This window comes from Pleurodeles waltl, chromosome 4_2 (assembly GCF_031143425.1).
Source record: "Pleurodeles waltl isolate 20211129_DDA chromosome 4_2, aPleWal1.hap1.20221129, whole genome shotgun sequence".
Lineage (NCBI taxonomy): Eukaryota > Metazoa > Chordata > Amphibia > Caudata > Salamandridae > Pleurodeles > Pleurodeles waltl.
In genome coordinates, this window is record NC_090443.1 from 242,253,426 (window position 1) to 243,406,858 (window position 1,153,433).

A 1,153,433-nucleotide genomic window follows, 5' to 3' on the forward strand; every position below is an offset into this window, starting at 1 on the left:
ATCAGATCTTTAAAAATAATTTGGAGTCACTGGAATTGCCTTTCCAATCGACCTTGGTACAGTATATTGATGACTTGCTGACTGCGTCCAAAAAAAGAGACGAGTGCAAGTATGACAAGATTGCTTTGCTGAACCATTTGGGAAATAATGGTCATAAAGTGTCCCCACTTAAATTGAAATACTGTCAGAAAGAAGTGAAATATTTGGGTCACCGGATTGAGAAAGGATCAAGAAAGTTATCCAGAAAAGGATTACAAACATATTACAGATGAATCCCTGACCACATAGAGAGATGACAGAATGTTTCTTGGAATGGTAGGCTATTGTCGCCAATGAATTCCCAATTTTTAAGTCATTTCAAGACCATTGCAGAAGCTGACTCATAAGGATGTCACTGATCCTATGGTGTTAGACCAGGATGTAATAAAAGCATTTACTGAATTGAGAGACAGTCTGTGCAAGGCTCCAGCTATGAGTATGCCTGACTACACGAAACCTTTCACACTGTTTTGTCATGAGCATGATACAAGTTCTTTGTCTGTCTTGACGCAGGTCCATGGAGGTTTAACCTTCCCAGTAGCATATTTTTCAGCTACTTTGGACCCAGTTGCAGCAGCCGTACCAGGTTGCTTGCGTGCAGTTGCAGAGGTTGGACAGAGCCTTGCACAGTGTGAGGTCATTGTGATGGGATATCCTTTGACGATAATGGTCCCTTACTCTATTGATATCCTACTTACAAAGACGAAGACCCAATATTTGTCTGGTGCAAGATTGACCAGATATGAAATTAGTATTCTAGTGTCACCAAATGTGTCATTGAAAAGATGTAGAGCGCTGAACCCGGCAACATTACTTCCAAATGAAAATGTTGAAATTGAAGAATCGGAGAATGTTGAACATGATTGTCTTGAAGTAACTGACTTGTGCACAAAACCGAGACCTGACATTAGACATACTCAATTGGAAGAGAATGACCAAATTATCTTTGTTGACGGTTCTTGTCTAAGAGACAATACAGGGACACTGAGAGCAGGATATGCTGTGTGCACAATTACTGGTATTATGGTAGCTTCTTGGCTTCGAGGAGTGTATCCTACCCAAGTTGCAGAAATGGTAGCCCTTACTAGAGAGAGCCATGTTTCTACTCAATTGAGAGTTACTATCTATACGGATAGCCAGTACGGATTCGGAATAATTCATGATTTTGGTCAATTGTGGTCAAAGAGAGGTTTCCTGACCTCTTCTGGTCCACCAGTGGGAAATGGGGAGAGAATCAAAGAATTGAGATATGTGATTCATTTGCCTGAAAAGATTGCCGCAGTGAAATGCAGTTCACATTTGAAGTCGCAGTGCTATGTATCATTGGGAAATGGATATGTGGATTAACCCGCAAGGTTTTGCGCATTGAACTGTAAATCGTTCAAGGATAAGAGGGAACTGTTACCTGAAGAAGATGAAACATGTCCAAGTTTTGCATTGAAAGTAATTGACACGATGGAGGGATTGAAAATGTTGCAGATTGATGTTGACCGGGAGGAGAAACGTTCATGGAGTGAAATGAAATGTGTGCAAAGACAAGATGAATTGTGGGTTTCAGAAGAGGGTCATTTAGTTTTGCTTAATAGTCTGTTGTCTCAAATGGCTAGGTATTATCATGGTCAAGCACATGTTGGGAGGGATGCCTTGATTCAATGTTCAAGCATGATTGGTTCAACCCAAGGTTTAGACAGGTTGCTGAAGCAGATTGCCATTGTTGCATCATTTGCCAGCAAATGAATGCGGGGAAAGGGGCAGTGGTTAATTTGAGCCACATTGGAAGAGCAGGAGGTCCATTCAGCAGAATGCAGATGGATTTTATTGAGATGCCTGTGTGTGGAGGTTTGAGATATGTGTTGGAGATTGTTTGCATCTTTAGTCAGTGGATTGAAGCTTACTCTACACAAAGAAATGACAGTCTCACAGTAGCCAAACTACTGCTTAGGGAACTGATACCACGTTTCGGGTTAACAAACTTTTTTGAATCAGATTGGGGAAGTCACTTCAACAATGAAGTAATTAAATTACTGTGTGCAGCATTGAATATTGAGAAGAAGTTGCATTGTAGTTACCGCCCTGAAGCATCAGGACTAGTGGAGCAAAAGATTGGTACTTGAAGTCAAGAGTTGCAAAGATGCGTGTGTCCACGAATCTGAAATGGCCAGGCACACTGCCTTTAGTTCTGATGGCAAAGAGAACTACACCCGACAGGAAGACAGGATTGTCGCCACATGAGCTCTTTATGGGCCAAGCCATGAGGTTGCCAGTGGTGCCTGCAAATACACTTGTCAACATTACAGCTGATATGGTGTTGGGCTGCTGCAAAGGCCTGGCTGATGTGGTTCGCTCTTTCTCTCAGCAGGTGGAAGCCACCACACTGTCACCGATCTATGACCCAGGGCACAACCTGAGAGCCGGTGACTGGGTGGTGGTCCAGGAACACATGAGAAAAAGGTGTGTGGAGCCTTGTTGGAAAGGACCTTTCGAGGTAGTTCTGACAACTACCACAACTGTGAAGTGCAATGGTGTTCCGAACTGGATCTGCGCCAGCCACACGAAGAAAGTGGCATATCTTCTGGACAATGAAAAAGAGTTGGTGGGAGTACCAACTATGACAGGACCAGTCTCAGGGCCTGAAAGAAAACAAAGGGGAACTGAAACAGGATCTGAGCCCGTTGAGGACAGTTCAGTCACTCCTGTGAGAGACGAAGAAGACCTGTAGGTTGGTGACGTAGAGCCTATCTCAATTGAGGCAGCAGGAAAGCCTAGTCATAGGAGGGCTTTCCCAGAAGCAGATGATTTTGAGAGACAAACAGAGCAATTGCCAGACCCCGAGGGGGAAGTAGTTCAGGCGGGTCAAAGTCACTGTGATATGACTCCTCCTGAACCAGTTGCAGGTCCGTCAAGAGAAAACACCATAGAAAAAGGAGATGTTTCAAGTTCAACACTGAAAAGAACATTGACCAAGGCTCCACTGAAAGGAGATTAGTGGCTAGAGTCAAAAGCAAAGAGAAAGGAAGTGGTTGTTGAAACAACTAATGAAGAAGTGGATACAACAAGAAGAGAAGATCTAAGTGAAGGAGAATTGAATGGTGATCGAAAGTTGAAAAGAAAGAGGATAGCAAGTTGAAGACACGTAGGTCCTGAATGGGCATATTCAACTACAAGTGAATGGCAGAAAGAACTGTAGTCTTTTTGTTTTGATAGAGACATTCCGGGTCAGTATTTTGGCACTTGAAGGAAGCTGATGAACTGAACTGTTGAAACAATCTGAGGAAATTTTTGAGAAGAGACTGTCGAAAGTAACTGGAATGGACTTTAATAACCTGATTTGACTTTTTGAAACCTGATTTTGACAAGCTGCTTACCTATTTTGACAAGGGATCCTGGAAGTGAGACTGAAAGCTGTAAATAACTGCTGAAAGAAGAATTTGTTTTGTTTTTGATTTTTGTTGCAGTTTTTCTAAACTTCTCTTCTGTTTTCTGATTCTTTACAGATCATGAGTAACATAAACCAGCAGGGTAGGAATAATAGGTGTTATAAATATATGAGTATTGGTTTGGCGATTGCATGAGGGATATTGTTTGTGGTATTGATTGTGGTAATGCTTGTTCTTGATCAGAGGAAAGCCAACCATTCTTCTGCTTTTGAGATGACTACTGTACTAACAGCAATAGAGAAGTTTAAGTTAGATGAGAAGTATTTGCATGAGGGTACTAATGCGCAAGGAGAACTTTCTTCTAATGTCTTCTATCGCTTGCTGAGTGAGTTTGTTGAGACAATGGATGCGAGGAATTGTTATGTGTGTACGCAGACTCCTTCATCAGTCGAAGAAGGGGTTACCTATCATAGTTTACCCCCAACATATGGGATAAGTTATACTTTGTTACTATGACGATTCTATAGCCAGGAGTACATTCAGGGCCATATTTATACTTTTTGACGCAAAACTGCGCTAACGCAGTTTTGCGTCAAAAAAATTAGCGAAGGCTAACGCCATTCTGAAGCACCATGCGGGCGCCCGTATTTAATCAAAGACGTTAGCCGGCGTTAGCCGCCGGCGCTGCCTGGTGTGCGTGGAAAAAAACGACGTACACCAGGCAGCGCCGGCGTAGGGGGATATGGAGCTTGGGCGTCAAAAAATGGGGCAAGTCAGGCTGAGGCAATTTTTTCGCCTCAACCCGATTTGCGCCATTTTTTTCGACTCCCAACCCCCATAGAAATTACTCCTGTCTTAGCAAAGACAGGAGTCATGCCCCCTTGCCCAATGGCCATGCCCAGGGGACTTATGTCCCCTGGGCATGGTCATTGGGCATAGTGGCATGTAGAGGGGCACAAATCAGGCCCCCCTATGCCACAATTTTTTTTTTACAAAAATACTTACCTGAACTTACCTTAATGTGCCTGGGATGGGTCCCTCCAGCCTTGGGTGTCCTCCTGGGGTGGGCAAGGTTGACAGGGGGTGTCCCTGGGGGCTTCCGAGCCCACAGGTCCCTTAAAGCCTGCCTTTTCCAGGCGCTAAAAAACAGCGCTAAAGCGGCCGTACGTCATTTTTTTTGACCCGCCCACTCCCGGGCGTGAATTTTGCCCGGGAGTGTAAATACGGCACACATGCCTCGGAGTCAATTTTTTAGACGGGAACGCCTACCTTTCATATCATTAACGCAAAGTAGGTGTCCATGCTAAAAAATGACGCTAACTCCATGGACTTTGGCGCTAGACGCGTCTAACGCCAAAGTATAAATATGGAGTTAGTTTTGCGTCGGAATTGCGTAAAAAAAAACGACGCAAATCCGGCGCAAACGGAGTATAAATATGCCCCTCAGTATTTCTACTCCAATTATGATGTTGTGTTTTCATCTGTCCCTATCATTAGGTATTTGAGTAGAATAGCTAAGGATAATGACATATTATTAGTTAGAGGTTTCTTTGAACTTACACTAACATTTGGCACAGCTTATGCTCACAGGAACAATCTGACATTCTTGCTTACACGGTTAGAGAAGAGCTTCTTAGATAACACAGATGACAGGAGAAAGGCATTGAAGGAGAAGTTAGAAAAAGGCAAAGATAAAAGGACTTACAAGAATGATTATGCTTATAGTGCAATTAAGATTAGCTCTAGATGTGCAACCCGTAGGGAAACTCTGTAAATAGATGCTTAAATCACACACTGACACTTTATCTGTGGGAATAAGTGAATGGAGACATCTGTTTTTGTTTCAGAGTAAATGGACATTTATGTTGAATGGACAGGATCCAGCAATTCCTGGAGTGTATTACATCTGTGGTCCTAATGCTTATTACCGTCTTCCAATCGTCTTATAATCTAAATGTATGTGATATAGTTTGCGCAATTGTTTTTATCATTAATTTACACTGTAACTTTAGAATGTGTAGGGGTTCAAGCTTTGATTAGATTACTTTTCTTTGTTGCTTTGGACAGCCAGTGTTATTTCTGTATGTTTAACATTTGATTTTGAGATTATCTAACGTCAGGATTGTTAATATAGGAAAATAAATATTCTAACTTTTACAAAAAATGAGTGGTTATTCTTGACCAGTCATGGTGTGTGACAATTACTGACTCAAATTGATTATCATTGATTATTAATGTTATCGATTAATTATTGATTATTGACCTGCATGCACTGGAGTTATAGTGGGAACATCTTAATTGCGAGTCAAAAGGTTCATCAACGTATTCGTGTCCCCTTGTAAGTTTACTTATTTATGTCAAACGTGGCAACACAAGCTGGTCAGCCTTTTGTCTGCTAAAGTGGGGGCCTTCCTGGCTTCAATCTCCACTGAGGATATCGGAGATTTCTTGCAGGATCATGACTATTGTTAAATTTGTCCTTTGGCATTTTGATTCAAATTCTAAACTGTTATTTTCATTTTGCCTGCCTCGCCGCCTGATTTGCTTGTCAACTTAATTTTTTTTAGCTCTTTTATGTAGGGCTTTAAGAAAAGTGGCCTGACCCCAGTGCAGCACCATTTTTCTTGTGCCCCTTAGCGCCCCCCTAATGCCACAATGTGTGCGCCATAACTAAGATACAGCACACAATGGCAGCAGTTAAGGAAAACTAGCGTCAACATATTTTACTTTAGCTCTGAGCTTTGCAGGGTTAGCGTTAAAGATTTTGAAGCTAATTCTGCAACGCCCATTGAGGACCATTGAAAAAAATGTGTGCTTCATTTTAATGTCTTCTCTGTGCATGATAGTTTATCTAATATTACTGCCACAACACTGTGGAGCCAGCCTTTGACAATTAGACACTGAGGGGAAGATTTATGGAAAGTGGCGCTGCACAGAGTTCATCTGTGTTCCACTAATTGTCACAATATGCTTCATCCTCCTAGTAATTGCATCTCATCTCTTTTATCATAGAATGCAGTCTTTTCAATAAATGCACCAAAAACTGTCTTGTATCTTTTTGCCTACCTTTGCTTGTGTGAGATTTGTGCAAATGAGAGAAAGGAGCAGGATCTGCCATCCATGACTTCCCTGACGACTCTGAGACCCATATTTATACTTTTTAGTGCCGCATTTGTGTTATTTTTTTACGCAAAAGTGGCGCAAACTTGCAAAATACAATTGTATTTTGTAAGTTTGCGCCGTTTTTGCATCAAAAACCGGCGCAAATACGGCGCAAAAAAAGTATAAATATGGGCCTGAGTGTCATTTTTTCTAAGCTGCCACAAATCACCTTTACTTTCTAGGTTTTGGTGAGGTGCTGCTTGCTAGATTAAATGCTTAGGCCGACAGTCTCCAACCATTGAGGGAATTACTCAGCCAGCCACACATGGTCTTGCTGCCACAGAAAACACCACTGTCTTACCCCCATGGTAGGAGTCCTACAACAGTGGCTCTTTTATCATTACTTTTAGTATTTTTTTAGATGTAAGCTAAGATTGTTTCTTTTGCACAACAATAAGTCTGATAATAAAGCAGCTTAAACAACCAGAAAGAAAAATTGAAGTAATACAATGCACTCAAAATAGCAACCACAACGTGTCTGAATAAGCATGATGGCAACACAGGGGGACTCAAAGTAAGTCCACACAATACCCCATGAATAGAATCATGCTAATTTTTAATATCTCAACATTTTAAAGATATACAACAACATGTTATATGCATCAAAAAGACATATAAAGAGAGAGATAAAGAGACACAGACAAGGCATAGTAAACTAAACATGACTGATCTACTAGTCTCCCAGATGTACCCTCAATTCCTCTTCCATATTCAAACCTGTGAATATATCTTGAATCCTGATATAACTGTTCAGCTGTTTAACTGGGTGACTAGTACTGCCAACATATTTCATCTTACAGGGACACAATAAAACATAAATCACATAATCAGAGCTGCAGCTCAGAAATTTGCTAATACTCTTAGGGGCATATTTATACTCTTTTGCACCGAATGAGTGTCATTTTTTTTTACTCTAATTCGGTGCAAAACTAACTCCATATTTATACTTTGGTGCTAGACCCCTCTAGCACCAAATTTATGGAGTTAAAGTCATTTTTTGAAAGTGGAGACCTACTTTGCCTTAATGAGATGCAAGGTAGGCGTTCCCATGCAAAAAATGACTCTATGGCCTTAGCGCCATATTTAGGGGCATATTTATTCTCTGTTTGCACCAAATTAGTGTCATTTTTTTTTACTCCAATTCGGTGCAAAACTAACTCCATATTTATACTTTGGTGCTAGACCCATCTAGCACCAAGGCCCTGATTTAAACTTTTTTTGCACCGCATTAATGTCATTTTATGACACAAAAGTGGCGCAAACTTACAAAATATTGGCCCTTATTTATACTTTTTGCTGCAAAACTGCACTAACTCAGTTTTGCACCAAAAAGTTTAGCACCGACTTGCACCATTTCTGTGCACCAGCCGGGCACCATGTTTATGGAATGGTGCAAGCTGGTGCAAAGGGTAGGCTAGAGTTTTAAAAAATGACTTTAGTCGGGTGGGGCTGGCAGTATAGAAGAAGAGGTTTTAGCACAAAAAAAATGTTTTTAGGCAGGTTAGAGTAAAAAAAATGACTCTAACCAGATTAGCGTCATTTTATGGTGCTAAACCTACCATGCCACATGACTCCTGCCTTAGAAAAGGCAGGAGTCATGCCCACCACCCCAGTGGCCAGCACAGAGGACAGGGGTCCCCTGGGCATGGCCATTGCACCCTGTGCCATGTATGGGGGCCCATTTCAGGGCCCCCTATGGCACTTTCAAAAATAAAATGCACTTACCTGTACTTACCTGGGATGGGGTCCCCCATCCTCGCAGTCCCTCTAGTGTGGGTGGGGGTGCCCCTAGGGCCTAGAGTGGGCACCTCTGGGCTTATTCCATGGTGTTCCACCATGGAAATAGGGCCACAGGTCCCCTAACGCCTGCCCTGACCCAGGTCTTAAAAAATGGGGCAAAGCAAGCTTTGCCCCATTTTTTGACCCCTCCTCCCTCCCTTGCACCATTTTTACATGGGAGTATAAATATGGTGTTAAGGCCATAGAGTCATTTATTTGCACGGGAACGCCTACCTTGCATCTCATTAAGGCAAGGTAGGTTTCCACTTCCAAAAAATTACTTTAACTCCATAAATTTGGTGCTAGACGGGTCTAGCACCAAAGTCTAAATATGGAGTTAGTTTTGCACTGAATTAGAGTAAAAAAAATTGACGCTGATTCAGTGCAAACAGAGTATAAATATGCACCTTAGCATCAAAAAATTATGCTAATCTGGTTAGAATCATTTATTTTGACTCAAAACTGCCTAACGTCATTTTTTTTCAGCTAGCCTACCCTTTGCACCGGCTTGCACCATTCCATAAATATGGTGCCCAGCTGGTGCTAAAAAATGGTGCAGGCCGGTGCAAACCTTTTTGGGGCCAAACTGCCTTAGTGCAGTTTTGCACCAAAAAGTATAAATAAGGCCCTGAGAGTCTAAGGAAGCTCCTGTCTTCATTCAAGGAGAGAAATATATTGGAATCTATAGTTGTGATGTTCCATTCCATGTTTCCAATAAAGAAATGCGAGAAAAATTGTAGAAATCTCAAGGAAAAGTTACATTAAGTACATTTTAAATTAGAAATCAACTGCGTTTTGTTGGGTTTCATGGCAAAATAATACAGTATTCCCTTATTTATCTGAATTGGCCAATCCTGTTATGAGGCAGGAACTTCTGTAGTTTTGAATGGTGGTAAACCCTGTGTATCAAAGGACAGGGTGGACAATGATATTAAAGACTAGTGGAGGTTTATGTGACTGTGGATTACAAATGGAAATCTTTTGGGACGCATGGTCTGGCCTCGATTGTAAATGGCCGCCTGACTCAGGAGCTCTGTGCGAGGACGAGCCCTGGGTGGAGGTGAGGGCAACTGGGGGCCATGCAGAAAAACAAACAAAGTGTTGCTGGGCCTCGCAGCCGATGGGAACCCGCTGGGGGCTTGCTATAAGGACCCGTTCCCTCTTGAGCCAAGATATCCTGCAGTGAGACGGAGAGAGGTGACTGAGGCCTAACTGCAGGGCACGCGCACCGGTCTAGTGTGCAGGCAGGGCCCAGATGAGAAAGAGGGGAGGACACGCTGTGGACCTGGCACTTCCCCCCGCCCTAGCCACACAGCAACACAGCAAGTTTTAATTTGATTTATAACCACAAGCTGCCCCGAAGGTGCCCCTCATCACGAGGCGATACTTACATACCTACTTACTTGATTAATAAATAAATAAGCATACAGCTGGCCCAGTGAGGAGGCTCAATTCTCACATCCCCATGCTACAGGGCAAGGAGACAACCAAGCCGAGAGCAGAGGTACCTTGACGGTGGGGGGACGGGGGAGAGAGGCACAGGGCGGGGCCCTTACTCCCCCCCATTTTTCATCAAAGTCATCAGGGAGAGTGCAGTGGGGGCCATAGATCTAGTGCTACCTAACAATTCAAAACAGTTAATAATCAATAATAAGTCCTGAGGGATCACATATGTCCACTCAGACACCATCTCTCACAGGAGGGCACAGGCTGGATTGAGGAGGGGGTGGCACAGATGAGAATGTGAAAAAGAAAATACCAAAGGAGGGAACCTCCCCCTCCCCTTCTATCTGTGTGGACACCTACCGACACAACCAGCATCGCAAGTAGACAGCAAGAGTTCCCAGTGGCACAGGGAAGGTACCCTAAACAGCAGCATACTATGGAAGGGCGCCTATCGACTCAAAGCCCCGGGATCAAAGGCGATAGTTTACCCTTCCAGAAAAAATGGCCAATTGATGCCATAAAATAAATGACCGGCGAGGCCCTGGGCTGCGCAACAAGCTGCTAAGACACCACCCCCTCTCTCCCAGCAACCTTTCAGTTTGCAGTTGCAGTTTCAGGACTTCATAGTGTTAGGGGAGGTGTGAGGTACCGGCCTTGGTCACGACCTCCATTGCAATACGCCCTGGTATGGACGGACCCAACATTCAAGAAAGCTCCCCTTGCGCATTGTGGAACCAAATCTAACCCAAGAATAGCGACTCCCAGATCAGAGACAAGCAGCACCTACGCTGGGAATTTGGTCCTGGAGATGAGCAACGGTAAACCTACTAGTAAAACTACTGCTAAATCAGTGAGACAACTCCTCTTCTCTAAAGCCCTAGAGCACTCGCTTCCAATGGCTGCTGCCAAGGGAACACAGCTAGAGGCCCTGCCTAATAACACAGACGCGCTTAAACAGGATACCACAATGGAGCGTATACTCCAAGAAATATTGGCAGTTTTTCGATGACTAGACAGAATGGACTCAAATATATCCTTCTTAGTGAAGGAGACAAAATCTATAAGGACAATTATAGCGGGTTTTCTAACAAAAGTTCTGGGGCTAGAACAGCGAGTCTCTGCTGTAGAATATCACCTAAACACCACACCGGACAGGGACCAGGAAATACTGTGCCTATGAAGCAAGCTTATAGACCGAAAGACAGAAGTTTGTAGGGACAATGTCTGATTACTCGGGATTCTGGAATGAGCGGACATCCAAGCCTATTTACAAAATACCCTTCCCACGCTCACAGGTCTCTCCTTTGACCCACCACTGGAATTTCAGAGAGCCCTTTGTGTAGGTCCTACACAGCCGGAAGGCGCTACCCGGCCCTGTCCGATCATCGCATGTCTCATGCGGCACAGATGGACCTGCCAACTTCTCCAGGTAGCTTGATCCCATGGACCGTTCAAGGCTGAAGGTTATGAGGTCCAAATCACTGTGGACTTTTCAAAGGGGACCAATGATTGCACAAGGCATTCCTGTCCCTCTATCCCATACCTCATCAACTAGAGGTGAAATATGGCTTGTTTGAACCAGCACGAATTTGGATCTCCAAAGATGGCAAATCACGAGATTTCAATGAACCGGAGGATCTATGTCTATTTGGATGAACTCTCGACCCAGATAATAGACACGACCCCACTAGCCATACACCCGGAGCAGGACACAGACCGGCAGGACAGGCTACCACATTTGTTGCATCAGACCTGTGAAAACAGATTGACACTTTACTCCACCCGAGGGGTAGGGACTCAGGGAGATCAGCACAAGCTCAAAGCGATAGAGACCATGTGCTGAAAGCTGTGGTGCACCATACCGAGATGTCGGAAAGAGACAAGTCACGCTCCTCTCTGAAGTCTTAGCACCAGAACCGTCATCTCCTGAGGCTCAAGAAACTGAGAGGCATTTGCTGATCATTGAGACAAGCCTGAATAGTGGGGACTGCACCCCGGCAAAGACGGCGGACATATGAGTATCCTACCACCTGTTGTTGACTGATGTAGCTGAGTAATGTACCTTAATGTAATGTACTGAACTATAATGCTATACTCAGATCATTGTGCTGGAACAGCACTAGACTGTGTTATGTAACACTAAGGGGCATATTTATACTCTGTTTGCGTCGGATTTGCGTCATTTTTTTTACGCAAATTTGGCGCTAACTTAACTCCATATTTATACTTTGGTGCTAGACCCGTCTAGCGCCAAATTTATGGAGTCAGGGTCATTTTTTTACCGTGGAAACCTACCTTGCATTAATGGCATGCAAGGTAGGCAGGCATTCCTGGGCAAAAAATGACTCAAAGGCATTTGCGCCTTATCTATACTCCCATGCAAAAATGAGGCACAGGAGGGGGAGGGCCTTAAAAAATTACTCTCAACTGGTTTAGAGTAATTTTTTAACTCCTGGGTCGGGGCAGGCGTTAAGGGACCTGTGGGCTAATTTCCATGGTCTCTGACCATGGAAGCAGTCCATAGGTGCCCTTCTCTGCCCCCCGGGAATCCTCCTGCTGCCCTTGCCCACCCCTCGAGGACACCCATGGATGGGGGGACCCATCTATGGTAAGTAGAGGTACGTATTTTTTTTAACGTAGAAGTGGCATGTGGGGCCTAACTCCCCCCCCCCTGCATGCCACTGTGCCCAGTGGCCATGCCCAGGGGACAGAAGTCCCCTGGGCATGGTCATTGTGCAGGGGGGCATGACTCGTGTCTTTCCTAAGACAGGAGTCATTTCCATGGGGGTTGTGCATCAAAAAATTACGCTAGTCAGGATAGAGTCAATATTTTGGACTCTAACCTGACTTGCACCATTCTTTGACACACAACCCACAGTCTTCCCTACGCCTCCGCTGCCCGGTTAGAGTCATTAATTTTGACACTAACCAGGCTGCAGCGCTGGCTACCATCATTCCATAAATATGACGCCCAGCTGGCGCGTTGGAATGGCGGTAGCCGGCGTTATCCTTTTTGACGCAAATCTGTGCTAGTGCAGATTTGCGTTAAAAAGTAAAAATATGGGCCTAAGTTGCAGAGTTCGAATCTGCTCTTGGAAAACAGCCAGGCATCCCCTAACTATATAGACAGCAGCCTACTCAATTGTTCCCCTCCTCTCCTCTTGCTTCTCTCCACCTTACCTCATCTCGCTATTTCTTTCCTTGTCTTTCACTTGCCACCTAAATTATACGAATGATACAACAGCTATATGTTCTTAATACAATGAGACACTGCAAATTGTGAACTGCAAAATAGAACAAGGGAGATATAACTGTCACTAACTTCACATAGCTAAAAACACATAACTTAAGATAGTATACATTGTTGTGAGCTAATGACAGCCTCGTATAAGCTATGCCTAATGTATTCTGTTTAAAGTTCCATGTGTTCAATATTGATGTATTGTTATAATGGTCATTAGCAATGAAGGTCCCCTATAAAAGTTGTAATTTTATCATAGATGTATAATCTCATCAGAATCGTATATTATAGCTTAGCGTGAAATGCCTTTCACCACTCATAGCTGTCACCGTCTTCATGCATTAATCGCTGACTGTTACTATAAAGTTTCTGGGGAGGGGCGGAACCCCTAGGAAACATAAGTGATTTGACCCTCCTCTTGCCCTCCCATAGGGGGGATAGCAGGTCTGCCTTGCCCTTTCCCCCTTCCCTGCCCTTTACCTCCCCTCTCTCCTTCCCCCCCTCCTCAGATTGGGTCGGTCCCGACTGAAGATGGACATTCCCTGTTTAACACTTGCCTCCATTTGCCCTCCAGGGGCGGCCCTCCGTTGGCGGCCTGTCTCGTCCCGGGGCTCCTCTGAGTACGACAGCTCCACAAGTTCAGACCCATAGTCCACAGACCCGAATTCCTAGGGCTCTGCTCCTGCCCTAAGCCGGCACCTGGGACCTATATTCCCTCCTCTCTTCTTCCATCCCCCTCGCCCACCTCATTGGCCTAGTATACATCCCCCCTTTCCTTCTCTTTTCTATTGTTTGGTATCTCCATTCTTCCTCTTTTCTCCCCTAGCCAGTCTCTTCTCCCTTGTCAAGACTCATCAATACTCCTACTTCCTCATCTTTCTCATCTTCTTTAATCTAATACACCCTACCATTTACTAACCTTGTTAAGTAAGCCCCGATTGTCCCAGACCTGTGCATAGTGCCACCCTTTAGGCTCTGACGTTAATCAGAACCTTATCTTCCCCAACACCCCATCCCCAAACCAGTCTGAGACACTTCCCACTCCCTCCCCATCAGATACTCTAATTACTCTCACCACAGTCACCCGCCCTAATCATAACCCCTGCACCCCAGAGTGACACACGTCTCCACTGCCGTTATGAGTAGCAGAGAATCCAGTAAATTACACCATGACTGGGTGGGGAAATTGATACTTAGTTGCTGTGTGAACCACCTAGACCACAGGGCAGTGGGACCATAAGGAAATGAGGAGTGGTGATTCTAATCTGTAAGACATTACCAGTGACGCTGATTAAAACATGGTCAGACCTGGAGGAGAGCTATGTCTTTACAGAACTAAAAATAGGGGACTCATCGATATGCGTTGGCTCCATATATGCAGCCACAGGCCCCAAAAGATTGTTCTTCCTTCATATATTAACTGACTACTTATAGAGATAGGCGCCTCACGTAACATCATAGGAGGTGACTGGAACTTGGCTTGAGACACAGTGCTAGACAGAACTGAGCCCATGGACATATGTAACAACCAGGACAGAGTCATTCTTGCAGGCATCTCCTCAAATCATGGACTAGTGGATTATTGGAGACTAACGCACCCAGCCAATAAGGAGTACACATTCTTGTTACCGGTACATGGGATCCAGTTCTGACTGGACTACTTCCTCTTGACGCATTACATAGTGGCCAAGATACAGGACTCTCGTATGCTGGAGGGAGGTTTATCAGATCACTTCCTGATAATGTTGATAGTTAACGCAGGACTTACCTCTCTGGGCCGAAAACCCTGGCGTTTTGCTGTATATTGATACTGCACTCCTCAGGGCAACACACAACTAAAGATGCACATTCTCATGTATATGCGAGATAACAAAGACACAGCCTCCTCTCAGAGGATTCTGGGAGTGGCGGCAAAGGCGACCCTGTGCCGACAAATGATGAGAGATGCCGCACAGGCCAACAAATAATGCTTAGCGCATCAAGTAGAACTAGGGCATAGTATTGTACGCCTCACCCAACTGTATACGGCGCAGCCCTCTGTACCAGCCCGTCACCACTTAGAACAGGCCCGTATAGCCCTCGATGAGCTCTAAACTTCTCAGGCTGAATATGTCCCACAGCATATCCAAGGACGGCACCAGAAACAGGGAAAAAAAACTGGTCGACTCTTAGCGCCTCAGCTTTGACAGAGAGATGCGGCTCAGGCCATTCTTGCTATCACATCCGTAAACGGGTAAATCCTTACCCGACCGCAGGACATTGTGAACGAGTTTGCAGACTTTTACCAACGTTTATATACCCCGGAAGAGGTAGCCAGCTCTTAAAAAGTGGACGCCTTCTTGGAAAAAGCATATTTCCCCCTCCTCTCAGCTGAGGGCCAAGCCCAGCTGGACGGGGAGAAAAGTAATGTTGAAATAGCACAAGCCATCTCTAGCCTCCCTTATCATAAATCACCGGGAGAAGACAGGTTTCCAGTGGAACTTTATAAATGGGCAGGCGAGGAAGCGGTTGATTCCCTGTATGAAGCCTTCCGGGAAGCAGACCGCGAAAGAACCTTCGGTACAATCTCTAACCAGGCAGTGATCACTGTAATACGTAAGCCCAGGATAGACCCCCTCCACTGTGGCAGTTATCGACCCATCTGTCTATTAAATGGAGGTATCAAAATTCTGGCCAGTGTCTTAGCGGCAAGGCTGCACAAAGTTATCCCGTCCTTAGTACACCAAGCACAGGTAGGATTTGCCGCAGGACGCACCACTAGAAACCACCCACGTACTCTCTCCCACTCCCTGTGGTAAGCCAGGAACATGTCAGAAGAAGACATACCCTTATCTTTAGATGCTGAAAAAGCATTTGACCGCATAGAATGGGGATATCTGTTTACAACCCTGCAAAAAATTCAGATTAAGTGACCAATTCATTGCAAAAGTATCCCTACTGTATGATTGTCTCTCAGCATTGGTTAACTGCAGGGTCTTCCTCTCAGAACCTTCACCCATTCTCAGAGGGACAAGAGCAGCCGTTATACGTCAATCCCCACTTCTTACTGGCATACCAATCCGTGGGGGACTCTCCAAACTTTATCTGTATGCAGATGATATTCTACTTACCCTGACAGATCTTGACCGTTCCCTTCCCCCATTCATGGAGACTCTTGAAGACTTTGCAGACCTATACGGTTACCAAGTAAAGCGTGACAAAAGTGAAGGACTACCCCTCTCCCTCTTTACCACAAGTGCAGCGATACACCATTTCCCGTTCTGTTAGACGCCACTCTGTCTTAAATATCTTGGGATCCTTGTCAGCCGGGGACTGGAGAACATGGTGACCTTGATCCACTCACTGCACGCATGAAGCTGGAATTTCAGAAATGGTCCCACCTGGGGCTCTGAATGTGGGGCAGGGTACTGGCAGTAAGGATGGTCTCTAGAAGTAGAGAGCTGGACAAAGACATTGATGGCCCTAGATAAAGGCGTCCGGGAGGCTCGACTGAAGTTCTGCTTTTTAAAAATAATTTATGACTGGTATTGGACCACTATGAAGTTACAGAGGATAAGCCTACTCCGGCATAGGGAGTGCTGGCTATGCCCGGAGACCAGATGCGATATGCAACATATCCTATGCTCATGCCTGTCGGTCCGACCCCTTTGGGATGCGGTGGGCACTACTCTTGCAAGTTGATTGACATTAGACACCGCTCTCCCCCCCTTATCCTTTTTCATGACACGGAACAGCTCCCCAATCTACCCCGGCCACAATGGCGACTGTTACACACCGCCCTGGAGACAGCCAAGATATCTGTGCTCCGACACTGGAGATCCTCTACACCCCCCACCCCAGAAGAATGGATGGTAGCAATGTTTCAGACTGCAGCCTTTGAACGTCCCATATGTAACATGCAGGATCAAGTCACACTATTTCAGCAAGTGTGGGCACCCTTTCTCACTGATGCCTCATAGTGAGCTCACTATCTGCCTACCAGTTTTTCTATATGTCCCTCACAGTTACTAACATAAAGCATTCAGGACCCCACCCCCATGTCCCTCTTCCTTTCCCTTCCCCCCTATCCCCCATGTCTCCATATGCAACACCCCAAGCAGGGTGCTGAGTGCCCTTTTCACCCTCTCACTTTCTCACCTACTCACTTTCTCACCCTCTTACCTCCTCACCCTCTTACCTTCTCATCTCCCCACCTCCTTACCCCCGATTCTCACAGCTCCCCTGACCTCTTAATCCCCCTTCTCCCATCCCCCCTCACCTAGCCCTTACTCATCACATCTTGCCTTTTTCTACTTTCCAGACGTCAATGCTTTGACCTAAATGACATCACATCTAGGGCTAACCATATCTCCTTCTTGTTCCTAATAACTTGTCTCTATCACTTCTACGATAGTCTGCTTTGAACCTCTGAACCACTGAAATGTTATAGGAGAAGGAGTCATTTGTGAACCAATTATCGGTGTCCTTTATATGTGGGACATTACTCTTCAAACAGGCTGAATGTAGAAAAAACAAGGCAACATTTTCAATGTAATTGTATATTGTTGCATTTTTTAAATAAATATTTAGAACAAAAAAATGGAATTTAAAAATGAGCACTTGTTACTGAATTGCATGTTTTTTTAGAATGAGCATAGTGAATTTTTAAACCCTGCTTTAAGTAAATATGGAATAACAAATCAATAGGAAGCCTTTAATCAATCAGTTTTTGTAAACCACAGCTACTCACCCGTGAGGATCTCAAGGCATGTTAGGGGGGAAGGGTGGAGCCTCATCCGAAGAGCCATGTCTTGAGGTTCTTTTGGAAGATGGTGAGTGATGGGCTTTGTCTGAGGTCTAGGGGCAGGTTGTTCCAGCTCTTTGCTGCGATTTAGGTGAAGGATCGTCTTCGTGGGTGGTTTTACAAATACGATGGATAGTGGTCAGTTGAGCAGAGCGAAGGGATTTGGCAGGATGTGGAAGGAGACGGGGTGGTTCAGGTATGCCGGGCCGACATTGAGTATGGCTTTGTACATGTAGGTGAGTAGCTTGAAGGTGATTTGTTTTTCTATCAGGAGCCAGTGGAGGGTTCTCAGGTGCTGGGAGATATGTTCTTGGAGTGGGAGATTAAGGACAAAGTCTGGCGGCGGCATTCAGGATGAGTTACATATTTTGATGTTTCTTGTCGTGGTGCTGGCGTAGAGAGCGTTGCCGTAGACAAGCTTGCTTGTGACTAAGGCATGGGTGACTGTCCTGCACCAGTCTGTCTGGATCCATTTTAAATTTTCTGGAGTTGACAGAGGGTGTGCCAGTAGGAGGAGGTGACTGACCGTACCTGTCAGGTCATAGATAGGGAGGAGTCGAGGATGATGATTAGGTTGCAGGTATGCTCAGTCGGTGAAGGCGGGGTGCTGAGAGATGTGGGCCACCAGCAGTCATGGCGTTTCTTAAGATGATGAGCTCTGTTTTGTCAGAGTTGAGCTTGAGGCAGCTTTCTCTCATCCAGGTGGCGACGGCTTTCATTCCAGAGTGGAAATTCCTTTTGGCCGTGTCCGAGTCTTCAGTGAGGGAAATGATGAATTGTGTGTTATCTGGGTATGACACGATGTTCATTCCATGGCTTCTGACGATGGCTGCGAGTGGGGTCATGAATATGTTAAAAAGAGTTGGACTCAGAGAGGATCTTGGGAACTCTGCAGCTGACTCCTGTGGGTTTTATATGTGTAGGGAGGAAGCCTGACCCTCTGAGTCCTTCCGGAGAGGAAGGATTGGAACCATTTCAGGGCTGTTCAACAGATTTCTATGTCATGGCGTCTGGTGCATCTACACTGTGGTCTAGAAGTGATCGGATGTTGTTAGTTGCTGCAAGAAGAGCTGGTTTCTGCAGAACCCGGACTGGGAACTGTCCAGAGAGTTGTTGACCTTGATGAAATTTCGTAGTTGTGTATTGATGGCTTTCTGCAGTACTTTGGCCAGGTAGGGTAGCAGCGAGATGGGCAGGAAGTTCTTCGGTTCTGATGGGTCAGCCGAGTGTTTCTTCAGGAGGGGGCGTACTTAGGTTTGTTTCCAGTCCTCAGGGAATGTGCCAGTGTTGATGGAGTGATTTCTCGTGTTCCGGAGCTTGGGGGCAATAGATGTGCTGGCTCTGATGTAGATGTGATGCGGGAAAGGGTCCGTGGGGGCTCCGGAGTGGGCGCTGTTCATGATGCTTTCTGTTTCCTCTTTGGTGAGCATGGATCAGCTGTGGATGTTCTGGGTGGGTTCTTGGGGGGTGGGTCAGTCGTATGTTCTGGTGCTGGGTTGGGTTTCTGGGAGGAAGCTGTCGCAGAAGTCTTGGATCTTGTGGTGAAAGAAGGTGGTGAGTTTGTTGCAGAGGTCTTACGACGGGGGTGCTGGTGGCTTCAGAGGGGGGATTTGTGAATTCGTTGATGACTGAGAAAAGTTCCTTTGTGTTGTGTGTGGAAGAGTTGATGCGTTCCCGGAGTGCGTTCTTTTTTGCATTCTTGATGTGTCTGCAGTGGACGGCGGTTGCGGCTCTGAAGGAGGTAAGGTCTTCCCTGATTTGGCTATTCCTCAATATTTTCTCTAGGTGCCTGTGGGTACGTTTGGATTCGTGGAGTTCGGTGGTGAACCAGCTGGCTTTCTTTGGTATGCTCTTGGCCAATGTCAGACGGAGGGGGGCTAGAGTGTAGGCACATTCAGTGATCCATGTGTTGATGTCATCGAAGGGAGGTGGGAGGATGTGGCAAGAGTTGTAGTGAGTTGCTCGTTGGTTATTTCATTCCATTTCCTGTAGGGGGCTCTGGGGGTGAGGTGATGGTGAAGTGCAGGCGGCGGTGGTTGGTTCAGTGTGGGGTGGAGATGGTCTCAATGGTAATCCAGTTGCTTGAGGTGAAGATGGGGTCCAGTATGTGTCCTGCGATGTGCGTGGGCACGGTGATCAGCTGTCTGAGGCTGAGGGTGGCGAGGCTGTCGAGTAGAGCGATGGTGTTTGGATCGTTGCGGTCCTTGAGGTGGAAGTTCAGGTCGGCAAGGAGGAGGTAGTCATTGAACCCCAGGACATGGGGGTGGCGATGTCTACAATGTTGTCGATGAATGTTGGGTGGTTCAGGACATGTGTATGATGGCGACTCCTGTGTCCGGGTGGGAGGGCCGATCCCTCATTAGGATGCTGTGTCCGTCTGGGATGGCAATATCAGGTCCCGAGGTGGGGTTGGTCCAGGTCTCGGAAAGAAAGGCAATGTCAGGTCGGGCGGTGTCGATGAAATCTCAGAGTTCGGTGCCATGCTTGTGGATGGGAGGGGGCCACAAGGGCAGGAGCAGTGCAGGAGGGAGAGGGTCATGGAAAGGACAGAAAAAGAGGGAAAAGCAAAAAAGAAAAAAAGAAAAAAAACACAAGTGAAAGAAAAGGCAGAAATAAAGAAGCAGGAGTAAAGGAGAGAGAGATACTTACTTGTGATGACCACTAGACCACCAGGGATGAGTCGCAGGCAGGAGCATGTGGGTGAAGGAGGGCCTCGAATTGAGAGTCAGGCAGGCTCTCAGTTCATTCCCAGGCAAGGCAGAGGCAGCAGTAGCCAGAGGCCCTGGGGAGGGCAGCAAATGTTGAGCAGGAGGTCAGTCTAGTTGCCCTCTCACCATGCCGCGGCCGCTATCAAGAAGGGGAGGGGGTAGGTGGTCTGGTCAGCTGGGAGGCAGGGGGTGCTTCACAGGGAATAGGGTGGGGCAGCAGTGGCACTGGAGGGATAGGGTCAGGGAAAGGACAGAAAAAGAGGGAAAAGCAAAAAGTAAAAAAAGAAGCAGGAGTAAAGGAGAGAGAGAGAGATACTTACTTGTGATGGGCACTAGACCACCAGGGGTGAAGCGTAGGCAGGAGCCTGCGGGTGGAGAAGGGCCCTAAACTGCGAGTGAGGCAGGCTCTTAGTTCATTCCCAGGCAAGGCAGAGGCAGCAGCAGCTGTAGCCAGAGGAGCTGGGGAGAGCAGCAGGTGCTGACCAGGAGGTCAGTGTAGTTGCCCTCTCTCTGCGCTGTGACCGCCATTAAGAAGGGGAGGGGAGTCCGGTCAGCTGAGAGGTGGGAAAGGTGCTTCACAGGATGGTGGAGGGAAGGCTGCAGAGACAGGAGTGGAGGGTGAGGGAGAGGGTCAGGGAAAGAACAGAAGAAAGAGTGAAAAGCAAAAAAGTGAAAAAAACAAGTAAAAGAAAAAGCAGAAATAAAGAAGCAGGATGAAAGGAGAGAGAGAGATATTTACTTGTGATTGCCACTAGACCAACAGGAATGACGAGCAGGCAGGAGCCTGTGGGTCGAGGAGGGCCTCGAACTGAGAGTCAGGCAGGCTCTCCGTTCGTTCCCAGGCAAAGCAGAGGCAGCAGCAGCAGACAGAGTAGCTGGGGAGAGCAGCAAACGCTTTTCAGGAGGTCAGTGTAAAATATTTTTTACATATGCAGTTTTTAGATGTGACTTGTGCAATAGGCCGTTTTTATTAGCAAGTAGGAGGGTATGAGAATCTTTTTAATGGTTCAGAGATGTAAGTGCAAGTAGTAACATCACCTTGCATGAATTAAGAGGCTTCAGGAGTTCTATGCTGTGTACTAGTCAACATAAGCAATTTTATTATGTTCCCTTCAATGGATAATGTAGGCTTCCCATGTATGTTTTATTTCAACAATAGTAATGTATTTTATGATGGTTTTTAAGTGTAGAGTATTAGATATGCTTTCTGGACTACAGACCAAAACTCATTCATGATGATTAATGATGATGATATAAGCAATAGCGGGAAAGTATTGGACTTTGGAGGGATTAGATTTACTATTCCCATTCTAGTCTAAGCAATAGAAAGGAAATAACTGTAGTTTGAAGAGGTAAGGTTTGCTATTCCCAATCTAATTTGAGAGAGGTTACTATTTCAACTTCAATCCAAGCAGTCATCAGGAAAGCTTTGAACCTTTAAGGGGTTAAATTTACTACTCCCACTCCAATCTTAGCAACAATTGTGAAACAGTAGGACATTGGAGGGGTTAGATTTACTTTTCCTACTTCCATGTAAGTAAAATCACGGAAAGTATTGGACTTTGGACGGGTTATGTTTACTGTTGCACTCCAATTTAGGCAAATATATACATATAATAATAATAAATAATTTAAAAAGTTTACATATTAAATAACCAATTAAATATTTAACTTACATACAAAATTAATTTGAGATAAACAACCATAATTAGGAATTTAGATACCATCGTATCCTGTTCCCCTACAAACCCAACAACCACTACTAAATTATAAATTACTAATTAAATGTAAAAATATATTAATTACACATTAAGGCCCATATTTATACTTTTTTTGCACCGCATTTGTGTAAATTTTTGGGAGCAAAAGCGGTGAAAAATGTACAAAATAAAATTGTGTTTTGAAATTTTGTGCCGCTTTTGTGTCAAAAAATGATGCAAATGCGGCGCAAAATAAAGGATAAATATGGGCCTAAATATTTCAAACTAAACTTATAAATTAAAACAATTAATACCAATAACACCTACAATTAATTTAACTAGTATATACTAAAATAATTAAGACAATATTGAATGCAACTATATGAATGTAAACAATATTTTACAAAAATATAATTTTACAAATTATATTTTATTCATAAAAGAACAATATTGTTATATCCTCAATATTTTTGTATTGACAATATACTATTCAGGCAACTCAACATTTTTAAAACTATATAGATGTCATTCACCGCAATGATTTGCAAATAGAAAGAAGACACAATTGACTATCTCCTGAGTTATAAAATGTGAGTGTGACAGCTTAGCCCTTGGACAATACTGATGTACAATGCCTTTTTTTCTCGCAAAGTATTTTGAAGCTCTTAATTTTTTCCCAATGCAAAGTTTGCATTTTTATGGTTTATCTTTGCCTTCATCTATGTAGTGCTATTCTTCAAATTGCTGGATAATGTTTCCTTTAATCAAGCTCATCAAAGCCTGAAACTGAATGCAAAAATTATTTCTTAACACTTCCTGTTTCATTCAGCTTTCCTATGAACAATGGCATTGCTCAGAGAAAGATAAATTAACGTTTTCTACAAAGTATATGTCACCCTAAACAGTTGTGTTACTCTGTATCAAAGGCATATCATATCAATCAATCAATCAATCAAACAAATTTATAGAGCGTGCTACTCACCCGTGAGGGTCTCAAGGCACTTTTGGGGAGGTGAGGGGTGTTACTGTTCGAACAGCCATGTCTTGAGGTTTTTTCTGAATAGTAGGAGGTCTTTAGTTTTGCGGAGGTTGGTTGGGAGGGAGTTCCAGGTTGTGGGGGCGAGGTAAGAGAAGGCCCTGCCTCCTGTGGTGGTTTGTTGGATGCGGGGGACTGTAGCTAGTGCGAGGCTGATTGGAGGTTGTGGGTAAGAGTGTGGAAGTTCACTCTTTCGTTGAGGTAGGTCGGGCCGGTGTTGTGGAGGATTTGTGTGTGTGGCTCAGGATCTTGAAAGTGATTCTGTTGTCTATGGGGAGCCAGTGAAGGGATTTGAGGTGTGGTTAGATTTGATTGTGGCGGGGGAGGCCAAGGACGAGGCGTGCGGCTGTGTTCTGGATTCTCTGGAGGTTGCTTTTGAGTTTGAGTGTGGTGCCGGCGAAGAGGGCGTTACCGTAGTCTAGTCTGCTGCTGATGAGTGCATGGGTGACTGTCTTCCTGGTCTCTGGGGGAATCTATTTGAAGGATTTGTTTAGAGTGCGGAGTGTGTGGAAGCAGGAGGAGGTTAGTGCATTGATTTGCGGTGTCATGGAGAGGGAGGGGTCTAGGATGATGCTGAGGTTGCGTGTGTGGTTTGCGGGGGTGGGTGCGGGGCTTAAGGCGGTGGGCCACTAGGAGTCGTCCCATATGGTTTTGTTGGGGCCGAAGATGATGATCTCGGTTTTGTTGGAGTTAAGCTTGAGGTGGTTAGTTGTTATCCAGTTGGCGATGTCAAGGAGAGCAGCGTGTGGGTTGGTTTTGGCGGTGGTGGGGTTGCGGGTGAGGGAGAGGATGAGTCGTCTGCCTAGGAGAGAATAGTGATTCTGTGTGGTCGGAGGATGTTGGCTAGGGGGATCATGTAAATGTTGAAGAGTGTGGGGCTGAGGGAGGACCCTTGGGGGACTCAGCAGATGATCTTGTTAGCGGCGGAGTGGAAAGGTGGAAGGCGGACTCTTTGGGTCCGGTTGGTGAGCCAGTCTAAGGCTTTGTGGCAAATTCCTGTGTTGTGGAGGCGTGTGCGGAGTGTGTGGTGGCAGACAGTGTCAAAGGCTGCAGAGAGGTGTAAGAGGATGAGTGCGACGGTCTCTCCTTTGTCGACCTTGGTCCTGATGTCGTCAGTGCATGCGATGAGGGCAGTTTCCATGCTGTGGTTCTTGCGGAATCCGGATTGTGAGGGGTCAAGAGTGTTGTTTTCTTTGAGAAAGTGGGATAGGCGGGCGTTGACTAGTTTCTCGGCAACCTTGGCTGGGAAAGGGAGGAGGGAGATGGGGCGATAGTTGGAGAGGACCTCCGGGTCGGCTTTGTTTTTTTTTAGGAGAGCGTTGATTTCTGCGTGCTTCCAGGGGTCTGGGTAGGTGGTGGAGTCAAAAGAGGAGTTGATTATGTCACGGAGTATTGGGGCGATGGTTGGGCTGGCTTTGTTGTAGATGCGATGAGGACAGGGGTCGGAGGGGGATACGGAGTGGATGGAGTTCATAGATTTTAGCAAAAGCAATGATTTTAATGGGGTTGCAGCAAACCAAAAACATTCTGTCTTTGCTACACTAGCGTAAACAATGTTGACGCTACTGAAGCCAAGTGCAGGGAGGCCATTCATTAAAATGGGACAGTCATTTTTAATCCTGATCTGCGCAGGCATTAAAAAAGACAGAAAAAATGACGTAGTGAAATCAGTTAAATTTCACTGCACCATTTTTTCGGGCCTCCTAGCGCCTGAACGTCCCTTGCATACATTATGCCTGGCGCAGGCATAACGCGGCACAAGGTGTTGCAAAGTGGTGCAATGCATGCATTGTGCCACATTGTAAATATGGCACAGGGGAAATGCCACTTTAACACCACATTTGCTTAAAATAAATGACACAAATGTGGCGCAAGGTGGCGCTAGGGGCTTCTTAAATCTGTCCTTCTGTCTCCATACACTGAGGTTATATCGGATGGAGCCTGGCTAAAGACAAACGATGCAGTAACGTTCAATGAAAAAGAATAGATCATGCATTCTGTATTGTATCCCGCTTCACCTGTAAAGGCAATAACATTTTATATGAACTAATAAGTCGATCTTCAAAAACTAAACTCTGCATGGGACTTAGGTGTTATTTTATATTTTATGAGAATTCATAAGAATTATTTTTAATTGTATGAATAGAAAAAACGTGTATGATGAAATCATGGAAATATAGAAATAAAACATGGACTGAAATTGATGAGATCTATGATATTTCAAACTAGAAAGTTAATCAAATGTGGAAACTGATTAAGTGACAAGTAAAATAAAAGCTCTTATGAGTATTTTTCTTTGCAAGAACTGCAGTCATGAATTATTTAATGTGGATTTGTGTGCTCTTTTATGGGTCTGTAGTAAATACGAATTGTAAGAATGAGAATGGAATTATAAATCGATTCATAAGTGAAGAAAGGAGAAGCATGGCAGACAAACAACTTCAGAAAGGTACCCATACAGGCACGCAGGCTGCTGGCCTAGAGGATTAACACATTCATTACATAGCTCAAATGGCTCCTGTAAATCATGGCTTGACAGCTTTAAATCTTGGGAAGCAAAAGCTCCATGTCAGTTTCACTCCCTACTTATTTGATGTTGTCACAGAACTTCCATTAAACTGAAATCATATCACACCACTCCCTTAGGCCAGTTCGAGGTCATTCCGACAAATTGCATCATGTGGGCTTTAGAAACTGGTGAATTATGTCTGACTAAACTAACTAACCCAATGTTATGATCTAATTTCCATCAGAATGTGCAGATTTATACTATATCTCTCATTCGATTTCAGTTCTACTCTGCCTTTTCTCTCCTTTTCTATGGAGTAGTCATCTTATTACCCACTTGCATTTTTAAGACTAATCTCGAAACCTATTAGAGCTGTTAACTGACGTTTGCTCAGGTAAGCTACCACCCATTTGTGTCTTTTAATTTGTTTTCGGTGCGTTTACACAAACCCCACATGATTTATTTTGTATTAGAACATTGGAATGCTAGGGACTCCATTGAAAACAATGGAGTGCTGCGGGCTTTTAATGGCCGGTAAAAGCCCGCAGTGCCAACATTCCAATGTTCGCTTTGTTCACAGCAACAGCTGTGAACAAAGCCTCACGGAGCCCGAGGGGATTTTAATCCCCTCGGGCTCCGTGAACTTTTTTTTTTTTAATAGAACATTCTGCCCTGAGTGGCAGAATGTTCTAATAGCCTTAGAACCGCCGTAGCGGGCTCTACTGGCTATTAAAGTCCCTATCCCTTGTTAAATGCCCTCGTCTTCAGCTCGGGCATTTAACTCGGGGAGCGGGCCTTTAATAGCCGGTAGAGCCCACTACGGCGGGTTCTAAGGCTATAGAATAAACCATCTAGACGCAATGACAGTTTTTTCTTGTTTAAAGGCTCTTGCTTAGCAAGTGCAGGTAACCCTACTGCTGTGACTGTGTTCTTGTTTTAATCTCTAACTACTTCGTATTTTTAACATTGGCATGAGTCATTATACTCTCATAAAGGTTGTTCTGAAAACACAAATAATAATTGCAACTCTATTCAAAGAAATTGTGTTAAGGTGCTGTTAGACTGTGTCATTGAACTGAGTAAGTTATTTCAACAAGTAAGTCATATCATAAAAAGAAAGAGAATCTCACAGCAGTTCTTTTTAATAACTGTTCAACTACAAAATTTTATTGGTATCCTTTTATGTTCCCTCTAGAGGACTAGTGCACAAAAGCACTGCCGTGGAACATATAAAATTACAAATGAAATTTGTTGTAAAAAGTAGAATGTCTTTTAGATTGGTGTCAGTATTTATTTCATTCATAAACCAAAAAATTGCATGTATAATACTGTATATTCATTGTCAGCGAGTTCACGGGTTTAAGTTGCCATCGAATGTTATTGATTGGTATAAGACAGATACTGGAGAAAAAAAGATTTTAACATACTCCTCCAAACATAAATTGTTCCACAAAAGCACTGTAAAAACTCCTTCAAAGTTTTGTATTGTGCTTGGCTCGTATGGTTAACTACATAATTTGGTTGTTTCGTATTCCACTGTGTTTGGCAATTTGGCATTGAAGGCCTGAAGAGCGGACAAGATTCTCACCACTTCACTGGTTGACAGTTTGAGTCTATGACGAAGCAGGCAGGAGAAAAGGTCTAGGCGACGAGCCCCAGGCGGGGAAAGTTTATTGACACGGTCACGTATCTCCAGAAGCTGCAAGAGTGCCGAGTCCTGTGATCCCTGAGTGTAGGGGTAATCCAGCTGCAAGATCAAGTCTCGAATTGCTTCCGGGTCAAAGTGCATACTGTAGCCAAATACCTGTATGCTATTGATTTTCATGTACCCAAGATTGCGCGAGGGATCGATGAACTCCAGAGGCTCATAATAAATGCTTTCATTGCCGTTTGGGCCATTGAACTTGATGCGACTCCTCAGATAGATGTGCACGGTCTCAAAAAATGTTTTCCATTTGTTGCCTAGGGTCAGCGTCCAATTATAACACTGCACTGGGAGGTCAAGCCTAGTCCGCTCCCAGTCAGGGAAACTGTTCTCGTTCACAGGCATGAACCAACTCTCAGAGTGGCTGCCACCAAAAGGGTTGACGTACACTGCTAGAACAGGCTCCAAGGTACTGTTTTTCGTTAAGCAAATCTGAAGGGAGAGCCCCAGGATCATGTGTACCATGTTGGACTTGTACTTGTTGCTCTTCAGAGTGAGAAGCATGCGTTTGCGCCATGAAGGATCAAACCAGCTGTTCAGGCGCATGTCATTGCTGATGAAGATAGCGTGCACCTCAATCCTCCTATCAGTTTTCTGCAGAAGGTACTTCATCTCCAGGTCTTGCATGTCGGTCTCAAATCCAATGTAATGCTCAGTAGAGTCTGCCACTTCAGGCTTGCAAATTCCTTGGCTCAGCATGTATCCAGTGTTGCAACTGCCACAGCGGGTGCGGTTATCTGGTGCACAGGTCAGACACGAAGCACCATCACCAACCACGCAAGGAAGGAAGCCCTGGCAAATGACTTGGTCGTTGGGGCAGGTGCAAGAGTGAGTCTCTTCAGAGAAGCTTCCCAGGAGTCCATTTTCACTGCAGTACAGGAAGGACTGCATTCGATTGAGCCAGTACGCAGAGGGTCTGTAAAACATAAGCAAAGAACATGATCACTCATTTGACACAAATAAGTATGGCGTGCACACAAACAAAGGACGTTCCGTTTACCATTAGTGAATGTAAACAAATCCCTAGTAGACATTAAAGACTTCAACTGGAACTCAATCGATTTATTTTTGTAAATTCTGCAGGACAGCTGTTCAGAAAATGCAAATGCATTTAATTACTTTTGCTACTTCTAATAGTTGTGTAATCATATTTTATCTATTTTATTAAGGCTAAAGGGGCAAAAACCTAGCTAGTCTTGTTTACGGGCTATGGAACAATAAAGATTACTATTAGAGCATTTGAAGAGAACAATAATCTTAGGTATAGAAAGAACAATAAAATCACAAAATTTTAATTGTGTATAATCTTATCTGTGTGCCGTCTAGCCCTAACTGCAAGGCCACAGCCCCTCTTAATGACAGCAAAGCCGTCTAAGCATGCCCAAACATACAGGGAGTGCAGAATTATTAGGCAAATGAGTATTTTGACCACATCATCCTCTTTATGCATGTTGTCTTACTCCAAGCTGTATAGGCTCGAAAGCCTACTACCAATTAAGCATATTAGGTGATGTGCATCTCTGTAATGAGAAGGGGTGTGGTCTAATGACATCAACACCCTATATCAGGTGTGCATAATTATTAGGCAACTTCCTTTCCTTTGGCAAAATGGGTCAAAAGAAGGACTTGACAGGCTCAGAAAAGTCAAAAATAGTGAGATATCTTGCAGAGGGATGCAGCACTCTTAAAATTGCAAAGCTTCTGAAGCGTGATCATCGAACAATCAAGCGTTTCATTCAAAATAGTCAACAGGGTCGCAAGAAGCGTGTGGAAAAACCAAGGCGCAAAATAACTGCCCATGAACTGAGAAAAGTCAAGCGTGCAGCTGCCACGATGCCACTTGCCACCAGTTTGGCCATATTTCAGAGCTGCAACATCACTGGAGTGCCCAAAAGCACAAGGTGTGCAATACTCAGAGACATGGCCAAGGTAAGAAAGGCTGAAAGACGACCACCACTGAACAAGACACACAAGCTGAAACGTCAAGACTGGGCCAAGAAATATCTCAAGACTGATTTTTCTAAGGTTTTATGGACTGATGAAATGAGAGTGAGTCTTGATGGGCCAGATGGATGGGCCCGTGGCTGGATTGGTAAAGAGCAGAGAGCTCCAGTCCGACTCAGACGCCAGCAAGGTGGAGGTGGAGTACTGGTTTGGGCTGGTATCATCAAAGATGAGCTTGTGGGGCCTTTTCGGGTTGAGGATGGAGTCAAGCTCAACTCCCAGTCCTACTGCCAGTTCCTGGAAGACACCTTCTTCAAGCAGTGGTACAAGAAGAAGTCTGCATCCTTCAAGAAAAACATGATTTTCATGCAGGACAATGCTCCATCACACGCGTCCAAGTACTCCACAGCGTGGCTGGCAAGAAAGGGTATAAAAGAAGGAAATCTAATGACATGGCCTCCTTGTTCACCTGATCTGAACCCCATTGAGAACCTGTGGTCCATCATCAAATGTGAGATTTACAAGGAGGGAAAACAGTACACCTCTCTGAACAGTGTCTGGGAGGCTGTGGTTGCTGCTGCACGCAATGTTGATGGTGAACAGATCAAAACACTGACAGAATCCATGGATGGCAGGCTTTTGAGTGTCCTTGCAAAGAAAGGTGGCTATATTGGTCACTGATTTGTTTTTGTTTTGTTTTTGAATGTCAGAAATGTATATTTGTGAATGTTGAGATGTTATATTGGTTTCACTGGTAATAATGAATAATTGAAATGGGTATATATTTTTTTTTGTTAAGTTGCCTAATAATTATGCACAGTAATAGTCACCTGCACACACAGATATCCCCCTAACATAGCTAAAACTAAAAACAAACTAAAAACTACTTCCAAAAATATTCAGCTTTGATATTAATGAGTTTTTTGGGTTCATTGAGAACATGGTTGTTGTTCAATAATAAAATTAATCCTCAAAAATACAACTTGCCTAATAATTCTGCACTCCCTGTAGATCCCATGGTCTCAATGCCATGGCACTGATAAGACCCAAGAAGAGGAAAGGAATGCTGGGGTATCTTTTTCCAGTTAAACGTGACATGACTTGAAGTTGCAATGCATCGGACTTAGGCTATAAGGTGACCACATATTGAGAAGCAAAAACCAGGACAGGACAGACATAAAGGTAGGACTAAAGCCTTTAGCCTTATTTCAATGTCTGCAGTATACACAGAAAGAGGAAAAAGCCTCCCAAGATTATTTTTGTGCATGAAGATGCACTTTGCTGCACAAAAACAATCCTGCATGCAAAAAAGTCACCCTTGCACCATGGTGCAATGGTGCCTGCATTTGTGCCAGTCAGCCCATTGTGCGCCAGCACACTGGAAAAGGACAGGAATGCGCTGTATGCCTTAAATACGTTGCTTTCCTGCCCTTTCTCAGTGACACTGCGCTGCACTGTGCAACTTTCCCATAAAAATGGGCCATAGTCCTTATGCCACCTTGAGTTCGAACATACTTTTTTCACTCCTTCAGAACAATCATGGTTAAGTTTCACCGGTTTACCTGAATTTTGATTTCCGTTCTTCTGCACATTTGAAAGAGCAGGGCTATGAGGAACAATCTTGTCCATACCACATGTTTGACCATTTTCTATCATCACATTTTTTCCAACCTGAATTACCCTAATGGGGTTAGACAACCTGGGCCCATCCACGCTCCACTGATTGGGCATATCCAACCAGACCCAATCCCATCCTTAAAAGGCAGAGCTTTCAAATGTTTCGACACATCCTATCTGCTTTTGTATCTGTTTTGCTGTGTGCATATTCTCTCTGACACTTTTCTCTGTCTACCAGAACAGTTTTAGTTTTCCTCAACCATGAAGCTGTGAATGTTCTGGGGTTTCTACTTCTGAGCGATAAGAGGGGAGAAATCCATGTGACACGATTAGGTGCTGTATGATAGGCCTGGATAGCTTCTTAAAAAGCTCGATTTGCGGATACTTCCGCTCTCTATAAACACTCCTTCACCATTCTATTAATTCTGTCAACAAACCCATTAGCTCGTGAGCAATATAGGGCTGTCCTGTTGTGTTGGATATGAAGTTCATCTAACAACTGCTTCATTAGGTCAGAGGTAAATTCTACTCCATTGCCCGTAATCGTATTTCTGGTGTCCCATAAAAACTTCTCTAAGGAATTTAGCTAGGGCTGTTGTGTTATTTTTTTGCACACAATTCTAGTGCAGTACTTGTTAAGGGTAATGGTGCTGCTGGCCTCCCACAGCAAAAGGCACTCACTGCCAGCATTGTGAAGAATGATTCCATGAGCGTTGTAAGATCAGGCATCTTTATTATCTATCGTAACACACCATCACCATTCCAGTCAGCTGTGTCAGTAAGCTGTACATAGAATGTCCAGGTTGAAAAGTGGAAACAGGGAAGGTTCCAAGGTAAGGTAAAGGTAGAGGGACACAGGCCAGGAATAAATCATGGGAGAACTATTACAACAATGAACTTTCTCAAAGTTTAATGTACGACTGTGACACATATTTTGAACTTCCATGCCCACATAAAAACATACACAATCCATGTTTATCTAGTGGCTAATGTCTAGGTGGGGACATATAATTAGAGACCACACGAGCCCAAGAACTATATATAAGCAGAGGAGACAAGGTGGATACATGAGTCTATACATGCAACCACACTCCCCTAATTTTCATGAAAAATGTGGGATTTGGAAATGGAAGAGTAACAGATGTCCAGAAAAGTCTCTTTGTTGGTGATAATGAGGGTGCTCTAATCCAATTTGCTTTACAGTTTATGTGCTTATGCCACTAAAGAAGCATTGGTACAATTTCCTGATGTTCTGGTCATAGGCAGGATTAGAGCTGGTACAATTCTGGGGTAGCATGATGTTCATTTCGAGAGGCACATTTAACTCTTCCAGGGATGGGGACCCGAGGGGGGTGGGGTTGAACTAGGTAGGCCACGCATAATAGGGTCATCAGATGTCCTGGATTTTCAGTGACAGTCCTGGTTTTCAGACGGTCAATCATGCATTCATCCATGTCCCCAGGCACTCCCATTTATTCATCCATTCATTTAGTTACTCACCTATTCACCATCCATGCACTCACTGACCTATCAATTCATCTATCCATTGACTCAATTCTACATTCATGGATAAGCCCACACAAACTTACAAATCAATGAGGAAGCGCATTAAAAGATAAATAATGAGAGATCTCTTGGTTTTTCCAGTAATTATGCTCTGATTAAATCTAATGCATCTTAGCGCAAGTGCACTTTTAGCGACCACATGAGGCAGCACCCACTCCCTATTCGTGTTATTCTGCTTTTAGCATTATTTCTTAGTGCAAAATGCATCCTCGTGCCCATTTTGGACAGAAAGGGGCATTTTTGCATTGGGAAAAAGGCTCTAAATGCAGAATTACTATTCTTGCATAAACCTGTGTAATCTTAATGAATATTTTTGCAATTCCACGTGATTAGGCTGCACACAGTGATCAGGGAAGTTGTGTAGTGGGTGTTTGTTGTCACACCCTCATCGAGTAAGCAGCAGCAGAGTCTCCTGGAGAGATAAGCAGGATATTGGTGTGGACTTTAAACAAGCAGTGATTGAAGGGCAATGGGGCAGAGCAACTCTCTATGATTTGTCAGTCTTCATTAGCTGATCTGTAGAAGGCATTTATGCTGTCTTCTTACCAGGCATGTGGAAGCATTACGCTTTTTCTCTCTTTCCAACAAATTATTTTGAGTGAAAACTCAAGATTTTGACACTTTGGCACCTGGATGAGGTCCATTTTTCCAGCTTTGCCTCCTTTTAGTGGTACCATGCTGCTAGATCCATTTCATCTATATTGGGTTTGTGGGTGATGCTTACAACATGAGGTGCAGTATGCAGTTCTTTGTGTTACTTATTCATAGAAATGGTCTTTAATGTCTTCATTAAGAGAGTCATGCATGAAGAAGTCAAACAGTCTTTCCTTATCTCACATCATGTCATATTCCAAAATCTGGTGTAATGGTATTGTTGAAAATATGATTAAAATGATAAGCATCCATTCGGCAAACATTTCTTCTGCACAGGAGTTGCAGGCTTAAACTATTATGATTGTGCTGAGCCAAATATTGTCAATGTGTAAAATAATTTGGGACGTACATATCTTAGAAATTTTTGTTAGCATCAGGGAGCATAAAATAATTAAAAAAGAAACACATATGATGCACCACTAAAAGTTTCATCATTCTGACTACTTTTAAGTTAAGAGCAATGGGAGCACAGAGAAATCAGAAAAGATCTGTTTGTATCATTTTGTTTTCTGAAGGTGACGCAGTTGACTGTCGTGAAAATGATTACAAAGATGGCATTTAATAACCTAGGACCGTGGAAAGGCAAACCTTTACATCTTTATGATTGGAGTTCTGGCCTAGATTTAATTGAAGAAAGATTTGTGGAGCATAGTGATGTATTGTATGCCTGTTATACTGTGGAGTATTCACGTGGATGCATTTGTGGGTGAAAAAGAGGGCTTGATAGTATCTCTGGGGCTAATGTCAGGGAAGTAATCACATGGTTGGTACATGGAGTTCAAGGGTTTCCTTCTGGGTAGCTGGCCAGCCATGGCATTCTGTGCCTGCCCAAGCTTGTATGAGGAACATTTAATTGCCACTGTCAAAACTAGAGATGATGGTAATTCCTAGTACCTCCACTTAAGTCAGATGGGATGAATTAGAAGATTGATTGTGGTAGGCAGGCAGGGCCGACTTTAGGGCGGTCCGAGTAGTGCAGCCGCACTGGGTGCTGACCTGGATTGGGGGGCACTGACCTCAGAGGGGAGCTGTGTTTAGCAATAACTTGGAAACCTGCGATTTAAAAGCACCTGCTGAAAAGTTAATTGTGCATCCAGCCTAAAATGACAAGATACCTCTTGTTATCAACGTTCCTGTTAGGACGAGAAATGGGAGTTTTGTCCAGCAGCAGCTTTGACTTGCCCTAAAATAGGCTAGAGGGTTAATATGCCTGCTGCAAGGAACAGAACTATATTTGATGTGGTTAGCTGAGTTGATTAGTAAAGCCAGCCTTTACAAGTGCTTTAAAACAACTTAATACATGTGAAAGGGGGTTTATGGAGAGATGAGGGGCACATTTGCTGGGTGGCAGTGAGGAAATCCGAGGAGGTAGTCATGAGGTGGAGGGCACCAATAAAGACTGTCACACAAGACACCACCAGTGCTAAAGCCGGCCCTGTAGGGAGGACAAACAATTAAATGTGCAACATACATATCTGATATGAACATTAAGAATCTATTCTAGAGTGTATCTTGTAGGATTCTGATATTGGTGCTGAGGGAAATATTGGCCTGGGATAAATGGAAGAATTTGAAGAGTTAGGAAGTTAGATGGTCATTTAGTGTGAAGGAACAGTAGTTCAAATTTGTTTTCATCAGATTTATCTGAGATAATACCAAACAACGATTACATTGGTGAAAAGAAGGGTTTCTATTGCCTGCCACTTTATTTATGTTAGAAATGGGGTTTCTGGTTTACTAGGGTATGCACCTAAGCCAAACAGAACCCACCACTCTAGTCGAGGCAAGTTAGTTACACACCAAAGATGTCCAGTGATCACCCTCTGGTAGCTTAGCGTAGAGCAGGCAGGCTTATCATTAGAGGCAATGTGTAAAGCGTTTGTGTAACACACTCACATAGTTGCCCCATGAATACACCAGAAAAGAGACTCCACACAGGATTAGGTAAAAATAGATTGCTATATTATACATCCAACAAGACCAAAAATGACATGAAGTATAAATAATGCAATTACTCATTATCCTGATCACTCCAAGAATAATATAACATATAATAAATACTTGGCAAGTAATGGAGACTTGTTTAGCAACAATCACATGAATCACAACATCTAACCATAAAATCAAAGCTCACAGCACATCTGCTCTCCTATTAGGCAAGTTATGGTACAGTCCATCCGTTTTGCTAAAAATGAGATGTAGGGCACTGAGTCCTTGCGCACCTACTACATGTGATACAGTAATCTGCTCCAGTCCTCAAACAGTTCTGCCTCTGAATACAGTCCTGTGCTGTTCTCAGGGTCCTTCCCTGTAGTGTCCCTCAATACCAGAGTGTAACCAATGCCCCCACAGTCCATCCCAAAAGGAGAAGGGGGAGTCACAAACTTCAGGACCCTACAGGGAGACTTTGTTTGATCCCCAGCATTCAGAATAGTAACGCAGCTGCCCATTAGCGCACAGTGCAGCTGCCAAAATACAGCTCCTTTAGGCCTGAGAGGTCTCTTCTGACCTGGGTGTCAGGATCATCCAAGAAAAGGGGCTGCCTTCTTAAACCCTAAAGTAACAAGATTATGCCCCTCCCCATCGAAGGAGTGCTGTGAAGAATTTGCCAAAGTTTTTATTAACAAGATTAACTCAAACTATGACTCATTTGAAAGCAATCTGATTCTTTCTAAGGGCTTGGAGGGCAATATGGTAGGAAAGCATCTGTCTCCTACCTTTTCTGTCTTTCCTTAGGTGAGCTGGTAGAGAAACAGCCAGCACTATCAAATCTGGCTCTCTGGCAGATCCATCTTCCTGTTAATATATTGCTAAAAGGAGGATACATCATTTTAGTTGTGCTGACCTCCCTATATTGTCTCTCTCTGGAAGAGGGACAGGTGCCGGATCTCTGGAAGCATGCAAGAGTCAGGCCTTTGTTGAAAAAAGCCTCCCTAGATCCAGACAAAGTGGATAATTACAGACCTATCTCTCTACTACCAGGCACTAGCAAGATTATTCAGAAAACTGGTGAATAAGGGCCAGATGTAGCAATTTCTGATTTTGCGATTCGGAAATTGCGAGTCGGTGAGACTCGCAATTTCCGAATCGCAAAATCAGATGCAGAACGGTGTTTCATACACCGTCTGCGAATCGCAATGGGGTCGCAAAGACCCACCTCATTCATATTAATGAGGTGGGTCGTATTTTGCAACCCCATTGCGATTCCCTGCACTCACAGGGATGGTGGCCTGCAGGAGACTGCAGACCTCCATGTCTGTGACTGCTTTTTAAATAAATCTGTTTTTTTTGTATTGCAGCCCATTTTCCTTAAAGGAAAACGAGTTGCAATACAAAAAAATAACGAAACCATTTGGTTTCGTTTTTTCAGAGTAGGCTGTGGTCCATTGGACCACTGCCTGCTCTGAAAAAACATTTATGGTAACATTCACAAAGGGGAAGGGGTCCCATGGGGACCTTTTGCGAATGGGTTACCACCAGTGTGACACTGGTGGTAAATGCAAATTGCTTTCCGACCGCGTTCGCGGTCACAAAGCAATTTGGCATTGCGGTGCGAATCGCAAATAGGAAGGGGACACCCCTTCCTATTTGCGAGTCGCATTCACATTTTGCGAGTCGGTACCAACTTGCAAAATGTGAATGAGCATCGCGATTCGCGTTTTGCATGGCGCAAACTGCATTTTTCGCAGTTTGCGCCATGCAAAACGCTTACTACATCTGGCCCTAAGTATCCTACTAACTTCATAGAAATCAATAACCTGCTGCTTCAGACGCAAACAGGATCTCGCCTGGGATATTGTACAGAAACGGGTCTCCTGGTTGCTACTGAAGAGATCTGGAAATCTCTAGATCATGGAGGCTCAGCTGCACTTATTCATTTAGATTTGAGCACATATTTTGACACGGTCTCCCATTCTGTCCTCAGGGGTAGGTTGGAAGCTCTTGTAATTAGGGGAACAGTGCTTAACTGGCCGTCATCTTTTTTCGACAATCGAAGTTTTCAGATCATGGAGAGTGCCTTTTGTTCTGAGAGTTACAAGCTTAAATGTTGTGTCCCTAAGGGCTCATTATTGAGTCCTACTCTCCTTAATGTCTATGTGCGTCCGCCGCAGACATTATTTGCTCCGCCGGCTTCTTAATGATGTCCTACGCAGATGACACCCAAATTGCCATCTCTTTGTCTCCAAACTCCAAGGCCACCTCATTGCAGCTATAAACTTGCTTGGTTCAAATACATATCTAGATGACTAAGAGCTGCCTTTTACTGAATGGTGATAAGACTGAGGTTAGGGTGATTGGAAAAAATCCCTTCTTATAGAATCAAATCAGCTGGTCTAAGTGTCTGGGAGAGAGAACCCCTCCAAAAAAGGAGGTCAAGAGCTTGGGAGTCCTCCTAGCCAAAGATCTTACTATGGCACTGTTAGACCTGACATGCCTTAGGGTGGTCCCCCTAACTTTTTGCCTGCCTCCCTCCACTTTTTGGACTCTGTTTTTCTGGCTTTTAGACTCTGCGCAATTTACCACTGCTAACCAGTGCTAAAGTGCATACGCTCTCTCCCTGTAAACATGGTAACTTTTGATCATACCCAATTGGACTATTTAATATACTTATAAGTCCCTAGTAATGTGCACCTAGGGCCTGTAGATTAAATGCTACTTGTTGGCCTGCAGCATTGGTTGTGCCACCCACTCAAGTAGCCCCTTACCTTGTCCCAGGCCTGCCAGGGCAAGGCCTGTGTGTGCAGTTTCACTGCCATTTTGACTTGCCATTTAAAAGTACTTGCCAAGCCTAGAGCTCCCCTTTTTCCTACACATAAGTCACCTCTAGTATGTGCCCTAGGTAACCCCTACAGCAGGGTGCTGTGTGGGTAAAAGGCAGGACATGTTCCTGTGTAGTTTACATGCCTGGTAGTGTAAAACTCCTAAATTCGTTTTTACCCTACTGTGAGGCATGCTCCCTTCATAGGCTAACATTGGGACTGCCCTCATACATTGTTGAAGTGGCACCTGCTGATCTGAAGGGAGTAGGAAGGTCATATTTAGTATGGCCAGAATGGTAATACAAAATACTGCTGACTGGCGAAGTTGGATTTAATATTACTATTTTAGAAATGCCACTTTTAGAAAGTGAGCATTTCTCTGCACTCAAATCTTTCTGTGCCTTACAATCCACGTCTGTCTAGGTTTAGTTGACAGCTCCTTGTGTATTCACTCAGACACCCCCCAAACAGAGGGTACTCAGCCTCACTTGGATACATCCGCATTTTGAATGGGTCTTCCTGGGCTGGGAGGGTAGAGGGTCTGCTCTGACACAAAGGACTGCCACACCCCCTACTGGGACCATGGCAGACAGGATTGAACTGAAAGGGGACCTGGTGCTCTTCTAAACCACTCTTTGAAGTCTCCCCCACTTCAAAGGCACATTTGGGTATAAAACAGGGCCTCTGCCCTACCACCTCAGACACTTGCTGGAGAAGAAACCAGAACCTGCATCCTGCCAAGAAGAACTGCCTGGCTGCCTAAAGGACTCACCTGACTGCTTTCTACAAAGGACTGCTGCTGTGCTGTTGTCCTTCTGCCTTGCTGAACTCCTGTCTGGCTGTAAAGGTGCTCTCCAAGGGCTTGGATAGAGCTTGCCTCCTGTTCCCTGAAGTCTCAGGACCAAAAAGACTTCTCTTTTTCATTTGGACTCTTCGTGGGCTGAAAAGTTTGACGCACAGCTTGCTCCGCGGCAAGAAAATCGCTGCACACCGACGCTGATCGACGCAACACCTTCGGGGTGACCGGAACTTCAACGCACGGCCTCACAAGGACAATGCCGCCCAACTTCCAGACGGGAAATCGACGCAATGCCTACCGTGGGAACGAGAATTCCACGCACAGCCTCCCGGAACAACGCGCAGCCGGAAAACAAGCCGAAGAATCCACGCACAGACCCCGGGACTTCTGGTAATCCCACGACCCACAGAAAGAGACTGTCCGCACGCCGGAAAACGACGCACGATTTCCCCGCGTGAAAAATAACAACGCAAATCCGTGTGTGCAGGGGAGAAATCGACGCACACACCATTTTTCCACGTATCTCTTCTTCTGCGGCCCTTTGCGGAGATCCACTTTAAACCAGGTACTTTGTGCTTGAAAGGGACTTTGTTTGCTTTTTAAAGACTTAAGATACTTTGGGCCTGATTACAACTTTGGAGGAGGTGTTAATCCGTCCCAAAAGTGACGGTAAAGTGACGGATATACCACCATCCGTATAACGAGTCCATTATACCCTATGGAATTCGTAATACGGCTGGTGGTATATCCATCACATTTGGGACGGATTAACACCTCCTCCAAAGTTGTAATCAGGCCCTTGATATCACTTTTCAGTGATATCTCTACAATTTCACATTGCATCTTTATTCGTTTTGACCTACAATTATCCTGATAAATATTATATATTTTTCTAAACACTGTGTGGTGTATTTTTGTGGTGCTATATTGTGTTATTGTATGATTTATTGCACAAATACTTTACACATTGCCTTCTAAGTTAAGCCTGACTGCTCGTGCCAAGCTACCAGAGGGTGGGCACAGGATAATTTTGGATTGTGTGTGACTTACCCTGACTAGAGTGAGGGTGTAGCAAAGAGGTGGCAGTAGATGGAAGAAGAAAACTTCTTTCCACAAGTCCAGAGTAAGATTAAGTTGTATCTTTATTATTGAATCCACGACTGTCATCAACACCCTTTGAGGTCCAGAGCCAACTCCAACTGTCCACTCACCAAGCTCCAGAACCCGAGGGTCTGATGTCACATGGAACATAGAACTTATTGATGTCACATGGAACATAGAACTTATAAATACAAAAGAACTAAGACAGGCAAGCCATACAAATGACAGCATAAACATGTTATACTAAATCTATATGAAAACAAATGTCAGTATAAGCACATATTACAGAGGGTTCTTGCTTGGACAGAGGGTAACCTGACTGCCAACAAAAACCCCATTTCTAACAGGCACTAAAGGCCACGAGGGTAGCAGGGTCATGTTTTGCCCTGTTAGGAGACCTTAGGAAGACACTTAGATGGCTCTCTATGGAGACTTGGAGAACAATAATTCAATGCCTTATCCTTTCCCATTTAGATTATGGAAATCTGTTATTTTTAGGCAACCCAGAGTATGTCATTAAAAGACTTCAGATAATTGGAAATGCAGCTGCTAGAGTGCTATTACACATCCCTGGATCTCAGTCAGTCCAGTCAGCACTGACTCAACTGCATTGGTTACCAGTGAAAAAATTATTTATTTAAAATACATCTCATTACCCCCTACTATGCCACCAGCAGCCTAAGATCCAATTATCAATGTCTCCTGGCTATCCCGAGGATCCAGAGATCTAGAAGTGGGGTTAGATCCTTTGCTTTCCTGCCAGCTAAGCTGTGGAGTCCCATTTCCCTGCAATTGAGACCTATCACCAACTTACGTAGCTTTAGAAAGCAACTAAAGACTTTTCTCTTCACATAAGTAGTGTGCTCTTCCCTGTGTAATTCTCCATGGGTTCAGTTAGCTCTGGGCAGCCCTCATGGGTAGGTGTGTGCTTTCTAAATCTATTTAACATAACATAACTTACAAGTAAATCAAATATGCCAAACAGGTGTAAACCAATTATTCCACGTTGAGAAGAGGGAGCACCTACACTTTAGCACTGGTTAGCAGTGGTCAAGTGCTCAGAGGCCTAAAGCCAACAAAAACAAAGTCAGAAAAATAGGAGGAGGAAGGGAAGAAAATTTGGAGTAACCCCGAAAAAAGGGCCAGGTCCAACACTTTGTTTCTGGACAATGCATATGTTGAGCTGGATGTCAGTGGTATATGAGTGCAAGAAGATGATCTGGCTTCCAGCAACCCTTCAAAATGGACTTACTGATATGTACTATAACTGGTGATTGTTGCTGGCTGACAGTATCTACATTATTGAGAGAGTTGTTGTTGAGAAAGCAGACTCGGTTATGTCATTGAGATGCTCCAGAAGATGAGAGTTGTCTAAGACCCCTGCTGACACCTTGTTTAGGAAAGCAGTTAACTGATGTTGATAGTGTTAAATGTTGGGCTGAGGCCTAGAGCTACCCGTCATGTTTTGAGCTTTTTGGTTACTTCTTGGGCATCACCCAGACTTTGAGGACGGCTCTTTAAATGCCAGGGCTTGGGCACAAGTCTGATGATAGTTGATTGAGAAGGCAGCTATTGTGAAGCTTGTGGACGGAGGTGGGATTCAACAGTTTTATTAATTACCTCAAAATGTTCTGGAGGTTTCAGTGGTCCTATATTTCTGAAGGTTGTCTGTATCAAATGGATTTGATTTCGAGCAGAAATATGACACTGATTTGTTTGTGGGTAAGCGCTATAGTTTAGTCTTTGAGGGATTGCTTTCTGTGGTGAAATGTATGCAGCAACAATGTATGTGCACATTCTTAGAATGTTGATTGTCTTTTATTGTTGGGCAAGAAGCTACTGAATATGTGTGACTTAGAAGGCAGGAACCAGTTTTTGTTCTGTTTTCTCTGACCCAACAGAAAGGCAGACAGGTATGTGAATATAGGTCGACAAATACACAGGCTCAAAAACATACTGAGCCTGAGTGCAAGTTGCTGTAATAATCATACTCATGCATAAGCTCCTGTTTAGACATCAGTCGGAATACGAGTCATACCTAAACGGGAGTTTTTAGGCATGGGTCTGACTAGTGTGCTTGAAGGTATTTAACACATAGGATAACTAATTATTGGATGTGTTGAATAACTCAATGTTTATTCAGTGCCAGCAGTTCAAACCTGCAGAAATGTAACAGGGAAAAACATGCAGTATTTTCTCTATCATGCGGAATTTGCTGCGTTAAACATAAAAATCTGCATGTTATTCACCTATGAACTCGCAATAGGTGTTAATTCTGTCTCTCCGATGTTGCCATCTCAGGGACACACACTCATACTTCATGCTCATTTTAAAAATCGCTGCAATTGTTGTACTATGTCTCTCCGTCGCTCTCCTTCTCTCTCTTTCTCTGTTTCTATACGCAGTCAGTGTCCTAATCTTCTCTTTGGTCAACCTACATCCGCAATTACGCAGCCAGAAAATGTTCGCTACAAAGCCACTGAGTTAACAAGCGCCAAAAGTCATAGAATGAAACTTCCGACTGCAGTGGGTTTCATGTCCTTGGTATCCACAACTCAACCCTTTATGCTATTCAAAAAAATATGAAAACTCTGGTTGTCGCCTGTTTAGGATCCAGACATCTATTTGACAGAATGCCACATGGTAGGGCAGGCAGATTGTTATCAGTGGGAGCGGGTTGGCAGCGTTCCAGAGCTACGCAGGCATGAAATGCAAAATAAAGACAGAGCGGAGCGGATTCGAAGCGAAAACCAATTTATACAGCTCGGTGATCAATTTCAACAACTGGTGTGCACACCTGGGCACTTTTCAAAGACGAGAGGTTAACAGTGAGAAGTTGGTTTGCACTGGGAAACGCAAAGCGTTGAGATAATCATTCAGATCTGTAGAGCCCACCCATGGACAACCAACATTTTAAAAATATGTATGTGGTTAAAGAAAAAGTATGTGTGTCTGTTGCACTAGATATATTAAAAAGTACACGCAATGGAAGTCTAATACAAAGACAGAAATGTTCTTGTTCCAGGATGTATTCCAGACAATAGCCTGGTCTTATCATGTACCCTCCCATCAAATGTTAGGTAAGTAGGCGGTTTTACGGCGAAGGTGTCTGAATATGTCGGTAGTATTAGCCGAAACACAAAGGACATGATTTAGAGTTTAGGGGCTGGAACTTCGTCACAAACTTGAGGGACTCTCCGCCGCCATATTAAAAGTGTAATAGGATACAAGCACTTGCAATAATGCGGGCGATAAATCTGTCATATTTGTGAGGAGTAACCCGTCCCCAAACTCTAACTCGCCCCTCAGACTCTAAATCAGGCCCAAATAGATTTGTCATGGTGGTATTTTGATTTGTCTGCGATAAAGGTACATATTTACCGAAATACCACTGGCGTCAATGCAAGAGTCATATTTTGGCAGATAGTCGTAACATTAAGCATCTATTCCGTCTTTCCCGTAGCCATTTTGACTGACACTAGATATTTATCCATCAGTCTGCAAATCTAAAGAGCCTCTAAGAATGGAGCTGAAAGAATGTTGGAAAATTTACATGTACTGAAAATGACGAAAAGTGTACATTTAGTCCAACTCTCCTGCCCCTCCTGCCCCGGCGCCTAGCTCTGTTGCGGATATACTAATTTCCGCTATCTGTGGAAATGTAGCACTCCTTAAGATAATTTATGCGCTTCTCAAAAGAATACTACTTATTATTCATTTTTAAGATTTAGAGTAATACAGTCAAAATGTATTTCGTCCCATAAACTGAAGCATATTATGGTGCCTCACAAGTGCATCATCATGGACGGAATGAAGGGGAACATTCTTTCAACTTTTGCAGTCCTCCTAACAGCGAGAGTGCAGAACTGGCCTGGCTATGAAGGATACAACAGGGCCCACCTCAGTAGCCTTCAGATGCAATCCTGCCCATGAATTAGCCTCAAAACATGCGCCTGGCTTGGAGTAGAAAGGATGGTATCAAACACTGTCTGCATCGGTCACTGCAACTATGAGAAAAATCAGAAGTGGTAAAGGAGCGGACACTAATTGCAAGGCCACATGCGACTAAAGGCTGACAGGTTGGTGAGAGTAGGTAGGTCAGAGCACCACAGGCTGAGTTGTTGAACTGCACAAAAGTGTGAGTTCTAAAGTGGCACAATCAGCCAACACGACTCAAAAAGAGTGTGCAGTCGTCTGTCCCAAAGAACTGGTTGTAGGAACCATTAAAGGACACAGGAGGCAACCTTTATAGGATATGTAGACCCCCACCCACCGTAGTGCCATGCTTCATCATAGGGTCAGCTCCTTGTTGGGTGTGCACTACAATACCGAATGGGCCCCTAAAAGGGACTCTTTAGTGGAGACCTTTTTTCTGCCAAATGGTCAAGAAATTACCTTACCACTGGCAGTCGCTGTAGTTGTTGCAGGATGGGTTTCTAGCAGTAGACTGGACATGGTAGCTAATTAAAATTAACTAAGGGCACCCAAATTAACTTTATTCACAGTGGTTGCTCTTGTTAGAGATTAAAAGCAGAGAGAAGGTGCAAGGTATATATTTCTTGGAATTCAAGAAAGGTTCAACAATATTCTTGCTGCATGTGCCACTCCTAGGTCAAGGGCAATTCATCAGGACCAACAAAAATTAAAAGTCTAATCTAGTAGGGTAAACACCCTAAATGTGCATGGTTAGAATCCAATTAAAGTAACAGTGGTACAGTTATTTACCTAAATGTATTCTCCTATTTAGGAGGATGGTTCTTTAGAAATATTTGTGACCAAGATAATGAAATGACCAGGATGCTTGGGAAGTCATGAGGTGAGACTTCCAGATCTTCAATTGTTGTCAATCGAAGTCCCTGCACTATGCCTAAAAATCCCCTGCAAACTGACGGTTCAAAAAGAAAGACTGAGTTTAAAAGAAATAATGGAGTTCATTACACTGACATTCACTGACCTTGCTACTTGCCCTAGGCCCTCCCACAATATCAACCTGACAGACAAGTGCTGCATGCTCACCCCCATAAACATGGTGGTGTTATACACAGCTGGAGTTTGTGGGCCTAGTTATTTGTGTCAGCTTCATAGTTGTACATGTCTGGCTTCTGCTTTATATGCACCTGTTGGACTTTTGGCCATACGCATGGTCATCCCTAGTCTTTTTGCCTCCTTCCTCCTGGTTTTTCTGACCTTTCGCTGTTGGCTCTAGGACTCTGAGCACTTTATCACTGCTGACCAGTGTTAAAGTGCAGGTGCTCTCCCATCTAAAGTTGGTATGATTGGCTTATACCTGATTGGCATATTTAATTTACCTATAAGTCCCTTGTACAGTGGTATCTCTATACCCAGGGCCTGTAAATTAAATACTACTAGTGGGCCTGCAGCGCTGCTTGCGCCACCCACTGAAGTAGACTTTCAAACCTGTCTCAGGCCTGCTAGCGCAGGGCCTGTGTGCGCAGTTTTCTGCCACAGGGACCTGGCATCTAAATTTACTTGCCAGGCCCAGAACTCCCCTTTTACTACATGTAAGTCACCCCTAAAGTACGCCCTGTGGGCAGGGTGCCATGTATGTAGAAAGGCAGGACATGTGCCATATTGCATGGCCTGTCCTGGTAGTGACAAACAGCCTAACTTGGTGTCTCACTGCTGTGAGTGCTGCCTTCTCATAGGATTGCATTAGAAATGCCCTGCCTTATGTGTAGGGGTATTGTCTGATTTATGAGGGCTAGCGTAGGCGTGTTTGGTATGGTTGTGATGGTGATAATAAATACTGCTTACTGGTGTGGGTGTATTTTTTATTACTATCACAGAAATGCCACTTCTAGAAAGTGCGCATTTATCTGTGCTTATGATTCTGGTGTTTTGCAGCCTGACTCCAATCCACGTCTGGGCAGAGTGACAGTTGGGGCTTTGTGCATACTTTTCAGACAGCCTGTACACAGGGAGGGTGGAGGTGTCACTGAGGTGCATCTACATACTGAATAGTCTTCCTGGGCTGAGAGAAGGGAGAGGCGGGGCACACCTACATTTGTAAAGGCTGTGCCCTGGCCTCACACAATAGGGTCGTTAACCCCCCACTGATGTTTGGAGCCTGTGCTGAAAGGAGAGAGGGGGCACTCCCAGAACCAGTTGTAACTGGCTGGAACCTCCTCTCCCTACCACTGTAAAACACTGTAAGAACTGACTATAAGTACAGGGGAATTTTCCCCACAATTTGAACATTCTTGGAACTTGAAACTGGACACAGAACGCTGATGAATGGACTCACCAGGAAACCGCCATGGACTGCTGCTGCTGTGCTGACCTGTGACCTGCCTGGTCACTAGGAGGAACTGCCACCATCTGCACCCCTTGTGCTGGCCTGTAGCTGGGCCCACCAGCCCTGTGCTCCTTCTTGTTTAGTTGTTCCCAGGGGCAGGGTGCTGTGGCCCCTGACCCCTGCAACGATCCTTCAAACCTTTGCGCAGAATGCTTTAACCAGGAACAAGGCATTCTTTTAACTGCTGAGGCTGCTGATGTGCCATTGCGCTGTGAAAGCGCTTTTCTTTTGTTAAAAGAAGATCACCGCCGCAGCCCAGGCTGCATAATTTTCTTAGCGCTGTGAAAAGCGCTTGATTGGGACTCCCAGATCACCGCCGCAGCCCAGGCTGCATAATTTTCTTAGCGCTGTGAAAAGCGCTTGATTGGGACCCCCAGATCACCGCCGCAGCTCAGGCTGCCTAATTTTCCTAGCGCTGTGAAAAGCGCTTGATTGGAAATCACCGCCGCAGCCGGGTTCCGAAGATATCCCCGAGCGCGAGGTTCGCGCTCAGCACTGTGCCCCCAGGGCACGAAGGAAAACTCCTTTTTGATCTTAAGGAGCAAGCGTGCTCCTGTGGGTGCCCCCGGGGCGAGGACTGCTCTTGTGAGTCCCCCCGGGGCACCGGAAGGCCCTGCCTGGGGCCGGAACGAAGTCAGAGGACGGCCGGGAGAGGAGGAAGCCTCTCCCTGCCCGGCTGAGCCCAGAGGGGCTCCCTGTGGGCCACGGGCAGACCGAGACCTCGCCGGAGGCTCGCCCTGGCCCCCAGCTCTCTCTTGTTGGCCCCCTCGCGGGCCAGGAGCCTTTTATCTAGGGGTCTCCCAGTGGCAGGGCCACGGAGGTCCCGGGAGACCCCAGGAGTTAGCGGGTCCCGGGAGGGGCCCGCGTTTCACCTAGGAGGGGGTGCGAGGCGCCCCCCTCCCCCTCTAAAGGTTTCCCAGGCCTGGGCCCCCCTCGAGAGGGCCGGTGGAGGCCTAGGGGGGCCCCCAGTGTTCACGGTCCCTAGAAGGGCTCATTTGTGACATAGAGGAGGTGCGTGCCGCCCTCCCCTGTCCCCAGGAGATCAGGGAGGCCCCCGTTTAGCACAGAAGAGCGCCGGGGGCCCCATTATTCGTTTTAGGCACTGGGAGTGCCTCTTCGTCAAGTCAGGTACCTGTAAAAGGGCCAATATACCCATAATGGAAGTTCTTGCTACAGACTTTATTAAGTATGATGTATTGCCTACCTGTATTTTGATGCTTTTACATATGTGTGCACATGTTCCTTTTATGGGCATGCCTTGCTAATATGTTTGCTTAACTTGCCATAGATTTTCTAATGTTCCTACTATGGGCGTTTTATGATATTCTTGTGACAAGTGTGCTAATGTAATTACGTGTTTCCTGACTACTGCTTATGTTGCAGAATACTGAGTAACCTGTGTGTTATGTGTGACTACTGCTAGTTTGCAGAGTAACTAATGTGTAACGTTCTGACAACTGCTAAGGTAGCAGGATAGTACTGTTATGTGATGTTGGTCTAATAATTACGTTGTGTACAATACAGTGTATTTTTATATAATCTGGTGTTGTGTTTCCTTTGTGGTGGGGATATTGCGTCACATGTATGTGTGTGTTGTGCAAACGCTTTACGCATTGCCTCCGGGTTAAGCCTGACTGCTCGTGCCAAGCTACCAAGGGGGTGAGCAGGGGTTATCTTGGACGTGTAACTCCCTTGCCCTGACTAGAGTGGGTAAGTTCTGCCTGGCTGAGGTGCATACCCTAGCCAACCAGAAACCCCATTTCTAACATTGGAAGTCAGCGGTGAGGATAGGACTTGCGCTTGCACAATACCATTGTGACTCATTATTTCACTACAAGGATTGCGTTTAGACCATCACATGTTTGGCTTCTCTTAACTTTCTCTCTTTGGTCATTTTTCCTGTTTTCAGTTCTCACGCTTGGGTATTGTGGTTGTCACAGTTGAGTTATTTGTACCTTTTTAAGATGGGGCTTACCTTTGATTTAGAGGACCTGCCGTTTTACACGCAGGAGGAATTAGAGGGGTTCTGTAGAGAGAGAGGGCTGCCTGTAGAAGGGGACCTCAGGAGATCTCTGAATTTCTTTGAAAGGTTTGTGACATTTACCCAGGGAGGGAGTGTGCTTAGGGGGTACCCAGAGGATCCTGAGTGTAGCGAGGGTTCCCAATGGGAGGGCTCCCAGACCTCATCCCTAGAGAGTGGTAGAGAGACTGATCAGGAGGGTGAGAATGACCGGTTGGGGACGCCAGTTGACAGGGAAGGCCCCAGTGATAGGGAGTCCCTTGCTGGGTCCAGTGTAAGAAGCAGGGCTACCTCTCATTCCTTGACGCCTGATGAGCTAAGAGATAGGCGGGAAGAGAGGGACCTGAAGTTGCAGTTAGCGCGCCTAGCTGTTGAGGAGAGAAGGGCTGAGGTAGAGAAGGCCTTAGTACAGGAGAGAATGGCAGAGGCAGAGAGGGCCTTTGCCAGAGAAAGACTCGCTCTAGAGCGCAGTCTGAAGGTTCTGGACTCACCAGCGTTGCAGGTGGAGTCCAGTGGTGGCAGCAATGTACAGTGCTGTAGCAAAGAGGTTACTCACATACCCATAGATCTGGTACCTAGGTTCCAAGAGGGGGGTGACATACGTCAGTGGTTAAAGGAATATGAGAAGGCTCTGGTAGAGCGCAGGATCCCTGAGAAGGATTGGGGAACTGGCCTAGGGAGTTTTATTCCTGAGGAGGGGAGGGATGCCCTACTGACTCTAGAAGAGAGTGACAGGGAGGGGTACTCCGCTGTGAAGAACGCACTGATTGTGAAGTATGGTTTCTCCCCTGAGGAATACAGAAAAAGGTTTAGGGGTGGTAAGAAACTGTCCCACCAGTCTTGGGAGGAGTTTGTGGAGGCTTGCTGCATTGCACTAGATGGATGGGTGAAGGGTAGCACAGTAAACAATTTTGAAGGGCTGTTTAATCTGATTCTCAGAGAGCACCTGTTTCGTTGTTGTTTTTCAGAGTTACGCCAACACTTGTCAGTGTGTGAGCTCTCTGACCCCAGGGAGCTTGCAAAGGAGGCAGACTTCTGGTTGCGTACCAGAGGGTCTGGTGTGACATTAGGGGGTGTTCCTAATGAGAGTGGTCTAGGTGTTTCCCAACCAGGTGTGGTGGGAAAGGCTTGTGTCCCAGGTAGGTCCCAGTGTATTGGGGCGGGTAAGGCACCCCATGTCCAGTCTCAGAGGAGAGGGAATGGGGTTGGGCTGAGGCCCAGGGTACCCGAGCTCCAGTCCCAGGTCCTGGAGGGTTCCATGAGTGAACGCCAGGAGGTGAGCCTAGCCTGTGCCGTAGGGCCAGCTGTTCAGAAGGATCCCATTTTGTCATTAGGACTTGGGCGGGTGGCTGGTGATAGCGTTCCGCCGGTCCTGGTGTCTGGTAGTCTCGCTCTACAGCGGAGGAGGCGGAAATCCAGGCATAGGGTTGAGAGGGGGCTGCGGGCCCCAGTGGAGAACCTGGAGGGTCAGGGGTCAGCTCTGAGTGCAGAGCCCCCCAGGAATGACCTTGGTGAGACCATTTCTGGGCTGGGGGGAATCCAGACTCTGTCCGATGGGCAGAGGTCAGGAGACTTGCGCCAGCCAGACTCTTGTGTGGCCCTTGGGGAAAGTGTTTCCCTGGTGGGGGGTAGGTGTGCCCCCCAGGAAGTCCTGGTGCGCCAGGCAATGATTCAACCGCAGGGTGGTGACTCTGGGTTGGATGATCAGGTTCAGGGGGTAAACTCTGACCTGATGGGGAGTACGTGTGCTCCCAAGGAAGTCCTGGTGCGCCAGGCAGTGGTTCAACCGCAGGGTAGTGACTCTGGGTTGGATTGCCAGATTCAGGGGGTAAGCTCTGATCTGGTAGGGGGTAGGTGTGCTCCCAAGGAAGTCCTGGTTCGCTGGGCAATGGTCCAGTCTAAGGGTGTCGTCCCTGGACTAGATAGACAGGTTCAGGGGGTAAACTCTGACCTGGTTGGGGGGGCGGTTAGTGTGCTCACCCCCCTGTGTGAAACTTCTGGTGGCTTCTCCCGAGGTGGGGAGACGCAGGACTCTGGAAGTGGGGTTCAGGGAGGGGGAAGCCCGCCCCGGACCCCGGTGCAACCCAAGGGTGTCGTCCCTAGGTTGGGTGGTCAGTCGCCAGGTAGTGATCCTGGGCTGGCGAGAAAGTTGTGCAGGGCTGCTGTACCCAGCACCCTGGCAAGTGTGGATTCTGGTGATACCCCTCCTAGGAGAGGAGGGCGGGATCCTAGAAGGAGGGGTAGAGGGAGGAGAGCCTCGCCTCTAGCCCCTGTAGAACCTATGGGTGCGGACCCTAGGTTGGTGGATCAGTGGCAGGGTAGAGCCCCTGAACTGATCAAAAATGGAGTGGAGACAGGTTGCTTTGCACCTGGGGCTACCGCCCCCCACTCATTATGGTTTCAGAGACCAGAGGCTCCTAGATGGCCTGGGGCCTGGTTCTGGCCATTGGCAGCTAGAGAATCCCCGTGGGTTGGTCTAGGCTGCCTGGGACGCATTGACAGAGAGATCCCAGTGGAGTCAGGAAGGCGTAGAACTGGAACATGCCCCTGCTGTTGTGGGCCTGGGTCCTTGTTCTATCGCCCCAATCAGGAAAGTACATCAAGGTATTGATTGTTCTCCCCTGGATTTTGGCTGGTAGGGGGTTGTGTTGGACTTTTGGCCATACGCATGGTCATCCCTAGTCTTTTTGCCTCCTTCCTCCTGGTTTTTCTGACCTTTCGCTGTTGGCTCTAGGACTCTGAGCACTTTATCACTGCTGACCAGTGTTAAAGTGCAGGTGCTCTCCCATCTAAAGTTGGTATGATTGGCTTATACCTGATTGGCATATTTAATTTACCTATAAGTCCCTTGTACAGTGGTATCTCTATACCCAGGGCCTGTAAATTAAATACTACTAGTGGGCCTGCAGTGCTGCTTGCGCCACCCACTGAAGTAGACTTTCAAACCTGTCTCAGGCCTGCTAGCGCAGGGCCTGTGTGCGCAGTTTTCTGCCACAGGGACCTGGCATCTAAATTTACTTGCCAGGCCCAGAACTTCCCTTTTACTACATGTAAGTCACCCCTAAAGTACGCCCTGTGGGCAGGGTGCCATGTATGTAGAAAGGCAGGACATGTGCCATATTGCATGGCCTGTCCTGGTAGTGACAAACAGCCTAACTTGGTGTCTCACTGCTGTGAGTGCTGCCTTCTCATAGGATTGCATTAGAAATGCCCTGCCTTATGTGTAGGGGTATTGTCTGATTTATGAGGGCTAGCGTAGGCGTGTTTGGTATGGTTGTGATGGTGATAATAAATACTGCTTACTGGTGTGGGTGTATTTTTTATTACTATCACAGAAATGCCACTTCTAGAAAGTGCGCATTTATCTGTGCTTATGATTCTGGTGTTTTGCAGCCTGACTCCAATCCACGTCTGGGCAGAGTGACAGTTGGGGCTTTGTGCATACTTTTCAGACAGCCTGTACACAGGGAGGGTGGAGGTGTCACTGAGGTGCATCTACATACTGAATAGTCTTCCTGGGCTGAGAGAAGGGAGAGGCGGGGCACACCTACATTTGTAAAGGCTGTGCCCTGGCCTCACACAATAGGGTCGTTAACCCCCCACTGATGTTTGGAGCCTGTGCTGAAAGGAGAGAGGGGGCACTCCCAGAACCAGTTGTAACTGGCTGGAACCTCCTCTCCCTACCACTGTAAAACACTGTAAGAACTGACTATAAGTACAGGGGAATTTTCCCCACAATTTGAACATTCTTGGAACTTGAAACTGGACACAGAACGCTGATGAATGGACTCACCAGGAAACCGCCATGGACTGCTGCTGCTGTGCTGACCTGTGACCTGCCTGGTCACTAGGAGGAACTGCCACCATCTGCACCCCTTGTGCTGGCCTGTAGCTGGGCCCACCAGCCCTGTGCTCCTTCTTGTTTAGTTGTTCCCAGGGGCAGGGTGCTGTGGCCCCTGACCCCTGCAACGATCCTTCAAACCTTTGCGCAGAATGCTTTAACCAGGAACAAGGCATTCTTTTAACTGCTGAGGCTGCTGATGTGCCATTGCGCTGTGAAAGCGCTTTTCTTTTGCTAAAAGAAGATCACCGCCGCAGCCCAGGCTGCATAATTTTCTTAGCGCTGTGAAAAGCGCTTGATTGGGACTCCCAGATCACCGCCGCAGCCCAGGCTGCATAATTTTCTTAGCGCTGTGAAAAGCGCTTGATTGGGACCCCCAGATCACCGCCGCAGCCCAGGCTGCCTAATTTTCCTAGCGCTGTGAAAAGCGCTTGATTGGAAATCACCGCCGCAGCCGGGTTCCGAAGATATCCCCGAGCGCGAGGTTCGCGCTCAGCACTGTGCCCCCAGGGCACGAAGGAAAACTCCTTTTTGATCTTAAGGAGCAAGCGTGCTCCTGTGGGTGCCCCCGGGGCGAGGACTGCTCTTGTGAGTCCCCCCGGGGCACCGGAAGGCCCTGCCTGGGGCCGGAACGAAGTCAGAGGACGGCCGGGAGAGGAGGAAGCCTCTCCCTGCCCGGCTGAGCCCAGAGGGGCTCCCTGTGGGCCACGGGCAGACCGAGACCTCGCCGGAGGCTCGCCCTGGCCCCCAGCTCTCTCTTGTTGGCCCCCTCGCGGGCCAGGAGCCTTTTATCTAGGGGTCTCCCAGTGGCAGGGCCACGGAGGTCCCGGGAGACCCCAGGAGTTAGCGGGTCCCGGGAGGGGCCCGCGTTTCACCTAGGAGGGGGTGCGAGGCGCCCCCCTCCCCCTCTAAAGGTTTCCCAGGCCTGGGCCCCCCTCGAGAGGGCCGGTGGAGGCCTAGGGGGGCCCCCAGTGTTCACGGTCCCTAGAAGGGCTCATTTGTGACATAGAGGAGGTGCGTGCCGCCCTCCCCTGTCCCCAGGAGATCAGGGAGGCCCCCGTTTAGCACAGAAGAGCGCCGGGGGCCCCATTATTCGTTTTAGGCACTGGGAGTGCCTCTTCGTCAAGTCAGGTACCTGTAAAAGGGCCAATATACCCATAATGGAAGTTCTTGCTACAGACTTTATTAAGTATCATGTATTGCCTACCTGTATTTTGATGCTTTTACATATGTGTGCACATGTTCCTTTTATGGGCATGCCTTGCTAATATGTTTGCTTAACTTGCCATAGATTTTCTAATGTTCCTACTATGGGCGTTTTATGATATTCTTGTGACAAGTGTGCTAATGTAATTACGTGTTTCCTGACTACTGCTTATGTTGCAGAATACTGAGTAACCTGTGTGTTATGTGTGACTACTGCTAGTTTGCAGAGTAACTAATGTGTAACGTTCTGACAACTGCTAAGGTAGCAGGATAGTACTGTTATGTGATGTTGGTCTAATAATTACGTTGTGTACAATACAGTGTATTTTTATATAATCTGGTGTTGTGTTTCCTTTGTGGTGGGGATATTGCGTCACATGTATGTGTGTGTTGTGCAAACGCTTTACGCATTGCCTCCGGGTTAAGCCTGACTGCTCGTGCCAAGCTACCAAGGGGGTGAGCAGGGGTTATCTTGGACGTGTAACTCCCTTGCCCTGACTAGAGTGGGTAAGTTCTGCCTGGCTGAGGTGCATACCCTAGCCAACCAGATACCCCATTTCTAACAGCACCACAAATTGCAAAGGCATATCAGTGCCATAGCTATGGGCGAGATTTCAGCTAGTTATTGTTGGACCTGGCTTTTTGACAGGGACATCCCCAAACTTTTTGCCTCCTTCCTCCTATTTTTTCTGACCTATTGTTGTTGGCTTTTGACCTCTGGGCACTTTACCACTGCTAACCAGTGCTAAAGTGCATATGCTCTCTGTGTAAATTGTACTACTGATTGGTTTATCCATGATTGACTATTTAATTTACTTGTAAGTCCCTGGTAGAGTGCACTACATGTGCCTAGGGCAGGTAGATTAAATGCTACTAGTGGGCCTGCAGCACTGGTTGTGCCACCCACCTCAGTAGCCCCTTAACCCTGTCTCAGGCCTGCCATTGCAAGGCCTGTGTGTGCAGTTTCACTGCCACTTCGACTTGGCATTTAAAAGTACTTGCCAAGCCTAGAACTCCCCTTTTTCTATACATAAGTCACCCCTAATGTGTGCCCTAGGTAACCCCTAGAGCAGGGTGCTGTGTGGGTAAAAGGCAGGACATGTACTTGTGTGGTTATATGTCCTGGTAGTGTAAAACTCCTAAATTCGTTTTCACACTACTGTGAGGCCTGCTCCCTTCATAGGCTAACATTGGGGCTGCTCTCATACATTGGTGAAGTGGCAGCTGCTGATCTGAAAGGAGCAGGAAGGTCATATTTAGTATGGCCAGAATGGTAATATAAAATCCTGCTGAATGGTGAAGTCGGATTTAATATTACTATTCTAGAAATGCCACTTTTAGAAAGTGAGCATTTCTTTGCACTAAAATCTTGTTGTGCCCTTCAATCCACGTCTGGCTAGGTTTAGTTGACAGCTCTTTGTGCATACACTCAGACACACCCCAAACACAGGGTACTTAGCCTCACTTGCATACATCTGCATTTTGAATGGGTCTTCCTGGGCTGGGAGGGTGGAGGGCCTGCCCTCACACAAAGGACTGCCACACCCCCTACTGGGACTCTGGCAGACAGGATTGAGTTGAAAGGGGGCTTGGTGCATTTCTTAGAGACTCTTTGAAGTCACCCCCACTTCAAAGGCACAACTTAGTATAAAACAGGGCCTCTGCCCTACCTCATCAGACACTTGCTGGAGAAGAAACCTGAACCAGAAACTACATCCTGCCAAGAAGAACTGCCTGGCTGCTCAAAGGACTCACCTGTCTGCTTTCTACAAAGGACTGCTGCTTTGCTGTTGCCCTGCTGCCTTGCTGAACTCTTGTCTGGCTGTGAAAGTGCTCTCCAAGGGCTTGGATAGAGCTTGCCTCCTGTTCCTTGAATTCTCTGGACCAAAAAGACTTCTCTCTTCCTCTTGGACGCTCCGTGCGCCGAACTTTTTGACGCACAGCTTGTTCCGCGGCAAGAAAAACGCCGCACACCGACGCTGATCAACGCGACGTCTTCGGGACGACCAAAACTTTGACGCACGGCCTCGCAAGGACAACGGCGCCCGACTTTCCAGGAGAAATCGACGCGACGCCTGCCGTGAGATCAAAACTTTGACGCACGGCCTCGCAAGGACAACGCCGCCCGACTCCGCCGGAGAAATCGACGCTACGCCTGCCGTGAGATCGAAACTTCGACGCGCAGCCCCGCAGAACGACGCGCAGCCGGAAAACAAGCAGGAAAATCCACGCACAGACCCGGGACATCTGGTACTCCCCGCAAACCACAGAAAGAGACTGTCCGCGCGCCGGAAAACAACGCCCGACTCCCCGCGTGGAAAATAACGACGCAAGTCCGTGTGTGCTGAGGAGAAATCGACGCACACACCAGTTTTCCACGCACCTCTTCTCCTGTGGCCCTCTGAGGAGATTTTCCACCAGAAACCAGGTACTTTGTGTTTGAAAGAGACTTTGTTTACTTTCTAAAGACTTAAGACACTTTCTATCACTTCTCAGTGATAACTTTACAAATTCGTATTGCAACTTTGATCGTTTTGACCTGAAGATACCCAGATAAATATTATATATTTTTCTAAATACTGTGTGGTGTATTTTTGTGGTGTTATGCTATGGTGTTGCATGATTTATTGCACAAATGCTTTACACATTGCCTTCTAAGTTAAGCCTGACTGCTCGTGCCAAGCTACCGGAGGGTGAGCACAGGCTGATTTTGGATTGTGTGTGACTTACCCTGACTAGAGTGAGGGTTCTTGCTTGGACAGAGGGCAACCTGACTGCCAACCAAAAAACCCATTTCTAACAGTTATGTTATGTCAAAAGGCTGGAGTTTACCCAGCCTGATCTGCCCTCTTGGCCGTCTGCAGACATTTTTCAAAGGGGGGGCATACTTTTAACGTCATTCATCCTTAGGTAGCGTACCACTACTGCAGCCGTATTGTTATACTACACTGTGAGCCTGCACACCAGGCTGTACCTAAATCCAAGGGGGGCAAGCACCCCCCCTCTTGATACCCCGTGCAGACGACCATGTCTGCCCGTGCTACATTGCTGTAGCCTCTTCCACTGATTGAGAAGTACGTTTTCTCAGTGTTTTCTAGTGAGCTCCTGGGTTCGAGGAGGAAAACAACACTCAAAAGCAGAAGGAAATCAAAGTGTGTCAATAAAATTAATAGAAAAACAGAAAACAATCACAAAATAACCCTAACCAATAGAAATAAAATGACAATACAATGAAGAAATCGCTAGCGAACATGGGAAAAATGTTAAGCTTTTTTTTAAGTTGTAGCACAGTACATTTAAAAAGACTTTAATCTAGTTCTAGATACAGAAACACATGTTTTTCAGTTCTACAATTGTATTAATATACACAATCTATGCCATACAGTAAGGAAGGTTCTGGAACTGAGGAATGTCTGGGAGCCCTGGTTGGTTTGGAGGAGGGAAGATCAGAAGTAGCATAATGATGCCTTCATGGGCAGGGTAGGTGCTGAACAAAACCTCTTTGTTAGAAATGGGGTCTTTGGTTGGCAGTTAGGCCCTGTCCAAGCAAAGACCCTCACCCTAGTCAGGGTAAGTCAAACACAATCCAAATTATCCTGTGCCCACCCTCTGGTAGCTTGGCACTGAGCAGTCAGGCTTAACTTCAAAGGAAATGTGTAAAGTATTTGTGCAATTAATCATACAATAACACAATATAGCACCACAAAAATACACCACACAGTGTTTCGAAAAATAAATAACATTTATCTGATAAGGTGCAGGTCAAAACGATTAAAATGCAATAAGTATATGTTGAGATATCACTGAAAAGTGATATAAAGTGTCTTAAGTCTTTTAAAAGCAAACAAAGTCTCTTTCAAGCACAAAGTACCTGGTTCGCATGAAAAATCTCGGCAAAGGGCCGCAGAGGAGGAGAAGTGTGGAAACAAAGGGGTGTGCGTCGATTTCTCGGGACGCACACTGTGATGCGTCATTTAGTTTCCACACAGGGACAGCTGTGAGTCGACTTCCGGCGCTCGTCCGTGGATCCTCTTCAGGTTGCGGTGTTTTTAGACGCCCCGGTGTCCGTGCATGGAATCCTGGGATTTCGGAGAGAAGTCACAAGCGATGTGTTGCGTGGAATTTTCTCCCGCACGGCAGGTGCTGTGCCGATTCCCCTCTGGAAGTCGGGCTGCGTCGTCCCAGGTCGGCTGTGCGTTGATCCGGTGGGCCATGCGTTGAAGTTGCAGTCGCAACGCAGGCATCGCATCGATCTTCTCCTTGCGAAGTCGCGCTGCGTCGTTCCAGTTCGGTGTATGGTGAATTTCTCACTTCAGGGCAGGCTGTACGTTGGTTTAAGCAGGCTGTGCATTGAATTTTCACCACACAAAGGAGTCCAGTTGCAAGAGTGAAGTCTCTTTGGTCCTGGGACTTCAGGGAACAGGAGGCAAGCTCTATCCAAGCCCTTGAAGAGCACTTCTTAACACAGCCAGAGAGCAGCAAGGCAGCAGGGCAACAGCAAGGCAGCAGTCCTTCACAGAAAGCAGTCAGGTGAGTCCTTTGGGCAGCCAGGCAGTTCTTCTTGGCAGGATGCAGGTTCTGGTTACAAGTTTCTTCTCGTTGAAGTGTCTGAGTTGGAAGGGGCAGAGGCCCTGTTCATGTACCCAAATGTGCCTTTGAAGTGGGGGAGACTTCAAAGAGTGGCTTAGAAGTGCACCAGGTCCCCTTTCAGTTCAATCCTGTATGCCAGGGTCCCAGTAGGGGGTGTGGCAGTCCTTTGTGTGAGAGGTGGCCCTCCACCCTCACAGCCCAGGAAGACCCATTCAAAATGCAGATGTATTCAAGTGAGGCTGAGTATCCTGTGTTTGAGGTGTGTCTGAGTAAATGCCCAAGGAGCTGTCAACCAAACTCAGCCAGACGTGGATTGTAAGGCACAGAAAGATTTAAATGCAGAGAAATGCTCACTTTCTAAAAGTGGCATTTCTAAAATAGTAATATTAAATCCAACTTCACCAGTCAGCAGGATTTTATATCACCATTCTGGCCATAATAAATATGACCTTTCTACTCCTTTCAGATCAGCAGCTACCACTCAAACAATGTACGAGGGCAGCCCCAATGTTAGCCTATGAAGGGAGCAGGCCTCACAGCAGTGTAAAACAAATTTAGGAGTTTTACACTACCAGGACATGTAAAATACATAGGTACATGTCCTACCTTTTACCTACACAGCACCCTGCCCTATGGGTTACCTAGTGCATTCCTTAGGGGTGTCGTATATGAAAGAAAAAGGGGAGATTAAGGCTTGGCAAGTACTTTTAAATGTCAAGTCGAATTGGTAGTGAAACTGCACACACAGGCCTTACAATGGCAAGCCTGAGACAAGGTTAAGGGGATACTTAAGTGGGTGGCACAATGAGTCCTGCAGGCCCACTAGTTGCATTTAATCTACAGGCCCTGGGCACATATAGTGCACTGTATTGGGACCTATAAGTAAATTAAATAGTCCAAATGGGTATGATCCAATGTTACCATGTTTAAAGGGAGAGATCATATGCATGTTAGCACTGGTTAGCAGTGGTAAAGTGTGCAAAGTCTAAAAACCAGGAAAAAAAAGAATCCAAAAAGTGGAGGGAGGTAGGCAAAACGTTAGGGGTGAACACCCTAAGGCTGTCAAGTATAACACTTTTTTTGGCAGTACTTGATGTGGGGGTCCAAGAATCATATAATTCAAAGGCTTACAGCTGACTTTAGAGAGTCTTTGTAGTGTAAAAGCCACTACAGAGCTGGATAGACAGCCAATCAGAATCGGTTGTTCATGTCGGCTTTGGGCACAGCAGAAGTCCTGCAAGTCACTTTTTCATTTTTAGCTGTACAATGAGGCACTGCAGCTCCTTCTCTGATGACCTCTTGTTTCATCCTGAAGAACGGTGAGAGAAGGTTCTGCTCCTCATTCTTGCCTTGCTCCTGACGTGGGTATGTACATTGCTAAGATGGAACATATCTTCTCAGTCTCACCTCACAAATTATTTAAGAGGAAATTAAGAAGAACGTTAACAGTGGTCACATGGAAACTGTGGACATGGAAGCCAGTGATTGTAACCTATTTAAAATAACATATTGAAAAAAGCATGTTAAGAATAACTTTTTACAGGCAGTGGTATGTTTTCAATTATAGAAATTGCTGTACCAAAAATCTAACTTGGCAGGATTTTTGTATTTCTGGCATTTCTCCTACTTCTTTAATCAGTGGTCCTACCTGTGAGAGGAGAATGACATAGCCAGTAGTTGGTCAAGCAGTGATGCCTAAATCCCTGTCACAGAACTGTCTAATGTCTACCATCATGCCCATCCTTTGATTCTGTTGTCCCTTACGGAAAGGCTTTTGCTAGAAAGACGGAAGAATGGAGTGGAAAGACTAATGGAGTTTTTCAGTTAGTGCTCCTGCCAAGACCCCAGACCCCTGACCCTTAATTCTGCACACTACAGAGGCCTCTTCCTTTGCTAGATGTTTTGACGGGGCAATCTTAGCTGCTAACAACTGTCAGTTTAGCAGAATATGCAATAAAGACTCCAAAATGTTTTCATAGTCCCATTTAACTTGGTACCGTAGACAACCTCTTCGTTTTCTTACATGGACAAACTGTCCTTGGTTTGGAAACACAACTTTGCCAGGAAGTAGCGACAGAAGATCCAGATAATGATCAAAGTGTTTACAGAACTTGTTGAGTCATTTTATTCTTACTATGTTTCATAAAGCTGCTCAAATTCCATCTCTGTATATTTTCCTTTCTTCTGACCTTCATCTATTCTTTTGTTTTGAGTGTTTTCTTATTTCCTTTCTATGTATCATAATTTAGGTCCTGTTTGAGTGAATTAAGGATATTTACTTTATGTGAAAATGGTGAATTATCAAGTTTTCTATGTAAAATAAACATGGCTTATGAGTGGAATGTGTTGTGAGGCAAGGAATGTTATGGTGCTGAGGGTGCCATTGGAAGGGTTTGATCACTAGTGTGACTGAAAGAGGAACTATTCTATGGTGTTGCATTACATCTTCAATAAACCATGCTCTAATTTGACCTGGAGTGCCACTACTCCATATTAGAAGGAGCACACGGTGTTTTGGGGGAAGAGAAATCGGCGTGTCTGATGCAAGGGAAAGGTTAAGTAGGTTGCTCAGAAAATACTTTTTAATGTAATCCAGACTATTTACTGCCAAAGATCCAGCACGTCTTGCATGACATTTTCAGATATGCAAACTGTGGTGTCTGAATAACTGTGATAACATCACAGAATGCATGAATTTTTCATTGGACACAAAACATTATCGAACTAAGAAAACTTCCATGTGGGACTACATTTTCCCTTGGTGGACAGTGGATTTCAAATCTCAGTCAAACAGTAAGCTAGTCACTCATCCCGTTTCAGTAAAAGAAATGCACCTTGCGTTTGACACAGTGTCATACTTTGCTTCAAATTGGCGGCAACTAACTTGAAGTTGTCTGTCACTTTATGTGACAGGTCGTGGGGTTCGATCCTCGCAGCAAGTCATGCATGGCAGGACTACTGACATCTGCATTGTTAATGGCGCGCTTTTTCTTGAAGACAAATCTCGAACCATGTGTCCTACATTTACTGTCTTTAATTCATGAGTGACTCCTAACTTTGATCGTCCAAGTCCGTGATTAGTACACTTTACATGGCGAAAGGAAAACATGACAGGCTGCCATGACTCATTTAAAGCAATGCAAGATTTATAGCATGCCAGACAAAATCGTATTTTGCGGCAACATTCCATGTCAATTGGGTCATGTTAGATGCCTCTATGGTAGTTGACCAGATTTTGACAAATGAAAGGTAGGCTATTCCATAAACCTACAAGTAGGACTACAGTTTTGCATTTGGTGCTGGGCAGAGAATGACAAAATTGACAGCGCTAGCCAGCATAGAAAAGGCAATCAGTGAGGAACTGAGGAGTAATTACATGACACTCTTAGATATATGATTGATATGTTAACTAAGTTGATACTGATAAGAGCTGCTAACTAATCATGCACTGGAATACATAAAAACATGCTTCCCTTTTTTTTAGTCCACGCACTCAGAAAACCGGCACATGTGCTAAGTTTACTGAAATGTGTTAGAATGTTACTAAGGTGTCAGTACTCACTCACTATTGACTTCTTGTAGTTCAGCTCTGCACAAGAATCCCTGAAACCGCACAGGCATATGACAGCAGTGAGATGACCACATTTGTTTGTTATTGCAAGGGAGAACAAAAAAGGAAAATCTTTGTAAAGAAAAGGACTGTTAAATATAATTTGATGGACAAGACACATACAAAAAAGCTATTTCACGATGGCAAAACCACTTTTGTATTCACAAAGGCTGGTTTTATACTGATTAAGGTTTTGTTTCAGTAAGTGTTCGTGCAGGAGCAGAGTGGGTTGCTCTGTCAGTTATGATAATCCTCACAATTATATGTTTGTGAATATTCACAAACTCCTCTGCGGTCCTTTTCCACCATAGGAAAGGTTAGAAGTGTACTCCCAACAAAGGCAGAAGTGAATCCCTTTCCAGTGTTCTAAAGGAGTTCTAGCACTCCCGAAATTGGTGAAGATGCAGAGGAAGGGATGTAGAAAGAGAAGATCTTTTTCTCTATGAAGACAAACGGCAAAACGTATCCAACAGATATGCAGTCACTTGGTATTCTTTTGCATGAGCAAACATCCAAATACATTTTCTCATGCAAAACTAGAATTCAAAATAATTTTCACAAGTACTCCTAGGAATCTGCGACTGTCGCAGATTTTCAAGCCTAATTTTAAAATAATTTGTTACCTCCTGAAATTTGTAAATCTGCTCTCATGCATTGTCCAAGTCCTCCAGGTGCAGAATTTGGACTCTGTAAGAGTCAGGCCCCAGTTACCTGTACACGATTAGTGGTCCGATTGGAAACCTTATAATCGTTTCAAAGCATTCATTGGCTATGAAAGAAGCAATAATGGTGTAGCAAATGCTACATTGCACCACACCTAAATGAACTCCACGGTGCGAAGTTACTGCTCATACTGCTTTGTGCCACTAAGTAGCAAAACATCATAGCACTAAAGATGGAGAAAGTTAATACACCAACTTTTCTTGCAGGTCGCTTTTTCCACTGGCACCTGTCCAGTGAGCTGGAATTCTGTAATATCCAGAAGGGTAGATAAGGAATGCAAAGGGTGTACCTAAGTAATATGGGATGGAATATGAATTCATTTATCAGCAGTGTCAGTCGGGTAGACTTTCTGCTTCCATCTGGAGTGTTTATTCAAGTTTCTAGATCGGATGCATGAATTGAAAATACGAAGGCAGGACAGACAAGCCGAATTAAAAAGGCAAGAAGTGAGCCACATTCAGCGAGATGGCAACGACTCTACATGCAAGCTCACACAGCTGCCATCACCTGTGAGATGCTCTCTGTTAGAAATTGGGTATTTGGTTGGCAGTCAGGTTGCCCTCTGTCCAAGCAAGAACCCTCACTCTAGTCAGGGTAAGTCACACACAATCCAAAATCAGCCTGTGCTCACCCTCCGGTAGCTTGGCACGAGCAGTCAGGCTTAACTTAGAAGGCAATGTGTAAAGCATTTGTGCAATAAATCATACAACACCATAGCATAACACCACAAAAATACACCACACAGTGTTTAGAAAAATATATAATATTTATCTGGGTATCTTCAGGTCAAAACGATCAAAGTTGCAATACGAATTTGTAAAGATATCACTAAAAAGTTATAGAAAGTGTCTTAAGTCTTTAGAAAGTAAACAAAGTCTCTTTCAAACACAAAGTACCTGGTTTCTGGTGGAAAATCTCCTCAGAGGGCCACAGGAGAAGAGGTGCGTGGAAAACTGGTGTGTGCGTCGATTTCTCCTCAGCATACACGGACTTGCGTTGTTATTTTCCATGCGGGGAGTCGGGCGTCGTTACCGGCGCGCGGACAGTCTCTTACTGTGGTTTGCGGGGAGTACCAGATGTCCCGGGTCTGTGCGTGGATTTTCCTGCTTGTTTTCCGGCTGCGCGTCGTTCTGCGGGGCTGCGCGTCGAAGTTTCGATCTCACGGCAGGCGTCGCGACGATTTCTCCTGCGGAGTCGGGCGGCGTTGTCCTTGCGAGGCCGTGCGTCAAAGTCTTGATCTCACGGCAGGCGTTGCGTGAATTTCTCCTGGAAAGTCGGGCGGCGTTGTCCTTGCGAGGCCGTGCGTCAAAGTTTTGATCTCACAGCAGGCGTTGCGTCGATTTCTCCCAGGAAGTCGGGCGGCGTTGTCCTTGCGAGGCCGTGCATCAAAGTTTCGGTCGTCCCGAAGACGTTGCGTCGATCAGTGTCGGTGTGCGGCGTTTTTATTGCCGCGGAACAAGCTGTGCGTCGAAAAGTTCGGCGCATGGAGCGTCCAAGAGGAAGAGAGAAGTCTTTTTGGTCCTGAGACTTCAGGGAACAGGAGGCAAGCTCTATCCAAGCCCTTGGAGAGCACTTTTACAGCCAGACAAGAGTTCAGCAAGGCAGCAGGCCAACAGCAAGGCAGCAGGCCAACAGCAAGGCAGCAGTCCTTTGTAGAAAAGCAGACAGGTGTGTCCTTTGAGCAGCCAGGCAGTTCTTCTTGGCAGGATGTAGTTTCTGGTTCAGGTTTCTTCTCCAGCAAGTGTCTGATGAGGTAGGGCAGAGGCCCTGTTTTATACTAAGTTGTGCCTTTGAAGTGGGGGTGACTTCAAAGAGTGTCTAAGAAATGCACCAAGCCCCCTTTCAGTTCAATCCTGTCTGCCAGAGTCCCAGTAGGGGGTGTTGCAGTCCTTTGTGTGAGGGCAGGCCCTCCACCCTCCCAGCCCAGGAAGACCCATTCAAAATGCAGATGTATGCAAGTGAGGCTAAGTACCCTGTGTTTGGGGTGTGTCTGAGTGAATGCACAAGGAGCTGTCAACTAAACCTAGCCAGACGTGGATTGAAGGGCACAACAAGATTTTAGTGCAAAGAAATGCTCACTTTCTAAAAGTGGCATTTCTAGAATAGTAATATTAAATCCGACTTCACCAGTCAGCAGGATTTTGTATTACCATTCTGGCCATACTAAATATGACCTTCCTGATCCTTTCAGATCAGCAGCTGCCACTTCAACAGTGTATGAGGGCAGCCCCAATGTTAGCCTATGAAAGGAGCAGGCCTCACAGTAGTGTGAAAACGAATTTAGGAGTTTTACACTACCAGGACATACAACTACACAGGTACATGTCCTGCCTTTTACCTACACAGCACCCTGCTCTAGGGGTTACCTAGGGCACACATTAGGGATGACTTACATGTAGAAAAAGGGGAGTTCTAGGCTTGGCAAGTACTTTTAAATGCCAAGTCGAAGTGGCAGTGAAACTGCACACACAGGCCTTGCAATGGCAGGCCTGAGACAGGGTTAAGGGGCTACTGAGGTGGGTGGCACAACCAATGCTGCAGGCCCACTAGTAGCATTTAATCTACCTGCCCTAGGCACATGTAGTGCACTCTACCAGGGACTTACAAGTAAATTAAATAGTCAATCATGGATAAACCAATCAGTAGTACAATTTACACAGAGAGCATATGCACTTTAGCACTGGTTAGCAGTGGTAAAGTGCCCAGAGGTCAAAAGCCAACAACAACAGGTCAGAAAAAATAGGAGGAAGGAGGCAAAAAGTTTGGGGATGTCCCCGTCAAAAAGCCAGGTCCAACATGACCCCCCACCAGCCTAAAGCCAGGGGAGAACAATCACTATCCTGATGTACTTCCCTGTTTGAGGCGACAGAACAAGGACCCAGGCCCACAGCAGCAGGGGCATGCTCCAGTTCTTCGCCTTCCTGACTCCAATTGGATCCCTCTGTCCATACTCTTAGGGCCCACTAAGCCAACCCATGGGGAACCTTTCTCCTTACCTGCGGATCCCATCTGTGCAGCACCTACCCTTACTTTGCTCACAGATGTATCCCAGGAGCAGGATAGTACCACCATGACCAACACAGTGGTGTTGCCCACTCTACCCCCGGGGTGTGACACTTGTCCCCTCCCCAGGGATAACTCTGTCCACCCGGACAACAAGCCACAGTGATTACTGACAGCTGCCAGGGATGAGAGCCAGGCCCCAGGCCTCTCAAAGCTCTCCAACCACTGTGGCTGTGGAGAGTGGGGGGCGGTAGCCCCAGGTGCTGGGCACCCTTTAACCACTCTCCCTTCCACCAGGTCAGGGATGACAGCCTGAACCTGGTCCTCCCCTCTGGGGCTCTGTACCCTCCCTCCTGGAGCGGTACCCCCAGAGTCCCACATGGTCAGGGTGCTTACAGAAGTCGCCCTGTACCATCCCTCCACCAGTGCAGTGCTGTTAACCTGCAACTGGCCCTCCAACCTGGGGTCTGTACCTTCAGGTTGGACTAGGGCCCGGGGTGAGGCTTCCCTCCCCCTGACCTCCCTTCTGGGGTCCAGCACCCTCCAACTAGGAGTGGCCTCCTCAGAAGACAACATGGTAGGGGCACTGTTATCAGTAGCCCCTCCCTCCAGGTCTGGGGGGACACCCTGAACCTGGTCTTCCAGCCCAGGGTCTGTACCCTCAGACTGGATCACTGCCTGGCAAACCAGGACTTTCTGGGAGGCACACCTACCCCCTACCAGGTCAGAGTTTAACCTCTTCACCTGACCATTCAACTCAGAGTCACCACCCTGAAGTTGAACAATTGCCTGGCACGCCAGGACTTCCTGGAGGGCACATTGACCCTCCACCAGGTCAGAGTTTAACCTCTGAACTTGGCCATTCAACTCAGAGTCACCACCCTGAAGTTGAACAATTGCCTGGCACGCCAGGACTTCCTGGAGGGCACACTGACCCTCCACCAGGTCAGAGTTTAACCTCTGAACCTGGTTCTCCAACCTAGGGTCACCACCCTGAGGTTGGGCAACTGCCTGGCACACCAGGACTTTCTGGGAGGCACACCTACCTCCCACCAGGTCAGAGGTTAACCTCTGAACCTGGTTCTCCAACCCAGGGTCACCACCCTGAGGTTGAACAATTGCCTGGCACGCCAGGACTTTCTGGGGGGCACACCTACCCCCCACCAGGTCAGAGTTTAACCTCTGAACCCGGTTATCCAACCCAGAGTCAGCACCCTGAGGTTGGACAACTGCCTGGTACACCAGGACTTTCTGGGGGGCACTAGTACCCCCCACCAGGTCAGAGTTTAACCTCTGAACCCGGTTATCCAACCCAGAGTCAACACCCTGAGGTTGAACCATTGCCTGGCAGGCCAGGACTTCCAGGGAGGCACACCTACCTCCCACCAGGTCAGAGTTTAACCTCTGAGCCTGGTTCCCCAACCCAGGGTCACCACCCTGAGGTTGGGCAATTGCCTGGCACGCCAGGACTTTCTGGGGGGCACACCTACCCCCCACCAGGTCAGAGTTTAACCTCTGAACCTGGTCATCCAACCCAGAGTCAACACCCTGAGGTTGGACAATTGCCTGGCACAGCAGGACTTCTTGGGAGGCACACCTACCTCCCACCAGGTCAGAGCTTAACCTCTGAACCTGGGTATTCAACACAGAGTCACCACCCTGAGGTTGGGCAACTGCCTGGCACACCAGGACTTTCTGGGAGGCACGCCTACCTCCCACCAGGTCAGAGGTTAACCTCTGAACCTGGTTCTCCAACCCAGGGTCACCACCATGAGGTTGAACAATTGCCTGGCACGCTTGGACTTTCTGGGGGCACACCTACCCCCCACCAGGTCAGAGTTTAACCTCTGAACCCGGTTATCCAACCCAGAGTCAGCACTCTGAGGTTGGACAACTGCCTGGTACACCAGGACTTTCTGGGGGGCACTAGTACCCCCCACCAGGTCAGAGTTTATCCCCTGAACCTGGTTAGCCAACCCAGAGTCACCACCCTGAGGTTGAACCATTGCCTGGCAGGCCAGGACTTCCAGGGAGGCACACCTACCTCCCACCAGGTCAGAGTTTAACCTCTGAGCCTGGTTCCCCAACCCAGGGTCACCACCCTGAGGTTGGGCAATTGCCTGGCACGCCAGGACTTTCTGGGGGGCACACCTACCCCCCACCAGGTCAGAGTTTAACCTCTGTACCTGGGTATCCAACCCAGAGTCACCACCCTGAGGTTGAATCTTTGCCTGGCATGCCAGGACTTCCTGGGGGGCACTCTCACCCCCCACAAGGGACACACCATCCCCAAGGGCCACACAAGAGTCTGGTTGGCACAGGTCTCCCGACCTCTGCCCATCTGGCAGAGTCTGGGTTTCCCCCAAGCCATAAACGGTTTCACCTGGGTCATTCCTGGGGGGCTCTGCTCTCAGAGCTGTCCCCTGACTCTCAAGGTCCTCCACTGGGGTCTGCAACCCCCCTCTCAACCCTATGTCTGGACTTCTGCACCCCCTCACTAGGAGGGGTACTGCCAGACACCAGAACTGTTGGGATGCTGGCTACAGTCACCCCCCCAAGTTCTTCTGACACTGCAGGGCTTCCCTCAAAAGGTGGCCCTACGGTACAGGCTAGGCTTCCCTCCTGGTGCTCCCTCATGGAACCCTCTAGGACCTGGGACCTACCTGGGACACTACAATCCTTTCCCACCTCACTCGGTTGGGAACCACCTACACCACTCCCTTCAGGAGCACCCCCAAATGCCTCTTCAGACTCTCTGGTACTCACCCAGAAGTCTGCCTCCATTGTAAGTTCCCTGGGGTCAGAGAACTCACACTCCACCTGGTGTTGGCGTAGCTCTGGAAAATAAGGACCAGACATATGCTCTCCAGCAATTATATCATTCTGCCCTTCACATGTATTAACCACAGTACCCTTCACCCAACCACCCAGTAACTCAACCTTGGAAAAGCACTCTACCTCACCCTCCTGAGACTGGTGAGACAGTATCTGTCTGTCCCTGACACTCAACCCATACTCTTCTGGGATGTCTCTACACTCTATATCCAGGATGTCCACCAGGGGGGAACCCTTTTCTCTGTCACTCTCTGCAAGAGTCAGTAAAGTGTCCCTCCCCCCAGTAGGAATATGACTCCCTGTGCAAGTTCCCCAATCCTTCTCAGGGACCCTGTGCATAACGGGAACTACCTCATACCCTTGAACCACCTGGGGTGTGTCAACTCCCTTCTTCAAGTTGGGCACCACATCTCTGGGCTTGTGCCCTTCTTCAGCAGTACTAGATGTAAGATTTTTGCTGCCACCATCTGAACTGGACTCAGCCCTTACGGCCTCCAGTTTCAGCTCTTTACAGCTCAGCTCTTGAGCTGCAATCTTTTCTTCTTCCAGGGCTAAGAGTCTTTTTGCCTCAACCTCTGCAAGATACTCCTCTAATTGTTGCTCCTGTCGCCTTTGACCTCGGAGCCATTCATCTATTTCTGGGTCACTGTCCAACTCTGAGTAGTCTTCCTCCTCAGGTACGTAGTCCTCCTCCTCATCTGAGGGGTACTTAGTCATTTGGTTTCTTGCTGCCTCTCTCTCTGCCCATCTTTCCTCCCCCCAGACTATGTAGTGATGTAGCATCTCCGCCTTAGTAGATCTCCTTGCTACAGGAAGGCCCCATTTTCTGCAAAGCTTCCTTAGGTCAGCCTTAGTGAGGTGGTCAGTACGAACAAAGAATGAGTAGGTACACAATCCCATTTTGATAAGATTTTACCAGCAAGAACCAAAATCCCAAGTCCAAAAATATCAATAGTATATCCAGGAGGACATCAGAGAACCAAAAGCCAAAAAAAGATGAAAAATCAAGTTGACCTTCAACTGTGGGTAGGTAGTGAAATACTTAGCTACTGTATGTCACTGCACAAACACAAGTCCTATCCTCACCGCTGATCACCAATGTTAGAAATTGGGTTTTTGGTTGGCAGTCAGGTTGCCCTCTGTCCAAGCAAGAACCCTCACTCTAGTCAGGGTAAGTCACACACAATCCAAAATCAGCCTGTGCTCACCCTCCGGTAGCTTGGCACAAGCAGTCAGGCTTAACTTAGAAGGCAATGTGTAAAGCATTTGTGCAATAAATCATACAACACCATAGCATAACACCACAAAAATACACCACACAGGGTTTAGAAAAATATATAATATTTATCTAGGTATCTTCAGGTCAAAACGATCAAAGTTGCAATACGAATTTGTAAAGATATCACTAAAAAGTGATAGAAAGTGTCTTCAGTCTTTAGAAAGTAAACAAAGGCCCTCATTCTGACCTTGGCGGGCGGCGGAGGCCGCCCGCCAAAGTCCCGCCGTCAGGTTACCGTTCCGCGGTCGAAAGACCGCGGCGGTAATTCTGACTTTCCCGCTGGGCTGGCGGGCGGTCGCCTTCAGACCGCCAGCCAGCCCAGCGGGAAAGAGGCTTCCACGATGAAGCCGGCTCGGAATCGAGCCGGCGGAGTGGAAGCTGTGCGACGGGTGCAGTTGCACCCGTCGCGTATTTCACTGTCTGCACAGCAGACAGTGAAATACATGTAGGGGCCCTCTTACGGGGGCCCCTGCAATGCCCATGCCAGTGGCATGGGCACTGCAGGGGCCCCCAGGGGCCCCGCGACCCCCCCTACCGCCATCCGGATCTCGGCGGTCCGACCGCCGGGATCTGGATGGCGGTAGGGGGGGTCGGAATCCCCGCGGCGGTGCAGCAAGCTGCGCCGCCGCGGAGGATTCAATGGGGCCGCGGTACACTGGCGGGACCCCGCCAGTGGTGCCGGTCCGACCGCGGCTTTACCGCCGCGGTCGGAATCCCCATTGGAGCACCGCCGGCCTGTCGGCGGTGCTCCCGCGGTCCTCCGCCCTGGCGGTCAAAGACCGCCAGGGTCAGAATGACCACCAAAGTCTCTTTCAAACACAAAGTACCTGGTTTCTGGTGGAAAATCTCCTCAGAGGGCCACAGGAGAAGAGGTGCGTGGAAAACTGGTGTGTGCGTCGATTTCTCCTCAGCACACACGGACTTGCGTCGTTATTTTCCACGCAGGGAGTCGGGTGTCATCTTCCGGCGCACGGACAGTCTCTTACTGTGGTTTGCGGGGAGTACCAGATGTCCCGGGTCTGTGTGTGGATTTTCTTGCTTGTTTTCCGGCTGCGCATCGTTCTGCGGGGCTGCGCGTCGAAGTTTCGATCTCACGGCAGGCGTCGCGTCGATTTCTCCTGCGGAGTCGGGCGGCGTTGTCCTTGCGAGGCCGTGCGTCAAAGTCTTGATCTCATGGCAGGCGTCGCGTCGATTTCTCCCGGGAAGTCGGGCGGCGTTGTCCTTGCGAGGCCGTGCGTCAAAGTTTTGGTCGTCCCGAAGACGTCGCGTCGATTAGCGTCGGTGTGCGGCGTTTTTCTTGCCGCGGAACAAGCTGTGCGTCGAAAAGTTCGGCGCACGGAGCGTCCAAGGGGAAGAGAGAAGTCTTTTTGGTCCTGAGACTTCAGGGAACAGGAGGCAAGCTCTATCCAAGCCCTTGGAGAGCACTTTTACAGCCAGACAAGAGTTCAGCAAGGCAGCAGGCCAACAGCAAGGCAGCAGTCCTTTGTAGAAAAGCAGACAGGTGAGTCCTTTGAGCAGCCAGGCAGTTCTTCTTGGCAGGATGTAGTTTCTGGTTCAGGTTTCTTCTCCAGCAAGTGTCTGATGAGGTAGGGCAGAGGCCCTGTTTTATACTAAGTTGTGCCTTTGAAGTGGGGGTGACTTCAAAGAGTGTCTAAGGAATGCACCAAGCCCCCTTTCAGTTCAATCCTGTCTGCCAGAGTCTCAGTAGGGGGTGTGGCAGTCCTTTGTGTGAGGGCAGGCCCTCCACCCTCCCAGCCCAGGAAGACCCATTGAAAATGCAGATGTATGCAAGTGAGGCTGAGTACCCTGTGTTTGGGGTGTGTCTGAGTGAATGCACAAGGAGCTGTCAACTAAACCTAGCCAGACGTGGATTGAAGGGCACAACAAGATTTTAGTGCAAAGAAATGCTCACTTTCTAAAAGTGGCATTTCTAGAATAGTGATATTAAATCCGACTTCACCAGTCAGCAGGATTTTGTATTACCATTCTGGCCATACTAAATATGACCTTCCTGCTCCTTTCAGATCAGCAGCTGCCACTTCAACAGTGTATGAGGGCAGCCCCAATGTTAGCCTATGAAAGGAGCAGGCCTCACAGTAGTGTAAAAACGAATTTAGGAGTTTTACACTACCAGGACATATAACTACACAGGTACATGTCCTGCCTTTTACCTACACAGCACCCTGCTCTAGGGGTTACCTAGGGCACACATTAGGGATGACTTATATGTAGAAAAAGGGGAGTTCTAGGCTTGGCAAGTACTTTTAAATGCCAAGTCGAAGTGGCAGTGAAACTGCACACACAGGCCTTGCAATGGCAGGCCTGAGACAGGGTTAAGGGGCTACTGAGGTGGGTGGCACAACCAGTGCTGCAGGCCCACTAGCAGCATTTAATCTACCTGCCCTAGGCACATGTAGTGCACTCTACCAGGGACTTACAAGTAAATTAAATAGTCAATCATGGATAAACCAATCAGTAGTACAATTTACACAGAGAGCATATGCACTTTAGCACTGGTTAGCAGTGGTAAAGTGCCCAGAGGTCAAAAGCCAACAACAACAGGTCAGAAAAAATAGGAGAAAGGAGGCAAAAAGTTTGTGGATGTCCCTGTCAAAAAGCCAGGTCCAACACTCTCTAACCTCCACCACCCAGTTGCAGGCAAGGGGCAAGCTCTACTTTTTTTCTTGAGCTTGAGATTGCTGCTCAGACTCTTTACAAACAACATTCCTCTGAAGCTAATCAGAGTTTCAAATAACAGCTCAAGAGAACACAGACACTGGGAAGTCTGTCCTTAGTATAACTCTCCATACTTCATTGAAAAAGACACTTTCACTTACAATGCAGAGCAAGAGAACACACAGTATTAACTGATGATTTTAAGCAAAAGACGGGAGACGGCTGTGGCATAAAAATGGTTTATGTAGCAGAAATGTGGCTGCAGCGACTTCCTGAGCCAACTTTTTATATCAAGCCATTTCTAACTCTTTTCTAGGTGATAAGATGAGCTCCTCTTAATACTATTTATGTCTTCATTTTAATTTGTTCGTGCACATGCAGATGGTTGACTGTCTCTTGCATGCTGATTTATCTAACAGGAGACAGACATGCTGTACATGCGCCGTTTGAGCTTCAGCCCTGCAAACCTTCAAGAGGTTCCCAACTCTTGGTATCGTTATCAATTTCTCTTTATGGCGACCAATCTCTTAAGTTTTACCCTTGTTCTCGAAGTTTCGAGGTGTTCCAGTTCAGAGAGGAGCAGCACTTCTATTCTGCTTTATTTATTTTTTCCATAGGAACTTCACGGTGCAGCCTGAGGACTACTGGAGGGCCTACGTCGATGGGCCTGGTGTTCATCTGCTGTTGCAAGACTCACCGGAAGTATTCAGAAATGCTTAACTGAAAACGGAAGCATCTTTATTTCAATTGATTCGATAAGTGTTTCTTTGGTTTTCACCTTAGGACATGTAAGAGTTTACATTCAATAGAGAATAAGTCTGAATTATGGATCCTTGCTGCTAATACTAGTAAATAAACCTATATCTATTACAGATTCTTCCAGAGAGAAACGTAAAAACGGGTGTCACATTGGGGCTTTCTTCCTGTGTCAACAAAGGAGACACCTTCTGATTGCTACAGTTGTGTCTTTCCAACTTTCAACTTATAAACAAAATTTAATAGGAAGCATCTTTTACTGGGTTTGTAAGCGACGGCATTCATCTAGTAAACACTAAGATACACTGTATTGAGGTCCAATATTCTTTGCAGAACTGCACCAAACCTCTAGAACTTTTCAAAACACAGTCTCAACGCAAATGACATGTGCATTAGCACATGTCAGAGTTATGAACTAAATTAGATTGTCTGCTTTCACTGACTACGCCCTCTTCCCACCCCTCCCCTCGATATAACCAAACATGTTTAATTATATTTTTAAACATCATGTGGCAGTTTTTCCCTACAATATCTGCCTCAGAGGAGAAATCCCTGTTCGGGAAACCAACTGTGTCTGACACAGTCCCTTAAAAAAACATTTAAAAATGTTTAAGTTTAATGATGTGCTCTGATATCCTGCATTCACTTATAAAACCAGCATACTGCTGGCATCTCACGTGACTCTTAAAAGCAAGGTACGCCCATGTGTTCAATTTGCATTCCAGCCATTCACCAATTTTGTGACATTTTGCGACACATACATTTGTGATTTCACCTACTCTTCATTGCTTGACACCTCATTATGAAGCCGTATAGCCTAATAGCTGGCAAGATGCATTGTTTAGTTTAGTGCTCACAGATGGTATGTGCTTGAGGCCTATCGATCATAACCTGGACAGAGCCAACTCAACCTTTCATCATTTTGAGTTGGATGAACGGAGTAACAGTATAATGGGCAGCAGTGACGCCTGTTCTTTCAAGGCCTTACATTTCTGTCAAACGAGATGCTATGCAAAAACTACTTTTATTAGTAGCAGAGGTGTCGGCTTGGCTAAATTGATGTTTTTATAGTGTTGTCCCCTTTTATAATGGAAAAAACAAGCACAAAATAAGCGATGCTCCATAAAGACATTGTTAAAATTCCTCATTTATGCAATGGCAATGGCCCTTCTCTCAATGAGTGGCCACAACATCAAACTTCCATTACATCAGCTATAAATTTTACTGGACTGTAATGTTTGAGGTAGTTGCAATGGCTAGGCTTATACAGTGGTCAATTGGGATGGCATAAAGGGGTGCAGCAACTCTCCAGGAGTTGAGACAACTTTCATCCTAATTATCCGTCATATTTCTGTTTTCTGAACCTCTTACACAGATGCATAAACTTTTGTTTCAATTTTGCATATTATAAGATTGTAAAGGGAGACAGAGTTTGAGTCACAAATGTGTTTTGCAAACAAAAATCCAGCAAATCGTAAAAACACAGGGTTTGTGACTGAAAATACCTTTTTAAAATGTATCAATGTATTTATGAGTTAGAAAAGTATTTTTGACGTGAAAAATGGGCTTAAGCGACACATTACTTGTCACAAATAGGAATAGGTTTGAAAGAGATATCCCTCTCATATTTAGGCTCTGCAATGAAAGGCACCAAAAGTTTGTCGCCGCAAATGTTGTTGCAAACAATTGATCAATTACCAACCCCTGAGTGAGAGTGGTATCTGATTTCTGGAGGGGGACCTGTCATGGCCCTCAAGAAAAGAAAGAAGTGATCGAGAGGACCTCTTTTTCCCTCCCTTCTACCTCTTTTAAAATGTTCTCAATCTCTTATCAGTTATGCACTGTTTTAATTACTTCTGTTCTCACTCTCTAACTATTGGACCCATAAAAGAAATGTAATTGCCTCTGTTAAATACTTTTTTTTATAATCTGTATTCCTCTGTATCAAAATTGTAAATAAAATTGTGCAAACAATTTTCTCTCCAACTTTAAAACGGCCAGTTTTGAACGCAACATTATCATTTGGCTTTACAGGGCTTGTGTAAGTTTTATCTAAGCACAGCCAAAAAGTAGCAGTATCAGAGCTCAGACAAATGGTCCAGCCTAGAACCCAAAAGAGAAGCTGAGAATATCAGCTCAAAGCTTGCTTAGAATTATTAATGATGGATAACTGGTGCCTTCGGAAGGAGAACTATAGAAGAAACGGTAAGAACACCTATTCCTGTGAGTTAAATTAAAGGCAATGTGTCCACATAGTGGAAAAAGTTATACCTTGGTAGGTTGTTTTCTGTTATTGCCTGCTTTTGTCACACACCATATAATAAAGAATAGCAAAGGTGATGAGTGTTGTTTCTGTACTCTGTGTTGCATCCATCCCAGCCTGGGTAGCAGCCACTGATTACACCAAACACAGAGCTGGAAAATCACAAGTCTATTCCTCTGCATGTACCTAAGAACTCTGTTTTTGCTTATGCAGGGCCATCCCCAATCTTTTTGCCTCCTGCCTCCTATTTTGTTCTGACCTGTTGCTGTTAGCTTTTGAACTCTGAGTACTTTACCACTGCTAACCAGTGCTAAAGTGCATATGCTCTCTGTGTAAATTGTATTGTAATTGGCTTATCCATGATTGGCATATTTGATTTACTAGTAAGTCCCTACTAAAGTGCACTAGAGGTGCCAGGGCCTGTAAATCAAATACTACTAGTGGGCCTGCAGCACTGGTTGTGCCACCCACGTAAGTAGCTCTGTAATCATGTCTTATACCTGCCATTGCAGTGACTTTGTGTGCAGTTTTAACTGTAAATTCGACTTGGCAAGTGTACCCACTTGCCAGGTCTAAACCTTCCCTTTTCTTACATGTCAGACACCCCTAAGTGAGGCCCTTGGTAGCCCCAAGGGCAGGGTGCAGTGTACGGTTAAGGTAGGACATATAGGGGGTCATTACGACCCTGGCGGAACAAGTCCGCCAGGGCCGTGGGACGCGGTGGCACCGCCGACAGGCCGGCGGTGCCCCGCGGGGCATTCTGACCGCGGCGGCTCAGCCGCGGTCAGAGAAGGGAAACCGGCGGTCTCCCGCCGGTTTCCCGCTGCCCCAAAGGAATCCTCCAAGCCGGCGCAGCATGCTGCGCCGGCATGGGGATTCTGACTCCCCCTCCCGCCATCCAGTTCCTGGCGGTTCTCCCGCCGGGAACCGGATGGCGGGAGGGGGAGTCGCGGGGCCCCTGGGGGCCCCTGCCGTGCTCATGCCTATGGCATGGGCACGGCAGGGGCCCCCGTAAGAGGGCCCCTAAAAGTATTTCAGTGTCTGCAAAGCAGACACTGAAATACGCGACGGGTGCAACTGCACCCGTCGCACCTTCCCACTCCGCCGGCTCTATTACGAGCCGGCGTCATCGTGGGAAGGGAGTTTTCCCCTGGGCTGGCGGGCGGTCTTGTGAAGACCGCCCGCCAGCCCAGGGGAAAACTCGGAATACCCTCCGCGGTCTTACGACCGCGGAGCGGTATTTCGGAGGGGGGAAGCCTGGCGGGCGGCCTCCGCCGCCCGCCAGGCTCGGAATGAGGGCCATAGTACTGTGTTTTATATGTCCTGACAGTGAAATATTGCTAAATTCGTTTTTCACTGTTGCAAGGCCTGTCCCTCTCATAGGTTAACATGGGGGCTACCTTTAAATCTGATTAAAGTGCAGATTCCCTTTGGGAGGGGATGGACATATGGAGTTTGGGGACGCTGAGCTCACAATTTAAAAATACATATTTTAGTCAAATTGATTTTAAGATTGTGTATTATAAAATGCCACTTTTAGAAAGTGAGCATTTTCTGGCTTATGCCATTTCTGTGACTCTGCCTATTTGTGGATTCCCTGCCTGGGTCAGTTTGACAGTTTGGCTGGTTGCACCTCACACTAGGCAGTGACACAAAGGGAGCTGGGGTGTAGCCTGCAAATCCTGATGAGCCATCTGTGGTAGGAGGGAGGGGAGGAGTGGTTACTTACACCTGAAAGGGATGTGCCTGTCCTCACACAATGCAGTTTCCAACCCCCTGGTGACTGTCTGGGGCATGGCCTGGGCAAGGCAGGATTTCACATTCAAGAGAGACTTTGCTTTGAAGTAGGCCTAATTCAAAGGAAAAATTGGGTATAAGAAGGGCACCCAAAACCACAGACTTTAGAAACACTTCTGGAAACAAGAGGAACCTCTGCCTGGAGAAGAGCTGTGGAGCTGAGGAAGAAGAGCTGCCCTGCCTGTGACTGTGCTTTGTGGAGCTATCCTGCAGTTGCTACTTCTGCCAGAGTAAGAGGGCATAGACTGGACTTTGTGTCCCTTCCATCTTGAGAACTACTCTCCAAGGGCTTGAGTTAGAGCTTGCCTCCTGTTGTTTGAAGTCCTAGGGACATCAAAGACTTCTCTTTGCCAGCACCTGGAGTCTCTGGAGAGACTCCTACTCTGCCCTGTGGTGCCCATCCAGTTCCTGGGACCCTGACAGGAGAAGCTGGCAGCCTAAAGAAAAGTAAATCCACGCACAGAGAGCCGTGCAGGTAAATCAACGCTCGCCGGAAACGCGACCGAATTATCGACGCGCAGCATCGCTGACTGAGGCTGGGAGAACGCAACCCGCGCCGCGCCGCGTGGTTTTCGGATCATTGTGTGACTGGATTTCAGACTCAAGTACAGCTGGGCATGTAAAAAGAATGCAAGGACTGCCCGGACCCGAGAGCGCTGACTGGATCGATGCATTGCTCTCCTGCGGAGAGAAGAAACGACGCACCCTGACCATCGAAAGGAGAAATGACGCAAGGTCCTGCACATGAGTGAAATCAACGCATCGCAAGCCCTTTTTGAAGCGCACTCGCCCATGCAGAGCTATTTTTGACGCACCCAAGGTACATTTTTTTATCGCTAACAGTGTTAGTGTGTGTTTGAAACTACTTAAAGACTCTTTTTGATTTTTAGTTGATAACTGGACTTGTGTATTGTGGATTTTTGTCGTTTTGGTCTTGTTTTGTTTAGATAAATATTTCCTATTTTTCAAAACCTGTGTTCTGTAATTTTGTAGTGATTTCATTAAGTTACTGTGTGTGTTGGTACAAATACTTTACACCTAGCACTCTAAAGTTAAGCCTACTGCTCTGCCAAGCTACCAAGGGGGTAAGCAGGGTTTAGCTGAGGGTGTTTCTCTTTTACCCTGTCTAGACTGAGGGTCCTTGCTTGTACAGGGGGCAACCAAACACCCCATTTCTAACAAACTCCAACACTCTAAACCAAGCATTCATTACATTCTATACTAGCCATTACTTTACACTGATACGAAGTCCGTTAGGAACTAGAAAGGTTCAATCCTAAAACATGCAAGACACTACATCCCCTCTCTGTTAAATTAAAAATTTAAAAAAATTGAAAATCAGGAGACATATACACATTTATATAGAAACATGTACACCTATATTCTGATCCTTTCCTGGAGGATGCACAACTGTATATTCATACTCTTGTAATTGCTGTCCCCATCAATCAGTGTGAGGAGGCATTTTGGCTCTAGGATTGCCAAAGATGGTCAGCAAAGCTTGATCAGTTACCAGCATTACAGTCTTTTCATACATGAGTATATGGAAATGTTCAAAAGTCCATACCACAGCCAAACCTTTTTCCTCAGGTTGTGAGTAAGCACTTTCTGTTTGGAACAAACTTCTTCTAGCATAAGCCACAATATGCCATTGAGCATTTGGGTGGCCATTATGCTGTACAAGGATAGCGCCTAACCTGATCAAGCTAGCGAAGGGCGCAACCGCTGTATGGAGCTTTGGATTGAAGTATGTAATTTCAATAGCATTTTCAATGGCATGTTGGAGTCTATTGAAACTATTCTTACATTCTTGTGACCAATGAAAAGAAACCTTTTTCTTCATCAACTCTCAAAGTGGAGCACTAACAGGGGCTGTTAGACCTGACAGCCTTAGTTTGCTCACCGCTAACTTTTTGCCTGCCTCACTCCACTTTCTGGACACTGTTTTTGCTGGTTTTAGGACTCTGCACACTTTACCACTGCTAACCAGTGCTAAAGTGCATATGCTCTCTCCCTTAAAACATGGTGACATTGGTTCATACCCAATTGGCTTGTTTAATCTACTTCTAAGACCCCAGTAAAGTGCAATACATGTGCCCAGGGCCTGTAAATTAAATGCTACTAGTGGGCCTGCAGCACTGATTGTGCCACCCACATAAGTAGCCTCTTAACTATGCCTCAGGCCTGCCATTGCAAGGCCTGTGTGTGCAGTTTCACTGTCACTTTGACTTGGCATTTAAAAGTACTAGCCAAGCCTTAACCTCCACTTTTTTTCTACATATAAGTCACCTCTAAGGTAGGCCCTAGGTAACCCATAGGGCAGGGTGCTATGTAGATAAAAGGCAGGACATGTACTTGTGCAGTTTATATGTCCTGGTAGTGTAAAACTCCTACATTCATTTTTTCACTGATATGAGGCCTGCTCCCTTCATAGACTAATATTAGGGCTACCCTCATATAATGTTTGAGTGGTAGATTCTGATCTGAAAGGAGTAACAAGGTCACATTTAGTATGGCAAGAATGGTAATACAAAATCCTGCTGACTGGTGAAGTTGGATTTAATACTACTATTTTAGAAATGTCTCTTTTAAAAAGTGAGCATTTTTCTGCACTTAAATCCTTCTGTGCCTTACAATCTACGTATGACTAGGTTACTTGACAGCTCCCTTGTGCATTACACTCAGACAACCCCAAACACAGGATGCTCAGTGTTAGACCTGGCCTTTTTACAGGGTCATCCCAAAACTTTTTGTCTCCTTCCTCCTATTCTTTTCTGACCTGTTGTTGTTGGCTTTTGAACTCTGGGCACTTTACCACTGCTAACCAGTGCTAAAGTGCATATGCTCTCCGTCTAAACTGTACTGTTGATTGGTTTATCCATGATTAGCTATTTGATTTACATATAAGACCCTAGTAGAGTGCACTATATGTGCCTGGGGACTGTAGATTAAATGCTACTAGTGGGCCTGCAGCACTGGTTGTGCCACCCACTTAAGTAGCCCCTTAACCTTGTCTCAGGCCTGCCATTGCAAGGCCTGTGTGTGCAGTTTCACTGCCACTTCGACTTGGCATTTGAAAGTACTTGCCAAGCCTAAAACTCACCTTTTTCTACATATAAGTCACCCTTAATGTGTGCCCAAGGTAACCCCTAGAGCAGGGTGCTGTGTGGGTAAAAGGCAGGACATGTACCTGTGTAGTTTATATGTCCTGGTAGTGTAAAACTCCTAAATTTGTGTTTACACTACTGTGAGGCCTGCTCCTTTCATAGGCTAACATTGGGGCTGCTCTCATACATTGTTGAAGTGGTAGCTGCTGATCTGAAAGGAGTAGGAAGGTCGTATTTAGTATGGCCAGAATAGCAATACAAAATCCTGCTGACTGGTGAAGTTGGATTTAATATTACTATTCTAGAAATGCCACTGTTAGAAAGTGAGCATTTCTTTGCACTTAAATCTTTCTGTGCCTTACAATCCACGTCTGGCTGGGTTTTAGTTGACAGCTGCTTGTGCATTCACTCAGACACACCCCAAACCCAGGGTACTCAGCCTCACTTGCATACATCTGCATTTTCAATGGGTCTTCCTGGGCTGGGAGGGTGGAGGGCCTGCTCTGACACAAAGGGCTGCCACACCACCTACTGGGACCCTGGCAGACAGGATTGAACTGAAAGGGGACCTGTTGCACTTCTTAGCCACTCTTTGAAGTCTCCCCCACTTCAAAGGCACTTTTGGTTATAAAACAGAGCCTCTGCCCTACCACCTCAGACACTTGCTGGAGAAGAAACCTGAACCAGAACCTGCATCCTGCCAAGAACTGCCTGGCTGCTCAAAGGACCCACCTGACTGCTTTCTACAAAGGACTGCTGCCTTGCTGTTGGCCTGCTGCCTTGCTGAACTCTTGTCTTGCTGCAAAAGTACTCTCCAAGGGCTTGGATAGAGCCTGCCTCCTGTTCCCTGAAGTCTCAGGACTAAAAAGACTTCTCTTTTTCAACTGGACTCCTTGTGCGCTGAAAAATTTGACGCACAGCTTGCTCCGCGGTGAACAATTCACCGCACGCTGATCCGGAAAGACGCCTGCGGTGCGACCGTAACTTCGACGCACGGCCCGCCTGGACAACCCCGCCCGACTTCCAGAGAGGAAATCGATGCGACGCCTGCCGTGAGGAATAAAATTCCACGCACAGCCCACTGGAACGACGCGCAGCCAGATAACAAGCCTAGGATTCCACACACAGGCCCTGGGACATCTGGTAATCCCGCGACCCACAGAAGGAGAAGGTCCGCATGCCGTAAAATGCTGCACGTCTTCCCGAGTGAAAAATAATGATGCAAGTCCATGTGTAAAGGGGCGAAACCGACGCACACACCATTTTTCTTCCCGTAGAACGATGCACGTCTCCCAGCGTGGAAAATAATGACACAAGTCCATGTGTGAAAGGGCGAAACCGACGTACACACCATTTTTCCACGCATCTCCTCCTCTGCGGCCCTCTGCGGAGATTTTCCACTCCAAACCAGGTACTTTGTGCTTGAAAGAGACTTTGGCCCTCATTACAACTTTGACGGGCGGCGGAGGCCGCCCGCCAAAGTTGCGCCGCAGGAATACCGCACCGCGGTCTGAAGACCGCGGCCGGCATTCTGAGTTTCCCGCTGGGCAGGCGGGCGGCCGCCTTAAGGCCGCCCGCCAGCCCAGCGGGAAACAACCTTCCCACGAGGACGCCGGCTCGGAATCGAGCCGGCGGAGTGGGAAGGTGCGACGGGTGCTACTGCACCCGTCGCGTATTTCACTGTCTGCTATGCAGACAGTGAAATACAAGCGGGGCCCTCTTACGGGGGCCCCTGCAGTGCCCATGCCATTGGCATGGGCACTGCAGGGGCCCCCAGGGGCCCCGCGACACCCCCTACCGCCATCCTGTTCCTGGCGGGCGAACCGCCAGGAACAGGATGGCGGTAGGGGGTGTCAGAATCCCCAAGGCGGCGCAGCATGCTGCGCCGCCTTGGAGGATTCTGACGGGCAGCGGAAAACCGGCGGGAGACCGCCGGTTTTCCTGCACTGACCGCGGCCAAAGCGCCGCGGTCAGAATGCCCTAAGGGGCACCGCCAGGCTGTCGGCGGTGCTCCCGCCAACCGCGAGCCTGGCGGTCACAGACCGCCAGGCTCGTAATGAGGGCCTTTGTTTGCTTTTTAAAGACTTAAGACACTTTGGGCCTGATTCTAACTTTGGAGGACGGTGTTAAACCGTCCCAAAAGTGGCGGATATACCACCTACCGTATTACGAGTCCATTATATCCTATGGAACTCGTAATACGGTAGGTGGTATATCCGCCACTTTTGGGACGGTTTAACACCGTCCTCCAAAGTTAGAATCAGGCCCTTTATATCACTTTTCAGTGATATCTCTACAATTTCATATTGCATCTTTTATCGTTTTGACCTGCAAACACCCAGATAAATATTATATATTTTTCTAAACACTGTGTGGTGTATTTATGTGGTGCTATATTGTTTTATTGTATGATTTATTGCACAAATACTTTACACATTGCCTTCTAAGTTAAGCCTGACTGCTCAGTGCTAAGCTACCAGAGGGTGGGCACAGGATAATTTGGATTGTGTGTGACTTACCCTGACTAGAGTGACGGTTCTTGCTTGCACTGGGGGTAACCTGACTGCCAACCAAAAACCCCATTTCTAACACTCAGTCACTCCTGCACACATCTGCATACTGAATGGGTCTTCCTGGGCTGGGAGGGTGGAGGGCCTGACACTTACATTTGAAAGGACTGTGGCCTGCCCTCACACAATGGACTGCCAAACCCCCCACTGGGAACCTGGCAGACAGGAAGAAATGGAAAGGGGACCTGGTGCACTTCTAAGCCACTCTTTGAAGTCTCCCACACTTCAAAGGCACATTTGGGTATTTAAACAGGGCCTCTGACTCTACTAACTCAGAGACTTCTGGACAAGATACCACTGGAGAAGAAACCCTAAACCAGAACCTGCATCCTGCCAAGCGGAACTGCCTAGCTGCCCAAAGGACTCACCTGACTGCTTTTCTGCAAAGGACAGCTGCCCTGCTGTTGCCTTGCTGCCTTGCTGCCGTCTGGTTCTGCGGAGAAATGCTCTCCAAGGGATTGGATTGAAATTGCCTCCTTCTCCTTGAAGTCTCAGGATCAAAAAGACTTCATCCTGCAAAGAACTTGTGCAGCGAAAATTTGATGCACAGCCTGCAAGAAACGACGCACAACCTGCATCACAGTGAGAAAATCACCACACGCTGAACTGGAACGATGCAGCCCGGCTCCCTGAGAGTAGATCTACACAGCACCAGTGTTGCAACCGGAACTTCAATGCACGGCCCACTGGATTGACACAAAGCCAAGCCGGAATGACGCAGCCTGACTTTCTGCGAGAAGAGTCGACACAGCGCCTACCGTGCTACAGAAATTTCCCACTGGATCGATGCAGTCCCTGTGACTACGTCCTGGACGCCCAGGATTTCTCTGCATCGTCCCTGGGGCGTCCAAAACCCCTGCAACCAGGAGAGGAACCCAGTCTTCACATTGGAAATAGACGCAAAGCCTGCCCTCCAGAAAAGTCTGTGTGCGCTGGATAAATCGACGCATCTCCTCCTCTGCGGTCCCTTGCGGAGAATTTGAACGCAAACCAGGTACTTTGTGCTTGCAAGATACACGTGTTGCTTTTTAAGAGCTAAAAACTCCTTTTATAATTTTCTATAGTGATAATTCAAAGTGTACTTATCAAATCCTGATCGTTTTGACCTGCATTTAAACAGATAAATATTCTATATTTTTCTAAACACTGTTTGGTGTATTTTTGTGGGGTTATACTGTGTTATTGAATGATTTATTGCACAAATACTTTACACATTGCCTTCTAAGTTAAGCCTGACTGCTCAATGGCAAGATACCAGAGGGTGTGCACAGGATAATTTGGATTGTGTGTGACTTACCCTGACTAGAGTGAGGATCCTTGCTTGGAAATGACTGCCAACCAAAGACCCTATTTCTAACAGTGGCAAAGTCTTGTATGTATCTTGAACAGTAGCTGGCCATGCCAAGAACAAAATGTACCATTGAAACATCTTGTGGGGGTTCAGCATTTGACCGAGCTTGTGCTTTTGCAGTATCAGGCATCATACCTCCATCAGAAAAGAGATGGCGAAAGAATTTCAATTTTGTCTTGTTGAGCTCACACATGTCTGCATTCAAAGTCAAACCTGCATCACTGAGTAATTGACATACTTGTGTGAGCACTATTGTGCTCCTTCTGTGTATCTTTGAAAACTAATATGTCATTGCTATAATCGAATGCATTTACTACACATTGTATGATTCATTGAATGATGTCTTGGAAAAGTTCTGCAGCCAATGACACACCAAAACTAAGGGACTAACTTTAACCTTGGTTGATGGAATACTCCATCACAAACAAGATGGATATGTCATCTGTCATATTACGATCCACATAGGATATAATGAGTTCGTAATAAGGCCCTACACCAAAGGATATAATGGGGTCGTAATAAGGCCAGAGGGATATCTGTCACATTTGTGACAGAGTATTCCTCTCTGCCAAGTTCTAAATAAGGACCTAAGGCCCTCATTCTGACCTTGGCGGTCTTTTCGCAAGACCGCTGAGTTACCGCCGCGGTGAAGACCGCCGACCGCGGCGGTGTGCCGCTGTGCGCATTCTGACCGCTGGGAGCGTTCCGCCGGAAAACCGCCAACAGCCACACTGGCGGTCGGCGGGAAAGTGGAGACTGGTCAACCTCCACCGCCACGCCAGCAGAACACCGCCCACAGAATTACGACCCACATTTCCGTGTGGCGGTCTTCTGTTGGCGGTCTTCTGTTGGCGGTCACGTCCCTATGGCTCCCGTCGCCTCCCGGAGGACCAACGCACAAGGTAAGTTGATCGTCCGTGAGGGGAGGGGGTGGGGGGGTGTTGTGTGATGTGGGCGTGCATGGGGGTGTGCGTGTGAGTGTGTAGAGGGGGTGTGTGAGTGCGTGTATGCGGGCGGGGGTGCTGCTGTGTCTATGGGTAATGTGTGCTGTTCGGCAGGTGCGCATGTCGGCATGTATGTGTGCGGGTATGTGTCCCCGTTGTGTATGTGTGTGTAGGGGGTGTGTATATGTGCATGTTGGGGGTGTGTGCATGTCGGGGTACATGTATGTGCATGTCGGGGTGGGGGTGGGGAGGGGGTTCGTACCACCTCTGGGGGGTGGCAGGGGGGTGGAGGGTGTGGGGGGAGGACTCGGGTGGGTAGTGGGGGGTGGGGGAGACCCCTATCAGTGCCAGGGAAGGAATTCCCTGGCCCCGATAGTGCTTACCGCCATGGTTTGCACGGCGGTTCCCGCCCGCAAGAAACCGCGGCGGTAGGCAGGGTCATAATACCCTTGGCGGTCTTGGGACGACCGCCGGGCCGGAGTGCGCAAACTCCAGCCCCGCGGTCATGACCGCCGCGGCGGTCGGAGTGGAGAAGTAGCGGTCGGTCGCGGCGGGGACCGCCGCGGTCAGAATGCCATTTTTAATACCGCCGGTCTGTTCGCGGTCCGACCGCCGTCTCTCCGCCGACCGCCAGGGTCAGAATGAGGGCCTAAGTCTCTTGTCTAAGGTTGTATGAATGTGAGTGAGCGGGGATGTAGGTGCTGTTGGTGCAGGAATGATTAGTGTAGGGTGAGGGAAAGTACATCAGAAGATGGAGGAGGTGCATGTGAACTCTCCTTCCATGTTGTGTGGTAGATGTGGCAGTAGTGTGGTGAATGGCGGCTGGGTTAGGGAGCACAGAGGAGCTCAGCAGGGTAATGGTGTGTAGGGGGAGAACCAGGGTTCCTCACGCTGGGCGTGGTCCAGATGTTGTATGGGCACCGATGGGTGTAGACGAATCAAACTTTGGTGTGCCAGCGTCACGTTTGCACAGCAGCTCCCATTAATTAGGTCTTGGAAGGAGGAATGAGAGCAGGGGACCATCAGTGGGGAACTGGTGATGTAACTTCCTGTGGAGATAGATGATGGCAGGATGCCACTTCCTGGTCAGATGGATGATGGGAAATTCAGTGATATCACTTCCTCTGCAGATGAACAACGGGATATCCAGTAATATCACTTCCTGGTCAGATGGATAATGGGAAATACGGGGATGTAACTTCCTGGTCAAATGGGTGATAGGAAAAGAAGTCCTCTCACTTGGCTCCTTCACTTAAAGACAGTTTTGGCAGGAATCCAACGGTGTCACTTCCTATGCAGATGGATGATGGAATATCCAATAATATTAATTAATGTGCAGATGGATGATGGGAAATACAATTATGTCACTTCCTGTGCAGGTGAATGATTGAAATCCAGTGATGCCAAGTCCTGTGCAGATGAATGGAGGGAAATCCCCGGATGTATTTTCGTGTGCAGAAGGGTGATGGGAAAATGGAACGTGTAGAACTAAGGAGGTATGATAGAGGACAAAGATGGCAATAAAGGATATCAAGAGTGATTAAGAAATAATAAAAGGTGGTTAAACAGTTCATGGGGCTAAAAGAAGAGGGTGCAGGAAGAGGTGCAGTGGATTTAAGGACAGGTAGGATTGATTTAGCTCGAAAGCAAAGAAGAGGGACTTTGGGGGCTGGGGGTTGTTCTCCCAAACAGGAGAAAAGAAAAACAGAAGGATAGAAAAGGGGGTAGGTTTACAGGTCATTCTTGTCTTAATCAGCCTTAAAAACAAAAGAGGACAAGGTGTGTGGAGGTGCGAATAGACAAGTTTTGGAATCTCTTATCCCGTGACCTCTAACAATAGCAGATGAGTAGTCATAGTGTGGAGGAATGGGAATGATGTATAGCTTCTAGTAAAAACGTGGCCGCTGGATGCAAGAGGCAGTTGAAGCAGTAGAAACAGCTGGCAACAGTGAGTGCCAGGTCAGAGCACACGGCTGGGGCAATCTACTAAATGCAGTATAAATGTAACAATCCTTCACCTTCAACTGCGTTTTCTTTCACTCTGCATAGAGGATCATCATTTTGCACTTCTTGGTCAGCACTATGAAACCCTCCAGAGCCTGTTCTTTACTATAAAAACTGTAAAACTAAATAAATAAATAAATACGTTCGAGTCAAGAAAGCAGATTCGACAAGAGTGTGTGATCTCTTTCTACAAAGAGTGGCGACATTCTTTTGTAAAAAAATACTGATTAAATCAAATATTGGGGCTAAACTATGGAAGAATGATGCTCCCTCGTATGTGTTTCACCAGTAACCTCTTTAGTAAGAGTGCCAAAGGTATTGGTTCTGGCTTGATTTATTTGATTGAAAAAATGCCTGGCCTGGATATACGGCCTGATTGACAGTTCTGTTGTCGTCTGCAACTTTCAGAAATCCGGTTTCAGTTTGAACGACCGATGGCAATGATTCCTTAGTGTGGGGGTGCATCAGAGTAGGAGACTGTTCTAAATTGTTGGGTACTCTCTGAAATTGATCTGACCTTTCCCCATGGACATTACAACCATGGCCACTGAGTTCAATTTTACACATTATGGGGGTCATTCTGACCCTGGCGGTCATTGACCGCCAGGGCCAACGACCGCGGGAGCACCGCCAACAGGCTGGTGGTGCTCCCAAGGGCATTCTGACCGCGGCGGTACAGCCGCGGTCAGAAACGGAAAACCGGCGGTGTACCGCCGGTTTTCCGCTGCCCTGGTGAATCCTTCGTGGCGGCGCAGCTTGCTGCGCCGCCATGGGGATTCCGACCCCCATACCGCCATCCTGTTCCTGGCGGTTTTGGCCGCCAGGAAACGGATGGCGGTATGGGGTGTCGTGGGGCCCCCGTAACAGGGCCCCACCAGGATTTTCGAGAATCGCGACGGGTGCAACTGCACCCGTCGCACCCCTTCCACTCCGCCGGCTCCATTCGGAGCCAGCATCCTCATGGAAGGGTGTTTCCTGCTGGGCTGGCGGGCGGCCTTCTGGCGGTCGCCCGCCAGCCCAGCGGGAAACCCAGAATACCCGCGGCGGTCTTTGGACCTCACAGCGGTATGCTGGCGGCTCCCGCCAGCCCTGCGGTTACCGCGGCCGGCGGGAGTCAGAATGACCCTCTATGTGTTTACCAAAACCTACTTAATGATTTAAGACCAACACCACCCGTTGTGCTTACTGTTTAAAAGTAGACAGAACTCTGTCACAGAAATCCTTTTCACTTTATAAGTGCTTCAGTTGTGGAATATTTGTTTATCTCTGCTGATGAGAGGTGGAGATAATATTTCAAGCAACTTCTGAGAATAGTTTTTAACATGTACATGTAGCAATCTAGTTTTGTCACATTAATTATGCGCCTGGGAATATTAAGGACAGATTTCAGATCTTAATCTCATAATTTGTGCCTCTGGCTCTAAGAGTTATTTCAAAATGTAATTGGGAGTCGCCCTTAAGGCACTGATTTAATTACCTTTCAAGCGCTTGATAAATGCATTGTGCTCTAGTTTTAGTTACATTATTAATTTTACTTTTACTTCTGGTGGCATGAGTGTCAAACCTGGGGATTTCTGGAGCTGTGCAACTGAAATTACATAGGCGAAATGGGAGTTCTTCGCTCTCACATGTTGTTGGTGGCGCTGCTTTCACATTATGGCCTCTGACGTTACACTCAACAGGACATACAGATGCTAAACATTCAATACACTCTGTTGGCAATGGCGTTGAACCTCGGTCCAAAACGGCTGAAGGGATGGCAGGTTTTCAGGCTAACAAATCAATCTGCATGCAAATTATCCACTGCGCATACACTAAAATTCTGGCATGGAACTGGACCTCCTTCTCACCCCTCTCTATTGAGGAAATATTTAATGGATCTGTACTCCAAGATAATACAGCCTACTCTCCAGGACTGAAAAACTACAGTTTTATGCATTATTTTATTTGGGGTTTTAGCTCCTTAGCCCTCTGGGTATAGACGCTTATAAGAGCAGTGTATAAAGTTGTATTATAATACGTACACAAGAATTTGTGGAGGAGAACTAGTCTAATATCAATCAAGGATGAATATTTGCAGTGGATACATGCGCTCAAATAGAACAATAACCTAGGACCCATCCTTGAAGAAGTTTGGAGAAGCCCAGGGTGAAAAGGGTGCGGCCCATCATTGGCATCTGATAGGACAACATGTCAGGATCCACATGAAGAGTACTATTGCTGAGAAAATTGGATTATGCATATGTCAGGGTGAATAAATGAGACTTCTGTGGCATCCTACATCTAAGTTAATTATTTTTTGTAGTCTTGTTTGCAGTGGTAGAGACGCCCATAGAAGGGATGCATAACTATGAAAGGATCAACAGCCAAGCCCCTTTCATCAAATCAGTTCAGTAATTAGTAAACATCAGCTGCAGAATTGAGACTCCTTGTTGGTGTATACGTGATAAACAGTTTGGCAATGTATTTCAGTGATCAAACGTGGAGTACAATGTGAAAGATGAAAATGTCAGTCTTTTTAATTTGGAGCCTATGAGGAGTCTTTGAGTCGATGTGATAGGCTCATGTCATTTCAAAAAGACAAAAAGAACAATGATTAATACTTTGAGGTTTTGAGAGAGATAGAGGTTGGGGAGCCCGTTATGGAAAAGTGGAATATTCCATGTTTGACATGACCAAAGTGAAGCTAAGTATGATTTGTTTTTCTGAGACCATGGATCAAGAACACAACCCCTTGTGTCAGATGTAAGTGGTGAAATGCCATTGTGAATACTGCAGTTTTGGGAGTAAAATAATGTATCACTATCAAAGAGCACTTCTGAGTTTGTGCTTTATCTACAGAAGTTGAGAGAGTGACCAGTCCCTCTGGCCAAGATGATGGGAAGAGGGTAGGATTGGTGCAACCTAGGAGCACGAGTTCATATTTTTGTCATTTTAACATAGCTAATTTTCCCAGTGATGAACCTGTGAAGGTTGCCAGGTTCATCTTTAAGCTGAGGTGGACCTCTGTGTCATCCGCATACTTGTAAGATTTAGACTTGTAGGAGTTTAAGATGGTAACGAAGGGGGTTTATGAGTAGTGAATAGAATTAGGGACTGCCTACTGATCCAGTGATGCATCATATTGGGTGATATCTGAAACATACGCCCAAGCTTTGTCTAATGTGTCTTCTCTCAATCATTGGGTATACCCATTATCACAGTTGAAGTTACTTCTCTGGAATATTGAAAGATTGTGGTTGACTATTGTAGGACCATGTTGATGGCAAAGAAATCTAACTGGCAATCTGAACAGATTGTTCAGTCAGCATTGCATGTTCTGATGTGGCAGTATATTGTACAAGCATTACAAATAATACATAGTCAGGAAAGAGAATATATTGAAGGCAGTCAGAAATGCCTCGGTGTCATTCTTTCATTGTTTATATTAAGATCAAATCAAAATATTTTACAGTCTTCCAAAAATACTGTAAACAAGAACACGTCTCATTTACGAATAACAAGTACAAGGCCACACACATTTCATGACAGCCACCACCCCCTGATGGCACAAAAAACATTTGTTTTATTGGTAAACATCCATCTAAAATGTTATGATGTGTATGGCTCTGGCAAATCCCAATGCTCTAATTGGATAAGCACCACAGGGGTAGATGAGTAATGATGAAGAATACTCAACCTGATCTTATGTTCAATAGTCCAACCTTAAAGTACCTGGTGTACTGCTACCTGCCCGAGCACCTTTAGAGACCACATCTGCTATAGAATCACAAACAATAGGCATCTTGCCCCTCTTAGGAAAACTCTCCATTCCTCGCAGTCTAAAATGGTACCAGGTTCTCTGCCACACTTCTCTGGGAATTCCCATTACTCATACTTCTTCCTCAATAAAAATATTCTAAATGCTTTGCATCCTGCCACCTTCCACTATAAGAAGAACTTTACCTCCCTAAAGCTGTGCTCTCCGCATTCTATTTGAGAGGGAGGGAACATTCTCATGGGATAGGTGGAAGGGTCTTAAAAAATAAAACATTCTACCTCACTCATCCTTTCAACCATTTGTTAAAAATATATTCTCCTGTAGATCGGGCACCCTCTCCGAATTTAGTCTGGCATTCCTTTCCTCCTTCTCTTATTAACTTAAGGAAACTGATGCAAATTCTGAGACCTTCCCTCACTTTCTTTCTCATTTGCCATCCACCTCCTCCTCTCCTCCTCAAGGTCTCTCTCTCTGTTTTCTATAAAAGGGGCCGAAAGAAGGATGCAAGAAATTAGGTTATTGGTTGAGGGGATGGAAGCCACAATCAGGCAATAATCACATTTCTTGTCAGGGATAGGCACAGAAGACACTAAAGTAACCTGTGTTTAACCCTCTGGTAGCTTGGCACAGAAATAGTCAGACAACTTACAGGCAATGCATAAAGTATGTCTACAGTACTCAAACAGTAATAAATGGAAAACATAGCAAGAAAAATCCATAACCAATTTCAATAATTTCAATAAATAAAATGTTACCAGAATAACAAAAATTGAATCAGTAGAATCCAGGATATTTAGTTGTAAACATTTTAGTGAAAATTGCACCTAAAAGCACAAATTGCCATTCACGGTCATCTGGTCACGCTAGACCAGGAGAAAGTCTATGAGCATGAGTTGGATACAGGGATCAGGTTAGTCCCATTGAAAGGTTACCTTCAAAGTTTGTTGCAAGGTGTTCTGTTTGCTTTTGAGGAGGTCGCGAGGAGGAGGTCAACCTTCACAGATAGTCGTTGCAGTAGCAGGTCTCGCGTTGCTGGTTTCCGCTGACTGTCTTTGTCAATGTGAAGAGCAGGATTCACAAGAGCTTTGTGATGCTGATCGTTGCATAAGGCATAGACTTCCTGCAAGATATCCCGTTTGCGGTATTGAGGAGCCCAAACTTCAGGATTTTTACCTTTTCCTTGGGAGGAGTACACTCTGATACAAGCCAAGGGTCCAGGACCTGGGGAGGCACCTTATGGGGATCAGGGGCTCACCCTAAAAGAGGCTGGCAGGGCTTGGGCATGTCCAGGTGGGTGCAGGTGCAACAGGTCAGTTGGGCAGTTGCAGGGAAACAACTGAAACTCGTTGTGTCATTCTGTTTAGCCTGGGATGACAGGTTCAGTCTTTCTTTTCAGACAGCAAGGCAGTCTTTCAAGTGGGGCAGTCCTCACTTCTGAAGGTCCAGGAGTTTTCAGATGAGTGGCTCTGGAGATCCAATATTTATACCCAGTGCCAGCCTTTTTGTGTGGGGACTCCCTATACTACCTTTACATCTGGCTCAGAAAATTTATTTCCCTGTCAAGGCTCCAAACTGTCCTGGGGTGGCAAAAATCAGGGCAGGCCTGCTATTAGGTTCCCTTGTGATTGCAGGAGGCAAAGCTCTTTAAATTGTAAGTCAGGCTGTGTACAGCCCTACCCAGTCATCCTGCCTAGAGGGCCAATTCTGTCTACACTTAAGCCCCCTTTGTGTTATTGTCTTGAAGCACTAAACACACCAGCAGCAGAGCCATTCACAGTCATCTCACCAAGGACACTGGCAGGAGGCACAGATGGTTGGGACAAGAAAATGCCAACTTTCTAAACGTGGCATTTTCAGAATTGTGATTTGAATCCAAATAATTAAAGATTATTTAAATGATGTCCTTATCTTTTTCCAATCCAGGTTTAGCACTAATAAAATACAATAAGGTAACCCAGTGTTAGTAATAGAAGAGATAGGCCTTGCAACATTAAAAAACGACCTTATGAGTCACTCACTGCTAAGACATGTAAAATCTAAGTACACATGACCTACATTTTTAATGCCATGCACTCTGCCTCATGAGCCTTTAAGACCTACCTTAGGGGTGATTTATAAGTATTAAAGAGGAAGGTTTTGGCCTGGGATGTTGAAATGTCAGTTTAACATTGCACTACAGTCTGCAGTGGTAGGCCTGAGACATATTTTAAAAGGCTACTTTTGTTGTTGGCATAATGACTACTGTAGGTCCACTAGTAGCATTTTAACTCTGGGCCCTTTTACTGGTAGTAGCATTTACCAGAGACTTATAAGTAAATTAAATTTGCCAATTATATCTAGGCCAATTTACACATTTGAAGGAGAGAGCACACACCCTTTAGCACTGTTTTACAAAGGCAAAGTGCACTGAGTACTAAAGCCAGCAAAAACAAATTCAGCAAAACAGGAGGAGTGAAGGTAAGCCATTTGGGGAAATACAACAGGATGGATATTAGATCTAACAAAGAGCCTAGTGGGAAAGGTATATGAGAAAAGGGGAAACCAACAGTTCTCCATTAGAGGCTGCAGAGCAGCAGCCATAAAGGTTTTAGCTCTGAAAAAGTTACAGCCGAGTACGGAAAGGATTCATCCTCTCTTGTAGTTCTCCACAAATGTGTAAGAGGCAGATGAAAAAGAGGGTGGGAACAGCACATTGTCATTTGCCAACCCACTTCTCTTGTAACTCTGCAATGTGAAGCGGGTGTGTGGAAGATGGTGGAGACTGCAGCTTTTATCTGCAGTTTTAATACTGTCTTCATATCTTTGGAGGCCTGGCTTAAATGTAACACCCCATCCGCTGTCTCTCTCTTTTCTAAGGAAAACCAGAAAAGACAGGAAGTGGGAGAAAGGAGACTTCTTCCAGTCACTGACATAAAAGTACTGAGTTTGCTTTTGCTATCCTTCTCAGAATGCTGAATAGCCAGTGATCACTACAAAGGCTTTCTTTAATGCCTCTGCTAAACTAAAGATTTTTCAATTAAGTTAGACTGTTTCACTGCACAGTATATGATTCTTAATTTACCCATCACTTGTGATTTACTTTTCAGCCAACAGATTGTAGATGCTGTTGGACAGTACCAGAGGGTGCCAGCTTTGACCTTGAACAGAGAGTACATGCTGTTGACAAATACCAGCTAGGTCAAGCTTTTGGCCGGGACCAGAGAGTGTAAGTTGTCAGTCATCACCAGATGAGAGTGTGTAAGAAGAATAATGTCTTACATCTAAAACTGATGTTAGGTGTACAAGAACTGGAATTTGGTTCAGTGAGGGGAGGTGGGCATGACAGTGAAAAGGCATCTGGAGATGTAGACAATGTCTGTAATGAGAGGCAATGAGATGGGTCCTAGGTACTGGACACTTGAAGCGTGTCCATTGGCGGGAGACAGCACATGTGTTGGGCATGGCATACTGAGGGCAGGGTTAAAACTCAGGACTTTGCTAGGGCATGGGAACTTGGAAAAATGGACAGGTAACATTTCGCCATTTGCTACAATAAGAAAGTACTCATACTGTACTGAGGAGCCACATAGGGCAAACAGCTGGTAAAACCAACCCTCTTTTTTAACCTCGCAAAATGTAGAACATTAAAGAAAATTGTTAAGTTGTGAGTTGCTTTACTTTAAAAATGCGTATATCTCTTGGAAAGTGTGTGAAGCAATCTTCCATTTATTTCTGACACATACTATTGCTTCCTGCAAGGTTTTCATTTTTTGCTCAAACATCTCCCACCGGATCTTTTGTTACTTTCTCTTCATAGATACTGTGAACACTTTGTTTGATCTCTGTCATGAAACAATACAATGTGAGATTTCAGTGGAGCATCCTCTCAGTTATGTACGTTTTATATCACGAGCATCCACCACAGGTCCTGGAATGATGGACCAAGTCATATAAGACACATTTACCTGTAATTATTTAAAATGAAATAACCAATGCATCACACACCGCTTTGTTGAAATCCATAATCAATAAATAAGTGCAAAGTAATTTACATGAAAATCCGCCGTCGGTGCACTCCTCCTAAATCCATGTAAAATAACCTTGTCTTAGTTTATCGGATACATTTCGGATATTGTTTCGTAGTCTGAGGAAAGGTCTTAAAGCAAGAAGCAATCTTAACTTCTTGTTTGAAAGGCACTTCAAAATCCACCTCTTCACCAAATCATTTGACATGAAGCTTAACTGTCCTGTTCCCTTTGTCTGTGCTTTCATTCATCTCACCTTACTAAACAAATCTTCAGGCACTTTGAGACATCAGCGATATCACGCTTATTTCAAATATTTACATAAGTTAAGATCCATGTGAATTATACTTAAAGTTTGTATATAAATTAATATGTGCTCGCACTATTGTGAGAAAAGAGTGTGTCATTTAAAGAGTCTAATCCTGGATGATGCTTCAATAATGTGAAGTAACACAGCTGACTTAAGGCATCATGAAATGGAGGCTTTAAATTAATGCAAAGGATTCATTATATGTGTGATAAAGTACCTCCTGTCAAACTCTGTAAGGATATTGGAAGTCATTACGGAGTTCTATAACCATGTAGAGGAGCAAGGAGTTTTGCAGAATCTTTTAAATGTACAGCAGAGGACATATTAGCTTTAAAATAAATACATGGTCATATCATCACTCTTCTCATAAACACTTGAATTCGTATGCCCAGATTTAAGAGAAAATGATGAAGCATGACGCTGCGCCAAAATTGACAGCGCTGCGCTCCTTCATTTTCAAAACGTAGGGATGTGCCGTATTTAATAGAATACGGTGCACCCTTGTGTTGCCCCCTGCGCCGGTCGTACATTGCTGCTGAGCGCCAACGCAGCCACTCTTGCGCTATGGTGCAAAGATGGCTGCGCTGTGGGGAAGATTGTTTTTGTGCAGGAAGTGGCACCTTCCTGCTCAAAAACAATTTCAATGGCCTTTTGCTCTTTTTATGGGTTGCACCAACCTAACACCACTCCTGGGGTGGAGTTAGATTTTGGTGCTGCCGCAGGTTTATGAAAACTTGTAAATCTGGGGCAGCGTCAAAACGCAATGGATGTTGCTGTGGCACGCCCACAGCAACATCCATTGCACGCCCCTCCCATGCAAAGTGCTGCATGTGAAGGGGTCATATTTACAAGGTGGTGTTAAGCCACAAAAAGTGGCTTAACGCTACCTTGTAAATAAGGCTCAGTGCATAGCACCACTGGAACATAACTAAAAGCGACACTCCGGTGGCGATAGGGCCTTATAAATCTGGCCTAAAGTGTCTTCTTGTTTCATATTCACTGTAGGCCAGAAGCAGAAAAGTAGAATTTATGGTGAGAAATTAATCACATCCAAAGCAGTTTGCATTTATTTTTATAAACAATTAGAATTATTTTAATGTGTCAGGTTTAAAAAATGATGTCGCTCAGACTGCGTTGCAACATGCAGATGTTTTATCATTCCTGCAGTGACCCATATTGGCGAAAAAAATTGTTATCATAAACATCTCTAGTGTGATGATTATTTTTTCTGCAGCTGTATTTAAAGTCTGTGACTTCAGTGTCACCTTGCCTGTTGGGACTGGCAGCAGCATTGTGACTTTAAAACTCAAGTGTAATAACTTAATACGGTTGAGCATCTAGGTCTTTTCTTTAGTACAGGTGACTTCAAACATCACAACTGGCCTATGCTAAGAAAATTAGAGGCGTTTTTGTTATAAATTTATTGCAGGCTCCTGTGCGTTTTAAAATGCCAAAAAAAATCTATTTTACCAGGAACGCTGGAAATCTTCGCATTATTACTGAGCCCCTTTGCTTCAACTTGAAGAAAACATACCATGCACAATTTCCAGGTGAGCAACACTCCAACTTTCCGAACGCTGTACATAGATTGGCTTTGTTTTTCAGCCGTCAAGGCATTTTTCTGCTAGTGTCTTGATAAAAACTGCTTGTGACTTGGCAGTGTTTGCGATTAACTTAAAATTGCGGTGGTCTTGGCATCTTTTCTTGATTACTTCGCTGCAGGTCATCTGGTTCAGTTGGTTCGTTCCTTTAGCTCGTGACAGGTGCCAGAGCTTTGACTACAGTCATCTGTCTTTGTGTGTTTTCCAGTTTCAGTTCCAGGTGACTTACTTCCATGTGTATATGCTAACCTGTGATTTAACAAGTTGTCTCACTTTCTTTTGCTGCATCAGTTTGTTTCGTTTTTTATCCCGTCTTGGCATTAACAGAGACAACAAAGAAATGGGTGTTGCATGTGCAAACACTTGCAATTTAGAACAATGACTCTGAGTCCATTCTAAATCCATAACCAAGTTTACTGAAGAGGACTGTTTTCATTTACCCATTAAAATATTGCAGGGCGTGTAGCCCTCTGTTCGGATAAGCTCCTATTTCAGAAAAATACCCAATAAATACGTCACAAATAGTTGCTCGATTTTCCAAACTTGCTATCACTGTCTGAAGCAGAAAAGATCTGCAAATGTAAATCGCCTGCAAATGGAAATGTAGAACATGCTCTTGTGCTCCCAGAGGCCTCGTGGTTTCAGGCGCAGCATAAATCAAATCAAATTAGTAACAGATCAGAAACCCGATAAGCTATTGTAAGAAGGCTTCAAAATGCGTTAAAAACTTGCAGTGAAGCTAAAAGGGGATCGTGTTTGCCCTCCCTTTCCCTTTCAGCAATAACATCCATGTTGAGATGGAAATGGTGGGGAGACAATCCTTGTTCATGTGAAAGGCATGATGAAACCTAAACACAGCTGTGGGGACAGAACAATCTAAGGGTGTACGAAATTCAGGTAATTTCCTTTTGTGCACGTATGTGGAATGCTGTCAAATTGTGTGGAATTATGCGAAATGCCAATGCGCTATTGAGCACTATATTTTAGTGGAAAATGTGCTGGGTGCATTTCACACAAAATATAGCACAAATGCACAAGTGATGTGAACAGTTCATGGTATTCTATCTGTTCACCTTATCCCTGTCCTCCTGTGATAGGAGTTTTACACAAACGGACTCGAGAATTACGCGCCATGGCATAAAGGTGTAATTTTGTGAATTCCATGCAATAAGCTTCCTGCAAAATGCCAGATATTATGCAAGATTACATCGTCATTACCAACATTTCGCCAACGCAAGGAAAACCACAAAACATCTCTATTCTCAAATAAACAGAACATAGCAAAAGAAAATCGACGTCAACGTGAAATAGCCCCACTACATCAAACAAAACATATCGTCGACTTGCCATGCAATGTTGACTTGAACTGAAAGCACTAGCACAAGCGTTAGAACGCACGTTAAAGTAGGGCAAATGGGCATGTCAAGGCAATGTCAATGTCGAGATAGTCACAGTTGAAACATACAAAGGACAACTTCCTTATACATGTACAAAACGTCCCAACAGATAATGAAAGGTGACAGCAATTTCTGATGTTAGTGAATAGTTTCTAGAAATGTTGAAAATAAATACATTATCCTATGAATTTATATGAAGACTTCTTAAAATGAGATTTAATAGGTGACCTTTTTGCATTAAACTTTAGAGGGTAGGAAGGGCAGCAATGCATGGGAGTTTACAAATGGAGGCATTAATAGTTTAAGGGTAACATCGTGCTAAACTGGGCTTCACACCACTGCTATGTTTGGGATCAATTGTAAAAGTAAAGTTAAGGTTACAAATAAATAAATAATAGGATACATCTTAAGCAATGAACTGAAAATGAGGCATTTTTTTTAGCTAATGTAAGACAGACTGACAGAGTATTTAAAAGTGAGGTCACAGTCACCAAGAGCACCTGGCCTCCGTGTCTCTTCATCTGGAAATAAGGACAATGTTTGATCACTCCGAAGCAATATTCATATAAGAAGGCACTACGGGTATGTTTCTAAAACAAATAGTCATTTGATCATAAAATGGCCTCAGGCACTGCACACATGGACTTGAATTAAACTTGAATGGGACCTGTCAGCCAATTAATCTGGGACAGCATTAGAGATATGATCTTTATTCATACCATATGTCGCAGTAGATTGTTGACATAACTGGAACTATGGAATCAAGTGTTGATGAGAACACAAGTAAACACTACACCATGGGACAGTACTGATATCTTGAGGGTCACAAGTGTAGTCATTCAGTAGGTCACGCATTACAATACTATATTTAACTAGAGATTGTCAGACACAAATGCAAATATCACACAATTCAGTTTGGAATTCTTAGTGGCCAAAGCTGAATTTGTACATAACAGCACGTATTCTGTTTCGAATAGGTCCTGATCAGTCACGAGGCTCAGATTTCTAACTATGTTGCAGTGCTCTTAGGAACTGTTCATAGAAAATGGTCAGATTCTTGATGTTTAAAGGGATTCATCTCTTTTAGAAATCAAACACAGCCATTGTCTTATTCCTATTCTATTTAAAATTGCTAAGGAGCAACACAACAGTATAGCTTTTTTGGGGATTAATATTTAGTTACTATCTATATTCAAGATATATTTGCTGAAGCAATACCCAAAATGCTACTGAGTAAGTGTAGAAATCAAACATTACTGGGGGATTAATTTTGACATGTGCCACTTTTCATGCACTGACAGATAAAACAAAGTGTGATCAACTGCAGGTAGGAATATAGGAAGTCACTTAAATAGGCAGGTGCTATATCTCCTGCACCAAAGATGATTCAGACTGTTAAGCAAAATGGTGGATGGAAGGGGACATTTTGTACCTCAGCCCAGTCAAACTCTGTTTGGACTGGGTGGAGTAGATGTTTATTCTCCACAGAATTTTGAACCCAGACCCAGCTCGCCACCTACCTCTGTTGGCCATCAGCCAGCTCTAGGGTCCGTGTTCTTCCAGGCCCTCTCTCCTCTGCTGCATTCTTCTTCCTTTTCCTGCACCTCTCTCTTCTCAAGCCTTTTCCTGCTCTCTTTTCCATCCTTTTGCTGCTCTCTTTCCTACCATTTTGCTGCTCCTGCTCTCTTTCCCACCATTTTGCTGCTTCTCCGGCCCATTTCCCGCCCATTTTTCTCACTCTCCGCTTCAGTCTTTTCACTAATGCTTCATCCTCACCTTCTTTTTTGCTTTCTTTTTGCTTTATTCCACCCTCTTTGGGTCCTTTCAGTCTGCTTTCGCTGCTGCCCCTTTTTGTCCTTTTCCCGCTCCTTTCTTCCTCCACCACCTCACGCCCCCCTCTCCTTCCTGCTTTTTAGCCAGTCCTGGCCACCACCTCCTAGCACTCCTCCGTCCTCCCAGGACCTACTTAATGGTGGCTGCACACCACTGGTGAGCCTTTGGTGCAACAAAGGCTACCCATCTGTGCCTATCTGTGCCTGGACCGCTCCCAGCACTAGGAATTCTGGTCTAACTGCCACACACAGCAAAACTTATTTTGTCCTCTTCACCCTCAACACTGGACACTGCCACAAACACTGCACCACACCACATTCCATGGTAGGACCTTTCACCTGCACCCTCTGCCACTTCACCTGCCACAACATGCATGCTCCTACCCCACTCAGCAACACCCAGACCACTTTACGTGCAACACTAGTTATTCACCTCCAGCTCGCATGCTCCCTCATCAACACTTGCTTACTCAGCAAACACGTCACAGAGGTTGGGGACAATAGCAACACTTTCACACCCAACATTATCTTCCTCACTGAGGTCTTGTGCAATCCCCTGCCAGCTCCCAACATCCCCACTGCTATTTAAGCAGTATATAGAACCATGCAAGGAGACAGCATCAACAAGGCAGGCAGATGAATCACCATCATGCACAGAGACTCCAACAAATGTGCCACTGTAGTGGATGACACCATCACAGCAATGGAACACCTCAAGTTCTCTGTCCAAATGGATGAGAAATCCACCATCAAGGGAATCCATGCATACCATCCATGGGGACCTCGAACAACCACACAACCATCTCAAGCCTAAAAAGCTGGAACCACCTCACCACTCAGGACACCATGACCATCATGAAATCCATCCACTCAGGTGGCCCATCAGACCCATGCCATAACCACATTTTTAACCTAGGAGCATCCTGGATTGGCCTCGAACTTTCTACCCTACTCAACACTTCACTGGATTCCGCCACCTTCCCAGAAGACTGCAAGCATGCAGAAAGCAAACCCCTGCTGAAGAAACCTTCAGCGGACCTCAACAAACTCAGAAACTACAGAACAAACTCTCTGCTTCCTTTCCTGGCAAAAGTAGGTGAGGAAAACATCTCACAATCTACCTGGAAAATAATCATCTCCTGGACAACTCCGAATCCAGATTCTGTAGCAATGATAGCACTGAAACAGCCCTGATCGCAGCCACAGATAACACTAGGGCCCTACTCAACAATAGAGAGACAACCGCCCTTATCCTTTCAATCTCTCAGCAGCCTGTAACACCATCTCCAACCACACGTTTATCATCAGACTTCATGATATAGGCATAGAAGGAGCTGCCCTCAGATTGATTGCCTCCTTCTTCACCAACAGAACACAAGTCCACTTTCCAATCCAAACCTCTGCTCCTCAACCAATCATCTGCAGAGTCCCTCAAGGCTCATCACTCAGCCCCACCCTCATCAACATCTACATGTCCCTCTTGCCAACATTGTGAGATCCCATGCACTCCACATTATATCCTAAGACAATGACACACAACACATCTTCTCCCTCTCTGAATACTGTACCTCTGCAAGAACCTTCTTCCACTAATGCATGACCAGAGTCACCAATTGGATGAGGAATATCTGCCTCAAGTTCAACACAGACAAGAAGGAAGTCTTGATCTTCTGCAGCAACAACTGCCATTGGGATGCCTCCAGATGGCCCACAGAACTGGGGCCCACTGCAGCCCACAGCTGAACATGCCAGCATCTCAGTATTATCCTGAACAGCAAACTCACCATGAGATGTCAAGTCAATGCAGTGTCATTCTTCTGGTTCTTCATCTTATACATATTACAGAAGATTTTAAAGTGTCTATGGAAACATTCTCTACATGAGAATCGGGGCTCACCTAGTTCAAAGACTACAGACCATCCAGAACACCACAGCAAGACATCCTGGATCTCCCTCGTTGCACCAACATCACTTCTAGGCTCACAAAACTCCTGGTTCAGAAGAGATGCCAGTTCAAGCTCCTCACCCACATGTTCCAGGCCCTGCACAACTCTGGAAATGCCTACATCAACCACCGCTTGAGAGTCCACAAACACTCTAGACAACTCTGCTCCACCTCCCTGGCTTTGGCCCATATCCCCACAAGCAATGCAGCAGAACAGGAGGATGCACCTTCTCCAACCTCGCAGCTAAAGCCTGTAATGGCCTCCCATTGCACATTGGGACCCTGAAAACAATGTCCCTTCTACTGAGAACCTTGGCCCTCACGGGCAACAAGTTGTACTCTATAAGTCGACTGATTGATTAAGCAATGTCTACTTTTTAAAGTTCCTTTATTGTATGCTTGTATTGGTCTTAAATATGGTTCAGCATAAGAATTCCAGGGGATCTTCATCAATAAAGGTAACATCACAACCTTCTACGATCTGACTACCATAAAGGCCCAGTAATCAAGGTCTGTTTAATGGGTGGATAATCTGTTGGCATTTTGCCGGATCTGGAGGTAAGATCGTGTCTGACTGGTGACTGCTGTGATTCAGCTGTGTAAAGGCTCAGCACACAGTCTTAAAGGAAATTCTGTTTCTTGAAAATGAGACAAAAAAGTGCTGGGAAATCGACTCTCCTGCCATTAGTTGTCACCCTGGGATTATTGATGCTTTGGTATGCATTCAAGTGATTCCTTAGCGAGTTAACCGTGTCTTCAGTAGGTTGGGCTACATGGTGGACTCCTTATTTCTTAGTCCATCTATTTAATGTACATCAACTGCAGTTTCCATTTATGATGCTAGCCACCAAAAAATGAGCCTGCATGTATGACTGCATCTATTCTTACACTCTGAAACATCATAAGCGTCTGTGAATCTATATTCAATGTGCAGCCGCACGTAAGCAACAATGTGCATAGTCTCTCTACGTCATCAAACCTCTTGCAAAATGCCCCACACCTGCCAAATTACAAACAACACCCTTTTAATTATGCACTCCTAAGGGCACCTAGGAAAACGATGCATACTGGAATGCTTCACAGCCTTGCTAGAGATATATAAATATTAGATCATGGTCTGCCAGCAAGGGTATTTGGCATTACAAGAGGTAAGAACGAGCTATACAAATACCTATGCAATACAACACTTTGCTTTGTCAAAACGTTTGCTGACAGGTCACAAAACCAATTGACAGAAAAAACAAAGCTTATGGCCACAGTAAATGTAATGCCCACCTATAGAACTATAGTATTAAAGTACTTTGTTTATCAAGTTTGAAGTTTTTAGATTTTATATTGGTACACCACAGCTACTAAAATATGTCTCTGCCTTGACTCCGTGCTTACTCCATTTAGAAATTGGGATTTAGAGAACAGAACAGCATTCGTACACTACCCTTTTGACTAAAATGTTGTCACTGCATATCCAAACAAAGACTTGTGGGCACCCTGAATCCCAGATATTAAGTACCATAGCAACAGAGAGCACAAATTAGGACCAGCGGAAGTTTAGTATATTATTTGCACTTCCTGCCGGGAGACTTAGTAAACAGACTGTTTTTTGATGTCCTGAAGGTAATCATGTATCTTTCCACTCCGAATATCTCGATAGGTTGGCGTTATGACCCTTCATAATTTATGATACCTTGGCTAGATCTGACACACACTCCTTCTCCTCGGTCTCCAAAGGTACCATTCCGACAGGTAATGAATCTTCAACCTCTTCCTCACCTCATTTCATCCTTTTTCAGGGATAGCTCTTCCAAGGAGAAGAGCAGCTTCACTCGGTGCTGCAGCGTTTTGAAGTCTGATCATTTCAGACAGAAAAATGATCTCTTATGTTGGAGACGACCTAAAACCAAATATCTTTTTCAGCCTACTTGACAATTTAAAATCCCTTTCCTAGAAGTGCTTTATTTTTATGCATTTTGTAGCTCTCTTTTATCCTTGAAAGAAACTGAAGATAAGCGTTCTTTTGCAGGGGTTACTTTGCTGTTAGACAGTTTCATTCAGTGGTGATCAGATCTTGGTCTGTGCGAGTCATGTAATTTCCTTTTGCGTAATTTTACAACATTTTGGAAAATGTATGCAAAATAATGTTAAATGATGTGGAATAGGAATCTGTGATTTAGCTCTATATTTTAGTGAGAAATGCTTCCTCATGTATGATTAAAAGAAAACACAAGTGCTGCGAAAAACAATCCTTCGCATTCTGGTCATTCACATTGTCTCATAGTCCTGGAATATAATTTTTGCACATATTGTATGTAATTACATGATCAGGCAAAAAGCGTAATTTGGGGAATTCCAACCAGTCCTAATCAAAACACTGACTTTGTAGGGTGGTATTACACTGAGGTCTTTCTCGAGGTGACCATAACTCAAATTGTATATACCAATGAACACTGTTTGTGCCTTCTACCAGATGGAAACACACAATAAGGACCTTTCAGGCACTGGTTTGAAATCCAGATCGCCAGGTGGAATTCATTTGTTTATTTCATTTACATAAAATTCTTCTAAATTTAAAGTGCCCAGATCTGTGCTGATTAAGCTTACCTCAATGATACTACCTATAGCCACATTATTTACTTATTCTCTTAGAATCTGATTCACAAAGCTTTTACTATGAGTAGTGCTGCCATATTCTTGACTTACAAGTGACCTACTTCAGAAAAATCCAGGAGTACAACATGTTTACTCCCGGAAATAATCTTTGTGAATCGGGCCCTAGTGTTACATTCCTCTTCTCCAAAGTTTGTGCATCTAGCCTTCCAGGATTTTAAGCAGGAAGCATTATTGAAAAACAACTTTTCTCAGATATAGCAAACAAAATTAAATTCTAAAAATTTCAAAGTAAAACCAAAAGATGAAGAGGTAAAATTAATTGTCAATTTTGAATCTGAACTTATCAGATGCATACATTTGCCTGAGACGAAGGGGTTCCTTTGAGCCAGTCGGTACTGGTGTGGGCCACCTGCAATGGCTTTTGGGGATTCCCATTTATGTTACCACACCAAACATTTACCGAGAGCAACAAAGGGAAAACATACAAAGCGGAAAGGCGGAGAAAGATCAGGTTCGAAAAACAACCCCAGAAGGAGAAAGCAGAGACAGCAAGAGTGGGGTAATGGGAAATGGTGTGCCTGGTAGTGGATTTAAGAGGTATCACAGCCACAGCCTCTGTATGTGATGTGCCGAAATTTAATTGCACCAGTTACGGTGTTCTGGGAACAGCTTCGGGCACTTGTACTCTTCCTTTTACAAATTATGCACTGCTGAGACAAATATTGCTGCCTATTTGTATAAGATGGAAAGGTGGTGAATTTTAGCACTAGTAAGAACATAAAGACATTTTAAATGAACCCTTTTTGGGGAAATGCTGAGCTGGCAATGCAGTGAGGAAGTTACTCCAAAAAGTGATTAGTACGTGGTATTTTAGATAAAAACGTATTGCAAAGGAAATCATCAGAACTGTGGATGCAGTTCCTAGAAAAATAAAGATAATACATCACTTTTGAGTACAGTTTGCCTATTTTACTTTGCTGTAAAAAGCGGTGTATTAAATTATTTAAATTCAATCAATTGATACATTTCTGAAGCTTAGCAGATTGAATCAGTAACCTTGAGGCATCGTATAAATCTCACCAGAGAACACTCAACTTCGTCAGCTATTCGCTCAAAATATTTCTGGCACTGCATTAAATTTAATGCTAGCTTTATCCTAGAGTAGTGGTTGCCAACCTGTAGCCCAGGGACCCAGGTTTCCGGGGAGCCTCTTCAAGGGGTCTGGGACTGCATAGAAGATTAAATAATATAAACAGATTAGGTCCCCAGCTTTCAGTAATGACTCAGTAGGGGGTTCCAGTAATGATAAAGTGGGGGTCCACATATGTCAAAAGGTTCGGAACCACTGTCCTAGAATATTTGGAAGACGGTGGTAGACAGTGATGTAATGCATCCCTGCTTCCACAAGGTTCTTCAAGTGTATATTTAACAAATGTTTGCATCCCTTACCATTATTTCTTTCTCTTGTAAACATCAGTTGCATCATTATCATTTTAGGGTTTATGTTTTTGAACAAAATAATATTTCCCTCACTATGGGAATCTTCTCACATGGCTGGAGGAGCATTATGACATTACTGTCCCTCACTGCCATGTTTTGCCTGGAGGTGAGAAACAGTAAAATAAGGCTACATGTCCACCCATCTAAATCGGGCAGGAGGCATTTCTCTGATGACCCTTACTCTTCAAGGCCATCAGAGAGTTTTGGCCAGAGGGAAGACGGAGTAGTCTCTGATATGGTTAAACTGATGGTCTACCCAAAAATAAATTGGATGGTAGACCACTATTTTGACAGGGAGGGAACTCCATAACCACCGCAACAGAATTCCTTTCCTACTAACATACAAACCGGGCTCTTAGTTCTTACATACATTTCTCTTCAACAACTTTGCTGACAGCTGAAGGTTTTTCAAGTAGCCGCCAACAGTTTACTGACTGTGTAGGCAGGGAAGTGCTTAGCTGTCACCAGAAAAAAAGTACACTCCAGCAATCAAAATGTTTGATAATTATGTATCAAAAGAAGTTGGAAAAAGATGTGACTTGTCTGAGGCATAAATCAATGAAATATTCAGTTGCCCTCTTGCAAGTTTGCATCACTGTATTTCCCCCTACTCCATAATGATTTTTGCTTTCATGTAGGCCCAGAAGTGTATAAAATGCCTTACATTCACCTTCCTCGTAACACCAACACACTTTAAGTGTTCTTTCACCCCTCTTTTCAAAGTTAGTTGTGTTCAAATAACTCAAATAAAACTAAATATCTCTTGTGGGATTTGTGGAAAAGTAGCACAGTGCAGATATTCGCCCATGTGCTCCTTGTTATCTGATTTAGTTAGCAGTTACATTCTATGAGCAGATGACATTTCTATTACTGATCAAATTAGGTATTTAGATCTTTTGAAAAGCACAGACTTGTTACCTTGTGGCCACTATTCAACAATTGCAATAGGTTGGGTGTATCAGTGGTGGGTAGTCTTTGAGGGACCTGGAATTACAAATGGCCCATATACTTTACCAAGTTAACTCTGATAGAGACTAGCTTTGAAATGTCAGAGCAAATGTCTGCAACCTTGGTAAAAAGGGCATCCTCAGAGGTATCATAAATGCTGGCCTATGGTGAAGTCTCAGGTGAGGACACAGGGTGTACTATAGCTGAAAGCCTTATAAACTAAATACTGTCTCTGTATGTATATGCGTGATTTGGATAGTGCAAACCTAGTTTCAAAGTAAGTATACAGAAGTGGGGATTAAGGATAACTAATGAGAATAAACATGGGGTGGTACAAAAGGGAGGGGAGAGAGAGCCTGATGGGGAAAATAAATGGGGGATAAATGCAGTGAATTGTATATATGCTATATGCAGTTGTAGCAGTGAAAGGGGATTCAGAGTGGTGATATATTTAGTTGGGCTTGGGGAAGGTTTCTCTTTGATGAAAGTGTGATAGACAAGTTGTTACACCATGAATAGGTATTATTTAAAGAGATGTGCAGTAAGCTTCTTCCAGATCTTGATTGGCATAAAGTTCCAGATCCTTGATGCATCACATGAAAATATTTGTCCTTTCCTCTTCTCCTTGCTGCACTTTCTGGTTTCCCATCTGAAGATGTTGTAGCTGGGCTTGTTTTGAGATTTGCTAAAGATTCTGATCGTTGTGCACTCAACTAAAAATTCTTGATCCTAATTCATTGTAAATGATGTGGCTGATTTGAGTGTGATGTCAGCAGTCAGAGACAACAGGTAAAGTTCACAAAGGGTTAGTGTAATTCTGTTGGTTTTCAAGAGACCTTTGATCAGATAATGGACGTCATTTAGAGATCACCAGCGGTCGCAGCTGCGACCCTGGCTTGCCCCTTGCAACCCCATGGCACTGTCTTTGCAACTCCTTGCCTCAGAGGTGGCAAAATAAGTGTCAGGAACAAAGAGCAAATCCTACTTTCAGACGTGAGTTGGAGCTCCATGTACCTTGTTTTCAGCCAGTTTTTTAAAATCCATTAAACGTGAATATTATCGTATTTGTCACTATTAGTGTAATAAAAAATGGAGTACAGTTCTCTGGAATATAACGTTATCTGCCAGCCGAGGTAAGTAAACTTGCTTTTAGATGTAGGTTATGTGTGTCCTTGTGGTTGAGAGTATGCTTATGTAAGAGAGGAGTGTGGCTTTGAGTGAATGTGAGTGTATGTGTATGTGTAAGCATTTATGTGTGAGGACAAGTAAAGGCCAAATGGCATGGGATGTCACTTCTGCTTCCCCTGGCATTTTAGTGAATTGACGTCTATGGATCAGATGTGCTTTAGCATGCAGACGTTATGCAGAAACAGTCAGGTGCCATGCGGGCCATTTCATCCACAAAGGAGGTACAATAGTTCTGAACCTCACTTTTGGGGGAAAGAAGACACTTCTCAGAGCAAAACTTGTTGATGGCATTCTAGAGCTATACTTTGTTAAGCAGAAATTTTCTGTGGCAGACTATGTCCATCGTCTGTGCAATGTTGGTTCTGAAACTGAGGTTGGTGTCTATGTAATAATTTAGGGAGTTAGAATTTTCAATGTTGTATGGATTAAAGCCATAAAATAACTCATTGCTGAAAGTCAGCAGGTGCTATTAGATTGCTGTCTTTAGTGTTGTGCACAACATCTGTCCTATTAGGTTTGAGGTTAAAGTAGACATTGGACATCGAAACTTCGATTGTTCCAAGGCAGTCCTTCAAATGACCAATGCTTGCTCAGAGAATACTGGTGGATTTGTGATATGATACTTATCCTGCAGTACATGAAAACGCTTCATAAATAGTCTGAAGATTGTTGAAGAGAGGATGGCGATTTGTTGGACTTTCACAGAATATAGCAATGGACTCAGACCAGTAGGACCTCTTCTGGATGAATTGCCATCTTTTCTTTATACACAAAGTGAACTATCGTACAGCAATGTAGGCAAAGCCCAATCTAAGGTAACAATGATTAGAAAGGCTTGGGATTTAAAGTGTGTGTCAAAGGCAAACTAGAATTTAATCAGGACTAGGAGGCAGCTGGTTGTCAAAGGCAAACAAGAGTTTAATCAGGGCTAGGAGGCAACTGGTCACCACTGCCCGAGTTCACTCTCTCTGTACCATATTGCAGCATGAACTGAGAATGTTAATCTATTGCTCTTGACCTTGTGAAATAGCAGGTTGTTAATGGTCTTCTCTATGATATTCTCCAGGAGTGGCAGGTAGCTGCAAGGTTGTCTGGATCCATGATAGATGTCTTCAAAACAATCATGATCTGCTCAATTTTAAAGGAGTCTGAAAGGCACTTTGGATGAAAGGAATGCTGACAATACAGGGCAGTTATGGTAGGACTTCAATGGAATTGGTCAAGTTGAACTCTAGTAGATGTCCCCAATATGTCAACATAGTCCTACTTGTGGAATTCAGGAAAATCCAGTACAGACAGTTGTCAACAGTGAGTTCTTACCTGAAGTATTTAATGGTGCAATTCCATCAACATTTCTAACCTCTATTAATGATTGATATATTTATTTAATTATGTATTTGTTGTGTAAAGAAGAGACGTATGCCACTTGGATGTTCTTCATTATAGATGAAGGAATGGTGTTATTTCTCTGGGATGTTGCCATCAGTGTGTGGGGCTTACAGTCTGTTAGGGGCTAAGGTGCAGTGCAAGAAAGAAGAGTCAGAATGATGAAAAGTTGAAGAAAAAGTGGACTGATTTGCATTTCTCCTCTAAGTGCTCATTTGGAAGGTTCAGTGATGGGTATCATGCAGTGCTCGTTGTCTTTGAAGAGCTCTCAGGTCTCATTTGATTTCTCAATGATGATAACTTTGTTGTAGGTAGTCTTTGCCTCAGTAAGGGTCTTCCTGTTGGTTATGCAGAAACCCTTCAGGGCCAGCCTTGTTGCTGAAAGCATTGTAGAGCTTTGGGCAATACGATGACTTGGGTGGTAGCCTTCATCTTCAGGGTCTGTTTGATGTTGTTCAACAGAGTCTCAACATTGCCAATAGGATCAAAAGAGGCTGCCAATGAGTGTGGAGTTTTGAGGCTAGTGCAAGTCTGGAATGTACTGAACAATCTGGTCAGGTATTTAGTTAGTTTTGGTTGTCCTTACTTTGTGGGTAAGGAATGGAGTAGGCAAAATATTATGGCTTCATGATCCTTCACATCAAATTGTAGTGGAGACTGGCTTGTGAGGTTGTTCATATTGGAGATGATAAGCTTATATATAATCTTCTTGATGTGTGTGAGTAGCATGATGAGCTGCATGATTTTGCAGTATGCAATGGAAGTTATCCTTAATGGTCTTGGACTATCACTTGGGAGGTTGAAAGCACTAAGGAAAATGCTTTTGTGATGCTGGCCAGGATCACAGTGATGATGTTGGCCAAAGGTTGAGGTTATTCCTAGTGGACAACAAACCAGGTGAGCGAGAGATTGTCAAATGGCAGCTGAAAATCTTGATGTCATTGAAGGCTATACAATGCTGAAAAGTACAGCCTCATGATGTTCAGTGGACTCCCTCAATTCCTTTACCTTTTTGTTTAGTTGGTTGATTTGCTGGATGGTTTATAGGATGTGGGGGGAGTCCTGGAGAATCAGGTGTCTGTAATTTGAGATGGTATGAAGGTTGTGAGAGTTGATTCGGGCTGAAATGTCTCTCCTATCTTATCTCTGGAGTAAGCACTGACCAGCATGAGATGAAATATGCAATCAGTGCATTTGCTGTCTCATGTAGCGAGTTGAATGCTGGTAGCACATCATAGTTTTGGTGTACATCGGTGAAAGCTGTGTTTGTGTGCAATTACACAACAGGGAAGATGCTGCATACTGAGGTGATTAGATGCATATGGAGTGTTTGAAGAGTGGTGCTTTTGAACCTTTGAAAGCTAGGTGTTGCTTTTATTCTGACACTAGAAATATGCTATGGCTTTCCAGGATTGACCAGGAGATCTCCTTGATCATGTGTGCCCTTAGTAAAGGATTGCCTGTCAATGGCCACATGGGGATCCTGAAGAAGAAGAATGGAGTGTAAATGATTTGCTAACAAGGCATTTTATAGGCTTTAGAGTTGTGCTGGGTCCATTGGGCCAGGTGTCCTTATGTCATCTGGGTTAGCTGTCCTTGCCTAACCACCCTCAGTTTATTGCAGTTGAATCTAGACTAGTAGTAATGGTTTTCAAATGCCAAATCAGAGGTTGCAGCAGGAATGAAGTGAGTCAATCACTGTGAAGGCTATATATTTATTCCCAACTGGTGTGCCTCTGGCCGAAGGTTCCTAGTTACTACTTACTATTGCAGTAGTTAAAATTGGTGACATGGGTGCACTGTTCTTTTCGGCTGTAGATCTTTTCAAATTGGCCTTCTCCACCATTTGCTGCTTTTCTTTCTGATCCCCTTGGCAATCCATTAAGTCTATGATAACTATAGTAGTCATAAAGTCAACAGAGGAAGGAGTGTTTGAAATGTCAATGTTTCTTCATTTGACAGTGCAAATGTTAGCGCCCCTTTTGAAATACATCTGTTAACTACATATGCATCTCACTTTACACATCTTTATCCACTCATTGATATCTATATTTCTTTGAGTTAGGTGTAAGAAGTGAATCTGTGTCAGAGACTAACCATCAAAATGCCCATCATGTAACAAATGGAAGCCTCCTTTTAATGCCTACTTTGAGCAGTTAAAAGTTAAAAGTGCCAGAAAAATGATCTCTTAGATTTCTTCGTGCCTTTTTTGCCCCTCCCGTGGGGGAACACTCCCTTTGTATACATTATACTTGGTGCAGACATAATGTAGCGCAAAGGCCTGCAAAGTGCTTGCATGCATTGCGCCACTTTGTAAATATGGTGCAGCGTTTTTGGCCTTCTAACGCCACATTAGCATAAAAAAATGACGCTACTGCAGCTTTAGAATGGTGCTAGGGGCTCTTAAATATGTCCCAAAATACTTTGCTGATCTTTCTCAGTAGGATAACAATACTGAAATAATACACTGATTATCAACAATGTGCACATTTCTTTCCTTTCTAAGTGTATTATTCATTTTTGTAGACAGTAACAAAGGGTTTTCTTCAAATGAGCAAGGTGTGTCCTTAGGTGATATAGACACATTTACTATCTTTCCCACAAAAACGTAAATTGAACAGAATTCCAGCTAGCGAACAAGCCAGTATGAGTAGAGTTCATTTATAAATGTTAAGCCCATCAATGATTCTTTTCTGATTTAAGGAGTGAGGCGAAACAACTTTCTCTTTCTTTGTTCTCATTGTTTGGCCTGTCTGGAAGACACCCTGGAGACAGGTCCCTGAGACCTTTGCTGTTTTATGATTAGTCTAGGTGCCTTCTTTGTGAGGTTCAATAGAGCTGCTTTGCTTTTCTGCCTTTAAAATGAGCACCATCTATATCAGTGTTAGCTTTTTATGTGTTATGTTCTATGACTGATATGTAAACCATCGAAAGGTGTATATTAGCTAGTCTGCTTTATGATAGCGTTTTAGTTTACAGAGAAAAAACATGATTTTTTTGCGGCGCTAGGATATCCTTTAGGAAAATGTAAATGAATGAATGCATACAGCATTCTCGCTTTGGAGAGATGACACCTGTCTGGAAATCATCTTCAGAGGGTAATTGATCGTGAGAGGAAAATAAATTAATATTTTACAAATGTATGAGCATTAATGAATTGTATAATAAATTCAAAAGATGAATAGGCTTTTAAAGAACTGTATTATGCATGGGTATTGTTTTTCCAAGGTGATGGATTTGCAATGTCTAGTGTGATAGAGTTGATTATAAGGGGAAGGAGACAGACAGAAATAATGAATGCATTTAAGGAAATAAATCATAGGGAATTGAATCACAGCATGGCGAGGAGAGATCCTTTGCCAGTGTTCTTGAATCTTTTACTAGATACTTATCAGGTAGCCCAACACACTAACAAGCAAAGTGATTTGTTTCAAAAATCTTTCCCAGATGTAGCTAGTTATGTTAAGGCCTTTCTATGAAATATACAAATCCAGAAGATGAACCTTTGGAACTGCTACCGCAATCAGTAACCTAAGCAAGCAACGTAAAATAGGGTGAATCAACTTGAAAACAGCCATGTCTTTAGGCCCTGCTGAAACTAAGCTACGAGAGTGGTGGAGGACCGCTCACCACATTTGGAAATCCCAAGACAATAGCCATGGATTTTTCATCATAAGTGCTCCTGTGAATGAGGCAACACCATATTCAAGGAAAGTGCTCACCAGCACGCAACCCACCACGTCATAGTGGACCACGTGGTGTTGCTTTTTGTTCCCAGAAACAAACCCCATTGGAAATTTCTCCCACCCTTTGGCAGGTATTGTTGATTTTTTCCACGGGACCACCATGTGCCAGGCAGGAAACAACAGAATCAGGAGGGTCTTTTCTAAATGGAAATGTCCTTCAGACACCATTATGAATGATACAGGCCCCTTGGAATAAGGGCGGTGTGCTGTGTTAATGGGAAACTAGTCTGCATGTATTACATTCAAATAGCCTTTCTGCTAATGCCACTGCATGCCACATCCAGAGGATACACAAATCAATTTAAAAAGTTGCTGTAGATCAACATGACATATGTTTTCACTAACAGACACCACATCTCGATGCAAATGAACAGCCGAGTTGTATCACAATTGTTATTTAATAATTTGTGTGTCACATAATTCTCTGGCCCTCTCGCCACTCGGCTGAAAATGCTACATGTGCCAATATTCCTCTTACCAGGTGTAAGGGATAAAGCACTCCTACCCTGTGGTTAACACACGCAACATACCCCTTCTATATTTATAGCTTGTTACTGTTCTCTACTTATCACTTTTATTACCGCGGTCCTCTAGTACTAATTTGAAGTATCTGTAATGAAAAGAATAACTTTGCTGGCCCACTCTGTCATAGCATGTTAAAACAAACTACAATACCACAAAGCAGTAAGTAGCACTCAACCACCCAGTGGAGTGCATTTTCAAATTTTTAACACAAGCATGTAAATGCCAATAGAGATATGCAGACATTCATAGAGGGAAAGTAAATTGTAGGCCATTGCCGATTACAACTGTTAATCGTCACAATCAGTTACTCGATAAGTAAGTGTCCACAAAACGACTAAAGACCAGACACACAAATGCTGTATACCTTCACACACTCACAAAAACACCAACTTACACAGTTGCTCAAACATGTACCCATCAATACAGGCAAAGATGCACATGTGCTCACAGATATAAGCAGCCAAGCACATACACTACCAGACATGTAGAGACAGACACACACACAGAAACTGATAAAGATGTTCACAAAAAACGATCACACGCACCAAGGCACATTTTAACACACACAAATACAAAAAACGCTCCAAAACGATGAGACCACAAAGGGGAACAGACACGTGCATACATACACTGATGCAGTCACACATGCAGTCATTTATATATGCACACACGGACACACATACAGATACACATAGCCACACATATAGATTCAGGAATTTTCTGAGAAGTAAGTTGAATTAGAAAAGCTTTCTTGGCTGCCAATGAAACAGTAAATCAGGATAACTCTGCCTTCATCCTACAAATATGGTGATAAAATGATAGATACTGAGGAGACAGAAGGAGACAAATAGGCCCATTATTGTGCACTTTTACATTCCCTTTAAAGGTTCTTGCAGCCTCGGTGCCTGTTGGCAATATGAGATAGCTCTCGCTTTTATTCATTTTCGACAAAGAACATCAGGTGGCTTAAAAATAGAAGGATGGCATACTACATCTGAAGCACCATGAATTGTGCCTGCAAGAACATTTAGTTCATAAAACTTGCTTACTACTCCTCAGTGAATTCAGATTAGGCTCGGGAATCTGTTCCCTGCAGTACAAAGTGCTGTATATTTCCAGACACGCAGGTTTACAACAGGGTATCATGGGATATTCCTCATTTCCTAGGACATTGGCTTTTAACAATCCTCCTTTATGTGATCTATTTTTATCTGGTCTATAAATTAAACAATTTGGCACAATTGACCATAAATATAGTCCTATGACCTCGACTTCCCCGTTCTGTTTTAAAAAAAACTAGGGGGTGTTTTACTTGTTCTCACCGACGACACTCTCTGGAATAACATCCACAAACATCTACAGCCAATGTTACACAGAGATGAATAAAGTCTCCCCGCTTCCATATCATCTTTAAGAGATGCCAGTTAGAGGAATTCTTCCATTGAAGTAAGAACGGTCTTAAACATGTTTCCCGACACTGCATCTCGAAAGAGGTAAGCATCCAAGAATGTTTGAAACACTTAAATACACACTAAACAGGGCACAACAAATGTAAGTAAGCAAAAGAAGTTCGCCTCCCGCAAAGCAAACAAACTATCGCCCCAACAGGGGCATAGCTCTAAAGCGCAGGAGGTGCTGTGGCAGCACGTCACATGGGGCACTGGGACCTCATTGTTGGCCACTTCTTAATATCTACCTAATATCAAGACGTCCAATGTCCCTTCGTTGATTAGGGTCTATTAAAACATTCAAAACAAATAGAAGTTAATTTGACTGCACTTTGCAACCCACATGTGAGATCAGAGCAGGTTGGTCCGTAGATTATTACCACTCCATAAATTCAAAGACTGCACTCGAAGCTTAAATTCTTAAAGGCTGAAGAAAGACGAAATTCTGGGAGGAAAATATAAAATGTAATTCTAAAGTCCTTTCAATGTTAAAGCTAAAGAATACCACTGAAAGTACCATACGACGGAAAATGATGTCTGTACCATCACAGGAAGTTGGACTGGTGCACAATAGCAGCTGTGAAGACTGCCTGATCGGTTTCAAAATACACTTGGCATAATGGCACCGATCTTAAGTTGTTGGGATGGTCTTTGTATCAAGAACTAAAAATGATTCTCTTGTCATTTGTCAACAAGGCTGTCATAAGTAGAGTGGGCCAGCCTGTTTTTGTTTAACTTAACCCTTCTCTTTCGTTGCCTTCAAAATGTGTTCATATAATAAAACAAGCATTTGCAATGCAATAGGTCTCACATTTGTGAGAGTTGGAGCTATTGGCGCTGTAAATTACAATGTCTTTAACCTCTGCGTTTTGGTTTAGAGTGTTGTGGATGTATGCCAAGTGCCCCATCAACCCTCCCAGGCCTGTTGGTGCAGGAGAGAGGACACAACAAGGCTGCCATCTTGGGAGTGTTTTTGCCTCATTCTTACAGACTGGCTGTGAAACCCTAAAGATGCCACCCTTTAAACAGTGTGTTTCCCTAAACCGTTATAGCACCAAACCATTCACAAAGATGCACCTTTGTGGCACTATCCCGAAGAATGAGGGGGTCAAAAGAGTTAGGAGCAAAAAAAGGGGCCAGCATATATTTCTGTGTTTTAAACTTTTAAAGGATTATTCCTCTACATTGGCAATACCAGCCTAACTTTTAAAAACATTGACTGTATACAAAGAGAATAACAGAAGTGGCAGCTTAGCTTCAGATTAATTATAGCAATTTTGTTAAGAATGGCACCTGTTTTGCAGCACTATGACATGGCAGAACCTGATTTACCAAGCACTATATTTAAAAAAAACAAATTATTCCCAGCCTGCCCCAACACTCACCAGAGAAAGAAACCTAGGGGAGAATTTGTGCTGTAAGGGCCAGAGCTGCCAGCCTTTCAGCTAGGTAACACGGTTTGACTCTCAGCGCCGGCTCAACATCTTGTGATTCTGAGCAAATCACTTAATCTCCCCATGCTACCAAAAATGAATGTGTTCTTGTGTAATGTAACCGGTCCACATGTAAAGAGATGTAATACCTTTGTAACTGAACTCTATTTGAAGAGGCCCAATTTACATCCAAAGGCCAGATGTTTTTTGCTATGAAGCTTGAGGCCGTGAAGTGCTTTAGTCTAGAGTCACAACTACAATTCCACCATTTTGGAGACAAAACCTTCCACCAACTTCTTGACTAGAACAAACCTATGTGCTTGGTGTTAGAAATGGGTTCTTTGGTTGACAGTCAGGTTACTCCCTGTCCAAGCAAGGACCCGCACTCTAGTCGGGGTAAGTAACACACAATCCAAATTATCCTGTGCCCACCCTCTGGTAGCTTGGCACTGAGCAGTCAGGCTTAACTTAGAAGGCAATGTGTAAAGTATTTGTGCAATAAATCATACAATAACACTATATAGCACCACAAAAATACACCACACAGTGTTTAGAAAAATATATAATATTTATCTGGATATTTGCAGGTCAAAACGATAAAAGATGCAATATGAAATTGTAAAGATATCACTGAAAAGTGATATAAAGTGTCTTAAGTCTTTAAAAAGCAAACAAAGTCTCTTTCAAGCACAAAGTACCTGGGTCAGAGTGGAAAATCTCCACAAAGGGCCGCAGAGGAAGAGATGCATGGAAAAATGGTGTGTGCGTCGGTTTCGCCCCTTCACACACAGACTTGCGTACTTATTTTGCACACGGGGAAGACGTGCGTCATTTTCCGGCGCGCGGACAGGTCTCCTCTGTGGGTCGCGGGATTCCCAGATGTCCCGGGGTCTGTGCGTGGAATCCTGGGCTTGTTATCCGGCTGCGCGTTGTTCTGGTGGGCTGTTTGTGGAATTTTCTCCCTTACGGCAGGCGTTGCGTCGATTTCCTCTCTGGAAGTCGGGCGGTGTTGTCCAGGCAGGCCGTGCGTCGAAGTTCCGGTCGCACTGCAGGCGTCGCGTCGAATTTTTCCTTGTGGGGTCGAGCACCGTCTTTCCCGATCGGCGTGCGCTGAATTTTTCACCACGGAGCAAGCTGTGCATCAAATTTTTCGGCGCACAAGGAGTCCAGTTGAAAGATGGAAGTCTTTTTGGTCCTGAGACTTCAGGGAACAGGAGGCAAGCTCTATCCAAGCCCTTGGAGAGCACTTCTGCAGCAAGGCAAGAGTTCAGCAAGACAGCAGTCCTTTGTAGAAAGCAGTCAGGTGAGTCCTTTGAGCAGCCAGGCAATTCTTCTTGGCAGGATGCAGGTTCTGATTCAGGTTTCTTCTCCAGCAAGTGTCTGAGGTGGTAGGGCAGAGGCCCTGTTTTATACCCAAATGTCCCTTTGAAGTGGGGGAGACTTCAAAGAGTGGCTTAGAAGTGCACCAGGTCCCCTTTCAGTTCAATCCTGTCTGGCAGGGTCCCAGTAGGGGGTGTGGCAGTCCTTTGTGTGAGAGCAGGCCCTCCATCCTCCCAGCCCAGGAAGACCCATTCAAAATACAGATGTATGCAAGTGAGGCTGGGTACCCTGTGTTCGGGGTGTGTCTGAGTGAATGCACAAGGAGCTGTCTACTGGACCCAGCCAGACGTGGATTGTAAGGCACAGAAAGATTTAAGTGCAAAGAAATGCTCACTTTCTAAAAGTGTCATTTCTAGAATAGTAATATTAAATCCAACTTCACCAGTCAGCAGGATTTTGTATTACAATTCTGGCCATACTAAATATGACCTTCCTACTCCTTTCAGATCAGCAGTTACCACTTCAATAATGTATGAGGGCTGCCCCAATGTTAGCCTATGAAGGGAGCAGGCCTCTCAGTAGTATAAAAACGAATTTAGGAGTTTTACACTACCAGGACATGTAAACTACATAGGTACATGTCCTGCCTTTCACCCACACAGCACCCTGCCCTAGGGGTTACCTAGGGCACACGTTAGAGGTGACTTATATGTAGAGAAAGGGGAGGTTTAGGCTTGGCAAGTACTTTTAAATGCCAAGTCGAAGTGGCAGTGAAACTGCACACACAGGCCTTGCAATGGCAGGCCTGAGACAAGGTAAAGGGGCTACTTAAATGGGTGGCTCAACCAGTGCTGCAGGCCCAGTAGTAGCATTTAATCTACAGGCTCTAGGCACATATAGTGCACATTACCAGGGACTTATAAGTAGATTAAATAGTCCAATTGGGTATGATCCAAGGTTACCATGTTTAAAGGGAGAGAGCATATGCACTTTAGCACTGGTTAGCAGTGGTAAAATGTGCAGAGTCTAAAGCCAGCAAAAACAGTGTCCAAAAAGTGGAGGGAGGCAGGCAAAAAGTTAGGGGTGACCACCCTAAAGCTGTCAGGTCTAACACTTGTTTGTTGGCGCTCCGCAGGTTATCAAGAGCAGGTGCTACCGTCTACTGTTAAGCTCTACTCAAGTCATTTGGTTAATGCACCCACTGCAGAGGTCTTGACAGAACGAGAATGGCACAGATTACCTTCCTGACATCGCTTTTTCACCTCTTCATCTCCGCAAGTCCGATGCAACTGAATTACAGAAATTTTGTTGGGAATGGTACCTGCTTTGGAGTGCTATTAAATGGCAGAACCTGTATTACCAAGCACTATATAAAAAACGAGTTATTTCCAGACTGCCTTAACACACACCAGACAAAAATCCCTAGGTGAGAGGATGGGGCGTAAGGGCCAGAGCTCCCAACTTTGGAGCTGGGGAACACGGTTTGAGTCTCGGCGCCGGCACCGGTAAAGTGATGTAATACCTTTGTGTTGAGTTTGCGATATAAAACTGCAAAAAAATAAAATAAAGTGCTCCAATATCTTTTTGTTGAGTTTCCACTGCATAAACTGCAAAAAAAAAAAGACCCACAGACATTGCAATGAAACAGCAGGATGTCCTAAACAAAGGAGATGAAGAAACAACATACCCCCATGAGCGAAGACAGGAGGCAAAAGGAAAAATAGTGTGCCGACAGGCAACTATCTGACCCATCGGGCAAAATTCCATTCAACAGGATCAGTCTCCAAGGCGGTAACAAAACAGCCTCATGGCGGGACAAACGTAAAGCGTTTACCAACTACCTCAAGGGATTTTTTCAAGGCAGGTCCAGGAACGAATAAAAGTGATGGCTGTGAGATGGGCATGGTTACAGCCTACGGAATAGATTTCAACAGGTCGAAAAGCAGCGATCGGCACTAGCAAGATTGGTCTGTTCATTTATGAAGAGGCAGCATGGTCACCACACCACTAGGTGACGCCAAACACCGAAGGAGCTTTGTAGTGTTAAACACTTGCCACGGAAAACATTCCCTCTTCACAGATTAAGATTCTCCTTCTATGTGAACGCACAAACATCACATTTTGGGGCAAAGGGAGACATAATATTACATTTCACAATTTAATAAAAGTGTTTTTGTCCATTTTAATTTCTGGCACTACCTTTATAGAATGAGGTCTAATTTAGCAACAACACTTTGGGAAAAATTAGTTGACCTCATTAACACCTCCAATTGTGGTAGACACATGTCATCAGCACCTGTTCCTTTTCCTGCTTTGTTTTAGGCACTTTGGGATGTCTGTCTTAAAGAGAACACAAGTTTCTTGCTCTGTACATCAGCACTCATAGTTTCTGAATTCACCAAGTGTGATAACACTAATTATAATTTTCTCCCCGAAATGGGTCATAACTTACATTTTTTGTGATATGCACATTGAAATCCACATTCTAATTTTTAGAGAGCCTTTTTCCCGTATTACATTTCCACTGGTGTGTCTTTTCAAAGAATAGGGAGGAAAAAGTCCAGAGAAAGTTTCTTTTATACCACCACTTGTACTTGCAGTCATTGTGCGAGCAAGTGTATAGAAGCCTTAATCACTGTTTTATTCTATTTAATATTTTCCATCCTCTAATGCAACAGTGTTTCCATTTGATTTCAATGATGATATATTTCAGATTATCACATCAAGTATTTCCATGAAATACTTTAGAATATTTAAAACTCACAAATGCTGACAGGCATCTGGATACCTAAGACCCCACATTCCTCTGCACGCTGTGATGGGTGTACTTTTGACACTCTAGACTACAGAACAATTGGTTGAACTAAAACTACTGCAATTTTAAGCCATCCAAGTGGGCATTGGTGTTCCCTTCCTGTGCTTCATTTCAACACAGAGTATCACAATATGTGGTAAACAGATATATGGCCAATGTCACCGACATCTAGAACACCAACCATTCTTTGAATTACTTAATTCAGTGGCCACAGAGATTATTTGTTAGCCACATTCCTTCACTGAAACAATTTTCCCCAATGGATGACATTGAATTACTTACGACCGAACTCAATCGGCCTCATTTACAAAGATTTGGAATAGGGCAGCTCCACAAATCTTTTTGCTGTGCTGCCCTTCGTGAAATCAAAAGGGCAGAAATGCACCATATCTACAAGATACGATGCATTCATGTCATTTGAGCCAGCGCAGGCACACAATTGAGTGTCTAGAGTCATTGCAGGCATCCTTGCATGATGGTACCTGGGTGTCTGCATTGTTGGCAGGAGTGTTTTTGTGCACCATCCTGCACAAAAACAATCCATGGAGGCATTTATTAGCTCTACGTGTGCTGCAGAGGGAGGCATACGATTTAGGTGTTGCAGCAGGTTTACAGGCCCTTGTAAGTCTGGGGCAGGGTCGAAATCCATGGGTGTTGCATGAGAACACCCACTGCAACGCCCCAGAAGGCCTCTTTGACGCAGAGTAAGGCAATGCAGGCTTTTGTGCTGCCTTGCCTTACTCCATGGATTTGCTTCGCCTCATACATATTACTTAGAGGCCTGCACCACCAAAGTAGCTAAAAAGGTTACTCTTTGGCAACACAGGTCTCTTGTAAATAAGCCCCTCAGTGAGTTAATCACCAAACACAAGACAGGTACCTGAATTGAACCATGCACAAAGATGTGGCACCTTTGAAAATTCTCGCAATTAACTAAAGTTGGCAAAATAGACTGCAAACTAAATTACCCATTAAGGCGTCATTTTGTACATTGTTTGTTGCAGATTTCTCAATTCACGCTTACATAGTGGTGAAGTAAAACTTACAGCACCATAAGAATACTTACAAATTCCAAAGGGAAATGTAGATGGGATAAAAAGAGAATAGTTTTAAACTAAAATAAAAGATTTAATCACCGCCCAATTCTTTTGGGTAAGTCATCAGGGTTGTAAACCGAACTGGTAGCTAAGAAACCTGAACATTGGTTTCCTATCACTAGTCTATTTGAAATGAATTGTTGAAGGCTGACATAACCACAGAGGCAGTCAAACACTGTACTAAACAAGAAGGGGTAAATTGAGGCAGGGTAGCCTTGGTCATGTTGAATTTTTCTGATGGTATATAGGCTAAATATTGGCCATTCCTTGTTCTATGATCTTTCATAATGAAAGAGATTACAATGCTGTAAGCAGGTGGATGACTGAAAACCTCCCTACTCGACCAACTGCGGAGGCTGCATGCAAGGACTGTAGATGTCACACACAGCACACAAAGCCACCTTAGCAATGTTTGACATAAGACTCAAAGTGAGATGCAAAGGCTGCCAATCATTCTCACAACGTAAATTCACTTTGAGTTCACTACTGCAGAATCCAGGACCTGTTCCCCGTCTAGAATCTTCAAAGTACTCGAATTTTGAGAAGCAAAGACCTAAAATCCATAAGGGGATTCACCTCCGCTGGTCCTCATGACCTCCACCCCAGTGCATATAGTTTGGGGACCTCTTCATGCAAGATAAAACCTCCTACCCATTACTCACTAACACCCTTAATTGAATGTCATCTCTCTAATGACTCTTTAAATCCTTCAATTAACTATCACTAAAGACTAAGGGGCATATTTATACTCTGTTTGTGCCGAATGTGCGTCAAACATTTTGACGCACATTCGGCGCAAACCGTGCACCATATTTAAACTTTGATGCCCGAGCCCTGGATGTCAAAATTCCTCCGTGTGCGTCCTTTTTTGGATGCGGGAAACTGCCTTGCATTAATGACATGCAAGGTAGGCGTTCCCGCCCAAAAAATGACTTTAAGGCCTGTGCGCCTTATTTATAATCCTGCTTCATTTTGACGCACAGGAGGGGGCGGGCCTTAAAAACTGCACACAGCCTGATGTGCGCCGATTTTTAATGCCTGGGTCAAGGCAGGCGTTAAGGGACCTGTGGGCTCACTTCCATGGTCTCAGACCATGGAAGGAGTCCAGAGGTGCCCTTCCCTGCCCCCAGGGACACCCCCTGCCACCCTCACCCTCCTTTGGAGGACACCCATGGATGGGGGGACCCATCTCAGGTAAGTACAAGTAAGTCGAGGTAGGTATTTTTATTTTATTTTTTTATAGTGACATAGGGGGGCCTAATTTGGGCCCCCATACATGCCACTGTGCCCAATGACCATGCCCAGGGGACAGAAGCCCCCTGGGCATGGCCATTGGGCAAGGGGGGAAGACTCCTGTCTTTGCTAAGACAGGAGTCATTTCAATGGGGTTGTGCGTCACAAAATGGCGCAAGTACGGTTTGAGGCATGATTTTTGCCTCAAACCTGACTTGCACCATTTTTTGATGCCCAACCCCCATTTTACCTTACGCTGGCGCTGCCTGGTTTGAGTCATTTTTTTTTACTCTGACCAGTCCGCAGCGCCGGCTAACGTCATTCCTTAAATAAGGCGCCCGCATGGGCCGTAGGAATGGCGTTAGCCGGCTGTAAAATCTTTGACGCAAACCAGCGTAAGCGCTGGTTTGCGTCAAAAAGTATAAATATGGACCTAAATACTTTTCCGATCTTTCTCAATAGGATAACAATACTGAATGAATACACTGAATATCAATAATGTGCACACGTCCTTCTTTTCAATGTGTCTTTGTGGACTGCAATCCTCCTATTTACTCTATCTAAAGAAAACCACTCAATATCACTATTCTTTCCTAGAATATCTTCCTATCACATTTTCCTGAAAGAAACAGCATATTAGAACTGGGGGTATACAAAGGTATATTCATTTGGTTAAATCAGGGTAAATTTACGGTTCTTACTTTTTGCACAGTTTGACAAAAGCTTCCCAAAAAAACCTTTTTGTGAGAAATTTATTTTTCTGCTATATAAGTAAAACACCCTTTCACGGATGTTTCATATATTGTGCCGAAACACATTATCCTGCAAGTCTGCAATTTTTGTGGCTTTTATATTTAAAATGTAAGCTCTCACCTAACTTGTGTGATGTGTAAGCAATATTTCACATTTTCACGCATACCAAATTTCAATATTATGGGGGTCATTCTGACCCTGGCGGGCGGTGATAAAGCGGCGGCCAACCCGCCAACAGGCAGGCGGTCCAAAAAAAGGAATTCTGACCCTGGCGGGAACCGCCAACACAGCCCCCTACTTTAACACTCCGACCGCCACGGCGGGACAGACAAACAGCGCGGCCGTCACTGCCAACAGGCAGGCGGCAGACAATGTACCGCCCACCCTATCACAACTCACCAATCCGCCACCTTTTCCGGGGCGGGAGCCCCGCCGATAAAAACACGGCAGAAACAGACTACGAACGGGAAAACGCTCACCTATACACACTCCACGAGGAAGGAGGACAGCATGGAACCCGAATTAAACATCCTACCAGCTATTGTCTACCTGCTCATCTACCAGGAGTACGAACGCCGGCGCAGACGACAATGGTGAGTACTGCACCTACGACACAGGGGAGGGAGGAGGAGGAAAGCTTACGCGCACACACATACGCCATACACCCACCCCCCCATCACAAATACCTACACCCCAATGCCGAGCAACAAGTCAGAGTGACACCCCCCAAACCCACCGGAATAATGCAAAGACACAATTAAAATGATCTATAAAATATATGTAGAAATAGCTCCATTAAAGGTATGGGAAATATGCCATATAAAAGATACAAAAATAAGGAATGAACATAGTCAACAATATATACATAGGCAATAAGTCCTGCACATTCCCTCAAAGTTCCATAGTCCGTGGGCCAATGTGCACAAACACATGGGCAAAGCCCACACAGGAGACCAGATACCATTGGAGAGAACACTGCTGGGGCATCAGATGTTAAAACTACAGGCACCTCAGGGGGAAGGGAAGGGGGGGCACCTCAGCCACATGAGTCCACGACGCCAGATTCACGAGGGGCCTCCATGCCCACTGTCCCATCCTGGGGAGTACAAAGCCACAGTTTCTCAAGTCCCTACAGTGGGTGGCTTGCCCACTGTCCCATCCTGGGGAGTGCAAAGCCACAGTCTCACAAGTCTCTACAGTGGGTGGCTTGCCCACTGTTCCATCCTGGGGAGTGCAAAGCCACAGTCTCTCAAGTCTCTACAGTGGGTGGCTTGCCCACTGTCCCATCCTGGGGAGTGCAAAGCCACAGTCTCTCAAGTCCCTACAGTGGGTGGCTTGCCCACTGTTCCATCCTGGGGAGTGCAAAGCCACAGTCTCTCAAGTCTCTACAGTGGGTGGCTTGCCCACTGTTCCATCCTGGGAAGTGCCAAGCCACAGTCCATCAGATGGATTACCGACTCCACTGTTAATGGAGGAGGCATGGTGCCCAGAGTGCTTCCTGAAGCCCTGCTCGACACAGAACCGGCACTGTCAATGGGCCAGCGGTGCTTGAGAAGAAGGCCCCAGCGGAGCGGTGCAGAGACGGCGGGGCCCAGCGGAGCGTTGCTTGAGATGAAGGCCCCAGCGGAGCGGTGCTTGAGATGAAGGGCCCAGCGGAGCGGTGCAGAGACGGCGGGGCCCAGCGGAGCGGTGCTTGACAGGAAGGGCCCAGCGGAGCGGTGCTTGAGATGAAGGGCCCAGCGGAGCGGTGCTTGAGATGAAGGGCCCAGCGGAGCGGTGCAGAGACGGCGGGGCCCAGCGGAGCGGTGCAGAGACGGCGGGGCCCAGCGGAGCGGTGCTTGACAGGAAGGGCCCAGCGGAGCGGTGCTTGACATGAAGGCCCCAGCGGAGCGGTGCTTGAGATGAAGGGCCCAGCGGAGCGGTGCTTGAGATGAAGGCCCCAGCGGAGCGGTGCTTGAGATGAAGGGCCCAGCGGAGCGGTGCGGAGACGGCGGGGCCCAGCGGAGCGGTGCTTGACAGGAAGGTCCCAGCGGAGCGGTGCTTGAGATGAAGGCCCCAGCGGAGCAGTGCTTGAGATGAAGGGCCCAGCGGAGCGGTGCTTGACAGGAAGGGCCCAGCGGAGCGGTGCAGAGACGGCGGGGCCCAGCGGAGCGGTGCAGAGACGGCGGGGCCCAGCGCAGCGGTGCTTGACAGGAAGGGCCCAGCGGAGCGGTGCTTGAGATGAAGGGCCCAGCGGAGCGGTTCTTGTCCCGGCGGGCCCCTGTTCAGCGGTTCTTGTCCCGGCGGGCCCCTGTTCAGCGGTTCTTGTCCCGGCGGGCCCCTGTTCAGCGGTTCTTGTCCCGGCGGGCCCCTGTTCAGCGGTGCTCCTCCCGGCGGGCCCCTGTTCAGCGGTTCTTGTCCCGGCGGGCCCCTGTTCAGCGGTTCTTGTCCCGGCGGATCCCTGTTCAGCGGTGCTCCTCCCGGCGGGCCCTGTTCAGCGGTTCTTGTCCCGGCGGGCCCCTGTTCAGCGGTGCTCCTCCCGGCGGGGCCCTGTTCAGCGGTTCTTGTCCCGGCGGGCCCCTGTTCAGCGGTGCTCCTCCCGGCGGGGCCCTGTTCAGCGGTGCTCCTCCCGGCGGGGCCCTGTTCGGCGGTGCTTGTCCTGTGTGTCTAGGGAGCCAGACCTGGGCAAGACTTCCCGCTCATTCACCATCCGACCTTGCGGTCGCGGGGCCCTCCTGTGATGGAGTCCTGGGCCCGTGGGTGTCGTCCGTCACAACCAGAATGGGGCTGGTGGGGCCCTCCTGGGCAGATCGCCTGCTGCCTGACTTCTCCGCCCTGCTGCCCTTGCCCTCCTTCGATGAAGCTCTGTGGCCCTTGCCTCCCTTGGATGATGTGGCAGGTGACGGGGCAAGGCTACTGTCCTTGGTGGCAGCCGTCTCAGTCTTGCCGCGCCGGGCCTTTTTTTTTTTTGTCCTCTTCCCAGGGGGTGGGCTGGCTGTCCCCTTGCTGCTGGCCGATGTTCCTGCCCTAGGAGCTGGTGGACTCCAATAGCCCTGCACTATGGTCACAGTAGATGCAGGGCTGGTGGTGGCTGAGGTGCTTTTTTTACTCTTACCAGATGGAGGGGGTGGGTCAGTGATTGGAACGAGCTCAAGGTTGGAAAGGAAAACGACTTGGCAAGGACAGGAACGGGTAGGTGTAGTGGGTATGGGAGTGGAGGAAGAGGATGTGGTTGTAGGAGAGTCAAGTGTGCTGTCTTTGGGTGCAGGTGCTTGTGACGGAGGCTGTCGTGAGGTGGATGGCTGTTGGGTGGGTGGCTGCCTGCGTTTGTGTGGTTTGGAAGAGGGGGTGACAGACACACTGGGAGAGGACACAGGGGACGTGTAAATGGCAGTGGTGACTGCACGTGTGCGGACTGTAATGGAGGGTGTGCTGGTGATGGAAGTACTGGCTGATGGTGGTGTGCATGCAGGTGTGAGTGGAGACGTCACAGGGAGGGAGGAGGGAGATGAGGAGGTGGGGTACACAGAGGTGGTAGTGACTGTTGGCATGTCTGCATCTGGATGTTGCTTGGGTGAATGCTTGTGGGATCTGTGGTGCTTATGTCTGGATGAGCTGCCCTTGGGTGTAGAGGTGTGTGCAGGCTGGTCTGATGGTGTGGATGGGATAGGCAGAGGAACAGGAGACTGGGACTGGGTGGAGGGAGTCAGAAGAGGGAGGCTGGAGACAGGGACAATGGCTGCCGTCAGTGCTGAGGCCAGAGCGTTGAACGATCGCTGATGGGCAGCCTGACCCGAATGAATGCCCTCCAGGTATGCAATGCTCCGATGCACCTCCCTTTCTACACCCTGGATGGCATTCAAAAGGGTAGACTGCCCAACAATGAGTGTCCTGAGGAGGTCAATGACCTCCTCACTGAGGGCAGCAGGGGTAACTGGGGCAGGGCCTGAGGTGCCTGTGGCGAAGGAGATGCCCGCCTTCCTGGGCGAGCGGGCACGGAGCGAAGGCTGAGGGGCTGCTGGGAGGGCGGGGCTGGTGCACTGGGTGGCGGCTGTACCTGTTGTGGCGGTGGGCACGGATGTTGCCGCCACCGCTAGGGAGCTCCCTTCCGAGGACGTGTCGGTGTCGCTGACGACTCCACGGGTCCTCGTTGTGGAGCTCCACTCGCCCTCCGTCTCACTGGTGTACTCGGAGTCTGTTGTATGGCCCTCCGGGGCCATGTGAGATGCAGCTCCCTCATGCGCCGATGCCACTTCTCCTCCGCCTGATGATGCTAATGCACACATGAACAGGAAGACAAAGAAAATGGGGGGGGGGTGGAGAAATGAAGACAGGTTGAGTGCATGCATTGGCAACACCGTTGTCGGAGAGGACAGACACAGAAGCCCCCTGAACTAGGCCGCGCAATCGGGGTACACTACTCAGTTATTGTGACTAGGACTACAGCTCTATGGACGACAAATGCACACATGGGTGAGGCCGGACCATGGATAGCTGTACTTGGCACCCTACAGAGGTGGAGGGTGGGGGGCGGGGGCAGAGGGCTGTGTCTAACGGAGGGGCCTAGCCTACAGAATGCGCCCTGGCCTGGAGATAGCCACAGCCCTCCTCCCCCACCCAGACACCTTCACTGCGCGCAAAGATAGCAGAATGTGCTGATACTCACCCCCTTGTGTCTGCTGTGATGTCCTCACGAGCCCATCCAAATCGGGGTAGGCCACCGCCAGGATCCGGGACATCAGGGGGGTCAATTGGCGGCTGGCACCCCTCCTACGTTGGGAGGCCATCCCCAGCAGAGACTCGGCGGTCTTTCTGGTCCCGCGGCGGATGTCCTCCCACCTCTTTCGGCAGTGGGTGCCCCGTCTGTTGTGGACCCCCAGGGCCCGGACGTCCTTGGCGATGGCACGCCAAATGTCGATCTTCTGATGGGCGCTGACCTATGTGACATGTACAGGGTGGTAAAGGAAATCGCATCAGTTTTCTGCCTGGTCAATGTGAGTGGCCCCCCCCTCCCCAACCTTGCCATGTGGCACATGCTCTCATCTTTCGTGCGTTGCACTCCTCATTCGCTCCCCTCCCCACCATCTTACATACACCCCACTCAACACAGGCATAGCCCATTCAACGTGCACCCTGTGTACTAACCTGTTGGTCTGGAGGACCGTAGAGTAGCGCATACTGGGGGAGGACCCCATCAACAAGTTTCTCCAATTCTTCGGAAGTGAAGGCAGGGGCCCTTTCCCCAGTCGCAGTAGCCATTGTATCTCCCAGACCGAGGTCACAGCAGCACTTGCAGTATAGGTCCTCTCCTGTGGATGATCAGGTCTCGAGTGATTAATCAGTTAGAAAATGGCGGTCACGCCCGCGGCGGTGCGAAGCGCAGCGGTGCGTGCCGCGACCGCCGGCGCACATCGTCATTGGCTCCTGAGACCCATAGGGTTCAATGTTAACCAATGCTGCTTTGCGCCGCGGTCTTCGACCGCCTACCGCCACGGTGTGCCACGCCAGCGCAGTGACCTCACATCCCACTGTCACACTTCACAGGTCAGGCAGCCGCCATTTCAAGGGCCCACATGGCATGATTTCTACTGCGTCACAGAGGCCTAGGCCTTGCATTGCCACTCATACAAGCCTTTCAATGCATAGCGATTCGTGTACTGTGCAAGCTGTGTGAACGAACCTGTGGGTTGCTTGACTCTGTGCTCCATGTTGTCCTTCCTAGGCACCGTCCGCTGGGACTTGCGAGGAGAAGGATGAATCCTCCCGTGTACCTACCGCTGGTGGACCTGTCGACAATGGAAGAACGACATATCATACTTACATACCGGCTTGACAGAGCAACTATACATGAACTATGTGCCCAGCTGGAGCCAGACCTGATGTCCCCCATCCGCCAACCCACAGGGATTCCCCATCTGGTGCAGGTTCTGTCAGTACTCCATTTTTTGGCAAGTGGGTCTTTTCAGACAACAGTGGCCATATCATCTGGGATGTCTCAGCCTATGTTTTCTAAGGTTTTGTCCAGAGTGTTGTCTGCCCTGATGAAATACATGCGGAGCTACATTATTTTCCCTGAGGTGGGCGAATTGGCTACAGTGAAGGGTGATTTCTATGCCCTTGGACATATCCCCAACATCATTGGTGCCATTGATGGGACCCATGTGGCTTTGGTTCCCCCCAAAGAAAGTGAGCAGGTGTACAGAAACAGAAAAAGTTATCATTCGATGAATGTCCAGGTGGTCATTTTGGCTGACCAGTACATCTCCCATGTAAATGCCAAGTTCCCTGGGTCAGTGCATGACGCGTATGTCATGCGAAATAGCAGCATCCCTTATGTGATGGAACAGCTACAGAGACACCGTGTGTGGCTAATTGGTGACTCTGGTTACCCCAACCTGTCGTGGCTACTGACCCCAGTGAGGAATCCCCAGACCAGGGCAGAGGAACGGTACAATGAGGCCCATGGGCGCACTAGGAGGATCATAGAAAGGACCTTCGGGGTCCTGAAGGCCAGGTTTAGGTGCCTGCATATGACAGGGGGATCCCTAATGTACTCACCAAAGAAGGTGTGCCAGATCATCGTGGCCTGCTGTATGCTTCACAATCTTGCTTTGCGACGCCAGGTGCCTTTTCTGAAGGAGGATGGTCCATATGGTGGTGTTGTAGCAGCTGTGGAGCCTGTGGAGAGTGAAGAGGAGGAAGACGACGGGGACGACACGGACAACAGGGATACAGTCATACAACAATATTTTCAGTAGCACACAGGTAAGAATCAGCCACGCCATTTTACATTTACTTAAGGCCTCATGCGTCTCCACTGTCTGTGTTTCCCCCCAGTTCCTGTTAACTGATTTGTGACTTTCCCTTCCCTTTTCAGAGCTGTATGACCCACTGCCTGACTTCAGCTTTGTTTGCCCATGGACTAAAGCATATTGAAATTGGTATGTTGTCATCACAAAGTAACTGGACATTATTGCACCGTTATGTGTAATACATTTGTTAAGAATACAAGCAGACTCCTGTTATTTTAAGTGCAATAAGTGATTTATTTTAAGTGCTACATATAGGTTCATGATTGGGAAACGGTGATGGGTCGGGGTGGAGTAATGTCCATGGCAGAGTCCAGTTCTCAGTCGCACAGGTGCATTGTCCATATGCCTGGGGAAGGATGGAGCAGGGGCAGTTCAAGGTTGGACAGGGTGACAATGTGGGACAGTCTGATGACATCAGGGGGTATCTTAGGCTGGCGGGGGTCTTGCAATCCTACTCTGTCATCTTGTGAGATCTCAGGTTCCGCTTGCGGGGTGGTACTTCTTCTGCAGGAGGTAGGGTTCTGGTGGCCTGTCGTTGTGTGGGGGCCTCCTGTCCACTAGCGCCGGCGGAGGTGGTAGGCTGTTCCTGGCCTGGGCTAGTGACAGGGGCCCTTTGGGGTGCCACATGGTCCCGCAATGTGGTGACGATCTGGGTAAGGGCCACGACGATGGTCCCCATTGCGGAACCGATGTTCCTCAGTTCCTCTCTGAACCCCATGTACCGTTCCTCCTGCAGTTCCTGGATCTCCTGGAACCGGGCCAGTACCGTCGCCATCGTCTCCTGGGAGCGGTGGTATGCTCCCATGATGGAGGAGAGGGCCTCTTGGAGAGTCGGTTCCCCAGGCCTGTCCCCCCCGTCTCACAGCAGCCCTCCCAGTTCCCCTGTGTTCCTGGGCCTCTGTCCCCTGGACGGTGTGTCCACTACCACTGCCCCCAGGTCCCTGTTGTTGGGGTGGTGGGTCAACCTGGGTGCCCTGTAGTGGTGGACACACCGCTGATTTATGTGTCCTGGAGACAGAGGCATGGGCCCGCTGGGTGGGAGCTGTGCTGGTGTTCTCAAAGGGGGTTGGGTCTGGTGTAGCCTGTGGCTGTCTGTGGGGAACCGACTGTCCAGAGGTCCCCGATGGGCCGGGCTGGTCATCTGGCTCCAGGGAGACAGAGCTGCTGTCATCGCTGGGGGCCTCTTCTGGGGGTGGGATGGACATCTCTGGACCCTCCGTGGCGGTGTGGTGGCGTTCGGGTCCTGCAGGGGTATAAAGGTATGGTTATTGCTTCTGTGTGTGGCATTTCGTGTGATGGGTGGGTGTCCGTGTACTCAAGTGTAGGCATTCCCTTGTGGGGGCTTTTGTGAGGGTGGCTTGTGGGGGTGATGTGTGTGTGCAGTGGGCATGCTTTGGTGATGGGTGTCCATGCTTTGTGGTCGCATGCAGGGCTTGGTGTTGGGATGGGTGGGTTGTGATGGTGAGCCATTTGCAAGGAGTTGGTGTGATGGGGGTGGGGGTGAGGGTGGGGGTATGATTTGGCATGCAGGTGGGGTGGGGGTGGGAAGCAGTAGTGAAGATTTGACTTACCAGAGTCCATTCCTCCGCCTACTCCTGCGAGGCCCTCAGGATGCAGGATGTGCAAGACTTCCTCCTCCCATGCGGTAAATTCGGGGGGAGTAGGTGGGGGTCCGCCGCCAGTCTTCTGCACCGCAATGTTGTGCCTTGATACCATGGAACGCACCTTCCCCCGTAGGTCGTTCCATCTCTTCCTGATGTCCTCCCGATTGCGTGGATGCTGTCCCACCGCGTTAACCCTGTCCACTATCCTTTGCCATAGCTCCATCTTCCTGGCAATTGTGGTGTGCTGCGCCTGTGCCCCGAAGAGCTGGGGCTCTACACGGACTATTTCCTCAACCATGACCCTGAGTTCGGCGTCACTGAACCTGGGGTGTCTTTGGGGTGCCATGGGGTGGTGTGGTTGAGGTGTGGGGTGGCGTTTGTGGTGATGAGTGTGGTGCGTGTGGTGGTGTGTGGTGTTTGGTGCGTGGATTCTGTGTGGGTGATGGTGTTGTGTGCCTCTGTGTTGTGGAATTGTCTATTCTGTGCTCTCTCTCTAGCCTTCGTTAATGATTTCCGGTCATAGGGGCTTGTGGGTGATGTGGGTGTGTGTTTTATATTGTGTTGGGTGTGTGGGAGTGGTGTTAGTATGTGTGTCAGGTGTGTGTATTTCAAACTGACCAATGTGGCTGAGTTTTCTATGTGTGTGTGTATTTTGACCGCGGCGGTGTGTACCGCCAATGGAATACCGCGTTTGAAAGAGCGCCACGTGGATTTGTGGGTCGGAATGGTATGGGCGTATTTCTGTTGCCGTGATGGTGGAGGTTTGGTCATCGCCATTTTTTCGCTGACCTTTGGTGTGGCGGACTTTTGTTGTTGTCGGGTTTTTGGCGGTTTGCCAGTTGCGGGTCAGAATGACCGTGGCGGTTTACCGCGGCGGTGTTATGGCGGTCTTCTGACCGGCGGTAAGCGCCTTTTACCGCCGAGGTCAGAATGACCCCCTATGTTTTAAATACTGTGTTCGTGGGTCCTAGAATTAGCTCAGTTTCGTCGTGTTCGACTTGTATGTAACTTGTACATAGGGTTGTACATTTACAACACTGCGGGCCCATAGAAGACGTTTAATTAAATTAAGCCACCTTCATTTATTCAAAATTAAACAATACAAAAGAGCGCTTTGTACATATTATCATCGCGGTTAATAGTTTTTAACTATTGATTAGTTAATTTAGTCTCACAATGTTTAGAAACAACTAAGTATTTATTGGTATTCTGTGTAGCAATGATGAGACATAGTAACTATTTATAATGACATCTTCTAGCTTAGACTATACAGTATAGACACATTCATAGGCACTGTCATCGAACATTAATTCTACTCTAATTATGGTATACTTATGCATCTTCTGAAAAGAAATATTACTCTTTGAAAGATTTAATTTGATCAGTTTTTTGTTTCATAGATTGTAAATGTATTTTTATATTTGTGTTTTCCAAATAAATTGAATGGATAAGCCTATGTGCATGAATCTGCCATTGCACGTGCCACATTCCTGTCCCATAGCCTCATGTTCACCAAACCGTCGCAAAGATCCGACTCCAGTGGAGTGTCCATGTAGCCCTAGCTGGCGGCAGCCATATTTATGTTTAGTTAAATGAGAGCAATCTCTAAAGAGACATCCAGTAGGATGAGTCAGACAGGATAACTTGAACAAATTTGAATTCGTTTTAAATGAATGACTCGTAGTGAGCTGAAGTAGAAAGCAGTGAACTTTATGAAATGGAAATTTAAAAGAATCAAAAAAGCAATGCTTTTCTGGCGCAATTGAAAACATTGAGATAATGTTTCAGGGAGGGGCGACTGCAGCGTTTCTCTTTCTAGTGAGGCTGATTTCAATTGCTTTGATCAGTTTTAATTAGTTTTCCAGGTCCTTAAATATATGCAAAATCCAGCTAGGTCGACTGAACGTTAATCCTAACGGAGAGAAGGACTGAAATGTTTCAAAATGCATTAATAGAGAACGCACTTCCATGTGTAACACGCATGATACTTTGCTGTTTATATGCACTTTGTCCAAAACACTTTTCATATAAAGTTTCAATAATATATATTTATTATTACCCACTTTTACTTGGAACCTATTACCTTATCCTCGACTCACCAATGTCAATGTCTAGAACTTCCTACTGACATTGTTGTCTACTCTGACACAGACTTTATTTCCTCTAAAAAAATACTCACATGTAATAATGAAGCTGCAATCCATTTTAGTTTTCAATAAAGTCACAGGCTTTAAGTCCATAAAATCAAAATCCCCAGCTCCAGCGAAACTATACATATGGATAAAATACTCCCTGTGGTACATTATAAGTATATTGCAAGTCACTAAAGAATTCATCAATATATAGAGGCTGAAGCCGAAGGTCAAGTTCCTTTATGAGGTTACGGAACTCCAAGATGACTTACAAAATCATTATCATGTTTGGTAGGCTGTACTTTATTCCTTATAACACATGATCATACCATCACCTTTCTTGGAAGCCACTTAAATTCTTGGGCCCTGATTTATACTTTTGTTGCGTCGCGTTTGCGTAATTTTTTGCTGAAAAAGCGGCGCAAACATACAAAATACAATTATATTTTGTAAGTTTGCACCGCTTTTGCATTGAAAAATGGCGCAAATGTGGCACAACAAAAGTATAAATCAGGGCCTTGGTGCTTAGCTCTTTCATATGAAAGAAAGAACATGCTTGCTCTGTGACCTGACTTCCCTTTTCCCTGGGTTGCTGGCTCTGTCAGCAGGCACTGCACATCAAAACACAACTGCGATATGTTTATACAGTTGAGGAGCGACGCCATATCTTTATCATTGGTGACTGGGTGCCTCACAGTATGCCAATTATAAAGAAATTAAAGATGAACTTTTAATACATGTGATTCTTATACACTAAATTTAGACTAGTAGCTGAAATTAACTCAAATGTCAACTGCTACACATCAAAATGCATCCAACAAGTGACTCAACATATTGCAGCAGTAAAATAAAATCCTATATCTTTAAAAAGGCTTTTGTTCCTGCCTTTTCCTGTTATTTGGCACCACCCACTTTGTCCTTAAGATACTAGCCCTGGTTGGGATTTCTATTGCAGGTTATTGAAAGATTCAGGCATGATGCACATCAAATGCTGGCAGAATATAGGGGACAAAATGGAGGTTGCAGGAGAATACAAATAAAAGCAAACATTTATAGAGTTTGTGTGGAGTAGTTAATAAACTAGCCCCAGAGCTCTGGGTCTACATGGAATTCATATAAATTAGATAGACGTAGACCTATACGAAATCAGTGACATGTGTGCTAAATTAATTTTATTGGATTCTGTCTTCTTCAATTTTTTTTGAACTTTTTATTCCCCTGGTAGTTTAAAACAAATGTCTAGAATTCAGTATGGCACAAACATCAGGAGGAGTCTACTGTATTATAGAACACATCATAGATGATTAAATTCTGCAGTTTATTGAGAAAACCTGTAGTGAATACAATGTTTTAGAAATTGGGTCTCTAGTTGGAAGAGGTATGCACCCTGCCCAAGCAGGGACCACAATCCTAGTCAGAGTACGTCACAACATAACCTAAATTCTCCTGTGCTCACTATCTTGGCACAGAGCATTCAGGCTTAACTTAGAAGTCAATATGTAAAGTATTTATGCAATAACTCATACCTTAACATAGTGAAAACACCACAAAAAGACTCCACACAAGGTTAGGAAAATAGAGAAAATGTATCTGAGTAATACAAGACCAAAATATATGAAAGCTTAAAAGGGCCTGTGTGCAAGCTCCGTGGTGCAAATGGTGGTGCAGCAAGTGTCTTGTTGCACAACCCTGTGCCATCAGGAAAAGGCAGAAATGTGCCGCATCTACAAGATACTGTGCATTTCTGTCCTCTCCCCCTGTTGTAGTGCACAAATTGCTGCCTACTGCCAACGCAGGCACCTTTTCACCATGGTGCAAGGATGCCAGCATTGTGGAGATGAAGGGACACCTTCCTGCAAAAAAACGATCAAGAGAGGTGTTTTCCTCTTTCTATGTGAGCTCCGGTAAAAACAAGAGCTCAGATAAGAGGAGGGAGTCAAGTAAAAAGTAGGGGGAAGACAACTCTAAGGCTATCAGGTCTAACACAATGCTACCCATAAGGATGGACAATGCATTGCAAAGGCTGCATTTACTTGACTCTGAAAAGGACCGGTACAGCCCTCCCATAGTTCTCACTAATTAATGAACCTGTGAATAATGGATGATAACAGAGAAATATTCTGACTTTTGAACATATTATGAAAAAAGGTCTGGGGTGGTTTCCAGTAATGTAGTCATAAGTGGCTGTTCAGGCAGGTACGCTGTACACATGCAATGTGTCCCAAAGCCAGTCACTGATACTAATGTACTGCTAGACCTCTGGTTATTAATCCCTGGCACTGCTGATAAATCTGCTTTGTTTTGCTGCAGAAATCATGTATGCAAATGTGAAGAGTTATGGGCTTTGCATCATCCACACATCTCTCAGTGTGACTTAAATGGAACCTCAGGTTTGTTTTGAGCCAGGAAAACAGGGTGTACATGGGTGCATTCACTTAGACAATGATGCATGAGGTCTTGGGCTCAGCAAGCCCACCGCAGATCACTGTTGGCTAGTCATGTGGCGACTGCATCTCAGCATGCATAGGAGCCTTGATGCCATTTTTCATCCAGAAGCAGGAAAACTGAGGCAGATGAGTAGGAAGTATAAATTGTAGCCCCCCCAAGCTTCCTTTCCCCCAAAAGCTGCGTGTGCCCAAGGGTAAAGGCATCGATTTGGGATGTGCATTATTTATTGTTAGACTGAATACATTAGGGTACAGACAGTTTTCTGCTTCCTGTGTGTCTTTCTGCTGTACCACAATATCCAATGATTTCTAACTTTCCACCGTGATTTCTCATGCTTACCCCTACCCATAATGTCTGCTATTTTCCATCTGTGGCATCACCGCTTTTCTCTTCTGCTCTCCCTTCACTATGATGCCCTCATGCTCCCTAATTCCATACAAAACGTCTATGGATGAATACCTAACCCACATTGCACATTCATTCCCCTAGAAAGATCACATCATTGTACTGAAGATTATTTCATTCATAAGGCACCCTCAGCAGCCAATCTTTCTATATTTCGTGCCCCCGTCCTTCCTTGGCTGAAATAATGGAGAAAATTGTTACTAAATAGCTGGATTGCCCTTTGTGGAGAGTTATCATGATCAGAAGTAGACATTAGGTTTCAAGCCTGGTGGTTCTTGTCTCTTGCCTTACTTGACACGAGGCAACACATTTCGAGGAATGTTGCATTGTTGGTAGTGTTGGACTTGTGTGCTGCATAACATAAAGCAAGGTCTTATTGCAAATTGTTTAGGAAACGTGTTGGACCTGGCTTTTTGACAGGGACATCCCCAAACTTTTTGCTTCCTTCCTCCTATTTTTTCTGACCTGTTGTTGTTGGCTTTTGACCTCTGAGCACTTTACCACTGCTAACCAGTGCTAAAGTGCATATGCTCTCTGTGTAAATTGTACTATTGATTGGTTTATCCATGATTGACTATTTAATTGACCTGTAAGTCCCTATTAGAGTGCACTACATGTGCCTAGGGCATGTAGATTAAATGCTACTAGTGGGCCTGCAGCACTGGTTGTGCCACCCACCTCAGTAGCCCCTTAACCTTATCTCAGGCCTGCCATTGCAAGGCCTGTGTGTGCAGTTTCACTGCCACTTCGACTTGGCATTTAAAAGTACTTGCCAAGCCTAGAACTCCCCTTTTTCTACATATAAGTCATCCCTAATGTGTGCCCTAGGTATCCCCTAGAGCAGGGTGCTGTGTAGGTAAAAGGCAGGACATGTACCTGTGTAGTTATATGTCCTGGTATTGTAAAACTCCTAAATTCGTTTTTACACTACTGTGAGGCCTGCTCCCTTCATAGGCTAACATTGGGGCTGCCCTCATACACTGTTGAAGTGGCAGCTGCTGATCTGAAAGGAGCAGGAAGGTCATATTTAGTATGGCCAGAATGGTAATATAAAATCCTGCTGACTGGTGAAGTCGGATTTAATATTACTATTCTAGAAATGCCACTTTTAGAAAGTGAGCATTTCTTTGCACTAAAAACTTGTTGTGCCCTTCAATCCACGTCTGGCTAGGTTTAGTTGACAGCTCCTTGTGCATTCACTCAGACACACCCCAAACACAGGGTACTCAGCCTCACTTGCATACATCTGCATTTTGAATGGGTCTTCCTGGGCTGGGAGGGTGGAGGGCCTGCCCTCACACAAAGGACTGCCACACCCCCTACTGGGACTCTGGCAGACAGGATTGAGCTGAAAGGGAACTTGGTGCATTTCTTAGAGACTCTTTGAAATCACCCCCACTTCAAAGGCACAACTTAGTATAAAACAGGGCCTCTGCCCTACCTCATCAGACACTTGCTGGAGAAGAAACCTGAACCAGAAACTACATCCTTCCAAGAAGAACTGCCTGGCTGCTCAAAGGACTCACCTGTCTGCTTTTCTACAAAGGACTGCTGCCTTGCTGTTGGCCTGCTGCCTTGCTGAACTGCCTGGCTGCTCAAAGGACTCACCTGTCTGCTTTTCTACAAAGGACTGCTGCCTTGCTGTTGGCCTGCTGCCTTGCTGAACTCTTGTCTGGCTGTAAAAGTGCTCTCCAAGGGCTTGGATAGAGCTTGCCTCCTGTTCCTTGAAGTCTCAGGACCAAAAAGACTTCTGCCTTTCACGTGGACGCTCCGTGCGCCGAAAATTTCGACGCACAGCTTGTTTCGCGGCGAGAAAAACGCCGCACACCGACGCTGATCAACGCGACGCCCTCGGGACGATCGAGACTTCGACGCACAACCTCGCAAGGACAAAGCCGCCCGACTTCCAAGGAGAAATCGACGCGACGCCTACCGTGAGTGCGAAACTTTGACGCACGGCCTCGCAAGGACAACGCCGCCCGACTTCCAAGGAGAAATCGACGCGACGCCTGCCGTGAGACCAAAATTTCGACGCACGGCCTCGCAAGGAAAACGACGCCCGACTTCCAAGGAGAAATCGACGCGACGCCTACCGTGAGATCCAAACTTCGCCGCGCAGCCCCGCAGAACGACGCGCAGCCGGAAAATAAGCAGGAGAACCCACGCACAGACCCGGGACATCTGGTAATCCCCGCGATCCACAAAAAGAGACTGTCTGCGCGCCGGAAAACGACGCCCGACTTCCCCGCGTGGAAAAGAACGACGCAAGTCTGGGTGTGCTGAGCGGAAAACGACGCACACACCCCTTTTTCCACGCATCTCTTCCCCTGTGGCCCTCTGAGGAGATTTCCCACCAGAAACCAGGTACTCTGTGCTTGAAAGACACTTTATTGCTTTTTAAAGACCTAAAGACTCTTAATATCACTTTTCAGTGATATCTTTACAAATTCGTATTGCAACTTTGATCGTTTTGACCTACAATTACCCAGATAAATATTCTATATTTTTCTAAACACTGTGTGGTGTATTTTTGTGGTGTTATACTATGGTGTTGTATGATTTATTGCACAAATGCTTTACACATTGCCTTCTAAGTTAAGCCTGACTGCTCGTGCCAAGCTACCGGAGGGTGAGCACGGGCTGATTTTGGATTGTGTGTGACTTACCCTGACTAGAGTGAGGGTTCTTGCTTGGACAGAGGGCAACCTAACTGCCAACCAAAAACCCCATTTCTAACATTGGTGATCAGCGGTGAGGATAGGACTTGTGTTTGTGCAGTGACATACAGTAGCTAAGTATTTCACTACCTACCCACAGTTGAAGGTCAACTTGATTTTGTATCTCTTTTTTGACTTTTGGTCTCTGATGTCCTCCTGGATATACTATTGATATTTTGGACTTTGGATTTTGGTTTTTGCTGGTAAGATCCTATCAGAATGGGATCGCTTACCTACTTATTCTTTTTGCCTACTGACCACCTCACTAAGGCTGACCTAAGGAAGCTTTGCAGAGAATGTGGCCTTCCTGTAGCAAAGAGATCTACTAAAGCAGAGATGCTACGTGCCTACATAGTCTGGGAGGAAGACAGATGGGCAGAGAGAGAGGCAGCAAGAAACCAAATGACTAAGTACCCCTCAGAGGAGGAGGAGGACGACTCAGATGAGGAAAGAGACCCAGTGAAAAAAGAATGGCTCATGGCTCAAGCACGGTGGATGGAAGAGCTAGATGAGTTTATTGAAAGGGCTGAGGCAGCAAGTCTCTTAGCCCTGGAAGAAGAAAAGATTGCAGCTCAAGAGCTGAGCTGTAAAGAGCTGAAACTGGAGGCCGGAAGGGCTGAGTCCAGTTCAGATGGTGGCAGCAAAAATCTTGCATCTAGTACTGCTGAAGAAGGGCACAAGCCCAGAGATGTGGTGCCCAACTTGAAGAAGGGAGTTGACACACCCCAGGCAGTTCAAGGGTATGAGGTAGTTCCCGTTATGCACAGGGTCCCTGAGAAGAATTGGGGAACTGGCACAGGGAGTCATATTCCTACTGGGGGGAGGGACACTTTACTGACTCTAGCAGAGAGTGACAGAGAAAAGGGTTCCCCCCTGGTGGACGTCCTGGATATAGAGTGTAGAGACATCCCAGAAGAGTTTGGGTTGAGTGTCAGGGACAGACAGAAACTGTCTCACCAGTCTCAAGAGGGTGATGTAGAGTGCTTTTCCAAGGCTGAGTTACTAGGTGGTTGGGTGAAGGGTACTGTGGTTAATACATGTGAAGGGCAGAGTGATGTAATTGCTGGAGAGCATATGTCTGGTCCTTATTTTCCAGAGCTACGCCAACACCAGGTGGAGTGTGAGTTCTCTGACCCCAGGGAACTTACAGTGGAGGCAGACTTTTGGGTGAGTACCAGAGAGTCTGAAGAGGCATTTGGGGGTGCTCCTGAAGGGAGTGGTCTAGGTGGTTCCCGACCAAGTGAGGTGGGAGAGGATTGTAGTGTCCCCGGTAGGTCTCAGAGCCTAACCTGTACCGTAGGGCCACCTTTTGAGGGAAGCCCCGCAGTGTCAGAAGAACTTGGGGGGATGACTGTAGACAGCATCCCAACAGTTCTGGTGTCTGGCAGTACCACTCCTAGTGAGGGGGTGCAGAAGTCCAGACATAGGGTTGAGAGGGGGTGGCAGACCCCAGTGGAGGATCTTGAAAGTCAGGGGTCAGCTCTGAGAGCAGAGCCCTCCAGGAATGACCCAGGTGAGACCGTTTCTGGTTTGGGGGAAACCCAGACTCTGCCGGATGGGCAGAGGTCGGGAGACCTGCGCCAACCAGACTCTTGTGTGGCCCTTGGGGACGGCGTGTCCCTTGTGGGGGGTGAGAGTGCCCCCCAGGAAGTCCTGGCATGCCAGGCAAAGATTCAACCTCAGGGTGGTGACTCTGGGTTGGATAACCGGGTTCAGAGGTTAAACTTTGACCTGGTGGGGGGTAGATGTGCCCCCCAGAAACTCCTGGAATGCCAGGCAATGGCTCAACCTCAGGGTGGTGACTCTGGGTTGGCTTACCAGGTGAAGAGGTCAAACTCTGACCTGGTGGGGGGTAGGTGTGCCCCCCAGAAAGTCCTGGCGTGCCAGGCAGTTGTCCAACCTCAGGGTGTCGACTCTGGGTTGGATGGCCAGGTTCAGAGGTTAAACTCTGACCTGGTGGGAGGTAGGTGTGCCTCCCAGAAAGTCCTGGGGTGCCAGGCAATTGCCCAACCTCAGGGTGGTGACTCTGGGTTGGCTAACCCGGTTCAGAGGTCAAACTCTGACCTGGTGGGGGGTAGGTGTGCCCCCCAGAAAGTCCTGGTATACCAGGCAATGGTTCAACCTCAGGGTGGTGACTCTGGGTTGGATATCCAGGTTCAGAGGTTAACCTCTGACCTGGTGGGGGGTAGGTGTGCCCCCCAGAAAGCCCTGGTGTACCAGGCAGTTGTCCAACCTCAGGATGGTGACCCTAGGTTGGAGAACCAGGTTCCGAGGTTAAACTCTGACCTGGTGGAGGGTCAGTGTGCCCTCCAGGAAGTCCTGGCGTGCCAGGCGATTGTTCTACTTCAGGGTGGTAACTCTGAGTTGAATGGCCCAGTTCAGAGGTTAAACTCTGACCTGGTGGAGGGTCAGTGTGCCCTCCAGAAAGGCCTGGCGTGCCAGGCAATTGTTCAACCTCAGAGTGCTGACTCTGGGTTGGATACCCAGGTTCAGAGGTTAAACTCTGACCTGGTGGGAGGTAGGTGTGCCTCCCAAGAAGCCCTGCTGTGCCAGGCAATTGTCCAACCTCAGGGTGTTGACTCTGGGTTGGATGACCAGGTTCAGAGGTTAAACTCTGACCTGGTGGGGGGTAGGTGTGCCCCCCAGAAAGTCCTGGCGTGCCAGGCAATTGCCCAACCTCAGGGTGGTGACCCTGGGTTGGGGAACCAGGCTCAGAGGTTAAACTCTGACCTGGTGGGAGGTAGGTGTGCCTCCCAGGAAGTCCTGGTGTGCCAGGCAATTGTTCAACTTCAGGGTGGTGACTCTGAGTTGAATGGTCAGGTGCAGAGGTTAAACTCTGACCTGGTGGAGGGTCAGTGTGCCCTCCAGGAAGTCCTGGCGTGCCAGGCAATTGTTCAACTTCAGGGTGGTGACTCTGAGTTGAATGGGCAGGCGCAGAGGTTAAACTCTGACCTGGTGGGGGGTAGGTGTGCCTCCCAGGAAGTCCTGGTTTGCCAGGCGGTGATCCAGTCTGAGGGTACAGACCCTGGGCTGGAAGACCAGGTTCAGGGTGTCCCCCCGGACCTGGAGGGAGGGGCTACTGATAACAGTGCCCCTACCATGTGGTCTTCTGAGGAGGCCACTCCTAGTTGGAGGGTGCTGGACCCCAGAAGGGAGGGCAGGGGGAGGGAAGCCTCACCCCGGGCCCTAGTCCAACCTGAAGGTACAGACCCCAGGTTGGAGGGCCAGTGGCAGGTTAACAGCCCTGCACTGGTGGAGGAATGGTACAGGGCGACTTCTGTAAGCCCCCTGGCCATGTTGGACTCTGGGGGTACCGCTCCAGGAGGGAGGGTACAAAGCCCCAGAGGGGAGGACCAGGTTCAGGCTGTCATCCCTGACCTGGTGGAAGGGAGAGTGGTTAAAGGGTGCCCAGCACCTGGGGCTACCGCCCCCCACTCTCCACAGCCACAGTGGTTGGAGAGCGTTGAGAGGCCTGGGGCCTGGCTCTCATCCCTGGCAGCTGTCAGTAATCACTGTGGCTTGCTGTCCGGGTGGACAGAGTTATCCCTGGGGAGGGGACAAGTGTCCCACCCCGGGGATAGAATGGGCAACACCACTGTGTTGGTCCTGGTGGTACTATCCTGCTCCTGGGATACATCTGTGAGCAATGTAAGGTTAGGTGCTGCACAGATGGGATCCGCAGGAAAGGAGGAAGGTTCCCCATGGATGGGCTTAGTGGGCCCTGAGAGTATGGACAGAGGGATCCAATTGGAGTCAGGAAGGCGAAGAACTGGAGCATGCCCCTGCTGTTGTGGGCCTGGGTCCTTGTTCTGTCGCCTCAAACAGGGAAGTACATCAGGATAGTGATTGTTCTCCCCTGGCTTTAGGCTGGTGGGGGGTCATGTTGGACCTGGCTTTTTGACAGGGACATCCCCAAACTTTTTGCTTCCTTCCTCCTATTTTTTCTGACCTGTTGTTGTTGGCTTTTGACCTCTGAGCACTTTACCACTGCTAACCAGTGCTAAAGTGCATATGCTCTCTGTGTAAATTGTACTATTGATTGGTTTATCCATGATTGACTATTTAATTTACCTGTAAGTCCCTATTAGAGTGCACTACATGTGCCTAGGGCATGTAGATTAAATGCTACTAGTGGGCCTGCAGCACTGGTTGTGCCACCCACCTCAGTAGCCCCTTAACCTTATCTCAGGCCTGCCATTGCAAGGCCTGTGTGTGCAGTTTCACTGCCACTTCGACTTGGCATTTAAAAGTACTTGCCAAGCCTAGAACTCCCCTTTTTCTACATATAAGTCATCCCTAATGTGTGCCCTAGGTATCCCCTAGAGCAGGGTGCTGTGTAGGTAAAAGGCAGGACATGTACCTGTGTAGTTATATGTCCTGGTAGTGTAAAACTCCTAAATTCGTTTTTACACTACTGTGAGGCCTGCTCCCTTCATAGGCTAACATTGGGGCTGCCCTCATACACTGTTGAAGTGGCAGCTGCTGATCTGAAAGGAGCAGGAAGGTCATATTTAGTATGGCCAGAATGGTAATATAAAATCCTGCTGACTGGTGAAGTCGGATTTAATATTACTATTCTAGAAATGCCACTTTTAGAAAGTGAGCATTTCTTTGCACTAAAAACTTGTTGTGCCCTTCAATCCACGTCTGGCTAGGTTTAGTTGACAGCTCCTTGTGCATTCACTCAGACACACCCCAAACACAGGGTACTCAGCCTCACTTGCATACATCTGCATTTTGAATGGGTCTTCCTGGGCTGGGAGGGTGGAGGGCCTGCCCTCACACAAAGGACTGCCACACCCCCTACTGGGACTCTGGCAGACAGGATTGAGCTGAAAGGGAACTTGGTGCATTTCTTAGAGACTCTTTGAAATCACCCCCACTTCAAAGGCACAACTTAGTATAAAACAGGGCCTCTGCCCTACCTCATCAGACACTTGCTGGAGAAGAAACCTGAACCAGAAACTACATCCTGCCAAGAAGAACTGCCTGGCTGCTCAAAGGACTCACCTGTCTGCTTTTCTACAAAGGACTGCTGCCTTGCTATTGGCCTGCTGCCTTGCTGAACTGCCTGGCTGCTCAAAGGACTCACCTGTCTGCTTTTCTACAAAGGACTGCTGCCTTGCTGTTGGCCTGCTGCCTTGCTGAACTCTTGTCTGGCTGTAAAAGTGCTCTCCAAGGGCTTGGATAGAGCTTGCCTCCTGTTCCTTGAAGTCTCAGGACCAAAAAGACTTCTGCCTTTCACGTGGACGCTCCGTGCGCCGAAAATTTCGACGCACAGCTTGTTTCGCGGCGAGAAAAACGCCGCACACCGACGCTGATCAACGCGACGCCTTCGGGACGATCGAGACTTCGACGCACAACCTCGCAAGGACAAAGCCGCCCGACTTCCAAGGAGAAATCGACGCGACGCCTACCGTGAGTGCGAAACTTTGACGCACGGCCTCGCAAGGACAACGCCGCCCGACTTCCAAGGAGAAATCGACGCGACGCCTGCCGTGAGACCAAAATTTCGACGCACGGCCTCGCAAGGAAAACGACGCCCGACTTCCAAGGAGAAATCGACGCGACGCCTACCGTGAGATCCAAACTTCGCCGCGCAGCCCCGCAGAACGACGCGCAGCCGGAAAATAAGCAGGAGAACCCACGCACAGACCCGGGACATCTGGTAATCCCCGCGATCCACAAAAAGAGACTGTCTGCGCGCCGGAAAACGACGCCCGACTTCCCCGCGTGGAAAAGAACGACGCAAGTCTGGGTGTGCTGAGCGGAAAACGACGCACACACCCCTTTTTCCACGCATCTCTTCCCCTGTGGCCCTCTGAGGAGATTTCCCACCAGAAACCAGGTACTCTGTGCTTGAAAGACACTTTATTGCTTTTTAAAGACCTAAAGACTCTTAATATCACTTTTCAGTGATATCTTTACAAATTCGTATTGCAACTTTGATCGTTTTGACCTACAATTACCCAGATAAATATTCTATATTTTTCTAAACACTGTGTGGTGTATTTTTGTGGTGTTATACTATGGTGTTGTATGATTTATTGCACAAATGCTTTACACATTGCCTTCTAAGTTAAGCCTGACTGCTCGTGCCAAGCTACCGGAGGGTGAGCACGGGCTGATTTTGGATTGTGTGTGACTTACCCTGACTAGAGTGAGGGTTCTTGCTTGGACAGAGGGCAACCTAACTGCCAACCAAAAACCCCATTTCTAACAAAACGAAATTGATGTCATCAATTAGTTTGTTCCAGTCTCTGCTAAGTAATAAGTAGGCATAGATAACATTTAAATTACAACTGTGTAATTTGCAAAATTTCTTGAATTCTGTGTTGCGTTTGTAAAATTGGTGAAATTATGCCATTATGCCACTTCATTTAAAATGTACTGCAAATGTGCGGTGTAGGGTAAAGGTTTTGGGGGAACGCACAGGAACAACCGAATGCGAGTAGCCTTTGCTCACACATCTGTTTATACATAGTGGTCCCTTCAGTCTTTTCTTAGCTCAATTACAGATGGACATGTGGAACTCTGCAGCTGTTTATAAAAAGTGAAACAAACCATAACGTTTTCATACGCATTTTTGTGTGACTAAATTACTTTTTTTTAATTTATTTTTAAAGCAGGCCAGTTCGACTGTAAGTAAGGAATATTACAAGGATATGACTTTACGTATTGTGATGTCACTTTCTGTGATGTCGTTCGGAATGAGCTACCTGATTAGCCGCCAACAATTTTTGTTTCTTAGGACTTCTGCCCTGGCGACATCTACCTTTGTTTTAGTCCACTTGTGCAGCAGAATTTGCTTTTCTAAAACTGGCAAAATCTATTCCATGAGCTGGCAAGAGAAAGAGGAGGATTGTGTGCTTCACTATAGAAAATAGAGTGTCCTCAGGTTGCTTTTGCTTCAGTGGTCCTCAAAAAGTGGTCCAAGGACCGGTGTACCACACCTATTCTAAATTTCTTCCAGCAAACCATAATAATGGTTTTAACACAGGGACCTATTCTTGTTGGTTGAAAGCGTGGCCAAGCAGTATGGGTGAAATAACGTGTTTCAGCGATATAACTGGGTTGCCCACCTTTTAAAACAAGCAACAATGATCCCATATTATTAGAATCATTTTGATTGCTTACTGGTGGCCATTCAGAAAAGCTGTGAGATGCACTTCCCCCAACTTGAATGCTGACCAGCAACCTTGTGGTGGGCCATGTATCGCTGTGGTATCGCAGCTGCTGTTTGTGTTTTGTTTTCAATGTCTGGTTAGGGGAACCCTGTAAAAGACAGATTAGTCGGAGGTTTCGCTGAGACTGAAAAAGGTTTTCTCCTAGCCCCATCTGTGAAGATAAAAACAAAGCCTGAGGAAAAGAAAACGAGCAATAAACTGGGTCATGGAGCTGAAGGACACAAGCCTGAGCTGTCCGACATGTATGCGGCAGCAAGAAACCCCTCAGGTATTGATCCACCTCAGACAACAGACCTTGAGTACCATTGATCGTTGCAGGACGGGGTGATTGTACAGCAGTGCACTCGTGTGGTGTTATTTGTGCCGGAAAGGATGTTCAGCGGGATAATGATTGCAGAGATGTGCCTGCACTCTTTCTCCTTGGAAATAACAGTGCAGGGCCGGCCATAATGAAAGGGCTGTTGAAGGCACTGTTGCTTATTTGTTTACTGTGAATGATTCGCAGACGAATGTCACCCCTAATTTTAACCTTTAATTTCCTCTCCTTGCTTCACTGGCTTTTGATGTTTTTCTGAATGAGAGATCATAATAACCTGTATTTCTGGGAGCTACAAATCTGATTGCTGCTGTTGAAAAAAAACTGGGGAAAAATGATTGCTTTGAAATCTGTCAAGTTTAGTTATATTAAACAAAATATGAGAGTCACAGTTTAATGTAGGATAAAATGAATACACTGATGTTTACCAGTTATAGAACTGGCGGGTGCTCCCAGAGTCAGTTTTGATGTAAAAAACATGAGGGGACAAATCGAAAAAAAGGATCCAGCGGTCAAAATGCAGAGACAAAATAAGTAGTATTAAAAATGCAGTCCGCTTTAAATGGGAGGCAAGAAGCTGATGCAAGGAGAGTGAAAAGTAAAAAAAAAAAGAAGAGGGGTGGGAAGAAGAAGAAAAAAGGAGGAGAAATAGAGGAAGGAACTGGAGGTTCATGTAAGAGAGAAGGGATGGTGGAACATATACGAAAGGAGGCATTTAAAGAGGAAAAACAGAAAAATGGAAGTAAATGTATTAGAGAAGTGATGTAGGCCTCCTTGATAGAGGAGAAAGGGAGAGAAGCATAACGGAGAAGGGATGAATACAATTATTGAAAGAAATACAGAGAGACATAGAGGAAAAGGAATAGAAAACTAGATAGAAAAGGAAGGACTGCTGGAGGTGAAGCAGAGAGGATTGTGTACAAATACATATAGATTATGGAAAAACATATGAAAAAAATATCTTAGAGAAGGGGTGCATAATTGGGAGAGCTGGAGGAACGTTTATTAAAAGATATCGAAAAAACTATAGATTCAGGAAAGTAATACAGAAGAAGAGGAGGGAGTTAGGCATGTAAAATAGAAGGCCGATGGTAGGAGTGTAATAACGATGGAAGGATGTGTCACGCAACTGAGGAGTGATTTCACAGAGAGGCGGAGGTGACGTGTAATAGAGAGCGATAAGTAATGTAGGAAGTGCTTCATTTGTATCAGGAGTGCTTCTGCCAGAAGCTCTGCTCCAGCGCTGCGTTTGAAAATCCGCGTGCCAGCTTCCAAGGCTGCACATGGACGTCACTTAGGGTTCGTCAGGGGTCGCATCTGCGACCCCTGGCTTTCCCCTTGCGAGTCTCAGCACTGCCTTTGTGACCACTGACCTCACAGCCTATCAAAGTCAGTTCCTGGAACATAGTGGCAGCTCATATTTAAAAAAAAATGTTTTAAAATGTATGTTGTGTTGTGCTTGCAGGTGAGAGTGTGTTTAGTGAGAGAGTGTGTGTAGTTGTGAGTGTGTGTGTGTAAGCACATGTGTGAGAGTGAAATTTAAGGACAAAGGACGTGTAATGTGCTGGCGATGTCACTTCCACTACCCCTGGCACTGTTTGAGCGAATTGACGTTAATGAGGCTGCATAATGTTGAATTCACCTCAGGTCTCTTTAACCCACTACCATTCACTTCTGCCGACGTAGCTCACTCTTGCCCATCCCTGCTTTCGCCCTTTGTACCCGTTTTTCCATCTTTCTCTTCTACTGTCTGAATGTTTTTCTCTCTTGCTTGCTGTCAGTATCTGATAATGGAAAATAAGTGCTGTTCCCAAAAATGACTGCCGATGGGCCTCAACTGCAACCACTGGCTCAAAATAAGCACTGAATGTAAGCGAGGAGAGATTGAGAGACGCATGACAGAGGAGGGATGGAAGTACATAGGAAATAGAGGAAGTAAAGAAGTGTAGTGTCTTGGGGCCAGATGTAGCAACATTCAGAATTGCGACCCGCAAATTGCGAGTCAGAGCGACTCGCAATTTGCGACTCGCAATTCTGAATGTTGGATGGTGTCCTTGACACCATCTGCGGTTCGCAAGGGGGTCGCAAATTCCCACCTCATGAATAATCATGAGGTGGGTTGCAATTTGCGACCCCCTTGCGAATGGCGGCCCTCACAGGGATGGTGGCCTGCTGCGGACAGCAGACCACCATGTCTGTGACTGCTTTTAATAAAGCAATTTTTTTTTTTTTTTGTAATGCAGCCCGTTTTCCTTAAAGGAAAACGAGATGCATTACAAAAATGAAAAATGAAACGTTTTCATTTTTTCCATAGGACCACTGCCTGCTCTGAAAAAATGTTTAAAGTGCCATTCACAATGCAAATCGGTTACCACCCATTTGACATGGGTGAAAAATGCAATTGGTTTGCGACCTCGTTCGCGGTCACAAACCAATCCTGCATTGCACTGCGACTTGCAATTAGGAAGGGAACACCCCTACCTAATTGTGACTCGCAATTCCATTTTGCAATTCGGTAACCAGGTTACCGAATCGCCAAATTCGCTGTTTGCGACGTGCAAAAAGCTTTCTACATCTGGCCCATAGAGAGGTACAGGTGATGATGTATAATAGAGAGGGCCAGGTGATGTAAGAAAGGAGGGATGAGAGACACATGACAGAGAAGGGATGAAATGACGTATCACATTTGAAATGTAGCGTACATTATAATGCCAAGGTTGCTGAAATGTTTTTGAAAGAAGGGATACATATGAATGAAACGATGTAAGAATTATAATTGGAGAAGGTATTATGAAAGAGGAGGGTAGGATTAGCCAAGGGATGTATGCAAAGAAAGGGTTGGCCTGGTCCGGGTCCAAGCAGACCTGACTTTAGGGTGGTGCGACCGGTGCAGTCGCACCTTCTCTTGACTTCTGGGTAAATCATTGAGTTGCTTCTTAAATATAGCCATCCAGCTAGCTGCCTTGGGAGTTTGCTGGAATCTAAGAGCCTGCAATGGTCGCACACATTCCGATGAAGAAATGCCACGCACCTTTAAAGGAGGAATATATAAGAGCATCATTGATTATGTGTTTGTCGACATACGGCTATGGCCACTTATTGACGATATTAAAATTGTTAACAGTGTGGTTAGTGCCACAATTCCCTGACCACATTCTTACACGGGCGTATTTAGTGCTATGTTAACCTCTTGCCATACGGTGGTAACTGCACCTATGATGGCTAAACGTTTTAGGTGGTTCACATGGCCCCAGGTATTGCTAGATTGCAAGCTGCATTCCGAGATCTGCCATTAGTTTGCTACTCACCTATCTGTTTTTGTTGGTCTCCTCAAATACGAAATTTCTATTTTAGAAATTCACAAGAGATTTTTCAATAAATTACGAGACATTTTTTACAAAAAGGTCACACGCAAGTAAACATTATGTGTAAAAGTGAAACCATGACTTAATTCTAGCTGTAAGTTAGCCAGGTGCTAGTTAATGACGGCCATTCAAAAGTGTTTACTTCAGATTGCAGACGCCACAAAACGGCCCCTTTGAATGCAAAGAATGATTGGAAGGAAAAGAATCGGCAAGATTTACTATATGCTGTTGAGACAATAAAGTCTTTTGGCATGTAAACTCACACGGTAGCCTGGATAGCACAAACTCTTTCCACCATCATATTCAGCCTGAAAAATGGGTGGCAGATTTTTCATCCTTGTATGCCTCGATAGAGTGTGACGAGCTGCTCTTGTGCTCAACGTCTGGAACTTCCATTACCTCTTTTCCAAATCTAAACAGGCCAGAGTCCAGAGTAATCTCCTTCATTATATCTGATACCTCTGTCGCTATCAGCTCCCTCAAACTAGCCAAGGCACCTGGCACTGATAAGATTCCTGGAGACTCATACATATGTGAGCCTCAGGTCTGGTCGAGTTAGATTAATCTTTTATCAAATGCCATTGCGGTTGGTGGGGAAATCCCTGAATCCTGGAAAGGAGCCAAAATCACCCCGGTATACAAGAAGGGAGATGCTGGTAATCCCTCAAACCATGGACCCTTCTGTCTTAGAGACAATTTTCAGAAGGTTTTTGCTAGGCAGGTTCTTGATAGGCTACATTGGATAGATAACCAGCATATGTTGTTCCCATTCCAAGCTGGCCTTCATTGTAAAACGTGCCCTTTTGATCAGGTATTCAGATTCACTATTTTGTACTGGAAATTTGTGTTGCTTAGCAAACAAAACTTGTATGCCACTTTGGTGGATCTACACGCTGCATTTGATTTTGTTGTGCGAGACAAACTGTGGAGGGTCCTAGGTGAAAAGGGTGCCCCTGAGAATTTGAATAATCTAATTGCCAATTGCACGAAAACAATAATGAACAGGCTCTTTGGGGAGACAAGGGAGAACTTACTTACTGCATTCCAGTTACTAGGTGTTCATCAGGGGTGCGTTTTAGCACTCTTTGTATTCACTCTCTACATAAACAATGTGGCAAAAGATTTTTGTCATGTCTGAATTATTCACCAACATTAAATCGCCATAAGGTACCAATAGCACTTTTTGCAGATGATTCACTAATCATTTATAAGGCTCAGATGGGTCTACAGAATTTAGTTTACTAAATTTTGTGCCCTTAGAGGTCTGAAACTGAATGCTTTGAAAACAAAGTTCATGGTGTTTGGGGCTAGAACAGCCAGAAACTTTGTTATGAAGGTAGGAGCTGAGGTGTTTAAAGGGTTCAACGTTTTGAATATTTGGGGGTTAAACTGTCTCTCACTCCATTTCTCCTGCCCTTGAAGTTTATTGTGCTAAGGCACAGAGCTCTTTATGGAACTGATTGTTGGGCTATGAAGACATGCATAAATTATGTGTAAATTATGCATAAATGTCTTATCCAGAATGCTTGAACCAAGCAACTGTTCCATCGCAGGTCCTTTGTGATAATCTCACCGAGTTCTTTGAGGAAAAGATCAATAAAATCACGGAAGGTATTAACACCTCTAATCATACATGGAATCCTCCGGTAGCTACTGATGATCAGGAACACAACACAAGTACTCTGGTTGCTTGTGGCAACGAGAATGAGAATCTCCTGAGCAAATGGGAACACTTTGATTCTCTAAAGGAGGACCATATCCGAGCGTTGGCCATGGCCACTTCCGGCTCGTCATTAGATCCTCTGACTCACAAGGTTTGGAAAGAGCAGGCGGAGTAGTTGTTTCCACTGCTTGCCAAATTTACTGGCAATCTCTACCGAGGGGCATTGTTCCCCCTGTTTAGAAAAAGTTCATAGTTACTACTATCCTTAAAAAAAAAATCTCTGGACCCTGCAATCCTGAGTAGCTACAGGTCAGTATCCCTCCTGCAAAATCCAGTTATAGTTCTAGAACTTTTGTGAGCAAGACATTGTCTCAGTACCTGGAAGATAATGACCTACTTGGAGAAGAGCAATTTTGCTTCCGGGCATGTCATGGAGACAAATCAACTCTACTCACAGCCATGAATGACCTCAGAAAGAGAGCAGATAATTGTCAATCTATGGTATTGAAATTATTAAATCTTTCAGTCACATTTGATACAGCTAGCTGTAATATGCTTCTGACCTGGGTAGCCTCAATTGGAGTTTGTGGTACAGTAATGAACTGGATCTGCTCTTACTTGTCAAATAGATATCAGGTGGTAGCGTTGCCCCTTTTTCATTCCAACTTCAGGGCTATTAAACAGGGAGTCCCACAAGGCTCATCCCTTCAATATTTATATGAGTCCTTTGATTTCACTTATTAAATTTCACAATGTCAGCCCATTCAACTATGCCGATGAAACACCCACATTTTCTTGCCATTGAAAGGCAACCAGCTAATTACCGTCAATTCTTTTCATGACAGTATGAACGATATTATGGACTGACCAAATTCTAATTCCCCTAAGTTTAATGGGACAAGACAGAGTTTCTATGCTGCCCGCAAATAAGTCCCCAGCCATGCTTCACCCTAATTTTTGGCCAGTACCTATGGATGAGATCATTGCTCCATCAAACACAGTCCGTAATCTGGGAGTCACCTTCAATAAGAAACTCAGTTTGGATTGTCACATTAACACAATTGCTGGTTCTTGTTTTTCTCTACTCAGAGGCCTCAGGAATATTCTTCTGTTACTGCCTTCCTCTGTCAGAATTCTGGTAGTACGCAGTGTCATTTTAAGCAGGCTGAACTATTGTAATGCTCTTTTGCTTGGAGCTCCGCAACACCTGCCTAATTGGTTACATAAAGTCTAAGCCATGGCAGCCAAATTAGCCTTGAACAGATCCAGCATTGCATTAGTTTCATAGGCATTGAAGGACCTTTACTGGTTGCCATTAAGACAAAGAATTGCTTTCAAATCACTTTCCATTGTCTTTAAATCTCTTCAGGGGTAGGATTATTTGCTCCTCCTCAGCCAATCTTGCCTATGTGGCAAAATATAAAACAGGTAGACAAGGTGGATGGTCTTTTATGACTGGAGTAGCTCGACTCTGGAATCAACTTCCAGTTTCTCTTAGATCTTTGACCGATGAATTACAGTTCAGAAAGGCCTTGAAAATCTGTATTTTTCCTAAATAAGATGACCTTTCTGTGAGTTCTTATTGCACTTTTCTAGCTGCAGTATCTTGTTTCTCCCATTTTGTTGGTACAGTGCCAGGATACCACTCATGCAGCGTTGAGGTCTATGAATGATACAAATAATAAAATTAAAATAAATTAACTATAGACAACAACAACTTTATAATCCCCTTATTTCTCTTTTTGTCTTATACTAGCCTTAAAAGAATTCATGATTTGGCAAAATTGAAGCCTTTGACTTACTGGGTATACTTACGGTCTTCCCTAGATCTTCTTGACTATAGGGACTTGCTAAAGGAACTACAGAGCATGTCTAATGCACTGAATGTTCCATGGTTACAGTTGGTATTGAGTTGGTTGTCAAAGCTGGGCTTAACCAAGCTGTGGGATAACCCTGGAAGCATCTGTTAGGCCGAGGCTGTAGTCCTAAGGACTCGCTACTGGACATTTGTCCATGAACAGTACGTACTGAATACCAACAATGGGCATTTAACTGACCAGGTTCTTAAGACTAAGATTACTTGGGATTTTGGACTGTTTCTAGGCTCAATTGCAACCCCCTTGCCAAAAGCTTGTATGTCTGCTTTAGACTGGGTAATTTACCATTTAAAGCACTTACAATTAGGTGCACTACTGGGCAGACTTCTAGCATGTCTGGCTTGCGGCATAGGCTCTGACACGGAGGAACACATGTTGTTCTTCTGCCCAGCATACCTTAGTATTCGCCGCAAGTGGATACACCTGGTGTGCTTGAATCAGGGGACTACTTGTTACCTTGCAGCACACATAATATTAAAAACAGATACTTGGGACTACACGGTATTTGGTATGAGCTGTTTTCTTTTATATGACTGGTTCAAGTGAAATAAGTTCCTTTCTCAGTTATTATCCAAATAAACTTGATTGAAGTGAATAGAGTTATAATCATACCTTTGAGAATGCTATCTTTGGCCATCCAGGTACCTTTGCTGTATATCGCACAAAACAATGTATAAGCACTTCATGAAGTATTCTATTGACTTTTAAAAGTGCTAGGTTTGGCTAGTTAGGCTTCATTACACTATGTTTGTCTTTAAAACGCCTATGCACTTAATGAATTACTTTAGCGCATTATGATGCTTGGCAAGCAGAGTTTTAACAATGATACTAGTCAGTTCAATTGGGCTTCTAGGCCTGGCATCATCATGATCATTGTGTGCTTGGAGCCTGGGAGAGTTACATGTTTATTGCCTGGAGTAATTCTATGCACCATCTGTAGTAGCCCTCACATGGTTGTATCTTTGTCTTGTTATGATGGTGGTAGGACAGCAAATTGTTTTCTTTTGTGTATTAATGCATTAATGCTTTTACATGCTGTTTTTATGTAGATTATTTTTCTTGCTTAGAACGCAGTGGTCCGATGGGTAATAATGATGAATGTTGGCCATTTGGGAAAATGCTCGGTATAATGGAAATATTCTTGATATGTAGTCCTATGATTATTTTTGCCTTCTTTCCAAATTAAGTAGGCCAATGATTATTTCTGCCTCCTTTCCCCCCTCTTCTCTTCTCTTCTCTTCTCTTCTCTTCTCTTCTCTTCTCTTCTCTTCTCTTCTCTTCTCTTCTCTTCTCTTCTCTTCTCTTCTCTCCTCTCCTCCTTGCTCACGATTTGCGGTTGGATAAGAGCATTGGGAGGGCCCGGGAGAGGTGAAGTGCTGCATCTACTTGGGTTCTAACCTGGTTAACTGGGTTACCATGTTTGATGTTGGTTGATGACCCTCGTGCAGTGTGGTGGGATTTATTTATGAGGACAAAAGAAAAGAAAAAAAACGCTGTTTTTATGTTTACTTTGATGGTTATGACAATTAGATAAAAGTACGTGTTTAATGCATTGAAGGAAACGTTGATGTTTTTAGAAATGTTTTCACTTGCACGGGCAAAAATCAAAGATAATGATGATGAAGGCACTTTTCCACACCATGTTAATGAACAGATGGCATGGAAGTCAGAAATCACCTGCAAATGCAATCGCACGCAAGATGCGTCCAACCTACGCCTTGGAGATCCAGATCTATTTCAGGTTTTAAGGATCGCCTTTGACTATCCAGATGAGTTCTATTTATATTAATTGTATATGAACAATCTTCACGTGGCTGTTCTAATAATGTGACATGAATCTTCTGTCCGCTCTCCCCCACTGACCTACATTGAATATATATAGCCTGCACTTTTTCGAAACATCTAACTTTACCTGATTTGAGCATTTTACATTTTTTCAAGGGTATTCTTATGGTTGCGTTTTGCATTTTGCCGTTTTTAAGATCATAACTTCATAGGTTAGCTGCAAGGTCATATGCAGCACACAGTTCTTATTTTGTGAAAACTGATTTTCAGAGCTCCACTTGCACCTACATTCCCAGGGGCTTTTCAGGCTATTTTCTCCTTCTTCAAGGTTGCTGTAAAAGGCACCCTCCTTAGTTCAAGGGAGTGTAGGGAAGCGGTGCCCCTTCAAGAGGAAGGGCTTGTTTCCTAAAATATTGCATTTTTTATTCTGTGATAGGAGCCAGTGGAAAGTGTGCATTCTCTGTAATGACCCCAATTGACCCTGTGTCTCCAGCGACATAAATGAATCACATTCTGATATGCACTGATGTTGGGTAAAGGTTTAGAGTGCAAATGGCTTCATTGGAAACAAACTGCACACTGTAGTGCTTTTTCTCTCTTTTAAGTTTGTTCCGGTGGGAAAAAATCCATTTGGAGAAAAAAAAGTCTCTATTGTTGTGTGAAAGGTGTTCTAGTGTAAAGATTAAATCTAAATGTCAGAATGAATAATGTTTAACCGGTGCAACAAGACAGGCCATTGACTATTTTCTCTTTCTTGCCTCTGCTGCATTTTATGGGCTGAATACCTTTTTAAAGAATTGTGGAAATACTTTCAGACTTTTCAAAGGGAGGAATCATTCGGTTTTAAATAGTAATCTTTGGGCTGAGAAACACTTGAAATAAGGACTTTGAAGCACCGTGGAAACAAAGATCATTTCTGTATGCAGCAGTCGGTATATTTCAACCCAAACAAACGCTTTGAGACTGGTTGACATAGATACCAGCTCTGGTGCAGTTTTGCACCGATACGTCAGGATTCCATCGATTGCACTGCCTCTGGAATTTATGTTATAGCACTTTTTCTGACTCTACGTGCACAAGTGCAAGTGTGCACCAACACTTCTGAATTAGATGCGTTTCACTTATGGTTCACGTTCGCATCAACATTACCAGGTTACATTGATCACGCTGTTACAAGCAAAATTTAGCACCAACAGTTCAGGATTATTTAAATTAATTTTCGCAGTGCAGGTGTTTTGTATACCATGAATGGAAGACAACATGTCATAATCTGGCTAGAGTTGGTGTACCCATGAAGCTTACATTCCAAACAAAGGAGCATTATGGTGCAACGAAGTTCAGCAACAAATTCCATTGCAAAGAAAAATAAAGCAACCTTGAAGACGCCAGGTCCTGACCTCCAGAGGTGAGTGAGTGAAGGACTGAGTGAGTGATTGAGTGCCCGATTCACAAAACAAAGTATGTGTAGTAGAGCTATGGCGGCGGTGGAGTATTCTTTACATCCAATTAACTAAAAGCCGGTCAAGCAAGTGACTAGGCCTGGACAAACTCACAAAAGCAACCTGACAATACTTGTGCGTTTTTTGGTGCAATCCAGCAAAACCTGTGAGTTAATCTAGGCTACTGAGCCCCTGGCTTTTTGTCTTTGAGAGTGCAGACAAATTTTTTTTTTTTTTCTGTAAATCTGTAAATCGCAAAACACCCAGGAGAGGGCAGGCCTCTGTAGAGTTGCGTGCCTTTAAAAAAACTTGAGGGCAGAGGAGCAGTCGCTGAAAAGAAGTGCTCCTTTTATAAAAAAAAAAAAAAAAATGTAAGAATGATTACAAGGTAGAGCAGGTTCTTGACGATCAAGCCACATTTTTAAACACAAATGTCTGACCTTTGGCATCGTATTCTGTGACAACTGTTCAAAGTAATCCACTTATTATTTATTTAAATTCATAGGAAACAGCCTAGTCCTTGTCTCACCAGAGCTTCGAGGAGATGCAGGAGGCAATCTAAGTAAAGCTGTTACCTTGCCTCTAGAGATAGTCCGACAGCAAATGGCAGCTGCTGACCATCCCAATTTTTTTTTTACATTAAACATTACAATTAACAAACAAAACGTTTTAAACATTTTATCTGAAGGACACTAAGGGATAAGGGACCAACAAATTAACCGGTTTCGGTTGGTGAAGGGAGAGGCTGTGGGTATTTGAAGTGGGGAATAAGCACACGAGAGAGACGAAGACAATACATGCAACTATATGGAGGGCTTAACCAAAAAAAGTAGTTCCCTAAATGGTAGCAGAGAAAGGACATAAGTCGACGGATCAAAACAATGGTAAAGAGCCTAAGCTCTGCAAGGCAAAGAAAACAAGAAGGCAAGCCACTGATAAAAAAACAAGCAAAACACACTGACCATAATGCGAACTAATAGCAAGATATGGGGGGGCTCTAAGCACACTGTACATTTTTGGAATTGACCACAAGAGGTTTTTCGCAAACAAACAGATGAACAATGTATGAAGGGAAAACCTAAAACCATATCAATAGAACCTGCTTTGCTCTCAATGGGCATCCCAGTCCCCAAAGAGCTTAACTAAACGATACTGATAGCCACGTCCCTTCAACTGCAATCTTAAGTATGCTTGGGGTTAGGTTTACTGGATCCAACCATCCCAAAGCTCTGCTGATTCAGAATTCAGGCTACCTGCCTTGTCCCACCCTGCAGGTAAAATTCACAGTGATTTGTCGGAGAAGCATGGTTGGAGAAATTCCAATTTTCTACATTTGGCATTCGAGTTCTTGTCCAGATTACATCAAGCATAAACTAAGCAATGAATATCCTTAATATAAAACCACTACAATCTGTCTGGTGCATTATGATATCACCTATGTCCAGTATAAACCTGCCCAGTGTGTTATATTACACACATGGAGTGTTCCAGACAGCTGTGGAAGAGCACATGATAACATTGAATCCTGTGACCCTTGACAGAATGGCAGTCTCAGTCTTAGTTTAGACAGAATGCGCATGTACCAGTAGACTTGGCATTGGGTAATTGTGTTTCACATAGAGTGGGTTCAGTCAGCAGACACTAAATCCACCTACTGGTGTCTGAATTACGAGACGATGCCTGTCCCTGAAGGCAGATTAATATTATTTTGCTGTGCTTAACAATAAGCATACTTACCTGTAGCTCTTCACCTTCACGTAGGGTGGAGATTAACTAAATACAGTAGTGAATCAGATGACTTGGATCACTTCTGAAAGACATTTCTGAGTCTGATAAGAAAAAGACTTGCATTTCTTCTTAGCCAATCATCTCCTTTGCTCTTCTAATTTGGTCAGTGTCAATGCTGTCTAATATACCTAGCAGCCACGTATTTGTAGTTAGAAGTACTCCTGCTGTGGTGAGCTGTCCTGCTCCCATTCTTCCATAGAAGAAGGTCAGTGAGCAAGCCCCAGGGATAGAGACACTGAAGGCTGTGGGACCAAGTGAGAGATATAGTGTATCCTGACTTGGCAGATGAGGTGAAATAGAGCAATGGGAAAGAAAATAGGGACCATTCCAGGCGGACGTTCACAGCAGTCACCAGAGTGTAAGAAAATCTTCCTGTTTTTAGTTCAGGCATGTAAAAAAACAAGTCTTTAGTTGTGTGGCCTGCACAAGTAATGGATCCACATTTGTCCTCCACTGGGAGCTAAACACCTCATTATAGGGCTTAACTCAAGAGAGGTGGTGTGGACTAGTAATCAAGATTCACTGGCATGCAATAATTACACTCAAGAAATGACTGCCCACTCTGTGCTTTTCTTTAGATCAAAAGGAAAAACAAATTAATTACACACACACACTACTCAATACTATGCAGAAACATACAAATATACACAAAACTGATAAAACTACATCGTGATGACATTGCATAATCCCCTCTGGTCATTAAATGGGGTCCAAACCAGAAAACCACGTGTGTGAATATCATCATTTTAGGAGAAAATGCAAAGATCAACTTCCCAGGGCTCTCTTGTATGATGAAAGTGGTGTCCCTGCCTTCCAGGCACCACCACAAGGGACAAAAACAATGCAACATGAACAAGCTCTGCATTACGAGGCACTCATCCAGGAGGGTCCATATTTAATTAGTGACTTTCCTGCTGAGCCAGGGACAGCCACAAACATTAACTGCTTTTGTTTGTGCTTCTGCCAGGTGGCCTTCTTTTTTTTTAGTTACTGGGTGTGTGTTCTGCTTCACTTGCTCCCTTTGTGTGCTCTGTTAGTTGGAGGGCAGCTCAGGAAGCCCCCCCCGGGTGTCCGAGGACAGGCTCCCGCACGGCTTGCACTCATCTGGGCGGCTGCAGAAGCTGGTGCTCACTCTTTCCCTGCCAGCTCCTGTGGGCAAGGTGTGTCCTTGTGCGATGTCTGCCAACCACACATGGGGTAATGCAGTAGTACTTCCCTTTCATCTTCCTCAGCCATCTGGCCCTAGGATGGGGTCCTCGGCCCTTGCTTTCTTCTTTTAATGCGAGGGAAGCATTATGGTGCTTTCCTGCATTTTCCACCATTGGGGGCTTATCGATGGGGTGCCAGCTCCCCAAATTATAAAACTGAGCTGGGGAATGGGGTTGTCAGGACCTCAGGAGCATCAGGGAGAGGGAACTATGCATGCCCTTTCTTTGCTCCCATTTACAGCATTCTCTACTTGCGACTAACATGGGCTCAGGTCTACCCCCGGGACAGCAGAATACCATGCGCTCTGGGATCACGCTGGGAGTGAAAGATCAGAATCCTCCCATGCTGATATCTTGGGCCCCATGCCGTCGTTTTGATTCGTTCTGGTCTCATTTTGCTACTGGAGGGGAGCTCTAGCCACCTCAAGCCCTTTCTTCAGGCCTCCTGGCCTCAAAGGTGAAAAACTTTGCAGGGAGCTGGTTCTCACTGGCTCCCTGCACCATCCTTTTTCCTTGCTTTTCCTCTGGTCCTCTCTCTTCCATGGCGCAGAAATCCTGACTTTCCCTTTGTTTTCTTCTGGGCCTTTCTTCCTTGCACAAAGCCCAGTGTTTCCTCCAAATAGTTCTCAAGGGATGTAAGGGGACTACCTCCCCTGGTCCTGAGGAGAGCCCCGTTAGTCCTGGGGTCAATTGAAATCAGGATCCTTAGTTAAGATGGCCATCAGGGGGTTCTTCCTTTCAATTGTCTATGGTGGCTGCTTCTGGTTCCAGTGTACATGAGAAAAGCACACCCACGAGAGAGCTCTTTCACTGTGAAAGACCTTTTAAGTGAGATGGGAGGTTCCAGCAGGGATGCAATTCTGGTCTCTCCTGGGGTGCCACATCACCCCTCCTCCCCTCTCCCAACCTTTCTGTACAGCCTGCACAGCGTCACCCAGATGTCACTTGCCACTTGCCACATCTGCTCTGGGAGCCTCAGCTCTGTCCCTCACTGACATCACTGTCAGGGCCTTTCCCAAACACATCTTCAAAGGGAACCCCCTTCTGAGTTAGCTCCAGAGGTCTGGCCTCCTGTTGGACTTAACCCTTTCTGCTGGTTCATCCCTAAACATTTTGCCTTACTCTTCCTCTTATTTGCTGAATTTATTTTTGTTAGCCTTATGATTCTGGGAACTTTACCACTACTGACCAGTGCTAAAGTGCATTTGTTCTATCCCTTAAACATGGTAACTTTGGCTTATCCAAAAGTGACATGTTTAATTTACTTATAAGTCCCTAGTGAAGTTCACCCCCTGTACCCATGCTCCACAAATTAAATGCTGTTAGAGGGCCTGCTAATGCTACAAATATTCAAGGAGGACTCATTTTGATAGTTAACTCAATATAGATGAATATCAACATTTGATGTTCTAGTCCGAGCATGCATCAATTCTATATTTTAATAAATCCACATGCAACCTGATATAAAATGGATTTAAATTGTATATGATCATCAAGTTTATAAAAGAAATTAGAGCAGCAACATCAGCACTGATTATTCATGTATGCAAGCACAGGTAACCCACTCCAGTACCACTAACTCTACATCTAGCGGAAACAAGGAGAGCACCAACCCCCTTACTCTCTAGTACAAACAGAAGTTAATAATTAATCAGTCCTGTCTGATGCCTCACAGACAATCAGAATAGTTCAAGAAATATTCTAGTAGAAGTACAATGAGTTTCGTCATGAGGGTCTAGGGTTGATGTTTCGGTCTCACGCAGCTGAAACAGTACCTGAGACCATACTTAGGACAACGTGTCATGAAGAAATTCATTACAAGAATTGTTGCTCCCTGTTTCTGAGACACTTTATCAGGACACTATTAATTCATTCAACTTCTCATTGCGGTCCAAAGATCCGCTCAAATCAAAATATTATGCCTCATACTTCCACCAACCCAATGGCTGCCGAATGTAGAGGATCTGTGTACTGCGCTTCTATCCAGGATGAATTAAGAAAGTACAGATACCTTTTTGTAGAAGCAGTATTAAGGATTCCTCTTGCGTTCCTCACTGTGTCTGTACTTTACAGGATGGGAGGATCTGATACTTAACCTATGACATTTTATAAGTATATTTTGCAATTGGGACCCAATAGATATTTCATGTTTGGTGTCTCTGGACAATTTACAATCACAACTCATGGTGAAGTTTGATTTTAAGTCGCAAGTCTGAAAATGAGACCACTCTAAATACTTTTCTACTGTGAAGACTATCAGTGCCTTCAGGTCACATTTTAGATTTCTTAGAATGCCGCATTATTGTTTTTCACCCTCCTACTTACAGACTGCAATTATCCATTTCTTAAGCTGCAGAAAGAACCGGGGGCAGAATGAAATAAAATGATCTCACATTTCTTTTACCAGCGGGCAATGAGAGCAGTACTCTGGGGAGCAACCTTGTTTGTTCCACTTAGCTGTGAATGACCTTAAGGGTAATGAACCACATCTAAGCTGCACATACAAGCGTTTTGCTAAAGGCAGATAAATTCTGTCCATATATGCTTCAAAATTAGTTGAGAATTTAGCACTCACAAACTGGCTTGTTAGGCTCCCATCTTTATGGTCACACCAAATCCATAGCAAAACATTTTCCCAGTATGCTTTTTTCAGTTTCTCGGAAGCACCTTTATCAACTACTGCCAGCGATTTCCAAATCTCTCACATTTTGAACAGCTCACACTGCTTCTTGACATTTTTCAGCCGGGGGTACGGACCTGTCTGCCCACATTATAATATTGGCGATAAGTGCCGCCAACCGCCGTGGCGACGGCCACCAAAAGACCATCGCCGCGGCTAACATCTTTCTGCCATAATATGACCACAGCTGGATTTCCACCACAAGACGGGCGGAAATCCGGCTGTGGCCATGCTGCCGGACAGTGTTAAGGTGGCGGTGCAACTACCAGCAGCGCCATGCCAGTAGACTGCCACCAGCCATATTATGACATACTGTATATTACAGCCTGGCGGTGTTCTGCTGGTTGGCGCTGCTTGCGGTAGCAACGTCCAATACCGTCCTCTGCCAGAAGACCCCTGGATGCAGGCAAGTCGGGTTTCTGACAGGGGAGGGAGGTGGGGTGTTGTGTGTGTGTGTTGGGGTGTGTGGGTGAAAGTGTGTGGGTGTGTGTGCATGTGTGAGAATGCATGAATGAACGGAAATGTGAATGTGTGTCTGCATGTCAGTTTGAATGTGTGTATGGATGTGTGCATGAATGAATGGATGCATGCTTGTCTGAATGCCTGTATGCCTGTGTGGGTGAGTGTGTGAATGCGTGGTGTGTGCCTGCGAGTGTGCGTGTATGGGGGAGGATTGGAAGGGGGGAGCGTGGATGGGGGTGGGGGTTGTCTAGGGGGTGTTAGGGGGGTGGGTGGGTCTCCTACCAGTGACAGGGAAAGAATTCCCTGTCACTGGTAGGGCCTAATGCCATGGTTTTCATGGCGTTACAAATGCCACATAAACCTGGCAGTAGGCAGGGTCATAATGCCGCCAGCGGGACAGTAGCGGCCACCGGGTTGGAGATTGTTATCGCCAGCCTGGTGGCTGCTACCGCCATGGCGGTCGGTGTGGTACATTGGCGGGTTGTCTTCAGCCAACCCGCCATTGTCATAATGTGGTGGTATGTACCGCCAGCCTGTCGCCACATTTACACCGACTGCCAAGGTCATTATGACCTCCAAAGTCTGCTAGAGAGTCCCTGTAGGGAGTATACTCCAAGGTTGACTATATCCTCGCCAAATATAATAGTGGCTATAAAGAAGACACTGAGGGGCTTATTAACAAGCCCCTTTGTTAGAAATGGGGTTTTTGGTTGGCAGTCAGGTTACCCTCTGTCCAAGCAAAAGCCCTCACTCTAGTCAGGGTAAGTCACACACTATCCAAGATTATCCTGTGCCCACCCTCTGGTAGCTTGGCACGAGCAGTCAGGCTTAACTTAGAAGGCAATGTGTAAAGTATTTGTGCAATAAGTCATACAATACCACCATATAACACCACAAAAATACACCACACAGTGTTTAGAAAAATATATAATATTTATCAGGATAATTGTAGGTCAAAAAGAATAAAGATGCAATGGAAAATTGTAGAACTATCACAGGAAAGTGATATAAAGTGTCTTAAGTCTTTAGAATGCAATACAGTGTCTTTCAAGCACAAAGTACCTGGTTTCTGGTGGAAAATCTCCTCAGAGGGCCACAGGAAAAGGGATGCGTGGAAAAAGGGTGTGTGCGTCGATTTCTCCTCAGCACACAAAGACTTGCGTCGTTCTTTTCCACGCGGGGAAGTCGGGCGTCGTTTTCCGGCGCGCAGACAGTCTCTTTTCGTGGATCGCGGGGATTACCAGATGTCCCGGGTCTGTGCGTGGATTCTCCTACTTGTTTTCCGGCTGCGCGTCGTTCTGCGGGACTGCGCGTCGAACTTTCGATCTCACGGCAGGCGTCGCGTCGATTTCTCCTTGGAAGTCGGGCGGCGTTGTCCTTGCGAGGCCGTGCGTCGAAATTTTGGTCTCACGGCAGGCGTCGCGTCGATTTCTCCTCGGAAGTCGGGCGGCGTTGTCCTTGCGAGGCCGTGCGTCAAAGTTTCGCGTTCACGGTAGGCGTCGCGTCGATTTCTCCTGGGAAGTCGGGCGGCGTTGTCCTTGCGAGGTTGTGCGTCGAAGTCTCGATCGTCCCGAGAGCGTCGCGTTGATCTCGTCGGTGTGCGGCGTTTTTCTCGCCGCGAAACAAGCTGTGCGTCGAAATTTTCGGCGCACGGAGCGTCCAAGTGAAAGGAAGAAGTCTTTTTGGTCCTGAGACTTCAAGGAACAGGAGGCAAGATCTATCCAAGCCCTTGGAGAGCACTTTCACAGCCAGACAAGAGTTCAGCAAGGCAGCAGGGCAACAGCAAGACAGCAGTCCTTTGTAGAAAGCAGACAGGTGAGTCCTTTGAGCAGCCAGGCAGTTCTTCTTGGCAGGATGTAGTTTCTGGTTCCGGTTTCTTCTCCAGCAAGTGTCTGATGAGGTAGGGCAGAGGCCCTGTTTTATACCCAAATGTGCCTTTGAAGTGGGGGAGACTTCAAAGAGTGGCTAAGAAGTGCACCAGGTCCCCTTTCAGTTCAATCCTGTCTGCCAGGGTCCCAGTAGGGGGTGTGGCAGTCCTTTGTGTGAGGGTAGGCCCTCCACCCTCCCAGCCCAGGAAGACCCATTCAAAATGCAGATGTATGCAAGTGAGGCTGAGTACCCTGTGTTTGGGGTGTGTCTGAGTGAATGCACAGGGAGCTGTCAACTAAACCTAGCCAGACGTGGATTGTAAGGCACAGAAGGATTTAAGTGCAAAGAAATGCTCACTTTCTAAAAAGTGGCATTTCTAGGATAGTAATATTAAATCCGACTTCACCAGTCAGTAGGATTTTGTATTACCATTCTGGCCATACTAAATATGACCTCCCTGCTCCTTTCAGATCAGCAGCTGCCACTTCAACAGTGTATGAGGGCAGCCCCAATGTTAGCCTATGAAGGGAGCAGGTCTCACAGCAGTGCAAAAATGAATTGAGGGTTTTTTTACACTACCAGGACATATAACTACACAGGTACATGTCCTGCCTTTTACCTACACAGCACCCTGCTCTAGGGGATACCCAGGGCACACATTAAGGGTGACTTATATGTAGAAAAAGGGGAGCTCTATGCTTGGCAGGTACTTTTAAATGCCAAGTCGAGGTGGCAGTGAAACTGCCCACACAGGCCTAGCAATGGTAGGCCTGAGACAAGGAAAAGGGGCTACTTGAGTGGGTGGCACAATCCGTGCTGCAGGTCCACTAGTAGCATTTAATCTATAGGCCCTAGGCACCTGGAGTGCACATTACTGGGGACTTATAAGTAGATTAAATAGTTCAATCAGGTATGATCCAAAGTTACCATGTTTACAGAGAGAGAGCATATGCACTTTAGCACTGGTTAGCAGTGGTAAAGTGCGCAGAGTCTAAAAACCAGCAAAAACAGTATCCACAAAGTGGAGGGAGGCAGGCAAAAAGTTAGGGGTGACTACCCTAAGGCTGTCAGGTCTAACATGTGTCCCCCCCAGCTGAAAGTGGGGAGAGCTACCCGACCTCTTGGGAGCTCTCATCGCTAAGGCGGAAGTACCTGGAGAGACCATCAGCATTGGCGTGGTCAACCCCTGGGCGATGTTCCACCGTAAAGTCCATCCCCTGTAGGGAAATGGACCACCTCAAGAGTTTTGGATTCTCACCCCTCATCTGCATGAGCCATCTGAGGGGCCTGTGGTCTGTCTGAACTAGGAAGTGAGTCCCAAACAGGTAGGGTCTCAGCTTCTTCAGTGCCCAGACCACAGCAAAAGCTTCTCTTTCAATAGCACTCCACCTCTGTTCCCGTGGTAATAGTCTTCTGCTAATAAAGACTACCGGTTGATCTCTGCCCTCCTCATTTAGCTGTGCTAGAACTGCCCCTATGCCATGCTCTGAAGCGTCTGTCTGCACGATAAATTCCTGGGAGTAGTCAGGGGCCTTGAGCACGGGGGCCGTGCACATGGCTTCCTTCAGGGCGTCAAAGGCTTTCTGACAAGCCTCTGTCCAATTCACCAACCTGGGTTGCTTCTTGGACGTGAGTTCTGTCAAGGGGGACACAATGGTACCATAGCCCTTGACAAACCTGCGGTAGTATCCGGTGAGGCCTAAAAAGGCTCTCACCTCAGTCTGGGTTCGAGGTGGTTGCCAGGCCTTGATAGTTTCGATCTTGGCCTGGAGTGGCTGCACCTTGCCACCACCTACTAGGTGTCCCAAGTACACCACGGAACCCTGCCCAATCTGGCACTTACTAGCCTTGATGGTCAGGCCTGCCTGTTGCAGGGCCTGAAGCACCTCCTTGAGGTGGAGCAGGTGTTCCTCCCAGCTGGAACTGTAGACAGCTATGTCATCCAGGTAGGCTGCACAGAAGGCATCCTTGCCAGCCAGGACCCCGTTAACCAACCGTTGGAAGGTAGCGGGGGCATTTTTCAATCCAAACGGCATCACCCGGAACTGGTAATGGCCGTCAGGGGTGGAAAAGGCGGACCTTTCCTTAGCCCCCTCAGTCAGGGTGATCTGCCAGTACCCTGAAGTAAGATCGAACGTACTCAGGAACTTGGCAGCGCCTAGCCTGTCCACGAGCTCATCAGCTCGGGGGATGGGGTGAGCATCAGTCCGTGTGACTGAGTTGAGACCCCGGTAGTCCACGCAGAACCGGAGTTCTGGCTTCGCGCCTGGGGCAGTAGCCTTAGGGACCAACACCACTGGGCTAGCCCAGGGACTACTGGACTTCTCAATAACCCCTAGCGTCAACATCTTGGAGACCTCCTCCTTGATGCTGGCCTTCACCTTATCTGACAACCTGTAAATTTTGTTCTTCACAGGGAGACTGTCACCGGTGTCAATATCATGAACACAGAGGTGGGTCAGTCCAGGAGTAAGGGAGAAGAGGGGGGAGAACTGCTCCAACAGCTCATAGCAGTCTCCTTTCTGGTTTAGAGTCAGGGAGTCAGACAGAATGACCCCGCTTACGGACCCATCACCTTCTTGGGCAGAGAGGAGGTCAGGGAGAGGTTCACTCTCCTCTTCCATTCCTTCATCTGTGACCAGAAGCATGTTGATCTCCGACCTCTCAAAATGAGCTTTTAGTCGGTTCACGTGGAGCACCCTTAGGAGGTTCCTAGGGGTTTGGAGGTCCACTAGGTAAGTGGCCTCCCCTTTCCGCTCCTTTATTTCAAATGGGCCAGACCAGCGGTCTTGGAGAGCTCTGGGCTCTACTGGCTCCATTACCCACACTTTGTCTCCAGGTTGAAACTCTACCAGAGTGGCCTTCTGGTCATACCATTGTTTCATCACCTCTTGACTGGCCTCCAGGTTACTTTGGGCCTCTTTCCAGAAGCGGGTCATCTGATTGCGGAGGGCCAACATGTAGCTGACCACGTCCTGAGGGGGTGTCTTTGGAGCGTTCTCCAATCCCTCCTTGACAATGCTTAAGGGTCCCCTGACGGGGTACCCATAGAGAAGCTCAAAGGGACTGAACCCTACGCCCCTCTGGGGGACCTCTCTGTAAGCAAAGAGAAGGCATGGTAAGAGGACGTCCCATTTACGCCTCATGGCCTCAGGGAGGCCACCAATCATGCCTTTCAGGGTCTTGTTGAATCTCTCCACAAGCCCATTAGACTGGGGGTGATAGGGTGTGGTGAACTTGTAGGTTACACCACACGCATCCCACAGGTGCTTCATGTACGCGGACATGAAGTTAGTGCCTCTGTCAGACACTATCTCCTTGGGGAATCCCACACGGGTAAATATCCCCATCAGGGTTCTGGCTACCACCGATGCAGTTACGGTCCTCAGAGGGATTGCCTCTGGGGACCGGGTGGCATGGTCCACCAAAACCAGGATAAACCTGTTGCCTAAGGCAGTTTTGGGGTCCAAGGGGCCAACAATGTCGACGCCCACCCTTTCAAAGGGGGTGCCAACGACAGGAAGTGGAATCAGGGGGGTGTTAACCCTCTTTCCTGCTTTACCACTAGCCTGGCAGGTAGGACAAGCCCTGCAGAATTTGTCTGAGTGTGTCCTCATTTTGGGCCAGTGAAAGTGGGTGACAAGCCTGTTGAAGGTCTTGTCTTGTCCCAAATGTCCTGCCAGGGGAATGTCGTGAGCCAGACCCAGTAGGAAGGCTCTGTAACATTGGGGGACCACCAGCACACGTGCTGCCCCAAAGACCGGAACCCTAGGCTCACTGTAGAGGAGATCATTCTCCCAATATAGGTGGTGATTGCCAGAGGCGTCACCTGCTGCCTGGTTTAAGGCTTGTTTCCTTAACCCTTCTAGAGTGGGACACTCTTTCTGCGCCTTGCAGAATTCCTCCCTGGTGGGCCCACCCTCAACTTGCCAGCCAGCAAGCTCAGGTAAGTCACCTAGGGTGGCAATGTCTTCCCCAGTTGGCTCGGGAGTCTCCTCCTCAGGAGCCCCGTCAGCCACTGTGGGAACTTCTGGGGCAGGTTTCCCGCGCCCCTCGTCCCTCCTCTTGGCAGCTCTCTGGGCCATCGTTCCAGGCTCCAGATGCCCTTGACTTCCCTCTCGGTCAGCCATGGACCGGGTGGTCATGCAGACCCACTCAGGTAACCCTAACATCTCCAGGTGAGATCTGAGCTCTACTTCTTTCCAAGCAGTATGCTCTAGATCATTGCCTAACAGACAATCTACAGGCATGGCAGGACTCACAGCTACTTTCAGAGTACCAGAGACCCCCCCCCCCCACTCAAAGGGAACCCGAGCCACCGGTAGGTGACTCTCTCGATTGTCAGCGACTATGACCTGGTGGAATGTATTAGGGATTATCTGCTCTGTGGACACCAGCTGACTCTTGATAGTAGTCATACTGGCTCCTGTGTCACGCAGAGCCTCCACCTTCTGCCCATCAATGAGGACCCACTGCCGGTACTTGGAAGTATTTTTAGGCATGTGGACCTTGGACATCATTTCTCCTTCTCCCAGGGACACTAGGGAAATCTCTACCTGTCCCCCACAGCTATCTGGGTCCATCTCCCCCCCGAGCGCTACACTAGTCAACCCAGGGACCTGTCCAGTAGTGGACGGTGCCCTCTTGGGGCACTGGGGATCGCCTTTATAGTGACCATACTGGTAACACTCCATGCATTTGGGGCTAGATTTTCCTGACCTGTCAAATGTCCCTGGCTTTTTCCCAAATTTGGAAAAGGAAGGGTTGCCACCCCCTCCCTGGGAATTCTTTTGGGGGCCTTTAGAGAGTTCCTTATCTGTAAGTTTATCTCCCCCCTCTTTCTTCTGTTGGGAACCCTGACCACCTTTGTGGGAGTCCCCCCCAGGTACCTTTTTGGACACTCTGGTGCTAGCCCAGAGGTCCGCCTCCTCAGCAAGCTTCCTGGGATCAGTCAGCTTACTATCCACTAGGTGCTGGCGCAAATCGGTATAAGTAACATTAAGCATATGCTCTCTCAGGATCAAGTCATATAAACCTTTATAATCTGCTACTTTGTTGCCCCGCACCCATCCATTCAGTGCCTTACTAGAGAAATCAAAGAAATCTACCCATGTTTGTGTGGTTTGTTTGGTGCTGTCCCTGAACCTCTGACGGTATCCCTCAGGGGTCAGCCCAAACTTGGCAAGTAAAGTGGCTTTCTGGAGTGGGTATGTGTTTTGATCCGGTGGATCCAATGTGAGAAGTGTGTCCCTCCCCAATGGCGGCACATAACCCCACATAGCTACCCCCCATTGCCCTTCAGGAACCTCATGAGCCCTTAGTGCAACTTCATAAGCAGCTAACCATTTATCTATGTCATCTCCCACCACAAAACTGGGCACCACATTTTTGGGTATACGAACCTTCTTTTCTCCAGCAGGTCCTGTCTGTATGCTGCCACCATTATTGCTGGATTCAGACTGTCTTGCCTTGATCTCCAGCTCCTTGAGACTCAGTTCATGAGCCAACAATAGTTTCTTTTCAGCCAAAGCTCTTTCAGCTTCCACTTGTTTGGCTGTTCTTTCAGCTTCTGCTTGTTTGGCTGTTCTTTCAGCTTCAATCTGTTTGGCTGCTCTTTCAGCCTCAGCTTGTTTGGCTTCTCTTTCTGCCCTCCTCTCCTCCTGTTGTGCCTCAATTTTCAGTTTTGCCATTTGCAATTGGAACTCCCTTTCCTCTCTCCTTTCCTCTGCGGTCAGGCTTTGCATGGAGACACTGCTCCCTGGTCTGGAAGGGTGCACAATTGCAGTGGTAACACCATCCATAGATAGTGAAAATCCTTCTGAGGGGCCATTTTCTGGCTCCTCTTCCTCATCATCCTCTAAATGGGCTTCTGCCCAGGCCCTCAGCGCCACTTGAAAGTCCTCCTTTCTGGAGGCCCCTTGGGTGGGTACCCTTAATGCCCTGCAGAATCCTCTTAGTTGTTTGACCGTGTATGTATCCAACTGGACTAGGTCAAAGTCCCCTGTCTGAGACCCAGTCAGAGACATGTTGAGTGAGGATTTAGTTTTTGAAAATTGTCAGGAAAAAAACTGATTTTCAAAAAGAGATAAAAACCAAGTTGACCTTCAACTGTGGGTAGGTAATGAAATACTTAGCTACTGTATGTCACTGCACAAATACAAGTCCTATCCTCACCGCTGATCACCAATGTTAGAAATGGGGTTTTTGGTTGGCAGTCAGGTTACCCTCTGTCCAAGCAAAAGCCCTCACTCTAGTCAGGGTAAGTCACACACTATCCAAGATTATCCTGTGCCCACCCTCTGGTAGCTTGGCACGAGCAGTCAGGCTTAACTTAGAAGGCAATGTGTAAAGTATTTGTGCAATAAGTCATACAATACCACCATATAACACCACAAAAATACACCACACAGTGTTTAGAAAAATATATAATATTTATCAGGATAATTGTAGGTCAAAAAGAATAAAGATGCAATGGAAAATTGTAGAACTATCACAGGAAAGTGATATAAAGTGTCTTAAGTCTTTAGAATGCAATACAGTGTCTTTCAAGCACAAAGTACCTGGTTTCTGGTGGAAAATCTCCTCAGAGGGCCACAGGAAAAGGGATGCGTGGAAAAAGGGTGTGTGCGTCGATTTCTCCTCAGCACACAAAGACTTGCGTCGTTCTTTTCCACGCGGGGAAGTCGGGCGTCGTTTTCCGGCGCGCAGACAGTCTCTTTTCGTGGATCGCGGGGATTACCAGATGTCCCGGGTCTGTGCGTGGATTCTCCTACTTGTTTTCCGGCTGCGCGTCGTTCTGCGGGACTGCGCGTCGAACTTTCGATCTCACGGCAGGCGTCGCGTCGATTTCTCCTTGGAAGTCGGGCGGCGTTGTCCTTGCGAGGCCGTGCGTCGAAATTTTGGTCTCACGGCAGGCGTCGCGTCGATTTCTCCTCGGAAGTCGGGCGGCGTTGTCCTTGCGAGGCCGTGCGTCAAAGTTTTGCGTTCACAGTAGGCGTCGCGTCGATTTCTCCTGGGAAGTCGGGCGGCGTTGTCCTTGCGAGGTTGTGCGTCGAAGTCTCGATCGTCCCGAGAGCGTCGCGTTGATCAGCGTCGGTGTGCGGCGTTTTTCTCGCCGCGAAACAAGCTGTGCGTCGAAATTTTCGGCGCACGGAGCGTCCAAGTGAAAGGAAGATGTCTTTTTGGTCCTGAGACTTCAAGGAACAGGAGGCAAGCTCTATCCAAGCCCTTGGAGAGCACTTTCACAGCCAGACAAGAGTTCAGCAAGGCAGCAGGGCAACAGCAAGACAGCAGTCCTTTGTAGAAAGCAGACAGGTGAGTCCTTTGAGCAGCCAGGCAGTTCTTCTTGGCAGGATGTAGTTTCTGGTTCCGGTTTCTTCTCCAGCAAGTGTCTGATGAGGTAGGGCAGAGGCCCTGTTTTATACCCAAATGTGCCTTTGAAGTGGGGGAGACTTCAAAGAGTGGCTAAGAAGTGCACCAGGTCCCCTTTCAGTTCAATCCTGTCTGCCAGGGTCCCAGTAGGGGGTGTGGCAGTCCTTTGTGTGAGGGTAGGCCCTCCACCCTCCCAGCCCAGGAAGACCCATTCAAAATGCAGATGTATGCAAGTGAGGCTGAGTACCCTGTGTTTGGGGTGTGTCTGAGTGAATGCACAGGGAGCTGTCAACTAAACCTAGCCAGACGTGGATTGTAAGGCACAGAAGGATTTAAGTGCAAAGAAATGCTCACTTTCTAAAAAGTGGCATTTCTAGGATAGTAATATTAAATCCGACTTCACCAGTCAGTAGGATTTTGTATTACCATTCTGGCCATACTAAATATGACCTCCCTGCTCCTTTCAGATCAGCAGCTGCCACTTCAACAGTGTATGAGGGCAGCCCCAATGTTAGCCTATGAAGGGAGCAGGTCTCACAGCAGTGCAAAAATGAATTGAGGGTTTTTTTACACTACCAGGACATATAACTACACAGGTACATGTCCTGCCTTTTACCTACACAGCACCCTGCTCTAGGGGATACCCAGGGCACACATTAAGGGTGACTTATATGTAGAAAAAGGGGAGCTCTATGCTTGGCAGGTACTTTTAAATGCCAAGTCGAGGTGGCAGTGAAACTGCCCACACAGGCCTAGCAATGGTAGGCCTGAGACAAGGAAAAGGGGCTACTTGAGTGGGTGGCACAATCCGTGCTGCAGGTCCACTAGTAGCATTTAATCTATAGGCCCTAGGCACCTGGAGTGCACATTACTGGGGACTTATAAGTAGATTAAATAGTTCAATCAGGTATGATCCAAAGTTACCATGTTTACAGAGAGAGAGCATATGCACTTTAGCACTGGTTAGCAGTGGTAAAGTGCGCATAGTCTAAAAACCAGCAAAAACAGTATCCACAAAGTGGAGGGAGGCAGGCAAAAAGTTAGGGGTGACTACCCTAAGGCTGTCAGGTCTAACACCCTTGCTCTGACGCTACGTCATTTTTGTTGACACAGCCTGCGGAGCAAGAAGATTTCCATGTTTATAAAGTGATCATTGAGGGCTCTTGCATCGCTTTTTGCTCCTGGGCGCCAGCTACCAGCAATGATATGCAAGGTAGGGGTTCCCAGGCATAAAGCCATGCAGAACTGACGCAGTAAAATTTACAACATTTCACTGCGTCATTCTACGACTTCACTGTGTCAAAATTTTAATGCATGCTCAGGACAGGTGTTAAACTGACACAGGGCTGTAGTCTATGGAAGCCTTCCTCGCATTGCTGGAGTAGCAACATTTTTTTTTTACACTAGTCCAGCAATATGTCAGTTTAGTGCTGCAAACGCATCAGAATTTCTGACGCATCTGTGAAAACATGCGCCATGGAACTCTGTATTGTAAATACAGCACATCCATGGCGTTGTTAGGGAAACATTGGGCTGTGCAAGAATTCTGATTCATTGGAGCTGAAGCGTCAATTTCTTGTAAATGAGGCCACAAGTGAATAGGGTTTAATATTAGGTCTAACCATAATAGAACTAGGGGTGTGCCCAATGGCAAGTTGAGCAGGTTCTTTGTGGATTTATTCTCTGCAAATGTAAGGACAGATGCGTTAACATTCACCAATATCTCTGCCCTATAAATGGCTGCCGCCACTGCCTTGGCTCAGAATATTTTGAGGGACACTGACACCACACCACCTGCAGTAGACTTATTTTTCCTTCCAATCAGGAGTGCTCTCGGATTAAGGGCTGTTTTGCTCTTCTCCATTTGATGAGCCCAGGTCATAGTGTTTGACAATCTTATTCCTAAATAGTTGAAATGTTTGACCTTTTTTATTGGTGAACCCTCAATCGTCATTCTGGCTTTGAAGGTTATGTGTGTGTTTAATACAATACATTTTGTTTTTGCTGGGTTAAGTCCATGTTAGTCTGGAGGCCCATGGGAGTCTTGAGATAAGAAGAGTATTGTTGGCAAACATTAAGATCAGGACTGATACTCTAGCTATCTTGGGTGTGTTATGCATACATTCAGTTAACCATTTAACTGCCCATTGATATAAAGCCTAAAAAAATGTTGGGGCCATTACGCATCCCTGCTTTTCCCTCGTCTAATGGGGATGCTATTAGTTAATTCACCACCCATTTTCCACCTCACCGTTGCATAAGCATTATTTTAAAGGACTCTTAGAATGCAAAGGAGGTCTCCAGGTATCCCATAGGCTTCCAATACCCTCCATAAGGCTGTCCCTCAGTACCAGGTCAAAAGCCAACCTCAGATCTATTAAGGCAACATACAAATGATCCCTCTTCAGGGTGAAAGGCTTCCAGCACAACACCATGAAGCAAACGACCTTGTTGAGGCTACTAACTTTTTTTCTGAAGCCTGCCTGTGTGTCCTCAGGAATGTTATTATCAGTATCCCATTATTGTAGCCCTGACAGGATCTGCCTACAAATGTTTTTTTTTACTCTGATCCAATAAAATTATTGGTCTATAAATGGAAGAGAAGTCTATAGTTCCCTTTTTAAACCATGTAGGCGGAATATTTGTTCCCCTCCTAATAGCATTGCTCAACAAGTTGAGCTAGGGGACCCACACTTCAGGATGTGACAAAAAAAGATTGCCAGGTATACTATCCAACTTGGGAGCTTTTTCCTTCTTCATTTGATTTAAGGCATTTTCCATTTTAGTGAAAGTAAAATATAAGGGCTCCCTCTCTACAGTAACCACTCCCCCTTCCATGTGTGTTAGACTTTTCATCCTTGGCGTTGTCTCCCTTAACTTTTTGCCTCTGTTCCCCAGGTTGTCGATGTGTGCTGGACTCTGATTTTACTATTTGTGTTACTCTGGGCACTTTACCACTGCTAACCAGTGCTAAAGTGCAAGTGCTCCTGTTTAAAATGTGTACGTAATTGGTTCTCCATGATTGGCATATTTGTTTTACTGTTAAGTCCCTAGTAAAGTGCACTAGAGGTGCCCAGGGCCTGTAAATCAAATGTTACTAGTGGGCCTGCAGCACTGGTTGCGCCACCCACACAAGTAACCCTGTAATCATGTCTCAGACCTGCCACTGCAGTGTTCCTGTGTGTATGTTTACACTGTAAATTCGACTTGGCAAGTGTACCCACTTGCCAGGCCTAAACCTTCCCTTTTCTTACATGTAAGGAACCCCTAAGGTAGGCCCTAGGTAGCCCCAAGGGCAGGGTGCAGTGTATGGATAAGGTAGGACATATAGTAATGTGGTTTATATGTCCTGACAGTGAAATACTGCCAATTTCGTTTTTCACTGTTGCAAGGCCTGTCTCTCTCATAGGATAATATGGGGGCTACCTTTAAGTATGATTAAAGTGTAGATTCCTCTAGAGAGTAGATGGACATGTGGAGTTTGGGTCCCTGAACTCACAATTAAAAAATACATCTTTTAGTAAAGTTGATTTTAAGATTGTGCGTTTGAAAATGCCACTTTTAGAAAGTGAGCATTTTCTTGCTTAAACCATTCTGTGACTCTGCCTTGTTTGTGGATTCCCTGTCTGGGTCAGTTTGACAGTTGGGTTGTTTTTCACCTCACACTAGACAGTGACACAAAGGGAGCTGGGGTGTAACCTGCATTTCCTGACTAGCCATCTCTGCTAGGAGGGAGGGGTGGAGTGGTCACTCTCATCTGAAAGGACTGTGCCTGCCTCTGACAATGCCGGCTCCAACCCCCTGCTGTGTGTCTGAGGCCTTGCCTGGGCAAGGCAGGATTTCACAAGTAGGTGTGAGTCCCCTTTGAAGAAAGGTGACTTCAAAGACTAAAATGGGTATAAGAAGGGCACCCAAATCTACAGACTTTAGAAACACTTTTGGAACCAAGAGGAACCTCTGCCTGGAGAAGAGCTGATAGCTGAGGAAGAAGTGCTTCCCTGCCTATGACTGTGCTTTGTGGAGCTTTCCTGCAGTGCTGCTTCTGCCAGAGTAAGAGGGCAAAGACTGGACTTTGTGTGCCTTCCATCTTGTGAAGAAATCTCCAAGGGCTTGAGTTAGAGCTTGCCTCCTGTTGTTTGAAGTCTCAGGGACAGCAAAGACTTCTCTCTGCCAGCACCTGGAGTCTCTGGAGAGACTCCTGCCCCGACAAGTGGTGCCCTATCCAGTCCCTGGGCCCTTGAAAGGAAAGCTGGTGGAATCCAAGGAAATCGACTTCGGACGACTTTGGACCGATACTGCTGCTGAATCCGGTAACGCCGCCTGCACCTGACGCCGTGACCTTCGCTGGAACGCGACGCTCTTCGCAGACCCGACGCCGCAGCAGCCCCGCTGAAGTCCGCGACTCCGTGGAAGTCGCCGCACCCCGTCATGACCGACTCCGTACGAAGTTCACAGATTCAACGTTTCGCACAGACGCCGCGATTCCTGACTTCGCACATCGGCTTGTTTTCACTCTTTACCAAAGGTACTGTACTTGGGGGTCTACACGACTCCGTGTACGGCGCCGCTGGTGTCGGCTTGTTGGGAACGACTCCGTCACAACGCCGTGTTAACATCTCATCGAAGCATTTTTGTTTCTAAGCACTATTTTTGAGTTTAATCTTTAAAAATTCATAACTTGACTTGTGTATGTCGGATTTTTGTCGGTTTGGTCTTGTTTTGTTTAGATAAATATTTCCTATTTTTCTAAACCGGTGTTGTGTCATTTTGTAGTGTTTTCATGAAGTTACTGTGTGTGTTGGTACAAATACTTTACACTTAGCGCTCTGAAGTTAAGCCTACTGCTCTGCCAAGCTACCAAGGGGGTAAGCAGGGGTTAGCTGAGGGTGATTCTCTTTTACCCTGACTAGAGAGCTTCCTTGCTTGAACAGAGGGTAACCTGACTGTCAACCAAAGACCCCATTTCTAACAATGTGGTTTTGATTTACTTGCTTCATTGAAGATTCCTTCTCCTTTTGTACCTCTGTTTGATTTCTTGGCCCCACTCATTGTATAGGGCCCTAAAGTGAGCAACCCACTTACCTGGCTGCATAACTGCATCTAAGTGGTTGTCGATGACCCGTGTACCTACTGCAACTAGCTTCCAGAAAGCGTTTGAATTCTTATTCTCGAGTGCATTAGTAAACTCTGACCACTGTCCCATCTCTCAGCTCCTTTTGGCTGTAGTCAGAGTTATGTTATAGCTTTTTCTGGCAGAAATTATTTCAGTCTTGCTACCGTTCTTTAAAGCATAAAAAGACAAGTTTTTGAAGATCGGCATTTGGGCGTGATTTTGTGGTTACTCCCCCTTGTCCAGGCTTTTTCAAACAAAGACATCAGTTGTCATTAGTTGACAATGCACAGTAACAATTTCTGCCTTAGACATGTCTAGGGTAGCTGTTGGGGTTACATTTTCCACAAATAGCTCGTATATTTGTGTTTGTACAGCGTAATTAGCCAAAACGTCCACAAATTTAGCTTTCCCAGTATTATTAACTGTCTCAATAGGGTTTTTAAAGATTCAAGGTGATAATTTTAACCTCATAAAAATAGAAATTATGAATTTGGCACTCAGAGCTTGAAGGTCGCTATCTGGTTTTGGAACAACAACCACGTTGAACAGAGACTGCCACAGAGCCTGATCCAGCACTATGCAATCAATAGAGCTTATCATAAAGCCTCTTTTAAAAGTTAGACAAGAGGGGAAATCTCATCTGGTATTGCTGTTGACTATTCTTAGGCCATGTACTACAATTAAAACTTTCAACTAGCCAGCCACTACAGTTCGTTTTGTTACAACTTGCTCAGGAGCCCTCGATCTAGTTGATATACCAAAGGTTTGTGGGGGCTGGTCTAAATTTGTCTGTTCCATGACAAGTCTTGTATTACAATATCCTGCAATGAGTTTTAGAGCACTACCAATTAAATGTTTCAACATATATGAAAGACAGTAGTCCACTATAGGGGATTGGATATTCGGTGGAACTGACCTAATATAAATAGTGACAATAGCAATATGTCTCACCCCATGAGGAGTTTTCACTTTTATTTCCAACCCCAGCAGGTCACAGCTCTCTAAAGAAACTACTTTCATTATTGGAAGAGGTCTGTCCTTAAACAACTCAATAGTCCACCTGAAGCTCTTCCCAATGTGGATGGTGCCACATTAGCACAGAATGTAATAAAACCAATTCTGAAAACCAGTGCCACCACCCAGGTCTCCTGTTAAAGGATTAAATGATTTTGGTCAGTAAACTCCCCCACTCAGGTCTGTGAGCTTTGCTCTCACTCCCACTAGATTCCAGGATAAAAATCTAAGAAAGTTTTCACCTATCTCCCCCTTTCTACACTCTACCTACTTGGGGAGCAATCCTGGCTCTTAGATTTGAGCATATTCTTCCCTTCTTTTGTGTAACTATCCTGTGTTCCCCCTCTCACCTCTCAGGCAACTAATCCTGTGGCAGCACTAATCCATAGGAAATATCAAGGTCATCCTGGGTCAGTATAGTGGTAGCTGTTATGGCTCTAGTGCTCCCTTGTAGTCAGTCGATCTCAGATAGGTAGGAACACTCAACTGAATTTGGAGAACATTGTTGGAGAACTGGAGGTTTACAAGTCACAGCTTCTATAGACTCTGCTAGACATTTTTGGGGGTAAAGCTTAAGTCTAATTTGAGATTTTATATCAGGTCTAAACTTTAACTCCGTTGCTATTAGACCATCCACGATAGTGTGGTTCTTAAGCTTCAGACCTATGTAATCAAATTGGGTTACATTATCACTATGGCAAATGGCGTACATGATGTCATCCCTAATTATGGATCTGCACCCTCTAGTATGTTGTAACCAGTGAATCACTTTGTTGACACAGGAATCATGGTTTTCACTGCCTCCTTGTAGAAATTTGGGAACATTTGTCAGATAAATATCATAAGAATTAATTGCATCCTTGTTATGTTTAATTTTAATAGGATTCCTGCAAGTGTTCTGTTCTTTCTGGCTGAGTACTCTATGTTCAGCTGGTGTCCAATTCTGCTTAGGTATATACCTTCTTTTGATCAGTTCACCCCTGGCGTAATTTTTAGATGTGGCCAGTTTCATTTCGGGATGATCTCCCTTAGTTGAGTCAGCTATTATACCCACACATGAAGCTAAGCTTTGAGAGGAGTCTTATTTACTATGTAAAACTGATAGTTTATTCTTTGTATCACCTATATTAATGCTGATACTTTCTACCATATCCAATAATTTGTCCAGTTTCTCATTTAACTCTGGCCAACCGGCCCATAAACTCATGCAAGCTAAATATCTCCCCCTTAGTAGATGTAATTGTGCGGCTGTTTCCCCACCACCTTCTTTAATGACAACTTTAGAAACCTCAAACCCTAATTGGTCAGACATCTTTTTGTTATATGAGGGTTAGGCAGACTGCAGATTCAACGGATTCTAAGGGTGCATAGTAATTTGAGCATTCAATGTGAACTATGTGAGTTATGCCTTTGTGTATTTGCTCCAGGGGCAAAATCTGCAGTGGGGCTATTGGGACACATTCCAGGGATTTCTCCATAGGAGGATTAGTAATACCTTTGTCCTTCAAACTGGCCCCAATAATACAACTAGAATTAAATTTCCTCAAATATGAGCGAATACCCTTCTGTGAATTCCCCCTCCCCCATTCGTAGGTTTTGCTCCTGATTCACTCGTAGCAAATAGGTCCTCCACTTCTTCTATCAGGTCATCTATTTGACTCACAGTACAATTCTCTGCGGAGTGCCTAGGTATTTTGCTTGCTCCTTCTGTCCCCAGTGGTTTCTCCAAGGCCTTTTGTTTAACCATGATAGGAAACAAAAGCTGGCTACGTGCTACACACTGACTGTAATTGTAACAAAAAGCCTAGTCCCGATGATCACTCAGTAATACCTTACAGGTTCTGGGTGCTATTTGTATTACAGAGTAATGATGGACACAATCACTTAATTAGTCAACTGTACGTTTATAGTGGCCCAATCAAGAGAAATGGGTAGATTTAACAATGTGTTGCTTAGTTGTTTAAAGAGCCACACAGCCCATGTGCGATAGTACCTATAAGACAGTTAGCAGTAGCTTTCTCAGAGCATTATTACATCAGATATTTACATACATATGTCACTGACAGGAGCAAAGCAATCCAAAATACCAGCCAAAGTCTAGCTCAGTGGGGGAGAGATATCAGTGCCATCTTATTTCAAAAATCCAAAAGCTCGCAGTGCTCGGAGTCAAAATATTTCTGCAGGATATGAGGTGTCTGCTTACCGTAGAGTTGGACACACCACTCATTTTGATATACAACAAGTTCCTTTTGTTGATACCCGACACAATGACACATATGATGTGGACCAAGGGAGGTAGCCCGGCCCTACATCTTCCTGTGGCTGATGGGCCCACTCTTGGCCTGGGCTCCACCCGGGCATGGCCTGCATGCGTCCCACGCTGCGGGAGGGTGAAGATTTCTATACAGCACCAGTAAAGCTGTCTAAGTGATGATTATCATAAGGACTGCTTCATAGCACCCTGGGAAATGTAGGAAATGGTGTCCTGCACTTGCGCTCCTTGATAGTAAGCCTGCACTGCAGGATGATGAAGCACAATGTATAATGCCAATACAGCTGCCCATGTGATCATTATCCCAAGGACAACCTCCTGGGGCCCTGGGAATTGTGGGAAATGGAGTCCTGCACCCGCACTCCTTGTTAGTAAGCCTGCGCTGCGGCAGGATGCAGTTCGCTATACAGCGCCAACGTAGCTACCCAGGTGATGATTATCCCAAGGACTGCTTCCTGGGGCCCTGGGAATTGCGGGAAATTGAGTCCTGCATTTGTGCTCCTCTTTGGCAAGACCCAGGGACACATTTACAAGCATTGTGGCGCAGGGCAGCACAGCAGGTGACCTTGCTGTGCTGACCTGCACCACAGGAAAAGGGCAGAAATGCACTGTATTTAGAAGATATGGTGCATTTCTGTCCTTTCCCCCAGCGCTGGTGCACAAATTGCTGCCTAGTGCCAATGCAGCCATCCTTGCACCATGATGCAAGGGTGTCTGCTTTGTCAGCAAGATTGTTTTGTGCAGGAAGGGACACTTTACTGCACAGAAACATTCCATAGAGGCATTTTCCTCTTTCTTTATGCGCTGCAGAATACATAACATATGGAAAGAAGAAACAATGAGGAGAAATAAAGATATTTCTCCTCTTCGCACCTGCCCTGGGGAGGCATACAGTTTAGATGTGTTCCCAGGTTCACATATGCTTGTAAACCTGGGAATGTGTCAAAACTCATCAGTGTTGTGTGGGAACACCCACCTCTATGCCCATGGTACACCTCCCTGACACAGTGTAAGGCAAAGCAATGATTTGCACTGTGTTGCCTTACACCATATCTACAAGGCCATTAAAAGCTATGCAAAGTGGCTTTTGGTGGTCCTGTAGATGTGGTTCTGCACTATGCAGTGATGCACCTGGGTCACGCAGGGCTTGTAATAAGCCCCCCAATTTATAACACCTCCCTCTTTTGTTTAGTGGGCTTTGGCAGGCTCATCCCTTGCACTGTATGACTAATAGCTGATTAATGCAGAGCATTCCGCCCACCCCTATCCTCCACAGGAGGTGAGTTAAGAAGTCGTAATTGTTCCCCTTGTGTGGGGACGCCTTTGTTCCTTTTGCTTGACAGAAATGTGATTAACATGGCACAGCAGGGTGACAAAAAGGCCTGGGGTCTGATCCTAAGCTGGGCCAGAGAAATATGACATTCTTAGATGACCCATAAACTGTACAGTATGTTTTTGGAACTTGCAGATTTGATTTTGGACATAGGTTATGCCCCAATCTGAGATGTCTCTGGCCTCTGTAGGCCAAAGGGAAGCAAAGCTGCACACCCCGGCAGCCCTTCCCTTAGATATATAATGGAGTGTCACTGAAGGCAAGAAGCAAACCCATGGACTTTCCCTGTGAGTGCGCACTAACATTATGAGGCCTATCTCAGATCAATATCCAATCCACCAGAGTCCCCTCTGCGCCAGGCTACTTGTGGGCAGTTACTGGGCTGCACAGGACAGGAGTTTTACAGACGTAGCTCTTACACATGTGCACAAGTGTGTGCCCACGTGATCACATGTAACCATCCATTGTGCCCCTCACCCTTGCTATGTTGCAGCAGCCTTGTCTTAAAAGGCAGACACTGGTGGTAAATACATGCAGTCCATTTATCATGAATTTACTTTGTTTGAGGCTCACACACTGTAAAAAGGTCACATACCAGGTAGTCAAAAAGCAAAAAAAAGAATCAGACAGATTTAAAGGGCAGAACCTATTTCCTTAAAATGCACATGATTCTAGGTATAAAATAGTGAAGAGGCATGGAATTTGGAACTGGATGAGACCAGGCAATTGAGAGATTCAAAAATCAAAAAGGGAAAATGAGGCATGCAGCCATTGATGGGAAGGAATCAGCAGAACAAGTTGTTGTCATTGCTGCTGAGGTGAAAGGTTAACCCCTTCTGTGCCCAGGATGTAATGGTTACGTCCTGAGGCACAGTGCTCGTGTGCCCCGGACGTAACCATTACGTCCTGGGCACAGAGCCCAAAGGGAGCGCTAGTGCTCCCTCTGACAGGTTCCCCCCCACCACCACAAGGCAGGGATGGAAGGGGAAGCCCTTCCCCTTCCACCCCGACCCCCCCACCCCGTGATGTCAGCGCACGATCGCGCGCTGATTGTCACAAGGCCTCCTCCTATCGCAATCGGAAGAGAAATGCAAAGCATTTCTCTTCTGATCACGTGGAGGAGGCCGGAGAGGCTTCAAAGGGAAGGAAATGAATTTCTTTCCCTTTGAAGTCTCTCTCAGAGTTTTAGCAGCCGGATTGCAAGCAATCCGGCTGCTAAAATGGCCACTAGACACCAGGGATTTAATTTTTTAAAGGAAATTGGCATAAGGGAGCGACACCTTGGGCAAGGGTGGCTCCTGGGGGGGGGGGGGGCATTTTTTTTAAGGCCTTTTCTGCCCCCCCAGGGGCAGATCGGCCTATTATTAGGCCTTTTGTGCGCCCAGGGGGTGCAGAAACCTCTAGGCACCAGGGCAAATTTTCTTTTTTGTTTATGTTTTTTTTTTTGTTTTTTTGAGGTGGGGAGCGACCCCTTAGGCAAGGGTCACTCCCCTAGGGGGCAAATTATATTTAGGCCATTTCTGTCCCCCTTAGGTGCAGATTGGGCTATTTTTATGAGGCCAATCTGCCCCCAAGGGGGTCAGAAACCACTAGACACCAGGGAGTTTTTTTTATTTTTCGTGAATTTCATGCAAGGGGAGCGACCCCTTAGGCAAAGGTCGTTCCCCTGGGGGGGGCAAATTGTATTTAGGCCATTTCTGCCCCCTTTGAGGGCAGAACGGCCGATTTTAGGTCAATCTGCCCCCAAAGGGGGCAGAAACCACTAGGCACCAGGGATCTTTTTTTTTGCGCCGTCACGCAAGGGGAGCGACCCCGTAGGCAAGGGTCCCTTCCCTGGGCGTGTGGGGGGCCGGGGCAAATTTATTTTAGGCCATTTCTGCCCCCCCCAGGGGCAGATCGGCCTATTGTTATTAGGTCGATCTGCCCCCACGGGGGGCAGAAACCTCTAGTCTCCAGGGTTAATTTTTTTGTGTGTTTTTTTTTGTGTTTGTTTGTTTTTTAGAGATGAGGATTTTAGGTCAATCTGCCCCCAAGGGGGGCAGAAACAACTAGGCACCGGGGAGCTTTCTTTTTTTTGTGCCAATGTCACGCAGGGGGAGCGACCCCGTAGGCAAGGGTCGCTCCCCGGGGGAGGTTGGGGGGCAGGGGGAAAATTTATTTTAGGCCATTTCTGCCCCCCTAGGGGGCAGATCGGCCTATTGTTATTAGGCCGATCTGCCCCCGGGGGGGCAGAAACCTCTAGCCGCCAGGGCTAATTTTTTTTAATTTTTTTTTAGAGATGGGGAGCGACCCATTAGGCAAGGGTCGCTCCCCTGGGGGGCAAATTGTATTTAGACCATTTCTGCCCTCCTTGGGGGCAGATCGGCTGATTTTAGGTCAATCTGCCCCCAAGGCAATCTGAGAGGGGCCCCAGGCACCGGGTATCTTTCTTTTTGCGCCAATGTCACGCAGGGGGAGCGACCCCGTAGGCAAGGTTCACTTCCCGGGGGCTTGGCGGGGGGCAAATTTATTTTAGACCATTTCTGCCCCCCCTGGGGCCGGCTGAGCGAGAGGCCACATCCACAGGTAGCCAGTTTGCAAAAAACACCTCTGTTTTCTGTGAAAAAATGTGATGTGTCCACGTTGTGTTTTGGGTCATTTACTTTTGTGGGTGCTGGGCCTACCCACACAAGTGAGGTACCATTCTTATCGGGAGACTTGGGGGAACGCTGGGTAGAAGGAAACTTGTGGCTCCTCTCAGATTCCAGAACTTTCTGTCACCGAAATGAGAGGAAAAGGTTTTTTTTGGGCCAAATTTTGAGGTTTGCAAAGGATTCTGGGTAACAGAACCTGGTCAGAGCCCCACAAGTCACCCTATCTTGGATTCCCATTGGTGTCTAGTTTTTAAAAATGCACTGGTGTGCTAGGTTTTCCCGGGTGCCGGCTGAGCTAGAGGCCAAAATCCACAGGTAGGCACTTTGTAAAAACACCTCTGTTTTCTGTAAACAAATGTGATGTGTCCACGTTGTGTTTTGGGCCATCTCCTTTCGTGGGCACTAGGCCTATCCACACAAGTGAGGTACCATTTTCATAGGGAGACTTGGGGGAATGCTGGGTGGAAGGAAATTTGTGGCTCCTCTCAGATTCCAGAACTTTCTGTCACCGAAATGAGAGGAAAAAGTGTTTTTTTGGCCAAATTGTGAGGTTTGCAAAGGATTCTGGGTAGCAGAACCTGGTCAGAGCCCCACAAGTCACCACATCTTGGATTCCCCTAGGTGTCTAGTTTTAAAAAATGTGCTGGTTTGCTAGGTTTCCCTACGTGCCGGCTGAGCTAGAGGCCAAAATCCACAGGTAGGCACTTTGTAAAAAACACCTCTGTTTTCTGTGAAAAAATGTGATGTGTCCACATTGTGTTTTAGGCCATTTCCTTTCGTGGGTGCTAGGCCTACCCACACCAGCGAGGTACCATTTTTATCAGCAGACTTGGGGGAACGCTGGGTGGAAGGAAATTTGTGGCTCCTCTCAGATTCCAGAACTTTCTGTCTCCGAAATTAGAGGAAAAAGTGTTTTTTTAGTCAACTTTTGAGGTTTGCAAAGGATTCTGGGTAACAGAACCTGGTCAGAGCACCACGAGTCACCCCATCCTGGATTCCCCTAGGTGTCTAGTTTTCAAAAATGCGCTGGTTTGCTAGGTTTCCCCATGTGCCGGCTGAGCTAGAGGCCAAAATCCACAGCTAGGCACTTTGCAAGAAACACCTCTGTTTTCTGTGAAAAAATTTGATGTGTCCACGTTGTGTTTTGAGCCATTTCCTATTGTGGGCGCTAGGCCTACCCACACAAGTGAGGTACCATTTTTATCGGGAGACTTGGGGGAACACAGAATAGCAAAACAATTGTTGTTGCCCCTTGTCTTTCTCTACATTTTTTCCTTCCAAATGTAAGGCAGTGTGTAAAAAAGACGTCTATTTGAGAAATGCCCTGTAATTCACATGCTAGTATGGACACCCCGGAATTCAGAGATGTGCAAATAACCACTGCTTCTGAACACCTTATCTTGTTGCCATTTAGGAAATACAAAGGTTTTCTTGATACCTATTTTTCACTTTTTATATTTCAGCAAATGAATTGCTGTATACCCGGTACAGAATAAAAAACCATTGTAAGGTGTAGCTCATTTGTTGGCTCTGGGTATCTAGAGTTCTTGATGAACCTACAAGCCTTGTATATCCCCGCAAACAGAAGAGACCAGCTGACGTAACGGTATATTGCTTTAAAAAATCTGACATCGCACAAAAATGTTACAGAGTAAAACATGGAGAAAAATTTTTGTTTTTTTCTCCTCAATTTCAATATTTTTTTATTTCAGCTGTTATTTTCTGTAGGAAACACTTGTAGGATGTACACAAATGCTGAATTCAGAATTTTGTCTACTTTTCAGAAATGTTTAGCTTTTTGGGATCCAGCATTGGTTTCTTACCCATTTTGGTCACTAACTGGAAGGAGGCTGAAAGCACCAAAAATAGTAAAAATGGGGTATGTCCCAATAAAATATCAAAATTGTATTGAAAATTTTGGTTTTCCAATTCAAGTCTGCCTGTTCCTGAAAGCTGGGAAGATGGTGATCTTGCCACCGCAAACCCTTTGTTGATGCCATTTTCAGGGACAAAACCACGAGCTGCCTTCTGCTGCCCTTTTTACCCATTGTTTTGAAAAAAACTAAATTGTCACTGTATTTTGGCTCATTTCTTGGTCTCCTTCAGGGGAACCCACAAAGTCTGGGTACCTCTCGAATCCCTAGGATGTTGGAAAAAAAGGACTCAAATTTGGCGTGGGTAGCTTATGTGAACAAAAAGTTATGAGGGCCTAAGCGCAAACTGCCCCAAATAGCCAAAAAAAAGGCTTGACACAGGAGGGGGAAAAGGTCTGGCAGCGAAGGGGTTAAATATGCAATGAATTGAGATAAAGACAGGGTGATAGATATTGTAAGCAAGAACAGAAAGCACAATATAACTCTAACACATATTATACTTTTCAAAACAAAATCTGAAAAGGCAAGAAAGTAATGCTTCTGGCCCTCGGGGAGCAACCAGATATGGAAGGAAATGACAACATCCACTGGAGGAAAAAGAAAGCATTATGTAGGATGACTCAAAGTGTGGTTTACAGGCCCAATTATCTTTCCAATTCAGATGACAAATAGCCATTCTCCAAAAAATTGTGAAGTTTGCTTTGACAACTGACGTAAAAATAGAAAAGCTGAATGAAACATGTCTTATATTGGAGTCCAGGGGAGAGGCGATGACTCCGCAGCTAAAAAAGACACGTCAGAACTCTCAAAGTGGTATAAGTGAATTTGTGAGTTAGATGTACATTTGATCAACGAGAATAAATTAGTTGTAACAGGGTCACAAAGTTGGCAATTTAGCTTGACCTAATGCGCAATACACCAGAGGCTTCCAGGAGTCGTCAGAGAGCAGATTTATTAAGGAGTTCCTGTGCAGGTGGTCACAGTTACTAATGGATTTGTGTGATCATACCACCATGCAAATTGCCCAATATAAAATCTTGCTGTCATAGAAAAAGAAAGCCCACATGAATGAAAAACACCAAACAATCATGATATTTCTGAAAAGTGGGGAAGAGTGAGCCTGTGAGATTCAACCACCTACATAGGAACTTTTAACACATTGACTATCTTCCTCCTCCTAGGAGATGATAGGAAAAAGACGACTCCCTACGGGAAAATTCACATATTCAGAAAAGAAAGGCTGTTAACCCAGGAGTTCGAGTGAAAGCAGTACTACTATTTCCAGTTAATTTAGGAGCCATCTACAAAATTAAAACATACATTTTCTGGGAGCCACACCAAACTAGGACTTATTCAACAATTACTGCAGATGGAACCGAAGAACTGGAAAGAATGAGGGACAGAGGTCAGCAGAAAGTATACGTTTCTTTAAGTGAAGTCATAATTCGGATGTTTGAAGTCACTTTAAAATGTGAAAGAGGGCCTACTATAATTGTGGCCAGTTATTTGGGGAGTTAAAACATATAGGTATTGGATTCAGGAAATTAGGAACACAAAGAAGTAGTAGGTTGGAAACGACCGATGCAATCCCTGAGCAAGGCCCAAATGTGACGTGAATTATTCGGTAGTCAGCGTGGAAAGTCCTTCTCAACTTCAGTCATTACTTTTTTTTAATTAGGATTGATACCTTGTGGTGAAGTGCACAGTTTTTTTAGGTGTTCTAATTATACTGTGTAACACTTTCTAAAAAAACAATGCCAGTTACTTTTAAAAATATAGGTTTAGTTTATGTGAAGAAACCAAAAAACCACTGACCAAACATCGAGGGCTGTGCGAAATTTGCAATTTGCTTTCATGCAATTCCATGAAATTTTGGCATAGTTCTCCGAAATTATTTGTAATTATGCAAAAAAGTACATTAGTTAGTGCTAAATTTTAGCGAAAAATCTGTCCTTAAATTTATATTTTTTATTTAAGGAGGCATTTGTGGCAAAAAATAAATAAATAAATAAATTCCCGCATATAATAGTCACTTGTGTTCTGTTGTTCTCATGCATTCGCTGAAATGTTTTACCATGAACAGCATGCTTGCAGTAATTTTTTTACTGTGAATGGTACTTAATTACATTGCACCACACAATGCCATAATCTCAGGAATTTCACTTAACAAATGTAACATGAAATTTCCAGAATTATGTGGATTCCGCTGGTGTAATTTTAATTTCACCCAGGCATTCTCACATCTTTATTTGCTGGCTGTTATATTTTGTTTCAGGACTTTATGCTCAAGAATCACATATGACAATGTGTAGCTAATAGGGAGATACGCTACTACATTATTAAACTATAAGGAGGAGAACCTGAAAGATTCGGGCATTGTTCTAAACTCTCTGAAAACATTGTTGAAAATGCTAACCAAGCTCTGGTCTTTGGAAGTAATGGTTGGTCTTATTACAGTATGTAACCAGGGCCATACTACGTATAGAACACACTATGCTTGTTTGCACCAAGGTGCACCTTTAAGCAGGTGTGTCAAGCACAAACAAGGACAGTATGTCCTGTTGCCATGAATGAGCTACCCCCGGGGCAGGCACAAACTCCTTCTGACCTGCGGGTAGCACATTCAGTGAATTACCAACTGGCAGTTTCAAAGGCGCTACACGTTTCTCTGTGTGGGTGACAATCCACCTTCCCTTTAAAGACAGTTAGAGCTTCCATTGCAGGTGGTTGCAGTGAGTGACTGCATATGCCTGCATTAGGATCTCTAGGGGGTCCATGGGACTCTCCCCCCCCCCCCTCCAGAAGGCGACACTCATGTGGTGCATTGACAGTACTCCACCTTTTTATGGCGCTATTAGTATGCCTCCTAAGGGCATGATTGCCTCTGCACCTACACCAGTAATACAGAGAGGACGCCGATGCACAACTATTTCCTCATTTACCTGGAGCCAAGCACCCATGCAGTGTGGGAACGCCCTCTGAAGACAGCACTTTCGTTTCGTATGCACCAGTGCTATCAGTATTACAGAAAGGGCCACACAAGTGTCTACAGCACCTTCTGTAATACCATAATGCCCCATGGGCACAAGAAGCAGATGCAAATGCCCTTTGTATCCCCAGACACTATCTATAATATAACCTCAGTTCTCATTGGTGCCTTTGTGACCTGAATGCCTTGGCTCATACAGTATTGTGCTAAAAACACGTATCACACTCCTTTGGCTTTGGAAATAACATTATGTGTAGTGAATATATCTTGTGTGGCCATTTTATTATTTTAAGGGAATGGAATGATAGCCAGACAAACAACTCAGTCACTTTATAACCTTATCTTAACAAGGCCCATATAATGCACAAGAATATTCACAATATTGCTACATTATCACTTTTGCACTCACCTTTGTCTTGGCAGGCTGATGAGGGGCTGTTTTTGGCACCTCTTGCTAAGACTGAATAGTTTATGTACAATTTTCTGTGCCTTTAGGAAAAGTTGCTTCATGCTGCTCTCCAGCTGCTCATTGCGTCGCAGAAAGTTGGAATCCATACTCCACAGGTGCATGATGGCGGATGTGTTAAGGAAATAGTTCATGGGCATCCGCTTCATAAAAAACTTGAATTCATCTGAAATTGTTTCAAAATTCAATAATTTTAATTAGGTTACAAGCTTTCTTTTCTTCTCCAGCACTGCAAATTATTAAACATTGTGATAGAAATGAGTAATCCCATTTCCTAAATTGATTTTTATACACAGAGAAAATAATACATATCGGCAAAAGAGACCTTTGGAAACAAACTGTCTTGATCAATTCTTTTTTCAGATATACTTTGAAATAGATGCATTTTTTGCGAGATGATTCTCCGTGTACTTTCGACAGTAGAACGATGCATTTGGACACAGAGCCCTGCTTTTTCTAATTGCTTTTTGTATTGGAATACTTTGATTGTATATAGACCCTTTTAGAGTTTTGAAAAATGTATTTTAGCTTTAATACAGCACAGTTAGAGCGCAAGTGATCAGTGAAGGACATTAGAAAAACCATTTGTATCGTTGCAGGATCATACCAAGCATGACGTGCTGAAAAAGAACAGAGGTGTGTGTTGGTCCGCTTGAAAGGTCATGCATATTAAATTCAGCCTAGAGATGTGCCCTTAATGTTGTCATTTACATCGTTTGTAATGGTTTACTTATAAAGGTCATCTTTAAAAATGTTTCCATGCACCCGTTTTGAGCTTTTATATGGGCTGTGGTTGTACCCTCTTTAATTCGCCCTCTGGTTCTGCTGTGCACCGTCCTCCCGTTCGCCTCTACATTTCCATTTTCCTCCACTGCATGTCCTCTCACTTATCTATCTTGCTAGGTTTTTATATGCCACTGTAACTGCCTCCTTGATCAAAGTTGTGATCAATTGACAGAACAAGCAAACAGGATGTGTTTTTAGTAGTTGGACGTTTGGATACCAACGTAGGCAAAGGAAAAAGGTCACATAGTGGGAGCACGTGTCCTCGGAAGCAGAAATGATGTAGGAGCACAACCTATTGCTTTCTTTTATTCCAATGATCTCATCATTGGAAACACTTTTTTTAATCAAACAACGTGAAGTCTATATTCATGGACACCACCAAATGAAACACACAAGACTGAAACGTAGTTCTAAGTTTCAGAAGCTGGAAGAGATCAGTTCTAGTGACATGGTCTGCAACAGACTTTGGAACAAACCACGAATTTCTCCTAAAGTATAGAAAGACATTTTGCTTCCAAGATATGATCTGGAAAATATGACTGCCACATTTAGGCAAAGCTGGAAAAACTGATATGAAATGCTAAATGTGCTAAATGTGATTCATATGGAGCTAGAAAATCCGCATACGGAAATCAAAGAAACCATCAAGGGCAAACCTCAGAAGTGACTACTCGAGGCAAAAAAGCAAAAGCCAAGTAAATGTCAGAACAAACATTAGAAAGTGCACTGATACAGGGGGAAGTAAGACCTACAAAGAATTGGAAATAAAGAATGGGGAGCTGGAGAGACAAAGCCAATATTACAACAGCATTGCCAATCACATTGAAGGTGGAAATAAATATGGAAAAGCAATCACTGCTTTTAAAAGATTTGCAAAATCAAAAAGAAGCTCCAACCACTAAATGGTATGGTGGAAGGGGATGTTCTGAAGAGCAAACTAAGGTGGAAAGAATACACTAAAGAAAACATCAATATCAGCATCTAAGATCCCACAAGAACCGATAATACTAGAACTCAGATCAGCCCTAAGGTCACTGCTAAGAAGAAATGATAGACGAATTAATGACAATGCAACAGAAATATGAAAAGCCACAGAAGACGATTTAGTCAAGGCCCTTACCAAACTACTAATACAATTGAAAAACTACACAGTGTTGAGCAGATAGGAAGGTAAGGTGCGGCATCCATCTTTAAAGTTGATGGGATCACCATCAATAAATGATCAAGCACTTTTAAAATACACAGCAGATAAGGACGGGGCTGAGCTGTGATGACAGACTTGGAAATTATTTTTATATACAAGTGTGGATTTACAGGATCAAAGGTAAGAATTGTACAAACAGTGATATTACCCTGACACTGTGTGGGTGTATAAATTGGATATTGAAGAAATAGAATAGGAAGCACATATATGCCTCTGAACTGTAGATACTTCCACACATTCTATGTTCAGACAAGAAACCAAACATATTTTTCTTTGGTCGTCTCAAGCTGGAACTTACACACAAAGCACAGACCAGATTGAAGCTCTCACACTTATGACATTTAATAAAAAACAAAAAAAATAAGTTACCCAGAACAGACTGTGATGCCTGAAAAAGTCACAGAAAAAAAGGAAAACGACAACCAGCAACAAAGTGAATGTGCTAAGTCATGACAGCAATGAATGAGTTCTTGATGACCCAGAAGACTCAAATGGAAAGTGAGTTTTGGAGATAATGCAACTATATGGTTGTCAGGATACGTCACCAACTTAATGGCACCTAATAATGATACTGGAAAGAACTACCTCCTACTTGCTTTGCTCTTCTGCTGTGTGAAAACGCTCCTTTGATCACACGTTGAAAACACATTAATCCAGCATTCAGTCATAAAGTCTACAATGAGACAACTTCTCATTTTTTTCTTATAGCAGCATTAGGCAATTTGCTGCTTATTGCTTCTTCACTACATAATGCTACTAACCTACCATGAGTCTTCAATACTTTAATTACATTTTATAATTGTATCAGTTTATGACCCAGATTGTTATCTAAATCTACTGTACTAATCATCCCATTATAGTAACTCGCTTTGATGCATCATTCTATTTCTTTATGTCCTTGCCATTCCACATATGACAAATGTTTTATCTTACACGTTTTACGAGGCGATGGTGATGGGCAACAGGCAGCTATTGAAAGGCTAATCATACATTCCTGACTCAAGGTGGCAATGCCACAAAGTTAGACTTGAAGTACTAAACTGGTGAGTTGGTACAGGAGGATTTAAAAACGAGGAATTCAAGTATAACACGTTCTTAATATTTCTAACAAAACCTCAACACATACCAATGGCATTGATCTCTGAGCACTCCTCCAAATGCCCCATAATAATAGGTTGAGGTTAATTTCAAATTCAGTGGGGCCGTTTCCACAGGGTATGTGTTTGTAATGAAAAACTAAATTCTCTAAGAGTGCTTAAAGTTCTCAGCATCAGATATTTGTGGCTAGCCATGTTTTTCTTCTATGACTCAGTACTGAACATGCTGTCTGCAATTTCCTGAAATGAACAATCATTCTAATTTGGCAGGCTCATTAAGTTTCGTTCCAACTGCTTTCAGTGAAAACATGTGACTGGTTCCTTCTCTCATCACAACTCAGTTTTATCATTTATTTAAATACATTTCATGTTATACGTATAGAGTTTTTCTAATTCAAATAAACCAATACTCTTTCATGTATAATACGGAAAGTAAAATTAGAAATGCATTTGTTGCCTGAAGCCATAGGCAGTAATTTAAGTAATGGTATAAAGACAACTGCTTCCAAGGTCTCTTTAATGTTGGATAATACTTGCCCTCGTTTGCTTATATGGCATGACTTTGCCCGCTCACATTTAGCTTGTATTAAACACTTGCCCCCTGCCTTTTCCAATTTTTTATTTTGCTTTACCTCTGTGATTTTATGGCAAGCATGCATCACCAAGCATTGTCTAAATTAAACAACATCTGCAATTGGATTGTCGATTTTCCTAATGCACAATTATCCCTTTGTAATGTTAGCATGTTCCTTTCTCCCTATTGACTATCCTACCAAGTTTTACATCATCTGCAAAGAAAAGACCATTGCTCCTTAAATCATTGTTAGTCAGGGTGAAATGTTTTCAGACTATTTATTTATTTATTTTATTTATTTATTTTTCATCTAGTTTGCAAATGTTCGATAGGGTGCTGGCTTGTGACAGAAATTGCTTGTTTTAGTTCTACTGAATATTAGTGAGGAGGTTCACAAGAGACTCTAACTCCTCCCCCAGTCAAAGCAACCTATTTTTCTTTACGTCTGGCTGGTCAGAGTTGCGGCAGGTTGCCTAGCAATGTTCTCGTTTAACTTTAATGGCATCTAACATTTACTGGATCTGTCCATTAAAGAGGAGGAACAGCTCCTAAAGTACAGCATATTTGAAAAGTATTTTTTCAGCTTTTACTCGGAGGAGGCCAGATTTGGAAAAATATTTTTTTAGGTCAATGAGTTCAAAAGTTGAAGACCCAACACTCGACATTTCCCTGTCCTTCTTGCAATTGAACTTAGCTTGCGCAGGCAGAGCTGTTTTGCTTGGTATCAGTTTATGTTGAGTGAGCCTATGAGAGGGAAACAATTTGCAAATAAATGGGGCAGACACTTGTCTGTGCTTTGAATGCAGTGCAAAGCAGTTTGAATTCCACTCTCTTTACTACTGGTGGCCAGTAATGTCCTTTCAAAGCCAGATAGATGTTACTCAACCTTATTAACTTGGAGCAAAGGTTGGCTGCTTGATTTTGCAAATTAAGGGGGTTATTCCAACTTTGGAGGAGGTGGTAATCCGTCCCAAATGTGACGGATTTACCACCAGCCGTATTACGAGTTCCATAGGATATAATGGACTTGTAATACGGCTGGTGGTATATCCGTCACTTTACCGTCACTTTTGGGACGGATTACCACTTCCTCCAAAGTTGGAATAACCCCCTAAGTACTTTAGTGATCTATTTCTTTAGCCCTTTGGCACACGCTATGTGGCAGGAGTTGAGAGCCCTCGTTAATTCAAATGAGTGTGGTAACAGGGTGGCTAAAAGATATTTCTAAGCAGCATGGAATAAAAGTTGGTGTTCTAATCACTGTAGAGAGTTGGCAATGAAAACAAAGATTCTCACTCAACCTTACTCCTATGTTCTTAACTGTGAGAAATGACGTTGGGGGTAGAACGTAATACATTCAGACAAATGAACGCCAAACATTGTTTCTGTACTCTTTTGGACTGGACATTACTCTTTTGGAGCCATTAAAAGAGAGGTAGCTTTATTTCATCCATTGAAATATGTGCTCCAGCCAGCAGAGATGTTTTTGTTTGCTTCCAGGCTACCCAGCGGGATATAGAGTTGGATAATGTCTACATAGATTTGAAATAGAGTGTGGTACTGTGAGAATCTATAAACCTATGGGCCATCGAGATATTAAATAGTGGCGGAGGCAGAGAGATTTGTTTTATTATTGAAGAAGATGAAGCAATGCTGATATTTCAACTTCTGTTTGTCAGAAATGATTGGAATCATTGGACTGCTAGCCAACAATCCTGTTCTATAGGTGGTCTAGAAGCATTTTGTTGTCCATCGTGCTGTATGCTGCTGATAGTTTAAGATGGACAACGATTTCTGATTGATCCACTCCTGCAATGTAATACAACATTCTCTAACTTTGTCTATTAGTATATCTCTTCCTCTTCCTGCTCCGAATGTGATTGTCTGTTATGGAGAAAATTATTTAGCTTTACGAATTCTTGAAATTGTTGTGTAAACTCCCTTTATATAATTTTGCTGATGAAGTGAAAATAGCAGATGGATCTATGAGGGAATAGGACCTTTACTTTCCTGACTTTTCTCGGGGTGTATGGGACATCTTACTTCCCCAACAGATGTTCACTCAAATTCTAGTTTTCCTTGATACAGGATAAAAAGAGATCTTGAAGCTATAGGCTAAAATAAAAAAGGAAACTATTAACATGCCATCTTTGGAATAGGATTGAAACAATGTGGGGCAGAACTCCAATTAATACCCCAGACTGGTTTAGATAAACACAAGATGGTGTCTCCGATTGCTGCCACTGGGGCCTTCTTGGTATGACTGTGACTGCAAGCTAGCATTCTGCAGCAAATAATTGTCATTGATTGATGTCAAATTTTTCCTGAAACGGTGTGCATGCTACAGCGACAGCAATGTGCGGTGGAGCAAGCTTTTAAAACTGAAGCATGGATCAGCCCGAAACAGCGAGCAAAGCAATGAATCTCCGTTTAGCAAACCTTTGAAATTTGAAGACCATTACTATGAACAGTAACATTATAGCATGATCAATAGGAACCATTTGCCATTCAACAGTACTCAACACAGTATAGGGTATTAATTTCTTAATTTTGGGTGCATGGGGGGGCAGCGCGGGCGGTGGGCGAGAAAGATTAAAAATCATTTAAAAAAAGTACCTGAAGCTGCAACCGCCGCCACCGCCGCTCAGCTCCTCTTTGCTGTCATGCAGCCAGACAGGGCAATCTCAGGCAGACTGGGAGAGTCTGCCTGCTCTCTCCAACCTGGCACTGTAGACATGGCTGGCCAAACATACATGCGCATGGCCCATCCCTTCTACAATACAACGCTAATAAAAATAGTTGTATTGCAGAAGTTTGGCAGCTGCTGGCGGGGTGGTGACGCTCCAATGACCTAGTGGAGGAGCCGCCCTTGCAGTAGAGATATTTGACCTTCAAAACAATCTTTGAGAAATAGAATGTAGTTTCACAATGCCTAACGTGTATCCAGGTTTTGCGGATACACATATGACAGTGGCATAATATGTGAAATAATTTATTAATTTTATGGGCTGCTATTTCCTTGTTGTGGCACTTTAAAATGCATAAATAATACCGTTAGATGTAAAGGTATGAAGGATTAAGATACATTATTTTAAAGATGTGTCACAACTAACAACTGTGTTGCTATAAAATTATAGCCTTCTGTTGCACGGATGATCACACCAAGAGGTCTGGTGCATTTTGCTTGAATGTGTGTGTGTCACTTTATGGATTATGGTCCAGTTGTGGCTGCGTGAGGTAGTTCTGATAAAGGTTCATTGTTGTTTGCTTCAAGGATTTAGTGGTTTGGTTTTATATACCTTCTTGCTTGGTATTGTCATTTTTATAAATGCAATTTACAGCATGAGCTGCTGGAGAAGCACAAGTATTGTAGAAGAAGCTGTAGTAATAGTACGATTAGCTGTGGTAGTTGTAGCACTGATAAAAGCAGCACCACTTGTAGTGCCTAGTATTTGTCATATTAATACTAGTAGACATAGGAGCAATATGAGCAGTGATAGGCTTATTACGAGCAGTAATAGTAGTGTTAGTGTGGGAAGTAGTAATTATACTCCTACTAATAAAAATAGAATAAATAGTAGATAAAGTAGAAGAATTACCATGAACAGCAGGAGCAGCAGTAGTGGAAATCACACTCCAACCCCACTTTGGCATTCAAGTGACAGCAATGTGCTGTTACCTAACTCTACTAATCTGTTGATCTATAAATGAAGAAAGGGAGGGTCGGAGTCCAGAATTCAGTCTATTGGATACCCACATATTTCTGCAATAGAGATTTTATCACTGGTCTACTGTAAGGACAGAAGCGATCAACAGACTTTGCAAATGTGCTATCCACACTATTTTTGCTTTGTCCCTGAAAAGCTTCTTGAATTGTGGTAACAGTTTGTCAGAGCCCTTATCATGAGGGAACCTCGGATGAAAAATTGTGACCCTGAGGGGCACTCCTTTAGTGTGTTCTAAAGGATGAGACTTTCCATTGAATTCTTCATCCTTGAATCTCAATGGGTGCAAAACTCCTTGTCTTTCTCTTAAAAGTCACTGGCTCCAGTGCAGCATGTTTGAGCTTTTAGCGCACAGTAGCGGCACCAAGAGGCGTTGCCTGCAAGCCTCTGCATGAAAAATAAGTCCAGGGACTGAGACAGAACGGAGCTCCTTCCTTCTTCTACATATTTTAGAGTGTTTGAAATGTTTCTGAACATTCTAATCATAGCATTAATTAATCAACATCACCAGAATGAGTGCATGAGCTAAGTGACACACTAACATTACTGGTGCACCCAGCTTTATGGTTATCCATGGGTATCTTCGCACATTTATTTTTGTAAAAAAGACAGCTGAAAGAGAAGTGATTAATACAACTTAGACAGGCCACCCCACCTCCACTTCCTCCTCCTGTGCTGTTCTGCAGCATCCGTGGACACAAGATGCTTTTGGTAACTGGTTAACAACATTGAAAAAGGCCCAAAGGCAGCCCACAATGTGAACATAAGCGAGGAAGCTTGGGTTGGTTACTTGAAATCTCATTTTAAAGAAAGCCCCTCAGTAGAAGTCCCTTCAGTAATGGGAGAGGTGTTCTAGGGGATCCAAGGATCAGAAGACCATTATATTTACACCATCGGAAATAATCAAGATTATTGATAAATGACATTCTAATTGCGCACCTGGACTGAAGGGGTTACCTCAAGCTATGTTTAAACAGCTAACGATAAGTTGGGAAACTTTTCTTGCAGCAATGTTCAATTGCATCTTGTCAACTGAAATTGTTCCGGCTAGTTGGAAGGGATCAATAATTCATCCTATCTTTAAGTGAGGGAAGGCTGCCTCACCAAGTAATTATCGATCAATTGCCTTTTTGGATGTGAATCTTAAATACTTCTCTATATGCCTATTGCAGCATTTGGAATCCTGGGCTGCGGACAATGGTAGACTCCACATTACCCAACCGTTTTATTAAGGATCAAGGTACATTAACTAAACTTCTGCTGATGGGTTTGATAATCAACAGAGCTGAGGCAACAGGGACCCCTCTGTATTTGTGCTTTCTTGATTTCAAAGCAGCCTTTGACAGTGTCCTCCATGACAACTTGTGGGCAAAACTGCAGCAATGGAAGTTTCCACCAAAATATTGAATGCCATTACATTGCTTTTCTTCTGATACCTGGGTAAAAATCAAGGTTGGGGAGGGCTCTCATCTATCCAGGGCAGTTGAAACAACAGCCGGTTTAAAGCAGGGTTGGGTTTTAGCACCACTTTTTTTCAACTTAAATATTGCAGATCTCTCCACAGTATTAGAAAACCAGTTAGCTCCTCCTCCTACTCTGGGTGGTCACCAACTATCCACTTTACTGTACGCAGATGACCTGTAGTTACTTAGCAATTCTAGAATAGGCCTACATAAACTGTTGAATGGCCTAGGAGGGTATACTAAGATCAATGAGCTGGAAATAAATCATAGTAAATCCAAAGTGTTCACCCTTAACTGTAGACTCTGTAATCAGCATAAGTGGCATTTGAACGGGCAGATATTTGAGGAAATGGCTATTTGTACGTACTTAGGTTTCAAGATAGAGTCATGTATACATGTCATAGGGAAGCAATAAGAGAGAAAGAACAAACTCTCAACCATGCCTTTGGAATATTAGCAAGATCTATTCTTGGGCATACTCTCAGGCCGTTGGCAGCAGTTATGAGAGCGGAACTACTACCAATGCTCTCTTATGGTACAGAAATAATGAGGGGTTGGAGAAGGTTCTCTTGGATAAATTGATGGTAAAAGTATATAAGCAAGTCCAAGTTAGAAAGGAATTCTCAGTAGTGAGGCAATAGCTGGGTAGACTGGCAGCATTTATAAAAAGTTGTCATAAATTGCGGCACCCTCCAGAAGGGACGCTAGCTAACTTAGTATGGCTCGAAATTAATTTTGAGAGGGGCAATAATAATTTTAAGGAGTACCTTGATAAAAGTCTAGTTCAGCTGGATCTGGGCGACTTATGGGCTAGTACCCTGTCTGGCCCAGTATTTAGAAAAGCTGTTAACAAATCAATCAAGCTCCAAAGCTGGTTAGAAGATATGGAGGAATTATCCAAGTAGTCACATGAGTGGATGTTTTTAAAATCATATAAAGTATGTAAAGAATCACCCATTATGACTGCCCCTTATCTTTGAAGATCAAACAAAGTCTTTTATGGCTAAGACTGGGAGATATTTGAGCATTAGACTTTCTACTTAAAAGGAAGAAGGATGTCCAAAGAGAGAATAAGGAATGTACGTTATGTTCACTATTAGTCAGTTTGAATACTAATATGCGGCTCTTATGAGGTTCAAGTATGAAGCACTAACACTGTGTATCAGTGGAGGTATCAATACAGAGTTCTGGAGCTATGTTAGTGCCTGGTCACCAAGTCAAGTGCTCATACTTAGCTGCTTAGGTACTCTCACTGTGCTCATCCTGAACTCAATGCCCTTCTGGTTTAATTTTGCATAGATTATGTGTTAGCATAGAAAATGATGATCGGGCAAGTCTTGGGATATTTTATTCAGGTTTAATTATGAAATTTGATTGGCATCTATTTACCTAGCAGATGTAATGGTATGTACTTATGCACTACTTTGCACATATCAATGCCAGCATTTTTATGTTAATTATTTTGATACTTTGTGCCTAAGAATAAGATTTAACATACCTCCTGGTATAATAATTTTAGTATAATGAGCAGATGTTTTGTTGTGCATATTTAACATTATTTTGCACATTATTAATGTTTTATAATTTTTTTACTCTGCTTCCTTGCACATCAAGGTGGATTACTTTGGTGGATTTTACTCAGGTTGACGTGCACATCAACACTGGTGGATTACGAAAGGTTGAGGGCTGGCTCGTTTTTGATAATATTTGTCCTATTGTTAAACAGGATTGGCTGATAGTTGAAAATTGAATTTTGGGGTTCAGATGTTTTTATTGTTCTGATTATAGTTCGAACTATGTTTGCTTTGGGACTGGAAAGTTTTATGGTTTTTATTAAATAATAAAAAATATTTACTGCTGCTGTGCTGTTCTTCATTTACAGGGAAGTTGGAAGCAAACAGGCAATGTATCAGTGAAGTCTATTCGCCAAACTACCAGGCATAGTGGAAGTGACTTCAAATGCCTTTTGACCACCCAAATGACTTAATGGGAAATTACACTAAATGATTCTTGACATGCATGACATCACACAAATGGTTGTTCTATGACTCTTGACTTTGGCAAGGCAAAAGGTTGGAGTTTTAATTTGCTGTTAAACTATTTGTGGAAAGATAAAATGTTGAAAAGTGCTGTTTTTGCCCAAATGCAAACAAATGCATGGGCTATCCCGAACTTGTCTCATGGACACACACGTTCAGTTTTTGTTTTAGTTATATTGCATTCAATGTTCAGAAGTCACATGCTGCTCCTTACTGATTTGTTCATTATCACTTACACAAGCTGTATAAAAATTGGAACTCAGAAGGAAGCTATGCCAAATTAAAGGTAAGCTAGGGTACCACAGAAGTCCAGCAGCTACAGAGGTAGCAACGGTTCCTGCTTTCAAATCATCATTAAACTCAGTGCAAGACTTCCTATCAGAGCAGCCAGCAGGAAGCTGTACCGGGCCATTAGCACTTAGACACTGATCTCTGTAAAGTATTCAGAGAAGAAAGACAACCTTCTCACTGGTCTATCTAAGGAGGGGAGCACTGCCACAGTCTGGTTAGATGGACCTCTTGATCATGGCACTGACTGTAGTTGGCAGTGGGCCATGGCAAAACTGCCTGACCTTGTGCACATGAGCTAGAGTTTCCATCTAGCTTGTTGAACATTTCCTTGACCTGGACTTGCATGGACCTGACTTCTGTTGAAGCTTCCTCACTGGACTGCAGGTGCTGACAATTTCTCCTGCCTATGTATAAGTCTGAAGGCCTTTGCTGAAGCCCTGTATAGCCACTTCTGATTTTTGACTCCTTTTAGGTGGCTGACATCACTAACCATGCATACATAAGGTGGACTTTCATTGCTGGTCCCATTAAATGCACTTTCTGGACTTTGAGACACTCTACCCTTGCCCGGCAAGTCTATAAGGCACACTATTGTCAACTATCTTTGTGTCTGCTTTGTTTCTGCTTACTTTTCAGTGTTTGTGAACAGTGAAGGTTCTTGACTAGTAATAAGGTATCACAATTTTATCAGGAGCACTGCAATCCGCCACTTTGCAGGATATTGTGTTCTTTTTTTTCAGTAGGGAGTATTTGTCAATACATAACATTGATATATTCACGGGCCTTGGATTTACCCTTGTATTTGTTAACAAGGCAGTTTTCACTGTATATTTGATTTTGTGTACTGTACATTATTTATTTCTTGCTTTGCACTATAAGCACATTTCTTCATTGCGAGATATTGTTAAAGTGTTGTGTACTTTGGCAGGGCATCACATCTCTACTGCAGATATGAATATTGTGTTGCATTGTACATACGACTCTCCCCACACCACATCCTTTGAGCTAAGCCTAGGCTGATCACCCATTTTCACCTAGAGAGTCAAGAAAGAGGAGTAGGCCAAGTTTCCTTCTCTGATCTCTTTACGAGGTAAGGGCTAAGTTCGATCCCTTTGTAAACATGTGCTTGCATAAGAGTGGAATTATGAGTTGTATGATAGTTATCAAAACCTTGCAGTTTTCTCCAGATAACTTCTGGTGGTCAAACCTGACGAAAATTATCAGTGGGGAAAAACCCAGAAAAAAGGCAAAATGTGTTACAAAACATTCCTGCATGTTATTCTCCATTTTCCTTTTAGAAACTCAGAATAGGAAGTATTTACCACACATGGTAAATACCTCACCCTGGGTTAGTGGTGGTCAGCATGTGTGGTAAATACACCACCCACTTCAGACAAACTCGTAATGAGGGTGCGAGTCCTAATTAGTAGGGAACACTAAGGCCCATATTTATACTTTTTGACGCAAACCAGCGCTGCCGCTGGTTTGCGTAAAAATGTTTACCGCCGGCTAACACCATTCCTACGTGCTTTGCGGGCGCCTTATTTAAGGATTGATGTTCGATGGGGCTGCGGACTGGTCAGAGTAAAAAAAAAAAAGACTCAAACCAGGCAAGGCCGGCATAGGGGAAAATGGGGGTTGTGTGTCAAAAAATGGTGCAAGTCAGGTTTGAGGCAAAAATCATGCCTCAAACTGGACTTACGCCATTTTTTGACGCACAACCCCCATTGAAATGATTTGTGTCTTAGCAAAGACAGGAGTCATGCCCCCTTGCCCAATGGCCATGCCGAGGGGACTTCCGTCCCCTGGCCTTGGTCATTGGGCACAGTGGCATGAAAGGGGGCCCAAATTAGGCCCCCCCATGCCACTTTAAAAAAATAAAAATAAAATACTTACCTCAACTTACCTGTACTTACCTGGGATGGGTCCCCCCATCCATGGGTGTCCTTCAGGGATGGGCAAGGGTGGCAGGGGGTGTCCCAGGGGGCAGGGAAGGGCACCTCTGGACTCCTTTCATGGTCAGAGACCATAGAAGTGAGCCCACTGGTCCCTTAACGCCTGCCCTCACCCAGGCATTAAAAAACGGCGCACATCAGGCTGTGCGCCAATTTTTAAGGCCCGCCCCCTACTGTGCATCAAATTGACGCAGGAGTATAAAGAAGGCGCACAGGCCTTAAAGTCATTTTTTGGGCGGGAACATTAACGCAAGGCAGTTTCCTGCATCCAAAAAATTACTCACATGGAGGAAATGATGACGTCCGCGGGCTCGGGCATCAAAGTTTAAATATGGTGCACGGTTTGCGACGCATGTGCGTCAAATTTTTTTATGCACATTCATCGCAAACTGAGTATAACTATGCCCCAAAGTACTCAGTTTCCAGAGTGCCTGGTTGCCCATATGACTGCACAGATGGGGGAAAAAGTCTGAACTCTGTTTTATTGTTATCTTATTGAGTGTGTATTTCAGGATGTGTTCATCTTAGTTGTATGCCATCTATGCCTGCCGTGTGACTTTCTGTTTTGTAAATTGGTTTCCTGGTAATTTATGTTAGGCCTAAAAGAACCATCAGCAGGTTCACAGAGCTGCAAGCAGTCTGCAATATTATCATAAATAATGTTACATAAAAAAGATACTGAAATTAACACATACATATGTTGGACTCAAAAAGATGCCCATTAAGCAGGTTAAAACAAACCTTTATCAATTCATCAAACCCTGCTTGACGAGAACATATGTTTGTTCACATGTCACATTAAAAGTCATTTCAAATGTGCCAAGTGTGCAGTTCTTGGAATTGCCAGGGGCAAATCAATTCAGCAGTGTGGTAAACTCTAACTCAGTGCTCACTCTTATAACCATGATATTTTGACACCTAGAGACTACTGAATTGCTTAGGAACGTGTGGTGAGTTTAAATTGCGGCAAATCTTTCCTACAGGGAGATAGGGCTGAATTCTTAAAAGCTTTGTACATTTTACACAAAACCTTAGGTTCGTTTCTGAAACTTATATCAATTAAAGTACCTTGTTTAAATAACTCACTTGGCACAGAGGTGTTGGCACTTCTAACTGCTGTAAACAATAGTTGTTTCTCTTTGCAAATCGGGTGTCTCACCTTAATGTCAACTGCAGAATTTCCCTGCCACCAGAACAATTTTGCACAAATAGGTAGGAGTTAAGAATAGTACCAACTTCTGATCAATGAAAGAATACTTGGCCCTGTTGTGATCCAAATGTGTAATCTGCAAGACGATTGAATTGTCAGCAGAAGCACACGGGGCTACATTTACTAACGTCAGGTTTTGTGACTCGCAAATTGTGAATTTAGCAACTTTTAATTTATTAGTCGCAAAACCGGGTGTACTACAGTGTCTCAGTCACTGTTTGCGATTCGCAAATGGGTCACAGGGGACCTGCCTCACTAATATTCATGAGGCATGTCGCAATTTGCGACCCATTTGGGAATGGCCGCACTCACAGGGATGGTGGCCTGCTTGGGTCAGCGGACCCCCATGTCTGCGGCTGCTTTTTAAATAAAGCAGGTTTTGTTTTAAATGCAACCTGTTTTCCTTAAAGGAAAATGGGACGCATTACAAAAAAAAATAAAAGTTTCCTTTTCATTTTTTCAGAGTAGTACTCTGTAACAATGCTGGTGCCCCATTCACATATGGGAAGGAGTCCCTAGGGGACCCCTTCCCAATGTGAATAGGTTACCAGCAATTTGAAATTGGTGGTAACTGTGATTGTTTTGCGACCGCATTACCGGTTGCAAAACAGTCATACATCCCTCTGTGAGTCGTCATTAGGAAGGGACGCCCTTGGCATGCCCCCTTCCTAAAAGCGAGTCACAAACCTATTTTGCAATTCGATAATAGTTTACTGAATCACGAAATAGGGGTTTAAAGATGGGAAATACATATTTTTTATTTTGGTCGGAAACCACCCGATTCTGCAAATTGGGCCGTTTGCGACCAAATAAACCTATGTACATGTGGCCCTTAATTCACTGAGCCATTTCACAGACAGATCTCCTGAGTCCAATTACCTTGAAAATTTTGTGGGCTGGTTTACACAAATTACTGCAGTAAGCATGTCAAGATAGAGTGATGGTACAAACCCAAGCCCTTCACTGTCAAGGCAGTAATTATCCCACAGACGCTTTGACCACTACTAGCTCACGTCAGAGACCTGAAGTTTCCCTGGTACATACGTAAGTAGCCCATCCAGTCCATTCTTTGCCCGTGCACTCTGGGATTTTAAGGACTATTAATCCCATTATAATATCAGGATTGCAAATTTAAGAACACAAAGCAAAGTCATGGGCTGGATTATCTAGTTACATATGGAACTGGGAAACTTGAGAGCTCTCTTCATGTATCACAGCCTCATTTGCTGCACCTTACAGAAATGCACTGCACGTCACTGCCTTTCCCTCCCATTCAGTTCTACCAGAAGCTGCATATGTCCATCTTTCTGAGGCCTGCATTTTACAGTTTGAATACAAGGCGCAGAGGATGCAGCCTTTTAACCTTCCAAGGATGATAAAATTAAGAACAATTGATTTGTGAAGGACAACATAATACAACAAACCTTTACAGAGAGTGAGATAGCGGACAAAGAGGAAGGAGTTTTTCGATTGGGAAAAATATAGTTCATGTGCATAAAAAAAAAACAGAAACGCAATGTATAAAGATACAGCAGGCGCTGGATGCCCCAGTTTTGCACTGGAGAAATAAGAACTTGGAAAAATGTCACATGATACTGGCAACAGTTCGCCTGGAATGATGAGACTGGCAGATTACCACTATCGTTTGTGAGAAGTGCTACTAAGAGAGAAGACACACCCCCTGGTTTACCAATCAGGCCCCGAGAGTTCATCACAGGGAGAGTGTTCCGGACACATCTAGCTGGAGTTGTAAAAACTTAGAGTTCTATTAGGCGTGCAAGGGATAAAACATTGGGGAGGGTATTTTGGGGCCAACCATGGACATTTTCGTGCATTAAAACCAACCTTTGAATATGATACGTGACGCAGTGGGGCGCCACTGGGCTCACTATAAAAACTGTTTTCTCCGTTCAGCTGCAAAAATAATAATTTTGTAACAACACTCTGACGATTGCGTAATAGCAGCATCTGCTTGTTCTTTAATTTTCTAGACACTGAAAAAATGGCGCCTGAAACTCAGCGCATCCTTTATCATTATGACAACCTGAGAAAATCTATTGGTTATTGTGGAAGACTTCTGAGAAAGCATCCGGGGGCTCATCTTTCATCTTCGCTACAATCAATGGCAGCTGAGACAGTGAAGCTAAACAGTTATGACCAGGGAGCCACAGAGCAGAACTACACACACATCCCAAAGGTCACATTGTCACACAGGGATGCCTACCGAAGATGAGCTTCCAATATGTGTTACCAACATTTATTCAATTATAAATGACAACACCGACACTGCACAGGAATAGATTGCTGAACGCGTCTGCCTCCGAATGTTTAAATCAAAAGAGGGTTAGAAAGGTTTGGCTGGGGCCCTCAAAATGAGGTAAAGTCGGCCTCTCTTGCTCAGCCCTGCTCCAGAATGCTCTTCGGTTACTTGACACAAGCCCATATTTATACTTTTTGACCCAAACCAGTGCTGGAGCTGGTTTGCGTCAAAAATTTTACCGCTGGCTAACGCCATTCCTACGTGCCATGCGGGCACCTTATTTAAGGAATGACGTTAGCCGGTGCTGCGGACTAGTCAAAGTTTAAAAAAATGACTCACGCCAGGCAGCGCCGGCATAGGTGAAAATGGGGGTTGTGCATCAAAAAATGGTGCAAGTCAGGTTTGAGGCAAAAATCATGCCTCAAACCGGCCATTTTTTGACACACAACCCCCATTGAAATAACTCCTGTCTTAGCAAAGACAGGAGTCATGCCCCCTTTCCCAATGGCCAAGCCCAGGGAACTTCTGTCCCCTGGGCATGGTCAATGGGCACACCGGCATGTAGGGGGCCCAAATTAGGCCCCCCTATGCCACTTAAAAAAAACAATACTTACCTCAACTTACCTGTACTTACCTGGGATTGGTCCCCCCATCCATGGGTGTCCTCCAGGGGTGGGCGAGGGTGGCAGGGGGTGTCCCTGGGGGCAGGGAAGGGTACCTCAGGACTCCTTCCATGGTCAGAGACCATGGAAGTGAGCCCACAGGTCCTTTAACGCCTGCCCTCACCCAGGCATTAAAAAACAGCACAGATCAGGCTGTGTGCTGTTTTTTAAGGCCCTCCTCCTCCTGTGCGTCAAAATAACGCAGGAGTATAAATAAGACGCACAGGCCTTAATGTCACTTTTTGGGCGGGAACGCCTACCTTGCATGTTATTAACGCGAGGCAGTTTCCCGCATCCAAAAAATGACTCACACAGAGGAATTTTGACGTCTGCGGGCTTGGGCGTCAAAGTTGAAATATGGTGCACGGTTTGCACCGAATGTGCTTCAAAATTTTTGACACACATTCGGCACAAACAGAGTAGAAATATGCCCCATAGGGTCATATATTTTAGACCTTTGCACAGCCATTGCATCTCTTTTTGTGATGGAATGGTGGCGCAAACCTTTCAACCATATCTATGAGGACACGCAAAGCCACTTTGTGTGGCTTTGAATGGCCTCATATATGCGGAGAAAGGCAGTGCAAATCGCTGCGTTGCCTTGTCCAGTGCAAGGGAGGCATTTCATGGGCACTGCGGTGGGTGCTCCAACGCAACACACATGGATAGTGACACATCCCCAGATGTACCAATCCTGGTAAATCTGACAATGCGCCACAATCCTACACCTCCCCAGGTGAGGCGTAACAAGGAGAAATATCTTTATTTTATCCTCATTCTTTACTGTTTTTGTGTGTGCTGCATTCTACAGCACACATAGAAAGAGGAAAAAGGCTCTCAGGATTGTTTTTGTGCAGGAAGGGAATCTCCCTTCCTGCACAAAAACAATTCAGCATGCAACGCAGACACCTTTGCACCATGGTGCAAGGGTGCCTGCTTTGGCGCTAGGCAGGAAAAATTGAGCCAGTGCATTGAGAAAGGACAGGAATGTACTGTATTACTTATTTACTGATCATTCCTGCCCATTCCTTTTGCTGAAGGGCAGAGCAGCAAGCTGACTTGCTGTGCTGCCCTGTGTCAAAAATTCATAAATTGGCCATTAGTGTATTGCCTCTTTAGTCCTCAAAAACATCTGAAAAAATCACATCAAATATCACCAATTTTGTTGGTGTTCTTCTGCCGTACAAGACAAGAACTGTTTCTATGGCAAATTCCCAAATTGCAGTTCTTAATATGTGCCAGTGGATGCAGGTTTTGGGTGCTCGCACTCATTTTTGGTGACCAGGAAATATATTTGGTCATAAGACTTTGACAAGAGCAAGTGAAAGAAAAACAGAAAAAGAAGAAGGAAGGGCAAAAACATAGGGAATGGTGGCAAAAGGAAAAAGCAGGAGAGAAATAAAATCCGCAAGTATGCGATAAAGAGAGAGGAAATATAAGGTGGAAGAAGAACAATGAGTGAGATAGAATCAGTGCTTAATTTGTATATAAAAAGGTTCCAGTGCCCAAAGCCCTCCTCTCAAACACGCGGCTGCTGCAATTAAATGTGCGAGCACAGAATACTAAGGTGGCGTAATCACGAAGCCATCTCGGACCTCCTCAATCCATTTACAGACACTCCCTGCCCCTTCAGCTCACACCTGCAGCTTTCTGCTTTCTCTCATTGTGACCTTTTTCATTTTTCTCTTCCTCCGTTCTTTCCATAAAGTGTCTTTTGCTCGCAGCAAATGCTTGAGGCAGAAGACTAAGCGCCAGTCCTCAAAAATAAGTGCCAGTGCTCAGCACCAGAAACAACAAGCACAAATTAAGCACTGGATAGAATCAAGAATATGCATATTTGGTACTCCCCAATCCCACCATTTAACAGTACAGAGACTTGAATCCTAAAAAATGGCGGGGGCCAGCACTTACTTTTGTACACCCTACGCACCACAATTATGGTAACTGTTTCCTTTATTGAACAAACTAACAAATACATAAACCAATAAAGAAAATCTAAAGGAACACTACAGTGATAGGTCTTTGCCTGCACCAAAAGCTTTGATTGACAAAAAAAGGCAGATTACGTGAATAAAGTAAAGTGCCCATTCAAAACCTATAAAGTGATGCATCTTCATCCAACAACCCAGTGTATTTGGGAGTTATATTGACCCCCCAATAATTAAAACAATTGGCCCGAAGTTGTATATTAGAATATGTTGTAGAATCAAAACATGGAGTAGTATTTGGTATTGATTAGGGGTGTTTGGTATGCGTGACTTGAAGGGGGCGGTAACCCACAATTTACTAGAGTAGGAGAAGGCCCTTAACACACGAGTACTTCAGCACAAATGACTGGCTGTTCGGTGAAAAACAGGGCTTTATATTTTGTTATTTTGGCTGGGGGTGGCAGCTAGAGAGGCTCAGTTATGGACAACTTTCAGGTAGGTCTCCTTTTCTCTTAAGAAAAAAATTACATTGTGATGTTGTGAGGGCCCTGCCCGGCTTCTCCTGGAGCTGTTGATTTCGGCCCTGGAGTGGTGACTGCTGGGGCCCACGTCCGAATCAGAAGAATACCATAGACCGGAGAACCGGGTGGTCATCTTTCATGCTGTGTCATGGTGGACGTGGGTGGCACTAGGTGACATAGCCAACTACCAGCAGCTGCACTATGTAGCTTGTGAGATACCCTGCAACCCCACTGCATGCTCCATGTGTATAAGTAGGTAGAACAAGTCAAGAAAGGGCTTTCTACCCACCTCCTCCCATCCTCATGGAGTGCCTCCTGCCATAAATTGTTGCAAGGTACGGAGCAGTTGTTGCACTTAACTGTGCTTCTAAGTGCATTACATTTATTTTGTGGCAGGTGTTCTGGGTAAGGGCAGTAGAGGAGATGACAGGGCAGTGATGGCAGGGGAATTATGACCGGGATGGGAAGGAATAGATGGAGCGTTGCCACCCTTTTTGGCGACTGGTCATGGGAGGCCATATGGATGCCCAGATGCCTTTCAAGTGGTGTCACACAAGCTCAACTTATAGAAAATGAATGTATTTAATGAACCTTTGTTTTAAACACGTTTCCAGCAAGCAAGCATTTTCTAACGCTTGGATGGGACTTTGAAACTGCTTTGTATAGTGGTTGGTACGTATGTCCCATTAGTCTGCTGTCAATTACCACTTTACCTTAAATTTCTATTCCCTCAGCATTAAATATTTTCCCTTTTCCATTTTTTGTAGATCCTGCTCACTGAATCGCTTTTTGGCAGATGAACTGCATCTTCCGATCTCGAAATCCACAGGATGGTGTGCAAGTACAAACGTCGCATGCACAACTTTTAGGAGCACCTTTTAAAAGCCTTCGAGATTATATAATACCATTTTTGGCACTCTGTTTCCTTTTGATATGTGCTGTATTTTTGGATGGCATGTTTGCGTAAATTGCCATATCATGAATCTATGATGAACCTGCAAACAAGCACAGAAAGGAGCTGTGTGTGCATTTTTAATGCAGTCATTTAAATGGATCCACAAGATGCAGGAGTTTTCCAAAAGAAATCACAAGCTTAGGTGTTTGTCCAAGATGCGCATTCAGCATAGCAAATGGAAAAATCATAACTTCAATATAGCTGATTGTGTTATGTTTTTCAAGCTAGCAACAAGCAGCTCCTTCCAATTTGCTCTATGCCAATTGATGAGACCAAGACAGATTAGCCATAATGACACAACTCCAACAAAAGAAAACATTTTTCTCAGATGCAGATGGCCTCCTCTCCTCTCTTTTTGGCAATTTCTGAAACCTTCTATGTATACTTTCACCAGATAACACTACATGGTAATGGACATCATCTTCGAGTCCTTTACCTTCATATAAAATCCTATTGTTTTTATTGGAACTACAGTTGTAAATTCCATTGTTTTGTAGAAGTTAGACAGGGACAAGACAATGATGCTCATGGACATACGAACTCACCTGTAAACGTATGCTTGAGCTTTGGCTAAACATTATTGGAAATTGGCAAAAAGAGCACAAACAATTCTCTTTGAAGATCAAGGAAGAACAACTATTCCACTTAGACCCGATTCAGCTGGTTTCTTCAACTCTCCTCTACGAAGTCTCTTGTGTTTTCTTTATCCATTTGTGAGCAGCAAAGCAATGTTAGGTTTTATTTAACACTGTGGTACTAGAAATCCTTATTACACTATTATGAATTCCGAACATCCCATACAAGAATGCAAAGAAGCCTCATCTGCTTGGCTACTCACACATGGACCCGGTACATTTCAGAGTTCAATCTTTTTCAAGTAATAAACCATGGTTATGGTTATAGGTAGTGGTGTGTCCAATATCATCAGACCACCATCATAGAATCACATGAGAGGACAAAATATAGACCTTGTTCATTTAAGTAACCATTTTCCCCGTGAAGCCCAGTCATGATGGGGCTGTGATCTATGCAGCAGGAAACCTCCTGGTTTCCTTTCAGCTCTTGAGTATGCTCCAAAGAAGTCAAACACATGATAGCAAAACAAAAGTTTGGAGTAACTCCATGTCCACTGCCCACGACCTGGAAATTGCAGCATTGGTTCCTCTGCAGTTAACTTTTAAACCTGTGGGTTTCCCCTATTGGTTAATAGAAAATAGGACTGGTTCACCAGGTTTGGCTCGGCAGTTAAGAAGATGCTGGAGCCTCACAGTGTTGTGCAATAGGGATAGACAGAAGCCATGCTTTCCTTGATGGTAGAGTGCATACAATCCCCCCACCACCCTCATCATATGTCATGTGTCATGAAGCCAGAAGCTAAAATTCGGTGCCAACCTAAAGTCACTAAAACTACCAACACATAACAATTGTGCCAGTGAACAAAAGCCTAAGGGGAACAACTCTGTAATGGATTCAGCTGTCTGGGTTGCATTTAACCCTAAAACAAATATTAAAAAGGACTGCCCCTAGATATGTTGGCAATCAGTCATAAACCAGGTGAATGCAGGAGCGTTCTTCCACTCTGGGTGCTGCTGTCGCCAGTGTAACACACAAATAAAAACACATGGAGGTTATTTCCGCGAGTTGGTGGGATTTCGCATACAGCATTTGAAATATAAAGCTGCAAAACATTCTGAAATAGCCACTTTCCCAGAGTGAGGCGGAGATCGCATCGAGCAGGTCATTTGAGTTCATTGAAGGAAGACAGAGCGCTCCCTGTTTTCGATACTTAGGGATGGAATTGGGTTGCTTCTTGCCAAATAGCCCATAATGAGTCTGTTTATTTGCTGCCATGGTTGTAATCACCCATTTCAGCGTGGCTTTTAAAACTGCAAGATGGCATCCATGGGAATAAGCTTGAAGGATGAAGATGTTAACGTTGTGGATGTGTCTTTGAGCTGCGAACTGCTGTACATTTTGCATTGCATGCACATTCCCCTGCTCACTGGCAGAAGGAGCTGCACGACAGGCAGTGAGCCAAAAAACTTGCTTGCCTGCGGTAACATTACCTGATGTTAGAAACAAACAATGGGATTGGTGCCTACAGTGCTTTATTCGTAAAATAATAAGTGCCAGTGCCCTAAGCGCTGCTCCTACACTCGCGGCTGGTGCTACAAAATGTCACAGCGCAAGTAAGTGCCGCCCCCAAGAATAAGTGCCCTGGCTCAAATTAAGCACTGTGGCTACAATCAACTACCAGCTACAGGAAACAATGAGGACAGGTAAGCAACTGTCACGTAGCTCTCAGAAAAAACACCCAGAGCCTCCAGATCAGCACTTAAAGTCATGTGATTCGTGGGGGAAGATCCTGCTAGTGTTTCCGCATCTCACTTCCTCCGAAGAATAACACATTTCGATCATCAGCACAATTTCTTATCCAGATATTTCCATGCTCCACACTTCATAACAAGTTCGTGATAGCTGTCTGCATGTCTGCTAAAAAAGATGTAATTTGGTGCTGTACTTCATCCAATTCTCTAATCTCTTAGGCATCAAAACATGCGGTGGGCAGAATAGGAGCTGAATTTACCAGATGCCGGTACTCACGGTTCAGTAATTACCTCTGCAGTACTTTCCTGCTACTCGGAGCTCTGCACACCGGAATGGGGATCGTAATGTAAATTCGGTATTTACAACACCAAATTTATCAGTCTTAGCCATTTTAGAGCATTTCCTTCAGTAAATTATACTTGTTTTTGCTGGCAAAACTGTGTTCAAGATGCAGTTTCCTCGGGGCTGAGTTGTGGACTCACCATAAGAGGAGATTTCACCATAAGAGGAAACAAACAAGAAAATGATGGGCAGCATAGTGCCACCATGTTTAGTAAACCAAATTACACCAAACAAAAAAGCTTCGAAAGTATCCTGACGGCCTGCAGGAGCGGCGTTGACCCTCCGCTTGGGACCCCTTGTACACACCCAAGCAGTACAATTCCAACTTTACTGCCAAAATGTATACGAGGGAACACCCTGGCGTCCTTTGGGGAGGTGTACGCTTTGGCCATTATTCAGTTGATCAACACTTCGGGGTTGCCCTGGCAACAATGTTTATGTAAGCAAATGTCCTGGAAATGGGGCACCATAATGTCACCTAAAGTGCTGAGAGGGGTCATGAAAAATAGAAAAGGAAGGAAGAGACTCTGCAGATCTCTGTCATCTCACCTGTAGAGTTTGGTTGCTGAAAACAGCTGAAATTTCTGGATCAGGAAATTCCTCCCACTTATTATGGTATGCTTCATTATTAGAGACGTTCCCCTGTCCTGACTAGCTAAAAATGCTAGGATGGGCTTGACGTCTTTTGAGACATGTATTAGTAAGAGTCTACTAGATAAGGAGAGGGATCAAGGTGAATAAAATCATTTTTAGGTAAATCCAAAGAAAATTATTTTTATTCAGGGAACAGCAGGCTAGATTAAAACGAGAAAAAAATATGTGTACTGAGTGATTATGACTCACACATGATAGAGGTGCTGAGATGTTTCAGCCTAATATGAACCCCATTGCCAGTCTGAGGCTTTCAACGGGGTTACCGTAGATCCCTATCTACCTACTAGCTATGAACATTCATACAGGTTGGAGAGGGACGTTTTCAAGCTTTACTAGAATGAATCCAAAATGACTGTAATTATGGGATGAATATTCCAGTGTTGACTAAAGGTGAAAACCCTTGCTCTAACCTCTTCAGGTCAGGTAAGGCACACAACTGCTGCAGTTGTCAATTGCTATCCAGAAGGCTTCAGGTGCCAGCGGTACAGCCCAGGCCTCTTTTGCAAGAATTCAACTACACCCATCCAAACAGTTTATGCAGATACCCTTGAAAATACTTCCCATTTAGATTTGTGCGGTCAACAACAGATCCAGAAGGAGGAAATTGTTGGTAAAAGCACGCTTACTTTTGATGTGCGTTCTTTAATTTTGAGTTGGTAGGGTTTGTCATAGTTTCTGAAGGGCACGAGCAGAACGATGAGCTCTCAGCGACTCCTTCCCTTTCATAATGTCAGCATAATACTATAACCACATTAAATTTCGTACCTTCACAACTTCAGTGAGTGAATTTGCCAGGTGCTGCTCTGGCAGGAGGCACATAATGCTTTTAGGACTGCAAATTAGGCAATTAGGATCGGGGGTGCTGATTGGCTGCCATTTGATCGTTGGAACACTGTATGCTGTGCAAAGGTTTAGTCGCTGGTTTCCGCTAGAAGAAATGCACGCGCGCACCTGCTCATTTTATTAAAAGAGTCAACGCTCCATGGGGTGGTGGAGCGATACTGGTCATGGAAGTAATGACAGCTTGGTGAATTCGAAGTAGCTATTGATTATACATCCTGACAGCCTCACAGGGAAGTTAATTAAAGACAGGTAATTTAACAAAAGTGCAAGGCAATAGACAAAGCAATAATTATATTAGATACTTGCAAGGTTAAGTTTCTGTCTGACACAAAGCGTTGCGCTCGTCAAAAAAACAACTAAAATTATCTCGACAAGCACAGCTCTACATGGAAAGGAAGTCAATTATTGGTATTAGGGTAAATTAATTGCGAGTAGCGGAAAACATGAAAATAATTGCAAACTTTTGAAGAATGTGTACATGATCAACAGTGCATAGATAGATATAACAGGATCCACACACATAATGTTTCCAAGTCACAGATTCTTGGTGAAAATGTGTGCATACAGGTACATCAGGGTGTGTAAGAGAATGTGACTTTGAACCCTTCAGTAAAACATTTTTCTACAAGTCAGCTCTATAATTGGGCTCGAAGCTTTTTTCAGCAAAGAGGGCGAACGTGTCAAAACTCACAAAGAAGTATTTTGAGTCACTATAACGACACGCTGGTGAAATCATAAAATGAGGTAATTTATTATTTGAGGCAAATGTTTGTCAACACAGGATGAAGACCTTTTCACACAGTAGGAAGTCCTGCTCCCAAATACCATCCTTAGAAACAATTCACTGCCGAACTCCTGTAGCATCTTGACTCTCACCACAACATTCTCAAGGCCTGAATGCCACAAGAAGAGAAAGAGATTTGGGTAAATTAAGGTCAGCAAGAGCCTCTAAACTGAAATATGTGATTTCAGACCTTGGGACTGAAATTTCCAGCACCACATGTTCCATAACTGACCCAGCGGCAAAAATAGGTTGACTTGCATTATTACCAACGCTTACAAAAGTTTTCTTTGACAGTCTAGTTCTCTGACCTGCAGTCATGCCAGGGAAACGTGGCATCTGTACCTTTGGTCACAAAAGCATAAAAATTTAGTAGAGTAGTTGATATAGGACAATTAGCACTTTGGGCTTATCACAATGTATATCAGAAATGTAGATTAAGATGTTGCAGTCCCAGTTTAATTGTGATGTCATCGTAGATATTGCAGAGTAAATAATTACTTTCTTTGGAATGTACGAAAAAGGTATTAGACATGTCTATGCATTTTCTAATGACGATCGTTAGTCATCATATATAGGGTGGGAGCCATTTTTGCAATCCAGCTACAAAGGAAGAATAGTTATTATTTATTTTGATCCAAGGGGGGTGCACACATCTGCTTTCAGCAAGCAGTAGGAGGAACGTAGGAATTTGACCCTTACTAGAGCACACAACACAGGTGTTTTGAAAGTGTCTCATTTATTTGGGCTATGGCAATAGCACCCGTGATTGAATTTCCTTCCGGAGGCACCCATGCAGTATTTGGCACTGTGGTCCATCTATATGAGTAACACATAACGTCTAGAGTGTTTTCGGATATGAGTGTATTTTTCCTTAATGCTATCACACTGAGTGAACATCTAGGACTGTGAGACAAAAGAATATATTTGTGGTGTAGACAAAAAGATGTAGATCCCGGCTCAATTGCGGGCTGAAACCATAGGGGCGAGGATTGGTGTGAACTGATTGGAGGGGATATGGAATATAATATTTGTGAGTTTGACATTGATGGATCCATGCAGTAGAAACCACTCTTGTGCTGTTGAGATACTTGCAGACACAATAATTTTGCGCTGGAACTTAGGTTTGCAGGCCCACAGATATTCTTGTAGGAGTGATTGGTTTGGAGTTTGATAAGCGTATAGAGAAACAATATTAACAGATGATTAGATAATGTGATCTAAAATATTATCACTATGACCTACATTATAATGATAGAGGTTCTATTGATAGATAATTTCAAGATTGAGCCACACCTTGGTCCTTAGGGATACGCTCTTGGCTTTTCATATGGAAAGGAAGAATGTCACCAAATTTGAACTCACCACAATATGAACAGCAATTCAGTGGAGGTAATGGATGAAATATCCCTTGATCATTGGAAGATTCTTTTTTGTTTAAGAATCATCCTTCTTCATAGTGGACTGATATGTGATAGACAGAAACTTTTTATTACCCTCTCTTTGTTTTTCATTTATTTCTACATCTCACTCTCAAGTCAATTTACAGCTCAGTGAGCCAGAACAAAGCAATGAATTGTAACCTACCTAGCAGCACCCCGTCTTGAATGATATATTTAGGGTGGAAATGGAATGTTATTTAACTGCATGAGCAATAATGAAATAATGTAACATTGAATTGGACTCACATGCACAGCTATGCATACCTGGTTAATGAAGTGCAAATGTGAAAACACTTAGAGGTATAGTGGTACATGCATGCTTGAGCACTTTAGGTTGTTCGTTTTAGGAAACACGGATAAGTCACCACCTCATGAATGCGCATTCACAATTCTATTTGGGTCCCAATGGAGAGGTCAAACAATTAAATGGCTAAAACATTACACAGTTATATATAAAGTAAATGACAATCTAAGTGGTCAATGCTAATTATTGAAAGGTGATTGCCCATGACTTTTTGTGATACGACAAGCCCTCCTTGCAGATTAGTAAAAAACCTTTCTTATCATCTATGGGTCCTTTGGAAGGTGCCCTTTGATAGAATATAGCTAATGTAACATGCCTCAACTGTTTGTTTGATTTTTTTCAAAGGAAGAGAAAAATGTATACTCTCTTGATTGGGGGACAATTTTAGACTTTGGGACTATGTATAAATTTTATGGGTTTCGGAGATGTGTGACTGATATGGATGTGCAAGTTTGTGTGCCCTCAATTTGAATTTTGCAAGCAATCCTACAAATGGTCCATAATAAGTCTTCCACGTGTGACAATGGTCAAGAAAAAGCCTCCTAGAATCATGATGGTCCACACCAATACAGTAGCAGTAATGCAATTCAAATTGAGGACATACATTCTTTACGTTTGGATGCTTTTCTTCTATTCAGGACTTGAGAAAGTCTTGATGATGAAACACGTGCCTGCTGTATCCTATATATTGGAATCATATTCATGTGTAGAATAAACTACAAATTATCACCAATACGTGTTGGAAGTTTCAACGACTTGTCATGTGAAGTACAAACTACTTTGGACTTTTGCAGTGTGTCCTGGTAATTTCTTGGAAACTCGTCAAGCCTCACTTGGAATCGCCAAGTCTGGCAATTACAGCCTTGGTGGTTGGGTGTTTAAACCATGATGGCACCTATTGGGTATTGAGCATGTTTCAATATTACATTTTCCCTGAGTACTGTTGTTTGCTTTTGGATGTGTGAACTTGAAAGTGTAACCAACATCATTCAGTAATTAACCCCCTGTAGTGTGTCTGGAGCCAGGGAAGGCAGGGCAGGGAGTTTGTGCACCTCAAAGGCCTCTCTTTGAAGTCTCACACACTTGAAAGGCACCACTGGGTATCAGAACTGGACTTTTGGCACTACCGGATCTTTACACTTCTGGACCTCAGAACATTCTGCCAGGAAGAAGGACTGCTGTGCTGCTGAAGGGACAGTTACTCTGCTGGACTTTTTTGGACTTCAGCTCTGCGGTGCCTGCTGTCCTTCTTGCCTGGGAGTGAGGTCTGGACTTTCATCTCTACATCCCCAGAACCAAAGTGACTCCAGTGGCTTGCTGGCTTGCCTCCTGTTCTGAAGTCTCAGGGACATCAAAGACTTCACTCAACTCTGCTACAGCTTTTGAACTCTTCCAACTTTGATTTCAACCCAGCTAAGTGGTACCAATCCATTCCAGGGCCTTTGGAAGTGGTTTCTGTAGCTGTTTTCTACAGAAATCCAAGCATCACTGTCTCTGCGTCGATAGCAACCACTCCTTATCTCCAAGACCCTGATGCATCTCTGCTGCCACTGAGGACAAACACATTCCAGCACCTTCTGCGTGGTTCAGAACTGCTACATTGCCCACAGACCCACTGCATCATCTTTGCATTGCCAGATGCACTGCTTTACGATGATTTGTCTTCATCGCAAAGGGTTTCGACACCGCATCACTGTTCAAGGACATCACATCAATGACTGCGAGGCACGGCGATGACTCATTCCTGACTGCGTAGATCGGAACCAATACATTGTCTTGACATCATTACCTCTGCTCCTCGCATTGGATCTTCGATGTAGTTGCAACCCTCTACACAAGGTACTTTTTCAGTGAAAGGTCTTGGGTGGCCTGAACGTTTGGATTTCCCCCAGTCTAGCATGACCAGATAGCCTCAGTTGCTGCTTTAAGAGTCTATGCACTAAACTTGCAGATATTCTTCGCAAATTCATATCTTGACTTCTGCTTATTGGATCTCTGTCATTTTGGTCTTGTTTTGTTCATTAAATTAAGATCAATTTTTCTAACTTGGTGTGGAATTTTTGCTTGGATTGGGTGCATACATCTGCCAAGCAGAAAGGCAATTTCTAACACATGCGTACACTCATCTGAAGTTGTATGTGCTTCTATATCCTGGAGTGGGAGTTCCTCCTAACCTGTCATCTCTTGCAAATATTAACTGCCATGTTTTTACACAACGCCTTTTTTCATTAATATGCCAGCGTAATACGACATAGTATGCTACCTGTATTCTTTACCAACATACTTTTTTCTACACCTCTTGCTGCCTTAAGCCTAAACCGGTTCCATTATTCTAGACAGTATTCCATGTACATTGGCTCTAACCTCTACATTTCATGAGTAACCCTCATGATGTTTAGTTACAATTAGTTCACTGCAACGTGATAATATGTGTTACCAAGCAACCTCACTGGCCAATTAATTCATCTTTTTCCTTTGCAGGAATGTAACGGGCAGCCACGGACTTAAGGCTGTAACAAAAGGCATTTGAGGAGGCTCTCGAATTCATTTGGCAGATGATGAGACCGATTTTTATATATCTTGATTTTTGACAAAGTTTGGTGCTTTTATTTTATTCATCTTTTTGGTGTTTGCCTGTTCTAATGCTTTAATATTATTCTGTTAGAACTAATCATTACAGGTTCGTGTATGACAATCAACCCTAACTATTATATTGCTTGTATTGTGTAGTAATTTTGGTGGAGGGCCTGAACTATGATTCAATGCACGAAATGTATGGCAGCTATGTTTGTTTCTAATCTTCCTGTGCAATGAGCATAGCCTACAGGAGGGCGCGCGAGATACCTAATAATTCTTTCAGTTTTATATGATCACTGGCTACACTCATGACTACCGAATTCATTCCAAATATCACAGTACAACAAGTGCAGTTCACAGCAATACATAGATTCTATTGTTACTGTTTGTATGATACAGCTGCTTTCAAGAGCGTATAAATGTTCCCTGTCGTATGAACTCTTTAAAAAGTTGTTCAAAAGCCTATGAAACCACAAGCGCCAGAGAAGTGTACTTCAAACTAAGACAGTAAACGAGTTACTGCAGTAACGAGTACCAAGGAAATCGTAGCATGTCTGACATTTTCATTAAGGCATTTTGCAAATATAACCCGAGCGATAAAAATGTAATGACTAAGCCTTTCATCTGCACACGTAGCTACAGATGCGCAAACAACTTGACCAATAATAATAAAAAAAATAAAAAAAAACATTTTAGAAGTAATACCATAGAGAAAGCTAGAATAAATAAATATTACATGGGCAAAATAATTTGGTGTCAACTGGGGAGGAAGCTAGTACTCTGGCTCGGGTTTTAGTATCACTGCCCCTGCCTTTGCTATCATTGTTTTAGGGGTTCATGAATTCAGTGGCAGGAACAAAAATAATGTTTACATTGTGTGTTCTACCTTTTTCCACTCAGCCACAAATAAGAGGCTCTTAAAAGATGCAGATTGGAACAAGGTATCGATCCTATGATGTCATTCAGTGTCTAAGCGTGATGCGTTGTCCTCCATACTTGTTATTTTGTTGAATCGATATCCATGGTAAATATTCAGTTTGGGAACAAGTAATGTGATCAGAGTCATAGGTCAGTAGCAGCTAAGGCAGCCTCTCTCATTAACTCTATGATGCTTGCAACACTCCTGTTGTGTCTTGAAGTATTTAGAGACACTGTGTAGGCCCCGTAACCTTCGACGTTTGTGGTGCACACACAACAAGTAACGAGAAACTCTCTGCTGGTTAATGGCCACGAGGAAAACCTTCCCCGGGCCTTTTATTAATACCGGTTATGTCACCGGTCTTACCCACTTTCACGACACACTGTAGGGGAGGCTTTCTCAACCTCCCTCCACAAGTGGGCGTCATGGGCGAACCCATGATGAACACAACAACTCCTGTGCACACTACCCGACTCACCTTATCTGCCAACTGGCATATTAAAAAAAAAAGAAACTAGTTTTGTTAGACAGTCATTTGTGCTTTTTAACAGTTAGTCTTCTTTCAAATATAATGATCTTTAATTTTCAAAAACACAGATAGTTTAGAAACGGTACAATGTCACTCTATTAAGCGGAAGTCAAAAGTTGCATGATGTTATGCCCTACAATGTTATGGGTGGAGGAAAAGATGTGCTTCTTTTTCTGTCCCATTGATGTCAGTGAAATAGCACTTTTGAAAGTTAAGATGCCCATTTCCAATAGAAGTTCATCCAGTTGTAACAACTGCACAATAAGCATCGTAAGAAATGGTAGCAGTTACGATACATGCTGTAATGGTCTGTACCCATCTCGGGCTCACACAGTCTTGGCATAGGTCATCTCAGAGAGTGCTTTCCTAGCCACATCTGTGCGCACAGACAAACGTACAGAGGACTTGGTGGAGATGCCAGGCTGCACACTGGGAAATCCGGAGGTGTTGTGTGCTTGACTGGCCCTCCTCTGCCTGGGGTGAGTGTTGAGAAATATCAAAGGCCAAGACAAATCTCAATAGCCATCCCTGAAACCTTTCCATAACTAGAGACCAAACCCAAACTGCATCACTTGTAACTCTTCACTTTTCCTTATGAGTTAGGCATTTTTGATTCATCTCTGAGTTTTTCTAACAAACAGAAACCTGTAGTCTCTTTGGAACATGCTGTGAGAGGATGCCAGCAGTTTTGGGACATTGCACTTGTTGGAAAGGGGTTTATTATTAAGGGCAGGTATGTTATAGACATTGTAATAAGGCCACAATCACAAATAAGGTCCTGTCAAGTTCTCAGTACATGAATCCCTTTCTCAACCCTTGGTAACTTGGCCAATGAGCAGTTGGGCCTAACCTAGGACACGTGTGTAATACATTTAATATCAAGAAAATAGTAAATAAGTAAACCACAAGACACAATAAACATCCAGCTCCAAATTATAAAATAGGAAATATTTTTATCTTCAAAATGACACCAATTGACAACAATCCAATGTAGGAACCAAGAGACATACATTTTTAAATAATACATTAAAAAAGTGCTTTCTAGTGCTTAAAAGTGAGAAGCTATAACTGCAGCTATCTGGTCATGCTTGACCTAGTCTAAATCCAAGTTTAAGGCTGACCGTGATGAAGCTCAAGTTGGATACGCTGAGTGGTAGGCCTTGGTCAAAATCTTACCTTCGGACTTGGTCACTTTTTTTTTTTTTTTTCCCCTCTATGTCGAACAAGGCTCCTCAGCAGGCCGGCTTGTAGTTCAACAACGGCAGCTTGCTTCAGCATGAGGCCTCTGTGAAATCCTGTAGGTTTTAGTTATTGTCGTTGATGGCAAAGAGCTTTAGAGCTTCAGCAGGGCAAACCTGAAATTCAGGCCAGGTCATGGTACGAAGTTGCCGGCATGACTTTCGATGTCGGGTTGGTGACCTTATGAAGCTTTTTTCCAAAAATACTCCAAATGTTCAAAATTTCTGAATCTTCTCCCAAAAGATCCTTTTGGAGTCTTGAAGGGTCCACAACACTAGCCAAGGTCCCAGAAGCTTTCAGTTGCTCATTGGAGAGTTAGGACTACAATTATCTCAATGCACCAGGTCAAATCCTTAAAAGTCCACTGGACGCCGGTCAGCTTGGGCTCTTCTTACAGGAGTTGATGCAGGGGACACCTGGTAGCTCCTTTGTACCTGTTGCTGACAGGAAGTCCACTCCTGGATCTTTTGAAGTAAGGAAAAGTTCTCTTTTTTGTTGAAGCACAGCTTATGTAGAAGGTCCAGTCCTTCAGAGTGCAGTCCTTCTTGGTGCAGACCAGGTGTTCAGCAGGGCAGCCCTTCTGATTTCTTCCAGCAGGTATCTGAGTTGTTGGGCAGCTCTCTTTCTTGTATCCAGGTTTCTGGGCTGGCAACCCAGGGGGGCACCCCTGATCAATGGCTTACAGGATGCCACCCTCTGTGATGACCACTTCCGATGAAGTGTGGCACATTTCTATCAAAGAAAGCACTGTTTCTCAAAAATTCAAGATGGGGAAAATCTCGCCGGGAGGTTCAGGTCTGGCTAAGCCCAGCCACTGGTATGGCTAACCTTTCCCTACTCTCCTGATCCATACCCTCTCCTAATCTAATTACAGGGGCTCCCATAAGGCTGGGGGTGCAGGAAATGTGGGAGGTCTTGTTTCTGTCTCAACTGTCTTTACCCCTTTGAGGACCAGTTAGGCCACCCAACCCTCTTTCTACTCTGGCATCTGCTACTGCAGTTCTCCTCCCAACAGATGGTTACTTAGTCTAAGCCCAGACCACTTCACACCTCATCAAGGCAACCTGGCCGGCCTGTCAAAGACTGACCAATCAGGAGAGGCTGCTACAGGGCCAACTTTAGGCAACGTTATGAAAGAGTTTTAAAACTCTTTCCCTGTAATAGCTATGATAGATCTAACTTTGGCAAGTGGTTGCATTTCTCTCAACTATTATTTTGACACATTGAATCATATATTTAGCTCACTCCTATCAAAAGATAGATTTTATTAGTTTTAAATAAAGCTTTCCCATTTTAGCCTATTGAGCTAATGGAGTACAATGGGGAGAATTAAATTGGTAGTTTTACCCACACCAGGGCTTATAAAACATATTTTATAATGTCCTTGCTTATAATTACAAGAGACACACACCTAGGGCAGACCTTAGGGGTGACTTATAAATATAAATAATGTAGTTTGAGGCTTTGGAAGTACTTTTAATTCCAAAGTCAAATTTGAGCTTAATGTTATTTTAAAATCAGCCTGTAAGGCAGGGCTGCCTTTAAAATGACATGAGACACCACAGCAGTCCACCCATAAGTGCCTTAACTCCACTGAGGTCCCTAAACCTACATACCCTACCATGGACTAGGATCTTACAAGTAGGTTGCCGGAGCCAATTATAATTAGGTCTAATTACCATATACCTGTTAAACAGAGGACTGGTCCTGGGCCTGGTTAGCAGAGCCTAGGGACAGTCAAAGTCAGTAACCACCAGCATCAGTCAAAAAATTGGAGTGATCAGGGCAAAAAGGATGACTTTCTCACTGCGCTACACTATGGTAGAACATAAATCTTTCTCTGTGTTTAGCAATAACTTATTGATTTATGGCTGCTGCTCAGGGGGCTGTAAACAATACAGAGCAAGACACACCAAGCACATTGAAAGACTAACCTGACACATCTTGAGACCTGAGTATACATATTCTTTGGAGCTTGTGAAAACTCAGGGTGGCCCTCTTGCTTTACTCCCTGCGCTGGGGTACAGAGTGCAATGTATCCTGCCACTGGAATTTGAGCCTCACTAAGTTTCTTGCACACTCATGAAATCATATAAACATCAAAAGGTTATCACCTCTGTATCTTGTAGGATTTTTGTGAGCCCTCCCACAGTTCAAAAAAGGATAGAAACTACGCTGGGCTTAAAGGATAAATTGTCAGTTCAATTGGTGCATCTGAGTTTAGAGCTGTGGCAAGGCATCCCTAATTATCCAGGTAAGTGTTGCTCTTATCCTCAACTCTAAGCTTACAGCATCTATCTTGTCGGAGATCCTAAATGATAGCTTTTGACTGTAGTTTGCTGTAGTAAAACCTGGTTTCGGAGTCACAAGTATTTCTTACGATAAAAGCTCCCGCATGGGGAATGAGAACTTGTGATTGCTATACCTGTGAAATCACAGTGCATTTGAACCCTAGTGTGGCAGAAAGAAAAATTAAACCATGAAATTGTTTGACAATAAAATAATCAGATAGTGCCATGACAGAGTGTGGCTATGGTAACATGGTATCATTCATGTTTTACTATTCTGCTTTGCACTGCAATTGACTCTCTACCTAAATTCCATTGTTGATTATTGGCTATTTTAGAATTATTCTATAGAAAAACTACGAAAAAGACAAACTCAGCCTTAAACTCTTATGTCATAACTGCTTGAGAATGAGTGTACTTTGCATGAACGTACAAATATACACTTGAACGTACAAATATTCACAAATATACACTTCAGGTGATAATGAGTATTGAGAGGCTGTGTTCCTACTTTACTCATTTTAAATTGAAGTAATATCGATAATCCTGAATGCGATCAATGGGAGCCAACTTAGACACACTGAGGCAAAGATATCTAATTGTTATTTTGGAATGTTTGATAACCATGAGCAAGCCATGGAGCTTGGGAAGACATTGACCTCTCTAATTTACTTGGTATAGACCACCTTCACTGCTGAACTCTCCCTAATTCACCTACCCTCATCTGGTAGGTGAATACATATGTTCTATTGAAAGCAGAGTCAATGCTGCTGGAAGGTACAAATTTGCCTGGCACAGAGCGATAGGTGTAGGGATGGTATTTCCATAAGGCCAGAAAAATCTCAGTAGCTTCGCTATCAGATATATTCATTCCAGCAAGTTCCATAACAATAGCTAAAGAAATTGAATTAGGAATTTCTTGAATCCAATCGTAAGATCTTAACTAAATGGCACAATCAAGGAGCTAAAATGTTCTCTAGACTTGGAATGGAGGGAACATAAGAGCACACAAGAGTACTGGATTGTGAATTATAAAACTTTATCTTTCATTCACAAATCTTAGTTTAAGTAAATAATAGACCACCATTCATTTGAGCCGTTTTTACATGCCGTACTCATTTGGAAAATTAAAGACTATTTTAAAATGCTTGACTTTGAAGCTATGTACACTGTCATTGAAAAGGGTCTGCTTTACAGCATACGTTTAAAGCAAATAGTGGCTCAAGGTTTAATACAAGTGTCCTCTCATTTTAAGTAGCTCAGATACTACTGGCCTTTAAATTAGAAAGTTTCCTCTTTGCCATTTGCTGTATGATGTATCACAGTTCGTTTTTTATATTAACTATTTATATTATTTTTAATATACTACAGTACAAGGTAGTCAGATGTAATTTGGCTACCAAAAAACTAAGGGGCATATTTACAAGCCCCTAGCGCCACCATAGTGTGATTTTTGTTATGCAAAGGTGGTATTAACCAGTCCCACACCCTGCGTCATATTTACAAAGCATTGCGCCACTTTGTACCCCTTAAACTAGATTATACCTGCGCCAGGTATAATGTATGCAAGGCTGGCATTCCTCCAGATACCCCAAAAAAATAGTGCAGTGAAATTTACAAGATTTCACTGTGCCAATCTACCGTCATTTATTAACACCTGCTCATGGCAGGCGTTAAAGTGATGCTAGTGCATTAGCCTAAGGACCTCCATGTGCTTTGCTAGACTAGCGCCAACATTTTTTGGCCTGGTCCAGCAAAGTGCCACAATAGCATCAAAAGTTCTGACGCTACTGTCCTAACATGTGCCATGGTGCACTGTACTGTAAATTCAGCACTACCATGGTGTTGTTAGGAGGCGTAGGATGACACAAGGAAACTGGCACATTAGAACTGATGCGCCATTTCCTTGAAAATATGCCCCTAAAAATGGTGCATGATGAGTGTTTGTGCACTTGGAGACTGTAGCACTGTACAAAAGCAGACCTTGGTCATATTATATTAAACAAGCACAGGCAAAGCCAATTGACTTCATTTTTAAAATGCAAGTGTTGAGCTGTTGGCTTTGACAATGTTTTTCTGTGAATCATGGTTTAAAAGTAACAGGAATTTTTTTTTTAAATTACTGAAGAAAATGTAAACACATGTCTTATGGTATTTCAAACCTGAACATTGATATCAGTATTTACAATCTTTATGCATATAACATGGTTTGGTTTTTAAATATCTTTCACTCAGGAAATTGAGGGAATTTTTAAAAGAATAACGAAGTTTCAAAATGTAATCTTGCATAGCTTTAATTTCCAAAGTATTCAACTATTTGGTCCACAGTTAAAGCCCAGGGAGCAGATTTATGGGCATACAGGAGAAGTATCTTGTTAAGTACATATTCAGTCTTGTGTGCCAACTGAGTGAGTGCAGCAGATAGCCCTTCTCCCAGTAAATTGTCAGAATGCAACTCTTTTAGACAATTTCGCTTTAAAATGACCCTGGATCGAAGGTGCACCTTCTGAGGAGTCAGTCTATAATATATGATGTAATGTACCCTCAGCTACGCATTAATCCCTTGGGTGCCCAGAACAAGCTGGTCTCGCCCTCGGCCACGGTGCTCCGGAGACCAGCTCGTCCTACTATGGGCCCTCCGGCGTGGCACCCCCATCCCCTGGGCAGGGATGGAAGGGGAATAGCTTCCACCCCGCCCCACCCCTGACCCCACCATGAAGTCTGATGATGTCAGCGTGCGATCGCGTGCTGACCTCATCAGAGGCCTACCCAAAAGCATTTCTCCTATGATTGCGTGGCGGGGGCGAGAGAGGCATGAAAGGAGAGGAAAGGCCTTTCCTCTCCTTTCATGTCTCTCTCAGCATTTCTGCTGCCCGATCACAATGCAGTCGGGCAGCAGGAATGACCATTAGATACAAGGGAATTTTGTTGTTGTTGTTGTTGATATCCATAAGGGTAGCGCCCATTGGACAAGGGCAGCTCCTCATGGGGGCAAATTAATTTATGGCCATTTCTGCCCCCCCGGGGGGCAGAAACCCCTAGACACCAGGGATCATTTTTTTTTTTTTTTTTTTTTTAATATGTGGGGAGCGACCCCTTAGGCAAGGGTCGCTCCCCTGAGACAAAGTTAACTCTAGGCCATTTCTGCCCCCTTAGGGGCAGATCGACCTATTTTTATTAGGCTAATCTGCCCCTAAGGGGGCAAAAACCACTAGACATCAGGGATTTTTGTTTTCAGTTTCACGTGAGGGGAGCGACCTCTTAGGCAAGTGTTGTTCCCCTGGGGGACAAATCTATTTTAGGCAATTTCTACCCCCCTTGGGGGCAAATCGGCCTATTTTTATTAGGCCAATCTGCTCCAATGGGGGGCAGAAACCACTAGGCACCAGGGATTTTTTATCTGCACTAATTTCACACAAGGTGAGCGGCCCGTCAGGCAAGGGTCGCTCCCCTGGGTGGGGCAAATTTATTTTAGCTCATTTCTGCGCCCCTTGGGGGCAGATCAGCTTATTTCTAGTAGGCCGATCGGCCCCCGGGGGGGGCAGAAACCACTTATGCACCAGGGATTGGCGTGTGTGTATGTGTGTGATTTGTTTGGGGGGCAGCTACTTGGGCAAGGGTCACTTCCCGTAGGGGCACATTACTGTTGGCCATATCTGCCCCCCCTTGGCCTATTTTTGGAAGGCCCATCTGCCCCTCAGGGGGGCAGAAAGCCCACCAGAGACCAGGAAAGAATTTGCCAAAAAAAAGAGGGTGGGGTATGGCATTACCCCCACCCCAAATAAATGTGGCCAAAGTTGTTCTGACCACCAGTGGGCAGATAGGGCAATTACCCCCGATCCACTCCCTGGGGGGGCAGAAAGCCTACTATATACCAGGGATTTTTAAAAACATAGTGGGGTGGTGGCTTCCAACCTGTATGGGCATGGTTATGGCCCCACCTAAACTGAAGGGGCTAAAAGTCTATCAGCTCTTGAATATTTTGGATTTTGGATTTACATTTGGGCCATGTGAGCTTTTCTAACTCTCAAAATCATCCCACTTGGAATGGTGAGGGCTGCACGTTTTGGACTTTGGGATGTTGCCATGTAGAAAAATCCACAAGAACTAGACACATCTGAAAACTAAACATGTGGGTGAGCCCAGGGTGGTGTGCTTCACATGCACCTCGTACCATTTTCTTACCCATAATGCCCTGCAAACCTCCAACTTTGCTGGAAATCACACATTATTTCCATATTTTTGTGATGGAGCCTTCTGGAATCTGCAGAAATCCACAAAATTCCTACCACCCAGTATTGTCGCATCTATACCAATAAAGATTCTGCCCCACTTGTCAGCCTAAAAATGTTTTTTTTCAAACTGCCCTTCTGGACCTCCTTTGGTGCTCCCTCAATTTCAACATGTTTTTGGCTCTTCCCTGTCACAGGCACTTGGCCCAACTACACAAGTGAGGTATAATTTTTACTGGGAGACTGAGGGGAACGTTGGGTGGTAGGAAATTTGTCCTGGTGCGCTGATGCCACACAGAAATGTGGATTTCTTTTTATTTTTTTTAGCTACATTTGAGGTTTGCTGAGGATTCTGGGTAAGAAAACACTAGGGGATCCACGCAAGTCACACCTCCCTGGATTCCATCGGGTGTCTAGTGCTCAGAAATGTTTGGGTTTTGTAGGTTTCCCTATATGGCCGCTGAGCCACACAAGTGCCCCCCGCAAAAACACGTAGTTTAGTATTTGATAAGTTTGATGTGTCCACATAGTGTTTTGGGGCATTTCCTTTTGTGGGCACTAGGCTTTCCCAGACAAGTCAGGTACCATTTTTATCAGGAGACTGGGAGGAACGCTGAGTGGAAGGAAATTTGTGGCTCCCCTCAGAGTCCAGAACTTTTTGTCACCGAAATGTGAGGAAAAAGTGCTTTTTTGGCCAAGTTTTGAGGTTTGCAAAGGATTCTGCGTAACAGAACCTTGTGAGAGCCCCACAAGTCACCCCATCCTGGATTCCCCTAGGAATCCAGTTTTAAAAAATACACCAGCTTGGTAGGTTTCCCTAGATGCCGACTGAGCTAGAGATAAAAATCCAGAATTAGGCACTTTCCAAAAAACAGGTCAGTTTTCAATGTAAAAATTTAATGTGTTCATGTTGCATTTCCTGTTTCAGGCATTAGGCCTACCCATGCAAGTGAGGTACCATTTTTATCGAGAGACTTGGGGGAACACAGAAAAGCAGAACAAGTGTTATTGTCCCTTGTCTTTCTCTACGTTTTTTCCTTCCATATGGAAGACAGTGTGTAAAAAAGACAAATATTTGAGAAATTACCTGTAATAAACATGCTAATATAGGGACCCTGGAATTCAGAGATGTGCAAATAACCACTGTCTCTCAACACCTTATCTTGTTCCCATTTTGGAAATACAAAGGTTTCCTTGATACCTATTTTTCACTGAATTGCTGTATACCAGGTCTACAAGAAAACCCGTTGCAAGGTGCAGCTCCTTTATTGGCTGTGGGAACCTCAGATTCTTGATAGACCTACAAGCCCTATATATCCCTGCAACCAGAAGAGTCCAGTAGACGTAACAGTATATTGCTTTCATAAATCTGACATTGCAGGAAAAAGTTACAGAGAAAAACGTGGAGAGAAATGGCTGTTTTTTTCAGCTCAATTTCAATTTTTTTATTTATTTTAGGTGTTATTGTCTGTAAGAAAACCTTGTAGGATCTACACAAATGACCCCTTGCTGAATTCAGAGATTTTTCTACTTTTTAGAAATGTTTAGCTCTCCAGGATCCAGCACTGGTTTCATACCCATTTCTGTCACTAACTGGAAGAAGGCTAAAAGCACAAAAAAATAGTAAAAATTGGGTATGCCCCAGTAAAAATTGAGTTGAAAAATGTGGTTTTCTGATTAAAGTCTGCCTGTTCCTGAAAGCTGGGAAGATGGTGATTTTAGCACCGCAAACCCTTTGTTGATGCCATTTTCAGGGGATAAAAATCACAAGCCTTCTTCTGCAGCTCTTTTTTCAAAAAAAATTTAAACAAAATGTTTGCTGTATTTTGGCTAATTTCTTGGTCTCCTTCAGTGGAACGCACAAACTCTGGGTACCTCTAGAATCCATTGGATGTTGGAAAAACAAAATGCAAATTTGTCGTGGGTAGCTTATGTGGACAAAAAGTTATGAGGAACTAAGTGCAAACTGCCCCAAATAGCCAAAAAACAAAAAAAAAAGGCCTGGCACCTGAGGAAGAAAAGGCCTGGCAGCGAAGGGGTTAAGAGAACAGTGCAAGCCAACAAGGAGTTCCTTGTCAATACAGCAGCCTGGGCCGAAGGCAGTGTGCCTTGATAAGGACGGGAATTCTGATGTGGCTTGCTTCATTTGTAAATTGCTCATGGTTAGGTTTACATTATTCCATAATTTGTGACCACCTATAAGCAGACTTTTTTTGCTCACTTTTAAAACAGTACTAGCTGTCACACATATACAGGGAAAGAGAAACATTTGGTGCTGTGTGGCGAGGGGTGGATGATACAGGAGTACTGACCACAGCAGGTGCAGTGTGTATCCAGCAGATCCAGTTTAATAATAAAACAGTATTGCAATTGACACAGAAGAACTAGCCTTCACATGCAACAGTCAGTGCAGGTATTCATCAGATGCCATAGACAGCAGAGCCATCCCTCATCTTTAGCAGAGCAACCCTTTAGTCAGTTGACTAATATATTGTTCTCAGCAAAACTACAAACTGTCTGAAATTAATCACATATTTCAAGGTGGAAATGGTCTGCAAATTCAACACAGTACTGAAAATGTAAACTAAAGTCCATGTTCTTGCTTGCCTGATCGCAGGGATTTTGGGAAGGAAAAATATTTTTCAAGTTTAGTAATCAGAGTAAAGGGGCTTGCGATTTATCACCACTTATCATAAACGTATGTAGTGGTTCTCAAATGAATATCATTTATTGAAGGGGCAATATCACGCCTTTACCACAGACAACAACGATGTATGAACACAAGTGTTCTTCATACTTGACACCTAGCTTTCAACTATTAAATACATACCAATGTGGGTTGACAGTGCTTGATGGTTTTCAGGGTTGAGTCTGCGAGAGCATGCGCTAGCACATGCGTCTCGCTTGTGAGGCACTATTGTATACAAAAAGGGCAGGGAACCCCTCCAATGCTAAACATTTGTTGGCTTCATGTCACCTTTCTTTGCAGCCTCTGCAACTAACCAGTCAGGCAGAATGTCATTTCCGGTCATTGCTGTAGAGCAGGGACCAAGTACAGGCTGATTTATTAATTCTTGCCAGTCTGCTTCTCCCAACGTGATTAAGGTGCTATTTCTTCCTGCCTGACCGCTGCTCTCTCTTGTTTTAGGTTGAAGCAGCGCTATTCATTTCTTTCTTGCCAACTATATTGCCTCCTCTCACCCCTACATTTCTGTCCCCCTAACCCCCATTGCTCTCTCTCATCTGTGTGACTCTGCCTACCTTTGGCATTACTTGCTGTTTTCTCCAGATGGGATGGTCTTGACTCTGGTGTGGCCAGTTTTCACACAGCATCAATGTCTGGGGTCTGTGTCTGTCTGGGGTGCAGGAACCTTTCCATCCCCCAATTTGCCGGTTCTCATCGAGAGCGCCAGAAAAAAAATATCTATGTTCACGTTTTGCAACACTCGCTAGTATATGTATTCTTTTGTACATATGCAAACCTAATGAATGGTACAGTCATGCATTCTCATTTGCTGTGCGGCAGCTGCCTCTGCCCGCTTCTTCATCAATTCCCACAGTTAACTAATATTTAAGCACAAGAATCTGACAATGGAAAAGAGATATGAACAGGTGCGTGCTAGCTGAGAAAGTGGTGTCCGAAGGCCGAGGTTGTCCCCATAAGTGGGTGACAATTTTGGGACAGGGGAATGAGTAAAGGGACAACATATGTGACAGCCTGATCTTAACATCAAAGGAGTTCAGTAGTCACAGATATTTTCATTGGCCTGCACTGCGGGTGGCATTGAGAGGTGGGGGGAGTGGTGTGGCCTGTAATGTCTATGTCAATGAGGTCATAACATTTGACAGTGCTCAGTTACGTCTTGCTTGTTTTCTTTTCTCTGTCATTAAAAAGATTTGCTAAACAAAAAAATGCGTCTATAGCTTATAAAACAGAAGTTTCTCTCATTTCGGCGAAACCAGTTGCACCTCAAAACCTTGGAGACTTGTAGTTGAGGTGCCAGGATCCTTCTTATGTATAATCTTTTCTAAATACAACAAAATACAGATGAAGCAGTCTGAAATCGAATACTTCATCTCTCCGACAAATATTACAAACAGGTACTAGTGGCTAAAGCCCCAGTTTTTAAATCTATATATTTTGTACTCTTTGGTTTACTTTCCCAAAAGTTAGAACTGCATATCTGGAATGCTTTTTCTGTGTAGTGGAATGGGAGAGCCAATATTCTTTACAGTTTTCAGTAAAACTGGTCCCTTCCTTTGTCCTGCATTAAACTGTGCACATGGTGTTTTATTTCTAGTATAGTACGTGCTTTTTCTTATAGTTACATTTGGGCTTCAACAAACGCCCTCTCCGCATACTATCATTCTCTTCTCCAAAGTAACAACTCTTCCAAGTTGTGAAAGCAGCCAGCAGTGTATAAAAACCTAACCTGTAGTTATTCTTTCCTTGTGCACCTCCAGGGGTATGAGCTACATTAGTAATACAAAGCTAAGGATACCTTCTTATGCGCTTGTGTTTTAACTGTATTATGAATATAACAATATTGTTAGACTTGGCATCCTTGATGTGGTCACCCCTAACTTTTTGCCTCTGTTTCCCAGGTTGTTGATGTGTGCTGAACTCAGGTTTTTGCTGTTTTTGTTACTCTGGGCACTTTATCACTGCTATCCAGTGCTAAAGTGCAAGTGCTCCTATGTAAAATGTATGTGGAATTCGCTTTCCATGATTGACATATTTGATTTACTAGCAAGTCCCTAGTACAGTTCACTAGAGGTGCCAGGGCCTGTAAATCAAATGCTACTAGTGGGCCTGCAGCACTGATTGTGCCACCCACATTAGTAGCCCTGTAAACATGGCTAAGACCTGCCACTGCGGTGTCTCCGTGTGCAGTTTTAAACTGCCAATTTGACCTGGCAAGTGTACCCACTTGTAAAAAATCGTAAAGTACACTGTTCCCTAAAGAACCAAAAGCAAATGTGAAAACACAGGGGGACTATTTTCTCAGGAGAAAATAGTCCCCCTGTGTTTTGCCAGGCCTAAACCTTCCCTTTTCGTACATGTAAGGCACCCATAAGGTAGGCCCTAGGTAGCCCCATGAGCAGGGTGCAGTGTATGTTTAAGGTAGGACATATAGGCCCTCATTACGACTTCACGGGCCTTGTCAAAGGACCGCCGAAGCCACGGGGCCAACATACCACCAGTGCTGGCGGTATGCGTGGCACCCTATTATGACTTTTTCGCTGGGCCAGCGGACGGAAACAGGCCCAGTGGAAAAGTCACATCAACATTGAAGCCGGCTCGTAATAGAGCTGGCGGCAATGTTGATGTGCAGCAGGTGCAGCAGCACCCATTGCGCATTTCACTGTCTGTAAATCGGGCAATGAAATGCGCGATGGGGCTATGCCTCATATTCTCCAGGGCAGCGCTGGATTCCGACCGCCCGGTTGCACCCTGACGGGACCAGCGGTATGACAGTGGCGAATGCGCCACTGTCATAATACGCCAGCGGAGCACCGCCAGCCTTATCTCTTTCATAGGTTACCATGGGGGCTGCCTTTAAATATTACTATTGTGAGAATTCTCTTTGGGAGCAGATAGAAATATGGAGTTTAGGGTCTCTGAATTTACAATTTAAAAAAATGCATCTTTTAGTAAAGTTTGTTTTTAGATTGTGTGTTTGAAAATGCCACTGTTAGAAGCAGGCATTTTCTTGCTTAAACCATTCTGTGACTCTGCCTGTTTGTGGATTCCTTGTCTGGGTCAGTTTGACAGTTAGGTTGTTTGCACCTTTCCTCTAGACAGTGACACAAAGGGAGCTGGGGTGTAGCCTGCATATCCTGGTGAGCCATCTGTGCTGGGAGGGAGAGAAGGCGTGGTCACTCATACCTGAAAGAGCTGTACCTGCCCTAACACAATGCAGTCTCCAACCCCTTGGTGTGTGCCTGGGGACTGGCCTAGGCAAGGCAGGATCTTACAAACATGCAAGACTTTTCTTTGAAGTTTGTGTACTTCAAAGGCAGAAAAGAGTATAAGTCGTGGACCCAAAACCTCTGAACATTAGATCACTTCTGGATTCAAGTGGAACCTCTGCCAAGGTGAAGAGATGAAGAGCTGAGGAGAAGTGACGCCCCTGCCTGTGACTGTGCTTTGTTGGGCTATCCTGCAGTTGCTGCTTCTGCCTGTGAAAGGGGACAAAGACTGGACTTTGTTGTGCATTCCTGCTTGAGAGGAATCTCCAAGGGCCTGAATTGAGCTTGCCTCCTTTTGTTGAAATCGCAGGACCATCAAAGACTTCCCCTGCCAGCACCTGGACTCCCTGCTGAGACTCCTGCCCAGCCAAGTGGTGCCCTATCCAGTTCCTGGGTCCTTGAAAAGTGAAGTGGAAGAACTGAAAATCCATGAACAGACCACCGTGTGGGAACATTTTCAACGCACCTCCCATGATGCGGATGATAAACGATGCACCGCCGGCTTTGTGGCTGAAATCAATGCTCCACCTGCATCACAGCTGGCAGATCGACACAACACAGCTCGAGAATCAGCATGCAACACCCACTAACGGAGGCTGATAACAACATAAACCCCAGGTAGTGTGGTTTTCTGATACTGTGCGACCGGACTTTCCACGCATTGTCCCTGGGCGTCAAAGTCAACCGACTCTGTGCAGATCTGAGGTGCCCCATCCAGAAATCAACGCATCACTCGCTTGTGAGGGAAAAAAACCGACGCATCACCCACCCAACCGGAGAAGGAAACATTGCACAGCCTCACTTGCGAGTAAGGAATCAACGGATCACTGACTTTTCTGATGCACATTCACCCTTGCGCGTTTATTTTCTACGCTAACCAGGTACTTTGTGTAAGAACAGCATTCTCACTGTTTTCTAAGGATTAAGACTCTTATTCTTTTGAAAATTCATATCTTATCTTGTGTATGTTGGATTTTTGTAGTTTTGGTCTTGTTTTGTTTAGATAAATATTACCTATTTTTCTTAACCTATGTTGTGTTATTTTGTAGTGGTTTACTGTATTACTGTGTGTGTTGGTACAAATATTTTACACATTGCTTCTAAAGCTAAGCCTTCCTGCTTGTGCCAAGCTACCAAGGGGTTGAGTGGGGGTTAACTGAGGGTGATTCTCCTTTACCCTGACTAGAGTAAGGGTCCTTGCTTGGACAGGGGGTAACCTGACTGCCAGCCAAAGATCCCATTGCTAACAAATTTCCATCCCATACAGGAGGAAATCAGGCTTGTCCTCTAACCTGTTTGCCGCACTGCTTGACTTTAATCGCCCCCTCCACCATTGGTATTTTTATCTTGTGTTTCTGTGATCTGGGTTACTAGGTTCTGCCTTGCGTTACAGCATGATTTTATTTTTGCTCTTGCTCATCTAACCTGTAGTTGTTGTATCTATTTGTAGCTTTTTAGTTGATGTAGTTGAGCTTTCCAGGTTTTCAAATTCTTGCCTAATACGGCAAATGAGCTATCGCTTGTGAGAACTTTTGTTAGCTTACAGAGGTCCTAGAGGCCGACGACTGCTTACCATTGGTTGTCTTCAATGTCACTGCATTTGCTTGCTTTTTATTTGTCAGATTCCTGAGACATCCTTCTTCTTCATGTGTTTTTCCTCTCCTGGTACATGGACGTATTACTATTGCCCTTCACTGCTCAATTTTTCAGGTGATTTTTTTTACTTTATGCCCTCTACACAAGTGTTTGTATTTTTTCGCAGTTTATTTCATGTACTTTTCCTCTCTCCGTGTTCCTCCTACAATCCCTCCTGACCACCCTCCATTATCCATGTACTCACCCTCAGCCCCTCGCGTCCACCCTTCTTTGTCCTTCTGTTTGCCCCAAGCTCCTCTTGATGACTCATAATTAACTATGTGCTTCCAAAATCTTCTAGCATATTATCTCCCCTACCTGTCTTTTTCTGCCCCACCCTCTCTCCATGTTGCCTCGGAAGTACTAAAAAGAAAAGGACTCTGACCGAAATAAAACTGCTAAAAAATGCATTACTACTTATTTCATAGTATAGTCTTTTTTTTTTTATGGAATGGGTTTAATCATACTGCATAGCAGCTGCGCTGCATTGCCCAGTTCAATAGGTTTCATAAGCAATACCTATGAGCTTTGCCAATTATTGCTATTCGTGCTTGAGGAGGAGGTTGCGTAATAAAGAACTAATAGATGAACATTGTGGTTATCTGGGTGGGTATAAAAACCTCTAGAAGAAGAGGCATCTTTACCCATGGATTTGACCACGTGATCCAGAGAACTTCAATAGAAACATGTTTCACTAGTGAGGCACTGAAAAATGAAGGAGTAAGGCCAAAATCTCCTCCCTCAACTTTTCAACCAACTAGGCCATCACCTTTTACTGACCCTTCAAGGGACTAGAGTACATGTCACTAGCATTGAGGTATTGCATTAAGCCCACTTCCAGTGATCCCTAGGCTGACTCGACAGGGGAACAGAGTAACCCAAGAAGAGAGGGCTATATCTGCACAGGAAATTAAAACAGCACAGCAAAGAGATGACAGTTGTGGGTGTGGGGTGTACTGCAGTGGGAAGGTGTGTGTGTGTGTGTGTGTGTGTTGCTGCTATTTACTCTACAGAAATTGATATTGAAAGTGGGGTTGGAGGTACCTCATGAACGTAAATGTCAATTGTTGGACCTGGCCCTTTTACAGGGTCCTTCCCCAAACATTTTGCCTTTTTCCTCCTTATTTTTCTGACCCTTGTTAGCTGACGTTATGACTCTGAGCACTTTTTCACTGCTAATCAGTGCTAAAGTGCATGTGCTCGCCCTTGTAAACTTGGTATGATTGGCTTCTACCTAATTGGCATATTTAATTTACTTGCAAAGTGGTATCCCTATTCCCAGGGCCTGTAAATCAAATTCTACTTGTGGGCCTGCAGCGCTGCTCCCGTCACCCACTGCAGTAGCCTTTCAAACCTGTCTCAGGCCTGCTAGCGCAGGGACTGTGTGTGCCGTTTTCTGCCACAGGGACCTGGCACCTAAATTTACTTGCCAGGCCCAGAACTCCCCTTTTACTACATGTAAGTCACCCCCTAAGGTAGGCCCTAGCTAACCCTATGGGCAGGGTGCTACACATGTAAAAGGCAGGACATGTGCCAGGTAGAGTGGCCTGTCCTGGTAGTGACAAACAGCCTAACTTGGTGTCTCACTGCTGTGAGTGCTGCCTTCTCATACGATTGCATTGGAAATGCCCTGCCTTATGTGTAAGGGGTATTGTATGATTTATGAGGGGTTGCGTAGGCATGTTTGGTGTGGTTGTAATGATAGTGAGAAATGCTGCTTACTGGTGGAGGTGGATTTTTTGTTATCATTACCGAAATGCCACGTCTAGAAAGTGAGCATTTCTCTGTGCTTCTAACTCTGGTGTTTTGCAGCCTGACTCCAATCCAGGTCCGGACAGAGTGACAGTTGGGCTTTGTGCATACTTTTCAGACAGCCTGTGCACATGGAGGGTGGAGGTTTCACGGAGGTGCATCTACATAGTGAATAGTATTCCTGGGCTGGGAGAAGGGAGAGGTGGGGCACACCTGCAATTGTAAAGGCTGTGCCCTGACCTCACACAACAGGGTTGTTTACCCCCCCACTGATGTTTGGAGCCTGTGATGCAGGAGAGAGGGGTCATTCCCAGGACCAGTTGTAACTGGCTGGAACCCCCTCTCCCCTTCTTTTGTAAAACGCACTGTAAACTGAGTATAGGTACAGAGGAATTCTTCCCACAATGTAGACATGATGAGTTGAAGAAACTTACTTGGAACTGGACACAAGATGCTGCTGAAGAGGACCACCTGGGACTGCTGCTGCTGTGCTGACCTGTGACCTGCCTGGTCACTAGGAGGATCTGCCACCACCTGCATCCCTTGTGCTGGCCTGTAGTTGGGGCTTGGTAGCCCTGTACACCCCTCCTTCTGTCTCCATGGGCAGGGTGCTGTGGCCCCTGACCCCTGTAAACTTTCCAGCACGAGGAGTGCTTCATCTCCTCATATAGCGCCTGGAGGAGTGCTCTAGATAATTGGCTTAAGGCGACTTGAAAGCGCTTGTGGAGTGCGCGTTGCTGTGGAAGATCACTGCCGCAACCGGGTGCTTTTAATTGCCCTCCCATGCTTGAAAGCACTTTGCTGATCCCAAAATCACTGCTGCCGCCCGGGCAGGCTATTTTTAAGAAGCATGAGTGCCGGGCGCTATCCAGTGCCCCCGGAGCACAAAGAAAAGGAAACTGGAGCACGTGTGCTCCTATCGGTGCCCCCGGGACAAGGTTCGCTCGTAGGAATGCCCCCGGGCACCATCCAGCATCTACGTCTGGGCCAAGTCACCGCCACGGCCCGGGAGGAGTTTGCGCACCAGACTCAAGTGCGGGTGAGGTCAGGAACAAGAGAAGTGCCAGGCTCTGGAGAGCTCGTGGCACGCCCCCTCTCCTTTCCCTCTTTACTTGGGGAGAAATCCTATCCTCTGGAGGTCCCTCTCCCTTGAGGCAGCTCGCCTGTCTGCTTCCTCCCTCCGGACTGCATCGGAGAGTTACGCGGCCGGGCAGGAGGGCACACACATTCACCCCTGGGAGTCTGTGGCTCAGGGTACAGTTAAACCCCTCGGGGTTCAAGTTACTTTGGACCCCCCCTTTTTCCCAGGAGGTGCAGTAGTGACCCATGGGGGGGCCCTAGACTGTCGCCACATGTTTATGCATGGGGGGCCCCGGAGAGGCCCCGACACCCATCACCAGGGGGTGGATGTACTGCTCATCTCCCAGGATCACCCGTGGCCCCCTTTTTGCACGTCGGAGCGCAGGGGGAACAACATATCAATCTTCTTTGGACACAAGGAGTGTCCTCCACCATAATTCAGGTCGTTTTTGGACATATTCATTCCTCTCATTCCTAGATGGACATTGGGGGTGTTATATGTTGACATACTTACTTTATGGTGCAATACATATATATGAGTTAGTGTTCCTTTTATGGTCATGACATACTGATATGTATTGTATGACTTGTCACATGTTCTCTAATGTTCCTTTTATGGATATTTAGGATGTGTTTATGACAAATGCATTTCTTTACTGTGATTCCTGACTACTGCTTATGTGTCAGAATCCTGAGTACTTACGTGTCCTAATGTGACTACTGCTTATTATTGCAGAGTATTAGTAACCTGTGTAACATTATGACAACTGATAAGGTAGCAGGGTATTCTTGACATGTAATGTTTGGTCTAATTATGTTTTGTGCAATACAGTTTATTTTTACATAGCTCAGTGTTGTATTTAGTTTGTGGTGTACATCTTGCGTCGCGTGTGTTGTGTTTGTTGCGTGTGTTGTGCAAGCGCTTTACACATTGCTTCCAGGTTAGGCCTGACTGCTCATGCCAAGCTACGAGGGGCTGAGCAGGGGTTATCTTGGACATGTAACTCCCTTGCCCTGACTAGAGTGGGTGGGTTCCGTCTGGCTTAGGTGTATACCCTAGCCAACCAGAAACCCAATTTCTAACATCAAGCATATAAACTTAAATAAAATTATATGGAAAGAAAACAAAATAGAGTAAAAGGTAATCACTCAGGGGCATCCTGGCGAAACTGAAATGATCAATGTAGACAATAACAGTGAACTGCGGTGCACCTGGATAATATACTGTACGTGAGTACTACAATAAGTAACCATAGCCATGAATAAGGCACTTTCAGCCAAGAAGCAATACAGGGCCTCATTCACAAGAATCTTCCCCCTTGCTCCTAATGCTTCAGATTTCTTGCGCTGGGGCCCCCTAATGACCTCACAGATGTGCTGTAATTACAAAACAGAGCTCCGTGGCTGCGTTTTCACAGATGTGTCAGAAATTCTGGTGATTCTGATGAAACTCACGTATTGTGTCCCTTTACAGCATGATTTTTCCTGCCAAAAAACACACAAGCAATCCTCTGAGCCACCAAGAGAAAAGGCAAACACTTCATATAACAAGATAAACCTTTCTACAATTCTGCTGTTTCTCGGGCACCCAAAGGGAGATGTTTTTGGCCCTCCACCATAAAGCAAAGGGATATAATATGGACTACTTAACCCATGACAAGTCTCCACTGCATCATGCTGGATCGCAAGGTGTTAGAATATATGAAACCAAATGATCTGGAAGTCTTAATGGACCCTTCAACTCTGTACTACTACAATCCCCCATCAGGAAAATATGTGCCAAAATGCACAATATCCGATGCCCAGCTCCTCACTGTCGCAAAGGCAGAGCAAGTCACCTGAACAACATAGTCAGCAATCCGGCAAAAGGGACTCAATAAAATAGTTGAAACAGTGCCTAAAAATGAGGATAAATCCGGAGTGACTTTAAAAAGGTCACCACAGCTAAGAGCTTAAGTGTACAAATGTATACTGTTTAACTTTGTTTAAAACCCCTGCCAATACTTGTAATGCATTTGTTCCTGGAAAAATGTTGACGCCTGTAGGGGTCAGTATCTTTTTCCAATGCAATAATTTATGTCATATAGGGCCACAAGTACAAATATTTGGAATTGCAATTTCCTAATTGCGATTCCATACGAATAGCAATTAGGGAATCACAATTCCAAATGTAAGAAACTCCACTGAGTTTCTTTTGCGATTCCTGGTGGGTCGCAAATATACCTGGTTCATTATTATTAATGAGGTAGGTGGCAATTTGTGACCCACCAGGAAATGCAAAAATCACAGAGATGGTGGCCATGTCAGTGATTGCTTTTAAATAAAGCAATCTTTTTTTTAAACACAGCCTGTTTTCTTAAAGGAAAACAGGCTGTGTTTAAAACGAAAAAAATTAAACGTTTCAGTTTTCTTTCTTAAAAACCTTTTTCGCATGCATTCACATAGGGGAAGGCATCCCTTAAGGACCCCTTTCCCTTTTTTTGCAAATGGATTAGCACCAATTTGAAATTTGCATTCACTTTAACAAAACAATCATACATACCATTAAGATTCGATATTAGGAAGGGATGCCCTTTATACGCCCCTTCCTAATACCGAATCGCAAAACCTAAATTGCAATTCAGTAACAAGTTACTTTAGCAGTTTGGGCTTTGTACATCCTAAAAAGCATTTTGCTAGTTGCAAGCAGGATGATTCTGCAAATCGGCCTGTTTGTACCTAGAAAAATGCTTTGTACATATGGCCCATAATTGTGTCTTACTGCTACCGTATTGTATCATGCAGAGATCTGACATAAGTAACTCTCAGAGTTTAAATATAAGAAAGTAAGTTTACCCTGCCGAAGTTCAAGCTACTAGATGTAACCACCCTTGAATCCCTTCTAGAATCCTTCAGATTAGGCTCCGCTTGTGATCCCCTACTTCTGGAGCAGATGAGAAAGATTAATATTTTGCTATAACCTCATTTAATATTGCTCCTAAATTCTTCTCTAATGGTAGACAGAGTTATGTCATTATAGAAACATGTCAATGTTGTCCTTCTACTTAATCAACCTACTTTATACCACAAAACTTGGGCTAACTATCGTCTAATTTCACTCCTCCCTATTTGTGCCAAGATCATAGAAAAGCATGTGAATACCCAGCTTTCATGCTATTTGGACCCCTTTGGTATGCTACATCCCTCACAGTCAGAACTTCCCAATATCAGTACGGAGTCTGCTTTTTGGGTGCAGTTGAGCAGCTTAGGAACCAACTTGATCTTAGTTCCACTGCTGCACTCATTCTCTTTGACCTTGGTTCTGCCTCTGAAAAGAATCCCACCTGGTTCTATTTCAGAAACTGGTATATATTGGAATTCAGGATTCGTGCCTTTCCCTGGTTCTCATCATTCTTGTAGGATTGTACTTTTCACGTTTTTTCTAAACCGTAACGTCATCCACATTCTCCTTTCCGTATAGTGTGCCGCATGGCTTTTCATTCAGCTCTACATATTTTTATATTTATGTTAGATCCTTGGCCAATCAAGTTGGGGGCTATGGCCTGTCTCTCTTTAAGTATGCTGGTGACACTCATATCATCATAATGCTCAAAGCAGATAATGGGGATGGGGCAACCAGTCTTCGCCTCTGTCTTGCAGGAGGATCAAAATGGATGAGACTTAAATCTCTTACATAGAATGGTGACATGACAGAGGTGTTGGTGGTGGGTAGTCAACCCCAACTCTGGGGACCTCATTGGTGGCCCACTGATCTTGGGTCACTCCCCATTCCTTGTAAAGTAGTTAAGAGCCTAGGCTTCCGACTGGACAAATGTCTCTTCATGGATGTTCACATTTCTAAAATTGCGGCCTATTATTTTTGGTTACTTAATTGTTGGAAGGAAACATTTTGGCTCCTCCCTATTTCTGCACAAAAACAGAAGTTCCATTTCTGATTGTATCCAGGTTCGACTATGGTGACATGCTTTATTTAGGTGGCCCTAAAAACACTGAAGATATTCAGATTTCAAAATATCCTGCTGCACATTTGCTTTTCCATGCCCCTAGGCATTCATCTATTGCTGCTCAGCATAGTTCTCTTCATTGGCTGACTGCAGAGAAGTGCATCCATTGTAAAGCTTTTTGCTTTATTCACAAAGCTTTATTTGCTGGTGGCCCTTCTTACCTTGGAGCATTGGTGCAATGATAATCTTCCAAGCTGCCCCTTCATTCTGCAAATCACTTCTTAATTATTTTACCTCATTACAAACTTGTAAGACAGGGAGGTTGACCTTTTGCTGTTCTTGGTCTTACTTTATGGAACTCACTCCTTTTAAAAATTCAAACGTGTACCTCTATTCTGGACTTTGTAGATTGTTGAAACCTGTTTTTTTAGCCTACTTCCTAGATTGGTAGGTTTGTATGAAAGTTTAACATACACTTCAGTATTGGTTGCCTTCAAAAGGACTTGCATTCGCTAAAAATAGGTAATACATTTGGGATTGCTCGGAACAAGAGCCCCCAAAATATGTGTAGCCCCGGGACACAAAATGTATTTTAACATGTGAGATAATTTTCAGTGATATATGGAATATGATCACTCCTATCCCCCTTCTGAGATCCTTACTTTGGTTACATGAATAGAGGGATTGCTAGAAGTCACTAGTAAACAAAAGTAAGTTGCTTGTTATAATTTTAATGTTTGTTAGTAATATTTCTGTTAAGATTGATTTAAGTCACAATATTATAAGTTGTCAAGAGGTCACTGTTCTTTAATCATCATCTAAGGATTTAATATTTCCTCACTGATGACACTAAAGTCCTAATTGGGAGTTGGGTTCTTTCATTAGTAGTATCAACTGCTGGTGAAATAACGGAAGCTGCATTTATGAGTGTTTTGGGCTGGGAATTATCATTTTCATAATCTCGGGGTGTGACTGGTCTGGGCTGGAGACACCGATCCTCTCAGAGAGGCTGAAAGGACTGGCGCAGCGGCAGGGAGTAATGCAAATGAGCAGTCGCGGCAGCTAACACTCCCAATGGACATGCAAATGCGTGCCCTTCACCCCTGACCCCACATTCAACACCACCAGAATGCACCAGTAGTGCCAGTGACACATTGTAGCGCCCAAAGCAGGCAGCAAATGCCAGCAGTGTCTTTGCCAAAATGTTGTCAAAATGCTTGGTAATGCAGTAAATACGGGTATGAGCAGTCATTTCTCATTATGAGAGAAAGCTCATACTGGCTGGACCTTGCAGTGAAGATTCATGCCGGCAAACGTAAATGTGGCCCTCGGGTGTTTCTACTGCAAATTCCGTGCAACTTGTGTTGAGGGCCTTAGACTGCACTCATTACCAAGGAAAGTCTAAATGCTATTTGATCATATAGTAGAAACCGATTCTTGAAAACCTGGGGAAGTTGATTAGTTATTCTAAGTTATAACTTTTTATTTAATTTGGGATCTAGAACTCTTGGCTAATGGCCTGTTTAGGACCAGTGTTGTTTCTTATCAGCAATGTGAGAATGAAGGCCAACTTGAGGTGGTTAAATTACGACTGCAACTATCGATGAATTTTTGATGGGCACTATCAAGGATGCCAGGTGACTATCTGGTTTTAACAATAGGGACATATAGGTGTTATAGGACCTTTGCAGTCTTCAGCACAGTTAGACATTCTTCTGTTCCTGGTACAAACAATATAAGGATCGTTAGTGTTGGCTAATCCTCATTTTCTTCACTAGTGTTTGATGACAGTTTTCTTATTTATGTGTTTTTTTTCCATAGAAGAACTGAAAAAGGTTTCCATGAGTTGTTGCAGTGGAGAGGTCAATTTCCTCCCTGGCTCAGACTGTGGGGCTCTTTAGGACATTGGAGTAAGGCCTCTGCTGCCCGCCAAAGTCCCACATCGGGGATGATCGCCAATGCGGCCATCCCTCCATGTGCCCTATTATGAGTTTCCCCCTGGGCTGGAGGGCGGGAACACCATTTTGGCAGCAATGTTGCGTGCGTCTGGTGCAACAGCACCGATCACACTTTTCACTGTCCATAATTCGGGCAGTGAAAAGCACAACGGGACTGTCCATGGGGGCCCCTGCAGTGCCCATCCCAAGTGCATGGGCAGTGCAGCGGCCCCCTTTGTGCCAGCCTTTGCATGGCAATCTGACCACCATGCTGACGGAAAGGGAGCTCATAATCTGGAGAGCAGAGCTGCTTGCAGCGCTGCCCTGGCGGTTTTTGACTGTCGAGACCACCAGGCTGTCGACCAGGCTTCCGACTGGTGGCAACCTGATGGTGCCAGCGGTCACATCATGGCGGCTTCACCACGGTTGTAATGTGGCGGTTGGACCGCCACTATGGTAGTGGTCCGACCACCACTGTCTTAAGACTGCCACACTCCTAATGAGGGCCTCAGGGTCTTTTTTGTATATTTTAAAGCAGCGGTTCCCAACATTTTGACTTCTGTGGACCCCCACTTTATCATTACTGGAACCTGGGGATCTCCACTAAATCATTATTGGAATCTGGGGAGCCCTTACTGAGTCATTACTGAAAGCTGGGGATGTCATCAGTTCACATTATTTAATTTTAAAAGCAGTCACAAACCCCCTGACGATGCTTTGCGGTCCCACAGGGGTCCCTGGACCAGAAGTTAGGAACAACTGTTTTAAAGCATTAAGTAGTCTTAATTGTAGTCTTTTGTATTTGGGAGTTATATGCGGTTTTCTTTTTTTTATCAGGTTACCTTTTCATCAGGTTTGGTGTGTACACTGTTTAGTTATTTGGCTTGGTGTGAGCCAGCCATATGTTTGGATCATTACACATCCATGCCTTCCCTTTTCAGTGCAACAGCTATTTGTTAAAGTATAAATGGATGAATGAATAGAGAGTTGTACAGCGTGCAGCTAATTCAAGATGAAGCACTCCCGAGCTCTACCCAGTAGGCGGACAAAAGTCAGAATTTATATTTATGCTTTCCTAAAAAGGTGGGTTTTCAATCTTGATTGAAATTCAAAATCTTGAAATAGCTCAAAATCAAGAAGTCTCAGCCCTTTAAGTAGGGACCTCTGCAATTTTATCAGCAGAAAGGAGTAGAATCTAACTAGGAGCCAGGGCAGGGGAAGCAGGAAACTTCTGGATTTTCAGAGAAACCTGCTGGAAACTTCTCCAAACGTCTAGGAACAGAGCACCAGAGTATGAATATAAGGCTCTCAGTCCCACTCTTCAGTTCACTACTGGACCTGTGGAAGGAATCTAACAGGACTGCCTGCTGCTGTAATCTGCTGTGCACTCTGCCAGACTGATGCTCTACCTAGAAGGTCTGACCTGGACACAGCCTGAATTAGTCTTGAACCCCCAAGGGGTCTCCATCCACGCTTTGACACTTGGTTGTGGTGCTAAATGTGCCCACATGAATATTTTCTACAGATGAGGACTTGCTATTTTGAACCTTAAACTTAAAAAAAATATTCATAACTCTGGTTCTCCTAATTGGATTTTGGTGATTTTGGTGATTTTGGTAACAAATAATTAATTAAAATGCACTTTATTTTCCTGAATTGGTTTGGGATTTCATTGTGCTGTGTTTTCACTGTTTTGCTGTTTGTGTACTGCATAAAAACGTAACACATTGCCTATAAGTTTAGCCTGACTGTACTTTGGGTTCAGCACAGGTTAAATTAGTGACTTTTGGGGGTTCACCCTGCAAGGGATCGTAGCTGTTGCTTGACCAGGGATCACACCCCAGTCAACCTTAACCCAATTTACTCACATATGGTACAGAAGAGGCAATGTTCACTCCCCAGCAACATAGCGGTCCATTCACCCAATTAAATTTGGATTGGACCATAGTTTACTGACAGCTGAGGTTAGGCTGTATTTCCACTCTCCAAATTTACATAGGTGGACATACAGTTGTTTTTCAATGCCTGTCAGAAAAATCTTGGCAGTTTAGGGCACTGAAAGTGTTCATTTTCCGCCTCATCATGGGAGAGAACTCCCAATGCAAGGGAGGCATTTTATTTTATTTAAGAAAAAGAAATTGTAAGTTTGGTGTCCAGCTCCATCATGTTGATGGAGCCATTCATCAAACTTACAATGCATTGACTCAAACTGCCACCAAGACAGCAATTCCTGTCAATGCTTGAAATGTCCATTAGAGCAAGTGAAATTTCAAACTTTTGTGGGCAGCATCTCCATTAGGGTTACTGTGTAACTTACTCCGTTGCCCAGGCAGAAGGTGCGCCATCTACCAAAAGATAAATTGGGCCTTAAGCCAAATTGCCACAGAATTACAGAGAAGATTGCTTGGCTAAATGATTTATTATGTTCGTAGAAGAATCTGAGACCTTCAGACTGTCAGTGGGTCATTTCTATCAGCGGAGACAACTGAGGTTCTACCACTGGAAACTGATCAGTTACCCCCACCTATAAATGAGGCAGTGAAACCATGAGGTCAGTGGATCTGAACATCAATGATGACACAATCTGCCAATCACAAAGTGAACTCCTCTGTTGTTACTTCTGCTTAATTGACAGAAATTCTGATGCTTTGATTATCATTTTAAATGAACCATCACAACCAACATGGCAGCTGCTGAACTGATATACTGGGCTAGTTGCCACATATTCAAGTACCAAACCAGACACTGCGGGCCAGCATTACAACCCTGACAAACAACGCTGCGTAGCACCAACATTTGATCTGCTGTGCTTCATGACAGGAAGAGATGAGGAAAGTGCAATATCTATAGATATATGGCACTCTCCTTTCCTTTCCCTTGCACCAGGGTACTATCAGCCTGCCAAGCACCAGACACACACCTTTCCACCTCAGTGTTTTGGTGTCTCTGTGAGTCTAGCATAGGTTTTGTATTGGAAGGGTAACCTTCCAGTACCAAATACTATGCATAGACAAGCTGTAAAACTCTTCACACTTGGTGTGTGTGCAGTACAGTGCAGCACACATTCAAAGTTGGAAAATAAAGGAGAAATACATGTAGTTCTTCTTTTAACACCTGCTTCAAAGTGATTTTATTTTTTGGTGCAAAACTCTGTCTATTATTGTTAGAAGATATGGTTTTGCATCAGGAATCATGGGTTGTAGCACAGGGGCGCCTATGTAGTATTCATGTAACACCCCTCTAAAAGATTGTAATTCAAAGCAGCAATTTGCGCTGTCTTGTGTTATTTTTAGACAATTTTCCAGCACAACACCAGATTTGCGTTAGAAAGTAAAATAAAAAAACGTTTTGCACTGGTTTGTGTCACAAGCAGAGCAAAACGTTGGTAAATCTGGCTCTTAGTTTACATGACGGGGTAGCAGCAAAATCAATACAGTCTAAATTATACCTTAGATGTTGACTTGTAACTTTCATCATGTCTTGCAAAGGACAATTTGATTAGGTGCTAACTTAGCTGTCAAGATGCCATCTCTCGGAATTAAATCTCCTGTGGCTTTGCCAACCCTCTTCAAGCCTCAGGATATTATGAATTTTAAAATATTTCACACAGAAAGATCGTTTTCAATGTCCCCAATGTAAAACATCTATTTTACCTGAATACTTTAAGACTTTCAGAGACACGCTTGTCTTTCAACTCCGATGTGGTTTTATTTTTTGCATAAGGCAGGAGTTGGCTCAGATAATTTCTGCACAGTATTTCATACTAACGTGTAAGGATAGAACCAGTACATGAGCGCATCTACACAGCCAGATGCTGAGCATCTTATAGCTTTTATGTAATCATGATATTCAGTTTTTAGAATATATCTTACAACTATTCTTCCAGATCCAGTGGCGTAACAAAACTTGAGCCCCCCCATCCCTGCCACTTCCTTGCAAAGTACCTGAAGAGGGCCCTCTCCCCCATGGACCCAGTCAGGGGCCTGCTGCCCGTGCACACTGTGCTGTTGTGAGGGCCCACCCGGGATCTCGGAAGCCCCCGGACTGCGAGGGACTTTGGTACGCCACTGTCAAGATCTATCGTAGTTTGTTCAGCTCGCAATTTCAATTTGAACTCAAGAGTTGGGGAATTTCACATCGTAATTTAAACTTTGTCCAGGTGTAGCCATTTGACATCTTTTGCATTAAATTGGGCGCTATTGTTTCTTAGAGGCAGCAGGTGTTGGAAAGTAACACGACTGTTATATAGACATAAGAGGACATCTCACAGTCAGGGTCATGTCGTAACGTCTATCTTGGCAGTTACCCAGGTGATGACGTTGGGGTAGAGCTGTGGGTCATTTGCAAGCCCTTATTGAGAGCTTACATGATGTCCTATGCAACCTGCGTCAGTAAGGTCTGAGTACTCTAGTATTTCCGTTTGCGTCATTGCACACAGGCCATGCTCGACCGTGATAGTATATCCGCAATTTCAAGCACAGCAGAAAAAAACAACCTGGTACACAAGAACATGGACGAATCAAAGGGAAAAAAAGGAATGGCATGACTGACAAAGCCAATGTATTCCATTTGAAATAGATTGATATATGTGTCTGCCAAGCACCCTACCACATCTCACACTGACCTTCAGATCAGGGGTAAACTTTAAACTCGTTCACACAGATATCTGCAGAGACGGGATCTCTGTGCCCTTTACAGAACCTCCAGTGTAGCAGCGCTTGTAAGGTGCTGAGCTTTGTCAAGCAGCCACTCTGGGCATATTTACAACAAAGTAACGCCGGACAGTGCAGCAAATAACCTTTCTGCACTGCACTGCGCTTCAGGGAAAGGACAGAAATGCACCATGTTTATGAAATATTGTGCATTTCTGTCCTTCCCCCCTGCACTGGGCCACAATGTGCTGCCTAGCGCCAATGCAGGCACCCCTGAACCATGGTGCCGGGGTTCTTGCGTTGGTGGCAGGATCGTTTTTGTGCAGGAAGGGGCACCTTCTTGCACAGAAACAATCCTGGGAGGCTTTTTTTCCTTTGTCTATGTGTGCTGCGGAATGAGGCAAACATAGCAAGAGGAAAAAACAAGGAGAAATACACATATTTCTCCTCGTTGTGCCTTTCCTGGGGAGGCGTAATATTTTGATGCATTCTCAGGTTCACATTGCCTTGTAAATCTGGAAATGCATCCAAACCCGTGGGAAAACCCACTAAACGCTACTCGTGCTGTAAGGCAATGAAGCAACTTTGTGGCTTTGTGTGGCCTCTTAGATATGAGTCTGCACTCTGCGCCACAGAAGTGTCATGAAAAATAATGCACCGGTGGGGCAAGGGGCTTCTAAATATGCCCCTCTGTTTGCACTGCCCTCTCAGCAAAGATTTTTTCGTGTTCAAAATATAAACTCCCATAGCATGAGTTAGGTGGTCATTCCAACCCTGGCGGTCCATGACTGCCGGGTTGGAGGACCGCGGGAGCACCGCCGACAGGCCGGCGGTGCTCCAATGGGCATTCCGACCGCGGCGGTAAAGCCGCGGTCGGACCGGCAACACTGGCGGTCTCCCGCCAGTGTACCACCGCCCATTGGAATCCTCCAAGGCGGCGCAGCTAGCTGCGCCGCCGAGGGGATTCCGACCCCCCCTACCGCCATCCAGTTCCCGGCGGTCCGCCCGCCGGGAACCGGATGGCGGTAGGGGGGGTCGCGGGGCCCCTGGGGGCCCCTGCAGTGCCCATGCCAATGGCATGGGCACTGCAGGGGCCCCCGTAAGAGGGCCCCTAAATGTATTTCACTGTCTGCTGCGCAGACAGTGAAATACGCGACGGGTGCAACTGCACCCGTCGCACAGCTTCCACTCCGCCGGCTCGATTCCGAGCCGGCTTCATCGTGGAAGCCTCTTTCCCGCTGGGCTGGCGGGCGGCCTGAAGGCGGCCGCCCGCCAGCCCAGCGGGAATGTCAGAATTACGGCCGCGGTCTTTCGACCGCGGAACGGTAACCTGACGGCGGGACTTTGGCGGGCGGCCTCCGCCGCCCGCCAAGGTCAGAATGAGGGCCTTAGTCTTTTAAAAGCAAACAAAGCAAATGCCCTGATGCAAAGGGAGCCTTCTCCCTGTGTTAAGGGGCTATTGTACGTAATCTTTATTCAAGACAGATATACCTCATATCCAGACCCTAGGTAGCCAAAATCATTGCTTATTGCATTACCGGAAATAGAGCAAGACAACTATCATTTTAACTTGACGGTCATAGGGCCGATGGACCAAGAGGTCAAAGGGTTATGCAGGCACAGTCAACTGAGACTCCACAAATGTAAAAATAGCTCTTAAACAAACTCTTAATATAGCAGGGAAACCACACGTCTGTTAGGGCGGGGGCACTGCTGATATAACGGAGGTGCTTTAAGACTTGCCAGACACTAAATAACCCTTTTAGTCTTCTCTCAAAGTCTTCCCACTAAAGTAAGCAGAATCAATTTTTAAAAACATTAAAAGAAAACGCAGTCCCTCATGATGAGTATGCAAATAGTCATTGTGTCTAACCAGCTCTTCCTGTCACTGCCTTTTGATAAGATTCGTAGTAGGTTGATGTGCCTGCTCAAAGACACTATGGTTATCTTACAGGCAGTGCTTTTAAGGGGCCGGTACTGTCCGGTACTGAGTACCGGCACTCTTTATTTTGAGAAGGAGAGTACCGGCACTTCTCAAGAAAAACGTAATACTTTTAATTGGAGAGTACCGGCACTACTCAGAAACAAGCAGGTACTCTGGTTGAGAGTACCTGCACTTCTGTTTTTCCATTTCAAGCACAGCTTACAGGTATTAGGCGGAATCTGGACAGAGACACGTTTGCTTTATTTACAGTCTTTGAAACTGCCACATAGTGTCCTATACGAAGACATTGCGGAATCGTCTCTGACATTTGAACTCAGCACATTTCCCATCCACACAAGGAAGGCCAACCAAAATTTTCAAACTCAAGTGTATGAAATTGTTATTTGCCGTAAACAACAAATCATCCTAAAATATTCGAAGCAGTGTTTTGCCAGGGTGACCTACCCAAGGTAGATCCAGTTAATGCTACTAATGGAAACTGCAAACAATCGCCAACTGTATGGAAATAAAACACCTCCTGCTGGGCACCTTGAAGATGAAAAGTAAGAGGCTGCCCAAGCATTTAGTTAATAGTGTTATATTACTTATAGTTCCTCGATATGCAATGATCTTTTGTCAATTTCCTTGAATAATACCAGTGAGTTTCATCATGTAAATGTCAGAGGCATTTCTGAATGCTCTCTGGAAGAAAGCAATGGTTCGATGGAAGATCCAGGCAGGTTGAATGGTGTGAGATGGCATTGAGTGACACCTCGCTGCAATGATTGGATTTATCTACTATTTGAATTTGGGAGCACCTATTGTTTTATTTTATTCTATTGCAAAAACTTTTAACCTACTGGATCATAATGAAGGATTAATTCTACTAATAAATATACATATCAACAAAGTGACATAAGAGGCACTGTTTAAAGACAGTTGAAAAATTGATAGGCAGAGGATCTTTGTAATATTGGTTATCATTTTTGTGTCTCTTCTATCATCCAGCTGGAACGAGCAGTTGAGTACGGGAAGGAAGAAGAAAAAGGACAAAAACATGACAAGTAAAAAAGAATGGTGACACTGCAGACTGGCGCAAAGAACATGCTTGGAGTGAGAAGATAAAACGAAATATCGGAAGCATGGTTAGCAGAAAAGAAGGGAGGAAAAGTTGGAAGTGGGGAATGGAGAGCATGACAATATAGATGGAGCTCATGGTGGGAGGGGTTCTTGAAGGGGCCCAGGGATAATGTGGGAGCATGGGGTCTCCCTTGCATACAATAAGAAAAAAGGGAGATGGTTAGCTGAAGAGAAGGGATATGGTGGAGGAGTGGGACAAAGTAGCCAAAAAGAGAAAAAATGTTCGAGGTCAGTGAGAGTAAAACGAATGAAAAGAGATAAATACAAGTATGAGAAAATACATAGATGGTTAGAAGCAGAAAGGTGCTCTGCTTCGCAATGGGGCATTTATTTGTTACCAGCAGTTTATCGACATGTCACCAAGTTGGATCCGGCAAAATGTTATTATGCTTTTATTTTGAAAAATTAATGCTAATCGAATCAAGATAAAAGTTAATGAGAAGAGGTTTTTGCAGTTTTCTTTTTCCACCAGAACATACGTATGTGTTAGAGCTCTCTGAACTGAATCACCTTCATTCACTGACAGATGGGGAAGCATGACAGAGGCTCATGTCACGTCTGCTATTGTGTGAATCAAAGACTGTTGTGCTTGGTATTCACAAATGGTCGATCTTGTACCTTAAAGCAATATCCCCATTACTGAGGATGTGTAGCTCGAGGTTCAGTTAGTGTGATGTGGTGGCAACATTTTATTTCTTTCAACATTTTGATACTTTCCACAAATCCGACTCTTTGAACAACATAGTTTGTTTAAGCGCATAGATGAATTTACTTACATCTATTGGCAGTTCTTCAGAACTGGATTGGACCACGTTTTCCTTACAATTGGGCAGACTGAAATTTTGGACATGTTGGGTCCAAGATAGAAGGTATGTGGTTGTTGCTAGATATACAGAGTTTCCGCATTCAACAATGACAAACTGGTCATCTGGGAGAAGAAAGGGCATTTTCCATCAATGAGGAAATGTACCTCCAATGTGAATATCGCAATTACTTTTGATTGAAGTGTGGAAAATGGCCACCCTGCATTTGGCTTCTATGTTGTGTGTGATTCACTTTCAAAAACCTCAAAGGGAGGATGTAGGAAGACACAGCTTGATATTTGATTAGGAACTAAGAAAAATTATCTTTTGTAACTATAATGTTTCAGGGAACTCTAGGTATACTTGTGGGTCTTCTGTAGCCAATTTGGCATTGGTTGATTGGAAGAATGTTGACGTGCTATCATACAAATTATAAAAAGAGTTTCCATTGGAAACTGGATTAATGAAAGAATCCTTTTAAAGCCCACCTAATGGACTTTCAATGCTCAATGCCTGAATCCGGTGATGCAAAAGCACTTGTTGATATCTGGGTTGAACGTGCTAAATTAGGCCACATTCTAGGGTACCTAATGAGTTGGCATAGGAACATATTCTGTTAGACAAAGAAAGGGCACAAGGACATATTAAAAGGTAGCAGGAATAATTTGGAAACTTGTGGAACTTAACAGAAAATCTTTTCACTGAGGTAAACAAAGTAAATACACAAGTTGAATCATATGCCCAGCAGCAAGTCTTTGCACCTGATACCACAGACCACTAACGGGAGTAGCAGAACATCTGTGTTAAGACTGACAACATTAACTTTCTGCCAAATGCATATCTTAGTGCTATCAATCCCAGACTAATAAACACCTATGTAAGCCTTCTTTGCTATGACATTGCTTGCCCCTTAATAAAATGCTTGTGTTACCTTACCTAGTAATGCCATTTCAAAATAAAATTAAAACAAAATCTTGAAGCAAAGTTAAGGAGGGTGGGGGGGATGCATCCTCACATATATAACTGACCAATTATGTCTGCGATAGTCAACAAAATTGGCAAATTGCGTGGTAGATTGAAGTGAGTAGAATCATACCTGTTTTCTGTCACGCTCTGGAATTTACTGGGTGTCAGGTTGGCTGTGAATTCAGACATGACCAGAATAGGGCTAGCCTAATTGGAAACTGTTGGACCTGGCTTTTCGACAGGGACATCCCCAAACTTTTTGCCTCCTTCCTCCTATTTTTTCTGACCTGTGGTTGTTGGCTTTTGACCTCTGAGCACTTTACCACTGCCAACCAGTGCTAAAGTGCATATGCTCTCTGTGTAAATTGTACTATTGATTGGTTTATCCATGATTGACTATTTATTTTACCTGTAAGTCCCTATTAGAGTGCACTACATGTGCCTAGGGCCTGTAGATTAAATGCTACTAGTGGGCCTGCAGCACTGGTTGTGCCACCCACCTCAGTAGCCCCTTAACCTTGTCTCAGGCCTGCCATTGCAAGGCCTGTGTGTGCAGTTTCACTGCCACTTCGACTTGGCATTTAAAAGTACTTGCCAAGCCTAGAACTCCCCTTTTTCTACATATAAGTCATCCCTAATGTGTGCCCTAGGTATCCCCTAGAGCAGGGTGCTGTGTAGGTAAAAGGCAGGACATGTACCGGTGTAGTTATGTGTCCTGGTAGTGTAAAACTCCTAAATTCGTTTTTACACTACTGTGAGGCCTGCTCCCTTCATAGGCTAACATTGGGGCTGCCCTCATAGACTGTTGAAGTGGCAGCTGCTGATCTGAAAGGAGCAGGAAGGTCATATTTAGTATGGCCAGAATGGTAATACAAAATCCTGCTGACTGGTGAAGTCGGATTTAATATTACTATTCTAGAAATGCCACTTTTAGAAAGTGAGCATTTCTTTGCACTAAAATCTTGTTGTGCCCTTCAATCCACGTCTGGCTAGGTTTAGTTGACAGCTCCTTGTGCATTCACTCAGACACACCCCAAACACAGGGTACTCAGCCTCACTTGCATACATCTGCATTTTGAATGGGTCTTCCTGGGCTGGGAGGGTGGAGGGCCTGCCCTCACACAAAGGACTGCCACACCCCCTACTGGGACTCTGGCAGACAGGATTGAGCTGAAAGGGAACTTGGTGCATTTCTTAGAGACTCTTTGAAGTCACCCCCACTTCAAAGGCACAACTTAGTATAAATCAGGGCCTCTGCCCTACCTCATCAGACACTTGCTGGAGAAGAAACCTGAACCAGAAACTACATCCTGCCAAGAAGAACTGCCTGGCTGCTCAAAGGACTCACCTGTCTGCTTTCTCCAAAGGACTGCTGCCTTGCTGTTGCCCTGCTGCCTTGCTGAACTCTTATCTGGCTGTGAAAGTGCTCTCCAAGGGCTTGGATAGAGCTTGCCTCCTGTTCCTTGAAGTCTCAGGACCAAAAAGACTTCTTCCTTTCACGTGGACGCTCCGTGCGCCGAAAATTTCGACGCACAGCTTGTTTCGCGGCGAGAAAAACGCCGCACACCGACGCTGATCAACGCGACGCCCTCGGGACGATCGAGACTTCGACGCACAACCTCGCAAGGACAAAGCCGCCCGACTTCCAAGGAGAAATCGACGCGACGCCTACCGTGAGTGCGAAACTTTGACGCACGGCCTCGCAAGGACAACGCCGCCCGACTTCCAAGGAGAAATCGACGCGACGCCTGCCGTGAGACCAAAATTTCGACGCACGGCCTCGCAAGGACAACGCCGCCCGACTTCCAAGGAGAAATCGACGCGACGCCTACCGTACGATCGAAACTTCGACGCGCAGCCCCGCAGAACGACGCGCAGCCGGAAAATAAGCAGGAGAATCCACGCACAGACCCGGGACATCTGGTAATCCCCGCGATCCACAAAAAGAGACTGTCTGCGCGCCGGAAAACGACGCCCGACTTCCCCGCGTGGAAAAGAACGACGCAAGTCTGTGTGTGCTGAGGAGAAATCGACGCACACACCCCTTTTTCCACGCATCTCTTCTCCTGTGGCCCTCTGAGGAGATTTCCCACCAGAAACCAGGTACTCTGTGCTTGAAAGACACTTTATTGCTTTTTAAAGACTTAAAGACTCTTAATATCACTTTTCAGTGATATCTTTACAAATTCGTATTGCAACTTTGATCGTTTTGACCTATAATTATCCAGATAAATATTCTATATTTTTCTAAACACTGTGTGGTGTATTTTTGTGGTGTTATACTATGGTGTTGTATGATTTATTGCACAAATGCTTTACACATTGCCTTCTAAGTTAAGCCTGACTGCTCGTGCCAAACTACCGGAGGGTGAGCACAGGCTGATTTTGGATTGTGTGTGACTTACCCTGACTAGAGTGAGGGTTCTTGCTTGGACAGAGGGCAACCTAACTGCCAACCAAAAACCCCATTTCTAACATTGGTGATCAGCGGTGAGGATAGGACTTGTGTTTGTGCAGTGACATACAGTAGCTAAGTATTTCACTACCTACCCACAGTTGAAGGTCAACTTGATTTTTTATCTCTTTTTTGACTTTTGGTCTCTGATGTCCTCCTGGATATACTATTGATATTTTGGACTTTGGATTTTGGTTTTTGCGGGTAAGATCCTATCAGAATGGGATCGCTTACCTACTTATTCTTTTTGCCTACTGACCACCTCACTAAGGCTGACCTAAGGAAGCTTTGCAGAGAATGTGGCCTTCCTGTAGCAAAGAGATCTACTAAAGCAGAGATGCTACGTGCCTACATAGTCTGGGAGGAAGACAGATGGGCAGAGAGAGAGGCAGCAAGAAACCAAATGACTAAGTACCCCTCAGAGGAGGAGGAGGACGACTCAGATGAGGAAAGAGACCCAGTGAAAAAAGAATGGCTCATGGCTCAAGCACGGTGGATGGAAGAGCTAGATGAGTTTATTGAAAGGGCTGAGGCAGCAAGTCTCTTAGCCCTGGAAGAAGAAAAGATTGCAGCTCAAGAGCTGAGCTGTAAAGAGCTGAAACTGGAGGCCGGAAGGGCTGAGTCCAGTTCAGATGGTGGCAGCAAAAATCTTGCATCTAGTACTGCTGAAGAAGGGCACAAGCCCAGAGATGTGGTGCCCAACTTGAAGAAGGGAGTTGACACACCCCAGGCAGTTCAAGGGTATGAGGTAGTTCCCGTGATGCACAGGGTCCCTGAGAAGAATTGGGGAACTGGCACAGGGAGTCATATTCCTACTGGGGGGAGGGACACTTTACTGACTCTAGCAGAGAGTGACAGAGAAAAGGGTTCCCCCCTGGTGGACGTCCTGGATATAGAGTGTAGAGACATCCCAGAAGAGTTTGGGTTGAGTGTCAGGGACAGACAGAAACTGTCTCACCAGTCTCAAGAGGGTGATGTAGAGTGCTTTTCCAAGGCTGAGTTACTAGGTGGTTGGGTGAAGGGTACTGTGGTTAATACATGTGAAGGGCAGAGTGATGTAATTGCTGGAGAGCATATGTCTGGTCCTTATTTTCCAGAGCTACGCCAACACCAGGTGGAGTGTGAGTTCTCTGACCCCAGGGAACTTACAGTGGAGGCAGACTTTTGGGTGAGTACCAGAGAGTCTGAAGAGGCATTTGGGGGTGCTCCTGAAGGGAGTGGTCTAGGTGGTTCCCGACCAAGTGAGGTGGGAGAGGATTGTAGTGTCCCAGGTAGGTCTCAGAGCCTAACCTGTACCGTAGGGCCACCGTTTGAGGGAAGCCCCGCAGTGTCAGAAGAACTTGGGGGGATGACTGTAGACAGCATCCCAACAGTTCTGGTGTCTGGCAGTACCACTCCTAGTGAGGGGGTGCAGAAGTCCAGACATAGGGTTGAGAGGGGGTGGCAGACCCCAGTGGAGGATCTTGAAAGTCAGGGGTCAGCTCTGAGAGCAGAGACCCCCAGGAATGACCCAGGTGAGACCGTTTCTGGTTTGGGGGAAACCCAGACTCTGCCGGATGGGCAGAAGTCGGGAGACCTGCGCCAACCAGACTCTTGTGTGGCCCTTGGGGACGGCGTGTCCCTTGTGGGGGGTGAGAGTGCCCCCCAGGAAGTCCTGGCATGCCAGGCAAAGATTCAACCTCAGGGTGGTGACTCTGGGTTGGATAACCGGGTTCAGAGGTTAAACTTTGACCTGGTGGGGGGTAGATGTGCCCCCCAGAAAGTCCTGGAATGCCAGGCAATGGCTCAACCTCAGGGTGGTGACTCTGGGTTGGCTTACCAGGTGAAGAGGTCAAACTCTGACCTGGTGGGGGGTAGGTGTGCCCCCCAGAAAGTCCTGGCGTGCCAGGCAGTTGTCCAACCTCAGGGTGTCGACTCTGGGTTGGATGGCCAGGTTCAGAGGTTAAACTCTGACCTGGTGGGAGGTAGGTGTGCCTCCCAGAAAGTCCTGGGGTGCCAGGCAATTGCCCAACCTCAGGGTGGTGACTCTGGGTTGGCTAACCCGGTTCAGAGGTCAAACTCTGACCTGGTGGGGGGTAGGTGTGCCCCCCAGAAAGTCCTGGTATACCAGGCAATGGTTCAACCTCAGGGTGGTGACCCTGGGTTGGAGAACCAGGCTCAGAGGTTAAACTCTGACCTGGTGGGAGGTAGGTGTGCCTCCCTGAAAGTCCTGGCCTGCCAGGCAATGGTTCAACCTCAGGGTGGTGACTCTGGGTTGGATATCCAGGTTCAGAGGTTAACCTCTGACCTGGTGGGGGGTAAAGGTGCCCCCCAGAAAGCCCTGGTGTACCAGGCAGTTGTCCAACCTCAGGATGGTGACCCTAGGTTGGAGAACCAGGTTCAGAGGTTAAACTCTGACCTGGTGGAGGGTCAGTGTGCCCTCCAGGAAGTCCTGGCGTGCCAGGCGATTGTTCTACTTCAGGGTGGTAACTCTGAGTTGAATGGCCCAGTTCAGAGGTTAAACTCTGACCTGGTGGAGGGTCAGTGTGCCCTCCAGAAAGGCCTGGCGTGCCAGGCAATTGTTCAACCTCAGAGTGCTGACTCTGGGTTGTATACCCAGGTTCAGAGGTTAAACTCTGACCTGGTGGGAGGTAGGTGTGCCTCCCAAGAAGCCCTGCTGTGCCAGGCAATTGTCCAACCTCAGGGTGTGGACTCTGGGTTGGATGACCAGGTTCAGAGGTTAAACTCTGACCTGGTGGGGGGTAGGTGTGCCCCCCAGAAAGTCCTGGCATGCCAGGCAATTGCCCAACCTCAGGGTGGTGACCCTGGGTTGGGGAACCAGGCTCAGAGGTTAAACTCTGACCTGGTGGGAGGTAGGTGTGCCTCCCAGAAAGTCCTGGTGCGCCAGGCAATTGTTCAACTTCAGGGTGGTGACTCTGAGTTGAATGGTCAGGTGCAGAGGTTAAACTCTGACCTGATGGAGGGTCAGTGTGCCCTCCAGGAAGTCCTGGTGTGCCAGGCAATTGTTCAACTTCAGGGTGGTGACTCTGAGTTGAATGGTCAGGTGCAGAGGTTAAACTCTGACCTGGTGGAGGGTCAGTGTGCCCTCCAGGAAGTCCTGGCGTGCCAGGCAATTGTTCAACTTCAGGGTGGTGACTCTGAGTTGAATGGGCAGGTGCAGAGGTTAAACTCTGACCTGGTGGGGGGTAGGTGTGCCTCCCAGGAAGTCCTGGTTTGCCAGGCGGTGATCCAGTCTGAGGGTACAGACCCTGGGCTGGAAGACCAGGTTCAGGGTGTCCCCCCGGACCTGGAGGGAGGGGCTACTGATAACAGTGCCCCTACCATGTTGTCTTCTGAGGAGGCCACTCCTAGTTGGAGGGTGCTGGACCCCAGAAGGGAGGGCAGGGGGAGGGAAGCCTCACCCCGGGCCCTAGTCCAACCTGAAGGTACAGACCCCAGGTTGGAGGGCCAGTGGCAGGTTAACAGCCCTGCACTGGTGGAGGAATGGTACAGGGCGACTTCTGTAAGCCCCCTGGCCATGTTGGACTCTGGGGGTACCGCTCCAGGAGGGAGGGTACCAAGCCCCAGAGGGGAGGACCAGGTTCAGGCTGTCATCCCTGACCTGGTGGAAGGGAGAGTGGTTAAAGGGTGCCCAGCACCTGGGGCTACCGCCCCCCACTCTCCACAGCCACAGTGGTTGGAGAGCTTTGAGAGGCCTGAGGCCTGGCTCTCATCCCTGGCAGCTGTCAGTAATCACTGTGGCTTGCTGTCCGGGTGGACAGAGTTATCCCTGGGGAGGGGACAAGTGTCACACCCCAGGGATAGAATGGGCAACACCACTGTGTTGGTCCTGGTGGTACTATCCTGCTCCTGGGATACATCTGTGAGCAATGTAAGGTTAGGTGCTGCACAGATGGGATCCGCAGGAAAGGAGAAAGGTTCCCCATGGATGGGCTTAGTGGGCCCTGAGAGTATGGACAGAGGGATCCAATTGGAGTCAGGAAGGCGAAGAACTGGAGCATGCCCCTGCTGTTGTGGGCCTGGGTCCTTGTTCTGTCGCCTCAAACAGGGAAGTACATCAGGATAGTGATTGTTCTCCCCTGGCTTTAGGCTGGTGGGGGGTCATGTTGGACCTGGCTTTTCGACAGGGACATCCCCAAACTTTTTGCCTCCTTCCTCCTATTTTTTCTGACCTGTGGTTGTTGGCTTTTGACCTCTGAGCACTTTACCACTGCCAACCAGTGCTAAAGTGCATATGCTCTCTGTGTAAATTGTACTATTGATTGGTTTATCCATGATTGACTATTTAATTTACCTGTAAGTCCCTATTAGAGTGCACTACATGTGCCTAGGGCCTGTAGATTAAATGCTACTAGTGGGCCTGCAGCACTGGTTGTGCCACCCACCTCAGTAGCCCCTTAACCTTGTCTCAGGCCTGCCATTGCAAGGCCTGTGTGTGCAGTTTCACTGCCACTTCGACTTGGCATTTAAAAGTACTTGCCAAGCCTAGAACTCCCCTTTTTCTACATATAAGTCATCCCTAATGTGTGCCCTAGGTATCCCCTAGAGCAGGGTGCTGTGTAGGTAAAAGGCAGGACATGTACCGGTGTAGTTATGTGTCCTGGTAGTGTAAAACTCCTAAATTCGTTTTTACACTACTGTGAGGCCTGCTCCCTTCATAGGCTAACATTGGGGCTGCCCTCATAGACTGTTGAAGTGGCAGCTGCTGATCTGAAAGGAGCAGGAAGGTCATATTTAGTATGGCCAGAATGGTAATACAAAATCCTGCTGACTGGTGAAGTCGGATTTAATATTACTATTCTAGAAATGCCACTTTTAGAAAGTGAGCATTTCTTTGCACTAAAATCTTGTTGTGCCCTTCAATCCACGTCTGGCTAGGTTTAGTTGACAGCTCCTTGTGCATTCACTCAGACACACCCCAAACACAGGGTACTCAGCCTCACTTGCATACATCTGCATTTTGAATGGGTCTTCCTGGGCTGGGAGGGTGGAGGGCCTGCCCTCACACAAAGGACTGCCACACCCCCTACTGGGACTCTGGCAGACAGGATTGAGCTGAAAGGGAACTTGGTGCATTTCTTAGAGACTCTTTGAAGTCACCCCCACTTCAAAGGCACAACTTAGTATAAATCAGGGCCTCTGCCCTACCTCATCAGACACTTGCTGGAGAAGAAACCTGAACCAGAAACTACATCCTGCCAAGAAGAACTGCCTGGCTGCTCAAAGGACTCACCTGTCTGCTTTCTCCAAAGGACTGCTGCCTTGCTGTTGCCCTGCTGCCTTGCTGAACTCTTGTCTGGCTGTGAAAGTGCTCTCCAAGGGCTTGGATAGAGCTTGCCTCCTGTTCCTTGAAGTCTCAGGACCAAAAAGACTTCTTCCTTTCACGTGGACGCTCCGTGCGCCGAAAATTTCGACGCACAGCTTGTTTCGCGGCGAGAAAAACGCCGCACACCGACGCTGATCAACGCGACGCCCTCGGGACGATCGAGACTTCGACGCACAACCTCGCAAGGACAAAGCCGCCCGACTTCCAAGGAGAAATCGACGCGACGCCTACCGTGAGTGCGAAACTTTGACGCACGGCCTCGCAAGGACAACGCCGCCCGACTTCCAAGGAGAAATCGACGCGACGCCTGCCGTGAGACCAAAATTTTGACGCACGGCCTCGCAAGGACAACGCCGCCCGACTTCCAAGGAGAAATCGACGCGACGCCTACCGTACGATCGAAACTTCGACGCGCAGCCCCGCAGAACGACGCGCAGCCGGAAAATAAGCAGGAGAATCCACGCACAGACCCGGGACATCTGGTAATCCCCGCGATCCACAAAAAGAGACTGTCTGCGCGCCGGAAAACGACGCCCGACTTCCCCGCGTGGAAAAGAACGACGCAAGTCTGTGTGTGCTGAGGAGAAATCGACGCACACACCCCTTTTTCCACGCATCTCTTCTCCTGTGGCCCTCTGAGGAGATTTCCCACCAGAAACCAGGTACTCTGTGCTTGAAAGACACTTTATTGCTTTTTAAAGACTTAAAGACTCTTAATATCACTTTTCAGTGATATCTTTACAAATTCGTATTGCAACTTTGATCGTTTTGACCTATAATTATCCAGATAAATATTCTATATTTTTCTAAACACTGTGTGGTGTATTTTTGTGGTGTTATACTATGGTGTTGTATGATTTATTGCACAAATGCTTTACACATTGCCTTCTAAGTTAAGCCTGACTGCTCGTGCCAAGCTACCGGAGGGTGAGCACAGGCTGATTTTGGATTGTGTGTGACTTACCCTGACTAGAGTGAGGGTTCTTGCTTGGACAGAGGGCAACCTAACTGCCAACCAAAAACCCCATTTCTAACAGAAACCGTCGGTATTTAGGAGACTTTTGTATCACGTGTGGGCTTGGATATAAATCCCTGCTCAAAATGTCTTCCTTTAGCTCTATATTTAACAGTTAATATCGGTCTTTAATATGGTGCATGGTCCTGCTTTTGTCATCAATTTTGATCAGTGATTCATTGTGACGTCACTCATTTCACTTACACGTACAGCTGTAGGCGCTATTCATGTTTTTGAAAGAGTGGATACGTTCATCTCAAGTAACCACCTTTGATTGTTGCTAGAGTCTTGCTCCTTAATACACAACACTAGACAGTATCCTTCCGTTTAAGAGGTCGTATTTGTTGTCCTCCTTTTGAGTAAAAACATGCAGCCCATTGCTGCACCAAAAATATGTTTAAAAGTAAGAATGGCACCCAAGGGGTTGCCTAAAACAGTTGGTAATAAAGCCATCAAAAGACTAACAAAATACAAGAATATATCTTAGATGCACCTCAACCACACCTTCATAAACCGCCACAACACCAATGGTTTAACACAGGACATGATCCCGTTATTTCAAAGCATACAAAAACTACAGTTTGCCACAAAAAGGACTGGCTACTTGCAAATGAGCTAGTAATGAACTACTTTATTCAACTCAGCTCTGAAACCCACTGGACATGTATTTCCCCAGTGGTAAACAAAATACATAAGATGATTAGGTTGTCAAAGCATTGCTGCCTCAGAAGCACACCCTTTACTGACAGAACCTTAATTCAGAAAGTGTGAATCATTCCACAACATTCTATCGCAAAACAAAATATCACCAAAGTCATTTGTTTGTCAAGAGTTTGCCATCCCAAAATCAAATCCTTCTCACTCAGCCTCACCCCAGAAAACGTTCAGAAGACTGTAGCTAAAACACACCGTTAACACACAGTTTCATAGTGAGATAACTGGCATATTTTGCCTTTCAACAGCACTATCACTTCATGCTCGAAAAATGGAGCATAGTTCATCCCCAAATGCTGGAAATGTTCCCTGCAAATGCAGAGAACATAACAGTGTCAAAGGATGAAGTCAAGACTTGCAATCAGCAGGAATGTATTCCTTTCCTCTGTGGTAAACGTCCTGAACAACGCAGACGGTTCCCACGCAAGCGTAACCATGCTTGCTGGAACAACGCATTGCTTTTTCTCTGCCTTAACCACGCATGTGCTGAACTACACATATGCATGGTGTAGGAGGCTGGAAGGTTAAGGCAGAAAAAAAGGCAGGGTGGATCGGGAGAGGATGCGGTCAGGTAAGTGGGGTTGGGACAGGAATAGGGGGTCGTTTTTAGGGGCAGAGCGCCTATTGAGGGCTTTGGGTGGAGGTGGGTTTTGGGCTATTTTTTTATGGGCGGCAGTGGGGGGTTGTTTTTTTTACGGGAAAGGCTCAGGGTGGGGAATAGCGTAGGCTTGGGTTGGAGGTGCTTGGGGTGGAGGTGGGGGGATTGAGCTATTTTTTTAGGGGCAGGGGTGGGGGATGTTTGTGTTTATTTTAGGGGAACATCAGGAGAGGGTGTGGTTTGGTAAGTGGGGCCAGGGTAGGGTGGGGGGTTAGTTTTTAGGGTGGTGGTGGATTCAGGGCTTGGGGTGAGGGGGTTGGCCTATTTATTTTTAGGAGTGGGGTGGGGGGTTCGGGTAATTTTGTTTTTATGGCGGGTGGGGTGTCAGGGGAGTTTTGTTTTTAGGGGTGGGGTGGGGGGGTCAGGGTAGTTTTGTTTTTAGGGGTAGGAGGTGAGGGGCTGGGGTAGTTTTGTTTTTAGGGTGGTTGGGGGGTCAGTTGCTTTTAGGGCGAGTGGGGGTTGTGGAAGGTTTTAGGGCTCAAGGTGGGTGGGGGTGTCAGGGTAGATCAGTTTTTAGGGGTGGGGGTGTCAGGGTAGTTTTGTTTTAAGGGCGGATGGAGGGTCGGTTGTTTTTAGGGGGTCAGGGAATGTTTTAGGGCTCAGGGTGGGTGGGGTGTTGGGGTAGATTTGTTTTTAGAAGCAGGGTGGGGAGGTCAGGGTAGTTTTGTTTTTAGAGGTGGGGTGGAGGGGTTGGGGTAGTTTTGTTTTTAGGGATGATGGGGGTCTGTTGTTTATAAGGTGGATGGGGGCTCAGGAAAGGTTTTAGGGCTCAGGGTGTGTGGGGTGTGTTGGGGTAGTTCAATTTATAGGGATGGGGGGGTCCGGGTACTTTAGTTTCTAGGGGTGGGGTCAGGATAGTTTTGTTTTTTGGGGTGAGTGGGAGGATCAGGGTAGTTATGTTTTTAGGGGTGGGATGGGGGGATGGGTAGTTTTGTTTTTAGGGCGGGTGGGGGGTCAGGCTAGTTTTGTTTTTAGGGTGAGGGGGTCGGGTAGTTTTGTTTTTAGGGGTAGGATTGGGGGATCAGGGTAGTTTTGTTTTTAGTGGGGTGGGGAGTCGAGTAGTTTAGGTATTAGGAGTGGAGTTCTTTTGGGCCTAAGGCGGGTGGGGGGTTTGGGGTAGTTTTGTTTTTAGGGGCAGGGGTGGGGGGTCAGGGTATTTTTGTTTTTATGGTGGGAGGGGGTGGAGTAGTTAAAGTATTAGGGGTGGGGTACTTTTGGGCCTTAGGGCGGGTGCGGGGTGGCATGATAGAAACATGCATGACGTTCCCACACATGCCTTTACTAGGCATGCTTTTACAGCGAAAAATCTTTTTAAAGGCATGCGTGGAAAGAACGCAGTTGTTGTTCCGAATGCATTGTTAAGGTATGCGTGGTTCTCGCATGCGTTGTTGCATCATACATTCGCATCTGGTATATCAAGTGTATTTTCAAAGAGTTTAAGTAGACTTTCTGTGTTAGGACAAATGTACGTCAGAAGCATGGGCATAGCTATCGATGGTGCAGCAGGTAGAGTTTTACCAGACCCTAAGGCCTGGGGAGCTCACTGCACCCTGTTAATTATGGTACTTTATGGCCAGTTAGCAGTGAGGAGGGCCAATTTTCCTTGCTGTCACCTGGAACCTGGCACCTTTGCAACTCCAGTAGACAGAAATATGCTTCTTTCCGTATTGCTCAAATAGTGTTTTCCTACATCTTCTAGCTAGGAAATTATCACAGCCAGAGCCTACAACAATCTGACTCGACAGTATATACCCCCAGCCCCACCCACAAACCGAGCTGGTGCCAAGGGGCCCAGACTCTCACCTGCCTAGAGCGCAGAACCTGATCAGCAGGTATACGTGTCACAGTACACCAAAATAGTGACGCCGAACGAATCACAAAGTAGTGATGGAAATAAAAAGTGGTTTCTTTTATAGCTCGGTTTGTCACTTCTAGGCTCTGTGAAGAAATTGTGTTAATATCACCCAGTTTTATGGTATTATGGTAAACAATAACATCTATTTCGGGCACAGACGAAAAAGTTGGGCACAATTAAAGGCCAGTGTTCAATAAGCAAGTCTTCTAAAAACACTTCTTTTTTACTCCTATTGCTGTCCTAACAATATTAAACACTGTCTTCTGGCCCTACGCCACATGTCTACCTTGCTAATGTAATAGACATACATATCAGACTCTTTCCCAAATGAGGAAAAACCAGGTATATGGCTGTTTCAATAATGGAACCAAAGAGATAAATTCACCTGCCAGGATCCAGATGATGCATCCGGTTCCCTGCGCACCTTTGAAATAGAAGCATAACGAGTGGCCAGAGTGTGAGTAATAAATATATCATACCCGAGTCCTCAAACTCCTTGTTGTAAATGTTCCAGGTTTCACTGATGCGAAGCAAGTTCTCTTCCATGGCTTGGATGTCTATGTAGGGACAGTTGCATTCTGGGAATTTAGGGCTACACTGGCACCAGCAGTCATTCTCCTTGCAGATGAACTCTCCCTCCGAGTTGCAGGCAATGTAGCTGAGAGCCGCCTGCACGAAGCGCTCCTGCAGGTACTCCGGCAGAATAACTTGCAGACCTGTGCGGAGAGAGAGAGAGCGAGAAAGAGATTACTGCCACAGCACAAAGTGTAAATCGCATTACAGGGTTGCATGTAATTGCTTCAGCCAGTTAGTAGAGGGTTGACATATACAGCCGCTACAGAACGCGCGGTTCGAATCATCATATCCCCAGCTAGGTACAAAATTGAACCACCAGGAACCGGTAATGTTCTTAAGATGAAGAATTCACTCGAGTAGTTGCCCTCTGGCAGGGAGGGGATTACATCAATTTCGCATTGTTAAGGCGTAAAATTGTGGAATAAATATGCCTGTGCTGCAGGGGAGCCGCCATTATACATGCAATCCTGCTACAAGCAGTTAATGTCAATTTCGAATGCATTATCCGAGTAAAAACAATTGTGAGGGGCAGCGGCTGGGAGAAAAAATAGATACGAATAGGAAAAAACAATATACCGCCTTTCTCTGCTGTGTTATGAGAATCTGCTGACCTCTTAAAAGCAGATAAGGACAATGTATATTAAGACCAAGTTAAGGTAACAGTATAAAATGTAAGCACCTAATTTAGTGGTGAAAACAATCAACCAAAAATGTTTGTGTTCCTGATCTACTCGTCTTGTGGTATAATTGCACTATTAGGTGCTTTGTCACCAGAGGAGAACTCTCACGTTCCTTCGTTGAATCTGCCAATGTCCAGGGCAAATCTGCCAGCTATGGTGGCAATTTAACTGCCCAATACAGGGTGACTGGTCTGCCACCATGTCTGGCTTAGGTGACTCCGAGAAAGACTACCATGGAAATAGTGGCTTAAATGAGGGTTATTTCAGCCCTGTGAGGTGTCACATACTGCAGGTTACACTAACTCATTCTTTGTGTTTCTCCGCGTCCCCATAGGGTCACAGAATGTTGCCGCAAATGGGCTGAGCTTGCTCAGCTGACACGTTATGTTACACTTGGCAGAGCTGTATGTTTTTCACTGTTTTGTGCTTCTAGGCATCACCTCTTTCCTCTGCTAGAAGATCACAACAATCAGGACCGTGCCTACAGCCAAGCTGATGGCCCAGACTCTGATTGAGTGTGCAAGAGCCTTATTGAATTTGAAACCTCTTGGCCACATTCTGATTGATCACATCTTAATTCCTTCCTGACACCGTTTAGTATTCTGCAAATGCTTTGCTGCAGGTTCTGAGTGACCCTTGTAATGAGGCAATATAGCCATCTCTTGGTTATTGCCCACTGTAGGTGTTCCAGCTGCTGAGAGACAATTACGATGGACAATCAAATCACCATCTGACATCAGACCTGAGAAGTGGAGCACTATGACATCAGCAGGAGGCTCTTTGACTATCAAAGGCAATGGCAGGACGTGAAGGTCCCCTGATAAGGTATTGGTACAAACTATTCAGTGCTATTGCAGGGCCTGAGACATTACGAAATCACTTTATAGAACATGATGTTGTTAATATTTGTTTGAAAGGGTACACAATTTGGCATGGTTCTTGTTGGACCTGGCTTTTTGACGGGGTCATCCCCAAACTTTTTGCCTCCTTCCTCCTATTTTTTCTGACCTGTTGTTGTTGGCTTTTGACCTCTGGGCACTTTACCACTGCTAACCAGTGCTAAAGTGCATATGCTCTCTGTGTAAATGGTACTATTGATTGGTTTATCCATGATTGGCTATTTAATTTACTTATAAGTCCCTAGTAGAGTGCACTATATGTGCCTAGGGCCTGTAGATTAAATGCTGCTAGTGGGCCTGCAGCACTGGTTGTGCCACCCACCTCAGTAGCCCCTTAACCTTGTCTCAGGCCTGCCATTGCAAGGCCTGTGTGTGCAGTTTCACTGCCACTTCGACTTGGCATTTAAAAGTACTTGCCAAGCCTAGAACTCCCCTTTTTCTACATATAAGTCATCCCTAATGTGTGCCCTAGGTAACCCCTAGAGCAGGGTGCTGTGTAGATAAAAGGCAGGACATATACCTGTGTAGTTATATGTCCTGGTAGTGTAAAACTCCTAAATTCGTTTTTACACTACTGTGAGGCCTGCTCCCTTCATAGGCTAACATTGGGGCTGCCCTCATACACTGTTGAAGTGGCAGCTGCTGATCTGAAAGGAGCAGGAAGGTCATATTTAGTATGGCCAGAATGGTAATATAAAGTCCTGCTGACTGGTGAAGTCGGATTTAATATTACTATTCTAGAAATGCCACTTTTAGAAAGTGAGCATTTCTTTGCACTAAAATCTTGTTGTGCCCTTCAATCCACGTCTGGCTAGGTTTAGTTGACAGCTCAATGTGCATTCACTCAGACACACCCCAAACACAGGGTACTCAGCCTCACTTGCATACATCTGCATTTTGAATGGGTCTTCCTGGGCTGGGAGGGTGAAGGGCCTGCCCTCACACAAAGGACTGCCACACCCCCTACTGGGACTCTGGCAGACAGGATTGAACTGAAAGGGGGCTTGGTGCATTTCTTAGACACTCTTTGAAGTCACCCCCACTTCAAAGGCACAACTTAGTATAAAACAGGGCCTCTGCCCTACCTCATCAGACACTTGCTGGAGAAGAAACCTGAACCAGAAACTACATCCTGCCAAGAAGAACTGCCTGGCTGCTCAAAGGACTCACCTGTCTGCTTTCTACAAAGGACTGCTGCCTTGCTGTGGCCCTGCTGCCTTGCTGAACTCTTGTCTGGCTGTGAAAGTGCTCTCCAAGGGCTTGGATAGAGCTTGCCTCCTGTTCCTTGAAGTCTCAGGACCAAAAAGACTTCTCTCTTCCTCTTGGACGCTCCGTGCGCCGAACTTTTTGACGCACAGCTTGTTCCGCGGCAAGAAAAACGCCGCACACCGACGCTGATAAACGCGACGTCTTCGGGACGACCAAATCTTTGACGCACGGCCTCGCAAGGACAACGCCGCCCGACTCCGCAGGAGAAATCAACGCGATGCCTGCTGTGAGATCGAAACTTTGACGCACGGCCTCGCAAGGACAACGCCGCCCGACTTTCCAGGAGAAATCGACGCAACGCCTGCCGTGAGATCAAAACTTTGACGCACGGCCTCGCAAGGACAACGCCGCCCGACTCCGCCGGAGAAATCGACGCGACGCCTGCCGTGAGATCGAAACTTCGACGCGCAGCCCCGCACAACGACGCGCAGCCGGAAAACAAGCAGGAAAATCCACGCACAGACCCGGGACATCTGGTACTCCCTGCAAACCACAGTAAGAGACTGTCCGCGCGCCGGAAAACGACGCCCGACTCCCCGCGTGGAAAATAACGACGCAAGTCCGTGTGTGCTGAGGAGAAATTGACGCACACACCAGTTTTCCACGCACCTCTACTCCTGTGGCCCTCTGAGGAGATTTTCCACCAGAAACCAGGTACTTTGTGTTTGAAAGAGACTTTGTTTACTTTCTAAAGACTTAAGACACTTTCTATCACTTTTCAGTGATATCTTTACAAATTCGTATTGCAACTTTGATCGTTTTGACCTGAAGATACCCAGATAAATATTATATATTTTTCTAAATACTGTGTGGTGTATTTTTGTGGTGTTATGCTATGGTGTTGTATGATTTATTGCACAAATGCTTTACACATTGCCTTCTAAGTTAAGCCTGACTGCTCGTGCCAAGCTACCGGAGGGTGAGCACAGGCTGATTTTGGATTGTGTGTGACTTACCCTGACTAGAGTGAGGGTTCTTGCTTGGACAGAGGGCAACCTGACTGCCAACCAAAAACCCCATTTCTAACAGTTCTGTTGCACAAATCATAAATCTGCTCCACATTCCCAAAAGGCTTGTTTTAGGGGCGTCATGGATCCCCTGCTGTAACAGCTACAGAGTGGGGGGTTCTTTATTGGCCTTTTCTGTCTGCAACTCAGCAGATAAAATATAATAATCCATGCTAAAGAAAAATGAGCTGATAGAAAAAGGAAAGAAAGGTGGAAGGTTAAGAGAAAGGACGAATGAAAGAGTGGATGGGTGAAAGCATGCATTGGTAGGAAAAATAATGTGTGGATGGGTGCACAAGTGGGTGGATGTATAGTTTGAAAGAATGGGTGAAAGACACTCCATAGTATATACTCTTAATAAAAGTACCATTGGCTACTTTTCTGGCTCAAAGACAAACCATGGAGAATTTAGTGTTTTTAATGTAACTCTCTGTTGGACCTGGCTTTTTGACAGGGTCATCCCCCAACTTTTTGCCTTCCTCCTTCTCTTTTTCTGACCTCATTTTTGCTGGTTTTTAGACTCTGCGCACTTTACCACTGCTAACCAGTGCTAAAGTGCATATGCTCTCTCCCTTAAAACATGGTAACCTTGAATCCTACCTGATTGGACTATTAATTTACTTATAAGTCCCTAGTAAGGTGCACTTTATGTGCATAGGGCTGGTAAATTAAATGCTACTAGTGGGCCTGCAGCACTGGTTGTGCCACCCACTTAAGTAGCCCCTTTTCCTTGTGTCAGGCCTGCCATTGCAAGGCCTGTGTGTGCAGTTTCACTGCCACCTCGACTTGGCATTTAAAAGTACTTGCCAAGCCTAGAACTCCCCTTTTTCTACATATAAGTCACCCTTAATGTGTGCCCTAGGTAACCCCTAGAGCAGGGTGCTGTGTAGATAAAAGGCAGGACATATACCTGTGTAGTTATATGTCCTGGTAGTGTAAAACTCCTAAATTCGTTTTTACACTACTGTGGGGCCTGCTTCCTTCATAGGCTAACATTGGGGCTGCCCTCATACACTGTTGAAGTGGCAGCTGCTGATCTGAAAGGAGCAGGAAGGTCATATTTAGTATGGCCAGAATGGTAATACAAAATCCTGCTGACTGGTGAAGTCGGATTTAATATTACTATTCTAGAAATGCCACTTTTAGAAAGTGAGCATTTCTTTGCACTTAAATCTTTCTGTGCCTTACAATCCACGTCTGGCTGGGCTTGGTTGACAGCTCCTTGTGCATTAACCCAGACACACCCCAAACACAGGGTACTCAGCCTCACTTGCATACATCTGCATTTTGAATGGGTCTTCCTGGGCTGGGAGGGTGGAGGGCCTGCTCTCACACAAAGGACTGCCACACCCCCTACTGGGACCCTGGCAGACAGGATTGAACTGAAAGGGGACCTGGTGCACTTCTTAGCCACTCTTTGAAGTCTCCCCCACTTCAAAGGCACATTTGGGTATAAAACAGGGCCTCTGCCCTACCTCATCAGACACTTGCTGGAGAAGAAACCTGAACCAGAAACTACATCCTGCCAAGAAGAACTGCCTGGCTGCTCAAAGGACTCACCTGTCTGCTTTCTACAAAGGACTGCTGCCTTGCTGTTGCCCTGCTGTCTTGCTGAACTCTTGTCTGGCTGTGAAAGTGCTCTCCAAGGGCTTGGATAGAGCTTGCCTCCTGTTCCTTGAAGTCTCAGGACCAAAAAGACTTCTTCCTTTCACTTGGACGCTCCGTGCGCCGAAAATTTCGACGCACAGCTTGTTCCGCGGCAAGAAAAACGCCGCACACCGACGCTGATCGACGCGACGCCCTCGGGACGATCGAGACTTCGACGCACAACCTCGCAAGGACAAAGCCGCCCGACTTTCCAGGAGAAATCGACGCGACGCCTACCGTGAGTGCGAAACTTTGACGCACGGCCTCGCAAGGACAACGCCGCCCGACTTCCAAGGAGAAATCGACGCGACGCCTGCCGTGAGACCAAAATTTCGACGCACGGCCTCGCAAGGACAACGCCGCCCGACTTCCAAGAAGAAATCGACGCGACGCCTACCGTGAGATCGAAACTTCGACGCGCAGCCCCGCAGAACGACGCGCAGCCGGAAAATAAGCAGGAGAATCCACGCACAGACCCGGGACATCTGGTAATCCCCGCGATCCACAAAAAGAGACTGTCTGCGCGCCGGAAAACGACGCCCGACTTCCCCGCGTGGAAAAGAACGACGCAAGTCTGTGTGTGCTGAGAGGAAATCGACGCACACACCCCTTTTTCCACGCATCTCTTCTCTTGTGGCCCTCTGAGGAGATTTCCCACCAGAAACCAGGTACTCTGTGCTTGAAAGACACTTTATTGCTTTTGAAAGACTTAAAGACACTTAATATCACTTTTCAGTGATATCTTTACAAATTCGTATTACAACTTTGATCGTTTTGACCTGAAGATACCCAGATAAATATTATATATTTTTCTAAATACTGTGTGGTGTATTTTTGTGGTATTATGCTATGGTGTTGTATGATTTATTGCACAAATGCTTTACACATTGCCTTCTAAGTTAAGCCTGACTGCTCGTGCCAAGCTACCGGAGGGTGAGCACAGGCTGATTTTGGATTGTGTGTGACTTACCCTGACTAGAGTGAGGGTTCTTGCTTGGACAGAGGGCAACCTGACTGCCAACCAAAAACTCAATTTCTAACATTGGTGGCAGCGGTGGGATAGGACTTGTATTTGTGCAGTGACATACAGTAGCTAAGTATTTCACTACGTACCCACAGTTGAAGGTCAACTTGGTTTTTATCTCTTTTTGCAAATCCGTTTTTTTTTCCTGACAATTTTCAAAAACTAAATCCTCACTCAACATGTCTCTGACTGGGTCTCAGACAGGGGACTTTGACCTAGTCCAGTTGGATACATATACGGTCAAACAACTAAGAGGATTCTGCAGGGCATTGAGGGTACCCACCCAAGGGGCCTCCAGAAAGGAGGACTTTCAAGTGGCACTGAGGGCCTGGGCAGAAGCCCATTTAGAGGATGATGAGGAAGAGGAGCCAGAAAATGGCCCCTCAGAGGAATTTTCACTATCTGTGGATGGTGTTACCACTGCAATTGTGCACCCTTCCAGACCAGGGAGCAGTGTCTCTGGGCAAAGCCTGACCGCAGAGGAAAGGAGAGAAGAAAGGGAGTTCCAATTGCAAATGGCAAAATTGAAAATTGAGGCTCAACAGGAGGAGAGAAGGGCAGAAAGAGAAGCCAAACAAGCTGAGGCTGAAAGAGCAGCCAAACAGATTGAAGCTGAAAGAACAGCCAAACAGATTCAAGCAGAAGCTGAAAGGGCAGCCAAACAAGCGGAAGCTGAAAGAGCAGCCAAACAGGTGGAAGCTGAAAGAGCTCTGGCTGAAAAGAAACTATTGTTGGCTCATGAACTGAGTCTCAAGGAGCTGGAGATCAAGGCAAGACAGTCTGAATCCAGCAATAATGGTGGCAGCATACTGACAGGACCTGCTGGAGAAAAGAAGGTTCGTATACCCAAAAATGTGGTGCCCAGTTTTGTGGTGGGAGATGACATAGATAAATGGTTAGCTGCTAATGAAGTTGCACTAAGGGCTCATGAGGTTCCTGAAGGGCAATGGGGGGTAGCTATGTGGGGTTATGTACCGCCATTGGGGAGGGATACACTCCTCACATTGGATCAACCTGATCAAAACACATACCCACTTCAGAGAGCCATTTTACTTGCCAAGTTTGGGCTGACCCCTGAGGGATACCGTCAGAGGTTCAGGGACAGCACCAAACAAACCACACAAACATGGGTAGATTTCTTTGACTTCTCCAGTAAGGCACTGAATGGATGGGTGCGGGGCAACAAAGTAACTGATTATAAAGGTTTATATGACTTGATTCTGAGAGAGCATATGCTTAATACTACTTTTACAGAGTTGCGCCAGCACTTAGTGGATAGTAAGCTGGCTGATCCCAGGAAGCTTGCTGAGGAGGCGGACCTCTGGGAAAGCACCAGAGTGTCCAAAAAGGTATCTGGGAGTGACCCCGAGAAGGGTAGTTCCGGTTCCCCCCAACAAAGTGAGGGGGAGGTTAGAGATGACCCAGACGAGTTCCAGAGTAAGGGGGGAAGAAAGGGTTCCCATACCCCCTCTGAGAAACAGGGTGGGGGTTCTGGTGGGCAGTGGCCCAAAGTATCCCATTTCCAACCCCGCTGCTTTGAGTGTTCCCAGATAGGACACAGGAAGGGGGACTCTGTCTGTCCAAAGAACTCACCCCATATTGGGACCTCTACAGGGGTGGCCAATGTGGCCTTAGGGGAATGTCGTCCCCAGGGGCAGGTCGTAGACCATGCCTTCATCTCCTTCAGTTGGGAGGTGGACTCAGAGGGTAAACTGGTGATCCCTGAGGGTGGGAGTCGTCACTTCCACCAGGTGGGAGTGAATGGGATCCCAGTCACCGCTCTGAGAGACACGGGGGCTAGTCTTACCATGATTGTGGAGAGACTAGTGTCACCAGAGCAGTACACCGGACAGGTGTGTAGAGTGACTCCAGCCATTGGGGAAGATTTCTTCCGCCCCATGGCCCGGGTGTCCCTAGAGTGGGGTGGGGAGGTGACCCAGAGGCGGGTCATAGTTAGTCCCCAGCTGCCCATTGACTGCATTCTGGGGAATGAGTTTCCCGTAGTGTCAGGAGAGCTGAGAGGGCCGACCCCCAAGGGTGCCCTAACAGTTCAGATATCTGGCGGTACCACTCCCCAGAGGAGGGTATGGAAGCCCAGATGGGGAGGCACGGGGAAAAAGGACTCACCCCTGCCCTCTGTCAGGCCTCAGAGTACAGACCCTGGGCTGAGGGACAAGTATCAGGGACCCACCCCTGACCTGGTGAGAGTGGAGAAGGGGTGCCAGACCCCTGGGGTTACTACCCCCCATTCTGGGATGCTACAGGAATCCCTTGGGAGCTCCCTACCAGCCCCCCAGCTGGAGGAGAAGCTCAGCCAACGGCCCCCCTCCGGGTCTCCACCTAGCAGTGGATGGCCAGGGGCCTGGCTCATAACACTGACAGCTGTCAGTGGCATCTATTGGTTTCTGTCCTTGTGGGCAGAGTTTTCCCTGGGTTGGGGACAGAAGTCAGACCCAAGGAATGGAATGGGCCACATCACTTTGTTGGCCATGGTGATACTGTCTGCATACTGGGATACATCTGTAAGCAAATTAAAGTTAGGAGCTGTACAGATGGGGTCCTCAGGTGATGAGAAGGGTTCCCCATGGGCCAGATCAGTGGCCCCAGAGAGTATAGACAAAGAAGCCTCACTGAGTTCGGAAAGGCGTAGAACTGGCGAGTGCCCCTGCAGTAGTGGGCCATTGTCCATGTTCTATCGCCTTAAGCAGGGAAGTCCATCAGAGTGTTGATTAGTCTACCCTGGCTTTAGGCTGGGAGGGGGTCATGTTGGACCTGGCTTTTTGACAGGGTCATCCCCCAACTTTTTGCCTTCCTCCTTCTCTTTTTCTGACCTCATTTTTGCTGGTTTTTAGACTCTGCGCACTTTACCACTGCTAACCAGTGCTAAAGTGCATATGCTCTCTCCCTTAAAACATGGTAACCTTGAATCCTACCTGATTGGACTATTAATTTACTTATAAGTCCCTAGTAAGGTGCACTTTATGTGCATAGGGCTGGTAAATTAAATGCTACTAGTGGGCCTGCAGCACTGGTTGTGCCACCCACTTAAGTAGCCCCTTTTCCTTGTGTCAGGCCTGCCATTGCAAGGCCTGTGTGTGCAGTTTCACTGCCACCTCGACTTGGCATTTAAAAGTACTTGCCAAGCCTAGAACTCCCCTTTTTCTACATATAAGTCACCCTTAATGTGTGCCCTAGGTAACCCCTAGAGCAGGGTGCTGTGTAGATAAAAGGCAGGACATATACCTGTGTAGTTATATGTCCTGGTAGTGTAAAACTCCTAAATTCGTTTTTACACTACTGTGGGGCCTGCTTCCTTCATAGGCTAACATTGGGGCTGCCCTCATACACTGTTGAAGTGGCAGCTGCTGATCTGAAAGGAGCAGGAAGGTCATATTTAGTATGGCCAGAATGGTAATACAAAATCCTGCTGACTGGTGAAGTCGGATTTAATATTACTATTCTAGAAATGCCACTTTTAGAAAGTGAGCATTTCTTTGCACTTAAATCTTTCTGTGCCTTACAATCCACGTCTGGCTGGGCTTGGTTGACAGCTCCTTGTGCATTCACCCAGACACACCCCAAACACAGGGTACTCAGCCTCACTTGCATACATCTGCATTTTGAATGGGTCTTCCTGGGCTGGGAGGGTGGAGGGCCTGCTCTCACACAAAGGACTGCCACACCCCCTACTGGGACCCTGGCAGACAGGATTGAACTGAAAGGGGACCTGGTGCACTTCTTAGCCACTCTTTGAAGTCTCCCCCACTTCAAAGGCACATTTTGGTATAAAACAGGGCCTCTGCCCTACCTCATCAGACACTTGCTGGAGAAGAAACCTGAACCAGAAACTACATCCTGCCAAGAAGAACTGCCTGGCTGCTCAAAGGACTCACCTGTCTGCTTTCTACAAAGGACTGCTGCCTTGCTGTTGCCCTGCTGTCTTGCTGAACTCTTGTCTGGCTGTGAAAGTGCTCTCCAAGGGCTTGGATAGAGCTTGCCTCCTGTTCCTTGAAGTCTCAGGACCAAAAAGACTTCTTCCTTTCACTTGGACGGTCCGTGCGGCGAAAATTTCGACGCACAGCTTGTTTCGCGGCGAGAAAAACGCCGCACACCGACGCTGATCGACGCGACGCCCTCGGGACGATCGAGACTTCGACGCACAACCTCGCAAGGACAAAGCCGCCCGACTTTCCAGGAGAAATCGACGCGACGCCTACCGTGAGTGCGAAACTTTGACGCACGGCCTCGCAAGGACAACGCCGCCCGACTTCCAAGGAGAAATCGACGCGACGCCTGCCGTGAGACCAAAATTTCGACGCACGGCCTCGCAAGGACAACGCCGCCCGACTTCCAAGGAGAAATCGACGCGACGCCTACCGTGAGATCGAAACTTCGCCGCGCAGCCCCGCAGAACGACGCGCAGCCGGAAAATAAGCAGGAGAATCCACGCACAGACCCGGGACATCTGGTAATCCCCGCGATCCACAAAAAGAGACTGTCTGCGCGCCGGAAAAAGACGCCCGACTTCCCCGCGTGGAAAAGAACGACGCAAGTCTGTGTGTGCTGAGAGGAAATCGACGCACACACCCCTTTTTCCACGCATCTCTTCTCTTGTGGCCCTCTGAGGAGATTTCCCACCAGAAACCAGGTACTCTGTGCTTGAAAGACACTTTATTGCTTTTTAAAGACTTAAAGACACTTAATATCACTTTTCAGTGATATCTTTACAAATTCGTATTACAACTTTGATCGTTTTGACCTGAAGATACCCAGATAAATATTATATATTTTTCTAAATACTGTGTGGTGTATTTTTGTGGTATTATGCTATGGTGTTGTATGATTTATTGCACAAATGCTTTACACATTGCCTTCTAAGTTAAGCCTGACTGCTCGTGCCAAGCTACCGGAGGGTGAGCACAGGCTGATTTTGGATTGTGTGTGACTTACCCTGACTAGAGTGAGGGTTCTTGCTTGGACAGAGGGCAACCTGACTGCCAACCAAAAACTCCATTTCTAACACTCTCCTTGCAGGCATTCCCTTCATTGTCTCTTTTTCTCGCCTGCTAACTGATACATTTATTTACTCTGCTGCGATCATGGATAGTGGCCCCTGTGGCTAGGAAACAAAGAGTTGTTGGGGATGTGGTCTCCAGGGCTCACCTACCTCTTGTGTACACTGTAACAGATGCCTGCCACCACTCTACACCTGGCAGAGAAACTGACTTCAGGTTTTAAATGGGCTAAATGTGCTCTTCAACTACTTATTTCACAAAACAAATTCGTATTTTGCAACTGTCCACCACCAACATCGAGTTTTGCTTAAAAAGCTGAATGAGATTCTGCATAAAACTAGGTTGCTTGATGTGTTACGATCACATGGTTGGCGGTCTTTTTATGAGAATGGCAGATACTAGCCTTTCTCTCCCTTTGGATCCTTCACTCTGGGCTATCTTGTCGGCTGGAACTGACTCTCACATTTTCTTGCATCTCTGCTAGGGCGTAGACACAATTCATATCTATAATGTCCATCACGCATAAGCATTCCAAGTGCATTTAGCTAGTTTAAAAATCTTTCTAGACCAAACACACTGCACAACAGGGACAATTTCTGATATTTTCTTTATTTTTTCACACAAAGTTTCACTTGTAATGCACTGAAATGTCACACATAAGCTCAATGAAAGCATGGATCTGAAACACATTAGTGCATAGAAAACTTGGCAGATATTGGACTCATTATGTTCCTAATAGTCTAGGGCTGGGAATGTTCCCCATTTTCGGAGTACATTTCCATGTGTCCAAATTTCTTGATGGAAATGTTGCTATTTGTAAAAGGTATCAAATAAATGTCCTGAACAGCCTCACCTGAGGTGGGACTCTGCCCCCAGGCCTCCTTTTCTGGTTTTCCTTTCGGTGTCTAGGAGGGGCCACTGCACGCAGTAACCCAGTGCTCATAAGCGCCTTGCCTTTCCTGGGGCGTGGGAACCCTGAACAGTTGGGGTGGGATTCTGCCCCACAGCCTTCTTTACTGGTTTTCTTGAAGGCACAGAGAAGGGTCCGCACATCCAGAAACTCAGTGTTTTTAAGCGCCATCCATTCCCCATGACGCAGGAGCCCTGAACAGTTTTTGCTAGGGTGTGACTCCATCCCCCAGCCTCCTTTGCTTGTTTTCCTGTCTGCGTGGAGGAGTAACTCAGCACTTATATGCGCCTTGCACTCACTGTGGCATGGGACACAAGCAAAACGTGCCAGGCCAAAGACTGGGCCAGTCTTCACCTATCATTGACAGGAGGCGGCCGGGCTGAGCCCACCATCGTGGCTTTGCCTTCAGCACTCGGACATAAGCTTCCTGCACCAATCATCAGTGAAGGTTCAAGGTGGGATCCACCCCAAGGCATCATTATTTTCCTGACTATTATTTGGGGCCCATGTGTACATGTCACCTCTAGGGCTTGAACATAGATCTATCTAGTGAGGCATTTTACCTAGTTTGTTGTAAAGCCAGGGGTACTCAGGCCAACATGGTGAAGCGCAAGTTTAGGTTATATAATTTAGCTAACACCAAAAACACTACACTGGATAGGTTTATTAAGTAAGCAGTGGGGATACTTGACAAAGAGATTCAGCTCACTGAGCGGTGGCTGACCATTTCTGCAGACAGTTTGATTTGACGATCTGCGGAACGAAGCAAGCCTAATGGAGGGCCCCAAAGCAGAAGTTCAGAGGGTATCATGCCTAATCGTCAACCGGATTCAGTTTGTCCATCTTCCTTGATACCAATCTTGCAGTAAGCAACACAGATTAATGGCTTTAACTGCAGCTTCCGTAGCTTGTGCACTTCCACGATTTTCCCTGTTCTCCTAAACCCTCATCCCAGAACACTGTCTTAGACTTAATGTCCTGTTTTTCCCAGAAGTCAGATCTTTGTGTTACAGTTCTAGCTTACAGTTTTTCCCCTGGGCTTGAGTGCTTGTCGGTAATAGAAAAGAAACTGACTGAAATTATGGGTTCTAGTCATATTGCCCTTGGTAGGGAGAAACCTAATTGTGCATTGGAACCTTTGACCACTCACATTCCAGTCTCTGTGGATGTTAACAAGGTCCTGCCACCTTCCTGACAGCTTTCTCATCAGTTGTGGACTGGTGCACCACTCAAGGTACCACCTCCTCCTCAGCCTTGTGTGTTATCTCCTCACCAGGTACCCTCAGGCACTCGACCTACCACACAAGTCTTGCTGAGTCCAAGGGTACATCCCTCGGTGTTACACTTACCACCTGCTGCCTGCCCATATGTCATGGTCTTAGCTAATGTTCCTAAACTCCACCCACAGGCCACTGAGAGTACTAAACAGTTGATAAATAAGGTCACTCACTGGTTTCATTCTTATGCCCAATGTAAAGCAAATTTGTTCTCATTCATTCTGTTTGCCTAAATAGTAGCTTGTGTGGGCCACATGGGAAAGGAGTTTGATGGAGACTGTGTAATTGTAAGTATTGCTAATCTGCTTGTAGCAGGTTTTTAGAAATTGAGTCTCTAGTTAGCAGAGGTATGCACCCTGTCCATGTATGTACCACAGTCCAAGTCAGTTTAAGTCCTTTACACACCATATATTAACTTGTGCTCACCCTCTGGTAGCTTGACACAGAGCAGGCAGGCATAACTAAGGAGGCAATGTGTAGGAGGCAAAGTATTTGTGTAACACTTGAGACAGCAACACTGTGAAAACACCACAAAAAGATCATACCAAGTTAGAAAAATAGGCTATATTTATTTGAGTAAAAGAAGACCAAGACAACAAATATCCAATAAATAGAAGTCAAAATATGACTTTTTAAAGAATATCTGCAAGAACAGTTCTTAAAAGTTTAAAGTGCCAATTGGGGCCATCTAGTCGGGTGTCCGTGTCAAATCTGAAAAGTCAAGCCGACCACCATTGAGTATAGGTCGGATCGAGGAACCAAACTTGTTCCACTGAAAAAGTACCTCTGGGATGGAAAATATGTTGACTCGAAGTCCTGATGTGGGGAGCAGAGGAGATGATGCGCAGGTGATGTGCCAGTTCCAATCTGCGCAGCTGGGGGTGCATCAACGGCGAACCCCTGGTGTTGAATGGGATGCCTCGTAATCGCGCCACGCAGCCAAAGATGTGAAGGTGATGCATCAGTGCTCATGGCAATGGCAATGAGTTCACTTAGAGCCACACAGCTGGCATTCTGATGTCCTCATCCTCAGGGGTGATGCATTGGCGTTGGGTAGTCAAACTCTTTAGAATGAAGGCGATGCATCATCATCAAGCCATGCAGCTGGCGATGCAAAGGCAATACGTCGGGTTTGAAGGCAATGCACCAGTTCCTAGCCACACTGTTGGTGCTGGGATGTCTTTGCCCTCAGTGGCAGCTGTGATGCATTGCTGTAGAGGGGACTTGCAGCAGTGTCGAATGGCACAATGATGGCAATCCATTCATTGTTTGTATAAACAGCTGAAGAACCCTCTTCCAAGAGCCAGTGACTACATTGGCACCACTTGGCAGGGCAGGACTCACAGTTGGCAGAGTCCAGAAGCTGTAATAGGGTTGAGTGAAGTCTTTGATGTCCCTGAGACTTCGAAAGAGTAGGCAATACAGCAAGCTATTAGAGTCACTTTCATTCTGAGGATGTAGAGATGCAATCCAGACCTTCTAACTCCCAGGCAGGATGGGCAGCAGGGCAGGCACCCCAGAGCAGGACTCCAGCAAAGTCCAGCAGAGTCTGGCAGAGTAACACTTACTTCAGCAGAACAGCAGTCTTTCTTTCCTGGCAGAATGTTTTCAGTCCAGAAGTACTCTCATTTGGTAGACTCAGAAGTCCAGTTCTTAAACCAAGTGGTGCCTTTGAAGTGGTGGGAACTTCATAGTGAGGTCTTTGAAGTGCACAAAGTCCCTACCATTCTTGCCCTGGCTCCTGACACACTATAGAGAGTTATGCAGCCCTTTGTGAGGGCTTAGGACACTGCCCCTTCACGTGTGTCAACTCATTTATTAATCTGTTGATATTAGGTCATTCTGAGCAGTCATGGACCCCCTGAGTAAGCTTTGCGGACCCTCATGATTCCTAGGACCACAGGTTGGGAATCACTGCCCTAGATGATTTGAAGTAAGAAAATGCCAACTTTCTAAAAGTTACATTTTCAGAAATGTAATTTAAAATCCGACTTCATCATGAATTGTGATTTTAAATTGTGATTCCAGAGACACTAAACCTGGGGGTCCATTTCTTCCCAATTGTAAATTACACTTATAAAATATAATAAGATAATCCCAATGTTAACTAATGGGAGAGGTAGGCCTTGCAGTGGTGAAAAACTAATTTAAGAGTTTTTCACTACCTGGACACGTACAGCTTAAAAGTATATGGCCAACCTTTTAAATGCACTGCACCCTGACCTTGGGACAGTTTAGAGCCTGATTTAGGGATGACTTATACTTCCATATATTAAAAAGGAAGGTTTGGGACTGGCAAGATGGTTAACTTGCCAGGTCAACATGACAGTTTAAAACTGCACACAATGGCAGGCCTGAATCATGTTTAAAGGCCAACTGACGTGGGTGGCACAATCAGTGCTGCAAGCATACCAGAAACATTTAATTTGCAGGCTCTGGGCACATGGAGTGAAATTTACTATGTAATAATAAGTAAATTAAAAATGCCAATTGTGGATAAGCTAATGGTATCATGTTTTGGGGAAGGGTCCATACATTTTTACACTGGTCTGCAGTGGTAAACTGTGCAGAGTTCTAAAGTCAGCAAAAACTAAGTAAGCAAACAGGAGGACAGAAGGCAAAAAAGTCAGGGGAGACTATGCCAAGGATGCCAGGTCTAGCACAGGTGAACCTATTTGCTCTTCCTATCAAGGCGTCATTAAGCCAATTGCAGTGCAAGCATTGCCACTAGGATATTTCTATAGAGATTTAGGACAGAGGGCTGAAGTTCTGATGGAAATGTGTGCTCTCCCACCCCCGCAAAGTGCATCCAATTCAGTCTTCACCAATAACCATTTTTCAGTTTTGTCTGGGGTTTGCAACATTGACTGGCATTCCTTAAATGAATGTGCCATTGAAAGTAATTTACACATCGGGGAGTCCACAATGTAATTTGTTAATGATACAACTTCGGGAGTTATTCATAGCAGTCACATCAGGACACTTCCTGATCTTCCCTGCTCTGATAATCAGGTCAACTTGCTGGGTTGGAATATCTCTCGGTTAGCAACTGAAGTCCATATAAAGAACTGGGTTGACTTTATATCCATATTTTATATTGTCATTTTGCAGAAGACATGGGCTCCTAGGGACTTCTAGGAACTTGTTCTGTGACAGGTTTATTTGTTTTTCTTTCCCTGCCACAGATACAGTGAGGGCTGGATTAGCTGTTTAGTTTAAGGTCACTCCTGACTGTTTCATTTCACACATTCCCCTAAGGCTTTTTCAGGCATTTACTGTCAAGTGTTCCCACTTTCCGAGTTTTATTTCAATACATTTTTATAATGATAACTTTTTGACTTATGTCCAATTCAACTTTGTATCTCTTTGAAAGTTTATTGATGAGCTGGAATCCAGTCTCACCTATTCATATACTGACTTGAATATAATTTTTGCAGTGGACTTCAACACCAATCTTGTTACTGAGTTGATTGAATACGTTTTCTCAGCTCATCAGACCTTAACCACCACTCACTGAACAATTCACCAGGCCCTAGGGACCACAGAGGTTTGATGTTGCTCCCCTGTCTGCTTAAGCACAACCTCTGCAACATGTGTGAATGGGCTGTGGTGGGGAGTTTTACGAACCTCACCTTTGTTCGGGGGGCAGGCTCATCGACCATCAATAACATCTTAGTAGGAAACACTCAAATGATATTAAGGATGACCCACTTTCTATTATACTTGCATGTCCAGCGCCCGTCCTCAGAACACTGCTGAGGGAGGTCCTAATATACTCACCAGAAATGAGGGTCTTAGGCTAGTGAGGAAGTCCTCCAACCTGAACGCAGTCCAGCACCGGCTTTGTGCTAATCACATGACCCTGATTCTTCACTGCCTCAGTCCCATGACTGAAACAATTTTCATTGTGGATACCTTTTTTACCTTAGGTAACACCATTAGATCATTTTTCCTGAAATCTATAGCCTGCAATAAGGTAACTGCATATTCTTGGTTTGAGGTGTTATGCAGGGAGGCCCAGTGGTGCCTTTTTAGTGCTCTGAGGGGAAACCTTCCAGGAATAGGGTGGTTATTGCCGCTAGGAGGAGGTGTATAAAGGTGGCAATGACTAAGGTCAAATTGAGGGATGAAACCTGTACCACCTGGTTAGCTCTTGCAGTGTCCTGGAACACAGTCAATGACAGCAAAATCCTGCAAACTATGCTAATCTGGTTTGTACTACCATTACTGCAGATTCGTGGGTTGAGCACTTCAACCAAGTCTGCCACTCATCTGATTCTGATGGTGGGCCCCTGACTCTGATTTGCCCACGTAACCTCTGAATATTGGACTTACAGTAGAAGAAGTTACAAAGGCAATTCACAAAAGTCCAGGGATTCAATGGTGTCCCTATGGTTCTTTATAAACTAGAATTGGACTTGTGGGCACCCGTTACTGTGAGAGTGGCATCCCGGAGTCATGGCACTCTGGCATTTTTTTCAAAAAAGGTAACAGGGCCTCCCATAGTTGCTATAGACCTATCTCCCTCATTGACTCTATGATAAAAATTATTGGCAGGGTAATTTTAGACAGAATTATGTCGTGGTCTACTGAGAATTGTATTATCTCTGAAGTCCAATATGATTTTAGAACAGGCGTTGGCACCAAAGAGCAGTGCCTAAATCTACAACTGCTAATTAACAAATATACTTAAGCAGAAAGTGGTAATGTATATCTGGCATTTATGGAACTGGCATATGCTTTTGACAGCATGGTAAGGTCAGACTTTTGGGAGGTACTAGAATCCAAGGGGTTGGATTCAGACCTAGGGACCCTTCTAAGAGCCCTCCAGACAGATTTGAATGGCACTGTCAGGTCTGGGTCTAATGGCAAGTGTAGCAAGAGTTTTGCTCTAACTGAGGCATCAAACAAGGCTGTGTTTTAGCATACGTTCTATTATTACTGTATATTAGAACATTGGAATGCAGGGGGCTCCATTGAAAACAATGGAGTGCTGCGGGCTTTTACTGGCCGGTAAAAGCCCGCAGTGCCAACATTCCAATGTTCGCTTTGTTCACAGCAGCAGCTGTGAACAAAGCCTCATGGAGCCCGAGGGGATTTTAATCCCCTCGGGCTCCGTGAAAATTTTTTTTTTTAATAGAACATTCTGCCCTGAGTGGCAGAATGTTCTAATAGCCTTAGAACCCGCCGTAGCGGGCTCTACCGGCTATTAAAGTCCCTATCCCTTGTTAAATGCGGGGAGCAGGCCTTTAATAGTCGGTAGAGCCTGCTACGGCGGGTTCTAAGGCTATATTAATCACCTGGACTCTACTTTAGTTATTAAAGGAAAGGATATGGCAGTTGCAAATAGGCAGAACATCCTTGTACTCCCCTGTATACAGATGACACTGTTCTTTTGTCCAAAAGACCTAACAGCCTTTAGCATCATTAAGATATTTTTGTAAATTTTAGGGATGGTTTCGGCCTGGTTATGAACTTGGTCAAATCTTTTGTCATGGCTTGTGTTCCAAACGTTTAAAGCTACAAACTATCACGTTACGGGGTTCCCCTATTACCAGAATGCAATGCATGAATTTTCTTATTTGGGGATCACATTTGGCTCCCGCATGGGTCGTGAGGCCCATATTTAAAGCAGAGGAGACTTAAGTTCTGCAGGTCATTTGGCTTCTTTTTAGATTAGTCTCCAAAATTGGTAACAAGGCCATAGCACCCATGGTTTAGATCTATAAAAAGGAAGTGCTTACCCATCTTAATTTACAACTGTGGCTGGTGGGGTCATAATTCATAATGCAATCAAGCTTTTACAGGGTGAGGAGAATAGAGCATTCAGACGCATCCTAGGTGTTCCACCAAGGTGAGGAACTGCGTATTCCATATGTTGGTGAGGAATTTAAATTGGTGCCATTGATGTTATGGTGTTCTATCTGATGTAACGCAGAAGCTCTTTTTAGCAAGATGATCATATTGGACTGCCTATCATGTGACAGGGGCTTTCGTATTCCCAGGTTAACACACATTACGGATTTCTGCAACAAGTTTTTCAGACTCTATATATTTCTTCAGCCTACTAATATTTGTACCACAAATAAAAACAGGGTCAAATCCAGGTTTAGGGACCTGAGAAGGGAGAAAAAAGAATTGCTGGAGCTGGATAGGCCAACTAATAGGGAGTACTTGTTGGTCCAAACCACACTTGGGCTGAAACCTTATCTGGAGTTGGAGCCAAAAACTTGTGATAGGGTCTTACTGACAAGATTTAGAATGAGTCAGATTAGGAGTCAGTTTTCGTTCCTCTGGGCCAGTATGAACCAAATTCTATTTTGATCTGCCCTTGCAACCTGCAAACTTTGGAACACTTTACATTTTTTTGCAGGTTTTATCACTGATTTACCAAAAGGTTTCTAATCTCCCCTTCTTAAAAGTGCTCAGGTTACCAGACATATCGCGGCCCTTCATTTCTTGAAGAAGCTCCCTTCCCTGGAAATATGCCCAGGGATGGTTTTATTTACTGAAATGTGCTCTTCAGCACAGACAAACATCATCATTGCAGTTGTTCTGATTTTTATTGACATTTTTATAGAGTGTTGGTCTGTTGTTGTGCCCTTTGTATATATGAATTGAATAAAAAAATAAAGTAAAGAAATAAAGTAAAGCAGACATTTGAGGTGAGCAAATCTCGAGTGTCGCTGGTGTTGTAGGGTGCTCCTTACTGGAGCTACTCTCCACCTAAACTTAGGAACTACCCAGAGTTCACTCTTCTTTTTAGCATAACTTCTGCATCACTCTAACCCAGAAAGGGTGTTGTTTTGACTCATACTGGGTGCTCCTTTATGTCTGTACAAAGCTACACCTCTCTGAAGAGAGGCAATGACATCAAAACATGTGTCAGGGGTTGCTTTTGCTCATTCCAGGTTGGCTTGGATGATATTATAACAGTCCAAAGCTGTAATACTGTGCCTGGAGCTGTGAAAGGTTTCTGTCATTTTACAGCTCTGCAAGGACAGCAAAGGGCCAATCCTATGCTGTGCAAGTGGCAAAAGACTTTGTCGCTTTCTAGCTCAGCGTGGATGAAACTGTGCCAATCCTATGCTTAACACTTTGCTAGAAGAACAGACATTTGTGGTGATCAAATCTCAAGTGTCCCTGGGGTTGCAGGGTGCTCCTTACAGGAGCTGCTCTCCACCTAAACTTGGGAACTACCCAGAGTTCTCTCTTCTTTTTGTTTACATATATGTATATGTACATATTACACAATACAATATAATACATGAATATAATACATAAGATATTCAAATGCTATGAATTTTTCAATATTTTTGTAAATGTGAGTAAGCTAACTTGAACTTAATTTGAGTCGTGTCTTCAATCTTCAGTGGAGTAGACAGGCACTTTACTCCAGATAGACATTTTTGGAACACAAGACCTATTAGATCACTTTTACATTTTAACATTTGCTAAGATTTTTTATTATCATTTATGAGACACCACCAAAACGATCCTAAGTGGTCGAGTCTTGCTAATTTACAGAAAGTCTGTGTCCCTCACAAATAAGTGTCTAGAGATATTTGTACATACACACCTTTATTACAAAAGGCATTGCTATCCATGATGTTACTTCAGTTAGTGCTGCTTAAGCGCCAGTGCATTCTTAGTATGTCATTCTTTAATGTGCATGAGACTATACCCCATGCCAATGAGGAAATTCATGTTTTCTAAGAGCATGTGAGGGAGCATACAGGGACAATGTGGCTCTAAGAACCGATCTAGACCATAGTCCATGGAGGATGCGATTTACAATTTGTGCCAACTACTGGACCTGGTTGCAAGCAGAGTTCAAGGTGATGCCGAGATACACATTAAAACTCTCTGCCTTGGAAAGCACCAGCACCTTTCTGTAGGGGTATGTTGATGTTCAAGTGGGTACCCGGAGCCCTCCTTGAATCTTAGAAGTCTGCAGAAATCCCTCAAAGGATGAGAGATTTCACTTTGTGAGCCTGTTCGGGGTCTTTACTCTCTGCCACCCCCTACTCCAGTGTGCAGCAGTTGAGTATACTGGGACACTGGTAGTGTATTAGGGTAGCTCCTCTAATGTGTGCAGTGTGACGGGATATCCACTGCATTCCCTGTACAATTATTACAAACCAAACCACTAATGATAGTGGAGCACATTTACTAATGTTTCACGTGACGCATGTCAGATGATGTGTTGCACTGCATTAAACATATAGGGCAGAAATGTACCATACCTACTAAGATATGACATACTTTTGTTCTCCCCTACTACTGGTGCATTTTGTGCATGCACACTTGCACTATTCTGAAAAAGTGACTCTGTTACGGCCAGGATTGTTTTTGTGCAGAAAGGGATACAATCCTGCACAAAACAATTGCTAGAGGCAATTTCCTCTTAGTACGTGTCCTGCAGAGTGTAATACACATGGAAAGAGGAAATAACGAGGTGCAATAAAGATATTTCTCTTGTTTGCCTCTCCGTAGTAGGTGCACCGTTTTTGCACAATCCCATTCTTACTATTGTTAGCAAATCTGGGATTGGGCCATATTCCCTCGGTGGTGAACTGGTATGCTTATGTCACCTAATGGAAAGCCCACCACTATGAAAAGTAATGCAAAGAAGTAGAGCCACTGCAGTGAGTTACATTTCGTTACAAAATCACTCAAGGTAGTGCAAATTGCCTGTTGCCTGGCTTTGGTACTGGAGGCTTTGTGTTGCCCTTGCAGCACTTTGCTCGATGCAAGGACAACAGAAAGTTTATTAAATCTATAACACTATTTTGTAAAAGTACCATCATTGTTTTGTGTAGGAATGTAGACCTTCCTGCACAAAACAATACTTAGAGGCATTTTCCTCTTTCTATGTGTGCTGCGCGTAGAGTGCCTGTCATAACTTGGAACACTGATCCTGCTGTCAACATTCGATACAGCCAATCTAGAATATGTAGACTGGATTGATGAATTATCAGAATAAATAACTTTGGTTTAAACAAGAACTATCTAACCGAATGGAGAGTAATCATGAAGTGTGACCACAGTGCATATGCTTTTTTCCACCTTGATTTGTGGTGATGTATCGATTTGAACTATTACGCCGTGAAGAATTTGTTTTTTTCACAAAATTTGTTGACTGATGATGTAGTTGTGATAAATGATAAAGAATAAAATTTTGGAAGCAAAATAAAGAGAAGATACAAGAACTTTGAACAAGCCTACTGGATTCTCTTTTGGGTACACCACTAAATCTGTAATCCAGCATGCACACTGTGTCCATGTCTGTAAGTACCACGTTCAAACATTGATAGCAAATGCAAAAATCATGATCACATGGCAATGCTGATGAGCTAGTTGTGGAGGGAAATCTCTACATCGATAGCACCTCTCAAATTTGATAAGCAGGCATCACTATCAATTCCAGTTGCAGGGATCTTAAAATAGTCCTGTAGCTTCATATGTGAAGTACCCAAGAAATGCTGATAAGCCTTACTTTATATATACCAAGCCTATCGAACCTCTCCTTAGCACGATGATATCCTCCAGTTACAGCAACGTTGAGTCAGTCATAGGTATTACTAATATTTTTATTATTATTATGTTATGATTCTTATTATTATCATAAAATACAACATACACTGGCTTCGAGGCACTTGGAGCCAAGAAAATCTGAATGAAATTAATTCAGGGATGGATTGACAACATCCAGAAGAATACAAAGAATTACTGAAAAAATAGCCAAGTTTTTAGTTTCCACAGAATTGCAACAAGCCTCTCATAAGGCAGGGGATGCTTCTTGTCATATGCAAGTCAAATAGTATTATCCCGATTTGCAGAGAAAATTCGTCATCAAGTTTTACTTAGGTGCACAAATGCCTTATTTGACAAGTGCAAGTTTTCTTTCATTGACTCTACAATTTTCATCGGGGTCTCGGTACTTCAGAAAGATCTATTGTGTAGTTTAGAACGATCAATATTTTGATACTTGGTGAACCTGCGCTTTACATTCATACATTTACCAAACACTAAAAAATGTGGGTTTGTTAAATATGTATAAAAGCTGTAGGTGAAATGGACCTCTGGATCATTTTAAAAACAATCACACCTAGAGACTTAATACGACTGGTATCTTGAAAGGAACCAAGGGGGTTATTAAATAACAATACCACATGATGTAGCATTTAAGAGGTGCAGTATAAACACACCATTTCAGGCTAAACATCTGGTACTGGGAACAACAGTGTAAGACTAAAAGTTTTCCACCTTTCCCATCTGCTAAACTCAGAATGTGTTTCCCCGTACAAATTACCTGGTGAAAATGTGAGTGTAGAAAAATGGAGTAGAACTGCACAAGATGCCATTTTGATTTGAATAAGCGCCATAGCATTGGTTTTTGAACTTCCCCACACGAAAACGTAATTGGTGGTCATTGATTCCACACATTAGTCTATGCAGGGAGGTGTTGTTGATGCACACATTGATTGCTCTTGAAGCAATCAGACTCGAATTATCCATGAGGTCTGCCTAGAACAATTATTTCACTGCATACTCAGACTGCCATCATTGTATCTCCAGGGTGGACACAAGCTCTTTGTGTTATCTCATTCATTAAGAGGGAACAACTGAAGGAGTGTGTTAGAAATGGGGTCTTTGTTTGGCAGTCAGGTTACCCTCTGTCCAAGCAAGGACCCACACTCTAGTCAGGGTAAGTCACACACAATCCAAATTAACCTGTGCCCACCCTCTGGTAGCTTGGCACTGAGCAGTCAGGCTTAACTTAGAAGGCAATGTGTAAAGTATTTGTGCAATAAATCACACAATAACACAATATAGCAAAATAAAAATAAACCACACAGTGTTTAGAAAAATATATAATATTTATCTGGATATTTGTAGGTCAAAACGATAAAAGATGCAATAAGAGATCGTAAAGATATCACTGGAAAGTGATATAAAGTGTCTTAAGTCTTTAAAAAGCAAACAAAGTCTCTTTCAAGCACAAAGTACCTGGTTTGGAGTGAATAATCTCCGCAAAGGTCCGCAGAGGAGGAGATGCGTGGAAAATGGTGTGTGCGTCGGTTTCGCCCCTTCACACACGGACTTGCGTCATTATTTTTCACGTGGGGAAGACATTGCATCGATTTCTGGCGCGCGGACAGGTCTCCTCTGTGGGTCGCAGGGTTTTCAGATGCCCCGGGGTCTGTGCGTGGAATCCTGGGCTTGTTGTCCGGCTGCGCGCCGTTCCAGTGGGCTGTGCATGGAATTTTCTGCTTATGCAGGTGCTGTGTCGATTTCCCCTCTGGAAGTCAGGCGGCGTTGTCCAGGCGGGCCGTGCGCTGAAGTTCCGGTTCCACCGCAGGCGCTGCGTCGATCTTTTCCTCGCGAAGTCGAGCGGCATCTTTGTGGTCCGGCGCGCGGTGAATTTTTCACCGCGGAACAAGTTGTGCGTCTATTTTTTTCACCGCACAAGGAGTCCAGTTGCAAGAGAGAACCCTTTTTTGTCCTGACACTTCAGGGAACAGGAGGCAAGCTCTATCCAAGCCCTTGGAGAGCACTTCTGCAGCAAAGCAAGGGAGCAGCAAGACAGCAGGGCAACAGCAAGGCAGCAGTCCTTTGTAGAAAGCAGTCAGGTGAGTCCTTTAGGCAGCCAGGCAGTTCTTCTTCTCAGGGTGCAGGTTCTGGTTCAGGTTTCTTCTCCAGGAAGTGTCTGAGGTGGTAGGGCAAAGGCCCTGTTTTATACCCAAATGTGCCTTTGAAGTGGGGGAGACTTCAAAGAGTGGCTTAGAAGGGCACCAGGTCCCCTTTCAGTTCAATCCTGTCTGCCAGGGTCCCAGTAAGGGGTGTGGCAGTCCTCTGTGTGAAAGCAGGCCCTCCACCCTCCCAGCCCAGGAAGACCCATTCAAAATGCAGATCTATGCAAGTGAGGCTGAGTACCCTGTGTTTGGGGTGTGTCTGAGTGAATGCACAAGGAGCTGTCAACTAAGCCCAGCCAGACATGGATTGTAAGGCACAGAAAGATTTAAGTGCAAAGAAATGCTCACTTTCTAAAAGTGGCATTTCTAAAATAGTAATATTAAATCCAACTTCACTAGTCAGCAGGATTTTGTATTACCATTCTGGCCATACTAAATATGACCTTCCTACTCCTTTCAGATCATCAGCTACCACTTCAATAATGCATGAGGACAGCCCCAATGTTAGCCTATGAAGGGAGCAGGCCTCACAGTAGTGTAAAAACGAATTTAGGGGTTTTACATGACCAGGACATGTAAACTACACAGGTACATGTCCTGCCTTCTACCCACACAACACCCTGCTCTAGGGGTTACCTAGGGCACACCTTAGGGGTGGCTTATATGTAGAAAAAGGGGAGTTTTAGGCTTGGCAAGTACTTTTAAATGCCAAGTCGAAGTGGCAGTGAAACTGCACACACAGGCCTTGCAATGGCAGGCCTGAGACCAGGTTCAGGGGCTACTTAAGTGGGTGGCACAACCAGTGCTGCAGGCCCACTAGTAGCATTTAATCTACAGGCCCTAGGCACATACAGTGCACATTACTAGGGACTTATAATTAAAGAAAATAGTCCAATTGGGTATGATCCAATGTTACCATGTTTAAAGGGAGAGAGCATATGCACTTTAGCACTGGTTAGCAGTGGTAAAGTGCACAGAGTCTAAAAACCAGCAAAAACAGTGTCCAAAAAGTGGAGGTAGGCAGGCAAAAAGTTAGGGGTGACCACCCTAAGGCTGTCAGGTCTAACAGAGTGCTAGAGTCATTAAAAGAAAACATTAAAGATCTTAATGATATGATGTCTACAGTGGTTCAGGTTTTAATTTGAGGGGCAATCTCAGAGGAACAATTTGCATCCCTACAATGGGGTTGCATTGAAAAGTCCCTTGTACCTGGATGTTTATGTATAGAGCTTTACACCCAGACAAGTTCGATCTTATCTTACCATAGGCTTGTACTATAACGTCTGTAGTTTTTCCAACTACGTCTCCTGCTTTTGAGTGGAGAGGCAGGAGTCTGCAGATTATGCAGGGGCACTACTAAACAGATAAAAAATATAATCAGGTTGTGCAGAGAATTGAAAAATCCAGAGACAATTGAATTTCTCCTAAACTGGGTGACCAGGCAGCAGTCAATGACTCGTGTCATGGAATCCATGAGATAATAGCTAATGTGGAGAGCAGTATGCAGTGTATTAAAGTGATTTAGTTTTTCACTAATTACCTATGTCTCTGCAAATATGCACCTTAATGAATTGCTATACATCCCAATAAAGTTACAATATATGGTAATGCATCAGCTATTGAATTATGTTGAATCTAGAATGTATTTTATAATTGATGATAGTCTGCATGCAGTTGATTCTGCAGTGTCTCACCTTGAAATATATTGGTTTTATGTTATGACTCATAATGTTTTGCTTTTATGGGCCATATGGCTTCTTTTTCTCTGTTGTCTTGGACTGCCCTGTTTCCATCTGGTTTCATTTTCACTGAGTGACATACGTCTGGATTCAGGCAGTTTCGCTCCAAACATTTGCTAATATGGCAAATCTCATCCAAAAAATAAGAGGAGGATCAATGTGATCTGCCATCATATGGGAGTGAAAAACAATGTGTCATTGATTGGAGTTTCGTAAAGTAGAGTGTAGTACAGTACAGTGAAGGATAGTGTTGTCGTAGAGTGGAGTGGAGACGCGCTGAACTTTGCCTGGGGAACTACACATCCCAGACTACTCTTGGCCCCTGGAGGCTGCCATCTTACTTGCCCAGCAGCTCACACTTGTGCTGACGATGAGCACAATATAGTGCTACCAAGATCACCGATGTGCCAGACGTGCTAAACTTTGCCTGGGGTACTACACATTCCAGATTGCTCTTAGCCCCTCGAGGCAGCCATCTTACTTGCCCAGCTGCTCATATTTGTGCTGACGACGAGCGCTATATAGCGATAACAAGATCACCGCTGCACAGGATGCGTTGAACTTTGCCTGGGGGACTACACATCCCAGGCGGCTCTTGGCCCCTTGAGGCGGCCATCTTACTTGCCTAGCTGCTCAGACTTGTACTGACGACGAGCGCTATATAGGGCTACCAAGATCACTGCTGCGTGGGACGTGTGCAGGCCACGTCAGGTAAAGCCAGGGCAAATGGCGGGCCCATCCATGCCAGCCAGAGCCCAAAGGAGGCTGGACTGTCCCACCCCTCTAACATGTTAGCTTTTTGTTTTGCATAATCAAATTGGCCTCATAGGCTGCAGCTGTAGTGGTTGTATTTTGGTAGGGGGGGTTACTGATCTAGCAGGCCCAACCGGGGCTTTTCTACTTATTATTCTTAACAAGTGATATCACATATGGCTAAAAGAAAGGCAGCAGAGGGTGGGCCTGGGACAGTGCAGAACAAAAAGCATAAAAATCTGAAGCATGCAGCAGATAACTGTGTGCTGACAAGGATTGATAATCTTCTACTTGAATGCAAAGTAATACCTACCTCCCCCCAAAAAAATGCCCCGGCAAAATGCTCAAGGTATGTGTCCTTCCATAAATTTGTGAGTTAACTGCAGGAAAATCCCTGACATGTTTAAAGTACAAGACCTGCAGGGGTGTGCGCAGGAAGGGAAACAGGGGGATGGCTCATGCCACTCACACTACACCAATGCTGGTGAACAAATCATCATTTGATGACAGTAATGTCCTGCTCCACAGTAATTGTTTCAGTCCCCTAAGAAACATTTTAGAGACACATGATGATCCTGTCACCAATATTATAGCAGGTGAGACCTTAGTCCCAACTGTCTCCCCCAACATGGCTGAGTCCCAACATCTCTCTCATATACAATATTTAAATGCTGAGGTGGCTGAGCTCAAATCGATGGTATTCACTTTAATCTCTATGGTTAGTCAGATGACTCCATCGGCTATGATGAGTCCCTTGATTGGTGCCCATGGCCTTGCCTCTAGTTCTCCTGGTCCATTATATATTGTTGCTGAACTTCCCTTTCCCAGTTGGTAACAAGAGTCTTCTCTCCTTGCCTGGCTCTGCTAGTGCTAGTTTGTGTTGGAAAAAAGCCAGCAGGCGGGAGGCTAGAGAATCTTTGCCAGGTTTCCAATTGTTGTGACACAGGCATGGTCAAGGAGCCAAGATTCTACTGTCAGTCCTCTGGGAATGTAGATAATGGTACCTCTAATTGTGTGCGAGATTCTGTTTTTGACAGGCCTAAATCTGCAAATACAGTTTTGATGGTCAATGTACCCAAGCTATACCCTGCTGCATCTAGAGAGAATAGAGAAACCATTAAAAACAAGGCAATTCATTGGATACATTATGTGAGAGGTTGCCATTCTGTGATCTGTGAGGACGTAACTAGGGCAGTTAGGAGACTAGAGCCTGCTACACTTTTTGATGTGATCGAGCTGACATTCAGGGACTAGGGTATTGTAGATGATCTGGTGGCCTTAGATGCCCGAACATTTCCACCTAGGAACTCCCGTATCCAGTTCAAATACCCCACACTCTCTACACATTATAATGCTTGACCTCTCCCTCATTCAGGGGGTGGTTTATCAGGTTTAAATGACAATGACTGACTCAGTACTGCATCTGAGATTGCTTCAGCCTATTCAGCAATGGTTCCCGCTTTGCATATTATAGCTGGTCCTGGCATTAGTGCTTTCCCTGCTCCTGCCCCTGAGTCTACAAGTTCCCCTACCTTTAACAGCGATTGCCAGACACCGCAAAACCAGTTAGTTAATTGCCCAGCCGATGGTGCCATGAGCACATCTATTTTGCACCCGGCATCTCATAATGATGGGGTACGTCTTGTCTCTTGGAATGTGGCAGGTTTAAGTTATACTGCCTCTTCGCCAGCTTTTGATCAATTTATTGAGAATTATGATATCTGCCTTTTCCAGGAAACATGGGCAGTGGATCCGCTCTTTCGGTCTTGGTTTCTAAATTTTAATATTCCAGCACTTCCTAGCAAGAGGGGTAGACCCTCTGGTGGTCTAAGAACATGTGTTAGAACAATATTAAACTGTCGCATATTGCAGTTACCCATTGACTCTCTTGAAATATTAGGTATTCGGTTGTCATTTGGGTTGAGGTCCAGAGTAATTAACATTAATATCTGTTGAAGAGGGGTTAGGAGGGGCTTGTCTTCCAGTACGCTCCTCGTGCTGGAAGCGTTTCTTAGGCAGTGCCCCCGGTATTTTAAAATAATTGTAGCAGGTGATGTCAGTGTCACTTTTGAGCCTTTAGACTGGGATGAACTCGGCTCCAGGCATGAGGAAGATCGGATGTGGTGTGTTTCATCCTTAGACATCCATCCCATCAATAGATGGTTTCAAGTAGCTGTGCAGTTAAAAGCCTTGACTATGGATTTTGGGCTTAGAGCACATAATGGCAGAACTAAATAACGATGGTATTCACTTTAATCTCTATGGTTAGTCAGATGACTCCATCGGCTGTGATGAGTCCCTTGATTGGTGCCCATGGCCTTGCCTCTAGTTCTCCTGGTCCATTGTATATTGTTGCTGAACTTCCCTTTCCCAGTTGGTAACAAGAGTCTTCTCTCCTTGCCTGGCTCTGCTAGTGCTAGTTTGTGTTGGAAAATGGCCAGCAGGCGGGAGGGTAGAGAATCTTTGCCAGGTTTCCAATTGTTGTGACACAGGCATGGTCAAGGAGCCAAGATTCTACTGTCAGTCCTCTGCGTCTGTAGATAATGGTACCTCTAATTGTGTGCGAGATTCTGTTTTTGACAGGCCTAAATCTGCAAATACAGTTTTGTTGGTCAATGTACCCAAGCTATACCCTGCTGCATCTAGAGAGAATAGAGAAACCATTAAAAACAAGGCAATTCATTGGATACATTATGTGAGAGGTTGCCATTCTGTGATCTGTGAGGACGTAACTAGGGCAGTTAGGAGACTAGAGCCTGCTACACTTTTTGATGTGATCGAGCTGACATTCAGGGACTAGGGTATGGTAGATGATCTGGTGGCCTTAGATGCCAGAACATTTCCACCTAGGAACTCCCGTATCCAGTTCAAATACCCCACACTCTCTACACATTATAATGCTTGACCTCTCCCTCATTCAGGGGGTGGTTTATCAGGTTTAAATGACAATGACTGACTCAGTACTGCATCTGAGATTGCTTCAGCCTATTCAGCAATGGTTCCCGCTTTGCATATTATAGCTGGTCCTGGCATTAGTGCTCTCCCTGCTCCTGCCCCTGAGTCTACTAGTTCCCCTACCTTTGACAGCGATTGCCAGACACCGCAAAACCAGTTAGTTAATTGCCCAGCCGATGGTGCCATGAGCACATCTATTTTGCACCCGGCATCTCATAATGATGGGGTACGTCTTGTCTCTTGGAATGTGGCAGGTTTAAGTTATACTGCCTCTTCGCCAGCTTTTGATCAATTTATTGAGAATTATGATATCTGCCTTTTCCAGGAAACATGGGCAGTGGACCTCTCTTTCGGTCTTGGTTTCTAAATTTTAATATTCCAGCACTTCCTAGCAAGAGGGGTAGACCCTCTGGTGGTCTAAGAACATGTGTTAGAACAACATTAAACTGTTGCATATTGCAGTTACCCATTGACTCTCTTGAAATATTAGGTATTCTTTGTCATTTGGGTTGAGGTCCAGAGTAATTATTATTAATATCTGTTGAAGAGGGGTTAGGAGGGGTTTGTCTTCCACTACGCTCCTCGTGCTGGAAGCGTTTCTTAGGCAGTGCCCCCGGTATTTTAAAATCATTGTAGCAGGTGATGTCAGTGTCACTTTTGAGCCTTTAGACTGGGATGAACTCGGCTCCAGGCATGAGGAAGATCGGATGTGGTGTGTTTCATCCTTAGACATCCATCCCATCAATAGGTGGTTTCAAGTAGCTGTGCAGTTAAAAGCCTTGACTATGGATTTTGGGCTTAGAGCACATAATGGCAGAACTAAATCAGATGCTAAGGGCTGTCACACTTATAACAAAACTAACCATACAAGCAGAATTGATTAATGCTTAGTTGATTTGAGATTTTGGCCTCTGGTCGTTGACATGATAGTTATTGAGAGGATGAAGAGTGACCATAATCAATTCTTTGTCCAAATACTTGCTGTAAGTAATCAATTGTCTGTGCCTAGCATTCCCACTATACCGCTAATGGACATTAGCATGACTAACGACAAAAGACATTTGAAGTGGCATCAATTAGTAGCCCGGCCTAATATTTTAAGTTCTGTCGACGCTGCTTTGAGGCCTTGGTTTGCACAACTAGTCTTGGGCTCCAAATTAATAATGTACAATTCATTGTATGTCATGCTCTTTCTTTTGAAAGTATTGCGGCCCATCTCATGGTAGGTGGTAACTTTGGTGGCAAAAGTCTCAAAGCAAAACATCCTTGGTATAATAAGGACTGCCTGGCCTTACACAAACAACTGGTCAAAGCTATCAAAACGAAGGGGATATAACCTCTATTCATATAGCCAGAAAGTCTTACAAGGCTGCTATCTGGAAAGCCAAGCACATGCAGAATGAGAAATAGTGGCCTGCACTGAATGAAGCTGCATTTGATAAGGATTGTGTAAGATTTTGGTCCTTGGCCATGCAAGGCCCTGATAATGGTGTGCTGCATGTGGAGACTAACATTGCTCCATCAGAGTGGGTTAACCATTTCCGTCAACTATACTCTACTGATTGTTTTAGTGTGGTGTATGAGCAGATCTGGGCTGTTTCCGCCGTTATTGATCAACCACCCAACTCTCCTATTTTACATTTGTTCACTCTTTCTGATGTTGTGCTTTCATTAGGCACCCTCAAGCATGGTAGGGTATCTGATCTGTATGGTATCCAGGCAGGCTTATTTTTAACTGATATAGATGCTTGGTTCAGATACATCATTATTTTATCCAATGCAATAGGGGCAGGGGCATCAATCCCTGATTTATGGAAGGCTGTTGTTGTACCCATCCATAAAAAGGGCAATAGATCCTTTCCCTGTTACCATAGGCCTATCAGCTTATTAGACTGTGTGCAAACAAATTTCTGCCACTGCTTTTTGGGGAGAACTAGGATTGGATATCTGAACATGACATTCGCAGCCCACTGCAAGCTGGGTTTCGCATACAAATTTCCACTATTGACCAAGTTTTTAGATTTCTGCTTCTATATTAGAAAACAGTCTTAATTGGCAAAGGAAGTCTGTTAGAAATGGGGTCTCTGGTTGACAGTCAGGTTACTCCCTGTTCAAGCAAGGACCCTCACTGTAGTCAGGGTAAAAGAGAATCACCCTCAGCTAACCCCCTGCTTACACCCTTGGTAGCTTGGCAGAGCAGTAGGCTTAACTTCAGCATGCTAGGTGTAAATTATTTGTACCAACACACACAGTAACTTAATTAAAACACAGCAAAATGACACAACAAAGGTTTATGAAAATAGGAAATATGTATCTAAAAAAACAATACCAAAACAACAAAAATCCGACATACACAAGTCAACTTATGAATTTTTAAAGATTAAATTAAAAAATAGCACTTAGAAACACAAAATGCTTCGATGAGGTATTAACACGGCGTTGTGACGGAGTCGTTCCCAACAAGCCGACACCAGCGGCACCGGACACGGAGTCACGTAGACCCCCAAGTACAGTACCTTTGTTAAAGAGTGAAAACAAGTCGATGTGCGAAGTCAGGGATCGCGGCGTCTGTGCGAAACGTTGAATCCGCGCACTTCCAGCGGCGTCAGTCACGATGTGGTGTGACTATTTCCACGGAGTCGTGGACTTCAGCGGGGCTGCAGCGTCGTTGGGCCTGCGAAGGTCGTCACGTTCCAGCGAAGATCACGGAGTAGGTTGCAGGCGGCGTCACCGGATTCAGCAGCGGTGTCAGTCCTAAGTCGATTTCCTTGGATTTCCACCAGCTTTTCTTTCAAGGGCCCAGGGACTAGATAAGGCACCACTTTCAGAGCAGGAGTCTCTCCAGAGACTCCATGTGCTGGCAGAGAGAAGTCTTTGCTGTCCCTGAGACTTCAAACAACAGGAGGCAAGCTCTAAATCAAGCCCTTGGAGATTTCTTCACAAGATGGAAGGCACACAAAGTCCAGTCTTTGCCCTCTTACTCTGGCAGAAGCAGCAACTGCAGGATAGCTGAACAAAGCACAGTCACAGGCAGGGCAGCACTTCTCCTCAGCTCTTCAGCTCTTCTCCAGGCAGCGGTTCCTCTTGATATCCAGAAGTGATCTAAAGTCTGTGGTTTTGGGTGCCCTTCTTATACCCAATTTCTCCTTTGAAGTAGGCCTACTTCAAAGTAAAGTCTCTTTTGAATGTGAAATCCTGCATTGCCCAGGCCAGGCCCCAGACACTCACCAGGGGGTCGGAGACTGCATTGTGTGAAGACAGGCACAGCCCTTTCAGGTGTAAGTGACCACTCCTCCCCTCCCTCCTAGCACAGATGGCTCATCAGGAAATGCAGACTACACCCCAGCACCCTTTGTGTCACTGTCTAGTGTTAAGTGCAACCAGCCCAACTGTCAAACTGACCCAGACAGGGAATCCACAAACATACAGAGTCACAGAAATGGTATAAGCAAGAAAATGTTCACTTTCTAAAAGTGGCATTTTCAAACACACAATCTTAAAATCAGCTTTACTAAAAGATGTATTTTTAAATTGTGAGCTCAGAGACTACAAACTCCACATGTCCATCCGCTCCCAAAGGGAATGTACACTTTAATCATATTTGAAAGTAGCCCCCATGTTAACCTATGAGAGGGACAGGCCTGGCAACAGTGAGAAACAAATTTAGCAATATTTCACTGTCAGGACATATAAAACACATTACTATGGTGGTCATTCTAACCCTGGCGGTAAAAACAGCCAGGGCGAATGACCGCGGTAGCACCACCAACAGGCTGGCGGTGCACCGCTGGGCATTCTGACTGCGGCGGTTTAGCCGCGGCCAGAAACGGAAAGTCGGCGGTGTACCGCCGACTTTCCGCTGCCCTTGAGAATCCTCCATGGCGGCGGAGTACCGCCATCCTGTTCCTGGCGGGTCTCCCGCCAGGAACAGGATGGCGGTAGGGGGTGCCGCGGGGCCCCCGTAAGAGGGCCCCAAAAAGAATTTCAGTGTCTGCCTAGCAGACACTGAAATTCGCGACGGGTGCTACTGCACCCGTCGCAACTCCGCCGGCTCCATTCGGAGCCGGCTTCATCGTGGCTGGGTCTTTCCCGCTGTGCTGGCGGGCGGCCTTTTGGCGGTCGCCCGCCAGCACAGCGGGAAAGCCAGAATGGCCGCCGCGGTCTTGTGACCGCGGTGCGGTCATTTGGCGGTAACCGCATGGCGGGCGGCGACCGCCGCCCGCCGCGGTTAGAATCACCGCCTATATGTCCTACCTTAACCATACACTGTACCCTGCCCTTGGGGCTACCTAGGGCCTACCTTAGGGGTGCCTTACATGTAAGAAAAGGGAAGGTTTAGACCTGGCAAGTGGGTACACTTGCCAAGTCGAATTAACAGATAAAACTGCACACACAGACACTGCAATGGCAGGTCTGAGACATGATTACAGAGCTACTTATGTGGGTGGCACAACCAGTGCTGCAGGCCCACTAGTAGCATTTGATTTACAGGCCCTGGCACCTCTAGTGCACTTTACTAGGGACTTACTAGTAAATCAAATATGCCAATCATGGATAAACCAATCACATACAATTTACACAGAGAGCAGTGGTAAAGTGTTCGGAGTTCAAAAGCAAACAGCAACAGGTCAGAAAAAAACAGGAGGCAGGAGGCAAAAAGACTGGGGATGACCCTGCATAAGCAAGAAAGTCCAACAAAATCTTTATGTTGTTTTTGTGGATCTAAAATCTGCGGTTGATTTAGTACCCTGCAATAAGCTGTGGGAATTTATTTTTGACTTGGCAATGCTTCTCCACATCCTTTCTTTACTAGTACGCCTCCATAAGGACACCTATGCATGCGTCAGGTGGGGTAATCAGAGGCAATTTACTGACAAAATACCAGTATAAATGGAGTACGACAGGGATGAGTCCTTGCTCCAACTTTATTTTCATTGTACATCAGTGATATTGTCCCCTTTTAGCTATGGTGGAGGCAGATGCACCATGTATAGGTGCCTGCAAAGTTCCTATATTGTTGTTTGCAGCCGACACTCTCCTAATCTCCAAGACCCTTAGTGGTCTACAGAAACTCCTAAATTGATTTGAAGAGTTCTGTCTCTCTCGTGGGCTGTCTGATAATGATTCCGACCGCTGCCAGGCTGCCTGACGGAGGCAGCCTGGCGGTGAGTGAGGGCTTCCGATAGCGGCCCTCATGTGGTTCTTTATGTGGCGGTGTGGCCCGCCTTACTGGCTGGCGGTTTTACCCACCACCGCCGGGATGGCGGGCCACACTGCCAACTTCGTAATGACCACCTTAATCTTCTTTTATGTGAAATGGACTAATGCGTATAGTTTTACAAGGCTGCAGGTTGCTCTTCCAGTGATGTACGTGGTTCAGCACACTTTCGTGAAATGAATTGTTAATTAGTGTGTTTACTCATGATACTACTGTGAAGTGTGTATCTTATAGAGGGGGTTTGGGAGGGGAATATTGTTTTCGCTATTATACCTACTGCCACAAAACCACAACCTTCTGTTTAAGCTTAAGAAGTTAAGAAGTAATGTTGCAAGTGGTGGCTACAGGACAACTGTATCCATGTGGAAAGAACTCACTGCTTCCATTGCTTATGGACCAAAGAAGATGTGTGTTGACTATGTTGAATTTGTAGGCTAAAATCATGGAATCGTGCAATTGACTCTGTAAATTATCTAGGAAAGTGCTTCGTCTCTTAGTACTGTATCTGGTGTTGATCGCTGAACAAACTATAGCATTTTTGCACTGATTTATAACTTGAATATTTTTATGTATATGGTGCCAGAGTACTCTGTGAGCAAACCTTATGTTTTAAGTCTTGAGCCCAGTGGTATTTATTATTGTATCGATTTTATACTTGTTTTAACTTATTTTTATGTATATGAAATGGGGTGGGTTTTTGTGTCTATGTTTGGTGCATTTATGGTACCAGTTACCGAAATGAAGCTTATTTGAAATGAAAATTAAATGAAATGAAACGGACCATATTCTGAAATATCTTTTTGGATGTTTGTTTGGTTTTAATAATCCACTGTCAAGCATAAATAAATGAAAATTAGTTAACTTCATCAAGTTTATTGCCCCCCACCACTTAAATTTGAAGAAGTTCAAACCGTTATATGAGAAGAGGTCAGAATTCTAAATTATGCAATTACTATAGCACCTGGTAATTATTGGGTGCAATAACGTTTGCATACCATGTTACGTTTTAACAATTTGATTTGTAGGTGATAAGCGCCAAACTCTGAATGTTATTCCCCATTACCGAGAAACAAAATGTAATCAATTTCATTGTCTATGACCTCCAGTTTTATCAGCACGATATATATCACATCCTCCTACCAGTCACACATGATTAGGGCTTTTTTGGTTAAAATACAGACCTAAGGCAGAATAATTGGACATGCTGACTACCCAAATCACCATGATACGTCTTTCTTAAATCGACTAAAATTGCTGCTTAGTTCCATTCTTCTGTGCAAATTGCTAAGCTTTCACACACCTATTGAAATTACTTAATATAAAGTAATTGCTCACTTTTCGCATCTTAAATACTCAACGTGAGACCAATTTAAAAGCTGATAAAAAGACAAAAAATCACAATAACTTACTTCACATAAACACCATGCGCCTGTCAAACTCTTATTTTTTGCTTCCGAAAAAGACTCCTATTGAGGAGAGACGCATATATAATTTTAGAAGAAGTTTCCTTCAACAGCCTCTTGGCAGCACGTCAAAGTCTATCAGTTTGGCGCTGTAATTTAGGCAAAAATTCACCCTGTGGTGACACACTTCTGGAAACTTCAAGCTGAGAATGTGAAGAAGGAAACTTACACTGTAGTTGAGTCTAGCACCATGTGCCTTTATTCGAGTGTTTTAAGCGATGGTTATGTTATGACAGTATGATGACGCATAAAATTGTGTGACCTCCGCTAACACAATACTAATTATCTATTCAAACAAGTGCCATGTTTTTTCAGCAGCATCTTTACTGTTGAATCGTCTAAAACAAAAAATAATATTTTCAGTAGAGAGGTAAAGGAGGGGTAGAGATCCCACAAGAATAAGAGTTTGTCAAATATCACTCTCAGAAATATGTGGGGGCCATAGGTCTCACGGAAGTTGGTGCAAAAATAGATACTTCTCTGGTAGCATCGACAAATGGACCAGCACCACTCCAACTGTAGGAAAAAGAGGCGAATCCCAAACACTGAGGAGCACCATCAAATGAAACCCTCCTTCCCTTATAGATTAATCATGACATATTGGCCAAACATCCTACATCCCACGATCTATAATCATGGGACACAACCCATCCTAGCAGAGTTGTTGACTATTGGTGAATCCTAGAATCATTTTATTGTTCCTCTCACACATAGGCCCACCTATATTTGTTGTGTCCAATGTTGCTAGTGTTCCTAAATTCGTTATGCTCTTTGCCTAGTTTCTGATGCCCTCCATTTTCATTCTGTGTACTTTATTATTCCAGTTCCTGATGTTCTTCTCTTCATACCGCCAGTGAATACCCACCCCATTTCCAGTCTTGATCTCAGTGTCTGTCAACATGAAAAACTAGCATTAGTGTCTCCCTCATGCTCCACCAACCCTGCTCTTCGAACTTTCTTCCCTTAGCCTGTGCATCTTGCCAGGCCCCCATATTTTGGCCTTAGCTGCTGTACCTTCCAATTCCATCCATGACATGTAATTGGTATCTGTGTTGTATTTATTGCATTTACACTGTACTGTCTGCAGTTGTTACCATGTCTTGCATTGCTGTTGTATTTTAATTACTCTGTTGGCCTGTGGCTATCTAGGACTTTTGGTATGCTATTGGTATGTTCAGTAGTGGAGTGACTTGACCTTCTGAATCATGAATTTGGGATCTGTCCTCTTGTCTAGGGATGACATTATGAGGTCTGCAATCCCTAGAGCAGCACTTTGAAAGCAATCCCTGGCCTAGTATGCCGTGTAAGGTTCGATTGGTTGAATGACAGCTTTTATTAAGTTTAAAGCCCCTTGTTCCTCAATCTGCAAAGGCTCGAAGTAGGAGTGAAGTACATGATGAAACATTTGGGTAATAAACACAGCGTACACGTTTCTCAGGGTTTCTTAATTAGTTGCCCCCTAATGGAAGCTGGTGTAATGCAGGTGTATGTCTTCTTACTGCACTGTAATACCTTGTCCTGTACATCATGCTTCTAGTCTTATTCACCTCATTATAGAAATGTTGTGAAAGTAATTTTATATTCCTTTCCCCGTGTATCTTTGCAAGCTTTTTTGTGTGGGCCCTTTCTCTGACAGGCAACGGCATCTTTGTGTAGCGCCTAAATCACTTACTTTGGCTTATGTCCTCCACCAAACCAGCTAAGGATCCAATGCACCTTTAAAGGCTTTTAGTTCTGCATCTCTCTGAAATGTTAAGCTGGGAACCTGAATAGATAAACCCCGTATTGTTCCATTTGTTAGATGCGTTGAGCTTAGAATTCAGTCTTTTCTTTTTTAATGGAGTGATTTTTTATATTTTCTTGCCGCCTGCATTAGAGTGTTTCTATGCAGTCCACAGGGACATTTGTGTCTGCCGGACTTTCTTAGTGAGACATAGACGTTTTCTAATAGTGCTCTAAAGGTTAAAATTATGTGATTCTGAATTTTATTGCCCAAATACTCCCTGGGATTTGTTGCTAATTTTGCATGAACATTTTCCAGAAAACATGACTACAAAAGCTTTTTCAGAAAAACAGTCCCAGAGATGTCTCACCTATCTTGCTAAAAATACAATCTTCACACACACTATTTACCTTCCTTTTCTCCCCTCATATACTGGGGAAGGGTTGGTGGGGTGGACCAACACGTTCAGAATTCGCCACTCAGCTCACCACACAAGGTTAACCACGGGGCTGATTGTTCACTTCTAGAAGATCTCGGTCTGCGCTCTCCAACCACCCGCACCCGTAGCATGTGCTCGGCCAGGGCTATCACTGGCGGTGTCCAGTCTTGGTCCTGATTTTGAGCCTCTGAACTCCAGTTTGCAGTGTTTCTCATCAGGGGTTGCAGTGTCCCTGTGGCTTAGTCACAATTCTCAAAGTCCCAATTGATTAATTCACTTTGCTTACCCGTGGATTCAGATTCTCCATCATCATGGCTGCCGCCTGGCGTATACCTTTGTCATCAGTGTCGATTTATTTTTACAGTGTAAGAGGAATTCGGTAACATCCTCACTTTCCACCTCTACTTCCTTTACAAATTCGGGTGGTTCGGACTTTCAGGAGTAACACATTAAGTCGGTCACTTTTTCAGTCTCACCTTAGGAGTTTAGCATGATACGCTCATTCGGGTCACTGCCCTGTCCGTAGCACCAATTACAAACATTTTTAGGGACAGGACATACATAGAAGTCACCCCAAAACTCGCAACAAATTAAAGACGTAGTGAAACCCAGAAAGGGTGGGGGCACGATCATGTTAGCAACACGTCATATTTTACAGTACTATTAATTCAAAATGCTCTGCAAAATATCTATATTCTCAAAATACCAATGCATTTGGAAAGCAGGAGGCACAATATAATTATGTGTAATTATATTTTCGTCGAAATGCAGCCCTGGCTACGGGCTGACGTTAATTAGCCGACCTTTTAAGATTGAATGTTATGCCCCTCTCTGACAAAGCAAGCGTCCTTTCAGTCCCTTCCATAACAAGCTCGCGCGAGCCGCCTCCTGGACGTTATGGAGGAGGCTGACAGAGCAGCTAATAAATATCTGCAGCTAACTGGTTTGTGTTCCCTCAGTGCTCTAAGCCGAAACCATGAACGTCGTTGCTAATCAAACTAACAGTGGGAAAAGCAGCAGCATATTTTTTTTTTTTATTAAGAGAATATACTTGACAATTAATTAGGACTGATACTAAAAAATAATCTTACAATACCCGATGGACGTGTTTCGATTCTATATCTTTGTTTCAAAACTGATAACTTGCAACTGCTGTTCTTTTTCCAAGGCCAGAGCACTCTGCAAGAGGCACATTTAGAGGCACATTTAAAAGCCCCTAGCGCCACCGGAACATCACTTTTCATGACACTCTGGTGCTGCAACGCCCTGCGCATTATTTACAAGGTGACTTTAAGCCAGCTTTAGTGGCTTTATGCCACCTTCTAAATACAGCCCCTTCACGCAGCACTGTGTGTGGAAGGGTTGTGCAATGGGTGTTGCTGTGGGCGTGCCACAGCAACACCCATTGAATTTTGACGCTGCACCACATTTATGAGTTTTTGTAAACCGGGGGCAGCGCCAAAATCTAACGCCACCCCAGGTGGGTTGTTAGCATGGCGCAATATGGAGAAATGCTTTCATTTCTCCTCGTTTTTTGCTCTGTGTGCTACATTCTGCAGGAATGTATGATGGAACAATGAATCCTGGAACCATGCATGCCCAAACAACTCGGTCGGAACAACGACCGCATTGTTACCACAAATGCCTTTACCACGCATGCCTTAACAATGATTTTTTGTTGTAAAGGCATGCCTAGTAAAGGCATGTCTGGGATGGCATGCGTGGTTCCAGCATGCGATCTCCACCTGCCCTAACGCCCAGAAGTACCCCATCCCTAAAATTAAAACTTCCCCGCCCCCCACCCTGCCCCTATAGCTAAAACTACCCCAACCCCACCCCTACAACTAAAACTACCTTGACCCCCCACCCCACTGCAAAAGCTAAAACTACCTCGATCCCCCACCCCATCCCCAAAACTAAAACTACCTGACCCCCACCCCTCCCTTAAAAACTAAAACAACGCTGACCCCTGCCCTGCCCCTAAAAACTAAAACAACACCGACCCCCACCCCTAAAAACAAAACTACGCCGACCCCCACCCCACCCCTAAAGACAAAACAACCCCAACCCCCCACCTCACCCCTAATACTAAACCTACACTGATCCCTCAACCCGCCCCTAACACGAAAACTACCTGCCCCCATACTAAAACAACCCTGACCCCACCCCTAAAAACAAAATGATCCCGATCCCGACCACCCACCCCGCCCCTAAAAACAAAAACTACCCTTACCCCAAACCCCACCCCACCCCTAAAAACCAAAACTACCCAATCCCCACAACCCACCCCTAAAACTACCCTAACCCCTCACACCACCCCTAAAACTAAAACTACCTCAACCCCCAATACTAAAACAACCCCACCCCTAAAACTACCCTGATCCCCTACCCTGCCCTTATAACTAAAACTACCCAACCTCCGCTCCTAAGAGCAAACCTACCCTGTTCCTCACAAAATGGTGTGAAGAATGGGGAGAGGACTAGAGGAACCTGGGGGTAATGGTGCATTCGATAAAAGTGTACCTGATGCTAGCCAGCATTGTTTACTTTGTGCTATTGGGTAAATGGGATGGGTACTTTTTGAGGACAGGGACTTATTGTTTGTCATTAGATTTTGACACAGAGTAAGAGAGAGAAGACAGAAAATGAAGGAAAAGAGAAAAAACAAAAATGGCATGGGTTTACATAGGAAAAAAAAAGAATCTGCAAAAGTGATATACTGAGACAGAAACTGTAGGGAGGTGGAATGAAGAGGCATGAGGTGGAATCTATATGAGGAAGCTTTAGAGTTCAACAAACCAGCATTGGGCAATGCCTAAGAAAACATTGGGCCCCTGAACAAACTAGTTTTACATATTAAGCACTGTTGTTTCTAGTATCCTCCAGCAGATGTCTCTTTGATGCCTTCCCCAAACATTGGAGGTGGACTGAGCATGGAACAGTCGGATATCCCTCTACTAGACTCCAGAACCATTTTATACCTGGCTTAGGAGCCGGATGTGGGGGAACTGCAAAACATCCCTGTGCTGTGCAGATGTTAAGTGTGTCTGTTGTTTGACCTTAATATCAAGCTCTTGAACCTTAAGGTCCGAGGCCCTCAGACATTATTATTATACTTTTTGACAATGAGGATCATTGGCTGAAGGAAGAAACACTTCCAAACCCTCCATAGACGGGTTCGGGTTCCATAAAAGTTTCATAGATTTTTGGGAATACACATCACTTACCCAAACACAGCCCAAAAGGACCCCATTGAAAGTCCCTTTAGGCAGTTTGGATGGAGACCAACTTTTGCATTCTCAACTCAAGGGTTTGAAATATGTTGACACAATGCACTTTTTAAACCTTATTGCTTGGGAACCACAATGAAGTAATTGGTCAACCATTAGGTAATTTTGTTTTATGATATCTGCTAGAGAATTCTAGCAGCAGAATCTTTACCTTAGAATAATTTACTGCCATCAGACTGAATCCTGACATTTTTTAGCTGTATCCCTGTGCATCAGCATATGGTGTAATTTGGTTCCATGCCATCATCGTACATGCCGGACCAGATGCATGCGATTATATAGGTGCCTCCCCAGCGCACTGACATAAATTATTTTCTTTCAGCGCCAGTCTGTGTAGATCCAGAGAGAGCTACCCCATTCTTCTTTGACTGACATTTGTCTTGATTTTTGTCAAAGCCTTTTTTAATTTCCATCTCCTGGCGTGCTAGGGATGACTCCCAAGCAGCCCACCATGTTCAAACCATGTGGTGCCTCTTACAGACATTGTCTGTGACAGGCCCCCATTTGGTTTGCCATTACTGTCTGGAGCACACGCACAACTCCAATATATGCAAGGATTGCCATGCCATAATTCTGAAGGCAGTGAAGGAATGGTCGCTCAAGCTACTGCTTCCCTATGTCGGTCGACCCAGCAGCATTCTTGATCCTGCTCCCAGAGCAGGTCCCAGGATAATTTGCAGAACTGCTCTAGACAGTGTTCGCTAAATCCTGAGCATTGGGTAATCCCAAAGAAAAGAAGTCTATGATGTTGAAGCAGTTTTTGACTTCTGCATGCCAGACCCAATCCTCGGTGGAGCCTGTGCCAGGGTCAGTTCCACTCCTCCCAGAGAGAAGGCGATTTCTGAAGTTTAATGAGTCTATCCACCTCATATTTGAGTGGCCTTATACCTATGGAGTGCTTTCAGCCCCTCTGAACTGGAGTGGTCCCCACTGGTTCTCCGGTGACGATTAGGAGGGGGTCAGAGGACATTTATAGTTACTAGCATCCTCTGACCAATACAATGGACAACTTGCATGAGGATCTGTAAGGATGGCAGTGGTTTCAACACCTCACTCAACATTCACTTGGTCTTTCCCCTAAGATATATTCGGAAAGAGGACTTTCTCTTCTACCAGCCTAGCATTGTTGTCAGTGAACACTGCAAGCTTTTGGGCTAATATGAGCACCTGTGTGGATTTTGGTTGCAGAAGGGCTGCCTATGGTATTGAAGGAGGCCCGAGCCATACCCTCGCAAGCTATCACTGATGGGAGCAATACTGCAATTTCACTCTATTTACTCCTCTTAGGGATTGACAATTGATCCCTCTGAGAGCTGGTTTCCAGTGTTTGTTCCTACAAGTGCACTAGGGCTACATTTCCTTTTTTACTTTTCTATAACTTTAAAAAAAATCATTTTCCTTTAACTGAATAAAGAGAGTGCCTTCATTTTCCACAATGGCAAGGAGGATCGGATTTGATAAAGTATCTCCGTAATTCCTGGTGACTGCATTGTAACCCAATCATTAGCCTTGTGCCTATTTGGAAAGATTCCTATCTTACTTCACACCTCAGATCCACTTCGTCATGTCCCATCATTCTTGATCTACCAAGCTCAGCCCAGGCATACTTTGACATTTTGCTTTCTTCCCTTTCACACCTTGGAAGGGACAGGCTCTGTGGTGTCATGGGGAATAAAATTACACTAACAACTCTCTCCTTATATATTTGCATGAAAACGTTCTTAGGTTTTATACAATGTAGGGGAACCTTTAGTGTTTTATTAGATCTCGCAGGTATCCAAAGTTATTTGTAGACCTCAGCTCACCCACAACTTATTGTGGCATTCTTCATCTTTGGTGACCTTTCCACACCAAGGAAGGTGAATACCACGTTATCAAATTCAACTAATAGAAGGAGCTCCTAAATAAGTTGTTACTGGATGACAACAGGGATCCAGATGTACGATAAAAATATCAGGGAATACCCTCAGGAGATGTTTTAGATGATTGATCAAGGACAATGGTTCATCCATCCAGAAGATTTTCCAGCGCGTTTTGGCAAACTAAAACTCACTTACAAGTTTAAAGCAGTCTTCGGGGCTCCTACAAATTTTGCAGATTTTGCATTTGTAAATTGAAAAATTATGAGAAATAAGTCGTTTACACCTGTTTTTGCGTTTTGTGTTGTGCCTGCAAGAATATTTTGTAAATATAATAATACAAATAAAACAAGGGTGTTGTAATATGTTCCATCTTTTCAGTTAATCCCACTCATTCTAAACTGTTAGACTCTGCAAACCAAAAGCACTATGATTGGGTGTCCGAGGGCCGTAAGGTGTATTGAACTGCGCAAGTGATCAATCAAGCATCAAGTAGCTTACACATCACTCATACTTACACTATTTTGAGAGTGGTTCAGGATTACTCATTATAACTCGGGGCATTTTCATGTAATCACACACTTAGAGGTGTAAAAAGTTAGTTTAGCAGCATTTTAACGTTGTGTTGTCAGTAATAAGACATGTGTTATTCAATCATAATTGTATGATGCTTCGTCAGGATACTAGCCGCAGCATGCATACGACAAACATACAAATATAGATCATGTCTGCTCACTGTGAGTGGGGACTTTGAGTGGGATTAATATCTCCATATTTATGACCCACTATAGTCAAAATGCTTTAAAGATAATATAGGTACAGCGTGCAATGGACAAACATTATCTTAAACTGTGTTTCCACACTTTTTACCTTAGTATTTCTGAAACTAACTTTGAGGCAATGGCAGCATAGGGCATTACAACTTGACGTGTGAATTTATATTAATAATTATTATTATTACTATTATTATTATTGTTGTTAGACCTTACATGCCTTGGGGTGGTCACCCCTAACCTTTTCCCCGTCTCCCTCCACTTTTTGGACTCTGTTTTTGCTGGCTTTTAGACTCTGCGCACTTTTCCACTGCTAACCAGTGCTAAAGTGCATATGCTCTCTCCCTTTAAACATGGTAACTTTGGATCAAACCCAATTGGACTATTTAATATACTTATAAGTCCCTAGTAATGTGCACTGTATGTGCCTAGGGCCTGTAGATTAAATGCTACTAGTGGGCCTGCAGCACGGGTTGTGCTACCCACTCAAGTAGCCCCTTTACCTTGTCCCAGGCCTGCCATTGCAAGGCCTGTGTGTGCAGTTTCACTGCCACTTCGACTTGGCATTTAAAAGTACTTGGCAAGCCTAACGCTCCCCTTTTTCTACACATAAGTCACCTCTAATGTGTGCCCTAGGTAACCCCTAGAGCAGGGTGCTGTGTGGGTAAAAGGCAGGACATGTACCTGTGTAGTTTACATGTCCTGGTAGTGTAAAACTCCTAAATTCGTTTTTACACTACTGTGAGGCCTGCTCCCTTCATAGGCTAACATTGGGGCTGCCCTCATACATTGTTGAAGTGGCAGCTGCTGATCTGAAGGGAGTAGGAAGGTCATATTTAGTATGGGCAGAATAGTAATACAAAATCCTGCTGACTGGTGAAGTTGGATTTAGTATTACTATTTTAGAAATGTCACTTTTAGAAAGTGAGCATTCCTCTGCACTTAAATCTTTCTGTGCCTTACAATCCACGTCTGGCTTGGTTTAGTTGACAGCTTCTTGTGCATTCACTCAGACACACCCCAAACACAGGGTACTCAGCCTCACTTGCATACATCTGCATTTTGAATGGGTCTTCTTGGGCTGGGAGGGTGAAGGGCCTTCTCTGACACAAAGGACTGCCACACCCCCTACTAGGACCCTGGCAGACAGGATTGAACTGAAAGGGGACCTGGTGCACTTTTAAGCCACTCTTTGAAGTCTCCCCCACTTCAAAGGCACATTTGGGTATAAAACAGGGCCTCTGCCCTACCACTTCAGACACTTGCTGGAGAAGAAACCTGAACCAGAACCTACATCCTGCCAAGAAGAACTGCCTGGATGCTCAAAGGACTCACCTGTCTGCTTTCTACAAAGGGCTGCTGCCTTGCTGTTGGTCTGCTGCATTGCTAATCTCTTCTCTGGCTGTAAAAGTGCTCTCCAAGAGCTTGGATAGAGCTTGCCTCCTGTTTCCTGAAGTCTCAGGCCCAAAAAGACTTCTTTCTTTCAACTGTACGTCGTGTGCGGCGAAAAATTAGACGCACAGATTGTTCTGCGGTGAGGAATTCACTGCACGCCGATCCGGAAAGACGCCGCTCGACGCGACGCCTACGGTGCAACCGTAACTTTGACGCACGGCCTCGCCTGGACAACGCCGCCCGACTTCAGAGAGGAAATCGACGCGACGCCTGCCGTGAGGAAGAAAATTCCACGCACAGCTCCCTGGAACGACGCACAGCCGGTTAACAAGTCTAGGAATCCACGCACAGACCCTGGGACATCTGGTAATCCTGCAAACCATAGAAGGAGTCGGCCCGCATGCCGGAAAAAGACGCACATCTTCCCGAGTGAAAAATAACGACGCAAGTCCGTGTGTGAAGGTGCGAAATCGACGCACACACCATTTTTCTTCCCGCAGAACGACACCTGTCTCCCCGCGTGAAAATTAACGACGCAAGTCCATGTGTGAAGGGGTGAAACCGACGCACACACCATTTTTCCACACATCTCATCCTCTGCGGCCCTCTGTGGAGATTTTCCACTCCAAACCAGGTACTTTGTGCTTGAAAGAGTCTTTGTTTGTTTTTTAAAGACTTAAGACACTTTATATCACCTTTCAGTGATATTTCTGCAAATTCTTATTGCATCTTTTATTGTGTGAATCTACAAATATCCAGATAAATATTCTATATTTTTCTAAACACTGTGTGGTGTATTTTTTGTGGTGCTATATTGTGTTATTGTATAATTTATTGCACAAATACTTTACACATTGCCTTCTAAGTTAAGCCTACCAGAGGGTGGGCACAGGATAATTTGGATTGCGTGTGACTTACCGTGACTAGATTGAGGGTTCTTGCTTGGACAGAGGGTAACCTGACTGCCAATCAAAAACCCAATTTCTAACAATTGTGATTGTTATTACTATTTTAATTGTAATTTCTAAAGCGCTTGTTTGCCTGAAAGGCATCCTGGCACTGAGGCTTAACTGTACGACATCCCTCCTCAAAAACATTTGCTGAGTGACCAGCCAGGTTTTAAATGATTTTCTAAACTGACTGGGATGAGGTTCACAGTTGTGGAGACATAGGCAGGCTGTTCCAAACAAGGTTGCACCAAGAACCCTCAGACCCCGACCGAGAGAGTATGAATGTTTGTTGTGTTGAAAGGTTGGCTTTTTCTGATTGCTGCAGATGGCCAGGACAGTTGCTGGTAAACTTGTTCTTCAAGTAAACAGGATCCTGTGAACAATATGGAGAGATTCTGAAAATAATTTGCTTAGCTACTGGTAACCGGTGTAGTTTCTTCAACACAGAGGAGGCAGGTGAAATTTGTGGTAGTGACAGGGTCAGATGACTCACATTCTGCATTCTGCATACAAATAAGATGTTTCATCAAAGAGTCTGAAGCTCACAGAATCAAAGAATTACCATAGTGTAACCAACTAAGGGCCAGATTTTGAGTTTGGACGATGGATTTCTCCATCACAAACGTGGCAGATAACTTGTCTGCCTTATTACAATTCCAATTGGATATAATGAGATCATAATATGACGTAACCCACCAAACTCTAAATCAGACCCTAAGTATAGTAGCTTGAAGAATCAAAGGTCTGTGTTCAGTCAGAAGCAATGGTAAAAGCTTCCAGGCAACTTAAGGTAATGAAAAGTAGGTCGAAGCCAGCCTATTTATGTGTACAGTCAAAGATAGAGCACTATCAAAAAATAAACCAAGCTTTCTGACTGTAGAGGAACCTGCCTGTGGAAAGTTGGGATGATGAGGCCAGGAACAGCAGTCCCCGTGGAATCCCATTAACGGCACAGAACAGTACTTCTGTTTTATATTCTTTGAATTTGAGGGAATTCTGAGCAGCCAGTTTGTAGCTTTGCAGATGCATTGATGGAAACTGTCATACCATGCGTGCATCTTTGGATCCAGAGATATCAAGACTAACCCAAGAAGGTGAATAGTAGATATCAAATAAAGTGAGACTCATGACAGACCCAAAGGGCACCCCTGTTTAGTACATCAGAATTTTGAATGATACGGTGGAAGATGAATTTCCTGAGCTATGTTGTCCAAATAGGGCACACACCATCAGAGCTTCACCCTTTATAATGTTTTTAGATAGACTCAAAATCAGTATCTTCTGGGAGACTGTTGAATGCAGAGAACAAATCTGATAATACCAAGGCCACAAAGTTCCTCATGTTGCCTGCAGGACGGAGACCAATGCCGCCTCCATGCCATTATTGTGTTGAACTTGAACTGGGCTGGATCTAGCAAATCATGACCCTCAAAATAGCATACTAAAATAGAGTTCACATGCTTATCTAATATTTTAACTGGAAATGAAAGCAGTAAAAGGTACCATTAGTTAATGAGAATATTTGGATCAGCTGTCATTTTTTAAGAAGTATCACACATACTTTCTTCCAGTCATAGGGAACCAACCCTAAAGACAGAAAGGAATTGCAGATAGAGTGTAGTGCTTCTAATAGTATGCCAGACGAGCATAGATGGGCTTGCCTTTTTCAGGTCTTTGGTGTGCTGTCAGCTCAGCCACACATCAATGCATCTTAATTAGGCAAGGTGTTGCCTGCACATAAGTGCTCACAGTCTGACTGAAATGGCAGTCTGGAAAAAAAATGAAAGCCAAGGAGAAAAAATGGCAGCTCCTGGAAGTTCAGTTCCACTTAAAAAACACTCAGTAAAAACGACAGGCTGAAATATTCCTTATAATCCTCACAGAAAAATTCCAGAATAATTGTCCCCCCTTTTACCACCAGCACTGCACTGTTAACAATGCAGTCCCAGGAACAACATACATTTTAAAAGATGTGCACAGACCGTAAGCTGCATGAAAGATTGCATGACTTATACTGTTGAGGAGTATATGCAGCAATTATGTAAAATTAACATTAACACCAAATATGGATCACTCACGTGGGTTATGGCACAGATTATCAGAACGTTTGACAAAACTCCTTGAACAGAATTAAAAGCCATTAATTGGGGTGAATAAGAATCAGCCGTTTGTGATGTTTTTCCATTGCATGATATGAAATAGTGGATTGTTAGTTGAGGGGATCTTAGTCAACCAGAAGCAATATTATCACTATTTTTGTTGGGTCCAGCCAATGGTACAGTAATTTGAACCTGAGCTCAGCCCTGGTAGCTATTGCACAGAGCAGATAGGCTTAAAAAAATGTGTAAAGCATTTACAAGCTTCAAAGTCGTTAACAAGTTGAAAACACAACACAATACAAATCCCACTCCAATTTATAAATATAGAGATTGTTTTAATGAACAAAATAATACCAAATGAAAAAACAACAATACTAGAAAACTGAAGATGTGATTTTTAAAATGTTTTAACAAAATAGTGCCAAAAAAAGTTACGCATCGACTGTGGTCTTCTGGTCGCACTAGACCCGGGCAAAGTCACAAGTTAGGGGTGACTGCAGTCATTCACCAGTCAGATACAAGGGTGGGATTGGAACAAGCCAAAGAGTTACCTTCTTTTTTAAGAAAGACAGCTTGGACATTGACAGGTCGATGATAGGTTTGCTGGTATCAATGGCAGCAGGCTGAAGTCGAACCAAGGTTTGATAGCAAAGGGTTAGAAAAGGGCAGGGTCCAAATGTGGCCATTGACAAAGATAGGGTGAAGTTTGAGTTTTTGTGTCCTGGATGCCCTCGGCATCGATCAGGTCCTTGTTGACAGGGTGTTGGACCTGGCTTTTTGACAGGGACATCCCCAAACTTTTTGCCTCCTTCCTCCTATTTTTTCTGACCTGTTGTTGTTGGCTTTTGACCTCTGAGCACTTTACCACTGCTAACCAGTGCTAAAGTGCATATGCTCTCTGTGTAAATTGTACTATTGATTGGTTTATCCATGATTGACTATTTAATTTACCTGTAAGTCCCTATTAGAGTGCACTACATGTGCCTAGGGCATGTAGATTAAATGCTACTAGTGGGCCTGCAGCACTGGTTGTGCCACCCACCTCAGTAGCCCCTTAACCTTGTCTCAGGCCTGCCATTGCAAGGCCTGTGTGTGCAGTTTCACTGCCACTTCGACTTGGCATTTAAAAGTACTTGCCAAGCCTAGAACTCCCCTTTTTCTACATATAAGTCATCCCTAATGTGTGCCCTAGGTAACCCCTAGAGCAGGGTGCTGTGTAGGTAAAAGGCAGGACATGTACCTGTGTAGTTATATGTCCTGGTAGTGTAAAACTCCTAAATTCGTTTTTACACTACTGTGAGGCCTGCTCCCTTCATAGGCTAACATTGGGGCTGCCCTCATACACTGTTGAAGTGGCAGCTGCTGATCTGAAAGGAGCAGGAAGGTCATATTTAGTATGGCCAGAATGGTAATCTAAAATCCTGCTGACTGGTGAAGTCGGATTTAATATTACTATTCTAGAAATGCCACTTTTAGAAAGTGAGCATTTCTTTGCACTAAAAACTTGTTGTGCCCTTCAATCCACGTCTGGCTAGGTTTAGTTGACAGCTCCTTGTGCATTCACTCAGACACACCCCAAACACAGGGTACTCAGCCTCACTTGCATACATCTGCATTTTGAATGGGTCTTCCTGGGCTGGGAGGGTGGAGGGCCTGCCCTCACACAAAGGACTGCCACACCCCCTACTGGGACTCTGGCAGACAGGATTGAGCTGAAAGGGAACTTGGTGCATTTCTTAGAGACTCTTTGAAATCACCCCCACTTCAAAGGCACAACTTAGTATAAAACAGGGCCTCTGCCCTACCTCATCAGACACTTGCTGGAGAAGAAACCTGAACCAGAAACTACATCCTGCCAAGAAGAACTGCCTGGCTGCTCAAAGGACTCACCTGTCTGCTTTCTCCAAAGGACTGCTGTCTTGCTGTTTCCCTGCTGCCTTGCTGAACTCTTGTCTGGCTGTGAAAGTGCTCTCCAAGGGCTTGGATAGAGCTTGCCTCCTGTTCCTTGAAGTCTCAGGACCAAAAAGACTTCTTCCTTTCACGTGGACGCTCCGTGCGCCGAAAATTTCGACGCACAGCTTGTTTCGCGGCGAGAAAAACGCCGCACACCGACGCTGATCAACGCGACGCCCTCGGGACGATCGAGACTTCGACGCACAACCTCGCAAGGACAAAGCCGCCCGACTTCCAAGGAGAAATCGACGCGACGCCTACCGTGAGTGCGAAACTTTGACGCACGGCCTCGCAAGGACAACGCCGCCCGACTTCCAAGGAGAAATCGACGCGACGCCTGCCGTGAGACCAAAATTTCAACGCACGGCCTCGCAAGGACAACGCCGCCCGACTTCCAAGGAGAAATCGACGCGACGCCTACCGTGAGATCGAAACTTCGACGCGCAGTCCCGCAGAACGACGCGCAGCCGGAAAATAAGCAGGAGAATCCACGCACAGACCCGGGACATCTGGTAATCTCCGCGATCCACAAAAAGAGACTGTCTGCGCGCCGGAAAACGACGCCCGACTTCCCCGCGTGGAAAAGAACGACGCAAGTCTGTGTGTGCTGAGGAGAAATCGACGCACACACCCCTTTTTCCACGCATCTCTTCTCCTGTGGCCCTCTGAGGAGATTTCCCACCAGAAACCAGGTACTCTGTGCTTGAAAGACACGTTATTGCTTTTTAAAGACCTAAAGACTCTTAATATCACTTTTCAGTGATATCTTTACAAATTCGTATTGCAACTTTGATCGTTTTGACCTACAATTACCCAGATAAATATTCTATATTTTTCTAAACACTGTGTGGTGTATTTTTGTGGTGTTATACTATGGTGTTGTATGATTTATTGCACAAATGCTTTACACATTGCCTTCTAAGTTAAGCCTGACTGCTCGTGCCAAGCTACCGGAGGGTGAGCACAGGCGGATTTTGGATTGTGTGTGACTTACCCTGACTAGAGTGAGGGTTCTTGCTTGGACAGAGGGCAACCTAACTGCCAACCAAAAACCCCATTTCTAACATTGGTGATCAGCGGTGAGGATAGGACTTGTGTTTGTGCAGTGACATACAGTAGCTAAGTATTTCACTACCTACCCACAGTGGAAGGTCAACTTGATTTTTCATCTTTTTTTGGCTCTTGGTTCTCTGATGTCCTCCTGGATATACTATTGATATTTTGGACTTTGGATTTTGGTTTTTGCTGATAAGATCTTATCAAAATGGGATTGCTTACCTACTCATTCTTTGTTCGTACTGACCACCTCACTAAGGCTGACCTAAGGAAGCTTTGCAGACAATGGGGCCTTCCTGTAGCAAGGAGATCTACTAAAGCGGAGATGCTCCATCACTACATAGTCTGGGGGGAGGAAAGATGGGCAGAGAGAGAGGCAGCAAGAAACCAAATGACTAAGTACCCCTCAGATGAGGAGGAAGACTACTCAGATGAGGTGGAAGGCTACTCAGAGTTGGACAGTGACCCAGAAATAGATTAATGGCTCCGAAGTCAAAGGCGACAGGAGCAACAATTAGAGGAGTATCTTGCAGAGGTTGAGGCAAAAAGACTTTTAGCCCTGGAAGAAGAAAAGATTGCAGCTCAAGAGCTGAGCTGTAAAGAGCTGAAACTGGAGGCCGGAAGGGCTGAGTCCAGTTCAGATGGTGGCAGCAAAAATCTTGCATCTAGTACTGCTGAAGAAGGGCACAAGCCCAGAGATGTGGTGCCCAACTTGAAGAAGGGAGTTGACACACCCCAGGCAGTTCAAGGGTATGAGGTAGTTCCCGTTATGCACAGGGTCCCTGAGAAGGATTGGGGAACTGGCACAGGGAGTCATATTCCTACTGGGGGGAGGGACACTTTACTGACTCTAGCAGAGAGTGACAGAGAAAAGGGTTCCCCCCTGGTGGACGTCCTGGATATAGAGTGTAGAGACATCCCAGAAGAGTTTGGGTTGAGTGTCAGGGACAGACAGAAACTGTCTCACCAGTCTCAAGAGGGTGATGTAGAGTGCTTTTCCAAGGCTGAGTTACTAGGTGGTTGGGTGAAGGGTACTGTGGTTAATACATGTGAAGGGCAGAGTGATGTAATTGCTGGAGAGCATATGTCTGGTCCTTATTTTCCAGAGCTACGCCAACACCAGGTGGAGTGTGAGTTCTCTGACCCCAGGGAACTTACAGTGGAGGCAGACTTTTGGGTGAGTACCAGAGAGTCTGAAGAGGCATTTGGGGGTGCTCCTGAAGGGAGTGGTCTAGGTGGTTTCCGACCAAGCGAGGTGGGAGAGGATTGTAGTGTCCCAGGTAGGTCTCAGAGCCTAACCTGTACCGTAGGGCCACCTTTTGAGGGAAGCCCCGCAGTGTCAGAAGAACTTGGGGGGATGACTGTAGACAGCATCCCAACAGTTCTGGTGTCTGGCAGTACCACTCCTAGTGAGGGGGTGCAGAAGTCCAGACATAGGGTTGAGAGGGGGTGGCAGACCCCAGTGGAGGATCTTGAAAGTCAGGGGTCAGCTCTGAGAGCAGAGCCCCCCAGGAATGACCCAGGTGAGACCGTTTCTGGTTTGGGGGAAACCCAGACTCTGCCGGATGGGCAGATGTCGGGAGACCTGCGCCAACCAGACTCTTGTGTGGCCCTTGGGGACGGCGTGTCCCTTGTGGGGGGTGAGAGTGCCCCCCAGGAAGTCCTGGCATGCCAGGCAAAGATTCAACCTCAGGGTGGTGACTCTGGGTTGGATAACCGGGTTCAGAGGTTAAACTTTGACCTGGTGGGGGGTAGATGTGCCCCCCAGAAAGTCCTGGAATGCCAGGCAATGGCTCAACCTCAGGGTGGTGACTCTGGGTTGGCTTACCAGGTGAAGAGGTCAAACTCTGACCTGGTGGGGGGTAGGTGTGCCCCCCAGAAAGTCCTGGCGTGCCAGGCAGTTGTCCAACCTCAGGGTGTCGACTCTGGGTTGGATGGCCAGGTTCAGAGGTTAAACTCTGACCTGGTGGGAGGTAGGTGTGCCTCCCAGAAAGTCCTGGGGTGCCAGGCAATTGCCCAACCTCAGGGTGGTGACTCTGGGTTGGCTAACCCGGTTCAGAGGTCAAACTCTGACCTGGTGGGGGGTAGGTGTGCCCCCCAGAAAGTCCTGGTATACCAGGCAATGGTTCAACCTCAGGGTGGTGACTCTGGGTTGGATATCCAGGTTCAGAGGTTAACCTCTGACCTGGTGGGGGGTAGGTGTGCCCCCCAGAAAGCCCTGGTGTACCAGGCAGTTGTCCAACCTCAGGATGGTGACCCTAGGTTGGAGAACCAGGTTCAAAGGTTAAACTCTGACCTGGTGGAGGGTCAGTGTGCCCTCCAGAAAGTCCTGGCGTGCCAGGCAATTGTTCAACCTCAGAGTGCTGACTCTGGGTTGGATACCCAGGTTCAGAGGTTAAACTCTGACCTGGTGGGAGGCAGGTGTGCCTCCCAAGAAGCCCTGCTGTGCCAGGCAATTGTCCAACCTCAGGGTGTTGACTCTGGGTTGGATGACCAGGTTCAGAGGTTAAACTCTGACCTGGTGGGGGGTAGGTGTGCCCCCCAGAAAGTCCTGGCGTGCCAGGCAATTGCCCAACCTCAGGGTGGTGACCCTGGGTTGGGGAACCAGGCTCAGAGGTTAAACCCTACCTGGTGGGAGGTAGGTGTGCCTCCCAGAAAGTCCTGGTGCGCCAGGCAATTGTTCAACTTCAGGGTGGTGACTCTGAGTTGAGTGGTCAGGTGCAGAGGTTAAACTCTGACCTGGTGGAGGGTCAGTGTGCCCTCCAGGAAGTCCTGGTGTGCCAGGCAATTGTTCAACTTCAGGGTGGTGACTCTGAGTTGAATGGTCAGGTGCAGAGGTTAAACTCTGACCTGGTGGAGGGTCAGTGTGCCCTCCAGGAAGTCCTGGCGTGCCAGGCAATTGTTCAACTTCAGGGTGGTGACTCTGAGTTGAATGGGCAGGTGCAGAGGTTAAACTCTGACCTGGTGGGGGGTAGGTGTGCCCCCCAGGAAGTCCTGGTTTGCCAGGCGGTGATCCAGTCTGAGGGTACAGACCCTGGGCTGGAAGACCAGGTTCAGGGTGTCCCCCCGGACCTGGCGGGAGGGGCTACTGATAACAGTGCCCCTACCATGTTGTCTTCTGAGGAGGCCACTCCTAGTTGGAGGGTGCTGGACCCCAGAAGGGAGGGCAGGGGGAGGGAAGCCTCACCCCGGGCCCTAGTCCAACCTGAAGGTACAGACCCCAGGTTGGAGGGCCACTGGCAGGTTAACAGCCCTGCACTGGTGGAGGAATGGTACAGGGCGACTTCTGTAAGCCCCCTGGCCATGTTGGACTCTGGGGGTACCGCTCCAGGAGGGAGGGTACAAAGCCCCAGAGGGGAGGACCAGGTCCAGGCTGTCATCCCTGACCTGGTGGAAGGGAGAGTGGTTAAAGGGTGCCCAGCACCTGGGGCTACCGCCCCCCACTCTCCACAGCCACAGTGGTTGGAGAGCTTTGAGAGGCCGGGGGCCTGGCTCTCATCCCTGGCAGCTGTCAGTAGTCACTGTGGCTTGCTGTCCGGGTGGACAGAGTTATCCCTGGGGAGGGGACAAGTGTCCCACCCCGGGGATAGAATGGGCAACACCACTGTGTTGGTCCGGGTGGTACTATCCTGCTCCTGGGATACATCTGTGAGCAATGTAAGGTTAGGTGCTGCACAGATGGGATCCGCAGGAAAGGAGAAAGGTTCCCCATGGATGGGCTTAGTGGGCCCTGAGAGTATGGACAGAGGGATCCAATTGGAGTCAGGAAGGCGAAGAACTGGAGCATGCCCCTGCTGTTGTGGGCCTGGGTCCTTGTTCTGTCGCCTCAAACAGGGAAGTACATCAGGATAGTGATTGTTCTCCCCTGGCTTTAGGCTGGTGGGGGGTCATGTTGGACCTGGCTTTTTGACAGGGACATCCCCAAACTTTTTGCCTCCTTCCTCCTATTTTTTCTGACCTGTTGTTGTTGGCTTTTGACCTCTGAGCACTTTACCACTGCTAACCAGTGCTAAAGTGCATATGCTCTCTGTGTAAATTGTACTATTGATTGGTTTATCCATGATTGACTATTTAATTTACCTGTAAGTCCCTATTAGAGTGCACTACATGTGCCTAGGGCATGTAGATTAAATGCTACTAGTGGGCCTGCAGCACTGGTTGTGCCACCCACCTCAGTAGCCCCTTAACCTTGTCTCAGGCCTGCCATTGCAAGGCCTGTGTGTGCAGTTTCACTGCCACTTCGACTTGGCATTTAAAAGTACTTGCCAAGCCTAGAACTCCCCTTTTTCTACATATAAGTCATCCCTAATGTGTGCCCTAGGTAACCCCTAGAGCAGGGTGCTGTGTAGGTAAAAGGCAGGACATGTACCTGTGTAGTTATATGTCCTGGTAGTGTAAAACTCCTAAATTCGTTTTTACACTACTGTGAGGCCTGCTCCCTTCATAGGCTAACATTGGGGCTGCCCTCATACACTGTTGAAGTGGCAGCTGCTGATCTGAAAGGAGCAGGAAGGTCATATTTAGTATGGCCAGAATGGTAATCTAAAATCCTGCTGACTGGTGAAGTCGGATTTAATATTACTATTCTAGAAATGCCACTTTTAGAAAGTGAGCATTTCTTTGCACTAAAAACTTGTTGTGCCCTTCAATCCACGTCTGGCTAGGTTTAGTTGACAGCTCCTTGTGCATTCACTCAGACACACCCCAAACACAGGGTACTCAGCCTCACTTGCATACATCTGCATTTTGAATGGGTCTTCCTGGGCTGGGAGGGTGGAGGGCCTGCCCTCACACAAAGGACTGCCACACCCCCTACTGGGACTCTGGCAGACAGGATTGAGCTGAAAGGGAACTTGGTGCATTTCTTAGAGACTCTTTGAAATCACCCCCACTTCAAAGGCACAACTTAGTATAAAACAGGGCCTCTGCCCTACCTCATCAGACACTTGCTGGAGAAGAAACCTGAACCAGAAACTACATCCTGCCAAGAAGAACTGCCTGGCTGCTCAAAGGACTCACCTGTCTGCTTTCTCCAAAGGACTGCTGTCTTGCTGTTGCCCTGCTGCCTTGCTGAACTCTTGTCTGGCTGTGAAAGTGCTCTCCAAGGGCTTGGATAGAGCTTGCCTCCTGTTCCTTGAAGTCTCAGGACCAAAAAGACTTCTTCCTTTCACGTGGACGCTCCGTGCGCCGAAAATTTCGACGCACAGCTTGTTTAGCGGCGAGAAAAACGCCGCACACCGACGCTGATCAACGCGACGCCCTCGGGACGATCGAGACTTCGACGCACAACCTCGCAAGGACAAAGCCGCCCGACTTCCAAGGAGAAATCGACGCGACGCCTACCGTGAGTGCGAAACTTTGACGCACGGCCTCGCAAGGACAACGCCGCCCGACTTCCAAGGAGAAATCGACGCGACGCCTGCCGTGAGACCAAAATTTCGACGCACGGCCTCGCAAGGACAACGCCGCCCGACTTCCAAGGAGAAATCGACGCGACGCCTACCGTGAGATCGAAACTTCGACGCGCAGTCCCGCAGAACGACGCGCAGCCGGAAAATAAGCAGGAGAATCCACGCACAGACCCGGGACATCTGGTAATCCCCGCGATCCACAAAAAGAGACTGTCTGCGCGCCGGAAAACGACGCCCGACTTCCCCGCGTGGAAAAGAACGACGCAAGTCTGTGTGTGCTGAGGAGAAATCGACGCACACACCCCTTTTTCCACGCATCTCTTCTCCTGTGGCCCTCTGAGGAGATTTCCCACCAGAAACCAGGTACTCTGTGCTTGAAAGACACGTTATTGCTTTTTAAAGACCTAAAGACTCTTAATATCACTTTTCAGTGATATCTTTACAAATTCGTATTGCAACTTTGATCGTTTTGACCTACAATTACCCAGATAAATATTCTATATTTTTCTAAACACTGTGTGGTGTATTTTTGTGGTGTTATACTATGGTGTTGTATGATTTATTGCACAAATGCTTTACACATTGCCTTCTAAGTTAAGCCTGACTGCTCGTGCCAAGCTACCGGAGGGTGAGCACAGGCGGATTTTGGATTGTGTGTGACTTACCCTGACTAGAGTGAGGGTTCTTGCTTGGACAGAGGGCAACCTAACTGCCAACCAAAAACCCCATTTCTAACACAGGGGTATTATTAAGGGAGCCTCAGAATGGAGATTAATCAATCTCTGAATCAACATATTCTGACATTGAAAGGAGAACGTAGGAGGCTGCATAAAAGTCAGACCTACCAGAGATGCATCTTCAGCAGATCTTATTGTCAGGTTGGTCCAGGTCTTGTGTTGGTTTTCCTGACAAAAAATCTTCTAAAAGTTTCTAAGTCCCAGCTTTTATGGTTAGGCAGAAGGAGTACACTATGACACTAGCCGACGGTTCCTGGGACTCAGGAACAGAATTTTGGTAGTCAGGACTCACTCAAATGGAAGCCACCAGCAAGATCCTGGGCAGGCCTGGTTATAACTGGTCAGTAGGTCTTTGCAGGAAATTGGCCTTCTTGTAGCTATTGATGTTCCAGCAGCTTAACCAGAGGTCCGCCAACTGACACTTGGAACCCACTTCTTGAGCAGGTTCAGTCCTTATGGTCTTCTCAAAGGTCTCAACAGAAGGGACAACCTTTCTTTAGTTTTTCACAGATCTAGTAGCATTCTGAACAAGGTAGCCAGGTGTGCCACTTTTATTTCTGACACTAGCTGGTGAATGGGAGTGACTCCTGGCCCCTCCCCAACCAATAAGGGGAAAGTTCCAACTTTTACAGTGGTGCCTATGTGCTCTATGGCAAACAGTAGTGTAGCACCCCTCTCTACCTTAACCCACCATGACAGAACCTTTCTTGCCCTCTTTAGAGCTTGTGTGTCAACTCTAGAGGTGTGACCAGGGATATGAACCACCACTCCTCTGAGCTCACTCAAAATTGGTTCCAGGGGGCATCTCCTCTCCACATAGGATTATAACATGGCTTGCTTAAAAGAAAAAAGGGAAGCAGGCCCTGGTGTGGGCTACATCTGCCCACAGGACATTTTGTCAAGGGAAAGGCAACCTCTCTTCACACCAAGGGCCGTTGTCTTAGCACTGAGAGACAATTCACACCCCATCAAGGAGCTATTCAACTTTTGATTGCTAGTTGAATGCTCAAGCACAGGGGTTTCTAAGGAATGTAGGCAGGTTAAAGGTGACTTTTTAAAAGTACCTTTTGTAAAATATGCAGCACAAACCTGAATTTACCAAATGAATTGGATTTGTAATAAATATTATAAAAAGTCCAAAAATTAACTTTCTATCTAGGTACTCAGTGGAGATAACGTTATTTAAATGTAATATTAACTCCCAATGGTTTTTGTATGGGAGAGCTCACACTTCTAGAGTGAAAATAACTTTTGGGACCTTGTCTCTGTAAGGACATGTTCTACATTAATCTTTACACCTTCCAATTTGAAATAGCTTGTACCTGTCCTTATTCAGGATTAAGGCCTACATAAGAGTGGCCTATTTATATTTAAAATGACAAGTTAGGCCTGTAAATGGGTTATTTTGGCAAGTGAAATGGGCAGTTTATACCTGCACAGTCAGGTTACTGGTGGCATGCCTACAGTCATGTTTTGCATTGTCTCTTTTGTTAGGGTAAAATATGTGCTGGTGTCTAACAGTGGTGTAACTTTTTGTACCATACATTACCATTATTATGGGCTCACATGAAGGATAATTGGGCCAATTTGGACTATAGTCAATTTTGACATGTTTTAGGGATACGAGTACATGCACTGGAGCCTAGTTAGTAGAGTCCCTCTGCAGAGAGTAAAAAAACAGCAGCATCGCTACAACAAAAATGGGGATGATCATGCAAAAAGAGGCATTTCTTTATACATGCCTTAAATATTATGCTTACAAGCATTTTGCCAATAGTGGGCCATACCATATTTTGATAATAATCCCACTCAAAGTAATATATATACAGCTTAGGTTGACATAGCCTTTATTTATATGTGTGTCCACTTGCATAGCACTGTCTGTATCTTGATGTATCATCACTGTGTTATGTTTGGCTAATACAAAGGACATGGTGTATTACTGATGTTACAACAATGTGAAAATGCTGCTACACTAACATTGTATATGCCTAAGTGTGTGACTACTGGAAACTACCCCGCTCATGACATGTATGCCATGAGTTAACCTAAAATAGTGATAAATCAGAGTGACTGTGAGTTACTTGATAATTGCATGATCATGTGTGCAGTTTCGCTGCAGTTTAATCAATCTCACAGTACATCGATACACAATCATAGTGCTTTTAGTTTGCAGTGTCCACAGTTTGGGTCAATGTGTTAGGTTGAAATGATAGAACATTTTAACAACAACTCTGTTTTATTTTTATTATTCTTTTTATTTTTACAAAATACTATTGCAGACACAAGAACAAAGGGGAAAACAGGTGTAAGCTCCTTATTCTTCATTGATTTGCATGATACAAATGCACAACAGACAAAGGGGGTTATCCTAACTTTGGAGGAGGTGTTAATCCGTCCCAAAAGTGACGGAAAAGTGACGGATTTACCACCAGCCGTATTACGACTCCATTATATCCTATGGAACTCGTAATACGGCTGGTGGTATATCCGTCACTTTACCGTCACTTTTGGGACGGATTAACACTCCTCCAAAGTTAGAATAACCCCCAAAGATTGTAGGAGACCTGAAGAAGACCGTAGACCCGTTAGGGAGTTTAACGTGGCTGAAAAATGCTGGTAAATCTTCTGGATGGATGAACCATTGAACCATTGACCTTGATCAATTGTCCAAAACATCATCTGAGGGCATAGCCTAAGATGAGTTTATCATACATCTGGATTCCTGCTGTCATCCAGTAACAACTTATTTGGAAATTCTCACTATTAATCGAGTCTGTCAAAGTGGTATTCACCTACCATGGTGTAAATAGTTTGCCAATGATGAGGCATGCCACAATCATTTGTGGGCGAGGCAGGTTCTCCAAATATCATTTGATTCCTGCGAGATATAAAGAAAACACAAAAACTAAAGGATTCCCTTTAGTGATAAAACCCTAACATTTTTTGTGTAAGTATGTAACCTGTCGGGAGGATGTGCTTAGGTTGATTTAGTCTCTCTATCCATTTGGTAATTCAACTCACACCCCTAATCTTTGTTACCAATCTCTTTCTGCTTTCAGACCTATAACTAATACTCTTTCAGTGTACCATTCAAACTCTCATTCATTTGTTTAGCCTCAGCATCGTATCCAGTAACAACTTATTTGGAAACTCTCACTATTAGTTGAGTCTGTCAAAGTGGTATTCACCCACCATGGTGTGGATAGGTTGCCAATGATGAAGCATGCCACAATAAGTTTTGAGCGAGGCAACTTCTCGAAATATCTTTTGATACCTGCAAGATATAAACCTAGAGGTTCCCCTTTAGACATAAAACCTAAGAATTTGTCGTGTAAATATGTAAACTGTAGGGAGGATGTGCTTAGGCTGATGTTGTCTCTCTCTCCATTTGTGAATTCAACTCACACACTTAATCTTTGTTTTCAATCTCTTCCTGCATTCATAACTATAACTAATACGTCTTTCAGTGTACCATTCAAACTCTCATTCATTCATTTAGCCGCGACATTGTATGTGATATCTCATTTTTTGTTTAATGCTATTGAGGAAATCATTCATTTCCCATGTAATCAGTTGTACGCTTTTGTCCGTTAAGAGCATTGTTGGATTACATTTACTCTGAAACATTCCATTGTATGCTAAGGACCTTTGGATAAATCCTACATGGTGACACTAAAGTATTGAGCATTCCCAAATTAATTACTAACCAAACACTTATGACCGTCTCTCACAATTCTCACCACTTCTAGGTCCATCTCCATTCACTAAAACTCTCAAAAATCATCTTAAATTCTTGTAATCCACATAGGATCTGTGTGTGCCTCCTCTATCAATCTCCTTGTCACTACAGATGGTGGAATACCGCTGTTACATCTGTAAATTATCTCATCACTCACCCATAATACATCTTTGATAGCAATAGGATATGTTCATTTTCATAGTATGCTATCTCTTTAAAGCAACCTATGCAAATATGACCGAATGAGAGTGGCAACTACGTGGTCACATTTACTAATTCCTGAGACCCCAGCAGCTTTCTTGACAACTGTGCAATAGGAAAATTGGACTGACAAGAGAGGAAACATAAAATTTATGTTGATCTGAGTAACGTGTAAAATCAGTGAGCATCTGAGTAATACGTGAAAATATTGAATGCACTGGATGACATATAAAAATGTCAGTGTGGACCTGAGTAATATAAGGTAATATTAGCTGGCACCTTAGTGGTGTCTTAAAATGTTAGCATGGACCTGTTTAATATGAAAGTGCCAGCATGGACTAGAGTGATATGTGAAAATGTCAGTATGAATCTGAGTAAATATGTAGAAACGGCAGTGTGCATCTGAATAATATGTGAAAATGTCAGTATGGATCCGAGATACATGTGGAAATGTCTGAGTATGTTTGACTAACATGTGGAAATATTGGTATGCATCTGACTGAGTAACATGAGGAAACGTCAGCATTGATCCAATACATATAGAAATGTCAGCATGGATCCAAGTAGCTGGAAATATTACAGTGGACTCGCGTAGTGCAAAAAATGTCAGCATGAATTGTGCTAGCAGAGCTTGCTAGCAGAGCTTCCATGTTCAAGATGGTGTTTTTCCGTTCTTATGTGCAGTAATTTCCTGTTCTACTCTTTAATCTGAGAAGAATGTGTGGTTCAGCTTTAAATTTCCCTATATTTAATCACATGATTGCTCACCTTAGATATTATCTGTCTTTGATTTTTGCTCCTTTTTAGGGTCAAGCCTAGCGCATAAGTCTCACTTATAAGGCTCTGTTGTTAACAAGCACTGACAAAGCTAATAGGTCTCGCCAATGCAATTGTGTTTTAGCCATGTTATACACCAGTGTGGCTACTGTTCAGCATGGCTAAGCGTTAGTGGCACGAAGTGGAGTGGGGTCGATTAGATTGGAGTGGGTTAGACAGGAGTAGAGTAAAATAGCCTGGGGGTAGAGTGGAGAGGGGTAGATTGGTGTAGAGTGGAGTGGGAGTAGAGTGGGGTAGAATGAAGTAGGGTGGGTTGGGGTGAATTGGAGTGCAGGAGATGGGTAGATTAGCATGGTAGATTAAAGTTGGGTAGATTAATGGAGTGTGATAGACTGGAGTGGAATGGGGTAGATTGTACAGGTATACATTGGGGTAGATTGTAGTGGAATGAGGTGGGGTATATTGGGGAAGAGTAGAGCACAGTAGATTCCGGTAGATTGGAATGGGGGAGACTGGAGTAGGGTAGATTAGTGTGGAGTGGGATAGATCGGGGTGGGGTATTTTAGAGTGCAGTGCAATAGACTGGAGTGGGGTAGATGAGAGTGGTGTGGGGTAGATTATAGTGGAGTGTGGTAGATTGGAGTAGGGTAGATTAGAGTGCAGTGGGGTAGATTAGACTGGGGTAGATTGGAATGGGGTAGATTGAAATGGAATGGGGTAGACGGAGTGGGGTGGAGTAGAATTGAGTGGAGTAGGGCAGATTAGGTTGGAGTGGGTAGAGTGGAGTGAGATAGATAGGAGTGGGGTAGATTAGAGTGGAGCAGGTGGATTGGAGTGGAGTAGGTTGGAGAGAGATAGATTGGGTAGAGTGGAGTGGGTAAAGTGGGGTGGTGTGGAGATAGATTGGATTGGAATCAAGATTTAAGTGGAGTAAGAAAGATTGTAAAAAAGTGGGGTGTTGTGAGGTAGATTGGGGTGGAGTGGGGTTGATTGAGTGGATTAGAGTAGGGTAGATTGGAATGGAGTGGGGTAGATTGGAAAGGGGTAGATTGAAGAAGGATACTTGGAGTGGGGTCGTTTGGAGTTAGTTTGGAGAGGGGTAGGCTGGAGTGAAGTGGGTAGCTTGGCATGGGGTAGTAGAGTGGGATACAGTAGGGTGGGCTACAGTGGAGTGTGGTAGATTGCAGAGAGGTTGAGTGGGGTGAAGTGGGGTCGAATGAGCTGCAGTTGATTGGAATAAAGTAGATTTGAGTGGAGTGAGGTAGATTGGAGTGGGGTAAATTGAAGTGAAGTGGAGTAGGTTAGATTTTGGTAGAGTGGAGTGCGATAGAGTAGAGTGAGATAGACTAGGGGAGAGGGGTAGATTGAAGTGGTGTGGGGTAGATTAGATTGAGAAGGAGTGGGGTAGACCGGGATAGGCTGGGGTAGACTGGAGTAGAATGGGGTGGTGTGGGGTAGATTGGGCTAGAATGAAGTAGACTGAGATAGTTTGGAGTGGGGTTGATTGGAGTGGGATAGATTGGAGTGGGGTAGATTGATTTGGGTTGGAGTGGAGTAGATTGGGTTGGAGTGGGGGTAGTTTGGGATTGATTGGAGCAGGGTTATTCAGAATGGGGTATATAAGGGTAGAGTGGAGTGAGTTATAGTGTAGTAGATTGGAGCAAAGTGGGGTACATTTGTTAAGAGTGGAGTGCATTGAATTGGGTTAGATTGAAGTGGCATAGGGTAGACTGGAGTGGGGTGGAGTAGATAGGAGTGGCGTAGGGTAGACTGGAGTGGGGTGGAGTAGATTGGAGTGGAGAGGAGTAGATTAGAGTGCGTAGGAGTAGATTGGAGTGGAGTGGGGTAGATTGGAGTGGAGTGGGGGGGATTAGGGTGGAGTTGGGATAGATTGGGTGGATGATGGCAGGGTAAACTGGAGTGAGATGGGGTAGGATGGAGTGGAGTGGGATAGATTAGAGGGAAATAGCTAGGAGCAGGATAGTTTGGTTGGGGTGAATTGGGGTGCATTAAAGTAGAGTGGGGTAGATTGGAGTCGGGTAGATTGGAGCCATGTAGTTTGGAGTGGTGCAGAATAGATGTAGTAGATTGGAGTTGGGTAGTTTGGAGTGGATTGGGGTATGGTAGATTGAGTGGGGTTGATTGAGGTAGAGTAGGTTCGATTTGACTTGAGTGGGGTAGATTTGAGTGGCATGTGGTAGATTACAGTGAAGAGTGTGGTACACTGGGCAGAGTTTGATGGAGTGTGGTAGATTGGGATAGAAATACTGGGGTAGATTGGAGTGGGGTAGAATGGAGTAGAGTGGAGTGGAATAGACTGAAGTGGGGTGGGGTGAATTGGAGCTGGATAGATTGGGGTAGAGTGGAGTAGATTAGGGTGGAGTACAGTGGGGTAGATTGGGTAGATTAGAGTAGGGTGAATTGAAATGTAGTGGGGTAGATTGGAGGGGTAGATTGGAGTGAGGTTGATTGAAGAGGTATGATTGGGGTAGAATGGGGTGGGACAGAATGGAGTGGGATAAATTGGGGTGGAGTGGCTTAGATTGCAGTGGATTGGGGCACATTGGAGAAAGGCTGTGGTAGACTGGAGTGGGGTAGATTGGAATGAAGTGGAGTGGGGTAGATTTGGGAAGAGGGGAGTGGAGTGTTGTAGAATGGAGTGTAGTAGAGTGGGGTGGGGTAGATTCGAGTGGGGTGGATTGTGGCAGATTGGAGTGGGGAAGATTGAAGTGGGGTATATTGGTGTGGGGCAAAATAGAGTGAAGAGTAGTTGGCTAGATTGCAGTGGAGTTTGGAGTGGCATCTGGTTAATTGGAGTGGAGATGATTGGAGAGGAGTGGAGTAGATTGGAGTAGGATAGATTGGTCTGGATTTGTGTAGATTGGAGTGGAGTTGGTTAGATTGAGCTACATTGGAATGGGGTGGATTGGAGTACACTGGGGCGTGGTAGATTGGAGTGGATTGCAGTTGAGTGAGGTAGAATGGGGTAGATGGGAACAGACTGGGATAGAAGTGAGTGGAGTTCAGTAGATTGGGGTGTAATGGGGTAGATTGCAGTGAGAAATGGTGTGGTAGCGCACGCCCATTACATAAACACATTTCAATTGAAATTGTCATTACATTTGCACCGAAATACAGTTTTACTGCACATAAACATTAATGTGTGCAAATGTCATCACCTACTGTGTTGATGTGTTTTGATCATATTCACTTATTTGTTTAAACCACACTTCAGAATTACAATTAAAATGTGCCTCATGTGTACCGATTCTGATATATTCTGAAAAACCAGCACAGTTCATCTATTTTGTTTAATGTGTGCTAGAAAAAAAGAATATCCATTCTTGCTTTACATGGGTACACAGCAGAATTGTCACATAAACTCTCTCACTTTGAAGTCAGAGAAAGAAAATTAAACTTAAAGCTCCCTGGAAAAAAGAGCATGACATTTTACCTCTGTCTTTGAATGCACAGCAAATGTGACAAGATAAGAACAAGTTTGAAAGGCCTGTTAATAAAAAGTGAGTTTGTTGAAGAATACAGTAAACACAGTTTAGGCAACAGGACAGATGAAGTGAATCTGGAAAGCCTAAAGTAAATAAAGCCAGCAAATAGAAAGCCAGAAGGATTCAGTTACAAACCCCAAAGCCAATGGTAATCAACGCACGCAATGCATTCCTTCATCAACTTTCTGAAAGCCTCCAAGACGTCTTTTGTAAACCACACAGCTGCGCTGTTTTGTAGGCTGTGACCTAAAACTGACTTGTAGCCACCAATTGTTGTCCATTTGATGGCTTGCCTGGCATTCTTCTTTACAGCCTCATAATTTGTCACTGCAAGCCTACTATCATTTCTGTTCCTCTCTGTGAAGCAGGGACCAAGAACTGATTGATTCAACTCAACCAGTGGATGTCTGCTTCTCCCTAAGTGATTTAGGTACTATTATGTTCTTTTTAACTTTTAGTGGCATGCAAACAGAAGGCATGTGACTGGCAAAAACTTTCCCATTAGGACAAACCAAATTGCAAAGATTTATTTTCTACAGTTACCTTTCTCTTATTTTGCCAAGTCTTCTTTTTTCACTTTGTACTAATGTTTTCTATTGGTTTTGCCCTGTGTGCACTGTTCTAAATATTGCAAAGCGACATTGTTTCTTTCGTATGTGTATTTCTGAAATGATGCTTTAACACGTAATCATACAGTACACCCCAATCCGCCCACTCAAATCTATGCCAATCCACCCCACCTCAACCCACACCCATCCACCCCATTCAATCCAGTCCCCTGCAGACCAATCCAATCCACTGCACTCCAATCCAAACAACTCACACCAATGCAATCCACTCCAATCCACCACGCTAGAATCCTCCCACTGCCCCCCACTCCAGTCTGCCCCATTCCAATTAGCCCCACTTCAATCCAAAACAATCTGTCCCACTCCACTCTAAAACAATATGCCCCACTCCAATCTTCTGCACTTCTAATCTGCCCCACACCAACTCAAAGCAATCTACCCCATTCTACTCTGCCCCACTCCGATCCAAAACAATCTGCCTCAGTCCATTCCAAAACAAACTGCCCCACTCCAATCTAAAACAGTCTGCCCCATTCCAAATTGCTCCACTCCAATCCAAAACAATCTGCCTCACTCCAGTCTGCCCCCTCCATTGCAAAAACAACTTGCCCCACTCCAATCCAAAACAATCTGCCCCACTGCAATCCAAAAAAATCAGCCACACTCCAATACAAAACAATCTGCCCCACTCCAATACAAAACAAATTGACCGACTCCAATCTGTCCCACTCAAATCCAAATCAATCTGCCCTACTCCAGTCCAAAATAATCTGCCCCACTCCAGTCCAAAACAATCTGCCCTCTTCAATCTAAAACAATCTGCCCCATTCCAATTTGTCCCACTTCAATCTGCTCAAATCCAACTTGCCCCACTCCAGTCCTCCCCAGTCTAATCCGCCCCACTTCAATCCAACACAAACTGCCACCCAAAATTACCTCACTCCAATCTGCTCCAGTCCAAAACAATCTGCCCCACTCCAATCCATCCCAGTCCAATCTGCCCCATTATAATGCAAAACAATATGCCACACCCAAATCTGCCCATTCCAATCCACCCCGCTCCAATACAAAAAAAACTTCCCCACCCCAATCCACTTAACTGCAAACTGCCAATTCAAATCCAAAATAATCTACCCTCTCCAATCTGCGCACTCCACTCTCCCCCACTCCAAATCAATCAGTCCAACTTCAGTCCATCCCATCCCAATCTCCCCCAGTCTAATCCAAAACAATATGCTCCACTCCAAACCAAAACAATATGCCCCACGCCAATCCACAAACTTCAATCTGCCCCACTTCAAACTATCTCACTCCAATTCAATCCACCTACCCCAAACCACCCATTTCATCCCAATTCTCCCCACTTCAATCCACCCCAATCCTCCACTCCACTCCATTCCACTGCACTCCACCCAACACCAATCCAATCCACCTCAAACCAATATACCCAACTCCAATCCAATCCACCTCACCCTAATCCAATTCACCCACCCAAATCCCATCCAGCCCATTCCCTCTGCAATCCACTCCAGTCCAAAACAATCTGACCCACTCCAATCTGGCCCATACCAATCTGCCCGAATCCATTGCAAAACAATCTACCCCACTCAAATTCAAAACAATTCAGCCCACTCCAATCTTCCCTTCTCCTGTCCAAAACAATCGGCCCCACTCCAATCCAAAACATTCCACCCTGACTTCAATCTGCCCCACTCCAATCCACCCCACCCTGCTCCAATCCAACCCACCCCAATCCAGCCAACTCCAATGTAGCCCACTCCAATTCACCCCAACCTACTCCAATCACCCCACCCAACCCAACCCACCTCGATCCAATCACCCAACCCAATCCAGTTCACCCCACTGCCAACCAATCAATCCACCCCAACTCAATCCAATCCACCTCAATTCAGCCCACCCACTCTACTCCCCACTCCAATCAATCCAATCCAACCCAATCTACTCCAATCCACTCCACCCCACTATCTCAAACCACTCCAGCCTATCCGACCCCACTCCATGCTACTCCACCCTACAACACACCACTCTATGACACTCAAATCTGCCACATCCCAATCCAACATAATCACCCCTACTCCAGTCCATCCAACTGCAATCTGCCTCACTCCAATCCAAACAAATATGCCACAGTCCAATCTGCTCACTCCAATACACCCCACTCCAGTCTAAACAATCTGCCCCACTCTAATCCACCCATGACAATATGCCACATGCCAATCCAAAAGAATATGACCACTCCAGTCTGGCCACTCCAATCTGCTCCACTCCAATCCAAACCAATCGCACCCCAATCCAATCCATCCCACTCCAATCCAAAACAATCTGCCCTACTCAAGTCCAAAACAATCTGTCCCACACAATCCACCCACTCCAATCAGCCCCACTCAAATCCCAATCCACCTCACCCCATCCATTGACTCCACCCCAATCCACTCCACTCTGATCCACCACAGTGCCTCACTCCACTCCACAACAATCCAAACCACACCAATCCAATCAACTTCACCCCAATCCAATTCACCCACTCCACCCCACTCCAATCAAATTCACCACAATCAACATCACTCCAATTTAAATCAATCTGCCTAATTCCGATCTGGCCCAGTCCAAAACCAATCAATCCTCCCCACTCCAAACCATTCCACCACAGTCCACCCAACCCCACTCCAAAACAATCTGCCCCACTTCAATAGGCCCCACTCCAATCCAAAACAATCTGCCCCACTTCAATCTGCACATCTCTAATCCAAAACAATGTGTTCCATTCCAATCTGTCCAACTTCAATCAAAACAATCTGCCCCTCAATCTGCCCCTCTCCAATCCAAAACAATCTGCCCAGTCCAAAACATTCTGCCCCACTTCAATCCATCACACTCGAATCCGCCCACTCCAATCCAATCCACCTCACCCCAATCCAATACACCCCACTCCAATCCAGTCAACCCCTCTCCAATCCAATCCAGCCAAATCCAATTTAATCCACTCCAATCCACCCCACCCCAATCCAATACACTTCTATTCAATCCACCCCAACCCGATCCCTAGCTCAATCCAGTTCACCCCACCCCACTCCACCCCAATCCAATCTACTCCACTCCACCCCAATCCAATCCAACTCACTTGAGACCAATCCACCCCATTGCAATCCAATCTACTCCACTCCAATTCACTTCACCCCACACCAATCCAATCTACCCCACCACAATCCACACCTCTTTAATTCACCCCACTCAATCCATTTCACCCCACTTCAATCCACCCCACCTCAATGTCACCCACCCCACTCTAATCCACTCCACCCGGCCCCAATTCAATCCAACCCACACAACCCCAGCCCAATCCAATCCAAGTACTCCACTGTACCTGATTTCAATCCACCCCACTCCAATCTAACCCACACCACACCACACCAATCTAATTAACCCCATCCAGTCAACCCCACTTCAAACCAATCCACCCAACTGTACCAGACTCCAATCTACTCCACTGCAATTCAATCTAAACCGTCCCACTTCAGTCCAGTCCACCGCACTCCAATCAAGTCCACCCCAATCCAATTCACCACACTCTAATCCATTCCAGCCAACCCCCTCCAGTCCAATCCAATCCACCCCACTTCATTCTAATGTACCCACTCCAAACCATGCTACTCTAATCTAACCTACCCCACCCCAGTCCTATCTCTCCAATCCAAACCACCCACACCAAACCAATCTAATCCATCCCAATTCAATCCACCCTAATCCAATCCACCTCACCCCATTTCAATCCACCCCACTCCAATCCAATCCACCCTATCCAGTCTACCCAATCCAACCTACCCACTCCACTCAATCCAACCCATCCTAATCTACTCCATTCCAATCCACCCCACTACCCTAATTCACTCCACCCATTTCCACTCCACTCAATGCCACTCTACTCTATGACACTCCAGTCTAAGTCACTGTACTCTACAACACTCTGCCACGGAACCACTGAACTCTGCTCCCTTCTACTCAACTCTATGACACTCTACACCCCCTACTTCACCTTATGATACTCTACTCCAGCAACTCCAAGCTACGACACTGGTATACAACATAGTAAAAACACATTGCCAAAGCCAAAACCTCTTGCATAGGCGAGATCTATTGGCGTTGCCAATGCTTGTTTCCGAAGCAGTTGCTTGTTACTGGATTATTCATCCTGGTAAATTATAAGATAGACGTTTTGCTGTACTTTGTCTCAGGGTGTGGTTTGGTGTCTTGTTTGCCAGATTTTATAGAGCTCTTCATATTCAATCACAATGCATATTTCTAAAAAGGCTTTTCCTTCCTAACAGGCACCCTCTTATGAAGAGACCAGCCATCTTTTACATAAATATTACGTGAATAGTAGCATCGTGACTAATGGGAGAAGGTACCCTTTCTTTGAGCAATCATGAGGATATAGGGAGTTATTCACTGTGACCAGCATTTAGCAGTAACATAGTGGTTGGTACGGAAAGAACAGCACGTTAAAATGTTCATGTTGATATCCTCGACATGGGGAAATGTAGGTGTGGCTCTACATAAAAAGTAAAAATCTCTATGTAAATCTGAGTAACATGGACATTTCACTGTGGTTCAAAGTAACGTGGACACTAATGTGGATCTGGATAACGTGACATATCAATGTGGATATTGGCCAACGAAATATATTTGGAAATGACACTGTGGCATTAAGTAACGAGTGAACCTTTCCCTGTGGGACTGAGAAATACTGATATCAGCATAGGTTTGAATCACATGGATCCTAGAAAAGCAAGTGCCTATAAGCATGTATAGTTGTAATTACAAGTACTTATAAATCACAAACGTAGCTAAAAAAACAAGGGAAAACTGGACGGGGGCTTGAGCCTTTGGATATATTTAATTTATTGTCGGACGTGCACTGACATTTTTGTGCATGATCACGGACAGTCCATGGAGTTGACATGCTCAGCCATGCTCAGCCATGCCTGACCACAGTTTCATTGTTACTCAGCATGGTTGTGATTGGAGAAGCAACACATATATTTTGGAGATCACCATTGAGTAGCACTTGTGTGAAACATGCCAAGAAACACTAGTGATTCAAGGTAGGCATTTTAAAGCCATTATTTCAAACTTATTATATGCCTTGCATTGTCTTCGTGTAGGTTGGAGGTTTCTTTCCCTGTTCCACCCCATCGGAAGTGCAGAGACTATAATCATTACTAAATGCGGCCAAAAAACACACACGCCCAAACATTTGTTTCAGAATTAGGCAGATGGGAGCTCAAGGATAACTCATGATTAATAACATCTGCAACCACTTACCTTGCAACTGTATTTTATTTTCAGGACTTTGCACTAACACAGAGCTGACGGAATCTAGGTTGTCATAGTTACTGCAGCCAAGAGGGCCCGTTCTGGTTTCTGTGACCTGTAGATGAGAGGGTACAAGTCTGTCAGACGGACAGGTTCAGGTTGTCATCTGTGACATTTCATTCACGATACACATATTCTGTCCTATAGTACAAATCAACAGCTGTCCGTGGCTTGCAAACTGCCTAATTTTGCAAGAGAGCGCAAAACTGGCTGACCACTTCCATTTTTTGTACAATGAAGGATCCCACTCTATTTTACATTTTGCAAATTTTGTCTGTGTAAAACTGAGTGAGATTTCCACTTTATGGAGACTAGTTTGAACAGCAATTATTTTGCAGGAAGGGTAGAAAAGCGACAGGGGAAATTTTCATACAAGATACCGGCAAGAACATTTAAAAAATCGTGCAATTGCATAAATGTCTTCCACCCATTGTCAGCAAAACCTGGATGGTCTGTGTCAGTGGCTCAAATGTAACTTTGTTAAACAGAACCCCCCCCACCCCTCGTTGGAAATTAAAGGGGGATATTTGAACATGGTAATAACTGGATCATGATGCACCATACGGAACCCAGAATATTGGATTGCATGTGACCTGTAGAATAAAAACGATTGATGCTTCACTACTTAAAGGTGTATACCAAGTGTAACTATCTGGCAACAGTGACAAGTTCCAAGACACAACTAGGTTTGTCTGGAATACTCTCCATGGTAGTTCACCAAATATCGACAAGCACATATGCTTCAACTAGATTGTTTAGAAATTACTTATAAATGAGATGAATAACTTTAGCATAGATATCAGCTGCCTAGTTACAACTCTGGGATCTGGAATTTGCCGGCTGGGAGAAGACTGTTGGTTTAGGGTGTTGTGTGCAGTACATATTCTTTAAAGCCGAGCTGCTTCACGACGGACATAGACAAGCATGAACAGTCCACATCTTAGGTTCATAATGTGGAGAGGATTTAAATCCAGCACATTTAATAATTTAACAAAAATGGTTAAGATCAATAATTGTACCAATCAAGGGTCTCGATTAGAGTTTGGTGGAAGGGGTACTTCATCAGAAACATGACTGATATACTGTCCGCCCTAATACAGGTGCATTATATTCTATGGCACTTGTATCTAGATGGAAAGCGTATCTGTCACATTTGTGATGGTGTAACCCGCTCATCAAACTCTTAGGTGTCTAATTTATATAGAGCATAAGAGATGGGAACCATGTGAACGTGAATGAAAAACCTTAGAGTTTTCGTTTGTATAGATAACAAACTAGAAGACACCTATCACATCAGACATTTCCACATTTTATAATACTAGAATGTGCACATTACCAACTGTTTGAACTGTCAGCCTTAGGGTGATCTTCACCCATTATTTTTGTCTTCCTTGTCCATATTTTGCTGATCTTGTTTTTGCTGGACGTAGTATTTTGTGCAATTTACCACTGCTATCCAGTGCTAAGGTGCTTGTGCTCCCTCATTAAAACACGGGAACACTGGCTTCTCCCCAAATGGCATATTTTAAATTTACTAGTAAGTCACTAGTAAAGTGCACTACATGTCTCCAGGGCTTGTAAATTAAATGTGACTAGTGGGCCTGCGGAACTGATTGTGCTACTCACTTATTAGAACTTTAAACATGTCTCAGGCCTGCCAATGCAGCCTGTGTGTTGGCATTTTTAAAGTATGATTTTAACCTGGCAAAATAAACCTTTTGCCAGACCCAAAACTTTTTTTAGGTTGAACATAGCAGCGCGCAAGCGCAGCTTTTCAACATGTTTCAATCTATTCTGTGGGCTTTAACCACGCCCATCTCTCACCCATTACTTTCATTCTTCCTCATGCTTGCCTCTCAATAATCCCTTGATGTCATTTGTGAATTCTTTATGTTTGTCCCGCCTTGGGGCGGTTTTGTTATCGCTTTGCAGACAGACCCTGTTACATGGATTATTGCTTGATTGGACATATACTTTTGTGTGTGTGCACTATGTTTTTTTTCTGTCTCCCCCCTTCACGCTCCTTGGCGGCCATGGCACATTAAGTTTAAAGCAGCGCAAACTCGATCAGTGGTATTGGAGTGCTTTGCATGACTACCAGCTCATAAACATGCAGCAGGCTGACAGAGGGGAAAACAGTTATTTTTGTTGCTTTGTTTGATGTGCCAGGGAGGGTACACTGACTTCCTGTGATGGAGTGATAACGCGAGGATCATTACAATTTGTTCATACTTTACCAACAGTGATATCGGTCCTAAAGGATTGTATACTATTTGCAATTGCTTTCCAGGAATATCCACCCGCACCAAGGAAGACCCATCTGTGGGACTCCGAGGAACTGACATGCCCATCAGGAGCGACAAGAAAAGGTGTGCCTTCAGTCTCGCCTTCAACTATCTTTGTGTGTTAGCTTATCTTCTTTGTGTATCACGCTTCTGCTACCACAGCCTCTTGGCCACCATTTTGTCTGGATCAGGAATTGAAAACCCTTCTACGAATATTACAATCATTGTCTGTGGCATTACGCATATAAGTGTGTGTACATGCTGGCCCACCAGTTACTCACTCACACCATTGCTTTAGGCTCCCCTTTGCGATATGGGCTTGTCTATTTCTGCATTTTGAACGTATATTTTATCCACATTAATGCACACACTCCTTCCATAATAACTGTGTGAGATAGAAGATCTCAGCTAGTAGTTCTGAACGAGGACTGTAGCATTTTATTAACACAATCCTTCTCATATGGTTTTTGAGGGGCTCTAGTTTGGACCATTGGAGCCGGAAGGAGTAGTTGGTCTTTTCTGGACTCGATCCTATGGCCTGTAGGGTACTGCATGTCTAGGCTACAAGTGCTTAATGAGAAGAGTCACTCAGACGGGTAAAGGGTGATTTTATTTTTTTTTTTTGCCTAGTCTGCGCTATATATTTTGAGAGCAGATTTACGTTTCTTGTCTCCGATACCTTCCAAACATAAGGGATAGTGATGTGTGCTTTCAATACTTGTAACACAGCAGCAACTCACTAATATTATTGCAAATAAACTCAATGACACCCTCCCATTTTTCATATGTTAGGTTCTGTTTTGGTCTCAAAGAAACTTTTATGTGGATGCTGCATAAAACAAACACATTATTTCCCTGAAAATATCAGTAACAATCCCTCACACATCACCCACATAAAAAATTAATTACAAGAAAACGATACTAAAAACAATCTAATAAAGCAGGGCTGACCAATTTATGTGGAAAGAAAAGACCAGTTATACATTTACAACACCAATAGCTCTAAATGTAGAAACTGAGCGACCTATTGCATTGTAAATGCTTGTTAAGACATGTAAATATCATCTAGGGTAGATCTTGGACAGCCCAGAGGGCAAAGTGCAATGTATTTCGAAAGTTGGGCATGCACTTGTAAGTTTTACATATACTGGAAATGAAAAACTGTTACATTTGTTTTTCACTACTGCAAGGCCTACCTGTCCCATAGGATAACATCAGGCTACCTTACTACAATTAATAAGTGATAACATTTGTTTGAGAGCTGGTAAGAATATCATGCTTGGTGCCTAAAGATTTGTAATTTAAAACCTGCTTTAATGGTAAAGTCAGATTTTACGTCACAATTCTGAAAATACCACTATAGAAAGTTGACATTTTCTTGTCCTAACCACTTAGTGCCTGCAGTATGTTTCCTAGGACACATGACTAGGTGTAGTTGGCAGTTGGCCCTTGTTTATTCTTCCCAGATACCCATGTGATAGAAAGCCCTTCTCAAACATAATCAAATTTACTTGTGAACTTGTGGACATAATATGTACATATATAAATACATATATATATATCTTTGTGCTGAAATAAATTGAATTTTCATATTGGAGGTGTCCTGGTTCTCCTGATATTTGAAGGAGTGTCTAAGGTTATATTAGGGTCTCTCAGAACCCATCCAGGACCGCTGTGTGGAGCACCTGCATTCCGGGACTTGGTTTCGAAATATATATATATATTTGCCAACAATCCTCCTGTTACATGCAGAAAGTTCCTGGACACCAAATGGAGGTCCAAAAAACTTTTATTGATCAAGGCTATGGCTGAAACGCGTTGTTCTGGGAGGAAGCATTGGTGAATAAAAGTTTTTTGGACCTCCATTTGGTGTCCGGGAACTTTCTGCATGTAACAGGAGGATTGTTGGCAATAATATGTGGATGGCTAGGTCTACGCCTGGACCGCTACTGAATTAGTAGCCTCGGATGTCTGACAATGTTGGTGTTTTATATATATATATATTTATATATATATATATATATATATATATATATATATATATATATATATATATATGTGTGTGTGCGCGTGTATATGCATGCATGTATGTCTGTAGGCTTTCCAATGTGCCCCCGGGGCACGAGAAAGAGGAAGGCAGGAACACTCCATGTGGTGTCCTTGGGGTGCGGGAGGCCCTCAAGAGGCAACCCCGGGTACAAGAAGGTATTAACTTCTGATGACTTTGGTTAACGTGACCAGGGAGAAAAGCAAGTTGCCTGCCGATTGAGCCATTATGCCGAGGGCTCCCACTGGCCAGGTAAAGGGGCTGTGCCGGTCTGGAGCCCCAGAGGGCTCCTTACATGCTCCAGGAGAAATGCCTTGCCAGACGGGAGGAAAGCCTCCTCAGGCCCGACTGGGGGTTACTGAGATAAAGTGGCCCCCAAGTGAGGGGTGGGGTCATCCATCCCAAGCACTGCTTTCTCCCCTTCTAGGAGCGGAGGAGCTCCTAGGGTGACATGGGGGAGGTATGAGCAATTCTCAGGGAGAGACTTCTCCACTAGGAAGGAAGGGGTGTGTGCACCTTCCTCCCCCATTTAAAAGGGCAGTGCGCAGAGTGAAAGGGGACCCTCGGTGGAGGTCCTGTCCCTGCAAAGCCGGATTTGGGCTCCACCCCACACAGGAGGAGCACTGAACGTTCCGTTGACCCAGGAACTTAACAAGTACCCGGTAGTGAATGTCTCATGATTAATGTGCACTACAGGTGTTGTGATGACATCTACACCAGCTGATTCCCACTGTGCCTCACAGGATACAGTTTTTACCCTGACTACTGCTGCTTTCTGCAGAGTAGCAGTGCTGTGTGATGTTCTGACAACTGCTTGGGTAGCAGGATATTACTAACAAGTTGTGTTTGGTCTAATAATGATGTTGTGTACAATATGGTTTATTTTTATATAACTTGGAGTTGTATTTCCTTTGTGGTGAGGATAGTGTGTCATGTGTGCTGTGCATGTTGTGCAAACGCTTTACATATTACCTCTGGGGTAGGCCTGACTGCTCGTGCAAAGCTACCATGGGGTGAGCAGTGGTTATCTTGAGTGTGTAACTCCCTCGCCCTGATTGGAGTGAGTGGGTTCTGCCTGGCTTAGGTGCATACCCTAGCCAACCAGAAACCCCATTTCTAACAAATACACATTTACTGAAATTGCGAAGTGCACACATGGACGGATTTTACAATCGTGATGTTCAGTGTATTTTGGTGCAAGTATTTTTAATTCTAGTTCCTAACTATACCTTCCCTATAACATTTGTTTTTTTTTAGTGAATTCCAGTTTTTTTTTTTTACGTAAAGTAATTTTCATTCCTATAAGTTAATCCAATCACCACAGTACACAGCCTACGACCAGGCCCTGCAGCCAAACCCCCTATAACCACCCCAGGCCAAACCACCTAACCAGCCAACCCTGAATGTGAGTGGGACTGAGAGTGGGTGTGTCATTCTGTGAGTGGGTCTGTGAGTTGGTGTGTAAATGTCTAACTGGGGCTGTAAGTCGTTGTGTAAGTGTCTGAGTGTGTCTATAGGTGGATGTAACAGTATGTGTTTAAATATATATATATATATATTTTCTTTCATCTGCAGGGTTCGGTACTCCATTACAGCATTACACAGGGGGGCTGCTGAGCACCGTGACAGAGTTGCAGGTCCACGATTCTAAAAAAAAAAGGAGGTTTTAACCTTTTAAAACTCATAATCCATCCCTCACAAACCCATACATTATCCCCATGTGGTCAGAGAACCTCTACCCTGACTCCTTGTACCTATTTTTCAAAGAAGAACCATCGCCCATTAACCTTGCCGGGCGATAAAATGATGGCCACAATTTTCTGAACAGCTTGCACCCACCCAGTCACAGTCCTCTGTATGGCTTGTGGATTTGCAGAGGTCCACGTCAGATGCGTGATGGAACCGTGTCCCTATATTTACAATTTTTCCCCTGTTAATTACCAAAAAAAGAACTATGCAATTCACAGCAAAACACAAAAAGTTTGCTTTCTGGGCCAGGACCTGCCCTGCTGCCAAATGTGGTGTAATTTCATTCAGTAGTTTTGGTGTTATCGCTGTTCAAAATCTCTATGGGAAAATGAATGAGAGAAAAAAGTGTTTTGGGACCCCCCTTTTTCTCAGCCCCTCTTAGACGAATCACCTTGAAACTTTCCAGACACTAGCCGACGTGACTGGCAAATATTTTTGAAAAGTTTTGTGACGATTCGTCATGCAGCACCAAAGATACAGGCAAACAAAAAAATAAACGCTTTTTATATAGAAACTAGATCCTAACCTTAACTACGTAGTGGTGACCATCACTAGGTAATATATATATATATATATATATATATATATATATATACACACACACACAAACACACACACACAAACATATATGCATGGTAAAAAAAATGTGTGTGGTAAATTCACTGCATGCTAATAATCACATAGGCTGTTTCCCCAACAAACTAGGTTTTGACTATGATATAAGCACCTTTTCTGTTAGATAAACCCGTATTTCTTTTTGAAGGCTTGGCTGAAATCTAAACTATGCCAGCAGAATTTACAGAATTGCGTGAATTTTGCACTACGCTTGTCATACGAAATTCCTGAAATTACACCATTACGCAACTTCATGCAATTACATGCTATTCACTGTAACAATTTACAGCAAATTATGCAGTTTTCTGTACACATTTATGGACACATGTCTCACATGGGAACAACTAAACGTGAGAGGTTGCTGTTCATTTAGTTTAAATGTTTGTTTGCACCAAAAATTGATGCAAGGATGAATTTTGCACTAAAATGTAGAACAAAATGAAGGGTTTGCATTTTGTGTATTTAAGCATAATTATGCTGTAATTTTGTGTTAACTATGCTAAAGCAAATTACACAAATTTCATACACCCCTTGTTTTTTGATTGATAGCCTGTTACCTTTTGTGGTAATTCTGGCAAAGGTAGAGCATATTCAGTTTGAACAGACTGAGACATATATGACCAGTTCTCATTCCAGTACAGAAGAGCATCAACTGTAGGAAATCTGCACATTAGACATGATAACTGGACATATCCCAGCAAAGATACGTTACACCTATGGCAGTCATGAGTTCTCAGTAAGTTGGCATGTCTTGCCTGTTTCACTGCAGCCAAACTTGATCACTGTATTAATTACATAAATACACAGTAGAGGTTCATGGGCCTACATGAGAACATGTTCTACAAATTCTATATGCAGAAAACAGTAAAAAAAAACTTGCTGCTGCAGGGGCCATAGACTTGGTTGTGGGACCCAGCTAGCTAGGAGTTATATTGAGAGGTCCCACATCGATTCTGAGAGAATCCCCAATAGGCTAAACAGCATCTAACTTGCCAGGATCATGGGAGAGACAGCTACTGTTAGCCAAAGTCGCAGCACACCTCTAGCGGAGCAGACAGTCAAGGTCTCATGCTAATAGACGAGGAATGAAAAGGAGTGGGGAACTGTGGATAGGCCACAGCAGTGCAGATGTCAGATGTCCAGGGGAGATTCTGATCAATGTAAAGCCAGACATGTATTACTCTGTGGTTGCTGCCTTTGGTTGTGCTGCCGGTAGAGAACGTCTTGTGCTGGTAAAGGAAATGAAGGTACATCTGAGGAGGTACACAGGAATTAAATAATTGACCAATGAAAATATAGTGGCGTAGGGCCAATCACAAGTGGGAGTGAGGTGCCAATACAAAACAATGGTCTTCCTTCAAGGTTCTTACTGTAAACAAAGGATTTCAGCCACTGGAAGTTAACCAGAATTTCTCCTCAGAAAGGTTTGCAGGTGAATGTGTAACTGAGAAAATGAAATTTTGTAACTAGAAAAAAGCATTAAATTCAACAAGCATAGCGAAGCGAAAGAAAAGCAAAATGTGTCATATTTAAGTTGGTTGCTGGAATGAGGATCACAAGAAGCAAACAAAATACATTTAGAGGTTTGAAATCTGCTTCCGATCCGATTCTCTGAAAACTTGTAACTTATGCATGACTGTCACGCCCCCATTTATGAGAGAAAATCATGTTTTATATACCATGCAGCCCCAAAGGTCAAAAAAGGCTCTTTTACCTATCAATCCATATTATTGTTATTCTCATCAGCCAGTTTCTTGCTATCAGATATAGTCGCCCGCTGCGGTTTGGAATACTCTGTCTAGGGCCCCAGATTGCTTCAAAAACAATTGTGCCCACTGAAAGCATCTGAAAATTTGCCGCTTGACTGTCTTTGAAATTCGTTCTAGCACGGATGAACAAACACCACATGAATCTTCAAATCAAGCGAATCCGTTAAATAACTGGGCAATATTAAAAGCAAATCAAATGCAATAAACAAACAATCATTAACAGGGATGTCCACAAAAGAAAAGAGCTTTTTTGGTCTTTTTTCAGGTAGTATGAAAACGGGTTTCAACAGCCCCACACTAACAAATTAGCAAGATAGAGCCGTATCTGCTACATAAGTAATAAGGTCATCCCTTGAGCAATGCTGTGGTAGATGTTGAGGAGGCAGTGACCTTCGCACCCTGTTTTCACTGTTTCCAACACTGCGGAAACTAGGACACATACATCAAGTAAAATAAAAATAGAGCCGAATCACCCCTGAAATTCAGGCGAAACTGTTTGAAGACAGAGATCAAAGGAAAAAGAAAGACAAAAGAATGATGTCAAAGGTAGATGAACCGCGTGCGACCATGCATTGGCATTGTGGCATGAAAATGTAAACACCAAGACCCTTCTCGCGTTCTCTCTCTTCACTCTGGGCTCAGTTCTCAAAACAGTTGGAAACGTATCCCTTTAGGATTTCTCCTACAATGGTAGTGGTACGTTCCTATTTAGCATGGAAATCGCAAAGTGGGGTTATAATTCTTAGTAAATTTCATGTTGCTCACAAGCTTTAACAATAATGCAATTACGCTATAATTTTTCTGCATATTGCTAATAATTTTCCTCATGGAGAAATCGCTTCACTTACGCCTACTGTTTCTTCAAATGCACAATCCTGTCAATAATACAGTTTCACCATTCATGACCAGACTATAAGGATGTGTTTCTGAACCGGTCTTACTTGTGTAATCATGTTAGGTATGAAGTGATATGAAGGCCCCCTTTTTCCTAAGTTACTTTTCATTAAATTCTTTGATTAAGACTCACCAAGTTGTCTACCAGCAAATTATGTAAGAGGTTTCTCAGTTTATATTTCAGATAATTGTCCTCTAATGAAAGATAAATCAAACCCATGAAAAATTATATTGACGACGGCGCAATAATCACTTCTTTCTCCAACAGCACAGATTGTTGCAAGATTCTTCCATCTGCAGCTGCACTGAATTTAATGCAGACGAAGGCATCATTATTTAATCAGTATGCATCAAGTTAAGTACTTATCTTTTTATGCAGATTAGCTAATATTTTTAGCTGCAAACACAATTCTAAAAATAAAATGAAAAAAAGAAAAAGGAAACACCGTTTAAACTATTTAAATCTACCTTTAAATATGTTCTTAGATGGTTGTACGGCAACGTAATGTAAAGAACATAGGAATTTCTGAATCAAAAAGCACCGAGGCTAAAGAGTTTAAATGTGAATCTGGGGCTCTCAAGAGTCCAGCGACTTGTGTATGACCTGAAATCAGTGACAGGGTTTTAGTCATTAGCACTTTGTCTTATGGGAGACATTGGTTCTCAATCATTTCTGGAACATCAAAACTGCAAGTTCCAAAATGCAAAGTGAGGTAAGCTAAAACGTCGGGCTGGATGATGATATCACACATGATATGAGGGCTCTTGCACACGTTTTAAGGCATCTAGGGCCGTGGTAAGTGGTTGCCCCTGTCAGGTGTTGTTATTTGCATTGTGCACCAGTAAGTCGAGCAGCTAAGGCAATATCATTAGGGACACCAAGCTGAGCTCCAGGACTTTCCATCTACATATCTTTGTTTTTAGGGGCTAGGCAGTTAGTTCAACAGCAATGAACAGATACTACAAATCCCAAAATGTGACAGGTCCATTGTGAAAAGCCCATACAGAGAAAATGCTGTCCCCAATGACATGGAGTCACCTCTTAATCTTAGGTACACCATAAGTGAAGGGCTACAGGTATAAGGCAAAGTGAGCAGAAACTAACTGGAACCTGGTTCCCTTATTTTTATTCATACTGCCAAAATTGGAACTAATGCTGTATTTCCCAGAATTTTCAGCTAAATCAGATATTTTTTCATTTTACAATTCCACTTCATAATTTTTTTTAAATGAAAAAAATCACTGGGTGAGTCACTGAGCTGGGTGGCATTTAAATAGTACTGTGTCTTTACAAAATAGAAAACAATCAAAATCCAATCAAACATAGCCCTCTATTTCGACAGATTTCTATCTTCTCCTGCGCTTGTCCACCTATTGTCCACCTTCTCCCTCCCAAAAGAACAAGCAACTTGGGTTCCTCCTATCAACAATTAATGATCACAGTTCCACTTGCATATTCAACTACTAGTGCAAATGAACAATGGGTTGAGGTCCCCACAGCAGGCTTTCTTTCAACTAACCACCGTAATATAGAACATCCAGATCTTTTGTCTAATTTGTTCAACTGATGTGGACCAAAGGTATATCTCCCAGGATGAATTATGTGCTAAAAGAAATTTTAAGATTGAAATCTGAAATGCTGCGAACCATACTAGGTGGAATGTTAGTCGAGGAAGACATGGAGAGTCCTGGGGAACAGAATAATAGCAGTAAGCAGTGATAAGAGCAGAATTCTACAGCTTGGAAGCCCAATGCTATTTGAAATAGAGCCTCATTGCAAGGAGTCATTTGACATCAAGTACGCCCTACTTTTATGATCTATTATGATAGAGGGACATGAAGAGACAAGAGAAAAATAATTAGAAGAAGCTCAAAAAAAGAGCAACACAAAGGGGGCAATATATTTAAACTTGGATGCAACACAGTAGACGACTGAAAAAAGGAGTATATTAAAATGGGTACTCAGCAAAAATATTGTTTCCTGTCAAGGTGACCGTGACAAGGAAAGGAAGGCAAAAACTGTTTATGAGTGAGAGGGTAGCTCAAGATTCTTTAGCTGCCTTAACAGAGTATAGGGAATCGACGATGCAGGAAAAAGAATACACTGGCACTAAAGAGCTAGTCCTTCAGGAATGCGAATCACACCTATTAGGCCACTACGTAAAAGGGCACCAAGACGGCGCTTTATGGTGTGAAGAAGGGACTCTGATGACTTTTGAAGCTAGCAAAGGTCTTTTTCAATAGGTGTCTCGACCCGTAAATCACAGCCAAAATTATATGGCTCAATTGTACGGTTCCTTTTGGTATGTGGAGCCAAAAAAAGTTCTGGAAAAGATTGGAGGATTTTTAGAACAGCTTACGTAATATGTGAATTGAAAGGGAAGGCCATTACGAGTACAAGGCTAACATTGTTGAATGAAGAAGGATTATGTTTCCAGATCCATGATTATTTCCAACTAATTAGCAGCGGACGTTTTCATTATCATAAGTGTCAAGAGGTTCTATGTGAAGTTTGAAGCATTCACGCAGATCCTGATTTTTGTTCAGCACCATTTTGGTAGCTAAGTCTGCTTAGTCCTTACTTTCAATGCTGTGTGTGAAAATAAAGACATTCAGGGCCAGATGTAGCAACTTCCGCATTTGCGATTCGGAAATTGCGAGTCTGTGTGACTCGCAATTTCCGAATCGCAAATGCGGATGCAGAAAGTGTCTCAGACACCGTCTGCGACTCGCTATGGGGTCGCAAAGACCCACCTCATTAATATTAATGAGGTGGGTCGCATTTTGCGACCCCATAGCGAGTCCCTGCACTCACAGGGATGGTGGCCTGCTGAAGTCAGCAGACCTCTATGTCTGTGACTGCTTTTTAAATAAAGCAGTTTTAAAAAAAAAAAATTGCAGCCCGTTTTCCTTAAAGAAAAACAAGTTGCAAAAAAAAAAAAAGTAACGAAACCATTTGGTTTCGTTTTTTCAGAGAAGGCAGTGGTCCATTGGAGCACTGCCTGCTCTGAAAAAACCTTTTGGGAAAACATTCACAAAGGGGAAGGTGTCCCCTGGGGACCCCTTCCCTTTTGCGAATGAGTTACCACCAGTGTGACAGTGGTGGTAACTGCGAATTGCTTTGCGACCGCATTCGCGGTCACAAAGCAATTCTGCATTGCGATGCGAGTCGCAAATAGGACTATTTGCGAGTCGCATTCACAATTTGCGAGTCGGTACCGACTTGCAAATTGTGAATGTGCATCGCAGAAGGCTGTTTGCACGGCGCAAACTGCGATTTTCGCAGTTTGCACTATGCAAACAGCTTACTACATCTGGCCCTCAATTCCCACCGCTGTTGTCTAAAAAACTACGACTTGTCACAAATGTCAACATGACAGCTATGAACTATTTTGTTGCTCTAGTCCGCGTCAGACCGGCATGAGTTTTTCCCCTTCAGTGTGCACCTTTAGATTCCTTTGTCCAAAACGCAGTCTCCCCCACTCTCCACAATCAATCTTGCAAAAAAAAAGAAAGACAGACAAAAATAAAAGTTGTACAATTTGACGTGAACAAGCCAAAAGAGGTAACAACCACAATAACGACTTTCATTAGAATAAAGGGTGCAGAGCACTGAAACAGATTTCTGGAATGCAGTCCATAACTGTTTAAATAGTACATGCTCTTTGATCACGGGCCACTTTAGCTAGATTACACACAAAAAGTGTAGCTACAACCTGTAAATAACAATTCATGGAAATTAAAAAAAAAAAAAATCCTAATTAGGGGTTAACAAAATACTATTTTTTGTCCATGATTAATGGAATCAGAGCACCAAGTCAATTCATCTTTTTAAGTATTCATCTTCTTCGGACAGAGAAAAACATCGCACTAACAGGTGGTACTCGACAGGGGCACAGATTCTTGCAAAATTACCAAATCATCAAAACCTTAACATACAGTGTGTGCTTGTAGTGGTGAGGGATCCATTCTTATTGGCTTCATGCAGCCAATTTCTAAGGTCTAAACAAAGAGATCAGTTTTGATTATTTCCAATATGGCCAATCAAAACTACTGAAACTCTTGCTTTCAGTAACTTTGACTGACTGGTCTTAAACCTATCATAAAAAGCCCGTTTTCTATAATTCTTATTGGCTAAAGGACAGCCAATCAGAATAGCTGTGCCCAGCGGACACTTTCCCCTGTTATTATGCTGTTCAGAGCGGTACAGGCATTTCAAATATTTCACATTTGACGAGGCATACAGGTTGTTGCTTCATGTTGTTTTGGCTGCAGAGATATTGTAACAAACTCAAACCAAGAAGTCATTTGCAATTGAAATAGGGGTTCTTTGCCCCAAAATCTCTCCATAACCAATACATCTGAGAAGGCTTGTTCGTCCTGCATTTTGAAAAGCAGGCTAAGTATGACCAGTATCATACACATGATATGTACATTAACTTGATCAGGTACCCATCTTCTCTGAGCCTGCTTGATGTATTTAAAATTATTTACATTCCTGAATCCATACCTCCATTCCATGTCTGCCCATGCATGTAGTAATTATTAATTGGCCAATGTCAACATTATGCCCCAGGGTGTGTGCCACTGTGCACGTCTTGTCCACAGTGTGCTAGGAATTACCACCATACTTCCAGGACTGCAGTTACTCCATTAGCAGTCACCATTGCCCAATGGGTGCGCATGATATGCCAAGCATTAACATTCTGCCTGGCCTAGCATTATGGCATGAATAGCCACTATCATACTGTGGATGCCCATAACATGTCAGGGGCTACCACAACAAGGGAGGAAATAGCATCATGCCCATGGGTTGTCACACCAGGTACGTCCACAAAACGATAGGAATTACCACCATTAAGCTATGACTCATATTATGAAAGGTGTGCACTAACATGCCATGCAAGAATCACCATCACACTTCTGGGCTCCTGACTCACTTTGTATGGAATATTTTGTGCGCTCTCCTGTGACACCTAGCCGTGTGAGCCTCGGGTGGGAGTCCCCCCAACCCGCCCCATGCTGCGATTCAAATAGAGGGACTTTGTTTTACCAAACAGTGCTCCTGGAATTGTTTATGCCCGTTCACTGCCTGGGTACAGCACTTCCAATTTTTTCCCTGCCATTGACGGGACGGTAAGGTACTAGTCACCGCATGGAATATTCACTTAACGTTTACATTTGATGGCACCAATTCAGTGTGCATTCAGGGTGGTATGGCCAATATAGTCGAACTAAAAAATGACAGGGCCATTGGTCTGCACTTCTCAGTAGATACTTCTTCTGTCTTCTGACCACCCCTATTCCTATATTTAATAAGTGCTATAACCTATTTATGATAAGATAACAAGAAAGCAGCAATTAGCAGGAAAACCATGCATAAGCACGATTATGGTCGCTATTTGAGTATTTGTGAGTGGTTAATAAATTTAACTCTTGGCATACGCTATTTTGTTAATGAATTAGCATTTTTAAAACGTTCTAGCAGAAAGAGCATTCATATGCAGATTAAACTTGTTTCTCTGTTTTTCCTTCCTAAATACATGGCAGCACGATTACTTTGACAGTTTGCCTTTTTGTGCGCTAGTTGCTGAAAAAATGCCATCAGGGAAAGCTTTCACACGTGGGTGGTATGAAATGACATTGACAATTATCAGTTATTACAAAACTGTGCAAGTGAACAGCAGTAGAAATGTTTCATGTGCCTGGTTTGCGGGGTCCGCTGCTCTTTCCCAACTAGTGTCATGACCAAGAGTGAGACTAGTGTGGCCAGTGGCACGTGCAGCGGCCACCACCACTGCTTTGGCCACTGGCCCAGCCACCCTGCCGAGCACACCCATTGCCAGAGCGCAGCAATGAATGGAAGAAGAGGGATTTATAGATTAGAGTCCACTGAATAGAGTCTTATAATGGGGCAGGTGAGCAGAAGAGAATATGAACGAAAACGTGTGTGCATGAAAGTGAGTCCTTTGCTTAAAGAAGAAAATGCATCACGCATTAAATACAGATTCAGTATTTTAAAAATCTTTATTTGGCTAAAATCCATTGCAATACATTATGAATATACTGTACTACATGTCTACTAATGATTTTTCTGAGACTCTTTATTGTTGTATTGAATCCCATGACATGAGGATACATTTTCTTTTTTTTTTGCAGTCTCCATCTCAAATCGTTAAGCATGGCCTTACATAAAGTACTTTGAACCACCGGCAGGGAAATATTAGCATGCCACAGTTCAAGGGCATCAAGATGGTGAGAGGTTTGCACCATTGTATTAACATTAACTCAATACTACTTAATATTGCTCCCTAGATAGATCTAGTAAAAGGTCAGAGGTGTACTACTGGGGATACCAGCTTTAGGACTTTAACTGTGAGATGTTGCATCACCAGCAGGTGCCTGAACTGCAAGGCTTGCCAAGGCGTGAACAAAAGGTATTGAGTGCTCTGAAGGGCTTCTCTGTTTCTGTCTGGTGTAGCTGTGTGCCAGACGAGTAAGCGATGTGAATGGGACTACTGTGCAACTGTGTAAATTTGTGTTTAAGAATTCCTTCATAGACTGAAGCGAGGAAAGATTGTTAGACAGTGTCCTAATATATGCCGGCAAAGATGCTCATTTGAGACGTGACGCATTCCTTACACTGCAACACATTCAGAAACTGTTCTAAAATGTTTCGTTTTCTGAAAACTGGGTTGAATTGATCTATAGGGCAGTGCATGAGGAATCTAATTTGACTGATAGGTGGGTGGGCTTGAGTTTTGTTTTTTTGTTGGCCTATTTTATGGGTTGGTGAGCTGGGTTTACTGTTGAGTTCACTAATATTACCACAAGGATTGGCTGCGGTAATCACAAATGGATGCAGCTTCCCATACATTCCTTGAAAAAGGCACACAGCTTACCTTTACAAGTTCAAAACTGCACTGATTTGTAAATGTGGGCCCATGTTTTTAGCAATCTTTTTGGGTTTGCTTTTATTTTGCTGCTCTGGGCGATTTTCTATCCCATTCCAACCTTGGCTAAACTACAGCACCAGTTGCATCAGCAAGTATCATTATAATATGTTTTTGTGCAAAACCATTTCAAGCAGATGCCAGAATTAAAAGCATAGTCATGTCACAGAAAGGGGGCATCAAGGTTATGGGGTCATATCACTTCATTCAACCCCCAACATGTGAAACTAGGATTAGAGGCGACATACAGCAATTTGACAACAATGATATTAGTCTTAATAAACTAATACGAGAAACACTGTGAAAATGAAGGGCAAGGTGGATGCAGTAGTAAATATATCAGATGGAAGCCCACTTTCTGGTCTAATTTGAGAATTTCACATAGTAACAGATAAAAGCTAAGGGACAACCTAACAAAGAGAAGCAATGCAAGCATGCAACAAAGACATTCAAACGTAGAAGGCGGTTGGTGGGCAGAACATTGGAAACGTAGATTGCAGAGACTAAGTAGCACATTAAATTAAAGGGGTCAGAAAACTTCAAAATCACTATTCATTGAAGAGGCTTCAATATACTTGAGTGAACCATGTTTGATGATGCTCAGGTCCCATATTCTTGCTTCTCTTCTTCTGACAGAACTTCTTAGGAGTCTCAAGGGCCAAAGGGATTAACACTGTAACCTATCTGGTCACACATTAATTCCCAGTAATGAAGAGCAAAGCTCAAATGTTTAATACAAATTTAAGGCTAACCTCTGTAAATGAGTCTCAAGAACATGCTACATAAGTACAGAATCACCAACAGTGAGCTCAACTGTCAAATAAGGGGAACTCATACAAACATAAGGCATACAAGGATTTAAGTTGCAACAATGCAGAAGAAAAAGGAATAAAATGTGGCAGTCAGTATATACATTGCGGTCCTCTTGCCTAATCATTGAAAAGATAATTTAATTTAAATATCCAAACTAATTTGTTGGGACATCCTAATTATCTTTCAGAAAAAGTAGGAAATGATGGAAATAATATGAAAGTGTCAGCATAGCAGAAACCTCAGTAGAAGTTCTGAAAGAGAGGTGTTGCGTAGCATAAAGCCACTCAAAAGGAAAAAGACTAGAGAGGTCTGTGTCTCTCCAAGTCTCAGGGGAATCTGCTCTCCTAAAGAGCTAAAGAGAATCTGCTCTCGCCTAACTAGGTGAATGCCAATTCAACCTACAGAGCAATTTGAGAAATCCACATCACCAACACCAGTAATTTTCCATTGTCCTAGCACAGTTGAAATTGGCAACTCCCTACAAGTTCCCATCCCACAAATCGAACATCAGGATGACCTTGAGTGTCTTGTGGATCTTAGTACACAAACAGAAGTCTTCCTTTTCAGTTTGTTAACACTCCTTTTGTCCTTGCCAATGTATCCTCCTGTACCTCAGCTACTCAGATACACAATATTCCATTCATTAACTGTAGACTCAGATGGACAAACTTGCAAATAAAGACTATTGCAACATGAACAAAACTTCACTTCGAAGGTTAGACACAAAAAATCAACATTTCAGGCCTTTAGTCAAGCTGACTTAATATGACATTTTAATGCACATTTAAAATACATGATTATACATGCATCTTTGTAAGAAAAACAGGCTTTTTGCAGATCCTCCCCCACTTTTATCCTCATCTGGACTACTAGATGATGATTTTCAACTCTGACAATCCACTGAAACCTGCTAATTAGGTCCCAGTGCCAGTGTTCTCTCCCTAAATTGATTGTCAACTTGGTGAGTCCCTGATTGGCAAAGGCTTTACCCCCCGTAAGGCCCTAGTAAATGGTACCCAGGGCATAGGTGGTAAACGGGTCTAAAGGGTTGCAGAACAGGTTTGTGTCACCCTAGGTGACCCACACAAATGGTTGATGGCAGACCTGCCATTGCAGGAATGCGAGAGTGGTGCAAACTGCTTGACTTTGTCTGTGCCCTCACCATGAGTGGCACAGTCCCATGCACTGCTTTACACATATGTCAGGCACCCCTAAGGAAAGCGTCTGCAGCCCAGGAGGCAGGGTGCAATATATGCAAGGTGCAGGCATATAAGCACAAGCTTATATGTCTCTATATTGTCCCTTTCATTAAGGTATACCATAAGTGCAGGCCGGTTCAGAGGATAACATGGGACGTAAACCTGGGAAGACCCTGGCTATTAGCTCTATTATGGTACCACCTAGATGTGTCAAGTTTGGTGTCAAACAACTTGAATTCTCTCCCTCAACACACATCTGGTATGGAATGATGGCTGGCATGCTCCCAGGTGGCACACTAGAGCTTGCCCACCTGTTTGCCACCCTTCTTTGTGCTCTGTCCATGATTTTTCCAATGCTTGCTGCAACCAAGATAAGTTTCTGACCTCGTGCGAGGCAGTGTGGGCACTCTCAGGAGCCAGAGACAAAATCTGAAGCAGGAAGGAGGTCACACCTCCCACCCATCAGCTAGGCTACTGAATATAGCCATCAGGGCGATGAGCTTCAAAGGCTTCACCACCCCTGCTAGCCATCTGTGTTGTCCTCCAGTGGAGGAAACAGCCCTGCCCCAGGCACATTAGTGGTGGTCAGGTAGGAAATTAGGTATGCAGGATAGTGCACACCCCCAGTAGGCTTACCACACCTTTAGCGTAAGCAGTCCGGTCTGTGCACTATATTTTAATTCCTTCCATCTTAGGGGTGACGGAATAGAGGGTTCTGGGTAGCTAAAAGTGCCCCACCTCACCAGATGTGATCACCTCAGGGGCAGGTTAGCTGTAGGAGCTAGCTGCCCATTTCTCCTCTGGTCTCCATGCCCCTAGTGCCCCTAATTCCAGGATCTAAGGGCCACTCGTGACACCAGAACCTCAGTTCTGATTGACCAACTTCAAAGAAGGACCAGGAGGAGCTCTGCACCACCGACAACTAGACTTTGCCCACTGCACCAAGGCAAAAGAGGGATACTCTATCCCTCAGGCAACAGACTAGAAACTGCACAAACCACCCTTGTCCTGGCTGAAACTCAACACTCCAGTCCAGAGGGACCCTTGTGGAAGCCAGAAGCACCCTCAGACTCCCTTGGACTGGTGGCACTAGTCTTCTGCACATTGCAGGTAAAAAAAAAACTTGAGTGACTTGAAGTTTCACCGGCCATTGGGCCTTCTGTGGGATCGATGAAAGCCAGGTGGTCCAGTGTCTTCTGGGAGTTGTAATCATGCCTGTTTCCGCGTTTAAGGCCAGCACACCCCCTCCCTGGACCTTGTGAAGTTCCTAAAGGAACCATTACCTTTAGGAACCATTACCACTGCCAAGGCTTGTTGGCCGCCAGTCGGTATCTAACCCTCATACTCAGTGCTGCAAGGGCTCGGCACATTGTGTAGCCTACACCCAATATCTGCAACCCAGCCTCAGAGATTTTACATCTCTTTGTCAGCACCGTTGTGTAAGCAGTAAAACCAGCACCCGCTCGAGTCCCGTTCAACACCATGGAAAGCCAGGGCAACTCTGCACCCAAACACCATGTACCGGATAGAAGTGAACTGACTGTAGTGGCCTAGATCCAGGGCCCGCACAACCTTACCCCTGTATCTCAACCTCCAAGTGGCCTTTTGTCAACAGTGTCTCCCTACCATTGACTTTAATGCAAGTCCTGCTCAGCACCACTAACCGCCAGGACCACTCTGCAACCGGATGTCACAGGTCAAGTAAAACTGCATTGACTGTCATGATCTGGTTGTAGAGACTGTGCAACCTTAACCCCAAAAGGGTTCCACACAATTCACTTTCTAAGTACTGCTTTGTTTCTCCACGGACTTCAATGCAACTTTTAAATGCCTGTTCTGCTGGGATTTCATTTTGCTTTTAACATCTACAACTCTGGTTAGACTGATTCAATTTTGTTTTTTTTTTGTCCAAATTAATATAACAATAAGGTCTATTTTTATAAACTGGTGCCAGATGTCTTTCAAGTCATGTCAATTACTTATTGTCCATGTTGTTGCTCTGAAATGCTTAACACAGGGTCCTCTAAGTAAAGCATGACTGCTCTTTGCCACACTACCAAAACTGAGCTAAGAAGTAACTAGTGTGATTCCAAGGACCATCTCTGGGGTATTGCAAGAGTATTACATGGTGAAGACCAAGCCACACACTACATAATACTCCACTTTCCTACAATCTTCAATTTTAATTGCAACATGATCATAAATAAATGTGATAATATGCACGTTCACCATAACACTTCATTCAAAGTACATGAATATGAATACCTTTACATTTCACAATCCAACATGTTAAAATAAACATCAGAACACACATATATATGAATTATAAATCCTCTATTGTGAATGCACCTTCAAAAACATGTTTAGATGTTCCACTTTACATTAGTAACATTAAGAAATAAGTATTGTTGATTACACTATTATGTCACTCCTGCAACGTATAATGGTACAGTCAAAGCTATGCATTCTCATGGCCACTTGTAAAACTAGTGTTGTGTAGGTTCTGAATTGTAAAGATAATGTGGACTGTATTACAAAAAGTGAGTTCTGGAAGCTCTAAGTTAAGAAATAACTTTATAGGTGTATACTACTTTGGCTGGAAATATAGTAGCACTTGTTGATATAGCTAAATAAAATAACAGAACATAAAATAACTAACAAAAGCAACATAGAAACATAATAAAACATAGCAGGGCACAATGCAACAAAACAGTGCCAACAGAATGTGATACAACACCCATTGCAATAACAGAACATGAAAACACAGATTCAATAAAACACAACAGAGCCCATCAACGCATCAAAATGCCACACAACAAATGTGAACAAACTTTTTAGGCTCACACTGTTACGTATAGACCCTTGTTTTCATAAAACAATGATAAGGCTGTGCTTGCTCCAAACACCTTTGAACTCACCACCTAAGACATGAAACAGCACCGGACAAAAATGTTTTGTGATCCAGCGCCATGTTTCCAGTTTTGTGTTTTCTGTTACAAATAAGTGTTATCAGGTGTGTACGTCCAAATAGTTCAATGTAAGCAACACATGACTACAACTCCCATCATACATTAGCTTATACAATGAAACATATTGATAGAATTGAGGTGTTCTGATGACATGACATAGGTAGCAAGCCTATCCGGAACATATAATATAACTTAGTGAGCAAACAACTCAACACAAGAATTACAACGAATGGCATTGGAAACAGGAGGGGCCAAAGGTGGCAGGCATGGTCCAAGGAGCTGATCAGCTTATGGAGTGTTTTCATTAGCAGTCAGATTGCCCAAAATACCCCTATAGAGTACATGGGGTATCATGCCAGCATGCATACAGTGGCCCAGCCAACTAAGCCTTTAAAGACTTCCCCACAATAGTATCCAACCTCTTCTTCACATCTAACCACATCCTGGTCACTGGTCAACCACTGGATAGAGGACAAATAAATGTGATTCTACAGAAAATTCCTTGATTGTTGTAAAATCCTCAATGTGGAAGTACTGTTCCAAGAAACATCACATTGCAAAGGTCACTGCCTTAACACTGTGGCACACACTACCGTACAGACAACCTCACAAACACCACGATCTTATGGAGTGACCACCAAATAATTCACTGTGCAATATCCTTCCCACATCCACTAATAAACACTATAAAGTATCAAAAGCACACACCCATCAGATCCAGAAAAATGTTATCCAAATCCTTCATCATTAAAGTGACAACCAACCTTGCATCAAGTGAGGTTAAAAATGTACACCCCTTCAGTCTCGTAAACAGTAAGCAACTGTGCAAGCTTCCAAAGGATCACTTTCAGATGGGATATTAAACCAAGTTCTTTGGTGTGCTAAAAAAGAAAAAAAAACAACGCCCTTTCTAGACTCAGCCTGGTGCAAATGTCTTTCCTACTACAAAATAGAGAAACACAAACACACCAGAACTATCTTCAAGTATTTTTCTTGGCAAAAAAGATCACTTCTGAACAAAGTAATCAGTTACAATGGGCACACCTCATCAATCTTCAAAATGGCTTGATAATTCATAAACATCCCTACACCAAAGCCTCCATTACACTGTGTCATGATATAAGTATCATCCTTGGACCATTCTTCCGTGGAAATGTTCAGAAGATCTATTCAGTCATCACTCCACCTTGCACCAACCCCATCACCTTACTAAACCACCCACAAGACAAATCTCTGCTACATTACTTTTCTTTCAGAAAAGTGACCCAGAGCACCACTCAAAGGCTCATACAAATTCTACCACTGAGCGAACTCCCATAAACAAATCCTTACAACAAAATGAAGTCTCTTCCAGGCTTCGGGACTCCATGCCCACCTACATAAAAAAGATTGTGAACTCAGCGTACCCCAGCAACTATCACCCTTTTGTAGACCTACTGTGAATCTCAAAGTACCTACAAAAATCAATTCTTGTTCAATTTCAAAGAACTCTGTGATCCATCAGATTACTTGACTCCAGCCAATCTAGATTGTATCCCAAACATAGGACTACAACAGGCCAATTGAAACAATTTGGCAGTATCCTGTAAGCATGTTAGTCCTTATTGATCTCTTAGTTCCCTTGGACGTGGTTTACTACAGCATCCTTCCATATCATCCACAAATGGTGGCCTTTGCCTCCAATCACTCATTAAAGTGTCTCTGGTCCTTCCTTAAAGGACGCTAACAGGAAGCCAGGCTTGGTGTCTTCACTATATTCACTTAGTCAGTGACTTGCAGACTCCTGTATCCCCATATTTATTTCAAACCATGTTTCAGCCTTATCACAGATTACCACCTCCTATACCTTTGTTCTTCTTCTGTACATACAAAACACATCTATTAGCTGGGCAGATGAAAAATAATTCACCATTGTAGCAAATTGCATCAAAGAAATCAAGTCCAGGCTAAACCTAAATATTCTAAAACTGAGTAATTCCAGGATAGCACTCTACTTCTAATTCCAACATCACATTACATCACATGCTCCAAGAATTACATCATCTGCCATTCAAACTTTCTTTGAAAAAATATTTTCTTTTAAAACAAAAATCTTTGGAACTATCTTGATAGCTGACCTCAGCTTCAATTCCAAATAAAGTTAAAACTGCATTTTATCAAAGGAAATACTTCAAAAAACCTTGCATTTGTCCCTGAGAATGTCACCAAAATGTCGTTTTTACCATGACTACAGCAATGAACTTCAATACAGGCTGAACTCCTACCAAATGTAGGGCGTTCATCATACCCAAAATGCCACGATTTCACCTATTTTCAGCCTCTGAACAAATCAACATAAAACGCTATATTGGGTTCCTGTCAAATCAAAGTATCCTTTAAAATCTCTCACTTCACATTTAAATGTCCAGAAGGATTCACACCCTACCTCCTGCAAAATATTCAGATGCTGCCAACCAAACAAACACATCTTCTAAGAATGAAACAACCTCGTACTAATTCCAAAAAACACCTGCAAACCCAGAGGAGAGGTACTTTCACATTAGTGGACCCCAGTCTATTGAATATCCAGTCTCCATCCATATGAACTGCTTCCATCCTCCGTGTACACAGAAAACTAATAAAAAGCAGCCTCGCCTAATGCTGCAAGACTTGCCACCTCCTTCCAAAAACTCCTAAGGCGAGTTGGATCAATCTACACTTGGCCCTCTTCTCATCAGCACCTAGAATGAAATGTTATGCAGTGTGCACTATGGAAAAAAATAGTTAAGCACAAATAAATTCACGGTAAAAGGCAGTGTTGGGTCCAATTGAAGTGAGAACTGTATTTCAAGACAAGAGCATGGCAGGACATAGTACTCTTTTAAGAAGAGAAATAAGGAATATAACAGCTAATGTCAGTACCTGGCCCAAGTCTTTTGATGAAGCAAGGGTCACAAGTGAGCAGTGCCTCTGAAAGAGCTTCGTAAGAAACCAGAAGGAAAAGATCCAGTTTGGAGTAGCAGCGATTAGGGCTACATTGGAAAGGCAAATTATGAAACAGACGCTACAGTTAACTATGAAGAATGTAAATGTGAGATCCAGCAAAAGAGGATTGAAAACTTGAAATGTGATCTGCAGGGAAGAGACAAACAAAGGGATTAGAACTAATGAAAGAAATTCAGATTAATAGGAAAGTGGAAATTATTGGTTTGAGAAAGAATGCACATGACAAAAAAATAGAACATAGGCTTGAATTTTGTCAGCACTTAGAAAAGAAGAATGATGCTGAGATGAAAGAGCTATGCATTAAGTATAACAAATGATAAAAAAATCACCTTTGGAAAGGAATGATTGAATATAAGACCTGTCACTGTAATATATTTTCATTCTATCTCTCTCTGGACTGTGGTGTGTTGGGGAATTGATGTTGCTAGTCAGCCATTTCTGTGGTAGAGAGAATCTGCAAATGCTTTATACCAAGTGTCAACTGATTTTCAGAACTAAACTATTGAGAAGGCCTGGCTTTATGACCCGATCCCTTTTTAAGAATTTTAAACATAGTCAATGCAAAGGAAATATGTAAGATGTCGGTTTGCTAAAATATCATAACTAATGTGATCTTGAAATATATTTAGAGGTGGGTTCATCTTCGAATTTAAGGCATTTCATGCAGATCTTAAATTTGGATAATTACCAATGTTCCTCTTTGGTTCTACAAACTTTTCAACGCTTTATATATTTAGAAGAAAAGACACTTTGTCTTGATTTTTTGTCATGCTGTTAATGTTTAAACTGAGAAATGTATAAAGATATGAATTTCACATGAATTAATGTAATCAATACATAAATACCCTCCCTGTACTATCCTCTGGAGTGCATATGGAGTACATAAATAAAGACAAGTTTATGTTCCCTCATGTGAAATACGCATAGCTAACCTCTAGAAATGTGTTAAGAAAGTCCAATGAAGGCGTTTCACAGTACTTTTTACTTAACTCAGAATATCTCTGACTTCATGCGTGGGCTGCAGACAGCACAGCTTGGAAGTAAAGAACAGTAATTGTCTTTCCGTGTTTTCAAGCTGCTCTGACTGTAGCCCGGGCACTAACTCTGAGATGTTCTGAGTTAAAGCAAACGTTGTAGACATTACTATTTCAGTAAAAACAAACACACAGATCCAAGCTGCGTCTGCGCTCCCACTGAAAGCAAAGACTGATTTGCAAATGTATTTATTTATTTATGTATTTCATTTTTTTCGCCAGCGGTGCTATGCCTGAAATGAGTTAGTGCACTTTAAATGTAATAGTAAAAATGGCAAAATGGGAATACGGCTTGACTGATACATTGGAGAAGGAGGTAATAACCGAAGACTAATGGGCGCGGGAGGACTGAAGGTGAATACACAAGAAGGAATGAATAAATGCGCGTCTGGGTGAGAGGAAGCCCAAAACGTTCCAGCAGTTCACTGGAGGCCAGAAGGTTCGGGCGTGTCTGGATTTCGCGCGAGGGAAGCATTCGAAGAGGTTGTACCACCAGTGCGGGATTCTTTTAGTTCTCAAATTGTTTTCAGTTTCGGGTGTTTTCCGGCTGAACATTGTCTTTGCTGCTTATTCCCCTCAGTCCTCCAGAGATGGTGAGTAGTGTTGTTAAACAAGGCGGGGCACCGAAATGTAGAGGTTGCAGGTTAGGCAGCAGATTTTTTATTATATTCTATCTTTTTTGGGTAAATTAATCAAGTTTGTTTAACACAGATAAGATGTACATTAATGTTTTCTTTCAAATGGATGGTTCTTATCGGTTAAGGCACAAGGAGTCAACAATTATGGAATTAAATGGTGACCAGAGTGACTACTTGTGGCTACGGTTAATTAATAATTTCCATCTATCACTTTTTGGGTTACTACCTTGGTGATACCCAGTTATACTGCAATGTGATACAGGTACTAATGTAAATGCATATGCTTATGATATTCACGTACATTGCTGACCTATGCCACTGATCACAGGTCTACCAATAACAACCACATGATAAGTCTATTATTTAGCATTCACATCTAGTTGAAGTTACATTTCCTGAACCACTCCCAGGGGCCTGGGCTTAACTAAAAATTATTTGACTTGCAGATGTGGAAACATGGATTTCTGCTAAGACCCTCTTTACATGTTCAGGTCTAAATTCCAGTCACTGTGCACATGCGTCCTTTTACAGGAACTTGAAAGACCAGTTACGTTATTCACTGAATGTGATAAATGCCCTACTCTATTCTTCCCAATTTGCTATACCGGACTGAAAGTGGTTAACTCTGCTCAGTAAAGTAAAATATTACCAGGGGCATACTTGGTCAGTCACATTGCGGGGAGGGTTGGCCTTTAGAAGTCACAACAATCAGGCTGGGATATCTTGTTAAAACACATTATATGAGAAGCGTGGCATGAGGGGGGCTTAATGGGCAGTGGAAAGACAGAGGAATGCAGATTGTTAGGGGGTATTTAAAAAGCAATCGTTTTTAAACTACTCAACATTTTTAAGGCCTTCAAAATATAAATGAGACAGTGTGTGTGTTTTTTTACACTGTGGCCATGTAAAAATCCTAGGTGAAATCTGACAGACACTGCACATTACCTGATTGAAAGCATTTGAACCCAAATGTTTAAAATTTTATGGGGTGTAACACCTCAAGTAAACTTCGTACTTGTATAGCGCACTACTCACCCGTTAAGGTCTCAAGGCGCTGTACACATACCGCTGTGGAACCCCTCCTGGCTTTTCCCTGGGAGGTGCCCACTCCCAGGCAACCTCCAAGGTAAAGCCAGGCATCCCAGCACTGTTGGGGACGTTGTGGAGATTAAGCAAGCTATTGCCCAGAGTTAGACCCATGAATTAGATTAGGCACCGATGTGAGAATTATCAGGTCTTGAGGAAATTGAGCCCAAGACCTGCCGAGGCAAGAATTGAACCCTGGCCCAGGCCAGATTTCTGCATCAGGGTTTGCTGCTCTAACCATTGAGCCACACTTCTCCACAAGCTGTGCCCCTGTATCTTAGCCGGCCTCAGATACTTCACTGAATATTTCCCCTGTTACAAAGTCATTTAGGAGGTCTGTCAAGATTTAACTGGCCATTTGCGTATGCTTGATATACATATGCTATTACCGCCCATTTCCAAATCAGGCCAGTAAGCACATCCTGGTACAGTTTTACGAATGTGGCATTGAGCATATTGCGTGAAATTTCATGACATGTTGCAGGTGCAAATATTTGCATGATTTTCATCCTTGAGAGGCTGGTTTGAGCACAACGTATCTTGTGGAAACAGAAAATCAGTGGCTGGGAGACACTTACTCCTCCAACCAGTCTCTTTTCGGCATCTTGTGTGACGTTTGAACAATATATAGGCCCTCCCATTCAATATTCCAATGAGATGCCAGCTTGCAAAATTCTACTCAGTCATGACTTAAGCCACAAGAAAGCTGTGTGAAATGGACTCAATGTGATTAGTGTCCAGCAAACAGAGAAGTGTGCATTGTTGGTAGGTGAGAAAGCCTCTCTGCGTGAGGGGGGTAAATCAGGTACCACATTCTCCACTCATAAACCAGCACCACTTAAATGCATGAATCCTCAAATAATCTCCAAAGTTAACCAGTTAACTGTTTTAGAACAAACATAAACATTAAATACATCAATATTGCATTAATAATTTATGATATGGAGTGAAACAATATCCTCTAAGAAAGGATTATTTTGCTTCATGAGATACATAGGGGCAGATTTAAGGAAAAAGTTGCTGCACCCTGTGCAGTGCCACTTTCCCTGCACCCCTTAGCACCCCCCACCACCACCACTATGTGTGCGCAGCACACCATGGCGCAGGGCAAGGGCAATAGCATCATTGTTTTTTACACTATTGATGTACTGTTCATGGTTAGCGCCAAAAGATTGGCACTTACTCTGAACAGTACAGAGGGGCCCAATTTAAACAATGGTGTTCCCCCTTTTTAACGCTTGCTGTGTGCAGGTATTAAAAAGTCCTGAAAAAACCGATGCAAAGAAATCTCTTTGATTTGTTTGCACCATTTTTTCGGTCCCCCTAATGGGGGAACTCCCCCTTTGCATGTATTATGTATGGTACATGCATGATGTAGCTCAAAGGGTTACAAAGTGGCGCAATGCATGCATTGTGGCACTTTGAAAGTATGGCACGTGGGAAAGACCACCTTAAAGCCGACACAGCATAAAATAAATGATGTTAAGGTGGGGCTAAAGTGGCGCTGGGGCCTCTTACATCAGGGCCATAATGTTGTAATCACATGCCAGAGCAGAGTTTCTCTTAGGTGCAACAGATATCAAGCACCATGTGTTGCAGTCTCAAAAGATTTTTCCATTCGCAGGTGTCACCATGGCGTGAGAAAGTTGCATATATGCACACATTTGCAAAGCATGGTCATCACATCAGCACTCTGTGGCACTTTCTATGCATAGACTGTAATCGTGATTAAATAAAATTGATCAGATGGGCAGATCCTTTTGCTGCTATAAGAGCATCCTTGCGGTAGGAAGGGGGAGTTTACAGGGTAGATTGAACAGCGGGAGTTGGGAGTTAGAACAGCAGTGAAGGTTCCAGCACTGAAGGATCAGAGACTCTCTGAAGGTTAAGGTGAAATTAAAATCCTAACCTAGCAGACAAGTGTTGCTAATCGATCCTGATCCTCCAGCTACTTTGTGTGAGATAATTTCGGGTTACAAAGCAAATAGGGGAAAAAAAAACTTCAGACGCGGAATATTGGTAAAGTGGTTCCACATGAAGTTTCCATAGTTAAAAAATTGAAATATCTGGGAACTATGTTAACCACTAAATAGGATCGTTTTTATTTTAAGATGGAATTAACTCATTGAGTATTCTTGCACTCATTGAATATTCTTGTAAAAAAAATTCCTACAAGCAAAGTGTTCTCTTGGTCACTTAATTTAAAGATGATAGGGTCAATTGCTTGTTGGTTTCAATCAAGTTCCTAATTCTTTATATCACCATGAATAAAATACAACCAATGAGGTTCGTCCCTTTGCTTGAAAAACTTCTCGTGATGGAACTTTACCACACGCGTGTGACCATATACTCTTGAGGAGTGGTTACCACACCTTGAAATTTCTAATTACTGTTTATCTAACAAATGTAACAAAGATGTGATTTAGGCAGAAGTTATGCGGACACAGTAACACAAAATATATGAAAACGAAATTTTGGCATCAGGAACTCTAATTTAGGTAGCAAGAAGTACCTTGTCCTGTGGGGCAAAAATCTTGCAGGATCCTTATTAGTTCCCTATCTAAGTTGCAGCTCGTAATGGAGAAGATCAGTATGCTGAGGAATGAAAAGTATAGTATTTGTTGCTACTATTCGGAATTGCATCATTAGTTGCATCCCAAAAGAAGGTCAGGACTGCTAATTACATGTTGTAATATGAGAGAGGAGCCCCTAGTAAGGGATGGGTGTAGGAGGCTGGTCTGGCTTATAGTGGGTACCTGATGGTACTTACACCTTGTGCCAGGTCCAGTTATCCCTTATTAGTAGATTAATAGTGTTCTAGCAGCTTAGGTTGATAGAGGTAGCTATAGCAGAGCAGCTTAGGCTGAATAGGAGACATGCAAAGCTCCTACTATACCACTTATTTCATATTGCACTATATCATAAGAAACACAATACCCAGAGTTACTAAAAATATAGGTACTTTATTTTAGTGATAATGTGTCAGAAATATCTCAGAGGATATACTCCTTTAGGACACAAAAAATACACACAAACCAAAATCAGGTAACTAAACAGTTAGAAAAGTAGTGTACAAACACTGTAGAATACACTAGGATGCAATAGGCCTGGAGGCAACAAAAAACATATACTCTAAAAGTGGAATGCAAACCACAAATGGACCCCAGGCCCAGTGTAGTGTGTAGAGGGTAGCTGGGAGTGTAAGAAAACACTAAGGGTGTCCAAGATACCCGACCCCACACTAAAGTTGTGATAGGAGATTCTGCAAAGGCAACAACTGACTGCAAAGCACTGAATATGGATTCCTGGACCTGAGGACATGTAAAGGAAGGGGACCAAGTCCAAGAGTCACGCAAGTGTCCGGGGGGCAGGAGCCCACTAAACCCCGGATGAAGGTGCAAAAGGGCTGCCTCCGGGTGGAAGAAGCTGAAGATTCTGCAACAATGGAAGGTGCCAGGAACTTCTCCTTTGCACAGAAGATGTCCCACAGCGTGCTGGAAGAGGCAGAGTTGTTTCTACACAGAAAGACCACAAACAAGCCTTGCTATCTGCAAGAGTCACATTTGAAACAAATGGGTGCTGCCCGGGCCCAGGAAGGACCAGGAGGTCGTCTCTTGGAGGAAGAGACAGCGGGGGTGCTGAGCAATACAGAGAGCCCACACAGAAACAAGCAGCAACCGCAGAAGCACTCAAATAGGCGTTCAAGAAATCTGAGCATGGTTGTCATCTCAACACTACAAAAGAGGGTCCCACAAAGCCGGTGGTCAACTCAGCGAGTTGAGCAATGCAGGACGGAGTGCTGGGGACCTGGGCTATGCTGTGTACAAAGGATTCCTTACAAAAGTGCACAGAAGCCCTAGCAGCTGCAGATCACACAGTGCAAAGGATTACTGTCTGGCGTGGGGATGCAAGGATTTACCTCCACCAAATTTGGACAGAAGGAGCACTGGACTGTCGGGGTCACTTGGATCTAGCTCCTGTGTTCCAGGAACCATGCTCGTCAAAATGAGAGGGGACCCAGAGGACCAGTGATGCAGAAATTTAGTGCCTGCGTTAGGAGGGGGAAGATTCCGCTGACCCATGGGAGATTTCTTCTTGTCTTCCAGTGCAGGGTGAAAGCAGACAGCCCTTAGACCATGTACCACCAGGAAACAGTTGAGAAAGCCATCAGGATTAGGCACCACAATGTTGCTGGTAGTTGTCTTGCTACTTTGTTGCGGTTTTGCAGGCATCCTGGAGCAGTCAGCGGTTGATCCTTGGCAGAAGTTAAAGAGAGAGATGCAGAGGAACTCTGTTGAGCTCTTGCATTCGTTATCTGAAGAGAAACCCACAGGATAGACCCTAAATAGTCCTCAGAGGAGTATTGGCCAGCTAACCAGGTAAGCACCTATCAGGAGGGGTCTCTGACATCACCTGCTGGCACTGGCCGCTCAGAGGCCTCCACTGTGCCCTCACACCTCTGCATTCAAGATGGCAGAGGTCTGGGACACACTGGAGGAGCTCTGGGCACCACCCTTGGGTGGTGATGGACAGGGGAGTGGTCACTCCCCTTTCCTTTGTCCAGTTTCACGCCAGAGCAGGGGCTGGGGGATCCCTGAACCAGTGTAGACTGGCTTATGCAAGGAGGGCACCATCTGTGCCCTTCAAAGCATTTCCAGAGGCTGGGGGAGGCTACTCCTCCCCAGCCCTTAACACCCATTTCCAAAGGGAGAGGGAGTAACACCCTCTCTCAGAGGAAATCCTTTGTTCTGCCTTCCTGGGACTGGGCTGCCCAGACCCCAGGAGGGCAAAAGCCTGTCTGTGGGTTGGCAGCAGCGGTAGCTGCAGTGAAAACCCCAGAGAGCTAGTTTGGCAGTACCCGGGGTCTATGCTGGAGCCCCGGGGATGCATGGAATTGGCACCCCAATACCAGATTTGGCTTGGGGGGACAATTCCATGATCTTAGACATGTTAGATGGCCATATTCGGAGCTACCGTTGTGAAGCTACATATAGGTATTGACCTATATGTAGTGGACGCGTGTAGTGGTGTCCCTACACTCACAAAGTCAGGGAAAATTGCCCTGAACTATGTGGGGGTACCTTGGCTAGTGCCAGGGTACCCTCATACTTAGTAACTTTGCACCTAACCTTCACTAAGTGAGGGTTAGACATATAGGTGACTTATAATTTACTTAAGTGCAGTGTAAAATGGCTGTGAAATAACGTGGACGTTATTTCACTCAGGCTGCAGTGGAAGTCCTGTGTAAGAATTGTCTGAGTTCCCTATGGGTGGCAAAATAAATGCTGCAGCCCATGGGGATCACCTGGAACCCAAATACCCTGGGGTACCTAGGTACCATATACTAGGGAATTAGAAGGGTGTTCCAGTGTGCCAATCAGAATTGGTAAAAATGGTCACTAGCCTGCCGTGACAATTTTAAAAACAGAGAGAGCATAAGCACTGAGGTTCTGATTAGCAGAGCCTCAATGGCACAGTTAGGCACCACACAGGGAACACATTCAGGCCACAAACTATGAGCACTGGGGCTCTGGCTAGCAGGGTCCCAGTGAGACATATAAAACACACTGACAAATAGGGTTTTCACTATGAGCACTGGGGTCCTGGCTAACAGGATCCTAGTGAGACAGTAAAAACACCCTGACATATACTTACAAACAGGCCAAAAGTGGGGGTAACAAGACTAGAAAGAGGCTACCTTCCTACAATGGGCTCGTGGCAACCAGCCATGACTGCATTCTCCGTGTCACTGCTCTGCCTCCCAGTGCCATCGAAGGTTCACACTAGACCTGTATTAACGAGGTCTGAGCCGGGAGTGATGGTAGCACGAACTCAGAGATCATATAGAAGTTCTGCTCTGGTTAGAAGAGTAACCGAGTACAGTGCTGTAAAAACACGTTTAAAACTATATTTGTGTCCTAGTTCACTGTGTGCTGACCCTCTCGGACATAGAATAACCTGTCTGAGCAAGCTATTTTTTTAACAATGTTAAAAATAAAACTTGTTTTTTCACATCACCTATAGTTACTGCTTTGTTTACTTTTTAGGTCTGGCCTAGAGATAATTTTAGCGGCATCACAAACATTAGGCCGTGAAAACACGTAAGTAAAAAATGCATGCACATATGCAGATGGGCTTCAGGTCAGACCTTCTCATCCACTGGGTTGTTCACCTGCCCTTCACATTTTCTTCCACTCACCACAGCTTACAGGATGGAGCAATGGGATAATGCCCACCTCAGCCATCGGCTCTCTAGCACTGTGAGTGTTGGAATTTCACGTGATCACATGTGCCTTACTACACAACAATAAGTGCATTGCAGTCCCAAGGCTAGTGGGCAATTGTTGACTTTGCAATGCTACTTATGCTTTCTTAATTTTCAAACATTCTTGGGTGTTTAAGCAATGTACTCGGCTTACATCACCTCCAAGTTAATAGTATTTGTTCTTAAGAATCAAATTTTCAGTGAGCTGTATTTAGTTTTTGTTCTAGACAGTGGTGTAAAGAAACTTGAAGGGCCCCCCAGTGGAGTACATGCGGGGAGCCACCTCCCCCACCCAGCCAGGAGCTCTCAGTCCAGATGCCCTCTGCCCGTGCACAGTGTACTGTGCTGACGGGGACCCTAGAGCTTAGGGGACCTCGCACCACAGAGACTGTGGGGGCCTTTGTTACACCTGTGGTTCTAGGCATATCTGCCTCCTAGGAAACAAAAAATACTGCTCTATGTAAATTAGGTATAATAACTATTTCTTCTTTTATGTAAATAATTTGTATTGCAAGTACATGGTCTTCACTTCCCGACTGCGACATATATTGTTAGGTTTTGATTTTATTTTTGTGGCATTTGCTTGTAATTATAAAAACAATGTAACCTCTGCATAAACTTACCAGTGCCAGACCCTTGTTTTGCTATTGCTTGTTATTTCTGCTTTTAAATGTCTGCACCTATATTGCCTCATGTCTTATTACTATGGAACTTTTAGCTCCTATTTCCGTTATCATTACATTATGAGGATGAAGGATGCTCTTTTGAAGCAGGTTAGCAAGGCACTTAGCAGAGATATAGTCTGGCGAGGCATATGTTAAACGACGTTCCGTGGTCCATTTCGGACTGGGAATGATTGGGCGTTTAAACCAATAGAGTGCACCATATGTAATAGGGTTGACGGAACAGCTATATTTATTCTGATGTGCATACATAGTCCAATTCAATCTAATTAGATAGCTCCTGTGATGTGACGTATTGTCAAAGTCCCTGATCCCACTGAATTAGCTTAGTGTAAAATGAGAGACTAAGAATGACCTTTGCAATAACATAGCAACTATTGCAGATCACCACACGGCGTAGTCACTAGGTGGTTTGTTAAAATAATATTTCACCTCCCAACATGAAAATCGCAACGTTCAGTGTGCGGCACAAATCATCTGAGGGGTGGGGGAGAATAATTTAAACATATTTTTAATGCCTCTTGCCCAGATGACTGACTCTACGGCTGTCTCCATAGTGCACAGTCTGGCTCCCCACAGTGCTTCATTCACAAATTTCACAACTGCTGCAGAATTTAAGGCGGCCTTCAAGCCAAGATAGGGGCCGGAGATCTAAAATGTCCTTATCACATTTATTCTCTGTTTTGCATGCAATACGACATTTTTCAGGTCCTAGTCTGATTAAATGATACACTATACTTTGAGGGTCATGGATTGTTTTTTTTTGGTCGCGTGATATTGTACAAGTTTGAAACAAAATACTATTTTCTGCAATTTAACATATGGCTTGTCTCAGTTGCAACATGCTAGGCAATAAACAGATTTATAGATGGCTAACAGAAAATATCACGGTTTTTTTCTCCAAAGGGTTTTGAGTGGCTTCAAATAGACAACAAAACCAACTGAGCTAACTGAGTTAGCTACAAGTGTGTGTGTGTGTATTGAGGTACGTAAATATGGAATTAAGAATAGTAAATCTAATATTACCTATGTATACTTTCCTCAAGAATATACTGATACCATGGATATGAGATTTTATGAGATTTTTGCAGCACAGTATTGTTTTTGCTCATTTTCTGACAAGCAACATCTCATGAGACTAGTGGTTTCACCTTCTCTCCCTTTTTCACACATCAGTACCTGTCTCCCTTTAATATCGTTCCATTAAGTGTGGAATGTTGGCATGTTCCTTGATTGAGGTCTCCCTTTGTCACCACTACATAAATGCAGTCATCAAACGTGCTTTCCATCAACTACATCAATTGTGAAAAGTATTTTCTCTGCAACACAAAATCTCACTTGTGATACTATAGTGGTTGTTAGAAACGGGGTTTCTGGTTGGCTAGGGTATGCACCTAAGCCAGGCAGAACACACCCATTATAGTCCGGGCAAGGGAGTTACATGTCCAAGATAACCCTTGCTCACGCCCTTGGTGCTTGGCACGAGCAGTCAGGCCTATCCCAGAGGCAATGTGTAAAGCATTTGCACAACACACACAACACATGTGACACACTGTCTGCACCACAAAGGAAACACAACACCAAGTTATAGGAAAATAAACTGTTTTGTACACAACGCAATTATTAGACTAACACACAACATGTCAGTAATATCCTGCTACCCAATCAGTTGTCAGAACGTTCTACACTAGTTATTCTGCAGAACCAGCAGTACTCACATATAACACAGGTTACCTATTATTCTGCAACATAAGCAGTAGTCAGGAATCACATTACTACACAAATGCACTTGTCATAGAAATATCATAAACGCCCATATCAGGAACATTATAAAACATATGTCAAGTCAGGAAAACATATTAGCATGTTATGCCCATAAAAGGACATTAGCAAACATATATGAAACACCTCATAAAAATAGGCAGGTTAACATATAAATCTATACTAGGAACATAAGAAATATGGATGCCCAAGAAAGTACCAATTTTTATGATGAAAAGCACTTCCAGTGCCCAGAAACGAACAAAGGGGCCCCCGGCGCTCTGTCATGCTAAAGGGAATGGGGGGCTCGCAATAACTCTACAGTTGCAGGGGTCCAGGGCCACGGCACCCTGACCCTGGCGACAACAGTCAAGTAAAAAGGACCACAGGCGGCAGGGCCTAGCAGCAGGCCAGCTCAAGGTGGATGCAGGCAAGTGGCAGTTCCTCCAGGTGACCAAGCAGGTCACAGGCCAGCACAGCAGCAGCAGTACATGGCGGTTCCTGGTGAGTCCCTCCAGCATTCTGTGCCCAGTTACAGGTAAGTTCCAAAGTGTCTCCCAATTGTTTGGAAAGTTCCCCTGTACTTATACTCAGTTTTACAGTGTGTTTACAAAGAAGGGGGAGAGAAGGTTCCAACCAGTTACAATTGGTTCTGGGAGTGTCCCCTCTCTCCTCCAGCACAGGCTCCAAACATCAGTTGGGGATAAAGACCGTATTGTGTGAGGCCAGGGCACAGCCTTTACAAATGCAGATGTGCCCCGCCTCTCCTTCTCTCTGCCCAGGAAGACTATTCAGTATGCAGATGCACCTCTGTGACACCTCCACCCTCCCTGTGTACAGGCTGTCTGAAAAGTATGTACAAAGCCAAACTGTCACTCTGCCCAGAAGTGTACTGGAGTCAAGCTGCAAAACACCACAGTCATAAGCACAGAGAAATGCTCACTTTCTAGAAGTGGCATTCCTGTAATAGTAATAAAAAATCCACCTACCCCAATAAGCAGCATTTCTTACTACCATTACAACCATACCAAACATGCCTACGCTACCCCTCATAAATCAAACAATACCCCCTAAACATAAGGCAGGGCATTTCCAATGCTATCCTATGAGAAGGCAGCACTCACAGCAGTTTTAAACCAAATAGGCTGTTTGTCAATACTAGGACAGGCCATTCTACTAGGCACATGTCCTGCCTTCTACAAACATAGCAACCTGTCCATAGGGCTAGCTAGGGTTTACCTTAGGGGTGACCTACATGTAGCAAAAGGGGAGTTTTGGGACTGTCAAGTACATTTGGATGCAAGGTCCCTGTGGCAGAAAACTGCGCACACAGGCCCTGTGCTAGCAGGCCTGAGACAGGTTTGAAAGGCTACTTCAGTGGATGGCGCAAGCAGCGCTGCAGGCCTACTAGTAGCATTTAATTTACAGGCCCTGGGTATAGAATTACCACTGTACAAGGGACTTATAGGTAAATTAAATATGCCAATTAAGTATAAGCCAATCATACCAACTTTAGAAGGGAGAGCAGCTGCACTTTAGAATTGATCAGCAGTGATAAAGTGCTCAGAGTCCTAGAGCCAACAGGGAGGGTTCCGGATAAATAGGAGGAAGGAGGCAAAAAGTCAGGGGATGAACCTGGCACATGGGCCAGGTCCAACAGTGGTCTATTCTCGACTGCCACAAACACGTCTGGCAATGCTCCAAACAACCCTGATTTGGGTGTGTGGCTCAGTTTTAGCATCAAACTTAAAGACCACATTGCATCCAATTCAACAATTGAGAACAATTCAAGAAACTGTGCATTGGCTACAATATGCTTGATAGCCACACTCATGTACACCTATCGAAATCCTTTGTGCTGAACTTTCTCACCAGGAAAGTAACATGATCTGCAGAGAATATCTTAGCCATCTACTCACCTATGAACCGAATACATAGAGGCCGGTTCTTGCATAATGAAGGCTACTCCATCTGAATTGCTCTCAAACCATATGTTGGCTTTGATGGTGAACTATCATGATTCCGCAAAGCTTTAATATCCTTGACATTTGACACTCATTTACCTCGGTAGCCCACTCCCACATTGTACACCATGATTGGGGCTGTCTCGAAGTGACATTCTCCGCCATAAAATATTGAACATTTAATAAATGAAGAAAAGAAAATCAGTCTGGCATTTAAGGCACAGATCAAGACTACACACGAGATCAATAGCTAAACATAGAAGGAACCTTAACCTCTTGGGTGCCTAGGACGTAACGTTTACATCCACGTTTGCCTCGCTCGAGTGCGAGGATGTAACTGTTACATCCTGGTATGGGCCCTCGGGGAAGCTCTACCGCTCCACCCAAGGGCCTCACACACCCCCATGGACAGGGATGGAAGGGGAATCGCTTCCCCTTTCACACCTACCCCTCCCGACCCCCCAATGACGTCTGATGATCTCAGCGGCAAGCACGCACTGACCTCATCAGAGGCCACCCCCAGCGCGCTGGAAGCTCAGCTTCCATCGAAGATTGTAAGAGAAATGCAAAAGCATTTCTCTTCCGACCACGTGCTGGGGGCGGGAAAGGCATCAAAGGAAAGGAAAGGTATTTAATTTCCTTTGTTGTCTCTCTGAGCATTTCTGCTGCCCGATCATAAAGCGATCGGGCAGCAGAAATGCCCACTAGACATCAGGGATGTTTGTTTATGTGTGTTTAATTATAGGGGGAGCGGCCCCTTAGGCAAGGGCCACTCCCCAAGGGGGTCATTTTATTATTAGGCCTTTTATGCCCCCTCCCGGTGGCAGATCAGCCTATTTTAATTAGGCGATGAACCCACTAGACACAAGGGAGTTTTTTTTACTGTTTTTAAACAATGAAGGGGAGCGACCCCTTGAGCAAGGGTCACCCCTATGTGGGATTTTTTAAATATTTTTTATTAGGACAATGTGCCCTCAAGTGGGGCAGAAACCACTAGACACCAGGGTTTTTTTTTTTTTTTTACGTTTCAAGCAATGGTAGTTACCCATCAGGCAAGGGTTGCCCCTCTGGGGGGCAAATATATTTTAGGCCACTTCTGCCCCTTTTGGGGGCAGATTGGCCTATTTTTGTAAGGCCCTTCTGCCGCCAAGAAACCAGGGAAGATATTTTTCCAGAAAAAGAGGGTCAGGGTATGGCCATACCCCCACCCCAAATAAATGGGGACAAAGTTGTTCTGCCCATCGGTGGGCAGATGGAGCAACTACCCCTGATCCACTCCCGGGGGATGGGGGGGCTAGAAAGCCTGCTAGATGCCATTGAATAAAAAATAAAAAAATAGTGGGGTGGTGGCCTCCCCAACTGAAAGGGGTAACAGTCATTCAGCTCTCTCCCCACACACTAAAACATCTTATTCCAGTGGGAAGCAAGAGGACATTTGATTATTTTGGGTTTTGGTTTTACATTTGGGTCATGAGAGCTTTTCTAACTCTCAATATCATCCCACTTGGAATGGTGAGGGCTGCACTTTTTGGACTTTGGGACGCTGCCATGTGGCAAAATCTACGAGATTTAGACACATCTGAAAACTAAACATCTGGGTGAGTCCAGGGTGGTGTGCTTCACATGCACCCCGCACCATTTTCTTTCCCACAATGCCCTGCAAACCTCCAAGTTTTCTTCAAATCACACAGTTTTCCCACATTTTTGTGATGGAAACTTCAGAAATCTGCAGGAATCCACAAACTTTCTACCACCAAACATTGTCGCATCTATACCGATAAAAATTCTGCCCCACTTGTCAACATAAAATTTTTATTGTTCAAACAGTTTTTGGCTCTTCCCTGTCACAGGCACTTGGCCCACCTACACAAGTGAGGTATCATTTTTATCGGGAGACTAAGGGGAACATTGGGTGGTATGAAAGTTGTACCGGTGCTGTTATCCCACACAGAAAAGTGGGAAAAATATGATTTTTTTTAGCTAAATTTGAGGTTTGCTGAGGATTCTGGGTAAGAAGACACTGGGGGATCCATGTAAGTCACACCTTCCTGGTCTCGTTTTCAGAAATGTCTGGGTTTGATAGGTTTACATAGATGGCTGCTGAGTCCAGGACCAAAAACGCAGGTGCTCCCCCCGCAAAAAGAGGTAGGTTTGTATTTCAGAATTTTGATGTGTCCACGTAATGTTTTGGGGCATTTCCTGTCATGGGCACTAGGCCTACCCATGCAAATGAGGTACCATTTTCATCAGGAGATGTGGGGGAATGCTGGGTAGTAGGAAATTTGTGGCTCCCCTCAGATTCCAGAACTTTCCATCACCCAAATGCCAAATATTTAGGTTTGCTGAGGATTCTGGGTTACAGAACCTGGTGAGAAAACCACATGTTACCCCACCCTGGGTTCCTCTGGGTGCCAAGTTTCAGAAATGTCCAAGTTTGCTCGGTTTTCCTAGGTGCCAGATGAGCTAGAGGCCAAAATCCACAGCTAGGCACTTTGCAAAAAACAGGTCAGTTTTCTTTGGGGAAATGTGATGTGTCCACGTTATGTTTTGGGGCATTTCCTATTGCGGGCACTAAGCCTACCCACACAAGTGAGGTACCATTTTTGTCAGGAGACTTGGTGAAATGCTGGGTGGAAGAAAATTTGTGGCTCCTGTAAGATTCAAGAACTCTCTGTGACTGAAATGTGAGGAAAAAGTGTTTTTTTGCCAAATTTTGACGTTTGCAAAGGATTCTGGGTAATAGAACATGATGAGAGTCCCACAAGTCACCCCCATCTTGGATTCCACTAGTTTTCAAAAAATGCATGGGTTTGGTAGGTTTTACTAGGTGCCAGCTGAGCTAGAGGCCAAAATCCACAACTAGATACTTTGCAAAAAACAGGTCAGTTTTGTTTGGGAAATTGTGAGGTGTCCATGTTGTGTTTTGGGGCATTTCCTGTTGCAGACACTAGGCCTACCCAAACAAGTGAGGTACCATTTCTATCTGGAGAATTGGGGAAATGCTGGGTGGAAGGAAATTTGTGGCTCCTCTAAGATTCCAGAACTTTCTGTTACTGAAAGTGAGGAAAACTTTTTTTTGCCAAATTTTGAGGTTTGCAAGGGATTCTGGGTAACAGAACCTGATGAGAGCCCCACAAGTCACTCAATCCTCGATTCCCCTAGGTGGCTAGTTTTGAAAAATGCACAGGTTTGGTATGTTTCCTTAGGTGCTGGCTGAGCTACAGGCCAAAATCCACAGCTAGGCAATTTCCAAAACACATGTCAGATTTCAATGTAAAATGTGATGTGTCCATGTTGCATTTCCTTTCGCGGTCATTAGGCCTACCCACACAAGTGAGGTGCCATTTTTATCAGGAGACCTGGGGGAACACAGAATAGCAGAACAAGTGTCATTGTCCCATGTCTTTCGCTACATTTTTTCCTTCCAAATGTAAGACAGTGTGTAAAAAAGACGTCTATTTGAGAAATGCACTGTAATTCACATGCTAATATGGGGACCCCGGAATTCAGAGATGTGCAAATAACCACTGCTTCTCAACACCTTATCTTGTGCCCATTTTGGAAATACAAAGGTTTCCTTGATACCTATTTTTCACTCTTTATATATCAGCAAATGAATTGTTGTATACCCGGTATACAATGAAAAACTTTTGCAAGGTGCAGCTCAATTATTGGCTCTGTGTACCTAGGGTTCTCGATGAACCTACAAGCCCTATTTAGCCCCACAACCATAAGAGTCCAGCAGACGTAACGGTATATTACTTTTGAAAATCTGACATCGCAGGAAAAAGTTACAGAGTAAAACATGGAGAAAAATAGCTTTTTATAACCTCAATTTCAATATTATTTTTAGTTCTGATGTTATTTTCTGTGGCAAAACCTTGTAGGATCTACACAAATGACCCCTTGCTGAATTTAGAACTTTGTCTACTTTTCAGAATTGTTTATCTTTCTGGGATCCAGCATTGGTTTCACACCCATTTCTGTCACCAACTGGAAAGAGGCTGAAAGCACACAAAATAGTAAAACTGGGGTATGTCCCAGTAAAATGCCAGCATTGTGTTGAAAAATTTGTTTTTCTGATTCAAGGGTTCCTGTTCCTGAAATCTGGGAAGATGGTGATGGTCTTTTTTACACACTGTCTTACATTTGGAAGGAAAAAATGTAGAGAAAGACAAGGGGCAATAACACTTGTTCTTCTATTTTGTATTTCCCCAAATCTCCTGATAAAAATGGTACCAGTGACAGGAAACGCAACATGGACACATCTCATTTTTACATTGAAATCTCACATGTTTTTGCAAAGTACCTAGTTGTGTATTTTGGCCTCTAGCTCAGCCGGCACCTAGGGAAAGCTACAAAACCTGTGCATTTTTCAAAACTAGACACCTCGGGAAATTCAGGATGGGATGTCTTGTGAGGCTCTCTCCAGGTTCTGTTACCCAACATCTTTTGCAAACCTCAAAATTTGGCCCAAAAACACTTTTTCCTCTCATTTCGGTGACAGAAAGTTCTGGAATCTGAGAGGAGGCACAAACGTCCTTCCACCCAGCGTTCCGCTGAGTCTCCTGATAAAAATGGTACCTCACTTATGTGGGTAACCTTAGTGCCTGCGACAGGAAATGCCACAAAACATAACATGGACACATCACATTTTCCCAAAGAAAACAGAGCTGTTTTTTGCTAAGTGCCTAGCTGTGGATTTTGGCCTCTAGCTCATCCAGCACCTAGGGAAACCTACCAAACCTGTGGATTTTTTAAAACTAGACACATAGGGAAATCCAAGATGGGGTGACTTGTGGGGCTCTCACCAGGTTCTGCTACCCAGAATCTTTGCAAACCTCAACATTTGGCAACAAAAACACTTTTTACTCATATTTCGGCGACAGAAAGTTCTGGAATCTGAGAGGAGCCACAAATTTCCTTCCACCCAGAGTTCCCCCAAGCCTCTGAATAAAAATGGTACCTCACTTTTGTGGGTAGACCGAGTGACCGTGACAGGAAATGCCCCAAAATACAACATACCACATCACATTTTCCCAAAGAAAAGAGCTGTTTTTTGCAAAGTTCCTACGTGTGGCTTTTGGCCTTTTGCTCAGTCAGCACCTAGGTAAACCTACCAAACCTGTGCATTTTTTAAAACTAGGCATTTAGGGGAATCCAAGATGGGGTGACTTTGTGGGGCTCTCACCATGCTCTGTTACCCAGAATCCTTTGCAAACCTCAAAAGTTGGCCAAAAAAACACTTTTTCCTCCCATTTCGGTGATAGAAGGTTCTGAATCTAAGAGGAGCCACGCATTTCCTTCCACCCACAATTCCCCCAAGCCTCCCAATAAAAATGGTGCCTCACTTGTGTGGGTAGGCCTAATGCCTGAAAAAGGAAATGCCCCAAAACACTATGACCCTCATTACGACCCTGGCGGTCGGTGGAGAAGTGGCGGTAATACCGCCAACAGGCTGGCGGAAAAAAAATTGGAATTATCCACTTCGGTCTCCAGCCCGGCAGCCGTCACCAGACTGCCGGTGGTATCAGGACCCTGCATACCGCCATGGATTACGTGGGGTTTGGAACACCCCGAAATCCATGGCAGTAGGCACTATCAGTGCCAGGGAATTCGTTCCCTGGCACTGATAGGGGTCTACCCCACTCCTGTCCCCCTCCCCAGAGTCCTCCCCCCACACCCATTACCCCCCTACCATCCCGCAAAGGTGGCAGGACCCACTGCCCTAACCCCCAACATCGACACACACCCCCGTCATGCACACAGACACTACCACCACACATACCCCCACACATACTAACAAACATTCCAACAGACACACACAGTCATAAACGCACACATACTCACAGACATACATACAGACAGACATGCACACATTTCCAAACACACAACACCCCCGCATGCATACACGCACTCACACACCCCCTCTACACACTCACACTCACACCCCCATGCACGCACACAACACACAACACCTCGCCCCCCTCCCCTAACGGACGATCACCTTACCTGTTCCGATGATCCTCCGGGAGGGAACGGGATCCATGGGGGCTGCTCCACTGCCAGCACCCCGTCATCAGATCACCGTCACGCCATATCCTGGGACGTTATTCGGGGGGGGGGTTCTGATGACGGGGTGGTGGAGGTGGAGCAGCCTCCACTTCCCCGCCAACCGCCAGTATGGCTTCTGGCGGCTCTCCATCCGAAAAAGGACGGAGGGCTGCCAGCAGTCATAATACGCTGCGCAGAAAACCGCCGGCACTGGCGGTCTTCAGCACGGCGGTACCTCAGCGGTCTTTAAAAAAGACCGTCGGGGTCAAAATGAGGCCTATGTCTACACATCAAAATGATTAAACAAAAAATTATTTGTTTTTGCGGGGGCACCTGGGTTTTTGGTTTTGGGCTCAGTAGCCATATAGGGAAACCTACCAAACCTAAACATTTCTGAAAACTAGACACTCGAGGGAGTCCAGGGAGGTGTGACTTGCATGGATCCCCCAGTGTTTTACCTAGAATCCTCAGCAAACCTCAAATATAGCTAAAAAATCACATCTTTCTCACATTTCTCTGTGGGATCACCATCCCAGGCTAAATTTCCTACCACCCAATGTTCCCCTCAGTCTCCAGGTAAAAATTGTACCTCACTTGTGCAGGTGGGCCAAGTGCCTGTGACAGGGAAGAGCCAAAAACGTCGAAATTGAGGGGGAACCAAAGCAGGTCCATAAGGGCAGCTTGAAAAAAAACATTTTTAGACTAACAAGTGGGAGAGATTTTTTATCACTATAGATCCAACAATGCTGGGTGGTAGGAATTTTGTGGACTCCTGCAGATTCTGGAAGGTTCCATCACAAAAATGTGGGGAAAAGTTGTGATTTCCAGCAAAGTTGGAGGATTGCAGGGCATTGTGGGTAAGAAAATGGTGTGGAGTGCATGTGAGGCACACCACCCTGGACTCAACCAGATGTTTTGTTTTCAGATGTGTCTAGGTCTTGTGGATTTTTCTACATGGAAACGTCCCAAAGTCCAAAAAGTGCAGCCCTCACCATTCCAAGTGGGATGATTTTGAGAGTTAGACAAGCTCTCATGGTCCAAATGTGAAATCAAAGCCCAAAATAATCAACTGTCCTCTTGCTTGCCGTGAGATAAGATGTTTTATGGTGCGGGGGAGAGCTGAAAGATTGTTATCCCCTTCAGTTGGGGTGGGGGAATAACCATGCCCATACAGGTTGGTAGCCACCATCCCACTATTTTCTTTTTTAATTCCCTGGTGTTGGACCTGGCTTTTTGACAGGGACATCCCCAAACTTTTTGCCTCCTTCCTCCTATTTTTTCTGACCTGCTGTTGTTGGCTTTTGACCTCTGAGCACTTTACCACTGCTAACCAGTGCTAAAGTGCATATGCTCTCTGTGTAAATTGTACTATTGATTGGTTTATCCATGATTGACTATTTAATCTACCTGTAAGTCCCTATTAGAGTGCACTACATGTGCCTAGGGCCTGTAGATTAAATGCTACTAGTGGGCCTGCAGCACTGGTTGTGCCACCCACCTCAGTAGCCCCTTAACCTTGTCTCAGGCCTGCCATTGCAAGGCCTGTGTGTGCAGTTTCACTGCCACTTCGACTTGGCATTTAAAAGTACTTGCCAAGCCTAGAACTCCCCTTTTTCTACATATAAGTCATCCCTAATGTGTGCCCTAGGTAACCCCTAGATCAGGGTGCTGTGTAGGTAAAAGGCAGGACATGTACCTGTGTAGTTATATGTCCTGGTAGTGTAAAACTCCTAAATTCGTTTTTACACTACTGTGAGGCCTGCTCCCTTCATAGGCTAACATTGGGGCTGCCCTCATACACTGTTGAAGTGGCAGCTGCTGATCTGAAAGGAGCAGGAAGGTCATATTTGGTATGGCCAGAGTGGTAATATAAAATCCTGCTGACTGGTGAAGTCGGATTTAATATTACTATTCTAGAAATGCCACTTGTAGAAAGTAAGCATTTCTTTGCACTAAAAACTTGTTGTGCCCTTCAATCCACGTCTGGCTAGGTTTAGTTGACAGCTCCTTGTGCATTCACTCAGACACACCCCAAACACAGGGTACTCAGCCTCACTTGCATACATCTGCATTTTGAATGGGTCTTCCTGGGCTGGGAGGGTGGAGGGCCTGCCCTCACACAAAGGACTGCCACACCCCCTACTGGGACTCTGGCAGACAGGATTGAACTGAAAGGGAACTTGGTGCATTTCTTAGAGACTCTTTGAAGTCACCCCCACTTCAAAGGCACAACTTAGTATAAAACAGGGCCTCTGCCCTACCTCATCAGACACTTGCTGGAGAAGAAACCTGAACCAGAAACTACATCCTGCCAAGAAGAACTGCCTGGCTGCTCAAAGGACTCACCTGTCTGCTTTCTCCAAAGGACTGCTGTCTTGCTGTTGCCCTGCTGCCTTGCTGAACTCTTGTCTGGCTGTGAAAGTGCTCTCCAAGGGCTTGGATAGAGCTTGCCTCCTGTTCCTTGAAGTCTCAGGACCAAAAAGACTTCTTCCTTTCACGTGGACGCTCCGTGCGCTGAAAATTTCGACGCACAGCTTGTTTCGCGGCGAGAAAAACGCCGCACACCGACGCTGATCAACGCGACACCCTCGGGACGATCGAGACTTCGACGCACAACCTCGCAAGGACAAAGCCGCCCGACTTCCAAGGAGAAATCGACGCGACGCCTACCGTGAGTGCGAAACTTTGACGCACGGCCTCGCAAGGACAACGCCGCCCGACTTCCAAGGAGAAATTGACGCGACGCCTGCCGTGAGACCAAAATTTCGACGCACGGCCTCGCAAGGAAAACGACGCCCGACTTCCAAGGAGAAATCGACGCGACGCCTACCGTGAGATCGAAACTTCGACGCGCAGCCCCGCAGAACGACGCGCAGCCGGAAAATAAGCAGGAGAATCCACGCACAGACCCGGGACATCTGGTAATCCCCGCGATCCACAAAAAGAGACTGTCTGCGCGCCGGAAAACGACGCCCGACTTCCCCGCGTGGAAAAGAACAACGCAAGTCTGTGTGTGCTGAGCGGAAAACGACGCACACACCCCTTTTTCCACGCATCTCTTCTCCTGTGGCCCTCTGAGGAGATTTCCCACCAGAAACCAGGTACTCTGTGCTTGAAAGACACTTTATTGCTTTTTAAAGACTTAAAGACTCTTAATATCACTTTTCAGTGATATCTTTACAAATTCGTATTGCAACTTTGATCGTTTTGACCTACAATTATCCAGATAAATATTCTATATTTTTCTAAACACTGTGTGGTGTATTTTTGTGGTGTTATACTATGGTGTTGTATGATTTATTGCACAAATGCTTTACACATTGCCTTCTAAGTTAAGCCTGACTGCTCGTGCCAAGCTACCGGAGGGTGAGCACAGGCTGATTTTGGATTGTGTGTGACTTACCCTGACTAGAGTGAGGGTTCTTGCTTGGACAGAGGGCAACCTAACTGCCAACCAAAAACCCCATTTCTAACATTGGTGATCAGCGGTGAGGATAGGACTTGTGTTTGTGCAGTGACATACAGTAGCTAAGTATTTCACTACCTACCCACAGTTGAAGGTCAACTTGATTTTGTATCTCTTTTTTGACTTTTGGTCTCTGATGTCCTCCTGGATATACTATTGATATTTTGGACTTTGGATTTTGGTTTTTGCTGGTATGATCCTATCAGAATGGGATCGCTTACCTACTTATTCTTTTTGCCTACTGACCACCTCACTAAGGCTGACCTAAGGAAGCTTTGCAGAGAATGTGGCCTTCCTGTAGCAAAGAGGTCTACTAAAGCAGAGATGCTACGTGCCTACATAGTCTGGGAGGAAGACAGATGGGCAGAGAGAGAGGCAGCAAGAAACCAAATGACTAAGTACCCCTCAGAGGAGGAGGAGGACGACTCAGATGAGGAAAGAGACCCAGTGAAAAAAGAATGGCTCATGGCTCAAGCACGGTGGATGGAAGAGCTAGATGAGTTTATTGAAAGGGCTGAGGCAGCAAGTCTCTTAGCCCTGGAAGAAGAAAAGATTGCAGCTCAAGAGCTGAGCTGTAAAGAGCTGAAACTGGAGGCCGGAAGGGCTGAGTCCAGTTCAGATGGTGGCAGCAAAAATCTTGCATCTAGTACTGCTGAAGAAGGGCACAAGCCCAGAGATGTGGTACCCAACTTGAAGAAGAGAGTTGACACACCCCAGGCGGTTCAAGGGTATGAGGTAGTTCCCGTTATGCACAGGGTCCCTGAGAAGGATTGGGGAACTGGCACAGGGAGTCATATTCCTACTGGGGGGAGGGACACTTTACTGACTCTAGCAGAGAGTGACAGAGAAAAGGGTTCCCCCCTGGTGGACGTCCTGGATATAGAGTGTAGAGACATCCCAGAAGAGTTTGGGTTGAGGGTCAGGGACAGACAGATACTGTCTCACCAGTCTCAGGAGGGTGAAGTAGAGTGCTTTTCCAAGGTTGAGTTACTAGGTGGTTGGGTGAAGGGTACTGTGGTTAATACATGTGAAGGGCAGAGTGATGTAATTGCTGGAGAGCATATGTCTAGTCCTTATTTTCCAGAGCTACGCCAACACCAGGTGGAGTGTGAGTTCTCTGACCCAAGGGAACTTACAGTGGAGGCAGACTTTTGGGTGAGTACCAGAGAGTCTGAAGAGGCATTTGGGGGTGCTCCTGAAGGGAGTGGTCTAGGTGGTTCCCGACCAAGTGAGGTGGGAGAGGATTGTAGTGTCCCAGGTAGGTCTCAGAGCCTAACCTGTACCGTAGGGCCACCTTTTGAGGGAAGCCCCGCAGTGTCAGAAGAACTTGGGGGGATGACTGTAGACAGCATCCCAACAGTTCTGGTGTCTGGCAGTACCACTCCTAGTGAGGGGGTGCAGAAGTCCAGACATAGGGTTGAGAGGGGGTGGCAGACCCCAGTGGAGGATCTTGAAAGTCAGGGGTCAGCTCTGAGAGCAGAGCCCCCCAGGAATGACCCAGGTGAGACCGTTTCTGGTTTGGGGGAAACCCAGACTCTGCCGGATGGGCAGAGGTCGGGAGACCTGCGCCAACCAGACTCTTGTGTGGCCCTTGGGGACGGCGTGTCCCTTGTGGGGGGTGAGAGTGCCCCCCAGAAAGTCCTGGCGTGCCAGGCAGTTGTCCAACCTCAGGGTGTCGACTCTGGGTTGGATGGCCAGGTTCAGAGGTTAAACTCTGACCTGGTGGGAGGTAGGTGTGCCTCCCTGAAAGTCCTGGCCTGCCAGGCAATGGTTCAACCTCAGGGTGGTGACTCTGGGTTGGACATCCAGGTTCAGAGGTTAAACTCTGACCTGGTGGGGGGTAGGTGTGCCCCCCAGAAAGTCCTGGCGTGCCAGGCAATTGTTCAACCTCAGGGTGGTGACTCTGGGTTGGATACCCAGGTTCAGAGGTCAAACTTTGACCTGGTGGGGGGTAGATGTGCCCCCCAGAAAGTCCTGGAATGCCAGGCAATGGCTCAACCTCAGGGTGGTGACTCTGGGTTGGCTTACCAGGTGAAGAGGTCAAACTCTGACCTGGTGGGGGGTAGGTGTGCCCCCCAGAAAGTCCTGGCGTGCCAGGCAGTTGTCCAACCTCAGGGTGTCGACTCTGGGTTGGATGGCCAGGTTCAGAGGTTAAACTCTGACCTGGTGGGAGGTAGGTGTGCCTCCCAGGAAGTCCTGGGGTGCCAGGCAATTGCCCAACCTCAGGGTGGTGACTCTGGGTTGGCTAACCCGGTTCAGAGGTCCAACTCTGACCTGGTGGGGGGTAGGTGTGCCCCCCAGAAAGTCCTGGTATACCAGGCAATGGTTCAACCTCAGGGTGGTGACCCTGGGTTGGAGAACCAGGCTCAGAGGTTAAACTCTGACCTGGTGGGAGGTAGGTGTGCCTCCCTGAAAGTCCTGGCCTGCCAGGCAATGGTTCAACCTCAGGGTGGTGACTCTGGGTTGGATATCCCGGTTCAGAGGTTAACCTCTGACCTGGTGGGGGGTAGGTGTGCCCCCCAGAAAGCCCTGGTGTACCAGGCAGTTGTCCAACCTCAGGATGGTGACCCTAGGTTGGAGAACCAGGTTCAGAGGTTAAACTCTGACCTGGTGGAGGGTCAGTGTGCCCTCCAGGAAGTCCTGGCGTGCCAGGCGATTGTTCTACTTCAGGGTGGTAACTCTGAGTTGAATGGCCCAGTTCAGCGGTTAAACTCTGACCTGGTGGAGGGTCAGTGTGCCCTCCAGAAAGTCCTGGCGTGCCAGGCAATTGTTCAACCTCAGAGTGCTGACTCTGGGTTGGATACCCAGGTTCAGAGGTTAAACTCTGACCTGGTGGGAGGTAGGTGTGCCTCCCAAGAAGCCCTGCTGTGCCAGGCAATTGTCCAACCTCAGGGTGTTGACTCTGGGTTGGATGACCAGGTTCAGAGGTTAAACTCTGACCTGGTGGGGGGTAGGTGTGCCCCCCAGAAAGTCCTGGCGTGCCAGGCAATTGCCCAACCTCAGGGTGGTGACCCTGGGTTGGGGAACCAGGCTCAGAGGTTAAACTCTGACCTGGTGGAGGGTCAGTGTGCCCTCCAGGAAGTCCTGGTGTGCCAGGCAATTGTTCAACTTCAGGGTGGTGACTCTGAGTTGAATGGTCAGGTGCAGAGGTTAAACTCTGACCTGGTGGAGGGTCAGTGTGCCCTCCAGGAAGTCCTGGCGTGCCAGGCAATTGTTCAACTTCAGGGTGGTGACTCTGAGTTGAATGGGCAGGTGCAGAGGTTAAACTCTGACCTGGTGGGGGGTAGGCGTGCCCCCCAGGAAGTCCTGGTTTGCCAGGCGGTGATCCAGTCTGAGGGTACAGACCCTGGGCTGGAAGACCAGGTTCAGGGTGTCCCCCTGGACCTGGAGGGAGGGGCTACTGATAACAGTGCCCCTACCATGTTGTCTTCTGAGGAGGCCACTCCTAGTTGGAGGGTGCTGGACCCCAGAAGGGAGGGCAGGGGGAGGGAAGCCTCACCCCGGGCCCTAGTCCCACCTGAAGGTACAGACCCCAGGTTGGAGGGCCAGTGGCAGGTTAACAGCCCTGCACTGGTGGAGGAATGGTACAGGGCGACTTCTGTAAGCCCCCTGGCCATGTTGGACTCTGGGGGTACCGCTCCAGGAAGGAGGGTACAAAGCCCCAGAGGGGAGGACCAGGTTCAGGCTGTCATCCCTGACCTGGTGGAAGGGAGAGTGGTTAAAGGGTGCCCAGCACCTGGGGCTACCGCCCCCCACTCTCCACAGCCACAGTGGTTGGAGAGCTTTGAGAGGCCTGGGGCCTGGCTCTCATCCCTGGCAGCTGTCAGTAATCACTGTGGCTTGCTGTCCGGGTGGACAGAGTTATCCCTGGGGAGGGGACAAGTGTCACACCCCAGGGGTAGAGTGGGCAACACCACTATGTTGGTCATGGGGGTACTATCCTGCTCCTGGGATACATCTGTGAGCAAAGTAAGGTTAGGTGCTGCACAGATGGGATCCGCAGGAAAGGAGAAAGGTTCCCCATGGATGGGCTTAGTGGGCCCTGAGAGTATGGACAGAGGGATCCAATTGGAGTCAGGAAGGCGAAGAACTGGAGCATGCCCCTGCTGTTGTGGGCCTGGGTCCTTGTTCTGTCGCCTCAAACAGGGAAGTACATCAGGATAGTGATTGTTCTCCCCTGGCTTTAGGCTGGTGGGGGGTCATGTTGGACCTGGCTTTTTGACAGGGACATCCCCAAACTTTTTGCCTCCTTCCTCCTATTTTTTCTGACCTGCTGTTGTTGGCTTTTGACCTCTGAGCACTTTACCACTGCTAACCAGTGCTAAAGTGCATATGCTCTCTGTGTAAATTGTACTATTGATTGGTTTATCCATGATTGACTATTTAATCTACCTGTAAGTCCCTATTAGAGTGCACTACATGTGCCTAGGGCCTGTAGATTAAATGCTACTAGTGGGCCTGCAGCACTGGTTGTGCCACCCACCTCAGTAGCCCCTTAACCTTGTCTCAGGCCTGCCATTGCAAGGCCTGTGTGTGCAGTTTCACTGCCACTTCGACTTGGCATTTAAAAGTACTTGCCAAGCCTAGAACTCCCCTTTTTCTACATATAAGTCATCCCTAATGTGTGCCCTAGGTAACCCCTAGAGCAGGGTGCTGTGTAGGTAAAAGGCAGGACATGTACCTGTGTAGTTATATGTCCTGGTAGTGTAAAACTCCTAAATTCGTTTTTACACTACTGTGAGGCCTGCTCCCTTCATAGGCTAACATTGGGGCTGCCCTCATACACTGTTGAAGTGGCAGCTGCTGATCTGAAAGGAGCAGGAAGGTCATATTTGGTATGGCCAGAGTGGTAATATAAAATCCTGCTGACTGGTGAAGTCGGATTTAATATTACTATTCTAGAAATGCCACTTGTAGAAAGTAAGCATTTCTTTGCACTAAAAACTTGTTGTGCCCTTCAATCCACGTCTGGCTAGGTTTAGTTGACAGCTCCTTGTGCATTCACTCAGACACACCCCAAACACAGGGTACTCAGCCTCACTTGCATACATCTGCATTTTGAATGGGTCTTCCTGGGCTGGGAGGGTGGAGGGCCTGCCCTCACACAAAGGACTGCCACACCCCCTACTGGGACTCTGGCAGACAGGATTGAACTGAAAGGGAACTTGGTGCATTTCTTAGAGACTCTTTGAAGTCACCCCCACTTCAAAGGCACAACTTAGTATAAAACAGGGCCTCTGCCCTACCTCATCAGACACTTGCTGGAGAAGAAACCTGAACCAGAAACTACATCCTGCCAAGAAGAACTGCCTGGCTGCTCAAAGGACTCACCTGTCTGCTTTCTCCAAAGGACTGCTGTCTTGCTGTTGCCCTGCTGCCTTGCTGAACTCTTGTCTGGCTGTGAAAGTGCTCTCCAAGGGCTTGGATAGAGCTTGCCTCCTGTTCCTTGAAGTCTCAGGACCAAAAAGACTTCTTCCTTTCACGTGGACGCTCCGTGCGCCGAAAATTTCAACGCACAGCTTGTTTCGCGGCGAGAAAAACGCCGCACACCGACGCTGATCAACGCGACACCCTCGGGACGATCGAGACTTCGACGCACAACCTCGCAAGGACAAAGCCGCCCGACTTCCAAGGAGAAATCGACGCGACGCCTACCGTGAGTGCGAAACTTTGACGCACGGCCTCGCAAGGACAACGCCGCCCGACTTCCAAGGAGAAATTGACGCGACGCCTGCCGTGAGACCAAAATTTCGACGCACGGCCTCGCAAGGAAAACGACGCCCGACTTCCAAGGAGAAATCGACGCGACGCCTACCGTGAGATCGAAACTTCGACGCGCAGCCCCGCAGAACGACGCGCAGCCGGAAAATAAGCAGGAGAATCCACGCACAGACCCGGGACATCTGGTAATCCCCGCGATCCACAAAAAGAGACTGTCTGCGCGCCGGAAAACGACGCCCGACTTCCCCGCGTGGAAAAGAACGACGCAAGTCTGTGTGTGCTGAGCGGAAAACGACGCACACACCCCTTTTTCCACGCATCTCTTCTCCTGTGGCCCTCTGAGGAGATTTCCCACCAGAAACCAGGTACTCTGTGCTTGAAAGACACTTTATTGCTTTTTAAAGACTTAAAGACTCTTAATATCACTTTTCAGTGATATCTTTACAAATTCGTATTGCAACTTTGATCGTTTTGACCTACAATTATCCAGATAAATATTCTATATTTTTCTAAACACTGTGTGGTGTATTTTTGTGGTGTTATACTATGGTGTTGTATGATTTATTGCACAAATGCTTTACACATTGCCTTCTAAGTTAAGCCTGACTGCTCGTGCCAAGCTACCGGAGGGTGAGCACAGGCTGATTTTGGATTGTGTGTGACTTACCCTGACTAGAGTGAGGGTTCTTGCTTGGACAGAGGGCAACCTAACTGCCAACCAAAAACCCCATTTCTAACACCTGGCATCTAGTAGGCTTTCTGCTCCCACTGGGATTGGATCAGGGGTAATTGCCCAATCTGCCCACTGGTGGGCAGAACAACTTTGGCCCCATTGTTTTGGGGTAGAATTTGGCCATACACCACCCCCTTTCTTTTGGTGCAGATCAGCCTAATAGAAATAGGCCAATCTGCCCCAAGTGGGGTAGAAATGGCCTAAAATAAATGTTCCCCCCAGGGGAGCAACCCTTGCCTAAGGAGTCACTCCCCTTGTGTGAAATTGGTGCAAAAGAAACAAAAAACTACCTGGTGCCTAGTGGTTTCTACCCCCTTGGGGGCAGATCGACCAAATAAAAATAGGCTGATCTGCACCCAAGGGGGGCAGAAACGGCCTAAAATAAAAGGGCCCCCCCCCCAGGGGTGCGGCCTTTGCCTAAGGGGTCACTCCCCTTGTGTGAAATTGACAAAAAAAATCCCTTGTGTCTAGTGGTTTCTGCCCCCCCCTTGGGGGCAGATGGGCCTAATAAAAATAGGCCGATCTGCCCAAAGTGGTGGCAGAAGTGGTGGCAGAAGTGGCCTAAAGACATTTCCACCCCCCCAAGTGTGCGACCCGCTCCCCACATCTAAAAAAATAAAAAACCTAAAAAAAAAAAAATGCCTGGTGGCTAGCGGTTTCTGCCCCCAGGAGGGGCAGAAAAGGCCTAAAAATAATTCCCCCCCTTGGGCTAGGGCAGCTCCCCTTATGCATTTATAAAAAAAAAAAAATTTAAACTCCTTAAAATGGTCTAGTGCCCATTTCTGCTGCATCGTGATTGGGCAGCAGAAAAGAGAGACAAATCAAAGGAAAGGAAAGGCCTTTCCTTTACTTGATGCCTATCTCGCCCCCTCCACGTGATCAGAGGAGAAATGCTTTTGTGATCGCGTGCTGATGTCATCAGATGCCATGGGGCTTGTGGGGGCCTGGGGGCTGGGGGGGGGTGGGGGCAGGGGCGGAAGAAGGATCGCTCCCCCCATGAGCCTGTCCAAGGATGTAACGGTTAAGTCCTTGGCGCATGAGCACCGCACCCAAGAACATAACCGTTACATCCTTCGCTGCGAAGGGGTTTAACATCTCTACCATAGGCAGACTGAATGCAGTTATTGCAATGACATGCACAGGTGGTAGCAAGAAACAATACAGAAGGTCTGCATTTAGACGAGGTGAAAACAAGGTTTCTAATTCACAAATTATCAGAAATTACTCGTCCCCCCTTATTTCAAGGAAACACCTTGTATTCACAGTTTGTGTACTTAGAATGAAGAACAGATGCTGCTTACATATTGTGGTATATGCAGTAGAAATGGGACGTAGCCGATTCATCATAGAACCAGACAAATATTGCAGAAGATGCATGGACTGCTGCTAATAAACTTCTACATGTCCCCAAGGACTCATCTGTGGGGCAATATCAGCCTTTAAAGGCAAGAAAATGCAGGGGTGAGACAGGAAATTGAAAGTATTATTTGTGTTCCAGATATAATTACAAAAAGCAAGTAATTGAATTCATCAAATTGAAAGCAATTTAGGTTTGGAGAGTTACAGAGAAATAATTTTTATTTCAGAGCCATTAGATGTGGAGACTACCACGGACTAACGTATTTTCCGAGGGATACAATAATTAACAAATTGTGCACCAAGAAAGAGGCAGAGGTCCCCCAGGTATATCGAAAAGATAACGGTCAAAAATATGATGATGAGAAATAAAGGCAAAGCCTTATTGTTGATCAGTATTTTACAGAATTCATATGTATAGACATTTTCATTCTACAGGCCCACAATGACCCAACATTCATCCATCATGAGGCAAAAGCTATTTGAAGACAGCATTTATCTATATACTTTTAAGAAAGAAGATCAGCTGCAATCAAATTTGCCAAAAGTCAATAGACAAGTTTTACAACGTGCCTATTTACCTAGTTGCATTTTTTAGTCGGACTCACATTCTTTAAGTGTGTCCAACTTTCTGTTTCCAAAATGTCAAAACCTCGTAAGAGAAATGCTTTTGTATCTCCACCAGAGTATGGCGTTTCTGACATTTCACCAGCCTCAGCTGAGGAAAGACATTCCAGTGGCACAGTTGAAGCTATTTGGAGGTTTGCACAATCTCAACTGCTACACAATTGTCTCTAGTACCCACTAAAACTACAAAATGTCCTTGCTAAATCTGAAAAATACAGGATTAATGTAGTACAGATGCTGCGCACCACATCATATATGAAAAAAAAACTCTTCATCCCATGGGGAGTTGCTGTCACTCCAGCTTGTTTTTAAAAAAACGATCTACTCTGAGCTCTCATTGCAAAGTTTGAAGAGAACTAGGTCCAATACACTGAATATTTGAAATGAAAAGGATTCATGACATGCTGACATGCTAATCAGACATGGACATATAGGATGAGGGCGGAAACCTAGAGTGGGTAAGGTGCAGGGCTGCAGCTTTATAGTGATCAATCAGGCACACAGTGGCTCATAAACTCCAGATTTCCAATCTAACAGGTAGCCATCTCAGCAAAATAATTGCACTCTACATTTGGTAAGAACGCCATGATCTCTAAATACGCAAAAAGATAAAGGGGGTCATTCTGACCCTGGCGGTCACCGACCACCAGGGCCAACGACGGCGGAAGCGCCGCCAACAGGCTGGCGGTGCTTCCTGGGCCATTCTGACCGCGGCGGTAAAGCCGCGGTCAGAAAAGGGGAACCGGCGGTTTCCCGCCAGTTTTCCCCTGGCCCAGGGAATCCTCCATGGCGGCACTGCTTGCAGCGCCGCCATGGGGATTCCGACCCCCTTCCCGCCATCCTGTTCCTGGCGGTTGTTACCGCCAGGAACAGGATGGCAGGAACGGGTGTCGTTTGGCCTCTGGGGGCCCCTGCACTGCCCATGCCACTGGCATGGGCAGTGCAGGGGCCCCCTAACAGGGCCCCATAATGATTTTCAGTGTCTGCTTTGCAGACACTGAAAATCGCAACGGGTGCCACTGCACCCGTCGCACCCCAGCAACTCCGCCGGCTCCATTCGGAGCCGGCTTCATCGTTGCTGGGTCTTTCCCGCTGGGCCGGCGGGCGGCCTTTTGGCGGTCGCCCGCCGGCCCAGCGGTAAAGCCAGAATGGCCGCCGCGGTCTTTTCACCGCGTTGCAGTCATTCGGCGGTTCCCGCCAGGCGGGCGGCGGCCAAAGTTTCTAAGAGATTTGATTTATTGGTTGCTATGACTTCCTACAGTGACTTCTCCTCTAGGTTATGACTAGAAATCTGCATTCTATCAGATGGAGCATCATTATTTTGTCTTACTCATGGCTTTGTATTTCCGAAAATCAACTCATTCTGTTCATTTACATGTTAAATTTTAATGACAGTGTTGCTCAAAATATCACATTTAGAAGTTGCACTTACTGAATATTTCCACACCTTCATGCAGAGATAAAAGACAAGAGCTTCAATGATGCGTTGTGAAAGAAGCTTGCTGCATTCCAACAATTGTGTTCTTTTTTTCTGAGGCATACAGTGAGAGGGTTTGCTGTTCTGCCATGCCGTACCAGTGCACATGGCCCCATGCAATATCAGCAAACTTCTCATCAACCACTGATTACTTTTGCTGCCATCTTCCTGGAAAGCTAGGTTTCATGAAACAGGTCAGCTCCGAAGGAATAATTTAGGTACATGACACTTTAATTCCTGCTAAAAAGTTTCCAAGTGAGTCAAGGCGACAACAATTTCTCAGCAATGGGCATCTCTGAGGTCACTCTAGGAACCGCTATTTATGTATGAATGTGATACTTGAATGGCTTGAACCTAGTAAAAATGCAGCAGAGTACTGTAAAGTGTCATAGGCAAAAACACAGTCAATGAGTAAATGGAGGGAAAACTGAGTTATGAGAGAGGGTGTGGACGGCTGGTTCCTTGTAAAGTGATTTTGTGGTCTTTAAAGAGGTGTGTCTTGTGCTGTTACTGATATGGCTCAGGGTTAGGTTGGCCTGGTGGATACATGGATTCAATTCAGGTTTCTAAGTGCAAAAATGGAGAAGGTTTTTTTTTTTGCCACTTTTTCATCTCCATTCGATTCATGTTCTGGCTGTGGTTGCGCCGAGAACCACTGGAGATGGTGAACCTGTCAGCCAGAAACGTGGTGGTGCCCGTCATTATGGCCTTGTAGATTAGTCTGCTCTTTTTAAAGATACAGTAGTGCATTCCAGCATGAAAAAACACTTAACTTCCATCAGGTTTAGGTGATGGTTAATAGTACACTTTTTGCCTTTGCGAGACTGAACTTCAGGTAGATGCTTGGAGACAGGGCTAAATAGAATGCAGATGGCGTTGAAGGGTTCGATGCAAGAAACAGTTGTGTCTTGTTGAAGTACTGGTGATATCAGTGAGTGAGGACCCAAGGGGCAACAGTAGAGTTTAAAGATGAAGAGGGCAAGAAAAAACACTGGAGCAGCATCTACAATCAATAATGCATTTGCCTTCATGCTACAGCATGATCAGTAGCCAAATCAGTAGTCATTCAGGAGGTGGTTAAAACTGACATTTTCTTGGAGTTGTGGGTAGGCTGCTTTTTTAATGATCTTGAATATAAAGGGAGAGCAGTGGGATGGTAATTGGTGGTATTATCAGGGTTTAGTGTGAGCTTACCAAGGAGTGAGAGGACATAACTTAGTTTGGAATGTCAATGAGGTCTGCAAGGCAGCTTTGGGAACCCGGACATCTAAGATGTGTGAAGTTTTGGGGGTGAATTCTGTGTCATGTTTGTAGTAAGACGTTCTAGCTGATGTATGCAAACTGTATCTTTTTTTCTGTTCTCATTTTCCCTCAATGCAAGTCTTGTTGGGAAAGAACAGATGCAGGTATCTTATCAGGTTTCCATTAGTCCCAGTAAGAATTCATCGGTCTTAATTTTTGGAGCATAACATAACATCTGTAGTTTTTCATAATCCCAGCATAGCAAGATATTACATAATATGCCAAAAAAAAGAACACTGAATCCCTGTGAACTGGCAACTAGGCTTTGTAAACTTTTAGGACTTAAGCAAACCCACCAAAGTACAATTAATTTTATGAAGGTGGAAAGCAGTCTCTATTTGATGTCATAATAAATAATTAGACAGATTTCATGTAGCGTTGGGTTTGTATTCAAACCAGCAGATTTTAGCAATTGAAAGACTTCCTTTATATGCAATATCTGAATCTTGAAGAGACTATGCAACGTGATTATTTTTATCAGCTACAAAGGAGTTCGAAAAGGGCCAAACCTTTAGAATAAAATGACCTAATTGGCTCCTCTTCTATTGCCCTGTTTTGCAACAACCCAACTTGTATAGACTACTTTCATCCCAATAAGCACACGTTCTTTAAAACTCTCTCTGTGGCGAAATGTCACCTACCTTGTTTAGTGCTTACAGTGTTGACTGTGCCAATGTTCCCCGTGAGTGAAGTTTTCTCTTTGATTGCATATTATTACATATGTAACTTTTATATGTTCAATTGTATTTTTTTTTTATTTGTGGCCTCTCATGAAGACTTGTTAAACTTTATGCTTTATTTATTTAACGCAACCGTGTACGAAGATTAATCCATTCATTTTACATAATTCTAACGAAGGTCATCACTGCCATGTCTTCCCCAAACCCACTTTATCATGCCTGGTTTTACTTGTCTTAATACTCTGTTTGATATGCCACTGCTAAACAGTGACATAGCATGGTGAGCCCAATTGACTTATGGAACTTTCCAATAAGGCCATGGTAGGTAAAGCACACACAAGTGGGATGGAAGTGAGTGTCAGCTGTGGGCTGCAGTGAGTAGTTACATAATCAACCTATGTGATACATATATAAGGCTCCAAAGAGCCCCACTGTGCGCTGGTTGGGATTCGGTTTAAAAGGACTGCAGGCTCTTCACATGTATAAAATGTATTTTTATTTATTAGTAATGGAATTTCACTAGTGTGCCATGGAATTCCACAATCAATATCAACTTACGGTGTCTACCCAATATCCCTAATTATATGTACTCAGATAACTGAGGTTCACTTCGGGTATCAAAATCTGCAAAGAATAATGCTATGTAACTTACCTAGGCTATATGTACAGTAAGCCTAACACCCAGAAACACACACCAAAAGTAATATGTACACAAATATAGATCAACGAAGAACAGACATTATCAAGCCTTGAGGTTTGTTCCTTGTTTGTAATCGATAACAAATGGGAAGTGACACTAGACAGAGTGTTATAAACTACACGGACTAGTAGGCTGCTGCTTGTGCAACAGGGACAACAAGGTAATTAGGTCATACCAATTTACCTTGTTGTATTTTGTTACACAAGCAGCAGCCTATTACTCTGTATGGTTAGGCTTACTGCACATATATCCTAATTTATTCACATAGCATTATTCTTGGCAGATTTTGTTATTTATCCCAAGTGAACCACAGTTATTTGAGCAGAGGGAATTCCACAAGACTGAACACTTAATAGACATGCATTGGCAAAGCCAATATGTCTTGCCTATGTGAAATATATTAGTTTTGCTAATGTTTTAGTTATTTTGCAAATGGCTGAGAGTAATGTAAAAAAGCTGTATGATACATCCAATGTTGTCCTTGTTATACCACTTTTTTTATTTTCAGTGATTCTGCACCGAGGTTAACGCTGCTGTATAATATAGCTACAAATTTGACATAGCCTAATTATCTTGCATAAGCGATACCTATTGTTTTTGACAATGCTTGGTCTGGAATGCCATATGGTAAGTTATAAGTATTTATATAGTGTTTACAGCGTCTGAAGTGCTAATGCTACAGAATGACGAATACCCATGCGAAGGTGTTACTGTGTCCAGATAGAGAAGCATTTTAGGACCATAAAATTTTTTTGAAACTGTTCCACATAAATGTATCATAAGTTATACGTAGACAGAAAGGTCCAATAGGTTACAGGTTTTCTAACAGTGATACTATAGGCTATGTGTTACTTTGGTTGCAATGGTTTCAAAAGAATCAAGAAAGCACTCCTGACTGCTTGTTTAGTAGTGAAATATAGCAACAATCGGTATTGTGGTTTTCCTAGAACTTTTGGCCACTGTGCCACTGTACCTACTGCCCCACTCAAATTGTGGCCCCTTGTGCCTGCAAGGTGACTGCTCTTGTGACTGCTTGTTTAGTGATAACATATAACAATAATCAGTGCTCAGTGGTTTCATATAACATTTTGCCCCGTGCCACTGCATCTGCTGCACCATCCAAATCATGGCCATAGTGCCTGCAAAGTAACTGTGCTTGTGAATGCTTGTTCAGTAGTCAAATATAGCAATAATCAGTGCTCAACGGGTTTCCTAGAAGTATTTGGCCCTTGCGCTACTGCACCTGCTGTACCATTCAAATTGTGGGCCCTAGTGCCTGCAAGGTCACTGCATTTGTGACTGCTTGTTCAGTGGCAACATATAGCAATAATCAGTGTTTTGTAGTTTCTTGGAGCTTTTGGCCCCTGTGCCACCGCACCTGCTGCACCATCCAAATCATGGCCCTAGTGCCTGCAAGATAACTGCGCTTGTGACAGCTTGCCTAGTGGTAACATAGGAATAGTCGGTGTTCGGTGGCCTATCTACAGCTTTTGGCCCCTGTGCCACTGCACCTGTTGCACCATTCAAACCATGGACGTAGTGTCTGCAATATAACTTCACTTGTGACCGCTTGCCTAGTGATAACATATAGCAATTATCAGTGCTCAGTGGATTTCCTAGAGCTTTTAGCCCATGTACCACTACACACTTCACCATTTAAATCATGGCCCTAGTGCCTGCAAGGTAACACAAGGAAACCATTTATATCCAGTAATAATGTATGTGTTAAAAAACGGCACATTTGCAGATGGAATACAGAATGATTTTGTAGGAAACATACACAAAAGCTTTCATAAAAAGTGTGTTTAAACTTATCCAACTCTGCAAAATGAGTTGCCACAGATGTCATAAAAAAGGATATGCTTTACACATCAAGATGAAAACCAAGCTTTGGTAAATTGTGTTACAATGTGCCTGTCTCTTTTCTGTGAAAAGACCTTTTCTGTGCTTGACAGTCAATTGGACATAAACAGTGTAAATTGTCCAGGATCACCGTATGTTAGGCTGAAGCTGAGAATGAAATGTGGTTTAGTACTAGTACTTATTTTCCTAAAAAGGAAGATTCACAAATGAAATGGACTCATGGAAGAATTTTGCAACAAACGTGCAAATGTTTTGTGCAGATGAAGAATAAAATACCTTTTGAGATGGCTATGTTTACAATAACATTTAAAAATGGCACAAGCAGACTCCATGGAGAAAGGCTGCATTACTCTTTCCTATAAAGGCTGCCACTTTGAAGTCAGCAGAAAGCAAACAAAATAACCAGGCTCCCATGAAAACACAGCTTGACATTTGACCTCGGTGTTTGAATGTACAGCAAAGCGATAGATAAGAACAAGATTTTAAGACTATTTGTCAGAAAAGGAGTTAGTGGAAGTTTTCAGTGAACACAGCTTTCTCTTTGTGTGGGACAATCTGATCCCAGACAGCCTAAAGCAAATAAAGTCAGCAAATGGGAAGGAAGAAAACTTGAGTTGCAAACTACAAAACCAATGGCAAGAGAAGGGGAACATTCATCCCCAGGTCATCTTCTTGAAACTCCACAAGATGTCTTTCGCAAGCCAGTCAGCATCGCTGTCTGGTAGGCTGTGACCTAATAAAAAGGGGCCACACAAGACATTGTGAAATGTTTGCCCATATAGTGAACAATTACAAACATGCCATTTTCACTATGTACACAAAGCTCTATTTTCAATAAACCAGCCTAACTATGCATAGAAGTAGTTAACTATTCTAGTGGTTATTAAAAGCTATTTTCCACTTAGTTTCAATATTGTAATTCACTAATGATACAGTTAGTTGAAAATAGCTTAAAGAAAATTGTACTTTGAGATGCCAGTGAGTAAACGGGTTTCAAACTGATTTGCCCCACAGGAGAGGCTAAAGGTATGGCCAAAGCCCCTCCGCTCGAAGGAGGCTTGGGGCTCTTTCAATGAGGGACGCTGGGAAGTTCTGCAGGAAAATGAGAAGAGGGGTGATGCAAAATGAGATGGGAATTCTATGAGGAAGTAGTTAGGATTGGGTGTAAGAAATTCTACAATTGTTGATCAGTATATAGGATAAGACTGACACCTCACCACCACCTGGACATCAGAACATACCTGAACCATCATAAAGAATAAAGGCTCTCCGCAATGCTGAAATAAAAAGATGCACTCACACCAGGTTCCAACTTGCAGTTAAATACTGTAACTGTTCTCTAGAGGGTCCAGTTGTTGGCCTCCTGTGACAGCTTCAACAACACAAAAAGCAGAAGGACCCCTGGCTCTAAAGAAGGACCTCTGGCCCTAAGAAGACACCTGTGTGACTATACCCTGCTTCACAAGTAAAAGCTTAAACCTAGGTGAGATGGTAAATCTACCCCACCAGTGATGCAACCTTGGAGACTAAGGAATTTAGCTTTGTCCTGCATGGATGTTCAGGGATACTTGCAGGCTTCAGCTTCTCTGGAGATAGACTTTTGGAGCAGTGTGGCTCACTTGGCCTACACAACCCCCACTTAGTTGTGGTCAGCCTTAATTAGTGGTACGTTACTGGGCAATGGTGAACTGATATTTCAAATTGGTGCTTTTGAATTTCTTGGCACTTTTTGCTTCAGAAGTTTACAATTTCACATCTCTGGATCATTTCATCTGATTGTAATAATTTTTCTCCCACAGCAAGGGAGAGCCAAAGGTCAAAACAGGAGAAAGAAGCTTGATGAGAATGAGCAGAAAACATGTACAAAGAGAGAAATTGGGTGTTAGGTTTATGAGTAAGCTAAACATAAACCTGCCCAAATCTCTTAATTAATAATATTATCCCACATACCTTCTATACAAAGTTGTGGATTTGACCAAACTATTAGCTGAAACTAGTGAAATGCTCTGCCATTATTTGATTGTTCTTGTGCCTCTTCTTTGTTTTAGCCTTCTCTGATAATGAAAAGCACCAAGCATTGAGATGTTCTTAAAAATGCATATTATCAACCTTTTGAAACTCATTTTATCTCTACAAATAAATGGTGAGAGGCTTTAAGAATTTCAATAATGGATGTGTATAAAAATTGCACAGCAAGGCAGCCATGTTGGAATTGTGTTGTGTGCCCATAACACTACAACAACACTTACACCCCACCTCTTCATGATAAACCAACCTATATGTATTATTTAGAGGAACACCTGTTTCAATAACAACCAGGTTGCAACCCATATGTATCAAAATGGAGGACACAAAACACTGTGGTGATGCCCTTTTTGGCACCAGAATGTGGCATTGGTCAAGACTGCCTGGCCCAGTCTGCCTTCTGAACCCCTGGGAGTTGGACCGCTGGACCTGATCAGCATTTAAGTTGTGGCAACAGATAAGTGATGCTCAACATTTTTAGCACTTTGGAGAAGTCATTGCATTGCAAGGAAGTCTAAGCAAGTTAAACATATTGGTTCACAAGGGAATGTTTGAGTATGTGAAGAAATACCGAGGAGCTCTTCATCACATACTCATAAATGCCTTTGTGAATTGTCCTAAAAATATCCAACTACCTATTTGCAAGAGTGCAATGAGGACACAATCCTTTCAATTTGGAATTACATTATATGAACATTCCCTACATATTCCTAATTTATTTCCAATTTAGATGTTTGGGGCTAGTTCGTAAATCAATGTAAGAGTACACAAAGGAGTTATACAGGAGTGCCACTACAAATGACTTAAATTTGAGCGTACATTCAGTTACTAGACACCACAAGAGTAAGTGCACAGGTTGTATACTACAAGGGATTTGGCCACGTTCCATTTCCGGGATAATGCAGAGGTTAATCTGTAACAGCAGAAGATTGCTATGTGCTTCCACATTCATATATGTGAGTAGAATGTTGGTTGGGCAGGTTAGTAAGGTTCAACTTCAGGTTCATGGCTGTTTGACTGTGGGAAGGTTTTTCCACAGGTAGGACATTGAACAGCTGGATCAAAGGACCCTTAGAAGTGGGTCTGTTAAGATTTCAAGGGTACAGTCAATGCGTCCCTTGGTAGTACGTCAATGGAGACTATACAAGGATGGCATGCAGGTGCCTTCAGTAGAGGGTCTGAGACATCGGGTCCAGGTTGGGGTGTAAGAATCCTCATCAAAAAGAAAAGTAAGGCAACATAGCTTTCATTATAGGGTCTATAAAGGCAAACTAGGAGCGTAGCCTTCATAGCCTCTCTACTTAAAGCCTTCAGTAAAGGGACTGTGAAGCGTCCCAGGATTGCACTCTTGGTACGGGACTGTCCTAACAACCAATGAGTGGCACCTACAGTAGTGGAACTATGAAGGCAACTCCGGAGCAGAGCCTTTAGTCGAAGAGCTAAGAAGGTAAGCTAGGAGTGGATCCTTCACTAGAGGGAATGTGTTGCTAGACAAGAGCGGAGCCCTAAGAGAAAGGACTATGAAGGCAACCCAGAAATGGAGCATAAAATAGACAGATTGTGAAGAAAGCACTGGAGAAGAGACCTCAGTAGATGAGTTACCCTGTAGGATTTGGGCCAACACCTGAAGGAAACCTGACTGATTGTATCCAGTTTTTCAATGGGTAGAAGCTAATAGAGAGGCCTGGGCACACCTGCAGGCTGCAGGCTTTATCCAGAGTTTAATAGATCCAATCAAGAAAGGCACCACTATTTTTTCATTCTTTATCTCGACAACTGGAAGGTGAATTAAAGAACAATAATGACGATTGAGGAGGAAGAGACCCCCCCCCCAATGATGGGCAAGGTCTCATGACCTGAGTCAGCCTCTTCAACAGTTGCGGTAGAGAGCAGGCTAAGAAGGGAGCAGGAACTGCAGCCAACCAGTTTGTCAGATGAAGGAAAACAGGAAGAGGGGAAAATACAAAGGACATGCCATTACACAAATACTATCTGCCTTTTCAATCTGATGCCTTTACAGTTGCTCTTTTGCTCCCTCACAAAAGCACTGCACTTAACAGAGAAATGGTCTGTAGTCTAACTAAATTATTTAGACAATGACTCCTATAAATTACAGAGGAAACAAACTGTTACAAGGAAATAGGGAGAATTCTCTGCCTTTTTCAGTCACTTATAGACAATTGCATTTACGTTAAAATTCAATTCCTCTGCAACATAACTCAATTGAATCAAAGCTAGCCTTAATAGTTTTCTCCCCAGATCTTCAGTTCACTCTGTTGTGGTTGCTGCTTTGTTTTTAAGTTTGTTGAAGGTGTTTAACCTAAGCACAAGAAAATAAAAAGTGTGCCAATACCCTCTGGATAAACAAATAGATAGTTGCATTCTCTATTTTAGGCCGTACTTGAGCATGTTTTCAGTTTTATCAGTCCTGTCCTTTGCTTCAATCATCTAACACTGTCTGGGCACTCCCTCGTCGCCAATGTAGTGTTCTGGGCCCTAAGCCCACATGGCAAATAAATAATGGACATGGACACCAGAGTGATGGTTACTGGAACTGCCCTCGGGCATGTGCACTCGGACCCCTTTATTGGCAGGGTCACCTGACCAGTGACGCCTGTGTTGGATGGGTGTGGGTGTAAAGTGCAGCTCTCAGGGAGTGGCTGGCAAAATACTACGTGCAGAAATGGATGTGTGTCTAGCAGGACACTACAGGTACCACCAACCCATGGGGCTGCCTCCCTTTCTGATGTTACCTCAAGGAAAGTGGGCTGTGCAGTTCTAAGCCACTAAATCGCTGATCACTAGCACCTTGCCTGCGATTATAGCATATCTTTTCTGAAGGAAGGTCTCCAGATGAATGCCCCAAGTTTCCAGTTGGATGCGCAAAACACTCAATTCGAAACACAACATTATTAACCAGGTACAGTAGAGGGTCCTTGATGTCTCGTCAGTACTCGTTCATTCTGATCTGGTCATTATCTACATGTGAGTATTCCCCTAGTGAGCAAAATGTCTTAAATTTTACAAATTTGATTAGGCCCCCTACCACCACTTAATACAACTATTGTTTTGCAATGACAAGGAGAAGAATCTGGTAGGAAATGCACTTTCATTTGCATAAATGTATTTCATATAACAGAAAAAATATCCCAAAATAGCATCACATTTTCAGAAAAGCAGACTTTCGAATTACTGCCGGTCATAAAGACACTCATGCACTTGGACCCTTGGGGACTGCGCGGTTGGTGCCCGTTCCAAAACATTTTATTTATAATCTCTAACCAGACAAACACACACTCTAAAGTAGAGTTAATTCAAATGACATCTTCAGAATCACCAGGGTGCACACTGGGCTCCCGTCTCAGGCACAGCGTGGGGAACAGAGGGGGTGTCAGGTCTTCCACACCATTTGACTTTCTGTGTGCATTAGCACTTGCTGTTCCTGTTGTTAATGGTTATTTGCATAAGGACGTTTTTGACTCAAAGCTCTGCCAGCAGATTAAGTGATGCATTCTGTTAGCGGATAACATGATGCATCACTTGATCTGTTATTTTGCATGAGAACATGTGTTTCTAAAAAAAAGGCACTTTTTAGCTGTAAGGGAAATGGCTTACTCGGAAGCACCTGCAGAAACCGCCCCCCATAAACCCCTCCAAATGAATACCCATGTCTTCCTATGTTTGACTTGCAAGTGCATCGCTCTCTCCTTGTATTTTGTAGCTCTTAATCTGAAGTTTATATTTGTAATTTTCTTAGATTTGTTCTAACCTTCAACCCCTTCTATGATCAGGCGTTTCAGCAATACAAGTGACATCAGAGGAAAAGAAGATAACAATTCAGCCCTTGAACCTAAGGGCCTAATTTAAAATTGCCACTGGTGTGGTCGACAACGTTTTCTCAAAACAGATATCACGTTTCATGCGCTAGGCCTCCAAAGTGGCCTGACCTTCTAAAACACACAATTAATGTCCTAAGGAAATCCAACGGGACTCTAAGTCCCATCAACCTTTGGGCCCCTGGAGGCTGCCCTGTGTACTACAAGTGCCTGCAGCTGAGACACAAAGGCAATCTCAAAGTCCCAGAGTGCGGGACGAAATCCACCAGGACTCTAAGTTCCATTATCTTTGGAACCCTGCAGATGGCCCAAACATCATGATTGCCTGCAACCGAGATGGACATCGCTATATAGCGCATCTCAAAGTCTCACAGCACAGTAGAAAATCCAGCAGGACACCAAGTTCCATCAACTTTTGGGTTGGAGACAGCCCGTGTGCCACCATTGCCTGCAGTTGAGACGCACAGTGCTATAAAGGCAATCTCAAAGTCCTGCAGCACGGGACCCGCATGGGCTGCACCCGGGCAAAGCCTGGGCCGGGGGGGCCTGTCCTCACCCATCAGTAGCAGGAAAAGGCAAGGCACGGTCATCTCCCTTGGGCATTCAATCTGTGCCAAGTGAGACAAGTCTAAATGGAAGAAACTTCTAAAACTTGTAAGTACAATGCTTGTATCAATGGGGAAGAGGAATGCATTGGAGCCCATTAAGGCTGAAGGCAAAAAGTTCAAAGCAGACATAAGACATGCGGCTGCAAAATGCACCTTGAAAGGCTTTGAAAATCTACTCATGGAAGTGGAGGATTTATTAACCCTGGGGAAAGCCTATACGGAGGGGAAGGGAGCAAAATACAAAATCACTCACTTTCTTGAAAAGAAAGGAGGCAAGCCTGACATCTCTGCTGCTGACACCCAACCAGCACTGAGGCCAAAAGTTCATGACACACCTGATTGTTATAGTTCAGCACCCCTTCCACCCTCTTCCATATCCCATCATAATCCAATCATTAGAGATCAATCAAGCAGGTAACCAACTTGCCCAAGCTTCCAATTCTTCTTGCTACAAACCGCTTTGCCCCACTGTCTAACCTAATATGTGAACAATCTCCTCAGCTGCCTTAGTTAGTTGGACTCCAATATATCAGCAAACTAGCTAACAGCTTGGGGACATGATTTTGTTACTCGAATCATTAAGGGAGGACATAATGGAACTGGAAGACTCCCTGAAATTAATTGATGAAAGGATGTCTCACCTTACTTAGTCCAACTTATGTCTCACAAAACAGTTCAAGCCCCATGCAGCTGGCCCAAGACATCTACATCAGTAAGGCAAGGACTGTGGGCTAAATCCCTCTGCCGTAGAGGTGGCTTCTCCTGCCGCCCAGTTGCATAATGTTCCATTTCAAGAACCCCAAGCTGACTTGTCATGGGATTGTGGTGCACCATTGGCCCCTTGTGAATGGAGCCAAGAACTCCCCTTGTACAAGAACCACTCAGAGGGTATGTATTCAACCAAGGGATCTATCATCCACTGTTTACAAAATCACATACAGTCCCACTGACTAGTCCGTCAGGCGGCCATGATCCAGCAGCCAATAGAGAATGGAAGATTAGGACAAATACTCTCGCCCCGCAAGGCATACTTATAGGCCAAGCATCCAAATTGGAGAATTATGGAGCTCACCCACGATTTTGTGAGCATTGAAATTATCATGTTGTCGAAAATAATTTACTTAGTTCCAACAGCCTTTATCATGGAACACAAGAATGTGAACGGAATATTTGCCAACATGCTTCATCACACAGGCACAGTACAATATATAAGCAAAGTAATTATGCTTCAGTTTATATGACCAACATTCCTAGTATTCTGGGCAGTGGGAGTTCAGAGAGTCTCTAATGAACAAAGTCTCCCACTGGATTAAATACCGAAGACAGTGCTTTTCAATCATTCACTCAGATCATTGCTGCTCAGCGATTACCACATCATCATGAGAACTGGAATTCGATCAAACTGATGCTGATGTCCCTTGCTTTGGTAAATGGCTAACTATCTCAAGACGCACGTTCCTACCCCCCGAATGGGTCATTCATCCAATTTAGGAGCACCCCGGGCTTTATCACTGCTGTTCCATCATGCCCACCTGCCCTTCCGCCTTTATGTTCAGCAAATCTGGAGGAGATACTGATTCACACAATATAAAAGGAGATTACAAACATCCCCATGCCTTTTCAGAAACCAGACCTGGATGAAGTTGATTGACTGAAGGGAGGCGGGGCAACTGATGGTGGCCCTAAAAGTGTATTTACCCTCACCTGTGTGTCCGCTAATACCCAGTTGTTGGTATCCGCTGTGAACTGTCAGGCTCTGATCTTTTCTATTGCTTCACCAATGGTCAATGAGAGGCAAACGTCTGAATTCGATCTTCCCCAATTGTTTGAGCCTCACTCAGATCCCATTGCTGTTGTTTCAAATACTGACTTATTTCCTGACGATCCTGCTCAAATCTGCAGCACTGAAACTGTGGCTGTTCCAGCAAGTGCAGGGAACTCTTTGTACTTAGATTTTCACATAAGTTTATTTTTATAGAAGGAATGCAATACAAGCTAGAACACGAAGCGTACATCAGCACACTTTATGAACTAAGGGCAAGATGTAGCAAAGCGTTTGCGAGTCGCAAACGGCGAAAAATGCAGTTTGCGAGGCGCAAAAGCCTCACCGGTATGCAGAAATGCATTTTGTGAGTCGGATCCGACTCTCAAAATGCATTTCTGACTCGCAAATAGGAAGGCGTGTTCCCTTCCTATTTGCGACTCGCAATGCAATTTCGCGGTCTCAAATGGAATCGCAGTTACCATCCACTTGAAGTGGATGGTAACCCAGTCGCAAACGGGAAGGGGTCCCCAGGGGACCCCTTCCCCTTTATGACTGGCAAAAAAAATATTTTTTCAGAGCAGGCAGTGGTCCAATGGACCACTACCTGCCCTGAAAAAATCCGAAACTAAAGGTTTCGTTTTTTTTTTCAAAGTGCAGCTCGTTTTCCTTTAAGGAAAACGGGCTGCACTTAGCATAAACTGCTTTATTGAAAAGCAGTCACGGACATGGTGGTCTGCTGTCTCCAGCAGGCCGCCATCCCCGTGAGTGCCCATACTCGCAATGGGGTCGCAAACTGCGACCCACCTCATTAATATTAATGAGGTGGGTCTTTGCGACCCCATTGGAGTTGCAGAAGGTGTCTGAGACACCTTTCTGCATACCAAATTGCGACTTGCAATTTGCGAGTCGCAGGGACTCCCAAATTGCAAGTCGCAATTTGGAATTTTGCTACATCTGGCCCTTAGTGATAAGCCCTTTGCTGTGTTAAAGAAACACAGGGCATTTGCTTTCTAAAAATTAAGTCAAAGTAAAAGCCATGGGTCACTTTGAATGCAGTTTGTTAAGCTGTCAGTTATTTGACAGAGCACAGGAAGTCGGCCTCTGTACTGGGCTAGTATTTTAAAATGGGTTTCTTGCTGATAGATACATAAGGATATAATGAAAAAAATGCACCCAGTACCAGGAGACACTGGCATGCTGTGGCACTGGGTATAGTACTTGTCAGATTTCATAACAAAACGTTGGTCTAAGATTTCAATTTCACGTGTCTGGTGAAACAAACCTGTTAAAGGTAATCAATTCAAGGTCTAGCACCCCAATAAAACCGGTGGAATACCCACTTTTGAATTAGAAGCCTCTCAAAATAACCCTCGGAGGGAAGTAAAAATGTTTCTTTTGTGGAAGCTGTCAGTTACACATGGTTAATAGGCATGTACAATATAATGCGGACTAACAGGAAACATATGATCACACAGACCATTCTTTAAATGAAGTTACAGAACCCAAACATGTTTCCTACTTTGCCTCATCCTTAATAGGCTGAGAATCAAAACTCAGGCGCAAGAGGCCCTTTACATTCTGTTTGTTTATGCCTACCAGCGTGAGAACATATTGTTATTAGAAGCTGCTCTATGATCTTCTTAACCCATCGCTACCTGTATATCTATCCTGTATCCACATTGTTCAGCCTAACACTTTCACATCAATAAGAATGCTCTCTAAACTTCATGTACCTTATTTTAGAACAGTTCTCTAAACAAGTGCAGGAAACTCTAGTACTGCCCCTTTTAAGTTTTTCTCCTGAACGTAGCTGGCATAAGAGCAAAACTTGTAGATCCAGACTTTGGTGCTTTCACCAATGCTTTCGATATAGTTGTCTTACAAGAGACATGGGGCCATATGTACCAACGCATTTTCCCATAGACACAGAATGGGTAAAACCCTTTGATACATCTGGCCCATGGGCTCTAGAGAATGTTTTTAGGCAAGGGTATGTGAATTATAGCATCAAGCAGGTCAGCAGTATGATGGCTTGTTGACATGGGTGAAAATCATGCCGGATATTATGGTAAAAAAAACAGGTTACAAACAGCAAAGATATTTTGGGATTGAGCATCAGCAATCCAAAGAGGTGCAGGGTTACATTTTTACTGTTTATAATTGTTCCACTCCTGAGAACAGAGTCATCCACATTAAAAATGCTAGTGTGTTACCTCTCAGAGCACTCAGATAAAGCCCCAGTAATAATCACAGACGACTTTAATACAACACTCAAGCAGCTGGAAGGGCTTTCATAAGTCACGGAGTGTGAGGACGAAGGTAGGGGTATTCCGAAACTGGAGGCTAAACCGCTCAGCTTGTGATGTATGCCGCACTCCAGTTATTGTCCCTTACTGTGGCCTTTGTGGTACGCACCTGTGAGGGTAGATTTACCCCTGACAAGCACTATGCCCCAACTTACGCCAGAGGGTCCAGCCTGAGCAGGATTGATTAAGTTCTCCTCGATATTGATAGTTGGCACTTTGTGCTTGACTTTGAAGTGGTGTCTCGTCGAGACAGTGATTATAATGCACTCCATTTGACTATGAATGATAACCTGGTAAAAACATGATCATATATGGCTCTGTTATCTTAAACAGTCCTGTCCTTGATACAAATGGTCCTGTCTTCACAAACAGGAAGGCAGTAAAGTGATCAAGAACTAGCATGAATCCAAATCTACTTAGGCAAATATATGTTGCATTTAGCATTACTTTAGGAGCCTTTGAGGACATTCCATTCAACAATGTTTCCTGGGGAAAATTGCACAGTGATCTGTTTAATGCATTGTATCTTGTATGCACCAAGACAATGAAGGCCGGTAAGGGTGGGCTGAGTCATGCTCCACCTTGGTACTTGAATGAGTGCTGGAAGGCAAAGGATCTATTTTTAAAGGGTATTTAAAATGGGTGACCGGGAACTAATTAGGCAACAACGAGCGTACCGCAAATATGTTATAGCTCAGTGTGAGCAGGACTGGATTGACTCAACTGGATGGCACTTATTAAAGCCTTTAGAGCCAATGACTAGAAGCTATTCTGGCAGATTTTTTTCAAATGGCTATCCAAAGACCTCTTGCTAACCAGAAGTGTCAGTCCAACCACAGCAACCGGTTAAACATTTTAGGGATCTGTATGCTGCAATCTCTCAGTTAACTCCCTCCACAGCTAAAAGTAAAATAGTTACACCTTCGAAGACCAGCTAAAATACTGAGGTGCCCATTGTTTTTGCATTGAAGGAGATGCTATTGGCTATAAACTCGTTATGCACTGGTAAGGCGCCTGGTCAGGATAAAGTTCTAGGAGACCTTTTTGCATTCCAAGCATGGAATATGGGGCAATTATATAAATGTTATATCTAATAACATTATACAAGGCGCAAGCATTCTTGGTTAGGGGCTGAAATAATACCTAACTATAAAAAGGGTGGTTGAACCCTGCCATGCTGCAACTAAAGACCTATAAGCTTGATAGATAACCTTCAGAAGGTTTTTTGCCATCAAGTTCTAGTTAGGTTATAGGTCTGGATTTGCAAGAGGAAGATCCTATACCCCTTGCAAGAAGGGTTCCACAGCAGTGAGAACCATCGACCAGGTATTTCATTTGAATTTAATTTCAGGGAAATATTTGATGCTCCCAAATGACCACTTGTACCTAGCCTTTGCCGATTTGAAAGCAGCTTTTGGCCTGATCCCAAGACCTCTGTTGTGGTCAACTTTGGCTCAGGTGGGGGTTGAGCCATATATGCTGGGCGTCCTTGTGAGAATGCATGATAAGAATTTTGCCCAAGTGAGATGGGGGTGGGGGTGGGAGGGAACTCACGGACCGTATTTCTATTGCCTGCAGGGTTTGCCATGACTGTGTACTAACCCCTACCCTGTTCTCCTAATATATAAACAATGTGGTTGAACATTTATTGTCTTGTGTCCATGATAGCCCTAACCTGGGGGGCTGCCAACTCCTGCTTATTATTTTCAGATGACACTGTGTTACTTTCTCGTACCTTTGCTGACTTGCAAAATCTTCTGAACTGTTTTGCTGAATATTGTAACCCTGGAGGGCTATAATTTAATACTTGTAAAACTAAAATCATGGTCCTCAATCCTCATAAGTCTCTCAGGTGTGGATTTTCTATGTGTGAGACTAGACTCTTTCAGATGGATAACATTGATTATCTGGGTGTGAAGATTAATAAAACGTCCAGATGGAAGGTCCAAATTGCTAAATCTGAAATGTCATTGCTACACAGTGCTTCTGCAGTTTTTAAGCAGTTAAGGCATCCACGCTGAAACCAGTGTCCCTGGTTATCAAGTTATATATAGAAAAGGTCCATTCAGCTGTCTTGTATGAAGCAGAGCTATGGGGTAGTGAGAACCTTAGCGGGCTGGCCTCGAAGGAAAGCAAGGTCATCACATCTTTGTTTAACCTTCCAAGCAGCACCCCAGCAGTCCCGTTGTTTTTTTATACTGGGCTAAAGAGAACTGGCGACCAAGCTAGGCTTAGTCCCCTCCTCTTCTTGGTCAGATTGTGGTCTATGCCAGATCTTGTTACATACAGATCAGCTCTGAAGGAGGTTGTCAACAAAGGGGTAGCTTGACAATACCTTGGCTTAGCCATATTAAATCCTAATTGAGGCTATTAGGCTTAAGTATGTTATGGTCTACTCCTGCCCAAATTAATAGCAATTCAAAGACCCATATGCTCAATTCATATCATCTTAATGACAACCCAGGAGGGTTAACTGACAGGTTTCTGCTATTCAAAGCTGTTCCCTTTTTAGGACACTAAATAGATGCCTTTGTTTCACCATTAGCCCAAACCGTGCTGCTAAAAATGAGGGTTGGTACCCTGCTCTTGAAAAAAATCACACACACAAATGGACTTCCATCAACCCAAGTACACAAAATTGTTCACTTTGCAATTATAGCTCAGAGGATGTGGAACGTATGCTTTTCTTCTGCCCAACTTTTGACATGCTGAGGAAATTATAGATACAACCACTGTGTATTACTATTGGCATAAGACACTTGAATGAAGCATCGCAAACTTTTAGATCAGACTGTAGTATCCAGTTGACATTTAGCCTTGGGTCATATCTGTTAGTTGTTAGGCACATTAGGAAAGCATCAGGATTTCCTCTATAGAATTTTACATTTCATATTGACTGATTGTTGTTTTCTCAGCTGCTACGTATTGATGTTTTGAATGTTCTTAATGCATGTCCTGCCATCATTATGTGTACAGGGGAGGATAGGGGAGGATAGCTGTATGCTACTTTGCTATGTTTATTCTATTTTTTCAATTCTATATATATTTTTTGTAACTTCCTTTTATTGTTTGTTTTATGGGATTGTACTGGAAATAAACGTATTTGATCATGATGATAATATCTCAATTGCAGCTTGCAGGGGCAATTGTAGGGGCAATTGCAAGAGTATTCCTGACTGGGACTGCTTTCATTGAGACCCTAGACACAGAAAGAAAACCAGTGGCAATAGCTTTGAAGGTTATGCCCTAATTGGGTGGCTGTCTGTAGGCATTTCCATTGGTGTAGGCTGAGCCACAAGTGCATCTTTAATACTGGAGTTGGAGTCAGCTCAACCATTGGAGAAACTGCATTCCTGCGCAGTTTAAATGATGCAGGGAGTCCTGTTTGTTTAGTCTCTTCCCTAGGTGATTTTGGTCCCTTTACATGAGTGTTCCTTTGATCTAAGGTGTGGGGAAGCCATCAAGACTACTTCCAAGAGGATTCACTAGCAAAGCCATTGCCAGAGCAAGTTTCTGCTCTAAGGAAAAAGGTGCCCACGGCTACATAGTAAATGTCATTGACTCATACAGCAAGTACTGTATAGGCTGCAGCCTTGTGAACTTTAGGCAGACACGAAATAGGTACTACACAGAAGGTAGAGAGACATCTACTGTAGGGCATGAATAAACCTACTAATATGTCTCAAAGACTGCAAAGACTCTGGATAAAAGACCTTGTGAAACAGACCTTGAGACCCCTTCTTTAACTCCGAGTTGAAACTATGAAGGAATACATTTAAAATCCTGTTTATAACCCACAAGGTCTCTGAAGCAAAGCACCCTACTACCATAAAAGATAGCCACACACTACATTCTAATCAGCAGTCTTCAATCAATGTACCTGAGGAATATTCTTGGGTGCCCAGTGTTCCAAACTGTGGAATGCCCTGGACCCCAGTCTGAGACCAACCACCTCCTGCTCAGAAAATGCCTGAAAACTTCTCCTTATACAGGTGGATAGCTGATGTTTGGTGGTGAACAGAGCAGTGTTAGAATAATACTGAATAGGGGTGTTTCACCTCAAATTAGTTTGAACTCATCCTCCTCCGCCCTACACTGCTTTAGTCAGCTAATGTTGCTTTAGTGCTCCATAGTAGCCCATGATTTCTCATCTGGCCCTTTAAAAAAGAAATAAATCATAAATAAATAAATAAGATTAGTAACATAAAACAGTTTCAGGAGCAGAAGTAAGTTTGTCTTTGCAGAAGAAGACAACACATGGGGCATGGACTCTCGATTAGAAGCAGGCACAGGCATCAGTGCTAAATGCTAAATAGATACAGGTGGTGAAGAAACAGTGCAACGCTCCCTAACAATAGTTCTAGAGCCCAGACGGCAAACGTGCAGGCTGCCCTGTCATAAGAGTAGCATCACAGAAGAAGCACTTCAAGCCACCTCACAAAACAAAAAGGTATAGGAGGAGCCGTGTAGGCTGCCTTCCCACTAAATATGAACATGGGCAGCAGAAAGGCAAGCCCCCAAAACACAGAATAGATAGAGTAGAGACATGTCAGTGTTGAAGGTAAATGGTCAGAGAGGAAGTGGTGGGCAAGAAAGCAAGAGAAAGCAAGATAGATGCTTAAAAGAGGGAAAGAAAATCTTAGAAAGTGCAACAGAGAGCAGTAGAGCGAGTTAGCGGAAAACAAACATCAAGTTAGCAAGGGAAAGGGACATAGAAAAGAAATACAATAGAGAGAATCATTGAAAGACAGAGGAAAAAGAGATAGGTGTTAAAGGCGACAGACATTGAGAAAGAAACACAAATAGAAAAGATAAAGAAACAAAGATTGAGAAGGAGCGAGTGAGAGCACTCCACGGCTCCTGGGAAATGACGAGAAGAAAGTGAAATCATCTCTACAGAGCCTCGACCTGCACTCTCTATTTGACCTGCACTCTCTGTGCCTTGGGGAATGGCATCAGTAGGCTTCATGTCGGAGAACCACTTGAACGGTGCCCCACACCTAAGGCCATCACTTTGAAGGCCCCACCCCAAAGCGCCCCCTTAAGAGCTGCACAGGACTTCCCCTTGATGCAAACTTTGCAAGGATGGCCTCACAATACACATCCTGCACAGCTTGCTGTAGCCAGGCAGGCGCTGCTGTTAACTGTGTGAGATGGAACAATCACTATCACAATGCACAGATAGACGAGGGCCCCTATCCAGGGTGGGGATCTCTGCCCCCACCCCGGCACCACAGGAGATGCAGGGGTAATTTGATTTTCAAAACTATCTGTACCACTCACTTCAAGGCTATTTCTTTTTAAGGAAGTAGTTCCCCTCTTTGAAATTTCAGTTCCAATTGGTTTCGTCTGGCTAAAGGTTGTAGCATGTGATTCTGACATTTAAGGAGCTTCTTTGAAAAATATTTAAATGGTGTCATTTTATCTTGGAACTAGTAATACTTTTGTAAAAGGAATTTGTGGGTTTCAGTTCAAGTGTTTTTCAACTGATATAACACCCACCATGTTTTTTTGCCAATCACTGGTTTAAAACAATCAAGTACAACCCATTTGCAATTGGGTTACTGGATTTGCACCAATTTATTCAGCTAAAACCTTGATAATGAACTTTACTTGCCACAGTGATAAACATCTACATTTCCTAACCAGTATGATTTCGCACAGGGCACATGATCCTTTCCTCTCTGACTCAGTGACTCAGGCCTAAAGGGGGAAGACACTAACTCCCATATTTACTAAACTTTCAAGTAATGCAACACAGCAAAGGAAGAGAGAAGAATTGCACCATATTTACTAAGATATGCTGCACTTCCTTTCTCTTCTTGCGCTGATGCACTTGAGGCAGTCTAGCACCAATGCAGACACCCTTGTGCCACAACACAAAGGTGCTTGTGTTGTGGTGAGATTTGTTTCTGTGCAGGATGGGACTAGTTTCTGCTTAAAAACTAGTCTTAAAGGTGTATTCCTCTTCTTAGGTGCACTGTAAAATGCAAAGAAATAACCTGGAGAAATAAAGATATTTGTTCTTCACCATCCTCAGTTAGGCGCCCCATTGTGGAGTACACTCCCATATATACAGACTTTAACAAATCTGACTTTGCATCAAAATACATGGGTAGATGCACAGTAATACCTACACTACACCCATGTAAAACTTCCCTGACTCAACATAATACAAGTCAGTGCTATGTGGTGCCTTGCTTTACTTTTTTTTTTTTTTTTTACAAAGCCACACAAATTGGGCTGTGTGTGGCTTTGTAAATCTCGAAATACATTTTGCACCATAGCTGCCCCACACAAGCAGCACACAAACAAAGCAAAATGTTAATAAATCTGAGCCTAACCCTTCTTAGTGACGCAAATTTTTGAACTGGAGAGGGTAAGCCATTTTGAAGATTGACAGTATCCATTATTTATCTCCTTTTAAAAAAAAATAGTTTTGATCTGTACCTAAGGAAGACAAATGTGAAATATTGTTCAGTGATTATGTTCCTGCCATCTCCTCAAAATGGAAACACAATAATTTGACCCAACGCCTTCAATGACGATATCCTTTTAATCTTATGCTTGCTCATGTGCTTTAAGATTGTCATAAGTTTGTCTCAGATAAAGTCTCTAGAAAAAAGGCCATCTTTTCTTGATTAAGTTAATATCAATACTAAGCCTGGGCAAAATGCTTGTAAAATCCATGGCGGAAGTTATGCAAAATGCCTCAGAAACTGTGCAAAATTTAGTATTTGTAGACAAAATGCTAAGCAAGCATTTAGGTACGACAACACATTTCACGAGGAAAAAAAACATAAAATTGCTTGTGATGCAAACAGCAGTACCTTACATTCAGTGTATTTGCACTGTTCCCATGCTCCTACATGAACTCCCAATTACAAGACACGGTATAATCGCGAGGTTCTGAGCACTGTGGGTAAAAATCATTAAAAAATTCCAAAATAATGCAAGATTGGCCCATCTTAGTAGATATGGCACATTCCGGTTCTCTCCATTTCACACAACACAGTGCAGCAACCTTCCATGTGAAAGCTTAGTAAATCTGATCTCTAGTGTAAGGCAGTCCCTGATGTTTATAAAACAGAACTTAAACTCAATGTCATTGAAATAGGATTGAGCTAACATGCTAAGTGTGCTGTTTCGCGCTCAAGGTGTCCTAATTAGTGACAGAGAGGTAAAAGAAGAAAAATCTAGTGGTAAAAATCGATTTCTGAATGGTTCAGTCTCGCGGAATTGTATATTCTTTGTGCCCTACTGCATCTTTTCTCCTCACACGTATACTGCTCTGAATAGACATGGGGGGGATCTATAGATGTAGTGGGAAAGTGGTGGAATTGAAAGCATGATTACTTTCAATCAGAATAATTAATATACACGATTTCCCCATCTCAATGCCCACCTCACGCTTTGACTTTACTGTCTCAAGTACTAGAAGCACCTGTTACTCTCACATCCTAAGGTCAGAGCGGGAGTGTGTAGCTGCAATGATTTGTCAGCGATCTTACGCTACTTTGATGCACGATCAATGACTGCAAAAGACATCCAGGTCACGTGATAATGCGCTGTATGTGGCACAGGGACCTCACATAGTTTTGGTTGATCATTTGAAGTGAATGCAAATCCAGAAGCCACATCCAGGATACCGAGATGTGTGTTATATATGCCCACAGGCTGAGTCAGAATCAATTCCTCTACTGAGGCCATGTCCCCTGGTTGATTATAATCCAATGTTTAGACATACAGTGTTTGTGGTACTGACTGGTGTAAACTATATTTAGCCAGCATTTTCTGCCTATGAGCAAACCCGATTCCCAACATAGAACAAATCTCTCTCATCAAGTAGTAAATGATCTAGATCACAGTGATGTGAAAGTAGCGTCACTGTTGGTGTTCTCCCTGGCACAAAATCAGAGTCATCAACGACTATTGCCGGAATAAAAACTCAGCATTGGTTTATGTAAACTTTTTACAGTGGATGATGAAACTAAGCATTGCACGAGAGGTGTGATTGCTCTAACATTGGTATAATCACTAAAATATTGCAACTAGAAAAAAGCTTTATCGAGTGACGGGCATGGAAAATCAGTCGGACCTGAATCAATTATTAGTTTTAACTTTCAAAACACGAATAGGAAAAGTCACCCACTGTATAACTGGTTTTCTCTGGTACAGAGCACATGCACCATAAAAATAGTGTAGCCGAACACTATGTGAACTAGAGCGAGTCTGGCATCATTAAAACTTGCCATCCGTGCTGTGGCCATTACTGTCAAAACTAATTTTAAAATGTGAAGATAGTTGTTGAACTTTAAAGAAATGTAACCTGCCAAATTTTATACAGGATACTGTTAAGCGAAAGACTGGGTCAAGAAGGTTATAAGATTCGCACCCCGTCTTTAAAGCATGCACAGTCACTCCGTGTAGGAAATCCAATGCTCAATAAAAGGACTTAGATATCAAAACGTTGTTGCTTGAGAGAGGGTGTTTTGTTTCCAGCCACTTATTTATATAAGGAGACACTCCGTGACCAGAAAGCGCCCAACAGATATTACTGCCAGATCTAACAGGTTACCTCAGAGTAGGGTGGTCTCCCCATCATGCCTTCACTGGCACTGTGCCAAATCCTTGGCTTTTAAGTTCCAACCTGATGCACTGTCTGTGCTATAGTATTGGTTTGTTTCCATTGAACTAAGTAGACTAACACATGGCAACGAGTAGTTGGTTAAACGTCCAGGCAGGACACTGTGGGGCATATTTATACTCCGTTTGCGCCGAATTTGCGTCGTTTTTTTCGACGCAAATTCGACGCAAAACTAACTCCATATTTATACTTTGGCGTTAGACGCATCTAGCGCCAAAGTTCATGGAGTGAGCGTCATTTTTTGGCGTGAACACCTTCCTTGCGTTAATGATATGCAAGGAAGGCGTTCCCGTCTAAAAAAATGACTCCCAGGCATGTGCGTGGTATTTATACTCCCGGGCAAAAATGACGCCCGGGAGTGGGCGGGGCAAAAAACCCCGCATTTGCGCCGGATTTTAACGCCTGGGTCAGGGCAGGCGTTAAGGGACCTGTGGGCTCAGAATGAGCCCAGAGGTGCCCTCCCCTGCCCCCAGGGACACCCCCTGCCACCCTTGCCCACCCCAGGAGGACGCCCAAGGATGGAGGGACCCACCCCAGGGACATTAAGGTAAGTTCAGGTAAGTATTTTTTTACTTTTTTTTTTTGTGGCATAGGGGGGCCAGAATTGTGCCCCCCACATGCCACTATGCCCAATGACCATGCCCAGGGGACATAAGTCCCCTGGGCATGGCCATTGGGCAAGGGGGCATGACTCCTGTCTTTGCTTAGACAGGAGTCATGTTAATGGGGGTTGGGTGTCGTAAAAAAATGGCGCAAATCGGGTTAAGGCGATTTTTTTGCCTCAGCCTGACTTGCCCCATTTTTGGACGCCCAAACGCCATTTTTCCCTACGCCGGCGCTGCCTGGTGTACGTTGTTTTTTTTCACGCACACCAGGCAGCGCCGGTCGGCTAACGCCGGCTAACGCCATTCAGTAAATACGGCGCCCGCATGGCGCTTCAGAATGGCGTTAGACGGCGCTAAATTTTTTGACGCAAAACTGCGTTAGCCCAGTTTTGCGTCAAAAAGTATAAATATGGCCCTGTGACTATTATGACATGGACTAAGGTGGACAGCCTAAACTGAGCCATAAACATAGAGCCAGTTTTCCCACTATTTCTTATTCCACTTTGTTTTTCTACACTTCCATGGCCTACACTAATTTGGTTAATGTTTTCTTATGTGTGGGGACACTGAAACCATAGACCATACACTGCTTGCATAAAGAAAACTGCCTGTAATTAATATGTATACATTCATGGGCAATAAAAGTATCTCTTTACATTTTCATGTGAACTTTTGAGATGATTTAAGATACAACATAAAATGTGTGCACACAGCAAGCTCCCCATGCCCCTGAAACTCTGCTAAAGGAACCTTGCTACTATGAGCTATGGCTCACAATAACTGCAAAGTAAATACAATACGAATATATGTCATTTTAGTAGCAGCACTGCACAAACCTTCAGGGGCCCCCCATTCATTCCAAGGCCAATTAATATCTGTGAGAAATGGGAGACTCAGGGTGCCCTCATCACACTCTGCTTGGGGGTCCCATCAGTTTGCGTTACACTACTGCCCCCCTGTTGTCCATAGAGACAATTGCCTTACCTTTATAGCAGTGGATGCAATCTGGATGTGGTGAAGTCGACGTAGGGTACTGTCCCTGTCAATAAAGTAGGAGGCTGCCAGCTGGTGCAATGTCTCTAGAGTCACCAATGAGCTGTTGCCACTGGGATCACTGCTTTCTGGTCTCTTGCTCAGCTTCCGCTTGTCCACAAAAATTGTGAGTGACTCCTCTCCTGTAAAGCAACATGTTCAGCATGTTAGGTCACATTCTCTGAATGGTCCCGCTCTGTCAATGAGAAAAGCTTTAGAAATGTTTCATTTTTCACTACTGAAACATAGTACTATATAGTAATGTCATACAACAATAAACAACCTGTGCTTTTCATTAAACCTTTTGTTCATGCAGCTGTAGGGAACTGGGAAGTGGCGGAGCTCCATATGGGCTAATAAGCATTGCTCCACCCTCAGTACACATGTAGCAAAAGTGAAAAATAAAATGGTAATAAACTGGGTTTATTATCATTTTATTTTTTTCCCGGGCAGCCCGAGCTATGAGAACAGGGTGGAGCCATTGCTGAAGATTTCCAGCATGAGGGGTGCTGACTGCAGTTTAAAGTGTGCATGCCACTTTGGCTGCCGGTCTTGCAATGGCCAGCCTGACAAATGCACTTTAAACCTCTCCAACCCATGTTGTCTTAAACAGCCAGATGGCGAGAAGGCAAAGGGACCCAGTGCCTGAAATAGCATTGAACTAGCCTGCTCCTACCAATCCTAGTGCCTCTCTCATGCTGAAGATTAGCAGCATGAGAGTAGTGTCTGGATTAGTCAAGTGGTTTGCTCAAGGGCTCTGGATAACTGGAGAACACCAGGACTGGAGGACGAGAAGGCAGGAGGTAGGTAAACATTTTATTTTTATTTCCTATATTTAAATAGCATGAACAGTAACTAAATCGCTAACATGATATACATTAACATTTTAAATCTAACTTTAAAGTTTATCTTTAAAATGTTGTTGTAATGCATGACAGCAGTTTAGTGACTGTTTATAGCATGTGCATTAAGCATTTAATCTAATTTTGCATGAGTCTGCAGTGGCACCTCTTGCACCCATCGATAGGCACTGCAAGAAACTCACACCGCCTCCATCCTCAGCTCCAGAGATCTCAGTCATGGCTCTTTATAAACACTGTCTATATGAGAACCTTGGCACTGAGCCTATCGGCATTGAAGGTGTCACTCAGTGCCAGTTTTCTTGCCTCACCATCTACTAGTGTCAGCATCCTCCACTGGAACTGGAGTCTTCCATGGGTTGGCAACAGAGTGTACGACAGAAGGTGCAGGACCACAGTCTATCAAGGGAGAGGATTTCGTTTTTTTTTCCTTCTCTGTTTGCATGCTCCTCCGGATAACATTCAACATAATTTTCCAGTGCCTTCCTTTAGGACATGTTTATACCTTTTGATTGTTGTATACAATGTACTTAATTTTTGTCATATTTTCCTGGTAACATTTTCATATTTTTAACTACTTTATTTTTTACTTTATATTATATGCACTCAGAGGAAGGGTTAGCAGCTTGTGCCAAGCTACCAGTTGTGAGCCAGGGATTCCCCATAGAAACTAGTTACACTTTTTAGTCAGGCTGTTTGGGCTTTGTTGGAGCACACCACCCATATCTAGACTGTTACGTTTCCCAGTGATAGACCAATACTCTACTTTTCTAGATCATTGCATTTGACTGAGATAAGTGTTCTTCAAGCAGGATCAAATACACAGCAGAGTTCAACTGGAATCTGCAGTACAAGGGAAATAACCAATTAAGTATAGGATTTTACCTAAATTATTTTCTTACTGGTGAGTATTGATGCTGCAGTTGCAGCTTTTTCCACATGAAGGCCTCTAACTTAAACTGTGTGCCTCTGAGTTTGACTAATGACGAAAGCAATTGAATAGATGGGTGAGACTAGGCTAGATACTCTGTTCTATTTGTAGTGTTTTTTTTTTTTTTTTTACAGTGGGATGGCCTTGCCTTGCTACTCCTACAGTCGCTTACCAGGTCCCATGTGCTCAATCATTACAATTATTTTATCAGTGGCTGCAGTGGTGTTCATCAGAATAATGCTTTTCACACAGTTTTTGCTACCTCAGGCTTCTGGAGTTGTTCTGTTGCCAGCACTGTGTTCCACATTATGCTAGCTGTCTCTCAAAGTAAAGGATAAGAAATTACCTATATATATATATATATATATATATATATATATATATATATATATATATATATATATATATATATAAATTGGTGAGTTAATTGTTGTACCACATTTGGAACGTTGGTTATGGTTAGCTGAGCTGCTTTCTAAAAAGATTCAGGATGATGTATCAAGCTGGGGCTGAGAAAAAGGTGGGGTCCTAAAACACTTTTTCTCCAATCTATGTCAATGGGATTTTTCACAATTTTGAACATGACTACACCCCGAACCTCTGTACAGAATTACACCAAATTTGGCAGAAAGCTAGATCTTGGCCCCAAAATCACTTGTTTTCTGATTTGGTGCAAATCTATTCAGTAGTTTTGAAGAAGTTAGAGTTTAAAAACTATAGATGCATAGGAATGGGGATCCTCTGCAGATCCAACTGTCTCTGTGCAGATATCTGATTGGCTGCCAACACTTCAAGCAGGAAGTGTTGGCAGCCATCTTGGGGCTCGGCTTCAGCCGAGTCTAGGGAAAATAAGGAAAAGGGGCCAGGATAGGGATACTCTGACCCCTTAGTTCTGGTGCTGGGGTCCTCTTCAGGGCTTAAAATAATGTTTTTTAAATGTCACAAAATTCCACTGATTCGGATCTGCAGAATTTTCCAATGTTTTTTTTAAAAAAAGGTGATTCTCCGCCCTTTTCATGAATCCCCTTCCTGGCCTTGCCAAATCCCCATGGACTGCCACCCCACCCCCAGTGGCTAAAATCTCATTAAATGAAGGGGGGCACACAGCTCCTCTGCAGCCCGAGGGACGCCCACCTCCCCGGGGCTTCTATCTAATGTAATGCAAGGGGACCACCACCTCCCCAGGGCTTAGAAGTAATGTAATACAGGGGGCTCCTTAGCCCTCCCTTCCCTGGGGACCGCCTCCCCCCCGGGGCTTAAAACAAATAAGACATGGGGCTGCCCGTCCTACCCCACAGCCACCTCCCAGGAGCTTCTATCTAATGTAGCATGTGGGGGCCGCCCGGCCCCCCTGCAGCACTGGGGACTGCCACCTCCCCAGGGTTTTCAAGTAATCTATCATGGGTGGCTGCCTGCCCCCCAATGCAGCCCATGGACCCTACCTCCCTGAGGCTTTAACAAGTCTAATGCAGGGGGCTGCCCGCCCCCCACAGCCCTGAGGACCCCCAGCTCACCAGGGCTTCAAACAAATTAAATGCAGGGGAACCACTCAGCCCCACACAGCTCCTTAACCACCACCACCCTGGGGGTTTAACAAATTAAATGCAGGGGCACCCAGCCCCCCCACTACCCTGGGGACCACCACCGTTGGGGCTTTAATAAAACAATGAAGGGGTCTGTTTTGGGACCCAGGACCCTTGAAACATCCATGTCCCCAGGGCGATTTTAGTTGGAGAAGGGCCATGCGGCACCCCCTCGTGGAGTCACTGATGGCCCTAGGGGCTGGCACCCTCCCCCAGGGCCGGCTCCTGGTATGTCCCGGGGTACCCACCCCTGGGACATAGCTGTTTGCTTTGACTTGGCAGGAGCTTTGACAGCTCCCACCAAGTCAGAGCAAACATCTGCTCGCAGTGAGAGAGAGCTGATTGACAGCTCTCCCTCACTGCAAGCTGAGGTTTCCTCTGTTTCCCTGCCCGTGGAGAGGCAAGCAGGGAAACAGAGGAGAAATTGCTCTCACAGAGAGGGAGCTGCTGTAGCACCTCCCCACTCTGTGACAGCAACGCTGGCTCCCACAGGAGGTGGGGAGCTGGTTGGGACCTTGGGGGCCTTCAGGCTCCTTGACCGTGGGGGCCTTTAGACTCCCTCTGCAGAGCCCAACATTGTGACTGGGTGCCCTGGGGAGGGGCCAGGTCACATGGCTGGGTCCCAGGCAATAGGGTCTCCAGGGCCAAAATCAGCCTTAGGGAGGGGGGCCAGATGCCCCCCACATCTAAAACCAAATTGGAAATTAGACCAAGCCCAGGAGATGGGGTCCCCAGGAATACAATCTGCTTTGTGGAGGTAGGCCAGGTCTAGGGGATGGAATATGTGGGGCCTAGATCGGGCTGGGGAGGGGTGCCACCTGGACCCTCTCCCCAAATAAAAATTCAATAATTAGGTCGGGTCCTGGGGGATGGGGTCCCCGGGGCCAAAGTCAGCCTCCAGTGGGAGCTGCATAGCCCAATGTTCAAAAGAAACTAAGGGGGTCATTACAACCATGGTGGATGGTGTTAAAGCGGCAGTAAGACCGCCAACAGGCTGGCGGTCTTTTTTTTAGTACTATGACCACAGCGGTTACCGCCATGGTCATCCGCCGCTTCCCCATTCCGCCCGCCAGGGCGGAGACTACCGCTGGGCTGGAGACCTGGGTCTCCAGCCCGGCGGCCGTGACAATACCGCCGCCGGTATTGTGACCCGGCTTATCGCCGTGGATTTCCAGCGGTAGGAACCGCCATGAAATCCATGGCGGTAAGCACTATCAGTGCCAGGGAATTCCTTCCCTGGCACTGATAGGGGTCTCCCCCACCCCGACTCCCTCCCAACACCCCCCACCACCCCTGCCATCCCCCAAAGTTGGCAGGGCCCCCCCTCCCCACCCCAACCCCCGACATTACCTTACACATACACACCCGACATGCACGCAGGCACCACCAACACACATACACGCGCACACACCGACATACATGCCAACATCCACACACACACTCAGACAAGTACACCCACATTCACACATTCACGCACACATCCATACAGACATACATACAGACAGACATGCACACATTTCCGAAACACGCAACACCCCCGCAAGCACACACGCACTCACACCCCCCCTACATACACAGACGCACACCCCCATGCACCCACACAACACCCCCCACACCCCCCAGCGGACGTTCGACTTACCTGTTCCATCGATCCGCCGGGAGGGGAAGGGAGACATGGGGGCAGCTCCGCCAACACCACACCGCCAACAGAACACCGCCGCGCAGAATCACAGAACGTGATTAGCTCGGCGGTGCTCTGTTGGCGTGGCGGTGGAGGTGGAGCAACCTCCACTTCCCCGCTGCCCGCAAGTATGGCTGTTGGCGGCTCTCCATCGGAAAAACGACGGAGGGCAGCCAACGGTCATTATACGCCGAGCGGCAAACCGCCACTACTGGCGGTCTTCCGCACGGCAGTCCCTCAGTGGTCTTCTTAAAAGACTGCCGAGGTTGTAATGACCACCTAAATGTTTAGGACGGGCCCCAGGGGATGGGGTCCCTGGGGCTGATATTGGGCTGAGGAGGGGGCCAGGGGCAGGGATGGCAGCTAACCCCGCCTGCACATGGCCATAAGATGTGTGTAGCAGAGGGTAGTGTGGTTATAGGGGTTGGCTACAGGGCCTGTCCACAGGCCGTGCCTTGCAGTCAAACCCCATTGTGCACAGTTGAAGGGCGTGAGCAGCAGAGGATTGGGTTGTTATGGGGGTTGGCTGCAGGAATTGCGGGCAACCCCTGCAGCACATGGCCAAAGGCAGGATGCAGTGCAGGTTCGGTTGGTTGTGGAGTTGTCCACAGGGTCTGCAGGAAACCACCACTGTGCACAGTCAAAGGCTGTGTGTAGCGTGGAGCTTGGTGTTTATAGGGGTTGGCTGCAGGGCCTAGCCACAGGCCAGGCTCTGCCACCAACCCCAGCTGTGCATGGCCATGTGCAGCACGGGGTTGGGTGGTTACAGGGGTTGGCCGAAGGTCATGTGGGGTGGTGGTTGGATATAGTAATGAAAATTACTTTACTTTTAAAAAGAAAGTGGAAATTCACTGAAAAAACAAAGGTTGCACTATTGTTAGGAAATAGAATTTAAGAAAAACATAGAAATTCACTAAAAAAACTAAAGGTTACAGGGATATTATAGTTAGGCTTACATTTCACATATACCAAACCAGTGCAATTCAGCTGTTATAGCTGTCTTAGCTAATTATAACTTGCACTCCCATAATGCATCGCATATGACCTCACACATTACATCACTCACGACATGGTCAGTGACATCTTCCGTTACTCATAACATTCAGCTCCTTAAAATATTCTTCTAGAAAACGGAGTGTGAAGTATCATGCTACAAAATATAACAGTATATCGACAACAAACATATTGTGAAAGTAAGTATGTGTAGGTAAGTTTACTATACACAGTGCTTACTTGAGCCAGTGGTTGCTCGTGGGGAACACCAGCACCTATTTTTGAGAGTGTTGGGGGCCACCTACACTGCTTTTTGGGGACTGGAACTAATTTTTCCTCATCCAACATTTCCCAAGAGCAAGAGAGGGAGAACACACAATGGAGAAAGAATGAGAAAGAGAAAGACGGAAAAACTGTCACAAAGGGAGAAAGGAGGAACCTACAGGAGTGAGATAAAGCCTGAGGTGGATTCCTCACAATGCAGTTCTGGTATTTGGCAGGAGGGGCTAAACCAGGGAGTTTAATGTTGTTGTGAAATCCTACATTATACAAGGTGCTGTCATGTGTTTTCGATGTGCTTTTTCAAAATGAACATTGTTTTGTATTAAAAAATGTATTCTAGTAGACGATATACTTGCTACAATATTCTGTAGCACGATGTTCATGCTTTATGTTTTGACATACAGCCCTTATTTAGCACCAGGGAACCCTTCAGATTCCAACTAAAGAGCATCAGCTAGCAAGCATTACCAATCTTTGACCTGGTTACTCACCTGCCACCTAACTATTGGAAAATTGTGGTTTTCCTGTCTTGTTTAGGTCAGGGTGACAATCGCTAGATTTGAAACAATGCTGCAATGGAGATATGTCCCTGCACATCAGGGCTATTGATTTATGGGGATGCAATAGTAAGCATACTTTAAATGTATTTTATTGTTTTGTGACAGACAAAGCCCTCCCTCCTCCCAGCTGGCACTCCCTCCCTCCCCCCATTTATGGAAGTCGCAGCGCGGTAACGAGGAGCAACCCTTGACCCTGCATTAGCAGGCAGGTCGCTCCCCGCTCCTTCGCCCAGCGCCACCACCTCACCATTCCATTACCTTTGTCTCTGCTTGCTCCGTTTCAGCTTCCCCAGCCACTGTGTTCCCTGCGGCCCTTCCCGCCTCCCTCCTCCACCTCACGGTTCCATTCCCTTTGTCTCTGCTTGCTCCGTTCCAGCTTCCCCAGCCGCTGCGTCCCCTGCGGCCCCTCCCACCTCCCTCCTCCACCTCACAGTTCCATGCCCTTGGTCTCTGCTTGCTCCGTTCCAGCTTCCCCAGCTGCTGCGTCCCCTGCGGCCCCTCCCGCCTGCCCGCTCTTCCTCACCTCCGTTTCTTTCTTTTTTCCCACTGCTGCCATCCCCTGCGGCCCCACCTCCCAGCCTTCCCATTCGTCCAGCCCTCCCAGCTGCCACTCCCTCCCTTCCCCCATTTATGGAAGCCGCGGTGCGGAGGCGCCACTGGCGCGCTACAGACACGCCACAGGCACCCGTCCGCACCAAGACCGCACCCAGCGCCAGTCCCCCTGGCCCTCGCAGACAAGCCTACTCCCCCCTCATCCTCCACTCACTCAACCCAGGCCCTCGCCCCATCTGCACCCTTTCCAGCCCCACACACACTCATGGCCCCTTCACTTGCCACACCTGTCATTTTTCCTGCTCCTCCTCCCTCACACCGCACACCAACCACAGCGACCCCCCCGACAGCACACACAACACCCCCAATGCAACACACACCTGCTCTACCCCAACCAGCCCCGCAGCACACCACCCCACAAACAGAACACACCCTGCAACAACACCCTCATGCACCACACCAACGCCACCCACCACAACCGCCTCAACTGCCTGCTCCCCAACAACCGCTCCTGCCACAAACATGCCATAGAACTCTGGGACCTCATCACATCACACTCACCCGACATCGCCTTCCTCACGGAAACCTGGAACAACCCCTCCTCGGAACCTGACATAGCCATCACCACCCCCAAGGGATACAAACTCCAACGCAAAGACTGCCTCAGCAGGCCAGGGGGTGGCATCGCCATCCTACATAGGGATACCATCAAAGTCACCACCAGCTCCCAAGATACTACTGACAACACAGAAAACATGCACTTTCTAATCCACATTAACAACAACTCCACCCTCAGAAGTACACTAATCTACAGACCATGCCCCGCCTTCTGCGACACCATCGCCGACACCATCAGCTCGCACGCCCTCACCTCAACAGACGACATCCTCCTCGGTGATTTCAACTTTCACTTGGAGAACCTACAAGACCACAACTCATCATCCCTCATAGACAACCTCACCAACCTCGGACTCAAACAACTAGTCACCTCACCCACCCATTCAGCAGGACACATGCTCAACGCAATTTTCACCTCAAGCCAACACATAGCCTACACCCACACCACTGAACTCCTCTGGACTGACCACCACTGCGTCCACTTCTCCTTCGCCAAAACCCCCACACACCACCATCAACACACCACACCCTACCGCATGTGGGACAAGATCCCCACAGAATGCCTTAACTCCCAACTGGCTCACAACACCCCCTCCACACCAACGACCCCAACGCAGGAGCCCACAACCTCTCAAAATGGATCACCACCTGCGCAGACACACTAGCCCCCCTCAGAAACGAGATCACCACCCACAACATCAAGAACGCCCCTTGTTCACATCCGAACTCCAAGACTCCAAGCGCAAATGCCGCCAAGCGGAGAAAATATGGCAACAAGAACCCTCCACAACCAACTTCTCCACCCTCAAAGCCACCATTCGCACCCATCGCCAACTCATACGCACCGCCAAAAGAGACCACAAGACACGCCTTGACAACAACTCTCAAAACAGCAATGAACCCTTCACCATCATTAATGAACTAGCCAAACCTAAAGCCAGCAACATAGACCCTTCACACACACAGCCCCTATGTGACGCCCTCTCCAACCACTTCCACCACAAAATCCTGGACAACCACAACAGCTTCATACCACTCACACCCACCACACACAACCCTCACTCACCCAACTCAACCCCCACTCATGATAACCCCACCACACTCACCACCTGGGCGCCACCACAAATGAAGAAACCGAAAAAACCATGAACTCCATCCGCTCCGGATCCCCCTCCGACCCCTGCCCACATTGCATCTACAACAAAGCCAGCCCAGCCATCGCCCCCATACTCCGCGACATAATCACCTCCTCCTTCGATGCCTCCACCTACCCAAACCCCTGAAAGGATGTGGAAATCACCGCTCTCCTAAAAAAAAACAAAGCCGAACCAGAGATCCTTTCCAACTATCGCCCCATCTCCCTCCTCCCCTTCCCCGCCAAGTTCGCAGAGAAACTAGTCAACTCCCGCCTATCCCACTACCTCGAAGAAAACAACACTCTCGACCCCTCACAATCCGGGTTCCGCAAGAACCACAGCACGGAAATTGCCCTAATCGCATGCACTGACGACATTAGGACCAAAGTCGACAAAGGCGAGACCGTCGCACTCATCCTTCTAGACCTCTCCGCAGCCTTTGACACTCTCTGCCACCACACACTCTGCACACACCTCCACAACATAGGAATTTGCCACAAAGCCTTAGACTGGCTCACCTCCTTCCTCACTGACCGGACCCAGAGAGTCGGCCTCCCACCTTTCCACTCCACCACCACCAAGCTCATCTGCGGAGTCCCCCAAGGGTCCTCTCTCAGCCCCACACTCTTCAACATTTACATCATCCCCCTAGCCAACATCCTCCGACCTCATGGAATCACTATCCTCTCCTGCACAGATGACACCCAACTCATCCTCTCCCTCACCCGCAACCCCACCACCTCCAAAACCAGCCTATATGCAGCTCTCCTCGACACCGCCAACTGGATGACAACTAACCACCTCAAACTTAACTCCAACAAAACCGAGATCATCATCTTTGGCCCCAACAAAACCATATGGGATGACTCCTGGTGGGACGACTTCTGGTAGCCCACCGTCCTAGGACCCGCACCCACCCCCGCAAACCACGCAGGCAACCTCGGCATCATCCTGGACCCCTCCCTCTCCATGACACAGCAAATCAATGCTCTTGCCTCCTCCTGCTTCCGCACACTCCGCACTCTAAAAAAATCCTTCAAATGGATCCCCCCAGAGACCAGGAAGACAGTCACCCATGCACTCATCAGCAGCAGACTAGACTACGGTAACGCCCTTTACGCCGGCATCACACTCAAACTCACACGCAAACTCCAGAGAATCCAGAACCGCGCGCCTCATCCTTGGCCTCCCCCTCCACAAACGAATCTCACCACGCCTCAAAACCCTTCACTGGCTCCCCATAAACAAGAAAATCACATTCAAGATCCTCATCCACGCACACAAATCCCTCCACAACACCGGCCCGACATACCTCAACGAAAGAGTGAACTTTCACACTCCCACCCGCAACCTCCGATCAGCCAACCTCACCCTAGCCACAGTCCCCTGCATCCAACGCACCACCACAGGAGGCAGGTCCTTCTCCTACCTCGCCCCCAAAACCTGGAACTCCCTCCCCACCTACCTCCACAAAACCAAAGACCTCCTGCTCTTCAGAAAAAACCTCCAAAAAAAAATTTGATTGATTGACATAATAGAATAAACATTCCGGATTTAATTCTTCATGTTATGATAGTTTTATATTCTACTTTTCTAATCATGAGGGGAGGACTAAAAGTACCAAAATGCAAATAAAAAAAGAGGACAGAATTCTCTCTTCATGTTTGACATGAGGCAAATTGAAACCCTGAACTTAGCACAGATATGCTTTAAAATGATTTCCATGGGGCCCACAACAGTATTTAACACCATCCACTTATTCTACAGACGCATTAGTCAGCAGCTTACACAAACATCCAACACATCACAGAATATAATTGTTCTTGTATCTGCTTGGAGAGCTTGAGGAACCACAACTGAGGTGATTAACTCTGGGAAACACTTTGGAGTCTTTGGTTGTTAAAGAAACAGAGTATTAAAGCGTGCTCATATTACAAGATGGTTTTACATGTAAGCTCGACCATTACGTACTTCGGATATTTAATTATGAGAACCATTAGACTAGCCTTGTTGCAGATGTTTTAAGACCGTGCATGTTTCTACAAACAGCATGACATATACAGTATCCTGGAAAGAGTACTTGGATCTCAGCATGTGGAAGTGAGGTTGCCATCTTTTTTATTGCAACAAAGACCCAAAGAAAACCTATAAAGAATCATGAGGATTGTTTACCACTTGCAGTCGACAAGGGGGATTCCATCTACATCACCTAAACAGATTATTGGAATCATTGTGGATGCTTTGGTAAAATATGATTTTAAGGTATAAAAGAGATAAACTTTATTAATCCTGAAGAACATTGATGATTTGTTTTGCCACAATCTAGTTACACTGGGCATTTTTACATGATTCGCTAAATTCATAAATTCCCCGTGATATAAATGGTAAAGGGGAATCTGCTTAAAGACAGATTAATTTGTATTAGTATGTTTTTCTTCCACGTTTATGTGTAGTACATTGTGGTATATTTCAATGAGTTTTACTGTCAATATAATATATTATCTCACTTAATTTGAATAAAATCATACATATATATTTTCTAGACACCTTTTTTTTTAACTTGTGTAAGTGAGATGCGGAATTTACGATGGAATATATGTGATTTTATTTCTTTGGTCTGAATGTATAATGGAATGTATGTGACTTTCTTTATTTGTTATGAGTATTGTCTGAAGGGATTTTTTGGTAAATGTGTCTAATATCCCTATCCCAGTGGTTAGAAGGGCTGCTCTCTTTTTTATCTGCATTCTTGAAGCCCTTCACATCTACTCAAGCACTGAAGCATCAATGTTTTGAAAACAAAAAAAGCTTTAGAAAACTGTCAAATATATTAGCGAGTTGAGCACATGCTCTAGAAACGGTGTTATCTGCAGGTTACAGCCTTCAATTTTAGTAGATAGCTCAGAAGGTTGAGTGCCTACTGCAGTGTGTACTCTGTTGCATATATGCAGCAATTCACTGGATTTAATGCCAATATGATATCATGGCGGCTTAATACATCTGCTGCACAATTGTGCGTGTGAGAGTAAGTTCCTCACATGTGAAGTACAGCAACATATTACTAGATTACATAAGGTAACTTTAGTTTTTACATTACACTTTTAGACCATAAGGAACTGTGCACTTTGATGTACAGTGAGATAGAATGATTTGCCAACGCTCAAATAATTTTTTTTCACATGAAGAAACCAGGTCTAAATCAGAGGTACAAATAAATAATAATTTCTTTTTACACAATGCTTCCTACCACACTCCTGCCAATGCTATGCGATGCAAACATCAGTTGTTCCCGTTATCGCATTTAATGGTACTCAATTTAGTAACTTCAAAAGGAAGTGGGGCTGAGTAGCCATGCTGGGATTCAAACTTGTGACCTGCTGAGCATTGCATTCTGAAGCAGGGAAGCATTAAACTCACTGGACAACCCTGCTGGCTGCAGACATCATGGACAAAACGAGCACTTTTGAATATGGTAACAATAAAAGCCAATTCTAAAATTGGAGGAAGGCAGCAGGAGGCTGTGGACAATTACAGGCTTCCTGTTCCACCACTTCACTCTCCAACAATAAGAAAATGTGCCTTCAAACAATAGATAGAGCAGACTATAGGAAGAAAATTCTATCGACATCTCTCTCTCTCTCTCTCTCTAATCTCACACACACATATATATATATATATATATATTTTTTTTTTTTGTTACAAAAATGGTCGTTCCTTTCACAGAAGGGAAACGCTGCAGTCACTTAATCATTTAACAAAAGTGTTTATTTAGGCCAAAGTAAAACGAGCAAAAAACATATTCCCGCCCTATATATATATATATATATATGTATATATATAAACACACACACACACACACACACACACACACACATTTGTGTGTGTATGTATATATATATATATATATATATATATATATATATTGTTGGACTTTTTTGCTTATGCAGGGTCATCCCCAATCTTTTTGCCTCCTGCCTCCTATTATTTCTGACCTGTTGCTGTTGGCTTTTGAACTCTGAGGACTTTACCACTGCTAACCATTGATAAAGTGCATATGCTCTCTGTGTAAATTCAAATGTTGATTGGTTTATTCATGATTGGCATATCTGATTTACTAGTAAGTCCCTCGTAAGGTGCACTAGAGGTGCCAGGCCCTCTAAATCAAATGCTTCTAGTGGGCCTACAGCACTGGTTGTGCCACCCACATAAGTAGCTCTGTAATCATGTCTCTGACCTGCCACTGCAATGTCTGCGTGTGCAGTTTTAACTGTAAATTCGACTTGGCAAGTGTACCCACTTGCCAGGCCCAAACCTTCCCTTTTCTTACATGTAAGGCACCCCTAAGGTAGGCCCTAGGTAGCCCCAAGGCCAGGGTGCAGTGTATGGTTGAGGTAGGACATATAGTAATGTGTTTTATATGTCCTGACAGTGAAATATTGCTAAATTCGTTTTTCACTGTTGCAAGGCCTGTCCCTCTCATAGGTTATCATGGGGGCTACCTTTAAATCTGATTAAAGTGTAGATTCCCTTTGGGAGCGGATGAACATGTGGAGTTTGGGGTCTCTGAGCTCACAATTTAAAAATACATCTTTTAGTAAAGTTGCTTTTAAGATTGTGCGTTTGAAAATGACACTTTTAGAAAGTGAGCATTTTCTTGCTTATACCATTTCTGTGACTCCGCCTGTTTGTGGATTCCCTGTCTGGGTCAATTTGACAGTTGGGCTGGTTGCACCTCACACTAGACAGTGACACAAAAGGAGCTGGGGTGTAGTCTGCATTTCCTGATGAGCCATCTGTCCTAGGAGGGAGGGGAGGAGTGGTCACTTACACTTGAAAGGGCTGTGCCTGTCCTCACACAATGCAGTCTCCGACCCCCTTGTGAGTGTCTGGGGCCTAACCTGGGCAAGGCAGGATTTCACATTCAAAAGAGACTTTACTTTGAAGTAGGCCTACTTCAAAGGGGAAATTGGGTATAAGAAGGGCACCTAAAACCACAGACTTTAGAACACTTCTGGAAACAAGAGGAACCTCTGCTGGAGAAGAGCTGAAGAGCTGAGGAGAAGTGCTGCCCTGCCTGTGACTGTGCTTAGTGGATCTATCCTGCAGTTGCTGCTTCTGCCAGAGTAAGAGGGTAAAGACTGGACTTTGTGTGCCTTCCATCTTAAGAAGAAATCTCCAAGGGCTTGATTTAGATCTTGCCTCCTGTTGTTTGAAGTCTCAGGGACAGCAAAGACTTCTCTCTGCGAGCACCTGTAGTCTCTGGTGAGACTCCTGCTCTGACAAGTGGTGCCCTATCCAGTCCCTGGGCCCTTGAAAGGAAAGCTGGTGGAAATCCAAGGAAATCGACTTCGGACGACTTCGGACCAATGCCGCTGATGAACCCGGTGACACCGCCTGAACTTGACGCCGTGATCTTCACTGGAACGCGACGACCTTCGCAGGCCCGACCCAGCTGCAGTCGCGCTGAAGTCCGTAACTCCGTGGAAGTTGCTGCACCACGTCGTGACCGACGCCGCTCGAAGTGCGCGGATTCAACGTTTCGCACAGATGCAGCGATCCCCGACTTCGTGCATCGGCTTGTTTTCACTCTTCACCAAAGGTACTGTACTTGGGGGACTACGCGACTCCGTGTCCAGCGCCGCTGGTGTCGGCTTGTTGGGAACGACACTGTCACAACGCCGTGTTAACACCTCATCGAAGCATTTTGTGTTTCTAAGCGCTATTTTTGAGTTTAATCTTTAAAAATTCATAACTTGACTTGGGTATGTGTGATTTTTGTCATTTTGGTCTTGTTTTCTTTAGGTAAATATTTCCTATTTTTCTAAACTGGTGTTGTGTCATTTTGTAGTGTTTTCATCAAGTTACTGTGTGTGTTGGTACAAATACTTTACACCTAGCACTCTGAGGTTAAGCCTACTACTCTGCCAAGCTACCAAGGGGGTAATCAGGGGTTAGCTGAGGGTGATTCTCTTTTATCCTGACTAGAGTGAGGGTCCTTGCTTGAAGAGGCGGTAACCTGACTATCAACCGAAGAACCCATTTCTAACACATATATATATATATATATATATATATATATATATATATATATATATATATATATATATATTTTCCCTCTCCCATTACAAAATATATATTTTAATCTTCTTTCTTTGCATGGATCCTCGTAAACTACCTGATCCAATCATCCCATCGTAAACAAGTGGATTTATTAGGAGGATAGGACAGGATACCCCAAAACAGCCTAATTGAAGATATGCCCGCAAACAAACTATAGATAAGGATCCCTATCATTCACCCACCACAGTAATAAATAAAACAATGGCACATACTTCCCTGATGTTACAGGTAATAAACCAAACCAGTGCTGCAATGCCATACTAACAGCAAAATGCATGCAACATAAATATGTGCTCCAAAACATAACATAAGCTAGCAAAGGCCCTCATTACGGGTGTAGAAGTCTTAAGATCGCCACACCTGCTGACTGTCTCACCGCCGCAGGCCCGGCGGTGAAGACCGCCACATTACAAGTTGGTTGATTTGGCCGAAGACAAACTGCCACAACACCACCCAGCTCGCTGGTGCGGTTGCAGTGACGCAGCCAGCGGTGCGCCTCTCCATCCTGGAGGCAGGCCTCAGACAACCGGCAGTATAGGAGGCAGCATACCGCTGCGCTTTTCGCAGCAGTCGCACCGCCACGAAAAGCCAGGTGGTAACGCACCCGGTGACAGGAATCTTTATTCCTGTCACTGGGAGACACACTCCCACACATCCACACACCCACACACATGCACACACATACGCCCACAGTCTTATAAACATGCACCCCACTCACCCACACACTCCCTACATACACCACCATTCACCCGGAGACACACACTGAAACAACCATTCACTCACTTACATGCACTCAGGCACAACCATGCAAATGCACACACACACATGAACACCCCCATTCATGCGCACACACGCACATAAACATTCACATTCAATGGCATACAAGCATTCATTCACCACCCCTCCAAATGCACACACACATTCACCACCTCCCTCCACATCAACATACATGCACTCATAGTACACCCCTCTACTTCCTCTACATGCAATCATGCATGCACCACCCCCTCCACATACACGCACGGGTACCCCACCCCCTCCACATACATGCACTCATACTACACCCCTCTCCACTTACACGCATGCATACACCACCCCGCTCCCCATCTGCATACGTGCATTCCTACTACACCCCTCCCCCTCCGCATACTTGCACTCACACATGCAGACATACCCCCCACATTCAAACTCCCACACACGCCCTCACACACGCACACTTAGACTCCCCCCGTCGAATGATCACTTACCTTTTCCATTGAGGAGGTTGTCCGGGAGGGGCTGGGTCCCGGCACTTCCACTACTGTCATCGCACCACCTTCAGGACACGGCTGTGCCATATTACACCTCGTAATACGGCAGGTGGCATCTTGTTTGCGTGGCGGTGCTGATGGTGGAATTGCCTCTCGAACTCCGTCGCCAAGCCAACGGAGTCTGATTTCCACCCGTAAGCAGTCGGAAGTCCTTTCAGCACTGGTAATATGGCAGTCAGCAAACAGCAAACACTGGCGGTTTGCTGGCTGCAGAGCTTAAGTGGTCTTCAAAAAAGACCGCCTAAGTTGTAATGAGCGCCGAAGTCTTTGTGAAAATTCACGTGATGTGTTTTGCAGACATTACACAAAATTTGGAAAAGCAGTGCAAATATTTACCAAAAATTTCGATTTGATCTGATCTTTACCCTATTTTCTATAGAGAAATGTATTCCCCATGTCCACTTTGAATGCAAGGGTTCATTTTTGTTCTAACAAACACTGGAAAATTGCACGTAACCCTAAGACAAGCTGCTCACGTTCTGTTCGCAATATAATGTTTACCCGAACATACTCTCAATTACACAGCGTGGAATCATGGTTCAGTCACGGGCATTGTGTGTATACAGTGTAACACGAAATTCTAGGGCATAAATGAAACTTAGCTTGGGCATAAATATAACATGAGCAAAAATTAAGTCATTCTATCTAACCCGGCGTACTAATAGTATCTGAAAGTACAAGTATTTGAGATTTTAAACAAATTTCTAAAATACTGACATGATTTGACCCCTGTACCGGTCCCCTGCTCTCCTCTCATTCTGGTTTCTCTGGTCATCCGTGCCCCACCCACACAACACTTTTCTATGTACATACAGTACCTGGGGCGGGAGTATAATGATTGCTTTGATCCTGTTGCAATTTGACACTGATACCTGCATCGTTTATACGTGAAAAATTAACATCTTTTAAAGGTTGTTAATTCCAAAAGTTATTACAAATGTTGGTGTGGTCATGTCCCTGTAACAGAGCTAGCTATTCGTTTGTATTTGTATCTATATAAGGTATAGGTAGAACGCAAACATATATGCTCTGACCCCACACGGCTGTTGCACAAACGATTTTCTGCAAATCACTACGCAGTCATATTAAATAGTCCGCCAAAAAAGCACTGCGTAGCAATGCCGTACTGGAGATTTTTGTGACCACTACCACACAATGATGACTCGAGCATTGTTTTTCACATACAACGTGCTTCAAATTCGTCCCAAACTCTATTTCCCTGTCTCACTGTGCACGCTGCATGCACAGTCCTGGCTTCCAGGGGCACGTGGAGCTGCGGTCCCCCTGCAGCTGTGGCATGCAACCGTGAAATAGCCTCGGAGAACATTTACCCATTAGCTAAAATATAGATGTGATATAGGAAAGCATTCAAGGTTATGGGTCTGTTAGGAATTGAGAAGGATTAATGACACAGAACGCTAAATAAAAAAAGATGATTATTCAGCAATGAATTCTGGCGAGCTGTGCCTCCTACAGGCTCGTCTGGCGACAGCTTCTGCAGCTGCCCACGAGCTTTCTCGGAGTGTAGTAGAGCATCCTCAGCTATTCTTCCAAAGTAACCTCACAGACAAACTATTGACAAGGGTGTGTCTTGCATATCTACATCTTTATTCCAAATACAAAATACATCTCCGAAATCTGCAGATCTTTACCATTGTCTGGTACAGTTATGAGGAATGGAAGTCCAATTTTGTTGCACGTTTATCTAGGCAGCATAAGGAGCATATTTCGTGGCACATTCTCTAGTAATATTATTTTTATCCATTTGAACTGAAAACAACATTTTTCATGAAATCTGCAAATTTTTCACATTTTGATGCAAATTATGTGGCAAAAAGGATACTTCATCAGTTATGTGTGTAATTGCTTCAGACACAGTATTACATAATTCAAAGGGCCTTCATATTTGTTGTTGTTTTTATCAACAAAATTGTCATGAATGTAAACAAAGGTTAAAATGTATGATTCGTATTGGTCATATGTAACTAAGCAATTGGCAGTGAAAGGTGGCTTAATTAACGCGTTTTTAACGTGCAAGAGCATTATGAAACTGGAATCTTACATGCATAATGCATTTCTTTTTTATGTAAAACCCTACATATAAAATTCAGATTAGGCACTTTACCTTTACCTTTAAATGGTCCTCTAGGAGCTGAAATCTGATAATTATTCACTTTGTGAGAATATGGTGAATCTGAGGAGCATTTCTTACTCTTTTGTTCAATTTATACTCTGGTGAAGAGGAAATTAATTCATCCAACTTGCCTGAGTAGGGGTCTATGAAACTGCCATCTAGCAATAAGGATATCAACATCAGACACATGATCTCACTGTGTATGGCTTGAGTAGAGCTCGCCATAGTGTTTGGTTATAAAGAAAGAGGATTTTAACAGTAGGTAGTGATAACCAATCGCAGTAGGATGCAGTTTTAGAGATGTGAACATCCATGAGAAGGAGCTAGTCCAACCAGAAGCCCAAGCTATTAAATGATTTAAATGGAGTGGGTAGAGACCCAAGATCAGTGCGGCACCAGTGTGAACCCCAGAATTAAGGTTGGTTGCCCACTACCAACGCCTCCGTCTTTTCACCATTCAGCTTAAGAGAATCTAGCTTCATACATATAGAAACTTCAGTAAGACGGAGGTGAAAACTGGTTGTTTTATCCCTGTTCTCTGTACTTAGCATTACAAGGATCTGACTATCATCAGCATACATAAGAAGTAAAAGACCAAAGCCGCTGACTAGATCAGCTAGAGGTTTAACATAGATGTTAAAGAGTGTAGCCTCAGTGAAGATCACATTGGAAAAGAAAATATAATGGATTTATGTGGCTTAGAAAAGACCTGAAATATATAATCCGGCAAACATGATAAAAACCAGTAGAGGGGAGAGTCCTTATTGTAAATATCTGACAGTCTCTGCAGTAGGGCCAAATGAGATACCATATTGAAAGCAGAGCTGAGGGCTAGGATAATAAGAGCAGCAGTGCCCCCCCAAATCAAATTGTTTCCTGAGATGTTCTACTGTAAAACAAAAGGGTAGATTCTGTATCAAAACCGGGTGAAATCCCGACTGGAAGGGGTGCAGCAGAACAGAGGTTTCCAAATAGCAAGGCAGTTGGGCACTGACATGTTTTCCTAAGATCTTGACACAGATGGGAAGTAATACAATTGGGCAATAATTAGCCCAGATTTTGGAATCTAAGACAGGCTTTTTAGGTACAGGAACAACCATGTTTTGTTTCCTTGATGAACAAACCGTACCTTCCATGAAAGAAGTATTAAAACACAACAGAAGGTGCCGATATAACACAAGATCAATCTTTCTCGTCTGTTCCGGGGGAAGCAGATCCCAAGGGGATTCGGATTTAATACAGTCTAGCAAGGGCGCATGTGTGGTTAGATCTAGAGGCTTAAACTTCAATAAGCTAGCCTGCAAATCTTGACATGTATTGAGTACCTGGGAATTACTCATGACTAATCTCTGCCCAAGTTCTCCTGAAGTATCCATGGAGGAGTAGTTATTGACTATCTTATCATAAAATAAATTTGCAATCTCCTTACAGTTGGACAAAGAGAGGTCAACTGAAACCAATACTTGCAGAGGAACCTGCAATGATTTAACAATCCCAAAAAACTCATTTGAAAAGTTTTGAGCAGTAGAGATTTCTTGGAATAGTAATCTGCTTGAGCTGTGCGAAGGTCTTTAAAATAAATTTTAGAAGATATCTTTAGTTAAGCTTTGTCTTTCTCACCGTACGTGCTACTCTAAATGTGTTTTTACTGCTTACACCTTTTTTTAAGTAGCAGCAGTGAGTCAGTAAACCATGGAGCACGCTTTCAAAGTTTTTAATGCCTTCCTTTTTTACCTTGTAGGACCCTATCAAGGGAAGTGGTAATCCAGGAGTCGAGTCACAGCATCATCATCCAGAGAGCCAGTGATGTTAGGGCCATCTGCCTGTAAATAGTTACTCAACATATCAACCTTTAATTTTGTCCAAGCTCGATAGCTCCTATTCAGAAGTAAAATGGATTGTGCTGCCCCTCTAATATGCAGTGAAACAAGAACTGCATAATGATCCATCTAACGTAGAGGCATGGGATGCACCACTAAAAGAGAAACTAAGTTACAGAAGACTAGGTCAAGAATGTGCCCTGAAGAATGAGATGAAGCATGCAATAAAGGTAGTAAGCCAATGAGACGAAAGTCTTCAGACAATCAACATTTACGGTGAGTTTTTCGAAAACAGAAGAGTTTTATTCAATTGAGGCTCTCCACATTGTCACACAGTATAAATGATCAATATGTGCATACAGGTCATGCAATGATGGAACACAAATTAAGGATTGTAAACATTGTTTGAAGAAGTAATGTAATGTTTTATCATTTTGAAGGAAAATTATCGTTTCAGGTACACACTAAAGACAGTTTGTCATTGGTGTATATTAACCATCCCAATGAGCCTCCCGACTCCTTACACATAATAGCATAGCAGCAAATACAAAAACATGGATTTATTTCTTAAATAAATAACTGACTTATGAAGTTATTCTGCTCATCTTAAAATACGCATGTTTAAGTAAGAGTGAGTGCGTCAATCACGTTGCTTGCTTAAGTTTAAAGACATAATTGATAACATTTTATCCCGGCATGGTGGCAATAAGGTACCCAGGATAAGGTGATAGATTATACTTAGCTGCTCCGACCGATGTCTAGGAGGGACAACAACTGAACAGGCTGGCCCTGCATGTTGGTATTTTTGAACCCATACTTACAGTTTTAAAAGCAACTCTGGCAATGTATCACGTTGATAGCTAAAAACACAAGACTGGCTGAAGGTGTCACACATGACATTGGGTCATTTGGCAGTTATTGTCAGGGGTTTTCACTTTTGTCAACCGTTTAAATGCAGGGAACGCTGAGTTCTCATTTAAGGTTAAAATACAGGTACAGAATATGAAGTGTTGTTGGCTGAAAAGCCACAATGTCCTACAGTTGCCACATATGATGTTGGATCACCTGGTGGCTAATAGTGTCTTTGATACAGGAGCAAAATGTTGCTTTGTAGTTGACAACGTGGAAGCACACGCATTTGAAATGTGCAAGCACACCTCTCTGCTCCAATAGCATGAGAATGTCCTATAACCAATTCCAGCCTTTCTAAGAACAATTGTAAGCATGCTCAAACTTGTACTTTGTCTTTTCTTGTAACATGTGACTATAATCCCCACCATGCTTATGAATGGTCATGGGGAAATCTGACTGGTTGCTTGTCACCATCATGTTATGTGGCCAGTTGACAGCTCTACAGTGGCTTAGCAACAAGGCAATAATTGCGAATCCCTTCCGAAATGTACAGTACAATGAACAAGATCAGATTGCTCAGTCTGATTCCCCAAAAAGATGACTAGCCCCCCCTCCTCCAAAAAATAATATGTTTTTGTTTATCTTTTATTGTAAATGTAATTAGTAAGAGTGCAGATTAAACAACAGGCTTAAAAACAACAACTTCCTTCATGTCCCTTGGGTGAATGTGATGTAAATCAAAGTTCTAAGATGGAGGGCAATTATGGCTGAAATTAGACAAGCGTTTAAAGCGTCTATTTCACACTCCTAACTGGTGCTTTAAAACCAGTAGTGTTTAAGAGGCACTTTAAAAACATATGTCGTGGCACTTCATATAAACGACAAAAAAATGCAAGTTTTTCTAACTGAAAATTGATCACAGCTGCACGGGGGTAAATTGTGAGACCCGCAAAACAGGCTAGGGAAGCCACAGCCACATGAATCAAAGAGAATCTGAGAAGAGAAGGGTACCTGCGATGGGAAGGGTTCCTGATCCAAATCAAGTAAGGTTCTAATCCCTCAGTTATTGAGGGGGTACACATCTTACTAGAGCAGGCATGCTTTGAGCATTCTTTAATCTCATCTTGGTATAGTAATTTAAAAATTATATCTTTACGAGATCTTTGGACTTAGAGGTGATTGACGTCGGGTCATAATACAAGTATTTTAGTTTTATCTCTTCAAAAGTATTCTTGAGATATGCAAGCCATTAGATTTCTGCCACACTCTCTAAATTTAGACAGTCAGAAGTACAGACTTGCACCAAAAAGGCCTCGGGGTTCAGCCATATCTTAACCCAATATAAAAGGGGGGGGGGCTAGTCATGAAGAATCCTCTAGACAAGGAAGCCCGAGTTCTTCATGGCAGATCAAATTTGTCGTACCCTGGGAACCTGCAACAGCCTCTTGCGGAACAGATTTTCAGCTACTTGTAGACTATGCATGTTTGAATATCCCCATATGGCTGCCACATATGCACAGGCTGAAAAAATTATTTTGTACAAAAATATCAGCTCCTTAACAGGTTTAGGTCCTAAATTCTAGGCAATTCAAAAAATGGCTTCAACATTTCTTTTAAAACAAGAAGTTCAAACCGATAATAAATCATTTCAGGCCAAAGAGGAACTAAAAGGAATGCCCAAATAATTAAAATGTTGCACATTTTCTGGAACTGTACTCCCATCCTAAAAGTTTTAGTCTTTGTATTATGAGGTCCACATGAAATGAAAAAAGATTTCCTATAATTTATTTTAAGGTCCAGCCCCAACATATAATCCATAATACCATCTAATAAAATTTGCAATCCATTAGCAGCATGAGCCACTAAAACTACATCATCTGCATATAAAAAATTTGGGGGTGGAGCCAAGATCGCGGACAAATAGGTTGCGCGATCTCGCCTCTCCATCCCCTCCAACGGAGTATCCCTGGCCTACTGTCTCTGTGGGGAAACACCAGCGCGGCCCCAGCACCTTGGACACACTCCGTCAGCCATGGGGGTGAATGAGGCCGGTCCCGCTTGGCTCAGGTAAACGAAGCGCGTGGCCGACACTGGCCGATACAAGATGGCAGCACCCTCGGACTGCTAGAGAAGCTGCGTGTAGCGGCGGCCCAAGTGAGCAAGCTCCCAGAAGGGGGGGCCTTTTGGAGGAGGTTTGCGTCCAGCCAGAGAGACAGCATGGCCGGTCCGAGCAGCCAAAGCGCTAGAAGCGTCACGTGCGGAGTAGTAGCAAGCGCATTCCTGTGCCGGGAGTTGGAGGGGAGTGTGGGCTAAAGCGTAGCCTGCCGGTTGGGTCAGGAAGAAGGAGCGGCGGACGGCAGGGAGGAGGAGGCCTTGGACTGGGCTCCCAGTGCTCCAGACGCCTGGGACCACCACCAAAGAGGCTGGCTGGCACGCTGGGAGCAGCATCACCCGGGGGATTCCCGCCGGGACGTGGTGACGGGCCCGACAGGTAACAGGGGCCGCCTGCCTGGCGGGTAGGTCGAGGCGGCAGGAGGCGGCCCCTGGGACAGCATTGAAGAGAGGGCTCCGGCCACCTGGGCCCCGACACATGAAGAAAGGGGGGCCCTGATCCAACACGACGCAGTAGGCTGCATCGGGGCCCGTAGAAAGCGGCCAGAGGCTCCGTGCCTGTGCGGAGGGGGATGTGGAGGAGTCCCAGTCTCTACTGACCCCCCTGCCTGAGGAAGACCACAGGTGGGAACCACCTGATATCTGGCATCTGGTTGGGCATCGGGCCCCCCAGGACCCCCCGGAAAGTAGAGCGAGACAGCTGAGTGAGGCCAACGGCGGGCTTGAGGAGTTGCCCAGGTGAAGCGGAACGTACAAGACTGGCAAAGCCCAGGGGTCGGATGCTGGATGAAGCATGGAGTGACCCACAGAGTTGCGTGGAAGAGACTTGACGTGATCAGCACACCCTTTGTGCAGAAGCGAACGGTGCGAAGCCCGAAGGGGTGAGCAAATGGGGTGAGGAACAATGGCATCCATACATTCAAAAAAGGAAAGATCCGTCAAGGACATGTTTTCCAAGCCGACAGTAGGCAAAACGGAGGCGGATAACCCTGGGACAGGAAAGCACAGAGAGGAGGAGATGGATGAGGACACGGGAGCACCTGTTACAAGGAGATTTCTAGAGGGTCTCTGCAGGATGACATACAGGTGGTGATGAGGGACCTATCGCAGGACCTGAAAGTTGTGCGCCGGGAGTTGGAGGAGGTAGGTGAGAGAGTGGTGACTCTAGAAGAGCATGAAAACGCCACATGCGAGGAGATCGAGCAGTTACAACAAGAAATACTTCAGCTACAGGACTAACAAATCGACTTCGGGCGCATGCAGAGGACCTGGAGAACCAGTTGAGGTGGAACAACATCTGCATCCAAGAGCACCAACCGGAGGCTGAAGAGGAGGACATATTGACTTATGTGCAGGCCCTCTTCCACCAAATCTTATGGGAGTCCTCTTAGAGATAAGTTTGCATAGATAAGGTCCATAGGGTGAGTCCTCTGAGGCCGTCTCACGTACCACCGGCTGATATACTGGCCTGTATCCATGACTACCCTCTGAAGGAATGCATACTCTGGACGATGAATGAGCAACATCCCCTGAAATTCCAGGGTCACACACTGCTCCTATATCAGGACTTGGCTGCAATTACCCTCCCGAAACGGAGAGACTTTCGACCAATGACCTCCCAACTTAGAGACCAAAAAGTCCCCTACTCTTGGGGCCACTCCTTTCGACTAATTTTCAGATGGGAGGTTAAATTGCATCAACTGCGCACACTGAAGGAGGCCTACAATGTCGTACAATTGGAGGAACTCATGGAGGAGAGCCAGGGTTCGGCCAAAATGGAACGCAGAAACAGGAGACGTGCACGTGGCAGACTGTATCACATGGAAGTCCCAAGCCGGACAGGGAGACCATGGCATCTGAAAGAAGAGCAGTCCTGGAGTCCATTAACAGGGCAGGAAGATGGTAGATAAGGACAAAAGGTGAGGTCTGTGGGCCTAAAAGACACAGCAGCAGCATCAGTCGAGGGAGAGGGGTTGTGAGAAGGTAGCCTCTTTCTAGCCTTGTTACCCCCACTTTTGGCCTGTTTGTGAGTGTATGTCAGGGTGTTTGTCACTGTTTTCACTGTCTCACTGGGATCCTGATAGCCAGGCCTCAGTGCTCATAGTGAAAACACCACGTTTTCAGTATGGTTGTTATGTGTCACTGGGATCCTGCTGGTCAGGACCCCAGTGCTCATAGGTTGGTGGCCTATATGTATGTGTCACTGGGACCCTGTCACACAGGGCCCCAGTGCTCATAGGTGTGCATGTGTATGTTCCCTGTGTGGTGCCTAACTGTCTCACTGAGGCTCTGCTAACCAGAACCTCAGTGGTTATGCTCTCTCATTTCTTTCCAAATTGTCACTGACAGGCTAGTGACCATTTTTACCAATTTACATTGGCTTACTGGAACACCCTTATAATTCCCTAGTATATGGTACTGAGGTACCCAGGGTATTGGGGTTCCAGGAGATCCCTATGGGCTGCAGCATTTCTTTTGCCACCCATAGGGAGCTCTGACAATTCTTACACAGGCCTGCCACTGCAGCCTGAGTGAAATAACGTCCACGTTATTTCACAGCCATTTTTACACTGCACTTAAGTAACTTATAAGTCACCTATATGTCTAACCTTTACCTGGTAAAGGTTAGGTGCAAAGTTACTTAGTGTGAGGGCACCCTGGCACTAGCCAAGGTGCCCCCTCATTGTTCAGAGCCAATTCACTGAACTTTGTGAGTGCGGGGACACCATTACACACGTGCACTACATATAGGTCACTACCTATATGTAGCTTCACCATGGTAACTCCGAATATGGCCATGTAACATGTCTATGATCATGGAATTGCCCCCTCTATGCCATCCTGGCATTGTTTGTACAATTCCATGATCCCAGTGGTCTGTAGCACAGACCCTGGTACTGCCAGACTGCCCTTCCTGGGGTTTCTCTGCAGCTGCTGCTGCTGCCAACCCCTCAGACAGGCATCTGCCCTCCTGGGGTCCAGCCAGGCCTGGCCCAGGATGGCAGAACAAAGAACTTCCTCTGAGAGAGGGTGTGACACCCTCTCCCTTTGGAAAATGGTGTGAAGGCAGGGGAGGAGTAGCCTCCCCCAGCCTCTGGAAATGCTTTGTTGGGCACAGATGTGCCCAATTCTGCATAAGCCAGTCTACACCGGTTCAGGGACCCCTTAGCCCCTGCTCTGGCGCGAAACTGGACAAAGGAAAGGGGAGTGACCACTCCCCTGACCTGCACCTCCCCTGGGAGGTGTCCAGAGCTCCTCCAGTGTGCTCCAGACCTCTGCCATCTTGGAAACAGAGGTGCTGCTGGCACACTGGACTGCTCTGAGTGGCCAGTGCCACCAGGTGACGTCAGAGACTCCTTGTGATAGGCTCCTTCAGGTGTTAGTAGCCTTTCCTCTCTCCTAGGTAGCCAAACCCTCTTTTCTGGCTATTTAGGGTCTCTGTCTCTGGGGAAACTTTAGATAACGAATGCATGAGCTCAGCCGAGTTCCTCTGCATCTCCCTCTTCACCTTCTGATAAGGAATCGACCGCTGACCGCGCTGGAAGCCTGCAAACCTGCAACATAGTAGCAAAGACGACTACTGCAACTCTGTAACGCTGATCCTGCCGCCTTCTCGACTGTTTTCCTGCTTGTGCATGCTGTGGGGGTAGTCTGCCTCCTCTCTGCACCAGAAGCTCCGAAGAAATCTCCCGTGGGTCGACGGAATCTTCCCCCTGCAACCGCAGGCACCAAAAAGCTGCATTTCCGGTCCCTTGGGTCTCCTCTCAGCACGACGAGCGAGGTCCCTCGAATCCAGCGACACCGTCCAAGTGACCCCCACAGTCCAGTGACTCTTCAGCCCAAGTTTGGTGGAGGTAAGTCCTTGCCTCACCTCGCTGGGCTGCATTGCTGGGAACCGCGACTTTGCAAGCTTCTCCGGCCCCTGTGCACTTCCGGCGGAAATCCTTCGTGCACAGCCAAGCCTGGGTCCACGGCACTCTAACCTGCATTGCACGACTTTCTAAGTTGGTCTCCGGCGACGTGGGACTCCTTTGTGCAACTTCGGCGAGCACCGTTTCACGCATCCTCGTAGTGCCTGTTTCTGGCACTTCTCCGGGTGCTACCTGCTTCAGTGAGGGCTCCTTGTCTTGCTCGACGTCCCCTCTCTCTGCAGGTCCAATTTGCGACCTCCTGGTCCCTCCTGGGCCCCAGCAGCGTCCAAAAACGCCAAACGCACGATTTGCGTGTAGCAAGGCTTGTTGGCGTCCATCCGGCGGGAAAACACTTCTGCACGACTCTCCAAGGCGTGGGGGATCCATCCTCCAAAGGGGAAGTCTCTAGCCCTTGTCGTTCCTGCAGTATTCACAGTTCTTTAGCCTAGTAAGAGCTTCTTTGCACCAACCGCTGGCATTTCTTGGGCATCTGCCCATCTCCGAGCTGCTTGTGACTTTTGGACTTGGTCCCCTTGTTCCACAGGTACCTTCAGACAGGAATCCATCGTTGTTGTATTGCTGATTTGTGTTTTCCTTGCATTCTCCCTCTAACACGACTATTTTGTCCTTAGGGGAACTTTGGTGCACTTTGCACTCACTTTTCAGGGTCTTGGGGAGGGTTATTTTTCTAACTCTCACTATTTTCTAATAGTCCCAGCGACCCTCTACAAGGTCACATAGGTTTGGGGTCCATTCGTGGTTCACATTCCACTTTTGGAGTATATGGTTTGTGTTGCCCCTATCCCTATGTTTCCCCATTGCATCCTATTGTAACTATACATTGTTTGCACTGTTTTCTAAGACTATACTGCATATTTTTGCTATTGTGTATATATATCTTGTGTATATTTCCTATCCTCTCACTGAGGGTACACTCTAAGATACTTTGGCATATTGTCATAAAAATAAAGTACCTTTATTTTTAGTATAACTGTGTATTGTGTTTTCTTATGATATTGTGCATATGACACTAAGTGGTACTGTAGTAGCTTCACACGTCTCCTAGTTCAGCCTGAGCTGCTTTGCTAAGCTACCATTATCTATCAGCCTAAGCTGCTAGACACCCTATACACTAATAAGGGATAACTGGGCCTGGTGCAAGGTGCAAGTACCCCTTGGTACTCACTACAAGCCAGTCCAGCCTCCTACATTGGTTGTGCAGTGGTGGGATAAGTGCTTTGAGACTACTTACCACTCTTGTCATTGTACTTTTCATAAGAGAAAAATATACAAAACAAGGTCAGTGTATATACACATAGCCAAAAAGTTTTGCATTTCCTCTTTTCACTCTTTTCTAAGTGCTGAAAAGTACTTCTAAACTTTCAAAAAGTTCTTAAAAGTTTAAAAAGTTTTTTTTTCTGTCTTTGCAAAAAGTTCTGAAAACTTTTTTCTCTTTGTCTATCACTTTTACTCTCTCTAAAAAATGTCTGGCACAGGCCAAAAAGTTGAACTGTCCAAACTTGCATATGATCACCTTAGCTGGAAAGGAGCAAGGAGTCTCTGCATAGAGAGAGGTTTGAGTGTAGGGAAGAATCCTTCCTTAGAACTGTTAATTAATATGCTTAGAGTACAGGATAAGGCCATAAGTGCCCAATCTGTAGAAAAAGTAGCTAATGGTTCTCAATCTGATCCAGGGACTCCCCCAGGAAAAGGTTCAGGAAAGAAACTTCTCAGCCTGCCCATTACTAGACAGTCTAGCATAGTTGGTACAGAGGTTGAATCACATCATACTGATGATGTGCTCTCACATTATACTGGTAGCCAAGCTGTTAGGGTGCCCTCTGTAAGGGACAGGTCTCCTTCTGTTCATTCCCATCATACCTCTGTATCTAGAAATGTCCCTCCCACCCACCCTGATGACAGATTGTTGGAAAGGGAGCTCAATAGATTGAGAGTGGAGCAAACCAGACTGAAGCTCAAGAAGCAACAGCTGGATTTGGATAGACAGTCTTTAGAAATAGAGAGGGAAAGACAGAAAATGGGTTTAGATACCCATGGTGGCAGCAGCAGTATTCCCCATAGTCATCCTGCAAAAGAGCATGATTCCAGGAATCTGCACAAGATAGTTCCCCCTTATAAGGAGGGGGATGACATTAACAAGTGGTTTGCTGCACTTGAGAGGGCCTGTGCTGTACAGGATGTCCCTCAAAGGCAGTGGGCTGCTATCCTATGGCTATCATTTAGTGGAAAAGGTAGGGATAGACTCCTTACTGTGAAAGAAAATGATGCCAATAATTTTACAGTTCTTAAGAATGCACTCCTGGATGGTTATGGCTTAACCACTGAACAGTACAGGATAAAGTTCAGAGAGACCAAAAAGGAGTCTTCACAAGACTGGGTTGATTTCATTGACCATTCAGTGAAGGCCTTGGAGGGGTGGTTACATGGCAGTAAAGTTACTGATTATGAAAGCCTGTATAACACAATCCTGAGAGAGCATATACTTAATAATTGTGTGTCTGATTTGTTGCACCAGTACCTGGTAGACTCTGATCTGACCTCTCCCCAAGAATTGGGAAAGAAGGCAGACAAATGGGTCAGAACAAGGGTGAACAGAAAAGTTCATACAGGGGGTGACAAAGATGGCAATAAGAAGAAAGATGGTGAAAAATCTCAAGATAAGCATGGGGATAAGGGTAAAACCAAAGATCCCACTTCAAATCTTAAACACTCTTCAGAGGGTGGGGATAAAACAAATTCTTCCTCTTCTTCCCAACCTGCACACATTAAAAAGCCTTGGTGCTTTGTGTGTAAAAACAGAGGCCATAGGCCAGGGGATAAGTCCTGTCCAGGTAAACCCCCTGAGCCTACCACCACTAATACATCAAGCTCTAGTGCCCCTAGCAGTAGTGGTACTAGTGGTGGGACTGCTGGCAACAGTCAAGCAAAGGGTGTAGTTGGGTTCACTTATGGGTCCATAGTGGAAACTGATGTAATCAGTCCCAAGACAGTTTCTGTCACACCTAGTGGCATTGGCCTTGCCACACTGGCTGCTTGTCCCCTTACAATGGATAAGTACAGGCAGACAGTTTCAATAAATGGTGTTGAGGCCTTGGCCTACAGGGACACAGGTGCCAGTTTCACTTTGGTGACTGAAAACCTAGTGCCTCCCGAACAACACATCATTGGACAACAGTATAAGATTATTGATGTCCATAACTCCACTAAGTTTCTTCCCTTAGCTATAATTCAGTTTAGTTGGGGTGGAGTTACTGGCCCTAAGCAGGTGGTGGTATCACCTAGCTTACCTGTAGACTGTCTCTTAGGTAATGACCTAGAGGCCTCAGGTTGGGCTGATGTAGAGTTTTATGCCCATGCAGCCATGCTGGGCATCCCTGAGGAATTGTTCCCTCTCATTTCAAGTGAAATGAAAAAGCAAAGGAGAGAAGGCCTGAAAACTCAGGATCCCTCTCCATCAACAGGTAAAAAGGGTATCACAGTATCCCCTAACCACCCTACCATTCAGGATACTATTCCTGTGGTGGGAGAAACCTCTCCTGGGGTGGCACCTGTTCTAAGGGAATCATCAGCTGGCAAAGCTGGACTCCCTGAGGTGGAAGTACCTCTCTGTGGGATAACTAACATTGGTGAGAAAAACAGCACCATTTTAGTTAACATGGAGCATCCCTCCAACCCTTCCAGAGAAACTTTAGTGCAGAAACCCTGCACTACCTCACAACACTTAGGACAGCATCCCTGCCCTAGTGTGGAGCTCATAGGACAGCATCCCTGCCCTGCTCCAACTCAAGAGAAACAGCATCCCTGTTCTCTCTTCCAGCCAGATGGACAAAGTTTTTGCCCAGCTATGGCTTTTCTGAGACAGCATCCCTGTCTGGCATTTCCATCAATACAAATAGGTTCAGTGGACAATTCCCACTGCTCTAAACTAAAACTTACTGATAGAAACTCTGAAAATACATCTTCACATTGTTGCTTAGCTAAAAAACTTCAAACAGGGTGGTTTACATCCCCACAGGGAAGTAACCATATAGTGGATGATAAAGGGAGTAACCAGTCTATTGCAGAGCTACTCTCTACTTATCACCACTTAGACAATAAAGTCTCAACTGGCCAAGGTTAGCCTTATTGTCCTTCGTTTGGGGGGGGGTTGTGTGAGAAGGTAGCCTCTTTCTAGCCTTGTTACCCCCACTTTTGGCCTGTTTGTGAGTGTATGTCAGGGTGTTTGTCACTGTTTTCACTGTCTCACTGGGATCCTGATAGCCAGGCCTCAGTGCTCATAGTGAAAACACCACGTTTTCAGTATGGTTGTTATGTGTCACTGGGATCCTGCTGGTCAGGACCCCAGTGCTCATAGGTTGGTGGCCTATATGTATGTGTCACTGGGACCCTGTCACACAGGGCCCCAGTGCTCATAGGTGTGCATGTGTATGTTCCCTGTGTGGTGCCTAACTGTCTCACTGAGGCTCTGCTAACCAGAACCTCAGTGGTTATGCTCTCTCATTTCTTTCCAAATTGTCACTGACAGGCTAGTGACCATTTTTACCAATTTACATTGGCTTACTGGAACACCCTTATAATTCCCTAGTATATGGTACTGAGGTACCCAGGGTATTGGGGTTCCAGGAGATCCCTATGGGCTGCAGCATTTCTTTTGCCACCCATAGGGAGCTCTGACAATTCTTACACAGGCCTGCCACTGCAGCCTGAGTGAAATAACGTCCACGTTATTTCACAGCCATTTTTACACTGCACTTAAGTAACTTATAAGTCACCTATATGTCTAACCTTTACCTGGTAAAGGTTAGGTGCAAAGTTACTTAGTGTGAGGGCACCCTGGCACTAGCCAAGGTGCCCCCTCATTGTTCAGAGCCAATTCACTGAACTTTGTGAGTGCGGGGACACCATTACACACGTGCACTACATATAGGTCACTACCTATATGTAGCTTCACCATGGTAACTCCGAATATGGCCATGTAACATGTCTATGATCATGGAATTGCCCCCTCTATGCCATCCTGGCATTGTTTGTACAATTCCATGATCCCAGTGGTCTGTAGCACAGACCCTGGTACTGCCAGACTGCCCTTCCTGGGGTTTCTCTGCAGCTGCTGCTGCTGCCAACCCCTCAGACAGGCATCTGCCCTCCTGGGGTCCAGCCAGGCCTGGCCCAGGATGGCAGAACAAAGAACTTCCTCTGAGAGAGGGTGTGACACCCTCTCCCTTTGGAAAATGGTGTGAAGGCAGGGGAGGAGTAGCCTCCCCCAGCCTCTGGAAATGCTTTGTTGGGCACAGATGTGCCCAATTCTGCATAAGCCAGTCTACACCGGTTCAGGGACCCCTTAGCCCCTGCTCTGGCGCGAAACTGGACAAAGGAAAGGGGAGTGACCACTCCCCTGACCTGCACCTCCCCTGGGAGGTGTCCAGAGCTCCTCCAGTGTGCTCCAGACCTCTGCCATCTTGGAAACAGAGGTGCTGCTGGCACACTGGACTGCTCTGAGTGGCCAGTGCCACCAGGTGACGTCAGAGACTCCTTGTGATAGGCTCCTTCAGGTGTTAGTAGCCTTTCCTCTCTCCTAGGTAGCCAAACCCTCTTTTCTGGCTATTTAGGGTCTCTGTCTCTGGGGAAACTTTAGATAACGAATGCATGAGCTCAGCCGAGTTCCTCTGCATCTCCCTCTTCACCTTCTGATAAGGAATCGACCGCTGACCGCGCTGGAAGCCTGCAAACCTGCAACATAGTAGCAAAGACGACTACTGCAACTCTGTAACGCTGATCCTGCCGCCTTCTCGACTGTTTTCCTGCTTGTGCATGCTGTGGGGGTAGTCTGCCTCCTCTCTGCACCAGAAGCTCCGAAGAAATCTCCCGTGGGTCGACGGAATCTTCCCCCTGCAACCGCAGGCACCAAAAAGCTGCATTTCCGGTCCCTTGGGTCTCCTCTCAGCACGACGAGCGAGGTCCCTCGAATCCAGCGACACCGTCCAAGTGACCCCCACAGTCCAGTGACTCTTCAGCCCAAGTTTGGTGGAGGTAAGTCCTTGCCTCACCTCGCTGGGCTGCATTGCTGGGAACCGCGACTTTGCAAGCTTCTCCGGCCCCTGTGCACTTCCGGCGGAAATCCTTCGTGCACAGCCAAGCCTGGGTCCACGGCACTCTAACCTGCATTGCACGACTTTCTAAGTTGGTCTCCGGCGACGTGGGACTCCTTTGTGCAACTTCGGCGAGCACCGTTTCACGCATCCTCGTAGTGCCTGTTTCTGGCACTTCTCCGGGTGCTACCTGCTTCAGTGAGGGCTCCTTGTCTTGCTCGACGTCCCCTCTCTCTGCAGGTCCAATTTGCGACCTCCTGGTCCCTCCTGGGCCCCAGCAGCGTCCAAAAACGCCAAACGCACGATTTGCGTGTAGCAAGGCTTGTTGGCGTCCATCCGGCGGGAAAACACTTCTGCACGACTCTCCAAGGCGTGGGGGATCCATCCTCCAAAGGGGAAGTCTCTAGCCCTTGTCGTTCCTGCAGTATTCACAGTTCTTTAGCCTAGTAAGAGCTTCTTTGCACCAACCGCTGGCATTTCTTGGGCATCTGCCCATCTCCGAGCTGCTTGTGACTTTTGGACTTGGTCCCCTTGTTCCACAGGTACCTTCAGACAGGAATCCATCGTTGTTGTATTGCTGATTTGTGTTTTCCTTGCATTCTCCCTCTAACACGACTATTTTGTCCTTAGGGGAACTTTGGTGCACTTTGCACTCACTTTTCAGGGTCTTGGGGAGGGTTATTTTTCTAACTCTCACTATTTTCTAATAGTCCCAGCGACCCTCTACAAGGTCACATAGGTTTGGGGTCCATTCGTGGTTCACATTCCACTTTTGGAGTATATGGTTTGTGTTGCCCCTATCCCTATGTTTCCCCATTGCATCCTATTGTAACTATACATTGTTTGCACTGTTTTCTAAGACTATACTGCATATTTTTGCTATTGTGTATATATATCTTGTGTATATTTCCTATCCTCTCACTGAGGGTACACTCTAAGATACTTTGGCATATTGTCATAAAAATAAAGTACCTTTATTTTTAGTATAACTGTGTATTGTGTTTTCTTATGATATTGTGCATATGACACTAAGTGGTACTGTAGTAGCTTCACACGTCTCCTAGTTCAGCCTGAGCTGCTTTGCTAAGCTACCATTATCTATCAGCCTAAGCTGCTAGACACCCTATACACTAATAAGGGATAACTGGGCCTGGTGCAAGGTGCAAGTACCCCTTGGTACTCACTACAAGCCAGTCCAGCCTCCTACAGGGGTGGGTGCCCAACAAGCAATGGATTGCCTAGGGCGCAGGCTCCTTGGACTGGGTCTCAACCTCCGGACTATGCCAGTCTATCCGGCTCCCCTTCACTGGGCTGTTTGACCATACTGTTTATTGCGTTTTGTTTTTGAGGGGGGTGGGTGTGTGATGTTCATAAGCAGTAACAGTAGCCATGTAGAAGGTACCAGCATCTAGACTGAGACTCACCTGCATCAGGGTGGACATAACCGGATCCACTCCAGGATGCACTGGTTGACAAAACTCCACCCACATCACCCACATGCTAGTTAAAATCATTGCCCTCAATGTTAAGGGGTTGAATAACCCAATCAAGCGCAGAGAGATCCTCTCATACTTAGAACACATTGGAGCTGACCTATGTTTACTCCAGGAGACCTGCCTGGTCTCTGTGGACCAGCATAGAATGCAGTCAAAACACTTCTCCTCATGTGGGAGTAGGGTGGCGGGCGGTCACGCTTCTGGTGTCGCACTCTTTTCCGGGGAGGGTGGGTGACAAGATTGCCAAGATATACGGGGATGACTAATGGCTGACTGAATTCCCATTGGGGGGACCCGGTGGTGATAGCGTCTATCTACACTCCCAGCAAAAGTCAGGAGGGGTTCATTCTTGATGCCCTTGCAGAGGTCATGATTACACACAACAGGCAGGTGCTCATAGGGAGCGACTTCAACATAGTTTTACACACGGAATGGGACAGATCCACTTCTAGTACGGTGGGACAGGGGCCGGGGTCATGCATGCATGAGTCTTGGAGAGGCTAGAGGGGTGGGCGCTTAGGGACCTCTGGAGGGGCAGACACCCTACCACTAGAGATTACACCTTCCACTCCAACTCTCACAGGACCTACTACTGCATTGGCTTTTTCTTGGGATCTAAGGAAATCGAACAGGCGATGGGCGACATAGATATTGAGCCCTGTGCACTGTCGGACCACGCAGCGGTGATCATCACGCTCAAAGCCCCCCTTCATTTTGAAGGGTCCCACCATTGGCGACTGAGTTCCACACTCCTGATGAGGCCGGAGGTGATTGCCCAGATTTCCAAAGCTATTTCCACCAACCTAGAATTTAACAACACGGCTGACACCCCACTATTCTTCTTGTGGGATACACTAAAGGCGGTTATCAGAGGGGAGCTTATAGCAATCTAGTCATCAGATAATAAAATCAGGTGCAAGAAAAAGGCATACTTACAGCGGCAGGTGATGGAGCTTGAAAGAATACACAAGAGGACGGGGCCCCAAGGTTTTGGAGACAACTCAATGCAGCTCGGAAGCAACTGGTGGGGCTGACATGGACAGGGCGGAATACGCAGCTCTCCGACTTCAGCAATCCTACTACATTGGCGGCCACAGATGCGGCCGCCTTTTGGCCACCAGACTAAGGGCTCAGCGGCAGTCGGTGGCGGGGAAAGTGATCAAGCTTCCGGAGGGATCAGTGGTAACGAGCGATACACAGATCGACTCGGCCTTTTGTAGCTTCTACCAGGCCCTTTACTCCCCCCAGCGGGCTGACCTGGGACCCTCACTCTGTTACTTTGATCAGGCCCACACAACTAATTTGACATCCGCGGAGGCGGCACCACTTGAGACCCCCATCAGATTAGAAGAGGTCATCTCCGCAATAGCCCGGCTGGAGGCTTCGATGTCTCCGGGACGAGACGGTTTCCCGGCTCCTTCTACAAAACATTCTGTAGTTGCCTGGCACCGATCCTGACCCGACTCTTTAAGAACATCACGGGAATGGGGGAAATGCCACCATCTATGCTGGATGCAGCCATAGTGGTCATTACGAGACCCGGGAAGGACCCCACTGAGTGTGATTCCTACAGACCTATATCATTGCTAAACGTTGATTTCAAGCTGCTTATGGGCATCCTTGCGAACTGCCTGAATCCGCTGATGCCTGATTGGTGGATCCTGACCAAGCAGGCTTCATCCCAAACCAACAGTGTGGAGACAATACCAAGCGGCTACTGCATACAGTAGACAAGGCGTGCTGGGTGGAAACTAGTGTTGCTCAGTATAGATGCCGAGAAGGTGTTTAATCGAGTCCAATGGCTACATCTCCAAACAATGCTCGAGCATTTTGGCCTTGGGCCTCGGTTTCAGTTCTGGGTAGCGAGTGCCTACAGCCAACCGATGGCCTTGGTTAGAGTGACATCTACCCCCTTCTTGGTGGGTCACGCGACCCGCCAGGGGTGCCCTCTGTCCCCCCCTACTTTTTGCCCTATATATGGAACCCTTTGTATAGAGAGTGAGGGATAGACCGGAAATCACAGGGGTTGTATTTGGCGGGTAAGAGTACACCATTGTGCTTTACGAGGAGATGTTGTGGTGACACTCGATGACCCGTCAAGGGCCCTTCCGGCCTTCCTGGAGAAGGTGGGGGCCCTCAGGGCAGTGTTGGGTTTCCAGGTAAACCTATCAAAGTCCCAGGCACTCAGTCTTACGCTCCCGAGGGAGACGGTGAACAAACTAGAACAGCGCTATCCCTTTCAGTGGCAGGAGGACTCTGTCCATAAATGGGCGTCCAGAGAGCTAGAACAGTATCGGAAAACACATCAAGGAACTACCAGCTATTCCTGCGCAGTGTCAAGGCTGACCTGGCAAAATGGAAACAACATCCCATTTCGTGGATTGGTAGAATAGCTGCCATTAAAATGTCGGTCCTCCCCAGAGCACTCTTTCTCTTTCAGGCACTATCGACCAAGCCTCCTCCTGGCACCCTACGGGCACTACAGGGTGAAATCAATCACTTTATATGTGGAGGGTAAGAAACCCAGAATGGCCAGCCTCCTGGTGTGTCAATCCCCACACATGGGAGGCCTGGAAATTCCAGATGTTTGGCAATACTGCAAGGCTTCACAGGCTACACAGCTAAGGTACCTGGTGGAGTGGTCTAGACCAGAATTGGACAAGCGCTGGCTGTTCATGGACTATGCAGTGGCGGGTGCTTCCTTGTGGAGGATTCCATTCCTACCGCACCGTCATAGGCCCTGGGGATTGTACTCATCCCCTGTCATCAGAGCCACAGTGAGGTGTGGGAGCAGACAGGCTAACCGAGTAGTTTGACCTCTTTTCCATCCCCCCTTACACCTATTGTGGGGAACCCGGATTTATCCCTGGGCCTGGACTGCGGTGCCTACCGGGACTGGACGACCCCCCGCAGCTCCATTGGACATTTGTTTGATGAGAAGGGAATAGTCTTGTCCGAAAACCTTAGAGGGTCCCAGTTCCTTCCGGAGACAGAGAGAATGCGGTATCTCCAGATTTGCCACTGAGTGTCACACCCCTCAATTAGGGAGCAGGCAAGGCGTCCCCTCACACAATATGAAAGATGGCTGCTGACCAAGAAGGCAGACAAACACATCATATCGGTGCTATATAACTTGCTCCAGCGGGCAGTCTAGATCCCTAAAATACTGAGTCAGGCTCGTTGGGAGACAGAACTGGGAAGACCTTTGACACAGGGGGGTTGGGAGGTGATTTACTATAGGGCAAACTATTCAGTGCGCTGCGCCACCAGCACAGGCACTGCAATAAAGATGAGGGGTGAAACCCTGAAACCGGTCCCAGGATGCTTGTTTCCGGTCCAGTGAGGACCTGGCTTGGCAGTTCGGTCTGGACTGTTCCCATGAGGAACAGGGTCAAGACTGATTTGCATATGGCTGGGTCCAAACTGGGGTGGCATGGTGAGCAAAAGAACGATGGATTAAACCCAGATCTATGACTGGGGGTGAGTGTTTGACAATGTTCAGCATTCCGTCCATCACTTGTTGTTTTTGCTTTGTCGCCCTAAGTGGGAAGGGTATGCCCAGACGTGGGTCCCGTGCTTCCCATGCCACTGGATTCAAGCTAGCCAGGCTGATGAGGGGTGAAACCCCGAAACCGGTCCCAGGATGCTTGTTTCCGGTCCAGTGAGGACCTGGCTTGGCAGTTCGGTCTGGACTGTTCCCATGAGGAACAGGGTCAAGACTGATTTGCATATGGCTGGGTCCAAACTGGGGTGGCATGGTGAGCAAAAGAACGATGGATTAAACCCAGATCTATGACTGGGGGTGAGTGTTTGACAATGTTCAGCATTCCGTCCATCACTTGTTGTTTTTGCTTTGTCGCCCTAAGTGGGAAGGGTATGCCCAGATGTGGGTCCCGTGCTTCCCATGCCACTGGATTCAAGCTAGCCTGGCTGATGACGGGTGAAACCCCGAAACCGGTCCCAGGATGCTTGTTTCCAGTCCAGTGAGGACCTGGCTTGGCAGTTTGGTCTGGACTGTTCCCATGAGGAACAGGGTCAAGACTGATTTGCATATGGCTGGGTCCAAACTGGGGTGGCATGGTGAGCAAAAGAACGATGGATTAAACCCAGATCTATGACTGGGGGTGAGTGTTTGACAATGTTCAGCATTCCGTCCATCACTTGTTGTTTTTGCTTTGTCGCCCTAAGTGGGAAGGGTATGCCCAGACGTGGGTCCCATGCTTCCCATGCCACTGGATTCAAGCTAGCCTGGCTGATGAGGGGTGAAACCCCGAAACCGGTCCCAGGATGCTTGTTTCCGGTCCAGTGAGGACCTGGCTTGGCAGTTCGGTCTGGACGGTTCCCATGAGGAACAGGGTCAAGACTGATTTGCATATGGCTGGGTCCAAACTGGGGTGGCATGGTAAGCAAAAGAACGATGGATTAAACCCAGATCTATGACTGGGGGTGAGTGTTTGACAATGTTCAGCATTCCGTCCATCACTTGTTGTTTTTGCTTTGTCGCCCTAAGTGGGAAGGGTATGCCCAGACGTGGGTCCTGTGCTTCCCATGCCACTGGATTCAAGCTAGCCTGGCTGATGAGGGGTGAAACCCCGAAACCAGTCCCAGGATGCTTGTTTCCGGTCCAGTGAGGACCTGGCTTGGCAGTTCGGTCTGGACTGTTCCCATGAGGATTAAACCCAGATCTATGACTGGGGGTGAGTGTTTGACAATGTTCAGCATTCCGTCCATCACTTGTTGTTTTTGCTTTGTTGCCCTAAGTGGGAAGGGTATGCCCAGACGTGGGTCCTGTGCTTCCCATGCCACTGGATTCAAGCTAGCCTGGCTGATGAGGGGTGAAGCTCCGAAACCGGTCCCAGGATGCTTGTTTCCGGTCCAGTGAGGACCTGGCTTGGCAGTTCGGTCTGGACTGTTCCCATGAGGAACAGGGTCAAGACTGATTTGCATATGGCTGGGTCCAAACTGGGGTGGCATGGTGAGCAAAAGAACGATGGATTAAACCCAGATCTATGACAGGGGGTGAGTGTTTGACAATGTTCAGCATTCCGTCCATCACTTGTTGTTTTTGCTTTGTCGCCCTAAGTGGGAAGGGTATGCCCAGACGTGGGTCCTGTGCTTCCCATGCCACTGGATTCAAGCTAGCCTGGCTGATGAGGGGTGAAACCCCGAAATCGGTCCCAGGATGCTTGTTTCCGGTCCAGTGAGGACCTGGCTTGGCAGTTCGGTCTGGACTGTTCCCATGAGGAACAGGGTCAAGACTGATTTGCATATGGCTGGGTCCAAACTTGGGTGGCATGGTGAGCAAAAGAACGATGGATTAAACCCAGATCTATGACTGGGGGTGAGTGTTTGACAATGTTCAGCATTCCGTCCATCACTTGTTGTTTTTGCTTTGTCGCCCTAAGTGGGAAGGGTATGCCCAGACGTGGGTCCCGTGCTTCCCAAGCCACTGGATTCAAGCTAGCCTGGCTGATGAGGGGTGAAACCCCGAAACCGGTCCCAGGATGCTTGTTTCCGGTCCAGTGAGGACCTGGCTTGGCAGTTCGGTCTGGACTGTTCCCATGAGGAACAGGGTCAAGACTGATTTGCATATGGCTGGGTCCAAACTGGGGTGGCATGGTGAGCAAAAGAACGATGGATTAAACCCAGATCTATGACTGGGGGTGAGTGTTTGATAATGTTCAGCATTCCGTCCATCACTTGTTTTTTTTGCTTTGTCGCCCTAAGTGGGAAGGGTATGCCCAGACGTGGGTCCCGTGCTTCCCATGCCACTGGATTCAAGCTAGCCTGGCTGATGAGGGGTGAAACCCCGAAACCGTTCCCAGGATGCTTGTTTCCGGTCCAGTGAGGACCTGGCTTGGCAGTTCGGTCTGGACTGTTCCCATGAGGAACAGGGTCAAGACTGATTTGCATATGGCTGGGTCCAAACTGGGGTGGCATGGTGAGCAAAAGAACGATGGATTAAACCCAGATCTATGACTGGGGGTGAGTGTTTGACAATGTTCAGCATTCCGTCCATCACTTGTTGTTTTTGCTCTGCAATGAAGATAGCCACTTACTGATATCTCACCCCGGCCCGACTCCATTAGATGGACCACTCCTGATCACTTCTTTGTTGGAGGGGGTGCATTGTCATAGGCACTTTGACCCACATCTTATGGGAATGCCCGAGGCTGACCATGTACTGGAAGGGATTCCTACACGACATTGACACCCACATGAACACCCAACTCCCACGCTTCCTGGCATACTTCATATTAGGCCTCTCAAATTCCCTGACATTCCCGCTCAAATCCATGCGGACTGGCAGATCAGTCTCGCACTGGGGGCAGCCCTTCAAAATATACTGTCTCACTGGGGAACACCTCAGATCCCGACGCAGCTCGGATGGCTACATAGAGTTTGGTCGATCCTGGGGATGGAAAAGCTCACCTTATCCCTCATGTCACAAGGGGACTCCTATAAGGAGCTATGACACTCCTTCTTGACCTTGCTCTCTGGGGAATTCAGAGAATTGACATGTCCTAGATAGCTGCGACTTTTCCGTCTACAAGAAAAGGAGACTCCCTGATGCTTGGATGGGTGGATGGATGTGCTAGAGATCCCAATCTTTGCCCTGCAGCCGTGACTACAAGCTAGCGCTACTGGGGGGGGAGGGGAGGGGGAAGAGGGGAACGGGGCTGTTGGCTGTTTATCCTTGGGGGACTGTTGGGTGCTGAGACACCCTTCTGAGTTTTTTTTTTTTTCTTCCTTTTCCCCTTTTCCCACATTAAAAACCCTCAATAAAGAAATTTGAACAATAAAAAATTTCTAATCTGACAGTACCCCATACAAGGAAAATCTTTCCCAATTTGAGTCAAAAAACTAGAGACACCATTAATATATAATAAAAATAAAAATGGATGCATCCCTGCCGACATCTCGTGTGACCTTTATAGGAGAAGTCAATTTACCCTGGTGTCCAAAACGGACTTTCAGCAATAGGTCCTCATGCAGGCACTTTAATAACGCTAGCAGTTCAGGGTCAAAGCCCAGCTCTTCGATCAGAGCCCAAAGTTTTTGCAAATGTACAAGGTCAAACGCTGTAGATAGATCAATAAAGGCCATATGTATTGATCCTTTTTTTGCTAAGAAGTACTCACTCAATACCAAATATAGATTTAAGCACTGATCAATGGTACTAACTCCCGGTCTAAATCCAAACTGGACACTTGACAGTACTTTATTTTCTGAAGACCATTGTTCCAAATGCACAAATAGCATTCTACCCAATACCTTCATGCTGGAGTTGATTAGTGAAATAGGTCTGTAACATTTTAGGGAAGGCCTGTCACCCTTTTTTGTAAATAGGGACTGTTAGAAATGGGGTTTTTGGTTGGCAGTCAGGTTACCCTCTGTCCAAGCAAAAGCCCTCACTCTAGTCAGGGTAAGTCACACACTATCCAAGATTATCCTGTGCCCACCCTCTGGTAGCTTGGCACGAGCAGTCAGGCTTAACTTAGAAGGCAATGTGTAAAGTATTTGTGCAATAAGTCATACAATACCACCATATAACACCACAAAAATACACCACACAGTGGTTAGAAAAATATATAATATTTATCAGGATAATTGTAGGTCAAAAAGAATAAAGATGCAATGGAAAATTGTAGAACTATCACAGGAAAGTGATATAAAGTGTCTTAAGTCTTTAGAATGCAATACAGTGTCTTTCAAGCACAAAGTACCTGGTTTCTGGTGGAAAATCTCCTCAGAGGGCCACAGGAAAAGGGATGCGTGGAAAAAGGGTGTGTGCGTCGATTTCTCCTCAGCACACAAAGACTTGCGTCGTTCTTTTCCACGCGGGGAAGTCGGGCGTCGTTTTCCGGCGCGCAGACAGTCTCTTTTTGTGGATCGCGGGGATTACCAGATGTCCCGGGTCTGTGCGTGGATTCTCCTGCTTGTTTTCCGGCTGCGTGTCGTTCTGCGGGGCTGCGCGTCGAAGTTTCGATCTCACGGTAGGCGTCGCGTCGATTTCTCCTTGGAAGTCGGGCGGCGTTGTCCTTGCGAGGCCGTGCGTCGAAAGTTTGGTCTCACGGCAGGCGTCGCGTCGATTTCTCCTTGGAAGTCGGGCGGCGTTGTCCTTGCGAGGCCGTGCGTCAAAGTTTCGCACTCACGGTAGGCGTCGCGTCGATTTCTCCTGGAAAGTCGGGCGGCTTTGTCCTTGCGAGGTTGTGCGTCGAAGTCTCGATCGTCCCGAGGGCGTCGCGTCGATCAGCGTCGGTGTGCGGCGTTTTTCTCGCCGCGAAACAAGCTGTGCGTCGAAATTTTCGGCGCACGGAGCGTCCAAGTGAAAGGAAGAAGTCTTTTTGGTCCTGAGACTTCAAGGAACAGGAGGCAAGCTCTATCCAAGCCCTTGGAGAGCACTTTCACAGCCAGTCAAGAGTTCAGCAAGGCAGCAGGGCAACAGCAAGACAGCAGTCCTTTGTAGAAAGCAGACAGGTGAGTCCTTTGAGCAGCCAGGCAGTTCTTCTTGGCAGGATGTAGTTTCTGGGTCCGGTTTCTTCTCCAGCAAGTGTCTGATGAGGTAGGGCAGAGGCCCTGTTTTATACCCAAATGTGCCTTTGAAGTGGGGGAGACTTCAAAGAGTGGCTAAGAAGTGCACCAGGTTCCCTTTCAGTTCAATCCTGTCTGCCAGGGTCCCAGTAGGGGGTGTGGCAGTCCTTTGTGTGAGGGTAGGCCCTCCACCCTCCCAGCCCAGGAAGACCCATTCAAAATGCAGATGTATGCAAGTGAGGCTGAGTACCCTGTGTTTGGGGTGGGTCTGAGTGAATGCACAAGGAGCTGTCAACTAAACCTAGCCAGACGTGGATTGTAAGGCACAGAAGGATTTAAGTGCAAAGAAATGCTCACTTTCTAAAAGTGGCATTTCTAGAATAGTAATATTAAATCCGACTTCACCAGTCAGTAGGATTTTGTATTACCATTCTGGCCATACTAAATATGACCTCCCTGCTCCTTTCAGATCAGCAGCTGCCACTTCAACAGTGTATGAGGGCAGCCCCAATGTTAGCCTATGAAGGGAGCAGGTCTCACAGCAGTGCAAAAACGAATTGAGGGTTTTTTTACACTACCAGGACATATAACTACACAGGTACATGTCCTGCCTTTTACCTACACAGCACCCTGCTCTAGGGGATACCCAGGGCACGCATTAATGGTGACTTATATGTAGAAAAAGGGGAGCTCTATGCTTGGCAGGTACTTTTAAATGCCAAGTCGAGGTGGCAGTGAAACTGCCCACACAGGCCTAGCAATGGTAGGCCTGAGACAAGGAAAAGGGGCTACTTAAGTGGGTGGCACAATCCGTGCTGCAGGTCCACTAGTAGCATTTAATCTATAGGCCCTAGGCACCAGGAGTGCACATTACTGGGGACTTATAAGTAGATTAAATAGTTCAATCAGGTATGATCCAAAGTTACCATGTTTACAGAGAGAGAGCATATGCACTTTAGCACTGGTTAGCAGTGGTAAAGTGCGCAGAGTCTAAAAACCAGCAAAAACAGTATCCACAAAGTGGAGGGAGGCAGGCAAAAAGTTAGGGGTGACTACCCTAAGGCTGTCAGGTCTAACATGTGTCCCCCCCAGCTGAAAGTGGGGAGAGCTACCCGACCTCTTGGGAGCTCTCATCGCTAAGGCGGAAGTACCTGGAGAGACCATCAGCATTGGCGTGGTCAACCCCTGGGCGATGTTCCACCGTAAAGTCCATCCCCTGTAGGGAAATGGACCACCTCAAGAGTTTTGGATTCTCACCCCTCATCTGCATGAGCCATCTGAGGGGCCTGTGGTCTGTCTGAACTAGGAAGTGAGTCCCAAACAGGTAGGGTCTCAGCTTCTTCAGTGCCCAGACCACAGCAAAAGCTTCTCTTTCAATAGCACTCCACCTCTGTTCCCGTGGTAATAGTCTTCTGCTAATAAAGACTACCGGTTGATCTCTGCCCTCCTCATTTAGCTGTGCTAGAACTGCCCCTATGCCATGCTCTGAAGCGTCTGTCTGCACGATAAATTCCTGGGAGTAGTCAGGGGCCTTGAGCACGGGGGCCGTGCACATGGCTTCCTTCAGGGCGTCAAAGGCTTTCTGACAAGCCTCTGTCCAATTCACCAACCTAGGTTGCTTCTTGGAAGTGAGTTCTGTCAAGGGTGTTGCAATGGTACCATAGCCCTTGACAAATCGGCGGTAGTATCCTGTGAGGCCTAGAAAGGCTCTCACCTCCGTCTGTGTTCGGGGTGGTTGCCAGGCCTTGATAGTTTCAATCTTGGCCTGGAGTGGCTGCACCTTGCCACCACCCACTAGGTGTCCTAAGTACACCACGGAACCCTGCCCAATCTGGCACTTACTGGCCTTGATGGTCAGGCCTGCCTGTTGCAGGGCCTGAAGCACCTCCTTGAGGTGAAGCAGGTGTTCCTCCCAGCTGGAACTGTAGACAGCTATGTCATCCAGGTAGGCTGCACAGAAGGCATCCTTGCCAGCTAGGACCCCGTTAACCAACCGTTGGAAGGTAGCGGGGGCATTTTTCAACCCAAACGGCATCACCCGGAACTGGTAATGGCCATCCGGGGTTGAAAATGCGGATCTTTCCTTGGCCCCCTCAGTTAGGCCGATCTGCCAGTACCCTGAAGTAAGATCAAACGTACTCAGGAACTTGGCAGCGCCTAGCCTGTCCACGAGCTCATCAGCTCGGGGGATGGGGTGAGCATCAGTCCGTGTGACTGAGTTGAGACCCCGGTAGTCCACACAGAACCGGAGTTCTGGCTTCGCACCTGGGGTAGTAGCCTTAGGGATCAATACCACTGGGCTGGCCCAGGGACTACTGGATTTCTCAATGACCCCTAGAGTCAACATCTTGGAGACCTCCTCCTTGATGCTGGCCTTCACCTTATCCGACAACCTGTAAATTTTGTTTTTCACAGGGAGACTGTCACCGGTGTCAATATCATGAACACAGAGGTGGGTCAGCCCAGGAGTAAGGGAGAACAGGGGGGAGAACTGCTCCAACAGCTCATAACAGTCTCCTTTCTGATTTAGAGTCAGGGAGTCAGACAGAATGACCCCGCTTACTGACCCATCACCTTCTTGGGCAGAGAGGAGGTCGGGGAGAGGTTCACTCTCCTCTTCCGTTCCTTCATCTGTGACCAGAAGCATGTTGATCTCCGACCTCTCACAATGAGCTTTTAGTCGGTTCACATGGAGCACCCTTAGGGGATTCCTAGGGGTTTTGAGGTCCACTAGGTAAGTGGCCTCCCCTTTCCGCTCCTTTATTTCAAATGGGCCAGACCAGCGGTCCTGGAGAGCTCTGGGCTCTACTGGCTCCATTACCCACACTTTGTCTCCAGGTTGAAACTCTACCAGGGTGGCCTTCTGGTCATACCATTGTTTCATCACCTCTTGACTGGCCTCAAGGTTATCTTGGGCTTCTTTCCAGAAGCGGGTCATCTGGTTGCGGAGGGCCAACATATAGCTGACCACATCCTGAGGGGGTGTCTTTGGAGCTTTCTCCAATCCCTCCTGGACAATGCTTAAGGGTCCCCTGACAGGGTACCCATAGAGAAGTTCAAAGGGACTGAACCCTACCCCTCTCTGGGGGACCTCTCTGTAAGCAAAGAGAAGGCATGGTAAGAGGACGTCCCACTTACGCCTCATGGCCTCAGGAAGGCCACCAATCATGCCTTTCAGGGTCTTGTTGAATCTCTCCACAAGACCGTTCGTCTGGGGGTGATAGGGTGTGGTGAACTTGTAAGTTACCCCACACGCATCCCACAGAGACTTCATGTATGCAGACATGAAGTTAGTGCCTCTGTCAGACACTATTTCCTTGGGGAATCCCACACGGGTAAATATCCCCATCAGGGTTCTGGCCACCACCGGTGCAGTTACTGTCCTTAGAGGGATTGCCTCTGGGTAACGGGTGGCATGGTCCACCAAAACCAGGATGAACCTGTTGCCTAAGGCAGTTTTGGGGTCCAAGGGACCAACAATGTCGATGCCCACCCTTTCAAAGGGGGTGCCAACGACAGGAAGTGGAATCAGGGGGGTTTTAATCCTTTTTCCTGCTTTACCACTGGCCTGGCAGGTAGGACAGGATCTGCAGAATTTGTCTGAGTGTGTCCTCATTTTGGGCCAATAAAAGTGGGTGACAAGCCTGTTAAAGGTCTTGCCCTGCCCCAAATGTCCTGCCAGGGGAATGTCGTGAGCCAGACCCAGTAGGAAGGTTCGGTAACATTGGGGGACCACCAGCATACGTGCTGCCCCAAAGCCCGGAACCTTAGGCTCACTGTAGAGGAGATCATTCTCCCAATATAGGTGGTGATCGCCAGAGGCGTCGCCGGCTGCCTGGTTTGAGGCTTGTTTCCTCAAACCTTCTAGAGTGGGACATTCTTTCTGCGCCTTGCAGAATTCCTCCCTGGTGGGTCCACCCTCAACTTGCCAGCCAGCAAGCTCAGGTAAGTCACCTAGGGCGGCGATGTCTTCCCCAGTTGGCTCGGAAGCCTCCTCCTCAGGAGCCCCGTCAGCCACTGTGGGAACAGCGGGGGCCGGTTTCCCGCACCCCTGGTCCCTCCTCCTGGCAGCTCTCTGGGCCATCGTTCCAGGCTCCAGATGCCCTTGACTTCCCTCTCGGTCAGCCATGGACCGTGTGGTCATGCAGACCCACTCAGGTAACCCTAACATCTCCAGGTGAGACCTGAGCTCTACTTCTTTCCAGGCAGTGTGCTCAAGGTCATTGCCTAACAGACAATCTACAGGCATGGCAGGACTCACAGCTACTTTCAGAGTACCAGAGACCCCCCCCCCACTCAAAGGGAACCAGAGCCACCGGTAGGTGACTCTCGCGATTGTCAGCGACTCTGACCTGGTGGAATGCATTAGGTACTATCTGCTCTGCTGACACCAGCTGACTCTTGATAGTAGTCATACTGGCTCCTGTGTCACGCAGAGCCTCCACCCTCTGCCCATCAATGGTGACCCACTGCCGGTACTTGGAAGTATTTCTGGGCATGTGGGCCTTGGGCACCATTTCTCCTTCTCCCAGGGACACTAGGGAAATCTCTACCTGCTCCCCAAAGCTAGTTGGGTCCATCTCCCCCCCGAGTGCTACACTAGTCAACCCAGGTGCCTGTCCGGTAGTGGACGGTGCCCTCTTGGGGCACTGTGGATCGCCTTTGTAGTGACCATATTGGTAACACTCCATGCATTTGGGGCTAGATTTTCCTGACCTGTCAAATGTCCCTGGCTTTTTCCCAAATTTGGAAAAGGAAGGGTTGCCACCCCCTCCCTGGGAATTCTTTTGGGGGCCTTTAGAGAGTTCCTTATCTGTAAGTTTATCTCCCCCCTCTTTCTTCTGTTGGGAACCCTGACCACCTTTGTGGGAGTCCCCCCCAGGTACCTTTTTGGACACTCTGGTGCTAACCCAGAGGTCCGCCTCCTCAGCAAGCTTCCTGGGATCAGTCAGCTTACTATCCACTAGGTGCTGGCGCAAATCTGTATAAGTAACATTAAGCATATGCTCTCTCAGGATCAAGTCATATAAACCTTTATAATCTGCTACTTTGTTGCCCCGCACCCATCCATTCAGTGCCTTACTAGAGAAATCAAAGAAATCTACCCATGTTTGTGTGGTTTGTTTGGTGCTGTCCCTGAACCTCTGACGGTATCCCTCAGGGGTCAGCCCAAACTTGGCAAGTAAAGTGGCTTTCTGGAGTGGGTATGTGTTTTGATCCGGTGGATCCAATGTGAGAAGTGTGTCCCTCCCCAATGGCGGCACATAACCCCACATAGCTACCCCCCATTGCCCTTCAGGAACCTCATGAGCCCTTAGTGCAACTTCATAAGCAGCTAACCATTTATCTATGTCATCTCCCACCACAAAACTGGGCACCACATTTTTGGGTATACGAACCTTCTTTTCTCCAGCAGGTCCTGTCTGTATGCTGCCACCATTATTGCTGGATTCAGACTGTCTTGCCTTGATCTCCAGCTCCTTGAGACTCAGTTCATGAGCTAACAATAGTTTCTTTTCAGCCAAAGCTCTTTCAGCTTCCACTTGTTTGGCTGCTCTTTCAGCTTCTGCTTGTTTGGCTGCCCTTTCAGCTTCTGCTTGAATCTGTTTGGCTGTCCTTTCAGCTTCAATCTGTTTGGCTGCTCTTTCAGCCTCAGCTTGTTTGGCTTCTCTTTCTGCCCTCCTCTCCTCCTGTTGTGCCTCAATTTTCAGTTTTGCCATTTGCAATTGGAACTCCCTTTCCTCTCTCCTTTCCTCTGCGGTCAGGCTTTGCATGGAGACACTGCTCCCTGGTCTGGAAGGGTGCACAATTGCAGTGGTAACACCATCCATAGATAGTGAAAATCCTTCTGAGGGGCCATTTTCTGGCTCCTCTTCCTCATCATCCTCTAAATGGGCTTCTGCCCAGGCCCTCAGCGCCACTTGAAAGTCCTCCTTTCTGGAGGCCCCTTGGGTGGGTACCCTTAATGCCCTGCAGAATCCTCTTAGTTGTTTGACCGTGTATGTATCCAACTGGACTAGGTCAAAGTCCCCTGTCTGAGACCCAGTCAGAGACATGTTGAGTGAGGATTTAGTTTTTGAAAATTGTCAGGAAAAAACGGATTTTCAAAAAGAGATAAAAACCAAGTTGACCTTCAACTGTGGGTAGGTAGTGAAATACTTAGCTACTGTATGTCACTGCACAAATACAAGTCCTATCCTCACCGCTGATCACCAATGTTAGAAATGGGGTTTTTGGTTGGCAGTCAGGTTACCCTCTGTCCAAGCAAAAGCCCTCACTCTAGTCAGGGTAAGTCACACACTATCCAAGATTATCCTGTGCCCACCCTCTGGTAGCTTGGCACGAGCAGTCAGGCTTAACTTAGAAGGCAATGTGTAAAGTATTTGTGCAATAAGTCATACAATACCACCATATAACACCACAAAAATACACCACACAGTGGTTAGAAAAATATATAATATTTATCAGGATAATTGTAGGTCAAAAAGAATAAAGATGCAATGGAAAATTGTAGAACTATCACAGGAAAGTGATATAAAGTGTCTTAAGTCTTTAGAATGCAATACAGTGTCTTTCAAGCACAAAGTACCTGGTTTCTGGTGGAAAATCTCCTCAGAGGGCCACAGGAAAAGGGATGCGTGGAAAAAGGGTGTGTGCGTCGATTTCTCCTCAGCACACAAAGACTTGCGTCGTTCTTTTCCACGCGGGGAAGTCGGGCGTCGTTTTCCGGCGCGCAGACAGTCTCTTTTTGTGGATCGCGGGGATTACCAGATGTCCCGGGTCTGTGCGTGGATTCTCCTGCTTGTTTTCCGGCTGCGTGTCGTTCTGCGGGGCTGCGCGTCGAAGTTTCGATCTCACGGTAGGCGTCGCGTCGATTTCTCCTTGGAAGTCGGGCGGCGTTGTCCTTGCGAGGCCGTGCGTCGAAAGTTTGGTCTCACGGCAGGCGTCGCGTCGATTTCTCCTTGGAAGTCGGGCGGCGTTGTCCTTGCGAGGCCGTGCGTCAAAGTTTCGCACTCACGGTAGGCGTCGCGTCGATTTCTCCTGGAAAGTCGGGCGGCTTTGTCCTTGCGAGGTTGTGCGTCGAAGTCTCGATCGTCCCGAGGGCGTCGCGTCGATCAGCGTCGGTGTGCGGCGTTTTTCTCGCCGCGAAACAAGCTGTGCGTCGAAATTTTCGGCGCACGGAGCGTCCAAGTGAAAGGAAGAAGTCTTTTTGGTCCTGAGACTTCAAGGAACAGGTGGCAAGCTCTATCCAAGCCCTTGGAGAGCACTTTCACAGCCAGACAAGAGTTCAGCAAGGCAGCAGGGCAACAGCAAGACAGCAGTCCTTTGTAGAAAGCAGACAGGTGAGTCCTTTGAGCAGCCAGGCAGTTCTTCTTGGCAGGATGTAGTTTCTGGGTCCGGTTTCTTCTCCAGCAAGTGTCTGATGAGGTAGGGCAGAGGCCCTGTTTTATACCCAAATGTGCCTTTGAAGTGGGGGAGACTTCAAAGAGTGGCTAAGAAGTGCACCAGGTTCCCTTTCAGTTCAATCCTGTCTGCCAGGGTCCCAGTAGGGGGTGTGGCAGTCCTTTGTGTGAGGGTAGGCCCTCCACCCTCCCAGCCCAGGAAGACCCATTCAAAATGCAGATGTATGCAAGTGAGGCTGAGTACCCTGTGTTTGGGGTGGGTCTGAGTGAATGCACAAGGAGCTGTCAACTAAACCTAGCCAGACGTGGATTGTAAGGCACAGAAAGATTTAAGTGCAAAGAAATGCTCACTTTCTAAAAGTGGCATTTCTAGAATAGCAATATTAAATCCGACTTCACCAGTCAGTAGGATTTTGTATTACCATTCTGGCCATACTAAATATGACCTCCCTGCTCCTTTCAGATCAGCAGCTGCCACTTCAACAGTGTATGAGGGCAGCCCCAATGTTAGCCTATGAAGGGAGCAGGTCTCACAGCAGTGCAAAAACGAATTGAGGGTTTTTTTACACTACCAGGACATATAACTACACAGGTACATGTCCTGCCTTTTACCTACACAGCACCCTGCTCTAGGGGATACCCAGGGCACGCATTAATGGTGACTTATATGTAGAAAAAGGGGAGCTCTATGCTTGGCAGGTACTTTTAAATGCCAAGTCGAGGTGGCAGTGAAACTGCCCACACAGGCCTAGCAATGGTAGGCCTGAGACAAGGAAAAGGGGCTACTTAAGTGGGTGGCACAATCCGTGCTGCAGGTCCACTAGTAGCATTTAATCTATAGGCCCTAGGCACCTGGAGTGCACATTACTGGGGACTTATAAGTAGATTAAATAGTTCAATCAGGTATGATCCAAAGTTACCATGTTTACAGAGAGAGAGCATATGCACTTTAGCACTGGTTAGCAGTGGTAAAGTGCGCAGAGTCTAAAAACCAGCAAAAACAGTATCCACAAAGTGGAGGGAGGCAGGCAAAAAGTTAGGGGTGACTACCCTAAGGCTGTCAGGTCTAACAGGGACCACGTTTGCAAGCTTTCAAGATGCAGGACTGTATCCCATAGCCACATGCCTAAACATTTTTGTTAATAATGGGGACCAGAACTCTACAGTTCAGAAGAGGTGCTACAAGACATTTGGCAGTTTCTTGAGACATCCAGTTTAGAGGGTGCGAAAAAACGAGTGTAATTTACTGTAGCATAATTAGGTTTAAGTACCGCAAAATTACAAGAAAATATGTGAAGTGAATCTCACACAGACCATTACTCACACAGTGTATTTAGGTAAAATGTCAACTCAAGAATGTAATTTCACGTTGATTTCTGGTCACCCTCATTCAAAACACTGCCACTCACATTCAGAATAGTAGGTTTGCACTCAGAAACTACCCAAATAGTCCTCTCTGGTAAAAAAAGAAATCTAATTAACATGTTTGTTGACAGGCCATGTTAAAGGAACTGCCGTTTTCCTTCAAATCACTGTTGCTCACATTGGGATTTGTAATTTCCTGTGCAAAAATTACCTGAATTGTGCACTTCACGTGAATCAATCAACTTAGGCTACGATGCCTTTTCAGTATTCACTTTATTTCTGATATTCTTCTTATATTATTTGAAATAGGAAAACTTAATTTGCAACAAAATCTTGCAGGATCAAAATTACAGGAAGGGCGCCATGTTTATCTAAGGAAATACTTACATTGGGGAGTGCATCTACCCAATTCACTAAAATGGTTCTGGCAAATTTATGCAGCTTTTTAACATATAACAAAATATATGAGAACAAATCATTGCAGCATAAGAAACAGGTCATTTCTCAATGAGGCAGCATTCAGGTGTTCATGGCTCACTTAACCGATGGAGGGTTCCCTTCAGAATTCTTTATGGGCTCAATGCGTTGGCAATCTTAAAAGTATAAAAACGCCGTTTTCTATACTTTCAGAACGGCTGCGGTTTGCATCATGCCATTTAATCTTGCACAGGGGTGGTCGCCATTAATGGTTTTGCACATGCCAGAGTATTTCAACAGCATCTGGCACTGGCACAACTAGTAGTAGCGACCACAAAGTAATGGCAACACAAGGCCAATTGGCTCTGCCACTGATAGTGTACTTTTGTGAAGCAAACTTTCAAAGACAGAGGGGGTGATTCTGACTTCGGCGGGCGGCGGAGGCCGCCCGCCGAAGTTCCCCCGTCAAAAGACCGCTGACGGTATTTTGAGGTTTGCCCTGGGCTGGCGGGCGGCCGCCAAAAGGCCGCGCGCCAGCCCAGGGCAAACCAACCTTCCCACGAGGACGCCGGCTCCGAATGGAGCCGGCGTAGTGGGAAGGTGCGAAGGGTACAGTGGCACCCGTCGCGTATTTCAGTGTCTGCACAGCAGACACTGAAATACTTTGCGGGGCCCTCTTACGGGGGCCCCTGCCGTGCCCATGCCATTGGCATGGGCACGGCAGGGGCCCCCAGGGGCCCCGCGGCACCCCCTACCGCCATCCTGTTCCTGGCGGGCGAACCGCCAGGAACAGGATGGCGGTAGGGGGTGTCAGAATCCCCCATGGCGGCGCAGCAAGCTGCGCCGCCATGGGGGATTCCAAGGGCAGCGGTAAACCGGTGGGAGACCGCCGGTTTACCCTTTCTGGCCGCGGCAGAACCGCCGCGGTCAGAATGCCCTTCGGAGCACCGCCGGTCTGTCGGCGGTGCTCCCGTGGCCGGTGACCCTGGCAGTCACCGGCCGCCAGGGTCAGAATGACCCCTAGAGTGTTTTTAGAAAGAAATGGCCCTGTTATACTGTGAGTTTTCCCTGCGCATTAGGGCCCATATTTATACTTTTTGACGCTAAACTGCGCTAACGCAGTTTAGCGTCCAAAAATTTTGCGCCGTCTAACGCCATTCTGAAGCGCCATGCGGGCGCCGTATTTATGGAATGGCGTTAGCCGGCGCAAGCAGACCGGCGCTGCCTGGTTTGCGTGGAAAAAAACCACGTACACCAGACAGCGCCGGCGTAGGGGGAAAATGGCGTATGGGCGTCTTAAAATGGGGCAAGTCAGGTTACGTCGAAAAAATCGTCGTAACCCGACTTGCGCCATTTTTTTTCGACGCCCATCCCCCATCAACATGACTCCTATCATTGTAAAGATAGGAGTCATGCCCCCTTGCCCAATGGCCATGCCCAGGGGACTTCTGTCCCCTGGGCATGGTCATTGGGAATAGTGGCATGTAGGGGGGCACAAATCAGGCCCCCCTATGCCACAAAAAATAAAAAATAAAATACTTACCTGAACTTACCTTAATGTCCATGGGATGGGTCCCTCCGTCCTTGGGTGTCCTCCTGGGGTGGGCAAGGGTGGCAGGGGGGGTCCCTGGGGGCAGGGGAGGGCACTCTGGGCTCATTTTGAGCCCACTTGTCCCTTAACGCCATCCCTGACCCAGGCGTTAAAAAGCGGCGCAAATGCGCCGTTTTTGGCCACGCCCACTCCCGGGCGTCTCTTTTGCCCGGGAGTATAAATACCACGTAAAGGCCTGGGAGTCATTTTTTAAGACGGGAACGCCTCCCTTGCATATCATTAACGCAAGGAAGGGGTTCACGCTAAAAAATGACGCACACTCCGGGCACTTTGGCGCCCGAAGCGTCTAACGCCACAGTATAAATATGGCGTTAGTTGGCGTTAGTTCTGCGTCGAATTTGCGTCGAAAAAAACGACGCAAATTCGGCGCAACCAGAGTATAAATATGGCCCTAGGCCCCTTGTGTGTTTTTCGGGCCCTTTTTCTGGCATACTTGTCTATGTCTCCTTGACTGCGGTCAGTGCTGCTCATTTGTTTCTTTCATTTGCTACCATCACAGGTTTCAATATTGAGCCCGTAGAAAGTTTCTCTGTGGGGCGCGAAGGTCAGATGATTTCATCTAGTAAAAATATGTCAGATATGCCCCGATGTAGTAACAATTGCCTGTCGGTGCTAGTCAAACTTTAATAGAAAGGCAATCCTAGTTTATGGGAAATATACGCTTTTTAAAGCAATTTAAGAAAGTGATACCTATAGACAGTCCTCGAACTCTTTGCTCCATCAGAGCAAGGATAACCTGTATTTCACATTTTATGAAAGGTAGGAAAAAATATACAAAAAATAATGTAGATTACTTTTCAATCCCTAACCCAATTGTAGTGTGTAGGTCTGGATGCCCTCACAGTGATTAGCTGCAATATAAAAATCCCCATAACCTGACACAACATAATATAACATAACAAGGATTACAAGTAGCACCTCTGGAATGCCAGCATTTCTGCATTACGGCAATATAGTATTGTTTTCTTGGTGTACACCATTATTCACTCTGAAATTACAAACAAGACATTATTGAACGTAGACTTCATTTTTCAAAGCCTGTTAAAGAGGCGTCATCATTGGAGTCCTGCTTTTAGACTGAATGAAAAGGTAATGTGCGCGGTGGACAACGTCCCTCGCGGGAAGCCATGTGTAATCCAATAATTGCCTTTAGGAGATTAGCAAACCCACTGAATTAATGTTTTACTGCTTCTAGTGGATGAGAGATCTTCATCAGTGATCCTGGCCGGGACTGACCTTCATGCAATGCATTGACCTCGGCTCAATCAATCCAGCATTCCTGGCAGACTTGGCCTTTTACAGCGTGATTGAGTCTGACTGCACCTGCTTCTCGCAGGGCCGTAGTAAAAGCAAGCGCCTCAGCCCATTTTATGCTCTTAAATCAAGGCTTCGCGTGATTGATAGAGGACTGTTCACTTCTCAAAGGCGGCTGATAAACAGAATTAAGATGTTGTTGTTCTGAAAATTAAGCAACTTTTATAGGCATGAGTGAACCGACTATTGACTGCCTCCAAATGCACCAGTCAGTCTCACCCAACCACATCACCGAACTTATAGTCGGGGTGTAGCCGTCATTAATGAAGTACATGTGTTTTCACAGATAACGGGGCGTGAGGGGCACGCAGCACCCCAAGAATGACTGTCTTTTACTACCCTATCATAGAGCAGAGGCAGGTCCATTTTCTTTGCTTTCATGAGGGCCCACGGCATTCCAATGACAATTCTTTCTAAGGCTGAATTAAGTGTCCAAAACGATCGTTTTCGAATGGTTCTTCAAAATCAAAAGAGAAAATGGCACTGCACATGGAGATTTAAAATTGTGATTGCCTGCTATAAACCATCTAGCTTGTTATGTGAGGTAATCTTTTGCTCCTGATATCTATGACCTGCAGATTAACCGTTCAATTTCTGGTGAAAGCAGTACATCTTTCCATCCTTCTTGGGTCAGTAATTTGATTATCATAACATTGATAGTAGTGTTGTGTGTTATTTACAACTCACAATGAAACCAGAGATGTGCTACATGAAAAGAACATGTATATCAAATAATTCATGGACCCTTGTAATATTGGTATAAAAACTGTTCCCGGTTACAGTCCTCGGGTAACAGGACTAATCACCTTTATTATATATGTTATACAGGGAGTGCAGAATTATTAGGCAAGTTGTATTTTTGAGGATTAATTTAAATATTGAACAACAACCATGTTCTCAATGAACCCAAAAAAACTCATTAATATCAAAGCTGAATATTTTTGGAAGTAGTTTTTAGTTTGTTTTTAGTTTTAGCTATGTTAGGGGGATATCTGTGTGTGCAGGTGACTATTACTGTGCATAATTATTAGGCAACTTAACAAAAAAAAATATATACCCATTTCAATTATTTATTATTACCAGTGAAACCAATATAACATCTCAACATTCACAAATATACATTTCTGACATTCAAAAAAAAAAAAAAAAAATCAGTGACCAATATAGCCACCTTTCTTTGCAAGGACACTCAAAAGCCTGCCATCCATGGATTCTGTCAGTGTTTTGATCTGTTCACCATCAACATTGCGTGCAGCAGCAACCACAGCCTCCCAGACACTGTTCAGAGAGGTGTACTGTTTTCCCTCCTTGTAAATCTCACATTTGATGATGGACCACAGGTTCTCAATGGGGTTCAGATCAGGTGAACAAGGAGGCCATGTCATTAGATTTCCTTCTTTTATACCCTTTCTTGCCAGCTACGCTGTGGAGTACTTGGACGCGTGTGATGGAGCATTGTCCTGCATGAAAATCATGTTTTTCTTGAAGGATGCAGACTTCTTCCTGTACCACTGCTTGAAGAAGGTGTCTTCCAGGAACTGGCAGTAGGACTGGGAGTTGAGCTTGACTCCATCCTCAACCCGAAAAGGCCCCACAAGCTCATCTTTGATGATACCAGCCCAAACCAGTACTCCACCTCCACCTTGCTGGCGTCTGAGTCGGACTGGAGCTCTCTGCCCTTTACCAATCCAGCCACGGGCCCATCCATCTGGCCCATCAAGACTCACTCTCATTTCATCAGTCCATAAAACCTTAGAAAAATCAGTCTTGAGATATTTCTTGGCCCAGTCCTGACGTTTCAGCTTGTGTGTCTTGTTCAGTGGTGGTCGTCTTTCAGCCTTTCTTACCTTGGCCATGTCTCTGAGTATTGCACACCTTGTGCTTTTGGGCACTCCAGTGATGTTGCAGCTCTGAAATATGGCCAAACTGGTGGCAAGTGGCATCGTGGCATCTGCACGCTTGACTTTTCTCAGTTCATGGGCAGTTATTTTGCGCCTTGGTTTTTCCACACGCTTCTTGAGACCCTGTTGACTATTTTGAATGAAACGCTTGATTGTTCGTTGATCACGCTTCAGAAGCTTTGCAATTTTAAGAGTGCTGCATCCCTCTGCAAGATATCTCACTATTTTTTACTTTTCTGAGCCTGTCAAGTCCTTCTTTTGACCCATTTTGCCAAAGGAAAGGAAGTTGCCTAATAATTATGCACACCTGATATAGGGTGTTGATGTCATTAGAACACACCCCTTCTCATTACAGAGATGCACATCACCTAATATGCTTAATTGGTAGTAGGCTTTCGAGCCTATACAGCTTGGAGTAAGACAACATGCATAAAGAGGATGATGTGGTCAAAATACTCATTTGCCTAATAATTCTGCACTCCCTGTATGGTCACTCTACTGTAATGAGTTGTTTCATTTGAGTTGCAAATCGTCACCGATTTCAAGTAAGTGACATAACCACGCCAGTGTAATAAGTTATTGCATTCCAGTTGCAAACTCATAATGCCTTTTTCTAAAGTCAGAAGGCAGGGTGAAGGCAAAGTTCTGAACAGAATTACATTGCAGTTTAAACAATGAAATAGGGGGACATGTAGACTGGTCTAGGAAACAACTCGCGGGGTTGGTTCTTGATAGAGTTGAATATTACTTTCTCCGTCTTAAATATGACTTTTATGTGGGAGGCAATAGATGCGGGCGATTACTAGCTAACAAGCTGTGAGCCTAATGACTGATTGAAATCATTAAGGGGGTCATTCCGACCCTGGCGGTCCATGACCGCCAGGGCCGGGGACCGCGGAAGCACCGCCAACAGGCTGGCGGTGCTTCCAGGGCTATTCTGACTGCGGCGGTAAAGCCGCGGTCAGAAAAGGGGAACCAGCGGTTTCCCGCCGGTTTTCCCCTGGCCCAGGGAATCCTCCATGGCGGCGCTGCTTGCAGCGCCGCCATGGGGATTCCGACCCCCTTCCCGCCACCCTGTTTCTGGCGGTTTACACCGCCAGAACCAGGATGGCGGGAACGGGTGTCACAGGGCCCCTGGGGGCCCCTGCACTGCCCATGCCACTGGCATGGGCAGTGCAGGGGCCCCCTAACAGGGCCCCACAAAGATTTTCACTGTCTGCTTAGCAGACAGTGAAAATCGCGACGGGTGCCACTGCACCAGTCGCACCCCTCCATTCGGAGCCGGCTTCCTCGTTGCAAGGGCTTTCCCGCTGGGCCGGCAGGCGGCCTTTTGGCGGTCTCCCGCCGGCCCAGCGGGAAAGTTGGAATGGCCGCCGCGGTCTTTTGACCGCGGGGCGGTTATTCGGCGGTGACCGCATGGCGGGCGGCGGTCAGAATGACCGCCTAAGTCCTTAATAGCAGGCGATAGCTCAGAAATCATAGGGGACAACCTCATAGCCTCCCACTTACGGGATTTTTATAAAGACCTATTGTTAGAAATGGGGTCTTTGGTTGACAGTCAGGTTACCCCCTGTTCAAGCAAGGACCCTCACTCTAGTCAGGGTAAAAGGGAATCACCCTCAGCTAACCCCTGCTTACCCCCTTGGTAGCTTGGCAGAGCAGTAGGCTTAACCTCAGAGTGCTAGGTGTAAATTATTTGTACCAACACACACAGTAACTTAATGAAAACACTACAAAATGACACAACACCAGTTTAGAAAAATAGGAAATATGTATCTAAACAAAACAAGACCAAAACGACAAAAATCCGACATACACAAGTCAAGTTATGATTTTTTAGAGATTAAACTAAAAAATAGCGCTTAGAAACAAAAATGCTTTGATGAGATGTTAACACGGCGTCGTGACGGAGTTGTTCCCAACAAGCCGACACCAGCGGCGCCGGACACGGAGTCGTGTAGACCCCCAAGGAAAGTACCTTTGGTGAAGAGTGAAAACAAGCCGATGCGCAAAGTCGGGGATCACGGCGTCTGTGCGAAACGTTGAATCCACGCACTTCGAGCGGCGCCTGTCACAACGTGGTGCGGCGACTTCCACGGAGTCGCGGACTTCAGCGGGGCTGCTGCGGCGTCGGGCCTGCGAAGAGCGTCGCTTTCCAGCGAAGGTCACGGCGTCGGGTGCAGGCGGCGTTACTGGATTCAGCAGCGGCGTCGGTCTGGAGTCGTCCAAAGTCGATTTCCTTGGATTTCCACCAGCTTTCCTTTCAAGGGCCCAGGGACTGGATAGGGCACCACTTGTCAGAGCAGGAGTCTCCCCAGAGACCCCAGGTGCTGGCAGAGAGAAGTCTTTGCTGTCCCTGAGACTTCAAACAACAGGAGGCAAGCTCTAAATCAAGCCCTTGGAGATTTCTTCACAAGATGGAAGGCACACAAAGTCCAGTCTTTGCCCTCTTACTCTGGCAGAAGCAGCACTGCAGGAAAGCTCCACAAAGCACAGTCACAGGCAGGGCAGCACTTCTTCATCAGCTATCAGCTCTTCTCCAGGCAGAGGTTCCTCTTGGTTCCAGAAGTGTTTCTAAAGTCTGTAGATTTGGGTGCCCTTCTTATACCTGTGTTAGTCTTTAAAGTCACCTTTCTTCAAAGGGGACTCACACCAGGGGGTTGGAGCCGGCATTGTCAGAGGCAGGCACAGTCCTTTCAGATGAGAGTGACCACTCCACCCCTCCCTCCTAGCAGAGATGGCTAATCAGGAAATGCAGGTTACACCCCAGCCTCCTTTGTGTCACTGTCTAGTGCGAGGTGAAAAACAACCTAACTGTCAAACTGACCCAGACAGGGAATCCACAAACAAGGCAGAGTCACAGAATGGTTTAAGCAAGAAAATGCTCACTTTCTAAAAGTGGCATTTTCAAACGCACAATCTTAAAATCAACTTTACTAAAAGATGTATTTTTAAATTGTGAGTTCAGGGACCCCAAACTCCACATGTCCATCTACTCTCTAGGGGAATCTACACTTTAATCATATTTAAAGGTAGCCCCCATGTTATCCTATGAGACAGACAGGCCTTGCAACAGTGAAAAACGAAGTTGGCAGTATTTCACTGTCAGGACATATAAACCACATTACTCTATGTCCTACCTTATCCATACACTGCACCCTGCCCTTGGGGCTACCTAGGGCCTACCTTAGGGGTGCCTTACATGTAAGAAAAGGGAAGGTTTAGGCCTGGGAAGTGGGTACACTTGCCAAGTCGAATTTACAGTGTAAAAATACACACACAGACACTGCAGTGGCAGGTCTGAGACATGATTACAAAGCTACTTATGTGGGTGGCACAATCAGTGCTGCAGGCCCACTAGTAGCATTTGATTTACAGGCCCTGGCACCTCTAGTGCACTTTACTAGGGACTTACTAGTAAATCAAATATGCCAATCATGGATAAACCAATTCCATACAATTTTACATAGAGAGCATATGCACTTTAGCAGTGGTAAAGTGCTCAGAGTTCAAAAGCCAACAGCAACAGGTCAGAAAAAATAGGAGGCAGGAGGCAAAAAGAGTGGGGATGACCATGCATAAGCAAAAAAGTCCAACACCTATATTCAGCCCAATCTCTACCCTAATGCAGCAGAGTTCTACTTCCAGGGCTCGCCCACACCACGGCTCTCAGAAGACAGTGTAAACGGGTTGAATCACCTCACTTTTAAAGAGGAAGTCATCCCTGCTATAGCCTGACAGAAGCCCCTTAAGTTGCCAGGACTGGCCGCAATACTGACCTGATACTGACTAGCTCTACAACTCCATCTCCAATCCTACCACGGTTCCGTCCTTGATGATGGAATCCACTATAGTTGTCATCCCTAAGTCCAGGAAAGACAAACAACAGCCTGAGTTCAACTCATTTCCCTCCTTAACTTAGATGCCAATCTCTTTGCAAGCATCTTAGCTGCCCGCCTGCAGCTGCTCATGTTGGGTCTGATAGTCCCAGACCAAGCATGTTTTGTCCCGCACTGGCAATGTAGCGATAACACCAAGATAATTCTACATCTTATTGACAAAGCTAAGCGCCCTAAATGGGAAATAATGCTCTTGGCCATAGATGCCGAGAAGGCATTTGACCACGTACACTGGCCCTACTTGGCGATGACATTCACCCGCATTGGCTTCAGGGAGGGTTTCTGCACTTGGCTCTTGAGCAACTACAGCTGCCAGAGGTTGATCATTAGGGTCAACGGCCAGGCATTAGCTCACTTCCACACTTGCGGAAGGACGTGGCAAGGGTACCCATTGTCACCCTTATTGTTTGTGCTGTACATGAAGCCGTTCGCTCAAAGAGTGTGCGACAACTCAAACAATATCGGGGTCGGTTTCAGCGGGGAAGACCACACTATCAGCCTTCATGTCAAGGATGTCACTGTGGCATTAGACAACCTTCATAGTGCCCTCCCGGTATTCATAGAAGAGGTAGAACTATTCAGTGGTACAGCTGGCTGCCAGATAAACATCATAAATCCCAGGACCTTCAACTCAAGGTACCCCTGAAACTAAGCTACTTTTGTCTTGTCGATACCCAATACTGTGGACTTCAACATCCATTCCTTACCTAGACATACACTTAGCTAAGACAGTTGAGGACACTGTGACCCTAAATTACCAAACTCTTCTCTGCCAGTTTACCGGGGATTTTGCACAATAGAGACTGTATCATCTCTCCTCACTAGGCTGAATTAACCACATTCTCATAAGCCTTTTTCTCTTTCTGAACTTCCCAATTGAATCTCCTGCTGGGATGATCCATACTTTATAAGTGGCATTACACTGCTTCGTCTAGGCAGACAGGTGCCCACAACTGAGATGAGAGCAGATTTACTTGCCTACAGCTGAAGGGGCCCTGCGGATCCCAAGGCCCATAATTATACTTTTTGACGCTAAACTGCGCTAACGCAGTTTAGCGTCAAAAAATTTAGGCCCGTATTTATACTCCGTTTGCGCCGAATTTGCGTCGTTTTTTTCGACGCAAATTCGACGCAGAACTAACGCCAACTAACGCCATATTTATACTCTGGCGTTAGACGCTTCGGGCGCCAAAGTGCCCGGAGTGTGCGTCATTTTTTAGCGTGAACCCCTTCCTTGCGTTAATGATATGCAAGGGAGGCGTTCCCGTCTTAAAAAATGACTCCCAGGCCTTTACGTGGTATTTATACTCCCGGGCAAAAATGACGCCCGGGAGTGGGCGTGGCCAAAAACGGCGCTTTTGCGCCGCTTTTTAACGCCTGGGTCAGGGATGGCGTTAAGGGACAAGTGGGCTCAAAATGAGCCCAGAGTGCCCTCCCCTGCCCCCAGGGACCCCCCCTGCCACCCTTGCCCACCCCAGGAGGACACCCAAGGACGGAGGGACCCATCCCTTGGACATTAAGGTAAGTTCAGGTAAGTATTTTTTTTTTTTTTTTTTGTGGCATAGGGGGGCCTGATTTGTGCCCCCCTACATGCCACTATGCCCAATGACCATGCCCAGGGGACAGAAGTCCCCTGGGCATGGCCATTGGGCAAGGGGGCATGACTCCTATCTTTACAATGATAGGAGTCATGTTGATGGGGGATGGGCGTCGAAAATAAATGGCGCAAGTCGGGTTACGATGATTTTTTCGACGTAACCTGACTTGCCCCATTTTAAGACGCCCATGCGCCATTTTCCCCCTACGCCGGCGCTGCCTGGTGTACGTGGTTTTTCTCGCGCACACCAGGCAGCGCCGGTCTGCTTGCGCCGGCTAACGCCATTCAATAAATACGGCGCCCGCATGGCGCTTCAGAATGGCGTTAGCCGGCGCAAAACTTTTTGACGCAAAACTGCGTTAGCGCAGTTTTGCGTCAAAAAGTATAAATACGGCCCTTAGCGCCGTCTAACGCCATTCTGAAGCGCCATGCGGGCGCCGTATTTATGGAATGGCGTTAGCCGGCGCTAGCAGACCGGCGCTGCCTGGTGTGCGTGGAAAAAAACCACGTAGACCAGGCAGCGCCGGCGTAGGGGGAAAATGGCGTTAGGGCGTCTTAAAATGGGGCAAGTCAGGTTGAGGCAAAAAAATCGCCTCAACCCGATTTGCGCCATTTTTTTCGACGCCCAGACGCCATTTAAATGACTCCTGTCTTAGTAAAGACAGGAGTCATGCCCCCTTGCCCAATGGCCATGCCCAGGGGACTTATGTCCCCTGGGCATGGTCATTGGGCATAGTGGCATGTAGGGGGGCACAAATAAGGCCCCCCTATGCCACCAAAAAAAATTAAAAAATATAAAAAATTATACTTACCTGAACTTACCTGAATGGCCCTGGGGTGGGTCCCTCCACCCTTGGGTGTCCTCCTGGGGTGGGCAGGGGTGGCATGGGGGGTCCCTGGGGGCAGGGGAGGGCACCTGTGGGCTCATTTTGAGCCCACAGGCCCCTTAACGCCTACCCTGACCCAGGCGTTAAATAGTGGCGCAAATGCGGGGTTTTTTGACCCGCCAACTCCCGGGCGTGATTTTTGCCCGAGAGTATAAATACGACGCATTTGCGTCGCCGTCATTTTTTTAGACGGGAACGCCTTCCTTGCATCTCATTAACGCAAGGAAGGCGTTCACGCAAAAAAATGACTCTATTTGCCCATACTTTGGCGCTAGACGCGTCTAACGCCAAAGTATAAATATGGCGTTAGTTTTGCGCCGAATTTGCGTCGAAAAAAACTACGCTAATTCAGCGCAAACGGAGTATAAATACGGGCCCAAATCTCCTACTATGCTGTCAAGCGGCCAAGCTCTGCTATATGGTGGGATGGTCGCGGGCAGAATCAGAGAATTTTTGGCTCTTTATGGACCACACGGTTGCAGGCACCCACTTGCGGAAGGTTCCATTCCTGAAACAGCCACAACGACCGTGGGGCCTCTATTCCTCCTCAGTCACCACACCGGTGGTGAAAGTATAGAACAAGGTAGTGACACGTAAAGGTTTAACTGCTTTCCACTCCCCTCTGTCACCGATAGTGGGCAATAGAGACTTTTCGTTGGGTCTTAATCAAGGTGTGCAAATGGGCAGGCTCCACCGCTTATGGCATCTTGGGTATGGAGAAACTCACTTTAGTACTGATTTCCCAGGGGGCTCCTACAGGGAACTCTGATGACCATACATCACTCTCCTTTTCACGGATGTCCGAAAACTGATGTCACCCAAATACTTACCTCCTACACTTAACTGATATAGCTCCTCCCACATCAACTGGACAAACTGTCAAGACAAATTCCACATCCAATAGAAAAAACTCCTGATTAAATTAAAGCTAGTGAGTACCTGGGGGGAGGTGGGAGGAAGTGGAGGGGAAGCTGGGAGATTGTTGTATTTTGTTGCTCTGTGTTTTCATGACCCTTCTTATGAGCGCTGTGACACTTCCTATTGTTGGTTTGCTGTCCTTATATTGCCATGCGATAATAAAAGCAGATTTGAACAATACACAATGTCATGGAAACCAGATTTCTAGCTCTTTTGTCTGAGCTGAAAAAATCAATAATTACTCCTGAAGATGACATTTATGATAGCATGCTTACTTATTGCACGGCTAGAGTTCATTTCACGCAGGTGGAAATGTATTTGCATGTTACTGTTTATGTCCATGCAATGCCACTTTTAAAAGTGGTTTACACTTAACTTCTATAAGTAGATTTTGCGACCTAATTTATGTTGTATATTGTTGTTTCATTTTCATAATAGAGTTTTCACATTATTTCCATGTATCTGGAGCCATAGTATATTTCAGAAGGAGCAAGGGTTTAAAGGAAGTTTAGTGAGAGGTGAAGGGTGTAACTATGTGTTATGTGGAGTAGAATACCTTGTACTGTACGTTACAAGGATATTGTAAGCTACCTCGGAATTCACAAACCATAGAGAGGGACTTGACATAAAGAGTATAGTTTATCCAATGTATAATATGAGGAACACATGTCCATGAATCAAAGTATCTGTATAAAAGAATACAAGTGCGAATTAGTCTCTTTAGTACGGTCTGCATTGCCAGTTCAGTACTTTATATTATCTATTTGTTAGAAATCTCCAGATGTTTGGATGTCTTTTACCTGCAGATTGAGATCACGGCATTGATTAGATTCATGAAAATAGGGGAGCGTTCATAACAACCTAAATGTTTTAAGTAAAAGTAAATATGAAGAGAATGTGGAAGACTTGATCTAACTATGAGGATCATGGAAGAAAAGGGTTCAGGAGGACACTGATAAAGGACGAGAATGTGTGTTCTGCTTGATACAGCAAATATTTGTTGTACAGGTACAAAAGGGTTCAAATTGTGCAAGCTTTTGAAGACAGTTAAAGACCTTTTAGGATATTCAATACTCAGCCTTCAAACAAGGAACAGTAGGTGAACCTTGGAAACATGATCACAGCATGCCAATCAAGTATCCAGTCTTCCACAAGATGTTAGGAGAGCCTTTATTTTGAGTCACTTTCAAGTATCCCGCTAGTTCAGAGCTCACAACTGAGCCTATTGCAGGTTAACAAAGATGAGGGAATGAAGAAAGTACATTTTTAAACTGTGACCAGTAACAAAATTAAAACTTTTGCTCACCTAAGTGAGTTGTGCTCTGATCATAAGCCCCTGTCCTTCATGACCGCTGACTCTGTGACCTTATCTATTAAAGTACCAGAATAACTCATGTGCATTTTCAGTTTTCCTGTTGGTCTCTCATTCTGCATACCACTCCCTCTTCTTCCCTCCATTCTAACTCTTTTGTAATGCAAGGAGCAGTCAAACCAAGAGTAAAAACGTCCTAGTTAGAGAAGGTTTTAGACCTGACAGCCTTAGGGTGGTCCCCCCTAACTTTTTGCCTGACTCCCTCCACTTTTTGGACACTGTTTTTGATGGTTTTTGGACTCTGCACACTTTTCCACTGCTAACCAGTGCTAAAGTGCATATGCTCTCTCCCTTTAAACATGGCAACATTGGATAATACCCAATTGGACTATTTAATTTACTTAGAGGACCCTAATAGTGTGCACTATGTGTGCCCATGACCTGTAGATTAAATGCTACTAGTGGGCCGGCAGCACTAATTGTGCCACCCACTTAAGAAGCCCCTTAACCTTGCCTCAGGCCTGCCGTTGCAAGGCCTGTGCGTTCAGTTTCACTGCCATTTCGACTTGGCATTTAAAAGAACTTGCCAAGCCTAAACCTCCCCTTTGTCTACATATAAGACACCCCTAAGGTATGCCCTAGGTAACCCATAGGGAAGGGTGCTGTGTCGGCAAAAGGCAGGACATGTACCTATGTAGTTTACATGTCCTGGTAGTGTAAAACTCCTAAATTCGTTTTTACACTTCTGTGAGGCCTGCTCCCTTCATAGGCTAACATTGGGGCTGCCCTCATACATTGTTTGAGTGGTAGCTGTTGATATGAAAGGAGTAGGAAGGTCATATTTAGTATGGCCAGAATGGTGATATAAAATCCTGCTGACTGGTGAAGTTGGATTTAATATTACTATTTTAGAAATGGCACTTTTATAAAGTGAGCATTTCTCTGCACTTAAATCTTTCTGTGCCTTACAATCCATGTCTGGCTGGGTTTAGTTGACAGCTCCTTGTGCATTCACTCAGACACACCCCAAACACAGGATACTCAGCCTCACTTGCATACATCTGCATTTTGAATGGGTCTTCCTGGTTGGGAGGGTGGAGGGCCTGCTCTCACACAAAGGACTGCCACACCCCCTACTGGCACCCTGGCAGACAGGATTGAACTGAAAGGGGACCTGGTGCACTTCTAAGCCACTCTTTGAAGTCTCCCCCACTTCAAAGGCACATTTGGGTATATAAATGGGGCCTCTGCCCCTTCCAACTCAGACACTTCCTGGAGAAGAAACTTGTAACCAGAACCTGCATCCTGCCAAGTAGAACTGCCTGGCTGCCCAAAGGACTCACCTGGCTGCTTTCTGTGAAGGACTGCTGCCTTGCTGTTGCCCTGCTGCCTTGCTGCTCTCTGGCTGAGGTGAAGAAGTGCTCTCCAAGGTCTTGGATAGAGCTTGCCTCCTGTTTCCTGAAGTCTCAGGACCAAAAAGACTGCACCTCTTCAAGAAGGACTTCTTGCGCGCCGAAATTCGATGCACAGCCTGCCAGAAATGAAGCACAGCCTGCACCGCAGTGAAACTTTCACCGCTCGCCGAACAGGAACGACGCATCCTGACTTCACAACGAGAAGATCGACACAGTGCCAGCGTAGTGACCGGAAATTCGATGCACGACCCACTAGATCGACGCATAGCTGAGCCGGAACAACGCAGCCTGACTTCCAGAGAGGAATCGGAGCAGCGCCTGCCATGTGGTAGAAAAAATCTGATGCAACGCCCACCGGATCGACGCAGCTCCTGTGACTTAGTCCTGCCAGCGCAGGAAATCCACGCACCATCCTCGGGGCATCTGAAAACTTCGCAACCCGAAGAGGATCCACGACTGAGCGCCGGAAATCAACGCACAGCCATCCTTGCGTGAAAACTAAATGACGCATCGCTGTGTGTAGCCCGAGAAATCACCGCACACCCCTTTGTTTCCACGCTTCTCCTCCTCTGCGGCCCTTTGCAGAGATTTTTCACGCGAACCAGGTACTTTGTGCTTGAAAGAGACTTTGTTTGCTTTTAAAAGACATAAGACACTTTATATCACTTTTCAGTGATATCTCTACATTTACTTATTGCATCTTTGATCGATTTGTCCTGCAATTTAACCTGATAAATATTATATATTTTTCTAAACACTGTGTGGTGTATTTTTTGTGGTGCTATATTGTGTTATTGTACAATTTATTGCACAAATACTTTACACATTGCCTTCTGAGTTAAGCCTGACAGCTCAGTGCCAAGCTACCAGAAGGTGGGCACAGGATAATTTGGATTGTGTGTGGCTTACCCTGACACTACCAATACAAAGAGATGAGAGGGACTCAGGGACCTAACTATGAAACAATAGAGCTCTGGCCTAAGGCAACTGTGTGTATTGTTTGTGAATATAATATTTTACTTTGTGTTTGTATACAAATACTCCTTTCTTCATAAAAGCAAGTATTTGACTAACTGGACAATGATTTGTTGCTGCTGCAGAGCACACTTTGAGTTGTGAGCCTGTGTTCACCCCCCTATTCCCACCTTTCCCCCAAGAAGCCTTGGACTGCTTGACCCGTACTACCACTGAGAGTCAAGGGGTACTTGGTTTAGTTGTTCAGGAGACATAGTAGGTCAGCTCGTGGGCATCAGGAGTAAAATACCTCAAACCCCGAGGCTAGGCCCAGTAACCTCTGCTTGAACCGTGGCCCTCTTAAAGGGGTTCTGAAAGGCACATCCTACTGTGTCCCTCAAACATGAGACACTGATATACTAGAAGGTCATTTCTGAAAAAAGTTATTAGCCACCACCTTTGCCAAAAATTATTGTACATGAATGCTTGTGAAATGTACCTTCATTTTCTCAATTACAAGTACCAATAAAGGCAGAACATAAACTTTTGCATCTAGGTAAACATATGGCTGAATTCTGTTAGGGTTTATTTTTTTTCGAGTAGTGATTTTCTGAATATTTGACATAATATTCACTCACTGGTGCAGACTTATAGTAAATAGTACAGAAATTACTTTGTTCTCATATGACTGCAGGATTGTGCACTACTTCTCCATGTGTTGCCCTTGTTTAATTTGTGGGAGGGAGGCTTTCACTGCTGTCCGTTCCCCTGCACCCCTTCTTTGGGTTGGGACTGCTGGTATGCAGATATCAGTGTGGTATGGCTGCAGTGTGGTATAAGTGGACAAGCTGCAAATCATTTCACTAATTAAAAGCCAAAAGACCTGGCACTGTCAATGCTCCTTCATTGTTTTCTTCCCCGTTTTCATAATGCTTTTCTCTCTGTTTCTATTTTGTTCTCTTTTTCTATTTTTATAGATGCTTCCATCTTTCTCTCCATTATCCCTTCATATTTGTTTCTTCTTTCTTTTCCCTCTACCCTCTTGCTTCCCCATCCCTATCCCACGTTTTACCCAGCCTTTGTTAACCGACTGCATCCTTTCCATTTTACACCTTACAGTAATTAGCTAAATGGATTTCAATACCAGTCGTCTTCACGTTCAATGCGAAGTACATTAAAGTTGGCAAACCAAGAGCAGATCATAGATTTACTTGGAAAGTGGGATTCTTATTTATGTTAAAGGTTTCTTACTCTTGTTTCTTTGTTTTTAATGAGCTTTCAGTGAACTAGTGTATTGCATAACTTGCTTTCATGTAATTTGGCTAAATACCGGGAACATTCTGATCACATACACGTAATTACGCTAAAAAGCATATCTGTCATTTAATGCTTAATTTAAGCACAAAATTCTCCTCATGTCAATCTTTGATCCACGGGTGATTTTTGTGCAAAAGAAGCACAAAAACCACAATTGGCACAAACAACAGTCAATCGTGTTTTGACAGCTCATGTTCTTAATGTGCTCCTGTGGTGTAATTTTTCAATGCATGGAGGAGGGTCTAAGTGATGTGGCATAATGACAATGTCAGAAATGGAGAACACTACTCATCTGTGGACTCTATCTGTGCAGCACGTAACCTTACCTTGCTCACAGGTCTTTTCCAGTAGGCAGACAGTACCACCATGGCCAATAGTGTGATGGGGCCCATTCCACTCCTGGGGTCTGACTTCGGTCCCCTTTGACATCTGCCTATCCCACTTCCCTTCACATTGGGGGAAACTAATTCACCAGAATGCAGTCTGTGGGCATCTGGGGATTAACTATGACCATTCTCTGGGTCATTGCCCCACTCCACTCTACGGACACCAAAGCCATAGGGCAGATAACACCCTGTCCAAGAGCTGTAGTCACTGTACACAACTTGCTGGTATACTGCTCTGGGGAAACTGGCCTTTTCACAACCATGGTCTGGCTATCATCAGTGTCCTTCAGAGCAGTGACTGGGATCCTCTCCACTGTCACCAAGTGGAAAAGACGTGTCCCACCCTCTGGACAAACTAAGGGAGATTACTGCATGGTTTTTGCCCTGCCCTTGGGGATTGTCTCCCCCTAAGGCCACATTGGCCACCACTGTAGAGGGGCCACCAGTAGGGGTTTTATTAGGATAGCCAGAGTGCCCTTTCTTGTGTCCTCGTTGGGAACACTGAAAGCAGCAGGCTTAAAAATGGGGTGCCCTGGGCCACTGCCCACCAGAGCCTCCTTCCTTCCTGTTAGAAGGGACCTGGGAACCCCCCTTTCCTGGGACCTGCCTGTGTCTCCCTTGACTTCCCCCTCCTTCTTCTGATGGGGAGTTTGCCTACCCTTGGCTGAGTCTCCCACATACAACTTCTTTTGGACCTTGGTGGTGTGCCAGTAGTTTGCCTCCTTGGCAAGCTTCCTCATTTCTGTAAGCTTGCTGTCAATCATGAGCTGGCCCAGCCCTGGAAAACAAAGACTAGACAGGTGCTCCCATGTAATCAAATCGTACAGCCCCTGATAGTCGGTATCTCACTGCTCTTCACCCAAACATCCACTGCTCTGAAGAAAGAATCAACATACTCCACCCAAGTTTGGGACCCAAGTTTAGCACTTTCCCTAAACTTTACCCTGTAACTCTGGTGTGAGACCATACCTCCCTGGTCAGGGAGTCCTTCATGGCAGGGTAACACATCTGATCCTCTGGCTCTAATGCCAGCAAGGTGTCCCTCCCCTCCACTGAAAAGTACTTTCACAGGCCTGCCCCCCAATCTCTCTCAGGGACCCTGGGCACACTCAGTGCAACTTTATAACCCCTGAACCACTGCTCTATGTCATCATCCACGGCACAATCCTTTATCACATCCATGGGCATATGTACTTTCCCCTCAGACCGCACTGGAGGACTGCTCCCACCATTTGTGCTGGACCTGCTCTTTAGATCCAGCTCCTTCATGCGCAGCTCTTGAGCTAAAAGCATTTTCTTTTCTTCCATGGCGATTTCTGTCATCCAGCTCCTCTGGGATCAGACCTCTTTAGAAAATGCTGCTGCTTGCCCTGGAAGATGCCTTCCTCCAGGTAGACCCTGATTCTCCATCAAATCATTCTTCAGGTTTTACTCCTCTCCCTTATCAATAGCATTCTCCTCCCCTGGTTTCTCATCAGCCTCCTTTGCCGCTAAATAGGCCCTCAACACCTTTTGCAGCTTCTCCTCTTTAGTTAGGTCTTTAATAGGACATTTGAGCTCCTTGCAGAACGTTTTGAGCTGAGGCACCGAATAAGTCTCCGACCTCTCCTGTTTGAACACTAACTCTGCAGATCCCAACTGAAGGCTCACCAGACTGAGATATGATTGTGACTCAAACTTAAAAGTTGCAAAATACAGAAAACTCAAACCAGTATGTTGGGGTGTAATGGTTTGCAATATGGAAGTAGTGTACATCAATGACTGTATTTAAAGTTCAAATACAAGTCCTATCCTCAGCGCTGATAATCATTGTTAGAAATGGGGTCTCTAGTTGGCAGTGGTTTTCACCCTTTTCAAGTAGAGACCCTCACTCTAGTCAGGGTAAGGGATTCGCACAGCCAAGATAACCCCTGATCACCCCCTAGGTAGCTTGGCACATACAGTCAGGCTTATCTCAGAGGCAATGTGTAAAGAACTTTACACACACACACAGTAATACAGTGACAACACCACAAAAGTGCTCCACACCAGTTTAGAAAAATAGTCAATATTTATCTCAGTAAAACAGGACCAAAATGACAAGAATCCAACATACACAAGCAAAGACACACATTTTTAAAGATTAAATCTCAGTAAAGCGTTGACAATCTTGGGCTATCATGACGTCTTGACGGAGTCACTCTCAACAGTCTAATGCCACTCGCAAGGGATTGCGGGCTGGTCATGAAGTTGCACAGACCCCAGGTGCAATACTTTTGAAAACTAGGAAACAAACATGTTGCAGGGAGACATTGAGATGAGGTGTCAATGGAGCCAGTGCGGCGTCAGTTCCTTACTGCTACCGGGGGAGTTGAGGCATCGCTTCCTTACTGCGAGGCAGAGGAGGTGAGGTGTTGGTTTCTTACGGTAGCAGGGGAGGTGAGGCAGCATTGGTGGCAAGGCCTTGGTTCCTTATAACATAGCAGGGCTGATGAATCCAGCAGGTCAAGATGCAAGGCGTCAACTTTGGGGTGTCTCAATCACACCATGGGGCCACTGGTGCTGCAGCAGAGTCAGAGTTGGGTGTCACGGACATCAGAGACACAGTACTTGGCACTCATACTGTGGCGAGACTTCGGGAGAGCTACAGTGGTGTTTGATCTGCAGTGTCAGTCGTGGTCATTGCACTCAGCGGAGACCACAGCTCTGGTGCAGACAGTGGTGTGGAGTCAGACAGCAGTGATGGTTCTGGAACCGCTTTGAAGTCATTGTACTTGGTTTCTTCTTGGTTGCACCAGAACTCACTCCGAGAGAGCCCAAGTGCTGGCAGATGAAGTCTTTGATGGCCCTGAGACTTCTAACAGGAGGCAAGGTCAGTCCAAGCCCTTGGAGAACCTTTGGAAGCAGGACGTAAAAAGCAAAGTCCAGTCCTTTCACTGCCAGGACAGAAGAAGCAAACAACAAGCCAGCACAACAAAGCAACAGGCAGAGTGGCAGTCCCTCCTACAGCATCCAGCTATTCATCCTGGCAGAGTGTCCTCAGTCCAGGAGGATCCTGAAGTCAAGGTCTCAGAGGACCAATACAATAGTGCACAAACCCTGCCTTTCTTGCCCATGCCCAGACAGGCACAGCCCTATTCAGGTGCAAGTGTCAGCTCCTCCCACCACTCTAGCCCAGGAAGACACATCAGGGTATGTAGGACATACCTCTACTCCCTTTGTGTGGCTGTCTAGAGTGAATTCACAAACACCCCAACTGTCATCCTGACCCAGAAGTGTATTCCACAGCCAGGCGAAAGTGGACATTTTCTTGCTTAAACATTCTGTGCCTCTGCACAGAATGGTTAAGCAAGAAAATGTCCACTTTCTTCAAGTAGCCTTTTCAAACTTACAATTTAAAAAACAGATTCACCAAAAGATCTATTATGAAATTGTGAGTTTAGAGGCACCAAACTCCAGATCTCTGTGTGCTCCCAAGAGGAAATTACACTTAAAAGATATTTCAAGGCAATCCCCATGTTAACATATGGGAGAGCTAGGCCTTGCAATAGTGAAAACTGAATTTAGCAATATTTCACTACCAGGACATGTAAAACATACAAATACATGCCTTACCTTTTAAATACACTGCACCCTTCCCTTGGGTCTGCTTTAGTGAATGGTAAGGTTTAAGCTTGGCAAGTGGGTGCATTTGCCAGGTCGAACTGGCAGTTAAAACTGTACACACAGACAATGCAGTGGCAGCTCTGAGACATGTTTACAGGGCTACTCATACAGGTGGCACAATCGGTGCTGCAGCCCCACTAGAAGCATTTGATTTACAGGCCCTGGGAATGCCTGGTGACTACACTAGGGACTTACTAGTAAATCAAATATGCCAATCATGGATAGACCAATCACCAATACCATTAAGACAGACAGCACTTGCACTTTAGCGCTGGTCAGCATTGGTAAAGTGCCCAGAGTCCTAACGCCCGCAAAAAGGAAATTCAGCACAGGGTCAGAAACAGGACGTCAGAAGCCAAAAAGACAGAGGAAACCCTGCAGAAAGGGGAATATCCAACAGGCATAATTGGGGAACATAATAATTTCCAAACGAGCCATGAGAATGTTCTCCTATCACCTCTATCAAAGACCAAGTGGGCATTATAAACATATAGCGTTCCCTGGAGCGAGAGTGGGGTGGTTTCATTTGAACTGGGATATTGAGATCTGCACAGGTAAAGTCATGCATTAATTGTCCCTACACTTTCATCCTGTAACAGTTACAAATTTATGCCTGGTGTAACATGGCAAGATATGTGTGCTGGTCAGCCGCGCAAACACAGAAAATGTTAATGTGACCTAACAGCAAAGTGTCTTGTCAACATTCACAAAGAGGCAGTGTCACCTATACTGTGTGATGGTGTGCTAGGGAGCACACCCTTTATTGTGGGCGGCTGATGCCATTAGTGGCTACACCTGAAACCATAGTGTTGGAATGGATATCATTGCAGCCGTGGGATGTGCAGCCCAAACTCATAGGGTTAGATGACTGGCCTCACACACAAATGTACATCTCATTAGGCTACTCTGAAGAGAATGCCTCAAGCTCATTCCTTCAGAAGGGTCTAAAACAGCGCCAGGTGGTTTGTGCATGGCCTGGTAGAAGTTAGGGGAACCATGTATCCTTCAGAGTGCCTATTGCTTAGTATAATTTTTGTGCAGATTTACGATGGGCCTCAATATGACCTTACCTTTGAAATTGCCACATATTAGGCCCTAACAGTATCAAGATCCTGTTGTAGTTATCTAAGGTTATGGTGCTACTATAGAAACCAGAAGGATGTGCAGGATTAAAGACAGTGTGGCTGTGAAGGAAGGAGCAGGATTTTACCTCGGTGTTTTGTTGAAGGGGCACAATACAGATGTGCCACTCATAGTTGCCCCATTGAGGACTGGTCCAACATATATTGAACAGGTTAACCACCTTACGCAAAATAGTTGCAGGTGAGTACATTAGGATGTGAACTTGCTTTAAGACAGAGCTACCTACTAGGTTTGGAGTTATTTAGGGATCAGACAGTCATAACCTGACAAACTTCCTTTCACGTACAAAAGCCAGTTTAGTTAATCATTAGAAGGGAGTGAAGTGGGGGCTCTTTAAATAGTTGATCATGACAGACGTATACACATCCTTAAAACCTTCCTTTCTCTTTTAGGGGCAAATGTATTAGATTTTTAGAAAAGGTGAAATTGAAGGTTTAAGAGGGTTGGTCACTGATGAAGCAGAACATAACCTGACAAGTATGCTTTTGAACATAGATAATCATCACTTTAGATTAACTTCTAGGTTATTACAAATTATCAAACAATATCAAGTTTTGTGCATTAGGTGAATAATTTAGGTTTTGGGATGATGCCAACTTGATGTTTAATGCAATAAAATGAATTAGAAGAAATCGATCGACTGGACTTTCTTACCTATGAATGACCAGTCTCCATAGGGTCTGTGCAGTCCCTTATGGTAGCTGTTAGAAATGGGGTCTTTGGTTGGCAGTCAGGTTACCCCATGCCCAAGCGAGGACCCTCACTCTAGTCAGGGTAAGTCACACACAACCCACATTATCCTGTGCCCACCCTTTAGTAGCTTGGCACTGAGCAGTCAGGCTTAACTTAGAAGGCAATGTGTAGAGCATTTGTGCAATAAATCATGCAATAACACAGTATAAACAACACAAAAATATACCACACAGGTTTAGAAAAGTATAGAATATTTATCTGAGTAGATTAAGGTCAAAACGATCAAGATTTGCAATAAGTCCAAGTTGAAATATGAATTATAATAGTTGTAAAATAGTCTTTGAATAAGAAACAAACAATTAATGCTTGGTTTTCTAAGTACCTTGTGTGTGTCAAAAATTACATGCACGAGGATCACAGAGGAGGAGGTTGCGTGGAAACAGAGAGGGTGTGCGTCAGATTTTCTGGCACCCACAGACGATGCGTTGTTTCTTTTCCCACAGCACAGGACTTGCGTTGTTTCGTCCGGGTTGCTCACTGCGGTGTGAGGATCTTCATTGAACCCAGGGACGATGCGTGGAAATCCTGGGCTTGTGGGGCGAAGTCACAGGCTTGCGTCTCTCCAGTAGCGCGTTGTGTTGGATTCTCTGTCGCACAGCAGGCGCTACATCGAATTTCCATCTGAGAAGTCATGCTGCGTCGTTCCGGCTTGGTTCTGCGTCGATCCAGGGGGTTGTGCGGCGAATTTCAGGTCCCAACGCAGGTGCTGCATCAATCTTCACTTGCCATGTTGTGCTGCGTCATTACGGTTCGGCTGATTTTCTCGTCACAGTGCAGGCTGTGCGTCAAATTTTCAGTGCAGAAGGACTTCTTTGAAGAAAGTGAAATATTTTTGGCCCTGAGACTTCAGCAACGGGAGGCAAGCTCAATCCAAACCCTTGGAGAGCACTTCTCAGCAGAGCCACAGGCCAGCAAGGCAGCAGGGCAACAGCAAGGCAGCAGCCCTTTACAGCAAAGCAGTCCAGGAGAGTCCTTTGGGCAGCCAGGCAGCTTCTCTTGGCAGATTGCAGGTTATGGTTCAGAGTTTCTTTCCCAGGAGGTATCTTGTCAAGGAGTGTCTGAGTTGGAAGGGTCAGGGGCCCGGTTTAAATACTCAAATGTGCCTTTGAAGTAGGGGAGACTTCAAAGAATGGCTAAGAAGTGCACAAGGTCCCCTTTCAGTTCCATATTGTCTGCCAGGGTCCCAGCAGGGGTTTGACAGTCCATTGCTTAAGGGCAGGCTAACTGTCCTTTGACATGTAAGTGTCAGGCCTTCCAACCTTCCAGCCCAGGAAGACCCATTCAGTATGCAGATATCTGCAGGTGTGACTGTGCATCGTGTGTTTGGGGTTGTCTGCATGAAATGCACAAGGGAGCTATCAACTAACCCAGACAGACACGAATTGTAAGGCACAGAAGGATTTAAGTGCAGAGAAATGCTCACTTTCTAAAAGTGGCATTTCTAAAATAGTAATATTAAATCCAACTTCGCCAGGCAGCAGGATTTTGTATTACCATTCTGGCCATACTAAATATGACCTTTTAGATCGGAATCTACCACTCAAACAGTACATGAGGGTGGCCCTAATGCTAGCCTATGAAAGAAGCAGGCCTCACAGCAGTGTAGAATGAATTTAGGAGTTTTACACTACCAGGACATATAGAACACAAATATTCATGTCCTGCCTTTTACTTACATACCACACCACCTTGCCCTATGGGTTACCTAGGGCCTGCATTAAGGGTGACTTATATGTAGAAAAAGTGGTGTTTAAGGCTTGGCAAGTACATTTAAATGCCAAGTCAAATTGGCAGTAAAACTGCACACACAGGCCTTGCAATGGCAGGCCTGAGAAATAGTTAAGGGGCTACTTATGTGGGTGGAACTATCAGTGCTGCAGGCCCATTAGTGGCATTTAATCTACAGGCCCCAGGCATATGTAGTGCCCTTTATCAAGGATTTATATGTAAATTAAATAAGCCAACTGGGTATGAGCCAATGTCACCATGTTTTAAGGGAGAGGACATATACACTTTAGCACTGGTTAGCAGTGGTAAAGTGTGCAGAGTCCTAAAACCAGCAAAAACAGTATAAAAAAGTGGAGGGAGGCAGGCAAAATGTTGAGGGTGACCACCCTAAGGCTGTCAGGTCTAACAGTAGCCATTATTGTTGCGGTTCCCATATTCATCTATAATAGGTGATAGATGTCTTGGTTACTAGAGAGCCAGGTCACTTAACCCAAGTATGACTTTTCATTAGCAGGGGGCAGGGCCTTAGGTAAACTTGAGGAAGTGGAGTTCATGTCATATATCCCCACTGATCATTGATAAATCTAGACACTTAAGTGCATTTAACAACAAATTTAGAGGAGAACAAACAATGACCACCCCAGAAAACTCGTCAAAAAAACTAATTGCACTGGCTTTCTATTTAAGACCTAATACTACGAAAGGAGTATCTCTTCAACATTCAATTTAGTTTAACTAACCTTAGCTCATGTAAATGAAGTGGATCAGTGTGAACCTCCTCTTCACATCTAAAAGCCCACCCCAGCTTATGGGGGTACTAAATGTACATGCATTCCTTCATACATACATAGCGTCTGTATTTTGTTCAAGTGTCTGGTTACATCAGTGCAGGAGATGTCCTTCGAAAAATGCACAATACTTTTACTTATGCATAGGTATTAGATATTGGATAATGGATGTTACAGTCACAATTTCTGTAATACCAAGCAGAACTGCTCCGTTTAAGGCTGCAGTGCTGATGGAGTGCTACAAATACATCATGTATGTGAGCCACTTGCTTTCAATAGTCAGCCAAGGGAATTGAGTTCTGAATAACCTGTGGATTCACGTGTTAACAAAAAAAAGGATAGTATGATCGTTTCTCCTGCACTCAGTTTAGTCCCTACAAACCTAAGTGTGTCAATTTCATCACTACGGAATCATGATTTTTCTTTATTTTGTCTATATCTGGATTTCTTGACACATCTCCCTGGTGCAGGAAATCATCAGTGCATGTTTTCATTGAGAACTATAAACACATAAAGCATGCATAGAACACAAAATCAATTAGGACCAAGAAGGAGAACACTACGGCATCCATGAGCAAAGAGAATTGCTTGTGTTGGCTTGATGTGTATTGGAATCTTATGGCTAACTGATCAATGAGGTGCGCACTGTGGAATGCATGCTCTTTAGATCAGTCAATTCCTTGCCTAAATTGCCCTGAATACTCCCTGAGTGCATGCGAGGGGCGGATTCAAGAAAAAGCTAATGTCCAAATAACGGGTTAGTTGGTATTTATTTCAATGCTCTATTGACTAAACACAGACACAGGAAATTTCCGATAATGTGAAAATATCAATCAGTTTACGTTCTGTAAGGAATCATTAGCCTCAGTGTTGTAAGGAACATTCATTCCTGTGTCTCTCTGTGTTTGGTCACTGCAGTAGAGAAAGGTGAAAGGGAAATGGGAGGTAAGGGTCTAGGCAATTATATGTTCATATGTGTCGTGTGATCTGTCAGATGCAGTAGAAAAGAAGAAATCTATCATCGCCCCCTCCCTCCCCCCCGCCCCACCATTGATTCGTGTCAGGGAAAAATGTGACTCTTCCTCCGACATGTAAAGGAAGTATAGACCGATAAACTGACTTGACTAACGTCCTCTGCTGATTTTAGCAAAAGTAAATTTAATGAAATGTTGATATAAATTAAAAAATACATTTATCACGTTGCCAGCATTCAATGACTTCGAGACCAAACTAGAGCTCTACTGTTTTTATTATGAGAGAGTGAGTTAATGACCCTCCATGAGTTTTGGGAAAATAGCCTTTACTGGTGAGCTCCTCACACAATTTGGTACTTGTACCACTGTACAAGATGCATTACTCATCCCTACACCCATAGTCAATAAAAGCACCAAGTATACTACCTGGTGTTGTTGAATTACAAGTTGGTGTGAATCAGCAGTTTAAATCTTTTTCTAAGAGCCAACTTTCTCACTCATTATGTCACTCAAATGCTGAGTCAACAGTCATACGTCCTGACTTGTGATGAGACTTCAACCATGCTAAACCCTAAACTAGGCCTTAAGTGTGAATGTAGAACATGAGTGGGAATAGCCATCAAAATGACCTCAGCCTCAAAAGGACTTTCTGGCTATAATGTTTCAGTGTGTTCTACTGGAAACATTTGATGGCAAACTGAAACTGAAGGCTTCTGAAGGCTTCTGCTGGTCTCCAAATTTGACAGATCTGACTCAGTGTTGACAGATCTGACAGTGCTTCTCTAAATGGCATCAGCAGTCTGCCTTTTCAGTGGATTTCGAAGTCCATAAAAATGACTGCATCAGAACTGCTAGGCTTTGCACAACCCACACTCCGTTGATGTCTGTATAAAAGCACACCTTAGGCCTGGTCAATTGTGCCACATAGACTTACATCTGCCAACACTGACTTTCACTTTCTCCAACATTTCTTATTGATGTATTTTAGTTTAAAATGTCCCTTTTACCAATTCTTTTTGGAGCCATTGTTAAATGCTGTTGCTCCCACACACGCAAGAATGCCTGGTAATTACCCCCACTGAAAGTAAGAACCCAGTCCTCTGAAGAGTGCCTTTAACAAGAGGAGACTAAGTAAAAGCTGCTGTTGGAGAAAGTCTAGCTAAGAGGGAAGGAGCTGGATTCAACCCGGGTGTTTTGTTGACGGAGTAGAACTTGATGTGCCTCTCATTGGTTCTCCACTGAAAACCGGTGCAATGTATGAGTGCCTAAAATGATGGGAGAATAACTTAAAGCTGATATTGCACTGCTGGTAAGGGCAATAATGCCGTAGTACCACTCTTAAAAAAAGGAGGTTCTGGAGGAGAAGGAACTGTGTCTCACCTGAAAATCAGGTTGAAAAAAACAGCTCCAATCTCCTGTGGCACACCCTGAGTCCCATTTAATGCAGCCACAGATGGCTGTTCGGACTCCTATGCTTGGTTTCGCTGAGAGGGAGGCCAAATTAGCTAAGGTGCTCTTGTATCCCAGTCCATCGTCTCTCTAACTGCAAATCCAGACAAATGCTCACAGTCTGAAAGAACAGTAAACAGCTGTAATCCTAGCCTGGACCTCACTCTTCAAAGGAAAACAGACTCACACACCTGCCAACATTCGTAATTAGTGCATGCTGTCAACTTCCCTCTTGGAAAACCTTTAAGGCAGTGCCTAATTTGTGCCTGTATTTGCTGGTGGTGGGCACTAGCACATATTTTTGAGGACTGGGGATCCAGAGTAAAAGTGACAAATGGATGAAGAAGAAAGAGAAAGCTGGAAGAAGATGTATCAAGGGAGAGGTTGGGGAAGAAAAGAACCTGTGAGAATGATATAAAGAGACTGCAAGGGTAGGGATAATAGAAGAAAGAGGCTGAGGTGCTCGAAAGCCCCAGCATTTGACAACTCTGGTGAAAGCATCCTAAGAAATAGTTTGGGGTCTTGCACGTACTTTTGTACAAATTAAGCTCTGTTTGAGGTCACTGTAGCAAAACCTTTTAATGAAAGGGTCATCTTAGGAAGACTTTCACTGTTCATGCATCTTTGAAATGACAGGCATGGCGGTTGGTGACGGTTTCTGTTATTTGCGATAAAATAGCTGTATGTAATAGTCCCAATTACCGCCGACTCGCAAAAGATCGATGACGTACCTCCCAATGTGGCTGACAGTAAGAAGTGCGTGCCATATTTCTTGATGAGGTTCTCTGTGATCTGCTGAAGACTCGGCCGTCTCCCCAGGAGTCTGATATTGCGAAAGAATTCAGGAGCAAGGGGCAGTGGGGACCCCAGGAAATCACGTCTTTCCACGGCTAGGTTATTTACCTTCCAACGACCAAACTCTCTGCAAAGAAAAAGGGGATGTTTAGAGCTTATTTATTCAGAAGCAAAACAATGGTACCTTCAGAATACATTGTTATCATCTGCTGCGTGGTGCGGGGACGTGTTTTACACTAATTCTTGCTTCTTATTCGCTGTCACACGTTTCATCTCGACAGAACAAAAGCCATTATTGCGAGGAGCTCGAGTGAAGCTTCTTACAGCAGAAGCATTGCTGCAAAAGCTTCGCCTCGCATTGATTTTGTTCTACTTGAGACGAGGACACAATTTAGAGTGTTATTTTCACAAAACTAAGCAAACAAAAAAAAAAAAAAAACGCAATAAAACTTTTTTTTACGAGTATCATAGTTTATTTTCGATTGCAGTGATCTATATGTCCCAAGCCTCATACGGCACTACCTTTCTAATAGAACCCTCATACATGATTAAAGTCTCAGGAAGAAGTATGGTAAAAAATAAAATCAATCAAAAGTTGCAAAGCTTATACAGAAAGCAATTAAGCATTTGTCTAGAAGACAAGCAGCAAAGTTCAAAAGCTTACACACAGGTGTAATCCAATCACTCAATTTTTAGCATCTTTTAATACAATGGCAGAAAAAAAGTGCAGTGAATATAGGACACATTGGGGGTCATTCTGACCCTGGCGGTCATGGACCGCCAGGACCAACGACCGCGGGAGCACCGCCAACAGGCTGGCGGTGCTCCCATGGGCATTCAGAAACGGGAATCCGGCGGTGTCCCGCCGGTTTCCCGCTGCCCAAGGGAATCCTCCATGGCGCCGCTGCAGGCAGTGCCGCCATGGGGATTCCGACCCCCTTACCGCCAGCCTGGCTCTGGCGGTTTTGACCGCCAAAACCTGGCTGGCGGGAACGGGTGTCGTGGGGCCCCTGGGGGCCCCTGCAGTGCCCATGCCAATGGCATGGGCACTGCAGGGGCCCCCTAACAGGGCCCCACCAAGATTTTCAGTGTCTGCCAAGCAGACACTGAAAATCGCGACGGGTGCAACTGCACCCGTCGCACCCCTTCCACTCCGCCGGCTCCATTCGGAGCCGGCATCCTCATGGAAGGGGGTTTCCCGCTGGGCTGGCGGGCGGCCTTCTGGCGGTCGCCCGCCAGCCCAGCGGGAAACTCAGAATGACCACTGCGGTCTTTCGACAGCGGTACGGTCTTCTGGCGGTTCCCGCCAGGCGGGCGGCTTCCGCCGCCCGCGGAGGTCGGAATGACCCCCATTAACTTTTGTGCCCCCCAGTCATGTGTCAGGGGTACAATGACAGCTTTGCGTCTTGATTAGATGTTACTTCTCATTGGCTTGACAACTCCAGCCCTAGGCATCAGACTATTTCATTGACCTATGACCGTCCTACCACCAACACATATGGGCTTACTTCTAAGGCTGTACTACTCTAATACTCTCCCACGCGCAGGAACGTTTAATGAGCATGTGTTTGTGCCACTTATAAGATCATTTGCTGCGTGGCAACATATTCTAATACACACACGCCTCGAGAAGTGCCCAACAACGCAGCACTTTCCAAAATGCTATACTCAATCACTGAACAACTGTAGGGAATAGTGCTGATCAGCCGTTCCTGAATAGGCATTGACCTTGTAATGCCTAGTACAGGAACCGGGGAAACATTGTTTAAAGAAGGATTTCCATCAGATAGTACTTACCAATTGCTGACCTCTATCACCGACGTAAACTCTGTCAGTTTGAACACAACCAGCTACATTTCACCAGGCACTTCTATCCACATCTTCCACTTGCCCTAACAGGGCTACATGAGTTTACAAAACACATTATGGGGGTTATTACAACTTTGGAGGAGGTGTTAATCTGTCCCAAAAGTGACGGTAAAGTGACGGATTTACCACCAGCCGTATTACGAGTCCATTATATCCTATGGAACTCGTAATACGGCTGGTGTTATACCCGTCACTTTACCGTCACTTTTGGGACGGATTAACACCTCCTCCAAAGTTGTAATAACCCCCTATATCTTGCCAAAATGCTATTTAAAAAGTACCCCTCCCCCAAACTTATTGAGATCCAAAATGTCAGAGTTGCAGCACATTGTGGTCATCATGACTGGCTCGTTCAAGTCTCCTACATGTTACATTTATTGTTAAAGATGAAGACACCTGCGGTATTATTTTGCTCCGGGGTCCCCTCTGGTGCTACCAGTGCTGGTTACACTTCTGCAATGTTTCTCTATCTTTATATTTTTACTGGATTATCTGCACTGATTTCCATTTGTAGGCATGTATAAGGCAAGTGATGGATTCTTCATGAAGTGAGTATCCACCCGAGTTCCAGTTTGATGACATTCAGCTTGCTCTAAAACTATTGAACATGCTGTAAAGAGATATGGTATTTACTGACAATGAATAGGTGGTATCACAGCCAGGCCAAAGTCTATCTGCTCCTGACCACAAATGCTTTGGAAGCAGGGCTGGACTAGGAACCCAAAGCAGCATTGTCAAAATTTGTCAGACCAGCCCCCATAGGATGCATATCGAGCGAGCCTGACCACTACAATGGGACTTAGCTTGGGTCCCCACCCAGGAATATTTGGGGAAAATTGCAAAAACAGTTCATTCTACAACATATTTTCCATTATATATTAAATTATATTAGTTTTTGAAGCATAGTAAATGACCTTACAGTGCACCAGGATATGTCTATCTTTATTTGGGTCCTTCAATGATAACCTCATCATCATCCTCTAAGAGTGACTCTCTTCTCTCCATAGCCCCTCTCTCACATGTATTTCATTTTCTTATAGCATCTCTTTTTACCAGCGTAGGGTGTTGGAACACTTTACATCACACATACTGAGACAATGAGTCATACATGTGTAAATCAGTATGCAGAAAATGCTCAAAAGGGGCCTACAAGGTTTAGGATTCACATGTGACCCATATTAGTAGGCATTTGTTAAGAGTGCTTGGTCTTGGGAAACATACACTCAGGATTCAGAACATAGCACAGCCAATAGTGTTGACGTTACTAAAAACAATTTATTTCTACCAAAACAAACCCTTTTTTAGCAAAATTCGGATAATCAAAGACTCAGAAAAAAACATAACTTTCTAACCTGTACCATACAGCTTGTATGCAGCTCTTTGATGGCAGTTCATAGCTCACTGTGCTAGACTATGATAGTAACTTATGTACTGCACAGTAACAAAAGGTGTTCCCTGACAAAAGCAGTATCCCACTGAACTATGCACATAAAATACTGTTCTATGATCTACATAGTACACGTTCTTTGCAGCAGGCATTTTAACCCTCTGCGCTCCCTTAGATGATTCAAAACTGTCACTAGAGAAAACCCCTTCTCTCTCCAGCAGATACATTAATCATCAGAGTTATCTTGGCACTTTTACTGTTGCCTGAAATCTGTTGAATACACAAGGAACTCTGCAGTGCTTTTAAAACTGTTGCACTGCTAGAAAAACACCCCTCCAGTAACAAAAGCAGCCCCACACCCATGCAGCCTCAGGGGGAAACGCCCAATGCCGGGTACGGCCAGTTTGGCCCTGTTTAGAAGTCCTGTTTTAGACTTTCAGGTCATTGTACTACTGCAGATAGGGAGATGGAGTACACAGAGATTGGAGAACTCAATATCAAGAAGATGAATACTGTGATACAAGAATATCATGGACAAAGTATCAAAGACTAAAATATCCAAAGGTAAGTGCATATTGAGGAAGGATAGATCTACAATTTCTAGCTCTACATCTACACACGTTGATGACATTTGTGTGTGTGAATATATATATATATATATATATATATATATATATATATATATATATATATATATATCCAAAAACAAACAGTTGCAAGCAACTTCACCACCGCACTCCAGGAGGAAATTATTTCTTTTTATTGCAGTCAGGATTAAATCACCATATATATATATATATATATAGAGAGAGAGAGAGAGAAGGAGAGAGAGTGTTAAACTAGATGTATTTTGAGATATAAATAAAAAAATCTGTACTTGCCATTTGATATTTTGGCTTTGATATTTCTATGTCATGATATCATAACAGTGATATTCAGGGTACGTGCCCACAGATATCTTTCATTGTGAAAAACAGAAATGTCAACTATCATAATATTGTGGTCATAAAAGAACACATGGCCACAGTACAGAAGGATCCTTGCTCTTTCCAGTCCATTCAGATACTCTATTTCTGATGTGGTTTTGATGTTGATTACATAGGTTAGCAATTGAATGATATGAATTTGTGTCATAGATAAGGTCCAAACTATTATTTATATTATTTTAATAAACATAAAACATGAAAACGTACAACCATACCTGGTTGCTTCCTTTACAATGATTGTGCTACCTGCAGTTTATTCCCCATGATATCTCTTTGTGTAATGTGTGCTTTACAATATCCCACTGCAATTACAAATAGAAATACAGTCACAATTGAATGTTGGCCAATTAAATATGGGGAATGAGATTAGTAGGCTTTTGAACTGAACCTGCCATATTGACATTATTGTGTCCACAAGTCATCATAAGATATGCCTTGCTGCAGTAGTCATGCTAAAACTGTTCACCATCAATTCAGAATCTGGAGGGGATAAACTATTTTTTTCTTTCAAAGTCAAGAGAATGAGTTAGGCAGTACTACCAACTTTTATTGCAGCTCAGGATACCCTGTTCATGCTAATCAATCACTCCTTCAAACCCTACCAGAACAAACTACTAATCACTCCACATTAAAGTGCAATGTCATCAACCTCTTCTCCCTTGGAAAAAAATATAGAAAAACCGACAGCACATTGATAACACCAAGCCTGACTCAATTCTTACACCCACCCCTTTCCATAGAATTCCACAAAGGTCAGCCTTTGAAACAATAGCTCTCCAAGGTCTCGCAGACATGCTCAACTCCCTCAAAGCCACTTCTCATGAGGATGATGTCTTATCATCATCCTTGATCAAAGCTTTCTCTCTGTTGCTGTTTTTTTTACCCCTACTTACCATTGTCATTGCTTCCCTCACTCAAAGCAACTTCCTAGAAGCTCTCAAAACAGGCCGATTATCTGTCTCCCAAAGAAGACTACATTAAGCCCTGATGACCTTTCCAACTATCAGTGTATCACTCACCTAACATTTATCAACATTATCACTGAAAAATCAGTCTATATTCAACTTCACAACAACACCAGTGCTAATCATCTCCTCCATGACTACCGGTCTGGCTTCAAATCATGCTGCAGGATGAAAACAGCAACCTTATAATTCATAGATGATGCCATCCTTATGACAGATGAAGATTATCCCTACCTGCTGATGTTGCTGGACCACTTAGCTCCCTTTGCCATAGTCAACTATCCCACGCTCATGCACACCCTGGAGTCTCGAATGGGATTTACTGGCAATGTCCATCACTGGTTCTCCTCCTACTATTCCACCCAACAAGGGTTTGCTCACATTAGCACATCCAGATCACACAGCTGTATTATATGTGGCATACCCCAGGGTTCCATACTGTCTCCTGTCATCTTCAACCTATATTTGGAGCTGTTTGTGGTTCTACTCACGGATAACAGCATCAAGATTTACCAATATGCCAATGACACGGATCTCTTCTTGAAAATGCCCTCTGCTTCAGACATCCAATGCCTCCAACAATGCTCACACAACATCTTGACCTGGATGTCCAGCACCTATCTAAAGCTCACTCCAGTCAAGGCAGAATTCCATTTATTTCTTGAAAACAATAAACATAAGACAATACCATAAATGACATAAACTTTAAAGGCTTTGAAACACAACTATCATTGAATGCTAAATCACTTGGATTCATCCTGGAGACAAATCCCACCCTCAAGGAACAAAATTGCTGAATAAAGGAGGGTGCCTGGTACCAGCTCTTTCTTTTAAAGTGAGTCAAATTGGTTCTTTCAGAAAGCAATTTCAGAACTATTTTTCAAGTCCTCATACTCTTACATCTGAATCAGTCAATCAATCAGGGATATGTAAAGCGCACTACTCACCCGTGAGGGTCTAAAGGCACTGAGGAGGGGAGGGAGATAAGGTGGGGGTGCTGCTACTGCCCGAACAGCCAGGTCTTGAGAAGTTTCCTGAAGGTAAGGAGGTCTTTGGTCTGGCGCAGGTGGGTGGGACGGGTGTTCCATGTTTTGGAAGCGAGGTGCAAGAATGATCTACCGCCGGTTGTAGTTCTGTGGACGCATGGGACGGTTGCGAGGGCAAGGTCGGCGAAGCAGAGATGCTGGGTTGGGGTGCAGAAGGAGAGTCGTCTGCTGAGGTATTCTGGTCCGGTGTTGTGCAGTGCTTTATGAGCGTGGATGAGGAGTTTGAAGGTGATTCTCTTGTTCACTGAGAACCAGTGCAGGGTTTTCAGGTGGTCTGTGATGTGGCAGTGGCAGGGGATGTCCATGATGAGGCGTGCAGAGGTGTTCTGGATGCATTGCAGCCTCTTCTGGAGTTTGGCATTGGTTCCTGCTTAGAGGGGGTTGCTGTAGTCCAGTTTGCTGCTTACGAGGGCTTGGGTGACTGTTCTGGTTTCGGTGGGTATCCATTTGTAGATCTTTCGGGGCATGGGGAGGGTGTTGAAGCAGGAGGAGGAGATGGCATTGACTTGCTGGGTCATGGATAGTGAGGGGTCCAGGATGAATCCTAGGTTGCGTGCTTGGTCAATGGGAGTCAGAGATGTTCAGAGAGTGGCAGGCCACCAGGTGTCATCCCATGCGGAGGGGGTGGAGCCGAAGATGAGGACGTCCGTCTTGTCGGAATTGAGTTTGGGGCAGCTGCTCTTCATCCATTCGGTGATGGCCTTCATTCCTTTGTGGAGGTAGGTCTTGGCGGAGTCCTTGGTGAGGGAGAGGATCAACTGGGTGTCGTTGGCATATGAGATGATATTGAGGTTGTGGGATCGAGCGATGTTAGCAAGTGGGGCCATGTAGACGTTGAAGAGGGTTGGGCTGAGGGACGAACCCTGGGGTACACCACAAATGATTTTTGTGGCATCTGAGTGGAATGGGGGGGAGGCGGACTCTCTGGGTTCTGCCAGTGAGAAATGAGGTGACCCAGTCCTGGGCTCTGTTGCGGATTCCAGCATTGCTGAGGTGTGAGCGTAGGGTGTGGTGGCAGACGGTGTTGAACGCGGCTGAGAGGTCCAGGAGGATGAGGGCCACGGTTTTGCCGCTGTCCAGTATGGTTCTGATGTGCTCGGAGGGCAGTTTCAGTGCTGTGCTTGCTGCAGAATCTAGATTGGGAAGGGTCCATGGTGCAGTTCACCTCTAGGAAGCAGGTTAGTTGTCTTTTGACGGCCTTCTCGGTGACTTTAGCCAGGAAGGCGAGCAGGGAGATAGGCCGGAAGTTCTTGAGGTCCTTTAGGTCCGCCTTTGGTTTTTTAAGATGGCGTTGATCTCAGCATGTATCCAGCTCTCCGGGAAGGTGGCGGAATCGGAGAAGCTGTTGATGATCCTCCGTAATTGGGGTGCGATGACGGAGCTTGCTTTGTTGAGGAGGTGGTGAGGGCAGGGGTCAGATGGAGAGCCGGAGTGGATGGTGTTCATGATTTGGATGGTGGCGTTGTCATTGACGGGGGTCCAGGAGAGCAAGAGGTTGGTCGGAGGTGAACCTGTGGTGTTGGGGGTTGCTGGGGGGTGGTCTGGGTGCTGAAGCTGTCTTGGATGTCTGCAATCTTGCGGTGGAAGTAGGAGGCCAGGGAGTCACAGAGGTCTTGGAATGGTAGTAATGCCCTACTCTGTGGCCTCCCATTAGCTAGACTGGCACCTATTAGGGACATCCTACATGCTGCAGCATGTCTCATTCAGGGCATGAAGAAATATGATCACATCACCCCACATTCTAATGGAACTCCATTGGCTCTTCAAAACCAGATGCATCATTTGCAAAGCTAATACAACTAGAACTCACGCTTATCTTGCAGAGAAGATCACCATCTCTGGTAATTCTCGGCACACCTACAGCCAAAAAACATCAGACTGCAAGCTAAGAATTATAAAAAAGAAACAAACAGGAGACCAGGCCTTTTTCGTCCATGCACCCAGGAACTGAAACAACATTCCCAAATCCATGAGGAACACCAACGCTGCTCCAACTAAAGAAAGAGTTTAAGACTCAGGCCTAGATTTATCATACTTTCATGCAGCACGGTGCAGCACGCCACCTTGCTGCACTGCATGAAAGGGAAAGGGCAGAAATGCACTGTATTTAACATCATACAGCACATTCCTATACTTACATTGCACTAATGAACTTTTGGCTGGGTAGCTCCAATTCAGGCACCCTTGCACCATGGAGCAAGGGTGCCTGTGTTATAAGCAGGATTGTTTTTGTGCAGGAATCAACACCTTCCTGTACAAAAACAATTCTGAGAGGCATTTCATCTTTCTATGTGCGCTTCGAATGCAGCACACAGAAAGCGGTAAAAACAAAGAGGAATGAAGACATTTCTTCTTTTTACATCTCCCCTGGAGCATTTTAGTGTATTCCCAGGTCTTCCACTAATGGCAAATCTCAGAATGCACCAAAATCCATGGGTGGATGTGTGGAAACATCCACGCTTCACCCCTGGAATGCCTCCTTTGGGCAGAGTAGCGCAGGTCAGCGATTTGTGCTGCCTTGTGTTACTCCTGATTCATCAAATTATGCAGGGTCATACAAGGTGGCTTGACATGGTTTTATAAATCTGACTTTGGGGTTGCGTTGCACTTGTGCCCCTTTATGGGGTACAAGGGCAACGCAACGCTATGATATATATGGATCTGAGCTTTTAAAGAACATTACATCACAATGCGTTTTCTCCTCAATTTCAAAAGAACCATTTGTAAGGAAAACATGTATTATATCTTGTTACTATTTACCATGCCTTTGAAGGCAATCCAATATGTGGCTCCTTTACAAAAATACTTTTTTAATTAAAACAACACGTGAAGACACGGCTCACATTACTAGGAATGTTAAAATGTGAAACAACGAAAAAACAGGCCTACACTGAGGAGATTGCAGTCAGAACATAATGTAAAAGCTAAATGTAAACCTTGTGAACATATTTTTTTTTAATATAAATGTCAATGTAAAGGGAATGATAGAGAATAACTATAGGTTTCCTAAAAACTGCTTTCATCACATGTGCAACATATGATAATCACATAGAAGGATGCTTAATGCAATCCGAATACTGTAATACTTTTATCATCTTTCGTACATGTAAGTCCAAACCATTGTGCACCTTACAACTTGAATGTCTGTATGGTATTAGTGTAAATGTAACAATTTTATGTTGCTGTACACTTGGAAAATGTTACTCAATTGTATGGTGAGGTATAAAACAGTTTTTTCCCTTTTTTTTCATTAACAGTTCTTTCTCTCTTTATAAATACATGTTCCTTCCACACACAACATTCTGGCCCACAGTTTATTCAGGGATGATGGAGCACTTCCTGCACAACATTCACTTTTTATTTTTATTTTTAATGTTATCGATATACTTAGCTCCACAGAACATTTTTATTGTAACAGGAGCATCTCAAACATCAAAGACTGTACATAGAAGGGTGGAGAGTCCAAATGAGACCGTCTCCAAGAAATCAATATGCCATTAAGTGGCATATTTATACTCTGTTTGCACCAAATTAGCGTCATTTTTTTAAAAACTCGAATTCAGTGCAAAACTAACTCCATATTTATACTTTGGTGCTAGACCCGTCTAGTGCCAAATTTATGGAGTTAAAGTCATTTTTTGGAAGTGGAGACCTACCTTGCCTTAATGAGATGCAAGGTAGGTGTTCCCGCGCAAAAAATGACTCGATAGCCTTAACGCCATATTTAGGGGCATATTTATACTCTGCGGCATATTCATACTCTGTTTGCACCGAATTAGCATCATTTTTTTTACTCTAATTCAGTGCAAAACAAACTCCATATTTATACGTTGGTGCTAGACCCGTCTAGCACCAAGGCACTGATTTATACTTTTTTTGCGCCCCATTAACGTCATTTTTTGACACAAAAGTGGCGCAAACTTACAAAATATTGGCCTTTATTTATACTTTTTGCTGCAAAAGTGTACTAACTCAGTTTTGCACCAAAAAGTTTAGCACCAGCTTGCACCATTTCTGTGCACCAGCCGGGCACCATATTTATGGAATGGTGCAAGCCGGTGCAAAGGGTAGGTTAGAGTAAAAAAAAAAAGACTTTAGTCGAGTGGGGCTGACAGTATAGAAGAAGAGGGTTTAGCACCAAAAAATGACTTTAGGCAGGTTAGAGTAAAAAAAAAAATTACTCTAACCAGATTAGCGTCATTTTATGGTGCTAAACCTACCATGCCACAAGACTCCTGCCTTAGAAAAGGCAGGAGTCATGCCCACCACCCCAATGGCCAGCAAGAAGGACAAGGGTCCCCTGCGCATGGCCATTGCACCCTGTGCCATGTATGGGGCCCATATCAGCGCCCCCTATGGCACTTTCAAAAACAAAATGCAATCTTACCTTTACTTACCTGGGGTGGGGTCCCCCATCCTCTGCAGTCCCTCTGGTGTGGGTGGGGTTGCCCCTGGGGCCTGGGGAGGGCACCTGTAGGCTTATTCCATGGTGTTCCACCAAGGAAATAGGCCCACAGGTCCTCTAACGCCTGCCCTGACCCAGGCTTTAAAAAATGGGGCAAAGCAAGCTTTTCCCCATTTTTTGACCCCTCCTCTCTCCCTTGCACCATTTTTGCATGGGAGTATAAATATGGCGTTAAGGCCATAGAGTCATTTTTTGCACTGGAACGCCTACCTTGCATCTCATTAAGGCAGGGTAGGTTTCCACTTCCAAAAAATGACTTTAACTCCATAAATTTGGCGCTAGACAGGTCTAGCACAAAAGTATGAATATAGAGGTAGTTTTGCACCGAATTAGAGTTTTAAAAATTGACGCTAATTCAGTGCAAACAGAGTATAAATATGCCCCTTAGCATAAAAAAAAAACGCGAATCTGGTTAGAGTCTTTTATTTTGACTCTAATTTGCCTAACGTCATTTTTTTCATGCTAGCCCACCCTTTGCACCGGCTTGCACCATTCCATAAATATGGTGCCTATCTGGTGCTAAAAATGGTTCAAGTCGGTGCAAAACTTTTTGGTGCAAAACTGCGTTAGTGCAGTTTTGCACCAAAAAGTATAAATAAGGCCCTAAGTGTACAGGATGGGAAAATGTAACTCACAGGTACATAAATAGTTGGTCTTACACATATTGGTAACACTGCTTTACTTATATGAACTTTCCAGGCAAGGGACAAAAAGATTTGCAAAGTCAAACGTTTTGGGTAAATTTGTAAACTGAGTTAAATCTCAGGTTTTAGGGTTCAAAGCTCAGCGACATTGTCTTACGACGTATTTTGTGCGCTTGTTTAATTTATGGGGTACTTTCAAAGGCATTTGTGAATATGCTTTTTGTGCCGAATACAAATTTCATAAGCCTCTTAGGTTGGGGATGTCCTTTTGTATTTATTGGTGTGCCACATATGTATGCAAAATTAGGTGATACTGTTTCCCACCTCAAGCTGCCTCTGTGGATTTTGCTGATTTATACATTTGTTCACACTGACAGCATTACTGAATTTCAAAACGAAACTCTGTGTTCCACAAATATAGAGATGAAAATCCTTCGTTCCACAAAGCCAGGTCTATGTTTTGGGCTGTCCATTGTTTTCTTTACTAGAGCGAAACCTGAAGAAACTCATCAATGTTGCACAATTTGTTGTCATTCTTGGCAGCACAATTTTGCGTGATTTTTGCACGCAGGAGGTTTGAACAAAATATGCCTCATTAGAACCAAATCAGTCTCCTACCATTATCGTTCGTGACATTTGTAGGGGAAGTACACTTTACACGTAGTTTCCATGTGAGACTTCGATCTAATATATTTCACGACACTGTACTGTTTGCAAAATTTCAAATATTTCAGAAAAGCAAACATGATTTTGCCCACCCCTAGGGGCAATGCCCGCTGAACTTCCAACAGTTCGCAATTGAACTGCCTTTTGTCCCACACTGCAGACGGCCACTGTACGCAGATGCTTAAAGTTCCACAATTAGCCGACGGCATTAAGGTGGTCATTTAGATTTCTGCAGTAAATTGAAAATGTACACTATCCAGATCACTGTGCACTTTATCAGTTACGCATAGTTAAAAACAATTAATATCCTCACTTCAGCGATGCAATAATGCTACATCTTGGCTCATACAATCTGTTTCTTATTACCGCCTACAAAGCTGGTGGTAATACAAGCCAAAAATGCATAACAATATGTAAAAACTTCGCAAATGCACGTTAGTCTTCAGTTAGAAAATGTTGCTAGGTACGTTAGTTTTGCAACGCAGTATTACCATCAGACTTTGCTCTAAACTCTCAAGGAGCCACGTCATGGGGGACTGATGCTCGGTGGTGCGCTTGGTTTGGGCTGTTTTTGGTTTGCAGTTTTCGTGACGCTTAACTTTCAGTGCTTACGCTTGGCTTGCACTAATTTGCCCTCAATGCAGCCTGTGGGTTTGGCCTTGCTCTCTTTACCAAACGTCTATTGCAACTTTCACATTTCTTGGTTGGACAGTTTCATGGAGCTATATTTTGTATTGTTTCAACTATTCAGCTCCATGTATATTTACTGTGAAATGGGCTGGTACAAAGATTTGTATAGCGCTACAATCTAGTCATAGCCATGCAGCGCTGTAGGCATTCAAGTACCCCTACGGCCTTATCATGAGGATTCTGTCACAGACCACAGCTCGTTTTTTAGTTAGGGTAAGTTCGTGGTGTTGGGACAGTATGATTCGGTGTACCGTACTTTATCATCAAATGATATATTGTTTTTATTCAGAATAGAGTTCCATCGTGGACTCAGGGATGTTCAGCGTTATGCTACTTATGAGATGTGTTTGGTGTGTGTGCCTTCTGACTAATGGATTCTGTTGAGGCCAGTGGCTCCCTTTTTCGTGAGCTCTAATAAGTCCTACCAGACTTGCATACGATAAGACCTGGATGAAATTAAAATTAAACCGACATGTTTCACTAAATTTCATGATTTTTGCCTTAACGTTTCAAACATTACACCATTATGCCATTTCACATAATTACTCACCTTTCATTGGTAATGATTTTCCAGCAACTGCAGAATCTAAACATACAGGAGCAACAAAACGTGAGCTGGTATCGGCAGTTTTTTGTGTAAATGCGTCCATGTGCCAAAAATTGACGAAGGGACGCATTTCCCACTAAAATATATCTTAAAATAACGGGTTTTAACGAAATTAAGTCTTATTTCATGTACATTTCCGCAAATACAAATTTTGTGAAGTTCACAAAGCTCTACATATTATGCTTTGAAGATGGAGAAACAAATTGGCTTTTAGGATAGTACCCTCCCAGAAGAAAGTCTGCTGTGCACAACTTTGTATGCTCGTCTAAACCTTCGTTTTTCTTCCCAGGGGTCCTTTCAGTGATGTATAAATAAACATGAAAAAATGTAGCAAAGGGAAAACAATGGAGTGGATAACTTATTTTTATCCCACAGGTGTAGTCAGGACACTCTTATGGCATGGAACTGGAAGAAAGACCCTCTTGTTCTGACTGTACATTTTTTTGATGTTTTTGTTTCATTTATTTTATAGCTTAATGTATATTTTTGACATCTGATTTTCTGTTTGTAGCTCTTGTTGAACGATTTCTCCGTGTCAACTCTCCAAACATTTCCCCCAGGCCCAATTAAACCACTGGGAAATGAGAAACTTTCAACTAAATATCAGTAACATAAAATATAATCTAATGCTAATTTCCCGCATCTTCAGGTCTCATCAGTTGCATTACCAGTGATTACCTCTTAAAATGCAGCGACCAATGTTGTAATGCATGCTCACAGGATCAGCATTTAACCACAAACTCATCCCGCTGTAGGACAGATTTACTCAAACTTATACCAACGGAGGTCTTCTGACCACAGGCCTAGTGGACAGCTAAGTAACACAAAATGAAAGAAACCTCCGGAAAAAGAATAGCAACGGGGCATCAGAAATCCTTCCCATGATTTGTATATTTGGCCCGCTGCCAATCAAGTATCCTAACAGGTATTCAAATGCTGTAGGCTCAAGTGTGTCCTTGTGAATGGCGAGGCCACCTTGAAGAGGGAAGGCCTATCTGACAGATTCTGCTAGTGGAATAGATTTTCCTTTTGTTCTTTTCTGATCTTCAGGGTGCAATTTGAGCTCTGAAGTCAGTGGTGGGTGACCTTAAAGCTTGTGCTTCTCTAAAGTTGTCCTCACATGTAGAAGTATTCAACTCTGCCAGTCATTACTAGGTAAATCTATTCTACTCAGGGCACCATCATCAGGTCAGAAGCTTTCGCCTTCAAAACATAAGAATATGGTGCTTAATTCCAATTAATTTGATTGACACGATCCAAGATGATTGCTCAGAGAATGCATCAAAATGTTAAAAGAAATCCGAGGACCACAACATGTTAACCTGTTATTCATGAGTTCATAATACACTAAAAGCCCAACAAATTGCCACTTTATCATTAAATGGTGAACACATCAAAGGGAAAATGCTACTTTACCTGGAATCCCAGGCTATACTTGTATTATTCCTGTAAATTTAGAAATTGCTTCTTAGTCCCAATTTCACTTCTCCGTCCTCACCTACTACCCTTCTCTGCCAAAGCACTTTAGAACATGTTTTCAGTGATGCCAAGGATGTCATAGTCAACAAATAAATGGTTATTAGGCCAATACCCCATGGGGAAGAGGTGGTAAGAATGAACAAAACTGAAAGGACACCTCAGATTTGGAACTGGATAATCTTCCCTGCAAGATCAGGTCTGTAACAATAAATAATCTTGAAAAAAAATTACATCATATTACCAGTATTTAGTGAGCTTCTTTGTATTGAAAACTCTTTCATGAATGTTCAATGCAAACTGTGCCATGATTGGAGCTGTTAAGCCCCATTAGGTATAGCCTTCTAATTACATATGTAAAATGTTTGCTAGTGCTACGCAGGTATAGTATCAATCTCTGCCTCTTCTGTCTCATTTAGGTCATGCATTGCCCACATTGGATGCCTGCTTCCCTGTAATATTTGAGGAGTTTGGCTTTCATTGGCCCCTGTGCAAAAATGTTGCAGGCCTGACAGACTTCTACATGGAGCTGGTGAAAAGGTGAATGTTCCTAATGGGACGAAATGACTCATGGGCCTTCAGCGCGTTGCAAATGGCTACCCAAATCAGCTGTTTGCCAGGGGAATTAAACTCTTGTGCATGCCTTATGTTTTTCAGCATTTTAATCCAGAAAAAGGAGAGCTACGAGGTCGATGGAAAAACAGAGATGGCATGGGAAACATCTTATTGGTAAAAAGTGCAAATGTGTAACAAATGAAACCCTGAGTGTATGATTGTGCCAACACACTACTACCAGGTGTTGTGTTATGTCATGTGGTACAAACCACTCAGCAGTTTGTAACATCTGCAGTGTCAGGCAGTGCTTTAAGTGGGTTGTAAAAGGTGGGTGGGGGGGTTCTAAAGGGGTTTTCAAAAGAAGCATAACTATGAATCCTTTCCAGGTGGCGTGGCCTATGCAATTAAGGGCGTGGCTTAAAATATGTAAACTTAAATGCTGTGCTTTATTTAAACTAAAATACTGTGCTTTTAGTCATGTAACAAGACTAATATTTAGGTACCTTTTTACATGTTTTGTTATTGCATCCTGGCCTGTGTCACAAAAACAAACACATATACCTACAAAAGGCCAGACCCACTGGTGTTTCCAATGATTGTTAGCAGTATCACATAAATGAAAAAAACAATGTTTTTTTTGTGAATAATAAGATTTTTTTTTAATTCTGAAAACATGACACTATTATTAAGATCTGTGGAAGGGGTTGTGAACTTTGACATGCCTCAGAAACTCAATCTCTTCTCTTCAACACAATTTCTTCTGCAGGCTCTCCCTCCGTTAGACACCTACAGACTTTCTCTTACCCTTCATTATGAATTCCTGCACCTGCATATTTTACATGTTCCCACAATTACCACTGGCAAATATCAGCCTATCCATTAATGCCCTCTGCTAAGAAGCCAAGGAATGGATGTGCATATAGTAGTAGTATGCATACCTCCGTGAGGTATTGGGAGGCACTATGAGAATCCTGCATTGCCTTCTGCCTCAACTTCACATCTCTCATTTGAGTGCTGTTATAAACACCAGAGTACAAAATGAACTCACTCTGACCCCTGGACACGATTTTGTTCAAAGTGTGCACTTTACAATACTTTCATGAAGTAAAGCATCTAAAATATAAACAGGGATTTGATTACTGACTTGGAATATTTTAAGATTTATTTTTACAGTAACTGTTGAAAATTGATCAGCCTTTTTGCCAATAAAGGTAAAGACATGAATACAGAGTCAGATAAGGAGTAATTTCAAAGTTGTTTTTAATTACTGCAGGTTCTGAGACCCGACAGGACCCAGTCCATTTAAAGCCTTGGTGTTAGGGTCCTCAAACCTCATCAGAAAAGTTGACTTCACAGCTTCGGTTTTTGTGGCTTGCCTTATTACATATCCGCAAAAAGTGTTCTCAAAATGGAGCACTATCATCCACCAAGACAACTGTAAGTGACTTTCTGAGGAGGTATAGTCGATTGCTGAAAATGACACTTTCCGTAGGGTCATTCTAAGACCTTTTCCCTTCCTCCTCCTTATCTGACATTGTTTTTGTTGACTTTAGGACTATGAGCACTTTACCACTTCTAATCAGTGTTAAAGTGCTCGTACTCTCTCCTTAAAATATGGTAACACTGGCTAATCCAAAATTGGCATATTTAATTTACTTGTAGGTCCATAATAGAGTGCACCATATGTACCCAGGACCTCTTAATTGAACGCTACTAGGGGCCTTCACCACTGATTGTGCCACCACTACAGAAGCCTTTCAAACATGTCTCAGGCCTGCCACGGCAGAGCCTGTGTGTGCAGTTTGAAAGTGCCATTTCGACCTGACAAGTGCACCCACTTACCAGGCCCAAACCTTCCCCATTATTGCATATATGTCACTCCTAAAGTAGGGTCTAGTTAGCCCCAAGCACAGGGTGCAGCGTATACAAGATTTGGAGATGTACTTTCCAGTTTAACATGTCCTGGTAGTGAAAAACTGCCAAATTTGTTTATCACTACTGCAAGGCCTATCTCTCAAATAGGTTTACATTGGGGTTACCTGGAAGCATCATTTACTTGAAGAAATGGCTACGATATATTGACAATGCCCTGTTGATTTGGCATGGATCCTCTGCTCAGCTTATGGAATTCAATGAATAGCTGAATAAGCAGGACACTTACAGTTTACAGTGGAATACATTAACCATCCCACTAATTTATTTTTTGGACTTGAAAATCATTAATGATGAAGACTGTCTTTATATTAACTTGTATACAAAGCCCACAATAAGGAACACTCTTTTGAAATGCATTAGTCACAACCCAAGAAATCTAAGGGACAATCTCCCCTTTTCTCAGTTCTTCTGTATCAAAGGTAACTGCACCAGGAAGGAAGACTATTTTTCAGAATCCAAGATTCTACTCTCGAATCTAGTAACCAGAGGCTAACCATATCTCATAGTTAAGCGATCAATGAAATGAACATGGTACTACGATTGTGATGCCCTAATGCCTTAATGCAGGTCAGAGAAAAACAAGCTCAGACAAGAGTAAAATGTGTAACCACATATGGTAGTGAATATTAAAAGGATCATAAAAAAAAAAACTGTCATTTGTTAGCTACAACCCCTAACAGCTAGGAAAGACCTTTATTTGCCTTTAAAAGAGGAAGAAATTTGAGCGATCGATCGGTTGGTTTGAGACTAAAATGATCCTAAACCAGTTTCATTGAATAAACTTTGGGGCTTAGGGACTTGTGTAAAATGTCAAAGGCACCAATTGCTGACCATTATCTTATGATGTCTCATGCATCTAATGCTATATATTGGTTTGTTTTGGAAGTAGTTAAATGTTCAAGAAGCAGACTGATGATGTGCATCACCTGCTCACAGTAAAGGAAAACAAGTGGATTTGGATGGCTAATACGCTCAATAAAGAACTGAATTAACAGGTGGAATGGCATACATTGGCCATATTATAAATGTTTGGTTGATGGGCCTATGTTGGTTTTCTGTAACACATGTTTTTTAGCTGTTGTCTTAGATGGACACAGATTTGTGTGAAATTTGTATAGTCTATTGTGTCAGTTTCTAAATAATCAAGAGCATATATCTGTCTTTTTGTTAAGTACGACTTTGCTTTCAGTTCTTATTTCATATTATGTTTTCACAACGTTAGCTATCCACAAGCCGTGACTCTATAAGGAGAAGCCTCCAGGATTGCAGCATTTTTCTGTGGTGGATAATTAACGAGGGATTGTGTTCTTATCCCTATGCTGGTACCAGCAGCTCGAGAGCTTCTCTTTTCAGACCGTATTGTTGGGGTGATTTAATATGGCAGCAGCACCCGGTGTTGATGAAATCATTGTAACATCACAAGTTTCGTGAGAAGGCGAGGGGATAGTATGCCCTGCATTTGTACTTTACAATGGAAGACTAATGACTGAAGAGTCACCTTACTAGTGGCAGGACAATCTCACCAAGGAATTAGGTGAGCATGTATCCTTTGCATGTTTCACAATACCGATGTGGCGCTTTTAATCAAATAAGGGCCCTGAGGAGCAGTGGGATGTTTTATTGGATTCAAGCGAAATGAGATCAAACAGTATGTGAGGAATTTGATGGTCGCTTTGAAAATGGTATTTACTTAAAATATACAGGCACGGCTTGTGGATATCTAACGTTGTGAAACCATAATATGAAATAAGAACTGAAAACAAAATCGTACTTAACAAAAAGACAGATCACATTTAATATGAACTGTTGGAGGTTTACTGGCAAACAGAGAAACAGATCTGTGTTAGTAATGCAATTAATTATGTCACAGTGCAGCTTGAAGCCCCCAGTGGGTTATATTGACAACTACAACACCCAACATACTTCTGTGCAAATAAAAGTAATGTTCCAGGAAACAACATGAGAATACAGATCAAAACCACTTGATGAAGACAGAGAGTCGAAACGCGTCTGGTTGATGCTATCTAATCACTTAATAAAATTGGAAGGAGAAGCCTCCGGGAGTGCAGTATTTTTCTTTGGTGGATTAATATATATATATATGGAGCGTGTTTGTGGGCATCACTTATAACGCTGCTTTTTTGCCATTAGATACAGTTATCTTAAGAGGCTGCCCGCTTCTGGAGAATTCTATGATCGATCAGGCAGGTGGTGGCATGTGTTGTTATTGTTTTCATAGTGTGGTTTAACCCCTTCGCTGCCAGGCCTTTTCCCCCTCCTGTGCCAGGCCTTTTTTTGCCTATTTGGGGCAGTTCGCGCTTAGGCCTGCATAACTTTTTGTCCACATAAGCTAACCAAGCCAAATTTGCGTCCTTTTTTTCCAACATCCTAGGGATTCTGGAGGTACCCAGACTTTGTGGGTTCCCCTGAAAGAGGCCAAGAAATTGGCCAAAATACAGGGAAAATTTCGTTTTTTTCAAAAAAATTGGAAAAAGTGGCTGCAGAAGAAGGCTTGTGGTTTTCCCCCTGAAAATGGCATCAACAAAGGGTTTGTGGTGCTAAACTCAGCAGCTTCCCAGCTTTCAGGAACAGGCAGACATGAATCAGAAAACCCAATTTTTCAACACAATTTTGGCATTTTTCTGGGACATACCCCATTTTTGCAATTTTTTGTGCTTTCAGCCTCCTTCCAGTCAGTGACAGAAATGGGCATGAAACCAATGCTGGATCCCAGAAACCTAAACATTCTTAAACGTAGACAAAATTCTGAATTCAGCAAGGGGTCATTTGTGTAGATCCTACAAGGGTTTCCTACAGAAAATAACAACTGAAAAAGAAAAATATTGAAATTTAGGTGAAAAAAACATAAATGTTTCTCTACGTTTTACTCTGTAACTTTTCCCTGCAATGTTAGATTATCGAAAGCAATATACCGTTACGTCTGCTGGACTCCTCTGGTTGCGGGGATATATAGGGCTTGTAGGTTCATCAAGAACCCGAGGAACCCAGAGCCAATAAATGAGCTGCACCCTGACGTGCGTTTTCATTCTATACCGGGTATACAGCAATTCATTTGCTGAAATATAAAGAGTAAAAAATTGCTATCAAGAAAACCTTTGTATTTCCAAAAAGGGCACAAGATAAGGTGTTGAGGAGCAGTGGTTATTTGCACATCTCTGAATTCAGGGGTGACCATACTAGCATGTGAATTACAGGGCTTTTCTCAAATAGATGTCTTTTTTACACACTCTCCTATATTTGGAAGGAAAAAATGTAGAGAAAGACAAGGGGCAATAACACTTGTTTTGCTAATCTATGTTCCCCCAAGTCTCCCGATAAAAATGATACCTCACTTGTGTGGGTAGGCCTAGCGCCCGCGACAGGAAACCCCCCAAAGCGCAACGTGGACACATCCAAATTTTTGGAAGACAACAGAGATGATTTTTGCGAAGTGCCTACCTGTAGATTTTGGCCTCTAGCTCAGCCGGCACCTAGGGAAACCTACCAAACCTGTGCATTTCTGAAAACTAGAGACCTAGGGGAATCCAAGGAGGGGTGACTTGCGGGGCTCGGACCAGGTTCTGTTACCCAGAATCCTTTGCAAACCTCAAAATTTGGCAAAAAAAACACATGTTCCTCACATTTCTGTGGCAGAAAGATCTGGAATCTGAGAGGAGCCAAAAATTTCCTTTCACCCAGCGTTCCCCCAAGTCTCCCGATAAAAATGATACCTCACTTGTGTGGGTAGGCCTAGCGCCCGCGACAGGAAACGCCCCAAAGCGCAACGTGGACACATCCAAATTTTTGGAAGACAACAGAGGTGATTTTTGCGAAGTGCCTACCTGTAGATTTTGGCCTCTAGCTCAGCCGGCACCTAGGGAAACCTACCAAACCTGTGCATTTCTGAAAACTAGAGACCTAGGGGAATCCAAGGAGGGGTGACTTGCGGGGCTCGGACCAGGTTCTGTTACCCAGAATCCTTTGCAAACCTCAAAATTTGGCTAAAAAAACACATGTTCCTCACATTTCTGTGTCCGAAAGTTCTGGAATCTGAGAGGAGCCACCAATTTCCTTCCACCCAGCGTTTCCCCAAGTCTCCCGATAAAAATGATACCTCACTTGTGTGGGTAGGCCTAGTGCCGGCGACAGGAAACACCCCAAAGCGCAACGTGGACACATCCTAAATTTTTGAAAAAAACAGAGGTGTTTTTTGCGAAGTGCCTACCTGTAGATTTTGGCCTCTAGCTCAGCCGGCACCTAGGGAAACCTACCAAACCTGTGCATTTCTGAAAACTAGAGACCTAGGGGAATCCAAGGAGGGGTGACTTGCGGGGCTCGGACCAGGTTCTGTTACCCAGAATCCTTTGCAAACCTCAAAATTTGGCTAAAAAAACACATGTTCCTCACATTTCTGTGGCAGAAAGTTCTGGAATCTGAGAGGAGCTACAAATTTCCTTCCACCCAGCGTTCCCCCAAGTCTCCCGATAAAAATGATACCTCACTTGCGTGGGTAGGCCTAGCGCCCGCGACAGGAAACGCCCCAAAGCGCAACGTGGACACATCCAAATTTTTGGAAGACAACAGAGGTGATTTTTGCGAAGAGCCTACCTGTAGATTTTGGCCTCTAGCTCAGCCGGCGCCTAGGGAAACCTACCAAACCTGTGCATTTCTGACAACTAGAGACCTAGGGGAATCCAAGAAGGGGTGACTTGCGGGGCTCGGACCAGGTTCTGTTACCCAGAATCCTTTGCAAACCTCAAAATTTGGCTAAAAAAACACATGTTCCTCACATTTCGGTGACAGAAAGTTCTGGAATCTAAGAGGAGCCACAAATTTCCTTCCACCCAGCGTTCCCCCAAGTCTCCCGATAAAAATGATACCTCACTTGTGTGGGTAGGCCTAGCGCCCGCGACAGGAAATGGCCCAAAACACAACCTGGACACATCACATTTTTTCATAGAAAACAGGGCCTACCTGTGGATTTTGGCCTCTAGCTCAGCCGGCACCTGGGGAAACCTAGCAAACCAGCGCATTTTTGAAAACTAGAAACCCAGGGGAATCCAAGATGGGGTGAATTGTGGGGCTCTGACCAGGTTCTGTTACCCAGAATCCTTTGCAAACCTCAAAATTTGGCTAAAAAAACATGTTTTCCTCACATTTCAGTGACAGAAAGTTCTGGAATCTGAGAGGAGCCACAAATTTCCTTCCACCTAGCGTTCCCCCAAGTCTCCCGATAGAAATGATACCTCACTGGTGTGGGTAGGCCTAGCGCCCGCGACAGGAAATGGCCCAAAACACAACGTGGACACATCACATTTTTTCATAGAAAACAGTGCCTACCTGTGGATTTTGGCCTCTAGCTCAGCCAGGCCCAGGGGGGGCAGAAATGGCCTAAAATAAATTTGAACCCCAACCCCCAACCCCCCTGCCCCCCCGGGAGCGACCCTTGTCTATGGGGTCGCCCCCCCTTGCGTGACATTGGTGCCCAAAAAAAAATCCCCAGTGCCTAGTGGTTTCTGCCCCCCTTGGGGGCAGATTGACCTACAATCGGCCAATCTGCCCCCAAGGGGGGCAGAAATGGTCTAAATACAATTTGCCCCCCAGGGGAGAGACCCTTGCCTAATGGGTCGCTCCCCATCTCTACAAAAACAAACAAACAAACAAAACAAAATGACAAAAAAAACAATTTGCCCTGGCGCCTAGAGGTTTCTGCCCCCCCGGGGGCAGATCGGCCTAATACCAATAGGCCGATCTGCCCCCAGGGGGGGCAGAAATTGCCTAAAATAAATTTGCCCCCCCAACCCTCCCGGGGAGCGACCCTTGCCTGCAAGGTCGCTCCCCTTGCGTGACGGCGCAAAAAAAAGATCCCTGGTGCCTAGTGGTTTCTGCCCCCCTTGGGGGCAGATTCACCTACAATCGGCCAATCTGCCTCCAAGGGGGGCAGAAATGGTCTAAATACAATTTGGCCCCCAGGGGAGCGACCCTTGCCTAATGCGTCGCTCCCCATCTCTAAAAAAACAAACAAACAAAAAAAAAAACACACAAAAAAAAAATTGCCCTGGCGCCTAAAGGTTTCGGCCCCACCCGGGGGCAGATCGGCCTAATACCAATAGGCCGATCTGCCCCCGGGGGGGGGCAGAAATGGCTTAAAATAAATTTGCCCCCCCACCCCCCCCGGGGAGCGACCCTTGCCTGCAAGGTCGCTCCCCTTGCGTGACTGCGCAAAAAAAGATCCCTGGTGCCTAATGGTTTCTGCCCCCCTTGGGGGCAGATTGACCTACAATCGGCCAATCTGCCCCCAAGGGGGGCAGAAATGGTCTAAATACAATTTGCCCCCCAGGGGAGCGACCCTTGCCCAATGCGTCGCTCCCCATCTCTAAAAAAACCAACAAACAAAAAAAAAAACCACAAAAAAAAAATTTGCCCTGGCGCCTAAAGGTTTCTGCCCCCCCCCGGGGGCAGATCGGCCTAATACCAATAGGCCGATCTGCCCCCAGGGGGGCAGAAATGGCCTAAAATAAATTTGCCCCCCCACCCCCCCCGGGGAGCGACCCTTGCCTGCAAGGTCGCTCCCCTTGCGTGACGGCGCAAAAAAAAGATCCCTGGTGCCTAGTGGTTTCTGCCCCCATTGGGGGCAGATTGACCTACAATCGGCCAATCTGCCCCCAAAGGGGGCAGAAATGGTCTAAATACAATTTGCCCCCCAGGGGAGCGACCCTTGCCTAATGCGTCGCTCCCCATCTCTAAAAAAACAAACAAACAAAAAAAAAAACACAAAAAAACTATTTGCCCAGGCGCCTAGAGGTTTCTGCCCCCCCTGTGGGCAGATCGGCCTAATACCAATAGGCCGATCTGCCCCCAGGGGGGGCAGAAATGGCCTAACATAAATTTGCCCCCCTCACCCCCTCCCCCCCCCCAGGGAGCGACCCTTGCCTGCAAGGTCGCTCCCCTTGCGTGACGGCGCAAAAAAAAGATCCCTGGTGCCTAGTGGTTTCTGCCCCCCTTGGGGGCAGATTGACCTACAATCGGCCAATCTGCCCCCAAGGGGGGCAGAAATGGTCTAAATACAATTTGCCCCCCAGGGGAGCGACCCTTGCCTAATGCGTCGCTCCCCATCTCTAAAAAAACAAACAAACAAAAAAAAACACAAAAAAACTATTTGCCCAGGCGCCTAGAGGTTTCTGCCCCCCCTGTGGGCAGATCGGCCTAATACTAATAGGCCGATCTGCCCCCAGGGGGGGCAGAAATGGCCTAAAATAAATTTGCCCCCCTCACCCCTCCTGGGGAGCGACCCTTGCCTACAAGGTCGCTCCCCTTGCGTGACGGCGCAAAAAAAAGATCCCTGGTGCCTAGTGGTTTCTGCCCCCCTTGGGGGCAGATTGACCTAAAATCGGCCGATCTGCCCCCAAAGCGGGCAGAAATGGCCTAAATAAAATTTGCCCCTCCAGGGGAGCGACCCTTGCCTAAGGGGCGCTCCCCATCTGTAAAACACAACAACAACAAAAATCCCTGGTGCCTAGTGGTTTCTGCCCCCCGTGGGGGCAGATCGGCCTAATAAAAATAGGCTGATCTGCCCCCATGGGGGGCAGAAATGGCCTAAAATAAATTTGCCCCCCAAGGGAACGACCCTTGCCTAAGGGGTCGCTCCCCTTACGTGAAAAACAAACAAACAAAAAAAACTCCCTGGTGTCTAGTGGTTTCTGCCCCCCTTGGGGGCAGATTGGCCTCATAAAAATAAGCCAATCTGCCCCCAAAGGGGGCAGAAATGGCCTAAATATAATTTCCCCCTATGGGAGCGACCCTTGCCTAAGGGGTCGCATCCCACACCTAAAAAACAAAAGAAAACAAATAAAAAAACAAACAAAAAAAAAGTATCCCTGGTGTCTAGAGGTCGATCTGCCCCCAGGGGGGGCAGAAAAGGCCTTAAAAAAAAATGACCCCCTGGGAGCGACCCTTGCCCAAGGGGTCGCTCCCTTCTGTCAATTTCATATAAAAAAAAAAAAATCCCTGGTGTCTAGTGGGGTTTCAAAGGGAAGGAAATACATTTCCTTCCCTTTGAAGCCCCTCTGGGCCTCCCCCACGTGATCGAAAGAGAAATGCTGAGCATTTCTCTTTCGATCGCGCTGTAAGCTCTGCTTCCAGCGCGATGGGGGAGGTTGTGTGATTGTCAGCGCGCGCTCGCGCGCTGACGTCACAAGGGGGGGGGTCGGGGGTTGAAGGGGAAGGGATTCCCCTGTCAGCCCTGACCTAGGGGGGTGGGGGGGCGGCCCTCGGGAGGAGTGCTAGCGCTTCTCCCGAGGGCAGCATTCAGGACGTAATGGTTACGTCCATGGCGCCACACGGGCGCTGCCATGGACGTAACCATTACGTCCGTGGCGGGGAAGGGGTTAAAAGTTTATCTCTTGATTTGTGGCCATTTATGTATACTGGTGGAATAGCATATAGTGTGAATCTGTCATTTCCGCATATGAACACCTTTTCCAAGAAGTAAGGGTAAGCGGGTATCACACTTTGAACTTATGCCCCTATTTTGTAGAAGATTTTTGCAAAAAGTATGTTAGCCTGCTTCCATATATAATTTATTTTATGTGCATTCACGCTTTGTTGTACGATCTGAAGCACTGTTCCATGATGCTGCTTGTACTTCAAGACAGTGATGTGACTTGTCGATGGCATGTTTGGTGTCTCTCGGTTGTTTTATTTACACCATTTCACAAGATCTATATGGAAGACACACTGATTGAGTCTTGCGGTGACAAAGCAATAGTTGAAGTACATTTTTGTGTTGGTCTGTACAAGTTATTGGGATGGATTAAGTGATCTGATTTATATCATGATTTGGCTAATTGATAGTTTTTTTTTGACCAAGTCATTTGCCCAGTTCTAAGTACTCTTTGATGGGGAAAGAGTCTCTCTGGAGTTGGTTTGTACACTTGGTGGGTGTATGTTTGAGCACCTCTAATAGTTTCTGTTTTCTTTTGATTGTTATACATATCAGTATTAGGCATCTAAAAGCCTCACATGAAATTTGACTATTGGTAAGTCGTGTGGCAGCAATGGCACATTTATTGGCTTATTTTTTTTCAGACATCTTACATTTCTTTTTATGAGTATGATACATTTTGGTTTTGGATGGTTTATTTTGGTGTTTCCTCACTAGGTTGTTAGTGGGCAAGCGATGCACATATGGTGTTGGCGTATTGTTATTAATCTAATGTAAAACCTTTTTGTATTTATCTGGTATTTATGTATGTTTTGTGGATTGTACCAGCGTTTTAGGTTTGCTTTCTTTTAGACACTGAGTCCTGATGATGGTCTCATGGACCATGTGCCAAGTGAGACCAAAACGCCAACTATGGGTCCTTCCTAACTACACTTGCTTTAGCATTTGATGTTCTGGTCCAATGTTCAAAAGTTGGAAGATAAGGACGAAACCCACCTTGGATTGGGGATTATTAACCCCCGAGGGCTAGGAGGGCTATTCATTTCCTCTGATCCCTGGATTATATATATAGGGATTGTAAGTGAGGGAGTGCCAGTGATACATTCTATTATATAACTGTATATGTTGGCTAGTATGTGAAAAATACGGTAAGGTAACTACTTGTCTATAAAAACTTGAAATTATTTTTTGTACATCAATAGAAATCTGTTTGCATTCATAACAATATCCTATCAATTCATTTTTTCTTGTTGATTTCATTGTCCAGATTGTTTGAAAATTGTTCTGATATGCTTTCAGTTGGATTCTTATGTTGACCAATATTGAATGCTATGGATGTTTGTATAAATAATTCCTCCTGGAACAGCTTTTGTTCCATACTTTTAGAAAGTTGGCACTTTCTTTCTTTAACCTTTCTGTGCCTCTGCCTGTCTCTAAATACAGGTCTGTGGTGGGTGACAGCTAGCCTTTGTGCATTATTTCTAGACAGTCATACACAAAGGAAGCTTGGATGTGACAATTGCATTCTGATGGCCCTTCACCAGGGTGATCGGTCGTCCTGGGCTCGATGGGTGGGAGGAGCTGACACTTACACCTGAATAGGGCTGTGACTCTCCCCACTCAAAGGGCTGGATACCACTCTCCCCGTAGAATGTCTGGAGCCATGGAAGGAAGACCAGGGACCTTGGGATCTTCAAAGGCCTCTTTGAAGTCTCCCCCACTTAAAAGGCACATTTGGGCATGAGTAATGGACCCCAAAACCCACCAAATCAGACCTCTACTGGAAATAAGGACATTCAAGAATGACTGCTGTGCTGCCAGGAGGGACTGCCACTCTGCAACTGCATTCCAATGTTGGCCTACAACTTTACGTGTGCTGTAGGAGGGATTGTCACTTTGCTACTTGTTCTGCTGTGTTGGCCTGCTGCCTGCTTCTTCTTGCTTGGAGTGAGAAGGAGTGGACCAATTTGAATCATTCCCTCTCAGCACAAGCACTTCCAAAAGTCCCCATATTTGCTGTGGCATTTTCGGCGCCCAAAAGTACCAGTCAATGTTGATCTATTTCATTGCTCGAATGACTTCTGATGAGTTTTACAGAATGGGCAGATGGTGTGAATCTCAAATAATAGTAGGCATAATTCAAGTTCTTTGTACCTCCAGTGTTTTGAGTAGATTTATAAACTCTTGTAAATTTGGTAAATATTACTATATTTCTGAAGAAATGTGTTGCCAAGAATTGCATACCAAACAATTTTGCCCTTTCTCATATAATTGTAGCTGTGATTTGTGCCACAAAACCTTTGCTTGGAAAAGTGTTTTTCTCACAATTGAAATGTTGCAAGCTTAGTGAAGTTTTCAAAATGTGCGTGAAATTTGTGGAGAAAAAACTTCCAACTTTGCAAATCCTTTAGTCCCCAATTACAAGCTAAGAGTATATACACATGGAGATTCAAGGTGGCAGGAATTATTTCATTTATTTACACGTATTATGAGCAAAACTGCACTGAATGGGAAATAAATATGCAGACCTGGAGTTACTAGGTAGTATTAAACATTTTATTCTATTTTCCATGAGGTTTAAAAAAATAATTTACCACATGTTCTGAGGGGATGGCAAATGTGCGCAGGGGGCTGGAGTAAGTCAGGGTGGAGGACGGCAGTTGGGACAGTGGAGAAGGGAACAGAATCCTGTGCTGTGAATGAGGTTCATACGTGGGCCAAGGAACAGGTCGAGACTGCAATGAACACCTTTGCAAAGATATTTAAAAATGGCAAAATCAGGCCGGTTCTTTCCAGGTGAGGGAAAAGCAGCCTATTCAGGATTGTACGAAGTAGAATTCTATATGGAATTGCTCTGCTCATAAGCAGAACCTTAGTGCCGAGGTGCGTTTGATTTATGTGTTGCTAAAGGAGTCTAACGTTGTTCCTCTGTAACAGGGGAAAAGACATTTAGTAGAAATAAGAGAGTTTTCCAATCTAAATAGGTGTGTGAGAAGCACATCGAGGTTTCATCACAGGATAGATTGTTTTGCAGAAATCACTAGCTTTCCTCATCTTAGACAAGATTTGGTGTAAGTTATGCTTAGATTTCAGGCTTGCAATACCGCAAAACTATTAGCTCAGCTGACAGAATCCAAGCTTCTGGCGGAATTTCACTGTATGCGTTTGATAGGTCCTGGCTACGACCTGGTCCCATTCAAAGTAAAGATTGTGCGAGTGACGTAGAAGGAAAGTAACAAACCGAACGCCTGAAGATGGGACCCAATGGTTTGTTGGATGATAATAGAGCTAACTGTCCTCTCAGGGCAAGGTCTATATCTTTCATATTTTCTACCTAAAACGCAAGACCTACAACTAGTAGAGAGTCCAGAGCTGGAGCCAGCAAAGCGACCAGACCAAAATTAAACTTCCCACTCACAACAGCCGGCACGATAAACGAAGTAGTAACATTTTGAAAAGTCATGAGTCAATCGCTTGTCACTGCTTATAGAGAATGCATAAGTTCTGATAATAGGTGATGCGTGAGCTATGCAGAGCCGCAGGTGGTTTCCGCAAGTTCTGAGACGCCTATAGCACATTATAATTCCAGAATGATACAACCAGCAGAGAAGTCAGATACTGGAAAAATCAGGCAGAAGACAGGTCCGCCTTTCACTACAAGCAATTATCTGAATGAAAGGGGGAAAAAGGGTATGAAAGGGGATCTAAGTGAATCACAAAACAAAACACAACTAGGTAAAACAATAAGCTAATAAGATGTAAAGAAGGTCAAGCTTCAGCGCCGATGCATAAATAACGGAATGGAACAAAATAAGGAGAAAGCCCAGGTTAATAAAAAATGTGGCACAACCAATAGACCAGGTGGGTAAGTATATATTCACTAGATATATCTTGATTATATCTTCATATGGAAAATATTGATGCAGTGTAGTGTGCGTACGAATAGCAGGGATGCATGTACCAGATGAACTATGTTTAGTATTCAGAATTTGAGGGTCCAGCAATAATTTGCACCCTCCACATTAACAGTAAGACGCTTCGACCTTATCTTTAAGCATACAATGTGACTATTACTGGTTTAATAAACTGGTTGTGTAAGAGAATTACTTGATTAGAGTCAGGGGCCCAACTAGACCCAAAAGTCGAGGAGGGCTAGTACTAAACAAAATGGGGCTATAGTTTCACACAAGGGGGGGCAGACACATTTGGAGAGCCAATAGGTCTGAGTTGAATGTGCTAATGCATGGAAAAGGCAGATGTACATGGCTGTTCTTTCATGCGTTAGCACATTAAAGGCAGATCATTTATCTTCATCAATGCATTCCCCTGAGACACTGAGCACTGCTGCAGCTCAGAGAGTGTACACTAGATCTCCTAGCATCGGATGTCTGCAAGATGCATGGTACCAAGAACGTCCTGTGCATGATGGAGGAACTAGTGTAGCAGGATACAGTGGGCACTGGTAGAAGATGGAGAAATGGGCACTTTGAAGGTTGGTGGGGTAGTAAATACAGCAATGATCAGGGTTCAACTGGCCCCTCAGGGCTCTGGGCTCCAATGCTACTGCACCTCCTGCACTGATGGTAGGTATGCCTAATGGTCTGACACACAAAAAATATACTGAAGGCATACTGGAAGAGTGTTAAAATCAAAAGATCTTTATTGCAGCATTTTCGCCATAGGCCATAACAGCAAATTATATATTATAGAATACAATATGCCATTAAATAATTTAAAACATTAATGTATGGGTCAGAGGCTCAATTATAAACTAACAATACAGTGTCAAAATTAACAGAACATTCTTCTCCAGGCACAAATTGCTTCTCAAGTATAAGATGCAACATTAAAATATATGGCAGAGGGCTCCATAGTACCCAAAAGGTGCATAGCAGGTTTGGTGGTCCATAATACCAAATGCAATAAAAATAGTTTTTTAAAAGTGCTTGCTTAAGTCCACATACAAATGACAAAATAGCATAAAGTGCAGAGTGCTCTGTTTTGAGGTTCTGGCACAGAGGCACAGGACGGTCATTCTATCCCACTGAATAATATTAGGAATAGAAACACGGTGGTGTACAATGCTCAATGGCAGTCTGGTCAGGATGAAACAATGCTGTGTTTTTGTCACCAAAGCTGCTAAAGTGCAACTGTTCCCTATGTGAGCTTGTATGTGTAATTGACCTTTCCATAATTGGCATGTTTGATTTACTAGTAAGTCCCTAGTGAAGTGCCCTATAGGTGCCCAGGGACTGTAAATCAAATAGTTCTAGTGGGCCTCCAGCATCAATTGTGCCACCCATATAAGTAGCCCTGTAAACAAGTCTCAGAGCTGCAACTGCACTGTCTGTGTGTGCAGTTTTAAACTGCCAATTGGACGTGGCATGTGTACCCACTTGCCAAGGCCAATCCTTACTTTTTATACATGTAAGGCACCCCTAAAGTAGGTCCTAGTTAGCCCCCTGGGCAGGGTGCAGTGTATGTTAAAGGTAGGACATGTAGTGATGTGTTTTACATGTCTTAACAGTGAAACTCTGCCAAATATGATGTTCACTGTTGCAAGGCCTATCTCTCTCCAAGGTTAACACGGGGGCTTCCTTTAAATATACTTAAAGTGCAGTTTCTGTTTGAGAGCAGATAGAAATTTGGAGTTTGGGGTCTCTAAACTCACAATTTAAAGATACACCTTTCAGTAAAGTTGGTTTTTAGATTGTTAGTTTGAAAATGCCATTTTTTTCAAAGTAGGCATGTTCTTGCTTAAACTATTCTGTGATTCTTCCTGTTTGTGGATTCCCTGTCTGGGTCAAACTGACATATGGGTTGTTTGTGACTCTCCTCTAGACAGTGATACAAAGGGTGCTGGGGTTTAGCCTGCATAGCTTGATGGGCCATCTGTGCTCGAGTAGAGGGAGGAGTGGTCACATACTCCTGAATGGGCTGTGCCTGCCCTCACACAATACAGCCTCCAACCCCCTGGTGTGCGTCTGGAGAAAGGCCTTGACAAGGCAAGCTCCTGTAAACAACAGTAAACAACAGATACTTTTCTTTGAAGTTGTACAACTTCACAGGCAGAAAGGGGTATAAGTATTGGACCCAAAACCCCAGACTTAGATCACTTCAAGGATTCAAGAGGAGCCTCTGCCAGGAGAAGAGCTGAAGGAGAACTGCTTCCCCTGCCTATGACTGTGCTTTGTTGGGCTTTACTGCAGTTACTGCTTTTGCTTGAGGAAGAGGACAAAGACTGGACTTTGTGGTATATTCCTGCTTGAAAGTATCTCCAAGGTCTTGAATTGAGCTTGCCCCCCTGTTCTTGAGTTTAGGGGCCATCAAAGACTTCCTCTGCCAGTACCTGGACTCTCTGCTATGACTCTTGCCCTGCCAAGTGGTGCCTATTCCAGTCCCTGGGCCCTTGAAAGGAGAAGCTGGTTGAAAACCAAAAAGAACTAAGAAACCAACTTCGGATGACTCTGGACTGACACCGCTGCCAGATCCTGTGACGCCACCTGCAACTCAAGCTGTGGTCCTCGTTGGAGTGCAACGACCCCACAGGCCCAATACCGCTGCAGCCTTGCTGAAGTCCGCAACTCTGTGGAAGTTGCCTCACCACGTTGTGACCACCAGAAATTGACATCACCGGAAGTGTGCGGAACCAACGCTTCACACCAATGCCGCCTGACTTCCATATCTCCAAGCAAGGACCTGATGCCTCTTTGTGATGCCTACACTCCTTTGCTCCGCAGCCCCGGATCCAAAGCCACACCAGATCCAGCGACGCCGTGATCCCTGACTCTGTGCTCCAGCTTGTTTCCTAATTTTCACAAGGTACTAGCATTGGATTGTTGGGAACGACTCCATCACAATGCTGTGATATCACCAATTCAAAGCACTTTTGCTTCTAAGTGCTAGATTGAAGTTTAATCTTTTAAAAATTCATAACTTTGCCTGTGTATGTGGGATTTTTGTCATTTTGGTCTTGTGTTGCTCAGATAAATATTACCTATTTTTCTAACCTGGTGTTGAGTCTTTTTGTAGTGCTTTCACTGTATTACTGTGTGAGTTGATACAACTACTTTACACATTGTCTCTGGGTTAAGCCTTTCTGCCTATGCCAAGCTACCAAGGGGGTGAGTGGGGGTTAACCGGGGGTGTTTCTCCTTTGTCCTGACTAGAGTTAGGGTCCCCGCTTGGACAGGGGGTAACCTGACTTCCAGCCAAAGACCCCATTTCTAACAGGTACACACACTTACAGTAGTATCTCACCCATTTAAATTTTAGGCACATTGTGATTAAGTGATTTTCCACAACTGCATCATTTTTAGTCAATGCCAATCTGTATTCACACCAAGGTCCTTAGATCACCAGTTTAGCAACTAGACCACACCTCCTTCCTTAGCTGATGTATTAAAACTTTCAGAAAAAGCTTTAAACATTTGACTTAACAAGTCCTTCTGAAAGTTCAGGTTTGTTGGACCTGGCTTTTTGACAGGGACATCCCCAAACTTTTTGCCTCCTTCCTCCTATTTTTTCTGACCTGTTGTTGTTGGCTTTTGACCTCTGGGCACTTTACCACTGCTAACCAGTGCTAAAGTGCATATGCTCTCTGTGTAAAATGTACTACTGATTGGTTTATCCATGATTGACTATTTTACTTGTAAGTCCCGGGTAGAGTGCACTACATGTGCCTAGGGCAGGTAGATTAAATGCTACTAGTGGGCCTGCAGCACTGGTTGTGCCACCCACCTCAGTAGCCCCTTAACCTTGTCTTGCCATTGCAAGGCCTGTGTGTGCAGTTTCACTGCCACTTCGACTTGGCATTTAAAGGTACTTGCCAAGCCTAGAACTCCCCTTTTTCTATACATAAGTCACCACTAATGTGTGCCCTAGGTAACCCCTAGAGCAGGGTGCTGTGTGGGTAAAAGGCAGGACATGTACTTGTGTGGTTATATGTCCTGGTAGTGTAAAACTCCTAAATTCTTTTTTTTACACTACTGTGAGGCCTGCTCCCTTCATAGGCTAACATTGGGGCTGCTCTCATACATTGTTGAAGTGGCAGCTGCTGATCTGAAAGGAGCAGGAAGGTCATATTTAGTATGGCCAGAATGGGAATATAAAATCCTGCTGACTGGTGAAGTCGGATTTAATATTACTATTCTAGAAATGCCACTTTTAGAAAGTGAGCATTTCTTTGCACTAAAACCTTGTTGTGCCCTTCAATCCACGTCTGGCTAGGTTTAGTTGACAGCTCCCTTGTGCATTCACTCAGACACACCCCAAACCCAGGATGCTCAGCCTCACTTGCATTCATCTGCATTTTGAATGGGTCTTCCTGGGCTGGGAGGGTGGAGGGCCTGACACTTGCATGTCAAAGGGCAGTAGCCTGCTCTCACACAAATGACTGCCAAACCCCCTACTGGGACCCAGGAAGACAGGATTGAACTGAAAGGGGACCTTGTGCACTTCTAAGACACTCTTTGAAGTCTCCCCCACTACAAAGGCACCTTTGGGTATTTAAACAGGGCCGCTGCCTCTACCAACTCAGACACTTCCTGGAGAAGAAACGTGAACTAGAACCTGCATCCTGCCAAGAAGAACTTCCCGGCTGCCCAAAGGACTCACCTCTCTACTTTCTGTGAAGGACTGCTGCCTTGCAGTTGCCCTGCTGCCTTGTTGTTCTCTGGTTGATGTGAAGAAGTGCTCTCCAAGGGCTTGGATAGAGCTTACCTCCTGTTCCCTGAAGTCTCAGGACCAAAAAGACTGCATCTCTACAAGAAGGACTTCTTGTGCGGAAAAATTTGACGAACAGCCTGCCAGAAACGACGCACAGCCTGCACCGCAATGAACCATTCACCACATGCCGAACCCGAACAATGCAGCTGGACTTCACATCGAGAAGATCGACGCAGCACCAGCGTAGAGACCGTAAATTTAACAGACGGCCCACTGGAGCGACACACAGCTGAGCCGGAACGATGTAGCCCAACTTCCAGAGAAGAATTGACGCAGCGCCCGCCATGCAGTAGAAAATTCGACACAACAGCCACCAAATCGACACAGTTCCTGTGACTTTGTGCTGCCAGCGTCTGAAAACCCCGCAACGCGAAGAGGATCCACGACTGAGCGCCGGAAATCTCTGCACAGCCGTCAATGCGTGAAAATGAAACAACGCATTGTCGTGTGTGGCACGAGAAATCGACGCACACCTCTTTGTTTCCACGCATCTCCTCCTCTGCGGTTCTTTGTGGAGATTTTGCACACAAACCAGGTACTTTGTGCTTGAAAGAGACTTTGATTGTTTATAAAAGAGTTAAGACACTTTATGGGGGTCATTCTGACCCTGGCGGTCTTAGACCGCCAGGGTCACGAATGACGGAAGCACCGCCAACAGGCTGGCGGTGCTTCAAATGGCATTCTGACCGCGGCGGTAAAGCTGTGGTCGCCCTGCCGGGGCCGGCAGTATTCCGCCGTTTTTGCCCCGGCTGGGAGAATCTGCCAGGGCAGCGCTGCCCTGGGGTTTCTGACCCCCGTACCGCCAGCCTGTTTCTGGCGGTTTTCACTGCCAGGAAGAGGCTGGCGGTAAGGGGTGTCCTGGGGCCCCTGGGGGCCCCTGCACTGCCCATGCCAGTCCCTAACAGGGCCCCGGCCAGCTTTTCACTGTCTGCCTAGCAGACAGTGAAAAGCGCGACGGGTGCAACTGCACCCGTCGCACCGCCGCAACACCGCTGGCTCCATTCGGAGCCGGCTCCTGTGTTGCGACCTCATTCCCGCTGGGCCGGCGGGCGCTAACTTGGTTAGCGCCCGCCGGCCCAGCGGGAATGTTGGAATAGGGACTGCGGAAATTTGGCCGCATGGCGGCCAAATGGCGGTTTCCGCCTGGCAGGCGGCAGTAGTCGCCCGCCAGAGTTGGAATCACCCCCTATATCTCTTTTACAGTGATATCTCAATGAATACTTATTCCATTTTAATTGTTTTGACCTGCATTTATCCAGATAAATATTATATATTTTTCTAAATACTGTGTGGTGTATTTTTGTGGTGCTATACTGTGTTGTTGTATGATTTATTGCACAAATATTTACACATTGCCTTCTAAGTTAAACCTGACATCTCAGTGCCAAGCTACCAGAGGGTGGGCACAGGATAATTTGGATTGTGTGTGACTGACTAGAGTGAGGGTCCTTGCTTGGACAGTGGGTAACCTGACTGCCAACCAAAGACCCCATTTCTTACAGGGATGAACTCCTGGGCAGTATTATGTCCCACTATTTTCAAAGATCATCAGCAGCCACTGACGCAAATACTAACTGATGAGATGTGGCCTAACAGCCTGAACTGCCGACTTTGGAAATGGGATACAAGGTTTGAATCCCAGCGTCAGATCACATCCTGTGATCCTGGGCAAGTCTTTGCTGTCCTCCCAATCAAGCTGCCATTGGCAGAAAAGTCTGGTCACTGCATTTACATAAGAAAAACTTGTTTCTTCCCTTTTTGGCAATTTTTAGCACTCATTTCCCATTACATGGGTAGTAAGCACTAAGAGCAAGATGTACATCATTTTTTTCAGGTCACAAATAGCCCGTTTGGCAGAATTTGCGACTCACACTGGCATGTAAGAATGTTTTGTGAACGAAATGCAGTCGCAAAACGTTCACACTTTACTACCTACTTCTAATAGGTGGTAACCCATTCACAAAAGGGACCCCTTGCCCTTTGCGAATGGTTGTGAAATTTATATTTAAGAGAGCTACATTAAAAAAAAAACAGTGCTTTATTTTAAATGCAAACACAGACATGGTGGTCTGCTGTCCCCAGCAGGCCACCATCCCTGTGTTTTTAGCGATTTCCAATGGGTCGCAAATTGTGACCTACCTCATTTATATTAATGAGGTAGGTCAATTGCGACTCCCCAGGGAATCACAAACTGTGTAAAACACACTGTTGTAAATAGTTATTTGCAATTTCCTAATAGTGATACACAAACATTGGCTATTAGGAAATCGCAAATGGAAGTCTATGTACATCTTGCTGTATATAAATTCATTTGCAAATAAAGACAATTTGCTATTTCTGAGTTGTTTGAAAACCCAGGAAGATGGCAAAGATTGCCTTGGAAGTGCAGACATGGTCTCTTATAACAGAATTAACGGATTAGCATTTAAAAAAAACAATAAGGAAAGGTGCACCCAATAAGAAAAAATCCCAAGTTCTGAATATATATATACATTTCTTTATTTACTGTTCTTGATTCCGCAAGTACTGGTGATTGAGTGTCTGTTGTTATCCTGTGGTTGACAGCACATATAAAGAGCAAGCATTGTCTCTCTTTACAGCAGTTGTGATCAGTAAAGCACGCTGTGAGTTTTTTGTCCTGGATGCTGTAATTCATCTGTGACCCCCTGTGGCCTCCTTTGAGATCGCTGCAGAAGCAAGGTGTCTGTCAGAGAAACGAAAATGTTTTTTTCTGACGCTCTCTTCTTCAGCTGTACTTTGCCCAGGCTTTCCCTGGTACAGACAGGTACACAGCTACATACATGTAGAACAAGATGGATGAGGGAGAGTGCTGAAGCCCATTCAGCCTAATGGGCATTGCGCACCTGATTAGAGCCAACACCTCTGCCGTTCAGGCCAGTTGCATGGAAAAGGTAATTAATTATGAACAATATCATGAGATAAGCATTAGCACATTTATTGGCATATTAAGAATGGGGAACTCAACCATATTCCTAAAGTGGTTTTCATGACCATTGGTACAGACCCTCAGCTGTAGCTTTCACAAGCGAAAAATCAACTTTTAGAAGGATGTGAAAATGATGAGACATGAGAGCTAGCACATCCATGTGCTTACAGAACCAATGAACTTGGAGCCTGGAAATAAATGAGCTTTTACCCCTTTCCATTCTTAAGAGTGCATACCAGGCACATGCCAGATTTGAGTAAATCAATGTTGGTGATCTCCTATTTCTAGAGTGACAATGCTGTTACTGCAGAACAGGTGCTGCCACTTTGTAGCTGAAGCCTGTGGTGTATAAACACCAACACCTGGTAAAGTGTGTGATAGCTGGGCAAGTTGTGTTTATTTGCCCATGTAGTATGCATGTATATGGGATTTCTATGGCAGGAATCTTGCCAAATGGCAGTGGAGAAATATTCAGGGTCACAGAGCAAGGGGTGAAAGCTATAATGGCCTCCAGAGATGTGGAAAAAGGTAGGCCCAAACCGTACCACAAAATATGTTTTCCTTCAGCTGTCATTTGGATAAGTTAATATATTTCAGCACTCCAGCTCATTTGAGCCAGCGAGATCCATTCACTTGGTAGACTATAATCATGGTGATAATGTCTTTATTGCCACCAGAAGCAACACAGCTCAATTCAGATCCTTGAGCCTGAACAAAATATGAGCACCTCTGTGAGAACAATTGCAGCAATTGTATGTCTTAATCAGGGGGCACATCCGGTTAGGTATATGTGTTAACACTTCTCAAGGGGTTTTCCTGTACATATATAATGTTTGATAATAATTTATAATACTTGAATTAAGTTACGTTTTTTGATAAATCTAACACAGTCATAAAGATAATTGATTAAATAAACAGACCTTGAAGAACATTTAGCTGTCCCATAGATCAGGACAATATCATCTGTGTAGAGAGGAAGCAGTAAATATCTGGTCCTCTCCTTAGGCAAATTCTCAGCAGTGTATTTCAGACCTGTTTATAAGTCATTGATGTAAAACGATAACAAGAGAAGGGCCATTATAGATCGCTCTATTTATGCCTCGCTACGGATTAAATGGCTTAGATCACTGACCTTGTACCATATAGTGAAGAGAAATGGTGAGCTGAGCATGTGTTCTCAGGAGTGGGTGCAACAAGTTGTTATTCAGACCTGTGTGGCTAAAGCAAAACATGATTTCTGCAATTTACTCTGTCAAAGGACCCACTGCAGCACATTAACCCCAAAAGTACTATTCCTTTATCTAAAGTTCTACATTTCTCAATCAACAGAAAGCAATTAAGACATTGTTCGACTGTGAGAACTTTTGAATTGAAGTCAGCAGAGGCGGCTACTATGCTAAGGCGGAGGAGCGTCGCCCCACTGGTTTTTCCAAAAAGGAAAAATAAAATGATAATAACGTACATTATGTTATTATCGTTTTATTTTTCCTTGTGGGGCGGGCTGGGCTGGAGGACAGGGGTCCTAGGAGGCCTATGTGCACACAAAGGCCCATATTTATACTTTTTTGTGCCACATTTGCGTCATTTTTTGACGCAAAAGTGGCTCAAACTTACAAATTACAATTATATTTTGTAAGTATGCGCCGCTTTTGTGCCAAAAAATGACACAAATGCGGTGCAAAAAAACTATAAATAAGGGCCAAAGTGTGCATGTCTTTTTGGCCAGCCGTGTTTGGCATACCATAAAGACATGCACACTTTGCATGATCGCTACCTGGCGCCATAGCACAACCGGGTAGACAACATGCACAGGCTCCCATTCTCCATCTGAGCGGCGAAGCAGGCCGCTCAGATCAATCACAACGCTGCTGTCAGCTGCGCGGTCATTGGCCAGGGAGCCTGTGCAGCCGGGAAGAGGAAGAGGACGGAGGGAAGACGTAATACCAATAACAATAATCATTAATAATAATGACAAATCTTTTATAGTTTTAATATTTCCTTGCTTGTAAATATTTTATATATCAATATAAATATTTTTAATATTTTAATATTTCCTTGCTTGTACATATGTCCTATATTCTGTGCAGATGCACTATCACTGCATAATCAAAAAAGTTTTAAATTTACTTGAGCACACACAGGCGCATGCAGAAACACCCATTACCAAATACCTGACCTGATACTATTTCCTCCGCAGCTGTTGCCGCTGATGACTCGTGTTCTGTAGTTAGTGCAAATTGACAGTTTTCTCCTTGCAGTTTACGTTAAATGGCAAAGAACTTGCCTTGGAACACACGGTCGCACTACAATCCAATTAAAATGAAAAACTAAATAATTGGAATGAATTTGCATCTTTAAACTATTGCCAATTAGCATGTCCTTTTTGCAGTATCCATAACGCAGCGTATGGCGAACCCTGGAAGGCAGTCACTCTTTTGGTCAATTAGAAGATTCTCTGTCGACAGTTCATGTGTGGCTGTTTGTCTCGCAATGAGAAGAGGCAGCAGGCAGACAGAACACATCATTCCAATTTGAAACACTTGTTACGTGTTTCTTTGTATGAAATACTAGTACATTGTGAAGGGTTATCTGCACAACAAGCCAGTAAACACTTGTTTGCAGAGAAGGACTCATGATTGCCAATATAACTGGCGGGCCATGCACGGAGACTAATACTGAAGAAGTGTGGCGTAAAATGGGGTCTGGATTGAACAGATTTCACCTTTGCTATTTTGTACCACAATTTGTACAGCCCAATTCTGAAAAATCAATATTGCCCGGGGGAAAAAAATGGCATCACTTATGTGAGGCACATTTGTACAAACACTGCTGTGATTTGTGAAATCTGGTGCCAAGTTTGAAGAAATGCAAAATTGTGTCAAGAGCAGACAAATACAAATTCAATCCAGCCAGGTGCCAACAATAATTGTGATGACAGAAACTCTTCCTGCCCCGCATATATACAATAACGTATATTACGGAAGAAGTGCAAATTGTTGTTTTGAAGTAACTGCAGATGTATGGACATTTGAAATGTCTCCCTTTTCAACACCACATATTCGACACAATCCTATATCAGAACCCTATACATTAATTAGTAAATAGTTACCCCATAATATACATTTGAGGGTGTTTCCTGATTATTTCTAGAACGTTAAGCAGTTGCAGTAGCAGGTGGTAGAGGTGAGAAGTGCCCTTGCTACTAGATATAGACAAAGGAAGATGGGTGTGGAACCTGTTATGTTGGGAGGGACACTCCCATTCCAGTAAATGCTGCAGGGGGTATATGGGTTATACCGTTCGTGCCCTGTGGTCATGGTATCTTCCATGATGTCAGACGGGGTTAATAAAAGGGCCCGGGGTCAGATAACCACTACCCCTGAGTGTGTGTCCTCATTTACGCTGGTCGACCACCAACAGAACCCATGACAATGGGGGAACCCAGAGCCATTGGCACAGACTACATCTGGTGTGGCAGGGCTCAGATGTCCTTAAAGGCAAACAGTGGCACATAGCCACTACTGGTGGATTTGTCATATAGTTTGCGGATTACTCCTGAGCAGCAGAGGTAGCAAGGAAGCAGCAGCAGTTACAGAATATGCGGGGTGGCAATGACAGGTGATAGAGTCAGAGCCATGAGGGAAGAGAGATAACGCAGATCAGAAAGCCTGTGCAAAAGGAAACAGACAAGCTGGAAAAAAATGAACATGAAGAGGCACTTTACATATTAGGGCCCCACAGCTGGGGCGGGTACCAGTATTTCAACAGTGTCCATGGGTCCAAACCTGGGGTTCAGTGGTAAATGCAAATGAAGTTGGAGGCTAGAAGTGGCAGAGCAAAGTAAACAGCTAACGGAATTATGGGATCTGCAGTTGGTGTGGAACTGAAGGCATTTATTTGCAGAAGAGAAGCAGTAAAACAAGAGAAGATCGCATGCCTCAAAGTGGCAGCAAAGTTGTATTTTCCAAGACAAAAAACAGCTTTGGAAGTAGATGCTACACATTACACTGTTAGATTAGTTAAGAGGGTCATGCACAATAAGAGTGGTTCTTAACTATTAGGAAACCAGGGGTAAGTCACAAATGTTGTTTATAAACATCTAATTCAAAGTTTTAAGTTTCCCTCTGCAATATGTTGTTCATGACTGAAGAAATACATGTCTTGAGTGTTCCTGAATTTTTTTGTATTTTTTAGTTTTGTATATGTGGGTTATCACCTCTATAATAGACTAACGCCTAAGGCTCAAGCCTCTACTTATGTGCTTCGTTAAATATTGGACCGAATTTTGAAAGAAGGTAGAACTTTAGGCAAGGAAGTGCATTTTCTTGGTTTGATGTAAAACCATGCAATAGTTGTTGAGTAATTAGGCCAACATTTATACTCAGTTGGCGCTGAAATAGCGTAATTCTTTTACGCTAATTCAGTGCAAACTTAACTCCATATTTATATTTTGACTCTAAACCCATCTAGCGCTAAAATATTGGAGTTTAAGTCATTTTTTGGATGCATGAAACACCTTGCGTCAATGAGATGCAAGGTGGGCATTCCCATCCAAAACGTGACTCTAAGGGGCATATTTATACTCCATTTGTGCTGAATGTGCATCAAATATTTTGACGCACATTCGGCGCAAACCTTGCACTCTATTTATACTATGATGCCCTACTCTGCGGACGTCAAAAATCCTCCATGTGCGTAAATTTTGGGATGCGGGAAACCGCCTTGCGTTAATGACACGCAAGGTAGGCGTTCCCGTCTCAAAAAATGACTTTAAGGCCTGTTGGCCTTATTTATACTACTGCGTAATTTTGACGCACAGGAGAGGGCGGGCCTTAAAAAACGGTGCACAGCCTGATGTGTGCCGTTTTTTAACACCTGGGTGAGGGCAGGCGTTAAGGGACCTGGGGGCTCACTTCCATGGTCCCTGACCATGGAAGCAGTCCAGAGGTGCCCTTCCCTGCCCCCAGGGAGACCCCCTGCCACCCTCGCACACCCCTGGAGGACACCCATGGATGGGGGGACCCATCCCAGGTAAGTACAGGTAAGTTGAGGTAGGTATAATTTATTTTTATTTTTGGAAGTGGCATGGGGGGCCTAATTTGGGCCCCCCTACATGCCACTGTGCACAATGGTCATGCCCAGGTGACAGAAGTCCCCTGGGCATGGTCATTGGGCAGGCGGGCAGGGGGGCATGACTCCTGCCTTTGCTAAGATAGGAGTTATTTCAATGGGGGTTGTGTGTCAAAAAATGGCACAAGTCCGGTTAGAGCCATGAATTTTGACTCAAACCTGACTTGCACCATTTTTTGATGCACAAACCCCATTTTTCCCTACGCCAGCGCTGCCTGGTTCGAGTCATTTTTTTTTACTCTGACCAGCCCGCAGTGCCGGCTAACGTCAATCCTTAAATAAGGCGCCCGCCTGGCATGTAGGAATGGCGTTTGCCGGCAGTAAACTTTTTGACGCAAAGGATAAATATGGGCCTAGGTCCCTAGCACCTTATTTATCCTCCCGTGCAAAAATGATGCAGGAGGGGAGGCAGCCCTAAATAATGGTGTTTAGCCTGCTTAGCCCCAATTTTTAATGCCTGGGTCAGGGAAGGCGTTAGGGGTCCTTTGGAGCCATTTCCATGGTCAGACACCGTGGAATGATTCCACAGGTGCCCTCCCCAAGTCCCAGGGCCACCCCCACCCCACCAGAGGGACACCGGAGGATGGGGCACCCCATCACAGGTAAGGAGGGTAAGTAGAGGTAAGTATTTTTTAAAGTTTTTTAAAGTGCCATTGGGGGCCCTGAAATGGGCTCCCCTACATGGCACTGGGTGCAATGGCCATTCCCAGGGGACCCTAGTCCCCTGTGCTGGCCATTGGTGTGGAGGGCATGACTCCTGTCTTTTATAAGACAGGAGTCATGTGGCATGGATGGTTTTGTGTCAGGAAATGATGCTAGGCTGGTTAGAGGCATTTTCTTTTACTCTACCCAGCCTAATGAAATTTTTTGGTGCAAAATCCCCTTCTCCATACCGCCACCCCCACCCGGCTTACATAATTTTCAATGACGTTAGCCCACCCTTTGTGCTGGATTGTGCTATTCCATAAATTTGGCACCTGGCTGGCATCCTGGAATGGCGCAGGCCGGCGCTATACTTTTTGAAGCAAAATTGCGCAAATGCAGTTTTGGATCAAAAAGTATAAATATTTGCCTTAGTTTCTAAAAAGCCGATCAGGTTGGGCAGAAAGAGGTTACATTTTAGGGATATGAGGACCACTAATTCACCACAGAGAACTCACAAATCCAGTTCCAATAATAGAGGAATTAAGTGTTGTGTTTTGAAAAATAAAAAGAGACCAGACATAAGGTGGTAGCATGATTATATCTTGATCCCCAGGTCCATATGGGGTGGGGTACCCATGGGCTGACTTGGCATGAGATATATATGTTTAAAAACATATTTTGCATTTGCATTCATGGATCCTATACTGGATTTTGGTATCCTTGAACATCCCTAGGTCACAGGGGCCCAAGGAGGGTCCATGAATTTCCAACACAGTAAATGAATGGAGGAAAAGTATTATGTGTCCTAATGATGCTTGGCAAATAGCCTCATATCAGTGCTGGGCATATGCCCAGGGTTGGAATCAGGGTCCAGCAGTAGTCTAGGCATGTGTGGTCAACCACAGAGGCACAAGAACAAGGGCCATGTGTGCTTGGGTTCATGTCTACAGTGGCTCAGTGCCTGGCCAGAGGACATGCCCTGTGGTCAACCATGCTGTTGGTGGCTAAAGGCAATGTGCAATGGTTGTTAGCCACCTGTGGAAGGTTGGGCATAGGGCCTGATTTGATAATGTGGCCACAAGCATGAAACAGAAGGCCATGTGCAATGAGGGTTGGCAACCTGCGAAGGGTTAGGTACAGGGCCAGTCCATGGAAAAGGCCATGCTGTCAACCCACAATGTGCCTAACTGAAGGCCACGTGCAAACAGGAGTTGTCTGCCCTTGAAGGATGAAATATATAGCCTGGTAGTGACTGGCAAGAGACAGAAGGCCAAAGTCCATGTGCATCAATAGCTGTCCACCCTTAGATATTTCAGAGCAGAGAACTCTTGGATTTTCACACGATAAAGAAAGTCACCGGAAAAAAAACAAAGGTTAAAGTGAAATTATGAGTGTTTATTTTTTGATTTTGCATAACATCTTAATAGATGTTTACAAAAATCCGAAATTCATATAAAACACAACTAAAGTTCAGCTATGGTTACAAATTAATGCCCACAAAAACTACTGACATTTGCAGTTTATGTTTATGACAACAACCATGCACACCATAACTTGCATACCGAAAGCAATGCTTATGCCTTACAATAATTCTGCTAATGAATAAAAACACTAAAGAGCGAAATGTAATTAACCAACACGACATAATTAAACCAATAAATGACAGTACTTTGTTATTTGGAGATACAAAAAGTTGGTAAAAAGTGGAGTGGAGCAAGAGCTATGAAAAGGATTGACGGTGAGAGGCATAAGAAAGAGGTATAGAGGTATGGGAAGTGAGCAGACCATATAGATTGAGAGGAAGGGAGAAGGCAAAAGCCAGAATCCCATTCTCCTATCCCTATCTCAGAATCCGTACCCTTGCCACACAGTACTTCACTTTATCGCTTTCTTCATCAAAGCTGTCTTCCTTAGTCTAAAGTTCTCTGAGGTAATTTTTGCTAAATTCTCAACACCATTTATTTTCTCTTTATTTAGCCTCTAGATCACCACATTGCACATCTTCCTTTATCTTAATAATTATAACCAGTTCATGCTTGCTCACTTTTCTTTGTCTCTTCATTTGAACGTCTTATCATCTTTACTTTTCCTTTCACCCTTCTCTCACATTTTCCTGTATTTTCCCTTCTCTGTATTTCCTCTCTTTCTCCTTTACATTCGGTTCCATTTCACTCCTTTGCATCTGAAATATTACCCCTTCATTTGTTGCCAGCAACACCCTTGTGTCCAAACCCTTTTGTCCCTGCACTGGTTTTCTACAATTTCTATTTTCCCTCATTTCCCTCTAACATTTCTCTGTTCCCCACATCCGATTCTTTCCATTTTACCCTTACTCTCATATCTTTACTTTGTAACCCTCTCTTCCTTTTTCCTTTCTCTGCCCTTTAATGCTTTCCTGAATTTCATTTCCAGTAAAGCCATAACGCTGACTTGCTAGAGATCACTGCTCTCCTCTGCAGGTTTGAGGGCCTCTGGGCTCCGGTCTCATGCCTCAGCAGCCCCACCCCCAAGGGCGACGAGCAATCCTCCATCCCTGTCCAGTCTAATTGCTTCATTTAGGAGCAGGATTTACAAATGTCCCTGAGCACTGGGTGCAATATGGCAGAACATGTCATCCCCTTCCGTCAGATGCACAGTCATTCTGCTCCTGGAATGAAAGAATGTTACTGTGTTCACATTTAAAGCAAAACATATATCAGCCGTTTCTTTTCCAGCACAAGCTATTAATCTACATACCTCTGAGTCCCTTTGTAGTTTTCCTTTCCAGAACCTGCCGCACCTTTTGCAGAAGAAAATTCGTTCCTAATTATTGTATATCTTTTCAACTTGCTTTCGGCCAGAACTTGATAAAATAGCTAAAGAAATAATTACTTTGCTAGTTAAAAAGTTGTAAAATGCCTGAAGCCAGGAAAATAATTTAACTTTGTAGTTTGTTTTAGAAAACCACAGAAAAAATGCTAACTGTAGCTTTCCCGGAGGGTGGGGAAAGAGAAAGTGGGGAAGCGCAGGAGCAGAGACTAGGGCCCTGATTTATACTTTTTGACGCTAAACTGCGCTAACGCAGTTTAGCGTAAAAAAATATACCGCCGGCTAGCGCCATTCCAAGACTCCTGCTGGGCATCTTATTTATGGAATGGCGCGATCCGGCGCAAAGGGTGGGCTAACGTCACGCAGAATGACGTTAGGCGGGTGGGGGTAGGGGTATGGGGTAACGGGTTTCGCGTAAAAAAATGATGTTAGGCTGGTTAGAGTAAAAAAATATGACTCTAACCAGACTAGTGTCATTTATTGATGCTAAACCTACCATACCACATGACTCCTGTCTTATAAAAGACAGGAGTCATGCCCACCACCCCAATGGCCAGCACTGGTGACAAGGGTCCCCTGGGCATGGCCACTGCAACCAATGCCATGTATGGGGGCCCATTTCTGGGCCCCCTGGGGCTCTTTCAGGCAAAAAGGTAAATACTTACCTTTAGTTACCTGGGATGGGGTCCCCCATCCTCCGCTGTCCCTTTGGTGTGGGTAGGGGTGTCCTTGGGGCCTAGGGAGGGCACCTGTGGGCTTATTCCATGGTGTTCCACCATGGAAATGGGCCCACAGGTCCCCTAAATGCCTGCCCTGACCCAGTCGTTAAATAATGGCACTAAGCAAGTTTAGCGACATTATTTAGGCCCGTCTACCTCCTGTGTGCCATTTTTGCACGGGAGGATAAACAAGCTGCTAGGGTCTTTGAGTCATTTTTTGCCCAGGAACGCCTACCTTGCATCTCATTGACGCAAGGTAGTTTTCCGCAGGCAAAAAATTACTTTAACTCCAATATTTTGGCACTAGACATAAGTTTGCTCTGAATTGGCGTGAAAAAAATGACGCAAATCTGGCGCAAACAGAGTATAAATATGCCCCTAGATATCTTGGATGCACGTTTCTTTGTGATCTATAAATGAAGTAATGTAGAATGCATTATGTAGTTCCGACTCACATTTTATTTTTTATGGGCAGTGTTATTTACATTTAATTGTTAAGTAAACAACTAGCATCTCCAGCATAAATATTTACAAAAACAACCTTAATCATCAAAACAATGGTTATGGAACTATTAAAAACACGACCGCATATGTTTGGATTTGCCTTCCATATTTTTTGTGCTATGGTGTTGTGTATCAATTTTTCTGTCAACTTCTCCACCTACAGGTTCAATTGACACACAATAGCAATCAAATCATATTCAGATTGTGGATGTTTTCATTTTTATGGATCACGTTTTCATCCTCTTAATTTAGATTTTGGCTCTGTTCAGTTCATCATGGATTGTTTTCTTTTAGCGAATCTATTAATCTTTTATCTGGGAATCATTCTACTTATGTCACAGATTAGTTTTGTAGCAAACTGATTATTTTTTTCTATTTTATTAGGTCCATCTATTTGGTGGATACGAGTAAGTTCATTTTTTATTTTACTCACTTTGAATGAATTCTATTAGAACAACTCTAAATGCAACAGTACTGTTGATACAATGGTTGTTCAGTAATAATAAATTAAGTGTGTATATATATATATATATATATATATACATATATATATATATATATATATACACACACACTTAAATTATTATTACAGAACAACCATTGTATCAATAGTACTGTTATATTTAAATATATATATATATATATATATATATTTTTTTTATTATTTTTTTTGTTCACAGAAAAAAATAAAAATTAAGCTTACAGAGACATTATAATTAGGTTGATGTTTTACTCATTCAAAACCATAGAAATTCAGTAGTTATAGTTATACTTATGTTATAAGTTTCTAAGTCTATGTGAAATAATACCTTGTGGCCTAAAGTTACTTAACCACCTGAGTTATAGTTTCTTCTTACTTAACGACACAAGTTATAGTTTCTACAGTATAACTATAACTGTAACTGCTGAATTTCTATGGTTTTGTATGGGTAAAAAGTAAACCATGTAACCTTTGTTTTTTTAAGTGATTTAAAAAAATATATAAAGTAACATTTAATTACTGCATGTCAATACAACCACTGGTGTGCCTGCGGCCATCTTCCAGGCATGCACCCAACCACACACCATGCATGGCCTGCACAGCCTTTGGTGGGTTTGTTGTGTGAGTAGGATTTTTTTACTTTGTTTTTTTGATCCGTGGATCCTTCACAAGTTTACGTGGGGGTCACCCTGAGAGCTGTGGAGGATCCAAGGATCACTGCTTTGCTTTACTTAGCACCAAGGCAGCATTCCTTGGGTGGTGCCTGGGAGTTCCATGCAACCACCCAAGGTTTTTGACGCAAAACCCTATTTACTAAAAAAAAATTAGACATGGTTTTGCATCAAAAATAGCGCCCATTCCAATTAGGTGCTATCATATATAAATGCTTCTATTTTTCCTCTCTTTTCCAACTTTGTATATGTGTACACATACAAAGTGGCAAAGGTTTTAAGCTAGTCTAAGCATAGTATTTTGCACTGGAAGGCTATCCTTCCACTACAAAACCCAGGCTAGACTGACGTACACTCATTTGTCTTATAGTGCAAAGGTGTGTGCATGGTGCACAGCAGCAGATTTCTGAGGGGGCACTATTGATAGGGGAGGGAGCAGAAGCGTTTACACTGCACTAGTTGCACATGTCACTAAGGCGACTAAAGTTACATTTACAAGTGTTAGAAATCTTCCAGTTCTCACTAACGTAAAACAAAGTAAGTAGGTTAGGTTTAGTATATTTGAGGATGAAAATTGTTGCAAAGCTTTTTCCTCTGCAATGTTTATTTCTCTTTGGGGTATAATAATCCTTGTAAACTTTACAAAGTTTGAAAAGTTTACATAGAATAGCAATTGGCAGGGTAACCATTAGTCTGAAAGATTGTGTGATTGTGAGAAGATTCTTAACACATTCATGTGAATGCTAACGTCTGAGAAAGATTAGAAACATATACCAGGAGCAGTTGCTCTTTTAGGGATAAGAGGCTGTGCTTCTCTGAAAATTCCTATATATTTATGTAAAAAAATACTAAATAGATCAATTTGTTTAGAGGAAGGATCATATCTCTAAACAAACTGATGCATTTAAGTCTGAGCTGTGTGTCCCAGGCTGCCTGTCCTTGGCAGTAGATCAACTTTCTACACTGTGACAAACAAGGCAGGACTGACTGCTCTAAAGCCCATCATTTCCCTTGTGGTCTATGGCAGTATCCAGTATGAACCATTAATGATTTTAGCATCATGATTTTGGGCGCCAGAGTTTTCATCCCTGCATGAGGGCTGCCATCTGCCATCTGCCATTAACAGGCATAGACCCACCCTTTCCCCATTCGTCACGCAGCAGGAGTGGAAGCAAGCATGTGTGATTTAATGCCTTGCCTTTGGAAATGGTAAGTGTTATGATGCTAATCCCCTTGTCATGTTAGCCTCCCCCATGTCCTGGCTGCAGATCGCTGGCTCCTTAACAAGTGGAACCGCTGTATTTGTCCTCGTGAAACTCATGGATGTCAATTCAGTGAAATGCTAGGGGTAGCAGAAGTGACATTTCATGCCTTTTGACCTTCACTTACACTTACACCCATACTTACAGATACAAGCAAGTTCACATATTAACACACTCTCACCCGCAAGTACACACACAACATACAATTATAAACATTTTTGACATACCACAGCTGCCAGGGAAGGGCATATTCCATTTATAGGTACTCCATTTTTACTACATTAATAGTGAATAATATACATTATTATTCACTTTTAGTGTAATAAAAAAACATCAAAAATTTAAGAGAGTGGCGCCCCAGCTGCCCCTGTGTTCCTGGTTCTGCATGTGCCACCTCTGAGGCCAGGGGTCGCTAAGGCAGTAGTAGGGGTAACAAAGGCCAAGCCAGAGGTCTCACTTGTGACCCCTGGTGACCCCCTAAATGACATCCATGGTGAAACTGTTCCAAAAGATGCATAGTGTTCTTGTTCCCTTGCACAATTGATACAAATATTCGAATAAAGCACAGGGGAAAGGCAGTTTTCTGCTGTATGGCGTTAAGACTGGCCCTATCTTCATGCCCTTATCATTACTGCCACAGACATGAATTGAAATGCAAACAATGAATGTTAAAATGGTGTAATGTGTGTCAGCTATTTAGTTCCTCTTATTTCACGTTTTACTTAATGTTGCTGTCCCCAAGAGAGTTAGCTGTTTCACCATGCTGTGTTTCTGTGCATTTTATCACTCTTGGATAGTGCATATTTTGACTTTCTCCCCCACAGATGGTGAAGGACAAAGTCTCGAAACAGGCCTGCCAGGGGAAGATAGATAAATATTCTAGACAGGTGGACCCTCACTCAGAGCGTGGGAATGATGCCCACTTGGACAATACAGAGCTAATGGCTCCAATCCATCCATCCAGGATGATAATAGAAACTAAAACTGGGGAGGTGGGCAAGGAGGTCTCCCTCCTAAACAGGATCTCCAGAAGGTTGCAGACAGAGTAACAGCAATGGAGGAAAGGATGTCTGAAGTGGAAGACAAAACCCACTGCAATGTAAAAGACCTGGCGGAAATGAAAACACTCACCAAAAATATTTATGACACTGTCTCATACTTATTCACAGATAGAAAAGGAAAATATTTGTGGATCTATTGATATGAGTCCTCACTTTAGCTTCTGGATTAACAACGATAATTTCCAGTACAGAAAATATTTTCAGTATTTATAACAGGGTGAAATCACTTTAGAATTCACCAAAACTCCTACAATAAGCATGGCACCACCGTTAATAATTTATATTTTGGCAAACATGTGTTATTATCCTTTCTTTTTTCTCCTTTTCGAGACCCTCAAAAACATATATTTGCTATTATCCATTTGAATGGGAAAATAGACAGAGCCTTATCCCCCCAAAAATATCCAAAAGTTATGACTCTGTAAACTTCCACCTAACTAGTCCTATGAAAAACACACCATCTAACAGATTTTTATTGAGTGGCTGGAAAAGGATCCTCTGCTTCAGTTTGAACCCTCCGACTCCAGTGCAGTCAAAAACTACCTAGAGTGCCCTCTTCTATACTATATCACTTCTCCACTGAAAGATCAGTGCATAGCTGCCATTGTCCCTCAAAATATTGAAAACTAAGAAATACAAACCTTAAACTCCAATGCCAACTCACATTGAACAAGAGACCGTGTTTAACCGTTAATAGAATACAACTACTCTTTTGAGATAATAGTATTTTTGAGCGTCTCTTATGTGGAAGAGCTCAAATTAGTTTTAGCTAATATTTGAGGAAACATAAAATCCTCGGCCTAACATTTCCTTCTACTCTAAGATAAGGAAAGCACTATTAATGATGGACATCAACATCTGAATAATGAGTGGGACAGAGCTCTTTGTTGTTAGTCCTTCGGGGAAGCTTGACTCCAACAGTACTCAGGTAAGAATGTCATGAGCACCATCCCTTAAAATTGAATATGGCACATCCATGAATGAGCCCGCGATAACATTTACTGAAAATGGATTCATTGTTACTATTATGATGCTCTCAGATTAAAAACCCTTGTTAGATGTCGAATGTATTGCTTGCTAGAAATGCACGTCTGTCCCATCTCATTTTGTGGCTGGCGGTGTCTTCCTGGATGCTGACAGCGTGCGTCCCCTTTTAGCAGAAGCATTATGGAAAGATAATAGAACGTAAAATTAGAAAATGAAAGGCGTTGCAGGCCTGAGACATGGCACAGAATGTTAGACGAGAAACCATGCTGCTCTATGACAATTTCAACTGGAGAATTGGCCACGTGCGGTGGTATTCTTTGTGGTGTTTCCAGTGCATGGAGAGCCGGTCACAACAGAAAGAAAACAACATTTGGATCTCAAAGGATACCTCCTCTCCTTGTAGGTAGTTAATGAGATTTCAGCAAAGCAACTCTAACAAGGAAGCAACGGATCACTTTCTAGAGGGGAATGATATCTCAAGTTAAACAAGAACACATATGCAGGAAGTTGGTCTGCTATTGAAGTGGACGGCTTTAATATCAACTCCCAAATTCTTTCAACCTAGTAGTCGGACGGCATTTGTGGGAAGAGATTCGGAATCATGATATAGCAGACTCAATTTTAGGAGAGTCAACATCATTCAATGATGAACCTGTAATGAGGATAGAGAAACGGTTGAGCGCTGATGAAGCGCGAGGAGTCGTGCAATGGAGAGAGGGCTGCACTTCTAACATCAGGGTTGCATCACAAACTTGTGCACAAGTGCAGGACACAGCTATGCATCTGTTTCCTACAACTGTGCCATCTAAAGTGCATATATTTAATTCGAAATTTCTCCACGTCGGTGTGTAAGCTGCAGACAACAATCTCTTAAACAGTGAGCAGTGGTTGCCTCTGTCTTTCTGAGCTGTAGGTAGCACAGCTCACAAACAGTGAGCAGTAGTTGCTTCTCTCTTTCTGAGCTGTAGGCAGCACAGCTAATAAATAGTGAGCAGTGCTTGCCGATATCTCTTCTTTCTGCAGCTCATGCACATATTCATAAAAGGTAAGTTAAATGTATCAGCGTCATACAATAACATTTCATAAAACAAAACACAGATGTGCCCTTCACAGGTGCACCGATTCGTGATATGGCTTCAGGACATTTTTCATGTCTTTTATTTTGGGTCAGCAAGATCAAACCTGATTTATTTTAGTATTATAAAAAATATTAAATAAATCACATTCTCTCTCTAAAAAAATAATTTATGAAAACAGTGAGAGAGAGTTTTATGTCATGCTATCATTAGCAAAGAGATCGTCTTACAGAAATAATGTGTCCTAAATATAATTTACAAAATGATCGACCAGTTAGGTATGGATCTTCTATTATTAACTTTAATGGTTTGATATTGTGGGCCCATACCACAAGAATGAGATGAGCTGCAGTATAATATTTGCTCAGGTCAACAGTCAATAAGTAGTTAAGCATGAGTTAGTGAAACGTTATCTAGTGAAACATTTGCTGTGGTTAATGGACTAGTGGAGGTCTCTGTTGCACAAAATGAAATGATACCACATTAATCCAACTGGCCTCACCATTTGTGTTCTCTTATTAATGGTCTAGTTGGACTGTGCAGTTAGTTTCCACTACGTAAACAAGTAGTTTACAAGTTAATTTAAATGTGTTAGTAAGTGGAAAAGGCTTGCAATTGTCAATAATGTGTCCTATAGATGCATTTAAAACAGTCTAATAACAAATAGTATAAAAAATACCATGCATTAAATGTGCAGTGGATGGGTGGATGGATGGATCGGGTTCAAAAATGGATATGGGTTGTTGAAAGATGGCATCAGCAAACAAGTTCTAGTGATGTAGATTATGTCAAAGAAACTGGATTATATGTACCAAGGAGGAGTGGATTCATGCCTTGCTTTGGAACCATGGCAATATGAATAACTGCGTGGCATCAGCTGCAGATGCTTGTGTGTTGTCTAAACATTGGAGCAATTTGTGCAGTGTTGCAGTACTGCGGCACATTGAAGCAGACCTCTTTGGCTGTCAAGAATATTGACCATCTTATTAGCTGAACAGTCATGTTGATGGACTTGTAATTGCTTCGGGTGTAGAAATGGTTATTATACCCTGGAACATAATTCTTTCCCAGGCATTAGATTTTCAATGTATATTCTTCCAGTGGAACACCCACTATCAACATAGACACTGTTTCTCCTGTGGAACACAATTTTTTTTCTGTTGTGCATCCATTTTGTTGCAACAACCACATTGTCGACATTGGCACACAGGTGATTTTTCACTAGGGAAAAAGATCGATCATGGGTAGGAGACGTGGAACTGTTTAAATAGTTCATTAGCTCTCCTTCAGAAATGCAAGCAAAAACTATGGCCCTCATTACGAGTTAGGCGGGCGGACACTGCCAGCCCTATTACAAGTTTCCTGCTGGGCCCGCAAGCGGAAAAGCATTTCTGCCCACCAGCCCAGCAGGAAACAGGGCCTTAACATTGACAGCGGCCGTAAATGAGCCGTAGGCAATGTGGCGATGCTGTGGGTGCAATAGCAGCCGCCGTGCTTTCCACTGCCTTTCATTCAGGCAGTGAAAAGCGCAATGGGGCCTCCAGAGGGGCCCGGAGCCCTCATTCTGCCAGCCTTTCCATGGCAGTCCAACCGCCATGAAAAGACTTCCGGATTGGGGAGTTGTAATCGCCAGGGCAGCGCTGCATGCAGTGCCACCCTGGTGGGTTACAGATGCCGAGTCAGCCAGGCAGTAGACTGGTGACAACCTGGCGGTCGGACTGCCATGGTCCAACCGCCACCACCAGTCTGGTGGTCTTAAGACTGCCAGACTCGTAATGAGGGCCTATTTATATTCAGCCATCAAATTTGTAAGTTGTACTATAAAATGACCAATTTTATCATCATTTATTACAAATGTCTATTGAGTAAAGAACCCTCCCCCCACACACATGCACACACAAGCTCACTGACCTGAAACAGGTCAGCCTCATGCACTAGTTTATCCACTAGAAGCCTTTGCACATGGTGATGAGGGACTGTAAAAACCCTGTAGGAGGGTTCCCCATCATATATTTGTTTTTTTATGCATGCTTCAATGGTAAGTTTTCCATTCCATCCCTATATATATTCGGCTTTATGCATCCCATCCATTTACACCACATCCCTGTATATATATGTTTTTTGCTTGTTGTAATGGTTAATTTTGTTTGGTGTGTGCAGTTAGAGGTCTTTACCAATTTAGATACATGCCATTGAGTAGGATTGGAGTATATACCTGAAATAGTTGAGGACATAGGCTCAGATTTACTAGATTCTCACACAGTGTCCCAAAAATCTGTGCTGTGTGAGAAGAAGAGAGCAGGAGAGTGTCATGTTTACAGAAATTTGACACTCTCCTTGCCTCTCCCTAGTGTCAGCACAGAAATATGCTGCCATGCGTCATGCACACATCTTTGTGCGATAGTGCACAGGTATATGCGTGAGTCTAGCATAGGTTTTGAACTGGAAGGCAACCCTTTCAGTACAACATAATATGTGTAGACACACCTTAAAACTTGTTCTTTATTGTATGTGTGCTGCACAGTGCAGCAAAGATGCAAAGTTAGAAAAGAAGGGTAGAAATTAGAAAATGTCTCCTTTTAGTGCCTGCTTCCACATGGCACTAACTTTTGGCATGAAACCCTGTCTACTATTGTTTGTAGACAGGGTTTACGATCAAAAGGCATGGGTGGTTGCATGAGAACTCCCATGTAACACCCCCTTGGCGCTAAGTAACCCAAAGCGGTGCTTATCGCTGCTTTGGATAGCTTTTAGGGTCATTTCCTGCGCAAAACAAGTTTTGCACTAGAAAGTAAATAGGTAGAAAATTATTTTGTGTCGATTTGCGTCAATCTTAGTAAATATACACCATACTTTCTTATTTCGGACCACAGTATCCCTTTAAATCAAATTAGCTTTGAGAATAGAACAAGCTTTTCAATTCTTTGCCCTATTGAAGGGTTTCTTTAAATCCTCAAAAGGTAAGGCTCTATTTAAAATGTATTTTGTCACTGTCAAGCTAGTTCAGGCGTGTGATTTGTGCAATGAAAAAGACAACAATGTTGCACGTAATTCTGACAAATGGATGATTATTCATACACATTTGCACTGCATCTCCCACACTTAAGTGACCGTACCTGAACGTCTGAGAGGTAGGTGCTGCAGAAATTTGTGGAAAAATGCCTAACAAGCCTCAGTTTTCCGTGGTATAAGAAGGATGATTTAGATGATAAAATATTTTCATATACAGAAAAAAAGTATTTTTTTTTAAATTCAACAATCTTTGTAACAACATGCATGCGTGTTTTTTTGGAAATGGGAAACTCCCCCATATAACAATAACAAATACATGCATATTCTAGTAATGCCAGTGAATGCTACATATTTTTACTTAAAACTTTAAAATGTGTCTGTAAGTGATGTGAATTAGGGTTCTTTAGAAACTCTTTAATATTGGGTACTGACAGAGCAACATTTCAACCACCTGGAAGGTTTAAAGATATTACCTCTTGTTGAGTATCTTTTTTATTCCACAAAATACTAAGGGGGTTGTAAATAAGCCCGTAAGTGTGCGTGAAATTTACATACTTTGCTTTAGCATAATTACACAACATTTTGGCAAAATTACACATAATAACACAAATGGGAATCTGCAATTTAGTGCCATATTATTGCGTGAAATGTTTCATTGCATCAGTGTTTGACGGGATAATGCATTTCCCGCTTTAAAAAGTGCTTAAAAATAGAGCAGCACGAACAACAGCTGCTCACATTCGGCTGTTCCCGTGCATGCACTGTAAATTTGTGCAACAAATACTGAGGCACAAGGCAAAGTGGTATAACAACGGAATTTCAAGAATATCGACTAACAAGCATACACTGAAATACCCAAAATAACGTGAGTTACACTAGCACAATTTAAATTTCACCCAGACCTCTGATGTCTCCTAGCATTAAAAAACCATTAAAGCAATTAATGCTAGGTCTCATTGTTAATTGAGGGATCATCTTTAAAGCGGAGATCACTAGATGATTCACTAAACACAACCGACAGGACATTATCAGTTCACTTTGAAAGCTCGTACAGTTCCTACCTTTTGCAAAAATACGAGAATACTACATAGGGAATCCTACATGCTTCTTGCCATATTTATCCACACTAGATTTGTAACATACTTCTTTTTTAAGGACCTGCAATATACTTATCTCTTCTTTACATAAACACCATGGGAAATGTGATCATTTGCATCAAATCAAAGCATTTTTTTGAGCATTAATGTTTGTTAACTAGATCATGTACAGTTCCTTTGCTCATGTTTTGCCAGTGTTGCGTATTTCAATGTGTGTCTCTGTAGTTGGACAAGGCCAACAAGACATTTTCTAATTCAATCAGAAAGTTTAAATTTGATCAATATCAAAAAATCATGAAGGCATTGGCATTAACCAAGCCCTTGTGCTCCATGATATGGTGTGCTTTTCTCTTTTCTACACAGGTTAGCAGTGTCGTGATGCCATTAGAAACTATAACTGTTGTTGTGAAAAGAGACAGCAACAGAGGTGTCCTTCATGCTGCAAAGAAGCCAGCTGCGAAAGTGTTTAGAAAGACATGTCATCCAGCAGCTACCCAACAGTTACCTCTTTGGCTGCACTTATGTCCTTTGGATGTAAAATCATTGGAATACAAATGTAATTTAACAATTAATTTGGACCTCGGATTTGGTAAATGTAATCCACACTCACTATTACCTTTAAAATGTATTTTGCAGATAATCTTAAATCTGTTATCAGATTTGCATCAAATATTGTAATCTTTGTAACCTTTGCTGCTTGAGTTTTAGTGTGCTTAATCAAACTACTATGACCTAATTAAGATGTCTACTTTTAACTAAAAGCCATATTAAACCCAAACCTCTACCAGGAGAGCAAGCTTCGTCTCATAGCTTCTTCTCATACATTTTGTCCTTCTTCCAGGAAGACATCTTATTCTCCATCTTCTAAAAGAAGCTGCATAAGTGACTGGAAGAGAGCAATGGAGAACACCTGGACATCCGTGCCTACAAAGGTCAGGTCAGACTTTTTTTAATAATGAAGGTTTTCCAAGAACATGTGTCTCCTTTGTTCGTTAAGATCACGTTAGACGGAAATTAAATGTGAAGTTGGAATCATATTAGAGGGGATTTGGCTGAACGGCTTGCTTGGAAGTGTGTGGAGGTTTAAGGAGTAGGAGATCTCAGATTTGCATCCTAAGGAATGAAGCACTCTTGAAAGATTTTGGAGCTGCAAAGCATTGGAACAACACTATTTCTATGATGTTTCAGCATAAACAATTTGGAGCTTGGTTAAAGTCTACTGATAGAAGCATTCAAGCTTTCCTTTCCATCACCATAGGTGGGCTGGTTTGAACCTCAGAACTTGCATGGAGCAAGGAAGATGCTTCACTCCCTACTGTAAGAGGTATCACTGAAGGGTTTTTGATCCTAACACTGGCTTTAATCTGTGGTCCGATCTTGCTTAAATAAGGAATCAGTACCTGACCTTGCCCATGGGTCTATTTATACTAGTCGGAGATAGGAAAACCACATGAAGGCAAAGGCTGCTTCAAATAGCAGAGGATTAGGAAGATGCAATAATCCTGGAACCAAGGGGAAGTACTGACCACAAAGAAACCTGAACCCAGCAGATTTTTCAAATCAAGTCCTGAATACCTTTGAGTATTTATTGAAATAATACTATGAAGCTGGGGGAGCCCACCCACCTTCTGTAAACAGTCTCAGTTGATGCATGAGGTGCTAATTAGATCGTAAAAGACAGAACCCACCCCGGAGCTCTTTGCCACTTTTCTACATCCTTTCTATCAGAAGATGTAAAATCAACATAACTAGCTCTGCTTCCGCTCTGCTTCCGAGTGCCTTTCCTCTGGTGAAGTGTATTTGTAGCTGACTGTTTCCCCTTAAGTGAACACGTTTAATGTTCTGCTGCTACATTGCAAACATTAATGCAAAGGAACTATTTTCTTCCTGCTTTAATTTCGGTGTTGATGTATTGTCGATTTTTACTATGTTTTTGATCCCTTGATCCGATCCTTATCTTTCTAAGTTCAACTATACTTTGTTTAACTTTGGGTCTATTTACTTGTTTATTGGAAAGAAAGGAAGCAAGGGGCTGTCATGTCTAGCTATAAAGGATGAGCGATTAAATCCTTAGCCAAACACGTGGATCACTGTAGACTGAACGAATGGGCATAGCCTTACAAAACAGTTTCAAAGTCACTTTTTTTAAATGCTGCCTCGCCCCATGCAGCATTACGAAATAATGTAGTTTTAGAACAATGATTACCTCGTGAGTATTGGAGAGAAGATCGGGGACATCCTCTACATTGCGTCTTTTTTGTCTCATGCTCACTCACTGGCATTGAACCTATTTGAGCATTCAGCTGACGTCTAGCCCACATCCAGGGAGTATAATCGTCGTTCTCTGAATAGTTCGAACGTTAGCCTACTCACAAACAAAAGACCAGCATTTACCATTTCATAACAACTAATAGTTGTGCAACACTATTCTTTTTATTTATTGCATATTAATTCAATTAGACTTGACCTCTATGACAACCATGAATGAAGCCAACTAATCAAGATAGTTTTGGTTTATTGCCAAAAGATATTTAGATGATGTACCTTAAGAATCATATGCGGATTAATATGATCAGTCCCTAAAGTAACTATTGGTTTTATTAGCAAGTTCAGCTTTCCACCCTACCTAAGGTGGGATGAGCTACGTACTTTGCAGCATAAACAAATTGGATTTATTTGATTGATCTGTTACAGGAAACATATGAATTTGGTAAAACATTTTGATACAGCAGCGTGGTGATACCACTTTGTTAGTGAAAAACAGTAAAAGGAACCGGGCACGCTTGTTGCCCATGGGAGTAACAACATCACATCCTGGTCCACACCACCCTCCTCATTGGCTATTCTGAGCTAATGGATTTTGATTCTGGCTGAATTTGAATTTCGCACAGATTCTTGTAAATGCTGCTTTGGCAGGAAAACTGTTTACTGTGGGTGAGTGAGTAAGTGAATGAAAGACTACTAAACCAACATGAAAAATAGAGGTGTGCAAAATTTCCATAATTTGCATTTTTACATGACAAAATCAAGTGAAATCATGCAGTCATTTAAATTTAAGTACGGAATGCGTCCTTGAGTTACTTTTTGATACAAGGGCACATTTTGCAGTAAATAATAATTAAAAACAAAAAACAAAAAGCACTGTGAACAATTTTCTCTCGTGTTCTATTGTTCATAGGGCATTTTTTACCATAGCTTGCATTTAATTATGAAAAATATGGTGAATTTTGGGAATTTCCAGTAACAAACTTAATGAGAAATGTCCAATTTTGCATAAATTATTCTAGCATAATTTAAATTTCGCCAGACCTAATGAAAAACCAATTCAACACAGGGTTCCTCATCCCGACAACAAATACACTGCAAAATGAACCAAAGAAACTTAGAAATGTAACATTAAAAATGGGTAATAATAATAAGATTGGTCATTAATAAGTCTTTGATGTTTGTAGTAGATTGACCGTTTTTTGGATCGTGGATAGCTGTTCCTGAACATTTAACAGAACATGCCATCTCTAGACATGTTTTTGGTAACTGGTTGCTTTATTCTTCAGTTTTCCCATATTGCCAAATGAAACATTGCATCTTGACCTATGTATGTCAGAATATTTACTACAAAAGCATTGACCTCAAAAATATTGACCACAGAATATGAACTACTGTGAAGGTAGATATAAGTAGGTAAGCATAGATTTTCTATTTTTCACTCCACATCAACATTCTTTCAAGATATATAGATCTCTGAGGTACATATATGTACCTGTATGTGGAGTGACCATTAGAAAATCTAGACTTACCTGTAGATGCTTACCTTCAACTGACAGTGGTAGGTAATGTTCCGGCGTTGATTTGTTTTGTAGGGCAATATTTAAAACTTTCTATTCTGGTAGTACATAATCTTCACATTTAACTTCGCCATGGCCACTTTGGTACTTATCTTGTTTGGGCATGTGTGTGGGTCCTCACCATGATTGCACTTTGTGAATATCATTGTGCAAGGCATGTGCTTGTCTGCAAATGGCTTGTGTACAGATGCATGCATACAACAGCGTGTACGCGTGTGTGTGACCATGTGTGTGTATGCAGTCACACACTTTTGTATGCACATGGGCACATCTGTCTGTACCCTTTCACGTATGCGTGTGTGGCGTGGCACACAATGGCCTTGCCTGGAAACATAGAAAGTGTTTTCAATTAGGGAGGACAAAGAATACACCACCTTAGTTAAATGAAAGAATCTAATAAATTACAGTACCACAAGGGAGGTCATCCTTGTGGCTGACCTTGCCATGCTCTATAATTATGCATTCATCATGTCCATGGAGCAATCTGAGGCTTAGCAGGGCGATAATGTTTCTTCTGAAGTGACGCTCCATTTGGAAACATAATCTTGTTGTTAATAAAGAGAGTGTATGGAGTTGTTGAATGCAGCGGAGAAAGCACATGGATGGTGTAGCACCTCTCTGCTGAAAAGTGACATTTTCAGCTGATTTACCTAATTGAGCAGTAACAGTGCTGTTCTGTCATAAAATATATACACCCATTTTGGGACAAGAGCCTTATAAAATCAACATAAGAGGAAGTTAAAAAATAATCGGTTTGGGTGAGGGCCAATGCATAACTACGTCTCTCTCGTCCTGAAACTTTACTTTCAGATTACGGTTTGAACTGGAGCATGAGCAGAGCAGCGAAGTGTACATATTGCTGAGTTCGAATTTACAGGTCACTTGTCATCCTGCATGTGCTACTTTCCTTCCCAGGGGCGGTTTGGGCTATTTGAAAGGTCAGATATGCTCTCCATCCTCTTTAAATAAATTCCCTTTTACTTTACAATCCATATATACTGTAAAGTTGCTTGATAATAATGGTTGCCAAAACCCTGAATTTAAGAGACAGGTGGACAATGCATGGGGTAAATTTATTAATGTTTGAATACACAGTCACGCAAAAAAACACAATTTTGGGTTGACCTTCCAGGTCTTTAGAAATTATAGTTAATAGGCACTACATTTTGTGTTGTGTTGCATCACTCAAGTACCGGAACAAACGCATAGTAAACCTACCATTCTTTGCTGTGCACATGAGAAAGAAGTGTTGTGTTGTTTCTTCCCTCATGGTGTGCGTGTTCCATCTTTCAGGTTAGCACCATACTGACATCGTAGAATGTGGAATGCCACAGTGTGGGTATGACAGCTAGCCAAACCAGAGATGCTGAGCTGTCAAGTTATCAAATTCCTGGTGGTGCGTTCCATTTACTCTTGGATGTATGTGAATGAAGAGGAGATGCACCAATGAAGTAATATACTTCCAGAGTTGTGCTGGCACAGAACTAAGTGGAAGGTCTTTTTTGTTTTTAAATATTCATGGGTATTGCTTATAGCAAGTTTTTATGAGATTGATGATGAACTTGTATTAATCCTTGTGTGCCATTCATAGTAGTGCTCTACCAATAATTTAACATTCCCATCTTTTCTCTTAAAAAAGCTTGTTTTTTTGTTATTGTAATGACTTTAGTTATTTGTACAAAAAAAGTTCGTTTTGATTTGATTTTGAGAAGATTGCTTTTATAAGTTCCAATATCTTGCAAAGATCCCAAAAGGCTACCTGATTTTGTACCAAAAAATGATATCCTGGGCTCTCCTCTGTGTAGTTTTTCAAAAACCCAATGAATTCCAGCGCTAATTGCAAATTCCATACATTCTACTTTACTACACAGATTATCATTATAAGAGTGTGCACAACTTGCATAATTTGCTTTTACGAGATGACATGAAATTTCAGGAAATTGTGCAAAATTATTGTGAGAAATTGAGCTTGTAGCTGACTGGGATGTGAGCCCTGGTGAAGCAACAGCCACAATCCATTGTAGGGAGAACCACAAAAAGGCACATGCTAACCTATGCTTAACCCTGGTTAGTTTGGCACAAAAGCAGTCAGGTTAAACCTAGAGGCAATGTGTTAAGTATTTTTGCAGGTCACAAACAGTAACAATGTGAGCACACAGCACAATAAAAAAGTTATAATAAATTATTTGTCACCAAAACCATCAAAAACCAATTAGTAGAATTTGAGTTATAATTTTTTGTAAATTTCAAGGTTCAAAATACTAAATCCTCAGTTTTAAAAAATGGCCATCTGGGCACCTTTATCACCATAACCAAGGGACCAGGAGTGGGTGGTGACCTCTTGGGGGTTCAAGACTCACTCAGGCTAGGTCCAGGTATGGGTTCAAGATGGTGGGAGCCTGTTATGTCCCTGTGGCTCTGAACAGGGGGGCAGCTAAACTAGCCCTTGGAGTCACTTATACATTACTAGATTCAAGTGAAGATGCAGGGCTCCACAGCAGAGCTAGTTCCTGAAAGTTCAGTGCAGGCTCCAAGCAGCCGTCCTTCCAGGCACACAGCAGTCTGGCAGAGCGCACAACAGGTCACAGGAGCAGGCAGTCCTCTGAGAGACCTTCCGCAGGTCCAATAGTGAACTGAGGAGTAAGTCTGAGAGCTCTATTTGTATACCCTGGTGCCTCGCTCCTAGAAGTTGGGAAAAGTTTCCATAAGGGTTCTCTGAAGTTCCAGGAGTTTCCTGCCTCCCCATGCCCTGGCTCTATGCTGCCTGCACTGACAATACAGGGTTGTTAAAGCCTATTGTGTGGTAGCAGAGCTCAGCCTATTCAGATGCAGGTGGGGCTGTGTTTAGCTCCCCTCCCCCACCCTCATCAAGTCAATTAGTGGCCCTTTCAGGCTCTGCTAATCCCACTATTGTGTGACTGTCTGGGGTGAAATCACAAAGTCTCAACTGTCAATTACACCGAGTCATGTGACCTAAGGCAGGCTGAAGACACAGAATGCTAAGGGCAAAAAAGTGCCAACTTGCTAAAAGTGGCATTTTTTGACTTGTAATATTAAATAGAACTTATCATTAAAGAGAGTTAATCATTACAAGTTCACCAATACCAAACATGAAATATCTACCAACTCTGATTTAGGAATTACAACTTATTAAATCTAATAAGGAATCACCAATGTTATCCTATGGGAGGGGTCACCTCACAGTAGTGAAAAATGAATTTGGGAGTTTGTCACTGCCAGGACATGTAAAATTAAAAAGTATATGTCCTACTTTTCAAATACCCAACATCCTGTCCCATTGGCTACTTGAGGCCTACCTTAAGGGTGACTTGTATGTAATAAAATGGGTTTACGGCTTGGCAAAGGCTTTTAAATACCAAGTCTACATGGCAGTAGGACACTCCCTTTAGGCTGCAATGGCAGGCCTGGGACACGTTTTAAGGTGCTACTTGAGTGGGTGGCACAGTAACTGCTGCAGGCCAACTAGTAGCATTTAATTTAAAGGCCCTGGGTGGGCCTTGATATATATATAAGGGACTTACATGCAAATTAAATATGCTATGCCAATGAGGTATATGGTGATAAAATCATGTTTTGAGGAGAGAGCACAAGCACTTTCGCACTACTTAGCAGTGGTAAAGTGCACAGAGTCCTAAGTCCAACAATCACAAATACAGCAAAAAGTAGGAGGATGAAGAAAAAAAGATTTTAAGTGATCCTGTCAAGAGGGTAATTTCCAACAATTATGCATAACTGAAATGCAAACCCTTCGTTCAGCTTTATATTTTGGTAGAAAATGCATAGTTGCATCAATTTTTGATTAATTTGATGCTAACACAATAGCAGAAAAAACACAATTGCTGTAAACAACCGCTGCTTACATTTTCTTTGTTCTTATTGTTGCCACACTTCCACTCTCTTATCTTGCCATGAACTGCAGCATATTTACGTGGTGTGACATAATGTTATCAGTTTGAGTATGATACATAACAAGTATAATGCAATTTTTTGGAAAGTGCGTGAATTAAGTGGGTGCAATTAAAATGTCGTCTAGGCCTACTTATCATGGTGAAGTGCCCTTCACACATAATGTTTCACAGGCCAGATGATAGAGAAAAAACACAAAGATCTTCAACAATGCACACACATTTTCAATCAAATTTATACAAGTAAAATGCTCAGAATTTCCTATCTGGTGCAATAATCATATAGGAAATGGTAAGAATGAAATCCTGAGTGCAGTTACCCGATATGCTCCTAAAATGTTTTGTAAACATTAATGCACTTGGAGTCGGAACAGTATTCAGAATCCATATTTACTCTCTGAAATAACTTTCCGGATTCTGCTCGTGATACACCTAACAAAAAGTCCGAATATTACGTGCATGAAATAGGGTATTACAGTGCAAATGTTGCAAGGTGGACAGAACGTTTTTCTATCCATACCAGGTATGGACAGGAATGAAAAGAATGTCACTTGAGAGTTAGTGATTCATTAATCGCCACAATAGATGTGCCGTGACACTCGAAACACTCGACTTTCATCTTTCCTGGAATCTCCTGATCGATTCTTAGTAGCCACAAAAGACACAATTCATTCTGGATGCCAGAAAGCACATGTATAGGTTAAGCTCCTGCTTTCCTAAAATGCAACTGTATCTCAGAGGGCGTCAGCTTGATTGCATCGTTTATGAAAAGGTTAGCAACTTAGGCGAGAAAAATACGAAATCAGACTAACTTGCTTCTTGAATAAGAAAGAAAGAAAATTGCTACTCAACATGACAAGGCTTTCATACAGTCCGCCTTGTCCAAGCTTTCGGTGAACACCGCCATTATTGTAAGCTCCTATATCTGGACCTTGCACCTGCTCTTCGGAGGACACCCGCCCACCACTGACATGAACAGCACCCACCGCTTTATCTCGTTTGCATAACGTGTTTTTTTGAAGAAATAGCTCTTTAGTGGTGTATGACTCCAAAAAGACAGGGGCGTATGTAGGCATCATTTGTTGCAGCTCAACGGTAAAAAGACTCACTCAGTATAATAAACATGCTGTTCTCTTTTATCATCACAAAAATTATAAATTATAAAATGAAAAAAATGAACCCGTACCTGCCAAATGCGGCGCAAAAAAAGTATAAATATGGGCCCTACTTTTTGTCTAATTGCTTTACATGTATTTGTTCAAATTAAAATGGTGGAGTGATGAGCTCAAGTTAAAACTGTTGAATGCTTTTGTTGTACAACGCTTTTTTCGAGCTGCAAGTGTTCAAATAAACCTTAATATCTTAAAGTTGAGAATCAATAGTATATCCCAAAACTAGGATGTGTGTATTCCAATTTAAATTTGGAACAACTTAGGGGGATATTTATACTCTGTTTGCACCGAATTAGTGTCATTTTTTTTGTTAACTCTAATTCGGTGCAAAACTAACTCCATATTTATACTTTGGTGCTAGACCCGTCTAGAGCCGAATTTATGGAGTTAAAGTTATTTTTTGGACGTGGAAACCTACCTTGCCTTAATGAGATGCAAAGTAGAGGCTCCTGTGCAAAAAATGACTCTTTGGCCTTAACGTCATATTTATACTCCCGTGCAAAAACGGTGCACGGGGAGGAGGAGGAGTCAAAAAATGGTGCAAAGCTTGCTTTGCCCCATTTTTTAACGCCTGGGTCAGGGCAGGTGTTATGGGACCTGTGGGCCTATTTCCATAGTGGAACACCATGGAATAAGGCCACAGGTGCCCTCCCCAGGCCCCAGGGACAACCCCACCCACATCAGAGGGATAGCGGAGGATGGAGAACCCCTTCCCAGGTAAGTACAGGTAAGTATTGTTTTATTTTTTAAAGTGCCATAGGCGGCCCTGAAGTGGGCCCCCATACATGGTACAGGGCGCAATGTCCATGCCCAGGGGACCCTGGTTCCCTGTGCTGGCCACTGGGGTGGTGGGCATGACTCCTTTCTTTTCTAAGACGGGTCATGTGGTATTGATGGTTTTGCATCAGAAAAACATTCTAGGCAGGTTAGAGTCTTCTTTTTTTTACACTAACCTGCCTAACATCACTTTTTGGTGCAAAACCCCCTTCTTCCGTACTGCCAGCCCCACCCGACTAACGTCTTTTTTTTACACTAGCCTACCCTTTGCACCGGTTTGCACCATTCCATAAATATGGTGCCCAGGTGGGGCACAGAAATGGTGCAAGCCGGTGCTAAACTTTTAGGTGCAAACTGCGTTAGCGCAGTTTTGCACCAAAAAGTATAAATCAGGGCCTGAATTCCCACCACGTTACATTAGATGTCTAGTAACTCCATGTAAAATTATTAGATTCAGATTGCAGCGGTAGAAAATCAAGCATGAGACATAAAATATTAATTCCAGGAAAAGATAAAGATATCATATTTTGGAGAGAATTACAATGTTCTCCAAATGAATAGGTCCTATAATAAATAGTCGGCCAAACCATTCCATCTTTTAGCATCTGATTTCATTGAATTGGGTTTCTTCTCGTATTTTGGTACATACTCTATCAGTAGAGAAGGTATCACTCAGATAATGGGAGCTGAGGACAGAATCATCTAAGTTGCTCTCCTGAATCCACTGTACAATAACAAGAGCCAGTTCGTTAAAATGTACTTTTTTATTAGAAAGCATAGGAAATGATAAGACTTGTGAGACTTGTGAGCCAATAGCCACTCAGCTGTTTAGTGGTGAAAGAAGGGAACAAATGTATATGTATGGTGCTTGCATAATGGAAAATTCATTTTGTTCAAACCAACAGATATCACTGAATTGACTGATGGCTTTGGCTAATAGAACCTTTACCAAGGAAATAACATTTTCGACACAGGGCACACCTCCCTTGCATCTCTTTTTACAATAATTAGATCTGACATAAATGGATTAACACAAACCTTGACATTCTATTGTTTATACTATGGCCTAATGTTATAAAGATCACTTGTCCAAAACTAAACCTTTTAATTTACTCCAATTGGGAAGGACCACTGGATTTTACTAAAAGCTTTTTGGCACCCAGGCTGGCTTTCGGCAGAGTGATCTTTTTCCTGGAAACAGGAACCCCAGTCACCAAGGCACCACAAACTATCACAGATCTCAATGAATTAATATTAACATTATTTTGATGGCTTCTCAGGTGCTTCAGCCACGTTTTTGAACGAAGGCATCAACCTAGGTCCTTGGGATCAGCCCTTGCGGTTAAATGCGTTCTGAAGGGTGGGGAAATCAACAATAACAATCGTTCCACCTGGCCATAAAACCTGCCCAAAGCTGCTGAAAAAACCCAGCCCCACACACTAATCTGTCAGATCTGCCCATCGGGCACTGCCTGACTGCCCTGTGGCCAGTCCGACCCTGAGCAGCAATCACAGCTCCAGTTTCAGGATTTATCGTCTGAGGCAGTGCAGCTCTTTGTGCTACCAGGTCCTATCAGCTGTCTCGCATCCTCCCATTTACATATATTCAGCAGCTCTTACATTAATCAGCAGCGGCTCGCAAGCTCACCTGCTCACGTCTCTATTTAATTGCTGCACCAGCACTCGAACATTTCGAACAGACATGCATGCTCCAATTATTCTGTGCAGATATGAAATCACTCTCTTTTAAGAATCCTCTGCCAAGCTCTTTTAAACTCTGCTGCGGTTATCGCCTCTCCCTCTTGAGAGGAGCTGTATGCTATGTGATTTTTAACAAACTCTGGCAGCTTCATAATGGATTTGCACTTAGTTCCTGACAAATTTGTTTTGGGAAAAGGAAAATTGTTTATTTGTGCCATTGCTACATTGCAATATTTATTTTATGTAACCTTTATATATGATGCTTCTGCACTGTCTAGAACTTGTGGGCGTTTCAGAGAAAACAAGCAGGGACACTGAAATTATGCGACAGGGGAGAACCAAATCATGCAACAGGGTTTACTAAATTATGTGGCAAGAAAAGGCAAATTATGCACCACAATGTGGTATATTTGTGATAGTATTATTTCATTATGTTGTCATTTTTAGACGTGTTAACACTGTCTGGGAATTGGTGGAACCGCATTGGTACCAGTTTAACTCCCAAATGTAGCAATAAGCTACGGAAAGATGACCAGCCAACCATTACAAAGGGCCTTGTGCAGCAACCTGTCACTATATTTTTAGTAACTTTCAAACTGTTTGCGCAAGAAACAACATTTTTTGTTAAAGTTTGCAGATTATGCAGTAGATGATGGATTATGTGACTAATTCAACAAATCTATTAATTTGTAAAAAAACGCTGTGGCTGCACAATCACATAATTTTAGTGGCCCTGAAAATAGGGCCTAACGTACAAACAAAGGTGATCACAGTGCATTTTTGTGTTGTACTGTGTCTCGCTTCAACCTTTATAGTACAAGGGATGTACAAAGCCCTAGCACCACAAAAGGACAAGCAACACATGTTTGCACACCTCCCACTTCATAAAAAATAATGGAATGAGAACAAGCTTGTGGCTTCTTGTGACCTTTTGTAAATACGGGGATGCATATCAGTAAAGGAGAGCAGAATGCATACTTTTTTTGTAGTTGCAGCATATTTCCCTTTAAAGGTTAGGTATTGTACTGCAAAGTAAAATAGGCATTCCGTGAATCACATGGGGGAGCACGTAGTGGTCGCATGGATTGCTTCATGCTCCCCCAATGCATGAGCTCAAATTAAAAAGAGAAAGCTCTTCAAGAGAATGTCCTCCAACCTCGTTGGAGGACATGGTCTGGCATTAATGGTTTGCAGTCACAATTTGACACATCATTCAATTTGCAAGGATTGGCACCCTTTTTTCACCCCTCCTTCTTCCAAATCACAATATGTTGCAAAGGCCATATTGCAAGTGAGCAAAACATTTTTCACTGAGAATGTGCCATTTGGACTTTATGGCACTGATTATGTGTTAGGCGTAGTGGTAATTACTGCATGACAGGATAAATAGCGCATGCATTTACTGACTCGTCTGATGAGGAGTTAAAAAATTATGTGGTATATATCATATGTGCTAAATACATCATGCCTGTGGTCTATGTGCACTATTTATTACATGTGCTATTTATGAGAAGTCAGTGATAACCAGTGACCAGGTCCTTCAGCCAGGTCCCACACACTGCTCGGCGGCGTGTCTCTTCTCCCGTCTGACTGCCAGCACTACTAGTTGCCTAGCAACAGTACACTCTTCAGCCTGATCCAGCTGCACTTCATTTCCTACTCTATTTCCCCATATTGGTGCTCACCTCTTAGTCATTTCAAGTGTCTTTGTGCCTATTCTTTCATATGCACTGTGCTTTGCTACCTCTTTTTGTTTTTGTGCTTATTGTGCATTTTTCTTCTTAATGTGCTCTTTTCGTTTTTTTGTACTTATTGTGCTTCTCTTAGTTTTAGTCTCAAGATTTTGCCACTCCTTTTTAGTCTATTGTATTTTGTGCATATTTCGTTGTTCTTGCTGTTCATTTCAGCAAGCTGCACCACTTGCCATTCTTTCCCACTGCCCGCTTCCAGTCTCCCTAGCACCTCACCCCCATTCCAGGACATACTAAATGGAGGCTGCAGCAGGTTGCGCCTCCGGCAAGCTGAAGGCACACGAAAGGCAAGCCCATCGGTGCCCGTCTGCGCCTAGATCGAGCCCAGCGCCAGGACCTCTGGCCCTTCCACCATCTGCCGCTACACAGTCGAGGAGCTCCTAGATCCTGAACACCAAAACAACAGCTGTTCTATGTCCTCCCTGCGATCAACCAAAAGACCCTTCACTTGCCACCACTGCCGCTTCTCCTGCTACGCAAGACCACCTGCCAGCACTGGACCCCACGCTGCCTCCACTCAGAAGATTATGAACAACCCAGAACCACTCCAATGCATCCTGCTCAAAACCCGCTCCCTTTGCAAACACATCACAGAAGTCTGGGACACCAACACCACCCTCTCCCCTGAAGTTGCCCTCCTCACCAAAACGCGTCTCGAACCCCCTCCTCGAACACTGACATCACCACCACCACTCCCTATGGCCACAAGAATATAGACCACACCAACAAACACAGCAGAGGCATCACCATCATCTTCAAGGAAACCATTGGTTGTACCATCAACAAGGAGGACCCAACTCCTCTAAAGGAACACCTCAATTTTTACCTACAGATCAGCGCTAATACCACAATAAGAGGCACCCTTGCCTGCAGTCCCCTGGGACCCGAAACAGCTTTCTGCTACACCATCTCAAACCTCATCAACCCCCTGTACATCGACTTCCACCACTGTCATACTCTGCAATCTCAATTTCCACATCGGTGACCCCAATGATGCCAACTCCATCCTCCTCCTGGAGAACCTGAGCAACACAAGCCTCACCCAACTGGTCACCAAAGCCATGCACAAAGCCAGACACACATTCAACTCTATTTTTACCTCCAGCAACAGAATCAAGTTCACCCACATCACAAAATTCATCGGAACCAACCACGCCATCGTTCAGTTCTACATCTTGGATGCCCAGCATACCATCACCAAGCACCACAGCTCTTCCCTCTGCAGGTGGGGCAAGCTAACCGAGACTCAGTGGACACAGGCCCACTGCACCGCACTACTCGAAAAGGCAGCAGACACATGCCAGGTTGTCTAGAATTGTCTCCACCTGGATCATCAAATGTGCTGACAAAGTCACCCCGCTGAAACCATTAAAAAAGCCAATACAACTGTTAAACAAGACAGCTGGTACATCAAAGAGCTCAGAAGTACCAAGTGCAACTGCTACTGTCTCGAGAAGCAATGGCACATCACCAAGAACCCCTCCTACAGAGCTGGCACATCACCAAGAACCCCTCCGACAGAGCTGCTCACAAAGCAGCCCTCAGCAACTACCACTTGCATATCAAGGAAGCCAAGAGAGCAGCAATCACTGCCTTTATCGATACTGTGACCAGCCACATCAAGGAACTCTTCAAAATAGTCAAGGAATTCTCCAACCCGACAGCCACAGAAAACACCGTCCATTCCTCCCAAGAACTCTGGGACACCATCTCGGACTACTTCCACAGCAAGATTGCCACCATCTACAATCACCAGTCAAATGATCTCCATCTGGGCCTCGCTCACTACTCAGACCACAGCAGCCATCATGTCATCCATCCACTCCAGGGCACCCACTGACCCCTGCCCATTATCTTTTCAACCTCAGAAACAACCCAATCAGCACAGAACTCACCAGCATCCTCAACGCCTCCAGAATGCAGCACACATAGAAGTAGCAAATCATCATTTTTTTATGATTATGTGCAGGAAGAGACAACTTCCCCCACATAAACAATCATTAATGGTGTTATGCTCTTTCTATGTGTGCTGCAAAATGCAGCACACATAGAAAAAGCAAAAACAAGGAGAAATAAAAGTATTTCTCCTTGTTGCACCACTCTAATGCCTCTCCTTGGGTGGCATTAGTTTTTGGTGCTGCCTCAGGTTTACAATTTCTCTTAAATCTGGGACAGTGTCGAAAGCAATGGGTGTTGCATGGAAATGTCCATGGCAACACCCATTGCACGCCCCTCTGCTGCAGAAAACTGCATCAGTGGCCCCTATTTACAAGGCAGCGTTAAGCCACGCAAAGTGGCTTAGCGCCGCCTTGTAAATGTGGAAAAGTGCACAGCGCCACCAGAAAGTCACTGAAAGTGATCCTCTGGTGGCACTAGGGGCTTATAAATAAGCCCCTTTGTATTACTGGCAGCTTGTGCAACATGTTTAACATGGAGGTAAAGTGCTTTGTTAGACTTTCTTTACCCCTATCACTCAGTGAAACTGCTTGTCATCTTGTCTCCCCTTTCGTTGGAGAGTTCTTTGCCGCTGTAAGACATGGGGAAGTGCAAAACAGTAACAGTTGCCTTGAAGAGTACAGGGCCTACCCTTGGCATGCTTTTACCATGAGCAGTCGTGGTGATCTCTAAAGAGATAGAGCTGGCAGGAAGCCGTCTGTCTTTTTAATTGTCCCAGATTGTCATGCAAGCCTTACTTCGACTATGAGGGAGAATCAAAATAATAACAATAATAATGATCCCGTCACCACCAGTTGAGGAAACACAAGCTGCAGCTCCATCTTGTTCTCCTGTACTCACAGTGCCCCAGGTGGAAGTAGCCAACTTGTATTTGGTTAGTGAAAGACTGGAGGGACAGGGGCAGGCTAGGAAAAGAAACAGACTGATCCCGAGCATAAATTCTAAGAGGTCCTGCATTAAAACTCTCATCCCATCACCTTTAAAGGAGCAGACTGATATGGATGTCCAAGCCAGGGACCTTGATGCTTTTGTTGGTGACCTCAAGGCCTCTATCAAGGATCTCATTTCCAACAAGTTTAAACTCATTTATGCCTGTTCGGAGCTATTGAAGCTAAATTAAGTAATCTAGCTCCACCCAACCCCTAACCATCACACACAGCGGAACCTTCGGATCCTGCAGGTCCTAGGGTGAAGCCTGGGGTGTCTACACCTGCAGTTAATGATTACAATGCAATGCCATTGGCTGGGTCCACTTTATCATAATTGAACCAGAAGTATCTTGCAAATAATGGCTCAATGGGTGCAAAGGACATTAATATTAATAACAAGGATATCAAGAAAGAAACTAGGCCGCTAGCTCATTCAGGCTGAGATGAGATTGCTGGGAAAGATAAAATTAGTTACTTACCTAAATACATGGAGAAAGATGATGATTTTCCTCAACTACCACCTGATTGCATCCCATATATCCTGGTCTTAAAATATATTCCAACTGTTTCTCCCTCGACCCAGGAAGATTTTGTGAGTCTGAAAAACAAACTATTTACTGGCTCAAAAGTAAAACTGGTTGGACTGTGGATTTATTGTCTGACATTCTGATGGTCAGAACAACACAGTGGATTGGTCCTGGTGCAAGGGAATGAATCAAAGCCAGACTGATTTATAGTGAATTTTAAGTCCCCATGGATTGTGAAATCATTCTTAGACTTTCTAAGAATCAGTTTCATTCACCAGGCTCTATTCAGGTGTTACCACTGGGTTATTTTTTATAGACCATCAGTCCTGTCCATAGCACATAATGGTGAGACCAAATGTTACAATATCTCACCCAGTTACAAATATGATGTAACAACAAGTAACTCTTTTGAACCTTTGCCTTCTTTAGAAGACATTGACTGATGCCATTCTTCTTTGATCCCTGTCAATAAAAAAGTAGAGTCCTCATTTGTGAACCAATGCACTGTCCAGGCGGCAGCCATCGAAGACCTGCATATTCCTCAGTACTTTCAACCTGAGCCTGATCCCTGTAACTTTAAATTTTCTCCCTTGGGTGCAACTTTGCTGGATAAGCCCTAAAGAAGCCCTGCCAAGACTTTTATAAGTATGTGGTACATGGTAAAAACCCACAGTCAGCGTTATTTAACAGGTGTTATTAACCAAAACACAGCGTCCATATTCACAGAATATGTGAGTTTGGTGCTTTTTACCACCAAACTCATAACCAAGTCTTATGACTTTTGGTGCTCCGGTCACAAAAACCAGTAAATTTCAAAATTACATGCTTCACTGCCACAAACCCAGTGTGCCCATCAGGCCCATCTTCCCCTGTTGCAAAAATAAATGTGTTTGTTTTATGTTACTAATGGATATATTTACGTCATGTTTGTGGCTCAAGAGTGCCAACGGATCTTGAACTTTGTTCTCATGTCGATTGGTAGTCAGTGTAAATCCCTTCACATTGGTGGGATATACTTTTTTAGACAATAATTGTCTAGCCTTGGAATGAAGACCAACTTTCATTGGGTGACTGAGGATTGCGGTAGCTCTACATATTATGAATTTTCCAAAATGTGTCCAATAAAAAATTTAAAAGAGGAAAAGTATTTAATCTTTTTTTAAGCAAGTAAAAATCGCAGTTGATACATTTGGCTGATATATTGATGTATAGGATAAAGAGCGAGAAGAAGGAGCTGAGAGTAAAACCCAGAGATTTCACTCAGAAATAGGTGGATGGAGAGAAATCTAACAATAACACGGATGCAATGACTCTTTGTAGAAAATACCTGGGCCAGTATAAAGCTTTCTGTCACTCCAGGCAAAGTGGATTTGTGCTGCCGTGCCCTCTGGTAAGTGGGTGATATTTCATGCTTCTAGAAATAATCTGGTGCTTCTCTGCATTTTGCACCCTGGATGTAACTGACCCTATTGCAAGCAGCTATGTCTGCCTGCAAGATCATGAGGATCTGTGACAGATGGGTTTCCTCAACTGCAAACTGCCCGATTCTCACAGAGGGAGTTATCAACCGGCCTGACTACTGAAGCCTAACAGAATCCTGCAAGGCAACCTCAACTGTGCAATGGAGCTTGAGCCGTGATGTGCACCACAGCTGACATAGCTCTCCCAAAAGCCAAAGGTCCTCTCAAGTCAGAGAGCAAGGAATATGATTTAGTTTGGATAGCTGCGCATACTGGACATATGGTCCACAGGATTCCTTAAAATAGGCATTTAAATGTTCCTATTAGTGACCTAATTTCATTTGTCAGCTTTAAATATTGCTGTTAGTACTTCTAAAGTGTCATCGAGCACTAGAACAGTTGAGCTGTTGTGGGTTCACAGAAAGTCCATAAATACTGTTGCAGCAGATATGCAGATATGAGAATATGCTAATGAGTTGCGCATAATAACTAATGAGAAAATTTGACATTTGATTAACAGTAATTGAAAATAACATGTAGTGTGCAAAATGTGCCCACGGGGAGTGGTCACCATATGTGGTAACAGTAGAAAAATAATGAGAAATGATTAATAATTGTTCTAATGCCTTATAATGAGGTATATAAATTTATTTTATGATGTTTCATACCCTTAAATTAGCTATACCAGAGGCCTAGTCGGCACTGGGCCTTGCTTGCTTAAACGTGGAGACATGATGAGCTGCAGCAGACTGGAACTGGAGAAAAGAGGCCTTGAACTGTACAGAGTTCATCATGAAACACTGCTAGGAAAATATGCAAACTCACCAGCGGACAGGAGACGATCAAGAACAAATTGATACAATTATGTGTAGAGTAGGCTAAATGTACTTTCCCAGGATTTGAACAATAGAGCTACAGACTGAGAGTTGGAAGAAACAATTTCGTTACCCGAAGAAGCCGGATGATGTACTCATCGACAAGACGACCAATCATCTTAATGGAACTTGACTCTCAAAATAACGTAGACAAGTGGTAAACAAAAATTATAGGTTAGAGTCATAACCTCTGATAAGGTTGACCAATGGGCAAATTGTGGGACAGACTGAGAGACCCTAATAAAAAGTAATGACATGATGGGAGAAATCAGAACGGAGAGGCAAAAGTTGATGACGTCAGGAGACGCTGTCCGAAGTGCTGAATCTTGGGCTTGCTTCCTGTGAGCCTGAGTCTTATTGATGACTGATGACCTGGGGACAAAGTCTGACTCGTTGCTGATCTATCTTGGATAGGTAATTATAACCTGACTTACTAACGAATGCTTTTCTTTCTAGGTACCAACTGCGCTATTTTAAATGTTTTTCTCTTCTAGATAGATTTTCCAAATTAATGATTGTTGACTAAATTGTTTTAGCATGAAGACTCCCATGCTGATGCTAATTTGGAGATAGGTAGACTGACAAGGGTGACTTAGGATGACTTAGACTGACTGACTTATATTGCTGAATTATTTGATTGCTCATGAATTGCTATGCTTTGTTTAACGTTGGTTGCATAATAATAAGATGCTGAGAATTCATTGTTTATGTTGCTAATAAAGAATTGGAGATCATGATATTGTTGAATAAAGGTTTATGAATTAGAATTGTAACTAATATGAAATAAAACGTATTAACTTCCATGTGAGTGATGGTGTTTTTTTCTGATTAGATTGGTTCATGGTAATTAAAGTTGATTGGATTGATTTGTTGGAACTGTCTTTACTCGCTATACTTGACTAGGATACCCTATGCGATCCAAAAGATTATTCGACCTATACGCGTCCCTTGTAAGTTTACTTACTAAGGACAAGGTGCGCTAGCAATACCCTTCGGTCAAATGAAATACGTTGCTTCATTTTCGTGAGTGACAGATCCCTTTTGCATTGTGGGAGAAGCTCCTGTAAGTCAGGAAAGCCACCCAGTGTCCAGAGTACTGATTCTCTTAAAGAGTTCATCAAATGTAGAGTCAAAAAACAATTCTCTTTGCCCAGTCCAGCATTGTTAACAATCATTTGTTTGATGGTGTCATTCACTGTGTGGCAGAGTAAAAACACATAAGTGAGTAAGAAGACAGCCTCAGCCTCACTATCCAGGCCTTTCAAACCACTAGGCATTTCCCGGCTGGGCTGGAAGGATAGGATCCAAGAGAAAGGGAGGGGGAGGTAGACAGAAATCTACCAGAGAAGAAGAAGAGAGAGTGGAGAACAAAGGGAAAGAGAGTGGATAAAAGGGAGAGATCGTGCGAGGAGAGGAAGGGAGTAGGAGTGTGTTGAGCCTTTTTGCTAGGACTGCTTTTGGTTCCCATTCCGGCCGTCAGCGGGCACAGTTATTGGCTCTGACACGCAGCTTGTGACCCCTCAGAAACTGTCCCCCAGCCCTTTCACGACATTGGTGGGAAATGCTGGTAAGATTACCCTCTTGATGGATCCCTCTGTCGGGGAGGGGGCTTCTCGAAGTAACTGTTGCAGTGTTGTGCTTTTAATACATTTGAGCTTCCGTCCTCGTTCTCGGATCTACACTTGGCCATTGCTGACGTGGAAGGATTCGAGAACAGGAACGGGAGATAGAAAAGGAGGAGTGCTCGAGATTGAAGGGCGTTGTTGTTCCCCTCCTTACTTGGCATTGTAATACTATAATAAATACATACATACGCTTTCGGCTGATGGTCAGATGTCTTACAACTGTTTTCACAGAAAGCGATTCGCTGTAATGGCGCTCCATACGTACATTCCCAACGTTTCAGTCAGCTTTCTTTTGCAGAAGAAGCCCTTTAGAAAATATTCCCATCGACCTGAGTGCTTGCTAAGGTGTAGTTGACTGATAAGGTGCTGTAACTTTAAGAATACAGCACAGAGCAGTCTGCCACGTGCCGCCTGCACAACTAGTGGAGCACACCTGGGAGGTAAAACCCGTAAAGAGAAGCCTTCACCTGGGCTGACAAGGTGGACATTTTACAAGCTTCCTGGCTTGCACATCTAGAGGGTCTCATTTACGACGAATCAGAAAAAACAAGCCCCTTGATCCAAAGTTACAGTCATGATGGCCTATGTAACGAACCTGTCACCGGGGCCCCAAAATGTCAGCAGTGTATGAGGTCACTGTGCAAGCCCTGGTATTACTGCAGTGACATTGTCAGAACGACAGGAGCCTGAAAGTGCTAAGGGAGACTGTGAGCTTGTGACATATCGTTTCTTTCCGCTCCACCGACCTCGGTGGACCTCATTACCTCGCCCGTCCCTGCCTGGCGGGAAGACATTCTGAACAGGAGCTGCTAAGCTGGGTTCGAGAGGTCTGAGACTGGAGCCCTCCCCTCCCGGCCGCGGCTCTCGCTAGGATGCCTTCCACCCGCTCTTCTTACCTGCCACTTTCACCGACGGGTCAGCCACTGTCACTCACCCTTTGACAGCAAAGGAGCGTTTATTAACCCAGCATCCGAATTAAATCATCTCAAACAGACTACCAAAGTAAAGCGACAGGCGCAAGACAAAACAGAAACCCATATTAGCTTCATCGTCGGTATTATCATCATCATCATCATCGTCAATATTAACATCATCATTATTAATATTACTAATACTAATAATTAGAATGAGAATAAGAAAAAATTTCTCCCTGACTTTATACCTTGCATTCTTCTGCATACTAACACTTTCATTCTGACTAGTATTCTACTTATCTTGGGTCCATTGTTTTATTTATGGTATAATAATTATTAATTACATTGAAAATAAATAACAGTGACATCATGAATGTATAACTTGTTACCACTCTGAAGTTGTTTGCTTAAATCTAAATATTAATGTTGTAAAAGTACTAGGGATTTAATATAATCAATAGTGTTAATGATTAATAACAATATGAAGAATATTATCGTTGATACATACGAATGACTACTACTTTCAATAGTACTAGTAATAGCCCCCAAAGGTATGATGAATATAATGGGTAACATGGATATTATCATTGTTATTGTCATTATGAGTAATGCTATACTTATTATTCCTCATGAATTGTAATTACAATAATAAGTATGCTACAGACACAACACAGTGGTATTGATAATGCTAACAATACTATTATTGCTAAAGCTACTATTGCAAATTCTAATCATCTACCTCGAGTACTCCTTAATATAAGAATATCTTAGACCTATAAAGTATTATAGAGATAATCAAACTAATGTTTGTTATACATTATTAGCATTATTGTTAGCCCTATGTATTTATTCACTTATTTATTCATGTATGTATTTATTTATCAACAATAACATTTCGAAAAGAAACATTTAGCAAACAGTGATAGAGGTACAGAGAAAAGTGAGGGTAATGTGATTTACATAAATTATACAGGAAACGGTTGTGGTGTGGATTACCTGCACCAACTGTATGCCTCTCATTGCCAAAGGCAAACCCCAATCATGGAATTATGCTGATGGAACACGCAGGCATTAACTGTACCATTCAAAAGCGATGTGCCAAAGTGTGGCTAACTACCGTTCTCATTTAACTCAAGAACACTATCATAAATCCCAAAGATTATTACGTTGATTTTTATTGTTGTTGTTGTTGTTGAATGCTCGCCAAATGCCTTTTACATGGTTTTTGCTGTACCCAGATCTCTATCATTCTTGTAAATGATTTAATGAATGAAAAATGCTACGAAAAAATGTTATTGATGAAAGAGATCCCGGACTATTTGTGACGCTGCTTCTCACTGAACCTCGATCTGCACTATAAAAATATCAGTAATGACCAAAGTGAATTTAGTAGTAAGGTGTTTGGTTGGAAGCTCAAACTTTAGTGTGTTCCATGGCATTGCCTGGGAGTGGGTGTAAAATCTGTGTAATTTGCTTTTACGTAATTATGACACTAACATCATCACTATTATTATTACGATGATGATGATGATGATGATAATGACAATTCGGCTTTTAGTGATGTGTTTTCTGGGATTCTATGCAGGGATGAGAGGGCAGTCATGATGCCTTCATTTAGCGATGACTTACCCATCTGAAATGTGGGCTTAGTGGCTAGAAGTGGGCGGCTAATGTCTTGCCTTTATTTGTGAGTAGCAGGGAAGGTTTGCTACTACTTGATTATACTACCATGCTGCTGACACAGAAGGAGAACATGGTCACTCTCGCCCCTCCAGGCCTGTCACTTCGTGACAACACATAAGCAAGCAGATTTGCTGTAGCTAACTCAAACCATGTGTTCATCTCTCTGCAAGCCTCTGAAATGAGTCCCAGGAAAACAAATGAAACTGTCAAGAGCATATTTCTTCGTCACTGCCCTGGTGGATAAGGACTTCTCATTTATACGCTGAACAGAACGTATCTGCTCCATCAGTGTCCCGGATGCCAAAGGCTATACATTTCTGCCTTGCTGCGCAGGACTCAGTGCTGCTCTGAAGCATCTCTTCTCTGCTAATGGCTATGGGACAGACAAGAACAGTTTCAACACTCAAATAGGCCTTGAACCTCGGTAGCTGTGCAGATCTCCTTACAGACTACACAAGAGTGAGAATTTGAAACATTTGGCCTGACTCCCTTTTTCCCATTGCTGCGCATAGGATGCTTATCAAAGGTTTCTTTGCTTGTTTAAAAAAAAAAATCGTCATGTTGCAGATATTGATGGTTACATGCAAGCCACACAAACAGACTCAGCTAACAATAGTGCAGCAGGCGCAGTGGCACTGGGGCCAGAGGTCTGATGAGCACAGTGAATTCTGATTTTTGCAGTGCTTTAGTACCTAGCAGTCAGGGCTCCCATATTCCTCACCTGCATTGGAACCCATGGCAATAAAGCTATGCTATTGCTGCATGTGTAATGATTTCACCTACCCCAAGACACACCAAACCTTTTGCCTTTCTCTACACCCGACTAGGGACACCCACTGTGGCTTGGGGCCTATCCTTCTGCCTCATCCCATTTGTAACTCTGTCAAATGACAACAAATGAATACATTTGCACTCTTGTAGAAACCATACTAGCAAAATGGCAGATGCCTGTAGCTGCTCAGACTTTTTGTTAGACCTGAAAACATCACGGTAGCCTTCCCCGAAACCTTTTGCCTGTTTGCCTGACATTTTTGCTGATTTCTTTTTGTTGGCCCCAGGACTCTGAGCACTTTACCACTGCTGACCAGTGCTGAAGTGCATATGCTCTCTTCCTGAAACATGGTTTGAATGGTATATATCTAATTGGTAAATTTAATCTATAATAAGTCCTTAGTAAAGTGCACTACATGTGTCCATGGCCTGTAAATTAAGTTCTACTAATAGGTCGGCAGCACTGCTTGTGCCACTCACGTAAGTAGCACTTTAAAAACTGTCCCAGATCTGCCATTGCAGCCTGAGCACAGTGTTACACTGCCATGTCGACTTGGCATTTATAACTCCTTGACAAGCCTTAAGCTCCCCTTTTATCACATATAAGTCACCCCTGAAGTAGGCCCTAGGTTTTCCATATGGCAGGGCACAATACAATTCAATAAAAGGACATATACATTTAAGATTTACTTGTCCTGGTAATCAAAATTCGTTTTTCACTACTGAGGGGCCTACCCCTCTCATAGAATAACACAAGTGATTCCTTACTATATTTAATAGGCCATAAATCCTGAATGGGAAGGGGTAGACATATCATGATTAGTACCTATGGAATTGTAATGATAAATCCTCTTTAATAGTAAATTTGGATTTATTGTTACAATATTGGAAATGCCACATTTAAAAAGTTGACATTTTCCCGTTCTTAGCCCTGTATGCCTGCAGCCTGTCTCCACAATACACTTCTGAGGTGGAGTGACAGCTGAGTTTGTGCATTCTCTTCAGACAGCCACACACAAAGGGCAGTTAGGTGTGACTGATGGGCCATCAACATTCTGATGGGCCATTCTGGGCAGAAAAAGCTGGCCACAGCCTCACCCGTACACCTCCATAGGTTGTGTCCTGTCCCTGCAAAAAGGGCTGCATATCCCCCTGTAGTGAGTCTGGAATCAGGGCAGGAAGTGAGGGCATTTGTACACTTCAAAGCCCTTTTTTGAAGTCTCCCCCACTTCAAAGGCACCAATGGGTATAATAAATGATCTTCTGAATGCAGTACACATCTGGACCTGTGGATTCTCTGCAAGGAAGATGGACTGTTACTTTGCTGGACCGCTGCTCTGGAAGAACTGATTTCTTGCTGTGCTGACCTGCTGGCCACCTTGCCTGGTTCAGAAGGACTGGACCCACAACACTTGAACCCAGAACCAGAGTGGCACCACAGGCTTGCTGTCTTGCTTCCTGTTCTTATGAAGTCTCACGGACACAAAAGACTTCTAATTCATCTCCTACAGCAACTGGACTCTGCCATCTGATAGTTGTGCCCTGCCAAATGGTAGAAATTAAGTCCTGGGTCCTTGGAAGTGGGTATAAAGTGCTGCTCCAGTCCAAAATCCAAGCATCTACTCTTGCGCCATTTGGAACAAGTGCATCTCCATCGACACTGATACATTGCCGCTGCTGCGAGGATTGAGGACATCGCATCGCTATTGGTGCCGGTGCATCTCCCCTGCTACCAGAATCGGGAACACCTCATTGCCAACTGAGCAGTGCATCACCTCCATTCCTGATGCATTCCTGACTTTGCCTGGCTCGGAGCCGAAGCATCGCCTACATCCTTGGGATTGACGCAAACGCATTGCCTCCTTCCCTCCTTGTATCTTGTTGTCGCAGCACCTCTGAACCATTATTCTGTTTCAGCGGGCCAAGGCTAGTCTCTGTACCCAAACTGCGCACCATTGCGTTTGGCGTGACTTTACAGATTTGAGCCAGTCTAGCATAACCAGGTAGCCCTGGTTGTTGTTTTATGCTTCTAAGCACGGCAATTAAGTATATTCTATAAAAAAATTGTATATTTTTTGTAATTTTGTTCTTGTTTTGTTCATTAAATTAAGCTATATTTTTGCTAACCAGATCTTGGATCTTTTATGTGGTGTTTTAACTCTTTTACTGTTTGAAGTATTGTACAAATACTTAACTTACTGCCTCTTATGTTAATCCTGACTGCTCTGTGCAAAGCTGCCAGGGGGGTGAGAAAAAGTTAATTTGATGGGTGATTTTGAATTACCCTGACTAGGACTGTGGATCCTGTTTGGACAGCATGGATCCCTCTGTCAACCAGAAACCAAAATACTCTTGATGAACAATTACATTTTCAAGGTGTTCCTGTCTCTGACTACCTACAGTCCTTGCCAGCACTGCATTCTATTTAAAAGTACAAGGTGCATAAATGGCCTTCTACACTCATGTGCTTCATTCCCCATTGTGTAAGTCTCTCCCAGGACACGTGACAGTTGATGCATACCTGCCTCGGGTCAGGTAAACCTTTAGATGAATTGTAAATGTATTTTCAAGGTCTATCTGATAGTACACCTTACATATTTCAATTATTAATGGCATGTGACATTGTTAATGAAACTCCAGGACAGCCAGTGGGCTAGCTGTTGGGGTAAGTAATATATGCAAAAATAACAATGTGATGATTGGAATGCTTGAATTAATCTCCACCACAGGCAATTGCTCGGGCTGCATCACAATCCATACATTTTTCACCCACCATGCCACCTCAGTTTGGACCAGCCATATGCAAATCAGTCTTGACCCTCTTCCTCATGAGAACAGTCCAGCCCGAACTGTGAGGCCTGGTCCTCCTGGAACTGGAACCTAATCAACCTAGGTCCAGTTTTCCCCTTGCTATTGGCTCTTCAGATGCGTATAGCATGCTTCAAGTGGCACAGTGAGCCCGGGACCCATATCAGGGCAAACCCAGTTCACTAAGGCCCATATTTATACTTTTTTAGAACTGCATTTGCATCATTTTCTGACACAAAAGCGGTACATACTTACAAAATACAATTGAATTTTGTAAGTTTGTGCCGCTTTTGCGTTAAAAAGCAGTGCAAATGCGGTTCTAAAAAAGTATAAATATGGGCCTTAGTGAGTCAAATGCAATAACAACAAAATGATGGATGGAATGCTTGAATTAAACTCAGCCACTGGCAACTGTTTGGGTCGCACCCCAATCCATAATTTTTCGGTAGGCAATACAGCACATGATTACTTTAACATTAGGAGGTGTGGCAATCCCCTGCTTGTCATTACCATTGTCATTCACTTTTATTCACAATGGGGTGGAAATAAAGGATGATACGACAAAATCAGAGATAGCTTTCATCTTTGTGTTGTTTGATACTAAAGCAAAAAGAACAGTTGATGGATGAATGTAGAACAAATCAAACATTCACCCCAGTCACAGATCTGGGTTTAATCCATCAGTTGTTTTCCTCACATGCCACTCCAGTTTGGACCCAGCCATATGCAAATCAGTCTTGACCCTGTTCCCCATTGGAACAGTCCAGCCCGAACTTCTAGACCAGGTCCTCCTTGGACCTGAAACAAGCATCCTCGTACTGGTTTTGGGGTATCACTCCTCTTCAGCCAGGCTAGCTTGAATCTAGTGGCATAGTGAGCACAGGAGTTTGCATTGTTCAGCATTACATCCATCATCTGTTCTTTTTGCATTTGTTTCCCCAAGTAGGAAGGGTATGCCCAGACGTGGGTCCCGTGCTCACTGTGCCACTGGCTTCAAGCTAGCCTAGCTGATGAAGGGTGATACCCTGAAACCGGTCCTAGGATGTTTGATTCCGGTTCAGGGAGGAACTGGCTTGGCAGTTCGGTCTGGGGTGTTCCCATGAGGAACAGGGTCAAGACTGATTTGCATAAAGCTGGGTCCAAACTGGGGTGGTGTGGTGAGTAAAAAAACAATGGATTAAATCCAGATCTTTGTGACTGGGGGTGAATGTTTGCATTTTTCAGCATTCCGTCCATCATCTGTTCTTTTTGCGATTGATATTAAAGGGCATATTTATGGGAGGCTTGTAAAGCTGTTGCACCAAATGGTTTGATGCATCAGGGGCGCAAGTACTACTCCAAATCGATGAGACAACGCATTTGGCCAAAAGTATCATTTTGAAAGATTTGCACCGGATAAAAGCTGTGGCTAAACCAGAAATAAAAATATACAAGGTGGGTATTTCCCTGCAAAATATCAAGGAAAAGTAACGCAGTGGTATTTATGGCTTTGACAATGTGGATACAGCAGGCAAAGCCTGAAATGAGCCAACATTTCTGTACATCGGTAACCCAGACATAGGAAATGACGTAGTGGCTGTGCTATATAAACCTGCATGTCCAAAAACACTTTGACAAACTCAACTATGCCATGGAGGTAGTGATCCTGCAGCTGAGTGTTGCAAGGAGACCACCACTACGCAGGCAGTGAAGGAAGAGGGAACATGCGTTCCAGAAGCTTCTCTCTCCATCACCTGCAGAGAGGATGAGGTGATAGAATTCTATGGGCTCAGGAGGGAATCCATTATAGATTTGCTTTAGACGACTGGGCCAAGTCTACTGCCACCATCTGCCAGGCCCACCGACATTCCTCTCCAGTTGAAACTGATGGCTGTGCTCCACATGCTCGCCTCTGGGTCATTCCAGGCCACAATAGCAAGAGTGGCAGGAATATCACAGGCATCTTCTTCTTGCCCACTGTCCTGGATGCCATCATTCACCTCACACCACAGTATCTACTCTCCCCCAAGACACAACAACAGATGGAAACCAAGCAAGGCTTCTATGTCATTGTAGGGTTTCCTCATGCCTTGGGTGCTATGGATTGCACACATGTGCAATTGGTTCCCTTCGGAAGTAATTGCACACCTGTTCCAGAATAGAAAATATGGGGGTGATTCTAACATTGGCGGGCGGCGGAGGCTGCCCGCCAATGTTCCCCCGACAAAATACCGCTCCGTGGTCACAAGACCGCTGAGGGTATTTTGAGATTTGCCCTGGGCTGGCGGGCGGCCGCCAAAAGGCCGCCCGCCAGCCCAGGGCAAATCTACCTTCCCACGAGGACGCCGGCTCCGAATGGAGCCGGCGTAGTGGGAAGGTGCGACGGGTGCAGTTGCACCCGTCGCGTATTTCAGTGTCTGCTTTGCAGACACTGAAATACTTTGCGGGGCCCTCTTATGGGGGCCCCTGCATTGCCCATGCAATTGGCATGGGCACTGCAGGGACCCCCAGGGGCCCCGCGGCACCCCCTACCGCCATCCTGTTCCTGGCGGGAGACCCGCCAGGAACAGGATGGCGGTAGGGGGTGTCAGAATCCCCATGGCGGCGGAGCGCGCTCCGCCCCCATGGAGGATTCCCCCGAGCAGCGGAAAGTCGGCGGGAGACCGCCGACTTTCCGTTTCTGACCGCGGCTGAACCGGAGGGAGCACCGCCAGCCTGTTGGCGGTGCTCCCGTGGCCGGTGACCCTGGCGGTCACCGGCCGCCAGGGTCAGAATGACCCCCTATATGTGCTCCATCAATGTCCAGCCATCGTGGATCATCTGGAGAGGTTCACCAATGTGCTTGCAAAATACCCAGGGAGCGTCCATGATGCATACATCTTCAGGAAAGCATCATAAACAATTGCTTCCAGAATGATGGATATGGGAATAGCCTACTTGTTGGTAAGTAAATCTGAAGTATAGAATACATCAACTAAATTGCAGAAATGTATGGCAGAATAGCCATCTTTGTGTCTGTCGGCGGAGCAAGGTGCATTTGTATGAGGGGTGTGCCTCAAACTTCCACTATGCATCATGGTACATGTGTAATGCAAATTCCTAAGTCTAATATGTGAAGGCACACAAAGAAACTTTGAGTGGTGTCAACAAGTTTTGGAATAATGCAACCCTGCGCAGAATGCAATGTTGCATCACTGTGTGCAAAGGAGCTGTTCCATGTGTGTTGTGTGGGTGCTTCCATTAAACTTCCATAGTTGATGATGTATGTCATCTACCAAACAAGAGAAACCTGGGAATGCATCCAAGAAATAGCTCCCTCCAGCTGATGTGTAGGAAGGATGAATAACTGTAGTCCTTGACATAATTACCACTTCCTATGTGTGCTGAATTCTGTGACACACGTATATAGTTGGCTATGCCTCTAAGGGTTATTTATGTGCAGGAATGTGTCACTTCCTGAACAAAGGCAATCCAAGACAGGCACCCTTAGACCATGGTGTAAGGGTGCCTATGTTTATGCTAGGTGTAGGAAGGTAGCCTCTTTCTAGCCTTGTTACCCCCACTTTTGGCCTGTTTGTGAGTATATGTCAGGGTGTTTTTACTGTCTCACTGGGATCCTGCTAGCCAGGGCCCAGTGCTCATAGTGAAAACCCTATGTTGTCAGTGTGTTTGATATGTGTCACTGGGATCCTGCTAGCCAGGACCCCAGTGCTCATAAGTTTGTGGCTTATATGTGTTCCCTGTGTGGTGCCTATCTGTATCACTGAGGCTCTGCTAATCAGAACCTCAGTGTTTATGCTCTCTCTGCTTTTCACAATTGTCACTGCAGGCTAGTGACTATGTTCACCAATTCTCATTGGCACACTGGAACACCCTTATAATTCCCTTGTATATGGTACCTAGGTACGCAGGGTATTGGGGTTCCAGGAGATCCTATAGGCTGCAGCATTTCTTTTGCCACCCTTAGGGAGCTCAGACAATTCTAACACAGGACTGCCGCTGCAGCCTGAGTGAAATAACGTTCATGTTATTTCACAGCCATTTTTCACTGCACATAAGTAACTTATAAGTCACTTATATGTCTAACCCTCACTTGGTGAAGGTTAGGTGCCAAGTTACTTAGTGTGTGGGCACCCTGGCACTAGCCAAGGTGCCCCCACATTGTTCAGGGCAAATTCCCCGGACTTTGTGAGTGCAGGGACACCATTACACGCGTCCACTACACGTAGGTCACTACCTATGTGTAGCGTCACAATGGTAACTCCATACATGGCCATGTAACATGTCTAGGATCATGGAATTGTCACCCCAATACCATCCTGGTATTGGGGGTGACAATTCCATGCATCCCCGGGTCTCTAGAACAGAACCCGGGTACTGCCAAACTGCCTTTCCGGGATCTCCACTGCAGCTGCTGCTGCTGCCAACCCCTCAGACAGGTTTCTGCCCCCCTGGGGTCTGGGCAGCCCAGTCCCAGGAAGGCAGAACAAAGGATTTCCTCTGAGAGAGGGTGTTACACCCTCTCCCTTTGGAAATAGGTGTGAAGGGCTGGGGAGGAGTAGCCATCCCCAGCTTCTGGAAATGCTTTGATGGGCACAGATGGTGCCCATCTCTGCATAAGCCAGTCTACACCAGTTCAGGGATCCCCAGCCCTGCTCTGGTGTGAAACTGGACAAAGGAAAGGGGAGTGACCACTCCCCTGACCAGTACCTCCCAGGGGAGGTGCCCAGAGCTCCTCCAGTGTGTCCCAGACCTCTGCCATCTTGGATTCAGGGGTGTTGGGGCACAATGGACTGCTCTGAGTGGCCAGTGCCAGCAGGTGACGTCAGAGACCCCTCATGATAGGTGCTTACCTCTTTCAGTAGCCAAGCCTCCTTTCTTAGTAGCCAAACCTCCTTTTTTGGCTATTTAGGGTATCTCCTCTGGGCTATTCCTCAGATAATGAATGCAAGAGCTCACCAGAGTTCCTCTGCACTTCCCTCTTCGACTTCTGCCAAGGATCGACCGCTGACTGCTCCAGGACGCCTGCAAAACCGCAACAAAGTAGCAAGACGACTACCAGCAACATTGTAGCGCCTCATCCTGCCGGCTTTCTCAACTGTTTCCTGGTGGTGCATCCTCTGAGGGCTGTCTGCCTTCACCCTGCACTGGAAGCCAAGAAGAAATCTACTGTGGGTCGACGGAATCTCCCCACTGCAAACGCAGGCACCAAACTTCTGCATCACCGGTCCTCTGGGTCCCCTCTCATCCTGACGAGCGTGGTCCCTGAAACACAGGAGCTGGGTCCAAGTGTCTCATACAGTCCAGTGACCCTTCTGTCCAAATTTGGTGGAGGTAAGTCCTTGCCTCCCCACGCCAGACAGCAAACCTGTGTACTGTATGATTTGCAGCTGCTCCGGCTTCTGTGCACTTTTCCAGGACTTCCTTTGTGCACAGCCTAGCCTGGGTCCCCAGCACTTTGTCCTGCATTGCCCAACTCGCTGAATTGAAACCCGACGTTGTGGGACCCTTCTTTGTGACTCTGAGTTGACTGCTGTCCTCAGATCTTCTAAGTGCCTGTTGTGGTACTTCTGTGGGTGCTGCCTGCTTCTGTCTGAGCTCTCTGAGTTGCTGAGTACCCCCTCTGTCTCCTCCTCCAAGGGGCGACACCATGGTCCTTCCTGGTCCCCAGCAGCAACCAAAATCCTCAACTGCGACTCTTGCAGCTAGCAAGGCTTGTTTGTGGTATTTCTGTGTGAAAACACTTCTGCAACCTCCAGCACGCCATAATACATCTTCCATCCAAAGAAGAAGTTCCTAGCCCTTTTCGTTGTTGCAGAATCTTTGGCTTCTTCCACATAGAGGCAGCCCTTTTGCACCTTCATCCGGGGTTTAGTGGGCTCCTGCCCCCCCTGGACACTTTTGTGACTCTTGGACTTGGTCCCCTTCCTTTACTGGTCCTCAGGTCCAGGAATCCATCTTCAGTGTTTTTCTGGTGCTTGTGGTTCTTGCAGAATCCCCTATCACGACTATTCTGTCTTTCTGGGGTAGTAGGGTAACTTTACTCCTACTTTTCAGAGTCTTGGGGTGGGGTATCTTGGACACCCTTACTGTTTTCTCACAGTCGCAGTGACCCTCTACAACCTCCCATAGGCCTGGGGTCCATTTGTGATTCGCATTCCACTTTTGGAGTATATGGTTTGTGTTGCCCCTAGGCCTATGTCTACCTATTGCATCCTATTGTGATTCTACATTGTTTGTACTACTTTTCTTACTGTTACTTACCTGTTTTGGGTTTGTGTACATATAATTTGTGTATATTACTTACCTCCTAAGTGAGGGTATCCTATGAGATACTTTTAGCATATTTTCACTAAAATAAAGTACCTTTATTTTTAGTAGCTCTGAGTATTGTGTTTTCTTATGATATTGTGCTATATGATATAAGTGGTATAGTAGGAGATTTGCATGTCTCCTAGTTCAGCCTAAGCTGCTTTGCCATAGCTACCTCTAACAGCCTAAGCTGCTAGAAACACCTCTATTCTACTAATAAGGGACAACTGGACCTGGCACAAGGTGTAAGTACCACAAGGTACCCACTATAAGCCAGGCCAGCCTCCTACACTAGGTAGCCAATTATGCACCAGCGCGGGGAGAAAGGACAGGAATGTGCTGTTTGGCCAAAATACTTTGCACTACTGCCCTTTCCCAGTAACACAGTGCAGGTAAGATAGGTGACTTTCTGCACCACACTCTGCTACTGTCCTAAATATCTGTGCCTTAGTGTCATGTACGCATAGTGGTACCAACGTGCAGCCACATGTAGCTAATGATTTCACATACTGACATTCCTTCACTAATCTGTTAATGTCAGTAGCTACACAACATCTATGAGCAGTAATGTTTCATTCCACTCTATGTGAATCAACTGAACAACATCATGTGCACTGGTCAACGAATCAAGTTCAAAACCATGTGTATAACAGAGAAGTCGATATAAAAAAAAAGGCAATCAATAAGTATGAGATGAGTATCTCCTCAATGGTATACCTACTCTTGGTATCAGTCAAAGATCCACAAATTTAATAGTGTGATACAAATACTGTGGAAATGAATAAGAGTGCCACCCATGGCTGTATATTTGTATGTTGTCCAAAGTTTTCAGAGCAAAATTGTAAAAAGTATTTGCAAAGCACATTAGTGGCATGCAGTGTAAGTGTAGGCCCCAGAAATGTTTAAATGTCAATCTTGGGTAACCTATTGACATCAACAGTACAAAACACACATATGTCTCAGCCATACTGATAGTCTAGGTACACATACACATACATAGGTATTAAGCCACATTGACATTTGTAAGCAGCGTGATAGTTCACCAGTTTTGTGCTGTAAGTTGCCCAAATAAAGTACATATTAATTCAGCAATGTGAAACTCATAACACCTAACACAATGCTGTCAAACATGTCATCCATCAGTCTTGAACATGGATTAAAATGCAACCTGTAAAAGGCATCACAGTGTACTCAGAATATAAATGTCAACATTCACTGGTCACAGCACTGATTTAAAAAAAAAAAAATCTATTGGAAGAGTTTATACAATCTTCAAATAATATATTCGGAAAACCTGTTTATCAAAATTAAATGTGATGTTCAAATGCCATGAATTACATACATAAGCCAATAAATAATCCTATATTGCACATTTTCCTAAAGTCTCACCTCTGTTCATTCATGTTTTACAATTTCACATCCGAAAGCATGGGAGTGCCTACCTCTATCACCCCATCTATCCAAGTACCCCTGTAGTCTTTGGAATTTGTTATAAGATCTTAATGCATATAAGATCCTGATTTTAACTCATATTGTTGTTCTAACTCCATAATGTTTAACATTTTAGGCCACAATTGTTGGTATGTTGGGATCACTTCTGAATGCCAATTTTGGAGAATTATTGATCTAGCTATTAATACTATGGTAAACAATCATATCTTTCTGCAGGGGCACAATATCCCAAAACACCTGTCTAGGCATCTATGGACTGTTCCATCCCTAAAGTGCAAAAACAATACACCTGGATTTCTGCCCCTAAAATTATTTATTTTGGAACAGCTGCAGATACAATGGATCAAATTGCCCCCTTCCATTGAGCACCTAAAACATCATTCTGGTATCTGGGGGATAGTTTTGTGCAAAAAAGACAGGGTTATATGAAGTAGCCATTAAACGGAAATTACCTGGGCCTTTGAATATCCCTCATTGGCCTTCTTTTGTCTAGAAATAGAGACCTAGCAACAAACAGATCTTCGGGTTTTGGTTTCAATTAAATCTTCCACCAGATCCAAACTTGCCCAAATTCTGCTGGCATCTAAATTACTAAAAAAAGTTGTATACTATTGAAAGACCATTGTTTTGAAATGCCAAATAGAGGGTTCACTTCGATATAGACCTTCCAAGTATCAGGGTTAAGAAAATCCAAACTCTTACAATACCCATTGCTCTCCCATCTAGAAAAGATATGCTTATCTAATAGGGGCCAGTCCACTATGTAAATATCTGCCAGGTAAGTAGCTCCATTGATGCAGGAATATCATAAGGCCTAGACAATTGTTCTCTATGTTTTAGGAGTCACTGTAAAATCTTATATCTAACCCTTTTAGGTGATCCTGCAAGGCGCAGAAAATCAACAATCTCATACTCTTGAATAAGTAGGAGGAGGAAAAAATTATCCATTCAATTCATTCCTAGCATCTTAAAAGTTTTATATGAACCATGTGCAAAATCAGAAAAATAATATTCTCTTAGACCGGGCAAAGCAAGGCCTCCTTCTTTCACTCTCCTATATAATGTGCCTATCGCTAATCTAGGCATTTTACCGGCCCAGATAAAGGCAGAAAACATTCCATCCAATTACTTGAAGAACTTAGGCGGTCATTATGAACATGGCAGTCCGGGCCGCCATGCCGGCTGTGGCAGCAATTACTGCCACCAGCATGGCGGTCCAGACTGCCATATAATGTTCTTGGCAAGACCGCCACTTTTGTAACTCTGCCACCGTCGGGTTTCCACCACCAGGCAGCCTGCTGATGGCGGAGTTACATATCCAACAGGGCAGCGCTGCAAGCAGCGCTGCCCCCCGGATAATGAGGCATTTTCCACCAACCTTTCCCTGGCGGTTTACCCTGCCAGGGAAAGGCTGGCAGAATGGGTGCCTCGGGGCCCCCTTGGGGGCCCCTGCACTGCCCATGCATTTGCCATGGGCAGTGCAGAGCCCCCCACGCACAGCCCTGTTGCCCATTTCACTTCCCGATTTACGGGCAGTAAAATGCACGACGGGTGCTGCTGCACCCGCCGCACTGTTACATTTCCGCCAGCTCCTTTTGGAGCTGGCGTCAATGTTCATGCCCAGCTGAATGTACATTATGTGGCCGGCGAGGGCTTCTGTGAGCTAGCGGTCTTTTGTTGACCACCAGCGCCAAACTCAGCTGGTTTTCCCGCCGAGCTCATAATGAGCCCCACAATCTGGGGAGCACATGGAATAGCAGCAAACAAAAAGTTACACAAGGATAAAATTGACATTCTAATCAAAGTAACCCGTCACATTATTAAAAGAGATAGGTTAGTCCATTTTGCAAAGAGCGCCTTGACCTTGTTAGTCAGAGGGGAGTAATTCAGTACATATAAATCATTTATATTCTCTATGACATATACTCCTTGATATAGTTTAGGCTTTCTATTAACTAAGTGGTAGAGTTCTACAAGTAGAGTATTGAATGTACAATTACAAAATAAGATCTCTGTTTTCAGCTTATTGATCTTATACCCAACCAGTGCATGATACTATTAAAACATTTTAAAAAGCCTCTTTTGATTCTCTATATCTGGTTTTAAAAATAGAGCTATATTGTCTACATATAATTTGATGTTAGTTGTGCCACTTATTGGTGGTGCTATGTTCATACCTGTCTGCACCGCTATAGCTAAGGGCTCTATGAAAAGGGCAAAAAGTATGGTTGACAAGGGACACCCTTTTCTGGTTCCCCTAGAAACCTCACAGAAACCAATATTGTGAGAGTTAATAACTATTTGTGCTTTTGCCCCTTTATACAATCAAAATATGATCACAATTAATATCATAGGGAATCCAAATACTCCAAGAATAACAAAGAGGCTTTCCCAATACCCTTGATCGAATGCCTTTTCAGCATCAACAAAAAAAACTTGAGAGGTGGCTGTTTTTTGTAAAAAATAGTCTAGGGCTTCAATCAAAAAAATTGTATTGGAGAAGAACTGTCTACCAGAGACAAACTAAGCTGATACGGATGAATAATAGAGCCCAGAATTTCACTCATATGATTGACTACCAGTTTTACAACAATCTTATAATCAACATTTAAAAGGCTAATAGGTCCATACAAAGTTTCCTTTTTCTTATCCTTTTTCAAGAAGCTGACCACTATTGCAATTGGAAACCATGCTGGATCCTCGCCCCCTTCTATAATATGATTAGCAAGTTTAAAGAGCTCTGGATTTGGAGCCGGTGCAAATTCCTTATAAAACTCAGTTGGTAGTCCATCTTCACAATAGGCCTTTACATCATCAAAGGATTTCATTGCCTCCTCGATTTCTCGAGAGAGAAATTTTCACTTCCAAACCTTGAGTTGAAAAGCATCAACCTGCTGTTGAACACTATATATTGCTTCATATTGTTTAAGAAATCATTACTGAATCTGAACAGGATCTGCAATATGGGCTTTTGTTTCTGCATCTAAGAGAGATGTAACCCTGTGCTGGGCTTGGCATTCTCAAACCTGCCAGGCTAAAAATGCTCCTACATATTTACTTTATTCCTCTATAAACTTTACACTGTACTATATACTGTGTACCCTTGCTCATAATAGTAATCTTGCATGCACACTTACGCATAGTCTGAGCACCAGTTTATTAGCAAAGTTTTTATTTTAAAAATGTCCCATGCTTGCCCAATGAAGCTCTGATTATAGCTCTGTCCTGAATTCTAATAGACATTTCCTCTGTATTATTTTGCTAGAGGTTACGCAGCCATGAATTGTTGCCTTAAATGAGTCCCAGTTTTTTTCCTAGCTTAGCATTCACCTTAAAGTAGTTTATAATCTCACTTTTTATCTCCTTACACCTTTCGCCATCTTCAAGGTTTACTTTATTAAAAGGCCATCTGCCTCTGGACCTTTCTACTTTAATCCCTGAGACTTCCATCTTAACCAAAGAATGATCTGAAAAACTATTCCAGACGTGTGCATAACTAGTTAGTTTCAGCTCACGTAAAGAAAGGAAAAAATATGCTTAAGTAAATTGCCAGCCTCCTAAAGGCAGCACTCACACTCACAATACACTGATGACCTGCCCATTGCTTAACCATTTCGTATTTCGGTACTCTTTTCTCACGAAAGTGTGTCTCTTGCATAAGCATAAGGTCAGGTGAGACTCCGTTAACCTAGTCCTCAGTTGCCTGAGCTTTACATTCATTATTTATGCCATTGGCATTAAACTTCACAATTGAGAAACCTTCTTTATATACCTTCCTCTAAGTACATTCAGGTCTTCCAAGAGGGAAGTAAACAATTGTAACAATAGTCAGCTTACTATATTAACACTGTTAGTGCACTGTGCAAGTGTTTGTCGCTTTGGTTGCTTCACCACCTCCTTCCATTGTTCCATACATAAAGTGCTGGATTTCTTTCATAACAGCTTATAACAACTTCAAAATGCCCTTGGATTCAAAAGTGCAACATGCTTAGGGATGCATATCCTAATGCTAAAAATAGCATAGAAACATACTAAGAATAATAACATACCTATCTTACCAGGGACTAAAGTGCATTGTCAGAATAAATATAAACGTATTCCTACGTGTTGCAAACAATTTGACTCATAAACAAAGGCCCATATTTATACATTTTGACGCTAAACTGCGCTAACGCAGTTTAGCGTCAAAAAATTTAGCGCCGTCTAACGCCATTCGGAAGCGCCATGCGGGCGCCGTATTTATGGAATGGCGTTAGCCGGCGCAAGCAGACCGGCGCTGCCTGGTGTGCGTGGAAAAAAACCACGTAGACCAGGCAGCGCCGGCGTTGGGAAAAAATGACGTTAGGGCGTCTTAAAATGGGGCAAGTCAGGTTGAGGCAAAAAAATCGCCTCAACCCGATTTGCGCCATTTTTTTACGACGCCCAGACGCCATTTCATGACTCCTGTCTTAGTAAAGACAGGAGTCATGCCCCCTTGCCCAATGGCCATGCCCAGGGGACTTGTGTCCCCTGGGCATGGTCATTGGGCATAGTGGCATGTAGGGGGGCACAAATAAAGCCCCCCTATGCCACCCAAAAAAAATTAAAAAATATAAAAAATTATACTTACCTGAACTTACCTGAATGTCCCTGGGGTGGGTCCCTCCATCCTTGGGTGTCCTCCTGGGGTGGGCATGGGTGGCAGGGGGGGTCCCTGGGGGCAGGGGAGGGCACCTGTGGGCTCATTTTGAGCCCACAGGCCCCTTAACGCCTACCCTGACCCAGGCGTTAAATAGTGGCGCAAATGCGGGGTTTTTTGACCCGCCAACTCCCGGGCGTGATTTTTGCCCGGGAGTATAAATACGACGCATTTGCGTCGCCGTCATTTTTTTAGACGGGAACGCCTTCCTTGCATCTCATTAACGCAAGGAAGGCGTTCACGCAAAAAAATGACGCTATTTGCCAATACTTTGGCGCTAGACGCGTCTAACGCCAAAGTATAAATATGGCGTTAGTTTTGCGCCCAATTTGCGTCGAAAAAAACGACGCTAATTCGGCGCAAACGGAGTATAAATACGGGCCAAAGTGTCTAAGGCCCGTACTTTTTTTAGCGCCGCATTTGCGCCGCTTTTTGACGCAAAACGGCGCAAACCTACAAAATACAATGGTATTTTGCAAGTTTGCGCCGTTTTTGCATCAAAAAACGACGCAAATGCGGCACTAAAAAAGTATAAATACGGCCCTAAATGTATTTCTTAGTATCTGGAGGGACCCCCATCTCACCTTATCTGAGAAAGTGCACCACGCTTGATGTAAGATGCGGTCATCCTTAGCCACAGAGTTTTGTCCTCAAAAAAAGAAAAGCAAATCTGAACTTGCCAGAACTTCAAATGCATAGTTAAATAGCAAAGTGCTGTCACTGTATTTCACCACCCTTTATGGACCTTGCATAGACCACCCTATTGACAAGTCTTTATTGCACCACCCCAATTTAGCTTCATTAGTCAAAACTAAACACATCCACACTAGCCCTTTCTTACTTAATTGTGACATTTTCAATTGCCTTAACCAATATCCAACAGTAATAAATCAGTTGTGAACTTTTCAATTTTTTCACTGCAAAAAACCCCTAAGCCTACCCCTCACTCCTAAACAACTACCCTACATGCCGCCTGGGGAGAAAATTACCCGCATATCCTTTCTGTCATACACCCTGAGTGTATTGGTACTGCACCCCATCACACTTGTGGTCAGGAATCCCCAGGAATTCCCCACCTGCCCCTGAAAGCACACTCGGACATTCCTGTGGGACTTAGATATTCAGGGGCATATTTATGAGCCCTTAGTGCCACTGGAGTGTCACTTTACGTGACGCTCTAGTGGCGCTAACCTCTGCTCCATATTTGAAAGGAAGTGTAACGCCACTTTATGTGGCATTACACCTCCCTGTAACTATGAGCCCCTCTGATGCAGTTATTTGCGTCAGAGGGGAGTGCAATGGGTGTTGCTGTGGGTGTGCCACAGCAACACCCATTGCATTTTGACACTGCCTCAGATTTACAAGATTTTGTAAGCCAGAGGCAGCGCCAAAATCTAACACCATCCCCAAGGGTGGCGTTAGCAAGGCACAATGTGGCGGAATACTTTTATTCCTCCTTGTTTTTTACTTTTTCTATATGTGCTGCATTCTGCAGCATGCATTGAAAGAGCAATATGCCAGAAATGATTGCTTATGTGCGTGAAGGTGTCCTTTCCTGCACATAAACAATCATTTGAAAATTACGCTTTGACACTTCTGTGTGCGCTGCATCTTGCAGCACACACAGAAGTGCCAAAGCACTATAATTGATTATTTATGTGTGGAAAGGGACACATTCCAGCACATAAACAATCACAACCCCTCAACACAGACATCCTTGCAGGATGGTGCAAGGATGTCTTCGTTGGCGCTGGCAGCTAAACTTATTGCCATTGTAGGGGACCACACATATGCATTCTGAGTGTAAGTAAATATTTAAATTAGGATCTCAATTAGATAAGTTCTGGAGAAGCTCCTGGTCCTTCCCAGTATTAGAAAATAGATGAAACTGAGAAATTCACAAAGACCTTAAGCTTAGCCATGTCTGATCACTCCTAGTTTTAAAAGAGTCAATCATCTTGACAAAGTCTCTCCATCTCTGTGCTGTAGTTGCAGACATATCGGAAAACATTTTAAACTGAGACACCTCCGAGGTTGAATAAAATTGTCTCTTCTATGGCTTTAGATAGGGTGGGGTCTTTAACTTGATAGTTGTTGAAGTTCACCAAAATTGTTCAAGAGTATTTGGCATTCGTAGGGTTTTGAGCTGGCATCCTGTGAGCCTGAGTGATAGTCAAATCACTCGCTAACTCAGGCATTAGCTTCTTCAACATAACATCCACCCGTTCAGGTACCTGCTGACCCTTGCTCCCCTCCAGTACCCTTACAATTCAAAGATTTGATTGTCTATTGTAGTTTTCTAGGTCTTGCTGCTTATCTTTGAGAAGACGTCTATTTTTTTCCAGCTGGTTTACTTTCTGCTGCATGGACACAACCTTATCCTCTAGATCTGAACTGCTGGCTTTGGCCTCCTTCAATCTTCAGGAGACCTAGGCCATCGCCACCTCAATCTTGTCCAGACGCTTATGAAGAGCTACAATTTCCTGTGTCTGTGCTGTTTTCAACTCTTTAAACGTTCATTTCAAGCATAGTTTTAAGAGAGGACTCAGAACCACCCTCAATGTCTTCCAGCACCTGCTGTTAATAAAGGCTCTTTGGTATAGCCTCGCACGTGATACTGTCTGCATTACTTCATCATTAGGGTTCATAGTCTGAAGTGTGGCTACCACCAGGGGTGCCTGTCAAGGGAGAAGAATCAGTTGTCCATTTCTTTCCATTGCTTGAGGCCCTACTGGAGCATCCATCTGTGTAATGCCCTTCACATGTTTGGAGAACAGAGGATATTGCTTAGGACCAGTTGAGCTTGAAGCAGCTTCCATTATGTTTGCACTAATTCCATTTCCCAGCACATTGTTATTAACTGTACCTTCTAGGCCCGATGGGGAGTCCATTAGTTGAAGATCACCCCCCACTCTCAATTTCAGACCCCTTTTCATTCCCTATTTGATTAGTAGGAGTCCAAGTCTTCTTTGCATCAAGAAGCTCTCTCACTTTGCTTTCCATCCTTTGTTGTAAGTTGCAGCTCATCCGATTATTGACTGCTTTTCCTTGAGTTCCCTTATGCTTCAATTTCTGAACTGGGGTAGATTGGCTTAGTGCTGCAGCCTTAGAATTTGCAGTTTTGTTGTTGAAATATTTACATACTACAGTGAGCTGATTTGCCTGACTAGTTCTGAGTATAGAGGTGCCAATTCTACAAGTAGTCAGACTTTCAGTTGTAAAGGGCTTATATATTACTATAAAGTCCTTATCTGAAAGTGGGAGACCAGCAAGTGACTGCCTTTTAGCACTTAACCCTTTAGCTGGTGATGAACCTCAAAATTGTAGTCACCAGGCTGCTTCACTGACTCATGACGTATCAAGCATCCCCCTGCACTCTTTTTTCAGACTGCATTTACAGTGAATTTGTAGTGCTTAATGTAGTGCTGTACTTAATGCAGTGTGCTGTTGAATAAGTCCTGCTTGCTCCTCCAGCCACGATCTATCCCAGGGATAATTCACTGCCCTCCACTACTCACCACAGAGGCCCACACTCACCTCTGTGGCCCCGGAGTTCACATCTCGTAATGTCTTGTCACTGCGCCTGAAGCTTGAAGAAGGAGGGTTTGCTGCACTTCTTTCTGTGCCCCAGACCTACGCCCTCTCTTGCTGAAGGAAGGAGCTGGAGTCGGCTGATTAGCCACCACCATGCCACCCTGTCTCAGTTGTCACAATAGGTTCCATTGCCGCCAGCTCCACAACACACCATACGGTGGTCCCTCAACGTCCTCATCGCTCTCAGGCCATCTGGATGTGGTTCTGGAGGAGGGGTCGGGTGAGTGCGCTAGCAGCAGAATGTGCGGGTTGTGTCTGCCACCAAACCCCTAAACAGGATATTTGTCACAGCAAAGATAACAGAATTAAAGCATAGCAGCACAGAATCTCCTATAAGTTAGAGTCACACACATATATGTTAAAAAAACAATGTATTGTGTCTAGGTTTGTAGTAGACAGCTCCTTCTAACAACAACAGTGTGTCCCACATAAAGATCACTCATATTGCAAGACCTATGTATCAATCAAAGTGCACCATGACAACTTCCCTGTCAAATGAAATGGCTGAAGGCTAACAATAAATTGTATAACAATCCATATCACATGTTTGAAACACACCACATTCACATGCTAAAGTGGGTGAAAAATTAAACAGCAGTGTCAATATCATATAGGTCACCAAAAGCATCAGTGGTTTTATACCGACCTATGTATGTGTGAGTCTCAAACATGTTGGCAATGTCACTAGCTACCCAGGAAGGACCAACTGGCCGACAATCTGATCAATAATCTGTCACTTTACACATCTTGCGAGCATACAAGAACAAGAACAAAAAAAGTGTTCAAAGTATCAGGACATGCTTATAATTGGCTGTTACACAGAGAACTGAATGAGATATGTGTAAACCAATGGACAACTGTATATGTAACACATATTGTTAAATACTGTAGGAAATGTGTATGATTTATTCAGAGCACATATCACACATGGACAAGAATGTTGCTATAACAATGAGAACATTCATTGACAGTTGTAACTTCTCTTCAATTTTCAGCTGATCAAGGATATGGTCTCCAGCCATATGTCATAACCACAATGGCACATCCCTAGACTGAGCCAGAACAACAGTACAACCAGGCACTAGTCAAGACACAGAATATCGTGGAACATACTTTTGGAGTGCTAAAGTACTGGTTCCGATGCCTGGACATTTCAGGGGGGAGATTGCTAGATTATCCTAGTATGGGCCATCCACCACAGCATCTGTGTACGTACGAATGTACTGTGGGACGTGGACCATGATAAGCAGGAACCACTGGAGGAAGAGGAGGACGGAGGAGAGATCCAACACACAATGACTGGTAAATGGCGACACAACCACATTGTGCAGAATTTCCTCGCTTAAAGAAAATTTACCTTGATGGACAAATATTCTGACAGTAATAGAAATGTTCAACATGAAAATATATGTTTGAATTAATTCTTTGTGCTTGCTTTCATTATTTCATAGCCACTGTAAACATTAAGTCGCCCACATTGCCTCAACTAGACGTAGATCTCAACATGTAACAATCATATCATCAGACCCGTTGAGTAACATGGGCAATGCCTCTCACTAATCAATCCGCCTATACATATTGCAATGTGATGCAGAGTACTGCACTAAAGGAACAGGCCAAGAATGCAACATTTCCAAATCCAAAATGATCATTACTTTTCTCATGCAATTGAGCAGTGCAGAGCTACACAGATAGCAGGTTTGTTGTGTTCTGCAGCAGTAAAGTGTGCTACAGATGGCACTCAGTGCGTTTTGAAACACAAACCACCAACTACCATACCTGAGACAAACCTCCCATTGTACTGTGTCTCACCAATGCAATAGCAAGCAGAATGGCAGCACTTTGCAGGAACTAATGTTGTTGCAGATACCATCAGAGATAATGAGTAACAGTTGACATGGACTAAGGCCTAGTGTCATGTGAACCTGTAAAAGCTGAGACTTGTAAAGAAAACATTCATGCATGTGTGGTCGTCCTAAAAAAAACAGCACATGTCCCAATTCCTGGCTAAATTGTGACATATACCACATCATACTACAATAGATAAATCATACATTTGGCATGAATTGCACAGCAATGCAGTGACAAAGGAATGTAAACCAACAATCAGAGCAGATGATATTGTACAGTGGGTAACTAGCCAGGGAAGTATGACAATGGGGATGTTTTGTGTACACATCTGAACCCCTGACAAATACTGACACGTCAAGAGTGTGGTTAATCTATGTCAAAAGTCAGACAAAACTGTATGTGTATGCACACTAACTCATTGCTCATAGTCTCATGGAGGAATTTGGATATAAACCTACCTTTGCCTGGCAAGAGTTGCTTACCTGTGACCTGACCGAACAAGTGCATAGTTGAGGGGATCACAAATCCTGTATCCTCCCAAAGAAGAAATGTGAGTTGTGTGTGTGCCATTACATATGCCTGCACTTTAAAATGTAGCCTTTTGAACCAGGAGGCCCACACTAACATTGACAGGAGTAAGACAGAGATCATGTGTGTTTGGCAGCATTATGGTAATTGAACATCACTAGTTAAATAGACTATTTGACCCTGGTTCACTGCAGTAATATCTAATGGCTCACTCACCTATTGCAAAGGTCTGTTGCTGTGTGGCACACTCACCCCTGACCAACATAATTTTCTCAGAAGTATGTATGCATGATAATACCATGTGTAGAACAATGTGCAAAAAATACACAACAGAAAGGTTACAGTGTGGAACAGTGTGCACATGCTCAGAGTGTGTGTGCTGCAACAGTTTGTTCACCTTCAGAATCTCAAGCACAGTCCAAAGAGAGTGCAGGTTTCAAACAGTGTGCAATGACTGGATGTGTGTGCTGCATGCCATGATGTTTGTTTCTGTCGATGTGGGTCACAGTGTAGTTTCCATAATGCCCTGTGACTGTAAACAGAGATGCATATAATGAGCATTCCCACACAGTGCAGCTCAGATAATGTCCCTACGCCTTAGCTATGTGCGGAAGCAAATTGCAAGAAACCTTCTTTATGTAACAAAGCTTTCTAAACGCTTACCTTTTCCCCTGTGCCTGTGCTGCTTTGGTTGCCTAGGCCCAAAATGGGCACACTTACACCATGGGGAAAGGATGCAACTATTGCATGCAGGTGCATCTTACTGCTAACCAACATATCCTATAGCCATATTCCTCCATCTATGTGTGCTGCTGTACATAGGTACATAAAAATGAAGTAACAATGAGATGTTAAAATCTAACTTCATGTAATGTCCCTCCTGGGAAGGTACTACTTACTGATGCATTTGCAGGTTTCCCTGGTGTCGTAGATTTGTAAATTCATATATTACCATCAGATTTTAATGACTACCCACATGTAATGGTCAAGGAACCTCTCTCAGGTGAAGAGTAATGCAATGCAGTGATTTGCGATATATTGCAGCACTCATGATTAATGACACTTGTCTTGGCTATTCAAGCTGGCCTTGTTATGTTCAAACAATAGGCCTGCAGATTTGCAAAACACATTTACCATGATGCATTGTGCAAGTGCCACACATATTGTTTCAGACATCTAGCCCTGAGTGGAGATGTCTGTACCACTACATTACATGGTGGAAGTTGCCTAGTTTAGTGTGCAAATAAGTGTCTGCCTGGCAATCACTTGTGCCATATTGGTATTACACCATAGCTATCAGATGAATTCAGTAAATCTGTAAGCTGGCTTGCATATACACTGTACACTGGCTAATCCAGCCTGTCTCTGTGTGTTTCATCTGTAACACTTCTTATGGCAGGAATCCTGCACAGATGTACTAAATGCAAATATTGTGCAGAAAAGGTAATACAATAGCGTTGCACATAGGCATAGTAACTCTATATATTTCACATACTTCTGGCTACACTTCAGCTACCTATGTTCAGCCAAGCATACTACAAACCTCAAAAGAAGGAAAAAACGTGTAAATGTCTATACATTACAATATTTACTTGTTTTCCCTTTAAATATTTTGTGACTCAATATGTCACCAGTAAGAAGGTAAATTGTCACACACAGGCACACTATGACCAATGAATTATCACACATCAGCAATTATTAAGCCTGTCTGGTAAAAAGGAGTACCAATGAAAGTGGGACTAAGGTGTGTTTTCTCGCTTTGCACAATACCCTACTTTGGACCCCAGATAGTAGGCCAGTTGTGTGGGTCAGAGCCTACGCATCGACCCATGTGCACAGGGCATTGCACTTGTTGCACCGGTCATAAGCCGCGCATTAACACTATTGCGTTAAAAACAATGCATAAGTGCTAATGTGCTGTGTGTTCATCACGCAATGGCAATTTCTGTAACAATGCATCACAAAAATGATGCAATTGATTAGAACAGATGGGATACACCCAGGATGTGAGGCAATGGGTGTGGCAAGCTACACACTAGGAAATATGAAGTTACTTTCACTTTCTCTTAACCTCTGTTAGTTTGTGCTGGGGGTGTCTGGAGAGTGTCTGTGAAAATTTCTAGTGTTTTGATCTTGTCAGTGTGTACTCTGTATCTGTATTGTGTCTCTGTCATACCTATTCTGTCCTGTTTCATTGTTTTGTATAAATATTTGTCATTGTCTTATTGGGGGTTAGACATTTTAGGGGTTGTTTATTGGGGTAGTAATGTTTTTTAAGTTTTTTTTTTTTAAATTTATGTTTAGTGTGTTTAGGAGGGATAACAAAATGTCTGGGAGGGGGAAGACCTGTGCAGAGGCAGAGTTGAGAGGGCTGATATTGTTTATTGTCCATTACCTGCCCAGGATGCTGGCAGCTGGGGGAGGCTGAGTCTACCCTACAAAGGATCACTTGGAGCGTGTACACTGGCACCACCAGTATAAGTTCAAAGTTTCTCAGACCACTGTGCAGATGAAACATCCATAGGCTGATGTAATTTCACGGGAGGCCGATGTCATTGACCTCCTTGAACTTGACATTTGTGAACCCATAGGTATGTATATATGTTCCTTCCACATTTTGTGATGCAGCTTTATCAGTAATGCCAAACATAATCGTGGATTGTACATCATTTGGGTATATTTTCCATATTACAATGTATATCCAGATACATTTATAAAAGGAGGAGATGCAAACTAAGGGAACTTTGTTTGCCTCAGAATGCCCACAATAATCAAATGTAAAGCAAGCACATAGTAAATTGCTCAATTTCCTTACGCTGCTACATGGGGTGGTTCAAGATTTATGAGCATTTCCTTAGGTAACATACAGGAATGAACATGGGATGCTTTCATAGTCCCAGAACATCCACTGTTAAAGGCTGAGCTGGAGATCTATTTTCCAAATCCTTCTCAGTGAAATATTCCATGGGCCTCATTTATAAGAAACTGGTGCATAGGAATCAATGCACCAGTTTTCTTGCGCCAATCCTGGACCCTCTAACGACATCATGGTCGCACTGTGTTTATGGTACAGTGCTCCCTGTTGCACGTTTCCACAGAGGAGTCAGAGAGTCTGACGCCTCTAAGGCGCTAAATTGATGCATTGCTGGACTAGTGTAAAAAAAAAAAAAAAAAAGCTACTCCAGCAATGAAAGAGGGTCCAATGTTAAAAAGCCCATCATCACTTTAACATTTGCTCTGAGCAGGCATTAAAAAATTGACGATGTGAAGGCAGAGAATGCGGCAGTGAAATTGTATAGATTTCAATGTGCTAATGCTGTGTAGCTTTTATCTCAGTAACCCCTACCTTGCATACATTATACCTGACATAGGTATTGTTAGATATGGGGTCTTTGGTTGGCTGTCAGGTTACCCCCGTCCAAGGAAGGACCCTCACTCTGGTCAGGGTAAGTCACACACAGTCCAAATTATCCTGTGCCCACCCTCTGGTAGCTTGGCACTGAGAAATCAGGCTTAACTTAGAAGGCAGTGTGTAAAGTATCTGTGCAATAAATCATACAATAACACCATATAGCACCACATAAATACATCACACAGTGTTTAGAAAAATATATAATATTTACCGGATAAGATGAAGGTCAAAACAATAAAAATGCGCTAAGTATATGTTCAGACATCACTGTAAAAGTGATATAAAGTGTCTTAAGTCTTTTAAAAGTAAACAAAGTCTCTTTCAAGTAGATGATGAGAAAACCACGGCACATCACAGGATCGTAGTATGAAACATTTGCTATTTAATAGTGTTTTTGGAAAAACAAATGTCCTAATTCAAAGAAATACATTCATAAGGTTGCTTGTAGATAGGTTCCAGAATGGTAAAAAAAACAGCTGACACGTGTTTCGTCATTCCTGACTTTTTCAAGGCTGTGAAAGATGTAATATAACAATCATAAAGCTAGTTGGTACTGATGAGATGTATTTTAGTGTGAAAAGTGAATGAAGCAAAGATGTACAAGCCTGATAGCAAGAAGGAAAAAGAAAGAGAAAACCCTGTGTGGTCGATGTGATCAGATTAAAGATATAGAACAAGAATATTATAACACCTTACTAGTGTAGTGATTCTATATAAAAAAAGAAAAAAAAAGAAAATTGCCAGTGGGAAAGTGGATACTAATGACACCATAGTAAGAAATCCTGGAGAAGGTTAAAAAGCCAAACGCAACAATAAAGTGTTGGGTTGACTGAAAGTAACAGCATATCCCCACATGTGATTACAAGGATATGACAGTGTGTGTCCAAGCAGGAAAAATAAGGACATACCTCATTTAAATTTTGAAGGGTAGAATAACTGGTGGGAGTTCCATATTCCAAACAGGTTTAGTAAATTAGATCAGTATGGCAGAATGATAGACGGAGTCACAGGACCATGATAAGTCTATAATGCAATAAGGGAAGCATGGAACGTCGGTTTAGTGAGATCAAGGGAGAAAATTAGAAATTTAGAAGGGACAAATTATCTACTTATATGTCCAATTGGAGAAAAGATGTATCAAAAAACATAAGTTAATAGTCCGAGATCAGGAAAATTTAGAATAATTGATAAATTTCTTAAAACTACCGTAGTTGTATTTAAAACGATACTGTATTTCAAAGAATCAATTGTTACATAGGAAAACCAAATTGAGATTTAGAACACTAACAAAAACGGACCGTAAAAATCGACAGTCCTTTTGAACCTTGAATTCTAGTGGGAGGGCGTGTAGTCGCCGTAATTTGTAAGAGTACGGTCAAGTTATGTACTGTTGAAGGCAGGTATAAAAATATATTTAGCAAATTGTAAATTGCTACTGGTGAAATATCCAAAACTAATAGGCTGCTGGGCGTCGCATAACTTAAAGACCATGATATAGTGCGCGTTGACTTATAGAAGACATACGCCAGATGGTTAGTACACGAGGGAAAAGTGATAGCAAAGCGCCTTTACCTGTAGCCGATCTGTGGGTGGCCGGATGCCATGTTGTAACTAAGGCGAACGTCGGCAACGTGTGTTTTAAGGACGGGACGGAAAGTAGAGATGGAAGACGGACTAGTAGAACAAGAATGGGGTCCGTCATCTTAGAATGGTGCAAGGACACACAATGTCGATAATGGTAAAAGGGAAAAGAGAAATTGTGTGCAATGTGGAAACGGATAGATAAGAAAATTTAAAACCTCGCTCATATTGATGTTTCTTGAGAACTGATATATATACAGATGTGCAGATAGTTGTGTGGATGCTAATTAGGTATGGTATATCGTTGTAATAATACATTTCTAAATTACAATATTACAAATGTATTTGAAAAATTCCTGGGCAGATAGAAGGGGCACACATCACATTTTTGAATGGTATCATCAATAATTTACGATCTATACAGATAACATTAGAAAATGATTAACAAAGATGTCAAGAAAAAGAAGTGGATAATGAGCTAATTGCATGACTGATAGCATGTTAAATTAGTAACACAGTAAAATACACAGGTAGAATACATAGATGAAAAAGCAAAAAACCACAACAATATATTACAAAAAAGTTACAGGAAAACATGTAAATCCTTATCCGAGTTTAACCCTTCTTCCACTGTGCGGAGTCTGATTATCCATCTACTCTCTAATTGTCTCAGCAGGAGAGTTTTGTTACCACCCCTGTTGACCCTTCCCAGGGTGGCAATGCCATGTGTTTGTATGTTTAACCTTTCTTGCGATGGATGTTCTAGGTTATAATGGACTGCAAATGGGTAATCGTTGTTGTTGTTTTTGATGGCCCGTATGTGCTCTTGCAGTCTTTCTTTGAGTGGTCTGATGGTGCTACCAACATATATTTTCTTACATAAGCATAGAATACAATAGACAACAAACTTGGTATTACAATTCATGAATTGTTTTATCGTGTGTGTCATTTTGGTATTGTAGCAGAATTTTTTTGTCTTGTCTAGAGTGTATTCACATACGTTACACTGGCCGCATTTATAGAAACCCGGTGGCGGGGAAGGTAACCAGCTCTCGTTGATTGCCTTTGGTAAGAAACTATGGCATAGCTTGTCTCTTAACGTACGTCCTCTGCGATGGATTATGACCGGTTTGTCCTTGAGATTTTTCTTGAGGGTCTCATCGGAGAGTAAGATCTGCCAATTGTTCCTAAAAATCTTGAAGACCTCTGTGCTAGCACAGGTGTATGTTGTGACAAAGGCCGGGTTTTTTTCCTGTCGACCTGTTTATGCGTTTTTTTGGAAAGAAGGGAAGGTCTATTTGTTTTTTAAATTCTGTCACAAGTGTTATTTAGCAATTCTTTGGAATACTATCTATTTAGAAAACGATGTTCCAGTAAGTTTAACTGATTAAGAAATTCAGAGTCATCCAGGCGATTACGTCTGATTCTCACTGCTTCTCCAAAGGGAATAGCTTTAATTTGGGAGTAGGGATGTGCACTACTGGCATGCAAAACTGAATTGGAGGCTGTGGCCTTTCTGAAAAGTTTACTCAAGATTTGATTGCCTTGAATGTATAATGTCAGATCTAAGAAGTCAACACTCACTGTGCTAGAAGAGCTAGTGAAATGCAAATTGTAATGGTTGGTATTTAAATATTGAATGAACCGTTCCAAAGACATATGATCACCTGACCAAAAAAGAAGAACATCGTCAATATAACGACCCCAGTATAGAATATGCTGTGTAAGATCTGGAGGGCCTTTGTTCCACAGATGGTGGTATTCGTAGTGTCCCATGTATAGGTTGGCAAAGGAAGGTGAGAACTTTTCTCCCATGGCCACCCCTTGTTTTTGTCTATACCAGGTACCCTCGTGTAAGAAAATATTGTTGTCCATGACTAAGTTGATCAAATCCATCAGCATGTTGGAGTGTTCATATAGAGTCGCTTGTCTTTTATCCAAGAAATGTCGAATGGCGGCCAAACCCTCTATTTTGGGTATGCAAGTATACAGTGAAGAGACATCTAAGGTCACTAAAAAATGACCTGTCGTCCATTCGAAATCTGCGATGAGACTGAGAAGATGTGTCGTGTCTTTGATGTAAGAGGGTAGGTTGCACACAAACGGTTGTAAAAACAGATCAATAAATTCGGAAAGTTTTTCCGTAGGTGAGTTTATGCCGGAGATGATAGGTCTACCGGTGGAAAAGGTGCTGGCTTGTGAACTTTGGGTAGAATGTAGATACATGGAAATACAGGCGTGGGGTTGTAGAGATATTTAAATTCTAGATCTCTTAAGAGACCCCTGTGTCTCCAAAAATTTAGTTTAATCTCTATGTCACTGATGACTTTATCTATAGGGTTATTGGGGACTTTACAATAGGCTGTCTGGTGTTTAAGTTGTCTATCTATTTCCTCAATATAGTCAGTTCGGTTCATTATGACAATATTGCCACCCTTGTCTGCCTCTTTTATTACTATATCATCCATGTTTTCAAAGGAAAGTAAAGCTTTACGTTCTGCTAAGCTTAGGTTGTGAGGCCAAGTTTTTCTCCTAAGTATGTACTGGTTATCTAATTTGTAAAGATCTCTTGTCACCAATCTGTGGAATACATCAATGGAGTTGTCTGAAGAAAAAAGAGGTGTGAATCTGGAACGAGGTTTCAGGCCACTACTGCATGTGGTAGTACCGGAAATGCCTAAGTCCGTTAAAATGTCAGTACAGGTGGGTACATGGCTGCTGTTAACATTTTCCTCCAGGGAGAGCAGGGTTTGTAAGTCCCTTATGTCACCAACGGAGAAATTACATGTCTCTGGGTCTACCCTATGATGGGAATTGGGAAGAAGTTTCTGGTCAAAGAATTTAAGTAGTTTGCATTTTCGTACAAACTTAAAAAGGTCGATATGCATCTCTGTGAAGTTAGGAAATGTAGTAGGTACAAAACCTAAGCCTTTTTGGAGAACCCTACATTGGGGGTCATCAAGTTCTCTATCCGATAAGTTGATGATACATAGATCGTCATCATGCATTGTGTGTTTGTTTAGTTCTTTGTATTGCGTGTGACTGATCTCGTTGTCATGCCTGATTTGCTGTTGGCCGACTCTGCCCCTCTTTCTCTTGCCTCTTCTGGTCCTTTTGTGTGTGTGACTTATGCTGATCTGTTGTGTTTTTGACTCCTGCGGAATCTTTCCATTTCTAATAAAAAAGAGGATTTATTGTGTATGGTGCCTCTTTGTTCTTCTAGGGAGCTGCTAGCCTCGCCACTTGTAATGCTGGAACAGCTAGAAAGATCAGTGTCACTAGTCGCAATATTTTTTGGGACACTATGGACTGCTGATGACATTCTGTTTGTGCTAATGTCAGAATTTGAAATGTCAAATTTGCGTGCAAAAGTAAAAATCCTGCCTGTATCGTAGTCATTAGCCTCGCGTCTAAGTTTGTGAGTTTTCTTTTCCTTAATGTATTCCTGATGTTGTTGGAGTACACTTTTAAGAATGTTGTAATTTTTTTTCTATTGTTTCTATCAGGTTTGTGTCTCGTATCTCCTTTTCCAATGTGTCTATCTCCGCAAGTAGTCGTTCTCTCTTTTCTTTGGCATCACGAATAAGTATATCCATGATGCCAAAAGTAGAGTTAATCAATAGTTGTTCCCACTCTTGTAATAGTAAGGGGTTGAGGTCCCCAAAGGATGGAAAGAGTACAATTCGAAGACCCCTTGGGATTTGTTTAATTTGTAAGTATCTTTCCAAGATGGTGAAGTCCCACCATCTTGAAAGTTCTTGCTTTTTTAGGCGTTCTAGCCTAGTGAATTTCATTCTTAAACCCTCTGTTCTATTGTTGACATTTTTATTTTTGTCCATAACCATGCTTTTGTCAGTGTTGAAGAGTTCTTCTAACAGGGCTTCTCTGTTGTCACTGAAAGTTGCCATTATTCACAATTGATAATGATTTGTCTATATATGCCAAGGGTGCGACACCGTACACTGAGTATGCATACAATATCAGACAATGAAAGACGTGGCTGTGTATAGAAGGTGCGCACTTCCAAAGGCTTTTGATTAATGGAATATAAAGTTCATGACAGCAAAGTCTCTTCTTGGAGAAAGGGAGTGCTCAGGTGGTTAAACACCCAGCCACAGGGTGTATAAAGCTGTTGCCCAATAAGGGTCCCAGTCCATGTAGATGATGAGAAAACCACGGCACATCACAGGATCGTAGTATGAAACATTTGCTATTTAATAGAATAGTGTTTTAGGAAAAACAAATGTCCTAATTCAAAGAAATACATTCATAAGGTTGCTTGTAGATAGGTTCCAGAATGGTAAAAAAAACAGCCGACACGTGTTTCGTCATTCCTGACTTTTTCAAGGCTGTGAAAGATGTAATATAACAATCATAAAGCTAGTTGGTACTGATGAGATGTATTTTAGTGTGAAAAGTGAATGAAGCAAAGATGTACAAGCCTGATAGCAAGAAGGAAAAAGAAAGAGAAAACCCTGTGTGGTCGATGTGATCAGATTAAAGATATAGAACAAGAATATTATAACACCTTACTAGTGTAGTGATTCTATATAAAAAAAGAAAAATAAAATAAAAATTTTGCCAGTGGGAAAGTGGATACTAATGACACCATAGTAAGAAATCCTGGAGAAGGTTAAAAAGCCAAACGCAACAATAAAGTGTTGGGTTGACTGAAAGTAACAGCATATCTCCACATGTGATTACAAGGATATGACAGTGTGTGTCCAAGCAGGAAAAATAAGGACATACCTCATTTAAATTTTGAAGGGTAGAATAACTGGTGGGAGTTCCATATTCCAAACAGGTTTAGTAAATTAGATCAGTATGGCAGAATGATAGACGGAGTCACAGGACCATGATAAGTCTATAATGCAATAAGGGAAGCATGGAACGTCGGTTTAGTGAGATCAAGGGAGAAAATTAGAAATTTAGAAGGGACAAATTATCTACTTATATGTCCAAATGGAGAAAAGGTGTATCAAAAAACATAAGTCAATAGTCCGAGATCAGGAAAATTTAGAATAATTGATAAATTTCTTAAAACTACCGTAGTTGTATTTAAAACGATACTGTATTTCAAAGAATCAATTGTTACATAGGAAAACCAAATTGAGATTTAGAACTCTAACAAAAACGGACCGTAAAAATCGACAGTTTTGCATGCCAGTAGTGCACATCCCTACTCCCAAATTAAAGCTATTCCCTTTGGAGAAGCAGTGAGAATCAGACGTAATTGCCTGGATGACTCTGAATTTCTTAATCAGTTAAACTTACTGGAACATCGTTTTCTAAATAGAGGGTATTCCAAAGAATTGCTAAATAACACTTGTGACAGAATTTTAAAAACAAATAGACCTTCTCTTCTTTCCAAAAAAACGCATAAACAGGTCGACAGGAAAAAAAACCCGGCCTTTGTCACAACATACACCTGTGCTAGCACAGAGGTCTTCAAGATTTTTAGGAACAATTGGCAGATCTTACTCTCCGATGAGACCCTCAAGAAAAATCTCAAGGACAAACCGGTCATAATCCAAAGCAGAGGACGTACGTTAAGAGACAAGCTATGTCATAGTTTCTTACCAAAGGCAATCAACGAGAGCTGGTTACCTTCCCCGCCACCGGGTTTCTATAAATGCGGCCAGTGTAACGTATGTGAATACACTCTAGACAAGACAAAAAAATTCTGCTACAATACCAAAATGACACACACGATAAAACAATTCATGAACTGTAATACCAAGTTTGTTGTCTATTGTATTCTATGCTTATGTAAGAAAATATATGTTGGTAGCACCATCAGACCACTCAAAGAAAGACTGCAAGAGCACATACGGGCCATCAAAAACAACAACAACGATTACCCATTTGCAGTCCATTATAACCTAGAACATCCATCGCAAGAAAGGTTAAACATACAAACACATGGCATTGCCACCCTGGGAAGGGTCAACAGGGGTGGTAACAAAACTCTCCTGCTGAGACAATTAGAGAGTAGATGGATAATCAGACTCCGCACAGTGGAAGAAGGGTTAAACTCGGATAAGGATTTACATGTTTTCCTGTAACTTTTTTGTAATATATTGTTGTGGTTTTTTGCTTTTTCATCTATGTATTCTACCTGTGTATTTTACTGTGTTACTAATTTAACATGCTATCAGTCATGCGATTAGCTCATTATCCACTTCTTTTTCTTGACATCTTTGTTAATCATTTTCTAATGTTATCTGTATAGATCGTAAATTATTGATGATACCATTAAAAAATGTGATGTGTGCCCCTTCTATCTGCCCAGGAATTTTTCAAATACATTTGTAATATTGTAGTTTAGAAATGTATTATTACAACGATATACCATACCTAATTAGCATCCACACAAATATCTGCACATCTGTATATATATCAGTTCTCAAGAAACATCAATATGAGCGAGGTCTGGTAGCTTGGCACTGAGAAATCAGGCTTAACTTAGAAGGCAGTGTGTAAAGTATCTGTGCAATAAATCATACAATAACACCATATAGCACCACATAAATACATCACACAGTGTTTAGAAAAATATATAATATTTACCGGATAAGATGAAGGTCAAAACAATAAAAATGCGCTAAGTATATGTTCAGACATCACTGTAAAAGTGATATAAAGTGTCTTAAGTCTTTTAAAAGTAAACAAAGTCTCTTTCAAGTAGATGATGAGAAAACCACGGCACATCACAGGATCGTAGTATGAAACATTTGCTATTTAATAGTGTTTTTGGAAAAACAAATGTCCTAATTCAAAGAAATACATTCATAAGGTTGCTTGTAGATAGGTTCCAGAATGGTAAAAAAAACAGCTGACACGTGTTTCGCCATTTTCACCTATGTTTAACCTTTCTTGCGATGGATGTTCTAGGTTATAATGGACTGCAAATGGGTAATCGTTGTTGTTGTTTTTGATGGCCCGTATGTGCTCTTGCAGTCTTTCTTTGAGTGGTCTGATGGTGCTACCAACATATATTTTCTTACATAAGCATAGAATACAATAGACAACAAACTTGGTATTACAGTTCATGAATTGTTTTATCGTGTGTGTCATTTTGGTATTGTAGCAGAATTTTTTTGTCTTGTCTAGAGTGTATTCACATACGTTACACTGGCCGCATTTATAGAAACCCGGTGGCGGGGAAGGTAACCAGCTCTCGTTGATTGCCTTTGGTAAGAAACTATGACATAGCTTGTCTCTTAACGTACGTCCTCTGCGATGGATTATGACCGGTTTGTCCTTGAGATTTTTCTTGAGGGTCTCATCGGAGAGTAAGATCTGCCAATTGTTCCTAAAAATCTTGAAGACCTCTGTGCTAGCACAGGTGTATGTTGTGACAAAGGCCGGGTTTTTTTTCCTGTCGACCTGTTTATGCGTTTTTTTGGAAAGAAGAGAAGGTCTATTTGTTTTTAAAATTCTGTCACAAGTGTTATTTAGCAATTCTTTGGAATACCCTCTATTTAGAAAACGATGTTCCAGTAAGTTTAACTGATTAAGAAATTCAGAGTCATCCAGGCAATTACGTCTGATTCTCACTGCTTCTCCAAAGGGAATAGCTTTAATTTGGGAGTAGGGATGTGCACTACTGGCATGCAAAACTGTCGATTTTTACGGTCCGTTTTTGTTAGAGTTCTAAATCTCAATTTGGTTTTCCTATGTAACAATTGATTCTTTGAAATACAGTATCGTTTTAAATACAACTACGGTAGTTTTAAGAAATTTATCAATTATTCTAAATTTTCCTGATCTCGGACTATTGACTTATGTTTTTTGATACACCTTTTCTCCATTTGGACATATAAGTAGATAATTTGTCCCTTCTAAATTTCTAATTTTCTCCCTTGATCTCACTAAACCGACGTTCCATGCTTCCCTTATTGCATTATAGACTTATCATGGTCCTGTGACTCCGTCTATCATTCTGCCATACTGATCTAATTTACTAAACCTGTTTGGAATATGGAACTCCCACCAGTTATTCTACCCTTCAAAATTTAAATGAGGTATGTCCTTATTTTTCCTGCTTGGACACACACTGTCATATCCTTGTAATCACATGTGGAGATATGCTGTTACTTTCAGTCAACCCAACACTTTATTGTTGCGTTTGGCTTTTTAACCTTCTCCAGGATTTCTTACTATGGTGTCATTAGTATCCACTTTCCCACTGGCAAAATTTTTATTTTATTTTTCTTTTTTTATATAGAATCACTACACTAGTAAGGTGTTATAATATTCTTGTTCTATATCTTTAATCTGATCACATCGACCACACAGGGTTTTCTCTTTCTTTTTCCTTCTTGCTATCAGGCTTGTACATCTTTGCTTCATTCACTTTTCACACTAAAATACATCTCATCAGTACCAACTAGCTTTATGATTGTTATATTACATCTTTCACAGCCTTGAAAAAGTCAGGAATGACGAAACACGTGTCGGCTGTTTTTTTACCATTCTGGAACCTATCTACAAGCAACCTTATGAATGTATTTCTTTGAATTAGGACATTTGTTTTTCCTAAAACACTATTCTATTAAATAGCAAATGTTTCATACTACGATCCTGTGATGTGCCGTGGTTTTCTCATCATCTACATGGACTGGGACCCTTATTGGGCAACAGCTTTATACACCCTGTGGCTGGGTGTTTAACCACCTGAGCACTCCCTTTCTCCAAGAAGAGACTTTGCTGTCATGAACTTTATATTCCATTAATCAAAAGCCTTTGGAAGTGTGCACCTTCTATACACAGCCACGTCTTTCATTGTCTGATAAAGTCTCTTTCAAGCACAAAGCACCTGGTTCGCATGCCAAATCTCTGCAAAGAACCGCAGAGGAGGAGATCTGTGGAATCAAAGGGGTGTGTGTCGATTGTTCGTGCCGCACACAGTGATGCGTCGTCTGGTTTTCCTCTACGGGTTGAGGGGATTTCAGATGCCACGGGGACGATGCGTAGATTTCCTGTGCTGGCAGGATAAAGTCACAGGAGGTACGTCGATTCGGTGGGCGTTGCGTCGAATTTTCAACCTCACGGCAGGCGCTGCATTGATTCCTCTCTAGAAACCAGATTGTGTCGTTCAGGCTTTGCTGTGCGAAGATCCAGTGGGGGGGTGTGTCACATTTCCAGTCGCTTCACTGGCGCTGCTTCGACCTTCTCGATGTGAAGTCAGACTGCATTGTTCCAGTTTGGCATGCAGTGAAATTTTCACTGTGAGGCATACTGTGAACCGTTTCTGACAGGCTGTGCATAGAATTTCGCCACTCAAGGAGTCTTTCTTGTAGAGATGAAGTCTTTTTGGTCCTGAGACTTCAGGGAACAGGAGGCAAGCTCTATCCAAGCCCTGGGAGAGCACGTCTTCACCACAGCCAGAGAGCAGCAAGGCAGCAGGGCAACAGCAAGGCAGCAGTCCTTAACAGAAAGCAGACAGGTGCGTCCTTTGAGCAGCTAGACAGGTCTTGGCAGGATGCAGGTTCTGGTTCAGGTTCTCTTCTCCAGGAAGTGTCTGAGTTGGTGGGGGCAGAGGCCCTGTTTAAATACCCAAATGTGCCTTTGAAGTGGGGGAGACTTCAAAGAGTGGCCATGTAAACTACACAGGTACATGTCCTGCCTTTTGCCCATATAGCACTGTGCCCTAAGGGTAACCTATGGCATGCCTTAGGGGTGACGTATATGTAGAAAAAGGGAGTTTTAGGCTTGGCAAGTACTTTTACATGCCAAGTCAAATTGGCAGTGAAACTGCACTCAGGCCTTGCAGTGGCAGGCCTGAGACAAGGTTAAGGGGCTACTTAAGTTGGTGGCTCAATCAGTGCTGCAGGCCCTCTAGTAGCATTTAATCTACAGGCCCTGGGCACATATGGTGCACTTTACTAGGAACTTATAAGTAAATTGAATAGTCCAATTGGGTATGATCCAATGTTACCATGTTTAAAGGGAGAGAGCATATGCACTTTAGCACTGGTTAGCAGTGGTAAAGAGTGCAGAGTCTTAAAACCAGCAAAAACAGTATCTAAGAAGTGGAGGGGGGGAGGCAGGCAAAAAGTTAGGGGTGACCACCCTAAGGCTGTCTGGTCTAAAAGGTATAATGTGGGGCAAAGCTTTACAAACTGGCATAATGGTCCCATTGCTCCGGTTTGTAATGTGGCACATTGTAAGCAACTGCTGTGCTACACCGCTGCATGAAAAAATGACACAGCAGTGGTGCAAGGGGCTTGTAAATAAGCCCTCATGTGTGCTGAATTGTGATGCACATATACACAAATTGATATGCTTTATGCATATCTACATATGCAGAACTGTGTGTTTCTCAGAGCAAAACAACAACATTGTGCATGCTGTAAAGGCATGCATCCTTGCCCAAAGTTGGAAGATATAAAAATGTATCACTAGTCAGCACTCTGTGCACCAGTGCCAGTAAACCCTTATATGGCTTTTACGATGTTACATATGGTGTATGACTGTTCTTTACTATCATAAAAACAATTAGTTAATCCTAGGGTCAATTATGTCATATATGTGTCATGGTATACTGGAGCCTGACATAATGCTTCCCAGCATTACTAACTACATAACATGCCTCAGGCATGCTTCAGACATGTGGTGATGGGTACTTCTGAACTTCATCATGCAGCCAGCTCAGGGCTGCAAGCAGAATAACTGCGTCCAATAATCTGGGCATATTGACATTTGTGTGTCTAAGCTGTTGTGTAAATCTGAAATACTACAATAGCACAATTGCAAGATATAAATGTAAACATATGTGAAAGCACTATTTACAATGCAGTGTCCTCATTCATGTCTACTATTTGGACCTCTTCCATTTACTCCCAGGACCCCAGTGCTATTAGCCCTTGCTATAAGTACATGTATGTACCATTGTGACTTCTTTATGTAATCTATGTGTAATGTTAAATTGTGATTTGAGGTGGGAGGTAACATCACCTACCATCAATTAGCTGTCAATGTGTGAATCAAAACATAACCTACACACTGATTCTTTAGGAGTAATCAAGGAGTAAAATCATAGTGAATGTAGGGTGTATGTAAACAGGCTCACAGGATCTAAGCATCTTCACATTTGTTTTAATGTTGGCACAGATATAGTCATGTTGCTTTAGGCACAGTGACCATCATCTGGTGCAGGCTGTGCATGTGTTGAACACAAACACATTATCTTGTGCAACAAATAGCACAAACCAAACCAATCTGGATTCAATGTATGTCATAACACAATGAAATGTTTCTGCTAAGCATGTTTGGCTAGGGTTCTGTTGTATATGTACAAAATTGCAAGTGCAAATGTTGTGAAATATGTATACACATGCACTGTTACTGAGCATGGACAGGATAGGTATCATGAAATCGTGATCACACCCTCATTGATTATACAACATATGTTCCATCAACATGCAGCATATGTGGCTCAGACATGCTGTATACTTTTGAGCTCTCCAGATGAAATATTTCTGTAACTGGTCATAAGGGTGGGCAAAATTACCTGCAGTGTTACACCAACTATGTTGGTAGAAAACACTACTGTCGCTGTAGCAGTATATCAAAAATAAAGCAGATTTGTGAAAACATGTATGACAGTGTCAGCAGGGTTGACATCACAATGTAACCAATTTTGAATATGGTAGTTGCTGCACATGTTTTTGTGATGGATAAAAATCTTCAGAAGTAATGTATTTGGCCCATGACAGGCAACAAATGACATGGCTACAGATGTGTCTGTTCATGTGTTTGTTCATTATTTTATGGACATATAGATCTTCAGTGTCTTAACCTACCACAATGTATATCTGTTGTAATCCAGCCTCAGTGATACTTGAGCCTCCTTCAGAGTCATGGTACGAGGGTCGTGCATCATGTGCAACAATGGTTTTGGTCAGATGAATAGTCCGGCAAGCATACACCCACTATTGAGATGCATTATATAATTTACAATGTATGCATCTGAATGCAGCCTTGGGATGATGTGTGTACAGAAGCATGTTTAAGTGTGACTCATCATGATTTTTTCGCTACAAGTGTGAAGCAGAAGATAAATGTCAAATTTCTGTCAATTGGCTGAGGGTAACTATTAGACTATCTGATACAGAGTAAGCGGAGGCAGTAATCTACGCAGCCTGGTGTTACTCCAGGTGAGGTATGCAATGCATTGCCACACTGCCTGGACTGTATCACCTTAACCACTTACACTTATGTTGATGAGCAAGGGTCACCACATGACACAACTCCAAATACCAAAATAGAATAAACTGGACCATGTGTCCAATTTCATATATGGACATCATTATGAGTTTGAACTATTGTTCTGTACAATGTGGTTGTATTCTTACTGTGACTACTGTTACATTTTGTGCACCTACACAGATGGCACCTGACTCAGTATTTCTTGCTTAAGTAGGGGATATCTATGTAGTGACATATATTCATCTCTATTTCTGGTGTTGGTCTGGACAGGCACCTATGACTGTGTTACAATGTCAGCCTAATTCTCACACACATCATGTACATGTACAGCATTTGCTAACTATGTTTTCCATTATCACCCTAGACACCATGACAGCTGAAGAAACCATGACCTATGAAATGCTCTGGGACAGATACAGTCACATAAAGAAATACCTACCCTCAAAATGAATATGTTGCATGAGCGTGCCAATGAAGTGGGGTCCTCAAAGAGCCCCTAATACCATTGGCTACCCCTACAACCACCCACATGGGCCAGGAGGCCCAGAAGAAGACGTGATTCAATATTTAAATACAGCATCATCCAAGAACTGAGGACGATAAGCACAAACTGGATGCCATTAGGAGTGAGCAGACCACCTTACAGCAGAGAATGGACAACATGGAGGAGGCCATGGTGCAGGTCTCCCAACTACTATAGACATTTTAATGGACAAAGTTTTATAGTTACATTTTAGTTAATTATTTTAATAGTTAGATAAATGGTTAGTGATTCAGATACATTTAGATTAATTAGGTTTTGGCTTTTGATAGTGTTTTATAGATTAATGTTTTTAGATATTTTTCTTTATTTATAAGATTTTTAGTTGGTGGGGGGTTTGATGTTTAGACTTAGTTTTTTTTAAAAAAAATACAGAAAATACCCAAACTATATATTTTCTTAGGTTTATATGTGAAGTTATTTTATGTATAGGTGTAGTTGATGTCTGTATTGTGACAAACTGTTTGTGTTAAGGGGGTGGGGGTTGATGTTTAACATGTTATTTGTGTTTAGTATTTAAGATAGTGTAGGATAAGTTAAGTTAGAGTAAGGTAGTGTTAATTTGCTTAAATACATTTTTTATTACTAAAATGTTTCATACTTTCCCAACATCATTATCATTGCACCATTGTGACTTTCAAACATTGAAGGCCTCATTTACAAGGCCTGTAGCGTAGGGAGGCATAGCAAGTGTCTTGCTGCACCACCCTGTGACACTGGTAAAAGGGAGAAATTCACCGTAACTACAAGATACAGATCATTCCTGTACTCTCCCATGCGCTGGTGCACAAATTGCTGCCAAAGCTGGCACCTTTGCACCATGGTGCTATGGCACTGGATGTATATGATGTTTGGGAATATACAATAAGAGCAGGTGATAGTGACTTTAGCTCAATCTCCTTGAAATGCTAAAAAGGCAGCTCTCTATGTGCACATACACAATGGAATAAATAGCCTTTTCTGGAACAAACATACAAAACTCAGGGTTATAGGAGTGAATTTATTTGCATTAGTGGGTTGGTCACCATATACATTTTAACTTTGTATGAGGCAACAGCACCAAAATTGATAGTCAGACAAGGATATCCAGACAGAGTCCAATTCGGAGACAGGCCATGCTGCATGTAGAGGTGATGAAAATTTCAACAAGAAAATACAAATAGCCATTAGGTAAGGTAGGTCACTTCACAAGCTCACAGGTGGATAAGATTAACAGGCGCACAAACAAAAAGGGGCAGTTTTGGGAAGCATGATGATAGACACAGGACCACTGGGGAACAGTCCAGATGGTACAGACAATGTTACCTGGCTGATCTCCGATGGAAATTGAAGAAGGGCACATCTTCCTGCCCTGATGGGCATTGTGCCTCACCTGTAGTAGGTGGTGTTTGTGAGAGAGGCATCTGAGGCAAACACACATCACGGACCGAAGATTTTGATCTCCTGTCCCCGGCAGTATTTATATGTGCTAAATAAAAAGGCAGCACATCACTGACAAGGACCTGAAGGCTTCTCAGCAATGCAACAACATCTCTATGGAGTGCACCCATTGTCGCTATGTAGGAGTCCAACTTGTGTTCCATAGATGCCATGATGTTAATGCTGCTTCCCAGCTTGGAGGCAACCTCACTGGTGTCCGATGTTAAAAACTGTTGTTCTTTCCTCTGCCTCATGACACCAACAATGTCAGCTGGGGACTCACCCATACTACAGAGGAAAGTGAAGGTGCCTTTTATTGCCTCAAATGTATTCTTCTAGGGTGCCCGCTATGGTCGCCATCCCCTCCCATACCTCATCAACCATCTGCTGCTGGACTCCTACCACTCCCCATTGGAAGACAACTTGGAGGTCATCAGAGTACAAAGTTGGGCTTGGCCTGGCAGATGGGGAATTTTCTGCAGGTGGTGGTTTATCTTCAGACCTTACAATGCAGTCATCCCTTGCCAGGTCTGGAGAAGGAGATTCTGTAGAATCAAGGAGTTGCTGGAAGGTGCCATTATTCACTGGGGGCAGCAGCTCATCAACTACTGGGTGGTCATCCAGGACAGGCTGCTGCACATGAGGTGTTATTTGTCCATCCTCAATGAATATTTTTGATTTTTATGATGACTTATGATCGATGTTGCCAATAGTATTTTTGATGATAAACAGACTTTATTAACATTCACTTTATGTTACACATAGTTAAGTTGAACATGTTTTACTATGAATGACTGAAGCAACGCTTCACTATTTTTGTTTTCAAAATGGAAATATCTGTACATTGTTCACACAACCACTGTGTAACAAGGGGGTCATTTGTGTGTCAAATACACATAAGGAAGCTACGCAGCTTGTTGGCCTGTCCTAAATGAAGGGGTGGGTGCATGTAATTACTCTGTGTTGCATGTTGCTGGAATTATTTTCATATCATGGCTATATTCATGTAGGGTTGACTTACTGACACTTCTACTGAGAACATTGCACCTTGTTAGCAGTGTGCCTGCATTCCCTGTAGCCATTGCGTAACCCACAGATCCAGACAAGGTGATGTTAGCTTGGTCACCTATTATTTTTGGTACATCACTCTGCCTTTCACACAGTACAGCACACCAATCTGGCTGTTAGTGCTATATTGCATGTAATTTGTATATTCATGAGGCTAAGGGCTCACACTAGACACACATCCATACAACTATACACAGCAAGCAGTCTTGCTACGCTACAATGCTTAGTAATGGCATGTAACTACCTTTGGTTTACTTGTGTTGTGAAGTCCTGTGCTTTCCTACACATGCAGTTGGAGTCCAAACCAATGGGCACTGTGGACTATCTCTGAAGGGGATATGCACCTTCACACTTGTAAAAATACAAATATGAACGTTCTCCCCATTTTGTAATTACTCAAGTTGGCCCTCTGCAGAGTATCACATATTTCTTCACTCAGCCCAGATTACTTGCACCTGGACATGGCTCATCTGTCATGCTTCATTTGGGTCCAGGGCCAGGACGTACTCTCAGACACTGATGAGACCCAGATCATACATTGACTCTCTTGAGATGCAACACAACCAAAGAGTAGTGATGATAATCTGTAACATTTCCCTCCCTTTGTTGCCAACACCAGTAGGCCCGGGCACCTCACCCTCCAACCACCCCCAAAACTTGACCATCATCCTGAACAAGGGACTCATCCTGTCATTTCACAATTCCCTGTTTAGCATCCTCCTGCTTTAACATATGTAGCATAGCCAGACTTTTGTGGTTAAACCTCTATCCTGGCACCTGCAACACCTTCTGCCAGCCTCACGTCACATGTCAAGTGTAGTGCCCTAATGACTTCTTCTACACCACCCATTCACAGCTGCTACATAAATTCAATACTATCAAAAAAGAAGAAGTGGAAGACTGTCACTCAGGCTACCCTGTGGCACATACATCGCCCTCTCGTCCTTGAGATCCCATGGCTCCCCATTCAGATCCACTGTCAGTACAATGTGCTCAGCCAAACCTCCATGGAACTTCACTACCAGGGACACACCATGCTCTCTAACCATCTATGCTTCTGACAAACACTCATAGATTTTGAGTATGCATCACTTGCATTCACCCCCAACCACAAAATTCATTTATTCCAGACAGAAGATTGTGTTGTCTCTAACATGGCAAATGACATCTGTGAGGTCTGACCCAGCACATCAGGACAGCTGTGTGCATTGTGGTTTCATTTTAGTGGCTGTACACATGGCTCTTCACATGATCCTACTTGGAGATACTCCACATATGAAAGCCCTGGATCTCCTCACAGGTGAAGAGTTAATTCTCTGGCAACCCCATTCCATTAGTTCACACTTCACTTTTGGCAGCATAGTCCAAAGACAAAAGCATTTGCCTCGTGGTGCAAGGGGGCCTGCATTGTGACAGTCAGGTTGGTCAGGTTTCTAACATCCATTCATGATGTGCTGCTCCAAATCCTAAGTTTTTTGCTTTGTATTGTGGGACTTGTAGTCTTGGTCACTCATGTTAAACATTAACCCACATGTTGCTGTATTCAAAAGACAACCTAAATTAGGGCAGCACATCAATAATGGACATGAGAAACTTGGCTGAATCTGGACTAGACTGGACATATTGTCACTTGGCTAAATAACTGACATTTCTGTGATGTATGTGTTGATGTTAGACATTCCCGCCTTCCCCTTGCACACATCACAATGCAGTGCAGCACAGCAAAGTGCGCTGCTGCACTGCACAACATGTTATGTTTAACCATATTGTTCATTAATGACTCTTACCCTGTAGATCATCCTTGTCCTCAACTGCAGCACTGTCCAGTCTGGCAACTCCTGCCACCAAATCTGTTGGGATAAGTGATGCCACCTGCTCCTACAATGGGTCCAATGCCTCCTTTTCCTCTTCTGGTCAGCATTGCTGCCCCCAGGTTCTTAGCCAGTTTCTCCTTGGTCCTGCGCTTACATGACATGCCATCTTTTTTTCAGCTCAGACACTGTCCTTTTAGCTTGGTCAACACTGTTAATCGTATCCACTATGGACTGCCAAATGGCTTCCTTCTTCCCTAGTGGCAATTTGGAGGTGACAAGGAGAAAGGTGTTAATTTTTTGTCATCTCAGCTATTAATATTTGGTTCTCCTCCTTGCTGAAATTGCTATTCCCCTTCCTTCTCCTCTGGCCTGCTATCTGGTCATCTTGGCTGGGGTAAGGACTGTTGCCCTCCTGACTTGTGGATGCTGTTGCCTCCATTTTCTGCATCTGTTTTGGATTGCAGCTCACATTTTTAAAATTTCTTTCATGCGACGCAACACACTCCCACGTGCCACAATGCTGATTCATGGCACTTCCAACTCCATTATGACACACAAATCTTCTTTGCATCACGAAAGGGCCAGTTGCCTTACACAACGTTGCCTCATGTATTTTTTTTTTTTTTTAGAGCTTCAAAATTACTAATGTTGCTTAGAAATGGTGCACCAAAGTGCAAGTTTATTTCGGAGAAAGGCTGCCTCAATGCAGCATTTCGTCACTCTCGTAAATATGGCCCCAGATGTGTGACTTGGGTGCACATGAATCAAAATTCTCATTATTTGGCAAACTCGGGGTACCCTGATTTTACAACAATTTTTGATCTTGGATGCTTTCCAGTTGAAAAAAGAAAAGAGCTGCTTTAACTTGTACTTAAAACCCTGTTGGACTGAATCTTTCGACCTAGATTGGACAATCTTTTCTAGTCATAACTATAACTACGAGTTGCTGAGTCTGTTGTTGGTGTCTTGTATGATATTACAGCCCCAAGTAGAATGTAGTCTGTGATGTCGGATAGCTATGGAGACCAAGTTTCACAAATAAGCCAGATACTGCAGTAGAAAATGTGTGAACCTATGAATGTGTCTACTTGAAGTATTGTGCATGCTTGTATACAGGAAGCTGTGAGATAAAATGTATTTCCAAGTGCCTCTTCATGATTTGTGGGAACCCAGGTTTTCCAACCTTCAATTGGTGAACTTCTAAAATGGTAACAGTTATCACTGAAAAACTTACCAGTCTTCCGATTGGCATTGGAAGAATCGAAATATGTTCCTTTATTAATCTAGGGAAGATATAATATACATTCTACCCCGACATCTCTCTAGGTCAGCTCTTTAAGACATCTTTGAAGAGCTTTCTAACAGGGACTCCTGCATGCTTTGGCTCAGTCTCTGGGTCTAGTTTTAAACACTTGCTGTAAGCCTTTCTGGATAGTGTGGAATAGCTCCACTAGAGAAGATCTGATTCGGAAGTGCAATTTAGACAATCCCACAGTCTAGAATTCAACATCAGGTGTACAGAAGATACAGCCTCTTCCTGGAGATTCATTTTCCTCTTTAAAGTCATGGTATCCCAACAAGCATCGCCGGCCTCATGCATCCCCTAAAAGATAATTCGGCCGAAGCAAAATTACTTTTGAGTGGTATATTCTTGCATACTTTTGTGAATTGTGGTATGTTCGCTACCCGAAACTCCAGTAATTGTGCCATGTTCCATAATTAAAATAAAAAACATTTGCACTGGAACATGGGAAGAGTTCAAACAACCTTAGCAGAAGCAGCTATTGTTCATGGCACTTATGTTTTTATTGATATTTTGTTAAGCTCAAGATAGTCTTCGCATCGAAACTGGATGCAAGGGCACACTTAAAATACAGCACTTAGGGGCATATTTATACTTGTTTTGTGCCCAATTTGCATAATTTTTTTAAAGTAAATTCAGTCCAATCTAACTCCATATTTATACTTTGGTGCTAGACCCATCTAGCACCAAAGTTATGGAGTTAAAGTAATTTTTGGGACGTGGAAACCTACCTTGTGTCAATGAGATGCAAGGTAGGCGTTCCCGTGCAAAAAATGACTCTATGGCCTTATTGTCATATTTATCCCTTGTGCTAAAGTCACCCACGGGGGAGAAGGGGTCAAATAATGGTGCCATTATTTAACACCTGGGTCAGGGCAGGTGTTAGGGGCCCTGTGGGCCTATTTCTCTGGTGGAACACCATGGAATAAGCCCACAGGTGCCCTCCCCAGGACATCCCCACCCACACCAGAGGGACAGCAGAGGATAGGGGACCCCATCCCAAGTAAGTATGAGTAAGTACAGGTTAGTATTTTTTTTTAAAGTGCCATAGGGGGCCCAAAATGGGTCCCCCTATATGGCACTGGGTGCAATGGCCATGCCCAGGGGACCCTGGTCCCCTATGCTGGCCATTGGGGTGGTGGGCATGAATCATGTCTTTCCTAAGACACGAGTCATGTGGTATGGATGGTTTTGTGTCAGAAAATGTCGCTAGGCTGGTTAGAGTCATTTTTATTTTACTTTAACCTGTGTAACGCCATTTTTTAATGCAAAACCCCCTTCTCCCATACCGCCACCCCACCTGCCTAACGTCATTTTTTTTTGCGCTAGCCTACCCTTTGCGCTGGCTTGCACCATTCCATTAATATGGTGCCTGGCTGGTGCTCAAGAATGGTGCACGCTGTTGCAAAACATTTTGATGCAAAACTGCGTTAGTGCAGTTTTGCACCAAAAAGTATAAATATGCCCCTAAATGCCAGGTTGTATTTCGGAGATTTTAAAGTCTTTTTTTCCTAAAGTGTGACATAATTATGCAAAAGCAAATAATATGAATTTCAAACTTTCCTACAGACAATACCAGGGGACAACTCTCAATTCTCTGCTATTTTTTGTGGTAAAAGACTTTTTTGAAACCCTGGATGTTACATGCTCTAGCCATTTTGCTGAATTTACGTTCTATTTGTTGATTCTTGAATCCTGGAGCACTTACTCTTGGGTTAATTCTTGTACTCAGAAAAATGCCACTAAGTAGATCGATAAGGATAATCTTGAGGAGATCTTAAATTAGCATCTGTGGTGTGCCTGAAAACAGTTGTGTCATGAAGTTGACCTTCACTGCATCCACTTCTCCTTCGAGAACCCTACAACACACCATCACCCCCAACGGATTCCCCACCGCAGATGGAACAAGGTCACCGAAGACCAACTGATCACTACCCTGTCCCGGAACCCACCCATCGACACCACTGACACAGTAGCCCACAATCTCAGGCAATGGATCAACTACTGTGCCAACATTCTCGCCCCAATCAAAAATCTTTTCAATGGACGCACCAACTGAAAGGCCTTCTGGTTCACCGCCGACCTCCAAGAATCTAAGCAAACATGCCGAAGACTCGAAAAGAAGTGGCGACAAGATCAGACACTGGACAACCACACAGGCTTCAAAAACGCCATCTGCAAACACCAACAACTCATCCGAACCTCCAAGAGAACCTTCTTCAAAGAATGCATCGACAACAACGCACACAGCCACAAGGAGCTCTTCAATATTGTGAAGGAGCTCTCCAACCCTGGCTCCAATGTCAACGACATCCCACAATCGCAAGACCTCTGCGACTCCCTAACCACCTTCTTCCACCCACAAGATCGCAGACATCCATGACAGATTCAGCACTCAGAACCGTCAACCACCGACACCACAGACTCACCACCTACCAGCCTCCTTCTCTCCTGGGCCCACGTGAACGACAACTACACCATCGAAATCATGAACACCATCCACTCCAGCTCACCAGTGTGAGGGCAGGCACAGCCCATTTAGCTGTAAGTGGCCACTCCTCCCTCCATTCCAGTCCAGATGGCTCATCAGGATATGCACGCTACACCCAAGCTCCCTATGTGTCACTGTCTAGAGGAGATTCACAAACAGCCCAACTGTCAGTTTGACCCAGACAGGGAATCTAAAAACAGGAGTCACAGAATGGATTAAGCAAGAAAATGCTATTTTTTTAAAAGGGACATTTTCAAACTAACAATCTAAAATCAACTTCACTAACAGATGTATTTTGAAATTGTGAGTTCAGAGATCCCAAACTCCACATTTCTATCTGCTCTCAAAGGGAAACTGCACTTCTAAGGATACCTAAAGGCATCTCCCATGTAAACCTATGGGAGAGATAGGCCATGCAACAGCAAAAACCAAGTTTGGCAGTATTTCACTGTTAGGACATGTAAAACACATCAGTACATGTCCCACCTTTAACAAACACTGCACCCTGCCCCTGGGGCTACCGAGGGCCTACCTTAGGGGTACCTTACATGTATAAAAAGGGACAATTTAGGCCTGGCAAGTGGATATACTTGTGAAGTCGAATTGGCAGTTTAAAACTACACACAAAGAATCTGCAGTGGCAGGTCTGAGCCATGTTTATGGGGCTACTCATGTGGGTGGCACAATCAGTGCTGCAGGTCTAATAGTAGCATTTGATTTACAGGACCTGGGCACCTATATTGCACTTTACTAGGTACTTACTAGTAAATCAAATATGCCAACCATGGAAAAGCCAATTACTCATACAATTTACACAGGAACACTTGCAGTTTAGCATTTGTAAAGTGCCCAGTGTATCAAAAACAGCAAAATAAGAGTCCAGCACACAGTGAAAAACATGGGAAGCAGAGGCAAAAAGAAAGGGGAGACCACACCAAGGATGCCAGGTCTAACACTTAATATAAACTCTCTCCTCTGTAATAATCTGTGTAAAGTCACAATTATATTAAAATAAGAGACAGATAAAGTATGTTGGTGGAGGGTCACATTTAATTGTGATTTCACAATTGTATCTGTGTGCTTTGGACACGTTACTTAGTATAATGAACATCACATTCAAATGATGATCCTTATGTTTTGTTGTAAACTTATGAGGTGTCATATCACCTTTTAATGACCCCTTCTATAACTCTGGGTGATTACTGCGTGGCCCTTATAGGCTCATGTTTAACATTTAATCCATCTCAAAATGGCATTTGATCGACTTGTAAAGATTTGTCATAATTTACTGACATTCTACACGATGAAATGTCATACTTATAGAACTTTTATCACGAAAACAGACTCAAACATCGAAAGAACGATGGATATCGTGGTCACTGGTATTTTTGTGAATTAATCGAACTATGGCCTGTGCCAGATTGATCATGGTTGTCTTTCATTTACCTCCAATTTGAAAAAGCCGGTGTGTAATCTGTATAAAGCTTGCCTCAACAATTTGTAAAATTTGAAGAAAACGTACCGTGATTTAGCTAAACAAATGCATAGCTACCAAGAAAAGGTTACTCAGGGAACCGCAGGAGACTGTGTAAAGCAAAAACATATCGCATCAAGAATTTCTTTGCTGTAACCAATGAGTTGTAGGCAAAATCATGCAATTTATACTTAAAATGCTTGCATATTTCGTGTCATGAGAAATTCAGGAATTAGGCGCACTTACAATAACGGTGAATAGTATAAATGTTTTGTAAGCTACGGGAGACTGCATGTACTCGTACTTGCTGCAAACAACGTTTGTGGCACCATCTAGGAAATCACCCATAAAATCCGGCTCACCTGACCATAAAACCGTCTCGAAACTGCTAAATAAACCGGCCCACACACTGACCTGTGAGACAAACCCTTCGCGAGGTGCCCGAATGCCCGTTTGTCATGCCGATCATGTGCACACGCCTTTGTTGAAGAGCTTGAAGCCTTCTAGTCTCCGTTTTGTCCTACTGTTCATTCAATTCATTCCTTTCTCCTGCTCTACTTTACCTTTGCTGCTAGGTGCCTGTTACCACTGCAAGGTGCTATGAGATGCACACAATTCAATCGCACATTCTCGGTATTCTTTAACAGGGAGTTAAACGTTTACATTTTCACTGTTTATTCATGTTTCGCAGACTAACACCCTTAATAGTCGCAATTTTGACGCCGTCAAAGCAAATGACTTGGGCCCTCATTCTAAGTCTGGCGGGCGGCGGAGGCCGCCCGCCAGACTTCCCCCCTCCAAAATACCGCTCCGCGGTCCAGAGACCGCGGAGGGTATTCCAAGTTTTCCCCTGGGCTGGCAGGCGGCCGCCAAAAGGCCGCCCGCCAGCCCAGGGGAAAACAACCTTCCCACGATGAAGCCGGCTCGTAATCGAGCCGGCGGAGTGGGAAGGTGCGACGGGTGCTACTGCACCCGTCGCGTATTTCACTGTCTGCTATGCAGACAGTGAAATACTAGCGGGGCCCTCTGCAGTGGCATGGGCACTGCAGGGGCCCCCAGGGGCCCCACGACACCCCCTACCGCCATCCTGTTCCTGGCGGGCGAACCGCCAGGAACAGGATGGCGGTAGGGGGTGTCAGAATCCCCAAGGCGGCGCAGCATGCTGCGCCGCCTTGGAGGATTCATTTGGGCAGCGGGAAACTGGCGGGAGACCGCCAGTTGTCCCGGTCTGACCGCGGCGGTAGAATGCCCAAGGGAGCACCGCCGGCCTGTCGGCGGTGCTCCCGCCCCCGTTGGCCCTGGCGGTTCTGTACCGCCAGGGTCATAATGAGGCCCTTGGTCTGACACCAAAATGACTGCTTTACAGCATATAGGGTTGACAGCTGAAATTACAGACCGTGTAGTCCCTTAGGGGGAGGTCTCTAACAAATAAGGGTTCCTTCAGCCAGGCTTGCTGAGCAAATGAAACTTGTCTGTGGAAATTATTCTTACTCCAGCAATGGAATAACCATCTAATCGCGGAATTCCCTGAGCAAACCCATTCGAATTCCCCATTCAAAATTGTCAAGGCATGGTCGCCTTGTCATTAATCCATGAATAAGCACATTGATGCCTAGGTATATTTCAGTTGCGGCTGGTGAATTTTGAAAGTGGTGGGATGCAAGACTAAGGCCCTCATTACAACCCTGGCGGTCAAAGTCCGCCAGGGCTGTTTTGGAGGTTGCACTGCCAACAGGCTGGCGGTGCAATCTCGGGTATTGGTCCAGGCGGATTTAATCCTCCAGAGCAGCGCTTCTTGCAGCACACCCCAGGGGAATAAGAGTCCCCTTCCCGCCAGTCTTTTCATGGCGGTAGGAACCGCCATGGAAAGGATGGCGGAAAGTGGAGTCGCGGGGATGTTTTAATGGCCACCGTGGGAGTGCGGCCGCATTGGCGGCCGCACAGGAGTTACAACTTGGCAGGCAGTGGTTGCCGCCCGCCAAAGTTGTAATGAGGGCCTAAATCCTGAATTAGACTATACAAGCAAGTGTAGTGAATGAGAGCAACTGTCACTATGGGACTTCAGGGTGGGTGTCTCAAAGTGTACAGATTTTGAATTAAGGACAGTAAGTCTATATGCAGCTCTACATACTTACTTGAGGTATATTTTCGCAGTTGATATCCTACCTATATTGTTCTTATAGCACAATAGTTTTGTGGATGGCATGCAAAAACAAAAATCCCCACTTTTGTACCCTCTATGCCATTATGTACCCTTCTCTCCATCCATTACTGTGTTCCTTACTCCATGCCCTGCCACACCAAGGTAGCTAATAGCATTCCATTACAATTTCTGAAATGCTTGTATTATTCAGAGCATTTCTCTATCTATTCTCATTTTGAGTGTCTCCCTTCCCTGTGTGTATCAATTTCTAATTTTTCTACATTTCAGTTTAGCCCTCCTTCATTCTGCTTGTCCTGCTTTATCTACATCACTCTTTCTCTCTTGCTGTTGCCAACCTTACTTCATTTCCCTTTACACACTGATTGTAATGTATTGCACTATTTGTATAGTGCTTACTACCTATTTGGAGCATTAAAGCGCATGCCTACATGGGGAGATTTCTACATCTTCTAAGGTAGGTAGTTAGAAGTGTGTTTCTTTTGTTTTGATCCTATATTTTATAGTTATATTTCTGCAATATAAGACCATATTGCACATCTTACACAATCTGTATATCGTTTCCAATCATCAAAGTAGGCAATATTTTCTTTGAACTATTTTCTGCATAAAAACATGCAGGTGAGAGCAACAAGGTCTCTAAATAAAATACCTAAGAGGCATAACTGCGACAATTTGAAATAAACTTTTGTGGGGACTGAAAAACGTGTGAAATGATTTAACTGCATATTCATTACAAACCCAGGCCTAAAGGTGTTTGCAAGGCAACTGCTACAGCGTGTTTGAAAAGAATAAAGGTCCTTCAGGTATGCCTGGTATTTACAGTTCTCAATTTTCGGGATGAAGATTTACACAAAGAAAGCATATTGGATTGGAAAGTGAATGGTTGGAAACATGTGGTAAAAGAGGACACAAATACTGTCTTAAAAAAAATGCAAGCTCTGCTCATCAGCTCACTACTCTTACACATGAGTAGCAAAGGGAAAAGCAATGCACTTTTCAAGGCACACACATGCTAAGTTGTATGGTGCACTTGAAAAACGTTACAGGCCAGCACACTGAAGCAATTCATTAATCCATGTTGGGCTGCTGGTGCTTTGAAAACATGACTCTATCAAAGCAGAAATGCAGAAACAGATCACCCTCGCCATAGCCACCAATTACCTGGCCACGCTTTACCCAATTCGATCCTGAGGATGACTGCAAACCTTTTTCGCCAATAGTGCTCATGTGGAACAAACAAGGCCAGACAAATGCGTCGGAGGGAAAAGGGCAGAGCTTGAACAATAAAACTCCTGGGCTACCTGTGTGTCTGAAAATCACACAAACATCTTTCTCTTCCCATCAAGTGCTCCTCGATGTTGCCCGCATGTCGCAACCCTTCTGCCTCCAATCCTAGCCTGCTGTTCCCAACTCATCACAGAGTGGGGTGGGAGAGGGAGGCTGGCTGACGCACCCCACTCTGTGACAAACCCTCGCTGACTTACGCTCTGTTTTGGAAATCACAGGCTGCAGTCTGGGGCACCCAAGCCTAGTCAGTCAGCGAGGGTGGTGCACTTTACAGGGGAGGAGTGATCCTACGCTCGGGCAGGCCACAGAAGCAAGGGCTGAAATCACATAAGCCCTGAAAACTCTGCTACATGGCACATGCACAGTAAATGCCTGTCAGTGCTGTGACTGCCTGACCCTTACGCAGCGTAAGGATCAGAAGCTTTATGAAGGATGAACAATTACGGCAGCAGGTAGGCTGCATTTAATTAGTAAAAAATAGTAACCAAGGGAACAGTTACAGGGGTGGAACCCCACACCCATACAAAGAAACCACCTCTGGTATATTTATGGCAACTTTGACAGCACATACATGTCAAAAGTGACAGCTTTCTAGTGGATGAGACAATCTGTAATTATTTATTTTGAATTTCTTCCAATTACTCATTCAACATATAAGCACTGTAAGGCCAACTTCACAAATCCCATTTTATCACACACAGGATAACAGTTAACCAATGGTAAGAGGGAATTTTAGAGCACAACAGAGCATTAAGGGGCTGTTGGTTCATAAGGAGAGTACACCAACAGTAGAAAGCATGGCACAGAGTACAGGTAGATGAAACCTTGGCTTTCGAGGAACATTCAGCAGCTGCTGGTTCAGACAGCGCATATCCCCATCTGTTGTGAATATAAGTTCACTCTCTTGCCCATTCAGATATTCCAGTGGAAATTCACTCCCACTCAGGGCCGGCTTTTGGGCGGTGCAAGCGGTGCGACCACACCGGGCGCTGACATCAGGGGGTCGCTGTGTTTAGCAATAACTTTACAAACTTGCAATTAAAAAGCACCTGCTGAAAAGTTCCTTGTGCGTTTAGCCTTCAAGAAACAATTAAAATGTCAAGCTACCTTTTGTGATTAATGTTCCTGATAGAGAGAGAGATGGGAGTTTTGCCTAGTGGCAGCTTTGACTCAACATAAAGTAGCATAGAGGATTAATATGCCTGCTGCAAAAAAACAGAACTATGGGGCATATTTAAGAAAAGTGGTGCTGCACGAAGTGCAGCACCACTTTTCTTGCACCCCTTAGCGCCCCCCCTAACACCACCATGTGTGCGTCATATTTACCATGGCAGTAGTTCGGGGACAAGCATCAGAATTTTTTAGGCTAGTCCGGCGCTTTGCAGGATTAGCGTCAAGGATTTTGACGCTAATCCTGCAAAGCACCCAGAGGCCCATTGTAATCAATAGAAGCCTCCTTTTAATGCATGTTCTGAGCAGGCATTAAAAGTGCTGGAAAAAAATGACGCAAATAAATCTGACAGATTTCTTTGTGTCATTGTTTTGGCCCTCCTAACAGGGGGATGCCCCCTTTGCATACATTATGCCTGGCGCAGGCATAATGTAGCGCAAATGGTTATAAAGTGGCGCAATGCATGCATTGCGCCTCTTTGTAAATATGGTGCAGCATTTTTGGCCTTCTAGCGCACATTAGTGTAAAATATTACACTAATGTGGCGTTAGAATGGCACTAGGGGCTCTTAAATATGCCCCTATGGCAGTGCTTAATTTATGGTTGTTGTTTCCAGTGCAGAGCACCTTATTTTTGAGGGTCATTGCTTATTTTTTTGCCTGAAGCATTTACCTTGAGGAAAAGACACATATGGGAAAGACAGAGGAAGAGAAAAATGAAAATCGTCACAATGGGGAAAAAGCAGAAATCTGCAAGAGTGAGCTGAAGTGGCAGGGAGTGCCTGTAAATGGATTGAAGAGGTCCGAGATGGCTTCGGGATTACGCTGCTTCTGTATTCCGTGTTCACACATTTAATTGCAGAAGCTGTCTGTTTAAGAGGAGGGCTTTGGCACTTGCACCTTTTTATTTCCAAATTAAGCACTGCCCTGTGGGACACATTTGAAAAAAGTGGTGCTGCACACAGTGTTGCATCACTTTTCTTACACCCCTTAGCCTTCCACTAATGCCACCATGTGTGCGCTGTATTTAAATATGGTGCAAGATGGAGGTAGTTAGGGGACTAGTGTCAGAGAAATGCATACAAAATGTTGATGCTAATCCTGCAAAGCACCCTGAGGCCCACTGTTACCAGCAGAAGCCTCAATTTTATGCATGCTCTGAGCAGGCGTTAAAAGTGCCAGAAAAAAATGACACACAGAAATCTGTCAGATTTCTTTGTCCCATTTCTTTGCCCCCACCCCCCCCAACAGGAGAATGCCAACTTTGCATACATTATGCCTGCTGCAGGCATAACGTAGCGCAGTGGGATACAAAGTGGCGAAATGCATGCATTGCACAACTTTGTAAAGATGGCAAAGCGTTTTTGGCCTTCTAACGCACATTAATGTAAAAACAATGACGACGATGTGGCGTTAGAATGGAGCTAGAGGCTCTTAACTATGCCCCTATATTTTATGTGGCTAGCTGAGTGGATTTGTAAAGCCAGCCTTTACAAGTGCTTTAAAACACATGAATGTATGTGAAATGTGAGCGATTGAGAGATGAGGGGCACATTTCCCGGGTGATAGTGAGTGAAACCGAGGAGGAGGTCTTGGGGTGGGGGTGCAAAATAAACTGTCGCACATGGCGCCACCAGTCCTAAAGCCACCCTGCTCCCACTACCTCTGCGTTGCTCACCCAAAACCAATCTGTCAAACTTCTCTTTAACTGAGGCACACACTTAAACTTTTGTTGATAAGGTAATTGGAGAGTGAACTTGTGGAAGGTGAGATCTGGGTATCAGGGAGCTCGAGGTAGCGAGCCAGGGTGAAGTTGCAGCTTTGGGAAGTGATGGAAGGTTTGAGTGACCATGATGATAAATTGAAATGGGTGCAGATGGAAACAGTAGCCAGGGTGGGTAAGGTGACAGATTCAAGCTTCCCATTCCACATCCTTCAATTCATGCCTGAATTATTCCCTCAGGGCAGCAGTGAGCGTAGCACACAGATTAATTGAACTTATCTAACTCCATTTGTACAATATGTTTAGAATGTACAGCTCTCCCCCAAATAGCCAGGAGGCTTAATTACTATTTTAACTCCCCTCCTAGATTATTTTAAAAACAAATTAAATATGGAAAATTCCCCATGAATTTAGAGAAAGTGTTGACAACCAGTAATTTTGCATTGCAGAAAGTTCTGCACTGAGGGTGATGCTCAAAACAAAAAAAATAGGAATACCGAGTTGGAGCAAGGCTGACAGAAAGGTGAGATGTGGGCGGGATCGGGGAGTTCAATGAGGAAGTGAGGAAGGCCTTGGGCCAATGGACATGCAAAAGGGAAAATAAGTTATATGAGTGCAGAGGGGTGAGAGCAAGTAGGGCCTAGCTATCATTAGTACATCTGATATGGTGGCACTGGGGCTTACGGGTGGTAGGGATCCCTTAAACTCACAGTATATTCATCTTTTATTATTCAACCCAGATGATGAGAGGCCCATTTTTCATGCTTGCATTGAGGCTAATAGCAAACTGGTTATGCCCCATGTGACAGGGTGACTCCAGCATGATTGCCATGCAGTTGCTAGAAAAGTGCAAGCTGCTGATGTTGGCACCCTGCTTGAACCCTGGAGACATTTTTTTATGAGCAAACAAGTTAAGGTAAGGGTTTTTGAAGCTGTAAATGGGCATATAGAACATTTACTTGATTCATGATGGCATGTTAGTAATGGCTAAGGACTCAGTTGAAACAACCCCCCCCCCCAACCTTGGGACAACGTGACACTTTTCTCCCAAGCCAGGCCTGGCCAGGAAGGTCATTAAAGACTGGTAGAGAAGGTCATAACTAGTGTAATCATCATCCGAGCACAGAAGGCAGGTTCTTTTGCTTCTAGCACATTAACATCTAGGAGTAAGATGTTTGAGTTCTAAGGAAAAATTACCTGAAGTTTTTTGTGAAACAATGCCGTACTCAGTACAGACACAATCTGCCAGAGATCATAACACATGAAGCAGGTAGAGCAGGTGCCAGGGTAACACAAACGGTTTTGAGGGAAAGTACAAGGTCTGTTTTGCCTCTTTCATCAGAAAGTGAACATTCCTAATATTGTAAATGGGGGCACCATTGCACCAAGTTTATATTGTAGGTGGGGTAAAGAGCATGCTTTCCGCAACTCAAAGTATACCAATGACATATAGACCCTGATTTATACTTTTTGGTGCAAAAGTGCACTAACTCAGTTCTGCACCAAAAGTTTTAGCACTGGCTTGCACCATTTCTGTGCACCAGCAGGCACCATATATATGGAATGGTGCAAGCCTGTGCAAAGGGTAGGCTAGAGTAAAAAAAAAAAATGATGTTAGTCGGGTGGGGTTGGCGGTATGGAAGAAGGGGGCTTTGCACCAAAAAATGACGTTAGGCAGGTTAGAGTAAAAAAAAATTACTCTAACCTGCTTAGAGTCATTTTCTGACACAAAACCATCTTAGAAAAGAGAGGAGTCATGCCCACCACCCCAATGGCCAGCACAGGGGACCAGGGTCCCCTGGGCATGGCCATTGCACCCTGTGCCATGTACGGGTGCCCATTTCAGGCCCCCCTATGGCACTTTAAAAAATAAAAATACAATACTTACCTGTACTTACCTGGGATGGGGTCCCCCATCCTCAGAAGTCCCTCTGTTGTGGGAGAGAGGCCTGGGCCTGGAGAGGGCACCTGTGGGATTATTCCATGGTGTTCCACCATGGAAATAGGCCCACAGGAACCCTAATGCCTGCCCTGACCCAGGCATTATAAAATGGGGCAAAGCAAGCCTTGCACCATTTTTCGACCCCTCCTCCCTCTGTACACCATTTTTGCATAGGAGTATAAATATGGCGTTAAGGCCATAGAGTCATTTTTTGCATGGGAACGCCTACCTTGCATCTCATTAAGGCAAGGTAGGTTTCCACTTCCAAAAAATGATTTACCACCATAAATTTGACGCTAGATGGGTCTAGCGCCAAAGTATAATTATGGAGTTAGTTTTCAACCAAATTAGAGTAAAACAAAAATGACGCTAATTCGGTGCAAACAGAGTATAAATATGCCCCATAGTGTTCTGCGTGGCCAGAAATTCATTAGTGCCCTTTACTTCATTAATTAGGCCACTGATTTACATGGCTAAATAAAAGTCAGAACTCTTGCTGGACAAATGTGTTTGCGAGAAAACAAAGTAAGAGAAAGGAGGAGCAGCACAGAAGAAAAAGTGAGTTAGAAGGAGAAAATAAGCAAGTGAGAAAGAGAGCGTGACTGATAGAGAGACAGAGGCAGAAATAGTGAGAGAGAGCATGATGGCGATGTCTATAAGAAAGAGGGAGAGAACCAATTATTAGAAAATAAATAAATAAATTAGCACCTTAACACAAACAGGGTTAAATAAGTTCAAAATTCAAGCCTGCTCCCACTTTTGTGGTATATTTCTGACTTTTTGGGGCTTTTCAAAAATCCTAGGAAGACTCCTGGAAATTTATGTTGGACACTTATCAGTCAACCTAATACTTACATTTAATCCTGAGAAATCACACGTAGTTAGAAATTTTCTCTAAGTAAACCATATAGACATTTACCATTGTATTTGCACATAAAGGGCCCGATTTAAGAGAAAATGATGGTGCTCGTCGCTACGCCAAATTTGGCAGCATCATACACTATCATTTTCAAAATGCTGGGATGCGCCGTATTTACTAGAATACGGCACACCCCTGTTTTTCCTCTTACGTCGGGGCTAAATATGCTGGCACCCCAACACAGCAACCCTTGCACCATAGTGCAAGGATGGATGCGTTGAGGGGGAGATTGTTTTTGTGCAGGATGGAACAACTTCTTGCACAAAAACAGTCTTAAATGGCGAATGCAGCACTCACAGAGCAAATAACGAGGAGAAATGAAAGCATTTCTTCTTGTTCTGCCACGCTAACACCACCCTCGGGGTGGCATTAGATTTTAGCACCGCTTTATGTTTATGAAAACCCATAAATTTGGGGCAGCGTCAAAATGCAATGGGTGTTGCTGTGGCACGCCCACAGCAACACCCATTGCAAGCCCCTTCCACGCTAATTGCTGTGTGTGAAGGGGCCATATTTACAAGATGGTGCTAAGCCACAAAAACTATGTGCAGTGCATAACGCCACCGGAGCGTCACTTTTAGTGACGCTTCACTGGCGCTAGGGGCTCTTTAATATTCCCCTTAGTCTTTTCCTGTGTCCAAGTAAACATGGAAGTCTTCTTTTAACTTCACCACGCTGGAAGGATACTTACTATTGCTAAGCAATGAGGTACTTTTACATGATTTTCCAGAGTGAGAAATGTTTACTCCCCTTTTCTGGGTCACATCTTGTCTGCCTCTTTCCTGTCCTTAAACCGAAAATAGTAGTACAGCAAGGTTACTGCTGAATTTTCTACGCATATATGTACACTTTGTTCCATGAAACGCTCTTCGAGGCTCAAGTTTGGATTGAATTATATAGAATTAATCCTGTTCTGCTGAACAAAACACTCCCATTTAGATGTCCTTATTGCATAATGCCAATTGCATGAAAAATCCTTAGCAAGGTTTCTCAAACTGCTAATTTTCGATCCCAGTGAAGCACTGGTTAGATTCACACAACAAAGTAGATTGCCACCCTCCCAATCCCCCCTACAATATATATTGCAAAAGCAGAGCAATACTAATAGCACACAAGCTGCTTACTGTTCTCAGCACATTTCAAAGTGTAACCTGGGGGCCTTTTGTTTTCCTTAACACGTCTGCTCAGTAATAACATATATTTGTTACTATGGAGAGAGAGAGAAAGAGAGAGAGAGAGATTAGAACATTAGATACTCGATGGCCTGACAGGCAATGGGAGATTGAGAAATATAATCCAATTAAAAGAGGATGAAAGGTAGGCCTCTCTGTCAAACTCTTCCATTTATATTACCAGTTACCCTTTAGTGCCTTTTGCAGAACATCTTTGCAATTGTGTTCAATTATTCAGGACTACATGTTGTTGAGATGCTCTGCTCATGACTGTGAGACAGGCATGCAACTCTCTGAATTACCTTTTCATGGAAGTGAAGTAGAGAGGGAGAAGGGGTTCGTGCAGGGGTGTGAAATGTAGTTCAAGAGGGCTGGATAAAAGCCAGACTAGTAGGATACCCATTAACTGTGGATGTCCTGAAAACGTGGTACAGTTCTGGAACCTATTGTGGGCTTCCCTAGGGTAGCATATCTGGTCCACAAAGAAGCCTGTGGACGCATTACTTTAAGAAGTCCTGGGAACACAATGAGCATGTGCTTTATATACCCTGAGCGCATTGGTATTACATAAGGGACCACAGACACATGCACAGTCCTTTCTATTACACAAATTGTGGCAGGGGGCACTGGCATAAAGGGTCACGCTTTCATTTGCATGGGGCCATTGCCCCATGCAAATGAGGGAAACACTTTGGCCCAGATTTATCAAAGGGTTACGTTGCCCTTGCATCAGGCAAGGTGACCAAAAGGCAATGTAATCCTTAAATCAGAATTACCCAAGCAACGCAAAGTCACCTTCCGTAGCCCTGCATTGCTTGCTAAATCTGTCGCTGCCTAGCGTTTTTCTGCACGGGGAAGGCGTTACATGGGTGGAAAGTGGGTGTTCCCACATATCAACCCATGTATTTTGGATCATTCCGAGATTTACGAAGGCAGGTAAACCTGGGAATGCATAAAAATTGTATACCTTCCTGATAGTGGTGCAATAAGAAGAAATATCTTTATTTCTCCTTATTGTTTCCTCTTTCTACGTGGCTGCATTCTGCAGCACACTTCGAAAGTGGAAAATGCCCCTAAGGATTTTTTTTATGCAGGAAGGTGTCTCTTCCTGCACAAAAAACAATCCTGCCTGCTCTGACTGCACCAGCACTGAAAGAAAACAGGAATTTGCCATTTGTTACGAAATATGGTGCAATCCTGCTCTTGCCATTTGACGCAGAGCAGCACAGCAAGCAAAATTGTCTTGCTGCATAAAGTGATGATAAATCAGGCCCTTTGTACACCATCACTTATTATGGATACAGGCACAGATTCAAATTGCTGACATCTGCCTCTCCTTTGAAGTGCAGGCTAGATGCCACTCTGCCTTTTATTAATATGCTTCCACCTGGGCAGCTGCAAGTTCACCTCTGCTCTGGAAGCACAACAATACTTGTCCATGGGTACACAGACCCTCTTTGCACACAGCTTGTTGCATTGCACTGCGTAAAATAATGATAAATCAGGCCCTTTGTACACCATCACTGTATTATGGATACAGACACAGCTTCAAATTGACATGTGCACTGACTGTGCTCTACAAAAAGGTGCAGCATCAGTCATTGCAAACCCCCTGCTGAAACGACCCTTGCAAAAGGGAAGAAGATCTGAAGGACTCCTCAGATATCCCCCTGCAGTGGGATGCAGTCACTCATCGCACCCACCTGGAGGGGGACATCTGCCTCTCCTTTGAAGTGCAGGCTAGGTGCCACTCTGCCTTTTATCAATATGCTTCCACCTGGGCAGCTGCAAGTTCAACTCTGCTCGGGAAGCACAACAATACTTGTCTATGGGTACACAGACCCTCTTTGCACATAGCACACCTAGTTAAAGGTGCCCCCCTGGTGCAAACATGGACAAAGCACCCTTTACGTGATTCAGCCCCTGGCAAATTGAGAAGTGCTCTCCTCATTTTCTTTTTTGATGACTCCATGGCTACCATGTAATGCCTCACTCAAAGCCAATATGATACATAATGGTCACTCTGACATGTTATATATGACACCTTCAGTCTACTCTCACATTTTAGTCCTCTCCACTTTGCACTTTTGGAGTCACTGATTGGTTATGACCCCTTCTTATGTTTATATAGCTCCACAACGCTTTCAAAGACCTAAAATGCTTCCTCGCACTATCTTCAAATTGCAAGCCCTATGCTAACTTCTTGTTTTTAGGCTCTTCTTTGCACATAGTGGAGCCATAACAATTTCCAAATATAATCAAACCCAAGGCCTTCTCTAGGGTCAACAGTAATAATTGGCCATGTAGATTGTCACCTACAAAGACTGACGAATTGCATCTGACAGCAGTGTTTGCCCCTTTGCTAAAGGGTTTAGTCTGACACAAAAAGGCAAGATATCACTTTGTCAAAAGGTTCAAAATCACTGTATTATCATTGATGCATTCGATCAAGGCAGAATATAAATTGACCAACTGATTGACTAACAACTAATCCAGCACCACATTTTTAAATGTGTGGTTCCTGAGACTGATGCAGCCTGCATGATATGCCTATGTGATCAGATTTTGAGCTATTCCCTATAGCTAGATAGTACATGAATGTTTGCATTGTCTTCAACGCTTAACAATTAAGTATCCTCTGCCCTTTGGCATTTCAGATTCATTGTGTTAACTGTTTAATTTCATTATAACTTTAAAAATACTCTTAATAAACTGATTTTGCCACAAGACATATATATATTCCTGCTGAGAGTTTGGTTCCAGCGCTAATGGACGTCCTTCCCAAAATGTTGATTGACACAAATATGCTGACAGGACTTCTTTATTAAAAGTGGCATTCTGACTGTGTCCTCTTCTTGTGTGCATACAGATGAGGAAACAAAATAAACCTGTCTCCAAACATGTCTTGACTGGAAACATTGTGGAATGCTGGGCCACGAGTGCATGAATGTGCACACTATTTCTTTCCAAAACTCCTCTTTTTCACTCTTTGCTCCCAGGCCTCAATGTATTACTGTCTGTCTTCTTCATATTACATGTTATAGGTAACTTGTTCTACTCTGTTCAACATGCAGCAAATCCTGTAGATAAGAACAAGAGAGTGTTCATTGTGGAAACGTAGGACCTGATTTACAGTTTGGTGGAGGGGGTTACTCCATCACAAAAGTGACAGAGTTCCCATCCCCTGTATTATGATCCCACAATAGCCTATCCGTCACCTGTCCTCCAAACTCAAAATCAGGCCTTACTGTTTTATGTCTTCCTTACCATTTACATTTTCCCTATCTTTTCCCTATTTCTCTAGCACTATTACTCTTAGAATGCCCCATAAACGGTTTTTAAAAAGTAAGTATAAGAAATTGGTTTACTGGTTAAGTGAAGTGAAAACCATGCTCAAGCAGCAACCACAATCCTTGTCAGTGTGAGACAGAAGCAAACGCCAAATTAATCTGTGCGCAACCCTCTGATACCTTGGCACAGAGCAGCCAGGCTTAACTTGGAGGCAATGTGTAAAGCACTTGTGCAGCAGTTCATACAGTAGTAAGGTGAAAGCACAACACAAGAAAAATCCCACAACCATTTTAGAAAAATAGATGAAGTTTTAATAAATAAAACAAGATAAAAATGATAAAAATCAATTTAGTAAAACCGGAGATGTACAAGTTTAAATATCTCAGTAAATATAGCCCCAAAAAGCACAAAGCATCAACTGTGTATATCTGGCCGTGCAGAACTGGGAAAAAGTCAAAGGTTCAGCCTGACCACGATTAAGAGCAGGGTGGCATCAGGGAACAGTGATTCCCATTAATGAGAGGATCATATATCCTGGTTGCAGAGAGTTGGGAGGCCCTACTGAAAGATGCATCGTGCAGCTGAGGTGATGATTAATTTCTGAGGAGCTGTGAGGCTGCGATGTGAGGCCTGCATCATCATCAAGGATCCCTTTCAACAAGGGCTTACAATGTGAAGTACTGCAATCAAAGATGTGGCATGAAGTAGAGGCGATGTAGAGCTGTGAGGCTGTGAAGAGAGAACGCACGTTGTGGGTGTGGTTGCAGATGACAAGAAATTTGGTGATGTGAGGGCCTAGATCAGTGAAGCTTCACACAGCATCAGACTGCAAGGGTGATGCAAATTCTTTCGCTCGGAGAACTCTAACAGCAGAGGTTCTTTTTCATTCTGTTCTGTTCAGGATTACACTGCACAGCAGAGAAAGTGCATCAGTTCTGCTGGGTCCACAGATGGGTGGGCCAAGCATCTTTAGGCCCAGTTCCAAGTATGCAGTTCCAAGTATGCAGGATAGGAGTGGCACCACTTGGCGGGGTAGGACTCATGGATGGCAGAGTCCAGGTGCTGAGGTCACAATTGTTAGAGCATTCTGCCCCTGAGCCTCTAGTCAGGAGGCCAGCCAACTAGCTCTTGGACTTTGGGAATTTTAACCCACCACAGGAACAACAATTAAAGGAGGAGACATATACCTTAACACTTTCCAACATGTTTCAAACTTATAAACATCTTTTGATGGAGAGTGGATTATTCCAGCATAAAGATCTATAGATCTGGGTGATTGTGTGCATTTGTCTGCCCCTGTTAATTGATCCATAAGAGATATTTCCTGAAAACTAAAAGTCCCACCTCTTTTCTTAGTTAGAATGTCATGCACCTGTAAATATTCTTTCCATGACAAGTCAAATCTTTCCCATAGCTCCTCGTATGTGATGATTACCCGCTGCTTGAAGAAATCACCCAGCCTTGAGATACCACCAGCCACCCACTCCAGCACCACATAGCCACTGAAGATGCCAGGCAGACATGGGTACAGATGCATAAGAGTGTTAAATGTATTCAGCCTAGACCCAGTTTCCTGTGGAGCATCAACCATATCTTATATGCCCCTTCCAGCATCTTAAACTGTGTTTTCTTAAATAGTTAGGTTCTACCTGCCGCACAAAAAGGTCAAGTGCTTCCTTTCCCAGCAAAATGTCATAGATAGTTGAAGATCTAGTAGCCGGCCCGTTTCCACCTTGATCCCAGAGCAGAGGACAGATAAATTGCAACGCTGCTGCCCAACAATCAAGCTTGAAATCAGGCACAGCCCACCCACCTCTCTCCCTAGGGAGGGTCCTATATTTAAGAGCCCTTCTGGGTTTAGCAAATGCCCAAAAAACTGCATTACAATCGCATTATAATCGTAAACCAGGAGTTGTTAAACTCTTAAGAAACAGCCCGAAACAAATACAACACTTTTGGAAGGAAAACTATTTTGATCATGTAGCTTCGACCCACAAAAGATAAATGTCGATTATTCCATCTCTGAGAATCCTTAACAGCTTTCCGAATTACCGGCATTAAATTACATTCTCCACTTGATGCAAATCCGCTGTTATAATCTCCCCAAAATATACTGCACTTCTGGCCACCCTTTTGTCATGTACTCACAGATTTGTATTAATAGCCAACTGAGTCATATTGCAATTGAGAAGATAGCCTGAGAAGAGGCCAACAATCTTTGCCTCTTGCTCTGTTTGTTACTGAGCTACAATGCGGTTTGTCGTAATAATGGCAATTTATCTGCATAAGTCAAAACATTTGTGCCCTAGCCCCAGTTTTGGATGGGCTTAATTAAGGCATTATGTTCCAGTTTCCAAATTAATGGATCCATTTAAAAAAGTGCAAACAGTAGCGAGGAACAATGTACCCTTTGCACTTCAGCATCCCCGTTCTACATGGTTAATTCAGGGAATGCTCCCTCCAACAGTTCCACTACAAAAGTCATAATTTGACTGCCTTCAACATCCTTTTAAATACCCAGCAGTCTTGAATTATTCCTGCACTATCTGTTTTCAAATCCCTCAAGTTTCCACATCACATCAGTCAGCTGAGTTTGCTGCAATTTAGCTTTGCTTTGTAGCATTCCAATATCTTGTTCTAGTGTTGCAGTTTGCTCCTCCTCCACTGCAGAGATTCTTTCACCAATTTCCACAAAGGTCGTCTTCACCTTTCTTATTGAGCTGTGCAGCTTCTTTGTGTCCAAGCATGCTCTCCTGCTCTCATTGCAGGTCTCATCTTGAAGTTGTTTAATATTGCTGTAAATTAATCCCAGTGAGGGTTCTTCTCCAACAGGAATGGGTGGACACACTTGATCCTGGGGAGGTAAGACCTTTTATAGCTGAGAATCATCCACACAGATCTGATTTGTAGCAGAACAGCCAAATTTCAAGGTTTGAGAGGCTGAGCTATGGTTCTGATCTTCAGTATTCTTCTTGATGCTAGCACTTCTGGCCTTTTTAGTCTGCAGTATTTTTCTTTGCCTTACTGTGTCACACACATCCTCAGGTTTTCTGCTAGGCTCTGATATCTCTGTGGCCTCAATAAAGTCCAGCTTAAAATCTCTTTCTTTATCCAGAAGTAAAACAAAAAACTGACTAGCATGCTCCAGTGTGTCTATCTGAGCCATTTTCCGACTCCTTTTACTTCAGTGTGACTCTTCTGGGGGATAGAAGATATATCCTGTAGCAGGGGAAAGAGCTGCATGGACCTAGTTGCCATGTTCTGGCCTTCTTCAGTTGAGGTGCCCTCTTCCCATCTGACCCACCCAAACTGTCGATGCTCGCCATGTTTTTATATAACCCATCAGCGGTTGAAAGTGCAGCCTCTACTTCTGCCACATCCAGGTTCTGCTGGATTAAATACATTTCCCTCCATTTTGTACTAGCTATGATATTTGACCTGTTGATACCAGTTACCACTTCAAGACACCCTTCCATGCTAGGAAGCTCCACCTCCATTGCCCGCACAGCTGCCACAAAGAGGGAGTCAAAAATCAAAGATCTCTTTGTGAATGAACAAGAGTTTTCCACCACAATCCCTGCTTAATACTTTGTGGCAGATCCTTAAGTCCACCTCACACCTCCACTGTGGGCAGCAACAATGTTTCTCCATACTCCTGTCTCCATCTCTGCTCTCGGAGCAGCCTCTGCAGCCTCCACCCCCTCTGCATTCAGTGGTGTGGCAGAGGAGAAATACCCAGCAATATTTGGCTTCCCAGATACAGGTCTGGCCACACCTGTCCCACCAAGCCCTTCAACTCTATCAGGTTCGGCTCAGAGAGAAGATTTTCCATTACAATTTGAAAGACACCAAATCCATCCCCGCAAAGCAAGAAGTCGGCGTTCAATCTGCCACCCACGAATGCACAGTGTGGCGTGACCATGCCCCCAAAGAATCGTCATCAACATGGGAGCCCTGCAGTCACCAGAGAGAACCTCTGCCCCAGCTGCACAGCTCGCACCCAGGCAAGCGTCTTCTCGCTGCTCCGCTGCGCCACTTCTCCTCTAGCCATCCAGCCACCTCCACAGGCAGCACGCCCCAGCTCCCCTGTTGCTCACACGGGCAGAGCGTCTCCATCCTTCTAAGTTGCCTTGGTTCCCACTGGGCTGGTTCTACTGGTGTCCTCTCCTTCAGGCCTGCATTTTACTAGAGGCAGTGCACCCAGCTGAGCATGCAATAAAATAAAATAAAAATAAGAATAACACACAGTAGAGTCTATGAACCTGGGGGTGCAGCGGTGACAGTCACGTGCAGTGACTTCCTCCCTCGCAACCTGCACTCTGTCTCCGGTCATTCGGGGCCCAGGGCTGGGAAACCCCTCTTCTCAAGGCGACAGACTCCAAAAACCCAGGGAGAAGAACCGGGCTATATCCCACACTAGCTGCAATAAGTCAGGGACCCACAGAGGGGCCAGGGAAGCCTAAGGATATCTACCCCATGATGGCCCCTGGGAGAACACTTGAGGGGCACACAGGGCCAGACACGCCAGTGCACCAGGGCCACCAGCAGAAAAGCAATCCTGATGAGTCCTTTGTGCCACCACACAGTCACCAGGCATCAGGACAACAAACAGAAGGGCAGTCCAGATGAGTCCTATGTGCAGTCCAGTAGCCACTCTGGCAGAGGTGCGGTCGCAGTTCTAAAAGTGCTCTCCCCATATGGGGGAAGCCCCCTGTACTTATACACATTTTGCGCATCATTACAAAAAGGGGAAGAGGGGGTTCCAACCAGCACTAACCGTTTCAAGGAATGTCCCCTCTCTCCTCCAGAACTGGCTCCAGATATCAGTGGGGGTAAACGAGCTCTTTGTGTGCGGCCAGGGCACAGCCTTTACAAATGAAGATGTGCCTCACCTCTCCAAGGCCAGGAAGACCATTCAGTATGCAGATGCACTCTTGTGACACCTCCTGGTGTACAGGCTTTCTGAAAGGTATGTACAAAGCCCAGCTGTAACTCTGCCCCAGACATGGATTAGAAGCAAGCTGCAAAGCACCAAAGTCATAAGCACAGAGAAATGCTCACTTTCTAAAAGTGGCATTTCTATAATGGTAATAAAAAATCAACCTACACGAGTGAGCAGAATTTCCCACTACCATTAAAACCATACCAAACATGCTTACGCATAGATCAGACAATACAACCTAGACATATGTTAGGGCATTTCCAATACAATTCTAAAAGATGAACAACGTGGACAGTAGTGAGAACCCAAATAGGCTGTTTGTCACCACTAGGACATGTAGTAAATAAAGACTTATGTCCTACGTTTTACGTACACAGCACCCATAAGGCTAGCTAGGGTTTACCTTAGGCATGACTTATTTGTAGTGAAAGGTAGTTCCACGCCTGGCAAGTAAATTTAGATGTAAGGTCTCTGTGGCAGTAAGTTGCGCAAGCAGGCCCTGTGGTAGCAAGCCTAAGACAGGCTTGAAAGGCTACTTCTGTGGGTGGGACAAGCTGCGCTGCAGGCCCACTAGTAGCATTTAATTTATAGGCCCTCATTATCGGGATACCACTGTAGAAGGGATTTACAGGTAAATTAAATGTGCCAGTCAGATATGAGCCAATCATACCAGGTTTAAAAGGGAGAGCACATGTACTTTAGCACTGATCAGCAGTGGTAAAGTGCTCAGAGTTCTAACGTTGACAAAAAGGGTCAGAAAAAGTAGGAGGAGGGAGGCAAAAAGTTTGGGGATGACCCTGTAAGAAGGGCCAGGTCCAACAATTACCCTCCGATCAAGTAGTGTCAAATTCTGACTTCTTCTTCATCTACCTGATGAAACCCATGATTTAATGAAAGGAGAATAGTTAAGCAATATTAACTAGCACCCTCCAGGATGGATGGTTGACCATAGAAAGTTAACAGTGGTCTCCATCCAGGATAGGAAAGTGTTCTTTCGTGTAATGTTGGCTCCATGTGTAAGTGGTATTTCCAACTTCTGGGTGAATCAAAACACATTAATTCCATGGTTTTTTACATACGTACAAACCTAAGCTACAATTTTGGTTGCTGATTCTTTCTTCCAGCTGTTTTAACCTTCGGCTGGATTTATACACCTGGATACTGCTAGTCTCTTTTCTACTCCCTGATGTCAAGAGAACTTTGTAGCCTTACGGATTTCTCCAGGACTAATCTCTAGTTTAAAGCAAGAGCTATGAGATTGTCAAGGAGGTTTTTCCCCGTCTTAACTCTTAACTGGAACCATCTGAAGGATACACTTGACACTTTTCTTTTCACATATATTATTCTGTGCGGGCGGCACCAAGGCTACTGGGATGAGTCACATACTTTGGACATTCAGAAGGGAACTCAAGAGACCTTATTATTATCCAGTCTTTGACATCAAACAAAACACTACTTTTCAAAAAGTGCCACAGTTCTAAGGAAGAGCAGAGGTTGAAACCGTAGGTTCAGCTGTAAATACTAGCAGTGGCATCATGGAAGGCATGCCCTCTTTCAGGAGTGCAGAGCCTAAGGTGTGGATCAGCAAAACCTTAAAAGACTATAGCCCCAAGCAGACATTCTTATGAAACTTCATGATCTTATTTGACACCTGTGGAGCTGATATGTGTTCTTTTCTTCTGGTTTATCTATGAAGTATGCTTCATGGCTTGGTAAATGCATAAAGCTGCTCAAGAAGACACCACTGTTGAACAAGTAGTGAATGATTTGAGCTAGGTGGTTGATCAACAAAGCATTCTGGTCGTAGATTCTTGGCGTGTTGTTCTGAGCCACTAGGCATTCTACTGCAGAAGGGCACTATCTATTTATCCATCCAAAAGCTACATCTTAGGTTTCAGTGTTACAGATATAAAACTAGCTTCCATAGAGGAATACAGTTATTATTAGGTACATAGTAGGAATGAGCTACAGAAGGGTGAGTAAATATTGCAAACCATTACTGTTTCTCAGAAGCAATTTACACATTGTTCAAAGTGAGTTAGGGCAAAGAAACGTCACAGATGTGCCATAATTAAAACGTGGTGCTGCACTTTGCAGGTTGTCAGCTTCCCTGTTCTTTTAGGTCTGCTGTTCCCAGCAGAGCAGACGCTAGTGATAATTAAACAATTAGAGCATTATGTTAAGCAAAGGATGGTAAGCGAAAGAGCATAAGCCAAGCACCAATTACTCATGGCAAGTGAAAGTTTCAATCACAGCAGTAAGCCACAGTCTCACTGCAACACAATATCACCAAAAGTGGAAACGCCCTGGTTTTGCAAGATGGAATGGAATATTGCTGAAATTAGTTTTGTGGCAGGTTTGTCTCTCTGTGACACCGGCCGGAAACTCTATCAAAGTGAGAAATATACTTAAATTACTTGCCTGGAGACAACAAGGATTACACGGGGAACTGGCAGTAAAGCAATCTCTGTTTACTATTATAATAAAGCTAGAGAGGACATCCGAAATGCCATCTTGAGGTTTTTTCTCAAAAGAGCTCATAAGGTGGTTTTACTGTGGCTAAGTTTGGTGTGTAGTATCGCCTCTGTTAGTTTAAATCCACACGAAAGGGAAAGAAAGGGTAGCACTAAATAAAAGATTGCATAGAGAGAACAACATAAAACAGTACATTCTTGACAACATTGCTCTACCGTTACCTCTACGCGGATGTCCTGCGGCATAAACAGGCCGAATGATTTTACCCTTAACCTTACCGTGTTTTACGCAAAACAGCTTATGCCATATTGGGATTTTTCAAACTCTTTCTTAGATTGTAGTCTCTTTTGACAAATAGTAGAGCTATAAAGCATAACAGCTAAGTTACATTTTTAAATTAAAACAGTTATATCTTTGACACTGTAAAAAAAAGATCGCAACCTTCGTCCCTTTTTGTGGATGCATTAAAAACTATAACAGAATGTTGGGTGACTGAAAGACTTTCAGAACTGCTACAGGAGAATGATTGGGAGAAATGGCGGCGAAGACTGCATGCCTTGCCTCCCATCTGCAGCAAGAATTCCACACCGAAGCAAGCAATTTGTACATAGATTCATATTTTAATTAAGAATGGTGTAAAGTCTATAGCTGTTTGGATATAAACAAGGAGTACTTTAAAATAAATGGCATATTTTATTACTGTATGCATTTCAAACTAAACCATTAATGCTTATTCGGATAAATTCTGTATGCTCCTTAACTCAAGAACCTACAAAGTAGATGATCTCCAAGTACACGATGAGACAAAAGTACAAAATGCAGATTTTGCAGTGCAACAATGTTTATTTCAGTCATGGTGAAAAATGCACAACGCAAGGCACTTGAGTTGTGCCACCCATAACACACCATTTAAATGGACGAGCAGGCTAGTTGGTAAGATGCAGCATATACGAAGATCTCCGTAAGAAATATTTGAGCATGTATGAATGGACTATGTCCTCTAGGAAGGTGGTTAAAATATGGAGTACTCACTTGAGGTAGTGTGCCTAGCAGCTGTTTGGTATATCTATCACCACGATACTGAAGCACCGGATGGTTCCGTCTCGCAGACAAAGTGATCTCTGACTTAGAAACAATGACGCATGGAATTGCTCAGGCACTAACAATAGGAATAGGCCAGGGAAGAAAAGGAAGGCGACTAGAATCAGCAGCATGTCACTGCTTCGATCAACTTGAGAAAACTACCCTTTGAAGTCTTCCACTGCAACAGTGGCAACAATGACACAGTTTGACCCAGTGTTGAAAATGTTATCATCTGCAATATAATAAGGAGGCGTGCGGGTTACAGGATTTATTCTTTCTAAAAATAAAACATGGAATCCTAATTAAAGACATGCATGTCTTAGCATTTCCAAGCTTCATGCAGGCAAAGTGAAAGCTCAGAATAAGGTCAAAGTATGTCCATTGGCATAAAGCAACAGAGGAGAGGAATTGGGAGCCCATTGGATACAGCTACAGTCAGTGCTTAATTTGTGCTTGTTGTTTCCGGTTCTGAGCGCCGGCACTTATTTTTGAGGGCCGGCGCTTAGTCTTCTGCCTCAAGCATTTGCTGCGAGCAAAAGACACATATGGAAAAGACGGAAGAAGAGAAAAACGAAAAAGCGTCACAAACGTAGAAAGCAGAAAGCTGCAGGAGTGAGCTGAAAGGGTAGGGAGTGGCTTTAAATGGATTGAAGAGGCCCTAGATGGCTTCAGGATTATGTTGCTTCAGTATTCCTTGCTCGCACATTTAAATGCAGCAGCCGCGAGCTTAAGGGGCAAGCTCTGGGCACCGGCACGTTTTTATTTACAAATTAAACACTGGCTACAGTGTATTCTGAACACATACATTCAGGTAAATCAATTATTTTCAGTTAAAAGAGGCAAAGTGATATGGGACTGCTCTTATTGGGTTGTCATAGTTTATCATTAGTGTCCAATGTTAGTCCACGAGGACATCCATGACAGCTTTTATGATACCCAATGGGAGAAATTAACATGAAAGTAAAATGAACACTAACATTTTTTATTGACGCTGGTTATCATAAATGTCTGGTGTCTTAGGAGTGTGCAAAATTATCTTAATCTGATTTTACATAACTGTGCAAAATTTAAGGGAAATTATGCGAATTTAGGTATAATTACACATAATGTAAACCTATCAGATATGGAATATTTTAGCATGAAATGTGTCCTTGTGTCACTTTTTGATACAAGGACGCATTTCACTGTCAAAATATAGTGCAAAAACACCAGTGTGGAAGCAAAACCAGCTTGAATTCTAGATGCTTGGTTTATTCTCATGTGTTTTCCATAAATATATACTGTGAATGGTACGTAATTATATGACGTGGTGCAATGGCATAATTTAAGGATTTTTACTGAGCAAGCGTAACACAAAATTCCCAAAATTATGCAAGTAACTGGCATAATGTAAAATTCAGTATGGAGCTAACAATTTCTCTGAACTTCTTTTCAACAAACTTTATATGTTTTCTAAAGCCTTCTAGAATGATAGAATTTGATTATCTGGCCTCCTAGCACTAAGGCCGAAGTCAATGTGCCAAAAACAGAAAATCAGTTGGACTGCAGCTGATACACAACACACCTAGCAATATTTGTTAATGTGTGTTTGACAACAATCAATTCTGTGACACAGGACAGGGCCACTTTAACTGGAAATCCCAATCCTTTTTGATAAATGAATCACGCATTCCAGAAGCCTTAGAAAACTGTATGTGCATTTGAAAATGCCTATTTTAAATGCCCAATCAATTGCATACGATATGAAGTGTAAGGACGGATTACAGACGGTAAAGCAAAGAAACAAATAAGGAATATTGGGAACAGCAAGGAATATTTTGGCATAGTTATTGTATTTTTAGTTTAGCATCCTCGCATACTACTTACAGGCAGTATACTAGCTCTAGCAGATTAGTAAATAACTAGTCTATCTCAGGTTTCAAAAGTGGTGTGCATTCTATACCTGACTGGGAACAACCAGACTATTGTTCTGTCTGAATAGCAATCCTGCTATTTATTTCACATTGCAACAATGTGTATCTAAGAGCAACCACAGCCGCTCGGGCAGCGGATGAAGAAGACGCGCCAACTCACAGCAAATTTCAGTTAAACTGGGTGTTGAAGTGGTGCCTGTTCTGTTTTGACAGTGCTAATGAGAAGATCACCTCTCTAACCCCTAGCCCTATGTGCTCACTTGTACATACTTAATCAGAGGCCTGTTGATGAGCGTTTGAATAAACAATCAATATGCAGTAATGTAGTACCCTTCCAGCTATTCCAACTTGTTCAACAATGTTCTTTCTGTAAACAAAACCTAACATGCAACCCCTAACCTTCTAGAAGCTTTGTTTGTGTTTAATGGATTATAATGATATTGTTTTAATGACTGTTGTTGATATGTTGAAGCATAAATTATTACAATAACATAAGTGTAATTGCATAATCATGATTCTCATATTCACGAAACAACTGAAGAACAAAATATGTTAAGAATGTGGATTTGATGCTACCATAGTTGTTCATTTCTTCATCATTTGACTACATCACAAGTAACAACAAAGTTAGCGATTTCAGGAGGAAAAAAGTAGGCTGTTTACAAGAAACCGATTTGCCAGGGTAAGATCAAGTGACATCTCTTTTTATTAATTTCGGTAGCTTTTTAATTCAAAATCTCTTCTTTGCAATGCAGGCAGCAGGAAGATAACAAAACAGAAGTATTCATGTATTACTAGGAACTTGGAATGTCAGGCACAAACATCAGGAATGTCATCCTAGTCTAATTAAATTGGAGAATGATCAGTCTCATCTACATCTCAATGTTCTGGATGGATCCTTCATCTCCCTTCCTCAGTGCATAATGACCCTCTTTTTAATTATTTAATGCTATGAGTGGTGCCTAACAGCCTTCTCTGTTATGATCATTTTTCTCTTTGACTCATTCAAAAATCTGTTATTCCTATTACTTCCCGCAATGAGTTCTCGACTTTTAACGTCTTTGGTCAGTTGTCAATTCTAGATGCAAGTTAAAGCTTGCCTTCGGAAGGCTCATCTAAATAATTAATTGTGCAAACTGTGTGCAACCTGTCTTTGTATCAGTCTCCAAGCGTGGCATTAGCACTGCACTCTTAATGAAAAATAAACATCAACAACACAAGCTTGGGGGAAAAAAAGAGCAGGGTACAGATACTGGCAATGCAGAAGGTGGCAGGTTGCACACTGAAATGACTCAAATAGGATGTGTGTATTTGTGAATGCCTGAAAGTGATTGCTTTATTACATGAAAGGTATACTTTTCTGCTTTGCAAACCCTATTTGTCAACAGGTTTGAGATTTACAGATTTTATTTGAGCCTCCATTTGACCATGCAAATGGTGCATTATGGCCTAGATTTTGAAAGGAATGAAAAAGGGGGTCTGCCCGATCCATTATGAGACAGTTAGGGATTTATGCAGGGTACTTCCTCATACAAATCAAATCCAGGGTACTGCCTTAATGTGGGTGTTGGACTTTTTTGCTTATGCAGGGTCATCCTGCCTCCTATTTTTTCTGACCTGTTGCTGTTGGTTTTTGAACTATAAGCACTTTACAAATGCTAACCAGTGCTAAATTGCATATTGTTAGAAATGGGGTCTTTGGTTGACAGTCAGTTTACCCCCTATTCAAGCAAGGACCCTCACTCTAGTCAGGGTAAAAGAGAATCACCCTCAGCCAACCCTTGCTTACCCCCTTGGTAGCTTGACAGAGCAGTAGGCTTAACTTCAGAGTGCTAGGTGTAATGTATTTGTACCAACACACACAGTAACTCAATGAAAACACTGCAAAATGACACAACATCAGTTTAGACAAATAGGAAACATTTATCTAAACAAAACAAGACCAAATTGACAAAAATCTGACATACACAAGTCAAGTTATGAATTTTTAAGATTAAACTCAAAATAGCGCTTAGAAACACAAAATGCTTGATGAGGTGTTAACACGGCGTCGTGACGGAGTCGTTCCCAACAAGCCAACACCAGCGGCGCCGGACACGGAGTCACGTAGACCCCCAAGTACAGTACCTTTGGTGAACAGTGAGAAACAAGTTGATGCGCGAAGTCGGGGATCACGGCGTCTGTGCGAAACATTGAATTTGCGCACTTTGATCGGCGTCGGTTACGCCGTGGTGTGGCGACTTCCACGGAGTTGCGGGCTTCAGCGGGGCTGCAGTGACGTCGAGCCTGCGAAGGTCGTCCTGTTCCAGCGAAGATCACTGAGTCGGTTGCAGCCAGCGTCACCGGATTCAGCAGCCGCATCGGTCCAAAGTCGTCCGAAGTCAGTTTCCTTGAATTTCCACGAGCTTTCCTTTCAAGGGCCCAGGGACTGGATAGGGCACCACTTGTCAGTGCAGGAGTCTCCAGGTGCTGGCAGGGAGAAGTCTTTTCTGTCCCTGAGACTTCAAACAACAGGAGGCAAGCTCTAAATCAAGCCCTTGGAGATTTCTTCAGAAGATGGGAGGCACAAAATGTCCAATCTTTGCCCTCTTACTCTGGCAGAAGCAGAAACTGCAGGATAACTCCACAAACCACAGTCACAGGCAGGGCAGCACTTCCCCTCAGCTCTTCAACTCTTCTACAGGCAGAGGTTCCTCTTGATGTCCAGCAGTGATCTAAAGTCTGTGGTTTTGGGTGCCCTTCTTATACCCAATTGCTCCTTTGAAGTAGGCCTACTTCAAAGTAAAGTCTCTTTGGAATGCGAAATCCTGCCTCACCCAGTCCAGGCCCCAGACACTCACCAGGGGGTCAGAGACTGCATTGTGTGAGGACAGGCACAGCCCTTTCAGGTGTAAGTGACCACTCCTCCACTCCCTCCTAGCACAGCTGGTTCATCAGGAAATGCAGACTATACCCTAGCTCCTTTTGTGTCACTGTCTAGTGTGAGGTGCAACCAGCCCAACTGTCAAACTGACCCAGACAGGGAATCCACAAACAGGCAGAGTCACAGAAATGGTATAAGCAAGTAAATGCTCACTTTCTAAAAATGGCACTTTCAAACAGACAATCTTAAAATCAACCTTACTAAAAGATGTATTTTTAAATTGTGAGCTCAGAGACACCAAACTCCACATGTCCATCCACTCCCAAAGTGAATCTACACTTTAATCAGATTTAAAGATAGCCCCCATGTTAACCTATGAGATGGACAGGCCTTGCAACAGTGAAAAACAAATTTAGCAATATTTCACTGTCAGGACATATAAAACACATCATTACATGTCCTACCTTATCCATACACTGCACCCTGCCCTTGGGGCTACCTAGGGCCTACCTTAGGGGTGCCTGACATGTAAGAAAAGGGAAGGTTTGGGCCTGGCAAGTGGGTACACTTGCCAAGTCGAATTTACAGTTAAAACTGCACACACAGACACTGCAGTGGCAGGTCCGAGACATGATTACAGAGCTACTCCTGTGGGTGGCACAACCAGTGCTGTAGGCCCATTAGTAGCATTTGATTTACAGGCCCTGGCACCTCTAGTGCACTTTACTAGGGACTTACTAGTAAACCAAATATGCCAATCACCTTGAAGTTCACAAGTTTAGGTTAAGCCCACAATCTATAATTCACACAACATCCATGCAAAGCATATCTCAAACACCATATGCAGTACTTATAACCTCATTATATTTCAACAAAAAGTAACAACATGACATATTTAATTGACAACGCAAATAATTTTAGATTCTTTATCATCACTTTCATAGTGTTAAGATTAACAGTATACGTAATCTCATCTGTAGGATTGTTTATGAACTTGTAATTGCCCTTGTTGCATCAAGGCTTTCATGAATACTATTTTCATAAAACAATTGATAAGAATGAGGGCCACTAAATGTATGCAGTTCCTTGTCTGCAACTTTACTATATTTGTCACATCATGTACCACATAATTGGCTGGTTTCATAAATAAATATATCCTACCACACAATAAAGAAAATAATGCGTCAGAGAATGTATTGCATAATGTGCCTTTTTGCTGCTTGAAGTTGCTAACAATGCAGCATATTTCTGATAACCTAACTGCATAATTCTAATGGCACTGGCAATGATAAAACTCTGTGGAGTGATTTGGGGGGTGTCATCATGATGATGAAATTATTATTTAACAAGAAGCCACGAAATATTTCCCATATGTCCATGTGTGCACATGCCAAATTATCCACTTTGAAACATTGGAAGAGGGCAAAGCTTGTGCTGTATCTACATTGTCACATGCAACTTGACCATCACATTTTCAGAAATTGGTAGGTATGTTGCTCACTCGTTCTTTCATAGTAGAGAAAGTAAACACTTTTAATGATTCCTTATAGTCAGCCCTGGCCCAGGGCAACTCCTAACACATGATACATCATTCATTCTCATTTAAAATATCCTCTTCTCTTAATCGTGTAATCATTATTCTGAGTTTTACTGAGTGCACAAGTCAGTTTCTGTCACTTTGAATCATTAGAGAATATCCAGAGGGAGATCCTCTACCAAGAGTGTTAAATCGTATGGTCTAACCAACAGTTCATTGCAAAGTAGCCATTTTTGTGACATTGTATTTTGGTTTTAATTCATTTCACAGATTTGACGAACCTAGGCAGTGTAAATATCTTGTGTCACAATTTCAAAACCTGTTGGTGCTCAACATTAGAAAGATGGATGGCTAAATTGGCATAGATGGGATTTAAGCTGGTGACATGCAGGTCGCAGCAAATTTAAGTGGTCAGCGTTTAATTAGCTCAGCTCTTTTGGCAACATTGTCTGTTGTTAGAACTATTTTGTTTTGTAGTTCATGGAATTTTTTAAGGATTCAGCATTTTTTGTTTTAAATATTGATTTCATGGTAATATTTTCACATACATTTATTATAAATAGAGGTTTGTAACTGAAGACTTCAAGGCGGACTTTTAATTAGGCCCTTGATGTTAAAAAAAGCAGCAGAAGCCATATCATTTAGACTAGCGCTTTGTTTACATAAGACTTTCCTATTTCTGTTCTCTCAACACAAAATGTGAGTTCACAGCACAGTTTAATGCTTTCTATAAGTTTTAACATAATTGAATATTCAGAAGTTAACATAGAAGAGCCTTTGTGATCTATTTGAACATTAACACTTCAAAAGTAGTTCCAACAGACGAAATGTACAAAACCTACGAAAAACCATGACAAAGGAGAAGATATGACAAAAAAAAAATAGTGCATGAAAATGAAGGTATACTTCAACTGCTTATCGGCCACTTTGGTGTATCTAAGTTAATGCAAAGGCAGCCAGATTGACAGATGAGATATTGGCAACAATTAGAAAATACCCAGACAAAGAGCGAAAACACATACTAAATAGCATTTAACAGAGGAAAAATACAAAGCAACTTGAGAATTCTTTCTCCAGCTCAAACATAACAAAAGGAGCCTAAAGTACACATTCCTGAATGAGGACTTCTCAAGAGAGGGAGAGAGACAGAAGACATGCAAATTCATAGCAATGGAAAGAGCTGGTTAAGTGCAGACTGGAGCAACTCGAGGTAGGTAGGATCTATGTCTCACTGCACCAATCAAAACAGTAATTTATTGAATAACACCTGAACGTTTGAAAAAAACTATTCAAAATCTAGGACGTACAGGAATGCGCTACCACTGTTTCTATTAACAATAAAATAACTGATCCTAATTTTCAAGCAGCTTACTTCTGCACATGGTACTATTTTTGCAAGAAGGTAACTTTATCTGAGATTACAAGAGCCACACAAGGTAAATATACACAACATACACTTTCTTTCAGTTAGTTTGTGTGGCATGCAAGAAGTCTTAATTTGTACCAGTAGTGGGCATTCACTCCAAATGTTCAGGATTGGGACTCATTTTTAAGCTTCAGACTTGGACCCGGAGCAAGGTAGACAATGGTGGAGAAAGGAAAGAGAAAGAAAGAAAAAAAAAAGAAAGAAAGAAAGAAAGAAACAAAACAGAAAGAAAGAAAGTGCCAGAGGAAAGCTGTGACAAAAGGAGAAGCTACAGATGAAATATAATCCACAACAATGCTATAAAGAGACAGGAAGAGAATGATGTTAGAAGAAAGTGCAGGAAATCGAATCAAGACCAGGTAGCGTTGGTATTCTGCAACCCGGCATCTGGTAGCAAGAACAATGAAGTCCTATGTAAATCTTTCTTCCACGCCTTATTTCATTCATTTATTTATTTTTGCAAACGAAGCAAAATTTAATACAAAAGCCAGACCGTGACATGCAAAGCACCAACATTCCTTTGACAGTCAACACTCCGGTGATTTGATTTGTAAATACATAACTATCATAGTTCTCTCTCATATTTTGAGTTTTAGAATCTTCTGTTTCAAAAGTAATATGAAATTGAGCTTCAGAAACTAGATAGGCCAATTGAAATATTTATCATCGTTCCGCTAAATCAGAGACAGGGACGTTAAAACTCTCAAGGCCGAATCTTGTATTTGGAAGCATTATCGATTTAAGAAATAATCAGTTTTACATTTGTTAGGAAACTGTTCCCTGACCACATGCATATGCAGATTATTGTCCACTTCTTGAGTAAATACTATCAGGGTGGCTGCAGCTATTGGTCTACCTGACAGAGTCGAAATTATTTAATTTGAAAAGCAATCATTTAGAGAATACAGATTTTGGCACCCCATGGTAAGTGGAGGAAATTGCTTGCTTCCCATGCTGCTGTTATCCTAAAAGTGCAAATAGTATCTCCGAAACCTAGCCCATGAGTCATATTTTAGTATAATCACACTAGTTTCTGAGGATTTTTTGGTAGTCCTCTGCTTATTTCCTACAGAAAATGTAATTTCATTTTCATAAAGGGCAAACGCAGAGTGATGCTGTTGATTAACTTAAAATATAAACAGTGAATATAAAAATATAAATGATAAAAAATGAAATTCCTGTAACTGAATATTTTTTCTTTTGTGCACTTTGGATTGTTTATTGAACTCCAAAGTGCGATCAGTCACCAATTGGCCGTTTCTAGTAGCTAGACCTGTGTTCTAATCCTAGTTTAGGAAAATGCACACATTTGTAAAACATATAAAACCTAACTGTGCCTAGTACTACCTAGTATTCAAGCTCCAGTCAGACCCCTTTGTTGTATGCTCTGGCACATCACCAGCGTACAGTTACATTTACACCACTCTCGTGTTTGCGATGCTTTTCATACAGTATAATTGTTTTGTTTGAAGCTGGTCTAACCCTACGAAAATATCTAAAATATGGTTTTGTGCTATGAGCTGGAGAGTTTGGTTCTGCCCTCTAAGTTGACCCTCAAGCTGCTATGATACGTCTTCTGAAGTAATGTAACTTTTTACAACTATTTTATTAGGATTTAACAGCTGTTCTCCGCCTTCAGTAGTTAAAAAAATTCCTTTAGGGCCTCTAGATGAAGGGTGCTCAATCTTTCATTTTTTTGTGGTTGTTCACTTTACACAGTTTGGAACTTCTAAAAAGTGCTCCTCTTCACTGGAGTCAAGAGGCAATGCTTATACTTTCCAATCTTATTCAAAATTGCTCCGGCAACTCATCATGGGCGTATACCCACTGATGGGTATATGCTCAAACTACCGGCATTGATTCAAGCATCTGATCACTGCGCCCAGGAGTAATTATTGGAACAAAAAAAAGTATGTAAGAAGCTAGAGAGAACATGGAGGTAAGATTACAACTTGTCTTCAAAAATACTATATAGGGCAGCGTTTAGAGCTTACCGTGAGGGTATTAAATTAGCTCAATCTAGATTTTACAGTACTAGAATAGAACATTCTGCTAATTCCCAGAAAGAGATCTTTCAGATTTTTAAATAACTCACTCAGGGCCCCACTGAGGACCCTCCTATAGAGGTCTCTATTGCTCATAGTAATGACTTGCCAGATTTCTTCCAGAACAAGGTTATTGAAATGTATTCATCCTTTCCAGACATTTCTGAGAAAGAAATAGATGGTGCCTCGCACTCTGGTTCTCAGACCTCACCAGTTTTGCTTGCAGTTTTCCAGCCCCTGAGAGAGGCGCTTGTCACCAATTATTTGCACACTATAAAATCTGGATCGCCTCTTGATCCTGCCCCTCCTTCCATCCTGGCGTTAGCTTCCAATGTAATAACACTCATATTAACCGATATTCTCAATTATTTCTTATCTTCGGGACTGATACCTCAGTCCCTTAAACATGCTGTGGTCAAACCGCTACTTAAAAAACCTAAGTTGGACCCCACATTGCTGAGCAACTACTGGCCTATTGCCCTGCTCCCGATTCTATCTAAGATACTGGAAAAGCATCTCAACAACCAGCTTACATGTTTCCTTGAAGATCACGAACTCCTGGACCCCTCTGAAATGGGATTCAGACCCCAACACAGTACAGAATCTGCCTTATTAGTTGTCATGGATAGCGCCTGCCAACTGCTAGATCGCGGTGGCCATGCAGCTATCATCCTGTTAGATCTCAGTGCCGCTTTTGACACTGTGGATCATAACATCCTTCTTCAAAGACTCAGTGCTACAGGAATAAAAGGAACAATACTGAGCAGGTTTTCTTCTTTTTTGAGGGATAGAACTTTTCAGGTCCTTGACCGTTCGTTTCTGTCCAACATACTTTCCCTCACATGTAGTGTCCCTCAGGGCTCTTCTTTGAACCCTACACTTTTCAATATCTATCTTTCTTCTTTAGCCAAAGTTGTGGAACCCCATGGCCTCTCAGTGGTCTCATATGCGGATGACACACAGTTAGTAGTGTCACTTTCTAACTCTGATGAAGCCTTTGATTTGAACCTTTCATCCTGTCTGGCTGATGTGGCCAGATGGATGAATGAGTCCAAACGTAAACTTAACAATGGAAAGTCAGAAGTAATAATTGTGGGCAATAATATGCTTTCTAGTTCCCCTGCATTGCTTCGAGAGGACTTTAAAAATCTCCTGCCTCCTAAAGACCATATAAAAAGCCTGGGCTTCTGGCTGGACCATCGTCTTATGATGGACCAGCAATCCAAAAAGGTCACCTCATCTTGCTTCGGCCTTTTAAGAACCATCAGGAAAATTCTTATCCTCTTGCCTCCTCTCGCTAGGAGACTCCTTGTCCAGGTCCTTGTACTGTCACAACTGGATTATGGCAATTCTTTATTTATTAGATCCCTAGCTATGTGATAAGGAGACTGCAGGTAGTGCAGAATGTGGCCGCACGTCTACTTAGAAACATCCTTAGACATATATCAGCTAAACCTGCTTTAGCCTCCCTCCAATGGCTACCTATAAGACAACGTATTAATTTCAAAGCTTTATGGTTGACACATAAAGCCCTTCACAATAAAAGCGCCAAATTTCTTAACCAAAATATTTCATTTTATGCTCCATCAAGGACTTTTAGATCCTCTACTGCTTTGTTAAATCATACTCCTCGTTTTAAGAAAAGCACTTGGGGAGGCAACTCCTTTTCAGTCAAAGCTGCTTACCTCTGGAACTCCCTTCCTTTGGAACTTCGACAAGAACACCTGGAACTACCTTTCAGTGAAAAACTGAAGACTTTTTTATTTTCATCATAGAATCTTTAGTTTTGCCTAAAGCAGTTACTTGCCTTTAGCACTGGGAGGCCTTCTGGTAGCCATGCGCTTTATAAATTTTCTAAACTAAAGTAAACTAAACTAGGCTGCGGCTTTGTATCCACCTTAGCGTTCTGGATATTTATTGTATCTTCCCTAGATCGATGGTGAAAATGTTGTCAACTCTGATTTTAATGCAGTGCTTAATTTGTAAAAAAAAAAAAAAAAGTGCTAGTGTCCAAAGCCTTCCTCTTAAACATGCGGCTGCTGTAGTTAAATGTCCCAGCACAGGGTACTGAGGCAGCGTAATCCTGAAGCCATGTCGGGTCTCTTCAATTCATTTACAGCCACTCCCTGCCCCTTCAGGTCACTCTTGCAGCTTTCTGCCTTCTTCCTTTGTGACGCTTTTTTGTTTTGCTCGCAGCAAATGCTTGAGGCAGAAGACTAAGCACCGGCCCTCACAAATAAGTGCCGGTGCTCAGCACCGGAAACAACAAGCACAAATTAAGTACTGTTTTACTGTATATTTTTACAGTATTAATTTTAATGTTTATGGGCAATTTCCTCTTAACTGGATGAACTTAGATAAATGTATTCTTTATAACTTTCACAGTTGTACCTTGTATTATAACCAAATAACGATTATTTATTCATTATTCTTAGTAGTAAACTACGCATATGCAGACATCTACTTTACCAGTGATGGATTTCACTTGTTTCATTTTCATATTCTGTTGGTTCTCACTCCTTCTCCACTACCTATTGTTTTTTTCCACAACAATATAGGAGTTAAAATTTAGATTATTTTCACATTATTTGCAGCAATACCCAGAAGCCTGCATTTAATATTGTCCATTTCCGTGTTTTGGACATTCCCCTGAGAAAAAAGAGATGCATGGCCTACCTAAAGGCTTACTTTGCGGAAGAAGTCTGAATTCACTCAAATAAATAGATTGTGAAAGATAAATCAATTAATGGTAAGGCTCACAAGAAGGAAGGTCTCATTCCTTCCAAATATAAGTAATTATTAAAAGTGTATGAAATATACTAACAATTTAGGCACCATGAACAGACTGGTTACGTATGAAAACACATACACTTAGCAATGCATGATGTGGTAGATAGTGTTGGGACACTGTCTGCTCAGTCTACGTTTGCAAGATACAAAATGTTTGTTTGTCTAGTTTTATACTTTCGTTTGACAGAACAGTGACTTTTGCCCAAATGGTTCCCATCAATTCTGAAAGTAAAACAACTGTGAGACAGCGACTAATGCTGCAGCAGGGAAGCTAAATAAATGCTGGGTTTATACTGCAATACTTGGTCTTCAGAGCGCGCCTCAATGCTGTCTTTTCACTTCCTTGTCATGCTCCCTGGATCCAATTATTCTTCTGTGACAGATAGAATTTGTCGAGCCTCTGGCCACTTTCCAAAATCATCTGGTTCAGGGATTTCAAACGAGACTGAATAGCTCTGCAATCCAAATATTTTAAGGGAGGCAATCTTTACCTGCAACAGTAATTGTATGTCTGTCTGCCTCAACTTTTGGTCTGTCCGACTACATCATTAAACTGGCTGTGTCTATAAAACATATTGCACCCTGCCACTTAGCTACAGATCGATTGCAAATATCCATCTAAGGTGCTTGTAAGGACTCCAGCAACCCCCGTGAGAGTTTGTCGGAATAGGGTGGGGTATTTAACACACATGCTAAGTATCATTAAAAAAGATTGTGGGACTGGAAACAAAATCTTTGATACTGCATATGACAAAAATCTAGCCATCATGTTTTTAGCTACCACAGATAAGACACAAGTCTCAATCCAATAAACATATGTTAACCAAGGGGAGCCATCTTACAGACATTTTATGAGGATAGAGAAAGGTACAGAGAGAGATACATGCCCCACAGGATTGTATAACCTTAGCAGAAGTGGACCACCATGGTACTTGCCAGTGAGAAAGCACTCTCGATGTGAGCGGCCACTGATCTCCCACGTGCCCCAAACAAGTGGTCCATCACAGGTCAACCAGTTTCTAAGAGCACAAACATGACTCAGCATTTTTCAGCTCGGTTTGAGTGACAAGATATCACTCAGAGAAGAATGTATACAGGTGTTGTGTGTAACAACAGACTAAACATAATACAGCACAACATAAAGATCCTAGTATGTCCACTTCAACTTATAAAAGATAAAAATGGAAAAATAAAAATGAAGCATGAATAGAAAAATTATACATGCTTCTGAGACAAATAGCACTTGAATTAATAAATATCCCAAAAACATTTGGCTTCAAAGTTGTCAAATAAGAATAAAAAAGAGCTACAGTCACTTGAGTATTGTTTTGATGTAAGAGTCTAAAGAGAATGGATTGATATGTTCACTTTGAGAAAACAGCTTAATAAAAATGTTGGTAGTATATGGCAATGAACCATGAATATTCCCCAGGGAACCTTGGCACCTCGAAGTTGACAGGGACATATAAACTGAGGAAAGGTCAGTTACCTTGATTCAAATTGCTCCTCTATAATACAAGCATTAAAGCAACAAAAAATGAACTTTGTATTGTAAACAGCAAGTGATATTCTAACTTGGTTTTTGTATTTCTACCAGCACCACTCTTGTTTTCTATATGTAGGCACCATACGAGTCCTCGCATTTTAGTAAATAACAAGCCTATCCTGAGTTTCAAAGGTGGTGCATATTTGCATAATTGTTTCAGACAACAGGACTCCTGCTATTTACATTAGAGAGTAGATGTGTGTATCAAAGCACCAGTGCATTCACTCGTGCGGCCAGTGAAGGTCACTTGCATTAAAGGAACCTTCGATTAAAGTGGGTGCTAATGTTATGTTTACCCTGTCCTGGTAGATTTGGCACAAAGATCCACTCTCAACTTCCACCTCTAGATCTCTATGTTAATTTTTGTAATATTTAATTTGAGAAAAAGTGTTAATGCCCCTTAGAACAAACAATCAATATAAAGTAGAGAAAGGGCCTTTCAGCTACTTCAAATTATTAACCAATGTTTTATGAGAGAAAGCAAAGCATAACAAAATTAAATTTCCTCTGTAATTCTAGCCTTTTTAGCTCGCTTTTATAATACTAAAATCAGTGGCATGTTAATGAGCGTTTGAATTAAGCAATCAATGAAATAGTGGATTGCCCTTTCAGATTCTTCAGATTGTTAAACCATGTACTTTGAGAGAAAACAAAATGTAACATGCAAACCCTAACATTTAGAAGCTATGTTTGTCTATCATGGATAATAATGATATGTTTCAACAGAAATTATTAAACAATATGACTCTATTTTAAAAGGTTGATTATCATTTAAGCCTGAAATAACTGTAGAACAAAATAACATGTTAAGAATGTGCATTTATTGAAATCATCGTTGTTTCTTTCTAGATTATTTGACTAACACACATTTCTTTTTAAAGTGAGAGGTCCCTGAAGTGCAAAAACAAAGTGCTTATAACGCTGGAAATATTGCACGCAAATACTGTAAGCACACTTCAGGGCACAACCTAGATATAAAATGGTGTTTTCAGGGTTTTCCGCTGAACCCAAACCAGTTACAGTTTTCCTTGAATCTCATTGGTGCAGGCTTCCCTGTCTTGGATCCTCACAGTTCCCATATAATCTCAAAAATATTTCACAGAAAATGTATAAGCTGCCACGCACTTGGTTCTAGTTCAATCAAGATTTCACCAGTTCACTTTTCCTCAGCCCTGGAGCTCTTTTATGGCTCACTGGATGTAATAATTCAAAACAGCATTCAGAGGCTAGAGCTCCAGTAAGTCAAGAAGTCTAACCATGGCAGACTAATGACTTTATCTCTTTCCCCGGAGACCACATCTGCTACTGGCTTTCCAGTTCTGAAACAAATACTTGGAAGCAATAATGCAAGATAAATATAGGAAAAACTTTAATTTTCTATTCTACATTTTTTTGACTTAGTATCCTTCTTTTTACGAGGTAAGGATGTTGAGCTAGAGTAGTTAGATATAAATTGTGGCATGCCATAGGTTAGCAATTTTAATCTTATGCTGCACCTGTTTCAATCTTCTAGACATCAACCCTTTTCATACAGGATGTTGAAACTGAAGTCTTCTGAGATTTGCTTTTAGACTCAGTAAATCAAAAAATGATTTTTGTGGAAACTAAAAATGGCATAAGGCTTTGTTACTGAAAAAATGTTCTACCCAATGCCTTCATATTCCAGTCATTTGTTCCATATGAATCAGTCCTGCAAGAGTAAAGTATCTAGGCATTCCTCATCTCGAAGTGAAACCGAAAAACAGGTCTAGTATAGAACCATGGAAATTTGTGGCTACACAGAGAGCCCTGCCTAAAGCAGTAATCCTTAACACGTCTACCCCTCTTCCTGCCTGCCTTCCAGCTAGGCTTTAAAACTCTGTGACTGTGAACTCTCCTGAGCACTATTCACTGGACCTAATAATGGTTACTTTCTGCCCGGGAGATGAATATATACCTATAGTTAATCTCTACCAAGACAAACTAATAACAATTCAAGTACCTTGTTTCACACAGTGTAACCAGCATTCGAAATGTGTCTTCAAACAAATGTCTTTCAGACAAACATACTTAATCATACAATGAAATGTCATTACATTGCATCAATAATATGAGTCCAAATTTAAATGTAGTTTGTGATATATACTAAACCAATATTTCAGGTTGCCTGGCATGATGCTTAAAAACTCAAAACATGGAGGCAGATATATGGATTGTGGAAGTTGCACGTCACCTGTCAAAATCCATTAGTGGAATGCCAGTCTGTACTTTTACAGTTATCTTACAATAGGATATTTAATAATATACAATAATTTCCATATTCAGACCAGTACCTTGGCTCCATTTAAAAAGTGGTCTGTAATACCAAGGGCTGTCCTAGAGTCAAGGGAAATGTGAGCAATGCCTTTTTAGACAGAGCATACTGTGGCTGTAGTAGGTTTAGGATGCATCAGATGGCCTCGGGTCCAAGAAGTAAACACAATGGGGATAATCCAAGTGTGAAGACATTTCCTTTGCTACTCATTTAGCACACACTGCAAACTGAATTGCCTTCAAATTATCTAGGTATTGACATTTGCAAATTGTATCATACCATATGTGGTCTTCAGAAATATTATGTTGAGAGATTCCGATTGAAATGTAAATCAGTTTTGCTACTATGGGTGGGAGTGATATAAATAGTTCCTGGCAGGCATGGTTTAAATAACAAAGAACAACAATATTGTCTTACATTGGTAAGTTTGACTCAATATTACAACATGTACTAATCCATGAAGTATTTGTAGTATAAAACCTAAATGATGATGAAATATAATTCCCATAATAAATATCAAATGGAAGGTGACAGAAGATGATCTGTTGGAATAAAGTATTTCAGATTTAGACTGTTCCATCTACCAATTGCAGAATGAAGTTATCGGTGGTCAAATATAACACTTAGCAACTGTTAACTGTGTGTAGAGAATAAAAAAAAACACTTTGACCTTTGATATGCATCTGCCTAAACTTGACCAATGGGTGCAAAATATTGATAAAGCCCTCCTTAAAATCAACAATAAAGCTGCTGCCAGTTTGTTAGATTTCAGAATATTTATTATTTATGGATACTTTGAATCCCAATTACATGATTCATGTCCTTGTTCCTATGTCATGTCCATAGTAAGGGATGTTTTAAGATTGTTTCTGTTGATAATGTATTTCAGTCTTACTTTAAGTTAATAAGAAATATGTCTAACCTTTAAGTGTTCCATGTAAGATATAGTTGGATATTTTTGGGTAAGTGGTAGTAAATAAAACTAGGGGCTTCGTTGCTCTCTATTTTATTTTTTGTTACAGTGAGAGAAGAATCTGTGTTTGGATTGTGTTCATTTATTTTGGATGTTCTTTCGATTGAACTATGATATTTTCTAATGAATGTTATAATATTGAATGATCTTAATTAACCAATCATCTAAACATTTACTTACCTAATTGTTTAATTATGTATGGTCCCAAATCCAAAATTGCAACACCAGAATTTTCCAACAATGGATACCAGTTTTAAGAGTGCCATAAGGAAGTCTACAGTCTCTGGCTAAAATGGTAGCAAGAGAAATACCTATCGAAGTGAAGTGCAAAGACAACAACTGACAACATAAATGATGCCCAATTAGATTGGATTATCTCACATAGATACATGAACCAAGAGCATCAGTCAATTTACAATAAACAAAGTGAATGATTAGGAATAAACAATAATAACTAACAAACAGCATTGAATGCCTTTTTATCAGACAATTATTGAAAAATAAATACATCAGAAACAAAGCTAATGGTGTTCCAAAAGAGGAAATTATACTGAACCTTATAAAGAACCTTAATGTTCACACACTTGAACTAAGAAGTGCATACACCGATTTGAGTCTGATGTTGTCTAATAACCTGAATTTTTAACCCCATATTGATTAAATGATTGGCAGTGCAAAGACTGTTGTGGAAATAGTGGGGAACTTTGAGTCCTATCTCACTCATGAACTGAAAGTCGTACTAAGTAAACCATGTGATTTAAAAATAGTGAGCTTATTTCTTTATGGAGGGGAGGTATTGAGCTGAAAGGATTTATTTACAATTCAATCCGTAGAAGTGAATATGTGAAAGTAATGGATTGGCCTGCACAGGGCACCCCAAGATATGCCTTGAGTTTGGGAATCTCTTGTATTGTATAGAAAGATTATAAGAAAAGGCTAAATTATAGGCATTTTAGTATACCAAATAAGGACCAATTCATTATATGATGAGAAAATGTTTACAGAAGAACCCTAATTGTCACTGGGAATTACAACATTTAATCAAATCTTGCAACAAATGAAATTCAGTGAAATGGAATATTACAGTTTCTTGTGCAATATTGTAAAACTGGCATCTGAAGGAGCAGAGGTAACATTATGTTCAAGAAGATATAATGAATACCAGACATACAGAATTCACTCAGCCCTATTTCAAAGTTATTAAATGAAAAGAAAAAAAGAAGATGAATGCGGAAATTAAGACTGGATCAATTTTCCCAACAAATCAGTTGGAAAGTGAAGAGAAATAATTAAGATTGTAATGTAAAAATCTTATTACGGAACTCTTGCAACCTACCGCTGTCACACTTGATTTTGTTTTGTCAGCATGTGGACGATGCTTGCAAGATTTTGGAGATTACGAATATGAACAATAAATTACATGGTTGTGGGAATGTCAGATAATGTTATCAACTAGTTAAAAAAGTCTGAAAAGTATTCGTTTTTAGGCAATCAACGGGACAAGTTTTGACATGACAGACAGATCATAGTTAACGCTCACCATAGTGACATGCCAGCCAAATAGGAGCCCACTGATTCGAAGAGTCCTTGAGATCTGATGGGGCATGACAGCTGTGTCCAACCTGCTTTAATCCTGTTCCAATAGAAGAGGGTTTGACTGAGAGCCTGCCCCTGTGCATTAACCTTGTGAGCCCCCGACTTTTCTGTTGGGCTCTGGAGCTCTAAAGCTGTGCTCTCTATATGGTAAAGCCAAGAGGGACTGGAGCCCTCGTTCACTGAGACAGTCTCCTGCTGGGAATCCTCCCTCCCTGTCAAGAGGTGTCTATCTAGGGGGCCTCTCTTCCATCTGAGTGGCTTTCTCATGAGGCAGGTACCATGAAAAGAGGAAATGGTAATGTTTGCCTTGATTAGGCAAAACCTTAACCCATTTATAATGGATGTATGGCCCTAAGATGGTATTACCAGCATAGACCTTAACCTCAAAGTGAGGGAGTTTTCAATTTAAGTATAGTGCATGAGCAAGGGAGCCAGATAAGTTTAAAATACCTTGAGATAAACACAATGGTGTACCTTTATTAGAGGTTATCTTATGTATATTTAAAACCAGAAGAGCAGGGTGGATAATGATTAGGTTCAATGACCTGTTCATCTGTGTCAAGCCAGCATGTGTCTACCTTCTCTAGTGCCAGTCCAGGTCACAGACATCCGTGAGGGCAATTAGGATCCCTTATTTTAATTGTTTCTATAGAACCAGTGCACAGTTTTCCAAAAGGATGTTGCTACCATAATAAATTTGCTTTATTAAGAATTTAGGACAAAAGAGGCTGGCACACGGAGGCCAACTAGGTGATTTAGCTTGTACACCTCTTGATGAATGTGTGACTGCTGAGTGTGCCACCTCCAACCAAAATTAGAAACATTGTTTTCCTGCCAATAGGCAATCCTTACTTATGCCCTCAAAACTCATCTTCTGCTCTTCAGCCATGACTATAGTCCAGTTCCTTACAAAATAGGCTCTATGTCTCCTCACTGTCAAGCACTCCCTATGGCCTAGAGTTAAGAGTAAATCTCCTTTTGGCACTCCTGGTATCCTTTCAATCTCTGCCTTAAACATAGCTATCTCTTTCCTACTCTCAGACCCCTTCTTGCTAACTTGCTGGACATTTCCCCTCACACTCTACTTTCTCTGCCTGAACTGACCCACCTATCAACTCTTCTCACACCTGTTCCGTCCACCCTCAACGCAACTTCCACCAATATCAGCCCCTTTCCTCAGAAACACCTTCACACATTTTGCCATGCACCCCCACACAACCCCTCCTCCTCCACCCAAATCATAACCACTTCTGCAAGATTATCTCCACCACTCACCCATGATGTCACATGTCATGGAAACCAGGATCAGGTTATCCTTTTATAGGATGCAACACCTTGTGATGCAATGGGTGAGGTTATGTGAGAGACAAATGCATACATTATCATTGTGATGAAGGTGAAAACATATAGGAAGCTACGCAGCACCAGGCTACCTATTCGGGCAGTGGGATGATGTGTATGTGTACACAAAAGGGTAAATTACAGAAGGGCCAGCAATCTATATTTAAACATGCAACATATTGTTGAATGAGTAAGAGGCTGATTATAGGGCACGAATAAGAATTTATACAAGCAATAGGCAGTCAGTATTTTATTTGTACTTTTTAAATTATTCTTTTAATCTTTTAAAGGCAGCGATACTGCCTACTGCTGAACAGATACATCCCATAAGGAAGGAAGGAAATAGACGTGCAATCAAGGCTGGCAAACAGAGTAGAAACAACACAGTATTTAAAATGTGAAGATTTTACTTACTACTTCTGGGGCAGAATTTTGAGCAGCAGTTCACTCCCCAAGGCCCTCTCAAGCCTTCAAAGGCTCCCAAAGGCAGACAAGACCAGTCGGGAAAGGCCTAGTCAGCTAAATCCTGTACAGACTGGCACAAAGTGCTTGGTGGGCTACTTCCCTGGCAGCATAGGAGCAGAATGGCCTACCTCATGTTACCCTGCTTTCCTCAACCTTCCATGCGAGCCAAATACTAACCCCGTATACCTGCAGAGAACACACAACCTTCCGAACAATGCCAGGGTGTGGCAGATGCTTCGTGCATTTTTTAGGAGGTTTCTGTCACCGTCCCTCAAAGTTATTTTGTTTTTCAAAAACAAACTTCCAAAGCAAGAGTCTGTTTTTCAAAAACAAAGTATCGTGAAAATAGAAATCGTTAATGACATAAGTGAAAAGTGAAGTTTCAATCTCCTAGCTGTCTAGTTAGTGTTAAATTTCGTGCAATACCCTGGTATGTCATGAATTACTGGACACAGTGGGGCAGATTTATGAAAAGCAGCACTGCACCTAGTGCCGCGACACTTTTCTTGCACCTCTTTGTGCCCAACCCCCTTAATGCCACCATATGTGTGCTGTATTTAAAATACGATACACCATGACGGTAGCTAGGGGTTCTAGCGTCATAATTTTTAATGCTAGTCCGGTGCTTTGCAGGATTAGCGTAAAAAATGTTGACGCTAATCCTGCAAAGCACCCAAAGGCCCATAGAAAAAAATGGGAGCCTTCCTTTAACGCCTGCTCTTAGCATAAAAATGACACAAAGAAATCTTTTAGGCCATTTTTAGCACCCCACTACCGCCAGATCGCCCCCCCCCCCATGCATACCTTATGCCTGGCTCAGGCATAATGTTGCGCATGGGGTTACAAAGTGGTACAATGCAAACATTCCACCACTTTGCAAATATGGTGCCGCATTTTTGGCCTTCCAACGCCACATTAGTATAAAAAAAATATGCTAATTTTGTGTGGGAATGGCGCTAGGCCCTCTTAAATCTGGGCAATAATTTTCATAGTTGCCTATGTCAAGTCTATTAATATTACTGTCAAAAGTAAAGCTACAATTACTTACAGAAAGCTTAACTACCACAAGTACCATTTGTCCATGTGGAATCAGAATAAAAAAGAGGGGAGTTTTTGCTTTCACTCCAGTTTTCTGGATGAGGGTGATATGAAGCAGAACCACAGACTTAAAATTTCTGATGTCGGGTTTTTGGTGACCATCACAGTCCAGGTCATCATGGACAATGATTCGAGTCCTGAATCTACAAATCATTGATTTCAGATGTCCCAATCTACTTAGTTTAATGGAATAAAAAGCAAGACTACAATACCTAGAATATATTAGGCTTACACACGAACGCACTGGACGTGAAATTCTCTTCTTAATGACATGGAGTCAGTAGGTAACCCTAATCAGGTTCAAGCATAGCAGATTCCAGTGGCTGATAGTTACGTGATGTAAGTTTGGTGGAACAGGAAAAATGATCTGAAGAAAGCAATTCTAAATGTAAATAGCTCTGTGAATGAGTTATTTATTGCACTGAAACAAAGTGCTTAGCACCTTTGTCAAAATTAACTGGCAAGTCATGCAGAGTAATTAGAGGCGCCTCTCTACATTGCCATTCGTGGACTGATTAGCAGATGATTCAGGCAAAACAACACTTTGTCCTAAAGGGGTTGTTTTTCTTTTACATTTGTTATCCTATAAAAGCGGAAGTATATAAGCATTAGCAAAATAATGTAGCAGGGTTAAATTAGGTAGCACACTCACAGGGTTGGTTATTTGAGCGTTCATTCTAGTTTTAGGTGATTCAGGCAACTAGTAGAGTTTCCTTCCCTCTCCAAGAACCTTGACTTTTAACTACCTTGCCAAATCTGACCAGCTGGCCCAATGGCTTAATGGCCAAGTCAGCAAGCTTGTCAGGCCCTTGCATAGCTTTATGCTGCCATCCTCTGACTTCTCGCCCTTACCCCGCCCTCCTGCCAGTGATTGCCATATTTAATAGGCATGGTGGAAGGGCCAGGATCTGGAAAGGACGATCAAAAGGATTCACAAAAGAAGGGTTTTGTCCTAAATATGCACTGTACTGTGGATTTGAAGTAGAAATCAGTTCGAACTATATTATAGCCACCATGCTTTATAAACAGGGTGGAAAGCCGTGGTCCCCGAAAGGACAGTTTGCAAAAGACAAGGTGGGTCCCGAGCTCTGAAACCCCATGGTCTCCAGCCCACACTTCACCAGTCAGATGTTAAAGTGCCCAGCAGGTTGGCAGTCTATAGTACAAACAGCATTACAGTGACCTAGAATCAAGGTAAGAGGCAGGTCAAACAATATTGCTTATTCGAGCCTAGAGGTGGTAATGATAAACATAAAGACATTCAAATAAAAACTAGGTGTTGAAGCACTGATTCCATTGGGACTGAAAACAGATTGGAAAGGTGGTATGCGCATAACCAGTGACCTGTGACAAATGACATGTGACAAAGGAGAAATCTTTAAATTAATAACTAAAATGGCAACACACAAAATAAATATGCTGATCATAGTGCTGAGTAAAGCCGTGTCAGAGCCGACACACACAAACTAGTAAATAGGTAGTGATTTGAGCCATTTACAATAACATGTATGTTCAAAGTGCGTACCTTTAAAATAAAAAAAATAAAATGTCTTAATTTATATGTGAAGAGAGAGGCACAATTTATTATTGTACTACTGTAATTGTAATAGACAAATTAAAAGAAAGGTTTCATATGAGTGACAGTAAAGATAACCTCATGGGATGGCACAACTACAAAAACAAAGAGAGGAAGACTGAGACTTTAAACATGTTCAGGATATTAAAAAAGGCAGGAACACACAAAGAGAAAAATAAGCCATTTTAATCATTGTTTTTCATTAGTAGCAAAAGCCATTGCAACCCATAAAAATCTGAAAAGCATCAGTGCCTGCCGTGTCCAATGTATAATATTTCCATGATCAAAAGTTTCACATAGCTTGAGAAAATGCACATACGTATAGCCCCTGGCATAGACTAGGCCCACCTAAGAGTTTACATAGACATCTGATCATTTTGGTCCATTTCCTAACTTGGATTTCTATGCATGCAATTCCCTACGGGTTTTTACTAGCTGAAGGCTGCGAGAAAGAAGTGCTGCCAATATACAACAAAAAGGACAGAAACTGGATAGTGCACAGCAGGACTTACAGCTCTAGTTCAGGACATTTCCTGTTTCTGCTATTAGGGGAAGGAATGTAGACCAACAGCTCTTAAAGCATAAAACTGGACGAAGGGCATTAGAGGAACCCTTTACAAGAGAACCTGTCTACATTAGTCTTTAAAAAAAATGTTTTTAGGCAGTGTGAGATTAGGGGCCTGATTTAGAGTTCGGAAGAGGGGTTACTCCCAATGTAACGGTTTTCCTGTCCATCCTGTGGACGTTTGTGATGGAGTATCCCGTCGGCCGAACTCTAAATCAGGCCCAAAGTGATTTGTTCAAGATCACAGGATGATGCGCTGAAGCCAGAACTCGAACCTGGGTCTTCATATTTCAGGGTCGGCACCTCTAGCCACTACTACAACTTTGAAATATCGACCTGCAGCACCATGGACTGCAAGATCTCAACTTGCACAAGGAAGCAGCATTAAAACCTACAAAGTATAGGCTCTCCCAGCGGCCTTTCGGAGTGGAAGACTGGAGAAAGGCTACATTTAAAGCTCATAGTCAGTTTTAATGATATTTTCTGGAGTCCAAAATAATATTCGTTTAGTGGTGTTAAGACAGGGACTCCACATTAACTTAACAGTAGTTACCATATCCTTGGCTCTTGTTATGTTTTGGTAGGTCTCACGGCAAAGATGTGTGAACTTTGCGAAAACCCTGACTTGATCAGGAAGTAGTATGCTTCCATTGTTAAGCATAGAAACAAAGGTCTCACCCTCATTTGGGTACCTGATTTGCACACAATTAGACCAATCATACGAGACTGAAAGCATACACAACTGCCTAAATTTGCTCACTCTGTAGAAGCTCTGGGCAGAATGGCATTTTATTTGTATAAAAAACTACTGTTTAGAAACCAGTGGCATGTATACAGGAAATTCGATTTTACGTTGTTCCTATGCCTAAGTATGCATAATGAATGGGATACATATACAATGTGATGGCAAGTTTACTTAAATATACATATCATTACTATATAAATTTCATACAGATGTACACTCTCATTATGACTTGCATGAACGGTAAGGACCCGTAAAAAAGTATTCATACTCTGGAGGCGCATAAACCTATACTAGGCATGGCATATTTTTAGGCGTCTAAGCCTCCGCATCGGTGACGTCACCACGTACTGCTTCTTTCCCTACCCCCGTATCGCACAGGAAGTGCACAGAGGATACGGACAAGACACAAACTTTAAATGGTGAACCTTAGATTTCGTATTAAACCGGGATTGCAAACAAGAGGGTGCTTTTTGCATATCAACTGCTTGTAATCCTGCCTTCATTTTGCGATGTGATTGGTAAAATAATAATGTCGAATTTAAAAGAGATGCAGAAAATCCTAAATCACTTATCTGTTTGAAGTCACTTCCTGATACTGCCTTCAACAACAGGTATGGAGGCTATTGATTGAGCCACTGATGTATTGCTGGCCTTATGTTTACCCCATGACTGTTAGAGAGAGGGGCGGCTTATTTTAAAAATAAAAGTTTGCATTCTGTGGACCTGAGCGGGGGAGGCGGGCTGCAGCAGTTCAAGGCACCACTGTCTGCTTCCTCTAATGCCCGCAGATACCATCCACAAGGTGTCAGCTGTCCATCTGTAGTAGGGTCCACTTTGTGGAGGCTTCACCACCCCCGTTCTGGAGTGGTAGCAGATCAATTGTTTGAGCAGCAAATCACAAATAAAAGGGCGGTGCACATTACATGCTCCACTCATTCCCTTTGTGCTTCAGCATATGTTGCAAAGTTCACTTTATGGGTCAAAAAGACAATCAAGGATTACAATGTGTCTTTTGAATAATGAAACCTCCTTGTCTGGAGCCGCAAACGGAGTAATTGTACGATTTGAAGGCTTTGTCATAACAAATAAGCTTTGTACATACGACCCCTTATTCCTTCTTAAACTGTTAGTCGTATAAGGGTATACAGATCTTTCAACGGATTATGTCGTCAGTCACTGTTTTGAACATTCCTCTAGCGCTTGGCGAGAAAAGAATAAAACGTAACACATGTTGCTGAGCTTCTATCGCTATAATCTCACGGAGACAAATCGGTGCTATCTACTATAAGTGAAATGTGTTTAGAAGCAAGACTGGAACGGACGGGCTGCAACATAGTGCTGCCTCGTCACCCTTCTGGACCCCTCAAGCGTTCAAGTTAGCAATAGGGACATTTTCATTTCACCTGCGGAATTCTCAACCTTTGAGCTCCACACTGCCTAAACATTTTTATAAAAGTCACTGTATTTCACCGGCAGATGAGAATTGGAATAACTCTTGTAAAAAAGGGTTCTGTGTCAGAAATTTCCAGGAAAAACATATTTGTAAGAAAATTGTACTGGTAAAATTTGATATTTTCTCAACATTTTTAGAAGCTTTTCAAACCTCTTCTTTACTGTGCCAAAAGAGACAAAATTACTCGTATTACTCATGTTAAGATGACCAGAGAATTTAGGGCAGATTTATGGAAAGTGGCGCTGCATCGTGTGCAGCACCACTTTCCTTGCGCCCCTTAGCACCCACCTACCGCCACCATGTGTGCGCCGTATTTAAAATACGGCGCACCATGGCTCAGGGTAGGGGCAATAGCATAATTTCTCGTGACGCTATTGATGTACTCTGCAGGAGTAGCACCAAAATATTGGCACTACTCCTGCAGAGTACATAGGGGCCCATTCTATAGAATAGAAGCTCCCTTTTAACGCCTGTGCTTGAGCAGGCGTTAAAAGTGCTGTAAAAAATGGTGCAAGGAAATCTCACAGATTTCCTTATGCTATTTTTTCGGCTCCCCTAACAAGGGAACTCCCCCTTTGCATACATTATGCCTGGCACAGGCAAATGTAGCGCAAAGGGTTACAGAGTGGTGCCATGCATGCAGTGCAACACTCTGTAAGCATGGCACGGGGATTTCGGCTTCCTTGGGCCACATTCACGTTAAAAAAAAGGATGTTAATGTGGCGCACGGTGGCGATATAGCATTATAAATATTCCCCTTAGTTTTACAGCTTCTTCTGAAGACCAACTAGCAACCATGGAATGGCAACATAAGGTAAAACCTTTTACCTTTCCTGAGTGTTGGACGATCAGTTCTGTTGGCACAATATTTTCATGTGCATAATGTGTACTAATTCCATTATTTTCCTGTTTTTTCAAATCAGCTGCTTTTCGATTGGTTCTCCCTTCTCTTTCTCGTGAAGCCCAGGATGTGGGCTTGCATACAAATGTACAGGTCTAGTTAGTGCGATTAGCTACTTGTCACCCTACTTCTCAACCACACTTATTGGAGAATCTTTCAAGTTTCTTCTCCGAGTACAACGGATAGCAGAAAAATGCCTAAGTAGCAAGCGTCTAAAGGGAAACCACTTGGGGTCAAATATTTGTGAATAGTGAGTGTGGTTTTAGAGACTACTACATCAATAAAGCTACCTCAAATGTGACAGTAAGAAATAATGGAATGATGACAAAATATTCAGCAAGCAAGCATGCCCTGTATTCTCTCAAGATATACCTGGGTTTGTATGTTTTTTATGTTTTACCTTCGGCTTAATGAAGCCTGAGCATTAATTTATGTTAAACATTTTAGATACAGGATAAAAAAATGGTGTGTTTGCAAGTGGTGGCAAGATTAGAAATAAATCCCACTCTCACAGATATCACTTGAGTTAAACATTTTCTTTGTGAACCTTTGTGCATATTCCGCAAGCATACACTGAAATGCTTGATGGCATTACGAATATATTACGTACAATTGCAAAGACATTTGCATGGGTCCTATTGTTTGTTGTGAAATGTAAACACATAGAGGCGAAGGAAAATGTTTGATAATGCAGCAGAGCCGAATACATAAAAGGTAAGCATGAAGAAAGATTTTATTATTTTACACCTACTTCTTTGCCAAATACCAAAGCCCATTTATTCCTTTGAAAGAAGCAAACAAAAAGGAAGTCAAATTATCAACAACATGTATGTCAAATGTATGTTTGTTTCCATTTGTATTCATTTTTTCTTATGTGGGAATATTTGTATGTGCTTAGCTGCTACATGGCCGTATAAAATAGCACTTCTGTAAAGATGTTTGGCCTTTCAGCCAGTAGAACGATGCATTCTGTGACTTGTAATGATTTTATAATATGGGATTCCATATGGCAGAAATCAAAATGGTTAGAGCTAAAGACCAAGTTCTGCTTATTGTAAGAGACCATTGTGTGTTACTGCCTAGATCCATGGGTATCTGCAGGTGACTCTAGTGTCCCACAGCTTGTAACTGTGTGATCGCTGTTCTTGGTATTATAATTGACAGTTGTTAGAAACGGGGTCTCTAGTTGGCAGTGGTTTGCACCCTGTCCAAGTAGGGACCCTCGCTCTAGTCAGGGCCAGGGGGTCACACAGCTAAGATAGCCCCTGCTCACCTCCTTGGTACCTTGGCTTGAGCAGTATGTCTTATCAGAGGCACCGTGTAAAGTATTTGCACACACACACATACACAAACACACACACACAATAACACAGTGAACACACCACAAATGTACTCCACACCAGTTTAGAAAACTAGCCAATATTTATCTGAGTAAAATAATACCCAAAATAAAAAAATCCAACATACGCAAGTAAAGTTACAAATTTCAAATAATAAATGTATTATAACACTTAGAAACACAATAGCTCCAACTGGGGCTATCAAAATGGCTTGACTGAGTCACTTCCAACAGCCCAGCACCACCTACAAGGGAGCACAGCTGGCCATGGAGTCATGTAGACCCCTGGTTACAGTACGTTGGAAAACAATGAGAAAACAAAGATTTTGCACAGAGTCAGGGAGGTGAAGCTTTGCTGGAGCCGGTGTGGTGTTGGTTCTTTTCTGCCACCGGGGATGTGAAGTATTGGTTCCTTACTGCTAGGAAGAAGATTTGAGGTGTCAGTTTCTTACAGTTGCAGAGAAGCTAATGTGGTGTGGGCATCAAGCCAGCACTTCCTTATGACAAGGTGGGGTTGATGAATACAGCAGGTCAAGATGCGAGGCGTCAGCCTTTGCAGTGTCACAATCACACTACAGGGTCACAGGTACTGCGGCAGAGTCGGGTGCCACAGATGTCTGTGGCACAGGCCTATGGACTCACACTATGGTGGTACTTCGGAGGTGCTGTGGAAGTGTCGGGCCTGCATTGTAGGTTGGCAAGTCAGCGCTCTCAGCAAGAGAGCCCAGGTGCTGGCAGGTGCAGTCTTTGATGTACTTGAGACTTCTTAACAGGAGGCAAGCTCAGTCCAAGTCCTTGAGAACCTTTAGAAGCAGGTTGTACAAAACAAAGTCCAGCCCTTTCACTCACAGGGCAGAAGTAACAATCAGCAGGCCAGCACAACATAGCAGCAGACAGGGTGGCAGTCCCTCTTACAGCATGCAACTCTTCTTCCTGGAAGAATTTCCTCAGTGCAGAAGGATTCCAGCTATGTGGTGTCAGAGGTCCAGTACTTCCACCCATTTATGTCTTTGAAGTAGGCAGACTTCAAAAATAAATCTTTGTAGTGCACAAGACCCTGCCTTTCCCTGTCCTGGCTCTAGACACACTCTGAGGGGTCGGAGACTGCTTTGTGTAAGGAAAGGCACAGCCCTATTCAGGTGCAAGTGTAAACTTCTCCCAGCTCTCTGGCTCAGGAAGACCAATCAGTCCAGTGAGGGGTCATCAGGATATGCAGGACACACCTCAGCTCCCTTTGTGTGACTGTCTAGAGTGAATGCACCAACAGCCCAACTGGTATACTGCCCAGACATGTAATCAGAAGACAGGCAGTGGCACAGATTGGTTAAGCAGGAAAATGCCCACTTTCTAAAAGTGGCATTTTCAAACTTGCAGTTAAAAAATCGACTTCACCAAAAGATGCAGTTTTACATTGTGAGTTCGGAGGCTCCAAACATATCTCTATCAGCTCCCAATGGGAAACTACACTTAAAAGCTACGTCAAATAAATCCCTGTTTTACCCTATAGGAGAGATAGGCATTGCAATATAGAAAACAGGGTTTAGCAGTATTTCACCATCAGGACATGTGAAGCACACCATGTCATGTCCTACCTTTTAAATACACGGCACCCTGTCCATGATTCTGCCTTGGGCCTACTTTAGGGGTTACTTACATGTAGTAACAGGTAAGGTGTGGTTCTGGCAAGTGGGTACACTTTCCAGGTCAGCATGGTAATTTAACACTTTACACACATACACTGCAATGGCAGGCCTAAGACATGTTTGCTGGGCTACTCATGTGTGTGTCACAATCAGTGCTGCAGGCCCACTAGTAACAGTTTATTTATAGGCCCTGGGCACACCTGGTGCACTATACTAGGGACTAACTAGTAAATCAAATGGGCCAGTCATGAAGAAACCAATCACCAATGCATTTTAGACAGAAAGCATATGCACTTTAGCACTGGTTAGGATTGGTAAAGTGCCCAAATCCCTAAAGCCAACAAAAACAGGTTGGAAAAGATAGAAGGAAGAAGGCAAAAGGTTTGGGGATAACCCTGCAAAAAGGGCCAGGTCCAATAACAGTATATAATGTTGTTTGTGTAAACAGCATATATAGTGCATACCTTGAGAAGAAGAATAACATTACAGGTATCACACTTGCTTGTTGTAACTTTAAGTCAACACCCTCACTACTAAGGTAGATGTCCATTGCTTACATCATAGATGTTGACAGGAACACTTCAATGATAATTATATCTGCATCAGCCCTCTGTGAACTACACATTCATAGATGTAAAGCTTCTATGAAAGTCTACATATTAGTTTTAAGTGATTCCTTATCCTCCGTTCACAAATGTATCCACTCTTCAATATTACCTTAGCATAATCTGTGAATCCATTTAAAAATGTGACTTCAGCGATATCTCAACAATGTATTCTGGTTATAGAGAGGGGGTAAAAAATTGAATGTATGTCATGGATCTGGTCATCCATGCCTGTACTGGAAATGCCTTGTATCGAGCCAGCCACCAACATAAGCTTACATTTTTCAGGTAATACTTCCAAAGAAGTTCTTCATAACTCCTCTAAATTTGCATAATTGTGAGAAACTAAATAGAACAAGTGAAATTTATAACAAAACTCTGTTTCCAGGACAAGTACCTTTCAGGGGACAGGAGCAATGTATTTAACTTAATATAACAAAAATAGAAAACGCTTTGTCTTGCTTTCAATGAGAGAGGATTTGTTTTTCGTATGTTTAAACTACAAATTGAAAAATCCCTACTCCTCAAGATAGGCGAAGGCAGCAGTCTGCAGATGCCATGCTTCCCATTCAATTATCCACGCTCCTCCAATGTGCGCTTTCATGATTGCTACTTCCTCGCTACATACAGATGAAGGGAGGAGGATGAGAAGAGTGAGCTGACTATCTTTTATTAAATCCCTTCAATCCCACCCTCTGACTGGAGATTGGCGATGAGGACGGCTGCTTGGTTAAAAAAAAATGGCATGCTGGACTCCAGCTCTGCCCAGTTTTAATTTGCACTTACACCTATTTAAACAATAATGTCCTTTTGCCAAGAGCACGATCATAATATTGAACACTCTTATAATATTAAATGTCCAAGGCAAATTGAAGGTACATAGATGGCTGTATATTCCATCAGGCAACCAATCACAAGGCTCCATTATTAAGCAAAGTTAAAACTTGATTTTATCTGGAACAAGTTATTCTATGCAGCAGTAAAAAACTACAAATCAAGAAAGAACAGATAGTGCATTAGTGTTTAGTGGCTATTGTTTAAACAACAAACTTGATTTAAAAAAAATATTTTAGTCAATGTTTAAGAAGCGATAATATGAACGTCAGTTCACCAAAATTCCAGGGGTAGGGGAAGTGACATCACATGACCTTTGACCTTTCATTTCACTCAAACACACATACTTACATATACACATACATTCACACACACTCTCTCTCTCTTATAAACACACACTCACTCGTAAGCATGCACACAACATACAGTTAAAAGCATATTTTTACTAACGACAACTGCCCAAGAAAATCATATTCCATCTAAATGCACTCAATTTATATCACAATAGTAGTTAATAATGAAACACTATTCACTATTAGTATAATAAAAATAACAAAACAGAGAGAAAATAAATCGAATGGATTCCCACAAACAACGTCTATAATGACAAGCTGCCACTGTGTTCCTGGTACTGATTTTGCCACCTGAGGTCGCAAAGGCAGTGCCATGGGCAGCAAGTGGGAAGTCGGGGTCGCAGTTTCAACCCCTGGCAACTCCTAAACGACATCAATTGATGATAACGACACTAAGGAAGATTGAGTTGATTGACATGGGTATGCTCCGGTCTTTCAAAATAAAAGTCTACAAATGCAAATGCTTTGCTCCTTCTAAAGAAGGTTTTATTGAAGTTAAGGGCTGCACATCTCTCTGTAGTCACATAATCCTTCTTGTGCATAAACATGCATGTAAGGCCTTCACTAAGCGCCCAGGCACACCCAATGTATATGAGTTTTGTGCTGGTCAGGTTCTGCCCAACACCAGTGTTAGCTCTTAATCGTGCATGCAGGTGCCTTGCCTTCACCTTTTCCCTTCTCTAGATTACTCTTGGTTTGTGTACTGTTCTTGGAACTAGATTGACACGTACCCTTTATATATAAGCCCTAAAATATATTTTTAAAGAATAAATCTATCCATCCAATTTACAAGCAGAAAAAAATAATTAAATGAAAAGAACAACTATTGCAAATTATAATAACAGATCAACATCCCTTTTAATTCATTAACAAATATTTAAGCAAACTATTCATTACTAAATCTCCTTTGACATCTGTTTTTTAAATACATTAAGAAATTAAAGTTACTGTAAACTTCTAAACTATAACCACATTTAATTGTTTTGAATTTGTGAGGATTCCCTGTCTGATTCCACTGGGTTGACCTCAAACCCAGTCAATATATAAAAGGCATTACTTGATTAAAGGCTAAAATATCAAAATTTTTGTCATATGTCTAAAGCTTTCCCAATTGTGACTCCCACAAAGGCTGACTATATTTGCCTTTGTATTCAACACTGTCTTGTTATTTGTCTGGCTATTATTGAGTTAGTAATCATTAATAAAAGTTTCAGAATAGATTTACGCATTTTCAAGTATTCCCTACTGTTTTTTAGTTTTGTATTATGTAGAATTCAAACGACTACATCCTATGATACTTTGACCGTGTTAGGAGGCATGACTCACTGTTTTTGACTCGACTGGTGTTGAGGAACAGTACTTCAAACGTTCTTGCATCATGTTCATTTCCAGGAAATAAAGGCTGGGTGTGGTAACAGAGAATTGGCAAAGTTTGACAAGAGTCTTTGCATCTTTGGAGAATGCAATACTTTATGGTAAACAACAACAAAACTACTTTTCCCAGGAATCCTTGAACTCTTGTGTTGCTTGATGATGGAGGCAACCATTTAGGATCATTAGGTATAAGTTTCCTCATGATCAAGGGCTTTCTGTGCTAAGCCATTGTTTTCCATTGTTGTTGCAACTAGGACCCTACTACTTGGATTGGTGATTTTGTTGGAGAACAATTAAATTACAGAGATGTATTATGAAAACCAGATTGGGTTTGAGAAAATGAACGTTGAACTATTTTGAACAAGTACTCTAGTTAAAAACATGCCTTTAGGGATTGTTTCACATGAACATTTGGTTTACTCTTCTGAAGAAACAGGAGGGATTGTTGCAATTGAACACTCATTAACCCATGATATATATGAATGATCATATGTTAAGATGCACATGGTTTAGTTTATATATACATATATATATATATATATACACACACACACACACAAATACATACCATCAGGTCAGATATATTTATTTTCCTAAATACCATTCTGGGAAAGTTTATTTTTGGCAGGTTATGTTTTGAGTACATAGGTCACACTTTCAAATCACAGCTGTTGGGATACTTAATAGGAGATGATCTGCGTAGAACAAGGTAGGGATGTATTATATTGGCTCTCTAGGAAATTACATACCTCTAAAGTCCCTCATTGGAACATTCCTAGGCCTGTGAAAGATTCAGATAGACTACCCTACTGTCAGATGACTGTCCTGATGTTTGAAGGACTGCCTTGCTGTCAGAAGAAGGAAAACTGGACTGGATTACTATGGTTGCAGGTTACCCAAAGTGACTCAACATTCAGTTGACCGACCGCTTTTGTGAGCTACAGTGACACAGCTTTTAGAGGCATCCCTGCAACTGACCAGCTACAACTGGACCTGCCTGGATCTACTTGAGACCAGCTGCGTGCCATTGCTGGACTGAATCCTGATGCCTAAGAGGTGCCTTTCTGGTCCTGGGCCCTTGGCTGGCATCAGTGGAAAGACTGCAAAGAAGAAAAGATGAAAATCCTAAAGTTTTGATTCCTTGCAGCCATGGACAGGTCCGTCAGCGCTGAACTCTGCCACCTGCAAGAGCAAGAGACCTGCTCTTCATGCCAACAGCGACCATCTGCAATGACTGGCAAAGGTAGACTTGCTCTATGTGCTACAGCAAAGACAGCCCGCGATGATCACCCATGAGAAGCTCCTCCAATTTCCACTTCGTTGCCCTACAGCAAAGATCATCTGCAATGCTCAACCTGCTCCTCGTGCCAAAAGACTCCTCTTGCAGCCTCTTCAAACCCAAATAGAACTCTTTGTGCCAGACTTGAGAAGGTAACTCTTGAACTGGACTAACCTGGTCCCTGTACCCAACCCACACTCCATGGTAGTCACCCTGACTTTCCCAAAGTCTGGCATTACCAGAGGGCCATGAGTAGCATTTTGTGCTTTTAGTGCTATGTTCCTTTCAACTTTAAAACTTAATATCTCCAGTTAGACTGATTTGATTTCTGTTGTTCTTGTATTATTTTACTTATTACAATTTACTATATTTTTGTAACTTGGTGTGGGATTTTTCTTGTGTTGTGTTCTCACTTAATTACTGTTTGTATGTTGCACAAATATTTTGCACATTGCATCTAAGATACGTCTGACTGCTTCTGTGCTAAGCTACAAGAGGGTTAAGAACAGATTTAATTTAGTGATGTTTTTGGTTTGCCCTCACATGGATTCTGTTTGTTTCTTGAGTGGGACGTCCCCCATCCCCCTCAGCCAGTAAGCCAATTTTTCACAATTCCCAAACTCCTTCCCAAATAGACAACGTGTTTTGATAGGCCTTAAATGGATAACAATATTTCTCAATTCAACCAAAGCCAAATAAATTACTCTTTCCAGAAAAAAAGACCCATAATAAAGTTCGAGATGTTTTGATGGATCATCATAGGCAGTTTGTCTTTAATTAACTGTAACAATGTGATCATTTATGATTCATAGAGTAACAGCAGGCTGTAAATGTCCAGATGACCATAAACCAGGGACACATTAATGCAGGGTGAGTGTAGAGCTATCTCTGTCTTGGGAGGAATTGTTCTAGGAATGTTTATAATGATGTTCCTGGAAGGACTTCCATCAGATTTAAAAGAACCCCCATTTTCTCGTATTGCTTTAACCCTTAGATTGACCTTAGTTTCCAATATGGTCAAGTGTAGCTACAGCCAGACAGCTGTTGTTTTGTAATGTTCAACAATATCATTAAGCACCTGGAATCAAAAGTAAAACAAACAAAAACCTCTATATCTCTTCAGTTGGCAAAATTCAACCACATATAAGCATCCAAAAGAATTATATGTTCACAACCACCTCACTATTAGCAAAACACATAATAAAGAACATTATCAATTTGAACATAAGCAATGTTACATCGTGTAAGAGATAAGAACGAATTGCACAAGAACTATTAGCATTGCTCCACTTCTGTGATACCATTATCGTATGGCTGTGATGATCTGAGGTAATATCCCTGCATCCTGAAACACGACTGTCCAGCCTCATTTTAGGTATTCTGTCCAACCAGTGGCTTATTTTGCCTCGAAGTAGCTCCACCGGACAAAGTGCTTCATGAGAACAAAGTATGATAGAAGGGCTGCCCTGCCAGGATGGGGTGGTGGACCTGCCATCCCAGCCCATTGTTGAAGATAGACTCACAAAAAAACTATATTTCCTCATAAAAGAAGAAGGTAAAGACTGTCTCATGCTAAGAGTGTTCTCCCAGAATATGAGGGCCATTTAATCCAATCTGATGCCATTTACACGGATATCTTTTCTGATGCCGGGGTTTTACTGAAGCCGAAGATATTTCAATCACTGGAAAAACTTAATTCCCCAACATCGAAGTAAGTTGAGGGGAACTGAGAGGTGGGTGGATTGGGCATCTGCCAACTTTTAATGATTGTCCTGTTTTCAACTATTCATCCGTTTAGATGAAATTCTAAGTGGCTGTGTTATCATGGGGTTGAAAGAACAAAATGAAAAATATCAATATCTGACAAGACCGTCTGCAAATAGTCAAACTACAGAACATCCAAATGACCACTGAAACAGCTTAACAAAGGCCAGGAAGATATTTTAATTGCAGCATAAATGTGATGTATCTGTCTCATAAATATGCAATGCAATACATTGATCATAGTTAAATCATTCAAGGAATGATCCGTGTTATATTTATAGGCTGAACTGCAATTGTTAGTATTTGGTTGCTGAAGATGAAGGCCTGCTGAAAAGAAAATAGAGAGGCAGGATGAGACCGTAGCACAGGTGGATGATGCTCAGAAATAGGGATGGTGAGGGACATGATCAGCAGTCACAGATTAACACAAGTTTGAGATCTAGTAAAGACCAACGCATGTTCAATTCTGCATTGAATAGTCAGGATGTACAGAGTAAGGAAGTGGGCAGAGAGGCAGGGCCGGACTGGCCATAATGGGCATCGGGTGTTTCCCAGGAAATGGAAGAGGGGGAGCCGGTTTTGCCTCGGTGGGGGCCGGTTTTGTTACTGAGACCCAGTTTTACAGTTGAACTGCAACATCGGCCCCCAGTAACAAAAGCAGCAGGTCCCTCAAAATTGCCAGGTCTCCTTTGGATTCCCAGTCTGGCCCTGCCGAGAGGGCGGGGAAGGGAATGATGTGCACGGGTGAGACAGACAATAACATCATCTCTGAAGAGAGGAAGAAGGCATTGTAGAGGACAATGTAACTGGTTCAGCCTCTCGAGACCTGGATAGAGACAAGGGGCAGGTTGAGGTAGTAGGAAACTGTTTAATCATGAGAAATGTAATTAGGACTAAAGACAACTATTTGATGGGTGCCAGATGCAAGGATAGGGGTCTAGGCCATATCAGCACCTTAAAAAGGAAAATTAGGAATTTCATAAACCTTCTTGGTGTAAGACGTTTCCTCATTAGTCGTGCATTAGCATGTGATAATTTAGGAATCCCCGACTTCAGGCCAAACCACTCAGTCTGCACCAGAGGTAGAAGAGCTACAAAATCACATAATAACCCATACTTTATTGACCTCTGTGAAAAATCCTTCTCCTTCTTTATGTATGGGAACTTCCAAGTTCCATTTTTACATTGAATGAGAAAATATGCGTCTTATATATTCTATGCTCTTTAGAATTATTGCAGACTCGACTGAATTGTTTTGAGCCTCGCCCCCCCCTTCCCCTCCCATGTAATACAAATCATAGAGGAGAAAATCACTGTATACGTTGAGGCCACGTGTTGCAAGATGGGAAGCACGCATTGAGCCCTGCTTTTTTAAAGTAACTGTGAACAGGATGAAATTATCTTTCAAGGTTATGCATGCTTTAATAAAGTTGCCTTCAGAGAGAAAATGAAAGTGTGAGAAATGGCTTAATTACTTTGGTGGAAAGATGCATCTCTGCAATCGCTGGATATCATTTTCCTGCCCCCGGGCACAAAGAGATTGAATAGAATGTACTAAATGAGCGAGCAGGGCAGTATTTCTTTCAAATGTGCAAACGTTATCTATGATGAAAGAAGGGGAAGAGGGCAGAAGGTCATAAAAGTAGAGTCTGCAAAGGAAGGGAGCAGGGGCAACACAGACGAGGCACGGCACAGGGGACCGACCAACAAAGGGAGTCAGCCGTGGGGAGAAAGCAAGGGAGGGAAGAAGGAATGACTGTCTGATTGACAGAGAACGGTAGAAAGGAGAGGAAAAATAAAAACAAGTAGATGGGAATGAAAGGAGCGAGCCTCAGAGATGAAACAAGGGTGGGAGGGATGGATTCCATAATAGAAAGAGGACGGAAAAGGAAGGAATGTCGGGGCGAGGAAGAAGAGGAGCAGGAGAAGGAGAATGAAAAAAAAAAGTAAAAATAGAGCAGGGAGCACAGGAAATGTAAGCGAGGAAGCCTAACAAGAGTAAATCAAAATTGCAGTAGAGTTGACACCGAGTGCTGAAACGAAAATAAGCAAGGGAGGCAATAGGAAAGGGAGCAATGGAAATAAATGGGAGGGGCGGGAAAAGAATGGAGGGAACTGGAACGCAGAGGAGCGAATAGGAACATAAGGAAGTGAACAGGAAAAGAAAAGAGACATAGGGAACTAAGGGTGGGAAGAAGAAGGAACTGTTGAAACAGGAAAATAAGGGGTATGAAAATAAGGTAGGGATCAGGAAATGAACCGAGGGGATAGGAGAGGAAAGGAATGAAAAGGAAAGCAAGAGAGGAAACATTAAAGGAAAAAATGGAGCAAGAAGGGAGAGTGGAAGCAGTGAATTTGAAAGTAAAAGTGGGCGGGAGTCAGACCAGTATGGGAGAAACTACACCGTCAAAGAAGTGGTCAAAGGCTGAGCAAAATCAGCGTATTTTACATAGCTGGTGATATGCTAGAATAATGAACCCTTTTATCATTGTCCTTTAATTTCTCTTGTAAATGGACCCAGTCAGACAAAGATTGACCTGAGTAGGCCGACGGCAGGCGGAACCCAGAGTACAGAAGGTATCAAACACAGTTGCAGACTATTGAATGAGGCTGAGAGGTGTGGTTTGCCACAAAGCAGTAGAACCCTCGGTGGGCACAACAATGTGTGCCCAAAAGGAGTCGTTTGCCTTCCCATTTGAGAAAGAGAATAAAGATGATGGGTACACCAGATTATGGGATCCTATCAATGCACGATTCACCAATAGGAAGAACCTATGTTGTTTTTCTACAATTACACATTTGTGGAAGATGCTAGTCCAAACCAGTACCCTTCACTGGGCTCAATGTCGTACTGCCCTCTCCTCCCGCCCTCCTTCATTCCATTCTCCCCGACATGCATTTTGTGCGACGGGGTTCACAGCCTTACCGCCCAGTGCTTCCTGATATTCCACAACCCGTGCATACCAATCTATACATTCTCGAGCCACTGCTTACAACATAGGATTTAAACTAATCCAATTCAATCCAATGCAATTTTGTGCGAATGTGTCTGTTGGGGATATGTATGTGTGCTGTGATGAGTCTTTGCCCGTGTGTGACAGTGTGTATGGGGGTGTGTGTAATTCTGTTGTGTCTCTGTGAGTATGATTTCACGTGTCTGTGTTTATTTGTAAATGTGTTTTGCCGAATGTCCTTGGCGCTGCAACTGTCTGACATGCTACTCCTTATTTCATCATTCTGGGAGAACATGAATGTTTTCTTGTGAAAGAGATCCGGGACAGTAGTCTCTCAACAAGTGTTCTACATAATTTAAGGCAAAAATGATAATAATAATTTGAGCGTGGTGCTCAGAAGCAGAGTGCTGGCCTATGATGGGTTTTGAGTGCACCCAATGTGGTACTTCTTTTGACTTGGGAAGCTATTTGGCTAATGACTAGACCATTATAATAGTAACGGTTCATGGCAGCTGATCAGAATTGCATGGTGCAGGCCTTTTTACCTACAACCTAGTGGGTAGACTGCCTACTGAATTTCTTTGGTAAACCTGTTTAGTATATCATGAATGGGCACTCAGATCACCTGACTATATGTTATGTGCATGAGAGTGCTTGGCTATTGGAGTTGAGGAGTGCACAGGGAGTTGGTCCTCCTGGAGTATATGTAGTCTCTAAGGATTTAGGGTGCTTCATGTGGTTAATTTTCAGTCAGTACTACTATCTCTACTTCCCTCCACATGTTTCTCTGTACTGCTCCTCTGGTCCCCTGCTAAAATCCATTGGAAAGCCAGCTGCATTTAAGAGAATTTGGATACACATATAAAGTAGGAAAGATATCCTGCGGTAGTAGGCTTCAACCATGTTAATTACAGCTGATTAATCTGGGGTCTGAGCAGAGCAACACCTGAACAAAAGAATGGCCTAAAGGAAGGGACAAAGCTGTGCACTTGTATAATGATGATGATTTGCAGTACTTGACCAATATCAGCATCCTGTGATTTTTGCTGGAGATCAGTTGTCTGGAAGAAATACTCAAACTGGGAGCAAAAGTGTCACCTGCAATTAGTTGCCATGGAGATGCATTATGTGGAAGGAAATGTGTATTGTCCTGAATGGTTCCTTCCAAATGCTGGAGTCTACACCCCACATTTGATTCAAATCAGTTCAAGCTGGATTTATCCAGCGCTGTTAAACACCCAATAGGTTATCCAGGTGCCTGCAGGTACCTGGAGGCTCATTTGAATAGCCATGTGTTGAGTAACCCTGGGAAACCCGGGAGGGAGGAGATAGTCTGGAGCTGCGTGGGGAGGCTGTTCCAGGTCCTTGCTGCAATGTAAGAGAAGGAGCATCCTCCACTTCTCCCTCAAATTTCTTGATGGCTGGTGAAAGTACAGGTGATGGTTGATGTACGTGGGTCATTGGTTGTATATAACTTTGTTCCCATGGGTCAGCATCTTGATTTGGTATTCCTTCTGTATAGGGAGTCAGTGGAGTTGCCTGAGGAGGGTTGTGATGTGGGTTCATCATGGGAGGTTGAGGACGAGTCTGGATGTGCTGTTTTGTATGGTTTGAAGTCTGTATAGGAGATGTGAGGTGATTCCCACATAGAAGGCATTGCCATAGTCCAGTTGGCTGGTGATGAGGGCATGTGTCATAGTGTGTATGGTGTGCAGGGTTAGCCACTTGAAGGTCTTACGTAGCATGCACAGGGTGAAGAAGTAGGCGGATGAGATGGAGTTGATCTGTAATTTCATGGTGAACTTGTTATATCATCCTGGACCTACCCAAGTGTACCCACATCACTCCTCACCTCAGGTCACTCCACTGGGTCACTGTTCAGAAAAGATGCAAGTTCAAGATGCTCACACATGCCTACAAAACCCTCCCCAAAATTGGACTGTCCTACCCCAACAACCAGTTGAAATTCCATCGTCCCTCGAGACACCTGCGCTCCACTTCACTCACCCCTTCACATGTCCCCCGCCTCCATTGCACCTGCAGCAGGGGCTGCACATTCTCCTACATCGCCACCAAAGCCTGGAATGACCTCACCTTCCACCTCCGAATGGCATCCACCCTGGCAGACTTCAGAAAGCAACTCAAGACCTGGCTTTTCCAATCAGATGCCGCAATCTCAGCGTCTAGATACCCCTAGTTTTACAAACACTTGATTGATTGATCTATGATAATTATGAGGTTTCTGGCATGGTCTGTGGGTATGGGTCAGGGTCTCAGGTCTGAGGGCCACAAGGCATCCCTCTATGGGTTGTTGTTTTTGCTGAAGATCAGTACTTCTGTCTTGTCTCCGTTCAGCTTCAGGCAGTTGTTCCTCATCGAGCTGGTGACTTCTGTCATGCATCTGTGGAAATTGGTCCTGCTGGTGGTAGGGTCATGGGTGAGCGAGAGGATGAGTTGAGTGTCATCTTTGTAGGCTATTATGGTGAGTCTGTTAAATCTGACGATGTTAGGGAGTGGGGTCCTATAGGCATTGGAAGAGCGTTGGGCTGAGGGACGAGCCCTGCTGTACACCACAAATGATATGCTAGGGTTTGGAGGTGAATAGTGGTTGGTGGACCTTCTGAGTTCTTTCAGTGAGGAAGGAGGCAATCAATCTGAGTGTGTCCCTTTGGATGTCGATGTGGTGGAGTCTTTTGATCAGTGTGTGGTGTGATATTATGTTGAAGGCCACTGAGAGTTTAAAGAGGGTTAGCACTGCTGTATCTACTGAGTTGAAGAGGGTTCAGATTTCATTGGTGGCTGTGATCAGGGTGGTCTCGGTGCTGTGATTACTGTGCAAAGCAGATTAGGAGGCATCCAGTAGCTGGTTCAGCTCGATTTGTTTCATGAGTTGCCTGATAATTACTTTCTCCAGTACCTTGGCTGGGAATGGGAGCAGGGAATTTGACCAGTAGTTTTTTAATTCCCCAGGTTAGCGGAGGTTTTTTTTCAGAGTGGTCTGACTTTGGTGTGTTTCCAAGCATCCGGGAATGTTGCAGTGGGGATTGAGGTGTTTAGAAGGGCAGTGAGTTCCTGGCTGATCCCTTGATTTCTGAGATTGAAGATGTGGTAAGGACATGGATATGAGTGAGCTCCAGAGTGGATGGATTTCATGATAGGGGTGGTATCCAGGCTGGATATGTGGTTCTAGGTGGCCAGTCTGTAGTTCTTGTCAGTTGAGGCTGTCGAGGAAGTGTGAGGGTCAGGGCTGGGGTTCGAAGATTCTGTAAGTGGTTGCAATTTTGTCATGGAAGAAGTCAGCAAGGTTGTTGCACAGCTCTTGTGAGGGTTTTATATTGTTTTCGCTGGTGGCCTGGTCAAGGTGTGGAGCAGCGCAGGGGGCATGCCTTTGACGCACCATCAGCATGCTGGCAGCACATCCACTGTTCGGCCAGACTGTGGCCTCCATTAAGTAGGCCCTGGGAGAAGGGAGGGGTGCTCAGAGGCAGTGGGTGAGGCTTGGTAGGAGGCACGAATCAGGAGGTGGGAAACAGGAGTGGGAAATAGGCAGAAAAGGCGAATGGATAAAGAAGATACTAAGGAGGAAAAAGGAAGACCAGCAGCAGAATAAGGCAGACAAAAAAAGGCAATAGAATAGGGCAAAACAGATGAATGACAATACTAAGAAGGAAAAATGAAGACAAGCAGCATAAAAAAGGCAAACAAACGAGGTAAAATAGATGAAAGAAGATACTAAGAAGGAAAAATGAAGGCAAGTTGAAGAAAAAAAAAGCAATAGAATGAGACAAAACAGATTAGGGGTATCTCCCCCACAACTGAATAACAGCTGCCAACATGTAGCATAACCACTGTTCAACTTTTACTGGAAGGATCTCTGCACACTTGTGTAGAGGAAGTTGAGGGGAAAAGGCAGAATTCCTGGCCATCCCCTTTGAGGGGCAAAGACTATACATCTAACATTGAGGAATAAACCCTGCTGAATGCAACACGGAGGAGGACAAAGGATAGCAAAGTCAGTGCCAGGAACACAGTGCCCACTCGTCTTTATTGGCACTGGTCCGGGATTAGGACAAGACTCGCAAATGCAGTGCCAGTGGTCACAAGGGGCAACCCATGGGTCGAAGCTGACCCCCCCTTGTGACACTTAAATACTATCTATACCCCTACTGTATTCTTCCATTTCTTAACTTCCTTCTCACCCCACGTGCCACAGCAAACTTCCACATACATCACTTGCCATTCACTCTATTACATAGGAGTGCCATGGTGCAGCACCGTGGAAGGCTTATCTTACCAGGTAGTGCGATCTTAGAAGCCGTGCAGCATAATACTTTAGTCATGTGGAATTTAAAGCAAGAGAAAAAACCTCAGCAAAAAGTAGCATCTTTAGAAGCAAGTGAATCCAGCCAGTGGCTGCTCATGAGATCAGCAGCGTCAGCAGCATACGCAACACTGCCCTTGCACCATTTTCTGCCCCTCCTCCATGGCAGCTTCCATCTATTTCGAGAAATTGAACCCATACTTTCTTCTATGTCAGGTCACGGAAATAAACACTGCACTCTGGTGATAAACTGTTACAGCGAGAAAGTAATTTATACAGCAGCGGAAAATGCTCAGTTGTTCAAGATTAAATCTGAAGCAATTTACACCAAGCAGAACAACATATTGTGCTACGGTCTGCACTGTCAGAACAAGTCTGGGAGAGATGTTTTAATGAGGTGATATCACACCGGCTGCAAAGGTGAGCTATGGTGCGTAAAGTAGATTTTCTCACCTTGCAAAACATGTTAAAGACTAGTTTTTCCTTATTTTGTTCTTAATCTGTTCTTGTGAAGGTAGAACAAAAGAAAACAGGCAACCAAAGGTAACATGAAGCACTGCCAGCTTGGTAGAGAGGTGTTACGCAGTACTATCTCGCTAGAAAGCGCTCCCATTGCAGCAGCAAGACATGTTCTTCTCAACCAATAGCATATAGAGACATCTCATTCAGGATGACATTGCTGACAGATGGCAGGCGTAGATAGTCAAGGGCTTATTTACAAGCCCCTGTGCGCCACCTGCACATCACTTTTAGTGATGGTCTAGCAGCACACACTGCAAGGGCATAGCTACAAGGTCACATAAAGCCACCTGTGCGCACCCTACAAAGTCACATAAAGCCACCTGTGCGCACCCTCCGCCAGCTTGGCACAGAGCAGACCGGCTTAACTTAAAAGGCAAATGTTAAAGTATTTGTGAAATAACTCATACAGTAACACAGTGAAAACACCACAAATACTCCACACCAGTTTTGGAAAATAGATAATATTTAGCTGAGTAAAATAAGACCAAGATGTCAAGAATCCAATGTACACAAGTAAAGTTATGAATTTTGCAAGATGAAATCCTAATATAGTGCTTAGAAACACAATAGCTCTAACTGGGGCTATTATGACGCTGTGACAGAGTCATTCCCAACAGACTGATGTCACTTGCGGAGAAGTGTGGGCCAGTCACGGAGTTGCACATACTCCAGGCTTTACCTTTGGTAAACAAGGAAAAAAAGACATAGCATGGAGTCAGGGAGATGAGGCGTTGCTGGGGCCGGTGCAGTGTTGGTTCCTGGCTGCAGCCGGGGAGGTGAGACATAGGTTCCTTACTGCTGTGAAGGGGAGGCAAGGCGTCAGTTTTATCTGACCCATGCAGGGGAGATGATTCAGCATTGGTAGTGAGGCGTCGGTTCCTTGTGACCCGGCGAGGTTGATGAGTCCAGCAGGTCAAGACGCAATGTACCAACTTCACAGTGTCACGATCACACCGATCAGCGGCATCAGGGCAATGCTGGGATTATGTTGCAGGATGCATTCATTGTTTTCAGTGAGGACCACAGAGCAGGCAGCAGTTCGGCATAGGACAGTGGCACCGGTTCTAGAGGTGCTGAAGCCAGTGAACTAGCTAGTAGATGAGGTCTTTGTTGGCCCTGAAACTACAGAACACCTGTGGGGAAGGCAGAGTCATTCCAGTAAAGTCAGGGGCCAGCAGGCAGCAGGGCAACAAGCAGGACCGCAGTCCTTCCAGAAAAGCAGTCCAGATGAGTCCTTTGGGAGCCAGGTAGTCCCTCTGACATATTCTAGTTGTGGATTCAGAAGTGTCTGGTTTTGGACGGTCACAGACGGACGAAAGTCCACTCTTTGAAGCAACAGAAACTTCAAAGAGTGGTTTTGAAGTGCACAAGGTCCACTTTCAACCCAGCCCTGACCACCAGAATCCTTGTGGGGGGTTATCAGTCCCTTGTGTGGGGTCATGCCACTGGCCTTTGACATGTAAGTGAGAGTCCCTGCACCCTTTCTGCCCAGGGATACCCATTCAATATGCAGATGAATGCAGGTGTGACTGAGTGCCCTGTCTGGGTGGAATGCACAAGGGGAGCTGTCAACCAGCACAGCCCAGTCGTAGATTGGAGACAGGCTTTAGGGCTCAGAAGGCAGTAAGTGCAGGGAAATGCCCAGTTTCTAAAAGTGCCATTTCTAAAATAGTAATGTTAAAATCAACTTCACCAGTAAGTAGGATTTTCCATTACCATTTGGGCCATAATAAACATGACAGGGCTACTCCTTTCAGATCAGAATCTACCACTTAAACGTATATAAGGGCAGTTCTAATGCTGGCCTATGAGAGGAGCAGGCCTCACAGTAGTGAGAAACACATTTGTGAGTTTTTCAGGACATATAAACACTTAAATACATGTCTTGCCTATCACTTACAAAGCACCCTTCCTTATGGGTTACCTAGGACCTACAGTAGGGGTGACTTATATGTAGGAAAAAGGGAGTTTATGTCTTGGCAAGTAGTCTTAAATGCGTAGTCGAAGTGGCAGTGAAACTGCCCACACAGGCCTTGCAATGGCATGCCTGAGACATGGTTAAGGGGCTACTTATGTGGGTGGCACAATTTTTGCTGCAGGCCCACAGGTAGCATTTAATGTACAGTCCCTGGGCACCTCTAGTCCACTTTACTAGGAACTTGCAGATAAGTCATTTTGCCAGTTGGGTAGGAGTCAATGCTGCCATTTTTAAGGGAGAGAGCACATGCACTTTGGAAGAGTGCGCAGGGTCCTAAAACCAGCAAAAACAAGATCAGAAAAATGGAGTGAGGCAGGAAAAAAGTTGGGGGAAGACGACCCTAAGGCTGTCAGCTCTGACAGCCACCCAGTGTGGCTTTTCATGGCCTTACAGATATGGACTGAGGAAGCGCAGCGCAAGTCGCTGTATTGCCTCACACTGAAATATGGAGGCATGCCATGGACATTACAGTGGGTGTTCCCACATAACACCCAAAGCATGTAACACATTGCCAGATTTACAAGATTTTGTAAACCTGGGAATGTGTCAAAAGCCTGCGCCTCCTCAGTGGAGGGCTATGGGAGGCACAAAGAGTAGAAATACCTTAATTTCTCCTAGTTTTTTCCCTTTTCTATGTGTGCTGCATTCTGCAGGCATAGGCACAGAATGGTTAGGCAAGAAAATGCCCACTTTCTAAAAATGGCATTTTCAAACTCACAATCTAGAAAACAATGCTACCAAAAGATGTGTTTTAAAATTGTGCGTTCAGAGACCCCCAACCTCCACACCCCTATCTGCTCCCAATTGGAAACTGCACTAAGAAAATATTTAAAGGCAGTCCCCATGTTATCTTATGGGAGAGATAGGCCTTGCAATAGTGAAAACCGAATTTGGCAGTATTTCACTATCCAGACATGTAAATCACAACAGTACATGTCCTACCTTTTAAATACACTGCACCCTGCCCATGGGACTACCTATGGCCTTCCTTAGGGGTTTCCTATATGTAGTAAATGGTAAGGTTTGGGCCTGGCAAGTTGGTACACTTGCCAGGTCGAATTTGTAGTATAAAGCTGCACACACAGGCACTACAGTGGAAGGTCTGGGACATGTTTACAGGGCTATTCATGTGGGTGGCAAAACCAGTGCTGCAGGCCCACTGGTAGCATTTGATTTACTGGCCCTGGGCACACATAGTGCACTTTACTAGGGTATTACTAGTAAATCAAATACGCCAATCATGGATACACCAATCACCAATACAATTTAGAAAGAGAGCATATGCACTTTAGCACTGTTTAGCAGTGGTAAGGTGCCCAGAGTCCTAACGCCAACAAAAACAGGCCAGAAAAAAAGTAGGAGGAAGAAGGGAAATATTTGTGGATGACTCTGCAAAAATGACCATGTCCAATAACCACAAATTTTCCCGGCTATCAATAGTCTTTAAAATTGAGACTTGAGTTCAATGTGCAGATTCAGCCGACACACCAGTTTCCGTGTTTCCATAGTTGTCTATGTAGGGTACCAGTCTTGGAGTGTGGAAATAGCAAATGGTTTGTGTAGTAGGATTAATTTAAAATTGCTATCAGTTCACACAGAGAGGTTAGCAGAAGTTGTCATTTGTCTTAGTTGCAGGTGCCATCAATTACATCAACAATTGCTCAATTAAAAGAATCAAATCCAGCTGCCACCAGCATGAGGGTAAGTGCTTTGTCTCCTGTCCTGACATTGTGCTCTCTACAAATGGTCTCAGTAATGTCCTCCTGAGATAGATGTAACCCTTGCAGTTTAGCCACAGGCCTTCTATGTTTTCAGTGCCCCTTACACAGAAGGTACAGGATTTCTTTACCTTCCCCCATTATCAGTGGCGGCTGGCAGTTTTAGATGGGAGGGGGGTGGGCGGGAAGCACACTCACTCTTTCACACACACACACACACATGCATGCACATCCATTAACACCACTTATCAACATTCAAACATACACGCACACACCAAACATTCATTAAAAAAGATCACACACACACACTTACCTTCAGCCTCAGAGGTCCCAGGAGGGTTAGGACTGCTGCCTTGCCTCACTGGCTGACCTTAGGTCAGCCAACAAGGGAAGGCAGCAGTCCCAGCCTCATCACAGAGTGGGATGGGGTCAGTGAGACTGCTGATCCCACCCCACTCTGTGACGAAGTGTCACTGATTGACACTCACCCTGGGCGCTTCAGGGATTAAACCTGAAGCACCCAGGTCGAAGTCAATGGGTGACGCTTTCCTCGTCAACCGAGGAGGACCTCAAGGCACCTTTGCTGAGCCGAGGAGGTCACGCCTATAGGAGCTGTGACCTCTTCAGCCCAGCAAAGTTCAACTCAGGCAGGCAGGAGTCTGCGCAAATCACACATGTCTGCTCCTGGCTGCCTGACCTGAACATGAAGAGTGTTTGTCAGGGTGACCTTTGCTCAGCCTGACAGACACTCTTCATGTGAGGCTAAAGGACGGGCCGCGCCTGCCCATTGTTAAGAGCAATCATGCAAAGTATGCCCGTTAAAAGTTTGTGTAATTTCCCTCGCGGAGATCTTGTGAAATGTCAGAAAACACGCATAATTACATGGAATGTCAATCCTACATTTTGCGCAAATTCTTTTAGCGTGAAATATGTCCTGGCATTAATTGTTGATGCTAGGATGTATTTCATACAAAAACAGTGCAAAATTGCACGCAATGTAAACTGCAACTCAGGATCGATTCCCACACTTTGTCCCTGTGCTCAGGCAACCGGAATTTTATGTGAACGAAATCTTAATTAAGCACAGTGGTGTAATGACGTATTTGCGACTACAGTGTAAGGGAAGGCAAGCTATTATTTGATTATTCCATTGGCAAGAACTTACTGGACTTTTAATTCTTCTCCCAGCCGTGGAATAAGAGAACCATTCCATGAAGAGTTTTTGAGAGGTTAAACTTAGGTTGGCAAAATGTACTTAATTTGATTTCCCGAAGTTATGTAAAATTACACAGGAATTGCACATTATGCAAGATTGTGTGAAAACCAATATTTAGCACTATAACTTAACATGAAATGCATCCCTGCATCCATTTTGGACATAAGGGTGCATTTTAACTAAAAATAATTATGTAAAAGATACAACTTCTGCTAACAACAGCTACTCGAGCTGTGGTCATTCCCATGTTCATGTACTGGCATATTTTCACGTACCAAGCATAACATTAACGTTCTGAAAGAAGATTATGCTTCCAGAACGGAAAAAAAAACTAGCCTACACCCCCAGGTTCCCATAATCAAAAGGTCTGTATTAGCTTTAAGGCATACATAAATTTGAATAGTTTACTACACAAATGTTTGACATCAGTTCTATAAGGGTTAGCCCGACTGTAGTTACAATGCAGGTGCTGGTGTAAAATATGACACATGAACACACACCTTAAATAATGTGTACATTTTACCACCAGGTTTTTATTAATTTTAATTTTGCCTCCTGAATTTCGTATTATCAATACAACCCTGCCTTCCCCCAGATTTCACTGTCATACTTTATTATCCCTTCTAATCTTCCAAAAAGTTACCTTAAAAAATGTGTGAGGGTTTATGAGCCTGATGTATAAAAAATAAGCATTGGCAAAACCAATAGGTTGTGCTTTAAAGTGCTACTTATTGCAAACAGCCTCAGTGAAAGGTTGGGTTTTATTTGTTAGCACATTAAAGGCAAACCTCTTGGCTTTGACAATGCTTGTTTCCAAACAGGACCTCCTCTATTGTAATACCAAAAATACAATACCAACTGAAAACATTACTGAGAAAAGCCATACCAAATAGCTATTTTACACATCAGACAAAAGGCTAAGAAGAATGCTTTAAGAGGTGTCCCATAGTAAAGAAGTCAACCTTCTGTGCTTTAAGAGAAATATACGACCTCTCACTTTTAAAGAGTAGGGAGAATTCATAGAAAGCAGAGCTACCACTTAAAACCAACTCTTCTTCTCTGCGTGCTCTTGGAAAAATTGAAAATATTACCTCCGAGGGTCGACTATCAGACTTTGCTGCGGTGGCTGGTTCCTTGCACATTGATTCATCAATGCTACCCTGTGCTCTCTTGGACAAGCCTGTGGTCTCAGTGTTAAAGTTACAGCAAGGAGTAATGCAAAAAACAGCACTTTCAATCATGCACTTCTTTCCACTATGCTCTAGGTCAAATCTGAGGACTGACCGTTTACTTTTTCCCTGGGTTTCCTGCTTTTCAATACAAATTGCAGAAATCCAGGAATCCGACATTATGCAGGGACCTGTTCCCAGTTGGTACTGCAAGTAAGGGGGACATTTTTTTTTAGCTTCCAGAATCTCACCAGAATTTACTTGTATGCCAAATCTTGTTCCAAACAACTAAAGATTGGGGTAAGGTTGGACTTAACCTAAGGTCAATATACTTGCCAGGGACACCTGTGTTCAACGTAACCAATGGGAATTGTATTTCACAGTCAAGAACTACTCTGTCTATAATTCTCTCCCATGTGCACAAAGAATATATCTCACATGCAGCTTTTTTTGGACTGACATCCATGTGCCGAAAATTGCCTTTCATGTAAATATGACTACTGCACGTGGGACTGCGGGAGTGTGGTGATGTGGGGGTGGTCTACTGTGGTGTGGTGTGTTCATATATCATGTCATCGTGCTGCCTGTTGCTTTAGGGATGCACCCTTTCTAAGATATGGAAAGATATCATTAGCCCTGCCGTTCAAGCCTCACAGTCATAGCAATTACAACAAACTTTGAAATAATGTTTGGAAGAAGCATAGTTTCAAATTAACAGCAAGCATGAAATTTATGTTGCTTATCTATATAGCAACAGATAGCTGGGGTCCTCAAAATGGATGGGCCATTACCACCCTAATGCCTATTACTCATCATGTGGTCCCCGGAAATATGAAATACTGATTCAACCTCTTTGGAAAGTGTCTTTTTAAAGTATGGCCAAGAAACATCTACAGGTGTTTTGTCAGCCTCGTGTTTACCCTAAAAAAATCGAAGTCAAATATATCAATACATAAAAGGGCTTTAAGCTAGCGATCCACATTCTAGTTTCTCAACTTTCAGCTGGTCATTGTTATGTGAAGGGCCGTGCCACTTGTTGGGACCCTGGCTTGTTATGGTCTCTGGTTCTCCCCTGTTGGGGATTAGCGGAATGGAATGCTTCTGATGCAAGGAGTGGAGTAAATAAATAGAGCAGTGGGGTTCTCGCCTGAGTTAAGTTAAACACTATAACCGAAGTGTGTGCATCATATCTTTTAGAATGGGGGGTAGGCCAATCTGGTGATGAGGCGGTCGCAAACCCTGCACCTGGCACTGCTATGTCTCGGCGTGCTTTCTCTGCTGGTGAGCGGGACACTGCAGCTGGCCAGCACACAAGCCTATGCAGCGGGAAGGTGAGGTGCACGCTCTGCGCTGTCGCTGCTCCAAGACACTGCAGCTGTTTCTACTATGTGGTGCACAGCAGCTGATTCCCCGGCAACCCTCCTGACTCTGGCCTACCCAATGCAGACACTCCATCATGAAGGTCTGCTCTCTGTTTCGTCCGGCACACATCTCTCAGGACACATCGCTTTACGGAAGACCAGGCAGCTGGTTGGGATGCTGCACGATGGCTCGAGGGGGGCACGCACACCTCCAGGCCTCACATTCAGCGGGCGCAACATGTGTCAAGAAGACAAAAAAAAAAGCAAGGTGTGGAGCTGGCCTCTTGCTGAGGCTCATGAAGAGTGTACCCAGGGCATTGCTGGAAATTCTTTGAAAGAGTGTTTTCCCAGGAGGGAGCACCTTAATGACTGCCACACACAAACAAGATACTGTAAAAAAAAAAAGTAATACTGCCCTCCTGCACTAAAGACTGCCTGGACCTGAAGTTAGGAGGGTAAGCTGTGTGAATGCAAAAAATAAACCATAACACCAAGTGTAGGAGTAAAGAGGACTGTGGCCAAACAAGTACTCCCACTGGCCACTGTCACTTGGTAGAAAGGAGACTGCCACCACACCCTAAATCCTGGTGCACCCGAACAAGATCAATAGAAGTCACTGACAGTCAGCCCAGTCAATTGTTTGTGCCAAGGTCCCAATGGCATCAATACCTGCCTTGGAAGCGTTTGTAGCCAATAACCCTCCTTCGGCTCAAGCAGACCGCTGGAAAGAATGGCTTGAATGACTGGAAACCTACTTTGCAGCCATTGCACTGGACATTGTTCAACGTCATCTCATTCTGTTGCACCTAGGGGGCTCCATGATCCACAAGATCAGCAAAACTGTAGAAGAGGGACCACTTCTCACATTTCAGACATTAAAGAAGGCTCTCCCTGCACATATCGAACCCCTCACAAATCCGGACTATGAGAGGTTCCTTCTTTGTCAGGCACGTCAACTGCCTGAGGAATGGGTGGGCATGTTCTATGCAAGACTTCATGAACTGGCCACTACATGTACCCTTCCCAGCACAGAGGACGAAATCCAGGCACACTCCATGAAGCTGAAGAAAGCCATCCTGCAGATCCCTGGCATGCCCAGTGCAGACATCCTCACCATTGTGCTATCCAAGGAGCTCTCCAATGTGTGAGCCCGCACATTGAAGTTGCACTGCAAAGTCAGATAAAGACTGAACCGGTAAATGTTGTGGCCATGATGTCCATGGAAAAAAGAAAAGCTCACCTCAAAGTCAGGACCACACCCAGGATGTGCTATATGTGGGGAGGAACAGATCCGCACCAGAGACCTTGCACAGCCCAGGGAAACCTGTGCACCAGCTGAAACAAGCTAACTCATTTTGCAAAGGTGTTTCGATCCCCCTCAGCACCCAAAGGCAACAAGGCCAAAGGCGTAAACTGTGCATAAACCCCCCCATCTCCCGAATGTGAACGAGACATGGATGATGATGAAGAGGATCTCGAAGGCACTGTACACGTTATCCATCCCATGCAGCTGGGGAACCAACCCCTGAGGCGGATCCCCAGATGCAGCATTTTAGGGGCTGGTCAGGAGGTGGCAGCCCTTATCGACATAGGCGTGTCAATAAATATTTTAGTACAATCTGTCCTTAAGAACTTGCCTATCCGCCAGACCCCTTACCCCACCAACAGTCAGGTCTATGCATTTGGGTCATCTACTCTACTTCCTCTAGCAGGAGTGTTCATGACAAACCTTGCCCATGGTCAACAAACAGCGACGGCCACAATATACGTCAAAAAGTCAAAAGGTGACATGCTGCTGAGTTGCCGGACAGCAGAAAAACTACATCTGGAGTTGTTTGCTTTCAGTGTACATCTAGGGACAATCGAGAACCTGGTGTCTGAATTTTCTCAGATCTTCGAAGGCATTGGTTGCCTCAAGTGGAGAATGACCAATCTATATATCGATTAGTCCATTTAACCAGTGGCCAAGAAACACTGGCGGGTCGTATTTCACCTGCACCCCAAAGTGGAGGAGGAGCTAAGGAAACTGGAACGAGTGGATATCATTCAGTGGGTAGAAGGCCCAACACCATGGGTCTCCCCTCTAGTTGTCACAAGAAAGCTAAAAACAGCCAGGGGAAGTGAGAATCTGCGTGGACATGAGAATGCCTAATGTGGCCATTTGAATGTAATACCACCTGACACCTACTGTTGACGACATGGTAGCTGAGGTGAACGGTTCCCACTGGTTCTTAAAAATGGATCTCAGGGTATTATCAACTGCTGTTGGCCACCGATTCTCAATCACAACGTTCTCCATGCATGTGGGTCTCTGCCGACACAAACGCCTCTGCTTTGGCATCTTGAGTGCCACCATGGTCTTCCAAGACACCATCAGGGGAGTGCTCACTGGTTTAGAAGGGGTTATCAATGTCTGAGATGACATTTTGGTGCATGCTCACACCGTAAAGGAGCATCTGGAGAGGCTATGAGCCATATTCACCAGGCTGCGAGACAATGGCTTGAACCTCCTTTGGGACAAGTGCACCATCCTACAGCTGGAGATTGCTTTTTTTGACTACCTCTTCTCAACAAAAGGGAGTCATGCCTGACTCCAACAAGATCAGGGACATTTAGTCTGCACCTGCCCCCACCTCGGTTACTGGAGCCAGGAGTTTCTTGGGCATGGTTACATACTGTGGGTGGTTCATTCAGAATCTTAATTCTCTTATGGCCCCCCTTCGAGACCTCACCAAATCCAACGCCAGCAACTGGGGCCTCGTACAGGGAGCAGCATTCCAAGCCACCAGGAGTGCATTGTTGGCCCATAACACACTGGTCTACTTTGACCCCTTTAGAGACTCAGAGCTATCTGTCGATGCACATCCCACAAGGCTGGGGGCTGCACTGTCTCAAAAAGGTGGGAATGGAGAATGGTCCCCAGTAGCCTATGCCAGTGGAGCGTTAACTGACACAGAACATCAGTACTATTGAAAAGGAGGCCACTGCGGTGCACTGGGGCTGCAGTCACTTTCATCTGTATCTGTATGATCATCTGTTCATTGTGCATACTGATCACAAGACCCTAATACTGCTGTTCAATGGATCTTCATCTAAACTTCCCCCACGCACCCTGAAGTGGACTCTCCTACTTCAAAAGTATCAGTTCTTTGTGGTCAATGGGCCAGGGACACAGATTCCTGCAGAATATCTCTCTTGACATGCCTAGCATGCGACGCTCAGTAAAAAGAAGGATGTGAAGGATGTGGAGGAGTATGTCTGAATGGTAATAGAACGATCTCTACCTCTGCCCATTTCACTGGAGGAAATTCAAACAGCCATCCAAAATGATGAGGGTCTTCAACTGGTTCTCTCTGCTGTCTGCACTGGGAAATAGCACACTGCGATGGAACATCTCACCCAGAGGTCCGAGGAGGTGTGCTTGACATTATCTTCACTTCACACAGGTCGACAGGAACTCGTGCTGTCACCCAATGAAATGTTTATTTCTAAGGCCCGCTTGGTAATTCCACAGGCCTTGTAGCAGCTAGTAGTGGATTTTGCACATTTGGCACACCAAGGGGTAGTAAAAACCAGGCCTGACTCAGGAGCAAGGTGTGGTTTTCAGGTTTAGACGAACAGGACACTGTCACGTCTGTCAGACGGTAAGCCCAGCTGATCCTCCGGCACCTATTGTCACTGAGTCAATTCCCTCAATTCCCTGTTACCGGGCCAGCATGGATTTTGGAGGCTTGTCCAACATTCAACATATGCTCATCGTCATTGATGATTTTTCAAAACATCCTGAGGTAGAAGTTCTAGACTCTACCGCCTGTGCTCAGACTGTGCCACGTCTTGAGAAGGTCATGGCCACTCATGGCCTTATTCAAGAACTACGAACAGACAATGGCCCGCCTTTCTCGAGCCAAGACTTCAAGAGTTTTCTAGCCTCCTGGGGCATTTGCCACCTGAAGATCACTCCTCAATGGCCGCAGGTGAAGGGAGAGACTGAAGGATTCATGAGAACGCTAAACAAGGTGCTGTGAATTGCCATGTCCAACGGTCAAAATTTCGAGTGTACACTCTACAGTTTTCTAAGGGAATACTGGCTCACTCCCCATGCCACCACCAGAGTGGCCCCCAGTGTGCTGTGTATGAATCGGATAGTAGGCAACACCATTCCTCACTATGAAGGTTCCTCGGTGTTGCAAGACCAAGTGGCAGACACGCTGTGGAAAAGATGCATTCACAATGATCACGTGTCCAAGAAACGACATGTTCAAAATCTGGACATTCACATGGGTAATCTCATTTTGGAAAAGAACAGGCAGCCATGAGGTAAATTCAGACTCCCTTTTGAACCATTCCCATGGATTGTGAGTCGAGTTCAAGGAACCATAGTAACGGCCAACAGGGGTGATGAATCCAAAACAAGGATTGTGTCATTTTTCAAGCAATACCTAGAGATGGGCTCAACCCTGGATAGTGAGGCTAATGATGCAATGGATGCTATGGTGAGTTAGGAAGAAGGGGAATACTCCCCTCTCTCGAACACTGGAAGCCAGGACTCTTTTTCAAATGACTTTCTTGTCGAAGGGCCACATCCCGGGATGGCTTCAACATCCTCGTCTGGAGTTTGTGGAGACCTGCCCGCGATGAGATTGGATGGGTCGTCATTAGCTGAAGAAACAGAAGATCAGCAAGAAGGTATTGGCCGGTAGCATCTAAGACCTAGACCAGTGGCGTTTACTAGACTGAAGGATTTTGTGCTAACGTACAGTCATGCATGATCCTGTTCAGGTCAAGATCTCTGAGTTTTTCCAATATGTTTTTCTATCTATGATATTTCTGCTGTAACTGACTGGTTACTCTGACAGATAATGTTGCTGTTATGTTTGTATTTTGTGGATACAAGAGGAATGTCATGTTTAGGGCAGTACCACTTGTGGGGGTCCTGGCTTGTTATGGTCTCTGCTTTTCCCTGTCGGGGATTAGCAAATTGGTATGCCCCTGGCGTAAGGAGTGGAGTAAATAAATAGAGTTATGGGTTTCGTACCTGAGTTAAGTTAAACACTATAACTGAAGGGTGTGTGTCATATATTTTAGAAGGGGGGCAGGCCACACAACAGCCATCTCTTCAAGTGTCACTGAGCAGGTCCTTGCTCCAAGCTTCATCCAGTGTGCCATACAATAAAGATTACAGGACAATGTTGACCTTCTAAGGCCATAAACTGCAATCTTTGATCTACCTATCTACATTTATCTAGACATATTTACTTACTGTATGATAAAAACAATAGACTTAATCCACATTTAGTTTTTGAGACTTAAAAAGAATCTTCTGTCTAATGGCACAATGTCAATAACTGTCACCATACAAAGATGGTGGATGAAGGCTGAAAGTGAATGATGTGTTGAAGTTCTTCGTTACTCAAAAAGCTTTTTTGCATTGCCATTAAGGTTCCTGTATCAAAGTGACACCAGTCCTTAAGAACTAGCAGACCACCTAAAGGTGCAATTGACAGAATTCCAGGCACAGAATCAAGCATGTGGTTTCTTTGTTGCCTTCAGGAGCAGCTCGCTGCACGTAGCGGGGGCGTGCAGTGTGGGGGAGGAATTAATAATAAACCACAAAAAAAAAGTACCTGAATTTGTCACCACTGCGAAGCTCCTCTTTCCTTCGCCACAGGCTCCCATCCTGACCTGCAGCCAATCTGAATGATGCTATCATGCTGCTGGAAGCATGACAGCAGCATTCCGATTGATCGGCATAACCAGCCAGGATGCTCCCAGGCAGACAGGGAGAGTCTACCTGCCCTCTCCAACCCAGGTTGGACAGAGCTTAGTGCGCATGTATGTTTGGCCGACCTGAGACAGCCGGCTAAACATACATGAGCACTGAGGGGGAGTGTTGAGCACTCTCTCTCTGTGCTCATCAGCCCCATGGCCCACCTCTTCTACAGGACAAAAATAATAAAAACAGTTTATTATCGTTGTATTGCAGAGGTTTGGCAGCTGCTGCTGCTGGCGGGCTGGGCGACACTTCTCCGCCCTAGCGGACAAGCCGACCCTGGTTGCCTTGCATTTTTCTTGTTTCCTCTTTTAGCCTTTATCGATCATCCTCTTACCTCTTCCTTTTCTCTCATACATGCTACTTACTGTTTCAGGTTTTTATACTCTTTCTTCAATAGTCCCCTTAATATTTTCTTTCATCATTTGTAATTTTCTCTTTCCTTTCTTAGTTATTTCTTTCTCACACCATCCCAAGAAGTCCGAAGGTGCGGTCACAGCTTCGTGCAGTTCTGGCATTAATGTTTTACAGAACTTTGCAGCTCCCTTTGATTACTTTAAGAAAACACAGGCTTGAATGCAAATGTTTTGAGGAAAACTGTTAGTGCTTCACGTGCCTTGTTAAGATTAACAACTTGGAAAACAGTGGAAAAGGCTAGCCTTAGATCAATAGAACTTAATTTTGCACTCTCTGCAGCAGGAGAAACATCTTCTGTTGTATTCAGACAGCAACCAAGACTGATTATCAAACAGCCATTTTTACACTCATGTTAAAAGGACCTTGGGCAGCGCTTTTGAAAAATCTGAATTTGCACTCTTTCCTTTGCCTACACAGCCTGCTTCCATCCTTCATAATTTACATAAATTGTCTCATTTAAACATACATTTTGTAAATTTTCTCTTACTTTTAGAAAGGGGTTTTACCACACCTAAATGAATTAGCGGCACACTGCGCCATGGGAGCATCATTTTTTTCCCCTTTTTTCCTCTTTCTATGTGTGCTGCATTCTGAAACACACATAGAAAGAGGAAAACATCTCTTGTGATTGTTTTTGTACAGGAAGGTGTCCCTTCCTGTCCATAAACAATGATCACCTCAACCCTGGCACCCTTGCACCATTGTGCAAGGTTGCACGCATTGGCGCTAGGCAGGAATTTGTGTGCCACCACAGGGCAAGATGACAGAAATTTACCTTGTCTTGTAGATACAGGGCAATTCTGCCCTTTCCCGTTTGTGCAGAGTGGCACAGCAAGGTACTTGCTGCGCCACCCTAGGCCACGGGCATCGTAACACCCGTTCTTTGTTCTTAGTTCTTTGTACAAAATTATACAATGCAATCAAGTGAAAGCTGAGATTAAAATCCAGGTCTCTTTTTTCCCACAGTTCACAAATAAATAGTAGCTCACATTGCCTGCTGCAGTGCTCTGGCTCTGTAATAATGTATATTTTTTATTTAAACATGCCTGCCACTTAGCATTTTCTCAGTTTTTACTTTTATTCTTTTAATTTGTTTTGTAAATGCATAAAATGTATACAAAACATGACATAAGCCAGGCCTATTGTCTTTGTGCTTGTAATTGTAATTCTATTTACATATTTTACTACCCCTGATAAGACACTGAAGCACTTTACGCTGGGCAGCCCTCTTCCCTGGGACCCAGGTTTGGTGGTAAGTCCAGTATAATTGGCTATTGTTGGTTGGATATTGTGATTTGTCTTCTGGGCTCAATCAAACCATTCCATGCATTCATTCATGTTTCTTTATGGTGGGATTAAATTAATCAGAGTGGGGGTATGTGAGCTCATGCAGATGGTTAAAGGGATTAAGAGGTGATTATAATACAGCTGGAGGGGCACTGACAAATCTTGAAGAAAGTTCAAATATCCAATCAAGTCGCTCCAATATGTCCTTTATTTTGTTCCATTTTAAGTAAAGAAAAACAGCCAACGCGTTTTGTTCACTATGTGACCTTTCTCAGGGTTTTGATGTTTTATAATAAGGAACATTACAGTCACCAAGTAGGTCGACCTCTGCAAATTCAAGTGGATTGTGTTCTATTACAATGTTCCTTCACATCACATAAAGTGGCTCCAATTCGAGTCAAAACCAATTATATGCCACCATGATAAGCCGATTCTGGTAGCTCACTACGACAATGTTAGTGGCATGTCTTTTGCCTGTTGATATTAGGGAAGAATGCATACTGGCATGCCTCACAGTCTTAAATTAGCGTGTCAGTCCTCTGCACCTGGATCCTCTTTCAATCTATGTGGAAAAAAGATGACACATGTGTAAACTTTGGCGTGATATGTAGAGGATCTGTGTGAAGCCTATACTGCACGTGGCAACAGTCACTTTGGAATCCATTTTGTTTGTTCCTACACTCATGTATCACCACAGATGTTAACTTAGAGGACGCCTCAGGCAACAATGTGAATTGTAGGACTCCACCCGGGATATTCCAGGGAGCCTTTGTATTGGGTCTGTCTTTTGGGTGGGGAGGAGAGGAGGCAGATGATGCCCTTTAAAGCTGAGATACTTTCTGCTGCCCCTTCTATACACTTGCTCACCACTAGAGGTTAACAGGTAGTTATGTGGGTCAGCTTCCCTTTCTTTGTACCATTATATTGGGTCTCTCCATGCAGGGAATTTGCAACTCCACCACACCTTCCTGCTAGCACTCGACAACAAAAAACACAGGTATAGAAGTCTGAGTGGAACTAGTCTTAAAGCTAGATGTTGGAATACACAACTACTCTCAACAACTTTGTTATAAAAAAAGATGGAACAAAAAATCCCAGCCAGTATGCTAAGATTTTTCAAAATATAGGCAACCAACAATCTCTCTTAACTCCATGGTTAGGGAAAATGTCCCTAACTCTCCTAGCTACGTTTAAAATCAGCAATATGGAAAGTTCTATCAATCCTGCCAGAATTTCTTCAAGGGCAATAGATGACCAAATGTTCTGGAGAGGTTTTGATAGTGGACTTGCAGAAGGAAGATGCTGCTCAGAAGTAGAAGTGCTGCAAAGGAGCTGAGGTGGGAAGAATTTAGAACTTCCTACTTCAGTTCAGTCAAGGACTTGCACCACTGTGTTGAATGTAAGGCGCGAGGGAATGTGGAATATCTGGCATTGGGAATTAAACACCACAGTGCTCTCAGAACCCATGGGTGCCCTGTGGGACTTCTGCTCACATAATCAGGTGCCAGGAAGCATTGGAAAGGTAAACAAACCAAACCGCTACCTGCGGGAAGGCAGGAAGTGGCTCTCCATCAACAAAGGCCATTTCATACACCCTGAGGTATTCACTGCTGCATCCCACAGTGGGCACTTAGGGGGCTTATTTACAAGCCCTGTGTGCCACCGGAGTGTCACTTTTCTGATGCTCCAGTCATAGACACTGCAGATAAATATCCACAAGGCCACAAAAAGACACCTTGCATGGCTTTGAATGGCCTTGTAAATATAGAGTGAGGCAATGCAGTGCAAGTTGATGCTTTGCCCTACACTGTGATAGGGAGGCAAGCCATTGGTCTTACGATGGATGTTTCCACATAACACCCATGGCGTTTGACACATTCCCAGATTTGCAAGATTCCATAAACTGAGAATGCATCAAAAACCTACGCCTCCCCAGGTGATGCGTAAGGGGGGAGCAACAAGTATAAATAACTTTATTTCTCCTCCTTTTTTCGTCTTTCTATGTGTGCTGCATTCTGCAGCACACATAGCAAGAGGAAAACCCTCCATTGATTGTTTTTGGGCACAAAGGTGTCCCTTACTACACAAAGATAGTCATTCCTGCAACACAGACATCCTTGCACCATGGTGCAAGGGTGCCTGCATTGGCGCATGGCAGCCCATTGTGCACCAGCGCAGGGGGAAAGGACAAGAATACACAGTATCTCATAGATATGGCGCATTCCGGCCCTTTTCATTTGACACAGGGCAGCACATTATACTCCTATGGGAAAGGCTGCCCTAGCGCACAACTTCAGTTTCCTAGGGTCCACAGATTCCAGAGTTGCACCAATGTACACTGTAATCTGTGTGTGTGTGTGAAAGAAAAACACATTCCTTGAAATCCAAAAGCATATCTGTACAGCTCATGGGTCATCCAGAAATGTCATATTTCTCTGTCTCAGCTCAGGATCAGAGCCAGGGGTTTTGTGACCCCGCTGGGCTGGATTGATTACTTTTCTCTCCAGCTGCAGGAATAAAGGCCTCACCCATCAAAGGAAGCAATTAGCAGTGCTTAATTCAGCCCTGAAGGAAGAAGGGATTGGGAGAATTGCTCTGCATCAGTCTGTCAGCTATCATCCTGTGCAAAGAAGGGGGCCTGCCCCAGGCCACTCAGCAAAGGATGGAGTCTAGACCTCTGGAGCCGAACCAGAGGGTAGGCGCCTTTGAATATTTTCTGGGGGAAGGCCCTGGCAGTGATGTCAGCGAGAGATGGAACTGAGTCCACCAGGACATATGTGGCAAGTGACTCCTGAGAGTCGCCATTTTGAGCTATCCCAGAAGACTGTGCAGGGAGGGTGGAACAGGGGTGGAGAGGTGATGTGGTGCATTAGGATATGTCAGAGGCACAGCCACTCCCACTTAAAAGGTGTAGCGCAGGGGGGAGAGCTCTTTTTTGGTTGTGCTTCTTGGTGAACACTGGGACTGGAGGCTGGTGCCACTGACAATTGGAAGGAAGAAACCTCTGACTGCCCACTGGAACAAAGACTCTGCTTCTGATGTTTGCCAGGACCTTTTGGGGAAACACTGGGCTCTGAGAGAGGCCCTAAAGAACACAAGGTGAAAGGTGGGTGCAGGAAGCCAGTGGAACCTGTTCCCTATAATGTGTGGTTTCGAGACCATGAGGCCTGCAGAATGTGAGCCCGGTGGCTAGGGCTCACCACCAGGAGCACAAGATCATCAAAATCAGCCCAACACGGTGGGCGATTTCACTGTTTGAAGTTTTGTGACCTTTGACCTTTACCAGCCCCATGCCAAGGCACATGGGGCTCTGCTGACAGTTTTCAACTTGCCTCCAGGGTGGGTCAGGGCTCGGAGGCTGCCCCCAAAGCAAGAAGAATGCAGGGAAGCACCATTACGCTTTCCCTGTGAAGGAAAACTGCGGAGAAAAATGCTGTTCATGGAGCAGTGCCATCATGCTCCTCTGCAATCTTATGAAGGGGGTAAAGGGCTCTATCCCTAGGTCTCGGGCAGAGGGGGATAGGGGGCACCGTTGGTCCCCTGTTCTACAGTGAAGGGGGACTAGGACACCATTCTTGGGCCCAGAGAAGATCCGTGGCCAAGGAGAATGCCGTCACGCTCCCCAGAGAAGATGGGAAGGGGCCTGTTAGAAATGGGGTTTCTGGTTGGCTAGGGTATGCACCTCAGCCAGGCAGAACTTACCCACTCTAGTCAGGGCAAGGGAGTTACACGTCCAAGATAACCCCTGCTCACCCCCTTGGTAGCTTGGCACGAGCAGTCAGGCTTAACCCGGAGGCAATGCGTAAAGCGTTTGCACAACACACACATACATGTGACGCAATATCCCCACCACAAAGGAAACACAACACCAGATTATATGAAAATACACTGTATTGTACACAACGTAATTATTAGACCAACATCACATAACAGTACTATCCTGCTACCTTAGCAGTTGTCAGAACACGTTACACATTAATTACTCTGCAAACTAGCAGTAGTCACACATAACACACAGGTTACTCAGTATTCTGCAACATAAGCAGTAGTCAGGAAACACGTAATTACATTAGAACACTTGTCATAAGGATATCATAAAACGCCCATAGTAGGAACATTAGAAAACCTATGGCAAGTTAAGCAAACATATTAGCAAGTCATGCCCATAAAAGGAACATGTGCACACATATGTAAACACATCATAGGACAGGCAGGCAATATAACATAATTACCAAGTCTGTAAAAAGAACTTTAAATCAACGTTACATTAGTCCCTTTTAAAGTACCTGAAAATGATGAAAAGGCACCTCCAGTGCCTAAAACGAATAATGGGGCCCCGGCGCTCCTTTGCGCAAAAACGGGGGCTTCCAAAACATTGCAGATAGAGAGGGGCGGCACGCACCCTCTCTGACTCCTTATCGGGCCCCTTCTGGGAACTCGGAGCCTTTAGGGCCCCCCCTCGGGCCTCAACCGGCCCTCTCCACGAGGGGGGAGCCCAAAGCGGTAAAGATGAGAGCTGGAGGGGCGTTCACGCCCCTAGCGCAGTGACCGGGGGAAGGGGAACCCCCTTCCTCCCCGCGTCCTGCTTGCCGGGAGGCAGCCGCCCTTGTCCTCGGTGCGGCTGCCAATGTAGTGGGGGAGCAGGGGCCTCCGTTGAGGCACTGCTCCCGCTTCCTGAAAGCGGCCGCACCCGGTCCGGTGCGCGGCCGCGGTGCTGCCTTCCCTCGTCCTCTGGGGAGGCAGCGCCGAAAGGTAAGGACCCGATGTGCCCCGGGGGCGCTCCGAAGGGTGCGCGTCCCCCAGGGGCACGGTAGGAGCGTGCTGCTCCTTCCTTCACTTTCTCAAGTGCCCCGGGGGCACTAAAGTCAGCGCGATCCTCGCGCTTGAAACAAAAAGCCCTGCCCGGGCTGCGGCGGTGATTTCCATCAAGCGCTTTTCACAGCGCTAAGACAAATGCAGCCTGGGCTGCGGCGGTGATTTCTTTCAAGCGCTTTTCACAGCGCTAAGACAAATGCAGCCTGGGCTGCGGCGGTGATTTCTTTGGGCAAAAGAAAAGCTAGTTGCAGGGGTCAGGGGCCACAGCACCCTGCCCCTGGGAACAATATCAAGGAGATGGTACAGGGCTGGTGGATCCAGCTACAGGCCAGCACAAGGGGTGCAGTTGGTGGCAGTTCCTCCTAGTGACCAGGCAGGTCACAGGTCAGCACAGCAGCAGCAGTCCATGGCGGTTTCCTGGTGAGTCCCTTCATCAGCGTCTTGTGTCCAGTTTCAAGTTCCAAGAATGTTCAAATTGTGGGGAAAATTCCCCTGTACTTATAGTCAGTTCTTACAGTGTTTTACAGTGGTAGGGAGAGGAGGTTCCAGCCAGTTACAACTGGTTCTGGGAGTGCCCCCTCTCTCCTTTCAGCACAGGCTCCAAACATCAGTGGGGGGTTAACGACCCTATTGTGTGAGGCCAGGGCACAGCCTTTACAAATGTAGGTGTGCCCCGCCTCTCCCTTCTCTCAGCCCAGGAAGACTATTCAGTATGTAGATGCACCTCAGTGACACCTCCACCCTCCCTGTGTACAGGCTGTCTGAAAAGTATGCACAAAGCCCCAACTGTCACTCTGCCCAGATGTGGATTGGAGTCAAGCTGCAAAACACCAGAATCATAAGCACAGATAAATGCGCACTTTCTAGAAGTGGCATTTCTGTGATAGTAATAAAAAATACACCCACACCAGTAAGCAGTATTTATTATCACCATCACAACCATACCAAACACGCCTACGCTAGCCCTCATAAATCAGACAATACCCCTACACATAAGGCAGGGCATTTCTAATGCAATCCTATGAGAAGGCAGCACTCACAGCAGTGAGACACCAAGTTAGGCTGTTTGTCACTACCAGGACAGGCCATGCAATATGGCACATGTCCTGCCTTTCTACATACATGGCACCCTGCCCACAGGGCGTACTTTAGGGGTGACTTACATGTAGTAAAAGGGGAGTCCTGGGCCTGGCAAGTAATTTTAGATGCCAGGTCCCTGTGGCAGAAAACTGCGCACACAGGCCCTGCGCTAGCAGGCCTGAGACAGGTTTGAAAGTCTACTTCAGTGGGTGGCGCAAGCAGCGCTGCAGGCCCACTAGTAGTATTTAATTTACAGGCCCTGGGTATAGAGATACCACTGTACAAGGGACTTATAGGTAAATTAAATATGCCAATCAGGTATAAGCCAATCATACCAACTTTAGATGGGAGAGCACCTGCACTTTAACACTGGTCAGCAGTGATAAAGTGCTCAGAGTCCTAGAGCCAACAGCGAGAGGTCAGAAAAACCAGGAGGAAGGAGGCAAAAAGACTAGGGATGACCATGCGTATGGCCAAAAGTCCAACAGGGCCCAAGAAACCATTCCTGAGCCTGACTTCACCAGAGAAGTGGGGGAGTGCCTACTCACTCCCCGTGCAATGGGCCTTCTTTGCTCGATGAGACGGATCTGCCCGCAGGAGCAGGCAGACCAAAATGCAGCTGCCGGCTCCAGTGGCCACACTCCCAGATGCTTGTTGTGTGGGGAGCTAAATTAGGGCATCTAAGGGTGCACTCCCAAGACTGCCCCGCAACTGGGGAATGCAAACAAAGCTCGGTGCAAAGCCGCTTAAGAGGAAATGAAAGGAAAATAAAGATGGCACAAGTAAATGGAAGGAAATAGACAGCAGTTCTTCCCGGTGCAGCAGGAGAGCCACTGCTCTAATATGCACGTTCACTGAGAAGTGCCCCATAATGCTCTACAGGGCCTAGCTGCAGTTTTGCAAAAAAATCCCTTTTTTTGCTTTGTAGAGGCCCCAGGAGAGTGGGGTCAGCACCAAATGGACACAAATCTGAAGGGGGAGCTGCAGGAGCCATTCATCCTTCCCCTAACAAGAATTTTAGTGTCCCCAACCAAGCTTGTGTGGGGCTCATAAATGATAACCCCTCAAGTGTTTGGCAGTGTTTTTGCTAGAAATAAAAAATAAAAGTAAGCACTCCCCAGGTGGAGCTTTTGCTGTTCAGCTCAAAGCGGTGCTCCCTCAAGGGGGAAGGAGTATGGCTGCAGTGTTGTGGTCTACAAAGGTTCAATGATTCTCTTCATGTGGAGAGACAGCTTTTAGGGGTGAAAGGAGGTCACTGTACCTTGGTATTTTTACAAGGGTGATGTTCTTCAGGGACTATGTTTAAAGTGCATGAGTGTATGTTGAAAGTTATTCAAAGTTCATGCTGCAAACGACTCCTAGGGGTGGAAGTCCATAATTGCATATTGTTGTAATTTTAAAGGTGATGCACAGCAGGGGCTGTATTGGGAATGTATTATTTCTGTTGACTACACAAATACGTCAAACATGCTTACAACATATTCTTGCAAATGCTTTCTTTGAATAATGAGACTGGCAGTCACTTGTGGTCAAAATATATGTATCCTTTTTGCCAGCATTAAGTAATCTCACCCTAATGTATATTCAGTGCATTAGAAAACAAGTAACTGTTTTTGACATGTGATTTGCTGATCTCATTCAACACTTGGGATGGACAGGAATGATTACACAATGTCCTCCAAGCGTACTTACAATAGCGTGTGCATAATTGCAAATTGTTGCCTAGCATTTAGTAGTGAGTGTGTAATAAATGTACTTTTTTCCTTTTACAAAAGAAAAGGCACAGACTGGGCAAACATTTATTGAGTGTTATTATTGTGTACTTGTGAATGGTGATTATTAGCCCACACCACCTCCTTCGAGTAGGCCTTGGACTGCTCTGCTTTGCTACCCTGTGAGAGTCAAGCGCTACAATGGGGTGTTCGGTTCCCAGTGGAGGACAAATGTGGACTTATTACTTGTGCAGGCCACACAACTAATGACCCATTTTCTAACATTGGTAAATTGAATCACTGTATTTGTAAAATACATGTATGCTATTCCAGCATGAGAGGATGCTTTGGTCTGAAAGCCCTAAGTATGTCTGAAATGCCTTGGTTTGAGAACAGCATTACTTATTTTTCAATTTGTTACTGGCATGTGGCTGCTCTCATTGTGACCCTGTTGCTATTTCAGTACATTCTGCAGTTTTAATTCCACAGCCAATGTACTTCAGTGAAGGCTGAGTGTATAACGCAGTATGCTTCGCTGACCATTGAAATGAATGTAGAGGGGTTTGAACGGAAAAGTCCACTAACAGCCAAGTATCCATCTTTTCTGTTTCTTCTCCTTTCTATTATGCATTGGCTGCCCTTTCAGCTCATTCCAAGTGGCAGTGGGCAGTAGAGCTGGTAATTAAACGTTCCAGTCAGCGGTTACATCAAATTAAATCTGACTCCACATCCCTGTCTAGAGGTACATCTCTATGGCAGCTCATACCTTGGATGAGTGCCCCTCGCAGCCATGTTTGTTTCTAAACAATGCTATGTTTAAGAAACCTCATAGCCCCAGTCAGTGTAATAAAACAAGTCCCACACGTATCATAGCATAGGGGGTGGTCAGTTCCTGCAGGGGCTGTGGCTCAGAGGCCCATGTGCTGGGTGGAAGAACAATTGGTCCTACACTGCCATTAAAGCTTTTTAATGAAGATGAAAGGGCATGTACTCCTGTTTGGAAAGCTAGGCCTGGAGTGGTGTGAATCTCAGAGCTTTCTTGTCATATTTTGCTGGATGGCTGTACCTTTGCATTACCCCACTAGCTGCAGCGTGCAATTTTACTTTTCATCATAGTTCCCTTAAAGAAAAGAAGGTGCAAATATATGGAAGTGTAGAAGGATAGCCATCAACAATGGTGTTTTTGTTCACTTAGGGGCTTCGAGTGACATCATTAGTTGTCATTATCCATATTCGGCTATTACCCTGTTGACGGGCTACTTCTAACGCTCCACGAGTGCTCTCCTGCTGGTTTAGGGCTCTTTTACTTCCTGTGGTCTCACTTCTCCTCTTAAACATCACAACCGATAATTTTATGCCTAAAGTGGCATTGAGAACACCATCTGTGTAATGGGTCCTTCCATGTTGTCAATGCATAAGCAAATTATGACCCCCGAGAAGCACTTCTCTGCTTATACTCACCGCTGCTGAATATGAGAGACAAGGAGAGGTAAGTTCAAGTTGTCACTGACGTCACTCAACTCATTGAGGTCAAAAACATTCCTCTTGTTAATATCTACACATCTCTAATTGAAAGTTGTAAAAATCTGGTCTCTGAGTTCCTCCACTCCTAAGATGGCACATTGAAGATGCTCTACAGTAGGAAACGAGGGATGAAGACGCACTGCATATACATTTCCATAAATACGCTGTCTATTGCAATCCTTTTCCTGCACTCCTTTTAAATATGAAATACACCTGCTGTCCTGCCTCCTCGCGTTTCTTTTCCTCCCTCCTTTCATTTAAAGACTGCATGGCGTCATGCACTTTCCCTACAATGGCTTCAGACATCACTTCTTCCCATGTTTATTTGTCATTATAATGGAGTCCCCACCTTCCTCAGCTTCTTGTTGGACTCCTCACCCTCTTCTTGAATGTACCGCCCTAAACCTCTTTCTACTAAAGAGTGAGGAAAAGGAAAAAACTAATTAGCAGCAGCTGTTACAGAGCTGCTGCCGAGGACATAAGAGATTTGCTTCATCCCAAAGGCTCTATAAACATGTGGGAGTCATGGTAGTGGGGAGGTAGCCTCACAAGAAGACCCTCAATTCCACTGCTGCCCTCAGTTCTTTGGACACCCAAAAAAAGAGAGGGACGGTGGAGCTTCACCACCTGCCATTCCACCTCTTTCCAGGCATTGGTGGTCAGCACCTGGCATTCCATTACTTGATTCAGGTCTGCGAATGCCCAAAGGATGTGGGAAAGTCAAGGGAAGCACAAATGCCAGGAGTGGAAGTTGACATCAGAGCTCCCAGCCTTGTTGCATTTAAGCACGGAGGTAATCTAGCATAGAATGTGAGCAACAGCTATAGGCACCACAGGCTTGAGCACAGAAAAGGCACAGTATCTGACCATAAGATGGTATCAGACTCACGCTGAGGGGTGGCACACAAATAATCTGCTATTTATTCATTTGTAGGATAGAAGCACCTAGGCCTAGATACTTCAACCCTGATGGGTTCACTGTGTGGCACAAATGTCCTCTGCCCTGCAGAGTAAATGTTGCAGATATTATTGTGGCTGGGAAAGCAGGTCATCATTACAAGTCACAGTGCATCATGCATTATCTTACCTTGTAAATATCAATGGGTTATCACGTGCCTTTGCATCAGTGCAGTATACTAGAACACTGTGGACATTTGACATTCTGTTTGAGTAGGCATTCCTATTTGTAGTGTCCTGCTATCACTCCCAGAAAAAGAGGTTTCCTAGTGCTGAAACAGCTTCTCTTATCACCAACGTCTTATGGGTGTAAGAAGGTCAAATTGACAGGGGTTGCTTACTCCACATGTGTTGATGCCAGGCACGTATAACCAGAAAGGTTTAGTTGTGTTTAACCTTTTGATTTCAAATAACTATAGCCCAGCAGGAAAGTATCACTGGGTGCTTTGTATCAACCTATCTCAAGACACATTGGACTTCATTTACAAGAAAGTGGTGAATCAGAATCGATGCACCAGTTTTCTCGTGCCAGCCCTGTATTTATGATACAGCGCTCAATGGCACACATTTCCACAGCTCTGTCACTGTGGTGCTAAACCGACACATTGCTGGACTAGCATAAAAAAATGACACTACTCCAGCAATGTGAAGGGGGATCCAATGTTAAAAAGCCCAGCGTCACTTAAACGTCTGCTTTGAGCAGGCAATAAAAAACTGACACTGTGAAGGCGCAGAATGGCACAGTGAAACCATGTAGATTTAACTGCACCAGTTCTGCGTGACTTTTAACTGGAGAACACCTACCTTGCATACATTATATCTGGTGCAGGTATAATGTGTGCAAGGCTTTACAAACTGGCCTAATGGTCCCATTGCATCAGTTTGTAAATGTGGCGCAGTGTAGGCAACTGCTTGCACCTCCACAGCGTTAAAAAGGTGACACTACGGTGGTGCAAGGGACTTATAAGGAAGCCCCATTGTTTGCAATAAAGGGTCTATGGTCGCACATGCTTCTATGTGGCTCAGCACTGGGATAATCATGGGAGTTTCTTTCCATTGGTTTTTACTTTGCCCAGTGAAGCCAGCCATTTTGAAGATAGCTATCCCTGTTCCTTCACAAAGCTTGTATGTGTTTACTTCTAGTTGCTTTATATCCAGTTTTGCTATAAGCACAGTCACTGGAATTTTGCAGCGACAGTGTTTCTTCTTAACTATGGATGTGCTGCATTTGCCACATACGATGTCATCTATAGATTTCAGCCCAAAAAATGTTTCTAGTTCAAAAAGATCAAAAGTTAATAAAAATGGAGACAACCTGTTCCTGTCCAGCAGAAGGCCCTTCACAAAGGTTGACTGGTCACCTTTCTGATGTTTATTTATGTATTCGGGTGTAAAAGTGGTGCTAAAGAGGTGCAACCTTTGCCCAGCAAGTGTTAACATGTGAAATTGCCAAATAATGAGGTAATACTGACACAAAATGTGCCACATTACACTGCATAATTTGCCTTTTTGTTGCATATTTTAGTAAACTCTGCCACATAATTTGTCCCTTTCCTGCCACATAATTCAAGTGGCCCTTGATACAAAATACCATAATTCAGGCGAACCAATACAGGTGCGGGCGATCCACTACTCGAAAATAAAATGGCCATGCCTGAAGTCACCTGGTTATATTCTGGCAACGGGTGTCTAATAAATAAACATGGTCCCTGATTGCAATTAGTGAACCCACTTGCCTGAAATATTGCAATCTAGATAAGCTCAGTTGAAAAGGGCTGCATGTCCTGCGTAGGGCTTCGGGATGCTATTGGAGCAATGTGCACGCGCCATGCGTGACGAGGCTCTGCAGAGGCCTTCCTGTTCACCTCTGGAGCTTGCTGTAGGCTTAATCATTTCCTTAGGGAAGTTTGGAAAGGCCGCAAGAAGTACCCAGTCAATTCAATTGACAGTATGTGGCGTGCGCATGGAAGAAGGCCCGCAGTATTGAACCGGTAAACTCTATGTTTCATGACAGGATCAATTGACCTCCAAGCTGCAGTGGTGGATTCCCAATATATGGATTAGCGATGTTCACACGATTAAAAGAATAGTTCCATTTGTCTTTCTTGTTTAGAGCTCTTCTTTAAACTGTTAACCTAGAAAGCAGACTGAAGTATCGGGCTGAGCTGAGTTACTCAGCAAGAGTGCCATGGGACCTAAGGAAAGTGAGAGAAATTGTCCTCTCTGTTCTCAGAAGTGTAGTAAACGACTGTGATAATTGAGTTACAGTGGCTCCCCAGTGAGGCTGCACCTGCTGTAGTAATGATGTCCTGGATCAGCTCCAGTGAAAACGATGGAAACGTGGAATGCTCCTAGCTCGGAGTAGTTTAAGGATCCATTTATACTAGAAGCTAATATAGTCTTGAAGTAAATCAGAATACATTGTGTTGAAGCTGGCATTGGGCAAACTTTGGAACAAAGGCGTTCTGAACTAACGTGTTTTTGTTATGCAAAGAATGGGTTATTTTGATATAAAAATGAAGGAAACGATGCTTTAGTTATGATGGGGAAAGCCTGGGGACTGTCATATGCCAATGTGTTCAAGCAGAACAGTTGTGTGTCTCTTTATTTTTCTTTCACATTTTGTATACATTAGAATGTTGTACTTTCCCTATAATTGCATTAATCATAATATAAATCATTATTTTTAGTTAAACTGTTTAAAAAAGTGATGTGTACTAATGTGAGGTTTTATGTCAAGGGTAGAATGTCAAAAGGTAGAATGCGACCAGTTCAGAATTTTGCAACATACCTTCTTCTATGTTTCTGAGACATGATGACAAATGGGCTGAGTTGACTCAATGGTGAAATGTACGCTGTTGGCGCTGGTGTTGAAACCGTTTTTTGCACAGAGCAGTGCTTTACCTCCTCATTTTTCCCCCCTGTGAATTCGCCCTTGTTTTTTGCAGGGCACAAGTCGTGGGTACACACAGATGGACGGCGTTCACCCACATATTTTCACAGAAGTTGGTCCCCGGCAAATATGATGGAATTGTCCCTCTGTAATTTGCGTCCATTGGCTGTTTTCCCTTCACAGCAGCAACATGCAGGCAGCAAAGTGGGTGGGGGGTTCACATTTAAAACAGCAGCTGGGTCCAACACAAAGAGGGAATTAAATGGGCCATCAGCTCCCTTACTGTTTTAGAGTGATCCTGGCTGAGAGATATGGAAGCCTCATAGATAGGTGCCAATTCAGTGTAGAGGAAACAAAGGCACAGGTTATCTTTTCACAACTACTTAAAAGAAGCTACGATTTGGAGGCAAGCTTTTGAGTTTGTTTAATTGCTGTGCAAATGCATGCACTTTAAGAATGCATTGGTCTGGGTGAGTATTATACACACACAAAAAAGTAATTACCACTATTTTTTTACTTTAATTCTTTTATAGTGCTACTCATTCCAATTAGGGTGTCTGGGTGCTTTACAAAATACACACACCCATGCACACATACATTTTAAATTGACAATAAATCATACAAGTGTGTAAATTGATGTACAGGAAGTAACTGTAATATTTATATAGCTCCTACTATCCCTGACAATGCTTCATTGTGCTTTTCAGGGAGTAGCATGCTACTGTGGAACCCCAAAAGGATCAGTGATGGATTAGTATAGGGAAATATAACGAGGTGTTACAGACAGCAAGGATTAGAATTTGAAGGAGTCACATGTCCTTCATAAATCACTGTGCAATATTAGAAAGGTTGTGCTATATTAGAAGGGTTGCAATTTATGACCTGCAGGTAACACAAGGATCTGTATTAAAATCAGTACCCCACTTAACTTTTTTTTACAAAACTGTCATCTGCATTTACAAGGTGTGCTTTGCAAAAAACACATTAGCCCTCTGTGCCATTTTGAGTCAAAACTGTGACTAGTCAAAACTTTGATCTCTCCAGCAAGTACATTAACCACTAGAGTTATCCTACCATTACTATTATTCCATGAGATTTACGGGACACACAGAGATCTCTTCAGCAGCTGCCTTAACCCCAATAAGATGTTTTAAAATGTAGTCTTTTCAACCAATTAAACAGAACTGATTTATTGTCACATTTCTCCTTGTTGCCAATTTTTTTGCAGCAGGTTTTTTTTTTTTTTTAAGTATAAATTGGCTGTCAGATTGCTTTCCATGACTCCGTCTCTTGTGAATCTACCCCCTTTCTATTGGCACATTTCGATCACAAAATTATGGGTTTCAAAACGAAATATTTTCAAACTCTAGCTCTGATATACGAATTACACACAAAGCAACAGCAAAGCTGCAAAGCCATTTCACCCTGAGATGTAGTTTCAGGTTTTGGTGGTGGGGGAAATGGGGTGGGAGACACCTTTAATCATTGTTAGTCATTTCTTTGTCTGATAGCAAAAGTCAGTTTGACTATGTGCTGCAACAGTGAAAACAGTGACCTCAAATTACAGCAGACTGAGTGTTGATGAGTGAGCCACAATATTAACAGGGATAGCTGAGCAAAAGGTGTGGCTAGACTCTAGGAGTCCCACATGAGCAGATCCATACAAATATTTACCATGTAAATAAAGCTATATAAAAATATGATAAAGTTGCTTCAGAAGTTTAAAACTGTATATTTTTGTAACATGTGGAAGCTTTTCACCTTAATATTCAGATTAGATCAATGCAGTTCTTAACAGTAATAGTTTGAAAGCATGAACTTAGAAATATTGAGGACTCCCCACATGCTGATAATGCCACTAGTGAAATCACACTAAATTATGCAAAACAGTGATGGATGGAATTCTTGTGGGTATTCTGGTGGTACAGATTCCAGAGAGACTTATCCTTCAGCTGGACTGGTGAATGTGAGGTTGGTTTAGATGCGGTTATGCCAAGAATAGGAACAAGCTAAATATCTGCTACTAAATGTGGATGACAACCTTTTGGGGGCAGTGTATGTACCTAGTATGTAGCACTTAGCGGTTTATCTACTGTAGTTAGTGACACACCAAACGTCACCCCTCCCCCCCCCCTTTGGGCTGTTAATTCATCTAGACAGGGAACTCAAATAGCAGGCTTACATACTGATCAGCTTGCATTTGTTACATCTCATAAAGTGGTCAAATGTTCTCATGATTGACCTGCTAAAGATATGTGCCAGGTGTTAAGATCCGATGTCTCTTCTTATGATGTCACCTCCTGTGAGGTCATGGTTCATGATGCCACTTCCTTTAATGCCATGTGCGATGTCAAACCCTGTGATGTGACTTGTATACTGCTATACGTGGTTAGTCCATTCCACTTCTTTTTAAGTACTTGTGCACTGCTTCTTTGCCAATATTGAAAATAATTGAGAATGTCCCTAACTACAACTGTCAAATTGGCAGCTTTTTTATAGCGGGTCACCTCACTCTCCCGATTAACCCTTTATTTGGACCTCATGCCTGTAGACCAATCACACTGTGCCCTACAAAAAGAACATTGAGCCATACTCGCACCCCCCTCCTTCTTGAGCCCTCAACCCCTACCGGGCTTTGCCCAATGAGCACAAGATTGGAAGCCTGCATGGTGTCCCACCAGCCCCATGGAGAGAATATATTGAAACAGCACTACTGGGATTTCACCAGCAGTTTGTAAGAAGTTGGGTTTTCAGCACTGGCTGATGTTTTACCTGCATTCTTTTTTATGCCAGTGTCCATATATGTTTTTGAATCTGCCATTGTTTTATATTCCTGCACTGTTGTAGTTACTCTAAGTGCTCTTAATAACCAAAACGTGAAATGGTGGTTTTATGTAAAACCTGAAATAAAGAACATTTGTTTTCATCTATTATTCATCTTGTGCCAACCTGTGTTGCTCCCTTTTATTGCTGCATGTAACTACACTCTGTCTGCTTCACCAGATCGGCCCATCTGTATTCCTATCCTTTCCATGCCCCACGCACCTACTGTCCCCATATTTACATTTACTCTTCTGCTTTCACTCAGCCATACTTCCCTGATGTACTCCCAGCTCTTCCACCTCCATCCTCTTCCCTCATGTGAGAGTCACCTTCCTCCTGCATACTTTCACGATACTAATGTCTGTACCTTCACCCCACACCTTTTACGTCACCCAATTAACATATCCATGGTTATAGTCTTCACATGCCTTCTCACCATATGTAGCAGTCTGTTATAATCTTGAAATCAACTGAGACCAACTTAATTTGTAGTCAGTTTATTAGCAGACTCCTTGCATAGCACCTTCACTTCTCACTGCCTCTGACAACCACTGCTTTTCTTCATCAACATTCTAAGGTGCACTCCCAGTTGTACCATTATTCAACATTCCAGAGGACGGAATGGAGTGCACCATTTTACTATTAAGAACCTTACAATTGGGAGTTATATGGAAATGGTAATGGGAAATGGTAAAGGAGAATAATAACAGTAGTAAATATAATTATGACAACATACTATAATAAATATGTTTGAGTTACTCAAACAATGATATTATAACACTGTCCTTCTACTGTAGAACCTTCAGCACCCTTCCCATTTGTACTTCCACCCTGACAACCCAATGTGTACACCTATCTTTCTTATGCCACCATCTAATCTCCTCTTGCACGCTCCACCCTTCACGTTTAATTTCACCTGCTCTCCCCAGTGTACTTCCACACTTCTTCTGCCTCATCACGTGCTCTCAGTATTAGTACCTCCACTCTGCCTCCTCACCTGTGCACTGCCATCCTTCTGCCCCTTAAGATGCTCTTACCATGCGTATTTCCACCTTTCTGCTGCTCACTCATCTGCTCCCTCCATGTTTACTTTCATCTTTCCACTCCTTCACATGGTCTTCACATGTGCACTTCCACCCCACTCCTGAACTCTTACATGCTCTCAGCCTCTCTACTGAAAGCAGGCATGGGGACGCCTAAACCACCCTTACCTGCTCTCAATGTCTACTCTTCTGCTGTCCCCTCACATATCCTCCATGTTTGTATGTACACCCTTTTGCATTTCCCTTGCCCTCCGATATTGGCATTTATCCTCTTACCTGTCCCTGTGACCTGTGACTTCCACCACAGTCCTTGTTCCTGCACCTACCATCCAACACAAGTTACTCGTCTTCCTCCTGTCCCCCACACCCCTTGGCTGTTCTCTCCGCATTACATCTGCTTCTTTGCAAATCCCCTTAGTTCCTCTTTTCTGGGAATTCCGAATTAGTCAAAAACAAATATGATACGATACAAAACACTAAAATCAAGAAACTGAATCCAGCAGATGGGTGCGCGATGATGAAATATGTTAAATTGCTCAGAATATTTAATAAAATCTGCACCAGTGCAGAGTAATGTTACACCAACATTTAGAGACACAGAACAGTCCAACACTGATATTTATGCTAACAAATGCAACCAAAAAAAAAAAGATTTTTGCATTGTTGTCCAGTGGCAGTTTTTTTTACCACTCAAAAAAAAAATTTTCATTGCATTAGTGAAATATTACATATTCTGATCCCTACAATCAGGGAGCAAAATCACACATTACGTAATAAAGGTGTTCCTTTTTAGGTCAAGCGCGCAAGCGAGTATTGTGGGCTTTGAACCACACCCACCGCATGCCTATCACGGTTACTCGTTCATGGGCTTGCCTTTCAAAAATCCTTTGTTATCATTTGTAAATGCTTTTCGTTTGTCCCTCCCTGGGGCGGTTTTGTTACCGCCTTGCAGAATGCCTCTGTTACATGGATGATTGCATGATTGCTGATACGTTTGACTGTGAGCAAACTTCTTTTTCCTTTTGTGTCTCGACTTCGTGCTCATGTTCATGATCAGCTCACTTATGTCAACTGTTTTACTTTTCATTTTAATTAATGTGGCAAGAAAAGTCCTGTTAGGAATATACAACGCTAAAAGCTCGAGCTCGAGCAAAGGCGAGACCCATAGCATTGTAAATGCTTGTTTTTTCTTCCAGTCCCATTCCAATCCCATTTCGGCATGCACAAAACAGGCTGCAAAGAAGCTAATTGCTCTGTAAAAACATTATGCATGTGCCCTTGTACCCACGCATAGCAAATTTAGGTGACACTGGTGAGAATTGAATATATGTGTTTTAAAAATCTAAAGCTACAGGTACTGTTTATGTGCCAGCACAGAGGAATGGGAAGACACTAAAGTGCTCCTGTAACATGAATAGGGAGAAGTGAGGCGTGTGGAAGTAGTCAGTGTGGTGGCATGGTCGTAGCAAGGGTTAGGCGGTGGTTTCCCATGGTACTGCTATCAATGTACCAGCGATTTGCACAAGAGGAGGAATGAGGCAAGTTTTTAATGATGCAAGTCTCAGTGTTTGCGAATGTTAAGTCAATGCCAGAGAGGTGGGGTGGCAGAAGTTGAGAGAGAGAAAGAAAGTGAAAATACTTTAATTTAATTAGTATAAATCTTTCCCATTGATAGGCAACCATCTGTTTTATTCGTTAATCGAGTTCAATGTTCATGTATGAAGTGCGAAGCAATGTGTAGATGTGAATAGATCTAGTTGGTGCACCTAAATTCTGCATAGGAAAAGAAAGGGACTAAATGGTTTGACAGCTCCCCAGCCCCACTCCCACTTTGCCTGCACCTCTCACAACAATAGAGGGTTGGACATGAGATCTGACCATTTGAAGGTGTTGTGATCCACATGCTGCACATCCGGGGTAGCAAGTATAAAATATTAAATGGTCACAATATTGTGAACAACATATCAAGGGCCAAAGTATCAGCAGATGAGTATGTATAGATTTCTACATCCAACTCCACATATATTTATTTCTTTAAGGTACATAAAAGGTAAGAAGAGTAAATGTACAGTATGCACTTACCTCCTCAATATTTCATTTTTCCATATTTTAGTCACAATATTACGGCCACTCAATATTCTGTGCTCAATGTTCCAGACTATAACCATTCCACATGACACAGAAACAGCACAATCTATTAGGAACAACTTTTGATCACACTAGGCTGACAACCGAGAGCAAGCAAATACAACGCTGGGCCCACCTGCTTGATGGATTGACTAATCACTCAATTAGCTAATCAATCAACCCATCATACTACCACGTCCACCTGTGTAACGTTATCACTACTAATCAGCTTTTGTAAGTGGTGAATGAATGATATTGATCCCCTGTTACGGTTCCTTTCAGAACTCTGGGAAGCTCCCTCCCCCTTCGCTGCCTGTTTCAAATCCAGAAACTGTGAGGGGTATTGATTGAAAATGTTGTTGCAGGAAGATGGCAATATAGCGGTATGCAAATGTAATTTTAGCAGTAATTATGGTAAATAAGACAAGCATGAAATGCTGTAAATCTTGCAGAATCCTGTGGCGAACGTTATATTGCTCATTGTCTTCGCTTGATAGAAAATGTTAGCACGGGGTGAGCTGGCTCTGGTGTTTGGCGCCTTTTAGTACCTTTTTCTGGAACGTTGCGGCATTTCAAATTATTGAAAAATGTATTGCTCATGAGCACAGAATTGTTATGAACTGGGGGATAGCCTACAGAGGGAAGACATTTGTAGAGAGTTTCATCTGTTATTTTGCAAATCCTTGAACCTTCCTTTTTTTAATTCAACTGAGACAAGAAGCATGTGAGTCCTGTTTACATAACTCGGCCCTCACCTGCTTCTTTCAGAAAACCAAACTCCTGCTTCATCACTGGAAAATACCGGTGCAATGAATGATTTATGTCACAAGTCCTGCTTACAGGAATATATGAGCAGAATGAATTTTGTAAGAAATCTGCATATTAAAAAAATAACTAATGATTTTATATTTCCAATTCAGGCACAAAATAGGGCGACTTTTAAAGCGCAATGTGGAGTAAGATGATATCTCTCTTCATGTTCTCTCTTTTTGCCACAGCACTGGTTTTTGCTGGCACAAGAGCACGCAGATGCCTACAGGCTTTTGTGCAGCCTAATGGCCTCTCCGTTGCCTTTCCTCGGAATGGTTATTTCATTTTTTTCCCCTGTTCCTTATTTGCTCTTCATGTTTTATAGTGGTAAGTAGACAACCGATTTTTCATGATCTTTTAACTGTTTTACTTTTTGAGATATGTATCTACACACTGTTCATTAACTTTCTTAGAAACCCTGAGCTTGAAAGTGATGCTACATAAAAAGGCAAAAGGCATGTTTTCATATAAGTAGATTTTCCAGCAGAGGCCTGTAGTTAAGGGTTCAATGGTCCAGTCTTTCCACCTTTTTCCAATACATTAATAGAGTTTATCAGGCTGGGTAAAGGTCAGCCTGGCTGTTGGGCCTGGTCCTTTTTGGAGGGCTATCCCAAACCTTTTGCCTTCTTCCTTCTATTTGTTCAGAGCTGTTTTCGTTGGTTTTAGGACTTGGGGCAAATTAAAACTGCTAACCAGTGCTAAGGTGTATGTGCTCTCTGTCTAAATTGTATTGGTGATTGGTTTCTCCATGATTGGCATATTTGATTCACTAGTAAGTCCCTAGTTCAGTGCACCAGGTGTGCCCAGGGCCTATAAATCAAATGCTACCAGTGGGCCTTCAGCACTGATTGTGCTTGTCATTGTGCTGATTGTGCCACCCACATGAGTAACCCTGCAAACATGCCTCAGGCCTGCCTTTGCAGTACCTGTGTGTGCAGTTTTAAACTGCCATGTCGACCTGGCAAGTGCACCCACTTGCCAGGCCCAAAGGTTCCCTTTTATTACCTTTAAGTCACATGTAAGATAGGCCCAAGGAAGCCCCGTGGGGATGGTGCAGTGTCTTTAAAAGGTAGGACAGGCACAGGTATGTTTTACATGTCCTGACACTGAAAAACTGCTAAATTCATTTTTCACTATTGCAAAGCCTATCCCTCCAATGGAGTAACATGGAGATTGCCTTGAGATATATTTTTTAAGTGTAAGAGGATGCGGCAGTCCCAGTCCTCCAGGATTCACAGAGAATTCCTTTCTGCTGATCAAGATGCAGCCCAGTATGTTTTTTTTTTTACTGGCAGAGTTTGTGCGTGAATGCATGTGTGTATGAATGATGTGTGCATGTGTACATGCTGAGTGTATGTGTTCGAAAGAGAATATGCATGCTTGTGTGCATGCCTCGCATCCCACACTACACATTATTGGCCACCACTGAAAATATCAGCTACCTCTGGGAGCCCTTCATGGCAATGTGATTATGGCAACTCAGCTGTAGTACAATCCAAGTTGTTTCCTAAAGGGGTTTAATGTCTGAGGGCAACGAGTATTTGAGAGAAAGTGAAACTAGCAAAGGCTGCTGGACCGTATTTCTGTCCAGCTTGGATTTCACCATGCTACCATCTACAGAGGGCGGCACAAATGACACTCTAGGAATGCAGTAAAAAATATTTAAACACAGACAATCAAGGTGATAAGGCACAGACCATGATCAAGCAAGGAATGAAGGCTCATAACTTTGTTCTTGCTAGAGAGTGGGACCAAACAAGAGACTGGCAGATTGCAACATACCTGTTTGTTAGCTCCCCTGCCTATCTTTATTTTTATCTAGTCGTTGATGATGCATCTAGCAATATATCTTTTCATCTTTCCATAGTTTTTATTTATTTGTTAGTCTAGTCAACTAGCGATTTATAAAGCTATATTTTTTATACGTCATAATGTATTGTTCTATCAATATATATATCTACACTTACATATCTATTTGTTTACAGCATGTCTCTTTTAGCCATCTTTTTAGTCTTCTTTACATTTGTATTTCCTTTTTTTTTTCTATGCTCGTGACAAATATATTTGTATCTTTCTATCTGAAGGCTTTTAGCTATATCTGTTTGTCTCTGTATCTGTCACTGCCTTCGGCTGTTTTACCTGAATTTTTATCTGCCTGTCTTGGTTAATCTATGCAGGCTCCCTGACTGAACAGATTTTTATAACGACCTACATTCATCAAAAAAATCCGTTTTAACATTCTATGCTATCCAGATCTCATCGCTTGACCAAGCTGCCCATATATTTCTAATTTAAGAGCAGCAGGTTACAGAATTCCTTGACACACGATCATTGCAATTACAGAGCATTTTACAGCGCCAGAGGCGTTTTACTATTTGCCGCACTGTATACACAGGGGGCAACCTGCTCAGGGAGAGTAGATGTGGGGAAGGAGTGCAGTCATTGGAAAGGAAGCTGTCACTTCAGATCTCAGTGAGATACAAAATAGTTCGGGTCGCAATGAGGGCACTGTCTTTCAAAAAGCCAGCAGCACGCACTAAAATGTAGCGATATGTGAAATTCGCAGTATTTGTATTTGCATAATTATGTTGAATTTCATACAAATTATTTGAAATTACGCGTAAAGATCGAAACTGCAAAAATTACATTTGACACTGGATTTTTGTATAAAATGTGTTCTTTAAATGTCTCTTCCTTTCACCCTTTTTCTACCTTTCCCTCTCTCTTGTACTGGTTAAACGACTGAGCGTGAAAAATAAGTTCCGTTGCCCAAAAAAGAGTATAAATTAAGGATTTTCTGTATACCTTCAACCATACTCTGCAGACCGTGAGCAAAATACGCATCTGCACTTTAGTGGATAGAAGAACAGAATATGTCTGCACTTTGTAGCGTACCTACTTCCGCATCCAAACAGAAGGGAACATCCAATAGGTCGTGGAGAAGGAAGGGGAGACTGTCAATGGCAGGAAAGAGTACAGCTTAACTGCACTTTCACGTTCTTTGACAATATAAATATTGTCAAGGAAATACATGTGGAGATACCAATAGTAAGTTTATAGGTACCTATGTATTTTTTAAACTATTTTTGCAGTCGCGCTTCTGGTTAAGGTAGTTTTAGAACATGACATTTAGAACTCTGTTATTCTGGTACTATTCCATCGATCTCAGTACTGTTGAGTTTATTCCAGTTCATAAAGTCCTTCTTAACTTCAAAGATACTTGTGTCCTATTTTCTGTGGGAACATGTTCCAGATCTTGCAGGTGTCTTCTGTGAACGATTGCCCACCTAATCTAGTTTTTTTAGACATTGCAATCAGAATTAGTTCCATTCTGTATCACATTGGTGGAGGAAGTGCCCTCTTAGCTTTCATAAAAGAATACTTCATATATGTCCATGAAGCCCTTTACTCTGCAGTTGAGCTTGTAGGCAAAAGCAATTACCTTCCATCCCTCTCTCACCTTCCTTTCCCAACCAATGAGGCTCCTTGCCTCCCCCTAGACCCCTCCCTTCCTTATTGAAAAGTCCCCCCCACTCCCACTACCTCCTGTTCTTTTTGTCTAGCCCGCTAAACTTACCTTCTCTTCCTCCTCCACGGCGGGGCCTAGAGGGGCCTCGTTTTGACTCTCGGCGGGTGCGGTACTCCTCGCTGTGGCCCCCCAGCGGTTGCATCTTACTGAAGGTCAGCGGCGCTACCTTGAGGGACGCTTCTTCCAGGTCGGCTGATGGAGTAGGACGGCTCTCTGGGGGCTGAGGGTGCTCTACGAGGTCTTCGCCTCGCGTGTGCTAGGCTGCTTCTCCGGTCGTGTGGATCTTCCTGGATGCAGTAGGGCGGGCATTTCTGCCTGCGTTTTTCTTGTTTTTTCTTTGATTACTGCGCTGTTTCCATTTGCTGCTTCTGAAAGGGGGGAGGGAGTTTTTCCTTTATTTTGCTAGCTGCTGTTGGCATCTTGGGTGCATTTTGTGTTTGGATCATGTAAAGGCCGGGTCCTTCCAAACGGCACAGGATTGTCTCTTCTTCTTCTTCTTCGGAGGGAGAGGATGTTGAGGTTCCCCTTAAAACTCCTGGTGGGCGCCAGGTTGTGCTGGGGGTTCCTGGGCCTCTCATGTCCAGGGAGGAAGTTCAGGACATGATTGAGGTGGCTGTATCTAAAGCCCTTCAGGCTGGGGCACCTAGGCCTGGACATTTTTCTGCCTCCCGTCCTTTGGGGGTGGCGGAGGGGTCCTCTTCCTCAGATGATGACACCCCTTCTACGTCTTCTGGTGGGAAGTATGTCTCCAGGGAGGTGATGTGGGATGTTCTGACCCATGTTTGGGACAATTTGGGGTTTCCTGTTCTTCAGCCTTCTGGGACTGATTCCCACTTGTTCCCTCAGTGTAAGACACCTTTGCGGTTTGCCATGCCTTTCCAGGGCCCGGTTAAGGACGTAGACAAAGCTCAAGTTCCTTGCTTTCTTCAGAAGTTGTACTTGCTGAAGGGGAGGAGGTGTTGCCTCCTCCCGTTAAACTGGATTCCATTTTAGCTATTTTAATTGTCACAACGGCGGTCAATCCTGAGGACTGCGTTCCTGATGATGCCACTGGCAGGAAGGCGGATTCAGGTCTGAAGAGAGCGTTTTCAGCGGAGAATTTAGCCTTCAGAGCTGGTATTTTCTATGCAAATTCTGACCAGTCCTTGGTGCAGGACTTTGCCAAACTTGCTGTGGCTGTGCAGGAGGGTTCTGAATGTTTGGAGCTGCTTGCAGTTATGGAACAGCAGGCCAGGTTGCTGGCTGACATATCGTCTGATGTGGTCCGCACTTCAGCTCTGGCTTCTGAGGCTTTGATTGGGGCCCGACAGTCCCTCTGGTTGAAGATGTGGAAGGTGGGTCCTCGGGAGATACCTGTTCTCCTGCGGCTTCCTTTTGAAGGTCGCAATTTGTTTGGGGATCAGGTGCCTTCCATGCTTTCGAAAGCTTTTAAGCAGAGGAAGTACGTATTGCCTTACAAAGGTCGTTCTTCGTCTAGCAAGGGTTGGCGGAAGCATTCTCGCTCTTCTCCCAACTTTGATTCCAAATCTTTTTCTTCCAGAAAATGTTGTTTTCAGCTCTGTATTTCTCCTAAGAAATCTGGTCCTTCTGGTCGGGGTGGCCTCAAGAAGGTTCCTGACAATCACTGTGGGCCTGGAAGTTGGCAGGTTGGGGGTCGTCTGAGGTGCTTTCTTCATGTTTGGCAGGGGTTTGTCACCGATCGCTGGGTGCTGAACATTGTGGCCAATAGCTACACCATAGACTTTGACGTGATTCCTCCAGATATGGGTGTTCGTCCTACACCCCTACCTGCAAACAGTGCCCAAAGGGGGGCACTGATGCAGGGTGTCCGGGACTTGCCAGTGAAAGGGGCCATCCCCCGAGTTCCTGTGGGGGAAAGGGGCCAGGGTGCTCATTCCATCTTGTTCCAAAGGTGTCAGGGTTTTTTTGTCCAGTGCTAAATCTCAAGTGGGTGAATTCCAGGATAAAGACTGTGCATTTCTGGATGCTGTCAATTCAGACGATTTTTCCTCTGGTTAGTCCGGGGGATTTCCTGGGGTCTTTGGATCTGCAGGATGCTTTTCTGCATGTTCCCGTAGCCCTGTCTGGTTTCTTGCTCGTTGGTCTCCGGCTACAGGCTCTCTTCGGGCGAGGATTCCTGTGTCGGGATTCATTCGCAGGGAGTTGGGTTGGTGGCAGGTGCCTGTTCAACTTCGATTGGGGGTGCCTTTGTCTCCTTCACAGCCGGTTGTAATGACAACCGATGCCAGTCTTTCCAGATGGGGCGCGTGGCTGCGGTCAGAACAGGTCCAGGGTTTTTGGTCGCCTCAGGAGTCAAGCCGCTCCTTGAATTGCAGGGAGTTGAAAGCAGTTCTTCTGGCTCTGGTCCATTTTCAGAGGTCCCTGAAGGGCTTGAATGTTCTTCTCCGGATGGACAACTTGGTGGCCAAATCTTACGTGCACAGGCAGGGTGGGACCTGGTCTCAGTCTCTGTTTCGGATTGCGAGGGATATTTTCGTTTAGGCTCAGGAGTGAGTTCTGTCTCTTTGGGCCACCTACATTTGAGGGGTGGTCAATGTCAGGCGGATCTGTTAGCTGGGTCATTCCTTCATCCGAGCCTTTTTCCCTCCGAATGTCTCTGTTCCGTCGTCTGGTTCGTATGTTGGGTCTTCTGGTGTTGGATTTGTTTGCCTCCCTAGAGATTGCGAAGGTGAGGCACTTTTGCTCCCGGTTTCATTGCCCTCGGGTTGTCGTGTCCTTGGGCTCAGGATCTTCTGTATGCGTTCCCGCCCTTCCAGTCGCTCTGTGCTTTTCTGGTAAGGGTGCGTCTTCTGAAGGCCACGGTTCTCTTGATTGCTCTGCATTGCATGAATTGGTTTCCGTTGCTTCGGTTGATGGCCTCCGGTCACACGTGGGCTCTCCCTCTCTGTCCCTCGCCTCTGGCGTTTCCTTGCCTCCCTCTGGGGTCGTTGCAGTGGTTGAACTTGACAGCTTGGAGGTTGAACCCCAAGCCTGTCAACCCCCTCCGTTCAACCTCCAAGCCGTCAAGTCTTACCTTGGGTACTGGTGGAGCCAGAAACTCTTTCAAGATCCTCGGCATCACCCATAAAGCTGTGCATTTACCCTGACCTTCCTATTTACTCAACCTCACTTTGGTCGCAGAAGCTTGCTTACAGTAAGTTAAGTTAATACTCACAACCAAGTTTTCTCCAGCTACTGTCATAGACAGTGGGACACTATACACGAAGAACTTACAGAGTCATTCATGCTAATTCTTTAAGAACTTATTAAAGGATCATCTTTTCTAGATGCTTCTGTCAATACAGTTACCTACGCTTGCCATTCACTCATTCTTACTGTAATACATGTATTATTACATAAGCTATGTAGGTAACTACATACTATTCGTGGATTCTTATTTTGCTAATTGTACATAAGTGCATGCAAATTCAGCAAACAATACAATTTTCACTTTTGTTTGTTCCTCTCCAATTGTTATTTTGCAAGTCCTATATTGAATAGTACATTGCGTATTTCGGTATATTCTGCATAAACTGCGTCAGTTCTTTTTTAATTTAAATTATGTGTAATGTAAGTGTAGCTAGTGCATGTTGAAGCCTGCCTGAACACACACATAATTTATTTTGTTAGGGTGTGCAACAAATGTTCTTTGCATGCCATTGACCGTTCTACCTAGATACACCTTGAAATACATATTTTACTGCCCCTCATGTATACCTGGCAAGTATTTTAGGGATGACGGATTACATTATGTGCTCAATACACGGACACAGATTGCGCTTTTTTTGCAAATAATGCAGAGTTTAATTTGCACATGGATACAATAAGACTTTAACAGGTAAACCCGTAGGAATCTTTCCAAATCACCAAATTTACACTGATTTTAAAGATATACGTAACATTCGCAAGTGCTCATCATGGCCTAATAATTGCTAAATATTTTGCATTCTCATGGCAGAATAGTGTATGACAGAATTTTTGGAAGCTCCATTGCTTCCTTATTATTAAAAGTGTTACATTTGCAATTACTTTGGTATTCATAAATGTGAAATAGTCTCGAAAGAGAAAGCATAAAATGACAGCATTTTCATTCCAACTATCAATATAATATTTTCTCCTTTGCATTGATTATTAGAGGCCTTCTTATAATCTTCTTGGCAGAAGTAATAAATGCCTCCTTTGAAAAGAACATGTTAACTGCTGAAGCTTATGCTGTCCGAATACCTTTCTGTCATTTGAATATAATTGCTTTTGGAAAAGGCCTATCCATAGAATGTTAATATACCATGACATTTCTAATGCCTTCAAAGCTAACGGTTCACTGTTTTCATTCCTGTTCTTCAATTACCTTATATCTGGACACAGATGTAAAGGTAGTCTGCACAGTTCCCTCAGGGCACCGCAATGCAGTACTGAAGGCCATATTTCCACAGCGGCACATGGGGGCTTGACCAGCGAGCTGCCATGATTGCAAATGCATTTCTTCGAGTAACATTCGGAAAATGGAGTAACTGGGTTCATGGAAACAATTTAATCACTTTAACCAATGCTTGTTGTCGGTTGTTCCACTGCGTTGGGCTTGAGTACTGGAAGACTGTTATGGTGTCCATGTCATTTTATATTGCAAATACATTCTCCCTCGTTGAGCAGTACATTATCAGCAACATCAAATGCATCTGCTAGCCAGAGCCAAGACATCTTGTGCATAGTGAAAACTCAAGAATATATTGAACATATGCATCACCTAGTATAAGACAGAATACACGAATTGCCTAATAAACGTGTAATGCAGTGTTGACAAGATTACTGTTTTGTCTCAACTAAATTCAGATCATGCACATATAACCACGTTGTGTGTATGTTATTCTCCTCAACTTGTGTGTTTCAGTTTTTTAGATAATTTTTTTTTTAAAGGAAGGGTACCCGTGGCGCATAGCTCATGTTGGTCTACTGACCGGGTTTTGCAAATGGTCAATAGTTAATGAGGAATAGGATGTAGTGAGTTCCGCCCTTAAGTAGTAACTCACATATGTAAATGCAGCTCCTTATGATCTAAACTGATCAAACCCCGCTAGCATTGTGGAAATCCTCGCAATGAATTACCAGGAAGCTGCTGAGATGCTTTATTGCCAATCAGGAGTACAACTGGTGTTTTCACTTAGACCGGGTTCCAAAAAGTGAGGTAATACAAGTTGCACTGTACCTCTCCTGATGGGTACCATTGGAGATGGTACCTGTCGAGATACTACCTCTCTGAAATATCTTTGATGGAAGTGTTGCAAGGACCAACCATGGTTATGTATGTTTGCGCCTCCAATTGGGTCCTTCTCACAGCCTCAAAACAAAAACACCTATTATTTTACCCTCACACAAATACACAATTTAGGTACTTCTCAACTCAGCAGCAAGACTGGCTAATAATGCGTTATTTGCCACACCTAAACGTTCACAACTTGAAATTCATAGAACCTGATGGAAATCAACCCCATTAGAGCGTTCTCTCGTTTATGCAACATAAAGTGTCAGGGAGAACCACTGATTCGTGAACCATTATGCATTTCTATTAATGGATGAGGTAATCCAAGCCTTGGCAATACAGTATATATGAGCATTGTTGCGTTAGAATATCCACAAGGATTATTTACCAAAATACTTAGGGCCAGATGTATCAAAGTCCCGGTTTGCATTTCCTAAATAGCAATTTTTAAGAAATCGCTATGTAAGAAATGCAAAATGAGATGTATGAAAATTGTAATTCGGTAATAGTGATTCTTAAAAATCGCAATCGCTATTACCGAATTGCAATTAGGGAATGTGACTCCATTCATCCCTATGGGCCTGTAGGCCCACAGGTGCAAATGGTCTTGCGTTACCTAATTTGCAAACTCCTGTTAGGAATTTGCAAATTAGGTAATGCAAACCCCAGGGTGCTGGGGCCCTTAGGCCCCCTTTAATGCACCCTAAAAAAGATTTGTGGACATGTGAAGCGCACACAAGCCCTAGGGGCATGTGTGTGCTACATGTCATTTTAAAAAATGCATTTATAATGCATTTTGAAAAATTGCACATGCTTACCACCAAATTGGGTTTGGTGGTGATTGCATTTCCTAAATGCCCAATTTGCACTTAGGAAATGCATGAAACATGTGTTTTGGAAATCACAAATAGGAATTCCTTATTTGCAATTTCCTATTTAGAGACTCGCAATTTGCGATTCCCTAAATGGAGTCGCTATTTCAGAGAATCTCTATTTTAGCGAATCCTAGAGATTGTAATGTGAATGCCTTTCATAAATCTTGAAAGGCATTTTTACATTCACAAATGGTCGAATTCTGTCATTCGCACCGTTTGGTAATGCAAAATTGTTTGATACATCTGGCACACAGTCTGAAGGATTTTGAAATGCAAATGCCCATTTCAGGAGAGATCACTATCATAGTGGAGCCTATGGCTTGGGATAAAATATGTAAAACCCACTCCTCTCAAGTTCTGTCACAATGACTGTCAGAGTTGTTATGAACTTACTTGGAGAATAATGATTAGTATCCTCACGTCATATGATTTTCCAGAAGTCCATGTAATAATCTGAAGCTACACATTTTGCAGGAATTTAGTTTATGAGCTTTGCCTCGCCACTTTCACAATTTTGGTATTGACGCTATGTGTCAATCAATTTATCGGGGTTGGCTGTTACGGGACTTAAAACAGTGGTACTTTTATGTTCCCTTGACACACGTCCTGACCCTCCAACACAGTTTCTTTTGTGCTCTTAAATGCTTCCAAGGGCTGGAGGGGAGACACATTTCTTCTGCCCTGCTTGTGTACTCTACTGAGAGTTGCATGTCAGAGGCGTGGCATACATTTTGCAGGCTACATTTGCTTAAGGAAGACACTGCCAGCTGTTTGGGGTTTTGCTTCCCAGTCAGAACCCCAGTGCAGGCACCTGTCTGCTTGTCTCCAATTCAAATTCCATCAAAGGGAACACAAAGAAAGGGCCAGAAACAAGTGGGGCCCCCTTTTTTGGAATGGTTATGATCGTAAATTGAGTGATCTCCCCATTATGAAATCCTATAAGAAATCATTGGAGACAATTCTTTACAAGAAGTATTTTGGAAACAAGTAAATAGCCACCAGGAGGATTTGGACACCAGCTCTACCTTCAAATATGCACTAGGACCCTGATGCTCAGCCTATGAAATACCTGTTGTCGGCAAGAACCGTCACATCAGACACTTGAGACAAGCACCTCTATCCACAATTCTCCTTGGAGGTACAATCCCTAAAATAGGCCCCTACTCCATATTGCTGTGAAGTGGCTGAAAGGCAACAAGTCAGTACTTTTTAGGTCGAAGTCTTCTGGCTTGCTAACAACTTCCTGGGGACATTCTGAAAGCTTCCCGAATAATGCATTCTGTCTGTTTTTTCCCATTGCCTTTGCGTTTTTTAATTCAAATTTACTTGCTATTTGTTGGCTTTATTTGTTTTGGACTGTCCAGCATAGGTTCATCCCTCCTATTTACTGTATCACTATATTTACTGATCCTTCTACATTTGCTGTGGATTCAAAGACAGAGATCTAATGTCAGGCTTTGTCTTCTGGGGGAGCTTGGTGTTTACTTTTCTTTCTCCGACTGCAAACTGTGAGGATTTATCTGCCTATCTTGCAGTGAAAAGAAAAGGTTTTTCTAGCACACAAATAAATGTCTGTAAATGAACTGTGCAGATTTTTTAGAATATAACAGAATTAGAAAAGCTTAATTGAAACACTTTTTTTTTTTGTAATTTTGAAGTGTGTTGTAAAGTAAAATGTTAATACATTTAAAACAAATCAATACAGCAGGTGATGACATTTCTGCACATTATTCTTTGTGTGCTGTATAGTTTTATGAGGAAAACTGCACGTCTGTGAAAATGTAATGGTCATTTCAATTGAAAATGTGTTATCATTCATAGCAGAGCACCCACACCATCCATACTACACCACTCCACTCTACACCACTCCATTCTACAACATTCTACTGCACTCTACAACACTCCATACAACTCTATGACATTCTATGACGTCACTCCATTGCATGACACTCCCCTCAATGACAATCCACTCTACGACATTCCACACCATGTCACTCCACTCAGTGCCACTCTACTACAAGGCATCCTGCTCTATGACACGCCACTCCACTCTATGACAGGCCACTCCGCTCTAAGAGACTCTACGACATGCCACTCCAAGACACACCTCTCCACTCTAATATATGAGATGACACTCTGCTCTACACCAGTCTTATCTATACCACTGCACTCTGTCCATTCACTCTATCCACCTATGTGACACTCTACTGTACACTATGACGTGCCACTCCACTTTACACCCCACTATATGACACACCCCTACACTCTATGACCTCCACTCTACACTCCTCTGCTCTACACCACTCCAGCTTGTGCAACACCACTGTACAACACAACACTCCATGCCACCCCACTCTGTGACATGTCATTCTATGAAGCAACCCTCTACAACATAACACTCTACTCCACTCTATGACACTCTAATCCACTCTTCTCCATCCCACTCTACACCACTCCACTCCATGCCACCCCATTCTACAACACTCTACTCCATTCAAAGACACACTACAATGCTCTACTCAACTCTATACCACTCCACTTCCAACACCCTATCCACCCTGCAACAATATACTGTTACTTGACAGCACTGTTCACAACTCACTCTATGCCCCCTAACTCCAGTCTAGTCCACGACACCCTACTCCCCACCACTCCCCATGACACTTTATGCCACACTATGCCACACCACTCTATGACAATCTACTCCACTCTTCGCCACTCTACTGCACAACACTCTACTTCCCTCTGTGCCACTTCACTCAACTCCACTCTATGACATTTTACTCAGTGACACTCTACTTCATCGTACTCAATGACACTCTTCTCTACAACACTCCACTCTAAGACACTCTACTCAATCCTACTCCACTGTATGACAATCTACTCCATTCTGTGCTAATCTACTCTACAACAGTCTACTCAACTCCCTCTATGCCACTCCACATCACTTTACTTCACTCTATGCCACTTCACTCCACACTATGCCACTCCACTCTACTCCATTTCAATCTATGACAAGCCACTCCACTCTTTGCCACCCCACTATACAACTCTTTGCCACTCCGTGACACTCTACTCTTCTTTCCACCTCTCCACTCTACTCTCTTCACAACACTCGATGATACAGTATTCCACTCCACTCAATGACACTCTACTACACTGTATGCCACTACCCTCTACAACAATCAACTCCACTCACTGCCACAGCACTTTAATCCACTCAACACAACTCCCTGTGTGCCACTCCTCACCACTTTACTCCACTCTACAGTATGACACAATACACTGCTCAGTTCTATTGCAGTCTATGTCACTCTATCCTACATCACTGTACCCCAATGTATGACACTTTACTCCACTCTGCCCCACCCTACTATATGACTCTCTGCTCCAATCTACACCGTTCCACTCTACTCCACTCCACTATACTCCCTCCATGACACTTTATGACAATCCATGACACTCTATCACACTCTACACCACTCCACCACACTCCACTCTATGCCCTTCCAGAAAACTCTATGCTACGACACTGCACCCTACCCCCTCCACTCCATTCTACTGCATTCCACACTTTTCCACTCTACTCCATGCTGCTCTATTTACCTTTACACCACATAATTAAGCTCTATGACACTCAATTCTATGACACTCTAGTTCACTCTATTCTACTCCGCTCTACAACTATCTACTGTATTGTGTAACACACAGCACTCTACTCCACTGTACATAACTCCTCTGTGACACTCCACACCACTTTACTCCACTCTACACCACTCTATTCTTCTGTCTGTCACTTGACTCCACTCTATTCCACCCCACTCCATGACAATCTATGCCATTGCACTCTACTACACTCTACCCCAAGCCATTCCACTGTACGGCACTCCACTCCACTTTACAACCCTCCACTGTTTGCCCTTCCACTCTATTCCACTCCACTCTACTCCCTCCAAGACTCTTCATGACACTCTATGCCACTTCACTCCACTCTAGTCTACTCCACTCTACTTTCATCCACTCTACTCCACTCCACAGCACTCCATGAAACTCCACTACATTCCACTCTGTGCCAGTCCATTCCATAACACTCAATTCCATGCCACGTTCCTCTATGCTATTACCTTTTATCCATGCTGAACAGCAGCCACACTGGTGAACAATATTACTAAAAACCATTGGCAAAAGCAATAGCACTTACAAAAGGTGAGACCAGTGGCGTAACAAAACTGGAGCCCCCCCCGCAAAGAACATGGAGGCCCCTCTTCAGAGTCAACCAGGCCAGGTGCTGTGCTAAGGAAGGCTCCAGGGGCTCCTGGAGATCGCCCCCCCATTCTGCGGGGTTTGTGGGATAACCTTTGTTACACCACTGGGTGAGACCTATTGGCTTCCCCAATACCTGCTGTAAGTGGACTTCGGTCTGCTCACAGCACTGTTGGTCAGAACATATTTAACACTTGCAGCACCTCTTTGTCTTCCATAAATCAGGTTAACACAAGGTTTTAGACTATTGTCTGCTGTAAATGTGTTCACAAGTTCAAACATGCTCCAAACTTGGATCTTGATACAAAGCGAGCAGACTACACAAGCAGTTCAACACAATCCTATTGAAGCACTGTGACAGCTTACTTTTCTATTTTAACAGGACATCGTTTTGTGTGAGGCTGTAGGATTTGAAATGAGTAGGTCTGCCAGGAGTACGCCCGGCAAAATTATATAAATCATGTAAGTGTCTAGTGCATAGCCAAGAGATCCATTTCAGATTTTCCAGATTTTCATAATACATTTACAGCTAAACGAAGTGCAGTGTCACTGGTTAGCCTGACATTCAGGAAAGACCCAGCCGCCCTGGACCCATGTTGGAACTCCTGATTTAAATAATGGCAAATGTGTGTTTAAAGGCAGACCGCTATAATCTATAGATTAAACCAGAGGACTATGGTGTTGAAGCACGAACAATGTGTAAAAATACTAGTGAAGTGTACTACCTTGTAACCACTGAGGTTGAGTAAGGATTCCGCTCCATAGAACATTGCCCCCTAGCACATCGCCAACAAACCTTTGTACTTTTCTCAGACAGCCAGAATAAGAGGAATTTTAGGTGCCCCTCATCAAATTGTGTATGGGGGCTCCATTATTTTGTGTTACCCTTTACCTAGAAACAATAAATATTCATCTGTTAAAATAAACTCATTGTCATAATATAATTCATAGCATTTCCGCAAAATAATCTGTAGGTGGGATCACACTTTACTCCACTAACGATGGAAGAAATGCATGACGATTATAATTTACTATCACAGCCTAACTGACTATTCCTTAGCTGTGACTGGGTTAAACACCAGAGCATAGACTAAGACTAGTTGAATAATGGCAATCCATAAGGTTTATCTACCGAAGCTTCTGGTTTGACCCCTGAGACCATACACATCGGCTGACTGAATAATCCCCATATGCATTAGGTTGTTCCTTGTCCGCTCCTAGGTATATCTGCAGATTGTAGAATATTACTCTACAATGGCCATTACAATGGGTTTCTCCTCTGTCGCGCCCTTGACGACCGCAATGTTTAAATTATGGCCAATGAAAGCTTCAACCTCATGGGTAGAATTTCTCATCTCTAGGCTTGTTCTATTCATTATACTCAATGTGGTTAGAATATGCAATGAAGAACACTAAATATGGAAGACACAAGCCTGCCATCATGACCGTTCCTTTTTGCTCACCCTTTCTAAAACATAGGCCCTCATTACAAGTCTGGCAATCTTAAGACTGCCAGACTCGCAGTGGCAGTCAGACCACCGCTGTCGTGGCGGTCCGACTGCTGCATTAGGACCATGGCGGAGCCGCCACAGTCCTACTGCCAAGACCGCAAGATTGTTGTAATCCGCCAGGGTGGCGCTGCATGCAGGGCCGTCCTGGGGATTATGACTCCCTAATCCGCCAGCCTTTTCATGCCAGTTGGCTGTGAAGGAAAGGCTGGTGGAATGGAGGCATCAGGGTCACCCAGGGGGCCCGAGCACTGCCCATGCACTTGTCATGGGCAGTGCAGGGGCCCCTATGGACAGCCCCATTGTGCTTTCCAATGCATGAATTACGGTCAGAGGAGAGCGCGGAGGGTGCTGCTGCACCCATCACACCTTCACATTCCTGCAGGCTTACTTATGAGCAAGTGTCAATGTTAAGGCCCTGTTTCCCGCTGGGCCATCAGGTGGAAATGCTGTTTCTGCCTGTTGGCCCAGCTGGAAGCTTGTAATAGGGCCGGTGGTGATCCAGCAGCACTGATGGTGGAAAGAGTTTGATGGGCGGCCTCCGCTGCCCGCCAAACTTATAATGAGGGCAATAGTGTATTCAACATCACATGCTTGAAGCAATGTGGCAGAGGTATCATACATGCATGACAGAAACATACTTCCTGCAGAGGTGTTGCTGCTCTGACAGACTTTCTACCGACATATATCCCGTCATCCCTCTCTCAATTTTGCTTACATTTCACACCTTGGTGCAGTAAAAACCAGTAGAGCATAACTCTGGTTTTCACATACAATATCGAAACACTTCCCACACAGGCCACATGATACACACACATTTCCCTCCAAAACATTCCCATGGTGCAGCCTGCCAAGAATCCACAAATGTGCTTTGATACAGTTTCTCGTATGTCGCAATCTTTAAATACAATTATAATACAATACAGCACAGAGCAAGTTAGCATATTTCTCAGCTGAAAATCAAGCATTGCCTCAAATGCTTCACATTGGTGTCCAGAAGCACACTGGCTCAATTAATTTGACAGGAAGAGGACTCTTCATCAGGTAAAATCTGGCACCACATGGGTGTGTAGCTCACTTGTACACGTGGAGTGAATGTGAGTCTTCTACAGTGAGTACTAGACTGTGAAGCTAGTCACTTAAGGAATATTTATTGGATGAAAAGAGCTTCCTTGGTTTCTTGAGCGTCAGGCCCTACATTTTCAAGTAATCCGTGCACACGTCTTCACTGTGGAGCGTGTTTCACAAGATGGTTGTCCATGTGAAATGATATGGACGTATCCAAGCACATTGGCTGCCTTGCATATCCTGCACCGAGTGGATAACCGGCAGGTAATGTTTTGTCCACTAGATAGTTGTATGTGAGGCAAAGGCTGGCCTCAGAGAAATGGATCTGTGATTATGGTATTGGTTCCCTAAGGCAATGTAAGTTTGATTAACATGTTCGATAAAACATTATCATAAAGCTATTTATAAAATAAAAATAAAACACACATAATATTAAAAAGTTAATCACATAAGTGCAGCATAGAAAGATGGTGGGCCCTTGTTCGGAGAGTCAAAGACAGCACCATTAATCACATCCACCACTGTAATGCAAAACAATTCGATATAGTGAATCTAAAATCTAAAAGTTTAACGACAGAGGAGCAATCCTGGTTGAAAGCCCAAGCTTCCTCTATCGTACCACTGGAACATTCATTAAACATGAATTTTAAAAATGTTGTCCTCATAGTAAAAGGTGCCTTACAGACTCTTCTCTCATGTCACATACACAGCAAGTGGAATAGATCCACTCCCCGAATATGAGCAATAAAAGAGTTATTGGACATGCTGATTAGGATTCTACAGGCATTAGAGCTATTCAATACATAGGGGTTAGAGTTGTAGAATGCTACTAGGTTGATGCGATTTGCGTGGCAGCATACCCTGCTGATGCCGGGTTTTGTTAAACTGCAGAGCATGAATAAGAAGAAACAGATTCTCACTCCGCAAGGGCACTTTCCATACCATCACATAGCAGTCTATCAAGTGCCTCGTGTATGATGGCTTTTAATGGAGGGAAGAGAATTAATTCAGGCTTTCATTCCCTAAACCAAAGAATGAGCTTAACATGTGATTTAGGCAGGCCTGGTGGTGCCACAGTATCCACGTAAAGCAGTGGGCATGGCCTGAATAACATACTTTGTTCCAGTCTGGTGTCCTGCACCAGATGCTACAGTGTCTGTCTATTTCCTTACTTGGAGGAGACTGAACGACCTTTGAAAGATGGGACTCCCTCCCACACAGTAGCAGCTCATGCTGGGGTTTCAGGATATCCACAAGGCATAGATTTACATGCTGAGACCAGAAAAAGGGAAAGATTTATGTAGAGGGTGATTATTCCGAAAGTCTGTCATATCTCAAGTCCTTGTCAACCAACATGTTTATACCTCTTCCATAACTGCTTTGTTCCCTTGGGGATTTCTGTGGCCATCATACGTGATCATCACTCCATGGTCTCAATGTGAACTGCAAACAGGTATGGTATATCAATAAGGCAAAGCAGGAGCACTAAAGTGCCACCATTAGAAGGAAAACCCCGAAAGAGGCCTGTTTCTCAGCAGGTGAGAGTGCTCCAGTGGCAAAAGCTATTTTACCTGGAGTTTCAAATATCCTTCATCGTTCCTGATTTCAAATGACAAGTGTCCAAATTAACACCAAAAGCATCACAACGTAATTAGCCAGCCCATTCCTATATTACTTTTCGCCTCTGTATGTTTTTTCTGATTGAATAATTGTAATCATAAGATAACTGTTCTTGTTGAGGAGTGTGTGGTGGCTTTGGACAGCCGCACATTCATATCTTGAGTAGCATCATAATACCCAATAAGCACGTCGTTCACAAAAATATTTTCTCAGTGAAAAGCAAAAGTAAACCCACTGCTTAGTTTGAGCTGGTGTTTGCAAGTGGCGGCCATCAGCACTTATTTTTGTGCACCGGCACTTATTTCCCTGCATCAGATATTTACCGAGAGAGGGAAACGCACAGATCATAAAGACGGAGTAAGAGAAAGAAAAACCGTCACAAAAGCAGAAAGCAGAACGAGAAAAAGGTGCAGGAATTGGATTAGAGACTACCTGCCTTGGTATTCGGATATTCAAAACCAAAATAAACAGGGGTTTGTATGTACCTTAGAATATGCTTGGATAACTATGACAGGGGCTTAGAAATTAAAGAGTATTTAAAGACTATAAAATCAACTCAAGATTATTAAGTAGCAAGGAAGGTGCCTCAGAAGACACAACACACCTTTTTTACATGCTCCATTTCAATTGAAAAGACATTGGGGCTGATTCTAACCCCGGCGGTCTTCGACCGCCGGGGCGAGGGTCGGCGGGAGCACCGCCGACAGGCCGGCGGTGCCCCGCAGGGCATTCTGACCGCGGCGCTTTGGCCGCGGTCAGAAAGGGTAAACCAGCGGTCTCCCGCCGGTTTACCGCTGCCCTCAGAATCCACCATGGCGGCGCAGCTTGCTGCGCCGCCATGGGGGATTCTGACCCCCCCTACCGCCATCCTGTTCATGGCGGGAAAGCCGCCATGAACAGGATGGCGGTAGGGGGGGGTCGCGGGGCCCCTGGGGGCCCCTGCCGTGCCCATGCCAATGGCATGGGCACGGCAGGGGCCCCCGTAAGAGGGCCCCGCAAGGTATTTCAGTGTCTGCCTTGCAGACACTGAAATACGCGACGGGTGCTACTGCACCCGTCGCACCTTCCCACTCCGCCGGCTCGATTACGAGCCGGCATCCTCGTGGGAAGGGAGTTTTTCCCTGGGCTGGCGGGCGGTCTTTTGGAGACCGCCCGCCAGCCCAGGGAAAAACTCATAATACCCTCCGTGGTCTTCTGACCGCGGAGCGGTATTATGGGGGCGGAATTCTGGCGGGCGGCCTCCGCCGCCCGCCAGAATTAGAATCACCCCCATTGTTCCCTCACTGCGCAGTGCCCCATGCAAACGAAAGACCTTGATTGCCCATTTGTCCAAGCTGCCTTACTGATGCAGGCGCAGGACCACACAGTTTGTCAGGGGGCCATAGGAAGTGAAACATAACTATTGCCGATTGACAGTGTGAACTTGCATAAGAGGACCCTCGTAGGCATCTCCCTGCAGTGCACCTACTTGTTCTGGCATCCGTATTTCCCCCTTAAAGCCCCTCAAGCAAATCTGTGTTAAAGAACGGACATGCATTTTGAAAACGCAGGTCCATATTCCAATGATATTTTCTCTTTCTAGATTAGGTATGACTTCATGTTTAGAATGCGGATCAAATATTTCACTATAATATGGCTCATGGATCCGGTCTGCACCAGTGCATCGGGTGCAGATTAAGACAGTGCACCATTTTAAATAGTATGGTTCCAGGTTTCCTCCATGTCCTTTTAAATCTTATTTGTAATCTTCTGCAACTGATGAACTGACTTGCAGCATTGCCGTTAATCTCAGACAGAGATGAGCTGCTTCTGAGTACAACATCAAGCAATCTTGTCATCTTGTACAGTGGTTCCAAACCTTTTGACTTCTGTGGACCCCCGTTTATCAGTACTGGAACCCGGGACCCCCACCGAATTATTATTGGAATCTGAAGACCACCCCCCCCATAACCTAATCTGTTAAAATTATTACAATTTCTGAGCAGGCATGGACCCCGTGAGGAGCTTCACGGACCCCCAGGTGTCCCCGGACCACAGGTTGGGAACCACTGATCTAGTACAACTGAATATCTTACTCTCCAGGTTAATTTTTACCTCCTTTACCAATATTACAATTAATGCTCTTCAACTCCATATTTATTCTTATCATATATGGCCCTTCTTTTCTTCCTTGGTACTTATTGCAGTTCACGCATGCTCTTCACATTTATTCTTACCTGCTCTTACCCTCCATTGTCATTGCTTCCACTCAGGACCACTAACACTCTGCAGAGTCAGTCTTCCCTTACATAGTTATTCTTACTTTTCAGTGTCTCTCTTATACTGTAAGTCCCTCACTCTGTCAAAACACAATCTCACGTATTCACACATATTGATATCCATCTTGGATTGTTTTTCCTCTCACGTTTTGACAAAACATTACAGAATGGCCACAGGTACCATCTTGAAAAAGTTCTAGCAATAAATAAAAATTGTGCCAAGATGGAATCTATGCATGCGCATGTGCACTGTTGCACCGGCAGGCATCTTTGATTTATTCTGCTATAATTCATTATTAATGGACCATTATAACGTGGCTGATCAATTTAGAAAGGTAAATTAAAAATAACGTATGCATGAAATGCAATGCGAATGGAGAGAAGCGAGCAGCTCAGCATCAGTATGCAGCTGCTGGGCCCTCACAAAATAATGTAGTAAATATATAAATGAATAATCGAAAATAAAGCATGAAGAGAAATTCTAGTAAAAAATAAGCCTTGAAGTGGAAGGGGCCAGAGGTAATTGAGGGACCTAGGCATGAACAAAACGTAATGTGTATATATATATATATATATACATATATATATATATATATATATCATCCAAAATACTTCTTAAAAAGAAGACAGTGTCGCAGCCACTTACTTGCTACAGTCTCCTGAAACGCATCGGAGAATACAAGTTTTGTCTTTTTCTGTGCTTTTCTGCTTGAATAAAGAACACTGGGACTGTAGCAAGTAAGTGGCTGCGACACTGTCTTCTTTTTAAGAAGTATTTTGGATGATTTATAGGGCTCGTGACCCTGTTGCAGCCTGCCGTGTTGGACGCTGACTTACACGAAACTCTGAAGCATTCTATATATATATATATATATATATATATATATATCAGGAGATGCAAAGGAGGAGCAGGAGTGAATCAGAAAAGTTAAAGAGCAGGGGAGGCAAGATCGGGGTGAGGCGGTGAGCAAAGTAAGTGGAGCACTCCTACAGAGTGGTAAAGCACAATATAAATAGTTCCCTCACTTAAGCCATGAAAGACACAGCTCACCTACTCAGAAATAATGGTAAAGAAGAAATAAATTACAGAGCAGCAGCAAACTCAAAAATAGAGAGAAAATTCAATAAATTACAAGTATGGAACTGACAAGAAAGTTATCCAATCATAAGCAAGGGGATGACCCAAAACCTGCTCTAATTATGTGTTAAAGTAAGGGATACAATACTGTCTTTGACAATTAGCTAAAGCTCCCTTTAGCGAGAACTCAAAAAAAGGTAGCCACTGAATAGAACATGTTGTTAAGACTAGCACAATTAAACCTAACAAAACACCCCTGCCGGCAAGGTCATTAAACTCAGTCAAAATGTTCGCTTTAAATGCTGTGCCCGCTACTGATAACAATTTTAAGAGCACATTCGCCAAATGCTCGGAAAGCTGGGATAGAGAAGGTGTATTTATCTTCTGGTCCAAGTTTTGTGTTTTCATTGAGACCACAGAAATGCCTGGTAATTTCTTAAGACATTTAAGCCTCACTTTGTTGAAGGCACGTAAGCAAGTCTTCTGGGAAATTTTTACAGATCAATATAGATCAATATAGGTCTTAATGAAACAGTGCAGTTATATGAGACCAAATGCATCCTTCTTTCGCCTCAAGCTCCACCTACCAAACAAATGCAACCTTGATTCACGTCATACATTCACTTTTAATACTGCTGTTAGTTGCCACAGTCAATTGGCGAATTGCCACCCCTTTCTAGACTATTGCAATACTGCCTTCCAAGTCAACTTAAAGAAGATTTGTCTCAGTTTATTTTTCTCCGCAAGACTGAAAACCAGGTTTTACAATAGAGTTTCCAGCTGAAATATATATTCAAAAGTTCACAAAAACAATCCTCTGAGGCATCTTCCTCTTTCTATGTGTGCTGGAAAATCCAGCATAGATAGAAAGAAGAAAAACAAGGAGAAAAAAAGATATTCCTGCTTGTTATGCCTCACCTGTGGAGGCATAGTATTTTAAAGCAGTCCCAGGCCTACGAGTGTTGGTAACTCTGGGTTCCACCAAAATCCTTGGGTGGATGCGTGGTATCACCCACACTCTGCTCATGGCACGCCTCCCTAGGGCAGAGCAATGCAACGCATCGACTTGAGCTTTATTGCATTGCTCTAGATATATCAAGCCACGCAGGTCCATGCAAGGTGGCCTTGCATGGTATGATGAATCTAACTTAGTAGTTGCATAACCCTTTCACCCCTTTGAGTAGCACAAGGACGATGCAGCTACTTGATAAATGTGCCAATAATTACAAACCCTGTGTGATCCATGCTCTATGTGTATCGTTGTGGGGAGTTTAAGAAACCTTGACTGCTCTAGGCACTAATGAAGATTCCTAAGGTACATATATATTTGATATATGAAGGGCTATTCTAATTACATAGCAACTGAGCACTAAACAAGATCGGAAATAGTACATGGATTAGAGCGCTAGCAGTGGGACAAGATACATGCATGTTGTGATTAAAGGAAGCACAGTGCTGCTGAACGAGTAATTAGCAGTGACCACTAGAACACCCAGTAGTTTACTGAAGAGAGCAAGGGATAGTCACAAGCAAGGTGAAGTACAGGTCACTACTAAGGTAAGCAGAAGGTTTGAGGGGTTAGAAGGCATTTAGATTTCTATGGGTGAAGGGTACCAGTAGGTTGAAATAGGCCAAGATATGACTGTAGTTAAAGGCCTGACTCGTATCAGTAACTTTTTTTTGCCTGGTCACAACATTTTTTTAAACTGCCCTAAAATAATATTATGATCAACAGAAAGTCCCTGGTGACATTTTTAATGACGGATATCCTAAGAAACCACAACCTGGAGGAATGTTTCCATCACATACCGTGATTCCTAAACAATGCAGACATTGAACTTAGTAAATTACGCATGTAGTCCTGTTCTTCTAAAAATGCCTATTTTGTTCTATGATGTGAATACAAACCTCAATGCCTTTCAACATGCATACTATTCATTAGATTACCAGGAACACGCCTTGGGTTACTCACTTCACATTCAGTAGTTTTTAGTTTGTCATCAATTCTATGAAAATCAGAACTGTTTCTGAGACTTCACTGGCAAGGCCACTCTAGTAGATAGCCAGCTGAGTGTCTCCAAGGCACTCCAAGCCTCCACCGCTAGCCTTAGAACAATCTTCTCATCTTCTTTGATTAGAAAGGACCTCTCTTCACTCCAATGCCAGCAGCTTCTCCTGTACCAGTGGTCTGGGTTGCTGTTTGTGGCTGTGTGACATGTCACAGATGATACCGATCTCTTCCTGAATGCACAATATGTCCCTCCTCCCACGTTTTTTGTCTGCCTTTAGTCATGACTGGCAATTGTTCTTGCTTACAGTCTCATACAATCTAGCTTTATGTGCAACACTTGGGGAAGAAATGGAAGTACCCGAGTGAAAAGATCACAATGCTATCACAATACCCTTTCTGGGATTTTGAATATTGAAAAATGATAGATGTGTTTCTTGAATTTTAAAGTCGTAATTACACGACCTTCCAAAGGTTGAATTCCTTCTGCTATGAACTATGTTCCCCAAATTGTGAATCTAGTCAACGCAGTGTCTGGGAATCTACCGTTCCACTCTGAGCCAGATATTGTTGTTTATATATCTGCCTGTACTACACTGAATTGCATCATCCTAGGACTGATTTGAATTTTGGAGATCCTACATGCATTTTACTAGTATTATGAGCATTTCACACAAGTGGAGTAATGTTAAAGATAGCTTTTAATAACACATCTTTGTTCCTGTTACTCTATACCTAATGCTTAGTTTGTGTTCTTATGCTTAGTTTCTCCCTGTGATGCAGATCTAAAAGTCGTTTTTAATAACACTCTGACAGTGGCTCTATCCGACATAAGCTTTTCAATTCACTCAAAACATTGTACCCTAACAAATAATCTCCCGATATTTGGATTCCCTAGTTAGCACAATTTGTTAAACATTTGTGTTGTAACAGGTTGATCGTGGCAACACAATTTCTGACTGTTCTTTTTACAGTACAGCGGTATAGTTCAGAGCACCTCTGAACTTAATCATTTACAAAAGTAACCACTTTTATTGGCAGACACTGATATCTTTGTGGAGACAAGGTACCCAAGCTGAGTACCAAATCTGCATAACTCTCTTTAAAAAAAAACTGTTGTATGAGGATCCTTGAAACCCGTTGAAACCTTTTCAAGCACTATATAAACATCATGGAATGATAGATATTACACCATGAGTCTCATTGGTCTCAAATACATATGGGGGTCAGCCAGAATTATGATCCTGTATTGTGTACTTTTACTTCGACAATATCTTCTTTTCTGTCAGCAAAACTGGTTTAAAAAAGTGAACACGGTTTCCAGTCTCTTTCTTTAGTGCTGTATTAACTGTCTCTCTCTTTTTGTCACAGACTGTCAGATCTTCTGACATTATTCCATGTTCAGCCTAGTGTGTCACCCATTAACGCAAACGTCTTTTTTACCTCATAGCATATTTGCAGGACTAACAACTTTCTGCTTGCATGACTCTATGACAGCTTCCTCGATTAACTTCTTTTAGAGCCCCGTGACCAGAGACTATTAATCATTAATTAACTGATTCTCGTGCTTAATGCCAGTATGTAAAATCAATGTGCGGGCACCTTCAATGTATGAAGTAGCGAGAGGGGAATGTCTAGTTGGCTTACAGGGCTCACTTAGTCCAAGACAAGTCAGCCAAGCCACTTAGGTCAAACAGGGTTAAACAGCCTTAAAGGTGATTTGCCAAGGGTGCATAACGATGCTTTTGGTGCCGAAACCCAACCTCATGCTGGAAGCAGGGGTGCAAGCTAGCAGACTTCATAGGTTCTTAAAACACTGGGGCCCATATTTATACATTTTTAGCTCCGCATTTGCGTCATTTATTGACGCAAAAGCGGCGCAAACTTACAAAATACAATTGTATTTTGTAAGTTTGCGCCGCTTTTGTGTCAAAAAGCGGCACAAATGCGGCGCTAAAAAAGTATAAATATGGTTCTGGAACTGCTAGTCATCTGCTGTCCATAGAGAAAATGGGGAAACATGGCAGTAGATGAGGGGGGGAACCAACAGCTTCACACTCCCAGATCTCTTTAGATTAATAATATTTATAGAACAATTGATGTGCAGCAACAGGAAATGTTTTCATGAAATGATGTCCAACACAATCTATTAACAATGAACAACATCATCTGGGGGAGAGTTCCTGTGAGAAAGAATGTGGTATGTATGTATGTATGTATGTATGTATGCAGGTATGTGGCATTTCTAAAGCAAAAAAACCTTGCCAAAAGGCAGTGGAGCACCTTGCATGGTCTAAGTGAAGCACAGTTATGAGATGGGTGGCTGGATTGTGGACTGTTATGCATTGTGATATAGTGTTTTTTTAAAGACGTGTGTCTTCAACTCCTTCCTAAATTGGATTACCTTTGGGGGGTTGGGGTGGTTGTAGCACTGGAGTACATGGTAATGTGTTTCTAGACCAGTGTTGTCCAGCATTGGCGCATGAGGGTAAGATTTATGCCAGAGTTTCAAGATAACCACTGGCTATGTAAATAATTTCCTTTTTAAAGAGACAGTAGATAAATGTATCCACTTACTTACAAGGTAAAGACTTCATTTTTAAACTGTGAATATACAAACTAGTAAAGTTCACTGGACAGAACAATAATGACCATTTGAAGTTAACCCTCTTTAATGCCATCTCGTACAGTTAAGAAAGTAGTATTAGAAGAAAACCACCATATGTGCCTGCTTAGGGAGCATGATCAGCTGGGAACAGTAAGTGAGGTAGAAAGATTTATCCATCTGTTCCTGTGGGATTCAGTACCATGTAGTACAGCTCCAATAGGAGGACTGACCATCTGAAACAAAAAGAGAAGAAACACACACTCTGCGATGGAGGTCATAGCTGGCAATTGTCTTTTTGTCTATTGTCTTACCTGTAAATCTTGTACCGCGTGCTGAACCCCTGCCTGCTTCTGTCCACAAAATCTGTGTACTCCTGCGAGCGGTGGAAGGGTCCCTTATCAGACAGTAGCCAGTCGAAAGGGTTGGTGGCATGTTGGTCTGAGACAGCCGCAATCACTAAAACCCAGCAATGAAGACTCAGAGCTATCCACTCCCATAGAGCCATCAGAGAGAGCAATTCAGCAACCGCACTGCACCGCCATATCATGCTTCCGCTGGTGGTTGAGCGCCTTCATTCTCTTAGCTTCTCCTCATCATCTAGATTAAAGAGAAGGACCATAAGGTAAACATGTGTTCCGCCTCCATTGGAAATTACAAATGTTTTCATTAGGAAAAAACAGTAATACATTTTTAGTTACATGCAGGATAAAGTGCCCATTAGCATTGAAAGATACAGAGGATTTCCATGAGCCTAGAGTGGAATGAAGTCATGTTGAATACTGTTTCTAAAATGCATACATTTTCAGCTAGTAATAAAAATATCCACAGTATACATTTTCTTTTTGTTAGTTTGGCATTTTACATAATGACTGTAAGCCCTGTGTTTCAAAAACTGGTGTCATGCATCTTCTATGGTAAGAGGTCCTGCAGCAGCAGATATTTGGAAATTTGTAATCAATTATGTGGTAATCAGACCAACAACAACAACAAAAAATCTAGTTTGTTATGTTCGATAAAATCATTTTACGGCTCTTATATGTCATAGCTGCTCCCCTGAAGATTTTTTTTAATTTGTGTTACAGGCAGCTATGATCTACTCTTGTCTAATGACCCTCATAAGGGCACCAAATAAAAAGAGAATTATGAGTGAGTATCAGATGGTGATTAAAAACTGTCAGAAAAAAAGTCAATTAAAATTACTCTAAAAAATCACTTGATTGTTTAGATAGCAGTTACTCTGTGCTCAGGGAGCAGCATCCAGCACTCTGTGTTACCTTTCAAAAAGGCACTGTGACATCACTCAATTGTTCTTTTAGAGATGCATTTTAACACTAGTCCATAGTGAAGGAAATTGAATGTTTTTGTGTTGATTCTGTTTTTTCTTGCCCAGATGTATTGGAATACTTAACGAAGAATTGTTAAGCTGCTGAACACCTCTCCTTGCGCTCTCCCCTTAAAACATGCTAACAGTGGTACTTTTAATTTCCCATATCTGACTCTTTAGTAAGGCCACACAGTAATACGGTGCAAATTGCTGCAATGGTCCTAAGGTCAAGTAACACACATGGGGGGTTATTCCAACTTTGGAGGAGGTGGTAATCCGTCCCAAATGTGACGGATTTACCACCAGCCGTATTACGAGTTCCATAGGATATAATGGACTTGTAATACGGCTGGTGGTATATCCGTCACTTTACCGTCACTTTTGGGACGGATTACCACTTCCTCCAAAGTTGGAATAACCCCCATGGACTCCAGTATGCTCGTGGTCCACCCACATGTGTGACTTTAAAAACATTGTTTTAGGATTGACACTGCAGGTCTGGTCAGCTGCAGCAAAACTCTTGTCAAAAAGTAAAATATTTTGTGCGAGTGGAAAAGCCAGCTTTTTATATTAAACAAGTCACCCATAAATCCTGCCCTGAAAACCACAATGTGGGGATGCATAATGTGTAACCCTGAGGCATCCTAAATAGGCAAGTAGAATATCTCCCCAGAGAAAGGATACGTAAGCGCTATTTCACTACTTAACGCTGCAGTAGCTTTTGACAATTGGAAAAAAAGCTACTTAACCCACATTTTCTACAGGTAGCGTAATGAAGGACTAAGAAAATAATCTGAAGTACCAATGTAAAACTTTTCAGAAATCTAATTTAGTACTGACTCTTATTTTTATAAGTATGACCCAAAGATGATTTTAATACAAGTTGTCTATTTCTGGCTGAAGTCAGAACAGCAATTAACCATCTTTAACTATCTTTCCTTTCTCCACTGACTGCACTTAACCCCTACAGATCTGAAAATTGGGGATGAAATACCTTTCAGGAAAATTAAACGACATTGCCCTGCAATCAGATCTCTGTCAGAAATGCTAAGCACATGTAATTACAGAGCATAAATCCATAGGTATCATGGACTGTGACAGGGGGGAATGGAGAGGGTCAGCACATCGCAATCACAAAAGCTTGGTAGAAATTCTTAAACTGTAATGTTTTACTAAACAGGAATCTAGTGTGAGGCTCAAATTTTGAAAGTGGCCTGCTGCCACCCTAGTTGTCATCTGTCACCGCAACATAGACTCTGAATCAAGCTGGGTTGGGATTTTGAAACACTGAGCAGGGGCAATAAGCTCCACAGAGAGGCATCGTGTCTACCATCCTGAGAGACCTAAGAGCAAGTGCACTGGTGTAGGTGATTTTTATGCCAAGACTTTTTACAGTGGATGGGATAAGAGGGATAGGATCAATGGTCTAGTTCAGATGGCTTAAAGAAGGTTCTCAGGGATCAACTTTACCCTCCAACACTAATATCTGAGACATTGTGCCAGGAGCAAGTGGCTTAAAATCAGAATCAAAAAGAGTGATGAAAGAAAAGGCAATCAAGATAGTCTTTCTTTCAAAGCATGTGAAATTGTCCTCTGTTGTGTGATATTGACATTACAGATTCACATCCAGGCAACCTCTCAATGGGACAGCACAACTAGTGGATGTAGATCATAGAATCCATTATGAAGTACTGATCTTTGGAAACAACACCTCCCAGTGCAACGGCTCCTAGAGGCCCTCTGAACTAGGGTCATCACCCACACATACAGACCATGCTTGTAACCTCAGCAATATCCTGGACAACAAATGCACCATGAAAACCCAGATCAACACAGTCTCATACACCTGCTTCCTCTCTTCACGTGCTCTGGAAAATGTAAAAATTGCTCCCCATCAATACAATACCAACTGTCACTCAATCTGTAGTTACTAGCAGCCTGGACTACAGCAAAGCACTCTATGTAGGAATCACGTTCACCTCCTGAAGAGGCTGCAAACAATACAGAATTCAGCTGCCAGACTCATCTTTGACCTTCCAAAACAGAGCCACATCACTCCTCAAGAAACTCCACTGGCTCCCCTTACAGAAGAAATGCCAGGTCAAAATGCTGATCCACACCTACAAAGCCCTATACAACTAAGGACCTTCCCATATCAAACAAAAGCTGAACCTCCACCAACCCACCAGACACCTATGTTCACAATCCCTCTCCCTTATGCACACACCCCACTTCACCAAAGCAACAGTGGAGGATGCTACTTCTCCGACCTCTCAGCTAAATCCCAGAACAAACTACCCCTTACCTCTGGACCTTCACCACTCTCCTAAAATTCCAGAAGACACTCAAGCACTGGCTGTTCAACTGAATCCACCTGAAGCAACAAGACCCTCATCACCTGGATACCCACACCTGCGATTAGTCATGCTTTATAAATTAGGCTTGATTGATCGATTGACTCTGTGTATATTCCACTCCACTGTTTGATTGCTCCACAGTAATGTTAGTGACCAGCCATTTGCAACACAGTGTGGACCTTGCCTAAAACAGGCAGTCAACATGAACCTCTAGGCTAAAGCCTATTGGAGCTGGAACAAATGTTACCTCAAATACTTTTTGGCATAATAAGGCCCCAGGAGTGAAGTGCAGCTTAAGTTCCTCTGCAACTGAGAGTTCAGGATTCATCTTGTGGTGTACCTATGAAAGTTGAAAGGCTTGCTTGGCCCGGACAAGAATCAAACTTTTAAGATGGTTGCACAAAAAGGTTAATAGTGAACATCCTATCACTGACTTAATTCCATCTAAGCATGAGACAACTGGGGGAAATTGGAAATAGCCAGAAAGAAATGAAATGCCACTGCTTCAAATCAAGTGTACATTCTTATTTCTCATTCTTAGATTCAATATTTGTTTGAGGTTTTTTTGCACAATTGGTGCTATGGTGACTCATGGCTTTGAGACTGTAAGCCCTTCAACTGCCCTTCAAACTTCTCCTATACTCATCAAATCATATTGTGTGAAGGTCCGCTGGTGAAAAGTGTAGTGTTCACTGATTCTGGGTGCAATGGGACAGTGACAGTGACTGTGAGGGTGGGAGTCAGAAATGTGGCTAAATTGAGCAAAATCATTTGTAACTATTTTGTTCTCGATTTACTTATAAGTGATTCCATCCAAAATGAAATGCAAATACAAATATCTTTTATTAAAAATAAATGCAAATTAAACTACATGTGGGGAATGCACTCTTCCTGATTGGTGCAATGGGGGATAGGGGCACATTTTCGATGTTTTTAATACAAGCTGTCTATTTCTGGCTGTGTCATTGTTCTAAAATACACCAAGTGTAAAATAGGTTGACAAAAATGTGCTTATAATACAACAATCGCTGTCAAAATAAATATTTCAGTAACACAATCCAACTATGGCTAGTGCAAATCTTTCTAAATGTATTTCCATTGAAAGAAAGCTCTCCAGAACCCTTCAGTTAACGAGTTGCTGACACTTAAATTTTTTTAGATATCAGGCACACTGGATAGAAGGTTTAACTTTTCTTTTGCTATCTGCCCTTCCTTTCCCTTCATAGTATTGGAGAGCCTCTCCTTCCCTTTCAGTCTAGAGCAACTCAAAATCAGCAAGGGATGAATATGCCTGGGTTTGGGTCTGTCCACACTGTGCAACTGGGACCAAGCTACACCCGATGGAGAAGCTCTAATAAGGTTGAAACCAGTCTTGGTTTACTTGTGTTCCATTTCTGAAAGGACCTGGCCTGTTCCTATTGAAGCAGGGTCAAGACTCATTTGCAAACGGCTGGGTCCAATCTGTGGCGGCATGGGGTCCAGAATAACTATGGGCTGGGATATGGTCTCAAGTTTTTACCAGTAGCTGAGATTAATTCAAGCATCCCATCCATCACTTTCATGTAAACTTCAGTGTTACCTAATCATTGGGCAGCTGCTCCAAAAGGTTCACCCAGAGATTTCAACACATTCTATTTCAGTACCTGAGGAATGTTGTTAATGACATGGCACTCAGTCACTAACCTGGTTCAATGAAAGAACCTATATATAATTTTGCTCAAAACTATCAGATTTCCGGACTTCCTAGTTCTTGGACAATTGGCCTGAGCCCATCACTGCGCCTTGCAATGGGATCAAGGCACATGTTAAATTAAGAGGAGCCTTGGGGGAATTTATGGACCAGACAAATTCAGATTTTTTACAAAACAATTATGACACTCATCCCAACATGTTTTCTTCCCCTTGGATCTGTATATGCAAGGTCAAAGAATCCCTGAAGCAGTACTAGCTCTGTACAAACGGCCCCACCTCAAAGCCGCAAAGAGCATCTGTAGTATACATCAAAGCAATATCAGAATCACAACTGAGTTGTAGGATGGAAATGGACCTGATGAAATTTGATCATCAAAGTGTGTAAAACAGAGCTTCCTATAGTAGATATGAACAGTCCGCATTTGATAAAAACATTATTTTTAGGCTTCACAATGGATAGAATATACCACACTGTGGCCCATATTTATACTTTTTAGCGCCTCATTTGCGTCATTTTTTGACACAAAAGTTGCGCAAACATACAAAATACAATTATATTTTGTAAGTTTGCGCCTCTTTTGCGTCACAAAATGAAGCAAATCCGGCGCTAAAATAGTATAAATATGGGCCTGTGTGTGTTGAAAGTTCTACTAGCAGCAAAGTAATCCCGCCTCACTCTATGACCGCTGTTTAAATGCTCAATCTCCCTTTATAGAATGTTATCAGTGTTTCTGACTTTTAACCACACCTGAGAAAAACCCATGTAATTGCTGTTGCGTAAATTACACGGAATGGCCAAAAAAATGACCAAAAACCTGGTCTGACATTTTGCCCCTTGTGAGGATGCATTTCACATGAAAACTGTGCAAAATCATGTGTGATGCGAACCACAGCAGCACACATTCTATTTGTTCACATTGTCCCCTTGCTTCCACAACAGGATTCCTGCACGACCAGTATCTCAGTTACATGCTGACATAATGGCGTAATCTCAGGCAATTTGTGTGACAACTGTAAAGCAAATGCTAGACTTTACGTGTGATTATGCCAGCATAAACAAAAGGTTGCCCAGGCAAAACTATAACCCCTGGAGAGTAGATTTAACAATTAGTATAGCACTCAGCAGCAGGCAATACTTTCATATTATTGTTGCATAGAAAGGAGAGCATGTCTTTTTGCCAGCTCCATTTTAATCCTCTCTTCGCCCTTCCACCGTGTCAAATCCTGTCATATTTAAAGCAACCTATAAGTTACAAACAGCACAAGAGTAGTGTCTTACGGAATATGGTTTATAACACTCTTATGGTAAGTGTAGTTGGTCAGAATTCACTTTTATTGTCACATGAGGTGCAGGACACGGTTTCGAATTAGCTTTTGTGTAATGTATGCAGTTCACAGGGTCTCTTGCTCATTTGCCAATGGTGTCATGATGATTTGTTCCTTTTGAGAAGCTGTTCTGGGACTATTTTGGCATAATAAGCCTCCACCAAACCTGTGTGCACATGTCACTGACTTCTGTGCTGCTGCACGTCTTGTGCTTGCTATGTTTGATTGCTCTAGAGTCATCAGGGTGGGTCCTGAACCATGTAGATTCCACAAGAGGTGTTTGCTCTTGATTTACTGTCACCTTATTCTTACTTTCCAGTAACAGAATCTAGCAGTTTCTGGGATAATCCAGTGGATACATTAAAGTTGATGTCTTCGTAGAGTGCGTCAGCTTGTGGGTTATGTATGTGGGTCGTGGTGCAAGTGTTGTTTCCATTTACTTTGCCTGACAACAGAGGCAGGGAGTAGCTTTCTTTCTAGCATGCTGCACTTCTGTTGCATTTACTGAAGACATCCTGCACCTTCCACCCAAAGCTACGCCCCTGCTTATCTGAAGGCAGGCCTTCCAGTGTCAAACTCAACTCTATTGTCATATTATCATGCATTCAAAAAGCATTATAGGCTTCTCTGAGCAATCAGAAATCAACTTGAAATTATATTTTCAAGTTCAAGTTTTACCCGAGCGTACTGTATTTGTATTTTTTGAGTGTGAGATGCATTTGGCATAACTATGCATAATTTCACATAAATACTGTATACTGTGATTTTATGTGTGTGAGAAAGTAGCCTCTTTCTAGCCTTATTACCCCCACTTTTTGCCTGTTTGTGAGTGTATGTCAGGGTGTTTTCACTGTCTCACTGGGATCCTGCTAGCCGGGGCCCAGTGCTCATAGTGAAAACCCTATGTTTTCAGTATGTTTGTTATGTGTCACTGGGACCCTGCTAGTCAGGACCCCAGTGCTCATAAGTTTGTGACCTATAGGTATGTGTTCCCTGTGTGATGCCTAACTGTCTCACTGAGGCTCTGCTATCCAGAACCTCAGTGGTTATGCTCTCTCTGTACAAATTGTCACTAACAGGCTAGTGACCAATTTTACCAATTTACATTGGCTTACTGGAACACCCTTATAATTCCCTAGTATATGGTACTGAGGTACCCAGGGTATTGGGGTTCCAGGAGATCCCTATGGGCTGCAGCATTTCTTTTGCCACCCATAGGGAGCTCTGACAATTCTTACACAGGCCTGCCACTGCAGCCTGAGTGAAATAACGTCCACGTTATTTCACAGCCATTTTACACTCCACTTAAGTAACTTATAAGTCACCTATATGTCTAACCTTTACCTGGTAAAGGTTAGGTGCAAAGTTACTTAGTGTGAGGACACCCAGGCACTAGCCAAGGTGCCCCCACATTGTTTAGGGCCAATTCCCCGGACTTTGTGAGTGCGGGGACACCATTACACGTGTGCACTACATATAGGTCACTACCTATGTGTAGCTTCACAATGGTAACTCCGAATATGGCCATGTAACATGTCTATGATCATGGAATTGCCCCCTCTATGCCATCCTGGCATAGTTGGCACAATCCCAGGATCCCAGTGGTCTGTAGCACAGACCCTGGTACTGCCAAACTGCCTTTCCTGGGGTTTCACTGCAGCTGCTGCTGCTGCCAACCCCTCAGACAGGTTTCTGCCCTCCTGGGGTCCAGCCAGGCTTGGCCCAGAATGGCAGAACAAAGGACTTCCTCTGAGAGAGGGTGTTACACCCTCTCCCTTTGGAAAATGGTGTGAAGGCAGGGGAGGAGTAGCCTCCCCCAGCCTCTGGAAATGCTTTCATGGGCACATTTGGTGCCAATTTCTGCATAAGCCAGTCTACACTGGTTCAGGGACCCCTTAGCCCTGCTCTGGCGCAAAACTGGACAAAAGAAAGGGGAGTGACCACTCCCCTGACCTGTACCTCCCCTGGGAGGTGCCCAGAGCTCCTCCAGTGTGCTCCAGACCTCTGCCATCTTGGAAACAGAGGTGCTGCTGGCACACTGGACTGCTCTGAGTGGCCAGTGCCATCAGGTGACGTCAGAGACTCCTTCTGATAGGCTCCTTCAGGTGTTGCTAGCCTATCCTCTCTCCTAGGTAGCCAAACCCTCTTTTCTGGCTATTTAGGGTCTGTGTCTCTTGGGATTCCTTAGATAACGAATGCAAGAGCTCATCTGAGTTCCTCTGCATCTCTCTCTTCACCTTCTGCCAAGGAATCGACTGCTGACCGCGCTGGAAGCCTGCAAAACTGCAACATAGTAGCAAAGACGACTACTGCAACTCTGTAACGCTGATCCTGCCGCCTTCTCTACTGTTTTCCTGGTGGTGCATGCTGTGGGGTAGTCTGCCTCCTCTCTGCTCTAGAAGCTCCGAAGAAATCTCTCGTGGGTCGACGGAATCGTCCCCCTGCAACCGCAGGCACCAAAGAACTGCATCACCGGTCCCCTGGGTCCCTTGAATCCAGCAACTCTGTCCAAGTGACTCCCACAGTCCAGTGACTCTTCAGTACAAGTTTGGTGGAGGTTAGTCCTTGCCTCCCCACGCCAGACTGCATTGCTGGGAACCGCGACTTTTGCAGCAACTCCGGCCTCCGTGCACTTCTGGCAGAAATCCTTTGTGCACAGTCCAGCCTGGGTCCACGGCACTCTAACCTGCATTGCACGACCTCCTAAGTTGTTCTCCGGCGATGTGGGACTCCTTTGTGCGACTTCGGGTGAGCACCATTTCACGCATCCTCGTAGTGCCTGTTTCTGGCACTTCTCTGGGTGTTGCCTGCTGCTGAGAGGGCTCCTTGTCTTGCTCGACACCCCCTCTGTCCCCTGACGCAACTGGCAACATCCTGGTCCCTCCTGGGCCACAGCAGCATCCAAAAACCTTTACCGCACGATTTGCAGCTAGCAAGGCTTGTTGGCGGTCTTTCGGTGGGAAAACACTTCGGCACGACTCTCCACGGCGTGAGGGATCCATCCTGCAAAGGGAAAGTCTCTAGCCCTTTTTGTTCCTGCAGAAATCTAAGCTTCTACTGTCCAGTAGCAGCTGCTTTGCACCCTCAGCTGGCATTTCCCGGGCATCTGCCCATCTCCGACTTGCTTGTGACTTTTGGACTTGGTCCCCTTGTTCCACAGGTACCCTCGACTGGAAATCCATCGTTGTTGCATTGCTGGTTTGTGTCTTTCCTGCAGAATTCCCCTATCACGACTTTTATGTCCTTTGGGGAACTTTAGTGCACTTTGCACTCACTTTTCAGGGTCTTGGGGTGGGCTATTTTTCTAACCCTTACTATTTTCTAATAGTCCCAGCGACCCTCTACAAGGTCACATAGGTTTGGGGTCCATTCGTTGTTCGCATTCCACTTTTGGAGTATATGGTTTGTGTTGCCCCTATCCCTATGTGTCCCCATTGCATCCTATTGTAACTATACATTGTTTGCACTGTTTTCTAAGACTATACTGCATATTTTGGGTATTGTGTACATATATCTTGTGTATATTTGCTATCCTCATACTGAGGGTACTCACTGAGATACTTTTGGCGTATTGTCATAAAAAATAAAGTACCTTTATTTTTAGTATATCTGTGTATTGTGTTTTCTTATGATATTGTGCATATGACACTAGTGGTACTGTAGGAGCTTCACTCGTCTCCTAGTTCAGCCTAAGCTGCTCTGCTAAGCTACCATTATCTATCAGCCTATGCTGCTAGACACCCTGTACACTAATAAGGGATAACTGGGCCTGGTGCAAGGTGTAAGTACCCCTTGGTACTCACTACAAGCCAGTCCAGCCTCCTACATTGGTTGTGCAGCGGTGGGATAAGTGCTTTGAGACTACTTACCACTCTTGTCATTGTACTTTTCATAAGAGAAAAATATACAAAACAAGTTCAGTGTGGGTACACATAACTAAAAAGTTTTGCATTTCCTCTTTTCACTCTTTTCTAAGTGCTGAAAAGTACTTCTAAACTTTCTAAAAAGTTCTTAAAAGTTTAAAAAGTTTTTTTTCTGTCTTTCTAAAAAGTTCTGAAAACTTTTTTCACTTTTTCTATCACTTTAACTCTCTCTAAAAATGTCTGGCACAGGCCAAAATGTTGATCTGTCCAAACTTGCATATGATCACCTTAGCTGGAAAGGAGCAAGGAGTCTCTGCACAGAGAGAGGTTTGAGTGTAGGGAAGAATCCTTCCTTGGAATTGTTACTTAACATGCTTAGAGAACAAGATAAGGCCAAAAGGACCCCATCTGTTGAAAAAGTAGCTAATGGTTCCCAATCTGATCCAGGGACACCCTTAGGAAAAGATCCAGGAAAGAAACTTCAGGGCCTGCCCATTACTAGACAGTCTAGCATAGTTGGTACTGATATTGAGTCACACCATACAGATAGTGTTGTCTCACATCATAGCAAGAGCATTCATTCTCACCACAGTAGAAGTGATGTTTCTGTTAACCAAGCTGTTAGGGTGCCATCTGTAAGGGATAGGTCTCCTTCTGTCCATTCTCACCATACTTCTGTTTCAAAGCATGTCCCTCCCACCCACCCTGATGACAGATTGTTAGAAAGGGAGCTCAATAGATTGAGAGTGGAACAAACCAGACTGAAGCTCAAAAAGCAACAGCTGGATTTGGATAGACAGACTTTAGAAGCAGAGAAGGAGAGACAGAAACTGGGGTTAGAAACCCATGGTGGCAGCAGCAGTATTCCCCATAGTCATCCTGCAAAAGAGCATGATTCCAGGAATCTGCACAAGATAGTTCCCCCTTATAAGGAGGGTGATGACATTAACAAGTGGTTTGCTGCACTTGAGAGGGCCTGTGCTGTACAGGATGTCCCTCAAAGGCAGTGGGCTGCTACCCTATGGCTATCATTTAGTGGAAAAGCTAGGGATAGGCTCCTTACTGTGAAAGAAAGTGAAGCCAATGATTACAAAGTTCTTAAGAATGCACTCCTGGATGGTTATGGCTTAACCACTGAACAATACAGGATAAAGTTCAGAGAGACCAAAAAGGAGTCTTCACAAGACTGGGTTGATTTCATTGACCATTCAGTGAAGGCCTTGGAGGGGTGGTTACATGGCAGTAAAGTTACTGATTATGACAGCCGGTATAACTTGATCCTGAGAGAGCATATTCTTAATAAATGTGTGTCTGATTTGTTGCACCAATACCTGGTGGACTCTGATCTGACCTCTCCCCAAGAATTGGGAAAGAAGGCAGACAAATGGGTCAGAACAAGGGTGAACAGAAAAGTTCATACAGGGGGTGACAAAGAGAACAATAAGAAGAAAGATGGTGAAAAATCTCAAGATAAGCATGGGGATAAGGGTAAAACCAAAGATCCCACTTCAAATCTTAAACACTCTTCAGGGGGTGGGGATAAAACAAATTCTTCCTCTTCTTCTCAACCTACACAATTTAAAAAGCCTTGGTGCTTTGTGTGTAAAAATAGAGGCCATAGGCCAGGGGATAAGTCCTGTCCAGGTAAACCCCCTGAGCCTACCACCACTAATACATCAAGCTCTAGTGCCCCTAGCAGTAGTGGTACTAGTGGTGGGACTGCTGGCAACAGTCAAGTTAGGGGTGTAGTTGGGTTCACTTATGGGTCCATAGTAGAAACTGGGGTAGTCACTCCCAAGACAGTTTCTGTCACACCTAGTGGCATTGGCCTTGCCACACTGGCTGCTTGTCCCCTTACAATGGATAAGTACAGGCAGACAGTTTCAATAAATGGTGTTGAGGCCTTGGCCTACAGGGTCACAGGTGCCAGTATCACTTTGGTGACTGAAAACCTAGTGCACCCTGATCAACAAATCATTGGACAACAGTATAAGATTATTGATGTCCATAACTGCACTAAGTTTCTTCCCTTAGCTATAATTCAGTTTAGTTGGGGTGGAGTTACTGGCCCTAAGCAGGTGGTGGTATCACCTAGCTTACCTGTAGACTGTCTCTTAGGTAATGACCTAGAGGCCTCAGGTTGGGCTGATGTAGAGTTTTATGCCCATGCAGCCATGCTGGGCATCCCAGAGGAATTGTTCCCTCTCATTTCTACTGAAATGAAAAAGCAAAGGAGAGAAGGCCTGAAAACTCAGGATCCCTCTCCATCAACAGGTAAAAAGGGTATCACAGTATCCCCTAACCACCCTGCCATTCAGGATACCATTCCTGTGGTGGGAGAAACCTCTCCTGGGGTGGCACCTGTTCCAAGGGAATCATCAGCTGGCAAAGCTGGACTCCCTGAGGTAGAAGTACCTCTCTGTGGGAATAACTAACATTGGTGAGAAAAAGAGCACCATTTTAGTTAACATGGAGCATCCCTCCAACCCTCCCAGAGAAACTTTAGTGCAGAAACTCTGCACTGCCTCACAACACTTAGGACAGCATCCCTGCCCTAGTGTGGAGCTCATAGGACAGCATCCCTGCCCTGCTCCAACTCAAGAGAAACAGCATCCCTGTTCTCTCTTCCAGCCATATGGACAACGTTTTTGCCCAGCTATGGCTCTACTGAGACAGCATCCCTGTCTGGCATTTCCATCATTACAAATAGGTTCAGTGGATAATTCCCACTGCTCTAAACTAAAACTTACTGATAGAAACTCTGAAAATACATCTTCACATTGTTGCTTAGCTAAAAAACTTCAAACAGGGTGGTTTACATCCCCACAGGGAAGTAACCATATAGTGGATGATAAAGGGAGTAACCAGTCTATTGCAGAGCTACTCTCTACTTATCACCACTTAGACAATAAAGTCTCAACTGGCCAAGGTTAGCCTTATTGTCCTTCGTTTGGGGGGGGGGGGTTGTGTGAGAAAGTAGCCTCTTTCTAGCCTTGTTACCCCCACTTTTTGCCTGTTTGTGAGTGTATGTCAGGGTGTTTTCACTGTCTCACTGGGATCCTGCTAGCCAGGGCCCAGTGCTCATAGTGAAAACCCTATGTTTTCAGTATGTTTGTTATGTGTCACTGGGACCCTGCTAGTCAGGACCCCAGTGCTCATAAGTTTGTGACCTATAGGTATGTGTTCCCTGTGTGATGCCTAACTGTCTCACTGAGGCTCTGCTATCCAGAACCTCAGTGGTTATGCTCTCTCTGTACAAATTGTCACTAACAGGCTAGTGACCAATTTTACCAATTTACATTGGCTTACTGGAACACCCTTATAATTCCCTAGTATATGGTACTGAGGTACCCAGGGTATTGGGGTTCCAGGAGATCCCTATGGGCTGCAGCATTTCTTTTGCCACCCATAGGGAGCTCTGACAATTCTTACACAGGCCTGCCACTGCAGCCTGAGTGAAATAACGTCCACGTTATTTCACAGCCATTTTACACTGCACTAAAGTAACTTATAAGTCACCTATATGTCTAACCTTTACCTGGTAAAGGTTAGGTGCAAAGTTACTTAGTGTGAGGGCACCCAGGCACTAGCCAAGGTGCCCCAACATTGTTCAGGGCCAATTCCCTGGACTTTGTGACTGCGGGGACACCATTACACGCGTGCACTACATATAGGTCACTACCTATGTGTAGCTTCACAATGGTAACTCCGAATATGGCCATGTAACATGTCTATGATCATGGAATTGCCCCCTCTATGCCATCCTGGCATAGTTGGCACAATCCCAGGATACCAGTGGTCTGTAACACAGACCCTGGTACTGCCAAACTGCCTTTCCTGGGGTTTCACTGCAGCTGCTGCTGCCAACCCCTCAGACAGGTTTCTGCCCTCCTGGGGTCCAGCCAGGCTTGGCCCAGGATGGCAGAACAAAGGACTTCCTCTGAGAGAGGGTGTTACACCCTCTCCCTTTGGAAAATGGTGTGAAGGCAGGGGAGGAGTAGCCTCCCCCAGCCTCTGGAAATGCTTTCATGGGCACATTTGGTGCCCATTTCTGCATAAGCCAGTCTACACCGGTTCAGGGACCCCTTAGCCCTGCTCTGGTGCGAAACTGGACAAAGGAAAGGGGAGTGACCACTCCCCTGACCTGTACCTCCCCTGGGAGGTGCCCAGAGCTCCTCCAGTGTGCTCCAGACCTCTGCCATCTTGGAAACAGAGGTGCTGCTGGCACACTGGACTGCTCTGAGTGGCCAGTGCCATCAGGTGACGTCAGAGACTCCTTCTGATAGGCTCCTTCAGGTGTTGCTAGCCCATCCTCTCTCCTAGGTAGCCAAACCCTCTTTTCTGGCTATTTAGGGTCTCTGTCTCTTGGGATTCCTTAGATAACAAATGCAAGAGCTCATCTGAGTTCCTCTGCATCTCTCTCTTCACCTTCTGCCAAGGAATCGACTGCTGACCGCGCTGAAAGCCTGCAAAACTGCAACATAGTAGCAAAGACGACTACTGCAACTCTGTAACGCTGATCCTGCCACCTTCTCGACTGTTTTCCTGGTGGTGCATGCTGTGGGGGTAGTCTGCCTCCTCTCTGCACTAGAAGCTCCGAAGAAATCTCCTGTGGGTCGACGGAATCGTCCCCCTGCAACCGCAGGCACCAAAGAACTGCATCACCGGTACCCTGGGTCTCCTCTCAGCACGACGAGCGAGGTCCCTTGAATCCAGCAACTCTGTCCAAGTGACTCCCACAGTCCAGTGACTCTTCAGTCCAAGTTTGGTGGAGGTAAGTCCTTGCCTCCCCACGCCAGACTGCATTGCTGGGAAGCGCGACTTTTGCAGCAACTCCGGCCTCCGTGCACTTCCGGTAGAAATCCTTTGTGCACAGTCCAGCCTGGGTCCACGGCACTCTAACTTGCATTGCACGACCTCCTAAGTTGTTCTCCGGCGACGTGGGACTCCTTTGTGCGACTTCGGTTGAGCACTGTTTCACGCATCCTCATAGTGCCTGTTTCTGGCACTTCTCCAGGTGCTGCCTGCTGCTGAGAGGGCTCCTTGTCTTGCTTGATGCCCTCTCTGTCCCCTGACGCAATTGGTGACATCCTGGTCCCTCCTGGGCAACAGCAGCATCCAAAAACCCTTACCGCATGATTTGCAGCTAGCAAGGCTTGTTGGCGGTCTTTCGGCGGGAAAACACTTCTGCACGACTCTCCACGGCGTGAGGGATCGGTCCTCCGAAGGGGAAGTCTCTAGCCCTTGTCGTTCCTGCAGAAACCTAAGCTTCTACTGTCCAGTAGCAGCTTCTTTGCACCCACAGCTGGCATTTCCTGGGCATCTGCCCATCTCCGACTTGCTTGTGACTTTTGGACTTGGTCCCCTTGTTCCACAGGTACCCTCGACTGGAAATCCATCGTTGTTGCATTGCTGGTTTGTGTCTTTTCTGCAGAATTCCCCTATCACGACTTTTATATCCTTTGGGGAACTTTTGTGCACTTTGCACTCACTTTTCAGGGTCTTGGGGTGGGCTATTTTTCTAACCCTTACTATTTTCTAATAGTCACAGCGACCCTCTACAAGGTCACATAGGTTTGGGGTCCATTCGTGGTTCGCATTCCACTTTTGGAGTATATGGTTTGTGTTGCCCCTATCCCTATGTGTCCCCATTGCATCCTATTGTAACTATACATTGTTTGCACTGTTTTCTAAGACTATACTGCACATTCTTGGTATTGTGTACATATATCTTGTGTATATTTGCTATCCTCATACTGAGGGTACTCACTGAGATACTTTTGGCATATTGTCATAAAAAATAAAGTACCTTTATTTTTAGTATATCTGTGTATTGTGTTTTCTTATGATATTGTGCATATGACACTAGTGGTACTGTAGGAGCTTCCCTCGTCTCCTAGTTCAGCCTAAGCTGCTCTGCTAAGCTACCATTATCTATCAGCCTATGCTGCTAGACACCCTATACACTAATAAGGGATAACTGGGCCTGGTGCAAGGTGTAAGTACCCATTGGTACTCACTACAAGCCAGTCCAGCCTCCTACAATGCGGTTACACCACACAAAATTATGTAAGTTACATCTATCCTCCCTAAATTCAACAGCAAAACCAGAAAGACAAACGTTGAAATGTGTGATCATAAGCTCCTTACCAAACATTATCGGTTCTCTGACAATACATTGTTTGAGTGCAACTTCCAACATGCAAGTGTTCTAATATAGCATTATTGCCCGCTTCTGATGGCTATCTCAGCGGTTAAGGCCCAAGTGACAGTTGAGGACCTGTAACGAAAGAAAGGGCTTTTAACAATTATTACAGCCCAAGTCAGAAGGGTTGTAAGGCTATTAGAACATTCTACATTCATAGCATTCTACACACTGAGGGCAGAATGTTGTGAACTAAAAAGGAGGAATAGAAAGACATACATTGGACTGTTGGAGCAGAAGACCAATAGCAGTCATTATTGGTGCTAAACCACTCCAGAACAATCGATCTGTGTCACACTCATCTTTGTAGGATAACACTAGCAGGCATGTAAGATGAGAATTTGGCTATCACATTTTTTCCAAAATGATAGCTGCTCATAAACGTGCAATTGTTAGTAATATTGGTTTACCTGTTACAGTTGTTTGACATGGAGAACACATCCATGCACTAAACAGATCAAACAGGACAACACCAACGTGATATGCCATAGATTTATCACTGGATAATGCATAACCAATGTGGCACTACCCTCCAGTCTCACTCCTCACACATCAAGATCCTTCACGTACAACTAACTAAAGTTGATACACTTTCATTCTATTTTGACTATTAATGACATATCGCCATAAGCTGAAACACATTCTGGTTTGCAATGGAAACCTCAGGACCATTTGGAAGATCAGTCCCGATTACCAATAGCCCTGAAACGGCGTACCAGTGACTGATGGCATGTTATACAAGTTCCAAAGTTATGGCATAATTTGAGATGCTTTTGTTTTAAATTAGGATGTCCATTGTGGGGCCAATAGATTCATATCTTTGATGAATGTTCCAGGTAGCCACATAAAATAATATACTTTCAATATATCTAGATGGAGTTTGTTTATGTAGTCGGTGGTAATCTTGAAAACCTGGACTACCTTTCCCTGATTAGTTGAAATCAGCTATCTGGCTGAATGGTGACAGGACACAATCGCGTAGCAAAATAAAACAAACACATTTTTAGAGTCGCCATTGTCTCTGTAGGATGCTAGGCTGGGTGGAAATGGGTGACCGCCTTGATGTATTTCAAGCAGGCTTTCAGCCTTCGTATTGTAAAGAGTTGGTTGTGCTGTCATATTTCCTTGACCTTCGGAGACATGTTGATGTGATTGATGTTGATGGTGTCAGTGTGATGTTCATATTAGATTACACAGCAGTTATTGACATCATCAAGCATAGTATTCTGGTAAGAAATGTGTGGAGCTTGGCGTTTCAGAAGTGGCCCCTTAGAGGATTTGACTGTTCCTCTCAGGAAGGTCTCGAGAAGTTGCATTTCACTACTCCCCGGAGCGAGCTAACATTTCCCCATTCTTACTTCATCCATATGTACGACCCCTTGTTTCTCTTCTCCATCGGGTGGGAGCATGCTTTTATATGGACGTGTATGATACTAAGGCCCATATTTATTCTCTGTTTGTGCCGGATTTGCATCATTTTTTTACGCAAATTTGGTGCAAACTTAACTACATATTTATACTTTGGCGCTAGACCCGTCCAGCGCCAAAGTTATGGAGTTTGAGTCATTTTTTGGACGTGAAAACCTACCTTGCACTAATGACATGTAAGGTAGGTGCTCCCGTGCAAAAAAATGACTCTAAGGCATGTGCGCCTTATTTATCCTCCGGTGTCAAAATGACGCACAGGAGGAGGTGGGCCTTAAAACATGCCGCCCAGCAGGATTTGCGCCGTTTTTTAACGCCTGGGTCAGGGCAGGCTTTAAGGGACCTGTGGGCTCATTTCCATGGTCAGAGACCATGAAAGCAGTCCACAGGTGCCCTTCTCTGCAGCCAGGAACAAACCCTGCCACCCTAGCCCACCCCTGGAGGACACCCATGGATGGGGGGACCCATGCATGGTGAGTGCAGGTAAGTTTTTTTTTTTTAAGGTGGCATGGGGGGCCTAACTTGGGCCCACCTACATGCCACTGTGCCCAATGGCCATGCCCAGGGGATAGAAGTCCCCTGGGTATGACCATTGGGCAGGGGGGCATGACTCCTGACTTTGCTAAGACAGGCGTCATTTCCATGAGGGTTGTGCATCAAAAAATGGTGCAAGTCAGGTTAGAGCCAATATTTTTTACTCTAACTTGACTTGCAGTATTCTTTGGCACACAACCCCCAGTCTTCCCTTCGCCTCCACTGCCCGGTTACCGTTATTTATTTGGACGCTAACCAGGCCGCAGTGCCGGTTAACGTCATTCCATAATAAGGTGCCCGGCTGGCGTGTTGGAATGGTGTTAGCCGGCGGTAAACGTTTTGACGCAAATCTGCCCTGGCGCTGATTTGCGTAAAAAAGTATAAATATTGGCCTAAATCAACATTGGCCATTCTCGGCTGTTACACTATGAGTTGCCGAAACAGATACTAGGACCATTAAAGACTGTGGCCCATATTTATACTTTTTTAGCGCTGCAGTTGCGTCATTTTTCGATGCAAAATAGTCGCAAACCTACAAAATACAATGGTATTTTGTATGTTTGCGCCGCTTTTACGTCAAAAAGCAGCGCAAATGCAGCGCTAAAAAAGTATAAATATGGGCCTGCATTTCAAACATCTGGTGGTGGATATCAACCAAGTTTCTTACCAAGTTTCTTGAATTGCGAGTTTTGCCAATCACTATGTTTCAGCAGCTGCCACCAAGCTTTAGAGCTCAATCCGCGAGCTGAAATCCTAAAAATCCTACAAATGTGACCTTTTAACCAACAGTGTTCGCTGTTCTTTGCTTCTTCCATTCGGCCTTCGTTTAATGTTGTTGTGTATCCTTTTGTATCACATACAACAGCGCCAGAAAGCCTTGTGGTCAGAGGAAGAAGACTATCGCCAGATACACGTTGTAAAACCTGGTGAAGTCTTTATTTTTTACATATTTTTTACACTGCCTTAAAGCAAAACAACTTATTTATGTCTTTGTCATCCACTGCTATATAGGTTTGTAAAAGCCAACATTTCCTGTCTCGAAACTTTAATAAAACAGGACCAACTTAGAAGTCCTTGTCCTTAAAGTAGGCAATCCTGCTTACTTCTGGTGACATCACTAATCGACTCGACTAATAGGAAAGCAGTGACATCGCCTCTGTAAAACCCTGTGTTATATGAGCCTTTAATTTGAGAAATACAGATTTTCTGGCGTGGTCATCTGAAATACACCATTTTAGAGTCTGCGAGTGAACGTGGCAGAAACTAAAAAACTAATATTTATTTAAGAGCCTTGCTGGATGCTTACATGCCATACTTCTGCCACTGCAGAGACTTAGCATGAGGGGCCTAAGGCTGGATGTCTAGAAGTTTTAATACTATTACGTTGAGGGTTTTATTCAACTCATCTTCAGAAAAATGTATGAAGAATTTGACGTCTATTTTGCAAGTGAGGTGAAAGGGAACCTGGGTATTCCAAAGGTACAGTTTATGTCAACAGCCTACAACAGCAGTCCAACCCTCCAGCATTCGTTGCTGCTGTGCTGGCTCTGTCAGATCTCAGGTAAAGGCCCATTAGGTTTTACATTTGAATGCAAGCTAATAATATTTTGACATGTTCATTAGGAGATCAATGTTGTGTTTACCGGCGTATGGATTTATCGACTGCAAGGGAGACGCATTTTGGGCAATCGATTCCCAAGGCATTTCTTATCGCCTGGAGTGGATTAACTTTCATGAAGCCAATGCAATGCAGGTAGTGCAATGCAGGAAAAGCTGAAGAGAATATATTGCACACTGGAGGAGGATCTGAGGTAACGTAGGTACGTTTTGGTCTGTAAACATAACGGTGGTGTGTATGATTTATGATAATGCGCATAAAAGGGAGCCATAAATCCATGACTTAGACTCATGTCCTGTAATGCAACAAATGCTACGCCAATGTGTGGGGTTGAGAGAAATTAGGAAAGATTCTCCTCTTGTAATATACGGACTTTTCACAAAAATTATGTGTATTCCAAAAAAAACAATTTGTTGGCAAGCTGCATGAAAATGTATGCAAGGAATTATCATGTATACAAAGCAGGTTCGAGTAGAAAATATCTCGCAGCCTTTTTCTAGGACACATTGCCAGCTGGAAATAGGGACGAGTTCTCAGATTTTCCAACATCTATATTAATAGAGAGAATCACGTTTATATTTTTCATTTATACAAAACACCAGTTTACGCAGTTGACGTGGGCAAACTGGTATCTTTAACAGGGACAGCCAAGCGCCTCTAAGAATCCGTGCGCGAGCTGAACTCTGAAAGGTATTTGGCATGTGAATCATTTAATAATCATCTTGTAAAAATAGGATAACGTTTCATCAAAATGAAAAAAAATCTTTAATGTGCAAACGTGCTTCACCATAGTCATCAGACTATATTCCTACACTGAGAGGAACTTATTAAAAGTTTTTAAACATTCCTCTCTCATCCCCCTTCACATCAATGCCATTGGGGAACTAAGGGGCAAGTCACACGTGGTGCCTATGCCCTAATATGTGGCCAACAGGTTTGAATGGAGCAACACTATAATCTATTAAATCAAACACATTTTTTTGTACAGCGCACACCCTGAACTTTCGTATTTGAAGGACTTTTCATAAGTGATAGTTAAAAAAAGGAAGCTCTGTTAAAAAAATATATTTTTCAAGCACCACAAAATGTTATGAAGCAGGGTAGCCAGGATTGAGCCCAGGTTTTTTACTCTTCATTGTACAGTTCAGCTATTAAAAGAGTATCTTCTTTCTCTTGGCCCTTTCAAATCAAAATGACTGCTTTGCCTATAATTCTTGGCGCATGAAGGTACAGAGTAAATGGCAGATGGAAGCTACATGAAAGCTCGGGTCCCTTTGGGCTCCAGGGTCCAAGAGGACCTCGAGCTGAGCCGGAGCCTGGCATCTGGCTCGAGTCTACATTGAACTTTCAGTAGGCGGCACACTTCTATTACAACGGTAGATGGAGAAAAATCCCCTGTTTACATCATCTTTATAGTGGTCCGGCTTACCATGCCTGGTGCAGTGGCTACAGGGCCCTTTAGCTTTCACTGGGCCATTCAGATCTTGTTACACATACGTGGAGGTGCAATTTTTTTCCCAAGCAAAGTTTGCACTGTTACTCATTTTTCATCCTTTGTGAAGATTGCAGTTTCCGTGTTTACCTTCACACCATGAAAACATTTTGTAGGTGCAACAGAATAATGTTCAGCACGTAGCCAACTAAATATCACTCCAATCGAAATCCTCCTCGCTGCGCAGAATTTTGCTCTCCAGGTTTATCTTTGGCAGAACTATTTAATGCACAATGGCAAATGCAAACATATTTTGTTCTCGCAAATGTACCTTTTGTGGAGCAAACGTCACAATTTCCATACGAAGTTCCAAGTTTTCCATAGACCTTCGTGAAGTTTGCAAAAAAGGAAAAAAATTATGGCCCTCATTCCAAACCTGGCGGTCATAGACCGCCAGGGTGGATGTCGACAGAAGCACCGCCAACAGGCTGGCGGTGCTTCATTTGGCATTCCGACCGCGGCGGTACAGCCGCGGTCGCCCAGCCGGGTCCGGCGGTTTCCCACCGGATTTCCCCCAGCTGGGAGACTCCTCCATGGCGACGCTGCAAGCAGCGCCGCCATGGGGATTCCGACCCCCTTCCCGCCAGCTGTTTCTGGCGGTTTTTACCGCCAGGAACAGGATGGCGGGAACGGGTGTCGTGGGGCCCCTTGGGGCCCCTGCACTGCCCATGCCACTGGCATGGGCAGAGGAGGGGCCCCCTAACAGGGCCCCAGCATGATTTTCACTGTCTGCACAGCAGACAGTGAAAATCGCGACGGGTGCAACTGCACCCGTCGCACCCTGCAACACCGCCGGCTCCATTCGGAGCCGGCTTCTGTGTTGCAGGGCCTTTCCCGCTGGGCCGGCAGGTGCTCCCTTGGCGGGCGCCCGCCGGCCCAGTGGGAAAGTCTGACTGGCCCCCGCGGTCTTTTGACCGCGGAGCGGCCAAGTGGCGGCGTAAGTTTGGCGGGCGGCAACTGCCGCCCGCCAAACTTGGAATGACCGCCTATGTCTTTTCGCATCGTTAACTGAAAAACATGTCCACTTTAGGGGATGTATGTGTTTACGATTAATGCAATGGTGTTCTTGCTGCGACCTGGCATTTTTTCGGAATTATTTTTCCAGAAGGTTCAACTGAGCCCTTGCCACTGACTTTGACCTGATGACCCCAAAGATGGAAAGTGGAAACTGATATAAAGTCATAGGAACAATTAACCCTACAGATCTGATTCTATCATCACTGCCTGAGTTTCAAAACTGCCCCTCTGTCAGAATAACAGCCTGATGCCTTTGAGTGAGATGTAGCAGTCTGTGGCAGAGGGATGAACACATGTACCGGATCGGAGACGAAGTGCCCTGCATCAGGCTGTGTACCGGGAAAGTGAAACAGAAGAAGATGTACTGGAAGATAAGTGGAACTGAAAGTACCAGAGTTTAGTTAGGTATGAGACCCAAGTTCTAACTATTCTAAAATTTCTGAGTAAATTCTTTGTGAATGCTGGTTTTAAAAAACAGTAGAAGAATTAAAATCTGATTCAGACTCAAAGAATTGAAAAGTTGAATAAGGACTATTCAATTGAATTTGTCAGTTATACTCCTCTTTTCACGAAACAAGTGTTAATTAACAGTGCTGTGAACACAAGCCAATCGCAATCACATCATTCAGATTCTTCCTGTGCTCCACCACTAAACTCTTGACGTGACTCAATGGTGTAATTTAACACACTTTGTTTTAAAAAAGTATTGTGAAATTCAAAATATTATGCAAGTAGGGCCAACATTTCAGTATCAAAGATTTGGAATGTTTTATATATAGACCCTTTGCATATATAAACTAGTTTACACCTATTGATCAGAGTGAGATATGGCTAGGTTAGGGAAGACAAACAACTAGCAAGATTTAGTAAAGCCAAAAAGTCTGACATGGGCCAGCTGGTGCAATGGTTATTAGGTCTCACCTATACAGGGCATGTGCTGTGCTGAGAGATGGATTGCTTACAATTCAGTGGGCGTACAACCTGCCCACAACATACCATTAGTTGTTTTCATTGTCACTTTCATTTGCAATCTTTTCATTGCTTAGATCCTGTAGGCTTTCCTTCCTTTCTTGTATTAGCTACGCCCTGGAGCATGGACCAAGTACATGTGTTTTTCCTTGTCTTTGCGCGTTTTCATCTTTTTTGCAACACACTAGTTTTTCCATAAGTGTTTCAGTATTATTCCCGGACATGCAATGTGCTTTCTTACTTTTAACACAGCCATTCAGCTTCATATTTATATTTCTTTCACCCTATCTTCCACCTCCATCAATGCTTTAGTTATTTACTAACACCCACAACTGTGCTACTCTACGCCACTCTACTCTATGCTACTTCAATCTCTACCACTCCACTCTATACAACTCTACACTCCTCTACTTTATGCCACTCTACTCTATAGCACTCCTTTCTACACCACTATATGTCTCCCCAATCTATGTGACTCCACTCCACTCTACTCTATGTCATTCTACTCCAGTCCGCTCCACTCTACATCACTCTACTCCACTCTATGCCACTCCACTCTCTGTCACTCAACTCCACACCACTCCACTCCACTCAACTCTAGGCACTTTATTCTGCACTACTCTAGTATGTCACTGTACTCTATTTCAGTGACCAGCACACTACACCACTCCATTCCACTATACAACACTCTACACCATCCCATGCTACTTTAATCAATCACAGCACTCTTTGCCAGTCCACCACTGGCCATTGTACTCTACTTGACAACACTCAGTTCTATGCCACTCCACTCCTCTCTTCTCCACTCTACATCATCCCACTCTACGTTTAGCCACTCCATGCCCCTCTACGACACTATAAGGCACTCTATGACAATCCACTTTACTCCACATCTCTCTAAGCCTCTTTACCCGCTCTATGCCACTCTACTCTATGCCACTCTTTGCCACTCCACTCCACTCTATGCACTTTACTCTGTGCCATTCTACACTACTCCACTCCACCCTGTTACAATACACTCTATGCCACTCTACTCTATGCCACTCTGCACCAATCTACTCAACTTTACACCATTCCAATATAGAGCAATCTACCCTATACCACTCAACTCCATGCCCCTCTACTTTAAGCCACTCAATGCCATGTCACTCCACTTCACTCCACTCTACTTCAGTCTATGCCAATCTACGCTACACCACTGAACTCAAGGCCACTCCACTCCACACAATGCCACTCTATGACACTCTACTCCACTCTACTTTACTCTGTGCCACTTTTCACCACTCTACACCACTCCACTTTGTGCCACTATATGCCCCTCTATGCTGCTTTACTCTACACAACTGTACTCTACACCACTCTACTCTATGCCACTTTATTCTATGCCACTCTACTCTACACCACTTTTACCACTCCCCTGTATGCATTCTACTCTACACCACTGTACTTCACTTTGCTCTGTGCCCTTTCATTGATGTCGCTCTACTTTACGCCACTACACTCTATGGCACTCCACTTTATGTGACTTCACTCTATGTCACTCCACTCTATGCTACTATAATCGATGTCACTCTACTCTATGCCACTCTATGCTACACTACTTCACTCTACTCTATGCCGTTCCAAGCTACATCATTTCATTCTACTCTACACCACGCCATTCTATTCTACACTGCTCTACAACACTCTACCCCACTATACTCCACTCTCATCTATGCCACTCTACTGCATACCATGCCAATGGTCTTCCATCGTGCTGAACAGCATTCATAAGGCTGCACAACATAGCTAAACGACATAGACAAAGCCAACAGCTCTCACATAGACAAGACTTGTTGGTTTTGCCAGTGCTTGTTTCTTTCTATTGCAAACATATGCCACAAAAATTAAAAGAAATGAATGCTGTCACTTAAATGTGACTGCTATATATTTGCAATAATAGTTGTACAGAGACAAGCAGGAAGGTGATATTTATGGCAACACGATTATTTTTTTTGCACTCCTTATGTAATTACATAAAATTTGAATCTTTCTACACTCTTTGCAAAATATACTGAGCAGCTTTTTGATGTGTTTATTTTTACACTCCAAATTCTATTTTTATTTTCCATTTTGCAAACATGTTATTCTTTTCATATGAAAGAGCTTTGTTTCTAGGATTTAGGTGGTTTATGGGAAAGGTGAAGAAATGATCATGTAATATAAAGAATAATGTACCCCCTGCAGTACACAATAAGGATACTGTACTGCTGAGTTCCATAACCTTATAAAAGAACTCGGCCTTTGGCCTTGTTTGTCCCCATGTTCATGGAAGTCGTCTTGCAATATCCTTATAATATATGGCAGGGTGTACTCTATCCCATATATATTGATCTTGGTTTACATATTATCAACAGGCCCGAAGCAAAACTCACATCCTTAAGTGATAGGGCGGAGCCACATTCTCACAAGACTTCTTTTGGGATAGCACACACAAATCAGCCATCTGGTTGGATGTTCGGTGTTAGTCAGCCTCAAAAAGCCTCTTAAGTTGTGCATTTTATGAGCTCTTCATAATTGTTCATGTGCATTGAGACCCATGGCTTGCTGCCTGCTCGTTGGCCCCTACCGCCAAAGAAAAATAAATTTCCCTGTAGTTCTTTAAGTTAGTATGTCACACTAACTTAGCTTCATATTCTCTTGAGTTTACTGTTAAGTAGGAACCACTACAGTCAGTCTCCACTCCCGGGACAGCAATATATACAAATTAAGGCCAGTTCTGACTGTCGGATCGCAAATACATAGCAGTGGCTAGCCAAAATGGCTAGCCTGGACAGTGTGAGCGGATGTTCTCAAGAAGTAGAACAAATGACGTTTCTAAGCACAGACTGTCCTGAGAAGATTTATGTTTTTCATTTGTTAATAATAAAAGGAATTGAAGATTTCATTACAAAAAGTCCTCAGTACTGTCTGAATTCCAACCCATGCTTTGAAAGAGACTGGAATGTAAGACATTGCCTTACATTGCTCAACATCTCACATATCCCTTGCTATACGAAACTAGACTATCATATAGCTGCACTTTTTATTAAGTGACATATGATAAGACAGGAATTGAGGAATAAATGAATCAAAAAGTGAGTGAAAGTGAAAGTATTTGATGACCATGAAAATGGAAGCAAGCAGATAGGCAGGGGATAAGTAGCAAAGAAGGCGAGCGACATGGTGTGACAAGGAAAAAAGGCAGTGAGAAAGAGTTTTGTGCAAAGTAAATGGGGCAGTGGCGTAGGTCAGTGTTGCAAGTCTTCTTGCTGGGCTGCCCTACGCTAATGTGAAAGGGCAGGAATGCACCATATTTATGAAACATGGTGCATTCCCATCCTTTCCCCCTGCGCTGGGGCACAATTTGGTGCCTGGTGCCAATGCAGCAAGGGTGTCTACGTGGCATGCAGGATTGTTTTTGTGCAGGAAGGGACACCTTCCTGCACAAAAGCCATCCCTAGAGGCATTTCCTCTTTATATGTGTGCTGCAGAATGCAGCACACAAGAAAAGAGGAAAAACAAGGAGAAATAAAGTTATTTCTCCTCATTGTGCCTCCCCTGGGGAGGCATAAGGTTTTGACACATTCCCAAGTTTACATGATCTTGTAAATCTGGGGATGTGTCAAAATCCATGGATGTTGCATTGGAACACCCACCGCAACAACCAAGGGCACCTCCCTGACACAGAGTAAGACAATGCACAACTTGCACTGCTTTATCTTACTCCATATCTATGAGGTGATTGAAAGCCATGTAAAGTGAACTTGCGTGGCCTCAAAAGTGACCCTCTGGTGGCACATTGGGCTCATAATTATCCTTCTAAGTGTTTTCCTAAAGCTTGCCTGTTTAATAATTTTAAATAAACATCAACCTTAGTTATTTGGCTCAATTCCCACATCAGCAAATTTGGCACAGTAGCTGGTAGTAACCATTAAAAAAAACACTTATGGCCATATCTACCTATTCTAGAGATTTATCCGATTTGTTCAAGTCAAGAAACAAACCAGATTTTAGGCAAACTCTTGCAATTAGATTATTTTTTCTTAGACTTCTAAACATGACTCTTCTACTCCATTAAATGGTTAAGGGAAAGAGAAGCATAGAAAGATCCCAGTCTCAGTCTGTTTATCATAAGGCCACGAAAGACAGGTGTCACGTATACTGCACACATGCTTAGATGTAGAGGTGTTCAACATCAGTCAAAAAATCTGTTCAATTTAATTCAATCTTTTGAATGTACAGTTGTAATAGAAACATTAGGGCCCGTATTTATACTATTTTAGTACTGCATTTGCGTCATTTTTTGATGCAAAAGCAGCACAAACGTACAAAATACAATTATATTTTGTAAGTTTGCACTGCTTTTGCATCAAAATACGACACAAATGCGGCGCTAAAAAAGTATAAATGTGGGCCTAAGTCTGAGTGCTGCATCACTAGCCTGTAAATTCACGGGGCAGGCAATCCACTACTTCACCACCTCTTGTGCGGGATGAAAACTATACACATATGGAAATCCATAATTGGCATGAAGAGTGCATTGTTTGCTGAAGGCATCCCAGCTTTGCACAACTACTCTTTCTACAATTAATCAGTGACATAAATGTGGCAGGTTAACAGGGCAACATTGAAGGAAGGTGAGGTAAGTCTACAATTGTGTTCAGTAGTGGCTGTTGTCAAATTAAAGTGATGGGGCATTGCAGGGGGGAATAACAAGAAAACTCAAAAGTGTACTTACCCGCCAGCTGCCACCTCAGTGCTCTGCTCCTGTGCCTGCAGTCCATGGGCTGGTGCACAGGCTTCAAGAATCTAGTGAAGTCCCCTACACCAATCCAGAGGCTGCTCTCATGCTGATAGTACTACTTCCCAACATAAGGTAAGCACCATGATTGGCTGGAGTGGGCTGGTTTGAAGCTGACTTAGGGACCAGAAGCCTGTGCCTGTTCTCCACCTGCTGTGCAACACAGCTCGGTTTGGAGAAATCTAAGTCACAAGTCAGCCGGCCAAACCGACAATAACACTTGTCCACCACTTCTCCTCCATGCTGCAGCTGTTGTCGTCACGAAGCAATGGCTCCTGCCCCACCCTGCCCTAAGACTTGGTTCAGCTGACTGGATGAAAAATGAAATGATAATAACATTTTTTATTACCATTTTATTTTTCATTTTTTACTTTGATCATGTTTGAATTTGTTGTGCCCTCATAATGGAGCCGCAAATGATTGTGTTGTCAGCAGCAAAATTGACAAACAAAATAGCCTAAGTTCTACAGTGACCAAAATGCTTAAAACATGGAGGAAAAATCAAAATGCCTTTCATAAAAGGTTTAAATCAGAAAGGTTGCCATAAGCTGCTGTAAAATGTGCCTTTTTTCCAGGCAATGTGAGCTCTACTTAACGTCTTAAACAGCTTCTCAAGTATAAAATCTCAACACTTGTTGTGGTTAAACTCACTGGGAGGAGGGTACCTCAGCAAGCTCTACACTATGGCCAGAAGTCTACTACTCTGTACAGGTAGCTCCTACAACCTGCACCGTCAAAATGAATAGGTTTCTCAGAGTTCATTAAAACATAGCTAATTGATTAAATAATACGCTTCAGTACCTTATTCAGGGCAGTGAATGTGCCTCCAGCAGCATTGGGAGAATGACCGTGTGTGTGACCGCAGTAAGTGATTAGTTTGGCAGGGGTGTGATAATAGACTCGGCCAATAGACCTCATGCCATTTGCATATGATCCCTGGAGGATTTCACCATTATCCTGTTCCCTATCGAGCAGAATGGGTTTATCCATGGCTCTTTAACAAACTGAAGTTACTTTAATCCTTATCTACTCAAATGAAAACTTTAGTAATCCCAGTCAGTGAGAGTCTTGAATCACAGTTGCATTTCAGGTGTGCAACGCACAAAGACTTGTTGCTGCCATGGACGGCAGGGGATAAACTGCAAGGTGATGTATAGGTTTTACCTGCTACATTTTGTCATTTGTGCCCTGGTATATGCCAAAGTGAAGCAATTCAAATTAAAAAATAAGATCAACTGTGTACTGTTTTGCAATAAGAGAAAAGCAAAATGGAAACCTTAAAGCTGAAAAAATGATAATTTGGTACTAATAATTTTCCCAATCAGTGGTGGATTTACCTTGTCTTGATGTCGCTTTGTGCTTCACTGTCATTCTGATGCCTCAAAGAAATCAACTTAACTCCAGGCGCTTAATATCCTAGCATTATTCTCGTGAGGATCAATGATAAAAAACAAGAATAACACAATGTAATGTTCAAGTGCTGTACACAAGCAAAAATTGATATCTGAGCTTGACAAGAAAATGGCAGTGTTCAGAGGAAGCTCTAGGGGATTCGAAATAGCTGCTTTTGAAGGCAAGGACTTGCAGCCTTCAAATGATACAAAGGAGAAAGATTTACGAATAAATGTTCAAATACTAGAAGGTTTACTATACACATACATCTGTTCAAAGTTCTTACACCAGAGAATTGAGGAATCAAAAATCACTTAAAAAAATTCATCAATGGCAGGTGAATCTGCTGTGGGGTTATTTGTTTTTTTTTTAGACTTTTTGCTAAAGACTTTACTTTTTGGACTGACAAAGTATCTTCATATGCACGCCTCCAGGTCCACTGCAGTTCAAAACCGCGACTGATGGTTGCGTAGCAGCCTCTTTTGCAACACCAAAGAAACACACCTTCTGCTGTGAGAAGTATTCACACACCTGCTATGCTCCAAGCTTTTTAGAAACCTTATTTGATATTGCTCGTTCATGAATTTGTATTACGTTATCCAGTTCATCCTGTTGATATTGAACTAAACTGTCAATGTATGTGATTTATCAGTTTATTATGAAAACCATGGACATGAAACAAGGATTATCATGTTTGATCCATGGAACATGCAAATACAGTTACCTGAATAGCAAACAATCCTTGTCTTCCCTGAGGAGGCATATCTTTCGTTCTCACTCATTGCTAAGTGCCTTTGAGATGTGAGTTTGCAGCACTACCCAAGAAATTCAAGTGAATCGCCCCACCAAGCTCCATTCATTCCATAGCGATGGTAACGTGTCCAGCCTCTTCTAACTCTTATTCTAATCTTCATTCAATACAACCCTGGCCGGTCAAGTGATCTAGCGGTTCTGGTTGCTTACCCATGTGTTTCAGTAGGTTTAAATTCCACTACTGTCTCATGTCATTATTGCAAAAATAGGGGTGCATCAATATTTGGAACATCCTCTACAAGGAGTCTCTAGGAATGTGAAGCCAATCTACAGCAATGCCTATGTTAATTGAACAAAGATAGCTGCCATTTCTAAATTATCCAGGGGAATGTTCCAAATTCAACCTTGCAAAGAAAGTTTGATTTGTGATGGACACAGGAAGCTAGAGTAATGTGAAAATAATAGGAAGGTGGATGACAAGCACATTTTCACATTTTTTAATCACTACTAAATTAAGTATTTCAAAACACATGTTTGCTTTTTTGTCTTAAGTTTGTTGCCAGGATCACTGAATTTTATCATCTTTCTTTCTTTCTTTCTTTCTGTCTTTCTTTCTTTCTTTCTTTCTTTCTTTCTTTCTTTCTTTCTTTCTTTTCTTCACTTAACTAGAAAATTGATCCCTGATTTGAGTGATCTAAGGCACTTCAGGAGGTGAGACTACAGGTGCAGCTCTAGAAGAGATTGGCTGATTCATTCCCAAAGTTGCATTCTCTTTCCAGATGTTTCTGTCTAGCTAAATAATGGGTTAACTTTTTTTAGCTCTCTTTTTCCTGCCTGAGAGGGTCTAGTGATATAGGCTTCATTCACACAATCTTGTGAATTGTGCAGTATGCTTGTTGTGAAACACTCCCAAAATTATGCCATTGCACCATAAATGTGGATACTCTGCCATTCAAGGCAAAATGATAGTGCAAAGCACAGAAACAATGTGAACAGCTTGAACATGAACAGCTGTTGCACACAGCAGTTTCTTTTTCGGTGCTATTTTTGGGGCTGGTAATGCATACTAAAATCAAACAGTGATGCGATGATCTATTTCACGCTAAGATATTAAGCTAAATTATGGATATGAAGTTCATATAATTTTGTACATTTTGCACAAACGTTCGTGTAATTACGTGAAGGCAAACTACACAAATTTCACACACACTAAATCAAAGGTAGAAATGTTATGCAAGCAGTTATGCAATTCATGAGCAGGACAAATGAGGGTAGTGGGGCGATGAGAGGAACCAAGAATTTCATAAAAAGTAGTGTCATTGTTAAGTGACCCACTGGACATTATGTGGACCACCAATGTGCTCAGATACTATATTGCTGGATACAAAAGGTTCCCTTTCACCCCCATTGAATTGAAGTGACCATAAGGAACTCTCACACCCCAAGAACATATCTGTTCTGGGTAGCACAAGTCCGTTCCCACTCGCAGTGGTTTGAGCTCAGCCTCCACATCATCAAATTCAAATATGGGGCAAGCAGTGGAAAATAAAATAAAAGGAAATAATGGAGTTGGAGTCACTTGAAGTCATGCAATGCCATGGCTGTCTACAGCAATTAAAACACTTTAAATAAACAATAAAAACTGATAAACTGATAAAAAATACAGTTCCTTGACAAAGTATGATTTATTGTTCAGTAGACACCCGAAGTTTACAGGAGAAACACACATAAAGCAAATTATTGATATAAGCTCCAGATTGGGGTTGAATGATGGGGAGGTTTTTTCCTTTACACATGTCTCATTTATCAGTCTAGACAACTTTCACCATACTCCTTGAATGTTGAACCCTTAACTTTCTTTAAGCCTTACTAAGGATTCTAGTACCATTTGATGCCATTGTAACATTCCAATGCCTACGGAGGCAAATTTGCAAAAAAATAGCACAACACAGAGAAGCAACCAAAGTTGTTGCACTGCATTGCGCTAGAGGCAGTGAGCAGAGTAGACCCATATTTACTAGATTTGGTTTTGTTTCTTCTCTATTCCCTGCACTTAGGCTCTTTAAGCTAATGTAGGATGACTTAGGAAAGATCTAGGTAGGATTCTTTCCTTTCAAAGCATTCTTTCGTATTGATATTATATAATCGTGTTGACAGTTGAACCACCTCTTTGGATGGATGAGATGCCATGAATTAGTGCTCCTGCGCTTGATCTAATTTGAAGTCTCAATCTCATTTGATGATCTCAACACAACATTTTGCCGACGAGGACGGGGTGTCAATGAAGGAGAGATTGTACCTCAGCATCAGAAAGTCAGTGGCTGGACTTTGGACAATATTCAACCTTGCCATGTTGCTGCTTGTTTGAGAGCATCATCTTATATAAGGTGAGGAGTCTGGAGGTCTGTCACCAGAGTTCCTGCACTGTATTTTATGCATTTTTATGTGTTTGGTGCTGTGCGAGGCTTTTCTGATATTAGTTTAATTTATTTGACGCAGGAGGTTGTCTACCACATTTAAACAAATGCCAAAGTAGGTGACCCTTTTTAAATAGAAGACAGTTGTGATCCACAAGCTGACAACTATTACCTTAGGCAGCAGCACGCATGTTAATATGAAATCATTTCAGAAAATAAATACATGTGACATAAAGACCCCACTTAGTAGAAGCAGATCAAACTATCCACTATGAAAGTCAGGGGGTCCTGTGATTTTAGTAGGTTTATGATTAACCATAGCTGTGCACCATGTTTATTTACGGGAAATTTTGCATCATGGCATTTGCAGGATGTCATGTTTATAATTAAAGTCAGAGATCTTTATGTGGATATGTGGAAGAGATGGTAATACTGCTGTCTGTTTAAGGACAAAATATAACGTAATTCGGAGATCAGAAATTACAAGAAATCTATTTCTCGATCTTTTTTCATAAGCTTTATCATAGCTTTATAAATGATTGTGTCTAATGATTTTCCCTCTTCAGAATATGTCAATAGTTTTTATCATTACTCTTTATTTACACTTTTCAGAAAACATGTTCCTTCAATCCCACCTCATGATTTTTTAAGTAGTTCTATTGTGGACATTCTACCATTATTAAATGCTGTTAACTGTTCTCAATAAACTCAAATTTAAAAAGGAAATTACAATGTGGTGCACCTCTAAGTAATCGCAGTGACTTTAATATGCTTTCTTTTGCTACAGTTGCCCTTCCTTGGCACTAGGCAGCAAAATGGGCAGCAGCTCTGGAGGAAAACACAGGAATGTGCAGTAGTTCTTAAATGTGGTACCTTGTTGACCTTTCCCTTTGATGCAGGGCAACACAGCAAGGTGATTTGCTGCACTGCTCTGTGCTAAAAAGTCATAAATATGACCTGAGTTTGTAATGCAAAAGGTGGAATGAAGGTAGTATGAAAACCTTCACCAGTCAACATATTTTATCATTTGTAGACATTTTTTCAAACTTATTTGGAATAATTCTGAATTCTGTGTGTGTGCTGTAGGGGAACTGGACCTCTTTGCAGATTCCCCCTCCCCTTTTTGCCACCTTCTAGAACTACCAGATGCTGGTTTTCGACTCTGACAGTGCACTGAGGCCTGCTAATAAAACCTCAGTACCAGTGCTCTTTCCTTAAAAACAAGGTATGTCTAATTGTTTACAATTGGCACAGGACTTTAGCACTCCTTTAAGTCCCTAGTAAATGGTACACCTGGTACCTAGAGCATGGGTACTAAAGAGGGTCCCTAAGGGCTGGAGCATACCTTATGCCACCCTAAGGGACTGACACACAAATTGCACACAGCCTGTCATAGGTGCAAACCCTGAGTGAAAACACAACATGGAACACACATTGTCACTGCATGCATTATATGTAAGTCACCCCTAGAGTAGGCCTTAAGAGCCCTAAGGGAGGGTGCTTTATAATATATGTGAGGACATATCTGCAGAAGCAGATATGCCCCTGCAGTGTCTAGTCCTGTTTCTAGATAGTGCAAGTGACCAGGCAGCCATCTTAAAGCCTATACTGGACACTGGTCAGCACGAGTGACCCAGCCACATGATGGCTGCACAGTTAATAGTGGTGTTTGGTATCAAACATCTTGCGCTAATAAATCCACACTGATGTCAGTATTAGATTTATTATGACATGCACCTAGAGGGCACCTTAGAAGTGCCCCCTGAAACCTACTAGTCCTCTAATGTGGTGGCTGACTGGTTTCGACAAGCCTGCCACCACAGACAAGTTTCGGACAACCTGGAGGTGTGAGCCTCTGCTCTCTGAGGTCAGAATCAATGCTTGCAGTGGCAGGAGGTGTTATAACCCGCACCAACACGATGGCTAGTAAATCTTCATACCAATGCCAGGAAAATCAAAGTCCGTCCAGACAAGGTATATGACCCCTGCTTCCCCAAGACCTGGGAGTGGCAACCCCCTGCCTTGAAACCCATTTGGCACCAGGACAAGTGGGAACATTGGTTAATCAGGAGTCGTGTTGCAGTGCCCAGCTGGACACAACTCTACGGTGACCAGCCAGAAATGAACACAAAATTTGGTATGCCACCATTTTGTGTGTGGTGTAATTAGGAATTCTGGGACAGAGTGATGCCCACACCCCAAAGTAAGTAGTCATCTAGGGGATGTAGTGACCCCATGGGTATGTGTCCCATTGGCTACTTCCCTTCACTCCCCTTAATGCCCCTAAAATTAGTATTTAGGGGACCCTCTAATACCAGGACATCAGATTCGCTGGACTGAAGAAAAAAGGACCCCAAGAGCCAGGAAAAGCAAGAACTGAGGAGCAGAAACTGACATGGCCCCAACGCCGCCGGCCTGCCTGCTGTCCTCAACAATTGCTCAAAAGACAACTTGTCCTGCAGCTGTTCTGTCTCCAAAAGCCTGGAGGACTGCCAGTACATTGAGAAGTAATAAGGATCTCCTGTGGAGTAGCGGCGCTGCTTTCCTTCACCCTTCAGGCACCAAAGAAAACTCTGGACCACCAAAACCTAACACCAGACAGCACCAATGCACCCGTGCCTCTTAGTCTGAGCTGAAGTGGGGCAAAGGTGCCAGCCTGGTCCCCAGGCCCTCCAGCCCTCCAGCCCTCCAGCCCTCCAGACCCAAAGACCACCTTTAGGTTGCCAACAGTGGGCTTCCTGATGTCACGTGTAACCTCTTTGTGCACGCCCCCTCGATTATGAGTGCCTCTGGTGAAAAAAAAACAACACGTCAGGACACATCTGCACCTGGCCGCTCGAGTCTGAAGAAAAAAGGACCAAGGACGCCTCCACGTCCCTGAGCATTGTGACACCAAAACTCCTTTGTTGTTTCAGCCAGTCTGATTCCCCAGTCCCAGCTTTCAGCCTCTTTCTAACCGGACCAATCTCCATTAAAGGGAACAGGACACCTCATGCTGTAACACACCTCTTCACACCTGATGCCCCAAAGCCTCACGAGGTGACCTGTTGGTGTGGCCTTGGACCTTGCCCCATACTCACCTCAAGTCCAGAAGAACACTCCTGCAAGTCGTTGCCAATTACCCACATGCCGGGTCTGTTTCTTTCCCTTAGGGTAACACTAGGGCACCAAGGCTAGAATGCCCCCCTTAAACTGGACGCCTCAGTGCCTTCCGAAGTGACCTGTTGGTGCTGCATTGGAACTTGCCATATACTTACCCTAGCTTCAAAAGAACAGTCCCATCAATCGTTGTTGAGTGCCTGAATTTAGTATATGTCTTTTCCCCACAGGATAACATTACAGCTTTTTGAAACCTATAAAAATTCATATCTTGAAAACTACTTACCTAATTCTGATGATCCTAGTATTTAAATTCATATAAAAATAAGTGTTATTTTTATAGATTGGTGTTGGATTTCTTTATCGAGTGTTTGTCTCACTTACTGGCTTTGTGTGTGCATGAAATGCTCAAACCTTTCCTCTAATAAGCTTAACTGCTTGCACACACTACCACAAAAGAGAGCTTTTAGGGTTAATATGTTATCCCCTGTCAATCAATAAGGGTAGCCCTTGACCCTCACATTGATACGCTACATAGATAGCCATCTTCCTTCACATGCATTGTATTTCATCTGCATCTCTCGGAAAAGTGGCCAATCATCAAATAAATAAATGTAATAGAGACAGGCACTGTCTTGCACTATATCAACATGCAACTTGTCACAACTGGGTTAATCTAGCATTATTGCAACAGAGCCAAATTACACAACAATTTGTCATGGGGCACCAATCTGAGTTGTGGTGTGTTTGTAAAAAGCAACATACTCTTCCTGAACAAAGGACCATTGATGCCCCTCACTCGTGAGACAAAACAAATTCCATTTAGTAAAACCACCCAGATATTCCAGATTTAATGGAGTTTAGTCACACTAGAAAGAAAAATTTGCACTCAAATATCTGCATTTATGGGACCATTCAATTTAGCTATAGAAGAAATATAAAAGGGCATTCATTGTCTTACATGAAAGTAACATTGCACTCCAGTTGTATATAAGAATTACTCAATGTGGACATAGCTACAAAAACAGGGTTTAGCTTAATGAGTAGGTTTAACAGATTAAAGATACAAAATGGACAGGAAATGGGAAGGAGAGGATACATACCAATAGGGTATTATGGGAAGCAACCTTATAAGTTGAGTATATTTAATTATTTATTTGAGGATTCATAGAGCATGTGATTAACTAAGAAAGTAGTCTCTGCTAGACTTCCTCTTCTCTGGTCACAAAACAGTGTACGAAGGGCTCCAGTAAGAACACTCGGATTCTTTCTGAGAGAGAAGCAAGTACTTTTAGGTTTGGCAGAGAAGCAAACCCATATGTTCGCTTTTTTTTTTTAGTCTTCCATCAAATACCGGAGCCTACAACAGTGCCTGTCCTAGTGTCAGTACACCTGGTAGTAACTTTTAGTGCCAACTCTATTATTCCAAGTTCATTAGCTCCCCAACATGAAACGTCTCTATCTGAACAGCATAAGGGGGTAAGATGGATCTACCGAAACTCTTGATAATCTAGTATGTGTCACATCATCCCTTCTGTCACACAAGATTTTTCTAAAGAGACTTTTATGAAGAGATGCTCTTTGCCTTTCTCCCTTCTGCTGCTTCAATACATTTGTCAGTGACTGCGAGTGAGAGTACAAAAGCTTGTGCTGGTTCCCATTTGAGTCTCAATTTTTGTTGAATGTAGCAGAACTATGCATAGGCTTACATTCATCATGCCATAAATGGGAGGAATAAATCCCACTTTTATACAGTGGTGGTTGGTGGCAAATTACATTGGAGGGACGCAAAACACCGACATGCACAAAAAACTATACATAACGCACTACAAAAACTATATATGACACTGTAATTTAACCACACATACACACTAATATAAATATAAAAATAAAATCACTCACCTTACAATATGTCCTGCAGCATGTCCCTTTTGTTCTGCAGCATGTCTTCTGAGCGCAAAGCCCACATCCAGCTCCCTCATCCAATCAAGACGCTGTTTTCATGCTGTTAAGCAGCATGAAAAAAGTGTTTTGACTGGCTGGAGCTGGCCTGCTCCAAGCTCCAAAAGGCACTGCAGGCCTGTGCCTGCTCTCCGACCCAGCTGTCCAAGACAGGTGGGTTGGAGAGGTTTGAATTGCATATATCGGTTTGGCTGTAGCAAGGTAGCCGGCCAAACCAACATGCACACTTCAAACTGAAGTGGCCACTCTTCATTGCTGCCAATCCTGGGCAGCAGTGATGCACTTGCTCCGCCCTCTCCTCTCACTCTGGGGCATATTTACACAAAAGTGGCACATCAGTCCTGATGTATTACTTTTCTTGTATTGCCCTGTGTCTACCTAATGACACCATGTGTGAGCCATATTTACAACATGGCGAACCATGGCACACGTTAGGACAATAGCGTAAAAATGATGATGCTATAGCTTTGCAGAGTTAGCACCAAAAATGATGGCGCTAACCCTGCAAAGTCAAGGGAGGCCCATTAAAAACAATGGCAGCATCACTTTAATGTCTGCCTCAGGCAGTCGTTAAAAATGATGCTAAAGTTGGGGCAGTGAAAGCTTGTAAATTTCACTTTGTCATTTTTACGGCCCTCCCTGTGTGGGAACACCCCCTTACATACAGTATGCCTGGCACAGGCATAATGTGGCGCAAGGGATTACAAAGTGGTGCAATGCATGCATTGTGCCACTTTGTAAATATGGCATGCGGATTTGGTCTCCTTAACGCCACGTTAGCATTAAAAAAATGACGCTAGTGTGGCACAAAGAGGCGCAAAGGGCTTGTTGTATGCCCCTCTGTTTGCTGGCAGAAAGCATCAAAAATAAAATGGTGATAAAATCATTTTATTAACATTTTAATTTTTGACTCCTTCTGCACAGCAAGGTGGGGGTAACACTCCTCCACTCTCACGGAGGAACATTTCACAGCTGTTATATAAGCAGTATTCAAAGTGAACCCGGCCTGCATCTATAAAGCTTTTTGTAGACTTCCTAAGTCACATAAATTCTACTCACATCTTACTGAAAACTATAAAATGTATGCATTTTATATTTTTTCAAACTCACCTTTAGAATTCATTTGGAAAAATGCTGATTTAGAAATGGGGGTTAGGTTAGCAGGTTGAGATAAACTTCAAGGGGCCAGATTTACAAGGCCCTTGTGCCACACTATCGTCATTTTTTTACACTAATGTGGCATTAAGGAGGCCAGTTCCCCTCACCATATTTACAAAGTGATGCAATGCTTGCATTGCACCATTTTGTAACCCCTTGTGCCACATTATGCCGTCATCAGGCATGAAAAATGCCTGATTGGACCGATGCGCCAATTTCTTGAAAATCTGGCCCAAACTGTGCACAGTTAGGACAAGCAAGCGTGAAGAACGGCATTTGCGAGCATAGGGACACACTGAAGAGTAAAACAAAAGTTCAAAATCATTAGGGCACTCTTTAATGTCTCATTGTGGTCCTGCCTACCATGGCTGATGGCTTCTGTGTTATTATAACAAGCAAGAATGTTTCTTAATAAGCGTAGCCTTAATTTAATGAAACATAAAGGCTTGAGAAAAAAGGACCTTCATCCAAAAGTGAGGTGCCCATGAGAAATAAATCGTGGAATACAGTGGAAAGCGATGCAAATGTATCTTATAACAGCAATGACATTGCGACCCCTTATACCACTTTGTAAGAGGGTTTAACTCTTTAAATGCTAAGGAACTCAGTGTCACTCCGCCGATGTGTGCTTCAAAGATCAATATATTTTTCAGGAAAAATACAAAAACAAATTGTCCATTCAGTTAATGACAAATGAAAATGATAATAAGGGGTCCCAATGTTTAACCTTTTATGTTATTCCACTTTCAGAAAATTGGCAAATTATTGTCTTTTCGTGTGCTTTCTAAGTATAGAACATTGTATGCAGCGACTGACATCGACAAAAGCTTAATTTGCAAAATCACTATGTACTCAGCTTTACAGAAAAGGATGAAATTGATTTTTCTCTTTTCTATCAGGTGGCATTTTTCTCTCCCTTGGTTAAGTTAATAGTACATTAGCGTATACTATATTCTGCCAGGAAAAATCCTTTACCCATGCAACTGAAGGCAAAGTGTCTCTCTTAAGTAAAACTCTGCAATCTCAAAAAACATTTACTAGCAATTGTAAATGTATGGATTCGTAAATAAATATAACACCCCTCTGCCCCAATATGTAGGCTGCTTATACGTAGCTGCTCATAAGTAAACGAGAAACCCAAACGGCTGCATTCAAGCAGTAAATGATGCTATAGCACAAATGGCAACATAAACACAACCTTCTAACAGGACATATTAGGAAAACCATTGTGAAACCATCCAGTACATGTAGTTGCCTCGGACTGCGCTCACAACAGCACTGCCCACCATGATGCACTCAAACAAAACACCTTGTGCAGATCTCCTAACAAATATGCAATACATTCCAATTATGTCACACACCCAGGCATTGCAGTGTTCAATATGACACACCCGGGTATTGCAGAATTCACTACCACTTATCCCTTCTATCCAATCATGCTAACGACCCAGCGTCAACATCCTATCTCATACAGAACAAACTAGTTAGGCCCATGGATACATCTCAACACCTTAGAGAAATAGCAGGCAAAGCACTGCAAACTCAACAGTAGTTAACCACATCACACCAACATATCTCTTAAAACCATTTAGATACTGGTAGTTTAAATATACCACATCTACATCCATACAACATTGCGTCATTTCTCCTTACCTAGTTAGCGATGCTGTCAAGCTAACAATCTCCAAATGACAGGCAAAAGACAAGTAAAAATAAATGTAAAAAATGCTTAAACATTTGGCACACCCATCAATACACCTACAATGCCACGGAGATCTTTAGCAGGATTATACTCATTTAACCTTGACATTAACCAACACAAACCATAACTAAACTAGGTACTTTAAAGTCCCTACTATCCCTATACAATCAAACAACCATACACAGCAGGTCAATTGAAATCCAGGGACCATACAAAAAGGTTCTGCATATTAATAGAGACTCCTAGGGGCATATTTATGAGGATGTGGCTCAGCACAGTGCAGCAAGTGACATTGTTGTGCTGCGTCATTGGAACTGGGCAGGAATGCACCGAATACAAAAGAATACAACACATTCCTGCATTTTTCCGTGAACTGGTGCTTTTTTGGCTGCCTAGCATCAACGCAGACACCCTTGCACCATGGTGTATGGGTGCCTGCATTGTAACGAGGATTGTTTCTGTGCAGGGAAGAGCCTCTGAAGCATTTTCATCTATCTATATGTGGTGCAGAATGCAGCACACATATAAAGAGGAAAAACGAGGAGAAATAAAGATAATGCATCAGAATCCATGGATTTTGAATGGAAACACCCACACAACACCCATGCAATGCCTCCCTTGGGCAGAGCAATGCAACACAGCGATTCGTGCTGTGTTGTTTTTTTCACCATATTTATGAAGCCACTTAGGGCCACGCAACATGGCTGTGGGTGGCTTCATAAATCACATTTTAGGTTTGTGTTGTGCATGCTCCACATTGCGTGGTGCAAGAGTGACACAACCCCACTTATAAATATGCCCCATAGGGCCATACTAATGGTAGAAGATTTAAGGTTAATGCTGGACATACAGTATAACATATAGTTCATTGGGATTGTAAACTATGTTTAAATAACTAGCAGATTAAGTCAATATTCTAATCCTGAACAATTCAGAAAAGCAAATGACAATCCTAAATGTCTTTGATGTTTTGGGTTTATATAATTCACTGAATAGGGAACATTTGGAACTGTATCTTCATCTTTGCGTCTTTCTGCACAAATGTTTGTTTTAAATTTCTAATTCTATTGTTCAGTGATTTTGCTTGTGGAACAAGGTTAACAAGACCATACATTTCTGAAAAGTAGACATTTGTGAAATGAGTACTAATGTAGCTTCCCTTGATCTTTTACATTTTCCATCTGAATAATCCTATCAATCTGCAGCCCATTGTCTAACAACATATTTGTTTTTTAGATCTTCATCTCAGTGTTAAGAAGTCAGAGCTACTGAAAATGTGGGCACCTTTTAACCACACCGGAAGAGAGGTGGTTGTATTCTTGGTCATTGTGTCACTATAGTGCCGGTCCTGTAAACGAGAAGGGAATCTGGGCCTCTGGGGTAAGTAGTTGGGCCTGCACCCCAGGTATGATAAGCAGGAAAGTGTAATAATTCTAGACTGAGAAGAAACCCGGTTAAGCAAGGAAAAGATAGGTTATTTGAAGGAAGAATTAACTGATTCTGCAAATGTGATGACGGTTTTGTTCCTAGCATTGCTCTATACAAGAAACAACCACATTGCTAGAAGGCCTTTCTTAGGCTAGGATGCTGTAGTCAATTGACTACACTATAAACATGAAAGAAGCAAGACTTTTCCAAGTCACGTCTATTGTAATATGTTTAAATTGGTCCACACTCAAATGTAAAACATCCCAGGAGTACCACACACATCTATTTTCATAGATGATCTTTCCCTGAGACCCCTCACATTATATCTGCAATGGTAGTTATAGCCAGAGTATTAAAAACATGATTTTGATATGTCCACTTTTCTGAGTCTTAAACCCTACGACAGAACTAGAGGTGTGTGAAATTCACACAGCTATGCAAAATTATGCATAACTATGTGAAATGTGAATTGTGAATCTGTCATTTTGCACTATATTTTAACACAAAAATGTATCCTTGCATAAATGTTTGGCATGCAGAGCGATAGGCGCTCACATTCTGTTGTTCCTCTGTATTAATTGTAAACCTATCAGGGCCTATTTGATGTTCCCCTATTTGTTCATTGGGAACAGAGTAAAACTGGAGGATAGAAGTTGACTAGTAGATGTCCTGCTTCTAGCTCCACCACCTTCCTCCAATACCTCTAAAACGTTTTCACTGTCTCTCCCCCTTTGTAGCACACCACTTGCCTGGAGGAACAAAAGGATCACTCAAAACTAGTAGTTTTCGAACTGCTGTTTCTATCCCACCAGAATAAATCACTGTCCCTTATATGCCATGAACCATACTTAAGTCTCTCTCCCTTTTCCTGTGGGTCTGTACTATAAGGGGTTTTTAAATAGGTCCCACCTTCTGCTTTAAGGGACCTATATTCAAACATCCTCAAATGGTTAACTCCTCTTGTATCCCTGACCTTTTTAAAACTTGCTCTCACCCTGGTGGAGTTGTGAGAATGGTCTGAGTACTGGATTTTCTTCTGTCAGACAGCAAAGATCCCGCTGAGTCTGGACTAAACAAGAAGACTCTCATTCTAATGCTTCATCGTTGCTTGGTCGCAGTCTGGTATATCGGATCCTTTCTTGAAAAACATTTACTACTACACGAGATCTCCAACGCCACTGCAACCAGCCCTCTTCCTCCTTTGGTTTGCCTGCAGTCTGGATCTGAATTCTAGATACCTGCAGATACTGAGACCACCACTCCATGCTCTAGCTTCCTGCTGAACCTTCCTGCCCATGAATGGATGTCCTGGCGGAGGGGTAATGATGAGTACCAGCAAGCCCTTCCCCAAAATCAGTGAAACAGGAAGTGGTAGGGAATGTTTCTAAAAGTATCGCTGAAAGAGGGAAGGGCATAAATGAATGTGTAAGCCGGGAACCCAATCTAAAAACGCTCATATTAATTTGATAACTAATTCCTAACTATTTTTTGCTTTAGAAACATAATAGAGGTGAAATGCATGTGTACTCTTTCCTCATTCTATTGCTCACTTAGGGCCAGATGTACCAAAGGATTTTACCCATTCTGTGTCTATGGGAAAAAGCTTTCGTACATATGGCCCTTAATGTATCTACATATCTCATTACCTGTGAGGTTCAAGCTTTGTATGCTAAAATCACTTTTTCGCTCCCTGCTTTAAAATCTCCATCTTTCACCAGTAACACATGACCGAGTGTGGAGAAAGGTAAACATTTGAAAGGGGAACAGATTATTCTGCTGCCTCGTTTCTATAATGCTTCATTGGCTTCAAACTTTACGTTTTTCTTAGTTACCAATGGTGTGGCGAGACAACATGCTGCGTTTTCAGCGATGGCTCAGTCTTGCTTGATAAGATGCTTGAATTCATCCCTCGATTTGCAAGGTTGGATAAAAGGCTTAGGGGTATATTTATGCTCTGTTTGCGCAGAATGTGCATCAAAAATTTTGACGCACAATCGTCGCAAACCCTGCCCCATATTTATACTTTGACGTCCGACCCCACGGGCGTCAAAAATCCACCATGTGTATCATTTTTTGGAAGGGGGAACCAGCCTTGCGTTAATTATATGCAAGGTAGGCGTTCCCTTCCAAAAAATGACATTAAGGCCTGTGCCCCTTATTTATACTCTGGCGTCATTTTGACGCAAAGGAGGGGGTGGGCCTTAAAAAACGGCGCACAGCCTGATGTGCGCCATTTTTTAACGCCTGGGTCAGGGCAGACGTTAAGGGACCTGTGGGCTCGGAAGGAGCCCAGAGGTGCCCTCCCCTGCCCCCAGGGACACCCCCTGCCACCCTTGCGCACCCCAGGAGGACACCCAAGGATGGAGGGACCCATCCCATGGAAGTAAAGGTAAGTTCGTGTAAGTATTTTTTTCCGATTTTTTTTGTGGCATAGGGGGGCCTGATTTGGGCCCCCCTACATGCCACTATGCCCAATGACCATGCCCAGGGGACATAAGTCCCCTGGGCATGGCCATTGGGCAAGGGGGCATGACTCCTGTCTTTGCTAAGACAGGAGTCATGTCAATGAAGGTTGGGCGTCAGACAAAATGGCGCAAATCCGGTTTGAGACCTGAATTTTGCCTCAGACCTGACTTGCACCATTTTGTGATGCACAACCCCCATTTTCCCATACGCCGGCGCTGCCTGGTGTGAGTCATTGTTTTTAACGTACACCAGTCCGCAGTGCCGGCTAACGTCATTCCATTAATAAGGCGCCCGCATGGCGCGTTTGAATGGCGTTAGCTAGCGGGAAAATTTGTGACGCACATCTGCGTTGGCGCAGTTGTGCGTCAAAAAGTATAAATATGGGCCTAAATATTCTAGATTAAGCCAGTGCTGGATGAATGGCATTGCTGGCCTCTACCTTTTGCCCTGACCACTAACAGCCACTTACAAACCATGGCCAAGAAATGCATTATTGACAGCAGAAAACCTCATTATCCATGTGGCTCTAAAAATCTTGAGCTGTCAATGCCCTCATTATAGGTCACTGCAGTAGTACCAAATTCTTTTGCTGCCTTGTAGAACGAACACTATATTAAAACATACCAACTGTAGGTTGTCCTCTAGGATAGAGAATACGTAGGCATAGCCCTACATTGATGTGAGCCACAGTTCTAGAAATCGCCTCAAGGTTCAGAAGGGCACAGAAAACAGACACACGTGTCGCAGCAGTGCATACTATTATTGCATGCAGAGAAAAGGTACTAAAGAGGGGTCTGCTAACATCAGACGTTTAAGATTAATTTTCCACAGAAAAAGTCCCGGATGCTCAATAAGTTAACATCCCTCAGAAAACAGGAACAGTATGACAATTAATATTGCAATTGCCCTGATTAACAGAACAGTTACAGCCATTCAAGCAACTCTCCTGAAGAAAGGTGGCATGGTCTTTTCAGTTGATGTGACTCTCCCTCAATGAACATTTTCAGAATGAGGATCCTGTGTTCTGAACACAAAACCAGCACCCCACTGCTTCACATGACCATTCTTTGGGCTATGAGAGTAGAAAAGGGTCATCCCTTCAGGATGTGGGATAGCCTAGGCCCTAGTAAAGGGAGATACATTTTTCTCAAAACGAAATGTAGTGAGACTACAGATAACCTTATTCAATGGGAGAGTTGCAGCACGGTGCAGGGAGAGGTATGCACATGTGGAGGGAGGTTACAGGAGGGTAAATCTCTGAGGGCCTGACAGTTTCTCACAACCCTTGTGCCAATAGGGAGAAGTAGGTGGGTGGTGTTGAGTAAGTTGCTGATGAGGGACAGAGTAATCAGTTTTTAATGGAACAGGTGCACAACAGTACACAAAGGAGCAGTAGCGTGGCTCTCTTGTGGACAGCAGTGAGGGATGCGACTAGAAAGTTTGGTCCTTACCTGAATTACCAGCATCTGTGAATAACAAAACGGCTGCTTGGAGCACCAATCTGACCATTGCATGTTTTGTCTTTAACGTGTGTGGCAATGCTTCAGCTATCATTAAAATTTAGTGAGAGACAGTTGCATAACAAGGATCAGTGCATGCTGCAATGAATGGCCACTTCACCATCCATGTGTCGCAATGAGACTGCTGTATTCCCATTGTGAGAATCTACAATGGAAATAAATAGTGACCAAACCACTTTTCCTTTCTTCCGGGTGGTCTAAAAGGCTTGCATAGTAATGTTAAATGCCAACACACCAAATCATAAGAATCTTTGACAAACCAGCTGTCTCTAATAAAGGAGGGCCCATTCTCAAAGGTAAACTTAGATATTTGGTCTAAACTTAGACCAAGCATCTAAGTTTATGACTTTGGGAATTCACAAAGGGCATTTAAGAGTAGTATCTTTACGTCCACATTCGGGCGGATCTCTGGTGCAAACAAATATCCACAGTCAGTGCTTTGTGCTCTTTGGAGCCATTTTCCTCAACATTTTTAAAATTGCATTCCTCTGGTTTAACTGATTGGATTTTTATAGTGCTGATTTTGTTTTATTTATGAAAGAAAGTATGTTTTTTCTAGCTTCGTGTGGGACCCTTTTTGTATGATGTTTTCACTTTATTACTGTCTGAAGTGTTGCACAACAAATTTACACATTGTCTCTAAGTTAAGCCTGACTGTTCTTTGACAAGCTTACAGAGAGTTGAGCACAAGTTATTTTAGGGTTGGCTTGCGCCTCACCATGACGGGAATTGTGGTTGCTGCTGGACCGGGGCTCTCACGACAGACAATCAACAACCCAATTTCTCACATATAGCATGAGACAAAAAAGGATTTAAAACAGTACAAATGTTTATATATAAATTAAATTGTGATCAGCCTGGTGAACTGACATATATACAACTCAGGATATTCTCGCCCTGCCATGCACTCACCAGAGAGAAAGTCATTAAAAAACTGGAGCTCACAGAAGGACATAGAAACTTTATATGATAATAAGAATGAGTAACACATTTCTAAGATGGTGATTCTATCTGCTGCAGATTCATCGGGCCAACCAGATACTATGGATGTTGAGATTCCTAGGCACACTGATGTGATTGGAAGATGAGATGATGGTGTCAGTCAAAGAAAAGTAATTAAATACGGAATGTATCCCTGGTTATTTCTCTTATACTGCAATCAGGGAATTTGTTTCTCCTCAAAAACTAATATGCTAAACATTTCCAATTTATGTCATTCCACTGTGAAAACGGAGTTACTACTTTTTCAAAATCAATTTGTTAAGTTCAAACGCTGAAATTGTGCCAACCCAGTTTTCCTTTTTGCTCCTTTACCGATAATATGTGCACAGTATATGAGCCCTCTCTCCTTCCAGTGGTAGTGCCTCCTCTAGAGGCTCCAAACTATTGTATACTCTATTTTACAGAGCTGTAACAAATAATCCCAGAGTAGTACCGATCCAAGACATAACTCCATCTCCATTAGTCATTGGACAGTTGACCCTGGATCACAGGTGGTATACTGCAGTACTCCTGTTTCATTTAATTGACTGATGCATTCTGTTAGGTGTGCATTGAGATGTTACCATCAGTAAGTATGGTTTGCTCAAGTATCATGCAGTGTGGTATGCATCCTGATAACAAAGGTATATGTTGAATTTGCATGCAAAGGAACATACATTTTGTTGTCCTATAAGATCAGGATGGAGTGAGGCACGCTAATTTACCTGACTGCTTTCACTGGGATAATACCTATGGTGCAGCCATAAATGGCCGTAAGAGAAAGATGACAGCAGGTTGTAGCAAACTGCTTAAAAAAGGCATTGTTGGTAAGAGCAAAAAGAGTTTTCAAAGTTTCTGACTACCTACACTGAGTACAACTCCGTATTTTGGAGGTGTTTGTACGTACTTGCGTGTGTATGTGTATGGTTGTGTCCCATGACCACTCGACTACAACAGAATTTTTGTCATCCCTTCAAAAGATCACATCATGCTGGCTACCACTCTCCATTGTGTGTTTCTCAAATACTATTGCAAATACAAACCAATCTCTTTGTGGATCGTGCCGGAGGCATGCCTCGTTACCTGCACGTCAGTTTGTCTTGCATCCCTCTCTGCTCAGTTATTCACACCACGGGGCCTATTCCCCCGTTCTGATGGCTAAATATTTTAAGGTGGGCTCAGTGAAATGTGTAAAGGGTTCGTGGATGCTGCACTGTGGTCTTTTTATAACTAGATAGCTTATTCTTTTAGATGTTACATTTGCATGTGTTTGCTGATCTCTTAGTGACACGGCATAATGCTTAACTAATTGAGAGGCAACTTGACCCTAGCGGAGTACAAGTTATGTAATCAAAACAATAGCTAAAGCAGATTATTTAAAAAATCATTTTTTGTGTGAATGAAAAGCAACAAAATTAGTTTGTGCCTCAACTCTGTGTTCCCTCCCAGGCTTTTGTTTTGAACCACATTACATGCTGGTACTTCTTGTGCATGTATTTACTCGATGTCTTGACTGAAGCCAACACTGAGTGTTGTACGTTAAGTTGACTGAGACAGGTCTAGTTGATCAATCAAGATGACACCTCTAGAAAACGGCTTCATTTGCAAAAATGAGACCATTTATTGTGATCATTTTCCATTTTTATGTTGGGTTTTTTCCCAGTTTCACTTTGTTCTCCCAAGAAATAAGTAAATGTCTAGCAGTTACGTTTGTAATGAATGCTTCTTTTAAACTATTTTGTTTATTCTGTATATTTACCACTTTTTCAAAGAAAAAGCTGTTGGAGCAATTATTGTTATTAGCACCAAGAGATTATTGACACATTACTGAAATTCCGACAAACGAGTATTTGAATTTGTTAAAATTTATTAGATAATCATTACATTTTATTTATGATGCAATACCTGGACACAGCTGTAAAACACGAAATTCAATTTTGTCTATTTAATATAGTTAAGTGCTTTAAGCTGGTATCTATTTTAAGATTTACATGTTTAATCATTAGGCCTCTGTCAGGTCGACAGAATGATACGGCCCCTTACTGAGGTTTTAGCTAACAAATAAGTACATTCTGGAAGTTGTAGTCAGCTTTGGTTTCATTTGGACAGAGTAGTCAGATAAAATTCATTTTGACATCAAATCCCAGGTCTGGAAACATGGTTTTCTAATGACATAGAGCGATCTGGAAACCTGGTATTAAGGAATCTATGTAATTTGCAATTGTGTTATAAATGAATTAAAACGATCTATTATTCATATATTTGGGACTATTTGCTCCGATTTGTAATGCAGTATGTGGGTTGTACATTCCCTAAAGGTGGAAATAGCAAAATGCTTCATGGCCAACACAGTCTTGGGATGTAAAAGTGGGAGACAATATTTGTTTAGACTTGTCTTGTATTAAGATTAGGTTGAGTCTCCCTACAATCCTCATTGACTCAGAGCGCTACTATCACATAGCAGGGACTTATGGGCCGAAAGCTAGGACGTGATTGGAAAATGTGAGAACTGATAAGTACTCTTCTGTGGGCTGCAACCAGCATTTCCTCGGAAATTAGTGGGAAGTGCACCTTGAAATATAAATTAAATATTCAGGCAATTAGATGAAGAGGGATATCATGACTTGATAAGAATAGGGTTTGTAAATTCTTGGTCATAGAAGTTCAAACTAAAATTTCTTGTGTATGTTGAAATGAGATCGACAAGTCTGAAAAACAGTGTACAAAGAGTTTTAACTAGATTTTTTTTATATATAAAGAACTACATGCTGACATTGGTGATAAACAGAAAATGTTCCTCCCAAATTGACATTGAAAAGCTCACTTATTCAGCTCTCATAAAGAAGAGATTGGGGCTATTTAGCGAGGAATCCTTCCATCAGCTCTAACTATAAATGCTTTGGGTAATGACGAGGATTTTCCTATGTAAATTGACTCCCCGACCAATAGTTAAGACTACAGGTATTAAATTACAAACTGGTTTGATTCGAGGTTTGGTAGGGCTGATTACATCCAATCAAGGGAACTTACTGCTTATGCACCTTCAATTGTAATTGCTCATATACATCTATGTTCATGGATTGTACCATTGTTTAATCTTTACGTTCACGGATGTTAAAACCTTCATCATGAAATGAAATATATCTGATAGAGACTTTTAGCTGCAAATTCCTTACTTTAGAATTTCCTGGCGTCAGCTTGGAATCTGGAAATTTTGCTGAGCAATACCCTTGTGTGCACCATCGGGTGGCATAGTTCGGATCCACGTGGTGTCGTTGGCGTCGTTGGAGGCATCTGTGAGCTCATGGTCACTTATAATGGCACCACCTAGGCACGCGTATGTCAGTTCATTTCCTTCCGCCCCATTTAAAGTGCAGATCCAGAATCGAGCAACCCTCTGTGTTTTTTGGCAGGCCTTTTTTGACCTTTTTTTTGAAGATTTTTTCAGTTTGTGCGAGGTGACATCTAAGAAGACGGGGTTCAAGCTGTGTGGCACATGCAACCGTGCCATGTCGGCGACGAACTCCCCCATGAGGTATGGCTCTGGTGTTTGGATGGAGACCATGACTTGAAGTTGTGTTCCGACTGCCGGGCCATGGCTCCAAAAGCTTTGAGGGAGTGGTCCCTGAAGCTCATGGTGGCCCGGTAGTTGTCAACGGCTGGCCCGACTCCTCGGAGGTCATGGTCCTGGTCGAGGAGGAGTTGGCGGGAACACTCCAGGAGCCCCAAGTCCTCGTCGTCCCACTCAAGGTCCTCGGGGTACTCAGGGAGAAGGCACAAAAAGAAGAAGAAGTCCAAAAGGACTTCCACTTTACATCACATGTCGCCCAACGAGGCGAGCCGGGAATGTCAATGTTCCAGGCATGGTTCCGAAGAACCGTTGCCAGGGCTGACTTTGAGCCTCTCCCCCTTTCTGGGAGCTGCAGCGACCCCAACTCAACTCAAAGAGTTTTACAAGGCCATACATCTTGTATTTCAGCTGGCTGGCCCGCCGGCACACTTCAGGCCCTGCGGGGTCAGCAGGGGCCCCATCAGGTTCCACTCCGGTGGCTTCCACCTCAAGGCTGAAGTGGTGTCTTGGATCCGTTATCAGATCCAGAACAATGTCGGGCCCAGACAGTCAGCCTCCGTGGCGTTACTTCTGATGTTGATGCTTCCCGTGCCACCAGCACATACTGGTAGCACAAGTCCCATTCTAATACCCGATGTTCCAGATTCGGCACAGCATTGTGCGATGCCGATTCTGGCAGTGATGGTGGAAACAAGTGCCGGGTCAATGCCAGAGCCAGGCATTGGTGAGGAATGGGAGGGGTCTCAGGACCATCTGGAGTCACAGTTGGAGCAAATGGACTTGTATGAGGAGTTAGGAGAAGCCTGTCGACTGGACACATCTCCAGATGGTGGCATGCTCTCACCTCCTACAATGGCTATGGAAGAGGGAGCATTGTATGCTATGGTGGTGCATAGAACAGCTGAGGTCCTGAACCTAAATCTGCCTACGGTGCCAGTCAGGACTAACCTCCTGACTGAGGATGTCCTCCTAGGGATGTGGTCCAAACCTAGCACAAGGGCACCTGTAAATAGGACCATTGGCCACCACCATCACCCAGCTCCAAGTGATCCTAGCTTCCTCACACAACACCCCACCCCAAAGAGTTTGTGATCCAAGCCTCCTCTTCCCATGGCACCTTCCCTTCCGCTCCCCCAGATAGGGAATCCAAGATGCTGGATCAGCTTGGAAAGAAGTTGTTTTCTTCCTCCAGCCTGTCATTGAGGTCAGTAAACACGTAATGCCTTTTGGGCCGTTTTTCTCATACTTTATGGGATATGGTGGCACAGGTGCTGCCTCAGGTGGCAGAAGGCATGTGGGACACTCACAAACAGTCAAAGATGGGAGAGATCCAGTCACATTTACTATCAGGTGTGGTTTGGACACAACTGACTTGCTGGGTAGAGTGATTTCAGCGATGGTGGCCCTTTGTCATCACGCCTGACTTCGTACATCTGGCTTTTCGAGGGGTGTCCAGGCATACCATATGGACATGCCCTTTGATGGGTTCCGCCTATTTGATAAAAAAGGCAGATTCTGCGCTGGAGGGCTTTAAGGATTGTCAGGCTACAGTAAGGTCCTTGGGCCTCACAGCGACCCCCTCGAGGCTTCAGAAGGGGCAGGGTACAACCCCATTAACAGGCCAGCCACCACCATCTGTCAGGTCAGCATCCTGTGCAGGAATGTGGTTGTGTTACCGTCAGACCCAGATGGTCTGGCCAGAAGTTGTCCACCACCCAGCCCTACTCTTCCACAGCACCCAAGTCCTCCTGGTGTGATTCTGCAAGACCACACATGTCCAGTTTGGGGAGGATTCAATTTCCTCTCCCTCACCGGTGGTCCATACCATCAGACAAATGGGTCTTGCAGATCATACAGAAGGGCTTTTCCATCCCCTTCCAGTCTTTCCCTCCCTCTATGCCTCCATTAAAAGAATGGCTGAAGAAAGTTCACATAGTCTTGCTCCATGAGAAAGTTTCAGCTCTCTTGATCAAGGGAGCCATAGAAACGGTCTTGATGCAGAAGTAGGCAGTGGTTGTTATACCCATTACTTTCCGAAACCCAAAAAGAACAAGGGACTTTGACCTCTTATGGATTTGTGGGACGTAAGTCTCTTCCTTAAAAAGAAGAAATTCAAGATGCTCACACTGGCTCAGGTCTTGTCTGCCCTAGATCAAGGAGACTGGATGGTAGCATTGGACTTGAAGGATGTGTATTTTAACATCCCCATCATGCCTTCCCACAGGCGTTACTTGCAGTTCAAGGTGGGCCACAAGCACTTTCAGTTTACCATGTTCCCATTCAGTATCACTAGTGCCCCTATGATGTCCACCAAAGTGATCGTGGTGGTAGCATCTCATCTGTGCAGGTTAGGGGTTTCAGTCTTCTCCTACCTCAACGATTGGCTGTTGAAGGCTCTTTCGCCCCAGGCTGTCATCACCCACCTTCAGACTACTGCAAACCTCCTGCATTCACTGGGGGTTCACTATAAACGTGCCAAAGTCACACCTGACTCACTCTCAGAAGCTCCCTTTCATCTGAGCTGTTCTGGACACAATGCAGTTTCGGACTTACCGTCCCAAGCAGCGAGTCCAGGATATTCAGGTTATGATACCAATGTTTCGGTCTCTATCCTGGATTTCGGTGAGAAAGACTCTGAGGCTCTTGGGACTCATGGCCTCCTGCATCCTGTAAGTTAAATATACCAGATGGCATATGAAGGCTCTGCAGTGGGACCTGAAGTTCCAATGGGCACAGCATCAGTGGAATCTCACTGACACGATTCAGATCTTGGAGGGAACTGCAAAAGATCTGCAGTGGTGGTTAGTGAACCTTGATTGGGTCATAGGGAGACTCCTCTCTCTTCCCCAACCAGATCTTTCAGTAGCAACAGATGTGTCACTTCTGGGATGGGGTGCCCATCGGGCAGAGGTGGAGATCAGAGGCCTATGGTCTCCGGTGGAATCCAGACTCCATGGACCCTTTGTCAAGAGGACCTGCATCGCTCAACATGGTTTTAACAGCAGAGTATAAACCTAGTGGTTCAACACTTGGCACGTTCCCTGAACACCAGGGCAGAGGAACTCAGCCATCGATGCTTAGCGGATCACGACTGATGTCTCCATCCCGAGGTGGCACAATGACTCTTTCAGCCGTGGGAAGAGCCTTGGTTAGATCTGTTTGCCTCCGCCAAAAATCCGCAATGTCAGTAGTTTTGCGCATTGGAGTTTCCAAGGCAGCACTCGCTCGGTGAGGCTATTCGCTATGAGTGGAGTTCAGGCCTCCTGTACGCCTTTCAGCCCAAAGTTCTCAAGAAGATCAAGAACAACTGGGCCCAAGTAATCCTGGTGACTCCAGACTGGGCACGGAGAGTCTGGTATCCCGAGCTTCTGAAAATGAGCATCCATCCCCTTATCAAGATCTTGTGTCGCAGCAGCGGAAGGTTCTTTACCCAAAACTGTCAACTCTGTGCCTCCATGCATGGAGATTGAGCGGCGACAGTTGACAGACTTCCTCCCGAAGTCTGTAAAGTTATTCTGGCAGCCAGGCGTCCATCCACTAAGATGGTATATGCCTGCCGTTGGAAACGATTTGTAAATTATTGTATAGAAATATCTATTGGTCACTTTTCTGCTTCTCTCTCTGACATTCTTCTCTCTATCTTATCCCTTGTCCAGCAGGGTTATGCCTTGAGCACTCTCAAAGGCCATCTTTCTGTCTTATTAGCATTCCTTCGGCTGCCTGGTCACCCTTCGTTATTCAAGTCACCTGTTGTACATAGATTTCTCAAAGGTCTCGTACATATTTTCCCCCCTACACTCTTTGTTATGCCTCAGTGAGACTTAAATCTAGTTCTCACATTTCTCATGTGTGCTCCCTTTGAGCCATTACATAACTGTCCTCCCTGGCTGCTCACCATTAAGGCTTCATAGTGGCAATAACATCTGCCAGGACGGTGAGTGAGATGCAGACTCTCTCATCTAAGCCGCCATATCTCACCATGTTCTCATACGAGGTGGCACTCAGAACTCGTACCTCTTTCCTCCCCAGGGTGGTGACCCCATTTCACCTGGTTCAAAAACATCACCCTGCCCAACTTCTTTGCTCCACTGCATACCTCTAAAGAAGAAGAGCGACTCCACTGACTGGACCCAAAAAGAGCATTGTCATTTGTTATACTTGACATCTTTGGTGTGGTCTCCCCTAACTTTTTGCCTCTGCTTCCAAGGTTGTTGATCTGTGCTGGACTCTGTTTTTGCTGTTTTTGATACTCAGGGCACTTTACCACTGCTAACCACGGCTAAAGTGCAAGTGCTCCTATGTAAAATGTATGTGTTTAGGCTTATCCATGATTGGAATATTTGATTTACTAGCAAGTCCATAGTAAATTGCACTAGAGGTGCCCAGTGCTTGTAAAACAAATTCTACCAGTGGGCCTGCAGCACTGGTTGTGCCAACCACATGAGTAGCCCTGTAAACATGGCTCAGACCAGTCACTGCAGTGTCTGTGTGTGCAGTTTTAAACTGTCAATTCAACTTGGCAAGTGTACCCACTTGCCAGGCCTAAACCTTCTCTTTTCATACATGTAAGGCACCCCTAAGGGAGGCCCTAGGTAGCCCCATGGGCAGGGTGAAGTGTATGTTAAAGGTCGGAAATGTACTGATGTGTGTTACATGTCATACCAGTGAAATACTGCTAAATTTAGTCTTCACTGTCTCAAGGCCTATCTCTTTCATGCGTTAACATGGTGGCTGCCTTTAAATATTATTAAAGTGCAGATTCCCTCTGAGAGCAGATAGAAATATGGAGTTTCAGGTCTCTGAACTCACAATTTAAAAATGCATCTTTTAATGAAGTTGTTTTTCAGAATGTTAGATTGAAAATGCCACTTTTAGAAAGTGGCATTTTCTTGCTTAAACTATTCTGTGACTCTGCTTGTTTGTGTGTTTGTGGATTCCCTGTCTGGGTCAGTTTGACAGCTGGGCTGTTTGTGAATCCCCTCTAAACAGTGAGACAAAGGGAGCTGGGGTGTAGCCTGCATATCCTGATGAGCCATCTGTGCTAGATTGGAGGGAGAAGTGGTCACTTACACCTGAATGGGGTGTGCCTGCCCTCTCACAATACAGTCCTCAACCCCTGGTGTTTGTCTGGGGCCTGGCCTGGGCACGGCAGGATCTTGTGAACAACAGACACTTTCCTTTGAAGTATGCTTACTTCAAAGGCAGAGAGGGGGATACAAGTAGTAGACCCAAAACTCCTAAAATTAGATTGCTTCTGGAACCAAGAGAAACCTCTGCCAAGGAGAAGAGCTTAAGAACTGAGGAGGAGTGCTGCCCCTGCCTGTGACTGTGCTTTGTTGGGCTATCCTGCAGTTGCTGCTTCTGCCTGTGAAAGGGGAAAAAGACTCGACTTTGTGGTATAATTCTGCTTGTAAAGAATCTCTAAGGGCTTGAATTGAGCTTGTCTCCTCTTATGAAGTCTCAGGGCCATCAAAGACTTCCTCTGCCAGTACCTGGACTCTCTGCTGACACTCCTGCCCTGCCAAGTGGTGTCCTATCCAGTCCGTGGGCCCTTGGAAAGTGAAGTTTCCAGAACAAGAGCTGAAAATCCATGCACAGAATTCCGTGGGGGGAACTTTTCGACGCACCATTTGCAACGCGCCTGATAAAAAAATGTGCTGCCGGCTTCATGGCTAAAATCAATACTCCAGCTACATCGGGGCTGGGAGATCGACGCATCGTGGCTGGAGAAACGATGCGCAACACCCACTTCTGGGTGCTGTTAATGATGCAAACCACATGCAGTGTGGCTTTCTAACACCGTGCAACCGAATTTTCCAAACTTCGTCCCTGGGCGTCTGGGACTCTGCGCGGATCTGAGGTGCCCCTCCCGGAAATCAACGCATCGCTCTCTTGCAAGGAAGAAAAATGGCGCATCGCTGACCCATCCGAAGAAGAAATGACACATGGCCTCGCCTGTGAGAAAGGAATTGAGGCATCACTGACTTTTATCATGCACCCATGCCCGTGCAGCTTTATTTTTGATGCAAACCAGGTACTTTGTGCAAAATAAACGTTTCCATTGTTTTCTATGGAGTCAGACTCTCATTATTGTGAAAATTCATATTTTAACTTGTGTATGTTGGATTTTTGTCATTTTGGTCTTGTTTGATTTAGATAAAGATTACCTCTTTTTTCTGAACTGGTGTGGTGTCAATTTTGTAGTGTATTCACTGTATTACTGTTTGTATTGGTATATTTACTTTACTCATTGCTTCTGAGTTAAGCCTGCCTGCTGGTGCAAAGCTACCAAGGGGGTGAGTGGGGGTTAACCAGGTATGTTTTTCCTTTGCCCTGGCTAGAGTGAGTGTCCTTGCTTGGACAGGAGGTAACCTGACTGCCAAACAAAGACCCCATTTCTAACATTGTTCTACCTTGACCACATAAAAGAGTTCTGGGTGTTTGACTCTTTGTGGGGTACGTGGGAGCAAGGAAAGGTCAGGCAGTGCAGAAACAAACCATTTCACGCTGGGTCATTTTCTGCATTAAGATCTGCTACACACTGGCCAAGAAGCAGCCTCCTGGGGGCTTGAGGGCTCATCCACCAGGGGCAAGGCTGCTACTACTGCTCTAGCACAAGGGTTTTCAGCCCTGGATATCTATCAGGCAGCAATGTTGGCATCATTGCACACATTTTCAAGTCACTAATTCCTGGACAATCAGGTACGTAGAGACAGGCATTTTGTGTGTTCGGTCCTACAGGACTTTCTAGTATGAGGAGATTTGTATGCAGCCCCCTCTTGGGTATCTATTCTAGGGTAAGGAATCTGCAGCTAGAAGTCTCTATCAGATGAACAAGTTACTTACCTTCGATAATGCATTATCTGATAGAGACTCTATCTAGCTGCAGATTCTGTACACCAACCATGTCTAATAGGGTCAGGGATTGTCCCTTTCAGGGCCCTAGTTTTTGCACAGACAAACTGTTAGCTCTTTCCATGGCTCTGCGCTTCTGGCTTGGAAATTAGTGGAAAAGCAACTGACATACACACTCCTGGGTGGAGCCACTATAGGCAACTGTGGTGTCACAGACGGCTCCAACGACACCATGCAGATCCGAACTACGCCACCCGATGCCGTGAGCAAAGGAATAGCTCAGCAAAACTTCCGGATTCTAAGCTGACGCCAGGAAATTCTAAGGTAAGGAATCTGCAGCTAGATAGAGTCTCTACCAGATAATCTGTTACCAAAGGTAAGTAACTTGTTCATTGCCTACTTCAATCTGAAATTAAGCTTTTAATCAATATACGTTTATTGGATGTGACGCTGTCTCAGGCCAATTTTTAATTTCCTTGGAAACTTATTCTTTTATTGCAATAAATTATCAAAATGTGTGGATTTATTTATTATGAGTTATAACAGTTTGGTGAACATTATTGTTTAAAAATTATGGTAGTACAGCAACTTCAGTCCTGATTTTATGTAAGGTGAGAAATTCTATTACATTATGCATGATTACAATTTCAGGCAGAGTCAGGCGAAACGATTTGTCAAGAATGACACGATTTTTGGCTGTTTTGGGATGAGCCATGATTAGAACCCAGGTATTCAGTGTCAAATATCAGGTGCATACTCCGTAGACCACACATTTAATATTTTTCTGGAATAATGGCCTACTGTGAGAAATGTGTGATTTAATGTTATTGCTCAGCAAGGTGGCACGAACCATAACTATTTTGCTACATCAAATGTGCTGCCGGGATTCTGAATTAAGGTTTTCTTTTCAGTGTGAAATGCTGGGTTGGATTGGGAAGGCCGTGTATTGTTCAGCCTGCATTTAGGCTTCAAAATATTCCCCTTTCCAGGCAATTGATCTTCCTATTTGCGTAGAATTTACATCATTCTTTTATTAAAAAATTGCTGGCCTGGATAAGTTAACTGGTGTGTTTGAGGGGGCTGCGAGTTCAACAATAAATCAAATCTGGGGCAATATTATTGATCTTTTGCAATGGAGCGATTAGTTCTTATTAGCTCTGAAGTGAAGGCAAAACAATTCCCATGGCTTGTAAAGTGGTTGCCACTGTCAGCGTTTTGCTTAATGCCAGTTAAAAACCTGTATGTATAGCAGAAGCATAGCATGGGGGTTTGGTTTATGGACTGCAACAACACTGATGACTCTGAGAAGCCAGGTTGTACCCTTTACACTGCATGCCTTCTAGAACTCGTTGTTTATCTCCTCACATGCACTGCCTTCGCGAGAGGGACAATGACCTCATCCCCTTAATTCAGAAAAGCAGCTGAGGAAAGATTTGGTTCGATCAAGGTATATACCTGAAAAAAGAAAACTTGCACGACTGAAAACTAAAGGAATGCGAATCTAAAATTCTTTCAGTTACGAAGAGTGCACATTTCCTTTGTAAAATCCACCACTTGACCTGTTTCAAATGGAATTAAATAAGGGATGATAAAAAGCAGGCAGAAAATTATTTGTTCTAAATTAGATTTTAACTTATGTTATGAAAAACCCTACCACTGAAACCAACCTACATGTTTAGAAAAGACTAATATTGTCTTGCCTTCAAATATGATTTGTAGAAGAATATCGCATTTTTTTTCATTCTATACATCTATGAGTTTAGACATCGCGACCAATTATATCAATGGATACCTCTGGAGTATGTCAGAATGAGCATGCTGTTACGATACAAACGTGTTATCCAATGCAATTATTTAGGTGTGTAACAGTTGTATCCATCAATTCTACCTTAAATTGCGGGTTAAAAGCAAAATCATCAATGGGCAAACAATCCAGAATAGTGTGCAAAGCAAAGAAACACAGTCAGAAATAGGTGAATGTACCTGAGGAAACAGCAAAACCAAATGAAGGGGTGGGGTGGATGCACTGGTGCAAATTCCCACCCCCAAAAAATCATCTTGAACTCTCATAGATTAGCATTAGTATTGCCATCATATACTCTTAAGTGGTAGATTCTGATATGGAAGGAGTAGCCATGTCTTGTTTGGTATTTCCAGGCTGGTGATAGAAAATCCTGCTTAGTGGTGAAGTTGGATTTATTATTACTATTTTAGAAATGCCACTTTTAGATATTGTCCATTTCTCTGCTCTTACTGCCATCTGTGCCTTACAGCCTGTCTCCAATCCAGTTCTTGTGTGTGCTGATTGACAGCTCCCCTTGTGCATCCCACCCAGACAACCATAAACACAGGACACTCAGTCACACCTGCATTTATCTGCTTACTGAATACTGGGCAGGAAGGGTGGAAGGGTTTACACATACATTTCAAAGGCCAGTAGCCTGCCCTTGCACAAAGGATACCCTGAAACCGGTCCTAGGATGCTTGTTTCCAGTCCAGGGAGGACCTGGTCTGGCAGTTCGGGTTGGACTGTTCCCATGCAGAACAGGGTCAGGACTGGTTTGCATATGGCTGGGTCCAAACTGGGGTGGCATGGTGAGCAAAAGAACAATGGATTAAACCCAGATCTGTGACTGGGGGTGAGTGTTTGCATTGTCAGCACTCCGTCCATCATCCTTTTGTGTTGCTAAAAGCTGCCCTAAGTGGGAAGGGTATCCCCAGACGTGGGTCCATTGCTCACGGTGTCGCTGGAATCAAGCTAGCCTGGCTGAAGAAGGGTGATACACTGAAACCGGTCCTATGATGCTTGTTTCCGGTCCAGGGAGGACCTGGCCTGGCAGTTTGGGCTGGACTGTTCCCATGAGGAACAGGGTCAAGACTGATTTGCATATGGCTGGGTCCAAACTGGGGTGGCATGGTGAGCAAAAGAATGATGGATTAAACCCAGATCTGTGAGTGGGGGTGAGTTTTTGCATTGTCAGCACTCCGTCCATCTTCCTTTTGTGTTGCTAAAGTTGCCCTAAGTGGGAAGGGTATGATCAGACGTGGGTCCCTTGCTCACTGTGCCACTGGAGTCAAGCTAGCCTGGCTGAAGAAGGGTAATACCCTGAAACCAGTCCTAGGATGCTTGTTTCCGATCCGGGAGGACCTAGCCTGGCAGTTCGGGCTGGACTGTTCCCATGAGAACAGGGTCAAGACTGATTTGCATATGGCTGGGTCCAAACTGGGGTGGCATGGTGAGCAAAAGAATGATGGATTAAAACCAGATCTGTGACTGCGGGTGAGTGTTTGCATTGTCAGCACTCCGTCCATCATCCTTTTGTGTTGCTAAAGTTACCCTAAGTGGGAAGGGTATGCCCAGACGTGGATCTCTTGCTCACTGTGCCACTGGAATCAAGCTAGCCTGGCTGAAGAAGGGTGATACCCTGAAACTGATCCTAGGATGCTTGTTTCCGGTCCAGGGAGGACCTGGCCTGGCAGTTAGGGCTGGACTGTTCCCATGAGGAACAGGGTCAAGACTGATTTGCATATGGCTGGGTCCAAACTGGGGTGGCATGGTGAGCAAAAGAACAATGGATTAAACCCAGATCTGTGACTGGGGGTGAGTGTTTGCATTGTCAGCACTCCGTCCATCATCCTTTTGTGTTGCTAAAGTTGCCCTAAGTGGGAAGGGTATGCCCAGACGTGGGTCCCTTGCTCACTGTGCCACTGGAGTCAAGCTAGCCTGGCTGAAGAAGGGTAATACCCTGAAACCAGTCCTAGAATGCTTGTTTCCGGTCCGGGAGGACCTGGCCTGGCAGTTCGGGCTGGACTGTTCCCATGAGAACAGGGTCAAGACTGATTTGGATATGGCTGGGTCCAAACTGGGGTGGCATGGTGAGCAAAAGAATGATGGATTAAACCCAGATCTGTGACTGCGGGTGAGTGTTTGCATTGTCAGCACCTTTTGTGTTGCTAAAGTTACCCTAAGTGGGAAGGGTATGCCCAGACGTGGATCTCTTGCTCACTGTGCCACTGGAATCAAGCTAGCCTGGCTGAAGAAGGGTGATAGCCTGAAACTGATCCTAGGATGCTTGTTTCCGGTCCAGGGAGGACTTGGCCTGGCAGTTCGGGTTGGACTGTTCCCATGAGGAACAGGGTCAAGACTGATTTGCATATGGCTGGGTCCAAACTGGGGTGGCATGGTGTGCAAAAGAACAATGGATTAAACCCAGATCTGTGACTGGGGGTGAGTGTTTGCATTGTCAGCACTCCGTCCATCATCCTTTTGTGTTGCTAAAACTACTAGAGGGTGGGCACAGGATAATTTGGATTGTGTTGTGACTTACCCTGACAAGGATTGTGGTCCCTACTTGGAAAAGGGTGTATACCTCTGCCAACTAGAGACCCCATTTCTAACACCAGTGATTTATTGTTGGTTCTGTAACTCCGGAGATGGAGTCGCAGGAACAACAGTAATTACTGGCAGACATGAAGATGGAGTTGAGTTTTGTTTCTAAAATTGACCTTGCTCTAGTGGTTTTGTATACATCAAGCAGTATACATAATCCACTGAGTAGGAAGGAGTGTAAATAGAACTTTTGAGTGTATCCTTCCAAAATATCAGTACATGACATACATAACCCTGCGTCAAAAGAAAGAAAAAGCAACACTTATGTCACAATATTCGCATATTTATAGGTTTTCCAGAAGTTCCTTATTACTGTGAAACAGAAGGCTGGGTGATCCTCACCTATCCTATTATGGCATGCTCCTCGCTAGGTTTTCCAAATTGTGACACAGGTAGGTTGAACTTTATAATAACAGAGTTATTTTGATGGTGCAGTTGAAATCAGTTATGTGAATGAAATGTAGCCCCTATCTTAGGAACTCACAAGAATAAAGCATGGACAAAGGATAGAAAAGAAGAATAAAGCTACCTCCTAGTTAGGCCCAAAGTTTTATTTTGCTCACCTGTAGGTATAGTTTATACAACAGAGACATTAATTTAACCTTAATTAACATGTTACAGCCTATTTTTCATGCGTACAACAGATTTTTCTCAGGCCCTTAATCCCTGATTACACTGCCTTGATGGACTGCCTAATTTTAGGGGTATCTTCAGTTGGCTATGATGTGCCTATCAGGCTTCGTGAGACCTTGAATCGAATGCTTCTCTAGGAACAGTGTGTTGGTGCCACAAGCTCCAACAACCTATATGGTTTACTAAATAGGGAGCTCAGGTGACAAAGATACTGCAGATGACTTTTTTAAGCTGAAAGTTTCCTATAAAATAGGTGCAGTTCACTCCAGCAGTTGAAACTTTTAAAATTAGAAGACAGCTTGGTACATCATTAGGCCCCACCCATGTAAATTATCTACATGAGGTGGGGTTGCGGTTTTAACTTCTCCCAGGAGAACTAGAAAACTCAGAAAATATTTCAGCAGAGTACTTGAGAAATAAGTGGAGAAATTACAGAATAGGCAGTGCACTAACCCACTATGTCAAAATACAGCACACGGTAACACATTTGCCTGCATGACGCGCTCTGATTATCTGTGAATTGGAGGAGTGTGAGACACATGCATCATTTAGACTTATTGTGTGTATTTGTGTATTTAGTCATTTGACACCCACCCTGAAAAAAGCTTGCAACTGGGCAACGCCCATTGAGGTTTATCGCCCTTGCCTGTAAATCCTTCCCTTCTGATATCTAAGTCTACAAGGTGGCCAGCAGCCATAAATCAATGGATTCAGAGCACCTGTGCCAGGATACAAATGTCATAGTCTACAAATTTCCAGAACACAATGAGTGAAGGTGTGAGACCAGTTATATACTACACACCACAGAAAAAATGTGACCATCAAAAACTGCAAATCAAAGAGGAAGAAATGATCACCACAACATCTAATAGATAATTGTCTTCTTTACAATCCCACTGGAGAGTGTGAACAATTTTGTTCTGTTAAAGCTCTGAAACAGATGATTTTGCTCATGATTAATTTTGGTGCTGCTTTTTCTTCTACCATTACATTTAAACTTGACTTTTCTTATTTTAAAAGACACCTTGCTTTGGGTTTTTAGTTTGGTATATTTTATCCATGTGGAGCCAAATATTTTAATGGTTATAATTCCTCCTATACATCTAATTATTGTTTTTCTCAAGATTCTGTTTATTATTTTTTGTTGTATTTTAAATTTTATTTAGTGAATTCAATTTTATATTTATGAACTTCTTTTCAGTCTTCTTTCAAAGAGTTAAAGTTTCTACTCATCCACTTGTCCTCTTCCATGAGACTTCTTGAAGCCTTCGTTTAAGATACAGTGACAATCCCTTTTATCTGACTCCAAATTTGTCACTTTTGTCACTCTCCATTGCCTATACTTCCATCAATTTTTGCAATGTCCTGGTGGTTCTGAAACCTTGCTGTAGTAACTCTAAAAAAACTTAGTTTGGTTTATTTTTCTTCCTTAACACATCAACAATTAACGTGCAAGCAGTGCAGACTTTTAACAACTGAAGTATAAGAGTTAGCAGGTATTAAATCCTTCCAGTTGATGTTGAGAAGGAATTAATTGATTTTCAGGATAGTGTGGGGGAACGTGCACCATTTCAGTGTTGTGACCTCATATCTCCAAGCCACCTATATTGGCGGAAAGAGTGATTGGCTCAGACAAAGCATAAGCAAATTATTGCAGGTTTCCTACTTATGGGAATTTGCAAACATTTCAAGAACTGCAGTAGAATGTCTGGAAAACTGCTCAAAGAGCACGTTTCAGGTATCCTCCTGCAAGAACATTTTAAGGATTTTGGGGGCTCTGGGCCAAGTCTATTTTGGAGGCCCCTGTTCAGAACAACTTTGAATTTATGATCCAATTTCAGCTCTTTAATGTCCTCTTTGGCCAGGTCACTGACAGTGCACGACCCACTCATCCAAGTTCTTAATGTGTTTAATCTAATATTCAGGGATATTGAGGTGAGTTTTCACTATTGTACCATAGCAGCAGCTCACTAATATTACTGCAAATAATCCCTGTGACACCGTCCCTTTTCTTGTACATATTGATCTAAAAAAACTTTATTTATGGTTGTTCCATGAAACCCAAACACAATATTTCTCTGCAAAACGTCAGTAGTAGACTCTCACACATCACCCACAATAAAAATGAATGTAAGGAAAACGTTTTCTAAAACTGTCTGTTGAAGAATTATTAAAGCTCATTAGGGCAAGACTCTGCAGAACAAAGCTGGCTCTGTCATGGGGCCCCCTGAAAAGCAGGAGCCCTGAACCAAAGCCCACTTTGCCACTTCCTTAAAATGTCTGTGTACTCCTGGCAATGTCGCGTGAAACGTTCCCCAAACGTTCCCCAAACTCCCCTTTTCACTATACATAATTGTACATAGCCTACAGTGATGCAGAGGCAAAATGCAACCCGATGTGGCAATGTGAGTGTTTTTTTTCCTCCACAGAGAAAATAGTTTTCTCCATGCAGAAACCACTCCTCGTACATCTCCTACAGGAGTGGGGGAGTCCAAATCATTTCCCTACCATGGAAGGAATTACTCCAACATTTTGTTAGTAAAACTCCAACCATTTACCGAATGAGAAAATGTGGGGCCAGAGGCTGTGAATGCTACAAGCTCACACGTTTGTGAGATTTTGCAAACCTACAAAGCAAACCATTATTTGTCCACCTGAATCCCTCCCCATGCATGTGAGTCACTACTGTGTGGTACCAGGAGCATAACAATTGTCCCTGCAGCCCATGAGGTGCAGTGGACTCCCCAACCCCCAGGAGGCCCTCAACTCTTCAGTGGGACCTGTGAGAACCCAGCGGTCCCTCGCCACATTCTGCAGGGGTCCCATCATTTTGCATCAAGCCACTGTGTAGTACTACTCACTCACAGCAGAGGATTACAAAGTATTAAAACCATTTATGACTGCTATGAATCCGTCCTTGAAATTCTCTTAGAGGTAAATGAAGCCATTTTTCTGTAAATGTACATTCACAGATGAAAATGCCTTTGTGAACTGGACCCTACCCCTATATATATGTGCTACATCCCGCTGGAAATCATTGTGAAATACACCTTGGTTCTATCAGCCATGTCACTAACAAACAGTAGCCTACCAGAACCAAGCAGGGAGAAGGGGGCGTAGAATAATATCACCACTAGTCCACACACAGGCTAACCTCTGCACAAACCCACCACACAGGACGCCGCACATGTGTATTTTCTTTTTCCAGTCCCTATCTGCTGCAGAATCTCTTTTGACATACAGAGTGCGTTACCATTTCTGATCATGAATTATGAAGTGGAGGTCTCAGAAGGAAAAGCTGAGCACTTTAATCTACAGCTGAATTATTGAAAGTGCGCATTGCTATATGCAAGAAATACAATTGACATTATATATAATTCATAAAGTACCATACCCAAAAGCATGAGAACTACCCAGAGGCTCTATAACCTGATATCCTCTCTTGTTTCCCTTTCTCTGCTATACAATGTCACAGGAGCTATTTTTGTAAATGCAATTTAGTTGATAAAACACGACGCCTCGGAAAAACGGGATATTAATAGGCTTCTGTCCCCACATTTAGATCCTCAGTGCCTGTCTGCAGTCAGAGACAAAGGGCCTGATTACAAGTTGTGTTATTTATCACCCTCAATAAATAACGTTACCACAGGGTACGTTACTTATTGGGAGTGATAAATAACACCTATTATGAGTTTACAGGGGATAGCTTGTGGAGTTTAACACACCAAAATACACATGGGGCGGTAATTACTTTCCTCTTGTTAAATTTCAGCAGGCTTGACATGCCGAAATTCAACGAATGTTGGGTTATCAGTTCTGTTAAATAAAACCAAACTTGTAAGTAAATACTGGGCATAAACCGGAGTTTAAAGCATGGCTGCGGCACAGACTCCCTCTCTGCCAGTGTTATTGCGCTGACCAGTTTTTAGGCCCTGTCTCTCGCTCAACAATATGCTAATCATTTTATTTCGTGGAAAATTAAAGGAATTCCACTATACCAATATGAGAATCCTAGACAGCCTCCAGTGCAAGTGTGTGTGGGTGCTATATACGAAGACCCTAGAACCAGAACAAACGTGCTCTAGAACGCACTGGCAGCTCATAGTTCTATATGCAGTCTATAAGGTAATGTGAGTGTGTTTTATAGAACGTTTGCATTGCATGATGAATCTGCCTATAGTGCTTTTGTGCGTCGTATCCATAGCCCATGCCTCTTGGATGTGCATCAGATACTTCTAGTCTGGACACTGACATGAGACAATGCTGAAGACCATTTGCTTTGCCCAACACCACCTAGGAAGAGGTACGAGGCATTACCCTGTATTGTGTGCTGACCAATCTGCTGTGCTATAGGGGTAATGTGAGCAGGTATACCGGGCGCAGGGCATGGCCACAGGTCACTGATCGTTCCCTGCATGCACTCCTGGGAAGGTGAAATGTATCAGCAAAAATGTAAAATAATAGTGGAAAAGTCTTTCTTAAAGAGATGGATGATTCTCTATGATTATGAAGCATGTCATTCCAAAAAGCAATATTCCCTTAACACTGTACTTCAAGGAAGACTCGTTTCGATCCAAATCCAACATACACTGACAATGGCCTTTTAGAGATATGATATGCAAGCAATACTTGCACCTAATGCAATGTCTCTGATGTTATATATGATATCACCAAGAACACTGTTGATGGAAACAATGGTAACTTTACTGGTGGCATAATGCCATTGCCATCAAACATGGTCTCACTGATGTAGTATATATTTGCACTTTTCACAAATTCTGGTAATAGTTAATTATGTAGGTGAACTTTGGAGGCTCAATTTGGCCATGTCTTGTGGCACAGCAGACTAATGCAGGCACCCCAGCACGCTGTGTTTGACCTCATGTTCGTAGGTTTGATTCCTTCTGGTTCCTCTTAGTCTGTTATCCTTCCAAGGTCAATAAAATGAGAACCATTGTGATAACAACAAACATCTGTAGTGCCAAGGTACCCCAGGGGTAAACATGCAACTTAAAGATCAATTTGCTTCTGTTAACGTCTACATGACTTTGCTGGTACTTTGGGCCATGTACCTCCATTCATGGAAAAATAGCAACACAATTGAGCATCTGACAACACTTCTTGGGCATAAAATGGTCTTTTTAATGTATGTAATGTCTCTGACGACACCTGTGTGATGTCGGCGGAACTGAAACTGTTCGTAGTTTTCTGTGAAAGCACCCATTAACAGTCAGACGATCAACTGCCATTCATCTTGTTTTCATGTCTGTGGGCACATGTGTTGGCTGCCTCTGGGGCTGCAGCCATTCTGCTCCCTGCAATCTAGGTGAGAATGTCTGCTGATGGACAGCCGCACTGTAGCGCGTGTTCTTCATAAAATCTTTGTCAAAAGCGCATGTGACGTCAGTAATGATGTTGTAAGTGATTCCATCTCTGGTATTGTGGATGCAGGCAATGGCAGGCCATTTGAGGATCGGTATGGTGTCAAAAAAAACATGAAAAGGCAATCTCAGCCTTTTATCTATCTGAGATTGGCAAACAGTACCATATATTGGCTAGTGGTACCTTTTGTTATTTACAGAGCTTGGAAAAAGTGCAGGTGCAACATAAACTGCATCGTACAAATATTATCATTCATGAAACTGTTACTTATTTTTTAATTAATATACCTTATTGTGCATTGGTAATGGAGAATCATAGAGATTTATTTCAGAGAACAAACAGACTTGTTTTAACAGAAGGCGTAAATACAATAATACATTAAATTCACCTTCGACTAAAGGGTATTTCTTCGCTGCTGTTTATTCTTATTAAGCCGGAAGCCATCTTGCACATATCTGGTTGTGATGTGACTGAGTTAATACTTGGATTACTGTTCAGGGCATATGGTGTTCCCATCTTCCTACTAAATGTACACCAGTTGTTTATGCGTTTTGTGGCAATGTACATAATATGCAAACCACAGTGAGAAAAGCGCCGCCTCCGCGTTGTTTATTTATTTGAAGTTGAATACATTGCATTTGTAGCGAACGGAGTGACCGCGTGGATTTTTTCAACATGTGTTTCACTATTACAAATAAATATAGGAAGTTATAAATACCTTTTGGCACTATCTATAGATGTATACCTCTAAATGAGTACCACTCCCCATTTGCCTACACTCAGCAGGGCTTCAGGGAAAACAAATGCAATGTTCCATATATGCGGAGTTTAGAATAATAATTGATGCTTGTAGAGCACATACTATAAACCTAGGGCCATATTTATGGCCTACTGGCACAGAGCAGCAAGTCATGGTGCTCCACTGCGTTGTGCCACAGGGAAAGGGCAGGAATGTGCTCTATTTATCCCAAAATGTAACTTTTCTGTCATTTTCCCAGCGCTGGTGCACAATGAGCCAATTCATGCAGGATTGTTTTTGGCTGCACAAAACAATCCACTGAGGCTCTTTCCGCCTTCAATATGTGCTGCAGAATGCAGTACACATAGAAAAAGGAAAAAACAGGTAAAAATAAAGATTTTTCTCCTTGTTACACCTCACCTGGGATAAATAGGTTTTTGGTGCATTCACAAGTCTACCACTTCTGGTAAATCGGGGAATTCACCAAAATCCATGGATGTTTCGTGGGAACACACACGCAACACCCATGGAATGACGCCCTGGCACAGAGTAAAGGAATGCAGTGATGTTGCACTGTGCTGCTTTACTCGAGCTTTATGAAGCCACTCAGGATCACAAACTGTGACCCTGCATGGCTTCATAAATCTAATTTTTGCATTGTGGCTTGAAAGCACCACGTTGTGTGGTCGAAAAGCCACACTACTGGGGTCATAAATTTAGGGTCAGATTTATAATTTTTAATGTGAAACTGCACTAAAGCAGTTTAGCGTCAAAAAGAATACCACAGGGTAGCGCCATTCCAAGATGCCGGCATACTTCCCTATACTTACCTGGGATGTGGTCCCCCATCCTCCGTTGTCCCTCTGATGTGGGTGGTGTCCGTAGGGCCTGGGGAGGGCACCTGTGGGATTATTTTATGGTGTACCACCATGGAAATAGGCCCAAAGGTCACCTAACGCATGCCCTGACACAGCCGTGAAATAATGGCTCTAAACTATTTAGGACTGCCTCCTTCCCGTGCACCATTTTTGCACAGGAGGATAAATAAGGGACATGGCCTTAGAGTCATTTTTTGCCCAGGAACTCCTACCTTGTATCTCATTGACGCAAGGTAGTTTTCCGCAGGCAAACAATGACCTTAACTCCAATATTTTGGTACTAGACAAAATATAAATAAGGAGTTAAGTTTGTGCTGCATTAGCGTAAATAAAATTGACGCTAATACAGCGCAAACAGAATATAAAAATGCCCCTGAGTCCTTAGTTGCTTTTGGCGTACAATAACAGGCTTTAATTGCTATCAATCACAAAGAATGTCATAAGCCCAGCAGGGATTCAAATATATGCTTTATGATTGCATGTGGACGTGATACAAACTTTCTGTCCTTGTAAGTACTTGCAAGGATAGACAATTATGATCCGGAATATACATAAATATCTATGCAGAAACCCAATTCTGACTCCTTAAGAAATTGTGCTGTGTTATTAGGATTATAACATTTAACCTTTGCATTTGTGGAGATCTGCAGCAGGCACAACAAATCTCCAAAATCTTCTATGATCATTCCAACTTGTGAGCAGAAATATACGCACATACGTCTATGAAAAAAAGCTTTAGCCTTTAAGCTGTCTTTCCAGTGCTGGACCAGGAGAGTTGTTGATATTGCGACCCATATTAAAACTAATTTTAAACTACAAAACTATGCTAACAAGTGGCATGCAAAAACACAGGTAGATATGTATTCACATACCTCTGTAATTGAAAACAGCTCTTCAAAAGAGCATATCACTTTATTGTGTCCATGCCCAAACTTTTGGTTGGCTGAAAGGTGGCTCCCATGATCAGTGTTGACCATACCCCATTGCAACCACCACTGAAAACCACGTTCCCACTTATAGGCAATGCATGCAGTTTTGGCAGAACTCATACTGTTGGTTAAGGCCAAGACTGGTTTACATTTAGTTTGTCTAAAGGTATAGAATGACAGAGTCAAGCAAAACAAATAGCACAAGAATGTGCCCCGGATTATTTCCATTGGTTCATAATCAATCAAACATTTCCTCATTCAGTCATTTGCTGCAAGGCTTCTATTGCAAGACTCAACTATAATAGACCCTAATTTTTTTTAAACATGCTGGTCCTTAGTCACCAGATTTGGAGACTACCTCCACATCTGCAATCTACTTTTTAATCATATTTGTATTACCTTTTTTTCAAAAGCGTGGAAGCATCACAACATTACACAGCTTGACCAATGACCTATGAATCCAGTGGAAATAGTTTTGATATCTCTCTGGACCATCGAATCCTCCCACTGGTTGCCCTTAGTACCCACGTTTTGATTCCCATGCTGCCCAATTTGTTCCCATTTTTTGGGACAGCCCCTCCTTTCATTAATTGTTTTTTTGGCCCTTTCAGCATTGAAGTTTCCTCCCTTTCCCATTTTCGGACAATATTCCTTTTCACTGTTACCAAGCCTAGTGCTACCCAGGTCTTTTGGTGGTTTGCGGTTGTTTCCTCATCTATTATTTTAGGCAGAATGCTTTTTTTTTGCATTTTGTTGATCTGGGATTCTATTGTGCCTGTGATAGTACCCAGGATTGAGTGCCAATATGCTTGCATTGCTAGACACTCCCACAGAGTTTAATAGAAGGATTCCTCCATCCCACGCCCTCTTAGGCATGGCACATTTGGAGTTCTCTCCATCTTATGCAGGACAGTTCTTCCCCAATGTGCCATGTGCAACATGAGAAGCTGTAATAGGTGGAACCATTCTATTATTGTTACCTCCCTGGGGCTTTGTAGTACCTCCTCCCAATCTCCTTCCTCACATGGCCCGGATTAGCCTCCCCCTTTTTCTGAGTCGGTGGAGGCATCCCAGTGAATTGTTCACTATTTGCTGGTACAGAAAGGAAATAGCTAACTTTGTAAGGGGTCTTTCGATACTTCCTATTCTAGTAGTGAGGAGTCTGGGAGCCCAGTTTCTGTGGTGATATGTGCGATAATGCATGTCTGACCTGAAGGTAGTGGTATGTATCTTATCTTGACAGGTGTTATGTTTCCAGGGGGTCTATTTGTACTTACTCCAACAGGTCACCCAGCTTCAAGATGCCTCTTGTGTCCCGTTTATACAGCCCCTTGAGCTCTCCCAGAGCTGCCAGCGCCCTAGTGAGTTTCTGCCCTGAGTTTGTCCCTCCATCCCAGATATTATGTGGCATCGTGCAGATCGAAACTACTGATTCTTTGTGTGGGGGAAGGTTCCAGAAGGACTTTCTTCTGTAAAGTTCTGCAGGATATCCTTTGGCCCCCATCATGTCTCTGTCAATTCTAATTGTTGGCTGGGTTTGGACCACATGTGCCCAGTAACATATGACTGTTATCTGGGAAGCCCAGCAGTACATTCAAATGTCAGGTAAGGCGATGCCTCCTGGTACACTCCTGCCATCAATTTCGTCAGTGCAATCTCGGGATGCCTCCGTCCCGTAAGAGTAGACGCAAATCCCTTCAGCTCCTCTGAAGAATTGTGTTGGAACCTCATAGGACACGTTTTGGAGGGCATAGAGGAGTCTGGGTAGAGACATCATTCTAACATCACTGCTCTTACCATCAGTGACAGTAACAGTCCCCACCAGTGTTGAAAATCTTGCTTACGGTGGTTGAGGAGTATTTTTAGGTTGTGTCTTAGGAAGTCAGTTGGGTCTAGGGAACTGTGCATTACCAAATATTTGACATCATCACTAGTGACAGGTATTGTGCAGCCCCGGGGCAGTCTTGGCGCGGTCAGCTTCAGAGAGCATCACATATTTACCCAATTGATTCTATATCCCGAATAGTTGCCGAAGTTGTAGGTAAGCTGCATGTGTCTGTCTATAATGTGTTCGGTTCCGTCTTGTAGACCAGAATGTTAGCTGCATATAAGGCAAATGTTGATCATTGCAGGAGTGGTAACTGAGTAGAATTTAATTCACTGACTTGAAACCTGTTATTTATGGTGCTTAGAAATAACAGAAGTGCAGTATAAGGCACTAGATAAAAAGTAAGCTAGCACTATCACGTTTATTCAAAGGTTATATGGTAGAATGGTGAGTAAAATTGAAAAGAACGACAAGACGATTGTTAACCATTGTTTAACATTTTGAAATGTTCTTTACATCAGTAGGTGAAAGGATAGATGCAAGACAACTTCCCCTAAAAATATGTGAAACTAATTTACATTCATGATGCGCAAATATCCATGCTTTAGTGTCACTAGCTGGATTGGTTTCAGACAGGTAGACACTGAGGAATGGCTGTGAAATTAGCTATACAATGAAGGGAATCGATGCAACAAAAGAATATCGTAAGATTGACAGTCCGAGGTTCTGAATTCGAGGAAAAGTTGAGAACAGTGAGGTTACTGCTCCTTTGCCTCAGCTGACACAACGCCCATCTCACATCCACTAAGTGTGCATACTCCAACTACGTGTGTGTGTGTTTGAGAGAGAGAGAGTGTGTGTATATGTTACTCCACGTGAATTAAATCGCAAAGAATGGCTTCTTCTTTAAAACAAAAAACAAAAAATAGACACCTCCATGAAATGGTTAAACTGGCGACAATAGTTTTAGGAAAAGAAATGTTTTGTGGTATATTGTATGTTTTTTTATGTTCTAAATGCCTGCATACACAGCACAAGTCTTTACACACTGTTACACTGTTTTGTAATTCTCTAGCATCCTGAATATATCGTGAGAAGTGGCTCATGGAGACATCCTAGAAACGAGGTCATGCCTTCTGTTCAAAAGCAGTTCCACTAAATGCTTAAAAAATGATCTGAGTAGGCATATTTTTTGTTCCAACTTGAATCGAACACTAACTTCCTGACTGGAATGCAACGACGCAAGAGATTAAAAGGTTGCAGGCGCTCCAAAATTAAATGGGTATGCAAATTTAGGCTGCAAGCATGTGAATAATTATTGGAGGAAAGTCTGGGAACAAAGGGAAATTAGAAAAATGAATTATTATATGGAAAATTTGGGAGTGAGGTTGGAGGTAGAAAAATATGAAACTGGCACCAAATGTGAGAGTACTTGTGGATCCTTCTGGTGAAGTAATATAAAAACATGAGCCTCAAATTTCAGTTTGAGCAAAGAAAAATGGGTTAGTGTGGATGTTCAGTCAAGGTTGGGGATAAATCTCTTGAAACTCGAAATAAGATTTCTATTTGAAAACACAGACATCCTCATTTGATCCTCTGAGATTAACACAGGAGTCCTGCAGCAATGTGTGCTTTATTTATCTAAATGATAAAATAATAATCTACTGCAGTGTGTACAGCCCCTCAATTTTAGGTTTACCGACGGATTTTCATAATCTTAAAATTAGCTCCTTGACAACCAAAGTAGCTTTGCTGCAATGGCGAAGAAACCTTTTTCTCCGTCAGATGTGTGCTATTGAATAAGATTTATTTTTTAGGTTTAGAAATGTATTGTGAGCAAGGGTGTCAAAATCTGTCAGTGCAGCAGCTGCAACCGGGCTTGACGTTTTTATGGCTTTTTCGACTTTGAGGTGAGACATCAAGATCTCCGGGGGGTGGATGCTAAATGCCCTGCAAGAGATTAGCTTAAAAAGACTGAGAGACTAGCAGTTTTGAAGACGCCATACACAGTGGGCAAGAGAGAGTTCAAGAGAAATAATGCCATTTTGAAAGAAAAACAGAAGGAAAAGTGTTAGGAGTAAATGAAAAGACGCTTGGAGAAAGCAGAAACAAGATGGAACAAATTATGGAATAATTCAAGCATTGGTAAAGTCAATAAGTCGCACCTATGTTAGATCTATTGGCTTTGACTGAAAGTGGGGAAAAGGCTCTGACACAATGCTGGCCAGGTCATAGCAGTTTTGGGATTTGAAGTGAATATGGAAAGAAAAATTGAAAGTATATTGAAAGAAAGATGGAAACAAAAAATGAAGCAAAGAAAGAACAAAATATTAAAAGGAAATGAGAAAGGTTCAAAAAAGAAAGATGGAAAGAATGAAAAGAAATAGAGGGGCCAATAAGAAGGATTATACAAGAAAAGTAATTAAAACAGAAGCAAAGAAGATAGCCTCCTAGCTGTTGGGGAGTATGAACATTTTTCTTTTATCTGCCTATTCCCCTGCTTTTAAGGGCAGTAACAAAACAGACATTTTCTCTTGTATCCATACACTAATATAATAATTGCTCCAGCGTGCAGGTGTGTAAACGTTGGTCAAACTTTGACCAAAAGTAAATCATTAATTCCAGACCTAATTCTTTGTGATGAACTGAAAGATTTCTTTCAAATGAAGGTGAGCAGTGTCTATGATAAATTTACTGCTAGTCAAAATACAAACCTCTCAGATGATTCTTAGAATTTAACGCTTGTGGGACTTTAAGAAAATCTTAATAGAACTGACATCCCAAGTGGTCTGGTCAATTTTTCGCCTCTAACAGAGGATAAAGTAAAAAGACTGTTTAGAAACTACTAAATCTGGTTCTCTTTCAACACCTGTCCACCTTATGTTGTGCACTTGGCCTCAGGTACCATTGCGGCTCACCTGGTGAAACTTTGAGTAACATATTGATCTCTGACCAATTTCCAACAACCTAGAAAAATGTATTGGTTCTTCTTATCCTAAAAAACTTTCTCAGGACCCTACTGTCATCAAGAATTACAGTCCTATCTCCCATTTGCCACTTCCTGCAAAAATATTGGGAAAAGCTTTAGATGAAGAACTAGTGGCCTATTGGGATTTCAACAATATTTTAGATCATTCCCAACATGGCTTTAGGCCAAAACATTGTTCTGAGTCAGGCTTAGTTTTCACAACTGAGGAGATCCAACAGTTGGTTGGCGAGGGAGGAAGGGCTGCTCTGAGCCTAATGGACCTCTCAGCTGCGTTTGTTACAGTAAACCATTCTGTGCTTATCAACAAGCTGAAGAGGACCAGGATTGGAGGGGCAGACCTTGCCTTCCTCAGTTCCTTCCTATCTAACAGAGAGCAAATCGTAGAGACTGGAGGTTATAAATGCAGTCCTTTTACCCTTCCGTGTGAAGTGCCTAAGCGATCTTCATTACCCCCACACTTTTTTATTATTTACGTCACTTTCCTGATGAAACTCATTCATTCATATGGCATTTCTGCTATATCATGTGCAGATGATATACAAGTAGTCGTATCAATTTCTTATGATGTCAGCATTGTTGCCAATATTTTCAATAATTGTTTACATCATATGAGAATTTGGATGAAGGGAAACTGTTTAAAGTTAAATACTGAGAAAACTGAGGTGATCCTTTTCAGAAATTACACTTCATTTTGGAACAATGCATGGTGTCCGGTAAATTTTGGCCCACTTCCATCCCCGGTCCAGATGGTGAAAGATCAGGGGGTTCTGTCTGATGCTCAGCTTGGTATTTGTGAACAGATCAACCATATAACATCTTCGTGTTTCTATTTAATCAAGATCTTAAAAAAGTTTTTTCCCTTCATCCCCTTTGACATGCAAAAAATGGTGGGAGTGGCACTCGTCCTATCAAGGATAGATTATTGCAATGCACTTCACCTGGGAATTAATAAACATCTTCAATCCAAGCTTCTGTCACTACAAAATGCGGCTGCCCATTTGCTTTAGAAATGCCCCAAGTACAGGTCCATTACTAAGGAATTTTTGATATTCATCGGCTGACCATTTCTGAAATGGTAAAATTTAGGGGCCTCCGCATAACACACAAAAACCACTCACACTGCTTTTTTCAAAAGGTCTTTTAAGTGGTATGCCACACGTCATGAGTAAAGATCATCCAACACCAAGCTGGTGATCATTCCCAAAATAAAAAAAGACCAGATGGGAAGACAGAATCTCATTTCTAGCTTGTAAACTCTGGAATTCTATGCCTGGGTCCATGGGATCTCAAACAAAGCTTATCTTAAGTAAATTGTTAAAATGCTGCTCTTTGTCTCCTTTTGTAAGTAGGCTTTTGTCTCTTAGTCCATCTGGAGTGACAAGCGCCAAGACTCTTCAGTGTTCACGTGCTTTAGAAAACTGTTGCTTACTTACTTAAATAATCACCATCATTTACAGAAGTTGGAAATAACAGACTTTTAAGTCCCAGGATCTTTTGTGAAAGTTTAAGAGTCTAAATTGTCAGTGCTGTTAAGTGAATACCTGCTGAAATTGGGAGCTAAAGACAAACTGTCTTCCTGATCAATCAATCTGAGATGATCTAGACATCCTGGCTTTACCCGGTGAGGGAGTAAAGTAAGAAGCTAACATTTCAAAAACTACCACAGTGTGGAGCCTGGTGCGGAATCTCTGATCTATGGATTTTCAGCTGATGCAATGATTAGATCTCAACGTAGTGGCAAACGTGCTTTACAGCTGCTCACGATTTCCTGGCCAGCTGTTATATACTGCTATGTGCTGGTGAACCAATGTGCTCTATAACAATCTATCACTTAAAATTACTGATCATTCAAATGTGGTTCTCATTTAGGCTCCTGAAAAACCTGCTAGGGAGACACCCTAGAACTCATCAAGATACAGGCCCTGACAAATCTTACAGGAGCTTTGATTTGCCGAAGGAAGTGCTGTCTCACTTCCGAATGGATACGCTCTTGGGTGATTAGGACGATATACAAATCAATCAAACAAAACATAACATAGGCTCACTTCCTTTGCCAGAATACTATCCTCTTTAAATTAGGAGACTCACAGATTTACACTGAGAGAAATTCCACATTTCTAACTAGCCTATAACCTCTCCTTGATGAAAGTTATGCTAGGTCAGAAGGAATGAGGTATGCTCAACTTGGATTCTACCAAACGGAGAAGATTGAGATGGGGTTCTTACTGGACACAAATCAACACAAGCAAAGGGATAGGGGACTGAGGAGACTAAAACCCGAGCTGTGATCCTTCAATTTAAGCCTTGATCCATGGTTCCAAGACAGGGAGGCTGGGGAAGGGAAAGCAAGACCACTTTGAAAATACAAATCACTAACCTTCTGATGGGACCACAGACGGCATAGTGTTGCTCTGACTGTGTAGGCTAATATGAATTAAATATATACGCAGCATATTTTGATCAACCATTCCTAGCACAAGGGGCCTTCCAATGGGGATCAATGCACTGACCAAGACAATATCCAAAACATTTGGCAACTTCTATTTACAGTGCATTGACAATTGACTCGACTCTTGTGGTTAGACAGTTCAGCTTCAAGAGCACTTGCATCTTGTCTTCTGGCCTTCCTGCTCTTGCCCAAGACATCATAGCTCCAAACTACTTAGTACTACGTGTTGGTGTTCTTATTTTGGTAACACAAATAGTTTCTTAATTGTTTCCTTCCATGCGTTTTTGTGTCCTTCATCGTTTTCCTTCTCCATTCATCAGTTCCTATGTTCCTTCCTTTTTCATTCCATACTGTGTGCATCCCAACAGCCAACTTTTTTTTCCTTTATCATTCCTTCACCTTCTTTATCTCTTAATGTTATTCCTTCACAGATGTCCAGTCAGTGCTGTCCCCATTTAGCCACCAATTGCACATGATAAGAATGGTTGACTTTTGATTGCTCACTAGTATTGTACCCTTATTTAAAGGTTTCTAACTCCTATACAAATACTTCATTAAACATATTGGGGTACATGCAATTAAGGATCTGTTATTTGGCCATTAAAATGAGTGTGCATAATCAGAAGTGTCCAATGCTCTGTTACATAGGCCTTGTTCCTTTACACGTTGTACATTCTGTGGCATCAAAACAACATATTTCAGGAAGGTACGAATCAAAGAATGCACAAACATAGTGTATGCTTCGGTGCAAAAGAACAAAGCAAGCATAAACATTTGCAATATGCAACGATGCAGCCCACGTCCAGCTGCAAAGGCCCCAAGGACATTGTTTTCTGTTTCTTTGATAGTTGTGTGAACTTTAGAGGCGGTGCTACCATATTTTCAAATAACCATTGCCTGGCTGACGCCTTAGTACTACGATTCATGGCTGTCAATAAGTACTACTGTATTTCGATTTTATGCAGGCAGTGCTCAACATGCAGAGCATCAACGTTTCTTGGAATGCTGTCTTAGTGCTGATTGGACAATAGCGTGAGCCACGTCTAATCATTCTGAGCTTGATTACTACTCAGGTGCTGAAATGTTCATATTTATTGCATGAGCCTTGGCTATCTAATTGGAGGAATGCTGCCTGTTGGTATGTGCCTCTCCCTGCGGATCAATTGCATCAACAAAAGCTGTCTACAAAAGGCACTTGCCTTCAAAGCAGGTCTCGATTTTAGCACCTACTGGTTTTCAGGCTGTTGTACCTGTGTGCAAAATGTGGGTTGGGAAGGCTTTTAGGATATTGTAACATTTATTTACCTATTTTTATTTAATTGGGTATTTTACAGAGTGCCCACATGCCACCTTACAGCTACACCGTTGACCAGTTTCCATAAGGATGACACTTTAGCTAGAAAGATTCATTGTGAGCAAATTTCAGTGGCAGCTGCTACTGAACAGGGGTGGCAGGACCAGTGGGATGATTAAAAAAGAAGGGTATTTACCTGCTCTGTCGGGAGACAGGTTCCATCTCTCCTCCATATTCATTCTCTTCCTGACTCCCAACAGCACACAGGCTCCCAGCCTCCCCTAAGCCAATCATGACACTGCTGTCACCAGCATGACAGCAGCGTTGTGATTGATCTGAGCCATCTGGTTCGGTGCTTAAACAGGGAATGGAAGCCTGTGCGCATTCTCCACCCAGCTGTGCAATACAGCCGGGTGGAAAAATGATGTGTGCATGCCTGTTTGGCTGGACCAACATGGCTGGCTAAACTGTCATGCACACTTATGGTGCACTTCACTCCTCCTCTGTGTGACGTACCCAGCCCTGCCTTGCCCTAAACTGGCTCCAGCAGTGAGCTTGTGTTATTTTCATTTTATTTTTATTTTTGGAAGTGCTCAGACAGTGTGGTGATGCTCCTCTGCCTCAGTGGAGGAGCCGCCCTTCTTTCTTACTTATTAAAACTAGGCGTGTGATCTCTTCAATGCATATATTTTTTGCAAAAATTATGCATTGTACACAAATTACAATTGGCAGTTGTCTGCTTAAAAATTGTACATAGGGTATGCCATCACACACAATGTTCCTTAAGTCAAGGCAATAAATGTTACTAGTGCAGCACATGCAGTCGATCTTACATCAAACTCAGTGCTTCTCCATAGACATTACGTGTAAAGTATGAATCAAGCTAAATGAGAAAAAATTACCCTTGAGTCTGTAATCAGGAGTTCTGCAAAATTACATTATTGTAAACATATTCTGTCATGGCCTAATTAAAACACGCTAAGAAATGTGGACTGTTGAATGATGCTTAACCAGTCATTGCCGAGACCTAAGGAGCCGTATCACATAAACTGAGCAATGCGTTGCCCACAATTTTGTGCTGACTACTGTCTTAGGTGGTTGAAAAGCTGGAGCAATGCTATTTTACTACCATACAAAGTGGTAAATGGCAGCTTGCCGCAGGAACTTTCAAGGCATGTGTTGATATTGGCTAGAAATGTAACAGCATTTGTTGACATATCTAAATTAAATAGCTTGACATAACACAACACCACAGTTAACCCACAACATGGCACATCACAAAGAACAGTAAGAACAGACATATGAAAACTGCAGTATAGAAACCAAAATAACATTATTCTAATACAGCACAAAAAGCCATTAGCACAAAACAGAACAACACCACACAAAGTGGCACAGCTAACATGTACGCATTTCCTTGTCATGCATTTTCACCTCCAGAATCCTGTATTTGTATTATGGTGGTAAAAGGCATATAAAGCACCCATTACCTCAGTTGCACCAGTTCAAATATTTTGTGATCCCTTCCCAGACCACTGAGTTCTAAGTGAGCAGCTTGGACACATGTTATCTTGACATCTTAAGACTCCTAGCAATCAATGCCTCAACTAATACAACAGATAATAATATTTAGAAAGCAGTGATCTATCTATCTATCTATCTATCTATCTATCTATCTATCTATCTATCTATCTTTGCAAGCCCCTCTATTTATCTGTAATTTCAATCCACTCAGTTTATTTGTAATAATGATTTACAAAAACATTGCTAAAAAACATTAGCAAAGGCACGAGGCTGGCAGCCTACACAGACCAATTGTCGCTTAGGTCTGATGTTAGCCATGATCCTACTAAAAGTATAACATAGTTAGTTATAGTTTGGTATAAGTGTTTTCAGCCAGACTTAAACCATTAGTCTTTTGATGTGACATTTGCCTTTTTCTTCCACCCACACCAGCATGCGTCACAGGGCAATAGGTTAGCCTACTTCACTCATTGGCGAAATTCACTGTGAGTTATGGCATGCTTCCCTTTCACAAAGTGTTCCCCCACACATAAAGTAGTTCTCTTTAGGGCCAGTTACTATTGTACATGGCAATGTGTGTGTTTTTGAGATCAAAAATATTTTTACCTTTAGCCAAATGTTTTTTCTAGTTGAGGAGGGACCAGCAGCTTCCCCAACAATAAAGTTTAGCAAAAACCACGAAAGGACAAAATAAGTATTCCCAAAGCCAAAAGGATAGTGTCTAGCTCCAAACCTATTGACTTTGTCAATGCTTGTTAGGTGTTCCCCAAAAACATTTCGCTTTCTGGCAAGTCTTATTTTTTCCCCAAAAAAACATAAACATACAGACATATAAGTATTCGTCTATATGCTTTTGATCGGCTTTCTTCATCCTTTGGTCTGTTCAGGTGTCATTCACATTTTACTTCCTCACATTACAGCATACAACAAGGTACAATGGATCATTCCCATTCAGCCATTAGATTTCTTCATTCTGACTGACATCAATATGCTTGTGCACATCCACCTAAAAAGCTGTTCACTTCAGTGCCAGAGCGGGATAGCCGACTCTGCTTTAATTTGGCTTTCAATTACGTATTTTAGGTCTGGGTACAGGCAAGACCTGTTAAATTTACTGACATTATATGTATAGTATACTCTCTTGAAGGGGTTTTCAGACAGCTCTCTTCACCCATTGGTCTGTATTTCTGTAATTCACATTTTGCTACAAAATACTACAGCATACAGCATGGCGCAATGGGTCAGCCACTAGTCAACTTCACTTTGAGGAACTGCATTTTACTCTCCTACAATAAGCACATCGACACACAGGTTAGTGCCCATGAATGTCAGAGTTTTTTGTTTTTAATTTATTACTTAAGTGTTGCCTTTTTCTTTAGAACCTGATGTGATGACGGGACACTTTCTACCAGCTCTTCATGCACATTGTACATTTCAGCTTTATCAGTTCCTGTCCCCTGCTAATGCTCTATATCCAAATTTCGAGTGTCCTTTGCTTATAAGATTGCTGCTTTTTTACACCATGCTATATGGTGTCCATTTGAAAGTGGTCTCTAGTAGGTTATCCTCTTTTGATACGTGTGCAGTACACAAAGAAAAATACATTATTCTGGACAAACTTTCACCAATGGTTCTTTGTTTAACTTTGCTCAGGAAGAAAACCAGCCTTTATTCAGTTTACGTTGCACCAACTGTAACACTTTTCTTTCTTTCTTTCTTTCTTTCTTTCTTTCTTTCTTTCTTTCTTTCTTTCTTTCTTTCTTTCTTTCTTTCTTTCTTTCTTTCTTTCTTTTTTCTTTCTTTCTTTCTTTCTTTCTTTCTTTCTTTCTTTCTTTCTTTCTTTCTTTCTCTTCCGTCCTTCCTCCCTTCCTTCTTTCCTCATGTCTTGTTGTCCTTCTTTCTTTCTTTCTTTCTTCCTTTCTTTCCTTCTTCAAGCTTTCTTTCTCACTTCCTTTCTTTGATTATTTCCTTCCTTCTGTCTTTCTTTCCTTCATTCTCTTTTTCTATCATTTTTCTTGCTTTTTTGCCTTCTTTCTTTTTATTTATTTCTATCTTGTCTTCTTGTTGTCTTTCTTTCATTCTTTCCCACTGTCTTGATTTCTTTCTGTGTTTCGTCTGGTCTTCATTCCTGTATCCCCCTCTTTCTTGTCTTCTTTCAGTGGTTTTGCTTTTTTCCTTTTCCTTTCCTTTTATTCTTGCCTTCTTTCTTGCTTTCTGTCTTTCATGCCTTTTTTATTTCCCTTGCCTTCTTTTTTCTATCTTTCTAACTACTTTCTGTCTTTATACCCATCTTCCTGTCGTTCTTGTGTTCTTTCATCTTCCCTACCTCTTTCTTTCCTTTTACTTTCTTTCCATCTCTCCTTCATTTCTTTCTTTCTTTCTTTCTTTCTTTCTTTCTTTCTTTCTTTCTTTCTTTCTTTCCTTTTTTCTTTTGTTTCTTTTCTTTCTTCTGTTGTCTTTGTTTCTTTCTTTCTTTCTTTCTTTCTTTCTTTCTTTCTTTCTTTCTTTCTTTCTTTTCTTTCTTTCTTTCTCAAAGGCATGTTATCCAAGATCTTTTGATTTTACTAAAATCATGTATATGACAAAGTTATTTATATTGTTTTTCATACACACTTCATCCACTCACTACAGAAAGCATCAAGGGAAAATGCATCAGCCCACTTCAGCCATTGGCTGACTTCACTATGAATTATAACATGCGGCCCTTTCACAAAGGCAGCATATCATAACTAATCGACGTGCAAAGTAGTCCCTTTCAGTGCCAGAGAGTACTATGGGAATGTGTGTCTTTTTGAGACAAAAACACTTTTACTATTAGACAATGTTAAGTTTTGCAAAGACCATGCGAAAACAAAACAAGAATTGCCAAAGTTTGCTGCCCAATGTCTGACATTTTAGCTTTTGCCAGTACTTGCTTAAGTGTATTTTTGCAATGTTTTATTATTTGTTCTAATTGAACATATGTACACCAATTTAGAATAAAGGTTTTTTTTTTTTACCTTTAAATTAATAATGCCTTTAGATGTGTTTGAAAAAAAAAATACATTTAAAAAGATCCTGGTGTACCACGTTTAGACCTGTTGGGTTTGCCAATGATTGTTAAGCGAAGAGCATCTCTACATTAATGTGACGTTTTAGTTAGAGGAATGAAACATTCTCGGAACTGAAAAAGCGCATTTTAAACCACCGTACCTCTGTTTGGGTAGCAATTGCAACCTTAAACACAGTCTGATGTTCTTGAGAATTATTCCCAGTGCTAGTCCATGCAGTGGAATTTCTTTTAATCTCTGAATGCAGTAATTTTACATGCCCTCTAGTAATTGCAAATGTCTCTTCCCTGTGCCAAGCGCCTAACAAATCAATCAGGGCAGAAGCCTGCTATCTTTGGCCTTCCAGTCTCTGTCACATCTCATCAAGAGGGAATTCACAACTGTTTAAAAGGGTGATGAGACAAGGTGAGAAGTTAATAATCTACTGCACGCCTCCAGGGAACTGCAGACAAAGCCATTGTAAAAGTAAATGTGAAACTTTGTCTTTCCACTCGAGAGTCCATGTATTGACATCTACAAAGAAAAGAACTGCACTGTATAGCATACCAAACAAATTTAAATCTTTAAAGGATAAATATATGCATCATCGAGGTACCAACAGAGTTTAGGTAGGAGAGATCGGGTAGCCCTTAGGGGAAAAAATATATTTTGCCGGCAACGGGTTTTCCACTTCATAAACTTGCACCAAACTACTTAAAAGATGTATTTTACTTTGTTGGAGCCTTGAACATTTACTGTAAATTGGCGAACGTGGGAGGGGAGCTATGTTGTAAAGGAGTTCACAGATTTCGACATGATAATCCCCGTAAGGATTTTTGGGATGATCTGCAGTAATAAAAACTGCTAAATGGAATACAATTTTATATGACATACACTTACAGTCCTGTTTTCCCTGTTTGCTTTTTTGAATGTAGTGTATATCAATTTAGTATTCTTTTCTACAGCTGTAAAATAAAATTGATTGCAATCTGGGTGTCAAAGCACCTCAGATCACAATTTTAATGAATTTGGAACCTGATTGTTCATTTGGATATTAACATTTACTCCTTCTGCCATGTTGTCGTGTTTCATGATGGCTGCAAGCTGCTGGTAAGTCCACTGGCATTGTTTTGGAAATCATGGGCCAGATGTATCAAACATTTTTGCGATCCCGTTTGCATCGCAAAAATGCGTTTTGGTATGTAACTACATCCCATGGACCACTGCCTACTCTTAAAAAATGAAAAAAAGACTTTTCATTTTTCAATTTTAAACGCATCCCGTTTTCTTTTAAGGAAAAGAGGCTGCATTTAAAAAAAAAAAAAAGATTGCTTTATTGTAAAGCAATCACAAACATGGTGGTCTGCTGAGCCCACCAGTCCACCATCCCTGTGATTGTAGCCTTTCGCAATGGCTTGTAAATTGCGACCTACCTCATGAATATTGATTAGGTAGGTCCATTTGTGAGCCCTTGTGAATCACAGTATGAAACTCCTGGCGTTTCATACATTTCAATAGTGATAACTTAACTGTGATTCGCTAAAAATCGCAATTAGGTAATCACTATTTTAAAGATTGATACATCTGGCCCCATGTTCTGGGGGCAAAATGGAGGCTGAAATGCTTATGGCCCTACTGCACAAGGGCCTAAAAAAATTAATACTGGTGAAAATACCATTTTGGACTACAATCACCTTAGATATCCATTGTAAGACAATATGCACATATTTTCTTTGAAACAAATTAATGCCATTAATATGACATTGATGTATTTATATTCAATTCCCCAAATTAAAATGTAACCTTAAGTAGAACTCCAGCTATCAGCACACTTGAAGCAATGACACCAGCTAATTGGAGTCGGAAAAGTGGAAAACAAACAAAAATAAAGGAACAGACCTTCTCGATTTGCGCTCCCAGGCTCTGGAACAACATCCCTGTAAATATAAGGACCTTCCCAATCATTTGTCAACATAGGAAAAAGCTGAAAACACATATTTTGAAAGAATGCTACATCATGCAAAAGTAACCATTCACTTCCACTCTCTAAACCCTTCTTTCCCTCCAATTTCTTATTGATTGTATCCTTGCTGTTGATCCTGTGCACTACTCTTCTGTCTCTTTGCTTTGTTCACACTATATAAATACCACTTAAATATATATGTCTGTTCTGTTCCAGCAAAAGTTGGTACTTATTAGGAGTGGGAGTAACTCAAGAAATTCTCTGTAGTGTAGTTACACAGAATTATTGCAAAATTACCCAGAGTTATTCAAAATTATACAGAGAGTAATCCTGCTTTTAGCACTATTGTCCTAGAGCAAAATGCACACTTACGTCCAAAGTGGATCCAAGAATGTGTTTTGTGCTTAGATAATAGCGCTAAATGTGATAGCACATCAACAGCAGTCACCAACAGCTGTTTGCTCTAAGTATGTTGCTCCTGAGGTCCTGCTGGTGGGTTTATGCCCTAAATTACTCTTTATCACTCATGTGGGAGTAATTGTGTAATTTTGCATAACAAGAGTACTCAGAATTATCTAACTTATCCAATTATTCAGCTGTAACTAAAAGTTCACCCCGGCCTTGTACTAATGCACGCTGGATTACTTGCTGCTGTTGTTAAATTGTCAATAACCTTTAACTTGTATGCTCAATCTGCACAAATCTCATCAAGAAGAAAACATGTCCACTTATGTTTTTAAACTTGGCTCATAGGATTTCTACTGACGTTCCCATATGGAATATTAAAAATTGAGAATGCAAAGGTTTGTCCAAGAACCAAGTCTGGTCGGTACCAGATAGAAATGGCCTAAGGCCTTGCCTAATCAATAGAAGTGATTTTAGGGGGCTGATCACAGGGAATGGATGAAGGCAGTATACAGTGGGTTAAGAAGATGGAGCACTGCGTGAAGAACAAGGGGGAAGCACCATCTCCAAAACCCTTTACCCTTCACATGCTAGGTGATGGGGCACGATATTGGGTACAGAAAACATTAAATGCTGGCAGAGGACCATAATCAGATATTACCATCTTGGCATTGAAAAGGGACCATGCCAAGATGTGAAGTGGGTGCTAGGGAACGCCATTGGAAGCAACTTGCACCCAGATATGGCTGGGCACATTTGCAGGTTGGGAGCATGGGCATTTGACCCTGGCTTGAGGCATATGGCTAAATGGCATGTTCTCTACCTGGTAGAAGTTTGATGCAGTCAAATGTGGTTGCTAATGATTACTTTGAGTGTGAAGACTGCCAGCAGGGTAATTCCCACACCCACCACCCTCTAAGTACATTCAAGTGCAGTAAACAGTGGGTATTAAGAGTGGAGAGAGAAGCTGGGGTTCGGGCAAAGGCCACACTGTTTCCCCATGATTCACATGGTGTGGCAGGGCCATAAGTTGTACATAGCATGAGTGATTCATATGGTTTCATTTTGAACAAAAATTATATATTTTGGTAGCAAATGCAGAATTTGTTATAGCAGTTGTGTTAGAAGTCAGGTATCTAGTTGGCAGAGTTTTGCACTCTGTCCAAGTAGGGACTACAATATCCAATGGATCAGTTCAACTGAGATGGAACATGGGCCAGGTCCAGGAGCCACACAGACATGCTGACAGTACCTTGGTTACATCGATGCTCTATGAGAAATCGTTGATCCAAGAAGGGGATGCGTTGTGCTTGCAGGCGATGTGTCATTTTTTGATCGGGCAAGGTCATTGATGTGCCGATGTCCAGGAGTGATAAATACTGGTTCCTATATGTTGGTGCTGTGTCAGCCAAACTGGGGCTGTGTTGTAAGTTGGGTCGTTGCATCGAGCAGTTGACAATCATTGTCCGTGGTTTTGGTGCAGGAAGTGGCAAAGCAGCATTTCTGCAGCTAGATGCGTCAGTTCCAAGTGACGCACTGGTGTTTTTGCATCAGTTCTTGTGTTGCAGCACCACACTTATCTCCAAGAACCAAGGACTGGATTTGGCATCACTTGGCAGAGCAGGACTCTCAGCAGAGGAGTCCAGGTGCTGGTTGCAAGATGCAGGTGAGGTTTTTGATAACCCTGAAACTTCAGAAACAGGAGGCAAGCTCACTCAGGTCCGGATGGTGAGAGGTAGATCAAATCCTCTCACTTCCAAGCAAGAAGTAGCAAGAAGCAGACCAACACAGCAGAACAAACAGTAAAGTGTCAGTCCATCCTGACAGCACAGCACTCCTTCTACATGGTAGAATGTCCTGAGTTCAGAAGTGTTCTGAGAATATGGTGTCAGATGCCTAGTATTTACACCCAACAAGGACTTTGATTTAGGGGTAACTTGAAAATAATGCTCTGAAGTGCACAAGAATCCCTTTCAAACCACACCTGGTTCCAGACAACTATTAGCAGGTCATCAGCCCTTTTTGTGTGGGCACAACCCATCATACTCAGATGTAAGTCTGAACTGCCTTTCCTTCTCCATGCCCATGATGACTATCAATATGCAGATGGGATGCAGATGTACCTCCTGTCACACCCAGCCCATCCTGTTTGTGGCTGTCTGGAGAGACTGCACAAATGTAGTTGTCACCTAAACCAGACATGTATTCAGAGGCAGGCTAAGACACAGAATGATTTAAGTAAACAAATGCAAACTTTCTAAAAGTGCAATGCAAAAACCTAGCAAGGGGTGGGGCCTGTTTAACGTCAGCAAAACTAGGCCCCCAAAATATTTTTTTAAAACAAACAATTGCAAATACTGACACTATTTTTTCAAAACCACCATTAACATTATGATCACACAAATTAATTATTGTGAACACTGTTTTAATTCAATATTCCAAAATCTCAATAAATATTTTTACACTCTTGCACAACTAACTGTCAATATCAGAAGAGCACTATAGTTTGTAACAATACAAAAATCTGTCACATTCAAATAACATATTCATATAAAAAAACAATTAACACAATGAACACTATGAAGTCTGTCAGTTCTGAAATTATAGAAGGCCACAGAGATAGACGGGGCAGCAATTCCCTTATTATGCCCCTACTTAGTTGGCAAAGGACCCAGGAGTGTAACCACCACTGTTAACACAAATTGAAGACCTATAACAGGGATTCAATGATTTCATTTGTTTAAATCAGCTATTCCCTGCAAGCCTGTATGATTCCATATGACTTTAGCACACTTCCCACGAATAGAGATGCCAACACGCTTAGAACTCGTCTTTAGTTGTAGGATTTTCTTCAGGACTCAGAACTGAACAACAAATCAAGGGGAATATCTCTTTTGAATGGCCCCAAACATCACCAATTTCTGTAATAACAGAGGGGATCCTTCAAATAGTGAATAGCAACAAGCGGCACCTCCTTAGTCATGCACAATTTCATAATAAATGTATTCTCTGAAAAATAAATCAGAGCATGCCGTGTCTCCTTTATCAAGTGCAACCTCATCGGTATCCCATTCTCTGAAAGCGTATTTATTGTACAATGTCACCAAATGCTTTTTTCTCTTTTTTTTCCAATTATTTCAACTTTATAAAAGTGACATTTTCAGACCTGCAATTAAAAAAACTTAACCAAAAGAAGTTTTTTTTTTATTTATTTATTTTTTTGCATTCAGATACACCAAACTAAATTTTTCTATCTTTTCCCAATATGAAATCACACTTAAAAGGGGTTTCAAGATAACCCCAATATTACTCTATGGGAGAGATAGTCCTTGCAATAGTGAAAAACAAATTAGACTTTTTCCCTATCTGGACATGTTAAACACAAACATACATGTCTAACACTTTAAATAAACTGCACTCTGCCATTGGGGCTAACTAGGGGCCGCCTTAGGGGTGACTTACATGTAATAAAATGGAAGGTTTGGGTTAGGCAAGTGGGTATACTTTCCAGTTCGAAGTGGCTGTTAAAACGACACACACAGCACAGGCTTTGCAATGGCAGGCCTGATACTAGTTTGAAAGGCTACTGTAGTGGGTGGCACAACCAGCACTGAAGGTCCATATGTAGCATTTGCCTTTCAGGCCCTGGGCACACATAGTGCACTCTATTAGGAAAGTACCAGTAAATCAAATATGCTAATCATGGCGATGCCAATGTTACCATGTTTTAGACACAGAACACACGCACTTTAGCACTGGATAGCAGTGGTAAAGTGGCCAGAGCCCTAAAGCCAACAAAAACAGGGTCAGAAAAAGAGGAGGAGGAAGAGGAAGGCAAAAAGTGTAGTTAAAAAGTGCCGGTGTTAGGATCATATTGCAGCAAACCATTTGTCTTAAGGAGTAGTGATGAAGTTCATTTCAATAACTTCTAGACAAAGTCTGTCATCTTTTAAGTATATGACTCATCAAATGAAATACTGTGAAGTATTTCAGGGACAGGGGCTGAACAGATCCACCTGATGAATTCTCAAATATTGTACATCATAGGTAGGGTTTTTTCAACATTTGCATAATTTGCTTTCTCATAATTACGCAAAATGTTAGAAAAATTGCACGTAATTTTGCAAAATGTAAATCCAGCGTATCAGGCTATATTTTAGACCAAAGTACATTCTCCTGTCAACGTTGTTGCAAGGATGCATGTGAACAAAAGCACCACAAAGAGCTAAAGTAGGATAATACTGCGAAATTCAGAAAACAAGCGTAATGCAAAATTCCTGCAATTATGCAAGTGAAATGTACATTTCGCCCAGGCCTAACTCCAGGTTCACCAAATGGCCATCGACCTCTGAAAACAATGGGACTTGTCAAAGGTCAGGTATATACAGATTTCTGAGGCAATGTCGTTGGGCATCATAACATAAAATTACTAAAGCAACAATTACTGGAAAAAACTGGAAAAAATACATTCGAGCATGTTTTTGTTAAATATAAGGTTTGTTAATTTGTCGGTATCATACTACATACTTAAATAATACACAACATGAACTTCAGATGAAAAGTTGTGTTTATGATACAAAATGTAAAAAACACCGAACTTCATCAGTTATGTTGACATTCCTAACCAAAACTCGTACATAATGCACTTTTAATGAATTTACCAAAAATGTTGTGTCTTTGCTCGAAATTTATAGGAAAAACATACCCATGCTTTGATAGTTAATTAATATTGCTACTGTTGGTAATTGTAAAATAAAGGTTTGGTTCTTACAACATTATCTATGTGATTAGAATCACAATCATAAATTATAAGATTGCTTAGTTATAAACTGATAACCGTTGGAATTATTATTTTCACATAATTGTGGATTTACTACAGTTGCCACATAATTCACAATCGTCTTCATAATTTACAGATTTCAACAAAAAGTTGTTTCTAGTGCAGATGGATCAAAAGTTAATAAAACAATATGTTGCTGATTGCTTTATTCAGCTGCAAAACCGATAGTAAGGTGGTGAAACGTTTACTCAGACAATATCAATATGTAGTAAAATGGCAAACTAGTGAAATAATATTTCAACTAAATAGTGCCACACAAGTTTGCTTTTCTGATTGCATAATGTAGCCTATCCTGTCACACACCTGTTATCCTACGTTGTTGCATAATTATGGTTCTATTCTTGAGGTCGTATATTCTTGAGGTCCTATATAGCGAAGAGCCAGGTCTTCAGAGCCTTGAGAAACGGAAGCTCACACTCCAGAAGATGCAGTTCAAAGGGCAGAGTATTCCAAAGTCCAGGGGCCAGATAAGAAGTCGACCCCCCCCCCACCACGGGGTCTATGAATCTTTGGGGCCTTCAGCAGATGGGCTGATGAGAAGCAAATGACTCTCCATAGCAGAAACGGGCAAGCTAAGGGTCTTGACAGTCCTGTGCATGATACAAAGGGACTAGATCTGCACTTTGCATTCCACCGGAAGCCAGAGTACGTTTCTCAAGGCCTTGGAGGCTGACGCATGTTTAGTAACGATCATCAGCAGGCATGCAGCAGCATTTTGCACAATCCACAGCCTCCTGACAGCATGGCAGGGTGAGCCTAGGAACAGGGCACTCTTGTAGTTGAGACGAGCTAGCACAAGGGCCTGGATGATCATTCTTCTGGAGATGGAGAACCTTCTCAGCAATTTTTGAATACCATAACAGCTGGCTGTGATTTTATTTTACTTGACGATCCATACTAAGGCCAGAATCAAGCCAAAACCTGAGGCTCTTTATATAGGAGTGGGCAATTTACTGAGACAGTCTGGTAGAGGGATCAAGGCTGGATTACTAAGATTTTGGCCCAGCAACATGACCTCTGTTTTATCTTCATTAAGTTTCAATTTGCAACCCACCATCAAGCTGGCTACTTCCTGAAGACAATATGTCAGAGATAGATGACCGCAATTTAAATCCGGGGAAATTGACATATTCAGCTGAGTGTTGTCAGCATACAAGGACAATAAGAGCCCAGGAGCTTGGACTATATCAAATAAGGTGTGCTCAAGGAGGAGCCCAGGGGTACTTCACAGCAAGACCGAAGGCTGGATGAAAAGAAGGACTGATCCAGGACCTGAAAACAATGATTCTGCAGGAAGGAGGAGAGCCAATCCAATGCTCTGTCCCCAACACCGACTTGAGAAATCCTTTGCAAGACAGTAAGATGATCTACGGTGTCAAAGGCCCCACTAAGATCTATGAGGATAATGACTGCTGATCCTTCTTGATCCAGGAGGCTCATAAGCATCTTGACCACAGGCAGTACTGCTGTTTCAATACTCTGCAAAGGGTGGAAGCCACTCTGGGTGGCGTGAAGCCGTGAAATTGATTCAAAGAAACCGGAGAAGAGTTTGTTGACAAATGTCTCTAGCATCTTAGAGGCTCCAGGTAACAAAGAAATTGGCCTATTATAATTACTTCATTACTTGGACGGGTCTAAGCACTGTTTCTTTAAAAGTGACTTAACAATTAAATGCTTCCATTGATGAGGAACAAGCCCACAAGACGGAGAAAGGTTGAGTAGCTCTGTTACGACTGGGGAAATAACTTCAGACCCTTGATGATGAATATGTGAAGAAGCAGGGTCCAGGAGGAAGCCTGATTTTACAGTATTTAACAAATCCATGACCATGCACACAGTGATAGGTGGAAAGACTGAAAGAGAACACTCTTGAGGGCCAGAGGGAGTTACGGTGGGACAGATATCAGCCAAATCGGAGGTGTTGAAGAAGGAGGAGTAAGAGCATCCACATTCTTTTTCTGAAAGGAATAGGACAGTTCATTGCAGTGTTCAACCGATGCCATTACGGAGGAGCCGGCTACCATGGGCTCAATGATGTTTTTAAGGATCCTAAAAATTTCTTTAGGGAAGCCAGAAGAATTAGCAGTTTTAGTGTAATAGACGGCAGCTTGAGATGAGTTGATCTCTGCATGATAGAGCCGGATGGAGTTAGTTCCCATATTCTGCTCTACTGGTTGCATGATAGGCCTTCCTCAATCTCCTTTGTAAGTGTTTACATTTTTTCTGTAAAGATAAAAGATCAGCAGTGACCAAGGGGGTTTATAGGATCATGGAGCATCTTTTAGCCACACTGGTGGAAGAACAACTTCCAATGTGTTGGCCAGCCATTCATTGGGCAGCTGAGTCAACACTGACCAAGGAGTCAGGTTTGGTGGTTTCCAGGACCTCTATCCAGGTCTTTAGGCTAAGTTTAGACCAAGGCTGCTACAACCATTTAGCCGGGGGTGATAGGAAGACATGGGTAAGAAAAAAGGGATAAGAAATTGGTCAAACCAGGCCAGGGGGATAGGGGTTTGAACCTGTAGGTTTGTGAAGTTACTGAAGACAAGGTCAATGGTGTGGCCCTTATCATGAGTTGCGCCTATTACTAGCTGAGGCAGCTGTAAAGAAGCCAAATCATGGAGTAAAGTTCTGGAGGTATTGTTGCACCATATGGAGATATAAATCACCAAGTAGGGTAAAATTCGGCTTATCCATAGCTAGGACAGTGATTACCTCTGGGAGAGCTTGTAGAAAATGAGTTTAGGGCTGTGGGTCTATACAAAAGAATTCTATGGAAGGAAAAGGTAGGACACAACGTTAGGGAAGAGGTCAGGCTTTAACAATTTGGAATTGTGGATGGCGTAAAGGAGCATTTGATCGAGTCCCTGGACCCAATCGCAAACTTGTCGCCCATTATACACTGCCTATCCAACCTTAAATTGTGGTGGCCAGGATGGAGGGCTTGCACGGATTCAGGCCCAGAGTCCTCTGACAGCCATATCTCTGTTAGGAACAGTGCATCCCAACAAAAGTCCAGTAAGAGGGTAAATATGTCTAGCTTATGGGCAGCCAGGGAGCGGCAATTGACAAGGCAGAACACCACTCTACAGAAGGGGAGGAGAAGGCTGCATTTATCAACCACATAAGATACATGGCAGTGGTGAGAGGTTGGGGCTGATGGCATGCATTCAGGTGTCCGAGGGAGTTGCTCAGAGCACATGCAATTGGCTGTGCTGTCGTTGGCCCACCGTCACGGGCGGAAAGGCACAGACGGGCACAGATGGACGCAGACTGCCTTTATTTAGGCACATCTGCCCCACATCCTTCATTTAAGGGGTGCCAGCCAACAACTGAAGAACAAACCCTTATCCTGGGTTTAAGATTAAATTATATTAAAATCAAAAAAATAAGCATCAATGAGCTTGTGGACAACTACCATCTTATCCTGTAAATAGATTCTAGACACCAGTGAGGCCCATTATGTGCTCTACAAATATACTAGTCATCTCATGCTATGTTAAGTGAAGTTCATCCTATATTGAACAAGTTCCAGTTGTGTCCTCACGGCTATCCTTTACCTGTGAATGTTATGTTGCAGTATAGCAGTAGTTTCACTAGCTGGGCCTGACGCTAAACTTCTCCATTACACATAAGCCCCCAGGAGTGTAGAGGTACTACAAAATAGCACTGAGACATTCATTTATACATATTACAGAGATTTGTCAACATGACATTTTTATGTAAGTCATTATAACATTACACTAACATGTTCACCATATACAATGATTCTGGGCCTGATTACAAATTGCATTGTACTGGGGTAAAACACCCAAAGAGATTAATATTTATGTAGCGCCATTTTTTCCAGTCATCCAATTCCATTAAATTCCCAATTCAATTAGATTTTAATGCATACATTTACCACATGCTCTGAGCAGGTGTTAAATGTATGTGGGGATCTGTGGCTAGGGAGCTGGAGAGAGAAGAAAAATAAAAAAGTTGTGAATGAAGCTTGTCTGCTATGGCAGCTAAAGCCTCATGTGATTTTTATAGCCAGCATTACCGCCCACACAAATTCTGGCAAACTCCCCCTCCCTAAAAAACAAGTGCGGAAAAATCGACTTCCGCTGAATCAGGCAGAACACAATTTCATGCAGTAAGTTCAGTGCTCCTCACTCAGGATCGGGTCCAGATTATAAACAGTGACCTACTGTTCACCTCTGCGCATTGCGTCATTGAGCAAATACACCACATCAATTAGTGGCTCAGTTTCACACTACAATGAACATAATTAGTGAATCATGTGTGCTGCTGTAATACTGTTTTGAGCATAAACAGCAAGCCGTTGAACTCCTCAATGCAATTCTATGTTACGCAAACACATTGAGCCACCAATTGCTTCAGTGCAATAGTGCACTGAGCATACACATTGAGTCCCTGATTGCTTCGATACAATACTACGTTGAGTTGACACACTACATCCTTAATGGTATTGATGTAGTACTGTGAAAATAATTGTGGAACAAGTAACATTCTCCAAGTTAGTCCTGTCACAGCCCACGTTTGCGTAATACAGAACTGTGCATACACGCAGTCGTGGCTCGTGGGAGTTACTGGGGGAGGGGTGGTGCTTGGGGGTGGTTGGGATGAGCAGGGGGAAGGAGGGGGAATTAGTAATAAAATGCAAAAAAATAATGAAAAATAAACTTACCTCCACGCCGTGCTCTGCTGCCGCTCTTCTGTTTCAGCAGGCTGCAGGCACAGGCTCCCAGCCTGCCCTGCGGTCAACCTTGACGCTGCTCAGAGCTTGGCGCTCCCAAGAAGACTAGGAGCCTGTGCCAGTTCTCTCCAGCCCGGCGGCACAGTGCCGGGCTGGAGAGAGCCTACTGCGCATGAGTGTTTGGCCAGCACGAGACGGCAGGCCAAACATACAGGTGCACTGAGGGTAATGAACTAAGCTTGTGGATTAATAATGTAAGACCAGATCCTCCATCCTTGGTGTCCATTTCTCAGTGGAGATACGGGAAACAAAATAGGATCTCTTTCACCACATGGCTAGATTGATATTTTTTGTTCCCTTTAGGCTATGAATGCCTTTAATAGTAACGTGCTTTATAGAGCACTTCAGACCACAGTTCTGCTGTTTATAAGCAATGTAAATAACAGGGGTTACCCTTACCACGTTCACTGGTGCTCTATTTAGTGCCTTTGAAGAACTGAAGACTGAGTCTTGCCTGGCAGGATTCTAATTTGTGGCCTCCAAATCACTGCGTTTCTCAGCTGCAAACGTTCAACTAATTGATCTATATTGCCATTGGCAATGGCTGCAGTGCTGAGGCATCTGCAGTCCAAGAAAACATGTGAACACCCACAAGGAGGAGTGCAGCCAGACATCCAACGACTGCTATGATTAAGGTTCCTGGTGTTTATGTGTGATTTACACATCCCTTAGGTGAGCCTCAGAAGCAAAGTTTATTGCAACGTTATTGACATTTTTCTTCAATTACTCTTTAGTGAGGTCCTATGGGATCTTCTGATGTAACGCCTTATCGCAACAAAATGTCTATATTTGTTACAGTTACGGAGACCTCTCTGAGTTTTCTCTGAACAAAGTTAATAAACATAAAATGACAATGCCAATCCCTTGCACTCCATCAAGCAGCTGAGATTTCAACATAAGTCAGTGCCACTGGTTGTAAGTGGCTTGACACTGTCAGATAAACTGCAGGGGTGGAAAGAAAAAAAACTGCAAATTCATTAGTGTCATTTTTACCGCGTGTTTAAGATGGAATAGAGCAAATCGCGTTTAAGCCAGGCAAATATAGAGTAAACTGATTTTCCCACGTTGTGCTATTCATATAATGAAAAATGTACCAGTAATACATCTGTCCCACCCATGTGAGTGGAGGGCGTGGTCTGTTGACATCCGTTGCTTCCTGCGCCTCCCACAGGTGGCTGGTGGGAGACTATATAGAGCTAAATATCGGCAGTTCTTAATTTAAAGGTAAATAAATAAATACGTGTAAGGTGCTCGTGTTTTTTAAGAGTCCACCGACAGTACTGCAAAATGTCAGGATTGCAGAATAACAAGGCTGCCATGTCCTGGATTGCAAGTTTTGGAGAAATAGATGCTACTTATGCCACCTGATAGAATCAAACATTGTAGGGTTTTGAATTTAACAAGTGTGATAAATAGGCCTATTCTGGGTTCTGGAGCATAAAAAAAACCATTTTGATGCTTAACACACCAAAATCCGCATATTATAAGAAATACTGCCTTGTTTCCCCCTGCTAAATTCTGAAAGGTTTGACCTATGTAATTTTAATGAAGGGTGAGGTATTTAATGCATCTGGTAATTATGGGGTGCAGAAAATAACCTCTGATTTGGAATTCCAACCCCTGTACAAGCAGGAGTTTGTGCAGCGGTCAAAAAACACTGACCAAGCGTAATCAGGGAAAATGCCTTGATTTCATCTCATAGCTTTCTCCCCCTACCACCCTAAGCTTCCTGACTCCTTATCTCAAAAGTATTGAGTGCCAGAGACAGACTGTGAACAGGTTGGTTTTTTCCTTCCTGCTTTCTCCCTTTTCACTGTTGTATGATCTTGCTCTTCTTCTGTCTTTCTTCTTTTCTTCCTTTTCCTCTGGTTGAAAATTAAACATAAGTTATGGTGCCCCAAAATAATGAGAGTCAATACCCACCACCTACAACCACCTGCAAAAATTAAGAGCTGAATTTATATGGACAGCCAGACATCACAACACTTGCGTTATCCATCCAACCTTTCAACAAGCTGCACGTGCCCTTAGCAAAACTGGGACCAATGTGTTAAGGAGCTCTCAAAGCAATTCTTTAGTGCACTCAAGACATACTGTGAATTTGTGCGCAGAATGTTGTGCATGATCGCTTTATATCACTAAGAGAGTTGTTGTGAGTAAGTTGTCAGTCTCACTGTTCTGGATCTGTATTACCCAGAGCTTTAGGATTGTATGTCTCTGAATAAAGACAATTAGGGTCATCATCTAGAGTTTGGAAGACAGCATCACCTCCCTAAATTAGTAGTGCTCCCACTCCACCAAACTTTCAGCATTGATGGCAGTGATAGGTTTCCAATGGCAAAGCCTCCACTGGCTCCCCCATCAGAAGTTTGTGATACAGTGGTCTGCCAGCCATGTGGCATCAGGTCATAGTGAGGTCTGCCTATCATATTAGGGGCAGAACAGCCATCACTAGGTTTCCTTCTCTGGGCCACCATGCAAGGCAATTAGGTCCCGCGACATTCTTCAGTGCACCAACCACATTGTGAAACCTCCTTGTGTGCTGGAGGGTCAATTATATTTTGCTTTCAAGATCAAACTTCCAAAAATAAACTTCAAGAAAAAATATGCTATCTGCTTTCAATGTTTCACTGGTGCTGCCAAAGTGGTTGATCCATTGAAGGCTGCATGATTGCCAACTGCCTGGTGAGGAACTCCAAGTTTTGTTGTTGATCTTCTGCTAGGAATATGAAGACTATGGTCTCCCACCCACCTAGTGACCTAGAGGACCATCAGCCATATTCTAAATAGCCACCAATATTAGAAAATAATTAATGGTATCTGAATGTTTGTAGATTAATTGAGGCCTGTTTGCATCATGTTGGATTGGTTTTCATTAAACACACGCCCCCATTGATGGCATTATGTATGGCTGAGGACTGTTTATTTCACAATATGGGCACTTCTTATGTGACTACTTTATTGTGAAACTATAAATTAGCTACAGTTTTAATGTTTTATATGTTTTATAATTTGTAGTTGTATCTATAATAAATTGAGCAAATATTAATAGTATTAGGTATCTGACTCACATCATCATAGACCTCCACTAACAAAGTACTGAGGTCTGGAATTAACCTTGTGTGACAGGAGGTAGTGGCCCTCAATCAGGACCCTATCCACTCCACCTTCCAGCCACCAATTGTAAGGTTGAGAAGGTGGCAGAAATATCACAATTCTCATTTAAAGATCCTTACTTGTGCCACTGACCCACCCATTGCTGGTCATGGGAGAACTGGATAACAATATACGTTGCCATTTTTAACGTGAAATGGCAGGGAGGAAGAGTAGTGGTGGGTTGATGTTGCAGTATTCACCTGCCTCCCCATACCAGAGTTCTGTGCATGTCCCCAGGCAGAATAAGATCATATGCAGGCCCACGCTTGCAACACCATGGTCATCACCATCTGCTGAGGCAGGGGGCCATGGCTCCTTCAAGGGTTTACAGGACCCTCAAAATCCTGCTTTATGAGGGAAACCTTGTTTAAATATCTGTTACTATCTCTGTCACCTGTTCCGATTCTCCAGAGTTGATCGCTGTGTATGTCACTATTAAAAGTATAACATATGGTTAGACACCGCTAAAAAATACTGTTGAAAACAAATCAAAAGAAGGACTTGTAATTGTATTGATATCCTGTTAGAGACGCAATCTGAATGTTAAATTCTTAATTGGGCATTTGTCTGTGTGTCTTGTAAAGCAAAAAATACTTTATTACTAAGTTAAATTTATATTTGAACCCTATATTTGACAGTCAGATTTTAATGATAAACTAACCAGTTAAAATGTCATACAGAGTTTGGGCAATCAGCCAATGTGTGCACCTAAGGAGGTATTCTAAACTAATCAACACAATCTTCATTAATGTTTATAATGAAATGCAGTACTTTCACTTGTAGTTTTCATTTACTAAGATATGTCGCAAAGTAACTAGGCCTCACAAAAATGTTAATTATACTGATAAAATTTGATAAAATGGTCCAACACTGGGCATTAGGCGATTTTGTTATTTTTTTACACAATTATCTCGTGTTAAAAAGTCTTGTAATATGCCACGGGAGAGTGGTTCGAGTAAAACAAATCTCAACATTTTCTACTTAAACCATTCTCCTACGTGTATCTTGTGAAACGTTTTAAAGAGATGCACATTCGGGTAAAACAAATCATGTGAAAAAAAACAAAGCACATTCGCTCCTCAAGCCCAACTTCTGAACATTTTCATGGAGTTTTGTAAAATTTTGCAATGTCGGCTATTCCTCAAATAACCCTCTCCGTCCACTACCCCTTTCTCATATCGGTCGTTCATCACTGTGCTTATCGACACAAATATCCAGCCCAAAATTATTTTAACTGTTTAACTTAATTTCCAAGAAGCATGGGTAAACCCATCTTCATTTCAATTCGTTCCTCCTTTAGTAGTAAGGGTAGAGGATATCTAATCATTATTTATTGATCTTGAATTAATGAAACTCATTATGTTTTTCAAATCACTTCTTGACCTTTGGCAATGAGTCTGTCAATAGAATCATGGCAGATCTAATGTGCACCCTTTGGCCACCACCACCCAAAGGACATGAAATAGCATGTGAACTGCACAGCCGGATACCGTGCATTATCAGACAAACAACTGTTAATAGAAGGTCCATTTAAAACTCAATGGAGTTTTGCCTGTGGCGGGGTGAGCCCCGGTTCTGCCAAAACAAATTGAATAACCAGCCAGCCATTGATTTTTTGAAGAAGCTGAATTGACAAAACTCTTGTAAATTTCAGAGGCTCAATCACAGGACTCTGCTTATCATACACCAGAGACACTTAAGACTGTGCTCTACACATAAAATCCAATTCGGGACGAGATACGACCCGAGGTTAGATGTAAATGACTGGGCAATCTCTTCTTCCAGCCTTAATACTTAATTAGTACTCATCAATACTTATCCAGGTTAATTATAAAAATACTAATTGCACGCCTAAACCAATTAGTGAACTCAGTGAACAAAACAGGGATGAGGGTGTACAGAGAATAATACATGAAGATTCTCCTTTGAGTCTTTTTTAACAGGATCATGGTGACTCCTGAAGTTCTAAAGACTGAGGCTGGGACGCTAAAAATAGGGGTGATTTTCTTCAAATATACAAAGTTTCATTTTGAAATCTGCTTTAACGGTGAAATTATGTTATTTGATGTACACTAAGGGCCCTATTCACGAAGGTACTTAGGTGTAGTAAAGTTACGAGTGTGCACTCATGGCAGAATGTCCGCACTGAGATGGAATCTCGGCATGGTGCATTCTCTGCAGTGTGTTGTGCAGAGGTTCTCTAGTGAGTGCGGAGGTCCCACCATGAGTAGGGAGACTCCACACTTGTAACTTTACTATACATAACTACCTACATAAATCAGGCCATGACTTCCACCTGTTCAGTGGGAGGACATTCAGTGCTTAATTTGTGCGGGTGTTTTACGGTGCCCTGCTTGAGCACATAGTTTAGGTAGTCCACCACTTGATGGTGGTTTTGTGTAGGAAGAAGAGCTCTGCCTCTACCTGGGCGGATCCTGAGACGATCTACAAACGCCTTGAGACGGGATCCAATCTGAAGCACACAAAGATACACAACTGTACACTGAGAGGGGAATGGGCTCAGAAGGAAGCGGGGGCAGGGCTACTCGCATCTCGAAGGAGATGTGCAGGGTAAACTGACCATACCCTGAGTCCCACAGACCCACACCACGAGCCGATGAGCTACTGAGATGCTTGTGTTTGGCCAGGTGTTCTTCCGGTGGACCTGAACCCGTGTTGAACTCATTTAAATCATATATTGGCAATCAACCTGTTTTTGCAGAACAGGGGTCCTGCCATTCCAGGCTCCACTTTTTCTGACATTCCGATCTGTGAGAAGGGAAACTAAGCATATAACCAATACAGGTGACAAATATATGTAAAAAAAGATAGCGCAAGAGTGTGGAACAGTAATTCACTGGAACTTCTCAAGGGAATTAACCGGAGACGAAAAACGAGAGATATAAAGTATATACAAGGTGACATGGGAAACAGACGTGCTAAACGTGAAATGAAGGCAAAATAATGGGTTGAAAACCAGAGTGGCAGCATAGATGGTTCAGGAGCTATACAAAAAGGAGTAGATATAACGCAATTCAAAATAATACGAGAATTAGAACAGAAATGAATGTTTGAGATAAACAAGTGATGGGAGATGACCACACTTAAGAGTTATGTGGAATGTGTAAGAATTTCAAGAGGATAAAGAATATGTGTACTCCCGACACAAAATGATCTGGATCTAGATTTATTAAAAATAAGCATATGGACACGGTTGAGTGTTCAATAAAGTTTATGAATGCATAAATCATACATGCAGAGAGGAAATTGGCTAAATCTGTAGAACGTTTCAAATAACTGGAACAAGCAGTGGAACCAATGACCGATACTAAAAAATTAAAGATGAACGTGCTTGGAAAACACGGAAAATAAACTTGAAAAACACGAGAATGAGAGCAAAACCAAAAATGGCAAAATATGCAACAGGGACAGAATAGATTTTGTGACTAACACAGTATACAATTTTGTTAGAGAATATGATCATTGTTGGACTTTTGCTTATGCAGGGTCATCCCCAGTCTTTTTTCGCCTCCTGCCTCCTATTTTTTTCTGACATGTTGCTGTTGGCTTTTCAACTCTGAGCACTTTACCACTGCTAACCAGTGCTAAAGTGCATATGCTCTCCTGTTTAAATTGTGTGTAAGTGGTTTATCCATGATTGGCATATTTGATTTACTAGTAAGTCCCTAGTAAGGTGCACTAGAGGTGCCAGGGCCTGTAAATCAAATGCTACTAGTGGGCCTGCAGCACTGGTTGTGCCACCCACATAAGTAGCTCTGTAATCATGTCTCAGACCTGCCACTGCAGTGTCTGTATGTGTATTTTCACACTGTAAATTCGACTTGGCAAGTGTACCCACTTGCCAGGCCTAAACCTTCCCCTTCCTTACATGTAAGGCACCCCTAAGGTAGGCCCTAGGTAGCCCCAAGGGCAGGGTGCAGTGTATGGATAAGGTAGGACATATAGTAATGTGGTTTATATGTCCTGACAGTGAAATACTGCCAATTTCGTTTTCACTGTTGCAAGGTCTGTCTCTCTCTCATAGGATAATATGGGGGCTACCTTTAAATATGATTAAAGTGTAGATTCCCCTAGAGAGTAGATGGACATGTGGAGTTTGGGATCCCTGAACTCACAATTTAAAAATACATCTTTTAGTAAAGTTGATTTTGAGATTGTGCGTTTGGAATTGCCACTTTTAGAAAGTGAGCATTTTCTTGCTTAAACCATTCTGTAACTTTGCCTTGTTTGTGGATTCCCTGTCTGGGTCAGTTTGACAGCTGGGTTGTTTTTCACCTCACACCAGACAGTGACACAAAGGGAGCTGGGGTGTGATCTGCATTTCCTGATTAGCTATCTCTGCTAGGAGGGAGGGGTGGAGTGGTCACTCTCATCTGAAAGGACTGTGCCTGCCTCTGACAATGCTGTCTCCAGCCCCCTGGTGTGTGTCTGAGGCCTTGCCTGGGCAAGGCAGGATTTCACAAGAAGGTGTGAGTCCCCTTTGAAGAAAGGTGACTTCAAAGACTAAAATGGGTATAAGAAGGGCACCCAAACTTACAAACTTCAGAAACACTTCTGGAATCAAGGGGAACCTCTGCCTGGAGAAGAGCTGATCGCTGAGGAACAAGTGCTGCCCTGCCTGTGACTGTGCTTTGTGGAGCTTTCCTGGAGTGCTGCTTCTGCCAGAGTAAGAGGGCAAAGACTGGACTTTGTGTGCCTTCCATCTTGAAGAAGAAATCTCCAAGGGCTTGATGTAGAGCTTGCCTCCTGTTGTTGAAGTCTCAGGGATAGCAAAGACTTCTTCCTGCCAGCACCTGGAGTCTCTGGAGAGACCCCTACTCTGCTCTGTGGTGCCCTTCCAGTTCCTGGGACCCTGAAAGGAGAGGCTGGCAGCCTAAGGACAAAAATACACGCACCGAGCGCCGTGCGGAGAAAAGATCGACGCGAATCCGATCGCGGCTGAGAAAACGACGCGACGCCGGTTCCGCAGCTGAGAAACGACGCCGCAGGAAACGCGACCGAAAAACCGACGCCCGGAGCAGGAGAAACGACGCGCAGCATCGCTGACGGAGGCTGAGAGATCGCACCCTGCGCCGCGGGACTTTCGGATCGTCGTGTGGCTGGCTTTTTCAACGCGCACCGCCGTGCCGAGTTGTTTTCGACGCACCCAGCCGTGCAGGGTTACTTTCGACGCACACCGCCCGTGCGGGGTTATTTTTGACGCAAACCAGGTACATTTACACGCTAGCAGCGCTAGTGTGTTGTTACAACTACCTAAAGACTCTTTTTATTTTAAACCTTTTAAAAATCATAACTTGACTTGTGTATGTTGGATTTTTGTCGTTTTGGTCTTGTTTTGTCTAGATAAATATTTCCTATTTTTCTAAACTGGTGTTGTGTCATTTTGTAGTGTTTTCATTAAGTTACTGTGTGTGTTGGTACAAATACTTTACGCCCAGCACTCTGAGGTTAAGCCTACTGCTCTGCCAAGCTACCAAGGGGGTAAGCAGGGGTTAGCTGAGGGTGATTCTCTTTTATCCTAACTAGAGTGAGGGTCCTTGCTTGAACAGGGGGTAACCTGACTGTCAACCAAAGACCCCATTTCTAACATTGGTGACCAGCTGTCGGGATTGGACTTGTATTTGTACTTGACATACAGTAATTAAGTGTACACTACTGTTTTGATCTCAGACCACTACGTGACCACATACTACTTGTTTGGTGATCTTTTGATTTTTCTCTTAAGGACTCTTTTTATTCTACTTCCATGATTTTGCTGATCCCTTGACTGATTCTTTTTACTTCATTGGGAAATTATTTTTTCTGCCTTTGGAACTTTGCACTTGTGACCATCATGTCTCAATCTGGAGATGCAACAGCTGGAGCTGTGTTTGAAATGGAGAAACTGAAGGAGTACTCAGTTGCTCAATTGAAACAGTTCCTTAAAGATCTTGACTGTCCCACTGAGAGCTCCACCAGGGAGGGGGAGCTGCAACAGGCACAGAGGGCCTGGGTGACAATCAAGAAGGCTGGAAGGCACACAGAGGAGGAGAATATGGGGGGGGAAGTGCAGAGGATACACAGTGGTGTAGTGGAGGAACCTGTTACGCCTGGGGGGAGGGTCCCCAGGAGGGATGGCAGGGTGTCACCCAAGGGTCTGACTCCTGAAGAGTTACAGGACAGACAGGCAGAGAGGGAGTACCAATGGGAGCTGAAAAAGCTCGATTGGGAGTTGGAAGAAAGGAGGAGGAACTTAGAGATTAAAAAAATGATTTATGCTTACGAGCTTAAATTGAAAGAGCTGGAAGTCATGAGGGCTGAGTCCAGCTGGAATGGTGGCAGCAACAATTGTATATCCAGTGATGCTGCAGAAGTGCACATGCCCAGAGAGGTGGTGCCCTACTTGAAGGAGGGAGTTAACACACGCCACGAGGTTCAGGGGTATGAGGTAGCTCCAGTGATGCACAGGGCCCCTGAGGTGGATTGGGGAACTGGCATGGGGAGTCATATTCCTACTGGTGGGAGGGACACTCTACTGACTCTAGGTGAGAGTGACAGGGAGAGGGGTTCCCCCCAGGTAGAAGTCCTGGTTATGGAGTGTGAAGACATCCCAGAAGAGTGTGGGTTGAGTGTCAGGGACAGTCAGGTACTGTCTCACCAGTCTCAGGAGGGTGATGTGGGGTGCTTTGTCAAAGCAGAGTCACTGGATGGTTGGGTGAAGGGTACTTTGGTTAATTCATGTGAGGGGCTGAGTGATGTAATTGCTGGAGAGCATATGTCTAGTCCTTATTTTCCAGAGCTATGCCAACACCAGGTGGAGTGTGAGTTCTCTGACCCCAGGGAGCTTACAATGGAGGCAGACTTCTGGGTGAGTACCAGAGAGTCTGAAGAGGCATTTGGGGGTGCTCCTGAGAGGAGTGGTCTAGGTAGTTCCCAACCAGGTGAGGTAGGGAAGGATTGTAGTGTCCCAGGTAGGTCCCAGTGTAGTGGGATGGGTGAGGGACCCCATGTCCAGTCTCAGAGGAGAGGGAATGGGGATGGGTTGAGGCCCAAGGTGCCCGAGATCCGGTCCCAGGTCCAGGAGGGTTCCCTGCGGGAACACCAGGAGGGGAGCCTAGCCTGTACCTTAGGGCCATCTGTTGAGGGAGACCCCACAGTGTCAGGAGAACTTGGGGGGGCGGCTGTAGCCAGCGTCCCACCAGTTCTGGTGTCTGGCAGTACCACTCCTAGTGAGGGGGTGCAGAAGTCCAGACAGAGGGTTGAGAGGGGGTTGCGGACCCCAGTGGAGAACCTGGAGGGTCAGGGGTCAGCTCTGAGAGCAGAGCCGCCCATGAATGACCTTGGTGAGACCATTTCTGGGCTGGGGGGAATCCAGACTCTGTCAGATGGGCAGAGGTCAGGGGACCTGCGCCAGCCAGACTCTTGTGTGGCCCTTCGGGACAGTGTGTCCCTTGAGGGGGGTAAGTGGGCCCCCCTGGAAGTCCTGGTGTGCCAGGCAATGGTTCAACCGCAGGGTGGTGACCCTGGGTTGGATGACCAGGTTCAGAGGGTAAACTCTGACCTGGTGGGGGGTAGGTATGCCCCCCAGGAAGCCCTGGTTTGCCAGGCAGTGATCCAGTCTGTGGGTACAGACCCTGGATTGGGAGGCCAGGTTAAGGGTGTCCCCCCTGACCTGGAGGAAGGGGCTACTGCTAACAGTGCCCCTACCATGTTGTCTTCTGGGGGGGTTACTCCTAGTTGGGTGGTTCAGGACCCCAGAAGAGAGGGCAGGGGGAGGGAAGCCTCACCCCTGGCCCTGGTCCAACCTGAAGGTACAGACCCCAGGTTGGAGGATCGGTTGCAGGTTAACATCCCTGCACTGATGGAAGAATTGGGCAGGACTGCTTCTACAAGCCCCCTGACAGTTTTTGACTCTGGGGGTGCTGCTTCTGCAGGGAGGGTACAGAGCCCCAGAGGGGAGGACCAGGGTCAGGTTGTCATCCCTGACCTGGTGGAAGAGAGAGTGGTCAAAGGGTGCCAGGCACCTGGGGCTACCACCCCCCACTCTCCACAGTCACAGCGGTTAGAGAGGCCTGAGGTCGGGCCCTCATCCCTGACAGTTGTCTGGGGCCACTGTGGCTTGCTGTCCTGGTGGACAGAGTTGCCCCTGGGGGGGGGGAGGACGAGAGTCACACCCCGGGGTGGAGTGGGCAACACCACTGTGTTGGCCCTGGTGGTACTATCTGCCCATTGCAATACATCTGTGAGCAAAGTAAAGTTAGGTGTTGCACAGATGGTGTCTGTAGATGTGGAGAAGGGTTCCCCATGGGTTAGCTTAGTGGGCCCTGAGAGTATGGACAGAGGGATCCAACTGGAGTCAGGAAGGCGTAGAACTGGAACATGCCCCTGCTGTTGTGGGCCTGGGTCCCTGTTCTATCGCCCCAATCAGGGAAGTACATCAAGGTATTGATTGTTCTCCCCTGGCTTTAGGCTGGTAGGGGGTCGTGTTGGACTTTTGCTTATGCAGGGTCATCCCCAGTCTTTTTTCGCCTCCTGCCTCCTATTTTTTTCTGACATGTTGCTGTTGGCTTTTCAACTCTGAGCACTTTACCACTGCTAACCAGTGCTAAAGTGCATATGCTCTCCTGTTTAAATTGTGTGTAAGTGGTTTATCCATGATTGGCATATTTGATTTACTAGTAAGTCCCTAGTAAGGTGCACTAGAGGTGCCAGGGCCTGTAAATCAAATGCTACTAGTGGGCCTGCAGCACTGGTTGTGCCACCCACATAAGTAGCTCTGTAATCATGTCTCAGACCTGCCACTGCAGTGTCTGTATGTGTATTTTCACACTGTAAATTCGACTTGGCAAGTGTACCCACTTGCCAGGCCTAAACCTTCCCCTTCCTTACATGTAAGGCACCCCTAAGGTAGGCCCTAGGTAGCCCCAAGGGCAGGGTGCAGTGTATGGATAAGGTAGGACATATAGTAATGTGGTTTATATGTCCTGACAGTGAAATACTGCCAATTTCGTTTTCACTGTTGCAAGGTCTGTCTCTCTCTCATAGGATAATATGGGGGCTACCTTTAAATATGATTAAAGTGTAGATTCCCCTAGAGAGTAGATGGACATGTGGAGTTTGGGATCCCTGAACTCACAATTTAAAAATACATCTTTTAGTAAAGTTGATTTTGAGATTGTGCGTTTGGAATTGCCACTTTTAGAAAGTGAGCATTTTCTTGCTTAAACCATTCTGTGACTTTGCCTTGTTTGTGGATTCCCTGTCTGGGTCAGTTTGACAGCTTGGTTGTTTTTCACCTCACACCAGACAGTGACACAAAGGGAGCTGGGGTGTGATCTGCATTTCCTGATTAGCTATCTCTGCTAGGAGGGAGGGGTGGAGTGGTCACTCTCATCTGAAAGGACTGTGCCTGCCTCTGACAATGCTGTCTCCAGCCCCCTGGTGTGTGTCTGAGGCCTTGCCTGGGCAAGGCAGGATTTCACAAGAAGGTGTGAGTCCCCTTTGAAGAAAGGTGACTTCAAAGACTAAAATGGGTATAAGAAGGGCACCCAAACTTACAAACTTCAGAAACACTTCTGGAATCAAGGGGAACCTCTGCCTGGAGAAGAGCTGATCGCTGAGGAACAAGTGCTGCCCTGCCTGTGACTGTGCTTTGTGGAGCTTTCCTGCAGTGCTGCTTCTGCCAGAGTAAGAGGGCAAAGACTGGACTTTGTGTGCCTTCCATCTTGAAGAAGAAATCTCCAAGGGCTTGATGTAGAGCTTGCCTCCTGTTGTTGAAGTCTCAGGGATAGCAAAGACTTCTTCCTGCCAGCACCTGGAGTCTCTGGAGAGACCCCTACTCTGCTCTGTGGTGCCCTTCCAGTTCCTGGGACCCTGAAAGGAGAGGCTGGCAGCCTAAGGACAAAAATACACGCACCGAGCGCCGTGCGGAGAAAAGATCGACGCGAATCCGATCGCGGCTGAGAAAACGACGCGACGCCGGTTCCGCAGCTGAGAAACGACGCCGCAGGAAACGCGACCGAAAAACCGACGCCCGGAGCAGGAGAAACGACGCGCAGCATCGCTGACGGAGGCTGAGAGATCGCACCCTGCGCCGCGGGACTTTCGGATCGTCGTGTGGCTGGCTTTTTCAACGCGCACCGCCGTGCCGAGTTGTTTTCGACGCACCCAGCCGTGCAGGGTTACTTTCGACGCACACCGCCCGTGCGGGGTTATTTTTGACGCAAACCAGGTACATTTACACGCTAGCAGCGCTAGTGTGTTGTTACAACTACCTAAAGACTCTTTTTATTTTAAACCTTTTAAAAATCATAACTTGACTTGTGTATGTTGGATTTTTGTCGTTTTGGTCTTGTTTTGTCTAGATAAATATTTCCTATTTTTCTAAACTGGTGTTGTGTCATTTTGTAGTGTTTTCATTAAGTTACTGTGTGTGTTGGTACAAATACTTTACGCCCAGCACTCTGAGGTTAAGCCTACTGCTCTGCCAAGCTACCAAGGGGGTAAGCAGGGGTTAGCTGAGGGTGATTCTCTTTTATCCTAACTAGAGTGAGGGTCCTTGCTTGAACAGGGGGTAACCTGACTGTCAACCAAAGACCCCATTTCTAACAATCATCTATACAACAGGCATACCACAAAAAGAAAATGGATAAAGAACAGGCTCCCTCTAGTATGAGCAGCTCGGATGTGAGCTCGGGGGATGAAGGACCCACAAACTCAAAGCCCAGATTAGATTTTTCTGGGAAAATTAGGCTGTACCAAATGGAGACGAGGAAACGGGTCAGAGGAGCCCACACCCGAGGAAATGCTCCTTCACTAGGACAACAACAAGGTGATACAAAGGGAGCAAAAGAGACAGAAGAGCAAAAGGAAGGAAATTTGAATGGAATGGATGAACAAGAGCCTGATGATAAATCTCTCCTCAAAAGAGCTATAACAAAAACATATCAAGCCCTTAAATAAGGAATTGACCTTCTGTCCAATGTAAAAATGAATGTATTTAATTTAAAAAAGTACTTTGCACAAAAAGACAACAAATGGTGCAGAAAAACAGGAAAAGGAAAACGTAAAACATCTGAAATATCAACCATTGATGTAATTAATTTAAGGTCCCTATCATCCTTTGAGATGGAAGCAGAGTGTGGAAGTGCACAGGAGGGATTAGACAATCTGTTGGATCTTGAGTTTGTGAACACTTGGGAAATTCAACTGGTGAGCCAACTTGGAGCACATGTAAACTCAGGTCAAAGTTGTATCCCCAACTTCCAGAAGGTAACACAATTCATTTATTCCAGGAGATTATGATTGAAAAACTCAACAAAATAAATCAAAAACAATTTGAAAGAAGTGGAAGTAGACCAAACAATATGACAAAAAATGACTAGATGGCACTTTCTGATCTCCAAAGAGATGAGAGCATCATCATCAAGGCTTCCAGCAAATGAGGAAATATTGTGATCCTGTTTAGATACAAATATGTAGTGAAACCAAATGAACAACGAAACAATAAAGAACATTATGAGAAGCTTTCTAAAGATCCTACCCATGAGTATTTCAATGTATTTTAAGAATCAATTAACAAAGTAGGATGACAGAGATCTTTTGAATGATACTGAATATTTGTATCTTAAAACAGACCACCCTGTAACATCAACGATCTACTTCCTGTCAAAACTTCATAAGGATAGCTTAAATCCTACTGTTGGGCCGATTGTTAGTTTAATCGGCTCATTACTTGAAAACTCCTCAAGATTCACTAACATTTTTCTTTTCCCTTATATAATGAACCTTCCATCATATTTAAGAGACTCAAGATTTTCTCAATAGAATAAAGAGATACCATGGAGATCAAATTATTTCATGGCTAAAGTTGATGTGGTCTGCCTGTACACTTCGATTCAACATACAGATGGAATCAAGTCCTGCCAATATTTTTTGAGTTCATTGTCAATTTCACTACTGGAACACTTTAATATGGTACTGGCAATGATGGACTTCTATCTCCATCATAACATTTTCATTTTCAATGATACCTACTTACTGTAAAAACAAGAAAAGCATTTGGGACATCCTTAGTACCAACCTGTGCGAATCTCACAGTGGGTTGGTGGAGGTGGAGACCTTGTGGAATGAGTACATCATGATGAGAATGGTTCAGGTCATTTTATTTACCCATTTCATTGACAACTTGTTTATCATGTGGGAGGGAGAAAGAGAGGACTTAGAGGAGTTAATTTAATCTCTTAACAACAATATTCAAAAACTTAAATTCACATATGAGATCAGTGATAGAGAGAACAACTCTCTGGACGTTGGAGTATACATTGAGAGCGGAAGAATCTGCACAAAAAGTCACAGGAAATTAACAGGCAGTAACAGCATCCTCCATGCCAATAGTGGACACCCGCGTGCTTTGAAGGTGCATGTCCCTAATGGGAAATTTCTTAGTGAAAAATTGAATTGCTCAAAAGCAGAGATGTTTGACTGATAAGCTAAAGGAATGTACCTAAGATTTAAGATGAGAGGATACCCCCAACAGTGTTTTAGATGATGCTCTAAATAGAGTGAAAGAGAAGAAAAGAGAGGAATTGTTAACGGCAAAATCAAAGATCTCAAAGAACTTAGAGGGACATGACACCATAAGATACATCATGGACTGTGACATGTACAATCATGAGATCAAAGAACTTCTGAAACAAAATTGGAGGATCTTCAGAATGGATAAAACCCTCAAGGAACGTCTTCCTGAGCACCCTAACATCACTTATAAAAACACCATCTCTGGGAGATAGATTTATGAGTAGGTATATGAAAATTGAGGAACTGGAGAGATTTGGGACAACAAACTGGCTATTCAGCAAAAGAGCGGGGTCTGGAAGTGCTAGAGGTTCAAAGCCTGCTCAAATGGCCACAATAAGACCAAGTCTGAGACTCAGCATGGAGTGTTTAAAGACATTAAAGAGTGGATAACCTGTGAGACCACATTTGTAATGTAGGTACTTGAATGTGTTTGTGGGAAGACATATGTGGGTAGTACTGTTAATAAATTGAAGATGTGCATCCTTTAACACCTACAGGCTATTGATAACAAGGACTTCTCCTATACCATGGCCATTCCTTTATGAGAAGGGCAATATGACTGACATGAAATTTCATGGTATATAAAATGTTATGAAGAAACTCCAAGGTGGTGACAGGGAAACAATTTGCAAAGAATGGAATCCAAATGAATCATTTCGATAGGAACAGAGCATCCATGGTTTCTGATTCTGACGCAGAAATCCATGTTCATTTGTAATATTCCCCACTTTTACTAAGTGTATTGAAATCAGTTGATCTGTATCTTATTATTCCCTCATGTTTTGTCTCATATGTGAAGAAATATTTCTCTTGTGTTATTTACGTATACTGGAGATGTAAGATTAGATGTGGGATGATTACCCTAATTGTCATTTTTTTACATCATGAACTAGCACTTTATAAGAACCTACAGAAAAAACTTATAAGATGTGAAGTATCTAAACTCTCATTATGCATGTTGTCACTACGGGGGTCATTACGACCCCCGGCAGTCGGTGATAATATGGCGGTACTTACCACCACATTATGACATTGGTGGGTTGGCTGAAGCCAAGCCACCTGGATTATGATTTTCGTGGTGTTCGTAACGCCTCGGAAACTATGGGGCAGGCCCTATCAGTGACAGGGAATTCCTTCCCTGTCACTGATAGGGGTCTCCCCACAAAGCTCTCCTGTTACCCCCCACATCTCCAGATACTCCCACCCCCCTACATCCACGCCCCGTCACACACACACACATACACACACTCATTCACACATACATACACGCTTGCATACATCCAATCACAGACACATCTGCACACACTTCCAAACATACATGCAGACACGCATTCACATTTCACAACAGACACGCACTCACACGTCCATACATGCACACAGGCATTCAACACTCAGCACACACCTGCATTCACACACACACATACATTCACACACACACAACACCCCCTTCCCTGTCAGAGACCCGACTTACCTGGATCTAGGGGGTCCTCCGGCAGGAGACGGGACGGGCCGCTGCTACCGCCAGAAGCGCCCACCAGCAGAACACCGCCAGGTCATACTATTTGTCATAATATGGCTAGTGGTGGTTAACTGGCGTGGTGCTAGTGATGGTAGCAGTGCCACTATACCGCCATCGTCTTTTATGGCCACAGCCGGATTTCTGCCATTCTTGTGGTGGAAATCCAGCTGGGGTCATAATATGGCGAACGGCTGGTAGCCACGGCGATGGTCTTTTGGCGGCCATCGCTGCGGCGGTAATCGTTTTTTACTGCCAATGTTATGATGAGGGCCTATATGTTTTTTAGGAATGAAAAGTAATGTGGGGGAACTTATAGGATGCTTTATACCAGTGCCCTTGGAAGCAATTAATAAATAACTGTATTTTATTATCAAATAAATTGCTATCTGCGATTGAGGTACATCATTATGGGATATTGGTTGACTATACACCATGCATTTCCACCTTAAATATGCACATGGAGTACCGTATTTGTTTTTTGCACAGTTTTGTCAGATGATAGAGCACTGAAGCAATATAATTAAATGGCACCATAACTTTGAGGGAGCAAATGCTCCCGGATGCACTTTAGAAGCTGTTTCTACATTGCTTTATTAGATGTAATGCATTTACACTTTAAGCAAGTATACTGAGTACTGCATGCAGTTTTTGCACAGCTATGTGGAATGACAGATCAATATAGTAATACAATTAAATGATAGATCCTGTACTAGCCCTTTAGAGAGCAGATGCTCCTAGATGCAAACTTTTGCAAATTTTTTAAGGCACCGTAAAATGGCTTATGGGGAACATTTTGCATACCTTTGCTTTGAAAGCACTCTATAGAAAGTATATGAGGTAACTGGTTGTAGAGATTGTATAGCATTTAGTAAAGAGACGTTATGATACTCAGACTATCAGATAGTGTGCTCTGAATGATAGGTCATGACACTTGAACAAATTAATGGGATGTCCTGTATGAGTGATGAAGTAAGAGAAAACGGGTTTTGATGTGGGTTTTGCAGAAAAGCTTTGCACTTTACACAGAATTTGGTAGCAGAATGAGGCTAAGTGCTTTAATAGAATGACATCACTTAGTAGGCATACAGTATACATCCAGTAATGTCTGTATTTTTTAAAAATGTTTTTTTGAAAGTGATTAGTCACACTGTCTAGATGTACACACCACCACATGTAAATATCAGGCTCAACAAGCCTCAGATTGTCATGATAGTCCTTTTTGAGGTATGTTACCATAAGTTTGGAAATGTGGGTCATTCTTCTGTCTGCCTGAATACTGCCTAATGTGACATCTAATCCAGTGATATATGCAAAAGAGGTATTCATGTGAAAAGAAACAATGACGGTCAGTGTGGGACACATTGAATTGATTTGTTTGGGGATCCCAGTCGTTTTTTAGCAAACGGTAACGGGGAAAATTATGTCACCTTTGAATGAGCATTCTGTGCAGTGCAACTCTGTGGCTCTGTAGAAGGCTAGGGCTGAAACGCGCTGGTCTTTTCTCTACTCTTGTACTTTGGAGAAGCAACGAATTTTGAATAAAGGAATCTTTGGGGATAAGGGGCTGTGCCTCTTGCTTCCTTACTTCCTTCCTGCATTGAATTTGTTGTGACATTGCCTGGAGAGCTGTTGTGAAGCATCTCTCTCTCTCTCTCTCTCTCTCTCTCTCTCTCTCTCTCTATATATATATATATATATATATATATATATATATATACGTGCATGAGCAAAGTGTTTAAAAAATAATTATATGATTAAATACTAGGGTGCTTAGGCCGTTCTGAGAAATGTCTTGGGCCTCGTCATTTACTATTTTCAAACTAAGCACTGAGGCCATTGGATTTTAACGTGTGCATCTACTAGGAGCAGATAAGTGATTTGTGTAGCCAATGGGTGGCCAGGGAAAGAGGGAAATAGATGAAACAATTGCTTCTGTAGACAAGGAGCTGCATGTTTAGCAGCTCCCTGTGTGAAAAAGCAATGTCTGCTCCTGCAGGATGGCCGGGCCCTTGGGGATGGAGTCCCCGTGGCCAAAATCCACACAGGGAGGGGAGCGGTGTGGCCCTCCTCCTCATTGAATAAGGTGGGCCCTGGAAGATGGAATCCCTGTGGCGGAAATCATCTGGGGAAGGGGGCTGCACAGCCCCCCAGGAAAGGACAAGAAAGAACCCACTTGTCACAGTCACATACAGACTGTGCTCCAATAGATCAAAGATGCATTCACCTCCACAAAGGATTTCAGATTATTTTTCAATATGGAATTGCAGAGTAAACACATTTGCTTTGCCTTCACCAAGCCCAGGAGTTAGGATCATTTCTAAATTCCAGAAATGGAGTTTCAACTGCGGCACCTGCTATGTTTATATTTGTAAGTGCTTCGTGTTGAGGTTTAATTTCTGTGAAATTAGCATTATGGGCAGAATGGAAGCTCACCTGCTCATTTATCCAAGAGTCACTTTTTTGAACAAAATGGCTACCCAACTAGAAAACTTTCTAGTGGTTAGTTGGTAAGTGCTACCTTGTTGGGTACATGTCCAGTGTGTATTCTACACTACAGCTGCCTAATGGACCATGAGTAAATGTCTACAGTGACCTTGTGTGTGTTTGGTAATGTGATTGTTCCTCATGCGCCTTTCTCAAGAATTCTGTGATAACATGAATCCCCCTATAGAGAGGCCAAAAAGTCTACAAAAATGCCCCAGACGCACCCCCAGAGCATTTCCCACTGATTTTGATGATTCGTTTTTAATGTCGAGAACTGTGAGGACATCTCCACAAAACAAGGAAGAACTTTCTTCATATTGATAAGAGGAATGACCCATGGATGTTAATTCACAAAAATACCAAGGGCAACGTTAGTAACATCACACAACCTTGACCTCCACATTCACTCACAGACACATACTTACACATATGCACAAATTCACACTTGAATACACACTATCTCACATAAATGCACTCTCACCTTGAAGAATGCACAAAAAAAACATTTAAAAGCATTTTTACTTAGCTCAGCAGCCATGGAAGGGCATATTCACATTTTTATCACACTAATAGTGAATATTATGTTATTATTCACTATTAGTGCGATACACAATTGGGAGAGAGCAAAGAAAGTGGAGTCCCAACTGGCGTCTACAAGGATGAGCTGTCACTCTGTTCCTGGCACTGAATTTGGCACCTCTGAAGCGAGAGGTCACAAAGGCAGTGGCAAAGGGTCGCAAAGGGCAAGCCAGGGGTCGCAGTTGCGACTTTTGGCACCCCCTAAATTATGCCTATGGAAGGATCCTGGTTTGATGGAGATTTACATGTTTGTAATCTCAATGGCCTTTCTATGGGAGGATTCATCTTATCACGGAATTCAAGAGAAGCAGGCAACAGGAATAATCATGTTTCCAAAATGCACACAAGGTCACTGGTGACATTTTCTTGTGCTTTATTACACAGCTAAGGTATAGAATACATACTGGACATTTACCCAAGGAGGCAAAAATAACTCCACTTGGGAAGATATTTGATGCAAAGCTGTGGACTCTTGTTTGATAAGAGGGTAGGTGAGTTTTTTTGTGGTAGAGTCACTCACACAGTTACTGATACACCCACACAGACACTCACACACCCAATCAAAGATACACTCAGGTACTTACTCAGACACTCATGCACCAACTCAAAGACTCACTCAGAGACTCACACACCCACTCACAGGCCCACTCAAACACTCAAGTACCCACTCACAGACCCACTTACACACTCATGCACCCAATAACAGACCCACTCAAAGACTCACACATCCACTCACAGACCCAATCAGAGACTCAGGCACTCACTCAAGACCCATACAGAGACTTATGCACCCACTCACAGGCCCACTCAAACTCTCACTCTCAGACCCACTCAGAGACTCATGCACCCACTCACAGGCCCACTCAGACACTCACTCACAGACCCACTCAGACACTCATGCACCCACTCACAGACCAACTCAGACTCACACACTCACTCACAGACCCAGTTAGACACTCATGCATCCACTAAAAGATCCACTCAGACATTCATGCATCCACTTAGAGACCCACTCAGACTCTCACACATACATTCACAGACCCACACAGACACTCACACACCCACTCACAAAGACACTCTCACACCCACTGCCAAACCCAGAGACACCTTCTAACACCTACTCTCACACCCAGAGAGACAATTACAGGCCCACTCTCACATCCATTTGGATCCTCTCACACCCATTCTCACACCCAGAGAGACACTCTCCCACCCACTCTCACACCCAGAGACACCCTCTCACACCTATTCTCACTCTCCGAGAGACAAGCCCTGTGGCCAAATACTGTTGCACACAGCCAAAGGTTGTGTGCAGTGTGGGCCTGGGTGGTTAGTGGGGTTGGCCCCAAGGTCTGACCGCAGGCCAGGCCCTGTGGCCAACCCCCGCTGCACATGACCAAATGCCATGTGCACTTCAGGGTTTAGTGCATATAGGGGATTGGACACAGGGCCGGGCTGTAGGCTGGGCACTGTGGCCAACTTCCACCATGCACGGCTGTGAGAAGGTAGCCTCTTTCTAGCCTTGTTACCCCCACTTTTGGCCTGTTTGTGAGTGTATGTCAGGATGTTTGTCACTGTTTTCACTGTCTCACTGGGATCCTGATAGCCAGGCCTCAGTGCTCATAGTGAAAACACTATGTTTTCAGTATGGTTGTTATGTGTCACTGGGATCCTGCTGGTCAGGACCCCAGTGCTCATAGGTTTGTGGCCTATATGTATGTGTCACTGGGACCCTGTCACACAGGGCCCCAGTGCTCATAGGTGTGCATGTATATGTTCCCTGTGTGGTGCCTAACTGTCTCACTGAGGCTCTGCTAACCAGAACCTCAGTGGTTATGCTCTCTCATTACTTTTAAATTGTCACTAACAGGCTAGTGACCAATTTTACCAATTTACATTGGCTTACTGGAACACCCTTATAATTCCCTAGTATATGGTACTGAGGTACCCAGGGTATTGGGGTTCCAGGAGATCCCTAAGGGCTGCAGCATTTCTTTTGCCACCCATAGGGAGCTCTGACAATTCTTACACAGGCCTGCCACTGCAGCCTGAGTGAAATAACGTCCACGTTATTTCACAGCCATTTTACACTGCACTTAAGTAACTTATAAGTCACCTATATGTCTAACCTTTACCTGGTAAAGGTTAGGTGCAAAGTTACTTAGTGTGAGGGCACCCTGGCACTAGCCAAGGTGCCCCCACATTGTTCAGAGCCAATTCACTGAACTTTGTGAGTGCGGGGACACCATTACACGCGTGCACTACATATAGGTCACTACCTATATGTAGCTTCACCATGGTAACTCCGAATATGGCCATGTAACATGTCTATGATCATGGAATTGCCCCCTCTATGCCATCCTGGCATTGTTGGTACAATTCCATGATCCCAGTGGTCTGTAGCACAGACCCTGGTACTGCCAGACTGCCCTTCCTGGGGTTTCTCTGCAGCTGCTGCTGCTGCCAACCCCTCAGACAGGCAGCTGCCCTCCTGGGGTCCAGCCAGGCCTGGCCCAGGATGGCAGAACAAAGAACTTCCTCTGAGAGAGGGTGTGACACCCTCTCCCTTTGGAAAATGGTGTGAAGGCAGGGGAGGAGTAGCCTCCCCCAGCCTCTGGAAATGCTTTGTTGGGCACAGATGTGCCCAATTCTGCATAAGCCAGTCTACACCGGTTCAGGGACCCCTTAGCCCCTGCTCTGGCGCGAAACTGGACAAAGGAAAGGGGAGTGACCACTCCCCTGACCTGCACCTCCCCTGGGAGGTGTCCAGAGCTCCTCCAGTGTGCTCCAGACCTCTGCCATCTTGGAAACAGAGGTGCTGCTGGCACACTGGACTGCTCTGAGTGGCCAGTGCCACCAGGTGACGTCAGAGACTCCTGCTGATAGGCTCCTTCAGGTGTTAGTAGCCTTTCCTCTCTCCTAGGTAGCCAAACCCTCTTTTCTGGCTATTTAGGGTCTCTGTCTCTGGGGAAACTTTAGATAACGAATGCATGAGCTCAGCCGAGTTCCTCTGCATCTCCCTCTTCACCTTCTGATAAGGAATCGACTGCTGACCGCGCTGGAAGCCTGCAAACCTGCAACATAGTAGCAAAGACGACTACTGCAACTCTGTAACGCTGATCCTGCCACCTTCTCGACTGTTTTCCTGCTTGTGCATGCTGTGGGGGTAGTCTGCCTCCTCTCTGCACCAGAAGCTCCGAAGAAATCTCCCGTGGGTCGACGGAATCTTCCCCCTGCAACCGCAGGCACCAAAAAGCTGCATTACGGTCCCTTGGTTCTCCTCTCAGCACGACGAGCGAGGTCCCTCGAATCCAGCGACACCGTCCAAGTGACCCCCACAGTCCAGTGACTCTTCAGCCCAAGTTTGGTGGAGGTAAGTCCTTGCCTCACCTCGCTGGGCTGCATTGCTGGGAACCGCGACTTTGCAAGCTACTCCGGCCCCTGTGCACTTCCGGCGGAAATCCTTCGTGCACAGCCAAGCCTGGGTCCACGGCACTCTAACCTGCATTGCACGACTTTCTAAGTTGGTCTCCGGCGACGTGGGACTCCTTTGTGCAACTTCGGTGAGCACCGTTTCACGCATCCTTGTAGTGCCTGTTTCTGGCACTTCTCCGTGTGCTACCTGCTTCAGTGAGGGCTCTTTGTCTTGCTCGATGTCCCCTCTCTCTGCAGGTCCAATTTGCGACCTCCTGGTCCCTTCTGGGCCCCAGCAGCGTCCAAAAACGCCAAACGCACGATTTGCGTGTAGCAAGGCTTGTTGGCGTCCATCCGGCGGGAAAACACTTCTGCACGACTCTCCAAGGCGTGGGGCATCCATCCTCCAAAGGGGAAGTCTCTAGCCCTTGTCGTTCCTGCAGTAATCACAGTTCTTCAGCCTAGTAAGAGCTTCTTTGCACCAACCGCTGGCATTTCTTGGGCATCTGCCCATCTCCGAGCTGCTTGTGACTTTTGGACTTGGTCCCCTTGTTCCACAGGTACCCTCAGTCAGGAATCCATCGTTGTTGCATTGCTGATTTGTGTTTTCCTTGCATTTTCCCTCTAACACGACTATTTTGTCCTTAGGGGAACTTTGGTGCACTTTGCACTCACTTTTCAGGGTCTTGGGGAGGGTTATTTTGCTAACTCTCACTATTTTCTAATAGTCCCAGCGACCCTCTACAAGGCCACATAGGTTTGGGGTCCATTCGTGGTTCGCATTCCACTTCTGGAGTATATGGTTTGTGTTGCCCCTATCCCTATGTTTCCCCATTGCATCCTATTGTAACTATACATTGTTTGCACTGTTTTCTAAGACTATACTGCATATTTTTGCTATTGTGTATATATATCTTGTGTATATTTCCTATCCTCTCACTGAGGGTACACTCTAAGATACTTTGGCATATTGTCATAAAAATAAAGTACCTTTATTTTTAGTATAACTGTGTATTGTGTTTTCTTATGATATTGTGCATATGACACTAAGTGGTACTGTAGTAGCTTCACACGTCTCCTAGTTCAGCCTAAGCTGCTCTGCTAAGCTACCATTATCTATCAGCCTAAGCTGCTAGACACCCTATACACTAATAAGGGATAACTGGGCCTGGTGCAAGGTGCAAGTACCCCTTGGTACTCACTACAAGCCAGTCCAGCCTCCTACAACGGCCAAAGACCGTGCGTGGCAGTGGTTGGATTAATATATAAAAATGAAAATTATTTTACATTAAAAAAACATAGAAATTTACTGAAATAAACAAAGGCTACAGGGACGTTATAGTTAGGAAATACAATTTAAAAAAAACAGAAATGTTATAGTTAGGTTTTGAATTTACTTGCACAAAACCAAAGAAATTCAGCAGTTAGAGTTAGTTCAAGTAACTATAACTCTTGACCTAAGGTAAGTATAACTAACACCCTCACCATGCACTTCTAATGACCCCGATAATACAGCACTAATGACAACTTTTATAACATCAATAAAAATATCAATGAAACATTAGAAGTCAAATTATTGAAGAAAAATCTTTGCATGGCGGGGGCGTGAGTTATAGTTACCTCAGGCCACAAGTTATAGTTACCTGAAATAGCTCTAAATATAACTGCTGAATTTTTCTGGTTTCATGCAAGTAAATTCACAGCCTACTATAACGCCTCTTTGACCTGTGGTTATATATAATATGATCAGACTATAACTCATGTCCTCATCATGCACCGCTAATTACCCCACCAATTATGGCACATTTTGATAGCATAATAGATTATATCAATGTAATATTTGCAGTAAATTATTGATGAATTGCTGTGCATGGCCAGGGTGTGAGTTATAGTTACCTTAAGGCAGCAGTTATAGGTACTTGAAATAACTCTAACTATAACAGGTGAATTTCTATGCTTTTCTCTGTGTTTTGTATGTTTCAAATGTTAGCCTAAATATAGCATCCCTGTAACCTTTGTTCTTTTTAAGTAAATGTATATATTTATATATATATATATATATATTGCATATGGCACACCAAAGGCAAGCCCGTCTGCACCCATCCGCACCAGAACAGGGCCAGGGGCCAGGTATGCTGCTCAAAGCACCACTCATTCAGTAATCTATCCCTCCCAACAACTCCTGATCTTAAGATAAACAAGCAAAACCCAACTATGTCAACCATTGGATATTATGGAGGAGGAGATGTTATGTGCACACTGTGGTTTCGTTTGCAAAAAACAGAACACCTTTAAGAAGGGAAATACAGGGATGGGAAAGGAGAAGGAGAATCAGAAGGAGGACAGGACAAGGATGAGGTTGGTTGAAAATTGCTGGAGATTTGGGTTATTTAATTGTAGTTCTCTACCAGGGAATACAACATAAATTAGATTGCTATCAGAGGAGAATAAATTAGACATTTTATTCATCACAGAAACGTGGCTGCACGAGAATGCAGTGGCTGATACACAAATGACACTCCCAACAGGCTACTAAATCAATAGACTTGACAGAACAGGCAAAAAAGGAGGCGGGATTGCAATAATACTAAAAGAGGAATTTCGGTCCTGTATACTTCCACTTGAAATCCCAGAATGTGAAAACTTTCAAATTAACATATGTTTATCAAGTACTTGCACCTTCTCAGGGGTACTGATTTTTACTGCCGGGGCCCAGTTCACAATTTAGAAAAGTACTACCGGACGCATTAGCGACCAACACACTGAGTAAACATTTTCTAACAGTTTTAGGGGACTTCAATCTGCATTTAGAAGACCAAAATAACGTAACAGCGACAAGGCTAATACAAGGCCTCAAGGCCATACAGCTGATCCAAAAAATCCAGGTCCGCACAGATTAAAGGGGTAATTTGCTGAACCCGATTTTTTGTAACAACCCGATCCTTCTAATAAATAGGGTCACACCACAACCTTGGACAGACCATCATTTTGTTCCGTTCACCTTAGGAAAAGCGTCAGGGACAGAGTTGACTAAACCTGTGCTAAAAAAAGGGCAAACACGGGAAAAGTTGTCAGGGAAAGAATGGGAGGAGAATTACTAAGCACACAGTTCTTGCTAAAAGACAACGCAAAATTGGATGACGCATACAAAAGCTAGGAAGAATGGGTTACACGTTCTTTGGAAGAATGTATCCCAGTTACTGTTTTTAAAGATAAAGGACAAGCCAAAACTACACCCTGGTTTAACCGTCACTTGGCAGCTTTGAGGAAAAATTGCAAAAAAGTAGAAAGGACCTGGAGGAAATCATACTGCCCCCACTTGAAACCTATCTCAAATGTCTCAAACTCTTTAAGCCAACTTTTTAAAATTGTGAAGGCCTTGAAAGCAGAAAATTCAGGCATGATCCTTCCATTACCGACCATAGCTAGATGTAATGAACTAGCCTCTTTCAGGAAAAGCTCCCTCCTGGCTAATTGTGCAAACCACCCTCAGCAATCAACAACCCAGGAATCATCCTTAAACATCAATAGGATCCCTGAGCTGTATCAGGAGAGGGTACAGGAAATCATGAGTACAGTAAAATCTGGTTCGTCTCTAGACCCACCCCCCACACAGATCATAGGGGACATACTAGTAGTTTTCCCTACTAGTATCACAAAATTGCTAAATAGATCTTTTGAGTTGGACGCAGAGCCCAATAGATGGAAACATGCTGTCATTAGACCACTGCTGAATAAAATGGGCCTAGACCCATCAGATATTATAAATAAAGCCCTATATCACTTCTCCCAGCTATGGGAAAGATCTTCGGGGAACATGTAAATAACACTTTCCAATCACCTGGAAGATAATCAACTTCTACATCTCATGCAGCTATGACTCAGGCCCCAGCAAAGCAAAGAATCAGCACTGCTGGTGTTCACAGAGGACCTTAAGAGGATATTGGATCAGGGAGGAGCAGCCGCCATTATACTGTTAGACCAAAGTGCGGCTTTTGATACTGTTGATCATAAGATTCTGGCCCAGAGACTAAAAGACATAGGGGTGAAAGATAAGGCTCTGAAATGGATGCTGTCATTTATGTAAGATAAAAAATTTCAGGTGATGGAAAACTCATGCTTCTCAGACATTATGGCCTTTAATTGTGGAGTGCCCCAGGGTTCTACCCTTAGGTCCACCCTTTTTTTTACTATATAGTTAAGACCCCTGGCAAGCATTGTGATTGAGCTTGCGCTATCTATTGTAACCTATGCAAATGATGCTCAATTTGTGGTATCATTTACAAAAGGGAAAGGTCTGGATAATCGGCAGCTAGGTTTAGGGGATGTGTTCAAGTGGATGGCAAACTGCTGCCTTAAACTAAATGGAGAGAAAACCGAAATGATGTTTCTGGGAAATAACCCACACATAAACATTGATCTAGGTTGGCAAGAGTGCCTGGGTAATCCCCCTATTCCTAGACCTCTCATAAAAAATATTGGCTTGTAGTTGGACAATGCCCTCACAATGGATGCACAGGCAACAAAACTGGCCGTAGCTGCTTTGGTATACTAAAGACAATCTGAGAAATCATTGAACTACTCCCAGAAAACTCAAAGAGAACAGTGGGACAGGCCTCAATAACAAGGCTCCCCAAAATAGGTTATAAAGAAGCTTCAAGTAGTACAAAACACAGCTGCCAGAATGCTCTAGACTGAATCAACAAAAGAGGCACTGAAAACACTGCACTGGCTGCCCATCAAAGATAGAATCAGGTTCAAAACCTTAAGCTTTGCACATAAACTGATTCAAGACAAAGGCCCGCAAAAAACTGAGAGATATCCTGCACGTTATCACCCTACTAGACCCCTCAGATCTGCACAGGGCTACTTTCTGAAGGTTCCAAGAATAAGGAAATCCAAATGGGGAGGGAGATCCTTTTTCTACGTAGTTCCACAACGTTGGAACTCCCTGCCAATAGACATAAGATTGACAACTGAGGAGTCAAGATTCAAGAAGATGATAAAAACATGGCTCTTTCCACTACTCAATCAATAGTTGATCTGTACCAGCTGCCCCTTTCCTCACCTAACCGTGGGAGGCTGAGGAAACATAAACATAATATATTTTCACTTTAGGAAACATAAACATAATATATTTTCACTTAATATATATATATATATATATATATATATATATATATTCACTTAAAAAACAAAGGTCACAGAGACTTTATAGTTAGATTCAGACTTTACACACACAACACCACAGACATTCTGTGGTTATAGATATACTTATGTCAAAAACAAGAAACTAGAACTCATGCCCTGAAGTAACTTTAGGGCACAAGTTATAATTTCTGCCCTCCCAAAAGGTTTTTGAGCAATTTCTTGCCCATGAGGGGTCCCTCAGAGACCCCGCTGTCAGTCCTATAGGGGCAGGATAGAAACAGCATTTACAACACAGCCATCACCATATAATACCTTTAACACACATTTATTACAATGCATATGCCTTTGCCATTCATACCTTTTGCGCAAAAGATTTTACCACACGTATGTCTTTGCCCTGCCTGCTTTTAAAACAAAACATAAGTACTTTGAAGGTAAGTGTCAAATATATATATTTATATATATATATATGTATATTTCCAAACAAAGCAAGCCAAGAATTTCGACGCGCACTAACAGCTGGTGCGAGGCAGGAGAGTTGGCTGAACTCTCGAAATATATGAGAGACAAAAGAAATGATTGCCACGCACTCCGCTCAGCCACAGAATAGATTTAAGTGGTTTATTCAGTGCAAAAAGAAAAAGAACAACGCGTTTCGACTATGCAGTCTTCTTCTTAGTTCAATAGTCCTTTCTCTAACAGATCTACTTATACTACATATTTCACATACCAATCCAATGCATTCTGGTTTTAATAGTTCAATTGTACAATACAAAATTTCACCTAATTTATACTAAATTTCATAAATTCAAAAATTTGTTCGCCAGAAAATAATATAAATGATACAAAAATTATATGTATTATAAATTAAAATAAAAAGCTCATTTTCATAAGTTAGAGAAAGAACAAAATAATTATAAAGTATTATTCTACAATAAACAGCCATTTCATGATTAAATAAACCTCAAAATTCATTTCCCTAATTATTTACTCACAATTCATTGCTCAAATGTAAATCATGTGAAAAAAAGGTGAATTTGATTAATGTGATCATATAATTTAATATTTATTCGAAATTCTGGTAATATTTTTAGTGAAATAGATTCCGATTCATTTTAATTCAGATATGGACATAAAGCTCCTCATCATAATTGAGCCCTGATGGGATCTTAGTCCTCATTGAGATAATATACTTAGATTCCAGTTGTCTCAATTTTTTTACTCTATCTCCACCTCTTTCATTTTCAGGAATGTGGTCTATCCCATAATAACGTAGCATTCTCCAACTATTTGTTTCATGTTGTTGGAAGTGTTTGGCTATGGCATATGTTTGATCTTTATGTAAGACTGCTCTGACATGCTCTAAAATTATTTTCTTAAGCATGCAGATTGTACTGCCTACGTATCTCAAGCCACAATGACATTCAATTACATAAACTGTAAATTTTGTGTTACAAGTTATTCGATGTTTGATGTTCATTACCGTTTTATCCCATAATTTTACAGTTTTAGTTGATTTTCCAATTTTGCAAGCTTTGCAACTATTACATTTAATGAAGCCACATTGTTGTTCAATTAGCCAATTCTGTTGATTTTTTATTGTGAAGTGGCTTCTTACAATATAATCTTTCAACGATGGACCTTTTCGATACGTAATCATTGGACCTGATCCTGTTATTGGACCAAGATCTGTGTCTTTCCGTATGATATGCCAATGTTTGCATAAAATATTTTTGATAAGGCCACTTTCTTTAGTGTATTCCATTATCATCCTCACATTGTTTTCCTCTATTTTGTCCTGTGTAACCTGAGTTTTCTTAGGCACTAATGTCTCATCTCGAGAGATTGTTTGTACTTTTTCTAAATTTCTTTGTAAAAGTCGAGAATTATAGCCTCTTTGTTTAAATCTATGTAAAGTTTCTTTATATTTCAACTGTACCTCTTTCTCATTAGAACAATTTCTACGCATTCTGATCAATTCTCCATAGGGAATGCTTTTTAAAAGTGATTTAGGATGAAAACTTTGACCATGTAAAATGCTGTTTGTTGACGTCTTTTTACGAAAAACTGTGGTTTCTAATTTATTGTTTTCTACATAAATATTAATGTCTAGAAAATTAATTGATGACTTACTCATTTCACAAGTAAACTGCAAACCCACATTATTCTGATTCAATTTGTCAAAGTATAGTTGAAAATCATCCTGTGTTCCTTGCCAAATTATAAATAAATCGTCAATGAAGCGTACCCAAAGTGCAATTTTATCCATAAATACATCATTATCCTTACTCCAAGCTATTTCCCTTTCCCACCAACCCATTGTTAAGTTGGCATAATTGGGAGAAAGGGAAATGCCCATAGCTGTACCACACATCTGCTGGTAAATCTCATGATTAAAGATGAAAATGTTATTATTGAGGCATAGTTCTATCATTGAAAGCAACATCTTTGAATGATCAAGTTCCGCAATACTTCTCTGTCTTAGAAAATATTCACATGCTCTTAATCCAATATCATGATTAATAGACGTGTATAAAGATACAACGTCTATTGTTACTAATAAGTAGTCATCAGACCAATTTAATTCCGATAAGATACGTAATAGATCTCCTGAATCCTTAATGTATGAACTTAAAGTCATTACAATTGGTGCCAAATAAAAGTCAACATAATCAGAAATTCTTTCATATAATGATTCACATGCTGAAACTATTGGTCTGCCAGGTGGTGATGTTATTGATTTGTGAATTTTAGGTAAAAGGTATATAGTTGGAATGGTTGGACTCTCCTTTTTCAAAAATGTAAACTCATCTAAATTCAAAAGTGATTGTTGATGCCAGTCATCTAATTTCGAATGTAATTGATGAATCATTTGATTGATGGGATTATGATTCAATTTTCTGTAATTCGATTGATCATTTAATTGCCTATATGCTTCTGTCATGTAATTTTGTATGTCCAAAACCACAATATTTCCACCCTTGTCTGCGGGTTTGATTGTAATGTTAGCATTGTTCGTTAGTGATTTTAAAGCTAATCGTTCACTTATTGAAAGATTTTCCCGATGACCATGGTGTCTAATATTTTGTAACTTTTCCAAGTCTTCCAATACTAGTTCCAAAAATATATCGATCTTATTTCCAGGTGATAGTACCGGACAGAATTTAGATTTCTCTTTAAAATGACTGAACTGATGTTTATTAGTATCTATATCCAATTCTCGTAAAACTTCTGATTCAGTGTAAGTTTCATCGGGTAAGTCAAAATATAAATCAAATAACGTTTTCAAATCCCCAATTTGATCAATACATAAGTTAGATTGATGTGGAATGTCAGTTGATATTTCCTCTTGTATTACTTCCGTTTTTTTCGAGTTCATGGAATGATACTTGACCAATTTTAATTTGCGAGTAAATTTGTAAATGTCAATACGAGTGTTTACATAATTAAAATGTTTTTCCGGGCAGAAAGATAAACCTTTATTAAGTAATTGACGTTCAGACGATGTCAGTTCATAGTTCGAAAGGTTTATTACTAAGTCTGGCTTCTCAATTATTTGTTCTTTTGGCTCCTGAGGGGGTATTGTCTTTTTCCACTTTCTTTTGGATCTTCTGATCTTCCTCCTCTGTTTTCTGTTTGATCTATTTTTCTTCCACCTCCTCGGTGTCGATTTGTTCCTCTGCCTCTCGTTAGTCGTTGATCTAGATACAACACTTGCATTTCCTCTAAAATTATTACTATTGAACTAAGAAGAAGACTGCATAGTCGAAACGCGTTGTTCTTTTTCTTTTTGCACCGAATAAACCACTTAAATTTATTCTGTGGCTGAGCGGAGTGCGTGGCAATCATTTCTTTTGTCTTTCATATATATATATATATATATATATATTAGGGCAAAGGCATTTTTAGGGTTTAAAGGTCGGTGAGGATTTTGGGTGGAAGGGTTTGTTTAGGGATTGGGTGGATTATGGTGATGGAGCGGTAAGGGTATTTTTAGTGTTTAGGGTGGGTAGGGTATTTAGGTGGTAAGGGTATTTTTCGGTTTCAGGGTAGGTAGGAGTATTTGAATGGCAAGGATATTTTTTGTTTTAAGGTGAGTAAGGGTATTTGGGTGGTAAGCATATTATTAGGATTTAGGGTGGGTAGGGGTATTTGGGTGGTAAGTGTATTTTTAGGTTTGAGGGTGGGTATGGGTATTTTTGGTGGCAAATTTATTTTTAGGTTTTAGGGTGGATAGGGGTCTTTGGGTGGTGAGGGGGTTTTAGGTTTTAGGGTGAGTCTGGTTATTTGGTTGTCAAGGTTATTTTAGGTTTTAGGGTGGGGTAAAGATATTTGGGTGGCAATGGTATTTTTAGATTTCAGGGTAGGTAGGGGTATTTTGATGGGTTGGAGTATTTTTAGGGTTTAGGGTGAGAAGGGACATTTGGGTACCAAGCATATTTTTAGGTGTTCAGGTGGCTATGGATATTTGGGTGGCAGGGGTATTTTTAGGTTTCAGGGTGGGTAGGGATATTTGGTTGGCAAGGGAATTTTTAGGTTTTAGTGTGGATAGGGGTACTTGATTGGTAAGGTTATTTTTTAGTGTTTAGGTTAGAAAGGTGTATTTTGTTGGCAAGGTTATTTTAGGTTTCAGGCTGTGTTGAGGCATTTGGGTGGCAAGGGTATTTTTTAAAGGGTGTGTGAGGGTATTTGGGTAGCAAGGATATTTTTAGGTTTTAGGGTTGGTAGGGTAACTTGGTTGCCAATTGTATATTTAGGTTTTCGGGTATGTAGGAGAATTTGGTGGCAAGGATATTTTTAGAGTTTAGGGTGGGTAGGAGTAATTGGGTGGGGTATCTTTAGGTTTTATGGTGGGATAGAGTGTTCAAGTGGCAAGGGTATTTTAGCATTTAGAGTTGGTCTGGGTGCTTGGGTGGCAAGGGTAGTTTTAGGTATTAAGGTGGGAAGGTTTGAGGGGCAGTAGGGTAATATATATATATATATATATACATATATATATATATATATATTTAAAAAATCTACACATATATAGTAGATATATAATCTACTCTTATAGTATCAATATGGATATATACACATATAAGTACATTTCTATGTATGCATGTATATGTAAAAGTATGTGTACATTTTAGTTATAAAGGCATGTGTGTTAAAGACATATGCATGTTAAACTTTGCATGGTAAAAGCATGTGTGGTAAAGGCATATGCTTTGTAGTGGATGGGTAGGGTTTAGTGGTTTGGATCGATAAGGTAATATATATATATATATATATATATATATATATATATATATATATATATATATATTATACACATACTATATGGCTATACACACATACTTATGCTGAGAAACTATAACTTATGATCTAAAGTTACTTAACTGCATAAGTTATAGTTTCTTCAGATAGGTATAACTATAACTGGTGAATTTAAATGGCTTTGTGTGGGTAAAACATCAATCTAGTTATAATATCCCTGTAACCTTTGGTTGTCTCAGTGAATTTCCATTTTTTCTAATGTAAAGTAATATGTAACTAACTACGTTACTACAACCATTGCTGCTCATGGCGTTTGGCCATGCACCGCAGGGGTTGGACACACGGCCTAGCCTCATGACAGGCCATGCAGCCAAACTCCGTATGCATCCAACCCCAAGCTGCGCACAGTCTTTGGTCATGCTGTACTGTATGAATGGGTGGAACTTTTAGAAGCAGAGCCTTCGTGATCCTTCAAGGATCCCCCTACGGGGATCTGTAGATCCAGAGCCAAAAGCAGGGCCCTGATTGGCTGGCTCCAACCCGAAAAAAACGTTGCTGCCGCCATTTTGTGGGCCGGGGGAGGAGGAAACAAATTGCAAAGTGATATAAGGGGTCAGGATACAGATGGAAGGTGTATGAGGAACCCCTTATGGGCAAGAAATTGACAAAATATTTCTTTTTTGGACTATCTGCAGATCCACCTCGGCACTCAGTGCATCCACCCAGTGTACATCTGAGTGGGATCCGTGGATTCAAAGTCCAATGAAAAAGAAATGCACCCACTCACTTCCACTCTGCATGGCTGCAAGCTGGGCCGAAGTCCATGCATGATGGTGGTTGAAATAATGTTTGCTAATAAAATATTACTTTACGTTTAAATAAACCACAGAAATTCAAAAAAATAAATACTAAGTACAACTATAATTGGTGAATTTCTATGATTCATTATGGGTAAAATGTGAACGTAACTATAACATGCTTGTAACTTGGTGTTTCAGTGATGTGTATATATATATATAGAGGAGAGAGAGAGATAAATAGATAGATAGATAGATAGATAGATAGATAGATAGATAGATAGATAGATAGATAGATAGATAGATAGATAGATAGATAGATGGACAGATAGATAGACAGATCTCAGTTGTCACATGTGGCAAACAAAAGATGTGGTCCACAGTCAATGCTGATTCTACTTTTTTTTTGTTTTTTTGTGCTGATCATGGCCATATGTGTGTGTGAGTGTGTATGTGTGTGTGTTATGTGTCCATGTGTGTGTGTGAATATGTGAATGTTCCTATATATGTCACATGCATGCATATTATAAACTTATATATACACAAATACATATTCTCATTTTCTTGTTGTTTGTGTGTGTGTGTGTGTGAGTTAGGTCGTGTATAGGCTACATTTATTTTCTCCTTTCTGTACCTATGCTGCATGCCTTACAGGTATTATCTATCATTGCTACTCTTTTGTCTCTAATATTTACTTTCATCTTTCTGCTCTAAAAGTGCTATGCCACCTACTGGCCTTCCTATCTAATATACGTATTATATAAATAAATATGTAAACAGTAGCATACAAAGTTTAAATTATCTGTGTGTCTGTTGTGCGATCTAATGCAGTTATTAATATGGTTCATAATGCTTGCTGATTGGCGTTATGACTCCCAGGCAACGGGAGACCTCTTATAACACTCGCAGTGGGCCTTTAAGTTTGTGAAGGGAACCTCCAGACAGCCATCTCCATTTTGTCAGCCCAGCTTTTTCCCTGCACCCTAATACAGCCCAGTGATCAAGCAATCCTAGGAGATCTAGGTAAGCAGCCCCAGACCTTCTGGGAAATGTTATTATTTGGTAAAATGTGTTTGTACTGCGATCCTTGCCTATTTACTGTAGGCTTCCTGTGTTTGAGGCAGCTTGGCCTTTTTTTTTTAAACTGCTGTCTTTGGGAATGTTTGAATTTTCCCTCCTAGTTTGTGGCAGAAGACTGCATAATGCCAATACCCTCCCTCTTTTTTAGGAAAAAAAGGCTACATACACCTCAGTGGCTAACTATTGTTTTTAGGAGACTGCTTAATCTGTGTTTATTTCATTAAAATATGTTTAGAAAGTGTCTGCATTACCTGTTTTTGCCTTGAAAAAGCCAAATATCTGAGGGAGCGACAAACAGTAGTTCTGTGTTTTTCAATCTCTCCCTCACCTGGAAAGTAGAATCTGCCAGCTTGGAAATGTAGATTCAACCTGCCTATATCCAAGGCGATTCTGAATAGAGCAGTAGCTCCCTTCTCCCTTCCACAGGGGATTGGGTTTCACTTAACTTGGCCCTTATATAAGTTGCTATTGGTTGTTGCATATGTTGTCATGATTGGTTGCTGGGATTAGTATTTCTATTAGCTTAAGGTTTAGGGTTGGTGTTGTGATTGGTCCTAGGGTTGAGATTCCTATTGGTTCATGATTTTAGGGTTGGTGTTGTGATTGTTTCTAGGGTTGAGATTCCTATTGGTTCATGATTTTAGGGTTGGTGCCGTGATTGGTACTAGGGTTGGGATTCCTATTGGTTCATGATTTTAGGGTTGGTGTTGTGATTGGTAGTAGGGTTGAGATTCCTATTGGTTCATGATTTTAGGGTTTGTGTGGTGATTGGTACTAGGACTAGGGGTATGATTGGTGAATAGGGCTTGGCCTCCCATGGGTTGTAGGGTTTAGGGTTACACATCTCATTGGTAAGGGTTAGGACTAGGTTTTGATAGGCCAATAGGGCTGTTTAAGCCTAGGGCTCAAGGCGCCTCAGCCCGGACGTCGAGGCTAAGGTCAGAGAGGACAAGAGCATTTGACTGTTTGGGCCTGTTTGGGCCAGGTCGGGCCTAGGGCCAGAAATGCTGCCAAATTTTCCATTTACCAGAAATGACCTTACTCCCTACATATCCATCAACATGCACACATATCAGCAAAGACATCTAACTCTTACAGTACAAACTGACCTCATACAGATTGCAATGTCTCATCAACCAACACAAAACCCCACATACCACACCTATACACATATCCACCACACCTACAACAGTAAAACACCTTAATGCTCTTAGCAAACACTACTCTGTCCATTCCCCTAACACAACCTGCCATCGCCCATACAACACAAAACCACATACTACATTACCTTCAGCCATCCAGATTCACACTCCCTGTTCATACAAACCAACAGAAGTATCCTCTATTTGGTCCTGCCAGATACCGTTTTATCATGACAATACCTAAACCCAGCCTTCCAACACACCATCCCCCTCTCTTCACCAATTACACACAACCATACAATCCTTCCACTCAACTCCACCACACATATTACCTTTTCCAGTGATCAAAACTAACACAAACACCCCTGACCCACTTTTATACCCTCTTTCACAACTCATACACACTTCTCCAAAACACATAAAAAAAACCTGTAGTATTCAAATACCACTCACCAGCACTAACTCACATACAAACCTTCACAGAAAATCACTACACCAATATCGCCTCTCACTATTCTACAAAATCAAAACAGACCACACTCATCAGCACACCAAAATAACACAAACTTTCATAATAGTTTCTGTCACCCCCACTCCTACCCTCATGACTACACAAAGAATGCAAATCCTGACCAATCTTTACTCCTACATTCTCACTCTTCAGAAACATCTTCTACAAGCACCCCAACTCAGCAACATTCATTTGCCTTTTATTATAATCCACATGCTACTCCACCACCCCTACCCGAATACTCTTTCCACACTAAACAGATGTAAACAAAATATACAACATGCCACTCTTAACAACTTTGCATTACCTTGTCTGCTACACAATGAGGCTATTCTAAAAAACAAACCTACACTGTTCATGTCTCCCTCTGCCACCAAGTCCACCACCAACACACACAGACGTAACAGAATGTCTCCTAAGCCTGCTAGAAGAAGAACACTGTATTGAAAAACAGGACTATTGTGACCCCCACACAGTTATCACAACTGAGAACACACCTGCTAGAAGCTCAAAATATACTGCTCCCCCTTCTCCAAAACAAAACAACACCGCCACAAACACACATTTTCTAAACTGCCTGCTCATAAATGCTCGATCACTCTAAAAAAACAAGCACCACATCTACGAACTGCTCACGGACACACAACCTGACCTACTATTCATAATGGAATCACGATTGGGGGATGACATGACGCCAGTGTTGCATGAAGCCATTCTTCTGGGCTATCAAACCATCACACAAAACCGTATAGGCAAGAGATTAGGTGAACTAGCTTCAAACAAGCAATAAATCTCAGAAAACAGACAACATTTCCATACAAGGTTGTGAGGCCCTACTCACCAGATGCAATCCAACACCAACTTCCTCCTGTAACTTTCTCCTCCTTTACAGACCTCCACCTAACAAATCAACATTCCCAGACACTTTTCTAGATACAGGCTTAAACCTTACAACATTATACTCAAACCTTGGGAACCAAAACATTTGGTTTGACAAACCCAATATGCTCCATCCTAAAGCTATCATCACTGTCCTAGTCACATTGAACCTACATCAGATTGTACACAATCCCACACACATCAGTGGGCACAACTAGATGTCATTTTTGCAAAGCCTGAACTAATTACCATTCAAAGCATCATGCCAATCACATGATCAGACCACCATTTGATAACTTTCCATCATAAAACACCACAAATCAACACACCCCATAACAGCTTTCATACATGCATCTGTCGATCATTGAAGCCAACTCAATTTTGAAGACTTAGAAACACAACTAACAGCCAACACAGATCTAGATACAATTAATTATGTTCTAAAACCTTATGAGTGACTACAGGAAGCTTTTGATATCCTAATACAACTCAGAAAAACTCAGAAAAACTAAACAGGACAAAAGAAAACCAACAACTTGGAGAAACACAGAGTTAAAAAGATAAAGCAACAAATCAGAAGGTTGCAACGGACCTGGCTCTAATCTTAACAGAATATACAAATCAGCAATCAAAAAAGCTAAAAAAGGTACTACTCAGACAGAATTTTAAATGCTGATTCTGCAACTAAAGAATTTTATAGAGTTCTCAATGAATTTCGAAAACCTAAATGCATGGAAGGAAGTCATGCCACTATTGAAGATTTTACAAACTGGCAACTCATTACTCAACCAAGGCAGACACATTGGACGTCTATTTAAAACAGAAGAAAACCATCAGCACCAACCTCTTTCCTAAAATCCCCTCCAAGAATAAACCAACCCAGCCTCTGCACTCCTTCAAACAAATATCACAAGATGAATTTATGGATTGGTCAAGGCAAGCAGGCCTTCCGGTTGCCCTTCTGACCCTTGTCCACCAGACATCTTCAAGAACATTATTTTATCTACGTCTGCTGCCACACCTGTAATAAGAATCATCAATAACTGTTTAACTACAGAAACCTTTCCTGGAGACCTAAAAAAAGCATACACAGGTTCTATATAAAAAAAACAAAGCTATACTCGTAGGGCCCCAACACCTACAGACCAATCACAAATTGACCTTTCCTGGGAAAACTGTTAGAAAGAACAGAATTTGCCCAGATGCCACAATTCATTGACAATAATTGCATACTTTCAGACTGCTAAACTGGAGTCCACCTAGGAAAAGACATGGAATCGTCACTCATAGCAATCTGGGATGATCTTAAAAACACAGTCGACCACAATGGAGTTGCTGTACTACTTCTCTTGGAACTCTCGGCTGCCTTTGATACTGTTGACCATGACACCCTAATTCAAAGACTTCACGAAGCTGGCATAGAAGGGATTTCTCTCAACTGGATTACATTCTACCTTCAAAACAGAACTAATATTATCTATTCTCCCCCCTTCTCGTCCAAACCCTACCTCACAAAAGCAGGGGTCCCCCAAGGATAAATCATCTCACTTATTCTTTTCAACATCTACATGATGTCATTACCAGAATTTATCAATGATTTTCAACTCACATACTACAACTATGCAGATGACTCACAAATACTACTTAAATTGGGATGCCCCAAAGACATTGATAACTCACAAATCTTCACTTGCCTCAGAGCCATTGGTCAGTGGATGACTTGGAGCCTTCTCAAAATTAATGCTTCTAAAACAGAAATACTCACATGTGGCGACTGGAAAAATTATGACCCGCTGTGCGCCTGGCCTGACGATCTCAAACCACCTCCTCAAGTATTCAAGGAAGTTAAAAACTTTGGATTTACCATGGACTCCAAGTTAACAATGAATGCCCAAGTGGACAAATTAGCACAATCAAGCTTCATCACCTTGAAGGCTATGCAACACATCTTCCCCCACCTCGGATTTCCACACACGGTACAGGCTACTATTTCACTTGTACTATCCAAACTGATTATGCCAATGGCCTCTACTATGGATCATCTCTATCTATTATGAAAAAACTACAACGTATTCAGAACTCAGCTGCCAGGCTACTATTACATGTAAAGCCACAAGCTCACAGCTCCCCTGCCTTCAGAGCATTACACTGGATGCCCATTGCAAGAAGATCCACCTTCAAGCTACTTTGTATCACCCACAAAGTTATACATGGAACAGGACTGCTTTTCACCAAAAATAAAATAATCAAACACTTTCAACAAAGAAACCTCCGGTCAAGATTGGCACCCTGCTTTAGACACCAGCATACAAGAAAAAGACAATAGTACATCCTTCTCCATTCAAGCAGCTAAACTATGGAATTCATTACCCCCAAATATAAGATCCACGGATAACTATCTTTCCTTCAGAAGACTACTCAAGAGTTGGCTCTTTCCTTCATAAACACCATATTCAAACAGCAATGGACTGCATATGCCTGTGTTGATAAATACTGTTAATCTGATTAGGTGTATATTCTAGATATGTATAGTTTTTTTAAGAAATGTGTATTGTTACTATTTCATAATAAAAAAATATACACATACTCTGTAAGCTTGTTTTACAAATTTATATTTACTCACAGTTATATATATATATATATATATATAGTGTGTATGTGTGTGTTTGTGTGCATCTGTGTATGTATATATGTGCATATATACATATATTTGTGTATATTATTCTATGCTGAACATGTTCATAGGTCATTGCATAGCTCTTACAAAAGTTGTTATATTAGATACCTATGAATCCCTGCTCTCGTATTTATATCACAATGATCAAATGTTTTATTATCTATTTAACAGAAATCATTTCGCTATTCAGAAATTGAGGAATGATAAAAGAATGTTAGACACTTAATAATGAACTTCAAATTTTACAAATCTTGAAAGTCTGGTTTATGTAACACTACTTTTCTTCTCATATTATTCTACCCGTTAGTATATTCCTTGCACATATATTCCCTTAATATGTATTTACATATCTATGTATGTATTACTCTAGGGTTACTGTACTGTAGAAAAATAAATAAAAATAAATAATATAAAATGTTTGAATAAAATTAAAATTATATATCATTAAATTAAATAAAAAAGAAATAATAATCAATAAATATATAAAAAACAAATTAAAATTTAAAAAAACATTTTACTATTTTCATCTTCAAAACAACCCTGCCTAAGCTCTTCCTTCCTCTACCGCATCTAGGTCACCCCAAACCTCAGTTTACTTCCATGATCTCCCGATCTCCCAAAAACCCTACTAACTTCTCCCTCATTTTTCTCACATTTGACTCATCCAAAACCCCTCCTGCTACTATGATCTCCCTAACTCTTTCCACAGGTTCTTCCCTCCTCCATATCTCTTTTACTCATCCCAAGCCTCATCCTAATATTATAAACTCAAAGTTACCATTTCTGGATTCTTCCCTCCTCTATTCCTCCTTTACTCTAGTCATACCAATTAACAAACTCACATATCCTCTGCTCAAATGAACACATAATAATACTAATACTGTACTGTTAGAAAGGGTGTCTCTAGTTGGCAGAGGTATTCACCTTTGCCCAAATAGGGACTACAATCCTAGGCAGGATAAGTCACACACAATCCAAATTATCCTGTGCCCACCCTCTTGTAGCTTGACACTGAGCAGTCGGGCTTTAACTTAGAAGGCAATGTGTTATACTTTTCATCCTTGGCGAGGTCTCCCTTAACTTTTTGCCTCTGTTCCCCAGGTTGTTGATGTGTGCTGGACTCTGATTTTACTGTTTTGTTACTCTGGGCACTTTACCACTGCTAACCAGTGCTAAAGTGCTAGTGCTCCTGGTTAAAAAGTGTACGTAATTGGTTCTCCATGATTAGCGTATTTATTTTACTGTTAAGTCCCTAGTAAAGTGCACTAGAGGTGCCCAGGGCCTGTAAATCAAATGTTACTAGTGGGCCTGCAGCACTGATTGTGCCACCCACACAAGTAACCCTGTAATCATGTCTCAGACCTGCCACTACAGTGTCTGTATTTTTACACTGTAAATTCGACTTGGCAAGTGTACCCACTTGCCATGCCTAAACCTTCCCTTTTCTTACATGTAAGGCACCCCTAGGGTAGGCCCAAGGGCAGGGTGCAGTGTATGGATAAGGTAGGACATATAGGGGGTCATTCTGACCCTGGCGGTAAAATCCGCCAGGTCCAACGACCGTGGGAGCAACGCCAACAGGCTGGCGAAGCTCCCTTGGGCATTCTGACCGCAGCGGTACAGCCGCGGTCAGAAACGGAAAACCGGCGGTGTACCGCCGGTTTTCCGCTGCCCTGGGGAATCCTCCATGGCGGCGCAGCTTGCTGCGCCGCCATGGGGATTCCGACCCCCATACCGCCATCCTGTTCCTGGCGGTTTTGGCCGCCAGGCACAGGATGGCGGTATAGGGTGTTGTGGGGCCCCTGGGGGCCCCTGCAGTGCCCATGCCAATGGCATGGGCACTGCAGGGGCCCCCGTAACAGGGCCCCACAAAGATTTTCAGTGTCTGCCATGCAGACACTAAAAATCGCGACGGGTGCAACTGCACCCGTCGCACCCCTTCCACTCCGCAGGCTCCATTCGGAGCCGGCATCCTCATGGAAGGGGGTTTCCCGCTGGGCTGGCGGGCGGCCTTCTGGCGGTCGCCCGCCAGCCCAGCGGGAAACTCAGAATTACTGCGGCGGTCTTTCGACCGCGCAGCGGTATTCTGCCGGCGGGACTTTGGCGGGCGGCCTCCGCCGCCCGCCAAAGACAGAATGACCCCCATAGTAATGTGGTTTATATGTCCTGACAGTGAAATACTGCCAACTTCGTTTTTCACTGTTGCAAGGCCTGTCTCTCTCATAGGATAACATGGGGGCTACCTTTAATATGATTAAAGTGTAGATTCCCCCAGAGAGTAGATGGACATGCGGAGTTTGGGGTCTCTGAACTCACAATTTAAAAATACATCTTTTAGTAAAGTTGATTTTAAGATTGTGCATTTGAAAATGCCACTTTTAGAAAGTGAGCATTTTCTTGCTTAAACCATTCTGTGACTCTGCCTTGTTTGTGGATTCCCTGTATGGGTCAGTTTGACAGTTGGGTTGTTTTTCACCTCGCACTAGACAGTGACACAAAGGGGGCTGGGGTGTAACCTGCATTTCCTGATTAGCCATCTCTGCTACGAGGGAGGGGTGGAGTGGTCACTCTCATCTGAAAGGACTGTGCCTGCCTCTGGCAATGACGGCTCCAACCCCCTGGTGTGTGTCTGAGGCCTTGCCTGGGCAAGGCAGGATTTCACAAGTAGGTGTGAGTCCCCTTTGAAGAAAGGTGACTTCAAAGACTAAAATGGGTATAAGAAGGGCACCCAAATCTACAGACTTGAGAAACACTTCTGGAACCAAGAGGAACCTCTGCCTGGAGAAGAGCTGATAGCTGAGGAAGAAGTGCTGCCCTGCCTGTGACTGTGCTTTGTGGAGCTTTCCTGCAGTTCTGCTTCTGCCAGAGTAAGAGGGCAAAGACTGGACTTTGTGTGCCTTCCATCTTGTGAAGAAATCTCCAAGGGCTTGAGTTAGAGATTGCCTCCTGTTGTTTGAAGTCTCAGGGACAGCAAAGACTTCTCTCTGCCAGCACCTGGAGTCTCTGGAGAGACTCCTGCTCTGACAAGTGGTGCCCTATCCAGTCCCTGGGCCCTGGAAAAGAAAGCTGGTGGAAATCCAAGGAAATCGACTTCGGACGACTCAGGACCGACGCCGCTGCTGAATACGGTGACGCCGCCTGCACCAAACGCCGTAACCTTCGGTGGAACGTGACACTCTTCGCAGGCCCGACGCCGCTGCAGCCCCGCTGAAGTCCGCGACTCCGTGGAAGTCACCGCACACAGACGCGGCGATCCCCGACTACACGCATCGGCTTGTTTTCACTCTTCACCAAAGGAACTGTACTTGGGTGTCTACATGACTCCGTGTCTGGCGCTGCTGGTGTCGGCTTGTTGTGAATGACTCCGTCACGACGCCGTGTTAACATCTCATCGAAGCATTTTTGTTTCTAAGCGCTATTTTTGAGTTTAATCTTTAAAAATTCATAACTTGACTTTTGTATGTCGGATTTTTGTCGTTTTGGTCTTGTTTTGTTTAGATAAATATTTCCTATTTTTCTAAACCGGTGTTGTGTCATTTTGTAGTGTTTTCATTAAGTTACTGTGTGTGTTGGTACAAATACTTTACACCTAGCGCTCTGAAGTTAAGCCTACTGCTCTGCCAAGCTACCAAGGGGGTAAGCAGGGGTTAGCTGAGGGTGATTCTCTTTCACCATGACTAGAGTGAGGGTCCTTGCTTGAACATGGGGTAACCTGACTGTCAACCAAAGACCCCATTTCTAACACAATGTGTAAAGTATTTATGCAACAAATCATAAAGTAACACAGTAAAAACACCACAAAAATACACCACACAGGTTTAGAAAAATATAAGATATAAGATATTTATCTGGTTAAATTAAGGTCAAAATGATAAAGATGTAATAAACACAAGTTGAGATATCACTTTTGTAGGAATAAAAAGAGTCTTAGGGTCATATGTACCAAAGCATTTTCCCATTGACACAGAATGGGTAAAACCCTTTAATATATCTGGCCCTTAATTCTTAGAAATCAACAGTTGCCTCTTGTTTACACAAAGTACCTGGTGTGCGTCAAAAATGACACGCACGGGGACTGCAGAGTAGAAGATGCGTGCAATAATAGGGTGTGCGTTGGCTTTTCCAACGCGACAGAGGCAATGCATGGTTTCTTTCCACGCTACAAGGGGCTTTGCATCGATTTCCGGTATGCACTGTTGGTTCCTCACTGCGATATAGGGGTCTTTTTAATGCCCAGGGATGATACGGGAAATCCTGGACATGTGGGACAAAGTCACAGGTGGTGCATCAATCCAGTACGGTGATGTGTTGAATTTTCTGTTGCACTTCAGGCGCTGCATCAACTCTTCACTTGGGAAGTCAGGCTGTGTCATTGCGGTTCGACTCTGCGTCGATCCGGTAGGGCTGGGTTTTGATTTTCCAGCCGCAAGGCCGGTGCTGCTTTGATTCTTCACTCGGGAAGTTGGGCTGCATCGTTCTGGCTCAGCTGTGCGCCGATTTCTCAGTCACAAAACAGCTGTGCATCATTTCCGGCAGGCTGTGCGCCGATTTTTGGTGCACAAGGAGTTTCCTGAAGAGATGAAGGGGGTCATTCCTACCCTGGCGGTCTATGACTGCCAGGATAGGTGACGGAGGAAGCACCGCCAACAGGCTGCCGGTGCTTCCGGGGGCATTCTGACCGCGGCGGTAAAGCCGCGGTCAGAAAAGGGAAGCCGGCGGTTTCCCGCCGGCTTCCCGCTGCCCCAGGGAATCCTCCACGGCGGCGCTGCAAGCAGCGCCGCCATGGGGATTCCGACCCCCTTCCCGCCAGCCTGGTTCTGGCGGTTTTCACCGCCAGAACCTGGCTGGCGGGAACGGGTGTCGTGGGGCCCCTGGGGCCCCTGCAGTGCCCATGCCACTGGCATGGGCACTGCAGGGGCCCCCTAACAGGGCCCCACATAGATTTCCAGTGTCTGCGTGGCAGACACTGAAAATCGCGACGGGTGCAACTGCACCCGTCGCACCCCTTCCCCTCCGCCGGCTCCATTCGGAGCTGGCATCCTCGTGGAAGGGGGTTTCCCGCTGGGCGGGCGGGCAGTCTTCTGACGGTCGCCCGCCAGCCCAGCGGGAAACTCAGAATGACCGCCGTGGTCTTTTGACCGCGGTACGGTCTTCTGGCGGTTCCCGCTTGGCTAGGAATGAGCCCCGAAGTCTTTTTGGCCCTGAGACTTCAGAAAACAGGAGGCAAGTTCAATCCAAGCCTTGGAGAGAACTTCTCAGCAAAGTCAGAGGGCAGCAAGGGAGCAGGGAAATAGCAGGGCAACAGTCCTTCTCAGCAAAGCAGTCCAAATGAGTCCTTTGTGCAGCCAGGCAGTTCCTCTTCTCAGGCTGCAGGTTCAGGTCCAGAAGTGTCTGGTTTGGTGGGGTCAGGTACCCAGTTCATATACCAAACATGCCTTTGAAATGGGGGAGACTTCAAAGAGTGGTTTTCAAGTGCACAAGGTGCGTTTTCAGTACAGGTCTGTCTGTCAGGGTCCGAGTAGGGGGGTTGGCAATCCATTGTGTGAGGGCAGGCCACTCGCCATTGAAATGTAAGTGTCAGGCCTTCCGCCCTTCCAGCCCAGAAAGACCCATTCAGTATGCAGATGAGTGCAAGTGTGACTGAGTATCTTGTGGTTGTCTGGGTGAAATGCACAAGGAAGCTGTTAGCCAGCCCTGCCCATACATTGATTGGAGACAGTCTGTAAGGCACAGATGGATTTTAAGTGCAGAGAAATGCTCACTTTCTGAAAGTGGCATTTCTAAAATAATAATATAAAATCCATCCTCACCAATAAGCAGGGTTTTCTATTTCCATTCTGGCCATACTAAATATGATCTGGTTACCCCTTTCTGATCAGAATCCACCACTCACACAGTTTAGGAGGGTAACCCTAATGCTATCCTATGAAAGGAGCAGGCCTCACAGCAGTGGAAAACGAATTTGAAAGTTTTCTTTTACCAGGACATATAAAACAAAAATGTATATGCCCTGCCTTTTACCTACACAGCACCCTACCCTATGGGCTAGGGCTTACTTAGGGGTGACTTATATATAGAAAAAGGGGAGCTTAAGGCTTGGCAAGTACTTTTAACTGCCAAGTCGAAGTGGCAGTAAAACTGCACACACAGGCCTTGCAATGGCAGGCCTGAGACATGGTGAAAGTGGCTACTTATGTAGGTGGCACCACCAGCGCTGCAGGCCCACTAGTAGCATTCAATTTGCAGGCCCTGGGCACATGTAGTGCACTTTACTAGGGACTTACAAGTAAATCAAAAATGCCAATTGGGAATGATCCAATGTAACTATGTTTAAGGGAGAGAGCATATGCGCTTTAGCACTGGTTAGCAGTGGTAAAGTGCACAGAGTCCTAATACCAGCAAAAACAGTGATATATAAGTGGAGCGAGGTAGGTAAAAAAGTTGGGGGATGACCACTCTAAGGCTGCCTGGTCTAACAAGTACTCATATTTCCCTATACTAATCCACCTCTTGACTTCCAGAGTAGTTTGCTACTCGTAGAAAAGCACTTTGATACCTCGTAAGGGGTAGTAAGTGCTATATAAATACAACTACAATTACTATGCCCCTATGGTTTCTACTATTCCAAATTTCAAATTTCTATGCATTAATTTGTTAGTTTTTGAGACTATGACCACAGTGATAGTCATGTTTTTATTTTAACTATGAATAAATTTAGTTCATATATTTATAATGTAGTTCTGTTGTTGCAAGAATTTCCCGCAAAACAAAAACGCATTCTTAATCCCTCATGAATGTGATTCTAGCATGCTTAGCCATTCATCACTCCCCTGTCTGGAGGGAACATGGCATGCATCAAATGAAAATATACGACTGATTATTTTAAAGATATGTTGGCGCGCGGCATGCGATAATGTCAACCCCATGTGTCACTATTATAAATGCCATTAGCACAGCATCCTCTGCGATCAGACGTGTAGTAATAGGAGCGATGAAAAATGATTTTCCTCAGGCGTTCTGCTGTTATCAGCTATTAATTAAAGTCCATTTACTGCTGCAACGGAGTCACTTGGAATATGTGCAGAAAATACAGGCCAGACTTAGAGTTTGGCCATGCGTACCCCTTCACAAACATGATGGATATAACGCCCGCCATTCAAATGTTATAAGATAAAATGTACTTGTAATACAGCAGATGTGATATCCATTAGATTGTGAAGGAGTAACCCCTCCACCAACCTCTAAATCAGGTGTTGGGAGGGAAGAAATAATAAGTAACAAAGAATTTAGAGCGCGATACAGGGAAAAGTGTTACCACCTAATCTTCATCAATACTGGGTTTTGTATGGCTTTTAAAAATATTATTTCCTCCATATAGATCTCCACCGGAGGTTTTATCACTGCAATGGTTGGCATAGTGCTGATAAATACGTCACCGCAGCTTACAGAGGATTGCACATTATCACACTCAGACCTTTAGACAATCAAGGCAAACATTGAATAGATGAGTGGCAGTTGAGGCCACCACAGTGAGAAGTGGTAATCTCTTTTCATGAAAATCCTTGCAGGAAAGTACTATGCAAAAAAAGTATGCAGCTCTCAGTAGCACGAAAAAGAATGCTTAAAGAGAAAAGCTACTTAATGTCATCCCGACCCAGTCAGAGAAGGAAATCATGAGACATACGCTGTGTAAAGCTACTCTCATCTCTGCAAAAAGGCTCCCTTTTGCGGATTGTAATGCACTGTTCGCAAATGTGTTATACAATATTGTGCTCACTTGAAAATGGACTTGAGCTGATTTTTAAAAATTAAATATACGTTTTTACACGTCCTAAACATTTTTTAAAGACAATGCACAGGGACATTCCCCCTCAAGGAGAGATAGATAAGACCCAACATTTTGAACCAGCATCCTTGTGTAAGATAAAATATGACCAGCATGGGTAACCAAAGGGGTTAGATGTGAAACGGTATCCTTCACACTAACATATGCAGATATGGTACTAGAAGCCCACTTGGAAGTGGAAGCTGGCTAGGTTGAGTTTGTTTCCACACCCAAGACAGACTGACAAAAGTGGGTTACACAAGAAGGTGAGCTTCGAGTTGCCCTCTGAAGATAGTAACTGATGTAAGGAAGACTGTTATTTAAGCCAGTGCTGTTACACCTATTGGCTGTTACTGAGTAGACCCTCTCTTTCGTATGTGCAGAGAATGCTAGCTCATGCAGAACAAAATGTCAAAGGACTTGCAGACCGTTATTAATGTGCTATTGGCATATTCTACCTAGGTGGACGCTGTATTTTATTAGGCAAACACTTTCGTAGCATCCCCTAAACATCATGGTGTGATTCTTGCTTAACGCAATCTGTGAAGGAGTTCCTGGGTTCGTGCCTACAACTGATAAAGAAAATCCCAGAAATCATTGATACAACATTAATGATCCTAAATGGTCTTTTTTACTATTTTAGTGAGCCCTTGCCAAGGCTTCCAATAGTTGTGATGTAGTTTGTGTCCTATCAGGCTGTATTTTGAGTCAGCCTGTGGTCCTGGCTTTCCTCTACCCATATATGCAGAGAACTTTGTGTAACATCTAAACACAGTATAAGCTACAGGATTAGCCTCTATAACCATGGAGCACTTGGCATGAATTCAACTGTCCCCTAAGACGATTCAAAGTGTACCTCAAACTCTAGGTAGAAACACTTCTTTTCGAAGAATATTCGTTCCACATGTGCAACTGCCACAGGGAAGCTGTCACTATCAGTTTGTGTATTGGCTCGCAGACAACTCACTGGGCAATCAGGCGCTGTTACTGGGGTCTTCTATCTGTAGTAGTGTAAAACATATAGGCCCTCATTACAACCTCGGCGGTCTTTCAAAAAATACCTCCGAGGCTGCGGGAGCCAGTATACCGCCAGTGCCAGCGGTATTCCTGGCTCCCTATAATGACTTTTCCGCTGGGCCGGCGGACGGTAACAGTGTTACCGTCCGCCGGCCCAGCAGAAAAGTCACATCAACATTGCTGCCGGCTCGTAATAGAGCCGGCAGCAATGCTGATGTGCAGTGGGTGCAGTAGCACCCATCGCACATTTCACTGCCCCAAATTCGGGCAGTGAAATGCACGACAGGGCTATGTCTGGGGGCTCCTGCACTGCCCATGCCAAGTGCATGGGCTGTGCAGGGACCCCCAGGGGCACCCTAAGTCCCCCTTACTGCCAGCTTTTCCATGGCAGTGTTTACTGCCATGGCCAGGCTGGTGGTCGGGGACTCATAATCCCCAGGGCAGCGGTGCTTTCACCGCTGCCCTCGTGATATTCCGCGTGGAGTATGTTGGAGGGGCTGGCGGTATGGCGCCACAGTCATAATAACTGGCGGAACACCGCCAACCTTTTGGCGGTGTTACCGCCAGCTTACCGCCGACCGCCAGGGTCGTGATGAGGCCCATAGTGTAGTGTATCAGCAGACACTGTTCCTCCATTATATTAGGTGTACACACTTAACCATGATCCGGCTCCAGGGAGTAACAAAATTTCCTGAATGCGCCATCCACTACATGTGTACCCAATTTCAGGAATGTGATTTTCGATTCACAGTGAATTATACAAGACGCAAGAGATGATAGGATCAGTTCAGGGGAACATACACGTAAATGCTCTGCAACTGCTCAGAGTACTACTAAATCCTATGGAGCAAGCTGCGATCGTAGGGACTAAGCACACCTGAGGTGATCCAGCCTAGCATTATCCCACCTCACATGTATTCTAGCACTCTCACACACAATGAAGAATCCAGTGGACACTCATAACATACCACCAGGTAGCATGATTTACCAGGAAGTACCAACAGGCAGTCTCTCTACTGGCTAAGTTAGGTAAACAGCCCTGTATGCAACTACTTTAAAAAGATGTTAGAAATGGTTAGTTGTGTCATGGCCTGGTTAAAGCAGAAATAACCCATGACAAAACCCAGGACAAAAGGAGTAACTATCACAAAAATTGCCTATGACTCAGTTAGTGAGAAAAATGCTAAAATAATTTTGAACCATGTCAGGAAGTATGTGCTGCCCAAGAAAATACACGTGGCTTGCCAGAATAACACAATGAGGATCAAGTTGTGAGATGGATACAATTCTATTGACTTTAGACCCTATCGTATGTGGAGAGACTCAGGATGTATATATGGCTGTAATGCTCTTGCGCGAGAGATGTACGAGCATGATATATATGTATTGTTAGAGATGGATTTTGTATGAAGTCAATATATATATATTACTAAGATATGTGACTAATGTGAAGTTTCCTAATTTAAAGAAATACTGTGTTAGGCTATCTCGCATGTACTTGACCTGTATCCACTGTGGGGATCTGTATGAAGCTCAGAATGTCACAGGCTGCAAGCCTATGTTCAAGTGGTTACTACAGAGTTGATAACATTATGAGGTGGTGCAGTGCAAAAATATGTTGTTTAATAATGGGCAGTATATACAGGGTGAATCCTTTTGACCTGTTGAACAACAACTGATACAGGGTCAGATTTGGACAGAAAATAGACCTGGGCACTAATATAAAAGTGCACCCCCTTAGAGAACTAGGGCCTGATTTAGAAGTCAGTGGAAGGGAATACGCCGTTATAAACATGACGGAAAATCCATCCACCAAATTACGATCCCATTCTACCCTATAGGATCGTAATACGGTGGACAGGATATCTGTCACATTTGTGACAGAGTATTCCTTTTGCCAACATCTAAATCAGGCCCTTAGTTAAGAAAAAAAGTGGACCATATCTGCAAATCTATGCAGTTGTTTACTTTTAAAAAAGCTGCTCTGCACGGTATGAAAGACTGCATTTGTTTGCTGAAGGCAATGTTGTGATAATATCATATGTACAAATAGTAATGTCAGCCCCAAAAGACCGTTTAATAGGTCCACAAACAGCAAAAAATGTAAAAAATGTCTCACACATCGACCTGTCAGAAGAGCCTTTCCGGCACGGCCAGGCTGACCTATAGGTCAGTCAGTCCCTAAGCCAATGGTGTTTTATCACAAACGCATTTCCGAGAGATTATGTAAACACTATTTCAGTGTGATTCTGCACAGCTATGTGGTCTGTGCAGTGCGCACTCAGAATGTGTGGTTCCCAACAGCTGTTCTAAAGGTGTGTGCAGGAACACATGCTGGCCTTTGAGGAGGGGTTTGGAGGTCGAATGAAACCGTAGCATCTTTGGGAAGAGTGCAGACACCCCTGTGACTCCCCTGTTTATGCAAGGGTCGGAATTACAAGTTGGTAAGTATTTAACACATCTGATAATTAGTAGAGGTGTTAAATATCTCAACTTCCATTATATTTCGGCAAGTCAAACCTGCCAAAATTTAACGGGGAATAGCATAGAGTATCTTCCTTTTCATGAGGATTTTGGTGCATTAGATACCAAAATCTGCCTGCTATTCCTCACCAACTCATAATACCTTGTTGTATTTTTATTTGTCGATGTGATAAATAACACCTAAACTCGTAATCAGGGCCAAAGTGTTTAACATCATGTTCTTCCAGTGGAGATTGTGATAACTTGCCTGTGATCCTTAATGGAAATATGGCCATCCAAAGAGCTCTCCTTAATTTGCCTGTGGCACATAATCCATATGAATAAGTGAACACCCTGCAGGATTGTGCAGGCAAATACTTGAGGCAAGAAGAAGCCTGCTGTAATAGGAAACTGCACTCTAAATGCTGCAGACAGCATAATATGCAATCTGGGCATCCATCATACTCAACTATTAACACTCAAACTGTAGGAGACATATCACGTTATGATGTATGCAAGACATAATATTAATAGTATTTTTGTGCCATTATTGACTGCATAGCAGGCTCATAATGTCAGTTTTTAGACCTTAATGAAATTATTGGTGAAGTTCATCAGCAGAGGCATATGATGATGGTAGCACATCGCTATTATTGACTGCCTTCAAGGTCAATAATACTATTTAGTATAGGAATTGTTAGACCTGACAGCCTTAGGGTGGTCACCCCTAACTTTTTGCCTGCCTGCCTCCCTCCACTTTTTGGACACTGTTTTTGCTGGCTTTTAGACTCTGCGCACTTTACCACTGCTAACCAGTGCTAAAGTGCATATGCTCTCTCCCTTAAAACATGGTAACCTTGAATCATACCTGATTGGACTATTAATTTACTTATAAGTCCCTAGTAATGTGCACTCTATGTGCATAGGGCCGGTAGATTAAATGCTACTAGTGGGCCTGCAGAACTGGTTGTGCCACCCACTTAAGTAGCCCCTTTTCCTTGTCTCAGGCCTGCCATTGCAAGGCCTGTGTGTGCAGTTCCACTGTCACCTCGACTTGGCATTTAAAAGTACTTGCCAAGCCTAAACCTCCCCTTTCTCCACATATAAGTCACCTCTAATGTTTGCCCTAGGTAACCCCTAGAGCAGGGTGCTGTGTGGGTGAAAGGCAGGACATTTACCTGTGTAGTTTACATGTCCTGGTAGTGTAAAACTCCTAAATTCGTTTTTGTACTACTGTGAGGCCTGCTCCCTTCATAGGCTAACATTGGGGCTTCCCTCATACAGTATTGAAGTGGTAGCTGCTGATCTGAAAGGAGTAGGAAGGTCATATTTAGTATGGCCAGAATGGTAATATAAAATCCTGCTGACTGGTGAAGTTGGATTTAATATTACTATTCTAGAAATGCCACTTTTAGAAAGTGAGCATTTCTTTGCACTTAAATCTTTCTGTGCCTTACAATCCACGTCTGGCTGGGCTTAGTTGACAGCTCTTTGTGCATTCACTCAGACACAACCCAAACACAGGGTACTCAGCCTCAGTTGCATACATCTGTATTTTGAATGAGTCTTCCTGGGCTGGGAGGGTGGAGGGCCTGCTCTCACACAAAGGACTGCCACACCCCCTACTGGGACCCTGGCAGACAGGATTGAACTGAAAGGGGACCTGGTGCACTTCTTAGCCACTTTTTGAAGTCTCCCCCACTTCAAAGGCACATTTGGGTATAAAACAGGGCCTCTGCCCTACCTCATCAGACACTTGCTGGAGAAGAAACCTGAACCAGAAACTACATCCTGCCAAGAAGAACTGCCTGGCTGCTCAAAGGACTCACCTGTCTCCTTTCTACAAAGGACTGCTGCCTTGCTGTTGGCCTGCTGCCTTGCTGAACTCTTGTCTGGCTGTGAAAGTGCTCTCCAAGGGCTTGGATAGAGCTTGCCTCCTGTTCCCTGAAGTCTCAGGACCAAAAAGACTTCTCTTTTTCACTTGGACGCTCCGTGCGCCGAAATTTTCGACGCACAGCTTGTTCCGCGGCGAGAAAAACGCTGCACACCGACGCTGATCGACGCGACGCCTTCGGGACGACCGGAACTTCGACGCATGGCTTCGCAAGGACAACGCCGCACGACCTCCAGAGGAGAAATCGACGCGACGCCTGCCGTGAGATCGAAATTTCGAAGCGCAGCCCCGCAGAACGACGCGCAGCCGGAAAACAAGCAGGAAAATCCCCGCACAGACCCGGGACATCTGGTAATCCCCGCGATCCACAGAAAGAGACTGTCCGTGCGCCGGAAAACGACGCACGACTTCCCCGCGTGAAAAATAACGACGCAAGTTCGTGTGTGCTGGGGAGAAATCAACGCACACACCCTTTTTCCACGTATCTCTTCTTCTGTGGCCCTCTGAGGAGATTTTCCACTCCAAACCAGGTACTTTGTGCTTGAAAGAGACTTTGTTTGCTTTTTAAAGACTTAAGACACTTTATATCTCTTTTCAGTGATATCTCTACAAATTCACATTGCAACTTTATTCGTTTTGACCTACAATTATCCTGATAAATATTATATATTTTTCTAAACACTGTGTGGTGTATTTTTGTGGTGCTATATGATGGTATTGTATGATTTATTGCACAAATACTTTACATATTGCCTTCTAAGTTAAGCCTGACTGCTCGTGCCAAGCTACCAGAGGGTGGGCACAGGATAATCTTGGATTGTGTGTGACTTACCCTGACTAGAGTGAGGGCTTTTGCTTGGACAGGGGGCAACCTGACTGCCAACCAAAAACCCCATTTCTAACAGGAATGTGTCAGCACCCTTAGCCATTTCTTCTTTCTTTGCCTCAAAATCCTTCCCTCACACAGCCCTGTTAATTCTCTGCACTTTGAAGGATCGGTGTGTTCTGAAAAAGTTTGCAAGGAAGCTTCACAGTGGTTTGTTAGGGAGTATCTTCTCAATAATTTGGTTAGCTGCCCATCACAGCACTTTAATGAGTGCTGCTTACTTCATATTGTTTGTAATTGTATGTTTTTATATATATTGTTTACTAACCTTGATGAGGCATTGAAGCACTTTAAGACGAGTAGCACATTACTCCGGAACCCAAGGTTAGTGGTTAACCTCTTTGGTGCATTGGACAGCTGATGCCATGGTGCTTGTGTGCACAGGACGGCTCTGAACTGTCCATGGACAAGGCACAGGAAATCCCTCTGGTGTCCGCACAAGAGGGATTCCCTTCTGAAAGAAACAGCCTCAGGAATTGGGGAAAAGCTTCCCCATCTCCTGAGGCTGTTTCTTTTGTTTCAGTGAAATGACAATCAGCACGGGTGTAGCACTGATGTCACTTCACTGAAACCAAAAGTGAAATGAGCCAATCAGCTTATTTCGCCTTGGTGCTCAGGGACCAATCTCAGCCCCCAAGCACTGAATTAGATGGGAGAGTTATCATTGGAAAGGGAAGAATCTCCCCCTTCTAATGGTACCCCACCCTAGTAGATCTCTGCTTGGGGATTGCTGCAGGAATATGATCACCAAGCATAGTTCTACCCAGTAGACACCAGAGAGGGCCCCAATCTACCCCAAGAGGAGGCGCAGAAAACCCACTAGGCCCCAGGGATTTCTTTTTTTTTTATTAGTCTAGGGGCTGCACAGAATGGGCATTGCAATAACCCCATATCCCCAAATAAATAGACACAGTCCCCGGGGACAGATGGGGAGTATTCCCTCCTAACAGGCCCCAGGGGTGGGCAGAAAGCCCAGTATACACCAGGGAAGCATTTTTTTTTTTTAAATAGAGGGGTGGGGGCTGACAACTACCATGGTCATGGTTTTGTGCCCCCTCCCAACTGAAGATGGCAACAGTCTTTCTGCCCCCCCCCACCCACCCACGGACTAAAGCATCTCATCCCAAAGGCAAGCTGGAGGACATTTGACTCTTTTGGGTTTTGATTTTAGATATGAGAGCTTAGCTAACTCCCAATATCGTCCTACTTGCAATGGTCAGTGACTGCACTTTTTGAACTTCAGTACGGTGCCACCTGGAAAAACCTACCAGACCCAGACATTTCTGAAAACGAAACACCTGGGGGAGTCCAGGGTAGTGTGCTTCATATGCACCCCATGCCATTTTTTAACCCACTACCCACAATGCCCTGCAAACCTCCAGCTTTGCCTCAAATCACACATTTTCTCTACATTCCTGTGATGGAAACTTCTGGAATCCACAAAATTCCTACCACCCAGCATTGCCCTATCTGTACTGATAAAACTCTGCCCCACTTGTGTGGGTGCCCAAAGCAGAGTTAGCTGAAAAACATATGCAATAAACTGCCCTTTTGGACCAGCTTTGGTTCCCCCTCAATTCCTACACTTTTTTGGCATTTTCCTGTCACAGGCACTTGGCCCACCTGCACAAGTGAGGCATCATTTTTATTGAGAGATTGAGGGAAATGCTGGGTTGTAGGAAATTTGTGCTGGCACAGTCATTTCAAACAGAAATGTGATGAAAATGTTATTTTTTTTTAGCTAAATTTGAGGTTTCCATGGGATTCTGGGTAAGAAATTTTCGGTGATCGATGCAAGTCGCAACTCCTTGGACTCCCCTGCAAGTCTAGTTTTCAGAAATATCTGGGTTTGGTAGTATTCCCTAGATGGCTGCCCAACCCGGGACTAAAAACGCAGTTGTCCCCCTTTCAAAAATAGGTTGTTTTGTGATAGATAATTTTGATGTGACCACAATACGTTCTGGACCTTTCTATGTCACTGGCACTTAGCCCACCCACACAAGTGAGGTATCATATTTATTGGGAGACCTGGGGAAACGATGAGTTGTAGGAAATTTGTGGCTCCCCTCAGATTCCAGAACTTTCCATCACAGAAATATGAGACACATTTTGAGGTTTGCATGAGATTCTGGCTAACAGAACCTGATGAGAGCCAAACAGATTCTCCTGGGAGACTATTTTTAAAAAATGCACAGGTTTCCCAGGTTTCCTTGGGTGCCAGCTGGGGTAGGGCCCAAAAACCCAAGCTACCCACTTCAGTTTTGCGTGGAACACTTTCATGTATCCATGTTGCGCTTTGGGCTGTTTCTTGTCATGTGTACTGAACCTACCCACACAAGTGAGGTACCATTCTCATCAAAAGACTTAGGAGAATGCTAGGTAGATGGAAGTTTGTGGCTCTGTGCAGATTCCAGAAGTTTCCATTACACAAATGTAAGGAAAATGTGTTTTGTAGTCAAAGTTCGAGGTTTGCAAGGGATTCTGGATAAAACAAGTTAGTGAGAGCCACACAAGTCACCCCACCATGGATTCTCTTGGGTGTCTAGTTTTCAAAAATGTATTGGTTTGCTAGGATTCCCTAGGTGTCAGCTGAGGTACGGCTCGAAAACCACAGCTACCCACTTTACAAAAAAGGGTCAGTTTTGAGTGGAAACATTTGATGTATCCATTTTGAATTTTGGGCTGTTTGCTGTTGTGGGCACTAGGCCTATACACACACAAGTGAAGTACCATTTTTATTGTAGACTTAGGGGATCACATAATAATAGAACAATTGTTTTTACCAATTGTCTTTCTCTGCATTTGTGCCTTCCAAATGTAACACAGTGTGTAAGCAAGACGTCATTTTGAGGAATGCCCTCTAAATCACTTGTGAGTATGGGTAATCCAAATTTCAGAGATGTGTAAATATCTACTGCTTCCAAACTGCACATTTTATACCCATTTTGGAATAACATTGTTTTCCTTGATATTTATTTTTCACTCTTTAAATGTTACCTGGTACATATTGAAAAATCGTTGTGGTTCCGCTCATTTATTGGCTCTGGGTACCAAGGGTTCTTGGTGATCCTACAAATGTTATATATCCCGTCAACCATAAGGGTCAAGTGAATGTAAAGGTATATTGCTTTTGAAAATCTGCCATAATTAGAAGTTACAGATGAAAACATAGGCACAAATGGCTGTTTTTCAACTCAATTTCAATAAAATGTTTTAAACTGTTACTTTCCTTGGTAAAACTTTGAGGGATCTACACAAATGATTCCTTGCTGAATTCAGATTTTGTCTACTTTTCAGAAAAGTATAGCTTTCAGGGATCCACCATTGATTTCATAACCCATTTCTATCACTAGCAGGAAGTGGGTTGAAAAAAATCTAAGAAATGGGCTATGTCCTAGTAATATGCCAAATGGTGTTGAAAAATGTAGTTTTCTGATTCAAGTCTACCTGTTCTTGAAATCTGGGAAGATGGTGATTTGAGCCCTGCAAATTCTCCATTTATGCCATCTGCAGGGAAAAAACAGATGCTTTCTTGTGCAGCACTTTTCCCCCATATTTCCCAAATAACCCCAAATTTTGTTGAATTTTGGCTAATTTCTTGGTCCCCTCCAGGCGAATCCACAAACCCTGGGTGCCTTTTAGAATCCCCAGGATGCTGGAAAAAAAGGTCACAAATTTGCCATGGATAGCTTATGTGGACAAAAAGGTATAGAGGCCTATGCTCGAACCACCCCAAATAGCCAAAAAAGGCTTAGCACGGAGGTGGGGCGACTTAGCAACGAACAGATTGATATAGTGGTTATTGTTGCTTATTGTGTTTAGTAATGTGCTCTTAAGAAAAATCGTATGCATGTACTCCAGTCACTTTGTGATACACTATATCAATACCAGTTAGGTGTGTTTATTAGTGGGGTCTATTTGGTTTTCGCTAAACGGCAGGTGGGATGGATGGGCTAGAAGTTATAACTATCATCATATCAATATTCTGAAATCTTTCTTCGTTTTTTGACATTTCTTGCATGGTTCACCCCATAGTCTCTCTTTAGGTAACCTTTCATAGCCTGGTGCCACCATCACAAACCATGCCTGGTCATTCTTCATGCTTGAGGCATTGCAAAAAAAGAAGACTTTAAAACATGGTATGTAAGCTAGGAAACCTTAGATCTCCCGATCACGGCTGACTTCATCAGCCGTCAAGATCGATTAGGTGAGTGTGGTAAAACAACTGTTCTCCAAATGATCGAATCGTCGATAAACAGGTTCAATCGGACGGTTCCTTGTAGACGCAAGAGTCCAATCAACAAATGTGAATATTGCTTTGATTGCATCTTTACGATCTACTTGAAAGCTTCATTTGTTTAGTGGATCTTTCAGCGCTAAAGCAGAGTTGAAAGCAGCCCGTGAAAATGTTTTCATTCCTGCCAAATACAGCACTGGCGCGTGCTGCATGCACATGTTTAATTACCTCAGGCCCTTACCCAGTACACAGAGCATAGTTTCTGTACAGCCGCAAAGTATACATGTGGCTATAAATAATGTGTGTACCACTCCCTGTGGGCTACTTTCAAACACGGATGGCCTTAGGATCCTGGAGCCGAATTCATAAGTGACAGCAGCCATTTGCCTCAGATTCTTTCACATTTTTCCTGTCTCAAATGGCCAGGTGGGCACTAGGCTGTACTTCTGTATATTCATTGCAGGATTCACAAAACCAGTGTTTAACTCAAGTTGTTTGGATCAAAAAGCAAATTTACCATTAACAAGATTGGAAAAAAGCAATGAGCTTAGAGTTACAAGAGCAAAATAGTTAAAAGAAAAAAAAGTAGTTGATGGAAGGGAGTGGGAAAAAGGGTGGAAGGGAAGGGAGTAGATGTGTGAAGCTGTAATAATTATGTCTATAAAGTTGGAAGAAGTTGGGAAACTGTCCCCATCAGTATGACAAGGTTACATTCCTACCGTTGCTCTAGTGAAGTTTTCCATCATCTGGTTTCAGGACCACATACTGTAGTGTGCTAGCAGCCAGAATAAATGTTTCAGTCACTGCCACACAAGGCTATCCTTAGCCCTGAGGAGCAATGGGTAAAACAGCCCTGCTGTACAGCTATGCATTGACCATTCACACTGCTTGACAAAAGTGTGGTTTTTACTAGCCAATGGATGTCCATCAAGTTTACTAGAGTTTTACCTGAACAAAACAGAACTCCTGTGCACCACTTCAGATAGTGACCAGTGGAGCAAAATTACCCAGCCCAACGCAGTAGGCCACTGGTCTCGTCAAGTTGTTCCCATGTCTCCATTTGGTGGAAAATGCTACAGTCCATCAGATCAATGTAGTCTGAATATGTGACCACATATCTCATATGCTGTTATGCGTTTATTGTTCATCTATCCAGAGCAGAGTCAGGCTTAAAACAATGATGATAGTACACAAGACCCCACAACATCCAGCTTCTAAATATGTCTATTGTGATCCCCTTAATCCCTACTGTAATCTCTGTCTTCTTGTGATTTCCAAGGCAAACTCCGGGCCCAAGTAGATAGGTCATTTTGTAAAGCTGCATCAAAATGTTAGTGTGTACTGATGATCAACTTGCATTCTTGATTGTATTTAATATATTTTAGAAACTACTGAAAATGTGACTTCTTATCACTAGTTCAAATGCTATTGTATGGCCATATAGCATATTGTAATTGTAATAGTATTTGTATTGTAATTGTATTGTATTAGTATTTATATAGCACTTACTACCCCTGATGAAGCGTCAAATCACTTTTTGGTGAGTAGCACGCTACTCCAGAACCCAACAGGAATTAGTGGTGGATTAATATAGGGAAATATGAGTACAGTTCTAGTATTATTATGAGTTAATTTGAGCTGCGGATATGTGAGTTTGTTAGTTGGATTAACTGGACTAATGGAGGGGGGAGGAGGGAAGAATCCAGAAGTGTTAATTGGGAGTTTATGGTAATAGGATTTAGGCTTGGGAAGAGTAAAGGGGATGGAGGAGGGAAGAGTCTGTGGAAAAGGTTAGGGAGATCATTGTAGCAGGAGGGGTTTTGGATGAGTTAAAGGTGAGATAAATGAGGGAGAATTTAGTAGGATTGTTTGGGAGATCATGGTAGTAAGGTGAGGTTTGGGTGAGTTAGATGTGGAAGAGGAGGGAAGAGCTTAGGCAGAGTTATTTAGGAGAAGAAAGTAGTAGAATGGATTTCAGATGAGTCAGAGTGGGAATGGAGGAGAGATTGATAGAGACGTGACGTATGGTGATGGGTAGACAACGTGTGATATAAAATGAGAGCAGGGATTCATAAGTATCTAATATAACAACTTATCTAGGAGCTATACAATGACCTATGAACATGTTAAGCATAGAATAACATAACACACATATATATATATATATATACACATACATATATATATACAGTATATGCACACACACACACACATACACACTTGAATACACACATATATGTACATAGATATCCATATTTAAACCATGAGTAAATATACATTAGTTAAACAGGTTTAAAGAGTATGTGTGTGGTTTATTGTTATGACATAGTAGCAATACATATTTTCTAAAGAACTATATATAAATAGAATATACACATAATCAGATAAAAAATGTTTATCAACATAGGCATATGCAGTCCTTAGCTGAATATGGTGGCCTTGATAAAAAGAATTCTAAATAATGAAGAGTGTTCCCCGTTCTGCATGTTGACTGCAATGGTGGCTAAATAAAGTCGTATGGAAGTGTAAGCCAAACTGGACTTCGGTAGGAAGTTGGCTCTGCACACACCACCCCAAAGTGAGAGACATTGTGCACAGAGTCCAAGGGTTCCCCTTAGAGGTTGATCGCGGCAAAATTAGATAATACTAATGCTCTATTTTGTGGTAGGTTGGTTGAGCAGTGGGCTTATCGGAGGGTAGTGTTAAGCACTTGTTTTACACACACAGGCAATAAATGAGGAACACAAACTCAAAGACTTAACTCCAGTCCAATAGTTTTTATATAGAAAAATATATTTTATTAACTTATTTTAGAACCACAAGATTCAAGATTTGAGGTAAAAGCCTATAAAATGCAAGGTACTTCACACAGGTAAATATAGAACTTTGATTTAAAACAGTACTACACACAGTTTAAGTTAAAATGGCAATAAGTTTTTTTTAAAGTGGACACTGCAAAAATCGGCAGTTCCTGGGGGAGGTAAGTTTGGTTAGGTTTCTCAGGTAAGTAAAACACTTACACAGTCAGCCTCCTGGGCATAGGCAACCCACCTTTCGGGGTTCAAGGCAACGCCAAAGTCACCGTACTAGCAATACAGGGGTCAGGTGCAGAGGTCAAAGAAGGGCCCAAAACACTTAGGCACCTAAGAAGAACAGGGGTGCTCCGGTCCTAGTCGGCTTACAGGTAAGTACCTGCGTCCTCGGGGAGCAAACCAGGGAGGGGGTTTGTAGAGCACTGGGGGAGACACACACAAGCCCACAAAACACACCCTCAGCGGCACGGGGCAGCAGGGTGCAGTAGGCAAAGTAGGTGTTGGGTTTGCTATTGGAAGCAATGGAGGGACCAGGGGGTCACTTAGGTGATGCAGGCAGGGCACAGGGGGGCTCCTCGGGCCAGCCACCAACTGGTCAAGGATGAGGGCTGCCTGCTGGTCACTCCTGCACTGGTAGGTGGTTCCTATAGGTCCTGGGGGCTGCGGGTGCAGTGCTTAGTCCAGGCATCGGGTTCCTTTGTTACCAGGCAGTCACGGTCAGGGGGACCTTGCCACCAAAAGTGGAGGCTGTGGCCGGAGGGGCTGGCATCTCCACTAGCTGGGATACCCTGGGGTGCTGTAACAAAAGGCATGAGCCTTTGAGGGTCACCGCCAGGTATTACAGTTCCTGCAGGGGGAGGTGAGAAGCACCTCCACCCAGTACAGGCTTTGTTCCTGGTCCTATATGATCATGTGTCCTATAAAACCAAGAAGCTGTGTGAATGTTCTCGAAAAAAATAACACTGTGTGACATGTTCCTCGAACCCTACACACCACACCCTCCACTCACATCAAGACCACACAATCATAGACACCACTCCCACACCCAAAAGCCAAGAATCTCATTTGAATCCTTTTCACCAGCAGGCATAAATCACCAATAGAGAGAGCCCTCAAACTTAAGTTCACTAGTGCACTCAGCAGTCCTCTGTGAATCTGACATTGTGGACATCATCAAATAGCATAAACTGGAACACACTTCAACACAGAGACATTTTTCACACTAACATATAGATACATCTTTGACAACCTCATAACCCATGCTACAACATTCAATGTGCAGAAACATATAAAAGAATGCAGGCTCCCTCTCATCCACAAGCCTCTATGGTCCTATATCTTAAGCAATTCAGCAGAATCTGAAGCTTACCACTAACAGCATCTGAGAAAACACGTTCTCATCCATACCTTCCCACTATCACTATCCCACAAAATCTGTTTAAATTATTTGTTGGAAATGGCCTGCTCTACAGGATCACACCCTAACTTTTTGCCTTCCTCCTTTCACTTTTTGCTGTATTTTCTTGTTGACCTTAGGACTCTGTACACTTTACTACTGCTAACCTATGTTAAAGTGCCTGTGCTCTATCCCTAAAACATGGTTTGATTGACGTATACCTAATTGCCACAACTAGGTTACAGGTATATCCCTTGTAGAGTGGTATGCCATATACCTAGGTCTTGTAATGTAAATGCTACCAGTTGGCCTGCAGCACTTACTGTGCCACCCACTTAAGTAGTACCTTAAAAGTTGCTGCAGGCCTGTCATTGCAACCTGAAGGAAGTGTCCCACTCCCATGCCCATTGGCATTTAAAACCCTCTGCCAAGCCTTAAAATCCCCTTTTTTACATATAGGTCACCCCTAAGGTAGGCCCTAGGTAGCCCTTGAAGCAGGGTGCTATGTGATTAAAAGGTAGCATGTCAACTATTGTTCTAGTAGTGAAAAACTCCCAAATTTGTTTTCACTATTGCAAGGCCCTCCCATAGGACAACATATGGGGCACCTCACCTATATTTAATAAACTGTAATTCCTATACCAGAAGTGGTAGATATGTCATGTATCTATGAACCTGTAATGATAAACCCTCTTAATGGGCAAGTCAAATTTATCATTACATGTTTGAAAATGCCACTTTTAGAAAATTGGCATTTCCTGCCCCTAGCCCTCTGTGACTGTAGCCTGTCCTAGGTCACATGAATAGGTGTGACTGACAGTTAGAACTTTGTGAATTCCTCCCACACAGTCACACAACAGTGGAATTAGCAGAGCCTGAATGGGCCATGGACTGACTTGAAGGGGAGGAGCTAAGCACAGTCTCACTTACACCTGAATATGCTGGGCTCTGCCACCACACAATAGGCTTAACCACCGTATATTGTCAGTGCTGCCAGCTGAGACCCAAGGCATGGGAGGCAGAAAAGACCTGGAGCTTCAAAAAAAACCTTCTAGAATTATCTCCCAACCTCTAGGAGCAGGGCACCTGGACATAAAAATAGGGCTATCAGACCCACGCTTCAGCTCGCTGCTGGACCTGCAGAAAGACCCTCAGAGGGCTCCATGTTTACTCTGCCAGACTGCTGCTGTACCTGGAAGGACTGCTTTGCTGCCCGAAGCCTGCCTTGAAATTTCAGAGGCTTGCCCTGCTGTGGAGCCCTGCATCTTTCACTGCATCCAGGACTTTCAGAAGTGACTCTGAGGGCTAGTTTTGCTGGCCTCCTGTTCAGAGCCACAGAGACATAACATGGTCCCACCATTTTGAACCCGCACCTGAACCCAGCCTGAGCGAAACTTGAACATCCCTTCTAAACCTCGTCGGTTCCTTCCCCTATATAGAAAATTTCCCTGATAACCTTCAACCGAGACAGATTCGCCCTGCTGAAAACACTAATTTTTAACTTTGATAGCTTTCTAAAAACCTCTCTGTTACTCATTTTCCATTCATCAGACTACTGAGAAAGAGATATCTGTTCAAGGTCAAGACCCGATCAGCATCAAATGCCCATGACAGGACATTCAATCGAAACCTCAACATGACGCAAGATAATTCCTCCATTTCTCAAACAATAGCAGATAACCACTAATTCAAGACTGCTCTTGAAGTGACATATAATACAAAATATCTTGGATTTAACTTCAAGGAAAACCTCTTCTTCAAAGAACACCTTGCAAAAACAAAAAACAAAAATCAGCAAAGAATCAATTGCCCTTCTTGAAGAAAGTTAAATCCTTCCTTTCCTAAACCGATTTCCGGAACAGCAGTCTAAGATTTGGTTTTCTCACACCTGGATGGTGGAAAAGCCCTGTTCTACTGTCTCCTCTTCACACCACAGACCCCACTGAAAGGCATCCTACTCACTGCTACATGTCTTATCAAATACCTGAAGACACTCATGCATATAGCTCTAATAATGAAGGAAATTATTCTCATTCAATGCTACCAGCATCTTCAAGACCAGCTAAATCACAAACAAAGCCAACTGAAATAGCGCCCTGTATATCTGTTTGGAAAATAACTACCTTGGCCACTGCCAGATAGAGACCAAAATCTGTAAATAAAAGGAAAAATAGGAGATAGTCCCTGTCTACCTATGCCTCCATGGTCTCAAACAAGATCCCTTTCAAATCATTTTTGACCAGCTCTCCTGCAGTTCAGAAAGGAGGTGATGACTCACTTCCTCAGAGAACACTACGTCTCTAAATGATGCGAATTGCCTTACATGAACATTCAGACTCGTAAACATTACTGAAGGGTATCCATAGACTCAAGCATGCTTATACCTCTGCTCCTCTCTCACTAGGTTACCTCACTACAAACACACCTACAAAATTGGAAAGGGGACTTGTCAAACCAACTGCTTTTCTAGCAAGCCAACTAAAAAATGAAATTACAATCTAAGTACTTTTCTTAACTCTACTGTATTCAATCTATTTGATTCACAATCATTGCCTTTTGAATCAAAGTACACTGCACTCACCAATCGCTTCCAGCTGGACTCTCTTGTGAGGCCTTCATTACCTTCACAGCCCCCACAGCCAGGCTCCAATTGTTCAGTAATATAAACATCTGCCATAACACTTTTTTGTTGAGTGGGATAGACCAGTGTAATAGTTTACCCATGCATCGTCTGCAGCACACTTTCTCTTCCTCGGCAAAAAGATGTATTCTGACACAAGAACATTGCTCACCCTCCCTAGACACCATCTGACCACACTCCAAGGACACGTAGGAAGGCCTCACTTATGCAAACACATAGCTCAATTCCAACGTCTGACATTATTGCTTAAAACTCCTAACAGGGGTTGAGCTCTGTGAGTGGCTTCTCTTTCTTGTGTCTGGGAACAAGCTGGTGGTACTTTCCATATCCTGGGAAACTGTGTACAGAGTTGCAGTCTCAGAGCAGTGGTTGAAGTCACGCAAAACAAGGAGACCTTGAAGGGAAATCCACAGAAGAAACCGACTTTCCTCTGAGAGAGAAGGTATGTGATCCCACTGAAAGCTGCAGCACCTCAGATTTCTGGCTCTGTGGGAGAAGACCCTGCTTTAGCTGTAGTTCATGGGTGTGGTCTGGGACCAGTGCCAATGATTGGGCCAGCAAGGTCTTTCCTTATAGGATGCATCACTCTGAGAAGAAGCCCAGATGTGACGGTTGAAGTAGGAGCAGCAGGAGAAATCATGTGGCAAAGTAACAACCCTGATTTTGTCTCAAATCGACAGCCATGAAAAAAGGGGACATGAATGGAAGAAGAATGACGTCTTCTCAGCCCTTGTGTGGGTGAGCAGAAAGAAAGGGGAAGAAAACTAAGGTCCATCTGGAGATATAGGCAAGGAAGTGAGCCAGAAAAGTATGATAGTGGCATTAGATAGGATCTTGCTAGATACTTTAGAACAGAAGATTGTGGAGATGGAGTCTCATCTGGGACATGTGGAAACTAGGATATCTGGTACATAAGCTTAAATGAGGGACTTGGACACTAGGATACTGCAGATGGAAGATTAAGTGGGTGATGTGGAAGAGCATTTAGGAGACTAGGCAAATTACAGGGATGGAGTGACCAGGTCAATGGTTGCGCATGACAAAATAATTGAATCCTTACTATGCCTATCACACTTAATGATAAAGGGATTCTCTCTTTTTGCTGTTGACACCTCGGTCACAGAGGTGATCACCACCGGGTCATGATGCAGGTGCCCTTGCTAGAAGTACATGTAGGATGCCCACAAGGGAACATATTACAAAAGTGCCCCAGGGGTGCAACGGGTATTTGCACCCACTTTGTGTACACTCAGGAAACATTGGTACTACAGAAGGGGCTGCAAACGCTTGTGCAGTTCCTTCTGTGCACATGTAACTCCAGCGCTGTCATTAGAGGGCATTCCCTTATTTGAATGGGGGCATTACCCCATGCAAATGAAGTAATCTCTGTGCCTCTGTGCCCGTGCCTTATTACAGATGTGGGCGCAGACGCAAACATGCCTTTAGGAGGCACACTGAAAGTGCTTCACAAAAAGGTGGCACTCCTTCAGTGCACCTCATAAAGACAGCCCGTTGGAGGAATGTAAAGTGGGCCCATTGACCCCCAGACACACCCTTGCAAGCAGGTGCAGTCACTCACTGCATTAGCCTGCCAAGAGATCATTAATCCCTCTTATTAATTCAGGTGGGTTACCGCCTGCAGAGAGAAACACAGAGCAGCTTTTAAACAGCTGCACCATATTTGTCTTGAATTCACTGCGGGTCAGCACATGTTCATGACTGTCCTGAAAGTAACGTATTTGAAAGAATAGGGCATACTTTCCCTGTTTGCACCTGCGCACCTGTTTAAAGGTGCCCCACGCCACAAACCACTGCAAACTGGAAAAGTTAACCCTATCTGTATTAAGGTCCCAGATCTGCAAAATCCCTGAATGTGCTGGTCAGTGATACTCAAACTTAGCACAGAACTTTGCTACCCAGTCCAAAGGCCCTGGCAGAGCTAAAGTAGGATTTGCAGGCTGATGGAAAGTGAGCCCTCCTTTTCCCTGACCGAAGTTCTAAAATATAGAGGAAATAATAGCAATCAATTTGTAAGGATTTGGATAAGCTGTGAGTGCCAGTCTCTTGGTGGTTTCCTGTCTGGCTTAAAAGTGGTGAAAGAGGGAAAATATTGTATTTGTGTATAAATTGTAGTAACACAATCCTTCCTGGACACTTTAAAGAAACCTTTTGATGGGTATATGGAAGAATAACATTCTAGGACTAGGCTGAAGTGGTAAGCATGCAACCCAGTCTTGAGAACTCTGGAGGCACCAAGGACCTTTGAGGAGTTTAGAAAAGTTAAAGGTTGTTGTTTAACAGACTTTGCTAGTGGAAAGGTGCTCTAACCTGGTTTTAGCTAGGGGAAGACATAATTTGCATAGTTTAGTGTAGCGTATACACATGGAATTACTTAAAAATTCAGCAAGATTACAGTTGAATTATGCAATAAGAGTAATTTTGGATTTGGCACGACTTTTTTTATAATGCAAAATGCACCCTTGTTTCCAAAATGGATGCAGGGATGCATTTTGCACTTAGAAACAGGGCTAAATGGAGCAGAACACAAATAGCTAGTGGCCACTCGATCTTGCTAAATGTGATCTTGCATTAGAACTTTTTCCTCCAAACTACTCTTAATTATGCAAGGAGGAGTAATCAGATACTTATTAGCAATTTTGCATCAAAGAGTAACGTAGAATTACCAAAATTACTCTAATTACTCCAGCATAATTGAAATTTCATCCAGCCCTAGTTCAAGCCTACAGTTACACCTGATTCCCTATCCTCCTCATGCCTACAAACATTCAGGGGCTCATTACGACTTTGGCGGGCAGAGGAGGCCACCCGCCAAAATCCTACATTGGGATAACCACCTAAAGGCTGTCCCTCCGCGGGCCCTATTACGAGTTTCCCGCTGGGCCGTCGGGCAGAAACAGCACTTCTACCTGCTGGCCCAGCGGGAAACTCACCACAATCGAGCCAGCAGCAATGTTGCGGTGCACCGGGTGTGGACAGAAGCCATCATGCTTTTCACTGCGTGACGGGGCTGTCCATGGAGCCCTCTTTCCACCAGCCTATGCATGGCGGTCCGTCCTCCATGCATAGGCTGGCGGAAAGGGGACTCATAATCCGGAGGACAGTGGGGCTTGCAATGCTGCCCTGGCAAATTACGACCACTGAGACCACCAGGCTGTCAACTGGAGGCAACCTGGCGCTGCCGGTGGTCGGACCATGGTGGCTCCGCCACAGTCATAATGTGGCGGTCGGACCGCCACCACGAGTGTGGTGGTCTTAAGATCACCTTACTCGTAATGAGGGCCTCAGTCTTTCCCTCCTGCCATTATATTTTCTGTGATTTCTTTTCACTGCTTAGCACTTACCCTTGGAATGTAACGTTCATTATTTTAAGGTGCATTTTAGTGCAAGGCCTAAAGTGGTGTTATCTGGTAGTGTGCTTAGTGACAGGCTAGTGTTATTCTATTTTAATTTTTGTTACCGGCTGTAACCGTAACTGATAATTTTCTGCCTAATGTGAACCTTATGAAAAATTATTGAAACCTAAAACTCGTTTCAGCAAGCTCATCTATGCTTTTGCCAAGTAAGCATTTTTTGCTGTGGCTGCTTCCTGACAAAGTTGTTGGTTGTGGTTGTAAGTTGTAACCAGAATGTTACCTCCAGATCTTGCTCATATGTGGGCCAGTAGCGTTGATTTATTTGCCAGAAAGGTAAAAAGATTTTCTAAAGAGATTATGTTGGATACATATTTATAGATTGGGCCAGGCTACGGTCGAGGCTCGACTTTACAGCAGGTCAGAGGTCGCACTCAAGTTGACAAACACCGTGGAAAGGGATGTACAATATGTTTCTCTGGTGATACATTTTTGAATGAAGGAAGTGCTCTGTCTCAATATGAATTGAGCAGTATGTGGACCTTTATTTGTTACTTCTATTGTTTCGTTAATAAGTGCATAAGAGAGAAAGTGGAGAGTGAACCTGAGAGACTGGCACAGGAATCATTTTCTGAAAGTACAGAAGGGAGTTCACCTCCAGATGACGCTACAAAATGTAGACAATTAAAAGATGATGTGAAAAGCAAATTTTGTAAATTGAAACATCTAATGAGATGGTCAAATGGTGAGAAAGCACCTCACTGCAAAGATATGTAGGAGTAGGGTGGGTACCAGAGGTCTGAGAACTTTATTGGGACCAAGTGATAGAAAAAACAAATCGGACGATACTTAATGAGTGGGATAAGAACAATGTTGCAGCCTCAAAACAATGTTACAAGTTCTAATTAAATAGGCAGAAAATTACAGAACTGAAATTCTGAAAGGAATAGCAGTATTAAGGGAAGGCCTTAAAAGCCATAAAGATCCGAATATGATTGATAATTTGGAGACGGAAATCTAGATGAGATCTAAGAAATCATCAACCAAAAAAGCTTCAAAATACTACAGGGAAAAGAAGGAGATTGTAAGTTGAGACAGGTGTACACCTTTGCCAAATGCTTCTCCCTTGTAGAGAAAGACCACAATATTGAAACAAACAGATTACGAAAATGTTAAAAAGCAATGTGACTGAGTTTTGACACAAACTCTGGACTGGATACCTATCATGAGGAGGACATCACAATATCTGTAATAACCAAAAAAGGCAGTGACTTTTTAGAAAAATTCAGACTGTTAAGACTGGAAAAGACTATGGAACAAAGGAGACAGTGGCCAACCAGAAGAAAATAAATCAATGTTGTGGTAGCAGGGGATGATGAAAGAATGAAAACCCATCAATAAAAAATAAAAAAACAATTGTCAGGCATGGCCCTTTTAGTAGGGTTGCCCTTAGATATTTTTGTTTGCCTTCTATTGCTGAACCCGCTTTTGTTGGCATTAGAACTATGTGTACTTTTTCACTGCTAAGCAGTGGTAAGGTATTTGTGTTCTCTCGCCAAAACATGGTACAGTTGATGTTTTGCTAGGCCTAAACCTTTGTTTTTAACACTTTTATGTCTCCCCATGGTAGGCCCTAAAGACCTACAGTGCAAGGAACATTGTGTTTAAAAAGTAGGGAATGCACAATTAAGTATTATATGCCCTGGCAGTGAAAAACTCCTAAAGTTTTTTTTAAGTGTTATAAGACCTATCTCTCCCATTGACTAATACTGGGAGTTAGAATGTAAATATTTAGCAGGACTAAGCTTGTCCCTGTAACCGACCCACACTCCATCGCAGTTGGCCTGAACTTGTAAATGTCCCCAGGTCTAGCATGACCAGATGACAGCAAGTTGCTCCTTGTGATTTTAGGTGTTATTTTCACATAAAAATTTGACATTTAATATCTCTGTTCTACTGATTGGATTTGTGTTGCTTTGGTATTATTTTATTTATAAAATGCACTCTATTTTTCTAAAATGGTGTGAGGTTTTCGTATGTTGTGTTTTCAGTGTATTACTGTCTGTGTGCTGCATATATACTTTACACATTGCCTCTATGTTAAGCCTGATTGCTTTGTGGCAAGCTACCAGAGGGTTAAGTACAGGTCAAGTTAGTAACTTTTGTGGTTCACCCTGACAAGGACTGTAGTTGCTGCATGAGTGAGGTTCCCATTCACTCAAACAATAACCCAATGTCTTGAAATAATGAAGAAGAATTAAAGCCTGATCTATAATTGGGAACTAACTTGACAAACTGAGACATTGATGCAGCAAAATCACAGTTATCAAATTTGGGTTTATCCTTATCCCTAGAGACAACATTTGGTTATTCCCCAACATAAGTGGATGCCTATATCCTTATTCACAGACTAAAGCTCTCGCAGCACCTTACTTTCCTTTAACTAAACCTAAATCACAATCAAAGGATTGTTTTGTCGGCTATATAGATGATTGTATAGGTAACCATAACTGGAGATGTTCAATAGTTTTATACATTTGATCAAGAACCATAACTCAATTTTTAAAGGTGTTTTTTTCTGTGAATTTCATAGTTCATTTTATGATGTACATACTTTCAAAACTCCAATGTGAACAGCCTGGCTGTAGAAGTATACACATTGTTGTGGCTTACGTCTCTGAGATCATCTTGTTGCAAGAAAGCATATTCCCGGGTAAGGAAATGTGTCGAACCACTGAAAAGCTAGGACAATGAAGAATCTGTATTTTATTTTGCTCGACAGGGAATCAAAGCTTACCCTTTTGTTAGAAATGGGGTTTTTGGTTGGCAGTCAGGTTACCCTCTGTCCAAGCAAGAACCCTCACTCTAGTCAGGGTAAGTCACACACAATCCAAAATTAGCCTGTGCCCCCCCTCTGGTAGCTTGGCACGAGCAGTCAGGCTTAACTTAGAAGGCAATGTGTAAAGCATTTGTGCAATAAATCATACAATACCATAATATAGCACCACAAAAATACACCACACCGGGTTTAGAAAAATATATAACATTTATCTGGGTATTTGCAGGTCAAAACGATTAAAGATGCAATATGAATTTGTAAAGATATCAATGAAAAGTGATATAAAGTGTCTTAAGTCTTTAAAAAGCAAACAAAGTCTCTTTCCAGCACAAAGTACCTGGTTTCTGGTGGAAAATCTCCGCAAAGGGCCCAGAAGAAGAGATACGTGGAAAAATGGTGTGTGCGTCGATTTCTCCCCAGCACACACGGACTTGCGTCGTTATTTTTCACGCTGGGAAGTCGTGCGTCGTTTTCCGGCGCGCGGACAGTCTCTTTCTGTGGATCACGGGATTACCAGATGTCCCGGGTCTGTGCGTGGATTCTCCTGCTTGTTTTCCGGCTGCGCGTCGTTCCGTGGGGCTGTGCGTCAAAATTTCACACTCACAGCAGGCGTTGCGTCGATTTCTCCTTGGAAGTCGGGCGGCGTTGTCCTTGCGAGGCAGTGCGTCAAAGTTTCGGTCGTCCCGAAGGCGTCGCGTCGATCAGCGTCGGTGTGCGGCGTTTTTCTCGCCGTGGAACAAGCTGTGCGTCGAAAATTTCGGCGCACGAAGCGTCCAAGTGAAAAAGAGAAGTCTTTTTGGGCCTGAGACTTCAGGGAACAGGAGGCAAGCTATATCCAAGCCCTTGGAGAGCACTTTCACAGCCAGACAAGAGTTCAGCAAGGCAGCAGGCCAACAGCAAGGCAGCAGTCCTTTGTAGAAAGCAGACAGGTGAGTCCTTTGAGCAGCCAGGCAGTTCTTCTTGGCAGGATGTAGTTTCTGGTTCAGGTTTCTTCTCCAGCAAGTGTCTGATGAGGTAGGGCAGAGGCCCTGTTTTATACCCAAATGTGCCTTTGAAGTGGGGGAGACTTCAAAGAGTGGCTAAGAAGTGCACAAGGTCCCCTTTCAGTTCAATCCTGTCTGCCAGGGTCCCAGTAGGGGGTGTGGCAGTCCTTTGTGTGAGAGCAGGCCCTCCACCCTCCCAGCCCAGGAAGACCCATTCAAAATGCAGATGTATGCAAGTAAGGCTGAGTACCCTGTGTTTGGGGTGTCTGAGTGAATGCACAAGGAGCTGTCAACCAAGCCCAGCCAGACGTGGATTGTAAGGCACAGAAAGATTTAAGTGCAAAGAAATGCTCACTTTCTAAAAGTGGCATTTCTAGAATAGTAATATTAAATCCGACTTCACCAGTCAGCAGGATTTTGTATTACCATTCTGGCCATACTAAATATGACCTTCCGGCTCCTTTCAGATCAGCAGCTGCCACTTCAACAATGTATGAGGGCAGCCCCAATGTTAGCCTATGAAGGGAGCAGGCCTCACAGTAGTGTAAAAACGAATTTAGGCGTTTTACACTACCAGGACATATAACTACACAGGTACATGTCCTGCCTTGTACCTACACAGCACCCTGCTCTAGGGGTTACCTAGGGCACACATTAGGGGTGACTTATATGTAGAAAAAGGGGAGTTCTAGGCTTGGCAAGTACTTTTAAATGCCAAGTCGAAGTGGCAGTGAAACGGCACACACAGGCCTTGCAATGGCAAGCTTGAGACAAGGTTAAGGGGGCTACTTAAGTGGGTGGCACAACCAGTGCTGCAGGTCCACTAGTAGCATTTAATCTACAAGCCCAAGGCACATATAGTGCACATTACTAGGGACTTATAAGTAAATTAAATAGTCCAATCAGGTATGATCCAAAGTTACCATGTTTAAAAAGGGAGAGAGCATATGAACTTTAGCACTGATTAGCAGTGGTAAAGTGCGCAGAGTCTAAAAGCCAGCAAAAATGAGGTCAGAAAAAGAGAAGGAGGAAGGCAAAAAGTTTGGGGATGACCCTGTCAAAAAGCCAGGTCCAACACCTTTCAAATACCCTTCTAGTCCCAGTCCAAGTACAGAACTTCCTAGAACAAGGCACTTCGTGCAACACTGAGGAACTCCTACCAATCAGTATGAACATCGAAGAGTGGGAATGCCCACATTTTCTTTAATCTGTGCATCCATCAATTTTCTTCCAGGCTGGTTGCAACAGTATCCTACTGATTGCACATTCAGAAATGTGTTCAAGAATCTTACAAGACAAGGATGCTTGCCTCTGTTGAATGTCCTTTAAATGGTCTAGTAGCTACATGGTGCCAACGGTTCTACCCAGGTGAAAGCAGTTGTCTACCTGGAAGAAAACCAGTGAACCAGATATAGCTGAATGTTTTACTGTTTGTCCCTTTAAGGCTTTCACCCTTGATGTTGGATAGTGCTGAATTTCTTTAGAACTGAAGAAGCTGATGCACATAGTGGAGAAATCCGGGAGATGAAGTACAACCGATCAGTCTTAAAGAATTGCAAACCTTAAGACTTTTTAACAAACTAACAGTGCTATGAGAACATTTTCTGACAGCGTGAGTAAAATTTGAAGGATTCTTTTTAAACATACCTTATCTTTTCAATGCATTTTTCACCGAAGAATCTTCTGCAAGCGTATTGTGTATTTTCAAAATTATTGCATGGCAGTTCTACGAATAAGGCATTCTGAAATGTTTCCTGCTGAGCCGTTTGAGCCACAAATCAATTTTCTATATTGTTATGACCTTGTATTTATTATATTTCTATATTTCTGATTACCTAGTTTAGAACATATATCAATTGTTATTTACTTAACTGTATAATGGATAGGGCCTCTTTCTTCCATATCTCAAGCATACGATTCCACAAGAGATCCAGCAAAGGGGTGCATTGAGCAGACTGATGGTTTACTTTATTTTTTTTGCATTTCATAGAATAAAAGCACCCCACCCCAGCACGTAGTGATATGTTGACAATAATAAAGATGGTGGACTAGTTTACTAGCAGAAAGAGGTTCCAAAAATAGACAAAAAGGCAAAGCAGGCTTTCAGTACATGGAAGTGCAATCTCCACTACACTCGCTTTCAAAGTGATCAGTCAGTTTTATTTTAAATCAAAAACTCAAAATGGAATATGCTGTGTTTGTTGAGTCCTTGCCAACACACCAACTGATAGCATTTTATTTTAACATATTTAATTAGTTTCTTTGAATGTTTGTATGATTTTTATTACTCTGAATGTCTCACAAAAACAAAACACCGGGCAAACATATAGTCTTGGGTGTATTTGTATGAATCCTGGGCTCTATGCTGCCTGGTTCCATATTTACAACACCTCCCCCCAACACTATATATGAGTTGCAGCTTCATTGATGTTGTGTGAATTTATGGATTCTTGTTCTTGACCACAACTTGTGAATGTCATGTGATTATTTATTTGAATTCACACACATATATATATATATATATATATATATATATATATATATATATATATATATATATATATATATATATATACATATATATAAATCAATATCTGTCTCTCTCTGCGATAGATAGATAGATAGATAGATAGATAGATAGATAGATAGATAGATAGATAGATAGATAGATAGATAGATAGATAGATAGATAGATATGCCTTGGGCTTGCTGTGCATTTCGTACACCTATGTCATCATGGTCTATTTTGATTAATTCACTAACAGATCACAAGGAGCTACCCACATCCTCATTTAGAAACACAAACATACTAATGGCTGACAAAGTGAGGCCCCAAGCTGGCTGAAGTTGTGAGGCCTCGATTATTAGCTCTTTGTGGGTCGAACGACCATTTTCAGGTCAGCAGTTACTTTAAACTTCTGAGGCAGACACAGTGAATATTGTTCTGTTATTTTCCATTGTTCAAAAGGACACTTCTTTTTGGATAGTTGAAAGGTTCATTTTTAACTTTTTGAAAGTCAGTCAACCGGATTCTGATGGCGCAGCGCAGAATTTAATGAATTATTTACCCTGCAGCACTGGCTCTTTGAAGCAGGAAGCGAGCACACATAGGATACAAACAAAACTAGAAACTTCTCCGGATTAGCATGCTGGGGGCTGTTTCCGTCAGAAGTGCAGCCTTCTGAACAGAAAACAGTAAAGTATGAAGCCGCTATCATTTCCCAAGATCTGATGAAAACATTTCCATCCTCATTGCTTCCCGTTGTCTCGCTGACTACTTGAACACACAGCACGGGTGGAGCTGGACTCGAAGACTGTGCACTTAACAAGGGTTAGCTCCTCATTAACGTGAGCGGGAATTGCTGGAGAAGGCACACCGCCAATCAGCTTCCATGTCTGACAAACACAAGAGCTGGGGATCATTAAATGTGGTCGTCATTATGTCATTTTGCTCTACTATGCAAAGGCTGGCTGGTTTTATTCTTACAACAAATACCCTGTGTTAGACTTGCCATCCTTGGTGTGGTCTCCCTTAACATTTTGCCTCTGCTTCCCAGGTTGTTGCTATGGGCTGGACTCTGTTTTTGTTGTTTCTGTTACTCTGGGCACTTTACCACTGCTGGCCAGTGCTAAAGTGCAAGTGCTCTCTATGTGAATTTGTATGTATGACTGGCTTTTCCATGATTACCATATTTGATTTACTAGTAAGTCCCTAGTACAGTTCACTAGAGGTACCCAGGGCCTGTAAATCAAAGGCTACTAGTAGGCCTGCAGCACTGATATTGCCATCCACATGAGTAGCCCTGTAAACTTGGCTCAGACCTGTCATCGCAGTGTCTGTGTGTGCAGTTTTAAACTGCCAGTTGGGCTGGGTAAGTGTTCCCATTTGCCAAGCCCAAAACTTCCCTTTTAATACATGTAAGGCACCCCTAAATTAGACCCTAGGTACCCCCCTACGGAGGTTGCAGTGTATGTTAAAAGTAGGACATGTAGTGATGTGTTTTACATGTCTTAACGTCGAAACTCAGCCAAATTTGTTTTTCACTGTTGCAAGGTCTATCTCTCTCTTAGGTTATCATGGGAGCTGCCTTTAAATATTCTTAAAATGTGGTTTCCCTTTGAGAGCAGATAGAAATTTTGAGTTTGGGGTCTCTGAACTCACAATTTAAAAATACATATTTTAATGGAGTTGGTTTTTAGATTATTAGTTTGAAAATGCCACTTTTAGAAAGTAGGCATTTTCTGGCTTAAACCATTCTGTGACTCTGCTTGTTTGTGAATTCCCTGTCTGGGTCAGACTGACAGTTAGATTGTTTGTGAATCCCCTCTAGACAGTGAGACAAAGGGAGTTGAGGTGTAGCCTGCATATCCTGATGAGCCATCTGTGCTAGAGTGGAGGGAGGAGTGGTCACTTACACCTAAATGGGCTCTGCCTGTCCTCTCACAATGCAGTCTCCTCCCCCCGGTATATTATATGTGTTTTGGGAGGAGGAGCGAGACAAGTATAAATTTGTTTATACAAATTGTGAGTGCCAGAATTATAACTCTTTCCAGTGATCAATTAAAGTCTTCACTGTGATGTGTAGTATATGTGTATTTTTCCCTACTCTATACCAGCTTTATATCAATGCTGGGGGCACAAGCAAGCGTTCATTTTGGGAGCCTGTGACTGCCGCAACCCAGAAAAACGAAGAATGAGCCGGCCTGCTGGTCACAGAGGTTGGGGAAGCCCTGAGGGCTGAGCCGGTCCTCCGGGGAGCAAGGCATCTGTCCAGCAGGCCCTCAAGGGCTCTGGGTATGCTCTCCGGGTCTAGCATAGGGCAGGGAGCAGCCGAAGCTGAGCAGCTATGCCGCCTGGTTATGGGCGGCTGGACCAGGGCATCATCTACTCGGGGAGACCAGGAGAGGTCTCCCTGATGGCCACAGGAGGAGTGGGTTGCCTTTCTTGTCTTCCTTCCCCAGGCGCCCTGCAGCAGAGGCCCTGTTAGCCATGGCGGTCTTGTTTGCCAAGGGTAAGCCCCTCCTGGTATTGGTGTTGTGGCAATTTTGTTGGGCTTGGAGGACGGGGAAGAAACCCTTGATGGAGGGCTTGTGTCTACCCAGCCTTTCTGGAACCTACCCTGACTACTACAAAAGAAGTGCTGAGGTGCTATAGCCTTTTTACAGGAGGGGAGGTATTGTGACTCCTACCATTCATGCTCTACTGTTGTTTCTCCCATCCTATGACCGGACAGTTGTTACATGTCGTGCTCATCAGGTTGGGGGGGGGACACTTGTATTTTCAGGAACTCCTTGGCATACAGTACAGGTGATACTTATGACATATATTCTATGTACATGTTTTCCTGATGTGTGCATTTATATTGGTAATCTTATGACCTATGCAAAATGTTTCACTCTATGTACATTTATGATGATGTCTTGGCATCTCCAAAGATATGTTTATTCTGATGTGCATTTTTGGTGGTAATGACGACCTGACTACTGCTTGCGTTGCAGAATACCAGTAACGTATATGTTTACCTGACTACTTCTTATTTTCGCAGAGTACTAGTAACCTGTGTAATGTTTTCACATCTCCTTGTGTAACAGGGTATTACTGATACATGTAGTGTTTGGTCTAATGGTGTTTTATGCAATACAGTTTATTTTATATAACTTGTTGTTGTGTTTCCTTTGTGGTGTGTTTATTGTGTCACATGTGTTGTGTGTGGTGTGTGTTGTGGAAATGCTTTACGCATGACCTCTGGGATAAGCCTGGCTGCTTGTGCCAAGCTACCTTGGTGGTCAGCAGGGGTTATCTTGGGTGTGTAACTCCCTCGCCCTGACTAGAGTGGTAGGTTCTGCTTGGCTTAAGTGCATAACCCAGCCAACTAAAATACATTTCCGGTAGATTTTTTTACCTGAGCAGACCATTGGGGAAATTTTTTAGAGCAAAAATACAAACCTGAATGTGAACAGCAGTGTTATGAATGCAAGCAATTGGAAACCAATTTAAGATTACACTTTCCAGTTTAATTTTTACCTGAACTGACTGTTCGAATAAGTTTTCTGAGAGCAATATGCACCTTGCATAATTCTGCATGATTTCTCATTATTGTGTGGTAATTTTGCATAATTATGCTACACAAAATTGAGTGCGTTATGACCACCCCTATTCCAAGTTTGACTATGGCAACAGCCTAGGCACTGGTGCACCCAGTGTCATTATAATTAAAATGTCCAAAATTCTGCCACAATAATCTGTCTCTGCCTTCACCCAAGGAGCACATGCCTCCAAGCTTGAAATTAATTTACTTCTTACCTATAGTTTGAAGGGCAATGTTCAAGACAGATTGCATTGTCCACAGAGACTCCTAAGGAAAGGACCACTTTGCCGACAATTCAATTTCAAGAAATAAAACACAAGAGGACAGTCTGCTCCAAACTTGCACCACAGATCATCATACCACCTTACTATAGGAAATCCATAGGAAGCACTCCTTTTTCAGTGCGAACCACTAAGCTCTGGAACTCACTATCAGCAAAGATTCAAAGCATTCAGGAGTACACACGCTTCTGAAGACAATTGAAAATGTGGCTACTTTCAGGATAACTACATCATCATCCACCATTTCTCTCTCCAAACATGCCTGTTCAGGACCATAAACTTTTAAATAAACTATCTGAGGTGGACTATCCAGTATGGTATCCACCTAAATGGATTAAAACATAAGAAGTACCATAAAGGGGTCTGCAGAGCTGCTCAAAGCTGCCAGCTAACTGAGAACCATAAGCTGTTCATCTCTCGCTCAGACTATTCATAAATCGCACTGCATCCTGTCACAAAATAACCACCCCTCATTGTTATCATGAGGCGCATGGAAACGCTTCCCACATAGGAAGAAAAACAAAGACAACACCCTTCCAACCATATACCCTACATGGCATAGCATGATGTCCATTCCAGCAAGCACTTCAGAACCGCTCGTCGGAGTGTTGCAACACAATACAATGTCCGCCGCCCCCACTAACTCGCCGCCCGCCACCCTTAAACAAACACCAGGGCTATTTCAGTGCTGATGTCAAGCGTTCACAATGTAAATGAGGATTAGCATGCAGTGAAGACATTTACAACTGGTGAAAAGCACGGTATTACACTTCTGTGTTGTGTTGCCTGCTAACATTTCGGGACCGAGAGCAGTTTGCCCGGAATGCACAATCTGATTTAAAAATTCCCACACAGCACTTGCAGTGATTGTAACATAATTTTAAAACACATGCTCAAAATGCACGGCTGTGCAAGAATGCGCACACACACACACATGCAGACAGTAGTATCACACTCTAATGCATGGTTATGTACGTGTGTGAATGCATGCATATATACACACATGGGCAGAAACACGTATAAATTCACACACACTACAACCAGCCATCCCGCCGACGTCTCGGTTCGACTGCACCTACTGCCTGCCTGGAGCCTAGTCAGACTAACATGCTGCTGGCTGATCAATGCTCTTATGTCACATTTCAGTGAAAGATTTTTCAAAGTAGCCGTTAACTAATGAAGTTACCGGTTTATTAACAAGATATGATTCAGTTCGTAGTATGTGCTTACAATTAAAATAGAACATAAATAATAGACCACACCATTAACTTTAATGAACCTGTGGCTGCATCATTATTACAGCGCTGGCGTCATCTTTCTTTCTGCATTGGAAGAGGGAGGGGGTAAAGGAGGTGTTATGTTGAGCTGCGTTTGCCTAGCAGTTGCTTCAGGCGCAATGGATTTATGCAACACAAAGCAAGTCACAAACTTCAATAATATGGTCCCTCGGCAAAAGCCGTGCCCGCATCACGACCTCTAAGCCACAGTACAAGCTGTTTATTCCTTCTGTGTGGCCTAGGTATCCACAGTGATTTGTTTTCTTCTATCAATGATGACACTCCAACACCCCTGTGGTCTACCTGCACACACTGGATCACTTCACATCACCTAGAGACCACCACCGTCTGCACTCATAACAGCCTTCACACCACAACAGCCTGCACACAGCACATCGCACCTAAATATCATAAATATCTACACATTTTAGAAATCTCGCATTCCCTGTAGACCACAAGTACATGAGTTTTCCTCATCTTACACCTCGGTCACCTGCACACGAGCACAATTTGTACTACCTGTGGATCAAGATCACCTGCAAACAGATGAACACTTCACACCATCTATAAATCACAAGCACTACATCACTTCTGACCAAAAGCAACTGCAGATAGAGAAGTATCAATTACACCACTTTCATCTAAATGTCAGATTGAATCACCTATGGAATACAAATGACTACAAACATGAGAACACCTTTGCTTACCATGCCTGCATGGATATGAATGCCTTAGATTACTTCCTGGCACCACAAAGAAGAGCATCGTGTATCAATTAAGGACAATAAACACCTGCCCACACAGTACCTTTTTGCATCACCTGTCACAAAAGTACCTGCAAACATAAGGGCGCTTACTATCTAGCACAACTGTCTGCACACAAAGGACCACCCCACCTACCTAATGAATTTACAAACTTCTGCATCCACAAAAACACTTTGAATCACCTTAGACCACCACCACACTGTACACACATGAAGCATATGTGGACTACAAAACCCTAAGGAAAGAACATCTTGAATCACCTACAAACTACAACCAGACACACATTTAAGAAAAACTTACAACATCTGTGGAACACAACATCTGCACACAGACGAGCACCTCAAATCACTTAATACCACTACTCTGTGTACCACAACAGGCTGGGCATCTCATATCAGCTATGGACCAGAAATAACGACACATGCAAAGGACCATAAAGTTACCCTGGACCACTACCACCCACAGATAAAAGAGCATGGTGCATCACCTATGGATGACAGAGGTGTGTACATACAAGGGAAACTTGCATTCCCTAAGGATCTTCTGTGGGCTACTGCCCATCTGGAACCCAGGAGAGTGCCTCGCATCAGCTATGGAGAACAACCACCTGTACACAGAAGAGTTCCTTGCATAGATTGTGAAACACATGAAACCACATTTGGCTTACAATCAAGTGAACTCTTAAGAACATTGGTGGACAACCCAACCAGTACACAGAAGAGTATTTCACATCACATACTGACATCACTCACCTTCACACAGAATAGCACATGTCATTATCTAAGACCACCACCACCTGCACACAAATAGGACTGTAAATCACTGATATCCTGTAAACAGAAAAACACCTTACACTACCTGCACACAATAGCACTACAGAACACCACCACTTGCCTAATAAGAGTGCCTTGCATCACCTTTACAACAAAAATGTCAGCAGACTGAAGAGTGTCTTGCGTTGTCTATGAACCACAACCACAAGTGCACATAAGGTCACCTAGCATCTGTATGTGGTCCAACCATGTGCACAGAGCTCACATCACCTATGGCCCACACCAACCCGCAAACAGAGAGTGGACCAAGTCATGCAAAGTCCTCAGATACGTGCACACATACAAAAACTTAATGCCACCTGTGGCCCACAACCATACACATTCATAAGAGCTTCATCCATCACCTCTGAGCCACAACCGTCTTAAGTGAAGGGAACTCCATATATAAGACTATCAACACAAGTACACAGATGAGAAACTCATACCACTTCCTACCACAGAACCTTGCAAACAGAAGAGCACATCGCCTATCAACTGCAAACACTTCCACATATGTGAATATCATAAATGAAAAAAAGGCCACACCATCTCCACACAGAAAAGAACTTCGCTTCAGTTATGGCCTACACAGAAGAGCAGGTTGGAACACGGAAGAGGCACAAACAGAGGAATATATAAATGAGTACTTCACACCACCTCAAACAACAGTCATCAACAAAACAGAAGAGCATCTCACATCACCAATGATGCACAGAGGCGACCACTTCGTATTACTTATAGAACACATACACCTCTACACAAAATGGCACCTACTCCTAAGAACAATCACACCCGCTGAAAAGAACACCTAGGATTAACTATGAACAACAGTCAAACGTACACACAATTGTAGCTCACAACATCACTGTCAGTACACAGATGAAAAACTTACATTGTAAGAAACGAGAAAATGAGAAAAGAGCATCTTTTGTCTATCATCTAAGAGCCACGGACCTGCACACAGAAGGGCATTCTGCAGCAATAATAGGCCAGACACAACGTCTCCCAAACAAGCACTTCCTTCCAAATACCCAGGGGCCAGAAACAAAGACACACATAAAATAATTTTGTATCACCTAAGAAAATAGAGGACCTGCGCTCGGACAAGCAAATCGCACGGCTGAGGATCTTAGCAGGTAGATGTGTGCTTTAACATTGAAAGGTGGATGTACTATTGTAGAGATGGATCATTTTGCACGACTTCATCATCATCATTCATAAGTTAACTTCATGTTCAAATATTTTTTAAGAACCGCTTACAATACATTTACATGACCCATTAAAACATAATAAAATATTAAAAATCAATACTGTGGGAGCAACAAGCTGCCAGAGCATAACTTCATTCAATAGGTGTTATTACATGAAACTTGAAACAGCAGTTCTTGGCACATGGAAAAACATTTTCGTGAAATAGCGTTAAAACGGGATTTAGTCACCTAGAGTAGATTGCATTCTGTTGGAAATAGTCGTGGGCAAACATCTGGCGGGAGCTCCTCAGCTGCATTGATTAAGAAAGTGCGAGTAACATGCTGTAACATGTGATCCTTAGTGCACACCAATTTATTCAGGGTCGAATCACCTATACTTGTAAAGGCCTCATGTTCCCAAATGTGCACGATTTAAACTTCTGATGTAAATCTCCATAGGAACAACCAAAAAGACAAAGGTTGCCTGGTCCTTAACTCGTGGGCAGTGGAACAGTTTGAAGATGGGAAACACATTGTGTCTTTTAAATGAACAACCTGTTTTCATCTCCATAGGATTAACGTCTGGGGGTGATGTGATCGGGGGACTGCAGGACACAGAGGGAGGGAGGAAAAGATTGGTGGGTGGATGAATAGACGGACGGACCGATGAACGAACGGGAATGTGGATGGATGGATGGCAAAAGTTATGAATCAGTTAGGCGTTTCCCAACATGAATAACCAGTGGAGAAGGAATGACATTTAAGAACGTATTCCTGCAGTCATTCTCACTTCTTACGAGTATCTTTGAAAAATGCTAGTACTGACTTTAAAGCTGACACCCATGACAGGCACTCGGGTATTTGTTCACTGTGCATATTCTTGTTGAACGTTCACAGTCCCATCACTGTCGAGGGGAAGAGGTTGGCACTGTCGCAGTCTCGCAAGAAAGGCTGTCATATTGCCAGCCCTGCCCGCACCCACTATCTGTTCCGGTTCCTGTCACAGGGCCGGGCGCTCAGACCAGAGTGTACTTCGGCCTCGCCTCGACCACGTGCCCAGTTCTCCCCTTCTGTTGGGAAGGCAGCGAGCACCGGAGGCCGGTGGGCACAGGATCACAGGCCCCTGCGGATGCACCGTTCTCCTGCACAGCCTTAATCGCGGTTCGTGTCTAGCTGGAGCTGTAAGACACGTGTAGTCACACCCCAGGGCCCTGCCGCCCTCCACAGTCCTGCGCATGCTCGCTTCACCGTAGGTAGTAGAGTGCGGTCCAGGTGCAGGCAACCCCTAAGATCCAGTACACCCCCCACCCCTCCTCACACACACTCTATACAATATTCTTCATCGTTCCATGCGGCTCTTCTTAACCTGTGCATCAGGTACAAGGTAAGCGCGGGGCTTTAAGTGGAGTGGCGATTGTGTGGAAGAGGAAGGCTAGAGCTGTGGCGCTCACCAGTTTGTGATTCTGGGCAAATCCAATCCCTGGCCTAAAGATTAACAATACAAATCCGACCATGTGTAAAGTAATTTGAAGCTCATGTAAATTGTTCCAATGCCAGTGGGACTAGTTCGTGTTACATAAAACAGCAACAAAGATGGAAAAGGTTGGAACTGTCTAGTAAAATGGTACAACCAGGAGTCCTTTCAAAGAGGAGTGGCCTACACAATTAAAGGCGTGGCCTAAAACATTTGCACTAGAGTCCTATCAGTGAGGTAGGTTGCCGCCTGACCAGATTTTGGATGCATATCTGTGTGTTTTCTTTTAGTCCTTCGAGGAATACCATAAAACAAAGAACACCTCTACTAAAACAGAACAGGCGGTGGCTTTTCCATTCCTTGCCAGCTCTGAATTGTAATTACAATTGGAACTGTTTCAAAGGTGGGAACGTAAAATGTGAATTAAACTTCGCAGTGGTCTGTGGAAGAGGGAGTGGTCTTCTTACTGTGTCATTCAAGCCAGTTCTCTCCTTCAGGTTGCATCCCTCTGAGATCCATCACTATTTTTCAAACAATAAGTCACACCTTTTCCTCACACAGCTTTCTGAAATCCCTCCATAGGCACGCCTCACGCACAGTTCATCTCCTTCCTGTCATCCTCCTCCCACCCTCTCAAAACCATGGAGAAGCAGCCGTGCCCATCCCTCCTGTCTTGGGGAGAAGAAAGACCTCTCCTTGCACAGGGTAGATCGGTGGGGCATAGCCCCTGCAGAGGGTGACAGGGACACTGCGCGCTCCCGAAGGATGCAGCAAAGGGGACGGGGCACCGCATCCAGCCATGCACGACCCACCCTGGGGTGAAGTGGGGGTGCGAGAGCCCGACAAATGGGCTGAAGAAGAGAAATACGAGAAACCTAACCCCGTCGACACAACGCCCCACCACATGCTTATTCTAACATGGATAACCGTTTGCAGTGGACGTACTTTAATTCTTGGTTATCACGAAAAAATGGAGAAAGTACACTATCTGTTACTTGGGAGCCGGGAGAACCATCTCCTTTTCCGTCACGCAAGCCACCTCTTCCTTGCATTGTTTCCCTTCTCCAACCCCAAACGTTGGCTTACACTAATGGAGGACCTTTTCGTTGGCCCCCTCTTGAACTAACTAAGGCGGGGTCGCCTTCCCTTCAATCCCATTTCATCCTCAGGGTCGTTGCTTCCGTTGGCGCAGCCGGTGCAGTTGCACCGAGCCACAGAGACCCGAAGGTCGGACTAAACTCTGATTACTGCTATATCACACAGTTCAAACAGCGTTGGTGGGGGGGTCTTCTTTGCACTTGGACCTATGACACACTAGCTAGCGATCTGGAGTAATGCAAAGTTAGCAGAGAAAGTGCAGCCTGTTCACCCTTGAACTCTACGCTAAAGTCCTGCTGTTACCTGGCGTACAACTAATACTGACTGGCGCACTCCAGGTGTGCTCTGAACACCTTACAATCTGCAACTCCTTGAATAGGATCTCACAGCTACAGAAATTCAGCTGACCCAGTAAACCCGCACCCCTGCCTCCCTTAAAAAAATAAAAACACAGATGGACCTGTCAGATATTGGGTTGAGCATACGGTGTCCATCTTACATGTACAAACACGCACATGCGCTTACCCAAATTCAAAGTGCGCGCAGAAAAATAGGTACACACATAGGAATAAGCACAGGTCCGTAAACTCGCCGTCATACTCACATGGGTACACACGAAGGCGCGCGTACGCAGTAAATAGACACATAAGTGCTGACACACAACCTCAAACGTGCCCGCGACATTGCAGGTGTGTAAAGACAGGAACATACACAAGTACCCACACGTGCATAAAGCACACGCACACACCTTGAAAAATACGCAAAGGCGCTCCACACACACACAATCGAACAAACACACGAGGACACTCAGATGCAGCCGCGGCCGCACACTCATACAGCAGAGAAATACACGATCAAACACGCAGTGACAGGAATCGATGCTTCCGCACTAAGCTACCGTGGATGGCAACATCACCCCGTGGCCTCTCGAAGCGACCTTGAGGCCACATCTGGTGAAACCTGCGCCTGCGCCTTGAGGCTGTCTCGACGCTAAGACGCCCTCTGCAGTTCCAATGTTCAGGGTGGGCGGGGTGGCCTGTTCACCCACCAGCAGCGTGTGCCCCCTATCAGACGCCGAAGGGCTGTGCGCGGAGCTCAAAATTGCCTCCAGGCTTCTGTGATTGTGAGTACAGAGATTTAGTGCACTGCACCAGTCTCCAAGATCCTGCTAACGGGTGTACAGAGAGACTCGGTGGCACGACACCGACTCTGCACCTCTGTAATGTATCTGTACAGATGTGCGGAGCACAGCCGTCGGCTCTCCGCGCTATTGTGGATGTGTACAGATGCCTGCAGCACAGCCACCCGTTCTACTCTTCAGTGAATGTGTACAGACCTGTGGAGCACAGCCGCAGTCTCTGAGCTTCTGTGACTGTGTACAGGCGTGTGGAGCACATCTGCCGGGTCTCTGCCCTTTTGTGAATGTGTACAGATGTGCGGAGCACAGCTGCCTGCTCTGTGCTTCTTTGAATGAGTGCAGATGTGTGCAGCACAGCCATCGGATCTACACTTCTGTGAATGTGTACAGATGTGCGCAGCACAGCTGCCGGCGCTGTGCTTCTGTGAATGTGCACAAATGTCTTCACATGACCTGCGCTTCTGTGAATGTGCACAGATGTGTGCAGCACAGCCATCGGTTCTCTGCCCTTTTTTGAATGTGCACAGGCGTGGGCACATGACCTGCGCTTCTGTAAATGTGTGCAGGCGTGTGGACCACAGCCACAAACTTTGTGCTTCTGTGATGCATCTGTACAGATCATTGGAGCACAGCCACAGGCTCTGTGCTTCTGTGATGTATCTGTACAGATCATTGGAGCACAGACACAGGCTCTGCCCTTCTGTGACTGCCTACGAACATCTACTGGCGGTGCGCTTCTGTGGATGTGTATTTAGCAGTGCAGCACAGCCACTTGTCCCGCAGTAGGGTGAATGTGTTTGCTGATGTGTGCAGCACATCCACAGGCACCGTGCTTCTGTGCTGCATCTGCACCCACGTGAGCAGGATATTCATTAACCGATTCCGCGCTTCTCTGCTACTGTCGGCTCTGCGCATCCGTACATACCTGTGAAGATGTGTTCAACACCGCCACCGGCATGTCTGTGGGAGTGTTTTGAGAGGGGTGCACACAGCCCTGGGCTCTGCGCTCTTATGAAGATTTTTTCAGAGGGGTGCACACACCCACGGGCTCTGCGCTCGTGTGAATTGTTTTTCAGAGGGATGCTTTAAATGCACCGGTACTGTCCGGCGCTGTGTACCGGCACGTTTTATATTTTCAGAGGTAGAATACCTGCACTTCTCAAGAAAAACGTAAATCCTTTAATTAGAGAGTACCTGCACTTCTCAGAAACAAGCAGATACTCTGGCACAGAGTACCTGCACTTCTTTTTCCATTCCAAGCACAGCAGAGGGGTGCACACAGCCACGGCTCTGCGCTCGTGTGAATGTGTTTTGAGAAGGTTCACACATTCACGGGCTCTGTGCTAGCGTGAGGGGGTTTTCAAAGGGGTGCACACAGCCACGGGCTCTGCGCTCTTGTAAATGTGTTTTTCAGCACAACAACAGGGTCGTCTCCTCTTTGTTGTGCCTGTATAAATGTGTGGAGCACAGCCGCTGACTCTACACTTCTGTGAATGCCCCGACGCAGGTGAGCAGCACACCCGCCCTTCTGCACGCCTCTTAATGTGTACTTATGCGTACTTGTGTGCACAGCACACGCAGCCGCTCACCGCGTATGAATGTCTGCGGGGAGGGGTGTAGGGAACCTCTCGTAGGCCTCACACGCAGACATGCCTCGTTTACACCAGCCAGTCAATGATATGTGGGCCATTCTTCATCTCCACCTCGAGCACCACCCTCCCAAGTGTTATCTACCACCAGCCGTCGCCCGCGCCATCCCTTCACTCCACGGGTCCACGCGTCTTCTCTGTCTCTACTTGCCAAACCTCCTTTATTCCAAGACGCCTTCTAATTAGCTCAGAAACACAGTGCACCTCCACTTCATTGCCTCCCCAGTCTCTCTCTCCTAAGTCCGTCTTCTTTTCACTTAGCTCATCTCGCTACCATCACTCTGCGTCCCTTGGCATCATCAGCCTCTCCATCACTACACACATTATCCAGTCCGCCCGCTCACCTTTCCTGCGCCGGCCCACTGCATCCCGTTCTCTTATTAGCGCCTTCGCTCCACTCTCTGTCCAAGATCTACTCTCCCTCCGTATACACCTCTTTCAAATTCCAACAGTGCCCTTCTCACATCTCCTTCCTCTTATCTCCATTACACTTGTCCTTCCTTCCCTCCGCCCCCCTTCACTCGGCCATCTCCACTCTCTCCGCCGTCTCTCTTCGCTTCCCTCCCTTTCATTCAGCCTCTATTGTCTTCTGTCTCGAATATTGATCCTCATTCGATCGCACCCTTATTCCGTTCCACCTTCACCCCATCTGCCCTCCATTATCCATTTCTTAGCCAACTACCCCATCTTTAAAAGTGTCTCCGCAACCCCCTCCAGACCCACCCACTTCATCCATCCGCCCCTCACACTCTCACGCACTTTAATACATTATCACGCCTCCCTTCCACCCCTTTCCTTGTCCTTTTACGCTACTTTCATCGTCTGTCCTAGCGCTCCTCCACCCCCCAACGAACTCCCATTGCCCTTTCTTCCACCCCATATATCACTTCTTCCTCATATCCCCTTTATAGTGCCACGCAGATCCACTCCCAGCTCTCCCTATCCGCACAATCCTTTAATTTGTAACTCTGATGCTGTCACACACGTATGTGAGTATACCATCTATGATATATAATTGTTGTTGTACCACACGGTAGTTCGGTATGTCGGTGTCTGAAGTTGTCACATGCTTTGGGGAGACTAACACTGAATGTCCTGTGAAGACCCACACCCAGCACCCACGTTATCACACCTCGGCGGTGGTGTGTTTTCTGTGACAGGCTGGGCTGACTGCGTCGCAGGAAGATACGGGTTAGAGTGCCACGGCCCCTGGGTGTGTTACTTCTGTAGTAAGAACTACCTCCACCCCCAGATTCTGGTAAGCAGCCACTGGCCGGAAACCCATCACCAGACGCGTGGCGTGACCACCGTGGAGTGTGAAAAGGCTACCATGTAATAAGATTCTTATACATCTGTTGGCACCGCCTCAGTGTGCGGAGGCACTGGTCGTCCAGTATAAGGTGTTATCACTCGGGGAGCAAGTTTCCAGCCAACACCAGAAACAGCCCATGAATAGCGGGGTACCCGCCAACACCAGAAACACCCCAAGAATAGCGTGGCTCACCCAACACCAGAAACACCCCATGAATAACGGGGCTCCCCCAACACCTGAAACACCCCATGAATAGCGGGGCTCCCCAGCACCAGAAACACGTAATAGCAGGGCTCCCGCCAGCACCAGAAACACCCCAAGAATAGCGCGGCTCCCCCAACACCAAAAACACCCCACGAATTGCGGGGCTCCCGCCAACACCTGACACTCCCAGTAATAGTGGGCCTCCCGCCAGCCAGAAACACCCCATTAATAGCGGGGCTCCCGCAACACCACAAACACCCCCCCTGAATAGCGGGGCTCCCGCAAACACCCGAAACACCAGATTGAATAGCGGGGCCCCGCCAACACCAGAAACACCCCATGAACAGCAGGGTTCCCATAAACACCAGGATCGCCCCATGAACACCAGGGTTCCCATAAACACAAGAAACACCCCATGAACAACAGGATTCCCACAGGACACAACAAGTTGCGCTCCTTCCAATACAGGGTCACTGCAACACAATCGATCACCACTGCCAGAGCGGGGCTACCGCCAGTACCAGAGCACCACATGGAGGGCGCTGGCAGAACGAGTGGTCACTTCCGAAACACCCATAGCGTAGCGAGCATGCCAAGGGCCCTGGAGCAAGCATGGAAATGACACTATAACTGCTGCGGAAGTAAAATACAGTAAATATCAGGGCTTGATGGCCCCGGTACCACGACACTTGCTGCACCGATGGTAGCCACGCCACTGGCCTACACCAGAAAGATGACACATGTATGCAGAGCTCCTACCAACACCAGAAAACACATGATGCAGAGCTCCTACCAGCATCAGAGGACGCCTCATGCTTAGCTCGTGAGGACCCCAGCGGAAGCCCCATGCAGAGGGGGACAGACACCACCTTCAGAGCTCCCACCGGCACCAGGGGACGGATTCTACACACAGAGCCATCACATACATCAGGAGACAGACACCAAATGCAGAGCAACCACCTACACCATGAGAGACACTGATGCACAGCTTCAACAGATACCAGAGGACAGACACTACATACAGAGCTCCCACCGACAGAATGGGCAACCTCGTGCAGAGCCCCCTCCGACACCAGGAGAGAGAGAAGGGCAGAGCTTTACGACTCCACATGCATCCCTTTTACAGAGGGAGGGAAACATAAACTACAAACATTGCTCCCACCGACACCAAGAGAGAGACAAGCCCTGAACTTCGGCAGACTTCACATGCAGAGCTCCTACCGACACAATAAAAGGCAGGCATGAATGTCAAGCTCCTGCAGACACCAGGGGTCAGACACCACATGCAGGGCACCTAACCGAGACAATAAGACACATTTGGAGAGACCCTACAGACATCAGGTGACAGACGTCACATACAGGCGTTCTATAGACATAAGAAAACATAGACTACAGGCAGAGCTCCTATAGACACCAGGGGTCAGACACCATATACAGAGCTCTTTCTGACACAATCGACAGAGATCCTACCGTCTCCTGAGGAAAGAAACGCATTTAGGGCTGCTAAAGACACGCGGGGGTTAGACACCACTGCAGACCTGCAGCCGACATCAGGGACATAGACTAACTGCAAAGCTACTACAGACACCACGGGAGGCACTACAGGCAGATCTCCTGCCAGCACAAGGAGGTACCACATCTGAGCAGGATCACTAGGACTCACTATCAACTGAACAGTTCTCCTGCCAATACCAGGGCAACGCATGCATGGCTCCTACCAACACCAGCACACTGCATGCAGAGCTCCTACCACACCAGGCTACTGCATGCAGGGCTCCTACCAATACCAGGGCACCGCATGCATGACTCCTAACTACACCAGGGCACTGCATGCAGGGCTTGTACCTACACCAGGGCACTACATGCAGGGCTCCTACCTACACCAGGGCACCGTATGCATGGCTCCTACCTACACTAGGACACCATATGCTTGGCTCCTCCCTACACCAGGCCACTGCATGCATGGCTTTTAACTACACCACAGCACTGTGTACAGGGCTCCTACCTACAGCAAAGCACAGCGTACAGGCCTCCTACTCACACCAGGGCAACACATGCATGGCTTCCACCTACACCAAGGCACCGCATGCAAAGCTTCCACCTACACCAGGGCACTGCATGCAGGGCTCCTACCCACACCAGGGCACCGCATTCAGGACTCTAACCTACACCAGGGCACCTCGTGCAGGGCTCCCACCAACACCAGGGAACCACATTTAGTGCTTTCACCACCACAAGGGCACCACATGCATGGCTCCTACCTACACCGGGGGACCGCATACAGAGCTCCCACCAACACCGGGCCACCGCATCTAGGGCTCCTACCTACACTGGGGCACTGCATGCAGGGCTCCTTCCCACACCAGTGCACCACATGCAGGGCTCCCACCAACACCAGGGCACTGCATGTAGGGCTCCTATGTACGCCGGGGCACTGTATGAATGGCTCCTACCTACACCAAAGCACAGTGTACAGGGCTCCTACTCACACCAGGGCACCACATGCAGGGCTTCCACCTACACCAGGGCACTGCATGCAGTGCTTCCACCTACACCAGGGCACTGCATGCAATGCTTCCACCTACACCAGGGCACTGCATGCAGCACTCTAACCTACACCAGAGCACCTCGTGCAGGGCTCCCACCAACAGCAGGACACCACATGCAAGACTTGCACCATCACCAGGGCACCGCATTTAGTGCTTCCACCAACACAAGGGCACTACATGCAGGGCTCCCACCATCACCAGGGCACCGTATTTAGTGCTTCCACCAACACAAGGGCACCACATACATGGCTCCTACCTACACCAGGGCACCACATACAGAGCTCCCACCAACACCGGGGCACCGCATCTAGGGCTCCTACCTACATTGGGGCACTGCATGCAGGGCTCCTTCCTACACCAGGGCACCACATGCAGGGCTCTCACCAAGACCAGGGCACTGCATGTAGGGCTCCTATCTACACCTGGGCGCTGTATTAATGGCTCCTACCTACACCAAGGCACAGCGTACAGGGCCTCCGTCTCACTCTAGTGTACCACATGCAGGGCTTTCGCCTACACCAGAGCACTGCATGTTGTGCTTCCACCTACACCAGGGCACCGCATGCAATACTTCCGCCTACACCAGGGCACTGCATGCAGGGCTCCTACCCACACTAGGGCACCGCATGCAGGACTCTTACCTACACCAGGGCACCTCGTGCAGGGCTCCCACCAACACCATGACACCACATGCAAGGCTCCCACCATCACCAGGGCACCGCATTTAGTGCTTCCACCAACACAAGGGCACCACATGCATGGCTCCTACCTACACAAGAGCACCGCATACTGAGCTCCCAGCAACACCGGGGCACCACATCTAGGGCTCCTACCTACACTGGGGCACTGCATGCAGGGCTCCTTCCTACACCAGGGCACCACATGCAGGGCTCCCACCAACTCCAGGGCACTGCATGTAGGGCTCCTACCTACAGCGGGGCACTGTATGAATGGCTCCTACCTACCCAAGGGCACTGCATGCAGGGCTTCTACCCACACTAGGGCACCACATGCAGGCTTCCACCTACACCAGAGCACTGCATGCAGCGCTCCTACCTACACCAGGGCACCACATGCATGGCTCCTACCTACACAGGGCTCCTCACTACACCTGGGCACGACATTCATGGATCTTAATTACACCAAGGTACTGCATGCATGGCTCCTACCTACACAGGGCACCATGTGCAGGGCTCCTGCCAACACCAGGGCACCGCATGCATTCCTCCTATGTACATAGGGCACCACATGCAGGGCCCTTCCCTACACCAGGGACCACATGTATGGCTTCTTACTACACCAGGGCACTGCATGCTGGGCACCTACCAACACCAGGGCCCAGCATGCAGGGCTCCTGCATACATCAGGGCACTGCATGAAGGGCTCCCACCTACACTAGTGCACCGCATGCAGGTCTACCACCTACATGAGGGAAATGCATGCAGGGCTCCTATCAACACTAGGGCACTGCATGCAGAGCTCCCACCAACACCAGGGCAGTGCATGTAGTACTCCCACCAAAACAAGGGCACCACATGCATAGCTCCTACCTACACCAGGGCACCGTATGCAGAGCTCCCACCAACAAGGGGCACCACATCTAGGGCTCCTACCTACACTGGGTCACTGCATGCAGGGCTCCTTCTATACCAGGGCACCACATGCAGGGCTCCTCTCTACACCAAGGCACCGCATACAGAGCTCCCACCAACACCGGGGCACCGCATCTAGGGCTCCTACCTGCACTGGGGCACTGCATGCAGGGCTCCTTCCTACACCAGGGCACCACATGCAGGGCTCCCACCAACACCAGGGCACTGCATGTAGGGCTCCTACGTACACCGGGTCACTGTTTGAATGGCTCCTACCTACTCCAGGGCACAGCATGCAGTGCTCCTACCCACACTAGGGCACCGCATTCAGGCTCCTACCTACACCAGGGCACCGCATACAGAGCTCCCACCAACACCGGGCACCGCATCTAGGGCTCCTACCTACACTGGGGCACTGCATGCAGGGCTCCTTCCTACACCAGGGCACCACATGCAGGGCTCCCACCAACACCAGGGCACTGCATGTAGGGCTCCTACCTACACTGGGTCACTGTTTGAATGGCTCCTACCTACTCCAGGGCACCGCATGCAGTGATTCTACCCACACTAGGGCACCACATTCAGGCTCCTACTTACACCAAGCTACTGCATGCATGGCTCTTACCAACAGCAGGGCACTGAGTGCAGGGCTCCTACCAACACCAGGGCACAACATGCACGCCTCCTACCTACACAGGGCACCATGTGCAGGGCTCCTGCCAACACCAGTGCACCACGTGCATGGCTCCTATGTACACAGGGCACTACATGCAGGGCCCCTCCCTGCACCAGGGCACTGCATGCAGGGCTCCTACCTACACCAGGGTACTGCATGACCGGCTCCCACCTACACCAGTGCACCGCATGCAGGACTACCACCTACATGGGGGAACCACATGCAGGGCTCCTATCAACACCAGGCCACCGGATGCAGAGCTCCCACCAACACCAGGGCAGTGCATGTAATGCTCCCACCAAAACCAGGACACCCCATGCATGGCTCCTACCTACACCAGGGCACCATATACAGGTCTTCCACCACCAGGGCACTGCATGCATGGCTCCTAACTACACCAAGGCACCACATGCAGAATTCCTGCCAACACCAGGGTACTGCGTGCATGGCTCCTACCTACACCAGGGCATCATATGCAGGGCTCCTACCTACACCAGAGCACAGCATGCAGGGCTCCCACCAACACCAGGGCATTGCATGTATAGCTCCTAACTACACAACAGCACTGCATGCAGGGCTCCTACCTACACCAGGGCACCACAAAGAGAGCTTCTGTCAGATGTAGCTGTGCTCCTACCACCAGCAAGCACATTACACAGAGAACACTTACTAACTGAAAGGAGCACAGGGTGAAGGGCAGGACCCCCGGTCACAAAATGCAGACCTCATGACAATTCCTATCAACACAAGAGGACACCACTTGTACAACAGGCAGTGGCGTAGCGTGGGTTGTCAGCACCCGGGGCAAGGCAAGTAATTTGCGCCCCCTAACCCGTGGATTTTAGCACTCGCGAGCGCGCCCCCCCCCCCAGATGTTGCGCCCGGTGCGGCCCACCCCCCCTGCCCCCCCACGCTACGCCACTGACAACAGGGCACCTAAACTCAAGACAGCACACACAGGGGGCTACCACCACACAAATACAGACTCACACAGCAGAGCTCCTACAAACACCAAGGGACAGAGCATGTGGAGCTGCCTCCTGCCAGCACCAAGAGCACACCACATGCAGTGCTTCTACCACACGACCGACCGCCACACGAGAGAGGTGCAAGGAAACACCAAGTGACATTGCATGCACAGCATGATGGATAACATCCCAAGGGCGCGCTGCAGTACGAATGACACCAAAGAATACCAGGGCACACCTCATGCAGAGCACATCTCCTGCCTAAAATAAGGCACAGCATTTACTGGGTGGGTTACCTCCCAGCGCAAGGTAACACCACACCGAGACATGGACTGCCATCAGCATGGGAGCACAATGCATGCACAGCTGAGCTCCTGTCAGCACAGTGGGCACCGTATGCAGTGCAGGGCCCCTAATGACACCAAAGGCACCAGCTTGAGAGCAGGGCTCAGATCAGTGACGGGGACACCACATGAAGAGCAGGGCTCGAGCCAACACCAGGGGGTACTGATTGCAAATCTGTGCTCTTTCCAACACAGTGGGGACCACATGCAGGGAATGGCACCTAACCAACAAATGGGCACCATAACAGAATCCCTGCCAAAAAATGGAAACCACATAAAGAGCCCCTGCACAACTCGTACCAACATTACGACACACTTCACACAACGCTACTGCAAAAGCAGGGCTCTAACAACATCAGGACACAGCACATTTAGAGCGTTGCTTCTGCCATCACAAGAGCACCAAATGTACAGTTCCAAATGGTAGGGGTCTCTCCTGCACAAGTGGACATCACATGGAGATATTGGCGGCTGTCAAAATCAAGTACAATGCAAACAGAGAGAAAACAACTTGGACACCCAGTGGTGTAACACCAAATGCTGAAAGCCCCTGCCGATTCTGAAGAGAGTCCCTGAGTCTCCTATATCCCTCATATATTAATTGATCTTAGGCTGAATGGGGGTCCCTGAAGAACGCAGGCCCCAGAAGAGTCTCCCCATATTTGCGCCGCAGGGGATGCAGCAGCCTGCTTTATTCCCCTGTGGACACCACAAGGAAAGTAGGGATCTTTCAAACCTTAGACACCCCAAGCAAAAAAAGGTTCCTTCCAAAGCCTTGAACACGACAAGGTAAGCACAACTCTTTCTAAGCATTGGGGTTAAAAAATAAAACAAGGATCCTTCATACCTTGGACACCATAGGTAAAGTAGGGCTGATTCAAAACTTTGGTCACCACAAGCAATGACGAGCTCCTTTTAGACATCACAAGGGATGCAGGACTCTTTCTAAACCTTGGATCCCACAGGGGAAGCAGGGCTCCTTCTAAACCATGGACACCTCAAGGGAAGCAGGGCTCCTTCTAAACCTTGGACATACCTGGCAAAGCAGGGTTCCTTCTAAACCTTGCGTGCCACATGGAAAGCAGGGCTAATTCTAAACCTTTGCCACCACAAGGGAAGCACGGCTCCTTCTAAACCTTGTACCCCACTGATAAAGCAGGGCTAATTCTAAACCTTGGCCACCACAAGGGAAGCACGGCTCCTTCTAAACCTTGTACCCCACTGATAAAGCAGGGCTAATTCTAAATATTGATCGCCACAAGGGAAGCACGGCTCCTTCTAAACCTTGTACCCCACTGATAAAGCAGGGCTCCTTCTAAACCTTGGATCCCACAAGGGAAGCGGGCTCCTCCCAACCTTGGACCCCACTGATAAAGCAGGGCTCCTTCTAAACCTTGGACACCACAAGGGAGGCAGGGCTCCTTCTAAACCTTGGACCCCACTGGTAAAGCAGGGCTCCTCGCAACCTTGGACCCCACTGGTAAACAGGGTTCCTTCTAAACCTTGGACCCCACTGGTAAAGCAAGGCTCCTCCCAACCTTGGACCCCACTGGTAAAGCAGGGTTCCTTTTAAACCTTGGACCCCACTGGTAAAGCAGGGCTCCTCCCAACCTTGGACCCCACTGGTAAAGCAGGGTTCCTTCTAAACCTGGGACACCACAAGGGAAGCAGGGCTCCTTCTAAACCTTGGACCCCACTGGTAAAGCAGGGCTCCTCCCAACCTTGGACCCCACTGGTAAAGCAGGGCTCCTCCCAACCTTGGACCCCACTGGTAAAGCAGGGTTCCTTCTAAACCTTGGACTCCACTGGTAAAGCAGGGTTCCTTCTAACACCGTGAACATTACACGCAGGCAGGGCCTCTAATGATATAACTTCAGCGGCACCATATAGAAGTTATGGCTGTAGTCCACCTGTGCCGCTAACCTAGCAAGAGAGTGACTAGGCGCTGAGCAGCTAGTGATAGCTCTGGTCGATTAAAGACACGTTAGAAATAGCTCAGGCTAATACATGGCATATCACGTCTGGAGCGCGCTCCCCAACACCAGTGGATGTCACCACTCGAGCAGGGCCTCCAGAAGCTCCAGGAGTTATCTGCACCGCGTCCACATAGAGCATTAGGCGCGATAAATAAATCGTTGTTACTGTCAAAACCAGAGGATACCAAATGTAGTGCAGGCGGAGCGGCACTGCGAACTGCAGGAGATATTACCTCAAGAGCAGAGCTGCAAATCATACCCGACATACACAACATACAAAAGACACCATTCACCAATACTAGAGGAGAACATATGTAGCACCGCACTCCCACCGACACAAGGAGCTACCTCAGTCAGCGCATTGCTCCAGGCAACAAAAGAGGACAAACCATTCAGCGCTGGGCTTCTGCTAACACAACAGGGGACATCAAAGCGTTCACTGAAGTACTCCCGATAACACCACGGGACCCCCGCATTTATAAGGGCAGGGAACCCCATATTTAGACTAGGGAACCTGCTAACACCAGTGATAACTCAGTCGCTCAGGGCTCCTGCTAACACAAGGGGATACATCAAAGTGTTCACAGGAGGAGTCCAGGTAACACCGCAGGACCCCGACAGTCAGAGAGGGGACCACAGCGTTTGTCGCAGGGCTGCTGCAAATACCAGGGGACAGTACATGCATCGCAGGGCTCCTGCTGAAACCACGGAGCCCCACGTTTGTCCCAGGACTGATTGTGACAATAGGAGAGCCCCACATACGCCGACGGGCTCCTGCTAACAACAGGGGACCTCACACTTATCGCAGGGCTCCTGCTAACCCGAGGATACCACCATATTTGTTGCAGGACTCCTGCTAAAAACATGGGACACCAACATTTATCACAGAGGTCTTCCTAACACCAAGAGACCCCACATTTATCGCAGGTTCCCGCTAAGACAGGAGGGGGCCCACGTTCAGGGCTGAGGTCCCGTTGACTGTGCCATTTCACCGGCAACATAGCAATGGTGAAGGTGACACTCCATGCACTTTGACCCTGACCAGTGATCTCCATGACAGATCAATGTGCACATGATGTCATGTACCTCATCCCCGCACAGGCACCACTCTCACTAGACACTGTGCCATCACAGACGTCTGCACTGACTGATGAGAGACGTTTCCGGCCTTCCTTGTGTGCCGTGCCCCCCCCCCCCCCCATCACTTTACCGAGCAGAGGAAACGATCTGATATTCCACTCCTTATTAGCATATAACAAGCACAGACGCAGCACACAGACTCGCACAGAGGAGGATGTTTTTTCAAGCAAAGAACCCAGATCAGTAAATCTCAGGGATGACATCATCATCCTGTAATATTATGTGCACATACGCCTGTGAATCTATCTATCTCCAAAAACGCACGTGTACGTGTGTATTTTTTCTATAGATTCTTAAAATCGAGTTAGCCCTAATTCACCAACTTTTCCAAATTCTGTCTCTCCGTAGCACGCTAGGGGGAAGGAGGTTAGTTCTTAGTATGCCTGTGCCATGCTTGGGTGGAATCATTTGTATTCTGTTGTGCAGTACCTGAAATTTTCGAGTCTGATCGAAAGGCCAAATGGCAGCCTCTGTATAAAGAAATGAGTGCGATAAGTCTCGCGCCATACCGTGGAGAGATATGAAATGTTGAGCACTCAATTCCTAAGGGAGGCATCGCAGCACCAGAGCAGGACATAACTTGGCGCCAGTGCAGTGTATGTGACTGCCATGTTAAGAGCAGCTCACCTGATGCACCGGGGAGCAGGATGGCCGCGCCAACCAGCGCCCGTGTGTGGGCCACCTCGCCGTTTCGCGACACCTCACACAGGCGCGGAAGAATCTCATTAATACACACCCAACCGCCTCCATAAACCACAATGTAAACTTTCATCACTCACCAGGCGAAATCTCGGCAAGTCGGAAGTTAGTCCACAAAAAAATAACCAGAACTCAAAGGCACAATCCACCATGGTGAACTTCATAGCGAGGGGGTCGCCGGCATCACTGTAGTCGCCACTGGACCACTCACTGCCAGATTTCGCGGCAGCACCTGGACGGAAGCTTTAAAAAATTCAACGCGGTGCTTAGAGCTCAATCCAAGCGCAGCAGACACACGGAGTCTGGCGCTTGTTTATCCAGCGGCTAGGGGCTGGGAAAGCCACCCGAGGGTCCACGGGAAGGAAGGGGCAGTGAACGGCAGTCGAGAGCCAACAAGGAAGATGGGCAGTGAAGCCAGACGAGAAGGCAGTGTGCGCACAGAAGCAGGAATATCACAAGCGCCTGGAGAGGTACAGAGGCGTCTCTGTGCACGGCGTGTAAGGCAAGTGAACTAGTGAAAGGGCTGCACCTCCGCAAAGGTATAGGACCTGCACAGGAAATAGGGGAGGGTCCAGTAGCGCTGAAGCGTGTGTCTGGTGAAGCAGCAGTGACAGACTCCAGGATCCCGCACTGGTCTCCTGCAAGAAAGTCCCCTTCAGAGAGTGGGCTGTACCCTGAGCGTTGTCACCAATAACTGGTAATATTCAGCTGAGTGCCCTCCCTTGCTCCTTCGAAATGTTTAAATAAGACTCGCACTGAAGGAATCCAAACGAAGGCTGGTAAAATATGTTGCAGGCTGACAAAAACAAAATAAAATAAAGAACGCGTTGGTCCGGGCGCTTAGACGACTGGCGGGCAGCAGGGCGCTCTCTCGGCAGGTCTAGGCGGCCGCTCCCCGGCGCGGAGCGCACTCAGTGGAGGCGGGCTGCATGCTCGGTGTGTGCGCCTCTCGGCTGAGGAGGTGCCTCGCTGCAGCCTGCTCCCAGCTCTGCTCGTTCACTCTGAGGCACAGGCAGCAGCACCAGCAGGCAGCGCAGGTCCGGCCCGCAGCGCCACGCGCTCTGCTGTGGGGGAGAGCAGGAAGCGCAGGCACGCCTGGACCACCGGGGCTGGTACAGGCTCAGTCTGCTGCTGTCTAAGGTTAACCTACATTTCAGTCAGTGTGCCCGAATACTGCCCTTACATGCTCGGCCTGAGCCACGGGAGCTGGTACAAACTGAACCTGCAGTCGCCTGACCTTTCACTGCTGCACAGGCTCCGAGGTTACCCTGGGATTCACTCAGCCTGCCCTAGTACTGCTCTTACAGTCTCGGCCTATAGAAGTGCCGTCTGCCCGACCTATCACTGCTGCACAGGCTCTGAGGTTACCCTGGAATTCACTCAGCCTGCCCTAGTACTGCTCTTACAGGCTTGGCCTATAGAAGTGCCGTCTGCCCGATCTTTCACTGCTGCACGGGCTCTGAGGTTACCCTGGAATTCACTCAGCCTGCCCTAGTACTGCTCTTATAGGCTCGGCCTGCTGCTGTCTTACTTCCCGACCTATCACTGCTGCACAGGCTCTGAGGTTGCCCTGGAATTCACTCAGCCTGCCCTAGTACTGCTCTTACAGGCTCGGCCTATAGAAGTGCCGTCTGCCCGACCTTTCACTGCTGCACAGGCTCTGAGGTTACCCTGGAATTCACTCAGCCTGCCCTAGTATTGCTCTTACAGGCTCGGCCTATAGAAGTGCCGTCTGCCCGACCTATCACTGCTGCACAGGCTCTGAGGTTACCCTGGAATTCACTCAGCCTGCCCTAGTATTGCTCTTACAGGCTCGGCCTATAGAAGTTCCGTCTGCCCGACCTATCACTGCTGCACAGGCTCTGAGGTTACCCTAGAATTCACTCAGCCTGCCCTAGTACTGCCCTTACAGGCTCGGCCTGCTGCTGTCTTACTGCCCGACCTATCACTGCTGCACAGGCTCTGAGGTTGCCCTGAAATTCACTCAGCCTGCCCTAGTACTGCTCTTACAGGCTCGGCTTATAGACGTGCTCACTACCCGACCTATCAATGCTCTGTGGTTACCCTGGAATTCACTAAGCCTGCCCTAGTACTGCTCTTACAGGCTCAGCCTGTCCTATTACTGCTCGGCCTATACAAACGCTTACTGTCCGGTCTATCACTGCTGCACGGACACTCTCTAAGGTTACCGTGAAATTCGCCCAGCCTAGCCTACCCCTGCTTCTACAGGCTCAGCCTACGGATCTGGTGGCACGGACTGAGCTTCGTTGCTGGTGCTGGACTGGCTCCGCCTATGACCTTGTTAACAGACTCCCCTGGCTGTGAGTGCCGGCATCTAAAGTCATGCCGAAGCTCTCTCGGCCTCACCTCTCATTACCGGTGAGGCTTGGCCTGTAGTTACCGTGGAACGGACTCAGTCTGACATCTCACAGCTGGGACTGATGGATCCACTGCTGTGCTGGGAGAGCTGTAGAATTAGCTATCAGGCCTAGTGCACGCTCAGCCCTTGGCTATACAGTGATAACTTCAACGTGAGCTGCCATAGTTGGTACTGGCTCGGAGGGAGCCTCTATCGTGCCATGTGCAGCGTGAGGGCAAACACCCACCTGTACAGGCGCGGCCTGAGGTACAAATGAGCCGCCTAGCCTCGTATATCACTTCTATCCTATTCTAATGCCGCCTGGAGTTTGAGCTGTTAGTGGGCTCTAGACGACTGAGCAGCATCGCTGGTGCCCAGGAGCGGCACAAGCGCCTTCTGCGATCCCATCACGCAGAAGATGGGGCGCCTCTCTACATGCGCTTTATCTAGTTCCAGGAGACCCCTAAATATCGGCTGTAGTGCTGGAATGTTCAGCCTCCTTGTCATCATCCAGCCCCTCGGCCTCCCACGGGCCTCTAATCTTTTCGACTTTTAGGGTAAAAAGTAGCACAATGCAAGGCAGCAGTCGAAGGTGCTGGTAATGTTGTGCTAGAGGGAGAGAGCAGCACAGAGTCATATCCACACAGATGTGGTGCTGCAGCTCTCGTGCCAAGACTGTCAGGCTGTCTAGCGCCATACATACCGTTCGCACCGCAGCGTGAAGCTGAGTGCATGATGTCTAGCTCGGTGGGCCCATTCCAGCACAGAATACTATACTTAGACAAGCCTTTAAACTGTCACGTTGCATGACTGCATCTGCTCTTCTTGATAAACCTACCCCTTCATCTGCTTTGTCTGGGTAGCAAAACTTGCTCGGCCTTTTGCAGTGGTGTTCTTTCTGCTTACCCAGGGGGCCTGTTTTGTCAGGATGGAGACATTCACCTGGTTTGGTTGAATGCTGAAACTTCCTCTGCCTTGCCCAGGGTGTGTGAAGTTCATTCTGGTATGTGTGGGCAGTAATATACTTTTTGGGACAGATTTATCAAGGCTTTGTGTTTGTGCAGTGTCACAAAATGAGAGGCAACCCAGATCAAAGTTTGAAATTAAGATTAATTTCTCAACACTAATCAAACTTGGAGCTGGGAAGCAGAGATAAAGTAAAAGAAAATAGTGATTTGCCTCAAAAGGATATCCTATGGCTATTTCCCTGCACTCACCCATGACTTTTGACCCAAAAACTATTATATACTAAAAAAGGTAGAGAGGGTTTTGCTCCAAAAATGTGTGCCTAATGGAGGAAAGCACAGTAAAAACGTTTTTTTCCCCGCAAAACGTTTATCACTTTGCATTTGAGCTGTGCCTGTAATTTAAAGCACACAGACTAGTATTTTTGTACTGGAAGTAGTGCTTATTTTGTAAACAGAAAAAAGTGCCAGGGCCCTTGTCAGGGGGCCATTGCAGCTTGAACCATCCATAGCTCCCACTAGCACTACCAATTACAGTACTATAACTACCAGTCCTCACACTCTTACAAGTATGAAAATTCAGACTTTAAATATACATTAAAATGACTAATCCATGGCCCAAGCTGTTCTTATAGCTTTGGATGGCAAGCAATAGTGATTTTAATATATACTTATTTAACAGCTGTTGCTCCTAAAAAAGAAGACACAGCGCCACCAGGTGGCAGGCTGCCATAAGAGATGGTGTTGACAATAACCTGAGGTGAGCACAATAAACCACCTGCTCAAATTAAGCATGGCAAGCTTCCAGAACAACACCTGTGTTAGACTCATGCACACCTTTACACTTTAGTGTGGGATGGCGAGGTAGGAAGTGTAAGAAGGTGTGTTCCTGTGTTTTCTCTCTCACAAGGGAGGCTATATTGCACCAGCAGAGGGGATGAAGGTAGCACTACATCTGTAGAAAAGGCGCTGTTGTGTTTTTTCGCTGCGATGCTCCCTTTCCAGATAAATCTGGTCCTCTGCGGTGGTGGTGTAGTTCGCTCTGTTTTGTCTGCTAGCACAGTTTGCTCTCATACGCACGCGGTGATTATGTTGTTCCTGCTTCAAGTGGGCAGTAAAACGTGCTGCTTTTTTGGGTGGTGAAGCTCACTATGCCTCACCGGTAATGTGTGCTGTTTTTTCGATGGTGAAACTTGCTTTTGTGTGGACAAATAATATTGTGTAGACTGTAATATCCGCAGTTTTTTCTGGGTGGGGAAGTTTGCTGTTTTATGGGTGGGAAAGTTTTTTTCTTTGGGCGGTGGAGCTCCCTTTGTCTGGGCGACGCCATTAGTGTGTGTATGGGGAGGGGAGGGCACATCTGTAAAATCTGGTCACGGTGTGAGCGCGGGAGAGGCGCCCTACGGCAGGGGAGGGGCTTGGTCTTTTGCCGCCCTCAGGAGTCTGTGTAGTGCGCAGTGTTGCAGTAGAGTACCTTCTACACCTGCCCCCAGTCTGTTGCTTTTCGTTTCATAGTCCCCTCAGGCGGACTGCAGAGAGCGCCGGGGAGAGAGGAGGTTCTCCCTGTATGTGCAGGTGGAATGAGGGGGCGCGTGCAGGTGCAGTGACGATGCTGGTGGTGGTGGAGGGGGCATAGCTTAAACCGTGGCACTGTTTTTTAGAGAATGGAAAGCGTGTCGCCTCAGGTGAGGGTCCATATGGTGAGGAGAGGGGAGGGTTTCTGCGAGTGGTGGTTATCAGGGCACTGCGGGACCCCCTCCTGCCCCTCCCCTCAGGGAGGCTCCAGTGTGTAGCAGAACGAAAGATAACATGGGTCATGGCCACAAGTCCACTAAATATACCCATGCATATAGGGATTTTAATGCGAAATCATTAGTTAATGATAATATCCTTCGAGCCTTGGACTACGAAGTTATATCATCAAAGGATACCATAAAAACAGATTTCAGGTGGACCCCCAAAGAGGCAGATTTATCCTCAATTCTCCAATTATTGGGTTCGTGACACCAGGAACGGAGTCACCTTCAGCCCTGAGAAGTAGGGTGTGGGTCGGGGGAGGATCTGAGTGGGTGGTGTTGGGAGAAGAAGAGATTACTCGGCTCCTGCCCTCTTTAAACAGAACCACGGCGTGAGACACGCCAGCACCTGCGTGGCAGACTGCGGCACATACCGAGTGTCTTTGGACCTCCCTCAGTGAGTGCCCTGAGATGCACGCTGCTCTTGGAAGCAAGAACACCATGCGCTGCAGACTTCCGGCTGGTGGGGGCGAGGGAGGCTGCAGGCTGGCACTGAACACGCACACCACAGGGGACAGAGGGCTGCCACTAAACGCGCACACCACTGGGGTGCGGGTTGGGGGGGGGGGGCAGAGGGCTGCAGGCTGTCACTGAACGTGCACATCGCCGTGGGGACAGGGGGTGGGGGCGGGCACTGAACTTTCACACCGCTGGGGGACAGTGGGCTCCAGGCTGGCACTGAAAATGCACAGCGCTAGGGGGCAGACGGCTGTCACTAACTGTGGACACCGCTGGGGGAGAGGGGGGGGGAGAGGGGGCTCCAGGCTGGCACTAAACGTGCACACCGTAGTGGGCAGAGGGCTGGCACTGAAGTGCACACCGCCCGGGGCAGAGGGCTGCAGGCTGGCACTGAAAGTGCACACCGCTGGGGGACAGTGGGCTCCAGGCTGGCACTGAAAGTGCACATCGCTAGGGAGCAGACAGCTGGCACTAACTGTGGACACCGCTGGGGGAGAGGGGGCTCCTGGCTGGCACTAATCGTGCACACCGTAGGGGGCAGAGGGCTGGCACTGAAGCGCACACCGCCCGGGGCAGAGGGCTGCCGGTTGGCACTGAACGTGTAGACCTGGGGCCTCAGGCATCAGGAGGTCGTTAGAAGCACACCTTGGTGGGAGCACAGGGGCTGCAGGCAGGAACCGTCCTCTGAGAACAAACCACTTTGGATTCGGGAGGGATGTGTGTGTGTTTTTAGGTGGTGTGTGTGTAAACGATATAGCATCAGAGGAGGCCTAGTCAAGGAATGATCCGGGAAGCTAGAGGTGAGCCTTGAAAAGCCGTGCTTGGCTCTAAGAGTCCCTGCACAACACGAGCCTGGAAAATATTTGGCATAGAAATCAAGAAACCGATATCACGTAAATAAAGGATGAAGTTTCTTCAAAGTTCAAAAAACGTCTATTTATTAACACGTGGAAGCGTTTCACCTCTGTAATCAGATGATATCACGTCATTGAGAAACACTTATTAAAACTGATTGTTTTAAACATGCACTTGGAAACGTTGATATCCTCCTGCCACAAAGATCACAATGTCACTAGTGAATTGAGTCAGTTGTTATGGTGCCCCAACGGTGCATTGATTGCTTTTATGTATGATGCAACATTAAAGTCTTAAACCAAATACAAGAAGTGTTCGTACAAGGCACACCCCGAGCTCATGATTTTGAATGTGTCTTATGTGAGATAATAAAGAAAAGGCGTCTCAGAGAAAAAAAAAATGTCTAGGATCACACATTTTGGCAAGTGGAAAGCCGGGATGGACGCCATGTTTTTTTTTGGTTTCCAATTGTGCAAATAAGCCACTAGATAGGTTTGACTTTCTTTCTCCTTTTTTACTGCAAATATCACTGCTTTGTTTTTTAATTATGTGTTCTCGAGGTTGGAGGCAACTTTAGGTGGCAGGCTGAAGCCACATGAAAGCTCGGCTCGTTGTGGGCTCGAAGGTCTAGAAGGAGCTCTAGCTGAGCCACACCCAGTTTGTGGTTCCCGGTTTAAGCTCTCGCCCACCTCTAGAGAGCATGCATTTGAAAGAAGACACTGCAAGGGTCATTGGGACATTTTAGAGAGCAGACTCCTTCTAGAAGACTACCCTTTGGGTACTGGGACCGGAGATGTAGGTTGCTTGTTGCAAGCACTTTCTGTTGGGGGTTTGGGGTGCCCCATGTGCAGGCAGCCCCTGGAAGCACACCATGTTACTACTAAGCTCGGGGCAGGGGTACCTAGAGACAGCATCCGATATTAACTCATCTACTTTCGGGGAGATATTGGGACGTAGGTGTCTGCGCGTTGTACCCCTATCGCAGCCCTCATTACTCGCTTCCCTTTGCCACTAAGTGGCCATAGCAAGCCTGTCATTGTAGTCAATTGCATTTTGCACGCTGGGATTTTTAAACAACACTTATAGTGGCAAAAGTGAAACTACAAGTCATCGAATGCTAAACAATGTTGGTTAATTTGCACTTGGCATATAGTAATTCGTGAGCTAAATATATAGAGCTAATGAGGAGGATTGTGGAGGACTGAGTAATGTCTGCATGTGTTAAATACACTGCCGTCTACGTTTGTGTCTGTGCGGCGGCGGAGTGTTACCTTTCCTGAATTCACATGCTGGGGGGCTGATTGAGGGTGTGTGGGTAGCGAAAGGGGTCTGTTTGCCTCTAATAAATGCATTGCTAGGCGACTGGCTTGGGCGTGTGGTGGGTGCGGGGGTGGAGCGAGCTCAGTTGCTTCCAATATACACTGTCGGGAGACTGGCGCGGTGTTGGGCGGAGCGGGTCTGGCTGCCTCTAATAAATCCACATTGCTAGGAGGCTGGTAACATTTCTGCATATGTACGGGCTGTGGTTGAGGGAATACTATTTAGGGACATGATAGGCACAGACAGAGGGTCCCAGCTGCCTTCAAACACTGGCACGAAATAGGGTGCACACGTATTTCGTTTGGGGAGGGAGTCTGGGTGATAGTGATGAACACACACTAGTACAGCGTCACATGTGCATGTGGAAGGCGAAGCCCACCCCCTCCTCCGCACAGCTTGTCCTTGGACACCATCCCTCCGCAAAGCCTGTCCGGACTGCAAAGCAGGTGCCCTTCAGCGGACATTCAATAGGGGATTGTCCGATGTGAAAGAGCGAGGATGGAGCAAGTGGAGACGCGGGGGCTGGAGGAAGCCAGGGCCGTCTTTGGCAGCGTACCAGTGGGGGCGGGAGCGGGGTGTCTGCTGTACGGCACCCCGCGTTCAGCGCTGCCCTGACCCACACCGAGGCTACCCGTGAGACAGACACATGGATCCTTCTCCGGGAGCAGAGTCAGCCGACCCCAGGAAGAAGCCGATGTTTTTCAGAGGTGCTTCGGTAGTCATCACTATAGTGAAGCAAGATTGAGCTGTCTCCACCTATGAGGCCGCTATGTCCAACATGCCTCTAGAGGTTTATTACAGTTATCTTGTATTTCAGATACCCCGATCAGGCAAATATGTTTAGACCACAAATGGAAATGTTATTTTTCTCGTACAGTGCAGATATGCTCATTGAATTCCACCCATGCGCTTACGATAAATGAACAATTTTCGGGGCAGAGAGATTATGCGATTAGTCCAGTTTCACACAGTCCGATAATGCGCGGAATCGGGTCGATACCCCTCTCTTAGTCCATAAGGCTGAAACGAAGCTACTAGCACGCACCTTCTCCTGTCCACATGCGCACAAAGAGTCCAGGGGAGAGGCAAGATCAGCCGACAGTGCAGGAGGTGGGGGAAGGGAAGGCTGTGCAGACAATAATTCGTGGTGAAACAGCCAGGGAAGTGGGCTACACGCCGGCGAAGGAACTGACGGGGCTGGGACAGGGAGGACGAGAAGAGACGGTCTGTTGAAATGAGTGGCATCAGAATGAGAAGATATACCTGAAAAGATAGGTTGGGGGTGAGGGTTGGGGTGGGGGGGGTGCAGTGCCGGCGACATTATGAGACAGTGAGGAGGAACGTACTATGAGTGCATTGAGTAGGGTATATCGTGTAAGACATGAAGCTTGTCGAGAACATACAGTGAGCCAAGACAGTAAAACACCGCCAGTGAGGATCCTGACAAGTTGTTTCGTGTGATAAACATAAGTGAAAAGCTGGCCTATAAACACCTCTCGTGGCGTGCTCTGGTGCCGCTCTCCGAGGTGTCGCTGTCCGAGGTGCTGCTCCCCAGCAAAAACCAGCGGCCGCAGCTGCCGCGCTTGAAAACGGAAGCAGCGCTCAGCGCATAGCTGGGCGGGGCCTGGAAACATGCAAATCTCTAGTCATTCCCATCAGGCCTATGAGAAGACGAAGGACTCAGCTATGTCTAAAGTCACCCTACTGAAATAGGTCGAAAATAAGTAATTGGGCGGCACCCATACAATACTCTATGGGTCCCATGTACCACACGGTTTTGAGGTCACAACCCGCGAAAATCGCCCTTTGCGACCACAAAATGGGCAGGTACCATGTACCATCCCTATTTTGCATGTCAGTATGCGAATACCGACTCGCAAAATAGGTATTGAGACTCGTAATTAGGAAGGGGCGTCTGGAGGACGTTCCTTTCTAATTGTGACTTGCAAGGGGATGTGTGATTCTTTTGTGACTGTGAGTAGGGTTGCAAAACAATCCCAGTTAACACCAATTTCAAATTGGTATTAACACATTCACAAACAGAAAGGGGTCCCCACAGAACTCCTTCCTCTTTGGGAATAGAAGCGAAAATAATTTTTCAGAGCTACTCTGAAAAAATGAAAAGAAAACTTGTCATTTTTCTTTTTGAAATGCATCCTGTTTTCTTTTAAGGAAAATGGGATGCATTAAAAAAACTGCTTTAATTAAAAAGCAGTCACATGCATGGTGGTCTGCTGTCCCCAGCAGGCCACCATCCCTGTGAGTGCATCCGTTCCCAAAGGGGTCACAAATTAACCTACCTCATGAAAATTGATAAAGAAGGTCATTTGCGACCCCATGGGAAATCGCAAACAGTGTTATTGGGACTGTTGTACATTTGGTTTTGCGACTCACAAACATGCGGTCGCACATCTAGCCCTATATCCCTTCAGAATATTTGGAGAGATTGTGTTTCTGGTGTAATGTCTAATTGGAAACAAAGACAACCTTCAGGGTGAAATCAAAGCCAGAATTTTAAAGACACCCTACCAAATGTATACCATGCCCTTAACACCCTTTCTTGCCATTCTTATAATAATATATACATGTCACAGATTATGAAGAGATCTAGGCGAGGAACCTCGCAAAATAGGTCTATCCAATTTATACTCTTGGGAGGACGTAGGAATATGTGTAACTAATGTAGCAAAACAATTTCACCCATCAATTTTCCTTTCACAGTATGAGGTGCGAAAATCTTGAAATCGTTAGTAATTCAAATAGTAGTACAGTATTATTAGATCAAGGCCAAGACAACTCTATGCATATTGCCTAGTTAAACCCAGATGTGGATAAGGATCTCACACTCTCACTAAAACTAAATAAGTGCTAAATTCTGGAATGTTTCCCCAGCATGATGCCCATGAAAATTACACAAAATAATGTGCTGTACTGTACTCAACAACTGTGTCTATACTTCAGCCTGAGAAAGACAGTTGAAAAGAGAAATAACCCAAACACTTTTTGAAGTTTGAGACTGTGGCTCCGCACCCCCAGTCTACAATATGTGAATATAAATGGGATCCAAACCACCTATTTTGTTCCAGTTGCAAGGTCTTCATGACCAAGGAGCAGAGTGCTCTAGAGAGTACTCGAAGGACTGGTCAGTGTGCAGGGCTGGCATCTGCCTGGCAGACAGCCCCCCAGAGGTGAAGGATATCGCTTGAAGTATGCACTTTCTTCTCGAGTAGCTGAGCGTCATCCTAATGCCGGAAAATCTGCCTGTCTGCTGAGAGATGGAGGGAGTTTGCATGGCCCTGCAGGAGGAGAGACTGCCCAGCAGGAACTTCGCTGTGTGTTCCTGGCTGGACACCCAGAGAAAGTGGGTTACCTGAGAAAATGAAGCCAAGTGCAACCTGTAATGTAACGCGCTTTCCTGTCTCTATCTGTGAATCTCATTCAGGCTACTTGGTTTTCTGTCTGTCATGTGCCTTCCCTGGCCACTGCTGTGAGCACTGATTTGGTGGGGTCACTGAGTGCGAAAAACTGCAACATTACCAAAGGAGATGAAATCAACCTAAGCAGACTGTAAATGTCAGGTGCACTCACCAGGCTACACCAGCCTGAAGTGGGTGCAAATGCCTTGCTGCAGGATCTATCTGCATTGGCAACTCCTGAAGACTCCAGGATCACTGCACCAAAGCCCCACAAAGCTGCAATAGTGTGCCTGCTGGAAGACCATGCACATCGAAGACAGGGACTGTGCGCGCTCTCCCACATAACTGCTAAAATACCAGCACTCGAGTATCACAAGCCTATGCTGTGGTCAGAGCAGAAGAGTGCTAAAGTGCTAAAAAAAGCACAAGGACTTCACTCTGTTTCAAACCACCAGCATCACAGTGGCAAGAGAAAAACTAAAAGCAAACTGATAGCACCTCTGTGGCTGTTAGGAGTGTGTTATGCGCATCAGACGTATTCATGTCTCTACCCAAGACTACTGGGGGACAATGACAGCAGGGTCACCAGGATGGGAGACAGCTTAGAAAGAGAGAGGAAGGGGTTGTAGTGTCATATGGGCATCAGGGGTCAATGGGGTACAATGACAGCAGGCTACTGCGGGACAATGACAGCAATGTTCCCCGGATGGAAGACAGCATGGAGAGAGGGGGGTACTGTGTCATACAGGGACGAGGATTAGGGGTATTATCTAGTAATGGCAATTGGATTGTGTATGATTTAGTTTTACCCTGTGATTAAAAGTACTTTCATTTACGGAAATGAAAGCACTGGACAGGACATGAAGTTATTGTGTTTGTTGGTTGGTTGTTGAGTTCTTTGCTAATGGTGTTCACACTATTTCTGTGAGAAGCCTGTGGCTATTTCAGTATTCTAACAGTCAAGTGCAGAAAGGCTTATATTTGTCCCGCTTTTCAAAGCCATTGTATGACGACGACAGAACATTAGTGGCAAATGACTCCAACCACCACGAGTGAGGACAAACAGCTCCTTTATGGCATGTGACATGCATGTATAGTCTGGTACACATACAATGAGATATGCACTTAGCCTTTATCTTACATCAAAGATGAACATGAGGCCATAACTCAAAAATGCATTAGAGATACCGGTGGGAGACTCTTTCATAATAAAAGTGTCATACAACTGCAGCAATTATCTCAAAATAATGTCTACTCCAACTAGTCTCCCAGAAGAGAAACATTTTATGGAAAAGTGTAACCACCAAAAAAAGATCAGAGGTGCAAATTATGCAAAACATTATACTTCGGAAATATTCAAGATTAAGCTCTCATAATTAAACAAAGTGCCTAATCTTACCTAAAAGCAATGGTCTTGAAACTTGATGTGTAGCTGGCAGCAAGATTCTTTAACTTTATGAAACATACACTGAAGCATCCAAGCAGTGTAAATCTCCACACCAAATATTTGTGAACTTTTCTAAATAGTAGGAATAATGGTATTTAGAGGGATATTAAGAGCATGATGGCAATTTAACCACACTTTGTAAGTCGATGCACATAAAATTAAGAACACATTCATTTATTAAGTCTCATTATATAATTGTGCCAATAAACAACCCGATTTTTAGTTTCTAGATCAATGCCGCCCCTTGAAGGTAGTAGGCACGCAGCACTTGTACTCTAGGGGTCTGGACAGTATTTTAACATTTTTGGTCAAGCTACACTACCAGGCTGATGACTGTAGCATGCTACAAACATCAAGGGCCAGATGTACAAAGCCAGGCTGCATTTTTTTACAGTCCGAATTATTATTTCGGGCAATTAATTAATGCAAAATTGGATTTTCTGATGTAGAAAGACCTTTAGGGAAAAGCAAATTGCAATTTCTACCAAGTTGAAATCACAAATTGCGCTCTTCTGAATAGGAAATGAGAATTGGGCGTTTAGGAAATGCAATTACTATTGACTTCAAGTTGATGGTAACCATGTGCAATAAAAAAAAAAAAAGCACTGCAAAGTATTTTTTGTTTTAAATTGCAATGGAGCACACACATGCCCCTTGGGCACATGTGTGCTCTACATGCTCTACATGTGCTCTACATTTGCATCACTATTTTTGGGGTGCATTTCCGGGGCCTTTTTGCCATAGCCATCCTTGGTTTTGCTACTCCCAAATAGCGATTTCCTACAAGGAAATCGCTATTTGGGAGTAGCAAAACTGGGCCTTTGTTACAAATGGCATGAGATGTCTTATTTGTGATTTCTTAATAGCGATTCTTACTTTGCAGGAATCACTATTATGAAACTGTGTATTGGTACGTAGCATTTTGCATTTCCTAAAAAGCGATTTCTATGAAGCCGCTATTTAGGAAATGCAAAATTGCATTTTAGTACATCTGGCTCCAAGCCCTTTAATTTCCTTTGATTCTTCAATCAGGAAAACAACACTTTCCTTAATATACTATAAAGTAGCACAAAAGCACCTTATGGTAATATGTTTGCACAGCACTCTCTCACTTTTATTATTACTTGATGGAGGGGTGTCCCCTTGAAGCAGGCCTTGGCCAATTCTTATCATACCGGGTGCAGTATTTTAAATTGACAATATTAAGTTACTATTTGTGCCTCAATGGCCCAAAGTTAAACTTCGTAACATGCACTGTTTTGCTGTTTTTGATATTTAAGATGTTTTAATGGCTATATTGTAATATCATGGTAATATTTTAACATGTTTATATGTACATGCCATGGTTTTAATTAACTATGCATTAAAATAAATTGACTTACTTACTTTCTAGGTTTCCAACCCACTACTAAAAGTATTTCACTTGATCAAAACCGTCAAATTGTATAATGATAGTGGTGTATTAAAAATGCGTTTAGTACTTTGTTTTAAATTATTTTTAGTGCATGTAGTTAAAAAACTTCATAATACATTACATTTGTTTTGGCGTCAAATATTCTCTTTAATCAAGCTGGAATTTACCTTGGCAGGAATTCAGTTCACCAGTTGCATATTGTTTTTTCTTCGTCCAATTACTGTATTTGCGATTTAGGACATCGGTTTATACTGGACCAACAAAAATATCCAATTCTATTGGTGAAATAAAGACACTTATTAAAACCAATAGTTGTCCTTAGAGGCCAGTAAACAGTTAGTAGATGTAATCAGAATATGAACTTGAACTTTGTCCAGAGAAGTTCAATGAAAGTTAAAAAGCCCAAATGGCAGCCCTTCCCCCAGCTTTGGTCTTCTTGTTGCTCCAAAGCGGTAGAAAGAACGTGTTGCTTTTTTAAGTTTTAATTTTTATAATAAGTTGAGATCGTTTCAGTAACTTTTTAATAAGGTAATTGATATAAGTTAAAACCTGGATTTAAATGGTACACGTGTGATTGTCCATTTATTTATTTACTTATTTGTACTACTCATATAGCTTGAACCTTGTCACTAGGGCCGCAGAGTGCTTTCCACACAACTAGGAAAGGATATGTGTTGCTTTCATTAATGAGAGAGTCAGAGAAGAGCAATTGTGAATCCTGCTAGTAAGATAGATATCATTTGGAAGAAGTTGGTTTGCAGATCCTTATGGAAGTGTAAGAAGTTTGAAGTTAGTCTAATACATCCCTTGATGGAGTTGTAAAGCCTTGTGGCTAGACAAGAGAAAGCTTATTTGGATACTTTTGCTCTGCTGAATAACAGGATTTCCAGGATTAGTTGGCATTTGTTTATTTGTTCTTCGGTCTCTGACGAGTTGAAGTTTTTCATCCAGATAGGAATGTTGGCCAGTATATAATACTTTATGAGCTAAACAAGCAATCTTGAATTCAGTTCTCACTTCCTGCGGGAGCCACTGGAGATGTCTCAGACCGGGTGTGATGTGGTCTGGTTTACGGTTCTAGAGATTAGACAAGCAACTGCATTTAATATCCATTTTAGAGGTGCCAAGGTGAATTTAGGAAGGCCTGCCAAGGATGCATTTCCTCTATCAAAATGGCTCTGGACCTGGGCTTGATTAGTCGATCTGAAATCCGAGTGAGGAATGTATGTTTTTTTGTTTGCTGAGCAGATGGAGGTGAAAAGAGGAGAATCCTGTTGCTAACCCAAAAGTCTTAATTAGAAAATTATTAATGAATGTTTATGTATTTTGAATAGTGAAATTGGTAGAAAATGATGAACGTAGACAATAATATGCACGTTTTAAATTGTGACCTCGGAGAATGGCCACCAGGTTATACGAATTGTATTAAATAAGTGATTAACATATATAAAATATTGAAAATGTATTAGATTAATGTAGTGATATGTCATATATTGAGAGATAACCCATGTTTTACAATAATTGTAGGTCCTAACTTAGCGAGTGTCTTGGACTAGTCTTGCCAGGCCTCATGCAGAAGCTGTATTTCTTAAATGTTCAATGAAAAGTGCTGACAAGATGAACTAACCATGAACTGCTCATTGTTTAATAAAATGTGCTTAGCTGAAGCTTCCATTTGAACCGACGGACAGGAGACGACAGAACTAGAATTGTATCAACTGGTGTGTAAAGCGCACTGGGTGTACTTTCCCAGGACTCGAACACTGAAGACAGTGACTGGAGAAGAAGATGCAACATTTTTGATAACTGACTAGCTGGATGATGAGGACATCATAAAGTGGACCAATCAACCACATGTGAACTGTGAAATATTAGAATTCATAGATTTGGAGCAATATTGTAGAAGAAGAGATTCGAGATTCTGTCATTGGGCTTATACTCTCTGACCGAGAGCCTGATGTGATGCTGATCGACTGATGACCTGAGGACGAAGACTGACTCTGTTGCTGATCCATACGAAGGATAGGTAGAAATGGTAATGTCACTGAATTATTTTTTTGTGCCTTTTATTTCTAGGTACCAACGGCACTGTCTAAATAGTATTCTTAGCTAGATGTTTCCTAAGTTCCTGTTCTAAATTGTTTTGCATGAAGTCCCAAATGCTGATGCTAATCTGGGTTAGGTGAGGGTTTCCCTTCCATAACAATTGACACAGCACATAGACAAATGATTGACGGACAAATTTGCTGAACTCCATTACACAAAATGACTTATTGCCTTTGATTCAATTGTTGGCCTAGGCTAATGTTTTAGAATGTACTCTGATGCAAGTTTTGATTAGGTTATGTTTTTGGTGCCTTCTAATGAGTTAATGTCGGATTTTGTTTGAGTTGAATTGAGTTTGAACAAATCTCAGGAATTAGTATTGTAACTAATAGGGAAATAAAATTACTACAACATTTACTGAGTTGTGGTTAATATGACTGAAGAGTCATGGTGTGTTGCTATTTTCTTTGTTGATTATTGATTAATGCTTTGTCTTATGGTTATTAAATTTTGTGTATTGGTCATTGGGAAATATTGGTCATACCGTAGCTAGGATACTCCATGTGAATCAAAAGGTTCACCAACCTATGCGTGTCCCTTTGTAAGTTTACTTATTAAGGACAGGCGTGCAAACAGTTTTTCCTAGCAGCTCGTTGGTTAGTTTCCTTGGAGAACTAGTTATGTGGTGACCAATGGTTATTGTGGTAGTTTGAGATAGGTCAATCATTCATCATTATTGAGATTTGGATTTTGTTTTTCAAAATGGTAATTGTAGCAAGAATGATGTCCCCTTAAGCCCAGAAATGACTTTCCCAGATCTTGGAACCTGCTAGTAGAGTTGGGTATGTTCTCGGTATTCTAGTGGTAATGTGAGGGAGATAGGTTGCGCTTGCACAGCTTATGCAAATTGCAGGTGAATTGTGACATATGTGAGGGAAATTAAGGAGTCTGCGTACTCCAGATGATGTTTTACTAGAAGTGTGCATACTCTGCAGTATGAGAGTAGGGAAGTCGTTGAACTTCACATGAGTGTGGAGCTTTGTGCTAAAAAATTGTCCACGTGGTTGTTGATGTACGGACCCTGCGTGGTCTAAGACTACGGAGTATATTGACAAGTGTAGGAGACACTTAGGTATATGTTGTAATCTGTCTGGTTTTGTAGGTTGATCAACAAGTCTGTGTGTGAGTTAAAGTGGGCAAGAGAAAATTTCAACTGAGATCTGGTGGGTCCTATGTGCACCAGGACAGACCCATTAATCAGTTGAGAGTAAAATTTGCAGGTCAAATTTTGCTTGCAAATCTGGGAGACTGAGAAAAAGGAATAGCTGCATGAGTGAAAGGGCCATCAGTGAAAATCTGTAAGATCTCTGAAGCGATTGTGTTACCTTCCCATATTAAACCAGCCAATTTGTTTTTTTTTAGTTTTTGGATTTTGGATAGTGCTTGCAATTTTTGCATTAGTTGTGAGGTTCAGAGTTTAGGAGGACAAGCCGCAAGACTTTGTCAGCCACAGTACGTGTGAGTGTGGTGTCATTGGAGTCACGGTGGTTGGTTTGTGAGAAGGGTCACGCACGGATTGGTAACCGTCTGTGAGAGACAATTGGTTGAGAACGTGAGTGAAAGGAATCGTGGGAGTAAACGTCATTTCCTGATTTGATTTGAATACACAAAAGTAGAAAAGATGAAGTTTTTCAAAGCATTTAAAAGTGCCCTAAGCGGAGAAACGTATATTAAAGTGACTGTAGGGGAGCCTACCCCACCGGAAAGTTCTCCGGCTTACATTGTGATGGAGGAGCTAGGTGTCACGCCATGTCTTTGGTTAAAGCAGTGGTGCAAATTGACAGAGAAACAGGGAGTTTTAGCATTTCCTGAGCATGGAATGTTTAATTTGAGAATGTTGGACCAGTTGCGGATGGCGTTGTATGAAACCAGGCCCCATCTGAAACCAGCTCAGTTTGAGGCATTAGCAGTTTGGGAGCTGATAGCAAGACAACAGCAGGAAATAAAATTCCAAAAAAGAGTAATAAAGGTAGAGAAGTCTTTAGCAGAAGCAAGATGGGATAGGAACAGAAAAAGTGGAGAGCAGTGACATTGCAGGATGTTAAGCTGTTTCCTGCTATTACACAGCAAGATGAGACAGAAGGGAAGAAAGCGACTGGCGAAATTGAGAAGAGTTCGCCTGGAAGTAAAGAGGTGACAAGGCCTTGTATAGTAGAGGAAGAATCAGATGATGAGGCTCTTATTACTCAGATACTGAGGGACCGACCTCCACCATATGCGGTGCATGAGGGGTGTCCACGTACTAGTTCTGATCCAACTGCCCTGGCACAGGCATTGGGGACAGCGAGTCCAGTAGAGGTTGACAAGGGACAGGTGTAAGGAGTGGTACAGAGTACTCCTACCGTGTTGACTGCTTATGTGGTCCAGGCACAGATGAATCTGCCACCGATGTACAGAATTTATCCTGAAGTACAGATTCTTGAGACAACTTCAAACTTAGTGGTGCCTGCGGAGCAAGTGGTTTCAAGGCTGTTGTTGGTTCAGGCTGAGCCGACTCCTATAATGATGCCCGAGGGACAGCCACAAGGAATGCCGAGGTTTACACCAATGACAGGGACAGAGTCAGATTTAACCCCGGTAATGAATCAGAGTATGGGAGTAACTCTTTCGCAAAATGCAGGTGCTAGAGCAGATGCAATATCGCTGCCGATTACTGTTGGTCCGGTGGTACCATTGTTTGCGCAGAAGAAATCAATCACAGGGGAACAGGGTGAGATTTCACAGAGCCTCGTGAGGAGGGGGATAAGAGAGCATGTGCAGGCAGTTTCTTCTATGAGTCAGACCTTTGATGGATCGAGGTCACTAATGGATCTCAGTTCACTTGTTGCACTTCCCGATACTGTAAATGCCCTAGTGTAAGTCAGAGCTTCAAGCTTTTGACCCCGCAACCTCCAAGTGCAGTGGTACAGCAGGTGCCATCATCAAACGTGAGTAACATCACGCTACAGGGATTGACAACACAGCAGCTGAATGAGTGGTTAGACGGTCTGAACACCCCTCAGAATGTGTCCAAGAGTGAAGAGCAGATTGATCGTGTTAGGTTGAGTATGGAAATAGCTGAACTAGTTGAAGGATCAATGGGGGTAAATAGGTAAGAATCCTATACAGAAGAAGAGCTGAGATACTTATGCCCAAAAATCACAAAAGAAGTGGGCAAGATACATCAGAGATTGGCAGACTTAGCAGAAAAACATCATGTAGAAATCGGGAAAATTAAGCATTTGAAAAGGAGCTACTGGTGAGATTTTGAGGCAAAGGATTTTGAACACAAGAGGTCAGCAGGAATGAAGGCGCACCTTAAAGAATTATTGCAGAGTGCTAAAATTTGGGGAGCATTAGAAAAGTGTGAAGGCAGAAGGGCAAGGAAGAAGGAGAAATGGAAATGAGATCACAAGAAGAGTCCGAAAGTGCACTGAAAAACAAGGATTCAGTAAAAATTCTACCAATGAGGGAGATTCCAGGAGAGGCAATTTGTTCACGTTGCTTGGCACAGGAGTGAAATTCTGTCATTCCCAAATGATTATACATAACTGAGGGAGAAGCCGGTTGAGTGGTATCAGCAGACAGACAGGTTTGTGAAGCTTTCAAAATGTCTGTGGTAAGACCTGAATACTTTAATAGAAATAGTGGTTCCGGACGATTTGTGGGTAGAGTGTAAGAGAGCAGTAGATTGGCCGACAAGTGAACCAGAAAGGGACAGGTGCACCATCACCTGAAGTAATGAAGCATTTTTATAAGGTGATTGAATTCCTGAAGACAAGAATTTTGCCTAAAAATATCGATTGCCAGAGGATTGACAGGACAGTGCAGGAGGTAAAGGAGTCGATTCATGCGTACCATGAAGGATTGTTAAAAGCGTTCAAGTGGCAAGGAAGCAATCAAGCTAAAAGGCATGTTGCATTTTTTGCTCAGGTTTGTGGAAGGACTGAGACCTGAAATAGGTCAGATGATTAAGAGTCATTTAATTTGTCAGCAGGCAAAGCCAATTGATGAGGTATTGCAGTATGCAAAATACTTTAGTGGCGAGATTGAATTAAAGCAGAAAAAGCTGAAAGGGAAGGCGATCGTGATACAGATTAAGGCAGCAAAAACAGGAGTGCAGGGAACTTCTGTTCAACAGATACCATAGCAGCAGGGAACTGTCATGTTCCAGCTTCAGATGAGAGGTATGGGTTGTGGAGGCAATATGAATCGTGGACCGGATTTGAGTACTGTAGTGGTTCAAAGTGATGTGCAAGGGATGAAGAAGATGTTACCGTGTTAAATTTTCAGAGCCGTGGGACATTGGAAGCAGGAATGTCCAATTATGGTGCAGGAAGGTTGTGTTCAGCAAAGTGGTGATGTCAATACATTTCAAAATGTAAGAATGCCAAGGATGAGAGGTCCTAATCCAAATTTTCAGAATAACATGAATCACATGCAAAGTGTTCTACCCATGCAGCAGGTGCAGATGCCTCATGCACAGTTGACCCAGTTGCAACCAGTGCAGCAGCAGGTTCCTATGGTACCTAGACAGCAAATGCAGATACCTCAAGCCCGATGGAGCAGCAACAGGTGATACTTACTCAACAGTTCACGGGTCAGAGACAAGACAGAGATAATAACACAGTGCACTAATCCCCATTACACGGTGAGAATGAAATAAATGGTGAATGGATGAGTGATAGTTCAGATGAGGAGCCATGTGTGCTTGCAGCTTCCTTAGAAGTAGACCAGAGAGGACCCTATGTGAGAGGGAAGGTGATGGGTCACAAGGTCTCATTTTTGGTGGACACAGGAGCTACGCGCTCTACAGTAAGAAATGCAGAAGTCTCTAATTTGCCTCTTTCTGGAAAAACAGTTCAGGTTGTGGGGTAGCGAATAAACATTTGACGAATCCGATCACAGATCCAGTGCAAGTTGAGATTGGTAACTTCCAGGGACTGCATAAGTTTGTAGTCTGTGATTCGAATACAGTATCCCTATTGGGATGGGACTTATTGTGTAAAACAAGGTGTTCAATTACTTGTTCAAATGACAGAATTGAGATTCAGACCAATAGTGATGAAGAAGAAGACCTATCTCCAGAAGTTGAGAGTGAAACTGCAAATGAAGAGTACCCATAAATTGAGTTTTTCCCAATGTTTACAGTGAAAGAGCTTCATTCTGATTTGCAGGGAACAGTACAGGAAAACGTGTGGGATCCGACCGGTAAAGAAGTGGGTTTGATCAAGGGAGTGGAACCGATTAAGGTTACTTTGAAGCCAAATGTAGTGTTTCCGCAGCTTCCACAGAACAATATGACACAAGGGCCCTCATTCTGACCCTGGCGGTCTTTGACCGCCAGGGCGGAGGACCGCGGGAGCACCGCCGACAAGCCGGCGGTGCTTCAATGGGGATTCCGACCGCGGCGGTAAAGCCGCGGTCGGACCGGCACCACTGGCGGGGTCCCGCCAGTGTACCGCGGCCCCATTGAATCCTCCGCGGCGGCGCAGCTTGCTGCACCGCCGCGGGGATTCTGACCCCCCCTACCGCCATCCAGATCCCGGCGGTCAGACCGCCGAGATCCGGATGGCGGTAGGGGGGGTCGCGGGGCCCCTGGGGGCCCCTGCAGTGCCCATGCCACTGGCATGGGCATTGCAGGGGCCCCCGTAAGAGGGCCCCTACATGTATTTCACTGTCTGCTGCGCAGACAGTGAAATACGCGACGGGTGCAACTGCACCCGTCGCACAGCTTCCACTCCGCCGGCTCGATTCCGAGCCGGCTTCATCGTGGAAGCGTCTTTCCCGCTGGGCTGGCTGGCGGTCTGAAGGCGACCGCCCGCCAGCCCAGCGGGAAAGTCAGAATTACCGCCGCGGTCTTTCGACCGCGGAACGGTAACCTGACGGCGGGACTTTGGCGGGCGGCCTCCGCCGCCCGCCAAGGTCAGAATGAGGGCCAAGATGTCTTGATGAAAGTGGCACAGATAATTGGAGATTTTGTGAAGCAGGAAGTCTTGAAAGAAGTGCTGAGCAGCCCATGTAATTCACTGATAATGGGTTTGAAGAAGCCGTGTGGGTAGGTGAAAATTGTACAGGATTTGAGAAAAGTAAATGACATGGTGGTCAAGTGTTGTCCTGTGGTGCCAAATCCAGCAGTAATAATGTTCCAGATTCCATGTGATCCAGAATGGTTCACAGTGGTTGATTTGTCACAAGCTTTTGTTTCTGTGCCTCTTCATGAGGATAGTCATTTTCTTTTTAGTTTCAAATTCCAAGACAGAGTCTACGGCTGGTGCAGACTTCCTCAAGGGTACACGGAGTCACCATCATTGCTCAACAAAATCTTGAAAAAGACTTGGAGTCATTGGAATTGATATTTCAATCGACTCTGGTACAGTACATTGACAATTTGTCAATTGCATACAAAACAAGGGACGAGTGTAAGTATGACTCTATTGCCCTGTTGAATAATTTGGGAAAGTTTGGTCATAAGGTGTCACCATTAAAGTTGCAGTACTGTCAGAAGTTAGTGAAATATTTGGGTCACCAAATTGAGAAAGGGTTGAGGTGAAGTTTGAGAGAAAGGATTATAGTGATATTGCAGAAAAGTCCCCCGACCTCACAGAGAGATGTCAGGATGTTTCTGGGAATGGTAGGTTATTGTCGTCAGTGGATTCCAAATTTTGCTGAACTTTTAAAACCATTATGGAAGCTGCCACATAAGGATGTCACTGATCCCATAGCATTAGATCAGGAACAGATGAAAGCGTTCAATGAGTTGAGAGAGAGTTTGTGCAGAGCGTGAAACCCTTCATATTACTTTGTCATGAGCGTGATGCATGTTCATTGTCTGTCTTGATTCAGGTCAATGAAGGTGCTTATTTCCCGGTAGCACATTTTTCAGCTACCTTGGACCCAGTTGCGGCAGCCTTACCAGGTTGTTTGTGTGCTGTTGCCGCAGTTAGTCAAAGTCTTTCACAGTGTGAGGGAGTAGTGATGGGATATCCCCTGATGGTAACGGTCCCTCACTCAGTCAAGATTTTACTGACAAGGACGAAAACACAATACTTGACTGGTGCCAGACTGATGAGATATGAGACGAGTATTTTGGGTGCCCCTAATGTGAGACTGAAAATATGCACAGTGCGGAACCCGGTAACTTTACTTCCAAGTGATACTATTGAAATTGAAAAAGAAGAAGACATTGAGCATGATTGTCTTGAGTTAACTGAGTTGTGCACAAAACCGAGACCTGACATCAGAGATACTCGATTGGAAGAAAATGACCAAATTGTTTTTGTTGATGGTTCATATCTCAGAGTTGGTGCAGGGACGTTGAGAGCAGGATATGCTGTGTGCACAATTACAGGTACTTTCGAAGCTTCCTGGCTTCAAGGAGTATATTCTGCACAAGTAGCAGAATTGTTTGCTCTTACCAGAGCATGCCATGTTTCTGCTAGACCGAGAGTCACTATCTATACAGATAGCCAATACGGATTTGGAATTGTTAATGATTTTGGTCAATTGTGGTCTCAGGGAGGTATCCTGTCCTCCACTGGTTCACCGGTGAGAAATGGTGAAAGAATAAAAGAGTTGCTGAATGCATTGCAATTGCCTGAAGAAATTGCTGTGGTGAAATGCAGTGCACATCTAAAAATCACAGGATTATGTATCGGTGGGAAATGGATATGCAGATCAAGTCGCAAGGTTTTGCGCATTGTACTGTATATCATTCAAGGGCAAGTGGGAATTGATGTCTGAAGAAGATATTACATGTACAAGTTTTGCATTAAAGGTAATCAACACATTAGAAAAATTGAAAACTTTGCAAAGTAATATTGACAACGAGAAAAAACGTTCATGGCTTAAAATGAAATGTTTTCAGAGGCAGGATGAGCTATGGGTATCCGAAGAGGGTCAAATGGTTTTGCCATATAGTTTACTGCCACAAATGGCAAGAAACTATCATGGTTAGGCACCCATTGAGAGGTAAGCCATGGTTCCTCTGTTCAAAATTGATTGGTTTAATCCCAAGTTTAGACAGGCAGCAGAAGCAGTATGTCATTGCTGTGTTACTTGTCAGCAATTAAATGTGGGGAAAGTGACTGTGGTGAACTTAAGCCACATTGGAAGAGCAGGAGGTCCGTTCAGTAGAATGCAATTGGATTTCATTGAAATGCCTGTGTGTGGAGGTTTGAAATATGTGTTGGTGATTGTGTGCATTTTTAGTCACTGGATCAAAGCGTATCCTACAAGAAGGAATTATAGCCTCACAGTAGCAAAGCTGTTGCTTAGAGAGTTGATGCCACATTTCAGATTTCCGATCTCTTTAGAACCAGATAGGGGAACACACTTCAATAATGAGGTAATTTAAACGTTTGTGTGCAGTACTAAACATTGAGCAGAAGTTGCATTGTAGTTACCACCCTGAAGTATCACGACTAGTGGAACAGATGAATGGTACTTTGAAATCAAGAATTGCCAAGATGTGTTCAGCCACGAATTTGAAATGGCCAGATGCATTGCCCTTGGCGTTGATGTCAATGAGAAATACATCTGACAGGAAGACAGGGCTGTCGCCCCACGAGATCCTTATGGGCAGGGCAATGAGATTGCCAGCAGTTCCAGCCAATGCACTTATCAATATACAGATGAAATGGTGTTGGATTACTGCAAGGGTCTAGCTGTTGTGGTGCGCTCTTTCTTTCAGCAGGTGGAGGCCACTGCCACCAATTCACGATCCAGGGCACAACCTGAGAGCTGGTGACTGGGTTGTTGTCCGAAAACATGTTCACAAGACGTGTTTGGAGCCACTTTGGAGAGGTCCTATCAGGTGATTTTGACAACTATGACAGCAGCGAATTGTGCAGGGATACCAAACTGGATTCACACGAGTCACACGAAGAAAGTGGCATGTCCACTGGATCATGAAGAAGTGTTGTTGAGAGTACCAACAACTGCGAAGCAAGTTACAGCACCAGAACCAGAGAAGGAACAAAGAGAATCAGAAGCTGAACCAGAGATCATGGAAGATGGTTCTTTCACCCCTGTAAGAGATGAAAGTAAAGAGTTACAGGAGGGTGCTGGAGAATCTATCTCGACTGATGCAGCAGGAGAGCCAAGCACAGCAGGGGTTCTCCCAGAAGTAGACGAATCTGAGAAACAAACAGAGCAAGTGTCAGACCGTCGGGGAGGGAGTTGAGCTGAATCAAAACCAAAGTGATCTGACTCCTCCTGACCCTGTTGCAGGTCCATCAAGAGAAAACACCATTGAAAAAGTAAAGGAGACAAGTCCAATCCTGGAGAAAATATTGACAAAAGGTTGAAGGAAAGGAGATAAATGGTCTGCATCACAAGTAGAGAAAAGGAAGGAAGTGGTTATCAATCAAACGCTAGAGGAGAAAGTAGATACCACGAGAAAAGAAGAATTGATTGAAGGAGAGTTGAGTGGTGATAGAAAGTTGAAGAGAAAGAGAATAGCAAGTCAAAGATACGCAGGTCCTGAATGGGTGTATGCAACCACAAACGAATGACAACATGAGTTTATGTCTTTTTGCTTTGACAGGGAAGTTTGAAGTCAATATTTTGATGTGACCTGAAGGTGATCAAGGAGCTGAACTGTTGGAACAAACTTGAGAAATATTTTGAGGAAAGAAACTGTTCTGGGTATGTATTATATTTGCAGACTTAATGCTTATTACCGTCTTCCAAGAGGACGGTATGGGGCATGTTATTTGGGGATTGTGTTCCCAAAGATTTACCAGAGAGAGAACTTGAAAAAGTTTCCGAAATTGACTGAATTACATCATAAGAGACAGAGAAGGGAATCCTCTTCTGCGGTAGTGGAGGAAATATTTATTGCGGTGATTCCTTCACTGGGAGTCATCCTGAATTCGATCAAGATTCCAAAGTTGTCTACTATTGTGGATAACATGCTGACAAATTTTACAGGGGCAATACTCCTGATAGATACTGAATTGGCTGTGGATAGAGCTATGACTCTTCAAAATCGTCTTGCTTTAGACATCCTTCTAGCGAAGGACGGCAGAGTCTGTAAAATGATTAACTCTAGTTCATACATACCTAACAATAGTAAAGAGATAAGGGACTTACTTACTAACCTGACTAACTCAAGTAGTGATTTGAAGGAATTAAAAGAACCAGGTTTTTCGGAAAAGTTTGGAAAGGGATTTGCTTCAGTGGGAAACTGGGTTAGTAATATTTGGAATGGGGTGCTACTAAAAATCATGCAGGGAATATTGATTGTAATTGCTTACATATTAGGAATATGGGAATTATGTAAATGTTGTCAAAAGATTACATTGAAAAGGTCTAAAATTAATCAGAGGAGGGAAGAACGAAATAGGGAAAGAATCTATAGGGAAGATTTGAGAAGAACATAAAATGCTGACCAAATCGAATTATGAAATTGTAAATGGGAACAGTAGTGTGATGACATATTTAGTCAACAGAGGAGGGATTGTTAATCCAAAAGTCTTAATTAGAAAATTATGAATGAATGTTTATGTATTTCGAATAATGAAATTGGTAGAAAATAATTTACGTAGAAAAATAATATGCACATTTGAAATTGTGACCTCGAAGAATGGCCATCAAATTTTGCGAATTGTATTAAATAAGTGATTAACATATATGAAATATAAAAAAATTATTAGATTAATGTAGTAATATATCATATTGAGAGATAACCCATGTTTTACAATAATTGTAGGTCTTAACTTAGTGAGTGTCTTGGCCTAGTCTTGCCAGGCCTCATGCAGAAGCTGTATTTCTTAAACATTCAATGAAAAGTGCTGACAAGATGAACTAACCATTAACTGCTCACTGTTTAATAAAATTTGCTTAGCTGAAGCTTCCATGTGAACTGACAGACAGGAGTTGATGGAACTAGAATTGTATCAACTGGTGTGTAAAGCACACTGCGTGTACTTTCCGAGGACTCGAACAATGAAGACAGTGACTGGAGAAGAAGATGCAACATTTTCGATACCTGACGAGCCGATGATGAGGACATCATAAAGTGGACCAATCATTGACATGTGAACTGTGAAATATTCGAATTCATAGATTTGTTGCATAGACATTACTGGTTAGAGAAATAATGTACGATTAATTGACTAATTGGAAATTGGGGGATAGTCTGGGTGACTTTGATATAACAACGTGACAGAGGAGACCAGATTCCAGATTTTTGAGGAGATTCTAGAGACTTGTCCTGATTTTGCGAAGTGATATTGTAGAAGAAGAGATTTGAGATTCTGTGATTGGGCTCATACTCTCTGAGTGAGAGCCTGATGTGATACTGATTGACTGATGACCTGAGGACGAAGACTGACTCTGTTGCTGATCCATACCGAGGATAGATGGATATGACAATGTCACTGAATTATCTTTTTGTGCCTTTTCTTTCTAGGTACCAACTGCACTGTCTAAATAGTATTCTTAGTTAGACGTTTCCTAAATTCTTGTTCTAAATTGTTTTGCATGAAGTCCCACATGCTGATGTTAATCTGGGTTAGGTGAGGGTTTCCGTTCCATGACAATTGACAGAGCACAGAGACAAATGATTGACGGACTAATTTGCTGAACTCCATTACACAAAATGATTTATTGCCTTTGATTCAATTGTTGGCCTATGCTAATGCTTTAGAATGTACTCTGATGCAAGTTTTGATTAGGTTATGTTTTTGGCGCCTTCCAATGAATTAATGCCGGATATTGCTTGAGTTGAATTGAGTTTGAACTAAACTCATGAATTAGTATTGTAACTAATAGAGAAATAAAATTACTAAAACGTATACTGAGTTGTGGTTATTATGACTGAAGAGCCATGGTGTGTTGCTATTGTCTTTGTTGATTATTGATTAATGCTTTGTCTTATGGTTATTACATTTTGTGTATTGATCTTTGGGAAATATTGGTCATACCATAGCTAGGATACTCCATGCGAATCAAAAGGTTCATCAACCTATGCGTGTCCCATTGTAAGTTTACTTATTAAGGACCGGCGCGCAAACACTGTCAATTTGGCAATGTGGTCTGTTAGCATCAGATGTTGGTCTACCAGAAAGCCTAGATATTTAGTGTGAGGCATCGAACCAAACCATAGAGATTCTAAATACCTAAAGATTCATAATTCAAGTGTTATTTTGTTTCAGTTTCAGAGAGCAATTACATCTTGTTGAGTAGTTTTTTTTATACAGATCTTACGAGTGTTTGGGGTAAAGACCCTTATGTGGAGATATGTGTTGTCAGCATGTTGATGGATGAGGATATGTATTAAGTTGTTAAGTGTCTGTCCACGTACCACAGCTCTTTAACATTTATAAAGGACCAATAGCCACAGGCAACTCACTTTCTCTGGGTCTCTGGCCAGAAACCCACAAGGATTTTCCTCCTGTGCAGTCTCTACTTCTGCAGGGTCGAGCAAACTCCTTCAATCTCTCAGCAGACAGTGCAAGACTGCAGTTCCCACCTAAGTAAATTAAAAGATCTGTAAATTCCCACTTGCCAATATATTTGGAAAATGACCAGCTTCAGATCGGACTGTTTTTTATCTTTTCACAGGACTGAGAAGGTTCTTCTAGCTGTACTCCTTTTGAAGGACTCCACAACCACAGGTAAATGAAAACAATATTATTCAAGATGTTGTCGTACAACCAGAGCATGACTATCACTCAGCCAGTCAGCTGCCACTGACATCCCTGGAATGCTGACTCTGAGATTGGAACACAGAATGCAACCACCTTTCTGGTTCCAGAAAAAGTACACAAAATGAAACCTGGAAGCTCATAACATATCTTCCTCCTTTACAAATAAGAACTAGGAAAACATTGATTAACGCATACAAAGAACAAAGTTACATGAGGGCATCGCTATCCTCACACCCCTTAAAATGAAGACACTGAAAGAAACGTATTTTAGCAAATATAATCTCCCAAATATGCTGGAGAACGGCAATTTCTCCTACCCCTTATTTCCTTCATCGTTTGTTTTGACCTTATTAGATCCCAAAGTTTCCAACCCCACATTCCTTCTATTCCAGCAAACAACACCAGTGTTCCCAGATTTCTATGTCAAGTGGCACAATTGTTCATCTGACATCAGTATGTAAGCATTGCTTATCTACTTCATACTGTCTACATTGCATTTACCACCTCTCTGATGTGACAAAAGGACACATCTAGAAGAACCACTGTTGTCCAAGATGATTTTAACGTCCTCAACAACAGCAAGAAGAACCTTCTCAGTACTGTGAAAAGATAAAAAATCAAAAAACAGACTGTTCCATCTGAAAGCTGATAATGTTCTAAATGTGATGTCAAATGTGAATTGACACAACTTTTAAATAATTTAGGGCCTAATTGCGAGTTTGGCAGTTGGAACTCCACAATCCTGGAGGTCCGACTGCCAGAATGCCATCACCAGGAGACCGCCACCTCTGCCGGTATCAGGGATCCTGATGGGATGGCGGGGGTCAAAGTCATGATAAGCCACAGCAGTGCTGAGTTTGGTACCGCCGTGCTGATCAGAACTTTCCTTTCTACCTGCTTTTTCATGATGGGTCCCCTAAATGGAAAAACTGATGGAAAGGCAGCGCTGGTAGCCACAGTTGGGCCCCTGCACTGCCCATGTCCATTGTCCATGACTGTAACCATTACGTCCGATTACCGGCCCTCGGGGGAAGCTGTAGCGCTCAGCTCGAGGGCCGCCACCCCAGGTCTAGGCTGGAAGGGGAATCGCTTCCCATTCCACCCCGACCCTCCCAGTGATGTCTGATGACTTCAGCATGTGAGAGTGTGCTGACCTCATCAGAGGTCACCTCTCATGCTTCCAGCACGATTGCAGAAAAGAAATGCTCAGCATTTCTATCCCGTTAAGGAGGAGGGGGCCAGCAGAGGCATGAAAGGAAAGGATCGCTATGTGATGGGGCAGCAGAAATGCACACTAGACACCAGGGATTTATTTTTTCTCTGAAATGGACTTGAGGGGAGCGGCCCCTTGGGCAAGGGCTACTCCCCAGGGGGGCAAATAATTTTTAGGCCATTTCTGCCCCCCGAGGATAGAAAACTCCTAGACGCCAGTGATATATATATATATTTTTTTTCTTTTTTTCTTTTATGTGTAGGGAGCGACCCCTTCGGCAAGGGCCACTCCCCAGGGGAACAAATAATTTTTAAACCCCTAGACACCAGGGCTAATTTTTGTTTCATTTATGTGTAGGGAGCGACCCCTTAGGCAAGGGGTGCTCCCTGTGGGGCCAAATTGTTTTTAGGCCATTTCCCCCAGGGGCAGATCAGCCTAATATATTTAGGCCGATAAGCCTCCAGGGGGGTAGAAACCACTAGGCACCAGGGAGCTTTTTTTTTATAACCTTGCGCATAGGGGTAGTGGCCCCTTGGGCAAGGGGCACTTCCCGGTTTGGGAAAATATTTTTAGGCAAACCCTTCAACACCACGGATAAAAATATATATATATATATATTTGTTTTATATTTGGGGAGCGACCCATTAGGCAAGGGTCGCTGCCCGGGGGCCAAATTATTTTTAGGCCATTTCTGCCCCCCCTGGGGGCATATCGGCCTAACATAATTAGGCCGATCTGCCTGGGGGGGGCAGAAACCTCTAGACTTCAGGGATATATATATGTTTCATTACTTTATGTTTTTATGTATGGGGAGGAACCCCCGAGGCAAGGGTCCCTCCCCTGGGGGGCAAATTGTATTTAGGGCATTTCTGGCCCCATTGAGGGCAGATCAGCCTATTTTTGTTAGACCAATCTGCCGCCAAGGGGGGCAGAAACCACTAGACACCAGGGATTAGTGTGTGTGTATGTGTGGGTCTCTCACCATGGGGGCACATTACTGTTGGCCATATCTGCCCCCCTTGGGGGCAGATCGGCCTATTTATGGAAGGCCCACCTGCCCCCAGGAGGGGCAGAAAGCTCACCAGAGATCAGGGAAGATTATTTTTCAAAATAAGAGGGTTGAGGTATGGCCATACCGCCACACCAAATAAATAGGGCCAAAGTTGTTCTGCCCACCAGTGGGCAAATGGGGTAATTACCCCCGATCCACACCCGGGGGGGGCAGAAAGTCTACTTGATGGCATGGAATTAAAAAAAAGCAAAAAATACTGGGGTGGTGGCTACCATCGAGTATGGGCCTGGTTATGCCCCCATCCCTACTGAAGGGCATAACTGTCTTTCAGCTCTCCCCAGCACACAAAAACATCTTATCCCACGCCAAGCAAGAAGACATTTGATAATTTTGGGTTTTGGTTTTCCATTCGGGCCATGAGAGCTTGGTAACTCTCAGAATCGTCCCACTTGGAATGGTGAGGGCTGCACTTTTTTGACTTTGGGACGCTGCCATGTAGAAAAATCCACAAGACCCAGACACATCTGAAAACTTAACATCTGGTTGATTCCAGGGTGGTGTGCTTCACATGCACCCTGCACCATTTTCTTACCCACAACGCCCTGCAAACCTCCAACTTTGCTGGAAATCACAGAGTTATCCCACTTTTTTGTAATGGAACCTTCCCGAATCTGCAGGAATCTACAAAATTCCTACCACCCAACATTGTCCCATCTATACTGATAAACATTCTGCTGCACTTGTCAGCCTAAAAATGTTTATTTCTTCAAACTGCCCTTTTTGACCCGCTTTGGTTCCCCCTCAATTTCAACATGTTTTTGGCTCTTCCCTGTCTCAGGCACTTGGCCCACCTAAACAAGTGAGGTATAATTTTTACTGGGAGACTGAGAGGCTAAGGGGAAGGTTGGGTGGTAGGAACTTTGTCCTTGTGCGGTGATCCCACACAGAAATGTGGGAAAAAAGTGATTTTTTAGCTAAATTTGAGGTTTGCTGAGGATTCTGGGTAAGAAATCATTGGGGGATCCACGCGAGTCCCACCTCCCTGGACTCCCTCGGGTGTCTAGTTTTCAGAAATGTCTGGGTTTTGTAAGTTTCCCTAGATGGCTGCTGAGCCCAGGACCAAAAACACAGGTCCCCCCCCCCCACACCCCAAAACAGGCTTTTTTGTATTTGATAATTTTGATGTGTCTAGATAGTGTTTTGGGGCATTTCCTTTCGTGAGCACTAGACCTAACCACACAAGTGAGGTACCATTTTTATCGGGAGACTTGGAGGAATGCTGGGTAGAAAGAAATTTGTGGCTCCTCTCAGATTCCAGAACTTTCTGTCACCGAAATGAGAGGAAAAAGTGTTTTTTTGGCCACATTTTGAGGTTTGCAAAGGATTCTGGGTAACAGAACCTGGTCAGAGCCCCACAGTCACCCCATCTTGGATTCCCCTAGGTGTCTAGTTTTTATAAATGCACAGGTTTTCTAGGTTTCCCTAGGTGCCGGCTGAGTTAGAGGCCAAAATCCACAGATAGTCACTTAGCAAAAAACTGCTCTGTTTGCTTTTGGAAAATGTGATGTGTCCACGTTGTGTTTTGGGGCATTTCCTGTCATGGGCGCTAGGCCTACCCACTCAAGTGATGTACAATTTTTATCGGGATACTTGGGGGAATGCTGGGTGGAAGAAAATTTGTGGCTCGTCTCAGATTCCGGAACTTTCTGTCACTGAAATGGGAAGAAAAAGTATTTTTTGGGGCCAAATTTTGAGGTTTGCAAAGGATTCTGGGTAACGGAGCCTGGTCAGAGCCCCACAAGTAACCCCATCTTGGATTCCCCTTGGTGTGTAGTTTTCAAAAATGCACAGGTCTGCTACGTTTCCCTACGTACCGGCTGAGCTAGAGGCCAAAATCCACAGCTTGGCACTTTGCAAAAAACAGCTCTGTTTTCTTTGGGAAAATGTTATGTGTCCATGTTGTGTTTTGGGGCAATTCCTGTCTCGGGCGCTAGGCCTACCCACACAAGTGAGGTATCATTTTTATCGGGAGACTTAGAGGAACGCTGGGTGGAAGGAAATTTGTGGCTCCTCTCAGATTCCAGAACTTTCTGTCACCGAAATGTGAGGAAAACGTGTTTTTTTAGCCACTTTTTGAGGTTTGCAAAGGATTCTGGGTAACAGAACCTGGTCAGAGCTCCACAAGTCAGCCCATCTTGGATTCCCTAGGTCTCTAGTTTTCAAAAATGCACAGGTTTGGTAGGTTTCCCTAGGTGCCAGCTGAGCTAGAGGCCAAAATCTACAGGTAGGCACTTTGCAAAAAATACACCTCTGTTTTCTGTCAAAAAATTGGATGTGTCCACGTTGTGTTTTGGGGCATTTCGTGTTGCGGACGCTAGGCCTACCCACACAAGTGAGGTATCATTTTTATCAGGAGACTTGGGGGAACGCTGGGTGGAAGGAAATTTGTGGCTCCTCTCTGATTCCAGAACTTTCTGTCACCAAAATATGAGAAGCATTAGTTTTTTTAGCCAAATTGTGAGGTTTGCAAAGGATTCTGGGTAACAGAACCTGGTCAGAGCCCCACAAGTCACCCCATCTTGGATTCCCCTAGGTCTCTAGTTTAAAAAATGCACAGGTTTGGTAGGTTTCCCTAGGTGTCGGCTGAGCTAGAGGCCAAAATCTACAGGTAGGCAATTGGAAAAAAACACCTCTGTTTTCTTTAAAAAAAATGTGATGTGTCCACGTTGTGTTTTGGGGCGTTTCCTGTCACTGGCGCTAGGCCTACCCACACAAGTGAGGTATCATTTTTATCGGGAGACTTGGGGGAACGCTGGGTGGAAGGAAATTTGTGACTCCTCTCTGATTCCAGAACTTTCTTTCACCGAAATGTGACAAAAATGTGTTTTTTAGCCAAAGTTTGAGGTTTGCACGGGATTCTGGATTACAGAACATGGTGAGAGCTCCGCAAGGCACTCCATCTTGTATTTCCCATGGTGTCTACTTTTCAAAAATGCACAGGTTTGTTAGGTTTCCCTAGGTGCTGGCTGAGCTAAAGGCCAAAATTCACAGCTAGGCACTTTGCAAAAAACAGCTCTTTTTGTTAGGATAATGAGATGTGTCTACGCTGTGTTTTGGGGCATTTCCAATCCCGGGCACTAGGCCTACCCACACAAGTCACATGCCATTTATATCGAGACACTGGGGGAATGCTGGGTGGAAGTACATTTGTGGCTCCTCTCAGATTTCAGGACTTTCTGTCACCGAAATGTGAGGAAAAAGTGTTTTTTAGCCACATTTTGAGGTTTGCACAGGATTCTGGGTAACAGAACCTGGTGAAAGCCCTGCAAGTCACTCCATCCTAGATTCCCCAAGGTGTTTAACTTTCAAAAATGCACAGGTTTGGTTGGTTTACCAAGGTGTTGGCTGAGCTAGAGGCCAAAATCCACAGCTTGGCACTTTGCAAAAAACAGCTCTGTTTTCTTTGGGAAAATGTTATGTGTCCATGTTGTGTTTTGGGGCAATTCCTGTCTCGGGCGCTAGGCCTACCCACACAATTGAGGTATCATTTTTATCGGGAGACTTAGGGGAACGCTGGGTGGAAGGAAATTTGTGGCTCCTCTCAGATTCCAGAACTTTCTGTCAAAGAAATGAGAGGAAAAAATGTTTGTTTGGCCAAAGTTTGAGGTTTGCATAGGATTCTGGGTAACAGAACATGGTCAGAGCCCCACAAGTCACCCCATCTTGGATTCCCCTAGGCGTCTAGTTTTAAAAAATGTGCAGGTTTGCTAGGTTTCCCTATGTGCCGGCTGAGCTAGAGGCCAAAATCCACAGCTTGGCACTTTGCAAAAAACAGGTCTGTTTTCTTTGGGAAAATGTGATCTGTCCACGTTGTGTTTTGGGGCATTTCCTGTGGCGGGCACAAGGCCTACCCACACAAGTGAGGTACCATTTTTATTGGGAGACTTGGGGGAACGCTAGGTGGAAGGAAATTTGTGGCTCCTCTCAGATTCCAGAACTTTCTGTCACCGAAATGTGTGGAAAAAGTGGTTTTTTTGGCCAAATTTTGAGGTTAGTAAAGGATTTTGGGTAACAGTACCTGGTCAGATCCCCACAAGTCACCCCATATTGGATTTCCCCCTGGTGTCTAGTTTTCACAAATGCATAGGTTTGCTACGTTTACCTAGGTGCTGGCTGAGCTAAGGCCAAAATCTACAGCTAGGCACTTTTAAAAAACATGTCAGATTTCAATGTAAAAATGTGATGTGTCCATGTTGCGTTTCCTGTCGCGAGCGTTAGGCCTACCCACGCAAGTGAGTTAGAATTTTTATCGGGAGACTTGGGGGAACACAGGATAGCAAAGCAAGTGTTATTGCCCCTTGTCTTTCTCTACATTTTTTCCTTCCAAATGTAAGACAGTGTGTAAAAAAGACTTCTATTAGATAAATGCCCTGTAATTAACATGAAAGTATGGGCACCCCGGAATTCAGGGATGTGAAAATGACCACTGCTTCTCATCACCTTATCTTGTGCCTATTTTGGAAATACAAAGGTTTTCTTGATACCTATTTTTCACTTTTTATATTTCAGGAAATGAATTGCTGTATACCCGGTATAGAATGAAAACCCATTGCAAGTTGCAGCTCATGTATTGGCTCTGTGTACCTAGGGTTCTTGATGAACCTACATGCCCTATACATCCCCACAACTAGATGAGTCCAGCAGACGTAACGGTATATTGCATTAAAAAATCTGACATCTCAGGAAAAAGTTACAGAGTAAAACATGGAGACAAATGGCTGTTTTTTTCACCTCAATTTCAATATTATTTTATTTCAGCTGTTATTTTCTGTAGGAAACACTTGTAGGATCTACACAAATTACCCCTTGCTGAATTCAGAATTCTGTCTACTTTTCAGAAATGTTTAGCTTTCTGGGATCCAGCATTGGTTTCACACCCATTTCCGTCACTAAGTGGAAGGAGGCTGAAAGTACAAAAAATAGTAAAAATGGGGTATGTCCCAGTAATATGCCAAAATTGTTTTGAAAATTGGGATTTTCTGATTCAAGTATGCCTGTTCTCGAAATCAGGGAAGATGGTGATTTTAGCACCGCAAACCCATTGTTGATGCAATTTTCAGGGAAGAACCACAAGCCTTCTTCAGCAGCCCTTTTTTCTTTTTTTGAAAAAAGACAGATTTTTTGCTATATTTTGGCTAATTTCTTGGTCTCCTTCAGGGGAACCCACAAAGTCTGGGTACCTCTAAAATCCCTAGGATGTTGGAAAAAAAGGACGCAAATTAGGTGTGGGTAGCTTATGTGGACAAAAAGTTATGAGGGCCTAAGCACAAACTGACAGAAATAGACAAAAAAATGCTTGGCACCTGAGGGGGAAAAGGCCTGTCAGCAAAAGGGTTAATAAAATATCTAATTGTTAATGGGACAGGTTGCTTCATAAATCGACTTGTCCTGTAAAAATATCTACTTGTCCCTCTGGTGCCATATAGTGAGGCGACAAGGTATGGCATTAATTTAATTATATGAGCTCTGATAGTAGCCTCTCTGATTATTCCAGGGATAAATCTATAGTAGTGCTTGAATACTAGCAATTTCCCTATTTTGCCACCTTTCCACAGATCTATATAGTGGGGCTTGAAGTAGCAGTAAGCAATAGTTCAGGGGTTTGAATGCCCTTTTGAATCCGTGCAAACCTATTAACTTGCATGTTTAAGGGTTTTCTTCAGGTCTTCCCTAATCATTTCCCATACTGAGAAAGGTGGAAAATTTACTCCTGACAAAGGTGATAAGTAAAACTTCTTCCAGGGTTGGGAATAAAGTGGTTAAAGGGAAAGTGAACTTCTAAATGCTCAAAACATTTTCACATGACCAAATCTTCACCTGCATACTTGCTTGTGCTAAATTACAGTTCACAAATATTTTCTAGGAGTACGATTTTCCTGGTCTACTTCTGTGAATTCACGAAATATGCAAATGTGCACTAATGCAAAGACATATACCATGGGTGCACTTTTGTGACTTTCTTTAAGAATTGGGCCCCTAATTTGGGCTGGCATTAATCAAGACCTTTTGTTTTATTAAAATTATATTTCTCTTTCTATCTATCAGCTGGCTTCACTGTGACTGATCCTACTTGCGAAATCCGCTCCTACTCAGTGCCTGGATACCCTCACGGAAGACACATTCTGCACTGTACAAATCCATATTGCATTACACTGATGGCAATCTCCTCTTTCACAAGGAGTCTATCAGCACACAAGAAGTTGTCTTTAGTGCCAGGAACTACTATGGCAATGTGTGCTTTTTGCAACTAAAATAAATTTGGTTTTTGCTAAAATGTGTTACAAAGGTAAGGGCCCAGTAGGGGGCACAAAAATAAAGTTTTACAAAAGCCATGTCAAAACAAGACACACATTGTCAAAACTAAAAGACTGACCACCAATGTCAGACTTATTAGCTTTGCCTATGCTCGTTTATATATTCATTTTTGCTAAAATGTTGCTGAAACCTGTAACAGTGCCTTCCAATTTGAATATTTTTTGGAAAAAAACACTCTGAGTAGTTTAGCAGTGCGTTTTTTCCTAGTTTAATTTATTTGTGTACATTTTATTTTGAAAGCAAACAATTAATCTTGCTTTCCAACTTCAGCAGATATTTTCATTTAATCAAAGAGAATTCTGGAAGCATAATGTGTAGCCTGATATTTTTAAACTTTGGAAATGTGTGTACACATTTTTTTACTGGAACCTCTGTCAGTCATGCAATTCGAGATTACAACATGTCTTTAGAACACCCAACATAATAGTAAAGGTTTTGCATAAGTGAAGCATAAATACACGTTTAAACAGCATTAACTTATGGACACAAATATTACCATAACTGTAGAAGTTCCTTTCCCTGCTTTGTAATGTGGTTCTGTAAATTATCAGAGTTTGTGGTGTATGGGGTTGGGCCTACTTGTCCCAGGGACAAAATAAACCACTGTTTCCAAAAGCTTAGAGTTTAAAAGCCAGAGCCCAAGGTCTTATGATATGATGATCCTTCTGGAAATATAAACCAGCTCTGCTGAGGTCAACAGCAAATGGTTTGGGGTTACCACTGATGGATGCAGTGCTCTGATATTATAGACAGGCCGGAGAAACTCCCTAGAATGTGAGAACCCTTGTGGGAGAAGCTAAATAAAAACATCTGCCAAAATGAAGCTTGAAACCCAATGAGTGCCAAGGCTCATTGTTAGAAATAGAGGCCCATATTTATACTTTTTGACGCACAACTGCGCCAACGCAGTTGTGCGTCAAAATATTTACCGCTGGCTAACGCCATTCCAAAGCACCATGCGGGCGCCTTATTTATTGAATGACGTTAGCCGGCGCTGCGGACTGGTGTGCGTAAAAAAAAATTACTCACACCAGGCAGCGCCGGCGTAGGGGAAAATGGAGGTTGGGCGTCAAAAAATGGGGCAAGTCAGGTCTGAGGCAAAATTCAGTCCTCAACCCGATTTGCGCCATTTTTTTTGACGCCCAACCTCCATTGACATGACTCCTGTCTTAGCAAAGACAGGAGTCATGCCCCCTTGCCCAATGGCCATGCCCAGGGGACTTATTTCCCCTGGGCATGGTCATTGGGCATAATGGCATGTAGGGGGTCCCAAATCAGGCCCCCCTGTTGCCACAAAAAAAAACGAAAAAAAATACTTACCCCAACTTACCTCAACTTCCCTGGGATGGGTCCCTCCATCCTTGGGTGTCCTCCTGGGGTGGGCAAGGGTGGAAGGGGGTGTCCCTGGGGGCATGGGAGGGCACCTCTGGGCTCCTTCTGAGCCCACAGGTCCCTTAACGCCTGCCCTGACCCAGGCGTTAAAAAACGGCGCCCATCAGGCTGGGCGCCGTTTTTTAAGGCCTGCCCCCTCCTGTGCGTCAAAATGACGTCAGAGTATAAATATGGGGCACAGGCCTTAAAGTCATTTTTTGGAAGGGAACGCCTACCTTGCATATAATTAACGCAAGGCTGGTTCCCCCTTCCAAAAAATGACGCACATGGTGGAACTTTGACGCCCGCAGGGCCGGACGTCAAAGTATAAATATGGGGCAGGGTTTGCGCCGATTGTGCGTCAAAAATTTTGAAGCACATTCGGCGCAAACAGAGTATAAATATGCCCCAGAGTCTCTGGTTGGCAGTCAGTTTGCACTCTGTCCAAGCAAAGACAATCACTCTAGTTGGGGTAAGGGAGATACACAGCTCACATAGCCCCTGCTCACACCCTTGGTGGCTTGGCACAAGCAGTCAGGCTTATCTCAGAGGCAATGTTTAAAGTATTTGTACCAACACACACAGTAATACACCACAACAGGGACACAAAATGAGTTTAGAAAAATAACCAATATTTGTCTAAATCAAACAAGACCAAAACGCCAACAATCCAACATACACAAGCAAAGATATGAATTTTTGAATTTAGAAAGAGTTTGAATCCATAGAAATCAATGGATGTGTTGTTTTTACACAAAGTACCTGGTATGCATAAAACATAAAGTCGCACAGGCAAATGTGTGTCGGAAAAGTAAGAGATGCGTTGATCCCTGAATCTGAAGTGAGGCTGTGCATCAATTCTTCTCCCATCAGGTAGGTGATGTGTAATTTCTCTCTCCCACAGAATGATACATCGATTTCTGGACAGGCAGCCTCGGGTCTGTGCAGGTTCACTGTGGTTGTGACGCCCAGCGATGATGGGTATGAAATCCTGATGCACAATGGAAAAGATACAGGCTGTGTGGGTGATGCATTAATTTCGGCTGCAGCAAGCGGGTGTTACATCGAATTTCCTGGCCGCAATGCATGTCATATGTCAATTTTTCAGCAGTGAGGCAGGTGCTGCATCGATTTTACTCCAGTTCTGCTCCAGTTCATGGATTTCAGTCTTGATTTTTACCAGCTTCTCCTTCCAAGGGCCCAGGGACTGGATAGATCACCACCTGGCAGGGTAGTAGTCTCAAAAAGAGAGTCCAGGTGGTGGTAGAGGAAGTCTTTGATGGCCCTAAGACTTCAAAAAAGGGTGCAAGCTCAGTCGGAACTCTTGGAGACACTTCACAAGCAGGAAAAAACAACATAGTCCGGTCTATGTCCTCACTATGGTAGAAGCAGCAACTGCAGGCCAACTCAGCAAATCACACTCACAGGCAAAGGGGTAGTACTCCTCCTCCAGCTCTTCGGTTCAGCTCTTCACCTTGACTGAGGTTTCTCTTGATCCAGAAGTAATCGAAAAACCTGGGGTTTCAGGTCCACTACATATGCTTATTTCTGCCTTTGAAGTAAGCAAACTTCAAAGGAAAGTCTCTGTTGTTCACAAGATTCTGTCTTGCCCAGGCCAGGTCCCAGAAACATACCAGGGTGTTGGAAACTGAATTGGATGAGGACAGGCACAGCCCTGTCAGCTCCTCCCTCACCACTCTAACCCAGGAGACTCATCAGGATTTGCAGGGCACTCCTCAGCTCCCTTTGTGTCACTGTCTAGGGGGAATTCACAAACAGCCTAACTGCCAGTCTGATCCAGATGTCTGGGAACCTTGGGCTTCAGGCCGCAACGTGCCTTCTAACTGCACCTCCAGGTAAAATCTCCTCAGTAAGGGGCATCCACTGGATATAGCAGGCACTTCAATAATGTTTCTTCCATGGGGCAGGTTTGAGTCTGACAGGGGTCAGGGACAGGAACAGGGCATAAGCAAAAGTATCTTGAAGTGAAGGTGTAGAAGGGGTGGGAGTGGGTGGGGTTTGGGAGGTAGAGGGAGCTGGAGTGGGTGCTGTATGTGTTTCTGTCTGTTGTGCATGTGGGTGTGGTGTATGTGGTGCATGTTTGGGTGTGTGTATTTTGGATGTTGTGTGGTTTTCAGATGAAGGTGTGCGTTAGTGTTCAGTAGGTGTTGGTGTCTGTACTTTTCTGTGAGTGTGCATGTTTGAATGTGTGTGGTTTTGTCAATGTAGTGTATTCTGGTGATTGTGAACGTGTGCGTCTGGCAGGTGTTATTTTGTGTGTAGGTGTGTGTGTTACTGTGTGTTTGAATGAGTGAGCTAAAAGGTGGATGTTGTGGTTGTGGTGCTTGTGGGTGTGCTGGTGGGTGTGGATGTGCTAGGAGATGTGGTGGATGTGGCAATGAGTTTGTCTGTGGAGGGTGTGTTGGATGTGTCTGCGGTGGTGAATATTGTGGTGGTGGTGGTGTTGTGGGTGTGGTGGTTGTGTGATTGGTGGTTGGTGCTGTGGTAGTGGGTGCTGTCTCAGCAGTGTGCCTATGTAGGCTGGGTGCATGCTTGTGTTTCTTTGTGTGTTTGTGCTGCATGTGTCTGTGTGAGTGGGTTCGTGCAAGGAATTGAATGTACTTGGGGCAAAGCTGACAAAAGGGAAATGAGATGGGGAAGGTGTTGGAGTTGGGGCACAAGGTCGGGATGGTTAAGAGGCTGTAGTCAATGAGAAAGCTAGACCTTAAAATTACCTCCGTAGGCCAGACATAACACTGTGAATGCCTTACAAGTACACTACAGTTTGCTGCATATGGCCACTAAGCCCCTGGATGGCATTCAGGACTGCAGTCTGGCCTATAGAGATATTCCAAAGGAGGTCAATAGCCTCCTCACTCAAAGGAGCCAAGGAGACGGGGCAGTCGGGGAGGTGCCTGCAGCAAAGGAAACCCCACCCCTTTTAGGGGGCTGGAATCTACCAACTGTGGGGAGCAAGAGAGAGGGTGGGGATAGGAGTCTGGGTGGTGGACAAGGATGCAGATGGAACAGTTGCTGTAGGGTCTGCCACCACTAGGGACAGGTCTTCTGTGGAGGGCTCTGAAGATAAAGATGTGGAGTTTGTGGCTGCCATGCCAGTCCCCCTACCTTCCATGCCACAGGGGCCCTCAGCGTAGGTGGTCTCACCACCCGAACCACAATGGCCAGCTGCTTCCACGCCTATGTGACCTATGTCTCCTCCACCTGTTCCTGATGATCCTGAAATGACAGATACAACAGTTTTATTGTATCTGTAAATAGAACTGATCGTGAAATTTGATCAAAAAACATTTTCCAATGATTCATATTTCACCTGCTACAAGGGTCTCAAACTTTGGTTCCTCATTATCATTATCTCATGTATGTAAGGGACATTTTCAAAAACCATTTGTTCAGTTTTGTGATTATTCATGATAGCTCCCATGTCATGTATGATCTTGACTCTCATATCCATTTTAATTTTTCTGCATAAACTGTTTAACTCCTTTGAAATGGTGGGGTTTGTTGTTTAGAATAGTGATCTTATATCACCAAAAAGAATATAAACCAAAACTACATTTGTACAGTATGTTTACAAGGCCTACACATCTGCATTATTTTCAGTCACAAAAAGGAAAATATGAATCAATGTTTTAACAAATCTTGCAATGTTGTAACAATATTTGTATAAACCAAAAGCCTGTTTCCATTGTTAGGCATTTGACAATGATAACAGTACTTCAAGTAACTAATGTATATTTCAAATGTAAAAAAGATTATATGGATTCTATACTGAAGTAACTTATCAATGAGACAGGACACTATATAGATAGCTATGCTTTTGAAGAAATTAAGAATACTATTTTGTGGTGGATTGACAAATGACTCATGCAACATAAGTAACTACTTAGACCATGATACATTTCTAATCCAAATCAGTACACAGCTGAAACATTTCCACATTTGACTCTTAAATATCTCTAGTTATTTGAAGTCTGTGTTGCCATTGTGTAAAATCTCCAACAATATCACAGTAAACATTACATACACTGATTTATATATATATATATATATATATATATATATATATATATATATATATATATATATATATATATATATATATATGTATATATATATTCTTTAAAGATTCAGATGTAATTCACAATAATACAGATTACACCTTGATGCATTTATGCATTTACAAAATGAGTCATGATCTGGGACTGACACTGACTTTTACAGATAGGCTATTCCAACATATATATGATGGGACCTTGCATCTGCAAAAGTCCCGTTAAGTTTCCCACTTCTCTCCATCATTGATTCATCCTATGGATATAACAGAGAACATTATAAAATGGTTTATGGTTCGTGATACTCTGGTACCAATGTGTACACATTCCTGTCTATGTTATACCAAATAATGTATGCCTATCACAATTAATTTTCACAAAACAGACTGACCTATATGCACATTTGAGACTGAGTAAGACATCATGCAAATCTGTCACTTTTAACATGAGGAAAATAGTATTTTTTTTATTTCAAATACATCTGGGATATGTTTTTAAACAAAAATGGCTCACATTCTCACTCATATTTAAGTATAAAACCAACTAACCAATGTGACATTTGGAACATCACTGTATCATAATAGCATGTTATGCTATGTCACCTGCATATAAGGCTAACGTAACATCATTCACAATATTGAAGAAGCATCACACCTGACACAATAAAGACCAGTGGCCTGCTTAGTGCTATTGTCCCTTATTACATAAAACTACCTGATGTGTATTCGTTGTTTAGACTGGCATGTCTCTGCTCAAATCAGTCCTTTTGTAGTGAACACAAATCAGGTGGTATCTTTTCCCAAAATGTAATCTACAAAACAGATAATTGTACACATTGGGCAAAACATACACTTTCAAGAATTCTTCCTTTGTGTTGGTCATATGTCATCCTTAATGTGGATGGCAAAATTAGTTATTGTAAACAAAATATATTGATTTAACATGTTGAACTCACACTAGAACTCACCCCTTTGATGTACTGTTGAGCTCTCAAATGCCCACCAAGGTCAAGATAGGCCACCGCAGGTATGGAGGACATTAGGAGGGGTCAGGGTGCATGCCTGTGCGTCCCAAGTTGGAAGGACTGGTCGAGCTGGACTTTGGCTGACTTTCTGGTCCAGCATCATAGGTTCTCCTACCTCTATGACAATCGATGCTGCATCACTGATGGACCTCCAGGGTCTGCACCTTCACGGCAATGGCCTTCTATATCGCTTTCCTCTTATTATGGGCATTGACCTGTATGGAAAGAAAAAAGAAACAAAAAAAAAGTTTGCGAAGTTTTTTTTGTCTGTATTGCCGTGACAAATTTGCAACACCTCTCACAAGAATTTCTAAAAAAAAAAGTCTGTACAGATTATTTACAAACATTTTATATTTTCTAAGAACTACTAATTTATAGTGACCTATTAAGTTCCTTCAACATTTTCAAAGTCCTCATATTAGTAATACAGGCCACCAACATAATGTAGTCCAGGGTCTGAAACCTTTCCCGTAGTGAGAGGCACTCTTGAGCAGTACAAATCATTTTGAGCTACTAAAGGCTGAGCAATGTGTACAAATTTAGCACACACCCTCACACACAGCTACATTGAGTTAATGCCAGATGTTTTCAGAGGCAGATACTATGAAACACACACAATGACTAACAGTAGTATGGGAGGTCTACCATGTGTGCCAGAGAGAGCATTTTTGGTGAAGTATGAACAAGTGTGTGTGTAGGAACAGCATATACTGTAAGGATGATTGAAAGCCTGTCTCATTTATACTTACAGTACAGGTCATACTTTTCCACATATATGGCACCATTACACTGCTAAAACATACAGACACTCATCTTTCAGGAAGTAGGATGTAGTTTAAATTGAAACAAAAATATCAGACTACTTCAAAACTTGAAAGTTTCTTCTTGCACTTTACATTTGTCTCATTTAGACGTTTGGCTGAATTTTCACTTAAACTACTAGTACAGTGACTACTGGCCACTGGAAGTAAGGGGCATGCAATTTGTCAAGTGAAATTTTGATTTGTGAGTAAAATGAGCAAAATAGTTAGCTTATTCATTCAGATGACTTTTCATGTTAATTTACAGACATCTCAAACATTGTCAATCATCAAGTCCCTTTCTAAATTATTCAGTTCACTGCACTCCAATCACAACACTTCACTCTTGAACAAAAAGAGACAAATTAGCCAATGTATGAAGAAGAAACAAGTTACTTAGAAAACATTTCTCATTCAAACATGTACCCGATCCTCTGAGTTCCCATACAACTGGCTGTACAGGGACAGGACCGCCGTGTTGAGGAGTTCCAACGTCTCAGGTGAGGAGATAGGGGCCCTATCACCTACTTTGCCAAGCATCATAGCTCCCAGAGGTCAGTAGCAGCAGCAAAAGTGGAGAAGGTGTTGTTGGCTGCAGTATTAAGAGGCAAGTTAGTTTGTTTTGAGACACCACATACAAATACACAGCGTACACGACCCAACCCATGATGAAGACGGGCACAGCCATTGACTTTGGTGTATAGCCATCACACACGTAAAATGATGGCTGTGTCCATCATGGAGTGTCATACTTACTAGGTGGTCCACTTCCACTGAGGGATGTCAGATAGCCAATGTCCTGACATTAGAGTCAGGTGCCTGCCATTTTAGGAAGTGAAGCAGTGTATTTTTGAATTTGGCATCACCACCACTCAAAATGGTGGCTAGTTTGTTTAGAAATGTAAGATATGTACGACACAGCATTATTCAAAATTTGACACTTTAAAACGTAAACCGTTACTGTATTTAACATTGATAGTGACGCAGTGTATTTTATACTTCTGTTGATGTTTTTTTTTTTTTTTTAATAATACATTGGAAATGTATTAATTACACACTAATATAAAAAATCAGACATGCAAAAAATGTGTATTCAAAGTTGTGGTATACACATAAGTCATGAAAAGATTAGAGGTGGGTGAAGTTTGTAAAGTTCAACTATGCGGAATTCTGCAGAGTGTAAAAAAAAACTCAGCAAAGTCTACTCGCTCCACGCGAATGGACGGAGTTGTGCTCATCCACCTGTTTGCGCAGATTGGTGTGAGTTACAGTCACCCAGGCACACGGCTATTCTTGTTTTTCTTATTCTGTGCATAGTGCTGAGCCAACTTTTCAATCTATACTAAATCTTTGCCAGCCATACTATCCTAACTATCCTTCTCTGTTTAGCATTTATTTTCTTAGTGTGCGTATTTGTGTTGGTGTATTTTCAGTTTTTGCCTCTTTGCTTTATTTTCTGTGACTTGTTGGCCCCTTTTTTCTTTCCCCCAACTTCCTAATTTCTTCCTCTCTATTCCGTCTCTTTCTGCCTGTCTTTTTTTTACGCCCACCCAGCGCCATGGCAGAACGTGGGAGAGATAGAGCTAGGGCAGGGGTGCTGCTAACTATATACCCTGCTGGCATCTGCACCACCAGGGGGACAGCCTCTACCATTTTTAGAAAGGAGGAGGTGCCCATACTTGTTTATTTAAGTGGCACCACCTCCCCCTCCATGCTGGCAGCAGGCAGCCAGTCCGGGAGTGGGTACGGCCTATGACAGCATTGGCTGCTGTGGGGTAGGGTTCAGCAGTTGATACACCACTGGGCCAATATCCTGAACCATGAGTGGGACATACCCAACCTGCTGGGACATCCAAGTTGAGGGGCTTGGTGAATTCTAGTAATGATTACTAATTTAGTTATGTCCTACAATGCTAATTGTTTTTTCAAATAGCATGCTGCTCACATTCAGATGTAATTTAAGTTCATGTAACATTATGAATATTATGTGATCCAATTTGACCAAGCCTGGTGTTTGGTGCTACCTAGTTCTGCTTGTTATTGTAGGGACTTGCTTGGGCAGATTATTTAAGTAATTATGCTGACTCCTCTGTCCTCTAAGATAGTGGTACAGTTGTGGCAGTAGTAATATAATATCAGTGAATTAGTGTTCTCTGTGTCTTTCTTTGTATTTAGCTCATACAGTCCCAAGTAATCTCCCAGTGATGTGTAGCATGCATCTGTGCACTGAAAGGGAAGCTGACTGAGTTGACCCATCAAAGAGGTTTGCAATTTGCAAAGCAAAGATAATTCACTAAAATGCATTAGTATTTCCAAATGTAGTTTAGGAAAATTGGAATAGGGCTTATGCAAGTGTTCAGAAATTAGGACTAGGTCAACTCGATAATATAGGCAATCCAATTTAGAAACGTACAATGTCAGTGTGTTACTGCATCTGCCTTTGCAGTAAAAGTAGTTTCTAGGAGATTAACTGTACCTCAAATCTATTTTTGTAATCTTCTTTATTTCTTACATCAACACCTAAAGTGAAGAAGAGGGCATCAGAAGGTTGCATCGAGGAGGGTGCACTGACCAGTGCAACAGTGGGTGAAATTCCACCGCCACCATCACTGCCTCAGCTGGATCTGATGGCTCTGCTGGCCCAAGTAAGGTCTTGTTAATATTATTTATTTCTCTAACTTTTGGCTCTCCCCATTAGAATATTTTTCTTTTGTTCTCTTATACTGTGACTTTTTTTTCAAATCCTCTTCATTCTATTTAATGTTTATTCTTATTATCCTTCCCTGTAGTATACCCTTTTCTTTATTTCTGATTTCTGTAGCTGACTTCCTCTTGTCTGTACTATTATGTAGCTTAACCTTTTTTCTGCTTGGTTATTAAGCTGTCCTTCTCCCCTAACTTGTATATCCTGTAGTCTGGTACTGCAAGACAAAGATGCTTGTTTGTTGTGAAGGCTTACTATTTATTGGTCATGCTCAAATGACTAGAGAGTATCCATCGTTATGGTAAACCCCCCAGTGCTGTACTGTATGTATTATTATTCAGTATCCCAGCAGTATCAATTACAGTACAGCACAGCAGGAAAGTAGTATATGGATGGTTCAATTGCAATTGCCAACCAAAACCATGTGTCTTTCATTGACAAATTTATTCTACCCCTTCGTTGAGTTTCAAATGACTCACAGCCATGATCACATCCGTTGACCTGATTTGTGGCTTTTCTAACATTGTCAACCAACATAATGACCAAAGTGATATTTTAGATAGGAGAGAAGACACAGCAAACTGAACTTTAATCATTATTGAGGTTGTATTTTGTTAAAAAAATATAAAAAGGGGGAGGTGTATCTGGCATCTTAAATATGCAATGTTTTTTCTAGCCACACAGACCACCAATGTTAGGGCCAGCACCAGTACACCACTTGATGCAGCAGCTGAAGGGGGAGTCTCTTCAGCAGAAGGGACGGGCCATAGTAAGTCACATTTTTTGGTTATTGAGAACTACTAGTATACACACTATGGCCCTCAATATGAGATTGGCGGCAAATGCCCCCTACCACCACGGCGACGGCTGCCAACATACCATTGCCGTAGCTACCGACCGTTTTGCCATTATGACCGTAGCCAGAATTCTGCCAGAAGGCTGGCGGAATTCAAGTGATGGTCATGGCGGTGGACGGCAGTAAGGACGCCAGCAAAACACCGCCTACTGTATCATGTTCCATGAAACGGCCTGGCGGTGTTTTGCTGATGGATGTTGCTGCTGGCAGCAGCGCCGCGTCCCATCTCCTGCCGGAGGACCCCCTGCAAGCAGGTAAGTCGGGTTCTCCGTCAGGAGAGGGGGTTGGTGGTGTTGTGTGCGTTTGTGGGAGTGTGTGTGACTGCATTTGAATGCGTGCATGCGTGTGTAATGCCTGTGTGCATGAGTGTGTGTGTGTGTGTACGTGCATGTTGCGTTGTGTGCTTGTGTGTGTGTGTGTGCCTGGATGTATGTTTGTGAGTTTTGCAGTGAGTGTTTATGTATGTATAAATGCATGGGTGAATGTGTGTTTGCGTATGTGTATGGGTGTGTATGTATGTGCGTGTATGTGTGTATATGTGGGGAGCGGGGGTCGGGAGGAGAAGGAGGAACTCAGGGGAGGGGGGTGGGGAGACCCCTATCAGTGCCATGGAAGGAATTCCCTGGCATTGATAGTGCCTACCGCCATGGTTACCATGGCGGTACAAAAACCACGGAAACCATGGCAGTGGGTGGGGTCAAAATGCCATGGGTGGCCTAGTGACGGCTGCTGGGCTGGAGACTGAAGTCTCCAGCCCAGCGGTCGTTACCCCCCTGGCGGTCGGTGTGTTGACTTGGCGGTTTGGCTTTGGCCAAACCACCAATGTCATAATAGTGGAGGTAGGTACCGCCAGCCTGCTGGCGGTAATACCTCCACTAAAGCACCGACTGCTCGGGTCGTAATGACCTCCTATATTTGTGGGGGTGAGGCAGACTCCAATTATCATTATCATCCATGACCTCCCTGCCCATGGCACTTCATGATCCATGGGCCATGACCCCATCCCTTCCCTCCCAGTGCCCACTCAGTCACCTCCTAGTACCACAATCCTTTATTCATACCTAAGTTCTGTCCCAGCCTACCAAAAGCATTGGAAAAAAAACATTTTTGCATGTGCCACATGTTACAAGAGAAGTGGTTCATGCAGCTTCCATAATGGATATGCCTGTTCAAATTTTTCCCTTTTGACATTCATTAACTTTTAATGCAGAAGACTAAGGGCCTGATTTAGATATGGGCATGCAGGTTACTCCATTACAGCAGTGACAGATATCCTGTCAGCTGAAATCTAAATCCCATAGGATATAATGGGATTCAGATTTCATCAGACATGAAGCCCATCACTGCTGTGATGGAGAAACCTGTCTGCCAATATCTAAATCATCCCCTAAGTCAAGTTTCCGTCCCTTACTTCCAAGTCACTGTGCTTGATTAAAATACTATTTGTTTGAGGGTGAGGCCAGGAAGCAAAATGGGATTAAGTGTGTGTGATTTTGCATTTTGTGGATAGGATATTCTGTGACAAATGTGCCCAATAAAATCTATATATCTCATTCCGTGCCCTGTACTGCAGTGCATCGTTTTTCTAACTGTGTATGTTAGACCCATAGGATATCTAAAACCAGTATGTTATACATGACATGTGTGACATATTAATCACCTGTCTCAGGGCAGAATTGAAAGGCATTTGGAAAAGAACAGGACATTGGAATCAAAGTACATTTTTTGTTCATTTCAACTGCTCCAGCTGCAGAATGCAGAGAATAGCAAATTTGTACCCGATGTGCTAGCTGGATCGCTTCTAATCATTTAGCACAAATAAGAATAGAATACTTGTATTCCATAGTAGATGAGGCCTCACTCATTAATGAGAGTTACTTTTTTTCCCCCACAAAGTGGCTGTTTGGTTTATTTATTTTTTGTAGGAAATCCTTTACAAGAAAAAACAAGTCACTCAGGGCCCTATTATGACCCTGGTGGTCTAATGACTGCCAGGGTCGCAGTGGTGGTTGGACCGTTGCCGGTACAGCGGTCCTACCGCCACATCATGACCGTGGCCGTAGAGCCCCAGTCAGACCGCCAGCACTGCCAGTTTTCATCCGCATGATAGTCTGGTGGTGCTGGCAGTCCTAATCCACCAGGGCAGTGCTGCAAACAGCGCCACCCTGGGGATTACAACCCCCCTCTACGCCAGCTGTTTCATGGCTGTAACCCCATCATGAAAAGGTTGGCGGAGATGGGGTGCAGGGTGCGACAGGGGGGCCCATGCACTGTCCATGCACCTGGCATGGGCAGTCCAGGGGCCCCCCTGGCCAGCCCCATCACAATATTCACTATCTGTTTAGCAGACAGTGAACATTTTGATAGGTTCTGGCACCCCCTACGCACTACAGCAGAGGTCTTCAAACTGGGGGGTGGGCCCCCCTAGGGGGGCCTGAAGTGATCCCAGCGGGGGCCCCAGACTCTGGCCAAAATAAATATTATACAGATAACAGGCCTTTGTTTTAAGCAGAAGCATGTTATTGCAGTTTTAAAAAGCTAACAGTACTTAACTGCAATGTTTAAATAGGTTTAGACATATTTAAACATTGCCATGTTTATAAAATAATTGTGAAAAATTCTAAGAGGGGGCCCAATGATTTTTATTTTTCAACTGGGGGGGCGCGCCATTAAAAAGTTTGGAGACCTCTGCACTACAGCATTGCCGACAGCTCCATTACAAGCCGGAGACAATTCTGTAGGCTGTTTTCTGCTGGACCAGCAGGTGGAAACTGGGTTTCTGCCCGCTGACCCAGAGGGAAACTCATAATGGCCCCGGCGAGGAGGCAGCCACATTGGCGCAACCTCCCCGTTGGAACTTCGGCAGAGGGGCTTTTCTGTCGGCTGAAGTCATAATCGGGCCCTCTGTGTTTTTAATCGTATGCTGCCTCCTTTCAGCCAGTCAGTGCTTTTATGTGAGGCATGTGTTGGTAAAATCATGTCCCTGTGATGTTCCTAATCACATCAACAATTCCAATGGCCCTAGGTAACTAGTAATGTACTTATACTGTTCCACTGTGTAATTTAAAAACAAGTGTTTGCTCAGCGCATTCGCTACAAATTTGTCTTTTTTACTTTTTTGTTTCTTGATATAGCTACTCCTACTTGTCCACCACTATCGCTGACCCGACAGGAGATATCGGGCCAGCTCCAGGGGCAGAGGATAGAGACCACCAGGGCCCACTACCAGTGGCTGGTAGAGAAGGAGGGCCAGGCACATGCAACTGCTCAGGGGTCCCAGTTCCACCAGCCAACCACCCACACCTCCAGGCCATGCCAGAGCCTCTGGCAGCCTAAAGTTGCCCATCCCTTATCCCATACCACCATTGTTTCACCCCTTTCAGACTGGCTACACCATCACTGAGTGCTGCGCGAGCTTGTGCACTTGGGCCCGTAGGATGGTACACCTCGAGGCCCAGGCACAACACCTGAGGACCCTCATTGAGAATGCACTCTACTAGTGCTTTTTGTCATTTGTTTTGGTTTGAGAGAGTTTTGTTGTGGGTGGAGCGGGTGGGAATTGGGGCAGGAGATTTTTCTTTATGGACATTTGGACATTTATATTTATTTTGGAAATTGGTTGGGGATGGGGAGAGATGTAGGAGAGGGAGGGCCTGATGTGGGTGGAGAGGGTGGATTTATTTTTATGTTATTAAAGGGAAAAATCTTTCTAATCTACTTTATGTTTGATGAATTATTTTTGTGCTTCCTTTTAACTTTGCGCAGATGCCTTTTAGCGCAGCCTGTCATTTTTAATCTACCTCTCAAAATGAATGCTAATTAAGAGAGTATGCTGCCATTCCCTATCTTGCCTACAGAAACATATATAAACAATTACTTATGTCATCTGTTGTAGAAGTTAGTTACGTACTAACTAAAGTAGTTCACTTAACAGCATAGTTCTCTTACCTGAATACATGAAGCAATGGTAGGTGGCTGCTCCCTTTGTCAATGTTCCAACATACTACTGGGGGGTTTCACAAGGTGGCTTTTTTATTGTAGCGGAAAGGAAATCACAAGCGTGGTCCCACTCCCACCTAGATGATCTCTAAAAGGATTCATCAAAAGAATCATGGGCAACTAAATTGCTAGAAAAATTGAGAGTTAGTAGGTTATAAATATACATTCACATCATAGCTCTAGAAAGACTGAGGACAGACTACTGCCGCCATGACACATCAAAGAATACCACATTTTATAACAAAAACTAACAACAGTAAATATTTATGAGCAATAACGAGCATGGACTATGAAAAACGAAGTTATGAATTTTTCAAATCAGGAAACATCATCTAATGATGATGATCTCGAGGAATGGCATTCTTACGTATGCGTGGTTGGGTAAGAGGGGCTGGTGTGGGCTATTGCTCAGGTAAAAGTCGATCCATCAGTGATTTGGTGTCATATTTAACCACATCTGCCCCACCAAGTGTGTGATTTGCTTGATATAATTAAGACACACCTCAAAAACAATTACACCGCCCATGGAAAGAGGGTTAGGAGATTGGTGAATGGATGGGAAAGGGAATTTGGCAAAAAGTGTGACAAAGACAAACACAATACAAGAAAAATATTGATCAGTGTGATGGGCAGCACATCATCATCATCAGTCTGTTGTGATAGGAAGTGAAGAAATGAGTATGACACAGTTCAGTTAAATGCATTTCAGCAGTTCTTCTGCCCCAGAGACCCAAGTTTTTTTTATATCTAAATGTTCTGTCTTCTATGTTTGAAAAAATCAAATTCAAATTCTGGAGCAATCAATTGAACCTACCCAGTTCTAAAAAATATGATTGTTAAATGAAAAATGATACTGTATTGCCAAATTGGGTTGTGCATCTGCATTCTCCTCTGGAATGTCTGTCACTCTGGGGTGCCTATCTGAACCGTTCCTGTAGGTAAGCAGGAGTGTTAAGCTTGTATCTTTGACACAGGCAACACATTGGCATTTGGTACTGGCACTTTTGTAAATCAACTCTCTTCTGGAGCAGCCCTGCTAAGTGATGCAAAAAAGATAGGCATGTGAAGGAGGCAGGCATTTTCTATAAAGTCATGAAGGAATTGCAGAGGCTTCTTCACTGCACACTGGTCAAACTCCAATCCGGCCATACATGTGAATAAAAAATGGAGGGGCAGCATAAATCAGAGACAAACATAATGTTCCACTACCTAAGCTATGTTTTTTGCAAAAAATTTAATGAGAAATAATGAAAAAGTTCTATGGTGTCACTGGCATACTTGGACTAGGAAGTAGAGTTTGTCCTCAAACTCAGGTGGTTCAACCAGAAGTTTGTCAGCTAACACTCTGGATTCTGACTAATCATCCTCCTCCTCCTGTGCTTTTTCAGGAGTGGTGTAATCAGTTGGTATGACATTTTGGTTCAATTTGATCATGGTCAATCTCTGCACATTTTGAAATGAGAGACTGGTCCTTCTCACTGTAACAACTATGCACACACTCAGCAGACACACTTGCTACAGGACAAGACAGAAACTTTATTGCCAGCCTGCAGAGCACTGGCCATTTGCCGCATCCTCCCATACCAATATACCAATGGGTTTTGATCCACATACACCTCTTTGGGGCCATGCAGATACTCCTAGAACATCCTCTGAATGGTCATTGGTGCTGCCAATTGCTTAACCTCTTTTTTCTTCGCCTCTGCACTGGACTTACAGCCTTTCACTTGTAACCAAGCCAATTCAGAGGTTAGGTCAGATTCTTCTGTTGCTGGTGTTCTTGTTGCTTGTGTAGGTTGCTGTGAGACAAGAATGCCCTTTCTGGAAGTTGAAGGTGGCATCCCAAAACCGTGGAGTGGGACTCCAAGTTCCAGCCATTCTTTTTCCAGATCTCTGGCTTGCTCAACAATCTACCTCTTCAATTATGAAACATTCCCTTCAGAAAAGGAATGAAAGTAGGCAGACGTTTCTTATACTGTGGATTAAGTACTGTGGCACAGATGTACTCTTTGGATGAGATGATTTCATTTTGCAGCCTTGCATTACAATCCAAGTGAAAGATTAAGCTCTCAACCAAGGAATGTGCTTCTGGGTTTTGGTTCACACCAGCAACTGTGAACCTTCCAGATACCTTCTTTAGCTGGTCCTGTAGCAGATGCAACAACGGGATAGCTTGGCCCATCATACTGTCCTCCTTGCTAACTTCTTGTGTAAAAACCTTAAAAAGGGGCAGCATCTGTGTCAGGCGTTTGACTAGTGCTTATTTGTCCGCATCCATGGTCATAGCTTTTCAGTAGTGCTCAAACAGATGTAGCAACATGTAATAGATCGAGTTCCAATGTGTTGGTACCTCTTGTATCAGGGCTTTAAGTGGTACACTATTATGATTGTTGAATAATCCGCAACCACTTCCAGGCTTTAAAAGAATCACTAAAATGAGTTCAGATCCTTCTGCAGGTGGTCAGTGTGTTGTTGGCATAGGGCCCGATTTAGATCTTGGTGGTGTTACCATCAATCTGCCAAAGTAGCAGACCAAAAAATGGCATCAAGTCAACAGGTGTTCCATCTGCCATATTTAAATCTATTGCAGCTGAGCCAAAGACCACTGGTGCAGGCGACTTTCAAGAAGTAGATGGTGGTAGATTCAATATGCATTGTGTAGCAGTCACTGTATGCTGTGGTGTCTCCATCTGACTCTGAATGTTCTTGTGCCATTGTGAAGTTGATGAGGGGGGTGATTCTGCACATTGCTGGGGACAAGCCTGCTTTGCCTGACGATTACACCCTCTTCTTCCTCATCATCATCACCTACCACGGTGATTGAACTTGTAGCTGATATTTCCTGGCTCTCCTCACCTTCACTACCATGACCACATTCAGCAATATTGTTAAGGTGCTCCTCCATCCAGATTGCATGAGGTTTTTTCATATCAATTGTTTGACCACCAATACCATAACGTGAACCAGGCTTACCTTGACGAGAAATCATGTGGCAAATGGAGCATATCGCAATGTTCTCCTCATGTTTGCTAAGCGTAAAAAAGTCCCAAACTGTGGAGATCCACTTTCTTTGTGGGCCACTGTCAATGCCTGAATAAGAACTGGAGATAGGTTGGTGTATTGTTGATAGCCTCTCTGCAGTGCATACTTCCACTGAGGTAGGCATTGGTGTAGGTCTCAGCTGAGGCCTTACAAATATGGGAACTGGTGGTGCTACCTGTACCAGATCCCTTGGGGCAAGATGAATAGGAGGAGTTATGTTGGACTCCTTTGGGATAACTTTCATAATGCTTCCTCATCCTCCTCATCATTCCCTTCCATAATTCTAAGAATTTCAGGAACTTTTCTTTTCCCTTTTCTCTCCTGGCATCTACCAGACTCTTTTGGGGTCCACTACATGTCCCCATCATCATCATCAGAAGTGATGCTTGGAGAAGATGGTGGGGTGCCCTTTCTTTTCCATGCTGGAGATCTGGGAGATAATGATTCTAAAAGAGGAGATTTTTGCTCAGCAGGAAGTTCATTTTCCTGTTCTGCTCCAACTTGAGATAGATCTATTGTTGGTGGCTGCGGCTGTCATCCACTTTGCTCTGTTTCCTAAAATTACTGGGTACTACTTTGTGAAAGGGAAAATCCTATTTGACGTCACTGTTAGTCGGTGCCACCATGATTGCTGTGGCTTGCTCACTGACAGACCTGGTCTTGGGCACAGGTTGGTGCTGTTTATGTGGGAGTGCTGCTCCCAGGTTACCCACGGCAGCCTGTGCAGCAGGCACACGTCTCCCACAAAAAGTTGTGGTCATCTCATCACTGGTGGAAAGCATCTTCTTCTCTTTGACCACCTTCTTATGAGCAACTTTATTTGGGGTCATCTTAAAGCTCTCAGTTGTCAGTGGCACTAAGCTACACAACCGAAGAGATTGGAGGACTGATGCCACTGTACGGGCCTGCTGTTTGGCAGTACTGCAGATGATGTCTTTTCTTCTCTTGTGCACCTAAATGCAAACAAGAAAAAAAAACATTTAATGAAATGTGGCATTGTTGTAGTTTGAGTTAGTACAGACAAAACAGTGGCTATATTAGTGTGGTTGGTTACTAAGATAATCAATCAGCAATTTTAAAGTTAAACCACACCACCATCCCATAAAACTTAATTTCCAGTCTGGATGACACAACTTACAGTAATATCTCTTTGGTTTATGTCTATTCTAAAGTAGACACCTGTCGCAGTCAGGGAGGTGCATGGGTAAATGGAATAATCATAAAAAAATGAATGATTCTGTAGTGTCTGCAGTGCACCTAAGAAAGCCTGTCCAAGAAGAAATGGAATAATACCTAAAAAATGAATCCTGTTATGTGGCTGTGCGCCTATGGTCGATGGATGGATCAAGGCAAAATGAATGTAATATATATATTTTTTAAAACATTAAAATTACTTTAAAAAAAATCAAAAATCAAAATGAAAAAAAATTAAATTAAAAATCAAAACTTGCATATTAAAATAAAAAATAACATGGGAGTATGAGAAGAACCTCTTGTGAGGCAAGGAAGTGGACATGAAAAATGAAAAAAATGCATGTAATAAAAGCACTTTTACAGACAATGATCCTCAAGCATAATATTAAACTCACATCACATCCATCCATGCAAGCCTAAGGCAAAAGCTCTCTGGATGGATGCACAAAATGGCCGCCAGCCACATGGTCAAACAACAGCAGTGACCAAGGAGGCATGGGGAACAAAGAACACATGCAATATTAACTCAAAGGCACACTGGCTGGATGCACTAAATTACCACCAGCCACACGGTCAAATAACAATAGCGAGCAAGGAGGGATGGGGAGCAAAGAACACAATCAAGCCAAGAGCAAAAACACACAGGCTGGATGCACAAAATGGTTGCCAGCCACATGGTCAAACAACAACAGTGAGTAAGGAGGTATGGGGAACAAAGAAAACACGCAAGAATATGAACACAGACTACACAAAAGGGTCCCTGTCACATGCATGGAGAACAAAGACAAATGGTGGCCGATGACAAAAACATACACACACACACACACACACACACACTGGCCAGAAAAAGGTGGCATGCTGGTACCACTGAAGAAAAAAACATCAATTCAGCAATGAAAAACATGAACATTAACTGACCTATAGAGATTTAACAACAACATGCATCCTCCTTTGGCATAAACAATTGCACGACATATACACTTTTTGCAGAATAAACGTGAAATATAAACAATAGCCAACAATTTTCATTTAGTCCAATGCCATCCCTACCCTAAATCAAGTTTTAAAAACATATATGACAGAAACATTTCTTTCATTCACTGATGGCTAGTACTGGAATTACTGACTGGATGGCCTGTTGGAAGATTAGGCCACATAGTAAAATAAATGAATATTGCAAATGTAACAAACATGGGGAAAAGGTACTGAACTGTGCAGCATTTCTGCTTTATAAAAGGGGAAAAATGAAATGCAAAAAAAAAAAAAAAAACTAGGCTCCTACTTAAACTCCAGGCCACCCACCACAATGAAATTTAACAATCAAATAAAAGTACGAAGAAATGCTGGTGCAGGCCCTATTAAACAAACAACACCACTATACAACAGTTTTTTAACTTACTTGTGTGATATCACAAAAACAAAGTCCTTAAATCCAGATATTCACCCGACATAGAGAGTAATCCTTCCACCTCAAAATCCTAATAAAAAGTGACCAGGAGGTGGACAAAGCACTCAAAGAAGCTTGCTGGAAAGGAACAGGAACAGGAAGTTGGAGTGTCTAGGGCATTTCTTCCCTGTTGGAAAAAAAAGTAATAAAAAATGCTTCTCCCACTAAAAAACAACTTGAACAGTCCTTTTGAGAAGAAAATCCGCTAAAAAAAATCTGAGTAGATTTAGCTGCTTCTCGATTCAAAAATATATTTGAGATACATTCGCGAGTGGCACTAAATTGGAGCAGTTGCTGCTGGAAGCCGCACAAGCAACATTGAAATGTTGCTTGTGCTCGCTAGTGGCCTGAGAATATTGTGGCACTTGCGAACGAACACCAAAAACACATCTCACGTGAGCGAACTCAAACAAAAAACTCCTCTTCTCACTTGATGGTGGAATTTGGGAACTCCACGCTACTCTGTGTAGCGTAGAGTGCCCTAATTCTGAAAACGCTGCAAGCAAAGTACTATAAGACCCTTTCAAGTGATATTTTTTTTCTTAAATGCAGGCAAATGAACGCAGGCAGGGGTAGAAGACAACATCCTCAAGCCTTCAGATCTGTCACCATGGAGGAAAGGGACATCATAAAAAACACAGATTGAAGAGCCAAACCATTCAGGATTTATGTCACCAAGTTGAGACTGATCTTCAGCCTCACAATAGAACTAGAACATCAATAACACCAATAGTGTAAATCATGACAGTACTTCATTTATTTTGTGGCTACAGAATCTTTCCAATACACTGTGGCAGTGTCTGGAGGCATGTCACAACCAACCTTCAGTGGGGTGCTGCAAGACGTCCTTTAATGATGAGACACATCAACAGTTTCATCCAGTTTCCACAACATTAGGGTTTTGCCAATGTGAAGGGAGATTTTTATCCTGGGTGGCATACCACATGTGTTTGGAGAAATTGATGGCACACATGTTGCCTTGGTGCCACCACATGCCAGGGAATAGGTCTACAGCAATAAGAAGAACTTGCATTCAATCAATGTACACATTGTCTGCTTACCTGATTTGTACATCTGTGTGTGCCCTTTTCACAGGATCAACTCATGGTTCCTTTCAATCAACCAATCTAGTATTTTCAGAGCACTGCTTATCACCCTGGGTGATTTTCAGGCGCTGAGAATTGACGCTGTGTACCGATGGCCTCTAGTCAAAGAGCCAGGCCCTGAGTCCTTTCCTGAAGTTGGCGAGGGTGGGTGCAGTTTGCAGTTGGTGGGGGAGGTAATTTCAGGACTTGGCAGCGAGGAAGGAGAGTGAACCGCCTCTGCATCAGCTTTGGCAAATGCATGGTACATGTGCAAGGGTGAGGCAGGCTGAGCAGAGTTCTTTGGTAGGCTGGTGGATGGTCAGGCGGTGGTTAATCTGGTTGGGTCTGATGTTGTGGAGGCCTTTGTATGCAAGGATCATAACCTTGAATTTGTAGCTCTTCTGCACGGGAAGCCAGTGGAGGCTTCTGAGGTGAAGGATAATGCTGGTCCATTTGGGGAGGTCTAGGATGGGCCTGGCTGTGGGATTCTGTATAGTTGGGAGGCAGTTGAGGAGTTGGGTGGTGGCTCCGTAGTCCAATCTGCTGGAGAAGAGGACTTGGGTTACCGTTCTTTTGAAGTTGACTGGGATCCATCTGAAAATCTTTTGTAGCCTGCGGAGGATGAGGAAGCAGGAGGAGGACACTACATTGATCTTTTGCTTGAAGGTGAGTTGACTGTCAGTGATGATGCTGAAGTTGCTGACATGGTCTGTCAGGGTTGGCCCGAAAGCGGTGGGTCACCATGTGCTGACCCAAGGCGAGGTGTTGTTTCCGAAAATGATCACTTGATCACTTCTGTCTTGTCTGTGTTCAACTTCAGACAGCTGGACCTCATTCACTAGGTGACATTGGTCATGGCATTGTTGAAGTTGGATGTGGGGTTGGCGTGGTCCTCAGAGAGGGAGAGGATGGGTTGAGTGTTATCGGTGTATGAGATGTTAAGTTTGTTGGTGCGAATGATGTTGGACAGTGGCCTTATGTAGGTGTTGAAGAGGGTGGGGCTGAGTGAGGGCACCTGGGGAATGCCACAGATGATATTCTTGGGTTCTGATTTAAAAGGTGGTAGGTGGATTCTCTGGGTGTGTTCAGTGAAAAAGGTGTGGATCCACTTGAGGGAGTTGCTCCGGATGCCGATGTGGTGGGGTCTGTTGATGAGGGTGCGATGTGAGATGGTGCCGAATGCTGCTGAGAGGTTGAGGAGGATTAGGACTACTTTCTGTCTGTGATGTGGTCTTTTGTGGCAATCAAGGCAGTCTTTGTGCTGTGGTTGACACAGAAAACAATTTGGGAGACGTCCTGTGTTCTTCCTGGTGTTCAAAGAGCTATAGGTTGATGGCTCTTTCCAGATCTTTTGCAGGGAAAGGCAGCAGTGAGATCAGGCTGTAATGTTTTAGTTTGATGGGGTTGATGGAAGGTTTCTTCAGGAGCGGTTTGACCTCTGCCTTCTTCCAGGCATCAGGAACAGTGGCTGTAGTGATGGAGGCGTTGATGATGGGATTGAGGGCACAGCTGATCTCCTTCTGCCCTAGGTTGAATACGGGGTGGGGGCACAGGTTGGTGGGTGATCCAGAGTGCGTTGAGCTCAAGATGGCTGCCGTCTCCTGAGTTATTAGTGGCTTCCAGTTTGTGAGCAGGTGGCTGTGGGTGGTGTCCGCTGTCAGGAGGTGGTCAAGGCTGGTGTGTTACAGGTCAAAGTTGCTGTAAGTTGTCATTAATTTGGCATGGAATTATTCTGCCAGAGTGTAGCAGACGGCCTCTGAGGGTTGGTTCCTGTTCTTGGTGGCTGATGGGCAGGAGAATTGTGCCAATGCTGAAGAGGTCCTTAGAACGGTTGGCGCTTCTCTTGATGCGGTTGATCAGGACATCCTTCTTATCCTCTCGGAGATAGTAATGATATTTGTTGAGGGCTAGTTTGAAGATGGTGCATTCCGATTGGTTTTTGCTTGTGCACCATTGTCTTTCTAGTTGCCTTCATTTTCTCTTCAGCAAACGGAGTTTGGGCGTGAACCAGCTGGTGCTTGCTGGATATTTAGGTGTTGGAATTCCTTATGGGGCGCTTACTTCTGCACAGTTGAAGATCCAGTCAGAGAAATTGCACACGTCTTGCTAGAGGCTGCTGGCGGGGTTGAGGCTGTTGATGTTAAGGGTGGTGGCCCATTGGGTCTCAGTGATTTTTCCTCACCTGCAGTGTGGGAGGCAGAGGATGAGGAGGAGGGTTCTGGTTCACTTGCTATGGTGACATATCGATGCTGTGGTCAGTCCAGGTTAGATCTGTTGTGTGGGAGAATTTGATCCTGTCGCTGGTGTGAAAATGGAATTCAGGGAGTGTCCTGCATTGTGTGTGGGACTGGTGACCAATTTCTTGAGTCCGATTTTGCTCAAGTTGTCCAGGAAGATGGAGGAGTTGTAGTCATTGGGATCATCAAGGTGGAAGTTGAGGTCCCCCAGGACCATTGGAGTCAATGCCAAGGGGGAGATGAACTCGAAAAAAGCCTTGCAGAAGCCAGGGTGGTGGCTCGGGGGACTGTAGGGGAGGGTTCTTCTGATGGTGGTTCTGACGTCAGTTTGGGTTTGGAAATTAAGGTGTTCCATGATGGGTGACTTGTCTTCGACGATGGTACATAAGTGGTTGACCTTGTGGACGACTGTGATACCTTCCCTGTGCTTGTTGTGGTGGTCTCTGTGGATCATTTTGTAACCTTGAGGGGTTGCACAAGTGATGTCGGCAGCTTATGGTAATGAGCCAAGTCTCTGTGATGAACATCAGGACGGGGTTGAGAGTGGTTATGGTGTCCCATGTTTCAGTGGCGTGTTTGCAGAGGGATCTGATGTTGAGCAGTTGACAGTGCTGCTGTTCCTCAGGATGAGGTGTCGATGGTGTGGGACTGGTGTTGCAGATGAAGTGGCAGTAATGGCAGGTGAATGGTACTACTGTGGTCCGAGGAGATGTGCTGCAGCAGTTGTTGTCTCAGTTCCAGGGGACAAGGTCTCGCAACCGGGAGGAGGAGTATCAGTGGGTGGTGGGAGGTCCAGGGTTCCAGGCTCTGGGCACAGTCCAGGCATGGATGGGCACAGATGGACTTGTTTTTGGCATGCCTTGGTGCATCGGTGGTGCGCCTACTGCCCAGCCCACTTTGGCCTGCATTAAATAGGTCCTGCGGAGTGAGGGGCACTGGGTGGTGGTTGGCGGGCTGAAGGCAGAGGAGGATAGACAGCAGGGAAAAACGGGGGATGATGCTGGGGCTAATAAAAGGAAAGCAGGCTAAATAATACCAAAACAAGGCTAAAACAACCAAAGTAAGGCTGATTACAACTAAAGCTACTAAAATAAGGCTGATTATAAGCTAACAATAGTGCTCTCAGTAAGAGTACTGAGGCACTCTACCAGAGCTTCAGGACCTTGGAAAGAGGCAGCCAGATGGTGTGGGGGAGCTGGAACGGGGACTTAGTCAATGGGGTTGCGCTGCAGCCTCCATTAAGTAGGTCCTGGGGAGGGAGGAGTGCTGGGTGGCAGTAGGTGGCTGACAGCAAAGCAGGAAAAATGACAGGAAAAATGGGGGCGACATAGGGGTTAACAAAAAAAAAGCGGGCTGAAAAATACCAAAACAAGGCTAATACCACCAAAATAAAGCTGATTATAAGCAAAGCTACCAAATTAAGACTGATAAAATAACAAAAGTGTTCTCAGTAACAGTACTGCGGCTGTCTACCAGAGCTTCAGGATGCTGAGAAAAGGCAGCCAGATGGCATGTGGCAGCTGGCATGGATACTTGCCGTCCTTTGTACTACAGAACTGCATCATACCCCTGCAACAAACTGGACCTGAGAGGGACTGCCTTGTTGGTAAGTACAGTACGACACGAGGATCCTTTGTTTTATGCATAGTTTAGGAATCTACAATGGGATGAGATAGTTTTGCTCAATATATTTTTTACTTTCATCTAAGAGACTCACCTTATCCTAACCGACCATAGTTTATGGCACCGCTGAGGAATCCAACAACGTCAGGGGAAGACTACTTCAATAAGGCCCATGCAAGAACACAGACAGATTTAGGGGTATATTTGAGAGCCCCTAGCACCACTGGAGTGTCACTTTTAATGATGGCCCAATGGCGCTATGCCCTGCGACGTATTTACAAGGAGCCGTTGAGCCTCTTTTTTTTGGCTTAACACCACCTTGTAAATACAGCCCTTTAACACTCAGTCCTTTGCATGAAAGGGGCGTCCAATGGGTGTTGCTGTGGGCATGCCACAGCAACACGCATTGCATTTTGACAGTGCTTCAGATTTATGAGTTTTCATAAACCTAAGGCAGCGCCAAAATCTAACACCACCCCACGGATGGCGTTAGCAAGGCACAACAAGGAGGAATACTTTTATTCCTCCTCTTTTTTTGCTTTTTTCCATTCATGCTGCATTCTGCAGCATACAAAGAAAGAAAAAAATGCCAGACATGATTGTTATTGCGCCATTTGAACAATCATTTCAAATTGAATCTTTGGCACTTCTTTGGCAGAATGCAGCACACACAGAAGTGCCAAATTGCCATTAGTGATTGTTTCTATGCAGAGAGGGACACCTTCCTGCACATAAACAATCAAACCCCTCAACACAGACATCTTTGCACGATGATGCAAGGATGCCTACGTTGGTGCTAGGCAGCTGAATTTAGCATCAGCGCTTGAACAACACAGGGGTGCGCGTATTCAATAAAATACAGTGCATCTCTGCATTGTGAAAATGACAGAGCGTGGCGCTGCCAATTTTGACACAGCGTCGCGTTCTGTCATTTTCTGGTAAATATGGGCCTTAGATGTCAGGACAAAGCTTGTGAGCCCTCATCTACTCATCCAATAACATGTGCCAAATTACGGTTGCCAACTGCATGTTTCACAACATAACCCTGAGACGTAACATCTCAATTTTCTCAGAGGATGGAGACCATGAATAGCTACCAGATGAGGACATTGAAATAGCCAATTAAGATTACAGTGGTGAAGAGAAAGGAATTGACATACATCAAGATTTAAAGACAACTTCTTCACCCGAGTGTAAGTTTACCCTTACTTATTGTAACATCAAATGTCAGAACAATTTGTAAATAGTGAACATATCAGTCTGTGATGGTAATTTAGCAGTAATTGTTAGCTCAGAAAAGTCCAGGGAAAAGGTGTTTGTTGATCAAAGTTTCGATACATTGACTATCGTGTTTATTGACATAGATTATTTCTGCTTGTGCTAAGTATATGTGTCCTCCTAACTTATCATTTGAGTCAATTTTCTTATGTGAAATCATTAATTTTTCCTTGTTATTTTGGTTTATGATCCTTCACCATGTCATCCTCAGTTGAACATTTCAAAGTTGTAAAAACCAACACCAGAGAGAGTGAAAAGACAAGTGTCTGCTTATCTTCCCAAAAACATCATAATAAAATCAACAAAATCAAGTAGATAGGGCCTGATTTATACGTTTTTAGCGCTCGATTTGCATAATTTTTTTATGCAAAAGTGGTGCAAACTAATGAAATTCAATTATATTTTGTACGTTTGTGCCGCATTTGCATAAAAAAATTACGCTAATGCAGCGCTAAAAAAAAAATAATTAAGCACATAATATTTAAACATAGAGCCTGTTTTTTGTGTCTCTAGAAAAATAATTTAATTCTTGTAAAAGACCCTTCACCCACCAATCTAGCTGGTGGCATGCTTCATCATCTGGGTCCCACCATGGGTGCCGCAAGCCTCCGAGGTGTGCGTACATGCCTGATTACAGTAGAACTGGTCAAAGATTTTTGTGTAAGTGCACCTAAAATATGATGTGTTCATAAACTAGAAACAGTATCATAGTAAAATTGCCTAGAGGGCTCCCTTTTACTGATGTACCTTTGTAATACTGGTGCTCTCAGACAAGATTAAAAACTGTGTGTGATGTACTTGGAGCTATAATGGTCTCCTACATCTAATAAGGTGGACATGTTTAAGCCCTTGAGCTATGTAACCCAAAGGGTACAAATTGGCTTTCTTCAGGATCTATGATAGATTTTTCATCAGCTCTGTAGGACCAAAGCTAGTACAATATTTTGTTTACTCACTGATCCTGTTTTAGTAACAGCACAGCTCCATTTGAGAATTTGTGCCTCCTTTTGATCTCAATTCATGGGGGTGCCGAGGGGATGAGCCCTGTAGTCACACAGATTTCAAGAGATGTCATCCGTCTTTTGCCTACATAAGTCCCCACATCCTCCGAAAGGTTAATTTCAAAGTTGTGACATTTGCAGTGATATGTTGCTCTTGGAAAGTACAAAGGGAACTTGGGTTGACCCTGGGACACACACTTTGGATGTACAGATCTTGTAAAGAGACAACTTGCACAGTGATTGCATGGAGGTTCGTAAGATTGTATTAGGCCCGTTTTCTGTTGGATGTTGCCACCAAGGCAATATGTGCTGCTTAACATGCTCTAACCACATGTATATGTCAAGTCATAGCATACTGATCTCCCTACATGTTGGCTAAATATTAATTTTGTTTTAAGTGTATAAAGCTGTTGATGTGTTTCATCATTGTAGAATTATCTTTTTGTAGCACACCACTGAAAAGTGGTTGCAACATGCCTCCAGATACCACCACAGTACACTGAAATGATCCTGTTGCCACAAAATGTAGTATTGCAATGATTTTGACTATTAGGGCCAGATTTAGGAACCGTTTTGCATGGCGCAAACTGTGAAATTCGCAGTTTGCGCCATGCAAAACGCACATCGCAATGCACATTCCCATTTTGCGGGTCGGTACCGAGTCGCAAAGTGGGAATGTGACTCGCAAATAGGAAGGGGTGTTCCCCTTCTATTTTGCGAGTCGCACCGCGATGCAGGATTGCTTTGTGACCGCGAACGCAGTCGCAAAGCAATTCTCAGTTAGCACCCATGTGAAGTGGGTGCTAACTCATTCGCAAAAAAGGAAGGAGTCCCCATGGGACCCCTTCCCCTTTGTGAATGGCGCCAAAAATATTTTTTCAGAGTAGGCAGTTGTCCAATGGACCACTGCCTACTCTGAAAAAATGAAACCAAATGGTTTCATTTTCCTGAGTGTATTGCAACTCGTTTCCTTTAAGGAAAACGGGCTGCAATACAAAAAAAAAAACAGCTTTATTAAAAAAGCAGTCACAGACATGGTGGTCTGCTGTCTCCAGAAGGCCACCATCCCTGTGAGTGCAGGGAATCGCAAGGGGGTCGCAAATTGTGACCCACCTCATTAATATTAATGAGGTGGGTCTTTGCGACCCCCTTGCGATTCGCAGATGGTGTCAGGGACACCATTCTATATATAGGATTGCGACTCGCAAATTGCGAGTCGCAATCCCGTTTCTACCTACATCTGGCCCCAAGTGTAATTTATGAGGAAGTCCTTTTGTGAGGCAGGATGGCTGGCCACAGCTGATGACATGAATCATGAATAGTTGCCTTTTTAATATGTTTAATTGGATTATATTCCCCTTTTCCATGGTGTCAAGGTCTGTCATTCTAAAAGGCACAGACTGTCGAGTTATGTATTTAGATGTGAAAAGTATCTAAAATTTGGACAAAGAATTGCTACTTACAAATGTATGATAGCAATACATTGAGATTTCAGTTTTTTTACAAATGGGAAATACATAACCTAATTATTATATCTTATTTTTGTTTAAATCTTATTGAGTAATAATTTTTAATAATGTTGATGGATGGAAGACAAAAAACAGAAATACCACAATCAATACAACACTAGTCTTTGACTTTGGAGAATTATTTTATTAACACAAATTAACTAAAAATAGTTTGAGGCATAATATCAAGGGAAAAAGAGAAGAGAAATAAAGTACATGATGGTGGATGAAACTATTTATGATTAGCTAAAATTGTTTGTAGTCTAAATTACAAATTACAACTGCCCCAAAAAAAAAAAAATGTGTCCATGAAATAGTCCACAGAATGAATGGTAATCACAAACTGGAGGGCATTAGGTTCAGTGTCTCTTGGCGGTGGCGATAGAGGTCTTGCCATCCTTTCGTGGTGGTCTGGATGACTGTCCCCCCCTGGGGAGTGGGGGTCCACAGTCAGTTGCAGGGACTGGGGTGGGTGGACAGTTTCCTGCTGTGGCAGGGCCTCCCTGTCTGTGGATGAGGAAGGTGTATTTTGTCCTGATGTTGAACCGTAGTCAGGGATAGGTGGTACAGGAAAAGCCCTGCACATTTTATGATAAATGTCAAACATCACCCACAGGGAGCACAAATTGAAATTGTGATTCTGCATCTCTACATTTTGCTCCCTCTGCACAAGCTTCATTTCCAAGAGTTCTGTAAGGACCTGGGCCATCACATCTTGGGACTGCTGTAGTGCCCCTGAGGTTCAGTCAGTGGTGGTCTGGGTGATAGTATCCAAGTGGCTTCACTTAGCTGGCCCACAGATTCCCTCTCACAACCCCCACTACCCTGTGCCCTTGAGGCAGTGTGCTGCATCCCACTGGATCATGGAAGAACTGGAGTTGATGAACAGCAGCCAGTACTGGGGGCCACACGATTTCTGTGATGTTCATTTAGACACACAGGGGCATTTGTGTACTCCGTTTGCGCCGAATTTGCGGCGTTTTTTTGGACGCAAATTCGACGCAAAACTAACTCCATATTTATACTTTGGCGTTAGACGCGTCTAGCGCCAAAGTTCCTGGAATTAGTGTCATTTTTTTGGTGAACACCTTCCTTGCGTTAATGATATGCAAGGTAGGCGTTCCCGTCTTAAAAAATGACTGCGATGCTATTGCGTCGTATTTATACTGCCGGGCAAAAATGACGCCCGGGAGTGGGCGGGTCTAAAAAACCTGCATTAGCGCCGGATTTTAGCACCTGGGTCAGGGCAGAAGTTAAGGGACCTGTGGGCTCAGAATGAGCCCAGAGGTGCCCTCCCCTGCCCCCAGGGACACCCCCTGCCACCCTTGCCCACCCCAGGAGGACACCCAAGGATGGAGGGACCCACCCCAGGGACATTAAGGTAAGTCCAGGTAAGTATTTTTTTTTATTTTTTTTTGTGGCATAAGGGGGCCTGATTTGTGCCTCCCTACATGCCACTATGCCCAATGACCATGCCCAGGGGACAGAAGTCCCCTGGGCATGGCCATTGGGCAAGGGGGCATGACTCCTGTCTTTGCTAAGACAGGAGTCATTTCAATGGGGGATGGGCATCGTTAAAAAATGGCGCAAATCGGGTTAAGACGTTTTTTTTGCCTCAGCCTGACTTGCCCCATTTTTAGACGCCCAAACGCCATTTTTCCCTACTCTGGCGCTGCCTGGTGTACGTGTTTTTTTTTCACGCACACCAGGCAGCGCCGGTCGGCTAACGCTATTCAATAAATACGGCGCCCGCATGGCGCTTCAGAATGGCGTTAGCCGGCGCTAATTTTTTGGGCGCAAAACTGCGTTAGCGCAGTTTTGCGTCAAAAAGTATAAATATGGCCCACAGAGTGGAGGTATCCATTGGCTGAGGTGTTGCTGCAGCTGGGGTGGGAGATGTAGGACTGGGCCAAGTGAAACTCACTGGAGCTGTCTGCACAGACAGACCAGATTGACCCTTGAGCTTCGCATCATCCAGGCTTGCAATAGTGGTACCTTCACTGAAAGCTTGACCCTAGTCTAGAGTAGAGGTGAATTCAGTTGCAGATATTAGTCTACCGGCCCTGGGTGTAGGACTTAAGATGAATTACAGACAATATGAAATGAAAAGTCTAGATTTTATCTCAAATGCACCTTCAGCTACAAATAAAGCAACCTAAAAGTGAAAATTATGATTACTGGAATGACAAGGCCTTTGTGTGATTTTTATTAATTTACACATGCAAGGTAATTTACACAGGTGCAAATGTCATAACTAATGTTGGAGAGATGTCCTGAAATGAAAAACATTATTTAGAAAGTGTACATTACATGCACCAGACATTCAACCAAAACACAGTAGTGAGGAGAATTGAGAACTAAGGTCCATTAAGCTAAAAACAATACTGTAGTAAACTTATTAGAATTAATGGAATTGGTCATCATGTGAACACTGCAAAGTAAATTAGTCTGTATGTAAATTGCAATTGTGTGTAAAAGTAGTATCAATACTACTTATATCCAGCATGCCACAGAACATGATTGAAAATCTTTGATTCAACAAACTATAAATTATGTAAGCAAGTACATAAATTCAGGGGAGTAAAAAGAAGGTGACAACATACTAGATCTTCAAAACAAATGACATTTTTATATATAGCATGAAATGGTGAATGGCAAATGCATAACACTTTGACATGTGCATATATGAAAGAAAAGGGAGGTTGAGCAACATCATATTGCACTATTGTTTTCCAGACACAAAAACAGGGCATCGTGGTAGTGTAGCCATTAGCAAACACCATTGACATTGCTTGGTAAAATGTGAGTTAAACATACCTATATAAATATCTACAGTGAAAATGAACACACATTTACAATATGTGCTCACATATGTGAATGATGTAAATAGGTGAAATAAACACTTAGAAGCAATATTCCTATATGTGCAAATAGGTGGAGTTTGGAATCTGTTTTTTTAAGTACAACAACATACATTCACATAAAGCAAAGCACTAGGCAAATGCAAGGAATGATCCATGGAGAACAACATACATTCTGACAAAACATTTTGAGCATTGTTAAAAAGAAAGATACAAGCATGATGCTGTAATTTGGATAAAAGAAGATATTTTGGTGAATCATGTTTAGATATATGTTTTGATGAGAGTTTTGAAACATTCTGAATAGCTAACTTAAGGGCAGAAACTACATTTGTGATTAGTGAGACACTGCTAAGTTCAACTTGCCAGTTTCCGTTCCACCAGGGACTCCTGTCAAGCCTTCAGGATGTAGGATCTTGCTATCCCAAGAAAAGAATTGTAATGGGGGCTGAGAGAACCAGTCCCTTCGCCTCCAGGTGAAGCTTGGAGGTCAGTGAGCGCACTTTTCCTGTAGGTCATTCCATCTCATCCTAATTTCTTCCTGTGTGCATAGATTGTTTGCTACAGCACTCACTCTGTCAACTATTCTGATCCACATTTGCCTTTTCTGAGATATGGTCATAATTAGTAATTGGGCTCCAAACAATTGTAACTGTACTCTAATAATTTCATACACCATGACTGACAATTCTCCCTCTGGAAAACATGAATTCCTCCTATGTCCATAGTGAGTAACTAAATTAATTATGAAGTTACCTAAAAGTTGATGAAAAATAAATAAAAATAAGTGAAAGAAAAGGAAAATAAACAGAGGGAGAAAAAATCTGACCTTTGTGGCAAAATCAGCAGCAACATGGTGTTCTGCAGCGGAATGGCAAACGATCATGGTCTGAAATGGAATTTGTTTTTCAGTGTGGGTTGCAGGTCTTCATAATTTGCCAGTATACATCAGGTGTGTACTGCTAGCATCCATCCAATAGCCACAGCCATAGTACAATGATGAATGGGTCCCATGCCAGACTCACGCTGTCAGGAGACCGCCACTGGTACGCTGCCAGGGTGACTTATCTAAATATGGTTGGCATAATCCCACCATCCCATCGGCTGTGGGATACTGCTCATGTGAAGGAGTATGCACCATTGACGTGGACGGAGGTTGAAAATGCCATAGATCTAAATACGACAGTTGGAACTCTGAAAATGGACTTGATAGAGTACTTGAGCCCTCCACCATGGTGGGACGGCAGGCACTCATCCCGTCAAGATCTAAATCACATCATATTTCTTTAATAAACAAATCTATGTATTCTCCCAGTGGTTCTAAAATCAAACCACAACCTATTAGAGCAGGGCAACATGGTGGTGATTCAAGACTCTTATAGACTTTTGGGAGTGTGTGTAGAACAAGAACCCTTAGATGCTTATTATTAAGCAAATGAAAATGAAATCCTCCTGGAACACCTCTCGGCACTTCCTGGTGGACACAGAAACCCCAGCAGGTGTCCCAAAAGGAAAGGGGGAGTGGAAGAGAAAGAGACAAAACACTGTCACGTCTTGCCGGTCCAGCAATGCACCCCGTATCTTCGGGGGGGCAGGTCGTTGTTGACAGAGTGATAGTAGAGCTAGTGCACTCTACTTCCTTGAAACTGAATCTCTCTTTCTGATAAGCAATGGTAAACCAACTGTGTAACACAGAACATTATGTTTACCTAGAAACATGAAGGTTTAACCAAGAACAGAGATATGATTTAACCCTAATTCCTGGGGATGCTGACAGATAATGCAGGAGGCAATTTGGGGATTCCTGACAATTATAAGGTTGCACACTATCAATGTGACCATAGCGGTCCAACCACTATGTCTCAGCAGGAGGAAATGAGGACTATGAAGGGAGACAGTCAATTCAAGACAGCCTCACATGTCCAGTGCCGGCATGGAGCCCATCACACACGTCCTGGTGATGTTGCTGCTCATCGATGAAGCCCAAAATCCACGCTGCCATGCACCCAACCGACCATAAGTACACACATCCTTCTGTTTATTAACTGTACCGACAGATCATTGTGGCATCATCCATATAGGGGTCATGTTATGGGGACAAAGTAAATGTGTCACTGTGTCCCAGGTCAGAATCACACACAATGAAGGACACATCCACAGTCACAATACACCCCCTTTGGACAGGTCACGCATACTGCACTGCAAGACTGCACAAAAATACACGTCCACCTCTCAGGCACAGGGACATTGAAGTGAACACAACATTGTTCCACACAACACCAACAACACACCAACATCACAGCTACAAATACAACTCACACACCCACATTCCTCACATGTAATGGACTGTCATCACATTCAACACACAAAGGTTTGGATGAGATATGGAACACAAATAACACTCCCAGTAAACAGCGCTGTAAAGGAAACACACATCACCCACATTGGGACACAATGGAAGGACAAGGGATGCACAATAGTCAGAAAGAAAAATAAGCAAACCTCACCATCCAAACAATACTGGCACAATAGGGATGGGGCCAGAAGGAAAACACAGGGAAGCAGGCTACAATGGGACACATATATTCTTGCAACTGCCCATAAAACATTTGTACAAGAACAGGCCCTTCAGGTATCTCTGGGACAAAACGTACTGGACCCAAATTACATGCCTATCTGCACAATGTGGAAGTGCAAGTCAACAAAGCACATACAACCCCAACTGCATAGGACATACATCTACATGAACTAGCAGAAAGGCACACAGCTAAATGCACACATGCACAGTCAAATGCCAACAAAGCTAGCACCATTGAACACTCTCCATGCATGCACAAACATAACTCAAGATGACACATCAGATGAATACGTAATTCATACCAGTGGGACAAGTCTAGCTCCATACGTGCTCACATTGGACAACACAAGATGAAATACCATACCAAGCAGTACAAAATGCCATGACACCACCACACCACCATTGCATGTACACCTCCATATCCATACATACACCCTTGTCTTGGGGGACACCAGCACTGCCCACAAACTCAGATACTGTAAACAACAGCAAATGCATCAGCAAGCAGGCTGAAACACACACAAGTGTAGGCACATGACAAAAGTTACTCAGAAACAACATAAAAGTAGAGAAGGAATCACAGGACAAATGTATACTCCAATGAAACAACTGTTTGGGTTTATTCAATTTTAAAAAGGGAAAATTCCAAGGCCATTGGCTAGTCCATGGGTGTTGGCACAGGCATATCATGGTATCGTCACTTGACACCGAACTGCCAGGGAACTTCCACAGGAAGGGGAATCAAGTGGGAAGGCAGGCACCTCAGTGATCACCCATGAGGGTCAAATGTGGGAGGGGAGTTTGGTCTTGGGTTTGGGAGGTGTGGGCTTCTTCTTTGGGGGAGGGATGTGGGGAGCCTGCAGAGGGGGCCTTGGAGGTGGAAGGGAGGGGCTGGGAGGTAGGTATGGGCCTCTTAGTTATAAGGCAGAGTGTGGGAGCAGGGGAAAGGGCAAGGTCAAACAAAAAAACTTCCTGAGGGACATGGGATGGTTAGCAGAAGGGACCTGGGATTTGGAGGTCCAGGGAGTGGCTGTCTGCTGTGACATTGTAGATGTCGTGGATGCATGCTTCTGGGAGGTATACTTGTGATTAGGTGGTGCTGGTTGCATGGGTGAGTGAGTGCGTTTGTGTGTTTTGGGTGGCTGGAGTGGTGGATATGTGTGTGCCTGTTGGAGTGGTGTCTGAAAGTGTGCTGGATGTGGTGGATGTCTGTGTGTCTGTTTGTGTGGTGTCTCATGGTATGGTGCTTTTGGTGGATGTCTGGGTGTCTATTGGTGTGGTGTCTACAGGTATGCTGGGTGTGGTGGGTGTGTCATTTGCACACATGGTAGTGCCTGTGGGTATACTTGATGTTGTGTGTGATATGCTGGGGGTGGTGGAGTGGTGTTTGTCTCTGGGGAAGTGGTGACTGTTGTTGTGTCTATGGGTGTCTGCTGTTTGCTTGCATGCTGGTGTACATTGTGGTGCTGGTGTCTGTGTGTGCTGCTCTTGTGTATTGAGGCAAATGCATGTGGATTGCTCTGTGTTCTTTGGGTGGGTAGGGGAAGGGGGGATTTGGATTGGGAAGAGGGAGGTGGAGGTGGAGGGGAGCTAGAAGGTGGAGGGGTGACTGGCTGCCTTCAATGTCGAGGCCAAAGCATGAAAATATCTCTGTAGGCCAGAGATTGCACCACGAATGCCTTCGATGGAATGCATTTGTTTGTTGGAGTTGGGTTGCCAATCCCTGGATGGTATTCAAAATGGCTGTCTGACCCACAGAGGTACTTCTCAGGAGGTCAGTAGCCTTCTCACTAAGGGCAGCAAGGGTAACACGTGCCGGGACAGAGATGCCTGCGTCAAAGGAGACGCCACTCTCTTGGACGAGTGGCAGCACGGCCAACTGGGTGGGGATTAACAGGGAGGGGGTTGATGGTACATGGGGTGGCAGTCAAGGATGGTGCAGGGGGATGCCCCGATGAGTCCACCACCACTAGGGAGTGTCCACTGAAAAAAGAATCCATTGATAAAGAGGATGTTCTGGTCTACCCCGTGGCTCTCCCCTCACCCTCCAGGCCACTGGGTCCCTCTGTGTTGGTAGTATCTTGACACGAGGTCCCTTGGCCATATACTTCTCCACTCATGCCCATGATTACACTTGAACAACAGCTCTCATTAACAAACATTACCATGATATCATACTCTACCTAAGTGGCCCATACACATGCCATACCATATGCATGCATGCCATCTGAACTGTCATCAATTGCCCACAGGAAAATCAGGATCTCAGACAACTACAATTGCATGACTGAAGTTGTGCAATCACAGTAACAAGTAGGAGACCTCATCACGCTCAAACCTTTGTCCCATGGAGCAGACCTCAGTTTCCTTTTGTCATAAAATAGTAGGCCAATGTCAAATGCATTTATACAGATATCATACAAGGTCATGCCCACATCTATTTGCCACTTACATAGTTACCCAACAATAGGAAATGATGCTCCAAAATCCTGCCATGTTGATTACAAAAGTACAATATTCAGGAGAAGGTGACTTGGCAATACTTTACCAAGTGATATTTGTTTCAATAGAGTCATGGAGTTAATACTAATGTCACTCAAATAGGCCACACATGGAAATGAACACTGTAGACATCATGTGTAATATGTCAGAGAGACATAAAATCAATCAGCAAGCCCCAGTGTAATCACCTCTAATGTCTGACACCCCTTACAATGACATACTATGAGTGCATAAGTATATGTTGGAGAGGTCCAGAGATTTGCAGGTACTGGAACGCCCTCAACAAGTTGCCAAATCGGAAGCTACCACATTGTCTCCATTATGGTTATGCAGATCCAGATGTCTGTCTGTAGGTAATGCTTGTACCCCAAAAAATGTGATTTCAAAATAACTGCAAGTCACTCCATGATGCATGCCAACAGTCAGGCCACAAACATTACCTTTTAAACATGTGCACTGCACTTTTCAACATGATGCCACATCAAGGGCATTTAAATGAACATTGTGGCAAAAAACTCTATGCCTACCTGTCATGTTGTCACAGTGTCCTTTCCTCAGGATCTGCACATTGCTGAACAAAAGGCCCATCTTCCGGCGTCACCAACTCAGAAAGCTATTATGGCACAGAGTTATGATGAAGCCAGTCGGAGGGAAGGGAATTAGGGTAGGGAACAGCAGGGAGAGAGATCTGAAAAGAAAAGGTTAGAACAAATATGCACTTACTCATTCATAGCAGTATAACTCATCAGTAGATTCTTGACTAAATGTGTCTCCGTGATATCAGATGAAGACCCCTTTTGAAGTGAGGGCAAAGCCCCTTCTTTGAATCATGAAACAAGAACAAACTACAATCTCAGAACCAAGAGATGGTAAGAGCTTAGGACTATGATCATACTCTGAATATTAATCCTGTAACATCTATGCATTCGTAACATAAACCTTTGATCATGGTCTAGAAAATCTCAAAGAATTGTGGGGGTCATTACGACTTTGGCGGGCGGCGGAGGCCGCCCGCCAAAGTACCGCCGTCAGAATACCGCTGCGCGGTCAAAAGACCGCCGCGGTAATTCTGAGTTTCCCGCTGGGCTGGCGGGCGACTGCCAGAAGGCCACCTGCCAGCCCAGCGGGAAACCCCCTTCCACGAGGATGCCGGCTCCGAATGGAGCCGGCGGAGTGGAAAGGGTGCGACGGGTGCAGTTGCACCCGTCGCGATTTTCAGTGTCTGCTATGCAGACACTGAAAATCTTGGTGGCGCCCTGTTAGGGGGCCCCTGCAGTGCCCATGCCATTGGCATGGGCACTGCAGGGGCCCCAAGGGGCCCCACAACACCCGTTACCGCCAACCAGGTTCTGGCGGTCAAAACCGCCAGAACCAGGCTGGCGGTAAGGGGGTCGGAATCCCCATGGCGGCGCTGCCTGCAGCGCCGCCATGGAGGATTCCTCAGGCCAGGGGAAAACCGGCGGGAAACCGCCGGTTTCCCTTTTCTGACCGCGGCTTTACCGCCGCGGTCAGAATAGGCCTGGATGCACCGCCAGTCTGTTGGCGGTGCATCCGCGATCCACGGCCCTGGCGGTCCATGACCGCCAGGGTCGTAATGACCCCCTAAATGTGCTTTTCACGTATTATGCTTTCCAAAAAACAATGAAAACTATGATTTGCGTATCTCCAAAAATGCTTTCACATTCACAACTATAAAGCCAGAAAGTTTTTACTCATTGAACTTGAAGGGCTTTGTTCCTTATGCCAGATAGCGCTTTCATTTGTTTCATCTGAAGAGCTACGCTCATTATACTAAGGGGCTCCTTACTCATGTGGCCTGAATCACTTTGATTTTTGTGCCAAGGGCTTTTTATGCATGTGGATTGAAGCTCTTTGATTGCTGTGCCAAGGGCGCTTTCCTCATGTGGACTGAAGCGCTGTGATTGCTGTGTCAAAAGTGCTTTACTCATGTGGACTGAAGCGATTTAATTACCGTACCAAGGCCGCTTTCCTCATGTGGACTGAAGTGCTTTTATTACCGTGCCAAGGCCGCTTTCCTCATGTGGACTGAAGCCCTTCAATTTCCGTGCCAAGGACACTTTACTCATGTGGACTGAACCGCTTTAATTACCGTGCCAAGGCTGCTTTCCTCATGTGAACTGAAGTGCTTTAATTACCGTGCCAAGGGCGCTTTACATGTGTGTCCTGAAGCGCTTTGCTCATTGTACTAAGGGGTGCTTTACTTCTGTGCTCTGAAGTGCTTTAATCGTCGTGCCAAAGCGACTTTACTCTGAAAACTGAAAACGCTTTGCTTGTTGTGCAAAGGGTCGCTTTACCTTTTAGAAGTACAGCTCCCTTCAAGATTTGGCTCATCTAGACCATACCGCTATGAGTACGACCTTCTCGTATCTGAATTCACCATGAAAACAAGGGTACTCCGATTTGCCATCCATCTGCCATGTAGGAAATCTGCTCTTCTTCAGAGGAATCCCCTACGAGGTCTGACTGCATCGAAGTCTTCAAAATAGTGAGCAACGTGGTTGGGTGTGGCTCGGCTTTATAGGCCTGCCACACCCCAAGATGGCTGCTGCCTCTAAAAACATGGGAATTGTAGTCCCTTCATGGAATAGCACTGATGTGTGTTAGCATGCCCATGACTGCTGGAGTGGTTTGAGTAGAGGCAGGTAACGTAACTGACAAAGGGGGTCATTCTGACCTCGGCGGTAAAAGTCGCTTACCGCCGGCCAGAAGGCCGCCATAACACCGCCGTGGCAAACCGCCACGGTCATTCTGACCCGCAACTGGCAAACCGCCAAAAACCCGACATCCACAAAAGTCCGCCACACCAAAGGTCAGCGGGAAACTGGCGATGACCAAACCACCACCGTCACGCCAACAGAAATACGCCCATACCATTCTGACCCACAAATCCCCGCAGCGGTCTTTCAACCGCGGTATTCCATTGGCGGTACACACCGCCGCGGTCAAAATACACACACCTTTACAAAACACTACCACATTGGATAATTCAAAATACACACACCTGAGACACATACACACACCACTCCCACACACCCAATTAAATATTAAACACACACCCACATCACCCACAAACCCCTACGACCACAATTGCGAGTGAACGACAGAGAGAGAGAGCACAGCATAGAGTACACCATCACACAGAGGCAAATCACAACATCACCCACACAATTTCCACGCACAAAACACCATACACCACCACACTCACCACACTCTACAACACATACACCACCCCTCACCTCATCCACACCACCCCATGGCACCCCAAAGACACCCCAGGTTCTCTGACGCAGAACTCAGGGTCATGGTGGAGGAAATAGTTCGTGTAGAGCCCCAGCTCTTCAGGGCACAGGTGCAGCACACAACCATTGCCAGGAAGATGGAGCTATGGCAAAGAATAGTGGACAGGGTCAACGCTGTGGGACAGCATCCACGCAATCGGGACGACATCAGGAAGCGGTGGAACGACCTACGGGGGAAGGTGCGTTCCATGGTATCAAGGCACAACATTGCGGTGCAGAAGACTGGCGGCGGACCCCCACCTACTCCCCTAGAATTCACAGCATGGGAGGAGGAAGTCTTGCACATCCTGCATCCTGAGGGCCTTGCAGGAGTAGGCGGAGGAATGGACTCTGCTAAGTCAAATCTTCACTACTCCATTCCCCCCACCCCACCTGCATGCCAAATCATACCCCCACCCTCACCCCCACCCCATCACACCAACTCCTTGCAAATGGCTCACCATCACATCCCACCGATCCCAAAACCTAGCCCTGCGTGCGTCCCCAAAGCATGGACACCCATCCCCAAAGCATGCCCACTGCACACACCCATCACCCCCACAAGCCACCGTCACAAAAGCCCCCACAAGGGAATGCCAGCACTGGGGGACACGGCCACCCACCCATTACACGAAATGCCACACACAGAAGCAATAACCATACTCTTATACCCCTGCAGGATCCGAACGCCACCACACCGCCACGGAGGGTCCAGAGATGTCCATCCCACCCCCAGAAGAGGCCCCCAGTGATGACATCAGCTCTGTCTCCCTGGACCCTGATGACCAGCCCTGCCCATCGGGGACCTCAGGACAGTCGGTTCCCCACAGACAGCCACAGGCTACACCAGACCTAACCCCCTCTGGGAACACCAGCACAGCTCCCACCCAGCGGGCCCATGCCTCTGTCTCCAAGACACGTCAATCAGCGGTGTGTCCACCACTACAGGGCACCCAGGTTGACCCACCACCCCAACAACAACAGGGACCTGGGGGCAGTGGTAGTGGGCACACCGTCCAGGGGACAGAGGCCCAGGGAAACAGGGGAACTGGGAGGGCTGCTGTGCGACAGGGGGGGGACAGGCCCAGGGAACCGACTCTCCAAGAGGCCCTCTCCTCCATCATGGGAGCATACCACCACTCCCAGGAGACGATGGCTACGGTATTGGCCAGGTTCCAGGAGATCCAGGTCATGCAGGAGCAACAGTACATGGGGTTCAGAGAGGAACTGAGGAACATTAGTTCCGCAATGGGGACCATCGTCGTGGCCCTAACCCAGATAGTCACCACATTGCGGGACCATGTGGCACCACAAAGGGCCCCTGTCACTAGCCTGGACCAGGAAACAGCCTACCACCTCCGCCGGCGCTAGTGGACAGGAGGCCCCCACACAACGACAGGCCACCAGAACCCCACCTCCTGCAGAAGAAGAACCACCCCGCAAGCGGAACCTGAGATCTCACAAGAAGACAGAGTAGGATTGCAAGACCCCCGCCAGCAAACGATACCCCCTGATGTCATCCCACTGTCCCACATTGTCACCGTGTCCAACCTTGAACCGCCCCTGCTCCATCCTTCCACAGGCATATGGACAATGCACCTGTGCGACTGAGAACTGGACTCTGCCATGGACATTACTCCACCATCACCCATCCCCGTTTTACAATCATGTTCCTTATATTTAGCACTTGAATTAAATCACTTCTTGCACTAAAAAAATCTGGAGTCTGCTTGTATTTTGAACAAATGTATTAGACATAACGGTGCCAAAATGTGCAGTTACATTGTGATGATAACATACCACACAGCTGTAGTCCATGGGCAAACAAAGCAGAGGTCACGCAGTGGGGCCCACAGCTCTGAAAATGGAAGGGAAAGTCACAACTCAGTTAACAGGAACTGGGGGGGAACTCAGACAGTAGAGAGGCAGGAAACTTTAAGTAAATGTAAAATGGCGTGGTTGATTCGTACCTGTGTGCTACTGAAAATACTGTTGTATCACTGTGTCCCTGTTGTCTGTGTCGTCCCCGTCGTCCTCCTCCTCTTCACTCTCCACAGGCTCCACAGCTGCTACAACACCACCATCTTGACCATCCTCCTGCAGGAAAGGCACCTGGCGTCGCAAAGCCAGGTTGTGAAGCATACAGCAGGCCACAATGATATGGCACACCTTCTTTGGTGAGTACATTAGGGATCCCCCTGTCATATGCAGGCACCTAAACCTGGCCTTCAGGAGGCTGAAGGTTCTTTCTATAATCCTCCTAGTTCGCCCTTGGTCCTCATTGTAGCGTTCCTCTGCCCTTGTCCTGGGATTCCTCACTGGGGTCAGTAGCCACGACAGGTTGGGGTAACCAGAGTCACCTATTAGCCACAAACGGTGTCTCTGTTGCTGTTCCATCACATAAGGGATGCTGCTATTTCGCATGATGTACGCATCATGCACTGACCCAGGGAACTTGGCATTTACATGGGAGATGTACTGGTCAGCCAAACAGACCACCTGGACATTCATAGAATGATAACTTCTTCTGTTCCTGTACACCTGCTCACTTCCACTGGGGGGAACCAAGGCCACATGGGTCCCATCAATGGCACCAATGATGTTGGGGATATGTCCAAGGGCATAGAAATCACCCTTCACTGTAGCCAAATCGGCCACCTCAGGGAAAACAATGTAGCTCCGCATGTATTTCATCAGGGCAGACAACACTCTGGACAAAACCTTAGAAAACATAGGCTGAGACATCCCTGATGATATGGCCACTGTTGTTTGGAATGATCCACTTGCCAAAAAATGGAGTACTGACAGAACCTGCACCAGAGGGGGAATCCCTGTGGGTTGGCGAATGGGGGACATCAGGTCTGGCTCCAGCTGGGCACACAGTTCCTGTATAGTGGCTCGGTCAAGTCTGTATGTAAGTATGACATGTCTTTCTTCCATTGTCGACAGGTCCACCAGCGGTCTGTACACGGGAGGATTCCTCCATCTCCTCGCAAGTCCCAGGGGAGTCAAGCAACCCACAGGTACGTAACCACAGCTTGCACAGAACACGATTCGCTATGCATTGAATGGCTTGTATGAGTGGCAATGCAAGGCCTAGGTCTGTGTGACGCCGTAGAAATTCAGCCATGTGGGCCCTTGAAATGGCGGCTGCCTGACCTGTGAAGTGTGACAATGGGATGTGAGGTCAATGCGCTGGCGTGGCACACCGTGGCGGTAGGCGGTCGAAGACCGCGGCGCAAAGCAGCATTGGTTAACATTGAACCCTATGGGTCTCAGCAGCCAATGACGATGTGCGCCGGCGGTCGCGGTACGCACCGCCGCGGTACGCACCGCCACGGGCGTGACTGCCATTTTCTACTTGCTTAATCACTCGAGACCTGATCATCCACAGGAGAGGACCTATACTGCAAGTGCTGCTGTGAACTCGGTCTGGAAGAGACAATGGCTGCTGCGACTGGGGAAAGGACCCCTGCCTTCACATCTGAGGAATTGGATAAACTTGTTAATGGGGTCCTCCCCCAGTATGCGCTACTCTACGGACCTCCAGACCAACAGGTAAGTACACTGGGAGCACGTAGTATGGGCTATGCCTGTGTTGAGTGGGGTGGATGTAAGATGGTGGGGAGGGGAGCGAATGAGGAGTGCAACGCACAACAAATGAGAGCATGTGCCACATGGCAAGGTTGGGGAGGGGGGGCCGCGCACATCGACCATGCAGAAAAGTGATGATATTTATTTTTCAACCCTGTACATGTCACATAGGTCAGCGCCCATCAGAAGATCGACATTTGGCGTGCCATCGCCAAGGACGTCCGGGCCCTGGGGGTCCACAACAGACGGGGCACCCACTGCCGCAAGAGGTGGGAGGACATCCGCCGCGGGAGCAGAAAGACCGCCGAGGCTCTACTGGGGATGGCCTCCCAACGTAGGAGGGGTGCCAGTCGTCAATTGACCCCCCTGATGTCCCGGATCCTGGCGGTGGCCTACCCCGATTTGAATGGGCGCGTGAGGACATCACAGCAGACACAAGGGGGTGAGTATCAGCACATTCCGCTATATTAGCGCACAGTGGAGGCGTCTGGGTGGGGGAGGAGGGCTGTGGCTATCTCTAGGCCAGGGCGGTTTCTGTAGGCTAGGCCCCTCCGTTAGACATGGGCCTGTGCCCCCGCCCCCCACCTCTGTAGGGTGCTAAGTACAGCTATCCATGGGCCGGGCTCACCTATGTGTGCATTTGTCGTCCATAGACTTGTAGGCCAAGTCACTATAATTGAGTAGTGTACCCCGAGTGTGCGGCGTAGTGCAGGGGGCTTCTGTGTCTGTCCTCTCCGCCAACGGTGCCGCCAATGCATGCACTCACCATGTCTTTCTTTCTTCTCCCCCCCCTTTTTTTTGGTTTTCCTGTTCATGTGTGCATTAGCATCATCAGGCGGAGGAGAAGTGGCATCGGTGCACGAGGGAGCTGCATGTCACATGGCCCCGGAGGGCCCTGCAACAGACTCGGACTTAACCAGTGAGACGGAGGGTGAGGGGGGCTCCACAACGGGGACCCGTGGAGACGTCAGCGACACCGACACGTCCTCGGAAAGGAGCTCCCTTGTGGTGGCGGCAACATCCGTGCCCACCGCAACAACAGGTACAGCCGCCACCCAGCGCACCAGCTCCGCCCTCCCAGCAGCCCCTCAGCTTTCGCCCCGTGCCCGCTCGGCCAGGAAGCCGGCCATCTCCTTCGCCCCTGGCACCTCAGGTCCTGCCCCAGTTACCACTGCTGCCCTCAGTGCGGAGATCATTGACCTCCTCCAGACGCTCATTGTTGGGCAGTCTACCCTTTTGAATGCCATCCAGGGGGTAGAAAGGGAAGAGCATCGGAGCAATGCATACCTGGAGGGCATTCATTCGGGTCAGGCTACCCATCAGCGATCGTTCAACGCTCTGGCCTCAGCACTGACGGCTGCAATTGTCCCTGTGTCTAGCCTCCCCCCTCCAACTTCCTCAACCCAGTCCCACTCCCCTGTTCCTCTGCCTATCCCAGACACACCTACAGACCAGCCTGCACACACCTCAACACCCAAGGGCAGCTCATCCAGACATAAGCACCACAGATCACACAAGCATTCACCCAAGCAACATCCACATGCAGACACAGCAACACCCACTGCCTCCACTGTGTCCCCCTCCTCCTCGTCTCCCTCCTCCCTCCCTGTGACGTCTCCACTCACACCTGCATGCACACCACCATCAGCCAGTACGTCCATCACCACCACACCCACCAGAACAGTCCGCACACGTGCAGTCACCACCCCCACTACCATTTACACGTCCCCTGTGTCCTCTCCCAGTGTGTCTGTCACCCCCTCTTCCAAACCACACAAACGCAGGCAGCCACCCACCCAACAGCCATCCACCTCACGAAAGCCTCCGTCACAAGCACCTGCACCCAAAGACAGCACACTTGACTCTCCTACAACCACATCCTCTTCCTCCACTCCCATACCCACTACAACTACCCGTCCCTGTCTTTCTAAATTGATTTTCCTTTCCAACCTTGACCTCTTTCCAACAACTGACCCACCCCCTCCATCTCGTAAGACTCCAACCAGCACCTCAGCCACCACAAGCCCTGCACCTACTAGGACCATCGTTCAGGGCTATTGGAGTCCACCAGCTCCTAGGGCAGGAACATCGGCCAGCAGCAAGGGGACAGCCAGCCCACCCCCTGGGAAAAGAAGCAAAAAAGGCAAGGGCCGGCGCCACAGGCCTGAGACGGCTGCCCCCAAGGACACCAGCCTTGCACCGTCACCTGGCCCATCCACCAAGGGAGGCAAGGGCCCCAGAGATTCTTCCAAGGAGGGCAAGGGCCCCAGAGATTCATCCAAGGGAGGCAAGGGCCCCAGAGATTCTTCCAAGGGAGGCAAGGGCCCCAGAGATTCTTCCAAGGAGGGCAAGGGCAGCAGGGTGAAGAAGTCCGGCAGCAGGCGAGCTGCCCAGGAGGGCCCCACCAGCCCCATTTGGGGTGTGACGGAGGACACCCCCGGGCCCAGGAGTCCAGCACAGGAGGGTCCCGCAAGCGATAGGTCGGATGGCGACTGAGCGGGAATGATTGCCCAGATCTGGTTCCCTAGGAACACAAGACAAGCACCGCTGAACAGGGCCCCGCCGTGAGAAGCACCGCTGAACAGTGCCCCGCCGTGAGAAGCTCCGCTGAACAGGGCCCCGCCAAGAGAAGCATCGCTGAACAGGGCCCCGCCGTGAGAAGCACCGCTGAACAGGGCCCCGCCGTGAAAAGCACCACTGAACAGGGCCCGCCGTCTCTGCACTGCTCCGCTGGGCCCTTCCTGTCAAGCACCGCTCCGCTGGGCCCTTCATCTGAAGCACCGCTCCGCTGGGCCCCGCCGTCTCTGCACCGCTCCGCTGGGCCCTTCATCTCAAACACTGCTCCGCTGGGCTCTGCCGTCTCTGCACCGCTCCGCTGGGCCCTTCCTGTCAAGCACCGCTCCGCTGGGCCCTTCATCTCAAGCACCACTCCGCTGGGCCCTTCCTGTCAAGCACCGCTCTGCTGGGCCCTTCCTGTCAAGCACCGCTCCGCTAGGCCCTTCATCTCAAGCACCGCTCCGCTGGGCCCTTCCTGTCAAGCACCGCTCCGCTGGGCCCTTCATCTCAAGCACCGCTCCGCTGTGCCCTTCATCTCAAGCACCGCTCCGCTGTGCCCTTCATCTCAAGCACCGCTCCGCTGGGCCCTTCATCTCAAGCACCGCTGGCCCTTTGGCAGGGCCGGATCTGTGTCGGGCAGGGCTTCACGAAGCACTCTGGCCACCATGCCTCCTCCATAACCAGTGGAGTCTGTAATCCACCAGATGGACTGTTGCTTTGCACTCCCCAGGATGGTACAGTGGGCAATCCACCCACTGTAGAGACTTGAGAGACTGTGGCTTTGCACTCCCCAGGATTGAACAGTGGGCAAACCACCCACTGTAGAGACTTGAGAGACTGTGGCTTTGCACTCCCCAGGATGGTACAGTGGGCAATCCACCCACTGTAGAGACTTGAGAGACTGTGGCTTTGCACTCCCCAGGATGGTACAGTGGGCATGGAGGCCCCTCGTGGATCTGGCGTCCTGGACTCATGTGGCTGAGGTGCCCCCCCTTCCCTTCCCCCTGAGGTGCCTGTGGTTTTATTATCTGATGCCCCAGCAGTGTTCTCGCCAATGGAATCGGGTCTCGTGTGTGGGCTTTGCCCATGTGATTATGCACATTGGCCCACGAACAATGGCATGTAGCCAATATGTGCCGGACTTTTGGACTATGTATACATTGTTCATGTTGTGATTTATTTGTTTTAAAAATCTCATATTTCACTTAAGTTCAAATATGCTTTAATATACTTCTATTTTAATGATCATTTTATTTTGTCTTTGAATTATTCCGGGGGGTTTGGGGGGTGTACATCTGACTTGTTGCTCTGCATTGGTGCGTGGGGATTTGGGGGGGGGGGGTCGCGTATGTGTGTGCCCGTAATCTTTTCTCCTCCCCCCTCCCCTGTGTCGTAGGTGCAGTACTCACCGTTGTCTCCTGCGGCGGCGTTCGTGATCCTGGTAGAGGAGCAGGTAGACAATCTCTGGAAGGATGTTTAATTTGGGTTCCATGCTGTCCAGATTCCTCGTGGAGTGTTTTCCCGTTCGTGGTCTGTTTCCGCCGTGTTTTTATCGGCGGGGCTCCCGCCCCGGAAACGGTGGCGGATTGGTGGGTCGTGATAGGGTGGGCGGTACATTGTCTGCCGCCTGTCTGTTGGCGGTGACCGCCGCGCTGTTTGTTTGCCCCGCCGTGGCGGTCGGAGTGTTAAAGTGGCGGGCTGTGTTGGCGGTTCCCGCCAGGGTCAGAATTCCATTTTTTTTACCGCCTGCCTGTTGGCGGGTTGGCCGCCGCTTTAACACCGACCGCCGAGTTCAGAATGACCCCAAAATGTGTGGATGACGCCCAAATAACCATAGAAAGGAGTTGAGTTTATTGAAGAGTGATGAGAGTTATTATAAGCCAGTTCTGCAAGCCAGAAAAGATCCAGCCAGGTTTTAGGAGACTTTGTTGCGTAACATCGTAAATATTGTTTCAGAGTTTGGTTTAGTCTCTCCGTTTGACCATCCGTTTGTGGATGATAACTAGTAGATAAAGTTGAATCAATTCGTAAAGCCTTGCACCATTGTTGCCAAAACCGTGTAGAAAATTGTGTTCCTCTATCAGAGAGGATAACTCTTGAAAGTCCATGAAGGCGAACTATATTTTCTAAGATGATAGTTGCTAAGGTGTCGGAGGTTGGGAGCCCTTTAGAGGCAATGAAGTGGGCATACTTTGTAAGGCTGTCCACCACCACTAGAATGATTGTAAATTTTTTATTTGAGGAAGACCAGTAGTAAGATCCATAGGGATATGTTCCCATGTATGATTGGGAACAGGTAGAGGTATCAGTAGACCTTTGGGCTTGCTATGTTCACTTTTGCATCTTGCACATACTTCACATAATTGTAGCATTTGCTTAAGGTCTTGATCGAATGTAGGCCACCAAAAATACCTTTTCATCAGTTCTATTGTTTTTTAAGGACCTAGGTGACCTGCCAGAGGATGACTGTGTAACCAATGAAAAGGTATCTCTCTTAACTCCTCAGTAGGCAGGAATACTCGAGATTCATGTAGAGGTAAGCCTTGTTGAATGGACCTTTGGGTGTCTTGTTGTAACCACTCTTGCCACTTGGTGATATGAAAATGATTACGAATGAGATGAAAGAATTTCTCGGCTGCTACTAAACACAACACTTTTGAAGGCGTTATAATAGGCATGGGTTTTTGTTCAGTATGTGTGATTGAAGAATCTTGTCTAGACAATGCATCGGCCTTACGATTATCTACTCCTGGTCTAAAAGTCACTATAAAATCAAATTCTGCACAGAATAGCATCCATCTTAGTTGTCTAGGAGTTAGTAGTTTGGTAGAACTCATAAATTGTAAATTTCTATGATCAGAATTTACAATTATGATGTGTTTTGCTCCCAATAGATAATGTCTCCATTCTTTAACCCCTTTAGTGTGGGTGTCGGCCAACGCCCGCACTACCTCCCTGGTGCGGGTCACGACCAGTGGCTGACACCAGGGAGGGGGTTCGAGATGCACCTGAGGATTTTCTTTTTTTTTTTAAAGCCCTCGGAGAAACGGAAGCTCTTCTGTGTCTCCCCCCACCCCCCACCTGCCCCTTTGTGACGTCAGCATGCCGCGAGGCGTGCTGGCGTCACAGTGTTGTTTTCCCCATCGGAGCAGGAAGGGGCCATAGGGCCGCTTCCTGCTCCGATGGGGAAAACGGCCTCAAACGGCCCCAAACGGCCTTCCCTATGTTCGGGAAGGCCTCGTATGAAAGGGGAGACTCTCCCCTTTCATACGAGGCCTTCCTGAACGCGTTTCCTGGCCCTCGCAGGGATTTCACTTGGGGGGTTCGGCCCCCCTCGGAAAACGGGCCGCCCCCCCCCCCCCCCTGGGCCATATTTTTTAATTTCAAGGTTGGGGCGATCGCGTCACCCCCAGGGGCTATTTTTTATGTTTTTTAAATAAAGAAATTGACAGGGGGTCGCCCGTGGGCAGGGCAACCCCCTGTGGGGGCAATACTTTTTTTTAGTAGTTGTATGGCTTCCCTGGGGGTCAACCCTACAACTACCAAAAAAAATACAGATCTCTATTTATTTATTTATATATATATATATATATATATATACATATATATATATATATATGTGTATGTATATATAGATCTATCTATAGCTATATCCATGTAGATAGATATATCTATATAGAGATCTATATATAGATATAGATCACTTTTGTCAGTGCATGTGTGGTTTCCCTGGGGGCAAGATCGGCCCCCAGGAAAACAAGACCCACATATAAAAGTGATCTATATATATATCTTATATATATATATATATATATATTTTTTTTATTTTTTTTGCCACCAGTTGTCTTGCAGTTGCGGCTTGCATCTTCAAAGCAGTGCACATACTTCAACTGACGCATTTCAACTGTAGCATTTAGGCAGCAATAAAAAAGTCAAGCAAGTCTTGTGAATATGTTTCTGCTACAAAAATGATCAGACATTTGTCTAGTGGCAGTTTTAGTGCCATAAAGAAGCGCAGAACGTTTATATGACTACTGCAAAGAGCAAATCTGTATTTTATGTAAATAGCTGAGTACATTAGTAAAGTCAGCCTCTACCTGCGCTATAATACAAATGAAATGTATGTGCGGGGTGGGGGGTGGCTATGGAGAGATGAAGAGCACATTTGCTGGGTGGTAATGAGGGAGTGAGGGAATCCGAGTAGGAGGACATGGGAGTGGGAGCACCAATAATGATTGTTGGACTACACGCAGGCCACATTTTGAGGTTTGCAAAGGATTCTGGGTAACAGAACCTGATCAGAGCCCCACAAGTCACCCCATCTTGGATTCCACTAGGTGTCACGGGGCATTTCCTATCGCTGGCACTAGGCCTACCCCACCAAGTGAGGTGAGGTACCATTTTTATCGGGAGACTTGTGGGAACGATGTGTGGAAGGAAATTTGTGGCTCCTCTCAGATTACAGAACTTTCTGTCACCGAAATGTGAGGAAAAAGTGTTTTTTTGGCCACATTTTGAGGTTTGCAAAGGATTCTGGGTAACGGAACCTGATTAGAGCCCCACAAGTCACCCCATCTTGGATTCCACTAGATGTCTAGTTTTCAAAACTGTGCAGGTTTGCTAGGTTTCCCTAGGTGCCAGCTGAGCTAGAGGCCAAAATCCACAGCTAGGCACATTGCAAAAAACAGCTCTGTTTTCTTTGTGAAAATGTGATGTGTCCACATTGAGTTCTGGTGCATTTCCTGTTGCGGGCGCTAGGCATACTCCCACAACTGAGGTACCATTTTTAATGGGAGACTTGGGGGAACGCTGGGTGGAAGGACATTTGTGGCTCCTCTGAGATTCCAGAACTGTCTGTCACCGAAATGTGAGGAAAACATGTTTTTATAGCCACATTTTGAGGTTTGCAAATAATTCTAGGTAACAGAACCTGATCAGAGCTCCACAAGTCACCCCATCTTGGATTCCCCTAGGTGTCTAGTTTTCAAAACTGTGCAGGTTTGCTAGGTTTCCCTAGGTGCCAGCTGAGCTAGAGGCTAAAATCCACAGCTAGGCACTTTGCAAAAAACAGCTATGTTTTCTTTGTGAAAATGTGATATGTCCACGTTGTGTTTTGGGGCATTTCCTGTCGCTGGCACTAGGCCTACCCCACCAAGTGAGGTGAGGTACCATTTTTATCAGGAGACTTGTGGGAACGCTGGGTGGAAGGAAATGTGTGGCTCCTCTCAGATTCCAGAAGTTTCTGTCACCGAAATGTGAGGAAAAAGTGTTTTTTGGCCACATTTTGAGGTTTGCAAAGGATTCTGGTTAACAGAACCTGATCAGAGCTCCACAAGTCACCCCATCTTGGATTGCCATAGGTGTCTAGTTTTCAAAACTGTGCAGGTTTGCTAGGTTTCCCTAGGTGCCAGCTGAGCTAGAGGCTAAAATCTACAGCTAGGCACTTTGCAAAAAACAGCTATGTTTTCTTTGTGAAAATGTGATATGTGCACGTTGTGTTTTGGGGCATTTCCTGTCGCTGGCACTAGGCCTACCCCACCAAGTGAGGTGAGGTACCATTTTTATCGGGAGACTTGTGGGAACGCTGGGTGGAAGGAAATTTGTGGCTCCTCTCAGATTCCAGAACTTTCTGTCACCGAAATGTGAGGAAAAAGTGTTTTTTTGGCCACATTTTGAGGTTTGCAAAGGATTCTGGGTAACAGAACCTGATCAGAGCCCCACAAGTCACCCCATCTGGGATTCCACTAGGTGTCTAGTTTTCAAAACTGTGTAGGTTTGCTAGGTTTCCCTAGGTGCCAGCTGAGCTAGAGGCCAAAATCCACAGCTAGGCACTTTGCAAAAAACAGCTCTGTTTTCTTTGTGAAAATGTGATGTGTCCACATTGAGTTTTGGTGCATTTCCTGTTGCGGGCGCTAGGCCTACCCCCACAACTGAGGTACTATTTTCATTGGGAGACTTGGGGAAACGCTGGGTGGAAGGAAATTTGTGGCTCCTCTGAGATTCCAGAACTGTCTGTCACCGAAATGTGAGGAAAACATGTTTTTTTGGCCACATTTTGAGGTTTGCAAAGAATTCTAGGTAACAGAACCTGATGAGAGCTCCACAAGTCACCCCATCTTGGATTCCCCTAGGTGTCTAGTTTTCAAAACTTTGCAGATTTGCTAGGTTTCCCTAGGTGCCAGCTGAGCTAGAGGCTAAAATCCAAAGCTAGGCACTTTGCAAAAGACAGCTACGTTTTCTTTGTAAAAATGTGATATGTCCACATTGTGTTTTGGAGCATTTCCTGTCGCTGGCACTAGGCCTACCCAAACAAGTGAGGTATCATTTTTATCAGTAGACTTGGGGGAACGCTGGGTGGAAGGAAAGTTGTGGCTCCTCTCAGATTCCAGAACTTTCTGTCACTGAAATGTGAAGAAAAAGTGTTTTTTTTGGCCACATTTTGAGGAATGCAAAGGATTCTGGGTAACAGAACCTGATCAGAGCCCCACAAGTCAGCCCATCCTGGATTTCCATAGGTGTCTGGTTTACAACAATGTGCAGGTTTGGTAGGTTTCCCTAGGTGCCAGCTGAGCTAGAGGCCAAAATTCACAGCTAGTCACTTTTAAAAAAACACATCAGATTTCAATGTAAAAATGTGATGTGTCCATGTTGCCTTTCCTGTCGCAAGCATTAGGCCTACCCACGCAAGTGAGGTACCATTTTTATCGGGAGACTTGGGGGAACACAGAATAGCACAACAAGTGTTATTGCCCATTGCCTTTCTCTACATTTTTTCCTTCCAAATGTAAGACAGTGTGTAAAAAAGACGTCTATTTGAGAAATGGCCTGAAATTCACATGCTAGTATGGGCACCACGGAATTCAGAGATGGGCAAATAACCACTAATGCTAAATACCTTATCTTATGCCCATTTTGTAAATACAAAGGTTTTCTTGATACCTATTTTTCACTCTTTATATTCCAGCAAATGAATTGCTGTATACCCGGTATAGAATGAAAACCCATTGCAAGGTGCAGCTCATTTATTGGCTCTGAGTACCTAGGGATCTTGATGAACCTACAAGCCCTAGATATCCCTGCAACCAGAAGAGTCCAGCACACGTAACAGTATATTGCTTTAAAAAATGTGACATTGCAGGAAAAGGTTACAGAGTAGAATGCTGAGAAAAATGGCTGTTTTTTTCAGCTCAATTTCACAAACAACAGCTTTCAAATGTTTTTCAAAAGAGAAAGGGATACATGCTGACATGTAGGGACAAGGAATGTTGGAAGCAGTGATGGCACATAAATCATGTCAATGGACATTCCCCACTTTCTAAGGGAAAGTATTGATCTATGACTGCACAATATAGGTTCTCTCACAGATGTAATGGCCATCTTCACATTACAGACTGCAGTCAGGCACCAGCACCCATCATACGCTAAAGACAACTAGCCCCTGGGTGGAAGATGTCAATATACTAATTTACCCAAACACATGGCTGAGGACCATGATCCATCACTTACTTTCCTTTGGCCTGTAACACTGAGGAGTAGTGGTATATAGCATAGAATTTAAACACACTACAACAACAGACAGTACTTGATTGATCAATGTATACAGCCATTTGTTGTTCCGGGAGAGCAAGTAGTTTGTGGATTGTACACAACTGTGTCCGACATCACTGAGCCAATAGGCAAGGCACATCAGTATACAGCACATGACATGTCTACACAATCACTCATCTACTGTGCGACACGTGACTCAACTCTAATCAACAGTGGGAGCTGTCAGAACCTAACACATTCATTTGACAATGTGACAGGCAGAACTATGCCCTGTACTCACTCCCTTGTGGCTGGTGTGCTGCCCTTAAATGCCCATCAAACTCTGGATAGGTCACCACCAGAATTCGGGCTATTAGGGAGGCCACGGTCTGATCGGCACCCAGTCCACACTGGGAGGACATCCCTATCTGGACCTCAGTGATTTTCCTGGCCCAGCGTCTCAGGTCCTCCCACCTTTTTCTGTAGTGGGCACTCTTCCTGCTGTGGACCCCTAGGGTCTGCACCTTCCGAGAAATACCTTTCCATAGTGTCTTCTTTTGATGGGCATTGACCTGCATGGATGCAAAAGACAAAACAAGAGATTATGATCACAGGTTTCATTACAAATGTTTGATTCATACATGTCAGTAACATCAAGCTTGGGCTTTTCTATTTGTCATTTCTTCCCAAGTGTGACACACACACAAGCCAATAAGCACAGAGACATGGCTACGGACATATATGTTTCCAGCTTCAGATTAACCTACTTTCCTACTCATGGCCTACAATGACTAAGCACGCTTATTGACATCAGTTAGCCCATGCTCTAGCAAACGGTACGGTGATGCGAGCCACTATGAAACACCACACACCTATGGGGCTTCTGAAGGGTAAGCTCCTTAGCCATGAATAGACTAACACATTCATACTCTGTGAGAATGACTCACTGCATGCAGTCCCTATAGGTAACTGGCAAAGTTAAAACTGCAACATTACACATGAGTAATGTTAGAAATGGGGTCTTTAGTTGGCAGTCAGGTTACCCCTTGTCCAAGCAAGGACCCTTACTGTAGTCAGGGTAAAGGAGAATCACCCCCAGTTAACCCCCGCTCACCCCCTTGGTAACTTGGCACAAGCAGACAGGCTTAACTTCAGAGTGCTAGGTGTAAAGTATTTGTACCAACACACACAGTAACTTAGTGAAAACACTACAAAATTACACAACAGAGGTTTAGAAAAATAGAAAATATTTATCTAAACAAAACTAGACCAAAACAACAAAAATCCAACATACGCAAGACAAGTTATTAATTAAAAAGTCTTACATCTTTGAGAAAACAGATAACACACTTTTAGCTTTGAAAAGTACCTCAGTAGCATCAAAATAACACACACAGGTGAATGTGCGTCGAAAAAGGTAAGGAGTGCGTCAATTTCTCACCCGCAAGTGAGATTGTGCATTGTTTCTCCTTCTCCGGTCAGGTTCGCGGGCATAATTTTTCTTCCCCGCAGGGGAACTATGCATCAATCCGGGCAGCACTGGGGTCCAGGCAGACGTTGCATCATTTTTCCGCACCCAGCAAGGTTTGCATCAAAAATCCTGTTGAACAGTATAAAAAAAAAACTCGCAATGTGGGTTGCTACGTGCATCGATTTTCCAGCTGCGATGCCGGTGGAACGTCGATTTCTGCCACAAAGCTGGTGGTGTGTCATTTTTCAACCACGTCTTGGTGAGTGGGTCAATATTTTTCCAGCATAGCGGTCTGTGCATAGATTTTCAGTCTTGGTCTGCCAGCTTCACCGTCCAAGGCCCCAGGAACTGGATAGGGCACCACTTGGCAGGGCAGGAGTCTCAGCAGAGAGTCCAGGTGCTGGCAGGAGAAGTCTTTGATGTCTCTGAGACTTCAACAACAGGAGGTAAGCTCAGGACAAGCCCTTGGAGATTTCTTCACAAGCAGGAAGGCACACAAAGTCCAGTATTTGTCCTCTTGCAGAGGCAGAAGCAGCAACTGCAGGATAGTTCCACAAAGCACAGTCTCAGGCAGGGCAGCACTTCTCCTCAGCTCTTCTCCAGGCCGAGGTTCCTCTTGATGTCCAGAAGTGATCTAAAGTCTGTGGCTTTAGGTGCACTTTGTATACCCATTTTGCCCTTTGAAGTAGGCTTACGTCAAAGGAAAGTCTCTCTTGTCTGTGAAATCCTGCCTTGCCCAGCCCAGGCCCCAGACACACAACAGGGGGTTGGAGACTAGAGAGAGGTGCAAACAGCCCAACTGTCAAACTGACCCAGACAGGGAATCCACAAACAGGCAGAGCCACAGAATGGTTCAAGCAAGAAAATGCCCACTTTCTAAAAGTGGCATTTTCAAACACACAATCTCAAAACCAACTTTAGTAAAAGATGTATTTTTGAATTGTGAGCTCAGAGACCAACTCCACGTCTATCTGCTCCCAAAGGGAATCTACGCTTGAATAATTTTTAAAGGTATCCCCCATGTTAACCTATGAGAGAGATAGGCCTTGCAACAGTGAAAATTTGGCAGTATTTCACTGTCAGGACATATAAAACACATTAGTATCTGTCCTACCTTAGACACGCGCTGCATCCTGCCCATGGGGCTTCCTAGGGCCTACCTTAGGGGTGTCTTACATGTAAGAAAAGGGAAGGTTTAGGCCTGGCAAGTGGGTACACTTGCCAAGTCGAATTGGCAGTTAAAATCTGCACACACAGACACTGCAGTGGCATGTCTGAGCCATGTTTACAGGGCTACTACTGTGGGTGGCACAGCCAGTGCTGTAGGCCCACTCGTAGCATTTGATTTACAGGCCCTGGGCACCTCTAGTGCACTGTATTAGGGAGTTACCAGTAAATCAGATATGAAAATCATGGAAAGCAAATTACATATACATTTGACATAGGAGCACTTGCACTTTAGCACTGGACAGCAGTGGTAAAGTGCCCAGAGTAACAGAAACAGCAAAAACAGAGTCCAGCACACATTAACAATCTGCAAAAAGTTAGGGGAGACCACTCCAAGGATGAAAAGTCTAATAAGTAACAATGAAGGGACTGGCATGGTAGGTACAGAAAGTGTATTCCCTATCCATGTGTGGACATGTGGAATAACAAATGCAGACTCATGCCACTTCCTGGGGCGGGATACTATGCAAATTACCTCTACCACAGAATACTCATTTGGACATATGGTGGTCTATGGTCCTACCTATACTACTCTTAATAGGGAAGTCTGTAAGACCACCAGCATGGTAGTCTTTTGAAGACCTCCAACAGGGTGGTCTGGCAGTCCATCCACCAAATACATAATGAGGCCCTTAGTGATAAAGTTTGGTTTTAGATTGTGGTTTTAGGGGCTTTGCTCTATGGTGATTATTAGAAATGGGCTCTCTATTTGGCAGAAGTATTCGCTTTTGTTAAAGTAGGCACCACAATCCTAGTCAGGGTAAATCACACACAATGCAAATTATCCTATGCCCACCCTCAGGTAGCTTGGCACTGAGCAGTCAGGCTTAACTTAGAAGGCAATGTGTGAAGTATTTCTGCAAAAACCCATGCAATAACACAGTGAAAACACCACAAAAATACACTACACAGGTTAAGAAAAATATGTAATATTTATCTAGTTAAGCTGAGGTCAAATTGAAAAGATTCAATAAGTGCAAGTTGAAATATCACTTTTGCAAAATTAAAAAGATTCTTAAATCTTAAAAATCAACAGTTGTCTCTTGTGTGCACAAAGTACCTGGTTGGTATCAAAATTACACATGAAGACCGCAGAGGAGGAGATTTGTGAAAAAATAAAATGTGTGTTGAATTCTCTGACGTGGCACAGACGATGCATTGTTTCTTTCCAAGCTGCAAGGGGTTTTGCGTCGATTTCTGGAGTTCAGTTTTGGGTCCTCACTGTGATGTGGGATTCTTTTGATGCCCAGGGACAATGTGTGAAAATCCTTGGCGTGCAAGATGAAGTCACAGGTGTTACATTGATCCGGTAGGTGTTGCACCAAATTTTCTGTTGCATGGCAGGTGCTGTGTTGAGTCGTCACTGAGGAAGTTAGGCTGCGTCATTCTGCTTGGCTCTGCATTGAACTGCTAGGGCTGTGAATAGAAATTTCCAGTTGAAACGCAGGTCCTGCGTCGATCTTCACTGAGGCTCCATCGTTCTGGTTCGGCTATGTAGCGATGTTCTCATTGCAAGGCATGCTGTGCGTCGTTTCTGGCAGACTGTGTGTCGATTTTCAGCTCACAAAGAATTTTCATTAAGAGATTAAAGCCCTCATTATGACATTGGTGGTAAATCCATCTTAACGCCACACTGACGGCCACCAACATACCGCAGAAGTGGTGGATATCCGTTCACCATATTATGACATACACACGCCAATCTGAAAGAATACAGCCACATTCACAAATCCGCCAAACCAAAGGTCAGTGATAAAGTGGCAGTCCCAAAACCCATACCGTTATGCCAACAAAACAACTCCCATCACATTATGACCCACGAATCACCACGGCAGACATTCAACAGCAGTAAACCTTTGGCGGTACATACTGCTGCACTCAGAATTGACACCCACATACAAAACAACACAACATTGGCCTATACCAAATGCACACACCTGACACACATACACACACCACACCCACATAACTATTAAACACCCACCCACATTACCCACAACCTCTTGTAAACACCAATTGCCTCCAGGAGACTGTGAAGAAGGCCACAGAGACAGCTAGACACACACACTACTTACACCCATACACACCTCACGCACTCCACATCACACACCCCTCCACATTACCCAACACACCCTCACGAACACCCATCACACATCACCCATGGCACCACAAAGGCATTCCCGTTTCACTGAGGAGGAGTTAAGGGTCATGATGGAAGAAATTGTCAGGGTCGAGCCACAGCTCTTTGGAGCACAGGTACAGCAGATTTCCATTGCAAGGAAGACGGAGCTATGGCGGAGAATCGTGGACAGAGTCAATGCTGTGGGACAGCACCCAAGAACAAGGGATGACATAAGGAAAAGGTGGAACAACCTACGGGGAAGGTACGTTCCATAGCAGCAAGACACCAGCTCACCATACAGAGGACTGGCAGTGGACCCCCACCTCCTCCCCCACAGCTCTCAGCATGGGAGAAGCAAGTACTGGCAATACTGCATCCTGAGGGACTCGCTGGAGTAGCCAGTGGACTGGAAACTGGTAAGTCAATATTTACTACCTATCACCCCCCAATACCTGCAAGCCATCTAATACCCACACCCACACCCTCACTCCCATCACTCCACTCCATCCCACACACTACACCTACACATCTCACTAACCCTAATGCCAAGCCCTTCATGGCATACCAATGCATGGACAGCCCTCCCCGTCCTGCATGGGCACCCATCACCAAAGCATGCACAGCATAGGGAAACTAACAATCCCACAATACAACACCATACACAAGCAAAAGCTGGCAGGGCAACACCAACCATAGAGTGGAAGCTAGGGAAGTACAAAGGTCATAGACTTGAAGCATAATATATCACTTACTTCACCACAGGTGTCCCAGCAAATGTCAGTGGAGAGGAGGTGCCATGACTATCCAGTCCCCCAACAGAAGAGGCCCCCAGTGATGACAGTTACTTTGGACTTCTGGAACTGGATGACCTAACTGGCCCATCAGAGACCACTGGATACCCGGTCACCCAAGCTCCCTCACAGACTACCACAGAGCCTCCCCTATCAGGAACCAACACCACAGCACCCACCCAGCACACCCAAATCAATCAGCAGTGTGCTCACCTGTTCAGGGACTCCAGGCACACCCTCATACCCAAGACAATCAGGGACCTGGGATCAGTTGCAGTGGGCACACCATTCAGGGGACAGGGGCAGAGGCCAACGAGGAAACTGGGGGGACCACTGTGCATCAGGGGGAGGACAGAAACCGGGAACCAACTCTCCAAGAGTCACTCTCCGAGATCCTGGGAGCCTACCAACATTCCCAGGGTACGATGGGCCAGATCCTAGGCAACATGCAGGAGAACAGGCGGTTGCAGGAGGGACCGTATCAGGGGATCAGGGAGGACTTGCAGGCCATTAACAACACCCTGATCACCATAGCAGGGGTGCTGGCAGACATAGCCAACATCATGAGGGAGGGAACAGCACATCAGCGGCCCCTACCACTAGCCAGTCAAGCGAACAGCCCTCCACTTCCATTGAGGCTAGTGACCAGGAGGCCCCTCCCCAGGACCCACAGGCCACCAGCACCCCTCCCCCTGCAGAAGGTAAACCACCCCGCAAACGTTCCCAGTGACCCAGACAGAAGCCAGAGACACTTGCCAAGACCACCACCAGGAAATAAGACTCTGTTTATTGTCCCCCTTGTGTTCCACTCAGTCACCTTGTCCACCTTGAACTGCCATTGCTCCTTTTCCTCTGGCCCATTGGACACTGCACCTGTGCTACACACAGACTGGAACAATACCCTGGACCTTCCTCTATCATCACCCCATTCTATTGCACCTTCCCCTCTGTTTCTTAGCAGTACAATAAACACCCTTGGAAAAAACTTGACTACTAGTCTTTCATGTATTGAAAATGTGTAATGATGGAAACAGCTACATCCATTGCAAAAGAACTGTACTTAGTGAGAGCATATAAAGAATGACCTGTAGCTAGCTGTAGTGATCACATCAGGACATTGTTGTTAGATCACCAAAATCTAAAAATGATAATCCATGGGTGACAGTAAGTAGAGGTAACAAATGGGTAATGCCAGCATGCCAATGCCACACAAAATACAACAATAGTCATTGAAATGTGAAGTTGCATTGTCTCACCTGTGTGTCATTGGAAGTACTGACGAATAACAAATGTTCTGCTGTCCACATCCTCATCCTCAATGTCCTCAGGGTCCACTGCTGCCACAGGGGCAGCTCCAGTGTAGAAAAGGTACATGGTGTCTGAGGGACAGGTTGTGCAACATGCAGCATGACACGGTTATCTGGCAGACCTTCTCAGGTGAGATGCACAGAGCTCCACCTTTCAGATGGAGGCACCTGAACCTGGCCTTCAGGAGGCCAAAGGTCCTCTCAATGATCCTCCTGGTTCCCCCATGTACCTCATTATAACGTTTTCAGCCCTTGTCCTGGCATTCCTCACAGGGGTCAGCAGCCATGATAGGTTTGGGTAGCCAGAGTCACCTGCAGGCATTGAGGGACAGCATTTAGCCACACACTATCCTATTAGGTCAATATCAGAGGCATACACTAACATACACCGGGTTGAGACCAAGGCTCACCTATTAGCTACACCCTGTGCCTCTGTAGTTGGCCCATCACATTTGGTAGGCTGCTAATCCTCAGGCAAAGGCATCATGTACTGATCCAGGATATTTAGCATTGACGTGGGAGATGTACTGGTCCACCAGGCACACCATCTGCACATTCATGGAGTGGAAACTTTTACGATTCCTGTACACATGTTCATTGTGGTGAGGGGTGGACAAACGCAATATGTGTCCCATCAATTGCACCAATAATATTGGGGATATGTCCCATTGTATAGAAGTCGGCCTTCACTGTGGCCAAATCTTTCACCTGGTGGAAAGCTATGTAGCCACACATGTGTTTTACCAGGGCAGACAAGACTCTTGCCAGCACGATTGAGAACATTGGCTGTGGAATTCCTGCTGCCAAGCCCACTGTCACTTGGAAAGAGCCTGTCGCCAAGAAATGGAGCACTGATAGCACTTGCACAAGAGGGGGGATCCCAGTCGATTGACGGATAGATGGGATCAGGTCAGGCTCCAACTGGGCACACAGCTCTGTGATTGTGGCCCTGTCCAGTCTATAGGTGAGTATAATGTGCCTGTCCTCCAATGTAGCTAAGTCCACCAGAGGTCTGTACACAGGGGTATGTCTCCATCTCCTATTCATCTGCAGCGGTAGGTATCTAAGGGACACAAGAGTGAGTAAGATGTCACAATTTGAACAACTAAACCAAAACAGCAGTCAACATCGTGCAATTAGATATTGGGACAGTGTTAATTGCAAAGTATGTGCCTATTTATCCTGTGATGCAGCAATTATCGATAGGCCTGTTCACCCCCCCTGAAATGGTGACCGCCTGTCCTGTGTGGAGGGAAAGGTGGAAGTGAGGTAATTCTGCCAACGTTGGGCATCGTGACAGTAGGCAGTTGTAAATGGCCGTGCAATTCCTCAGTGGATAAAATTGGGCCCTATGGAGTACAGTGGCCAATGAGGATGTACGACAGTGGTGTTCGTGTACAACGTCGCGGGCGTGACTGCCATTTTCTAAATCATTCCTCACTTGTTTCCTGACCTTCAACAGGAGAAGGCCTACATTGTGTGTGCTGCTGTGGCCTGTGTCTGCAACCTACCATGGCCCATATGACCGGGAAAAGGTCCCTAGCCTTCAATTCAGGGGAGTTATAGCGACTGGTCCATGGGGTCCTACCCTAGTACAGACTCCTGTATGGGCCTCCAGACCAACAAATGAGTACACTGTGGGCACGATGCATGTGGCATGGATGCATGAATATGTGTGGGAAGGCATTGTGTAAGGGAGGGATTATCTGTTGGGGGTGTTCATGTTGTGCGCTGGGGAATGTGTGTGCCAATGGTGATGGAAACGAGTATGGTGGACCATGTGTGTGACAGCCTGGACTGTTAGTTTAATGGTGTTTTACTGTCTTTATTGCCTCTGCAGGTCAGTACCCATCAAAAGAAGGGAATATGGCGTGCCACTCCCAAGGTGGTGCAGACCCTGGGGGTCTATGGCAGGCAGAGAACCCACTGTCAGAAATGGTGGGAGGACTTGAGACGCTGGGCATAGAAGACCGCGAAGACCCAGCTGGGGATGGCCTCTCAATAAGGAAGACCCCCCTGATGGCCCGCATACTGGCGGTGGCGCACTCTGAGCTGGATGGGCACTTGAGGGAATCACAGCAGGCACAAGGGTATCATCACAAATTTTGCCAGGTGGGGTGGTATCAGTGTGGTGGTTGTGTGTTAGTGGGTGCCCCTAAGGCCAGGCCAGACATTGCAGCGTGGGTCATCTGAAGGGTAATGGTTGCATGACAAATACAGGTAACCTAGCTTGTTAGTAGTCACTTTTAGGCAGGGCTGCGTGGGTCCCAGGTGAGCTGAGGTTGGCGGTGTAGGCTCCTCATCAACCTTGGTGGCTAGTCATATGTAGTATAATGCATATTGCATAGGCCTGTTCCCTGTGTGTGAGGGTGCTGTGTACGCCAACGGTGGTGCTGGTGCAGTCATTGACCCAGTGTATCCTTTGTCTCTCTCCCCCGTTTCTTGTTGTGTCATCCTGTCCTTGTGTGCATTAGCATCATGTGGGGAAGGTGCAGGGGCACTGGTGACAGAGGGAGCTGCATCCCACAGGACCCTGAAGGCAGAGTCCACCGATGCCAAGGGAACCAGTGGGACGGAGGGCGAGGGGAGCATCACGACGGAGACTGGAGGGGACAACAAAGACTCTGATACTTCGTCAAATGGGAGCTCCCTGGTGGTGGCAGACACCTCTATGACCACCCAAGCTGGAGGTACAGCCGTCACTTCCTGTACCAGTACAGCCCTCCCAGTAGCCCCTCAGCAAGTTGCCCGTGCCTGCTCGCCCAGGAGGGTGGGCATCTCCTTTGCCCCAAGCACTTCAGGCCCTGCCCTAGTCAGCCCTGCTGCCCTGAGTGAGGAGGCTATTGACCTCCTAAGATCCATCTCTGTAGGGCAGTCAACCACTGTGAATGCCATCCAGGGGCTGGCATCCCAGATGCAGCAATGCAATGCATTCCTGGAGGGCATTCACAGTGGATTTACGGCCCAACAGCGATCGATTCAGACTCTGGCCTCCTCTTTGATGACAGCTATTGTCCCTGTTTCTACTGTCCCCCCTCCAACTACCACTTAACAGTCCCACTCCCCTCAACCCCAACCCATCCCAGGCACACATACAGATGAGCATGCACACAAGGCAACACACAAGAGTGGCACAGGTAAACACAAGCACCACACTTCATCCTACATGCACTCACACAGGCACTCACACAAACACCATACAGTTGCAGACACGACAATATCCACTGCCTCCACTGTCTCCCCCTCCTCCTACTCCTGCATCTCCCTCCCAGTCATGTCCACACTCAAACCTGCATGCACTACATCTACATCCACTATCAGCATCACCACACCAAGCAGAACACACACCTCACTGGCAGACACCTCCACAACAACCATGAACTTGTCCTCTGTGTCCTCTCCCACTGTGTCTGTCCCCCCCCGCTAAGGGACACAAACACCAGTACTCAAACACCCAACAGCCATTCACCTCAAATCAGCATACAGCCCATTTACCTGCGCCCAAATCCAGCAGACATACACCTCCAACAACTACTCCCTCATCCTCCACTCCCATTACTGATCCCTCCTCCTGCCCCAATGTTCCTAAAAAGCTTTTCCCTTCCCAAATTGACCTCTTTTCTACCCCTTCCCCCCATCCTGCACACATGGGCAGGGTACCAAGGACACAGCCCAGCACCTCAGCCAAACAGTCCACGGGGACAGTAGTAGCACCACCTACTTGTGGTGGAAAGGATACCAGACCTACAACACAGAAGGAGAAGGAGCCAGCAGCACCAGGGAAGAAAGGGAAGAGTCCTGCACCACCAGGGAAGAGTGTGAAGAGTCCTGCACCAGGTGTGAAGAAGGGGAAGGAACCCTCACTAGCTGTGAGGAAGTTGAAGGAGCCTGCACCAGCTGTGAAGAAGGGGAAGGAGCCCATCCACCCCTGCCAGGAAGGGCAATGGTTCCACGACCCATGGACAGGAGGAGGCGAGGCACTCTACGCCAGCAGAAGCTGTCAAGCTAACACCACCACCACCACCAGCTGTCATGGGCCCCCCACTGCCAGATGTAGAAGTGCAGCCATCAGGGAGTGCAGGGGCTGCCCAGGAGGCTCCTTCAACCATCACCTCAATGCAGATATTGGACAGTGCAGGGGCTGCCCAGGAGGCTCCTCCAACCACCACCACAGTGCAGATATCGAAAAGTGCACGGGCTGCCCAGGAGGCTCCTCCAACCACCAACACAGTGCAGATGTCACTGGCGGCAGACACCATGTAGACCACACTCTAGGGGCTGCTGTGCAGGGCTGCCCCCTCCAGGACCAGTGGGCAAGTCACCCACTTGAGAGACTGTGGCCTTGCACTCCATAGGACAAAGCAATGGGCATGTTGCCCCATCCACAACCAGTGGGCAAGTAACTCAATTGAGAGACTGTGGCTTTTCACTCTCCAGGACAAAGCAATAGGCATGTTGCCCCCTCCAGGAACCAGAGGGCAAGTCACCCACTTGAGAGACTGTGACCTTGCACTCCCCAGGGCAAAGCAGTGGGCATGTTGCCCCATCCAGAACCAGTGGGGATATTCCCATATTCGGCTGAGTGCCCCCCCCCCATCACCCTTGCAAAATGATCCCCCTGCAGTGTTCTCTCCGGCTGTGTCAGGAAACAGGTTGGTCCTTGGACTGTGCCCTGTGGCCTTGTGTGCCCTCATGTCTTTGGACTGGGAATTGGCCCTTTATTGACATTTGTATCTGTTTGGTTTGTGTTCTGGATTTCGCTATGCTAATACATTGTTGTTCCTCCAGCATTGTGGTCCGTGTTTTATTATGCTGTGTGTCGTGTGCTAATGGTTTACGTGTGTAGCTGGTTGTGTGTATGGTGTGTGTCTGGTGTGTGTTGTGCATGTGTGTGTCACTCTTGTTTTCCTCCCACCCTCCCTTGTGTGCTAGGTGGCTGTACTCACCGTCGTCATCTTTGTCGTGTTGGTGTTTAGGGTGGAGCATGACATAGAAAATCATCTGGAAGACTTGCAGTTCAGGTTCCATGGGGGCGTGGTTCTTCCCTGTGTCTCCAATGGTGAGTGCTTTCACTTCTGAGCTCTGTTTCTGCCAGGCTTTTGTTGGCGTTGGTACTGCCCCAGAAAAGGTGGAGGTTTGCAGCGTCTTCGTATGGTGGGTGGTACTTTGTCTCCCGTCTGCCTTTAGACGGCTACCACCATGGTAACTGTTTTTTCCGTAGTGTTGGTTGGTGTGGTACATTGGCTGTCTCTGGCAGTTATCACCGCCATGGTCATAATTTGGCAGTACTTACTGCCAGCCTGTTGGCGGTATTACTGCCACTTTAACACTCAACGCCAGGGTCGTAATGAGGGCCTAAGTCTTTTTGGCCCTGAGACTTCAGAAAACAGGAGAAAAGCTCAATCCAAGCCCTTGGATAGCACTTCTCAGCAAAGTCTGAGTCAAGCAAGGCAGCACGGCAACAGCAAGGCAGCAGTCCTTCACAGCAGTGCAGGTGGGTCCTTTGGACAGCCAGGCAGTTCCTCTTGTCAGGTTTCAGGATCTGGTGCAAACGTTTCTGAGTTGGTGGGGTCAGAGACCCAGGCCCATATTTATACTTTTTGACGCTAAACCACGCTAACGCAGTTTAGCGTCAAAAAATTTAGCGCCGTCTAACGCCATTCTGAAGCGCCATGCGGGCGCCGTATTTATGGAATGGCGTTAGCCGGCGCAAGCAGACCGGCGCTGCCTGGTGTGCGTGGAAAAAAACCACGTAGACCAGGCAGCGCCGGCGTAGGGGGAAAATGGCGTTAGGGCGTCTTAAAATGGGGCAAGTCAGGTTGAGGCAAAAAAATCGCCTCAACCCGATTTGCGCCATTATTTTCGACGCCCAGACACCATTTAAATGACTCCTGTCTTAGTAAAGACAGGAGTCATGCCCCCTTGCCCAATGGCCATGCCCAGGGGACTTGTGTCCCCTGGGCATGGTCATTGGGCATAGTGGCATGTAGGGGGGCACAAATAAGGCCCCCCTATGCCACACAAAAAAAATAAAAAAATATAAAAAATGATACTTACCTGAACTTACCTGAATGTCCCTGGGGTGGGTCCCTCCATCCTTGGGTGTCCTCCTGGGGTGGGCAGGGGTGGCAGGGGGGGTCCCTGGGGGCAGGGGAGGGCACCTGTGGGCTCATTTTGAGCCCACAGGCCCCTTAACGCCTACCCTGACCCAGGCGTTAAATAGTGGCGCAAATGCGGGGTTTTTTGACCCGCCACCTCCCGGGCGTGATTTTTGCCCGGGAGTATAAATACGACGCATTTGCGTCGCCGTCATTTTTCTAGACGGGAATGCCTTCCTTGCATCTCATTAACGCAAGGAAGGCGTTCACGCAAAAAAATGACGCTCTTTACTCATACTTTAACGCCAAAGTATAAATATGGCATTAGTTTTGCGCCGAATTTGCGTCGAAAAAAACGAAGCTAATTCGGCGCAAACGGAGTATAAATATGGGCCCCAGTTTACATACTCAAAAATGCCTTTGAAGTGAGGGAGACTTAAAAGAGTGTTTTTAAAGTGTGCAAGGTCCCTTTTCAGTACAGTTCTGTCTGCCAAGGTCCCAGTGGGGGGTTTGGCAGTCCATTGTGTGAGGGCAGGAGACTAGCCTTTGAAATGTAAGTGTCAGGCCCTCCATCCTTCCAGCTCAGGAAGACCAATTCTGTATGCAGATGAGACTGGGTATCCTGTGTTTGTGGTTGTCTGGGTGAAATGCACAAGGGAGCTGTTCACCAGCCCAGATGTGGATTGGAGACAAGCTGTAAGGCACAGATGTATTTTAAGTGCAGAGAAATGCTCACTTTATAAAAGTGGCATTTCTGAAATAGTAATTTAAAATCCAACCTCACCAAGAAGCAAAATTTTCTACTACCATTCTTGCCATACAAAACATGACTTATTTACCCCTTTCTGATCAGAATCAACCTCTCAAACAGTATGTGCGGGCAGACCTAATCCTAGCCCATGAAAGGTGCAGGCCTCACAGTAGTGGGAAATTAATTTAGGAGTTTTCCACTACCAGAACATATCAACCCACTTGTACATGTCCTATCTTTTACCTAAATAGCACCCTTCCCTATGGGTTACCTAAGGCCAACCTTAGGGGTGACCTATATGTAGAAAAAGGAGACTTTAGGGCTTGGCAAGTACTTTGAAATGTCAAGTCGAAGTGGCAGTGAAGCGGCACACACAGGTCTTGCAAAGGCAGGCCTGAGGCATGTTAAGGGGCTACTTATGTGGGTGACACAACCAGTGCTGCAGGCCCACTAGTAGCAATTTACAGGCTGTGGGCACATGTAGGGCACTTTACTAGAGACTTAAAAGTAAATTAAATATGGCAATTAGGTATGAGACAATGTTACTATGTTTTTAGGGAGAGAGCACATGCACTTTAACACTGGTTAGCAGTTGTAAAGTATCCAGAGTCCTAAAGCAGATTCAAAAATGAGGTCAGAAAAAGAAGAGGAGGAAGGCAAAAAGTTTGGGGGTGACCCTGTAGAGCGGCCATTTCCAACAGATATATTGCACTGGTTTTATTTCTTCACATTTTTTGTAATTATTTGGCATTTTTATGTTGTCCTCAATTAGTGTGTCTATTACAAACACATTTGCTATATAAACTGTAATTTGTGATGGTAGTCTTTTGAAACATTTATTGTGTGTAGTTTATTACTACTGCTTCTATTCTTTTAGCATTGATTGCATGAGGATAATCAACCTCACATTATTTATTATTTTTGAATGACACAATGAGAATCACTGTTGCAATTAAGAAAGAACTTTAAAAAAAGAGAACTTTTAAAAAAAGGTGAACAAAATATTCAACTGTACAAAATGTATTACCTTAAAAATGATAACCTGCTGCCATTCATTTTTCCTATTCCAGATTCTAGTAAATAATTTGAAAAATATACCGATTGAAAGAATACATATACCAATGTTGCAGTGACATCTCTTCTGCTCTAGTGAGGCAGTTGTCCCCCTCCTAGCTATGACTGCGCCTTGGCAGAAGTGCACCATGGGTGTGTGGCAGCCTATTGTACCTGCAATTAACTGGTTCCTTGAGTGTGATAAGGATGCCATCGGAGCTGGCAACACCACTCATTTTCCATGGGTGGTACCTTGTCCCATTGAAGCAAGCAAGCAGACTGAGTGCTCTTCCTCCAACCCAGAAACATTGATTTTAGTGACTGTTAAACCTGGCATCCTTGGCGTGGCCTCACTGTCTTTTTTTGCCTCTGCCTCCTATGTTTTGACTATGTGCTGGACTCTGTTTTTGGCTGTTGTTGGTAATCTGAGCACTTTACCACTGCTAGCTAGTGCTAAAGTGCAAGTGCCCCTGAGTAAAGGGTATGTGTAATTGGTCTTTCCATGATTGGCATATTTAGTTTACTAGTAAGTCCCTAGTGATGTGTACTAGAGGTGCCAGGGCCAATAAATCAAATTCTACAGGTGGGCCTGCAGCACTGGTTGTGCCACCCACATGAGTAGCCCTGTAAACATGTCTCAGACCTGCCACTGCAGTGTCTGTGTGTGCGGTCTTGTACTGCCAACACTACACAAGTGTAGTGTATGTTAAAGGTGGGACATGTACTGATGTGTTTTACATGTCCTAACACTGAAATACTGCCAAATTTGGTTTTCACTGCTGCCTTTAAATATTCTTAAAGGCAGATTCCCTTTGAGAGCAGATAGAAATGTGGAGTTTGGTGTCTCTGAACTCACAATTTAAAAATACATCCTTTAGGGCATTTTCTTGTCCTAACCATTCTGTGACTCTGCCGGTTTGTAGATTCCCTGTCTGGGTCAGACTGACAGTTGGGCTGTTTGTGAATCACCCCTCTAGACAGTGACAGGGAGCTGGGTTGTAGCCTGCTTATCCCGATGAGCCATCTGAGCTAGAGTGGAGGGAGAAGTGGTCACTTACTCCTGAATGGGCTGTGCCTGCCCTCACAAAATGCAGTCTTCAATCACCTGGTGTGTGCCTGGGGCCTGGCCTGGGCAAGGCAGGATCATGTGAACAACAGAAACTTTTGTTTGAAGTTTGCCTACTTCAAAGGCTTAAAGGGGTATAAGCAGTGAACCCAAAACCACAGACTTTCTGATAACGTCTGGAACTAAGAGGAACCTCTGCCAAGGAGAAGTGCTGCAGGCAATAGATACCTCTGCCTGTGACTGTGCTTTGTTGGGCTATCCTGCAGTTGCTGCTTCTGCCTGTGAAATGAGACAAAGACAGGACTTTGTTGTGCATTCCTGCTTGAAGGAGAATCTCCAAGGGCTTGAACTGAGCTTGCCTCCTGTTTTAGTCTCAGGGCCATCAAAGATTTCTTCTGCCAGCACCTGGACTCTCCACTGAGACTCCTGCCCTGCCAAGTGGTTCCCTATCCAGTCCCTGGGCCTTTGAAAGGTGAAGTTGGCAGCACAAGAGCTGAAATCGACACAAAGAGCATCGTGCAGGGACATTTTTGATGCACTGTCTGCAACGTGGATGATAAACGACGCACCACCTGCTTTGCGGCTGAAATCGATGCATCGCAAGTGGAGAAATGACACAACACCTGCTTGCAGCTGCTGTTAATGACTCAAACCCCATGCAGCATGGTTTTCTAACACCTTGTGACCGGATTTCTCATGCATTGTCCCTGGGCATCAAAGTCATCATGAACCTGCGCGGATCCAAGGTGCCCCATCTGCAAATCTACGCATCGCTCTCTTGTGAGGGAGAAAAATGATGCAGCGCCGACCAGAGAAGAAACGACTCATGGCCTTACTTGCGATATTGGAATTGACGCATCGCTGACTTTTCTGACGCACATTCATCCGTGCGGCTTTTATTTTTGACTTTGTGTAAAATCAACGTTTCCATTGTTTTCTATAGAGTAAGACTCTTATTCTTTTGAAAATTCAGATTTTGACTTCTGTATTTTGGATTTTAGTTGTTTTTGTCTTGCTTGATTTAGATAAATATTACCTATTTTTCTAAACTGATGTGGTGTCCATTTTGTAGTATTTTCACTGTATTACTCTGTGTGTTGGTACAAATACTTTACACATTGCCTCTGAGGTAAGCCTGACTACTTTTGCCAAGCTACCAAGGGGGTAAGCAAGGGCTATCTGAGTGTGTTTCTCCATTGCCCTGAGTGTCCCTGCTTTGACAGAGTGCAAACTGACTGCCAACCAGAGACTCCATTTCTAACAGTGAGCCCTCTGATGCAGCACCAGAGACTGCAGTACAATTAAGGTAGGAGAAGTGACAGGCCTGGCAGGGTCCAGCAGGGAGATAAGGTGCAAGGTGGTAGTGCCCCACTAACTTTGGTAAGCATGCAGTAGATCTGGAGAGGGGGAGATCCCCACGTTTCCCTCTGTGACCCTCAAGATGTCATGCAGTGACTCCGAGATATACTATCCACATGGCGCAAAAGCTGTGGGGTTTATGAGGTGTAATAACTGGGCTGGGCCTGGACCTCTGGAGTGTAATTTGCAGTAACTGCTGTTCCTTAAGGCTATCAGCCTATATCATGGTGAAGCCCCAAGGGAGAACTACACGCGCCTAGCAAGAATGCTAAGGCACCACCATGGCTTGTGTTAATCCCCACAGGGCTATAGAGAGTGCATTGGAAGACCACAATGAGAAGTTATCTTAAATACTTGAAGCAATTTCTAACTCTAAGGTTGTGCTCACATGCAAAATAGATAAAGTGGTGATAGATGTTATGTTCCTCCAGATGGATCAGAAAAAATGTCAAAGTGGGTCACTTAGAAAAAAATCTAGTCTATCAATACTGCACCGATCGATAAAGGAACTAAAATCCCATGTTAAAGAATTAAGAGAATTAAGAGAAGAAGCTGAAATCCTGAATGCTCAGGCAGAAGATGCAGAGGGGCACTCCAGTAGGAGTAATGTTATTTGAAAAATGTCTATTGGAAATTATGTTAGGTGGCAGATCCAAGAATCTATGGTAGAGAATGCCCTCAAGGTGCCTGATCGATGACCAATCCTGGGCTCTTCACCTAGAACCATGATTGTGAAATTGCTGAACTTAAGAGATTGTAAATAAATTGTTGCTGTTGAACTAGAGCACAGACCATGGGATTTGGACAACATGAAAGTGCATATTTTTCCAAACTACACAGCCTTGGCCCCACATCAATAGCAGACACTCCTGGAATGCCTCCACCAACACAACATCCAGTTTGCACTGCTTTCTCCAGCCAGGTTGTGAGTGACCAGTGAAAGACTTGGGCCCTCATTATGAACACAGCGGTTTTCACCACCGTGTTCTGGCTGGCAGTCATTCTACTGACTGCCAGCCCCCCTGGGACCCCACCGGCCGTATAATAAACATTCTGCTGGCCTGGCGGGTGGAAACATTGTTTCCTCTCGCTGGCCCAGCAGAATGCCTGGCCAGGACATTGCCGACGGCTCCACATGGAGCTGCCATCAATGCCTCTGTGCGGCAGATGCAGCTGCACCCGTCGCGCAGATCACTGCCTGTAAATCGGGCAGTGACCTGCACGATGGGGCACTGCACAGGGGTCCCTGCAGTGCCCATGCCACTGAAATACAAGTTCAATGATCCCATTGACTGAGAGGAACAATTTGCATTTAGGTTGCTTGGGGAGTTTGTCAGGGTTGGTATGGTAGTTCTACTAACCTTAGCTGTGGGAATGTTTAAATTGCTGTTTGTGAGCATGTGCCTTTGTGCGGGGATAGAGAGCTCAGCAATTGCTAATCACACACGGTTCAACAGAAGTTTCTTCCAACATGGAACTGGTACAATGGGGTGGGGTTGAGATGTCTAATTTGGAATTTCTGAGGATTAAGCTCCTTGATTAAACAATATAAGATATTTGTATGTCTTAAGAGGTGGAGGACTCGAGTGACTTGTTTACAGCAAATGCACATGACGGATGCTAAATAGGTAATTTACAAAGGATCTCAAGAGGTCAAGTTTATGGAATAGGTTATGTGGCGAACTCCAGTGGGCTATTGATTTGGCTCTCCCCTGTAGTGCACCTCTGGCTGTTGGAGGCCAAGTGTGACCTATAGGGAAGATACGTGATAATGGACAGTGAAACAGAGGGTAAGAAATTGATACTGCCCTTTATATATGCCCCCAGTATTAATCAGATGAACGTCTTGCATGATCTGGACAATCACTTGCTTAAGCTACATGACAGATTGTTTGCCCTAGGGCCGACTACAATTTGGTAAATAACATGAGTGGTGACAGATGGATCCCCTTGCTGCAGGGACTTTTGGCGCTACTCTCTCAGACGGTTTCAAGAACTGGAAGAGACAATGGGGTTTGGTGGAAGCACAGAGAGAATTGCATCCAGAAGCTGTTTAATAGTCCCTTTTTTGAGCAATATTTAGAGTCCAGATAACCTTGATGATACAGACAGGATATTACCAAGCCCACACAATTTCAAACCACAACCCTTTGGAACTGACGCTAAGCATAGATTAATAGATAACCCTGACACCCAGGTAGAGGCTTCAGCCAAACTGACTACTGGATATAGCTTACCAAACAGAAGTGGGAGAGTGCATGGACAGCTATGTCCCTAGCCTTTGCATGGGAGGCATTCAAAATGGTCATCAGAGGAGTGTGCATTAATGCAATATGGGATTAAAAAGGTATCAGCCTTCAATGCTTGTGAACATTGTATCCCTTAAAATATAATTATATTGGGGACCCAGTTTTATACAGGCCTCTGGACTTCGGTTTCTACATATAAACCCAAAAACCTAATCAATTGGCACTAGTCATGGCTTGCGCAGAAGAGGTGATGGGGATACTCCTTCAGGCTACATCTTTAGGGAACCAGTTAAGGTACTCACATTCTCTGGGTACACCACTGGTGTACTTGAGAAGCATAAGACCTGCACTTTCAAATGCCTTTGTGATGAGATGCCCCAAAACACTGCCAAAATGTCAAAATCAAAGTGAATGTCTAGAAACAAATGAAGACAACTGACGATGGTGCACAGTGTTGGTCTCGACTTTAAATTCTTACATGCTCAATTGACTTATCTGCTATCCCAGCAATTCTTCTAATGATTTTAAAGCACGTAGAAGCAAATTGGTTTCCTGTGTGAGTTATCTAACTATCTCAATGTACCACATGTAGACAAATGTGAATGGTGTTCATCAGCTCATTGCACAGAAACGCAAAGGATCCTTCAGGAACAAGAATCAACAAAGAACATAATCTTCAGTTTTGTAAAGTGCAATAAAACAGAGATATGGAATGTTCATACACATTCCCAGATAAATCACACATACATTCAGATAGACTCCAATGCACAAAGCAACGGGAACCTATATAAGCAGCTCAATAAACATGATTCCATTCACAGAGGTCCAATGACCTAAAAAGGCTCATTCACACAGACCAACAGATATGCAGGCACCTATGCACATTGAACACTAGTCACAGAGCGATGCTATACCAATTAACTGTTAAAACACTGACAAAGTTGATTAAAAGTTTTCTTTATAACTTCGCCTTGAAAGAAGTTATGAAATCATTCTTTCAGCATTTTACTAATTAATACAGATACAAATATTTTTTGGCAATAAAATTGTATCATAGCTGTCACAACAATGTGTCTTCACTTAAACTGTTTGCAAGCTGATGATGCGGGCTTGCTGTGTGATAGTCAAAAAACGTCGTGTTACTCCTTCCCTCCAGTTCAGAAAGCTGTGAATATGTCATTTTACCGCAGTCATCTAGGAACAATATAACAATATAAACTTTATGACTCTTAACTCCAGAAAAACAACTAAAACAGAAAAGTAGCGTTTAAAGGACTAGGAACAAAATTGAATGAAAAGTCAGACCTGTGTTATGTTTAGTACACATTTAACTTAGAAAAGGGTACCCACAAAAAAGCATCATGTCCCCTGTGTTGGTAGCTATTTATCGAAAGGGAAGACCCAAAGGGAACACCTTTGAAGGAAGGGTTTCCTAGATACACCGACACATCTCATTTCATGTGAGGGATGATTGAAAGTTGACTATTACTCTTTGATCGTGAGAGAACTGGCATGGACAGATTTGACGTGAACCATACACAGAATTCTAGCTAGACTCCTTGCACCTGGGACATGATAGTTGGTGAAATGATTTTGCCCTAAAGCAAGTGAAAAGCTAAAAAGGAAGGTCTGCATCACAGGAGACTTTATTGTAATACGTTTTAAGTAAATTCACCAATAACTACTGAGTTAGCCTTATAAATCACAGCTGGAAGACAGAAGAACAGAAGACGTGCACCCTGAACTAATTCTTGTTTCCATAGGAAATGGCTGAAAGCAAAACTCCTGCTTTCTTTTGAATCTTTCTTGAAAAAGTATTCTCAGGACCAAGGAGCCTGGCTTCTTGATGACACACTGGAAGGAGGAGAGACAGAACATCATTATAACACCATTATAGGATGAGCTAACAAGATCAGCTAGAACTGAATGTTTGGCTCTGATTGGAAATAAGAAAACTAGAATGTAACCACTAGCCTTTGACCAAATGAGCTGTTCCTGAATGTTTGGGGACATTTGAAACACCAGAATTAAAATTATAGCAGTTCTTCTTTGAGTACTAAAAGTCAGAAACATGTTCACCACTTGAGGTATCAGGGTAGCGTGCTGAGGCTCCCTAGCACAAACATCGCATCAGCTGTTAAAATTTCAATATCTGACCTGCTCAAAGCTCTGGAGCTCTCTTGGGTAAACAAAGTACCATTCCCGGGGAAGCAAAATTAACATCTTTTCCCAGTCTTGCACCACTGACAAATTTAACGTCCAGAAAAGCTTCATAGTGCGGAAGTAGCTTACAAAGGTGGCAAATTGTGCCCAGTGAAGATGCTAGCTTGACAGCAACAATGAAACCTATTGCTCCACTCTAAATTTATTCAGAAGTTTGATGATTCAGAGTGAATGAAAAATTAAAGTATCTAACCTTGTTGGACCCATTTACAGTGAGTTTCCCACCTAACCCTCCTGCTGGCCTTTGAATTCTAGGCACATAATGAAAATATAGATTTTCCATAGCGTAGTGGGATGAAAATCTGGATTTTATTAAAGACACAGAGGATAGTATTTTGCAATCTCCTTTATTGCCACCATGCACAGCAGCCCTTTTAAAAGAATATAGACCACAGCAATATTTCAAAGTACATAAAAGATTGGAACTCCTAACTAACTTCCTTCTTCTTGATGACTTGACTGACTAAAAGCTTCTATATTCACTAAAAGTAACGCTTACCAAAAATCTATAACTATTTCTTCAAATATATTTTGTTACAAAACACGTTCCAAACGTCTCCAACAGCAGCCGTTCATTTCCATGAATTAACAATCGAAGTTTCTTCAACAAACCAAGCTTGACCACTAACTAAAAGAAAGAAACAAAAGAATATTAAGAAAGGTTTGAGCTAATAGGAGGGATAACATTAGCCTTGAGCTCTTTAATAAAATCCAGATTTTCTGCCCACCAGGCTGTGGAAAATCTACATTTTATGGCAATACCCATAGGATGACAATATACATGTTCAAAGCCTAGCAATCAAAGAACATGCTGCACTCCTCACTGGTTTAAAATAAAACTTTCTAAAAGTTATATCAGTAAACCAATCAGAACACCTAGGAAAATCTTGCAAAGCACCTTTAACGCAGCTGCACCTTTTACAGAATGAGCTCCAAACACACTCACGTCTACACAGGTCTCTTAATAGCTTCCGTAACCAATCTTGCAAGCGTCTGGGATGATACTGTTTTAAATGGATATGTAAATGATATTAATATCTGCTTCACTCAATCCAGTCTGATAACCTTTGTTTGCCTGTCACACTCTTTCACACACCGAGCCACACACACATTTTCATTGCTTTTAAAGAATAAATAAAATATTGTTGTTGAATTAATTTTTGTTATCCAGAAAAACAAACTCTTTTTTGAGAAAAAAAACTTTGCTTGTTACATTAATGGCCCTCAAATCAGAACACCCCCTAAAAGATACCAAACATGATAACACCACAACTTAAAAGTCGAACCATTCAATGACAAGATCTAGTTTGACACCCAACCCTCCAAAAGTGTTAAAACTTTAAAAGCATCCCAAATAAAACTATATCTGGTCACCAATAGCTTAACAATCTGATCCTCCTCATCAGTCTCCTCACTGGAACATCCTGTCCGTACAGACATTTTATTTACCAGATAATGTCCAGCAGCAATAGCCGATCTGTGTACATCAATCGACCTATAAGACAATCCTCTTTCAAACAATTCTAAATAGATAGCCACTTCCACTACATCCACTGAAAAGGGATTAAAATCCCTCTCCACACACCAGCAAAACCATCTATAAATCTTCCTTGTTCCTAGAGCCCAAGATTCCTGATGGGAGATGTCATCTGTCATGAAAGGACTGGCACTTTCAAAACCCTCCTGAAATTCTCCAAGCAAACCAAGACCAAATGACCCACATCTCTCCTGTTAGGCCGATCAAAATGCCTTCAAACATCAGTAAAAGAACTGGAAAGTCTATCAACAGCTCCACAAGAACCTAAAACCAAACCTGGGTTCTGCAAGGAAGATTAACTAATACTACAGACTCTCTCCACTTGTGAACAATCAAAGTCACATGAGCAATCATGGAAAAAGAGGGAAATGCAAACTGAAATACTTACTTACCTGAACATTCAGCCTGTGTGTAAAAAGATCTATTTTGAAAGGATCCCAAGCACACTCCCGTCCCAAGAAGACTGTCCTGTCCCATCTCCAGTCTTGTGCAATATCTTGGATATCAATCCATCACCATGTTGCTCAACCCTTTAAAGTGCTTCGCTTGAACAGACACGTTGTTCCTCAATCAATACTCCCAAAATAATTTTGTATTGCAAATGACCCTGCCAATAGCTCTAGACAGTTTATGAACATCTTGCCCTCATCCTCCATTCACCGACCATCTGTCTGCACCAAACCACTTTGTGCACCCCACCCTCTAAACTTGCATCTGTCTCCATAACCAGCTCTAACTGCCCCCCAAAAACCGCTCTTCCATCCAAACTCCCATATTTGATAACCACCACTGATGCTCCTCATTCACCTCTGTGGAAGAAGGATCTTTTTCAAATATCTCAAACCACTTCTCAAATGCAAAGCCTTCAACTTGTGCAATGCCTGACCATTTATCAGTCAAGGAAAAATAGCCTGAATGGTTGAAGAAAGAAGACCTACAATAAGAGTCAGCATCCTTAATGTGATTTGATCCAAACTCAAAATTTTCAGAATCGGCTTACGTATCCTTTTCAATTTGTCTCTGAGGAGTCGCTACAAAGCACTAACAGTTTCCACCAAAAAGCCCAAAAACTGAGTCTCCTGACTTGATTCCAAACTCAACTTCTGTCTGTTTGCTACAAAACCCAAACTTTCAAACAACCCCACTTCCAATTCCATATGAAACATTACTATGGATCTCTCCTGAAACATAATCAAAATATCGTCCAGATACATTTTCAAATGGATACCTTTTTTCCTAAAAAAAAAACATCTCTGGATGAAGAACCTCTGTAAAACATGGCAGAGCCAAAGATAGACAAACAAACTTCTGTAGCTTTCCTCTCCATCTTAACTGCAGAAATCTGATGCGATTCCCAAATGGGAATCGTTAGATAAGCACCCTTTAAATCCTATCAAGTCAACCAATCTCCCATTTGCAAAATGTCCCTTAACATATGCATGCCTTCCATTTTGAAATTACATCAAACCACCCAGTCGTTCAAACTTGTCACTGAACACATACCTTTGCCCTTCTTTACCACTAAAAATGTATTTCTTACAAAACCTACCAAATCCTGAGAAACCTCCACAATGTCACTTCCCTAATAATCCCTCATCCTCTTTGTCCACCAATCTTGGCTGTTACTTGCTGAACACAATATCCTTGAGAACCCATGTCTGAATTGTTTTTCTGTGAAATTGATGTAGTAAGCCTGTACCATTTCTAGTACCTAAGAATCTGTTGTATTTTAGAACTATTTGTGATCAAGCTGAGCGAGTCTGCACGCTCAGTTTTAATGGCATAACTATAGAGAATAGACTTACACAAACTTCAGGCTCGATGCTCACCATGGCTTCCGCTGCTTCTACATCTCTGATGGAAGAATCCAGAAGTTAGAAATTGGGTCTCTAGTTGGCATAGGTATGCAGCTTGTCCAAGTAGGGACCACATTCCTACTCAGGGTAAGCCACGACACAACCCAAATTATCCTGTGTTCACCCTCTGGTAGCTTCAGACAGAGCAGGCTGGCTTAACTTAGAAGGCAATGTGTAAAGTATTTGTGCAACAATTCATGCAGTAACACAGTGAAAACACCACAAAAATACACTGCACAGGTTTAGAAAAATAGGTAATATTTATCTGAACAAAATTAGATCAAAACGGCATGAATCCAATATGCACAAGTCGAAATATACCCTTCTTAAAGGTTTAAAAGAGTCTCAATCCTAAAGAATAAATTGTTGTATCTTTGTAGCACACAGTACCTGGGAAGCGTCAAAAATAACAACGCTTGGGAGCCACAGAGGAGGAGATGCTTCAAAAAATAAGGTGATGCATTGGATTTTCTAGCATGGTACAGACGATGCGTCATTTCTTTACACACTGCAAAGTGATGCACCTATTTCCAGGAGCACAGCCTTGGTTCCTTACTTGCGATGAAGAGATATTTTGATACCCAGGGATGATGCTTTGAAAATCCTGGATGCGCTGGTAGAAAGGAGCAGGTGCTGCATCGATCCAGTAGCCGTCATGGTGATTTTTCAGCTGTGAGTCAGGCGCTGTGTCAGACTTCCAGTTGCGAGTCCTGCACTGACTCGTTGAAGGCCGGTGCTGCTGTGATTTTCTAGCTCGGATGCAGGGGATGCGTTGATTTCTGCAGGCATTGTGTCGATTTTCTGTCGCATGAGGATTTCCTGAAGCGGCAAAGTCTTTGTTGGTCCTGATACTTCAGAAACAGGCAGCAAGCTCAATCCAAGCCATTGGAGAGCACTTTAGGAGGAAGGCATAGTCCTTCCATCAGAGTCAGAAGCACCAGGCAGCAGAGCAACAAGCAGGAAAGCAGTCCTCCAACAAAGCAGTGCAGCTGAGTCCTTTGGGTAGCCAGGCAGTCTCTCTGACAGAGTCCAGGTGTAGGTCCAGATGTGTCTGATTTGGTGGTGTCAGAGACCCAGTTTATATCTCCAAAAATGCTTTTGAAGTGGGCAAAACTAAGAGTGGCTTTGAAGTGCACAAGTCCCCCTTTCAGCTCAGTCCTGTCTGTCAGGATTCCTGTGGGGGGATTATCAGTCCTTTGTGCGAGGGCAGGCTACTGGCCTTTGAAATGCAAGAGAGAGCCTCTCCACCCTCTCTGCCCAGGGAGACTCACTCAGTATGCAGGTGAATGCAGATGTGACTGAGTGTCCAGTGTTTATGGTTGTCTGGGTAGAATGCACAAGGGGAGCTGTCAAACAGCACAGACCAAACGTGGATTGAAGACAGGGCTGCAAGGCACAGATGGCACTAAGTGCAGAGAAATGTCAACTTTCTAAAAATTGCATTTTTAAAATAGTAATAGGGAATAGAACTTCATCAGTAAGCAGGATTTTCTATTACCACCTGGCATTACTAAACATGACAGGGCCACTACTTCCACATCAGAATCTACCACTTAAAATATATATTAGGGGAGTTCTAGTGGTAGTCTGTGAGAAGAGCGGGCCTCATAGCAGTGGAAAACTAATTGGGGAGTTGTTCACTACCAGGACATGTAAGACACATAAGTACATGTCCTGCCTTTTACCTACATAGCTCCTTGCCCTATGGGTTACCTAGGGCCTACCTAAGGGATGACATATATGTAGGAAAAGGGGAGTTGAAGGCTTGGCAAGTAGTTTTTAGAGCCAGTTTAAAGTGGCAATGAAGCTGCACACACAGGCCTTGAAAGGGCAGGGCTGAGACATGGGTAAGGGGCTACTCATGTGGGTGGCACAGTCAGTGCTGCAGACCCACTAGTAACATTTAATTTACAGGGCCTGAGCACATGAAGTGCTCTTTACTAGGGACTTACAAGCACATTAAATATGCCAATTGGGTATGAGACAATGTTACCATGTTTTTAGGGAGAGAGCATATGCACTTTAGCACTGGTTAGCAGTGGTAAGGTGTCCAGAGTCCTAAAGCTAACAAAAATAATGTCAAAAAAAGAGGAGGAGGAAGGCAGAAAGTTTGGGGTTACCCTTCAGAAAGAGCCATTTTCCAACAACATGGTTGAACACTGAGACTGATAGAAGGGTCTAAAGCCACAGGAGTATGAAGTCCTCATGATTCTTTGCACTCTGTTAGGAAACAGACCCTTGGTTCACCCAGTCCAACCAAAAACTCGATCACCAAAAATCATCTTAATATCTAGTTGTAACTTTTGAATGGAGCAATAAGCACACACAAACTTAGGCATGTCCTTAATAAAATCACCCCCACAAAGTGACCATTCACTGCCAGCTCTAACTAATTGTTTACCAGATTCACCAAATTTTTATTAGTTTTGAGTAAAATGCTCTTTCTGCACTCCAGTAAAATACTGGTGTTAGACTTTCCTCATAAGGAAACAGCACATTAATCCCACTGTCAGCTTCTCAACTTCCAACTGATTTACAAAGGCCTCATCCATATCAAATATCTTGGTTAATGGGCCAATCACATCCAATCTTCAGTCCTGACACATTCTTAAACCTTTATCCAGTCCTTTACGAGGATCACTTCCCCCTTTATTAATAAAGGCTAAATATTCTTGCATCCAGCTCTAGTGTTACCATTACCTTGTTTGACAATGAAGGTCTCGGACAGTCTGACCTCAACTGTATCCTAACATCCTTAGGAATCTGCCTTCTCAACCAAAACTCCACATATGTCACAGGTGAACACTGAGGAGAAAGTGTATGTTTAACTAACAGTGGAGCAAACATAAAGTCCCCCAAGGGATCAGTCAGAACATCAGTTTCTTTACATTTCCCCACTCCATAGTCAATTTTCTCTTTCCAATCTTTATAATTCTGATCTTCTGATGATCAACCTAACTCCTTTTGAGCACTACCAGTGGATTCATCACAGCTCACTCCTGTATGCTTGTACCCTTTCTTTAAACTATCTCATCCTTTACCTAGACTTTTAAACTGCCCAACTTGTGTATCCTCAATACTTTCATAACATGGGTGCTCATGATCTTATAGTCTGTCCCCACAGACTTCCTCTTCTTAATCTGGCCAACATTTTTTTCAATATTTCTCCTTATCCTTGTAGTCTTATCCCTCCTTTCATTGCGGGAAGTCATCTCTCCAGCTGACCAAAAACATTTTCCTCAGAACCAAGCACTCTGACCTGCAAAATGGTGTCTAATTTCTTCTGCATTCCTATTCAAACCTCTGAGGAAATCTTGTCAATTACACTCTTCAATGACTCCTCCAACATCACCTCCTGCACTACCTGTTTACCCTTATCACTCATACTAAATAAACAAACAAATCATAAAAATGCCAAGCAATATCTCCTTAAATATTGCTGAGCAAAAAACGCTTGACAAAAGCTAAATTCCACACAAATGCAATGCTTTTATAACCTGCACTCAAACTGCCAAAATGCATCCACATTGCCCAGCATTGGAAACTTCCCAAAAACACACAAAATGGCTGCCAACATATGACGACATGCCCACTCTAATGTGCATCCAACAAGTAAGTCCTTCCTCACTTTCCAGACTCCTGACCGCTCATCCTGATGAAGCCCAGCTCATGCACAACAGAAGGAATTTAAAGAATGTGCGACAGCCAGAACTGGGTAATTCAACCAGATATCTGCAAAAAGTTCTGTGCCCTCTAGAATTTTCAGTAAAACATAACGTTATACACACTCAGGTTCATTCAGAATAATTTAACAAATAATAAAGGCAATATGCCTATGCATATAAAATATTTTAGAAATTCAGCAGTTATAGTTATGGTTAACTCAAGTAACTATAACTCGCTGCTGCGCCATGCACAGTTTTTTCATCAATAGTTTTATTGGAAATATTGAAGTAATGATATCAATGATGCCCTAGAAGGTGTCATCAATTATGTAATATGTAGAGTAATTAGCTGTGCATGAGGAAGACACAAGTTGTAGTTACTTTGGAGTGCAAGTTATATTTACTTCAGTTAAGGTTTGTGCCTGGAAATTCAGAATCTAACTATAACATCCCTTTAACCTTTGTTTTTTTCAGTGAATTCCAATTTTTGTTAGTACACACAGATGTAAATGTACCCTGCTCCACACATGACCTTTGGCTGGGACCAGCAGCGTACCCTACTGCATGCACCCAAACCCAAGCTGCGCACCACCTTCAGTCATATGCAGCATGACGTTGGATGCAGTTTTTTTTTTGTTTCCAATTTTTTTCTGCATCCGCGAATCTATCAGTTGATCCGCGAACCCCCATATTGAAAAAAGAAATTGGCCATTTTATTGCCCACAAGGGATGTCTCCTTGATGTTTTCACACCCGAGCAGATGTGACAAACAACGGCCTCTACTTTTCTGTCAGGTTTCAGCCAGCTAATCAGGGCCTTGCTTTTCTCCTGGATCTGGACCTGGATCCGCATCCCTATATATCTATTTTCTTATCTCTAATATCTCAGAAAGTAATTAATGGATTTACACAAAATCACAAAAAGCGTCCACCCCCCCACTGCCCAACTGAATACAATGAGGGGGGACACAGGGCACCCCCACAGCCACAGGGACCACCACCTCCCAGGGACTTTAAATAGAAAATGTGTGGGGGCTGCAAGCCCCCACACACACCCTGGGAAGTGCCACCTGCCCAGGGCACTAATCGAATGTAACGCGGGGCCGTTCGGCCACCCCCCACTGTAGCCCTGGGGACCACCACCTCCCAGGACTGAACTAAAATAAAAAGTGTGGCTATTTTACATTGGAGGGGGGCTGTGTGGCCCCCCTCTAGGATCCACAGATGGCCCTGGGACAGCCACACCCCAGGGCTGGCTCCTGCTATCTTCTGGAGTGCCCACACCCGGGACATAGCTGTTTGCACTGACTTGGTGGAAACTTTGCCAGCTCCAGCCAAGTCAGAACAAACACTTCACTTTCTGCAAGTGAGAGCTGTGAAACAGTTCTTGCTTGCAGAAAGCGGGGTTTTCATCTGTTCCCCTGCACACAAAGGTGTGCAGGGAAACAGATGAAAACATTGCTCCTGCAAGCAGGAAGCTGCTGTTTAAAGCAGCACCCTGCTTCATGGAGCAATTCCGGCTCCTGCAGGACTGGGTAGGACTGCAGGGGCCTTGAAGCTCCCCCATTGTCCTGTTGCTATCTCTCTCTCTCTTCCATCCCATAGAGGGATGGAAGAGAGAGAGAGATTGTCATTGCAATGGTCTCTTCATACATGACTTCACAGAGTCAGAGTAGCAAGATGTTTGGTACAAATGTTATAGATATGCTTGGATGCAGAGCAGAACAGACTCACTTTAGGCCACATGGTCAAGGTCATGTGCTGTCAATCAGTAAGTTAAAGTTCAAATTATAGTATCGTTTGGCAGTCTGTCTGTTTATTTTCTAGTGTGTTCACTGTTAAACATTCCTGGTGATGGAACATTGAAGTGTTTTCCCCCTCACAATCTGTGGGTTGAGCATCATCACTAAGGTGGTCATTACAATCCTGGCGGACGGTGTTAAAGCGGCGGTAAGACCACCAACAGGCCGGCAGTAAAAAATTTGCAATTACGACTGTGGCGGAAACCGCCAACAAAGATAGCCACTTTAACACTCCCACTGCCACAGCGGTACAAACAAACAGCGCGGCGGTCACCGCCAACAGACAGGCGGAAGGCAATGTACCGCCCACACTATTATGACAGGCCAATCCGCCAGCTTTTCCAGGGCGGATTCACCGTGAATAAAAACACAGCTGAAACTGGAATTTCAAAGGGAAAACGCTCACCTCTACACACTCCACGAGGAACGAGGACACCATGGAACCGGAACTCCAAATCCTACCTGCGATAGTCTTCCTGCTCCTCTACCAGGAGCACGAACACCGGCAGCGAAGACCACTGTGAGTACTGCACCTACGACACAGGGGAGGGGGGAGGGAAAAAACAGACACGCAACACACCCACCCACACCCACCCACACCCTCACCCACCACAACACACACACTAATACATCATGATACAATATAGTTACACCCCAAAAGCCCCCCCCAGAAGAATGCAAAGACCAATGGAATATATTAAAAACAAGAAGGCAGAAATATATATATACACAATGTACAAAATAAATACCAGGCATAGTAGTCCAGGTACTGCACAAAGAAAGTCCGTGGAACACTGGGACCACACGGTATGGGCGAGGCCCACACAAGATCCCCAACCATGATGGAGAGAACACTGCAGGGGCATCAGAGAGCAAGAAAACAGGCACCTCAGGGGGAGGGAAAGGGGGGGCACCTCAGCCGCTTGAGTGCACGACACCAAATCCACGAGGGGGCCACATGCCCACTGTTCAATCCTGGGGAGTGCAAAGCCACAGTCTCACAAGTCTATACAGTGGGTGGTCTGCCCACTGTTCAATCCTGGGGAGTGCAAAGCCACAGTCTCACAAGTGGATGACAGTGTCCACTGGTTTTGGAGGGGGCATGGTGCCCAGAGTGCTTCATCCTGTTAAGGACAGAGGTAGTGGATGGATCTCTCCACTGGTTCTGGAGGGGGACTGGTGCCCAGAGTGCTTCATCCTGTTAAGGACAGAGGTAGTGGATGGATCTCTCCACTGGTTCTGGCGTGGGACTGGTGCCCAGAGTGCTTCATCCTGTTAAGGACAGAGGTAGTGATGGATCTCTCCACTGGTTCTGGAGGGGGACTGGTGCCCAGAGTGCTTCATCCTGTTAAGGACAGAGGTAGTGGATGACAGTTCCCACTGGTTCTGGAGGGGGCATGGTGCCCAGAGTGCATCATTAACCCTGTGACGGACCCAGTTGCGTCAGTGCCCCTGCCGCTCATGGGATAGCGGTGCTTCAGATGGCGGTGCCCTGTTCAGCAGTGCTTCAGATGGAGGTGCCCTGTTGAGCGGTGCTTCAGATGGCGGTCTACATTGCAGGGTCTCAGCTGCTGGCGGTCCTTCATGGCCCAACGGGCCTTTTGCTGGTGGTCCTTCATGGCCCAACTGGCCTTTTGCTGGCTGTCCTTCATGGCCCAGCTGGGCTGGTGCTGGTGGTGAGCTCCTGGGCAGCTGGGCTGGGGCTGGCGGTGGCCTCCTGGGCAGCTGGACTGGGGCTGTTGGTTGCCTCCTGGGCAGCTGGGCTGGGGCTGGCGGTGGCCTCCTGGGCAGCTGGGCTGGGGCTGGCGGTGGCCTCCTGGGCAGCTGGGCTGGGGCTGGCGGTGGCCTCCTGGGCAGCTGGGATGGGGATGGCGGTGGCCTCCTGGGCAGTGGGGATGATGACGGTCTTCTCCGCCGTGCTGCTCTTCCCAGACTTGCCGGGTTTCTTGTGGCCCTTCCCCACCTTGGAAGGTGTCACAGCTGACTCCACACTGCCAACGGGACCCCTGGGAGCGGCTTTGGTGGCTGGAGTCTTCTCCCTCTCCCGCCGGGCACTGGCCAGCTTCTGATGCTTCACAGGTGGGAGACTGTCTGTGCTGTGGCTCTGTGCCACACTGGCTGCCCTGGTGGCCGGTGCACTCCAGATTCCGGTGACTGCAGGCACCATTGGTCCCGGAGATGTTGTGGCTGAGGTGCAACTTCGGGACCTATGAGATGGATGGGGTGGGGGTGGTGTGGGAAAGAGGTGGACAGGAAAAGTTTTTTGGACAAACTGGGACGGGTAGCTGGAGGGGATTTGAGAGTGGAGGAAGAGGTGGTGGCTGTAGGAGGTGTACGTTTGAAGACTTTGGGTGAAGGTGCATGCGCTGGAGGCTGTCGTGAGGTGGATGGATGTTGGGTGGGTGTGTGCCTGCATTTGTGTATCTTGGGAGGGGGCGTCACAGACACACTGGGAGAGGACACAGGGGACGTGTGAATGGTAGTGGGGGTGGTGACTGCACGTGAGCGGGGTGTGGTGGTGGGTGTGCTAGAGAGAGACGTAGTGGCTGTAGAGGTAGTGCATGCAGGTGTGAGTGTAGACGAGACTGGGAGGGAGGAGGGAGACGAGGAGGAGGGGGACACAGTGGAGGCAGTGGATGTTGGTGTGTCTGCATGTGTGTGATGCTTGCGTGAGTGCCTGTGGGATGTGTGGTGCTTATGTTTGCTAGAGCTACCCTTGTGTGTTGACGTGTGTGCATGTTGGTCTGTAGGTGTGCTTGGGATAGGCAGAGGTACAGGGGATTGGGTCGGGGTGGAGGAAGTTGGATGGGGGAGGCTAGAGAAGGGGACAATGGCTGCCATCAGTGCTGAGGCCAGAGTCTGGAAAGCTCGGTGAAGGGCCGCCTGACCATAATGAATGCCCTCCAGGAATGCATTTGTTTGTTCCACCTGCCTCTCTACACCCTGCATGGCATTCAAAATGTTAGACTGCCCAACAGTGAGGGACCTGAGGAGCTCACTGAGGGCAGCAGGGGTGACAGGGGCAGGGGCTGAGGTGCCTGGGGCGAAGGTGATGCCCACCCTCCTGGGTGAGCGGGAACGGGGCAAAGGCTGAGGGGCTGCTGGGAGGGCGGTGCTGGTGGGGGGGTGGCGGCTCACCCTGTAGATGCGGGGGCACAGATGTTGCCACCACCACAAGGGAGCTCCCATCAGAGGACGAATCCATGTCGCTGGTCTCAGCTCCTGTCCCCGCCGTGGAGCTCCCCTCGCCCTCGATCCCACTGGTGAATTCTGACTCCATAGTGTCGCCCTCCAGGGCCATGTGGGATGCAGCTCCCTCATGCTCCGGTGCCACTGCTCCTCCGCCTGATGATGCTAATGCACACAAGAATAGGGAGACCAAAAAAAGGGGGGGGAAGACAGAAGAAAGACATGTTGGGTGCATGCATTACCACTACCGTTAGCGGACACGACAGAAAACAGAAGCCCCCTGCACTACGCCTCGCTCTTGGGCTCCACTGTTCAATTCCTGGGAAATGGCCTACAAGGCTATGGACGACATCTGCACACATAGATGACACAGGGGCATGATTAGCTGTACTTGGCACTCTACAGAGGTGTGGTGGAGTGCCACATGGCCTGCCTTACGGATGGGCCTTGCCTACGGAACTCGCCATGGCCTAGGGAAAACCCACAGCCCAACTCCCCCACCCAGACACCTCGTAATGCGTGCAAAGTCAGCTGAATGAGAGTGTACTCACCTCCTTGTGTCTGCTGTGATGCCCTCAAGCACCCATCCAACTCTGGGTAGGCCACCGCCAGGAACCTGAACATCAGGGGGGTCATGGTGCGACCAGCACCCCTCCTATGTTGGGAGGCCATCCCCAGCTGAGCCTCCGCCGTCTTCTTGCTCCAGCGGCGAATGTCCTCCCATCTTTTACGGCAGTGGGTGCTCCATCTGTGGTAGAACCCCAGGGTCTGGACGTCCTTGGTGAGGGCACGCCAAATATCTTTCTTCGGGTGGGCGCTGACCTACATGAAATGTACAGGGAAAAAGAGAAGTTATTACCAACTGCACCGTCAAACTGATTGGCCCCCATCCCTACCCTTGCCATGTGGCACATGCATTCACCGTCTTTCATGCATGCAGCACTCTGCCCCCTTCCTTCTTACATCCAGCCCTCTCCACACAGGTATAGCCCATACAACATGCTCCCTGTGTACTTACCTGTTTGTCTGGAGGACCGTAGAGTAGCTTGTACTGGGGGAGGACCCCATCAACGAGTTTCTCCAACTCCTCCGATGTGAAGGCAGGGGCCCTTTCCCCAGACACTCGAGCCATTGTCTCTTCCAGACCGAGGTCACAGCAGCACTTGCAGTGTAGGTCCTCTCCTGTCGAAGATCCGCTATCGAGTGATTGAAGTGATAGAAAATGGAGGTCACGTCCGCGGCGGTGCGTACCGTCACCGCCGGCGTATATCGTCATTGGCTCCTGGGACCCATAGGGTCCAATGTTAACCAATGCATCATTGCGCCGCGGCCTTCGATCGCTTACCGCGACGGTGTACAATGCCAGCGCAGTTACCTCACATCCTATTGTCCCACTTTACAGGCCAGGCAGCTGCCATTTCAGGGGCCCACATGGCTTCATTTTCAACTGCGCCACACAGACCTAGGCCTAGACTCAACACACATACAGGCCACCTTTTGTGTATGAATGGTGTTCTGTGTAAACTGTGGGTACATACCTCTGAGTTGTTTGACTCTCTGCTCGCTGTTGTCCTTCATAGGCACCATCCGCTGGGACATGTGAGGAGATGGCAGCATCCTCCGGTGTACCGACCGTTGGTGGACCTGTCGACAATGGAGAAGCGACATTTGATTATCACATGCAGGCTTGACCGTGCCACAATCCAGGAACTGTGTACCCAGCTGGAGCCAGACCTGATGTCAGCAATCCGCCATCCCACAGGAATCCCCCCTCAAGTGCAGGTGCTGTCAGTGCTCTATTTCCTTGCAAGTGGCTCATTTCAAACAACAGTGGCCATGACATCAGGGATGTCCCAGCCTATTTTTTTCCAACGTATTGTCCAGAGTGTTGTCTGCCCTTCTGAAACACATGCAGAGCTACATCGTTTTCCCTCAGGTGGAGGATTTGCCTACAGTGAAAGGGGATTTCTATGCCCTGGGAAATATCCCCAACATCATAGGTGCCATTGATGGGACACATGTGGTTTTGGACCCCCCCACACAGGAGTTAACAGGTGTACAGAAACCGGAAGAGTTATCATTCCATGAATGTACAGATGGTATGTTTGGCCGACCAGTACATCTCCCATGTGAATGCCATGTTCCCTGGCTCAGTGCATGACGCCTACGTCCTGCAGAATAGCAGCATCCCTTATGTGATGGGTCAACTCCAGAGGCATCGTGTGTGGCTATTAGGTGAGCACCTGGAAGCAAGTCAGTTGTCTGGGTCTGTGGATATCCCTACAGGTTAGTGTGTGTCTAACAGTTGTCCCTCGCCATTTGCAGGTGACTCTGGTTACCTCAACCTGTCATGGCTACTGACCCCAGTGAGGAATCCCAGGACAAGGGCAGAGGAACGCTACAATGAGGCCCATGGGCGAACTAGAAGGGTGATTGAGCGGACCTTCGGCCTCCTGAAGGCGAGGTTCAGGTGCCTCCATATGACAGGTGGATCCCTATTCTACTCACCAAAGAAGGTGTGCCAGATCATCGTGGCCTGCTGTATGCTTCATAACTTGGCTTTGCGACGACAGGTGCCTTTTCTGAAGGAGGGTGGTCCAGATGGCGGTGTTGTGGCAGCTGTGAAGCCTGTGGACAGTGAAGACGAGAAAGCAGAGGAAGAAGACATGCACAACAGGGACTCAGTGATCCTGCAACATTTCCAGTGAGACACAGGTAAGAATACAAACCTGCATACTGCATGTAGTTTAAGACTACTACCTCTCTACTGTCTGTCATTTTCACCCAGTGTATGGTCACTGAGTTGTCACCTTCCCTTACGATTTCACAGATGTGGGTCCCACTGTGTGACATCTGCTTAGATTCCTCATGGACTAGAGCTGTGTGACATAGGTATGTTGACATTACTATTTAAAAATGCATTTTGTCACTGTAATTGCTAATACACTATTTCGAAATCACAGACAGACTCCAGATCGTTTTATGCTTTAGGTGTGTTTATTTAAGTGCTCAATATTGGAGGGAGTAGTGAAATGGTGAGGGGTGATGGCGGAGGAAGGTCCATGGCAGAGTCCAGTCTATTAGTCTCACAGGTGCATTGCCCATATGGGCATAGGAAGTGGAGCTGGGGCAGTTAAAGTATGGACAGGGTGACAAAGTGGGACAGTAGGATAACAATCAGGGTGGTCTCATTTCTTGGCGGGGGTCTTGGCATAGTGCTCTGTCTTTGTCCTGGATCTAAGGGACCGTTTGTGGGGTGGTTCTCCCTCTGCAGGGGGTGGGGTGCCGGTGTGGTGGGCCTGTGGTGGGGCGTCCTGTCCACTTGCGCCGGCGGAGGTGTTGGGCAGTTCATCGTCCATGCTAGTGTCAGGAGCCCCTTGTAGTGCCACAGTGTCCCTCCTGATGTTCACAAGTTCCTTCAGCACCCCTACGATGGTGCCCAAGGTGGAGCTGATGGTTCTGAGTTCCTCCCTGAAGCCCATATACTGTTCCTCCTGCAGGCGCTGGGTCTCCTGAAACTTGGCCAGTACCGTTGTCATCGTCTCCTGGGAGTGGTGGTAGGCTCCCATGATGGAGGAGAGGGCCTCGTGGAGAGTGGGTTCCCTTGGCCTGTCCGCCCCCTGTCGCACAGCAGCCCTCCCAGTTCCCCTGTGTTCCTGGGCCTCCGACCCCTGGACCGTGTGCCCACTACCACTGCCCCCAGGTCCCTGTTGTTGTTGGGGTGGTGGGTTATCCTGGGTTCCCTGTAGTGGTGGACACACAGCTGATTGACGTGTCCTGGGGACGGAGGTATGGGCCCGCTGGGTGAGTGCTATGCTCGTGTTTCCAGAGGGTGGAAGGTCTGTAGTGGCCTGTGACTGTGTGATGGGAACCGACTGTCCCGAGGTCCCCGGTGGGCCGTGCTGGTCATCTAGATCCAGTTGGACAGAGGTGCTGTCATCACTGTGGACCTCTTCTGTTGGTGGGGTGAACATGTGTGGACCCTCCTGTCAGGTGATGTTGGTTAGGGGTCCTGCAGGGGTATAAAAGGATGGTTATTACATGTGTGTGTGTCATGGTGTGCAATGGGTGGGTGACCGTGTTCCCCAGTGCTTGCATTCCTGTGTGGGAGCTTGTGGGATGGTAGTTTAGGGGGGTGTATGGGTATGTGCAATGGGCATGCTTTAGTGATGGGTGTCCATGCTTTGTTGTTGCATGCAAGGCTTGGTGTTGGGATGGGTGGTTTGTGATGTTGGGATATATGTGAGGAGTTGGGGTGCTGGTGTTGAGGGTGGGTTTATGTGATAGCATGCAGGTAGGGTGGGGGATGTAATAATTGAGATTTGACTTACCAGAGTCCATTCCTCCACCTACTCCTGCGAGGCCCTCAGGATGCAGAATCGCCAAGACCTGCTCCTCCCATATTGTTAGTTGTGGGGGAGGAAGTGGGGGTCCACCGCCAGTCCTCTGAACCGCCAAGTGGTGTCTTGAGACCACGGAACGCACCTTCCCCTGTAGGTCGTTCCACCTCTTCCTGATGTCCTCCCGATTTCATGGCTGCTGTCCCACTGCGTTGACCCTGTCCACTATTCTTCGCCATAGCTCTTCCTTGCAATGGAGGTATGCTGCACCTGTGCTCCGAATAGCTGTGGCTCCACCCGGACGATTTCCTCCACCATGACCCTGAGCTCCTCCTCCGAGAACCTGGGGTGTCTTTGCCTTGCCATGGGGTGGTGTAGGTGATGTGTGGGGTGGAGTGTGTGGTGATAAGTGTGGTGATATGTAGTGGTGTGTTGTGTGAGGTGCGTGGAAGTTGTGTGGGTGATGGTGTTTTGTGCCTGTGGATGCTAGTTTGTTGATGGTGGTGTCTCTCTCTGGCCTTCTCTCAGTGATTCTGGTCATGGGGATTTGTGGGTGATGTGGGTGTGTGTTTTATATTGTATTGGGTGTGTGGGAGTGGTGTGTGTTAGTGTATCAGGTGTGTGTATTTGGAATTGTCCAATGAGGATGTGTTTTGTAAGAGTGTGTGTACTTTGAGCACGGCGGAATACCGCGGTTGAAAGACCTCCGCGTGGATTCGTGTGTCGTGATAGTGTGGGCGTATTTATGTTGGCGTGACGGTGGAGGTTTTGTTTTCGCCAGTTTATCACTGACCTTTGGTGTGGCGGACTTGTGTGGGTGTCTTAATTTTGGCGGATTCCGAAATGTGGGTCATAATAGCTGTGGTGGTTTTCCGCGGATGTGTGTTGGCAGTCTTCTGCACGGCGGTAAGCGGCTTTTACCGCCAAAGTTGTAATGAGGGCCTAAGTATGGACATTTCACAGGAAGGTATCACAGCTGGCCTAATAGTTAATATCTCAGACGTGCACAGGTTAAGGGTTCTAGTCTACTTAAGTCTGTGGACATTTCCTGGTTAAGTTTCTCTTTTAAATATTTAAGTTACATACTGAAAAGTGATCTCACTCTTTTGAAGTGACAAAAACATTTTTCTTTTCAATTTTTCCAGAAATATCTTCTTCTAGGTATATCATTCATCAAAGACTAAGTCGCTCCTTCTCTCTCAATTTCTCACTTTCTCTCTCAGGTTTGGGTGGCTAGAGGGTTGCTTACATGGACTGGGGGCCAGGTCCTGCAGCCAACCACCACTGCACATGGTCACAGGCTGTGCGTGAAGGTGGTTGGATTAACATATAGTAATGAAAATTACTTTACGTTAAAAAAGTATTTGAAATTCACTGAAAAAAATAACAAAGGTTACAGGAATATTATAGTTAGCTTCTGAATTTACTCATACAAAACCTTAGAAATTCAACAGTTATAATTTTTTCAAGTATCTATAATTCTTGCCCTAAGGTAACCATAACTTGCGTCCTCATGATGCACTGCTAATTACCCCAGGTATTACAGCACTCATGGCATCTTTTAAAACATCATTGATAATATCACTGTAACACTTGTAAAGTTATTCATTCAAAACTTGCATGGCGGGCATGAGTTATAGTTTCCTTAGGGCACGAGTTATAGTTACTTGAAATAATATAAATGGTGAACTTACACTAAACCATAGAAAATTAGCAGTTTGAGTTATTTCAATTAACTTTCACTCACAGCCTAAGGTGCGCCCCTGCCCTGTAGAGTTTTTTCTTCAGTAATTTAACTTCTAATGTTTCATTGATATTCTTATTGATCTCATGAAAGTTGTTATGAATGCTGTAATATCTGGAGTAACTAGCAGTGCATGGAGAGGGCACAAGTTATAGTTACCTTAGGCCACGAGTTCTAGCTACTCAAAATAAGTATAACTGCTGAATTCCGAAGGTTTTGTGTGAGTAAATACAGAACCCAACTATAACACTCCTGTAACCATTGTTTTTTTAGTCAACTTCTATGTTTTTAATGGTTATTTTCATTGATATATGTTAATCCAACCCCCTATAACCACCCAATCCCATGCCACATATGGCTAAAGGTTGTGTGGGGCGCGGTTTGGCCACAGGGCGTAGGCTGCGGCCAGTCCCTACAGCTAACCACCCTAACGACCCAAACTAATGCTGCACACAGCCTTTGGCCATGTGCAGCGGGAGTTGGCCACAGTGCCTGTATCTCTGGGTGTGAGAAATGGTGTGAGCGGGTGTCTCTGGATGTGAGAGTGGCAGTGAGAATATCTGTCTGGGTGTGATAGTGGGTGTGGGAGGGTCTATGTAGGTGTGAGAGTGGGTGTGAGAGTGTCTGCTTGCACTCCAATAGATGAAAGATGCATTCACCTCAATGAAGGATTTCAGATCGTTACATAATTCCAAACTAAACACACTTGCTTTGCAATCACCAAGCCCAGTAGTGAGGATCATTTGTCCTTTCCAGAAGTGGAGCTTCAACTGGGACACCTACTACTTTTGTATTTGCAAGTGCATCCTGTTGGGGTTTAATTTCTATGAAATGAGGATCTCCCACCAGAATGGAAGCTCACCTGCTCCTTTATCCAATAAGAGACTAGAGTTTGCACAAAATGTGTACCTAACTGGAACACTTTCTACTAGTTAGTAAGTGCTTCCTTGTTGGGTAAATTTACAGTGTGGGAGAGGGGAGCCACAAGGATCCCCTTCCCTGGCCAATGTTGGCCCAGGGGACCCCATGCCCCCAGGGCCTGGCCTTCAAACTAATGGAGGATAGAGGCCACACTGCACTCCTCCCCCAGTCAATTTCAGCCTCATCCTCTAAGGCCTGAACAGTAATAGCAACCGAACCGCTGGATGTAATTATACTACATTTGATAGAAAGGTAGCTCTTGGTCCTGAAAGAACAATTTTTGTTATTTGATTTAATTTCATTTAGTTGTTTGGGAGATAATAAAGAAAAAACTAATTTGTATATATAGGGCTGCGAAGGCACCATGAACCCTTCCGATCTCATGCTGAGATCTAATTGGCTGCCAACACTTTATTCAGGAAGTTTTGGCAGACATCTTGGAGCCTTGCTTCAGGCGAGTCCCAGAGAAAACAAAACAAATAAAAGAGGGCAATTTAGGGACACTCTGACCCCCTAGCTCTAGTGTTGGAGTCCCAGAGGGACCTCACCAGGGCAAAAAAAACATTTTTTTAAAAACTTTTGCAAAAAACATGGCGGATCCACAAATCTGGTGAAAATAATAATTAAAAAAAAAATAAGCGTAGTCTCCTGGCCTCTTTTTTTAACAGAGCCCCCGCGTGGGCCAGGTCCCGGGGGCGTTGTTTTTTTAAAAAGATGGGTGCACATGGGGCCCCCATCCTGAGGCTCTTTGAACCCTGGGGACCACTATCTTCCCAGGGCTTTATTTACATATTGGAGGGGGGCCACTCAGAGCCACCTCCATGTGCTCAAATGAGCCCCGGCGACCACCATCTCCTTGAGACTTTCTCTATTTTTGCACATGGAGGGTGCTGCGACGCCCCATTCCCAGGCCCCATAGACCACCACCTCCCCAGGGCTATTTTTTTGGGAAAGAGTGGGGCAATGCGGCCCTCCTGCTGGGCCATTCTTGGCCCCGGGGACCACCCTCTCCCCAGGACAGTCCCTTGAAATTGAGAGAAGAGGGGGCCATGCAGCCTCCCTCCCGGAGCCAAATATAGCACTGGAAACTGCCACACCCCAGGACGGGTTCTACTATGTTTGGGATGCCCACCCAGGGACATAGCTGTTTGCTCTGACTTGGCGGGAGCTTTGACAGCTCCGGTCAAGTCAGAGCAAACATAAACTCTGCTCCCAGGAAGCGAGAGCTATCAAACAGCTTTCACTTGCTGGGATCAGAGTTTTGTTCTGTTTCACTGCCCACAGAGATGAGGGCAGGGAAACAGAAGAAAGGATTGCTCTCACATACAGGGAACTGCAGATTTTGCAGGGGCATTCAGGTTACCCCACGGTTCCCAGCGCTACTGAATGGGGACCCTTGTAGGCACCCATGAGACATGGCTTGGTCCTGGGGAAGGGGTCCCCGGGGCCAAGATTGGCCAGGGAGGGAGGCTCTGTGGTTTCCCTCCTCTATTTAATGAAGACCGGGCCCTGAGAATGGGGACCCCAGGTCCATTCTGGCCATGATGCTCATTTCACAGAAATTAAATGTCACCAGGAAGCACTCACAAATATAAACATAGCAGGAGCCCCAGTTGAAGCTCCATTTCTGGAAAGGAAAAATTATCCTAACTCCTGGGCTTGGCGAAGGCAAATCAAGTGTGTTTACTCAGAGATTCCATATTGACTAACAATCTGAAATCAGTCGTGGAGGTGAATGCATTGTTGATTTGAGCGCAATCTGTATGTGACTATGATGAGTGTTTTTTTCTTGTTCTCTCCTGCTGAGAGCAGAGTGCATGGTTCTCCGTTTAAATTGCTATAAGTATTCAAATGTAAAAATCATCTGGAAGCTCTGCACGCACCAGAATAGTATGTAAAGGTCTTCCAGCATTATGCCGGGCTGATGGACAGCTTACCAAAGGGCTTCCCAGTGCATTTGCTGCTGATTCGGGTGACGCATTCTTGATCCCGAGGAATATGAGGACATATCCATAAAACAAAGAAACACTTACCTCATATAGATAAAAGGAAGGTCCCTGGCTTGCTTGAGATTTATGTCTTTGTCGTCTCGTTGGTCTCTATAGGAGGATTCATGTTATCACTGAATTCTAGAAACACCAGGATCAATAATGTTCCTACAATGCACACAATCCCACTGTGACATTTTCTTCTGCTCCATCACACAGCTGTAGTGTAGAATACAAACTGGGCATTTCCCGTAAGAGGGAGAAAGACCTCCACTTGGGCAGATATTTTGTGCAAAGCTGTGGACTCTTATTGGATAAAAGGACAGGTGAGAATCTTTGTGGCTGAGTCACTCACACAGCTGCTGAAACACCTGTGCAGACACTCACAGACGGACTCAGACACTCAAACAGGCACACATGCGTCCACTCATAGACCCACTTATACATTAATGCATCCACTCCCAAACCCCCTCAGACATTCATGCACACACTCACAGACCCAGCCAGGCTCATGCACCCACTCATAAACACATGCACTTATTCACAGACCAACTAAGAAACTCATGCACTCACTCATAGACTCACTCAGAAATTCATATTCTCACTCCTGACCTACTCAGACACTAATGCACCCACTGTCAGCCCCACTCAGACACTCATGTGTCCACTCACAGACCCATTAAGACCCTCATGCACCTACTTACAGACCCACTCAGACCTTCAGGCACCCATTTAGGGAGTCACTTAGAGACTCTTGCATGCAATCATAGACACACTCAATCACAGACCTACTCAGAAACCCACTTAGGCAGTCATGCATTCACTCACAGACCTACTCGAATTGTCATGCATCCACTCACACATCCAATCAGGGACTCATGCACCCACTCACAGACCCACTCAGAGACTTACACACACAGTCATAGACCTATTAAGAGACTTATGCATGCAGGGTTAGGTTAAGCATGCAGGGTTGGAGCAACCCCTGACCTGCTTTTTGGTCGGGAAAAGCTCCCCGCGCCGCACAGCTCCACCGTTGTGCCCGCGTCCCTCTCCCCAACCTTGCAGCTTCTACTGCGAGTTCGAGGCCCCCTCCACCTGCAGGTCCCACCTGCGCCTCATCCCTGGTGGTCCAGTGGTGCCGTAAGTATCGTCTGTCTGTGTGCCTTGTGCCATTCACTTTATTTTTCTCTGTTTTCTGTTTTTTTCCCGTTTTCTGTGCCTTTTTTCTCTATTTTGTGGCATTTTCCTCTGCTGAGCTTCCCCTGTGGTTTTCCCCTGTCGCTGCATCGCTCATGACCCGTCCCCCTCACGTGCCCATTTGCGCTTCCCTCCCGCCTCCCAGCTGCTCCTCCCTCCCACCTCCCCCTCTTAATGGTGGCCGCTGCACGGTCGCGCTGCTGGCGTGCCGGAGGCACGCAAGAGGCAAGCCCGTCTGCACCCGTCCGCGCCTGGACTGCACCCAGCACCAGTCCCCTTGGCCGCTGAAATCCCCAGACACCAGGCGCTGCTATAACGTCAACGCCCTCCACACCCACAACACTGTCCGATCTACCTCCTGCTTCCAGGCCTCACCAAAGCTCGCCCACAGACCCTTCTCCTGCCCGAGGTGCAGCTTCTCCTCCCTCCAGGCCACCACCTCAGCCGGAATAACCGGACGCAACCACCTCAGGTGCATCCTTCTCAACACCCACTCTGTCCACAAGCATGCCTTCGAGCTCTGGGACCTTCTTGTTTCCTCCTCCCCAGACGTCGCATTCCTGACAGACACCTGGCTGCACCCATCCTCAGCCCCCTACATCGCCATGGCCATCCTAGCCATCCCTGACGGCTACAAGATCACCCGCATAGACCGCAACAACAGACCGGGAGGAGGGATCGCCATCGTCCACAGGAACACCATCAGAATCTCAACCAACACAAAGACACCCTCAGCAGCGCTGAACACATGCACTTCCAAATCCACATAGACCACAAGACCACCCTCAGGGGCACCTTCATCTACAGACTCCCTGGACCTGACCTCAGTTCAGTGACTCCATCGCTGACATCGCCAGCACCCAAGCCCTAGATTCCACAAATTACATTCTCCTCAGGGACCTGAACTTCTGCCTCGAAAACACCAACAACAGCAACTCGATCTCCCTGCTCGACAACCTCACCAACCTGGGACTCAATCAACTCGTCACATCTCCCACCCATTCCGCCGCACACAAATTCAACCCCATCCCCTCCACCAGGAGACACGTCACCTTCAGCCACACCACCGAACTCCACTGGACCGACCACGCTGCATCCACTTCACCTTCAATGAACCCACCACCCACTACCTCCCGCAACCGACAACCAGTCGTAGCTGGAACAAGATCACCAACGACCTGCTGATCTTTGCCCTCACCCTCGCCCCACCAGCTGCCTCCACCCACGCCGACTCAGCCGCCCGAAACCTCAGGCAATGGATCAAAGACTGCACCAACACTCTCGCCCTGTTCAAAAAACCTATTCACAACCACACCATCAGTTTTCCACCTTGTTCACCACCCACCTCTGGACCTCCAAACAGGTCTGCCGCAAACTCGAGAGGAAGTGATGCCACAAAAAGACTCCAGCCACCCACACAGCCCTCAAGAATGCCATCCACAAGCACCACCAGCTCATCAGAGCCACCAAGAGAGCCTCCTTCACGGAACGCATCACAACAGCAAAGAGCTCTTCAACATCGTAAAGGAACTCGCCAACCCCAGCTCCAGCACAAACAACATCCCACCTTTCCAAGACCTCTGTGACTCACTCTCTAACTTCTTTCACAGCGTGATCACCGACATCCTCGGCAGCTTCAACAACATGACCTCACCAGCAGCCACCAACACCTCAGACTCATCGCCCCCCAATCACACCAACCTTCTGCTCTCCTGGACACACGTCAACGATGCCGACACCATCAAAGTAATGAACAGCATTCAATCCGGCTCCCCATCTGACCCCTGCCCACACTACATCTACAACAGAGCAAGCTCCATCGTCGCCCCCCAACTCCGTCTGATCATCAATCGCTCCTTCGGGACCGCCACCTTCCCGGAAGACTGGAAGCACGCCGAGATCAACGCCTGACTCAAGAAATCCCAGGTGGACCCCCACGACCTCAAAAACTGCCATCCCATCTCCCTGCTCCTGTTCCCGGCAAAGGAACTTGAGAAGATCGTCAACAGGCAACTATCCCACCACCTGGGGAAAACAACACTCTAGACCCGTCTCAATCTGGCTTTCGTAGCAATCACAGCACCGAGACCGCCCTCACCGCTGCAACCGACGACATCCAGACCGTCCTGGACAAAGGCGAAACAGCAGCCCTCATCCTCTTGGACCTCTCAGCTGCCTTTGACACCGTCTGCCACCATACCCTGCGCACACACCTCCACGACGCAGGGATCCGCAACATGGCCCTGGACTGGATCACCTCCTTCCTCACCGACAGAACACAGACAGTCCACCTCCCACTATTCCTATCTGAAGCCACCAAGACCATCTGCAGCATACCACAGGGCTCCTCCCTCAGTCTGACACTTTTCAACGTCTACATGGCACCGCTCACCAAAATCGTCCAATCTCACAAACTCAACATCATCTCTTACGCCGATGATACCCAGCTGATCCTCTCCCTCACCAAGGACCCAGCCACGGCTAAAACCAACTTCTACGAGGGAATGAAGGCCATAGGCAACTGGACGAAGAAAAGTTTACTAAAACTTAACTCAGATAAGACGGAGGTCCTCATCTTCGGCCCCACTCCCTCCGTTTGGGACGCCTCCTGGTGGCCGCCCTCACTGGGAGCCGCACCAACGCCCACCAATCAAGTCTGCAACCTGGGTTTCATCCTTGACTCATCGTTCTCCATGACCCAGCAAGTTAACGCCGTCTCGTCCTCCTGCTTCAACACCCTTCGCATGCCCTGCAAAATCTACAGGTGGATCCCCACCAAAACCAGAAGGATGGTTACCCAGACCCTCGTCAGCAGCAGACTGGACTATGGCAATGCCCTGTATGAGGGAACCACGGCAGCTATTCAGAAAAGACTGCAACAGATACAGAACGCCCTGCGCTCACCTCATCCTCAACATTCCCCTCTATAGCCACGTTACAGCCCACCTGAGAAACCTACACTGACTTCCTGTCAACAAAAGGATCACATTCAAACCCCTAACCCACACAACACTCCACAACGCCGGACCAGCATGCCTCAACAATCGTCTCACCTTCTACACCCCAAAGAGTCAGCTCCGCTCTGCCGATCACGCCCTCGCCACCATCCCTCGCATCCTCAGGGCAACATCTGGCGGCAGATCCTTCTCCTATTTCACGGCCAAGACCTGGAACACCCTCCCCATCCACCTACAGCAGACCAAGGACCCACTGACCTTCAGGAGACTCCTCAAGACCTGGCTGTTCGAGCAGTAGAAGCTCCCCCCCTCAAAAGCGCCTTGAGACTCTCACGGGTGAGTAGCGTGCTCTACAAATACTATGATTGATTGATTATAGGGGGTTAGCTGCATGGCTTGGCTGCAGGCCAGGACCTGTGGCCAACTTCTGCCATGCATGGCCAAAGGCTGTGCCTGATACAGGGTTTGCTGGTTATATGGGTCAGCTGCAGGGCCCGGCCACAGGCCAGGCCCTGTGAGCAACCCCCACCACGCATAGCCAAAGGCCATGTGTGGCACGGGGTTGGGTAACTATTGTGGGTTGGCCACGAGGCCTAGCCATGCACTGCTAATTACCCACCATATATTACATCACTCATGACAACCTCATTGATGATATCAAGGTAACATTTCATTAAAAATATTAAGAAAACACTGCATTGTGGGTAAGCGAGTTAAAGTTACTTTAGGACATGAATTATAGTTATATAAGCTAACCTTAATTATAACTGCTGATTTTCTATGGTTTTGTGCGAGTGAAGTTAAATCATATCTAAAACCTCCCTGTAACCTTTGGTTTTTTAAGTGTGTATATATGTGTAAATAGATATATATATCAAAACACACACTCGTCTCTCAAACAAAAGATTGCACACTCACAGAGAAATGCTGTTACCTAAATGTATTTGCCATAAAACAAAAAAAGTAACTTAGTTATGTTTCGGTGTTTGGCCTTTGTAAATGTCAAGACAGCCGGCGTCATTTCATCATTAAAATACATAGATCATTATGAATGGGCAGCAGCATAGGTTCATCAATAGAGAAGTCGTACGTAAAACATCTGCCATCCATGACATATTATGGATAAACTGGCGGCCATCTTACAATGTAGTAATTTGCCTACAACATCAGGCTGAACTATCAGAAAAGACTTTCATGTACAGACAAAGTATAACATGATCCTCAATATACTTATTATGTTCAATTTAAACAATGGTACATTGCTTGTACACATGCTTTCTACCACTAAAATCAATGGCATCCCTATACGTTACTGAACATGGATGAAGAACTCTCTGTGCTCTAGGGACAAGAAAATCTTGTGTAGGGTTTTGAATACCTGTACATCAGAGTACCTTTTCCCCCATCCTTAAATTCATTTGTTTCCTGATTTGATAAGGCTTGCAAGCTTGTTCCTCCTACATCCTCTAAGAATAGCTGTACACATTCCCTTAAGGGATGTTTTAATTGATTGTAGTAGGGTAGGCTTAGTAACATGTTTGCTTTCTTTCAACTACACTGATTTTCATTATCATGTCTGTTATTATATATTTTTTATCTTTTTGTTGTCTCCTGCAGGCTCACATTTTATTGGAAACTATGTGCTTCACTATTTTGGATTAGTTTTGGAAATGTATTGCTTTGGCCCTCTATGATTTAACAGGGACGCTCATGAACTAACTTGTACGGTAAAAATAACATCTTTTGCGTATATGAACCCCATACCTATCTGCATCCACAACTAGTGTGACAATGGACTATCAATGTTTACTGAGGCCTTTAATTGTATGTAGTGATTACATAATTATGCACTGTGCTAACATATTATTTCTTATAAGCTACTATATTTTTTATAATTGAAAGTATCTAGGCCCAAATAGGCTTAATTCATATGAGTTAGCACACTAGAACGTGAATATCTCATTGCATAATCTTGTTGTTTGTGTTTTCATTTTGGTCAGGTGGCATCTTCGACCACTTGGGCAATGTCTTTACTTTACCTTTTCCTTTGTTTTCATTTAGGAATATTATTTTGAGATTAGTCTGTAGTGGGATTGTCTTCACATACGCAAATTGCTTAATATGAGGAGTTGTATGTGTGGCATTTACATGTATCTGCAACCACTTATTGTCGCTAGGGAAATGGATGACCAAACGTGGTTTAAGATCGTCTTTCTTGATTGGGTGAGCAGTTTTTCAGGTATTGAACTTTGAATATCCATTGAAAGGTAGGCCATCTCTGCATTTCATTTCACTTTTATTTCCTTAATTCAATTTAGTTTTTGATTGTTGTGCCTCATGTATTACAGAGCCAGAATTACTGAATTGTATCAATGTCATTACCATTGCAACTCTTCAATGATCATAATGAGAGTTTACATATACTAATGTGTTTGTGAAATTTCAAAATAGCCATCATTTCATGCTCATTATCGGGAGACACTCTTGTTCTTTGTTTATGTTTACACTTTGCAACATGGTGATATATGCTTGGTGTCACTCACCCTTCAACAAGGCACGAGGAGTGCTGAAAAGCGTTAGGTGTTTTCATCTGTTTGCTGCTGGAATATGAGGTGATTTGAGCACGGAATAAGGTTTGCAAGACTACCTGCATACCTGCATACCTGCATACCTGCACACTCCTGGAGTGCACATTATGTTCGCTGGACTGAGTCACATGGAACCCAGGAAGCTTAAACTTGGGAGCTACCCAGAGTCCTCTATTCTTTTTTGCATAGTTTATGCAGCACAAAGGGATTTGTTTTGACTTATACTGGGTGCTCCCTTGTGTCTGGACAAAGCTAAAAGCTAAACCTCTCTGATGAGCTCTAATGAGAGCGAAACATGTGTCAGGGGTTGCTTTTGCTATTTCCAGGATGGCTTGGACGGTATTTTACCAGTCCAAAGCTGTAATACTGTGCCTGGAACGGTAAATGGCTTTTGTCATTTTATTACTTGACAAGGTTGACACTGTGTCAAGCCTATGCTTAAAGACTTTGCTGTACAAATGGCAAAAGACTTTGTTACTATCTAGCTCGGCATGGATAGCACTGTGCTGATCCAATGCTTAAAAACTTTGCTAGATAAACAGACATTGGAGGTGAGCAAATCTAGAGTGTCGTTGGTGTTGCCCAGTGCTCCTTACTAGAGCTGCTCTCCACCTAAACATAGGAACTGCCCAGAGTTCTTTATTCTTTTTTGCATATTTATCTATCTATCTATCTATCTATCTATCTATCTATCTATCTATCTATCTATCTATATATATATATATATATATATATATATATATATATATATATATATATATATATAAAGATATATATATACACACACACACACAGTACAAAACATGAAAGGTGTCTGTGGGATAAAACTTGGCGTACTCCCTCAAGTCCCAAAATTGTGTATTGAATTCTTTAGAAACTAGTGCTCAACTGGTAGTGACAATGAGCGACCCAAACAGTGTCAAGAGATGTAAGGAGAAACCTTCAAACAAATGTAATAATGAAACCTACCCAGAGGACAATACATATAGTCCCTCATTACCACCCTGGCGGTCGGTGTTAAAGCAGCGGTAAGACTGCCAACAGGCCGGCGGTAAAAAAAATGGAATCACGACCATGGCGGAAACCGCCAACATAGACAGCCACTTTAACACTCCGACCGCCATGGCGGTAGAAACTAACACTGCGGCAGTCACTGCCAACAGACAGGCGGAAGACAATGTACCGCCCACACTATTATGAGAAGCCAATCCGCCACCTTTTCCGGGGCGGAACCAACGCCAACAAAAACACGGCGGAAACAGGACTTGGAAGGGAAAACACTCACCTCTCCACATCCCACGAGGAACCAGGACGCCATGGAGCCAGAACTCCAAATACTCCCTGCGATGGTATTCCTGCTCCTCTACCAGGAGCACTTAAGACGGCAGCGATGACCACAGTGAGTACTGCACCTACAACACAGGGGAGGGGGGTGGAAAAAGAGAGTGACACACACATACGCAACACCCCCACCCCCACCCTCACCCACATCACCATAGACACCAATGCATGCTGCAACATTACATTTACACTCCCCCACCACCCCCTGGAAGAACGCAAGGACAAAAGGAAATGAGCTGAACGATTGTAATAAATAAAAATCCATAAGTCAAAACTTGAAATACAGTATAAACAATTATGTACACCACCTACACAAGTCCGGATAGTGCACCATTCATAGTCCGTGGACCACTGAGCCCAAAACGCATGGGCGAGGCCCACACTCGATACAAGACTCCAAATGGGGAGAACACTGCAGGGGCATCAGATCGAAATTGCACCTCAGGGGGAAGGGAAAGGGGGGCACTGCAGCCGGATGAGTGCACGATGCCAGCTCCACGAGGGGGCCCCATGCCCACTGCTGTATCCTGGGGAGTGCAAAACCACAGTCTCTCAAGTCTCTCAAGTGGATTGGTTGCCCACTGCTCTATCCTAGGGAGTGCAATGCCACAGTCTCTCAAGTCTCTCAAGTGGGTGGGTTGCCCACTGCTCTAGCCTGGGGAGTGCAAAGCCACAGTCTCTCAAGTCTCTCAAGTGGGTGGGTTGCGCACTGCTTTATCCTGTGGAGTGCAAAGCCACAGTCTGTCAAGTCTCTCCAGTAAGTGGGTTGCCCACTGCTTTATCCTGGGGAGTGCAAAGCCACAGTCTTTCAAGTCTCCCAAGTGGGTGGGTTGCCCACTGCTTTATCCTGGGGATTGCAAAGCCACAGTCTCTCAAGTGGATAACAGTGTCCACTGGTTCTGGACGGGGCTTTGTGCCCAGAGTGCTTCATCCTGCCAAGGACTTAGGTAGTGGATGTGATACTCCACTGGTTCTGGAGGGGGCTTTGTGCCCAGAGTGCTTCATCCTGCCAAGGACTGAGGTAGTGGATGTGATACTCCACTGATTCTGGAGGGGGTTTGGTGCCCAGAGTGCTTCATCCTGCCAAGGACTGAGGTAGTGGATGCCTTTCTCCAATGGTTCTGGAGGGGGCTTTGTGCCCAGAGTGCTTCTTCCTGCCAAGGACTGAGGTAGTGGATGCCTTTCTCCACTGGTTCTGGAGGGGGCTTTGTGCCCAGAGTGCTTCATCCTGCCAAGGACAGAGCTTGTATAGCCTTAGAACCCGCCTTAGAGGGCTCTACCGGCTATTAAAGGCCCGCTCCCCGCGTTAAATGCCCTCGCCGATGGACTTTAATAGCCGGTAGAGCCAGCTACGGCGGGTTCTAAGGCTATTAGAACATTCTGCCACACAGGGCAGAATGTTCTATTAAAAAAAAAATGTTCACAGAGCCCGAGGGGATTAAAATCCCCTCGGGCTCCGTGAGGCTTTGTTCGCAGCTGTTGCTGTGAACAAAGCGAACATTGGAATGTTGGCGCTGTGGGCTTTTACCGGCCTCTAAAAGCCCGCAGCACTCCATTGTTTTCAATGGAGCCCCCAGCATTCCAATGTTCTAATGGATGTTATACTCCACTGGCGGTGGTGCAACATGCAAGCTGCCCAGGCTCCTGGAACTGACCACCAGCCTTGTACGACTGACCACTGGGGATGGCAGCCATGTCTGCGGTGGTGCCACTGGCTCAGGATGTCGCGGGGCTGCTGGCGGCGGTGTCAGTGACATCGGTGCTTTCGGCAGACTCTGTGGCATCAGTGCTGGCGGCAGGCTCTGTGGCATCGGTGCTGACGGGGGGCTCTGTGGCGGGGGTGCTGGCAGAGGTCTTTGTGGCGGCAGTGCTGGTGGCAGGCTCAGTGACTGCGGTGCTGGTGGCGGGCTCAGTGACTGCGATGCTGGTGGCGGGCTCAGTGACTGCAGTGCTGGTGGCAGGCTCAGTGACTGCGGAGCTGGTGGCAGCCTCAGTGACTACGGTGCTGGTGGCAGCCTCAGTGACTGCGGTGCTGGTGGCGGTGCTGGTGGCGGTCTTGTCCGCCGTGCAGGCTGGCGTCGACATGGACCTGCCCTTGATTTTCTGGCCCTTCCCCCCCTTGGATGGTGGCACAGCTGTCTTGCCACTACCCACTTTTGTTTTGCCTGAGCACTTGGTGGCAGGTGTTTTTGCCTTCTCCCTCCGGGATGTGGGCAACTTTTTTATTTTTGGAGGTGGCGGAATGTCCTGGCCCTCGCTCCGTGGAACACTGGCAGCCCTGTTGCTTGGCGCACTCCAAAAGCCCGCAGTTGCTGGCACTACTGGGTCCGGTGATGTGGTGGCTGAGGTGCTGGGTTGGGACCTGGAAAGGCGGGCCCTAGGGGACGGACGGGGGAGGAGGTGTAGGGAAGAGGTCAATATTAGACAGGAAAAACTTTTTAGACACACTGGGACAGGTAGATGGAAGGGGTTTGGGAGTGGAGGAAGATGTAGTGGTTGTAGGAGGTGTACGTTTGCTGACTTTGGGTGAAGGTGCATGGGCTGGAGGCTGTTGTGAGGTGGATGGCTGTTGGGTGGGTGTGTGGCTGTGTTTGTGTAGTTTGGGAGGGGAGGTCACAGACACACTGGTAGAGGACGCAGGGGATGTGTGAATGGTAGTGAGGGTGGTGAGTACACGTGAGCGGTGTGTGGTGATGGGCGTGCTGGTGATGGAGGTAGTGGCTGAAGTAGGGCATGCAGGTGTGAGTGGAGTAGTGCATGCAGGTGTGAGTGGAGACGAGACAGGGAGGGAGGAGGGAGACGTGGAGGAGGGGGACACAGTGGAGGCAGTGGATGTTGGTATGTGTACATCGGTATGATGCTTGTGTGAGTGCCTGTGGGATGTGTGGTGCTTATGTTTGCCAGAGCCACCCTTGTGTGTTGAGGTGTGTGCATGCTGGTCTGATGGTGTGCTTGGGATAGGCTGAGGTACAGGGGATTGGGTCTGGGTGGAGGAAGTTGGAGGGGGGAGGCTGGACAATGGCTGCCATGAGTGCTGAGGCCAGAGATCTGTTGGGCTGCCTGGCCAGAATGAATGCCCTCCAGGTAAGCATTTGTTTGTTGCAACTGCCTCTCTACACCCTGGATGGCATTCAGAATGGTAGACTGCCCAAAAGTGAGGGATCTCAGGAGGTCAATTGCCTCCTCACTGAGGGCAGCAGGGCTGACTGGGGCAGGGCCTGAGGTGCCTGGGGTGAAGGAGATGCCCACCCTCCTGGGTGAGCGGCCTGGGACACACGCTGAGTGGCTGCTGGAATGGCGGCGCTGGTAGGGGGTGGTGTCTGTACCTGTTGATGCGGGGGTCACAGAGGGGCCTGCCACCATCAGATGAAGAGTCGCTGTCGCTGATGTCACCTCCTGTCCCCGCCGTGGAGCTCCCCTCGCCCTCTGTCCCACTGGTGGCTTCAGACTCCGTTGTCTCGCCCTCCAGGGCCATGTGGGATGAAGCTACCTCCTGCTCCGGTGCCACTGCTCCTCCGCCTGATGATGCTAATGCACACAAGAACAGGGAGACCACAAAAAGGGGGCGGGAGACAGAAGAAAGACATGTTCAGTGCATGCAATACCACTACGGTTGGCGGACACTACAGACACAGCAGCCCTCTGCACTACACCATGCATTTACAGTTCCCTAATTAATCACAGGGACATGGGGTACAAGGCCTATGCCTGATTGCTGCACACATGGAAGTCACAGGAGCCTGACTAGGTGTAGTTGCCTCTTACCACTGGTGGGGTTGGGGTGCCACATAGCCTGCCTCACAAAGCGACCTTGCCTACAAAACTCGCTCTGGCCTAGGGGAACCCACAGCCCACCTCCCCCACCCAGATACCTCGTAATGCGCGCAGAGTCAGATGGATGTGACTGTACTCACCCCCTTGTGGCTGCTGTGATGCCCTCAAGTGCCCATCCAACTCCGAATAGGCCACCGCCAGGCTCCAGAACATCAGGGCGGTCATGGTGCGACTGGCACCCCTCCCACGTTGGGAGGCCATCCCCATCTGGGCCTCCGCCGTCTTCTTGCTCCAGCGGCGAATGTCCTCCCATCTTTTCCGGCAGTGGTTGCTCCGTCTGTGGTGGACCCCCAGTGTCCGGATGTCCTTGGCAATGGCATACCAAATATCCTTCTTCTGATGGGCGCTGACCTAGAGGAATAGCACAGGTGAAAAGGAAAAACTTTAACCGTCCGGACCGTCACAGTCATTGACCCACATTCCCACCCTTGCCCTGACGCACATACACTCACCGTCCGCTCATACAGGCCTCAGTCCCCCCTCCTGTATCTTCCATCCACACCACTCCAAACAGGCATTGACCATACAGGATGCTCACAGTGTACTCACCTGTTTGTCTGGAGGATCGTAGAGTAGAGTGTACTGGGGGAGGACCCATCCACTAACTTCTCCAAATCCTCCGAAGTGAAGGCAGGGGCCCTTTCCCCAGATACATGAGCCATTGTCGCTTCCAGACTGAGGTCACAGCATCACTTGCAGTGTAGGTCCTCTCCTGTCAAAGGTCAGGTATCAAGTGAGTGAACAGACAGAAAATGGTGGTCACGTCCGTGGCAGTGCGTACTGTCACCGCCGGTGTACATCGTCATTGGTTCCTGGGACCCATAGGGCCCAATGTTAACCAATGCAGGATTGCCACACGGTCTTTGACCGCCTACCCCGACGGTGTAGAACGCCAGCGCAGTTACCTCATATCCCCTTGTCCCACCTTACAGCTCAGGCAGCCGCCATTTCAGGGGGCCACATGGCATTATTTGTAAATGCGTCACACCTATCTAGGTCTTGCACACATAGTGACAGGCACATTGCGGATTGATAAATGTGTGCAATGATACATTTTTTAATACCTCAGTGTTGGCTGACTCTTTGCTCGTGCTCGCTGTTCTCGTCCATACGGCACGTCCGCTGGGGCAGGTGAGGAGATGGCAGCATTCTCCGGTGTACAGACCGCTGGTGGACCTGTCGACAATGGAAGAGAGACATGTAATAATCACCTACAGACTTGATTGTGCAACAATCCATGAACTGTGTGCCCAGTTGGAGCCAGACCTGATGTCAGCTATCCGCCATCCCACAGGAATCCCCCCTCTAGTGCAGGTTCTGTCACTACTCCATTTCCTGGCAAGTGGGTCTTTTCAAACTACAGTGGCCATTGCATCAGGGATGTCCCAGCCTATGTTTTCAAACGTGTTGTCCAGAGTGTTGTCTGCCCTGCTGAAACACATGCGCAGCTACATCGTTTTCCCTCAGGTGGAGGATTTGCCCACAGTGAAAGGTGACTTCTATGCCCTGGGATATATCCCCAACATCATAGGTGCCATTGATAGGACACATGTGGCATTGGTACCCCCCGCAGGAGTGAACAGGTGTACAGAACCTGGAAGAGCTACCATTCAATGAATGTGCAGATGGTGTGTTTGGCCGACCAGTACATCTCCCATGTGAATGGCAAGTTTCCAGTCTCAGTGCATGACGCTTACATTTTGAGGAATAGCAGCATCCCTTATGTGATGGGGCAACTCCAGAGGCACCGTGTGTGGCTAATAGGTGAGGACAAGGACCCTATACAGTGTGAATAGTTGTCTGGGTCTGGGGTTGTCCCTAAGGGTTAGTGTGTGTCTCACAGTTTTCCGTCGACATTTGCAGGTGACTCTGGGTACCCCAACCTCTCATGGCTACTGACCCCAGTGAGAAATCCCAGGACAAGGGCAGAGGAACGCTACAATGAGGCACATGGGCGAACTAGGAGAGAGATCGAACGGACCTTTGGCCTCCTGAAGGCCAGGTTCCGGTGACTCCATATGACAGTTGGTTCTACTCACTAAATAAGGTGTGCCAGATTATAGTGGCCTGCTTTATGCTGCACAACCTGGCTTTGCGACGACAGGTGCCTTTTGTGCAGGAGGATTGTCCACAATTAGGTTTTGTGGCAGCTGTGGAGCCTGTGGACAGTGAGGAAGAGGAGGCAGAAGAAGAGGCTATCGACAACAGAAACAGGGCGGTGTTGATGGACTTGAGTTCCTCCCTGATCCCCAAATACTGTTCCTCCTGCAGCCACTGGGTCTCCTGAACTTTGGCCAGTACCGTTGCCATCGTCTCCTGGGAATGATAGTACGCTCCCATGATGTTGGACAGGGCCTCGTGGAGAGTGGGTTCCCTGGGCCTCTCCTCCCCCTGTTGCACAGCAATCCTCCCAGTTCCCCTGTTTTCCTGTGCCTCTGTCCCCTGAACCGTGTGCCCACTGCCCCCAGGTCCCTGATTTTCTTGGGGTGGTGGGTTGGCCTGGGTTCCCTGTAGTGGTGGACACACTGCTGTTTGATGTGTCCTGGGAACAGAGGGATGGGCCCACTGTTTGGGTGCTGTGGTAGTGTTTCCTGAGGGGGGAGGCTCTGTGGTGGCATGTGCCAGTGTCAGGGGAACCGACTGTCCCGATGTCCCAGATGGGCCGGGTTGGTCATCTTGATCCAGTTGGACAGAGCTGCTGTCATCACTGTGGGCATCTTCTGTGGGGGGGAGTGGACATGTCTGGAACCTCCTGTCCGGTGACATTGGGTGGGGGTCCTGCAGGGGTGTAAAGGCATGATTATTGCATCTGTGTGTGTCATCGTGTGCAATGGGTGGGTGACCCTGTACCCCAGTGCTTACATTCTTGTCTAGGACCTTGTGTGACATTTGGTTTGGGGATCTGTGTGGGTATCTGTAGTGGACATGCTTTGGTGATGGGTGTCCATGCTTTGGTGTTGCATGCAGGGCTTGGTGTTGGGATCGGTGATTTGTGATAGTGGGACATATGTGAGGTCTTGGAGTGATCGGGGTGAGGGTGAGGGTGGGTGTATGTGATAACATGCAGATAGGGTGGGGGATATCATAGTTAAGATTTGACTTACCAGAGTCCATTCCTCCTGCTACTCCTGCGAGGCCCTCAGGATGCAGTATAGCCAAGACCTGCTCCTCCCATGTTGTTATTTGTGGGGAAGGTGGTGGGGGTCTGCCGCCAATCCTCTGAACTGCAATCTGGTGTCTTGAGACCACGGAATGCACCTTCCCCCGTAGATCGTTCCACCTCTTCCTGATGTCATCCCCATTTGGTTTGGGGATCTGTGTGGGTATCTGTAGTGGACATGCTTTGGTGATGGGTGTCCATGCTTTCTTGTTGCATGCAGGGCTTGGTATTGGGATGTGTGGTTTGTGATAGTGGGACATGTGTGAGGTGTTGGAGTGATGGGGGTGAGGGTGGGGTATGTGATAGCATGCAGGTAGGGTGGGGGATGTAATACTTAAGAATTGACTTACCACAGTCCATTCCTCCTGCTACTCCTGCAAGGCCCTCAGGATGCAGTATAGCCAAGACATGCTCCTCCCATGTTATTAGTTGTTGGGGAGGAAATGGGGGTCTGCTGCCAGTCCTCTGAACTGCAATCTGGTGTCTTGAGACCACGGAACGCACCTTCCCCTGCAGGTCGTCCCACCTCTTCCTGATGTCATCCCGTGTTCTTGGATGCTGTCCCACTGCATTGACCCTGTCTACGATTCTGCACTATAGCTCCATCTTCCTGGCTATGGAGGTGTGCTGCACCTGTGATCCGTATTGCTGTGGCTCTACCCAGACGATTTCCTCCACCTTGACCCTGAGCTCCTCCTCAGAGAACCTGGGGTGTCTTTGCGGTGTCATGGTGTGGGTGATGTGTGGGGTGGTGTGTGTTGTGATGTGTGAGGGGATGTGTTTGTGTGTGTTGTCTGAGGTGCATGGATGTTGTGTGAGTGATGGTGTTGTGCGCCTGTGGATGCAAGTATTGTTGATGGTGGTGTCTCTCTCTCTGTGCTTCTTTCAAACTTTTGTCGTAGGGGTTTGTGGGTGATATGGTATATGTTTTATTTTGTATTGAGTGTGTGGGAGTGGGGTGTGTATGTGTATCAGGTATGTGTATTTCGAATTGTCCAATGGGGTTGTGTTTTGTAAAAGTGTGTGTATTTTGAGCGCAACGGTGTGTACCGCCAATGGAATACCGTGGTTGAAAGACCGCCGTGTGGATTCGTAGGTCGTGATAGTGTGGGCGTATTCCTGTTGGCGTGACGGTGGAGGTTTTGTTATCACCAGTTTATCACTGACCTTTGGTGTGGCAGACTTGTGTGGCTGTCTGGATTTTGGCGGATTCCGGCCTGTGGGTCCTAATAGCTGTAGCGGAATTTAGCCGCTGCACCGGTGTGTTGGCAGATTTACCACCAATGTTGTAATGAGGGCCATAGTCACAAATGTCCTCAAATCAATCAAATGCCATTTAATACAGGCATATTGAAAGTTTGTAAGTCGAACTGGATAGTGGTACAGTCAGAGTTTCCTTATTTCAGATGCAGCATAGGCAGCAGACACATGTTTCATCATAGACAACTTTCTCAAGGCAGTCAATAGTGATAAGGTCAGCAAATCTTCTGTGCACGGTTCGGTATTTGCTGTCAAAAAGATGAAGAAAACTGATGTATCCCATCGTTATGTTACAAAGTCGCACTATCCTGAGTATATAGGGAACAGAGGAACCATGATACATTTTTCGTGTCTTTATGGGCATGTAAGAGTATCAGAGTAGCGTGTGACGGCAACAACGCCTTATGACAATTGACTGCCTTGAGAAAGCTGTCCATTCTGGTGTGGAGGATTATGCTTTGCCTGACTAATTTGCGCTCAAAAGTAATCTCAACATTCTAAGTCCTGTATGTAGTGCAAATATTAAGGTGGATCTTTATACCTGGTTTACAGTTTACTCATTTCATAACAGATCTTTGTTGTTCAGAATAATACAGCAAGCTAATGGTCATAGTGGATACAAAGTTACCTACAGCAGACGAAATGGCACAATCATTTTTGACATTTTTTTCAACTTCATGGATCACCTCATAAAAATATTTGTGATAGATGAACAAAGAATAATTTATGTTTTTGAGAGCTTTGGATGTGGCACTGGAAGTAGAACAAGCCATATCTTCTGTTTCTAGTGCCCTTAATCAAATGGGCAAACAGGGCTGTGGCCGTGGGTACAGCGATAGGGAGTAAAACGACACTCAGGTGAAAGGGTGAATATACGTGATTTTATTGTACTTCAGCAATATCTTTATAACAGTCTCTATCTGTGGGTTTTAAGATGAATGATCTCCTCTGTTTCTTCTCCCTCAGGTTACCTACTGTCTGTCGATGGATTCCCGGCAGTGATTTTGTCAGGTGGACCAGAAAAAGAGGAATGAAAGGCAGGTAAGTAGTGTTTCTGTAAGTGAGTTTGTATTTCAGTGACATGCAGGAAGGGTGTGGGTGTAGAGAGAGAGAGAGAGAGAGAGAGAGAGAGAGAGAGAGAGAGAGAGAGTAGAGAGACAGAGAGAGAGAGTATAAACGTGGTAGAAATATCCTCTCCCAAGCAAAGAAAAGTAAAAGAAAAAGGAAGCAGGATTTCAGGGTGAGGGCTATAGGACCCGTCCCTACACCTCTGTGGACACAGTCTCCATTACAGTCGGTTAAACCATTCTCCCCCGTGCTCAGTGGTTGGTGCTCCTTCTTTTGTTGGTGGGTTTTCCCCTCTTCCCTTTTCCTCTTCCCCTCTCCTCCACCCTCCTCCCTTCCAGCCATAGACAGTAATTTATTCCTTAAGCAGGACCGTACCTGCTTTAGCCACGTCCCTCCAGGGACGTTGCGGAGTTTGAGCCTCTCTGGACTTTCCTGTCCCTCCGTGGGGGTCTCTCGCGTGCTTCTTGGTTCTGTCCTCCCAAGGTGGGGACAGCTGTTCTTTCCGTCTCCTTCGTTGTCCTCTCGGTCCGCAAAATCCATTCTTCCCTCCTCGTTGTTTTTCTCCTCGGCGTCCTTCTCCTCTCCTGTGCGCACTGCGCACAGTCCTTCTTCGCTTTTTACACTATCGGGAACCCGGATATCCGGGTACCCGGCTCCGACGTCGTCTTTCTCTTCCTTCCGGCCTGGCACTTCCCCTTCCTCCCCGGATAACTCGATGGGAATCCGGATGTCCGGATTCCCGTTTTCAAGGGTTTTGTTCTCTTTGGGAGCCTTCGGGTGCTGTTCCGATCCCGGATCAGCACAAAATGGAGCCGAGGTGTCCGTCACCCGGCTACATCTCTCCTCCCCATAACGGGACTGATGGAGTTCCGAGTTTCATGGATATCGTGACAAATAGTTGGCAACACATTGAAGATCCCCAGGGATGTGACGGACCTGGAATGAGAAGGGTTGGAGTTCCATAAACCACCTGAGGATACGTGATTTGGTATTCTTGTGGGAGGCCAACCAAGTGAGGGGTGCATGGTCTGTATACAAAATAAAGGGATGCCCTAAAAGGTAGTTTTGCAGGTTCTCTATGGCCCACTTGATGGCAAGACACTCCCTCTTGATTATTGGATAATGACGTTCTCTAGACAATAGCTTCCTACTAATGAATACTATGGGATGGTTATAACCTTTCTCATCCGTTTGAGACAACACAGCACCTAATCCAACGTCTGAGGCATTAGTTTGAAGGTGAAAGACTTTAGTAAAGTCGGGGCACTTTAAGACGGGCTCAGTCGTGAGGCAGTATTTAAGATGTCGGAAACTAGATAGTTGTTCTTCTGTCAAGGCTGATATTTTGCATGGTTGATTTTTCTGTAACAGGTCGGTAAGGGGTGCTGCTAAGGTGGAATAACTGGGTATGAATCGTCAGTAATAGCCTATTAAGCCCAGAAAGGAACGGAGCTTTCTTTTGGTTGTTGGAATAGGTACTTGTTGGATGGCCTCTACTTTGTTTTTCTGGGGTCGCAGTTGTCCCCTCCCTATGAAATAGCCGAGGTAAGCTATGTGATCATGGGCCAGATAACACTGTTTTGGATTAGCTGTAAGACCTGCTCCGCGTAGGGCATGGAAAACACTATTTAGATGTTCAAGATGTTCTTCCCATGTTTCACCAAAAAACACTATATCATCGAGATAGGCGGCTGTGTAATTTTGAAAGGGTCTTAGGAGATGATCCATTAACCTATGAAAGGTAGCCGGAGCACCATGTAGGCCGAATGGCAGTACTGTGAACTGGTATGGCCAGAAGGCGTTGAGAAAGCTGTTTTTTCCCGGTCTGCTGGGGCTGGGGTATTTGCCAATACCCTTTTGTTAAATCGAGAGTTGACATATATCGGGCCTTGCCTAGTTTTACAAATAGATCATCGACTCGGGGAATGGGGTACGTATCAAAAAGGGATATGGCATTCAACCGGCGAAAGTCAATAGAGAAACGGATAGATCCATCCGGTTTTGGTACTAATACGACCGGCAAACACCAAGGGCTGACCGATGGTTCTATGACTTTCATTTGTAGCATGGTTTTTATTTCCTGCTCAATAAGATGTCGTCGTGATTCTGGGATACGGTAGGGTCGTTGACGTACTGTTTGACCCTCTGGTGTTCTAATATGATGTTGTATTAAGGTTGGTTTACCTGGTTTTCCTGAAAAGAAGCTGGTATGTCGAGCTAGGAGGCAACCCAGCTGTCTGCGTTGGTGTTCTGGTAATTCGGGGTTAACCTGGGGCAGTTCTGGGGATAAATCTGGGTTATTGGGACATAACTCAATATCTAAGGGCTTCTCAGGTGTTATTAAGAATCCCGTAGCACCAGGATTAACAGACATAGTGGGTTCTTCCCACCTTTTCAGCAAGTTGATATGATAGATTTGTACTAGTTTTGGGTTCTTTGATAATTCGATGAGGTAGATAACCGGAGAAACTTGCTTAAACACTGTATATGGACCCTGCCATTTGGCTAATAGTTTATTATCGGAACTGGGATGTAATATGAGCACTTTCTTGTTGGGCTGGAGTATTCTTGTTTTCGTACCCTGATCATAATACTGCTTTTGTTTGTTTTGGACTCTCTCCATATGACTACCCACGTCTTCCCAGACTGTTTGTATTTGGACTTCAGTACGTGGACATACTCTAATAAGGGTTTTTCACCTTCTTCCTCTTCTTCCCATATCTCAGCCTCCATATCTATTAAACTGCGGGGCTGTCGCCCAAAGACAAGTTCGAAGGGACTATGCCCTGTAGAGGCTTGTTCATGGGACATTATAGCATAGAGGACCAGTGGGAGCTTCCGATCCCAGTCTCGCCCTGTTTCTGAGACGGTTTTCTTCAGTAATGATTTTATTGTACGGTTATATCGTTCGACTAGGCCATCGGTTTGTGGATGATATACTGAGGTTTTGAGTTGTTTGATACCCAAAGTCTTACAGATATGTGCCATCAAGGCCGACATGAATGGTGTACCTTGGTGGGTTAAGATTTCATTGGGAAACCCGACCCTAGAAAAGAAGCCAATCATGGCTTGGGCCACATTTTTGGTCGTCATGCTAGTAAGGGTTATGGCTTCTGGGTACCTGGTGGCGTAATCAACGAGAACTAAAATGTATTTATGCCCTTTTGTGGATGGGAGGACGGGGCCTATCAAGTCCATTCCAACTTGGGTAAAGGGGATGTCTATTATTGGTAGGGGTTGTAAGGGTGCTTCCCTCTGAGGTCCAGGGTCCACTAATTGGCATTTGGGACATTGGGTACAATACCGTCGGATATGTGCATAAACTCCCGGCCAATAAAACCAACGTAATAAATATTCAGTTTTCTCTTTACCATAGTGTCCCCCTCCCGGTTGATTGTGAGCAAGACAAAGCTGGGCTCGGGTACGACTAGTTGTCTTTTCTCTTTATTATCATGTTTAATGATTCAATATAGAAGGTTTTTGTGGATAAGGAAATAAGGACCCACCTCGCCTGTGCTTACTGTCTTGGTTGCTTTCCATGCGTTTTGAAGGGATGGGTCTTCCCGTTGACTGCCCCAACAGAAGGGAAAGGGGTTCGGGACAGGGCCCAGGATCTTCCTTGGGTTTTCCTCCTTCTCGTGTGTCCAATAGAGTTGTTTATTGTGTTTCTTATTCCGTTTAGTAGGTTTATAGTGGGGCAGTTCATTCTCTATGGGAATACCCGAAAAGGCAGCCTCTGCCCACCAAGGCTCTGATTGGGTTTGGGTTTTTACTTTCTGTAGTACCTCTGGGAAGTGTATGTAGTCTGTCCCTAAGATACAATCTTCCACTAAGCGGTCCATAACCCCCATGTGGACCTCCTCCTGTCTCCCTTCCCATTCTAGGTGAACAGAAACCAGGGGATATTCTCTTTTGTCCCCGTGGATATAGCATATGGAAACCCATTGTGGTGACTGCTGTTCTGGCAGGTCTACCACCCCAGTTCTGAGAACGGACTGACTACAACCGGAGTCAACCAGGGCTGTGATGGTTCTTCCATTGACTCTTATCTCCTGTATGTATCTGGGGTTGCCTTTTCCTGTGCATAGGAATCTTCCCCTAGTAATCCCGACTTCCATGGGCTCTGTTTTGTCCTCCTTGCGAGGGCATTCCCGGGCTATGTGCCCCCATTCGCCACAACTGTATCACTTTGGTTGCTGCATAGGAGGTTTTTCACCTACTTTCGGCCAAGTAGTGTCTTCAACAGATTTGCGGGTAAAGGACCGAACGGATACTGGCGGAAGTCGGGTCCAGGAACTTGTCATTTTAGAGTTTCCACCCTTAAACACGTTTGACCTGTGGTAGGCACATGCCAGGTCAACGACCATACTTGTAACGACGTTAGGGTGCTGTCGGATCCAACTACTGGTGGGCGGAGGAAGGGATTCCAAATATTGCTCCAGAATGACCGCTTTTATAACATCTTCCCTTTCCGTTCCTATAGGACCTAGCCACTTGAATCCTAGGACCTTGACTTTATAATAGAATGTTCGGGGGTCTTCAGTAGGACCCCATTTCATTTTCCGAAAACATAAGCGGTAGTACTCCGTGTCATGTCCTACTCTCTCCAGGATACTCTTTTTGATGTCCTTATATGGGGTTGTTCCATCCGGATTGGCGGCCTGATATGCCGTTTGTAGGATACCTGTTAGTAAGGGTGCCACATACTGACCCCATCATTCTTCGGGCCATTGGGTGGAGGAAGCCACTCTTTCAAAGTTTGTAAAGAACATGTCGGGGTCCTCCCCCTCTTGATACTTTTGGAGGACCGAACTCGGTACATTAGGGTGGACCTTACTGGCGGCAATGGTGTCCACTAGCTTTTGGATGGCCGTCTCGTGCACCAACTGATTATTTGCCATAATTGTGGCCACACTTTTTAGCGCACTCTGGAGGTCCTCTCTATCTTCCTTGGCTTCTCTCTGTTGGGCCTCCCATACCATTTGCAGGTGGCGTTGCCTTCGGCCAGTTGCTGTATCATGTCTTCCAGTGTGGGTTTCACCTCCATGTTGTCCTTTATCACTATAGTAATCCCACTTCTAGCACCACTGTGGCCGTGGGTACAGCGATAGGGAGTAAAACAACACTCAGGTGAAAGGGTGAATATGCGTGATTTTATTGTACTTCAGCAGTATCTTTATAGCAGTCTCTATCTGTGGGTTTTAAGATGAATGATCTCCTCTGTTTCTTTTCCCTCAGGTTTCCTAGTGTCTGTCGATGGATTCCCGGTGGTGATTTTGTCAGGAGGACCGGTAAAAGAGGAATGAAAGGCAGGTAAGTAGTGTTTCTGTATGCAAGTTTGTATTTTAGTGACGTGCAGGGAGGGTGTGGGTGTAGAGAGAGAGAGTAGAGAGACAGGGAGAGAGAGTGTAAACATGGTAGAAATATCCTCTCCCAAGCGAAGAAAAGTAAAAGAAAAGGAAGCAGGATTTCAGGGTGAGGGCTATAGGACCATCCCTACACCTCTGTGGATACAGTCTCCATTACAGTCAGTTAAACCATTCTCCCTCGTGCTCAGTGGTTGGTGCTCCTTCTTTTGTTGGTGGGTTTTCCCCTTTTCAAACTCCCTTACCTTTTCCTCCTCCTCCCTTTACCCCTCTACTCCACCCTCCTCCCTTCCAGCCATAGACAATGATTTATTCCTTAAGCAGGACCTTACCTGCTTTAGCCACGTCCCTCCAGGGACGTGGCGGAGTTTGAGCTTCTCAGGACTTTCCCGTCCCTCCGTGGGGGTCTCTCGCATGCTTCTTGGTTCTGTCCTCCCAAGGTGGGGACGGCTGTTCTTTCCGTCTCCTTCGTTGTCCTCTGGGTCCACAAAATCCGTTCTTCCCTCCTCGTTGTTTTCCTCCTCGGCGTCCTTCTCCTCTCCTGTGTGCGCCACGCACAGTCCTCCTTCGCTTTTTACACTATCAGGAACCCGGATATCCGGGTACCCGGGTCAGACGTCATCTTTCTCTTCCTTCCCGCCTGGTGCTTCCCCTTCCTTCCTGGGTAAGTCGATGGGAATCCGGATGTCCGGATTCCCGTTTTCAAGGGTTTTGTTCTCTTTGGGAGCCTTTGGGTGCTGTTCCGATCCCGGATCGGCACAAAATGGAGCTGAGGTGTCCATCACTTGGCTACAAGGGCAAATCAATCAAATTTCAGAATAATATCTGTAGTAATATTTTAATGCTAATTAAGATATTTAGAGAGAATACTTTCCAATTTCTCTACAATAATACTAATCATAGTGTAATCTAGCTTTTGTATTTTTCTGTATTCTAGGACTTCGTCCAATAGTTTTTCCATCTGTTCATCTTAGCTACCCTTTGATTCTGGTGGCAGCTAACCAATTCGATTGCATAAACATTGACGACTTATATCTGACAACTTAGCCGATTCAAAGGTCATGGTGCTAATTTGCCATTTTTACTCTGCCAGTTAAAGTTTGGTCATGGTTTTTTGGTGCATTTGTGATACTACATCAAGTCAAGCCTGTGGTTTTTCAATGGATGTTACATCATACTTGGAAGATTAATTTTGTTTTCATAATCTCAGTGAAGTCATATGTTATGGATTCATATCATTAACTTCCATCTGAATGTCCACCAGGTACAAGGACACCCAAATATGAGATTCAGACGTTTGAGAATGTCAAATATTTTGAGGGCAGCTTCAGTTTTTGATTAATTAGGATGTTACCCTTCTACTGAGTAACCCTGGAAAGATGCACTTTAAGTTCATGCTCCTTTTCTAGTTTGCTGTTTCCTGAAGTAGCACCCTTGTATGCCCTGAACATCCAGAAGGAAGCATACTGCTACATCTGTGCTGAACTGAGAGTTGGGAGTTTACAGGAGACCTGATGCAGAAAAAAGAAGAACAAATGCAGTTTGTGTTTACAAGTGGCATCCTATCAGATACCACTCAGCGCACTGTTCAGTGTTCACTTCACCTCGTGCTGCGATGCCTCTGGGCTCATGATCAGCAGGAGGGGTGTTCTGAGTGAAGTATGTGGCAGAAGGATTGCAGAATAAAGTGCTTGTCTGAAGATGTGAAACTTCTTCATTTGGCAGGTAGGCTTCATGAGTTCTAGAACTGGAAAGTGAACGCACCCTATAACTTGCCATTGGTGGTCAGTACATAGGATGTTACTTAACATTCCCAATGAATAATTAAATAGGTCCTTACCTTGAGATGTCAGCTCCTGATGAACCCATACAATAGCGGCTTATCCAGGTAAAGTATGTGTTGCACTGAATCTGTTCTTTATTTTTCATCCACTTCTTCATCCCTTGTTAACATTTGTGTCCCAGAATGTTTCTCTTCAGAGCTTCACTTACTACTGGATTCACCCTTTGGATGTCTGAAGGGCAACTTTCTCTTACTTGATGTTAAGAGGAGTTTGGTGCAAATTTATCCCCCTCAGTTACTGATCTTAATCTTCATCAAAATGTATAAGTTCATGAATGATTTTTTTTCTTTGTGGGTTTTCTTCCTATGAAATCGAATAAACAAATACTAAAAAAAGAAAACAAATACTGAGAAAGTCAAAACCCAATTTACCTAAGAAGGTGGTACCCAAAAATATGGATGAAGATGACAGAGGGAAGGGTGCCATTAACTTTGAGTTGGGGTGGTCTTTCCACTAGTTAACACAGAAACACTGGTGAATAATACGTTTGTGCATATTGTCTTTGAAGAGGGAGGAAACTGTTCTTTCTTTTGACATCAAGCAGTGCACACATTACAAATACGTTTGTGTTGTGGAAAGTTTTTGCTGACCCCTGAAAATAGCTTGCGAGTTTCAGTGACTCAACCAAGAACTAATCACTCATCGGATAATCTTGTGGATAACTCTTTAAAGACACTGGAGAGCTCAGCTAAGAACATTAATATAACAATCTCAAATGAGCTATGTAACGGGGGAATGCTGTGGCGACTCATGAGTTAAGGATCAATGCTTTTACTGCGTTCAGCCAGGGCTTAAGTTGGAAGACACCTCCTATTCTAAGACGCCCAGAAATAGTGGGAATTCCACAATGCATATCCAGTGTGGTAACTAGGGGTGAGTAATTTCCAGAAGGGAAGGTGAAACTATGTCCCAGTGCTCCTGAGCTGGGAGGTGGATTCTGAGGGTAGGCGTGTGGCTCTTAAGAACTCTGAAATGTATTTTTAGGTGGCTTTAATGAATTGAGTCATTGTAACTGTTGCATGATTTCTGCACTTATTTCCAGAACACAGCCTGGAATTTAGTTCTTTAGCTCTCTAGTACTAGATACTTAGAGGTCATTACAACCCTGGTGGACGGTGTTAAAGGTGCGGTAATACCGCAAACAGGCCGGCGGACAAAAAAAGGGAATCATGCCAGTAGCGCAAACCGCCAACATAGACAGCCACTTTAACACTCCGACCGCCACGGCGGTACAGACAAACAGCGCGGCGGTCACTGCCAACAGACAGGCGGAAGACAATGTACCGCCCACAGTATCACAACCCGCCAATCCGCCACCTTTTCCGGGGCGGATTCACTGTGGATAAAAACACGGCGGAAACAGCTTTTTCAATGTGAAAACGCTCACCTTCTACACACTCCACAAGGAAGGAGGACACCATGGAGCCGGAATTACAAATCCTACCTGCCCTTGTCTTCCTGCTCATTTATGAACACCAGCAACGGTGGCGGCAAAGACAATGGTGAGTACTGCACCTACGACATAGGGGAAGGGGGAGGCAAAAGTAAGGGGGACACACACGAAACACCCCACCCCCACCCTCGTACATTATAACACACACAGCTATGCATGTCAAAACATCACAGTAACAACCCACAACCCCCCGGAAGAATGCAAAGACCAAAGGTAATCATTCGATAAATTGTAATGTATCAAAATACAGTTACCAAATATATACAGATATAAATATACACACAATCAAAAGTATATACATTACGAGAAGCAGTGCAGGTATGCACATATCAATGTCCGTGCACCACTGGTCCAAAAATGCATGGGCGAGGCCCACAATAGATACCAGTCCACAAATGGAGAGAACACTGCTGGGGCAACAGATAGAAATACAACAGGCACCTCAGGGGGAAGGGAAGGGGGGGGGCACCTCAGCCGGATTACAGCACCACGCCAGATCCACGATGGTGCTCCATGCCCATTGATGTATCCTGGGGAGTGCAAAGCCACAGTCTCTCAAGTCTCTACAGTGGGTGGGTTGCCCACTGTACCATCCTGGGGAGTGCAAAGCCACAGTCTCTCAAGTATTTGCAGTGGGTGGTTTGCCCACTGTACCATCCTGGGGAGTGCAAAGCCACAGTCTCTCAAGTCTTTGCAATGGGTGGTTTGCCCACTCTACCATCCTGGGGAGTGCAAAGCCACAGTCTCTCAAGTCTCTACAGTGGGTGGTTTGCCCACTGTACCATCCTGGGGAGTGCAAAGCCACAGTCTCTCAAGTCTTTGCAGTGGGTGGTTTGGCCACTGTACCATCCTGGGGAGTGCAAAGCCACAGTCTCTCAAGTGGATGACAGTCTCCACTGGTTCTGGAGGGGGAATGGTGCCCACAATGCATTAAGCTCCCTGTGACGGTTCCTGTACCGTCACAGTCCCAGCTGCACATGGGATAACGATGCTTGATGTGGCGGTATTTCTTTGTTCAGCGGTGCTTTGCCATGGCGGTCTCTGATCTGTTCAGCAGTTCTATGCCCTGTTCAGCGGTCTTCACCATGGCGGTGATTCCCTTGTTCAGCGGGGCTTTGCCATGGCGGTCTCTGATCTGTTCAGCGGTTCTCTGCCCTGTTCAGCGGTGCTGTGCCCTGTTCAGCGGTCTTCACCATGGCGGTGATTCCCTTGTCCAGCGGGGCTTTGCCATGGCGGGCTCTGACCTGTGCATTGGTGTGTGGCATGACGGTCCCTCATTTTCCAGCGGGGCTGTGGCAGCCGAGGCCCTCCTGGGCACTGACTCCGGCAGTGGTCTCCTGACCAGTGACGATACTTGTGCCCTCCTGGGCAATGACTCTGGCGGTGGTCTCCTGACCAGTGACGATACTTCTGCCCTCCTGGGCAATGACTCTGGCGGTGGTCTCCTGACCAGTGACGATACTTCTGCCCTCCTGGGCAATGACTCTGGCGGTGGTCTCCTGACCACTGAAGATACTTGTGCCCTCCTGGGCAATGACTCTGGCGGTGTTCTCCTGACCAGTGACGACGGTGCTGGTGGTGGCGTCTCGGCCGCCGGGGAGGATGGCGCCCTTCTCCGCCGTGCTGCTCTCACCAGACTGTGCAGACTTCCTCTGGCCCTTCACTACCTCGGGAGGAGTCACAGCTGACTCCGCAATCCCCCTGGGACCCTTGTGAGCAGTTTTGCCGCCCGGAGTCTTCACCCTGTCCCGCCGGCCACTTTCCAACTTTAGATGCTTTACAGGGGGTGGACTGGTAGTGCTTTGGCTCTGTAACACACTGCCTGCCCTGGTGGCCGGTGCACTCCACACACCTGTAACACGCACCACTGGTACTGGAGTCTTTTTGGCTGAGGCGCTACTACAGGACTTATGAATTGGAGGGGTGGGGATGGGGGCAAAAAGGTCAACGTTGCTGAGGGAGAGTTTATGACGAACACTGGGATGGGTCGCTGGATGGGGTCTGGGAGTGGAGGAAGAGGAGGTGGTTGTAGGAGGTGTCACTTTAGGTGTTTTGGGTGCAGGTGCAGGTACTGGAGTCTGTAGTGAGGTGGATGGATGTTGGGTGTGTGGGTACCCGCGTTTGTGTACTTTGGGAGGGGGCGTCACAGACACACTGGGAGAGGACACAGGGGACGTGTCAATGGGAGTCGGGGTGGTGAGTGCAGGTGAGCGGGGTGTGGTGCTGGGTGTTCTGGTGCGAATCCTAGTGCCTGTAGATGTAGTGCATGCAGGTGAGAGTGTAGACAACACTGGGAGGGAGGAGGGAGACGATGAGGAGGGGGACACAGTGGAGGCAGTGGATGTTGCTGTGTCTGTATGTGTCTGATGCTTGTGTGAGTGCCTGTGGGATGTGTGGTGCCTATGTTTGCCTGAGCTACTTTTGTGTGTTGAGGTGTGTGCATGCTTGTCTGTTGGTGTGCTTGGGATAGGCTGGGGTACAGGGGACTGAGTCTGGGTGGAGGAAGTTGGAGGGGGGAGGCTAGACACAGGGACAATGGCTGCCATCAGTGCTGAGGCCAAAGATTGCAGGGTTCGATGAAGGGCAGCCTGACCAGAATGAATGCTCTCTAGGAATGCATTACAGTGTTGCAACTCCCTTTCTACACCCTGGATGGCATTCACAATGGTAGACTGCCCAACAGCGAGTGACCTGAGGCGGTCAATGGCCTCCTCACTAAGGGCAGCAGAGGTGACAGGGGCAGGGCCTGAGGTGCCTGGGGCAAAGGTGATGCCCACCCACCTGGGTGAGCGGGCACGGGGTGAACGCTGAGGGGCAGCTGGGAGGGCGGTGCTGGTAGGGGAGGTGGCGGCTGTACCTGTAGAAGTGTGGGGCACAGATGGTGCCGCCACCACAAGGGAGCTCCCATCGGTGGACGAGTCCGTGTCGCTGGTTGGTGATCCGGTGCCCGACGTGAAGCTCCCCTCGCCCTCCGTCCCACTGGTCCATTCTGAGTCCCTGGTGTGGCCCTCCATGGCCATGTGGGATGCAGCTCCTTAATGCTCCGGTGCCACTGTACCTCCGCCTGATGATGCTGATGCACAAAAGAACAGGGAGAGCAGAAAAAGGGGGACGACGACGGAAGAAAGACAGGTTGAGTGCATGGCATACCGCTACCATTGGCGGAAAATACAGACACAGCAGCCCCCTGCACTACGCCATGCTCCTGGCCTCTACAGATGCAATTCCTGGGATATGGCCTACATGGCTATGGTGGACATCTGCACACATGAAAGCCACAGGGGCATGTATACCTGTACTTGGCACTCTACTGCGGTGGGGTGGAGTGCCACATGACCTGCATTATGGAGGGGCCTAGCCTATGGAAGTCTCCCTGGCCTAGGGAAACCCACAGCCCTCCTCCACCTAGACCCCTCAACTGCGCGCAAAGTCCCCAGAATGATTGTGTACTCACCCCCTTGTGTCTGCTGTGATGCCCTCAAGCACCCATCCAACTCCGGGTAGGCCACCGCCAGGATCCAGATCATCAGGGGGGTCATGGGGCGACGGGCACCACTCCCACGTTGGGAGGCCATCCCCAGCTGACCCTCTGCCGTCTTCTTGCTCCAGCGGCGAATGTCCTCCCATCTGTTCCGGCAGTGGGTGCCCCGTCTCTGGTGGACCCCCAGGGTCCGGACGTCCTTGGCGATGGCACGCCAAATGTCCTTCTTCTGGTGGGCGCTGACCTACATGACATGGACAGGGGAAGAAGAGAAGTAATTAGCAAGAGCACCGTCGCAGTGAGTGGGCCCCATCCCTGCCCTTGCCATGTGGCACATGCATTCACAGTCCTTCATGTTCACTGCACTCTGCCCCCTTCCCTCTTACAACCAGCCCTCTCCACCCAGGCATAGCCCATACAACGTGCTCCCTGTGTACTTACCTGTTGGTCTGGAGGACCGTAGAGTAGCGTGTACTGGGGGAGGAACCCGTCCACAAGCTTCTCCAACTCCTGAGCATTGAAGGCAGGGGCCCTTTCCCCAGACGCAGCCGCCATTGTCTCTTCCAGACCGAGGTCACAGCAGCACTTGCAGTGTAGGTCCTCTCCTGTCGAAGATCAGGTATCAAGTGATTGAACAGATAGAAAATGGCGGTCATGTCCGCGGCGGTGACGTCCGCGGCGCTGCGTATCATCACCGCCGGCGCACTTCATCATTGGCTCCTGGGACCTATAGAGTCCAATGTTAACCAATGCGGCATTGCGCTGCGGTCTACGACCGCTTACCGCGACGGTGTACAATACCAGCGCAGTTACCTCACATCCCACTGTCCCAGTTTAGAGGTCAGGCAGCTGCCATTTCAGGGGTCCACATGGCTTAATTTGCAACTGCGTCACACATACCTGGGCCTACACTCGACACACATGCAAGAAGAATTTTTGTCTTTGGTGTCGTGTTCTGTGTATCTGTGGATACATACCTGGGATTTTGTTGACTCTGTGGTCGCTGTTGTCCTTCCTAGGCACCGTCAGCTTGGACATTTGAGAAGATGGCGGAATCCTCCGGTGTACCGACCGCTGGTGGACCTGTTGACAATGGAGGAGCGACATTTACTCATCACCTACAGGTTTGACCGTGCCACTATCCAGGAACTGTGCACCCAGTTGGAGCCAGACCTGATGTCACCAATCCGCCATCCCACAGGAATCCCCCCTCAAGTGCAGGTGCTGTCAGTGCTCCATTTCCTTGCCAGTGGGTCATTTCAGACAACAGTGGCCATGGCATCAGGGATGTCCCAGCCTATATTTTCCAACGTGTTGTCCAGAGTGTTGTCTGCCCTGCTGAAACACGTAAGGAGCTACATAGTTTTCCCTCAGGTGGAGGATTTGCCTACAGTGAAAGGTGACTTCTATGCCCTTGGACATATCCCCAACATCATAGGTGCTATTGATGGCACCCATATAGCTCTGGTCCCCCCCCACAGGAGTGAACAGGTGTACAGGAACAGGAAGAGTTATCATTCCATGAATGTACAGATGGTATGTTTGGCAGACCAGTACATCTCCCAGGTAAATGCTATGTTCCCTGGATCAGTGCATGACGCCTACATCCTGCGTAATAGCAGCATCCCTTATATGATGGGTCAACTCCAGAGGCACCGGGTGTGGCTATTGTGGGACTCTGGTTACCCCAACCTGTCATGGCTATTGACCCCAGTGAGGAATCCCAGGACCAGGGCAGAGGAACGCTACAATGAGGCCCATGGGCGGACTAGGAGGGTGATCGAACGCACCTTCGGCCTCCTGAAGGCCAGGTTTAGGTGCCTGCATATGACAGGTGGTTCCCTATTCTACTCACCAAGGAAGGTGTGCCAGATCATCATCGCCTGCTCGATGCTTCACAATCTTGCTTTGCGACGCCTGGTGCCTTTTCTGCAGGAGGATGGTCCAGATGGTGGTGTTGTGGCAGCTATGGAGCCTGTGGAGCCTGTGGAGCCTGTGGAGCCTGTGGACAGTGATGAGGAGGACGCTGAGGAAGAAGACATAGACAACAGGGAGTCAGTCATACGGCAATATTTCCAGTGACACACAGGTGAGAACAGTTTTCTTTTTTACATTACATTCACTTTCACACTTCTACCTCTATCCTGTATGTCAGTTCATAGCAGTATTTGGTCACTGAGTTGTACCTTTCCATTACGGTTTCACAGGTGTGGTTAGCAACGTGTCATCTGCTTGCATCCTTCAAGGACTTGTGATGTGTGACATAGGTATGTTGGCTATAAAATCGGAAAGCATGTTGACACTGTCATTGATAATACATATATACCAAATCACAGACTGACTCCAGATTGTTTTGTGGTTCAAGGGTGTTTATTTCAGTGCTCAAAAATGGAGGGGGTATTGATATGGTGATGGGGGACGGTGGAGGAATTTCCATGGCAGAGACCAGTCCATTAGTCACACAGGTGCACTGCCCATATGGGCATAGGAAGTGGAGATGGGGCACTTCCAATCGGGACAGGGTAACAAAGTGGGACAGTGGGAGGACAATCAGGGTGGTCTCATTTCCTGGCGGGGGTCTTGCCATCTTGCTCTGTCCTGTTCCTGGATCTCAGGGCCCACTTGCGGGGTGGTTGTCCGTCTGCAGGGGGTGGGGTGCTGGTGTGGTGGTCCTGTGGCGGGGCGTCCTGTCCACTAGCACCGGCAGAGGTGGTGGGCAGTTCATCGTCCATGCTAGTGTCACGGGCCCCTTGGAGTGCCACGGTGTCCCTCATGGTCTTTTATATGTCCTTCAGCACCCCTACGATGGTGCCCAGTGCAGAGCTGATGGTTCTGAGCTCCTCCCTGAACCCCAAATACAGTTCGTCCTGCAGGCGCTGAGTCTCCTGAAACTTGGCCAGTACCGTGGCCATCGTCTCCTGGGAGTGGTGGTATGCTCCCATGATGGAGGAGAGGGCCTCGTGGAGAGTGTGTTCCCTTGTCCTGTCCGCCCCCTGTCGCACAGCAGCCCTCCCAGTTCCCCTGTGTTCCTGGGCCTCCGTCCCCTGGACCGTGTACCCACTACCACTGCCCCCAGGTCCCTGTTGTTGTTGGGGTGGTGGGTTCTCCTGGGTTCCCTGTAGTGGTGGACACACCACTGATTGACGTGTCCTGGGTACGGAGGTATGGGCCCGCTTGGTGGGTTCTGTGCTGGTGTTACCAGAGGGTGGAAGGTCAGTGTTGGGCTGTGCCTGTGCAAGGGGAACCGACTGTCCCGAGGCCCCTGATGGTCCGGGGTGGTCATCAGTATCCAGTAGGGCAGAGCTGCTGTCGTCAGTGTGGGCCTCTTCTGTGGGTGGAGTGGAGATGTCTGGACCCTCCGGTGTGGTGACGTTCCGTAGTGGTCCTGCATGGATATAAGAACATGATTAGTGCATGTGTGTGAGTAATGGTGTGCAATGGGTGGGTGTTTGTTTACCCCAGTGCAAGCATTCCTGTGTGTGGGTTTGTGTGATGATGGTTAGGGGGTTGTTATGGGTATGTGCAGTGAGCATGCTTTGGTGAGGGCTGACCATGCTTTGTTTTTGCATGCGGGCTTGGTGTTGGGATGGGTGATTTGTGTTATGAGAACATTAGTGAGGAGTTGGCGTGATAGGGAAGGGGGAGGGGGTGAGGGTTGGGGTGTGTGATGGCATGCAGGTAGGGTGGGGGATATAATAGTTGAGATGGAACTTACCAGTGTCCATTCCTCCACCGACTCCTCCGAGGCCCTCTGGATGCATGATGGTCAAGACTTGCTCCTCCCATGTTGTTAGTTGTGGGGGAGGAGGTGGGGGTCCTCCACCAGTCTGCTGAACTGCCAGGTGGTGTCTTGAGACCACAGAACGCACCTTCCCCCATAGGTCGTTCCACCTCTTCCTGATGTCCTCCCGATTTCTTGGATGCTGTCCCACAGCGTTGACCCTGTCGATGATTCTTTGCCATAGCTCCATCTTCCTGGCTATGGAGGTGTGCTGCACCTGTGAGCCAAATAGCTGTGGCTCTACCTGTAGAATTTCCTCCACCATGACCCTGAGCTCCTCCTCGGAAAACCTGGGGTGTCTTTGGGTGACATGAGGTGGTGTGGGTGATGTGTGGAGTGGTGTAAGTGTTGATGTGTGTGGTGATGTGTAGTGGTGTGTGGTATATTGTGCGTGTAATGTTGTATGGACGATGGTGTTGTGTGCCTCTGTGTGGTGGGGTTCTCAGTTGCTGTGCTCTCTGTCTATCTGGCCTTCTGTGGGTGTGTGTTTTATATTGTGTTAAGTGTGTGGGAGTGGCGTTTGTTTGTGTATCAGGTGTGTGCATTTCGATTTGTCCAATGTGGAGGTGTTTTGGAGATGTGTGTGTATTTTGAGCGCGGCGGTGTGTACCGCCAATGGAATACTGCGGTTGAAAGACCGCCGCGTGGATTCGTGTGTCGTGATAGCATGGGCGTGTTTCTGTTGGCGTGACGATGGAGGTTTTGTTTTCGCCAGTTTATCACTGACCTTTGGTGTGGAGGTCTTGTGTGGGTGTCTGAGTTTCGTCGGTTTCCAAAATGTGGGTCATAATAGCTGTGGCGGAATTTCACGGCTGCAGCAGTGTTGGCGGTCTTCTGCACGGCGGTAAACGCCTTTTACCGCCAATGTTATAATGAGGGCCTTAGTCAATATACCAACCTAAGACAGACAGTCCAGTAGACTGTTACCACTCCACAACCTACTGTGCCATACTTAAGAGGGATGTGTTCTAGTAACAGTGGTCCTGTGAGATCTCACAGTGATGACTAGTGGAACTGAAATCCTTTTTCACTAGGGAGAAGCACACTAATCAGAATCCTATTTACGTGCACAAATTATGAAAATAACTAATATAAAAATAAACAAGATAGTGGCGAGGATGTTTACCAGCAGGGTGAAAAATAAACATTATTTTAATATTATTACAGCATCATAAAGCTTCTATGCAACAATATCTCCAACTTCTCCTTTCTCTTGGCAGCTAAGCCAAACTTAGTACAAAAACTGGCCTACTCCAAGATGTATAGATGGTTCACACCTGCACACATTTTCTGGAAAATAAAACTATGATCAGCTAGGAACAGTAGCAATGAGTCTGCGTCTCAAAGTCAGCAGATAAGCCAATTGAAAATGTGCCTTCCCAAAGCAGTGAGCAAAAAAAGGTGATTACAGCTTTCTGTGGCCCTCAATCTCAGATCCCTCAAACAACACTCTTTTCTATCTCATAATACTCTGCTCTAGTTAATATGGCCCTCAATATGTCATTGGCGGTAAATGCTGCTTACCGCCACAGTGACGGCCGCCAACATAGCGCCGTGGAGGCAAATATCCGCTCGCCATATTATGACACACACACACACCAGTCTGACGGAATGCAGCCACATACACAAATCTGCCAGCTCAAAGGTCAGTGATAAAGTGGTGGTACCAACACCCATACTGTTATGCCAACAAAACAACACCCATCACATTATGACCCACGAATCACCACGGCGGACATTCAACGGCAGTAAACCATTGTCGGTACATACTACCGCTCTCAGAATAGACACCCACATACAAAACAACACTACATTGGCCAATATGAAAAACACACACCTAGCATTCATACACCCACCACACCCAAACACCCACAGCGCTATAAAACACACACTCTCATTACCCACAAACCTTTACAAATACAAATCATTCCCACAAGACTGACATCAAGACCACTGTGATAACAGCACACACACCACTTACACCCATACATCCCTCACGCACCTCACATCACACATCCCACCACATTACTCAACACACTCTCACCAACACACACAACGCCCATGTCCCCACAAAGACACCCCTGTTTCACTGATGAGGAGTTAAGGGTCATGGTGGCGGGAATTGTCAGGGTAGACCCACAGCTGTGTGGAGCACAGGTACAGCAGATATCCATTGTAGGAAAGTACCATCTTGCCTGGCATGTTACCCCCATTTTTCACTGTATATATGTTGTTTTAGTTGTATGTGTCACTGGGACCCTGTTCTCCAGGGCCCCAGTGCTCATAAGTGTGCCTGAATGTGTTACCTGTGTAGTGACTAACTGTCTCACTGAGGCTCTGCTAATCAGAACCTCAGTGGTTATGCTCTCTCATTTCTTTCAAATTGTCACTGACAGGCTAGTGACCAATTCTACCAATTTACATTGGCTTACTGGAACACCCTTATAATTCCCTAGTGTATGGTACTGAGGTACCCAGGGTATTGGGGTTCCAGGAGATCCCTATGGGCTGCAGCATTTCTTTTGCCACCCATAGGGAGCTCTGACAATTCTTACACAGGCCTGCCACTGCAGCCTGAGTGAAATAACGTCCACGTTATTTCACAGCCATTTTACACTGCACTTAAGTAACTTATAAGTCACCTATATGTCTAACCTTTACCTGGTAAAGGTTAGGTGCAAAGTTACTAAGTGTGAGGGCACCCTGGCACTAGCCAAGGTGCCCCCACATTGTTCAGGGCCAATTCCCCGGACTTTGTGAGTGCAGGGACACCATTACATGCGTGCACTACATATAGGTCACTACCTATATGTAGCTTCACAATGGTAACTCCGAATATGGCCATGTAACATGTCTATGATCATGGAATTGCCCCCTCTATGCCATCCTGGCATAGTTGGCACAATCCCATGATCCCAGTGGTCTGTAGCACTGACCCTGGTACTGCCAAACTGCCCTTCCTGGGGTCTCACTGCAGCTGCTGCTGCTGGCAACCCCTCAGACAGGCATCTGCCCTCCTGGGGTCCAGCCAGGCCTTGCCCAGGATGGCAGAACAAAGGACTTCCTCTGAGAGAGGGTGTTACACCCTCTCCCTTTGGAAAATGGTGTGAAGGCAGGGGAGGAGTAGCCTCCCCCAGCCTCTGGAAATGCTTTGTTGGGCACAGATGTGCCCAATTCTGCATAAACCAGTCTACACCGGTTCAGGGGACCCCTTAGCCCTGCTCTGGCGTGAAACTGGACAAAGGAAAGGGGAGTGACCACTCCCCTGACCTGCACCTCCCCTGGGAGGTGTCCAGAGCACCTCCAGTGTGCTCCAGACCTCTGCCATCTTGGAAACAGAGGTGCTGCTGGCTCACTGGACTGCTCTGAGTGGCCAGTGCCACCAGGTGACGTCAGAGACTCCTTCTGATAGGCTCCTTCAGGTGTTAGTAGCCTATCCTCTCTCCTAGGTAGCCAAACCCTCTTTTCTGGCTATTTAGGGTCTCTGTCTCTGGGGAAACTTTAGATAACGAATGCAAGAGCTCAGCCGAGTTCCTCTGCATCTCTCTCTTCACCTTCTACCAAGGAATCGACTGCTGACCGCGCTGGAAGCCTGCAAAACTGCAACATAGTAGCAAAGACGACTACTGCAACTCTGTAACGCTGATCCTGCCACCTTCTCAACTGTTTTCCTGGTGGTGCATGCTGTGGGGGTAGTCTGCCTCCTCTCTGCACTAGAAGCTCCGAAGAAATCTCCTGTGGGTCGACGGAATCTTCCCCCTGCAACCGCAGGCACCAAAAAGCTGCATTACCGGTCCCTTGGGTCTCCTCTCAGCACGACGAGCGAGGTCCCTCGAATCCAGCAACTCTGTCCAAGTGGCCCACACAGTCCAGTGACTCTTCAGTCCAAGTTTGGTGGAGGTAAGTCCTTGCCTCACCTCGCTAGATTGCATTGCTGGGAACCGCGACTTTTGCAGCTACTCCGGCCTCCGTGCACTTCCGGCAGAAATCCTTTGTGCACAGTCCAGCCTGGGTCCACGGCACTCTAACCTGCATTGCACGACCTCCTAAGTTGTTCTCCGGCGACGTGGGACTCCTTTGTGTAACTTCGGGTGAGCACTGTTTCACGCATCCTCGTAGTGCCTGTTTCTGGCACTTCTCCAGGTGCTACCTGCTGCTAAGAGGGCTCTTTGTCTTGCTAGACGTCCCCTCTACCTCTTGGTCCAATTTGCGAGCTCCTGGTCCCTCCTGGGCCGCAGCAGTGTCCAAAAACACTAACCGTATGATTTGCAGCTAGCAAGGCTTGTTGGCATTCTTTCGGCGGGAAAATACTTCTGCACGACTCTACAAGGCGAGTAGGATCCGTCCTCCAACGGGGAAGTCTCTAGCCCTTTGCGTTCCTACAGAAACCGCAGCTTCTTCTGTCCAGGAGAAGCTTCTTTGCACCCGCAGCTGGCATTTCCTGGGCATCTGCCCATCTCCGACTTGCTTGTGACTTTTGGACTTGGTCCCCTTGTTCCACAGGTACCCCAGATTGGAAATCCAGCGTTGTTGCATTGTTGGTTTGTGTCTTTCCTGCATTATTCCTTTAACACAACTTCTTTATCTTTAGGGGAACTTTAGTGCACTTTGCACTCACTTTTCAGGGTCTTGGGGAGGGTTATTTTTCTAACTCTCACTATTTTCTAATAGTCCCAGCGACCCTCTACAAGGTCACATAGGTTTGGGGTCCATTCGTGGTTCGCATTCCACTTTTGGAGTATATGGTTTGTGTTGCCCCTATCCCTATGTGTCCCCATTGCATCCTATTGTAACTATACATTGTTTGCACTGTTTTCTAAGACTATACTGTATATTTTTGCTATTGTGTATATATATCTTGTGTATATTTTCTATCCTCTCACTGAGGGTACACTCTAAGATACTTTGGCATATTGTCATAAAAATAAAGTACCTTTATTTTTAGTATAACTGTGTATTGTGTTTTCTTATGATATTGTGCATATGACACTAAGTGGTACTGTAGTAGCTTCACCCGTCTCCTAGTTCAGCCTAAGCTGCTCTGCTAAGCTACCATTATCTATCAGCCTAAGCTGCTAGACACCCTATACACTAATAAGGGATAACTGGGCCTGGTGCAAGGTGCAAGTACCCCTTGGTACTCACTACAAGCCAGTCCAGCCTCCTACATTGGTTGTGCAGTGGTGGGATAAGTGCTTTGAGACTACTTACCACTCTTGTCATTGTACTTTTCATAAGAGAAAAATATACAAAACAAGGTCAGTGTATATACACATAGCCAAAAAGTTTTGCATTTCCTCTTTTCACTCTTTTCTAAGTGCTGAAAAGTACTTCTAAACTTTCAAAAAGTTCTTAAAAGTTAAAAAAGTTTTTTTTCTGTCTTTCTAAAAAGTTCTGAAAACTTTTTTCTCTTTTTCTATCACTTTAACTCTCTCTAAAAATGTCTGGCACAGGCCAAAATGTTGATCTGTCCAAACTTGCATATGACCACCTTAGCTGGAAAGGAGCAAGGAGTCTCTGTGTAGAGAGAGGTTTGAGTGTAGGGAAGAATCCTTCCTTGGAACTGTTACTTAACATGCTTAGAGAACAAGATAAGGCTATAGGTGCCCCATCTGTTGAAAAAGTACCTAATAGTTCCCAATCTGATTCAAGGACTCCCCCAGGAAAAGATTCAGGAAAGAAACTTCCTAGCCTGCCCATTACTAGACAGTCTAGCATAGTTGGTAATGATGATGAGCCACACCATACAAATAGTGTTGTCTCACATCATAGCAAAAGCATTTATTCTCACCATACTGGTAGTAATGTTTCTGTTAGCCAAGCTGTTAGGGTGGCTTCTGTAAGGGACAGGTCTCCTTCTGTTCATTCCCATCATACCTCTGTATCTAGGAATGTCCCTCCCACCAACACCGATGACAGAATGTTAGAGAGGGAACTCAATAAGTTGAGGGTGGAACAAACCAGACTGAAGCTTAAAAAGCAACAGCTGGATTTGGATAGACAGTCTTTTGAACTAGAGAAGGAAAGACAGAAGTTCGGTTTAGATACCCATGGTGGCAGCAGCAGTATTCCCCATAGTCATCCTGCAAAAGAGCATGATTCCAGGAATCTGCACAAGATAGTTCCCCCTTATAAGGAGGGGGATGACATTAACAAGTGGTTTGCTGCACTTGAGAGGGCCTGTGTTGTACAGGATGTCCCTCAAAGGCAGTGGGCTGCTATCCTATGGCTATCATTTAGTGGAAAAGGTAGGGATAGGCTCCTTACTGTGAAAGAAAATGATGCTAATAATTTCCAAGTTCTTAAGAATGCACTCCTGGATGGTTATGGCTTAACCACTGAACAATACAGGATAAAGTTCAGAGAGACCAAAAAGGAGTCTTCACAAGACTGGGTTGATTTCATTGACCATTCAGTGAAGGCCTTGGAGGGGTGGTTACATGGCAGTAAAGTTACTGATTATGACAGCCTGTATAACTTAATCCTGAGAGAGCATATTCTTAATAATTGTGTGTCTGATTTGTTGCACCAGTACTTGGTGGACTCTGATCTGACCTCTCCCCAAGAATTGGGAAAGAAGGCAGACAAATGGGTCAGAACAAGGGTGAACAGAAAAGTTCATACAGGGGGTGACAAAGATGGCAACAAAAAGAAGGATGGTAAGTCTTCTGACAAGGGTGGGGACAAATCTAAAAATGAGTCTTCATCAGGCCCACAAAAACACTCTGGTGGGGGTGGTGGGCCCAAATCCTCTTTTAATCAGAACAAGGAAAAGAAACCATGGTGCTATTTATGTAAAATAAAAGGCCATTGGACAACAGATCCCACTTGTCCAAAGAAAAGGACCAATGCTCCTACCACTACAACCCCTACTGCTACCCCTAGTGTCCCTACTAATAGCAGTGGTGGTGGGAGCAAACCTACTAATAGCCAATCCAAGGGAGTAGCTGGGCTCACTATTGGTAACTTAGTTGGGGTTGGCCTTGTTAGGGAGGCCTCAGAGGCTGTGTTAGTCTCTGAGGGGGCTATTGATTTAGCCACCTTAGTTGCTTGTCCTCTTAATATGGATAAGTACAAGCAGCTACCCCTAATAAATGGTGTTGAGGTTCAGGCCTACAGGGACACTGGTGCCAGTGTGACTATGGTCATAGAGAAACTGGTCCACCGTGAACAACACCTACTTGGTCACCAGTACCAAGTAACCGATGCTCACAACAACACACTTAGCCACCCCATGGCTGTTGTTAATCTCAACTGGGGGGGGGTTACTGGTCCAAAGAAAGTTGAGGTAGCCACAGATTTACCTGTAGACTGTCTACTAGGAAATGATTTGGAGACATCAGCTTGGTCAGATGTGGAGTTGGAGGCCCATGCAGCAATGCTGGGCATCCCAGGGCATATTTTTGCTTTGACAAGGGCTCAGGCCAAAAAGCAAAAAGGACAGGGAAGCTTGGATCCTTGAACAATGGACCAAGTGCTCCCTAAAGCTAGGGCTAGTAGAAGCAAACCACTTCCTACTATCCCTCCCTCTACAGTGGATTCAACTTCTGAGGAAGAAGAATTCCCTCCCTGTGCAGAACCTACACCAGAGGAGCTGGAAGCAGACACTGCTGAGCTTTTGGGTGAAGGGGGGCCTGCCAGAGAGGAGCTGAGTGTGGCACAGCAAACCTGTCCCACATTAGAGGGTCTCAGACAGCAAGCTGTCAAACAGGCTAATGGGGATGTCAGTGACTCTCACAGAGTTTACTGGGAGGACAACCTCTTGTACACTGAGCATAGGGATCCTAAACCTGGAGCTGCCAGGAGATTAGTGATTCCTCAGGAGTACAGAAAGTTCCTCCTAACCCTGGCACATGACATTCCCCTAGCTGGGCATCTAGGACAAATGAAAACTTGGGACAGGCTTGTTCCCCTGTTTCATTGGCCTAGAATGTCTGAGGACACAAAGGAATTTTGTAAGTCCTGTGAAACCTGTCAAGCCAGTGGCAAGACAGGTGGCACCCCAAAGGCACCCCTTATTCCACTGCCTGTGGTTGGGGTTCCCTTTGAAAGGGTAGGGGTTGACATAGTTGGCCCCCTTGACCCTCCTACTGCTTCAGGCAATAGATTCATCTTGGTGGTAGTGGACCATGCCACAAGATACCCTGAAGCTATTCCTTTAAGGACCACTACAGCTCCTGCAGTGGCAAAGGCCCTCCTGAGAATATTTTCCAGGGTGGGCTTCCCAAAGGAAGTAGTATCAGACAGGGGAAGCAATTTCATGTCTGCATACTTAAAGGCCATGTGGAAGGAGTGTGGGGTAACTTACAAGTTCACCACACCCTATCATCCACAAACAAATGGACTGGTTGAGAGATTTAACAAAATTCTCAAAGGCATGATTATGGGTCTCCCTGAAAAACTCCGCAGGAGATGGGATATCCTTTTACCATGCCTCCTTTTTGCCTACAGGGAGGTACCCCAGAAAGGAGTGGGCTTTAGCCCCTTTGAACTTCTTTTTGGACACCCTGTTAGGGGTCCACTAACACTTGTAAAGGAGGGTTGGGAACAACCTTTAAAAGCTCCTAAGCAGGATATTGTGGATTATGTACTTGGCCTCAGATCAAGGATGGCTGAGTATATGAAAAAGGCCAGTAAGAACCTTCAGGCCAGCCAAGAGCTCCAGAAGCAATGGCATGATCAGAAGGATGTTTTGGTGCAGTACCAACCAGGACAGAAAGTGTGGGTCTTGGAGCCTGTGGCCCCAAGAGCACTCCAAGATAAATGGAGTGGACCCCACACAATTGTTGAGAAAATGGGTGAAGTCACTTATTTAGTTGACTTAGGCACTGCCAGGAGTCCCCTCAGGGTGCTCCATGTCAACCGCATGAAACCCTACTATGACAGGGCTGATCTCACCCTGCTCATGGCAACAGATGAGGGACAGAAGAAGACAGTGATCCTCTACCTGATCTCTTCTCTTCCACAGAACAAGATGCTCTGGTGGAAGGTGTAGTTTTGGCTGATTGTCTTACTGCTGAGCAGAAAGACAATTGCATAAACCTCCTAGATCAATTCTCTGAACTCTTCTCTACTGTGCCAGGTACCACTTCTTGGTGTGAGCACACTATAGATACTGGAGACAGCTTGCCTGTCAAAAGTAAGATCTATAGGCAGCCTGACCATGTCAGGGACTGCATAAAGCAAGAGGTCCAGAAAATGTTAGAACTAGGAGTGGTTGAGCACTCTGACAGTCCATGGGCTTCTCCTGTGGTACTTGTACCAAAACCCCATTCCAAAGATGGAAAGAAGGAAATGCGGTTTTGTGTAGACTATAGAGATCTCAACTTGGTAACCAAAACTGATGCTCACCCTATACCCAGGGCAGATGAGCTCATAGATACACTGGCATCTGCCGAGTATCTAAGCACTTTTGATTTGACTGCAGGGTATTGGCAGATCAAATTGTCAGAAGATGCTAAACCCTAACTGCATTTTCAACCATTGGAGGACATTACCAGTTTACTGTAATGCCTTTTGGTTTAAAAAATGCACCTGCCACTTTTCAGAGGTTGGTGAACACAGTCCTGCAAGGGCTGGAAGCTTTCAGTGCAGCATATTTGGACGATATAGCAGTCTTTAGCTCCAGCTGGGATGATCACCTGGTCCACCTATGGAAAGTTTTGGAGGCCCTGCAAAAGGCAGGCCTCACTATCAAGGCTTCAAAGTGCCAGATAGGGCAGGGTAAGGTGGTTTATCTGGGACACCTTGTTGGTGGGGAACAGATTGCACCACTTCAGGAGAAAATCCAAACAATTATTGATTGGGTTCCCCCTACTACTCAGACTCAGGTGAGAGCCTTCCTAGGCCTCACTGGGTATTACAGGAGGTTCATTAAGAACTATGGCTCCATTGCAGCCCCTCTTAATGACCTCACATCCAAGAAAATGCCTAAAAAGGTATTATGGACAGCAAACTGTCAGAAAGCTTTTGAGGAGCTGAAGCAGGCCATGTGCTCTGCACCTGTCCTGAAAAGCCCTTGTTACTCAAAAAAATTATATGTCCAAACTGATGCATCTGAATTAGGAGTAGGGGCAGTCCTATCACAACTTAATTCTGAGGGCCAGGATCAACCTGTTGCTTTTATTAGTAGGAGGTTGACCCCTAGAGAAAAGCGTTGGTCTGCCATTGAGAGGGAGGCCTTTGCTGTGGTCTGGGCACTGAAGAAGTTGAGGCCATACCTGTTTGGCACTCACTTCATTGTTCAGACAGACCACAAACCTCTACTTTGGCTAAAACAAATGAAAGGTGAAAATCCTAAATTGTTGAGGTGGTCCATATCCCTACAGGGAATGGACTATACAGTGGAACATCGACCTGGGAATAGCCACTCCAATGCAGATGGACTCTCCAGATATTTCCACTTAGACAATGAAGACTCATCAGGTCATGGCTAGTCTTATTGTCCTTCGTTTGGGGGGGGGGTTGTGTAGGAAAGTACCATCTTGCCTGGCATGTTACCCCCATTTTTCACTGTATATATGTTGTTTTAGTTGTATGTGTCACTGGGACCCTGTTCTCCAGGGCCCCAGTGCTCATAAGTGTGCCTGAATGTGTTACCTGTGTAGTGACTAACTGTCTCACTGAGGCTCTGCTAATCAGAACCTCAGTGGTTATGCTCTCTCATTTCTTTCAAATTGTCACTGACAGGCTAGTGACCAATTCTACCAATTTACATTGGCTTACTGGAACACCCTTATAATTCCCTAGTATATGGTACTGAGGTACCCAGGGTATTGGGGTTCCAGGAGATCCCTATGGGCTGCAGCATTTCTTTTGCCACCCATAGGGAGCTCTGACAATTCTTACACAGGCCTGCCACTGCAGCCTGAGTGAAATAACGTCCACGTTATTTCACAGCCATTTTACACTGCACTTAAGTCACTTATAAGTCACCTATATGTCTAACCTTTACCTGGTAAAGGTTAGGTGCAAAGTTACTAAGTGTGAGGGCACCCTGGCACTAGCCAAGGTGCCCCCACATTGTTCAGGGCCAATTCCCCGGACTTTGTGAGTGCAGGGACACCATTACACGCGTGCACTACATAAAGGTCACTACTTATATGTAGCTTCACAATGGTAACTCCGAATATGGCCATGTAACATGTCTATAATCATGGAATTGCCCCCTCTATGCCATCCTGGCATAGTTGGCACAATCCCATGATCCCAGTGGTCTGTAGCACTGACCCTGGTACTGCCAAACTGCCCTTCCTGGGGTCTCACTGCAGCTGCTGCTGCTGCCAACCCCTCAGACAGGCATCTGCCCTCCTGGGGTCCAGCCAGGCCTGGCCCAGGATGGCAGAACAAAGGACTTCCTCTGAGAGAGGGTGTTACACCCTCTCCCTTTGGAAAATGGTGTGAAGGCAGGGGAGGAGTAGCCTCCCCCAGCCTCTGGAAATGCTTTGTTGGGCACAGATGTGCCCAATTCTGCATAAGCCAGTCTACACCGGTTCAGGGGACCCCTTAGCCCTGCTCTGGCGCGAAACTGGACAAAGGAAAGGGGAGTGACCACTCCCCTGACCTGCACCTCCCCTGGGAGGTGTCCAGAGCTACTCCAGTGTGCTCCAGACCTCTGCCATCTTGGAAACAGATGTGCTGCTGGCTCACTGGACTGCTCTGAGTGGCCAGTGCCACCAGGTGAAGTCAGAGACACCTTCTGATAGGCTCCTTCATGTGTTAGTAGCCTATCCTCTCTCCTAGGTAGCCAAACCCTCTTTTCTGGCTATTTAGGGTCTCTGGGGAAACTTTAGATAACGAATGCAAGAGCTCAGCCGAGTTCCTCTGCATCTCTCTCTTCACCTTCTACCATGGAATCGACTGCTGACCGCGCTGGAAGCCTGCAAAACTGCAACATAGAAGCAAAGACGACTACTGCAACTCTGTAACGCTGATCCTGCCACCTTCTCAACTGTTTTCCTGGTGGTGCATGCTGTGGGGGTAGTCTGCCTCCTCTCTGCACTAGAAGCTCCGAAGAAATCTCCCGTGGGTCGACGGAATCTTCCCCCTGCAACCGCAGGCACGAAAAAGCTGCATTACCAGTCCATTGGGTCTCCTCTCAGCACGACGAGCGAGGTCCCTCGAATCCAGCAACTCTGTCCAAGTGGCCCCCACAGTCCAGTGACTCTTCAGCCCAAGTTTGGTGGAGGTAAGTCCTTGCCTCACCTCGCTAGACTGCATTGCTGGGAACCACGACTTTTGCAGCTACTCCGGCCTCCGTGCACTTCCGGCGGAAATCCTTTGTGCACAGTCCAGCCTGGGTCCACGGCACTCTAACCTGCATTGCACGACCTCCTAAGTTGTTCTCCGGCGACGTGGGACTCCTTTGTGTAACTTCGGGTGAGCACCGTTTCACGCATCCTCGTAGTGCCTGTTTCTGGCACTTCTCCGGGTGCTACCGGCTGCTAAGAGGGCTCCTTGTCTTGCTCGATGTCCCTTCTACCTCCTGGTCCAATTTGCGAGCTCTTGGTCCCTCCTGGGCCGCAGCAGCGTCCAAAAACACTAACCGCATGATTTGCAGCTAGCAAGGCTTGTTGGCATTCTTTCGGCGGGAAAATACTTCTGCACGACTCTACAAGGCGAGGGGTTCCATCCTCCAAAGGGGAAGTCTCTAGCCCTTTGCGTTCCTACAGAAACCGCTGCTTCTTCTGTCCAGTAGAAGCTTCTTTGCACCCGCAGCTGGCATTTCCTGGGCATCTGCCCATCTCCGACTTGCTTGTGACTTTTGGACTTGGTCTCCTTGTTCCACAGGTACCCCAGATTGGAAATCCAGCGTTGTTGCATTGTTGGTTTGTGTCTTTCCTGCATTATTCCTCTAACACGACTTCTTTATCCTTAGGGGAACTTTAGTGCACTTTGCACTCACTTTTCAGGGTCTTGGGGAGGGTTATTTTTCTAACTCTCACTATTTTCTAATAGTCCCAGCGACCCTCTACAAGGTCACATAGGTTTGGGGTCCATTCGTGGTTCGCATTCCACTTTTGGAGTATATGGTTTGTGTTGCCCCTATCCCTATGTGTCCCCATTGCATCCTATTGTAACTATACATTGTTTGCACTGTTTTCTAAGACTATACTGCATATTTTTGCTATTGTGTATATATATCTTGTGTATATTTTCTATCCCCTCACTGAGGGTACACTCTAAGATACTTTGGCATATTGTCATAAAAAAAAAGTACCTTTATTTTTAGTATAACTGTGTATTGTGTTTTCTTATGATATTGTGCATATGACACTAAGTGGTACTGTAGTAGCTTCACCCGTCTCCTAGTTCAGCCTAAGCTGCTCTACTAAGCTCCCATTATCTATCAGCCTAAGCTGCTAGACACCCTATACACTAATAAGGGATAACTGGGCCTGGTGCAAGGTGCAAGTACCCCTTGGTACTCACTACAAGCCAGTCCAGCCTCCTACATCCATTGCAAGGAAGATGGAGCTTTGGCGGAGAATCATGGACAGATTGAACACTGTGGGACAGCATCCAAGAACAAGGGACAACATCAGGAAGAGGTGGAATGACCTACGGGGGAAGGTACGTTCCATAGCAGCAAGGCACCAGCTCGCCATACAGAGGACTGGTGTGGACCCCCACATCCTCACCCAAAGGTCACAGCATGGGAGGAGTAATTATTGGCAATACTGCATCCTGAGGGACTCACTGAAGTAGCCAGAGGACTGGACACTGGTGAGTCAACAATTACCACTTATCACCTCCCTTACCTGCATGCCATCTCACACCCTCACCCTCACTCCCATCACTCCACTCCATCCCACATACTGCACCTATACATATGACTAACCACAATGATAAGCCCAGCATGCTATACCAATGCATGGACAGCCCTCCAGCCATCACCAAAGCATGCATAGCATAGGGAAACTAACAATACCACAATACATCACCATAAACAAGCCAAAGGTGGCAGGCAACACCAACAATAGAGGGGAAGCCAGGGATGTACACTATGTCACACACATGAAGCATAATACATCACTTACATCCCACAGGTACCCCAGCCAAAGTCAGCGGAGAGGAGGTGCCACGACTACCCAGTCCCCCAACAGAAGTTGTTCCCAGTGATGACAGTAACTCAGGACTTCTGGATCTGGATGACCTACCTGGCCCATCAGGGACCACTGAACAGCCGGTCACCCAATCCCACTCACAGTCCACCACAGAGGCTCCCCCTTCAGTATCCAACACTACAGCATCCACCCAGCATATCCACACCTCTGTCCCCAAGACATGTCAATCAGCAGAGTGCCCACCTGCACATGACCCCAGGCCACACTTCATACCCAGGACAATCAGGGACCTGGGGTCAGTGGACACACCATTCAGGGGACAGAGGGTTAGGCCAACAGGGACACCGGGAGGCCTGCTGTGCACCAGGGGGAGGACAGGACCAGGGAACCGACTCTCCAAAAGGTACTCACCAATGTCTTGGGGGCCTACCAACAATTCCAGGACACGACGGACCAGATCCTTGACAATGTGCAGGAGAACAGGTTTCTACAGGAGGGACAGCATCAGGGGATCAGGGAGGACTTGCAGGCCATTAACACCACCCTGATCTTCACAGAAGGGGTGATGGCAGACATGGCCAAAATCATGAGGGATGCAACAGCATACCAGCGGGCCCCTACCACTAGCTAGTCTATTGACCAGCCCTCCAGTTTCTCTGCAGCTAGTGGGTAGGATGCTCCGCCACAGGACCCAAGGACCACCAGCACCCCTCCCCTGCAGAAAGTGAACCACCCCACAAACGTTCTCTGAGACCCAGACAGAAGCCAGAGACACTTGCCAAGACCCCCTCTGGGAAATTAGAATCTCCTGATTGTCCCCCTTGTGTCCCACTCAGTCACCTTGTCCACTTTGAACTGTCGTTGCTCCCCTTCCTGTAGACCCTTGGACACTGCACCTGTGCTACAAACAGACTAGGACAATACCCTGGACTGTCCTCCATCATCACTCCATTCCATTGCACTTTCCCCTCAATTTCTTAGCACTACACTAAACGCCCTTGAACACAACTTGACTACTGGTATTTTTTAGCCATAGGAATGTGCAGTTGCACTGTCTCACCTGTGTGTCATAGGAAGTACTGACGGTTAACTGATGTTCTGTTGTCTTCATCCTCATCCTCAGCCTCTTCATCCTCACTGTCCTCAGGGTCTATTGCAGCCACAGGGGCATTTCCAGTCCCCTCCTCCTGCAGAAAAGGTACATGGTATCCGAGGGCCAGGTTGTGCAACATGCAGCATGCCACTACTATCTGGCAGACCTTCTCGGGTGAGGAGCACAGGGATCCATCTGTCAGATGGAGGCACCTGAACCTGGCCTTCAGGAAGACGAAGGTCCTCTCGATGACCCATCTGGTTCACCCATGTGCCTCATTATACTGTTCCTCAGCCCCTGTCCTGGAATTCCTCATAGTGGTTAGCAGCCACGACAGATTTGGGTAGCCAGAGTCACCTGCAAGTATTGAGGGAGCACATTTAGCCTCACACAATCCTATGGGGTTAACACCAGAAGGCATACACTAACATACAATGTGTTGCGATCAAGGCTCACCTATTAGCTACACCCTGTGCCTCTGTAGTTGGGCCATCACATTTGGAATGCTGCTATTCCTCAGAACAAAGGCTTCATGCACCGACATAGAATACATAGCGTTGACGTGGGAGGCCGCCAGGCACACCATCTGCACATTCAGTCAGTGGAAATTCTTACGATTCCTGAACACCTGTTTATTCAGGGGTGGGGGAACAAACGCAATATGTGTACTATCAGTCGCCCCGATTTTATTGGAGATATGTCCCATTCCATAGAATCCGGCCTTCACTGTGGCCAATTCTTCCATCTGGGGGAAAGAAATGTAGCTGCACATGTGTTTTACCAGGGCAGACAACACTCTTACCAGTACGATTGAGAACATTGGCTATGACATTCCTGCTGCCAAGCCCACTGTCACTTGGAAGGAATCAGTTGCCAAGAAATGGAGCACTGATAGCACTTTCACAAGAGGGGGGATCCCAGTTGGATGACAGATAGATGAGATTAGTTCTGGCTCCAATTCGGCACACAGCTCTGTGATTGTGGCCCTGTCCAGTCTATAGGTGACTATAATGCGCCTGTCCTCCAGTGTAGCTAAGTCCACCAGGGGTCTGTACATGGGGGTATGTCTCCATCTCCTATTCATCTGCAACAGTAGATATCAAAGGGACACAAGAGTGAGTAGGATGTCACAATTTGAACAACTCAACCACTAAACCACAACAACAGTCCACATTGTGCATTAGTTGATTGACGGATAGATAAGATCAGGTCAGGCTCCAACTGGGCACACAGCTCTGTGATTGTGGCCCTGTCCAGTCAACAGGTGAGGATAATGTGCCTGTCCTCCAGTGTAGCTAAGTCTACCAGGGGTCTGTACACAGGGGTATGTCTCAAACTCCTATTCATCTGCAGCAGTAGGTATCTAAGGGACACAAGAGTGAGTAGGCTGTCACAACTGGAACAATGAAACCACAACTGCAGTCTACTTGGTGCACTTATGTAATGGGACATGTTAATGGCGAGGTATGTGCCAATCTAATATGTGACACAGTTTATGTCGCTATGACTGTCCCCCCCTGAAATGGCGATTGCTTGTCCTGCATGTAGGGACAGGTGGAAGTGAGGTAATTCCACAGACGTTGGGCGTCGTGGAGGAAGGCGGCCGTGCAATTCCTCATTGGATAATATGGGGATCTATGGAGTACAGTCACCAATGGGGAACTGCGCCTGCGGTGAAGTTGTACACAGCCGCAGAACTGACCGCCATTTTCAATCTGATTCCTCACTTGTTTCCTGACCTTCAACAGTAGAACACCTACACTGTGTGTGCTACTGTGACCTGTGTCTGGAACCTACCATGTCCCGAGTGACTTGGGAAAGGGCCCCTGCATTCACTTCGGCAGAGCTGGGGCGACTGGTCGATGGGGTCCTACCCCAGTATGGACTGCTGTATGGGCAGGATGCATGTGGGAAGGATGCATGGAGATGTGTGCAAGCATCGTGTCATGGGTGGGGGTGTATATGGTGTGGACCAGGCGATATGTGTGCAAATGGTGATGGAAACAAGTATGGTTAGCCATTTGTGTGACATGCTAAACTGTTTGTTTAATGGTTTTCTCCTGTCTGTATTGCCTCTGCAGGTCAGTGCCCATCAAAAGAAAGAATTATGGCGTGCCATCGCCAAGGACGTGCAGACCCTGGGGGTCTATGGCAGGCGGAGCACCCACTGTTGGAAACGGTGGGAGGACCAGAGATGCTGGGCACATAAGACCGCGGAGGCCCAGCTGAGGATGGCCTCACAACAAGGAAGGCCTCACAACAAGGAAGGGGTGCCCATCGGAACCTGACCCCCCGATGGCCTGCAAACTGGAGGTGGCCAACCCTGAGCTGGATGGGCACTTGAGGAAATCACAGAAGCCACAAGGAGGTGGGTACACTGTGTATCATTACAAATTATGGCAGGTTGTGTGGGATCCGGGTGGTGAATGTGAGTAAGTGGGTGCCCTAGGGACATGCCAGATATTACCAGATAAAATACAGGTAACTTAGCTTGTTAGCATGTCATTGTGTGTCCCAGGAGGGCTGCAGTTGGCGGTGTGTGGCCCTCATCTTGCCTTTGCATCTAGCCATGTCACTGGCAGTGCAATGTATAGTGCTTAAGCCTGTTCCCTGTTTGTGACAGTGTTGTGTATGCCAACTGTTGGTGCAGTCATTGACTCAGTGATTCCATTGTCTCTCTCCTCCCTTTTTTGTTCTGTCATCCTGTCCTTGTGTGCATTAGTATCATCTGGCGGAGGAGCAGGGGCACCGGTGACAGAGGGAGCTGCATCCCACAGGACCCAGGAGGCAGAGTTCACCAACACTAAGGGAACCAGTGGGACGGAGGGCGAGGGGAACAACACAGCGGAGACAGGAGGTGACAACAGAGACTCAGATACCTCCTCCAATGGAAGCTCCCTGGTGGTGGTGGACACCTCTGTGACCACCCCAGCTGCAGGAACGGCCGCCACCCCCATATCAGCACCGCCCTCCCAGTAGCTCATCAGTGAGTTGCCCGTGCCCGCTCACCCAGGAGGGTGGGCATCTCCTTCGCCCCAGGCATCTCAGACCCTGCCCCAGTGAGCCCTGCTGCCCTGAGTGATGAGGCTATTGACCTCCTGAGATCCATCTCTGTAGGGCAATCAACTATTGTGAATGCCATCCAGGAGCTGGCAACCCAGATGAAGCAATGCAATGCATTCCTGGAGGGCATTTACGTGGATTGTTGGACCACCAGAGATAAATTCAGGCTCTGGCTTCCTTTCTAATGGCAGCCATTTCCCTGTTTCTACCGTTCCCCACCAACTAACACTTTCCAGTCCCATTCTCCTCAACCCCAACCCATCCCAAGTACACATACAGTCAAGCTTGCACATAAGACAACACACAAGAATTGCACAGGCAAACACAAGCACCACACTTCATCTCACAAGCACTCAGGCAAACAATTACAGTTGCAGACATGACAACATCCACTGCCTCCACTGTCTCCCCCTCCTCCTCCTCCACCTCCCGCCCTCCCTGTCATGTCCACACTCACACCTGCATGCACTATATCAACATCCACCACCAGCATCACCACATAAAACAGCACACACACCTCACTAGCACACACCTCTACAACATCCATGCACAATTCTCCTCTGTCCTCTCCCACTCTGTCTGTCCCTCCTCCTAAAGGACACAAACGTAAGCACTCACACACCCAACAGCCATCCATCTCACATCAGCATACAGTCCATGCACCTGCACCCAAATCCAGCAGACATACACCTCCTACAACCACTCCCTCAACCTCCATTCCCATTAGTTCTCCCTCCTCCCACATCACTGTCCCTAAGAAGCTTTTCCTTGCCCAACTTGACCTCTTCCCACCCCATCCCCCCCATCCTGCCTGTAAGAGCAAGCGCCTAATGACCTAGCCCAGCACCTCCGCCAAACAGTCCACGGGGATAGTGGTGGAACCACCTAGTCGTGGTGGGAATGATACCACACCTCAGGCAAGAAGGGGAAGGAGCCTGCACCTCCAGGCAAGAAGGGGAGGGAGCCTGCACTTCCAGGCAAGAAGGGGAAGGAACCTGCACCTCCAATCAAGTAGGGGAAGGAGCCTACACCTCCATCCTAGAAGGGTAACGAGCCTGCACCTCGAGCCAAGAAGAGGAAGAAGCCATCAACCCCTGCCAGAAAGGGTGCGCAATCCACGCCCCATGTCATAGAGGGGACGAAGCCCTCTACTCCAGTGGAGGCTGTCAGGGTGACACCTCCAGCACTACAAGTGGTCACAGGGCCCCCACCTCCAGCTGAGGATTTGCAGCCATCACCACCTGCAGAGGCTGCCCAGGAAGCACCTCCATTTGCCACCACACTGCAGCCATCACCACCTGTAGAGGCTGCCTGGGAGGCACCTCCATCTGCCACCACACTGCAGCCATCACCAACTGCAGAGGCTACCCGAGAGACACCTTCATCTGCCATCACCACCTGCAGAGGCTGCCTGGGAGACACCTCCATCTGCCACCACACTGCAGCCATCACCAACTGCAGAAGATGTCAGGCTTATACCGTCACCACCACCAGCTGTCATGGGGCCCCCACTGCCAGATGTGGAAGTGCAGCCATCAGGGAGTGCAGGAGATGCCCAGGAGGCTCCTCCAACCACCACCACAATGCAGCCATCAGGGAGTACAGGGGCTGCCCAGGCGGCTCCTCCAACCACCACCACAATGAAGCCATCAGGGAGTGCAGGGGCTGCCCAGGAGGCTCCTCCAACCATCACCACAATGCAGCCATCAAGGAGTGCAGGGGAATCCCAGGAGGCTCCTTCACCCACAACCTCAATGCAGATATCAGACAGTGCAGAAGCTGCACAGGAGGCTCCTCCAACCACCACCACAGTGCAGATATCAGACAGTGCAGGCGATGCCCAGGAGACCCCTCCAACCACCACCACAGTGCAGATGTCACTGCCGGTGGACGCCATGTAGGCCACCCTCCAGGGGCTGCTGTGCGGGCTGTCGCCTCCAGGACCAGTGGGCAAGTCACCCACTTGAAAGACTGTGTCCTTGCACTCCCCAGAACCAAGCAATGGGCATGTTGCCCCATCCTTAACCAGTAGGCAAGTCACCCACTTGAGAGACTGTGGCCTTGCACTCTCCTGGAGAAAGCGATGGGCATGTTGGCGCATCCACAACCAATGGGAAAGTCACCCACCAGAGAGACTGTGGCCTTGCACTCCCCAGGAGAGAGCAATGGGCATGTTGCACCCCCAGAACCAGTGGGCAAGTCACCCACTTGAGAGACTGTGGCCTTGCACTCTCCAGGACAGAGCAATGGGCATGTTGCCCCATCCAGAACAAGTGGGAAAGTCACCCACTCAGAGACTTTGGCATTGCGCTCCTCAGGACAAAGCAATGGGCATGTTGCCCCCTCAAGAACCAGCGGGAAAGTCACCCACTCCAGAGCCTGTGACCTGGCACTCCCCACGACAGAGCAATGGGCATGTTGCTCCTCCAGAACCAAGGGGAAAGTCACCTACCTGAGAGACTGTGGTCTTGCACTCCCCTAGACAGAGCAATGGGCATGTTGCACCCTCCAGAACCAGTGGGCAAGTCACCCACATGAGAGACGGTGGCCTTGCACTCCCCAGGACAGAGCAATGGGCATGTTGCCCCCTCCAGAACCAGTGGGCAAGTCACAAACCAGAGAGACTGTGACCTTGCACTCCCCAGGACAGAGCAATGGGCATGTTGCCCCCTCCAGATCCAGTGGAAAAGTCACCCACCTGAGAGAATGTGGCTTTGCACTCCCCAGGACAAAGCAATGGGCATGTTGCCCCATCCATAACCAATGGGAAAGTCACCCACCCGAGAGACTGTGGCCTTGCACTCCCCAGGAGAGAGCAATGGGCATGTTGCACCCCCAGAACCAGTGGGCAAGTCACCCACCTGAGAGACTGGGGCCTTGCACTCTCCAGGACAGAGCAATGGGCATGTTGCCCCATCTAGAACAAGTGGGAAAGTCACCCACTCCAGAGACTGTGGCCTTGCACTCCCAGGACAGAGCAATGGGCATGTTGCCCCCTCCAGAACCAGTGGGCTTGTTCCCGCCACCGGCTGAGATGCCCCCCTCCCCCTGAGGTGCCTGCCCACTTGCAAACTGTTGCCCCTGCAGAGTTCTATCCAGATGTAATCAAGATTGGAGTTGGGCCTTGGACTGTGCTCTGTGGCCATGTGGGTCCTTTGAACATTGGACTGGGCAGTGTCCCTTTGTGTACATGTGTACATATCTGTTTCACGGACAATTCGCTAATTTATTAGCTATTGATATTAATACATTCAGTTTCATGCATTCCTGCTGTCCTTGCATTATTCTGCTGTGTTTCGGTTGCAAACTGTTTTTCGTGTGCAGCTGGACGTGTTTATGGTGTGTGTGTGGATGGTGTGTGTCATGCGTGTGTGTGTCTCTCTCGTTTTCCTTCCTCCCTCTCTTGTGTGCTAGGCAGCTGTACTCACCGTCATCATCTTCGTCGGCATTGGTGTTCCAGGTGGAGCATAACGTAGAAGATCATTGGGAAAACTTGCAGTTCGAGTTTCATAGTGGCGTTGTTCTTCCCTGTGTCTCATGATGGTGAGTCTTTTCTCTTCAGTGATATGTTTCGACCAGACTTTTGATGGCGCTGGTACCACCCCGGGAAAAGATGGCGGTTTCCTGTGTCATAATATGGTGGGGGGTACTTTGTCTCCCGCCTGGCTGTTGGCGGCTACCACCGTGGTGAGTGTTGTTTCCGTCCTAGCAGTTGGTGTGGTACATTGGTTGTCTATGGGAGTTATCACTGCCATGGTCATAATTTGGCAGTAGTTACCACCAGCCTGTTGGCGGTATTACCGCTACTTTATCACTCACCGCCAGGGTCATAATGAGGGCGTATATTTTGTCTGGACATTGTTGTACATTTTTAAAATAAACTTTCAATAGTAGGCATTTCTAACCGTTCACTTACTTACATTCTGAGAAACTTGCTCATTATTTAAAAATAATAATTGAGATGTTGAGATAGCAATTTCCATGAAACCTTATTCTTTGTTCAAAAATAATCACTGGAAAGGCAAAACCATACAGAAAAAAAACATGAATATATATTCAAGCAGACTGCGTTATCACATTACAATGAATTCAACATTTATAAATGTGAACTTATATTTAATACATACACCTAACTAAATACACCCATTCGCTTCTAAAGGGTAATACCTAGAAAGGAAAATGTTTAACATTTATAACAACTGTACTTTAGTTCAGAGGCACACAAAGAGATTAAGGGATAGGAGGTCTATATGTCTTACAATGGTGGGACCAGTGACCTAGTGGCTATCTACTTTGCCAGGAGAGATCCTTGAGATTGTCCCGAGTGGGAGTACCCATGTTCTGGATGTGCTGCCTGTGTTGAGTGAGAGACAAGCACCACAAGACCTCCAAGGTTTGGCTTGAGGGCCAATCCTGCAAGTCCTGGACTGCCAGGCAAGTGTTCAGTAACACTGCAAAATAAAATGATGGATGGAGTGTTGAAACTTTTCAAACACTCACCCCCGCTCACAGATCTGGGTTTAATCCATTGTTATTTTGCTCACTACATCGCTCCAGTTTAGGCCTAGCCATATGCACATCAGCTTTGACCCAGCTCCCCATGGGAACAGTCCAGCCCGAACTGCCAAGCAACATTCTTCTTGGACAGAAACAAGCATTCTGGAACAGGTTTAGGTGTGTCACCACCCATCAGCCAGGTTAGGTTGAATCCAGTGGCGCAGCAAGCAAGGGACCCTTGTCTAAGCATACCCTAGCCATTTAGGGTGCACATAGCAACATCACAAAATAAAATGATGGATGGAGTGTTGAAACTTTTCAAACAGTCACCCCCAGTCACAGATCTAGGTTTAATCCATCGTGATTGTGCTCACCAAGTCACCCCAGTTTGGACCCAGCCATGTGCAAATCAGTCTTCACCCAGCTCCCTATGGGAACAGTCCAGCCCGATCCGCCAAGCCATGTCCTCCCTGGACCAGAAACAAGCATCCTGGGACAGGTCTCGGGATATCACCCCTCATCTGCCAGGCTAGCTTGAATCCAGTGGTGCAGGGAGCAAGGTGTTCAGTCTCAAGGTACAGAACCTCAGCTGATGTACCTGTCTCAGGGTGTGATCAATGAAATGGCAAGGAGCAAGGTGTTCAGTCTCAAGGTACAGAACCTCAGCTGATGTACCTGTCTCAGGGTGTGATCACTGAAATGGCAGAGATAGTGGATGAAGAAGAATACTTGCTTCTTGAGGATGTAGTTCCCCCCCTTCTTGCCAGTACCAGAAGGTTTGGAAAGCCTCACGGGGGAACCCTTAGACAAGAGCTTGTGGTAAATATGTTTTCTCATATTGGGGTGACATGAAATACACAATGATCTTTGGCATGCAATCCTGAGGGTGAATTAAGCTGGTAGTGAATGCACTAGAAGACGGACTCTCAGAGGAGGGGTGAAAAAGTGTGAAAGGGGTAGTCGCTTTTGGGATTGACTCCAAGAGCATACAAACCTGCACAGTCATTGCAGAGTCAATGCTGGGCCCAGTCTGGGAGCTGAGAGTGGAAGTGAGAACTCAAAGTCCAGGAACTAATCCAAGAGTATTCTTCGTCTTTCAGTGCATCATGGAGTAAGACAGAAAATTGATGTATTCCTCTGTCCCTAAGGACAAGGATGTTCTGAGAACCTCTTCCTTATATTGCTACAATGTTGGCTGAGTAGTTACCAATAATTAAAGAGTTTTAGGTGCTATGTCTCACTTCTGCTAAAGAATCTAAACCAAGGAACATGTGGGAATCCTAGTCCTGAGTGAATCAAAAGGCTTGAACTATGTCCTGGGCCCTGGCAGGCCCCAAGAAACAGTGGATTATTCCTTGCTAGATTATAGGCAGGCAATGAGACTTTCCACAGGCCCTGGCTTAGTATGTTCACCAGTGAGTGCATGGTCAGAAATGTGGTCCAATATATTGACAACTGTCAATTTTCACGCCCTAGGATCTATCACACTGGGATTTTCTTTTTGATATTTTGTTTTCAGAGCTTGCCTTTATGTGGGGACAAGGCTTTCATACAAGTGCCATAGTGGGACACTAAAGCCATTAGCCAATGTTGTGACTATCACTTTTTGGAGTGCATCTATAGCTAAGATAGCTTTATCCTTGTCATAGGTGAGTGTGCATTAGAGGGGTTGGGATCTCATAAGTGCATTATTTAGAAGTAGAGCCTGACAGAGGGTGTAGAGCAATGAAAGACAGACTGATGCCACTTTGGAGACTCCACATTATCTGTATTCTTCCACCTAAGCAGATAAAGCAACCCTGAGAATGGTTAGTTTTGTATATGTGTTAGGCTTACCGAAAAGATGGAGACATATTAGTCTTTTTCACAGATTCTCACAGATTTTTTTAATGTTGTGATCCTGCTTTACTGGAAGTGAGATAATGCTGAACACCTGACTGCACGTGTTCTACCCCTAAACCATGGTGCTTGAATATCAAAAACTGTTTGCACACTTGAGGCAAAACTGCACTAAATCTGTAAAAGTGTCCCAAATGTCAGTTAACCAATGTAAGAAACAGTCTGTTCTTTCACCACAAACATGTCAATTTCTCGGAAAAGATGTTTATGGGGGCTTTCTGTGTTTTTTGTATTTTGCTTGACTTGCTCAGGACAACCTAAATATGTATCAGTTTCATATTTCATATTCTTAGTTTTCACTTTGGTTTCTTTCCTTTGCTAAGTGTAATTTTTCCATCCTTATTTGATAGTCCTTTGTCGCGATTTCTCTCGGTATTCATAAATTATAAAGAAAACTACAAAAATTCATTAGGTGGGCAAGCAGTGCCATAGCACTGCAGCTAATGCTGAGATGTTAAAATGTGAGAATAGTCAGTTTGCATGTTTTAGCAGATCTTTCAAGTGAAATAAGTCATCTATAAAGTTGGCATGAACCGCACAGGGTCTAGTTGTAAAATGCTCATAGGTGCAACAAGAAAGTTGTGCCAGCATTCACTTCACTTTAGGAAGTGGGGCATGATAGTAACACTACTGCAAAGTCTCATGGCAGCTTTCTATTGGAAAAGCTAGCAATTGTGTATATTTTTCCCTGGTATTCCACACAGAGCCTTGTCCGTTTACAGTGGAAGGAATCTCCTGGTAGAATAGCATTCAGCAGTCAACCAAAATGTTTTTTTTTTTTATAAACAGATTTTTATTGTTTTAAAAAGCATAGAAAACTTTAAATAAGACAGGTAGGCAAAGCAGCGGACATTTACAGGGCAATACATTTTAGTGACAGACCACCACAGGCGACAGTTTGAACGTGAGTATGGATCAGTAATAACATTCAGCGTAAGCTCCGTTACCGCATTCATGTTTGTATCCTTTATCCATTCTATGATCATACAACCATCCACCCCCTCCAGATTTTTTCAAATTTCTGGGGGCAGCCTCTAGACTCATATACCACTTTCTCTTGATTTGCACACCAGTCAACGCCTTTTCGCCACTTTCAAACTGATGGGCCCTCAGGGGAGATCCAGGTAGCGGCAATGCCTCTTTTGGCGACCAGCATGGCCACAGTGGCCATGGCTCGTTTCGCTTGTGGACCTCCCATCTCCTCCATCACCCCCAGTAGGGCCAATTTAGCAGACCTTTGAACATCCCGCCCCAGGGCGGCCCGATCTCCCGGAATACCCTGCCCCAGAATATTTGTATCATTTGACAGGACCAGACCATAAGGAAGAAGTCGGCAGGGCCGCCCCCCACACAGTGGGCATTGGGCAGAGGGGCTCAGACCTGCACAATGCAGTCTGGACAGCGATAGGTAGGCTCCATGTAAGTAGTAAAATTGAACGGCACGGAATCTGACCGACACCGCCAACTCCCTGGGCGCCATCAGAGCCTCCCTCCACTCCGATTCCTCCAAGGCCCCCACCCATGACTCCCATCTTATTCTGATGGAGTTCAGGTCCCCGGGAGAGTTGTTAATGAGCATTTTAAATATTTGGGAAACACCCTTCCCCACCAGGTTACCCATGAGTAGTTTTTCCTCAAGAGGGCTGAATTCCGGATGGGGGCTGGTGGTTAGTAAATGGAACCTCAGGGCGTGTCTGAGCTGAAGGTATTTGAAGAACTGTGTCCGGGCTAGTTGGAAATCTACCTGCATGTCATGGAAAGACTTCATAGTTTCCCCTTTCCACACGTCACCCACCAAGGAAATGCCTAGCCGGTCCCAATCTGTCAATCCCTCTAATGATGCTGTTGTGCTTAGCCATCTCCCTGCCCATAATGGGGTCTGGTGTGTGATAGTGACATTCCATCGGGTGTGTCTTAAAGCTACACGCCATGCCAAGAAGACTGTTCTGGTCACCTCCCCCATATAAGTAGGGGTCTGAGGCACCCAGGCCTCCGTCATATGTACCTCTCCTACAGTGGTGGGTCGCTACTCGGTGTCCGGCACCTTTCCACAGGAACTGGCCCGTGACGTTTTCGAGAGCTCTAAACCAGGAGCGAGGGATCAGCAGGGGGAAATTCTGAAAGATATATAGGAGCCTCAGCAGGACCATCATTTTGAAAAGGGCTACGCGGCCCATTACATTCAGTGGCAAGGTTTGCCATCTCTGCAGATCTGACCTGATGCAGGTCAGTAATGGTGTCAGGTTCTCGGCCCATGCCAGTTCGGGTAGGGTGGACACCCAGACACCCAGGTATTTAAGTCGACGTAGTGGTATTGTGTCCTGCCAGTCGAAGCAGTCATGTGAGCTAGCAAGCAGGATCAGTATTGATTTAGTGGGATTCACCTTTAATCCCGATGCCCGCTCTTAGCGCCGTAGAAGGCAAAGGCTGCGTGGGCACGTTGTATTGGGGTCTTCCATGTACAGCAGAACGTCATTGGCGAATAGTGATATCCTATCCTCTTGGGAGTG

General features: G+C 44.7%; 1 protein-coding gene across 1 annotated transcript; it reads right to left on the minus strand.

Moving 5' to 3' along the window:
- Positions 1-27,050: 27,050 nt before the first annotated feature.
- Positions 27,051-959,809, minus strand: BRINP3 (BMP/retinoic acid inducible neural specific 3). Its single transcript, XM_069231092.1, has 8 exons — positions 958,764-959,809; positions 762,188-762,473; positions 505,465-505,655; positions 423,913-424,103; positions 341,398-341,503; positions 267,923-268,159; positions 190,410-190,632; positions 27,051-28,401 (listed from the first exon to the last, which is right to left on the minus strand). The coding sequence occupies exons 2-8, from the start codon at positions 762,421-762,423 to the stop codon at positions 27,285-27,287; spliced, it is 2,301 nt and encodes a 766-aa protein (XP_069087193.1). The 5' UTR covers positions 762,424-762,473; positions 958,764-959,809; the 3' UTR covers positions 27,051-27,284.
- Positions 959,810-1,153,433: the final 193,624 nt, after the last annotated feature.

Excerpts from the sequence above, each read along its gene's own strand:
- BRINP3 (XM_069231092.1), bottom strand. The coding sequence starts at position 762,423 with ATGATATGGCGGTGCAGTGCGGTTGCTGAATTGCTCTCTCTGATGGCT. Across the intron at positions 505,656-762,187 it reads ACGCGGTACAAGATTTACAG|AGAGTTTGGTCGTTGGAAGG; the intron begins GTAAGACAATAG and ends TTTTCTTTGCAG. Across the intron at positions 341,504-423,912 it reads TTGCATCCACTGCTATAAAG|GTCACAGAAACCAGAACGGG; the intron begins GTAAGGCAATTG and ends TCTCATCTACAG.